Source organism: Bos javanicus, chromosome 7 (assembly GCF_032452875.1).
Source record: "Bos javanicus breed banteng chromosome 7, ARS-OSU_banteng_1.0, whole genome shotgun sequence".
Classification (NCBI taxonomy): Eukaryota; Metazoa; Chordata; class Mammalia; order Artiodactyla; family Bovidae; genus Bos; species Bos javanicus.
In genome coordinates, this window is record NC_083874.1 from 57174975 (window position 1) to 58328407 (window position 1153433).

The window sequence follows — 1153433 nt, forward strand, 5'->3', positions numbered from 1 at the left end:
TTATGACAGAGAAGTTGCAGTGGTCCTTATCCATGGAATTCTGCAGGCAAGAATACTGGAGTGGGTTGCCATTACCTCCTCCAGGGGATCTTGCCAACCCAGGGGTTGAACTTGAATCTCCTGAATTGCAAGTAGATTTTTTTGTTGTTGTTTTTTTTACCATCTGAGCTTCCAGGGACAGTGGATTTCAAGCAAGGGTTACTCACAAAAAAGTTTGCAGAAAAGTGAACAAATAGTTAAAAGTTTCTAAAGTCTTTTTTTTGCTATCATATCTGTGGCCTCCTTGTGGTGATTCCATTCTGTTTAAAAAATATTTTTCTGAAAAGTTCTATATATTTTTAGACCTACGTGTAATAAGGATGAATCTATAAAAGATTTGGGGAAGGCAATGGCACCCCACTCCAGTACTCTTGCCTGAAAAATCCCATGGACAGAGGAGCCTGGAAGGCTGCAGTCCATGGGGTCGCTGAGGGTCAGACACGACTGAGCGACTTCACTTTCACTTTTCACTTTCATGCATTGGAGAAGGAAATGGCAACCCACTCCAGTGTTCTTGCCTGGAGAATCCCAGGGACAGGGGAGCCTGGTGGGCTGCCGTCTATGGGGTCGCACAGAGTCGGACAAGACTGAAGCAACTTAGTAGTAGTATTTGTTTAGAGCTTATCTTTGATGATATATTTGCAACATTTCATATCTCTGATCTTTGACCAACTTGAATTAAATAAACTTCTAATTGGAAAAAAAAAATAGCTCCTGAACCTGTCCCCTCTTGTCCAGTCTTGCTGTCATTGTCTTAGCTAAAAGTCTCATAATGGTCAGTCACAACAATTTTTACTGTCTTAGATTTGGTTTATCTGCTTTCCCTTCTAGACTATGTACTCCACAGACAGTGTCTTTAGCAACTATGATAATCCCTGGCACATATAAGTGTTCATTAAATGTTTGTCAGATGGGCAAATGAATGGGTTTGCCAAATGGACAAATGAATTATCTTCTGAATTCAAAATCAGAACACTTGGTCTGATACATTTGTGTAATGGAGAGTTCAGGTAACTTCTAAGATGGTGAGTTGTTGCAACAGCAATAGTATATTATTACTTTAGTTATCAGTTTAAATACTTTTAGAAAGTTTCTTAGGTTTTAATATTTCAAGGGCTTAGAATATTTTCTCTGTTAATGGCCAACTTCAATGTTAAAAAGCAGAGAAGATAGTATCATAAACCTTCATCTCCCCATCACCTAGCTTCAACAGTTATCAAGATACAGTCAACCTTGTTGCATCTGTAATCTGCTCCCCTCCCCTCACATTCTCTCCCTGACCTTGATGCTCCCCATCTTTGTTTATTTTGAAGTTAATCCCAAATATTACTTTATCCAGAAGTCTTCAGTAGGTATTAGAATGTTTTTAGGTGTCAATTAGAAATGATAATCATTAACTAATTTGCACATTGACATTTATTGACTGGTACTGAGCTACACATCTCACACGCTAGTAAAGTAATGCTCAAAATTCTCCAAGCCAGGCTTCAGCAATACGTGAACCATGAACTTCCAGATGTTCAAGCTGGTTTTAGAAAAGGCAGAGGAACCAGAGATCAAATTGCCAACATCTGCTGGATCATGGAAAAAGCAACAGAGTTCCAGAAAAACATCTATTTCTGCTTTATTGACTATGCCAAAGCCTTTGACTGTGTGGATCCCAATAAACTGTGGAAAATTCTTCAAGAGATGGGAATACCAGACCACCTGACCTGCCTCTTGAGAAATTTGTATGCAGGTCAGGAAGCAACAGTTAGAACTGGACATGGAACAACAGACTGGTTCCAAATAGGGAAAGGAGTACGTCAAGGCTGTATATTGTCACCTTGCTTATTTAACTTACATGCAGAGTACATCATGAGAAATGCAAGGCTGGAAGAAGCACAAGCTGGACTCAAGATTGCCGGGAGAAATATCAGTCAGCTCAGATATGCAGATGACATCACGCTTATGGCAGAAAGTGAAGAGGAACTAAAAAGCCTCTTGATGAAAGTGAAAGAGGAGAGTGAAAAAGTTGGCTTAAAACTCAACATTCAGAAGATAAAGATCATGGCATCTGGTCCCATCACTTCATGGGAAATAGATGGGGAAACAGTGGAAACAGTGTCAGCCTTTATTTTTGGGGGCTCCAAAATCACTGTAGATGGTGACTGCAGCCATGAAATTAAAAGATGCTTACTCATTGGAAGGAAAGCTATGACCAACCTAGATAGCATATTGAAAAGCAGAGACATTACTTTGCCAACCAAGGTCCATCTAGTCAAGGCTATGGTTTTTCCTGTGGTCATGTATGGATGTGAGAGTTAAACTATGAAGAAAGCTGAGTGCCAAAGAATTGATGGTTTTGAACTGTGGTGTTGGAGAAGACTCTTGAGAGTCCCTTGGACTGCAAGGAGATCCAACCAGTTCATCCTAAAGGAGATCAGTCCTGGGTGTTCATTGGAAGGAATGATGCTAAAGCTGAAACTCCAATACTTTGGCCATCTCATGCAAAGAGTTGACTCATTGGAAAAGACTCTGATGCTGGGAGGGATTGGGGGCAGGAGGAGAAGAGGACGACAGAGGATGAGATGGCTGGATGGCATCACTGACTCAATGGACATGAGTCTGAGTGAACTCTGGGAGTTGGTGATGGACAGGGAGGCCTGGCGTGCTGCAATTCATGGGGTCACAAAGAGTCAGACACGACTGAGCGACTGAACTGAACTGAGCTACACTCAGGAGAAACTGATTAAAAAACATGAATGCATTCCTATTCTCTTGGATTCTGTATCCAACTGGACATTGAGGTTACTATATTAGTTATTTCTTTGTCCTAGTTTCTTGATATGTGAAAGAGATAGTGATGTTACCTTACTTGGATGATTGTTGTGAAAAGAAAATGGATAACGTATGAAAATTCTAGCCTCAAAAATTATTCATTTAGTTATTTGAAATGGGCTGAATAATTAAAAACCCATGAGTCCATAGTAATACTTAAAGATGTCAGAAAAACTAATTTGTCCTCAGTTGAGATGGCTATCAAACCATCATTTTATTTTGAAAGTTGATAAGTAAAGGGAAAGAACTAAGCGTTTATCCACTTATAGCATAGACACGGAGAAGGCAATGGCACCCCACTCCAGTACTCTTGCCTGGAAAATCCCATGGATGGAGGAGCCTGGTAGGCTGCAGTCCATGGGGTCGCTAAGAGTCGGACATGACTGAGCAACTTCACTTTCACTTTTCACTTTCATGAATTGGAGAAGGAAATGGCAACCCACTCTAGTGTTCTTGCCTGGAGAATCCCAGGGTAGGTGGAGCCTGGTGGGCTGCCGTCTATGGGGTCACACAGAGTCAGACACGACTGAAGCGACTTAGCAGCAGCAGCGGCGGCAGCAGCATAGAAACTGTAATTTGGGGCAATAGCCCCGTTGTTGAAAGAAATCTTTAACTTTCAGAATAATTTTTAGTTAGTAAATGTAGAAGATAACGTATAGTTAGAAAATCACTGTTTTGCTACCCCAAAGGAAAGTACTGATTCAGAAAAAGATACAATCATTAAACCATTAGGTTAATGGTTATTAGGTAGGGTGGTATTTGTTCAATTTTGTTGGAGATGGGCCTGGTCTATGACTGTTGTCCAAAAATAATTATTAATAGTGCAGATAACATTACAATGTAAGGATTGAACTGTCATCCCCTTTAGCCCAATGTCAGTCATTAAGGGTAGGAAATTCAGGTATGTGTCTCCTAGTGTGAGATACGCACTACTATTTCAAAAGAGTTCTTGATAAAAATGTTCACTTTATACTTGATCCAGTCTTCAGATCTAACTTCCAGCTTATAAAAATTACAGTGTTAGAGGAAGCAATCAGATTCAAAAGGTGAAACTGGCCAGGGGTCTTCAGCAAGTCAGTGTCATGAGAAAGAGGGACTGTTCTAGGCCAACAGTCTTAAGTGACATAGCAACGAGACACATCACATGATTCTGAACTGGATCCTGACTTGACCAAACCAGTTCAAAAGGACATCTTAGGGACCGTTGGGGAAACTTGAATATGGATTTGATATTACTATGACTTTGGTAGATGTGAAAATGTTATTTTTGATATGTGGGATTTTTGTTTAAGAGATATATAAATACTGATTTAATATTTTTTAGGGATGGAATGTTATGATGTTTATAGTTTAAAGTACTTCAGAATTAACAACAATAAAGTGAGTTGATAGGAAAAGAAATAAGATAAAATATGTAAGACATATTATAGACATAATGCTAAATGTTATCAGTTCAGTTCAGTTCAGTCGCTCAGTTGTGTGCAAAGAATATAATCTTTGGGTGCAAAGAATATAATCAATCTGATTTTGGTGTTGACCATCTGGTGATGTCCATGTGTAGAGTTTTCTCTTGTGTTGTTGGAAGATGGTGTTTGTTATGACCAGTGCATTTTCTTGGCAAAACTCTATTAGTCTTTGCCCTGCTTCATTCTGTATTCCAAGGCCAAATTTGCCTGTTACTCCAGGTGTTTCTTGACTTCCTACTTTTGCATTCCAGTTCCGTATAATGAAAAGGACATCTTTTTTGGGTGTTAGTTCTTAAAGTTCTTGTAGATCTTCATAGAACCATTCAACTTCAGCTTCTTCATGTTACTGGTTGGGGCATAGACTTGGATTACTGTGATATTGAATGGTTTGCCTTGGAAACGAACAGAGATCATTCTGTCATTTTTGAGATTGCATCCAGGTACTGCATTTCAGACTCTTTTGTTGACCATGATGGCTACTCCATTTCTTCTGAGGGATTCCTGCCCGCAGTAGTAGATATAATGGTCATCGGAGTTAAATTCACCCATTCCAGTCCATTTTAGTTCGCTGATTCCTAGAATGTCGATGTTCACTCTTGCCATCTCCTGTTTCACCACTTCCAATTTGCTTTGATTCATGGACCTGACATTCCAGGTTCCTATGCAATATTGCTCTTGACAGCATCGGACCTTGCTTCTGACACCAGTCACATCCACAACTGGGTATTGTTTTTGCTTTGGCTCCATCCCTTCATTCTTTCTGGAGTTATTTCCCCACTGATCTCCAGTAGCATATTGGGCACCTACTGACCTGGGGAGTTCCTCTTTCAGTATCCTATCATTTTGCCTTTTCATACTGTTCATGGGGTTCTCAAGGCAAGAATACTGAAGTGGTTTGCCATCCCCTTCTCCAGTGGACCACATTCTGTCACATAACATTATGCTAAATGTTATAGTAGGTAGTAAAAAATGATTGGGATGTTACAAAGATACTTTGGGTGCTATAGGAGAATTATGATAGAAGAAATTACCTAGATGAGGGTGGTTAGCAGTCAGATTTTCTATTTGAAGAATGCTTCCTGGAGGAAGTAATTGTGTAAGTTGAGACCTAAAAGAAAGTGTGGTAGGTAAGATGGTCCCCAGTGGTACCACCTCTGGTATTTAGCTCTTGTGCAAGCTACTCCTCTTGAGTGTGGACTGGACTTACTGGCTTGCTTCTAATGAACAGAATATAGGCAGAAGTGATGGAATTTTACTGCCAATACTAGGTTACAGAAAGCCTGTGGCTTCCATCTTGGGCATTCTATCTCTGTCTCTGTTTCCCTTTCTCTCTCTCTCTTTATTGAATTGGTCATGCTAGGAGAAGCAAACTGACATGTTGTCATCAGCCCCATGAAGAGACTCATGTTGTATGTCCTCAGTTGAACAACCCATGAGAAAGTGACACATGCCAGCATCCAGATGAGAGAAGTAGGAAACAGATTCTACAGTCTTGGGTGAGTCTTCACTCCTGAGCCTCAGGGCCCCCTATGTAAAATGGGACAATACATTTGCCTTAAAGGGTTGTTGAAGAGATTAAAAACAGTTTATGAAAAGTATATATCTACCATGGGTATAAAATAGGCGTTCAAAATGGTGATTATTAAAAAGAAAAACCTGATTTAGCATTGGAACCACTTCTCAAGAGTCAATTCTGAAGAGTGATGTCATAGCCAGGACTTAGAGCCCTGATGATATTAATTAGTCTTAAGCCAACACTGTCTCTTACTTCACTTTGATATACTAAGTTTTAGGATCTATAATTCAATTGCTGTCAATCTGCTCCCTCCCCAAGGAGTTTCTTCCATTCATTCAAATTAACAGTTTGTTTTCATCTTTTATTAATGCCAGTGACTATCTTTCTATGAGGTATCTATTTTGAGGATTGTCCCTCTGCCCCTCCCCACCAGTGGGGATTAGTCTGTCATGGGTCATCTGTACAAGTATTATTTTCAGAATAGTTTGCCAGGATTTGGAGTTTGCTGATCTTGAAAAGGGGGATCTAACCATTCACTCTCATTCAAGCTCCATTTTGTTTAAGTGTTACATATTTAGTGAAACTTTAACCATAATTTCCTTCTCTAAATTTTATGATCAGAATTGTGTTTGGGTATTATCACATTTTATCATACTTAGTTAATTTTGAATATTTAACTGAGATTCAGTATAGCATGGTATTTATTGAAATACTATAATTCACATACAATAAAATTCATCCTTTTAAGTACACAATTCAATAGGTTTTAGTATGTTCACCAAATTGTACAATTATCACCACTATGTAATTTCAGAACATTTTCATCATCCAAAAAGAAATCCTGTACCCATTAGCAGTCACTCCTTCCTCCTGAAAACCTACTTTCTGTCTCTATGGATTTGCCTATTCTGGATATTTCATCAAATGGAATCATATACCATGCAGCCTTTGGTGTCTGGCTTCTTTCACCTAGCATAATGTTTTCAGGGTTCATCCATGTTGTAGCATGTTTTGGTACTTAATTCTTTTCATGACTTAATAATATTCCTTTGTATAGATATGAAAGAAAGTGAAGTCAGTCAGTCGTGTCCAACTCTTTGCAACCCCATGGACTGTAGCCTACCAGGCTCCTCAGTCCATGGAATTTTCCAGGCAAGAGTACTGGAGTGGGTTACCATTTCCTTCTCCAAATATAGATATACCATGTCTGTCTATTGTATAGATATACCATGTCTTTAAATCAATTCATCAGTTGTTCAGACATATTGGCTATTATGAATTATGCTGCTATGAATATTTGTGTACAGGTTTTTGTGTACATATATGTTTTCAGTTTTTCTTGGATCACGGTGTTTAGCAGTGAGGCTTTGCTGCCGTACTATCTCAGGTTTATGGCCAGGTTCTGCCATTTATTAGCTGTGTAAACTCTGACAAGTTACTTAACTTCTCTGTGTCTCAGTCTCATCTATAAACTGTGGCTGTTCATAGTACTCAAATCCTAAAGGCCTTTTTAGGAGGCCTAAAACAGATAGTACCTGGAAAGTAATTAGGACAGTGATTGGTATAGGTGGTTTGTTGTTTAGTCGCTAAGTCCTGTCTCACTCTTTTGCCACCCCATGGACTGTAGCCCTCGAGGCTCCTCTGTCCATGGAACTTTCCAGGCAAGAATACTGGAGTGGGTTCCATTTCCTACTCCAGGGTATCTTCCTGACTCAGGGATTGAACCCATGTCTCTTGATCTCCTGCATTGCCAGGAAGATTCTTTACCACTGTGCCACCTGGAAAGCCCCTGCTGCTGCTGCTGCTAAGTCGCTTCAGTCATGTTCAACTCTGCGACCCCATAGACGGCAGCCCACCAGGCTCCCCCATCCCTGGGATTCTCCAGGCAAGACTACTGGAGTGGGTTGCCATTTCCTTCTCCAATGCATGAAAGTGAAAAGTGAAAGTGAAGTCGCTCAGTTGTGTCCAACTCCTTGCTACCCCATGAATCGCAGCACGCCAGGCCTCCCTGTCCATCACCAACTCCAGGAGTTCACGCAGACTCATGTCCACTGAGTCAGTGATGCCTCCAGCCATCTCATCCTCTGTCGTCCCCTTCTCCTTCTGCCCCCAATCCCTCCCAGCATCAGAGTCTTTTCCATGAGTCAACTCTTCGCATGAGGGGGCCAAAGCACTGGAGTTTCAGCTTTACCATCATTCCTTCCAAAGAAATCCCAGGGCTGATCTCCTTTAGGATGAACTGGTTGGATCTCCTTGCAGTCCAAGGGACTCTCAAGAGTCTTCTCCAACACCACAGTTCAAAAGCATCAATTCTTCGGCACTCAGCTTTCTTCACAATCCAACTCTCACATCCATACATGACCACAGGAAAAACCATAGCCTTGACTAGATGGACCTTTGTTAGCAAAGTAATGTCTCTGCTTTTGAATATGCTATCTAGGTTGGACATAACTTTCCTTCCAAGGAGTAAGTGTCTTTTGATTTTATGGCTGCAGTCACCATCTGCAGTGATTTTGGAGCCCCTCAAAATAAAGGCTGACACTGTTTCCACAGTTTCCCCATCTATTTCCCATGAAGTGTTGGGACCAGATGCCATGATCTTCGTTTTCTGAATGTTGAGTTTTAAGCCAACTTTTTCACTCTCCTCTTTCACTTTCATCAAGAGGCTTTTTAGTTCCTCTTCACTTTCTGCCATAAGGGTGGTGTCATCTGCATTTCTGAGGTGATTGATATTTCTCCCGGCAACCTTGATTCCAGCTTGTGCTTCTTCCAGTCCAGCGTTTCTCATGATGTACTCTGCATATAAGTTAAATAAGCAGGGTGACAATATACAGCCTTGACATACTCCTTTTCCTATTTGGAACCAGTCCCTAGGTCTGAGTAAAAAAATCTCTATCATTAGCTTAATATTTTGAGGTCCTTAATGGTGGAATTTGGAACCAGTCTGTTGTTCCATGTCCAGTTCTAACTGTTGCTTCCTGACCTGCATACAAATTTCTCAAGAGGCAGGTCAGGTGGTCTGGTATTCCCATCTCTTTCAGAATTTTCCACAGTTTATTGTGATCTACACAGTCAAAGGCTTTGGCATAGTCAATAAAGCAGAAATAGATGTTTTTCTGGAACTCTCTTACTTTTTCCATGATCCAGTGGATGTTGGTGATTTGATCTCTGGTTCCTCTGCCTTTTCTAAAATCAGCTTGAACATCAGGAAGTTCACAGTTCACATATTGCTGAAGTCTGGCTTGGAGAATTTTCAGCATTACTTTACTAGCATGTGAGATGAGTGCTATTGTGCAGTAGTTTGAGCATTCTTTGGCATTGCCTTTCTTTGGGATTGGAATGAAAACTGACCTTTTCCAGTCCTGTGGCCACTGCTGAGTTTTCCAAATTTGCTGGCATATTGAGTGCAGCACTTTCACAGCATCATCTTTCAGGATTTGGAATAGCTCAACTGGAATTCCATCACCTCCACTAGCTTTGCTCATAGTGATGCTTTCTAAGGCCCACTTGACTTCACATTCCAGGATGTCTGGCTCTAGGTCAGTGATCACTCCATCATGATTATCTTGGTCATGAAGACCTTTTTTGTACAGTTCTTCTGTGTATTCTTGCCATCTCTTCTTAATATCTTCTGCTTCTGTTAGGTCCATACCATTTCTGTCCTTTATTGAGCCCATCTTTGCATGAAATGTTCCTTTGGTAGCTCTGATTTTCTTGAAGAGATCTCTAGTCTTTCCCATTCTGTTGTTTTCCTCTATTTCTTTGCATTGATCGCTGAAGAAGGCTTTCTTATCTCTTCTTGCTATTCTTTGGAACTTTGCATTCAGATGTTTATATCTTTCCTTTTCTCCTTTGCTTTTCGCTTGTCTTCTTTTCACAGCTATTTGTAAGGCCTCCCCAGACAGCCATTTTGCTTTTTTGCATTTCTTTTCCATGGGGATGGTCTTGATCCCTGTCTCCTGTACAATGTCACGAACCTCATTCCATAGTTCATCAGGCACTCTATCTATCAGATCTAGGCCCTTAAATCTATTTCTCACTTCCACTGTATAATCATAAGGGATTTGATTTAGGTCATACCTGAATGGTCTAGTGGTTTTCCCTACTTTCTTCAATTTAAGTCTGAATTTGCCAATAAGGAGTTCATGGTCTGAGCCACAGTCAGCTCCTGGTCTTGTTTTTGCTGACTGTATAGAGCTTCTCCATCTTTGGGCGCAAAGAATATAATCAATCTGATTTTGGTGTTGACCATATGGTGATGTCCATGTGTAGAGTCTTCTCTTGTGTTGTTGGAAGAGGGTGTTTGTTATGACCAGTACATATTCTTGGCAAAACTCTATTTGTCTTTGCCCTGCTTCATTCCATATTCCAAGGCCAAATTTGCCTGTTACTTCAGATGTTTCTTGACTTCCATGGAACAACAGACTGGTTCCAAATAGGAAAAGGAGTACGTCAAGGCTGTATATTGTCACCCTGTTTATTTAACTTATATGCAGAGTACATCATGAGAAACACTGGACTGGAAGAAACACAAGCTGGAATCAAGATTGCCAGGAGAAATATCAATAATCTCAGATATGCAGATGACACCACCCTTATGGCAGAAAGTGAAGAGGAACTAAAAAGCCTCTTGATGAAAGTGAAAGAGGAGAGTGAAAAAGTTGGCTTAAAGCTCAACATTCAGAAAACAAAGATCATGGCATCCGGTCCCATCACTTCATGGGAAATAGATGGGGAAACAGTGGAAACAGTGTCAGCCTTTATTTTTCTGGGCTCCAAAATCACTGTAGATGGTGACTGCAGCCATGAAATTAAAATTAAAAGAAATTAATTACTCCTTGGAAGGAAGGTTATCACCAACCTAGATAGCATATTCAAAAGCAGAGACATTACTTTGCCAACAAAGGTTCGTCTAGTCAAGGCTATGGTTTTTCCTGTGGTCATGTATGGATGTGAGAGTTGGACTGTGAAGAAGGCTGAGCGCCGAAGAATTGATGCTTTTGAACTGTAGTGTTGGAGAAGACTCTTGAGAGTCCCTTGGACTGCAAGGAGATCCAACCGGTTCATCCTGAAGGAGATCAGCCCTGGGATTTCTTTGGAAGGAATGATGGTAAAGCTGAAACTCCAGTGCTTTGGCCACCTCATGCGAAGAGTTGACTCATGGAAAAGACTCTGATGCTGGGAGGGATTGGGGGCAAGAGGAGAAGGGGACAACAGAGGATGAGATGGCTGGATGGCATCACTGACTGGATGGACATGAGTCTGAGTTAATTCCGGGAGTTGGTGATGGACAGGGAGGCCTGGTGTGCTGCGATTCATGGGGTCGCAAAGAGTTGGACACGACTGAGTGACTGATCTGATCTGATTTTATCTGAATGGTGGAATTCCTCTTCATCGTGCCTTTGAAACCCCAGTATCCGAAGGTTTTTGTTTTTAATAAAAAGTTTAATAAATATTCAGAATTCCTCGGGTATTTAAAGTGAAAGTGAAGTCTCTCAGTTGTGTCTGACTCTTTGAGACCCCATTGACAGTAGCCTACCAGGCTCTGCCGTCCATGGGATTTTCCAGGCAAGAATACTGGAGTGGGCTGCCATTTCCTTCTCCAGGGGATCTTCCCAACCCAGGGATCGAACCTGGGTCTCCTGCATTGCAGACAGACGCTTTACCTTCTGAGCCACCAGGGAAGTATTAGGGTATGCTAATTTTACACAAGTATACTTTAAAATTGAAGGACGTATGGTTTAAATTATAAATTGCCAAGACGTTTCCTTCCCCCAACTTAATAGAGCAATTTGTAACACTCATCCGCCTGCAACTAATTATTGAATACAGTTTAACAGGTATTCTTGTGGTTAGTAATGTATCATTTAATAACACGGGTATAAACTGGTGGCCCCTTAGGACTCTAGATTCTAAAAATCTGGGAAATAGCTCGTTTCTACAACAACTCTGTGATTGGTTTACCGGCGACCCAGGTCGATTTTTCATTGGCTCACTCAATAGAAATGGTCAAGGCCCGAGCCAATATGACCGGTACGAGGACAATATGGCCCCACAATTGGCTTTCCTGGAAGCCGACAGACACGTGGCTACCGCAGGCCTAGCCGTACGTGGGAGGACCTAGTTTCGCTAACCTCGAGAGGGCGCCGGCGGCTCCTCGTTGCTAGTGTCTCGTTTTCCCATAAAGCCTCTGAGCGACCAATCAACTGACTGTCTCCATACCGCTTTTAAAGTCGGCGGGCCCTTTCACCAATAATAAGGCAGACACCACCCTCAGCTCGGCGATTGATGGAGAGTTTTACAAATCACCTCACAAGTCTCCGCTATCTCCGCCTTTCTCTCACGGGATTGACGATCCACCCGACCAATAGGGGACGCCCAGTCGGCGGGTGGATGAAAGCGGCCCTCTGTAATGGCGGAGCGTGGTGGGGACGGGGGAGACGGTGAGCGATTCAACCCCGGGGAGCTCAGGTAAGGGCACTGCTCCGCCTTACATCTCGGCGCTCCGACGTCCCAGAGGCTAAGCCTGCTGCACGGAGAACCGAGGTGGAGGGTGGACTGAGGAGGCGCGGCGGCCAAGAGCCCGGACCGCATGGGGTTGGAGAAGGGGGAAGGGAAGGCGGCTTGAATGAGACCGGGCCGGGTTTCGGCCGCGGCCTCCTGTGGGTTCTCGGGGCGCTCATTTCCGTTTTCGTGGGGCCCAGGCGCCCCTCGCAGCTTGCGGCCCACAGGCTGGGTCCGGGGTTCCCGCTTTGGGGCCCCGCCTCAGACGCAGTCCGCCTCCGCTTGGGCGGCCCTCAGCCTGACTCCCGGCTTGGCGCCGCCGCGGGCCCAGTTTTCCTCCCTGAAGCCCTCCATGCCGCGGGGCAACTCCTCGGCGCCCTGGCTCGGCCTTCTTCACGTCCTCCGCCGCCTTTTGGTGTTCCCGCGTCCGCCTGGTTCCTTTTTGCCCACGTCGCTTGCTTTCCTTTAACTTCACGCGGCCTCCCTTTCTCATCGTTTGATCCCTTATCCCGAGTTTATGAGGAGTAACAATAGCGGCAGTCATTTGTTTCGTGCTTCCGAGAGCCAGAGAGCCTTTTCCTTAGTGTTTTCTCTTGTGATCCTCACACCCACCTTTTGGAGTAGTTGCTCTTCTGGTTTTGCAGGCCCCGGAGCAAGAGCCACCTTCAGTTAAGTGACTTGCCCATCCTTCAGGTGAGGAAACTGACGTAGAGCCAGGTGTCTTTGGTAGAATCTTGGCTTCAGGAAGTGGCTTGAACGCAGGCAGCCAGGCTTCGGAGCCTGCACTTTTCTATCCTCACTTCTAGTCGTCTGCCCACACTGTCTCCCTAAGGACGGCAGCAATGACCTTTCTCGCCCTGGTTTCTGGGCTGCCTCTGGAATTTTTAATTGTCTTGGAGAGAGAAGTCTTTAATCAGTGGTTTTTGGGGAAAACGAGGTACAGAGCTTTACGTCTGTTTGATACTTTATCTTTTTCTTGGGTGGAAAAAAATGGCATTTCAGATGTTTAGCCCCCATTCTGATTTGTGCCCGTTGTCATTCTTTGAGAATGAGGAAGAGTAGAATAAGTTATGATGACTCTAGCATTGTCTAGAGCTCCAGATAAAATTGTATAAGGAAACTGGGTATTGTTACTAAAGTTTTCAGGGGGGAAAAATCATGTCTTTGAGATGATGAGTTGTCAAAAATTTTTTAGTTTGACAGGAATAAAGTCTTATTTCAGGGATGGATCTCAAATCTTTAAACCCCACGTATATACTTCAATACTAAGTGGTCAGAGTGCATTGCCAGGGTCGTTTAGTATTTAGTGATGAAAGGGTTATACCTGATTCTTATCTCAAGAGGTACTTAAGCTAGCCTTATGGATTGATTTGGAAACATTACTTTGCATTTAAGAGAGTATCTTTCTTCAGTTTTACAGTGAGTAGCCTTTTAGATTTTATTAATAGTAAGTGTAGACGCTGCTGCAAAACTGATTTGAATAGTGCTTTAAATTAGGTGTTCTCTTGCAAATGTTTCATGCCTTAACTTCTGGGGTTGGAAATTCCTTCCACAGCATGTGGTACAGACTTTTATTTTAGCGTTTCTCATGGTTTAAGAGGAATTAGTTTTTTGTGGCCTCTGAGTACAGAAACTGGGGCTTAATTTTTTGCATTTGTATTCTGAATATACGTTATGGTGTTGTCACCGTCATAGTGCCCCACGAATCAGGTTTTCAGGTATATATATCGTAAATAAATTGTTATAGGAGATTTAGAGATGGTCCATTTATTGGACTCACATTTATTGTGTGCTATATAAGAGTCACTGACCTAGGTGCTGGCAGTAGTCTTGAACCGGACTAAAATCCTTTGTCCTCTGGGAGCTTCCATGCTAATTAAGATTGATCTAAATTTCAAACTAACCACATCAGATGAGGAAATCAGCCTACAAGTGTGAAGAGACTACACAAAGTCACTGGGTCCGGATTAAAACCTAGGTCTCCTCACTTAGTCTACTTTATAATTTGCTTCCCATATATCAGCATTTAAAAATTTTGCTCCATTGTGCTAAAGTATTTGCAGTGCTTACCATTGGGAAGATTGCATATCTAGATATAGTACTTCTAGGGAAATAATTTGTTCTTGTAAAAAATCTTTTCTGCATTTCTGTTCATGCATGTACGCTTCTATTTTCGTAAAGATCCAAAGTGGTAGGAATGCGAATAATCCACAATAGGATTTATTTGGAGATCCAAATACCTTTCTATTCCTTTGTGAGTAAGGATCATTAAGATAACTTTTAGAGTCATGTTGGTACAGATACTTTACCCAGGGCCTTTATTTACTTATTAATGCTTTATGACTTATGACAAGGTGCTTGTCTGAATTTCCTCAACTGTACACTGGGAATAAGAATACGCTGGTGTTACCACTAACTAACATGAAACAAGTTCTTTTTCTGTGCTATATTTTCCTTTGTAAAACCGGTGCCAAACTTATCTCATTGAGTTTTTATGATGATTGAAAGACTTAGTACATGTACTAAGTACATGGACTTAGTACATAATGTCCCTATAACTGCTTGGTATAGAAAAAATACCTAGGGTTCACTCTCATTATTAAAACAGTAATTGAACACCTGCCTTCTGGGCTCTGGGAGACATCAATATACTAAAGAGAAAATACTAGTGAGTATAGGTAATATAAAACTAAATAAATGTGAGGATTTTTTTCATAGCATTTACCTCATAGTTGTAAACTCAGATTGGATAATGAGATAGAAAGGAGGTGGGAGAGACTAAGGTGGGAAAGAACTTTGAGCTTTAACTGAAGAATGAGAGAGTCTGTTACATAAAGCTCTGGGGAAAAGCACACCAGGCAGAGGAAGCAAGTGCAGAGGCTTCAGGGTAATGAAGTAGTTGATCAAAAGGATTAGAGTCTGTAGAGAGATCAGCAAGGGCCAGGTTATATACAGCCTGCTAATAATGATTATAATAATATTAATACTGCTACTACTATTAATACTGTTTAACAAGGTAATTTTAGTAGTCACTAAATTATGGTTTTTGATTGCTACTATTACTATACTGATGTTGTAGTAACAGCAATAATAATTAATAAAAATGTGCTGAGCACTGTTCCAAGTACTTCATTAGCTTCTTTAACCCTCACTGCAGGTAAGGTTGTTGTGATAAAGTGCATATAAAGAGCTCAGCACGTGTGATATACATATCTGACATAAGAAAATGGCAGCTTGAGGCTGTCGATAGAGGAAATGATGTGAATTTTGCTAGCATTTTCACTGCAGACATTTGAAAGCATCTAGCTTTTCAGGTAGAGTACTATGCTAGGTTTTGTGGGAGAATGAAAGTAATGATGGTTAAAATAGTTCACTGTGTCCCAGGTACCATCCTAAATGTTTCACGGGGATTATCTTATTAAACAGAGAGAGAGGTTTCATTTCTGTCCCCACTGCCCCTCACTTACATCTGAGTATATTCAGGTTCAGAAAATAGGTAAGAAGCCTGAAACAGAAGGCAGAGCCCTGGTTTGACTTGCCATGGTTTTAGAGCCTAAAATACTTAACTTCAAGTTAGAGCTAGAAAGTGTGACATTCAAAAGAAAGAAATAATGTATAGCTGAAGACTGAGATGGAATATCTTTCCTTGGTGAAGATTTTTCCTGTCCCAAAGGTTAAGACATTGCTTCGGTAACAGTGACCCATCAGCGTTTTGGGAGTGCGTGTAATTTGAAAAAGGCTGATTATTGTTTCTGCAGTCACTGCTTTTAACTCATACTTCTACCATTGGAGTGTAGGATGATTTGCAGATTTGGTGAAATATGTTTGGTATAGTAGTTCTGGATGTGTTTACAATCCTTGTGTTCTCCTAGAAGGCAAGTTGGTTCTTTTATTAGGATTTTTTTTAATGTCCGAATTGAACTACGATGTGGAAAATTTAGAGAAAGTTGAAAGGGTAGTCTTAAGCACAGGGTTGAAAAATGTAGGAAAGTTGGAAGAATCTGGTGAGGCGAGAGTGTCAGAATGATTATTATCAGATGCACATGAGGATATAATTGTTAATCTTCTCCTGAGCACTGGAATGTAAATTTCATGTTTATAATGGAGAGAATTATTGTAGCTAGTAGGTAGACTGTGATAGGTGCTCAGTAAATTCACTATGGCATATTATAGTAAAGATTTTTATAAGATTCTACATACCCTATTTATAAGGTACAGTATCACCTACATATTCATTGGTTCATTCAGCAAATACTACTGAGCCCTGCTATGGGCAGGCATAAATAACTATGTGCTGGGGATATAAAGGTGAACAGGACAGACAATTCTTGCTCTAAAGGGGCTAACATAGACAGCATGGTGTAGTATATAAGAGCCTTTCGCCTGTGTTTGAATTTTGGAGAAGTAAATGGCAACCCACTCCAGTATTCATGCCTGGAAAATCCCATAGACCGAGGAGCCTGGTAGGCTACAGTCCATGGAGTCGCAAAGAGTCAGACACGACTGAGCGACTTCACTTTCACTTCACTTTACCACTGAACCAGCTGTGTGGCCTTGGATAAGTTGTTTTACTTTTGTGTGCCTTAATCTGTAAAGTGAGGTTGATAAAATCTTATTTCAGAGTTAGGTTGATTGTGTGAATGCTAGGTTGCTTCAGTTGTGTCCAACTTTTTGTGACCCTGTGGACTGTAGCAGGTCAGGCTCCTCTGTCCATGGGATTCTCCAGGCAAGGATACTGGAGTGGGTTCCCACATCCTCCATCAGGAGATCTTCCTGACCCAGATCTTTTATGTCTCCTGCATTGGCAAGCTGGTTCTTTACCACTAGCACCACCTGGGAAGCCCAGTAAGCATTTGTAAGAGTGAAAACATTATTAAAAAAAAAAAAAAGGCACTTAGGAGATAGAGAACACCATCTAATGTGATATTGCTTATCTGCTTGAATGCCATGGAGAAAGTAAAGAAGGTGTTTAGCTAGAGATTGAAGACTGGGGTGGGGTGAAGACAGTACAGAAGTACAGTACAGTACAGTACAGAAGGGCATTCCCTTTTATATGAGAATGCTAATTATGTCTTAAGCTGTTAGCCTCCCCTGCTATAAAAACCTTGTATTTAGAAGTAGCTTCAAGGTTCCAAAAAGTTGCAAAAACAAAAATAGTATGCTTAATGTTAATATTTTACCTGTTCTGCTTTGTTGCTTGGTCACGTATGTGCTCTCTGTTACCCTGAACCATTTGTGGTAAAGGGTCACACACACCATGGCCCTTTACCTATAAATACTCCAGTGCTTGTTTTCTGAGAATAGTGATCTTCTCTGGGACAGCACTGTTACCTACTTTGTAAATTTGCACTGATAAAAAGTAATCTTTTGCCTTTATTCCAGTGTTGTCTGTTAATGCATTATGTTCTTTATCATATTTCTTCTCTCTAGTTTAGTATCCTGTCTAGAGTTGGAATTGTATTGTCATGTCTCTTTGGCTTCCTTTAATCTAGAACATTTCCACAACTTTCCTTTTTTCTTCTTTTTATAACAGCATTTCTGAAGAATATACTCCCTGCTCCCCACTTTGTAATAGAACATTATTTTGTGTTTGTCTAATAACTCATTATGTTGAGGTTAAACATTCTTGCTTGGAATAGGTGGTATTGTGTCCCTCTCAGTTGTGTTAGGTCAGTTTCTCTATTGCATAGTGTTTTGTTTATCCTTATTTCTATTGTAAGAAACATGTGGAAAGATATATTAAGACCATGCAAATAACCCCCTCATTTCCTCCTAGATTTGGTGTCCATTGATACAGTGATACAAAATGATGACTTTCCAACTCTGCTTGCTCTTAAGGGCTTTAAAAATTGATGTAATCAGAGTTTAGTAGCTATATTTTTCTTACTTTGAGAAAGAAAATTTTATTCATTGGTTTCCATACAGGATGGCTCAACAGCAGGCCTTGAGGTTCCGAGGCCCAGCTCCCCCACCAAACGCAGTGATGCGAGGCCCACCACCTCTGATGCGACCTCCTCCACCTTTTGGTATGATGCGAGGCCCTCCTCCACCCCCTCGGCCCCCATTTGGACGTCCCCCTTTTGATCCTAATATGCCACCAATGCCTCCTCCAGGAGGGATTCCTCCACCTATGGGCCCTCCACACCTTCAGGTAAAGAATGTAGAGATAGCTATTTCTTTGTTGGTGTTAGTATCAATAGTATGTATGAGTTTTGTATGTATGAATAAAACTTGTATTCTTGGGTTTATAGGAGAATGAGAACTAAAGAGAACATCTTTATACTAATGTGTTGCTTCAAAAGCACTGATAATGATAATTAGTATGGAAATTCAGAATGGAAATTTATATGGTGATGAAAAAATATGTATATTAGGATTGAATAAGGTAGTTCTAACTTGCTTTCATCTCTGACAGTTGTCTTTAATAATCTTCTTGATGGGAAATGATATTTGAAAGCTTATGTGTAAAGAGAGGGAAGTTTGTTTTCAGTGATATACATTACTAATGAGTTTATATATATTTATATATTCCTGAAGAATTCTTTCCATGAATGATCCCTAGTATAGAATCTAGAATGTGACAATCAGCACATTTTGTAAGCACAGTATTTTAATTTTTTTCCTTTCCTAGGAAAAAATATGAATGTCTCACAGTTTTAGAAATAGAATTTTTGTGAAATTTCCTTAAATGAAAATTTTCCTAGTGTTTTAGCCTGAAGCATATATCCTTTACTGAAGTTATGAAGGTATCAACTCTCAAATACCTACTTTTGAGATTATATTCTTTTTGACTGTTTCTGAGTTTTCCGTTTATTTAACCTATACAGTTCTGAAACCAAATACAGTAGTATCATATGCCTTCTGTTAGCTTAGATAATCAAGAATGAATTTACTAAAAATAGAGATAATGAGGTACTATTTAAGTGATGTTAGCTCTGATAGAATTGTGTGTATGGCAGAAACACCAGATTTTAGTACTTTGCTTAGTTATTTTGTTGCCCTCCTAGAATAAGCCTGTCCCTCCTTTCCCCCTAGCCCTCTTAAACAGTTAAATGGTTTTATATTTTCTTTAGAATTAGAATATGAAGTAACTTTTTGACTTGTTGACTGTGGTATAACTTGTTACGTGTGAATTTACTCTATTTTGTGCCTTTAAGAGTTAAACCTCTTTGTGGAATATTATAAAATGTAATGGGTTAATGGAAATATATCAGATGTTGTAATGGGATGCTTCCTAATGTGATGCTTTTTTTGGTCTTGATGGACCATTGTGTGATTTTACTTTAAATCCAAATGATTTTCAGATACTGTGTAGCATATATTTGGAATGAATATTTTATAGAACATGGGCCTGTGTGCTGATTGATGCTTGAAAGACAGTCATTTGAATCTAGAAACACGAGTATGGAAAAGAAAACTTTTTTAGGAAAAAAAGTAACTTTCACATTATTGGCATAGTGTCAATTCCATTATCCAGATTAAGATGCTTTGGATAATTAAGTTCTAATGTTACTTGTAGATTATAGAGGAAATCTTTTAATCCCTGTTCAAAATCTGTTTTCAGAATTGCAGACCTTTTTTCTACTTTAGTGAGTAAGATATAGCAGTTACAGTTAAATTCTTTGGTTCAGGATCTTGGGTTGAGTCAGCAATCATTGAAGGAATTATGAGGGATAGTGTTGAATCAGTAATGGTTTCGGGAGATTTATTTTTTTAATTGTAATATATACCATTTAGATTCTTTTCACAAAAGTAAAGTGAATAATTATTTTACTGTATCTTTTAAACTTACTAATGTTAGCATCTTTGGTGAGCTACATTATTATTATTTGAAAACTAGGAAATAAATGTTTTCCTAGCTAATAATTTTTTCCATATAGGAAAAGAGAATAAAAGGTTAGGTATATCTGATTTTTCTTTTTAAGTTATTACTTGTTATTTGTAAAATAACATTTCTCTTATAGTTTGTTGGTTCCTGTTGTAGGTGAGCTGTCAAGGCATTGGGTGGCTGGTGTTAAGAGAATCAGTTTTTTTCTTCTGAAAGTAATGTAGTGCCCAATATATGAAATAGCAGTTAAGGTATAAATAATAAAGCAAAACTCACCTATAATTCTACAACCCAGAGATGACTGTTATTAGTATCTTGACATACTTTCTTCTAGTCTGTTTAGTAATCATTTTTATTACAGAAAAACTTTGCTTACACAACAACCTAGGTAAATGTATTTGAATTGACTATAAAGCTAATTTCTCTTACAGTGCCTTACCTTTTGGGTAGAATTTAGTAATAATTTGAAGGAAAAAAGACAAACACAAGTGACATTACTTCTTGTGAATTAACAGAGACCACCTTTCATGCCTCCACCCATGGGAACCATGCCTCCTCCTCCTGGTATGATGTTTCCACCAGGAATGCCTCCCGTGACTGCTCCTGGTACTCCAGCACTGCCTCCTACTGAGGAGATATGGGTTGAAAATAAAACTCCAGATGGGAAGGTAAATTATGAAATGTATTTAGGTTGTTATCTTCTTGGTGACAGAAGAGTAAAACCTGGGAATTTGGCAGATTGAAATCAGTGACTATATCCTTGCCAATTAAGAATGAAACTCAAGTAAGCCAGGGTAGGGCAGGACTCTAGGAAAGGTTCACTTGGTTGGACTTCTGCACAGACGTAAGGTGGCCTGGAGCACTATCATAGGTTTGCCTGTGATTCTGAAACCTGTGTTTTTAAATACACACCTTAGGTCCCCTGACAGCTCTCAGGTTTAGTGTTTACTGGGAGAACTCACAGGACTCAGCAGGTAGTTGTATTTGCAGCTATGACTAATTATAGAAAAAGGATACAAAGCAAAACCAGCAAAGAAAAAAAAGGTGCATGGGGCGGAGTCTGGAGGAAACCAAGCACAAGCTTTCAGGAGTCCTTTCAGTTGGAGTCTCATAAGAGTGTGTTTAATTCCTGTGCCATGGAATTGTGAAAACACTGGTAAAGTGTTGTCTGCCAGGGACGCTATCCTGAGCTGAGGAATCAAGGTTTTCATTGGGGACTGGTCCCATATCTGGTACCATCTGCCTTACACTTACCAAATTCCAGACTTTAGAAGGAAGGCAGGTATAGAGCATAAACTGCATTGTTTGCGTAAGTAGTTGAGCCATTCCTATCAGTTAGGTAATGGTGGACAATGGCTTTCTAAGGATAGCGGTCTTAGATCTGCTGTGTTAACTATGCACAAAACATAGCCTTGGTTCTCCTTTTTTGATGTGTTAAAAATACAGTATGCTCTTTATAGAAAATTGAGGGAAAAGGAAAAAGTGAAAAATTACCAATAATCTCATATGAACAGCTGATTCTGATGTACTTTCTCTTTTCTAGGTTTTTAAAAAAATACTATTTAAGACAAAATATCATTGTATTATTTATAAATGATAGTTGACAGGTTCTTTGAAACTGATGATTTTGCTTCTTCTGCAGGTTTATTATTATAATGCTCGGACACGTGAATCTGCATGGACCAAGCCAGATGGAGTTAAGGTTATTCAGCAGTCAGAACTGACACCTATGCTTGCAGCCCAGGCGCAGGTTCAGGCCCAGGCCCAGGCCCAAGCACAAGCTCAAGCACAGGCGCAGGCCCAGGCCCAGGCCCAGGCGCAGGCGCAAGTGCAGGCGCAAGTGCAAGTGCAAGCACAGGCAGTCGGTGCTTCCACCCCTACGACCAGTAGCCCAGCGCCTGCAGTATCTACTTCAGCATCATCGTCAACCCCATCCTCTACCACTTCCACCACCACAACTGCCTCTTCAGTTTCGCAGACAGTATCAAGTGAGTATTGGTCAGCATGTGTTTTCATTTAGGGACTAGAGAAATGGACAAGTAGGAATGCATTCCCATATGGTCCTAGTTTAAGTATTATCCTTGATATTATTTAAAATACATTTTTGACATTAAGACTTTTGGCTAAAAAGAACAGAAGTTTATATTAGTAGAAAAAATTATTTGTTCAATTGAAATTCATGAAGCTAAACTGGAAAAGTGCAGAGTTAGCTGTTCAACTTGGCCAACAGTAATGTTGGGTGCTGTGGATTTGCAAAATAAGTGTGAGTCTTGGCCCCTATCTTGCAGAGTTTCCAGTTTTTCTAATTGAGGAGGCAAGAAAAATGCATGTGAAACAATTAGAAAATAGTGTGCAGAGTTATACAGCGAAGCTAGAAGATATAAGAATTCAAGAAAACGGAGAGACAAGTGAGTGGACTACATGGGTATTGAGATGGATCATAAAGGGTGTGTAATAGGATTTGAATAGGTTCAAAATTTCAGAGAGGTGTTTCAGATGGGGGAAACATAGGTCAGGAAATGACGGTAAATATAGTTTGTAAGATTGTTAGGTGGGAGGCTTTTTATTAGGTAATATATTGAATAAGAGACCAGGTTATGGAGAGTTTTAAGAACCAGGCAGATAAGTGAGGCAGGCAGGCGCTAGGTGGTTTGTATAAATTTAGTATTCTGTAAGATTTTTTTCTTGTGCTCATTTTCTGGTTAATGTTGAAATTGGGGAAACTTAGGAAAACTTGCAGTAATCTTGTTTAAAGGTAGCTAGGTCTCGGAATGATGTGCAGGCAGATGTAATGAGGACTTGAGTTAGAAGCAGTCCAAAAGGTAAGAGAACTTTCAGGTATGAAATCACAGAAGCCCAAAGGTACGTCTTTTCTCTAAAGATTAGCAGTGATGAATAGACTTCAGGGGTGAGGAGAGAAGAATGTTAATTTGCTTAAAAGACTGTCATTAATATTTATGATACTATTTCTGGGTTTATTTTTTTTAAATATATAAATACAGTACTTATTCTGCAGGTTCAGATTGAGCACCCAAATATTTAAATAATTTTATTGATTTGATTATTTAATATGATATGAAGATACATAGTTATCCTTATAAGGGAATTACAATCCTAAGAGTCTTTTCCTACCTGGATAATAGGTGAGAATAAGGGGGAAAAAAGAAACTCTTCTCCCTCCCCCAGTAGCTTTGGGGACTAGGGAATTATTAGTGTATATTACCTTATAAGAAATAAGAGAAATCTAGTCATTTTAAAAATTCAAATTTGATTTTATTTACACAAGTAGTAACTGAAGTAGTAAGGTACCTGTGTAAGGGAGACAGTTTTTTTAAAGGCCCTATCTGATATTTTTCAGATAGCTTGGGAGAAAATATACTTAATAGAAAGATGTAAATAATGCTTTATTAGTCTGATTTCTTCTGTAGCTATGTTGACTTCTGAAAATTTAGAAGTTTAGCAGTGATACCAGCTAGTTGGTTGAGGATCTTTGCCTTTTTATAGGCAAATGTTTCTTAAACCTGTGCGGCAAGGCAAAAAGCTGCCAGTTTTTATGGGGTACTTTTGGTCGAAATGGGAGACGGAGATCGTTAAAAGCATTGTGGTTCTGTGGGGGAGGCTCTGTGTTGATTCTGTTGTTTTCCCTGTCTTCTTCGGAAAGAGAATCCGTAGTATTTGTTAAGGAAAGTGGATAGCCAAAAACTTTGAACTGTTCTCTATATATTCCATTTCTGTATTGGAATGGTCTATCAGTAGGCCCATAGGTGTCTTGTGGTTATTAACCATTCTATTCAGAATTCCTGTTTTTTTTTTTTTTTGCATACTCTTCAGTGATAGAAAGGAAGGTCTTTATTCTAAGAACAAAACAGTGAAATCTTGTTCTTTTTACTGCCTTTAAACATCAGTTTTGATGTTGTCTTTCAGTATTCCTGACATCTATTTTTATTTCGCTTGATTCAGTCATGAAGTGTTACCATACTATAATTCTTAGTATAATTCTTACTATAATTCTTAGAATTCTTTTTCCATCTCTTAGAGGCAGTCACTTGTCTTTAGTTAAGGTCCGAGGCTGGATTAGTAGTATATTTTGAGTTCTAGTGTTACACTAGTCATTTTAGCAAATGAAGCTAATAGAAATTTACTTATTATAAAGTCCTAGCTACCATTCTCCCAGCTCCTCATTTAATTTTAATTCTTTTATTTCCTTTGTCCCTTTTCTGTCATGACTCCCGGCCCCTAATCAAATTCAGAAAATCCTGTTTCAGCAAGAGGATGAGTGAATACTTTCTGCCATCTCCATTGGTGTACCTTTCCCCTTGAAATTTGATCCCTTTCTAACTCATTTTCCTGATTCCAGTACTTTATATCATAATTTTAACAAATATTACTAAGTACTATTACCATAATACTTTGAAAAAATGTAATTCTATTAACTGCAGTGTAAATCTGGGTAAATGGAACTGAAAATTAAGGAGTTTGTATTTTAACCCCAGTTGAGCCTAAACTCGTTTTATCTTGTGCAAATTTGTGAAAAATGCTGATGAAATCCTACTTCTCAGGGAAGTTGGGAAATAACTAGATATATTTTCAGCCATTGCAGTAGATTACAAATGATAAATGGTATATGTATGGGACTGGGCAAATGTTGCATGTAATTTGTATTTTTCACACTGTTATAAAATTATATTAATATGATACTGTACCCTAAGGCTAGGTCTATGCTAGACCACCAATTCATTCCTGGGCCCCTGAAGATACTTGTTTGGCCCTGCTGTCTATTTAGCCAAGGTGAGTCCCTCATTAACAAGTATGAAATTGCACACATCTTCCCAGCCTAAGTGAGTTTTTCATTGTTAGGAGCTGAAGGAAAGATAGTGACACATTTTTCAGTTGAATTATTGGGTGGTTTGCATTAGACAGTGTGCTTTCCCTTAGAATAAAATTGGCATAAAGGTTGGGAAAGCACTGTTTTATTTATAAATTTGATGAATTCATTCTTCGTCCAATATAGGTAAAGTCTGACATTTTTCCTTCTGTCAAGATAAAGATGACGTATTTGTTACCAATGAATTATAAAAACAAATTTTGTTTTGGAACTAGATGGTTTAGTTCTGTGCAATATTATATTTGAGAACTGAAACTTTAAAGGAGAGAAATATGAATTTTGTATATTTCGAGAGTCACAATTTGATTTTATGTGCGATTACCAGGGGTGAAATGTTTTTATTTTTCATATCTAAAAAAGAATGTATTAGCAGAACCAGATTATCCTGAATTTCACATTCTCCTGGTCTCACATTGGAAACCTGAGTGGTTTTTTTTTTCCTCTTTTTTTAACCTTTTTATTTTGAAATAATTACAAAGAAACCCGTTTTTTTTTACTCCATTTGTTCATATCCAGTCAGTCATTAGTTATTGCATATCTTTTTCCCTCTGTTCTTCCTTTCTTGGACAACTTCAGATGTATGAAATTGATTTTCACATCTCTGTTTTTCCTTTTCTTCCTATGCATCTGCCAGGTTAATTCATCAAATGAACAGTGATTATTACTCTTTCATTCAGAAACCTTCATTCTGCCTCCACTCATCCCTTTTACATTCATGAAGTCACATAAATAACACGTGAATGCATTCTTATTAAAAAAGAAAAATCAAACTCTGAAGCATGTGTAGTAAAAATAAAAGGGTATATACAGATACAGTTTGGTGTTCATTCTTTTAGATTATGTCTCTGCATTTACATGAGTTCTTCCCTTTCCCTACCCAGTCGAGTGCAAACTCATAAGTTGTGTGTTCAAGGCCTCCCAATTTATGCTTCTTGCCTACCTTTCCAGCTGTAATTTACTGGTTCTGTTGATATGCCTAGTGTTTGACTAGTTAACTGCTTGCCTTCTGTTTTCTAAACAAGTCCTTTTTGTCCCCTACTCTTTGCTTTTACTCAGTTTTCTCACCACTTGCTTATTTTCTCTTTTCACTTTGTCATTTTCCTTGTTAAAATCATAATCTTTCAAGGCCTATCATCACAGTATGAAATTTTCTGTACCGTCTCACAGTAGAAGTGGTCTTTGGGTCTTGATTCACACTCCTGTACATTTATCCCATCTCACTTTGTATTTTAGTTATTATTTGTGTTTCATTTAACTATTTTCAAGCTTCTTGAAGACAGAGACCTTGTTATAAATACCTTTCAGTGCATGGAATGGGCCCTTAAATACTGAATGAGTGAATGATGAATGAGTATAGTAAAATCGTTTATGAACGAGTGATACATATTTTTGTTTTATTTCTTATCAGCACCCACAACACAAGATCAGACCCCAAGTTCTGCTGTTTCAGTTGCCACGCCTACAGTTAGTGTTTCAACTCCTGCTCCTACAGCCACACCTGTGCAAACCGTTCCTCAGCCGCACCCCCAGACGTTACCTCCTGCTGTTCCGCATTCAGTGCCTCAGCCAGCAGCAGCAATCCCTGCTTTTCCACCAGTCATGGTACCTCCGTTTCGTGTTCCCCTTCCTGGCATGCCAATTCCACTTCCAGGTAACCAACAGATGATAACAGTTTCTCCAGTTATGTTTTCATATTGTCAGTTAGTTTGTTCTCATGTGTCTGTTACATTTGAAATTTGCCTTGAATCTCACTTGTTTGAAACATTTTTGAAAGATTCATGGCTAACTGCAATATTTTCTCTTCAGTTTTGGTAAATGTCCTTTTTTGTTATTGTTGTTTACATGTCTTAAAATTAGAGCCACATTTAAAGCTACACTCGTTTTGGATAATGGCCTCAATGAATTAAAAGTGATCATCTTTTTGTGTAAATGTGTTCTAAATGCCATATTTTAAGGGATTGACTGTATGAAGTTAAGAAATCACGTGATAAGAGTTACCACAAGTGATTTATATATCATCCATTGGTCCAAGCACTTTACGTGTAATAAGTCATGTAATTTTCACCACCATCTTAGGAGGTAGATACACAGACAGGTTAAGGTTACTTGCCCATGGTCACATAGCTGCTGATAAGGTGTTGGGGTTTGAGTCTGGGCACTTCAGATCCAAATACTATGCTCATAATAATGATGTTATACTGAGAAAAAACTGTGAGTCATGTAATTTAAAAAATTCATGTGAAACAAAACGCGTGCTTCCCCTGTAACAATTGTGAAGTATAACATATACCACTTAAATGTTTACATAATTGCAGTGAATTCATGTGTTTTATTTTCTTAGGGGAAATCATTTCAACTAGAAAAGGAATTAAAAGATTTGGAGTAAAGTTTTTCCCCATAGGAATCAAACAATGATAGTGTTCAGCATCCTAAATATGAGAGTGTTTGCTGTTGTCAGACACATTTACTCCTTAATCCATCGTCTGTTCTCCTAGATTTATAGTTGAAAATATTGATCCCTTAAAGAGGTCAGGGCTTCCCTGGTGGCTCAGACAGTAAAGAATCTGCCTGCAGTTCAGGAAACCCAGTTTGGATCTCTGGGTTGGGAAGGTCCCCTGGAGGAGGAAATGGCAACCCATTTCAAGATTCTTGCCTGGGAAATCCCATGGACAAAGGAGCCTGGTGGGCTATAGTCCATAGTTGGACATGACTGAGCGACTGACACTTTAACTAAAGAGGTCAAGTTTACAAGGCTAGTTTGTAGCAAAGATGAATAGAACCTAGGCCTCCTGTCTCCTAATTTCAGGTTCTTTCCACCTGACTGCTACTTTATTGCATTATTTTTTATGTAAAATAGGGTTGTGATACAGCTGTTAAGAGTTGTACACATGAATCATCACTGTTGCTCTAATTGTCTATTTCCTTGTATTTGAAAAGAACACTTTCAGCTATTATACCTGAGCAAGAAGCCAAAAATTTAAGAATTAGTGGGTTTTTTAGAAAATCTTTTTCATGTTCTTGTAGTGTTAGATAATGCATAGTATATGATATTTAAGAAACTGAAATCATTTGAAAGTAAGAAGAAAATAAAAAAATTTTCTCAAATACTAGGTATTACCCTTTTTCAAAATTAAAGATAAACAGCTAGATACTTTCCTCTTTGGAGTACTCTTTGTAGAAAATGAAGTGATAAATGGATAAAAGCATGACATAACCTCTTGCAATCTTGGTCTGCTTTAGGGCCAGGACAGTGTTAAGACCAGATCCTGAATTCTGAGTCATCTTAAGGATCTGGGGTTGTTAATTCTGTAGAGAGAAGATTGAGAGGTAGCATAATAACATATGAAACATTGGAAAGGCTGTTAGCTAAAAGAGTTTTGTTTTGCTGTGGAGGTTCTTAATAGTACCAGTGAGTAGCAAAGAGTAGCCAAAATTATTTTTATAGGAAGTGGAATTTTGTCACAATAAAATCCCTTCAGTTACAGCTGTCTTTGAATATCTTGGTCTTCTCTGGCCCTCACCCACCATTGAATTTTAGAACAGTTGGTAAACATTTGAGTTACCAGATGAGGTAGCACCTATGAAGTTTGGCAGCAAAAAACATTTAATAAATGGCAGCCATTAATGACATTTTGTAGGTCAGTTGGAAGACAACCTGAATTAGATAATCTATAAAACTTTGTGCATGATACCAAAGATTCTTTGGAGAGGGAACTAATTTTTTATAGAAAGTAATATTAATATTTTTGAAGTAATATTTGTTGAATATTTGTAGTAAGGTAAATGGGGGATTTGGATGTAATTTATCTTGGAGCCTTAAATGCTGTTTGAAACAGCAATGTATGGCTCTGAGGATGATTAAAGAGGGGATGCTCAAACAAAATGAAGGAAAGGAGTGGAAGAGTTAGGTGTAAAATAAAACCTTCAGAGGTGGGCTTTGGGATAATGAATTGGATTAGGATTATAGGATTTCTACTGTAAAATCTTATTTGCAATTTTAAGAATCTTATAGTCAGTGACATCAGGATTATCCAGAATACTAAATGGAATTTTCTAATTTCCTGGTAGAACATAATTTGAGGATGGATGGAGTTGTAGGAAAATTGAACCAATGCTCCTTTTAAAAAGAAGACTAAAAATTTAGCCCTTTGGTTATTTTGTGAATCTTCATGGTGTGCATATAGTCACCCTCAGAAAACCTCAATTTGGTCTTTTTAACATGAGAAGAAACAGACATGTTCTTTTATCGTGACCTATAATATTGATAGTCAAATACAAGAGTTCTCTGTTGGCTCAGTTGATATTAGACAATGGCAGTTAGGCCTAAATATCAGTAGGTAGGATTTTCTTCTGTTTTAGTTGTATAGTTGAAATTATGTATTGGGGAATGTCTTTAGGAACAATCTTTGAGAATAAAGTTCATATATTCTAAGAATTGAATTTCTAGTGCTGGCTTACTAGGCTCAGTGGTCCTGCAGATGGCAGTATTTATACTAATTTAAACCTAATACATGTTGTAACTTCCTTAACCAAATGAATTTTTCCATTGCTTTCTTTAAACATGGAAAATAAAACTGTACATATAGCTACTCAGCATGCTTTTATGGTCCAGTGCATTTGTTTTAGTTTCAGTGTTAATAGAAGGTTTAGCTTTGTTTTTATTTAAAATGTAATTAAGAAGTTAAGGCAGTTTGCAAAAATTGGCAGTATTTTTGTGTGTGTGTGAGTGAACATAGGCACATTATTTATAAACCCAGGAGTTTAGCTTAAATTTTTTTCTCTGAATCATGAAGAATTTCTTTTCATGTACTTTGTGGGGAAAATAGTTTATTCTTTTTAATTTTTGTCAGTACTAAAATAGGTTTAGTATTTTTTTAGCCAAAACAAATAGAAAATAAAATTTAATTTCCAAACCCTTTGCCTTTTCCTTAAAAAATTTTTAAAAATTCACTCTCTAATTTCAAATTTCCTCAATTAAAAAATCTTACGTTTCCAGCTTTTCCTTTCATTCCCTTTTTATCATTATTGTAATGCATCGTGATGAGGCTTCATTCTTCTTCTAATGTACGTAATTTCCATTCCTTTAGCCAGCTTAAACAAATTGAGGTTTCTAAATTAATCAACCCATGTAGTCATCAGTGGGGCTGTATTTTTCTTAATTCGTTAGCCTGCCTCCACAGTGTCCCAAGCCCATGGCATTCCACAGAGCAGGCACTACACGTGGATATTCTGTCTTTAGTTGAATGCTACCCTCCTCTTCATCCTTGCCCTTTTATTATTTGCAGTAGAATATTTGGGTCTGTCTCCTACTTAGTTTTCTTCCTTGCTCTCACCCTCTTTGTCCTACCTTACTGTTCTCCTTTTGCATGGTTGTGCTCCATGCCTCTGCTTCTGCATGTAGTTCCCACTTAGCAGCAGCACAGAGAAGGTATCTTGTCAGTGCCATGCTGTGTCTGCCTTTCACTGGTTTCTTAAGCAGCATGGACTTGATATCCTGTGGGAAAATGTCCCACATGGAAACCTGTTATGCATATGTAATGAAGGGACTCTTCCTTTGTTGACTTTAAACTCTTGAGACTCCTTCAAAAATTACCAGCTGGTTTGATAAAAAGGTAATTGATGCTATAACTTAGAACTAGTTATCATTGAATTTGGCACCACTTCCCATAAAATGTCAAACAGAAAGAAAGTTTACTCCATCCTTGGTCTTTTTCATTTGGAAATAACATTCTAAATTGTAGTGGTAAATTATTTCCCTGAATCCCAGTGGTAGCCGACATACAATGGCAGCTTTCCAACGTATGCTTGCTTATCCATTTTACAGGTGTAGCAATGATGCAAATAGTCAGCTGCCCGTATGTAAAGACAGTCGCTACCACCAAGACCGGTAATTTTTAAAACCATCTTAGTTTGTTTTGTCTGTAAGTTGGCATGGTAGTGAATGTTGTTGTTTATCCTTTTATTTATTTATTTTGCCCAAGTGAGTGGATTTTTTTTATATTTTTCTTTTTAATGAGCAGTATAAATGCAGTTGTCATATTTGGCCAACACTTAATTTTCCCAGTTGCCTGTAGTATTAGCTTTGTTGGTTCACAAAAGCAAATAAGGTCAGATCACTTTATATCTTGATTTCTGTAATAAGTGTAAACAACTTCATTCTCATATTCATAACATTTAATTTTATTTTTGATGTGTGTTTTTAAGTTAAATATAAAAAAATCATTTCCATGTGTAAAGTGATGTGATTATGCTTGCATGCTAGTGAGTTTATGTGTGTGAATATTTGTGTGTTTATAGTATAAATTTGCATTTTAAAGTTACTGAAGTTAACTACCTGAAACTTAAATTCTAGTATAGGATATGAAGTTCTTTTTTTTTTTTTTCCAATTTTAATTCACATTTTTGATTATGTAGCACCAGCTTATTTAGCTGTCTGGTGAAAAATATAAATCTTGGCTTATCTTTTAAACATAAAAGAAATTTTGCTCTCTTTTTGGAAAATAATAAACTGTCAGAGTTTACAGGACTATGTGACTTAATCACTTAGTATGCTAAAATTGATTTGATAACAAAGTCAGGGACTTACTTTTACTTATTTATTTTTTCAGTCATTTACTTTGAAATAGAGTTTTATTCATATCCTTTTTAGGTATCTTAGAATAAGAAAATAATTTTTCCTCAGGAAATATTCCTAGTAAATGTGCTTATTGCTTTGATTTCATTAGAACTTAAATTCTTTATAAAAATATATTTCTATTAATTAGAGAATTTATCATTTTTATAGTTTTATGTTATTATGATTTATCAAGATTTCGTTATAGGTGTGACGCAAATTTCTGACTTTAAGGTACTTCTTGGGTTGAATTTCTGAATCTAATTGAATTTAGGCATTAGAAGTAAGCCAGATTTAAGTAATTAATATTTTATATGATTTTTTTGTTTCAGTTGGCTCATTCATTTATTGATGTTTAATAGATTCAGCTCATATTTTAAAGTTTTACTTTGTATCACAATTTGGTACTTGGATCTAATATTTTCTATTATTCTTCTTTTAGGTGTATTGCCAGGAATGGCCCCTCCTATCGTACCTATGATACATCCCCAGGTTGCTATTGCAGCTTCACCTGCTACCTTAGCTGGAGCAACAGCAGTTTCTGAGTGGACTGAATATAAAACAGCAGATGGGAAGACATATTATTATAATAATAGAACATTAGAATCAACCTGGGAAAAACCCCAAGAGCTAAAAGAAAAAGGTATAGTTGTAATGACTTAGTGGGACATAGTATACATAGAATGGTATTTGAAATTCTGAATTAATTCCTTTTTAAAACATTTGAGGGATTTTCTATTTATATAGTGTTGGATTATTTATTTCCACTGAATTGATAATGTATTTATTTAAAAAGCCACAGTTGTTCTGCTTACAGGTTTGTCTGTCATTTTACCATTTAGAGAAATTAACTTATATGTCCACACTAATAGATATATTTTTTACTGTTGTCAGGAATTGCATAATTGCCTAATTAGCTGTTGAATTACTATCACCCTTACTGAAATTGATAGTAGTGACCAGGAAGGAATGTGTGTATTGTGTGTGTTCTGAAGAAAAACTTTAGGCTGTTGGAACCTTGGAGGAAGAGGACTCTTATTTTCTATAATCACAAGTCCCTGTTTCTGTTTTTTAGTATGTTATCCCTTTCATTTGTAGCAAAAATGATATATGAATGTAAGACTTTATGTCCTTCTGAAATCAGTAGTTCTTTTCTGCTGACAGTTTCCTAATTAGTATAGCAAGGTATTTGAAGTTGAGCATGACATTAGATTCAAGTCAATGATATTACAGGAAGAATATTTTATTTTTGTGGTTAACAGCTAGAAATGGAATATCCTAACTGCTTAGTGTCAGTGTTCATCAGAAGTTAGATCAGAACCACTATGTGATGTTATCTCCATTTTTTAATAGAGAAACTAGAGGAGAAGATTAAAGAGCCAATTAAAGAACCTTCTGAAGAACCTCTGCCAATGGAGACGGAGGAAGAGGATCCTAAAGAAGAGCCAATAAAGGAGATAAAGGAGGTAAAGGGCCATTTCCTACTGACATGAGAGCCAGTGTTGATTGTTGGGTACAGTGTACTGGTAACTGAAAATCTGTTTACTGTTGTTTTAGATAATTGCTGTAAATCTGATCCCTGAAATTTTAGGGTTGTTTGAAATTTGTAATTCAATTTTCCCTTTGAAAATTTCATTAAATTATTTCTTACACGAAACCAAAGCCCCTCTAGAAAGAAAGGCCCCTGGACCAGAGCTGATGTCTCCTCCTGACTTACAAATTGCTACATGTTATAATTTTAAGTACAACTTCATATTTGGGGATTGTTCATTGTATTTTACCTGTCCTCTCTTGCATAGAATAATCTCTGAACAACACTAAAAGAGCTCTGCTTTTGGACATTCTGCTGAGTAAGGAATTTAGCAGAAAAAGAAACAACCTTAAATGAAGAAATCTCCTCTAATATTCTACACCCCTTTCTTTATTTCTACTCCTAAACAGATAGTTAGTGACTCTCTAAGTTAGAAACATCTTCTGATGGGGTCTATATTTCTATGTGAGTGCCTTCTCAGTCATGTCTAACTCTTTGCAACCCCATGGACAGTAGCCCACCAGGCTCCTCTGTCCATGGAATTTTCCAGGCAAGAATATTGGAGTGGGTTGCCGTTTTCCTACTCCTGGGGATCTTCCAGACCCAGGGATTAAACTTGTATCTCCTGCATTGGCAGGAAATTCTTTATCACTGTGCCATCTGGGACGCCAGTGGGTTCTACTGTCATGGAATTCAGCTCTGCCTAAGGGGCAAAGATTTAGAAATTCTGATTCAGAGTCTCCCCTCTGTATAGTAGCAACAGACATTATGTTAGTTTTACTTTAAGGTATTTGCAGTCTTGTGCTTGTGGGATATTCAAGTATAATTTTGTGATATGAATTTAATGGGAGTAATACAATTTCCCATAGGAGCCCAAAGAAGAAGAGATGACTGAGGAAGAAAAAGCTGCCCAGAAGGCAAAGCCAGTAGCTACTACCCCTATTCCTGGTACTCCGTGGTATGTAGGTTACTTAATTAGTAAGTTGTTTTATTTATTTATTTATTGCCATGTTTGATTATTACATTATTACACAATAGGTAGAGAAAGTACTTTAAAAAAAGTATGTGTCAAATACTGAATGTTTTTTGGTTGTTTTATTTTGGATTCTCAAACCTAAAACTCAACTGCGGCAGTATCTTGCTCTTCTCACAGAACTCCCTATTAATATTTACTGATTATAATTATAGATTTGAACCACTGTAAGATCCTGAATCTCCTTTTTTATTTATGAAGTGTTTATTTATTTATGAAGTGTTTTAAAATCGCTTTTATATATATCCTCATAAATGATTATGTTTAGAGAACTTTGTAAAATTACATCTTTTTATCTTAACTTTGAGTAGTCTGTTTTTTCTTTCCTTTTTTTGTTTGGTTCTCTCTCTTCTTCCTCTCCCCACATCAGGACTTTCTTTCCCTATTCTATTTAATCTGTACTCGGTCTACTCATGGCAATGAGTTGGCTTGTTTCTTGAGTCTTGTAATGTGTAAATTCCCCTTCAACTTGGTTTCCTTTTTTCTCCTTGGTTTTATTATTTGTTCTATAGAATCCCACAGTCTGGGTTTTATTACTGTATCCTAGTGGTACTTTTAAATAGAATCCTCCATTCTGAATTTCCTGTAAATTTAGCGGGCAGTTATAGAGATATGATGAAATTTATGCTTGATCTTTTTGGCCAACTAACTGATGATGACCTTTCCCTCAGGATGCATCTAGTTGTCCCTTTTTTGTGTGTGATTTTAGTGGTCATTGCTGATTTGCCTAGATCAGTGGTTTTCAACCAGAAGTAATTTTGGCCTCCTCCCCTCAGCCCCCTCCTCCCTGAAGTGGATATTGGGCAAAGTGTGCAGGCATTTTTGGTTGTCGTAACTGGAAGGCATGTGGTAGGTATAGGCCTGGGTTGCTCCTAAACACCCTACCATATACAGGGCAGCTCCCTGTAAGAATTAATTATTTGGCCCAAATGCCAGTAATGTGGAGTATGAAAAACCTGGCCTTTTGGCATATTTGCTCATTTGCTTTTCCCACAGACAAGACCAGTAGTGTCAGCAACGGTATGATTACTGAAGACGGTTTAAGATTTTTTCTGGTTATTTTCCTACCGAGGTGTGCTAATACAGCTCCAGTGGTATGAGTCGTAAGTGTGGAGTGAGAAGCTGTCAGGACATTTCAGAATTAATAGACTATGGATAAAGAATTCTTGAGTCACCAGGGCTTCCCTGGTGGCTCAGATGGTAAAGAATCCACCTTCAGTGCAGGAGACCTGGGTTCCATCCCTTGGAGGAGGGCATGGCACCCCACTCCAGTATTATTTGCCTGGAGAATCCCCATGGACAGAGGAGCCTGGAGGGCTACAATTCATGGGGTCACAGAGAGTCAGAAACAACTAAGCAGTCAACACATGGACAAAGAATTCTTGTGTCACAAAACTGCCTTGTGCTAATAATATGCATGATAAAGTGAGTAGGGTGAAGTGTACTGATAATCTGCATCATTTAATAGATGAAAAAATAAGACTGGCAGATAGAGGAAGGATAGATGCATGATAAAGAATATATGATAAAATATTAAGTCTAAATCTAGATGGTCAGTATATTATGTTCACTGTTCTAGAGACATTCTTTAAATATTCTGTATATTTAAATTTTTTCATAATATTGAGTAAAAACCTATGGAAATAAACTAAAGAAATGCATCAGCAATTAATCATTAATTGATTAATCAATTATATCAATTAATCAATCATTAATTGATATAAATGTGTAAATAAAAATAAAGTCACCATGCCAGTCTAGGTGAATATGAAATTTCAAATACTGTAAATTCAAAGATAAATTTTTCATAAGTTAAAATCCAACACAGGTTACAAACAAATTGTGAATGGCAAATAAAGGCAGCCTCACTTAGACTTCGTTGTTCAGTTGCTCAGTCATGTCCGACTCTTTGCGACCCCATGGCCTGCAGCAAGCCAGGCTTTCCTGTCCTTCACCACTTATGGGTCTTGCTCAAATGTGTGTGCATTGAGTCGGTGATGCCATCCAACCATCTCGTCCTCTGTCGTCCCTTCTCCTCCTGCCTTCAGTCTTTCCCAGCATCAGGGTCTTTTCCAGTGAGTTGGCTCTTATTAGGTGGCCAAAGTATTGGAGCTTCAGCTTCAGCATCAGTTCTTCCAGTGAAATTCAGGGTTGATTTCCTTTAGATTGGGTTTAGATTGGTTGGATCTCCTTGCAGTCCAGGGTACTCTCAAGAATCTTCTCCAACACCATAGTTCAAAAGCAGCAGTTCTTCAGCGCTCAGCTTTCTTTATGGTCCTGCTCTCACGTTCATACATGACTACTGGAAAAACCGTAGCTTTGACTAGATGGACCTTTGTTGGCAAAGTAATGTCTCTGCTTTTTAATAGGCTGTCAATGTTTGTCATAGCTTTTCTTCCAAGGAACAAGCGTCTTAATTTCATGGCTGCTGTCACCATCTACAGGGATTTTGGGGCCCCCAAAAATAAAGTCTCTCACTGATTCCATTGTTTCCCCATCTATTTGCCATGAAGTAATGGGACCGGATGCCATGATCTTCATTTTTTGAATGTTGAGTTTTAAGCCAACTTTTTCACTCTCCTCTTGCACTTTGATCAAGAGGCTCTTTAGTTCCTCATCGCTTTCTGCCATAAGGGTGGTGTCATCTGCATATCTGAGGTTATTACTGTTTCTCCCAGCAGTCTTTAATTCCAGCTTGTGCTTCATCTAGTCCAATATTTCTCGTGATGTTCTCTGCATATAAATTAAAAAAGCAGGGTGACTGTGTTCAGCCTGGACGTTCTCCTTTCCCAGTTTGGAACCCGTCCGTTATTCCATGTCCGGTTCTAACTGTTGCTTCTTGACCTGCACACAGGTTTCTCAGGAGGCAGGTAAGGTGGTCTGGTATTCCTATCCCACAGTTTGTTGTGATTCACAGTCAGAGGCTTTAGCGTAGCCAATGAAGCAGAAGTAGATGTTTTTCTGCAGTTCTCTTGCTTTTTCTCTGATCCAGCAGATGTTGGCAATTTGATCTCTGGTTCCTCTGCCTTTACGGCATGCTAAATCTTTGTGATGTAGTCTTAGTAACCAATTGGAAAAGTTACAAGTCTCCATGACCTTAAAAGATTTTTGTTTTGTCAAAACATTAAAAACTTTCTTAGAATCAGAAACTAAAGTTTACTGAACCTAGAAAATTTCTAATTTTTGATCCCTCTTTATTCTTAAAAAAAAAAAAAAGTAAAATAAAGTCAAACCTATGCTCTGAAATACCAAGAAAAAAATTCCAGTGTAATTATTCTTGTTGCTAGGACTGTTGTATCAGTGCAATGTTAAGTAGAAAAAATGAATGTCCCTGCCTTATTCTCCATGTAGGGGGAGAAATTCAGTCTTTTACATCAGATATAATAGTAGCTTATATGGTTTTTAAAAAATTTGATAATGTTTTTATCATAAATCTGCATCTTTTGAAATGTTTTTCTCTTACATTCTTTTAATATGGAGAATTACTCTGAATTTTGATTGTTTAACTTTGCATTTCTGTAATAAACCTTAATCATGGTAGATTAATCTCTTTAATGTATTGTTGGATTTGATTTGCTAATATTTTACTGAGTATTTTTGCATCTCTGCTTGTGGCCTCTGAATCCATAAGTTTCTTTTGTAATGTTTTTGTTGGATTTTGGTATTAGGGTTTTGCTGGTTTCAGGAAATGAGTTGGATGGTGACTGGTGATTTCTATTCCTCTATTTACTGAAAAAGTTTGTAAGATAATATTTTTTCATTAAGGTTTTATAGAATTAACAAATCATCCGTGGTCAGAGTTTTTTTGGGGGGAAGAGTTTTCGTAACAATTTAAACTTCTTTAATAGCTATAGGACCATTTTTTTTGCTGTTGTTTCTTCTGTTGTCTTTGGTTAAGTTGTATTTTTCAGGAAATTTGCTTATTTTGTGTAAGTTGAATTTGTTCTAATTATTTTCTTAGTATCCTTTGAATGTTTCTGTTATTATTATTCTCTTAATATTCTTTAAATGTCTATGCTCTGTGGTGATACCCCTTTTTCTTTCCACATAGTGGTGATTTGTTCTCTATTCAGGACCAGTCAAGCCAAAAGTTTGCCTGTTTTCTGGTCTTTCATTAAGACCACAAGTTTTAGGGTGGTTGGGCCCCTCCACTCTTGCCCACTCTTATTTCCTTTTTTCTGATTACTTTGGGTTTACTTTATACTTTTTCTAGCTTCTTTTTCTAGTAATTATGAAATTACTCTTAAGTTATTAGTGTTCTTTTCTTATCATTTAAAGCTTAACATAGTTTCCTTTTAAGCCCTGCTTTAGCACCAGCCTACAAATTTTGATGTGTTGTATTTTCATTGCCATTCAATTTTTATTATAAAATTTACTTTTGATTTTTGTCTTTGACTCACTCATTATTTAGAAGTCTTTTGTTTCAGTTCCTTAATTTGAGTTTTTTCTGTGTATTTCACTTGTACTGATTTAATTGTCCTGTGGTCAGAGAATGCGCTTCCTTTGGTTTTGATACTTTCAAGTTCATTAAGACTTTTTTTAAATTGTTCACCAGGTGGTCTTTCTTGGTACTGTTAGTTTTAGGGTTTGGTTGGTCTGGCAGTTGTTGAGAGAGTTCTGTTAATCTATTGTAATAGTGGAATTGCCTATTTCATCTACTTTTAAGCTCTGTAAACTGGCTTATTATATATGTTTTATAGTTGTTACATGTTCTTGATTGTCTTTTTTTTTTTAATCATTATGAAAAGACCCTATTTCTCTCTCATAATACCCTTTGTCTTGTGCTTTTTCCACCATTTACTTTCAAACTTTCTATAATTTTATGTTTAGTTTGTCTCTTAAAACAGCTTATAGTAGTGTCTTGTGTTTTTACTCACTTTGTCAATTCTTGCTTTTTAAATGGGAGTGTTTAGGCTGTTAACATGAGTGTAACTTTTGGTTGGATTTAAATCTATTATTTGTTTTCTGTCTTCTCTATTTTTGTTCCTCCATTTGCCCTTTACTCCCTTTGTTTGAATTATTTGAACATTTTCTAGCATTCCATTTAATAATTTATCTCTTGGCTTTCGGGTGATATCTCTTTGCATTAATTTTTAGTTTTTCTTGTATTATAATATACCCACTTAACCATCATAGCCTACTTAGAGTTATTATTGTAGCACTTCACATAAAATGTGGGAGCCTTATTTTCATATAGGTTCTTTTTTAACCTTGTACCTACTGACCTTTATGTTACAGTTGTCATATGTATTACTATTACATACATTGAAAACCCCAACATGCATTGTTCATGATTTTTCATACATATTTTGAAGAACTTAAGAGGAAAAAAACCTTTGATATTTTCCATTTCTGTTTTTTTCCCTTCGTTACTAAAGGTCCCGGTGCTTTTTTGTTTGGTAGTTTTTTAGGTATCATTTCCTTTCAGCCCGAAAAACTTTCTTACAGGGTAATTCTGATAGAAATGAAATCTCTTAGTTTCCCTTCATTGAGACTATCTTCTTTTCCTTTGTTCCTGAAGGATGTTTTTGCTCTGTATGGGATTCTAGGTTGGATTTCTTTTTTTTCCCGGACTTTAATGATGTTGTTTTAATGTATTTTTGCCTCTGTGGTTTCTGGTAGGAAATCCACAGTCCCTGGACTTATTTCCCTGTTTGTTTTCTGCCATACTTTTTGTTAGCTGCTCTCGAGGATTTTTCTTTATATTCGATTTCCATCTGTTTATGTTGTGTCTAAAAATGATTTTCTTGAAGTCTGTTCTGTTTGGGGTTCACTGAACTTCCTTAGTATTTATGTCTTCTACGAAAATTGGAGATATCTTTGGGCCATTTTGTCTTTAAATTTTTTCTGCCCCAATATTCTCTTCTGGGATCCCAGTGACATGTCTGTTGGGCATTTTGATATAGTCCCATAGGTTCCTGAAACACCATTCTTTTTTTTTTTTTTTAAACAGTTTCTCTGCTGAGAACCTCTGTCTTCTTTCATTTCAAGTTTTGGCTTATCTTTGTTTTGTTTTTCTTTATCTCATTAAGTGTAATTATAATTGCTGCTGTAAAGTGTTTGATTATTTCAATAATAGAGGCTTTGTCTGATTAATTTTAACATCTAGGTCACCTTGAGCTTGGCAGCTGTTGATTAACTTTGATTATCTGGTCATAAAGACCTGATTTCTCTTAGTTTTAGCTGCCTGTGCTACTATTACTGTGCAACCAGAGGCCTCAGCAGAGGTTTGAGGGTGGGGAAATTTATACCCTTGCTTCTCTAAATTTTGACTCCATATCTGTGTGTTTTTTTTTTTTTTTAAACCTTAGAGAGTTCTTATGTACTTGTTTTTTTCTATATTGTTGCTGAGTTTCTAGTTGTAATTAATAGGAACAGTGGGTTGTGCTGGGCTACAGTGCCATAGCACAATAGGTGCTTTTATTTTTAAATACTTGATACAGTCAGTTATTAAAAGCTTCATAAATAATTGCATTTGAGTTTGTAGTCTGTCTGGTTTGGTAAGAAATAGTAAGTATTATGTAATAGGTCAGATGCTGTGGTGTGTTCTTGAGCTTTAGAGCTGCTTAATAGTATTATTATCTGCTGTTAGGCTCATCTTTTGTGATAGGTCAACATTGAGTGTGCCAGACATGTATGTTCCTGAGCACTCTGAATTCTGATCATCAATGTTTTGCTTTTCCTAGTTTTCTGTTAATATGTTGAGTTGCTGTTTTACTTAACCCATAGCCAGTCACCTCTTCTGTTCTGAAAATCATATTTGGTTCTCTGTAAGAAATGATAATATGAACGTGTCCTTGCCCACCACCACCACCTCCCCTTTTGATTGGATGGCATTAAAAGACCTAACTATAAAATATGTTGCATAACATAAGAAAATGTTTGAATCTATTCCTAGGTGTGTTGTTTGGACTGGTGATGAGAGGGTCTTCTTTTATAATCCTACCACCCGTCTTTCTATGTGGGACCGACCCGATGATCTGATTGGAAGGGCAGATGTTGACAAAATTATTCAAGAGCCCCCTCATAAAAAAGGAATGGAAGAAGTGAAGAAACTAAGTAAGTCTTAAATTAGGATTTATCCTCTAATTTTAATATTCTTTTAACATTTTTATGGAAAATAGGCAGTTTAGAAGTCTTATTTTCAAGAAATATAAGGAAAGGAGTATTTGAGAAATGGAATGTAGACTGCTCTTCTAGATTGAGTTCATATAATTAAAAAATAGAGAATTTGGATAAAATTATGGTTTGTAAAATATTTATTGTATGTATTTTAAAAACACCTTGTTATTTTCAAGGTTGTCAGTTAATCCAAGATACGTTGGTGCTGCTGATGCTTGCTTCATTCTTATTAATAGTACTAAAATGCTCCTCAGTGAGCCTTTCAGCACCTTTTGTGATTAGTGTTACATATTTTGAAATAATTAAGCTGTGCAGAGTATTTTTAAAATACTGTTTATTAAAATTTGGCTAACTAAAACTGCAGTACTTTAAACTTGATGAAATTTAGGGAGGTAAACCTTTTTCCTGGGACTAGAGAGACGCCTGCACCTTATTAAGAGATAATCTTTTAATTCACCTTACCCTCAGACAGCCTTTCAATATATAAGATATATAATAAATATAAATATTTGTATATAATTTTTTTGAAAATTTGACATGGTATTGATTGTGTTTTTTTAAAAACCCTTTATATAGTATAGAAGCATGATAAATGACTCATTTAATACTTTAGTTGAAACAAATCCTAATATATCATTTATAATAATTGAGAAATCTTCATAGATTATATGTATACACATGGTACATTTTCTGCTTGCTAGTGATTTCCAAATTATTGGAACTTGGTCTACCTGGTGCAAAAGGTATAAGGGTTTTATTCATTTATTTGATAAATATTCACTTATTTGATAAATGAATACAATATTCATTTATTTGATAAATTTTATGTTAATAAAAATTTCAGAATGAGTCAAGTTTAATGTAAAGGGAAGATTAATAGAGGAGTTGTAGAATTATCATGATTTGTTTAATGTTTTATAAAGAAGTGTTATAGATATATAGTTAAGGAGTAATTTTATTAAAGAAAAGATTGTGTAATATGTGCATATAAACTATTCATAATTTTTGAAATTTTTTTTGCCAGGGCACCCAACCCCGACAATGCTGTCCATCCAAAAGTGGCAGTTCTCTATGAGTGCAAGTGAGTGAGCTATAAGTTGCAGCTTTAAAAAAATACTGCTGACACAAGTGTTCCAGTAGTGGTTAGCAGAAGGATTCATACCTAAATATTTAAATTGTTGCTTGCTTATTTTTATTCTGACAGTTAAATTAAATTTTCTTATAGTTAAAGAAGAACAAGAATTAATGGAAGAAATGAATGAAGATGAACCTGTTAAAGCCAAAAAACGGAAGTAAGTAATACTTATAGTTTATGTAATTTAGGTAGATTTTTACCCTTAAAAGATGATTAGGCTACAGTCAGTTCATGATTAGGACAGGTAATGTGTGTGTGTTAGGAAGCAGAAGTTACGATTGCTCTCTTTAGGCCTATGACTAAGCCTTGCTTTAGGTTGTAGAAATGGTGTCCCTTCTGTTTCTAGATGTGGGAGAGTTTTGGTTATTTAAATATGTATTATGAAGCCAAATGACATTATTATGATAAATTGTTTTTAGAAATTCATTACACCTGAATTTTATAAAAAAAAGTTTCCTTCCTAATGTAGACCCCAACAGATACCGTTCCCAAAACCTGATAAATGTAGACCCAGACTTCCCTCTCTTTTTATATACTTGTCACTGCACTTAGTCCTTGTATCCGTGGTCATTACTTGTTGAAGAGGGAACCCTTGAGGCTATTATTATTAGAAAGTGCTCTGAGAGAGAGAGAGTGGTATAAACGGAAGCCTTAGTTTGACCAGTGTGCAGTAAAATATGAATGTTACTAATTATGGGGGGTGAATGGGTGGGGTAGAAGGTGTTTGTATATGAGTGGGGGAGGCATGGGACCATTATTTAGCAGCAAGAAGGAAAGTTTGAGGACATTATTATGGATTGGTTTATCATAGTCCTTATCTGAGGACAGATTGAATGCAGCCAAATTATGGCAAAGAAATCAGTAAGACAACCCCTGTTAAGGGTGTTTCTTTTTTAAAAAAAGTTTCTTTATTGGCAACAGTGTTAAAGAAATTAAGATATTAAAGTGTGACTCATAATTGACCACAGTAACAACAGCTGTTTGAAATTTTACAGTTGACTTTTTAGTTCTTGACCAAATGTATTTTTTATTAGTTGTAATCAACTGAATTTGTGTTCTAATAAGAATTTGTGTTAATTATTATAAATGACTGTATTCATTCTGTTTATGTACCATGATTTTGGATGTTCCTACAATGTTAAACTTTTAGGTTGTTTTTAATTGTTTGTTCTTATAGACAACTCTGTAAGGTTTTTAACTGCTTTTATCAGGAGAATGTCAAAGAAGTCCTTTATGTGGATTGCCCGAGCTTCTCTATTTAGGTACAAAGCTAAAAGCCTGTTTTTCCTGGCTTAGTTTTTCTTTTATTTCTTTTATTGAGATAGATAGTGATAGTTTGTATTGTGACATTTTCATTTAGTATAATTCTGTAAAGGTTATTTGTTTTCATTAGTTGTATTTCTTGTCTTTTAACTCTTTATATAAATAGTTCTTAAATAAATTATTATAAGAGGGTATATTGTTTGGCAAATTGCTTTTACCTGTTTGTTTTGTGCATATCTTAGGTCACAGACTATCTCGCTAAGTTCCTGCAGGTCACGGATTATATCTTCTATTTTTGATTCATTCCCTAAATTGCTAAATACCTCTCACCATATTTGTGGGGTAGCCTTAGTTCCATTTAAATCTCCTGGGCTACCTTCATTTCCCTATATAGCATGATTTTGAATTTCCTAATGTTCTGTTTTTCTAATTCCCTTAAGTTTATGCAGGAAATATGAACCAATTTTATTTGTATACAAAGCAGATCGAATTTAAGATGGAAGATCTGCTTTAACATACCTGAATATTACTGAATTACTTTTTTTGATTATTCACATGAATGGGCCTTCTTCATAGGGCAGATGTTTGAGAGGTGACTTAATTTCATGTTCACAATCTCACCTGAGTACTGTACAACAGCAGGGTTGCCCTTAGCCCTGAGGTGCATTTTTGGAGAAACAAGAAGTAGTTTAGTCATTGATGAACAGTTCTAATTCCACCTAACTACTCCGGGGCCTATGTTGCTCTCTGGGACCTGTCCTTCAACTTAAATCTCAACTTATCACCCAGAAAGTGAGTAAAAAAAATGTCAGGTAGGTAAGGTATATATCTCACATAATCCACTTGGCCAAATCTGCAGATATTTTATTTTCAAAATAAATATTTGAGATTAGTAAGACTTTTACCAATTTTTGTTAGATTAAAAATCGTATGCATTTATAATGTAAAAGCATTTTGGAAAATACTGTTTTTCCTATATCATTTCAAAAACTAAAAATTATATTCTATGCTGTTTGATTCTAACACTTAGAGTTTATTGCATTATTGGATAAGTTTTGTTTTTAAGTAAGGTCGTTTATTTTGTGTATCAAGTAGTATCAGGGAGAGACAGCATATTAAAGGTATTTTTCTTTCCTAACAATGTAGCCACTGTAACATCGTTAGAAGCTCATTGTAACTTTATTATTATAATGAAAGTTGCTTATCCCTTAGAGTTGATTTGAAAAGCTCAGTATAATTTGTTTTTGCCAAAAATATTCTGCTCAGTAGTGAGTCTTGAATATTCCAGTGATTTTAAGATTTTAGTAAGATTATATATTAATATTTTGTCAGTTGATGCCTGCATTTTCTTTTTTATAGGAGAGACGATAATAAAGACATTGATTCAGAGAAAGAAGCTGCCATGGAAGCTGAAATTAAAGCTGCCCGAGAAAGGGCCATTGTCCCTCTGGAGGCCCGAATGAAGCAGTTCAAGGACATGCTGCTAGAGAGAGGGGTCAGAAAACAATCTTTGGGGGAGATATTTCTGTTTTGTATAAGTAATATAAATATGTCTTGCTAAAAGGTCAAATCTAAGGTTAGTGCTCATGTCGTGGGGGCGGGATAAGGGAAGCCTGTCAAATCACTGTGCTCTTTTTCAGATAGCCATTTTCTTGGCTAATTATATTATGTTTTAACTAAATGCCATTTTATTATCCTTTTAAGTACAAATAACATTTAACATTTATTGGGTCATTAAATTTTGGTGAGTAATATGACGAGTATTAACATTACAGAATGACGGACTACTCGGGATAGGTAAGGTAAATGTGATTCTTTTAATATCTACAGAATGGCTTTTGGTTAAAGGAGTACTGGTACTTTATGATATTACTATTAATGAAGCTTAATTGAGAAGGGATTTCAACCTTTTGATTATATTCACAGATTCATTTGAGTAAGTAAAATTGTTCAACTTTACATCACAACATTGTTCACAAGATTAGAGCAAGCTTGGGAAATCAAAATGCAAATCTTCAAGGCTTTTTCTGATGTACTGATTTTTAAAATGTCACACAGTAGTAGTTATTTTAATGAGTAATTAAGTGTGTTACTTCTATATAATATAGAAATGTTCAGAGCCAATTAGTGTGGAAATTTGCTTTTGCCTAGCCTCCCACTGCTTGTCATTTATTAGTGATGGAAACTGCAGTATGGTTTTTATTATGTGTCCTTTTTAAGTAGACGTCCCATAGATTTCAAGCAAAAATTGTATGACCTTTCAGTTTTTAGAGCCAACTTAATTTATGAGGCAATACATTTTTTTATTTTAAAGGTGTCTGCTTTTTCAACATGGGAGAAGGAGTTGCACAAGATAGTTTTTGATCCTCGGTACTTATTGCTCAATCCTAAAGAGAGAAAACAGGTAAAATGAAAATAACAGTAAGAAATGTATATCCCTTGCCAGCATAACTTTTAAATTGAACCGTTTCATACCTTAGTGACCCTCTGTGTAGACATTTCTGCCTCAGAAATACTTGGATATTTTTGCCATTATGGACATGGCTTTTGCCTCATGAACATTTTGTCCTTACGTTTCATATATACTGATGTTACACAAAGGTTTCAAAATCAGCTCATGTACATTTATTAATTTTTACTGGGCAATTCTTACAAACTGATAGTTCCAGTGTTTGACCCTTCCCAATTATTATGTGTCAGTGTATACATATATATGTCTGTATTGTAGATAGACAAGATTCAGCATGTTTTATCTCACACGCTCTACATATACATCTGTTAAGTGGCAGCTGTTAGGATGTCTTTTCATAATTAACTTAATGGGTACTTCAGGTCTCTACTGAACTAGAATTATAAGAACTAGAGTTGCCTTATTACTGAGCTGCTGTTTATTCCCATTGTGATTCAGTGATATATATTTCATGGTGAATGCTTCCTCTAAAGTATTGCACACTGCGAACTTTTCTGAATTACCTGGACCACCCTGACACTGATCTGTGTAAAACATTGAGTATGTTGAACCATTTGCTATAGTGCTGTTGAGGTACACAATTGCATTTGGTAGAAGTAGTGTTCATCTTCCATATTTATAATTTAATGGTTGAAATAATTTAGGTCTAATCATAGACTTTTTATGAAAAGAGGAAGTTTACACTATGTCAGAAATGTATTTGAGACTTGAAACAGGAAGACATGACTTTCCATATGTATTTACACCTGTATTTCATGCACAGTAGTCTTTTTTATTTTAAACGCTTTGTGTGTGATGGTCTCATTTTCACTCATTTGATGGCCCTATCAGAACCTGTAAATTAGCCTTGATTTTTTAGTTTTCCCCACTGTGCATTTCAAGTCTTATCAGCACGATCTACCTCCAAAACCTTTTCTAAATCCAACCTCTTATTTACCATTTCCCTCACTAAACCCTAATTCAAAATACTCTGATTGTGGTGCCTAACTGAACTCCTTGCCTCCTCCATTCTTTCTGTCCTCTGTAGTCAAGTTCTTATTCCACACAGCAGCCAGACTAATCTTAAAATTTAAATGACAAATTAAGGCAGTATTCTGTTGCTTGAAAAATGTGCACTGCTTACTGTTTTAGTTAGAATAAAATTTTCATGGCTGTAAGATTCTCTATATACTCATATCTGCATACTTCTCAAGACTCTTATGTTCATTTATTCACTGACACTGATATGCCTTGGCCAGTACTGGAATATTCTGATGCTTACTAGTCCCTCTTCCTGGAGTGTTCTTCCCCCAGGTGTTGGCATAGCTTACTAAATCATTTATGTTCAGATACTTGCCCAGATGCCTTCTGATTAACCTCTTTGCCTTCATTACTCTCAGTAGCACTCAGAACTCTCATCTAAAATTATTTTACCATCTGTCTTTTCCTACCACAACCTGGGGACTTTCATGTTTGAGAGTTTGCTTAGATGTCTTTGTAGACCCTGACTGCTAATGTTTAAGAACAAGGCACTAAAATGCTCTTTGGGCTCTCTTAGCATCTGGGTGGGCTCTTATGAGTTTTGGCTTTACTGTAGAACAGTGGTTCTCAACCAGGGTTTTTTTTAACACTGGAGGACATCTTAGTTTGCCCCAGTGAGGGAGGGCTGCTGGCATCTGTTGGCCAGAGATGCTTCTGAACATGGTCTGGTCAGTGCTGAGGTTGAAAACTGCCTTTCTGTGGGATGATTTCAGCTGGTTTATTGAGATCCTCTAGAGCAGGTCATTTTTAAGCTGGTGAGATCCTGGATAAGGACTGTGTCTTGATAACGTATGTTTTCTCAATCTAGTACGCCTCAATCCTAATTTATGTTCTCGCAGTCCAGAGACGATTTTGCCTTTTAGAGGAAGGGTCAGCAAAATTTTAACATAAAGGATTAGATAATAAATACTTTAGGTTTTGTGGGCTATGTGGTCTCTGTCATAATTGGTAACTCTGCTGTTGTAATGTGAGAACACCTGTAGATTTATGTAAAGGAATGAGTAGACACTGAAATTTGAATTTCATTTAATTTTATGTGTAATTAAGTTTTCAATTTTTCCCCCACCTTTAAAAATATCAGAACTCTTCTGTATAGAAACAGGCAGCAGGCCAGATTTGGCCAACAGATTGTGATTTGCTAACCCTTGCTTTCTAAAATCACTCCTTGCCTTTTACTGAGTTTCAAAAGTGCCCCAGATACATAAAGTTGGCAAGGGGGATCTAGTGATTAAACTGCTTTTTCAAAATCTTTGTTATAGCTGTACTGTGTCCTTACTTCATGGGTGTCTGGTGCTGTCAATTCTCGAGCTAGTGAAGGAGTCTCTGATTTTAAAAACTGGTTTCTTGGTTTCCTGACTGCTGGTTTAGAGTCAGCTTTCTCTTGTCTGCCAAATCCTTTATTGCCTCTCTATGTGCTTTTCTTTTTTTCTTCCATATGCTTTCCAAGTTCCCAGAGTTGCTGTTTCTTTTCCCCCATTTCTCTGTTCTTATTGATTTGTAACTTTAAAAAGGAGATCCTCTATCGTCATTTTATTGTTTCAAGAAAGCAGGAAATAGATATGTATGTTCAGTTCATAATCTTGACTGTACATTATTAAATGGAGAAAAATACATAGAATATATGTATTCTATGTATATACATACATATATATATGTATGCATGATTATATTTTGGTGAAAATAATTATATCTTAAAGAGAAGCACAGAAATAAAATTCCAGTGTAGATTCCATCCATATTGTTAATGTTTTTTCTAAAAGGGATTTGTGAAGACTGTGATTTCTCTTTAACTGTTTATATTGCTTAAAATTTTAAAAATAAACCTGTACTCAGTTTGTAGACAGGGAAAAGGGCTTTTAACTTTTTAATTCTGGAAGCCTAAACACAAGACTTGTATGGTTGTATAATTCTGTCAATTGAAGCTTTAAAGTTGAGATTTGCTATAGATCATTGGCATATAATTGAGTTACCTGTAATTAATATATTTTTCCTATTTGGGGACAGATATTGACATAGCATTTTTTTTCCATAGATTCTATAGTTTGGTATTTAGAGTACCAGTATGAAAGACTGACATCAATTTGTGTTTTTTTTGTAATAGGTATTTGATCAGTATGTAAAGACCAGGGCAGAGGAAGAACGCAGGGAAAAGAAAAACAAAATAATGCAAGCCAAGGAGGATTTCAAAAAAATGATGGAGGAAGCAAAATTTAATCCGAGGTATATGGTTTATTACTGTCAAATATCAAAGCATGTATGTATTTTCTCCTAGATCAGTTAAAATATATGTATATATCTTTTGTATTTGGGGACATGAAAAGCTTCTTGTTTGATTATTGATTTCTGGCTTTCCAAGAATCTTCTTTCTTAATACAGTTTCTTTGGAGGATTCCTGGTACTGGTTCCTGAGGCACTGGTTTTGAAGAAAGTACCTTGTTTTAAAAGATTCTCTTTGAGAATAAGTTTCTTTCTCTGAAACTAGTAAATGATTAAAAATCTACTGTCTTCTTAAAGATTTACACATAATAAATTGCAGAGCAGGGACATTATTTTGATTGAATTGAAATAATGTAGGATCATTTTAAAAATTTCTAAATGTGTTGATGATTGTTCAACACTTTTAATTGATTGTTAATATATATTGAATATATATGATGGCTGAAGAAAAGGAGACATTTTAAACTTATGTGCTTAGGATTATAATACCATCATCAATTATTGGATATTTTAGATATATGAACTTATACATATATGCTGTTAAAGTAACTTGCATATGTATGTGTGTATTACCACGTTAAATCTTCAAAACAGCCAATATGATTTAGGTCCTCATATCCTATCTATTTTAGAAATAACGAAAGTAAGCTTTATACACATTAGGTCACTTGACTGAGTGGATGTGGAATTTCAACTAGATTCCAGTATTTTAAATTGCTATGAATATCCCAGAATATGGAGAATTTCTGAACTATGGGGTAGAATCATGGAATCTCTGGGTTAAATGGTACTGTTTAAGGGTAATAGAGTTTCAGACTCTCCAGGAGATCTTGGGCTTTTTTCTTAATCAAAAGAGTAGAAATTCATGGGTCCGTGTAGTTGTGACTGTTATAAAATATTTTTTGGAAGGTAGTTGAAGTGGTATTATATATTAGAGATTAGTAATTTTCTTGGATATTGTAATTATGGTAGAAAAAGGATTTACTCTCAGGAGATGCATGCTGAAATATTTATTGATGGAATTTCATGATGTCTACAGGTTACTTCCAAATGATTCAGCAAAATATATCCATAAAAACCCTTTATGGATCTGGGAATAATTGAGACTCCAATGAGATTTCTCTGTTGTAGATTTGAAAAGTTAAATCTTGCTGTATCACAGTACCCTACTAATATTGTTTTGGGGCAGATAAAATTGTTTGAGTGATTTTTACTATGCAGGTTATATCAGAAAGTAAAGCCATCAGGCACAGAACTTGAAGTCTTAGCACTTGGGGCATTGGGCTGTATTGCTAAATTGATGCATTTGACACTGGCATAGAGATTAGGACCCATTTTAGTAAGTAGGAAACAAAGAGGAAAAACTTACTAAAGTTGAGAAAATACCATCCATAGACTTCCTTTGAATTGGGAAAAGACCACAAGCACAGAACTCTAAAGCACTGGAGTTTATTCCAAGGGAAGGAATGACTGGGAAGAATTACCTAACTTTAGTGCCTTTTTTTTCTATGTCTTTTGTCTTTTTTGTTGGAAATTTCAGGTGTACTTCCTATGGTTAACTTTGAGTCATTATTACTCTTTCTCATCCATTATCACCAAAAACTATCCACCTAACTCTTTTCTGTAAAGAACTTTTATGCCATGTTTGTTATAAAGTATGTAGCAAAATGCTATTATAAATCCTTTGCAATAGCATTTTTGGAGTTAAAAGATGAGTCATATGAAAACATCTTTATGGAATCTAATGCTAAAACTTCATTTTAGTCTGTTCTGATAAAAAAAAAATTTACTACCTTTTTTTTTAAACCTATTTTAAGTAGTAGAAATATGTATTAAATAATTGAATTCTCACTTCATTGATTTTACATTTTTAAGAAGTTTGTTCTTTAATCATAGTAATACTTTGTCTTAAAATTATAAAGTAGGGTACCTAAGAAAATAGATTTATTGGACTTAATCTTTGTTTTAATACATGAGATAAAGTGTTTTATTTTTGTATTGATATAGATTGTTTTTAAAGGGAAAAGTAAGTTTTATTTTTCACCTCCAAAAATAAGCTAAACATGGGGAGCATTTGAATTCTTACTATATATAATAAGGTGAAAAGCTTCAGATATTGAAACATATCCAAATACATGAAAGCTTTAGAAATGCTTCTTTTATTCATGGAAAAACTTCTTTAATACTTAGTTTCATTGTCCCTCATAGACTTGATTTTCCATATCTCTGCTGAAGCTACATAATTGTTCATCCATTAAGATCATGTTTTAAATTCTTCGAACATATTTTTATTTAATTCTTCCAATATAATTATAGTAGTTTAAAAGATTTGTCTATACCTCAAACAACATCTATGTATCTTGGGTTTCTTTCTGTTGCTTAAAGTTTCCCCCCCTCCTGTGAATCACGTTTCTTTGTATGTGTTGTGAGTTTTAATTGAATATTGAAAATTTTGGAATAATAGGTAGAGACTGTTACCTTCCTCTCAAGAGTGTGGATTCTTGTTTTAGCAGGCAGTTCAGTTACAGGCTGATCACTTTACTTTTAGGTTTGATTTTATGCTGTTACTGTCAATCTCAGAAAGTGGGAATTGTTTTTGTCAAACTTCCAGCTTTGTCTCCCTGTGGATCTTTTGTGGGTTTTGTTGTCTTCATATTGTTCTTTTTCCAGCACTTCTTAGTGTCTAGTGTCTCTTTTTTGCTCTTAAGTATGTAGCAGTTTGGTACACAGAGTAGTTTTTCTGCTGTTTTATAGCTTGGTCTTGGCTGTCTACTTACTCATGGGGAATTTCTAAATGGTATTTTTCTGGGGTACCTTCTTTCTACAGCTTCTTCCTCTGCCATTTTTTTTAGCACCCCCAACTCTGATCTTTGCTACTTCTAGCTCGTGCGGATCACTGTACTCTTTTTGGACTCTAGCTGTTTGCATTTTGGGAAATTGTCCTGAGGCAGAGGGCCGTGGGGCTTCTTACAGTTTTACTCTACCTGTTGTCCAGTACTTGAAATCAATTGCCTCATATATTTTGTCTGGTTTTATAGTTGCTTTTGGAGGGAGAGCTAATTCAGGAAGAGTTACTCAGTCTCATCTTAGAGTGGAACTAAATGAACTCTGATGTTTCTTGAAATACACAGATTTTTTGCTCTCCGATGTCTGTCCCCCTAACATCATGCTGATAGTAATACAAATCTCTAACCACGTTTTCACTCTTTAGCCCTTTTACTCCTTTCTGTTGGTAGGTGTTGGGACTCATTGTCTTGTTGGCACATACTCTTAATGGGAAGATGATATCATCTGTTCCTTTCTTTAAGTAGAAATAGCTCTACCAAAGTTAGCACACTTGCCATTTTGTTGCAGAGTTACATTTAGTGAATTTGCAGCCAAGCATGCTAAAGATTCAAGATTTAAAGCAATTGAAAAGATGAAAGATCGAGAAGCCTTGTTTAATGAATTTGTGGCAGCTGCAAGGAAGAAAGAGAAAGAAGATTCGAAGACGAGAGGTGAGAAGGTAAGAAGGTTTTTAGTTCCAGTGGTGTGGTTAATGGGAGTATGAATGGGAAGGGACTAACCTGGTGCTGTTTCTAATCTCATTCATGGGCATAAATATTAAGTTGGCTAAAAGGTTCATCTGGTTTTTCTGTAGCATTGTATGTATGGAAAAACCCAAACAAACTTTTTGGCCAACCCAATAACAAGATCCATATTTACTGTCTAGCTTTTAAAGTTAACTTTTACAGTTGTTTATATGTGTGTGTTTCACTGCTTCCATAATGCACAGTTAGTAATGTCACTAAACTGCATAGATTTCCTTTGTATTTTATTAATTCTAAGATGCCCATTAAATCCAGAACTGGTTATTAGGCCGTTCACTGGTGCTTGCCTGCTAACATTTCAAGGTTCTTCATAGGCAGTAACATTTAAATTTTTCAAAAAGCATCTTTATATTTTTTTTGCCCTCTAAAAGATAGCATTTTAGTGACTTTCTAATCTTTTAGTAAACATACCTTACATATGAATTATTGCTTATCAGAATTAAAGGTCAGCTATTAAAGATTAATGAATTCCAAATGTCATTTGATAGCAGTGTCACAAATGAAGAGGAGCACACCACTGGGGAGGCACACTAGTAGGGAGGTGGCACCAGTGGTGCGTGAACCATCAAAACATGCAGCCTCTCCTCAGTGACGCTGTGTGCTTTTGAATGGAGAAAAAGAGCCTCTAAAGCTTTATTATTCTTGACATTTAAAATTGCCTCTTATTCCAGAGAGTTAAAATATTTCAAATTCTATTAAGAAATGTTGTTGTGGAAATACCACTCTTGTTGAAAAGAAGCCTCTTTAATTGAACAATAACAACAGTATTAAGTGAAATAACTTTTGTCAGAAATAATTGAAATTTCCTGATTGTGTGATTTATTATGCTTCATGGTAGATTTTTCCAGAATCATTTCACTATTAACTTTTTTGGGAGTAAATGATGGTGCTTCTCAGAGGAAGATTGAGTTTTACTTAAGCATTTTGTCTGTTGAATTAGAATCATGTCAATGAATTGTTTGCTACAATTGACTTTTAGTAAGAACTTCCTGATATCATATGATTGCTTTTAAACAAATTGAATGTTTTTGCATTTATAACTGATACTCTTTCTCTAAGCATGTTTTTTGATAGCTATTTAATGTATTGTTTTATAACAAGTGAATAGACTTTACAGTTTTGTGCTGTGTGGCCTGTCAGTCGGTTTGGTCTGACAGCTGTTCAGTTACTGATAATGTAATTCTCTGATGAGGAAAGAATTGGCATCTCCCTGGTGGCTCAGATGGTAAAGAATCTGCCTGTAGTGCAGGAGACTTGGGTTCAGTCCCTGGGTTGGGAAGATTTCCTGGAGAAGGGAATGACTATCCACTCCAGTATTCTTGCCTGGAGAATTCCATGAACAGAGGAACCTGGCGGGCTGCAGTCCATGGGATCGCACAGAGTTGGACACACAATAAGCAACACTTCGTTACACTTGTGTGGTGCTTTTAGCCTTATGTGGTTCTGGTACATTACTTTTGGAGAGGGGGGGATCTTTTTTCTTATAAAGTAGTGAGAGTTGTGTCCAGAATGTGTTAATTAAAATAAGACATTAAATAAACATTACATCTGGAGAAGGTGATGGCACCCCACTCCAGTACTCTTGCTTGGAAAATCCCATGGATGGAGGAGCCTGGTAGGCTGCAGTCCAAGGGGTCGCTAAGAGTCGGACACGACTGAGCAATTTCACTTTCACTTTTCACTTTCATGCATTGGGGAAGGAAATGGCAACCCACTCCAGTGTTCTTGCCTGGAGAATCCCAGGGTCGGTGGGGCCTGGTGGGCTGCCGTCTATGGGGTTGCACAGAGTCGGACACGACTGACGCGACTTAGCAAAAACATCTAAATAAACTTAATTATTCAGCTTTGTTTTCTTTTGATTGTAAAATTTGAATTCTCTAAAGGTTTAGCCTTGTACTATTACATTTTGGGGGAAAAATAGGAAATTACTAAAGTGAAACTTTTCTTAGCCAATTTAAAGAATGCAAAGTCAATTACTAACTAGGTATTGAAAGTAGAGGTTTAAATGTATTATATTCTAATTTGAGAAGTATCTGGCTAATGAAGTTTTATCTCTTCATGACTGCTGCTGTATATTCTTATGAAGTATATTGGCAGTACATTAAAAATCTTTTTTAGTATTTATTTACTTTTGTCTGTGCTGGATCTTTGTTGCTGCACACGGGCTTTCTCTAGACTCAGCAAGTGAGGGCTACTCTAGTTGTGGCACGTGGGCTTTTTGTTGCAGTGGTTTCTCTTGCAGAGCAAAGGCTCTAGGGTACATGGGATTGACAGTTGCTCCTCGCAGGCTTCCTTGTCCCACATCATGTGGAATCTTCCCAGGCCTGGGATCAAACCCATATTCCTTGCATTAGCAGGAGGATTCCTTACCACTGGACCACCAGCGAAGTCCTGAAGTACATTTTTTAATTGCATTTTAACTGTGTATGAGTGAATAGTAAACTGATACATTGGAATTTCTTTGTTCTTATGATTTCTAACTGGCTTTGTAACAGATAATTGAGTCAATAGCTGAATAGTAGTAATTGAAAGGTAATTTACTTGCTGAGTCAAAACTCATGAATGATACTGACTTTTGGTGAAATACTTTTTTTCTCTTTAATTGGGATTTTCAGACTAGAGTGCAGTCATCATTTTCATGTAGCTTTCATGGGTAGTTTTATTTAAGAAATGCCCCTAAAACTTGTACTGGGTGGTTTTGTTTACCAGAGTAGCTACCCTTGAGTTTTTGTTTGTTTGATAATAATTTTATTATTATTATTTTAATCAATTTTTATTAGTATTTCAAATAATTTATTTTTTGGAACAACAGATTTGAAGTTGCATATAATGGGGTTAATCCTTTTGTAAAGTTGGCATTTTTCTCTCTTCCCTCTCTTTCAAATTATCTGCTAAACAATTTTTGTTACAGTGCACTTGACTGAGGAGACTATTTCTCCCTTAACTTAACAGCTTAGTTGGTAAGATGCTTGTCATTTTATAGTTTAGAAGGATTCTTATTTGATGCAGCTTAGCTATTTTATTAACATAAATTTTGCCTTCTGGGAATTTAGTGTTCATTGTGTCATATACAAAGTAGATAAATGAACATAAAAATTGTTACATTGCTATTACATCAAGTTGCTATCTAGAAATCCTGGGTTTATGAGTTGTTTCTTATTAAAACAAAGTCAAGATCAGAGTTCCATGAGTGGAGAAATTCACTGAATAGTTCTTATCTTTTAGAAAATTCTCTAATACAGAAGCTCTGTTTCTTATAACCTTACAAGTGTTTGCCAAAGAGGACATCCACCTCCCTTTTAATCCTCTTTTAGGAGAAACGAAGTTACAGGGAGAAGTGAGGGTTGAAATAGACCTAAGGAATGATTCATTTTATTTTGTGCCCCCACAGAAATTCTGTTTCCATTCCTAATTTCTCATTCCTTTGTTCAGATGGGGAGACAGCATATTTAATCCCTATGGGGAAGAGAGGATCTTGACGTGGTCAGAATCCTCTGCTGAAATGAGTTTAGCTACCTCAGATGTCTTTGCTGGTAACGATACACAATAACCTAAATGAGACTGAATTTTAAAATGGATCCTCAAAGTGCATAGAAACAAATGCTTGTTTATTTTCTTCTCGTATTAAAAAATAAAAAATACAAGTTGGAAGAGGCTTTCTAAGTATTGCACATGTTGACACTAAAGGATTGATATATAATATCTTTAGTATAATGTTACTAATTTGGTACTTAATTTGTTAAGAACATAATTTCATTGACACATATTCTGGTGAAGGCATACATGTTTAATGGCTAAAAACTGCAAGAAATCTGAATATAGGTTTTTTGTTTTAGAAATGACTAATTATAGAAATTATATAGTTTTCTTATACATATAAAGGTAAAAACATTGCTCTTTTTTAAAAGCAAAATATAAAAGTTTATTTTTTGTTTTTACACTTTTGACAGTAAGTTTCAGATTTGTAATAAGGCTTGCTGTTTGGGTGCAGCTGTTTGCAAATTCCTCTATTAATTTTAACAGTTGTATTAATGTACTTTTAAAAATATTCTTACCATAGTGATGTTGAAGTATTTTTGCCATTTGTTCATAAGCCTGAATTTTAATTTCATAGAAGAGCAGTTCTGATACTTTTTTTTTTTAACTAAAATTTCACTTTAAATGTATTAAACAAATTATTCTCATCTTTAAGGTCAGTGAGCTTTGTTCTAGTTGTAAATCTTTATGAAGAATTTCTCATGGCATATTGTTTTCCTCCCACCTTACACCTGTTTTGAAATATAGATTAAGTCGGATTTCTTTGAACTACTATCTAATCATCACTTGGACAGTCAGTCTCGATGGAGCAAAGTAAAAGACAAAGTAGAAAGTGATCCACGTTACAAAGCAGTGGATAGTTCATCCATGAGAGAAGACCTCTTCAAACAGTACATTGAAAAAATAGCCAAGGTAACCACTGTGTTTACTTTTATGGTAACCATGGAATAGTAAAATTGTTAATTGCATTATAAAGGTATTTGCTACTTCTTCAGGGTTTAGAATTTTTCTTGTTGGTGTTCCTAATAGAACCTTTAGTAATTAATTTTGGAACAAGTGTTTAGGTATATTCTTGGTGAAAACTAGGTTTGAAACCTTATATTTGGCAAACTAGTTATTCTGTGGGGTCATATGTTAATGGAGTTGGTAATTTCATTTTTCCAGAATTTAGACTCAGAAAAAGAAAAGGAGCTTGAAAGGCAAGCCCGCATTGAGGCAAGCCTTCGAGAACGAGAGAGAGAGGTTCAGAAGGCTCGTTCAGAACAAACAAAAGAAATAGATCGAGAGAGAGAACAGCACAAACGAGAAGAAGCTATCCAGAATTTCAAGGCTCTTCTGTCTGATATGGTATATATTACTGTTTTGCTTTTTTCTGTAAAATATTGGGTATTAGAAATCTTTTATATTACCTCATTAGTGGACATTTGAATATTCTTTAAATTGACTCAGAGTTGTAATTTAGTAAGTTACCTATAAAGTATTTTAAAATTGAGTACTTGATATTAACACCAATAGAATAGGAAATCCTAGTTATTTAATATTTTCAGAAGTTTGATGTTTTGTATTTGTAAAATTTCATAATCTTTCAGTCTCAGAGCATTTAAAAAATTGTCCTTGATGAAGTCATCTTAAATCATCATACACTTGCATGGGACTTAAAAAAAAATCCTCCTGTATTACCCAGGTTGTTCAGATATGTAGGGTTTTTTGTCCCAACAGTGAATGCCCTTAGGCCACCCTGCTGTTCTGCTTGCTTTTTCCTCCTTGTCACTGTCTCTCCTACTATTTGTTTTAACAAGGCTCCTCTCATCACTCCTGTTGCTTTCTCTGATTTCTTCCCTTGCTTCTGCTGGTCGGTTTTCAGTGACCTTTCTGTTTCCTGCGCAGTTACAGTTGTTTACTGTTTTCTCTCCCTGCCTCTGCTTCCCCCAGATTCATCCTCTTTATTGCAATCACAGAAATCTTTGTAAAAGGCACATCTGATTCTTGTCACTCTCCCTGTTGCTTGAAGAGAGTGAAGGTCCTTGCTACTCCTGGCAGTTCTTTTTCATTTTGTATTCCCAGTGCCAAGCTCAGTGTTCACTTGACATGTTTTTAGGTACTTGTTTTTTTTTGGTAAATAAATGTTTTTATGTCTTTCTTCTTTATTACTTTTTTTTGTCTTTTCAGCATCCAGTATTTCTTAGCGTTGGCAGCAGTGTGACTTAACTTGTAATGCTGTTGCTATCCATGAAGCATGCCTTTCTGCTGGTTGCTGACCCAGCCAGAGCTATCACGTTGTCTGTTCTCTTATCTTCTTAATGATGTTCATTTCTGCTTTATGTGCAAGTGTCACTTCCAGGATATAGTTAAGTCCCAATTTGACCTTAAGAAATCTTTTTTTCCTTTGGTCTGGTGAGCTGCTTATGCTGTAAGACAGTCTATTTCCTCTCTTATTTATATCCATTTCTACTACTAGAAGTTGGTAAGATCTTCAGTAAAGTACCTAGGAACTTAAAGTTCTTAGGGACCATGGTTTATGGGAGATAACTTCTCTTTATCCTTCTTACCTCTCAGCCCATACTATATAGATTAGATGTGCTCTAGGAGATGAGATTTCTGGTTTTAAAGAAGTAGATTTTCAGTTACTGTTTGGCTAAGATGGAGTCATCAGAAGCTTTTTTTATTAAGTGTATTGTTCCTAAACAAAATAAATGAGTCTTTTATTGATGAAGTATTAAAAAATAAGTTTGTCTTGGGTGATAGATAGCATTCTCTGTTTTTAGGTACGTTCTTCAGATGTGTCCTGGTCTGATACTCGGAGAACTCTACGGAAAGATCACCGCTGGGAATCTGGATCCTTGTTGGAAAGAGAGGAGAAAGAGAAGCTTTTTAATGAACACATTGAAGCACTTACCAAAAAGAAGAGGGAGCACTTTAGGCAACTTTTGGATGAAACTTCTGCAGTAAGAGTCTTATACTTTTCTGCTCTAATCTGGATGAATCTTTGTTAATAATTCCTATAAGTAAAACACTGATGTGATTTTTAATGTCATTGTTTTTAGAACTATTACTGAAGTTCATGGGTTTTATGGCTCTTCTCTGAGTTTTTTAAGTAAAATGGTACTCTTACTATTTAGAACTTACTTCATTTTTATTTTGTATTCCCAGTGCCAAGTTCATATGTCCTCCCTTAGTAATTCCAGATGTTCTTATCTGTGTGTGAACATTGATGCTTCCTGATGATAGATTTAATAGATCCCTTCCTTTGCTCTATTTTCAGTTTGGTACCTTAGTCCCCTTGTTTGGCAGTTTGTGCTCTCTGCAGGTTTTGCTCCTATTTGATCTCTTTTTTGGTGGTGGTTTCTTTAGAAGTTATGATATTGCCCATGGAGATACAGGGTTTGCAGTTAATTGTCATAGGTCACCTTGACAGTATGGCCATGAAAATAACTTGTGGCAAGCCAACAGAAATTGCATTAAAGCTGCCTCCCTCTCCCTCACTGGTCCCATTACACTTGGGCCTAACGAGAGATTGCAGATCATTGTGTGATATGATGTATGCATGTGCTGCAGTACCACCCCTCAAGAAAAGTCAGTTCTGTTTTTTTATTCACTTGTCTTTCAAAGATTACCTTAACATCCACGTGGAAAGAAGTTAAAAAAATCATTAAGGAAGATCCTCGGTGCATTAAATTCTCCTCCAGTGACAGGGTAAGAAAATTTTGTCTTGAGATTTACTTTCAGTTTATAAATATTAATTGGGTGCTTAATCAGCAGCACTAGTATCTTGACTAAAATAAAGTTGATGGTTTTAAGTGAATAATGTTTATATGTATGAGAAATAAATCTTGAGTTTTAAGTTTATATTTTCTTTCTTGTATGATATCATTAGCAAGACAACACAAGAGGAACTTTAAAATTTTAATCCTTGAGTTTAAACCTGATCCTTGGGTTTAAACCTGTGTTTGGGGATCTTCTAAAAGATTTAATGAAGCTGTAGTTTTTATTTATTGTATAGTCAGGTCCCACTAGATATATTCAGGCTGGCAATTGGTGCTAGGCTACCAAAAGTGCTTAACTCTTACAACCACGCTAGCAGAAAAACATAACATGATCTCTAGTTCTTAATGTCCCAGAAACTTAGGGGAACCTCAGCTGTGTGAACCTTGTAGAAGCCCTCTTCTGGTACACTCTGACTCCGCTGTAGGAAAATAACTCACCAGGAGTCTGAATTAGTGAATGATGTCAAGGAAAGTGTAGCTTATTCCCGTCCATTTTGTCCCTCGGTGTTCATATTTTCCTTCTTCCCATTAGTATCCGTCCTGGTTGGTTTCTTTAGGTCTAGAGTTCAAAAAGCCCATGATCTAATATTCTTCCCCCTCCTACTCCATTAAATTTTAGATGTATGGACCACAAAATATACATGATTGGAAAAGTATGGTAGACAGATAGCTGAGAGATCCATGCAGTCAGTTTCTTTAACTTTTCTGATTGTTTAGAATTAATCATACCTTTTTAAAGCTCGGAGTTTCTGCGTGTCTTTGCTGGTCCCTTACTAAGCTCTCTTACTGAGCTAAATGCTCAGTTGAGCTTACTAAAGTTCTGAGTATTACTTTATAAATTATGCCACATTATTTTTGTGCTTGAAGATATACAGTCTTTAGGAATGTACATTTAACTCTTAATTTCTGTATTTTTAAGAGTGTCTACCACCTGAAGTTGTGATGAAGGGTAAAGGAGATATTTTATAAAAGCCTCAGCACAGTGTAGCATGTAGCAAGCCCCCAATATATGATTATAACATAAACCATACGTTAGCTGCTACTAATATATGGTTTCTTATTCTTGCTTTTTACCTTTAAAGTGTACACTGCAGATTTTACTTTTAATGAATGTTGCATAAACAGAAATGTGTCTTACTGCTTTTGAATTATTTTATGTTGTGACTTATCGGTCATTAGTTTAATAAATAATTGATAATAATTTTGGAATTAGTGGAATTTTCCCCCTAATCTTACTGTCTTTTTGCAGAAAAAACAAAGAGAGTTTGAAGAATACATCAGAGACAAATACATCACAGCCAAAGCTGACTTCAGGACACTTTTGAAAGAGACCAAATTTATAACATATAGGTATGTGCAATGAAATGTTTCATATCGCCAGTCATTGTCTTTACTAGTCCTACTCTGATGGCCAAGCATACTTTGCATTCACACACATGTTGACATTGTTAATTTTTAGGAATAAGAAGAAGCCAACTTTTCTCAAAGGCTGAATACAGCCCATATTTACCTTTTTTTTTTTTTTTTTAAGAAAGGGCCCAGATGTTAATTCTTATTTTGCGTTACCCACCCATCTATTTTTTAAACACTCTTTTGTTTTTACTTCACTGCTTTTTCAGAAGTATTTTCAAATACATAAAAATTGTATTTCATGAAGAGACTTAAAAAAAAAATCTTTCACTGTCAATTATCTTTCCTCCTCTGAAGACTAAATATTTAGTGTGTTCATTCTAAAGCTTGAAATCATCCTATTTAAACTCAGCAAATGCATTTTTTCTCAGATGAAAGCAGTTTGCTGGATACTTTTAAATTAAAACTTCAAAATTATAAAATCAGCACTTTAAAACAAGATTTTGCTGTAACATCCCCAATAGTTCCCCACTCCCTAACAAGTTGTCATCGGGAAAACAGTTTTATATCGCTTAGCAGTCAGTGTGCAGGAAACTTTTGTTTCATGCTCCAACTTTTCTTATAAGAGAAAAATTTGAAACATCTTAATGAAGGGTATGCACGGGAGGATAGATAGTGCTGAGGGTGTGGTTTTTAGGATTTTGTCATTGGATTTTTTGGTCAGGATCCTTAATGTTTTGCATCAGCTTGGGCTTTTAAATTAGATGTGAAGTAAGACTTCTTTCTACATTTTTGTAGTTAATTTAGTGAAAGATGTGAAAGTGAAAAAGCTTGTGAAAGATGCTGGGATTGGCAGCCCCGCAGACTGAAGTCCTCTGTTCATCCACAGAACAGGTACAGCACGGGCAAGGTTACCCACCCACCCTCAGCCCTGATCTGGGGACCACCAGCAGGGGTGGGAGGGTAATTCAGCTTCTGAGGCCCTTTCACTCCTTGGAGTCTTTGCTGAGGCGACTTACAAAGGTGACCACTGCAGTGAAATTTTTCTTTAAAAAAAAAAATGGAAACACAATTAGGAACTAGATGGACATTTCCAGTTCATTTCTGAAAGACCTATGAACAGCAGTAAGTAATTCTTGAACTTCTTTTCTTATTTCAGATCCAAAAAGCTAATCCAGGAATCTGACCAGCACCTGAAAGACGTAGAAAAAATTTTGCAGAACGACAAGCGGTATCTAGTACTAGACTGTGTGCCAGAGGAGAGGCGTAAACTGATTGTGGCGTATGTGGATGACCTGGATCGCCGGGGTCCACCCCCACCTCCCACAGCGTCAGAGCCCACAAGACGATCAACAAAATAATTTGGAATACTCTTCCACAGGGTGTCTGTTCATTCAAAACGCTTGCATGAGCCAGTTTTCAGGTTTTTACGTGTATGTGCATTAGTCAGACTATTGCAGAACCATCTGATGAGCAGAAGGAGAAGCATCCGTGAACAGTTTCTGAACAGAGAACACTTTGGAAATATTTATGCTTTTCTTTGTATGGCATGACTGACTTACATACTCAAATATAGGCTGTCTCTAGTAAATCTAAAATCTTGAAGCTAAAAAATCATCCTTTTATGAGATGTGGAAGTCAGTGACTTTTGGTGATGTTCTTTCTAGCAGTGTTACAATACATGCAAGACGTAAGAGCATTTGTGGTTTGAACTTGCAAGATGCAAATACCACAGATTCCCAAAAAAAAAAAAAAACCTAAGTTAGGGTTTGTTTTGTTTTGATTTTGTTTTTTAAAGCGGGTAAAAGAAAAAAACACTGAAAATTGAATTCTTATCTTCCAGAGGCTAAGATTATTATAATGGACATACTTTGACCTTTGTCTCTAAAGAATACTTTAGTTTCATTTGTTCACTTATGTGCTTTGATTATCCCCTTTGAATTATAGGCCAAGTCTTGTTGTTTAGCCTAAGAGAAGATTTATTTAGTAATTTCTTCTCAGGTATGGAGCCACAGTCGTAACTAACATGTTGGCCAGACTAGGACTGCTGGTTAAACACATTTTATTCACCATTAAGTGATCTGTATCAATATTCTGGATTAGACAACAAATTACCTTTCTTGGATGTTCCTTGTAAACTATACTCCTATTTGAATGTTAATTTTTTGTTTCTAAAGTTTAATTTTAAGATGTTTGAATGTTCAGTTTATGTATTTGAACTACAATAAACCAACCCTTTTTATATATGTGGATTGTATATGATTATTGTTATATAATGTATAAATACTTCTTTTAAACCTGTTCTTAAAAGCAGCAGCAAATGCAATTTGGCGCAAAGAAGGTTTGAATCTTGAGTATCACGTCATTTTAAAAGGCTTGAATATAATAAATTACTTGTACCATAAAAGGGAAGAAATTTGTAAAGAACCATTTTGGTGCTCAGTCTCTTAGCAATATCATATTGCTTCATAGCAAGAAGATGCTGATTTTTGTCTGTTTTCTTGTTCTCATCTTCTATATTAACATATTGATGAATGCCTTTTTGGATTCCTTTCAGTGTGTTGAGTGCATCATACCATGAAACTTAACTTTGATTCCTGGTTACTCTGTCTGGCTTTACCTCTCCAGTTTAGAAAGATCTCTATTTCATTCCTTCATAGATTTCTAGTTTGAATCACCACCATAAATAAAATGTTTAAGAAAAAATATATGTTAATAGGATAATTTATTTTCCCTGTTATCTCACACCTTCTACAGTGGTGACAAAACCTTAAAAAGGGACGGCAATAGATCTGTTTTATATGCATACAGACCCAGACACGCATCACACACATACAAAAACACAGTCACATCCCTGTGATATAGTGCTTAGCTTAAATATATTAAGCGCCACAGAAATTATGCGGACTCTATATGTAGAGTTGGCTTCCCTGGTGGCTCAGATGGTAAAGCTTCTGTCTGCAATGCAGGAGACCTGGGTTCAATCCCTGGGTCAGGAAGATCCCCTGGAGAAGGAAATGGCAACCCACTCCAGTACTCTTGCCTGGAAAATCCCATGGATGTAGAAGCACGGTAGGCTACAGTCCATGGGGTCACAAAGAGTTGGACACGACTGAGTGACTTCTCTTTCTGTGTGTATAAACCCAGAATGGATTATCTACTATTTTAACCTATAAAATTGGTAGTTGATGGGATTTTTACATAAATCTATTTGAGTGACTCTGAAGTCTGAAGTGAAACTGAAACTGTGTGACAAAAGAAACAACTATTATAGAACTAAGAGTGACTTACAAAGGTAAAGTTTTCTAGAATATTTATTTTGTTACTCTGAAATCCACATAGTATTGTGTGCTTGCTCAATACGCTCTGTTTCTCACTGTAGAAAACTGAAGAAAATGATTTGGTGATACCTATTTTAGTTTCCTACTTTTGCTGTAAAATACTTGGAATTAACTTATCACATAGGGTATAAATCAAACTTTTCTAGGCAGATTTCTTTAAGGGGGCAGGTCAAGACTTTGTATATTAGGTGTTTTTTTTTTTTTTTTTTTAATTGATTTGGAGTATCAGGTTAGTGTCAGGTTACAACAGTGATTCAGTTTTATATATATATATGTATATATATACACACACACACACACATACCTATTCTTTTTCAGGTTCTTTTCCCTGTAGGTTATTACAAGATAACAAAGATAATTCCCTATGCTATACAGTAAGTCCTTGTTTATCTCTTTATTAGTAATGTGTGTATGTTATACCTAAACTCATAATTTACCACATACACACGCCCCCATTAGGTTCTTGTTAAATTGTGTTTATTGTAGTTACATTGTGTTTCAGTATCTTCATTTTGATTTGGTGCTTACCAGCAAACTTTTTAAGAATACATGATTCCTTGCTCTCTGATACCTGTGCCAGTGTTAAGTTCTCACCTTCCTGTAAAGCCCCCATGTGCTAAATGATAATTTTGAAAGCAGCATTCAAGACAAAGCTTAAGTCCAAAACTATCTGAAGCAAAACATAATGTGTTTATTTGTTTACAAGTTGAAATAGTGAAAGCGTACATCCTCCATTTACTATAGATAATGATCACAAGTCTTTAATTGAGATAGTTCATCACAGTTTTGAAGGTAATTCTATTATATAACTATTGCCTCACAAGACAGTATTTTAGATACCTGTGTTTGTTGTAGTTTAATCTGCTTTTGTGAGCCTTAAAATGAAATGTATGAACCAAGGCAAAAAGCCCTGTCTATAAAAGTAAATTATGACCATTTATAAAGAATAAACAAAGCCACAGACTATACATTAAGAAATTCCATCCACAGCATGTTTTTATAGTTTCTCCATTGCTTAGCCTAAATGTAGTTTTGTTTTCTCCAGAGAGAACTCAGTGAAAATATCCCAGAATTCCATTACAGAGTAGCCAAAAATCATGGATAAATATCATTTTTATATTTAATAGGGGAAGACATGTATCATAATTGTTTTATTGGGTTTGTGTCATCATGCAATACATTTAACGGTTAATGCTTGTTACTCAAATTATACTGATAATATATTTGGAAACACAAAATTTAGTTTTACTGCTTAAGTTCAGTGTTAACTGCTAAAATCCCCAGACTTAGAAACTGGAAACTCACTGAGGTGCTTTAAAAAGATCAGTGAAGCAGATTTTTGCATGAGGCAAAGTCTGAATTTACTTAGACTTTGCCTGTAAAATAAGCCATGGTTTGAAATTAGCTCAGGATCAGAATAAGGATGTTCCTTATTCTGCAACACACAGTCATGGAAATTATGGATTTTCATCAAGTAAATTAACATTTCTAAAGCAAATGAAGATAACATTAAAATTTACATGTTAAATTTAGAAGTAAATTTTGAGCTCTGGTTATGTGAAATAAGGTTTGATAGGTAAAGTTAGAATTAGCAGGTTCAGGAAGAAACTAAAAGGAAGGAGACTGAGCCTCTGACAGATAAGCTTTACTCCAGCCAGTACACAGCTGGCCCTACAGACTACCCAGGGAAACAGCCCCTGTGGACAAGTGAAAAAAGAGCTGGCCTTTCTAATCAATCACTTCTGACAGAAGCATCTTAAATACAGCAGTTAAATCTTTGACAGCCAGATGATAACATAGTTACTCTAATATGATGTCCTGCTTAACCAAATTGTACATTTTGCAAATGCAGACTGCAAAGCATTTTTGTAATTCCTAATGGTATTCTACTATGTTTCATATGGCAATGTCAGTGGTACTCATAAGCATTATAAATAAATACAGTAAACACTATTTTGCTTTGGAACTATTTATCACAGTCTCCTGTCTCTTGATCTTCGTGTTCCCAGGGGATAGGGTCATTGTCCTCTACACAAGGGACTGTGTCTCTGTCATGCCAAAACTGCTCGACATCAGGGAGGATGGGAATCTCTGCCTTCTCGGCTTTCTCTTTGCTGACGGAAGGAGAGCCAGTTTTCTCTTTCTCTGACATAGATGGTGGGGATTCCAGAGATGGAATACTGTCACGAAGGACCTGGGAGTTACCAGCTGGTGTCTCCTGAGACTCTGAAGCAGGTGGATGTTTTTTGGTTATCATCCATTTCCATATGCCTTTCAAGCCTTCCTTGAACTCCTCTGACATGACTAGAAAAATGAGAGGATTTGCTGAAGAGATGGAAAACATGAGGACTTGAGACAGGGCTATAAAACCCTGTGGTGGGGCTGGGCCTCCAGCCTTCAGATGCCAAGTCCACAGCCAGGCTATCCACTCAGGGAGCCACAGGATAGCAGAGGTGATGGCAATGCTCAGCAGCATCACTGTGAGTTGCTTTGAACGCATCTGGTTTCTAAGATTTTGAGTTTTAGTTCCTCGTTTCTGACATTGGCCATAAGCTCTCCAGAAATAAAAGCTGGCAGAGAGTAACGGGAGGCAAAATGCCAGCAGCGGGTAGAGCTTACCAAACGTTGACGTGAACACTCTCGCCACAGCGGGCACATCCACGAGGCACATTTCCACACCTGCATGATGCCTGGTGGTGGTGAAGAACCATTCTGGCAGGGGTAGCAGGCTTGCCACAGCCCAAATGGCCACCAGCACTGACCAGATGGTGCAGTTGTGGATACTTACTGGTTTGGCTGGGTCACATGCATACATGAAGCATACCTTGGCTACTGCAACGATCGTCAGGCTCTTGGCTGCCATGCACGTGTGGATGAACCAGTCAGAGGACTTGCAGACAAACCAGCCCAGATCCCAAACACCTCTGGAGTATGCTGTAGCTCGGACAGGTGCAGAAAACAGCAGGAGAGAGAGATCAGCCAGGCTGAGGTTGAGAATCAGGGAGTGGATCATGGATGGCTTTCCTTTCCAAGCACTGTGGAGGAGGATGCCAATGACACACAGATTCCCCATGAAACCCACCAGGCAGACAGCCACCAGGAGAGCTGGGACTACTGTCCTCCAGTCCTTGGAGTCTGAGGGCAGGTACCCGCCGGCAAAGTGGAGGTGAGCAAAGGACACGTTCATGGTGTTGGAGTTGGAGTCTGCCAGGCAGCTGTCAGTGCACCCCCTTCCATCTAGCGCCTACGTGCAAAAGTTAGCTTCTTTTTGTCCGTCTGCCTTGGCTCTTTGGTGTAGGAAATACATACGTCATCATCAGTGTCCAATGACACCTCTGGGCCCTCCCCTTGCTTTATTCCCTGAGAGCAGACTGTGAAAAAGGTTGACTGCTAAGCTCTTTGCTGTGTGTGCTAGTCCTTGACTGCATTGAGTGACAAGCAGCAGGAGCTCATGGTTGCTGCTCATTAGCAAGTCTAATAACATTGTCAGCCCAGCGGAGTGAAAAACTCCCCGATAGACCCATCAATGATAAATGAGAACATACATGTAAGTGGGTTATGTTCCTGGGGGGTCGCTAGAGACAGTCGAGGTAATTACTTTCAACTAGCTGATTTTAAATCTAGACCCCCATCTGTAATACAGTCAACACCACAAATGAGTAACCCACTTCTTTAATCACCTGCACGGCTTGATCCAGCAGGTCTGGGGTAGGGCCCCCAAACTTGCATTTCTATCAGGTTTCCCAGGGATGTTATGATGTGAGTCTGGGACCACACTGTTCAAGGAAGAACTGGTGCTTCCCCTTTCGGCTGCAGGAATGAGCTTCCTCTTCTTTTACCCAAACCTCACCACCACTTCGGGTAAAGAATCCATCTGCCAATGCAGGAGACATGGGTTCAGTCCCTGAGTCAGAAGATCCTCTGGAGAAAGAAACAGCAACCTGCTCCAGTATTCTTGCCTGGAAAATTTCAATGAACAGAGGAGCCTGGAGGCTATTGTCCATGGCCGGACACGACTTAGCGACTAAACAGCACCACCACTTCAGCCTTATCAACACCTGGCTGAGATCAAATGCGCAGAACTGGATAATGGGGAAAAAAAAAAAAAGCTGCTGGTAAGAAGTCCTATTAAAAAGTCTAATTATGGATTACTCTAAGTTTAGTCTATTGTGAATTTTTTAGAGGTGATTTTAGAACAGTGCATTAAAATGAGTTTACTTACTAAGAAGACTTTTAAACCAGTGATGGTGATTAAACCAACCAAATGTTGAATTAGATTTTCTTTTAGAATTCCTAAAGGATTTATGGAGACAAATGAAATAAAAGAAAAATAATTTATTTGCAGAAGGCATGTAAGAGATTTTAAAGAAAATGACATTTTAAAGTTGGGAAAATAAAAAAATGATTCTAGAACCAGTCTTGAAATTTTATAATAGGCAGTGGAAAGATACTCTGGAGGAGGTCAGAGGAGCTGGAATTGTTCATGGAGAAGAGTTTGTGGAATTGAAAGGATTTTGAGGTCTACTCTGTGCTGAGTCAGAAATGCTTAGTGTCATATGGTGGAAAGTGTGCTGAGCTCAGAATCTGACCTCTAGGTTCTGGTTTTAACTCTGCTTTCACTAGTTTTTCTCTGGAAATTAAGGATGACATTTAAAATCTCCCTAAAAAAAACAAAAACAAAAACAAAAACAAACTCCCTGAAATCCCAGAACTCAACAAGTATTGACTCAATAAAAACATATGGATATCAGGAAAGCAGTCAGTGGTTCTTGATTATCTTTTCTGTTTTCCTTTCCCTCTAGGAAGTAGTTGTGTCTATGAAACAGTGGAGGTAAACGTCTTGTCCCAGCAACTCACAGTAATCTCTAGTTAGTGCTGTGGACAGTGATATATCAAGTCTCAGTAGCACCATTTTTGGGAGTGAAGAGGCCCACACCATCATATGGGAAGGCAAATGGTTGGGGGCAGGGTGTGCAGAGAAACACCCTGAGTACTACTTAGAGCAAATGAATGTCTTGTGAATTACAGGCTACAACAGAGCTAGTTCTACTTGATGTACGTGGAAGAGATGAGCTCAGGACCAGAAAGCATATACTACTTTGCATTATGGCTTATAAACTTGAGATGGTCAGGCTCCTGAAGATACAGAAAACAAAAAGCTAAATGAGTTTGAGAAGGCTTTAACAGCATGGAAATTTGATTCTAACTTTTTATTTTGAAATAATTGCAAACTTATAGGGAAAAATGCAAAAATAGTACAAAGAATTATCATTCTGATTTTCCAGCTGTCAACAGTTTTTCACGTTTGTGCTCGTGCCCTCTCTGCACACACACACACACGCTTATATGCATATATATAGACACATAAACATATATATTGTTTTCCGAACCAATTGAGAATTGGTTTTCAGAAAATTTTGAGTTTTCTTCCTGGATTATCATTAGATATAAAAATCAAAATGAGACTATGTGCTTATAGCAAAAAGGAATTCTTTCCTTTGGCAATACTCATCACCCAACCCAAGCTTCTGTTTATCTTCTGATATACCAGCACTTGTGCATCTAGACACTACACAAATATAATATGTAGCAGTATGTGCCTTATATCCACTTTTTGTTTTAACATCATTTCCATTGAGAGGATAAGTGTAACTTAGCCAACCTAAAAGAAGAATTACATCCTATGCATTTTTCTTATTTATATCATGAATTCAAGTTATTTTGATCTTTCTTCATAGCATATAGTTAAAAAAAATTTTTTTTAATACAGTATTCAATTGTATGCCTGGTGGACATTTGCCAAGTTTCCTTATTTTTATTTATTTTTGGAAGTTGCCTAGTATGTGAAAGTATAAGTGTTAGTCACTCAGTTGTGTCTGACTCTTTGTGACTCCTTGGACTGTAGCCTGCAGGCTACTCTGTGGCATTCTCCAGGCAAGAATACTGGAGTGGGTAGATATTCCCTTCTCCAGGGGATCTTCCTGATCCAGGGATCAAACCCAGGTCTCCTGCATTGCAGGCAGATTCTTTACCATCTGAGCCACCAGGGAAGCCCCCCTTTCTTATTTGATAGAAGGGATCTTGGAGAGAAATGATTTGGATGAGATGGATGGAGAAGTACAGTAAAAATACTTAGAGTATTTGGGACGAAAAGTGAAAACAACCCACCACCCCCACCCCAAAATACTGGAAACAGCTCTCCACCGGTTGGTGAATGGATAAAGAAATGGCTGTATTCACACAATAGACTAGTATTTAGCAATATAAAGGAATACATGCTGCCACGTGTAAGAACCTCACAAATACTATGCCAACTGAAAGAAGCCAGAGACAATGACGTATTGTGAGATTCCATTTATATGAAATGTCCAGAAAAGGCAAATCTATAGAGATGGAAAGTAGAACAGTGGTTGCCTGGAGCTACGGGTGGGAAATGGGAATGACTGCAAATGGGCACAAAGCATCTTTTGGGGGTAAGAAAAATGTACTCAGTTGGGATTGTGGGGGGTGGTTATACAACTCTGTAACAATGTACTGAAAACCTTGAATTGTACACAAAATGAGTGAATTTTATGGTATGTAAATCATACCTCAATGAAACCTTTTTTTAACATGAGTTATTTGGTATGGAGGAAAGGTAAAGAGCAGATGTCATAGCTCTTAGAATGCTGAGTGACCTCCAGTAAGAGGGAATATCCCATTCTGAGACTGTGATTAAAGTATATTATGTGGAGCCAGGGAGAGACTGTGATCTGGCAGGACCAAACCAAAGGGCAGTACTAGGTGGGAAAGGGCTGTGGGGAGAAGGGAACCCCAGAATGCTGGGATTCAGAACCTTGAGGCTTGGCTTCCCCAGCTTGGAAATGGGCTTTCATTGGAGCCTTCTCCCTCTGTTTCCACACTCCTGCTGAGAAACCAGCAACAGGGCAGCCACCCCCAACAAGGACCTCAGTTGGGTTCCAGTCTACACTTCCTTCTCCTAACAGGGACAACACCCGCAGTGATGATGCCAAGAGATAACCCTTGGAAATTGAGAAACGGTAATAAAAAAGATAAATTTGAGCCATAGACACGCCCCATTTCTTTTAAAATTTTTAATTTACAAGGGACCTCAGCCAGCTCAAAAGAACCAAGGCAAAGCAAACTGGTGGCTAAGATTTTAAGTGGCTCCTGATAAAAACAGAACTAGGTGTGAGCTCTTGCTGATGCTGTGCTGCTAAGTCACCTCAGTCGTGTCCGACTCTGTGCGACCCCATAGACAGCAGCCCACCAGGCTCCCCCGTCCCTGGGATTCTCCAGGCAAGAACACTGGAGTGGCTTGCCATTTCCTTCTCCAATGCATGAAAGTGAAAAGTGAAAGGGAAGTCACTCAGTCGTCTCTGACTCTTAGCGACCCCATGGACTGCAGCCTTCCAGGCTCCTCCGTCCATGGGATTTTCCAGGCAAGAGTACTGGAGTGGGGTGCCATTGCCTTCTCCGTGAGCTCTTACTAGGAGCAGGTAAAGTTTATCCTATAGCTCAGTTCCATCCAGGGAAGGGGGAATAATAAAAACATCCATTTTTTTGAGTGAGTCCTCAGTGCCCATCATTGTGCTAAGCATTCTATGCCCCAAATCTTCACAACAGTTCCTAAAATACTATCATTTTCTCCTTCTTACAGGTGATGACCTTGGGGCATAAAGAGGTGAATAACTGGCCTATGAGGCTTTCCTGGTGATTCAGGGGTAAAGAATCCGCCTGCCAATGCAAGAGATGTGGGTTTGATCTCTGGGTCAGAAGGTTCCCTGGAGAAGGAAATAGCAACCCAATCCAGTATTCTTGCCTGGAGAATACCATAGACAGAGGAGCCTGGCGAGCTATAGTTCATGAGTTCTCAGAGTCAGATGTGACTTAGCAACTGAACAACCACAAACACCCCCATGTGAATGTAGGTTGCACAGCTACTAGATGAGGGAGTTGGGACAGAGACCCCCATGGGTCTGACCCCAGAGTCGGGCTTCCAGAGTGAGTATTGGTAAGCTGTATGCTGCTATTCTGCCCCACTAAGAACGTTCTGGGTACTAACTGTTCTCTAAACACTACAGTTGTGAAACTGATCCAACCAAGGCCGATATTCTAAGGCCCAAATAATGGACTATAGGTCACTTCAACAAGCATGTTTTGAGCCCTTGTGCACTGGGAATATAAAGCTCGTGTATTCTTTTCTTCTTTTCTGGGGACCTGGAATCATGAGTTTAGGATGGAGCTGGGACTGATGTACCTGGGTCTCTAGTGGCAAGTTGGGGACCTGGAATACCCTGGGTCTAAGAGGAAGTGGGGTGCTTCCGGTTCCTGAGTCCAAGAGAGGTGCTGGGTATAGGGGATCCCTGAGTAGAGAGGGAGCTGGCCCTCGGATCCCTCAGTCCTGGCGAGGGGACAGGTACGTTGGGCCCCATCGTCTTGAGTGGGAGTTGGAAACCTGCATGATGCTTGGGCTCAGGAGAGAAGCTGAGGGCCTAGGATCAGAGCTTGGACCTTATATGAAGCAGGTGTGAGGTGTGGAATTAGAGTGTGGTTCCCTTCGTCCTAGGAGGGAACTGAAGGCCCTAGCCTCTTGCGTTCTGGAGGGGCGCTGTTCCATGAGTCCTGGAAGAGAAGTCGGGGTTCTAGATCCCTAGGTGGAGAGAGAAGGGGCAGAGGGTATCGCTGGGTTCCCTCTTGCTCTCTGGGTCCCCCCACCCCCACCTTCACTCCCACCCCTGGAAGCGCTTGTCTGCAAGGCCTCAAGCAGGCAGGTGCCTGGCCCACCTGGCGCTAACCCAGTCTCCACCTATTTTTCTTTCAGTGAATATTTGCTGAGCCACTTTCCCTGGGCCAAACCGAACGCCAGCCTCCGGGAACCCACTGTGGTAGAAGAGTCCCATTTTCTCCAGGAGCTACCAGGTAGTCGGAGAGATGGACAAAGGAGAAGTTGCGGAGAGAGTGCTACGAGATACTGGCTGAGGAGCAAATGCCAGAGAACAGCTGCTTCTCATCAGGGAGGTGAACGTGGCTGGCTTGCGGGGTCTGAGAATAACTTCCCTCCACCTGTAGGCTGTCAGGCCCTGGATGTTGCACGGAAGCTCTGGGAGGAGCAGAGTGGGGCACACGGGGCGGTTTGACCAGCTGCTTTTGGTTGGCTTGTTAGACAGCGTTCAGTTCCGTCTCTGCCAGCAGTAGGGAGCTCAGCCCTCGGGTCTACAGTGTCTTTGCCACCCGCGCTCCCACTCTCAAGGTCAGTAAACCGGTTGGTGGTTCCTTCTTTGAGGACAGCCTTGCTTGCTGAAGCGTCCTCTTTCCGGTCCGCTCACAGTGCTCCTTTCTGGATCACAGTTCCTGGTTTTTGTGAAGCATCCTTTGCCGTGGAGTTTCCTGAGTGGCGTGTCCCATTACTTCTCGTCTGGCATCTTGGAGTGTTGTTCCAGACTGCGGGTGCAAAGCTGCGTGACTTTCCATCTAACGTGAGTGCTGGGTAGGTCTGGCTAGGTCTGAGCTACCGCTCCGACAAGCCGGCACCTCCCCCGTCCCTCTTGTTTCTGCTGTTGGTTAAGTGGCTCTTAAGTCCACCGTGGGGAAGATGGCGGAAGCAGATGGATTGTGCTGTTAGTTACAAAATGGGCACCAAGTCTGGAAACGTAGGTCTTCAACTTCTCTTATTTAACATCAATAACCGTTTATTTTATTGGAGTATAATTGCTTTACAATGTCGTGTTGATTTCTGCTGTACAGCAATATGAATCACCTCCCTCCCAGCACCCCCATCCCATTCCATCCCACCCTTTTAGATCATCACAGAGCTCTGAGCTGGGCTCCCTGGCTACACAGCAGATTTCCCTTGGCTGTGTGTTTTACACATAATGGTGTACATATGTCAGTCCCAATCTCCCAGTTCATCTCACCCTCCCCACGACCACTTGTCTGTTCTCTGCATCTGTCTCTATTCCTGCCCTGCAAATAGGGTCCTCAGTACCATTTTTCTAGATTCCACATATATGCATTAATATATTTGGTTTTCTCTTTCTGACTTCACTCTGTATGACAGACTCTAGGTACATCTGCCTCACTACAACTGACTCAATTTCATTCCTTTTTATGGCTGATTAATATTCCGTTGTAGTAACTGTTTGTTATGTGTTGGCATATGTTTCCAGACTTGATGGCCATCCTGTGTATCTTACCTTCCACAGACTGGGAGTCAGGCGATCTGAACCCTTCCCCACAAAGGGAGACTGTTGGATCTGCCAGGGACCCTTTTGGATTGTCTGTGTCACAGTTTTCCAGACGGGGAGGCAGATGCTCAGTAAAGTGTAAGTGACCTGTTCTAGGTCACTTGGTTTCTCGGTAGCTGGGCAGCAACCGGGATTCAGGAGTCTCTTATTTTTTGTTCTTCATACTGTTTCAGACTTCTTCCTGCTGTGTTTTTTTCCCTTTGTTAATAACTTGTGCTTTGACTTTATGGAGGGTAAAATTTGAAGATGTAGATGGGAAGCCTCTTTGGAAAGCACGAGGATTGTGAGAACATAGGAGGTAGCTGTAATGTATCAGCTGATGGAGAACTTAAACTTTCTTTTCTAGAAACCAAATTTCCAGTCTTGTAAAACACAGCGGTGGTTTATATGATGATGTATTTCCTTTTATCTGTTTTTTTTTTTCTTTGCAAGACTTTGTTTGCTTTTTACATTGTTAGAATGGAAATTATAATTGCAGCTCTGATTTAAAAAAAAAACATTTGTTTGGCTGTGCTGGGTCTTAGTTGCAGTATGTGGGATCTAGGTCCTGATCAGGAATCAAACCTGGGCCCCCTGCACTGGGCATGTGGAGTCTTAGCCGCTGGACCACCAGGGAAGTCCTGAAGCTCTGATTTTTCTTGTAATGAGAGGCTCTGATTGTCCAAAGTGACCCTAGGGAGAACTGTCTCAGGGATTGATTTCACAAGCAGTGAAGATGACAATCTTCACTTGCTTTTTGTAGAGGCCATAGTCCTAGGAGAACAGCAAGTAAAGGACTAACACATACATATGGGTACAGAATGGTTAAAATCATGCTTTGAATGCAATGAACGCATTCCTGGCTACAGCTATTTTGTTTTTGTAGGGTACAGTTTGCTGTGGGTTCTTACTAAATGACACATCCCATTATTTAGAGGAAAGTCTAGTTGTTAAAAAAAAAATCAAAATTTTATTGCCACATCCACCTTGTACAGTGAATTTTTTCATATTCCTTTTAAAAAAAAGCTTTATAGAGATAGAGCTCACATGCCCTTAGCACACATGCACGCACACGTCACCCAGTGAACGCTCAATTCAGTGGTTTTGTTATTTTACTCTTTCACGTTCTTGTCCATGCTGAGTGGCTACTGTGGGTGTGATGCTCTCTTCAGCACCAGCTAGAGCTGTTTCCATGACTACCGAATCCAGCAGGTAGAGTTGCATCATCGTGCACATTTCAGACATCCCAGGACTAGATGGGCTGGGCATGGAACATGCAGTGTTCAGAGATCCCATGCTATCTCAGGTTCCTGGGGCCCATTGGAAAAGAGAGTACACTGCCATCCCAGAGTCCCAGACTCTGCCCTCCTTTTTAAAATGGAAGAGGCAGTCTGTAGGTTTTGGCCTTCATGTTTACTTTGAGGAGGAAAACATTTTTCTTAATTTAAAAAAATCCTCAGTAATGAAATATCATACTCCATATCTTGGAAAGAAAAGGTGTTTGGATGAAGGGGAAGGAGGATTAGAGTTTGATTTCAAATGTTTCAACCTGGGTACAAAATGTTTGTCAATCAGCTATTCTGCTGAGTGCATTAAAAAAAAGTTGTTTTTTTTTTTTTAAATACTTTTCAGTCCCTCATTGCAAATCCTTGTTGAAAGTTTAGGAAATTCTTCTAAAAGTTTAAAACTTTTCCACCTTGCTTTTTATTTATTTATTTAGTTGTGCATTATTTCCCTGCCTTGTTCAGTAGTTGAAAAATTGAACTTTGCAAGTTTGAGTGCTTCCTGTGATGTCTATAAATTTTACCTTCATAAACATTTTAAAAATTAGGTAGAACAGGTGATATTGTCATTATTTTGTATAGAAGACACTAAAGCATCCCAGAGGCTTTTGACTTGCTAGTAGTTTCAGAACTTGTTAGTTGCTGGATTAAGAGAGACCCTGGATTCCTGATTCTGCTTCCAACTCTTCCACCAGATCAACCTCGCAGTGGAACATAAATCAGTATGCTGAGAGATGTTTTCAGGTGTTCTGTATTAGTTTCTTGTTGCTTCTGTAATAAATTATCATGAATTTATAGCAGCTGAAAGCAACCCAAATCATCTTACAGACCCAAAGTCCTAAAATCAAGGTGTCAGCAGGCTGCATTTCTTCTGGAGGATTTAGGGGAGAATCCATTTCTTTGTCTTTTCCGGAGTCTAGAGGCTGCTCACATTTCTTGACTCCTGGCCCCTTCATCTGCTAAGCCAGCAGCATAGCATCTTTTCAACCAAAATTGGGGTCCAGCTGCTCCCCACTCAAAAGCCAATAAAGAGGCAAGGTTGGTCATTATGTAGTTAACATCTTCCACCTGATGGGGGGTTTCAGCATCTGCAAGACAGCTCACAAGATATGGCCCAGAATATTATTTATTGCCCTTGAGCAGGAAATAAATGTCCTTAACTGTAGTTAATGACTCAGCTGATATTATTTAGTCTTGTTGGACTGTTTACCTTTGTTTAGGCAGTTTCTCACTTCTCTAATTAAACTTGCTCTTTGGCTAAAGTTTCTCCACAGACAAAAGGTAGATGGAGGACATGGGGGACAAGGACCATAGGGTCCTGCTCCTTTTCGTCTTTACCTCTCTCTCTGTAACTTCTGCTTCATCACATCTCCTTCTCTGGCTTCTATCCCTTCTGCCTCCTCCTTATATGAAAGACCTTTTGTGATTACATCGTACCCAGTGAATAATCCATGATAGTCTCTCCATCTCCAAATCCTTACCTTAATCATATCTGCAAAGTTCCTTTGGTCATGTAAGGTGAATAGTCATAGGTTTCTGGGGTTAGGGCATAGGCATCTTTTGGAAAGCTATTATTGTCAGTTCCATGTATTCTAAAAAAGTTTGGTGGTAGTACATTTGGGACTTGCTGGACTAAACAGAATTAAACAGAATTTCTCTGCACTTTAAAAATGGTAACCAAAGCTTCCATTTGTTGAGACTTTAGTATCTCTGAAGCACTTTGCTAAATTTTATGTTGATTATCTCATTTCATTCTCATGACAATACAAAAAGGAGTTCTGTTTCCATTTATCAAATAAACTGAAGTTCAAAGTTAAGTGACTTATTCAAACTTACACTGCTAATAAGTGGCAGCACTGGGATTCAAACTCAGATCTATGTGATGCTAGAGCATGAGTCTTGGAGAGTCATTATATTAATGCTTTAAAATGGAAAGCAGGGGGTTTAGGATACAGACATTTTCATATTAATCTAGCCCAAATCATAGCATCTTGGCTTTACAGGTGGCTCTAGAGGTGAAGGATCTGCCTGCCAATGCGGGAGATGTAAGAGACACAGATTCAATCCCTGGGTAGGGAAGATTCCCTGGAGAAGGGCATGGCAACCCACTCCAGAACTTTTGCCTGGAGAATCCTATGGACAGAGGCGCCTGGTGGGCTACACAGTCAATAGGGTCACAAGGAATTGGACACGACTGAAGTGACTTAGCATGCATAGCATCTTACCAAGCTAGTGTTCTTCAGAGCACTTTATGAAACAATAAACTTGGTGGCCTTCATATCAGTATTACCCGATAGAACTTTGTGTGACGATGGGCATGTTCTGTATCTGTGCTATCCAGTGTGGGAGCTGCCAGCCACATCTGGCTGTTGAGCACTTGAAATGTTAGAGCAACTGAGGGACGGAATTTTAAATTTCATGTGATTTAAATTATAGAAATAATCATGTGCGACTAATGGTTTCTATATTGGAGAGCCCAGTCTTTATTCTTCCAATACCTGATGTTTCAGTTTAGCCCAGGCCCATGCAGTTACTTTACTTTTGAGCATAATACTATATTTGACAATTTCTTGGTATCAAATGTCATTTGAAGAATGGTTGTTGAAAGCTTCTTCAGAAAATGCTCCTGTAAAGAATGTGTCTTTGTGGTGGAAGATAATAGTAAAACAGGATTTCAGGTGTCTTGGGCAGAGTCAGTAGAAATTTGTAGACCACTGGGTCCTGTCTTTTTTTAAAATTTTATTTGTTTTTTAATTGAAGGATAATTGCCTTACAGAATTTTGTTGTTTTCTGTCAAACTTGAATCAGCCATAGGTATATATATATATCACCTCCTTTCTGAACCTCCCTCCCATCTTCCTCCTCATCCCACCCCTCTTGGTTGACACAGAGCCCCTGTGAGTTTCCTGAGTCATACAGCAAATTCCCATTGGCTATCTATTTTATACATGGTAATGTAAGTTTCCATGTTACTCTTTCCATATACCTCGCCCTCTCCTCTCCTCTCCCCCATCTGCAAGTCTATTCTCTATGTCAGTTTCTCCATTGCTGACATGTAAATAAATTCTGGAAGACAGTATGGAGATTTCTTAAAAAACTAGGAAGAAAACCACCATATGACCCAGCAATCCCACTCCTAGGCATATACCCTGAGGAAACCAAAATTGAAAAAAACACATGCATCCCATTGTTCATTGCAGTGCTATTTACAATAGCTAGACATGGAAGCAACCCAGATGTCCACTGACAGATGAATGGATAAAGAAGTTGTGGTCCATATACACAATGGAATATTACTCAGCCAAATATACACAATGGAATATTACTCAGCCATAAAACAGAACGCATTTGAGTCAGTTCTAATGAGGTGGATGAACCTAGAACCTATTATACAGAGTGAAATAAGTCAGAAAGAGTAAGATAAATATTGTATTCTAAGCATATATATGGAGTCTAGAAAAATGGTTACTGTCTTTGATAAAACTGCCTGGGGAGCTGGTTAGCTGACAGTTTCCCCTAAAGATGGATGTCCTAGTAGAAGAACTCTTCAGTCATTCAACAAGAAGCTGTGAAAAGATGGTCTAGAAATTGTGGGAGAATCAAGGAAATAGGAAGGTCCTGTCCAGGCTTTGAAACAGCTCTGGGGGAACAGCATGCACTTTGGTGAAAAGACCATATGTAATGTTAGTGTGCTTAGTCGCTCAGTTGTGTCTGACTCCTCAAGACACCATGCACTATAGCCCACCAGGCTCCTCTGTCCATGGAATTTTCCAGGCAAGAATACTGGAGTGGGTTGCCATTTCCTGTAATGCTACATAAGACTGTATCATTGGAAATGTAAAGAAAGTACCAAGTTAATGTTATGGCCAGTGATGTTCGTGTTTACTTTAGCTGTGGAAAACAACTTTTCAAGTGAAATCATAGGCAGAAGCTCAATAACGGTGACGAAGGGAGAGCTGCCCTGGGACTTGCTTGGTGGTCCAGTGTTAGAACTCTGTACTCTCACTGCTGAGGTCCTGGGTTCAATTCCTGGTCAGGGAACTAAGATCCCACAAGCCAAGCCACATGACAGAAAAAAAACAAAAAACGCTGTCCTGTGTGATGCAAGTGTTGGGTGGAATCATGGTCCTGTTTTCTGAGGCCCTCCCCTCATTTACTGCTGTGGCCCTTGGGGTGCCTCCCTGAAACTCCAGGGCAGTGGTCCCCAGCCTTTTTGGCACCAGGGACTGATTTTGTGAAAGACAGTTTTTCCATGGACCGAGAGTGGGCGGGGGATGGTTTGGGGATGACTCAAGCCCATCACATTTATTGTTCACTTTATTTTTTCTTTAATGTTACTGCTGATCTGATAGGAGGTCCTCTGCCTGGAGGTTGGGGATCCTGCGCTGGGAGATGTAAGTCACTGACAGAGTCTAGAAAAGAGTTTAAAAGCTCAGAGGCAGGAGTGTTCCTGAGGTTCTGAGGGAATGCTGCATAGAAAGGTGAACTATGATACTTCCCAGGTATCTCTATATACATATTTTCAAATACATTTTCTACACACACACACACATATATTTTGGTGGGAAAGAAAGGCCTTTATCACTCTTAAACAGAAATGTGATATAACTATACGCTTATGTCCTCTGGTACACACATATACAATTTTGAAAGGATCCTGTTGGATGCTATTGCTAATTTGCCTTTTCTTTTCATATCATCTCATCTGCCACTGTCTGTCATTACCTGATCTGCATCTTTTAAATGGTAGTTGAACATTCTTTTTTGTGTTTGTGCAGAAGAGAGTACAACTGGGGGAAAAGGGGCATCCTTAGATCTCATGTCACTGATACAAGTCAAGTTCTTCCAACATCCTTGGGTAGATTCTTCACCCAGAACCAGCCTTTTTTTCTTTTTTTTTTTTCAGAAAGAGCTATCCTTGTGCATAAATCCCAAACGACACTGGAGATCAGTGTGCTAGGCTGTGTGTGCTCAGTTGCTTCAGTCGAGTCTGACTCTCTGCAACTCTGTGGACTGTAGAGATCAGTGAATTGGCTTTCAATCTTGCTACCGAAGTGTGTATTTCCTGTGTTGTATGGGTACAGGGACCTCCTGGATAACTGAATCAGCTTGGGTCTTTGAGTTCTTTATAGCATCTGTTTCAAGGTCTCATCTCACCCAATCTTTTTTTTTTCCCTGCAGTATTTTATTATTTTTAATTTGTTTTTTCTTTTTAAAAATTATTTTTAATTGGAGGATAATTGCTTTACAGAATCATGTTGGTTTCTGCCATATATCGACATGAATTAGCCATAAGTATACTTCTATCCCCTCCCTCTTGAACCTCCCTCTCACCCCACCCGACCCCTCTAGGTTGTCACAGAGCACTGGTTTGAACTCCCTCAGTCATACAGCCAATGCCCACGGGCTGTCTGTTTTACATATGGTAATAGGCATGTTTCAGTGCTGCTTTCTCAATTCATCCCACTCTGTCCTTCCCCCACTGTGTCCACAAGTCTGTACTCTATGTCTGCGTCTCCAATGCTGCCCTGCAAACAGGCTCATCAATACCTGGTCATCAGTACCAGCTTTCTAGATTCTATCAGTTCAGTTCAGTCGCTCAGTCGTGTCCGACTCTCTGCGACCCCATGAATCACAGCACGCCAGGCCTCCCTGTCCATCACCAACTCCCGGGGTTCACTCAGACTCACGTCCATTGAGTCAGCGATGCCATCCAGCCATCTCATCCTCTTTCGTCCCCTTCTCCTCCTGCCCCCATCCCTCCCAGCATCAGAGTCTTTTCCAATGAGTCAGCTCTTCGCATGAGGTGGCCAAAGTACTGGAGTTTCAGCTTTAACATCATTCCTTCCAAAGAAATCCCAGGGCTGATCTCTTTGCAGTCCAAGGGACTCTCAAGAGTCTTCTCCAACACCACAGTTCAAAAGCATCAATTCTTCGGCGTTCAGCCTTCTTCACAGTCCAACTCTCACATCCATACATGACCACTGGAAATACCATAGCCTTGACTAGACGGACCTTTGTTGGCAAAGTAATGTCTCTGCTTTTGAATATGCTATCTAGGTTGGTCATAACTTTTCTTCCAAGGAGTAAGAGTCTTTCAATTTCATGGCTGCAGTCACCATCTGCAGTGATTTTGGAGCCCCAAAAAATAAATTCTGACACCGTTTCCACTGTTTCCCCCTCTATTTCCCATGGTGTATGTGTTAATACATATTTGTCTTTCTGACTTACTTTACTCTGTATAAAAGGCTCTAGATGTATCTACCTTATTAGAACTGAGTCAAATGCACTCTTTTTATGGCAGAGTAATATTCCATTGTGTATATGTACCACAGTTTCTTTATCCATTCATCTGTCAGTGGACAGCTAGGTTGCTCCATGTCCTTGCTATTGTAAATAGCGCTGTGATGAACTTTGGGGTCCATGTGTATTTTTCACTTATGGTTTCCTCGGGGTATATGCCCAGTAGTAGGATTGTTGGGTCATATGGTAATTTTGTTCCTAGTTTTTTAAGGAATCTCCATACTGTTCTCTATGTCAATTTGCATTCCCACCCACAGTACAAGAGGCTTCCCTTTTCTCCACACCCTCTCCAGCATTTATTGTTTGTATATTTTTTGATGGTGGCCATTCTGACTAGGGTAAGCATTCCATTTCAAGGAGTAATGGATTCAAAAATTACGTGGCTAGTGAGTGAGAGGCCTGAAACTGAAGCCAGGTAGTCTGATGTTAGCATTTGTGCGCCAGGGCACCAACTTGTCTCCAAAATAGGCTTTCTTTCTGATAACTTTAATAGTAGATAATGAGTTGTCAAAGGAGTTCCTGGTGAATGGAGCAAATGTTAATAAGCACCATCTCTCTTTCTCATATGAGGTGGTTATTTCTACCTTCATATGGACCAGAACCTAGATATTTCCTCATTGGAGTCCCCTCTCAACAGTAGCCTGCTTCATGTGAAAGTAACTCGATGGTTTGGTGAACACCTTTCCATAGATGTCTTTACAGATTTACAAATAAATGACATATGTGTTTTTGATTTCAAGTGAGATCTGCTGCTGCTGCTGCTAAGTCAGTTTAGTCATGTCTGACTCTGTGCGACTCCACAGAGAGCAGCCCACCAGGCTCCCCCATCCCTGGGATTCTCCAGGCAAGAACACTGGAGTGGGTTGCCATTGCCTTCTCCAATGCATGAAAGTGAAAAGTGAAAATGAAGTCACTCAGTCGTGTCTGACTCTTAGTGACCCCATGGACTGCAGCCCACCAGGCTCCCCTGTTCCTGGGATTCTCCAGGCAAGAACACTGGAGTGGGTTGCCATTGCTTTCTCCAGGGGATCCTCCTAGATTCCATCATACATGAATCCAGTCTTTTTTTCTGTGTGCTATGTGCAATACCATTGCTTAAAAGACTTTTTTTCCAGAAGTGTGTGTGAGGAGGTGACCATGGGGAAGATGAGGCTGAACTCTGTTCAAGGTACAATTAATAAATATTATAAAATACCTAATAATAACTTGGCTTTAGCAATAATACTTGATCTATTTCTTGGCATCAGACAAGTTCTTAGTTCTCTTGTCTTTCATAAACAAACACAGTTGATTGTCATAAAGCTTCTACTAAGGCCAAATTGTTTTCCTCTTTATTTCATTTTGGCATACTTAATTATGGCTATTGCTGTATCAATGGTGTTATATTTGGGACTTATGCTTTTTTATGCTTCTGCAATTTAATTTTTCATTTTCCCATTTGTTTTCAATACATTCATGTAATCACTCAATTCCACAGCTCTACCAAGCTTGCTGCCTAACCTGAACCACTGATGGGCAGACACTGCCCTCTGTGGACAGCTCAAAACACTGTCAGTTGATGAAGAAAGGAGTGCATTTATTTGTTCTAAAGGTAGTTGTTTTTTTGTCCCCATTTGTAGCAACAGGGATGGACCTAGAGATTATCATACTCAGTGACGATATCATTTATATGTGGAATTTTAAAAAAATGATATAAATGAACTTATTTACAAAATAGAAATAGACTCAAGGCATAGAAAACAAACTTATGGCTACCAAAGGGGAACGGGAGGGGGGATAAACTAGGAGTTTAGGATTAGCAGATACACCAACAAGGACCTGCTGTATAGCGCAGGGAACTATACTCAATATTTTATAATAACCTATAGGAGAAAGAATCTGAAAAAGATTTATATATATTATATATATAATATGTGTACATAAAACAATCACTTTATACACCTGAAACTAACACACCATTGTGAATCAACTATACTTCAATAAAAAAATAAAAGTAATTTGCAGGCATCAGTGACTAACATACAAAATAAAAGTTGAATGAAGTTTAGGGACTATTGTTGAATGGGACATGGATGAAAATTACTTTAGCATAAGCATATTTGAGTGTACACGAGGAAAATGAACACAGAAATAAAAAATGGTACCAGATGCCCATGAGAGGAGGTATACAGTCTTCTAAATTGTGGCTTGAGGTCCAGCTGCTTGGGTACTGCTTTTGAACCCATTAGAAATGCAGAATCCCAGGTCCCACCCCAAACTCTCGTATCGGAGTCTGCATTTAACAGGGACTTGAGATGACTCATCCTCATGGTGAAGCATGAGAACCTCTGGTGTACAGCGAGGCAGGTGTTTGGCCCATGGACTTGAGATGTAGGTAGAATTGGGTTGGATTCCCAGCTCTGCCACTTATTACCTGTGTGAACTTGAGCAGGTGACATTTCTGTGCCTCAGTTTCCTTATCTGTAAATGGGGAATATAACCAGTACGTCCCTCATAGGATTATTGTCAGGCAACCGTCACCAGCAACATGACCACCATCACCACTAAGGATTAACGAGGGCCCACCCTACCCCAGGTGCTGTTACTGACACTTGTTACTAATTTGTGAATGGGATGGGGGAAGGCTGCATGCCTGGCAAAGGGTAAGTCTCATCAAATCTTAAAACCTGACGGGTTGTGATTGTTATGATCACTCTAAAGCATGGTCTTTAGCAAGTGGGATAGAATGGTATTCCTCAGCTGAAAAACTGAAGGTTGTAGATTTGGGGAGTGGAGGTGGGTGCTGGGCCTGCTAGGGCGTTCAGGACCAAAGTCTGAACATCTGACCCCAGCTTTTCATTAGTGATGTAAAAAGGATTATTTAGGGTAAAACCAGTTTTCTGTTTTTGTTCAGTCACTAAGTCATGTCCAACTCTTTGCAACCCTTGGACTGCAGCATGCCAGGCTCCCCTTCATACACTATCTCTTAGAGTTTGCTCAAACTTGTGTCCATTGAGTCGGTGATGCCATCCAACCACCTCATCCTCTGTCGTCCCCATCCCCTTCTCCTGCCTTCAATCTTTCCCAGCATTAAGGTCTTTACCAGTGAGTTGGCTCTTTGCATCAGGTGGCCAAAGCATTGGAGTTTCAGCTTCAGCATCAGTCCTTCCAGTGAATATTCTGGACTGATTTCCTTTAGGATTGACTGGTTTGATCACCTTGCTGTCCAAGGGACTCTCGAGTCTTCTCTAACTCCACAATTCAAAAGCATCAATTCATTGGTGCTCTGCCTTCTTTATGGTTCAACTCTCACATTCTTAATGACTCAGTTTTCTGAGCATTTGCTTCATCTAGGAAGCAGCAGGAGAACTGGTGTTTAAAACAGTGGTTCTCAGACTTTTTGGTCTCAGAGGACCTCTTTATCTTTTAAAAATTATTGAGAACGCCATAGAGCTTTTTGTTTATGTGATTATATCTATTGATATTGACCTTATTAGAAACTAAAGCTGAGAAAATTTTAAAATATTTTTTTGAGGGTACTTCCTTGATGGTCCAGTGGTTAAGACTCTGTGCTTCCACAGGGGAACAGGTTTGATACCTGGGCAGAGCAAAAAACAATTTTATCTTTTTTTATGATTTATTTTTCTGTTTTATTATTATTGCACATTTCAGTGCTCTCTCATTCATCCATTTCTGTTTCTTGTAAACTGCATAGTTAGGGAAATTCCTACCTAAACTTCTTGATTTTGATAGCATTCCATGTAAGAAAATTTTACAATATTAATTCATTTAAAAGAAATGGTAATCAACCCAGTACATGTTAACGTTAAGCAATAGTTTTATAAGAAATAAATATATTTTATAAAACAAAAAAATACAGTTCCTTGATGGCCTACCTGTTAGGATTCTGGGCTTTCATTGCTGGGGCCTGGCTTCAGTCCCTGGTTGGGGAACTGAGATCCTGTAAGCACTGTGGCATGGTCACAATAAAAAATGAAAAATTAGTGATAAGAGTGGTGTTTTTCCGTATTTTTGCAAATTTCCTTAAAGCCTGGCTTAATAGAATGAAACTGGATTCTCCTGTCTGCTTTTGCATTTGGTCTGTGAAAGTGTCACTCAACTTGTGGCCTCTAGAAAACTCCTGTATACTCAGGAGCCAATGAGAGTGAAAAAGGCACATAATATTTTAGTATTACTAAAAATTAGTTTTGATCTTGTAGATCCCCTGTTAGGGTCTCAGGGAATCCCGGGAAACTGGAAATTTAAGAGATGAAAGTACACTCATTACAAGCAAATACATGTAGTTGAAGTATTTATTCTTCTACATTAATTAAGTGCTTTATAGAGCAGAGCTCTGCTCGGACCCCATGATAAACTTGGAATGCATTAAACAGAATTTATGCAAGATTTATAATTCTCCATTTTTGCTAATTTGGATGGGTCTTACACACCTGTGGGTTTTGTCATATTTCCACAGGAGTTTTTGATTAGAGACACTTGGCAATTACCCCTAGACTTCCAGTTCAGTGCAGAAAACTATTTGTTTTAACATTCTGTATTCTTTGGCTGTTGCTGCTGCAAGTTGGAAATCGGTGATTAACTTACAGGGTGTGATCAAAGCATTGCTCTCTTGTCACATTTTATCTTTAGAGAGAAGAGAATAGTGGTAAAAATAGAGCAGAAATCTCTTTAGTTGAATATATGACTTTTAAAATAGAGCTGTTAAGTACATCAGGTTGGCATGCTGTATGTGCTTAGTTGCTCAATCGTGTCCGGCTCTTTGTGACCCCATGGACTGTAGCCCGCCAGGCTTCTCTGTCCATGGGGATTCTCTAGGCAAGAATACTGAAGTGGGTTGCCAAGCCCTCCTCCAGGGGATCTTTCCAACCCAGGTCTCCTGCATCGCAGGCGAATTCTTCACCACCTGGGCCACCAGGGAAGCCCACATCAGGTTGGAGTTGGTTATAGAATCTGCATGCAGATCGGGGCTACCCTGTCAGGCAGCAGCTTTCCCTGCTTGGAGTGTTGCACGTGGCAGTAGCTCAGTGACTAAGAGCCCCTTGTTTTGTCTTGACCCCTGTGACGGCTGCTGTGAGCACCATGTCGTGACAAGAATTCACAGTCTTTGGGATGGCTAAATTCAGTGTAGCTCACAGAAACTTCAGGATGAAGTTAATTGTGCCTTAATCATATTGAGGAACGTGGTGGAAAATGATTTAATATGCTGTTTTTGGGAAAAAAATTAAAGCTTTGTTATGTAAGTGAAGTAATTCTGAATTCCATTCACAAATTATACTATAATGAGATTTGTGTTTGACATTCTTGTGCACTTTTCAAATGATGGTCTATGAAAACAAAACCCAGTTTGCATTTCTTAAATACATATCATCTGATGCTGGGAGGAGATGAGGAATTTTTGTTTTGGTATTGATAAAGAATTTTGGTTTTTGAGTGGCTGACCTATTTGCAGACGATCAACAGGCTGGAATAACTTGGCAGTTCCACGCAGTTGCATGGAATGGTCAGGAGAGGGCGAGAGACAGTTGCTGATGCTAACGCCAAGGAGGTGTATAGCCTGTGAGAACTCAGATACCTAGATGATGAGGGTGGTGATGTTAATGAGCTGGAGAAGGGTTCTGGGTCTGAAAGCACGAGCTTGCAGTTAGTTCTAACTGATGGTTGTTTTGTGAAAGAAAGCCCGCATGTTGCCAGTTCTGATTTTTTCAGGAGAAAAAAGCATTCCATGTTTCTCCCTAAAATTTTCTGACTTAAAAAGATAGTTTAATTTCTTTTAAAGCGTCATTCAGGCCAAAAAAAAAAAAAATCATATTAGCGGGCTGAACTTGGCCTGTGGTCTGCCAAGAATCTCAGGATTATATCAATACATGGCCCAGACTTATTCTCTTTTTCTAAAGGTCATTTCCATATTATTTCTTTAAAAGAGGGAAGAGTAGAGTATAGACAATAAAAGTAGACTGGGTTTAATATTTTGGGGGAAAGTCGTGCTGTTTCCACTGGGATTAAAATTTCAAGGTGAATAATACATTTTTGTTATGGAATTCTGATTAGGAGTTGGCTTGCTTGTTAAGCAAGCATTCTCCTTCAAATAATAAATTAAGTATTACAATCCAGATTTTGTGGGATTGTTGAACTTCTAAACACTCTGCCTTGTTTCCTTATAACTACTTCTGTATTTGTCAGGATGGTGTCTTATTTTTAACATGGGAGATGGAGTGACCCTCTGGCTGGTGCCTCACAGCCTGCCTTCCACTGTGTTAGTCTCCTGAGAGCTCTGTCTGCATTTTCTCCCGCATCCTCCCACACTGTTCTTCATAATTTTCCTCAGCAGGCAACCAGAGTCATCTTTTGAAAACTCAAATTTGATTAACTTTTTCCTGCTTCCACATTCTTCCTTGTACTCTTATAATCCTCCAGGGCCCTCCAACTGCTCCTTAGATTAAAGATAGACCTCTCCAGGACTATTTCTCCCGTTTTATCTCAACCATCTCCTCCTCTTTGCATTCCTGCCACCCTGGCCTTGTAATTGCCATGTTTCCTTCCCCTCACGGCTTTGAAACAAAGCTATTTTAAACCCCCCAAGAGAGTTTTGCTTAAAGTTGCAGTTAAAACTATATGCAACAAGTTCCTTGGAACAGGATGAGAAGCACGAAGTCGAGGTAGTGTAGACACAGGAGTTTCAAGTTAGGGTTATTCTCTATCTTTCTATTTAGTGACCTAAAGGAAAAGGATAGAGAATATCGGCAAACTGAGAAACATCAAATTTGAGTTAAATCTCTCTGATTATCTTCTTAATATAAAGCTGCACTTCTGATTGTTCACTTAGGGGACTTCCGTGGTGGCCCAGTAGTTAAGACTGTGTTTCCAATGCAGGGGGCATGGGTCCAATCCCTGGTCAGGGAACTAGATCCCACATGTCACGAGGTGCAAGCAAAAAGAAAAGTGGAGTGCCAAGAACTTTCTGGTAATATTCAGTGTTTGGGTTGAATAGTTACCTTCCCAGAATTGTAGACCGGTAACTTTGAAACTGCTTTTACATGTAAGTAAAATGGCATTTGTTAACATGTTTGTTGAAGAATATCATTCACCAAATTTGTACACAGACCATAAGTTGACTGATCTTTTCTAATTAAATCCAAATGATCTATTTACAAAGAAAATCAAACAGAACTGCAACCTCATATCCCTCTCCCTGCTTCCAGTACTTTGGATCAGCAAGGTCCAATAGCCCTTTGTAAGATGACAGAAATGGTCTCTCTGGACTGTCCAGTACGAAATGTGGTTGGTGCAACTGAGGAACTGGATAGTTAATTTAATTTTTTATATTTAAAACTTTATTTATTTTCGGCTGTACTGCATCTGTCTGACTGCACACGGGCTCTCTCTAGCTGTGGTTCCTGGGCTTCTTATTGTAGTGACTTCTCTTGTTGCAGAGCTTGGGCTTTAGGGAGCGTGGGCTCCAGTAGTTAGGGCTCATGGGCTTAGTTGCCCTATGGCATATGGAATCTTCCTAGACCAGGGATTGAACCTGTCTCCCCAGCGTTGTCAGGCAGATTCTTAACCTCTGGACCACCAGGGAAGTCCAGTTCATTTTATTTAATTTTAGTTAAAATTGCCACATATGAATATTGGCTAGTGCTATGGCTTATATGTTTATGTCCCTCCAAAATTCATATGTTGAAATCCTAACCTCCAAGGTGATGGTGTTAGGAAGTGGAGCCTTTAGGAGGTGATTAGGTCATGAGGGCTGAGGCTTCAAGCATGGAATTAGTGGCCTTCTTAAGGAAAACCCACAGAGCTCCCTAGCCCCTTCTGCCATGTCAAGATAGAATGAGTTTATGATCCTCACTTGGTCATGCTGGCACCTGATCTTAGACTTGCAGCCTCCAGAATTGGGAGAAAAATATTTCTGTAAGCCGCCCAGTATGTGGGATTTTGTTATAGCAGCCTGAAAGGACCAAGACAGCTAACAGATACAGACTACTTGGTCGTTACATGTCTGAAAGACTATCTGCCTTCAGAATTTATTTTTGCAAGTAAAAATACATGGGTGATGGGGCTTCCCTGGTAGTCCATTGGTAAAGAATCTGCCTGCCAATGCAGGGGACACAGGTTCGGTCCCTGGTCCAGGAAGATCCCACACGCCGCAGAGTAACCAAGCCCACATGCAGCAACTACTGAACCCCGTGGGCCTAGATAATGTGCTCTGCAGCTCGAGTGGACCCTGCTCTCGGCAGCTAGAGAAAGCCCATGAACAGCAATGAAGATCCAACAGAGCCAAAAATAAATAAATTAAAAAAAAATAGGTGATTCTAACAGTTGAATTTCAAACTCTGTTTTTTCATGGGATCTGTGAACAAGCAAAGGAGAAAAGGAAAGGTATAAGCATCTGAATGCAGAGTTCCAAAGAATAGCAAGGAGAGATAAGAAAGCCTTCCTCAGCGATCAATGCAAAGAAATAGAGGAAAACAACAGAATGGGAAAGACTAGAGATCTCTTCGAGAAAATTGGAGATACTAAGGGAACATTTCATGCAAAGATGGGCTTGATAAAGGACAGAAATTGTAGGGACCTAACAGAAGCAGAAGATATTAAGAAGAGGTGGCAAGAATACACAGAAGAACTATACAAAAAAGATCTTCACGACTGAGATAATCACAATGGTGTGATCACTCTCCTAGAACCAGACATCCTGGAATGTGAAGTCAAGTGGGCCTTAGAAAGCATCACTACGAACAAAGCTAGTGGAGGTGATAGAATTCCAGTTGAGCTATTCCAAATCCTGAAAGATGATGCTGTGAAAGTGCTGCACTCAGTATGCCAGCAAATTTGGAAAACTCAGCAGTGGCCACAGGACTGGAAAAGGTCAGTTTTCATTCCAATCCCAAAGAAAGGCAATGCCAAAGAATGCTCAAACTACCGCACAATTGCACTCATCTCACATGCTAGTGAAGTAATGCTTAAAATTCTCCAAGCCAGGTTTCAGCAATACGGGAACTGTGAACTTCCAGATGTTCAAGCTGGATTTAGAAAAGGCAGAGGAACCAGAGATCAAATTGCCAACATCTGCTGGATCATCGAAAAAGCAAGAGAATTCCAGAAAAACATCTATTTCTGTTTTATTGACTATGCCAAAGCTTTTGACTGTGTGGATCACAATAAACTGGAAAATTCTGAAAGAGATGGGAATACACCACCTGACCTGCCTCTTGAGAAACCTATATGCAGGTCAGGAAGCAACAGTTAGAACTGGACATGGAACAACAGATTGGTTCCAAATCGGGAAAGGAGTACATCAAGGCTGTATATTGTCACCCTGCTTATTTAACTTACATGCAGAGTACATCATGAGAAATGCTAGGCTGGATGAAGCACAAGCTGGAGTCAAGATTGCTGGGAGAAATATTAGTAACCTCAGATATGCAGATGACGTCACCCTTACGGCAAAGAGGAACTAAAGAGCCCCTTGATGAAAGTGAAAGAGGAGAGTGAAAAAGTTGGCTTAAAGCTCAACATTCAGAATACTTAAGATCATGGCATCCAGTCCCATCACTTCATGGCAAATGGATGGGGAAACAGTGGAAACAGTGTCAGCCTTTATTTTGGGGGGCTCCAAAATCACTGCAGATGGTGATTGCAGCTATGAAATTAAAAGACGCTTATTCCTTGGAAAGTTATGACCAACCTAGATAGCATATTAAAAACCAGAGACATTACTTTGCCAACAAAAGTCCATCTAGTCAAGGCTATGGTTTTTCCAGTGGTCATGTATGGATGTGAGAGTTGGACTGTGAAGAAACCTGAGCACCGAAGAATTGATGCTTTTGAACTGTGGTGTTGGAGAAGACTCTTGAGAGTCCCTTGGACTGCAAGGAGATCCAACCAGTCCATCCTAAAGGGGATCAGACCTGAATATTCATTGGAAGGACTGATGCTGAAGCTGAAACTCCAGTGCTTTGGCCATCTGATACGAAGAACCGACTTGATGATGCAAAGACAGACCCTGATGCTGGGAAAGATTGAAGATGGGAGGAGAAGGGAATGACGGAGAATGAAATGGTTGGATGGCATCACTGGCTCAATGGACATTAGTTTGATCAAACTCTGGGAGATAGTGAAGGATAGGGAAGCCTGGCGTGCTGCAGTCCTCATGATTGCAAAGAGTCGGACACAATTGAGTAACTGAACTGAAGACCTGTTACTCTAAACAGCAGAATTGCTGGGGCTGGCCGAAGGCTTATTTGAAGTGAAGGATGCTGATGTGGGGTTTCTCTTGTAGCTCAGTTGGTAAAGAATCTGCCTGCAATGCAGGAGACCCAGGTTCGAGCCCTGGGTCAGGAATATCCCCTGGAGAAGGAAACGGCAACCCACTCCAGTATTCTTGCCTAGAGAATCTCATGCACAGAGGAGCCTAGCAGGCTACAGACAATGGGGTTGCAAGAGTCGGACACTTAGTGACTAAACCACCACCACCATGCTGATGTAGAGTGATACCCACCTGCCCAGGGCAGGCTTCACTTTACTTCACTAAGCTAGATGGTTGAGCTATTCAGAGTTGGGGTTTGGCCAAGTCTGGGAGTACATGAGGACATATCTATTGTTGCTCTCCAGTTTTGCTCTGTTTTGATCTATCTGGGAGTTCTTGCTCATCTTGGTAAAAATGTGATGCTGGTGAATGTGAATTGAATATGGACTTGAAATCTGAGTGATGTGCCCCATGTCCTCCTGCTGCTACTGCTGCTGCTAAGTCACTTCAGTTGTGTACGACTCTGTGCGACCTCATAGACGGCAGCCCACCAGGCTCCCCCGTCCCTGGGATTCTCAAGGCTAGAACACTGGAATGGGTTGCCATTTCCTTCTCCAATGCATGAAAGTGAAAGTGAAGTCGCTCAGTCATGTCCGACTCTTAGCGACCCCATGGACTGTAGCCCACCAGCCTCCTCCATCCATGGGATTTTCCAGGCAAGAGTACTGGAGTGGGGTGTCTTTGCCTTCTCTGATGTCCTCCTACCCCTGGCTAATTAGTTTCCCGTTTCTCTGTTGGGGGACCAGCAGAACTTTAAGTCATGCTTTTATCCTGGGCTCTTTGCTGACATGGATGGAACTGTATGATGTCATTCATCACATGGGAGAATGCGAAACAGCATCATCTCTGTTACATCCCCATGTCTCCTCCTGACTTAGAAAAACTGATCTTGAAAGATAAAACAGTTTTCTGACAATACAAGTCTTCTAACCTAACTCTTGTTGGAGTCTGATGACTCAACAATTACAGAAGCCCCTGAATATCTTGGCTGGGATTCATTTTTATTGGGAGGGAACCAGGCATATTGCCTGCTGGATAGTTTCTGATGGTCAGTCCACAGGTGAAATGTCTCTGGTGGGGGTGCCCAGCTGAAGTCCAGGTAAGAGTACTATGGGAGTGTGGTTGCTATGATGGCCCAACCCTTCTGTGACTGCAGTGGGCCCGCATGGTAAAGCAGCTCTGGGGCATCTGAGCCCTGAGCCCTGCTAGCTGCTGCTTCATCAGACTCTCTTCTTAACATGAATGTTTCCTATTTATTTATTGTTTTGGCTGTGGTGGTTCAGTAATTATGGCACAGGCTTAGTTGCTCCTGGGCATGTGGGATCTTAGTTCCCTGACCAGGGATTGAAACCCACATTCCCTGCATTTGAAGGCAGATTCTTAACCACTGGACTACCAGGGAAGTCCCTCCCTTTTATTTTAGAATCAGTTTTTAGATGCACAAATACATGAATGACTTCTAAAGAACCAAATATGAGAGAGCTCTATTTTCCCTGGACTTTCTCTCTGTGACTGCACTCCTCACTTCCTTTCCCCAGAGATGATCATTGAAATTATTTATCTTTGCAGACTAATTGGATTTGCCTACTGTGTCATGTAGGATTAGATTTGCCTGCTTAAGATAGGGTAACCACAAATAAAAATAGCTTAAATGAATTAGAAATTTCTTTCTTCCATATGGCAAGTCTGGAGGCAGGCATTCAGGGCTGGCATACTGGCTCCAGGATTTGGCCATGGATCTGGGCACCAGATTGCAATCTTCCATCCATCCTCTCCACCCTCAAGGTCACCTCCTGGTCCAAGATGGTGGCACAGTGCCAACCATTCTATCCACATCCTGGACCAGACATGGAAGGAAGGATGTCTTATGTGCGTTCACTTCTGAGTACATCTTGTTGACTAGAATTCAGTAATAATACTGTGGTTAGCTGCAAGAGATTCTGGGAATTGTAGTCTTTTGGCTGAATTCATTGCTTTGTGTGTACAGTCAATCACTGAGTCATGATGGACTCTTTGCAACACTTTGGACTATAGTCCGCTAGGCTCCTCTGTCCATGGGATTTTTCAGGCAAGAAACTGGAGTGGGTTGCCATATGCTTTTCCAGGGGATAGTCCCAATTCAGGGATTAAACCTGCATCTGCTGCATTAGAGGCAGATTCTTTACTGCTGAACCACTGGGGAAGCCAAGATCATAGTTCTATTATTAAATAGCAAGTGGGTTAGGCAGCTAGCAATCTCTGCCATGCAAATATGTGTATATAAAAGTTGTTACTGTTTAGTCACTAAGTCATGTCCGACTCTTTGCGACCCCCTTGGCTGCAGCATGCCAGGCTTCCCTGTCTTTCACTATCTCCCCAAATCTGCTCAAACTCATGTCCCTTGAGTTGGTGATGGCATGCAACCATCTCATCCTCGGTCTCCCCCTTCTCCTCCTGCCCCTAGTCTTCTCCAGCATCAGGGTCTTTTCCAATGAATCGGCTCTTCACATCAGGTAGCCAAAGTATTAGAGCTTCAGCATTAGTTCTTCCAAAGAATGTTCAGGGTTGATTTCCTTTAAGATTGACTGGTTTGATCTCCTTGCTGTCCAAGGGATTCTCAAGAGAATTTTCCAGCACCACAGTTTGAAAGCATCAATTCTTGGGTGCTTGGCTTTTTTTATGGTCCAACTCTTACATCTGTACATGACTACTGAAAAAAATCATAGCTTTGACTAGACGGACATTTGTTGGCAAAGTGATGTTTCTGCTTTTTAATACATTGTCTAGGTTTGTCATAGCTTATCTTCTAGGACCAAGCATCATTTAATTTCATGGCTGTAGTCATTGTCCACAGGGATTTTGGAGCCCAAGAAAATAAAATCTGCCACTGTTTCCACTTTTCCTCCTTTTGTTTGTCATGAAGTGATGGGACCAGATACCATGATCTTAGTTTTTTGAGGGTTAAGCTATCTCTTTCACTCTCCTCTTTCACCTTTATCAGGAGGCTCTTTAGTTCCTCTTTGCTTTCTGTGATTAGGGTAGTATCATCTGCATATCTGAGGTTGTTTATTTCTCCCAGCAATTTTGATTCCAGCTTGTGATTCATCCAGCCCGGCATTTTGCATAAGGTACTCTGCATATAAGTTAAATAAGCAGGGTGACAAAAGCAGGGTGACAATCCCATACAGCCTTGATATAATCTTTTCCCAGATTTGAAACAGTTCTTAGCGAAGGCAGAGGAACCAGAGGTCAAATTGCCAACATCTGCTGGATCATCAAAAAAGCAAGAGAGTTCCAGAAAAACATCTATTTCTGCTTTATTGACTATGCCAAAGCCTTTGAATTTGTGGATCACAAATTCAAACTGTGGAAAATTCTTCAAGAGATGGGAATACTAGACCACCTGACCTGCCTCTTGAGAAACCTATATGCAGGTCAGGAAGCAATAGTTAGAACTGGATATGGAACAACGGACTGGTTCCAAATAGGAAAAGGAGTACATCAAGGCTGTATATTGTCACCCTGCTTATTTAACTTATATGCGAAGTGGATCCTGAGAAGCGCTGGGCTGGAAGAAGCACAAGCTGGAATCAAGATGGCCGGGAAAAATATCAATAACCTCAGATATGCAGATGACACCAACCTTATGGCAGAAAGTGAAGAAGAACTAAAGAGCCTCTTGATGAAAGTGAAAGAGGAGAGTGAAAAAGTTGGCTTAAAGCTCAACATTCAGAAAACTAAGATCATGGCATCCGGTCCTATCACATCATGGCAAATAGATGGGCAAACAGCGGAAACAGTGGCTGGCTTTATTTTTTAGGCTCCAAAATCACTGCAGATGGTGACTGCAGTCATGAAATTAAAAGACACTTACTCCTTGGGACGGAGAAGGCAATGGCAACCCACTCCAGTACTCTTGCCTGGAAAATCCCATGGACGGAGGAGCCTGGTAGGCTGCAGTCCATGGGGTCGCTAAGAGTCGGACACGACTGAGCAACTTCACTTTCTTTTCACTTTCATGCATTGGAGAAGGAAATGGCAACCCACTCCAGTGTTCTTGCCTGGAGAATCCCAGGGACGGGGGAGCCTGGTGGGCTGCCGTCTACGGGGTTGCACAGAGTCGGACACAACTTAGTGACTTAGCAGCAGCACTCCTTGTAAGGAAAGTTGTGATCAACCTAGACAGCATATTAAAAAGCAGAGACATTACTTTGTCAACAAACGTCTGTCTAGGCAAGGCTATTGTTTTTCTAGTAGTCATGTATGGATGTGAGAGTTGGACTATAAAGAAAGCAGAGCACTGAAGAATTGATGCTTTTGAATTGTGGTGTTGGAGAAGACTCTTGAGAGTCCCTTGGACTGCAAGGAGATTCGATCAGTCCTGGGTGTTCATTGGAAGGACTGAGGTTGAAGCTGAAACTCTAGTACTTTGGCCATCTAATGCAAAGAGCTGACTCATTTGAAAAGACCCTGATGCTGGGAAAGATTGAGGGCAGGAGGAGAAGGGGATGACAGAGGATGAGATGGTTGGATGGCATCACTGACTCAATGGACGTGAGTTGGGTAAACTCTGGGAGTTGGTGACAGACAGGGAGCCTAGAGTGCTGCGGTTCATGGGGCCGCAAAGAGTTGGACATGCCTGAGCAACTGGACTGAACTTTGTTGGTTCAGTCTAACTGTTGGTTCTTGACCTGCTTAAACTTTTCTCAGGAGGAGGGTAAAGTGGTCTGGTATTCCCATCTCTTAAAAATTTTCCACATTTTGTTGTGATCCACACAGTCAAAGGCTTTAGTGTAGTCAGTGAAGCAGAAGTAGATATTTTTCTGGAATTATCTTGCTTTTTCTATGATCCAGCAGATGTTGGTAATTTGATCTCTGGTTCCTCTGCCCTTTCTAAATAGACCTTGTACGTCTGGAAGTTCTTGGCTCATGTACTGTTGAAGTCTAGGTTGAAGAATTTTAAGCATTACCTTGCTAGCCTGTGAAATAAGCACAATTGTGTGGTAGTTTGAACATTCTTTGGCATTCCCCTTCTTTGATATTGGGCTGAAAATTGACCTTTTCCAGTCCCGTGGCCATTGCTGAGTTTTCCAAATTTGCTGACAAGTGCATAGCATTATTTTTACATATTGTACCCCACGTGCAATATTTCAACTTCAACTACCCCCCCCCCCATACAGTATGTTTTAGAGATCTTAGCATGTTAGTACATACTGGGTTGGCCAAAAAGTTAGTTTGGGTTTTTCTGTAAGCTCTTATGGGGAAAACCCAAATTTTTTGGCCAACCCACTATAATTCTGCATTTCACTCACTCATGCATAGTATTCTGTATTGTAAAAATACTGTGATTTTTAAGCTATTTCTCCATGATAATCATTCCAGCTGTTCACTATTACAAACAGTAGTGTCATGAATACCTTTATACAGTATTTTTAAGGCACACTTGGGTGTTACCTTAGTCTGTTCAGGTTGCTATAACAAAATACCACAGGCTGGGTGGTGTTACCACAAAAATGTATCTCTTGCAGTTCTGGGGACTAGAAGTCCAAGATATGGGTGCCAGCATGGCCAGGTGAGGGCCTTCTTCCAGGTTTTTCTGACTGATGACTTCTTGCTATGTCCTCACCAGCTAGAAAGGGCTAGGGAGCTCTGTGGGTCTCTGATATAAGGGCACTAATTCCATTCAGGCGGACTCCACCATCATGACCTAATCACCCCCAAAGGCCCACCACCTAACACCATCACATTGAATGTTGGGATTCCAAAGTGAATTTTCAGTTCAGTTCAGTCGCTCAGTTGTGTCTGACTCTTTGCAATCCCATGAACTGGATCATGCTGGGCTTCCCTGTCCATCACCAACTCCCAGAGCATGCTCAAACTCATATTCTTTGAGTCAGTGATGCCATCCAACCATCTCATCCTCTGTTGTCTCTTTCTCCTGCCTTTAATCTTTCCCAGCATCAAAGTGAATTTTAGGGGGACTTAAACCTTCAGAGCATAGCAAGTGTCATGTTCTAGAAGAGATATTTGAGAATTAAACTGGTCAGTTGAAGCTTGTACACATTCAAAAATGGATAAGATTTGGCCAAATTCACCTCTGAACTGGCTCTCTGGCTTTATACCCTTTCCATCTGTGGATGAGGGTTCTGTCTTACATAACTTTGCCTGTATTCATGTTCTTCTGCTGTAAAATTTTGAGCAGTTTATACTGGATCCATAGAGTTGTCTGCTGAGACTAATGAGTTTTCCACTGATTTGATCCCTGAATTTGTTTTTATTTAAAACTTAAAACATCCAGTCTATTCTGTAATTTTACCACCAACTTTGTTTCTCATTTTGAATGGAACTGTCTCATTTTACAGCACATGTTAGCCATCAGTGGCACAGGATTTATGTCAATCAGAGAGAAGACCTTTGTGTATTGGGGGCCTATTACTGAGAGCTGACATTGACTGAGCACTGAGTATAAGCTTGACGTGCTATGTCCAAAGGTCTTCCCATTATTGACTTTCTCCTGACACATAAAGAAGGTTCAGTAAATTGACCACATAGAAAGTGGTAGAGTTGAGATTCAGATCAGGCTAAACATTCTGAAATATTACATATGTCTATGGTAGATTAACATTTTGAACGTGTAATGGTTATTGAGTCCTTCCACTCTGATAATAAGTGATGTGGACGTTGGGCGTAGGGAAACAGACAAGGGAGTGAATAGAGAAGTCTTAGCAAGGTCTTGGAGAAGGCAATGGCAACCCACTCCAGTACTCTTGCCTGGAAAATCCCATGGGCGGAGGAGCCTGGAAGGCTGCAGTCCGTGGGGTCACTGAGGGTCGGACATGACTGAGCGACTTCCCTTTCACTTTTCACTTTCATGCATTGGAGAAGGATATGGCAAGCCACTCCAGTGTTCTAGCCTGGAGAATCCCAGGGTCGGGGGAGCCTGGTGGGCTGCCATCTATGGGGTTGCACAGAGTCGGACACGACTGAAGCGACTTAGCAGCAGCAGCAGCAAGGTCTTATGTGCAGCCTTGGTATTACCTCCAAGGCCCAGCTCCAAGCTGGAGAGAGATTGTATAGGACTCTGCTGGTTTTTGCTGTAACCCTTCTGTCAGTCACAAACTTGTGTTTCATCATGAACATGATGTGCTGTGGGGGTTTCTGGGGTGGGGAGGATGACTTTACATGGGAAGAGGTAGGCTGGGCAATTTATGGCAAACCCTAGTTGAAGTCACTGCCTTCCAGATCCTTCTTCTCATCTCCCTTCTTCTGCCTTTGTCCCATGTGGCACGCAGTGTGATCTTTTTTAAAATATTAAAAAAATAATTGCATTATTTTTGGCTGTGCCAAGTCTTTGGTGCTGTGCAGGCTTTCTCTAGTTGTGGCAAGAGGGGACTGCTCTCTAGTGTGGTGCAGGCTCCTCATGGCTGTGGCTTCTCTTGTTGCAGAGTGTGGGCTCTAGCACGCACAGCCTTCAGTGGCTGCTGCTCCAGGGCTCTGGAGCGCAGGCTCAGTGGTTGTGGGAGCACAGGCATGTTGTGCTCTATGGCATATGGAATCTTCCCAGATCATGGATTGAACCTGTGGCTCCTGCATTGGCAGGTGGATTTCTTACCGCTGAGCCCCCAGGGAAGCCTCGGAGTGATCTTTTAGAAGTGAAAGCGTCACTATAACCAGTGCTCTAACCAATCTGATCTTCTTGCTGGAATATACCAGAACACTTTCTCACTTCAACATCTTGACACTTTCTCTTTCCTCTGGAATACTCTTCTTGGAGCCCTTCTCCTGGCAGCCTTCGGTTCTCCAGAAGTTGGTTTTAGTGTCCTGTCAGGGAGGAGCTCCCTCACTTGTTCCTGTGGTCCCAGTGGGAGCCACCCAACCCTCTCCTCTGACCTCTGGTCCCGCAGGTCACTCCCTGGAAGTTCTCAAGCATCATGAGCCAGGGTGGGAGCTCCACCAGGCAGAACCCTTGTCATGCTGCATCCCTGCCTAGAATAGCACCCTGGACAATACATGGCCTTTTGTGAACTATGAAAGCTAGGGCTCTGGTGGATCAGTGTTTGTATTTTAGACATTCATTATATATTTATTTGGCTGTGCTGGGTCTCAGTTACAGCATGCAAGATCTTTGTTGCGGCACGTGGGATCTAGTTCTCTTCCCAGGTATCAAACCTGGACCCCCTGCATTGGGAGCACAGTCTTAGCCATTGGACCACCGGAGAAGTCCTCCAGATCTATGCTTAGTGTACTTGTGAGTTGGTCCTTTTTGAAATCTGCTTTTTCCCTTATGAAATAGAGGGAAATGAATATGTATATAAATTAACATAAGCAACTGCTATGCGGCACACATTGTGCTAATTGCTTGACTTACATATGATTTCATGAGAAGCTCACCACCATCCCATGAGAAAACTGGTGTTTCCATTATGCAGGTAGGAAAACTGAGGCAACTGAGCCAAATCTGTCCCTCGAAAGCTCACGCCCTTCTCACTGCCCAAGAACTCCATGTTTCTAGCATTTTTCTTTTTAACCCCTACCTCAGGACATAACACAGCTGGGTTCTTTTAAAGATCCACAAGCAATTAAATCTATCTTGTATTTTTACCTTTCAAAGTAAAAACAAGCAAAGCAGTCATATATTTACTTGGTATTGTCAGACCGGGTGGCACGGTGTCTGCCTGGCTCAGCTCCCAGTTTGCCCTGTTTCACCACTAAATGCATTTTCTTAGACTGGCTGGGCTTGGCGGGAGATCACACGTGTGATGTCGGTGTACTTAAAATGTGGGTAATTCATTTGTTAAATGAATACAACAATTATTAATTTCAATTTATCCTGTTTATTGGGAACAGCTGTTCATTAACATTTATTTAACTGCTAATTTTAGAGCCAAGCTAATTACCTCAAACACACAGCGCAGTGTTATCCAGTATGGAGAAGTGCTCTGACTGCCCTGCATGTGCCAGAATGAGAAAATAGAGCTCTCTAGGGTGCTGTTTTGCAGGTGGCCAGGTGGGGGCCCCCTTCAATTGGAGTTCAGACCTTATGCCTCAGTCCTGTCCTCAGGACCTGAATGCTACCAGATGCTCTAAGGACAGAGGAGCAAATTGTCATGGATGAAGGGTTGTTGGGGTGGGGAGGGGACAGTGGTGAGGCTGGCAACAAAAATGAATGAAATGGGAAGGTCTAAGAACTCACACAGCCTCATTGGTCTATATTTGTTTCTGTGGTTTTAATCAACATATAGTTTTGAGAAATCTTTTCCTCTTTTTTATGGATATGTATTCTTTTTCATATTCTTTTCCACTGTGGTTTGTTACAGAATATTGAATATATATTGTATACCCTGTGGTATACAATAGAACCGTGCTGTCCATCCATTCTATATATAATAGTTTGTCTGTTGGTCCCAACTTCCCAATCCTGTCCATCCCCTACCCCTTGTTCCCTTGGCAGCCACAAATCTGTTGTCGATGTCTGGCAGTCTGTTTCTGCTTCAGAAATCTTTCTTTGCAGTGAGAAAGGAAATCTATTTCAAGCATGGTAATAATGGCCATTGACCCTCAGCATGAAATTCCTGGAGACAGTAAGGAGGGGTGGAAATGGTAACAAAGATAGAGGGGATTGGCACCTGCTTCCCAGAGGACCTAATTGTCAGCGACCAGATACATAGATTTTTACATGAAATTTCCTGAATTGTAGATGTTAGCTCAAGTGTTAAAAGAATACACAGTGGACAGTAAAAGAGTACAGTTGTGGCTTGAGTGCTGCCCATTTATAACTTCTACGTTAAGGGTTACTGAGATCTGTGGGTAATGCTCAGGTGGCTGCTAAATAGACTTGTCTTCTGAGGTCAAATCTGATTTATTTGGTTTTCAGTCATGTCTTTGGTCCACAGAGTTCTCTGACTAAAAATATTTCACCTTAAGGAAAATTCTTAACCTGTCTGTGCTTCATTTTCTTCGTTTCTAAAATAAAGGAGTTGGGTTTTATTTTCTATGAAGTCTAAATATAACCTTTATGATTTGCAAATGTAATATGATTTAAAACTATGCAAGAAACATGAGCCTTATAGGGGACCATTAAAATAGCAAAACAATTTTTTTGTGTAGGAGTCATTTTGTTTTGACTCTTTCTCTCCGCCCTCCACCCCCGCCTCCACCCGCCCAGCCTCACCATCACTTTTATAGGTAAGTTCCTTTTCCTATAGTCCAGAGGATCTCAACCTTTAGTGTGTATCAAAGGATTCCTGGGGCTCTGTCGAAATGCAGATGCCCAGATTTCCTGAGATTCTGACCATATATGTTTGACATTTGCTGGTATGCACCCCCACGGTTCTGAGGCAGAGGGTCCCTGGAGCACACTGAGAATTTGTGCGAGATACTGAGTTCTGGCACTCAGCGTCTGTTTGCGTAACCTTCTGTGTCCCCATACCCCTCTGTCGTAGAGGCTGGAAGGTAAGAACCACCTTCTCCTGACTCTTTGGCCACTAGCATACCGGATGAGGTTTAAGCTTTGATAAGGAGATGCGCTGGAGGTTTTGAAGGCAGAAGGGAGGCAAAGACCACTCTTTGTTTTTTCCCCTGAGACTTCTGTGCTGCTGATATATGTGCATGCTGGCAGTAGCTGGACTTCACAGTCACAGTTTATTTAGCTTCACCATCTGGAGAAGCTATGGCTTCAGCAGTGGCGGTAGCTATGGAAACAGCAATAGCCTGACATCTCCCTGGCAGTAATAGTCCCTGCCCTCTGGATTGTGGCTGTGGAGGTTATAATCTTGAAATCAGAACCCATTCCAGTCAGCATAGGCGAGGTTCTGCTGGGGTAACAAACACCTGTGAAATCTGGAGTGTTTTCTTTTTACAATCAATTTCTTTTGTTTCTGTAATGTGCCAGGTGTGGATTGCTGAAGGGCTGTGCCTCATGTTGCCTCACACTAGGATTCACACTGATGCAGCAGACATCAACCCCTCCTTTGCTGGGTACGTGTGGAGGGGTGGCAAGGTGTAGGGAAATCGTGCTGGCAGTTAGATGCTCTGACCTAGAAGCAATACATGTCACACAAAAAACCAATGGTCATAACTAGTCAAGTCCCACCTAATCACAAAGGGGTTAGGAAGTGTGCCTAGAATGTGGAGAGCTGAAAAGACTTCGTGAACAGTCCTCACGACTCCCACAGGAACCTAGAGGCAGCCTTTTAATATTAATACCATTCAGTTAATTCTTCCACTGATGTTGCATCTTATCTCTGATTTAAATCTCATTGTTCTTAACATATTAGAATGGTTTTTGCCTCCTGCACTGAACTCCAGTCAGTAAATAAACATTACCTTAGACCTCTCTTTCTCTCTCATATATATATACACACACACACATATATATAATTGTGTAATTGATTTTGTATATATCACATATAAATCAATCTTGAATTTGTGTTTAGTTCCCAGCTGGTTCAGTGGTAAAGAATCCACCTGCCAATGCAGGAGATGCAAGAGATGTGGGTTTGATCTCTAGGTGGGGAAGATCTCCTGGAGAATGGAGTGGCAACCCACTCCAGTATTCTTGCCTGGAAAATCCCATGGACAGAGGAGCCTGGTGGGCTACAACCCATGGGGTCACACAATTGGACAGGACTTAGCAACTGAGCACACACATGCTATATTCAATTAATGTTCTTTGAAAATGTGTAATCGTGTCGTGTTCTCACCCATGGAGGCCCCAGCTTATCTTTCTCCACTAGTTAAACGCTATTCTATATGTTCTTAAAACAATGGGTATATACCATCCATCAAAACTCCGCATTTCCAGAGACTGTCTTCTCATCCCTTGACAGCTTCAGCAACCAGTCAGGTCAGTTTTCCCACACTGTCACTCTACAGAGATGCTTCAGTCTCTGGCCAGCCAGAACAGTGTTCTAGTTAGGGGATGGCCTCTGGAGCTAGGTTGACTGGGTTTGAATACCAGCTCTATGATTTCCTGGTAGTATGACTCAGGGAAATTTCTTAATCTCATGTCCCATTTTTTCTCATATATTAGGTGGAGTTGTTTGGAGCATAATGCTTTAAAAATGATGACTGGTACAGGCTCGATAAATTTTAGCCAATTTATGCATTGTCCAATATATCAAAACTGTGAAACTTACATGGTCCAATAGATGGGGTTTTGGTAGCACTGAAGCCTAATATAGGTAGCATTTAACTCACACAGGTGTACTTTCTTTCAATTCTCTTTTCCTCTTTCAAGGACAAAGTCTTCGTTAGTTTCTAGTATGTCCCTTACCACCTCTTATACACTCACTAACAGAAATGGTATGAATAGTTTGAAAAACCCCAATCCAGTCCATTAGCACGCTTCTGCAGTCACACAATTTGCTACATGGTCTCCATGATCAATTCTGTAACCTCTTAAATGAAGAGCTTATTCATACCTATCCAAAATAGCCTGGATTTGTGGTTTTCTCTAGCAGAGAGGTGGAGAAGGCAATGGCACCCCACTCCAGTACTCTTGCCTGGAAAATTCCATGGATGGAGGAGCCTGGTAGGCTGCAGTCCATGGAGTCACTAAGAGTCGGACACGATTGAGTGACTTCACTTTCAATTTTCACTTTCATGCATTGGAGAAGGAAATGGCAACCCACTCCAGTGTTCTTGCCTGGAGAATCCCAGAGACGAGGGAGCCTGATGGGCTGCTGTCTATGGGGTTGCACAGAGTTGGACACGACTGAAGCGACTTGCAGCAGCAGCAGCAGCTAGCAGAGAGGGCTCAAGAGAGTGAGTATTGATCTTGAAACAACTTTCTGAGGCTGATTCCCAGATTAATAGGTCTTGCTGAATATTAGTAGTTTGCACCTAGACACATCTTTACCAACATATTAAATTAGCCTTTTTAATTTCCCTCCAAGCTCAGCTCCCTCTCTTCTCTCCCCTGGTTTTGTAAATGGTGCCACAATTTTGGTGGATAAGTTTCATATTTTAGCTTATCAGGAGTGGTTTCCTGGAAGGTAAGATCTTACAATCTAAGAAGAGTAGAATGGAGGTCAGTTACTATTTTCTGCCCTGGGTACACAGTGAGCAGAGTTGATCAACTCTTCAGTTACAATGAAACTGGACATTTAGTCCCTTTTCTTTGACTTTATTCATTCCTCCATTACATCTCCTTGGGCTTACATGTCTTCATTTTCCCACCAGTTCAATTTCTACTCCTCCTGAAGATGCAACAAAAGCCCTATCTTTCTTTTTCTAAAGACTTTGTTTTAGAGCTGTTTTAAGTTTATAGCAACCCTTAGAGAAAGGTGCAGAGATTTCCTGTATACCTTCTGTCCCCACATGTGCATAACCTCCCCCCTTATTAATGTCACTTACCAGAATGGTAGAATTTTCACCGAGATGAACCTCTGTTGACATAATAATCACTTGAAGCCTACAGTTTACTTTAGGGTTCACTCTTGGTACTGTATGTTCTATGGGGTTGGACAAATGTGTAATGCCATGTATCCATCTTTATATCCTACAGAGTAGCTTTACCGCCCTAAAAGCCCACTGTGCTCTCACACACCCTGTCTCCCCTGCAACCACTATTGTGTTTTATTGTCTCAATAATTTTGCTTTTTTTTCCCAGAGCTCTGCCTTTTTTAAGTAGTTAGAGTTATATAGTATGATTTTCTTTCATTTTTAATTTATTTGGCTATGCTGGGTCTTGGTTGTGGAATGTTGGATATTTAGTTGTGATGTGACAAGTGGGATCTAGTTCCCTGACCAGGAATCAAACCCAGGTTCCCTGCATTGGAAGTCTTAACCACTGGACCACTAGAGAAGGTCCCTATAGTTTGATTTTCAAAGAGGTAGCCTTTCCAGGTTGACTTCTTTCACTTCCTAATATGCATGTAAGATTTCTCCACATCTTTTTATGGCCTGGTAACTCATTCTTTTTAGTGCCAAATAATATTTCATTGTCTGAATAAACAGCAGTTTATCCATTCACCTACTGAAGGATATCTTGGTTGCTTTCAAGTGTTGGCAGTCGAGTGAAGCAGCTATAAACATCCATGTGGATTTTGTATGGATACAAGTTTTCAGCTCCTCTGGGTGAATACCAAGGTGCATGATTACTGGATCATAGTTTTGTAAAGAACTGTCTTCCTGGGAAGCTCTTCCAAGTGGCTGTAGCATTCTGCATCCCCTCTAACAGTGCTCCTGTCTCTCCACATCCTCTTCAGCATCTGGTGGTGTCAGTGTTCTGGATTTTGGCCAAACTGATAGGTGTGTGGTGAATCCTATTTTCCTGACCCAGATAATGAGTCTTCGTCATTTTAGTTTCCCACACAATGTTGAGTCCATAATAATTGCTAAATAAATATTTGCTGAATGAATGGAAGACTTTGCCTTCTTTTATGTAGGTTGTTGCATTGAACAGCCTATATGTTTTTCTTAACTACTTACAAAATTGTCTTCAAAACTAAACCGGGCACTATGGAGGGCAGGAATCAACCAGACCTTACTCTCACTGGTTTAATATTCATTGCTTTGTTCACAAACGTTCAATTTGAGAATTTTGTCCTTCAGGTTGTTAGCACGCCAGGTCTAGGGAATATACTTCCCAGCCTATTAATGATGATGATCAGGGACCTTTGAATTTCCATGGGAGGGCTGAGGATAAAGGCAAGTTGGATGACTGCCTGACAAAATACCCTCCTCTCCACCTACCCCCATCCACTCTTCACCTTGGTACCAACTCACATCTTTTGGGTCTCAGCTTGGCCACATTTCCTCAGAGAAGCCTTCAGTGGTTTTTTTTTTTTTTCTTTTCTTCAATATTTATTTGTTTGTTCGATTTGGCTGTGCTGGGTTTTAGTTGCTGCGTACAGGATCTTTAGTTGCAATATATGGGAGGATGTTCATTAGTTGCAGCATATGGACTCTTAGTTGAGGAATCTAGTTCCCTGACCAGGGATTGAACTTGGGCCCCCTGCACTGGGATCTGGGAGTCTTAGCCACTGGACCACCAGGGAAGTCCTGAGAAGCTTGCAATTTTTACCTGGAGAGAGTATCTCTCTGATAGTCCTGGCAACTTTTATTACTTTGTGTTTCTTTGTACAATCACTAGCTTAGCCTGGGAATTCCCAAGGTCCCTGACTGCCACTATTTCTGCCCTGCAGCCCCAGACACAGCATGGTTCCTGGCTGACAGTAGGCCTTGTGTTGAGATTGTTCAGATGCAGGAATGGCTGCTGCCGCTGCTAAGTCATTTTAGTCGTGTCCAACTCTGTGCGACCCCAGAGATGGCAGCCCACCAGGCTCCCCCAACCCTGGGATTCTCCAGGCAAGAACACTGGAGTGGGTTGCCATTTCCTTCTCCAATGCATGAAAGTGAAATGTGAAAGTGAAGTCACTCAGTTGTGTCCGACTCCTAGGGACCCTATAGACTGCAGCCTACCAGGCTCCTCCGTCCACGGGATTTTCCAGGCAAGAGTACTGGAGTGGGGTGCCGTTGCCTTCTCCTACCTAGTATATTAACTTCTAACTGAATTTTCATTGATTACCATCATTTAGCCTTATCACTCTCACAACTTGGATTACAACTTTCTATTAGGATGAGTGAAAGATTTGGCATGGTCTGGAGGGTGAACTTACACTCAATGCTAGATTTTCTTTTAACTTCACTAAAATTTACCCAATGCTAAATAGGTTTCTTTCTTTTCTGTTAAAAAAAATTTTTTTTTAATATGATTGACTTACAATGTTACAATGTTGTGTTAATTTCAGGTGTACAGCTAAGTGATTCAGTTATACAAATTCTTTTCTTTTTAATTTTAAAAAACTCTGCTAGCCTTTCAAGGCCTCAGCTTTATCATGTACATACCATCATATACCCTGGCTGTGAGAAAAGACAAAGCAATACAGGGTCAGTTTAGGACTGTCAGAGGCAATTCAGACCATACATATTTAAGAGAACAGTTCTCTTCCTCTGCAATATCAGAATGACTTCAGGACCACAGCTTCCAAGGTGGTATTTCACTTTTAATTTTAGCTCTAAGCCACTGACTAATAGGACTTGAATCTGTGCTGAGAACTTGGACCATAAAAAAAAAAAAAAAAATCCCTGTCGTAGACAGCAGAGGAATGCAAAGAATTAATTGCCATGTCAAGCTTCATTTTCTGCATAGTTACACTGGGCTAATCTTTAGACTTTACCCATGTTTTTGAGGCAAACAGTGCATAAACATGCCCCTGCCCTTTTTTAAATGACAAGGTTGTCGGAGCCTGCTTGTGAACCCCAGGAGGACCTCAGATCCCTCTTCTCCTACACATGCGAGTTGAGGCAAGTCATTAAAATGGAAAAACCCTCCTGTGCGGAGCTAAGAAGCCTGCGTGTGGTGTGGTAAAATCTGGAAAATGTAAGGGAGGCCCTGGCATCCCAGGGTCAGTTCAGCTGCAGAGCAGACGATGGTCCCTAGTTGAGGAGGTGACCAGGCTGACAGTGATATCAAGGGTAGTTCACGAGTAGACTTGATGTTCTCAGGTGTCAGAGGCACTGGCCTCTATGTTGAATTGCCTATAGTTCCACCCTGGCCCCATGACTCTCATCATGAATTCATCTAAAATGAGTCTATTTCTATCATCTGCATGGATCCCCCCAGCAGCCAGAGTGGTAGTCGCTGAAAATAATGCTAATTACAGCAATAATAATAGCTGCCATTTATTGGCCATCTGCTAGGTTCTAGTAAGTTGCTAAGGGCTCTCTGTGTGTTTTCTCATTTATTCTCCACAACCATCCTGTTGTAGGCATTTCTCCCTGGGGGTGGGGAGGGGGAGTCATGCTTGTGCACGTCTTCATGTGACTCTCCCTTGTGGGAGGCGGGTCCAGACAGGGCCCCAACTCCACGGATGCCTCATGTTCCCTCTCCCTGCCTCCCGCAGACAGGCCAGCCCTCAGACACTCCTGCTGGATTCTTTGAATGTGAGTCTGAGCCGAGAGTTATGAGGGCAGAGACGGGATGGGAGCCTGTCCTGCCATGGCAGCGTTCTAGACAAGGTACTGCCCAGTGGTCAGAGAGCTTGGAGGTCCTACAGCTCCTGCATGGTGCCCATCTTGATGTCTGTGAATTCCAACACGCACACTTAAAAAAAAAAAAATTGGCTGCTCTGGGTTTTCATTGTGAACTCCAGAGCATGTGGGCTTCATAGGTGCCGCACGTGGGTCTAGTCGCCCTGCGGCATGTGGGATCTTAGTACCCCGATCAGGGATCGACTTCACATCTCTTACATTGGAAGGTGGATTCTTTACCACTGGACCACCAGGAAAGTCCCCCGGTACACTGTTCTTGCTTTCAACCAAGTGCCCTGTCACATCTCTGAATCCAGTGCTGCTGTTCTCCCTATGTTACAGGAGGGGAGACTGAAACTCATATAAGGTAAATAACTTGACCAAGGTCATGGGTGTGTGGCAGGGCTGGAACTCTATCCCACAGACATTGGATACCAGAATCGTTCTGTCCATTGGCTGGTTAAAAGGACCCTTACCTCTGCTTGCCTGGTCTGTTAGATGGGGTCACAGCTTCTGAGAAAAAGAATGGAAGGGCCTTTTCCTCAGAAAAGACACATGACTAGGTGTTTTCTCCCCTTAACACAAGAAGGGCAGTTTTTTACTCCCTTCAACTTTACTCAGTTGATCTATTTGATTCCCTCTCCCCTTTTTGTTCATCACTCTTTCCCCTCTTTTAATGCACCAAAGGATTGCAAACCCGTGGGTGATTTTAAATTAAACACTATTTTTTTAATCTCTTGAAATCGAAAGCTCCAATTAAAAGGGGGGAAAAACCCCCATAACTGCATAAAACTTTATCACTTGAGCCCCAAGACAGGAAGCAGCGATAAAACAGTGACACACTAGAAACAAATTACATGCATTTATCAGTAAATGGGGCTGTGTATGCTAATGGGCTTCAGCTTGGGAATAGGAGGCCTGGCTGCATCAGGCTAGTTAAAAGCAGGATTCATTATCGGGAGCCAGTGAAGGATAGACTTGCAGTGGTGAGTGCCTGCCTTGGGTCCCACTAGAGCAGTGGGGCATGTGCATTTATTTCCCTTTGGAATGAGTTCTGCAGAGCTCTGGGTGTGAAGGGCTGGGACTGAGTGGAGACTTCCGGGAAAATAGCACCATGCTGATCTAGCCAAGGCAGGGGAACTTCAGACCGGCACTTGTCAAACTCCTGGGATGTGTCAATTACTGTACTCCAAACTTTATTTACATATTTATTTATGTCATTTAATCCTCAAGGTAACTTTTGGATATAGGCAGTAATAACCCTATTTAATAGGGGAAAAAATTGGGGATTCAGAGGGACAGTTGCTGAAGGTACCTGGGGAGGAATAGTAGGATTTGAACCCAGGGTTTACGCCAGAGCTCTATCTATGACCTTGGCAGTCGCTTTATCTCACAGGACCTGTTTCTGAGTTCGAGGATGGACTTTGATATTGGGCAGACCTGGTTTCAAGTCTCTCTCTCTAACTACCTGGATGACATCTGATAAATAACCTCTTTGAGTGTCTTTTTCTCTACATAAACTCTACTTATGCAGAGTTTTAGTTAGTTGTCAAAAGACATAGTAAGATCACACCAATATGAGATAGCGTAGGACATGTTGACAGTAGATGGTTGTTGATATTGCTCTTTTTAAAAAAAAAAACTTATTTTGCCTCTGAAGGCTATGTATTCTTTGTATTTATTTCCCTCTAGGCTTCCTTTTCCTGGCTCTAGCCCTCAGGTTAATGCTGAGAGGCTGGGTGCCGCCAGAAATGCAAGTGAGAATGGAACTGTATCTCTTCCTCCTCCTCTTCTTCTTCTACAAGGGCATCGATGTTGTACGTTTAAAAAAAAAAATGTCTGAACTCTTTTTCTTCTCATATGCAAGCTTGTTGGAGGCAAATTAAAACAGAATTGAGATTTCAGGGAAACAAGCATTTAAGACTATGCACTAGAACTGCTTTGCAGCGTTTTTCCTTTTCCAGTGAAGTTTGAAAAAAATCAAGATAATGTATTGAGTTATTTAAAAAGCTGAATTTATTCTGTCTTAAAGGATTAAAAAATTCCTGAGACTATGTCCTTCCTACCATTTATTGTCTTTCTTTTATAAGTTATGGTAAAGTTGGGAAATCATTCTTCCTTTTTTTAATGCAAAAAGGTAAAAAATCCAACCCCCCAAAACATGTGGGTCTCCATTTTGGGGGTAGGTGGGCAAATTTTATGAAATTTGAAGGTCTAAAAGAGAAGAGAGGGCTCTGTACTTTTTAGGTCACATATCTCTTTTTACAGACTTTTGAGTGGGCTTCTCTGGTGGCTCAGCAGTAAAGAATTGGCCTGTGATGCAGGAGATGCAGGTTCAATCCCTAGATTGGGAAGATGCTCTGGAGGAGGGCATGGCAACCCACTCTAGTATTCTTGCCTAGACAGTCCCATGGACAGAGGAGCCTGGAGGGCTACAGTCCATGGGATCACATAGAGTCGGACACAACTGAAGCAACTTAGCATGCTTGCATACAAAAATTTGAGTAGGAAATCTTATATATATTTATAAAGTATATGTCTATTACTGATTAAGCATAGGTTAAATATTAGTACAGTATAAGTACTTATTTTTTTGATTAAAACAATAAATATTTCCATACGTCAATGTACCAATTTGCATTTTAGAGGCCATTGGTTTGGTTTAGAAAATAAAGAACCTCCAATGTTAGAACAAAGAGTCTGAGAAAACATCTCTTCAGGGGTACCTACCCTGGCTTCTATGGATGGTCTTCAGATCATTTTCATCCCCCTGGGATCCTATGCAAAAATAATATATTTGTAGTCATTTCCCCAGAGTTTTAGTTCATTGCTTGAGTCAGATTCTCAAAGATTAAGTTCTAAAGACAAATGCAGTAATGTGTTCCAGCTGCTCCACAAGATGGAAAAGAGAGCAAATTGCCAGGGTGAAGGCAGTCAATTTAGTCCTGAGATGGGATTTGCCTTTACTGAGTTCCTACTTATTGCTTTTAGGATTGCACAGGTTTCTGTTTCAATCTCATTTTTGGGTATTACGTATTCACAAACAAAACTGTGCAACACATTTTCTCAACTGTAGATTTATTACCGTTTTAATGCTAACAATACTTAATGAATAGTTTATCTGGAGTCATGCACAGTTCTTAAATGTGTAACTTGATGAGTTTTGACAATACATGCACATGTGTAGCCATCACCCAGATTAAGATACGGTAGTTTTCTACCACTTTGAATCTTCTCTTGTTCCCTGTTTCAGGCAACCCTTCCTTCTCACCAGAGGCAATCACTATTAGACTTTCTGTCACTGAAGATTATTTGGGCTGGTTTTGAATTTCTTATAGATGAGATCATTTGGTGTTCATTTCTCTTTTTGGTGACTGATTTCTTTCATTCAGCATAATGTTTTTGACGTTTGTCTAAGTTGTTTGTAGTAGTCCACCCTGACTGCTGAGAAGTATTTGATGGTATGGATACACCACAGTTCATCATTCTCCTGATAAGGAATACTTAGATCATTTTCATTTTGTTGTTTAGTCACTAAGTTGCATCTGACTCTTTTTGCAACACCATGGACTATAGCCCGCCATGTTCCTCTGTCCGTGGGATTTCCCAAGCAAGTATACTGAAGTGTGTTGCAATTTCCTTTTCTAGGAGCTCTTCTGACTGAGCCCACATCTTTTGCATTGCAGGTATATTCTTTACAACTGAGCTACTAGGATGCTCTGGACATGTAGATGTATTACTGTGGACAAATGCACTTACTTCTCTTAGGAATATAGGAGTGAAACGTATGGGTCATACTGTAGGAAACTAACAAACTGTTTTCAAAAGTGATTGTACCATTTTACATTTGTATCAGAAGTATGTGATTTTGTTTTGTTTTTGTTTCTGTTTTTTTTTAAACTAAAGCTATATAAAACTTGTGGATTAAACAGAATAAATTTCTAAATTAAAAAAAAAAGTATGCGATGGTTCCAACTGCTCTGCATTCTTGCCCACACCTAGTATTGTCTTTTAAAATTTAGCCATGCTTGTGGGTGTTTGTGTTCTTTTCCTCCCTGCCCTTCATTTTAACACATTTGAAGTTAAGATGCTTTCTGAGTTCATATCAAAGAAATTTACCAGGCAGAGGAATAAGTAGTGACAGGTCAGAGATTGTCTTTGATTGTTCAAATTCAAAATTAGAATTCATAGACTTAGAATTGGTGGACTCTGTCCACCAATTATCACCTTAGAGAGTTTTTTGGTAGCACCAAAGTAAATCTAAAATTAAATGTGGATAGCTTATTGCAATTTAAACTGTCTTCAAAAGGATCATACTGTCATGCAGCATAGAAACAAAGTTATTGTAAATATACATTGCCACAGTTGCAACTAAAGGCAGTAATATTTTCTAAATGTCTTGGAATAATTAATAGAGTTCTCTAAGCTGTAAGAAGTTGGTATGACAATTCATATGCTTGAACTTTCTATGATTGGCTTTAGGAAGAAGCTATTTATACATATATTTCAGTTAAGGACAATAAAAATGCTGAATTCATAGAAAATGAAGGTGAAGGCTTATTATACTTTAAGTTGTCTTGAAAGTATTTTAAAAAATTATACCTTTATGTGATTTCAAATTCAAGAGTTACAAAGCTGAACAGTTGAGTGCCTCTCTCTTGCCCTTTCCTCCTCCCGGGAAACAGCAAGTGTTAGTTTCTTATGTGAAATTAGTATGAAAACAAGCAAGTATGTTTATTTTCTCTTGTTAACACCTTGTTCTCTTCTTCTTTAAAACCAAACTTACTACAATGAGTTATCACTTCATACCAGTCAGATCAGCAAAAAAAATCTACAAACAATAAATGCTGGAGAGGATATGGAGAAAAGGGAGCCCTCACAACTGGTGCACAACTGGTGGGAATGTAAATCGATACAATCACTGTGGAGAACAGTATGGAGTTTTCTTGAAAAACTAGGAATAAAAATACCATATTACCTAGCAATCCCACTACTAGGCATAGTGAGTGAAGTCGCCCAGTCATGTCCGACTCTTTTCGACCCCATGGACTGTAGCCTGTGAAGTTCTTCCATCCATGGAATTTTCCGGGCAAGAGTACTGGAGTGGGTTGCCATTTCCTTCTCCAACTACTAGGCATATACCCTGAGAAAACCATAATTGAAAAAGATTCATGTACCCTAGTATTCATTGCAGCATTATTTGTAATAGCTAGGACATAGAAGTAACCTAGATGTCCATCTACAGATGAATGAATAAAGAAGTTGTGGTACACACACACACACACACACAGTGGAATATTACTCTGTCATAAAAAGGAATGGATTTGAGTTAGTTCTAGTAAGGTAGATGAACCTTGAGCCTGTTACGCAGAGTGAAGTAAGTCAAAGTGAAAAGCAAATATTATCTAATAATGCAAATATGTGGAGTCTAGGAAAATGGTGCTGCTGAAGCTATTTGCAGGGCAGGAATAGAGAAGTAGATGCAGAGAACAGATTTGTGGACATAGCCAGGGAGGAGACGGTGGGGTGAATTGCGAGAGTAGCATCAAAACATATCCATTGCCTTATGTAAAATAGATAGCCAGTGGGAAGTTGCTGTATAACACAGGAAGCTCAGCCTGGTGCTCTTTAACAACTGAGAGGGGTGGAATCGGATTGGGGTGGGAGGTAGATTCAAAAGAGAAGGGACATATGTACACTTATGGCTGATTCACAGTGTTGTATGGCAGAAACCAGCACAACATTATAAAGCAGTTATCCTCCAATTAGAAATTTTTTTTTAAATGAAAGAAAACCAAGCTAAATATAAAACCCCCAAAGCAAAACAAACAAAAGTAAGAGAAACATACAAAGCATACTGTTCAATACTCAGCTTTTTTCATTTAACATTCTTTGGCATTGACCTTCTTTGGGATTGAATGAAAACTGACCTTTTCCAGTTCTGTGGCTGGTGCTGAGTTTTCCAAATTTGCTAACTTGTTGTATACAGCACTTTAACAGCATTACCGTTTAGGATTTTAAAAAGCCCAGCTGTAATTCCATCACCTCCACTAGCTTTGTTCTCAGTAATGCTTCCTAAAAGGCCCACTTGACTTCACACGCCAGAATGTCTGGCTCTAGGTGAATGACCACAGCATTGTGGCTATCTGGGTCATTAAGAACTTTTTTGCATAGTTCTTCTGTGTAATCTTGCCTCTTCTTTTTAATCTGTTCTGCTTCTGTTAGGTCCTTACCATTTCTGTCCTTTATCATGCCCATCCTTGTATGAAATGTTCCCTTGATAGCTGTTTTCTTGAAGCGATCTCTAGTCTTTCCCATTCTACTGTTTACTTCTTTGCATTGTACACTTAAGGTCTTCTTATCTCTCCTTGCTATTCTCTGGAACTCTACATTCAAATGGGTATCTTTCCCTTTCTCTCTTGCTTTTTTTGCTTCTCCTCTTTCCTCAGCTATTTGTAAAGCCTCCCCAGACAACCACTTTGCCTTCTTACATTTCTTTTTCTTTGGGATGGCTTTGATCACTGCCTCCTGTACAGTGTTACAAGCCTCCATCCATAGTTCTTCAGGCACTCTGTATACTGTATCTAACCCTTTGAACTATTTGTCACCTCCACTGTATAATCATAAGGGATTTGATTTGTGGTTTTCCCTAGTTTCTTCAAGTTAAGCCTGAATTTTGTAATAAGGAGTTCATGATCTGAGCCACCGTCAGCTCCAGGTCTTATTTTTGCTAACTGTATAGAGCTTCTTCATCTTCAGCTGCAAAGAATGTAATTAATCTGGTTTTGGTATTGACCATTTGGTTATGTCCAAGTGTAGATTCATCTCTTACACTGCTGGAAAAGGGTGTTTGCTATGACCAGTGTGTTCTCTTGACAAAACTCTGTTAGCCTTTGCCTTGATTCATTTTGTACTCCAAGACCAAATTTGCCTGTTAGAACAGGTGTCTCCTGACTTCCTACTTTTGCATTCCAATCCCCTATGGTGAAAAGGATGTAGTTTTTCAATGTTAGTTCTAGAAGGTCTTATAGGTGTTCATAGAACCATTTAACTTCATCTTCTTCAGCATTAGTAGTTGGGGCATAGACTTGGGTTACTGTGATGTTGAATGGTTTGCCTTGGAAATGAATTGAGGTCATTCTGTTGTCTTTGAGATTGCACCCAAGTACTGCATTTCAAGATTCTTTTGTTAACTGTGTGGGCTACTCCATTTCTTCTAAGGGATTCTTGCCCACAGTGGTAGATATAAAGGTCATCTGAATTAAATTAGGGAAAGCTAAGTGTTGGTACAATGCCAACAAGACTGCCTAAGGCCAAAAGTGACTCAGAAGAATCTCTTCCTTCCTAAGGCTGTCTCAAATACTGCTTGATAGGAGTCAAGAAGAGTTATGCTTTATATGAATAAGGGTATTCAGTTATTAGCAAAGTTCCAAATCCTATGTCTTTAATAGAATTTCCTTTTTAATTCCTTGAAATGTTGGTATTTTATTGGTGGGCACCTTTGAGGAAGATGAAATTTCTAGGTGTTATTTTTTTGGTACGGTGGTTGTTGTTCAGTCCCCAAGTCGTGTCTGTCTCTTTGCAACCCTACAGAATGCAGCACGCCAAGCTTTCCTGTTCCTCACCATCTCCCGGAGTTTGCCCAGGTTCGTGTCCATTGAATCGGTGGTGCCATCCAACCATCTCATCCTCTGTCACCCTGTTCTTCTGCCTTCAGTCTTTTCCAGTATTAGGGTCTTTTTCAATGAGTTGGCTGTTCCCATCAGGTGGCCAAAGTATTGTAGCTTCAGCCTCTATCCTTCCAATGAGTATTCATGGTTGATTTCCTTTAAGATTGACTAGTTTGATCTCCTTGCTGTCCAAAGGGCTCTGAAAAGTCTTCTCCAGCACCACAATTTGAAAGCATCACTTCTTTGGCACTCTGCCTTTTTTATGGTCCATCTCACAAACAGGTGTGATTATTGGAAAGACAATAGCCTTGACTATACAGACCTTTGAAGGTAAAGTGATGTCTTTGCTTTTTAACACACTGTCTAGGTTTGTCATAGCTTTCCTGCCAAGGAAAGCATGCAGTATCTAAATACTGTTTCTCAAGTAGTGGTCCTGTAGCTCTTTGCAAAATGAGTCAAAACTGTGGGCTTTTATCCCAGAAAAATGCACGTGGATACAGATAAATTTGACTTTCACTTTAGGAGGGGCTTCATAGATTACCTGAAGCTCATTGGTGGCAAATGCCCTGAATTGTTCTAATCTTCCTGAGGAGTAAGGGTAGTTTATATTCTGTTGGTTGATGATCACTTGGAATTATTAGGATGGAAGGTGTCATTTTTATGACTTCAGAAACCATAGTAAATATGAAAAATGATTGCAACTTTTTGAGGGGCATATGTTAGAATGCATAAGCTTCCAAATGATTTCCTTCCACCATTTCCCCCAAAACAATGTGTTTGAGTTTTGGCCACTGAGAAATAACACAATAATGTTGTGAGCCTGGGCTTAATAGTTGTTAAGAGCATGGGCTTTATGTCAGAATTTGAGGATGGGGAGCAAGATCCAAACTTTATTCTGCCACTCACCTAGTACGGGACAGTTGAATCTTTCTTTACCTTACTTTTTTCATCTGTATATAGGGTTAACAGTGCGTTTTATGGCATGGTGTGAGGATTACATGAGCTAATGAATGAAAAGTTATATGTAGAATGTCTGGCATGAATAAGAATTCAGTTTGTCGCTTTTTTTTTTTTCCCGTTTTTATTTATTTATTTATTTATTTATTTTTATTTGACAAGATATATTTAATATTCTTACTTGCAATACTGCTGCTCTCAATTGTATTTCTTTTTTTTTTCAATTTTAATTAAAAAAAAAATTATACATGTGTTCCCCATCCTGAACCCTCCTCCCTCCTCCCTCCCCATACCATCCCTCTGGGTTGTCCCAGTGCACCAGCCCCAAGCATCCAGCATCGTGCATTGAACCTGGACTGGCATCTCGTAAGAATTCAGTTAATATCTGTCATTTTTCTCTGAGGTTCTTAATATTTTGTAATTGTATCAGATGACTCTAGATCATATTCACTGTTATTTTAAATTATCAGATCACCTTGAGACTAATTGAGAAGTTCAGACCATGGATTGCCAAGTGGCAAAATTGTAGTTAAAACATATGGTTAGAGTGCTTTGGGCCACTTGGGGAAATGGATTTTATAGAGATGCTGCTTCTGCTGCTAAGTCGTTTCAGTCCTGTCTGACTCTGTGAGACTGCATAGACAGAAGCCCACCAGGCTCCCCCATTCCTGGGATTCTCCAGGCAAGAACACTGGAGTGGGTTGCCATTTCCTTCTCCAACGCAGGAAAGTGAAAAGTGAAAGTGAAATCGCTCATTCGTGTCCAACTCTATGTGACCCCATGGACCGCAGCCCACCAGGCTCCTCCATCCATGGGATTTCCCAGGCAAGAGTACTGGAGTGGGGTGCCATAGCCTTCTCCATATAGAGATGCTAGAAATGTTAAATAAAGTTTATAGAACAGAATAATTATTGTTACCAGTAACTTCAACATCTTGTGTTCATACATATTGGTCTCACTGCTAGGAAGACTTTTATTACTATCACTGTTAAACAGATAGGTTAAACAAGATCCCATTCACAAAAGCAAGCTGAGAAACTTAAAATTACAGCATATTTGTTTGTCCTTGAATTGATCCCATCATTCTTGAGAATTCAAAGGAGCCTCTGAATATTTCTCAAAATCTAGTTTGAAAGAATTTATCCATATTCAAACAAGATTTATTGAAAATACTAGGTTTCCTAAATTTGGAAGATTCTATCTTTTTGATTTTTAAGACAAACTTCACCCTGCAGTCATTTATTTTCTGATTTTTTTAAACCTGAACAGGGAGCACCCTAGCAGGCTGTCTGAAGACTAAGCAGATTTTGTGTGTGTGTGTCTCTGGTATATGTATCTGGTGTGTGTGCATGTATCTATGTGTCTACCTATGTAGCTCTTTCTGGGTGTATTTATCTGTGTGTGCATGTTCCTGCATCTATATTCTTTCCCAGTCATCTTATGACTGAGAACAGAAAAGACACCAAGAAATAAAGGCCCGAGAAGACTATTCATCACTGGGGTCTGCCTCTCAGCCTGACTAGTGGCTCCCCAGGGAGTCCTAACAAAGCACTGCAGAGTCCAGATTCTTCTCCCCACCCCCACACAATCTGGGGGACTCTGTACTTTGAGGCTGTTCTACCACCTTCACCCTCAGACTTTGCAGAACCTCCCCTCCCCCATTCATCTCTGGGCCCATCAGGGATGTGAGCAAAGGAAGCATTAAAATGGGTAGATTGATAGCCTTGGGATCACATCAATCTTCATACGTGTTGAATATTATGTCAATTATTCATCACTCAGAGATATCATTGCAGGGAAAAATCACATTAAGAGGAGCCAGGAAAACCAGAGGTTATAAATTCCAACCCTAGCCAGTGACTGTGCTGGAATTCAGTGCCAGCTCCCCAGTGGTGGTCTCGTTGGAAGGCTGGAGTCTCAGACTTTCTTTCAGAAATATTTTTTCTCCTGTCTTATGTTCTACCAGGCAGAGACTCAGCCTTCCAGAGGTGAAAAAGAGCTGATACATCTGTGGACACAATGCTCCTAAGTTTCCTTTAAATTCTGCCATCACCTCGAGTTGGCTGTCTAAAAAATGCCATTTTCTCTCAGTTGACTCAAGGAAGCTTTTTTTTCCCCAGCATTAGATGATACCAAAAATGGGTGTCTGAGAAGATGGCAAATGCCACAGAATAAATATAACTCAACCCAGCATACAGAATTGTTGACAGAGAGAGTGTAGGAGTATAAGGACTTGACCACCAGGCAGTGACTCAGCCTTTCCAAACTTGCATTTCCTCATCTTGTGAGTTTAGGGATCCTGCCAGTTCCAGTGGGTGGTTGTGAAGATTAAATTAGGTAACCTAGATCACATAATTCCGAGTCCGTCAACCTTATGGAGCTACTGGTACTTTATGACACACTTTGTGGGAGGGCCACCGAGTTGTTGTTCAGAGTCTCTGAAGGTTCTGGGGAGAAGCTTAGATGTCTTCTGTGCAGTAGTGTCTTCTGCTGGAGAGCTGGTCCCCAGCTTCCTTCCCACCAGTAGACGTGACTCCCCTAATTCATTCCCTCAGAGAAACACCAACACAGGCACTATTTATCTATCCATTCACAGAGTGACTGCTTCCTGAGCTACTACTATGGGCCATGGAGCAAGAGTTTTGAACAAGAGGAAAGGTCCTCCTTTCTTCAAGCTTATATTCAAGCCTGATTGACCAAAAATGAGTCCACAGCAGATATACCAGCAAATTCAGGTGTAACAGGCACTTGGAAGGTAATAACGCAGGGGGACATGATGCAGAGTGGAGTGTGGTGTGAGGTCAGAGAAAGAGCTTTTGAGGAGGTGATAATGAAGCCATCACCTGAAAGGCAGGAGGGAGCCATTTATGTGAAGATCTCCAGGAAGAGTGTTCTAGGCAAAGGGAGCTGCAAGTTTGAGTCTGAGGTGGGAAGGAGATGAGGTTGTTTTAGAAAGGACAGTGTGACAGGAAAGTGTGGTCTGAGATGATCCGAGGGATAAGCAGAACTTGGGAGGCCAGAATAAGCAGTTTGGCTTGTATTCTTGTGCAACGGGACAATTTCCAGCAGGTGCATGACATATTTTGGTTCGTGGTTCAGGCAGGGAGGTCGCTTTAGCTTGTGTAGAATGGGTTGTGGTGGAGGAACAGGAGTGGGAAGAACAGGTAGAGGCTCTGTGGTTGAGAAGCTGAGACATGGTGGTGGCTTGGACTGGGACTTTACCAGTGGAAAGGTGTCAATAGATGACTGGCTCAGGAGCAGTTCTGAGCGCTTTGGGATTCAGGGCTAGCTCCTGTGCCCTGAGAGAGTCTACCAAGGGATTGAATGTGGGCCAGCGTGGAGGGAGGAAAGAGAGGATGATCCTAGGTATTTTGTAAGCTTTGGCTACCCTGCAATCTAGGGAAAAAATGGCAGATTTGGGTCATGAAATGTGTCAGCTTTTCCCTGCCTTGGGGATGTTCTTACTGGTGCTGTGATTCTATGGGCCTCGGTCTCCTGTCCCTGCTGTCTCTCTCCCTTGGCTTTCTCCTTTTCTGTGTGTGCTCTGTTCTGAGGACTGAATATCCTTAGGCAGAGGGTGACATTATTCGGAGCTTTATATTGCTAGCCTTCCGAGCACCCAGACCTGTGCTAGTCCCAGTATGCCATATGGGCAGACTTTGGGAAGCCAAGCTCACGCTAATATTTCTTGTGCCACTTCTAGGAAGAGCATCCTCTCCTCTTTGTCCTCAGAACTTTCCTGAGGGACTTGTCTCCCGCTGATCACGAGATGGTTCTGCATCACACACACTGTTCAGGAGCTTTCATCTCTGCCACCTTTGGTTGTGTGAGCTAGAGCAAGCTACGTAACACATGCCAGGCCTACTTTCTGTGTCTGTGAAATGGGAAACCTGCTTTCTGGAGCACATAGGAAGATTTTAGGAAACCCTACAGGGGACCTGGCAGATACTGCTCAGAGCAAAAGTAACCTAGCTGGTTGTTACTGCCCCCCCTTTTTTTTTTCTCTTGTTTGTATTGAATTGAACAAAGAAGTCCTGAACCAGTTAAAATGAAACAGGAAGTAGTGGGTTCTGATATTTTGTCATCTTCAGCTGGTCATGGAATCAGAGGGGTGGTGAGGACTTTAGAGAGTATTTCTGCTAATCCCTTGGTATAACCAGACAGGAATACTTGTGAAGAGGACCCTTGCAGAGATTTCATGTGGCGGCACATTTCTGAGGGTGTTCTGCAGAATAGTAACTGTGCAATGCTTTGCTCAAAGAAAGACTTCCTGGTCCAATAGCCAAGAAATGTTGCATATCAGATCTCCTCCTTGTAGGTGCACAGACTGTTTGCCCAATAAAGGCTCTGATGAGCCCTGTAATGAAGAAATCTGCCAGTCCCTTTTTATTATAGCATTCTACACTGGCCTTAACTGGAGAAGCTTTTGTCTATCAGCTTTACTAACATCCTGTAGAATGTGTGTTCTTTAGAATGTCCTTGGGAAATCCTATTTTAGCCAAAGGAGCCCACATTTCAAACTGAGGGTTGGTTTCTTGACACAGTTCTGTTACTGGACCAAACTTGAGTTGGCTTACCCACCATGTAGCAAAGTCCATCTTTGCTGGGTTGTGGTGAAGAAGGGGATATACAGCATCTATTTGCAGGGACATGGAAGAACTATACAAAAAGATCTTCATGACCCATATAATCATGATGGTGTGATCACTCACCTAGAGCCAAACATCCTGGAATGTGAAGTCAAGTGGGCCTTAGGAAGCATCACTATGAACAAAGCTAGTGGAGGTGATGGAATTCCAATTGAGCTATTTCAAATCCTAAAAGAAGATGCTGTGAAAGTGCTGCACTCAATATGCCAGCAAATTTGGAAAACTCAGCAGTGGTCACAGGACTGGAAAAGGTCAGTTTTCGTTCCAATCCCAAATAAAGGCAATGCCAAAGAATGCTCAAACTACTGCACAATTGCACTCATCTCACACACTTTACTAGTAGTGAATTTACTACTCAAAATTCTCCAAGTCAGGCTTCAGCAATACCAGAACCGTGAACTTTCAGATCAAGCTGGTTTTATAAAAGGCAGAGGAACCAGAGATCAAATTGCCAAAAAGCAAGAGAGTTCCAGAAAAAAATCTATTTCTGCTTTATTGACTATGCCAAAGCCTTTGACTGTGTGGATCACAACAAACTGTGGAAAATTCTGAAAGAGATGGGAATACCAGACCACCTTACCTGCCTCCCGAGAAATCTGTATGCAGGTCAGGAAGCAACAGTTAGAACTGGACATGGAGCAACAGACTGGTTCCAAATCGGGAAAGGAGTATGTCAAGGCTGTATATTGTCACCCTGCTTATTTAACTTATATGCAGAGTACATCATGAGAAATGCTGGGCTAGATGAAGGGCAAGCTGGAATCAAGACTGCTGGGAGAAATATCAATAACCTTAGATACGCAAATGACACCACCCTTAAGGCAGAAAGCGAAGAAGAATTAAAGAGCCTCTTGATGAAAGTGAAAAAGGAGAGTGAAAATGTTGGCTTAAAGCTCAACATTCAGAAAACGAAGATCATGACATCTGGTCCCATCACTTCATGGGAAATAGATGGGGAAACAGTGGAAACAGTGTCAGCCTTTATTTTTTTGGGCTCCAAAATCACTGCAGATGGTGACTGCAGTCATGAAATTAAAAGACGCTTACTCCTTGCACAAAAAGTTATGACCAACCTAGACAGCATATTAAAAAGCTTTGCCCACAAAGGTCCATCTAGTCAAGGCTATGGTTTTTCCAGTAGTCATGTATGGATGTGAGAGTTGGACTGTAAAGAAAGCTGAGTGCTGAAGAATTGATGCTTTTGAACTGTGATGTTGGAGAAGACTCTTGAGAGTCCCTTGGACTGCAAGGAGATCCAATCAGTCCATCCTAAAGGAAATCAATCCTGAATATTCCTTGGAAGGACTGATGGTGAAGCTGAAACTCCAATACTTTGGCCACCTGATGTGAAGAACTGACTGATTTGAAAAGACCCTGATGGTGGCAAAGATTGAAGGCAGGAGGAGAAGGGGATGACAGAAGATGAGATGGTTGGATGGCATCAACGACTCAATGGACATGAGTTTGAGTAAACTCCAGGAGTTGGTGATGGACAGGGAGGCCTGGCATGCTGCAGTCCATGGGGTCACAAAGAGTCAGACACGACTGAGCAACTGAACTAAACCGAACTGAAGCAAGGATAAGATTTCCCTTGGAGCTCAGATGGTAGACAATCTGCCTGCAATGCAGGAGACCTTGGTTCAGTCCCTGGGGTGGGAAAATACCCTGGAGAGATGCATGGCAACCCATTCCAGTATTGTTGCCTGGAGAATTCCATGGACAGAAAAACCTGTTGGGCTACAGTCTATGGGGTCACAAACAGTTGGACATGACTGAGCGACTAACGTTTCACTTCAGGCAAGGATAATGAACAGGAGGCTTGTGCTCAAAAGACCTCAACTACCCAGTGGCTTTCAGAGAAGGATTTTTAAAGGCAGCATTTGGGGTGAGGGTTGCAGCTCCTGGACTTTGTTCTGATTGGTTGGTGGTGAGGTAACAGGGTGCTGTTTTGGGAATCGTCATCATCCATCTTCTAGTTCAGCTAGTCTGGGGTCTATGTGCTTAGGGTCAGCAGATAGTCACCATCTTCCACCTGGGTGGGGGTCTTAGTTTCTGCAATAAAACTCAGAAATATATGTCAGGTTGTTACATATATATCCCTTGAGAAGGAACTGAGGCTCTCTTTTATCGCTGTACTATTGTGCAAGCTATCCTGCTTAACTGCTTCTTTGTTTCTGTGTTCCATCACTTCTCTAATTAGTAACCGCTTGAATCTGCTCTTTGGAACTCAGGAAACACCTAGGAGACTAAAGCCTTTTTTCCGGACAAACAAGAGAGGTCTTGCCGCTGGGGATACTTCACAAGATCCTGCTTGATTTCAGTCCCTCTTCCTTTCCTTAGATACTCCTCAGTCCTGAGGGAATCAGGTGGGACAAGGAAGGGAAGAAAGTTTTGGACAGAGAGTTTAATCATAAACTCAGCAGAGAACTCAGTTGTAAGGGACTCAGTTTCAATTCCCAGTAGCAGAGATTACAGCAACCATGAGAGACAATTAAGAGGCTCTTTCCTCCCCAGCCCACTGCCCACTGCCCCCCTGCCCCAATCTCTACATCCGCTCTGCCCCAGCAACACCTGGAGTTTTTCGGTTTTCCTAAGACATGAAGATTCTCAGCAACTCTGAACAGCAGGGGCTTTTGGGGAAACAGAATGCCGTGGGACTCCAGGGGTTTTTGCAGACAAGACGGCATCATCTGCCCATGTAGGTTAACTGTTGGATGTCAGCCGAGGAGACCTAAGTGAAGTGGACTTCATCTTGCACCTTTCCTGTACATCCCGCATGTGGGCCTGGAGAAGTTGGTCAGCTCAATCAGCCAGAGAGAGTGTGATTGGGTGGTGGGAGAGAGTTTAGATGGAGTTGAAAACTAAGATATAAAGCTATGAAAATGGGAAAAAGACATTTTCACCTTTAAAAATAAAGGAAGAAATTCCTTGACTGCCCAGTGATTAGAACTCAGTTCTTTCACTGTGTGGCGCCGGGTTCAATCCATGGTTGAGAAACTAAGATCCCATAAGTCATGTGGTGCAGCAGAAGAAAAAAAAAAAAAAAGAAAAACTCACAGCATAGTTTGAGAGAGAAACAGACAAGCTTTTTAGGTAGAAAAAAATCTGGCAGGTTGGATGTCACTTTCTGATGGTCTAGGAAGACTTCCCGTGGAGGTTGACTGTCATGTGGTAGCAGAAGGAGAAGTATGAAAAAGAACTTGGTTAGCAACCACTGCTTGATTGTATCCAGTGGGTGGGTGGGCGGGCCCAGTTGTGTCCGACTCTTTGCGACTCCATGGAGCCCACCAAGCTCCTCTGTCCATGGGATTCTCCATGCAGGAATACTGGAGTGGGTTGCCATTTCCTCCTCCAGGAGATCTTCCCAACCCAGGAATTGAACCTTTGTCTCTTGCGACTCCTGTATTGCAGGTGGATTCTTTACCACTAGCACTCGCCCCTAGGTTGCAGCAAGACAGAGGATGATAATCCAGGAAAAGGATTTGTGTTCATTCTGGTTACTCTACCACCAAAAGATGCCGTGTCAATGGGGAATGTTTCCCCACCCCCACCTCCAGATTTCAAGCTTGAATTCTTGTGCATCTTACTGTTACTAAGCTAGTAGCTCTCTTGTCACTTCAGGGATGTATTCTGAGCTAATAGTTAGAGTGGGGAGAGGGTTGCCCCAGTGCCCTTGTGGTTAGTGGCCCGTAAGGAAGGTAAAGGAACCAGATATCTCGAAAAACACCATTTATTTTCTGCTTTGTAAAGCCTTAGAGCATCTGTCAAATTTTGAGCTTGAGGGGTCAACAGTTTAAATCCAAATCTACTCAGCTTGCCAGGAACCACATTTTAAAATTTGTGGACCTCTGTCATAGTATTTTCCATATGGCATCCTAATTTGGGGCTATGCTTTTATGAGTTGTAATCCTGAGGAGGTAACTGTGAGATCCATAGGAGGTCGGTCGGTCAAGGCAGCAGGAGAGGAGAACAGGGAGCGTCCAAGGCTCTGCAAGCTTGGAAGTGAGACCACCAGGGCCTGGTCTCTCTGCTTCATCCAGGCAGAGAGACTCGAGCCGGACCATTAATTTTAATAACCTTCAACAGTTAAAAAAAATTAGTACATCTGCATGGTAAAAATTTAAATACTACAAATAAATACTCAGTAAAAAATAAATTCCTTTCCTTTCTTGGACCCCAGTACCCCAGTTTATTGACTTATCATGTTCTAAGTTTTTATGTATATGATCTCACTTAATCCTTATAACAGCTACTCGAACCCGGGTCTCCCGCATTCCAGGCAGACGCTTTAACCTCTGAGCCACCAGGGAAGCCCATGTCAGATGAGGCCTTGTGTCTCAGAGAGGTGAAATAATTCACATGTAAGGTGGCATGGGCGAGGGAACAAGAGATAAAGTAGGGGATGGCTGTTGAGAACGTCAAGGCTTTATAAGTGACTTGTGCGAGATGGATTAGAACCCTCCATGGTTGGTAGAGCCTTTTAGCCACAGGGAAAACTCACTTCTTTTCCCGTCTTGGAGAATACAAGGCTGCTGTGGATTTTAGAGTGATTTTGAAAAATATTTTATTTCTGCCAAGTAGCTGTTGATGACAGTTTCATGAAATAGATGTCTGGACAATCTAGTGGAATTGTGGAGTTTGAAGGGTCTGGATATGTACTTAAAAGAGCCAGATGCCATTTAGCAACTGAACAATTTTAAAATGTTTAGTTTAACCAGTATATTTAGATTATTTTCATTTCAGCATTTCAGTATGAAAATTGAGATTTTATTGTCTTTTTCTTACTATTTAGTGTGAATTTTACATGTAATAGCACATCTCAAGTGCTTAATAGCCAAGCATGACCAGAGCAGTTCTAAAAGAGTTACTGTTTTTACCTTTTCACATTTATATCCATGTTCTCTCTGAAATTTTTGTGTGTAGTGCAAGGTAGTAACCTAGCTTAATTTTTTTTTATATGAATATCCAACTGACTCAGAACCAATTTATTGAAAAGATAGCCTTAACCCCATGAAACTTCTGTCTTAAATATCCACACATGTGTGAATCTGTTTCTGGATTCTGTTCTACACCATCTGTCTATTTGTCTATGCTTACACCAGTAGACACTGGCTTAACTAGTATAATTTTAGATTTAGGAATGACTTGCTATGTTGGGAGACTGCAAAGAACCAGCCATGTTAATAACTTAACACTCTCTTAACTACTATAATTTTCACAGTGAGTCCTGATATCTGGTAGGGAAGTTGTTCCTACTAGTTCTTAGGAGAATCTTGGCTATTATCGGTTTATTGCCTTTCCATATAAATTACTTGCCAAGTTCCCCCAAAATATCTGTAAAGATTTTGATTGAGATTATATTGAATCATATATCAGTTTGAAGAGAGCACTTAAAAAATAATACATGTTCATCTGATGCTATCTTCTAGGTAGGATGTGGACCTGTCCTTGCCTTCCAGTCTCTGCTACCTTCCACATTCTGGGGTATGATCAGCTGACTGAGAAAGAGGCTCAAGCTTTACCTCTTTGATGAGAACACAGTGGAGGGTCCCTTCCTCTCCTCAGGGGTGGAAAGTCCCTGGCAAGGTTCTAGAACTCTAGGATACAGAAAATAAATGGGAGTCTTGGAAGAACCAGACCAAAATCCCTTGAGTTTTCATCTCTCTGGAGTAGGGACCTTGTGCCCCATATGTGAGTTTTCAGGGGTCACCCATGCTTGGGCTCACTTTAACCCAAGGTAGATCAATAGAACTTACCCACCTAGAGATAAGGTAAGATGCTTTCTACTCCTCCCTCTTCTCTACCTTCTCTGTCACTGGTCTCACTATTTGCTTTGTGGCCACAGACCAAGTTTCATGGAGAAGCCAATTGGAGATGTACAGATTGTGCAGACTTGGTGATCAGGCAGGAGAGGAAAGAAACAGAAGAAAGGAGTTTGTTGAAGATGTCTCCGGCATCCGAAGAGAAGTGACAAGATGAAGATGAAGACAAACTAGGGATAGGAGTAAGATAATGAGGATGGAGGAGGTCCTGTAAGGAACTGAGCTTACCTTTATGCTGAATGTTGTTTGGCCATCATCTTGAATTCCCTATGTCCACCAGGGAATCCACAATCTAATTCCTGATTGAACTTCACCAGATTAGTCCCCTTGTAGGGAACCCATCTCTTCAGGATGATACTTGTGAATTACCAGCTTGGGGGTAGCTGGAGTATTAGTGAGAATCAGAGTCCAAAGGACTAGAAGGGGTCGGAGGAGGAGTAGGGGCAAGAACAAAGGAGTAAAGAGACAATGGGCCAAGACGAACAGGGTGGCAAGTGGATGGTATGCAGGGAACAAGGGAAGAGCCGGGCATGGAAGTCCTTAAGGTAGGGTGACAGGAAGGGATGACACTAGTCAGAGGAGGGAAACAGGTGGGGCTCAAAACTGAGAGAGGAGGATAGTGCCGGGGAGGAGGCCAAGGGCTAAAAGATGGAGGATACAAGGGAGGAAGGTGAGTTGGACAGTGAGAGCAAGAATGAGCAGGAAGAGGAGATGGAGGCTGGAATTGAGAGGAGGAAATTGCAGGTAGTTTTCTCGTGTTTCTTTCAATTGGCACTCTGTGCATACTCATCCTGTGAAAATCAGTAACTGGTGGAAACTCAGACCTGATCCAGCAGTTATGTCACACTGCTGAGTGCATCACCCCATTCATAATGGAAATGCTCTCTATGAAGTGTACATGCCACTCCCTTTGTGACCAGTCAGTAATCTCCACCAGTCATGAAAGTGGTCCCAGTTTCTAGGTTGAAGAATGGTCAGAGGAATTGGTAAAGAGAGGAAATGGAGTCTAGTAGTCGTCCCTGTTCCTTGGGATAACATGTAGTTTTGCCCCTTGGTAGGCAAAGATTGATCAAAAGGTTGGGATAGAGTTGGAAGCTGGGACCTGGGAGAATGGCTCTGAAGCAGGAATGGCCAAATTGGGAAGAAGTCATTGCCTCTGCCCCACTCTATTTAACTTACTACATTTTCCAAAATCCTTTCATATCCGTATCACTCCATGAATACAAGATAATCAGAGATTACCATTCTACCAATAAATATACTGAAGGCCAGAGAGGAAACTATTAATATATAGGCAGGCAGCAGATGACAGATTGTCCAGATTAGAACTTGGGCCAAAAGTCAAGGAGTAGGGGGTATCCAGAATGGCGCACAAATGGCCCATGACAGCATGATCCTACCCCGTGTTTCTAGACAGAATCATACAGGGCTGCTTCAGAGCAAAGCTTTGTGTTAGTAGTATAGCCTTCCTCTGGGTCCCTATGATCCCTTGGTATTTTATCTGACCCTTAACTAGAACCAGAAGCACAGGGTCAAGCTGATAGGTCAAGCTCATGGAGCTACTCACTCCTGAGTGCCTAAGGACTAGATTTGAACTTTCTTGCTCAGTACCCTAGATGCCCATCTCCATGTCAGGTGATTTAGGAAGCTACTGCACCTGCTGCTTTTCTTTTATCTGATGTAGTAATTCTATTTGCTTATCATTCCTTTTTTTTTTTAAATTGAAGTATAGTTCAATTACTATATTAGTTTCAGATGTACAAGATAGCATTTCAAAATTTTTATAGTCTATATCCCATATAAGGTTATTATAAAATATTGGTTATGTTCCTTGTGCTTTACATTATATCCTTGTAACTTCTTATTATACCTAATAGGATTCACAGGTGGCTCAGAGGTAAAGAATTAGCCTGCCAAGCAGAAGATTCTGGTTCAATTCCTAGATTGGGAAGCTCCCCTGGAGAAGGAAATGGCAACCTACTCCAGTATTCTTGCCTAGGAAATCCCCTGGACAGAGGACCACAGTCCATGGGTTGCAAAGGGTCGGACACAACTTAATGACTAAACAATAACAACAGTGGTCTGTACCTCTTCGTTCCCTTCCTGTACCTTGCCCCTCCCATCACCCTTTTCCCAGCCAGTAACCACTAGTTTGTTCTCTCTGAGTCTGTTTCTGTTTTGTTAGATTTGTTTGTTATTTTTTAGGTGCCACACGTAAGTGAGAACATACGGTATTTGTCTTTCTCTGTCAAAATTGTTTCATTAAGTATAACACACTCTAGGTCTGTCCATATTGTTGGAGGTGGCAAAATTTTATGACTGAGTGATATTCCATTGTGTGTGTGTATCACATCATCCATTCATCTGTCAGCACTTAAGTTGCTTCCATATCTTGGCAATCATAAATGATGCTGCTGTGAACATTGAGGTGCCTGCATCTTTTTGAATTAGTGTTTTTGTTTTCTTTGGATAAGTACCCAAGAGTATAATTACTGGGTCTTATGATAGTTCCATTTTTAATGTTTTAAGGAAACTCCATGCTGTTCTCCTTAGTGACTGCACTCATTTACATTCACATCAACAGTGCACAAGGGTTCTCTTTTCTCCACATCCTCACTAACACTTGTTATTTGTAGACTTTTCTGATAATGGCCATTCTGACATATCTGAGGTGATATCTCACTGTGGATTTTGTGGTTCCCTGGTTAGTGATGTTGAGCATCTTTTCATGTGCCTGTTAGCCATCTGTATATCTTCTTTGGAAAAATGCCTATTCAGGTTCTCTGCCCATTTTAAAGTCAGATTATTTGTGTTTTTGATGTTGAATTATATAATTTCTTTACATATTTTGGATAAGAACCCCTTATAAGACATATCTTCTCCCATTCAGTAGGTTGTCTTTTCATTTCATTGACAGTTCCTTTCACTTTGCAAAAGCCTTTAAGTTGTTAAGTTGGGTCCCCTTCGTTTATTTTTGTTTTTTTCCCTTTCCCAAGGAGATCCAAAGAAATATGGCTAAGACCAGTGTCAAAGAACACACACCTATTTTTTCTTATAGGAGTTTTATGGTTTCTTGTCTTACATTTAGATTTAATTCATTTTGAATTTATTTTTGTATATGATGTGAAAAAATGTTGTAATTTCATTCTTTTATTTGCAAGTTGTCCAGATATGCCAGCACCACTTATTAAAGAGACTGTCCTTTCTCATTGTATGGTCTTGCCTCCTTTGTCATAGATTAATTGGCCATATGTGCATGGGTTTACTTCTGGGCTTTCTATTCTGTTTTGTTGTGTTTGTCTGTTTTGGGTGCTAGTACATACTGTTTTGATTACTGTAGCTTTGTAGTATAGTCTGAAGTCAGGGCGTGTGATACCTTCAACTTCGTTCTTTTTCTTTCCTTAACTTTATTTTATTGAAGCATCATTGATTTACAATGTCATGTTAATTTCTGCTGTATGGCAAAGTGATTCATCTATACACGTATCATACTCTTTTCATTATGGTTTATCACAGGATATTGAACATAGTTCAGTGTGCTATACAGTAGGACTGTGTTGTTTATCCATTCTTTAATAGTTTGCCTCTGCTAGTCACAAACTCCCAGTTCCTCCCTCCCTTACCCCCTCCTCCTCGGCAACCACAACTCTGTGTCTGTGAGTCTGTTTCTATTTCGTAGGTAAGTTCATTTATGTCACATTTTAGATTTCACGTGTAAGTGATATCATTCGGTATTTTCCTTCTCTTTTCTTCTCTTACTTCACTTAGTGGGATAATCTCTAGATCCATCCTTGTTGCTGCAAATGGCATTATTGTATTCTTTTTTATGGCTGAGTAGTATTCCATTATGTGTGTGTGTGTGTGTGTGTGTGTGTGTATATACTACATCTTTATTCATTCATCTGTCAGTGGGCCTTTAGGTTTTTTTCATGTCTTGACTATTGTGAATAGTGCCACAGACTATTGTGAATAGTTTAACAAAAAGATGCATGTATATTTTTGAATTATAGTTTGATCTGAATATATGCCCAGGAATGGGATTGCTGGTCATATGGCAACTCCATTTTTAGTGTTTTGAGGAAACTCCATGCTCTTTTCCATAGTGGCTGTACCAATTTACATTCCTACCAGCAATATAGGAGGGTTCCTTTTTCTCCACACTCTCTCTAGCATTTGTTATTTGTAAATTTTTAGAATGATGGCTGTTCTGAGTGGTGTAAGGTGGTACCCCATTGTAGTTTTGATTTGCAACTCTTTTCTGTCACGGTTGCTTTGGCTGTTTGTTTTTTTGTGGTTCCATACACATTTTAATGTTATTCTAGGTCTGTGAGAAATGTCATGGGTATTTGGATATGGATTGCATTAAATCTAGATTGCTTTGGGTAGTATGGACATTTTAACAATTTTAATTCTTCTAATCCATGAGCATGCAATATATTTCCATTTATTTATATCATCTTCAATTTCTTTACTCAGTGTCTCATAGTTTTCAGAGTTTAGATCTTTTACGTCCTTGATTAAAATTATTCCTAGGTGTTTTACTCTTTTTGATACAATTGTACATTATTTTCTTGATTTCTCTTTCCAATGGTTCATTATTAGTGTATAGAAATACAACAAATTTATTTACATTACTTTTGTATCCTGCAGCTTTACAATCTGCAATTCATGGATAAGCAGACTCTAATAGTTTTTGGTGACTTCTGGGTAGGATTTTCTCTGTATAGTATCATGTGACATGCAGACAGTGACAGTTGTTTTTCTTCCTTTCCAATTTGGATTCTTTTTATTTCTTTTTCTTGTCCAATTGCTGTGCCCAGAACTTCCAATACCATGTTGAATAAAAGTGGTGAGAATGGGTGTTTTTATTTTGTTTCTGATCTTAGTATGTTTCTTGTGGGTATATCATATATAGCCTTTACTCTGTTGAGGTATGTTCCCTTTATATCCCCCTTTCTATGAGTTCTTATCATGATTAAATGTTAACTTAAAAGGTTTTTATTTATTTATTTAGCTGCATGAGGTCTTAGTTGCAGCATATGGAATCTTTAGTTGTGGCTTGTGGGCTCCAAAATCACTGCAGATGGTGACTGCAGCCATGAAATTAAAAGACGCTTACTCCTTGGAAGGAAAGTTATAACCAACCTAGACAGCATATTAAAAAGCAGACACAGTACTTTGCCAACAAAGGTCCATCTAGTCAAGGCTATGCTTTTTCCAGTAGTCATGTATGGATGTGAGAGTTGGACTGTGAAGAAAGCTGAGTGCCGAAGAATTGATGATTTTGAACTGTGGTGTTGGAGAAGGCTCTTGAGGGTCCCTTGGACTGTAAGGAGATCCACTCAGTCTATCCTAAAGGATATCAGTCCTGAGTGTTCATTGGAAGGACTGATGCTGAGGCTGAAACTCCAGTACTTTGGACACCTCATGTGAAGAGTTGACTCATTTGAAAAGACCCTGATGCTGGGAGGGATTGGGGGCAGGAGGAGAAGGGGACGACAGAGGATGAGATGGCTGGATGGCATCACCAACTCGATGGACATGAGTTTGAGTGAACTCTGGGAGTTGGTGATGGACAGGGAGGCCCGGCGTGCTGCAATTCATGGGTGTCCACAAAGAGTGGGAAATGACTGAGCGACTGAACTGAACTGTGGGATTTAGTTGAGGCATGCAAATTTTAGTTGTGGCATATGGGATCTAGTTCCCTGACCAGAGATTGAAGCTGGGCTGCCTGCATTGGGAGTACAGAGTTTAGTCACTGTACCACCAGGAAAATCTCTGATTTTATTAAATGCGTTTTCTGCATTGATAAGATTGTGTGATTTTAATGTTTTGTTAAAGTGGTACATCACATTGTTTGATTTATGAATATTGACCCACCTTTGCATCCCTGAAATAAATCACACTTATTTCAGGAACAAATCCTACTTGTTCCTGGTATATGATCCTTTTTATGTTTTGTTGAATGTGATTTGCTAATCTTTTGTTGAGTATTTCTGTATCTATGTTTATCAGGGGTATTGGCCTATAATTTTCTTTTTTAAAAATGTCTGTCTGGTTTTGGAATCAAGATAATACTGGGCTCGTAGAATGAGTTTGGAAGTTTGATTTTCTTGAAGTAGTTTGTAAAGGTATTAACTCTTCTTTAAATGTTTAGTAAAATTCTCCTATGAAGTTGTCCAGTCCAGGACTTTCTCTGTTGTTGATGGCAGTTCTTCGATTACTAGTAATTGGTCTCTTCAGATTTTCCATTTCTTCCTAATTCAGTCTTGAAAGAGTGTATATTTTTAGGATTTATCCATTTGTTCTAGGTTGTCCAATTTGTTATGTGTAACTGTTTATTGTTGTTCAGTCTCTAAGTTTTGTCCAACTCTTTGCATGGAGTCCAACCCCATGGACTGCAGCATGCCAGGCTTCCCTGTCCTTCACTATCTCCCAGAGTTTGATCAAACTAATGTCCATTGAGTCAGTGATGCCATCCAACCATTTCATCCTCTGTCGCTCCCTTCTCCTCTTGCCCTCAGTCTTTCCCAGAATCAGGGTCTTTTCTAAGGAGTCAGCTCTTGACGTCAGGTGGCCAAAGTATTGGAGCTTCAGCACCAGTCCTTCCAATGAATATTCAGGGTTGATTTCCTTTAGGATCGACTGGTTTGATGTCCTTGCTGTCCAAGGGACTCTCAAGAGTCTTCTCCAGAACCACAGTTGGAAAGCATCAATTCTTCAGTGCTCAGCCTTCTTTATGGTCCAACTCTCAAATCCATACATGACTACTGGAAAAACTCTAGCTTTGACTATACAGACCTTTGTCAGCAAAGTGATATCTCTGTTTTTTAATATACCATTCTAGGTTTGTCCAAGCTATTCTTCCAAGAAGCAAGCGTCTTAACTTCATGGCTGCAGACACTGTCTGCATTGATTTTGGAGCCCAAGAAAATGAAATCTGACACTGTTTCCACATTTTCCCCATCTATTTAACATGAAGTGGTAGGACTGGATGCCGTGATCTTAGTTTTTTAAATATTGAGTTTTAAGCCAGCTTTTTCATTCTCCTCTTTCACCTTCATCAAGAGGCTCTTTAGTTCCTCTTCACTTTCTGCCATTAAAGAGGTGTTATCTGCATATCTGAGGTGGATGATATTTCTCCCAGTAATCTTGATTCCAGCTTGTGCTTCATCTAGCCCAGCATTTCACATGATGTACTCTGCATATAAGTTAAATAAGCAGAGTGACAATATACAGCCTTGCATACTCCTTTCCCCGGAGAAGGCAATGGCACCCAACTCCAGTACTCTTGCCTGGAAAATCCCATGGACGGAGGAGCCTGGTAGGCTGCAGTCCATGGGGTCGCGAAGAGTCGGACATGACTGAGCGACTTCACTTTCACTTTTGATTTTCATGCATTGGAGAAGGAAATGGCAACCCATTCCAGTGTTCTTGCCTGGAAAATCCCAGGGACGGTGGAGCCTGGTGGGCTGCCGTCGATGGGGTCACACAGAGTTGGACACGACTGAAGTGACTTAGCAGCAGCATACTCCTTTCCCAATTTTGAACCAGTCTATTGTTCCATGTCCAGTTCTAATTGCTGCTTCTTGTCCTGCATACAGGCTTCTCAGGAGGCAGGTAATGTGGTCTGGTATTCCTACCTCATTAAGAATATCCACAGTTTGTTGTGATCCACAGTCAAAGCGTTTAGCATAGTCAATGAAGCAGAATTAGATTAAAAAAAAAAAAAATTCCCTTGTTTTTCCTATGATCCAGAGAATGTTGGCAATTTGATCTCTGATTTCTCTGCCTTTTCTAAATTCAGTTTGTATATCTGGAAGTTCTCAGTTCATGTACAGCCAAAGCCAGCTTGAAGGATTTTGAGCATAATCTTGCTGGCATGTGAAATGAGTGCAATTCTACAGTAATTTGAACATTCTTTGGCATTGCCTTTCTTTGGGATTGGAATGAAAACTGACCTTTTCCAGTCTTGTGGCCACTGCTGAGTTTTCCAAATTTGCTGGCATAGTGAGTGCAGCACTTTCACAGCATCATCTTTTAGGATTTGAAATAGCTCAACTGGAATTCCATCACCTCCACTAGCTTTGTTCGTAGTAATACTTCCTAAATTCCACTTGACTTCACATTCCAGAATGTCTGGCTCTAGGAGATTGAACACAGAATCATGGTTATCTGGGTCATTAAAAGTTTTTTTGTACAGTTCTTCTGTGTATTCTTGCCACATTTTCTTAATCTCTTCTGCTTCTGTTAGGTCCTTGCTGGGTTTTGTCCTTTATTGTGCTTATTTTTGCATGAAATGTTTCCTTGGTATTTCCAATTTTCTTAAAGAGGTATGTAATCTTTCCATTCTATTGTTTTCCTCTGTTTATATTGTTCTCTCATAATTGTTTGTATTTCTGTGATATTAGTTGTAATTTCTCCTCCTTCACTTCTAGTTTCTTTTATTTAATTCTCTTTTTTCAATGAGTTTGGCTAAAGTTTTTTCAATTTTGTTTATCTTTTTGAAAAAACATCTCTTAGTTTCATTGATCTTTTCTCTTTTTAAAAAAGTCTCTATTTGCCCTCTGATCTTTATTACTTCCTTCCTTCTGCTGACTTTGGGCTTTGTTTGTTCTTCCTTTTCTAATTCCTTTAGAGGATAGGTTAGGTTGTTTATCTGAAATTTTTCTAATTTTTTTGAGGTAGGCCTTTGTCACTATAAATTTCCCTCTTAGAACTGCTTCTGCTGCATCACACAGATTTTGAGAAGTTGTGCTTTCATTTGTTTTGAAATATTTTCCGATTTCTCCTCTGATTTCTTCATTTACCCATTGTTTTTTGAGTAGCCTGTTGTTTAGTCTTCACATATTTGAGTTTTTCCTATTTTTCTTCCTGTAATTAGTTTCTAGTTTCAAACCACTGTGGTTAGAAAAAAAATGCTTGATATAGTTTCTGTCCTCTTAAATTTGTTGAAGCATATTTTGCTGTGTTTTGTGAGGCTATGTTTTGCCGCCTAGCAGGTGGTCTAGCATGGAGAATATTTCATGTGAACTTAAAAAGAATTTGTGTTCTGCTGTTCTTAGATGGAATGTCCTGTAGCTGTCTGTTAAGGTGCATCTGATCTATTGTTGCACTACTGCTTCCGTGTTGATTTTTTGTCTGAATGATCTGTCCATTGATGTAAGTGGGGTATTATAATCCCCTACTATTATTACATCATTTTCAATTTCTCCCTAGTCTCTCAGTATTTGCTTTATGTATTTAGGTGCCCCAATTTTGGGAGCATATTAAACCTCTTCTTGTATTGATCCCCTTACGTACAGAGTGCCCTTCTTTGTGTATTTTGTCTAATATGAGTGCTATTAATATTACCCCTGCTTTCTTGTAGTGTCTGTTTTCATGAAGTATCTTTTTCTATCCTCTCACTTTTAGTCTGTATATCTTTGCTTTGAAATGAGTTTCCTGTAAGCAGTATATAAATGAGTCTGCTTGTTTTTTTTTTTTTTTTTTTTTTTACCCAATCAGCTATACCCTTTATGTTTTACTTGGAACATTTAGTCCAGTGACAAAAAAGTGGTTATTTATAGTTATGTACTTACTGGCATTTTGTTACTTGTTTTTCAGTTGTTTTTGTATCTCGTCTCTGTTCTTTTACTCTTCTTTTGGTTTCTCCCTTTGTGATTTGGTGATTTTCTTTAACAGTATGCTTGTATTCCTTTCCTACTGGTTTTTGTGTATTTCTTATGTTTTTAATTTGAGATTACCATGGGGTTCATATATGCTGTTTGTTTAGTCACTAAGTCATGTCTGACTCTTTTGCACCCCCATGAACTGTAGCCCACCAAGCTCCTATGTTCATGGGATTTCCCAGGCAAGAATACTGGAGTGGGTTGCCATTTCTTTCTCCAGGACATCTTCCTGACCTGTAACTATATCCACTTGTTTTAAACTGGCAATCATTTAAGTCCAAACACATTCTAAAAAAATATACATTATTTCTTACTCCCTTCTCCCACATTTTGGGTTTTTGATGTCATATTTTACATCTTCATGTTTATCCCATCACTTGTTTGTTGTGGTTATAATTAATTTTTACAATTTTTTTGTCCTTTAATCTTTATACTAGCTTATTTAAGTGGTTGATCCACTACTTTTATTATATATTTGCCTTTGCTAGTGTGATTTTTTCTTTCTTATGTATTCTTACTTCTTGTTGTAGCCTTTTCTTTTCCCCTTAAGAGAAGTCTTTAACATTTTAGGATAGGTATATTATTAGTGAACTTTTAGTTTTTGCTTGCATGAGAAATTCTTTATTTTTTTCTTTCATTCTAAATGATAATCTTCCTGGTAGAGTATCCTCGATTATAGGTATTTTCCTTTCAACACTTTCAATATATCATGGAGCCCCTCTCTGAAGCAAGAGCCTAGTGGGGATTGGAGAGAGGGCAGTGCTCTGGGGCAGTCTTGGTAAGCTGATGAGAGCAGCGGGCAGTTTTTAATCTGCTACCTCTGTGCTAAGATTGGTAGCAAGCAAGTCTGTGCATGATCTTCAAGAGCAAAGTCTTGGTTTCTTATAGCCTTAAAGTAAGCCTCACTGATTTTCAGTTCAGCCCAGGGGGCTCATCCTTCCAGTGCCGGACCCCAGGGCTGGGGTGCCTAGTCTGGGGGTCAAACCCTTGCTCCTTACGGAAGATCCCTGAGCCTCTGATACTCTTCTCCTTTTCTGGGTCACCCACTAGGGGCTTGATTGCTTCTCCTCCACTCCTACCAGACTCCATGTGGTTCTTTCTTTATAGCCGTGGTGGTCAAGAGCTATTCTGCTCGTCTTCAGGTCATTCTCTGTAAGAACTGCTCTATATGTAGTTGTGGTTTTGATGTGTTCAATGGGGGACGAGGAACTCAGGTCTTCCCACCGTGTTCCTACTCTTGATCCTGTCTCCTGAGTTTAGATTTGAATCATACCTGAAGTGGGCTTCCCTGGTGGCTCAGCTGGTAAAGAATCTGCCTACAGTGTGGGAGACCTGGGTTTAATCCCTGGGCTGGGAAGATCCCTGCAGCAGGGAATGACTACCACTCCAATATGCTGGCCTGGATAACTATACAGTCCATGGAGTCGCAAAGAGTCAGATGTGACTGAGCTCCTTTCACTTTCACCTGAGGTATCCTTGGTAAACACTTTCTAAGCTTGAATTTAATTTTTCCTTAAAGTGGGGATAATACTCTCTACGCCATAGGGCTGTAGTAACACTTAGTCTGGTGGGATCTGACAAAAATAATGTTTGTTGAGCACTTAATATTATTATTAGTGATATCTGGTCAACTATAACTCTTAGATGAATAGCACATGGTGTTTGCAGAGAGCTAATTTTACTAAGGGCTTCCCTTTGGGCTCAGCTGGTAAAGGATCTGCCTGCAATGTGGGAGACCTGGGTTGGATCCCTGGGTTGGGAAGATCCCCTGGAGAAGAGAAAGGCTACCCGCTCCAATATTCTGGCCTGAAGAGTTCCATGGACTGTATATAGTCCATGGGGTCTCAAAGAGTTGGACACAACTGAGCGACCAAGTTAATTACCAAGTTAATTTTAAAATAATAAAATATATTTTAAAAATTGCCTTAGTATACATTTAATAAGCATCATGCAGGTAAATCCAATAAAAATTATCTTAGATTGCAGCAAATTCTAGACTTCTAAAGTTGGAATGGATTTTTTTTATTGCAGTAGAGCCACCATCCCATAAATCTTTTCCATACCTGAAGGCACCCAGCTTTCTTGCGTTCATCTTCGCTCATTGCCTGGATGTCAGGGGATCTGCCTGGAGCTGATTATGGGGCCTATATTCAAAATCTGCCTACCAATAAGATCCAGAAGATGGACGACTTCAGTCACCTGAAACTGTTATTAGAAAACACATGCATTAACCTATCAAGAGAAAAAGAGTGAGAGGGAGAGAGGTACGCCCTGGAGAGAGGAAGGACATGGCTTAAATGGTGGAGGGGGTTTGTGATCTATAAGCAAAGACCTGAGCCCCAGGCTCTTCTGGCTGTTGGAAATCCAGTCCAGATGTTCAATGATTCACTGAATCGCTGTTCAACTTAAGTTCATGCCATTTGTACATTTGATGGATTTGAAGAGACATCTTACAGCCATTTCTTGCCACTGCTTGGAGAAATAGTGTCATAAGATCCAACTTTATTTCCTGTTCTGCTTTGTGAGATGCTTTCTGCAAAAATAGCTTTTATGTTACCAACAATAACCAAGTACTTTGGGCCACATAAAAGCTTTTTTCAGGTGTATAGTTTATATAAATTTTTATATAAATATATATGTATAAATGAATATATGTGTGTATAAATATATATATACATATATACGTATATATAAATGAATCACTCTGCTGTACACCTGAAGCAAACATGACGTTATAAACAAACTATATTTCATTTAATTAAAAAAAGCTTTTTTTGTGGCCCAAAGTACTTGGCTACTGTTGGTTTCTACTGATAACCACCAGCCTCACAGAACAGGAGGCCTTTGCATTTGGCTTTCAGAAGGGAATATGTATGTGAAGGGATTTCATGGTCCTTTTTTTCCTAAGAAGCAAGAGTGTTTGAGCCTGACTGTTCTGAGTGATCAAAAAATAAAAATAAATAAAATAGTCATGTTGCTGAGGCTCACCTTTTTGTTCTGTTGCTCTCCATGGGTGGTTAATCGTATAGGCTTTGGGATAAAATATTTAATTTCATACCCTGCCTTCATGTCTTCCCAATTGTTATCTTGGGCATGTTAGGGGATCTCTCTGAACATTCCCCCCATCTGTAAAATGGGGATGACAACAGCATTTCCTAGGGTTGTTGTGAGGGTACTTAAAGTATTTAGCAGGCCTGGCATAGAGTTTTTAATAAATGATATTTTTTATAATTATTGGCCTTTCTTCTCTACTTCATCTTTCTCTTTGTCTTAGCTGGTGGTTTTGAGGGGCTGGTCTGTTTTTCCTGTCATATGTAATTTCCTTCTTTGTATGTATCATTCTCTGAAATAATCTTGTTTATTGATGTGTCAGCACTCTCCTCCCATTATGACCTGAGTTACATATGGCAACCTGCATATACCTGCTCACACCTGTTCACTAAATGAGAGCACCTAGTAGACTCTCTGTACATGTTTATTGACTAATGCTCTTCTGTCTCAGCCATTTTCCTTCTCTTTTCCATGATTCCTACATAAACAACCATTTTATTTTAGAATTAATGGTCTAGTCAAGGATGAGAATGAAAGAGTGATTGTTCTGAATTGCTTTGATGGAGTCTCAGGTTAGGAGACGTTCTCAGGAAACCAGGATAAAGACCAGTAGGGCTTTTTTCCTCCCCCGGGATTGATGAGAATGTATTTACTAGGACTTCAGTTTCAAGGCCCATAAAATTGCATGAACAAGTTTCAGCAGAAAAGGAATGTTCATCACAAGGATTTAGGAATGTTTTTTGAATCTAATGACATGTGCATGCATGCTCAGTCGCTCAGTCGTGTCCAACTCTTTGCAACCCCATGGACTGCAGCCCGCCAGGCTCCTCTGTCCATGGAATTTTCCAGGCAAGAATAATGGGGTGGGTAGTCATTTCCTTCTCCAGGGGATCCTCCCAACCCAGGGATTGAACCTGTGTCTTGTGTAGGTGATTCTTTACCACTGGAGCCACTTAAGAAGCCCCTAATGACATGGGGGTAATCAAGTCTCAGGAATGAACTGATATCAAGGACCCCTTCACAAACATCTGCCTTTGCCTCTTCTTTAAATGTCTGCAGATCGATCGTTGATTCTCTGAAATCCAGTGTTCCCCAAACTCTGCCAAAATACAATAAAGCTTATTTATGCCAAAATAAAATATACTCAGATTTTGATTGTTAGATTCCATAGTCCTAAAATTACTCTGTCAAAGTTCTGTAAGAATTTAATATTTATTTGGCTGTGTTGGGTCTTGATTGCAGCACACAGGATCTTCTTGTGTCGTGTGGGCTTCTCTAGTTGCTGGTGCAAGGCTTAGTTGTCTTGCGGCATGTAGGATCTTAGTTCCCCCACTATAAGAGTTTCTAAATGCTTACTTTCAATTTCTGTACATAATTTCTCATGGACTGTTAACAAAGAGCTAGTGGGCAGGCATGGCTGTATTTCACACTGAAACTGTAGAGCACCTCCCTCAGCTGTCAAGTTTGCACCCCTCTGCAGGAAACTAGAACAAAATCACTGCACAGAATCAGGGTGCCATCCCCCCGGGGTCTGTGTGTCAGACTTTGGTTTAAGGGTCTTGCACAACACTTTGGTCTGTGCAGCTATGGCCACTAGGTGGCAGCACAGGGTGAAACCGTGGCAGCCTGGAGTGTGGCCATGTGGGTGGGAACACAGTCAAGGTGTGAGCCGAAGGATTCCCTAGAATGTGTCCACAAGGGAGGTCTCTAGCACTATTGATTTCTATTTCTCTTCTATACATGTCATCAGAAGTTTTTGGTTGCTTGGTTGCCAGGGACTCTGGGAGGTGACTCTAAACCTGTGACTGAGCTCAGAGAAGAAAAGTCATAAGCCTGTTTCATGATAGTCCTCACAAGAGCCTTTAGGGAAGTTACCTGCCTGATAATTTAGGAGACATAAGAGATGCAGGTTCGATCCCTGAGTCAAGAAGATTGTCTGGAGGAGGGCATGGCAACCCCCTCCAGTTGTCTGCAGAATCCTATGGACAGAGGAACCCGGTGGGCTACAGTCCATAGGGTTGCACAGAGTCGGACATGACTGAAGTGACTTAGCACGTGTGCGCGCTCGCACACACACACACACACACACACACACACACACACACACACACCATTGTGTTTACACTTCCTGCCAGCCTACTTCTGTTTCTATATCCCAATATTTTTTGAGCATCCAACTTCCCAGATGGCACTAACTCTTAAAGCCCTTGTGTCTTTCCCACACAATGTTTTGTGGGTTAATTTTCTATTTCATGGGAGGGATTTGAAATGTCCACTTGGGGTTTAGTCAAGCAAAGGTCAAGGTCTTTCAAGGATGATGAGGACTTCAAAAACCATTAGCATCTAGGGAAGACATGCAGATTAAATCCTAAATGTTTGTCAGTGCTCTTCCTTACGTTACCTAAGAAAGTGTGTGATATAAACTTACAGGAGTGTAGACCTTGGTTATAACAGGTGGTTCTCTTTCTCATCTTCCTCTCTTAAAACAGGTTTGCTTGACAGGCAGATCCCTGTAAGAACCAGGACTGGTACACACAAAAAAAGACTTTGGTTTAAGTGAAAAGGGAAAGTGTTAGTTGCTCAGTTGTGTCCGACTCTTTGCAACCCTGTGGACTGTAGCGCACCAGTCTCCTTTGTCCATGGGACTCTCCAGGCAAGAATATTGAAGTGGGTTACCATACCCTTCTCTAGGGGCTCTTCCCAACCCAGGGATCAAACCTGGATCCCCTGCACTGCAGGCAGATTCTTTACTGTCTGAGCCACCAGGGAAGCTGGTTTAAGAGACTTAGGCCAATTTAAGTCCCATTTTTAAACTGCCAAAATTTACTGTGATGTGGGAATTCCACAGATGAGAAGTGAAGTATTACAGACAAGTATTGATGGGTGTGGACTTTGGAGTGAAGCAGTTGGGTTTGAATCCTGTCTCTGTGTGTCTTTAGGCAAGATACCTCATTTCTCAGCATGTTTCCTCATCTTTGAAATGGGCATAATAACTTCTTCCAAGGGTTTTTGGTCACTCATTTGACAGCCGTTTTACTGAGAGCCTTCAAGTGGCCAGACACTGGGTTGACACTGGTAAAGTAGTGAAAAAGAGAGATAATCTGTACTCTTCATGGGACATTATAGGAGAATGTTTGCTTTCAAACCATCTAGCATGACGCCTGGTGTATAGTCAGGGCTCAAATGATCAATATAAATAGTAATGACAGTTATATTTTATTTTTTTAAATGGAAGTATGGTTGATTTACAGTGTTGTATTAATTATTGCTGTACAGCAAAGTGACTTGGTTATACACACACACACACACACATAAATTCCTTTCCATACTTTCCATTGTGGTTTATCACAGTATACTGAATCTAGTTCCCATGCTATACAGTACAACCTTGTTGTTTATCCATTCTATAAATGCTAGTTTCCATCTGGTAATCCCTAAATCCCAAGCCATCCCTTTACCACCTCCCCTTCCCCTTGGCAACTGGCAGTCTCTCACCTACATCTGTGATTCTCTGTTTTAGGCTGCTGCTGCTGCTAAGTCGCTTCAATCGTGTCCGACTCTGTGTGACCCCATAGACGCCAGCCCACCAGGCTCCCCCGTCCCTGGGACTCTCCAGGCAAGAACACTGGAGTGGGGTGCCATTTCCTTCTCCAGTGCATGAAACTGAAAAGTGAAAGTGAAGTCGCCCAGTTGTGTCTGACTCTAGATAGGTTCGTTTGTGTCAGATTTTAGATTCCACATATATGTGATATCACGTGGTATTTTTCTTTCTCTTTCTGAATTACTTCACTTAGTATGATAACCTATAATTGCATCCATGTCATTGCAAATGCATTCTTTTTTTATGGCTGAATACATATATTCATAATACATATATTAACTGTATACATGTACCACATCCTCTTTGTCCATTCATCTGTTGAGGGACATTTAGGCTGTTTGCATGACAACAGTTATAAACTGAAGTACTATGGTCAAGCACAAGATGAAGCTTCAAAGCATATATGTCAAATCTTTCAGCGATCTCAGTTGAAACCTCCTGCTGCTGCTGCTAAGTCGCTTCAGTCGTGTCCGACTCTGTGCGACCCCATAAATGGCGACCCACCAGGCTCCCCCGTCCCTGGGATTCTCCAGGCAAGAACACTGGAGTGGGTTGCCATTTCCTTCTCCAGTGCATGAAAGTGAAAAGTGAAAGTGAAGTCGCTCAGTCGTGTCTGACTTCTAGTGACCCCATGGACTGCAGCCCACCAGGCCCTTCCATCCATGGGATTTTCCAGGCAGGAGTACTGGAGTGGGTTGCCATTGCCTTCTCTGCAGTTGAAACCTAGTTAATGTTTAAATATCTGTTATGTGAAGTGTGTTACCCTCTGAAGCCAGAATTGTGCACACGTCAATAGAGTTTTGCTTAGGATTATGATTGCTTCCTTCCTCAGTTCTTTTGTCCAATATATTACACATAATCACATGTGTCACTTTTTCCAGAAGCTTTCAAGTTAAAGTAAGTAGGGAAGAAAAGGTCTTCACTAGGAGGTAGTAGTATAGCATTCATCAGTTAGTTCGGCTATCTGGTGTTTATGGAATGTCTTTTGGCACTCAGTGTTTGGTGTTGAGGGCATTGATATAAAATGGTACTTTTCAATAAGGGGACAGATAGGCAAATTTATAATTCAATATTGTGAGGTTAGGTACTGTGATAGAGGTTGGGGTAGGCAGAATTCTGGGGTGGCCTCCATGATTCTGGAGTTCTTGGTGTATACTCCTTACCTTCCCCCTGGTATAATCCTCTCATTTCAAGTGTGGGTGGAACCTGTGAATAGATGGGATAGCACTCCTGAGATGGGGTTACTCATCAGTTGACTTTGAGTTCATCCAAAGAGAAATCAACCTGGGTGAGCCTGACCTAATCAGGTGAGTCCTTAAATGGGACCCTGTCTTCCTGAGGGCAGAAGAGTTTGAGAGTGTGAGAGAAACCCTCCTGCTGGCCTTGATGAGACAGCTTCCATGACTTCCACAGGTACAAGGAAATGAGTTCTGTCAACACCCTTGTAGTAATGGACAGATACCCCAGCTCTGGCACCTTGGAGGCTCTGGGCAGAAAGCCCAGCTAACTCATGGCCAGACTCCTGACCTAGAGAAACAGTGAGAGAATATGCTTGTGTTTTGCAAAGGTCCTAAGTTTGTGATAATTTATTGCCTGGTGTAGAAAACTAACACAAATATTTCACTTGTAGCTAAGCATCACATTACTTGGGAACTAGTTAAAAATCCAGATTCCCAGGCACTACCTGAGACCTACTGAATTGGAACGTCTGCAGTGTGGGTTTTAATGAGCTCTCAGGGTGATTTTGACGCAGATTCATGTTTGAGAACCTCTGCTCTGCACAGTTCATAAATTGCTGTAGCATTACCAGGAATCCTTTTCTTAATGAACATATGGTATTTCTATTGATTTGAGAAGATGAAATGTGTCTGAATAGGTTTTCAGGGAGGTGGCAGTGGTATTCCCACCTTGTGAGCTAAGGATTTGGGAAGTATGGAATATTGCTGCTGCTGCAAAGTGCTTCAGTCGTGTCCGACTCTGTGCGACCCCATAGACGGCAGCCCACCAGGCTCCCCATCTCTGGGATTCCCCATCTCCAGGCAAGAACACTGGAGTGGGTTGCCATTTCCTTCTCCAATGCATGAAAGGGAAAAGTGAAAGTGAAGCCGCTCAGTCGTGTCTGACTCTTAGTGACCCCATGAACTGCAGCCTACCAGGCTCCTCTGTCCATGGGATTTTCCAGGCAAGAGTACTGGAGTGGGGTGCCATTGCCTTCTCCCATGGAATGTTGTTAGCAATAGCTAATTAAAAGAAAAATATCCAGGTTCTTGGCTCATTTGCATTTTAAATTCAAGATCCCCTCTTTCTATGACTATAAAACAAATCAATTATGTGATTGTTTTTTTCTACTATAGATTAAGGACATTACATTCATCAGTGACACACTACATTTTCAAGTATATTAATTTTATCACTTCCTAGGTAAGAGGAGAAACTTGTTCTTCACAAGCCTTTGCTGACCTCATTCATGCAAACAGCATTTATTGAATGTTCTAAGAGAAAAGGTGCCTGGTGAAAAGTTGTTGTTGTTGTTGTTGTTTTTTGCAGGTAGTTTAAAGTATATGGGTTTGAAATGGAATAAAGACTCATAAATGAGAAGTTAGAGATGGAGATTACACATCTCAAAATGTATATAGCACTTTGTGCAAATTTCTTGCTCTCACAAGCATATGCTAAAGAGACAATTTACAAAGCTCATTAATATTACTCGGGATCAGCCCCTAGAATTCATGACTTAAAGCAGGGATAAAGAGGTTTCATTTCACGTACTGACTTTGATTGATTGAGAGAGACTGCTTAGGTCTTGTTTTGAGGGGAAAACATGTCTGTCTTAATCAACTAGGGCTGCTGCGACAAAACACCATAGACCCGGTGGCTTAAACAATAGGCGTTTGCTTCTCCTCCTGGGGACTGGCAGTCTGAGGTGCCAGTGGGGTCAGTGACGGGTACAAACCCTCTCTTAGGTTTGTAGATGGCTGTCATCCCACTGTGCTGTCGTATGTCCTTTCTTTAGTGTGAGCAGGTGGAGAGAAAGAGAGGAAGAAAGCCCCGTAATATTTCTTCTCATAAAGATGCTAATTCCATCCTAAGGACCCCACACTCCTGACCTCAACTAATCCTAATGGCCTCCCAAAGGCCCCATCTCCAAATACCATTACACTGGGCTTCACCGTATGAAGGGGGTGGGATATAATTCAGTTCACAGCCCTGTCTTAGGCCCTGTCTGAGCTTAGTGAGAGAAAATGCTGTGTTCGATTGGTGATGTCTGTGATGCAAGGTTGCATCACAGTTGTCAGGTTGTTGTCATTTCTATCTGGGGTTCATTCATTTATTCCGTTGGAGTAATTTCAGTTATAAGATGAAAAACCAGTTCAAACTGTTTTAAGCAAAAACGGAATTTATTACCTCATGCAACTAAATAGCCTGGGCTAAGAACATGGGTCCATTTGGATCTTGGGCTCCAATGATACAAGCCCGGTTTCTTTTTCTTGGCACCTTTGATAGAGACTATGATGATTAAAGTGATAGCAGGGAGTACACACAGCACTTCAGTGTGCCAGGCACTGTTTTAAGCACTTGACACTAATTCATTTAATCCTCTTGAGTCAACGAGGTTGTTGTTATTGTTCCATTGCTTAGTCACGTCCAGTTCTTTGCAACCCCATGGACTTCAGCATGCCAGGCTTCCTTGTCCTTCACCATCTCCCAGAGTTTGCTCAAACTCCTGTCCATTGAGTGGATGATGCCATCCAACCATGTCACCCTCCGTTGCCCCCTTCTCCTCCTGCCTTTGATCTTTCCCAGCATCAGGGTCTTTTCCAGTGAGTTGGCTGATTGCATCCAGTGGCCAAGGTATTGGAGCTTCAGCTTCCACGTTAGTCCTTCCTATGAATATTCAGGGTTGATTTCCTTTAGGATTGACTGGTTTGATATCCTTGCTGTCCAAGGAACTCTCAGGAGTCTTCTCCATCACCGCAATTCAAAAGCATCAATTCTTCAGTGCTCAGCCTTCTTTATAGTCCAACTCTCACATCTGTACATGGCCACTGGAAAAACCAGAGCTTTGACTATATGGACTTTTGTTAGCCAAGTGATATCGCTTTTTAATACACTGTGTAGGTTTGTCGTAGCTTTTCTTCCAAGAAGCAAACCTCTTTTAATTTCATGGCTGCAGTCACTGCTTAGGAGGTAGGTACTTCCATTTACAGATGAGGCAAGTGAGGTATGGTGAGATGAAGTCACTTGTTCAGATCAGATCAGTTGCTCAGTCGTGTCCGACTCTTTGCGACCCCATGAATCGCTGCACACCAGGCCATCACTTGTTCAGGACTATGCAAATAAGAGAGTCAGGATTCACGTCTATGTGATATTTCTAGTTTTTAGAACCTGTGCATTAAAACATGGGTTGGAGAACTCTGGCCTACAGGCCAAATTCCACCTCCACTCATTCTTGTAAATAAAGCTTTATTGGGACACAGCCACCCTCGTTTATTTATGTTTTCATGCTGCAAAGGCACAGTTGAGCAGTTACAACACAGACAGTACAGCTTGCAAAGCCTAAAATATTTCTATCTGGCCCTTTATAGGGAGAGTTGACTGACTTCTACTCTACTGGATTTTACCATTCTCGGGCTTACATGGTGGCGAGATGGCTGTAGCTATTCCTGTTTCTAACCCCTTTCTGTTCATATTCATCAAGAAAGAACATGTTCAGTTCTCTCATTGTTCAAACTAAGTCCAAGAATTCACCCTTGCTGGCCCTGATTGGCCTGACTTAGGTCATCTGTTATGAATAGTGGCCAAGGCTCATTGGCTTGGCCCGGATATCATGCTCCATCCTTGGAGCTAAGAGTGAGGTCAGCTTCATTCAAGGTATGTGGCCAGGTGCTGGGAGAAAGTGGTCTACTCTAAGACTGTGCTCAGCTATATCCGACTCCAACCCCATGGACTGTAGCCCTCTAGGCTCCTCTGTCCATGGGATTCTCCAGACAAGAATACTGGAGTGGGTTGCCATTTCCTCCTCCTGGGAATCTTCTCGACCCAGGGATTTAATCCACGTCTCCTGTGCTTCCTGCCTTGGCAGGCAGATTCTTTACCCCTGAGCCACCTGAGAGGCCCTATCCTAAGAGATATCTAGAGATTTTTTTGTAAGAGGGCAGAAGTCTGGGTAGTGAAAACAAACGTTGGCTGCATTAATAATGCTCTGTTTAGATCATTTTGCTGTTTAATAAGGCAAATGCAAATATTGGACGGAAACAGTCCAGCAATGCAGCCAGATATCTTGAGAAGGTGATATTTCCACCCAGTTTCTTGATGATATGCTTATTCCTCACTAGAAGCTGGACAGTAACAGTGGCTGTTCTTTCTCAGGAGAGTTAAGAAAAAGATCATTGAAGACAGAAGGATGAGGAACAGTCCTGGAAGGAAGGGAGAGAATTTGAATTCACACTCAACTCCTAGGTTGAACACTCGTGTTCTTTCAGCTATAGCTGCTGCAACCTCTGTAACTCGCCTTTGTTTTTTATGTATTTCATGCTTCCTTGCCTTGTCCAGCAGCACATACAGAATGAACTTAGTATTTTCTTGATAACTTATGGTTATCATTGTAAACATGCTGTCCTGTGTTGTGATTCAGTGATGCCCTGTGGGGCTCTTGGCATGCAGTCAGGACTATTTTCCCCAACATGTAACACTGTCATGTAGTCAAAGGGTTTGAGTACTTCTCTTAGCTTTAAAAAAATCTTTGTGAAACATAGTACACAGAAAACTGAAAAGCACAAGTGGAAAACTTAGTGAATTATTATAAAGGGAATCCTTTAGAATGGTAAATTAGTTTTGTGTCAGTTTTTCAGAAGAGCCTCCTAGGTGACTCAGTGGTAAAGAATCCACTTGAAATGCAGAAACTGTAGGAGACACAGGTTCACTCCCTGGGTTGGGAAGATCCCCTAGAGGAGGAAATGGCAATCCACTCTGGTATATTTTTTGCCTGGAAAATTCCATGGACAGAGGAGCCTGGTGGGTTGCAGTCCATGGCATTGCAGAGTCGGACACAACTGAATGACTGAGCACACACATACAGCTTTTCAAAAGTTCTCTGAATGCTTCTTCCTAGTCACACCTTTTGTACAAAGATAACCATTGTCCTTAATTCTATAATAACCACTTCCTTGTTTTTCTTTATGGTTTTACTACCTAAGTATGCATCATAAACATTATAGTTCAGTCTTGCCTGTTTGTGAATCTATAAAATTGCTTTTGAATTGTATATAATTGTATTCATGAAGAAATTATTTTTTGTTTGATTTCTTTTACTTAACCTGCTATTTGTAAAATTCATCCATGTTGGCTAAAGTTGTAGTTCACTTATTTTTGATAGAATTCCATACTTCGAGAGGAACATACAGTTTTGTTCTATTGGTTGTCATTTGGGTTCTACATTTACAAATAGTGTTGCTATGATCTTGCCTCTTGCTGTATATGTGCATAAATTAGCTGGGTGTGTACTTAGAATGTGTTGCTGGGTCACTGGGTGTGAATATCTCCGATGTTAGTAGATAGTGCCACAGTTGTTTTTCAAAGTGGTGGATCGATAATCTCACCCGCAGTGTGTGAGCGTGTCAGTTGTGCCAAAGCTTTGCCAATGCTTGTTAGTGTCAGCCCTTCTACTTGCAGCCATTTGGTGGCCGTTCACACTACCGACATTTTCCTGATTACTAAGTGGGGCACGTTTCTTATGTTCATTAATTTTTCTGGATATTATACGTGAATTGCCTTCAAGTCCATTACCCACTCTTTTGCTGAATTTCTATTTTTTTTTTTTTTAGTTAGAGTATAGTTGCTTTAAAATGTTATGTTCATTTTCTGCTGTGCAACAGAGTGAGTGAGCTTTATGTGAACACATCCCCTCCCTGGTGAGCCTCCCCCGCACCCCCGTGCCACCCCTCTAGGTCATCTCGGAGCATGGAGCTGCGGTCCCTGTGCTATAGTGCAGGTTCCCGCTAGCTACATATTTCGCACACGGTGGTGGTATACGTCAGTGCTGCTCTCTCAACCTGTCCCACCCTCTCCTTTCCCCACTGTGCTCCTGTTCCCTATGTCTGCATCTCTTTTCCTGCCCTGAAATAGGGTCATCTATACCATTTTTCTAGATTCCATATATATGTATTAATATATGATATTTGTTTTCCTCTTTCTGACTTACTTCACTCTGTATGACAGACTCTAAGTCCATCTACATCTCTACAAATGACCCAGTTTCGTTCCCTTTTACGACTGATTAATATTCCATTTGATATTTCCATGTGACCACATCTTTTTTATACATTCATCCATCAATGGACATTAGGTTGTTTGTGTTTTTTTAACATAGATTTCTAGGAAGTACATTTTTCAATGGGGGAGCTCTACTCCCTTATCTCCATGATATCCTTTGTCCCCAGTTTTCTCATGACTTCATTGCTTCCTTTATTGCTTGGGTGGCTGCCCTCCTCTGTCTGTTCCTCAACATGCTGCTCCCCAGGACCCTCTCCTCAGCCAACGTAGTCTCTCTCTACTTTCTCCCTATGTCATCCTCTCCATAAAGGCCAGGACATGCTAGTGACTACCTCTCCGTCTTATCAATGACATTTTGGCCACAGATCTTTTTATCTTGATGTCTGCTGGGATTCTCCCTTCACTTGGCTGTCCCAGTAGCTCCTTGAGCTCACTGTGTCCCAAATTACACTCTTCATCTTTCTCTTTTCCTCCCCCTAAACCCTTCTCTCCTGTTCCTTTAGTCTCCAACTCTGGTCATGCCATTTCTGATCACCTTAGCTATCCACCTGGGCATCTTTAACTTCTGTCTTTGCTCTCATCAAGTCAATCTCTACGTTATGTTGATCCCAGCTTTTCAATGTTTTCTCCATCCCTAATTTAGGCCCTCATCATTGCTTTCCTGGATCACTGCAACAGCTTCCTATTGTCAATCTTGTCTACTTCAGATATGTCATTTACTCAGCTGCCAGAGGGATCTTTGGAAATGTAAATTCCAACCATGTTCATTTTCTTCTTAAAATCAATCTTCTAGGAGTACTCCATTGGCTGCTATGGACATCTAAGTTCTCTAAATGGCCTTCTGCAGTCTGGGCCTTGCTCTCTCATAAGCACTCCAGGCAGTTCTGGGCAAGAGTCTGTAGCAAAATCAACCTAACAGTAGTTCTCAGAGACAGGTGGGGCTTCTCAGCCTTGTGCCTTTGCTCATGTCTCTGGTCACCTGGTTTCCCTGACCTCCTCTAGGGTTGAACTTCATTTCATCTCCAGGAGATCATATTCTTTAACTCTGTACACCCCTAATCACTTACACACATCTCTGGCATTACTTTAGCCGTGTTATATTGAAGTCACCTGTTGGAATTTCATTTTCTGTTAGACTGTATTCCTTGAGGACAGAAATCATGCCTTGATTACCTACATTGCTTATTCTGCAGCACATGGTCAGGTGTGAATAATTTATAGCATTTAATCTTCAAAACATTTTTGGAAATAATTGATTTAAAATGTGTTTCTGCTATGCAGCATGATACATTTACTCTTATAGATAAGCAACGCGTAACATGGTGAATAAATGCAGTGCATCTATCTGTACGAATCTGTGCCAACCTGGACACCAGGGAACTTGGGTATGAGGCAGTCTTCGGAGCACCACTGGGGAAACGGTCTTTGGTACTGCAGGCAGAAATGCTGAAATGCTCCTTGAGTAGAAATTAAATATCTTACCAAGACCTTCAATCTAGGTTTGAGTTGACCCACTGGTTTTAGACACATGGAAAAAATGAAAAATAACCATGAAATAAGGCCAATCTTAGAGATTCCAAAGACCTGGTTTCAGTGTTGGTTTTGGAGTGGCTGTGTAACCTTGGGCAGCTGGCATAACTCCTCTAGTTGTGAAAGTGCCTCAGTCAATTGTAATGTCTCCACAACCAATAATGTTCAATTATTGTTCATCACCAGGACACTTAATCCACCCAAAGTAAGCAATATCATGAGCAGGTGAAAAAAGGAGTTGTTACAGTCTTATGTGAAGTCATATAAGTTTATTATCAACCAGGCCAGTGGGGTTTTCATCTGTAAATGGATCTCCGGTCCTGATATAAAATACAATAAAGCAAATTTACAGCCTTTGTTTCCAGTCTGTGTCCTTAATCAGCCGAGAAGCATCCACCATTCCTAAAGGAAGGATCACAAATTCAGAGATGATGCTACAAGAGCGGGGAGTCTGTTAGTGGGATGTTGAGGCTGTGTGCATGTTTGTGTGTGTGTGATGTTAAGAAAAATCCATCATGTGTTTAATGCTGGAGAAGAGGAAAAAGCTGTAATCACTGCTCCCGCAGGAGCGTCCACAATGCCCCTCTCGGAGCATCATCTGACACCGATGGAGTTCCTTAACTGTTCCTGTGCTGGTCAAAGGGAAGAGCTGCTTTGAACCACGTTCCCTTCCTGAAGTGGTATTCTTTCTGTACTTTGGAAAGTTTTAGCTTTTGAATTGAGCTTTCTTGTTCCACGATGACACTTCATAATCTTTTATGATGTTTGTCGCATCTTCAATGAATATAGCCATCTTTGAGTTTCAGCTGATTCTTTTTAAGAACCATTTCAAATATAACTAATTGACCTTTCTGCCTTTTCAAAAAGAATATGAAAACTAAGAGCCATATCCTTCAACTTGTCAGAGAGGAAATGAGGGGCTGGAAAATGGAGGCTGCCGTTAAATAAATGCACCTCGGAACTAAGAAAACAACCCTGGTTGTCCTAGCCCCAGCCTTCTTTCTGTTCGAGTCCCCCCATAGGCTAAGGAAGCAGGCCGCACTGGACCTGAGGGCGGAACTGTGTGGGGGCTGGGATGTGGCATGACCCGCCTCCCCTTCCCCTGCTGTTTAACATGCAATTGTTTGCTGTGCTCTTTGATGAATTTGGGCTGACTGTTCATAAGCCACCTGCACTTGGCATTGGAAATCACTGGCCTAGATGAAATATGACTTTCAATTATGCCACAGTCAAAAAAGGTGAAATAAGAAAGCCATCTGGGCCGGGGGTGGTGGGTGGCAGTCAAGTTGTTTTTTTATTAGAGTGACTTGGGCATGTGAACGAATCTAGCATTCACACCTCACACATCCTGCCAACCCTTCTAATTTATTGTTGTGCCTCTCAGTTGCCCACAGAACCTCCCCTTCTATATTGTGGACACCCAGGCAAATGAAAATGCCAATCTTCCCCATCCCTGTCTTGCTGTATTAAGCGTGGGCTCAGCTCTGAGCAGTTTCTCTGGGGGAACTGGCTTGCCTTCCTTTAAGCACATCCAGGGAAAGGTTCGCCTCACCTCTTGCTTCCGTGTGGAAGGGTTAAAAGTAATAGCTCCTGTCACTTCCCGTAGCCTTGTTATGGGGAATATTTAGTGCTTGAGCCGGGATGTGGGGGTGATATCCTGGATGTGATAATGTCGCTTCCTGCGTCGGTGAACACGGTATTGATTGTAAGCTGTCAACCTTTTTGTATGCTTTGCGAGGCCCCTGAAGGCTCACTGCGGCTGGAAGGGTAATGCATCAGGCAGGCACACATGTGCTTTATTAACTAAGGCTGCTATCTGAGCTCGGTCACTTGCTCTGAACACATCTTGGCTCACTGGCTTTCCATTTTTTCTTTTTCATTCCTTGACTCATCTGAGCAGTCTTATGATGACCTATACCAAACTTCCCTTCACTTAAACTCCCATGGGACTGTGCTCAGCTTGTAAGCTTCCTGAGGGCAGAGGCTGTGCCTGTCTTTCTCACTTGTTTGTTCATTCAGTCATTCAACTACTATTTAATGAGCACTTACCCTGTGCCAGACCCTTCTCAATGCTATAGAGATACCAGAGGGGGAGAATACCAGAGGGCTTCGGTGGTGCTAGTGGTAAAGAACCCACCTGCCAATGCAGGAGACGTGGATTTGATCCCTGGGTCGGGAGGATCCCCTGGAGGAGGGCCTGGCAACCCACTGTAGTATTCTTTTCTGGAGAATCCCATGGACAGAGGAGCTTGGCGGGCTACAGTCCGTGGGGTCACAAAAAGTTGGACACAATTGACTGAGCACGCACAAACGCATTATTGAGCCTGGCCCTTCTCAATGCTTTGGGGACACCAGAAGGGGAGAATAAAGAATACCTTGGTTCTCATGGAAGTTAGGGTGTCAAGAAAGTCCTCTCCAAGGAGCTGACACTTGAGCTGAGTTCTTCTGTATACTCCCTGTGCCCGGACCATTCATATTTGCTGTGTTGTGGAACTATGATTCCTCAGTTAAGCAGATCATAGTCTAGCTATTGGAGTACCCTCCAGTGATATGTAAACCTCCCTAAGGCCTTGCATTGCTGTTTCTCATATCATGCATTGCTGTCCCTTGACCTCATGTCTTCTTACTTCTGTTGGTCTACATTCTTGTTTTTTATTGGTCAGTCATACCAGAATATTGTAAGTTCCTTCAGTACACCATGCTCCTCTGCCTTTACCTAGACCATCTTGATACCTGGAGCACTCTTTTCTTCTCTCATCCCCTGGATAACTCATTCCCCACTTATCTTTCAGGCTTACTGTAGCCATCACCTCCTCTGGGGAACTTGTGGTTTGGGTGAGGTGGTGTTCCTTTGTATTCTCCTAGGAGGGCATGCTGCTACTGCTGCTGCTAAGTTGCTTCAGTCGTGTCCAACTCTGTGCGACCCCATAGATGGCAGCCCACCAGGCTCCCCCATCCCTGGGATTCTCCAGGCAAGAACACTGGAGTGGGTTGCCATTTCCATCTCCAATGCATGAAAGTGAAAAGTGAAAGTGAAGTCGCTCAGTCCTGTCTGACTCCTAGCGACCCCATGGACTTCAGCCCACCAGGCCCCTCCGTCCATGGGATTTTCCAGGCAAGAGTATTGGAGTGGGGTGCCATTGCCTTCTCCAAGGAGGGCATACACGTGCCATTGTATAGTACTAGGAGAACACGAGCAAGAAACGTGTGTTGACTCTTTGTTGGCTAGGAATCTTCACATCTATTTGATGAGACGGGGCCATTTTTACCTTTATTTTATCAGTAAGGTCATTCAGCTTTTAAGTGTTGAAGTTTAGATTTCAACCCAGGCAAGCATCCTGGGCCCTTTAAATTTTTTTTTTTACAAAATTTTATTTATTTGTTTTTGGTTGTACTGGGTCTTCATTGCTGTGCACGGCTTTCTCTAGTTGCAGCAAGCGGAGGCTGTTCTTCATTGTGGTATGCGGGCTTCTTATTACAGCGGCTTCTCTTGTGTAGAGCATGGCCTCTAGGCTCGGTGGCTTCAGTAAAGTTGTGATGTGTAGGCTCAGTAGTTGTGGCACCAGGCTTAGTTGCCCTGTATCATGTGGGATCCTCCTGGACCGGGGATATTGAACCCACATCCCCTTCACTGGCAGGTGGATTTTTAACCACTGGATCACCAGGGAAGTTCCAGACCCTGGGCTCTTAACCTTCTTGATCTTCTACTGCTATCATTGCCTGGGAGCTTGCTTGCTTCTTCCATGACCCCGTAAGCCCTATGAAGACAGGGACTCTCATGACTCCTTCCCTAAGACCACTCTAGCACAGGGCTTGGCATGACCAGTCTTTTAACTGTTTATTGAGGACTGAATGCATGAAAATCACCCAGCTGAGAGACTGCTTACAGACTGCCCCAGTACTGCTTATTATCTTTGCCATTGAGGTAGTCTTCTCCCCTCACTTCTGCTCCAGCCTTCCTGGGATTCCCTTTGACCTCCACGAGAATTTAATGTCTTGATTGGGAGATATGTCTCCCTAGCTAACCACAGCAGGAATCCCAGGACTTGTGGATGGTCCCACTTTATTGTGGTCTCAGGGTTCCCACACAAGGATGACTTCAGGAGAAATGCTCTCCTCAACTCAAACCGAGTACAGCAAGCCAAGTGATTAGGATTGCAACTGGGAGTTCTGAGATGGCAGGAGGGGCTCTGGTGGAGAACAGTCTGTCTATCCAAGAGATCAAGCTTGACAGGGTAGGGAGTGGACTAGGAATCTGGAAAGAATCACCAAACTCCTGTTTCTGATCCCCCAGTGATCACTGCTTTTGACAGCATCTGAGGCAGGAATTGGCGGAGACACAGATCACCTTAGTTCTGCCACCAGAAGTTTAACCAGTGGGGCGTGGAAGGTCTAAATTGGGAGGATGGTTAAACAGTAATAATAAGGTCAGGGTCAGGGGTTGGAGACCCCTGGGAGCCACTTGACCTCACTCTCTGCTTTGATGACAGAGGAAATTTGTTTTCCTGGTTAGCTGTCAGGCAATGTTTAGTTGCAGAGAGATGGTTTGTGAATATCCTCACTAGTGGAAAAAAACAAGACAAGATAGCTATGCATTCCCTTGAAAGAAGTACAGGATCAGGGTCAGGGCAGGTCTAGATAAAACTTGATTGTGTCAATTTTGAGTCTGTTCATCAACTAGAAAAATGGAATAATGTATTTACCCATCAAGTGATTGTAAGGACTTAAAAAAGTGCCTTGCCCAGCACCTGCTACTTAAGTGCTCATAATCATTGGTTTCCTTTTATTCCTTCCTTCCATCTATTTTTACATTTAAACAGTCCTTAGACATGGGAATTTAATAAATATTTATTATTGGATGAATGAAAGAAATAAGGGGTAGGTCAGTTTTGGAAAATTGAAAATGTATTTTAATAGTAGTAGAGAAATATTGTGGAGAAGGCGATGGCACCCCACTCCAGTACTCTTGCCTGGAAAATCCCATGGATGGAGGAGCCTGGTAGGCTGCAGTCCATGGGGTTGCACAGAGTTGGACATGACTGAGCAACTTCACTTTCACTTTTCACTTTCATGTGTTGGAGAAGGAAATGGCAACCCACTCCAGTGTTTTTGTCTGGAGAGTCCCAGGGATGGGGGAGCCTGGTGGACTGCCGTCTATGGGGTTGCATAGAGTTGGACACGACTGAAGCGACTTAGCAGTAGCAGCAGCAGAGAAATATTGATTTCATGCTCCCATGCCAAATCTATTCTTGCTTCAATAACTCATATATGTTGTTCTCTCAGAAATTTGTTTTTTTTTGGCTGCACCATGTGGCATCTGAAACTTGCCCAACCAGGTACTGAACCCATGCCCCCTGCAGTGGAAATGCAGAGTCTTAACCCCAGGACCACCAGGGATGTCCATGTGTTTTGTTCGTTGTTGAGAAAACTGTGTTAGAGCTCTGCTTAGGTGTCACTTATTCCAAGGAACTTTTTCTTAACTACCAGTCCTCATGAGTTAACCATTTCCTTCTCTGTATCATTTCTGCACTGTATACATTGTAAGTATGTCCCCGATACACATGGCTGTCATCTCTGGGACGGCGGTGACCCATGGCTTACACACGTCAGGAACCCCAGCCCCGTGCCTAGGGCTGATACATACCAGGAGCTCAATAAATATTTAACCCTGATGAACTTACAGGATGTTACTGGAACTTGTTTTCTAATTTGTAACTTCCATCTCTCTCTCTATATATGTATATATTCTCTCTCTTTTTACACACACACACACACACACACACATACATGAGATGGGGAGAGAGGATAAGAGCGCTGACCAAATGTCTGGCTTTGGCACTTGTGAACTGTACAGACCTAGTTGAGTTATATCACCTCTTTGTTCCCTTATCTGTAAAATGGGAACAATAATGTGTCTGTGTCTAGAGTTTTGGAGGTAAATGAATTAATACTTGGGAAGTTTGTAGAACCAAGCTGGCCCATAGCAAACATTCGGTAAGTGTTAGCTACCCTCATATATAAGAAACATATTTTAAAAACTCTGGCTTCAGAGTATGAAACCTTGAGTTGGAGACCTGGTTCTACCACTTACTGGCTATATGTTACATTGAAAACCTGAGTCTATTTCCTCAGTGGCAAAAATGGAAATAACGCTGGCACGGATCTCATGGGGTTCAGAGAAGGAGATGAGGAGAAATCAGTCATATGTCCTCAGGGAATATTGTTGCTGTTACTATTCTGTGGGGATTTAAGCTTATCAAAGCAGTTATAAACAAATGAGTTTCTTGTGTCCCTCATCATCATTCCATGAGCGAGGGCTGATGGCTTTCTGACCGTTTTACAGGTGATGTGACTGATGCAGGCACTGAATGACTTGCCCAGGGTACTCAGTTACTCCACAGAGCCAGGAGCAGGATCTGCATTTCCTGTCCCCTCGATCCACGTTCTTTCCATTGACCAGGCGAGTCATTCCCATGGAAAGTGGCTCCCGAGACTTGACTTAGAAATGCAGGGGCAAGAGCACAGTTAAGGTGTGACAAGAGGCACAGTGTGTGACTCTTTCCCAGGGGTGAACCAGGGGCTGCTGTGTCTTTGAGGGTAGTGTTAAAACACACCATCCTCATCTGCACACGGCCATCATGGAAGAAGACAAATTAGGAAGGTCTCCTTCATTCAGGCTGTGGACGCCAGTCTAGGAGTCTTCAGTCTAGGGCCTTCCTGACTCTTGGATGAGCCAGCAGAGGGGCTGATGAAAGAATGGGGCGCAGGGTTGGGGGTTCAGAGGGAAGCTTTGGGTAGTTGCTCTGTAGGTTTGAAGGAAGGGAAATGGTCTCCCACATTGTTGGTGATGAAGAATTGAGGGTCTAACTTTTATTATAATGGGCCCTGCAGGTTCAAAAGAAATATATGTGAGACAGCTGACTTGCTTCATCGGGTCACTGAGCTAAAAGAATCGTAGTTCCACCTTTGTTCCTTTCACTGACAACTGTTTCACCTTCCATGTGCTGGTTGCCTAATGCGTGTTGAGTTAATTACGAGGCCCATGAGAGGGTGAGAGATACTCCCCTGCCCCCCTAGTACCCAATAGAAGACTGAAGGCCGAAGCCAGACATTAAGGAGTTAGGAAGCACGGGGGTTCCTATTGCCCGTTCACCTGTGGACACCCCATTGCTGCAGGCTGCCTTGTGTCTTCCTTCTTTGTTTTGTTCAAACTCATCTTCTTCCTCTGGAAGTGAAAGTGTGGATGTCTGCCAAAGTTCAGCTTTTGAACTGCTTGTTAAAATATCAGGAATGGACTGTTGCCTCAGGAACAGACTATTGCTTCAGGGCAGGGATCTGAGAGCCCAAGAAGCTGTTGAAAAAGTGGTAAGTCAGCTTCCAGGTAACTCTGAGTGTCAGCTGGAAAGGGGACTGACTTCTAGGCACCATCGGCCAAGAAGATCACCAGCACTGGGGTGGAAGAAAATGGCAAGTGTAAATACCTGGCTCCATAACCGGCACAGAGCAGGTCACTGCTAAAGCATGGTGGTGGGCGCTGCTGCTGAGGCCTGGTCTCTAGGACCTTCCCCTCCTGCTTCCACATGCGAGTTGAGGATGTTGGCTCTGGTGGCTCCTTTATTTGGGGCAACGGGGAAGATGGTGGCCCTCTGTTTTTAGCATTGATGTCTTCTGCAAATTCCTCCCACTCTGCAGATCTCAAAGTGTACATCTGTGTGCTGAAGGCATTGTGTTAGTGTAAGAGCTTTGAGGTAAAGGCCACAGATAGGTTGTAGGTGGGCCTGTGAACCCCTTAAAGCCGTGACCAGAATTGTTCATGCATGTGTTCTGAGAAGCAAGCTCGACTCCCAATTTGTGGACTACTGACCATTGCAAGTCTCTAATGCCTCCAAAAGCTTCAGTGTTCTGCAGCATCAGAACTCAGTGTTCCCCAAGTTTGGTAAACATGCATCCTGGGGTTCACAAATTGCCTGTAGGTGGTGAATGGGTACATGTTTGTTTCATTAATGGTTATGTGATTCTTTTAGTGTTAGAACAAAACATTAAAGCTGACATTTCATGAACATTCTTTGTTGGGAGGAGGCTATGTCTTGTTTTTAGAAAAGGTGACTTAAGTGTGAAATGAGTAACAGTATATAGGTAGGTCGATGCTAAATTTTGAGGAACAATGATTCATCCTGTCAGCTGGTGCAGATAGAGGGGCTGAGTCTCAAGGAAGCAGAGAAAAGGCTGTGAAGAAGTTGATGGTCAGCTCAGGACAGGAGCCTGCTGGTCCACTTCTGTCTGTCCTGATACCATGATTCTCTGTGAGTTGGAGAAGTTTCTGTGGCTTTCTTGGATCTCCTCCAAGAACCTGGCCCCCATCAGGCCAGGAATCCTGCCCAGAGAGTTTCCACCAGGACTTTTATTGCAGGAAAGATAAACATGGAGGAAAAAAGGCATGTCTTCATCCACATGCTCCCTCAGTTTTGAGACGTACTTTTTCATATTTTAATGTTTCTGAAATTGAGCTGCATCTTGCAAAAGTGTTCACTTAAGTAGATAGTTATTTCCTTGCCAAAAAGCTGTTATTAAGTGGGTAATAGGTTAGCATTGAAAGATGGTTCTTTTCACTATTTTTCTCTCTTCCAAAACAAATTACACTTGAAAGTTGGGACTTCTAATAAATATACAAAGCGAAAGAAAATTTCTCTTTAAAAGGAAAATCCTCATCTCAAGCCATTTCCTAGTCACTAAATGCAAGTCAGGGGAGATGAGTCATGGTGACAGGAATGGAGACATGGAGCCCAGGCCCGGCTTGGAGTACCTCCCACTTCCTCCCTGAGCCTCAAATTTCTCTGTCTTTTGAATTAATTTAGTCTCTTTCCCAGAGGTGCACCGCAGAGAAACTTCTGGAAGTTACATGTCTGAATCCTCAATGGCAGGGGGCAGGAGGGGCGTGGTATGAACCAGCCTCTACAGTTTCAAGCAGACCTCAGTTTGATGTCAAAGCTTCTTGATTCCTCCATATTCCATTTCTGTAGAAGAGCCCTCTGGTCTGTTTTTTTGGATGGTAAACTTATGGTGGGTCAGAAGCACTTGAATAGCCTTTACAGAGCAGCGTTTTCCATTGGCTGTTTTTGTTCTCGCTGTAGTGGAGATAGATGGAGTGTTACTTTGGGTTAGAAAACCCAGGAAAGGGGGCGGGGGCTGCTTTGGGAGACACATTTTCTCAGGGAGGTGCCCCAGCCCCTCAGCTTACTGCTGCATTTAGAAGCCAGATCATAAACAACAAGGACTCGGCCTTTAGAAGTCAAGGGAATAACTAAGCTGGAAAAGGGTGAAGTGAAAAAGCCAAGGAACGTGTAAGTAGAGGATTATATGGAGCCATTTAAAATGACAAAAAGCAAGAGTAACAAAGCGACAGATGGAATGTGGCCCCACAGGGCCCTGCCAAGCTAACTCTGAGAAGTGTTCTCTTGATGTCCCCTGAAGCATTCACGGGGTTTCCTGGCCAAATTCTCAGGCTGTTTCTATGGCGCTTACAAAAAAGAATGTAGCACTGTTGATGTGGTCCTTTCCCCTTCCCATTCTGCATTCTCTTCGCAGCCTCGTGAAATAAATCTCTGGCTCAAGTGAAATCATGAAAAAGAAAATGAAGAAAAAAAAAAGAAGTGCTGTGGGGGCAGGGGAGTGCTGACTGGTTCTGATTTGTCACAAAACAAGGAGAATTTCTCTAAGAGTAAACAGTGTTTATTTTTCGTTGAATTTTTTTTTTCAATCAAATGGAATTGCTTAATTAAAAAAAACTTATCTCTTTTCTCTTTAAATACTACAGACAACCTCATTTTATCTCAGCAGACACCTAGAAACAAAACACTGGACCCACCAGAGAAAACGGGGCAATAAAAGCATCAGAAATTCAAGTCAACTATGGAAGAATTACTGTTAGCTGGCAGCTCTCGATTCTAAACAGAAGTGTCCCAGAACCTACTGGGTTTGACAAAAGTTTCTTAGAACTGGGGATGTGGGAAGGTTGGACTCCATGGACTTCTATTCCAATTGTCTCCTGCAGAGGGAAAATAAAGTCGAGGCATCAAATGAACACCCAAAGAAACATTTAAAAACGTGTTTGACTAGTATTCAGTATGTGAGATTATTAGGTAATAACTTGTCCTCCTAGTTAACCTTGTCCTGGAATATATATAGGTTATTTGTAGCCGCCACTGCTATAATATTTTCTGAAGGATGCCAAGCTGTATGCAAGATCTTTTTGCTAAAGTCCAGACTGTCGACACTGATCTCATCTTTTCTCCGCTTGCCCCCCACGCACACTTTGCGTGGTTTTAGGATAGCTCGGGGTTTGCTGTTTTCCCTCGAGGCCTCAAGGGTAACATCGCGTTTGGTGTTTCGGTCAAACATCCTGAAGAAGTTGTTGTAGGAGCCTGTCATGATGACACTGCAAGGCAGAGAGGAAACAGGGAGTGACTGAGTGTCACAGACATAGGCTTTCTACAGCTAAGAGACCAAAAACCGCAACAGGCTTTGTAGTGTGACCATTGACTTTAGAACACTAAGACAAACAAGCTCTTGGGCTGGGTGAAGGGTGATGATAGCCCTCCTTGTTATTTATCAATAGATTCCTTTAGGTTATTTTGTTCCATAAGTCAGTCTAGTGGTTTTAATGATCCCAGCCCACCTCCTTCACATCAGGATTCTGAGGCTGCAGTCAAGTCACGCGAGTAGGAACGCTGTAAATAGCCGTCCTTGTATCATGTTCATTTAGAGCATGGCAGTCTTAGGAGTGACTGTGCTGCCCGACTGATAAGGCTTTCTCGCATCAGCACTGAGGGATGCTGACATCGTGTCTTCCTCCTGCTATGAACTAGATAGAAATTCTGCCTTTTCTGAAAACTTATCTAAAAAGTGGATCTCATCATGGTCTTGGGAGGGAGTAAACAAAAATTAGAATTTTTAAAAGGGTGTAGGATGAGGAAATAAGCCTTTGTAGTGAACTTACAGATGATTTCCTACCTTCCTACAAGAGCTATCCATTCTCAGGAGTATCTCTCATTGATGAAGAGAGCAGGGGGTGCCAAGAGCCTCTCAGAAGCCATGGACCAACTCTACTTAATGGTGACAGTTTGGACAGGTGACAGGCCAAGGGAAACAATGTCCCTCAAGCAGCACCCTCTTATGGCTGACCCCAGAGAGGTGGGCTTGGCCTTATTTGTGGGTGAGGCTCTGACTGGCTGGTTAGGATGGGAGAACACTGTATCTCCATTGTCTTGGGTTAGAGGAAGGTGAAGGAAAACTGATGAGACTGAGCCATGGCCAGGGGGCTGAGTTTTTGAGTATTTGTTAGTTGTCCCGGAAATTAATCAAGGGCTAGATTTTGTTACCCTGGCCTGGGAAACTGATGCCATGAAATGTGTGTATCTATCGTAGGGTGTGGAGAAGGCAATGGCACCCCACTCCAGTACTCTTGCCTGGAAAATCCCATGGGTGGAAGAGCCTGGTAGGCTGCAGTCCATGGGGTCGCTAAGAGTCGGACACGACTGAGCGACTTCACTTTCACTTTCCACTTTCATGCATTGGAGAAGGAAATGGCAACCCACTCCAGTGTTCTTGCCTGGAGAATCCCAGGGATGGGGGAGCCTGGTGGGCTGCTGTCTATGGGGTCGCACAGAGTCGGACACGACTGAAGTGACTTAGCCGTATCATAGGGTGAGCAATTATTATCTCATCACGTGGGGGTGCTGAATGCTTTACCCCTAGCCTCATTTCCTTTTCCATCATTCCATGTTAAGGGATTTACACAGGAAGAAAAGTGAATGCGTGTATGGTGTCACACAGCCAGTAAGTAGCCAAGCTGGTCCTCTAGCCCACATCTGCCAGACTCCAGGGCATAAGCATTAAGCCATTTGGCCTTATTGCTTCCCACGCACTGACCTCTGCTTCCATTACCACCACCCGACTTGTTTTTAAACCGTAGGAGAAAGTCTTTTTTGGAAAAAAGTAAAAAAGTAATTTCAACCTTATCTGGACCAAAAATAACATTTTCTCGGTTATGGAAAGAAACTGTAATGTGGTGGAAAGAATGTTCATTTTAGGATTTAAATTCTTCCTCTTGTCTCTACTACTTACAGTGATCTGCCCAAGCTCCTGAATTAGTATCTGGCTGAGCCTCAGTTTCCTCAGCTGTAAAATGGGGACAGTGAAAGCAATCTTGATGGATTGTGGTCAGGATTAAAAAATCATGATGTGTGAAAGTACCTAGTAAGTATAGGTTTTGAATCTTGGTTAAGATAGAAGGGGAACTTGAACAAAAATAACCACAAATATTTTTAAAAATCTATTCATAATGAACATTGAATAAATGAATAAATTACCAATGGAAACGAAAATAAAATAACAGGGCAGGGATAGCTACTTTTCCCCTGAGGGCCTTTGTTCAACTAAGTAACAGTTGCTTTGCTCTGGGCCCTCTGCCCTCCACTAACTGGGTGGTGTGATCTGGGTCGTCTACCATGTGGTGACTCCTGCTAGGCCTGCTGAGTGGAAGGCTGGTTTTGGATCACTGGCTCAAAAAACCCAACAGGGGTCAGAGAGGTAGAGCCTGTGCTCACTAGAAGCTCGCCTCTGAATGTTTTGCAGTGATAGAATTTCCCTGCTTTTCAGTATGACTGCTGGTGCTGCCTTCACTAAGGAACAGCCCCTGGTAGCCTGTGCTGGCTTCTCCTGGAAATCACAGCAGCATCTATTCGTCAAGCCAAAAAGAAACTGCGGGGAGGTAATAGGAAGTACTGTTGAAACCAAAGGCCTCTAATAGTCATAAATCTCTTTGAGGGCACAGAATAAACGAGGCTGATGAGAATTCAGTTCATGACCACCAGGCCTTAGGCCAGTCTCTGCGGGCAGCCTCGAGGGATAATTTCCCATCCAGACAGCACACTTTAAAGTCATTGGAATAGTTCATCCTTACAATTTGCCAGGGGAGCTTCATTTTAGGTATATGGACCCAGCTCTGGGAGGGTCTTGCCTGTATAAGGTAGGATTTTTGTGAGGTTAAAGGGTCACCTGAGCCAGTTCTGAAAGAGGAGTCCAGGGTCTCACCCATCGCCTGTTCCTTTCCAGACTTGACCTCGAGGTCACCCGCTGGGCCACCTGTGCAGCCCTGCCAGGCCTCAGGGCCGATTCTGATGGCTCTTTGGTTGCACCCGCTTAGGATCCACGGCCCAGGGCCGGTGCAAGGAGAGGGCCCCCCGTGGAAGGCTCCCAGCCATCAGACCTTTCTTACCTGTCTGACCCATTCCATACACACTCAAATTTATCAAAAATGCAGTCATTTTCGTAGAGGGAGCACAGCTTGCTGCGGAGGTAGTCGTGAACCTGGAGGGGCAGGGAAAACACATTAAGAGGGTGTTAATTATTAATATTTTAAAAAATGATTCCTCTGTGAGCTCTTCTTTGGATGGGAGCTGTTCATTCTTCCAGTGTAAATGTGGCTTGACTCAGATAGTTCTGGGTCTTAGCACAGGCACGGCCCTTCTCAGCCTTGGGACTTTAAGATGGTTTGGTGAGCTGTTTACATGGCACATGTGGATTAAACAAACTCGCTTACATAGATAGTAGCATAGAACAGGGCCCAGTAAGCAGGGGATTCCCATTTTCTAAGCCTATTTATTATTTACTTTTGGTCAGTATCTTTTAAAAAACTTTTTATTTTTTGCCGTGCAGTGTGGCATGTGAGATCTTAGTTCCCCAACTAGGGATCGAACCCATACTCCCTGCAGTGGAAGTGCAGAGTCTTCACCACTGGACCACCAGGGAAGTCTCTTAGCCCATTTAGACAACACCATTCATTCAGCCTTTTATTCAATAAATATTTGTTGAATGCCAGCTCTATGCTTGGGATAGAGCCATGGACAGAATACCCTTGGGGTGCTTTCCTCCCAGTATTGGGGAAGAGACTGTGTAGCCAAGTAAATACATAAGATATTTTTCTTTTTTTGATTTTTAAATTTTATTTGTTAACTGGAATATAATTGCTTTACAGCAATTATGTTGTGTTTCTGCTGTGCAACAAGTGTAAGATATTTTAGATGGTGATAAAATGAGAACAAAAAAAAAAGTGGAAAAAGGGTAGTGGGAGCTCTGGGGGATTATTTATATAGGGCGAGTAGTCAGGTTCACCTGAGAAGGCGACATTGGAGCAGGAACCTGGAGAAAATGAGTGCATCTCAGTGGTATCTGGGGAAAGGCTTTCCAAGCATAAATGAAAGTGTTAGTCCAAAAGACTGTTCTATACATCTGTGTCTCTTTTGCTGTCTCGCATACAGGATTATCGTTACCATCTTTCTAAATTCCATATATATGCGTTAGTATACTGTATTGGTGTTTTTCTTTCTGGCTTCACTCTGTATAATCGGCTCCAGTTTAAATTAAAAAAAAAAAAAAGAAAGTGTTAGTCACCGTCGTGTCCAATTCTTTGTGATCCCATGGACTGTAGCCAGGCTCCTCTGTCCCTGGAATTCTCCAGGCAAAAATACTGGAGTGGGTTGCCATGTCCTTTTCCAGGGGATCTTCCTAACCCAAGGCTTGAACCCAGGTCTCCCGCATTGCAGGCAGTTTCTTTACCACTGAGCTACTAAGCATTGAGAACAGCTAATGTAAAGGCCTGGAGGCAGTGGGGTAGAGGGTAGCAAGGAGTAGAGTGGGGGGCCTCGGCGTGTGCCAACCAGTTCCCGTAGGCCCCTTACTCTGAGTGATGTGAGCAGACGCCATGGGCAGGGTGCTGCGCCTGCTGCACTGTGACAGAGTGTAAGCCCTGCAGGGCCAGAGACAGGGAGGTCGGGTGTAACCTGCTTGACAGATGATGGTTTGGACCAAGGTGAGCAGTGGTGGGAGGTGGCCAGAGCCTTGACGAGTTTGGAAGGACAGTTGATAGGACTTGCGGATGGAGCCACTGTCAAGTGTGGAGAGGAAAACTGGAGTCAGAGATGGCTCCTGAACCGTGCTTTCGAGCAAGCGGGAGGATGGAGTGGCCATGCTCCCTTCGGGGTTGGATAATTTGGAGATGTCTGTGCAAGGGGAGAACACCCAGCAGACGCTGGTGTGCACAGTGCAGCCCTGGATTGTGTGGCAATCCTCTCCTGGTTCTATTTTTCAGTGAAATAAGAAGCAAGGTTATCAGCTGAGCGTGAAAAAGGCCAGGGGCGGGGAGGTGGTTGGCAACAGTGCTCGGCTCCTGGAAGGCACTGAGGGCTGCTTGAAGTTGTTGAATGTGAATTTTTAAAAACATTTTATTTATGTATGCCGACCTTTGTTGTGGCACTCGGGATCTTTAGTTGGGGTGTGCAAATTCTTAGTTGTGGCATGATCTAGCTCCCTGACTAGGGATTGAACCCCAGCCTCCTGCATTGGGAGTGCAAAATCATAGCTGCTGGGCCACTAAGGAAGTCCCCAGATGTGAATTTTATTTATTTATTTTTTTATTTTAATTGGAGGCTAATTACTTTACAATATTGTGGTGGGTTTTGCCATACATTCGCATGAATCAGCCATGGGTGTACATGTGTTCTCCATCCTGAACCTCCCTCCCACCTCCCTCCCCATCCCATCCTTCAGGGTCATCTCTGTGCACCAGCCCTGAGCACCCTGTCTCATGCATCGAACCCGGACTGGTGATCTATTTCACATAAGTTAATATACATGTTTCAGTGCTATTCTCTTAAATCATCCCACCCTCACCTTCTCCCACAGAGTCCAAAAGTCTGTTCTTTACATCTGTGTCTCTTTTGCTGTCTCACATACAGGGTCATCATTACCATCTTTCTAAATTCCACATATATGCGTTAATATACTGTACTGGTGTTTTTCTTTCTGACTTACTTCGCTCTGTATAATAGGCTCCAGTTTCATCCACCTTATTAGAACTGATTCAAATGTATTCTTTTTAATAGCTGAGTAATATTCCATTGTGTGTATGTACCATAGCTTTCTTATCCATTCGTCTGCTGATGGACATCTAGGTTGCTTCCATGTCCTGGCTATTATAAACAGTGCTGTGATGAACATTGGGGTACACGTGTCTCTTTCCCTTCTGGTTTCCTCAGTGTGTATGCCCAGCAGTGGGATTGCTGGGTCGTATGGCAGTTCTATTTCCAGTTTTTTAAGGAATCTCCACACTGTTCTTCATAGTGGCTGTACTAGTTTGCATTCCCACCAACAGTGTAAGAGGGTTTTTCTCTTTGCACCCTCTCCAGCATTGTTTGTAGACATTTTGATAGCAGCCATTCTGACCGGTGTGAGATGGTACCTCATTGTGGGTTTGATTTGCATTTCTCTGATAATGAGTGGTGTTGAGCATCTTTTCACATGCTTGTTAGCCACCCAGATGTGAATTTCAAATGAGTCTGGTCAGCATGGTTGGGTGTTTCTCTCCAGCTGCATTCAGCAACTCAGGTGAAGATGGCAAGTAGGCAGATGACTGAGGCTTGGAGCATAGTAATCTGGGTGCCATTTTCAGTTCTTCCTGAGATCCGTTGTGGGGAGTGGTAATGACATTAGGCATACGTAACATGCCAGCTTGTTATTATTAGCCAGGCTGTTTAGCCATAAGATCTCATCTCATCTCTAATATTATCTTAGGTTGTAGGTACTGTCATTCTCTTCACTTTAATGGAGCATGAACTGCAGGGTATGACATCATGTGTCCAAGATCACATAGCAAAGGAAATGACAGAATGGGAAGTGAACCAGGGGTCTGGGTTCTGGAGCACCTGCTCCTGCCTGCTCTAGCAATCTGCCTCCCACTCGCTCTGCCTCATTGGCCTCGCCTCACATAGAGTCTCAGTCCTGGACAGCTGTGATGATGAACTGAAGTCAGGCCAAGAGGCAGACAGAATTGGGTGAAGGCAGAAAGGTGTTATGGAAAGCACAGTTTGACTTGGTTTAGATGAAGAGTGATGGTTCATGATCTCTTTTTCTTCAGCCTGGGCCCCTCTCCTCCCTTGTGCCAGGGTTCTGGCAGATGCTGAGCTCAGAGGCTCAGCTTGTGCTTAGCCCTGGGCAGAGGAATGAGGTCAGATTCACTCCATGTTCCATTAGATGTCTGGGGTATTTGAAAAGCTCTCTGAGTTATTTGGACAGGGTAAGGATTTCTAACTCTGCAAATTAACTTCCTTCACCCTTACGCTCGTGTTCCCAAATAACTCTGGTCCTTTTCAGGGTATCTGCTTCAGGGTTATGGTGACAAGTGAATCCATTGGCAGCTGGGCTTATGGCTTTGTTAGATGGGGAGAATAAGGGAGGCTTGTGTCCTAAGCTTCGGGATTCTGCTATAAATTAACTCACTGTCTTCCCTTCCTCTCCACTCACTGTCCTCCCTTCCTCTCCTACCACCTCTTGTGCATATTAGGAGTGTCTCAGATCTGATAGGGAAGGCCATTTTGTTTGTAGGGCCATTTCTGCTTGTTGAAGTTCTCTATTTATTGTGAAGAATCTTGAGGTAAAGCAGAAGAGTCCCAGGACAAAGGGCTGATGCTAGATCCTCACAAACTTTTTCTGAAAAGGGCCAAATTATAAATATTTATACTTTGTGGGTCATGTAGCCTCAGTTACAACTATCCAACTGTACCTTTGTAATGCAAAAGTAGCCATGATACACAAATGAATGAGTTAAGAGTTGTGTTCCAATAAGACTTTATTTACAAATACAGGTGGCAACTTCTGGGTCATAGTTTGCCTAACCCTTGACTATAAGTCTTGACTATAATTCCCTTTCTCCCCAGTTAGCAGACTATTTCCTTGGAAGAGAGGGATGGAGGAGGTAAGGACATCCACTGGGGTTCGTACTTTTCTTCTGATGGTTGGAAGATACTGACCTCAAGAATTGATCTCTTTTCTAGACAGCAAGCCTAATTCTTGCCTTTTCTTGACTTTATCATTGACTTGCTTCCAAGATCTGTGTAACAGAGGGAGACAAGGAAGAGGAGTGGGCTTCTGAAGGGGAATAATGGCAAGCTGGAATTAATCCAGTAGGCAAAGGAAGCCACATTTGTTATCCTCATACTCCAGATTGCCTACCTTTTGGAGGAAAGAGATGAGCAAAATAGATCCTCTTTTAAATCTTATCTCCCCCTACTCCTTCCTTTTATCTGTTATGGGGCACTTTTTTTTCCCCAATATTTCCTCAAACTTTATTTTTTTGAGTACCTTTTAATTGAAGGTACCATTTTAATTGAGTATCTTTTAATTGAAGTTTTAGTTGAGTTACAGTGTTGTGTTAATTTCAGGTGTATTTTTATTCAGATTGTTTTCCCTTCTAGGTCATTACATAAAATATTGAGTATAGTTCCCTGTGCTGTATAGTGGGACTTTTTTGGTTGTATCTTTTCTCTTCTATATAGAGTAGTGTAAATATGTCAATCCCAAACTCCTAATTTATCCCCCCTGCCTTTTCCCCTTTGGTAACTATAAATTTGTTTTCTATGTCTGTGTGTCTATTTCTGATTCATATATAAGTTCATTTGTACTATTTTTTTGTAGAGTCAACATATAAGTGATACACGATATTTACCTTTCTCTGACTTATTTCGCTTGGTATGATAATCTCTAGGTCCATTCATGTCATTGCAAATGGCATTATTTCATTCTTTTTTTTGGCTGAATATGTATATGAATCTGCCTGCCAGTGCAGGGGAGGCAGGTCTGTGGGTTCGATCCCTGAACAGGGAAGATACTCTGGAGAAGGAAAGGGCAGCTCATTCTAGTATTCTCTCCTGGGAAATCCCATGGACAGAGGAGCCTAGTGGGCTACAGTCTATGGTGGTGTTAGAGTCGGACACGACTTAAGTGACTAAACCACCACCACATGTATATATACACACCAATTTTTATTTATATGGTGTGTATATATACACACCAATCTTTTTCTTTATATCAATATTTCTTTCAAAATTCCATTCATCTGGAATTTTGTCTTATAGAAACACCACAGGTGAGTGAGAAATATCAAAACGTGCGTGCTTTGGAAGTGTGGGCCCCTTAGTGGAGAAACCACATTACCAAGAACTCTATAACTAAAAGTCAGGAAGGATTCAAGGAGAGAACCTAGTTTGAGCCCTTATTTTCTCCTCTCAGCATCTATGTTCCGGGGAACTTCTGGCAACTCCAGGTGAGGACATCTACAGGAGAAGATCAATAACTATGAAGGTATGCTGCGTATATACATACATACATATATATATATATATATATGAAAGTGAAAGTCACTCAGGTCCGACTCTTTGTGACCCTATGGACTGTATAATCCAAGGAATTCTCCAGGAGAGGACATTGGAGTGGGTAGCCTTTCCCTTCTCCAGGGGATCTTCCCAACCCAGGGATCGAACCCAGGTCTCCTGCATTGCAGGCGGATTCTTTACCAACTGAGCCACAAGGGATATATATATATATATATCTTCTGTTGTAAAGAGAAATCTTAAGCAGAGAACATCGACGGTTCACCATCAGAGGAGAGAAAAAGGTAAGACAGACACAAGAAGCATCTAGACAGCAAAGTAAGAGGGAACTTAAGACTCATCCTATTAGATGCTTTTCTCTTCATGTTCCAAATATTGTTTCTTTGCTCTGTTCCTATGAGCTTGGGTATGGCCCTCTTAACACTAGGCTGAGTCTCCCAATACACAGATTCTTACATCATGTACTTGCAGAGCCTGCTGTGTATAGCTGATAGACCACTCTAGCCTGGCAAGATTAAACTCTGTTGTTTCGTTCTTCTATTTCAGGGGTTGATGAACTTTTTCTGTGAAGGGTCAGACAATAAATATTTTAGGCTTTGTGAACCATAGGTCTCTGTCACAATGACCCAACTCTGCCCTTGTAGCATGTAGGCAACTGTAGGCAATAGGTAAATAACCAGGTGTGACTGATTCAATGAAACTGTTTTTCCAAAAACAGATGCAGGGCTAGATTTGGCCCACAGGTTTGTCAACTCCTGTTCTATAGGAGAATGTGAAAAGAGCTCATTATACTTAAGTCTGCAGCTGCTTCTTCTTGGAAACATGCTTGAGATCAGCTGATAGATATATTAAGAGACCTAGAAGTATCACCTGTATGTCTGCCTGCTCAGGGAAGGCACAAATAGTTGACAGAATTCCTAAACACTGGACCAGTCCTTAAAATTTGTTTAAATTTTATTTTTATTTACATTAGAGTATAGTTGATTAACAATGTTGTGTTAGTTTAAGGTATAAAGCAAAGTGATTCAGTTACACATATATCTATTCTCTTTCAGACTCTTTTCCCATACAGGTTTGTACATAATACTGAATATAATCCCCTGTGCTATTCAGTAGGACCTTCTTCATTGTCTGTTTTATATATAGCAGTGTGTATATGTTAATCCCAAACTCCAATTTATATATTTATTTAATATTCCCCCCTTTCCCATTTTGTATACATACATATCTACTTTTTATCAGATTCTTTTCCCTTAGAGATTATTACATAATATTGAGTATAGTTCCCTGTGCTATACAGTAGATTCATGTTGGTTATCTCTTTCATAGAAAGTGAAAGTGAAGTCACTCAGTCGTGTCCGACTCTTCGAGACCCCATGGACTGTAGCCTAGCAGGCTCCTCCGTCCATGGGATTTCCTAGGCAAGAGTACTGGAGTGCGTTGCCATTGCCTTCTCCCACATATAAAGTAGTATGTATGTATCAGTCCCAAACTCTTAATTTATCCTTCCCACCCTTTCTCCAGTAACCAAAATTGTTTTCTATGTCTGTAGGATTATTTGTTTTGTATGTGAAAGTTCACTTGTATAATTTTCTTTTAGAACCTCCATATAAATATCATATGATATTTGTCTAACTCTGGCTTATTTAGTATGATAATCTCTGCATGCATCCATGTTGCAGCAAATGGCAATATTTCATTCTTTTTTTACAGCTGAGTATTAATTCCATTGTGTGTGTATGCACACACACACACACACACACACACACCAAGTCTTCCTTATCCATTTATCAGTGACAGGTGATGGACATATAGGTTGCTTCCATGTTTTGGCTGCTGTAAATAGTGCTGCTATGACTACTGCAGTGCATATATCTTTTCAAATTATGGTTTTCTCTGGATATATGCATGGGAATGGGATAGCTGGATCATGTGGTAACAGTCTTTTTAGTTTTTTAAGGAACTTCCACAGTGGCTGTACCAGTTTACATTCCTACCGACGGAAAGGAGCACTTTTAAGGGAAGGCATACATGTGAGTGTGCTGAGCAGGGAGAAACACTTGGTTAAGCAGGTTTCTGTAATGCAGGCTTCTTAAAGTTCTGCAATAATCAAGGAATTATAAAATTATAAGAGGGGAATAGAATATTAATTCAGTATATTCACCCCAAATTTATATTTTTGGTAGTGGGAGTACCAAATAGTGCAATGAAGATAAGTAGGATTGAAGAGGGCAGAGCAATGAGGGTTATCATTTGGGCAGTGGTGTTTCTTTTAAGATCTATCTCAGCCTGTCCCCTTCTTTATGATCCATTGCTGACCATTCCCCTTTGGCATTTGTCTTAGAAACACCACAGGTGAGTGGTAAGTATCAATCCATGTGTGCTTTGAAAATGTGGGCCCCTTATCGCAGGGACCACATTACCAAAAACTCTATAACTAAGTCTCAAAAGACAAAAGTCAGGAAGGACTCAAAGGAAAACCCTGGTCTGAGCCCTTATTTTCTCCTCCCAGCACCTACATTCTGGGAGCTCTTGACTGCCTTCAAGTGAGGACAAGATCTACAGGACAAGATCATTGGCTATGAAGGTATGCTGCATATATATTCTGTTGTAGAAAAAAAAAAAAAAACTTAGGCAAAGAAGATCAACTGTTCACCATCAGAGGAGAGAAAAAGGTAAGACACAGACATAAGCAGCAGCATCTAGAGAGCAGAGTAAGAAAGAACTTAAGGCTTGTCCTATTTGATGCTTCTCTCTTCATGTTCCAAATATTGTTTCTGCGCTGTTTTTAGTTTTTTAAGGAAACTCCATACTGTTCTTCATAGTGGCTGTACCAATTTACATTCCCACCGACTGAAAGGAGCACTTTTAAGGGAAGGCATACTTGTGAGTGTTGTGAGCAGGGAGAGAACAGGTTTTGGAAACACCTGGTTAAGCAGATTTCTATGAGGTAGGCTTCTCAGAGTTCTGCAATGATCAAGGAATTATAAAATTATAAGAGGGGAATAGAATGTTATTTTATTTCAGTATAGTCACTCCAAATTTCTGTTTTCAGTAGGGGGAGTACCAAATAGTGCCTTGAAGATAATTAGGATTGAAGGGGAAGAGCATTCAGGGTTAAGAATGGGGCAGTGGTATGCCATTTAAGGTCTGGCTCAGCCTGTCCCCTTCTTTATGAACCATTACTGACCATTCACCTATGAAATTTGTCTTACAGGAACATCACAGGTAAGTGATAAGTATCAAACAAAGCATGTGCACTTTGAAAATGTGGGCCTCTTATTGCAGGAACATTGCCAAGAACTCTATAAAAGACAACAGTTAGGAAGGACTCAAAGGGAAAACCTAGTCTGAGCCCTTATTTTCTCCTCCCAGCACCTACATTCTGGAAGCTCCTGACTGCCTTCAAGTGAGGACATCTATAGGAAAAGATCGACTATGAAGGTATGATGCATATTCTATTCTATTCTATTGTAGAAAAAAGCTTAAGTAAAGAAGATTGGGTTTTTGCCATCAGAGGAAAGAAAAGGGTAAGACACAGACTCAAGAAACATCTAGAGAGCAGAGCAAGAAAGAACTTAAGACGCATCCTATTACCTACTTCTCTCTTCATATTTCAAATATTACTTCTGTGCTCTGTTCTATGAGCTTGGGTGTGGCCCCCTTGACACTAGGCTGAGTCTCCCAACTCAGATGTGCTCACATCATGGACTTGTGGAGCCTGCCGTTGTATGACTGACAGACCACTGTAGGCCTGGCAAGATTAGACTCGGTTGGTTCGTTCTACTTCAGGGGTTGACAAACTTTTCCTGTGAAAGGTCAGACAGTAAATATTTTAGGATCTGTGAGCCATAATGTCACAGTGACCCAACTCTGCCATTGTAGGATGAAGGCAGCTACAGACAGTGGTTAAATGATCAGGTGTGGCTGATTCAATGAAACTGCTTTTATAAAATATAGGAGGCTGGATTTGGCCCACAGGTCATAGTTGGTCAACCCCTGTTCATAGAAAAAGATGAAACTAGGTCATCATGCTTAACGCTACAGCTTCGTATTCCTGGAAACATGCTTGAGATGAGCTGATGGGGATGTATGAAGAGACCTAGGAGTATCACCTGTATGTCTCCCTGCTCAGGGAAGGTGCTAGTAGTTAATGACAGAATTCCTACACACTGGAGCAGTCCTTATAATCTTTTTCATTTTCATTTTTATTTTGGAGTATAAAATTTATAAAATGTTTTATAGTTGATTTACAATGTTGTGTTAGTTTCAGGTGTACAGCAGAGTGATTCAGTTACATACATACATGTATCTATCTTTTTCAGATTCTTTTCCCATATAGGTTATTATATAATATTGAATATAGTCCCCTGTGCTATTCAGTAGGAACTTCTTGGTTATTTTATATATATATAGCAGTGTGTATATGTTAAACCCAAACTCCAAATTTATCCCCTCCCTTTCTCATTTGGTAACCATAAATTTGTTTTCTATGTCTGTGGGTCTATTTCTCTTTTGTATATGAGTTCATTTATACCATTTTTTTGAATCCTTGTTAAAAATATCATCATGTTAACCTTTCTCTGGCTTATTTCATTTCTCTATGTCTAAACATACTGCAAGTGGCTGGAGTAGTATTCCATTGTGTGTGTATACACACACACACCACATGTTCTTTATCCTTCATCAGTGACTCAAGATGGACGTTTAGTTTGCCTTCATGTCTTGTCTATTGTAAACAGTGCTAGGAACCGTGGGGTGCATGTGTTTTTTCAAATCATGATTTTCTCCAGATGTATGCCCAGGAGTGGGACTGCAGGGTTATATGGTAACTATCTTTTCATATTTTTAAGGAACTTCCATACTGATCACCACAGTGGCTGTACTCGTTTGCATTCCCACCAACTGTTCAGAGCACTTCTATAGCAAAGGCATACGTAACTAGTGTTCTGAGCAGGGAGAAATGCTTGGTTAAGCAGACTTCTCAAGAGTTCTGCAATGATCAAGGAATTATAAATTATAAGAGGGGAATAGAATATTATTTTATTTTAATATAAGCACCCCAAATATCTGTTTTTAGTAGGGGGAGAGCCAAATACTGCCCCAAAGATAATTAGGATTGAAGGATGTAGAGCAGTAAGGTTATAAATTGGGCAGTAGTGTGCCTTTTAAGATCTGGCTTAGCCTGTGCCTTTTTTTTGTGAACCATTCTTGACCCCTAACCATTCCCCTTTGGCTCTTTTTTTTTTTTTTTAACAGAAACACTACAGGTGAGTGGACGTGTGGGCCTGTTATCATTATTATTATTATTGCAGGAACCACATCACCAAGAACTCTATGACTAAGTGTTAAAAGACAAAAGATGGGAAGGAACAGCACAGTCTGAGCCTTTATTTTCTCCTTCAAGCATCTACATTCTGGGAGCTCCTGACTAATTCCAAGTGAGGACGTCTACAGGAGAAGATCATTAAGTATGAAGGTATGCTGCATATATATATTCTGTCATAAAAAGAAATCTTCAGCAAAGAACCATCATTCACCATCAGAGGAGAGAAAAAGGTAAGACTCTGACACAAGAAGCATGTGGAGAGCAGAGTAAGAGGGAACTTAAAGCCTGTCGTATTAGATGCTTCTCTCCATGTTCCAAATACTGCGTCTTTGCTCTGCTCCTGTGAGCTTGGGTATGGCCCTCTTAACACTAGGCTGTCTCCCAACACAGAGGTTCTCCCTTCACGTACTTGTGGAGCCTGCTGTGTATAGCTGATAGACCACTCTAGGCCTGGCAAGGTTAGACTCTATTGGTTTGTTCTTCTATTTCAGGGGTTGGCAAACTTTTCCTGTAAAGGGTCAGGCAATAAATATTTTAGGCTTTGTGAGCCATATAGTCTCTGTCACAATGACCTGACTCTGCCCTTGTAGGCAACCGTAGACAATCGGTAAATGACCAGGTGTGCTGTTTCAATAAAACTGCTTTTCAAAAAACAGATGCGGGGCTGGATTTGGCCCACAGGTCTCAGTTTGTCAACCCCTATTCTATAGGAAAATGTGAAAATGGTTCATTAGATTAATACCTAAGGCTACAGCTTCTTCTTCCTGGAAACATGCTTGAGATCAACCGATAGATGTATGAAGACACCTAGAACTATCCCCTGTGTATCTCCCTGCTCAGGCGAGGTGCTAGTAATTGATGACAGGGTTCCTTCCCACAAGACCAGTCCTTAAAATTTAAAAAAAATTTTTGATTTTATATTAGAGTTGATTTACAATGTTGTGCTAATTTCAGGTGTACAGCACAGTGATTCAGTTATACATACACATTATGTATTATTTTTTAGATTCTTTTCCTATACAGGTTATTGTATAATATTGAATATAGTTTCCTGTGCTATTCAGTAGGACCTTCTTGATTATCTATTTTATTTATATATTAGTGTGTTTATCGGAGAAGGCAATGGCAACCCACTCCAGTACTCTTGCCTGAAAAATCCCATGGATGGAGGAGCCTGGTAGGCTGCAGTCCATGGGGTCGCTAAGAGTCGGACATGACTGAGCGACTTCCCTTTCACTTTCCACTTTCCTGCATTGGAGAAGGAAATGGCAACCCACTCCAGTGTTCTTGCCTGGCGAATCCCAGGGATGGGGGAGCCTGGTGGGCTGCAGTCCATGGGGTCGCACAGAGTCGGACACGACTGAAGCGACTTAGCAGCAGCAGTGTATTTATGTTAATCCCAGACTCCAAATTTATCTCCCCTTTCCCCATTTTGTAACCATAAATTTGTTTTCTACATCTGTGGGACTATTGCTGTTTTGTGTATAAATTATTTCTATCATTTTTAAAAAAAAATCCCCATATAAGTGATAACATACAATATTTGTCTTTCTCTGGCTTGCTTTACTTAGTATGATAATATTAGGAACATCCATGTTGCTGCAAATGGCTGAGTAATATCCCTGTGCGTATATATGATGGTATGTATGTGTGTATATATATACACACACCCCACACCTTCCTTATCCATTCATCAGCAACAGGTGATGGATAGTTAGGCTGCCTCTATGTCTTAGCTATTGTAAGTAGTTCTATGTGGGGGTGCATGTATCTTTTCAAGTTATGATTTTCTCTAGATGTATGCCCAGGAATGGGATTGTTCAGTCATATGGTAACTCTCTTTTTAGTTTTTCAATGAACTTCTATACTATTCTCTACAGTGGCTGTAAGAGTTTACATTCCTACCAGCTGTACAGAGCACTTTTAAGGTAAGGCATACCCATGAGTGTTCTCAGCAGGGAGAAACACTTGGTTAAGCAGGTTTATATAATGCAGGCTTCTCAGAGTTCTGCAGTGATCAAGGAATTATAAAATTATAAGAGAGGACTAGAATATTATTTTATTGTATCGTAAGCACCCCAAATTTGTTTTTGGTAGGGGAAGTACCAAATAGCGCCTTAAATAATTAGGATTAAAGGGGGCAGAGCATTAAGGGTTATAAATTGGGCAGCGGTGTGCCATTTGAGGTCCTGCTCAGCCTGTCCCCTGACCATTCGCCTTTGGCCTTATCTTACAGAAACCCTACAGGTGAGTGATAATTATCAAACAAAGCATGTGCACTTTGAAATTGTGGGCCTCTTATTGCAGGAATCACCTCACCAAGAACTCTAGGACTTAAAAGACAACCTTTTAGAGGAACAGTTTGTCAATCCCTGAAACAGAAGAACAACCCAATAGAGTCTCCCAGCACAAAGGTTCTCCAGACCTTAAAAGTCAGGAAAGATTCAAAGGGAAAACCTGGTCTGAACACTTATTTTCACTTTCCAGCCTCTACCCTCTGAGAGCTCCTGACTACCTCCAGGTGAGGACATCTACAGGAGAAGATTATGGACTATGAAGGTATGCTCCATATATATTCTGTTGTTCTCTGCCTAACGTTTCTTTTTTACATCAACTGTTCACCATCAAAGGAGAGAAAAAGGTAAGACACAGACACAAGAAACATCTCTGAGAAGCCTGTACCGTGGAAACCTGCTTAGCCAACTGTTTCTCCCTCTCAGTGCACTCGCACTCACGTGGATGCCTTACCTTAAGACTCATCCTATCTGATGCTTTTCTCTTCATGTTCCAAATACTGTTTCTTCGCTCTGTTCCAGTGAGCTTGGGTATGGCCTTCTTGACACTAGGCCAAGTCTCCCAACACAGAGATTCTCACATCATGTACTTGTGGAGCCTGCTGACCTTAAAATCTCTTTTAACCGTGTTCCAGACACTCACTTAAGGAGTCTGTTTACCATTTCTGATATAGTGTATTACCACCTTTGCTTTCAAATACACCATCTAAAATAAATTTTTGCATTAATTTCCATACATGGGTTCTATTTCTTAGTATTCTACAAAGATTTCTAAGCTTACCACTTGCTAAATGTAGTTTGAGAACCATGAGTTTAAAATGCTAATCACTTTACGGCACAGCTAGCTAGCTTTGTTGTTAAGTCTTTGTCTAAAATAAAAGTACCATAGATTAGCTGAGAAATCTGCTGTTGAAAAAGCAGCCACAAAAATGAAGCTTTCATTTTGGAAGAAAAGTCAGTTTCAGATCCATTGAGAAAGTCAAGCTCATCTCCAGGGTAATGCTTACTCAGAAGTGAAAGTCGCTCAGTCGTGTCAGATTCTTTGCGACCCCATGGACTATACAGTCCCTGGAATTCTCCAGGCCAGAATACTGGAGTGGGTAGCCTTTCCCCTCTCCAGCGGATCTTCCTGACCCAGGAATCGAACCCGGGTCTCCTGCATTGCAGGCAGATTCTCTACCAACTGAGCTAATAGGGAAGCCCCAATGCTTACTTAGGAATAATTAAAACATAGTTTTAACGGTTCAGTTTTTAATTCTTACTTTACTAGTTATGCTTAAAACCTATCTCTATATAAGTATTCTTTTCTTTACTTACTATGATCCTGGTAATGAATGTGGTGTAATAAAAAATTAATTGCTCCCCCACGGTGCCTAATCCACTCTTCTCTAGCTGGGGCTCTCCAGCAGCTCACACCTCTGTCAGCAACACTCTCCTAGCTTCTAGTTCCCACACTTAATACCAAATGGTTGGGCTGTTAGCAGGAGCCTGAGGGCAAGGGTTAGGGGAGAGTAAGACTGCCAGCTCACAGGGGATGCTATCTGAACCACAAGGTAAACCACAGGGGTTAGCCAGACTGGCCCCCAAACCTTTTGCAGCATCACAGTCAGCCATCAGAGTCCTCAGTGTCCTCAACCTCCTCTCTGAACATTTCCTGCTTCTCTCGGGGCCTCTCATGTGGCAGCTGGACTTCTGCTTTCCTGTGCCAAGGTGAGTGGGCTCTGTGTTCCTCTGGACCATCATTTGTGCCTCAGCTCCTTCAAAATCATGCCATCAGACACTACTTCCTGCTCCCCATCCCTCTTACAGTCATCAACAGTCTCTCTGCCTCGTGCTTGGAAGCCACTCTAGTGCCTCAATCTCTCTTCCATCACTATTCCTGCCATCATTCTTAGAAATTCACTCTGGACTCTTAGCCTCATTCTTTTCAATGAGTTTTGTCCTTTGCTTTTGTGGTCATTTTATGAGCCTTGTCATCACTAACTGTATTTGTCTAATAAATATCACTCTATTGTGATGTAATGACTCCTATCATTTTAATTCAAGCCCTTAGTGTCTTGGTTCTATCAGTTCTTCATTTTCCTTCTAACCTACCTTAGATTCAGTGGCCCCTCATTCCAATCACTCCTTTAATCAATACCTTCAACAAACTTGCCTTTTCCCCTCCTTCCCTTGTAGTTACTTGGTAAAAGCCCACCACTGGTTAAATCTAACTTTCTGCCCTTCCTTACCTGAACCAAGCAGGCTCATGTGGCTGGAAAGAAACATACAATCACACAGATTTGTCTTACTTAAAATATATAAATAAGTGGATCCCATTGCAACCCTACCATAGTGCCCTAGTCAATTTGCTCTTTTAGAGGAATATTTTACACTTTCCCTTCTCACTCAGCTAATGATCTTGCTTCTTATTTGACTGGAAAATAGAAGCAGAAACCATCTGTATGTTCCCATCACAAATCTGCATCTGTAGCTGTTTTTACTCTTCTCTCTTTCCTTTGATGGATGAATGGTCCATCTCATCTATATCTAATTCTGCAATGGAGTATGTTCCCTTGAGAAGCTGACTGCTTCAGTTAGTCCACTCTTTACTGGCTTCTTTCTATCACCCTAAAACAAACTATGATGCCTTCCTCAATCCTGCATCCTCTTCCAGCTACTACCCGATTTCTCTGTTCCTCTTCAAAACAAAATCTCTTTCCAAATTTCACTACATTCACATCCTCCATTTATGATCTCTCTTGAACCCACTCCAATCAGACATTTATTCCTACGGCTTCACTCTGTCACCTGACAATTTCCATGTCACTAAATCCAGTGGCCCTTTTTCAGTCCTCTCTTGATTCAACAACACCGTTCAGCAGTTGGTGACTTCCTCCTTGAGATGGTTTCTCCAGTTGGCTTCCAGGACACCTCTCAGTTTCTCACCCATTTTACCAGCACTTTTCTCCAACTTCTCTTGCCAGATCCATTCCCTCTTCCCAGCCTGTAATCCCTAGGGCCTCAGGGTAGTTCTGACCTTTCCTTTAGGTTGCTGCTGCTGCTAAGTCGCTTCAGTCGTGTCTGACTCTGTGCAACCCCATGGACTGCAGCCCACCAGGCTCCCCCATCCCTGGGATTCGCCAGGCAAGAACACTGGAGTGGGTTGCCATTTCCTTCTCCAATGCAGGAAAGTGGAAAGTGAAAGTGAAGTCGCTCAGTCGTGTCCGACTCTTAGCGACCCCATGGACTGCAGCCTACCAGGCTCCTCCATCCATGGGATTTTCCAGGCAACAGTACTGGAGTGGGGTGCCATGCCTTTTCCCTCATTTAGGTTAGATCTATCCAAACTTACACTGACCTGCCTACCAGCTATTTCTGGATATTGAAGTGGCTCACTGTGTCTTTTGCTCTACATTGTAAGCCCCTGCAGGCAGAGGCTGACTCGGAACCCTCAAGTGCCCAGTGTACGTGTGGGTGGGTGGGGGTCTGTACCTGGTAAGTCTCGATGGGGCGGTTTTCCATGTTGAGATCCCAGACTTTGACGGTCAGATAGTCTCTGGTCATGATATACCTCCCACTGTGGCTGAACTTCACATCCGAAATTGAAGAGATAATTTCAGAGAAAAATGACCTGTTGCTTGGATCTTCTGGCTCTTCAAAAACTGCAGAACAAAAAGCAAAAGAGAACAAATTTAGTACCTCCTTATTAACTGATGTGAACGTGTTTGGGCCAGCTAGAAAGCCAACCATCTAACTTAGGGTTGGAATCGGGCGCGCAGACCTGTCAGCTCCCTGGCAGTAGAACAAACTGTCACTGGTTTCTATATCATGTTTCTCATGGAAGGACTCTCACGGGACTTGTTCCCTTCACAGAGCTGACTGCTTGCACAAGCTCTGTTTCACATTGGGTATCATTGTGATACCAGCAATAGTATACATTGCTACATACCAAAATATAGTCTTCTTAGATGCTTAAATTTTTTTTCTACTTTTTTGAGATGATGTAATTCATATACCATAGAATTTACTCATCTAAATTTTACAGTTTATGTGATTATATTAAAGATAATACTACCAACCATGCAATCATCAACAAAGCCTAAATTTAGGACATTTGCATCATCTCCTCCCCCCACAAAAAACCCTGAACTACTTCATACCCATTAGCACTTACTCCCTTTCCCTAATTTCTGCAGCCCTAGGCAAACACTATTTTCTTATTTTATGAAATTGCCTATTCTAAAAATTTTACATGAATGGAACCATACTATACATATATTTTATACTATTATTATATACCATATAATGCTGCTATGAATATTCATGTACAAGTTTTCATGTGAACATATGTATTCATCTCTCTTGGATCATGATGTTTAATAGTGGGACTTTGCTGCCAGACTGCCTTAAGCTTAAGGTCAGACTACCATTGTCTAGCTGTGTGACCTTGGGCAAGTTATTTAACTTTCCTGAGCCTCAGTCTCAGGTAAACTGGCTACAACGTCTTTTGTCTGTGTTTTCTATTTGCTCTGGTATCCAGCTGCTGCTTTTCTTTTCCCATAGATTCAGCTGACTTTCACTTACAGGACTAAAGAAAGCACTTACAGGAATAAAAGACACTGCAGCTTATTAAGCTGCCTTAATTCATCTTTCTAACCTTTTTTTGAACTTCTCTAGTTCAAACTGGATGTACACCATACCTCTGGATATTTCCCATTTTTATGTCCTGATGGTTCCTCCTTCAATTGTGTCATATTCTGCTTGATTCATATGCCTCATCTTTTACTTACATATTATTTTAGACCAAATGATCTTTTCTCTGAAGTCCTATCACACTTGGTCTGGCCCGTTCACTTACCATTTGCTTGGGTTCTCTCCCAAAGAAAGCATCATTTTTCACATTAGTATTTAACAATCCACAGCTTATCTTACCTAGGATGTGAGCTGCTTGAAGGCAGAATTTTGTTTTTTATCGTTGTACTGAGGGTTTTGCACGTAAATGTTCAATAAACATTTGTTGCTTAAGTTGCAGGATACAAAATCAATACACAGAAATCACTTACATTTCTATTTACTAACAATGAAAAATCAGAAAGAGAAATTAAGGAATCAATCCCATTCACCACTGCAACAAAAAGTATTAAGTATCTAGGAATAAACTTGGCTAAGGAGACAAAAGAACTGTACACAGAAAATTATGAGACACTAATGAAAGAAAGACAACATAAACAGATGGAGAGAGATTCCATGTTCCTGGGTAGGAAGAATCAATATTGTGAAAATGACTATACTACCAAATGCAATCTACAGATTTAGTGTGATCCCTATTGAATCACCAATGGCATTTTTCACAGAACTAGAACAAAAAATTTCACAATTCATATGAAACACAAAAGACCCTGAATAGCAAAGCAGTCTTGAGAAAGAAGAATGGAGCTGGAGGAATCAACCTTCCTGACTTCAGGTTATACTACAAAGCTACAGTCATCAAGACACTATGGTACTGGCACAAAAACAGAAATATAGACCAGTGGAACAAGATAGAACGCTGAGAAATAAACCCATGCACTGCATGGGTACCTTGTTTTTGACAAAGGGGGCAAGAATAGACAATGGGGCAAAGACAGCTTCTTCAATAAATGGTTCTGGGAAAACTGGACAGATACATGTAAAGAATGAATTTATAATACTTCCTAACACCATACACAAAGATAAATTCAAAATGGATTAAAGACCTAAATGTAACACCAGAAACTATAAAACTCTTAGAGGAAAACATAGGCAGAACACTTGATGATGTAAATCAAAGCAAGATCCTCTATGACCCACCTCCTAGAGAAATGGAAATAGAAACAAAAGTAAACAAGTGGGACCTGATTAAACATAAAAGCTTTTGCACAGAAAAGGAAACTATAAGCAAGGTGAAAAGACAACCTTCAGAATAGGAGAAAATAATAGCAAATGAAACAACTGACAAAGGATTAATTTCCAAAATATAAAAGCAGCTCAACCAAGTCAATATCAGAAAGACAAACAACCCAATCAAAAAGTCGGTGAAAAGACCTAAATAGACATTTCTCCAAAGAAGACATACAGATGGCTAACAAACACATGAAAAGATGCTCAATTCGCTCATTATTAAGAGAAATGCAAATCAAAACTACAGTGAGATATCACCTCACACCTGTTAGAATGGCCATCATCAAAAACTCTACAAACAATAAATGCTGGAGAGGGTGTGGAGAAAAGGGAACCCTCTTGCACTGTTGGTGGGAATGTAAATTGATATAGCCATTATGGAAGATGGTATGGAGATTCCTTAAAAAACTAGGAATAAAACCACCATATGACCCAGCAATCCCACTCCTAGACATATACCCTGAGGAAACCAAAATTGAAAAAGACACATGTATCCCATTGTTCATTGCAGCACTATTTACAAAAGCTAGACATGGAAGCAGCCTATATGTTCATCGACAGAGGAATGAAGAAGTTGTATATATACACAATGCAATATTACTCAGCAATAAAAAGGAACACATTTGAGTCCGTTCTAATGAGGTGGATGAACCTAGAACCTTCACAGAGTGAAGTGAGTCAGAGAAAGATAAATATTGTACTCTAATGCATATATATGGAATTAATAAAAATGGTACTAAAGAATATTTACAGGGCAGCAATGGAGAAACAGACATAGAGAATAGACTTATGGACATGGGGAGAGGGGAGGAGAGGGTGAGATGTATGGAAAGAGTAACATGGAAACTTACATTACCATATGTAAAATAGATAGCCAACGGGAATTTGCTGTATGGCTCAGGAAACTCAAACAGGGGCTCTGTATCAACCAGGAGGGGTGGGATGGGGAGGGAGATGGGAGGGAGGTTCAGAAGGGAGGGGATATATGTATACCTATGGCTGATTCATGTTGCGTTTTGACGGAAAACAGCAAAATTCTGTGAAGCAATTTATCCTTCAATAAAAAATTAAAAAAATTGTTTTGCTTGATTGGAACCAAAGCTAGATAATTTAACAAAATCTTTGCCTTATAAGTGGTTAGCTTGAATGATATTGAGCTATACATATTTACCTACATTTAATTATTTTTGACCTACCATAATGGTAGTTGAGTATGGTTCCGCTTGATAAGTGCTTCTATCACAGTTTTAGGCTAAACAAAACATCAACCTGCAGGTTACTGAGTAACTCGTCCCCCAGGAGTTTCTCTTCCTGCCCATTCAATGCTCTTACAGAGTGGCTATCAAATCGTATGTAGAAAATCTAGAGATGGAGACAGGATAGTGGAGTGGAGGGACATAATCTCACCTCTTCTTATGAAAACACCAAAATCACAACCATCAACAAAAAAGATGCTGGAACCTACCAAAAAGATATTCTAAATCCACAGCAGCAGCCATTATGAGATGGTAGGAGGAGTGAAATCATGATAAGATCAAACCCCATGCCCGCTGGGTGGACGACCCACAAACTGGAGAATCATTATACTACAGAAGTTCTGCCACAGGATGGAAAGCTCTGGGCCCCATGTCAGGCTCCCCAGCCTTGGGGTCTGGCAACCAGAGGGGGAACCTTGGTAAATTTAAGAAAATTGAGATCATATCAAGCATTGTTCCAACCACAATGCTAAATGCCTAGAAATCAACTATAAGAAAAAAAACTGCAGTAAAACAGCCGCAAACACATGGAGGCTAAGCAATATGCTACTAAACAACCAGTGGGTCACCGAAGAAGGCAAAGAAGAAGGAAACAGATACCTAGAGACAGATGAAAATGAAAGCACGAGGATCCTGAACACAGCAGCAGTGCTAACAGGTGAGCTGGGGCTGCTGGGGGCAGGGGGCGGGTTAAGGCTGGAGGGAAAGGATAGTTAGGGGATTGGGGATGGACATGTACACAGTGCTATGTTTAAAATTGATAACCAACAGGGACCTGCTTACAGCACAGGGAACTCTGCTCAATGTTATGTGCAACCTGGATGGGAGGGGGTCTGGGGGAGAATGGATACATGTATATGTATGGGGAAGTCTCTTCACTGTTCACTGAAGCCATCACAACATTGTTTGTTGTTAACTGGTTATACTCCAATACAAAATAAAAAATGTCTGAGAGAAGTTTATAGCAATATTGTCTTACTTCAGGAAACAAAAAAAATCTCAAACAACATAACCTTACACCTAAGGCAACTAGAGAAAGGGGAACAAAACCCAGTTAGTAGAAGGAAAGAAACCATAAAGATTAGAGCAGAAATAAATGAAATAGATGAAAAAAATAGAAAAGATCAATGAAACTAAAAGCTAATTCTTTGAAAAGATAAATAAACTCGATAAACCTTTAGCCAGACTCATTAAGAAAAACAGAGAGGGCTCAAATCAGTAAAATTAGAAATAAAAAGTTACAATGGGGGTGAGATGGGACAGGACATAGGTATGCCTGAGGCTGATTCATGTTGATGTATGGCAGAAACCAACACAGTATTGTAAAGCAATTGTCCTTAAAAAAGAAAAGTTACAATGGACACTACAGAAATACAAAGGATCATAAGAAACTACTACGAGCAACCAAATCCAATAAAATGGACAAATTCTTAGAAAGGTACAATCTCCTAAGACTGAACCAGGAAGAAATAGAAAATATGGACAGACCAATCACAAGTACTGAAATTGAACTTGTGATTAAAAAATTCCCAATAAAAGTCCAGGACCAGATGGCTTCACAGGTGAATTTTATTATACACTTAGAGAAGAGTTAACACCATATCCTTCTGAAACTCTTCCCAAAAACTGTACAGGGAGGAACACTCCCAAGCTCGTTCTACGAGGCCACCATCACCGTGACACCAAAAGCAAAGATACCACAAAAAAGCACTGTTTACAACAGCCAAGACACAGAAGTAACCTACATGTCCACCAACAGACGAATGCATAATGATGTACATATATATAACCGCATATTACTCAGCCATTAAAAAGAATGAAATGCCATATGCAGCAACATGGATGGGCCTGAAGATTATCATACTAAGTGAGGTAAGTCAGAGAAAGACAAATATCATGTGATATCATTTACATTCAGAATCCAAAAAAATGACACAAGTGCATTTATTTACAAAACTGGAACAGACTCACAGACTTTGAAAACAAACTTATGGGTTACCAAAGGGGAAGGGAGGGACGAATACATTGAGAGTTTGGGACTGACGTATATATAGACTACTGTATTTAAAAGAGATGACCAACAAAGACCTGCTGTATGACACAGGAGACTCTGCTCAATATCTGTAATAATCTAAATGTGAAAAGAAGACTAGCTATACATATATGTGTAACTGAATCACTTTGTTGTACACCTGAAACTAACACCACTTTGTTCATCAATTATACCCCAATATAAAATAAAAAATTAACCCAAATTCTTTGTAGAAAATCTAATATAATCTAATGAGTTGTCTTCCAAACCTTGCTGAATTATACCATGAGCCAAACCAAAATATTAATTTTCACAGCAACAACAGAAAAAACCTGATCAATCAGAATTGAACTTGAGAGTTAAAAAACTCATTGAAACAGAAAAACATGAACTCAATACCATTTCTGACCCAATGTCTCAGTCTGTGCCCTTACCTCTTGGTAAGCACTAACAAGGCCCCTGGACTCTGACTGGTGTCCTCATAGTTGGATACTAGATTTTCACCTTAGTTTCTCTGCAAGGTAATCTCAGTAGGACCAGGGACTTAGAAACTCCAGGCATGCTCCATACAAACATCCCCACAGAGAGAGGAATGATGGCCCTGAGGCTTGGTCATGCCCTACCCAGTGCATCTGGACAGCTAGAGTGGGTAAATGGGAAGGACTTGGCAAAACTGCACACTCATGGTAGTCAATTCCTGCCTCTGTCACTTATCAGCTGCTCACATTTTCTTTTCTACTCTGAGATTCCATTTTCCCAGCTGTAGAATAGGCATGCATGTTGCTTGACACATAGCAGGTCCTCAGTAAATATCAGCTGCTGATATTTTTATCATGAAAAGCATGCACTGATTCTGTATTAGCCGATCATATTTCACTTACTAAGCCTCTTGGGGGGCTTCCCTGGAGGTTCAGGCAGTAAATAATCTGCCTGCAATGCAGGAGACCTGGGTTCAGTCCCTGGGTCAGGAAGATCCCCTGGAAGAGGGAATGGCTACCTATTTCAGTATTCTTGCCTGGAGAATTCCATGGACAGAGAAGACTGTAGCCGTGGCAGGCTACAGTCCATGGGGTCACAAAGAATCGGACACGACTGAGCGATTACCAGAGAGAGAGAGAAGCCTGGAGGGAGGATTAAATTAGGAGTCTGGGATTAGCAGATACAAACTACTAAATAGAAAATAGATAAGCAACAAACACAGGGAACTATATTCATTATCCTGTAATAAACTACAATGGAAAAGAATAGAAAAATAATATATATGTATAACTGATTCACGTTGTTGTACACCTAAAACTAACACCACATTGTAAGTTAACTACACTTCGATAAAAAAAAGACTCTTTTGAGAATTTTGGACTGAAGACTACAGAACCTGGGGGCTATTTAAATGATGTAAATATGTAAAAGAGTATTACAAGGTTATACCTAGGAATATGTTCTCCAAATGTTAGGCATATTGGAAGGCCAGTGTGGCAGCATTGTAAAGCCTTAAAGTGACAGCCCCAGAAGGTGGAGGTGAAATGAAAAAAGATAATGTTTAATCAACGCATCACATATTCATGTAGAATGCAGAGACCAGGATATACATAACATGCCTACCTGCACAGCACTGCAGTTCATTACATGTCTATGCTTATCCAAGTCTTAATATTAGCTCCATGAATTTCTTCCATTCATTCAGCAATGATATTCAATGCTATTAATAATTACTGTTTACGGGAAGCTTATTATGTTTCAGGCCCTTCAGTTCAGTTCAATCACTCAGTCATGTCCGACTCTTTGCGACCCCATGAATCACAGCACGCCAGGCCTCCCTGTCCATCACCAACTCCCGGAGTTCACTCAAACTCATGTCCATCAAGTCGGTGATGCCATCCAGCCATCTCATCCTCTTTTGTCCCCTTCTCCTCCTGCCCCCAATCCCTCCCAGCATCAGTCTTTTCCAATGAGTCAACTCTTCGCATGAGGTGGCCAAAGTACTGAAGTTTCACCTTTAGCATCATTCCCTCCAAAGAACACCCAGGACCGATCTCCTTTAGAATGGACTGGTTGGATCTTCCTGCAGTCCAAGGGACTCTCAAGATTAGAGAAATGCAAATCAAAACTACAATGAGATATCACCTCACATGGGTCAGGATGGCCATCATAAAAAAATCTACAATAAATGCTGGAGAGGGTGTGGAGAAAAGGGAACCCTCTTGCACTGTTGGTGGGAATGTATGTTGATATATTGATATAGCCACTATGGAAGACAGTATGGCGATTCCTCGAAAAACTAGGAATAAAACCACCATCAGTTCAGTTCAGTCACTCAGTCGTGCCCGACTCTTTGCGACCCCATGAACCGCAGCACGCCAGCCCTCCCTGTCCATCACCAATTCCCAGGGTTCACTCAAACTCACATCCATCGAGTCGGTGATGCCATCCAGCCATCTCATCCTCTGTTGTCCCCTTCTCCTCCTGCCCCCAATCCCTCCCAGCATCCATATGGCCCAGCAGTCCCACTCCTAGGCATATACCCTGAGGAAAGCAAAATTGAAAAAGACACATGTACCCCAGCATTCACTGCAGCACTATTTACAATAGCTAGGATATGGAAGCAACCTAGCTGTCCATTGACAGATGAACGGATAAAGAAGCTGTGGTACATCATATACAATGGAATATTACTCAGCCATAAAAAAGGAACACATTGGAGTCAGTTCTAATGAGGCAGATGAACCTAGAGCCTATTATACAGAGTGAAGTCAGTAAGAAAGAGAAAAATGAATATTACATTCTCACACATTTATATGGAATTAGAAAGATGGTACTGATGAATCTATTTCCAGGGCAGCAATGGAGACACAGACATAGAGAACAGACTTATGGACACAGGGAGAGGGGAGGAAGGAGAGGAAGGGATGTATGGAGAGAGTAACACGGCTCCAAAGATTGCCAAATCCCAAGGCCATGATTGCCCCTGGTTGAAAACCGCTGCTTTAATCCTGCTTTCAAATCTTATTGAATCAAACCACCTCCCTGCCCCCATTTTTCTTGAAAAATGACTTGCAACCCAATATCTCTCCAGAACAGGCCTCCTCAGAATCTACTTTGGGTTATCATGCTACAGTCAACAGAGAAATGAATAAAGAAGAGGAGGTACATATACACAGTGGAATATTACTCAGCCGTAAAAAGGAATGAAATTGGGTCATTTGTAGAGATGTGGATGGATCTGGAGACTGTCATACAGAATGAAGAAAGTCAGAAAGAGAAGCACAAATATCATACATTAATGTGCATTGGTGGAATCTAGAAAAATGGTATATAGATGATCTTATTTACAAAATAGAAATAGAGACTCAGATGTAGAGAACAAACAGATGGATGGCAAGGGGGAAAAGGGAGGGGTGGGATGAATTGGGAGATTGGGATTGATACACACACACACACACACACACACTATTGATACTAGGTATAAAATAGGTAGCTAATGAGAACCTACTGTATAGCTCAGGGAACCCTACTCAGTGCTATGTGGTGACCTAAATGGGAAATAAATCCAAAAATGAGGGGATGTATGTATTAAACCCTAAAGGAAATCAGCCTTGAATATTCGTTGGAAGAACTGATGCTGAAGCTAAAGTTCCAATACTATGGCCCCCTGATATGAGGAGCTGACTCATTGAAAAGACCCCGATGCTGGGAAAGATTGAGGGCAGGAGGAGAAGGGGACGACAGAGGATGAGATGGTTGGATGGCATCATCAACTCAATGACATGTGTTTGAGCAAACTCCAGGAGAGAGTAAGACAGGGAAGCCTGGTGTGCTGCAGTCCATGGGGTCCCAAAGAGTTGGATATGACTTAGAGACTGAACAACACAGATGATTCACTTTGCTGTACAGCAGAAACTAATGCAACATTGTAGAGCAACTTTGCTCCAATAAAATTTTTCTTAAAAAGCACTGACACTTCCTTTCAAATCCTATAGGCTATATTAGGTGTCTGGTACAGTGTTTTGTGTTCTAACGTGTATACCTCTCCATGGAGCCAGAAAGCACCATGATGTTATCCTTCATGGTGCCTGGCCCAGGGCTGTTCAGATGACTGGCCACCTGAAGAAGATACTGGAATCATGGGAAAGGGTCAAAACCTCAGATCAGAGAGGGGAAGAGTTAAGAAGGAAACTGCTGACTTTGGAGAAACCTAAAACTACATTTATGATAAGTGGGGCAAAAGGAGAAAGGAGGCATGCTGTGTGCTGGGAGCAGTCTGGGGACAGCAGAAGAAAGAATGGAGGGAGACCACAGGTAAAGGCTGATCCTGGGCCGGCTCCTCCTTCTGGACCTCACACTGGACACTGCATAGGAACTCACGCCCACGATGGAGGGTCAGGAGGGGGCCCCACGCCTCTATCCCGTAGTGTGGGGGCTGAGCACACAGGTAGCTCCAAGCTTAGCGGGTCTGGGTGGAAATTCAGCTCTGTTGCTTATGTTATGAAGCTTTGGACAAGTGGCTTGATCTTTCCAAGCTTCATTTTCCTTATCTGTCAAATAGACATAAGAGGCATATATACCCTCTAGTGTGGTTGAGGGTCAGATGAGATCTTTCACGTCAAGCGCCTAGCACAGGGCTTGTACCCACAATAACACAGGAGGCAGCAGCAGTGCAGAAGTGGTGCTGCTTAATGCAAGCCTGCTGTGCAATGAGTCCGGAAGCCTGATGTGCTTTTCCACTGGAACCAGATCTTAAGAGCTACTGGTTGTTAAGTCGATTTCTAGGTCTTCTATCTGGGCCTTTGATACACAACAGCTTGTCTCTGGACCATCAGTTGATACATACCTTCCTCAGTATACGCACCTCTCATTTGGTGCTGAACACTGTCAGCCCCTCCCCACCCCACCCCCATTCTGATGACTCAGGCACAGGAGAGAGAGAGTAAAGGAAACTGGGGAGGAGGGTGAAAAAGGAACAGACTCAGAATCACACACAGGGTTTTAAATCGCCGACTTCTGCTGACATTTCTTCTGTGCAGAAGCACAGCTGGCAGGCTTTTCCGTTTGGAGACACGGCCGACAGTTTCCCCACAATGGGGATACAACTGGCAATCTTCCTACAGAGTAAGGCAGATGGCAATTTTCCTTCAGAGGTATGTGCAGGCCACAGTTTTGCCCCTGGAGAGGAAAGGCTCACTGATTGAGATGCAGCCAGTAATCTTTACTATACAGAAGACACATTGAATAATTTTGTCCAGCGAGAAAAATGGCCAACAGTTTTCCCACGGTGGGTAAGAATGCCCATGGACCAATAATGCTCGCCTTTATCCAGCTAAGGACAGCGAGAGAAGTTTAAGATTTAATTAGTGGCTATTGTACTACCGTGGGCATAATGACATAGTCTCCAGACATGAGCTGGAGACTGGAGCTTGGATCCGATGAAGACTCAGCGGATTCTGAACTGGGAAACGACCAAGCCCAGTGGGCTCTACTTTTACAGTTTGTTTTTCATACAGACCTTCACTAATCCTACAGATGATTGTTTAACAGTGAAGACTGTAGCAACACAATGCATAGCATGATGGAGCAGGAACAGTTCATCTAGGAGAGAACTGTGGTCTCTGACTTTGTGTAACTGTTTCCATGATATTTCTGCATGTATTATAATTCATAAATGTCATCTCTTTTAATAAATAATCATTTGGAGACTTCCCTGGTGGTCCAGTGGTTAAAGATCTGCTTTGCAATGCAGGGTACACAGGTTCGATCCCTGGTCGGGGAGTTAAAGTCCCACACGCTGTGGACCAACTCAGTCCATGTGCTGCAACTACAGAGCCCATGCACCAGAGCTAGAGAGTCCCTGCACTGCAATGAAAGATCCCACGTGCTGCCACTAAGACCTGAGGCAGCCAAATAAATAAATAAATATTGAAAAATAAATCATTATTCAAAGTGAAGATATAATGAGTCAAAACATTTTTTTCTAGATAGAAAAAAATGGACCTAAAATTCTCAGGTGGGCAGAAATGATGAGACAATCTGGGGTGGTGCGATCTTGGCTGCTCTGACTGGGTAAGACTTAACAGGGAGCTGAACCTTGAATGACTAGTCAGCTCTAGATAGATCAGAGGTTGGCAGACTTTTCCTGTCAAGGGCCAGGTAGCACATATTTTAGGCTTGGAGGGCCCTCTGGTCCCTGTTGCAACTGCTCAGTCCTGCCTCTGTGGCATGAAAGCACCAGAGAGAATATGTAAACAGATGAGCGTCTATTCCAATGAAGCTCTACTTATGGACACTGGAATCTCAATGTCATCTAATTTTCATGTGTCATGAAACAGTCTTCTTTTTTGATTTTTTGCTCAATCATTAAAGAAAAATGTAAAAACCTTATTCTTTGCTGGCGTTGTGCCAAGGCAGGAGGTAGGTCAGACATGACCTGCAGACCAGAGCTTGCCTACTCTCGATGAATACGTTTTGGGGTTGTAGGGGTGCTTCCTGTGCTAGACAGGGGAACCAGCATGAGTTCGTGCCTGAGTGATACATATATCTGAGGGGACAATGGGAGCCTGGGACTAGCAGCACAGATTGCTTGTGTGGGAAGGCTGGAAGATGAGATCATTGCTTAGGAAGATTTGCTAAGACTTACTAAGGAATGTCTCTCTGCTGGTACAGGAGATGTCAGTAGTCTTTGGAGTCGACATCTGGTTGGAACCCATGCTCCACCATTTACAGGCTGGATTGTCTTTGTCAAGTTTTTGTACCAAGATTCAGTTTCAATACTTTCAGTATGCAGACATCTGTTCCTGTTTTTGCATGGTTGTCAGAATCCACCTAGCTCAGTGCCTGACACATGATCAGAAGGCGGCAAATACTAGTGTCACGTACTCTTCAACTGACATATTTTGACTGACTGGTAGGTGTGAGGTACTCTGTTAGGTGTTGGGGTCACAAGAGTAAGCTGGATGGAAAAGATCTTGTGCTCTTTGGCACTTCCTTCAACAAGGAGTGGGCCCATTTACTTGTGCCAGGGACGGGGGGTGCTTTTTGTTTTTCCCTAAAGGAAAAAAAGCTGCTAATTTTCACCCACCCTTCAAAGATGTCTATATCCTAATCCCCAGAACCTGTGACTGTGTTACATGCCAGAGGGGAATTAGGTTGTTGAGTACTTGACTTTAAAATGGGGGCAATTATGTTGGAGCTGCATCATCTGGCTGTACCCAGTGTAATGACAAGCATCCCTTTGTATGGAGGAGGAGGAGGCAGGAGAGGCTGTGTCAGAGGATGCAGTGTGAGAGGGACTCAGCCATTGCTGGCTTGGAAGATGGAGGGAAGGGGCCAGGAGCCCAGGAAAGTGGGCTGCCTCCAGAATCTCGAAAAGGCAAGAAGCAGACACCTCCCGCCACTCCCCCCACCAACCCCTGCACAGAAGTTCCAAGCAGGAGCCCACCCTGCAGACCCAGCAAGATAAACACTGTGGACTTCTGACCTCTGGAACTGTAAGATGATAACTTTCTACTGTTTCAAGTCACTGTGTTTACTAAGTGTGTGGTCATTTAATGTAGTAATAACAGGAAATTAATACTCCTCTTTCCCCAGACAGTCCATACTGGAGTGGGTTGCCATTTCCTTCTCTAGGGGATCTTCCCAACCCAAGGATCAAACCCAGGTCTCCTGCATTGCAGGCAGATTCTTTACTGTCTGAGCCACCAGGGAAGCCCCCATAAAGGGGGAGATACAGTTTATGAGCTCTCCCCACTGACTCTGGGCAGCTGCTCTTACTTTTCTGGGCCCCAGCGGCTGCTGGCTCTGCCTGCAGGTCCCTGAAGAGACTGCTCCCTTTCAGCAGCTGCTCCTCTCCAGCTGGCCCAGAAGGCAGACCAGAGCAGGCTGGGCTGGGTTCGTCACAGACTCCTCCCAGCATCCTGGTTGCTGCCTGCATGGGCTGACACCATCCAGAAAGACTTGAACACGGTGACTGCAAAGCAGAGCAAGTCAAGCAGCTCACGGACCATCAGGATTTAGCAGCAGAACATGAGGTTGCGTGTGACCCTGCTGTGCCCACGAGAACTCTTCCCAAAGCAATGTCACTTACAGTGACGCCCCACGAGTAGCCAGCAGTCCCACCCACTGGGCCTGGCATGCAAGGCCCTTCGTATCAGGCCCTAGATCAGCACTCCAGTGTTACTGCCCAGTTCTCACTGGCTCAAACTCTCCATGGCAGCCTCACTGGCCTATTTGTCATTTCTGCTGGGGTCAGAGAACTCCTTTCTCCAGGTGCCAATCGGGTGGTGAAGGAGACGAAGCATGCCTAGGTGCACACCAGGGAGTGCTAGGGGGTGCTAGGGACTGTGCAAACTGGAGTGTCCACTCAGCTCCAGCTGACTGTGACCACCCAGAAGTGTTGGTCTGGCGTAGCCTGTTCATCTCATTTCAAAGTCTTAATTTTTCCCTGGAACTCTGATGCTTCATTTTTAACGACTAATTGAGAATTTTTAGGATGCAGTTAAACAGAAGTCACCTGTAAGCCCTGTGGGCTGCAGTTTGTGACCTCTGGTTTGCATGCTTTATTAATGATGGCTGATGTTTACGGAGCACTTAGCATGTGCTAGAGCTTGATCCATGCTCATTCCCTTCCTGTCTTAGTTCTGTCTGCTATTACAGAATACCATGGACTGGGTAGCTTACAGACAACAGAAATACATAGTTCTACAGGTTGGAAATCTGAGAGCAGAGTGCCAGTATGGTCACATTTCGGTGAGGGCCCTGCTCTGAGGTGCAGAGGGTCATTTTCTTGTTGTGTCCCCATGGACACACATGTTTTATTCATGAGGGCTCTGCCTGCATGACCACATTATCTCCTAAAGGTCCTATTGCCTCATAACTGTGACATTGGGGGTTAATCTATCAACATAAATATTGGGGGGCTAAAACCAGTCCAGAATACCATTCTATTTCTGCTCCTCTGTTTCTCTGACTCCTCTTCAACCATCAGGGCTCACTGTCTCTTCCAGGAAGCCTTCCTTGACCACCACCACACCCTTTCCTTCCTCTCACTGGATAATGTGGCCACTTTCCATACTTTTCCCTATTATTACTGTTCTGTGCTTAGTTGGTCAGTCATGTCATTACTTGTAAATTCTGAATATATATATATATATATATATATTTAAAATAAATCTTTATATAATATATAGATATTCAGAATTCACAAGTAAGTCATCCTAGTTCAGGGAATGGGATCCACAGAAAGGCAGCCCTAGTGGTAACTACAGCACATGCTCCCCACCTGAATGAGCTTCATTGCACAGCTCAGGAAACAGAGGCGTGGAGAGACTGGGACACAGGACCACGTGCTCCCTGCTTGTTTGCTCTGGGATTAGATCTTTCTCCTGAAGAAGCCTCAGCTGGAATCTGTGATCTAAAGACAGGGGAAGTGAGGACCTGTCTGGGAGAGGGCTCACCTGCCAATCTAAAAGCTGAACTGGGCCTCCCATCCACAGGCAAGTTTATTCGTGTGGAGCCTGACTGTCCTCCCTTTGTGAGGATTAATCATTTATTAGCCCAGTGGGGCGGGTGTCTTTGGGAGAAACATCATTCTGGAGAGATACTTATTGAAGGAGGGCTCTGAGCATCTTGTCGCCAGCTGGCAGCAGGAAAGGGCGGCTCCAGTCCAGACAAGATGATGAGCTGGCAGTGGGTGTCTTGACAGGAGCCTAATGAAGAAATGTGGTAGCAGCGAGGCCCAGCTTTACAAGCCCACGTATTTGGTCTTTCACTCTGTGATAGCCCTCTCTTTATCGGGGGGCGGGGGGAGGCGACAAAAGGGTTCATGGGGCTGTACGTCTCCTACTGTGGATTTATGTGTTCCTATAGCCAGTGGGCTTCAGCAACATGACGCAGGCCCCTAGGTGCACTCAATACATCACAGGTTAAACTTCTCACCTCCCTGCTTTCTCTTTCTCTCTCTCATAATTTGTTTCCAACAAGAAACTGCGTGCCGCTGCTCCGAGAGAAGCCCAGACTCCCCGGGGAACCTCTGCCCAGGTGGCAGGCACCGAGAGTGTGTGGCCCTTATTAGGGGTGATCGCTGGAAAGCTGGTTGTCATGGCACCGCGAGCCCAGGGCTGCACTCCCAAGATGCCCCCATTTTCCAGGCTGTCTACATAATCACTGCAATGAGAGGCGTAAACACGGAAAGGGAGAGAGGAGCAGCTCCCTGCTGACAGTCATATCCTTGCAGAGTGGGACGGCCCAAGCACACAGCATGGAGGGATGCTGGTGGGGGCTGCTCGCTGCCTCATTGTCTCCCCCATGCTCTGCCTCTGTGTTCTCAGCGCTGGCTTTTGACAGGAAAACACTGCTCTTGACTTACTAACAGTCAGTGTTGTGCCTGAATGCACCTGGAACTTGCATACATGGAGAGGTCAGAGCTACTGTCTTCAAGTAGATGGAGTCATTGCCTCCCATCCAGACACTGTGCTAACTATGTGTGATAGTCCATTCCATTCTCACAACCTGCCTGCTTTACATTTTAGCAGATGTGAGATCTTTTATAAACACGTCTCATTCATTCATTCATTTAGTATGCTTTAGTAGTCATGATACATCAGAGAGCCATCTATCTTTGTCCCAGGCCAGGAAGAGGCAGAGCTAGGATGTAAACCCAGTACTGGTCCTATAGCTGGACCCCAGAGATGGCAGCCCACCAGGCTCCCCCGTCCCTGGGATTCTCCAGGCAAGAATACTGCAGTGGGTTGCCATTTCCTTCTCCAATGCATGAAAGTGAAAAGTGAAAGTGAAGTCGCTCAGTCATGTCTGACTCTTAGCAACCCCGTGGACTGCAGCCTACAGGCTCCTCCATACATGGGATTTTCCAGGCAAGAGTACTGGAGTGGGGTGCCATTGCCTTCTCCAATAACTGGACCCTACTGTTCCCCTATTCTGCATCATTTTCTCCTCCAGTTCAATGTGTAGAGAGGGTACCCCTGTCTGGTGCTCACAGACATAGGGAGCCCCCCTGTCCCACCTCAGAGGGCATGGTCCTAGTAAAATGAACTGAATTGGTCTAAGGCTTAAACCTCTGATTTGGACTTCATTGGCTGTGTGTTCTCACTGACCACAGAGAATTAATCAGAGCAGAGATGTCTCTTAATGGACCTAACATCATGCACCATTGGTGATGTACAGAAGAGTCATCAACTTTGTTGAGCACCTTATCACCTGCTAGGCCCTCCCCCTGGCTCCAGACGTACCATCACCACTTTGAGACCTCTGGGACCTGGAAGCCTCTGCTTTTGGATGCAGAGAGAAGACACATTTTGCAATCACTGCAGCGAATAAAGGCTTTATCCCTTAGCAAGCACTTTAATGCTTAATGACTAGGACAAGGGGAGGAGGGACTGTCTGGGCCCAGTTTTCATTTTTAATTTGGCTGAAGAGTAAGAGATCTCTTCATCCCCACTGTGACTCATGCCATGCCTACTGGGTCACCCTAAGTAGGTGGCTCAGAAAACAAGGGCACCATAGTGTGCTGATTTCCTGGAAGCCAGACTCCACTAGTGAGATGCCTGTGCTGTTTTCTGCTCTCCAGCTACCTGGCCTACCCCGCTTCCTCCCACTCTGGCCCAGGGGGGCAATAATGGGAAGGCTTTCTACTGCTGCTGCTGCTGCTAAGTCACTTCAGTTGTGTCCGACTCTGTGCGACCCCATAGACGGCAGCCCACCAGGCTCCCCCATTCCTGGGATTCTCCAGGCAAGAACACTGGAGTGGGTTGCCATTTCCTTCTCCAATGCATGAAAGTGAAAAGTGAAAGGGAAGTTGCTCAGTCGTGTCCAACCCTCAGCGACCCCATGGACTGCAGCCTTCCAGGCTCCTCCATCCATTGGATTTTCCAGGCAAGAGTACTGGAGTGGGGTGCCATTGCCTTCTCCGGGAAGGCTTTCTAGACATTATCCACAGCTTCAACCCCGGGCTGTACACTGGGCTTCAACCCCGGGCTTAAATCTAGGCTCCACCCTTGACTCAGTCATTGACGTAAATTACACATTACACATTACACATAAATTACTTGCTTTTTTGAGTCTGCACTTTCTCATCTGTATCTCTGCACTCCTGGATTATTGTGATAAGAATAAAAAATTTATAAACAAACACTGACTGCTTACTGTGGGCCAGGCATTATCTCATTGAGTCCTCACAACTCAATTATGCAGGCTCTGTTATTGTCCTCATTTTATAGAGGGAGACTCTGAAGCTTAGAGAGAAAGGTTAAATTCAAGTCCAAGAAGTTCAAGATACCTGCACTGGGTTTATCTGACCCTAGAACCAACACTACTGGCCATGACAGCATGCAGGGGATCTCCTGCATTTCAAATGTTCATCTTATGCCCCTTTGCTTTTATGAAAGACCTATGCTAGTATCTGTTTTCACTAACCTAACTAAAAGAAATATAAAGAGGATTTTCACTTTTATGAAAAAAGCTAACATTCAATACCTTTATTTACATATGGTTTAAGAAAAGAACACATATCACATCTTATCTAATATTAGACCCTTTATAAAGATGTCTAATTCATTCATTTGTTCATCCATCCATTCATTTACTATGCTTTAGTAGCCATGATACATTGGGCCCTATCCTCAAAATGCTTCTACTTCTTAATAACCTTTCTTGGGGCTAGTGACCATGTTTTGTAGTAACACAGATTTGTAGTTTTTTGCCCTGAATAGAGAAGGTTCTGAATTTTGAATAGAGAAGGTTCTCAGTAAACAGTGACTGAAAAATGCTACATGTCAGGACTTTGGGGGAACATCTAGGATACCTTGAGGATGATGTTTGACATTACAGTTCATTTTAACATCTGACACCGTGTTCAGAGTAAACATTATTTGGTCAGCATTAGTAAACATTATTTTCTGTCTTTAATGTCGGGAACCTAAATTTCAAATTCAATTTTTAAATGAACTTTCTATTAGAAACCTCCCATAATTTCACATCCTCTCTTATCCCACCATGATAAGCACACTGGAGCAGTACCTGCATCGTACGAGGCTGTCTATCCCACTGTGCTTAGCACAAAACCTTGCTCACACTTACTGACCCATTCCTTGCTTTGTTTGATCTCTCCATCTTTTTCCTAAGCTTGATGATCCCAGTTATCTTAGATGTAACTCTTCAATTTCCCTACATTATAGGGGTTTTTGAATGACACCAAAATTTCAAGATGAGCTAGTTGACCCCAGGATTAAGGATGACCATCCAAGAGATAAATCCTATTTAAATCCTAATGTTCAGGTTAAAGATAGAAGATAAAAGCAAGTATCATTATAAGCCCCCTAGGGAGGAGCATTCCCCTGCCCTCTGCTGCCTCCGGGCTGTGCTTGATGATGATGGCAGGCCAGCAGGTGCCTTGAGTAATTTAGCAGATAAAGGGACCTGCACGGATGGGGCGGAAAGCTGCTTGACTGGACAGCTGATCTCACAACTCAGTTATCGATGCCACCTACAGAGCTGTCAAAATAGAATTATGTGAACTGCACGGGGGGCTTAAATTAGCTGATATACTTAAACATGTGTCAATTACACACGAGAGAGTCCCCCCTTCCCTTCTGTATCCTCCAGTGCTGGCCAAGCACTGAAGGTGGCTGAATTCATTACATGAAGCAAGAAATAAACCCTAAACCATGATCTTTGTCAGTGTATTAGATTCATCTTTTCTGGGGCTTGATTTTCTCAAGCTGTAGAAAGGAAGAAAGACTCTGAACTCAAAGGGTTTTATGAAGATCAATTAAGATAACAGATGAGGGGCTCCCCTGGAGGTCCAGTGGTTAAGACTGTACCCTTCAATTGCAGGGGGTGTGGGTTTGATCCCTGGTTGGGAAACTAAGATTGTACATGCTGCATGGTGCAGCCAATAAATAAACAAAAAGATAACAGATGAGAAGGGTTTTGTAAATGGTAAAGTGCTAAACAGTTAAAAAAAAATAGAGTGAAAAATAGTGAAAATGTTCGTCAGTCGTGTCTGACTCTTTGCGACTCCATGGACTGTAGCCAGTCAGGCTCCTCTGTCCATGGGATTCTCCAGGCAGGAATACTGGAGTGGGTTGCCATGCCTTCCTCCAGGGGATCTTCCCAACCCAGGAATCAAACCTGGGTCTCCTGCATTGCAGGCAGATTCTTTATCATCTCAGCCACAGGGAAGCCCAAACAGTAAAAGGTAAACATTTTATGCTTTGCTTTTTCATGTGAGTCTCCAGTCCATGAAATTTGTGTTTCCACCCCATACTATCCCTCCCCTAGTCTTTGCCACCTCATTCACTGCCCTTCATTGAGGCATGTGCTGGCATCATCCAAGATTTTTCCCTCAACCTCACATTCCATGTCTAGTTTTTTTTTTTTTTTTTTGAGTCTTGAACCTGGAGATTATCATACTAAGTGAGGAAAGTCAGAGGAAGGCAAATATCAGATGATAGCACTTATATGCAGAATCAAAAAGAATGATACGAAAAAACTTATTTACAAAATAGAAACAGACTCATAGACTTAGAGATGAATTTATGGTTATCAGGAGGGAAGGGAATGGGGGAGGGATTCACTGGAGTTTGGGACTGACATATACACACTACTGCATTTAAAATGGATAACCAACAGGGACCTGGGCTTCCCTGGTAGCCCAGCTGGTAAAGATTCTGCCTGAATGCAGGAGACCCCATCAATTCCTGGGTTGGAAAGATCCCCTGGAGAAGGGAATGGTACCCGTCCTAGTATTTTGTCTGGAGAATTCCGTGGACTATTCCATGGGGTTGCAAAGAGTTGGACATGACTGAGTGACTTTCACTTTCAACAAGGACCTACTGTACAGCACAGGGAACTCTGCTCATATTATCCAACAACCTAAATGGTAAAAGAATTTGAAAAAGAATAGATATGTCTATATGTATAATTGAGTCACTCTCCTGTATACCTGAAACTAACGCAACACTGTAAATCAATATGAAAAGTCAAAGTGTTACTCACTCAGTCATGGCCAACTCTGCGACCTTGTGGACTGTAGCCCACCAGGCTCCTTACTCCATGGGATTCTCCAGGCAAGAATACTGGAGTGGGTTGCCATGCCCTCCTCCAGGGGATCTTCCCAACCCAGGGATCAAACCCAGGTCTCCCATATTGCAGGCAGATTCTTTACCGTCTGGAATCAAGTATAATCCAAAAAAACAAAAACAAAAAAACAAACTCCTGATAACTTCACATTCAAAATGTAGCCCAAATCAGCCTAACCTAGTCTAAGCCACTGTCACCTCTTGCCTAGACCATTTTGATGGCTTTCTAACTCTTCTCCCAACACCCACTCTTCCTTCTGATGCTTCCTTCTTTTCATAGCCACAGAGTGATATATTTACAAATATAACTGTGTGGATCACCACAAACTGTGGAAAATTCTTAAAGAGATGGGAATACCAGACCACCTGACCTGCCTCTTGAGAAACCTATATGCAGGTCAGGAAGCAGCAGTTAGAACTGGACATGGAACAACAGACTGGTTCCAAATAGGGAAAGGAGTATGTCAAGGCTGTATACTGTCACCCTGCTTATTTAACTTATATGCAGACTACATCATGAGAAACACTGGGCTGGAAGAAGCACAAGCTGGAATCAAGATTGCTGGGAGAAATATCAATAACCTCAGATATGCAGATGACACCACCCTTATGGCAGAAAGTGAAGAGGAACTAAAAAGCCTCTTGATGAAAGTGAAAAGGAGAGTGAAAAAGTTGGCTTAAAGCTCAACATTCAGAAAACTAAGATCATGGCATCCAGTCCCATCACTTCATGGCAAATAGATGGGGAAACAGTGACAGACTTTATTTTTGGGGCTCCAAAATCGCTGCAGATGGTGACTGAAGCCATGAAATTAAACGACACTTACTCCTTGGAAGAAAAGTTATGACCAACCTAGACAGCATATTAAAAAGCCAAGACATTACTTTGCCAACAAAGTTCCGTCGAGTCGAGGCTATGGTTTTTCCAGTAGTCACATATGGATGTGAGAGTTGGACTATAGAGAAAGCTGAGCACTGAAGAACTGATGCTTTTGAACTGTGGTGTTGCAGAAGACTCTTTAGAGTCCCTTGGACTGCAAGGAGATCTAACCAGTCCATCCTAAAGGAAATCAGTCCTGACTATTCATTGGAAGGACTGATGTTGAAGTTGAAATTCCAGTACTTTGGCCACCTGATGTGAAGAACTGACTCATTTGAAAAGACCCCGATGCTGGAAAAGATTGAAGGCAGGAGGAGAAGGGGACGACAGAGGATGAGATGGCTGGATGGCATCACTGACTTGATGGACGTGAGTCTGAGTGAACTCCGGGAGTTGGTGATGGACAGGGAGGCCTTTCGTGCTGCAGTCCATGGGGTTGCAAAGAGTCAGACATGACTGAGCGACTGAACTGAACCGAATAATGTTACATGTTATTCCTTAAAACAAAACCCTACCAAATTTTCCTTCTTAAATAAAATAAAAGCCAAATTCTTTACCTTTGCCTACAGGGCTATGTTGCCTAACTACCAAGCCTTTTGCATAGAATCCAACAGGGATGAGGACCCAGGGGTGTTGGAAGTGATTGCCCTGAGTGGAGAGTGCTCCCGTGATCTGAGCCACCAGCCTCCTCCTTCCATTTCCCCTCATCCTGATCCTTCTCATGATACTATTGGCAGCCAGATTGGTTTTCCTTCCGCCCGTTGACCTGCCAAGCACAGCACAGATTCACAGCCTCTGCATCTGCTGCTGCGGTTTCTCCAGAAACACTTTCACCAAATCTTGTGTTATTTTACTTACCTCTGTGTTTGTTGTCTCTCTTACTGTACCTGGATAGAGTGCCATGCGGGCAGGAGGGACCATATTTACTTAGTGCCCCTGGCACACAGTAGCAACAATAGATATTAAATAAATGATAATAGATTTAATAGATATTAAATAAATGGCAATCATTTACTGATTACCGTCATTTTGTAGACCCCTCTTCCCTTTAATTGTCTACAAATTCCAAAGCATTCCCAAAACTAGAAATGCGTGAACCCGGATGGGGTCAGCCACTCTTTGGTGTGAACCTCTTCATTTGTGTAAAGAGAAGCTCTGGGTGCTACTCTAGTTGTCCTGCAAGCATTTACTTAGTAGCTCCACTAAGTAAAGTGTTCAAGGAAAAATAAAAAGCCTTAGCCATTATGGAGGAACTATAATATGGAGGGACAGACAGAAATGGAAACAGGTAATTTCAACCTGTCATATCACATGCTCTGATGGAGGGCACTTAGGCTACTTGGTGACCTTGAAGAGTATGGTAGCAGAATAATGACTCTTCAAATGTGTCCATGTCCTAATCTCCAGAACCCATGAATATGTTCCCTTTCTTGGTAAAGGGGAATTAAGACTGTAGATGGAATCAAAGTTGCTCATCAGCTGACCTTAAAATAAAGAGATTGGCCTGGATTACCTGTGTGGGCCCAGTGTAATGGCAATGGTCCTTGTAAGTGGAAGAGGGAGGTGGGAGAGGAGAGTCAGAGTGACAAGACATAAGAAGGATGTGTTCCCCTGTTGCTGGCTTTCAGATGGAGAAAGGGACCATAAGCCAAGGAGTGCAGATGGCCTCAAAAAGGTGGAAAAGGCAAAGAAACATTGTCCCCTAGAGCCTTCAGAAGGGAACACAGCCCTCGCAGCACCTGGATTTCAGCCAATGAGATCCGTGTCAGACTTCTGACACACAGAACTATAGTACAGCAGCTACAGGAAACTAAATACGAGGAGGAAAGGTGAACTTTGATATCATCTCTGGTGGGATAGTCTCAAGAAGACTCTTGAGAGTCTCTTGGGACTTCAAGGAGATCACACCAGTCCATCCTAAAGGAAATCAACCCTGAATATTCATTGGAAGGACTGATACTGAAGCTGAAGCTCCAATACGTTGGCCAACTGATGTGAAGGGCCGACTCATTGGAAAGGTCCCTTATGCTGGGCAAGACTGAAGGCAGGAGGAGAAGGGGGTGACAGAGGATGAGATGGTTGGCGTGCTGCAGTCCATGGGGTCGAAAAGAGTCAGATACGACTTAGTGACTGAACAACGACGACTGGCAGGAAGAGACGGGCTATTCAAGACCCATCCGGCTCTGCTCAGATCCCTCCCCAGGCTCTGTCTGGCCAGTGGCCCTCCCTGGGGAAAATTTCTCCAGGTAGTCCCTTGACAGGGGTTCTCTCAAACCTCACGTTGAGAATGCTCACCCAGTGTCTGTGACTGCTTTGTCACCGATGGCTTGTCACGAACAAGGATGATAGGCAAGTGCCCTTGAGACACGCCAAGCACAGAGCAGCCACAGTCACATCTAACCTCGAGGCCAAGCTTTCCTGTCCTGTGTGTCTCTGGGGCTGCAGCCGCGTGCTGGAGCCAGTGTCAGCCTCCTCTGCCTATCTAGCCAAGACCCCTCGAGGGGGAGAGGGCAGGGCCTGGGACGGTGTTAACTGCTAATGAATGACACTTGCCTCCAAAATTAATAAGCTTTCCCTTTCTTAGGAAAATCCACTCAACTGGAGTCTCCAGGATGACTAATTGACAGAACTGGTTAAATTAATCAAAAATGGAAATGAGGAAGAGGGGAGGGATTCTATTTTTACTGCGAGGCCTGGGCCTTGCCTGCTCTGCTGCTAATTGCTGCTAAGCTTGAATGGGGTAGATGGTGGATTGGGGGGCGGGGTTCAGTGAATTCTGCAGCTTGGAGCAAGGCTCTGGCTTTTCTCCAGGAGGGGGGTGGGTGTGTGTCTATGTGTGTTTGTAATCCTATCATCAGGCAAAATCATTTTAATAAAGGGTTTTGTTGTTTTAACCTAACCAAACTCCCCTGAAATAGACACTGTTAATTATGCCCCCAATCAATACTGAACCCCTTTCAGAAGCTGTGTCAAACCTCAGAGGTTTGATGATGCATTGCAGCTGTAGCCAGGGCTGATGCCTTTGGACACATTCCATCAGAGATCAGGGGAATGAGCCATAGGTTTATTAAGGGATCCAGTGGCCTATAGAGCCAGGACTTGGCAATTAAGTTCGTAGATGAAGGTGATAAATGAGACAGTGGATTTCATGTTCTGCGTAAAGGCAGAGTTATGCTGCCATCGGAAATTGCTGTGTTGAGGAATCCAACCCATGGGAACTGTATAAAATGGAATTCTGTGAAATTATCCTTCTGGATGTTAGAAAAAGATCACACTCTTCTGCTGTCAAATATACCCAGGAAAAGAATTTGGGAAGCAGACAGACGTGGGCTCAAATCTTGGGTCTTTCACTGTGATCTGGAGCAAATTTCTTTCTTTCTTTTTTGAACACTTTTTGATAGTTTCAGGTGAATAGCGAAGGGATTCAACCATACATACACATGTATCCATTCTCTCCCAAACCCCCCTCCCATCCAGGCTGTGGGGTAAGTTTCTTTACCTCTCTGTGCTTCATCTGTAATCTGGAGTTACTAAAAATCGATCTGCTTTGGTTGCTCTGAGACTTAATTGAACTACAGAAGGGCTCAAAGCTAATATTCAGCCCCTACCACTAGACGCATCTTTGGTGGGGAAAATGGAATTTCTGATTTAGATTGTTAGGCATCCAACTTTGCCCCTTTCACACTGAAAACCAAGTTGTTTTTCCAATGATGACATGAAGTACTTAAAGTGCTTCTACCTTTTGCCCACAGCATGGAAAAGTCAGACTGTGTGCACACCAGGCCTGTGATGGGCAGATTTAAGTGCATGGCAGGGTTGCTGCAGACTACCCCCAGACACCCAGCCCATCTTGATTTTATCTGATGGAGGGAATTTCTGCGGCCATGTCTCGAGCTGCCTATTTGCCAGTGTGGAAGGGCCCTGGGCAAGGATAGAATGACGTTGGGAAGCAGAGTGACCAGTAGAACCAATACAGGAGGACAGATGCTGTAGGATTGCCCATCACCACTGCTTAGAGGAGCCCTGGCTCCTCACTCTGGCCTTCAAGACCCTGTGAGGCCAGCCTCCCCTCCTGCAAGTCCCCAGCACAAGCCACTCCCTGACAACAGGATGGGACCTCTAGGGCAGGTAATGAGTGGGGCAGGTCTGGCCAAATGAAGACAGAATTAAGATGCAACCAAGGAACCTGTCCTGTGTCATCAGACACTGAGCCTGGTGCTCACACAGCCGTTGATTTCGTCCAGCAGATGTGCACTGAGAACCTTCTATGTGCCAGGCAGTCTGCTAGCTGCTTTGACTTTAATTAACTAGTTAATGTCCAGAGATTTCCACGAGACCAAATTGTATACTCACTTCTCTGCTCTCACCTTTCTTGACCTCTCAGAAGCATCTGATGCAATTGATCCCAGCATCTTTCTAAATCATTCTCTTCTCTTGGCTTCTATGCCTACCACTCCCTCCGTCCAACTCTGCTCTTTGGTTTTTCTCTTACCTCCCTAGCAGCTCATCCTCAGTCTCTTATAAGAGGCTGCCTGCTTCTCCCCCGACCCCACTGGTAAGTGCTTGGCCTCCATCCTGGACTCTCTGCTCCTCTACATCTACACCTCTTTCCTACATGGCTTTAAAGACCACGAGATACTCATGACTCCTACATTTCTATCCTCCAGCCCAGACCTCTTCCCTAACTTCCAGATACTCAGGTATCCAACTATTATCAGACTTCTCTAACTGGGTGTATCACAGGCATCTCAATCTGGACATATCCAAAACAGAACCCTTGGTCTTTGCACGTCAAACCTGTTCCTTCCTGTCTCATCAGGGTATGTTACCAGTATACCTTTGGCAGCTCCAACCAAAACCCAAGTTTTCTCAGGATCCTCCCTTTCTATCACCTCTCCACTTTCAGCCTCTCAGCAAGTCCTCTCAGCCTGACCGCCTCAGTAGATTCTGTGTGTATCCACGCATCACCCCATCCCTACCCCTATCACCTGTCACAGCAACTATCGTTTCTTTCTGGATCATGGTGTGAGCCTCCTAACTGGGCTCAGTGCTTCTAGGCTTGCCAATCTTTTTTCAGAATTCTTTTAAGACCATAAACTGAGTATTCACTTCCCTGCTTAGAGCTGTCTATTAGCTTCAGTCACACCTAGAATGAAATCCAGCACTCTGGTCTCCCCGTGAGGCTCCCCCTGCTCTGGTCCAGCGTACATTTTCAGCCTCACCCTCCACACTGGTCCCCAGCACATCAGTCTTCAAGTACAGGTCTTTCCCCTTCTGGGTATTCACACATGGTTGTTCCTGTGCCAAGGTCTTCCTATTCTGGTGTTCTCTGTTTGGCTCCTTTTGATAATTCAGGTCTCAATTCCAAGACTTTCCCTCACCACCCCAGGGAAATAGCATTGCACCAGCAACTCTTTAGTCCTTTAATTTTCTTAAAGCTTTTTTCAATGTCAGAAATTATTAATACCTCACTCATTTGTGTACTTGTATATCTTCTGCTAGAATGAAAGCTTCCTGAAGGCAGGCATGAGAAGGTGTTGAACAAATATTAGCTGAATACGTGATTTCTAGAGTCCTGGTTAAGAGGTGTGCGTCTGGATCAAACCCCAGTTGTCACTTGTTCTCTGGTGGCCATAAGAGTATCATTTCCTCTCTTAGCTAGTTTCCTCATCTATAAAATGTGGCTAATAATCATCTGGCCCCCATAGGGTTGTCAGGACCTTGGCTTACTCTCTTAATATTGTAAATACCACAGAAGTTAGCTGTGATTAAGGCTGCTGACATGATTACATAATGACCATGGCTACTTCCCACCCCATTCCTGCTCTTAGTCGACACACGTGGAAGGGAAATAAGACAGCATCACCTTTGCAACCATAACTAACATGGAGCTCTTTCATGGGCCAGGCATTGTTCTAAGGCTTCACAGTGTCTTCTCATTCAATCCTCATAAGCCCCATAATAAGGTAAGTGCTGCTACTAGTCATATGTTATAGGTGAGCAAATATAGACACAGGTTAAGTAACCTGTTTTAGGTCATGGATGTAGACCGACAGTGAATACCACTTTGATTTTCCTCCCCTGATTTGGCCCTATCTGTGAGTTTACTCTCAGTTTAGTTTGACAGAAGGGAAGAAACAAAGCTGACATGATCTGGGCTGTGCTTCTAGGCAATGCTATAGGATGAGTGACGGTGTCTCTTTAAATTCGTGTGCTGAGGGACTTCCCTGGTGGTCCACTGGCTAAGACCCTGCACTCCTGATACAGGGGGCCCAGGTGCAACCCCTGGTCAGGGAACTAAATCCCACATTCCAAAACTAAGAGCCCACATGCTGCAGTGAAGATCTCTCATGCCACAGCTAAGATCAGGCGCAGCACCGCCCCCGCCCAAAAAGAAATTCTTACACTGAAATGTAATGCCCAGTGTGATGGTATCTGAAGAGGGGTTGGGGAGGTGATTACATCATGAGGGTGGAGTTCTCATGAATGTGATTTGTGCCCTTATGAGAAAGAGACTCCAAGGTACCCGCACATCCTTCTGCTGTGCAAGGACCCAGCAAGAAGATGGCCATCTGTGGACCAAGAAGCAGGTCTGCACCCCACACTGAATCTGTTGGTGCCTTATCCTGGACTTCTTAGCATCCAGAACCAAATGACAGATGTCTTTGTTTAAGCCACCCAATCTGTGGTATTCAATTACAGCTGCTTGAATGGACTAAGACAGGAGACTTCATCCTAGGTTCCACACTGCCTTGCCCATCCTAAGGACCTAAAACAGGTGCTGTCCAGGGTGTGTGTGGAGGGAATCCCTTTTGTCCATCTTGGAGCTGAGGCACCCAGCAGGCTCTCTGGTTAGCCACCAAACTTCTTCCAATTAAAGAAGTAAAACTGCAACCTTGGGGAGAATCTGGAAAATAGGAAAACTGCCTGCATTTCAGTGCCCTGACATCATCCCTTTCATGAACACCCCCTTGTCCTTATCTTCACACTGCTGAATTCAGGATGGGTTTGTAACCCTGCATCCTGCTTTAACATTTATCATAAGCATTTCCCCGCATGCTCCATCCTTAACTGTGTCCAAAGGTCATTGGCAAGTCACATCTCTATGGCCCTTCATGGAACCCCTTTCTCAATTCCCACTCCCACTTGAGGATTCCAGTTGCTAGTTTTCTTAAAATGACTTATTTAAATTGAAGTAGAGTTGATTTACAATATTGTGTTAGTTTCAGGTGTAGAGCAAAGTGATTTAGTTATATATATATATATATTTCATATTCTTTTCTGTTATAGATTATTACAGGATATGAAATACAGTTCCCTGTGCTATACCTTAGGTTCTTGCTTTATTTTTTTTAAATCCACTTTATATTCAATGGTGTGTATCTGGCAATCCCATACACCTAAGCTTCTGCTTTTCTTATATGCTGTTAAAACAAACTCTGCTTACTCAGGATGCTTATGCATGATTTTTGAGTAGGAAACAGACTTCTTAACACCTCATCACCTTTAAAATCAGTTCCTGCCTGCATGCATGCTAAGTCGCTTCAGTCATGTCCAACTCTTTGAGACCCGTGGACTGTAGCCTGCACCAGGCCGCTCTGTCCATGGGATTCTCCAGGCCAGAATACTGGAATGGGTTGCCATGCCCTCCTCCAGGAAAATCAATTCAAGTCCCCTTTATTCAGAGAGAAATTATGCTTCCACACCACATGAAAGTACCCAGACATCATCACCATAAAACACGTGGGGAGGTGTGGTGGCTTCACGTACAGGTTTTATTGCCCTGTCCTCTGGGCCCTACCTCATTCAATAAGAGCCACAGGCACTGTGTGCTCATGACGGTTGGGGCTGCACCAAGTGCCCCAGCTCCCTGCCCACTTTCCACCCTCACCACCTTTAGGGTCAGCGTTGGCAACCTGCTCAGGCTGCCTGTGGCCAACAAGCCCGGGACCCACCCCTGGATCTGTCAGCCCCAGGGACTGTGCTCTGGATTATTTTCAGGTCTTCTACTAGGGGCCAAATTGTGTACCCCCTCCCCCAAATTCTTACATTGAAGTCCTAATCCTCAGTGCTTCAGAATATAACCATATTTGGAGGTAGGATCTTTAAAGCTGTAATTAAATTTAAAAAATGAGGTCATGAGGGTTGACCCTAATCCAGTATGACTAGTGTCCTTATAAGAAGGACAGTTTGGGACCCAGACACATGCAGAGAGAAGATGACATGAAGACACAGGGAGAGGATGGTCAGTAACAAGCCAAGGGGAGAGCCCTGGAAGAGATCCTTTCTCCACAGTCTTCAGAGGAAGCCAATCCTGGTGATGTCTTGGTCCAGGACTTCTAGCCTCCAGAACAGGGAGACAATTACATTTTGTTTTTTAAGTCGCCCAGCCCATGGTACTTTGTTATAACAATTCTTATAACTGAAAACCCCTTCTTTCAACTGCCTTTTCCCACCAGTCTGCCCTTCCACCACAGTTGCTCAGTGAAGCCTCACTTATAGCTGGGCACTATGCTAAGTATTAGTAATGCAGTGGTTGGTCAAAGAAATAAAGTTCCTGCCTTTATGGGGGCTTCCCAGGTGGTGCTAGCGGTAAAGAACCTGCCTGCCAATGCAAGAGATGTAATGAGACGCGAGTTTGCTCCCTTGGTCGGGAAGATCCCTTGGAGGAGGGTGTGGCAACCCACTCCAGTATTCTTGCTTGGAGGATCCTGTGGACAGAGGAGCCTGTGGGCTACAGTCCATGGGGTTGCACGGAGTCGGACAGGACTGAAGTGACATAGCATGCACACATCCCTTTATCAAGTCTACATTCTAGTCAGGGAGACAGAGGAAGAAAAATGTCTATAGCTGAGAACAAAGAAATATGTAAGGAAATAAAGTAGGGTGATGTAGTAGAAATAGAGTGAAGATGGGGAAACAGAGAAGTCATCTTTGAGAGGTATTTCCCCAGAGACCTAAAAAATGAAAGTAGTCCAGACAAGGGCGGGCATGGTGGGAGGGCATTTCAGGCAGGGGAGAGGCTGTGCAGAGGGCCTGAGGCAGGAAAGGGCTGGCTGTGCTGAAGGTGCAGAAAGCAGGCCACTGTGGTCAGACTACAAGGGATTGAGGATGGAAAGGTGGGCAGGGACCAGATTCCCGTGGGGCTTGGAAGGGAGATTAAATTTAATGTCTCTCTCCTTTCCATGGTTGTCATTCACCACATCCCGCCAGTTTTTTCACTCAACTCCTAATTGTTGTTGTTTAGTTGCTAAGTGTCTGACTCTTTGCAACCCCATGGACTGTAGCCTGCCAGGCTTCTCTGTCCATGGGATTCTCTAAGCAATACTGGAGTGGGTTGACATTTCCTCCTTCAGGAGATCCTCCTGACTCAGGAATCTAACCTATGTCTCCTACATTAGAAGGTGAACTCTTTACCACTGAGCCACCAGGGAAGCCCCAACTCCCAATACTCACACATTAAAAGGGAAAAGCAAAATTCAGCTCAGCCACTGCTGCTGCCATCAGCACCCTATTGTTTCAGGCATTAGAATCTCAAACTGCAAACACAACCCTTGTCACTACTGCCAGGAGCGATGGAAAAAAAAATTGAGAGATGAGGAAGAGAATCATCCTTTCCAACCCCTGCTGAGTATGCAGAGTGAGGGACATATGGAAATTAATATATGCAGCTCTGATAGCACGAATCTCCTCGGCATTTTGATTAAACACCGACGGTTATTAAATACCCTCCTTCTCAGAGCTCATCTCCGAAAGCCAATGTTGCTTTTCATTTTGAACTCTGATGAACTGTCTCAATTCCGTTTGCACACCCGGGCTGAACCATGGTCTGCGGAAGGCTGGCGTTGGAGGAGGATGGAGAAAATCAATATGAAATGTCAGGCGCGAGGTCAGATTGAACTTGTTTTCCCAGCTGGCGGGAGCTGGGGCCGCCACTGCAGCAGCCAAACAAAGGGAGATGCTCACCGAGGAAGGTCGGCACTTTGGACTGAGTCAAGAAAATGAATTTCGTTCGCTCCTTAATTAGATTAGGAGGCTGGCGGCTGGCAATTCCAAGTGTTGTTGGTGTCGGGATGGGGCGCGGGGAGGCAAGGACGCGGCAGGGGTCTGCAAATGGCCAGCTGGCTCCTGGCCTCCCTAGGGACTGTCCACTGGGTTCTGCTTCTCCAGGGCTGCGTGCAACCCAGACTGTAGGGAGGAGCAGCCTCCAGGGACACCTGGATGTGTGGGCTCAAGGATTCTCCCCAATATCTTCCTCAGGGAGCTTCTCTGTCTTTAGGCAGAAGCTCAGAGGTCACTGCCTTGGGTTATAAGGTCCTTATATAATCCCCACCCAGCACCACAAGCCTCTGTTTTCATACCACTTATTGCAGTCATGCTGTCATATCTATCTGGGATTCTCTGATGAATGCATCTTCCCTCCTCAGACAGTGTGATGGTTCATTTTATGCAATGGGGTGGCCAGATATTTGGTGAGACATAATCCTGCAGTTTTTGGAGGGTTGTTTTTGAGTGAATTTAACATTTAAATTAATAGTCTGGGTAAAGCAGATTGTCCTTCCTAATAGGTGTGGGCCTTATTCCATCAGCTGAAGATCTGAATAGAAAAAAAAGCTGACCCTCCCTCCAGTAAGAGAAAATTCTCCTGCCTGACTCTTTCCAGCATGGACATCAATTTTTCCCTGCCTTTGCTGTTGAACTGGAACATTGGCTCTTCTTGGACCACAAGCCTGCCGGCCTTTGCGTTAAAAGTACTTCATCAGCTCTTCTGGGTCTCCTGCAGGCACACTGCAGGTCTTGGGACCTGTTGGTCTCCCTAACTGCATGACCCAAATACTTCTAACAATTATTTCATATTTATATACACACATGTAATACATGCATATACACATATATGCATGTGTATGTATGTGTATATATATTATACATATATATGTATAAAAGATATATGTTTCCTACTGGCTCCGTTTCTCTGCAGACCCTCACCAATACTGACCTTGAGCTCCAAGAAGGAAGAAAGCAGACCCGGCTTTGCTCATCACTGTGTCCCAGAGTCAGGTACAGTACCTCACATATAGTTTGTGGTCAACAAATACTAGTTAAATAAATGAATAACGGGGCTTACATATCTGGAAGGAGGGTTGGAGTTTTGACCTCCCTATAGCCGCCAGCCTCAAATCAGGGACACTCAGGAGTACCTGGAGAAGGACATGGCAACCCACTCCAGTATTCTTGCCTGGAGAATCCCATGGACAGAAGAGCCTGGTGGGCTGCAGTCCGTGGGGTCACAAAGAGTCGGACACAGCTGAAGTGACTTAGCATGCACGCACAGGAGGAGTAACTGTCGTTACTCCTGACATTTGCTGCTGCTGACATTTGCTGACTTCCATGTGCCTGACTCAGGGCTTGGCTCTTCGACACACAATGACAGTTACTCCTCATGAACAACCAGCCCTGTGAGACAGTCTTTATTATCTCTATGTTCAAAGGAGGAGCTTGAGATTCAGAGGGATTCAATAACTTGATTTGGGGGGTCACGCAGGTGCTGAGTGTCAGACAGAGCTGAGTTCTGATTCTGACGCTTCTGCTCTAAGCCATTCTAATTCTGGAAATTTCTAAGGCCTTATCCTTTTTCCATCTTGAGTTCACAGTTCATTGAGCCTTCTAGGCAGCTTCCTCCTCACTATCCAGCCCTTGTGTGCATCTGTCTGACTCCAGAGCCCAGGCTGGTGTCTGCCACACTGGGCTGTGAGCACACCTGGTTTCTCATGCCGTCTCTGCCACCCACTTTGGGTCGGTGGCCCTTCAAGCCCAGTTAGACGACTCATGTCACCTCCCACACAGTTGGGACCATGTCCCAGACTGGTCCTCACCCCCTCACTCTCTTTCCATATGGCTTCTTATGAGTCCACAAGCCACATGTCATTTATTTCAACCCTCAGGCATAAATTTATTTATGGCCTCAATATTTACTGAGCACCTGTTTGTATGTCAGTCCTTTGTGATACAATGTGAGCAAAATATTGGGATAGCTAAAAAGTTCACTTGGGGTTTTCTGTAACATCTTATGAAAAAGTCTGAATGAATTATTTGGTCAACCCAATAGATTCAGTTCATGTCTTCCTCTAGAGGGGAAGGATATTGAATAAGTAATATCCATGTATGATGAATGCTAATCTCTAATATTGCTTTACATCCCCACAGTTGTTTTAAAAGAAAATGTTTATTTTTCCCTTTTCTTTCTCTTCTAGTTCCATAGCTACCATCCTTATCTGTGTTATGAATTTCCACTGTATTGAGACAAAAGCACAACCTTCTAATTCTCCTGTTTCTTCCCACCACCACTGTGTTAATCTTCCATAAAATATAAATTCTATGACTCTGTTCTCCAACCAACTGATCTCCAATTGCTCTTCACATACTAGGAACTGTGCTTCTCAAACTGGGGCACACATATGTATCCTTGGAGGTCAGGGAGGAGGAGGAAGAGGATATGGGGGTGCACGAAGTAGTATAGGAAGCCATAGATAAATGTTGCATCTTTTGGAAATGATAATTTTGTTTGAAATTTGGGGATGGGTAGAAATGTAAATATTAAATTAAGTGGAAAGTAGTCATTTTATGGGAATAAAATGTAAAACCCATGTGAAATTTTAAGATGGAAAAATAAGACTTCAAAGAAAACCGTCTGTGGTCAGCATGTCCCCTCCGGCCACCCGGAGCACATCAGAGAAGCTGAATTGCTTTTCACTGCCCTTCCTTCACAGCAGCAAGGTTCATGGCATGGCTCTGAGAGTACCTGGTGCAGAAGTTTAAGAAGGACTAGCTATCAGAGGAGCCAGACTCTGGGGATAGAGCAGGTACTCAGTGAATGAATGAATGAATGAATGAAGGCATAAACTTTTGACTCTGATATTCAACCACTGACTTGATATAAACCTTCATACCTATTTGACCTCATTTTCTCCATATTCCTCTTTAACCCAAGCCCAACACTTCTTGCTAAGACTCTTTAAAGGTGCTACATCACTTCCTAACTTCAGGTTTTTGCCCTGAAAGCCATGCCCTTGTGTGCATGGCCAAAAACACCCTTCTCTCTATTTCTTACCTAACCAAATCCTACTTGTGCTTCAACATGACTCCTCAGCCTCTGCCTCCCCACTTTGAGGTCTCCTTCCAGTGTCCCACGCCCCTACGAATGTCCACACCCCTAATTGTCTCCACCACTCATTTGGGTGTCCCGGGTACATCTTTCCCCATCAGCCAAACTTGACGTTGCTTGAGTGTTGGGAGATGTCTTACCTTTCCATTGTACCCTTCAGAATGCTTTTAAGTAATGGACAGATCACAGATACAAGAAGATCATGCTGAAGACCTGCCAATAAATTTTAGTCTAGATCTGCGGTTCTCAGCTAGAAGCAATTTTCACCCCAGGATATTTCACAATGTCTGGAGTCATTTTTAGTTGTCACAACTGGCCTTTGCTGCTTGTATCTAGTGTGAAAAGACCAGGTATGCTAAAAAGCATTCTACAATGCACAGGACAGCCGCCTCCACCAAAGAAAGAATCCTGTGCCCTTAATTTAACAATGCATTGTTAAGAAATCCTTGTGTTCCTTACAGGATATTCCTAACCTCTTTCCTTGTGTCCCTTTGTTCTCCCAGACAGAACCCAACATCCATCCTTCTTCTTCAGTTTAAGCAACTTCTCCAAAAAAATAATTGTAGTCAGATTAGTCCTCTGGTGACTTTAGTGGCGGTTCACTGAGTTTGAAACAAAATTTAAGTCCATTATCATGGCCATTATGATCAGGCTCTTGCATTCCTCCTGAACTTCACCTGTTCCTTGTCCAAGTCATTCTTTATGTACCAGCCATATCAGTCTCCCTTACTGGCTCAAAGATCAATATCAGCACAGACACTAACAAACATTGATAAAGCTTCTATCACGAGCCAGGTACTATTTTAGGTGCTGGGGAAACAACAGTGACCAAAACAGAACAAGTCCATGTCCTCAGGGAGCCAGTACTACAGATCAGTAGTCTTCAAGAGAACCTTCTGCAATGAAGGGAGTGTCTTAGGTCAGTCTTAAGTCAGCACCGTCCAATAGAGTAGCTACACACAACTACTGAGTACTGGACGTGTGGAGCATCTGAATCAAAATCTTCCAGAAGCATAAAATACACTTAGTATGACACATCTCATTAACAATTCTTAATGATTATCTCTTCTAAGCCCTGCAACAAACCCATGAAGTGGATGATATTATCTTACCTATTTTTCATATGAGAAAACAGGCTCGGAAAGGTAAGGGAAAGTTGGACAAAGTCAGATGGCTAATAAGAGATTAGCCTGGCTCTGACCTGGGTCTGTATGACTCCAGGATCCACACAATCTACATCCCACCACACTAGTCAGACCAGCTGCCCTGGGCAATATTCCTCACAGCAAAGGAGTACATGGATATGATCAAAATGATCTAGATAGTCACCCCACTCCCAGCCACATCTCATACAGATGATCATCACTTCGCTCACGTCACTAGGAATTAAAATGAAAAACTGGGGCTGCGGGGGAGAGAGGGCTTCCTTCCCTGTTCTTCACGGCAAGCTGCAGTGGCAGAGTGGCCCCGGAAGACGGTGCTGGCCAGACACACAGATCCTGTGGCTCCTGAGGATCTTGGAAGCTGCACGTTGTTTAGCCTGACCCTGGGTACAGATGACGGCTGCCCTCCAGGCACCTTTACTCCAGGAAGCGTTTTGTTTTCTAGAAAACCTCTCCACTAGCCCCAGGTCCGTCCTGTCCACTACACCTGGCTCTTGCTTCACTTGCTTACATCGGTCTTAGCCTTTGGCCGCCAACCACTCAGCCTCCATGAGTTTGGAGCCACTCTGCACCATCAACGCCATGAAAACTCCATCGTGACCCCTAGGCCTGTGGGGGCTCAACCCCACCCCCCTCTCTGAAGCCCTCCTGAGTGCCCACTAGAACCACTGCGCCTTCTAGGGTGCTGCTTCTCAAAGCCTCACCCTCTCCATGAAGCTAATAATCCCTGCCCCTCAGCTGCTACTTTTTTTTTTTTAATTGAGATATAATTGACATATAACAGTATATTAGTTTCATGCAACTTAATGACTTGATATATGTATGCTGTTGCTGCTAAGTCACTTCAGTCGTGTCTGACTCTGTGTGACCCCATAGATGGCAGCCCACCACGATTCCCCGTCCCTGGGATTCTCCAGGCAAGAACACTGGAGTGGGTTGCCATTTCCTTCTCCAATGGATGAAAGAGAAAAGTGAAAGGGAAGTCGCTCAGTTGTGTCCGACTCTTTGCGACCCCATGGACTGCAGCCTACCAGACTCCTCCGTCCATGGGATTTGCCAGGCAAGAGCAGTGCAAGTATTTACATTCAGTTAGCATCCATCACCATGCAGAGTTGCAATTTCTTTACAATGAGAACTCTTAAGCTCTACTCTCAACAACTTCCAAATACACACTAAAGCATGAACTTAGTCACCGTCCCCAGGTGCGATTCTCAATTCCTGTGTATTCTCAGGCTCCCCTACTGTCCAGCAAGTCCAGCTCATTCTACTGCCAAGATCCGTCCAGAACCCACCCATTCCTCTCCACTTCTACACCCTGCCCTTGTCCAGGCCACCCAAGTCTCCTACCTGATATCACAACCCTCTCCTAACTGGTCTTCTCAACCCTGCTTCTCATCCTCAGGTTCATTTTCCCCAGAGCCGCAAGAGGGATCTTAAAACATAATTCAGACCATATCACCATGTGACGATGACAGGACTCATGTCTGATTCACCTCTGTATTCCATGGCCCAAAGCCAGTGTTGGTGGGACTCGACATGAGGTTTTCTCTTTACTCAAACACCAGACTTGGAGCTGACTCCCGAGTCAGGACAACACATGTGTAGTTTTCTTACTCCTGGTGTGTCTGAGGTGGGGAAGGACAGCAACCCCCCCAGGCCCTCCTGCTTCTCCTTCTGCATGTCAGGGGCCAGTGGCACACCCACTCCATCAGCCCCGGGACGGCTGGCTACTCACACTTGGTGTGCCGGTCACACAGCGCCGACGCCCGCATGTCACACAGCCGGATTGTCCCTTTGCTGCTGCTGTACACGAAGGTGTTGCAGTGGTGGGGGTGGAACTCAGCCGCCGTGATCACCTCCGTGAGCTCCTCCATGTTGGCTGGCTTGATGTCCACGATATCTGGCACAGACGAGTCAAGGAGGGGACGACGGGGAGGGGTGCCTCAGCGGGGACTAAGAATCGTCGCTTTATCTAGAGGAACAGGTCAGCACTGAGCACACACGGAGGATCCTCATCAGGACTCTGGCAGACAGGCAGCTATCACTGGACGCACGCAGATGAGGCCAGAGATGTTCAGCGGCCAAAGGCAGAACTAGACCTCAGGTCTCCCAAGGCCCTAATCAGGGTTCCATCCCCCGTAACATGTAGATGCTCCATCCACATTAAAGTTACCTGCTCATGCAGTCAGGCTAAATTGTGCCAGGCTGCAAGGGCTTTCATTTCTCATTTTACAACAGTGGTTAAGAAACCAGTCCCATCACAACTAAATAATTCGATATATTTGAAATTTTAACCAAACTCCTGGGCTGATGCATTGTATCTAGGACAGACTGTGAATCTTTTCCCACAAAACCCCTCGGATCTTTAGAGAGGGTGTGGAGAGAAGGGAACCTTCCTGCACTGTTGGGTGGGAATGTAAATTGAGATAGGCACTATGGAGGTTCCTTAAAAAACTCAATCAGAACTACCGTATGACCCAGCAATCCCACTACTGGGCGTATACCCTGAGAAAATCATAATTTAAAAGGACATGTATACCCCAACATTCACTGCAGCACCATTTACAATAGCCAGGACATGGAAGCAACCTAAATGTTTGATGACAGATGAGTGGATAAAGAAGATTTGGTATACATGTACAGTGGAATAGTATTCAGTCATAAAAGGGAAAGAAATTAGATCATTTGTAGAGATGTGGATGAACTTAGAGCTGTCATACAGAGTTAAGTAAGTCACAAAAAGAAAAAGAAACACCATATACTAATGTATATATGTGGAATCTAGAAAAATAGTACTGATGAGCCTAGTAGCAGGTCAGGAATAGAGACACAAATGTACAGAATGGACTTGTGGACGCAGGGAGGGCATGGGAGGGTGGGACAAACTGGGAGAGAAGCACTGACATATATACACCCCATGTGTAAAACAGACAGCTAGTGGGAAGCTGCCTTATAACACAGGGAGCTCAGCTTGGAGCTCTGTGATGACCTGGCTGGGTGGGATGGGGGTGGGTGGGAAGGAGGCTCAAGAGGGAGGGGATATATGTATACTTATAGCCGATTTACTTCATTGGACAGCAGAGACTAACACAAAATTGTAAAATAATTTTACTGCGATAAAATAAAAAAAATAATATGTCAATGAAATTATAATAACAACAGCTGCTACCATTTATTGAGCACTGACTAAAGGTCAATTGCTGTGCAAAGCACATCGTGTGCTTTCTTTCATTTAATCCTTATAACAGCTCTCTAATCAACACTTTACTTATCCCTGTTTTTTAAAGGGCAGAAACAGAGTCTCAGAGTATGTAAGTAACGTGCCCCAAGTCACATGGCTAAAGAGTGGCAGTGGTAGGATTTTATCCCAGGTGCAAGATTTGCACTTTTTAGTAATTATGCAAAATTTCTCTTACTGAAGATATACAGGATCTCAAATTTCCATAAACTGTGATTTGCTTTAGAGCTTGTGTGGGAGTTCAAATATTAAAAAGAAGCCATCCAATTGTACAGCAGGATAGTTTTGGCCTCCCTTGTAATATACCCTTAGTTTTATCATAGTTTCCCTTTTTTTGTCCTGAGTATTTTCCTTTTTGATGAAGAATCATCATACCTCTATTTTTAAGGAACATATCCTTGTGTATTGAAATGAAACATTTGGCCTTTCATCTATCAATGTGATGGTGACCTAATAGAAACAAACACCTTTAGTGGGAGTGAGTTTGTGCTGATCCATTCACATCCCTACTGAGAGTGTGGAGGACCTGGGTACAGGTTGGGAGGTGCCTGAGGGCTTGCTGTCTGAGAACCTGCATAGGAAGAGGTCTCTTGATGTGGATGCTATGAACCAAAATGATTCTCACTGTTGAACCACATTTGTGATTTCACCCCACCTGTTTACCGGGTAGCATTTTTCAACTTAACATTTGTTTCTATGGGTGAACTTAAATCGACTTACTTTTTTCTTTACTCAGCCTCGTAATCAGGAATCCAATATTCATGAAATCATCAGTTTAATAAGCTAGTTACATTTTAAATAACACACCTGAAATAAACGCATTTAATAATTAAAATGAACACATTTATGGGTGTGCCAGGAACTGACGAATCACATTTTGGAAAACACTGCATTCAATCAACAAGCAATAACTTCAGACAGACAATTCTGTTCGACTGGGATGGATAAAAGTCCATGTTTTTTTGTAAGGTTGGTGGCCTAATCTCCTCCTTAGAGTTTAAAAGAGTAATGAGTAAATGCACTGATATTTTTAGTCATATTAGCACTAACAAAGTAGTCATCTATTAGCAAACATCACACATGCTCTGGCATGTAGTTTGATGCAATAATGGCTGTGTATCTGGTTGTGCCTCTTTCTCCTTCAATTATCTCTTATAAATCCTGTTGGGTTCTTTCTAAAATTAGCTTGAGATTGAACTAACATTACATTTTGCTACAATTTCCCTCAGCAACCCAGATGCAGATATTACTTATGTCTCTGGAGAATGTAGGTCCCCTGGACTCATAAAATACTACCTTCTCAACTGCTCCCAGTGTTATAAATATTATCACAGTTAGCATCACATGCTGGGGAACAGGAGCTGTTTCCCCCCAGAAGAAGGCCCCAAGCTGCAGCTCTGGGGTTCTCCCCAGCCCCCTGACCCATGCATGCCCTCGGCTTTGTGGCCACAATACAGGGTGGGGTGAGCAGAGGTTAGTGTTCAGCTGTTGTCAGATTTCATTTCCCTCCAGAAAGAGCCTCCATACTCCACTGTGCCAGTGAGCATGTTTTTCTTTTCCCAAAATAGGGCAAGAAAATCTGGTGTTAGCTTTCTCAACCTCTACCAGTACAGCTCTAAAAACAAGCTAACTGGAAAGGATCTTGGCTGTGTGGGAGGGGGAGGTGCTACATCTATGGTTACTTTTTTTCTCACCTAAAAATAAAGCTCACAAGTTAGAACGTGTGAAAACGAAGTGCTTAAACATATATATGAAACCAGGAGCATCCTCCACCTTGAAGAACACCATGAGAACTGAATTTGCTTAGGGCTGCCACCTCTGGACCCTTCCTCTCTCCTTCCCCGCCATCCATCCTGGACCTCCAAGCCTGCCCACCGTCCCTCACACCCAGGCATCTTCCTTGTGACTAAATAGAGTGCTTCTTTGGGTCTGAATTTCTGGGGTTCAGGAGAAAAGCCATGACTCCAATCCTCTTTTTAGTAATTGTGATGATAAGGACAACAAGAAAGATAATACGAAAATAAAAAGCAGTTGCCAATGTTCATCAAGTGCCACGCACTGTCTCATTTGATCTTCACCTCATCCTTATGATGCTAATATTATTAATAGACCCGTTTTCAAGCAGAGGAAACAGTGGCTGAGGTACATTACTTAATGTTATATGATGGTAGCGGGTGGAGCTGGGATCTGAACCCAGGTTTGTTTGACTCTAGAGCCTGGTTCCTGACCACATGCCATCCTCCTGCACTGATGAATGGCCCCCACAGAGCCGGCCTTTCCCAGCAATGTAATTCTGGCTCTTTTGAAACTCCCCTGGCTTATCTGAGAGGGATTCTGCTTGCAACTGGTGCTCGTTCAATTCACCCACCACTCTGGGTGCTATATTTTTCAGAACCAGAATTTGGACCCAGCATCTGACCTAGGATTTTTGTGTTCTCTGATGTGATTTTTTTTTTTTTTTAAGGAAATGTAAGTTGAGACAGAAACACGGTAAAGGATTTCTTGAATTATTAACTGATGGAGGATTTTCTGAGTTCTAAAAACATTTAGGAGGAGTCTAGTTTCCAAAAATTCAATGGTGTGTGGGGATGACAAGACAGCATATTTTACATGCATTCTCTGTAAACTCAGTCTTTTTCCTTACACAGCTCTCAAGGGAGACACACACCTCCAGCATGTGCGGTTGTGCCCTTCATGCTGGGAGGGAAGGAGAACGGAAGGGAGTAACGCCTGGCTCCCTGTATTATCTTGGAAATGGAATGATGCATGTTGACAGTCAATTTTCTCTTCCTCATCTTTTAGAGCTCTGTATCCAAATTATTTCCCTGTTGTCCCAAAGAACTAAACAGCAAAGGCAAAACAGAGCAATGGATTCAAGGCTAATATACAAGGCAGACAGCCAACAGATTGCTATTAAATTAACCCTGGGGCTTGACAGATCTGTTCATCCTGACCCCAACTGCTTATGGCATTCCTTATTAATGCTGAGCCCAGGCAAATTACCTCTGCTAACAAAAGGGGTTAATATGCCTCTCTGCTGGGACTGGAGGCAGTGCTGGGGACGGGAGGGGGCACAGCCAGTTTGGCAGCTGAGCTCTATGCTTGCAAGGCAGGAGGTGGGAAGGTGAGGGCACTGCTGTGCCAGGCAATGGCCTAAGGCATCATTTAAAATAATAATTGAAGACGCTAGGAGGTCACCTCTTAAGGGATCAGCTTCAAACAAATAAAAAGCCAAGGCCATAAATTACATCCGCGGTGGGGTAAGGAGATGAAGAGGGTTATGGCAGGATGCTCAAGGGGAGATGGGGACCATTCAAGAGTCATTTCCTTGATCCCAAATTTGGAAAAGTTTTCCATAAAAATGTCTATAGAAACATTATAAAGGAGAAAGACTGACAACAACCTTAATATACAGAAACAGGGAAATGATTGAGTAAATTCTAGTTGATATCATTAAATTGTTTATGCAGTGAAATGCCAGGTCTGTTAAACAACTTGCAGGAAAAATTCTATCTATAGTGTGACCATAATGCCATTTAAAATTTATACTCTGAAACTGATGGCCTAAAAGGCAAAACTACCAAATGTCATTGATAGTTCTACTGGGGTGGGTCTATGAATTTCTTTTCAATTATCAGTTTTTTCATTTCTACATTTTCTTTTAGTGAAGTTGCACTATTTTAAGATTGAAAAAGATAAGATTTTTTTAATGCTTATTATGCATATGTATAATTTTAGGTGAGGTAAGTTAGATATAAAATATATACAGTCTGATCATAGCCATATAAAAAGAATGAGAGAAGAGAGAGAACAGAATGGAAGAAAATATAGTTATATATCACAGGGGTTATATATTTAAGGTTAGTATTATGTTATCCTTTAATAATGCTAGCTTGGGTTCATCCATTTGTTCCTTCATGTATTTCATAAATATTCACAAAGAATCTGCCAGGGATAGATTCCAGGCACAGGAGCTATAGCTGTGACCACAGCAGATCAAAAAATCCCCTGAACCATGGATCCTATTTTCTAGAAGGGAACATGGTTACTAAACAAGCTAGATAAATAAATAGAATATATAGTTTATTAGGTAGTAATAACTGTTAAATAGACAAAACAGGGAAGAGAGAAAGTATATATGTGTGAATGGGCAGTGTGTATGTGTGCACATGTGTGTGTGTGTGTGTGTGTGTGTGTTTGTGTATGACCCTAGATTGAACAGAATACGACTTTCTAGATAAATTAAGAATTTAAAAAATTTTCTTTATTTTTCTGAGCCCTACTGTGGAATTAATCAGCATTAAAATTGTGATGTAAATTCCTTGTATATACACAAAATTAGGTGGTGAGATTATAGGTCATTTTATAATATCTACAATGAATCCATATTATTAAATCAAGAAAACAAACAGTGAGTAAAGTAGTTTCCTTGGCTTAGAACCATCTATGAGACAGTTGAGAAATCAGGAACCGCATCTCTGGGTAAAGCTGAAGACAATATTGTGATAAATACTGCAATTGTAACAAGTGGGGTCAAAAGATTAGAATTCATTTTGTTTCCACCTCTATTTTGCTCCAAGATATGGGAAAGTCATTTTCTCTCTCTCAGGATTTCAATTTCTTTGCCTTTGAATGGGTATCATTCTGTTAACTCTGTTAGTCTGAGAAATTTTGATGATCAAATAAAACAGTGGAGAAAAAGTTATTTATTAAATGTTTTTGCAGTGGATTGAATAATCCAAACTTTCAAAGAAAACATGTCTTTTTTTCCAAAGATAACTTTTATATGCATTAGGTTTGTGAGTTTTTGAAGATTTTCTCATATGCTTCTGTCTTTATCTCTGCTAATTTTGCTGATACTAAGAAGATTTTTTCCCTCTCCTTTCTTTCTAAGCCAACTACTGGTAGCAGAGCCCAGCAGGAGGCTGGACTCTAGATTTACCTGGGTAAGACACCCATGTTCAAAAGCAGTCGAGGCTTTTCAGATAGCACAAGTCTGCCAGTACTGAAAGTGGAGAATAGCCTTGAAAACTGGGCATATTAGAGCTGGATTCTGTTTTAGGGAGCAAGAGTTTATCTGAAATCTTTATTCCAAAGTCTGAATTTAATCTTTGGATAGAAAGCAGTGATTACAAGCCATCCAGATCTTGTCAGCAGAAAGGACTTGCTGCTTGATGGCAACACACTGAAAATCTCCAGAGAGGACTCCGAGGGATCTTCCTCTCTTAAGAGCTTAAAAAAAGCCAATGTGCAAATATTCATGGAGGGCTTTGCCAGTTGCTAGGCTCACTGTGAGAGGACTGACAAAGAGACACATGGTGCCCTAGGCGGTGCTTTTGGACACGTGTTGAGCTGCGAAAGACATGGGATAAGATGTCCTTTACAACTGTGGGTGGGGGGTACTTGAAAGTCCCATAACCACAGCCCCTTGCCTATTCATGTGACACAGAGCTTGAAATTTCTCCATTAGAAAATACTCAATACTTCCTTCAAAGGCCAATCCACGTGTTACTTTCTGTATGAAATGTTCTAGCCCTTCTTTCATGATCCTTCCTACCCATGTATCCATAGCACCTTGACCATACCTCTAGGAATACACTTAAGATACTGTGATAGAGGGCATTTTCCTCGAATATAAGGGTGAGATAGGCCTAGATTTGGAGCTTCACTGGTGACTCAGTGGTAAAGAATCCACCTGCCAATGCAGGAGAGGCATGTTCAATCCCTGGGTTGGGAAGATGCCCTGGAGAAGAAAATGGCAACCCACTCCAGTGTTCTTGCCTGGGAAATCCCATGGACAGAGGAGCCTGGCAGGTTATACCCATAGGGTTGCAAAGAGTTGGACATGACTTAGCAACTAAACAACAAACAGGCCTAGATTTTAATCTCAAATCCTGTGGCCAGTTACTACCTAACCCTCATTTTAAATGCCTTTGAACTTGTGAATTTATCAACAAAAAAAGGAAGAAAACTATAGGAGATGATGTAATCCACCTGCTACTTCATAGAGGCAACCCCCTCCCCCACCCCAAAAAGACTGTCAGTCTCATCCTCCCTAGTATGGTTGCACGTCTGTCTCCCTCGGTCCACATGTTCACTTTGGAAGCTTTGTGAAATGCTAACTTGGTGAAGCTCAACATTTCTAAAATGTTTCTGGTTGTGGTGGGGTAACAAGGTTCATTCTCTTGGGTGAATTGAGGGACAAAAGAGAGAAAGCAGCCTCTCTGTACACACGCAGGTTTTCCCAGTGTTCAGTCCAACAGTGATCTACATGCTGTTATAATGGACTCTGCAGACCTGGTTAAAGGCCCCAGTCAGTTGACTTTAATTGAATCATAAGGGAGGTTATCCTGGGTGGGCCTCAACTAGTCTGTTGGAAGGCATTTAAACCAAGGTTTAGGTCTTCCTTGAGGAAGAGATCCCAACAGATGCTGAGACCACAACTTCTCTCACTTCCCTCTCACTCCTCCATCTTGATGGCCATATGTGAACGTGGCCTGTGGTGTTCCTGCCTCTGTGTTCCAGCTTCTTGTGGTCTTTCTGTGCCTGACTGCTGGCCTTACAGACTTTGGGTTGGTCAGGCTAATTCACTGTAATATGCCAATCTGTCTGTCTCTCACTACACACCCACATATACCCTCTCCTACTGGTTTTGCTTCTGGTTGAATTCATCCTCCCTCTAGATGACAAGGACCATGATATCAGGGATGGACTTTTTATTCATCTTGGCATCTCCAGTGCACACCAAAAGTGCCCAGTAAATGTTGATGAGTCCTCATTAGCTATCTACAGAGAACTCTACTCAACACTCTGTAATTACCTATATGTGAATGGAATCTAAAAAGACTAGATACATGTATATGTATAACTGCTTCACTTTGCTGTACAGCAGAAGCTAACACAACATTGTAAATCAACTATATTCCAATAAAATAAAAATCTTTAAATGTTTCTGGGTTTTACTTTAATTTATTCTTGTGACTTAGCAGCCTTCTTTAGGCAAGGTTTTTTTTTTTTTTTTTTTTTTTATGATGCAGAAAACTCACAGTAGGTCAACAGGCCAAGATACCAGGCCTGGATGTATGCGTGCTCAGTCGCTCAGTTGTGTCCAACTCTTTGCAACTCCATGGACTGTAGCCCACCAGGCTCCTCTGTCTATGGGGTTCTCAGGCAAGAATACTGGAGTGGGTTTCCATTTCCTCCTCCAGAGGATTTTCCCAGCCCAGGGATTGAACCCAATTTCTTATGTCTCCTGCACTGACAGGCAGATTCTTTACCACTGCACCACCTGGGTTGTGGATCATTTAACTTGTGCTTTTCTTAGGAGAGAATGGGATCCAAGCAACAAGAATGGGATCCAGGGTAAGAAGAATAGGGGACTTGAAATATGCCCCCAACAATAAAAGCTACTGTTTATAGTCTTCACTTTGTGCCAGGCACTCAGCTAAGTACTTTAATGACTACCTCATTTAAACCTCACAATAACCTTCTATTATCCCCATTAACTGATGAGGAAATTGAAGGCCAGAGAAATGTTAAAACACTTGCAAGGTCACAGCTTTTAGGAGAGGAAGCTGGATTCAATCCAGTGAATCTGACTCTAGAGTCTGCCTTCCCAAACACTAAGTGACACAACTCCAAGGAAGTTCAAGGAGCCCCAGAAGAAGTCTGCAGAGTTGCTTTCTCAACCTTTCTCCTGATAACATGAGGCTCAAAGGGCAGAGGAATCCTCAGTCCCCCAAAGCCCTAGATCTGGTTTCAGACGCAGAGAGTTAGCAACCACACAAGCAAGGCACCAGGCCTGGGAAAATCCACCAAGGTGGCACTTAATATGGCAAGGAAGGGGTTGCTCTGGCACACACATGCCAATGTGCTGGATGCGTCATGGGAAGGGATGCTCTGCTTTGACACTAAATGTCAGACTAAGATTGATATGTGCAGTTGTGGACAGGACTAAGAAGGAGCTGACCCTGGGCTCCTACCTAGTCCATTATGCAACTTGTTAAGTAAATCCATATCAAGTAAAAGTAAAGATACAGTCCTTAGCAACAATACACTGAGCACCTAGTTGGTGCTAGGCACTGCATTAAGCCATGGGATAAAGCCGCAACAGCAGCAAGGGAGAGAAATTTGGGAAGCCCCATGCTGCTGCTAAGTCACTTCAGTTGTGTCCGACTCTGTGCAACCCCACAGACGGCAGCCCACCAGGCTCCCCTGTCCCTGGGATTCTCCAGGCAAGAACACTGGAGTGGGTTGCCATTTCTTTCTCCAGTGCATGAAAGTGAAAAGTGAAAGTGAAGTCGCTCAGTCGTGTCTGACTCAGCGACCTCATGGACTGCAGCCCACCAGGCTCCTCCGTCCATGGGATTTTCCAGGCAAGAGTACTGGAGTGGGGTGCCATTAGCTTCCCTCAAAGCCTGCCCAGAAAAATTCTATTGGGGTAAAAGAAAGGCTGCTGTCCATGGTACTAGGGAGTTACAGAAACTAGAAGCCAGAAGTTGTGGTTATGATCAGGGAATCAAAATCCAAAAGGACCTCTGCTCAGTTGACAAGTGAGGCTGATGCAGAGGGGTGATAAAGACCAATTCAGAGATGAAGCACCCTGGAATCCAGTTGGTTTCTCCCAGAGAAATCCTCTGTCTCATGTCTAGAGACTGGGGTTACACAAGGTATGTCCTTTGCTCAGGTTTCCAGCCTTGCTTACAAATTTACTTCACTCTCTGGACCTCCTTGAGTTCCACCAACACATCATGCTCCCTCTTACACAGGACCTTTGTACACGATGGACTGATCTTTACCAAGTTAGCTCACGCTCATCTTCTTACAAATCTCAACTCAACAATAAGTTCCTCAGCAGAGCCTTCTTTTATTCCCTAGTCTACATCAGGTTTTTAAAAATGCATTCACCAAACCATATTTTCTTTCTTTGCAGGATTTACTTCAGTTTGTAATTATATATTCATTAGTGTGATTATTTGATTAATGTCATTCTAAAGGCAGAAAATTTGTTTCTTTTTATTCTTGTATCCCCATGGCTTAATGCAGTGCCTAGCACAAACTAGGTCTCAGTATATAGTTGTGGAGGGCTGTATCACTTTTACTTGATATGGATTTATTTAATAGGTTCAAAAATGGACTAGGTAGGAGCCCAGAGTCAACTCCTTCTTAGAACTGAGAACAGAGTTCAAAGGATCCTAGGTAGATCATACTTTTCATAATTAAGAAACATCCCTCCTTTATTGAAAAGTCAGGGCTGCCTTTTGCCCTAGAAAACCACTAATCTAGAAATGAGTTGTTATTGTCCTGATGTAGTTAACCCCTTAAGGCCAAAGTCTGACCATGTTATGCTAGAACCTGTTACACAAAACAGGGACAGGCTGACTATGGATGGAAGGAAGAGGATACAAGGCCAGGTGCCATAAGGCTAGGAATGTCTCCCTCTGGTATGGTGCTAAACATGAGGCCTGGACCTCAGAGACCTTGCAGATATCTGGTAACTGGGGTATAATAAGCAACATCTTGCAAAGAACAGCAAACAGCAGAACTGAAGGGGGTGTCTAGAACTGAGAAGACCCAGATAATAAATTCAACAGAATATAGTCTACCTTTCTACCACTCAACTTTTCTAGTTTCCTTTTACTTTCAACAATAATTTTGACTGTAGACTTCCCTGGTGGTCCTGTGGTTAAGAACGTGACCTGCCAAAACAGGGGACACAGGTTCGATCCTTGGTCCGGGAAGATTCCACACGCCATAAGGCAACTAAGCCCATGCTCCATGACTACTGAGTCAGTGCTCAGAAGTCCATGAGCCACAACTACTGCGGCCCATGTGCCTAGAGCCCACGCTCTGCAAGAGGAGAAGCCCATGTGGCACAACGGAAGAATCCCCACTTGCCACAACTAGAGAAAGCCTGAGTGCAGCAACAAAGACCCAATACAGTAAAAAATAAATATAACTAAATAATTATTAAGATAATTATGATTGTGGCGGTCCCTGTTCACTGATCATTTACTTAGCAAGGTACTGCCCTAAGCGTATATGTACACATATATACGCATATGTATGAGTATATGTGCATGTTTATAAACACCTTTTACAAAATTCAAACAATCCTCTTTGACAGAGCTCTTCTCTACAGATCGTGATGTAGGGATTTGGCTAAGTTAGGAGCCATGTTAAAGCTTACACAGCCAGCAAGTAGTAGAGCTGGGTGAGAACTTGAGGCTTGTTGGACTCCAAAGACTGTGTTCTCAAGCACAATGCCAATGTCACACCAAATGCTAGTCATTGGAAGCTATGACTTTAAAAAACCATATTGCAACACTATTTGCCTTAATGGCTACTAGTACTTTTCGTTACATATACGCACCACATAATTTAAATGGATTTTTCAGTATCTGTGATATCATAGGATATGACAGTTGCGTTTTATAATATTCATTGTCATAAATACATAATTATGAAAACAAAGAACATCCATATAGTATTTAGAAGCAGCTTGCCTCCCATGTCAGGGTTACTCATACCATACTTGGGGAATCCCACACTTTTCTATCCAGAACCATGTTTCTTCTGCCTCTTTCAGTGGATAAGAAGCACCATGGAAATGACACTAAACAACATCTGATTTAAGAAGACCTGTCTGGGGGTTGGTGCTTTTCCAAGGCTGCTTTGAAAGATGGCTGCTTCCTACCCCAGAGGCGGCTGCACTTCAGAGACAACAAGCTAAAGGGTCCCAGTTTGTATAGTCTGCTCAGTGCTCAGGGCGGTTTGGATGAAAATAACTATATAGATATCAGTTATCATCATTCTCATGATGACAATGATTATTTTACATATGGCTGTTTTAAGGGTGAATGGCATGGGCTCATTTGTATGCCAGCATCTGGCAGGCTGTCACACATCTGCGGAATATAACCTCAACTGTGCTATTAATACTTCCCCTTTGCGTTCTCCCCAAGGCATCTGTCTCCTAAAGTGCCTAAAGAAACTTCGCTCCCTCTTGAAGCCCTAGAGGCAAACTTCGGAAAACATGTCACCTAGACTGGGGCAGCAGAAGCTCAGAGTGACAGCAGCTGAGCCTGAACAGATTTCTGGCTCTTGGAATAGATGTCAAGGCAGACAGGGAACCACCACCCACACTCGTCTGTTAGCAGCTGCACTTCCAGGCAAAATCTGTGGGCAGATTCTCCTAGGCTCAGACAATATGTCCCATCTGCTCTGTGATCAACAAAAGATGTCAATCGTGGTCTTAATGGTCAGTTCTCAGTCTCCATAACCCCCACCACTGGCTTATAGCTGCCTTCCCTGAAAAGCCTTGGGAGACCCTTCTGTGGTGGTGACCTGGTGACTGAGCATTTAAACCAGGTCTTTTTATTTATGTGCAACAGCTATACCACATTTCCCAGCCTGCCTCACAGTTAGAGGTGCTCATGTGATTGAGTTCTAGCTAATGGGATGCATGCTAACTTAGAACCTGGCTCATAGGAGTCTCCTTTGTGTGGTCCTACACCATCTTCCTCTTTTGCTGTACAGATGCAGATAAGGCATGGTGACACTGGGGAACCACAAGATGGAAAGAACCTGAATCTCTGAATCACTGATTGAGGGAGGCTGCTTGCTGATGGAGATCAGCAATATCAGACTGTACAAGAGAAATAATCTTTCATATGCTTGAGCCATTATGGACTCTATTTCATATCAGAACATTCAGAGCTTTACTATAATTAATACACTCTTAAGGTGAAATTGCCAGATTCTATTTCATTATCAATTATCTAATGGATCATCTCCACTTTAGTGACCTACTAGTATTTCAAACTTGACATGCCCAATCAAATAGTACTTTCTGTATGTCAGAATATTCTAGGTACTGGGATACAGGAATGGATCATACAAAGTTCCTTCTCTTATAAAATTCACATTCAAAGACAGGGAAACCCAAAATACACAAATTAAAAAACAAACAATTACAAATAGTGACCCTTGTTATGAAGTTAATGGGGATGGAAGGTTATTGGGGGTTACTTGGGAGTTGGTGGAAGTGCCTGTGAGGAGGTGACAGGAGATTGAAGTCTATATGATGAAATGTAAAAAGTCAGCCCTGTGGACTCTAGGGGCAAAGTATTCCAGGAAGAGGGAACAACAAATGCAGAGAATGGAAGGAAGAACAAGCATTACCGAGGAACAGATAGGAGGTTAGGTGGCTGAGGAAGTGACCTAGAGGACAGTGGTATGACAGGATAGCAAGAGGGAGGCAGGGACATGATCATGTGAAATCTTACAGTCCAAGATTAAGAACTTGGACCTTTTGCTAAGTTCAAAAGGAAACGACCAGTGTGGTTTAGTCCTGGGAGGAATGATATATGAATTACATGTTGAAAGGCCCACTCTATTATGTGGGGCATGTATCATGTAGGACAGCGAGAAGGAACAGAAACCAGAGAGCAGATTATTGCAGTCACAAAGGTGAAAGAACCATGGCTGGTACTAGTGTGGGCTGGCAGGAGTGGAGTTGGAGAGAGATGAGTTGATTTGAGATACATTTTAGAGGAAGCAAAGGCAGGGCTCATGGACAAATTGGGGTGGGGGGTGGACAGGCTGGTAACTGGGAGAAAGGATCAATATTGACTCTTACGTCAGTTACTCAGCTGCCTGGGTGGTGAAATCATTAAGATTGGGAATTCAAGTGAAGAGTCAGGTCTGTGGTGGGATGGACCACATGATAGGTGCTGAATAAATGACTGATTTTAATATTAAATATAGGGTCAACATAGTAGGATGAGAATGCTGGGTCATCTACTCATTCAGCAGTTGTCTTGATTTCTCTAAATTTGACCTAAACAGAAGATAATAATAATTTCAACATGGGGTTGTTATATGAAATATACTTTTGGCAGGAAGAGACTGAAGAAGTATGATGGGGACATGAGCATTGCTAATAAAGTCTGATTTTCTGATTTAGCTGTTACTTATACAGGAGTCCTCTGCCTGTGAAAATTCATCAAGCTGGACAATTATGATATGTGCACTTTTCAAAATGAGATTCAATATGTTAGGTTCTCAGCGCAGTGCCTGGAATGCAACAAATCCACTATTACTTTCATTATTATAATACAATGAAAACCATCTCCTGTGTAACTGTGGTCCATAATGTAGATACAGGCCATTTGTGAATCCATCAACAAGAGGAAGGAGCCTTACACTGAACTCTAGGGTCTGGCCTTATAGCTGATAAAGTTCTAATTCATGACACACAAATGCTTCGGCATAAAGGAAGTGATTCAGTGTTCTAACCCAAAGGTAGTCCTGGTTCACTACTTGCAATTCAATACCTCCCTAACTTTGGATGAGAGTGTCACAGATGCCAATATAATTTAAAAGGGAAGAGTTCTCCACAAGTGCTAAGTCTTCGATAGGGATTGCCCCTTTCTATTCCATTTCCTCCCAAGCTTGCTCATACCTGAATAGTCTTGATTCAAGCCAACTGGTTATTGGCCCCAAAGAAAGGATACTAAAACTCTGATTGGTTATTTCAAAGTTCCATAGGTTAATTCTCAGGTCATCAGCTGACATGTAGGTTTCATAGTCGCTGTTGACTGATATAGAGTTGATATGATATGTGTGTGCGTTGGCAAATACTCTTCGCGGGGTGGCCTCCACCATCAGGTCCATGGGTCTCAGGACAGGTACCTGGGATGCAAGAGAAACAAATTGCTTCAGAACCACAGCTCTTCATTAGGAAAGAGTGTGTGTGTTTATATTCTTCATTATCACACACAAAATCACAACCACATCACATCAAAGGAGATCTAAGCTAGAGAAAGAGACTGATCAATTACATGCTGTTTCTATTCCCTTTGGTGCCTTTTAGTTTCATTCTTTTTTAAAAATGTCACCATCCCTTAGCCCTGATGGGCAATTTCATCCTTTATAGACTCTAAGATTTTTTTCAAGTGGCCTCCTCTCAGGGGAACAGCTGCCAGAGATGTTGTTTCAGATTGTTTGTTTTTTAAAACATGAAATCTATTTTTAAAAGGAAGTTGTAGAAATTTTTAGAAATGTCTAGTTTAACTGAGATTAAAATTTAGTCTTCATGGCTTTGGGAGCCTAGGCCCCGTCCTAGTTCTATCTTTAATCTTTTTAAAAGAATTTTGGGAAAGCATATAATCACCCAATTCTAGTAGCCCAAAATCAGTCATTAAAATATAGGGAACCCATTGTTTTATCTGGGAAGATCTTGGTTTAACCTGTATATCAACAAGGCAGTGTACACTGTCATGTCAAAACTGTCCTCATTTGGACAATAAATTATATGGTCATCTTACTGATATATAAAGGATACTTAGTATTTGTTGAATGAATGAGAATAGTGAACAATTGTTATCTCCTTATGGGTCAAAGAATCAGACAGTTAAATAGTTTTGCATACAAGGGCCTTTCCTGGTGGTCCAGTGTTTAAGACTTCGCCTTCTAATGCAGGGGGTACAGGTTCGATCCCTGGTTGGGGGGCTAAGATTTCACATGCCTCGTGACCCCAAAAAACCAAAACATAAAACAGAGGCAATATTGTAACAAATTCAAAAAAGACTTTAAAAATGGTCCACATCACAAAAATCTTAAAAAAAAAAAGTTGAATGAAGAACTGAGAAGAAACATAGAATCCTATACAAATGTGGCACTGGATATCCTGGAAATCAGAGAAGCTTGAGATGTGGATGTAGGAAGAACCAGGGATCCTCTAAAAACCAGGAGTGGGATGGAAGGCAAAGTCTTCACAAGCCCTTTACCTTGTTGTGGATGATGGTTCTTTAGCAGAGGCCCAGGGAAGGCAAAAACTAAGAGAGCTGGTTCTGACCACAGATTCGCCCCTCACTGACAGGCTGTGTGATCTTGCGCAATTATCTTGCCCCTTCTGGGCTCTGGTTATACGATCTGAAATATCCACTATGCCCTACTTATCATGAAGGGTGGTTGGGATCTGTTGAGATGATTTGCCCTTCAGTTCAACCTCCTATTCACCCTTTCAACAACATTTTCTTGAGCTCTGTACAAGGTCCTGGTGTAGAGGGGCGGGGGGGACATTCAACTGGGGAGCCAAACCAGACACCTGCCTTCATCTGGCTGGCCCAGGTGGTGAAGGCAGGTACGAAATCATCTCATAATAAAATGTAGTAAGCACCCAGAAGGAGAGGAAATAGCACAAAGAAGGATTTAACGTGGTCATGGAGGTCTGGAGAGGTTTTGCTGAGGAAGTATGAATTGGATGACTTAAAGGATGAGAAGAGATTTACTAGGCCAGGAGGGGAAGGAAGAATGCTCCAGTCAGCGGAAAGAGCACGTGCAGAAGTCCTATGGTGAGGGTAATGCAAGAATTAAATATCAATTAGTCAGTGTAGTTGAGACAGAGCGTGATGAGAACCATGGTGGGAGATGAAGTGACAGGGTCGGTAAGAGGCAGGCCCCAAAAGAGATTTTTGCCACCACCCTAAGAGAAATGAAAGTGAAAAGTGAAAGTGTTAGTCAGTCGTGTCCAACTCTTTGTGATCCCATGGACTGTAGCCCACCAGCCCAAGAGATATGGGAAGAAATCAAAAGATTTTTCAATGATTTTGATATGATAAGGATCAAAGTTTCAGTGAGATCATTCCTGATGTAGTGGGGAGAACAAATTATAGAGGATGAATGAAGTAGAACTTTGAAAAGGAAGGTGATATATTGATACTACTGAACACCAGTTAAAGGTATGTCTGAGTTAAGGCTTTGTAATGGGTAAGAAAAGTGCCTTAGAAACTCTCCCAATAAATAAACAAAATTTCTCAGTAAGTAAACAAACAAAATAAACTTTCCCAGTAAATAGACAATATTTATTGGGCACTGATTGTGTCAATCATCCTTCACACCTACCTAGGAGATTCTTTTGACAACTCTGTGAGACAGAGAGCAGTAGTACAAAGTACTATGATAAAGAGAAAACTCAGGCTCAGAGAAGCTAAGTCAGTGGCCCAGAATCGCCCAGCTGTAGGAGGCATAGTCTGAATATGATTACAGAGTCTATCTGACTGCAAAGCTAGTGCTTTTCCCACTGTATCACACCACACTCAGATACTATACATGATAGGAAGTGATAACTGCTCTGTAAGGGACATGAGTACAGGGCCCATAGAATTTATGGAATTGATAGAATTATGGGTAGTAATAATGGTAGTGGTAGAATTCTGCAGTTAAGCTGCCTCTAGAAATCTCAGTTTGGGGTTGGAGGTGTTCATGGCATTTGAATAGGGTGTCTACTCCACATGCTTTCATAGATACATGCTCTGCTTTGAGGTTTGTCACAGAGGAATTCCCTACCCAGAGCTTTTGAGCTCTGTACTCCCCTACTCCCACTCACCTCCCCGAGGTAGTGGCACTGAAAGCAAGTTCCCCAGGGCCAGGGAAGCAATGGAATCTGTGAGGACTTCCAGGGGCTCTGCCTAAACTCTTCCCTGGGCCTCCTTCATTACCCTCACTGTCTGCACAGGCTTCCTGTGGCTGTGGCGACGCGGGGAGGGAACATGACAGCTAGGATCAAGAGGCATTACCAAGTGGGAGCTGCCAGCTCAGAGCTTCAGCTTCATGTGACAGGCCTGCCTGCTAATTCAGGCTGACATACTCCATGATGTAGCACTAATGGGGAAGCTCTGGGTAGGTATCTGGGGGAGGGAGCGCTAACGCTCTGCCCAGATAAGCCAGGCGACAAACATCACTCGTGATATTCCAGCACCCTCCCCACACCCAGGTCAAGGCTGTCCACTGCCTAGGGACACCGTGTCAAAGGAGGAAGGAGGAGGTAAGGTGGTTCAAGCTTACCAACTGGACAGGATGACCAGTTAGGAAACCCCGTTGGGACTGTGTTTCCTATCTGCTCTGGACACATGCTCTTTCTGGGGCCAGGAGGGGAGAAGAGTGGGATACGGTTCCCTGAGTTCAGCCCATGGGCAATCATTTGGGTCTTCCCTGTAAGATCAGGGAGGGCTTCCTGTACTGGCAGTCACTGAGTTAGAGCACCCCTGCCCTTCAGCCCTCTCAGTAGCCGACCTCACGAGGAAGATTCCTTGTTTGCCATTTTATGGGGTAGGTGAAAATCCTGTCTGACGTCACACAGAGAGAGGAAGGAGTGGAGCTGAACTGGAACAATGTAGTTCCTGAGTGAGCCCAGAGAACCACTGCTGCAAAAGAAATGCTTGGGAAGAAATACAAAGATGCCACTTCTGCAAGTCAAAAATCGTCACATCTCAGTAATTTCATGTGGTTCAGGCTAACAGTATGGAAGGACTCTGTGCCATATGGATGTGACACTGACTCATGAAACACTGAATCTTGGAAGGACCCCTGGAGTCTCTTTCAAGGCTGTCACATGTATATGTGTGTGTTGGGGGGCACAGTGGGAGGCTGTGGTGTCTAGGCCTTACGACCTTCATCATTCTTGGTAAAATGTTAGGATCCTCACATCTTGCTTAAGTAATTATGGATAAGGAAAGTTTGAGACCAACCACCACAGACAGTTCCTGAATTCTGCAGATGAGGAAGTCAGGAACCCCCGAGGTGACGTGCCATGTCCATGGTGGCCCGGTGGGGGTTGCCAGTACAACCCGGCTTTCTGCCACTCATCCGATTGCTTCCTCTGTCCCGATACCAGGTGCCTGAGCTATTCTCCACAGGACCCGACAAACTCCAGGATCAAGCCAGGACCTTCAACTGGTGGTTCACACCCTCTTTTCTGCACTATCTCGGCAGTGGCCATGGGGAGAGACCCCCCGAGACAAGGCTGGTGCTTCAGTAGGCTTGCGAATGAGAACGGGGCCAGCCTTGGCCCTTGGAGGCCGCAGGCGGCCAAGGACTGTGCTGCTGGAATCCTTGTCCCTCCCTAGGCACCCCATACTCCTCCCTGACTCTGATTCAGTTTCAGCTCATTGCCCTGAGCATGATTGCAAAGCATAAACAACCCAGCCTGGTTGTCAAGACAACCGGTACTGTGTTAGAGTATCCACCAAATAAAGTTTCACAGACCAAGAGAGCAGCCTCAGAGTCTAGCCTGCCACAAGGCTTATAGACATCTATGTCAGCTGGGATGTTAGTGGGATGTGGAGAACCCCAGAGTGCCCTGGGGCTCCTTTCCCCACATCACTCAGGGCTCTGTTCAATGATCACCCCTTGAGAGAGGTCTTCTGTGTCCCTACCCCTACCCCAACTCACATGGCACACCCTCCACTCACCATCCTCTGACCTAGCTTACTGCTCTTAAGCAGTTCATCAGCGAACCCTCATCAGTAGCCTATGATTTAGCTCAGTGAATATGATCTCTGCTGCACAGATGAGGCAATGACCAGAGAGTTTAAGTAATTTGTATTGTCACACAGCTCATACTCAGGCCTGGAACTCCTTGACTCTGGAGTCTAAGTCCTTGGCCGCTCTGTCCTCTGGGCCTGGAGGGGCACGATGGGGTGTGTGGGAGAGACAAGTGAGTACACGGACATTTCAGTGTAGGGCGTCTGGACTGGAATGGAGGTCAGCAGGCACTGCCCAGGGCAGTGTCAGCTAAATGGGCTTGTATCTGCTTGGGGAGCTCAAGGGAGACCTCAGAAAGGAGATGACTGCTGAGTGAGTGGGAGGTGATGGGTTTGTGGGAATCCACCAGGTGAAAGTGGGGGACGGGGAGGAGAGGGAGCAGTGCTTCAGTTGGAGAGACCAGCATGTGCAGGGTGCAGACGGGAGGGAGGAGAGTACGAGGTGAAGAGTGTGATCCCGTGGGTTTCTGGGCATAGGAGGGGGAAGTGATTTTGTCTTCATTCAAAATGCAAAATAAAGTCTTCCTCCACATCAGACATGAAGAGAAACCTGAGCTTGGTGAGGGGATGGAGAACTGATGAGAGTGGAGTGGGGATGGAAGGCCTCCCTTGGGGGCGGCTATTTGAGCTGAGAGCCGAATGTAGGGAGGTCAGCAGCCACACGGCGCCCTAGAGAAGAGCACTCCAGGCAGAGCAAACAGCAAGTGTAAAGGCCCTGAGGTTGGAAAGCGCTCAGAGGATAGAAGGAACAGGGAAGGGCCTCTGTGGCTGGAGAGGAGTGAGCAGGGAAGGACAGTGGCAGGAGATGGAAGATCAGAAGTCAGGGCTGGGTCACAGGTGTGATTGTGGGGATAGGAAGATCACTAGCTGCCCAATACTGACCCCTTCCTGTTAAGAAATCCCTTCCTCGTTGCTCTCTCTCCCTTCTTTCTCCCCACATTCTGTTTCTCTCTACCCATCTTCAGTCTTCCTCCCTTCACCTCTTTGTCATTATCTTTCCTGCCTCTGCTCTTGGGAAACACAAGACCATCTTTCACCTCTCAAAATCCATTTACTAACAAAATGAATGTCACTGTCATTTGGTTTATTCGGTGACCATGGTGGTGATGCATCACAGTCTTCTGTGGCACCTAAGTGGGTGTCAGCAGGTCACAAAGGCCCCTTCGGAGACACATGGCAAAAGGGGAACAGAGTCCTGGAAGCCCCCGAGGCCCCGCACTTTACATGACATCTGTGAAAATGCACAGTCGGGGAGGGGCTAGAGGTGAGGGCTCTTGACAGAGAAAAAAACCACAGCTGTGCTCACCATGGCAACCTCCAGAGCCTCCATAAGTTGAAAGATTCAAGGCAAGAGCCTGAGAGAGAAGAGATGGCTGGGGAGGAGCTTAAGAACAGAAGAAAAGTTGGAGCCATGGAGAAGGGAGAGAGAGAGGAGTCCATTGGTTCAAGGATGTGCACGGATTCCAGCTGTTCGGTAACTCTGGGTTGAATCTGACTGAGTTCAGCAGACAAATGTGAATACCCTTGGATACTAAGTACAATCAACATAATTGACATGACTGGGCCTTTTGAAAAAATTGCTACCAACTTACATCCATGTTTGCTTGTATTTCCTTGTCAATATTCAACAGATGCTTCCCACCCTCCCCAATAACTGAGATTATATTGAGAAAGATAGGATATATTCAGGCCAGGGGGTAGGGGGGCTCTGTGTCATCAGTTAGGAAGTTCACATAGCAATGTCATGACCACATGCTGGCCCCAGATAAAACCTTCCCAAAACATTTATTAACCATTTACTATATGCTGGACAGTCATCACAGAGTATTCTTATGAAGCTTAGTGGGGGCAGAGAATACACAACCCCCTACCCACTCCTTCTTTTCATAACCAGCTCTTTTGGGAAGCTAAAACCATGTTTGTTTGATCTAGACAAGCAAGAGATGGGAGCTGGCTACCTTTTCCTTGGTACAGGGAGCCCTGACCCCGGTGCTCTGGGACCACAGGTTTAAGGACTCGTGGCATCTGGGCTGACTACACCATTCCATCTAGAAGCAATAAATGGTAAAGCTGGAGGAAAGGGTAGAAAGTTCCAGATTTCAGCCTCACTTCACGTTTGCCATCATGCCTTTCCTGGACTTCCTTCAAGAAGTATCTTCTGTGATTCTCCAAAGACAATTACTGTAAGTTTGGGATAAAGCCAACAGTTAAAAAGCACTCAGACTTCATAGTCAAGGAAGAGGGAGTGAGTCATCTTGAAGATGGGAGAGCCATTGGGTCCTGCTATAAATATCCCTGGTTCAAAGCTACCCAGCTAAGCAGTGCAGAGGAGCTGTCTTCAAACAGGAGAATGTGATGACTTCCTGAGAACTTTATGAAATAGTTCTAAAGGAAACCATGACTCAGTGGTGAAGAATCCGACTACCAATGCAGGAGACCTGGGTTCAGTCCCTGGGCCAGGAAGATCCCCTGGAAAAGGAAATGGCGACCCACTCCAGTATTCTTGCCTGGAAGTCCCCATGGACAGGAACCTGGTGGGCTACGGGCCATGGGGTCAAAAAGAGTCAGATACAACTTAGCAACTGAACGACAACAAACAATATAATTTCCTTCCTAAAATCAAATTATGTCAGGATATAACCACAGTCGAGGTTCTCATTCTCATCTTTGGAAAAGAAAGATAAACCTTCCCCATCCTGAATCTTACCGGGATGTGTTATCCATGGTATAAAACACTTCAGGGAGGGACAGATGACATCTTTAATCAAAGCCCCACAAATGATCCCATCAGCCAGCTCATTATCATATGAATTTCTAACAAGATTTATAAAAAAATGATTATAATAAAATTAAAATCTCAAAAATTATAATATAAATTCTAATAAAATCAGAATTGTGTTTTGTGCTGTTTTGGTCAATTGTGTCTCATTAATAATTTTAGAGATAATTAAATCCAGAAGAGAACTTTAAAGCCTTATAGTTATACATTCAGGGGGAGGGAAAAACCTATTTTTGTTACAGAAATGATCAAAAAGAGTTTTCAACATTTATTTGGAGGAAGTTGCAGTGAAAACACAAAATTAAAGAAGAAAAAGGAACAATGTAAAGTTATGACTTTTAAAGAACTTTATTCCTTATTCTTTTAATGGATATTGATGGGTATCTAGTTACAATGGTGTTTAAATTTCACACATTAAAAAGGTGATATAACAGTTTTATTTTCAGCTGCCTATGTTCAAAATACTTCTGAAGCCACATCCTCTGTTACGTATTTAACATAATGATGGAAGTGCTTAGCTGCCTACTGAAAGATGCTCAAGAAGGTATGTGGTTATTCAAAATTCTTCGAGGTGGTACAGAAGCACAAAATTTGAAGTTATATGGTGTTGGAGAGTTTTCAGAGTCAGGTCGACCAGGCCTTGAATCCTGGTTGGGCTATTTACCAGCCCCGTGGCCCTGGGCTTCTTACTTCACCTTTCCCCATGTCAAGGCTCTCTTCCATAATGTTACAGGTAGCATTCATCTATAGCTTTGCCAAGAAAACTTAGCCCAGGGCCTGATACATACCATCTACCAAAGAGACATTTCTGGAGAGCTTACTTTTCGCCAAACTGTGCTAAGCACTTTATGCACACTATGTTATTGAATCCTTACTGGGATCTTAAGAGGTAAGTACTAATATTCATCCCACTTTACAGGTATGGATCTTGAAGCAAAGGAAGTGGTGAAACTTGCTCAAGGTCATACAAATACTAGGGGGTGGCATTACCCTTGTTGGCAGTCTGGCTACAGCCACTATGATCGTTATTACTAGAATCCTTCCCATGAACTTCCAGTTGTATAAAAAAAATGGTCCAACCTGAGAGATTGCCTAGGGAAGATTTTCTGACTTCTTCTATTGGCTTCAGAGTGTAGACATCCCTTTTATCCACCCAGGGAATTCAGTCATGATTAGAGAACTCAGCGTGGCTCAGGAGAAGTGGCTAGTGGGATAACTGGTCACTGGGTAGCAATTAACTTTGTTGGTGGAAAAAAAAAGCGGAAGGCTTTTCTGGTTAGGAGTTTTCCTAATAGCTTCTGTCCACATTGTCATGAAAACCTTGAACAATATGGTTGTTCATCCAATTATCAAACCAACCTGGGGGGCAGAGTCTGGCATTCTGTGTACCCATTATCAAAGGGTAATTTGGTGTAACAAACCAAATCGAGTACGTACAAAGACTGTCAAATAAAATAAACCACTCACAAATTAAATTACTTCCCATTTTCAGTGGGAAGAATGCCAGTCATTTTTCATCTTAAAAAATATGCATCTTAATTCCATTTTTTAAAGAACATGAAAAGAAGCACTTAAAGGCCTGTTGTGCAGTCTGTATGTAGCAAGGTCCACCCTCCCTAGGAACATCTCTCTGGGTCCTGGGACATTTTCTCTCAGAGAATTAATGGAGCATTAAGCCTCACCCTGGTTAAAAAAAAAATAGAAAAACCTGTTTCCTCCATGGATCAATGGTGGATGGAGTTCATAAAGCAGAAGTGAGAGGTTGGCTCTGGTTTATAACGACATATCAGAGCTGTTGTTTCCAGAATGAAGCTGCCACTCAACACCACCCCGCCAAACCCCCAGGGAATCCTATCCAAATAATATAATTTTTAGATTTCCCAGATCACACCCTTCAACAGCCTCAATATGTCCCTGAGTTCTTCTTTTACTGGCTTTGTCATATGGATTGAAATAAGCCTGAGAGGAAAAACCCCTTTGGAGCAAATCAGGCTTTATGCTTCAGGGTCTTAAACACCTGAGAATTATATTCTTTCATTTGACAAACATTTATTAAGTGCCAATCACTGCTTTGTGTGGTACGGGTATCAGGTGAACAAAAGCAGGTTGGTTGTGGCACTTAAAGTCTAATAGGGAAGAAAGGAGTTAGTGTCTCAGGTAGACACATTGTCACAAACTGCCCAGGATGCTATAGAAAGATGTGCATTGCTTCAAGAGAGGCAAAAATGTTCTTTCATTAAAAGGAACAGGGGCTCTAATTTAGATTGGGGAATTAGGTGAACTGTGTTTTGAAGAAGAGACAGGTCACCCCCCCAATAATGGAGCCATAAGCATTCTCTATATAAATGGTTCTTCACTGGAGGCCAAATTGCCATCTGACACTGTCTGGAGATAGTTTTGATTGTCAGAATGGGGCGTATGCTATTGAGTAGAGGCCAAGGATGATGTTAAAAGTCCTACAATGTACAGGTCAGCTTCTAGCAGCAAAGAATTATCTGGACCAAAATGTTAACAGTTCTGAGACTGAGAAATCCAGTTTTTAAGAAAATATTTCTGGAAAGAGTCTAAATCAAGGGTGGATAAAAGAAACTCAATATTAACTTCCACAATCAGCAGGAAAAAGTTTCAGTTCATAAATATGTTCTGGTTTAAAAAGTCCATATATATACACACACACACACACACACACACACACACACACACACACACATATATATGAAGGATCTATCTCTCAAAGGCTTATGCCTTATTGCCAACTACAAGAATAACACACAACTCATAAAACGTGCCTGGGGAATTAATACATATTTTTTAAACTCAATGCATCAAAGATGATTTTTATAGCAGACTAACAATTTCATGCTCGCAGTGTCTTTGACTTCTTTTGGCCTCTCTACAAAAAAAGAGAGGGAAAATATCTTTTGCTCAGAAGATAAACTCAGTATCTAATTACCAGCCCATGCAGCAGCCTGTAATTCTGCCAGTTTTATCTTATTTTTTTTTCTCCCAGACACTTCCATTTTCTGCCAACATTGCTGTTTCTCAAAGTGTGCTTCCCTGTGCATTGCCTTTCCTGTTATTTCCCTTGATGTTTCACATTGTGCAATTCCACAGGAAAAAAGGAGACATCTTAAAATATCACAGGAGAGGAAAATTTCAGTTAACATTTATAGGTGGGGAAGGGGATGGGATGAGAAGAGGCAGTGGTTTAATTTTTGGTTAGTTTGGTTAGGATTAATCACAGCAATTGTTTTTTTTTTTTTTAACTGCTGTTGATGGAAGTATTTCTGAACTCTTCCCATATACTTTCTCCTATTAACAACTGGGATACGTATCACTGAGTCTTTGATAATCAAGGATCAAGAAGACCTCAGGAGGGTCACACTATATTCTGTCATTTATTACTGTGGCTTACTCAGATCGAAGAAGGTAAGTATAAATTTGATATAAACTTTAAGAATCTTAGAGCTGGAAGTTACCCGAGAAGTCATTACACGAAAAAGGTGTGTGTGTATACAAAGATGAATCTCTAAGAGCTCTGAAATGCAGCCTTTCATAAGTATAAACAAAGCTATCAGATGCATGCAACTAAACTGTCAGTTCTGCCTCCCACCAACAGATGGCAGTAGTGGTTACCAGTGATATTCTGATTCAGAAACAAAGTGACTTTTCAGGATTGCATTGTCTGGTTCCCATCCCCGGGTGTACATTAGAATCAAATGAGACTTCTTATTAAAAACTGATGCCTGGGGCCCTCCACTGGGTGGTGGTGGTGGGAAGACTGTTGTTAAGTCAGAATGCCTGGAGGGTGGAATCCAAGTACTAGCTTTTTGAAAGCCCCTGTGACCACTCACCTCGAACCAGACATCTTGGAGTGTGAAGTCAAGTGGGCCTTAGGAAGCATCACTACAAACAAAGTGGAGGTGATGGAATTCCAGCTGAGCTATTTCAAATCCTAAAAGATGATGCTGTGAAAGTGCTGCATTCAATATGCCAGCAAATTTAGAAAACTCAGCAGTGGCCACAGGATTGGAAAAGGTCAGTTTTCATTCTAATCCTAAAGAAGGGCAACGCCAAAGAATGTTCAAATTACCACACAATGGCACTCATTTAACATACTAGCAAAGTAATGCTCAAAATTCTTCAAGCTAGGCTTCAACAGTACATGAACCGCGAACTTCCAGATGTTCAAGCTGGATTTAGGAAAGGCAGAGGAACCAGAGATCAAATTGCCAACATCCGTTGAATCATAGGAAAAGCAAGAGAATTCCAGAAAAACATCTACGTCTGCTTCATTGACTATTCTAAAGCCTTTGTGTGGATCACAACAAAATGTTGAAAATTCATTAAAGAGTTGGGAATACCAGACCACCTCACATGCCTCCTGAGAAACCTGTATGCAGGCCAAGAAGCAATAGTTAGAACTGGACACGCAACAATGGACTGGTTCAAAATTGGGAAAGGAGTATGATAAGGTTGTATATTGTCACTCTGCTTATTTAACTTATATGTGGAGTACATCATGTGAAATTACAGGCTGGAATCAAGATTGCTGGGAGAAATATCAATAACCTCAGATATGCCGATGATACTACCCTTATGGCAGAAAGCAAAGATGAACTAAAGAGCCTCTTGAAGGTGAAAGAGGAGAGTGAAAAACTTGGCTTAAAACTCAACATTCAAAAAACAATGATCATGGCCTCTGGTCCCATCAGTTCAGTTCAGATGCTCAGTTGTGTCCAGCTCTCTACTACCCCATGGACAGCAGCATGCCAGGCTTCCCTGTCCATCACCAACTCCCGGAGCTTGCTCAAACTCATGTCCATCAAGTCAGTGATGCCATCTGGCCATCTCATCCTCTGTCATGCCCTTCTCCTCCCGCCTTCCATTTTTCCCAGGATCAGGGTCTTTTCCAATGAGTCAGTTCTTCACATCAGGTGGCCAAAGTATTGGAGCTTCCATCTCAGCATCAGTCCCTCCCATGAATATTCAGGATTTATTTCCTTTAGGATTGACTGGTTTGATCTCCTCGCAGTCCCCTCGCAGGGACTCTCAAGAGTCTTCTGTAATACCACAGTTCAAAAGCATCAATTCTGGTCCCATCACGTCAAGGCAAATAGATGGAGAAACAAAGGAAACAGTGACAGACTATTTTCTTGGGCTCCAAAATCAGATGGTGACTGCAGACATGAAACGAAAAGACATTTGCTCCTTAGAAGAAAAGCTATGACAAACCTAGACAGCATATTAAAAAGCAGAGACATTACTTTGCTGACAAAGGTCCATACAGTCAAAGCTATGGTTTTTTCCAGTAGTGTTTGGATGTGAGTGTTGGACCATTAAAGAAAGCTGAGTGCTGAACAATTGATGCTTCTGAACTGTGGTGTTAGAGAAGACTCTTGAGAGTCCCTTGGACGGCAAGGAGATCAAACCAGTCAATCCTAAAGGAAATCAATCCTGAATATTCATTGGAGGGACTGATGCTGAGGCTGTAGCTCCAATACTTTGGCCACCTGATGGCAAAGAACTGACCCATTGGAAAAGACTCTGATGCTGGGAAAGATTGAAGGCAGGAGGTGAAGGGGACGACAGAGGATGAGATGGCTGGATGACATCACTGACTCAATGGACGTAAGTTTGAGCAAGCTCCAGGAGATGGTGAAGGACAGGGATCCCTGGCGTGCTGCAGTCCATGGGGTTGCAAAGAGTTGGACATGACTGAGCTACTAAACAACAAGTGATCAATATGTAGAGCCAAGGCTAAGAGCCAATGAATTGGAGGGGTAAATGGAAGAGTCCATACAAAGAACTCTTAACAGTGGTTGGAGTATGAGATTATATGAGCCAGAATTATTTTTATAGTTCCATATGAGGTTTTTAATATTAACTTAAAACATCCTGATTTTAATAAATGGATAAAAATAGTTTATAGAAGGGAAAAAGGATAGAAAAGAGCCACTATTCATAATATATAGAAAATGTTCCCTCAATTGATAAAAAGACAACTCAGGAAAAAATTATGGGCAAAGGATATGGACAGAAAATTTAGAAAAAGCTAGAAGCAAATGACCAAGAAATATATAAAAATATGCCCAACCTTATTAGTAGTCAAGAAGATGCAAGTTAAGATTTTTAAATCTTTAATCTTACACAAAGAAGATCAATCTTATTAATCATTCAATCTTATAAAATTTTATTCTATGCCAGCTACTGTTCTAAATTTTTTTTCTAACCATTAATTCATTTAATATTCAAGATAATTTTCTGAGGTAGGAATTCATATTATATCTCTTTCTGCAAGTAAGGGTAACTAAGACACAAAGCAATAATGTGTCTTACCTTAAAGTCACACACTAGTGCTTGTTGGAGCTCAGATGGGTACTTGGGTATTCTGACCAAGAGCATCCTTATCCTGAGCCACTATCCTACACTCCCTTCTCAGTAGAGTCCCTACTGAGATATGCAAAATGACTGATAACATCTATCCTGGAGATAGTAAGAGGAAATGGGCATTTGCTGGTGGGAATATGAATGCAATAGGAAAAAGTAGCTATTAAAATACAATAATGCATTGGAGAAGGAAATGGCAACCCACTCCAGTGTTATTGCCTGGAGAATCCCAGGGATGGGGAAGCCTGGTGGGCTGCTGTCTATGGGGTCACACAGAGTCGGACATGACTGAAGAGACTTAGCAGCAGCAGCAGCAGCAATGCACATATCTTTCAACTTAGCAAAACCTGCGTTCATGGAAACTATCCTATAAAAACTAGACATTGGTTTATGAAGATAAATGCTTGAGACCATTCACTGCAGCTCTGTTAGTTATAATTACATTGTAACAAAATCTGGAAACAGGTGACTGTCAGTGAATAGGGGACTGGTTTAATTAGTTATAGTATACCCACGCTTTAGAATATTGACAGCTACTTCACAGAAGATGAATGACTAGGAGGGATGTTTATATTACTGAGCAGAGTGTATAAGTATCATCTTGAATTTGTAAAAACAAACAAAATCATATCCATTTATTAAGGTTGATAATATATGTTTGTGTGGACATACAGAAAATGGTGTGGCTGGATACACGCCAAACTAGTAATGTGAGTTAACTTAACACGTGGGCCCACGGTATAGGATTGTTTGAGTTGACGCTATAATCCTGCACTAGTTTTGTAATAGAAAAGAAAAAGAAGAGAGATCTTTGCCTCCAATGTCCAGCCAGGGAGGATTCTCAGGATTCTTCAGCCTGCACTGGATTCCTCCTAAAACAGTGTAAGCAGCTCCCAATGAGCATGGCTTTGAATTTAGATCCACTTTCCTTAACTGTCCACTTGTTAGTTCCCTGGGTTGACAGACAGCCAGTCTACCTCCTCCTCTACGCAAAAGCTCTCCAGATATTTGAGCACAGACCTCAGTGCACCCCACTGTCTATTTAATGACACCAAGACTTAGCCTCCAATCTTTATTACCCACCAGTGGTCATGCCTGCGTCACCCCTACTGATGCTTTGCCATGCTGAACACAGTCTACCAGAGTTCAGAACACAGAGGGACCTGCGTTCTTTTAGATCAGACATATGCTTTCTACCTCAACAACTTAATTGATTTATCTCGGTAACAGTCCATATTGCAGTGTCAACTAAAATTCATAGATCTTTCAAATAAGTTAAGGTCAAGTCAAATGTTCTCTACTACTTTGAATGTGATTACCTCAATTCTATCCCTAGGATTTATCTCTTTTTCTTAAAAGTGAATTACAGGGATATGAAAGAGTACCTATGTAAATGTGGGAGGTGGTGGGAGGAGTCTAATGAATGGTGAATTCTGGAAAATGGGATTTTTCTGCATCATGCAGATGATGGGCTAGAAGATGGGTGAGCACACTGGGTATATGGAGAGGACAATGGCAGTGTCCTGATGTCTGGCTGGAGGGTGGGAGGACCTTAAATCCTCCGTTTCAGAGAGGTGGGGCTGAATTTGAAAGGTAATGATCCTGGCAAATAAAATGGTTACAGGAAGTGGGTGGGGGAAGATAGAACTCAGAAGGAGGTTTGCTAGTTCCAAGGAGACAGAGCAGGAATGGGCCAAGAACAGAGGAGACGGGACAAGGAAGAGAAAAGAGTATCTGAGAAAAGCAGCTGCACACAGGACTAAAGAAAAAAGGATGGCGAGCCTCCAGAGATGGGAGCGAGGGAAGAGAGAAGAAAGCTGGGAGGCGGTTGCGAGGCGTTCTGTTCTAGTCTGGACTGTTTAGATGCCAAGAAACAGAAACCTTCTCAAATTTACTTAAAAAAAAAAAAAAAACTAAAAAACAAAACAAAAAAGGAGTATTGTGGGACAGAAAAATCTTGCAGTTGATCAGGACTGAAAACGGAGTGTGTGAAATGCAACAGGGGCTTAGCCTGCTGTTAGGGGTCTGGGGAACTTGACCTGTCTTTTTGTCTCTGTGTCTGTCTCTCGTAGGGGTGTCCTGGTTTCTTAAACTGCTTCTCTCTTTGTGTCAGCCCTGCCTCTCTCTCTTTGCCAATAAAAGTTAACTCTGTCTGTTTACCAGTCTGAACATGGCCTTCAGTGAGTCACTCTAGCCCTGACTCCACCACACTTTCACTCTAGCCCTGACTTACGCCACACTGTAGTAGACAGTGCTACTATAGTGCACTACCATGCATAAAATAGATAGCTAGTGGGTAGCTGCTATAAGCACTGGAAGCTCAGTTCCCCGCTCTGTGATGACCTAGAGGGGTCTGAAGATGGAGGGAATGTAAGTATGCATATGGCTGATTCACCTCATTGCACAGCAGAAGCTAACATAACATTGTAAAGAAATTATATTCCAATTAAAAAAAAGGAAATAAGTGTTGCCAGTGACTTCTGAAAAAAAGAGAGCAGGGAACCGACAGGGCAGAAAATATAGTAGGAAGAATGAAACATATAGTCAGAACCTTCCAAGTGGTCTCACCCCTGCCCTTGAACATCCTGCATTCAGAATCACCTGCATACCTTTTTCCTACAATGCTCTGCTCCCCTTATTCACCCCACTTTCACCTACTCCCCCTTACAAAGTCTTCCTCAATCCAGATGGCTCCAGAACTCTCATTCCCCCTGCCATGTATGCACACAATCCAGTGGAGAATAATTCTGATATATATATATATATATTTTTTTTTTTTTAGGTGCTGAAACTTTTTTTTTTTTAAGACTTCAAAATTCTAGCTTCCTTCTTCCAATTGGCACAATTTTGACAGGCTTCTTGGAATCATTTCCCAACTTGAGTTCCTAGTGCTAATAATCCAGACTGACTTCTAGCAATCTCTTGTTCAAAGAGAATAAAGCGCAACTGGTCACTATTCCCTGGATAGAAATCGTATTTTGTTTGGAATGCTGCTACGATTGTCTTTCAATCTGCTTCAAGCAATAAATACATTGCTTCAACTCCCTCTTATAATTTCCCCCATGTGTCTGTCAATCTTACACAGCAATCACATGATTAGCTTTTTAGATTAGATCATTAAACTGTATTAGAATAAGAGTATATCCTGAACCAAATAAGATTTGGTAATTACTTCTTCTGGAACAATGTACTATTTTGGATGACGTATGCCCGGTCTAGTTTTAACTGACGCTTTTATGTTATTATTCACTAAGACCCGGGGATCTTTTTCACGCATTCACTTTGTCTTTCCACATCCTGCACATGAATGCTTGAATTTTCTCTCCACGTGCGCTAGCACCGTGCTTTGTCCTTTTAGAACTCTACATCCTTTCTGCTCCCCTCAAGTTTTCAAGGGTGTCCTCCATTTCCATACTCATTGTTGACCTCTTCTTTGCCCCCTGGTTTTGTGAAATGTAAGCCAATATAATGATGGGGTGACGGGGTGGAGTTTACAGCATGTGAGGCTGACTCATAGGATTATAAGCTCCATTAATTTTTTTTCCCTTCCTGAAGGGAGAAATATGAATTATTTTCTCAAATAGGCAAAGCAGAGGACCTCTTTAAAAGCCATAAAGCTCTGAGGCTCGCAGTGAAAAGGAAGGGGAAACTAATCATACAGAGGGAAACGAGGACAAATATGCATTTCATTGAAAAGTCACTGTGGTTGAACATCAAATTACTCTCCCTGACTTCCACCTATCTCACATTCTGCTAAGAACTTATTTTGCCCTTCATCTAGAAATAACTGTATCCTGAATGGCACCGCATATGCATTAATAGGTAGATTCAAACATATATGCTTAGCATAAGTCAGAAAAAAGAAAGAAACACATTTAAATAATGTTGACTACTGCAGCTGCACTCCATTCAATGGCACCCGAGTAAGTATGAGATGTGGGCAGTAGGTCTGCTCAGATTGTCTTTGTGGATCTCATCTTCCAGCGCCTTGATGTGTTGAATGAGTTACTAAGGTCTAAAGAAGTCTATTTTTCATAAATGGCCTTCCACATTTTAGTTATAGCTTTAGCCTGAACTTCCCTGGTGGCTCAGACAGTAAAGAATCTGTCTGCAATGCGGGAGATCCGGGTTTGATCCCTGGGACAGGAAGATTCCCCTGGAGAAGGGAATGGCTCCCCACTCTAGTGTTCTGCCTGGGAAATTCCACGGCCAGAGGAGCCTGGTAGGCTATATCCATGGGATCACTAAGAGCTGGACATGACCAAGTGACTAACATGTTCACTTTTCACTTTAGATTGTGCATTATTCTTTATATATTATGCATATATATGCATACATTAGTTTTTACAGAGTTTATAAAAAACTATGTACACTATACCATGTGGGTAATTTAAGGGATTTTTAAAAGATATTTTTATGGGATGACTTTAGAATCTAGCCTGTGCAAAACTGTCCCCTTTACTGACTGATCCTTTTTCAAATCTCTACTATTTCCTGTGTACCATTATTTCTGGTAAACTTCACAAAAAATTCCTCATCATCTGCTCAATATTTTACAAAGAGTTAAAGAACTGAGGCTCAGTGAAGTTAAATGACATAGCAAGTCACGAGGTCACTCAGTTAGGATCAGCAGAGGCAGGATTAAACACAATCTGGATTCATAGTTCATACTTTTTCTACCTTAGATCTACTTTAGATTCTTTAGATCTACTTTAGATCCTTAGATCTACTTTAGAATCTACTTTAGATTCAGGGAATCTAAAAATCTTGATACTTTTCAAGTACCTGGGGATCTTCCATTTTCCTTTGTCAAGGTCTAACTTTATAGTAAGATATTTTGACACTTGAAAGAATTAACGTGACTATTTTGAAGCAATGTTTGTTGAGCACTTACTAGATGCAAGGCACTATTGGTAGCCTACGCCTCTGGAATCATCTTTTTCCAAAAGCACCTCACAAATTGAGAAGACAAACAAAGGGTCAAATAACGCAAGAAACTCAAATAATTTGTAGGCAGGGATCAATTACAGGGACTTGTGAGTACCGAGAAGGACTTTGGTGTGCATTCTAGGCAATAAGGGAAAATATCTTAGGCTCTTAACAGTAACGAATGATCTAACCTACAATTGAAAAGTATCATACTAAGTGCAATGTGGTTTTCAGACTGTGAAATGTGAGGGGGAAGAGAGTGAGTGAAGGTAGGAGAAAAAACTGAAATGCTTTTTTACATAGTATGCTGAATATAGGCAAGAAACAATCTAACCAAACTTAGGAGGGAAATGACAGAATAAAACAGTTACAGAGATGGCAGCTGCTTTGAAGGACAATGAAACAGAAAAATCTGATAAACATAGTTATCAACATGGTTTATCAGATCAGAGATCAGTCGCTCAGTCGTGTCCGACTCTGCAACCCCATGAATTGCAGCACGCCAGGCCTCCCTGTCCATCACCAACTCCCGGAGTTCACTGAGACTCACGTCCATCGAGTCAGTGATGCCATCCAGCCATCTCATCCTCTGTCGTCCCTTCTCCTCCTGCCCCCAATCCCTCCCAGCATCAGAGTCTTTTCCAATGAGTCAACTCTTCGCATGAGGTGGCTAAAGTACTGGAGCTTCAGCCTTAGCATCATTCCTTCCAAAGAAATCCCAGGGCCGATCTCCTTAAGAATGGACTAGTTGGATCCCCTTGCAGTCCAAGGGACTCTCAAGAGTCTTCTCCAACATCACAGTTCAAAAGCATCAATTCTTCGGCACTCAGCCTTCTTCACAGTCCGACTCTCACATCCATACATGACCACAGGAAAAACCATAGCCTTGACTAGACGAACCTTTGTTGGCAAAGTAATGTCTCTGCTTTTGAATATGCTATCTAGGTTGGTCATAACTTTCCTTCCAAGGAGTAAGCGTCTTTTAATTTCATGGCTGCAGTCACCATCTGTAGTGATTTTGGAGCCCAGAAAAATAAAGTATGACACTGTTTCCACTGTTTCCCCATCTATTTCCCATGAAGTGGTGGGACCGGATGCCGTGATCTTTGTTTTCTGAATGTTGAGCTTTAAGCCAACTTTTTCACTCTCCACTTTCACTTTCACATGGTTTATAAGCATGAGCAAATGACACCAAACAAAGTGAAAAGGTGCTGAGGTGAAAATCAGTCATCAAAGCAGATGATATATACAGAAAAGAGAGAGAATCCAGGGTATGTATTATTGCTGGTCATGAAGAGATCAAAAGTAGCGAGTAGGAAAAAATACATAAAACATGTTTTAGAAAAATGAGTGAGACAAAAACTTAAATCCAAGAGAGAAAAGATTGAAAGGGTATAGTATACCGACAGAAAATGATAGAAAGCTATTATCAAGGCATATTCTGATGAAGTTATCTCACTTCATGTATAAAGAAGATGTACAGGTTATGCAGAGCTTTAAAAATGAGTCATATTTATAAGAGGTAAAAATAAGGCTGGTTTCAGACTTCTCGCTGCAGTAAACTCCACATCACAAACAGAACCAAACAGTGTCCACAAAGTTACAACGAGTTTATATCCCTTCAGGTTGTGGTTTAGCACAGAAGCAACATTCTTAAGCAGGCAGAAATTCAGGGAGCACTATTTATGAGTTTCCACTAGAACGTAAGCTTCACAGTGGTGAGGCCAACCTCCTCCATGTCGTTTCCCATTTTATTGACAGCACCCAATGCAAAGGTCATGATACACAGTAGACACTCAACAAACATTTGTTGACTGAATTAAAAAGCTTTTTTACATAAAGAAAATTGGATACTTTCTCAGAGTCCTAAACTGCTTTTTCATCAGAACCACCTGAGAGCTATTAAAGAGAAAAAGAAAATACAGATTTCCCAGATCTACATTTTGAGATCTGAGCTCAGTTGGGTTTGAATATCTTGATTTTTAAAAAGTTCCCAAATGCTTGCAGACCAGGGCTTGTCAAACTTCAGTTCTTCTTTAGCATCCTTTTCAAAAAAAATTTTTTACGTTACCTATTTACCCAGACTATAAATAATAAAAGTAAATAACTTAATATTTTCTTTAAACGAATCTGCTTTTTAGCAAACTCTATTAATTTTGATAGGGAACTTCACATCACAGCAATACACAAAAAGCTAGTTTTCCAAGAACTGCCAAAAAAGCCCAAAACAATGTTATAAAAATAAATACAAGAAAAAAAAAGGTTCTTAAATTCTAGCCAGATACGGTCACCTCGAAAGACTTAGAGCTCAAGGCCAATTATTGGTTTTAAAAAACTTAGATTTATAAGTGTTACTAGGGACTTCCCTGGCATGGTTGAGACTTTTTGTCTTCCAGTGCAGGGGTACAGGTTTGATTCCTGCTTGGGGAGCTAAGATCCCACATGCCTCATGGCCAAAAAACCAAAACATGAAACAGAAGCCATATTGTAACAAATTTAATAAAGACTATGAAAATGTTCCATATCAAAAAAATCTTAAAAAAAAAAAAGTGTTACTAGACGGGTTAAAACAATATTAACTGAAAGTAAGACTTTGGGCTTCATGTAATGAGCAATTTTAAAAAGAACAGAAAAGAGAAAAACTTCAGCTATGTGATTTAATATTACTTAAAGCTGGGTCTTGTACCAAGAGCAAATAGCCCAGACTTTAGGGAACACAGTAATCTTTGAAAGTGACCATCACAGTACCTGGGACATGTTCAGTCGCTTAGTTGTGTCTGACTCTTTGAGACACCGTGAACCGTAGCACGCCAGGCCTCCCTGTCCATCACCAACTCCCGGAGTTCACTCAAACTCACGTCCATCGAGTCAGTGATGCCATCCAGCTATCTCATCCTCTGTCGTCCCCTTCTCCTCTTGCCCCCAATCCCTCCCAGCATCAGGGTCTTTTCTAATGAGTCAACTCTTCACATGAGGTGGCCAAAGTATTGGAGTATCAGCTTTAGCATCATTCCTTCCAAGGGAATCCCAGGGCTGATCTCCTTCAGAATGGACTGGTTGGATCTCCTTGCAGTCCAAGGGACTCTCAAGAGTCTTCTCCAACACCACAGTTCAAAAGCATCAATTCTTCGGCGCTCAGCCTTCTTCACAGTCCAACTCTCACATCCATACATGACTACTGGAAAAACCATAGCCTTGACTAGACGGACTTTTGTTGGCAAAGTAATGTCTCTGCTTTTGAATATGCTATCTAGGTTGGTTATAACTTTCCTTCCAAGGAATAAGCATCTTTTAATTTCATGGCTGCAGTCACCATCTGCAGTGATTTTGGAGCCCCCAAAAATAAAGGCTGACACTGTTTCCACTGTTTCCCCATCTATTTGCCATGAAGTGATGGGACCAGATGCTATGATCTTAGTTTTCTGAATTGTTAGGTGATTAATACATGCTGATTTCAAGTATTTATAGGTAACCTACTTTGTGTAAAGCACAATTCTGAGTCTTGGGAATAGGATAACAAATATCTGGGCTTCCCTGATGGCTCAAACAGTAAAGAATCCACCTGCAATGCTGGAGACCCAGGTTCGATTCCTAGGTTGGGAAGATCCCCTGGAGAAGGGAAAGGCTATCCACTCCAGTATTCTTGCCTGGAGAATTCCATGGACAGAGGAGCATGCAGTCCATGGGGTCACAAAGAGTAGGCCATGAATAACACTTTCACTACTTTGTGTAAAACACAGTTCTGGGTCTTGGGAATAGGATAACAGATAAGATAGTCTCTGTTCTTGGGTCGTTCAATGCTATTTCACGTGCCTTTTCACACAGTTATTTGCATAAACAAATAGAGTAGTGCCCCCCCCCCTTATCCATGGTTTTGCTTTCTGTGGTTCCCATGATTTACAGTCAACTACACCCAAAAATATTAAATGGAAAATCCCAGAAATAAGCAATTTATAAGTTTTAAATTGCCCATTGTTCTGAGTAGCACGATGAAATCTAGTGGACGTGGATCACCCCCTTGTCCGCATCCTGCTCGTGAGTCACTTAGCAGTCCTCTTGGTTATCACATTGACTGTCAAGGTATAGCAGGGCTTATATTCAAGGAAGCCTTACTTTTCTTAGTAATAGCCCCAATGCACAAGGGTAGTAGTGCTGGCAGTTCAGATATCCTCTTTCTGTGCCTGATTTATAAGTTAAACTTTATTGTAGGTATGTATGCGCAGTAAAAAACATAGTAGAGGAAAACCCAAGGTATATTCAGGGCTCTGTACTATCTGTGGTTTCAGCCGTCCACCAGGAGTTCTTGGAATGTATCCCCTGCAAATAAGGGGGACCCACTCTAGACAGCTGGGACCCTTGATTGGTCACTGACTCCATCTCTCTTACCTATGTATGGCTGCAGCTTCCAAACCTAAAAAAGTGTGGGACTGTGTCTTTTACGCTGGCTTCCTATAATCATAATAGTATGTTATGCTTCTAGAGAGCTTGCTGTATGCTACCGCATTGAGCACATGGCGGGATGCATCTTCTCTAATCCTCACAGCCACCATACAAGGCAGGGATGGTAAGTGATGGTTAACTTCATTTCTCAGATGAGAAAATGGAGGCACAGCTCTGACCAGAAGCCCCATCCATCCCAGAGAGCAGAAAACTACCTCTCTGACGGCTGAGATCCTTACTGTGGCCTTTCCTTTATAGCATGACCTGCTACTGCTATTTAAATCCCATTTCCCTATCCTGGGGTGATCAGAAAAGGAGCACGTGACTCTAATGGTAGTCTCATTAACTTCTGGTTATTAAAGGGGAAAATGAAGAGAACTGAGGCAGGTGCAGATGAGCACTGCTGGACTGAGAATTAAGTTAAATGATAAGCAAAACAAAGGGAGAGAATAAAGACACGATTTCACTGGAGGTCAAGAGAAAAATAATGAGCTCTTTTCTAAACACAAAAGAAGAATGTAAGTGGTAAAGAAGGAAGCCAGGCTGCTGGAGCTTGGCAGGGGGTAATTTATTGATTGACAAGTAAGAATGTGCCAGAAAGAAAGACATAAAGGAGGAGAATTATTTGCTGCAGTTTTCACAATGGGAGACGTCCAAAGAGGCAAGAGATGTAAATTTCCCAGGGGAAGATTATGGAGTATGATTCTTGTCTTCAAGTCCTCAAAAGGCAAAGCATTGATTTTTGTTTGTTTGTTTTGAAGCACTGGATTTGATGCTGAACAAGGATCAAATGATACCAGTGGCCCTTGATAATGACAGATATCTGAAGCTGTTTGGAGTACAGGAAACTTAGGACTGAATATTTCTAAATCTAATAATGATAGAGTCCGAGAAGACCTGGATTTGTTCAGGGAGTGGGCGCAACGGATTTCTGTAGACTCTCCCAGAAAGAGGAGGAGAGTCTAAAATCAAACCCAAGGGAATAGCTTCTCAACCAGGACACTGCTGGAGTGGGGGATGCTTTGAAAGACACAGAAAGTAAGCAGATTCCATCCAAACATTACAGATGAAAGTTACATCATCTCTCTTGACAGCGGAAATCACTGGTAGAAACTGAGAGGATAAAGGGCAGCTAGGGAAAACAGAATATACTATGGTTCAGCATGTAAACAAATAAAGGTGGAGGACAAAGCTCCCTTCCTGTGTAAGCAGTGTATGCAGCTCTTCAGTTTGTGGAGTTCATTTAACTTCTTGTTAATTTCCATGTCTTTGTAGGAGTCTGACTCATGATTTTCCCCAACTATTTATTTTCCTCTATGAGAATTCTTTCATTTAAAATGACATTATACTCCATATATATTTCTAGGCATGCAATTTCTTTTGTCTTGAATTATAGAAAGTGAGACAAACCCAGCTCTTGAGCAACAACACCAAAATAGGGAGGCATTTTCATTTTTTAAGGTTGCAGATTTAGGCAAGCTAAGTTTACAGACTATTTGGAATTTCAATCTCTCAACATACACGACACTTGCAAATGCTTCTCCTCATACATTTTTTTTTTTCTTCCCCAGAAGGGACTGATGCCAATAAAGCTCATCTGCCTGAGTTACGGCTCTTTCCCTTTTGATAATCAGAAAAAATTATGCAAAGGCACAGAGCTGTTATCAAACAGAAATAGAGAGCAATCTAATTCTACCTGATAATTTGGCCTGGCACATTGTTTTTTCCAGAATTTATCTCACCACAGATGCTGGCAGAATGCTTTCTATAAAAGAACAGACCAATTAAGGGAGAAATTTCTGGAAAGTCAATTTTGGTGTTCAATGTTGTATTTGAATGTGCAAATGTTAAACAGGTTGGTAATGAGCTTGTGCTGAAAGAGGAAAATAGAAATTTTCTTTTTTATTTTTCAAGTGATCAAGACAAAGGAGAAAATATCAAGAGAACTTTTTTGGGTTGTTTTTATTTAAGGAAAAGTGATCTACTTGGAATGTTTCTCTTTATTGCTTAACAGAAAATAAAGACAGAAGGTCTAACATCTGATAATGGACCCTTTGACCTTAGGCAGAAAATTCTTCATTTTTGATTGACTGATGGTTGGAGGGTGAGGCAGAGAATCTAAAGGAAGATTCACAACCAGAGTCCTGGGTCAACTCTTAACAACTTTTCCATCAGCTCATGATGCCACTATCCCTGAGGCCACACACCCGAGACATGGCTGCAGCTTCTTCACTACAAAGAGTTACTACTAAGGCATGTAACACTCCTTAGCCCACTGACAACCTGAAAGCTCACTGGTCCTTAGAAAATAGGTATGGCAAGGTGGGAACACACTTAACTTCAATTTATCCAGAGAGATTCAAATTGATGATTTATTTTCCATTATCTCCTAATCTTTGCTTACAGAGTTTCATTAAGAGTCTTTAATGGGAATTTCCTTTTGGCCAGGGATGTGTCATTCACTAAAGAGTCTTAAACATTAGGGTTGCTATGTCTTAGTCAAATCGACTCTGGCTGTAGGATCAAGTTAGAAGTCTCTTCCCTCTCACCTATCTCAGAACTTCTATCCAGAAGCAGCAGCTGGGGTCTACCAGTTGTCTCTCTGTTCTGAGAATTCCTGATCCCAACCCTGGAGCTAGTTACCTATTATGGAATGGTCAGTATGAAAAGCTGGATACTATGGTACTATTTTTTTTTTCTGATAACATGTCTTATGATGCAAGTACTTGACTGATGATAAAATTGATATTTTGAGAGCTTAACTACAAAGCCCAAAGTCACAAAAACACAGAGGTGGGATTTGAATCCAGAGCTGTTCTTCTGAAGTCTGTTAATCCCTACACAAGACTCTCCCAGAATGGTTCCCACTGTGGGTTTCCCTCCCCTACCAGAGGATAAACAGAAATAAGTTGGACTTACATTTCTCCCAGCAATGAGGACATTTTGCTCACACCTTCTGAGCAAACAGGTGATTTTATTTTAAAGTACCCATGTGACTTGTTTCTTCAGCCCCCATGTCTTGACTCATATTTTGGGTTTGTTAACATAAAATATACTGCCTTTCTCTCCCAGGTCCTAGGGAATTTTAACTGGTTACAAACCCATTTCAGGCTATGTTGTAATTCTGAAGATATGCTTCTCTTTAAACTATAGGAAGGGTGGAAAAGAAGGCAGGCTCCTCCATCACTGGCAGCAGGAATATCTAGGCTGGACAAACATCTGGTTCCCTTTGCATGCAAGTGCCTGACCGAAGTCCGTTTTCAAAGCTCTGGGAATCAGACTTTGTCTATCCTGAAGAATGAATGAAGTGGCTCCCCAGAGTTCTCTTCACTCTGACTAGAGTAGCCCAGATGAAACACAAGAATGTTTCGTGAGGTCTATGGCTAAGTCAGTAGTCTGAACTTACTCCCTGCTGGGGCTTCTCCAACTGGAATCTTGCAGGCTCTCATGCTTTGCTAGCTACTTGGTATTTTATGGACGTGAAATGCAGTGAAGATTTGGTCACTGACCCGCCAGTTTCAACATAAAAATCTTTACTGAACATCTTCTGATTTCCTCTCCTTCATTCAATCTTTTCTCAGTTTTATGGTTTTTTTGTCCCTAGAAATACCCCAATATCCTGGATAATGGGAAAGCAGGTTAGCCACTGTTGGCCATTGGCTCTCAGAGATTTCTGTGTAGTGAATGAGAGAAAGAAAAATGGCAACAATAGCAATGATGACTACAGCGATCACACAATAGGAAAATCTAGGATCATGCAGAGAGCAAGTGCAGTACCGAACACACTCCCCTTTGGAGCCCGTGGGAGCTTTGGTGGCTGCATTGCTAGATTAGTGATAGAAAAGCTAGATTAGTGCCATTCAGAAAAGGCAGAGAAACAACCTGTCCCTTCTTGGAGCCAGTGGGCATTTATCTCTGTGGTCTTTCTGGGCCTGGTGCCCCGTTCTCTCCACATGGACAGCAGAGCGAATCCTGCTTTGGAGCCAAGCGAGAGCTCTTTGATGTGGTTCTGCACTGCTTCCCAACCTCAGTCCCTGCCTTCTTTCTCTCTGGCCCCATTCTTGCATGGAAAATTGAGGTAATGATTTATATGTTGTAAGTAGTTCTGACAGGTGCACTCGATCTTGGCTTCCTCCAGCCCCAGGACTAATCGGAAGCTTATCTCTTCCTTTGTGTAATAGGGAGCTGTCAGGTTCTGTGACCCGCCAAACAATTCAGTCATTCAGGGGAGGGTTCATCCTAGAGAGAGGACGCTCTGACACTGGAGGAGCTCCATGGAGGTCATGCACTGACACAGATCAAAACAGTGACAGCCAAGGGCTAGGGGGCAATAGGATGACACAGACAGAACGCCACTGACTTCCGGAATTTAAACTCATCATATCCGCCAGGAACCTTCTAGGCTGTACTGGCAACTTTTGTACTTTGGTGTACATCCTGACTTGGGTGCTGAATATTTAGGCATTTGAGCACAGAAGAGGTATTTCAAAAAATGACTGGAGCCAAGAATAAAGGGTTTGCACTGCTTTGGGGAGAAAGAGCATATAGCAAAGCCTATGATGGTCCGGCCACAATCTGGCTGCCTGGTCACCTGCATCTGGCAGGGACCACATATCTCCTGTGTTCAGCCTTCCAGCCACTCTGGCCTTCATCCCATCCCCCATTCTCTGGTGCAACTTCCCACCTCAAAGCCTTTGCCCATGGCATTTCAGCCTCTGCCAGGAAGGTTCTTCCCACTTCTCTCCTTACCTACCTCCTGCTTTGGCTCTGTTGTTAGTTGCTCAGGAAATTATTCTCTGTGCTCATGAATGGGCAATTCTGCCATCCTCTGCTCTCCCATGCACCTGCCACCTCTCCACTGCAGCCCCCCACCCAGGGTCAGTTTTATATTAAGGGCATCTGGTTCATGCCCTTTCCACCAACAGAGACTGAGGGGGCATGAGGTCATGAGGTCATGGTAGGAACTTGCCATTCATGTTCATTGCCGTAATGCCAGGGTCTATGACATTCAATAAATACCTGTGGAATTAGTGAAAAAATGAATAAGTAAGAGACTGAGGTAGCACCCATGTTCTTAACTGATTTCACGATCAAGTAGGGAAAGGCCCATCTCATCAGCCATCTGCAAGTTCACATGCAGAGATGACTTTACTACGGAAACGAATCATGGTAGCTGAGTGTGGCTTCATTCTGTCATTTCTGCCTCAGCATCTAAGCTGACAGCTTGTGCTCTCTTGTCTGCACTGATAGATATTTATGTTATCCCCCCTCAGGATGCTTTTCTCAGATGCTCTTTGCATTTGGAAAACAAAGAATTTCTTTTTTTTTTTTAATTGAGCTTTCAGATGTTTCTAAACATCTGCATGCTTGGAATGGAAAGAGCAGGATAACTGGACGAAGTTTTCACCTCATGTCTGGATGTTTTGGCATTGAACAATGCCCTGATTTTAGTTGAAGTTGCATAATTCTCAACTGATGAAAATAATCAGAGGAAGAGGGATCACAGGGCAGAAGAGAAAATGGTGAGAAGGGGTTCAGGCAGTGTTTAAATACACCACAGGACAGACTGTGACGTCAGGCACGAGGACACAAGATTGATGCTGTTACTATTTTCAAACAGAAGCTTATAGCCAGATAATTCCTCACTGGATTATAAGACCCGTGGGAGGGCAGGGACAACACAGGACTATGTATATGGAGCCTTTTTAAAACAAATGCACATTAGATAGATGATAGATTATACAGAAGGAGACATTTGTGAACAGTGATGGTTTTTAGATTGGCTGAAGAGTCATTTCTCTTTCAAGAAGTCCTGATGATAGGATAAGGTCCACATTGACTGCGACCATTAAGAACCATTGCTACTGGGAGGCCAGATAACATGGTGGTTCGGAGTGGAGGGTCTGCAGTCAGATAGTCAGGGGTGAACTCTGGTTCTGCCACTTGCTAGTGAACAATCCTGTACAAGTCACTTCCTCTATATACAGTTTCTTCACCTGTGAAATGGCCATAATAGCTTTCAGCTGATAGGATTAAGGGAAAGATTAAATGAGGAAGTATGCAGAGTGCCTGGAACTGTGTTAGGCACTAGAAAGTGCTCAGTTAATGAACTTGTTACAGAACAGAAAAAGACTCACAGACTTAGAAAAGGAACTTACGCTTGCCAGGGGGAAGGGATAGTTAGGCATTATGGAAAGGTCATATACACTCAGTGTTACGTGCCAGCCTGGAAGGGAGTGGGGTTTGGGGGGAGAATGGATACATGTAAACATATGGCTGAGTCACTTTGCTGTTCACCTGAAACCACCACAATATAGGTAATCAGCTATGTTGTTGTCCAGTAGCCCAGTCGTGTTCCACTGTGACTCCATGGACTGCAGCATGCCAGTCCTCCCTGTCCCTCAGCATCTCCCGGAGTTTGCCCAAGTTCATGTTCATTGCATCGGTGATGCCATCCAGCTGTCTCATCCTCTGATGCCCTTGACTATACCCCAGTACCAAATAAAAAGTTTCAAGTTTGAAAAAAAATAATGTTAATGAACTTGTATGTCAAGAGGGAGATTCTGTTAAGGCTCTTTCTCCATCATGGGATTCTGAGACTGGATGGTAGGAAAATGAGAGTGGAAATGCTGCCAAGCTGATCACTGTTCCCTGACCCAATTCTTTTGGCCAGCATCTCCCAAAGTGAGGTCTGTCCCTGTACTACTCAAAACAACAGATCCCTGAACTGGTTGCTAATAGTCTATGACAAGATAAGGAGCTCAAGCCAGAGTCAGGGCCCTGCTTCATCCATTGTGAAAGTCTTGCTATGGGAAATACAAGTGTCAGCTGAACTACACACTGGATTAATGACATGAATGAGTCATATGCGGGTACAAGCTCTTTATCCTGTTGTGGACCGGCACTGGGCCAACGACCACATTTTGAGTAGACTGTTAAAAAGAACGGTAATCCCATGAATTGAGAAAAGGGTTTTTCATGGTCAAATAGGTTTGGTGGTAAATAATGCACATATGATCTCTTTCTTCGACTTTGATATATTCATATATTAAAGGTCTTGAGAAACTGCAAAGTAAATAAATTTGTTTAAATGTATTTAAACTAGGATTTCCCAGATATTCTTCAGCAATAAACATTTGTGAGCATGTATGCTTGTATGTTTGCTTTTTCCACTGCTTTTAACATTATTTCTGGTAAAGGACATGAACTCAACTGATAATCTGATAAACAAAAAATTACAAAAGTGTGATCTACTCTCCTCCACTCAAATACACACAATTCTAACATCTTTTTGGTTGAAATTCCTTCCCTTCTGGCTCAATCATTCTAAGGAAACCAGAGAATTTAATCTTTTTTCCATTGATAACAATCTCCTTTAACATAAAGCCACACTTATAAAATATTTTCTCCAACCAGTTTCTTACTTTTATGCACCAAAGAAAAGAAAGTATCTTCCTCTATACTCTCATCTCTAGAAAAATACTTAAAAGCTTTTTCTCTGATAAGGACAGGCATTTAAAATCAGTGCATCAGTTGAAGTCTGGTTTGCAATGTCCTAAGATCAAAGTGTTTGCATTTTCTACTGAATTTGATTCCAAATCCATTTGTGTTAATCATTTTCTAGAACACTTTTACATGTAATGACCAGAGGCCCTAAAATTCTTCTTGTGATTGCAAATGAGTTCTTTGCATAACTTGGGAGCAAAAGGAACCTAGGCTCATATTTTGATCTCTATTTAAATGTCTAATTGAAAAATACTACACATTAGCTCTAGGCTATGTTAACATTCTAAGGTTTCCTGAACAACGAGCTCCTTCATACTAGTGCTGAATGCACGCCTACACTCACACACATGCACACACGTGTTGTTTCAGGGGCTGGACCTCACACCTGTCACTCCAGCCAACAGTGAGCTCATATTGGAGAGCCAGGACCTGGTCTGGGGACAAGGTCTTTCCCATGACACTCATAATTCAGATAATTCCATCAGAAAGATGCATAAAATGTAGATACTTGCCATCCTCAAATCATCCAACTATGTCTTGGATTTTCCATTGACTTTAAAAGTATACAGAGAACTCTTTAAAGGAAAAGATGAAGAAAATTATTCTAATGATTTCTTTTTTGAGAAAAATCCATCTGGGTCAGTGTGAATTAGCTTTGACATAATGATAAGATCCTGGCTCACAAAGCCTGGAAAAGATTGGCAGCCTGCCCTGTTCTGGCCGTGTCTCCAAAATTCAGACCTTCCCTGGTGGCTCAGTGCCACCAGGGACCACAGAAACTGTGGTCAGAGACCACAGAAACATTGAGATTTCCTTCTCTAATATGATCCTTTTCTTCTTCCGATACTAGTGGACTTTTAAGCTTCCCGCTGTCATGGAGTGTATCTGTGGGGACTGTCATTTGCTGTTAATAGTTTCTATCACATTCGAGAAGCCACAGATGCCTTCCAAAGGGGTTGGGAGCAAGAGACAAAGAAAAGTTGATCTTAAGCCAGGTATAGGATTGTGCTTATATTTACATTTATCTTGAATCTAATTACTACGTGGTAAATGCAGCATAACAAAGGTCACTTTGAGATGAAAGAAAATATTTTATTGCCAGTGAAAATACTCTGAATCTAAGGCAGTTTCGGAGGCTCAGTGCAAACACACGTTCAAAATAAAGCAGAAGGGATGGCTGGATTTGCTCTTATCAAAACATAATGCTGCTTTGAATTTTTCCAAAATATTCATCAGACTTTCTGGAAACTCCTGGTGTCCAAATGAATGACAAGATGGGAAAGGAAAGGAGAAAGGTAATGACATATACTGAGCATCGGTGATAGTAAGGCATCCTGTCAGTACCATCAGCACGTTACTCTAGTTTAGAGCATGACCTCTGTGAGGAGAATGCAAGATGCGTTCTATTTCACAGATGTTGGCTGAGATGTGGTCAGAGCTTGAGCCCTTTCTTGGAGGTTCTGTAACGTGCTGTTAAAGATCACAGACTCTGGAGTCATACTGCACCTGGTTGCAGTATGTGACTCTGCCTCTTAGTAGCTGTAGCCCATGGGCAAGTAGCTTCAGCTTTCTGAATCAAATCTACATGTCTGTAAAATGGGGATGAAAACAGTATTGAAGCCCATAGGACTGCTATCGGGCTGCAATGAGATGGGGCTTGCCTGTGCCTAGCAGGAGGCTAAAATGAGCCTGGCTTGTAGAAGAAACTCATACTAAATCATTCACTGCTTGTAAAGGCAACCAATCACACTGGATAACAATGCTGCCCTCAGATTATTCTGTATAGAACCTTGAGGTAGGAAGAGGGAAGCAGGCAAAGAAAGAACTTACAAAATCAAATCAGAGACCTTTGGACTTCTCCTCATCAGTCATTATGCCAATGGTCCTCAAGCCTAGCAGATATTCAGAACTGCCTGGAATATAGCTGAGAACTATGGGTAAATCTCTTGGCCCTGTGCTTGGAGATTCTGAATTGGCCAGCTGGGGATGATTTAAGACATTCTTAGAATCTGATGATCACCCAGATTGGATGAACCACGGTCTAAACCCATGCATCCTTTCTGCTCCAAATCCCTCCTCCCCACAACAAAACAGAAACCTCACCTGTGCCCAAGGTTCTAGCAACTTCTACCATCTACTTCACTGTTTTTTTTTTCTAGCCTCTGTTTACTCATATTTTGGTTTATATCAACTATTCAGATGAATATATCAGGCATTCTATTTTGCACAAGAGGCAGAATAGTAGAATGGATTTTTAGAATCATACAGACATGAATTCAAGTCCAAGTACTATTAACTAGTGTCTGACCTCAGGCAGGATATTTAACCAATCTGGCTTTGGGTCCCACATCTCTGAAATGAGGTTTATTTTAGTACCTACATGCATGTATGCATGCTCAGTTGTGTCCAACTCTTTTGCGACCCCATGGACTGTAGCCCTCCAGGCTCCTCTGTCCATGGGATTTTCCTGGCAAGAATATCGGAGTAGGTTGCCATTTCTTTCTCCAGGGTACCTTCCTGACCCAGGGATTGAACCTGTGTCTCCGCATTGCAGGCAGATGTGAGCCACCCAGGAAGCCTATTTTAGTACTTACATTACAGGTTTACCTTGAAGATTAAAGTAGCCAAAGGAGCATCTCTGGAAGAGAGCAAATGTTAACAAGTGCCTGCTGCTCTTATTGTTATTTCAGTGGAAGTAGTTCCTTTGTCTCACTGAATATTAGCCAAAGAACAGGACAGGGACATCTACAACCACCACCCCCAAAAGGCAAATGTGTCAAAATACCAACGCTTGGTGGGGAGGGTAGTGCCTGAGATTCCTGTGGAGTGCTTTCTGATCCCATAAATGAAACCCCATGATACAGACTGACAGAATCAGATAATGATGGCAATCAATAACGATAACAGAAATGATTATTTATTTTCATAAACACAGAGTATGTGCATCCCGCTGAGTTACACACATCACATGCCAGCATCCACTTGCAGGGCAGTCAATCAATGGGGGATTGCAATATCCCCCCACGGAGACAGGAGGGAGGATGAGCGGAGGTTGAGAAATTACCCACCCCAGAGTGACACATTCACAAAGTTAATCTAATCCAGGGGCCGTCCGGGTGCCATTGTGAGCCTGTGAATATGGAACAGCCTTGATTGATTGTGCACTGCAGTAGCTAAATACTTCATTGTTACTTGCAACAAATATAAGGAAAGGAAGGCTGAAACTGTAAAAGAGTTGGCTCTAAAGCCCCCAGAGCAGCAACAAACCACAAAGTGAAGTCTAGAAAAATTAAAAATGGGTAGGGGAAGACTGTATCTGTGTCCTAAGAGGCCTCTGTTGTCAAAGTGTAAGCCCAAAATGAAAACCTAAGGTGCTGATGGTGATCCTGCCTCAACCAATAATTTGCCCCGCCATGGGCCTGGGATTACCCATTCTCCCAGAGTGAGCATCACCACAGTTATCACAGGGGCAGCAAGAGAGCACAGAGGTTGTGTCTAGACAGAATGCATCTGATCCTCAGTTCTGCCTCCCAGAGCCTCCCAGTTCTTCCTCTTTTCTTGTGGAGATAATCACATCCAGGTTATCAGAAACAGGGAACTAACAGTGCATGTCCTGCTTGACTCCCAAGATCCTTGGAGCATTAAATGATTACCGTTTCCCGCCACTGCCTGCCCACTGCCCAGCATGAAAGACGCATCCTGCAAACTCTTTCCTAGTCTTACCCCTCTGTTCTTCCTCTGAACGACCATGGTGATCTCCTGTGCTTTTCTCTGGATGCTTACCTGATTTGATGTTTCTCAAAGTCTGACCCAGGGATCACCTGTATCAGAATCCCCTGGGGGTGGTTTCTAGGAGGGAGCTGGTCAGTAACAACACTGGGTACGACTCAGACCTTTGTCCTTTGAGCGGCTCCATCTTGACAACTGAACTCGCACAGTGTGATGACCTAGTGATTGCACTGTTTTCATCAGTCACATTTTTACAAATAGGTAGACTCATTTATCGGAGAAGGTGATGGCACCCCACTCCAGTACTCTTGCCTGGAAAATCCCAAGGATGGAGGAGCCTGGTAGGCTGCAGTCCATGGGGTCGCGAAGAGTTGGACATGACTGAGCAACTTCCCTTTCTCCCTTTCCCTTTCAGACCTTTGTAACCAGAATTCCTAGTGCTGAGGCCAGTGACCGTGTTCTAAAATATATATACAAGTGACTGAGGGGCACTGTGCTTCGAAATCCACTGCTTGAAGTGATTTCAGGTTGTAGCCATCTGTAATGCTCCCCTCCTTGCCTGTGGATGGCAGCGTGCTTCACTCATCTTTGTAAGACCCACTTTGTAGTACGTACTTCATACAGTGCCTGGTGCATAGTAGGCACTCAATAAGTAGGATAACAAGATGAAAAGTCCTACGTGTCGATGTTATTATTCTCACTGTCATCTAGATCAAGAACCACGCAATAAATAGTTCTGTATGATGGTGATTGGGCAGGAGCCATGGGATCAGACAGACCTGGGCTCTTTTCTGGGCTTTGCCACTTATCATCTATGAGGCCGATGCTTATCTCCCTGATCTCCTCTTTACACATCTATAAAATGGGCATGATGCATAAGCCACAGGACTGTGATGATGAACAAACTGTAAAATGTACATAAAACTGCTCAATGCAGAGTCTATCACTAGTAAGGGCTGAATCAACGCAGCTGCTTTTATTAGTAAGCTTAAACCAGTGGTTTGTTTAATCATTTCCCTAAAAAGCAGACCAGGCAGTTTAACTAGTTGCTTCACCAAAATGATCACTTTTGGGAAAAAAGTGTGTTTAGCCAACCTGTCGAATCCCATGACCTATTAGCAATAATCCTGAAGATTCAGAATTCAGAGCTGGTGAATCCCCACGTCTATTTGCCATGGTGCCTTAGACTATGGCTAGGAGGGTGTCTAAATTGCTACCAATGGGATGTGCAAACATCAAGGTCATTTCAGGTGGAAAATGTTAGTCCAGTAAAGTCACACAAATGTGTGTGTCCTTTCTTTAGCAAGTGGTATAGGGAAAGCTGGACTGCTGCTACTGCTGCTAAGTCACTTCAGTCGTGTCCGACTCTGTGCGACCCCAAAGACGACAGCCCATCAGGCTCCACCTTCCCTGGGATTCTCCAGGCAAGAACACTGGAGTGGGTTGCCATTTCCTTCTCCAATGTGTGAAAGTGAAGTCGCTCAGTCTTCGACTTAGCGACCCCATGGACTGCAGCCTACCAGGCTCCTCTGTCCATGGGATTTTCCAGGCAAGAGCTGGACAGCTGCATGTAAATCAATAAAGTTAGAATACATAAAGTTAGAATACACCCTCTTGCCATACACAAAAATAAACTCAAAATGGCTTAAAGACATGACACCATAAAACTCCTAGAAGAGATCACAGGCAAAACATTCTTTGGCATCTTTGGCATAAATCATACCAATGTTTTCTGAGGTCAGTCTCTCAAGGCAACAAAAACAAAAATAAATGGGACCAAATTAAGCATATATATACAAGCTTTTACATAGCAAAGGAAACCATAAACAAAACAAAAAGACAAACTTACAGAAAGGGACAAAATATTTGCAAATGATGGAACTGACCAGGGCTTAATTTCCAAAATATACAAACAGCTCATACAGCTCAACAACAAAAAATCAAACAACCCAATCCAAAAATGGGCAGAAGACCGAAATAGACATTTCTCTCAAGAAGAAATATGGATGGCCAATAGGCACATAAAAAGATGCTCAATGTCTTTAATTATTAGAGAAATGAAAATGACAACTATAATGAGGTACTATCCCACATAGGTCAGAAAGGCCATCATCAAAAAATCTACAAATAATAAATGCTGAAGAGGAGGTGGAGAAAAGAGAACCCTCTTACACTGTTGGTGGGAACGTAAATTGATATAACACTTATGGAAAACAGTATGGAGGTCCAGTAAAAAACTAAAAATAGGACTACCATATGACCCAGCAAGCCCATGCCTGGGCATATATCTGGAGAAAACCATAATTCAAAAGACACATGCATCCCAGTGTTTACTGAAGCACTATTTATAATAGCCAGGGCATGGAAGCAACCTAAGTATCCATCAACAGAGGAATGAATAAAGAAGATATATATGTATATGTATATACACAATGTGGAGAAGGAAATGGCAACCCACTCCAGTATTCTTGCCTAGAGAATCCTGTGGACAGAGGAGCCTGGTGGGCTGCTGGTCATAGGGTCGCATAGAGTCGGACACAACTGAAGCGACTTAGCATGCATGCATGCATTGGAGAAGGAAATGGCAACCCACTCCAGTATTCTCATCTGGAGAATCCCAGGGACAGAGGAGCCTGGTGGGCCGCCATCTACAGGGTTGCATAGAGTCGGACACGACTGAAGTGACTTCGCAGCAGTGCCAGCATATACACAATGGAATATAACATATACACACAATGGTACACACACACACGCACACACGCACACACACAATGGAATATTACTCAGCCATGAAAAGGAATAAACTGTGTCATTTGCAGAGCCATAGAGGGACCTAGAGAGTGTTATATAGAGTGAAGTAAGTCAGAAAAATAAATATCGTGTGTTAACACATATATTGGAATCTAGAAAAAAAAGTACAGATAAACCTATTGGCAAAAGAAATAGAGACATAGACACAGAGAACAAACACATGGACATTTGATAGGGAAAGGAGATTGATAAATTAGAAGATTGGGATCGACATACATACACTACTATATATAAAATAGATAACTAATGAGAACCTATTGTTTAGCACAGGGGGAAAAAAGGTACTATCTGTAGGACAAATATTAAATTAACCTTAAAAATGTATTTCAATATACAGTTCAGTTCAGTTCATTTCAGTCGCTCAGTTGTGTCCGACTCTTTGTGACGCCATGAATTGCAGCATGCCAGGCTTCCCTGTCCATCACCAACTCCCGGAGTTCACCCAGACTCACGTCCATCGAATCAGTGATGCCATCCAGCCATCTCATCCTCTGTCGTCCCCTTCTCCTCCTGCCCCCAATCCCTCCCAGCATCAGTGTCTTTTCCAAGGAATCAACTCTTCACATGAGGTGGCCAAAGTACTGGAGTTTCAGCTTTAGCATCAGTCCTTCCAAAGAACAACTAGGACTGATCTCCTTTAGAATGGACTGGTTGGGTCTCCTTGCAGTCCAAGGGACTCTCAAGAGTCTTCTCCAACACCACAGTTCAAAAGAATAAATATACAGTAAGTGCAGACAAATATTGTTTGACTCCACTTATATGAGGTATGGATGGAATAGAATATTAGTCATGAAAAAGAACAAAATAATGCCATTTGCAGCAACATGGATGTATCTAGAGACTATGTGAAGTAAATCAGAAAGAGAAAGATGAATACCACATGATATCACTTACATACAGAATCTAAAATATGACACATATGAACCTATCTATGAAAAAGAAATGACGTAGAGAACAGATTGGTGGTTGCTAAGGGTAGAGGTTTGGGGGACAGCTGCAGTGGGAGGTGGGTTAGCAGATGTAAGCTTTTATATATGGAATGGATAAACAGCAAGGTCCTATTGTATAGCACAGAGAACTATATTCAATATCCTATGATAGACCATAATGGGAAAGAATATAGAAAAAAGAACGTATATATAACTGAATCACTTTGTTGTTCAGCAGTAACTAATACAACGTTGTAAATCAGATATATTCAATAAAAAATTAAAGAATGTGTGCATCCTGAACTGACAGAACTAATCACGAGCAGAAGGCACATGTGTAAAAACATGATATAATTAACTTTTATTCTAAAAAATAGCGCATCTATTGTATGCTCACCTTTCGGCAGAAAAGCCTTTGCAGCATCACCCTTGCCCTCCACTTCCCCCAAAATGTAGCTCATACATTAAGAAAGCTTTGCCAAAGAATTTCAAGAGTCCCAAATAATGAAATCCCCCTGCTCTGAAACCATGAATTAGTATTTTCTTAGGATGCAGCTGTAGGGAATCATAATGAAAAGCATCAGATTTGGGGTCAGATGGACTGGGTTCAAATCCCAGCGCCACCACTTTCTATCCTTGAGATTTTGAGCAAACATTTACTGAGTACCCAGCATGTGCCTGAGCTACAGGAGAGAAGACGTGTCGTTCCTGCTTTCATGGAGCGTACGTTTTAGGGAAGTGGGAGGGGAGGCCCACAGTGGACAAATGATACACCTGGCCAGGAAAAACGCTAAGACTAAAGGGGCAGTGGTTTTGGTGGGAATGTAAATTGGTACAGCCACCTATAGAAGACAGAATGGAGGTTCCTTACAGAACTAAAAATAGAAATGCTATATGATTCTGCAATCCCAGTCCTGGGCACATATCCATACAAAACTGTAATTCAAAAAGATATATGCACTGCAGACTCCTTTTTTAAAAACACTTATTCTATTAAGGCACTTGTTTATCTTTATTGATGCACAGCTAATTTACTATGTGTTGGTTTCTGCTGTGCAGCAAGGTGATTCAGTCATACATACTATACATTTTTTTGTATTCTTTTCCATCATGGTTTTTCAGAGGATACTGAGTACAGCTCCCTGTGCTATTATATAGTAGGACCTTGCTGTTTTACCCCTTACTTTTTGAAGTAGTATTTCCACACCCATGGATCTTCTGTCTGCTTTCTAGGGCTCAACACTGAAACCTTCTCATAGGCTACAAGAACTTCAGTGCTACTGTGCTTATCTAAACTCTACCCAGCCTCCAGAAGTTAACATAATATTATAATATTCACCATAAGAGAGAATTATAAGAAGAAACAAAGAAAAAAGGGGCAGGGTAAGAATACTGAGAGTGAATGGGAAGATGTGAGTGTGCTGTTTTTCTTACAGAATTCTAGGACAGTTTCTCTGAGAAGGTGGCACTTGAGCAGAGAAATGAAGGAGTGAGGCTCTGGATGATCCAGAAAGGATAACAGAACCTACTGAGAGAGTCGCTGTTAGGACAAGATGATACAAGGATATATGATCCACCGTCTGGCCTGTAGTAAGCACACAATGAATGTGGCTATTATTATTATTATTACTAGCTATAAGGAATATCCATTAGAAAGCATGAGTTCCTTACATCCCCTTCATTTTGCAGGGGGCTGGTTATGGCAAGTCACAGATTGGGAGCCCACACCTTCCAGACTTAATATTTATATCATAACTGGTTCAAAAGCACATTTCCACCTGGCCTGAGTTTCCTCAGCAGCTGAGCCTAATGAGGGAAATAATAACTCCAGGTTCATTCTGCACGGACACATGCGCTAAGTGCGATTTCTCACCGCCCAGCTCCCCTCCTGGGCTAATTAAATTACTTCAACTGTGAGTTTCTGTTGCCAAGAAAGGGCCTCCTAGCTGTGGGCTTTGGGAAGTTGAAAAGAAGGGCATGGAGACTCCTGCTAACGAGAACTATGTAAGACCTCAAGGTGAGGTCAGAGGTCTGGAAATGTGTGTGCATGTGCGGATGAGAGAGGAGAAAGGGAGAGAGAGACACACACACACAATAACAGCACTGATTATTAAGCAAACCACTTAAAGGCCCAGTGTCCGTGTCCAAGTTGAAGAGTCATAGCTCCTGATCTTTAGTCCCAGCTTGGAAGTACCTGGGTGACAGACACTGGGTAAGTCATTTCCCTCTCTGAGGCAACATCAGGTTGAAGGGTTAAGAGCCCTGTAGATCAGGGTTTGATGCTTAGCCTTGCCTGGTCTTGGACGTCTTACTGAAACTCTGTGAAGTTCACAGGTCCAATGGAATTTAACAGTGAACTGTACCTCATGAAGTAGCCAATGCAGATACAGTGTGCAACATGGCATACAGTCAGTGCACAAGAAATACTAGCTCCCAGCATCTCCACCTGCCAAATACCAGTCCTGCCTTCCCCACTGACTGGTCTGAAGATGAATCAGGGAATTAGGTAAGTAAACAATTTGTGATAAAAATGGTATTTTACAGCTTATAAGGTGTTATTATTAAACTCTCATCATGATTATTACTTTGAATGTTATAATACTTAGTAGGAGATACAGGGTTCATAGAAGTGCTTCTCATAGTCTCTGTGGGTAATGAGTGAGTGGATTTGAAAGGTTATCTTGCGTGAAAAAAGGAAAAAAAAATAACCACACTCGTACTTTGAAAAGCTGAGCCTCCCAGCACTGAAACATAGCAGGTTCATTACTCAGTGAGGATTAATTAGCTGTCGGGTATTATTAAATATTCTCACTCTCAAAATCCACGTAGAACTGGAAACTATGAAAGTGAACGAGAGGTAATCACAGGACAGGGAAGGGGAAAAAAAGCCACAATTGCTGGCAATGCAAATTTCAAGAGCAGAGCATGTTAGTAAATTATGGTCTGATTAATATCACATCAGCTTATTCTCTGTTTGGAGTCACTGTTCTGAAACAATGGTTTTCAGGGTTGCCTGGTGTTTCTTCTTCTACCACTGGAATCAGAGAGAAAGAAGGCTGGCCTTTTCAGTGTTTGCACTGAAAGAATGCCGGAGTGTGGATATTTACACTGAAATGAGGATACTGGAAAGCCTAGGAAGGTAGACGAGAGTTTTACAATATGATAATGAATGCATTTCGTGAATTGGTATATTAACTGTTGAGATGATTGAAAAGTAACAGAGGCTCATAAAAAACTAAAGCCTGGAAGAGCCTTAGAGATGCTAAAAGTCCAGGGATAACAGATCCCTTTGTCTCAATCACCAGGGGCTCATGATAAAAATACTAATCCCTCTGGACCCCTCAATTTGCTGCAGAGGATCACTGGGACTGAGTCCTGGGAATCTCCATTTATAACTGGCTCCATTTATAATGGTTGCAAGACCACTGCCATTGTGCAGTCCTCTGTTCAGTAGCTTAGAAACTAAGTGTGGAGAGAAGAAATGTGATTCATTGGCCCAGGGTAGTTCACCGGCCCACAGAGAGTTAATAAGACACAAGAACCAGAACTGGGGTTTTCTAAGTCCCAGCCACCTGTCAGGGTCTCGTTCCATGTTTGATATGTATAAATCCACTTTATAACATTGCTGTGTCATTCTGGGGACAATCTCTGTGCAAGTGAAATTTACAGAGTCATTCTCTCCTCTTTATCATGGGAATGGAATTCTCCTAGAGGCTAAACTGATGTATGAAATCTCACTGGATGCATGGATAGCTGGAATCCATAGTGGAGCGTGGAGGTGGCACCTGAGAAACTCCATCCACAAAGTGAACAAGGGCAAGGTAACATCTGGGCAGAAGTTCACATTATAAACTCCCCAGTGGCCCCCTGATCCATTTCCCGCATAGGACTGCGAAGTCCTGAGGGGTGAAATGCTGTCTTACTCTTTCTGTATCACCAGCACTGTGCTTGCCACTTAGTAACCATCAGTCAATACCTTAAGCAGTGATGACAACAGTATAAAAATTATACGAAAAGGAAAATAGGAATTTTCTCAAACATGTAGACGACCTACTATCACTAGGGGGTAATCAGTTCAGTTCAGTCGCCCAGTCATGTTCGACTCTTTGCGACCCCATGAATCGCAGTACACCAGGCCTCCCTGTCCATCACCAACTCCCAGAGTCCACCCAAACCCATGTCCATTGAGTCAGTGATGCCATCCAACCATCTCATCCTCTATTGTCCCCTTCTCCTCCTGCCCTCAATCTTTCCCAGCATCAGGGTCTTTTCAAATGAGTCAGCTCTCCGCATCAGGTGGCCAAAGTATTGGAGTTTCAGCTTCAACATCAGTCCCTCTAAAGAACACCCAGGATTGATCTCCTTTAGGATGGACTGGTTAGATCTCCTTGCAGTCCAAGGGACTCTCATGAGTCTTTTACAACACCACAGTTCAAAAGCATCAATTCTTCAGCTCTCAGCTTTCTTTACAGTCCAACTCTCACATCCATACATGACCACTGGAAAAACCATAGCCTTGACTAGATGGACCTTTGTTGGCAAAGTAATGTCTCTGCTTTTTAATATGCTGTCTAGGTTGGTCATAACCTTCCTTCCAAGGAGCAAGCGTCTTTTAATTTCATGGCTGCAGTCACCATCTGCAGTGATTTTGGAGCCCATGAAAATGCTGCTGATGAGAGCAATACTAAACCATCAATACTGAATCCTCACAACAATCCCAGGAAGTAGTGATCATCCCTCATCCCTGTTGTGCAGATATGATATGGCAGGCACGAGGTGCTTAAGTCATGTGTCCAAGGCCCCAGCCAGAGAGGAATGGAGCCAGAATTCTATCTCAGGACAGACCAACTCAATGTTCATACTCTTCACTACTCTGCCTTTGGGTCTCCAAAACCTCTGAGCAGTTAGAGCATTGACCCAGTCTGATAAAGTGGATGTCCATGGCCATTCTCCATGTTGAAGGCACAGGCAGACAGGAGGAAACAGTTTGTTGGCCCAGAATGTTTCTGGCCCACCAATGTTTGTTGGTCCAGAAGAAGCTCAATGGAAGAGCAGGTATCAACCACTACTGCATACACATGTAACAGCCCAGGTCTACAGGCAGCAAAGAGTCTGTGCTCAAAAAGCATCTGCTGAATAACAGATGAGCAAGTGAATGAATGAATGAACAAACCAACAAGCCAGATAATCATGGAACTCAGTGATCATTCAGTTCCCACATCTGTCTCTAAACACAGGGAAACAACCTCTTTTTCCCACAAGTACTTCTGTGTCTGGGCTTCCTATGTGGATCATTGGTAAAGAATCTGTGTGCCAATGCAGGAGACATGGCTTTGACCCTTGGGTCGCGAAGATCCCCTGGAGAAGGGAATGGCAACCCACTCCAGTATTCTTCCCTGGAAAATTCCATGGGCAGAGGAGCCTGGCAGTCTACAGTCCATGGAGTTGCAAAAAGAGTTGGACATGAATTAGCTACTAAACAACAACTTCTACATCTCTTTTCCTAGGTTTTGGTCTTTAGTACAGCTGCTGGCATCTGAAAGCACATATTTTACCCAATTCAGGAAGTTGCCTGGAGCCAGGGCTGGTCTCAAAACCTGCCTGCTATAACATTCACATTGAGCACTCCAAAACTAAAGTCATCACCCAGTCCTAAATCATTTTACTCTTTATCTAAAGGGCCATCCTTTAAAAGTCAGCTTTTAGAAATCCGTTTCTAACACCATTTCCCTGCCAGACCTATCCTGGTATCCAGAACCAAACATAACTTCTTTCTCCTTTGATCAAACTGCAGCTCTGACTCTCACTGCATTTATCTCACTCTGTGTAGTGTTATAAATATTTACATATTAGTCCTACACATCCTCTCTTCTTACCAGACTGTGCACATCTGAATGGCAGGGAGGCAGCTACCTAGACTAAGAATAGAGATCATTTCTGGAGTACCAGCCATGGAGTAAGGGCTTTCCATCCATACTGCATTTTAGCCTTAGAAGTCCACACACGGTGAAGCACTAGGCTCACTGTTTTACAGACAGAGAGACGAAAAATAACTTGCATGACTGAAGTCCAGAAAGAGAATGTGACAGGAAATGCTACTTAATACTCTGCAATGGGCTATATGAGCAAAGAATCTAAAAAAAGGATGGATATATGTATAACAGATTCACTTTGCTGTACACTTGAAGCTAACACAACATTGTAAGTCAATTATACTCCAATAAAAATTAAACAAAAATTGAAGAAGGAACGTGACTATGTATGTGGCAGAATTCAAATCCAGGCCTGTGCCTGTTTGATTTAAAAGTTCATGTCCTGTATCACAAGATTCCAACTTCCCATATGAGTAGTCCCATCCCTGTACCTTGAAGATGCTCAAGACGCTTTTGATGAAGGGAGCAGGCTGAGGTCCTGTGGGCAAGGCCTTGGTGACAAAAGGAAATGCGTGGCCTTATAGTCATCACAGTATGGTGCCTTCTTGCTCCTTCATCTGCCACCAGAGACTCATGTAGCCTGGGCTCCTGCCTGATCTCCCTCCCTCACCCCTGAGACTCGTAACCTTCAATAGCAGCCAGTGTGTGGCCAGACTTCCCCTGACCCTTCCCCTGACCCTGGTTGCCAAGGAAACTGAAATACAGCTGTGCTCACCCGCAAGGTGGTGATGGTGGCAGGATCTCGCAGCCGGCCCTCCTCATCTTTCAGATTGTAGCCTTCTGGCCTCTTATCACGCTCGCTGACTTTCCACAGCTTCACAGTTTTATCTGTGGAGCAAACCACAATGACAGTGAGAGTAAGCTCATAAAGAAGTCTATTGTTTTTTTTTTTTTTTTGCAGGATGGGGGTGGGGGTGGTGGGGCAGGGAAAAGTGGAGGTCAGTGGACGGGACTGCTATGGAAGCTGGCTCATGTCAAGGACTACAGTGTGCACATCTCAAGGTCTTTGAGGGCAGAGTTCATGCTTCCAAAGAAATCCATTTATTGTGCTAAGCGAAATGGCTTCCCTGACAATGGACTGTTAAAGCTATAGCTTACACATTAATTGGGTTCATTCAATAAAAATATGCCCTGAACCTTGAATAAGAGTAGCCACAACATGTATAGAATTAAAGATACAACCATGTTCGCACTTGCCATGGAGAATTTATTCAGTGTTCACAATAACCCTGAGACGTAAGTCCAATGATTGCATCCCCCCTCACTAACACTGTCCCTAGCATGACCCAAAAGGCCCTCCATGACCTGCACCCTAGGGCCTCACGCTGTATGGCCTCACTGTCCACCCTACTCCCTGCCACCTCTTGTATTTCTGCCACCTGGCTTCCTTACAGCTCCCTGTATGGGCTAAGCCTACTCCTGCCTTTTGCACTAGCTTTTGCACTAGCTGTGCCTTCTGCCAGGAAAGCCCTTTACCCTCTTTTCACAAGATTTGTTCCTTCACTTTGCTCTGTTTATGTCCCAACTTCAGAGGAGCCTTTCCTAATTAACCTACAGAAAGATGTTTCCCTCACCATTCTCCATCCCCTCTTCCTAGTTTATTTTTCTTCAGAGTACACTTTACTACCTAGCAACTTCGTTATCCTGCCTTCCTCACTAGAACATAAAATCATCGAAGATAGGGATTCAGTCTGTCGTGTTCCTAAGTACACCTTCAAGCACCTATGACGGTTGTCATTCAGTTGCTCAGTTATGTCTGACTCTGCAACCCTATAGACTGCAGCACGCCAGGCTTCCCTGTCCTTCACTATCTCCCGGAGTTTGCTCAAACTCGTGTCCATTAAGCTGGTGATGCCATCCAACCATCTTGGATGTTCAACAAATATGGGGTGGATGAATGAATGCATCTCATGTATACAGTGCATCTTGCTAGCAGTACTCAGGGAAGTAACATGAGAAGGAGATTCATCTGAATGCTTTCCTCTTGCAGTCTCTCTTCTGAGTCCCCTGCTGGAAGTGACTTTTCTCACCTTATACTGTCCCAGGACTTTACACCACTTCCTGACCCCTGTCATTCTCTATAGCAAATGAAACAGAGGCGAGGACTTGAATGCTCATGGGAGGTAGTCAGTGCCAGGGGAATGAGTGAAAGTGCTGGGGTCTCAGGGGAGCTGGAGGTGGCACGCCCCATTTGCAGGCCTTCCATTCTATGTTTTTTTTTTTTTTTTTTAAGTAGAGTTGACTTACAATGTTGTGTTAGTTTCAGGTGTACAGCACAGTGATTTAGTCATATATATATATATATATTCTTTTACAGATTCTCTTCCCTCATAGGTTATTACAAAATGTTGAGTATAGTTTCCTGTGCTGTACAGTAGGTCCTTGTTTGCTACCCATTTAATATATAGTAGTGGGCATGTGTTAATCCATTTTTTAAGGAAACAGATTTGGGTCAAATAGATCATGCCTGTGACTGCACGCCTTTGTAGGCCTTCCTTATCAGATGCTGCGTTCGCTATCTATTCTCATTTTTCTCCATGATGGCAGATGGCAGGGACTCCATCGCCTCCTCTGTGTCTTGCTCTGTGCTTGCACACGGTGGCTTTGAAAGCAGACAACCTTGGGCCACATTCCCACTCCAACTCCAGCCACCCTGTGGCCGGGGACTGGGGTCCCCACGCAGTAGGTGCCTAACTGGTCTTGGAGTGACACGCAAATGAGAGTAGCAGACAGGGCAGGGAAAGGGGCCGAACAGCCAGTTCAGTTTGAATTGCAGAAACAGGAGTAATTTTTTTTAGTATAAGTATGTCCCTAATAGTCCAATCTTACAGACAGAGATACTTAACTTCTCTATGCCTCAGTTTCTTTATTTGTAAACTGGGGAAAGCAAATGTCTTTCTCATGGGACTCTTTGAGGATTAAATGGAAGACTGCATGTATAGAGTTTAACCCAGTGTTGGGTTTCTAATGGAGAAGGCAATGGCACCCCACTCCAGTACTCTTGCCTGGAAAATCCCATGGATGGAGGAGCCTGGTGGGCTGCAGTCCATGGGGTCGCTAAGAGTCGGACATGACTGAGCGACTAATAATGGCTCACAGATGGCGGCTATTGTTGGCATGAGGAAACTGGGCAACCATTCTGCAATAATAAGATGTTGCTGATAGCCTGAGCTGCATCCCATGATGACATCAGCACATCCTATTTCCTCTCCGCAAGGCTCTGCAGAGGGGAGGAAAGCCGCCCCTTTCCCCTGCCTGTGTTAGGATTCCCTAGTTTCTCTGCTCCTCACCTCCCTCCTCCATCTTCCCTCTGCAAGTGCCCTGTCCTCAGCAGTCTGAAGAGCACCAACCACATGGTGAAGTGGGCTTCCTGCCATAATCTGGCTATTCTAACAGAGAAGGGCCCCCGCTTCCTAACATGTGAGCATCACACAGGCTGGTTGTGTCTGCTGGTACTCCTGTCAAGTCTGCTAAGGGTACGATCTGTGCTTTCAGCCCAGCTTGTACTAGGACAGAAGGCAAAGAAGCCTCTCCTAGATGCTGGGTTGAATTTAGAACTTTCTATTCAATGCTCTTCTGGTCCTCCCCTTCCCGAATACAGACTGCATAATGACCTGCTTTTTAAGGTGGGAAAATGAAACTTGGGACATATTTATATAGTCACTTGATTAACTACTAATCAGAGATCAGAGTAGATTAGCTACTAGAGCTTGCTGCTACTGCTGCTAAGTCACGTCAGTCGTGTCTGACTCTGTGCGACCCCGTAGACAGCAGCCCACCAGGCTCCCCCGTCCCTGGGATTCTCCACGCAAGAACACTGGAGTGGGTTTCCATTTCCTTCTCCAATGCATGAAAGTGAAAAGTGAAAGTGAAGTCGCTCAGTCATGTCCAACTCTTAGCGACCCCATGGACTGCAGCCTACCAGGCTCCTCCATCCATGGGATTTTCCAGTCAAGAGTACTGGAGTGGGTTGCCATTGCCTTCTCCTAGAGCTTAGAGGAACCTGAATCAGTGAATCTTAGTACCAATTATTTTCTATTGCTTGGCTTTGGAATGTATTCTATTCTAATGGCAAGACAATTCTCATATTTTTCTTATTATGAATGATAAATTACTATACTGAGAAAGACAGAAATTAGAGCTAAAACATAAAGAATAAAAATTCTTAAAATCCCTCGAGTCCAGGACCACCATCATTAACCACCATTATCAACAGTTTACAGTACAGTTAATAATACAGTCACAGTATTTTTTATGCATTTTTTGAAGAGAGGTACAGACCTATAATAATACCACATACATAGATTTATATTTCTCATTTTATTGTAAAACTGGTACATAGAATTGTAGAAAATGAATATAAAAGTAAAACAATAAAATAAAACTTTCTCGATTCCACTAGACAAAAACAACTATTATGAAAATTTTGTGTATATCCTTATTTTGTGTATATCCTTATATTATATATATTATTGGATGTGGAATTACATAACTGTTTTTAATAAATGTAACATACTATACATAGCTTATACTATGCCTTTCCCCCAGTCATTTATCTATTTATACCAACATCTATCTCCACATAATGTATAACTGAGAATTAGTTAAAGGTCTAGGAATGGGAGACATTAATAAACTATAGGAAAGTCATACAATGGAATACTATTCAGTCATTGAAAATGTTACAGTATTTTAGGAGAAATATTTCACAATTACAAAGGTATTCCTGTTACTAAGTGTTATATTATTAAATCAAAAATCTGGTTGCAAAGTTATACAATATGTCTCACTTTTGGTAAGAAACAGATTTATCCATGTCACTTTGCTATTCCTTTTAAAAAGCCATTAATAGTGGTTCTCTCTGTATAGGAATACTTTCCTTATCTTCACTCTGCTTCTCTGAATTTTCTAAATTTTTTACAGTGAACAATTATTACTTTCATAGCATGAAAAGCAAGTTTAGTATACATTTTCATCTGATCATAGGTATTATGATAGAAGGAGACATCTCAGTAAAGTAAATGTGTCTTCAGCTGGTAAATAATTTTAAGGTCTAGCTTCACAACTGAATGTTGGTTTTATTTTTCATTAAAAACTGTAAAGCTGGGACTGTATTCTAGCAGAAGATTAAAAACTGTACCCAGCTATAATGAGATAAGCACAATTTTTTTTCAAGATAATTGATGGTGAATTCAATTCAATTCCCCATGGTTAGGATGCCTGGAGTCATTCTTGACTTTATTATCACAATTTTTCTTGACTCAGTATCTTGAAGCTTTGTGGATAAAAAAGTCTGAGAAACATGTGGCTGATACCATGAGTAATGGCTTTTTCTTCCTTTCGGCTGGCTCTCTGAGTAGTTTATCATTACTTGTGGCACCTTTAAGCACAATCTTATCATCTATCTTCATTTTCTCTTTTGTACAGTAATTCCAATTGTCTTCCATTAATTTCTGCATGTTAACCTATTTGGCTTAAGGGGAATTCTCAACCTCAATATTAGTATAAAAAAGAAAATCACATATGAGCATGGGGATTTGTCTTCTAAGAATCATTTTGAGATGCTGGTGGCATATGAAATAGCATCCCAAATGGGAAGATAATATCCTTGTTAATCAAAAAACTATTTAAAAACTCAATTAACAGAACATGATGCTATATAATTAATCTTCATTGCATTTCACTGGTTTCTTCCCCATCCCCCCACAAAGTAGTTAATATGCCTTTTACGTCTTTAACTTTTATTATAATAATCAATAGGCTAAATTTCATAATACAAAGCTAGCCTAGAGAAGATAATCAGATACTTTTTCTCTGCCTGAAGTAATTAAGTCAAAATCATCAGAAGTTTCTTCCATTCTAAGTTGTGTTGAGTCTGTTGAGCCTTTGAGTAAAACTTACACAAAACTAAAAGATAAGAACTTGAAACACATTCACTTTTGGGATATCAAGATCAGAAGATCTCCTGGAGAAGGGAATGACAACCCAGTCCAGTACTTCTGCGTGGAGAATCCCACAGACAGAGGAGCCTGGTGGACTACAGTCCATGGGGTCCCAAAGAGTTGGACACAACTGAACAACTAGCACAAAAATGTAAACAAAACAATAAATACAGTTATGAGGAAGAATTAAATTACTTGGAATCTGGAGGAACAGATGAGTGGAGATCTGGTCATGTTGAGATAAGCTATGCTTGAATAACCCTACGCTGGCTATTTCAGAACCATTACTTTATAGATTTATACACTGGCTTCTTACATTTGAGGGATTTGGGGGATTCATATACATTAAAAACTTTCCCTCTTTTACCATAATATTAAAATAAAAATTGTAAGAACTTAGAAAATGAAAACAATAAAAGTAACAAATTGACAAGTCACTCATAATGCATAAGATTACATGAAAAATCTTTCAGTGTGTTTCATTCCAGTCTTTAAAAATGTTAATATAGGCTTGATCATTGTATATACACAGTCTGCATTATGTTTTATCTTGACATATGAGCACTACCCTTTCTCAATAAGTGCTGGAGATAGGCAAAAAGCAAACCCAATGTTTCTTGATTTATGCTTAAATGTATACTCCTCAAAGACTCACACAGAGGATGATGAAATAAGCCTCTCTCCAGCTTATTTGTTTGGCAGAGGGTGTTTAATTTATGTGTACTAATCCTCTTGTTATGCTATTCAATTAGCACCCTTTTGTATTTGATTTTATTCTGAATTGTTTTGAGCATAGATGGCTTCTTCCAAGTAGGATATTAAAAACCTTTAGAGTTGGTAATTCCACTGTATAAAGGCTTAAAGATTAGTATAGAATTGAGTTCTCTATGCAACCCCTAAAATCCTCTCTCTCTGATCCATTTATATCAATTCCTCCCCAAACCAATAAATGATGTAAGAAAAGTGTGGAGGGAAGAAGAGAAGAAACCATTATTACTTGATCCATTTTTTTGATGGCATCCCTGGGTTGGGAAGATTCCCTGGAGAAGGGAATGGCTACCAACCCCAGTATTCTTGCCTGGAGAATTCTATGGAGAGAGGAGTCTTGCGGACTATAGTCCATGGAGTCTCAAAGAGTTGGACACGACTGAGTGACTTTCACTTTCTCTACTTTCCTTCCTCTCTTCTTGACCTACGTTCCTAGTAGAGAGCTTGCTTGTGTCAAAGATATCTGCTTTCCAAACTCCCATATATATTCAGGGATTAATAACTTCTATCGAGTGTGCCAAACATATAGGGACAGCATGTTTTGTTTCCTGAAACGTGTTCCCACAATAACATTCGGTGAATCTTAAGACAGGAAGTCACATTCCAAAAACACCTGGAAATAATCTGCATTTGTCAAAAACTACAGATAACAAGTCTCACAGAATTCGGTCATAAATTTGTTATTTTTTTAAAAAGAGTAAGTACAATTTACTGAGTTTCTATTCTCAGTCAGGCATTCTGCTAAGCATCTTGCAAGTATGATTTCTACATTTTTCAACAGCCTGCAAGGTGAAAAGGAAAATGGAGGCTAAGAGAGATTGAAATATATAGTTTGCTGACTATATCTCTGAAAACACCAAACAAGGTAAGTCACCTTCACATACCATTAGTAGACAGAAGGAAGTAGGCTGCATTCTGCTGAGGGAGCCATCTTATTTTATTGATTTTTTCTTCTATTTCTAAACTTTTCAGGTAATCGAACTCGGGTTCATGGCTCTGGAATGTGCTGTAAACATTGTATTCACCCCTACGATGAACCTGGTTTTTACTCTGTAAGAAGGGAAAAAACACACACACCAAAGATTAAATCACGTAAGCCAACTGAAAATTCACCAGTCCCTTCTTTTTTTGAGCAGGATCATGAGAGGTGGGACAGGCAGACCATGTCCGAGTGGGCTGAGGGCAGGACTATGCTGACCACAGGTTCCTCTTTAGCTCAGTGGCCTCATGCCATTTGATTGTGCACCCCTGGTGGTAAATACTGGCACCTCCAATATTTACATACTTTTATTTATAAATTATATACATAAACTGCTGCATGGACATAGGGTGTACATCATAAAATATATGTAGAAATGCAAGTTGAAGTAGGACACGAGTTTTTTTTTAGGTGACTGTGTTACATGGCATGCAGAACTTCCTAGGCCAGGAATCGAACTCACACCCCCTGCAGTGGAAGCATGGAGTCTTAACCAGTGGACCACCAGGCAAGTCCCAACAACATGATTTTAAAATCAATAGATATTATAATATTTTCTGTCTAATGGATGTCTTAGACGCCCTTAGGAGTGAGTCATCCGATGCTGATGTCCATATAGATGCATATCAATCCTTTACAAAGAACACAGAACTATAGCATCTGCACTCCTCACTGGCCTTTTATAACTCATCAGATCTTCCCAGAATCTCTGAGAGGTGCCCAGGGCAGGGAAATGGGCCAAACAGGCTCAGAGATATTAAAGTGACACACAGCTTATTAGGATCAGATCTCTCCCTCTCCTTTTCCCATCATGAGTAAAAAAACAGACATTAAGATAGAGAAGACATGCAGATCATTGGGAGAACTATGAGACTTTAACTGGCTTTCCCTTAGCATCGATTATGCAAAGTGCACACAGCAGGAACTAAATAAATGGTGAGAGAACAGAACATGAAGGGGAGGGGGTGTGGAGAAAGGGACGAGAGAAAGAAGAAAGGTGGACAGGAGGAAAAGAGGGTGTGAGAGAGAGAAAGGAAAGAAGGGAAAATGGAGGGCAGGTTTGCATTTTAGGATCTTGTGACCAAGAGCCTAAAGATTCAGGCTTGAGAAAATAGTGTGCACAAATTCAAATCCAGGTCTTATTAGGCATTTGTCATAAATGCATGACTCTTAATTAAAGGCTTAAATTTAAAAAAAAAGAAAAAAAACTATTTCTGGGTGGATACTGGACATTCAAACCCAAGCCTCAATTTACTGATAGGTGATGGTACTGATGCTCCCGTGTTAAATGTACTCATGAGGGCATTGAGGTTCTTTGAGCAAATTCTCCAGGACAGTGTCACTTGAGCATTCATATACAGGAGTCACCCACAGGAGCTGAGAGGAGATCTGACTTAGATGTTGCCACATGTCTGTGTTTCTCAAGCTCAGTGTTCATTCAACCCCAAGCCTTGCCACATAACTCAACGGTGAACTGCATGTTATTATCCTCAACATTTTTCCCTTATTGAACAAAACCACTCGCCTTTGGAAAATGTGTCCCCCTCCATTCTACTAATGAATCAGGCTTCCCAAATATTTCAGTAAATTAAAATAGGTGAAACTTATAAATAGCTAATGGGAAACACGGAATGGAATATTACTGGCAACATGCTGCCTTGGGTAATTTATGCTAAACAGCTCCTCTGGTTTCTCTTTATCATTACTATGAACCTAATTGGATTAAAAAAAATGGAAGAAGAAGGTTTAAAAATCAATTTTAAAAGGACTTTAGAGGTTGACATACTTGCTCCTGTCCTGTTTACTGCAGAAAGAGCTAGTCCACCTGAACAATAAATTTTTAAGAGCCTTGATTTGCTACCATCCAAATCAGACTGTCAAGTGTGTGGAATATGTGCCAGACCAATTAGCAGTAGGCAGCTCCAGAAAAGCAGGAAAAATTCCAGGTCACGAAGAGCTATTAGTTTCTACTTGCCAACCACATTTTCGTGTTTCCAGGGCCAATGGAATAGGCTGGGTGCCTGAATTAATGCTGAACACTTGAATTCATATAGAACCCCAAGGGATTACCATGCCCTTATAGAAATTAATTGCAAATAATGTGCAATTACCAAATATATCACCTCTAAATGAGACTTCCCTTTTTGGAGGGGAGATGGAACACAAATGGCTTTGAGGCACAAAGCAGGCTTTAAATTGCTAGGGAAGTCTCTTGTGAAGCCTCCCTCCCACACGGGCGGCCTCCCACTACGCAGCACCGGGTGAATCTCCGAGGCAGGCAGTAGCAGATGGGAGAGTCACTTGAACACAGACTGACCTGCTGTAAGCTTCAGGACCATGCCAGGGGAGGCCAAGGAAATCAAATTGGGCCATAATTCTGTTCTGATGGAGCAGAAGCAGACACCCCAAAAAAACTCAATTTATATGAAAAAGAGAAGCGATTCCTAGTGGAACCCAAGTCTCAGGAAGAAATGGGCTTTTAGAGATTCACTGGGAGTTAACGGCTCCTGCTTGGAAGGCATAGAGGATTCAGCTGCAGGGAACTTCATGTCATCCATAGTAAAGTGTCGCCTTCCCAGGCGGTGCTAGTGGTAAAGAACCCATCTGCCAATGCGGGAGATATAAAAGATGTGGGTTTGATCCCTGGGTCAGGAAGATCCCCTTGAGGAGGGCATGGCAACCCATTCCAGTATTCTTGCCTGGAGAATCCCATGGACAGACAAGCATGGTGGGCTACAGTCTATGGGGTCACAAAGAGTTGGACATGACTGAAGTGACTTAGCATGCATGCACATATTAAAGTGTGAGCCATGTTCTTTGCTCAGATGTCATTTTCTGGGATTTCACTCGCTTTGGTAGAGGGAGCTACATTTTCTTTTCTGACCCAAGTTATCCTTTTCACATCTGTTGGGGAACGGCTATATCTTTTATCCCAGGTATTGTGTTAGGAGTCCCTGAATTTCTATATCCAAGAGAGTTAACCCTACTGAGAAAGGAGGTGTTACACTCTACAAGCACCTGTGGAATTTTGCAGATCCAGAGAAGTGAGGTCGTTTTGAATGTGCAGTACCCAGGATTGGAAAGGAAGACCTTGTCCAGAAAAGGCTCTAATTCCAGGTGCTTTTGTAAGCCTGTGCAACTGTTGATGTTAATGACTTTTTGGCAGTTTTTAGTTTGCAAGCCAAGCAGCAAGGTTAAGGGCGACACATGAGGATTAAGAAACAGTGGGAGGCCTCCTTTAAAAAGAAGAGAAAATGGGCATTTTGCATTCACTGCCACTTACCTCCTGCTCTCGTTGAAATATTACAACCCGACCCCCCTTGTCCCCTGTCGCTAGTAATTCTCCCGTGTGGTTGAATTCTACCGTAGAGATAATGTCAGCTGAAAAGAAGAAGACAAAGGCAATTTAAGTAACTGCACACTTACTTGCAAACGATAGATAATAGACGTACTTTTCTGTGCATTTAAGGGCTTAGGGCTTTGTCTCTGCAGTGGAATTTACAAGGATTTTATGTCCTGTATTTGAAGTGCCACTAGAAGTGGCACTTAGGGAAGTAAATTTCCTAGATGCCCACACTGCACTGTGGTCTCTAGGAACAACTGGAGAGAACAAAAGGAAAAAGCACATTCAGATTCTTTTGTTTTGGGCAATAGAAAATGAATTTCCTTATGGCTCAGGGAAATGGCAATTTTCTTTGATAATTTCTACCAACCACAGACTCTTTTCCCACCCATGGCCTTCTGCATCCCCCTTTCTTCTACACCAAGAAACTTCCCCAAATGGGGTTCAGCTGTGGAATCTAAACGAGGACTGAAGGCTGATGAGCAGGGTTGAGATGCTTGAAGCTCAGACATCAAAAATGAAGGGACACAACTCAAAGAAACTATCAGGGAAACTCCAGGAGTTGGAAATTCAAGAAGGAACCCTGGAAATGCTCCCCCTTTTCTGGTAAGCCCACCACACCCTTCTGGAAGAGCAGGGCTTTACTGCAAGGAGAAAGGTGCTGAGAAAACAGGGTCACGAGGTCAGAGCGGAGAGGGAAATTTGTACTGTATATCTCTAAACAGAGAAAATACACAGGCGCCAGGAACTCAGATCACAGATAATTGCTGAAGGAATGCCAGCCTGCCAAGCCTTTCTTCAATACTGGTTATCCCTGGAGGAACATGGACAGGTAAATTACCTATGATTGGATTTATTAGGGTTATTTTTAGAAAAATGTCAGAGGTTAATTCCTCTGCAATTATTCCCCCACAGGGCTCCAACAATCACTACCCAGAGTGCAAATGAGTTAAAAAAAATAAAAAAGGAGGCGGGGGAATTATGACTGTGGCCTTTGACAGAGGTACATTCTGAAGATTGTGTCCATGTAAGGAAAGTGAAGGGGAAACAGTGAGCTGGAAAACTAAGGCAATTACCCCTGAATAACTCAAATCTCAAATTTTACTTTAATATCATCATTTCAGAATTTTCTTTATATGCCCGATTGATTCAGGTAAGTAGTGTGAAATTTTCCACTTTGCTTCTAACTGTCCTTTTCCATACATGAAAATGTTTTGAATGGTCATTCTTTGTGCAGAAGAAAAAAGAATAAGGGATAACCTATAATCACTTTCAAGCCAGGCGCATTTAAAAGAATAATTCATGATTTCTGTTCTGGCGTCTTAGATGACTGACCCCCGTGGTAGCAGGTTCAAATCCTACAGGGCCACGAGGGAATGGGGAGTGAAGGAAATCAGGTGAAGTAGGAAGCTTGCATCTGCTCTTAAAAGACAAGTGGCTACTTGGCTCAAGCCAACTGTGACTATGAAATATTACCTGTGTTGCCAGATATTCTGATTTTTTAAAAAAAACCTTTTATTTTATATTGGAGTATAGTTGTTTAACAACGTTGTGAGAGTTTCAGGTGCACAGAAAAGGAAATCAGTCATACGTATACATGTATCCATTCTCCCCCACACTCCCTTGCCATCCAGGCTGCCGCATAACACTGAGCAGAGTCCCTTGTCCTATACAGTAGGTCTTTGTTGGTTATCCATTGAAAATATAGCAGTGTGTACATGTCCATCCCAAACTCCCTAACACCCCTTCCCCTCATTTCCACCCCTTGGTAACCATAAGTTTGTTCTCTAAGTCAGTGAATCTGTTTCTGTTTTGTAAATAAGTTCATTTGTATAATTTCTTTTTAGATTCCACAAATACGGGATGTCATATTTTTTTTTAAAGAAGCTGGAAACCCTGAGCTTTACATGAAAATCTCTTCAGTTTTATATATTGGCAACAAATGATTTTTTTTTGAGTGCCATGACATTAAAAAATATATATATAATCCTGTCTATCAGATTATTATTATTTTTTGATTATGAATTTTATTTATTTTTTTTAATTTTATTTTATTTTTAAACTTTACAATATTGTATTAGTTTTGCCAAATATCGAAATGAATCCGCCACAGGTATACCCGCGTTCCCCATCCTGAACCCTCCTCCCTCCTCCCTCCACTACCCTCCCTCTGGGTCGTCCCAGTGCACCAGCCCCAAGCATCCAGTACCGTGCATCGAACCTGGACTGGCGACTCGTTTCATACATGATATTATACATGTTTCAATGCTATTCTCCCAAATCTCCCCACCCTCTCCCTCTCCCACAGAGTCCATAAGACTGATCTATACATCGGTGTCTCTTTTGCAGTCTCGTACACAGGGTTATTGTTACCATCTTTCTAAATTCCATATATATGCATTAGTATACTGTATTGGTGTTTTTCTTTCTGGCTTACTTCACTCTGTATAATAGGCTCCAGTTTCATCCACCTCTTTAGAACTGATTCAAATGTATTCTTTTTAATGGCCGAGTAATACTCCATTGTGTATATGTACCACAGCTTTCTTATCCATTCATCTGCCGATGGGCATCTAGGTTGCTTCCATGTCTTGGCTATTATAAACAGTGCTGCGATGAACATTGGGGTACACGTGTCTCTTTCCCTTCTGGTTTCCTCAGTGTGTATGCCCAGCAGTGGGATTGCTGGATCATAAGGCAGTTCTATTTCCAGTTTTTTAAGGAATCTCCACACTGTTCTCCATAGTGGCTGTACTAGTTTGTATTCCCACCAACAGTGTAAGAGAGTTCCCTTTTCTCCACACCCTCTCCAGCATTTATTGCTTGTCTATCAGATTAAAATGGTTTGTGGGTCACCCGCTTCTGACTTCTAATCTCTAGAGTGCTCCTTCCAGAAAAGGCCACTCCATTCCTTATTGACAATCTCAACTGGACATCCCATCCATTCACTCAAGAAGAGCCCTCCAAATGAACACTACCTTAAGGAAACACAAAATAAACTGCACGGCTATTCAGTCCCTGATGTAAGTTTAGAAGACCCGTTTTTAGAACAAGAGCCCGAGGAGGAGCAGGTGAGCCCAGCAAGGCTGGGAAGCCAGTCACCTTGAGTGAATGATCGATCACTTTCCTTTGTTAAGAGTTTGCATGTCTTAGCAAAGCACTCTCATGTACAGAGGGGATATGAAGCTTGTTTAATGTTTCCAGTTGCCTCAGAATGCCCTGGTTGAGAAACACTCTAGTGTTAGGAGACTTCTCACGTTAGTGGCTGCTCTGGCTTTTCAGTGAGTGGCTAGCAAAGAGGTTATTCACCAAGCTTCCTGGCTTTGGGGAGAAGCTAAAACAGACACTGCTGTTTCTTTTCACTTCCAGGCTTCTGTCAGGCACTAAAAAATGAGCCAGATACCTCCCGGAGGGAAAGAGAAGCAGGGAGTAATGGGAGGGTGATGGGGAGCCCCGGCTTGGGACTTAGTGCTGTGCTTATGTCTTCAGGGCTAAGATTCTGCTTGCGTGTATGGGTGTGTGTGCTAAATCACTTCAACTGTGTCTGACTCTTTTCAACCCCATGGACTGTAGCCCACCAGGCTCCTCTGTCCATGGGATTCTCTAGGCAATACTGGAGTGGGTTGCCATATTCTTTCTTCAGGAGAGTTTCCCAAGCCAGGAATCGAATCCACATCTCCTGCATTGCAGGTGGATTCTTTACCCACTGAACCACCAGGAAAGCCCCAATATTCTGCCTAAGGGCATCTGAAGCCCTTCCTCTCACCAGCAACATGAACACAGACGTTGGAGTTCTACATGGGTTCTAGGGCCAGTGTACTGAACTAAGAGATGAGTCTTCCCTTTTGGTGACACTGAGTATTGGAAGGGAGAGGTAAGTAACTTTTTCTAAGGTTGGTCTCTGGCTCAGTTTCTAAGAAAATGTCACTCCAAGGGAAACAAAACTCAGTCTCCCAAGGATGACATGCAGGTTGTCTTTTTGCCTGGATTCTGTGAAAACGTCTTCACTCTCTAAGATGCATATGGGTCAAATCAAGGTGGGATTCAAACTCAAGTCTAAGCCATGTGATCCAAGGCAGTATTATTAGAACTCCGCACTACGGGCAATCAGGTTTGTCCCCTGATATATATAAGGAGGTATATAAATGCCTCCTCTGTTTTCCAAGTGTTATCATTGTGCTATGTCTCCCTTGAGAAACTTATCAGAGGAAGACTGATTGGCATGGCAGGATGCTGAAATCCCTTAGTCTTTTGCCAAGTCCTTACCTTGCTTTTAACTCTGCCAGGGAGCTGGTCTGTATACTAGGCTGTTTATATCTGGGTATTGTCTTCTTCCCTTCAAAACATATGCCACGGCAACTCAAGTTAATACCTGTTTTGAACTTTCGTCTTTCCTGACTCATTTATCATGGCTAAGCTAATAGGTGTAACCAGAGTATTTTACTGCCCTATCCATCTTTTGCGTATCTTCATCTATGACTGTTTAATAATTGATGCAAAACTCATGAATCACCCCACATTCCAATTTCAAGAGAGGGAAACTTTGGATACAATGCTCTTGTGCTTGCAACATGCTCTAGGTAGAGCAGTGTAAATTAGAAAACACACACTGCTCAAGACAACATAACTTCTGTTGAGTACAGAAAGAGGATATGGCAATAACAATAAACCAGCAAACTCAGAGACAATAAGGTCTTGTGAAATCTTGGTCAACAGAAGTCAGTTCATCAAGTTCAACTAAAGTTCAATTCATCAAGTTTGATTACAGGACGTTTTGCCTTTAAATCATAAGTAGTCACCGCAACTCACTTTCTTAAGGGTGCAGCTGAGTCACGTTATTATGCAAAAAGTTATACACTTGAGCATTTTTCTCTCTGTTCTATAAAGACGTGAGTGAAGTGCATGTTTTTGACTAAAAACAAAAAGCAGAAGCCAAAAGCAGTTATAGAGGTCAAGTGTAGTTAACATGATTTTTTTTTAAGGAAGCCCTGGGAAGTATGACGTTTGCCCTGCTCCACATCTGTTCGTGCTGATTTAACTTCCACAAGATGGTGGCCTGGTAACCCCATTTCTAGCTCAATAGGCACTGTTCAAATCGAGTTTTTCATTTTTAAAATCAATCTCACCATCCTTCAAAGGTTCCAGACTAACAAGTTCACACATAAAATTTCCATTTACCTGAATAATAGAAGCTGACTTGGCATTTATATGCACGTGATTATGAAGTTGAAGAGAAGGAAGGATTGATCCTCTTGCTCATGCCGTAGACTCCCCTGGTACCACGCTAGGCTGGAGTCTATGCAATGCCAGGGCTGACTACAATTATTAGGCGCTGCATAGTTCAATAGCAGGGTGAATATTTTGATGAAATGATGCTCAGTGTAGACTTAGGACCTAAACCCAAGTCCTCTGATAGGACAAGATCTTACTGACCACATCACTAGCACTGACCTCTCAGCATCCATCACAGGGGTTAAAATAAGAATGTAATACAATTTAGCCTTCAGAGCCCATGACATGTTTTATCTTTCGTCTTGGAAACATCTGGAGATAATACGGTAAGGTCATATACGGTACTTGTATCAGTGGACTAGTGCTGGGCGAGCAATATTTGGCTTTCTTCCTGACAAGGAGGTCATTCTAGCAGAGTCTGCTGTTTCTTCTGCCAGGGCAAAGATACCAGCAAGAATGGGAAACGGGTTTCCCAGCTGATGACAATGGGGCAATATGGCAGTAGCTGCCAGCAAATCTGCGTGGAAAAGGATTGGGGGCGCTCTTCAAGGCTGAAATGCTGGGGTTAATTGCAGTGGCTCCTGCAGTGAGGGTACTTGTAGAGCCTTTGTCATGCGCACAGGGGTTTCCAGTTAGATTGGCCCTGACTTTGTGGATCATTAAATTAAACAGGATTCTTAGACTCCCCAGTGGGCATTCAAACAACTCCTTCCATCTTCACAACACTGTGGACTCCTCCTTGGGTTCTGGTTCACAGTCCAAAGTCAGCATCCATTTTCTTGGAATAGGTTTTCTATGGATAACTGAAATAGTACACTGGAATATATTTCGCATCAAAATGGCAGGGGGAAAGGAAGTCTGGTTTTGGTCAAAGAAGACTAAGAACTGCTCTACTACTGGGATTGTGTTCAAAATGGTTACACTGAAAAGATGTTAATGTAAAATTTTAAAAAGTCAGGTAATAAAATACTATGCCTAAAATGATCTCAATTTTGTAAAGTATTTACATTTTAAAATGTATTTTTTTCAAAACTGGTAAAGTAATATATGGGCTTCCCTCGTGGCTTGGTGGTAAAGAATCCCACTGCCAATGAAGAGGCCACAAGAGACTCATGTTTGATCCCTGGGTGGGGAAGATCCCCTGGAGAAGGAAATGGCAACCCACTCCAGTATTCTTGCCTGGGAAATCCCATGGACAGAGGAACCTGGTGGGCTACAGTCCATGGGGTCACAGAGTCAGACACAACTGAGCAACTGTGCACATACACAAAGTAGTATATACTTCCATTAATATCAAATGATGATTAGCATATAACATGACATATCTCCCAAAGAGAGCAATCAACTCTTATATACACACAAATAATCATAGGAAAAAGTCTATCAGAAAGTACAAAATGATATTGTTTGGGGGTAGAACACAGATGTTTAAATTTACTCTTTTATAGCCTTCTAATTTTTCAGTATTTTCTTATTTTTTTTTACCTTAATCATAAATACTTGAACAATTTTTAACTTTTAAGCAATTTTAATTGACTTTCAAGTTGAATACAAGATTTTAACATTCACCTCAGTGACTTTTTAAAAATTTGCTTTTTAATTCCCATATAATAAAATTTACTTTTTGCAGCATATAGTTTTATGGGTTTGGATAAATTCATGTAGATGTGTATCCACTATCACTGTCATGAGACAAAACAGTTTAATCACCCTCCTCCTAAGAAGTTCCTTCATATTGCCTCTCTATAGGAACAATTTTTCAAAAAGGAATAAGATTATGGGAGTGAAATGAGGGCTTCCAAAGGAGTGTGTATAAATACAGAGGCTTAATGCTACTGGTCTCTACACACATGGCTCCATTCAATTTCTAGTCAATGATCATTTTCTAGCTAGGTGGAGTCAGATTTTATTTTTTCATCTTATTGCTTAGATATTATCACTATTTATAATTTTGTTTTTAGAGTACTGGGAAGCTCAATTCAACAATGTATCTTTATTAACCTATGTCACAAACTAGGTTTATGCATGAGGTTTTCTGCCCTCTGACTCAAATGCCCCTTTGCCTTTAATTGGGACGCCATCTGAGTCCTTGGTTCAGTAGCATTAACTTCTTAACTTGACATTACTTGTCATTTTCCTTTAGCACGGTCCTAGTGACAATAGTAGTAAATAGCAAGTGCTGAGAAGTGATAACAAATGCATCTAATCTTGCTCACCAATTTTGATCTACTGGCAGAAGCTGCGCATTGAGAAAGACTGAGGTCATAGCTGGGCTTGGTGGGAGAGTGTTGTGATCCATTGGTCAAGTCTGTCATGGGCATTGGCAAGTAAAAAGGCTGTACATGTCACATGCTTGCTATACTGACCTAGTATATAGAATATACACATTCTGTTGGATCCAGAGTTGATTCCTTTGTCACCTAACTGGTGTCTGGATTTCAGCTACTGGATCTATTCCCTTTCATTTGGATATAATTAATTCTGTGTATACTGGTTTAAACTTCAGTCTGGCACTGGTAATCCTCTTCTAGGAAAGAATACAAGTAGAAGGGTCTAACAGCCCCAGTTCCCCAGACTTTATCACAACTGGTGCTTCCTATTTAACCACAAGCACAGTGCTGGAAAAGGCACACAGTTTAAATGTCAGACCTGTGAAGACCAAGCTCATGAAGGGCAGAGAGAGCGCTATGGCTAATACTCTTGTTTGGCTGCTCCTCTTCACTGCCTTTCTTCCTTGCTTGTCCCACTGTAGAGGCTGAAAATGCAATTGCTTCTCAGCCTCTCCTCTGGCTAGGGATGGCCATGTGACCCAAATTTGGCCAATAGGGCACATAGAAAATCTCTTGGGGGGCAGGGAGGCAAAAAATCTGGGAAAAATTTTTCTTCCCAGAATAAAAGGAAGCAAGCAAGTGATGGGAAGCCTTCTGGCTGCATTGACATACGCCTTGTATAATACTACATTGGATGTGGTTCTATGTAGCCATATGTGGAGCTGTGGCAGCCATCACGTGACCACGAGGTACTAAGTCTAAGGCCAAGCCAAGAGTCTGAGTATGACAGATGGAAGAAAGGGACAATGTCCCCAGTGACATCACTTAACTGCAAAAGCCTACCATAGGGAGAGCCTAAGTCTGGACTTGTTAAACAAAAGATACCTAGCAGTTTAAGCCACTGCAAGATAGACTTTTTGCTATGTGCATCTGAATGCTTACTAATAGACATGGCTTTCCATCTTTGTTTTTCCCATAGCATTGTGTACAGGGCCAGATTATTAATGTGCATTGAATTGGAAAAAATGATCTCTTGTCCTGCCACCTCCAGGCAAAAACTCTCACATTCACATTTTCATTTCCCTCTATCATACAACCAATTTTCCTTCCTACATACTTAGTTTCCAATATTGAAATGTTTGTTTTTTCCCTCTTTCCCTGTGTGGCAAATGGTGCATTAATTTTTGACCATTCAAATATGAAATCAGTTTACTGGGATAGAATGCCTCCCCCTGCAATTTATCATGGTGTCCATCATAAAATTATGACTTCAAATGGACTTAGCCATATCCTCTGTTGGAGCCAAGTTTCTCCCAGCTAATGTGTAGTAAGCCCACTATGCTTGCTGAGCTGTGAAAATCCAGATGGTAGGAAGCAGGTGAGTAATGAATGTCATGCTGTTCCCATTAAAATGCACACAGCTTCCCCACACTGACCAAATCCCTAGCACTAACCAGGTCTGAGACAACCCAGGACATGTGGGTTCATGGAGATTGCCTTTCATTCAAAACAAGTTCCAGTAACACAGAAACTGAGAAGAGAGACTTTTCTGGTGGTGGAACAAAACTTGGCTAAAGGGCAAAGGAATTTGAAAAATTGTAAGTCCTCTAAGTACAGAGAAAGCCAGTGGGAGATCGGTAGCAGTCCAGACTTGCCTTCAAGCCTGTGTGGTTTACAGTGGAATCTGCTGGAAAGGTGTCTACCATCTGTCACCTACTCTTTCAGAAAGCAGAGGAGTAATTAAGTGCTCAGGTGATACAAATTCTGTCAATCATTCAGATCTATTATGTATACAATATGGGATCATCTAGCACTGACCTCAAAGTCAGTGGGACCCCAGGCCCAAGATGAGAAAGCCCATCACATCTGTGGGGGAACAGGAGCTCCTGGGCAGGCATTGGAGTCTCTTGGCATGTTTGGCACCAAAAATTTTGTTGTGCCAGATGCTCTGAACTCAGAAAGACATGGTACCTGCCTTGTGGGAGCTAAAGGAATTTGTGAGTTGGCTCTAATGTCACTTTTTAAGGGACGCCTTGCATGACTTCTCCCCAAACCTAGACAAGTCCCTGTGGGATGCAGCCTCCTAGCTCCCTGTACTTCTGCTCTATCAGTTATCACTGCGTACCATTACCATTTATCACAATGGTAACAGAACCATTTTAAATGCCTTTCCCGGGCTCTAAAATATAAACTCCATAAGGAATTTGTTCATCACCAGAAAGCCCAGTGCCTAGCTTAGTGTCTTAGTATATAATAGATGCTTCTTAATTTTTTCCTTTAATTGATCATTGGATGAGAGCCAGAAGAGCCAATGTCGAAGTGGACCAACACAAAGAAGATGGATAACCCCAAACAAAGTATCAGTGAGAAAAATATTTATGCTGGATGAATGTAAGAAACATTTTTAAGGAGTGTGAGGCAAGGGGAAGCTCTTACTTGGAACAGTGAGTATTGTACAACTTTAGAACAAGATGGATTGATCAGTAAAGAAGAGGTTTTGTCCTACAAAGTGTCTGTAGCATTGGCAGGTTTCTATAAATCGTAAGAAGAGAAGAGAGTGGATGGGTTGGTGAACAGAGGGTTCTGGGATAGGGTGTTAGTTGGGAGAGGGCATGGAGTAGCAAGTGAATTTTGAGCAACTAGGTCTGAGATGCAAGGACTCTAATGAACACCTATTATGTGCACATCAGTGGGTTGGGTGCCAGGGATATGCTAACAATACATACCTGGTTTTTGCCTTCAAAGAGCTTTCTACTTAGCAGACTAGGAGGTAGTGCTAAATTGGGATACAGCAAAATAATGTTGGAGAATAGGTTGTTCAAAGACCCTATAATGAAGTTTTTGAGCAACAGAATAAGAATCCTATTGATGGCTTTGGTCTAGAGGGCAATATAAAGTCACTACCGGAACTTAAGATAACTCACATCCCATCCATAGCTCTGCATTCAGAAAAATCTCTTGTATTTCTCCAAAGGGCAAAACTAACACTAAATGCACTATGTCCCTTTGTTAAATTCTAGGTAAGTTTAAAGAAAAGAATAAAAAATGTTTTCAGATTTTTCCTTCTAAAGTATGACATTTCTATGTCAAGCAAAATAAAGATGCTACTAACAGTTCCTAAGGTAATATGCTATGATGGTTTTTCAATAGTCTCAGCAAAGATAATGGAAAGTCTCAGAACCAAATGTGCTATTTACAATTTTGTGAATCAGTATTTCTCTTTCCATCTCCATCTCTTTCCTCTCTATTCCTCTTCCCCACCCTTCCTCTCTTTCTGGCTAGGAGTTGCAGTATTTTGAAAATTAGAATAAAATGTTACTCTCTTTTGGATAATGTCCCTGTTTTAAAGACTGAATAGAGTACTTTACACCTAGTAGGCAAATAGTAAAAGACAGAATAAATACACGTGCTGATTTTTCTCATCAGCATGACCCAATCTTGAATAAATATTCATCAGGCAAAGGCATTATAGTACATCCTTACTGCTTTTTTCTATCCACTGAAAACTGGATATGTAGAAAATCCATTATATTCAATTTCATGTTCATGTAGCAGTTTAGATACCAATGAATACTACAAAACATAGAAAGCTCAGAAAAGACTAAACACTGATAGACTCATTCATCATTCTATTCATTCACTCAGCAAATCTTCACCGAGCACGCCTACTATGTGTCAAGTACTATTCCAGGTTGGATATACATCAATTAATCAAATAGATAAAAATATCTGTCCTTATAGAACTTCATTCCACTTGTGGAGAAAAGATAATAATCAAGAAACATAACAAATTGCATCGTATGTTATGTATTATGGGAAGCAAATATAGCTGAGTAAGGGGAATTAAGATTACTTGAGATAAGACGGAGGCTTAGATTTTAAATAGGGTGGTTTCGACAGGCCTCCCTAAGCAGATTTGGAGGAGGAGAGGGAGATGACCATGTAGGTATCTTAGGAAATACCTAAGGCAAGAGATGGTGAGAAGAAAGGAACACACATGTGTCAGAGGACTAGTGTGGCTAGGACAGTGCCAACGGGGAAAAACAAGCAAATAGACACAAGAGGTTCAGATAATGTAGAGTCTTGCAGACCACAGCAAGCACTTTGGCTTTTGCTGAAAGTGAGATGAGTATAACAATGTCCATGTACCTAATATCACTAACCTACACTTAAAAATACAGTTGAACCTTGAACCACATGGGTTTAAACTGCACAGATTCACTTATACATGAATTTTTTTCAGGAGTAAATACTACAGTGCTGCATGGTCCACAGTTGTTTGAATCCACAGATACAGAGGGACCATGGATACGGAGGACTGACCATAAATTATACCCAGATTTTCGACTGCACAGAGGGTTGGTGCCTCTAATCCCTGCAGCTGTTCAAGGCTCAACTGTAGTTAAAATGGTAAATTTTGTGTTATGTACATTTCACTCTGATTTAAAAAAAAGTGATAAAAAATGAAATGGAAGGCAGTTGGGAGGTACAGAATAGAGAAGCAACATCGTCTGATATTTCACAAGTACCAATCTGGCTGTAGTGCTGAGAACAGACTGTAGAGGGCAGAGGTGGAGTCAGGGAGTGTAATCCAGGTGATAATCCAGGTGAGATGACAGCAGCTCAGACCAAGGTGTTGGTAGTGAAGGTGGGGAGAAGTGGTCACGCTGCGGATGTATATTGAGAGCCGACCTAGTAGGAATTGCTGCTGGATCGGATAGGCATATGAAGGAGCAGAATCAAGGTTGGTTCCAAGGTTTCCACTTTCACCAACTGGCAGGGTGGATTGCCATCACTGAGATTAGAAGTTTGTGGGTGAAGCAGCCATCTTAGGGGAAGAGTAGACATTTAGTTTCAGGCATGTGCAGTATATAACTGAAGATACTGAGTAGATAATTGGAAATAAGGGTTTAGAGTTCAGGAAAGGGGTCTGAGTTGGTGATAGAAAGTTGGGAGTTATCAGCCTTTCAGATGGTATTTTTCAGGCCATGAGACTGGATGAGATCTCCAGGAGTGAGGGGAGTAAAAGCAGAGAAGAGGACCAACAACTAAACCTAAGGGCACTCCAACAGCTAAAAAAAATTGGGAGAAGAGGACGAATCAGGTAAAAAGACAAGGAGCAGCTGGTGAGGTAGGAGGAAAACCAAGAAAGCTTAGTATTCTGGATGCCAAGTGAAGTGTGGAGGGACGAGCTGTCAATAATGTCAAACCCAGCTGATGGGCAAGGTAATCGGCTTCAGCTGACCTTTGGATCTGAATCACAGAAGTCACTTTTGACCTTGGCAAGTATAGTTTCTAGGGTATAGTGGGGGTGAAGCAACTGCAGTGGGTTTCAGAGGAACGGGAGGAGAGGAATGAGACAGTGATTGTGGACAACTCTTTCAAGGAGTTTTGCAGGACAACAGAAAATGTTGTGGAAGATGATGGGCAGTTGGGTCAAGAAAGTGTTCTTGTCTGATCATCAAAACAACAGCATGTGTATATGCCAGTGAGAACATTATTTCAACAGCCAGGGGAAATGAATGGTGAAGAGATGAAGAGGGTAGAACTGCTGAATGAGTTAGCAAATGAATGTATGAAGAACAAACCAGAAACTAGGACTAGTCTACCGCTAACAGCTGAAATAAAACCTGTATGAGTTCAATTCATACCCAGAGCCAAAACATGGAGAGGAAGACAAATGGATTGAAACTCTACGTTCATACAGGGTTTCAGAGGATTCTCAAAACATTTAGAATTGTATGAGCTTCTCCCATAAATCATCTCAGATCACGTGATCACCATGAAAGGAAAACAATTTCTTGATTTTCTTTTTGGTTCTTCAGTCCTTCCCTCTTCTCCTTCCAATTTTTCCTCTTTTCTTTCCCTACGCCCTTTCCATCCTTCCCTCTTTCCTCTCCTTTTTTCTTTTGAAAAAGGAAAAAAAGAAAGAAAGCAGAGAGCAGAAAGTATTTTATTCCTTTTGCTACACAACTCAAGGTCCATTAGCTCCTATTTGCCTACCAGGCAGAAGACTGCTCACCTGTATTCACTTTAAAATGATGCGACAACTACAAGATCACTTCCGCGTGGGTGGGTAGCCTGACCTCCTTATGGCCTTTCTTGGGTAACTTTATCCATTACTCCTAATATCTTATAGAAAGAAACAAGTCTGTCAGGGGGGAATAAAAAACACCCCACACTCTCATCCTGCCCCATGGAAGATTTATAGACACTTTGTAAATGGCCAGACCCAGGTGATGGTGCCAGAAACTTTCCAAGTGATTTGTAGATCTCCCTTCCAGGAAGTCAGTCTTTAATGGAAAACTCTTTGACTGCACATTCCTTTATCACAGTGACTACAGGGAGTGGAATGCAAATGTCATGCAGGAGACTCACTGAAATGAACTGGCTACTGACCTGGCCTCAAGATATTTCAGTCTCAGAAAAATACCAGTATTGCAGAGTTTAGAAAATTACAGTTTTTCTTTAAGAAAAGAAAGAAAGAGAAGTCGCTCAGTCATGAGCAACTCTTTGCTACAAATCACATGTCCAACGCTTTGCGACCTCACTGACTGTAGCCTACCAGGCTTCTCCGTCCATGGGATTTTCCAGGCAAGAGTACTGGAGTGGGTTGCCATTAGTTGGCTGATTGCATGCCAGGTATGGCACAAGCCCCTTAATGTATGTCTCTTCCTAAATTGATATTATCATCCTCACTTATTAAACATTTCCTTTGCTAGGATCTGTGTTTTATGTTTTATATCATGTCATTTAGTTGTCACTCCAACTCCGTGATTTCAGTATCTTCATCTAAGGGGCAATGGCAGCACAGAGAAGTTAAACAGCGTTCTCAAGTTTGGAAGGCTGATGGTTAGAGAGGCAGGGATTGGAACCCTACTCTAGTTCCAAGTTCTTAACCTGCCTCTTGGATCTCCCTTCCTTTTCTTCCCCATACCCACCCTTTTTTTTTTTTTTTTAAGTTTTAATTTTGTATTGCAATACAGGTGATTAACAATGTTGTGATAATTTCAGGTGGACAGCAAAGGGACTCAGCCATACATATACATGTATCCATTCTCCCCCAAACCCCTTGCCTATCCAGGCTGCCACATAAAATTGAGCAGAGTTCCCCTATACATCTGGGCTTCCCAGGTGACTCGTCGGGAAAGAATCGGCCTGCCAAGCAGACAACCTGAATTTGATCCCTGGGTTGGAAAGATCCCCTGGAGAAGGGACCAGCTACCCACTCCAGTATTCTGGCCTGGAGAATTCCATGAACTGTATAGTCTATGGGGTTGCAAAGAGTCAGATATGACTGAGCGACTTTCACTTTCACCCCTGTACCATAGGTATTTTTTGTCCCCATTCCCTTTTGTCTATCTTATCTTTTTTTTCCCTAATCTTCTCCAAATCTTCCATATATAATTACAGGCTGCATTTCTTATTATGGATAGCGGCTCTTCTGGCATCAACCTACCTTTCCATCATATCTTTTGTATTCCTTGTCACAAGATGACACTTGAGCAAAGTTTAACTCTCCAGGCTCCCCAAGCAAAACGGTCTTTGTTGACCAACTGTCATGCTATTTCATTTCCCTGAGATGTCCTTTCCATCATGTGCACCTGCTGACTTCTTAGTCTCCTAGACAGTACACCCCTTGAGGGCAGGATCTTACTCACTACTTTAGTCTGCAGCCCTTACCTAGGGACTGGCATTTATAAGTTTTGCACAGAATTCTAATTGAGAGCCTGAAGGAAAATTGAATACATGAAACCTTCAAGGCCAGTTCAAATGCCACCTACCCCCTAAAACTTTTCATGATATCCTTGGATTGGGAAAATACCCCTTCCTCCTCACACTCCCTGCAACTCTTTATATTTTTCACATGCTATCTGTGATATTCTCATATCTCCTTGCTCAATTCTCCTTACTGAAATGAGTTAATTAAAGGCAGGCTTCCTATTACACTCATCTTTGACTCTACCAATAAATTTCACCTAGAAAAATCACCCTCTTTCCCCATCCTTTCAGGATCCAGTTGAAATTAGTCTCTTTAGAAGCTAAAGAAGGATAGTTTCCATTTAAAACTTGACTAACCTAGATTGCACCTTCTTATGCTGTGTGACTCATTTTCTATCCTGTGTGTGTATATATGGTCTCCTTAACTAGATTATAAGTTCCCTGAAGACAGGATTATGTTTCTTAACAGAGAGCATTTTTATCAATACTATCAATATCTAAGATCTCATTCCGTGCATAGCAAACATGACATAAATGGTCCACGCTTGGAGATTTAGGATTCTTGTAGGAACAATTGGTTATTGGCCCACATAATGCATATAAATTTAAAAGTTACACGTGTTCCATTTTCATCTACAGCTTATTATTTTTTTTAATGTTTCATTACCATAGACACACAGCCTGAGACATCCCTAAAATAAAATCAGTACTCGAGAAGTCGAGTACCATGGCCATTGTCAGGAGCAATCCCTCCAAGCATAGCAGATGGGAGAGGAATGGGAATAGGATCATATTGCCACATCTCTAACGATTCTGCTTTTGGGAATATGTCAAGTACTGATTCCAACAACCAAAGTTATTGCCTTTGGAGGTATGGAAAAGCCTAGGGCATGAAAAAGTCAATGACTATTAATTGCACTAGCAAAATTCCTTTCTAGCACACACCTTAGCAAGTTTGTTGGCCTTGATTTTGAAGCATTGATTATTTCCGCTAAAGTCCATAGGAAGACATAAAATGTCAATACTTTATCAGGCAATAGAAGGAATAAGACCATTAAACACTAAAGGGGCAGACTCAGCACTGGCCACAATCTCAAATATACCTACTGCCTGAGTCTTCAGTGGAAATTAAATCAAAGTAAAATGTACCAGCAGCCACTTTGAGGAAGCCTTGGGATAAATGCCTTTTGCTAATTTATTACTAAAGAAATGCTTTCCCCACCTCTCACACCGCACCTTTAATCATGTCCCTGACCTTCCAGCCTCAATACACTCTGGCCCCACCAGTTTGCTTTCAGAATCTCATAATTGCCATGTTCTTCTCCACTTCAGGGGTCTATAAACATGCTGCTCTCTTTTTTCCCTAAACTACTGTCCCTCCCCCTTTTCCTTGAATAACAGCTAATCATTTAAAAAATTTCAGCTTAGACACCACTTCCTGAGGGAGGCCTTTTCAGACAGCCTACATTCACTCTACAGCCTGAAGTCACTCGACACTGCCCTTTGTAGGACTCTATTCCTTCCCTTTAAAGTATCTTTCAGAATTCATCAATATATATCTGGGTGTTTATTGTTAATGGCCTTCTCCTCTAAAAGACTATAAAACTCACCAGGGCAGGGATCATAGCCAATTCTTTTCACTTTGGTACTCCTTGACCACAGTCCAACGTTTGACACGTGGTGGACACACAGTAACTGTTCATTCAAAGTATAAATGTCTAGAGTATTTGTTAATAGTTATTGCCTGATCACGTGGGTTCATATCCTTTTTCTGATACTGTTCTCTCTCTCTCTCTCACACACACACTTTTGGTTTTAGATGAACTGGGTGTAGCAGGCCTGTATGATTATGAAAATGTAAAAACCAGTTCAATCTGCCTCATTCTTCTTAAAACCAATGTCTGCCTCATCCTTCTCATTCCCCTTAGCAGACCACATACATGAAAACACATGCACTGTAAAATGTATACACACCCTTCTGAGTCTCAAATTCTGGCCCTTGTCTAAACCAGTCTCCACCCTTTCCAGTTTCAGGAAGAAAGGCAACGGAGCACCAGAGACTGGGCGGGAATACGCTTATAGGCCAAGGAATCTGGCCCAGTGAGCTACTTCAGTCAGACATGCAGTATGAATTGGACTGCTCAGCTGCTGAGAAGGAATTTCTGGATTAGACAGTTCATTAGCAGCTGAGCCAGCTTCTAGCCTTTGCTCTGCACACCTGCAGTTAGTGTGAGTGACAGGTGCCAGCAAGTAACCCAGAACAGCAGCTGAAGTTGTGGCTCTCTAGGGGTGCCAACAACCACACCATTAGGCTCAGCATCCCCAGAGTTTACATGACTGAAAATGAGATTTGGTATCAACGGAAAACTCTTTGCTGGGTACCTGCTATATGCCTTATCTAGGGCGTTGTTTGGAGAAATAATTCTAGAATGTGGTCAATTGCAGTCTTGCAATGCCAGTTTACATTCCAGCTTCACTACTCACTAGCTGGTTAATTTTGAGTATATTTCTTAACCTTTCTCCTCATCACCTCATCTGTAAAATGGAAATTATATTATACTAAGGATTCAGTTCAGTTCAGTCGCCCAGTCATGTCCGACTCTTTGCGACCCCATGAATCGCAGCATGCCAGGCCTCCCTGTCCATCACCAACTCCTGGAGTTCACTCAGACTCACGTCCATCGAGTCAGTGATGCCATCCAGCCATCTCATCCTCTGTCGTCCCCTTCTCCTCCTGTCCCCAATCCCTCCCAGCATCTGAGTCTTTTCCAATGAGTCAACTCTTCACATGAGGTGGCCAAAGTATTGGAGTTTCAGCTTTAGCATCATTCCTTCCAAAGAAATCCCAGGGGTGATCTCCTTCAGAATGGACTGGTTGGATCTCCTTGCAGTCCAAGGGATTCTCAAGAGCCTTCTCCAACACCACAGTTCAAAAGCATCAATTCTTCGGCACTCAGCTTTCTTCACAGTCCAACTCTCACATCCATACATGACTACTGGAAAAACCAGAACCTTGACTCAATGGACCTTTGTTGGCAAAGTAATGTCTCTGCTCTAGGTTGGTCATAATTTTCTTCCAAAGAGTAAGTGTCTTTTAACTTCATGGCTGCAGTCACCATCTGCAGTGATTTTGGAGCCCCCCAAAATAAAGGCTGACACTGTTTCCACTGTTTCCCCATCTATTTCCCATGAAGTGATGGGACCAGATGCCATGATCTTAGTTTTCTGAATGTTGAGTTTTAAGCCAACTTTTTCACTCTCCACTTTCACTTTCATCAAGAGGCTTTTGAGTTCCTCTTCACTTTCTGCCATAAGGGTGGTGTCATCTGCATATCTGAGGTTACTGATATTTCTCCCGGCAATCTTGATTCCAGCTTGTGCTTCTTCCAGCCGAGCGTTTCTCATGATGTACTCTGCATATAAGTTAAATAAGCAGGGTGACAATACACAGCCTTGACGTACTCCTTTTCCTATTTGGAACCAGTGTATTGTTCCATGTCCAGTTCTAACTGTTGCTTCGTGACCTGCATACAGGTTTCTCAAGAGGCAGGTCAGGTGGTCTGGCATTCCCATCTCTTTCAGAATTTTCCACAGTTTATTGTGATCCACACAGTCAAAGGCTTTGGCATAGTCAATAAATAATAGAGGATTAAATGAGTATATTTATGCAAATTTAGAGTGGGTGACTGACATACATAAACACTAAATAAGGGTTAGAATAAGACTTTACCTGAAAGTATTTAACAGAATGAATGGCTGACAGCCTCACTTTAAATGTCCGGGGGATACCATTCAGGGTTGCCACTTATAGCTTTGTGTGTTCATTTGCTCAGTTGTGTCTGACTCTTTGTGACCCCATGGGCAGACAGTAGTCTGCCAGCCTCCACTGTCCATGGGACTTTCTAGGCAAGACTTTGGACAAGTTATTTGAATCCTCTGAACCTCATTTTCCTTATCTTGAAACCAAGTATAATATTGGCACTACTCTTGAGGTGAGTTATGAGGATTCAATGAGATAAGAAAGGTAAGGACCTTAGTAGATGATGCCTAGCACAATGTATTAATAGATGCTCAGTAAATAGGAGCCTTTGTTGTGATTTATCCAAATGGTCCCTCCCTTGAATCCCAGGGAAGGCAGAGCAAGGCCCCACAGTTCCACATCAAAGGACAGATGACACCAGTTACACTGGCTGCCCAAGTAGAGTTGCTTTATTCAGCACTGCAAGGTTAACCCACACAGTTTTCCAATTTTTTGAGTGAGTTATCCATATTTCAAAATTGTGAGTTTCATATCTAAAACTGAAGACTTTCAGTTTCCATAGGAAAATAAAAAGATTGGCACCATTAGGCTGGTATCTCTACACTCTTGGCTTGACCTGGGAAGTGCCTGTCCCCTTTAGAAGGGCACAAAGCTTTGAATTTGCCTTATCTCCCACCCCTCCCTAGTGTACCCCTAACCTCGAGGCCAAATGTCAGCTCCCACCTATGTTCCTGAGGTTTTCCCCTGTCGTCGTTTTTGTTTAGTCCCTAAGTCATGTCTCTTTTTGTGACCCCCATGGATGGACTGTAGTCCACCAGGCTCCTCTGTCCATGGGACTTTCCAGGCAGGAACACTGGAGTGGGTTGCTATTTCCTTCTCCAGGAATCTTCCCAACCTAGGGATCGAACCCACATCTGCACTGGCAGGTGGATTCTTGACCACTGCGCCACTTGAGAAGCCCCTGCTTTCACTTTTGATGTGACTTGGCCTCTGTAGGCAACTGTTCAGCAGCTGTTGGCCTTGACTGTTCACTGTCATCCTCTACAATTGAATACCCCCACAAGACTGCACCTAGGGCAGAAACCTCTCTATCCACACAGCCTCAGGCCATTTGTCTGCACTGGCAAATACAAGTGTGTTAATTCCACAACTAAAGACTGACCTCTTCACTGAGCCAATAAGCACATCCTTGGATGAAGCCACCCAGAAGCTGACCTCATAAATTCACAACATACTCATGCTGAATCTTTTCTAGTTCCATTTCAACTGAAGGTGGAGGACATAGGACAAAAGACAGGGGTATCATATAACAATGCTTAAGAACGTAATTTTCTAAGTTATATCCTATGGGCTAGCAGTGCTGTAAGATTCTGCTCCTTGGGTGAAAAAAAATCAAACCCTTTTGGGAAACAGCTCAGACATTAACTGCTATCTCATGGACTCATCTGGGGAAATTAGACTCAGAAATCCTGTAAGAAAGAAGTTCATCCAAGATGTGAGAGTTGGACTATAAAGAAGGCTGAGCGCTGAAGAACTGATGCTTTTGAACTGTGGTGCTGGAGAAGACTCTTGAGAGTCTCCTGGACTTCAAAGATCAAACCAGTCAATCCTAAAGGAAATCAGTCGTGAATATTCATTGGAAGGATTGATGCTGAAGCTCCAATACTTTGGCCACCTGATGCAAAGAGCTGACTCATTGGAAAAGACCCTGATGCTGGGAAAGATTGAAGGCAGGAGGAGAAGGGGATGATAGAGAATGAGATAGGTGAATGGTATCACCAACTCGATGGATATGAGTTTGAGCAAGCTCCGGGAGATGGTGAAGGACAGGGAAGCCTGGCATGCTGCAGTCCATGGGGTCGCAAAGAGCTGAACACAACTGAGTGACTGAACAACAACAGGTATTTCCTACATACCAGGCATCATTCATGGAGAAGGCAATGGCACCCCACTGCAGTACTCTTGCCTGGAAAATCCCATGGACGGAGGAGACTGGTAGGCTGCAGTCCATAGGGTCGCTAAGACTCGGACACGACTGAGCAACTTCACTTTCACTTTTCACTTTCCTGCATTGGAGAAGGAAATGGCAACCCACTCCAGTGTTCTTGCCTGGAGAATCCCAGGGACGGGGGAGCCTGGTGGCTGCCGTCTATGGGGTCACGCAGAGTCGGACAGGACTGAAGTGACAGCAGCAGGCACCATTCTAGATGTTCGGGACTCAGCATTGATAAACAAGAATCTTGAACTCAGGTAATTTATTCTTGTGTAGAATAAAGGAAGATGCTTTACTCTGTTTCCCAATTTATCTGATTACATGATGCTTTTGCGAACTACTGCTTTATGCATTATACAAAGTCTTTTGTAGGACCTATCTTCAGAAGCCTGTCATGATTAGGGAATGGTGGAGATTTTTATTCATATTACAGCGTTATTAATAAATACAACCACTCCAGACACCTACTAAGTCATAGAAAAAGACAATTTATCTCTTGAAGAATCAATGACCTCACTATGGCAGTCTTATTTGGGAAGAACCACTGCCTCACCTGGGACCTCAGATTTGGCCAAGGTTTTTTTATTTTTTAGAATATCATCAAAGGGTTAACCTGACTTTCACCACCGAAGTGGAGTGTTTTCTCTGCATCCAATATGACCCAGTTGGAAATCTATTTGTTTTTCACTGTTTAATCTTCTGCATCACCCAGCATTGATTAGATTTAATTAATTTACATTTCTAATGAATTTAGAGCCTCACAATGTTGTAGTAGGAAAATTCTCAGACAGCATCTGGCCACCAAATGGATTGATTACCTTGTCGGCAAAAGTCTTTCCAACATCTGGGACCTGATTTTGTGAAACATTCGGAAGCTCTTTCAGAGGTAAGAATGGCCCACCGTGGTGGGGAGAGAGAGGGTGCTGGAAATCGGCAGGGTTCACTCTGCTTTGTAAGCCTGCGCCTGGCACTCCACCAACATGAAATCACATTTTGCTGTTCATTGGCACAGATTCAATGGCACCAAACAGACTGATCCGAATCTGTTTTTTGTTCAACGTAATCAGAATCCACCAGGCTTGAACCCAGGCTGCCACCCCACGAACCTCTTTGGCACTTTCTTCTGTGTGGAAGCTCCCACTGATCATTACGATGAAACATTTATAGACAACATTTATAGAGAAGCACTTTGCTCTCATTCATTCAACAAACATTATCAGGGGCCCACTGTGTACCTGGCACAGGGCCATGTGTGCCCTTTCATTAGCTGCTCTTGGCAGCCGCCCTTATGAGGTAGGCAAGCACTGCTCTTCTCACATATATAGCCAAATACTACACAAAAATTATAATTATTAACATCAATATGATCACTGTTAATAAAGGATATAAACACACACACGCACACACACACACATACACACACACCAGACTCCACGTGAAGCCTCACTTAACCCTCACTTTGAGGTGGGTGTCACTGTGATCATCCCCATTTTACAGATGGGAGTATTGAGGCACTGAGATCTTTAGTGACTTACCCAGGATTCAGCTAGCCTTTGGCAGAGCCTCCTATCACAGGCAGTCTCCTTGGAGAGTCTTTACTCTTAACCACTTTGATTTGCTACCTCTGGATAATATCATAAAAGACCTTTTCTGTGTCAGGCACTCTCCCAGAGATCTGATGCATTAGATTCTATATTCACCACTCACAGCTCATACAAGGAAGCTGAAGCCCAGAGGCATTTGCTTATCAAGGTCACAAGGAAAATTTGTAACAGGGCTAGGACTTCACTCAGGTCTGCATGGCTAACAAAGGCCTCTTCTGTTTACTGAGTTACCTGCTGATGAACGAGAGAGAACAGCTCATGTGAACTCAGTCGCTCCTCTCAAAGCTGCACTGGGAAGCATGTTGGACAAGTTAGGAAAGAGGGGTGGCCTGGAGGCTTTGCACAGCCCAAACCAACCCAGAAAAGAGGAGGTAAAGAATGTACAGACAACAAGAAAAGAGCTTCATCTAAAAGAGGGAGGTGAAAGATGGAAATCTCATTGCCTAACTGGTTTGTCTGGTTCAAGATCAAACAGAAATGACTGAAACTAGGTGGGCTGTTTACAGTAAAAATGACAGTGAAAACGCCAGCCACACTGAACACCTGATATTTCCTGAACCATGGATGCAGACTGTTGCACAACCAGGTTGCCACACTCATATCCCGATGTTTAAAAAAAAAAAAAAACTAGCTTGACATGGCTCCTCTGTTATAATGTTTGCTAAGGCTGGTTATTTCTTGAATTTGAAAACTTTCTCATTTCTTTCCATGCTTCTCTTGCTCAGGCCTCTACATCAACAAGGCCACACCATCTGTCTTCTTTGGGCCTTTGTACATGCTCCCTTTCTGCTTGGAATATTTCCATCTCAATCTTTTCCTTGGTCTGGCCAACCCCTCTTCAGTCCTCAGATCTCAGGTTGGACATCTCTCCTTCCAGGAAGCCTTCCTTGACTTTCCTGTTCTGGCTTAGGTGCCCATTTTAAGAGCAGCTCTGTTTCCTATTTCAGCACTTAACCATAATGTAAAGTAACTGCCTATTTGTCAGTCTCCTCTTCGAGGGAGTGTATGTTGGTTACTACTGTATCTTCAGTGTAGGGGCTGTCACACATCAGGTGCTCAATACAAATATAACTCTATGGATGGACAGAGGGAATCTGAATCTTGTGACATTTTCTTAGCTGGTCTCCTGCTTTGAAATCTCTCACCTCCATACTTCACGCTCCATCCTAGAAGTCATTAAATGTCCATGTAAACTTTCATCATGGCATTTGCCTTTTTATCACTTCCCTTTGAACACTCACGTACAAGTCAGAATAGTGATAATCTTGGGTGATGCAGAGGATTTAAGTAGGAGGGGACATGTAGTCCTAAAAATATCCTATACTTTGATCTGGGGAATGATGACTTGCATATACAGATATGTAAGAAGTCATCAAGATGAGCATGAGAAGATAATACACTTACTCAAACTGATACATCAGTATAAACAAAAAGGTGCTTTGAAAGCTCACATGTATGGACAGGATAAAATCTGGACCTACTGACCCCAGAGTTCAGGGTTCTTCACTAACTGGCCCACCTGTCAACTTACTTGTTCAAACTCACTGTTCTAAATCACATGCCCTGGTCTTCTCACAGGTCCTCGGACTCTTCTCACGCATTCCCACCTCCATGCTTATCACACCATCTTACCCTCATGTTCATTTCTCTTTCTTTCTCTTTTACCTTCTGGAAGATTCTCCCATCCTAGAAAGACCAGGAAGAATCCATCCTCTACAATGTCACTAACCTCTCTTTTCCCTGAACCTTTAATTATTTTGTCTGGTTCATTCATTCATGCCAACACTTCCTGAAAACTATAAGCTCACTGAAAGCAGAAACTTATTTTCAAGTTGTATATTTAATATGATGCCTGGCACAATGATAGATTCTAAATATATGTTTGTTATAAACACAATGAGGGCTTACCTGTGTAAGTCCCTTGGCAGCTATGGGTTTGTACAGAGATGAAAAAGACAGGCTGTTTATGTCCTTCAGGATGAAAACCTAGTACTGCTCTCAAAACCATGGATTTAGTGTTCATATGGGGTTCCAGATCCACGTTTTGTAACTCACTGGTTCTGTGAGGCAGTGTGAACAACTGTCATCACCAAAACTCAGTTTTTTTCATCTGTAAAATGGGGACTTTCTCACAGGGCTGTCCTGAGAATTATATAGGAACATAATTACTTATTTTATTAGTGACTATCTATTGAATTAGCCATTTTGCTAAATGAAACACAATTATCCAAATAAATGTCAATGCTCTTAATATTATTACAAAAAGGATTCAGCACAGTGACTGACTCACAGGAATCATTTAACACCTGGTAGATATTATTATCAGAGCTATTAAAAACAGATGAGAAGGTTCAGTGAAAAAAACCTATGAGCTGGTAAAAAGAACGCAAGAAGAGTTGGCTCACTGTGAGATATATACATGTACCCATAAACACAGAAAAAATTTAATCCATGAGAAATTCCTTAGGGAAATTCCATCACATCCCATTAACACAGTCCCCAAAGCAAGAGCTGGCCTCTGATCTTTACATATTTAATGTCTTTGAAAAAAATTCTGAAACTATAACGATCTTGAAGTGGTATACAAAAGCAAGTGATTCTGGGAGTTCTATACAAAAGCACTCTGCTTTAGTGCTAGTTCACATGATTCTTTAATCACCATAATTCCTGATGCTTCTCTGCAAACTTTTGACCTTATGATGGCTCTTTGATTGTTCAACAGGATTTTGACAGCACAGAAAGGAGAACAGTGAGGAACAAGTTCTCAGTGTGTTCCTACATACTCATTTAAAAGACAACATTTTAATAATTCTAATTCATATACACTTCTATTCATGCAATCAATAATTCATGCCAATTCCTCTGCAGCATTTTAGTGACAACAGAAAGGGCAGGATGTTTCCTTCCTTCTCTTTGCCTTCCTTTCTTCACTTAGTCATGCCCGGAGCCTGGAGAGTACAGAATCTCAAGAAAACAGTTTCCATGGTGATTCTTCCTTTGAGTACCCAACTGCATTTTGCTCTTTCTGGAGTGAATTAATGCTTTTTATTGCTTTCATGCTAAATATATTGAAGATTAGATTTGATTTCCTCTGCAGTGATACAGTTTTATCAGGAAAATGGAAAGTAAAAACACAGCATGAAGAAACTCTATCTTTCTGCCACGAGACTGTCAGAAAGAAAATAAAAAAACATTTCAGAGGAAGAAAGAGCCAGCCACAGAGAAATGGATGCAGGTGTCTGGAAGCGAGGATATGCATTCGTGTATCTAAATGTTAGGAAACCTGCCTTGGGAAGAAATAATCTTAATTCCTCCATATGTTGAAGGTGGCATAAGCTTACCATAAAACACGGAGTTATAAGAAATAACCTGATTGTTCATGTACCATGCTCTTCTCAGCACAGAAAATATCATATAGAACAAAGCTATCTTGAAACTCATAACACTATCCCTACTCCATGTTTTATTATGGAGGGTCTTGCTTTCTACTAAACCTAAATAGTCTTCCTTACTTTTAAATAGTCAAGGTACTCTCCTAACACTCCCATGGCACTCTGAATTTCCTGACACAGAACTGAACACACAAATACCACCCACTTGTCCATCTTCTTCACCGGACCCTACAAGCGCAGGGCCTGTGTCTTTCCCATTCACAGTTGCCTTTGAGCCCAGCATAGCACATAGAGGACCGAAGATTATAACAAGAAAATTATGATAGAGTAACCTGGACGCTCTGAGGTGTCCCTTGGGAAACGTCATGAGCTGATAAATGGATGGAGAGGGAAGCGTATGGAAGTAAAAAATTAAAAACAGCTTCTGGTTTTCACGGTCTCTAATGTCTGGAGTCTTGCTCTGTTCCTGTCTTGAAGCAGTTGAGGATTAAAGGGAAGAATTTGTTTGTGAGAAGAGGGGCAAAGAGTGGGACCATCTGGTGGAGTTTCCTTCTCCATTATGACATACCCACCTGCAGAGCCTAGAGTCAATCCTCATTAGGCACCACATAACCAGAAGAAAACTGGCTTTTAGTCAACTTCAGCCAAGGATTCAGTATGAAGCCTCTATGCTAAATCAGGAACTGTCCTGGGGCTGCTGGGGACAAAGAGTTGAGCACAAGAATTTTTGCCTCCAGGAAGCTGAGAGGTCAAAAGGGTTTCTCGGATCCTGCAGAAGGGGGTGTGGCTGAATATGGTTAGGGTTAGGATTAGGGTACTGTCCTGACACCTCCCATTGCTGACAAAACCACCAGCAACTAACAGGTACTGAACAACGTGTTAGGCACTCTTTTAAGCAATATACATGCATGAACTCACTCGGTCCTCACATGAGTCTGTGCGTTGGTGCTATTACTTTCATTTACCATAGAAATTGAGGCTTTGACGGGTGAAGTAACTTGCCTAACATTCTAAAGCCAGGTAGTAGTGGGGCCAAGATTCAAACCTGTGCTGCCTGGTCCTTGGGTCAATATTTTAACAATGATGGAGGTTCAAACTTCAGGTTCACAATGTCTTACTGGCAAGAATTGCCCTCCATAGGATGTCCTGGAGTCTCCTCTGCTGTGTAAATTGCCCCGAGTCCATGGTGTTTGTAAGTGCCCATAGGCCACCCTTAGGATACACAGAGAGCTGTATAAAAATCCAGACGGAGGCACTTACAAGTCCCTCTGACTGAGACACATAAAATGGCAGGACTGCCTCAGGTTGTATCAAGAGGTTTCTATAAGGGACTGACTGTCCAATGACTGAGTGCCTGTGAGTTTCGATACATAGAACAGAACAAGGAAGACAGACAACATCAACTCAGTGTTACCTAGTAGAGCTCAGAATTAGGAAAGGAGACAAAAAAGGATTAATTGCCAGCACTACTCATCCCATAGTATGATTCCTACAAATGAAATGTCTTAAAATTTTATTAATAACTTAAAACTTATTAAGCAGTGAAAACTAAATTGTGTGTGTGTGTGTGTTTTCTCCTGGAGGAGAGAATGGTGCTCAGAAACTGTGTTCCTTGCACCCCCAAGATCACAGAGCCAACCTCTCTCTGTGGGTCTGCTCAACTCCAGATCCTGTCGGTTGACTTGGCTCTCCTGCCCTTGTCATCTGGACACAGTAATGCTCCAACATTTGGGTAAGACTATCCTTTAATCATAAGAAACAGCAGTCTGAATAGCCATGGGAAGTCTGGCCAGGAAATGTAGACAGAGATATTCTCTGCATTTTCAGAAGCTATTGATGAGGCCTTCCAGGGGCTCAGTGGGAAGGGCCGGGGTGGGAGTGGGTGCGGGGGTGGGGAGTTCCAGGGGCCTCCAAGGTGTGAGTTTGGAGAGCAAAACACAGATTAGATGTGTCTCCCTGCCGAAGCTACATGTGTGGCATGCCAGCTGGCTCCTTTTCCAATATCCTCTTTATTAGCGAACCCAACAATCATATTTTGCTAATCTTCTCATAAATAAAGTATTATCCATATCACAAAGTCATCCCTGATGGCAGACTGCACTTCAAGTAAGCTAGGATGGATGAAGACAAAAATGGGGCATTTCAAATATGTACATTGACCACAATTCTTGGCATTTCAAATGTCTGCCAAATCTGCAGTACCGCTGGGTCCCTGGTGTTCGGTGCATCCCCAGGAATACAGTCTATGGCTTGGACTTTTTAGGGTCTTAGGGTATCTGTTTAAGGGCTCTCTGTTTATAGTACTGAACTGAAAATTAAAATTATTTTTCCAAGACTTTAACTACACCATCCTATATCTGTTGTTAGGTAATTAGTATTTTGTGTAGCAGAGAGGACTGTCTTGCATTTCTGTATATTTTTCGATCCATCTTCATTTTTCCTGGCCTTGTATACAATGTAACTGAGTAATTAAGAGGGAGGGTTCTGCAGTCCAAAGGCTCTGGGGTCCAAGGTCACTCTCATTCCCAATTTCCTCTTCTATAAAACAGTGAAGAAAATCTCTCTTTCATAGACTGATTGTGAGAAAGCAGTGAGATAATGCAAATAAAGGAACCAGCACCAGGCCTGGCATCTGATAAGTCTTTAATAAAGTCGAGAAAGATAGGGAAAGAACGTGACATGACTGACAGGAATTTGGGGGCAGAGAGGGTATGTTCATTGAATTTTTTTTCATCTCTCCTCTATGAGAAGTTTATCATCTCACAATGGGTTCAAACTCATTTCTCTTATCTCTGTGATTGGCTCTTGCTTTTTGCTTTGACCCCAAAGTTAGAATCATAAATATCTCCCACTGACTTGATGATTTAAGACAAAGGCCAAGGATTCTTTCCTCATTTACTGTTTAAAAACAGCCTTTTGTGGAGCTTTTTGATGGACTGCAGGGATATTTATGACTCAGGCCTCCTGGCAAAGTCCCTGATGCTGACTCATTCGTTACCCTGGGAGGGAAGAAGGCAGCTGGAATCATCATTCATTATTCTGTTGCTCAGTTATGGGGGAAGGTCAGAGGTAAGCCACTCAACACTGGTCTGAGTATGAGAATCAGAAATGCAATCACACCTTCTTGACCGTAAGAGAAAAAAGAATTTCTAACAAACACACACTCAGAAAAATGTTTGCAGAGCCCTGCTTCATACAACTTCTACAGCACTGCTAAATGGTAATATTCTGTCTCATGCCTCAGGCTTTCAGCTCCAAGCTCACAGCAACTCCCATTCCTCTGCAGAGCAAGTGAAAACTAAGTGACAGGTGATGGAAACGGCAGGACCGACAGAAATAGAAAGGAGGAATCATTTGGAATTTCCACAGTGACAGTGGCCTCGAAATTAGGAAGAAAGGGCAAACTTGCAGAAATATAAGGAGAAATGGAAAAGGCTTCATAAATCAGCAAAGGTAAAATTTATGATTGCTACCATGAACAGTAACAGCATGAATAAGACTATCACTTTCACAGCAAAATCATCAACAAAGACGATATCAATAAAATTTATGGAAGGTACAAAGTTAGGAATATGCAAACCAATGAAAGAGAAAATATTGATAGCTAACACTTTTTGGAGCGCTTTAGTGTCAGGAAGGGGGCTACACAGTCTAAATATTATTTTTTTTAAATTTAATCCTCAAATGGTTCTATGAGGTTCTACACACATTTACAGCTGGGGAACTCGAGATTTAGGGCTCAAGACCACACAGTTAGCTGAGAAGACAGATTCTAAAGCCAATTTTCTGCTATCACTGCTTTCAGCATAAGAAGAGTTGTGTTGAAAATAGTGCTATTCACTGCCTATAAATTCTTGCTGTACACACACTGCAAAAATATTTTGGAGCACTCAGCATTCCTCTTGGCTCTAGGTATAGGCTGGTATAGGCTGGTAGAAGAGAAATTCTGGACCAAGTCTGGACCTTCAGGCCACTGTGAACTCTTGGCATCACTTCCTTACAAATGTACATCCATGGGGGTGCAGTTTTGCAACTGAGACTCAAATCAACTAGAAAACATTCAAGTAGCACATTTGAAGCAAGTTGTAAGGGGCAGCATAAAACTTATTGGATTTCCAAAGCACAGGGCTGGTTTATTAAAAAAAAAAAAGCATTTATGGTATTGCTAAGGGTTACCCTAAGATCAATGTCAACAGAAATTTTTTTCACAAGATATGAAATTGGAGGAGGGGGGAACTGTGTCTTGTTTCAATGCAGCAGATGCTCCCAAAAGAGGTACCCTTGCCCCATATTTTAAATAAGTGAGTAAGATTTCTATAGCCTATCCATCAATACTTGGTTTTTGGCAAAAAGCATATGACCTAATACGTATGCTTACTAAAGCTTGAGACTAGAGAAGAAAGAGGACAGGATACTGAGTTTCTGAGTGAAGGCTGTTCTTTCCAGCTTGGGCTGGAGCTTTAGACCAAACCTCCCCAGGCAAGCCTGAGAAAGGCATGGAGTGGGCACTGAGCTTGAGAAGGGCATGGGTAGATACAGGGCAGGGAAAGTAAAACACACACGCACGTCGCTTTTCTTACAGTAGTACAGGCCACAGTCACTATCGTGGACGGTTAAATTCTGCCAACCAGCAACCTACCTCAAGGTCTTGGCAACACAGTGGTTGGATAGTATCCACCTTCTCTGTTGAATTTTGCTCTGAATCATGACAACAATAACGGTAATAATAGTGGTGGTGATGGTAGTTGTAGCATAGTCATCACAGTAGCAGGAATAACAACAACTAACCTTTATAACGTGTATTTCCAGGTGTTGCTTGAAGTGTTTTATACGTATTACCTCATAGCCTTGTTGTGAAGGCAAAATGAGTTAGGTACTATTACACACTTTTCACAGATGGACAAATGAATTCAGAGTCCTCTCTGTGACATCTCATTCAGTCCTCACGATCCCCTACGTGGGTACTTTATTATCACTTTACAGAAGAGGCGACTGAGGCACAGAATGGTTACTTGCTCACCGCTCCACAGTTAGTAGGCAAAAGAGCCGGTTTGGTTTGTTGGATGTCAGAGCTCACATTCTTAACTACCACACTACACCACTGGTAGCAGTATTCCCTCTGGAGATACTAGAGGCATATCCCCGGCCCTGATCCCTGCCCCCACACCTTCTTCCTCTCACTCCACCTATCCTAGGGAGATCAAGAGGCAAAAGCTGGGATAAAACCAATGCCTAGCTCAAAGGGCTGCTATGACAACCGAAATCCTGCCATGTATGGGAAGGGTTTGCACGGTGCCACCTACAGAAAGACCTGATACTCCTTACACTGGAATTGGACCACAGCTCTCATCACTTCCCCATCCCTGTCAAAAGCCTTTCCTTCTCAGGCCCAGAAGGAGGCTGAGGATGAATTTCCTAGGAGAAGAAGAGGGCTAAGGGTTAATGTGTGAAAGATGAACCGAACCAGATGAGGGGAAAGGGAGAAAAAAATTGCTTTGGATCTCATTGCTAGGAACCCCCATTTTTTTTTATTATTTGTATAAATCATTTGACTGTGAAGGCATCACAGGGCAAGCCTCTGAGTATGCCGATGATAATGAATTGGGTCCCACAATAAATAATGGGGGAAACCAGGCTGCCAAATGAAGAAAGATTTAGATCATTTAAATCCTAGGCTATGAGTTGTCAAATCCAGTTTAATACTGATAAGTGCGGGATAATAACTCATAGCAAACATTGCCCCTACCTCAAAGCCCCTAACCACAGCCCTTATAACCCCTTCTCTCACCCCTTGCAAACAGAAAGAAAGCCCTGAGGGGATTTACAGAATAAAAAGGGATGGTATATACTGACCAGAAATGAGCCCAAGTTATTACATAATAATCCCAGATGCGTCAGTTTGGGCTTAGTGCAAATACAGAGAGCTAATAGAATGCTTCAAGGTTCGATTAGCTGCCAAAGAGATTCTAAATCAGGGCAGGTTTTATATTATTAAATTGGATGGGAGAAAAGGAGTCTCATGGTTGGGTATACTGGGTTAAAAAAAAAAAAAAAAGACAGGATTAGGGAAATAAAACCAAGGGCATTGCTGGGCGGCTAAGGAGTGGCCTGAGGGTGGAGCCAACTTTGACAGACACAAATGTCAAAGCAAGAGAATTTGATTGTCAGCATGGCCTATTCTCAGCAGCTGAGGCTGTCCTCATATCCACATTCAGGGATGTGATCTAGAGGGCACGAGAAGCTGGATCCTACCTGATAACCCAGGTGTTTCAGGAATTGAAATAGTCATTCCTTGATTGGTTGATGAATTATATAACTCATCTGACATATATTTATTGAACATCAAATATGATATACATGCCAGGCAAAAAAAATAGAGGCTATGGTGACAATCTAACAGTTGACCAAAATTTATACCATACCAGATTCTTAGTATGCACAAGCTTCTGAATTCACTCAAAAATCTAATGATGCAGTTACTGTTATGGACTGAATGCCCAATTTCATATGCTAAAGTCCCAGGCCACAAGGAGATGGCATGTGGAGATGAGGCCTTTGGGAGTAATGAGGCTTGATGAGGTCATGAGGGTGAAGCCTGCATCATGGGGTTAGTGACCTAGAAAAACCAAAGAGCTTGCTTTCTCTTTTTCTCTCTGCTGTTGGGGACACCATGAGAAGGTGGCTTTCTACTATACAAGCCAGGGAGGGAGTCCTTGCAGGGGAAGTGGATCAGTAGGCACCTTGATCTTGGCCTTCTGGTCTGCTGAGCTGTGAGAAACACATCCCTGTTGTTAGAGCCACTCAGTCTACGGTATTCATTAAGGCAGCCTGAGCAGACTAATGCACTTACCTTTGACATCATCATTTTCTAAACGAGTAAACTGAAGCTCAGCAAAGTTAAGTAACTTGCCCAAGATCATGTAGGGAAGAAAGATGCTAACATCCTAACTCCGTCTAAAGCCCAACCTGCTTTCACACTTCTTCCAAAGGAGCTCAACACCAACAGCCACTGTGAGAAGAAAGGACCTCCTGTGTGCTTTCCCCTACCCCCTGGCATCGTCCCCTTTCCCAGGTAGACACACAGATACATTTCATAAGTGGCAGAAGAATTAAAGTGAATGACAATGTTCTGGTGCCATGTGGTAACTACTGCCAATACCATCATGAGAGTATGAAATCAGGATCGCAGCTCTACGATCTCTCGCAGTTTTTGTCCCTGCTCCACCCCTACTCTGTGGGACATGTCTCTGGGTCAATAGCATCTCTAATTAGTTCTTTCCAAAACCAGTAACTTTTATTCTTTAGTGCTGCTGCTGTTGCTAAGTCGCTTCAGTCATGTCCGACTCTGTGCGACCCCATAGATGGCAGCCCACCAGGCTCCACCGTCCCTGGGATTCTCCAGGCAAGAGCACTGGAGTGGGTTGCCATTTCCTTCTCTAATGCATGAAAGTGAAAAGGTGTAAGTGAAGTCGCTCAGACATGTCTGACTCTTTGCGACCCCATGGACTGCAGCCCACCAGGATCCTCCGTCCATGGAATTTTCTAGGCAAGAGTACTGGAGTGGGGTGCCATTGCCTTCTCCGAATTCTTTAGTGCAGTACTTCCCAAAAGAAGTAATGTGAGCCATATGTAATTTCAAATTTTTTAGAGCAACAAGAAATTTAAAACAGAAACAGGGAAAATTAATGCATTTTACTTAACCCAATTCATTAAGAATATTATACTTTCAACACATAATAAGCAAAAAAAATTATTAGTGAGTTATTTTCCTTTTTACATCCTACGTCTTCAAACCCTGGTTCATATTTTACACTTACAGCACCTCTCAATTTAGACTAGCCACATTTCATGTGCTCCACAGCTGGTAGGGCCACCATACTGACAGTGAGCTCTAGCTGGATCTTGAATTTTCATTGACTTATCCTGACTAGATTACAGGAACTGTGCTTTCTAGTGGCATTTTTTATGAATCATCTACGACGTGTCAAGAGGGTACTGAGCATTTTCCTGTATATCACACGAAGTTCTCCCAGTGGCTTGCCAAGAAAATATTGCTGGACTCACACTACAGGTAATGAAACTGAGGAAGGGGTTGAAGAGCCCACATTTGTGGGGAATATTTAATTTTACCTCTTTAACATCTAGCATATTGCCTTGCCTACAACATGATTTAACAATTACCTGTGAAATGAATGGCAGGTTACTCAGCAAGCCTACAGAAGAGCTGGAATTTGAATCAGGAATGCCAGGTCCTGAAGCCTGTATTCTTTCATTAACACCATTTTAATTCTAGTGTGTCTGTCATAGCCCCCAGTGCAATGTTCAGGATTCCCCAGTGTTGTTAAATATACAAATCTTTCATCCTAATCAAATAACTAATAGCAACTCTTTAGCCAGATGTCATATTTATTGATGTCTTCCTCTCTTTTGACTGCATTTGGTTCAACAAATAGTTGTCAGGTACCAACTCAGACCATGGGACTATGCTCAACCTGAGATCATCAACACATGATCCCCACTCTCAAGCTACAAGAGAGTTTAGTTGAGTGAAGTGCTGTTGAAATGGAGTAGAACTCTATGGTCCTTGTCCTCCCATGTCCTCTGCCTGCCTTCTGCCTGTGGAAAAACTTTAGCCAAAGAGCAAGTTTAATCAGAGAAGTGAGAACATGCAGAAACAAAGGAAAACTATCAAAGGAGACCCAATAATAATAGTTTAGTCAGTAAGCATAGCCAAGGACCTTTAGTTCCTTCTCACGGGCTATAGATAATATTCTGAGCCATATCCTGTGAGCTGTCTTATACAGATTGAAACGCCCACCAGGTGGAAGAAGTTAATGACATGATGACTAGACTGTAGCCATGACATAAGCTACCACAATTCCAAGAACTAGCTTCAAGTAATAGAAACCAAGTGACTCTAGAACTGAAGATTTATTCTACTTAAAACAATCAAGATGATGCTGGCCAGACTTCAGATAACCAATTTCAGGATGACTGTCAGAGCTGACTGTACTCTTTCTGCATGTAGCCCCCTCCCTCTGTCTAAAAAAGCTCTTGCCCACTGATTGTCATTGGGGTAGCGGGGGAGTCGACCTCTGGACAGGCATCTCCCACCACCTCTAGTTGCCAGCATCCAAAATCAACCTTGTCTCTCTACTGGCTTTGAGCAGCAAGAAGCTGGATCTGGGGTCAGTAACACTATTAAAAACCTTTGATTCACAGATGAGCTAGAAGTGGCTATCAGTTCAGTTCAGTTCAGTCGATCAGTTGTGTCCAACTCTTTGTGACTCCATGGACTGCAGCACGCCAGGCTTCCTTGTCTATCACCAACTCCCAGAGTTTACTCAAACTCACGTCCATTGAGTCAGTGATACCATCCAACCATCTCATTCTCTGTCGGCCCCTTCTCCTCCTGCCTTCAATGTTTCCCAGCATCAGAGTCTTTTCAAATGACTCGGCTCTTCACACCAGGTGGCCAAGTATTGGAGCTTCAGCTTCAACATCAGTCCTTCCAATGAACACCCAGGACTGATCTCCTTTAGAATGGACTGATTGGATCTCCTTGCAGTCCAAGGGACTCTCAAGAGTCTTCTCCAACACCACAGTTCAAAAGCATCAAATCTTCGGTGCTCAGCTTTCTTTATAGTCCAACTCTCACATCCATACATGACTACTGGAAAAACCAAAGCTTTGACTAGACTTTGTTGGCAAAGTAATGTCTCTGCTTTTGAATATGCTGTCTAGGTTGGTCATAACTTTTCTTCCAAGGAGCAAGCATCTTTTAATTTCATGGCTGCAGTCACCATCTGCAGTGATTTTGGAAACCAAAAAAATAAAGTCTGTCACTGTTTCCATTGTTTACCCATCTATTTGCCATGAAGTGATGGGACCAGATGCCATGATCTTAGTTTTCTGAATGTTGAGTTTTAAGCCAACTTTTTCACTCTCCTCTTTCACTTTCATCAAGAGGGTCTTTAGTTCTTCACTTTCTGCTGTAAGTGTGGCTATAAATGTCATCATATAATCTCTACTATATAATTTAGCAGTAAATTATATACTACCTAGATTCCATATGGGGAACTCCTGTGTTTCCAACAACAAGTTCTTGAAGGAGGCAACGCATACATCTGTGACTCCCCGAAGTATTTTGCAGAGTGCTAGGCAAGTGACAGGTGAACATCTCTTAATTAACTGGCCTCAGCTCTGTCCCCGCTTCTGTGTGTGCCAAGTAACTGAGAGCCAGATTCCTTACAGGCAAAGAGCAGCTTGATCAGATGTTGCTAAGTTCTAATTATGGATCACATTTCTCAGAGAATACAGAGGTAGGAGGGCTCTCCATTCTGACTTTACACTAGAAAGCTTAAAACTAATTCTGTTGAGGTTTAAGAATTAAATTAATTGGTAAATTAATTCAAATATTTATTAACTATTATACATTAGCTGTAACACTAGAACTATGAGCAAGATAGTCCCTGTCCTTGTGTCAGTGTCTGGTCAATGACACAGATATATGAGGAGGTAATTGTAATACAGTGTGATAAGAATGAAGGTAAGTACAGAGTGCCCTAGTAGCACTTAGGGGGAGCATCTAACTTGAACTTGGTGGAACAGGGGAAGCTCCCTGGGGAAAGCATCCTAGGTCTAGTGGTAGAGGACAAATGAAGGTCAGTCTGACCAAAGGGCCAAGGATGGGGAAGGAAGTGTCCCTTCCTGCCAGGCAGAAGGAACATCTTGTAAGAAGATCCATAGAGCATGGCATGTTTGAGGGTCAGACGAGACTTTAATATGATAGGAGCATGACATGCCAGGGCTGGGCAAAAGAAAGAGCCATGTCCAGATGATCCTGGTGAAGTAAGCTTGAGATTTATGATGAAGGTCTTCATGGAAAATAGGAAGAGGCAACACTAAAGGTTTTAAGGGGAGAAGTGAGAACTGTTTTAAGAGCATTTTATTGTAGCCCTTGCTGTGTTTTATCACAGTGCTTCTCATATTCTATGGTCACTGTTTTTATATCTGCCTCTACCAGTATCCAGAGAGCCTTAAGACAGAGTTCCTACTTCTTTCTCTCTGTCTCTCCAGGATAGCTGAGGCTGAATACATATTTTCATGAGTAACATCTCTGGTACTCCTTGGTAGGTCTGAGGGACTCAGCCTGTTGAGGATGTATTATCAGAGGGGTTCTTAAATTAGATTCCTTGGACCTCTTGAAATTATATATAAAACTATGGGTGTAAATACATAAAATTTTTCAGGAATGAGGGATTATAATTTTCATCAGATACTCAAAGCTCTCTCTAGCTAGGGAAGACCTCTCAGAGGTGAAACATCAAAGGACAGTTAGCACAAAAGGTAGAAAAATGAACTGGTACATATACATTTCCAAGTGAAGATGGAGAGGTGGTAAAAGAGGACAGTTCTATAGTAGGAAGACAATGTTTGCAAGAAAAGGGAAAAGAACCTTGAAGAGGGACTTCTCCAGTGGTCCAGTGGTTAAGAATTCACCTTCCAACTCAGGAGACCTGGATTCCATCCCTGGCTGCAGAATTAAGATCCCACCTGTGGCAGGGCAACTGAGACCATGAGCTGCAATGAACGATGCCAATTGTTGCAACTAAGACCTGATGCAGCCAATAAATAAATGAATATGTTAAAAAGGAACCTTGAAGAAAGTGTATCAATTTCCCTCATGTCTTCTAAGCTGGCAATTCATAGCTACCTAGGCCCCAAAGAAAAATGGTTTGAGTAGAGCTATAAGGAATTGTGAAAGCATTGCTGAAAGAAGTCATGGTAAACATAGGGTCCTTAGAGTCACAGAACCCAAGGGGAAAAATGGTAATCACTTTATTATTATTATTATTATTATTACTGAAAGAAAAATATTGTGCAGGAGCCACTTCCTTCCCCTTTTCTTTCACAAATCTGCGTCAGCAAACTTAATATTTTTAAATGATAGAAATTACGTACACACACAAACACATATAAACAGAAAAAAGTTCTGATATTCGTGAAACTAGTCATGATAATTCTGTCTTGATAGTGGAAAATTGATGATTTTTACTCATATTATCTGATTTAAAAAATAATGAACATGTTTAGCTTTACAAGCATTACACATTAGGAATGCAAAAATTACTGCTTTAAAAGACAGAAAACCACAGGAAAGCATGTAAGTGAAAGTTGGTCAGTCATGCCGTCCATGGAATTCTCCAGACCAGAATACTGGAGTGCGTAGCCTTTCTCTTCTCCAGGGGATCTTCCCAACCCAAGGATCAAACCCAGGTCTCCCACATTGCAGGCAGATTCTTTACCAGCTGAGCCACCAGGGAAGCCCAAGATTACTGGAGTGGGTAGCCTATCCCTTCTCCAGGGGATCTTCCTGACCCAGGAATCGAACCCAGGTCTGCCTCATCATAGGCAGATTCTTCACCAGCTGAGCTACCAGGGAAGGCCATAGGGCAGCGTAGCACATCTCACATTATGTTTCATTGGCCATGAAGCTCATAATCACTAGAAGAATACATTAAAATGCAGATTCCCGGGCCTGGCTCCAGTTCTACTGAATCAGACTCTTTAGGAATAGGACTTGGGAATCTGCAATTTACAAAACTCCTCAGGTAAGTCCTATGCTCACCACAGGGGTTTTGAAAAGACCTGGTTGATGAAGAGGCACTCAGGAAGGAAGGTTCCAAACTAGCAGGTGGCCTTTCTTCTACATGTATTAATATGTACGTCCCAGACACGAAGAGGGCATAGACAGAGAAGAGCATAATACTCCCTCTTAACGTTCCTTTAGTGATTTAATGTTTTTTTTTTTTTTTTCACCTTTCAAAATACCTTCCATATACATTTTTAAAAAATGTACTTATTAATATAATCTGAAGTTGGAGATGGTGGTGGCAGGGGAAGGGACCCCATGTAAATTATAAGCTGAGAGTCTCATATTATATCCACAGAAATCCCCTCATCTGGGGAGCGTGGGGTGAAACCAGGCATGATATCCCAGAAGATGGCCTGCTTTCTTTCAGATACCCATGCATGTTTCACTCTCGCCTGTCTCGAGGCTGGCTTGGAGTCAGCAGCTGGGGGTCATATCAAGGCCAGGGACTGCCTCTCTCAGGTGGAGGTGAGGCACCCTCAGGGCTCTCAGGGTCCTGTTAGGTCAGGAAGGGCTGGGTAACCATCCATCAACCATTTCTAGAGCTGGCAAGGCTGCCTTCCCTGGAGAGTTGGCTTCCAATACTGAGAGACCACAATTTTAGGTCACCTAATTTTTGATTTATTCAGTCATGTCATATTTGATCCACCCTTGTATGTCATCCTAAATTCTTCTGAAACAGAATGGAGTAAAAATATTCTCCTTCCACAATCCTGCTTGTCAGATCGATAGCAACCTAGTTTCCAAATATAAACATGTGGACTGAATGCTCTTTCTGTTTCTAGGTAAGAAAGTAACTATATTTTTTGTGATGGGGAAGACTTCCTCTGGGTTTGCACCTCACTGGTGATTCTTCACCAAGGTAATGGGATTGCCTTAATCGAGCCCATTAGACTATCTTCTTGTAATTATCTCAGGGGCCAATCTGTCTATGTAATGGGCTCTGGAGGCATCAAGCCTTCACGTTCTTACAAAGGAAAATGCTGTGCATGTGTCAGAAGAGAATTGTTTTCAGGAATTACTGGTTAACCATCTCAACAACAGCCAGAGGGGCAGGGCTGGGGGGAAGGTACTTTGCTGTGATACAGCAGGAAATTGCTAGATTTGGGACTTTATGGCCCCAAAGGGTATTCCTTTTTTTTTTTTTTCTTTCTTTTCTTTTTTTTTTGAGAGCATTTGAATAAATCTAAAGGACGCATGATGCCAATGGCACAAGGGACTCCACACCATCTGTTGAGGTTGGGCAGGCTGCTGCCTGTCTGCTTACTATGAGAGGATACCAGGATCTTAAGGCTGGAGAGAATGCCAACATTGGATGGCTTTGGGAGTAATGAATGGCTTGCTTTGCTGGACTGGGCTTACAGACTCTCCTGATCCCTCTACTAGGACCATGAATGCTCTGATGTCCTGGATATCTTCTCTAACTTTTCAGCCAGTGCTGCTTGAAGATACTCACACACTAAGCAACAATATTCTAATTTCTTAATTTTGTTCTTTGAAATTTGAATATGTAGTATAAATAGGGTAGATCATAACGAAGAAAAAAATCAAGAAAAGCTATCCCAGGTGGTGCTAGTGGTTAAGAATCAACCTGCCAATGCAAGAGATGCAAGACACAGGTCCAATCCCTGGGTCGGGAAAATCCCCTGGAGGAGGAAATGGCAACCCTACTCTGGGTTGCCTGAAAAATCCCATGGACAAAATACTCCAGTACTGTTGCCTGAAAAATCCCATGGACAAAGAAGCCTGGCAGGCTATAATCCATTGGGCCACAAAGAGTTGGACACAAGTGAGTGACTGAGCACACACATAATTAAAACATAAAACTAAATAACAGTAACTGTTATGGGTTGAACTTATTGTTTAGTTTCAGTTGTGTCCAACTCTTCTGCAACCTCATGGGCTGTAGCCCTCCAGGCTCCTCTGTCTATGGGATTTCCCATGCAAGGATATTGGAGTGGGTTGCCACTTCCTTCTCCAGGAGATCTCCCCAACCCAGGGATCAAAACCACATCTCCTGCATTGGCAGGCAAGTTCTTTACCACTGAGCCACCAGGGAAGCTCATGGGTTGAATCATGTCACCTTAAAATTCCCAGTGGTCACATATAGATGTGAGAGCTAGACCATAAAGAAGGCAAAATGACAAAGCATTGATGCCTTCAAACTGTGGTGCTGGAAAAGACTCCCGAAAGTCCCTTGGACAGCAAGAAGATCAAACCAGTCAATATTAAGGGAGATCAACCCTGAATATTAACCTGAAGGAATGATGCTGAAGCTCCAGTATTTTGGTCATCTGATGTGAACAGATGACTCACTGGCAAAGTCTCTGATGCTGGGAAAGACTGAGGAAAGATGAAGAGGGTGTCAGATGATGAGATGGCTGGACAGCGTCACCAATGCAATGCAATGAAGATGAACTTGGGCAAACTCAGGGACATGGTGAAGGACAGGAAGGCCTGGCATGCTGCAGTCTGTGGGGTCACAAAGAGGTGGAGACGACTGGGTGACTCAACAACAACAACAACATTTACACTGAAGCCCTGCTCCTGCCCACCCCACCCACCCCCAATATCTCAGAATGTGACTTTATTTGGAAATAGGGTCACTGAAGATGCAGTTAGTTATGATGAAGTCATGGGGGACCTTAATCCAAGATGACTGGTGTCCTTATAAAAAGGAGAAATTGGGATACAGAGACATACACACACACAGAGTCATATGAACATGACGGCAGAGATCAGGGTGATCCATCTGTAGGTCAAAGGACACCAAAGATTGCCAGTAACCACCAGAATCTAGGAAAAAGGCATGGAACAATTTCTCCATCACAGACTTTGAGGGAACCAACCTTACTGATCCTGATTTCAGACTTCTAGCCTCCAGAACTGGGAGACAATACATTTCTGTTGTTTAAGGCACAATTCAAGGTACTTTGTTAGAGCAGCTCTAGGAAACTAAAACAGTAATACACAAACCAGGTTCTATGCTTAGCATTCTGTTTATCTCTTAACACACTTCCGCAACAGTCTTAGGCTTGCAAGATGGGTGTGAATTATTAATTGGTAGGAAATGAATGGCTGGATGGGTGGGGAAAGAATTGTTTTTCTTCTCCCCCCGCCCTTTTTTTTTTAAACCACCAACTGTCCATCCTAATAGGCTTTTCAATGAATGCTGGGCTGAAAGGACTTGGGAAATGATATAGGATCTACACATTCGGTACATATGTGACTTTGTTGAAAATCTGTCAACTATCATATAAGGTTACTAGCAGGCATCACATTTAGAGCTCTCCCTGAATGTGACACATGTGAGATGCCCTTTTCAAGAGAAAGAAAATATAAGGTAGCTCCTTTATGCCTAATGAGAGGGAATTAGTATTAAGCCCAGTGACTCTGATGGCATTTTTATTGGACACAGTGTCCCCTTCCTCAAATCTATTCCAATTTAAATCCTTTAAGCATTAAGATCAGAGAAGGCAATGGCACCCCACTCCAGTACTCTTGCCTGGAAAATCCCATGGATGGAGGAGCCTGGTAGGCTGCAGTCCATGGGGTCGCTAAGAGTTGGACATGACTGAGTGACTTCACTTTCACTTTTTACTTTCATGCATTGGAGAAGGAAATGGCAACCCACTCCAGTGTTCTTGCCTGGAGAATCCCAGGGACAGGGGAGCCTGGTTAGCTGCCATCCATGGGGTCGCACAGAGTCAGACACAACTGAAGCGACTTAGCAGCAGCAGCAAGCATTAAGATACTATATTTACAGTTATTTTTTTCTTTTCTGATTCTGTTTAAAAATTATCTCAATTCTTCTCTCTGTGAAATCAATTTTCCCCAAGCTTTCCTCCAATAGATCTTTTGCAGTATAAGGGAGAAAACACGTATCAGACTATAAAGCCCAGAGGAATAGGAACCATACACCGAGTCAGAAACTAAAACACGCCCCAAATATGATCACAAAATCACCGAGAAAATATCACTGCCAATCAGTATGCCTCCAGACTGAGTGGTCTGTAACCAGGACTGCCAAGATTAAAGCCAAGACTGATGACATGCAGAAGTGTGCCTCCCTGGTCTTATTGATCCTCCCCCACTGAGAGAGAATCATGGTTTAGCAGGCAGAAATCAATGCCACTGCATTAAGCTAAGTCAAGTGTAGATTTATTCGTACCATGCTCTGAAACATCTTTATAAAAGGGGCAAAAAAATTTAAATCTATATATGGTTATACATACTCATCTATAAATAAATGTGTATTTATCTAAATAGATACCTGTTCTTTTTAAATTCATATTTAAAAATATGAAAAAAATGTAGGCTGTTACTACATTTTCTCCCACCTCCAGTTCCAATTCTTTCTTTCAAATATAAAAGAAGCCATTTGTGTTGAGATGTTGTCAGCTTGGCTCCTTGAGCTGCACCCCAGATTTTGATGGAATGGCAGAGCAGATGCAGATATACTGCAGCCAAAGAGGCAAGGGCAGCCATTTACTCTTGAGGAAATCATCATTTTTGGCTCTGCAGGAGAAAGGAACCTGGCCCTTAGACTTTGAAGTCCCTGCACCACAGGGAATGCAGAATTTGTTCCCTGCCTTCCTCCAGGGAGAACTCACAGGCTGGGACTGAAGAGAGCTTTCAGAGTGAACAACGGGTGGAAAGCATTGCCCTTCCAGCAGTGAGAAATGTGAAATTCCATTCCTGTCCTCACACGTGTCACCAGGGAACCACCCTGTGGTTCATCAGCCCTAGGACGCTAGCCAGGCAATCATTTGTCCTCAGGGGCTCAGCCTTAACCTAAAAAATCATCAGGAGTGCCCAGAAGGGGCTCCTCCTCATTTTTCATCTCTAAGAAACAAAGAACAAAACATTTTACTGCAAGGGATTTTGGGGGGTTCTGATGGAGAACAGCTTAGAGCTCATTTTTCCCTTAGGCAGGCTGTCTTTCAACTTCTGAGCCTGCTGTGCCTGTGAAGACATTTATCCTGCCTCCATGCACATTCACAGCCCCGTGGGCCCTTGAAATGCACCACCGGCCTCGGGCGGGTGGCCAGTAAACCAACACAAGTCCCTTCACCAAACATGCTCAGCACCACAGAGATCAGGTGGTTAAGAGACCAGGGGTCAAGTTTATGTTCAGTTTAAAATATAAACTATCCATTCCTAAGTCACTAGGAAAATAAATCACGGCCCCAAAGCCCTTCCGTCTTTCAACAGGAGACACCTGTGTTTTCATAGCAGTGTCAGTTCACTTTCTTAGTGGATCCCAAGACTAAAATGCACCTCTCAGGAGAGAGAAAAAGAGAGGGGGGCATGCAGGGAAGGCAGCAGAGAATGCTGGATCAGAATCAGCAGGCCTGGGTTCTTATCCTAGTCCCACCACTTGGTAGCTGTCTACGCTTAGGTGATATAACTTCACTGAAACCCCAGCTTCCTTGACTCTAAAATGAGACATACCACTGACATATATACACTACCATGCATAAAACAGATATCTAGTGGGAAGCTGCTACATAGCACAGAGAGCTCAGCTTGGTACTCTGTGATGACCTGGGTGGGATGGGGTGGTGGAAAGGAGGTTCAAGAGGGAGGGGATATATGTATACTTATAGCTGATGCACATTGTTGTACACCAGGAACCAACACAATATTGTGAAGCAATTATACTTTAGTAAAATAAATTTTTTTAAAAAAAATGAGAGGCAGAATTTCAACAAATATTCTAAGGTTTTGAGTTTTGTACATAAAAATGGGATAATGAAGACTGATTTGTAACACTATATCATGGTGCATGCTCAGTCATGTCCATCTCTTTGCAACCCTAAGGACTGTAGCCCGCCAGGCTCCTCTGTCCATGGGATTCTCCCGGCAAGAATACTGAGTGGGTTGCCAGTATATTATGGAAGACCTAACAAAAACATAAATACAATAGCATTTTGTAAGCTGTTAAGTAATATATAGATGTTAGTTACTGCCATATGGACTAGAGGGAATTCTTGAAGGACTTAATATCAAGAGCAATTTGGCACAGTAACTGGGGTCCTAAAATAATATTAATATAATCACTATATCACTAAATCTATAATAGTAATAAATAATAAACCTATAATCACTAAATCTCTCTCAACTTTGGTTTCCCCACCTAAACTGCTTGCCCTCCGCAAGAGGAGCACATGAGATTAAGGAAGTGTAAATGTGCTGAAAACCATAAACTGTCCCCAAAACGCAAGCAATTATTATTTAGAGAACTCATTTTGACTTTTGGCATTAAGGCGCACACACTGTTAGTTCCTGGCGCCATGACAGATTTTAATTGGCCTGGCTATGAAAACCTTCTAGAGCTATTATGTGCTACACCTGTGATGGCCGTGCAGCGTGCTAATCGAGACAATTAGGCTGGGGACCCAGAGAACAGCTTTCCACCACTGAGCATAATCCTCCTCACTTTGAGGGAAATTAACAGCTGCTTTATGGTCTCCCACATCATCTCACTTTCTTGGAGAGAGATCCCCACCATATCCACCTCAACTCTGCAACATTGATCACTGGTGCCTAGGATGACATAACATCTGTGAAGAAATATTAAGTCTGACTTTGAAATGATTTTTGGGCTAGGAGGGGGAAAAAATGTCATATGTGGCACATGCTGGGTAAAACAGTCCCTGAGTGACAGCCAGAATCAGGGGGAAGAAAGTTCATCACTTTTAAGGGATGTATTTAAGAGAAAAAAAAAAAAAGGAACAGGGGATGAACAGATCAATTTAGCTCTCAAGCACTTATTCTCTGCCTAAAGAAGGGAGAGGAGATTGAAGCTTCCAGGCCAGTGTAACTCTGCTCTTCAGCTTCTCACTGACATTACAAAACCTTCAGGGATTTCCTTCCTCTCCCCCATCTCCTGATACGCCCATCTCTTCTGAGAAGCATGAGAAATACATCTTGTTCTTTGGATTCCCTTTCACCCTTGGACAAAGTCACCTTGGTTGGCAATTAGTGATTATTAATAAAAAGATGAGAAACATATTAATAGATGTTTGCTGTATGCTGGCCATCAGGTTCTGAGTTTCCAAATATTTATCTCATTAGATCCTGTGAGATAAAAAGTGCTATGCAGACACTTTAACTCCTGTTTTACAGACATGGAAACTAAGGCTCAGAAAGGCCAAACTAATAAGTTGGTAGAGTCTGGGCTTAAATTAGGGTCTGTAGACTTCAGAGCTTTTCCATAACATCATTGCTGTCTGTCATCTGTGGAAGAACCATTACTCAAGGGCTTGGGGACAAGGCCTAACTCACTTTTGTGACCCTAGTAACTAGGACTGTGCTTGTCACCTTCTAGGTGCTTATTGTGGAACTTAATTTTGGGAGAAGACGAGTTTCCCAAATTGCATACTATCTTTGGAATGAGCCTCAGCATCCATTCCTAAACATCTTCTCTGCCTTGGCTGAGTCACAGAAAATGACTCTTGCTCCCTAAAGGTGGGTGGTTTGACTGTGAGATCATCTTGGGGACACAGGTATGTCTGGGAGCAGGTGGCTCATTGCAAATGGGAAGGTCCCAGGAAGGAAGCAGTTGGTTTGGGTCTACTGCATTCTGCTTTGGAAGAGGCCAAAGTAAACCATTATACCAGCAGCTCCCAGTTTGGGTCAAGTGCCCCATGGTATTTCAGCAAACTCACACATGTGCTGGAGGGTGTTTTAAGTTTTGAGAGAAAAACAGCAACAATCACCATCTATTGGATCTGTGAGAACTAGCACAAGGGAACTCACATTTTAGCATTCGTGTGCGGTTTATTTCCTTTAATAACACAGTATCTTTGCAAAGCTGGATTTTGGCTGTTAATGTAATCAAAACAAGTACTGTGTCGAAAACAAGGTAAAACAGAAAGTGAAGCTGGAAGTGTCCAGGGTGATTTCAGAGTTTGAGAAGCTGTGTTGAGTCCAACAGGGGCACATTTGTCATTACAAGCAACTGTAGTTAAGATGAAATAAAATATGATTTCTTTCAACTTATGTGTGGTTGCAAAGGGTCACACACGACTTGGCGACTGAACAACAGCAACACAGTTTCTATAACCACTCATCCACTAGAGGACATCCAGGGTGTTTTCAGCTTTGGGGCAACTATGAGGAATGCTGCTATAAACACTGTGTACAGGTTGTGTGCAGCTTCTTGTGTGAACGTAAATTTTTATTTTTCTAAGATAAATGTAAGGAGTGCAGTTTCTGGATTATGTTTAGTTTTTAAAAAAACTGCAAAATGGTTTAGCAGAAGGGGTATACTATTTTACTTCCCCACCAAAAAATATATGACAGATCAAGTTTTTCTGCATCTTCACCAGCATTTGGTGTTGTCACAACTTTTTATTTTAGCCACTGTGATAGATACCTTATTGTACAGTATTAATTAGCATTTCCTCAATGATATTGAACACTTTTTGAAGTGTCTATTTGCCATCTAAATATCCTCTTTGGTGAAACGTCTCTTCACTTTTTTTGCCTGCTTTCTAGGATTATTATCTTTTTTATACTGAATTTTAGGCTCTTTATATACTTTAAAAACTGTTTTTTGTCTGCTATGTATTGATAGTTTGTAAATATTTTGTCCCAGTCTTTAGCCTGACATTTCATCTTCTTAACTGGGTCCCCCCCCCCCTGCAGAGCAAGCGGTTTTTACTGTGATCAAGTTCAACTTATCTAATTTTCCTTTTATGGATCATGTTTTGTGTCAAGTATAAGACATTTTTACCTAACCTAGATCCTAAAGATTTTTTTTTTTCTCTCTAAAAAGTTTATAAGTTTAAGTTCATAAACTTAAGACTTTGATCCATTTGGAGTTACTTTTTGTGTACACTGTGAGACTTAGATTGAGGTTCATGTTTTGTCTATAGATGCAGTTGCTCCAGAACCATGTGAAGAAAAGACTTTCTTTCCTTCATTAAACTACAAGTAAAAAACCAGTTGGGCATATTTGCATGGGTCTGTTTCTGGAGTCTTTATTATGTTCCACAGATCTGTAAATCTATCCCTCTGTTACTACTATATGGTCATCATTGTTATTAAATATATTGATTTCTATTTTATTATTCTTTTAAAAGTCATTTTAGCTATTATGGTTCCTCTGACTTTTCATATAAATTTTGGAATAATCTTGTCTACATCTACAAAAAATCTTGGTAAGATTTTATTAGGAATTATATTGAATCTGTATACCAATTTGGAGAAAATTAATACCTTTTCTATGTCAAGTGGGCAGGGAAAGCCTATGCTTTTAAACACCAAATAACAACACTTGTTTATTTTGGGACTAGTATCATAAACTTAACTTTCCAAAAGGGGTTTTAAGTACCATGTTTAACAACATGTAGCCTTCTTTGATGGCAAAGTGAATACAGAATTATATTTCTTGACTACAACAAAACAAAAACTCAATCATCTGCTAAATGACAAGATGCTCTCACCAGTAACAGAGAGTGGTGGGGACTGTGGCTTGCAGGAGAAAGCATGCTGCCTAGGAACAGGCAGCTACTTAATTTCTCTAGTTGTTGAGACCATGGACACAGCATTTTCACATCTTATAAAATTTCAACGGAAGCCAGAAATCAATTTTTTAAAAATCTAAAATGTTGGCAGCTATCATAACATAAAATGAAACAGGTAAAACACACACCTTGATGGACTGGATCCAGATACCAGCCAACTCTCTGTCGTTTCTGGGCTGAAGGAGCCAACAAGAAGGCCTCTCCAGTCTCAAGAAGTTTACAATCCAATGGAAGTAACAGAGAAACAAACACTGCAAAGCAGTACCGCATTCTCTGGTGCCAGTTGGAGCTGCAGTGGCAAGTGGCAGGACCCTTAACTCTGTTTTGGGAGGTCAGAGATGACTTCCCAGGGAAGTACATTTATACAGTAACTCAAAGTAGCTAATTCAATATGTGCTGTTTAATCCATAGTATCTCTAGAAAACATTGATAGGATCAAAGCACAGGGCAAAGATTTGTTTCTGGGTATCAGAGAAAGTAATACATAAGAGGTCATATAATCCAAGGATTCTCCAAATATCATGTCACTTCTTAGAGGAATTACAAAGCAAAAGCTTTCTAGAGGTGACAGTTTCTCCAGCCTCTTAGAGTAATTCTGAATTTCTTAAAATCACTTACAGGGGTATAATCTGACCTCAGCCTGCCTCTACAGCCTCTTCTTCTGTCTCCCCATTCCTGCCTTTTTTCTGCTTTTCCAATATATAAAGATTCATGTTCTTGTGTTTTGTCATCCATCCACCCAATCACCTACCCATTCGTCCATTCACTCATCCATCTATCTATATCCATCCATCCAAGAAATATTGATTTAGGACCACAATTCCAGGTACTGGTAACACAGCAGTGAATAAAGCTGACTCAGTTCCCACCCTCATTGGCTTTACATTCCAATAGGAGAGACAGACATATAACATGTGGTTGATGTGAGGAGTTCTATGAAGAAAAATTAGACAACGTTAAGGTATAGGAAATAATGTTACCATTTTCAATAGGGAGTTGGGAAGGCTTCTGGTTAATATTTGAACAGAACTTGAATGAATCAATGGAGCAGACAATAGAAGTATAGGGGGAAGAGTTTCCCAGCAATAAGAAACCACAAGTATAAAGAGCCCGAGTGGGAACACATCTGGCCCACTCGGGGAGCAGCGTGGAGGGTAGAGTGTGTGGAGCATGAGGGCAGCAGGAACTGAGGTTGGAGAGGAGGCCCCATCTGTGAAATTCTGAGGGCTTGGTTCACACAGGCCCTCAATGTAAGGAGAAGGCATTGAAGGATTTGAGAGGGGCAGTGACGTGATCTGACTTACAGAGAGCAGACAGTGGGTAGAGACATGGAGACAGATAATCCTGTTGGTAGGTCATCACAACAGTCCAGGTGCGAGAGGGAGGCGGCTTGGACCAGTGCAGTAGCGATGAGGGCAAGGAGAAGCTGGCCAATCTGAAATGCTCTGGAGATTGAAGAGACAGGTATGCAAGGGGAAGGAGTCAAGGATGACACTCAGGGTTTTGTCCTGATCAAGTACATTTACTGACACAGGGACCATTCTGTGCCTACAACTTCACAAGGCTGGCTCCTCATCATGATTACCACCTCATGCCAATGTCCCCTTTTTGGAGCATCTTTCCTGACCACCCCTGATTCAATTGAGAGTTCTGAGTTTAATTTTTTTCTCAGGACTAACCAAATATATGAAATTCTCTTTATCTTTTTATTTCAACAATTGATCATCTGGATTTCCTGACTGCAATGCAAACCCCAAGAGAATAAGGACCATGTCTACCTGGCTACATCCTCAGTACCTAATTCAGAGCCTAGATGATGGGACATGGTTGATAAATGTTCGTTGAATGAGGCTTGGATGGTGTGAGACAAGTTAAAAAAGGCTGCAGTTTCCTTAGTGTGGTTCTTTTCAGAACCTTGACTAAAGCCATCAGTTAATCAATGAAATAATATTGATTATTTGGTCCAAACTCTGTGCCAGAGTCTGAGAAAGCAGAATTGAGCACAAAAAGTACAAAGCTCCCCATGGAGTTTACAGCACTCTGGTGGAGTGCAGTAAATACTCTTACACACATGCGCTTCCCCTGTGCTAAGAATTCAGAAGGGAAGGTTCCCAGAGCTCTGACAGCATGGGATCTGGGGATCCATTCTTGTCAGGTAAGCACAGGGCAAGCAGCTCTGAGCTGAGATCCACAGGAGAAATCCCCGTGGGCCTCAGGGATGTCTGAGCAGGGTATATGCTCAAATTGTAGATCCTGGTTTCCATGGTGCTTCTTGTGAGAGTAAACATTTTGGCAAAAGCTGAACTTCTCCAGTCTTCTCAGGTACTGGGGCTCAGCTGGGTTAGGAACATAGATAAAGACGAGCAGCTGCTTCATGACAAAACTAGGGTTCTGCATTTATCATGACACATGTGCAAAATGGCAACAACACCTACTTAAACCTACAGTCACTCCTAAAGGAAATCAACCCTGAATACTCATTGGAAGGACTGATGCTGAAGCTGTAGCTCCAGTATTCTGGCCACGTTGATGCCAAGAACTGACTCCCTGGAAATGACACTGATGCTAGGAAAGACTGAAGGCAGGAGGAAAAGGAGACGACAGAGGATGAGATAGATAGCATCACCAACTCAATGGACATGAGTTTGAGTAAGCTCTGGGAGTTGGTGATGGACAGGGAAGCCTGGTGCGCTGCAATCCATGGGGTGGCAAAGAGTTGGACGCGACTGAGCAACTGAACAACCACCACCTACTTCAACAGGACTGCGAAGGGTGAAAGGTATTGATGTTTATAAAGTGCTTAGTACAGTGCCTGATATACAAGAAACACTAAACAACTAATAATAATTATCATCAGATTTCAAACTCTTGAGGGGATCAATATGTGATTGATTACCCTTACTCTTCCCACACATAAACATCAAACAACACAGTACCTTACACACAGAAGGGGTGTAATAAATATATGTTGAATGAGTGAATGATGGTTGTCTCAATGGCACACTATTTTGGATCAGGCCAACCAACCATTCTAATGAGGGACGGCACAGTAAATAAACAGAAATCAATCAGGCCAAGCCCTTTTGTGAAGTTAAGCTGTCAAATGGTTGGTAGCTGCTGTTAATGATTCTTGCCAGCCAAGGACACTGGACAATTTAAATGGTAGGAAGTCAGTATGGTTGTTGACTTTAAAGTAAGCATAAGTTATATGGTGGGAGGGCCCAGAAGATTCAGTGATTTTATGCATCAGTAACTTGCAATAGGAAAGCTCAGCCAGAGTCCAGGAATAGTTGCTACTGAAATGGCATTTCTTTTGCATTCAAATCTACAAGCTAGATTGGTGCATGTGATTTCTCAGCTGCTACCAGAATATAGGAAGCGGTTTTGAATGAACACTAATCAACCAGGCTCTCCAGGGGCACCTTGTACCTGAAAACCTCTGAGCACTTTGTAAACAACAGTTAAGTCTCCCTGTCCCCTGAGGTATGGGCTCTGGGATTTTTGCTTATATCAAGCAGAGTTGAAGCAGAAAAGCTGTAATCATGAGCAAAGTGGGTGTCAAAAGGGATAATTCTCATGCCCCTCACAAGTCTAAACTTGAAAAGGGTCAAAATTATCTCCAAGGCCCCTAAGGTATTTTACCTGATATTTTACCTGATAACGTTAGTTCTACCACAAGTCCTCCCAAGCGTCTGGGGGGGGGGGGGGATGAACAAACGGTTGAAAATAAGAATAGCCACTTTAGAGGGCAATTTGATACTAATTGTTATGGTAAAATCCTTCAACTCAGCAATTCCACTTCAGTGCATTTTAACTAGAGAAATCCTGGCACATGTGCTAAACAGGCATCAGCAAGCACCCCCTCCGCTGTGTTTTCTATGAAAATCTGAGATTAAGTTCAAGGTGCATCTAGCAAGAGGAGAATGATTAAATAAAGAAGGGAACAGTATGCAGTAGTTAAAAGAATAAACCAATACATATAACAAAATAGCACATAAAATAATATGTCCATCATAAAACAGATTACTGAATGACAAGAGCAAACTATAGAATCCTATGTGCTGTACGACATATGTGGTGGTTTAAAAATATGTCCAGAAACTATTAAAATTTGATTCTCTTCTTGTAGCAAGTGGAACCTGATTGACCTCCCCTTGTATGTGGGCCAGACGTAGTGACTCATTTCTCATGAATAGAACATGGCAGAAATGACAATGTGTCACTTTCAAGACTAGTTCAGAAAAAGGCATTGTGGCTTCCTCCTTGATATCTTCTGCGCTCTCTCTCTCTCTCTCATCACTTGCTCTAGAGGAAGCCAGCTACCCTCTTATAAGAACACTAAAGGAGCCCTGCAGTATGCCCAGGTAGCAGTCTTCGGCCAGCAGCCGATGATGGACTGAGGCCTCCAGCCAACAGCCATGAGTGAGCCATCAGGGAAGCAGATCCTCCAGCTCCAGTCCCGCCTTCAGATGACTGCAGTCCTGGCTTATGTCCTGACTACAACTTCATGAGAGATCATAAGTGAACTCCTCCCACCCCCAGTACAGACATCCATGCATTCCTCACTCTTAGAATACTAAAGGTTTTAGCTATGAAAAGTACATTATTTCAAACCGCTGAGTGTTGTGACGGCAATCAATAACTAGTATACCATCTATATAAACATTAATTAAAAAAAATTTAATACATAGAGACAAATGTATAGAGGAAGGTCTGGAAGGATATGCTCCAAAGCGGCACTAATCCCCTGAAGAGTGGGATTGGGACAGTTAAGGTGAAATTAGCTTCACCTTCTGTATTTTTGCTGCACAAGACCCTGTACATGTATTACTGGCATACTTTTCAGTTAAAGGAAGGAAATGTAATTTAAAATTCCACTACTTGAGAATTTCATGGTAAGTCATATAAGGCTGAAGCTTACCTTTGATCATCTCCAAGAAAGAAGGTTGCTTAGCAAACTTGTTTAATAATAAACAAATGATTAGCAGAGCTCTCCAACCATACTTAAGAAAGCCAACTCCTGTCAGTTACTCTTACAAATCACCTCAGTCTAAGTCACACACAATAAGTGATTTATTTTATCCATGTTTCTTATCTATTGGTATTCACAATATTCTTACTCCCAAAGAATAGCCAAATTCTTTTGAAACTGACAAAGGTGCCTCCATTGAAAAAACTAGGTTATATATTAATGCACATTGTTCTTATCAAGCAGCTTGAAATCAAAGAGTTTACGTCGTCAGGCTAAGGTTATGGAAAAGGTATTTTTAAAGTAACTTTGTACTGGATTTCTTTTAGGCTTGTGCTAATTTGTTTTTCAACTTTGAGCCTGGGGGTCTGCATCGTTTAATGGAAGTTCTGTGGCAAGGACCCTGATCTCCGTCTGGGGCTAGACTGGCTGCAGGCACCAAAGTTTCATGCATTTTCAGTGGAATTGGGTCCAGAGCTTAGTGCAAAATGCCTTCTGGGTGACTGACCAGAAATTCAATCACAGCACATTCATTTCAAAAATCCCTTTCATGTATCATTTAAAAGCAGCCTGCATATTTAAATTTGCATATCTCTGACCCTGGATTTTGGAAACACAGGAGAAGAATGAATTTCTATTTAGTTTTCGGGATGATGGAAGGAAATAAACCAGAGGCATTTCCTTTCCTTGACTACTGGGTAAATTTACTACTTCTGAAGGATTCTGAACCCGCAGTTCTGCAACATAAGCCGCTGTCCCATGGAGCTCGGGAATAACAATAACTAACATTTATAGAGCATTTTATACTCTTACAAAATGTGTTAGTATTCACTGCCTCATTTAACGGGCAGAGAGGCTCTTAATTATGCTTTCTGATGAGGGACAATGATTCTTTCAAACCCAGCATCTGCAGAGATTACTCGGGTTTTCCTTTCAAAGGAACACACTAAAGAAATGATGATGCCATGCTCTAGACTCACCAGGCTGGGAAGAGTACACTGTAGCAGGTGTGAGACTGGTTAACTTCCCCACACCACAGCATGTGTCTAGTTTCTTTCAATGAACTCAAATGTATATGTGACTCTCTGCTACAGGAAGACAGGAAGGTGAGAAAGTAAATGCAGGAACTTCAGAACCTTGGCTTGAATCCTGGCTCGGCCATTTTCTAGATGCACAGTCTTGAGCAAATTGCTTCTTTGTTAAATATTTCAAATCACCAAACTTCTCAGTTTTCTCATCTGAAAAGTGGGGCTGGTGTTAATGCCACAAACATCATAGATTTTCATGAGAAATACATGGATGAATTCACACAGGATGCTAGAAGAGCGTCTGGTGCATCACCAACACTTGGTAACCATTGCTGCTGTTACTGTTACATACAACGAGCTGCACTTTAGGGTGGGTGGGTCACAAGACACATCCTTCATTCATTTCAGTTGTGACTAAGAGGCTGTCTGCTGGGCACAGTGCCCAGCTCTGAGGATGTATCAGAAGGGTCCCTTAGGAGACGTGCATTTCTGGTGGATCAGTCAGATCCAAACAAAATTAAAAGTGAATGAAGTGGTAGAAGGGTTATGAATGGGGAATTGAGTTAGAGGATGAGTGAGCACAGGTACTATTTGATTTTTGAATGTGAGACCCAGAGTTTCAAAACATGGGAGGAAAAACAGTCTCAGTGGAGGGAATAGATAAATGAGAACCATGAAGGAGGAAGGAGCTGGGCAGGTTCAAGGGCTGATGGACCACGGCAGAGAGATGGGCTGGGTGTGTTCTGGCCATGGCCAAGTGTTATGGTTTTGTTCTGCATGGAAAGGGAAGCCACAGAGGGTGTGAGGCAGAGAGGTAACATGGTTTCATAGAGATTATTTAAATATATGGCATTCAGTAAAAATTTAACATATGTAATTGTACCATGGATAAATATCTATTATACGCCCATACACATATATTTGAATAGAGTATTGGCTTTCATGTGGGCTGAGGATTGGGGAATGGGGTGACGAGAGCAGGAACATAATAACTGAAGAGACACCTGCCAGCAGAAAAGTACAAAGTGTCAGTGGTGTCAGAGGTAAGATGTGGATAAGCAGAGAAGGGGGCACCATCTGAGGTGACCTTGAAGAGGGCGTTGCTTTTAGACATGCAGAGGTGTCTGGAAAACCCAGAGAGCATCGCTAATTGATGTATATCTTGCAAAGAGGCCATATATTAATATATCTTCCCTTGCAGTGTCCCAAATTTATATACGGATCTTGGAAATCTGCAAACAGGTGAAATCTGGGAGAGGGAGGATTTGTGTATCTCTTTTATTCCAAGTTACAGGGCACTTAAAAACTACTCTGTGGAACCCAACGGCAAGGAGGGTCCAGAAGTAACCATGACTTGTCTGCACCCAAGTGGAACTCACTGCCTTGACCTCGCCTTGGCTTCTGAAGGCCAAGGAAACCCATAGAGCCTGACTTCCATTTTCCACAAGGCACTGAGGTCAAAGGGAACCTCTCCACACCTTGAACTGAAGCTGAGTAAACACAGGCAGGCTGATATCCAAATGAAAATGACCCAGGAAGGACATGGAGCTCCCAGTGCCTGCTGCATCAGCAAGTTCAGACAAAGACCTCACATAGTGATACTATTCCTAGATTCATTTTGCCCACATCAGTGTTCTGTTTACGCCCTATTTCTGCCTGGTGGGCCACCCGCACCTCTCAATACACACATCTGAGATGTTAGCATTGCTGAGAGTTGCTCATACAAGCATTCTCTTTGGATCAGAGCTTTACAATGGTCACACAATTGAAATTCCAAATGACTGTCCCAAAGGTTAACCCACAGCAGCAAAAGAACATGCCAACTAGTCTCAGAAGAGCTGGGTTCAAGTCTCAGCTCTGTCATTAACTGGCTTCATGATTCTGGGCAAGAATTCACATCCTGTGAATTTCAGTTTCCTCTGGGTTGCAAGTTGCCAACATCTACCTCAGATATCTGTCAGAAGGATTAATTATAATGCCATTCCCTTCTCCAGGGGATCTTCCCAACCCAGGGATCCAACCGAGGTTTCCTGCATTGCAGGCAGATTTTTTTTTTATCATCTGAGCCACCAGGGAAGTACAACTATAATGCACATGAGGGTATTTTTATAAAATTCATAAGATACAAGTATGGTACTATCATCAATACTGTCAAATAACATCAAATGTTTGCACAGTACTGAACAATGTTTAACTATTTTCATTTGCTGTATTTTGTTAGCCAACAAATGAGGTCTTCACTAAGTTGGTTCTTTGAGAGGCACAAAATCTTGTCTGATTTTTGTTCCCCAGCAAAGTACCAGCACTTCATGGGTGCTCGATAAACCAGTGGTGAATGAAAGAAGGAAGAATGAACAAAACCACTCCAGGGAATGGACAAACATCCCTTTGTGGGAGACAGAGAATATCATTCCTGTTTCACCTGTCTGGATTCTGGCAACAGCCAGGTTTAGCAGTGCCATGAACTAAAATTTCACAGTTATATTTATGACGGAACAGGGCCTAATCCTGCCTTTCCAGCATCCTAAATTGGTCCACTTTGGTTCCTGTTTTCTCCTACTTGGAATGTCTTTTCCAGTGGAGTGAAAGCCCACTGCTTTCCTATTACAGTCTTTCAGTTCTCTCTCTTAAGCCATCTGCTCCTTTATGTCAAAACTTATTGATTTTATTTGAAAACTTTTAATTAGAAGCTTCCAGGCAGTGGCGGAGTTAAGTTTAGATACTTCCAGCTTGTCTCATCCTCAGCAGCTGCAGTAAGGCAATAAGGCTTATGATTTAAATTCATTATTATCTTCATGTTGATGTCATTTTGTTTTCCCTCGCTATTTCATTGTTCCAGTAAGTTACATTAGGCTTAATAGCCACCAGATTAATACTGCTTCTTAGAAATGACCTTCCAGGGATTTTTTCCTTATGTGATCAGATGCTGGCGAAGCTATGATAATAAGTAATAGATGTCTCCATTCTACTTCACCTTTAACCCAAAGACTACAGAAAACTTTACAAACATTAATTAAGCCAATCTCATTACACTCCAGGAGAAAAGAATTATCCACTGCAGAAAACTAAAACTGAGTTTAAAGTCACCTCTGCAACATATTTAGAGTCAGGCAGTAAGCAAGAGAATTACATCTGTTCTATGCTATCAAAGAACTGTCTCCACCTTTATCTCTGTGGGCTTGGAAAGTTTTTATTCATCCTACAAGACTCTGCTTGGCTATCACCTACCTCAGGAAGCCTCCCTTACTTTACCTTCCAGGTCCAATTAGATGCATCCCATCTCCCTTCTATTCTACTGTAAGCATCTTCACAGAACCCTCATTGAACATTTTAGAGATTGTATTCTCACTTATCTCTCTTCCCAGACTTCAGTTTACTAAGGATATGCACTCATTTTTCTCACCAAAGATGTGCAATTTATGCAAAATTAATTATTTTAGTGCCCCCCCCCCAAATTTATCCCATAGTCTGGCACATAACAGATGCTCATGTTTGTTTAACAAGACTGGATTCCTGTTTTTGTTTTTAATAGACTTTATCTTTTCGAGCAGTTTTGTAACAGTTTTAGGGTCACAGAAAAATTGAACAGAAGGAACAGAGAGTTCTCTCCTCTCTCCTGCCCGTCCATGTCCCCCTCACATTGGCTTCTCAATTATCAACATCCGTCACTAGAGTGGTGGTACAGTGTTACAGTGGATGAACCTGCATCGATACATCACCACCGACCAGCATTCATGGTTTACATTAGGGTCCACTTGGTGGGTGTGGAAAAGTGGAGAATGATGTATCTCCCCACAGTAGTATCCAGAGTAGTTTCACTGCCCTGAAAACTCTGTGCTGTGCAGAATTCCTTTATCAATCACCAAAGCATACTTTCTGTAGTGTGGTCAGAAATCTCCTAGCTTGTTATTTAGCACCAAATTGATAGGGCAAAACAAAACAGGGCAACACAACCTGTTGTAACTTCTCTGTAAAGTACACAGACTCGTGCATTGAAGAACTTAATGTTCCTCCTGGTCTGGAACACAGTGAATGAAACGGCTTCTCTCTGTTCGCCCTACAAGTGTCCCTAGGTCCTAAAAGATTTGATACCACACAGAGCCTGGACCAGCGGCCCTCATTCTGTTTTGTACAGCAACATACAAGGATGAAGTGTCCATGTGAGATGCTCTGATTAATGACTCATTTTTCCTTTCTTCTTTAACTTGAGAGAGAGGGCATAGGGACAGAATTGAGAGGGAGGGAGAGTATCACAGTGATCTGAATCCACTGTAATTTATATAAAAAAGCAAAACATTTGCTTTAGCTGTTGTTAGCAGTTAATGATTATGAGAAGGCTAAGGATTACCAACAGTGTGTTGCGATAGCATACTTGTGCCTGGCAGCCTGCAACTTGCCTTTGTAGACAGTGAGAGCAGCCAATATTCTTAAATAACTTTGGGGTAACAGGAAAGGTATGTCTCACTGAAGCAGACAAACCTTTTCTATATACAACAAAAAAATTAAATGAGATAACTGCAAACAAAGCATTTAGCCCAGCATGGAACAAATAGCAAACACCCAAGGAATTCAGCTATTCTGTAGGAACGGAATACTTAGTAATTATAATTAGTAATAGGAATTACTAATTCCTATTTATTGAGTGCTTATTAAGTGCCAGGAACTACATCAAGTGCTGTGTACGAACCCTCTTAATATTCCCAATAAACCTATGAGGTATTGTTCTAATCGTATTTCACAAATAAAGTATATGGACTTCACATATTTTTTTCACTGGGTCTCAGCTACTCATAGGAAGTGGAAAATTGCCTCCAGAGCCCAATAAGCTATCCTGTCCCTTTTGAAGCAAATGAGTGGCACCTATTAAGTGCTTGTGTGCCCCACCATGCATTATGCAGCTGCTCTACAGATGACATGAACACTGCCCTCAAGTAAATTCTGGTTTAGCTGGAAAGGACAGACAACATACCCAAGTGAAAGCTAACAGGCTACTGTAAAACAGTACATGAAAGATGGTTATTTTGAGACATGAGTCTGCCATCTTCCTGTCTGCCAGCTTTCCAAATAAAGTCATTATTCTTTGTCTCAAAAAAAGAGACTACTTGGTGAATTGCCATTAAAAATTTTAATCTAAATATGATCTGGGTTTAAGGAAAGAAGAGACCAAGGGCCTGGAGAGGTCAGCAGACCCTTCAGGACTTGAGATACATCTGGTCTATATGCTTGGTTGTGATTTTGTGGGTGGGAAATATATTAGAACTACTTGGAGGGGGCTTTCTAAACTCTACTCCCCTCACCCTTAAGACACATACTTGAAAAATTACTATTGAAGTCTGCAATGGGTATTGATAGAAATAACTAGAGGGTAGTGTTGTGAGTCTGGAGGGCTTCCCAGGTGGCTCAGTGGTAAAGAATCCATCTGCCAATGCAGGAGACACAGGAGATGTGGGTTGGATCCCTAGGTCAGGAAGATATCTTGGACAAGGAAATGGCAATCCAATCTAGTATTCTTGCCTGGGAAATCCCATGGACTGGAGAGCCTGGTGGGCTACAGTCCATTGAGCCTCAAAGAGTCAGACACAACTAAACAAGAGAGCACACACACACACACACACACATTGTGGGTCTGGGCTCTGCAGACTATGCAGATTTGGACTATGTCCAGTCTCTTTTTGAATCTCAGTTTTCGTATCTAGAAAATGAGGAAAATAATTACAGTAATGAGAAAATGTATGGAAAGCCCCTAGAACAATGCCTGGTGGGTAGTGAATGGTCAATGTATGATGGCTAATAGTAGTAGTTCTCTGGCTTGATGGTGGATAAAATGGTGAGGATCACTGATCTAAGATATCCGTGAGATAGCAAACTTCTCTGAGTTCTCTGTAGGACCTGTACGGCAGAAAAGAAGCTGAGGAGGAAGTGACAAGCACTACATTTTCCATTTATCTTAGGGCTTAAACCTTCTAGTCTAAAGCCACCTTAGACTGATGGCTCTTCTTAAACAGCTCCAACTCCAAATGGCCACTTAAACATAATAGGACGCTATGATTTCATATGACATGCTCTTGGGACTGGTAGAATTTCTTGAATGAATAAAATGCTAAAGAGAAAAAAGTTAATGATGTTGGCTAAAATACAAGAATGGTTTACTGAAGGATATTGGATAATCTTCCAGATGAGAGATTTTTAAGAAGAGACAATACAAATCAACAACACGGGCTCAAGTGTATAACTATTTCTGAATTTGCTCAAACATTTCCTGGATGCTTCACACTTCCCACCTATTACATGAGGACAATAATAGTAGTGACAGCTCTATATGAAGAGCTGTGGGAATTAAATAAGATCATGAATATAATGTACTTAGCCTTGTGCCAGGCACATAAATAGGACTCAAGAAATAATCAGCACTCTTGCTATTTCAGGTGCTAAGTTAAGATTCTGGGCTACAAAAATGAATAAAATACCTAAGAGTTCTCATAACAGTTTCTAGTAGTTGTTTCTTAGACGTTTAACCTCAGATATGCAGATAACACCACCCTTATGGCAGAAAGTGTAGAGGAACTCAAAAGCCTCTTGATGAAAGTGAAAGTGGAGAGTGAAAAAGTTGGCTTAAGGCTCAACATTCAGAAAACAAAGATCATGGTATCTGGTCCCACCACTTCATGGGAAATAGATGGGGAAACAGTGGAAACAGTGTCAGACTTTATTTTTCTGGGCTCCAAAATCACTACAGATGGTGACTGCAGCCATGAAATTAGAAGACGCTTACTCCTTGGAAGGAAAGTTATGACCAACCTAGATAGCATATTCAAAAGCACAGACATTACTTTGCCAACAAAGTTTCGTCTAGTCAAGGCTATGGTTTTTCCTGTGGTCATGTATGGATGTGAGAGTTGGACTGTGATGAAGGCTGAGCGCCGAAGAATTGATGCTTTTGAACTGTGGTGTTGGAGAAGACTCTTGAGAATCCCTTGGACTGCAAGGAGATCCAACCAGTCTATTCTGAAGGAGATCAACCCTAGGATTTCTTTGGAAGGAATGATGCTGAAGCTGAAACTCCAGTACTTTGGCCACCTCATGCGAAAAGAGTTGACTCATTGGAAAAGACTCAGATGCTGGGAGGGATTGGGGGCAGGAGGAGAAGGGGACGACAGAGGATGAGATGGCTGGATGGCATCACTGACTCGATGGACTTGAGTCTCAGTGAACTCCGGGAGTTGGTGATGGACAGGGAGGCCTGGCGTGCTGCAATTCATGGGGTCGCAAAGAGTCGGACACGACTGAGTGACTCATCTGATCTGAAACTCTTTTTGGACAGAGTTCTGTTCTAATCTATTCTATCCATCCCTATCTATCCAGAGTCAAGCACAGTATGTTCTTAATAGTTGTGACTTGAATGAATGAACAGGTGCATGAGATCTAATCCTTGTGCTTAAGAAACTCAGAGGTGGGATGAGAAACACGTGGACAAGAGGTTACAATGCAGTAAAGGTGTTGTGGTCAAGATGAACTCATCTGCAAAATAGAAATAGAGTCACAGATGTAGAGAACAAACATATGGATACCAAGGCGCGGGCGGTGGTAGGACAAACTGGGAGATTGGGATTGACATATTCACTACTGTGGATAAAACTGATAACTAATGAGAATCTATTGTATAGTGCATGGAACTCCACTCAGTGCTTTATGGTGATCTAAATGGGAAGGAAATTTTGAAAAGAGTGAATATATGCATACATATAACAGATTCACTTTGCTGTACAGCAGAAACTAACACAACACTGTAAACAAACAATTTTAAAAAAATTAACAGAAAATGTTTTTAAACAAAGGCTCTGTGTTCACAGAAAGCCTGACTGACTAGTATTACTGTCCTGGAGCAAACGAGACGAAGCTGAGGTCTGCCCTGTCTCAGGCTAGCAGGTACTAAGTCATCTGAGTAGAATATACCAACACAGCCAAAAATAAGTAAATTTCTAAGCATCCAACTGTAGTCACTTAAAGTCTTCTGGCTGAGCCTCTGTCATTTGGCTAATGTTCCCACACATCAGTGCAGAGAAACCTGTGACCCTCCTGACCCCAGGAACAGTTTTCTGAGCCTGTTGTGTTAGATTTCTGCCCAGAGCACTTGGCCATAACAAAGTGGAGAGGGAAAAATCAATACAACCTGAACCGAATGCACACTTAAAACATCAGCCTTCAACTGTGCAATCATGTCCTTGTCACTAACATCCAAGTGCTTTTGCTCCATGATCTGCTCAGAGTCTTATAAGTAAACACGAAGGAGGAAATGGAAACGGCTCCAGGGCATGGGAGAGAAAAGTGCTGTTACAAACAGGGACACACACAGTGACAGCTTCCCAGGGTGGAGGGGTGGCAAGAACACAGCTTGTTTGACTGTCCACCGTGGATCCTTCAGAATTTCCTCACCCTCTTTGAGCCTTAGTTATCTCATCTGGAAAGCATAAGCACTAACACAGTTAAGGTTGTTTGGCAAGTCAGTGGACATCAATGCCTGTAAAGTGACCAGACACAGCCTGGCTCTCGAACAGTGTTCAATAAATGGTAGCTTATTAACCAGCTTTTCTGTTGCTCGTAAGGAAGTGAGCAAGGCCAAAGAGGCCAAAGGCAGTGAACATGATTTATTAGCCACCCAAGTAAATGCTGTAACATAGGTTTCCATAGTTTTGTGCAAAGAATACTAACTAAACACCTACCACCATGCGCGACAGACTCTGTTAAGAGCTAGGAACCCAAAGGTGAATAAGACTAGGGTCCTTCTCTACAAGAACATGAATCATTTTAATATAACTCTTAGGAGAGACTTCATAGAAGAGAGAATGTACAAGGTGACAGGAGGAACTGAGACAAGCAACTAGCTCAATATGCAGAAGACAGAAGTTACACAAGTAACAAGGAAGTCAGCCTTGGGGATTCCCTGGTGGCTCAGTGGTAAAGAATCTACCTGCCAGTGCAAGAGACATAGGTTTGATCCCTGGTCTGGGAAGATCCCACAGGCCATGGAGCAATTAAGCCCATGAGCCAGAACTATTGAGCCTGTGCTCTAGAGCCTGGGAGCTGCAACTACGGAAGCCCACCTGTGCGCAGCAAGAAGAGAAGCCACTATAATGAGAAGCCTGTCCACAACTGGAGAGCAGCTCCTGCCCATCAAAATAAAGAGACTATAGAAAAGTCCACGTGGCAACAAGACTTTTGACCATCACAGTCAAAAATAAATAAATAAATTTCAAAGCTTACAAAAATAAAATAAAGGAGGTCAGCCTCATGAAGAAAGGTGGACCAGGCCTCCCAGATTAATGAAGCAGCCCTGAAGACAGACAGGCCTGGAATACCATGGAGTGTATGGGATGCAGGGACCTAAGGCTGGGGCCATGAGCAGGAGAAGGACATGGAAGCCTTGTGGGCCCCCTTTCGACGGAATGTTCCCTGAGAATATATGAGTCTTTAAGAAGGGATGAAATTTATTTCTATAAAAAAAGCTGAGCGCAAAAGAATTGATGCTTGTGAACTGTGGTGTTGGAGAAGACTCTTGAGAGTCCTTTGGACTGCAAGGAGATCCAACCAGTCCATCCTAAAGAAGATCAGTGCTGGGTGTTCACTGGAAGGACTGATGCTGAAGCTGAAACTCCAGTACTTTGGTCACCTGATATGAACAGCTGACTCATTTGAAAAGACCCCGATGCTGGTAAGATTGAGGGCAGGAGGAGAAGGGGATGACAGAGGATGAGATGGCTGGATGGCATCACTGACTCAATGGACATGAGTGTGGATAAACTCCGGGAGTTGGTGATGGACAGGGAGGCCTGGCATGCTGCAGTCCATGGGGTCACAAAGAGTCAGACACAACTGAGTGATTGAACTGAACTGACTGCAGAAGGGATGGATTGGCATTGAGACACATTACTGGCTTCAGGGTGGACAGGATGAGCTACTATGTCACGAGTGTTTAAGGTGTATTTCTTCATTCTTTTCCAACCCAAACAAGTCCATAGCCTCTTGTGGATGTCTGAGGTCAGTCATACAACCAAGGATGACTTCTGCACACTTAATCATTCCCTAATGGATAAACTGTTTCACACAGGCCTCTTTCGTCTCTCACATTTCCTGTTCCCCCCGAGTCCCTGTTCCTTGACCATGTATTTGTCCACTTCAGCTGCTTCTGCAAGATTGAGTTCATCACCCTCTATTAGGCATCTTCACTTTGTTGTAGTCATAGGTTCCAGCTCTTTGGTTTAAGACAACTAAAGTCCCTCTAATTTCAAGAGCTGATCACTTGTGCCAGCAGAAAGATGTCTATATTGTTAAACAGACCACAGGCCCAAAATGGAGTCACTTATGCTAAATACAGCTCAACAAACTGGAAACTTAGTACCTAACCGATTGTAGTTTTTACCCTCCTCCAGGAATGTGATCCCAACCAGTCAGCCTGGAATCTCCTGCTCACAGCACTAGAGAGGTGCTCTGTTTGATACATCCCTTCCATCCCCCAAAGAAAGATGAGGTCATCTGCCTTCCTTGTCTCTGCCCCTCTTCTGCTCATCACAGCCTTCTATTTTGTACAGATGCTCCTCTCTGTCTACTAGAGCGGATGCCGCCCAATTCATGAATCACTAAGTAAAGCCAATAACCTCTTTAAAATTCACTTAGATGAATTTTGCCTTTTAATAGATTTGGTGGCAGCAATGAGATCTTTTTAAGCATACTTTTGCTGACTTTGGGACAAGGAAAAACATGGTGCCCTTTGAACCCTTTGAGTTCTCTTTCTCCCTGTTTCCAAAGGTCATCGGTTCTGAGCTCTGTTCTCTGCACTGAGCTCCCAGTCTAATTGGCTTTTCAGTCCAGGGCAGGTTAGCTTGAGTCAGCAGGTGGCTTCAACTGGAAGCCAAGCCTCTAGCCCTTGGTTCAGTTCACAGTTCCCTATTTGACTGTAAATCCAGTCTTTGGTTCTGTCCCCAGATTCCACAGTGAAAACTGCTGCAGTTTCCCATTTGTTTGGAATCAGTCTAAAGCCCCCATTCTTTGGGGTTTACTGGTTTGATTCTCCCCCTAAAATTGTTCCATGTTGGGAACTGTTGGTGGTGCACACAAGGCCCTCTACCAACCAGTCCACAGTAACATCTCTTTGTTACGGTGCTCAAACTACTGCACAATTGCGCTCATCTTACACGCTAGTAAAGTAATGCTCAAAATTCTCCAAGCCAGGCTTCAGCAATACATGAACCATGAAATTCCAGATGTTCAAGCTGGTTTTAGAAAAGGCAGAGGAACCAGAGATCAAATTGCCAACATCCACTGGATCATCAAAAAAGCAAGAGAGTTCCAGAAAAAGATCTATTTCTGCTTTATTGACGATGCCAAAGCCTTTGTGTGGATCACAATAAACTGTGGAAAATTCTGAAAGAGATGGGAATACCAGACCACCTGACCTGCCTCTTGAGAAACCTGTATGCTGGTCAAGAAGCAACAGTTAGAGCTGGACATGGAACAACAGACTGGTTCCAAATAGGAAAAGGAGTACGTCAAGGCTGTATATTGTTACCCTGCTTATTTAACTTCTATGCAGAGTACATCATGAGAAACGCTGGACTGGAAGAAGCACAAGCTGGAATCAAGATTGCCGGGAGAAATATCAATAACCTCAGATATGCAGATGACATCACTCTTATGGCAGAAAGTGAAGAGGAACTAAAGAGCCTCTTGATGAAAGTGAAAGAGGAGAGTGAAAAAGTTGGCTTAAAGCTCAGCATTCAGAAAACGAATTTCATGGCATCTGGTCCCATCACTTCATGGGAAATAGATGGGGAAACAGTGGAAACAGTGTCAGACTTTATTTTTGGGGCTCCAAAATCACTGCAGATGGTGACTGCAGCCGTGAAATTAAAAGACGCTTACTCCTTGGAAGGAAAGTTATGACCAACCTAGACAGCATATTCAAAAGCAGAGACATTACTTTGCCAACAAAGGTCCATCTAGTCAGATCAGATCAGTTGCTCAGTCGTGTCCGACTCTTTGTGGCTCCATGAATTGCAGCACGCCAGGCCTCCCTGTCCATCACCAACTCCCGGAGTTCACTGAGACTCATGTCCATTGGTTTTTCCAGTAGTCATGTATGGATGTGAGAGTTGGACAGTGAAGAAAGCTGAGCACTGAAGAACTGATGCTTTTGAACTATGGTGTTGGATAAGACTGTTGAGAGTCCCTTGGACTGCAAGGAGATCCAACCAGTCCATTCTAAAGGAGATCAGTCCTGGGTGTTCTTTGGAAAGTGAAAGTGAAGTCGATCAGTCACGTCTGACTCTTTGTGACTCCATGGACTGTAGCCTATCAGGCTCCTCTGTCCATGGGATTTTCCAGGCAAGTGTGCTGGAGTGGATTGCCATTTCCTTCTCCAGGTGATCTTCCCGATTCAGGAATCGAACCCGGGTCTCCCGCATTGTAGGCAGACACTTTACCGAAGGACTGATGCTAAAGCTGAAACTTCAATACTTTGGCCACCTCGTGCGAAGAGTTGACTTACTGGGGAAGACTCTGATGCTGGGAGGGATTGGGGGCAGGAGGAGAAGTGGATGACAGAGGATGAGATGGCTGGACAGCATCACTGACTCAGTGGATGTGAGTTTGAGTGAACTCTGGGAGTTGGTGATGGACAGGGAGGCCTGGCCTGCTGCAATTCATGGGGTCGCAAAGAGTTGGACATGACTGAGCGACTGAACTGAACTGATGTTAAGGTGCGTGTTCGTTATCTTGTTTTATGTAGATAAAGAGTATTGCTGATAGGGATCTCAGAAGATAAACAGCAGCAAAATTGGGAGGTATGGATGGAGCATTTAAAGCTGCCAGAGCACTCACCACCTAATTGTAAGACTCCTGTGTCAGGATAAGTTGCTCAAGGAACGAGTTAGAGTGATACCAGGTCACTTGTCAACATCAAAGAAACATCTGTGCAATGAGATACACTATAAAATACCCCACAGTCCCCAGCCCAGTAGCACATCCCTTTTAGGCATTCACTTGCCTATGAGAGACCCAAAGTCTTATCTAAAATAATAATAATAGGATTCTTACATTCTAAAGAAGAGCAAAAGATACCAGCACATGTGTTTATTTCATGTCTAAGAACTGTAGTCCCAGGAACTGTAGTTATCTACAAAAATGGCAAAATCTTAATAAAAACAACCTCATTACCATGCCCATTATGTGGAACATTCCAATTAGACAAGATCATTCATTTCTAAGTGACTGGAAAGCAAAGGTTCCCAAACTAACCGAACAGAATGGGATACCTGTTTCAATTGGTATGCAGAAGCTTCCAAAAGGCTTTAAGATTCCAAAATAACTTCACTGAAAGATGCACTGCAAAAGGCTCATGAAAAACTGAAGACACGAGAGGTACCTGAACAGAAGTCAGCAAAGCTGACAAGGCTCCTACCGCTCCTCTCCATCCTCCTTTAGCTGAGTGCTCATCTACTCCTTCTCTATCTCAACTGCCTCTCCATTTTGAAGAGACTATTAAACAGCTACCTTTTAAAGTCAAACCACCCCAGGTTATAGGCAGTCCTCCTTAGTACCCTTCAGTCCTTGGTCAAAGACTGAACTAACAGTCATAATTAAAGAATCTCCTAAACCCAGGGAGGATTCCCAAAAGATGCTGAATCATTTAGAGCTGTTATAGTGGGCCAGAGGATGAGGCTGCCGGATCTTTGTCAGCCCTGGCACATGCTGGTGGGCCTAGTGAAGCTCCAAACTGGATGAAGGAAAATGAATGGCAAAACCTCAAGGGTGTACTTGAAGAAGTTAGTCTTCCACATGGTCCCCTCATGGACCAAAAAAAGCTAAAAAAAAATAACAACTGATCTTTTAAGAGTCATTCCTAGTCTTCCCTGCCCATGCAAATCGGTCTGTTATTCAAGAGAGAGATGAATCTGATTTTCAAGTTCATCTGGAAGCTCTCTTTCTAAGGCATTCTGGGTTTCATATAACAGATAAGGTCCCTCAACCTGTCTTGGATGCCCTATTTGTAAAGGGACTCTCTCCTGAGATTACGGGACTGATGGAAAAAACTGGACATCACCAGTTCAACTGAACTTATGACCATAGTGAGCACTGTGAAAGGACTTTGGAGTAAAATTATAAACAAAACCCACCAAGCTATTGCTCTCACAGTACAACAGCTCCAAGGCTTATCACCTAAAACAGTACCTAGAACTCACCCATTACATACTCCTAGGGGTCCAGCGCCAAAAAGCTGGCCTAGGGGTCAATGTCGCATTTAAAGTCAACTGAAGCGCTGGAAAACAGGTTGTCCCCAAAAATTTTATGTGAATTTTTCATCATTAACTCAGATCCCCTCATACGTGCCCCTAAAGGAGGGCTCAGGGCACCTCTCAGAACTGATGAGACTCCAAGAAATTTTCTGGTCAACTGCTATATTATTTCATTAAACAACTAAGGGAAACTAAAATTAATTGTTGTTGTTCAGTCACTCAGTCATGTTCGACCCTTCGAGACCCCATGGACTGCAGCATGCCAGGCTTCCCTGTCCTTCACTATCTCCCAGAGTTTACTCAAACTCATGTCCATTGAGTCAATGATGCCATCCAACCATCTCATCCTCTATCGCCTGCTTCTCCTCCTGCCCTCAATCTTTCCCAGCATCAGGGTCTTTTCCAATTTTATTATTGTAAAATTAATAATAATAATCATAAACATTGCCAAATTCTGGTTTATAGAGTTACACCCTCTACTTTAAATCCCACTTGGAGCCTGCACATGGGATCCTGGAAAACCCGGCCAAAGCCAGCTTGTGGTGAAAATTCGTATCAGAGTCAGTTCTCCTGTATCTCTGTGCATAGTATCCAATAAAGAGAGAGATAAAAAAATCCTTTGCACTCTTTGAGGATGCCTCTCAAGTCCACGAGGTTGTTCAAACTGCCAGAAATATTTACTGTTTTGTACCCATTGAAGGCGGAGAAGATATTTAAAAGAATTTTTAGGTAGCTCTGTAGTCAGACACTGGCCAGATTGGAAGCTGATATTCAGAGCCTGATAGAAATTTATTTTTAGTCACCCTCCCCTAAGCTAAAATAAAACTATGTTCCCAGAGGGAAAGAGAAAATAAAAACCTTCTAAAACCCTTGTAAAACAATTTATGGGTAGATCAACCTATGATGTCATTTAAGTTGCAACCCAATTCCTCAGGGAATTAAAAGCAACTGTCCTTATCTTACAAATCTTTCACCAAACCAGAAATGCTCCAGGACTTCTTATATAGGTCATTTCTTTAAAATGCCAACTTTGGAGAGGTAATTCACATCAGAAACAAAAAAACAAAAAGGGGAGAAAGGTCTTTTAAAACTTTGGTGAATAAAAATTTTTATAAATGTCTTTTTACTAATATTAGTAAAAAAAAAATACTTTACTCATTGGAGCAGGTAATCTTATTTCATATATAGAAAATAATTAAGATTAGGACTTCTTTATAACTAGTGAATTTTGTATTATTGTACCTGATTCATGGCAGTCACTTTAAAACATGAGGTATAAGGTCTTTTTTTGCATCTGTCTATATATTTATGTGTATTTATATATATGGACTCCCCAGTGGCTCAGTGGTAAAGAATCTGCCTGGCAATGTAGGAGATACAGGTTTGATCCCTGGGGAAGAAAATGGCAACCTGCTCCACTATTCTTGCCTGGGAAATCCTGTGGACAGAGGAGCCTGGTGGGCTACAGTCCATGGGGTTGCAAAGGAGTCAGACATGACTTAGCAACTAAACAACAAACAAGAAGTATATATGCTCTAGATGTATGGTATTTTCTACCTCTGGATAACATTACCAAAATAATTTGTAAAAAGAGTTCCATTTAATTGGTTTGAATAAAATTAAGCACTTATGTGAATTAAGGATTCCTGAAATTAAAAGATGCTTACTCCTTGGAAGGAAAGTTATGACCAACCTAGATAGCATATTCAAAAGCAGAGACATTACTTTGCCAACAAAGGTCCGTCTAGTCAAGGCTATGGTTTTTCCAGTGGTCATGTATGGATGTGAGAGTTGGACTGTGAAGAAAGCTGAGCACCAAAGAATTGATGCTTTTGAACTGTGGTGTTGGAGAAGACTCTTGAGAGTCCCTTGGACTGCAAGGAGATCCAACCAGTCTATCCTAAAGGAGATCAGTCCTGGGTGTTCATTGGAAGGACTGATGCTGAAGCTGAAACGCCAATACTTTGGCCACCTCGTGTGAAGAGTTGACTCATTGGAAAAGACTCAGATGCTGGGAGGGATTGGGGGCAGGAGGAGAAGGGGACGACAGAGGATGAGATGGCTGGATGGCATCACCGACTCGATGGACATGAGTTTGGGTGAACTCCTGGAGTTGGTGATGGACAGGGAGGCCTGGCGTGCTGCAATTCATGGGGTCGCAAAGAGTGGGACATGACTGAGTGACTGAACTGAACTGAAAATTCAGAAATATAATAGAAACTAAATCCAATGATTTTCAGATGTATGTGACATGAGATAATTTGTGGTAAATGAAAGCTCGTTTAGGTTTATTGATTAAAGTAGGTATGTCTTCAGAATTAAGAGCATTAAAAATAATTCAGATGTACAACCTTATTCTACTTGGGTTATTGGTCAAATAACTACGTATCTGTTGCAATCTGTGAGCAGATGGGGATGACAGCTGACTTTGTCTAATATCACAAGAAGCGTTTGTAGGTAGTCTAAAAAATTTCCCTGAGAATATGTGAATTAATAGATGTAAACAGGATAGAAGTTTTCAGGTGAACTTGCAAAATGGCTTCCTCAAATATTTTTGGTAACTCGAGACATTAAGGTTTTGTTAGTTAAATTAAATTACTGTTGTTCAGTCACTCAAAGTCATGTCTGACTCTTTGTGACCCCATGGACTGCAGCACTCTAGGCTTCCCTGTCCTTCACTATCTCCCAGAGTCTGCTCACACTCATGTCCACTGAGTCAATGAGGCTATCCAATCATCTCATTCTCTGTCACCCACTTCTCCTCCTGTCCTCAATCTTCCCCAACATCTAATGAGTTGGCTCTTCGCATCAGGTGGCCAATTTGAATGCTTCATCATTAAAATTAAATAATGGATAGGCATTAAAGATCTAGATCATTTCTAAATAAGACAATATGTTGAAACACTAATTACTGAACACAAGCTTATTTTTTGCCTCCTTTTACAGAGAAACTAAAGATACCTGATTCTCTTAGTAAATATGATCTGTGCCACATTGAAAAAATTTACTGTGAGAAAGCATGTTTCTAGAAATTATAAAAATGTTTACAAATGTATCAAGCCATAGAATGCTAATGTAAAAGACAGTTAGCAACTGATTACTTCTTTATTTTCACTAAAAATTAAGGTTTTTTATGATCAAAAATTCTAATATATTTAATTAAAGCTTATAAAATTATTTTATATATAATGTATAAAATATTTTATTTAAATAGTGGATACATACAAATATGTATACAAAGTACATAATTAAAGTTAATACAAATAATATGGGGAACATCTCCATATGCAAAGAAAGTAGTGTGTGTGTTTTTGGTAAATGAGAGTACAAAGAATAGAAATATAATTTTATTGAGGAAAAAAAAGCAATTCTGTCCTAAAATGAGACTGTTTATTTCAGTATGGGAAATAGAAAATAAAAGGACAAAAAGTTTGTGGCAAAGGAACCTTGGGAAAAGAATTTTATGTGAGGTCAAGCTGGATGAGATTGAATGAATTCGTTATATGAGTTTCAAAAATAAGCTTTAATGTCAATAATGTACTTAGGTAGATTTTCTGTCATCTGCTGAAAGGACAAGTTTTATTATATTACTGGCCTCCTCTTAATAAGAAATTGTACAACTTTTTAACTTTCTGTAATTGCCTGTGACGTCTTTAGTTGTCATCACAGTCAAAACTATTTCACAGTGACTTATGATCCTATTTGACCAAATGTTTTAAAATCTTTTGCTATTTTTGACAAACTTTCCCAAATCAAATTCTAAATAGTCTTTTTGACTTAGAACTCATTTTGGGATATTCCAAAGGGCCTCCTGAAAATGACAAAAGATTTGTTTCCTCTCCTTATAAAAAGAGAGATGTTAAACCAATTAGGTTTACTGGATACATTAAGAGTCTGGGAAGTGCTGTCAAATAAGAATATTAAACCTTCATTGTGATGTATTTGTATAGGTAGATGATATAACTGTTGCAGAAATTGTGTGAAATTCCTGGAAATCTAGTGTTATCAATCACAATTCTAGTTACTTTCTGAAAATATGTCACAGAAATACCCCAAGTCCCTCGTCAATTGCATTGTAATGAATGCTCATCAGCTCTTCAACCATTTTTGACGTCTTTTGTCACTTACAGTTATTGTTTTACTCTGTTGCCTTTGCAAAAGTTCCTAAAAAAGTATTTCAGTCTTCAAGGAGAGTCATGGAAAAGACTTTGACAAATACAAGTTTCTGATAACTTTAAGATCATAAAACTGAAATGCGTAAGAACTTCCATAGCTAATGGAAAAACTGGATTCAAATAAAACAAGTATTAATTACATGGGACCAAATGCGCTGAGGAGGAGGACTACAATTTTTTAATGTCTTTTTGTTTGAAACATTGAAACATTCCTTAATGTTTTGTTTTTCCAGATTTAAGGAAATCTTTTTTCTTCAACCATGTTGTGAAGCAATTTGGTAAAGCATATTTTTGTAAACAAAGATAAAACATCTGTGTTTTTCTCCTTATCTGATTCCTCCATAATTCAAAAATGCTTGAGTAGTCTAACACAACAATGTAGTTATTTAGTTAAGTTCAAATAGAATCAGTTCTCCTTGTTACAGAATATAACTAGCAACACTTTTTTACCAACAATTTGACTGTTATGTCATATTTGAGAGAGACATGCACAGACTCAGATGTGGCCAAAGCTTAGGTGGTCAATCACTATTCTTGTTGAACTTACATAAATAACCAGGGCAGGTTTAATGCACACAAATTTGTTTTATTGTGATTATCTTTGAAAGAAAATGGAGGCAATTGTACACAGAAAAATTATGTCTATACTTTTGTAGGTATTAGATTCTAGTCTTGTTAACTGTCTTTAAGGTTTTGCTACATATGCTTCTAAATTGAACCAGATCCCAAACTCTTCTAGTTTTCTTAAATATCTCTTTGACTCTCCAAACTAACGTTCCCAATTTTCTCCCATCTTTCTTATTCAGAATCACTGAGAACAAAGACTGCCCTTGAATCTCCTTGGGAGAAACTATAACCCATCTTCCTCACTGCCTAAATGGCAGACTTCAGGGACTTGAACTGAAGTTTCATCTCACAGGGGGCACATCTCGCAGTTGAAGAAGGCTCCACCTGGCCCTGGGACCTATGGAAATGTTGGAGATCTCCAAATGTAACTGACTAGGGAGATAAGTAGCTAACATCAAGGTAGACTGCTTCCCCCAAGAAGATGGGTCAGAAACTTCATACTTTGGGGCTAAATTTTTTTTCTTCCCTTTCTCTTCGGTACTCTGGTATTGACCTAGAAAGATAACGTCATCAAGCACATCTCCTAGGCCATTGACAAGGGGGGGTCTGAAATCTACCTTTCAGACTGGTACATTTGTCATCAAAAAGTCTGAACTGTGCATTAACAGTGCCACGTTAATGGGAGAGGTTTGTGCCCTGATGGGAATTACCCTTGTCTGTACTGTTTATCATTCATTCTCCTTGGGCTTATGAATGCCTAGATGGCTAGTACGTAACCAGGCAATGCCTCTTCGGTTACCTGTGTCCATAAATCTTCACAAGCAAACTGAGACACCCCACTGGTCAACTTTCCTGAATTTGCATCACTGAGTTAGAAAGAACCTACCAGGAAGCTTTCATGATTCAGGATTTACTTTTTTTTTTTTTTTGGCAGGTTCCTACTTGCTAAGCCAGGAGTAAATGTCCTTGAAACTATGATCAGGAACCTCTCTTTAACTCTTAAAGATACTGCAAAATGTGCTGCTAAAGCAATAGCCGTCCAGTGAAAATCCCTAGGCACTCCAGCCAAACTTGATCTCAATAATAGGACAGCCCTTGATTATCTTTTAGCTGAGCTAGGAGGTGTCTGTGCTGCAACCAACACCCCCTGACGCTCTTGGATTAACACTTGTGAGGAAGCTGAAACTCAGTTCAACTTGGCTTGAGAAGGTGACTCCTGCAGTGAGTTCTTTAACTTATTTTAGATTGGGTTAGGTCTTGGGAACCACATCTGTGAAGTACACTCCAAACACTGGGAATTAGCCTACTTAATAATAAAGTGAAGTCGCTCAGTCATGTCTGACTCTTTGCAACCCCATGGACTGCAAACTACCAGGCTCCTTGGTCCATGAAATTTTCCCAGGCAAGAATACTGGAATGGGCTGCCATTTCCTTCTCCAGAGGATCTTCCCAACCCAGGGATTGAACCTGGGTTTCCCGCATTGCAGGCAGACGCTTTACCGTCTGAGCCACCAGGGAAGTCTACTTAATAATAGGCATAGTCATTTCCCTGACTGCTGGGAAAGACTGAGGCAGGAGGAGAAGAGGACAACAGAGGATGTAATGGTTGGATGGCATCACGAACTAAATGGACATGAGTTTGAGCAGGCTCTGGGAGATGGTGAAGGACAGGGAAGCCTGGTGGGCTGCAGTCCATGGTGTTGCAAGAGTTCTGACTGAGCGACTGAACAACAAATAGTCATCTCCCTGGCAAGCTGTATTCTCTCAAAAGCTTTAAATGCATCTTCATAGCTGCTAACCACCAAGAAAATGATCTCTTTATGACTTCAATGCCGGAAAAGGGATGAAGAAAATTATCTACTAAAGAAGTGTGACCCTAAAAGTCATGACCTATGAATTCCAGAGAGATTGTCAGCCAAATAAAAGAAAACCCAAATACCATTGTTAGGGGAGGCACACTGATTGAAACTGCTCACCCTGGCCAGGCACCAAAGTAACAATTTGCATGAGTTGTTTTATGACAGGAGATCATGATAAGGAATAGGGAACTAATAAGCCACCACCACCAACCGGAAGAGTTCGGGAAAGGTCAAAAGGAGACACTGCGTGTCTGTCCACTTCCCAGAATCCCTCTCACTAGCATCCATCTTGGCTGGATGATGTGTGCACCACCAGGAAAGACTCTGAATTAGAATGATTGGCCAAAGACAACCCAAAAACTAATCCCATCACCATAAAACCCGAGACTGCAAGCCACGCGGCAGAGCAGTTCTCCTGGGTTCCCTTATCCTACTGCTCTCCACCTGGGTGCCCTTTCCCAATAAAATCTCTTTCTTTGTCACACATGTGTCTCCTTGGACAATTCATTTCCGAGTGTTAGACAAGAGCCCAGTTTCGGGCCCTGGAAGGGGTCCCCCTTTCTGCAAAACCATGACCTGTGAATATCACACAGAGGATCAGTAAAGTTGTGAGAACTACAGAGAAGTAGCTGAGAAGGGCGCTAATGCCTTAATTTTTTATGACATCTCTCAGTTAAGCTGACAGTCTGATCAAAAGGAGCAAATTGTTTAAAAATAGCCAACAGGCCCCCTATGGAGTCACTTAATGCTAAGCTCATGTCACCAAACCAAGACAATACCTAAACTAACTGCAGTTTCCACCTCTCCCAGGAATATAATCTTAACTGGTCAGTCTGGAATTTCCTGGTCAACACCAGTGAGGTAATCTGCCTGATAGACCCTTTCTGTCCTCCAAAGAAGAAATAATCTACTATTTTCTTGTCCTGTCCTCTTCTGCCTATAATAGCCTTCCATTTTGTATACCTCTTTGGAGTTTCTTCTATCTGCTAGATAGGATGTTGCCCGATTTTTGAGTCATTAAATAAAGTCATTAAATGTCTTTAAAATTTTCCCAGTTGGATTTTACTTTTTAACGGATTAGATTTCCATCTCTAAAGAAAGAGAGAAAACCCCACAAAGAATGATTTATATGTGTGTGTGTAAACCATCAATAGTTACAAGTATGAATAAAAAATTAGCTACATATTTCATTGAAACACAATTAAGAATTTTATTCTTCTCAGAAGTACGAAGAGCTAATAAGGCCAACAATTTAACTCTTGGTAGAAAATGCATAGCTGGAAACAGAGGTTTCAGAAGGAATAAGCAGATTTTATCAAAAGTGTCAGATATACTACTTTAGCAAATTTATAGTCTTTTAAAGTTCCAACTAGGTAAGGATTTTTTATATGTTGTAGAAAATTGAATATTAATTTCAAAAAGGTCACTCAGACTCACAGTTGTAAATAATAACCACAGTAGGCCCGTTAATGTCTCCATTTATAAGTTAAAATACAGTTTTGATATGATTTCTGAAAGCCTTTAAATACATTTTTAGTGAGACTGAGCACAGGAAACCCATGTCTAGCCATTGTGTGTGTCCCACGTAGTACTGGATAATTTTCAGAATTGCTACCATTCTGGTTAAAAAAAAAAAAAAGCTTCATCAAGGAGGTGTAACAGCATAAGAGAAATAAGGTTTACTCTCTATTCTTTATTCCTCTGAATTTCAAGGTGACTCCTGTATTCAAAGAGCAGTACCCAGAACATGGAGGGAACAACATACACTTTCCATAATGTGAAGTGAATCCAACCCTTCATGTTGGCATCTGACTTATTATTGAGGACACCTGTACTACTCTAAGTTGCAGAAGTGTTTCGATTGAGCCAAGCTTGAAAACATCAAGATCAGACATTCTTTCTTGACATCCACTCAGCTGGCTTCTATGCTTTCATCCAGATCCTTCCAGCACTGCACATGTTATTTTTAGAACTTGGTTTCCTCATCAGATTTATAGAGAAGTTAGTTAATTCAGATTTTGCATCTCAGGAAGTGCTTGGAATAAATTTGATAAAAGAAACTCATTAGTTCTCCCAAATAGACATCAGAAGGACTTTAATTAAGTCACCTAATTAAGTCACCCTGACACACACCATTTCTTATGTTGTAACGTACAAGTCCAGCAGAGAGTCACCTTGAGAAAGTTGTCTAGACCACCTGTTTGGGGCACATCTTTTCAGAGTCTCCACTTGTCACAGTCTGGTGATTAAAAAATTATTTTAAGATGTTCTTTTAAAAGAAAATGGTTGTTAAGTTACTCATACTGAGGAAGAAAAGAGTGAACCAATGGAGTCTCCTGTAAAGCATCCATTTTACATCCTGAAATTTGTGCCTCGCTTAAATGCAGAGGATGTCTTTGCTAATTCTACCAGCTCATGAAAAGTTGCTCTATCAAATATTCAGTTGTCTTTGAGATATTTTGCTGATGATAAAGAAATAAGTTCCAGTCCCAAAGAAGAAAATTCATTCCACTTTTAAATAAGATGCCTTGGAAAAAACACAAGAGGAAATTTCTCTAAATTAATATGTGTCTAGAGGAATGACCATTTTTCAGAGATATCACTTGGTGTAAAAGACCATCCCATGAAGGAAGAACTGTGAACAAAGGTGGGGAAGAGGTGTGACAGTGGTCTGAGGTTTTAGGCAGCTGGAGACAGACAAGCTAACATCTGATCAAAACTGAGATGGAAAACACATAATTTCCTCTAATAATAGTAGCAACTATTATTATAGCCAATATTGTGTTAAAATCTTTATCTGAATGACTTTGTGGATTTCCAGAAGCACTTAATGAGGTGAATACTATTATTTCCAGTTTTGAATGACAAAGTTGAAGCTCAGAGGGGTTCAGTGCTCAAAGTCACACACACACACACACACACACACACACACACACACACGGTAAGTTGTGAAGCAATTCTCATCTGGTGAAAGCTCCCATCCCTCTCCCCTGCCCTGTGGCGCCCACGAAGAGCTTAGCAGAAACAGTAATAGCACAAAATGTCTCAGGTAGCATTCCTGAGTTCCTCCTTGCATATGTCGAGATTCCACTAAAAGATTAAATTGAGGAGGCAGTCACAAAATAGCCATATGCATGAAAGGGTCTCATATCCTCAAAACTGGATTCACATGCACCCCTATTCTTACCTGTTCAAGGAATCCAAAGAATGCACAGACTCTATAGTCATCTAATCTATAGGCACAGTCCATGGCACTGTGCTCCCAAGACCATCTCCACCCTTAGCTAGGAGACTGATGACTGCCCACTGCCCTACTCTGTAGCTTAGGTGGAATGTGAATGAAGAGTGAGTCTTCCTACTGGACAGGATGACTCTGCTACTGAGGCCAACAGAGGGCCAGAGCCTCTGAAATGGCAGAAGCTTCAGCAATCAACTCCCAATGACATTTAAAAAATTTTAATTGGAGGATAATAGCTTTACAACATTGTGTTGGTTTCTGCCATACATTAACATGAGTCAGCCCTAGGTTTACATATGTCTCCTTCCTCTTGAAACTCCCTCTCACCTCTCACCCCATCCCACCCCTCTAGGTTGCCCAATGAGCAGCTCTGGGGAAAAATATCTCCCTAGGAGTCACAATGAACACTTCCATTTCAGAGGCTCTGAAAGATCTAGCAGTTAAAAATTGGTTCCAAATTTGTGGTAGCCACAAACATTTTGGGGGGCTGAAACAGAGCTTCATTCCTTCCTTCTTACCATCTCCAACGTCACTCCCTAGGTCAGGTCAACCTCATCTCTCACCCAAGTCCATGATCATGGTCTCCAAATCTGACCTCTTCATGCTATTCCTGCTAACTTTCCATCCTTTCTTCTCTCAACAGATAGTGATCTCCTTAAAGTATGAATGACAGCTCCTTCCTTCTCTGCTTAGAATCCTTGCTGGTGTTTCACTGTGTTAAGGTGAAATTCAACCTTCCCCCATGGTCTCTAAGCTCAACATCATCTGGTGCTAAAACCAGCCCCTCTGACATCAGCTTTCATCATTCTCTTCCTCAGTACCTTCCAGCCCAGTGGCCTCCTCCCAGCTCCTAAATGAGGGAAGCCTTTCCTGTTTCTGGACATATGCTCTTGCTTCAGCCTGAAATACTCTTTCTGAGACTTTATATGCCTCTCCCTCCCCATCCTTCAGATCTCATTTTAGCTATCTTCTCTTTAGACAAAGCTTTTGTAGCCACCTGCTGCTGCTAAGTCGCTTCAGTCATGTCCAACTCTGTGTGACCCCAGAGACGACAGCCCACCAGGCTCCCCTGTCCCTGGGATTCTCCAGGCAAGAACACTGGAGTGGGTTGCCATTTCCTTCTCCAATGCATGAAAGTGAAAAGTGAAAGTGAAGTCGCTCAGTTATGTTTGACTCCTAGCGACCCCATGGACTGCAGCCTACCAGGCTCCTCCATCCATGGGATTTTCCAGGCAAGAGTACTGGAGTAGGGTACCCGTCAAAAACACAAGCTCCTGTGCCCTGCCCCAGACCTGCTGAATCAGGAATTCGGATGGAAAAGAGAGGCAGCTATCTGTGTATTAACAAGCCTCCAGGGGATGCTGATACAGGCTAAAGTTTGCACTATTCTATGACAGTATCCTGTTTATTTCCTGTGTGTTTATCACAAACTTTAATTATTTCTTCTTTGTTTATTTAACCTGTATTGTCTAACTCCCTTACTAGACTCACTGTGTGGATAGGAGAATTGTAGTCCAGGACCATAACGGAAGTTAATTACTATTTCCTGACATGGAACACACCTTGCGTAATATTGCTTTAAATAGGATATGGATTAGTTTATGGATAAACTTCAAGTGCCATGAGCCACATGCCACCAATTTTTCTCTTTTCTCTCCATTCAATTATTTAATATTCCTTTACATCTCTTATAGGTCAGGCACTATTTCAGACAATATAAACACAAACACGAGCAAGTTCTTGTTCTGAAAGAAATTACAGGTAAGTGAGATTGAAAAATAGGTACATACATGACTTTCATTCTGGCAGGTGTTACAATAAAACCTAGTAAAACTCATCAAAATCATTAGAAATACATATGCACTTGTCTTCTGACTTTGTTATACCGGTTGTAAAAGTTAACTCTGTGAAAATAATCAAGTATGTATACACGGATTTATCAAAAGGACATTTACCATAGCATTATGAATTATAGTAAAAAAAACTCAGGAGCAACTTAGATGTATAAGTATGGAGAATAATTTTTTAATTATCCTAAGCATCAGATAAAATACTGAAAACATTTATGACATATGAAATTGTTCATAATATATTGTTAAGTAGTTGCATTACACTGTTAATGATATATAAACATAGTTTTATACAGTATGTTGGTGTTGTTTTTTAGTCACTAAGTCATGTCTGACTCTTTGCGACCCCATGGACTGTAGCCTGCCAGGCTTCTCTGTCCATGGAATTCTCCAGGCAAGAATACTGGAGTGGGTTGCCCTTTTCTTCCCCAGGGAATCTTCTCAACCCAGGGATCGAACCCGTGTCTCCTGTATTGACAAGTGGATTTCTTTACCCCTGAGCCAAAGAAAGCCCTAATATAGTATGTACACTATATATTTATATCTGTATACAAATACATTGAAATATATATCTTTGTATAGAAATATATTTAATATATTGAACATAGAAACAAGTATATTGGAAAGGTGCATACCAAAAAATTAATAGAAGTTCCTAGGTGGTGTGGTAACAGGCAATTTAATTTTCCTCCTTCTGTGTTTCTTTATATTTCCAAATTTCCTACAGTGTACCATTACAGAGAAAAATGCCAAGGGCCACGGGCCAGAGTAGAAGAAGCAAGTAAACCTGCTGTGTGGACCGGAGGGTATAAACACAGAGGAGGTGTCATTTGAGCGGTGACCTGAGAATGCATGGGGCCTGGTGTCAGGAAGCGGTGACAGCACAAGCTGGACTCAGAGAGCAGAATGTATTTGGGGGGCAGGAACTAGCTCAGTGAGGCAGGAGCAGTCGTACAGGGGACTTGCAGCTCTCCAGAAAGGTCAGCCTACAGGGAGTGACTTGTTTGTTTACCTCCACACAAGAAGGCAAAGCCCCATATGGACGGAGACATTCTTTATTAATCAAAATCAGAGTCTACTTACGCATGGTGGGCCAGCTAAGCTCCACAAGACTCTCTGCATTGTGAAAGCCACAGACAGCTTTCCCTTTGTGGAAACGATAATACAAATAAATAGAAATTGTACTGAGATTTCACTCCAGCTGAATTATTCTGAGATAGCATCAGATGGAGGAGAACATTCAAAAATATTCTCCTATCTTAGACCTCAAGCTCCCAGTGCCAGAATTCTAGAGACAGGCCTAATCCCGTGGTCTGGCCATCGTCAATAGCCAAGATGACTGAAAAAGCAGGAAAACACCTTTTTGACGTTCATTCATCACTCAGCACCAATACAGAAATTTCAAAGGCCATGATAAGTGGCTTGACAACCTGGAGACAGATGATAAGGTCTCAGCTTCTGATCACTAAACACAATAAATTCATTGTGAACAGGTGCTACTAATTTTTTTTTAAAGACTTATCTTGTGCTGTCAATAACTGTCAGGTCAATTACATGAGAACCTGTTGACCTGAAGCATACTTGGATTTAGCTAAAATTAAGTCAAATATAAATCTGGGGAAAGATCCATGTGGTTTAAATAGAAGGGATTGCCCTGTAGATGATTTATAGCAGAGGTTACAAACTTAAATATCAACAGAGTAGTGGCAAATGATCAATTTTCTACCAAATCAGTTCTTCTCTGTTGTCATTTGGTAGAAGAGAAAGAAATCTAGGGATCAACCTAAAGGAAATCAGAATGTGTACATCCTTTAAACCAGAACCCCTTCTTCAAAGACGCTATGCGCTTGTACCTGTACATGACAGATGACAAAGAGTCATTCACTGGAGCTGTGCTTATAGTAGAAAGTTAGAAACAACTAGAAATATACCTGTAGGAAAGGTGTTGAATTCTGGAACATCCATACTATAAAATACAATGCAATCTTTAAAAAGGATAAGATGGCTCTAAATGTACTAAGAAAGAACTCTAAGACCTATTGCTGAACACAAAATGCAAGTTGTGGAATAATTCAGTCCCTAACCCAGCAAACATTTATTAATGGTTTATATGTTTGGGCTTCCCTGGTGGCTCAGAAGATAAAGAATCTGCCTGCAATGTGGGAGACCCGGGTTTGATCCCTGGAGAAGGAAGATCCCCTGGAGAAGGAAATGGCAACCCACTCCAGAGTTCTTCCTGGAGAATCCCATGGACCTGGGAGACTGGTAGGCTATAGTCCATGGGGTCACAAAGAGTCAGACACGACTAAGGGACTAACACTTTGACTATGTGTCAAGCTCTGTTCTAGACACTAGATAAACTAATGAACAACACAGACAAAGACTCTTATGGAACTTAAATGCACACAGAATGTATATTTTAAAATCCTAAAACTATACATTAATTAGCAATACATATATTTATCATTTCTCAATACAGAAAAAAAGACATAATGATACCCACAAAATTGCTCACAGCAGTGACCTCTGGTCAGGGGAGTGGAGGCTGAAGGTAGGAATAGTGACTGTTTGGTCTCTATCCTTCTGTGTTGTTTTCATTATTATTATAGGAATGCATTTACGCATTTGAATTCCTTTCAATGGAATGCTTTTCAATAATGGAGCCAGAAAACTACCTTGCAAAGTCCTCCTTGGAACCCCTCAAGGCCTATATAGAGAAGACGAGTGCGACAGTCTTCTTCCTTCTTCAACTGGCACCTTCACTTACTTTATTTATTCATACCCACATGTGAGATTTCTTTTGATGCAAGATGTCTGTGGCAACAAAGCTTAAGGACAGCCAACCGTGCTCATTATCAGAAAATTAGAATACACAAAGGAGTAAGGATGAAACCTCATTTTGGCCCAATACTAGACTGATCCCATATCATTTAAAGGTTTGACTGTCTACTTCTTTTATTGTGAAGGCTCCTCTGCCTGTAAAGGACATGATACGAGCTTTTCAGATGTCAAATAGTACTCAATAAACATCACAAATGAGTTCAGATGTGAAAAGCACATTTTCAAATAGAAGAGTTTTTGTTTTATTTTAAAATTGTATTAGCACCTAAAAGACCCCTGTAATAGTGAAGATAAAGTTAATCTAGTAATGCATTTACCATAGCAAACCTCCAGAACAGAAACACATTACTTCCCTCTGATGGAATTTTAAATCAGCATAAGGGATTATACAGTATTATCCAGCTGATGGCCAGTGACTTGGAAAATGCAATGGGTTATGGGAACTGACCCTCATGAGTCCGATCATTTGTGTTGCAGGAACTCTTTTTGGACGTTCCATGATTAATATATCTGGTATACTTCTGGGAAGGTGGTATCTTTTCTCCCTGAACTTCTCATTTCATCTTTTCAAAAAAATCTGCACAAAGCAGAACCAGTCTTCATGCTCTTCTTTCAAACTGTGGTTTACACGATCCAGCATTGAATTAAATCAGTGGAAAGGGTCTCCACTTCTGCATTTCCTTGTTCAGTGTCTGGCTGACCAGGGAAACAGAGTACATTCTCCTTTATATTAGTACACCCACCAAAATCACAAATTATGGCCTACCTACTAAAATAAATGCTGTCTGAAGAATACAGAGTAAGTGGACTGAATGACACGCAGAGCCCAAAGGCAATCAAAGTCTATCCCTTCTTTCTTTTATATCCTTTCAGTTTGCTCTACATTTGGGTGGTCTCTAAGTTTTGTTCTGTATATAAAAAATAAAGCAACTAAACAGCTATATTAGTGAAAATTGTCTCTCCAGTGATCCGGCTTTGCCTGAAATATCTTAACCACAGAGGCCATTTTTATTTGCCGTTGAGCTTTTGTTTTAATATGAGTTATCCAGATTATCTGTTTCCCTAGCACTTAGTGACAGGCCATCCTCAAAGATCATCTCTTCTTACAAATACTTCATTCTTCCACATTCCCCTTTTCCCCCACCCAGGACATCTGTGCTAATGGGTAATGTCAGCCACAAAAACAAAAAATATCTTAGTACTTATAGGCAAAACGTGAGAGAAAATGTACATGTTGTAGGTTTGGTGAATTTTATGGACTCCTAAGTATTGGACTAATCCAAGCAAGATGAAATTTCTCTGTTTTTCATTCTCTGAGATCTTTGATATTCTAATCTGGTGAATGACTGAACTACACTGTGTTTTAGTTTTCCTAAAAACAGAGAGAATAGGATGGTAATAGCTATCCCATGGATTTTTATCAGAGTTAAGTAAGCTGATGTCTGTGAACTGTTTCACACGCGGTACCTGGCACATGGAAAGCATGGGGCTTCCCAGGTGACTCAGTGGTAAAGAGTCCACCTGCCAAGCAGGAGACAAAGGTTCGATTCCTGGGTCGGGAAGATCCCCTGGAGAAGGAAATGGCAACCCATTCTAGTATTCTTGCCTGGGAAATCCCGTGGACGGAAGAGCCTGGTGGGCTACAGTTCATGGGGTGGCAAAGAGTCGGACATGACTTAGTGACTAAATAACAAACAACAACAGCTATTATTGATGCTATTATTATCACTACCACTAGTACCTTTTAAATTTATCTTAAACTGAGTAAAAGAAATGCAGGGTCAGATCCAGGACAAAGCAGCAAAAGCTTCTTGGATCCAGTTTTTAGTAAAAATCAGGAGAAAACACCCTAATGATGGCAAATATATATATTTTAAAAAATGAGTACATTAACATTACTACCAATCTTACAGGAATACAAAAGATTATAAGAGACTGCTATGAACAACTGTACATCAAAAGCTGGATAACCCAGATGAACTGGACAAATTCCTAGATAACACACAAATTACCAAAACTGACTCAAGAAGAAAGAAAATATGAATAGACACATACAAAGAGACTGAACTAGTAATGAAATGAAGAAAAGCCCAGGGCTAGATGTAATCATCGTGAATTCTACCAAACATTTAAAGAAGAATTAATACCAATCCTTCTCAAAGCCTTTCAAAAACACTGAAGAGGAGGGTACGCTTCCTTACTAATTTTATGAGGCCAGCGTTACTATGGTAACCAAAGCCAGACAAAGATATTACAAGAAAACTATAGACCAATATTTCTTATGAATATTGACACAAAAATCCTCAACAATATACTAGGGAAAGAATTCAGCAGTCTATTACAAGATTAAACACCCTGACCAAGTGGGATTTATTCTAGGATTTCAAGAGTGGTTCAGGGCCTGAAAATCAATCAATACACTACACATCAAATTAATAGAATGAAGGAAAAAACACATGACCATCTCAGCATTTGACAAAATCCAACACCTTTTCATGATAAAAAAAAAAAAAAAGACTCAATAAATTAGGAATGCTGCTGCTGCTAGGTCGCTTCAGTCATGTCCAACTCTGTGCAATCCCATAGACAGCAGCCCACCAGGCTCCTCTGTCCCTGGGATTCTCCAGGCAAGAATACTGGATGGGTTGCCATTTCCTCCTCCAATGCAGGCATGCATGCTAAGTCACTTCAGTTGTGGCCGACTCTGTGCGACCCATGGACAGCAGCCCAGCAGCCTCCTCTGTCCATGGGATTTTCTAGGCAAGAATACTGGAGTGGGTTGCCATTTCCTTCTTCAAAATTATAAAGTTATAAAACTTTCTGAACTCAAAAAAGGTCATTTATGAAAAATCCTTAACTAATATCATACTCCTGCAGGACTGAAGGCAGGAGGAGAAGGGGATGACAGAGGATGAGATGGTTGGATGGCATCACCAACTCAATGGACATGAGTTTGAGCAAGCTCTGGAAGATGGTGAAGGACAGGGAAGCCTGGCATGCTGCAGCCGATGGGGTCACAAAGAGTCGGAGATGACTGAGCGTCTGAACAACGACAACAAATATCATACTCACTAGTGAAAGACTAAAAGCTTCTCCCCTAAGATCAGAAATAAGACAAAGATATCTGCTTTGTCATTTTATTTGACATGGCATTAAAAGTTATAGCTAGAACAATTAGGTAAGAAAAAAAAAAACTATTCAATTTGGAATGTAAATTGGAAGTAAAACTATCTCCATCTGTGGGTGACTTGATCTTAAAAAACCCTAAGGAATTCAGGGGAAAAAAATCTGTTATAGCTAATAAATAAATTCAGCAAAGTTGCACTATACAAAATCAATGCACAAAAATCAGGTTTTTTCCCCTCTATATTAGCAATAAGCAATCCAAAAACGAAATTCAGAAAATAATTCTATTGATAGCATAAAAAGGATAAAACATTTAGAAATAGATTTAACCAAGGAGATATAAGACTGCACACTTAAAACTAAATTTTGCTGAAAGAAATTAAAGACCAAAAATCAATGGGAAGACAGTCAATGTTCTATAGTCAACACAATACTGTTAAGATGCTAACACTACCAAATGTGGTTGGTATACATAACCCAAATTCATATACAAGTTCAGTGCAATTGCTATGAACACTCTACTGGTGGCATTTTTGGGTAGAAATTTAAAAATTGATTCAAAGATTCATATGGACTGTTCAAGTTTTATGAAAATCCCACAGCTTATATCACACTCAATGGGGAAAGTTTGAAAGCTTTTCCTCTATGACTAGAACAAGACAAGAATGCCCATTCACTACTTCTATTCAACATAGTTCTAGCTAGAACAATTGGGAAAGAAAAAGAAAATACATCCAGATCAGAAAACAAGGAGGCAAAGTATCCACAGATGATATGATCTTCTACCTAAAGAAATCTAAAAAAAATCTATTATAGCTAATAAACAAATTTAGCAATGTTGCAAGATGTAAAATCAAAACACAAAAATCAACTATATTTCTATATACCAGCAGTGAACAATCCAAAAGAGAAATTAAGAAAACAATCCTTTTTATTATAGTATTAAAAAAACATACTTAGGAAAAGACCTAATCAAGGAGGTGAAAGACTAGTACTCAAAAATTATACAACACTGATGAAAGAAATTAAAGAAGACACAAACGAGTAGAAAGACATTTTACATTCATGGACTGGCAGGCAGTATTATTAAAACCTCCACAGAACCCAAAGAGATCTACAGAGTCAATGCTGTCCTCATCAAAATTCCAGTGGGATTTTTAAATAAACAGAAAAAACAATCCCCATATTTATATGGAATCACAAAAGACCCAGCATAGCCAAAGCTCTCTTAAGAAAGAATAACAAAGTTGGAAGCATCACAATTCCAAAATATTATACAAAGCTATAGTACACAGTGTGATACTGGCACAGGGACAGACATGTAGACAAATGGAACAGAATAGACAGCCCAGAGCCAAACCCACACACATATAAAGACGCCAAGCACACACAATGGAGCAGACAGTCTCTTCAACAGTGGCGTTGGGGAAACTATATACCCACATAAATATATGTCTTGGCAATTCCCCCACTAGGTGTGTATATCCAAAGGAATTGAAAGCAGGAACTCAGCTACTTGTACACCAATGTTCACATAGGGTTAATCACAATAGCCAAGAGGGAGAAATAGCCTGAGCTTCCCTGGAGGCTCAGTAGTAGCGAACCTGCCTGCCAGTGCCCAGCAGTGTCGATCCCTGGGTCAGGAAGATTCCCTGGAGAAGGAATATGAGGGCTCCAACTTTTGAGGGCTGAGGCTATTCATAGAACATTGGAGGATCACTCAGCAGGGCGATCCTAGAAGGAATCACACAAATGGCAGAATGCTGGACAAGATAAGGGTCCAAACTGCCTGCCACTTTTAAGTCTAAGCTACATACATGAAGTGGAATATCACTCAGCCATGAAAAGGAGTGAAGCTGGGTCATTTGTAGAGATGTGGATGGACCTAGATACTGTCAGACAGAGTGAAGTAAGTCAGAAAGAGAAAAACAAACATTGTGTATTAATGCATGCCTGTGGAATCTAGAAAAATGATATAGATGATTTTATTTGCAAAGCAGAAATAGAGACATAGAGAACAAATACATGGATACCAAGGGGGAAAGTGAGGGGTGGGGTGGGAGGAATTGGGAGCTTGGGATTGCCACAGAGACACTATTGGTACTATATAAAATAGATAACTAGTGAGGACATACTGTATAGCACAGGGAACTCTGCTTAAAGCACTGTGGTGACCTGAATGGGAAGGAAGTCCAAAAGAGGGGATACATGTATGGCTGATTGGTTTTGCTGGTGCTAAAACTAACACAATATTGTAAAGCAATGAAACTCCAATAAAAATTAAGTTAAAAAGAGTACGTTCCTATAAGAATTGTATACAATTGGTACATTTCTTTCTTCCTTAAGCTGTAGCAACTCGTTGCGTTCCATCCAGCATTACTAATAACAATTTCTATCCTGGTTTAGTGATAAATTCACTGAAAATACTATTTTTTATCCATCTCCTTCCCAAAGTGTCCAAAGAGCTTATCAAGGTTTCATAAAGTACATCATCTTAAAATAGTTTTAAAATTCCAGAATAGATTTTAGGGGGCCAGATTTCTCAACGAAATTGCAATGCAGAAAATAAAAGTTCTCCTACCCCCAACTGTCTGCATCAGAGTCTTCCCAGTGAGGGGACATGACATGATTAGGAAGGTCATGATAAAGACACAAATGTGATATCCACATATGATGCTAACCTCAAATATCGCAGCCTACTTGGAGGCCATTTGAGTGAAAATTGTCAAGGCTGTTGTCAGCCCTGTCACTTCGTTTTCTTCCTTTTAGAGACTGTTTTATTCATTCTTCATCTTACTGATGGCATTCAGTCAAGATCTCTCAAGTTAAATTTTCACTCCTCCTAGGTCTTTTCTCTCCTGAATTTTCTATAACAAAGAGAAGTGAAGGGAGGAGGTGGGGTGAGTGTCTCAAGTGTCTAAACCAGGGGCAAATGGCCCAGTCATCAAAATAGAGAGCTGGGCCACAGAAGGTGTTTAAGCAACAATTTGGAAAACTCTAAATCTAATCATACACATCTGTGCCTTATATTCTCGACCTGCTGTCTTGCCTGAAAGGAAGGTGCTTAAATCCCCATTAGTGGGGCAGGACTGCCCATCTATGGAAAACCAGAGCTGGACTCCAGTCTGCTGTGTGGGTCCCTGGAATAGCCGCCAGCTGATCAGAACACATTTAACGCAGGGCATCCAGTGTGGGGCAGGAGGAACACAGCTGGTTGACACAGTAAGCGCTTACCAACAGCAAGGAAAATGCCATTTGATTCGTGGGCTGAGCCAAGCCGTCTGGGAAATCACTCAAAGAAAAGTAGTTGGAAATGACATTTCGGCTCTGATTTTTCTTGTCAAGTCAGCACCATAAGCCAAAGACTGAAAAATAGCACTCCATCTAGATGGTGTCCACACAGTGACACTTGAATTTCTCCTGCTTTGGTCTTTTGAGAGTGATGTTAGCTCTGCTGGAGATAACACTGGAGACTGAATGGGCTGGCTGCTGGAAACAGGACTGCGCCTACAACTCATTTCCAGAGAAATGGATTACTCTGCCCGCTGTGGATTCTTTATTTCCTATCGTGAGATCTGAACCCTGGGCCCAAGGTACAATGAGGCATGAGATTGGCATTTGCAAAAACCTTGACATCCCACACTGCAGTTCACGACTGGTGTCAGACAAAGCAGCATATTAAATGACTGCCAGCCTGATGATAAGGCCAGTTATTACCGAGGTGTAGTTTCCCCAGGTCTAAAGACCCATAGTGGTGGTACTGAAGCATGCCGGGGAGAAGATAAAATTTAATTATTAATTTCCTTAGAGGCCAACAGTCTATTACAACTATGTTCCTTGCTGTTTTCTGCGATGACCTTACAGCTCATAAACATCACAGGCACACGCTTGGTCATAGCCTCATCCCCAGTTTCAATTTAAGGTGCAGGTTGTCCTACATAATTAGCTAGGCTGAAATGAAGAGTTTTGGTTGCTGCTGCTGGAAAGTCATAGGCTCTGCATAAGGCAGGTGTGTGCCTCCCTCCTTCTGCTCAGTCCAACATCTTGAATAGACAGCATCATCTCCTACATTAATAGTACACATTCTGGACAAAGCTGAGAATGAAGGTGTGCTGCTGAGTTTCAGGGAACACATTTTAGTTTCTGTTTTAATTGGAAAGACTGGACACGAAATTAAGTGGCTTTCTTGTATTCTATAGACTGGCTCAATCCAATCGTTTTGGAAACATAATTGCCAAGAATGATATAATAGGGAGGTAGATTTTTTTTTCTCCTACAGTAAAACACTTGTTCTTTTAATACAGAACTACCATTTATTTTGAACCTATTATGTGTGGAACACTTGGTAGAGCTGTGGGGGAAACAAACAAGTCTTAATTATCTCTGGGATCAGTGCCTAGCATAAAATCTGGGAAAGAGAACATGTTTAAAAAAGTATCTAAAGCATGAATAAATCAATGACTTGATTGTGGGATATTGAAAATTATTGAAAACATGCACACAATTTATACAGTCAGAAAAATAAAAATTAAAAATGAGACTCTTGTGTTTCTAAAATTGAGAACCAATGTATGCTGACTGCCTACTGCCAGACCCTAGGGTGCTCGGGATGCAATGCTGCAGTGGTTCAGACTGTCCTATAGCAAAAGTGACTCCCTCAACTTGCCAGAAAAAGACCCAAATGCTAAGTATAACATTTTCTAATTTTATCTTTCTGAATATTCATTGGAATCAGTCCTGAAGGACTGATGCTGAAGTTGAAGTTCCAATACTTTAGCCATGTGATGCGAAGAACTGACTCATTGGAAAAGACCCTGATGCTGGGAAAGGTTGAAGGTGGGAGAAGGGGATGACAAAGAATGAGATGGTTGGATGGCATCACCAACTTGGACATGAGTTTGAGGAAGCTCCAGGAGTTGATGATGGACAGGGAAGCCTGGCATGCTGTAGTCCACAGGGTTGCAAAGAGTCAGACACGACTGAGTGACTGAACTGAACTTTATCTTTAGCATATTCCTCTTCCCACTCTAGGCTACAGCCTAATGAGATTATTCCTTTCCCCTCCAAACACCCCATGCTTTGCTCTAGTGCCTGGTCAGAACAGAATCTCAGATGCCTGTTGAAGGCATGAAATAAAAAGATAATTAATCACTGTGCCTTTTGCTGCTAGCATTCTCTCTGGTGAGACATTCTTACCCAGGTGCTGATCCATTAAAACTCTGTTCCCTGAGTCTACATCAAATACTATCCAGAACACAGTAGTGCATTGTTGTTGTCCATTTCATTCATTCATTCATTTACTCAATCATGTATATCTTATCTCATTTAAAATGGCTAAGACAATACATATGTTGATTGAATCGCATGGAAGAATAGGAATATCTATGGCTTCATAAGGCTAGAGTCTTTGGTGCCAAGTCACCTTCCTCTCAATTCTCATCCACATCCCAGCTGCTGCTGATGAAAACTGTTAATACTACTGACAGAACACTTACTATTGGCTCTGAACTATGCTCAGCTCTTTAAATAGAATTACTTCCTCAAACATGCAGCATCATCATCATGTTTATATATTATTATCCCCATGTTACAAGTGAGGAAATGAAAACAGACACATTAAGTAAACTCGTCCTCAAGCTGCACAGCTAATAATGGTAGTGTCAGTACGCCAACCCAGGTCTAAGTCTAAAACTTTGCTCATGGCCACTATAGTATTCTCTCTCTGTTTTCATTCTTAACTTACCATGAACAGACGTGAAAATATGTCTCTGAGTTACGTGCTTAAAGAAGAAAACTTGGGCATTACAGTTGCCTAATGCCAGCTATTTGAATGTGTGCAGTCACTGGACCACCTGGATATTTAGTCTGCATGAACACAAACATCTGGATATTTGGAAAATGGATGCGCAAGCATTTCATATTTTATCTGCGTACCTGGCTCCACATAACCCCAAGGCAAGGCATTTTCCCTGAAAACAGAATATAAGAGATCTGAAATGGAAAACAAGGCAAAAGTTTTAAACAAGAAGTATCAAGTGCTTAATTATTACCAGTGGAAAAATAAGTTTCCCTTTCAAACGATCATAACTGTTCCTAGAGGCAGTGCTGCCCTAATGTGATACTTTATGAAAAGAGTTCATTTGCACCAGATCTAATCCAATTGAGATTCAAACAAAGTGAGAAGGAAGATGCTGTGAATAAAGGGGATTTTGGACCAATCCAGATTTTTCCCCATCCACTGCCACAGAACTAGAGATAAGGATATTGAAAGTCTTGACACTGATGCTTCAAATCAAAATAAAGATGCCATTCTGAACCCCTTTCCATTTAGACTGTCCCAGTTTCAGTATTAATCTAGGATGCTCAGGTTGCAGAAGTTTCCCCACCTCTGTGTTACACCCATGATCTCTCCCCGACTTACAAAGTTAGAGTCAAGAGAGATGCTCACAGTAATCAATACTTCAGTCTACTTATCAATGACTGCCCGACTCCTGATTCGTAACAGATTTTCTGCTTTCTCTTGATTTTCACCCACTGTACAGAACACACTGTATCAATAACAAAAGGCATGAGATCCTCTAACACGAGAATAGTTGTTTTCTTTCTTGCCCATTTTTTTTTTAATAGAGTTGGCTCATAGTTTTCCAATCTGTGCTTCAGATATGGTGACCACCTTGGTTTCTGAACACCCCTTGGTTATTTCACTACATCAAGTGCTTGATTTAACCAAAGAGAGATGGGTGTGTGTGTGTGTGTGTGTGTGTGTGTGTGTGTGTGTGTGATGGTGAGGGAAAGAGTTGGGGGGAGAGGGAAAAGGCAGGGGGAGGAGAAAGAAAGAGATCAAGAGAGACAAAGGAGGGTTAAGTGTGGATAGATACATGGATACAGGATGATTTATCAATACAGAAAATATTCTTCCAAACTGCTGTCATATATTCTGACTTAAAGTGACTTTTTAGGAAGTTTCCCCCAAATACACATTTATGAAGGTATAGTAAATATTATTAAGATATCGAGAAATGAAACAGCCAAGTGTCTATGAATAGAAGCTAGATTAAATAAAACAAGGTACACTTATAAAGCAGATTATTATGCATAAAAAGCCATATGATAGAAGATGACAATGACATATTTGTGATCGTTTTTTATGACAGATGCAGTCACGGCCACAGTCTCATCTCCAGGTTTAATTTATGACTCAGGTTGCACTGAATAACCAACAAGGATGAAGATTTTCAGATGCTACTACTGGAAGTATCCTGGGCTCTGTATAAGGAGTGTACTACAGTATAAGCCCTCATTTTGTTAAAAAGGTATGTGTAGACAGACTTAAAGAAGGAACTTATAGTTGTTGGGTAGGGGAGAGTGGGGGAGGGAATAGTTGGGGGGTTGGGATGGACACGCACACACTGCTATACTGAATATGGATAACCAACAAGGACACACTGTCCAGTGCTGGGAACTCTGCTCAATGTTATGTGGCAGCCTGGAAGGGAAGGGATTCGGGGGAGATGGATACATGTATATGTATGGCTGAATCCCTCTGTTGTCTGCCTGAAACTATCACAACATTGTTAATTGGCTAATATAAGATAAAAAGTTCAAAAAGATTTCAGTTCAGTTGGTCAGTCGTTTCCGACTCTTTGCGACCCCGTGGACTGCAGCATGCCCGGCCTCCCTGCTCAACATTCAAAAAACTAAGATCATGGCGCCTGGTCCCATCACTTCATGACAAATAGATGGGGAAACAAAAAGACATATGTGTGGAATAAAGGGAAAAACATCTCCACCAAAATGTTCACAGAATGTACTTCTCATTGCTTTAGGAATCCTGTGTTCCTAACCTATCATTTTCTCTTCAACTGTTGATTAAATAGCATAAATAATTAAAATTTTTTTCCATTTATGCTTTCCTGCATTTCTTCCTATTTTCTACAGTCCACATAATTCTTCTAGTTAGTGAAAACCACAGTAGTCTTAATTAATGTCAATGGCTATAAATAGTTTTAGAAACACTCATCTAACACAAAAGAAATTTCTTGAATGTAGGTGCCTTTCTTTGCAACTGTCACTGGACACACAAGTGCAGAAAAACAGACGCGCAAGTCCCTGTAATGATTTCTGCAAATAGGAGACAAAGCCTCTCAGGACCAAGGATGTTAACCACTAAGTGGCAACGCCATCCAAGGGCTCTGCAGGAATTCTGTCATTATCTGGCTGGTGGGCAGAAGCAGCAAGAAGCTGAGTTTCTGCCTTAGTGAACCAGATGGGTAACTTCCTACATCAGGAGGATATCAGGGAGAAATAAGATAGGGGTGTGTATGTGCCTCTTTTTCTGTGTGTCTTTGTGTGTTTGATTCAGCAGATAATCCTAGACCTACAGAACTTGGCCTACAAATGAGGATGATGTTCAGTAATGGTGAAAGTTGATGAAGATACCTCAAAACCTCCCAAGAGAAGAACAACAGGCTGGTTAAAAATTTAGCCTTTCTTTTTTTTAAATGAAAATAAGAAAATGGAATGTTCCCATCTAATTTCTCCCTAAAGTTTCATCCAACTTCCAGTTTTGTCTGTATTATGGAGCTATGTGTAAAGAAGGTTTTCTCAATAAAGGCTGATCTATTTATCAAACTACCTGCCTACCTCTCTGGAATTCAATACGGAATCTCAGTAACTAAAACTAAGAGTGGGACAAGTATAATCTTGATCTCCTAACAGAATGAGTTTTGATGTATCTGTATAAGAAATATAGTCAATACTGTTATGTCAAGGATATTTCCATGTCACCCTGAAAAACAGGTATGAGTGAAAATTCTTCCAGATCTATTTCAATCAAGTAAGAAACATATTAGCACTAGTAACCCTGGTGTACAGTTGATTCAAGATGCCATTCTGAGGCTGGGGGGTTCAAGAGGGAGGGGACATATGTATACCTAATGCCGATACATGTTGATGTCCGGCAAAAACCATCACAATACTGTAACTATTCTCTAATAAAAAATATATAAAAAAGACACCACCTTGGGAGAATGGAACATTTCCTCCACCACAGTCTTATCTGTCCTGTTCACATCTTAATAAGTATCATAACTTCTGGCAAAGGCAGATCAGAAAGAACATCAATTCAGAACTGGAATTCTAAATACATACAATGTGACTATATGTTGGTCTTAAATTTACTACTAAAAGTACTAGATCAGACTGACAAATATATCAATGCAATTTATTTTCCCCCAAATTTTAGTTCCTAAGAAGAATGGCGGCCAAACAGATACTAAAACATCATTTATTTTTCTATTGCGGTAATTATCACCACCTCACAAAAGAAGGTTCCCATACCTTAACTTTACAGAGCGTCAGTGACTTGATGAGTTCAGTCTTAGACATACTAACAAGTCAGAATTATGAAGTTTCAGCACTGGACAAAAGTTTGGATTACAAACAGAGAAGCAAAGAGAACCCAGAGTGTACACAATACTCTTGAGAAGAAGTTCCTCAGCAGGGCCATTTCTGAGTTGCAGGATGGCTCCAGAACAGCCCCCACTCTCTGTCCCTTTCTTTCCGCTCCTCTGAGGCACACGCTTCAGGGAACACTGCTTCAAACGCATTACTGTGGTTCACCCAGACTGTCAAGTTAAGTGCTCCCGGAGATAGTCAGCCAGGTACCCATCAGGAAGTCGGCCCCTTCCTGTGCATCCCGTATCCTGATAAGATAGACACCCCCCTTTCCTGAAACCCCTGGCTGCTATATCACTCAGGGCACCCAGGGAGCTACTGACAACCACGTAACCATCCATGAGCTGCTCTGGGGGCCAGGTTACTTACAGGCAATTGAAGATATTTATATTGCCCTCTGTGTTCTCTGAGTTAGTTTACAACTCTTTACCGTTTTTTTTGTTTTGTTTTGTTTTGTTTTGTTTTAAATAATCTGTTTTATTCCTTGACTCATTCTCAGTGTTATTCAAAGAGGGATGATTTGATTTGATGCCCTATCTCTTCATATAGCCCCTCAAACCGGCAGAGAAAAAAAAATGAAGACACATTTGCATATAATGTAACCTATCAGGTTCCTTCTCCTTACAGATCAGTCTTCAGAGAAAGTGAAAAGACTCCTGAAAGCAGTAAAAGGTGGGACCTCTACAGTTCCCTTTAATTCAACCATCTCAGCAAACTTTTCTTTATGACCAAGCTAATGAAGACACATTATTTACTTTATAGCTTCTTCTAATCCCAGTCCAATGCCTAATGCTTTGTAGGGTTTATCTTGTTCACGCCTTGCAACATTATGAAGTACTTCTTCTAACAAACCCCCTTTTGCAGATGAAGACACTGAAGCATATTTGTCCAAGGTCAGTGGGCTCTTTAGTAGCAGATCTAGGTTTGAATTTCAGGTCTGTCAAAAATCAAACAAATAAAAACAGTGCTTATGACTACTCAGTTATTTTCCTTCCCACGGCCTGTGCTGGGGGTTATAGACTCAGATGCCTGACAACTAATTTCTGTGAATAGAGCAGGCTGGGGAGGCACTGTGGCAGCCTGGGGTCTCAGCAGGAGTGTCACCCGCCCCACTCTGCTAGTTGTGGCCATGAAGGGTCTATGTGCTCACTGTGGCCAGGGGATCTGAGTTTTCGAGGAAAGATGGAAATATGGATATTATGAAATCATCTGATTTGGGGACTTCCCTGGTGGTCCAGTGGCTAACACTCTGAGCTCCCACTGCAGGGGCCCAGGTTCAATCCCTGGTCAGGGAGCTAGGTCCCACATGCTACAACTAAGACCTGGAGCAGCCAAATGAATAAATAAGTAAATATCCCTGCCTGAAGAATCCCAAGGACAGAGGAGCCTGGTGGGCTACAGTCCACAGGGTCACAAAGAGTTGGATACTACTAAGGCAACTTAGCATGTACACACACGCCTTTAAAAATCACCTGATTTTTAAATGTTGGCAACTTATTTAAAATATTTAAACAGTGGGCCAAACCTATACTCGCCAATGAATGCCATCTTTAGGCAGAGTTCAGCTTATGGGCCACTAGTTTCCAATCCCCATATTTTTCCTTCTTAAAGTTCAAACCTTGACTGGTAATAACATTCTGCTTCAAAAACACAAATTATCTCTGATCCAAGCATCACATCTCTTTCTTCCTCGAGCCACTGTGGTCAGGCGCAGAGGGGCTAACTCTCTTTGCCATCTCTGCTCTAGGAGGCAGCGTTAAAACCGAGCAGACTTGGTGGAAAGCTGCTTTTCCAGCTGCTGATGGGAATTGGTCTCTCTTCCCTCCAGGCTCTTGTGTCAACATCTCTGGAGTTGCCTCCAGCTTTCTCCTGCAGTTCAGCTACATGCTGGCTTCCTCTGAGTCTAGCTAGATTTTGTGTCTTGGAGGAAAAAAGAAAAAAAACGCCTCTGAAACTTTAAAAAATACAGTTCAGCTTCAACTTTCACAGGTGATGGTAAACTCCATACATTAACCATTTTTTCTCTTTAGTTCATCCCGGTTAAAACAAATCATTGTTCTCCAAAGTAGGGAGGTGGAATTTGGGCAGATAATTAGCATTAGGTAACTTGGAAAAGTGAAGTGTTAGTCACTCAGTCGTGTCTGACACTTGGTGGCCCTGTGGACTATAACCCACCAGGATCCTCTGTCCATGGGATTCTCCAGGCAAGAGTACTAGAGTCGGTTGCCATTTCCTTCTCCAGGGAGCTTCCTGACTCAGGGATCAAACCTGGGTCTCCTGTACTGCAAGCAGATTCTTTACCATCTGAGCCACCAGGGTAGCTAAGCCCTTTAATCAATTAACTTATTTGTTTATTGGAGTATAGTTGCTTTACAATGTTGTGCTAATTTCAGGTGACAGCAAAGTGAATTGGCTATACATACACATATATCCACTCTTTTTTAGATTATCTTTCCATTTAGGTTACCGCAGAGCACTGAGTAGAGTTCCCTGTGCTATACGGTAAGTTCTCATTAATTGTCCATTTGATGCATAGTATCAAGCCCTTTAAAATCTGTGGTGAAGGATTTTCTTGAAAGACAGTCCTTTGCTTTACAACGAGATGCCCTGCAATAACAGAAGCAAGTCTCTCTGCTCTGGGGGTTAAGCTCCCACAAACCATGGCATTCGTTCATCCTCCTGAGTTTCTCCCTGAGAAACTTAGCATCAGGAGACCTTAGCATCAGGAAATCCATCTCGCTTACTGTTGTACCCCCAGCACTTGGCTAAAACATTAATGTTTGCTGAATAAATGAATAAAATGAAAAAAGGACTCAGGACCAAGATAACATCTCTGCCGTGATTTATTCACTCAAATATGTTGCCGTGAGCTCAGGTCCCCAAGGAGCGGGCTTGAGGAACAAAAGGTGGCCACTGTTCAGATCACTAGGAGACTTCTGTTTTGCTGTGTAGGGTGGAAGCTGAGGGCAACAGCTGATTTTCTCAGGACAAAGGAAGGGAAAAGAGAATTTCAGAGGGGATGTAAGGGTGAAGAGGAAGGAAAAAATACCCGAAACTTGGGGGCAAGTGGGTAAGTCACGGGACAGAGCAAAGAGGCAGCGGGCTGTGTGATGCAGCCCTCCCCCAAGTCTCTCCATAAAACTTCCAGTAAAACAGTCACTGTCATCAGTGGTTTTGGAGTCAAGTAACCGTCTGTATTATAAGCATACCTAGCACATGCGGTCGATGTGGAAAACAAATATAAATTCAACAAAGCCCCTTCCTTGGAGGAGCAAATAGTCTAGGGTAAAACAGCCATGAGAAACTGTCCAAAGATAAAAAACACTAATGATTTATGCAAAGACACTGACTGTGTGTGCCAGGCATGTGCTGGGGCCTGGTGATGTGGCAGCAAAGGAGACAGTCAACTTCTCCTGCCCACAGGAGAAAGAGGCAAAAAACCTAAGGGATGGGGCAAAATCAGTAAGGAGGGCTTTAAACGTATCATATGAAATGATATAATGATAGATGGGATTCAACATTAACTATGTGGTCAGGATTGGCCTTGATGAATGAGCGGTGACAACTGAGCTGAGACCAGAAGGATGGGAAGTCACTATAAGGAGATCTGTGGATAAAGCTTTCTAAGAAGAGGGGAGAGCTGCATACAAATGGACCAAAGCAAGTGAGGTCCTAGGCAAGTGACCGGGAGGAGAGTATAGAAGATGATCAGAGAGGCAGGCAAGGCCCAGATTACCAGACAAAGTTACTAGGTCTGCAAGGGTGGTGGATGGACTTGACATGGCTCAGAGACGTGACTGAAAGATGCAAAAGTAAAATGTAATCACAACACAAGGGCCTTGGCATGCACCATCTCTGGGGGGATGTTCTCAAAACACTGGCCCTCCAGGGGGCAGGAAATAATGTAGTCTAGTTAATTGCCCTTGGGGACTGCTCTGTGTATGAATGTAAAACTAGGGATTATCCAGCCCTAGATGCAAATGAAAAGGGCACAGTGGGTCACTGATTTTCCAGAAGACTCTCCTCACTCGAGGTAGAAGTGAGATTGCCAATTACCCTCATTTCTGTGGAAAGAAACCAGGAGAGGAGAAACACCCAGAGAATTGTGCTTTGGATTGGCTTGCAAATCATAACAACCACCCCAAAATAAAGAGAACAGGGGAAAAAAAAGCCCCTTTACTCTTGGGACCTTAAGTGATTAGAAAGAGTTGTTATTTGGCTGATTTTCACACTTCATTAGCATATGCATAATTTAACAAGGGAACATGCTGGGGGCTGGCACGGGTGAGGGTGGCTCTCCATATCCATGGACTAGAATCTGGGGCAGCAGCACTGGGAGGGCTTAATTACGCCAGCAAGGCAACGGAGATCAGCGTGCAAAGGGGGATGAGCACGCAATGTGCAACAAGCACGGAGAGTCTGTTTTAACCCACATGCACCTCTGCACTGAGCCCTGTCCGAATATTCCCCTCAATAACACCTTGGATCAGACAGCCATGCTTTCTTCTCCAAAGATGTGGCCAATGCCCGAAAGAATAAAGGACTAGGTTATGACTGTTCACTTGGCACTGAAGAGAAGCAGGATGTAGAATATTGCTTTAGGGCTGAATAAAATGGACACTAGGAGAAGGGTCAGGACTTCAAATTTTAATCCTCAATTTCCTGATTAGATCCACAAGCAGAACAGCAAAGGGAAAAGTACTGTTGGAGTGAAATCTCACAGGCCTTGAAGAAAAGTGGCAGGAATTCTACAATTTTCACACTGTATCTCACATTATCACCACCGCACATGATGTCATATAACTTTAAAATTATGTCCATACAATATATCTTGGTTCATTGGCCTATTCTGAGATGATTTACAGGTCTTTTTCTGCTTCTGGTGCCTTTTCAGCATCAATTCTCCTCTCCTCTCTTAAGAAAATATTAATTTTCCTTTATCTCAGTCTAAGCTGCTGTGTGTGGTGTTTGTGTATCTTTAAGGCCTGAACTGTTAATTGGCATAGTCTATCCCCTTCTCGATAATGAGTGGGTTGGGCCTAAATATATATATATAACCCAAACTTGAACCAATGAAGGTTAGGTCCAGACTTTTGTTGCTACACTGAGAAGATTCCAACATATTACTTTCCCTTCCTGACGCCAACCCCTCACAGCTCTCCAAACATGTCAAACATTTTAATACCTCTGTGCTTTTGCAGATGCTATTCCACTTCTTGAATGAATGATGAAATCCATCAGTTCTTCCATATGTTATTTTGGCTTGAATCCCCCAAACCTTATGCTATCATATTTTACTTAATAAGCATGAACTCACTATACCATACCATTGGCTGTTTCTGTCAGGGGAAGCACACTGACTTAAACTGCCCACCCTGGCCAGGCACCACAGTAACCATTTGCATCAGTTGTTTTACAACAGGAGGTCCTGCTAAGGAACACGGAACTAGTAAGCCACCACCAACCAAAAGAGTTTGGGAAAGGTCAAAAGGAGACACCACATATCCGACCACCTCCCAGAATCCTTCTCTCTGGCATCCATATTGGCTGCACAAGGCCTGCACCACCAGAAAGGACTCTGAGTCAGAATGATTGGCTAAAGACAACCTGGAAACTAATCCCATCACCATAAAACCCAAGACTGCAAGCCACGTGGCAGAGCAGTTCTCCTGGGTTCCCTTACCCTACTGCTCTCCACCCAGGTGTCCTTTCCCAATAAATCTCCTGCTTTGTCAGCACATGCGTCTCCTCGGACAATTCATTTCCGAGTGTTAGACAAGAGCCCAGTTTTGGGCCCTGGAAAGGGTCCCCCTTCCTGCAACATTTCCACAACAACCATTCTCTCCTTCTTCTGTCAACAATCAGTTCTTTTTCCTTTCTTGTGCTCGTGTAGCATGAGAGTTAGACCCAGTTTGGCTTATGTCCAATAGGTATTCCATCTCACTGAGTACAGGGAATAGACATAGGGATGGTGGTACAGAATCCAAACAGAGCTAATGATATGTAAGGAGATATTTCCTAAGGATTTAAGGTGATGTGAAGCCTTGCACTCTGACAGCCAATTTTCTACCACAAATGGAGAGCCTGGAACCACTGCTGGGTCTACACAAAAAGCAGAGCAGACAAATTAGCATTAGAAATTAGCTGAGCTCTGGATCAAGCCTTACCTGAAGCTATTTTTTTTTAAACTTCTAAATTTGTGTGTGCCAATCTTGATTAAGCAAAATTTCAGAAGGATTTTTTCAGCCCTTCAACCAAAAGATTTCTGACCAATAGAGTGACAAAAAATGTCAAACAGCTCAAGAGCCAATATAGAAATACGTGAGAAGCTAAATTATATTCTAAGTCAACTCCAAATTGCTCATGTATTCATCCACTCAAGAAATATCTGAACACTTATTATATGCCAGGTACTGTTCAAGGACATTGGAGGTTACAGCATAAACAACAATTTTTTTTTTAAAGCACAGATTTTAGTGTGGGGGGATATATAATAAACAATAACAATGGTAACATGATAAAGTATATTGTATATTAGAAGATTGTTATGAGAAAAAAAAAATAGGATCAGTTAAGGCAGATCAGGAAAGCCAAAGGTGGAAGGGGATTTCAACTTCAAATAATTAGTCAATATAGAAAGAAAAATGTATATATAAGAAAGAAGGCTGAGAACCAAAGAATAGATGCTTTTGAACTGCAGTGCTGGAGAATACTCTTAACAGTCTCCTGGACTGCAAGGAGATCCAGTCAATCCTAAAGGAAATCAGTCTTGAATATTCATTGGAAGGACTGATGTTGAAGCTGAAGCTCCAATAATCTGGCCACCTGATGCAAAGAGCTGACTCACCAGAAAAGACTCTGATGCTGGGAAAGATTGAGGGCAGGAGGAGATGGGGGCAACAGAGGATGAGATGGTAGGATGGCATTGTTGACTCAATGGATATGAGCAAACTCCAGGAGATAGTAAAGGACAGGGAAGCCTGATGTGCTGCAGTCCATGGGGTCCCAAAGAGTAGGACATGACTGAGTAACTGAACAACAAGTCAATATAGGCTTCACTGAAAGGACAATACTTGAATCAAGACTTGAGGAAGTGAAGACATTGGCTGTACAGATATCAGGGAGAAGAGCAGTTCAGGCAGAGAAAACAGCAAGATTTAGGGCCCTGGGGACGGGTGAATTCAAGTAGCAGCAAGAAGACTGTGGAGCAGGGAGAAAGCAACAAAAGTGAACTCAGAGGGGAAACTGAAGTCCCACCATAAGGACCCATTCTCACTGAGCGAGATAGAGACTCACTGAAGATTTTGAACAGAGGAGTGACATGATCAAACCTAAATTCTTACAAGAATCAGTCTGGCTACTGTATAGAGAAGAGATTTGGGGCTCAGAGGAAAAGGTGGAAGCAAGGTATTGTTGCAATGATGCCTGTGAAATAGTAGCTTGGATCAGCAGGGTACCAGTAGAAATGGTGAAAAAGAGATTGGGTTTCGAATAGATTTGAAAGAGCTAATAGGATTTCCTGATGCATTACATGTGGGATGTGAGTCAATGATGACCCCAAGGTTTCTGGTTTGAGAAACTTAGAAGAATACAGTGGCTATCAACAGAGAAAGCTGCAGGTAGAAAAAGATTGTTCAGGAAATGATCAGCATCTCACAGTTTGAAGTCTGCGATGTTTTACTGAACATGAAAGCAGGTCTTCTTTGGAGACCTGGAGAAGCTGGATGCATGTCTGGAGTTCAGGAGAGAGGAATGAACTAAAGATCTGAACTTGGGAGTAGTTAGCATTTAAACAGTGTTTCAAGTCACAAAGTGAAATGAAATAATGAAGAGAGTAATTGTAGATGAGAAGAGAGGATTTAAGGTCTTAATTCATTAAATTAATCCACTCATTTAATACCCATGATAACCTTATAAATTCAGTAATTATTACTCTCCTCATATTATAGGAAATGAAGAAATCAAAGCTTAAAGGAATTAAGATCACACAGCCACTTGGCCAAGAATACACTGTGTATAAACGTGTATGCTGTCAAGCTGGGACTGAAACCCAGGAAGTCCAGGTCCAGAGTCTGTGCTCCTAACCATTACTCAATATTGCCGCCTGTTCCCAAATGGAATTGTTTAGTTGACTGATAGATGTTTAGGATTAGTGATAAAAACAGTGTACAGGACCTAAGAATGGCCAATAAGCTAAAATAATTAGGTTTTCTGCCCCTGGAGCTAGACTGGGCTACAACACAGTGCCAAGACCAAAGGCAAGAGCTGAAGTTGTTGTATCCAAACACAGGAAAATCTGTTTGCTCAGTGGTCCCCAGACTAAGTGTATATCAGCTTCACTTGGATCCTGCTAAAAGATGCAGGTTTCTAGACGACCATCCTAGATGCTGATTTAATAGACACTGAACAGAGCTTGGGAATAGCATTTTGATATGTGTCTCAGGAAATTCTCAACACCTACTTAAGAAGCACTGCCATAGGAAATCTACTTTGGTTTACCTCTGTCCTTTAGCTTTCCCCCCAAAAGGACCATTAGAATTGGACTTTAATTCAACTTAGCTCCACAAATGGGACTGGGGCAAAAGGAAGATATCTGTATATAGCTAAGGACTACAGCTTAGCTTAGAGAAACAATTTGATATTCTTCATAAAAATTGTTAGTCTTCTTTTGCTAACTAGCAAGCAACTCCCAGTTGTTGTTTAGTCATTCAGTCGTATATGACTCTTTGCAAACCCAATGACTATAGCCTGCCGGGCTCCTCCATCCATGCCATTTCCCAGGCAAGAATACTGGAGTGGCTTGCCATTTTCCTTCTCCAGGGGATCTTCCCAACCCAGGGATCAAACCTGAATCTCCTGCACTGGCAGGCAGTTTCTTTACCGCTGAGCCCTGGCCAGCCCAAAGCAACTCCTTGCTTGAACTAAAATTAATCTTCAGTTCAGTTCAGTCACTCAGTCGTGTCCGAGTCTTTGCGACCCCATGAATTGCAGCACATCAGGCCTCCCTGTCCATCACCAACTCCTGGAGTTCACTCAAACTCACGTCCATCAAATTGGTGATGCCATCCAGCCATCTCATCCTCTGTCATCCCCTTCTCCTCCTGCTCCCAATCCCTCCCAGCATCAGAGTCTTTTCCAATGAGTCAACTCTTCGCATGAGGTGGCCAAAGTATTGGAGTTTCAACTTTAGCATCATTCCCTCCGAAGAAATCCCAGGGCTGATCTCCTTCAGAATGGACTGGTTGGATCTCCTTGCAGTCCAAGGGACTCTCAAGAGTCTTCTCCAACACCACAGTTCAAAAGCATCAATTCTTCAGCACTCAGCTTTCTTCACAGTCCAACTCTCACATCCATACATGACCACTGGAAAAACCATAGCCTTGACTAGACGGACCTTTTTTGGCAAAGTAATGTCTCTGCTTTTGAATATGCTATCTAGGTTGGTCATAACTTTCCTTCCGAGGAGTAAGCGTCTTTTAATTTCATGGCTGCAGTCACCATCTGCAGTGATTTTGGAGGCCAGAAAAATAAAGTGTGACACTGTTTCCACTGTTTCCCTATCTATTTCCCATGAAGTGGTGGGACCAGATGCCATGATCTTCGTTTTCTGAATCTTACTCTTTATTTATTTGTATTAGTAAATAAAATTGGTGCTTGAACTTTGCACAGCAAATGGTGGATTTTTACTAAATGCTCGTTGAGAAGACGAGATAAGTGAGAAATTTATGTCCTACGCTTGTTAGCAGCGACCCAAGTTTAGTTGGATACCTTCACCCAGTGCCAGTTGCAATCAAAGTGTAATAGCATTTAAGTTAAGCTAATAAGTGACTACCCTTTATTTTAAAAATGCTAAAGCAGAGCTGTAAGCAGAGTGGGTTAGTGTGAATGTCCACCTCCTTTTTAGTTTTCATTAAATAGACAAGTACAGAGCTTCTCAGAAATGTACGTAATTCCAATAACTCAGCAGTTGAGTAAGCCCAGAAAAACATGAGGAAAATAGCTAATATTTGTTCCCAATTTGGTCAGACTCTAAAGGTAATTGCACAAATGATTTCCTCCAATACCAAATGCCATTGCCAAATGTTTGCACATCATATTGCTTTCTGTTTCTACTTAGGGTTTGGAAAACAGTCCTTACAAATTGTCTCTATTTTAGGGATGTGAATAATCACCATATTAATATAGTGGAGTTTAATTTTAATTTCAGATTTTTTTCAGAGCCACTGACTCATCCAATTTATTAATTTCATTGGGAGGCTATGAAATGGATTTGAACTAATTTCTAAAGCAGGAAAATCAAGACAACTGACAGTAATTTCTGCCTCTATCTCCCCTCCATATTTTTGTATAAATGAAAACATGGAGGCAAGAAGGAATAATTTCCCATTCCTATCCAACTGTCCATCAACAATTCAATCTTTTAATCCTGTTGTATTAAATATTTGTATAGCAATATAGTATAGTGATGAAGATCATGGACTCTTAGTTTCATGGCCTTGAGTATTGATAAGAAACTGATATATTCTTCATCCATAAATGTGGCTAGGGAAAATACCTATAAGGATTCTTAGGAAGATTAGATGGGACAGCATACATAAAATTCCTAGTGTAGTAGTGTCTGGAACACCATAAATGCTCTGCCATCATTGGTGATTATCATTTTTTATCAACACACATGCTCTGGGTATACACATGCACACAGGCGAGCCCTACTTTCAGCCACTTTGCATTTCAGTACTGCACGCAGCTGCCCAGTTCCTGCCTAGTAAGCATTTCTGCTTCACCTCTCCCACTGCAGCCATTCCCTCGGTGGTTGTTGCTGCTGACTCAAATGGTGCTACACCATGGGATGAGAACACCTACATGAGAGTGGCCCTGCAGGGATCTGACATCTGAAGAGGGTTTCAAAATGCAGTGGCATCATCTTAGGGAGAAATGAAAAAAAAAAAAAAAGCATCTCCATGATAGGTCCACATGCACTAGTTAAAGGAGGGCATTCAGGTGATCTGCTCCCATGCTTCCAAGTCTATATACATAACTGCCTGGTAGTCAAATGATTATAAAAGCATGGCATGAGCAGAACTTGAAATTACCCATCTGCCTTCACCACGGGCAATGCAATTTTTATTAAGGAACAGGTATGGGTGATGAGCAGACAAGAAAGCCACTTCCCTGGCATCTGACTGCCTTGGTAGCTACAAATGGCAGATACTTCTCTTTCTTTCCATTTACACTCCTGGAAGGCTCCCTATGTGCCAAACACAAGCAGGGGGAAACAAGAAAATAAGATCCCTGAAGTCAAAGTGACAATAACCCACAGGAGACACTATTTCTCTAACAAAAGAGCAGCAAAGGACCTGGCCCATAGCCGATGCTTAATTAAGATTTGCTGAAGAATGAGTAAATATACAATTTGGGCAGTCCCGTATACAAACAAGGGTAGAAAATAAAACGGACCAAGTTTAGCAAGTGCCTGTTGGTGGCTACCATTGCCAGAAGGCATTCTTTGTCTAAATCTGGCCAGAAAGCCCAAGCTTTGACTTGGACCATCGAATCTTGGTAAGTCCATATACCTGTGCTTACTGCCATTATTCAAGGTCTTTTCCTGGTCTCCTGAGAAGACAGTGACTTGAAATGGAACCACTGGCAAGGGGAAGAATCAGTCTGATGTCACCGGTCCACGTGTCCATACTGGAGGAAATCCCCCTTTCAAGGTGTAAATAGTAAATCAGCTCAACTCTTCTGAAAATTTTGGGAGTTGATGTATTGTTAGCTCCTGACATCCTTGCTGTGTCCCAACAGCACGGGGATGATCCACCATGATCATGCAATAACAAGCACGGTCTATTACAGTCAACAGAATAAAGGGCTCTGATGTACATCCCCATGGGCTTTCATTCGTAATGTGAACACAATGATGCTTTAAAGGCTTTCAGGATGCTTATAACTTGATGCACCATCTGTGGATTCTTGTCATCACATAAAGCAAATAATTGCTATTTAAAATATCCATGCCACTATTGCTAATTTTTTCATTTCCACAAGCTACCCCACTAACCACCTCTGGGTATTTACACAGTTGATTTAATTATGCTGTAGCTTTGTGTGTACTGAACATTATATAGGGGGGATCCATGCATACTGAACTCGCTGTCCTGATGTTTAAAACCAGCCCTCTTTGCTTTGTTTCTTGTCTCTATTTTTAGCAGGAGGACAATAACCCCTGTCTTTCTGGCCCCTGGAGGGATTAATGGCCATAAGAGCTGTAAAGCTGAAAGATGCTGCCTCTGTGCTGAGTATGATATAACAAGATATATTTGTAACCATGTGCTGAAAGAGAACTGTCTGCTGGGCATCTCCCACTACCAGCCTGTTCCTGTCATCAAATGGTATTTATCAAACACGCAGCAAATGTCTCGTGAGCTCTAAATTAATGAGGGGACTCCTGAGAACCTAATTTTAACACATTATCCCCTTCTTTGTTATCTGTATTTGTTTGCTTCAAAGCCTGACACTTTAATTGGCACTGCAGACTCCAACGCACAACTGCAATTTTCCTTTTGAAAGTTTAGAGCATTGCTGCCTAAAGATGCCTGGGTTGAGCCACTGGAGCTCACAGATTGGTAGGGAATCGCACAGCCACAGGTGCCCGGAAATGCCATGGGTATGGGAGAAAACCGGAGCCTGTCTCAGGGCGGCTGCGAAAGGAACGCGCATGCCATTAATCTTCTCTCAGAGTCACCCTTCGTAACCACTCCCTTCCTGACAGGCATTTGTCTTATTTTTAATTTCCGTCTCAAGAGCTTTCTGTTTTAACCCCCTGTGTCTTCAGGGGCTTGCCAAGTCCAGTTTTGATTCTCTAATTGGCTTTTACCCTTCAATCCTTTTTGATTCCCCCAGAACGATAACTGGCCCATGCCTTTCCTGTGTTATCCCAACTTCTTCCACTCTGTCACCTCATTTCACCTGTTTTTCATCTTCCAGTGAGACTTAACCTCCCTTTTCCCCAACATGTCATGGGGGAGATTTGTCAAGTCTCTCAAACCCTGGCTTCCCTGACCTTGCCCGGTGAAGTGCTTGCCAGGGGTAATTTATTCCTCTGATCCTCAAGTTCCACAATCCTTGGTTTGGATCTTCCCTATAACACGTTCTATGCCGATTCATATCCATGAGTTTCTGACTGATAAAGATATGCCAGAGAACGGACTTCCCTGGTACAGAGGATAAGAATCCACTTGCCAATGCAGGGGACATGGGTTTGACCCCTGATCTGGGAAGATGCCACATGCCAAGGGGCAACTGAGCCCATTCCCGGCAACTACTGAGCCCGCACCCTAGAGCCCACATGCTACAACTACTGGAGCCATGCACCTAGAAGCCAGCGCAGCAAGAAGCCCACAGACCACAACTAGAGAATAGCCCCAGCTCGCCGCAGCTAGAGGAAGCCTGTGTGCAGCAAAGATGACCCAGTGCAACCAAAAATAAATAAATAAACAAAAATTATACATAAAACATACGCCAGAGGATCCACGTTCCCATGCCATACAACACTCCGCAGAGTACTGCCGGAGCAGGTGCTCAGGAGATATGCTGGGACAAATGGATGCCTTGTGGCTCAGCCGGAAAACAATCTGCCTGCAGTGTGGGAGACCTGGGTTTGATCCCTGGGTTGGGAAGATCCTCTGGAGAAGGGACAGGCTACTCACTCCAGTATTTTTGCCTGGGAAATCCCATGGACTATATAGTCTATGCATGGGGTCACAAAGAGTCTGACAGGACTGAACAACTTTCCCTTTTTAAATTGTATCAGTATTGAAAAACAAAGTCCTACTAATGTTAAAATCAACACCTGCTGCTGCTGCTGCTGCCAAGTCTCTTCAGTCGTGTCCGACTCTGTGCGACCCCATAGATGGCAGCCCACCAAGGCTCCCCCGTCCCTGAGATTCTCCAGGCAAGTACACTGGAGTGGGTTGCCATTTCCTTCTCCAATGCATGAAAGTGAAAAGTGAAAGTGAAGTCGTTCAGTCGTGTCCAACTCTTTAGCGATCCCATGGACTGCAGCCCACCAAGCTCCTCTGTCCATGGGATTTTCCAGGCGAGAGTACTGGAGTGGGGTGCCATTGGCACAGCTAATCATGTATAAGTACTAAGAAAAAATACAAAAAGTAACAACAATTAGGATCTAAGATTCACTGAGCACTTACCAATGTGTCAGACACGTGGCTAGGTGCTTTGCTCAGGGTTTCCTCTTAGAACCCTCCCCATAACTTTATGAGGAAGGCATTAATATTCTAGATGGGGAAATGCAGCAGGACACAGAGTTCACTTTCTCTGGGGCAGACAGTGAGCTAACAACTGGCCAATCTGGGATTCAGGTTCAGGTCTGTTTGACTCCAGAGTCTGCTCTCTTTTCCACTTCATTGTATTGTCTTTTTTTTCCTTGTGGGCCCATTTAGAAAGATCTATTAGGGTGAAAACTAGAGTGACTCTGCCTGAGACTTTATAAAACCTCGTATAGAAAAGGATAGGTGATGGACACACTGAACGCTCAGAGGTGACTTTTCAATTTCTGTAGGGAATGTCTGCTGATTTCTATTCATGGCAGATGGAAAAAAAGCCAAGGCTATAGACAGTTTATCTAACTCTCCAGTTCTTAGGTAGAATAAAAATTTCTTCACTTAACAAGGAGGGGGCCAAGCTAGATTCTCACATCAAATCTTGTTACTTGGCAATGACCATCCTTTTCCTGGTCTTCGTCTTAGAGGTGACTTGCACCAGGCTAATTTAAATGTGAACACAGTGAAAATTTCAACCCAGAGAGAGTTTGAGAGAATGAGATTGGGGTGGTGGTGGTGGGGAGCTCTATTTACTTTTGGTTAAATGCCAGTACTGCAAGAGTCCAAGGTCAATAAAAGAAGTGTGAAACCAATTAGGGTTTCTCACCTTCTGGCTGCTTAAGACTAGGCATATTGCATACCCGAAATACATGATTTTGCAAGGGAGCATTTCTGGGCTACAGTCATGCTGCAGAATGGCACGGTGCCAACCTAGCCTGGGACAACACATGTCTACTTTTCAGTCCTGGGTTAAAAGTGCTGTAACCCAAAAGAACAGAGGGGAACAAAAGAGATACAGCAAGAATGTGAATGAAGCATGAATCACAGAGATTACCATCAAAAGCTTAAAAAAAAAACTCTGCCAAAGCTCTATAGCTCTCTGCTAATGACTATCACTGTAATTTCTGCATATTTTAACAGATGTTCTGTTTATAAAACTGCAAACGGATTTAGGGGTTATGAATAAAGCCAGGAGGCCCTGGAGATGTTTCTTTGTATGATTAACTGACCACAGGCCATTTGTTTTACAACAAAGATGCTCAATGATCCATGGTCCATGATTTATACCAGCCCATGTATACTAATGGCTGATGTCTCCATGGTACTTCTCATTAGCAGTTGAAGAGGGATTGGAGGAAAACAGATTATGGGAATAGCTCCCCATTGCTCAACATGCTAGTTCATTAGTGGGTGTGGAATCGATCTGAAAGAAAACTAAGATAATCATAAGCTGAAATTTGAATTATAAATTATAACAATTAAAGATTTCAGTTCAAAGATGAAAGAAAGAATATAGCTTTTCATAACCATACCTGTACACACCTTGGTAAACTGGGAATAAGAGGAAGTTTTGAATACTCTGAATAAGAGATAAATTATGTGAAAATTTCACTAACAATAAATATAATAATAGTGCTGACCTGATTATTTAACTATGCATCAGCATTCTACTGGATGATTTACATAAACCATCTCGCTTTACAACTATATACTACAAGCAGCCCCACAAACCAAAACCAGGAAAACATCAAGGTTGAGGGCATCCCTAGCCACTGGCTACCTTTTACCTTTCTCAAGGCTCCTCTCTGGTATTCTCGCCACCAAATGAATTTCTTTACTTACTCCTATTCACTGCTGTCATATTACTTCAAAACCCCAACTTGACTTCTTGGTTTCATTTCCTCTTAAACTTTCAAAGTTAAATACACCGGTGGTATGTTTTGGTCTAAATTCCCAAGAGAAGGGATCTGATAACCTCAACATTTATTTATTTATTTATTTTTGCTATTAGGTTACATCAGAAGTCATAGCCAGCCTACTGATTGGTTGCTGTGTTGTCAGGCTTTCTCTTCTAGTCCAATCAGCTGTGGTTGGACAAGATGTAGATGACACAGGGCACCTAGTAGAGCCCCTCTATTAACTCTTGGAGTAGAGATTGGCACAGGGCCATCAGATGGTGGGGAAAGGCATATGGGCCTTGGAGTTAAGCTGTCTGCCTCTGCCTCTTACTAGCTTCAGGATCTCAGGCAGTCATGTTCCAAACCTGAGATTCAGTCACCCATCCATAAAATGGGAAATTTATAATTACCTATTTCATAAGGTTGTTATGAAAATGAAAGGGATGTACAGGTGCTTAGCACAGTGCTTCCACATCTTATCAATGCTAGCTATTCTCATAATACTATTAATATATTTTACAAATAGCAAAGTATAATTGCAATAATAACTTCCTCCATGGTAAGCCCAAATTTGAAGATTAGTAAGTGCTTCAAGGGGCACCCACTTAACCACACTGGAGTGTGAGAGAGGAGCAGCTCAGTGTGTCTATCATTCAAATTAACTGGGTACTTTTGATTTTATTGTACACAGACAAAAGCTAGTCCTCAACTCATTCTAAATGATGAGATTCTTTGTCTAACAGAGGCCAGGGGCTGGGGGTGGGGTGCTCCCAGACCTTCCCAAATGACACTCACAAGTGCCTAGTGGTTCTTGGGGCTTATAGAGTAACATCTGGCTCCAGGAACTCACCCCAAATTTCTCATCCCCAGTCTCATTCTCCTTTTTCAGTCCTATTGAGAGTCCCACCTCCTTAAACTGCTCTCTCTGGAATGTACCAGATCCTTCTGTTTGAAGTGTCGAGGTCAGCACCTAACATCTGGCATAGCTACTCCCAAAGTTGTTGGATAATTAAATTCTACCCAAGAACTCAACAGGGGGTGGTGGCAAATGAATACCTGAGGGCACTGCCTGGCTCTCCAAGTTTCATTTGAGTGCAAATTATCACTATCTGTATGTATTTGTGAGCACAAAAGAATTAGTAAGTGCTCCTGGATATGATCTCTCTCTCGGTCCATCTGCTACCAAAGTTCACATTAAGTACCAAATTCAAGGGAGGATAATGAGTTATGTGAAAATGAACTTGCGTTTGGAATTTCAATATCCCCAGGTGATGCAAATAGGCACAAAAGAACTTGCCCAGAAAATTCCCAAGCTTTGGGACCTGAACATATGGTCCGAGTTATTTTGCCAGATGAGACGTGGGATTTCCCACAAGCAGGGTTTTGTTGGCAGCTTGGTAAGCAATTGTCCCTCAGCTTGGATGCTCCAAATAATGGCAGGGGTGGGACAAGGATGGATCAAGGTGTTTCTGCAAAGGACATTCTCATAAAAAAAGACACCAAATCTTCAAGCTATGCCCCAAGGCTCAGCACCATAACTTGAGTTATGCAAGAGATTGGAACCCAAAGGACTTCTAGGGAACTGGAAGGAGTCCAATACTACTATTAGAATTAAGCCTCAGATAAATTTACTCCTGTTCTCACAACCAACATTAATAAGATGCTCCAGGAGTAAAACCAGAACCATAAGGAATGTTTATGCCATGAAAGGGAGGATACACGAACCTAGCTTATTGCTCCCTTTGTATGGTCCAAATGTTTACCCCATAGAGCACATGCCTAACTCTGTCAATTCCTCTAAATGCTTTACAGCTATTATTACTTAGCCTGAGTTAGAGCATTTTTAAAGTATTTATTAGCAGACCAAATCCCCAGGTAATTTGTGATGCCAAATTTTCCTACACTGTGTATTTGTCAGTGCTGTGTACAACCCACCATTAGAACAATGCAAGCCCAAGCAAAAGCCTTGTGCAGAAGAATGTTCCAAGACAGGGCTGGCTTTTTATCAGCCCCATTTGTTAACTTTAGCACAACTGAGACACTTTAAAAGATAAAGGTCATTAATATTTCAACACATCATTAAATTTAAATTCAGAACTGAGAACACTTATAAGTGAGAATCCAACCAGTTTTAATTAGGCATTTAATAAAAATTCTCTATGTGAAGAGAAATATTCACTGAATAGTAAGGGAAGAAAACCACAATAGAATAAATGTTTGAAAAATGTTATATTCTAGGTAAGTCATACAACTTGAGTCATCATGAACAGAGCTAGCAAATTAAGTTTCTCAAAACCCTGGGATATACATAGCTCCTGAAAATAAAAGGAAGGCTTAGCCTTGTCAGCCTGGGGTCATGGTAAGGAATATGAATGCCTACGTCTGGCACCCCTGTGTTGAAGCCTGCTACTTATAAACTATGCGATTTTCGTTTCAATACATATTTTTGTCAAGTGAACAACTGAATGAATGTTGCTTGGAAAGATAAGATCAGGTTCTGTTTAGAAGCAGCAAGAAGTCCCTTAGAAAGATTGCGATACAGGTAGGGCAGAGATTGGAGACTTTCTGAAACTGATTACATACTGAATAGTAAACTCTTCAAACTGGAAGAAAAGGGGGCCAACAGAGTGATGGCAAAGTGTGGGCTTATGGCCTTGACAACAAACAAAAGCTGCTTGCTTGAGGAAAAGCATACTGTTCAGTGGTGTACACTCCGTGCTGGGCTCTGGAGGAGGAACGAGGGAGGCAGCCTAGTGAGGGCTTTGTAACTAGAAGTGAAAGGAGTTCTAACATTGATTTGAAGAGGGGGCAACTTCTCCAGCTCCAAGAGTTGCTTTGGCCTTCAGGATAAAGCTAGTGGGGTCCCAAGATGGTAACATAAACAACAGCAATTCTCTTCCCTTAAGCTGTGGGGGTCGGATGTTATGGGCTGAGAAGAGATTAACTTTATTGCAAGGAGAGGGATTTAATTGCAGAGAGTGATTAGCCAAATGATTAGATCAATAGAATGCAGGTCAAACTGTGCTCAGAAAGATCTGCAGCTCTTATTAGATGGAAGGTTAAAGACTGGGAAACCATTTGGGGACTCTTGAATTATTTGAGCACGAGGTCACCTGGAGACTTTCCTATAAGACTGCAGATGTGTGCTTTACACAGCAAAGATGGCATGCTGACTCAAGAACATTTGCCCCCACCCCTGGAACTGGAGAAAGCCAACAGAACAGCTGGGATCCTTGAGTGCTGATTTTTAAAGAGGGAAAAGAATCTCGCCTCGTCTAGTTCTTCATTCTCTAATTGCAGTAAAAAATCAATTGTTCTGAAAATGGAAAGCAGATCTTTCCCATTTATCCATGAAGATACTGGGGTAGAAGATGGAGTGGTGACATTATCTAATATACTTGTTTTTGATGAGCTAAAGCCCTCCTATCCAATCAGATCTGTATTAGTATTAACCTTTAGAAAGAATTCATTGATAGCAATGGAACATGGTAAATCAGATATGTCTAAACGATGCCTCAGCCAAAAAAAATGGATTGGTTTGAAAGTGGTATTTTATTTAAGGATACCTTACTATTTCACAAAGCATCCCAACAAATTGAGATTATGCATGAGGGGATGTGTCTCAGGGATATTTGCCATCTCACCCAAGTTGGGAGTCCAAAATACATGGCTCCATCTGTGACCCAGACCTGATAGGCAGAGGCCACAAATCCATTCAATTATCAATAGCTCAACACATCTGAATTGACCTTTATCTCTTAGAATCCAAATCATATGATGGCAAAGACCTAGAAAACTGACCCTACCATGGGCGCCAAATCAGATAAAGAGATAATAGGGAGATAAAGGCCAAATCTTGCAGAATTCTCTAGGAGAACTTCAGGTGCCACTTAACTCTTCCTAACAACACAAGTGTGAAATGAGGTGGATGATAATGTGAACTAGGTATGCCATTGGACATACGGGAAAGCAGGGAGGTAAGTGGGCATGTGTACACCTGGGCTGCGGGTACACACACACCCACACACCTTTATCTAAGGTCACTCAGAGTCAGTAACAATGATAATAACTGTTCTAAGTTGCAATCCCTGTCATCCAGGTGTGTTAAGAAACTGCAGTTCCTGCCTACCAAGGAAATGTTTACTCTTTGGTGCTGACACTTTGGTGCTTTGTTTCCACCTTTCCCACTCAGAGCTGCCTTTCATTTTAGGCTCCCTTGGGATAAAATCTATGACTCCTGGAAATGGCTTGTGTACAGGCTTTAGATACACCACTCCTGCTCACGTGGTGGTAACTGCTCTAGAATCCTGTTGTTTAGTGATGAAGAAAGAGAAAGAAGAGACTTGACCCTTTCTACGCCTTCATTTTTGCTGTGTGCTATCCTAAATGCCTTTTCATACTATCCATGGGGTTCTCCAGGCAAGACTACTAGAGTGGGTTGCCATTTCCTTCTCCAGGATCCTGATGCTGGGAAAGATGGAAGGAAAAAGCAGGAGGGTGACAGAGGATGAGATGGTTACATGGTATCACGGACTCAGTAGACATGAATCTGAGCAAACTCTGGGAGATAGTGGAGGACAGGGAAGTCTGGCGTGCTGCAGTCCAAGGGGTTGCAAAGAGTCAGGTACAACTCAGCGACTAAACAACAACAAAAACATCCTAAATGCAGATGAGCCACTGAAGTGAAGTGAAGTGAAGTGTTAGTCGCTCAGTTGTACCCAACTCTTTGCGACCCTATGGACTTCAGCCCACCAGGCTCCTCTGTCCCTGGGATTTTCCAGGCAAGGGTACTGGAGTGGGTTGTCATTTCCTTCTCCAGGGGATCTTCTGGACCCAGAGATTGAACCTAGGTCTCTTGTACCACAGGCAGATTCTTTACCAGCTGAGCTATGAGGGAAGCCCAAGAGGGCTTAGAGATGAGCCACTAAGTCCCCGAAAAGACTTAGGGTGTCAGCCCTCATCACATCCAGCCTGGAGCCCCCTTACAACGGAGAATGGGGTGACAGAGGGGCACTGGTACAATGGAAGGAGCCCTGGGGTAAGAGCGGGGACATCTGAATGTTAGCTCCAGCTCAACTAGTAGTCACTAGCTGGAAGAGTGGGGGTAAGGGGTGGGAGTAATCTTCATCCTTTATTATCCTTGGCTGACAAGTGGAAAAGGAAGTATAAGACTGAAGGACATTTGCAAACTGCTGAGTATCATGTAATACAAGAGACTTCAGCCGACCGGGGAAGGGCAGAAGAGCACTTGACACTGGAGCCGCCCACATGTTAGGAGAGTTTAGTCTTGGTTCTGCTGCTCACTGTCCTATGACCTTAAAACCTTCCCTTCTGGGTCTCCATTTCCTCATCAGAAATATAGGGTATTGGTCTTAAGTCCTGGACTCTAAGTGCTCCAATAATCTTAATACTTTATGTGCGGACCCAGGGCCAACAGCTTCTGCAACACCTGGGGGCCTGGGAGAAAGGCTGAACCTCTGTCCCCTCCCAGATCCATGGAATTAGACCTGCACCTAACAAGCCTCCCAGGTAATCTGCGCATGAAAGCCTGACAATCACTGGTCCTCAGGATGCCATAGAGCTTGGTTATTCTATAATCTTACTATATATGGTCCAGTGCCTTGGCCTTTTACAGAACAGTCACCTCATGAGATGCTGCAGAACCTGCTATCGATGGCCAAGGAGACATGGCATATTTTGTTGTTTCTATATATACTTCTACACAGTTAAACAAGTCCAGTCATTTCTCCCAATTCCTCCCCTATCCCTTTGGTCACAAAGTTTGCCAACGCTGCTATCTAGATCTGTGTTTAGGTACACAAAGATCGTATTTCACATGAAAAGATACTAGACCAAGTTTGCTAAGATACAACTTGTACCAGTATTAGTGAAAAAGTTGGCTTAAAGCTCAACATTCAGAAAACTAAGATCATGGCATCTGGTCCCACTTCATGGGAGATAGATGGGGAAACAGTGGAAACAGTGTCAGACTTTATTTTTTTGGGCTCCAAAATCACTGCAGATGGTGATTGCAGCCATGAAATTAAAAGATGCTTACTCCTTGGAAGGAAAGTTATGACCAACCTAGACAGCATATTAAAAAGCAGAGACATTACTTTGCCAACAAAGGTCCGTCTAGTCAAGGCTATGGTTTTTCCAGTGGTCATGTATGGATGTGAGAGTTGGACTGTGAAGAAAGCTGAGCGCTGAATAATTTATGCTTTTGAACTGTGGTGTTGGAGAAGACTCTTGAGAGTCCCTTGGACTGCAAGGAGATCCAACCAGTCCATCCTAAAGGAGATCAGTCCTGGGTGTTCATTGGAAGGACTGATGCTGAAGCTGAAACGCCAATACTTTGGCCACCTCATGAGAAGAGTTGACTCATTGGAAAAGACCCTGATGCTGGGAGGGATTGAGGGCAGAAGGAGAAGGGGATGACAGAGGATGAGATGGCTGGATGGCATCACCGACTGGATGGGCATGAGTTTGGGTAAACTCCGGGAGTTGGTGAAGGACAGGGAGGCCTAGTGTACTGCAGTCCATGGGGTCACAAAGAGCCGGAAACAACTGAGCAACTGAACTGAACTGACAGCACCTCTGGGGAGTAGCTTCTATTTTTATCCTTATTTTCCAGATGAGAAACATCAATCTTGGAGAAGTTGACTAGCATAGGATTATACAGCTGGAATTTAGTTGAACTTGGGATTTGAACCCAGATCTGTCTCATACCAGGGTGCACGTGTTTGATCACCATAGGACACGCCCTCCCCAGCCACATGGTCATAACTCCTGTGGCACCTTTCCCTAGGTATCCCCACTCAACCTTTGTGTCCTGCATATTATTCTTGCTGCCTTTCTTTTAATTATACAGTATTTTAGAGCTGTGTTGTCTGATGTGGTCATCAGTAGCCACGCATGACTATTCAAGTTTAAATTAAAATCTCAGCTCCTCACTGCATTAGCAACATTTCAAATGGGCAGTACGCACACGTGCCTAGTGGCTGCCATACTGGACAGCACAGAATTAGAGTATTCCCATCATCAGAGCAAGTTTTATTAGATAATGTTGTTTGGAGAATCAAATTGCTGAATGTTACTACTCTATCACTGACCTTGCCCCTTACTCATTACTTCTGAGTCCTGAATGCTCTACTCTCAAATGTACACTCTTAGAAAACTCATCTCTGCATCCTTCCACTATGGGGTAAAAGGCTGCATGGGGAAGAACTAAGAGACCTTGTTTATCCAACAAGACGCAAGCCCTAAGACTTGACCCTGATTTCATGTTCAAAGACCACATCCACAAGAGGGGGAGTCAGGCTTCAGTGTGCACTGCCAGCCTTGTAGCCTTGGCCTTTATGATTCATTGTGACAACGAATCGTTTCTATCAGGGGAACAAAAAGTCCAATCAGGCAGAGTTTTATTTCCTCCCTGAAATAAAATAGAACTGACTGGCCAAGGCATCTCCAGGGACATCCGCTACTGGGCCTTAAATTACCCCATAACACTTCTAGTCAATCCCACTTCCGTGTTGGAGTTTGCAATCAACATTTATCTCTATGGGACAGACCATCCGTAGGTTCTAATGCCACTTTTATTATTACCTTGTAAATGTAAAATCCTCCAGGCAGAAATGCCAGCTGCTAACACAGGAGTGTGTATAAGTACCCACTTCTCCAGTGATAAATGTCCTGGAGCTGCAGCAAAAAAAATGTCAAGAATTTGCCTGCAAATTGTGTATGGATCCAAAGTTGAGGGGCTCTGGGACAGAGCTTTCCAGTGATCCCAATGATCTTCTCCTTCTCTGTGAGGTGTAAAACCATCCCCTGGGTTGCCAGTCTTTCTACTTTGGAAAATGAGGCAAATAATGGGAACAGAAGACAATCGTTTCCAAATGCTCCTAACCAGACACAGTACAACAGTCTCCCTGAAAGGTATGTATGAATACAAATAGCTATTATTTATTGAGAGCTCCACTTTCATTTTTCTAATTTAGCAAATATTGATCAAATGCCTATCTTGTGTTGGACATGTGCTATGAATTGCTGAGTCCCTAACAGAACAGTCTAGTCTCACAAAGTTCTCAAGCTAGCAAGTGAACCAGACAAGTACTCTAGTAAGCACCCAAATAAATGTTTAATGATGAATTTTAACAACGGCTGGGAATGAAAGAAATATGGTAGTCGGGTAGAAATTTATATGAGAGGTGTGTTTAGATAGTGGTCAATGAAGACCCTCTCTGAGGAGGTGCCCTATCCCTGTTGGCTGAAAGGTGAGAGATGAAGCAGACAGCCAGTGTGGGCTGAGCTCAGTGAGACAGGCTGGGAGATGAGGCCATCCTGCAGAGGTGGCCCGACTGTGGGGCTAGAGTTAAGAAATTTAGATTTTCTACTAAGAGCAAGGGGAAGTGATTGGTTGGCTTGAAGCAGCCCAATGACACAGACTTTTTGTTTTTCAACCATCATTCTGCTGAGCTGTGAAGAACAGTAACCATTCACATGAGTTATTTTATGACAGGAAGTCCTGGTAAGGAACACCGAACTATCAAGCCACTACCAACCAGAAGAATTTGGGGAAGGTCAAAAGGAGCCACGTGTCCTATCACCTTCCAGAATCGTCCTCATTGGCATCCATCTTGGCTGAGCAATGCATGCGCCACCAGGAAGGACCCTGAGTCTGAATGACCGGGAAGAGACAACCCAGAAACTAATCCCATCACCATAAAAACCCAAGACTGCAACTCACATGGCAGAGCAGTTCTCCTGGGTTCCCTTACCCTCCTGCTCTCTACCCAGGTGCCTCTTCCCAACAAAATCTCTTGCTTTATCAGCATGTGTGTCTCCTTGGACAATTCATTTCTGAGTGTTAGACAAGGGGTTTCCCATTCTGAAACAAAAGTACTTGCTAGCTGACCTGTTTTGTGTTGGGAGGTAAGATGAAGAAAAAAATGAGGAATCAGAGATGACTCCCCAGGTGCAGGTTTGGGCAGCTGCTGAGTGGTGGTGCCTTTTGCCATCACTGGGTGGGGTGCTTTGCATTCATTATTTGCAAGCCTGATGATTCACCTTGCAAAACTTGTATTAACATTTCCCTTTACAAATTAGGAAATTCAGAGAGATTAAGAAACTCATCCAAAGTCACACAGTTTGTGAATGCTGAAGCCAGGATTTGCACCTTCAGCAAACTTCTGGGTGCTCTGGGTTTCCACTAGATTGTCATACTGACACAATTTCTCAGTTGCCAACTTCAAATCTCTATGACTCTCCTCTCTCTATTGGTCCATATTACATGCTCTCTTGGGCTCATCTCTCTGCTCTAAACACTTCCTCTGCCTTGAAAACCTTGTCCCCTACCACTATCTCCATGTGGCTCCCCTTTAGCATTCTCCCGAATCTTAAACACAGCTTTCATTCTCCTGCAATTTGCTCCCTCAATGTACATTCAACTTTATAGCAATGACTTGTCTAATGATTTCCCAGTTAGACTTTAAGCCCTATGAATGCAGATACCTTCAATGACCATCACTGCCTTGCTAAGGCCTGGCACAATTCCTGAAACAATGCAATAATAATTCTGTGAATATTTGCTAAATGAATTCCCAGTCACTTGGAGAAGGCAATGGCACCCCACTCCAGTACTCTTGCCTGGAAAATCCCACGGATGGAGGAGCCTGGTAGGCTGCAGTCCATGGGGTCTCTGGGAGTCAGACACGACTGAGAAACTTCACTTTCCCAGTCACTGGTGAAGGTGAGAGACATCTTGTCTATTTAACCCAAGAGATCAGGAGCCCAGATTCATGTTCTCTTCACATGCTGCAATAAACTGGGATTTAGGAGATCTGGGTGAACTTGAGATTTCTATTACTATCTAGTTAGCTCTGTGATGCTTGCCAAGTCTCATTACCTATCATTTAGCATTCATTATTTCCAAACCTGATGATTAACTTTGCAGAAGGCTTTGCCTTTTAGCTCAAAATAAAGGAAATTAAAACCTGGCTCTCTGACCTCACTGAGTGAGCATAAAATCCAAACAGTTGTGAAAGGGCTTGAAAAGGTATAAAACTACCCAGGTGGCTCAGTGGCAAAGAATCTGCCTGCCAATGCAGGAGATGCAGGAGACTCGGGTTCGATCCCTGGGTCAGGATGATTCCCTGGAGGAGGGCATGGCAACCTACTCCACTATTCTTGCTTGGAGAATCTCACAAAGGACTGATGGGATGACCCAGAGGTGAAAATCCTGGAGTCCAGCAGAATTGAGGAGCCCTGGTTCTAACACTTAGCTGTTTATGGTTGGGTAAGTTATCTTCTCTGAACTGAACTAATGAGAACAGCATTAATTTCACAGGGCTCTTCTGAGGTTAAATAAACTCTAGTATATTGCAGTTACTGCATGCACATGTGTATGTGTGTGTAGTATATAGTAGCATGCACATGGAATACATATACCAATTCATATTCCGTATTGAGAATTGGGGAGTAGGGTTATATTATTCACAAATGGGAAATACGTCACTGCCAACCTCAGAAGCAGCTTCTTTAAGCACAGCTTCCTAGAACTTTGTACAAAGTAGGTTGTCACTCCAAGAATAAGATGCTTTTTTTGTTGAAGTCAGTGGCAGCCATACTTAAGGCAAGAATACACAGGTAGCTCTGTTCCACAGGAACAAATCCAACCAAGCACTGGGAGATGCTAGAGTCCTCAGTGAGTTGAAATGGGTCACAGAGGAAGATAATTTTTTAGCAGCAATATAGCATTGCCTTCCTGAAACTCCACCTTCTGATACACAATCAAAACCTTCCATTTTCCACTGCTCTGCTCTGCTGCTACTCTGGTTATTAGAAAATCTGCTGCCTGAATGTGTTTGGCTCTCCAACAGTAAACTAATCAAAAGATAAGGGGGCTTGTTTAACCAGCAGGAAGGACCAGTGGTGGGACAAAGGGCACCTAGACAAATGGCAAGAAGAGCACAACCCAGGAATAAGCGGGACAGAGCGGAGAGAGTGAGATGGAAGAGTCCTGGCAAGATGGCAAGAGTTCAGACAGGACAGGAGTGGAAATGACAGAGAAAGGAGCCAATCATGACTAGAGGCAGGAGGAGAAGGCAATTCCAGAGCAGTGACCGAGGCAGGACACCAGCACCTGCTGAATATGGACTCTCTGACTCTTGGATTCCTCCATCTACAAAAGGGACTGCTCATTATCATGAGGATGAATGGACTACTGTACACAGAGTACTTACCACAGAGTCTAGTACAAAGTATGCACTCAGTGTGGTGGTGGTGATGGTTTTAGTCCCTAAATCATATCCAACTCTTATGAACCCATGGACTATAGCTCTGTCCAAGGGATTTCCCAGGCAAGAATACTGGAGTGGGTTGCCCATTCCTTCTCCAGAGGATTTTCCTGACCCAGGGATTGAACCCAGGTCTCCTGTACTGCAGGCAGTCCCTACATTGCAGGTGGATTCTTTACAGACTTAGCTGCCTGAGAAATCCATATGCATTCAACAGATGCTTTCAAATAGATTAAGGGCAACAAAATGGGGGTAAAAAGAAAACAAAAACCCTCATGAAATAAATACCAAAGGAAAAGGAGACAGCTAAGAACAACTCCACATTCTTCTGTCCCTTTTTAAACAATGTTAGTTTTCTGACTTAACAGTTTTTTAAAAAATCTCACCTGCTTCCTCTCAAAGCTCCTCTACATGGAATCCAAGAATGATTCATCACCAAGGGAGAAAGGGGATACAAAGCCAATGGTACTACTCCTCTCCCAGGACCAGGATCTCCTTCATCGCAGCCCTGAGGGATGTGCCAGCTGCCTCTGCTTCCACCAACCTGCTGGGAGCAGGGGATGGGTGGTGCCTCCAAGAAGCTCCCTTACCTTCCTTGAGAACTCGGTTATAAATGCTCCTTTTTGGCAAGTCAAATACACCTTACTGTTAGTAGCAAACACAGGTCCAGATTAGACCTTCCAGAGTTGAATTTCCATATCTATTTTTTCCAATCTCCATTCATTTGACACCACCCTATTCCTACAGAACTCTTGAAGGCACAGAAGTTGTCAAGTTTATTTCTTCATCTAGCGTCTCACACACTAGCACACAGTAGGTGCTCCATCTACTTCCACCAGGGCTTCCCAGGTGGCTTAGCAGTAAAGAACCCGCCTGCCAGGGCAGGAGATGCAAGAGACATGGGTTCAATCCCTCAGTGGGGAAGATCCCCCAGAGAAGGAAATGGCAACCCACTCCAATATTCTTGCCTGGAAAATTACATGGATAGAGGAGCCTGGCAAGCTACAGTTCATGGGCTCGGACACATCAAGCAACTGAGCAGACAATAGAGATGTTCAGTAAGCATCTGAATGAATGAATGACATGCACAGCATCAAAGGATTTGAACAACATCTACTAAGAGCTCATCAATTTAAAAGCTTTCAGGAGCCCAGGCAGGTAAAATAAAACAGGATTCCATGCATGTAAAATAAACTGGGGAGTGAATGTTTTGCCCAAAGACATTTGAATTCAAATTGTTTTAGAAGAGTCCATCAGCTCAAACCCATTTACTGCTGGATTGTAGCTCCTGCTACAGGACTGTGGGACTGCAATTCCCTTCCTCCAGCCATCAGAAATTCGAGTTTCCTCAGTTACTTCCTTTACAAATGCTAACTCACCCTGCCTCCAGCATCCCTAAGGATGGGGCAAGCAGGACCTTCAAAACTTAATCACTTGAAAATTCATTACCTTCCCCTGAAAGCTGTTTCCTGACAATTTTTGTTAACTGTCCCTTTGAGGCTGGCAAAACATACCGACTTCTTTTTCGGTTTGATTTCCCTGCAAATATTTGAATATGTTTACCACCTCCTCCAAGTCCACAAAATCTTCTCCAGATTAAAGTTCTTTCGGCTGTTCCTTGTGTCAAGATTATGAAACTCCTGCCATCCTGTTCACTGCCCTGTGTCAATATTCCTCTTCAAAGTGTTGGTTCACGCAAGCATGCACAGTGTTATAATAATAGTGAAAAAGTTCGGAAAAGATCCGAATGTCCAACAAGAGGAAATTGGTAAAGCTTGGTACCTCTATAACGGATGGTTTATGTACCTATTAAAAGTCATGCTGATGAACAGGTAAAAGTGTTCATATTCGAATATTAAATAAGGAAGTCACATGAAAAAACATTGCATACCCTACTGATCCTAATTTTACTCCCCTATTTCATTTAAAACCCATTTGAGTAAGATTGCAAACTGGTATGAAAACTATTGTCCTGAAATTACAGTCATAAAAACAGGTTACTATTTTTTTAAGTATTTTTTCAGAAATTAATTAAACATTTCAGATTGCAAATCCTTTGACATTGAGAAGTCCAAGGGGGCCAATGCCTTGATATAGGCCAATGTTTCAAAATCAGAGGCCTATATGGGAGCAGCATTTCTGAAATTTACATGGTTTAGTCCCTCCTTCTCCTTCCCCTAACTGGAATATAATCAGATTGAAGGGTGAGGACTGCTCAGATTTGGAAAAAGAATTGGAAAAAGACTCTCAGGTGATTTTGATGCATACCACTGGCTAAGAATTAAACTAGACACTAGATTTCTGTTCATGCTGCCAAACACCATATCCCTTTTCTTGGCAGCCACAGTATTCTTTCGGCTCACTCTTAGAGCTAACTAAGACCCTGGAGGCTTGTTCTGATGAGCTGCTCTTAAAGAACTACTCCCCTCCCTGCGTGCATGCAGGTGGCTTTATAGACTTCAGGGAAGATATTGGCATTGATCCCCATACGATTTGTGTTATTACTAGATTTGGCCCATCAATCTAGACTGTCAAGATCTTGCTGTTCTGGCTTCTCCTCCCAGCTGGGAGTCATCCTAAAATCTCAATCAGAATGACATTTGAGGTACTTGTCCTGCACAAGTCCTCTTTCCCAAGATAATCATTCCCAGTGTCATCAACCAGGAAGCCTAACACACATTTTTCTTCGCCATCTGACCTGGACATCCTCTGACATAAGTACTGCTGTGTATCCTGGTCACCACTGAAGATAGAGGGCTATCTTCCTTCCCCCTTTTTATTTGGATAATGAAATATGATTTGAAAAGGTCCTTTTTTGTTGCTTGAAAGTCTCCAACTAGAGTTTTTAATTACTCAAGTAATATTGGCTTATGGTAAAACATCTTGTAAACACTATAGGCATGCGTTCTCAGGAATGTCAAAAGATGTGCTGTATGTTTTCCCAATCACTTGGAAATTCTACCAGCTAATTAAAAGCATGTTGTTTAGTCACTCAGTTGTGTCTCTTTGTGACCCCATGGACTGTAGCCCACCAGACTCCTCTGTCCACGGAATCTTCCAGGCAAGAATACTGGAGTGGGTTGCCATTTCCTACTCCAGGGGATCTTCCCAAACCAGGGATTGAACCTGAGTTTCCTGGGTCTCTTGCATTGGTAGTAGGCAGGTTCTTTACCACTGCACCACCTGGGAAGCCCTTTAAACACTTTATGAAAACATGTAAATAAGAATCTCCCTCTATCCCCAAGTTCATTCCTACCAGGCAATCACTAACAATTTGGTGTATACTGAAAGCTCTGTGTGCACCTCTCTACGAAGTTTGATTTTATCTCTTTGACCAACAGTCAAATGTCTCTGTCACCCATTTCCTAATAATTACTTATTTTGGTATCAGTTTTAAAGGATTAATTCAGTTCATGGCTTTGGCCTCCAAAAACACCATCTAAAGTAATGCCATTCATAAACACGACAGGCAGAGTCAGTTAGGAATTTCAATATGCATATGATATTCTATAGATTGTTTTGAATGAATGAATGAATTGAATTCCAAGGATATCCATTTCTGCTAAAAAAATCATGGAGATATTCATACTATTTCTAATTTAGTCTCTGTTCCTTCCACTTGGTTGATGGATTATTTTCTCCTCACCCTTATCTCATATTGAGAGATATCCAAAATTTATAAACCATTACATTTTTACTGACAATATCTTAGAGAAGCATCAATATCAGCCCCATTGTTTCAAGGGAACTCACATATTTTGAACATCAACGATGTGCGGATATGACTCTCATGCACCTTATATTTCATTTTTTCAATGCCCCAATGAAGTAGTTTCATTATTTCTACTTTATAAATGAGAGAAAGATCACAGAATAAGAAATGTCAAGAGTTTTCCATTGTTTAACTGGTAGTCAATGGAAAGGATGCTGGCCTGGAAATTGGGAGATGTGAGTTTTAGTCTATTTCATGTGAAACAGACTTGGGTGACCTTGAGCCAACATGTAATCTTCAAGTTCTGACTTCCTTGTAAATAAGGATAATATCTGAAGATGAATTAAGACCAGGCCTTCACAAGTTTCTGAATAGGAATAAAGCACAGCATGCTGTAAAGAGTGATTATTCCTCCTCTTCCCCCTAGCCCCAAGAACCAACAGATGGCCTTCTCTTCATTTGAAAATCAAACACTCCTACCAAGGTCAGTTATGCGTACAAATCAATGTAGGCTTTCTTCTCCTGCACAAAATCTCCAGCTGGAAATCAGCTCTAATTCTTTCTTTTGCTCAGGCCTTGCTCTGAATAATATATTTTAAAAATGAACTATTTTGAGGCCAAGAAATCTGTAAATCTGAGCTGATTCATCACTTTCACCATCAGGCTTTTGCTTTCCTGTTTCTTCTGCTTTGTCAGATAAAGACATTTTATCTCCACCAACAGTTTCTCAGTGGGCTATGTAGAGAGTTCTCCTTTTGTCACAATAAGATTCTCTGCAAAAGATTAAAAACATAAGGAAGGCCAGAGTCTTAAGAAATAAATCTAAAGTAAAGAAAACACTGGGTTGGGATGTGCATATACTGACAGAGACACAATCGCAGGAAAGCAGAAACTAAATGGATTGTAACACAACACCTGTCTTTGAACTTGGAGATTCCAGTAGTGTCAACTGGCCATTGTCTCAACTAATAGAACAGGGAGACAAAGGATAATTCCAGAAAATGTACTAGTTAAAAACCAGCTCTTTGGAATGCTTGTAACTCTCTCCCATAAGATTTACCTTTCTATGCTTTTCTCAGATAAATGTATATTAACTACTCATTGACTAGAGATATATTAACATGTCTTGTGTTACTTGAATGTTATTGACCAGAGTGTTTCAATATTCATTTACATAACAAATAGCCGGCCAAAGGCATTAGTTTCTGCAAAAATCCCCTCTTCAAAAAGTGTTAAAATGAGTTTACTTTGAGGAAATAAGGGACATATCAATGGTTCAATGGTAAAGAATCTGGCTGCAATGTAGAAGACACATTCCCTCAGGCAGGAAGATCCACTGGAGGAGGAAATGGCAACCCACTCCAGTATTCTTGTATGAAAAATCCATGGACAGAGGAGCCTGGTGGGCTACAGTCCAAAGGGTTGTGAAGAGTTGGACATGACTGAGCAACGGAGCACACAACAACACATCCTTAAAAATATGCTCAGTAGAATGCAACAGCCAGCCTAAGAATAAAAACAATTGCCATGGATGCTCATTTGTAGACGACTGTTTTCTAAGGGGGACAAAAACATCAGAGAATCTCTGATGTTCAGTGGGAGTTTTAAATGCTATCTAAGAGAGAAATGCAATCACAAGAGTACACCAATATTATATGAGAAAGGCCATCCTGTGTGGGGACCTTTCCTCCCATAGCTCTTCTCTAGGCCATACCTCTCTAAGCTTTGGACCTGATTTCCAAATCCACCCCTATACTGGTGTCTCTGTGTGGATGGCAGACTGCTCCAAACCAGACAGTCCCAAATTTGTTCCCATCTCATCTTCCCTCCAAAACTCCTTCTACCTACTCTTTCCTCATTTAATTTCCTAGGACTCCATCTACATACACCACTAACAAACTAGAGTCTTGGGTCACTTTTTCAGCAATATCTTGACATAGAGAGAAGCCCTACTGATTCTGTCTTTAAAATACTGCCCTAATAAGCCTACTCCTCCATACTGTCTTAATTCTGGCCCACGCCATCTCTCACCTGGATTTGTGCACTAGCCTCCAAATAGGCCACCCAACTTGTCATTCCCCTGTCTTGACAGTGGCATTTCCAGGCACATCCTGCCCTCCCATCAGCTCTAAGCACACACACACACACAAACACTCCACAGACAAAAACCACACACAAATACACACTCTCAACACCAAAAAAAAAAAAAAAAATCCACAGACAACACACACACATCCACAGATCCAACAGAATACATTATCAAGTCACACCAACCTGCCTCCCATTCCCTACTCCATATCTCTCTCCCGTTTCAAGACCTCTGTTTGGGCTATTTTCCTCCTAAGATGTCCTTGCTTCACCATCATACCACTCATTAATGTCCCTGGAAGTTCTTACTTATCCTTCCACATCAAATTCAAAGCACCCCTCGTCCATGAAATCAGCTGAACTTGTTCCCTCCCCATTCCAGGCTGTCAGATCCCAATGTACCAACAAGTTTTGTTAGCCTTGATTCCCTACCAGGCACTGGAGTCCTGAAATGAGCAGAATTTAACAGCACAACATGAGAGAAAGGAAAGGTGGGATAAAATCTCGGCCATCTCTTACTAGCTTGGGAAAGTGAACTCTCCAAATCCCAGTTTCTCACTTCAGAAACAGAGGTCATGGTTGGAATCAAAAGTAAATGAAAAAGTACATATTACCTAGCACATAGGCAAGATGTAATGCAAAGACAACCATTATTATTAAAACTATTCAGATTCTCTGTACCCAACAAATGTTCAATTGCATGAATGGATGTAGTTTTCAGTTCCTTCAATTTTATAATAAGCATATTGGGGGTGGGAGGAGCAGGGGACGACAGAGGATGAGATGGTTGGATGGCATCACTGACTCAATGGATATGGGTTTGGGTGAATTCTGGGAGTAGGTGATGGACAGGGAGGCCCGGCGTGCTGTGGTTCATGGGGTCGCAATGAGTTGGCCACGACTGAGTGACTGAACTAACTAACTAAGCATACTTTCAGACCAGAGCTCCCCAGGAGTTATGCAAGGCAAGCAAAAAGGTATTAATCTTCTCCTTTAATACCAAGGGGAAATATAGATTGAGAACATAAGGAACTTGGCTCAGGACACAGTAAATTAGTGGCCCTGCTGAGACAAGAACTCAGCTTTCAAATGTCCTATTACATGTAAAACAATGACTCACATTTAAGAAAACGAATCCATCTAAAAATAGCATAGCTATCTAGTCATTTGCACTGTGCTGGTTCCTTGTTAAAATATGCTTATTTTACCAGAAAAGAAATTAGTAAAATAACAAGTCAGTAAGATGCCAGAAAAAGGACTGGCTCCCCAATTTAGAGCAGAGCCTTGCAAATAAGAATGCAGATTTGAAAGAGCTCTTTTGGAAAGCATAAATCCAATCACGTCATCCCCTGCTTACTTTTAAGCCCTCCTCAAACTTTACAGTGCCCTCAGAATATAACCACCCTTTGTGTCATGGCCTCTAACCTGCTATGTGGTCTGTAACCTCCTACCATCCCTGTCACTCTATCCTTCCACTTATTCTTTATGTCCAAGTCCACTGTCTCTGTTCTTTACACTCTCCAGCATCATTACTGCCTCCAAGCATTTGCTGTTTTCTCTGAGAGTCCTCATTCCCAAGATTTCCCCCCTTTTGGTACCTTTTTGTTATTTAGGTCTTCAGTGTCTAGAACTCCCCTCTCTATTCCATTTAATGGTGGCTCCCAACTGCCCATACTCTCTATTATAACATGTACTTGCTCTAGTCTCTTCCTATCATTTATCATCCTGTAAATTCTTATTTGCTCTTTGGATCTTTTCCTTCATGAGACTATAATGTCCATGGAAACAGAGATATACCTTGTTGATCTTGCTCACTGCTCTACCTCTAGCACCTAGAATAGTTCCTGGGACATAGTAGGTATTCAGAACATATTTGTGAAATGGATGAATGAATAAGCATCAGTAAACACCAAGGTAAATTGTTCTATGCATTAGCAGTCTAGACTGATAGAATATCCTTGAACCTAAAAGCAATACAGTCCTCAAAATTAGAACTCATGGGAAGAAGTGAGGTAATACGGAACATCATTTTCACATCTTTGAGAACAAAGGACTCTTGTTTTTATTTATAACCAAGGAAAGCTGAGTTTTTTGGCAAAGAGAACTATTTAGAGACACTCCTTCCATTTGAACCAAAAGGTCACACATGTTTCTTCTCCAGCTTGGAGCTCAGCCCCCTGGAGCTCTGGTTTCAATCTGGAGATTTTATCTGACAGTCTGCATGTCACTGCTTTGGGTGAACTTGCTCTGTTGCCAGAGAGTTAACTTAGAAGATATACCACACAAAGAGAAAAATGTGCATCAAGAGGGGAAGAAGGGATCTTTAAAGTATAATAATTTAATTTCTATGATTAACTTTAAGATGATCTAGAAATTTCATTTGCAATGTCATAATGATCAATTTACTTTAAAATGAAAAATTCTGGAAACTGATTCAACTATCCATGACAAATACACATTCTTCTCAAAAGCAGAAGGATGAAGTAGTTCTTCTCTTTATCCTTCTGAATTTTTCTCCCAATAACATGAAACAGTAACAAGACCTGTAATTTAGCAGAGTGACTCTGTAAAACCTAGCAAAGCAGAAGTCCCTATTGTTTTGTTTCCGGTTAACTTTAGAGAGCAAAGTTGGAAAATGACTCAAATTTATACTGTAATGATCCTTGCTAACAAGTAAGCTGGGGTGTCCTAGGTGGTAAAGAACTTGCCTACCAATGCAGGAGATGTGGCTTTGATCCCTGGGTTGGGAAGATCCTCTGGAGAAGGAAAAGGCAACCCACTCCAGTACTCTTGCCTGGGAAATCCCATGGACAGAGGAGCCTTGTGGGCTACATACATTTCATGGGGTCACAAAAGAGTCAGACACAAGTTAGTGACTAAACAACAAGTAAGTAAGTACCATCTGAAAGGTTAGGGTTGGGAATCCATTTCTTTCTAGGTCTTCAGTGATTGATGTACATGCAAAGTGAGTCCAGGCACAAACTGCAAGCTCTCTCTCAATGAATTTGATTTTCCTCTTCTTCATTTTTAAATAGCTGAGTCACAAATTCCTCTTTATCAGATACCACAGAAAATTACAGAAAGCAGGATTTTGATTGGATATATGTAATCATGTCAAATATGATAACTGAAAATTGAGAAGCTTACTGAATGTGAGGTTATTTCTATTACAAAAGGAACACAGAGTCAGTCTCCGCCTCCCTGCCCTCCTCCCAGCCTTAAAACTCAGATAGAGATTCATGACATGGAAAAAATCACAGGAAGGTGTCCAAATTGGTGCCCCCAGCTCAGGCTGCCTCAGTTTATGTTCTCACAACTATCTCTCTGGTCTTATGGTCAATGAAGGCAGATATTGCTTGCATAGCAGCCCTGTTCTACTCTTCTTAATGTATGAGTCAGCCCTTTGACCCCCCAGGGCTAATTCTTCAATAGCTACAGGATTAGCATCTATAGATTTCCATTTGGCTTTTATCATCACAGAGGAGGGCTAGCCATACATTGAATAGTTGAGTTAGGGAGAAAGCACTGGGTAAAAGAGGGAGGAAGTGCATATACTAAAAAAGTAGATTTATGAAACTCAACTGTGATAGACTGGCAATTATTTAAATAGGCTTGAACAGACATAGAAAGAAGGTTGTATAAAGGCACTTCACAGTAATTAATTGAGCCTTTCCTAGTTCTAAATTGAGAAAAATACAAAAATCAATAATTTCAAATGTGTCATACTTATTGACACTAATGAAACCTCCTGAATAAGCATTTAATGCAACTCCACTGCTATTTTAAATTTATGTTCCCCACTGAGTGAACATTACAAGGTCAGGTCAGCTCCCCTGGGCTTCAGAGAGCTGATGCTATCAAACAGACAGGACTTTGTTCATGCTGTATATGGAACAACCCTTCAGAGAGTTGCTGTGCTGTCCATGGTGCTGAAAAAGCAGCTCTTTCCTCTTAGGTTCCTCGAGAGACACATATTCAGAAATGACACGGTATCTTAATAGTACTGCGACCCACATCTCCGTGTTTACTTGGGGGGGGGGGAAGACTTTCATCATACTCGAATTTCCTGGAAAGCTTTGATTATGCTATCTCACTAAAATCTCTCATTTTTACTCTTTGTACTTTTAGATATTAACTGTAATGTAATATTAATTTGCATTTGCTTGCATTATTCTTTATAACTGTTCTATATCTCTAAATGGACTGTAAGCTCAAGAGTCATGATAATACTCATGGACTTGTTGAATATTTGGATTCCAATTTAGGCTCTACCACTTACTAGTTGGGTAATTTGGTTGACTGAGTTAAGTTATTCTCTGTGCCTTAGTTTCCTTATGTGTAAAAAGAAGCAAATGCCACCCAATTACTAATGTTTTAGGAGGGTCAAGTACAATATTATATTTTAAAGTGCTTTGAAAACTAATGAGCTATAAAATTGTAAGCATTTATTATACCGACTTTTTTAGCATCACATATTAAAATATTCTTGACAGTGAAATATTCATTCACAGTGAAAGTTTTTGTTGGCTTTCTAATTCCCAACAGGCATGTGGAATTCACAACAATTAAAATAATTATTTTTAGATTTCATGCCTGAGGAGTCTACAGAGGCAAGGAGAGACCAACCAGAAGAAGGTAAACAACGCTGGAAATGGAACTGAACATTACTCAATGTTTTGAGTAAAGCATTTAAAATTAGGATCCAAATGCTTAGTCATCTCCAGATTCATTATCTCTACCTTTCAGTACTTGTCAATTCATTTTAACAATGCTCCAGTCAGCATGCTATGTATATATACATTATCTAATTAAACAGTGTCAGACTTTATTTTGGGGGCTCCGAAATCACTGCAGATGGTGATTGCAGCCATGAAATTAAAAGATGCTTACTCCTTGGAAGGAAAGTTATGACCAACCTGAATAGCATATTTAAAAACAGAGATATTACTTTGCCAACAAAGGTCCATCTAGTCAAGGCTATAGTTTTTCCAGTAGTCATGTATGGATGTGAGAGTTGGACTGTGAAGAAAGCTGAGCGCCGAAGAATTGATGCTTTTGAACTGTGGTGTTGGAGAAGACTCTTGAGAGTCCCTTGGACAGCAAGAAGATCCAACCAGTCCATCCTAAAGGAAATCAGTCCTGTGTGTTCATTAGAAGGACTGATGCTGAAGCTGAAACTCCAATACTTTGGCCACATCATGCGAAGAGTTGACTCATTGGAAAAGACCCTAATGCTGGGAAGGATTGGGGGCAGGAGGAGAAGGGGACAACAGAGGATGAAATGGCTGGATGGCATCACTGACTCGATGGATATGGGTTTGAGTGAACTCTGGGAGCTGGTGATGGACAGGGAGGATTGGCGTGCTGTGATTCATGGGGTTGCAAAGAGTCGGACATGACCTAGCGACTGAACTGAAGTGAATTTAATCTGAACACTCATTTTGTAATAAAATAACTGATCTAAGAGTGATTAAATAACCTGTCCAAAGCAATAGAGTGGTATAGCCAAAGTTTGAAACCATATTATCTTGAATCAAAAGCTTCCTTCTCTTCACCATCATGTCCATAGCCCTCTATATCTGAATGGGTTCTTGGACCTTGGTTAACCTAGAAGCTGGCCAAAATTCTTTTGGTTCCTTATGCCGGAGAAGAACTTCTGAGATCACATTATCTAGCACATTAGAGGTGATAATGAAAACAAGTCTTATTGGGAGTAGAGAGATAAAAGGAAATTTGCTGTAATCTTTGCCTTATGAGTTCTAATCCAAGGTAGATTCCCAAATCACATGATGCAACAAGTGAGAAGGGGAAGAGACTCCTGGAATTACATGTGCACTGACTTACAAAGGACCAGTTCAGTACCTCTAAACCACTTAGAAGTTATTTCGCTGCAATACAAAGGGATTCAAATAAAGCACATTTGGTGTAATTTTTGTTTTTTTCTATTACAGCTCAAAACTTAGCAATGTTAACAATTACACTATTTTAAAATTGCATTTCTTGTGCAATTCCACCTCCATCTAAATCCTTTCCATTCTTAAAGACCCAGATTATATTCTTTCTCTATGAATATTCACAGACGGCTTCTAGTCAAGGTAATTTAAACTTTCTCTTCATTCCTGTCACTTCTAACCATACATTTCTCAGCTAATCCTGTATTATCCTAGTATATACCTCCATTTTCCTACATAGATATTTAACATATATTAGCAAATGATATATGATTATTAATACGTTTATACCTTATTTCTTTAACATTACTAGAGACTGATTCATAGGAGGTGCTCAATAACTAGTTGAACTAAAATTTGAGAGTTTCTACCATTGAAATTGATTGTTGATATCCTGCTTTCTCCCCATCCTCTCATGGATCCTCATTAGATCCTTGAAGTCATGGCTATTTTTTTTTTTTGTCATACTCACTACTGTACCCCTTATGCTACACCCATCATAGGGGATTATGTAATAGTTGGAATAAATGAAGGAAAGAATAAATGAGCCAACTGAATTGACAGAGAGTATTACTCTACACTGAAAGCCCACACCCTCATCCCTACCCCAACAGCTATTGGTAGAAAATTTCAAATTTGGATTTGAATTAACTGTGGATTAACTGTGTTCCTAAATGAATTTATGTAATTTGACAGGAGAATCCCTTTCAAAGGACCATAGGAAATTTGTATTTGGAAATTCTATCCTTACATATCCAAAAAGGTAGCATGGGTTATAAAAACTTAAATGGAAATAAAAGGGAAAGGGCACTTAGAATATATTATTTTCTAAATATTTCATATCAAGAAAATATTGAGAAATTATATTTCACCACAGAACTGAATAGGAATTTATTCCTATTTATTTTTATTTATTTATTTTATTTTATTCCTAATTTATTTTTCAAGAGCATGCAAGCTGCCCTAACTTGATATATTTATGTATTTACTCAATAATATTTACTGTAGTAAATACTGGAGACAGAGAAATGAACAAAACCAGTATGGTTCCACCTTCATAAAACCTGCATTCTAACCTAATGAGAAAATTTCTCCCTTTCATTTATGTATGTATTTATGTATGTAAGTATTGATAAAGATTGATAAAGAAGCACTGGGTTTTCTTTTTCCTAGTCTCACTGCATCACTGATATTACTGTGTATAGAACAGATGACAAAAGCAGTTAATCTGATTTAATAAATCCTTTAATTCTCTTGGTAAATACTGGAGAAGCAAGGGGATCACAGAGAAAGAGGGTCCAGAAATGGATTTTAATCCCCTTTTCCATCTTCTTCCTATACTCTTAACCAGAAACACTAAGACAGTTCCTTTAGAGGGAGCAAACTCTGTCTTTCTTAGGGGGAAAACAGTTGGGAGTATCTATAGATACACTGAGGGGAGGGGGAACATGATTAGGGAGAGAGAGAAACAGTCAAAGACACTTTTTTTCATGGTTATCCTGGCCCCTGCAATGGACAGAGTACAAGATGGTTAAGAAGCAACCTCTCCTACGTGGACATGCGTATACTTCCGTGGAGTCTATGATTCTTTAGTTCAAAGGTTTTTACTCACACCCTTTTATTTGCTATGATGGAATTTTCTATTATATTAATGCAATATTTATTATAGTAATCCTGTATTTCCCTCAAGTTAAATATTCAGTTCAGTCACTCAGTCATGTCCAATTCTGTGGCCCCATGGACTGCAGCACACCAGGCTTCCCTGTCCATTACCAACTCTGGGAGCTTGCTCAAACTCATCCATTGAGTTGGTGATGCCATGCAACTATCTCATCCTCTGTCGTCCCCTTCTCCTCCTGCCCTCAATCTTTTCCAGCATCAGGGTCTTTTCCAATGGAAGTTGGTCTTGTAAAGATGCCTTTGTGGTAAGTCACTTCAGTTGTGTCTGACTCTTTGTGACCCTATGGACTGTAGCCCACCAGGCTCTGCTGTTCATGGGATTCTCCAGGCAAGAATACTGGAGTAGGTTGCTATGCCCTCCTCCAGGGGATCTTCCCAACCTAGGAATCAAACTCAGGTCTCACACACTGCAGGCGGATTCTTTACCATCTAAGCCACCAGGGAAGCCCAAGTTAAATATTACTTTTCTCTAAAACAAGGGATTCTCTTGCAATTTTACATACAGAATTTCAGTTATTACTATCATCATAAAGGAGAAACTTATGTATCAAGGACCAAATCAATGATCAAATCCTCAAACCAGAATCAGGGCTTGGTATATGCCTTTAAAAATGCTCATTATTTATAGATAGCTTAATTGCATTAACTGCCAAAGAATGTACCGCTTTCTTTGTAATGAGTTTTTATGGTCTTAGTCTTTAGAAGCTCAGATTCCATCTGTGACAGCAGACTGTTGTAGAATTCAGCTATTAATAGCTGCTGGTACACACTTACTCAGAGCTAAGAGGCCCAGGGCTGTAGAGACAGCCAGATGGAGATAATACCACAGGGTGACTGTATGGACAAAAAGATGATCTATTTTTTTCCAACACAAAACAGACAACACTAAAAACATGACACTTCTGTTTCATTGCAAGCCAAACTCTCTATGGAAAAAAAATTTTCCTTTGGAATTCTCAACTCTGGTTCTAAATTACATTTGATTTATCACTGTTTCTGTTGTTCACGTAACTCCTTACGTAGGTTACAAAGTTAAAAACATCCAGAGGACTTAGTAAAATGAAATCCTGATACAGAAAATCAGGAATGAAACACTTTGGCAATTAATTAAGGAAAAAAATAAACTCTGATACTGGACAGTCTTAATCAGAAATATGTTCTCTGACACAGAGAAAAAGGGAAAACAAATGGATTGAATAACACATTAGACATTTCCTTATAGAAAGAAAACACTAAAGGAAAATAAGCCTGTTTAATGTGATTTAACATGATTATGGTCTCAGTTCATTTTTATTCTAATGAGAGAAAGAAAAACATACTGCAAAACAAGAAAGACACAGCTACCAAGTTTAACATCGGGTTATGCTTCTTTGGGGACTAAGTTTTATAATGCTAATTTTTTGTCTGTTTTAGAAATATATAATAACTTCTGATATTATAGGTGATAAATAGAAAACTATTCTTCAATATGTGATACAAGGAAAACTACTTTTTAATATGTGATTCAGAACAAAACTGAATGCCTAAAATATCTTGGTGGGGGTACCTTTGTAAGGTCCACAAAATGAGTTCTATTTTTTTTAAGCATAGAAATATGAATGGGGATGAATGGGAATGCATGTATGCAATGCAAAACATCATCATTAATAAATAGGCCAGGTATTATTTAGCATATCTTCTCATTTGGTTACAACATGGGTAGAATCACATTGTGCGAAGCCAAGCACAGCTAAATGCAAGAGGTACAGCCTCAGCTAAGATGCTGGGGCTAAGATGGACACTCTCTGCTCTCACACATTAAGGAAATTCCAGGGAAGTTAGTGGATTGTGTAAGTACCTGTAACCTATTTCATAGAGATATCATATAAAGAGTTCTGAAAGTAAAGCAAATAAAACTGACCTAGACAAAAGAGGGAAAGGTGACAGTTTCAAACAGGTGGGTAAGGAATCCAGGATGTCTCAGACTGTCCAAAGAATCCAGGTTCTGACCGATGAACTCACATTTACTCCTGTAACTGTCCTTACATTAGAGGGAAGTAGTAGTCCTAAATTATGACTATCTATTTTTATTACAGCAATTTGGTTAATAGTTTAGGCACTAAATTATTTACTATTTAGGCACACTAAACTACTAACTATTAATGACCAGAGTCATTTTCAATGAGTTCACAGTCTTTGTCTACATCTTACTAGTTGTATAAAACTGGGCAGGTTCTTAACTTAAGCCTCTATTTTCTCAGCCACAATTTAGGTACAGTACGATCATGAGGATATACAAGATCTTCTGTGCAAAACATATAGTCTAGTGCCTGCTACACAGTCAATACTCAATAGATACTTCCTCTTCTTTTTCTTTCTTAAGATGACGCTGTTAAAGTGCTGCATTCAATATGCCAGCAAATTTGGAAAACTCAGCAGGGGCCACGGGACTGGAAAAGCTCAGCTTTCATTCCAGTCCCTAGGAAGGGCAATGCCAAAGAATGTTCAAACTACTACACAATTGCACTCATTTCACATGCTAGCAAATTAATGCTTGAAATCCTTCACACTAGGCTTCAACAGTAGGTGAACCGAGAACTTCCAGATGTACAAGCTGGATTTAGAAAAGGCAGAGGAACCAGAGATCAAACTGACAACATCCATTGGATCATAGAAAAAGCTAGAGAATACCAGAAAAATATCTACTTCTGCTTCACTGACTATGCTAAAGCCTTTGACTGTGTAGATCATAACAAACTGTGGAAAATTCTTAAAGAGATGGGAATACCAGACCACCTGACCTGCCTCCTGAGAAACCTGTATGCAGGTCAAGAAGCAACAGTTAGAACCAGACATGGCACAATGGACTAGTTTAAAATTGGGAAAGGAGTATATCAAGGCTGTATGTTGTCACCCTGCTTATTTAACTTAAATGCAGAGTACATCATGTGAAATGCCAGGCTGGATGAAGTACAAGTTGGAATCAAGATTTCTGGGAGAAATATCAATAACCTCAGACACACAGATGACACCACCCTTATGGCAGAAATTGAAGAGGAATTAAGGGGCCTCTTAATGAAGGTAAAAGAAGAGAGTGAAAAAGCTGGCTTAAAACTCAATGTTCAAAAAGCTAATAAGATCATGGTATATGGTCTCATCACTTCACAGCAAATAGATGGGGAAACAATGGAAACAGTGACAGACTTTATTTTCTTGGGCTCCAAAATCAGTCTGGATGGTGACTGCAGCCATGAAATTAAGACCCTTGCTCCTTGGAAGAAAAGCTATGATAAAACTAGACAGTGTATTAAAAAGGAGAGATACCACTTTGCCTACAAAGGTCTATATGGTCAAAGCTGTGGTTTTTCCAGTAGTCATGTATGGATGTGAGAGGGGGACAATAAAAAAGGCTGAGCACCAAAAAATTGATGCCTTCTAACTGTGGGGTAGGAGAAGACTCTTGAGAGTCCCTTGGACAGCAAGGAGATCAAGCCAGTCAATCCTAAAGGAAATCAACACAGAATATTCATTGGAAGGACTGATGCTTAAGCTGAAGCTCCAATTCTTCAGCCACCTGAAGCGAAAAGCCACCTCATTGGAAAAGACCCTGACGCTGGGAAAGACTGAAGGCGGGAGGAGAGGGGAATGATAGAGGATGAGATGTTTGGATGCCATCACTGACTCAGTGGATATGAGTTTGAGCAAACTCTGGGAGATAGTGAAGGACAGGGAAGCCTGCTGTGCTGCAGATCATGGGGTCGCAACAAGTTGGACACGAGTTAGTGACTGAAGAGCAACAACATGCACAGAGCTTCTTTCTTAAAGTTAGAAAGATCTGAGTTTGAATGCTGACTGGGAGTATTTGATCAATATTCCTCAGTTTACTCAACTGTAAACATATAGCTAAATATAGAGTAAACGTAAATATAGAGCTAAATATAGCTCTAAGTGTAAATATAGAGCTAATTGTGAGTAGCCTCCCATACTTTATAGGAACGTCACAACTAAATTAGATAATTTATGTCACACACTTAACACACTATCTGACACAGGCTATCTCCTGCCTGAAAATTAGCTATTATGAGTCCTTCATTATAAGCATATCTACTCAATAAGGCTGATGCAACACTTAAAAGCAATAATGTACATAAAGGACAAGTGTGATGTCTGAATCTTAACAAATATTAGTTCACTCTTCTTCCAGCTTGGTTAGCCAGGCTGCATGTATCACATATTATAATTAACCAGTGGTCTCATCTGTTTACCAGCTTTAATATTTATTACCTCTAAGGTCATTAGGTGACATGTTATCATACTATCATTTCATAAAGCAATTGAGGTGAATGCATCATATACTCTCTGCCAACTTGACAGGGGACATAGATTCGTCCATGTTGTCATACTCCTGTTAATACCAGAGGTAAAACATTTCTACTTTCAGCAGATAACCCACAGGCTGCTTTTGCTTACTTTGTTTCTAGCATTCTCATTTCTGAATCTGCCACATTAGCTTCTTGCTTTCAAATGCTTTCAATGCCAATGTATCAAGCTCATCATCAAAAAGGACCCCTTATGCATGAGTTCGGCATGCAGAGCTTCAACTGGCACATTCCACAAAAGGATTTTTTTTACCTGCATTCCTAGGTGGCAAGGAGATTTTTGCTGTGCTTCTTTCCTTCTCATGGAAAATACTAACTAGCTCTTAATTTCATTGTCATCTTTAAGCGTTTCATCAGTCATAGCAAGAGCATATGTAAGGGTCTGAATAAGCCAAGATCTTAGGCTGCCTTGAAACAAAACCTGTCTGTATCATCACACCAAACTCCCTCTGGCTGTTTGGATGCTGGCAATGGAAATACAGCGTTTTCTACCCAGGCTCTGCCTTCAACGTGACAAGGCAGGGCATTCAACGGTTATGAAACCTTGATATCTTACTTACTGTGGGGATGATGTGTTGAAACAGCTCTCCCATCCTCCAAGGCATTTTCACATTAAGCCCTGGTGACTGGGAAGTAATGAGATGGACCACTGAGTGGTCTGTCAGGCAAGCTGTGTGTCTGTCTCCATCTCTCTGTCTCTCCCTCACCCTCTCTCTCTTCCCATCCTCCCCACAGCGGCACAGCTGACAACTTCAAACATTTATTATTATCGATCCCCTCATCTCTTAACAATCAATAGTCGACATCCAAAGAACCAAATAACATTCAAGATGCAGAACTGTATTTATTTTTCACATAATACTGTAGGGAAATTAGAGATGACTCATTATGTGAGTCAGTTTCTCTCTTTAAGGAATGACTGCCCTTTCTAGCCACATCCTAGAGTTTTAGCTAATGTGGCTCTAAAACAGACCTGGTGAAATGCTCTTACTACTTTTTGGTGACATTAATCTATTGTCTAATGATCTCCTTGGTAAAATATAATCTTATGATATTTAGAATTTTAAAAAAGGATACTTGTTAAACATGGTAAATTACTTGTCTTCTAATAAGAGGAGTAGCTAACATTTACTGAGGCTGTGCAATGCACGGGGCAAGGTTTTAAGTGTTTTACACAGATAATCCATTTTATTTGCATAATAACTCTATGGAGGTGAGTCCCATTGTTGTTATTCATGCTTTATACAGATGATGGCATTGACATTTTGACAGAATGGTGATTTGATTAAGGTTACAGCTAATTAGTGGCAGAACTAGAATTAGGATTATTCTATCTGAATCAAGAGCTGAAAGTCTTCACCTTGCTTTACATACCTTTCTTGATGACTGGAATGATTTCAAACAGTTTCTGTTTCGGTTTAGCTATAAATATTTCACTTGTGTCAACTCACCTAACATCCTTGTTATCAGGTTTCATTTTCAACGCTCAGAGCTGTAAGTAATGCTGATTGCTTTCTCCAAATGAAAAATAATAAAGGTTTATGATTGTTCAGAAAGGTCAAGCTTTGTTTTATGTTCCAAAACTGGATTTCAAAAACCAGAATAAAAGATGATCTCAAAATATTTTAAGGACCTATTAACCCATTTATAGTTACAGTCTAGGGGGAAAATGTTCATGGCTAACAATAATACAATTTAGCGTTATATGATTTTTTCATATATTATGTTTGAGAAGAAAATAATACTAAAATATCCCTTCAAGAAATAAACTGTAGACTGCAAGAGGTGGCCAAGTCACAGAGAAATTGCAGAGACTGTTCAGAAGAGCTTCTTGCCCACCACTTCAACACCAAGCCCACTTCAGCAACCTCACGACGGAGGTTCAGTGCTAGAAAAGATGTTCCTCTTTGGTTTGTCGGCTCTCCATTGTGAATGTGGAGTGGAATGACCACTGTTTCACATCCCTCCTTTTCCTCAAGTTTCCAAGACGTAGAGAACTAGAACGCTGTACAAAACCTTACAACTCAGTGTATTCCAGCCTTCACAGTCTACAGTCTTTAAACAGGCCCAGAAGTAGCTTCCTGGTATCCTCCACCATACCATGCTTCCTGCTTCCTCTCTACCTGAGGCTGCATGGTACAGATAACCAGTAGCAGATTCATCATTTGTGTTAAAGGGTGACAAGAATATCCCCTCCTCTTAAGGTTAACCAGAAACTGTTTTATTGTAAGGAAAACAGATGCTGCTAATTCTTCAAAGATACCCTGTATGTTATGATCATTACAGCCTAATGATCTGGGTTAGGGTCCCAGTTCCAGTGGTAAGTTGTGTGACTTTTGGTTAAGATACAAAACCTTCCTGAGCCTGGTAATAAGGTGATGATCACACCACCAATCTAATTGATATATAAATGCAATCATTCATATTTATTTTTCTGGGCTCCAAAATCATTGCAGATGGTGATTGCAGCTGTGAAATTAAGACGCTTACTCCTTGGAAGGAAAGTATGACCAACCTAGACAGCATATTAAAAAGCAGAGACATTACTTTGTCAACATAGGTCCATCTAGTCAAGGCTATCTATGGTTTTTCCAGTGGTCATGTATGGATGTGACAGTTGGACTATAAAGAAAGCTGAGTGCTGAAGAATTGATGCTTTTGAACTGTGGTGTTGGAAAAGACTCTTGAGAGTCCCTTGGACTGCAAGGAGATCCAACCAGTCCATCCTAAAGGAGATCAGTCCTGGGTGTTCATTGGAAGGACTGATGCTGAAGCTGAAACTCCAATACTTTGGCCACCTGATGGGAAGAGCTGACTCATTGGAAAAGACCCTGATGCTGGGAAAGATTGAGGGCAGGAGGAAAAGGGGATGACAGAGGATAAGATGGTTGGATGGCATCACTGACTCAATGGATATGGGTTTGGGTGGACTCCAGAAGTTGGTGATGGACAGGGAGGCCTGGCATGCTGCAGTTTGTGGGGTTGCAAAGAGTTGGACAAGACAGAGAGAATGAACTGAACGGATTCATATTTAATACTCAACAATATGTCTAATACATAATAAACAATATCTATTATTTTCATTATCCTTATTAGTTTTCAAATTCTGGCAGAAAATTCACTATTAGGTCTACAAGGAATTCTGCCCAAAACTCTCTGCCCATTCAACTGCCAACAAACATACTGTAGTCAATATACCAGTTGATGAATTCTCAAATGCATGAAAAAAATTCTAACTCATTCCCCACCCTCATCACACACACATCCCCCCACTACCTGGAGTACAAACCCCTGTGAAATCTCTTACAATGTGTATTTTGGCTGTGGTTCACCACAAACTTCGTAAGGTTCTTCACTGGGGAATGTCTCTGATAATGTGATAAAAAAAAAGTTCCAAACAGTATGGAAGTTCCTCAAAAAAATAAAAATAGAGTTGCCATATGATCCAGTAATCCCACTCCTGGGCATATAACAGAGAACACTAATTCAAAAAGATACATGCACCCCTATTCATAGCAGCAGTATTCACAACAGCAATACATGGAAACAACTTAAATGCCCATCATCAGATGAATGGATAAAGAAGACTAGGTACATATATGCAATGGAATATTACTTAGTCATAAAAAAGAATAAAATAATGTCATATGCAGCAATATGAATGGACCTAGAGATTATCATACTAAGTGAAGTCAGAAAGAAAGACAAACACCATATGATATCACTTTTACATGAAAGCTAAAATATGACACAAAGGAACTTATTTACAAAAGACTCACAGACATAGAGACAGATTTTTGTGGTTGTCAAGGAGAAAGGGATAGGGTAGGAACAGACTGGGAGTCTGGGATTAACAGATGTGAGCTATTATATAGAGAATAGATTTTTAAAAATAAGGTCCTACTGTATAGCACAGGGAACTATATTCAATATCCTGTGATAAACAATGGAAAAGAACATGAAAAAGATGCATAACTGAATCATTTTGCTGTGCAGCAGAAATTAACACAGCATTGAAAATCCACTATATTTCAAAAAAATAAATTTTAAAAAACATAAAAAAGAAAGTCCCCTCTATGGCCATATGACAGCAATGCATGGGCAGGTCTCCTACACAAGGGTATTTTGTCAAGATTATTGTATTGGAAACCATGCAAGAATTGTGTTTATTTTCTGATTTCCTTGGCTTAAGGTACTGAGTCAGAATGAAGCGACCCTGTTCCAAATTCAAGCTAACTGGACTCAAGTCATATTTTGTATAGTTGAGCTGATTCTGTTTAGCTCCTGGAGGAATGCTATTTGCTTACTTTCCTGAGATGAATCCTTAGTAACTGCTGTTCTTTCGACTTCTGGACCTCTCAGGGTAGAAGGTGTCTTACAGGTTCTGCGGTTTGCTAAATGAGTGGCAGCCGCGTATCTATCATATGCAAAGCACAAACATTTATGCAGTTCTGAGAACTGTTCCTTCTAGCGACAAGTCATTGCTCAAGGTCACAGAGCTAGCTGCAAACCCAGAGGTAGTCTGAGGACATATTGATCAGCCTTGTGCTCAGATCTTTACTGAATAATTGGTACAATACTCTTTTCATGAGATCAGATGACTTTTTGACAATTTGCAGCAATTGAACTTGTCTTCTACATAAAACACATTAAGAGTCTATGTTCCTCTGAAGCTCACAGGCTTCAGAATATAGCTCCTGCCCATGTATCCATCCATGCATCCATTCATCCATCAACAAATATGTATTGAAGTCTGGATGTTAGGTGCTATGACAACAAATGGCAGTATCAATAATAATGGTAGTGTCCTAGAGGAGTTTATAATTTAGAAGCAAAAATAATCCATATGACCAATATGTTAGACAGTCAGATGGCAGATGGGAGAAGAAAACTGTGTGACCATGAAGTGCCACAGTGAAGCACGAGGACAGCATGTTCAAAAGAAAGAAAATATGAGCCACATATGTGGTTTCAAATTTTCTAGTAAGTACACTAAAACTTAAAAAAAAAACAGAATATTATCTTTAATTTTATAATTTATATTTTATTTAACTAATGTATTAAAAATATAATTTTTACATGCAACCAAGTGGTCATGTATGGATGTGAGAGTTGGACTGTGAAGAAAGCTGAGCGCCGAAGAATTGATGCTTTTGAACTGTGGTGTTGGAGAAGACTCTTGAGAGTCCCTTGGACTGCAAGGAGATCCAACCAGTCCATTCTAAAGGAGATCAGTCCTGGGTGTTCTTTGGAAGGAATGATGCTAAAGCTGAAACTCCAGTACTTTGGCCACCTCATGCGAAGAGCTGACTTATTGGAAAAGACTCTGATGCTGGGAGGGATTGGGGGCAGGAGGAGAAGGGGAAGACAGAGGATGAGATGGCTGGATGGCATCACTGACTTGATGGACATGAGTTTGGGTGAACTCCGGGAATTGGTGATGGACAGGGAGGCCTGGCGTGCTGTGATTCATGGGGTTACAAAGAGTTGGACACAAATGAGCGACTGAACTGAACTAAACTGAATGTTAAAATGTTATTAATGTTATATACTGAACTAAGTCTTTGAAGTCTTATGTGTACTTGACACTTAGAAAGTGAAAGTGAACGTCGCTCAGTCGTGTCTGATTCTTTGCGAGTCCATGGAATTCTCCAGGCCAGGATATTGGAGTGGGTAGCCTTTCCCTTCTCCAGGGGATCTTCCCAACCCAGGGATCAAACCCAGGTCGCCCACCTTTGCAGGGGGATTCTTTACCAGCTGAGCCACAAGGGAAGCCCTTGACACTTAAGAGCACACCTCAAATGAAATAACTACATTTCAAGTACACAGTAGCCACATGGGTGGTGACCTTTTTGGATAGCATACCTCTAGGAAATTCAAAAACAGGGAACAACTGCCTCCAGAATAGAGGAATCACAGATGTTGACTAATGAGGAATCTGGGTATTTGAACTGAGTTCTGGGCTAAGTTCGCTCCCTAGTTCCAACCTGCAGTAAAAGAATGTCTTTCTCAGTATTTTATGAGCCCTTGGTGGTTCTATGTTTGTATCCCTAAAAGTGAGCCTAGCATATATCCATTCTGGTGTTAAAGTCTTTACCTGCTGAATAAAATGCATGAAAGAAAAATAAAAACAGCTGTCTCCCACTTGCCAGAACCGTGTTGGTATTTTGCATCAATTCTAACACAATGAATTTGCAAGGAGCCACATATATCTTCCATTTTATAGGACAGGAAGCTAAAGCACAGAGTAATTAAATGATTTTACAAGATCACAGAGCTAGGAAGAAGGGAGGGAGAGAGAGGAATGGGCCGATGGAATAGGAGGGAGACGATACGGGCAGGAAGATGGGGGTAGATTACAGCTTAAAGTGAGGGTGGGAACAGGACCTAAGATATGCAAAGCATCTGCCCTTTACCCCTTCCCTATAGTTCGCGCGTGTGTGTTTGTGCATGTGTTACATTAACACGTTTATGGCTAACATATACTAGCTTATTTAACAAATCTTAAACAAATCCTTATATACTATACTTTGGGCCACCACTGTCTCTCCTGATAAGATTTCCTTGAAATAATCAACAAAAACAAATTCCTAGCTTCCAAGGGCAAAGGGCATTTTGGGGAGTGAGAATTAACGAAATCCTGGTCAGAAGAGGCATGAGAGGTTAACTCAATCTTCCTCACTCTACCCTCTTATCACCTCTTCAAAGGGGATCTCTATTCTCCCAAGAGGAGAAGGGGGTGACAGAGGATGAGATGGTTGGATGGCATCACTGACTCAATGGACATGAGTTTGAGCAAACTCAGGGAAATGCTGAAGGACAGGGAAGCCTGGCATGCTGCAGTCCATGGCGTTGCAAACAGTCAGACATGACTTAGCAACTGAACAACATCCTCCCTGTAAAAGGACCATGTCCCCAGCCTGTCTCTTCCACTCCTTGATGGCTGAGTACCAGAAGACTGTTCCACACAGAGACCACCAGTCTCCCTTTGTATAGCTTCTAATTAGGAGCGAGCTCTCATTGTGCTCTACACAAAACTCTTCTTCAGTCAGATTATCACTTGCCTCTTATTTTTGATGCTGGTAGGGGTGGCAAGCATTATTTATGTAGCACTTGAATTAAAAGAAGCACAGATTCAGATTGAGTCCTAAAATGCAGATGCACTTTCTAAAAAGTTAAAAATCATGTATTTGTATCAGCTGGGAGGTAAGTGTAAGAATTAGAATTTGCCCCTATAAAACTTATTATCGGGGCTTCCCGGGTGGCCCAGTGTCTAGGACTCTATGCTCCCAATGCACAGGGCCTGGTCAGGGAACTAGACCCCATGTGCTGCAACTGAAGGTGCGGCTGTGTGCCACAAGTGAGACCTAGTGCAACCAAATAAATAAACCAATGAGACTAAATTGAAAAATAACTTAATATCAAGCAAATCAAAACTACAGTGATACAGTGAGGTATCACACCCTCTACAGTTAGAATAGCCATCTTCAAAAAAATGTACAAACAATAAATGCTAGAGAGAGTGTGGAGAAAAGGGAACCTTCCTATACTGTTAGGAATTGTAAACTGGTACAACCATTATGAAGAACAGTATGGAGATTTCTTACAAAACTAAATATATAACTACCAATTGATCCAACAATCTCAGTCCTGGGCATATATCTACAGAAAACCATAATGAAGAGATACATGCATCCCAATGTTCACTGTAGCACTATTTACAGTAGCCAAGACATGGGAGCCACCTAAATGTCCATCCACAGAGGCGTAGATAGAGAATATGTGGTACATATACACAATGGAATATTAGTTGGGCATAAAAAAGAAAGAAAGAATGCCATTTACAGCAACATGGATGGACACAGAGACTGGCATACTGGGTGAAGTTGGTCAGACAGAAAAAGACAAATGCCATATGATATTGCTTATATATGGAATCTAAACAAATGGTGCAAATGAACTGATTTACAAAACAGAAATAGACTTGCAGATGTAGGAAACAAACATGGCTATCATGGGAAGCAGGGGAGGGATAGATTGGAATAGATAACTAATACTGGCTTCCCAGGTGGCACTGTCAATAAAGAATCCGCCTGCCAATGCAGGAGACATAAGACATGTGGGTTCGATTCCTGGGTTGGGAAGATCCCCTGGAGGAAGAAATGGCACCCCACTCCAGTACTCTTGCCTGGGAAATCCCATGGACAGAGGAGCCTGGTGGGCATACAGTCTATGGGGTCACAAAGAGTTGGAAACAACTGAGCAACTGACAGTTTCACACACATAAAACATTCACTTTGCTGTACACCTGAAACGAACACAGCCCTGTAAATCAATTATACCCCAATACGATTTAAAAAACTTAATCTCTCTCTTTTTTTAAACTATAGTTTAGGAAAAGACTTTTAAATCTGCTGACCACATGGAGTAGTCATCAGTGACTTGGGAGAGCCAGAATTCTGTTAAAAATAAAATTGCAAAGCAGAACAATAAAACAAGATAAAGTTCTAACTTGCTGCTTTTTGGCTGTGTCTGGATGGCGACTAGCCCACCCTACCCTGGGGGTAGGGAGGAGGAGACAGAGTCTAAAATGCAAAGAGTGTTACCATTATGGCAACTTTATTTTTTCCAAATGTTTATTTTTGTTCCCTTAGGGTATCAGGAAGAGTTTGTTCTAACAGTTCTCAGTTCCTGGCTGAGTTGTTGCCAGGAAGTCAAGTTTATCTTTAGCATCATCTCTGGGCAAACAGCACAGAGGAAAATGATATTTGGGGCCAAATGTTGAAAACTCAAGTTTTATGTAGCTTGAGCAGAAAAAGCTAAGAGCAAAAACGAAATGCTAATATTGTTGGTTCTGTGTTTTCTCTACAAGGAATTTTCCTTAGAGGAGAACCAGTAGTGGAAAGAAGATGGGCTTTAAGGACCAACAGCTTTGGGTTCAAATTCAGGCTTGGCCCACTGCTGCCCATCAAGGACTTTGGATAAATTTAATTCAACAAACATTTAGCTGAATGATACCTCTGTACCAGATACTTGGCTCTCACAGAACTTAAAGTCCAAGTAAATTAGTTACCTCTCTGAAACTCTTTTTACAGCTAATAGAAGAAAATACATGCCTCTTTGCAGGGTTCTTTTGACAATTACATGAGATAACATATGTAACATTACACAGACCAGTGCTTAGGTAATGTGACAAATCTTAGTTTGTTTTCTCTGTCTTTAGAATAACCAAAGTAATCTCTCATTCAGTCAACTGGAGGTTTAAAAGTACTGTTCTAAGGATTTAACTAAAAATAAAACCAACAGAGAGTTTCATAAAACCTAGACAGTCCGCAAATACCCCCATGTTTTTTGGCAGGTCCACAACAACCAGAGTTCAAAGATCAGTCTCAGATTCTATCACTTCCAATGGTCCTACTTTGACTCCAACTTGGTTTTACGCAATAGCACTGACACATATATATTACCATACGTAAAATAGATAGCCAGTGGGGGTCTTCCGTGTGGCACAGGAAACCCAAAGCCAGTGCTCTGTGGCAACCTAGAGGGGTGGGATGGGGTAAAGGACAAACGTATACCTATGGCTGACTCATGTCGATGTATGGGAGAAAGCATCACAATACTGTAATTATCCTCTAATTAAAAATGAAAAGTAAATTGCCTTTTCAATCACCAGTATGGTATATGTAGCATAAAAATCAGAGCTATAAATGATGCTGAAATATTAGAACTGCTCATTCAAAATTATTCATTGATTGTCTATAACATGTGAGACACTGTGATGAAACTAAAGTCCTAAAAGAACCAGATGTGTCCCTGACCTGATGCATCTATCCCTCTAGAGGGAAAGATATAAAGTCTACCCTCAAGGAGGCTACAACCAGAAATAGAAACAAGGCAGATATGCATTAAATAATAGTGGCCAATATGCTATTTTATAAGCATTACGAATTAGAATCCCTGATGCTGGGGTTCAGAAGAGATGACATAGTCAAGGAGACTTTGGGGGAAATACGGAATTTGAGCTGAGATTTTTTAAAGATGAGAGAGGATTTTTCAAGGTCTTTTTTTTCTCCCTATAACATAAAAATCAAAACTCAAAGCAGAAGTTAGAGGCAGTAACACCTTCTCTATCAGAATGTGTGTAGTCCTCTCTCTGCTCTTTAATTATTCACTAGTACCAATTCTACTTGGGGTCCATCTCATCCAAAAGGCAGCATTAATTACGCCTGGGTAAAAGATACATGTAAAGTATCATTGCAGCATTTTTAAAAGAACTATTCTTTCCAACTGACTCTGCTTCCTTTTCCCTCCCAAAAGGAAAAGAAAAGCCCAGGTTAAATGCACTGTTTGCATTTCCCAATTGTCCTACAACCAAGTACTGACTCTTAGAAAGTCAGGCTCCTGGACTCTCAATTGGCAAATTCAGTTAAAATAATTTTTAAATGCAGACTTTTTTGTCCTAATGCTTAAAAATTATCCAGGTGTCAGCTATGAATAATGACCAAGTTGGGTCTTGATTCCATTATTTTTATTAGCTATTTGATGACACTTGGTAGTGTACTGAACATTATTCTCGGCAAAGTACATAAACCTAGTTATTTATGTACATAAACCTAGTTATTTATAAACCTAGGGGCTTGCAATCAAACTACTTTATCATAAGAGAGATTGTGAAACTGTCCCCCTGCCCTCAGAAGTACTGGAGTATAGGAGATTAGGTTTTAAATAGTCCCAAGGGAAATGTGGTCCCAAGGAGCTCAGATTCTACTCTATCCATTCCTAAAAGGGTGGGGGTGGGGGGTTGGGGGGCGCTTCGTAATGGACTATAAGACCAGAAAAGTCAGAGGTGTTCTCTCACAAGAGAGAAAAAAGGTACAAGTTAAAAGATATAATCTCATTGTCCTTTGGGCCACAACTAACCACGTGATTCTTACTTTCTCAAAGCCTCTGTATTCTTCTCTGATTTGGAAGTGGTTCTGCTCAGTTCATCTATTTTACAGAATTATCATGACCATGAGATAACAATTTCAAAAGTATATTAAAATATTCCGAAATGTCCAGCAAATACAACTCTGTCTTCTTCTCTGGTCTCCTTGGCTCTTGGTTGCTCCTTCCGACACACTAACAACCTGTTGGCAGGATCGTCTCTTGTTGGACTTCAAATTCTTTAAACTCTACTTCCAGAGTCCCTATCATGACATATCACTTGTAGAACTGAAATAGCTTCCTAAATGATCTACCTCCAACCTATTTTTTCCCAACAATAGCCAGAGCGAGCCTAAGAGTACATACTTTATGTTCACCCAAGGATAGTTCAGTTCAGTTCAGTCGCTCAGTCGTGTCCCACTCTTTGCGACCCCATGAATCGCAGCACGCAAATGGATCCAAAATCCTTAACCCAGCCTTCAGTTCCTGACATAATGCTAGCTCCACTTTAACCCTCCTCTTTCTGCCTCCTTAAGAGTCCACACTCCAGCCATTTTCAACCCTGTAAAGTTCTCTAAAGGTGCCCTGCTTCCTTTGGCTTTTGGACTTTTGTTCTTGCTGTTGTAGCCCATATCCTTCACCTTCCTTGTGTCAGTTCAACTCCTATCCTGTTCTCAGTTTAGAGTCAAGGAAAACCACTGTGTCTGGTGTGTAGGATTCAAGGCAAGGGCGTTCTCCTGGCCACCAGCACCTTTTCCTTCCCATCCTCACCCTCACCACCCTCACCACCACCACCACCACTAGAGGGTTTATGACATGGCAGGCATGTGCGAGGCACTCTCCACGATTACTCTAGAGTCTTCACCATAAATCCTTGAGTTGACAGCAGCCGTAGAAGCCTATATTTATCTAGTACAGTATGCCAAAACTGGTTCTAAGTATTTCACAGGTATTATCCCAGACCTCAGGACAATTCTCTGAGGCAGGTACTATTATTATCCTACCGACTGATAAGGAACTAAAGCCCAGATAGATTGAGTAAATCATCTAGCTTTACAGCTGGGAGTTGGAGCTCCTGTAGTTTGCCTTTGAAGTCTGTTATTGATTCACGGAAGGTTTTATCATTTATTTATTTAAAATGTGTTACATGCTACAAATGTTGTAGTGGAGTTCTTTCTTTCTTTCGTTGGCTAAGCAGCACAGAATGTGGGATCTTAGTTCCCTGACCAGGGATTGAACCTGCACTCCCTGCTGTGGAAGTGTGGAGTCTTAACCACTGGTCCACCAGGGAGGTCCCCACATCACCATTTTAGAGATGAGGAAATGAGATCAGACGGTCGAGTAAACTGCCTAAAATGGTCAAGGCAGGATTTGAAGGACCAGTAAGATGCCCCACTGTTTCTCCCCATCACTCTATACGTCCTCCTTCATCATACCGCATTACAACTGCCCATCAGCTTAGTGGATTCCCTCACTAAACTACAAGCTTCTTTCTCTTTAATTTTTAAAAAGTTTTATATTTACAGAAAAATTAAACAAATAGCACAGAGAATTCCCATATACCTCTTGCAGAGTTTTCCCTATTATGAACATCTTATGTTAGTATAGGACATTTGTTATAATTAATACACCAGTATGGATATATTACTATTAACTCAAGTCCATAGCTTAATTCCTATTTTCTCAGTTTTTACCTAATGTCCTTTTTCTGCTCCAGGATCCCTTCTAGGATACTGTTACATTTAGCTGCCATGATTTCTTCGGCTCTTTTTGTGACAGTTTCTCAGACTTTCCTTGCCTTTGGTGACCTTTACGGTTTTGAGGAATATGATCGAGGATACTGTATATTGCCCCTCTACTGGAATTTGTCTTGTGTTTTTCTCCTGACAGAAGATCACAGAGGTTAAGTGCCATTTTCATCACATCCTATTAACATAGTTTATGACTGTTTCAGCAGACTTTGATCATTAGCTGAAGTAAAATTTGTCAGATTTCTCCTCTGTAAAGTTAGCTTCCTGTCCTCATTCCCCACCTTCCTAAACTTCACTCTGTAGAGAGAAGACTATGTGTGGTCCACACTTAAGAAATGGGGAATTATGCCCTTGAGTCTGAGTCATCTATATAATTTATTTGGCATTCTGCAGGGGAGATTTTTCTCTTCTCTTCCATTTGCTCATGTATTTAATTCTTTCTTTATATCAGTATGGATTCATGGACATTTATTTTATACTTTGCAATATAGTCCAATACTAGTCTATTTTTTCTATAATTTTTCCACCTGAGCCATTGGGAACTCCTCCAGTCGGCTCCTCTGACATCTCGTCTATTTCCTTTTCCAGTCCCCAAGTCAGATATTTCTTGAAGGATTCCTGTTCCTTTTATCGGAGAATGGTTTCAAAAATCAAGATCTGGGTGCCAGCTGTGCCTCTTGCTACAGGGGTGTCATTTCTTCTATGCTCTCCCCATTGATACAGAAAGAAATATAGGTAGGTATGCAAATCCATATATGTTCACATAATTATAACTATTTTCTTATGCAATCATGTGTATCTGTGCTCTCTCTTTGCGACCCATTGGGCTGTAGCCCACTAGGCTCCTCTGTCCATGGGATTCTCCAGGCAAGAATACTGGAGTGGGTTGCCATGCCCTCCTCCAGGGGATCTTGTCAACCCAGGGATCAAATCCACATCTCCCACATTGCAGGCAGATTGTTTACCATCTGAGCCACCAGGGAAGCCCAAGAATACTAGAGTGGGTAGCCTATCCCTTCTCCAGGGGAATTTCCCAACCCAGGAATCGAACCAGGGTCTCCTGCATTGCAGGCAGATTCTTTACCAGCTAAGTTCCCGGGAAGCCCCTACTTGTATCTATATAAAGTTAAATAGGAGTTCTTTCTGATATCTCCAACTCTAATTCATTACCACATGCATCACTCTAACCTTCTGCCCTTGCTTCTCTATAAATTCCAGGACAACAGTAGGCAATGACTACAAGCTTCTTAAAGGTAGTAGTATTCTTTATTCATGGCTGTATCCCCAAAACAGTTGGCACCTATAACACTCATGTTGACTGACTGCTGAGTTGACCCAATAATTTCAATTCTGGAAGTGACTACAGAGGAATTTGCAAATGTCACCAAATATGGATTTCAAAGACTAAACTCACAACAATTTATTAGGGCAACAGTACAAGAGGGTACACTAACAAAGGTCTGATTTAAGTGTGTTTATTCAACTCCGTGAAGGGAAAATGATAGTAATACATCTAAGCTACACAAAAAGGATTCAGACTTCCCTGAAAAGGATTCAAGTGGCATAAAATGGTTTGTTTCTCCGTAGCAATTTACATATATTAAAAGAGATAATAGGCATAATCATTGTCAAAATAGAGCTTCCTCCCTGTATAATGTCTTAATATATGCTCGAAGTTCCTGACAAACAGGCACAAAGCCCCAGCGGATTAGACCCTAAGTGGGGGATGACTCTAACAGCAACAGCATAAAGCCAATCTCACATTTCTGGGAAGGAAAATAAGACCTGAGAACAGCCTTTGAAGGCGAAGGGGAAAGTACAAAGGAAGGATGCTCAAGTGATACATCAGCTGAATGGGAAACCGGGTGCTAATGTGACACTCTACATCCACGATGCTAATTTATATCTGGGTGAGCGTGTGCACTGACACAGAGGAGACTTGAAGAGGTCTATATGATACCTTGGGGGAGCTCATCTCCAATCTCTTGGAAGGGTACTTGCTTTATATTGGGGACTGCCTAACATGGGATACATTATGTAGATTCTGCATCAGTTTCATACGACAAAATCACCTGTCTCTGTAAATCTATTCCAGATCGTTTCCATTCTGTCCCTTATAAAGCAGCCAGAATGATCTTTTTGAAAAACAAATTTGGTCACAGCTCCCCATCTTCCCTACATTTTAACATTCTGCTTGACTCCTGGGATAAAAAGCAATAAAGGCCTCACATGCCCTCTAGGTCCTGCAAGATCAGGCTTCCGTCCAATGCCCACCTTGCCACAGGGGTCCCCTTTTACTTCTCTGAACGCACATTCCTTTTGCTGCTACTACCGCACATGTTAATACATCTTTGTCTCTGCTCTTCAACACAGCTAACTCCTACTAAGGCTTTGGGATCTAGCCCATTCACCTCTTCAGCTGAGATGCCTACCCTGTCCAGGTCACTCTCCTAGCACCACAAACTCTTCCTCTGCAGTGCTTGTCACAGCTGTACATTTATCTTTGTTAGTCTGTTGTTAATGGATTTCATCAGATGGCCTTGTTACTCCACATTCCTGGCACCTAACCCCATGCCAGGCATACAAGTGCCTCCCAAAACATCTACTGGATAAATCAAGGGAGAAATGACCACACAATCCACGTATCTATTGCCAAGACTTTCCTGAACATTAAAGCTCTTCTTTGGATTCTGAAGGATATGTCATTTCATATCAGAAATGTGGTTGGTCACCCTTGTGATGAGTGTAAGAAATGTCACTGCTAGGCCAAAGATATAGGAAATTCCTTTTATCAAATATGTCATTAGTACACTGAAATAGGTATTATGTGGAAGTGAACATAAAGGGGATGTGAAAAATAATCTTATGCCAAAGAGGTCAGCTATGGCATGCTAATGCTTTACTAGTACTAATTATTAAGATCATTGTTATCAAGTAATTTTGCTTTATTTCACAAAATCACAAATGCTACTACTAACTTTTAAGCTCTCATCATTGTGTCTGGATTTTATTCAACAAATATTTACTGAGCATACTCATTGTACGTCAGGCACTGTTTTAGATTCTTAAATGCTGAGTGAGAGACACAAGTTCGCACCTTTGAGGGGAGGAGATTGATAGTCCTTTGGGATGAGTAAATTGCAAGTGAATGTGATTAGTTTTGATGAGCAAAGAAGTCATGTGCTATGGCCCAATGCTCACATGAGCACTATTCACAAAAGCCAGGACATGGAAACAACCTAAATGTCCATCAACAGAGGAATGGATAAAGAAGATGTGGTCCATATATACAATGGACTATTACTCAGCCACATAAAGGAGTGAAACTGGATCATTTGTAGAGACGTGGATGGACCTGGACAGTGTCATACTCAGTGAAGTAAGTCACGAACAGAAAAACAAATAACATATATTAATGGATATATGTGGAATCTAGAAAATGGTATAGATAATCCTTTTTGCAAAGCAGAAATAGAGACATAGAGAACAAATGCATGGATACAAAGGGGAAAAGGGAGGTGGGATGAATTGGGACATTGGAATTCACACATATACACTATTGATACTATGTATAAAATCGAAAACGAATGAGAACATATCGTGCAGCACAGGGAACTCTACTGCAAGCACTGTGGTGACCTGAGTAGGAGGAAAATACAAAAGGAGGGGCTATACGTATATGTATGACTGACTGATTTGCTGTATGGTAGAAACTAACACAGCATTGTAAAGCAACTATACTGCAATAAAAATTAAAAAGAAGTCATGTGCTATGGGAGCGTGATCATTCCCACTGCCTCAGCATGCTCTCAAGTGAGCCAGTGCCTCGCCAGGATAACCTGCATCATTGTTGCTCTGTGGTTGCACGTCAAGTGGAACACAGTGTTTTCACCTGATTAAGGATGAAAGGATTTTACATTTTAATGTCATGGTCTCCCATAAGGATTTATATGTATTTACTTCCTTGGGTTAAATGAAAGACTAGGGAAGATACCAGGTCTATCTTTTCTAAGGAGTCATTCTAATCCCTTAAAATCTCTAGTGCCAATTTTGATGTACCCCCAAAAGATCAAAGTGCCTTGTTCTCAAAGATGCCTATCTCAACAGAGCATCTGTTTCATACCAAGAGAGTTTTCACTGAGGGGTTTTGGTGATAAGCACTGCAGGGAGTAGTTACTGCCACAGAAAATTTTAAAGATACCTACAGAGAGATTGTAAATTTTGCAAAGGTTGAGACAAGACTCTCTTGAAAATCATTACAAACCTTAAGGCTTAGGGCAGTGTTTGGAACATAACTGGCTCTCAATATTTATGCGTTACATGTTTGAACAAATAGTACTACTTCGAGAAAAACAGCTAGTAGAAGCTTAGGACCAGAGCAGAGCCAAAAAGAGAAAAATTACTACTGCAGGGGCTTGCTTAGCAAGAGGAAAAGTCACAGAGAGAGGGTGCCAGAAGAGTACTCTCTTCATCCCATTTGACAAAGATGGTAGATCTAAGAGGGGCTGGAGCTGGGAGAATCTCAGCAACAGAGAGTGGCACCCCGAGGTCCCACAGCTCCAGACTATGCTCCTGTCCACCGTTTCCAATGGAGAAGAACAATCAGCAGATTGATAAATTCTTCCATTTACACCCCTGAACAAATAAACTAATTGCATCTTTAACCTAACAAATCATAGCTTGATTACAGGTCATTAGTGACCATTAATACATGAAACTGTTTGCATTTCACTAGTATATCTGAATTATAGCCTCACCTTTCACCTTAGCTCAATCAAGCTTCCAAAAGGAACCCTACCCTCCCACTACTGGGGCCTCAAGCAGGACTTAAACTAACAATTAGCCTCTGGAATTCAACTATGATGCAGAATTCATGATTTTAGTTCACTGCAGATCTCCCTAGTGTAGATTACAACCAGCCATTCCCTTTAGAGTGGAGGCATGCTCTCTGTGCCCAAAGAGCTTACAACTGCCTCTCTCTGAACTTTCTCAATTATTCCCAATGGTGGCTAATGCATTGGCCAGCAACATGGGCCTGCTTCTGTGTCACTAGTGCAGACAGTCCTAAGTTCACAACAACACAATGGCTGTCAGACATTGAAGTGACAGGAAGAGAGTCTATCTGGCAAAAAAGTAGAGGCAAGGTTGAGAATATATATATATTCTCATAGGTGTATGAGAATATGTGTGTATATGTATCTGTTTATACACACATATTCTCATATATATATATATATACAGGTTTCCCTGGTGACTCAGCTGGTAAAGAATCTGTCTACAATGTGGGACACCAGGCTTCACAACCTGGGTTGTGAAGATCCCCTGGAGAAGGCAAAGGCTACCCACCCCAGTATTCTAGTATTCTGGCTTGGAGAATTCCATGGATTGTGTTGTCCATGGGGTCGCAAAGAGTCAGACATGACCAAGTGACTTTAAATATATATATATATATATATATACACACACACACACACACATACACACATATACACATATGTGTGTGTGTGTGTGTGTTTATGTCAACCAGGTAGTCCAGAGGTTTTTTTTTTTTTTTTTAGAATACATTTGGGGCTCTGAATTATCCCTATGAGAAGCCGAGACCTTGAAAAGAACTGGAGAACTGCCAAGCCTCCATTTCACTTCGTGCCAAGCAGTCATAGAGGCACATGGAGTGAGTAACAGAAATTAACGATCTCAGAAATGTTTGAGGACTTTCTAACATAACAGTTATCATCTGGGAGCAAATCCATGGTCCAGCTCATCTAATGTTCAGTTGCTTCAAAAAATATCCCCTAGGGAATGCCACTTTTGACTACTAATGTGCCGAATCCATGGAATTAAAAGGGGCTGCTAACAAGACAAGTAACTGAAGCCCACATATGGCTAAAACTATTTTTACTTTTTATTCTAGGTTAGCTACCAAGCTCAGGACTCATGCTTAGCTCAACATGTACAATGCAGCACAGAGTTCCATGCTGTTTAAAAATCTCTCTGAAATAAACTGCTGCACTCATTTCTATATCATCCCTGTGAAAAAGTTAGATTATGAACAACATACTAATAGTAGAAAATGCAGACTCTAGAGTCAACTTCTGTTTTCAAATCCTGGCTTTTCCACTTACTAGCAGGATGACCTTAAGCAAGTCACATAGCCTTTCTAAACTTCATTTTTCTCACCTGTAAAACAGAGATAATAAGGATGCCTACCTTATCTAGGGAAGATCCCCTGGAGAAGGAAATGGCAACCCACTCCAGTATTCCTGCCTGGAAAATCCCATGACTGAGGAGCCTGGAAGGCTAGTCTGTGGGGTCACAAAAAGTCAGACACCACTGAGCAACTTCACTTTCACCTTATCTAGAGATTATAAAACTCAAGTTGGTAATTAATGTATAGAAATTCTTTAGTATGCTTAAACATGGCGCCAAATAAGTGCTCAGGAAATGTGAATGGCTATTGTTCATCTCCTTTTTCTTCCCCCTACCAATCAGGGCCACCATCTTTGCTAGAACCATTATCACTACCACCTGCCCCCCCCCCCGCCCCAACCCCAGTATCCACAGGAAGATAAGGAAACTAAATCTCCAAGATCAACTTTTTTCTGAAGTCAACAAACTACTAAGTCAGGTAGGACTAACCCCTTTATCGTCTGACCCATACCATGATCTCTACATGGAGCACTTCATCCCTCTTCCCTTCACCTTCCTCCTCCTCATCCATCAGGTCCCAGGTTAGCCATCTGCTTCTTCATGAGCTCTCCTCCATCATGTCACAGTGCCTTGTCTTCCCCCCATCACAGAACTTCTCAGACTACATAATAACCGCCTGTTGTCCTGTCTGTGTCCCCCATGAGGACATGAGTTCCTTTAACAGAAGAGTCTAGGTGCTATACTTCTGCATCCCCAGTACAAAGCACAACACACAGTAAATGCTCAGTACATGCTGAGTAAAGGAAGGGATGAATGGCAGACTCCCTTCATGCCAATCTGCTGCTACATCTTAAAGTCTTATTTCTCTTTGGAGCACAAAGAGAAATAAGACAATCAAAGATTGTAACACATGACTTCAGGCCCTATACTGCTATTACAAAATTTTAACCTGTCATTGAAAACTCAAGGCAGTCTTAACCAAATTCTAACAGAGTCCATTTCTGAAGAAAGTAGCTTAACTTGTGAAAATAATGCCTTGCATGGCACTTACGTTATGTTAATACACACATACACATTCATTTCATACCTTATGCTTATTTATGAACCTTAACCCCTTCGCATTTTGAAAGGGCACAGTCTTCTTACTTTGAAGGTGCTTTTCAGCAATATGTGGACTTGACGAGATATGGTAAAAAGCCAGTATTCATCCTTGCAATTTTCCCTCCAAACAAACACTTAATCTTCACTCTGAACCATGGCTTTCTCACTTGCAGCTTTAGTGCTCTTGGAAATTTTGAGTCTAACATGATACAGACCCAAAAACATGACCAAACAACCAAATACTTCAGTCCTTCCCTCCCCTCCTTCTCAGAGGAGGTAAAGAAGGCATAAAAGCTGGAAGCTTCGGGGAAATCTATTCAAAGTTCATCTAATCTTATCTCATTAAAGGACTATCACTGAGGAGAAACCAAATAAAACTCAGCCCTCACTCCAATCAATACTGTATTAGAATGCACTGAAAATGCGATTTGGTTGGTAGGAATGATAAAAACATACACTGAAATTACAATGGAATATGCGAATACTGGAGTGGGTTGCCATTTCTTTCTCCAGGGGATCTTCCCAACCCAGGGATCAAACCGGGGTCTCCTGCATTGCAGGCAGACGCTTTGTCCTCTGATCCACCAGGGAAGCCCCATACTGAAATATACCTGTTATTAAAATAAGTCAGACAGAAAAGTGTAAATTTTTCTAGAACAATGAAAGAGCTGAACTCTACCTCACATCACAAATACCCTCAAGGTATTATTTAAAAACAAACCCTGCTCTCTTATTATCTTAAGAAAACACATTAAGGAATTTAACTTTTATGGAGTTTATATCAATGTATAAAGCTAAGGTTGTTTAATTTCCTTGGGACACCAATGCCTGACACATCCTTATTTATAGACTGATGGAGAATATGCATAAACATATATACATACACATAAATATACAATTTGCTTTCTTCTCCTACTAAGTCACTGACCACCTTTTCTGCTTCATTTGCCTATAATAAATATTTATTTGGAAACTCTTCTTTCCCCATTCTTTTTCTCAAAAGGGACTCTTCTGTCTTCCTCTTCACTCTGTCTCAGAGTTCTTACCTACATCTGTTACAAACTCCACTTCAAGGGAAAATCTCTGATGATTCTTTTTTCTTAAATAAAAATAGTTCTTTTGTACTAAACTTTATTTTCCAGGGCCCCCAAAATGCAGCCACATGTCAAGGCTATAAAGCTAAAGGGTCTCCCTGAACAGTTTCAAGAAACAAAAACAAGCCAGCAAAAGTCCTCACGCTATGTCCTCCAAATCAGGTGGGACTATTTAGGGGTTATAATAAAAGGGATTCCAAATATTTAATACAGGTTGGAAGATACTGTCTTTCCCACATAGTGATTTCTAGATCTGCTTTCTAATTCAAAATTACCCATTGAGTAAGATGCTTCATTCTTCATCATACACAAATTAAGAAGCCCACATTGTCTTTGTCTGCTGACCCCAACTCTTTTCTTCATCTGGTTCACTAGCCTACTTGACATACATCTCTAGCATCTCTAAAGCAGGGTCTATTCTTATCTTATCTAATCCCTTTCTGGTCATTTCTTGGCTAATTATTATTTGTCTTTGCCAGATACCAACACATCTCATCAAAACACATTCTTAGTTCTACTATAAAATAGTAAATTCAACGATGCTTCCTATCTACACTTTGCTTTCTGAATGTGAATTAATGGATTTGAGTCCCACAGCACAACTTTTAAGCAATGGGAACTGTCTGACACTTCCATATGGCTATTTTATTAAGAAGAGTAGGTATAAATAATAATACTAATACCTTTGTTTCCATAGGTGATTTCATCTGGATAATTCATGCTTCATTATTGTGCCACTATTCTCTGTCTTGGGTTCTCCCTTGGGTCCTGTGACAAATACGGGGTTCAGATCCAGACTCCAGGAGGCAGTGAAGTGACAATGTTTGTTAACATACACAGGTGCACTACAGACTCCCCAGGTCCCCCCTTCTAGTCTCATTTTGTGAGGCTGCTCTTGGCCTGTCAAAATCCAGGCTATTGAAGGGACACCACCAGCACTACAAAACCTCTCTGGGCTTCAGCCTCCTTAACATGAAGCGCGCTGCCTTTGGGTTTTGGGGAGGAGTGGTTATCAAAACGTTGCCGTGAACCACCAGCAACAGCACCTCCTGGGAAATCCTTAGAAAGCAAATGTTTAGGCCCCATCCCAGATCTATTACATTAGAAACTCTGGGGGGAGCCCAGAAATTTGTGTTTAAGGAACACGTCAAGTGATTCTACTAACATAAGAGTAGAAAACAACAGTCATATGGCATCTAGGGAGTTTTGAGGAAGTTTGTGGTTAGGAGAGCTAGCCTCATATAGTTAAAGAGGGATCATGTGCCCAGGACTAAGCTTTTGAGGTAAGGTTTCATATTGTGGGGCTAGGAGCAATGGTGAAAAAGAGAGGCCACTCTGATACACAGAACAACTTAAAAGCAGTTAGATGCGCTCAGAAACAGAAGTCATCTCACTGATGAGAGGAGGCGCTCTTTCTCTTGAAGTGTTCAGAGTTATAAGATTATACTCTAGCAAAATCTATGAATCAGGCAAAATAAGAAGTACTAAAAATAAAGAAGGTTTTTTCAAAACTAACAAAATTAAGTCTTAATAGAAAGCTTCAAGATGCCACTAATATAGAAAGAGGCTTATAACTAATCTATTATTAATTTTTTAGTATCTCAAAGCTATTTCCTTTAAAAACTATCCTATTGATGGTATCTAAAGTAGATAATGAATTTTCATTTCTTAATGTTTTATCTCATATTTAGAAGAGACAAGCAGTTGGCTAAGTCTTTCATAAGATTCCATTTATTATTTTATGAGCTTATATTTATTATTTAAAAGAGACCAATCACCACTAGCCAGAACTGATACTAGATCAAAGGTTAAGGTTGGGTTATTAACCTGTTTCTGTTTTGTAATCAAAACAACCGTCATTTGACAGCAATGATTTTGCTTTAGGACAGTTAGGTAACTGAAGTAATATTAGTGAAAAGACAACCTAACATGATTTAGTCTTTATTACATGCTACATATTTGGCACTGTCCTGAGCACATTATATACACTGTAACACATATTTAATACTCACAGCGACCTTAAGAAGTTAAGCATTGTTAGCCTTATTCTTACTCCTTGGAAGGAAAGTTATGATCAACCTAGATAGTATGTTAAAAAGCAGAGACATTACTTTGCCAACAAAAGTCTGTCTAGTCAAGGCTATGGTTTTTCCAGTGGTCATGTATGGATGTGAGAGTTGGACTGTGAAGAAAGCTGAGCGCCGAAGAATTGATGCTTTTGAACTGTGGTGTTGGAGAAGACTCTTGAGAGTCCCTTGGACTGCAAGGAGATCCAACCAGTCCATTCTGAAGGAGATCAATCCTGGGTGTTCGTTGAAAGGATTGATGCTGAAGCTGAAACTCCAATACTTTGACCACCTCATGAGAAGGGTTGACTCATCCTGATGATGGGAGGGATTGGGGGCAGGAGGATAAGGGGACGACAGAGGTTGAGATGGCTGGATGGCATCACCAACTCGATAGACATGAGTTTGGGTAAACTCTGGGAGTTGGTGATGAACAGGGAGGCCTGGCGTGCTGCGATTCATGGGGTCACAAAGAGCTGGACACAACTGAGCAACTGAACTGAACTGAACTGAGAACTGAAGGAGGAGACATCTGGGCTGAGAGGGGTTCAATAACTTGCCCAAGGTCATAGAATTAGTGAGGGATGGAGTCCAGAGACAAATTCAGTGTTTTTCAGAGTCAGGGCTCTTAATCTTTTGAGTATACTTTTTAGTATAATTCTGAATTCTAGGGACTTGGAGGGCAGAAGGAATGTTTGGCCCAGAGCAAATAACACTTAGGATCATTTAAGGCTTCCAGAAATACTAAAGACAACCAAGCAACCATTTAATGAATGTTCAATCTATGTCAGGTACTGAACTAACCGTTGTACAAACACTATCTCACTTGATCCTTAAACAGCCTTAGAAGGTGGTTACTCTTATTGTTGTGATTGCATTGTTGTTGTTCAGTCTCCAAGTCATGTTTGACTCTTGGCAATCCCATGGATGGCAGCACCCCAGGCTCCCTTGTCCCTCACCATCTCGTGGAGTTTGCCCACGTTCATGTCGTTATTTTATGGGTACTTAGAGGATTTAACTATTGAGCCCAGCTTCTTAATAAAGAATACACTGCTCACAGAATTAAATGTAAAGGAAGCAAAATAGGTACTTAGCATGTAAAGACCACTCAGTAAATCTAACTTCCCTGTCCTTGGATTATGTTTCCAGGGGATAAGGATGGTTTCAGTAGTGATGAATTCATTGTCTTTCTTACCTATTTTCTTATTTGTCCCATATGGCAGCTATTTGTGAGTTAGATGTTTGAGTGCTATATTCAGACTTGAAATAGAACGAAGTCCACGGACTGTGCCACATCTTTATAATCACCAAACCCTAACCTCTTTGAGGCTTGCACCACTGGCCAGGAGTATGGCCCAAACCTGCCCATGTGGCAATAGTAACAATAAATAACCTTAGGAATGAGAAACCCCACAGCCAAGACCAACAATCAAAGGGTAATATGCCATGTTGCTCTACCCAAACAACCCCATGCTAAGGATGAAGGTGGCCAATGTCTTGCAAAGTGAACACCCTTTCCCCAGATTGCAAGATTTCATCTACTTAAGAGTTCAATGAAGCTTGATTTATTTAAGTATTCTAATCTCATGGGAAAGAGCTCTGTTTTCAGAATCAGAATCTCTGGACCTCAGTCATGTCTCCACTACAAACCAGCCACACGATCATGGACAAGTTGATGAAATCCACTGGGTCTGTTTTCTCACTGAGAAGATGAGACAAAATAAAACCTGCTCTCCAAATTTGTGCCACATAGGTAAGAGTTGAGAAAATACTTTGCAGAAATATAAAATCCCATCAGAAATATAAGAGGGGGTTATTATTTCAGTAACTCCTTCCTTGCCTAAAATTTGGCCACTGACATAACAACCTGGTTAGCCAAGTTGGTTTACTGGAAGACTAGTTTGAAAGGTAGGAGGAAAGGCGACTGTTTAAAACTGATAATTAGTCTTGGTACACCAAGGACATCCATGGAACTATCTGCCCAGTTGTTTTGATGGTTAAAAGGGATTCATTTCCAATGGCCTCACTTCTCTATAAGCTTGGCAATTCCCTTGGCATTCAGTGAATGTTCCTATGAAATAGACTGAGAAACCTTTCTGTGCAAGCAAAAAGGATTATCAGCGAGCCATTATGTCACTAAATAGGACAGAAACACTCTTGGTAGCTCCACAAGTGGGGGCTCAATATGTTGTGCCAAAGACACCTTTAGATTCCTATTCAGGTTTCAAGGTGCCAAGTTATTCACCTTTGCCATCTACATCAAAAAGTAAAACTTAGCCCATATGCGGATTGATTAGGACAGCTGTGACAAGAGACAGGGAAAAGGGCATTTCTATGTAGGGAGAAAAAGAGAAATCTCATCTGGAGTTAAACCTGGAGAGATGAATAAAAGACAGTATTTAGTACTATTGATTGCTTTTACATCTTGTTGAGAGGATTCAACTAAGGGATTCAAGAACAAAGAGATAAAAATCAAGGAAACAATGTCTTTGGTGCCTTCACATTCACCTTGGGCTATGGCTTCCCCTCAAGTTATTTGATGGATTAAGATGGCTTTATGATGTGACACCATCATCCTGCTTTTCCTATTATAGCACTTTTCTTAAAATATTTTGTGATTAACACAAAAAAGTCTACATTTTCCCTGGGCCTGTATTTGGAAGGTAAATTCATTTTTTTTTTTTTTCTCAAGTCACTAGTTGTTAAGCAATAAAGCTGATGGCTTGATTAGTCGCTCAAACTCTGGCTTATATCATCTTACCAAAGCTTACCCTCAATATACAAAAAATAGAGGTTATGGAGGTTGCTTAGATCATGGTCAATAACTGGGAAGGAAACCCAGGCTTCTCAGACACAAGACATGCCAAACTTTTCAAAGTCAAGGCCATCTCATTTTCCTGCTTCTGTCTCTCTGATAAAGCATACTTTTGCTCTGTCACTAATAGCCACTCTGCAATACACTACCCTTGACCAGCTGCCCCCAGGTGCCCCCATTGCCAGTGGGCCTGGTTGTCATGAAACTACTGATTAAAGATTTTAAGACTGGCTTAGGCAAAACATGCCAGAAATTCCTTCAGGGTAATTAAAAGTACGTTCTGTGTCAATAAACACAGACGGTGAGACCCTTTATGTACAGAGGCGCTGGCTCCAACCCACAGGATTTAAGACATTTTTTCTTCGATGACTTTTCCATCATTGCAATTGATTTTCACTGATTCCTCCAAGACCCTTCTCCAGGCCCCTTATGAAATGATAGGTTGAGCTCACAAGTATCGTCTTACCCTTACTGTTTAAGCCAAGACCCAAGACCAAAGGAGCTCTAAACCTAAGAGCCAAGTTCATTCCCAAAGCCCTTTCACTTGAACCTACAGGTAAGAGAACTTTAATGGAATTCTTGTTACAGAATTGGAGAGTGTCCACTTTTCACTACTCTTCAAATCAATTTTCATTTGAAGAGTTACAAATGGGACTTCCAAGAAAATAGTTAGAACTTGGGTGAATATTTAGTACATTGATAGCCAGAGACTTAGTCCTCGCACATAATAGACACTCTATGAATTATTTTTCACAATGACAGCTTTATAATTTTTAGTGTGTAAACAATGCATATAAGTATTGAAAACTGTCATACATTAGACAAGATAAATAGTAAAAATAAAAGTTCCATTAGCCATACATAACCATCATTGGTATTTTGATAACTATTCTGTTCACTGAACTCTCACAGTTCACAAAGAAATTTATATGGGAGGAATTACACTTATATACTTGTCCTATCATCAATGTGGTGAACTTTTTTAAATTGTCTTTTTTTTGCTCACTTCTCCCCTCCCCTTCATAATCGATATTAATAACGCTTTATATACATTTTCATTTGGATGCTATCATATGCCAACTCATATGGTATGAATGACATTTCAGTTGCTCAATCAATACTTGCTGAATGGTTAAAGAGTAAAATGAACAAACACATTAACAAATGGATGGATGAACGAATAAATAATGAGCCGTGCTCTTAATGAGCTGGTACAATTTCCAAGTGACTGCAGAAATATACAGCACAACTTTTGACGTCGGCCCTATTATCTAAACCCTAGAAGAAGTAGGAGAAACCGGCTTCAACATGCTAACAGGGAGCCCCAAGTTCAAACTCCCACATAAAGAATATGTTATTGACTGCTGTCCTAACCATGGAGACATAATCAATTTATTCTCCAACTCAGATTCAGGTTAAAAGCCAGGCACTAAACACCTGTACACCAAGCACTACACTGTCCTCTGTAACATAAACTAAAGGAGTAACGATGTGACAACTGTGTTCTCAGAATTTCTTTTCAGTTGGGAAGACAAAATTCAGGACTGCCTCTTCCTGACAGGCTGTCTGTACTTGGACCTCAGTTTTCTCATTTATGAAATGGGGATAAGGCTATACATCTAAGACTGTTGTTATGATTAAGCCATTCAAATAATTCAGGGGAAATGTCATTGGAAAATGTGGGCTGGAGGCAGGTCACGTAGGTCCTGGGAAAGTGACTTAGAGGGACAGGGAAGCAGGAAGGGCTGGGGTGGCTGAGGACCCCACACAAGCCAGCCTGTGTGGCTTGAAGAGCCGTTAGGAGAGACTCAGGTAGACAAAGGGACAGGCAGGAAACAGGAAGCCTTAAAAGCACAGGAGAAAATGGTGAGCAGACCAATCTTCTTAAAGTTCAAACAAAAGGAGAAAGATGTGTTTTGCCTTTTCAGCATGTGCCAATGTCTAGATCAAGGCATCCATATGAGCTACTCAAAGGCAACCTGCTTGTCAAGTAACTGGAAAAAGGGGGAAAAAAAAAAACCCTGGCCTGTGCAATGGGCTCAAATCCAAGTTTCTTAGACTTATAGGAAAAATTCTGACCGGAAAATTTCCATCTCAAATTGTGCTGAGGAAGCGTAGGGACTGAGTAAGCATGTTGGCAGCAGCAGCCCAGTATGATAATCAGACTCCTCTTGATTTTTCACTACAGTGCACAGAGTTCTTCAGGTCCTGGGGAGACCTTAGTAGGGTTTTGATCTCTGACCCTGCAACGGGTCAGGGAACCTATAAGGAAATACACTTTGTACCCAAAATGGAACTGTGCCCAAAACTTTCCTCTTACATCCTATGAAGTGACTAGAGGGTTCTAACTTCCAAAGCATAGTATGTTAGTTTCACCCAGGCTAATCTGACAGATCTGGAATGGGATCAGATATTAATCACTGCAAGAGACATCAGTTGGAGGCACTAAACTGTCCCAGTATCTCCTGTTAAGCTCAGGTTCCCAGGGCAGTTCTTCTCCCCTGTGTCATATCTTTTTCTTTTAAACTAGCACCACTGATGAATTCCTGGAAGCTTGTTCCCATGCATTTGCACTGCCCCAATCAACACTCTCACTCCATCCCACCTGTGCTGGCTTCACAGCCAGCAGAGAAAAGAAATGAAAGGTAGATTTTAATATTACCATCTCAAATCATCACTGAAACTTGATGCTTCTAGATACTGTTTTAATACTTTTAGTCTTCTGAGGAAGCAGCTGGATTGCCTCCTAACCACACAAATCTTTACCCATTCAACTCACCTACTAACCACACAAATCTTTATCCATTCAACTGTCCATCTGTTCGTTCATCCAGCCACCCAGCCAGCCAGTCAGCCAGCCATGTATCTTTTAAAGTCTATTTATTAGACACTTAGGTCACAAACTGTGTCTCATTTTTTAATACTTCATAAAATTGTAAATAAAAAGTGAAAGAACTTCGTATTCTTACAACAATACCTCCAGATAGTTCAAAGGGAGAAAAATGCCACAAATGTTCAAGTCAAAAAGAACTGAGACTTCAGACTGACTCCAACTGTAATCCCCAAAGGCTGGTGAAATCCAGAAAGCCAATACAGGGCTGACTCTGGAACAACATGTAGTTTGAAGTACCCAGGTCCACTTAAACATGGATATTTTTAAAATAGTAAAATACTTGAGTACCACACAGTCTGTGGCTGGCTAAATCTGGATGCAGACGAACCGGGAGTATGGAGGGATGACTATAAATTATACCTAATTAACCTCTGCATTGTTCAAAGGTTGTTAGAGGGGCCAAAATCACTCACCAAAAATGCAATCCCAGTGGTAATTTATATTTTTACTTTTCATTGCCATACAATCATTTTCCCAATTTGGGGATGTCTGGAAATCTTGAACCAATAATAGAGTCTAGTTTTCTCAGATTTATTGGGGTTCAAATTACATTTGACCACATATAGTATTAACAAGAAAAAGTTAACATAGCTTTCAGAAATATCAGATTTGAACCTCACAAGAGGCTAGTTCATTAAACAGCCATACTGGTTGTCATGGTGGGTCAATCACTCTTGGAAACTACCTTCTCACCAATTTGAGGAAAATTAACATTTCTGGGTCACCAGGTTCCACATACTTATCTACAACCGATGCCCTGGAACCAGGAAAGTAATTTGATTTAATATAGGTGGGCAACTAAATCCCAGAGGACAAGCTACTCACCCATGTGTTTAATACCAGAGGCTGAGCACTGAGCTTGCTTTCCCACTAGTAAGGAAGAAAGCACCAGGCTTTTGGGGAGGATAAGGGCAACAGGTTCAAGATAAAGCTCCACGATTCTGTCTTTATGACTTCTTTTTCTCCTGATTTTCATCCCATGTATGTTCTCTAGGATGAGCTTGAACACTTTGAAAATGTGTGACAAGGTGAAGCAGAGGAAAAACAGACTAGAAAAAGTGGGAAAGAGCCAAAGCAATTACAAAGGTGCTCCTTGGTACAGTATTTTAAGAAAGCAATTGATTAATATGATCTAGATACTTGTTTGTACCATTTAACCCAGCAATCTTGATGTAGACATTTGTCCTAAGACACTAACCAGAGAGATGATTTAGATACATCCAATCATTTATCACACAAATATTACATCAAAATACTGGAAATCATCTGAATGTTCAGCATTGGGTGATTGGCAAAATTATAGTTTAACTATGGGATGTTACAGAAGAATGCTCACAGTATTGTGTGTGGGACCAAAACAAAACAAAAACAGATATGATACATTTTTCATAATTCCTTTATTCATCCATCCATCTCTCTCTCCTCTCTCTCTCACACACACATGCACAGCCTGGAAGAAAATACATCAAAAAATGTTTATATGATTATGTTTGAGGCTAGAGGTAAATTCGACTTTCTTTTCTTACGCTTTTCTTTATAGTCCCAGTTTCCATCAGTGAGCACATATTTTGTTCTCTCACAGCCTCTATTCTTTTCCTACATAGCATTTAACAAGATTTATATTCATGTTCTTACATTTGTGTATAATGTGTATCTTTCCAATAGAACACAAGTTCTATGAGAACACAGTCTGCATCAGGTTTTTGTTTTCTAATTACATACCTGGATTTTTTCTTTTTTTTTTAGCATGGTGCCTTGTATATAATAAGCATGTTTAAAGTGACCACTGAGTGAGCAGTTACAGGGATCCTACCCGGAAGACATGTGGGATATAGGCGGGTTCTAACGGACAGTCTGCTGTATCTATAGTCTCCAGCTCTTTTGCTCAGGAATATAGTATTTTCCTTGCTTGCTTTTGCCTCCTAAGAACACACTCTACCCTCCATTAGGAATGCCTCCGCCACTGTTCTCCACCTGTCGGCATCCCACCAAGACCCCACCTTCCCCACTGAACCATTCCTGTTCAGGTGAGCATCTTGTAGCACTTACCACAGTCACTCACTTGAAAGATCAACATTTTTTAAAACTTTATTGGGTTCCAAACAGTTTTTTGAACAGGAGTCAGCAAACTGCAGTCCATGGGCCACTACCTGATTTTATAAATAGAATGCTAGAATGCAGCCATGCCCACATGCTGAAGTGACAGAGTTGAGTAGACTATATGGTCAGGAAAGACTAAGATACTATCTGGCCCTTTACAGGACAAGCTACTGACCCTATTCTCAAGCATCTACATACTTGTGTAAAGTGGAGATAATCCCAGATTTGTATCCTATTAGGTTATTCTTAAGGAAATATGGGATCCAAAGTAGATGTCCAAGAGCTTTGTGAAAAAGAAATCATTATAACAGAACTAAATTTGTTCTTAAGAACATACATTTTTGGGTCAGAGACATGTGCATTCAAAGTCCTGAGGCTGCTGATTGATGCTAGGCAGCTTACACAACTTCTCTAAGTTTCATCGTATATTCCCTCATTTGCTTAATAAACATGTAATGAGTGCCATTTGCCAGATGTTGGACTAGGAGATGGATAAGAGACAGTGGTGAATAAGACCTAAAAGTCTCACCTAATTCAGCCTTAACTGAATTAACCTTAATACAGCTGAGGATTGTTGTTAGGATTAAATGGTACACTCCCCCACCCCGACCCACACACCCATTATCCTATGTATACACACCAATGTAGTACACAATATATACATATACACATAATATATAGTTCATCATATATAGTATAAACAGAGCTCTTAATTCCTGGTACACTGTGAGCACTCAGTATATGATGGCTCTACAACAGAAGCTCTTTTAATAGACCTCTAAGAAGATGACTCATCAGATGAAAAAATGCTTTCAATTCCCTCTGTAAAATGTGTCTCCAGCATGTTCTACGTTCACAGCTAATTTATTAGGCTCATCTCTGGTCCACTGGCTCACTTCCACTTCTTTTGTTTGAGCTGCATGTCTACTGAAAGTCAGTTGTATTGGTTCCCAAATCCCTTGATGTCAGTTGTACTGGTTATTTAACTGAATATCATGGACAGTGATGACTGTCTGACATGAAAACTAAGTTGAATGCTTTCAAAAGATGATCAAGGATTGTCAATTAAATGTGGGAAAGATAAAATATGGGGGACATTTGTGAAAACCTAGAAGGATCTGTACTTCAGATTGCTTCTCAGGGGTCTATACTCTCACTCAATCTCAAGGAAACCAAACTCAGACGTGGTCTTTGTCATTGTGGGTGTGGTTTGTGCCAGAAGAATATGTGCCCCAGTCAGCAGTCCCACCCATACTCAAAGATTAAGCCTTGATTCTTCAAGAAGCTTTTCATCAAAATTAGGCAATGCTGCTTAAAATAGGTGTATCAGGAACTATACATGATATTTAGTAATATCTATAAGAGAAAGAATCTGAAAAAGAAAATATATCAGAATCACTTTACAACTGAAACTAACGCAACATTGTAAATCAGCTAAACTTCAAATAAATAAGTAAATATAATAGGTATATCATTTTTATGATTCTCTGCCTTAACTTTTCCAATTTACCATCAACTACTGGTTCCAAATGCATGGAGAGGGATTCTTTTGTATGTATTCTGTGCTCACGTATAAACAATAACATGTTAGGGACTTCCCTGGTGGCTCCAGCGATAAAGAATCTACCTGCCAATGCAGGAGACACAGGTTCAATCCCTGATCTGGGAGGAAGCCACATACCACAGAGCAACTAAGCCCACATGTGCCACAACTACTGAGCCTGTGCCCTAGAGCCCGGGAACTGTAACTACTGAGCCCTCGGGTTACAACTACCGAAGCCTGTGTGCCCTAAAGCCTGTGCTCCGCAACAAGAGAAGCCCACACACCATTAACTAGAGAGTATCCTCCACTCACCCAACAAGAGAAATCCTGAGCAGCAATTAAGACCCAGCACAACCAAAAATAGATAAATAAATAAAATGTTTAAAAAGATATCATGCTAATAGGGGGCATGTTGCCTCAGCCTGTGCCATATTTTACAGGTAAGAAAAAGTTCAGAGATGGAGGGTCTGTTCCAAGGCCTCAGAACTGGTGTTGCAGGAGGGGGTTCTAGAGCCAGGCGGGCTCTGATTCCACTGTCTCAAGAGAGGCAAATGTAGTGCAGACTTGCCCAGTCTGGGTCCTTATATGATTAAGTACCTTTTGAGAAGGACAGAGCATCATCTGCTTAAATGGATGGAGAGGTGCTCAAGAGCAAGAATTTCTATATCACCACACCCCCATCACCACCACCATAGCAGCTGGCAAGAAATGCGATAAATAATTTTGAGGAATTTTCTTTCTTTATAACAGTAGAAGAAACTGGGGCTTCTTGGTTTCTGAGAGAACCAAGTTTGCTTGGGATTTACAACCTCCTCCATGGAGCACACAATAGAGAGGGAGACAGCCTATTGTGCCTGTCAGATCATGTCACTGAGAGCTCAGCCTCACCAACTGGCACTTGCTCTTGCCTGTCGGTGCGGCAAGATGAGCAGTGCCCTGCTCACCAGATGGTTATTTGTTCCACCAGCCACCTTTGCTGCATCCCTGATTCACTCCAACCCAGGACGGTCTCCAGCATTTGTGCTGCAAGGCAGCTCATGCCAACAACTTTGCCAAATGGCTCCTCTCAAAGTCATGGGCCGCCCAGACAGGCTGGCTCCTCCATCTGCAGCAGCTTTTGGCAAAGAGATGCTTCTCATTCTGTCTCCACTCTTGGCTGCACCACAGCCTTCTTGCCAGGAGGATGGTCTGACCCATCAGTGCATACATTTTAAGCTTACATCTGTGTCTCCCAGGCTCACCCCCAAGCGCAATGTCATAACACACAAAACAGAGCCAGGTGATCACAAATACAGGCATAGGGCACCACGGAAACTTAGAGCCACAAAAATCCACGGATAGCTCGCCTTCCCTCCCCCATCTTCAACCTCATTTTAGTAGATTAGGAAATGGAAGCCAAGAGAATAAAAGTACCTAATTATGGTGGCAGGACTGAGAATAACATGCAGGTCTTCTCATGGGCATTCCAAACTACTGCCTAACAATAAAGACTGCATTGCCTTATTTTTCCTCCGTTCATTTTCAAATTCTTGATAAAAATTAGACCATTTGTATAGGTAGTGATTCAGAGGAGAATTTCTTTAGAATAATGAACAATTTTTTCCTGTATCAATATCATGCCTTTTTTCCAAAACATGTGTGTCCATGTACTACATTGACAGACCTGGAAGTGACTTCTGTTCTGCCACCCACTCCTGGGTGACCTTGGACAAGTAATCTCACTTTGTTTCAACTTTTCACTTAAAGGGGTATAAGGACAATATCAACAAGAAAGATATTTTACATCTCAAGTTTATTTGTGGCACAAAGCAGGTCCTCCACGACTGCCAGTCATCAACATTATCTTATCTGAACACTCAAATCCACAGTGGTTTCAGAATACACATACTATGCACATATACATGCTGCTGCTGCTAAGTCGCTTCAGTCGTGTCCAACTCTGTGCGACCCCATAGACAGCAGCCCACCAGGCTCCTCTGTCTCTGGGATTCTCCAGGCAAGAACACTGGAGTGGGGTGCCATGTCCTTCCCCAACGCATGAAAGTGAAAAGTGAAAGTGAAGTTGCTCAGTCGTGTCCAACTCTTAGTGACCCCATGGATTGTAGCCTACCAGGCTCCTCCGTCGATGGGATTTTCCAGGCAAGAGTACTGGAGTGGGATGCCATTGCCTTCTCCAGGAATGCCAGATATTTCTTATATTAAGAAGTTCAAGTTCATGAGGTTAAATGATTTATCCAAGGTCACTGAGAGAATAAATGAAGGACCAGAGATTCCTTCTTGCTATTTTGCTAAGAAATGAGAACCAATATCTTGGCTTTGAAAGATGATAAAATCAGGAAGGAGAACATCAACAAGAACATATATATACACACACACATATATATGAATAATCACTCCAGTATCTTCTATAATATAAAAAACTGGAAGCAATTTTCCATCTGGCCACAAGGGAACTACTAAATAAACTATGGTATAGTCATACCATGGAGCACTAGGCAGCCATTAAAAAGAGCAAGGCAGATGTAGGTGTCCTGACACAGAAAGGTCTTTCAGATATATCACTGAATGGGAAAAAAAACAAAGCGTAAACAAAACAAACAGTATGCATTCAGTTACATGAAAAAACAGTCTTTCCCTCAATGTGTATTTGCACCTGGATATTTAAATGTATGAAAATGTATATGAAGTTGGCTATGAGGAAGCTCAGCAACTATTGACAATGGTAACTCTGGACAAGGAAGTGGGTGGGTGCAGGGATGGATGGCGATTCACGCTTTGTTTTTATCTACTTCCATAATGCTTGAATCTTTTCAAGTAAGAAGGCATTTCTGCATTATTTGCTTTATAAATACAGACATCAAGGCAGAGAGGAACATGAACGACAGCAGTACAGCTGTCGTGAACCAATGGTCCTCCTAACTTGGGTGTCCTTGGCCCCAACTTGACTTCTGCAAAGTTACATGAGCAAATGCTGTTCTCCTCAAGTTTCTTGTTCAGCTCTTCTCCTCTTTGGTAAAATACTTCCTGGTGATATTTTGTACTTAGGGGTCCAGGTTTTTCCTTTCAGACCACCTGGGAGCACTCAGCATTTTGCGGCAATATCCCCCATTAGAACCGTTTACAGCTTTTCCATACTCAGCACCCTTGTGCATCTGTTGAGGGTCACAGAGCTGAGTCCCCAGCATTAAGCAGAGGAGGTGACCTGCCATTCTGTGACTACTTCAGGTTCATGACTTAATAGATTCTCAGCACTGAAATCAGCTATGCATGATGGAGGAGGCTGTCAGTAACCCAGTGTTAAGTACACCCAGAATACATGGCCTCATAGGTATGGTACTCTTCGGCACACTCCTTCTGGCAGACCTCATCTTTCTCATGTTAAAATCCTGCCTGCAGAGGCCCCTCCAGACCCTGGGACTCCATGCATCTTCTCACCCCTTCATTTCTTCACATTTGCTGGAATCAATCAGGCCTCTCTTCTCTACAGCATAGAAATGACAGTCTGACTTAACCCTCTACATGCCCATCCTTTTCCATTACCCACAACGATCCTTTCTCCAAAGAAACCATTAGTACTAATTAGTTGTCCATGGATTTCACACATTCACATCCTATCATCATCAGTCCCCTCTCTTTCCATAGTGAACTTGGAACATAAGAATTCAAGGGTTCCTGGATTATTTACGACAAAACTCCTAGTGGTCTTGTAAAAAGAATCTGTGCTTCCAGTGGGATGATTATGTCAGGATTGGTTTGTCAGGTCAGAGCTGATTTTTAGCTTTATTCCAGAGTTCTACTGGAAAGGCAACAGAAGGAAATTGGATGGTAGAAATGAAGTCTGGTGAAAGCAAATTCATCTTTTTAATGGGAGATGGGTAGAGAACCACTGGAGTGTTACTCTGGCCAACATGAGTCCTTTGACACCCCACACTTCACTTCAATGCAAAAGGACATTAGCCATCATACAGCTGGCTCTGGTCCACTCCTTTCACTCCAGGCAACTACATGAGTTGCTATCAGCTCTGGAGAAGAGATGCCTGGATGGTTCAGTGGAAACTTCACTGTGAGTGTGCCAGGTGGAGGAACATGGAGAGGGCTATAAAAGCTAGGTAAATTTCATAATTTGATTGCTCAATTTCATATTTTCTTTCTTTTCTTATTATACACATGTGTGAGTGTGCTCAGTTGTGTCCAACTCTTTGCGATGCCAAAGACTATAGCCCGCCAGGCTCCTCAGTCCATGCGATCTTCCAGGCAAGAATACTGGCTGCTGCTGCTGCTGCTAAGTCACTTCAGTCGTGTCCAACTCTGTGCAACCCCAGAAATGGCAGCCTACCAGGCTCCTCTGTCCCTGGGATTCTCCAGGCAAGAACACTGTAGTGGGTTGCCATTTCCTTCTCCAATGCATGAGAATGAAAAGTGAAAGTGAAGTCGCTCAGTCGTATCTGACTCTTTGAGACCCCACGGACTACAGTCCACCAGGCTCCTCCGTCCATGGGATTTTATAGGCAAGAGTACTGGAGTGGGGTGCCATTTCCTTCTCCAGGGGATCTTCTTGACCCAGGGTTGAACCCACATCTCCTGCCTGCATTGGCCGGGTTTCTATCACTGTGTCACCTGGGAAGCCCTTATTATAAATAGAGGAAAATAAACTTACAGGAGTAAGTTAGCTAAGGATTCTGGCATCAGCGAGGGGAATTCAGCTCCCTCCCTGTGGGAAAAAGAGGAAGGCCCAGACACATGCACTGCCTTACTGGGAAGAGATTGACCAGGTGAACTGAGCAGCACTGAATGGCCACCATGGGGATGTATGCAGAGTGTTGAACACAGCCAGCATTTTCCCCCTAAATTCCAAACAAGGGACAGCAGGGATGGGCAAAGAACTCTTGCCTAGATCCAGGCAGTCACTGATTCCAATCTGGTTCTGCCACTTACAAGTATGCGACCTTATACCTAAGTTTCTTTGCTTCTCCAAACCTTGCAATTTCTTATCCTGAAAAATGCATCTAATGCAAGCATTCTCTCAGAGTTGCTGAAGGTGATGAAGTGAGTAAATACATGAGAAACATCTACGAAAATGACTGGAATACAGACAGAATTGAAGAAACCTTCGTTCTCTTCCCTCGCCTAAGCATCTAAACTGGACCCTTAGTTTCTTCATAAATGCAAATGCTAGAATTTAGGAGTGTCAGTCTACAGCTGTGCTCTTTTCATCGAGCATTACCAGTATTTTGACAGGACTGGCCTAATATTATTCACCCCAGGTTTATTGGTACGTTTCTGACCAGCCCTCATAAAGGGCTTGGGATAGCCCCTGGAGACCTGAATGCTAATAATGAATACTTGCTAGTGATTTTCAATGCACTCTGGTTATTTCGTTTAGTAGCGGAACATTTCCTATCCCCGGAAAGGTCATTTATAATACTGTAAGGCAGCTTCTTCCCACCTTCCATTTCAGATTTTTCTGAGAATAGCAGAGAACTCAAACATTCATCCATATGCATTGGAAATACTATTCTGATCTTGCATTTGCATAAAAATACCAAAGCAACTTAAGGAACTATTAATACAAGGCAGCTCTCTATCATGACAACACCTCTTTTTACTTTTCTGATGCCTTTTCATTAGCTTCTTATGAAAAGTCATTTTCATGTTTCTTCCTAGTTTTATTCATTATAGCTTCCCTCTTTTCTTGAAGGTGCGTGGGATGGATGAGGAGAGAGGAGGAAGCAGGGGCCTTTACTTTCTTATTTTGATTCTTGTGCCCCTGAAAAGCTGTAACATTTCACAGATCACACAGAGCTCGCGTTTGGAGACCCTCTGAACTCAACTCACCCAAGATTGGTCTCTTCTTATTCTATCACATTTCTGAGAAATGGTCATACAGGGTTATTTGAATAATTTAAGTGTGTGGTTAATTACGCTTATGCCAAGGTACTCTTTTCTGTTATAATTTCTTTATATGGAGACAAGATCAGTTTCCTTGAAATTTTTCACCCATAGGGCTCAATATGCCCTGGAAGGCTCTTCTCCTAGGCATCTCAACTGTTCACATACTTTTAAGTGCCTTTAATATACCCACAACACCCCAAATTATGTATCTAGTCCAGATCTTTCTTCTGAGCTTCAGAACCAGATATACAAAGCTTACTTGATAGTCTCAATATGAGGCTAGATGACTCACACACCTCATCAATTTCCAAAGTCTTTTTTCCAGTCTCAGTGAACAGCCCCATCATGCATCTATCCTCATGGCAAGTCTTCCTTGACACCATCTCCATCATTTCTCCATCTCCACTTAGTCTATCACGCCAAGTCAGCCTGATCCATTCTTCTACAATGTATCTCAAATCTACAGAATTCTCTCCATCGCTACTCGTGCTACCATCCTACAGAATAGCTATGGCTTCCTATTTATCTTCCCGCTTTCACTCCTGTTCACTTCCTAGCAAGCCCTCTGGCCCCACCCTGCACAGCAGCAAGCCTGAGCTTTGAAAAAACTAACCTGATCATATTTCCCCCCTGATCAAAATCCTTTAATGGTTTTCGATCCATCTTTGGATAAGGTCCAAACTCCTTATGGTCAACAAGGTTCAACGTGACCTAATCCCTAAATACCTCTCCAGTTTCTTTTCTGTAACATTATGAACATTTTTGAACAGATAGCAAAGTTGAAAAAAAAAATTACAGTGGATATCCACTGACTGACCACCTGGATTCTACCATTAACATTTTATATTTGTTCTATCATCTGCTTGTCTATTTATCCATTCCTCTCCCCTAATATTATTCTTTGTTGGTTTGGTCCATTTCAAAGTAAACTACAGGCTTCAGTCTCATTTTCAGCCCTCTTCCTCTTGTTCCCTACACTCAGTCCTCGGCATCTTCTCATTCTTTGAGTCTGTCAGACTGTTTTATAACTCTGCACTTGGGACCTACTGTCCCTTTTACCTGAAATGTCTTCAGCTCCTGTTCATTCCTGACTTATCCCTTGGTTTTCAGCTTAAACTTTGTCTGAGCCAGTCCCTGAGCCTCAATCTAAATTATATTTACCTTTCTCCTTTACAAATCATCTCAAGGCTTTTCCTGTGCTTTTCTTGTGCATTTCCTGAATATCACTTATCACAATTGGAAGCTACATAATTCTTTGGAAAATTGTTTGTTTAATGTCTACCTCTTCCACCAGATTTCAAGTTCATGAGAACAGACACAACATACTGGAGTATGCAGGATCACTTCTGCAGAAAGTCAATTAATAGTTGTTGAAGGAATTAAAGTCAGAAAGCATCAACAGTTACATAATAACAATGATATCATATTAATATAATAACTATACATAGACTAAGTGCATTTGCTCTTCTTTTAAAAATATGTACAAGAAGTATGGGTTTTTAAAGGCCTCTAAGGGCTGCTGTCTATGGGGTCGCACAGAGTCGCACACAACTGAAGTGACTTAGCAGCAGCAGGGGAAGACAGAACTTGCTGCCAGAATATAACCAGCAAGTTATTTCTGTAACATAGTATGGAAAAACCCGAATGAACTTTTCAGCCAACCCAATACATTAAGGCAAATTGCTAAGAGGCTATCTACGGCTAGTGGATAAGCCAAGAAGAGACTGTGGGGGGTTTTAGGGACGTCTCACCTATTTCTACTTCCCTCAAGATCACTCCAAATCAACAACAATGCAAGGAAAAACATTGTGCTTGCAATACAAATGCAATTTAAGTTAAAATAACAACAGCTATAATTACTGAGGGCATCTATCAGGGTCTGGCTTTGTATTAGGCACTGTCTTGAGTGCTTTTCCTGCATTGAAAGTGAAAGTGAAAGTCTCTAAGTCGCGCACGACTCTTTGCGACCCCATGGACTATAAATTTTTTTCCCCTGTGGCGTAGGTTCTGCTGTTATTCCCATTCTATGGCTAAGGAAATTGAGAAAAGAATAGTTAAACAGCAAATTATCTGACTTTCTCTTCTAACCAGATTGCCATTCTTGTGAACTCCTTCTATGTAGAATATTTATTCTGCCCCATGAGAATAGAAGTATTAATCTAGAAAACTCTGATTGCGCTATTGGAGAGGGAGTTTTAGTTGGTTCTAACAAGTCAAAAAGATAAAAGCCAACCCTACTGATGCTTTTCCTCATGTATAACCCTATATGGACATTTTCAAATAATCCCTGCAAAGAATTTTCCCTCAGAAGGGAACACTATTTACATACAGAGATAAACCACTGTGATCTTCCTCATAACAGGAGCTAATAGTTAAAGAAAAATGAAGCTGTGCAGAATTTTCTAATAGATGAGCACGTCAGACTGTCTAGAGTCGGAAGACAAATTTTATCCTGACTGTGTGACCTTGACTAATTAGTGTCATCTCTGGGCCTCAGTTGCTCAGTTTTCTTATTAAAAATGGAAATCACAAGATCCACCTAACCGGGTGTGGACATATTGAAATGATACTTACAAAAAGCTCAGTACTTACAGTGCTTGGAAAAGAGAGATGCTCAAAGATAGCAACTTTTAAAAAGGGAGAAAAAGGAAAAGGGAGGTGAAGGTGGTAACTTCATACTCAGAACAAAAGAAAAGTTATAAGAAATGTTTTAAATAAATGCACATCATGTATTCTTTTCCCACAGAGAGAAAGAGAGAAAGAAAGACAGAAAAGCTTGGGAAAAGTGTCCTTTAGTATTTGCATTGCTCTTAGCTGGATGAACTTGCCTGCAGCTACCACTTATAATGCAAATTGAGCTTGGAGTCCTTCACACTAACTACACAGCAAAAACCTTTCAGCTTTAAATAGAATACTGCAGTGTGGAATGATCCGAGCAAAGGGAAGAAAAATTCAGACATAAATGCAAAGGAAATTTTGCAGGAAAAAAGAAAGCTGACATAACTGGGCAAGACAGGAAAATGCAGAAATATCAAAGAAAACAAAAGGAAAAGCAAAGTCTGAAGAAGGACCTAGAAACTAATTCCCCAGAAGGTGGGTTTCAGTTAAAAAAGGGGAAGAGAACTTTGGGGCAAGTCCCAAATGCAGAGGATTTTAACAAGGATTTTGATCTGGCGGTGTTCCTTCAAGGTGTACTAGCACTTTTGAGGTATTCATCAGAAGAGGAAGGATTCTCTTCTGATGAATAAAATGCAATTGGGAATTGCATGTGAAAAGACAACTTACATTGTCTAAGAACTATTTTTTTTCTTTCCAGACTTTCACTGCTGCTGCTGCTGCTAAGTCGCGTCAGTCGTGTCCAACTCTGTACGACCCTATAGACAGAGCCCATCAGGCTCCCATCAGGCTCCCCTGTCCCTGGGATCCTCCAGGCAAGAACTTACACCAAGCTCAGGTAAAAAAAAAAAAAAAACAAAAAAAAAAAACCCTTGAAAATGTACTGTGGTTTATTTAGTTTTGAATGTAGTGGCACGGGGGTTGGTGTGGGGAGAGTGATCCAAGTAGGCTGATTTGCAAAGATTTTAGTAAATTCTTTGCTATAAACTCTACCTCATTTTAGAATATATGAACCCAGATATTTTATCTGCAGAGTCTACCAAAATGGCATCAAAGAGGAACAAAGATTAGGTCTATCTAAGGCCCTGAAAGCAATGAAGAATGCCATGTTTAACTCATTTCTTCATTTTACAGATGATACTCCTACACACATGACCTCAATTTTCCCATCTTCCTAGCTCAGTAAGTTTCCTTTGCCTGCACTTGGAGGCATAAGGCAATACAGAAGAAAACATGAAGGCAACCCTCTGTCTTTGTTGTCTCAAACAAACAAAAAAAAAAGTGTGCCCCCAAAGACAATGGACCCAAAACCAACTTCTCTTTGCATGCTATGCTCAGACCCAGAGCTGATCATATGCTACCTGGTGAATCCGTGACAAAGCACTAAGACTGGGGAAGAACATGTAACAATCATGTTGTCACCAGGCAAGTAAAAAGACTCAGTAAGCATGGTGCTTGATATGGGGCAGGGACAAGCTGAACATCTTAAAAGCTACCTCTAAGCTCCTGAAGGCCAGAGGTCATACAGCTCTGCTTGATTTGTCTAGAACCATGGACATATTAGGTGTGATGCTCTCCAATGATGATGACGAATAAAGCATATGTTTCCAAAAACGCTGAACATTCTATCTGAAACTTTCAGGGATGTTTATAGAAGATGCCACATTTACCCCTAAATTGTGTGTCTTTTTCTTTTCAGAACTTGAACTCTTTAGCACCCCCATCCACATTTCTTTAGTAGTCTTGATGTGATTAAATGTGAAAGAAATTTTAGCATCCAGGAATAATAGGAATCATCTGAAATGAACATATCTTGCTACATGTTCCTAAAACCCTTTCACACACATTTTTTCACGTGGGAATTACAATGTGACGATGCAACACTGTACAGGAGTACTTAAGGATAAAGGCCGACAGGTAGAAAATGAAAGCAAAAATGCAAAAGTTTTGGTATTTGGAAATGCCCCCACTCTCTATTCCCACACAAAAGGCAAATGAGATTCCACCTGCTGACTTTCCTTTTCTGCCTGTACCTCACTCAGGCTAATGTCAGAACAAGCTGGGGGAAACGGTGAGAGAGAGAAAGGGAGAGAGAGAGGGAGAGAGAGAGAGACGACAATTTCACCTCTTGGCAAAGCTCAGCTTACTGAACCCTCTTGCTTTCTGCTGGCTGTTGATTCAGCAGAAACTACTGCTGCAGAATTCATAATGGTGATTTTTAAAGGCCCCACTGATCGCATTGCTCGCCCCACGTGTCAGACTCATTCACTCGCCGCCCCAACACTGTTTCCCGAGCCACCTTTTTATATCTTGCTAATGCACTTCCAAGGGGAGAGAGGGTCGCCCTTTATGAACGGGTCTTTTGGGCTTTTGATTGTCTAAGCAGGTAACCCGGCCGGGGAGATTAACGGGCAGGAAATGAAACCATGCCCTCCCTTGCAGCCACTGAGAGACACATCATTCCGCTCAGGGAGAGGAGGACCCACGGTCCTCTTGGGCCCTCTTCTTTCTTACCTATCCCCCACTCCACCGACCCCTGCATATATATTCAGAGAAGGGTCATCTGCTTTTGGGAGCGGGAGTCATTTTTCCAGCCAGGAGCCCCACCCTGAAAAACCTCATCCCCGAGGGCCATTTTAACTCCCGTGGGCGCCGGGTCCACCTGCTGCTGAACACCCAGCTCGCCTCGCCGAGCCCGGATGGATGTGGGGCGCCGGGGCAGCTGCCCCTGCGGGCCGAGCCCCCGCCCCAGCCCCGGGGCCCGGAGGAGTCTGCGCCGCTACGCGCCCTGCCGCCCGCGGAGCTCAGCGATCCGCAACTTGCGCCCGGCCCCAGCGGCGGAATGCGGTGGGGCTGGCGTTACCTTCGGTCGCATAGCTGTGGTCGCGCAGGAAACTGTTGTTGATTTTGCGGGTATCAATGTCCTCCTCCATTGACAGCAGGCTTACTTGCGTGGGAACCAGAAGCCGGCAGACAAGTATCCATGTTCCCTCCCCGCAGCCAGTCTCACAGGAGAGGGGGGCAGGGGAGCCAGTGGGACTGCACCATGGTCCGAGCCTGAGGAGGAGACGGGGGAGGCGGAGAGAGAAAAAAAATAAAAACCCGGCAATGGAGCTGTCACCTCCTCCGCCCGGGATCTCCGAGGCTGCGGCGGCTCCTCCCGCGGTGCGCTCACTCCAGCTCCAATTCCCAGCGAGGATGCTGCGCCTGCCTCCGCCGCCTCCGCCTCTGGGGTGCCAAGATGCGCCGTGCCCCGAGGGGTCTGGTCCCGCCCGCCGCCCCGGGAGGCGCTCACAAGCGGGGCTGGGGAGATGCCCAACAGGTTCCCCTCATTGGCAGCCGCTCCGAAATGCAAAAAAGATCCCTCCTCCCCCCCTGGGAGAGCGGGCAGCCGCGACAAAATGGTGCCTTTCTGGACCCGAGCTGCAGTGGCGAGATGGCAGGGGCAGGGTTCAGGCTGGCCCGGCCCGGAGGAGGGTGCTGGTCCCACGGGAGGGCTGCTCCGGCTGGCGGGGGCTCGGCAGCCGGCGGGGAGCTGGGCAGGGCGCTAGGCGGCCGGCGCCAGCGCACTCACCCTCACACCCACACGCGCGCACTAGCAGCTGCTGCTGCTGCTGCTGCTGCTGCAGGAGGCTGGAGGCGGCTGGTGCATTAAAGGCGAGGCTCCTCCCAACCGCGTCAGCAGCCCCAGGACTCTTTCCCCAGCAGCGGTGGTAGCCGAGGCAGAGGCTGCGGCTGCTCTCTGCTGCAGTGGGGCACACGCAGCCGCCAACCCGCACCTGGGCAGCGAGCATCCAGCTCCGCAGGTTGACGTGAAAAGCCTAAACGCGCTCTTCCGAACTCCCTCCCCGCCCAGCGCCACGCAGCTCAGGGCGGCGTTTACTCCAGCACCCAGAGTCCCCTAGCTCACCGCCTTTCTTCAGACACCTGTGTTCCAGGATAGCAAAGAGAAGGTTCCCTTGAGCAAACAGGAAGTCTACATCTCGGCCTCTTTTGCTCACCCTTCTATCAAGCATATGGTCTCTGGATGAAGGTCAAGGGTGAGGCCTGGGGTTTGAAGCCTCACCCAGAAAGCAGAGAATGGCTCAGAGGCTAGCTTAAGCCCTTCTCTGCGTTAGGAATAAATGGGGAATCAGAGGCCAGAACTTTTCTGAGGATCACACCTGACTTTTCCCTTTCAAAAAGAGTAAAAAATAACTTTTAACTGGGGGTGTCTATACTAGCAGAGGGAGGAAGAGGGTCGAATTATGAATCTAGTCAACATGCTCTGAAAAAGTCCATATTCCCTAACCCTTTGCACTCAGTTTTGGTCAAACTGCTCCAGCCCCTCGGGTGGGTTTTGCTTGCTAAGACACAGCATTGCAGGAACCGCTGAATTTGCTCTCCCAGTGAAAGGTACATTGGAGCCCTGTGCCCCCAGAGCGCCACTGTTTCCCAGGAGGAATTTCAAAGATCCAATGAATACCAAAAAGTGGCCTGTCTTCCTACTTCACCTAGGAAGAAAATACAGAAGTCTGCCCCGCCCCCAATTTTTCCTGAATTGCCAAATCGCAGATTTCATATTTGAAAGAAAATGAGATCATTACTGTTATGAAACAACAATCATTTCTGAAGCAACCCAAATCACTAGAAAGTCAATTTGGACAAGAAATGTCCCTGATTTCCTCTTGTAGAAGGTATTCATTTCAGTGAGCGTCACTGCAGGGGAGAGACATCAGCGAATGTTTTGCTCAGTTAAGCTCCACAAGTTTAGCTGGATGATCCCAGAGGGATCTGAGTTAATTATATACATACAATGCTTCGGCTAACACAATTTAGAAAGTATTTGAAGTTCAAAAAAAAAAACGGGAAAACAAGTCCTTAACTGAGGTTGGGAATTGCCATTAGACTTCCATGAAGAAAACATTCTTCTGGCAGGTAGAAAATGGCAAGGTCCTCATCTCCCGAAACCAACTGCTTATCTCTGGGAAAAGATAGAAGAAATATTCTTTGATATATAATATTCAGCTTACAAAAGATTCCATTTAATTCTCATCTGGTGATTAAGTCTTCCCTACTTCTTTGACTGTGTGTGCCAAATTCACATATGAAATTCCAGGAAGAGATGAAGACTGATGTACAAATTGATGTAATCCACTTCAGTGCCAGTTGCCATGGCTGGTTCTTTCATGTTATGAGTCGTATCCATCACCAAGACTCCAGTGGTCAGCTCATCTGTAGTTATTCAGTCCAGCTTCTCTTGCAGATTGGCATAAGGGGGTAGGGGGAGGGGGAAGAGGGGAAAAGCTAAATTTATCTTAAATTGGTGAGAGGACATCTTGCTTTGAGTTGAAATGACCTTTAGTTGCCACTAGAGACCTTGGAGTAGTATTTGAGATGAAAAGTGAAAGTGTTAGTTGCTCAGTTGTGTCCGACTCTTTGTGACCACATGGACTGTAGTCTGCCAGGCTCCTCAGTTCATAGAATTCTTCAGGTAAGAATACTGGAGTGGGTAGCCATTCCCTTCTGCAGGGGATCTTCATGACCCAAAGGATTGAACCCAGGTCTCCCACATTGCAGGCAAATTATCTACTATCTGAGTCACCAGGGAAGCTATTCTTTCCCATATTTTCCCAGGAGGTGGGCTATATTGGAACAGAGTTACAAGATCAACCAGGAAGGCCCAGGTTTGTTAGCCAGGCTGTGCCTGAGAAATTTTCCACTGTAACCAATGGCAGAAGTGTCCCTGCCAGAGATCAAGCCTCTGGGTTTACTAAATTTTTCCTTTCCTGTTTTCTGCAAAATTCCTTCTTGCATTTATTTTATTCAACAGTATAGACAAGTTTTTTCCTAAGACATAAGTTGTGGAGAGGCAAATTAGATGGCTATCCATTAAGTAGATTAAGAAGACTCCAAGATTTCTATTTTGTGAACCATTCTTTTCTACTGTGGACAGTGGGGAACTAGCCCCTCCAACCAAAACCAAGAAAAATACACCTGTTGGCTTTGTTCTTTAACACAACAACGTGCAATAAAGGAGGTCAGGGAGTGAAGGAAGCCCTGTGCAAGCCAGTGGTTGTAAGAGCACTACACAGACCATTTCTCAGAAGACTCACTGACCTCCTTCTGTTCCTCCAACTTGTCAAGTTCTTTCTAAAACCTTCTGGCATTTGCCCATGCCATTCATTTCCTATTCCCCTTCCTTGTGTTCCTGGCATTCTTCAGCACTGAAGCTGACCTGTCCCTACTTTACTGAGGCATTCCCTGTCCTCCCCATAGTCCCTTCCTTTGGAATTCTTTGTCTGTACATCTATTTTTTTTCCTTCTTGTTCATGGAACATTTGCATTTTGTAATAGTTGTTTACTTATAATTGTCAACCATTCCACTATATTTCTGCTATTAAGTGTCTAGCACTTCAGTTCAGTTCAGTCACTCAGTAGTGTCCGACTCTTTGCAACCCCGTGAACCGCAGCATGTCAGGCCTCCCTGTCCATCACCAACTCCCAGAGTCTATCCAAACCCATGTCCATCGAGTCAGTGATGCCATCCAACCATCTCATCCTCTGTCGTCCCCTTCTCCTCCTGCCCTCAATCTTTCCCAGCATCGAGGTCTTTTCAAATGAGTCCGTTCTTCGCATCAGGTGGCCAAAGTATTGGAGTTTCAGCTTCAGCATCAGTCCTTCCAATGAACACCCAGAACTGGTCTCCTTTAGGATGGACTGGTTGGATCTCCTTGCAGTCCAAGGGACTCTCAAGAGTCTTCTCCAACACCACAGTTCAAAAGCATCAATTCTTCGGCGCTCAGTTTTCTTTAGCACTTAGTAGATGCTCAATTATATTTACTGAATGGAGATAGTGAAAGTGAAGTCACTCAGTCGTGTCCGACTCTTTGCAACCCCATGAACTGTAGTCTACCAGGCTCCTCCGTCCATGGGATTTTCCAGGCAAAAATACTGGAGTGGGTGGCCATTACTAATGAATGAGTAAACTACTGAATTTGTTCAGTGATATTTAGATTTGAAAGCTCTACTTTTTAAAATCCTTGGCCAACAAGAAAATGTGTTGTGAGTAAATTTATAGATTGTAATGCCTATTCCTATTGGAAACAATTGTCCTACCCATTCCTGTATGCATATGCACTGAAAATACTTACTGAGCACTTAATATATGACAAGAATTTTTGTAGGTACTGCGATACAGTTAGAACAGAGTTCCTTTCTTTCACAGAACTGACATTCTATCATCTGATTTTAGAAATATGAGCTTTCTTAGAAATACAACAGTGCATTATAAATTAACAGACTAGAGTATAATATTAAGTGCCAAGCCTCTGCTATCAAGCAAAACTGATTTTCTGCCATTTATTATTATGTCCTTGAGCAAAGTTGCAAGATTTCTCAACCTATGTTTTTTTAATCTATAAATTAGAAAGAAAAATAATACTACTTAATGGAGTTTCTGTGATGATTAAATGAGATAATACTTGGAAAGAATATACTGCTATAACTTGTTGAGTATTTACTATCATCATCACTGTCAATATTGAACAAATATTTAAGCACCTACCATGTCGGCCACTGGGATAGGTCTAGAGTTCCAGCAACATCAGTGCTGAAAATGTATTGTCCTCTCTGCTGTCATGGAACTTAGTATCTAATTTACGGTTTATGGAAAGGGGGGCCACAGGCTGCAGAAGTGGCAGCAGAGAACAGTCTGAAAGGCTGACCAAATTCAGGCTTGTGCTGTACACAGAAAAGGCCAGTTACAGATACACAGCCCTCTTAAGTTACACAATGCATCATGACAGCACAGGAAAACATTCTTTTTTTCATCATCTTTCATATGTTCCCCCCTCCCTCAACACTCTCACATACCCCCAGCCCAGTTAGGTTAGCATTGCCTGTGTTGGAAACCCTTTGTAGGTCATGCTATCCAATTAGCATATTAAATATCTACAATTTCATTAAAATCTTTGTCATAAACCAGTCTAGAGATTCTTAATACAGGCTTCAGGTGTCAGATAGTCCTGGTTTTCTGTCTCAGCTCAGGCATTTATGAATTTCATGACCTTTGGCAAGTAATTCAACATCTCTGAGCCTTTGTATTTGCAACATTGAAAGAAAATAATAGGAACCACTTCATAGGGTTGTTGAGTGGCTTCAGAGACTGTGTAAGGAAAGTGCTTAATACAAGCTTGGCCCATAGCCAGGCCTCACTAAAATGTCCCTTTGGCCTTCTGGTAGTGGCTCATTGGGGTCTCTGTCTGCAGAGAATTGGAGAGATGCACTACTAGTCAGTCAGATGTATGGACACAAGTGACCTAGAAACCTGAGTTTAACCGCCTAGCAATCTGTCTTAATGAGCCCTAGTCACCAGAAATAGGAGATCCTTCAGTTCAGTTCAGTTCAGTCGCTCAGTCGTGTCCGGCTCTTTGTGACCCTTGCTGTCTTATAAAAAGCCCTTTATAAGCCAGGAAGTCCTGTGCAAAGGGAAGGAATTAGAATTATGCTTTCTTGATTTTCACATATGTAAGTGCAGGCCTAATCAAGTTTGTCTATCAGGGAATCCTGTGGAATCCCTCTCTAGATCATTGAGCCCCAAATGCACAACTGTTTCTCTGAGATGGTTTGCCACGACCGCCCAGAGGATGATCTCTTGAGTTTCTAGCAAGGTTTGCCATTCCTTTTTGTGCGTGTTACAGCATGTAATAAATACCACATGAGTGAGCCTTTAGCACTGGCATTTAACCTAGGAGAAGAAAACAAAACATCTTGTTCTCAAAATGTATTAATTCTAGATTCTGGATATACTTAATGGATTTCACTGAGTACCATGTTCCCTCAGTTATCAAAGGACAGAAACTTATGAAAATAAACAGTTGTATGCAGAAGCTGGGAGGTGCTGGCTGTTGAGAGCTGATTGTGTTGATTACACACATCTTTTTATCCAGCTCTGCTTCGAGTGACATCATGTTGGTAGCTTAAAATCTGAAATCTGCCATGGTGGGATATTTATATCATAGAAATTAAAAAAAAAAAAACCTATATAAATCAGTGCTTTGGCTTTGGGGCAGGGGTGGCAGAGAACAGATTTGTAAACATTTACTACTATAGCCAGTTGAAACACATGAATTGTTGATACATCTTTCTACTTACATGTGTTAATCTATACAAAGTTCCTTTCAGTTCCTCAACACTCAATCTCCCAAACTGTCAAATTTCAGAACATTTCACCATCTGATCAAATAACTCTTAAAAATCCTACCTTTACCATAAAGCATTTCCATATCCATCAGAGGAAACCCGATGCCTCTGTTTGAGCCCCTCTAGGCTGGTTATGAAATTGCCCTGACGGATTTGTGAGTGAGGACCCCTGCAAAGTTCCTAGATCTGACGGTGTAAGCAAAGTGAGGTACGTGCTCACTCTCAATGAATAGCTATTTTCTGCTGTTTATGCTCCATTGTCACTTTATTTTTGCCCGTGTCTCACCTCAGTGCAAAACAAAAACATCCAGTGTGCCTAATTTCACTGATTGCACTTGTCTAGTTAGGATATTGAAGCAATGACCGAAAAGGTACAAAAATTCAAGAGTCCAGATCTGAGAGCCTTTTCTCATTCAGTCGTTTAAAAGTTAGACTTGGACTGTCTTGTAGGTTTGTATTTGCGTTATATTTGTTAGGTGCAAAGTAAGGATTTCTGAAACCAGTTTAGCAAACCTAAAGTGGTATATTGTCTAGTACCTGATGACATGTCTCAAAGAAATAGTTCAGGATAATTTAAACAAACAAACAAAAAATACATTGGGAAATATCTTCAAATTTCTTTAAAATGCACCAAGCAATAACACATTATGGAATTTATCCTAAGAAAATAATCATGGCTATAGGGCAAAAATTTAGCCATAAGGATATTTCTCAGAGCACTGTTTATAATCATGAAAAACTGAAAACAAGCCTAAGTGCCAACAATAAAATTGTCTAGGCAAATTATGGTGTGTATGTATAGTGGGAAATTATTGAGCCGTTGATATAATATTAACACCTAATGTTTATTGAGCATGTATTATATACTGGGCACTGTGCAAAGGGTTTCACTAGCATTATCTTATTTAATTCTAACAACTGCCCCTATAAGGTAAGTTATCTCCATTTAACTGTGGCTAGTATGGCACCCCACTCCAGTACTCTTGCCTGGAAAATTCCATGGATGGAGGAGCCTGGTGGGCTGCAGTCCATGGGGTTGCTAGAGTCGGACACGACTGAGCGACTTCCCTTTCACTTTTCATTTTCACACATTGGAGAAGGAAATGGCAAGCCACTCCAGTGTTCTTGCCTGGAGAATCCCAGGGACGGGGGAGCCTGGTGGGCTGCCATCTATGGGGTCACACAGAGTTGGACACGACTGAAGCAACTTAGCAGCAGCAGTCAAGATAAATAACATACCCAAAGTCAAACAAATAGGAGCCTGGCTGTGCGTGTGTGTTGGGTGGGTTGAGGTCACCACAGAAACTTGGAGGTCTTTTCCCAACCCACCCACCCCTGGAGGCTGATCTGTACCTCTTAAGAATGAATAGCCTCTCAGTTGAAAATCACTACTATTGTGTTGGTGAGGAGGTGGCAAAATTGGAACCCTCACACACTGTTTGTGGGATTGTATAATGGTGCAATCGCAAATAGTTTGGCAGTTCCTCAAAATGTTAAACAGAGTTACCATATGACCCAGCAATTTCACTTCTAGTTATACACCCAAGAGAATTGAAAACACATATTCATACCAAAACTTGTGGATGAGTATTCATAACATCATTATTCATAATATCCCCAAAGTGGAAACAACCCACATATTCACCAACTGATAAATGGATGAATAAAATGTGATATATTTATATAAATAATTACTATTTAGCTATAAAAAGTGATGAAGTACTAATACATCTTACAACATGGATGGGCCTTGAAGACATTATGCTAAATAAAAGAAGCCAGTCACAAAACACCACACACTGTGTGATTCCATTTATGGGAGATGGGCAATGGGCAAATCCATAGGGACAGAGTAGATTAGTTGCCAGGGGCTGGGATGGGGGAATAAGAGTGACTACTTGTGTGTTTGGGATTTCTTTTTAGAATAATGAAAATATTCTAAAATTACTTAAGGACAATAGCTGCACAACTTTGAATAGACTAAAAATTACTGAATTGAATACTTTAAAAAGACGCTTCAAAAGGTACAAAGTTCCAGATATAAGGTAAACTAGAGATGTAGAGTCAGAGAAGGCAATGGCACCCCACTCCAGTACTCTTGCCTGGAAAATCCCATGGATGGAGGAGCCTGGTGGGCTGCAGTCCACAAGGTCACTAAGGGCCGGACATGACTGAGCGACTTCACTTTCACTTTTCATTTTCCTACATTGGAGAAGGAAATGGCAACCCACTCCAGTGCTCTTGCCTGGAGAATCCCAGGGACGGGGGAGCCTGGTGGGCTGCTGTCTATGGGGTCGCACAGAGTCGGACACGACTGAAGTGACTTAGCAGCAGCAGCAGAGATGTAGAGTAAAATACAATAAATATAATTAACACTGCTTTATTAAACAATCTGCCTGCCAATGCAGGAGACGTAGGAGACGCAAGAGACATGGGCTTGATCCCTGGGTTGGGAAGAGGAGGAGGAGGAAATGGCAACCTGCTCCAGTATTCTTACCTGGAAAATTCCACGGACAGAGGAGCCTGGCAGGTAGGCTATGGTCTGTGGGGTCGTAAAAAGTCAGACACAGCTGAGCACACAAACAATGCACATGTTACATATGAAAGTTAAAAGAGTAAATCCTCATTACAAGAGAAAATGTTTTTCTATTTCTTTTTGTATCTATATGAGATGAATGTTCACTAAACTTACTGTGATCATCATTTCATGATGTCAGTCAAATCATGCGGTACACCTGAAACTTATACAAGGCTGTATGTCAATAAAACTAGAAGAGAAAAAAAAGTATTTCAACAAAACTGTTATTAAAGATTTAAAAAACTACTGCTGTCATAAACCATTATTACCTCTAGGAGTATGGTATATCCCTCAGGTTATTATTAGTGCAGAAAAATTTAAAAGTATATAATGACAAGGATAGATGTTCATGTCATGTTGTTTGAAAAAGTCAAAAAACAATGTATACTGACTGATCCCCTTTTTTGGAAAAAATGTGTGTATCACAAAAGGAATACATGAAAATGCTTGAGAGTGGTCAAGTGTGGCTTTCTTTGTGGTTCATATTCTTGTCAAAGAAAATTTAGAACACAATCGTTTTTAGAGTAAGAAAATTTTAAAAATTTATAAGGCTATGAAATACTTTTTAGGATGAAACTTTGTATTGAAAAAAATAAAAAATCATTTTGTACACACCAGAAAAATGAGAGACACTGATGTAAATATATATGCTACCAAATACATAGAACAGTTCTACCCAAAAGAAATACAATACAAGCTACATTAATAATTGTAAATTTTCAAGTTGCCACACTAACAAGCGAAAAGAAACAGATGAAATTAATTTTAATAATGTTTAAAATTTGGGGAATATAATTTAATCCAATATACCAAAAACATTAATTTCAGCATATATAGGATACAGAAAAATTAACAATATATTTACCCCCTTTTTATAAGTCTTTGAAACCTGGTGTGCATTTTACAACTGACAGCACCTCTCCAAAATACGCACATTTCTAGGGCTCAATAACCACACATTCCTTGTGGTTATAGCACAAGTATAAAGGAACTACTCCAAAAGTATTATTCCATTCACAAAATGAGTGTTTTTAAATTTATTTATTTTAATTGGAGAATAATTACCTTACAATATTGTGATGGCTTTTGCCATACATCAACATTAGCCGGCCATAGGTATACATGTGTCCCTCCATCCTGAACCCCTTCTCCCACCTATCTCCCCACCCATCCCTCTGGGTTGTCACAGGGCACTGGCCCTGGGTCCCCTGCTTTGTGCACTGAACTAGCACTGGTCATCCATTCAACATATGGTAATGTATATGTTTCAATGCTATTCTCTCAAGTCATTCCACGCTCTTCTCCCACTGAGTCCAGAAGTCTGTTCTTTATGTCTATGTCTCCTTTGCTGCCCTGTATGTAGGATCATTGGTACCATCCTTCTATATTTCACATATATGTGTTAATATATAGTATATTTTATACTGTATATATCTTTATCTTTCTGACTTAATTCACTTTGTATAACAGGCTCTAGGTTCATCCACCTCATTACAACTGATTAAAATGCATTCCTTCTTATAGCTGAGTAGTAGTCCATTCTGTATATGTGCCACAACTTCCTTTTCCATTCATCTGCCGATGGGCATCTAAGTTGCTTCCGTGTCCTAGCTATTGTAAATAGTGCTGCAGTGAACATTGGGGAACATGTGTTTCTTTAAATTCTGGTTTCCTTGGTGTGTATGCCCAGTAGTGGGATTGCTGGGTCATATGGCAGTTCTAGTCCCAGTTTTTTAAGGAATCTCCACACTGTTCTCCATAGCAGCTGTACCAGTTTGCATTCCCACCAACAGTGTAACAGGGTTCCCGTTTCTCCACACCCTCTCCAGCATTTATTGTTTGTAGACTCACAAAATGAGTTTTATCACATTATTTCAAAGGAAAAATTTTAATCTACCAAGGACTTGAACTAGACTGTGGGGAACTAAAACCAAACTAAGTAACTTTAAACTGATGAACCTCACAACTATTTAAAGTAATACAAACTAAGTATGAAACTATATATAGGGAATTTCCTAGTAATCCTGCGGTTAGGACTCTGAGCTCTCACTGCCAAGGGCCCAGGTTTGATCCCTGGTCAGGGAACTGAAATCCCATAAGTTGAGTGGCTCAGGCAAAACTTTTTTAAAAAATAAAAGAAAAAATATATAGACACACCCACATATATACACGCTGTGCTGTGCTTAGTCGCTCAATTGTCTCTGACTCTTTGCAACCCCATATATACCCCTCTCTCTCTCTCTCTCTCTCTCTCTCTCTCTCTCTCTCTCTCTATATATATATATATATATATATATGCTGTTACTGCTAAGTCACTTCAGTCGTGTCCGACTCTGTGCGACCCCATGGACTGCAGCCTACCAGGCTTCTCCATCCATGGGATTCTCCAGGCAAGAACACTGGAGTGGGTTGCCATTTCCTTTTTCAATGCATGAAAGTGGAAAGTGAAAGTGAAGTCGCTCAGTCGTGTCTGACTCTTAGCGACCCCACGGATTGCAGCCTACCAGGCTCCTCTGTCCATGGGATTTTCCGGGCAACAGTACTGGAGTGGGGTGCCATTGCCTTCTCCTCTCTCTCTCTTTCTCTCTCTCTCTCTATATATATGTAATAGTAAGTTGGAACCCAATCTGCATTTCCCCCTAAACCTAGTAAGCTGAATTAACAGAATGATAAAAGATCAAGATTTTAAAAGCACTAAAATGACATTATAAAACAATACATAACAAATAGCAAGAAAGATGTAATTCAGTCAGCATATAATTACCATCCAAATAGGCCAAATGTTTAGCTCAACACCTATGGCTTCAACGGCAGCCAGTAGAAGCAGCCGCATAACCAGATGTTACTACTAAAAAAGGAATTTTCACAGCTAGGTATCTGGCCTCTATTATGGTCATTAAAGGTGGAGAAATGTAAAGGTGCAGTTATGGGAATCCAGCTGAGAATTTAAATTAGAGTCTTTTGGATTGGATCAGAGAGTGGAACTGTGTGGTCATGTGATGAGTGGCGTGATTTCTGAAGACTAACCTAACCCCATGGCCTTTAACATTTGCATGCAAACAGTTTTGTGTGTATGTCTGAACACTTCTTCCTTCCTAAACACACTTTCTTCACTGATTCCCAGGTATCAGCCTGTCCTGATTCATCCTCAATGCACACTCCTCCGGGTCACCTGCTGCTCCTCCTCACTGCTTGCCTTGACCTTTCCAGGCACCCTCGAGTTCAAAGTTCTCAGATTTCTCTATCCACAATCCCATCCAAGATGACCTCATCCAGTCTCTTAGCTTGCCACTCCCTCGATGGTAAAATCTCATAAATATCGAGCATGGACCTCTCCACTGACTCCCAGGCTAATGACACCAACAGCTGACCTGATATTTCCCTGATATCTACCAGGCAGCCCAATCCCTAAATCTGTCCCCACCAGACCAGGTCCACGGCCTGTTCCTTGATTCCTCTTTCATTCTCCACATCCTTCCAGTCCATCAGCAAATCCTGCCAACTCTTAACTTCAAAATGCACCAGCCTCCAGCCACTCCTCACCACCTCCATGGCTACTACCACGCTCCAACTACCATCGCATCTCATCATGATGGTCTCAATAGACTCTAATGAGTGTGTGATCCCTACTTCCCCCTCCTACAGAATAGTTTTAGTGCAGCAGGCAGAATGGGCCTTTTAAATGCAAATCACTTTGTCACTTTTCTGCTCCAAGCTCTTTATTGGCTTCCTACACATTCAGGGTAAAACTTTCTTAAAATGCTGGAAAGGTTTGGCTCTCGCTGGAGCTTTATCCTTTTTCTTTTTTCACTTCTCACCTGCAGCTACCAGCTCTTGTCTCAGCCCCATTTCTTCCCTCTACCCCACACATAGATATAATTGTTTGCCACACACACCAGGAAGAGCAGCGCCACCCCAGGTCCTCTGCAAATGCTTGTTCTCACTGGATTGAGTGCCTTCCTTCCATCAGCAGCCTAGCTCAGAGCTTCACCTCACTTGGGTGTCACGCCAGAATGGATTTTTCTAAGATGCCTTTCTTGATTGTTCTGTATTAAATAAAATAGAAGCCATCCTTCCCAGCACTCCTTATTCCCGTATTGCTACCTGACAGTGTATTTATTTGGCTTTGGTTATTACATGAGAACATAACTTCTGGGGAGACGGAGATGTGTTTATTCCCTGCACTCTGTCTGGCCCTAGAGCAGTGCCTGGCATATGCTGGTTACTCTTAGGTACCTTGAGAAATAATGAAGCAGTCAATGTATATTTGCTTAAAAATGTACCAAACTGTGTGTGGGGTATCAATAAACAATAAATCTAGGATTCTTGAATACTAAAGAATTTTTCCTTGCCCAAAGGGAGGCCTGGCTTTTGCCCTAGGCTTCTGGGAGATAATCTGTGTTGGACGTGATAATAGTGTCTTTGTCTCGAGTGGGAGATGCTCCCTCCAACAGCTCTATGGTGAGAACTAACCAAGGCAGAAAGACCATGTGATTTAGTGTGGGGGAATTTGGGTCAAGCTGCAGACAAAGTTCAAACAACGTGGGCAATCAATGAATCACGTCTATTATATAATGGAGCTTCAATAAACACTCTGAACACCAGGCTTATGTAAGCTTTCTTGAGTATCAATACTTTATTCATATTGCTATACATCTATGCCAGGAGGGTAATGTGTCCTGAGAACAATGGAAACTGGAAGTTTGGGACCCTCCCCAACTGCCCTAATGTATCTCTTTCTTTGGCTGATTTTAATCTGTGTCCTTTCCATGTAATCAGCTACAACCACAAATACAATAGCTTTCTGTGAGTTCTCTGAGACCTAGTGAATTATTGAAACTGAGGGTAGTTTTGGGAAACCCCTCAAATTTGCAGTTGATGTCAGAAGTGAGGACAGTCTTGGGAACTCTGCCCTTAAACTTTGCAAATTAGCTAACTCCTTATTTGCAGAACTCAGAGTATAATACAGTATATGCATTAGGACCCCAACTTTATAAAAATAAATTTGTGCATGTGCCAAAAAAATTAGGTAACTCCAGGTCATACCAAACACATACTCAACAAGGTTCATGGTAAACAGTAGCTTAGGGAATTCCCAAGTGGTCCAGTAGTAAGAACTCCGTGCTGTCACTGTGGAGAGTCCGAGTTCAACTCCTAGTCTGGGAACTACACAGTCCCAAGTCAGGGAACTAAACCCCCACAAGCCACATGGTCAAGAAGCAAACAAACAAAAGGTGAATGGGAGATCATTAGTTCCAGCCCGTAAGTTTGGTAATGTAGAAACTAAAGCCTACAGAAAAGAACAAACTTGCCCGGTTCACCTGGTTGGCAGACAAGGCGCACGGAACCGGGTTCCTGAATCCCACACATACCCTCAACAATGACTCCCCAGCTTCTGTTTCAGGAGACACTACTGTTTCTTAAGAGGCTAAATCGAAAGTTATTGGACAATTAAGTCGACCTTAATTCCTCAATACTTTAAGGTCAATATTAAGGGGAGAAATTATGACTCTCTTTTAAAAGTCACAGGAATATAGAGAAAAGGGAACCCTCTTATGTTGGTGAAAACATAAACTGAAGCAGCCATTGTGGAAAACTGTGGGAATTCCTTAACAAAATTAAGAGGAGAACTATCATATGATTCAGCAATTCCACGCCTTGGTATTTATCCAAAGAAAATTAAAACACTAGTTAGAAAACAGGTACATACCTCTATTTCCATTGCAGTGTTGTTTACAACAGCCAAGATATAGAAACAACCCAAGTGCCCATCAACAGATGAATGGATAAAGACATGGTATACACACACACACAGTAGAATATTATCCAACCTTAAAAAGAATGACATCTTGCCATTTGTAACAATATAGATAGACCCAGAGAATATCATCTTTAGTGAAATAAGTCTGACAGAGAAAGACAAATACCATATGATTTCACGCATACATGGAATCTAAAAAAAAAAACCCCAAAGCAAATGAACAAATGTAACAAAACAGAAAGAGGCTTATAGATTCAGAGAATAAGTAGTTAACAGAGGAGGGAGACGGGGGGAGGGAGGAAATAAATGAAAGAGATTAAAGAGGTACAAGCTTTAGTTGCAAGATAAATGAGTTGTAAGTATGGAATATACAGAGTGGAGAATATACTCAAAAAGTAATTTGTCACATTGTGTGGTGACAGATCATAACTAGACTTGTGATCATTTTGAAATGTATAGAAAAAATTACTATGTCGCATAACCTCAGGAAGTAACAATGTTATAGGAACGATTATATTTCAAATACAAAAAAAATCACACAAATAAACTTATATAAAAAGATCAGATTGTGGTTACCAGAGGTGAGGAGTAAGGGAGTTGGATGAAGGTAGTCAAAAAGAAATTCTCATTTATAATATAAATAAGTACTGGAGATATAATGGCTTCAGTGGCTCAGAGGTAAAGAATTCATCTGCAATGCAGGAGATGCAGGAGACGTGGGTTGGATCCCTGGGTTGGGATGATCCCCTGGAGGAGGGCATGGTAACCCACTCCAGTATTCTTGTTGGGAAAACCCCATGGACAGAGGAGCCTGGTGGGCTATGGTCCACTGGGTTGCAAAAAGTCAGACACGACTGAAGCCACTGAGCACGCATGCATGCAGAGATACAATGAACAACGTGATCAATATAATTAACCCTGCGGTACATCACATATGAAAGTAGTTAACAGAGTAAATCCCAAGAGTTCTCATTATGCAATTTTTTTTCTATTTCTTTAATTTGGCATCTATATGAGATGGTGGCTAATCACTAAACTCATTGAGAAAATCATTCCACAGTATGTTAAATCATTGTACTATACACCTTAAACTTACATAGTGCTGTATGTCAATTATATCACAATAAAACTGGAAGGGAAAAAAGTCCCAGGGTCCAACCCTGGATATAATTGAAATAAGCAAGCTCCTTGCTTCTCTTTATCTTCTTCAGCTCCCATTTTCTCTCCCCTGAGATGGGTCAGGGAAGAGCTACAGATGGACTTTATCACTGCCCACCCCCAACCCCAATCCAAGGCTGCAGATGTCAGGGAAGAAAGCCTTTCAACTCACTGAGTATCATCACTAATTTTCTTCTTCCTACACCACCACATTCTGCCTTATTCTCCTTCTTTGGAATGAAGTTTCTAAGTATAGGCACCTTTGGAAGCTATAGGACATATCACAGTAATCTTAGCTTATTACATGGGAAAACATTTTGATAAGTTCAAAGTGCTATGCAAATAAGGATAACACCCTGGCCATCACTATACTAGAAAGACAAATTATAAGAGCTGAATTCAAGCACTACTTGGACCTTGAACTTGGAAGCAAGTTTGAATATATTTTAAAACTCAATAAATATTTATGTGTATCATACAGAATGAAAATATCAACAATTGTATTAAACATCCTTCAAACAGAGACCTCTGTAATTTCCATTTGGCTTCTACAGCACTACAAGGATAAACAAAGTATGATAATCAAAGTTTATGAATTAACATCTGAAAAGTAGCATAAGGCCCTGGGCAGTGACTTTAACATGTTGGGGGTCACAGGTCATTTCTGAGAATTTAATGAAGATTTTGAATTCTCTCCTCAGAAGAAATCATAGTTTAGAGCATTTCCTGCTTCCAACTGCTGATTCATTACATCTATTTCATGGACAGAAAAAGGAGGAAAAAAGACCTAGGAACAAAGAAGGCCCTAAGTTGAATGCAAGTTCAGAATTACACAGATACTACTCCCCACATATATGAATCACATATATGTGATTCACGGATCGGTGGTGGTGGTTTAGTTGCTAAGTCATGTCCAACTCTTGCGGCCCCGTGGACTGTAGCCTCCCAGGCTTCTCTGTCCATGGGATTCTCCAGGTAAGAATACTGGAGTGGGTTACCATTTCCTTCTCCAGGGTATCTTCCTGATCCACAAATCACATATATTTTTATAGGGAGACTAATAATAACTATCACACACATAGTACTTAATAGCAATGATGCAAGGCCAGATGGGAGACTCCTTTCTCAGATGGGTCAGTCAAGTATAAGAGGAGAAGGGTTGAAGGTGGGGCTTTTGAGTTCCAGACAGCTTGAGTTCAAATCTTGGTTCTGTTATTTCCTAGCACTGTAATCTTGGGCAACTTACTTAATTTCTCTGTTCTTCAATTTCATTTGCAAAATACCAATAATAGTATCTACTTCATAGGGTTGTTGTAAATATTAAATGAGTTCTTATATACAAAATATTTTAAAACAGTCCCTGGCACATAATGATGTTAAACAAAGCTAAACAATGTTAGCTGTTAGGAGGCACTGCAGACTGTCATTATTAGATGCTCTGATGTCTACATTCACACCAGATTTATTCACTTTTCTGGTTCTCATTCTTGAATTGCTTTGCCAAATGTGCTTCTTGTCCCCCGAACCTCCTTTTTTAAAAGTTAACTCAAAGACATGGTTTCATTACAAGCAAATGTGAAACTGTTCATGTCAGTGGCTCATGATGGAGGCATAGATCCATTCAACATCAATCATGTACTACTTGTCTGCTGTGTGATTAGCACCAGTCTTTTTAGTTGTTGGAAAGAGACTCACATCCAAGTTTCAGAGGTCAATGCTAAAATTTATGTGCCCATAAGAGACTAATCAAGTGTGGATTAACCACAATGTAAGAATTTAGAGGTACTCACCTGGGCGAGAACATGTACGATGGACAAAAGACACACTTGATCGAGCTCTGAAGCAGGCCTAGCTATATAATTTGTGAATCCTGAGCCAACATAAAAGCACAGGGCCCTCTATTCAAGGAGTATAAGGAATTTCAAGACTAACAGCAGAGTTTTAATACATAGAAATGACATACACTGGACATGTCACTGCACCATGGGGCTGGCCCTGCCTTGAAGGTTGGGAGGACTCATGGAGAGATGCCAGCCTTTAGCAGATGGACACTTCCTAGTCTATTGGACATGTCATGCATATATCTACCTCTGTGTCCTCTCTTCCACTTTTTCCTCCTAACTAAAAATATTTTGCTTTTTTTTTTCCAACTTAGGAACATTCTAAATATTCATTAAATTTAGCTCAAGTCTTAGTTTAGAGGGCTTCCACAGTAGCTCAGTGGGTAAAGAATCCACCTACAATGCAAGACACACAGGAGACTCAATCCCTGTGGATTCAATCCCTGGGTTGGGAAGATCCCCTGGAGGAGGAAAAGGCAACTTACTCCAGTGTTCTTGCCTGAAAAATCCCATGGACAGAGAAACCTGGTAGGCTACAGTGCAAAGAGTTGCAAAGAGTCAAAATGGCTGAATGACTAAGCATGTAAGATATAATGAAAAGAGTCCTGGACTTGAAATTAGAAGAGCTAGGATTAAGTCTCAAAATTGATGAAAGTGAAAGTGGAGAGTGAAAAAGTTGGCTTAAAGCTCAACATTCAGAAAACGAAGATCATGGCATCCAGTCCCATCACTTCATGGGAAATAGATGGGGAAACAGTGGAAACAGTGTCAGACTTTATTTTTGGGGGCTCCAAAATCACTGCAGATGGTGACTGCAGCCATGAAATTAAAAGATGCTTACTCCTTGGAAGGAAAGTTATGACCAATCTAGATAGCATATTCAAAAGCAGCGACATTACTTTGCCAACAAAGGTCCATCTAGTCAAGGCTATGGTTTTTCCAGTGGTCATGTATGGATGTGAGAGTTGGACTGTGAAGAAGGCTGAGCACCGAAGAATTGATGCTTTTGAACTGTGGTGTTGGAGAAGACTCTTGAGAGTCCCTTGGACTGCAAGGGGATCCAACCAGTCCTTTCTGAAAGAGATCAGCCCTGGGATTTCTTTGGAAGGAATGATTCTAAAGCTGAAACTCCAGTACCTTGGCCACCTCATGCGAAGAGTTGACTCATTGAAAAGACTCTGATGCTGGGAGGGATTGGGGGCAGGAGGAAAAGGGGACGACAGAGGATGAGATGGCTGGATGGCATCACTGACTCGATGGACATGAGTCTGAGTGAACTCCGGGAGTTGGTGATGGACAGGGAGGCCTGGTGTGCTGCGATTCATGGGGTTGCAAAGAGTCGGACATGACCGAGTGACTGAACTGAACTGAGGATTAAGTCTGCTTGTCTCTGGCTCTATATATGTCACTTATATGCATTAAAGCTCTACTGTTAGTCTTGAAATTCCTTATACTCTTTGAATAGAAGGCCCCATGATTTTATGTTGGATCAAGCCTCACAAATTATGTAGGTAGTTCTGCTTAGAGCTTGATCAAGTATGTCATTTGTCCATCTTACATGCTGAATCCATTCTCGCCCAGGTGAATAACTCTAAATTCTTACATCGTGGTTAATCAATACTTCATTAGTCTCTTATGGGCACATAAATTTTTAGCATTGACCTCTGCAACTGAAATGTGAATCCTATCCAGAACCTAAAAAGGCTAGTGCTAATCTCACAGCAGACAGGTAGTGTGTGATTTGAATCAGAGATCAAATTGCCAACATCTGTTGGATCATTGAAAAAGAAAGAGAATTCCAGAAAAACATCTATTTCTGCTTTCTTGAGTATGCCAAAGCCTTTGACTGTGTGGATCACAACACACTGTGAGAAATTCTTAAAGAAATGGGAATACCAGACCACCTGACCTGCCTCCTGAGAAATCTATGTGCAGGTCAAGAAGCAACAGTTAGAACTGAACACAGAACAATGGACTGGTTCCAAATCGGGAAAGGGGTATATCAAGGCTGTATATTGTCACCCTGCTTATTTAACTTACATGCAGAGTACATCATGCAAAACCCCAGGCTGGTTGAAACTGGAAGCTGGAATCAAGATTGCCGGGAGAAATATCAATAACCTCAGATATGCAGATGATATCACCCTTATGGCAGAAAGTAAAGAGGAACTTAAAAGTCAGCATTCAAAAAATGAAGATCATGGCACCTGGTCCCATCACTTCATGGCAAATAGATGGGGAAACAGTGGAAACAGCCTTTATTTTCTTGGGCTCCAAAATCACTGCGGATGATGACAGCCATGAAACTAAAAGATGCTTGCTCCTCAGAAGAAAAGCTATGACTAACCTAGACAGCATATTAAAAAGCAGAGACATCATGTTGCCAACAAAGGTCTATCTAGTCAAATCTATGGTTTTTCCAGTAGTCATGTATGGATGTGAGAGCTGGCCCATAAAGAAAGCTGAGTGCTGAAGAATTGGTGCTTTTGAACTATGGTGTTGGAGAAGACTCTTAAGAGTCCCTTGGACTGCAAGGAGATCCAACCAGTCCATCCTAAAGGAAATCAATCCTGAATATTCACTGGAAGGACTGATGCTGAAGCTGTAATACTTTGGCCACCTGATGAGAAGGGCTGACTCATTAGAAAAGACCCTGATGTTGGGAAAGATTGAAGGTAAGAGAAGAAGGGAACAACAGAGGATGAGATGGTTGGATGGCATCACTGACTCAATGGACATGGGTTTGGGTGAACTCCGGGAGTCGGTGATGGACAGGGAAGCCTGGCATGCTGCAGTCCATGGGGTCGCAAAGAGTCAGACATGACTGAGTGACTGAACTGAACTGGAGGTCTGGGCAAGTCTCTTGACTTCTCTGATATTTAGTTGGGGACACTGGTTTTGAAAGTGATGGGTTGAAGAAGGATCAAAAGCTATCAGCAATAGATAAGATCCTTGAAATGGTGATTTCTCATATCGATAAAGTGCTTCATACTTTTTGATGAAGACTTTCCTTAGTGTCTACAAACTATGAGCAACATTTACATTGAGTGTTCCAATATATTATTAAACACACATGGGCATGTGCGTGCTACTGCATGTACAAGCCCCTTCCACTGCTGCCCCATCTTTGACATGTATGAATTTGAGGTCTTAGTCTTTCTTTCGAACTCTCAAGACCATCAAGCTTTCAGTACCCTCCCAATCCATCCTCCTCACTAAGTAAGCACAATCTTTATAACTGAGAGATCTGGTCCTCTCTTGCCTGCTTTAAATCCTTGAGTGGTTTCCCATTGCCTGGAGGAAAGTTTTCTAAACTCAATGGTGTTAGTGTTTTCTGAGGTACCAGTCAATGTTCCAGGAAAAGACATATGGAATTTGAGAAAAAATAAAATGATAGATCCTTTTGTTGGATTTGCAATGCCCATCAAAAAACTAAGAGATGCGAGGTGGGAGGGAGGTTCAACATGGAGCAGATATATGTAAACTTATGGCTGACTCACATTATATAGCAGAAAACCAACACAACATTGTAAAGAAATTATCCTCCAGTTAAAAAATTTTTTAAAAACCCACCACAGCAGCATATTAAACATAAAACTGTCAATAAGAGGTGAATTTATATAAAATACATAGATGAGAAAACAAAAATGATTTTACAAATACCTAATGTGGTACAAAATTAATATGAAAATTAATTAAAAAATGAAGCCTATACCTGAATTATGAAATGAATTTAATCGTCTTTTGAAAATATGGGGAAAAGAAGCTCTGAGAAATCTTGCAATAAAGTTTTGTTGTTGTTCAGTCACTAAGTCATGTCTGACTCTTTGCGACCCCATGGACTGTAGCATGCCGGGCCTCCCTGTCCCTCACTATCTCCCCTAGTTTGCCCAAGTTCATGTCCATTAAATCAGTGGTGCTATATATGAACAGTATTAAAAAGGCAATAAAGTTAATTTTGTTTAAACCAGAATTTTCCATATTAATTTGACCCTATTAACATTCTACAGGAAATTTATATTCTGCAGAAAAACTTCAGCAAACACTGGGGTAGATGACAGACTATTCATCTTGGTTTATAGAGCTTTCAGAAGCCCTAGATTTCTAGCTCATTGTCTGCTGTCTCCTCCACAACTCCTATGCTCCAGGAACAGTGGGCCATTTCTAAGTTTCTTGAAGAACTTTGAGCTCTGTGCCTGTTGTGATCTCTCCCAAGAATGTTTCCTGTCACCCATCCCTCCATTTATGCCGTGGGAATTCGTTACTCATCATTTCAAGCTTGGCCCAATAGCCCTGCCATGTCTTCATTGACATACTTGGTAACCACTTTGTCTCCTATTACCAGTGGCTAACTGCTTCTATGCAACTTTGTCCATAGAAATAATTGCTGCTATTAATTGAACATCTCTGTGCCAGGGATTTAGTTCTTAGTGTAGTACAGGCAACCCTACAAGATGATTAAAATAATGTCTACTTTACAGATCAAGAAACACAGAGATTAAGAAACTCTTTTTTTCTGTGTTTTCTATCTTTTGAGTGGTGCCCACTGTCCACATAGCTGCCCAAAACAGAAACCATCCTTAACCAAAGACATTTTTAACACTTTTCCTTCTATTGTACATCTAGTCAGATGCCAGGTCCTATAAACTTCCCCTTCCTAATGGCCACAAAGCCTGTCCCCATTTACTGATTCACTCTGCTACTAGTTTAACTTGGGCCATTATTTTCCCTCAGCAATGTCTCTGCAGTAGCTTCTTAGCCAATCATCCATGCTCCATGTTGACATGAATATGATCATTTTAAAGTACAGATGTGGTCATACCAATTCCCTGCTTAAATTTCTTGAGTGGCTCCCTGTGACTATCAGGAGGAAAAAATCTAAGATCCTCAATACAGCCTAAAGAACCCTTTAAGGACTGGTTACTGCCTGCTTCTTTTCCCTTCATTTCATCCAATCAGACCTTCACAATCTACCCTGGAAGCCTCCATGAGTTCTCAAGGTTTCTTGCCTTGCCAAGCTTTCCTTTGCCTCTGAACCTGTGTACATATGTTTTCTTTGGCTTGAAATTCTCTTTCTTCTCACCCTCATCCTGGTAATTCATGGCCAAGATGAAAGCTTTCCCTCTGTGACCCCATAGCACCCGGGCATCCTTTTCTCTTTTCCTGTGACATCTTTGGGACCAGAGTCTGTGGATGTATTCACTGTTGTATCCATACCTAACACTGTGCCTGCCACAGGATAATGACATTCATTTGTTGAATTCCTGAATGAATAAAGGGGTGAATGAAAGCCAAACTAGAAAGGCAGCTTGGGATATTACAAGAGAAGGAACTGAGAGCTTTATCACACACATCCACTTCTCTTTGTCCTCTAGGTCAAAATACATTGTCCTTTCAACTCCCCGAAAGCACACACTCAACTGTAGGGCCTTGGCATCTGCCTGGAATGCCCCTTCCTCTTCCACCCAGAGGCTGCTTCCTTATCCTTCACGTTTCAGATTAACTATCTTTTCAGCAGGGAAAGATGCTTGTCAGTGCAAAGTCAGCCCCTCTTGATGTTACTCTTCCAGCTCTGGGCATCTTTCCTGTATCATTCTTATCAAAATGTAGCTCTATGTTTATGTCTGTGACTGTTCATTTACCAGTGGTTTCCTTCAGTAGACAGTAAACTCCAAAGGACAAAGTCATGTCTGTTTTTCATTCACTATTTGTAACCCTAGTGCCTAAAGTACAGTGCCTAAAGTAAATACATTTTGTTAAATACATGAATTAAAAACTCTGTCTCATCAGCAGTTAGTTGGCTCATTTCAGCACTGTGTATACAGTAGGGCTCAATAAATAAGAGTTGTTTATCAAATGAAAGATTAGAACTGATTTTCATTCCCAAGCTTGTAAATAGCTGTTAGCTAGTATGCTTGAATTAAATAAATTCATTCCTACAAATTTAGCAATATTTGCATATATCCATGCCACCTTGTAATATGTTGATAGCTTTCCTTGAAATGAATATAAATATTATTACAAGAACCCCCATCTTCTTGGCTCTTGGACTTAACTGTATTAAGCAAATAAGGATCTGCAAAGTCTATCTCTACAACAGGATAGGACAATAGCTCTAATTCACAGATTACATAATGCGCCTATAATTGGGAGACATCAAAACCTGTCATGTCAGAGATTAGCCAGTGATTCTTCAATAAGTAATTATTAAAATGGCAAAACAAACAGTCTGGAGGAGTCATTACTGCTTGTCCATTCACTGGGGCTAAATGGTATTGACTAGATGGTGGCCTGACTCAGTTTTGTAATCCTCTGAAGGCTGAGTAAATAGAATAAATGTAGACCAAAAAAAAAAAAAAACCACCAGAGGGACAGAAAGAAACATTAAAGAGAGTTAATCTGAAGGTGAGTAGGGTTACACAACCTTCATAGAGTCTATGAATAAGTACCCTTTTCCCCCTTACTTTAAAGAAGTTGGTAAGCAATGAGACTGTAAAAGCTGTTTACCTCAAAATCAAATCTGAAGCCATTTGATGAGTTTTTACCAAAACCAGGCATTGTCCTCAGTTCTTTATGTACACATTATCTCTCTCACTCATGACCACCCCATGAAGGAGATAATATTAGTATCACTTATCGGTGAGGCAACTAGGCTCAGAGATGTTAATTATTTTAGAGCAAGCAGAATGGGGCAGGCCTGGGGTTCAAATCCAGCTGACTTGACTGTTAATCAACAGCTCCATCATAGTTCCACTTATATTTTCCTTTGGAAATTTCCATTCATGTAAATATTGATATATACAAACTGTAAAAAATATGAAGAGCTATTAATATAATCCCCATCATTCTTTGAAAAGAACACCTCAACAGTCACTGGAATAATTCTCTCAAAAAATCTGTTCAGTTTAAAGTGTCTTGTGAAACTTATGAAACTATAAAGAAATCTTTGGGCTTTTTGTTTAAAATTTTAAAAAATCCATTTCTGTGGGGTTTTTTTTTTTTTTTGGTGATTCATTTTTCTATTACTCAGAACATTATACACCTACACATTAAATAAGACTGAATATTCCAAGATTTAAAGGCATTAGAGTGAGTTTTTCAGAAAGTTCTAAAAAAGCAAAACTGGACTTTCCTGATGGTGCAGTGGATAAGAATCTGCCTGTAAACACAGGCAACATGGATCAATCCCTGGTCCTAAAACAGTCTATATGCCATGGCGCAACTAAGCCTGCAAGCTTCAACTACTAAAGGCTATGTGCCTAGGGCCTGTGCTCTGCAACAAGCCACTGCAATGAAAAGCCTGCACATAGCAACAGAGAGTAGCCACTACTCGTCATAACTAGAGAAAGCCCATGCAAAAGCAACGTAGACCCAGCACAACCAAAAATAATACATAAATAAAAAGCAAAACTTGAGTTTGCATTGTGCCAGCAACTATTTACTTAACACTTATATTGTACTTATATGGTTTTCACATTTTATTAAGTATTGTAAGCAAGCTAGAGATAGTTTAAAGTATACAGGAATTTGAGTGTAGGTTATATGCAAATACTATGCCATTTTATATAAGGGATTTTAGGTATCCACGGGGTGAGGGTGATGGGGGATGGTCCTGGAACCAATTTCCCTTGGATACTGAGTGACAACTTTATATACTGTTCCTTAAAAAATAAGATATATAATGGAATATTATTCAGCCTTAGAATGGAAATCATGCCATTTGCAACAACATGGATGAAACTAGGGGATACTTTTCTATAAGAAATAAGTCAGACACCAAAAAATATATACTGCATGATCTCACTTGTATGAGGAATCTAAAAAAAAATAAAACTGAACTCATAATAACAGAGTGTAGAATAGTAGTCACCAGAAGCTGGAGAATCAGAGCAATGGCGAGAAATTGATCAAAGGGTAAGAACTTTCAGTTATAAGATGAATTCATCCTGGAGACCCAATGTAGAACATAGTGGCTATAGTTAATAACAACATATTGTACATTTGAAATTTACTAAGAGAATACATATTAAGTGTTCTCACCATGCACAGTAGCTATGTGAGGTGATACATATGCTAAGTAGTTTGTGGCAATCATTTCACAATATACACATATATAAAAATATCAAACTGAGAGAGTAGCATTGACATATATACACCACCATATGTAAAACAGATAGCTAGGAGGAAGCTGCTATGTAACAGAGGGAGCTCAGCTCAGCTGTCTGCGATGACCTAGAGGGGCCAGATGGGAGGAGTGAGAGGGAATCTCAAGAAGGAAGGGATATATGCATACTTGTAGCTGATTCACATTGTTGTACAGCAGAAACTAGCACAATATTGTAAAGCAAATATGCGATGTGTAAAAAATCACATCACATATTAAATACATAGTTTTTGTCAATTATATCTCAATAAAGCTGAAGCAAAAAGGGACAAAAATATAAAGACAGAAATTATTAAAAGATAATAGAATTGGGAAATTATTTTATGAAGCCCAACACCTAACTAATAGAAGTACCACAAGGAGATAATTAGGATATCAAAAAGAAAGAAATTATTAAGGAAATATTTGAAGAATATATATCATCACTAAAGAATCAAAGAACCCATGTCTTCAGGATCGAAAGGAACTGGGTGTCCACATTGTCTTAGGAAGACCCACAGCTATGCAATCATTGTGAATTTTCAGAATATCAAGGATAAAGAGAAGTTCCTAAAAGTTCCCTGGAAGAAAACACAGACCATCTATTTGGCAGTAACCTTAAGACTGTCACTGGAATTTACTCTTCAGCAACACTGGTCCCTAAAAAACAGTGAAACAATAACTTTGAAATTCCAAGACAGAAAGATTTTCAAACAAAAATTCTATATTTTCAATGAAGTGGCTAAATAGCAAGAGAACCTAATGTTTATTTTGCTATGCTATTCTTTTGCTAGATGCTTTACTGGAAATATCAACATTTAGAAGACTTATTTTCACCATTCAAAGATGAGAATTACTGATAGATCAACCCAATGAGTAAGTGGCAGAGTCAGAAAATGTACTTGAGCAATCTGCCATTCTTTTGGAGCAAATCACTGGGCCTCTGAACACACAAAGGCAGCTTACAAGCGGAATGAGTTACAGTGTGGGGTCATCCACCACTGGGACCTGGGGTAAGGGGGAAGGCTTTTGCCATTTGTAAAGGAGCACTATGTTCTTGTTCTACCTTGGCAACTTTTAAAGCTCAGTGTTCCACTTGACAACATGGGTAAATATGATTAAAGAGATTTCCTAAATTGAGGCACATCTAATTTTGAAGTCAAACATGATCAAGCAGCTCCCATTAAATGTCACCAGCTTATTGGTGCTAACTTAATATATCAGTACAAATAAATTCAAACTAAAGCACAGACTCCTCTACATTTTAATGCTCTCTTTTGATTTCAGCCTGTCTCCTGGATCCCATTTACTTATTCATGAAACAGATAGACCTTATATCTGAGGACTTTCCCTAGGAGCTGAGTCAACAAGGAGGAATGAAATAGAAAGTCTCTGTCCTCATGAAACATTCAGTCTATGAAAATAATGAACAGGATTCAGGGAAAGAAAAGAAAGAAGGGGTGGGAGACTTTGGGAGAATCCTCAGACAAGGGCTCTCAAGGAGGTTAACATTTAGTGAATTCAAAGGATGCAGCTATGTGAAAGGTGGGTGTGATGGCTGGAGCACTACAAGAAAGGGGACACAGTTCAAATATCCCAAAATGAGGAACCAGCTTGGAGGGTTCAAGAAATTTGCAATATTTACAAATTTGCAATATTGGGCCAAAATAATGGAAAACAAGGATGGCCCAAGATGACACTGGAAAGGCAAATAGAATCATTACATATTAGGCTATCATAAGAAATTAGAATAAAACCTAAGGTGTAATGGAAAACCTCTGAAGAAATTAAAGCACAGAACGAACATGAATTGATATATATGAATTGATATATGGTCCTGGGTTTTATCTACTTTAAGGACCTCATGCATTTAAGGACCACAGGCATCTCAAAATCACAAGGCTCAGAAATCACCTTCCTTGCCCTCAAAAGCTCCACTTCTTCTACTTCTTCACCACATCCTCACATCCTTTCAAATATTTACTGAGAATCAGTTCTTTGTCAAAATACTTCCTTCGTCCCTATACTAGTCAAATGGCAACATATCATTCTTTTCACATTTTCAATTTTCTCACCCCCAAAGCCAATCAGCAGCTAAATTTCTGAACTTTACTGCAAACTGTTTCTCCAATTTTGCCTTGTTCAAGTTTTTATTACTGCTGATTTAATATTAATAGTTACAGCAACAGCACAACAATAACAAAAACTATGACAAAAACTTATAATACAGACAGTGCTTACCATGGAATAGGCTTTGTTCTATGCTTTTTCTGTAAATCAACACATTTATTTTTCACAAAATTCTGAGAAGTCTGGCTCTGGATATACGATGGTACATGGTTTCTTTGGAGTGTTCTTAACTGATTGCCATTTCTCTATCCTCTTTCCAATCCATCATACCCCTTTTATTGACAGATTGATTTCACCCACAAGAAACTCTCAACTAAAAGCCGTCTATGGTTTCTAAATACTTTCAGGGCAATCACATCCCTTAACACTATCCACATGATTCAACTCCATACTGGTTCAACTCTATACTTGCCAGTTGACAGTCCACTTCTTCTCTACACATGATAAATATTTGCTACAATGAATCAATATATTTGTAATGATCCTAACGTAGTAATTCTCAAGTTGTGTTCTGAGCACCTCTAGGCATCTCTGAAGACCCTTGAGGGGATACACAGAACAAAACTACTTTCATATTAGTTAGGTGTTTTTTGCCTTTTGACTCTTGTTTTCTCATGAGTATACAGTGGGGTTTTCCAGAGGCTATGGGATGTGTGAATTCACAACAGAAAACACAGAAGCAAATATGAGAATCTAGCTGTCTTCTACTGAGTCAGATAGACATTAAAGAGTTACAAAAAATATAAAGCAATGCTACTCTTACTAATTTGCATGAAAATATTCATTTTTCACAAAACATATTATTGATGTTAACATGTAATAGATTATTTTTAAAGAAATTAATGACTGTTTATAAAGTCTATGTTTTAATTTCTAATCCCAAGTAGCTCAAATGGTAAAGACCCTACTTGCAGTGCAGAAGACCTGGGTTGGGACAATCCCCTAGAGAAAGGCATGGCAACCCACTCCAGTGTTCTTGCCTGTAGAATTACGTGGATAGAGGAGCCTTCAGTTCAGTTCAGTAGCTCAGTTGTGTCTGACTCTTTGCAACCCCATGGACTGCAGCACACCAGTCTTCTCTGTCCATCATCAACTCCTGGAGCTTACCCAAACTCATGTCCATCAAATCGGTGATGCCATCCAACCATTTCATCCTCTGTTGTCCCCTTCTCCTCCTGCCGTCAGTCTTTCCCAGAATCGGGGTCTTTTCAAATGAGTCAGGTCTCCACATCAGGTGGCCAAAGTATTGGAGTTTCAGCTTCAGCATCAGTCCTTCCAATGAATATTCAGTACTGATTTCCTCTAGGATGGACTACTTGGATCTCCTTGCAGTCCCAGGGACTCTCAAGAGTCTTCTCCAATACCACAGTTCAAAAGCATTAATTCTTCATCACTCAGCTTTCTTTATGGACCAGCTCTCACATCCATACATGACTACTGGAAAAACCATATCTTTGACAAGATGGACCTTTGTTGGCAAAGTAATGTCTCTGCTTTTTAATATGCTGTCTAGGTTGGTCATAGCTTTTCTTTCAAGGAGCAAGCATCTTTCAATTTCATGGCTGCAGTCACCATCTGTAGTGATTTTGGAGCCCTCCAAAATAAAGTCTGTCACTGTTTCCATTGTTTCCCCATCTATTTCCCATGAAGTGATGGGACCGGATGCCATGATCTTAGTTTTCTGAATGTTGAGTTTTAAGCCAACTTTTTCCTCTCTCCTCTTTCACTCTCATCAAGAGGCTCTTTAATTCCTCTTCACTTTCTGCCATAAGGGTGGTTTCATCTGCATATCTGAGGTTATTGATATTTCTCCCAGCAATCTTGATTCCAGCTTGTGCTTTATTCAGCCCAGGGTTTCTCATGATGTACTCTGCATATAAGTTAAATAAGCAGGGTGACAATAACAGCCTAGACATACTCCTTTCCCGATTTGGAACCAGTCTGTTGTTCCATGTCAAGTACTAACTGTTGCTTATTGACCTGCATATAGATTTCTCAGGTAGCAGGTCAGGTGGTCTGGCATTCTCATCTCTTGAAGAATTTTCCACAATTTGCTGTGATCCACACAGTCAAAGGCTTTGGCGTAGTCAATAAAGCAGAAAGAGATGTTTTTTTGGAACTCTCTTGCTTTTTCCACGATCCAGCGGTTGTTGGCAATTTGACCTCTGGTTCCTCTGCCTTTTCTAAATCCAGCTTGAACATCTGGAAGTTCATGGTTCACATACTGTTGAAGCCTAGCTTGGAGAATTTTGAGCATTATTTTGCTAACATGTGAGATGAATGCAATTGTGTGGTAGTTTGAACATTCTTTGGCATTCCCTTTCTTTGAGATTGGAATGAAAACTGACCTTTTCCAGTCCTGTGGCCACTGCTGAGTTTTCCAAAGTTGCTGGCATATTGAGTGCATCACTTTCACAGCATCATCTTCCAGGATTTGAAATAGATCAACTGGAATTCCATTACCTCCACTAGCTTTGTTCGTAGTGATGCTTCCTAAGGCCCACTTGACTTCCCATTCCAGGATGTCTGGCTCTAGGTGAGTGATCACACCATCATGGTTATCTGGGTCATGAAGCTCTTCTTTTTGTGTAGTTCTGTGTATTCTTGCCACTTCTTAATATCTTCTGCTTCTGTTAGGTCCATACCATTTCTGTTCTTGATTGAGCCCATCTTTGCATGAAATGTTCCCTTGGTATCTCTAATTTTCTTGACGAGATCTCTAGTCTTTCCCATTCTAGTGTTTTCTTCTATTTCTTTTACTGATCACTGAGGAAGGCTTTCCTATCTCTCCATGCTATTCTTTTGAACTCTACATTCAGATGAATATATCTTTCCATTTCTCCTTTGCCTTTCATTTCTCTTCTTTTCTCAGCTATTTGTAAGGCCTCCTCAGACAACCATTTTGCCTTTTTGCATTTCTTCCCCTTGGGGATGGTCTTGATCCCTGTCTCCTGTACAATGTCACGAACCTCCATCCATAGTTCTTCAGGCACTCTGTCTATCAGATCTAATCCCTTGAAGATATGTGTCACTTTCACTGTATAATCATAAGGGATTTGATTTAGGTCATACCTGAATAGTCTAGTGGTTTTCCCTACTTTCTTCAATTTAAGTCTGAATTTGGCAATAAATGTTCATGATCTGAGCCACAGTCAGCTCCTGGTCTTGTTTTTGCTGACTGAATAGAGCTTCCATCTTTGGCTGCTAAGAGTATAATCCATCTGATTTCAGTATTGACCATCTGGTGATTCCATGTGTAGTCTGGAGCCTGGCAGGCTACAGTTCATGGAGTCATAAACATTCGGACATGACTGAGCAACGAACACACTAAAGTAAATATAAACAGATATTCCATACATAAATCAAAGTTCTTTGGGTCCTCAATAATTTTTAAGGTGGTATAGAAGTCATCAAATAGTCTGGGAACCCCTGTTCTAATTGTTAAGAGTATATGCTGTAAAGTCAGATTGACCTGGAGTTTAAAATCCTGGAGATATATTTTCTGACCTCAGGAAAGGTTAAGTTGCATCAGAATTCTCAGTCTTCTCAATAGGAAAATCGGGATAATAATTACAAACTTTATAAGAAAGCGCTTGAGCCAGAATTGGCAAACTGTACACCCACAATAAATGGTAGATTCTGCCAATATCATGATTAATGTAACAATTACTTTTATTGTTATTTTTCAAATATGCTCTGGCTTCCTGTCTCTGAGTTATTAGTGATATTCTTGTCTATACATAGACTGTTCTCCCAGAGACTTCTACCCCCGACCCCACCGAAAGCCAACTGCAGTAGGGTAATATTTTGTAGAATTAAGAGGTAACTCTCAGTCTTTCTCAAACTTACCATTTGATCAGAAGAAGTAGCCTTCTTTGTACATACAACTTAGAAAGAAGATAAAACCAGAAAGACTAAAATGTTAATATTCTTTGTTAGTTTCTAATCGGATTTTTATAAAACTTATAGCAGGGACATTAACCTTAGAATCTGGTGCCTGAGATGAGAACAAAAAAGATTTTTGAAAATCAAAAGCTTGGCTTTAAATACTTAGCACCAATGCCTGGAAGACTGAAAACTTGGCATTAATTCTATGAGGAAGAAAAAAAGGGAAGGATTCAAATTGATTGCATAAGGGCATTATTACTAAAGGCGACCAAAGTCTGACCAAGAGGCAGAAAGCAGAAAGATGAGAAGGGCAAGTCCAGTACTTGGATGTCCCGTGTCTTCTTGGATAAGGCTCATTAAGCCCAGTCCTAGGACAGACGATGAGTGATAGGAAATGCAGACGTGTTGTGGGAAATCTCAGACAGTGGGAACTTGTGCCTCAAGGTCTAAACTATGGCCCAGAGGGGCTGTGAGCTGCTGTGAGATGGAGAAAGCTCGCGTCTAATCAAAGTGGTGCCCAGTGACAGATGTAACAACTGTTCACGTCAACCAGCTGACTGCATCTGCTCAGAATCTTGCAACCTCAGCGTAGGATAAAAGAGACGGCTAGTTCCTACAGGTCCCTGAGAGATAAGCAGAAATATTATGAACACACTGGTGGACCCAAGGTGCCAGGAGTGAAAATGCACACGTGCACAATGAACCAGGGCTCACTGCAAGGCCGTGTCCAGCAGCAGCAAATATTAACATTAACACCAGGGACCACATCAAAAAAATCATTCCCATGGCCAGACTGTGAGAAAATATAAACTAAACATAACTGATAAAGAACATGTATCTACCATATTGAAAACAAATCTTACGACTCAATAATATAAAGACAACCTGACAAAAATAGGGACAAAATATATGAAGTTGCTTCACCAAAGAAAATATACAAAAAGCAAGTAAGTGCGAGAAAATACATTCAACACTACTAGTCATTGGAGAAATGCAAATTAAAACCACAATGAAAGCACTGCCCATCTACTAGAGTTGTTAAGACTAACCATATCATTGGTGAGTGTGTAGAGCAATTGGAACTCTCATACATAACTAGCTGGTGGGAATGCAAAGTGCTATTACTTTAGAAACTACTTAGTAGGTTCCTATAAAGTTAAACACACACCATTCCATATATTCCTAGATATTTATTTGGTAGAAGTAGAAACATCTATCCATCCACACAGATATATGTATTTTAATGTTCATAACACCTTAAAATTGTTATGAACATTAAAATACAAAGTCCCAAACTGGAACAACCCAAGTGTCCACCAAATGGTGAATACTGCTGCCATCTACATCAATTAAAAGGACCTCACTACTGATAAATGCAACATAGATGATGTCTCAAAATCAGTGCAGTAAGAGAAGTAAGTCGGAAACAAAATGTTAATGTTGTATTGATTCCACCATTGTGACACTGTAGAAAAGGCAAAATTATGGTGACAAGATGTATTAGCCCTGATGGGGGAGAAGTAAGTTACCCTGGACCTAGAGCAAGATGAGTTCTACCTGGAAGTGGATGTTACAGGGATAAAGTCCAGAACAGAAGATCAGAAATGTGAGATACTTCTCAGCTGAGTCCCTGAGGACAGAGGATAGATAAGGGATGCTTTTCTGATAGAGAAGGGGGAAGGTGAAGGAGGGAGGGGTGTGTGTGAAACTGAATGTTCACATACTAGATCATCAGCACAAATCTGAAAGTCATTGGATTATACGTTGGCAAAACAACAGCTGCCATTCGCTGAAGTAGAAGGTAAAATCAAGAAATAAATCTGCATTTTGGGGTAGCAGTGAGTTGGTGGACTGCTGTGGCACATACAGCAAGCCATCTTCGTGCCCTTTCCTGAAGACCCAGCTCAAACAGGGCTTTCTCCTGGACCTAAGTCAACATGAATATTCCCTGTACTAGTGTTGCCAAAGGTTAGCTTACGTTCTCATCATAGAAATTTTCACATAGCAGATAAAGAATGCTTGTGGAGTTCGTGTCATTACAGAGGAGCCAAACTGACAAGAGCATCCATGTGTTGTCTGGTCCTCATGAAGCTGGAGAAGGTGCTGAGGGCAAGGTGGGTGAGAGCATTCTCTCACCGGCTGCAGAGTGGTAAACACCGGCTCCATGACTGCCCAGTTCCCTTCTTTGGGAGGGCCCCTCCTCCCTGGCCCAAACTGAATGCTGGTCTGTCAAGACCCCTCTCAGCTCCTTCTGTCTCCCAAGTCACTTTCATCATTTATGCTTTTGAAATCCTGTACTACTTCATTACTTAGAACTGGTGAATTGTTTCCTTTAGTTTCATACGTGTTTGCCCTACCTCTCCAACCTAATTGTGAGGTTCCTGGGAACATATTTCACTCCCACAGTAGGTAGCACTTGGTTAGGCATTCAAACTGGCTGATCAGTGTTTGGCAGCACTGAATTCCCTAGGAGGAAAACTACGTTTCCCCTTCCTTATAAACAATGACCTTAGAAATATGTAAAGCAGCACAGCAGGTACTATTTTATAAACAAGTTCAAAGTCAAGTTCTTGATATACCACTCCCACATTTCTCATCCAAAAATCAATCAATACGGTTCCTAAAACCACAGTATCAGGTGACACAAGGTACCCCGGGGCATCACAGCAAATCCACAGGGGTGCTGTGGCAGATTTGAGAGAGAAACACGTATGTCAGGCACCAGGAAAATTATTAGCTTGAGGTAGATCACAGTTTCAACATTAAATTGTGCTACCTGTCACATCTTTCCAAAGCTTGGTTTTTAGCAGCTGCTGTGATTAAATGCAAGTATGGTGGGGAAATGAATGTGTAAGGGCAAATGTGATTCCAAAGGCTCAAGAAACTGTGCTGCAATTAACAGATGCACACATCCCATTAGCAAGAAGCTGTGATTACTGAAAAGTTAAATAAAAAATTGTTATTCATATATACATCTATTTTTTAAAATGCTACTAAATTCTTTGTACATAAATATGTATTAAGTTATTCTAACCTAATTACTTAATAAAAGAATTGTTGGTATTTCTTTTGGCATCAATGAGACACAATCAGAGCTCTGTGAACTGAGAGAGTTTAGAAGACTCTTGCTCTGTAAGGTTCATATGATTGTTCCTACATTCTAGGGAAGAGGCTGATAACCTAGGGGATGGAGGAATTTGTCCAGGGACACACACAAGTAAATGCTAGACCTGGGATTCAATGTCAGGTTCCCTTTGATGTAAAATGCATGCTCCTAACCTCCAAGGTTTACTTCAGGACCTTGAGATCAGTCCCTGGAGACAGTCACCAAAGAAAAAGCAGATGGAGAAGTATTGATAAAAGTGGGAGAAGAGTTCCCTTGGGGCTAAGAGAGGGCAGCAGGACATCACAGAAAGAAGCAGGGTCAGTGACCCCAGCTGTTTCTAACCACCAACTATTCCCACAGTAGAAATTTACACTGAGAGATTAAGTGACTTACTCAAGGTCCCATGGGGACCCCCTCCATCCATTCTCCTAGACTATGATTCCCTTCCCCCATTAAAGCCACAGGAAAGAGGGAGTAACAGTATTAGCTTGAGCACTTCTTGAATTTAGTTCATTAGTTTCTGGGTGTCCCTCGATTTCCATTCTAACCTCAATCTACTTCAAGGAAGGACAACATGACCCTTTTCTTATCCTGATGATCTGTGAGCGAGCATTTTCTTCACAATTATGCATGTATTATTATCCTCTTAGGAGGTCAGCAAAACCTTTCATTTTAAAATTTATTTGCATCCATAATCTTCCTGTTAGTTAGACAATCTGCATAATACCTTGGCATGAAATAGTTTAACCAGGCTTTCCAAAATATAGAAGGAAGCCTCCTTAATAATAGAAGGCATTAACTCTCTTAACCAGGGACCCATTTGCAGATTAAATTTGCCAAAAGGTCAGCCTGCAGCTGCCACTGTGTGGCAAGCCCCACGTGTCCTCCGTGTCACATACTGTGACATATCTTGAGAAGAGTCAGGGTCTTTTCCAGTCTGCTGATTCTCTGTTTCAATTAGAATAGATTTAAGAGTCCCCAAGCTCTGGTTTCTAGGTGGCCTTGCACAATATTATTAATAATTCAATCATACCTGTGCTGATAACAGATTACATTTCTACCACCGCCCGTCCCCACCCCCCGCCAACACACACACACACAGAAAACAGATTAAGGACTACCTCATGGCTAATTTCTTTAGCAGTTTCCTATCTGATTGACATCCATTTATCTAATTGCAGAAAGAAGATTTAATTTTCAGTCTGTTGGCTTAAAATTAATGGGAAAAACCTGTTTACTTTTTAAATATTTGACTCATTCTTTCTCATCTCTCATATAATGTTGAGATAGTCCATTTCACGGCCTGAATCCTCTATTTTATCAGTTTTCTTCCTCTGAATTCATTGCCGCTCAGTCTGGCTATTTACAATTTGAAGTCTAATATGAAATTTAATTTTTCATTGAAAATAATTTCATTTTTATGGGAACCCAGCAATGAGGAGGGCAGCTGAGTGTTCATTTGAAATTCTTTTTTTTTAAATTAACTTTTTTTCTTTTCATCTTTTAATTGTATTTGTATGAGAAGATGATTATTAACAGAACCTATTGTGGTAATACTATCCCAACACATGTAAATCAAACCATCATGCTGTACACCTTAAACTTATATAGTGATGTATGTCAATTACATCTGAATAAAACTGGGGGGGAAACCCACAAAATTTTACAGATAGAAAAGAATTTTAGGAATTCTCTAGCACTGGGTTCAAAACCTAGTTTGATCATTTACAAACAGGGAAATAATCCAGAACAAGTTGATTCAACCTAGTTTCTAGATAGAGTGGGACAAATGAGGCTCCCAGGGTGCAAAACTGAAGGAGGTATTTACTGTCAGAGTTGTGACACGACGACCCTGTCAGTAAGTACATCCTTCTGAACTTTTACATTGTAAGCTTGTAGCTCGCTTCACTCCAATGTTAGCCCTGAGCTTGAAACATCAAGTGCCTTATTTTCTAGCAGCAGTCCCCAGTCTTTTTGGCACCAGGGACCAGTTTCATGGAAGATAATTTTTCTGTGAACCAGGTTGGGGGGAAGAGTTTCAGGATGATTCAGGTACATTGCATTTATTATGTACTTTATTTCTATTATTATTATTATATCAGCTTCACCTCAGATCATCCAGCATTAGATCCTGGAGGCAGGACCCCTGTGCTAAGAGGATGAAATGAAATAATTCACATAAAGCCCTTAGCACACTGCCTGGCATACAGCAAGCACTCAGTAAATGTTCAATGATGTTACTATTCATAATATGTTGTTATTAATCAAATGTCGTATGTGCCCCTTCCCAATTCATACACATTGAAACCCCAACTCCCAGTGTGGTGGTATTAGGTGAGTTCATGAGAGTAGGCCTCCCATGATGGGATTAGTGCCATAGAGGAGGAAGAGATTGGTGCTTGCTCTGTCCCGTCGTGTGAGGATACAGTGAGACGGTGGCTGTCTGCAAGCCAGAAAGAGGGCTTTCACCAGAATCCATCATGCCAGCTCCTGGTCTTAGACTTTTAGCCTCCAGAACTGTGGGAAATAAGTTTATCCCATCTAGCCTATTGTATTTTATTATGGCAACACAAGCTGATTAAAACAATTATGTTGTATCATGCAATCTGATTGTGTTACCTCCTGCTTTTCAATGGTTTCTTATGGTCTTTTAAAAATAAAGTATAAAATCATTAACATGTCCCCACAGAGAAGTATGTTCTGGTCCCTATATTTCTTTCTAAAAGTATTTTCTAATACTCTTTCTGAAAATCTCTGCTGTTTAAACACATGGGTCTTCCTTTGGGCTCTTGAACGTATCATGCTTAATATCCCTCTGCCTACCATAGGACCTTGGCATAGGCTGTTCCCTGTCAAAAATGCTTTTCCACCCCCCCGTTCACACAGTTAACTCTGCTTGATCCTTCATATCACACTTCAGTCATTGTTTCCTTAGGGTCTAGATCAGCTCTGTCAGATACTTCTTTCACCATTAAAATAAATCATAGCTGGTATTTATTTGTTTGATTATTGATTTGATTACTAAAAAAATGTAAAGACATTTTAACACCAAAATTATCTTAGGATAGGGGATAATCTCTAACATTTTAATTAATTTTTAATTGCTTTATATTTGCTTTATATAATAAATATAAATAAATAAATAAAATATATAAATATATATTTATATATATATAAATATACATAATATACAAATATTATATAAATAAATATATTAAAAATAAATATATAAAAATATAGTTATATATATGTTTTTATATATTTATTGCTTTACAATATCATATTTATTTCTGCCATATATCTGCATGAATCAGCCATAGGTATACAGAGGTCCCCTCCCTCTTGAACCTCCTTCCCACCTCTTACCCCATCCTACCCCTCCACGTTTCTTCTCTCTCTCTTCCACTAGATGCTAAACTGCAAGAAGGCAGTGATCTTTATGCCTTGCTCAACAATTTATCCTCATCACAGTAACATAATCACTGGGTATACCATAAGTAACTGCTTAATGAATGATACAAAAATAATCTCTATTCCTGCCTTGGACATAGGTTCATCTGTACCATTTTTCTAGATTCCACATATATGTGTTAATATTTGATTTTATCTTTCTGACTTACTTTACTTTGTATGAAAAAGACTCTAGGTCCATCCACATCTCTTCGAATGACTCAATTTCATTCCTTTTTATGACTACATAATATAAACTGTGGAAAATTCTGAAAGATAGGAATACCAGATCACCTGACCTGCCTCTTGAGAAACCTATATGCAGGTCAGGAAGCAACAGTTAGAACTGGACATGGAACAACAGACTGGTTCCAAATAGGAAAAGGAGTACATCAAGGCTGTTATTGTCACCCTGTTTATTTAACTTCTATGCAGAGTACATCATGAGAAACGCTGGGCTGGAAGAAGCACAAGCTGGAATCAAGATTGCCGGGAGAAATATCAATAACTTCAGATATGCAGATGACACCACCCTTATGGCAGAAAATGAAGAGAAACTAAAAAGCCTCTTGATGAAGGTGAAAGAGGAACGTGAAAAAGTTGGCTTAAAGCTCAACATTCAGAAAACTAAAATCATGGTATCTGGTCCCATCACTTCATGGCAAATAGATGGGGAAACAGTGGAAACAGTAGCTGACTTTGTTTTTCTGGGCTCCAAAATCACTGCAGATGATGATTGAAGCCATGAAATTAAAAGACACTTATTCTTTGGAAGGAAAGTTATGACCAACCTAGATAGCATATTCAAAAGCAGAGACATTACTTTGCCAACAAAGGTCCATCTAGTCAAGGCTATGGTTTTTCCAGTGGTCATGTATGGATGTGAGAGTTGGACTATAGAGAAAGCTGAGCGCCAAAGAATTGATGCTTTTGAACTGTGTTGTTGGAGAAGACTCTTGAGAGTCCCTTGGGCTGCAAGGAGATCCAACCAGTCCATCCTAAAGGAGATCAGTCCCGGGTGTTCATTGGAAGGACTGATGTTGAAACTGAAGCTCCAATACTTTGGCCACCTGATGCGAAGAGCTGACTCATTTGAAAAGACCCTGATGCTGGGAAAGATAGGGGGTGGGAGGAGAAGGGGACGACAGAGGATAAGATGGTTGGATGGCATCACCGACTCGATGGACATGGTTTTGGGTGAACTCCGGGAGTTGGTGATGGACAGGGAGGCATGGCGTGCTGTGGTTCATGGGGTCGCAGAGTCGGACATGACTGAGTGACTGAACTGAACTGAATATTCCACTACATATACATACCACATCTGTTTTATCAATTTATCTGTTGTTGGATATTTCGGTTGTTTCCATGTCCTGGCTATTGAAAATGAGCTGTAATGAATATTGAGGCACAGATGAACCTATTTTCAGGGCAGGAATAGAGATGCAGACATAGAGAATGAACATGTGGACACAGGGAGGAAATGGAGGGTGAGACGAATTAGGAGGTTAGGACTGACATTTATACACTGCTGCTGCTGCTGCTGCTGCTGCTAAATCGCTTCAGTAGTGTCCAGCTCTGTGTGACCCCATAGATGGCAGCCCACCAGGCTCCCCCGTCCCTGGGATTCTCCAGGCAAGAATACTGGAGTGGGTTGCCATTTCCGTCTCCAATGCATGAAAGTGAAAAGTGAAAGTGAAGTCGCTCAGTCGTGTCCAACTCTTAGCGACCCCATGGACTGTAGCCTACCAGGCTCCTTCATCCATGGGATTTTCCAGGCGAGAGTACTGGAGTGGAGTGTCATCGTCTTCTCCATATATACACTACCATATATAAAATAGATAGCTAGTGGGAAGCTGCTGTACAGCACAGGGAGCTCAACTTGACGCTCTGTGATGATCTAGAGGGGTGAGAATAGGAGGGGGGTGGGAAGGAGATCCAAGAGGGAGGTGATATGTGTGTACATATAACTGACTCACTTCATAGTACAGCAGAAACTAACACAACACTGTAAAGCAATTATAATCCAAGAAAAAAAAATAAACAGATTAACCCTAAAAACCAAAACCAAACCATCATATTGCAACTGCTCCATCTTTGACAGGGGTATCCTAAGCCAGGCACAGGGCAGGCACTACCTCATGTGGGAGACCACTGTCTTTTGTATCAACAGTTCTTCCTACTTATTTTTCCTCATAGAAGGGCAAATGACTCTTTTCTCTACATGGCCACACCTCCATCCTATTTTCTTCTACATGCAGCCACCTTCTTTGTATATTTCTTAGTTCATAAGTACTTGTTGAGAATGGGTAGCACATCAAGCTTGGCTGGGTTAACACAGTGAATAAAGGTACCCTCTCTGCACTTAGGTTCTCTCTGCAGAGAGGGAGATGAATCAGGCATAGCATTCAGATTTAAGACATGTGTGCATGCTCACTTGTGCCTGACTTTGGGACCCATGGACTGTAGCCCACCAGGACCCTTTGTCCATGGCATTCTCCAGGCAAGAATACTGGAGTAGGTTCCCTGGGTTGGATTTTTCCCAACCCAGGGATCAAACCTGTGTATCCTACTGGTATGTTTAAATCCTATCTATATCCAAGAAGCAGAAGATATTAAGAAGAGATGGCAAGAATACACAGAAGAAGTGCACAAAAAAGATCTTCACAACCCAGATAATCACGATGGTGATCACTCACCTAGGGCCAGACATCCTGGAATGTGAAGTCAAGTGGGCCTTAGAAAGCATCACTATGAACAAAGCTAGTGGAGGTAATGGAATTCCAGTTGAACTATTTCAAATCCTGAAAGATGACACTGTGAAAGTGCTGCACTCAATATGCCAGCAAATTTGGAAAACTCAGCAGTGGCCACAGGACTGGAAAAGATCAGTTTTCATTCCAATCCCAAAGAAAGGCAATGCCAAAGAATGCTCAAACTACCACACAATTGCACTCATCTCACACGCTACTAATGCTCAAAATTCTCCAAGCCAGGCTTCAGCAATATGTGAACTGTGAACTTCCAGATGTTCAAGCTGGTTTTAGAAAAGGCAGACGAAACAGAGGTCAAATTGCCAACATCCACTGGATCATTGAAAAAGCAAGAGAGTTCCAGAAAAACATCTATTTCTGCTTTATTGACTATGCCAAAACCTTTGACTGTGTGGATCACAATAAACTGGAAAATTCTGAAAGAGTTGGGAATACCAGACCACCTGACCTGCCTCTTGAGAAATTTGTATGCAGGTCAGGAAGCAACAGTTAGAACTGGACATGGAACAACAGACTGGTTCCAAATAGGAAAAGGAGTACGTCAAGGCTGTTTATTGTCACCCTGCTTATTTAACTTATATGCAGAGTACATCATGAGAAACGCTGGACTGGAAGAAGCACAAGCGGGAATCAAGATTGCCGGGAGAAATATCAATAATCTCAGATATGCAGATGACACCACCCTTATGGCAGAAAGTGAAGAGCAACGAAAAAGCCTCTTGATGAAGGTGAAAGAGGAGAGTGAAAAAGTTGGCTTAAAGCTCAGCATTCAGAAAACGAAGATCATGGTATCTGGTCCCATCACTTCATGGGAAATAGATGGGGAAACAGTGGAAACAGTGTCAGACTTTATTTTTGGGGGCTCCAAAGTCACCGCAGATGGTGACTGCAGCCATGAAATTAAAAGACGCTTACTCCTTGGAAGGAAAGTTATGACCAACCTAGATAGCATATTCAAAAGCAGAGACGTTACTTTGCCAACAAAGGTCTGTCTAGTCAAGGCTATGGTTTTTCCAGTGGTCATGTATGGATGTGAGAGTTGGACTGTGAAGAAGGCTGAGTGCCGAAGAATTGATACTTTTGAACTGTGGTATTGGAGAAGACTCTTTCGAGTCCCTTGGACTTCGAGGAGATCCAACCAGTCCATTCTGAAGGAGATCAGTCCTAGGTGTTCTTTGGAAGGAATGATGCTAAAGCTGAAACTCCCATACTTTGGCCACCTCATGTGAAGAGCTGACTCATTGGAAAAGACTCTGATGCTAGGAGGGATTGGGGGCAGGAGGAGAAGGGGATGACAGAGGATGAGATGGCTGGATGGCATCACTGACTCAATGGACGTGGGTCTGGGTAGGCTCCGGGAGTTGGTGATGGATAGGATGGCGTGCTGCGATTCATGGGGTCACAAAGAGTCAGACATGACTGAGCAATTGAACTGAACTTATATCCAAGAAACTTTCAAGCACTATACAGGGAAGGTTGCTAAAACTGCCCTGTGCCCAGAATTGTAGCAGATATCTGCCTAGTGTTTCATTTCAGGCCATTATGGAAATGCAGTGGTCCTGAGGCAACTGTCTGCTCTGAGGGTAAGACGTTTAGAATTAGAAGCCAGACTAAGTTTATATTTGACTGGAAGTGTCTATTTACTGTGATTTCAGAGCATAGCGAGAGCCAAGTACTTAAAAACAATGCTACCTAAATGTTTGTTCTTGTTATTACTCAGGAGGATAGAGAAGGCAGAAGGGAAGAAGGACTGATGCTTTGGAAAAGACATTCTTCACAAAGAATACGTCGCATTTGGACTTCCCTGGTGGTACAGTGAATGAGAGCCTGCCCGATGCAGGGCACACGGGTTCAATTCCTGGTCTGGGAAGATCCCACATGCAGTGGGGCAGCTGAGCCCATGGGCCACCGAACACTGAGGACCAAGTGCCCTAGATCCTGTACTCAGCAACGAGAGAAGCCACTGCAATGAGAGGTCCATGCAGCACACAACTAGAGAAAGGCGCACAGCAGTGAAGACCCAGCACAGTCAGCAAGTGAAAGAAAAGAACATATTGTGTTTGAGAAAGAGAGGGGAAATCCCTAGGGCTTATTGTCTGATTTGAGTGATTGGTCATTTTAGCCCCAGATTTCAAGCCAGCCCTACATCCACAGCAGAAACACTGAAGGGAGATCTTAGCTTAGTTAGAATGGAAAGAAATAGAGGCCAGTATGTTTCCAAGGAGACTGAAACTCTTTCTCATCCAAGGCCTCTCTATTTTCTGAATTTCAAGGATTTCAAGGATTTTTCTAAATTTGTCACCTTAAAACAATCCCTTCAACCTTTCAAATCTCTAATTTACCTTTATCCAAAGACCCCACAGGGCATGGTCCATGAATTATATGATTATCTCTATTTGAAAAGATGGAACTATATTGAGACATGGAGAATTGAGGAACCTGTTCATACTCTCCAGTAAATACAATAGATATAATTTCAAATACCACTCAGTACTTCACGGCAAATAGAAGGGGGAAAAGTGGAAACAGTGACAGATTTTATTTTCTTGGGCCCCAAAAGTACTGCCTACAGGGACTACAGCCATGAAATTCAAAGACGCTTCCTCCTTGGAAGGAAAGCTATGACAAACCTAGACAGCAAATGTACAACTCTATACCAGAAAAACAACCCAATCAAAAAGTGGAGAAAAGGCCTAAACAGACAGTTCTCCAAAGAAGACATGCAGATAGCTAACAATCACTTGAAAAAATGCTCAATGCCGTTCATTATTAGAGAAATGTAAATCCAAACTACAATGAGATATCACCTCACACCAGTCAGAATGGCCATCATCAAAAAGTCTACAAGCAATAAATGCTGAAGAGGGTGTGGGGGGAAAAGGGAACCCTCTTGCACTGTTGGTGAGAATGTAAACTGATAAAGCCACTGTGGAAGATATGGAGATTCCTTTAAAAACTGGGGGAAAAACACCATATGACCCAGCAATCCCACTATGAGGCATATACCCTGAGGAAACCAAAGCTGAAAAAAACACATGTACCCAAGTGTTCATTGCAACACTATTTACAATAGCTAGAACATGGAAGCAAAATAGCTGTGCATCAACAGATGAATGGATAAAGAAGCTGTGGTCCATATACACAATGGAATATTACTCAGCCATAAAAAGGAACATATTTGAGTCAGTTCTGATGAGGCAGGTGAACCTAGAACCTATTATACAGAGTGAAGTAAGTCAGCAAGTCAGAAAGAGAAAGATAAATATTGTATACTAATGCATATATATGGAATCTAGAAAGATGGTACCAAAGAATTTATTTGCAGGGCAGCAATGGAGAAACAGACATGGAGAACAGAATTACGGACATGGGGAAAGGGGAGGAGAGGGTGAAATGTATGGAGAAAGTAACATGGAAATTTACATTATCATATGTAAAATAGATAGCTAACAGGAATTTGCTGTATGTCTCAGGAAACTCAAACAGGGGCTCTGTATCAACCTAGATGGGTGGGATGGGGAGGGAGATGGGAGGGAGGTTCTAGAGGGAACGGATATATTTATACAGATGGCTGATTGATGGTGAGGTTTGACAGAAAACAACAAAATTCTGTGAAGGAATTATCCTTCAATAAATAAATAAATAAATAAAAAAGCAGAAACATCACTTTGCCAACAAAGGTCCATATGGTCAAAGATATGATTTTCCTAGCAGTCTAGGGGTACAGTTGTGAGATTGTACCATAGAGAAGGCTGAGCACCCAAGAACTGAAGCTTTTGAATTATGGTAGCTGGAGAAGACTCTTGAGAGTCCCTTGGACAGCAAGGAGATTAAACCAGTCAATCCTGAAGGAAATCAACCCTGAATATTCATTGGAAGAACTGATGCTGAAGCTGAAGCTTCAATACTTCAGCCACTTGATGTGAAGAAACAACTCACTGGAAGGACCCTGATGCTGGGAAAGATTGAAGGCAGGAGAAGGGGATGACAAGAGGATGAAATGGTTGGATGGCATCACTGACTCAATGGACAGAAATTGAGCAAACTCTGGGGGACAGTGAAGGACAGGGAAGCCTGGTGTGTTGCAGTCCAAGGGATCACAAAGAGTCGGATATGACTTAGTGACTGAACAACCACCACCACCACTCAGTAATTCAAACTCAAGGACTAAAAGGTAAACTCTTAAATCCTTTAATGAATTAGACTGTAAGAAGATATCCTTTAAAGCAATGAGACTATCGATAACCCATTTATTTCCTATGTTTTACTGAAATGGATCTAACTAGAGCTTTCCACTGTGTGTGTGTGTGTGTGTGTGTGTGTGTATGTATAATCTCTGGTAAGATTTTCAGTTGGCCTCACCCAACTCCAAATATATGGGTTATGAAGAATCAACAAAGAAAATGACATATGATGCAGAGCAGGTGGCTTTGAGAGGCAATATTAACTATGTATATATGAAATCACAACAAGTATAAATATTTAATTTCCAATGTTTGAGAGAGAAAAGTGGGTTTCTTTGCAAGTGGACTTCAATGCATATGTACATTAATTATAATTCGTGACATGCCTCATACAAATCATTATTTCAGAAAATGATGCAATCATTTCAAACCAATATTGACACTTGGAATGTTACAATACTTTAAAAGATCGATTGCAGTATATTTTCTCTTTCCTCTAAAGAGGGCCTTCAGTCATGAGCAAGATGAAATGCTAAAGGAGCCACGTGGTTTGCATTCATCAAGCTTGTTGTAACCTGGACTCAGGGGAGACTATCCACAGGGTCCTTTGGGAAGCAGTGGTTAGGGTGGTGGCAGTGTACACAGCTGTCCCACTGGACTGCATCCTGGTACCTCATCATTACCTGTATAAAGGTCATATCCCAAAGTTAATGATTTGTATCTTTTCCTGGCACAATTTCCCATATCTGGCAATCTCCATCTTTAGGATGTGTTCATAATAATCTCTAAATTTGAGCTCAGGATGCTATTGTTCTTCAGTCACTCAGTGATGTTCAACTCTTTGCGACCCCATGGACTGCAGTATGCCAGGCTTCCCTGTCCTTCACCATCCTAGAGTGTGCTCAAACTCATGTCCCTTGAGTCGATGATGCCATCCAATCTCATTCTCTGTCGTTTTCTTCTTGCCCTCAAACTCTCCCAGCATCCATGTCTTTTCTAATGAATCAGCACTTTGCATCAGGTGGCCTAATGATTGGAGTTTAGTCAGGGTTGATTTCCTTTAGGATTGACTAGTTTGATCTCCTTGCTGTCCAAGGGACTCTCAAGAGTCTTCTCTAGCACCACAGTTCAAAAGCACCAATTCTTCAGTGCTCACTCTCCTTTATGATCCAACTCTCACATCTATACGTGACTACTGGAAAAACCATAGCTTTGACTATACGGACCTTTGTCAGCAAAGTGACAATCTACTAAATGAAGCACTTCAGATGTGGGAACAAACTGGGGTAAGACATCCAAATGGGGTCAGATGCTGTTGCAAACAAAAACTGTTGTTGGCCAGCTTGGCCCTGCTGCTGCTGCTGCTAAGTCACTTCAGTCATGTCCGACTCTGTGTGAACCCATAGATGGCAGCCCTCTAGGCTCCTCTGTCCCTGGGATTCTCCAGGCAAGAACACTGGAGTGGGTTGCCATTTCCTTCTCCAATGCATGAACGTGAAAAGTGAAAGTGAAGTCACTCAGTCGTGCCCGACTCTTAGCGACTCCGTGGACTGCAGCCTACCAGGCTCCTCCATCCATGGGATTTTCCAGGCAAGAGTACTGGAGTGGGGTGCCATTGCCTTCTCCGAGGTTGGCCCTAAGTTAAGGATGAAACACCAGTGGATAAAGACACTGGCAAAGAATAAAGATCATGTCCTTCCTGTTGAGTAAATAGTATAGGATATTTTCAAATTATTAACTAAAACAAAAACAAAGGAAACCCCCAGTAACCGTAACACTGTTACTGCTCTCTCTCTCTTCATCCATTTTTGCAATGAAACTCTTCTAAGAAAACAGATACCTCCCTTCCTCGAACACCTCTCGCCCTTTGAGGGGTGGTGGGGAAGTGAAAGGAAAGTGAGTCACTCAGTCATGTTCAATTCTTTGCAACCCCACAGACTATACAGTCCATGAAATTCTCCAGACCAGAATACTGGAGTGGGTAGCCATTTCCTTCTCCGGGGATCTTCCCAACCCAGGGATCTAACCCAGGTCTCCCTCGTTGCAGGCACATTCTTTTCCAGCTGAATCAACAGGGAAGCCCAAGAATACTGAAGTGGGTAGCCTATCCCTTCTCCAGTGGATCCTCCAAACCCAGGAATTGAACTGGGGTCTCCTGCATTGCAGGTGGATCCTTTACCAACTGAGCTATCAGGGAATCTGCTTTTAAAGCTGGACTCGAAAACACAGGACTTTCACTTTAGGGTCAGTTATATTTTCCACTGGAACAAGTTTATTCACTTTGAACTGTTTCATACAACACCTGGCCCATAGTTGGCACTCAAATATCTGTTATAAACACCACAATATCCACAACCAAAAGATGCAAAGGGTTAATATTTTTAAAAGGTGTTTGAGTCATTTAAATTCTTTCCAACCCAGAAGAATTAAAAAGGAAACTCTAACCAGATGTTCCCTATTTTTTTTTTTTTTGGACCACTCAGAGAACATTCTTTCTCTCTGGTCTCATCATATATGTGGCTAATCAGATGGTTACACTAGGCAGAGAATGACAGGGAAATAAAGCAAGTTGCTTCCCTGTGTTCTTTCTGTGTTCTGGTTGCTGTTATACCCACACAGCCCAAACCAATATCAGGCATGTGAATGGCACCTAAAACATGAATGAATGAATGAATGCACATAGTTAGTACGTGACAGAGCCAGTATTCTAAGCCAGATTCGCCTGATTATAAGCCCATGTTCCACAGCTAAGCTGACTCCTTCATTTGCCTCAGTAACGGTGTTGCTGTTTTCTGTTGCCACTCTTTGATCCTTGTTGTGTGTTCTCCCGGAGGATATATGTAGTTTTTCTCACCAAGTGCCTGTAGGTGCCTCAGAGCAGGGTCATCCCTTGTACAACATTCCTCAGAGTCAAAACAAAACAAACTGTCCTGCACACTGATATCTATCAGATATTCTGCATGCAATTAAAAATGCATTTTACAGGTAAGGATTCTTATTTATAAAGAGGCTCAAAATTATTCCCAAGGACACACAATTCATGGCAGAGTTGCTTTCAGAACCAACTCCACGGGGTCCCTTCACATTCTTTTATAAGCAGGAGGATTAGAAATAGATGACTAATTTATCTCCTGGTTCCCCATCCATATTCTAACACCACAGCGACTGCCAACTTCAACCATCTCAATCCTTTAGCCCAATCTTCCTTCATATCTTCGATGTGGCAAGACCAGAGGGCAAGGAAAATAAACAGTCTAATGAACTTAGAGCTGTTAAGTTCTTCTTCCCTCACCTTTCACCAAGTCCTGTCATTATACTTGCTATCTGAAGACACAAAGCCTTCATTTAACAGCAAAGTCCCAAGCAGTGTGACATCTCTCTTCAGTTAAAACAACACTTATTCATCTCAAGCATGTATGGATCCGTGTTGTTTTGCAACTGACCTGAGGTTTCTACAGGTGCTCTCTCATACTTCATGCGTGAGAATGTACCCCCTGCCTGCCCACCCACAGCCCCTTGCCTTTTCTTGGAAAAATATAATCTGGTCCACCTGCATTTTTCTATCTGGACGGCAGCAAAGAAACCATATGAAAATGACAGAACTGCCAAAAAGAATGATGACTTCATTGCTTAAGAAGCATATGAATTCACCGAGAAGGGAGCAAGGCAGAGGAGCAGAGATACAGGACGAAGAGCAGACAAGAAGAGAATTTTGCCTTTGGGCTTCCCACCTCTTCTGGGTGTTGCTGAGAATGATTTTACCTGCCCTTCAGAATTCACATGTTTGTCCATAACAGACAACTTTAAGCCTCCTCCTGTAGTACATGGCAGGACTTTCCCCTTTTAACTGGAGTTGGTAATAGTACGAAGAAGGGAGAAGGCAAAGAAGGTGATAACGAGGACAGCACCCACCATTTATTAAGAGGTGGCTTCAGAGTAGCACTAGTCTGAGCCTTTGGGTAGATTACTTTTTACATTTATTTTATTGAAGTATTATTGATTTACAATGTTGTGTTAACTTCTGCTGTACAGCAAAGTGATTCAGTTATATATGTATGTGTGTGTGTGTATATATATTTTTCATAATCTTTTCCATTCTGGTTTATCACAGGATATTGAATATAGTTCCCTGTGCTATGTTGAGTATATTGTTTGATTCAGTCCTTAAAACTCCTTCACATGTCACTTCCATTTAAACCCCTGGAGGACTTCCCATCACCTTTAAATTAAGTCCATATGTCTTAACATAGTTTATGAGACCCTAAGACTCCATCAACTTTTGCCTCTCTCTCAGCCTCAGCTTGTACCACTCCGCACCTCACTTGAGTGGTCTGGTCTCATTGGCACTTAAACACTTGGTTTTTCCCATGTTTAGTGCTCTCTTTTGCCTATGAGCCTTTAAATATAGGGCCTCCCTGGTAGCTCAACTGGTAACGAATCCACCAGCAATGCAGAAGACCCCTGTGCAATTCCTGAGTCGGGGAGATCCACTGGAGAAGGGATAGGCTACCCACTCCAGTACTTTAAATCCACTGGAGAAAGGATAAGGCTACCCACTCCAGTGTTCTTGGGCTTCCCTGGTGGCTCAGCTGGAAAAGAATCCGCCTGCAATGTGGGAGACCTGGGTTCAATCCCTGGGTTGGGAAGATCCCCTGGAGAAGGGAAAGGCTACCCACTCCAGTATTCTGGCCTGGAGAATCCCATGGACTGTATAGTCCATAGGGTCACAAAGAGTCAGACGTGACTGAGCTACTTTCACTTTCTTTAAATATGTTCCTTGCAAACACATTTCTTTCACTCTTCACTTGGCTAACTCCAACTTTCTCTCACATTTTAAAAATCTTTTCTTGGAGGAGACTGTCTCTCATTCCAACTAAACGAGGTTGGGTTGTTTGTTCCATGATTCATTCTATTTCTTATTTCATAATTCTATACCTGTAGTCCTAGTTATGGAGTCACTAGGACTACAGGTTTGGAGTTATAAAACAAGAAGTGACTAGTTACATACGTACCTTTCCTGCCAGATTTAAGGTTTGTGAAGGCTGGCAGGCACCATTTCTTTTTTTTTCTTTTTAAGCTGCACTATGTGCCTTGCAGGATCTTAGTTCCCCAACCGTGAATTGAACCCATGCCCCTGCAGTGGAAGCACAGAATCCTAACCACTAGACCACCAGGGAATCCCCACCCACAACTTCTTACTCACAGTATTTACCATTCAGCTGAATGCCTACCACATGAGTAGACCTTGAATATACGAAGGGAAATCAACTAGTATCTACATAATCTATATATGAGCATTTCCATTTCATAGGTGAGGAAACAGGTTAAGAGGGGTTAAATAACTTGCCAAAAGATACACAGTTGCCAACTGGAAAAGCTAAGGCTTGAGTCCAAGACTGATTCTCAAAAGCCCATGTCATGATCATTCTATAGCATTGTCTTTTCAAAATTTCCTCAGAAATTTAACAGAAAAAAATAAAGACAATTATTATAAAATACTTCTCTTAGAGAAGAAATGGAGTAGAAAAAGCTGCTGGGATTCAGAGAGATGATCTTTCTTCCATCTGATTCCAGAGCTCCATGAGAAAGGCTAGATGAATTTTTCATCTTTTTGCACCCTGGGTATGAGGTGTGCTTTCTTCAAATGCTGCTTTTGTCTTTCAACTAGGTAGTGGCAGATAACAGGCAACCTATAACTTTTAGTCCTTCTCACAGATCAACATGAAAGAAGAGAAAGCGAGTGTCTCACATTCTGAGAAAGGTTGCCCAGGCAACACAGACAGAGCCCGAGCACCAGACCACCCAGCTGAGACACGCGGCAGCATCTACACCTTCTCCCACAATGATGCTCACTTCTGGGGGGCGGCAGTCAATCACGTTCATACACACTTTTAAGGGGGTGTTGCTTAAAGATTTACCTGCCCCAACTGGACACAATTTATAAAGACATCTCCATGGACAGCCAACCAATATCTCCAGATTCTTACTATGTAGTCAGGTTAAAAGTCCAATGTTTAATCTGTAGATTCTATCAGAAGAGCAACTCAAAAGATGAAAAAAGCTGAGATTTCAATTTTGTGGCTAGTAGTAAGAAAAAAAACAGCCATTGAATTGAACATTGAGTTTCAAAGTTGGTAGACCAGTTTGTAAATGGCAGAAGTCCTGACACAGCTCTACCACTTCATGCCTATGTGACCTCTGAGAAGCTCCTTGATATCTTCATCATGGATTTGTTCATCTATAAAATGGGTTTATAAACATAATTACTAGGTTTTTTTGTGAGGAGTAAATAAGAAAATGTGTGTAAAATTCTTAGCATAATGTGTGGCACTTAATCAAGGAAAGTTATAGTAATTATTAGGATTGATTTGATTTCCTAAAAAGGTAGTTGGACAAAAAAAAAAAAAAAAGGTAGTTGGACAAAAAGACGAGCTCCTTTGAGTCTCTTCGCTAACTTAAGTCTTCTGCAAAAGCTAGTGGGCTTCTCGTGCTCTTGCAATAATCAGCAGCATGGGCTGGCTGTAAGCCTCTCATTGCACAGGCAGCCTACTCCTAGAAAGCCTCTGCCAGGCTCACTGCAGTGTGAGGCACATGGTGGGTGTTCATGAAGAGTTTGGGGAAGCTGTCAGCAACAGCACGTGGAGGTGGCTCAAAGCGCCACAGGCGTCTGCATCTTGACAGGAAATGGTACCCTTCTATGAGTCATTAAAAGACTTCTGCAGGAAGGGCAGGGACAACCCGCCACCTGACTGCTTTGTTCAGAAATACTTTCTGACTGGGTTACCCCAGAAGAGATGCTGTTCTTTGCTACATCACTGCATGACTGCCAGCCCGCACTAGGAAATGGCTTTTCACGATCACTTGCTGGTGTGTGTATGTGTATATATATATGCAGGGAAGAGGCTGGCCACAGGGCTGAGAGCAAAGCGCTGCAGAGCAGGACGAAACTTCTACCCATCTATTCCCACTCTCTGGCACACCATTGTGTCTGATAATGCTGTGCACGTGAGCATGTGAGCGTGTGTGTGTGTGTGAGTGAGTGTATGTGTGTGTGTGTGTTGAGGGGGGAGTGAATACATCAGCAATACTCATCTACTTTTGAAAAACAAATCCAAATCTCATTTAATTCTATTAGAAAATTATTCTTCAGGCATAACTTAGATTCTCTGAAAATGGTTCATACTCTGAACACCAAAAACCCCTTTGGAGAGAATTAAAAGGGAAAATGTGTAAATGAGCACTTTTCTAAATTAAACAGTTTCTGGCTGAGCAGACCAAATTAGCCTTTTCTCAGATGCAGAGTACAGTGCAATGGCTCTGGTCTTTGTTCTTGAATAAAAAATTCAAGAGAGGAAAACCATTCTATAATGAACAACCTCTAAATGCTAATCTTGCCAAATGAATACTTGTGACTCATTAATATTTGTAAGTCATATAGTTTTTGCTATTTTGAAAAACAAACCCCATGCAGTACTAATTAATAAAAGATATCATGTCTTATTAACGTTCATATGGTAATTACCAAAATCACAAATCCATCTGCTAAGTAGTCAGCAAACAAGACAAACGACTGTGCTCAGTTAAACAGATTATCAAATGCCTTTGGGAGTATAATCGAATAGCCCCAACTAAGCCATGAATCAAGCAGCTACTCCTTTAGCCATGAGGACGGACCATAGCTATCCTGTTTCCATGTGAGGCAAAGCAGAGCAGGGGAGAGACATCTGGCAATTCACCCTCTCTCGAGAGAATGAACTCTTAGGCAAGTGTCAACGTTACTCACGTAGCTTTCTCTTACAGCCTTTGTACTGACACTTTAGATTTGGTTCCTTTAAACGACATAAGAGAAAAGATCCCAAAGATGTTACCTAATGTTAAATGTGATCCCATTAGCTTCTGCATGGAAAATGCCTATCAGGCTTCTTGGCTCCAAGTACAGAGGAGAAATTTCATCTTCCTGCAAACTTCTATGTCATTTGATCACTCTGTCTTTTCTGACATTCATTCACTTCACATTTCATATCTCCTCTCCTAGACAGGCATCTAAAGAATAGAAACCATATCTTACTAGTCTTTTAAGTACAACAATATTTACTGGAAGACTGAGGCTGAAGCAGAAGCTCCAATACCTTGGCCAACTGATTCGGAGAGCTGACTCACTGGAAAAGACCCTGATGCTGGGGAAGACTGAGGACAAGAGGAGAAGGGGGCAGCAGAGGGTGAGATGGTTAGATAGCATCACTGACTCAATGGACATGAATCTGAGCAAACTCTGGGAGATAGTGAGGGACAGAGGAGCTTGGTGTGGTGCAGTCCATTGGGTAGCAAAGGGTTGGACATGATTCAGCCACCACCAACAACCACAAAGTACAACAAGAGCGACAACTACTTCTACTACTGATAACAGTTGTGAGTAATATGTCACTTGAGTGAGTGCTTTAACTTCTACTTAATTTTTGTCCTCCAATATTCACAATAACAGCCTGCAGTAAGTACTTCTTCACCTTACATGCATGAGGCAACTGAGGCTCAGAGAGGCTGAGTGACAGAGCTGGGATTCATTTCTAGGTCTGAAAGACTCCAAATCCTGTGTTCTGAAACACTATGCTAAACTGTCTTTGTGCTAATATACAGCACCTAGGTCAGGGTCAAGTACACAGTAGACATGGATCTATGGCAGTGGAGTACATGAATATCTTACTATCAACTCATTCCTGCCTCCCCTTGGCAGTTAAGGTTAAATCTTTACAGTTCTCGCTTGTGTATTTTTCCCAGGTGTGCATGGCATTAAGCATTATTATTAGTACTGGATATCCAAAAATCAACAAAAGCTCCCCTTACCTCTTTTACATCAGAAAATAAACACCTCTCCAGGACTCTACCTCTGAGTTCAGTGTCTGTCAGGATGATATTCACAATGGGGTACCTTCAATGGCTTTTCATTTGTATTGGTGTTACTCACATGTTGGACTGCAAGCTAGATGGTAGGAGGCAGCCCAGTGTTCTCGGCACCTCCACCCAGCTCTCTTCATCATCCTGGGCTCTGTAGTCACGTGGCATCACGTCACCAGCTCAAGACCTGGGGGCCACTGACTTCACAATAGTCAGTGTTTCCCACTGGTGGGGCAGTGGGCTTTCGGTGGTTTAACCCTCTCAGCGCACAAAGCTGTCCCTCAAACCGGTAACAGCATTTCTAACATGTGGCCCATGTGTTTGGAGGAAGCACTCCCCAGTCAACCCCAGTGTGGAACTCTGATGGGTTTAAGCTAATTGGCACCCCTCACTGGTCTTGCCATGGTGATTAGGTCAAGATAGAAGACAGTTTAAGCCAGTGAGAAACAAGGAGATGTTTGCTGGAGCTACTGGAAACTGCTTCATGGCTCAGAGGGCTCCCAGGAAAGAAATACTCTCTCTCCCTCTGCTCAACATTTATGTAAAAAGAGATTCAGGAGGTAGGCAAATCATCCTGGAGCTAGAAATTCAACCTCAGGACTAAGGAAGATACCACAGAGGATCAAGAAGAAAAATGGAAAGAAATTGCTTTTAATGACATAGCGGAACTACTTAATCAAGCCTTGCTCCAAAGCTTGGACTCTCTCCACATTTTTCAGCTACATGGAAGTTTGAACTCTCTCTTCCTCTCTCGTGACTAAATCTGTTTTGAGCTAGTTTTTTTCTGAATTGAAACAAAAAGATTCACATTGTATATGGGTAACCACTTTGTTTGCTTTATGCTTATCATAAAATTCACTTACTTTTTTTTCAGGACAGCAAGTATGACGATGGTCTGAAGGACCATAGAAGACTGCAGCTTAACACAAACTGTAAACAGGCTGATTTTACCTGTCAAAGCCGGAGCAGGATCGGCTTGCATGATTGAGATCTATAATCTCATAGAGTGCCCTCAAATGTGTCTGCACTAGTGAACTGCATTCCAGTCAAGGCTTTCAATGGTAGTCATAAAGCCTAATTATGAAGACACGATGAGATCACTGTGCAACTGGACCAAGAAGTAATGTCTACCCTAACAAGCAGATCTGTTCATTCCAGCATGATTCCACAAAGACGCTGCTTGCGTTTCATATACATTAAACATTTCCAAATGGCTTAGTAAATATCAGTTACTTAGAGAATGATGTTCCTTTCTGAGACCCCCATGCTGCCTTTGCACACAATTGCACTTGAAAATATAAAATCAGTGCAAATAAAGGAATTACAGGTTTTAATGCAAAGCCATCTGTAGCAAAGTGGAATCACAGCTGCCTCAGATTAATGTGACAGCTTGCATCTCATCTCTTAGATATCTAGTTGTAAAGGAGTCTCTCCCAAATGCAGGGGAATTTGGATATAAGGATGGAAAAGCGGAAGACAACAGAGAAGACCACAACAGGAGGAAGTGAATCTCCAAAGGAGGTTTATCAGAAGAGTGAGAAAATAGGATATGGTAACCTCTTACTATTAGAGTCAGCTTCATGGGTGAGTAACTTGCAAACTCATGCAGGGCCCTTTACTCACAAAGGCCCTTTGGTAATCTATATAATAATCTGCTGTCTCTATCTTGGTATTTTTAATACTTTTTGAACAAGGGACCCCTGAATTTTCATTTCAACCTTAATTCACAAATTGGGTAGGCCATCCTGCTTGCTGTATTGATCTGATACTGTATTGATTTACTGGTCGATGTATCTTAAGTTTCCTTTACTAAAAAGCTGCCTGCCGATGCAGGAGACACAAGAGATGCAGGTTCGATCCTTGGGTTGGGAAGATCTCCTTGAGAAGGAAACGGCAACCTACTACAGTATTTTTGCCTGGAAAATTCCATGGACAGAATTTCTGGTGGGCTACAGTCCATGGGGTCACAAAGAGTTGGACACAACTGAGCAAACACACATTAAAATCACACAAGGGCAAAAAAAATAGAAATTTTGTCCAGGATCTGCCTGTGACTATCTATGTGTCTATGGTTTTTGATTATCTGCTCCTCTTTGACTGCCTTGGTGTTGAACAAATATTTCAGTGTGGCATTGCAATTCTTACATTGGATTTACTACATTTGGGGGGGTTATTTTTTTAGTGGGATTGCAATATGCATTCTAATTTACCACAGCCTTCCTTATATTAATATTAATTTGATTCTGAAACATACAGTAACTTTTCTCCAATATCATTCCATTTCCTCTTATGTTATTTGTGTTGTATCTATTAAATCAATGTGTTATAAAGGCAACAATACCGTGTGGATATTGTTGTTTCATTCAATCTTATGTCTTTTAAAGAAGTTGGGGAAAGATGAGTAAAAGTATATCATGGAATCTTTTATACTAAACCACATACTTATTATGCTCTTTATTTTTCCTGTGGATTTAAGTTACTTTCTGACGTCTTTTCCTGAAGGACTTCCTTTCTTCAGTATATCTTACAAGACAGATCTGCTTAGCAACAAATTTATTCAGTCACTGTGTATCTGGGAATGTCTTTATTTTGCCTTCATTTTTGAAGAGGAATTTTTGTCAACTATATTTGTTTGCTGGCATCTTTTTGGATGCCCTCTGCATATGTCATTCTACTGCCTTCTGGCCTCCAATTGTATTGGTGCTCGCCTATATGTGATGAGTGGCTGTTCTCTTGCTGCTTTCATGACTTTTTGTTGGTTTAGGCTACAACAACTTGACTATGATATGGCAAGATGTGGATCTGTCTGTATTTATCAACTGGGGCTTTTGTTGAACTCAGATGTGTAGAGTAACACTTTTAAAAAATCAAATTTGGAAGTTTATGGCCATTATTTGTTCAAATAATCTTTCTGTCTCCTCTTTTCTCCCTGTTAGATTTCCTGTTGGCAGATGTTGCTGCGCTTGATCTTTCAAGGTACAGGTTTCTGAAGCTCTGTATATTTAACTTCAGTCTTTTTTCTCTATTCTTCAGGTTGGGTAATTTCTATTGATTTGCAGTTCACTGATCTCCTCTCTCAAACCTGCTGTTGAGCCCCTTTAGTGAATTTTTACAGTTATTGTACTCTTCAGCTACAGAATTTCCACTTGGTACTTTAAAAATATTTTCTGTATCCTTATTAAGAATCTCTACTTGTTCATCTATTGTTGCCATACTTTCCTTTAATTCTTTAAACATGGTTTCCTTTGGTTCTTGAAACATATTTGCAGTAATTGCTTTGAAGATTTTGTCTGCCAATATCTGCTAACGTTGAGAGAAAATTTCTACGAACTGACATTTTTTTCCTGAGTACAGACCACACTTTATTTATTGGCATGTCTCATATTTTCTCTTAAAAGTAGAACATTCTGGATAATATATTACAGCTATTCTGAATTCTGGTACTTTTTCCCTCGGAGGTTGTTGTTGCTGCTTTTATTTGTCTAGTAACTTGCCTGAACTAAATCTGTGAAATATGTTTCCTCTGTGGTCACTAATGCCTCTGCTAGGTTGAGGCTGTTTTTGTTGTTGGTTTAAATATAGATGCCTCATTTTATTTTTTAAACCTGGTTTGCAGAAGTTGCTTCTGTGTCTATAGAGCTTAGTCCTCAACTAATGGTTGCACATCAACTGTGCTCAAACCCTAAAGGTGTCCATCCTTTGCTGTTGTATCTGTGGGTAGGGAAGCACACTTAAAGTCCAGGCAGTTTTCAAGCCTCTGTGGGTTTTAATTTCTGCTGGACTCTTTCAAGTCTTCTATGCTTGCACATTCAGGCCTAGGATTAACCAGAAGTGTGTGAAGGGCTTGTGCCATCTTCAGTATCCACAGCCTCAGCCAGGAATATGCTGTTCCTGCCCACAAGTACAACCTCAGGCTGGGGGAGCTTGTGGTCTTCTCCACTGACCCACCCCTGAGATTATAATTTCTATGGACAGCTTTGTTGAGTGTGCATATTGCCCACCTTTCCAAATTGGGTGAGTCTCCTCAACTTTGGCAGAGAAGCTCCTGTTCATCATGGATTCTTTACTTTGGCAGAACCAACAAGCTGGGGTGAGGCTGATGAAAGAAGCCATAGGGTCAGAACCTCATAGATTTCTACTCTTTCCATGTGAAGTTCAGTGGTTTTTAAAGCATGGACACTTCTCAGATTGTTGTATGTCTTTGGTTGATTTCCAAAGCATTAAATGGTTGTATTTGTTAAATTTTCCAGCATTTTGATTGCTTTTTAGAGAGAGGATTTGCCCAGCTTCCTCACAGAACCACAGCCAAATGTCCAACTCTCCCTTGGGTTTTGACTTTGTACACTTGTGTCTTGAGTCTACAAATCATATAGATCATCCTGCTTATTACAGATTTTCTTTTTCTCTCTTCTTCTTTTATGGATCCTGTTTCACACACTTAGGCCCAATAAATGCTAATGGCTCAAGAGCAATAAAATCTTTCTTAAATATTTAAGATAATTTCAGCAATAAGTTATATACTGCTATTGCTATAAACCCCACAAACTGACTTGCAACATTCAGTAAACTCTCCAAACACCACTTGATCTATTCTTAGTCCCATGGTCTTTCCTTTAGGCAAAGACTGACAGTTATCTGATACTGCCTTATTTGCTGTCACTCAATGCTCCACAACTTCAGCAGACATCACTAATCAATTGCAATTTTCTTTCTCCCTAAGCCCAGACATGGCCTCAGAATCCTCCTCAAGCAGAACTCTAGGCAGAACTCTTCAAGCACTCAGATGGTTCAGGAGATGAGGTTGCTTAGTTGTAACTTTAAGTTCCCAAAGCTAAAGTTTGTAAGTCTTCAGCTACCTATTCTGCTTTCACTCACAAGGCAAGACTGGATTTGGTATCCTTTTCTATTTGGATCTCAGGCTTAGCTCGTTTGGTTCAGTTTTTCCTCTAGCTTCTGCACTTACTTCCTTGATGATTTCTTATATTCTCAAGATTTTTTAAAACTTTTTATTTTATATTGGAGTATAGTTGATTAACAGTGTGTTAAGATATCATGATTTTAAATCCAATCCACTTGTTGGCCCTTCTCAAACTTATATTTTTAGACTAGATCTCTCCCAAACTCCAACTACCTATACATCATCTCCACTTAGAAGACTTACGGACATCTCCAAGTGACCATGCCGAAAACTCAACTTCAGATTTCCCACCTAAAATCACCTTCATCCTGCTAGGATTTGTCCATCTTGATTGACATTCAATTTATTCCCACAGATGCTCACAACAAAAAACTTAAGAGCCATCCTTGGTTCTTCTTATTCTTTCTCACACCATCAGGAAATCCTATTGGCTCTGCCTTCAAAAATAAATCAGAACACTCTGCCGCCTTACCTCTGGCACTGCTACCATCCTGGTCTGAGATACATCTCTCACAGGATTGTTGCAACTGACTTGACTACTTATAAATTTGACTTTTTTATGTTCTATACCCAACATAGTGATTCAGAGTGACCGATGACCCTAGGTATTCTATATCCAACATAGTAGCCAGAAGGATGCTCTTCAAAATTAAGGCTGATTGTGCCACTCTTCTGTCCAAAATATCCCAGTGGCTCCCATTTCACTTAGGACAAAAGGCTTTTTAATGACTTACAAAGGTCTTCCCAACACAGGGATCAAACCTGGGTCTCCTGTACTATAGGCAGATTCTTTAACACCTGAGCCACCAGTAAAGCCCACACAGTATGAGCTTATATTCACTGATCTCATCTTTTATTATACAGCCTCTTCCTCCTTTTGAGGCCTGCTGGCCTCCTTGATGCTTCTTGAAAACACTATACTGGCTTTTTGAATACTTTGCATTTGCAGTTTCCTCTTTCCAAAATGCTTATACCTTGGACGTCCCTTGTGACATTCTCTCACCTCCAAAGTTCAGCTCAAATGCTACCTCCTCAATGAAGCCCACCTGATCACCCTATTTCACACTGCAAACCTTTCCTTCCCATCTGCTGCTCCCTCACTCTTCCTTCTTGTCCTTCTTCCACACCCGTCTCACCTCTCTCTACATTCTTGTTTCTTTCCCTAGAGTTCTTTCCATCCACTGTGTGATAGAATTTACTTATTATCCTTATTGTTTATAATCTGTCTTTCCCCCTCTCTAGAATGTAATGCAAAAAGGGCAGGGCTTTTTGTTTTGTTCATTGATACATTATTTCACACTTTATAGATAAGTGCCTGGTACATAATAGGTATCTAAAAAATGTGTTGAATGAATGAATCAGTGGTGGATCCACGGTTCTGATATAGGTAGGTGTTCTTGAAGATAAGGACAGAAAGTGAGAACAGTTCCCCCAAAAAACTCTAGGAGTAAAACAGTTAAAAGAAATGTCTAGAGAACTTGCATGAAAAGAAGAGTCAGTGATTAAAAAAATTAAACAGGATATTATAATCCTCATATCTTGGCAAGTCCTGGGATACATCAGCATATTAAAGGTTCTGAGAAATCTTGCAGGCAAAAAATGGGCTTAACTTTATTTATCTCTGGCTTCTTTCAGGATTACTTTATCTTGAATTTTCCATAGTATGAAAAATTATGTGCCTAGGTGTAGGGTTTTTGGCATTTATCTTCCTTGTCATTCTCTAGGCTTCCTGGATTTGTGGTTTGGTGTCTGACACTAATTTGGGGAAGTTCTTAATCATTATTGTTTCCAATAGTTCTTCTGTTCCTTTCTCTCTTGCCTCTTCTTCTTATTTCCATCACACATGTGTATGTTATACCTTTCATAGTTGTTCCAAAATCCTTGAATATTCGGTTTTTTTTTTTTCAGTCTTTGTTGTCTTTGCTTGTAACTGTCAAGGGTTCTATCAACTTGTCCTTTAGCACAGAGATCTTTCCATAGCTGTATCCAGTTTCCTAAGACCACCAAAAACATTCTTAATTTCTATTATAGTGTTTATTTTTATCATTTCTTTTTGATTCTTTCTTAGAATTTCCGTCTCTCTGCTTACATTGCCCATCTGTTCTTGCATGCTGTCTACTTTATCCATGATCACTCTTAGCATATTAATCATAGTTGTTCTAAATTCCCAGTCTGATCATTTCAACATCTCTGCCATATCTGGTTCTGGTGCTTGCTCCGCTTCTTCAATTTTTTTTTTTTTTTTTTTTTGGCCTTTTACTACATCCTGCAATTTTTTCTTGGTAGCTGGGCATAATGTACCGGGTGAAAGGAACTGCTATAAAGGGACCTTTACTATGTAATGGAAAGATGGGAGGAATGGGGACATACTTTAGTGTCCTATGATTAGGTCTCTGTCTTTTAATCAGGCTATGCCTCTGGAGAAGGCAATGGCAACCCACTCCAGTGTTCTTGCCTGGAGAATCCCAGGGACGGGGGAGCCTGGTGGGCTGCTATCTATGGGGTCACACAGAGTCGGACATGACTAAAGTGACTTAGCAGCAGCCCCTGGACTGTGAACTTCATATGTTTTCCTCACTTTTTAATCTCCCCTTCACTGGGACAGAATAGCTAGAGTGGACTGGGGTTGGGTGGAAACTTCTCCTCCCATGTGAAAAGTCAGAGTTGGGGGAATTGGGTATTTCCCTTCCTCCATGCCTGTCAGGCTCTGATAAAACCCTAGTATGTTAGGGTATGTTTAATAGTTCCTCCTGAGGGTAAGCCTTGTTAAAAAGAATAGAAGGTTCCTTTTCCCATTTTCCTGTTAGAAGTGCAGGGAACTTTTCTCTGAAATTTACTGTGAGAACTTAGTTGACCTCTTGGAGGTAAATGTCACAAAATTGTGGGCTCTTCTGTGACAGGGTTCCCTTGGTGTTTTTAACTCTCAGAGCTATCCACACTGAACTTCCAGCAATTTATCATTAAAGTTCAGATTTTTGTACCCTGGCATGCGTGCTTAGCCTCTCAGTTGTATCCAACTCTTTTTGACCCCTTAGACTGTAGCCCGGTAAGTTTCTCTGCCCATGGGATTTCCCAGGCAAGAATACCAGAGTGGATTGCCATTTCCTTCCCCAAGGAATCCTCCTGACCCAGGGATTGAACCCATGTCTCCCATGACTCCTGTACTGGCAGGTAGATTCTTTACCACTGAGCCACCTGGGAGCCCCTTCTACCCTGGCACTGGTTCTCAAAGCAGTTCTCGTGAGCCAAGATTCCTGGTATTCATCTGTCTCTCCAATCTTAGGGACAGCAGTTTCCCCTGTACCCTCTCTTCTCTTACAGATCTAAGAAGAGTTGTTGATTTTTCAGTCTGTTCAGCTCTGTTTTTATTGCTATGGTGGAGTGGCAACTTCCAAGTGCCTTAATGTGAAATTAGAATTTTCAATAAAAACTTAGTTTTTTTAGAATTAAGTTCAATAAAAACTTTATTAGAATTAAGTTCAATAAAAAATTAATTTTATTTAGAATTGTCCAATAAAAACTTATTTTTTTTTACATAATCTCAAACTTCCAAAAAAGGTTTCTATATTACCATGCATAAGTAAAATGAATAGCAGTTATGAGTGTGGGCTCTGAAGACAGACACCTGAGTTTGTAGTTTGGCTTCATCATTTATAAGAATTCTTTGTGTTTCTAAGCCATAGTTCTTTTACCTTTAAATGGGGATGGTAGCTATATCACATTTTTGGGTGAAGATGAAATAAGATAATATGGTAGTGTCTAGAATAATAAGCCTTCCCACAAGTAAGATTGAGGGTAAAAGGAGAAGGGGGTGACAGAAGATGAGCTGGTTGGATGGCCTCACTGATTCAATAGACATGAGTTTGAGGAAATTCACAGAGATAGTGAAGGACAGGGAAGCCTGGCATGCTGCAATTCACCGGGTCACAAAGAGTTGGACACTACTTAGCAACTGAACAACAACAAGTTTTTAAACTACACAACCATTTGAATGCCTGCATTCTGCCAGATATTATCTTAGATGCTGGAGATACAAAAGTAGAAATTGGCTCTTGTTGCTATGGTACTGATGTTCTAGAGGAAAGAGACAGGAAAACTAGTGAATGAACGTTTTCTAATAATGACAGGAGTATGAAGAAAGTAAACCAGGGTAATGTGATGCAGAAGAATGGAGGGCTGCTTTAGGTTGGGTAGTCCAAAAGCCTTTTCAGAAGAGGGGCAGCTTGCACTGAGAGTTAAACAGTTCAGGACCCAGTGCCAAGCCACCATTTTTCTGGAAGTAGCATCACAGCAGAGGGAATAACAAGGGCAGAGGTGTAAAGGCAGACATGAGCTTGGCTTGGTCAGGATTAGATGAAACATCCATGTGGCTGATCATGGGGAATATAGGAGAGAGATAGTGTCTCCACTGTTTTAAATAGCACCAACACTTCTGGGCCTTTATTTGGGGGATGACCTCTCAACTTATAGTCCTTTCTGAGGGGAGGAGGGGAAGGAGAGTGGTTCTAGAGGGATTCTAACAATGACCCAGTGGTCTGGAGAGGAAGGGAGATGCAACTCTCATTCCTGGGATTCAGGAGGAATTGACCAGACTGTTTTGAATAGGTTTCTAGGTAAGGGTGGTGACCCGTGCTCTTCTCAACTACTCATTAAAAAGGGCAGTGGTGTTAAGATGGATATGAATATAATCAACTCAGAGGATAAAAGAAAAGGAAATAGAAATTCAGGAGAAAAGGTCCATACCTGGGTCTTAATGACACTGTGTTCTCCCCTGACCCTAACGCTCTCATCCTTGTCAAAGCCTACACTCACTTTTCTCAGTTGACACGAGTCCAAAAATTCTCTTGTGTATTCTTTTTCCATCTCTCTCTTCTTGGAGGATGGAGACACATCTCCTGGGTCCAACTAAACATCGAGGAAAATGCTCAGCAAACGCCACACACTTACCTTGGAGAAGCTCAATTACTCACAATACCATAATTAAGTTCTTTTCCAGATGTAAAACCCTATGCACATGGCCAGTGAATATAAATTTTCACTGGCGTTCATTTGACCTTGTCAAACTAGCCTGAAAATTTTGTTCCTTTTGTGCCAAGGATAATTATTTTTAGTGCTCTTCTCAGTAACAACAGTTGAAAGGAGGAGAAAGTGATCTCTCTGTAACTCAAACCAGAGCCTTGTGCAATAACACACGGGTAAGTGACAATGTGATGACATTGTTTTGTGTGGGCATGCCTTTGTTCCCCATCTTAATGCTTCTGAATGTAGAACGGACCTGGTTTTTATTCTTCTGCTCCACAATGGGAAAGCAAAGTGAGAGGATGGCTGACCTTGTAGCTTCAGATAAAATTTCTTAACAAGAATGCTTGCTCACAGCAGGCCTCCTTGGAAATATTCAAAAATACTCTCATACAGAGTGAAGTAAGTCAGAAGGAGAAAAACAAATATCGTATATCAATGCATATATGTGGAATCTGAAAAAGTTGGTATAGATGATCTTATCTACAAAGAAGAAATAGAGCCACAGATGTAGAGAACAAACATATGGAAACCAAGGAGGAAAGGGGGGGGGGTGGGATGAACTGGGAGATTAGGATTGACATGTATACATTATTGACACATATACATTATTGCCCGAAAGACAGCATCTGAAGAACTTCCCACTAGGGCCCTCGGGCCTGCCCTTTGTAGGCAGCTCGTTCCATCTGGACCCTGAGAAGGCACACCTGATGCTTCAGCAGACTTTTGTACGATATCACAGATGCTGGAGTAGAAGGACATGCACTTATCTTCTCCTGCAAGAACTCCAAAGTTGCAGCTTGCTACTGAGCAACCATTGACAGGAGAATGCTGGATCCCTTCAAAAAAAGATACGCCACGTCCAAGGGCAAACGAGAAGCCCCAAAAGATGGTAGGAGGGGCAAAATTGCATTTTGAATCAAACCCCATACCCGCCAGAGAAGCTCAGAGGGCTCAAACAAAACATGATTGATACTATGTATAAAATAGATAACTAGTGAGAACCTACTATATATCACAGGGAATTCTACTCAGTGCTCTGTGGTGACTTAAATGGGAAGGAAATACAAAAAGGAGGGCATATACGGATATGCACAGCTGACTCACTTTGCTGTGCAGCAGAAACCAACACAACATTGTAAAGCAACTATACTCCAATGAAAGTTTAAAAAAAAATACTCTCTATCATTTATTCTTTCTAAAGCAGCATTTTCTTGACTGATCTCAGCCCAGTCAGGGGTACCATATGGCACCAATTCAAAGATTCAGGGGTTGTTGGCCTTACGGGGATTTACCCAGATGTCATCTTCCACCTTTTTAAGGTTCTTGGCTTTTGAGGCATCTCATTATTCTTAGTAGCTCTAGTAGGGGGTAGGCTTAGAGGAGAAAGTTGAGGCCAGTTTTAGCTCCTCATTAGCAGGTTTGGGAAAAGCCTGGGTGGATGGTAGAAAGAAACTGTCCAAGGTGTGAGGTTTAAGAATTCTCTGTAGGTTTTCATTCTTCCCACCTTAGCTTGTTTTGTCATGAATAACTGAAATTTGACTATAAACGAGAAGCAGGTCTTAATTATCTTAATGACTAGTAAAGAAGTTACTTCTTTAAATCATTAATGTAATCTATCATCTAGAAGAGAACTTGTGTGTTTGTGTTTACGCCTGTGTGTATGCATTTATTCATAGGTGTGCATACGTGTGTGCATTCTGTGTTTTCCACAAGGTGTCAACGGATTCATCTCAGTTCTTTTCTACAACCTGAGCAGGTTATTAACGGCAATCCAGTGTATTTCCTGCCATTCTTCACAAGGCATCAGCAGAGTTCCAAGCTCTTTGGACCTTCCTTTTTGTGTCTGTACTCAGTTGTTTGGACTAGCTCCACCCATTCATTCAGGAACTAGTCACACCATGTCCTTCCATTTCTGTTTTTCTTATATTATTTCTCAATCATCTCCAGGAAATCAGGATTCTTGAATTCAAATCCTTTTGTGTTTTAGAGCTTATCAGTTGATCAGTCTGCCTCTCAATGTTCCATCCTGGTTTTACGGGATCAGTTCAATTATCTAAGATGTCAAATCTTTGGACAATAGATGCTAGGAAGAGATGAAAAGTCTAGAAGTCCAGGGATTTTGCTGGCGGTCCAGTGACTCAGAATCTGTGCTCCCAGTGCAGGGGGCTCTTACTCAATCCCTGGTCAAGGAACTAGATCCCACATGCTGCAACTAAGAGTTGCATGCCGTAACTAAAGATCCTGCATGTCACAGCTAAAAGGATCCTGTGTGCTGCAACCAAGACCCAGCATGGCCAAATAAACAAATAAATATTTTTCAAAAAGTCTAGAGGTCTAGCTGGTTACATCCTTTCCTCCCATCTGAGATCTTCTTTCGGAGCATCACATTCATGCTTATGATAAAGAAGATCACAGAGCGGTGAGAAAAGGAAAACTAACCACCCAGTACAAGCCAAGAGATACTTCCTGCTGAAGTGCATGAGAGTCACTTGAGGAGGGGGCCAGGCAGAGAAAGCTAAATCCACCAGAGATATTACCACTGTGAAGGTTTGAAAATGACCTTGAGAATCTGGAAGGACAGCTTAGGAAATGGTGCTTCCTTACCTGTAACAGCATTAAGCATGTTAAAATGCCCATGTGCGAATTATATCGTGTGCTGTTTTAATTAAAGCTAATTGTATTCTACCTTGGAATTATAACACATTCAGTTTGTTCTTTGAAAAATTCTGATTAAAAAAAAAATACCCTTCCACAGCTCAGATTTCAAGTAAAAGGGATTGGAAGGTAATCTCATGTGTTTCCAATTGGATGAATTGTTTGCTTGTAAAGTTACTTCCTAAGATTTTTTTTTCAATTAACATATTAGATCCTTGAGGAGTACCCTGGATGAATGCCCGAGTCGCTCTTTGGTTAAGTAGACGAGCACAAAGACTCTGTTCTGGGAACCCAATCCTCTGATTAGTGAGCAGGTCAAACCTCACCTTAATTATTTCTCTTAAATCAAAAGGCTTTTTATGATTATTTGAGAGGATTTTTTTTTTCATTTTCTATCAGATAAGCACTTTGGCTACGGTGCTTTTTTCTTGGGGGAAAATGAAAGGAAAAAACCCTTATTATCAACTGTACTAGTGATGGTATTAGTGGTTGCTTTGTTTTGTTCTGAAATTTCTACTTCAGGCAGATTTCCAAGCATCCAAATACAAGCAAAATGAAACACATGTAAACTAGGAGCGTGTGGCTTATTGTGAAAAACAGAACCCATGAGGAATTAGAAGAAGTAACCTTTCACAAGTGAGGTGGGAAAAGAGTGTGTACGTGGGGAGGGGGGTGACCAGGGGTGATTTGGGGCCTCAAACAAGGTTGTACACCTACAACTTGTTTGGGTTTCACTGTAGCTCAACTTCTAAAACGAAATATTTGAAACTTGGATCTTATTTCATCAAAGCTGAAAGAGAAATTGGAGAAGAGAACATTTTTTTTTTTTAGGAGTCAGAGGTGTTGTTCAGGTGAACCACCTCACTAACTGGTAATGTTCGTAAACAGGCAGGGCTGGCCTGGATATGGAATGATGGAAAGGCAGGACTTGGCTTTCGTGTAGAAAAACAGATGGGAAGTCATCACTTCCCTACCACAATGCGTTCCCATTCTACCAGCTACCATCGATTCGTTCATGCTTTTATTCTTTTGTTCTACTAGTATGTGTTGAACTCCACCTAGATGCAGAGATGCTGTAACATAAATCAGACAGACTTACACCCGTTCCTGTGCCCCATCTCTCTCTCAAAGTTGCTCAGTCATGTCCAACTCTGTGACCCCATGAACTCTGTCCATGGAGTTCTCCTGGCAAGAACACTGGAGTGGGTAGCCTCTCCCTTCTCCAGGGTATCTTCCTGACCCAGGGATCAAACCTTGGTCTGCCACACTGAGGCACAGTCTTTACCATCTGAGCCACCAGGGAAGCCCGGTTCTTGTGCTTCTTGCAGTCTAATGAAGGATGCAAACAATTTCACCAGACATAACTGCACGGTATGAGTCGTGCTAACATGGGTGAAGGGCAGGTAGCTTTGGCAGCACTTAGGGGCTGACCCAACAATATCTGAGGATGATGCTTAACTGTCAGGAAATTAATTCTCTGAGGAAGTGGCATTTCAGCTGAGGCCCCAAAGTGTGAGCCAGGTAAAGAAGGATTGAAAAAAAGAGGGGAAGGAGAGGAGAGGAAAAAATGGTATGTTGGAGGAACTAAGAGAAGTCTGGTATGCATTAGATGTAAAATCAGGAAGAGGAGGGTAGAAAACCTGGTTAGAAGACTAAGCAAATCTTAGAGTCATGAGGATTGAGTCCTGACTTCTGAGGTCTGCACAGGCTTAGGATCAGATAGAGCTGGGCTGGATCCACAGTGCTGACCTTTCCCAGTACCTTCAATGAGTTACGTCCCTTCTAAGCCTCCTCATCCATTTAATAGGGATATAATACCTACTTCATAGGACTCCTTGGAAAATTAAGTGATGGAACATGTCTCTATCTGGCAGGTTACAGTAGTCAATAAATGAGAGCTCCAGCTGTTTGCTTTATGATGGTCAAGTACAATGGCACTTCTTCAAGGAATAATCTCTCAGAGAAAGTAAGCACTATTATCATCATCTTAGGCATCAGCGAGGCTAAGATGTGCTGACATTTTGGCGTGGGGTAACTTCTTGATATGACCCAGTTACCTATTCTTTATAAAAAGTTAGTCTTTAGTTCCAAGAGAGCAACGCTTTCCCAAAATAAGCATGAAGTCCGTTGATTGAACATCACTGTAGGTATTGTGTCCACCCACGATAACACTCATTGTCCTGATCATTCCTGCTATTTAATAAGATCCTCAGACTACCATCACACCCCCTGCTGAGTGGACACAGGAAGTAAATGAAATAAACCTAATGACCGCATTCAAGTATTCCTAATACATGAAATGGCTTCTTTTGGTTATCACTTTAAGATTCCTGGTAAGTAGGGAAAAAAATAAGACAAGCCAGACAGTTATTATTATGAATGGCTTCTAAAAGAAAGATGGGTCTATTGAGATTCTTACAGCCCTATCCTAGGCTTTTCACATCACTAGGCTCAAACAAACAAAACCTCTCTCAATAGACTGATAGATAGTAGGAAGGCACTCGCTGACCAAGCCAAAAAAAAAGCTCTTTTGAGCCGAAAAGAAAAGGCTATTATCTCATTTCTTTTAGCCCCTACGGCTGTGGGCTTGGTGTTTCTGTAGAAGCACTGTAAACCACTACTATTGAGAATTTACTCCATGCCAGGTAACTGGGACCATGGTCAGCCAAGGGAAATAGATAGCCAGTAAGTTAATGCTTTTTTCAATGTCTTCCAATGGCCAGTACCTGTGCTAAAGGCTTCATAGGTTTTGTTAGAGTTGACCCTCTGAACAACCCTTTGAAACAGGCAATATCGACTTCAATTTGCAGGGAAGATAGAGATTTAAGAGTGGTTCCTAGTAACTTGCCCCCAAATGGCTAGGTTACACGGTCAGAGCCGGCATTGAGCTGAAGTCATCTTACCTCAAGACTCTTGCTTTTGAATGCCAGGTTACACCAGTCCCCCATTCCTTATAGTGTCTAAGTAGGTTACTATGATGTGTGGTGCTGAGTGTATAAGTACTGTGAAAGCAACACTGACAGAAGGCAGGGAGAGAGGAAGAAAGAGATGCAGCCAGAGTAATGTCCCCAGGGAGGTGGTCTCTGCAAGGAGTTCTGAGGGCTGAGCAGGTGTGGCCAGGTCAGACTGTGAGCAAAGGAGAAACCCCGTGAGTGAGACTGACCAGCATTTCCATCTTCAGGAAGAGGATGGTTCCAAGGAAATGCTCAGAAGAGCTCTTTTGTTATCTGCGTCCATAAAGTCAGCACATGGAAGAGATGCCCTAAAATTCATGTCTCTTTGGCTTCTGTGTAGCTCGTGTTTTTATTTATTTATATCCTGTCTCATTCCACAAAGGTTTGGAGGTAAAATCCATTATACGGTTTTTATGCAGTGACCTTCCTAATTAAGTTTTTCTCAGCACTGTCATGCTCGTCTTTGTATTCCCTGAGCCATATGCACAGCGACTGGAATGAAAGTTGAATGGAATTTACATACTTTGAGCACACTCGAAGTAGTTAGCAAGGGCAACTGGTCCCAGAAGCTTGGTGGGTGGCAAGAAAGCCGGCCCCAAACTTAAAACTGCTTAGACTGAACGCCGTATTTCACTGAATCTAAGATGCCCCTGACGCATGGCTATGCTGTCACTTCTGTGCCACTAAGAAAGAAAAAAACCCACTGCAACATAAACTATAACACCATGTTGAGTCACTAGTGCAAGATGCAATCTGATTTCAGATATGCTTAAATATGAAAAAAAAAAGTGTGCCTTTAAAGAGAAGATAATATGGTGATCATACTGTGCCCATCCACTTCAAAAAGTCAGAAATTCTAAAAATGAATGAAACTTTTCTACCTTTCTGGGTGACACTTTGTCTAACAATTCAAACCCTAAAGATTCTGGAAACGCTTTTAACTTAGCAATTGTATCTCTAGGAATTGAATCAAAGGAAATAAACATAGCAGTTTATAAGGATGTTATCAAAGAATTACTTACAGTCACAAGAAATGAAGAAATAATCTAAAATCTTCATTTATACATGATGTGATATGTGATATTACATGTATATGTGATATTAGTGCTACATAACATTAAAATATAAGAAATATTTTATATTTTATTATAAATATTTATTATTTTATTTTAAATATTTATTTATTATAAATAGTTTATATAAATAATGGAAAACATGAACTCTTCACTATATATATCTACATAAAACATATATTTGATGTTAGAATTCTATAAAGTGACAGAATATATTTAAATGATGAAACATCTTTCTAATACATTAAGTTTAAAAAAATCAGGTAATTTGTATTACTTGCTTAAAACAAAATTATTGCTGTGAAAGTACATTTACATTTAATATTTACATAGGAATAAAGTCTTGGATGACACATGTCAAAATGTTTACAGGGGTTGTTTGGCTGATCTTTACTTTTCTCTATCTTCTAACTGCTCAAAAACTGGAAAACCAAACATTACTCGGGCAGACTTTTAAGTAGATACATAGATGTGGATAATGGAACATTAACCACCTTGACATAGAAACTTCATTTTCTACTGAGTAGGCTCCTGAATCTTTCTCATTTCCTAAATGAGCCTGGCTGGGCTAGTTCCAGTTGAAGCCCTGGTTAAGAGACTCTTTGATTCCTAGTCAGAAATACAATGTCCTCACCTGGGGTTTTCCCCTCAAAAGCTGACACCTAAGATGAGAAAATTAATACTGTAGACCGCAACTCTGCAAGAGGTCTGGGAACTCCAACTTTGCCTTGTCATCGGCAAAGTATGAGACCCTGAGCTAGAGCAAGGCAAGTTTGTGGTCCTACAAATGGGAAGGGAGGGTAAAGATCAGAAGTCAAGATGAGGCCTCAATTTTTACCATGGGCAAAATGGAAAATCCTTTGGTTCTGTCTCTTAAGTACTACACCTGCTACAAATTCACAATTTTTTTTGTTTTTTTGCAAGTCACTTGTAATTTTTTACAGATGAGGTCATTGTTTGATGGATAAAGCCTTGGTGGCTTATACCCCCCTTTATGGATGAAGTGCTATATTGGACTCCATCTATTTCTGTAGTGACCTAGTCTTCTCCAAGTAAACAAGAGACACTTTTTAATGACCAATCATAGAATTTCTGCTTGAAAGGCAAGTCTGTAGCTATGAATTCTACTTGTATATTTTTTTCCCAAACCTCAGGAGTTGCCTTTTGATATATTGTTTCAATATAGCTTTATATTTATTTATAGCTTGCTTTAAAAATAAGCTGTTCTTTATGCTTTCAAACATTATATATCTAACTCTTCCTTAATTTAAAGCTCAGTTCATATAAAAGTTTTATTTTGTGATCAATTTTTATTTGTTTATAGGCTTGGGTTTGTCATTTCACTTGTCAGCTCTGCAAGTTTTGCTTCATATGTAATACATCTCTCTATCAATCATCTATATTTCTTTTGTATACTGTTGGACAAAAGAATACAACAAAGATTTCAAATAACATGGAAGCCTATGTCAAGGGAAGAGGGGACAGTGTTGGGGTAATGTTGGGGTATTCTAGAAGGCATTTGCTATTTATCTTCCTTGCATCACTTTATTCTTCTTCTGGATAACAGTACCCTCACTTCTCTGGAGAAACTTACTGTTTCTACACTAACTTGTCTTAATATTCTGGCCAATCACAGAACCCTTTCCTCCTGGCTGCTGATCTAGACCTGGCTGACCAGAATACCTCTTCTACCTGGCCAGGATAACAGACTCGGGTATGGGCACTCTACCCAAGCCCAACAGCCAGAGAACTTCTCTGGAATTATGTATGGATACTGAAGAAGGAGAATTTCTCTCTTCGTTTTCATCTTGGATTTTAAGTCATGGGAACCCAAGTCCCAGAGCTAAATCTTACCTGTTCTGGCCACGTGTAGCCCACTAGGAGGAGGGAAAACAATGCCACCTCCCAAGGAGAACTGGAGCTAAAGGGAGCAGAGTGATGGACAGATGCATTTAATGAGTCCTTACACACAGAATGGCACCTCTACGCCTTAATTTTCCAACAGAACTCCTTTCCTGTTTTAAGATATGCTTGTTGGAGCTGGGTTTCTCTCATTTAAAACGGCACAAGTTCTTGACTGATACTTAGTCTTTCCCCTACTTTCCAAACCTTTTGAAGTACATATACATGGTCTTTATGTACATAGAATTGGCTGTACTCAGCTGATTAATATAAGAGCACACTGATAGGTATAGTTTTATTTAAATAGCATCAGAACACAGTTAACTCTAAAAATATTGAGTGACTTCAGTGTTGTATTTTCCATAAGCTATAATCTTACCATAGAGCTATGCCTTGTCTCTTGGTTCGTTTGCCCTTGTGTTCGGACTTTAGTCCCAAATTGGAGCATTTATTCACTCCTGATGCAATTAAACCCTCCACTTTACTTTGCCAGAGATCCAGCATGGACAGGAGGAACATGTTTCCTAGAGTTGTGTCTTCTTGGTTCTTAAGATTATCCAAGGGCACTTAGACAATGATTAGGAGGCTACATAAGATGCAGTAAGATTTTACAGACATCCAGGCTGACTTTAGAAGGCAGCTGGAAAACAGGACACTCATCCTCCCACCCTCTCCTCTCCCAAACAAATGCCATATGTCTGTTCACAGTGCATTCTGGCTCACTGCTATGTGGTTGACCTTCGATACTGAAAAGATGCCAGAACACTTGGGACCCATTTTCCCTTTAGCTCATTGTTACTGTCATGTTTAATATGGCTGAGGAAAGAAATGAAAATTATGATACACAAGCCTGTAATCCTTCGAAGATCTCTCTCCATCAGTGAGAGAGCTCTCTACATGCTTCATGATGTTTATCCTGGCTCACAGAAGAAGGAGCCTTTGAGAAGCTTTGGAAAACCATGCTTCTGTTACCTGGGATGTGTTCAGAACCACCTCAGCATTTGTGTCATCTGTGTAACGTCTAAGAAGTAGCCATTTTCACTTCTTTTTTCTAAGTACTGTGAATTCAATTCCAGATTAGTATACTGGATGCAGAACTGTTAATAGTGGGGTTTGCTCTTCCATGTGTGACATGATGAACCAGTGTATCTTCTTACTACATCTGTAGAGGAAATGGAATTTCCCCTAAAGTAGAGGAAAGGACTATAAGCATGCTACTATAGAAGCTCATCAAACCACAAGGGATGAAACTCGAAGAAGAAAGGAACAGAGAAGAACTATTAAAAAAAAAAACAGAAAACAAGTAACCTTGGTGGGAGATGGGGCTGGATGGAGATGAAGGGGCTGGAGCTGGATCCCCAGGCTAGACTAGGGCAGGCATGAGGCAGGGTTTCCCCCTCTGCTCCAGTGCCTTCTGTTGCGGGGCGGGGGGGTGTTGTGTGTGGGCAGTCCCAAGTTGATGGAGCAGAAGCTCCAAGGGTGGGGTCTGAGCTGACTGTTCCCTTTAAGTGTGTGCTCTCCCAACATCAGCACCCTTGCCCCAGAGGGGAACAGTGCTGGAGCACGAAGGACCTGTGCAGGCTCTCAGCTCATGATGGGGAATGGGCTGCGGTGGGCCAGCCATGGACAGAGGTCTTGGCTGCCTCTGAGGCACTGCCTATTCTAGGACCAGCTGTGGCAGCCCCCGCTACGTCGGTGTCTCCTTTGTCGCTCACGGCCAATCACTTCCCACAGCCTCTGCCGACCCTGTCCTGCTGTGGAGCCACGCAACGTGGGCTCTCTGTGTGTTTCGTGCTGCAGGCTGTAGTCGTCCTGCTGCTGTGAGCTATCAGGACCACATCCGATACACTGCCTGCTTAATGGTAGGCAGTAATGGTCACCCTACTGCACTCAGGTACTACTCCAGCTGAGTCATTTCTGCAGCCCATGGCTGAGCTCTCTCCTGGGTTGTGGTGTTTGAGCTCTGGTGCAGAAATGCAAGGTAATGTTAAGAGTGGGCTGGAAAATTTGCTCAGTTTAGGCTGGGGCATACACTGGGGTATTCGTGGGAAACTGGGTGGCCACTGGAGTGGTCCTCAGTTTGCCTTGGCTGTCGTGTCTCTGGAGTAAGCCAGTACTTGCAGACTCCTCATGAGTCCAGGCTTTCCATAACTTTCTTGTTAGTCACAGTGGCCCTCCAACCAGCCAAGGGGGCTCACCCAACCTGTGTTGAACTCCAGGACCAGGGTGCCCTATATGTGGCCCCCCTGTGGCTGAGACGGAAATGAATCTGCCTGCAATGCGGGAGACCTGGGTTCGATCCCTGAGTTGGGAAGATGCCTGGAGGAGGGCATAGCAACCCACTCCAGTATTCTTGCCTGGAGATTCCCCATGGTCAGAGGAGCCTGGCAGGGCTATAGTCCATGGGGTCGCAGAGAGTCAGACGTGATTGAGAACAGCATATGTGGCTTGAACTGCCTACCCCCCAGGATGGATGTCTACTCATGTAATCTCCCTTCTCCTCTGAGTCCACTCCCAAGGGCACAGGTTTTGACATGATCGCTTACTTCTCTTCTGTTCCTATTTGATTCCTTTAAGATGTGGACCTTTCTTACAGCCTTGGTTGCACAGGAGAAATTTGCCGGTTTCCAGTTAGCTATCAATGAGAATTCCACATGTGAATGTATTTTTGATGTGTTCATGGGGGGATGTGAGTTCCATGTCCTCCTAACCCTACTATCTCGATCAATTCCACCCTAAATGTTTTCTTTCTTTAGCATCAGAAATGAGTTAAGCTGAAGGACAGCAGCAGTTAAAGATGTCAGCCATTCCATGCAAAATACAATAAATGATGCTATGATATACCTTTCCTCTCTCCTCACCCACTGCCCCCATCCCACGCATCTCTCTCATTCCACTTGTACAACTATCTCTTTAGGATCAATCCTTATAAATACAAATGTATTTATTCATATTACTAAATTATCCTCCTGAAAGGATATACCAACATTTACTTTCACCAATAGTACATAAGAGTTCTAATTTTTCCCATTTCCTTTGCCCTATTGATAAGTATAAATGAGATACATGAGTTTAAACTTTAAATTTTTCTTATTATATTTGCATATGATGTAATCAAGTGTACAAGCTTTTTTCTTTAGCAGTTATTTGATGATTCCACTTTAAATTTATGAATATTTATAAATATGTTCTCCTTTCCAGAATTCTAAACCACAATTCTTCTTTATTCTCGGGTATCAAATATGAATCTATATTTTCTCTATTGTTTTCACAATTTGATATTTTAATATTTAAACTTTGAACATTCAGGTTGTGTGTGTGTGTATAAGTGTTTATGGTAACATTGCCATGCAGAGATTCCAACAGAGTAGAGTTTCATTTCTTTGCTTTGATATTTAATTTACTCTAAAAATTTGTATTTTCAGTGCAGTTGCTCAGTCATGTCCGACTCTTTGCAACTCCATGGACTGCAGCACACTAGGCCTCTCTGTCTATCACCAGCTCCCGGGGCTTGCTCAAACTCATGTCCATTGAGTCAGTGATACCATCCAACCATCTCATCCTCTGTCATCCCCTTCTCCTCCCGCCTTCAATTGTTCCCAGCATCAGGGTCTTTACAAATGAGTCAGTTCTTCATATCAGGTGGCCAAAGTATTGGAGTTTCAGCTTCAGCATCAGTCCTTTTAATGAATATTCTGGACTCATTTCCTTGAGGATTGACTGGTTGGATCTCCTTGCAGTCCAAGGGACTCTTAAGAGTTTTCTCCCACACCACAGTTCAAAAGCATCAGTTCTTTACCACTCAGCTTTCCTTATGATCCAACTCTCACATCCATACATGACTACTGGAAAAACCATAGCCTTGACTAGACAGACCTTTGTTGGGAAAGTAATGTCTCTGCTTTTTAATATGCTGTCTAGGTTTGTCATAGCTTTTCTTCCAAGGAGACGGCGTCTTTTAATTTCATGGCTGCAATCACCATCTGCAGTGATTTTGGAGCCCCCAAAATAAAGTCTGTCACTCTTTCCATTGTTTCCCCATCTATTTGTCATGAAGTGATGGGACCGGATGCCATGATTTTAGTTTTCTGAATGTTGAGCTTTAAGCCAGCTATTTTCACTCTCCTCTTTCACTTTCATCAAGAGGCTTTTTAGTTCTTCTTCTCTTTCTGTCATAAGGGTGGTGTCATCTGCATATCTGAGGCTATTGATGTTTCTCCCAGTAATCTTGATTCCAGCTTGTGCTTCATCCAGCCCAGCATTTCTCATGATGTACTCTGCATATAAGTTAAATAAGCAGGGTGACAATATACAGCCTTGATGTTCTCCTTTCCCGATTTGGAACCAGTCTGTTGTTCCATGTCCAGTTCTAACTGTTGCTTCTTAACCTGCATACAGATTTCTCAGGAGGCAGGTAAGGTGGTCTGGTATTCCCATCTCTTTCAGAATTTTTCAGTTTGTTGTGATCCACACAGTCAAAGGCTTTGGCACAGACAATAAAACAGAAGTAGATATTTTTCTGGAAGTCTCTTGCTTTTTCGATGATCCAGCAGATGTTGGCAATTTGATGTCTGGTTCCTCTGCCTTTTCTAAATCCAGCTTGAACATCTGGAAGTTCACGGTTCACATATTGTTGAAGCCTGGCTTGGAGAATTTTGAGCATTACTAATTTGCTAGCATGTGAGATGAGTGAAATTGTGCAGTAGTTTGAACATTCTTTGGCATTGCCTTTCTTTGGGATTGGAATGAAAACTGACCTTTTCCAGTCCTGTGACCACTGCTGAGTTTTCCAAATTTGCTGGCATATTGAGTGTAGCACTTCACAGCATCATCTTTTAGGATTTGAAATAGCTCAATTGGAATTCCATCACCTCCACTAGCTTTGTTCATAGTGATGCTTCCTAAGGCCCACTTGACTTTGCAGTCCAGGATGTCTGGCTCTAAGTGAGTGATCACACCATCATGGTTATCTGGGTCATGAAGATCTTTTTTTAATAGTTCTTCCGTGTATTTTAGGGAATGTGAATGGGGAAATACAGTATGCTTCCTGTTCCCCTTCCCGAAGGAATCAGATTTATTTAGTTAGAACCTATACTAATTCATAGAAAGAAAAGGCATTTTCAAGAAGCAATTATGAACATGATATTGAACACAGAGTAATAAGCAGTATTTTTAGCTTTAATATCATGGATAATTAAATTTCTCAGTACTCTTGCTATAACAAACTCCCTTTCTCTTCTACTCAAAATAGCCCATGAAACTGTAAGAATATAAAATTATAGAGTTAATCTTTAATTCATTCTAATTTGTTCTCTCTAAATTATAATATTGGCAAAATCAAGTCTTTTTAATTATCACAACTAGTGACGGTTACTTGCAAATCATCTCCCAAACTCTTTGTAACAAGCTAGAGTTTCAGACTCATGGTTCAGAGAGGCACTGTAAATTTTTGGTGGCAAAACAGCTGAAACTAGGGGGATGTTTGTTTTTTCCCAAAGAAAATCTGTAGGGACCCATATGAGAGCTCCCAAATCAAGCTTATCAAAACAATGTTTTTAAATAAAATGAAGACAACCTTCCTGGACCTCTCTTCCTCTGGACACACGTGGATTCACTATTAAAGAATATTTGCTCTCAAAATACAGGTCTTGGGGATTCCCTGGTGGCTCAATGGCAAAGAATTTGCCTGCCAATGCAAGAGACACAGGTTTGATCCCTGGTCGTGGAAAATTCCACATGCCTCAGAGCAACTAAGCCGGTGTGCACAGCTACTGAGCCTGAATGCCACAACGCCTGAGCCCAAGTGCTGCATCTCCTGAAGCCTGTCCACCTAGAGCCTGTGCTCTGCAATGAGAGAGTAGCCACATACTCGCCACAACTAGAGAAAGGCCCACGCAGCAGTGAAGGCCCAGCACGGCCAAAATGAATGAATAAGAATTTTAAAAAATACGTGATTCTTCACACTGGTCTTTTACTGTTAACTTTCCATTGGGTTAGCTGGTGATTCTGTCTGTTCTCTTGGCATCTACATGTGTTCAAGAAGAGGCAGTCCCAGTGCCTCATCTCAGGTGGATGGCATTTCATGTCAGTGACTTGCTCCTTAGCTGTTGAGATCAGCCTCATGTCTTTAAGTGAGTAAATGAATACAAATTGAAGTTTTAATCTCAGACTGTAACATCAGTGGTACTCTCATCACAAGCAGTTTCATAATGGTCTTATTACTGTTCCTTAGTGCAACACACTGAGATGTTTAAATTGCCGAATTGCTACTACATATATTCTTTGAGAAGAGGTATCCAGGTAACCATGGCAATGGTGTCTCCAGGCAGGATGGGAGTGGGAGTGGGGTGGGAAACTATTTCATTAATTGAAGGGAAGGAATTGAAAAGAGATTTTCAAGCTGTAGATCAGAGCAGAGAGAGAGAGAGAGAAGGTAGATGTTACAATCTTATTTTCTTTTCATTATTAAATTACACAACCCAGAGAAACTCAAATTATTTGAAAGGTTTAAAGAAACCATAACATTAAATAAAGCTGGATTCTTAGTCTTCCCACATTATTACAGCAATTGACCTGCACTAGATTTCATTTGGTTGAGTTTTTATATAGCTGATTGAAACTCAATGCATCTCCTGAAAAAGCAGAATTGTGTCCTGTGATTTAAGGCAAAAAAAAAAAAAAAAAGGAAGAACATTCACATAAGCGAAAAGCCTGAGTAGGCGGTAGAAGAGCTCTATTTATTCCAAGCTGATAGCCTGAATAAGCTGATTTTATCAGTAAAAGTTATTTCAAACCTTACTTCCCTTCCCTTCTCCCCACCACCCCCCCCCCCAACCTTTGGTAGTCAACACTAAAAAAAAATTATTTAGAGGGTAAAGAAATACTTTGAAGAAAATGGGGCATTTGAATGAGGAGGAGAAAAACCAAATGTCTGCTATGGGTTCTCAGAGGAGCCTACTATTTTGCTTTCATTTAAAAGGTTCTGCAAATTGGCGATTAGATGAGTTTCTGTCATTTAACCACATGTGCCTTTGTGTAACTTGCTGCTTCAACTCTCTGACAGAAATGTTCTAACGGGCAACTTAGGATTTATAAAAACCCAATTACCCAGATAGACAGCCTGACTTCTAACGTACGTCGGCTACAGTTTGTAGAGTTTCTTTTCAAATTAGGTCAACATATGGCACCTTAGTGACCCATGCTGAATCTCTCCATCTCCTGATGAATGCCCACTCTCGTGTTGACTGCATGCTGTATTGTCTGATTAATTCAGTAGGAAAAACAGCCAGAAAACCTCAGATGCAACTACCACCAACAGGGAAAGGGGGACATGCTATATTCTTAGGATCCTTTTCTCAGATGGTCAATCTACTTTTTATCACTGGGAAAGGCCATGCAGGAAATCTTATTTACAGAATTAGGGAAAGCAATCGAAAACAGGGTGGTTAATTATTAACCGAATGGATTTCATTTCAAAACAAACATTTCTTTTCTGCCAAACAGATTTCTATCTTGGAAAGCAGCTAATTCCCCAGAATTAGGCCAGAATTCATGGCCTGAATTATAATAGTGGTTTAGGTACATCTAAGCCCAATGTATCGATTACCTTGCTCTCCACTGCAACCCAGAGGCCTTCAGTTCTAAGCAGCTGAAGTGTGCTGCTGGAGCAGCAGCTGCTGCTGCTGCTTTTAAGGACTGTGTTTCCAGGATGCACCCACTAGAAGAGTGATGGGAAACAAAAGTAGCAACCTATTTTTCCTGAAAGTTTACAGGACAGTAGGGCAGGCATTTTCAGCCTTGTCATCATGGATAACATGGTATCATATGATGCCCACATGAGTCTAATTTTTGAAGGCAGAAAATTATCATGTGAGGCAATCTAATTTGAAAAACAATAGTGCTGATAGTAAGGAGGAAGAAATGTTTCTAATAATGAGTTGAGGGCTAGACAGGGCAATAACATATACGTATGTCAGATCTTTTGAATGATAAGGTGTTACTATGGGACCCTGTCTCATGGCCAGTAAATCATCAGCTGTTAGCAACGCTTACCATCCAAAAGACAAACATTGGGATAATGCAGTAAATGAAGGGTGACCAGAAGGCTGAGTGGGATTTCTTACATTTGGGCTGTTGATTCTAATCCATCATGTATTTTTTGAACCAATTCAGTCATTATTCATGAGGATTCTATAAAGTAATTCATCTAAACCCTCTTTAACCTCATGTTCCATTTCCTGTAGCCGCTTAAGCAACAGCTTTACACAAAAGAGTAGAGAATTAGCTAGTAGTATACCACAACTCCCCCAGTGCAAACTTAAGCATTCAAGTTGTAGGTGGTACCAGATGTAGAGACAAGTCTTTCCACTCCTTCAAAAGTGGCTCTACTATATATAAGATAGATAATCAGCAAGGACTTACTGTATAGCACAGGGCACTTTACTCACTATTCTGAAATAACCTTTATAGAAAAAAAATCTGAAATATAATAGATTTATGTATATGTATAATAATCACTTTGTGGTAAACCTCAAACTAACACACTATTATACATCAACTATACTCCAATATAAAATTAAAAAAATAATAAAATGGCTCTGAATTATTTTGCTTGGAGTCTATTAGAACACCAGCAAGAACTCACAAGCTAAGTGATGCTTGAATTTATAGTAATCAGTTCATCCCTTCTGAGTACTGGGTGTATTCCTTCCTTCTAGGTGTAAATCAGTATATCCCACTGAAAGATGTCCCTTCAAAAGACAGTGTAATGAATGGTATTATATTTCTGATCCCCAAGTCTGATGCTCAGTCCCAGCATCTTAGATGACTGTGAGTCTATTAGTGTGAGCTAGAACTGTACGTGTTGAGTATTTTTATTATCTGAAATCACACTTGAACTGCTAGGCTAAGAGATTACAATTTGTCACTGAATGTGGATGTATGGAGAACTGTATGTAGAATTTGTAAAACCTTTTCTGTGTCTGATTTGCATTGCAAATAGGGAAGTTAACCAGAGGTCTTGAGGAAATAGCATAAATAAAACATGGCTTCACTACTGTAAGCGCTCAATTCATGCCAGAGGAGGCCTGGCCATTACAGAAGGGTTGTTTGTATCTAAACAATTGCTGTCACAAGCACCTCCCCTTGGAAGCAGCTGCCAATAGGATGCGGACTGGGTGGGTGGCTGGGGGTGGGGTGGTCTATTTAGGCAACTTTGGCAAACACTCAGCAAAGGGAGCCTGAGAAGCTTTCTCTTGAGATCCAAAGCATGGTTAGTGAGCCTGCCTCTTGTTCTGTGTTGAACATGCTCACAACTGAAGGAGAGTCAGAAACTTGCTTTTCAACTCAGTTTGAGCTGCAAAGAACAACACAGAGCTCTGTGCATGGCTGGTGACCAGACAAACCTCAGCACTTGAGAGTGAGAAAAATACTCCATAATATGATGCAAAGTAGCCTCGTTAAGTTTACAGACAACATTTAAGGCCTCTAGGAAACTGAGCTTTGACTCTAGTGGACATTTGGTATATTTTCACCCGGCATTCATTCCCTTTTCTTGTGGCCACAATACCCAGTTCTGCTTTGGGGTATGGCTCTTCTCTACCCTCTTCCTGTGTGCTCTGTGACTTCTTCGCGACTTCCACAGGCAGAGCATGTGACTAAGGCTAAGCCAGTCTGTGCTTTCCACCCTCTGGTGACTGGGTCAAGGACGGCAGGGGCCAGCATGTGACTCAAATCTGGTCCATCAGGGTCAATGACATTGATTTCTGTGGGTTTTCTGCAACTGTTGGAGATGTGGACAACAACAAAAGAGAGTGGAAACACTCTCTCAGTTGCTGAGCTTGGTGTTTGGAGCATGAGATGACTGAGTCTTTGAGCTGTAGTCAGAGAATGGAGCCAACAGCCAGAAGCCCAGGAGAGACACTGGATGCCTCGCATAGGGTATCAAGTCTTAGTCCCGAATGCTCAAGGTCAGCCCTATCCTGACTCTGTTCAATGAGGCAATGCAGTCTCTTGGCAGTTAACTCAGTTTGGGTCAGACTTTCTATAGGAGGTCAAAGGCTACACACACCTCTCCAGTCTTATCTCCCACCGCTGAACCTTTGCACGTCACCACCTATCATTTCCTTCTTTAGAAACACTGTGGGTACACTAAACCTCTCCACATGCACCACATGTTCTCATGAGGCCACAACCTTTGGCCAGATTCTAATCATCTTTTATGATTCAACCCAAATTTATTCTCTCAATGAGATCTTTAAGCACAGTTTTCCCCCACTACCTTTAAAGGCAACATTGAAAACTTCCTGAATGATGTTCTCATAACCATTTTCTCTAACTCTGTAAAATTTTAACACTTTATTAGAATATTTTGGAGACTGTTTGTCTCTCCCATAAAGCTTTCAGTTCCTTAAGGTCAGGGACAGAACTCTATTGATCATTCAGAGCAGGCATTGTCAGGCTCAGAGGCTGTCTTTGGATCCATACTGCCTGAATTCAAACATTGGCTCAGTTACTTCCTAGGGTATGTGACTTAAGTGCATTACCTACTGTCTCTTTGCCAGTTTCCCCATCTGTAAAATTAGGGGTACTATTAATACCTATATCATAGGCTACAGTGAGGATTAAATGAGTTAATCAGGGTGAAGTACTTAATAAAACTATCTGGAACATGATAAATTTTCAATAAACAGTGTATTATGTTGTATTTCTAGTATTTAATAATTATTTATTGTTATATTTCTGGTGTCTAATAATATCTGGCATAAAATAGGTACTCAAAAATACAAATATAACTATGAGAAGAAGGCTTATATTTGGTAGAAAAGGGCAAGAAGTAACTTAATCCTTAAACCTTTATCTTCTTAAATTCATATCTCACTATGAGAAATCATGAGACTTTAAAGAAAATTTGGCAGTTTTGAAATTTGCTCATATTCATTCATTTGGCACAAAAACATCTATTGAGAGAAAATTATGCTAGGTTCTAGGAATCAAAACTGATTAAGATAACATCCTTGCCTTCAAGGAGCTCATGACTTAGTAGATGAACTCTGAAAGGTAAATAACTAATTATAATTGAGTTAATGTGTGATAAGAGAAGTATATATACAAACTACGGAAATAGGAGTGATGCTTCTTGACATGACTGCACATAAGGATGATCTAAAGAGTCTACTAAAAACACAGTATCTCGAGCTTTATTCCTAGAACTTTTGAGACACCAGGTCTGGCGTCATGTATCTGCATTTTTGACAGATCTCCATGAGTGATTTCTGGAACATAAGAAAGGAAGGTAACATTTGCCTGGATAGGTCAAGGAAGGCTGCATGGCAGAGGTGATGCATGTGCTGGGTTCTTACAGATGACTAGGAGTCTGCTAGCCTTTAACACAAGCAGGACAACTGTGCGTCAGGAATAGCTTTCCTGGTGTCACTGTCAAAGACAGACCTCAGAGCCTGACTCTTGTCCCACTGGTCCCAAATATGTTATAATTATTATTATTATTATTTTTTACTTTGAGCCCAGTGGTCTCAAGTTGCTTACACAGTAAATCATACAACCTCATGTAGAGATAACATTGATCGTCTACATTTGAGATTTTTCCTGACAGTGAGGTCCAGGTGAATGGCCGTTCTATCCGAGGTCTCCATTCACCAGAATGACAGTCCTTCAAAATTACTTATTTACTTCTGGAGATAAACCTCAGATTTAAATACCACACTATTTTTGAGACTTTGGGACTCAACTGTCTAATTTTAAAAGCCCCCTGGTGACTTAATACAGCTGGTTCACCCCAGTGTTGGAGCATCACTGCAATTTACTATATTTAGTGATTTTCTAATTCAAAAGTTCTATAGATAAAATCCTGTCTACCTGAATAAGCTGAAAATATTATCATGATTTTTATTATCTTTCCATGGAGGGAGGAGAACAACTCTCCCTTCTTTTACTGTCTTTTTATTTTTTATTTTTCTTTTGCATGGCTATATTTTCTATAATCATCATTTATAATCAACCAGATAAATGACAGCATAAAGTGATTGTGGTGACTTTTTGCCTCCAGCCATTTACCCATTCATTCGACTGGTAACATCATCTCTTCTCTACCACTGCCAATGATCTCAGTGAAACTGTCAGTCAAGGTGCCTTGCTTGTGATCCAAGCTAATTAGGTTTTCTCGCTTAAGACTTCAGACCTTGAGCTGAGCAATGCAAGGACAGGAAACAATAAGGTTGTGACTGATCCATTCTGAATAGCTTCCAGATGAGACAGTCAATTAGATACCTAGACAGCCTGAGCTGCCCCAGTTCCTGCCCTTTCTCAGCTAGACTTTCAATTGGCTGAGCTACTCAACTCATGTTTTGCCAACAATTTCCCATTTTGCAAAAGCTAGCCAGAGTTGGTTTCTGTTGCTTGCAGCTAAAGAGCTCTATAAGGTACAATGTTACAAGCAGTCTGTGATGTCTAGACTGGTGGTAGATTATGACCAAGGTGAGGGGAGAGTGTGAAAGAGTGAGAGTAAGTGACAAGTTTTAGCTGTTATGTGTGTGAGTCACAATCTTTTGAAAATGGCCAGCCTGGCTGGTTATCCACTTGCCATGAAGTTAACAAATGAATAGGAACTAGAAGATAATAAGTGAGAGGGTAGAGGCCTAGTATCACGGTCAGTCTGGGGTGACAGTCACAAAGATTAAAAAACTCATATTAGAGCTTAAATGAAATCTACAAAAAATAATAAACACTATTTGGAAGCCCTGGCTTTATAAGAAAAAGCCAAATAACTGGTATCAAGTTGCATACTTTCCCACTAATCAAAACAGATCACTGAGTTATAATTTATAAAATATAATAAATGCTCATAGATCCACATCTGAATAAAACTGCTGATAAGGAATAAATCTGCCATGTGGCTTCTGATAAAGTATTTACAGCCTTCATTTGCATGACCTATAGCTGTTGCATTAAAAATATATATATGGACATTTACATCAATGTGAAAATATACTTGCAATTTATGATAGGTATGAAATATGGTATTTCAAATCACTTGCAAAACTGTTACTAAGGCATTCTGGGTATGGTTCTATCCAGGGAACAGTGGAAGTAGCTGGCTGCAAGCATGGAGCTCAATCGAGTTTCCACTTGTTCCCATGGAATAAGCATTTTCCTTTGAACTGAAGGGGAACTTGACATCATTTACATGAGGGAAAGGCAAAAATGAATTCAGAAGTGTTAACAGAGAACTCTCGGGTAGCTCAGCTGGTAAAGAACCCTCCTGCAATGTGGGAGACCTGGGTTCGATCCCTGGAGGTAAACTTCCCTGGAGGGAAGATCCCCTAGAGAAGGGAAAGACTACCCACTCTAGTATTCTGGCCTGGAGAATTCCATGGACTGTATATAGTCCACGGAGTGAAATGAGTCAGACATGACTGAGCGACTTTCCCTTTAGAAGTATTTGCCATTTAAATCACGAAGTGTTATAAAATGATACAAAACTGAATTTGATGAATTGCCAGAAGGAAATGAAGTCCACCTAGCACAAGAGTAATTCTGGCACAACGGTCACCCTTTATGGAGCGCTGAATCTGTATTAAACATTGCACTGAGCCCTTCAGTAAACACTATCTTTATTAACTTTACAGTATTCCTATGCAGGAGTTTTAATTTCCATTTAACTCTTAAAAACAGGGTTAAATGGCAACAGTTTCTGAAGGTGTGCCCAGTGAAAGACTCTTCGGGACGAATGCGTCCATCTAAAGATAAACGTGGGTATTCTAACAAGACTTTGAAAGATAGACAAAAGATAGAGATGTATTAAAAGAGACCTGCAGAATATCTTCTAAACAGTGTCTAGTTTGGTCAGCTACTAAGGAAGAACTGAGGTCTCCGGTATTTCACGTTGGGGTGTGAATACTCTGCTAATTGGAATTGCTGAGATTGACTGAAAATATGTACATGCAGCTTTCTTTTCCCTATAAGTACATGTTACATCAGCATGTCCTGAAGATGAAAAGATTACATAGCAACCTAAATGTCCATCAACAGAGGAAATGATAAAGAAGATGTAGTACATATATACAATGAGATATTACTTGGCCATAAAAGAGAATGAAATGCCATTTACAGCAACATGAATGTACCTAAAGATTGTCATACTGAGTGAAGTAAGTCCAATGTCATATGATATCACTTATATGTAGAATCTAAAAAGAAAATCCTACAAACAAACTTACCTACAAAACAGAGTTACAGATGTAAAAAACAAACGTGGTTACTAGGGGTTAAGAGTGGGGAGGAATACGTTGGGAGATTGGGACTGACACACAATAGTGTGTATATAAAATAGTTATAAAAATAGGTAACTGATAAGGATGTACAGTATAGCATAGGGAACTTAATACTCTATAAGCACCTATATGGGAAAAGAACCTAGAAAAGAGTGGAGATATATATATATATACACACACACATGTATATACACGTATAACAGACTCGGATCTTCACCTGAAACTAACACAACATTGTAAATAAACCAGACTCCAATAAAAATTCTTTAAAAAAATATAACATAGTTTGGTTTTACTTAGAGAAATTTTAGTTTTTCAACTTGAGGAACTAAATAGGGACAATTTCTCTCCCCCTTCTGAATACCTCACTCCTTCTGGAAGGTTATTTTTCTGGGTCTCAATTCTCCAGCAGCCCCAAGTGTTTAAGGACACTTCAGTAAAAATATTGCCCTGCTAATGTGAAATAATCAAGGTTAATAAGATGCCTGAACCAGATTTTAAGACAGTACATCTGTTGGACCTCTGGAAAACTTATGAAATGAAAAACAGACCAGATTCGCAGAGAAGCACCCTTGCCCAGTGCCTACATGTGTCTACATGTTGAGGGTGTGGTGGTGATAGAATTACTGAGCATTTCCTTCACTCAGCTCTGGCCCAACAAGCCCTATGATCTGATCAGTGAAAGAAACCAAGTACGCTGCCGCAGCGCAGTGGTTGCCAAAAGTTACTGACCCTCAGAATAAGAAATAGCAAGCATTTCTTCAATTGCTTTCTATATTCCAACAACCAGGACAGATACCTTATACTTCCAACAGTCCTGCCAAATAGGTATCACGTCCCTGTTTTGTTGATGAGATAACAGACCCAGTCAGGTTGGATCCTTTGCCTGTTAACACGTCTTATTGTTGTTAAGTAGCTAAGTCGTATCCAACCCTTTGCAACCCCATGGGGTGTAGCCCACCAGGCCTGTCCATGGGATTTCCCAGGCAAGAATACTGGAGCAGGTTGCCATTTCCTTCTCCAGGGTATCTTCCCGACCTGGGGATTGAACCCATGACTCTTGCATTGGGAGGTGGATTCTTTACTACTTAGCCACCAGGAAAGCTTTTAATGCATCTAGTAAGGAAAAAGCATAATTTAAATCTCAGCAGTCTTCCCCAAGACCCCACTCCAGTATTCTTGCCTGGAAAATCCCATGGATGGAGGAGCCTGGTAGGCTGCAGTCCATGGGGTCACTAAGAGTCAGACACGACTGAGCGACTTCACTTTCACTTTTCACTTTCATGCCTTGGAGAAGGAAATGGCAACCCACTCCCGTGTTCTTGCCTGGAGAATCCCAGGGACAGGGGAGCCTGGTGGGCTGCCATCTGTGGGGTCGCACAGAGTCGGACGCAACTGAAGCGACTTAGCATCAGTCTTCCCCAAGAGTTCACATTCTCACTCGTCACATTAAAATATATTAGGGTTGGAGACTAGGAATGGGAATAATGAAAAGTCCCCCCAGGTAATTCTTATGCATCCAGCTTAATGCTAGTTTAAGAATCCACTGGTAAAGTGTCTTTAATGTGCATAAAAATTGTTTAGGAATCTTGTTACATGGCAGAGGCTGATTCAGTAGGTCTGGATTTGGGCCTGAGGGTCTGCATTCCTAACAAGAGCAGGTGATACCTGTGGCGCTGGTCCTTGGATCACTTTTTGAGTAGCAAGTCACTAGAGCACAGAACTCAGGGGCAGGAAGTTTTAAATTGTTCTCTAATAATGTCATGAGTTCTTCTGTCCTCAGATAAATTGTAAACGCCTTAAGTATCTTATAGAGTATCTCCATCCCCTTTCAGTGCTAGACCTGCAGAAATAAAGCCATTTGACAAATGCTTAAGTAATTCTTGAGAAAAATATTCTTTTAAAAATCTCAGGACAAGATGAATTGGAACAAAGGAGTTTGCTTTCACAGTGCAGGGGCCCTGATTTACTTCCACACATAAGTAGTTATGGAATCAGTCCCTGAATCTGATTTCTTGTTAGGTGATAATCGACAATAGTCACTTTTCTAGGGAGTTGTGGAAAAATGGGTTCTCCATTAAGAAAGTTGTTAGACTACAGAACAAAGGCAAATGACATGCGCTCTTTGGGATTTGCAAAAAGATTTAATTAACTTAAAAACCCACAATTATATGGTACTGAAGTTCCATATATTTACTGTTCAAAATTTTTTTGTATTAAAATTTCATCTCCTATACACTCTATTCACATGGAAAAACTTCTGCCTGAATTCTTGCAGTCTTCATTTTCCTATCTGATCTGCAGCTATGTGGAGCTGTCATCACAGAAAACTAATTGCCCTGGTCACTCCCCAAAGAACTTGCTCATGATTTTATCAACCTTTATTTGACCAAAGATTAGTCTTTTGATCTTAGAAAGAAAAATATGTCCAACTCAGTCAGCAAGTTTTTAAAATAACCCAGTATATGGTCATCATGATTATTTTTTTAAATAACTACTTCAAACTCAGCTCTACATTCCTCTCATTAACTCCATCCATGCCAAACACACACACACACCCCAGTTCACAGATGCAAGAGTTAATCTATTTCCAGAAGATAATATAGACATGTATGCATATATCATAGGGTTTCTAACACATTTTGGGACTCAAAAGCATTCCTTAATGGGAAAACATGAATAGTCAATATTTTCTTCAAGTGAAACACAATACCAGATATCTCATTGTCCAAATACGTGCCATGCTCTCTAGAGAAGTGAGTTTCAAAATTGATAGGACTTCATTAAGTCATAGAATACTGTAGAGCAATGAAAATGAATATAAAAAAGAAGTAATACTAAATGTATCAACCTGAGGAGATTCCCCAAAATAAAAATACTGGGTAAAAAAAAAATCAAGCTTGCAAAAAAAAAAAAAAATTGATAGGACTTAAGCTGCCCTGTGGATGGTGACTGTAACTCTGAAATTAAAAGTTGCTTGCTCCATGGAAGAAACGCTATGACAAACCTAGACAGCATATTAAAAAGCAGAGACATTACTTTGCTGACAAAGGTCCATATAGTCAAAGCTACAATTTTTCCAGTAGTCATGTATGGATATGAGAGTTGGACCATAAAGAAGGCTGAGCACCAAAGAATTGATGCTTTTGAATTGTGGTGCTGGAGAAGACTCTTGAGAGTCCTTTGACAGCAAGGAGATCAAACCAGTCAATCCTAAAGAAAATCAGTCCTGAATATTCATTGGAAGGACTGATGCTGAAGCTCCAATACTTTGGCCACTTGATGTGAAGAGGTGACTCATTGGAAAAGACCCTAATGCTGGGGAAAATTGAGGGCTGGAGGAGAAGAGGGCGACAGAGGATGAGATGGTTGGATGGCATCATCAACTCAATGAACATGAGTCTGAGAAAACTCTGGGAGATAGTGAAGGTCAGGGAATCCTGGCACACTGCAATCCATGGGGTCACGCAGAGTTGGACACAACTGAGTGAATGAACAACAACAAACCTGCCCAGATAAGTCTTATTTGGAAATGCAGTTTTCTAGATTCTATGCCCAGCAATTGTGATTCAGGAGATGAGGAGTCAGGCTCAGGAATCTGCCTTTCCACATGTATCTCAGGGGTCCTTTCTCTAGAAGCCCAGAGTTTAGAATGGGAGTCAGTCATATAAACAAATCACTGCAACGCAGCTGATAAATTCAAGGAGTGAGGAGAGGGAGAGAAAGGACTGTACTTACTGCAGAGTAGGGAAGGGTGTTAGGGATGGCTTCCTCACAGTGTGTGTTTAAGTTGAGTCTTGAGAGAGAAGTAAAAGTTCAGCAGAGGCTGGTTAATGGGAAGCAGACAGACACATCTTCTGAAGCATGATTGTTGAAGATAAAGTTGGGGGCAATGAGAGAAGGCAGAGGCAGTTGGCACATGGCATCGTGTAGGTTACATGCTGATCACCCTTGGGGGCATCAATCACATTATAGCCATCACAATTTTGTGTACTTATTGCAATGATTTTCTGACATGTGTCAACAAAGTATCTTGAAGAAAGAGTGCTTGTTTCTAATTTGGACAAAGACTAGTGGGCTGGTGGTTGGGCTAGAGGAAGAGAAATGCAAGGACTGTACTCCATGTTCACTAGTCGTCAGTCTCATAGACGTACACATCTCTTGATAAGGAACACAAAGGATGCTAAAGACAGACTGCAGTCACACCCCGCTGTGTTGACTGCTCGGAGGAAGGGTCAAATAATTGGAGAAGTTAAAGTTGACCTGGGGGATGATCAAACATCTTATTCATTGTCTGTCTTTCTCCAAATGGTGCCAAGATATTAATCAAATAACCAATATCAAAGAGTGCTTCAGACATAAGACCAAGCTGCCACCATTAGCCACAGATCTCCTGATGACCTCGGTCTTTCAAACTCCAGACACCATCTACCCAGAGCACAGCTTTCATTTCCCAAGAGAACCCTCACTTTTCACTGTCTCTCACCCTTAGCTGGGTCTTTGCCAGTCCTTCACTCTGTTCAATTGAACCTTTATGTTCATTTCAAAGACTTTAGCCTCAGAGAGATGTTTTTATTTCCATTTTGAAAGTAACATCACCTAGTTGATCTTCCTACATGGGTACTTTCCGGGGGTGTCATATTTTCCATCTAAGGAGCGATAAGGAATCTACAGGTGCAATGTTAGCCAGCTTACTTCTGTAACCATCCTTACAATTTCATTATCATGACTAGTTAAAATAACATTTATTCATCACTTGCCACGTGCCCCCCATTGTCCTAAATCTTTATACTCGTGATTTTCTTTTAAGAAGAATTCTGTGATATAGCTATTATTAAACCCCATTTAGAAGAGAACACTATGGTTCAGAGAGGTTAAGTAACTTCTCCTGAATCACAGGTAATTAAAGGCAGAACCAGGATACAAACACAGCATTGTCTGCCTCCAGAGGCCACAGTATTAATCAGTATGGGATACTGCCTTGTCCCTTTGTTTCAAACAAGGCGCTACATCACCACTATGAGCTTTATACCTCACCTTTTGTGAGCTAGTTCAACACACTAGCTTACTTCAACCTCACAACAACCTTCTGTGGTGGGTTCTGTTGTCCTCATTTTAGAGATCAGAAAACCACGACATGGAGAAATTTAACCATACACCCAAGATCATCCGGTTCATAAGTGGTTGGAGGTGGGATCAAATTATTCAAAACAGCAGGTGATATCTATTTACAATGGCCCCAATTTTGTATTTTGTTCTTACCTAGTAGTCTCTATCTAATTATATCGAACATTAGTAAGATGTTTTATCAGTTAGAAAAATATACTGAGTTATCTAGGTTTGTGTTTTAGTTCAGAGGGAAAGTACCGTAAGAATCTAGAAATTTTAAGTGTCAGATCTTTGCTTCCAAATATAATCACTGGAAACTAAATTTTGCAATACATGGTCAAAACTTGCCTACCTAACATGTCTTATTGGCATTACTTTATTCATTCCATTGCTCAGTGATTTACATATGGTCACTGGATTCCTGTAGCTTCTGGGACTGGAGAATCAAAGTGGACTGAGCCATGATTCCTGACTTTGAGAAGCTTCCAGTTTGGTGGAAGAGACACAAAAGGAAACCAGTGATTATAGTAATGATCTATTCAAGTACTGCTGCTGCTAAGTCACCTCAGTCGTGTCTGACTCTGTGTGACCTCAGAGACGGCAGCCCACCAGGCTCCCGCATCCCTGGGATTCTCCAGGCAAGAACACTGGAGTGGGTTGCCATTTCCTTCTCCAGTGCATGAAAGTGAAAAGTGAAAAGTGAAATTGAAGTTGCTCAGTCATGTCTGACTCTTAGCGGCCCCATGGACTGCAGCCCACCAGGCTCCTCCACCCATGGGACTTTCCAGGCAAGAGTACTGGAGTGGGGTGCCATTGCCTTCTCCAAGTACTAAGGTGTATCAAATGCTTTGACAGATTTGGGAACTCCACGAGGACAAGATCTCTGCCTCATTCTGCTTTGTCTCCACCCAGTCCCTAACCCAGTGCCCAAAGGAAGGTGAGAACACAAAAACTTATGAATGCATGTGTGAATGAATAGACAGTATGGAGGAGGCGAGGCAGGGAGTGGGGGACAGGGCCTGAATCAGCCAAGGATTGGGGCACAGAAGACAATGGAAAGATCCTTGAAGGTGGTTATTAAAAACTGAAGAATTTGCAGACATGAGCCACGTAAGGAGGGGCATGGGGAGAATGGAAATGGAGGAACAGAAACATGCACGAGAGCAGCTTGAGTTGCGATGCCGATGACAGGCCTCTGAAAGCCTTTTTAGATTTGTCTGGGACACATAGAAATGTGAACCAGCTGACATACAGAAGACAAGGAAGACTAGATGCAGAGGGGTGGCCACAGTGAGAGACAGAACTCAGGGCGTCCTCAGGAGCCAGATCACAGCTCTTAAGCTAAGGACTGTCAACCCGACTCCAAAAGCTGCAGAGAGGTCATCGATAGGTTTTAAGCAGGGAAACATCATGAGCCATTTTAGTTGATTGGAAAAGTTGTGACCCCTCTTCCCGAACCCTTTATAGGTATGGATTTGTTAGATAATGTTGCAAACAGTTGTGTTAAGATTTATCAATAGTGGTCATCCTATTTCTAGCTCAGTTCTAGACCGACTGTCTATAAGTCCCTCTCCTAAGCTCCTCCTTTGCCTCCCTTGGCCCCAGTGAGACTAGCCAGGATGATCCAAGGCCCCTGCTCCCAAGGGTGTTCCATCCATCTGATCTATTATCTCACCCTACACCTGTAGCAGCACTGGGAAAAAAGACAAACACATGCTCTGGTGAATGAAAATCCCTCAGAATCTCAACAGGGCAGGAGAGAGAGGAATAGCAATTAGAATGAAAAGCCACCAGACCTCAATGTAAAAGGACCAGGCTGTACAGATGAACCTAAACAAATTAGATTAAGAGCTCAGCTCAACATTCCAGCAGAGCATCAGCCCTAAATCCCAGGTGATAAGTTTTCACACATTTGAGGAAGACAAACTTTCAATTTGTCAAGCTAGAAACAACAGGTTTTACTTCTAGCCTGTTGAAGCTGCAAGTCTTCGCTTGCTATATGTGATTCTGCCTACACTATACCCCAGCCTCCATGCTTTCTTCTGTTTTCTGGCATTTTGATATTTTCTGACTGTAAAAGCAAGTTATGCTCATTATAAAAATTTACACAATACAGAAAAAATAATTTAAGCAAAAATTATTCTTCATTCCACCAACCAGGTCAACCAGGCACAACATTTTTAACTCTTGTCCCAACTTTTGTCCTAAAATGTACATAAAGCTATTGGTATTACTGTTTTGCTATTATTGTTGTCTTTTAAAGAAATATTAGTCGGGTAATTTGCTTTCTTCTACATAGTATTCTGTAGCTATGCTTTACATTGTGATTTCTAAAGCCTGAAGAATATTCCATTCTGTGGATATACCATAATTTTATCAATCTCCTCTTCATAGACATTAGAATTATTCACAACAACCAGGAAGTTTATGAAAAAGGCAGGCTGTGATGAACACACATGTAGCTAAATGTTCTTACATTTCTGCGATTATTTACTTAAAATTCAAGAAGTGTAACTGTGAAACCAAATAGTATGCACATTTAAATCTTGCTACATGTGCTGCATACCACCTAACTGCCCTCTCAAAGGATGGTATCAATGTGGCATCTTCCTTGGCTGTCCAGGGGTTAAGACTTGGTGCTTCCATGACAGGGACAGGTCTGATCTCTGGTTGGGGAGATAACATCCTGCATGCCACATGGCACAGTCAAAAAATAAAAACAACAAAGCATGGTATTGTCTTCAAAACATTCCTATTTTTAAACAACTGACCAAAAGTGTCCATTGTACACCATCTTTACCTGCTTTAGGTATTATCATTTGTTCTAACTTTTGCCTGACAGGTGGAAATCAGCATCACCTGATTTCAATTTTTTGATTAGTGGTGAGCTTGAACACCTTTTCCCGTGATTACTAGGCATTTATTCTTTTATGAATTGCATTTTCATGTCTTCTGCTGATACTCCTGTTTGATGATGCTTTTTCTATTATATTTAGAATATTAGGGATGCTCAAGAGGGAGGAGATACACACACATATGTCTAATTCATGTTGTATGGCAGAAAGAAACACAACACTGTAAAGCAACTATCTTCAAATTAGAAATAAAAAAGAATATTAACCCACTGAAAGTTTATTTTATAGACAGGAAATTATAATTGGGTCCAGTTACCTACAGAGACTTTCCACCTTACCCTCTGATAGGCGGATAATACCTCTAGGTGTGTCCCTAGAGCACTGACTGTATTATGAAGTCATCATCTAAGGTATTTCAGAAAAAAAAGAAGCCTGGCAAAGCTTATTCAGCTAGTCTGGGATTCATGTGCTTAAACAGCCATCTCTGTGCTTGAAGGAGAAAGGAAAGAGTCAATCACCTCACCCCCAAGCCCCACCCCCATTCCAGGTCTTTTTGAACTTGTTCTATAAACCTGTGCATTTGGGGGCCTTTCTTTACATTGCTGTGTTCTGAATTTCAGGAGCACTAGAGGTGTGAAGAGCATTATGCTTATATTTTGGGTCAGTCCAGGGTCCAACACTTCTCCAAAATCCTCACGCTGCTTCCAATGCTTCCCTGTGTTTTTTAGGTGAGGAAGAGGAGGATCTAGCACAGAGACACAGAGAGGGATGGGCAGAGGGAGGGAGGGGGAGGGAGGGAGAAGGGCCCAATCAGAAATACCATTTCAGAATTACAAGTATAACCTGTCCTGACTCTGATCACGCTCATTACACAGATAGTAAGGAATCTGCCAGAAGCCACTCAGCTAAATAGTGGCAGAGCTGGGACTGGAACTCAGGCTTCTCTGAGTGCAAACTCTGTGTGTGTGTGTACAATGCCTCACAAATCACCACGTCTGTTCACTCTGGTTTACAAGTAAGTGATTCAAGGCCCAGGGGACTATGCCACTGGCCTGTGGCCCTCAGACTTCCTTGGCAAAGCTGATGGAGCACACAGGCCTCTGACCAGCAGGCCACAGCTGGTTCCCTTCACCGTGCTGACTCATCTTTGAGAAGATGATGCAATTTAATGAGAAAACATTAAATGTGTACAGATTGGACTGGGGCTGTCCTGTTATTTCAGAACATGTTGGATAAAGTGAGCTAAACCCCAGGCTCTTTGCAGAGCTCCCTACCAAGGGGTATTTCCTGGGAGTCTTTCTAAAACCCTCTGTGGTAGTTATAACCTGGTATCAGTTACCTTCAAATAAAAGTCAGCATAAACAATTGATGTGTGTGAGTTTTTATGGAGGTTTTTATGGAGGTTCAGTGGGGTTAAACTTGGGCTGATATCACATGTGAAAATGTCTCCCAGATGCTGTGCTCGAGTCTCTCCTCAGTGCCACAGGAAGTGGGGATCTGTGCAGTGGGGAGTGGGGTGTTCCTTCTCTCCCCGGCTCCTACCTGCTCCCTGCTCACCTCTCACAGGCTCACTGCCTCCTCTGCCAGGTTAGTTCTCCACTCACACTTGGATTTTCTTATTCTTTAACTATGCAGTCAGCTGAGCAAATCTGGTTAGTTGGGGCTCCATTTTTTTTTTTCCCTCCAAGTGGCTTAAACCAATTGTTTTGCACAAATTCGGTACCCTCTATTTTTCCCCATCTTTCCCCATAGGTAATACCACTATCCCAATTTTTCCATAATGCCATTATCCCCCTTGTAAAGAGTCTGAAGGTCAATGAAGGAATTTGCCTGAAGTCACACCGCTGACACATCACACTGCCTGAGTTCAAATCCATTTATGTGGATTTGAATCTAGGCCTGATTCTGTTATCAGCTAGTTGAGTGATAATAGTCCCCAAATTACAGCTCTAATGACCCTAGCTCCCTAACTGTTTATACTCAAAGTTTACTATCTTTGCTAACTTCCAAAATAGTGAATAAAGACTTATACTCCAAAGAAAGAAGACTGAAAAACTGCTTGAACTTTTGGATCTCATTTGGAAGGTTTCACAAAGATGGAGGTTTCACTACGATGGATAATTGCCCTTTTTTGAGACAAAGAATGAGATGGTTGGATGGCATCACTGACTCAATGGACATGAATCTGAGTAAACTCTGGGAGTTGGTGATGGATAGGGAGGCCTGGCATGCCGCAAAGAGTTGGACATGACTGAACGACTGAACTGAACTGAGGCTGCGTCTCCTCTGATGAGACCTGATCTCCTCTAGGCAGGTGAGCCTTCCAAAGGCTGATTCTAAGCTAGTTGTACATGGGACTCCAAGACAATGTTGTTTTATCCATAGCTCTGTGAAGCAGTTCCTAAGTGTGCTTCCAAAACATGCATTCTAGGAGACACTCCTAAACATGGGGTTCCATGACTAAATACTTCAGGGAACAGAGATAAATTCATTATTTCCCATTTATGTTCTATTGAACAGTGTTGTGTGAGCTTGTATTAGATGTGGTAGTGAAAAAACAAGTTGAGATCAAATATTTTTGGCTCAGCAAACTGAATATTCTGATTCCCTCTTGGAGATTCCTGGTAAATGTTAATACATGAAAGATTCTGACAAGTCCTGTTAAAATTTATTTTTTTAAATTTGATGCTTCTCAGATATATTTGATCTTAGGGCCTTTTTTCATCATGCGGCTCACAAAGACCCACTCTGGACAGGCTTCTGGTATGAATTTCAGTTTGAAATTGTGCTTTAAAGGGAGTTAGTGGAAGGATCCCTTTGGAGAATCTAGGCCTGATTCTGTTATCAGCTAGTTGAGTGACTGTGACTCACTCCTTTCTGGGCCTTAGTTTCTCTATCTGTAAAATAAAAGTTTTGTACCAGATTGTCTTTAACTTCCTTCCAGTTCCAACATATTATCACCTAAACACATGGAATTTGTGACCACAAACCAAAATATCATGATAAACTATGTATTTATATCTCCTTAATCTCATTCAGTCACCCAGAGACAAAATGATAATGATCCTTTTCAAGCTATAGAAATCTTAAATATATAAATATTAATTTGCCTCCATCTGCTAGTAGATTGCAGAAAGTAATGGAATTACATGATCATTTACTTTTCTAGAGCTTTGAGGCTTTTGCTGATCAGTCAGTTTCCAGGACAATGAGAAAGTCCCTAGAATGTCCAGAGAGGTCCTAGTGAAGCTCTGTATGACCTTGAGCAGCAGCTTTACCTCTCCGTGATTTACATTCTTCATCTTAGAAGTAAAATTGCCTTTCACTCTAAGATATTTTGTGAGAACTATCAGTCATAGTAAAACCAAACCAAACCAAACCTGTGTCCTCTGGATATTTGTCTGCCACTGCCCCAAGTTCAAAAGTGTTTCTAATCCCACTCCCTTCACTCCAGCTCCCAGCCATTCCTAGGTGGGCACTACATAAATCCTCCATTTGATAGTATTAATGCTAGTATGTATGGCTGGGGCTTCCTAAGTAGCTCAGCGGTAAAGAATCTGCCTGCCAGTGCAGGAGACATGGGCTTGATTCCTGGATTGGGAAGATCCCCTGGAGAAGGAAATGGCAACCCATTCCAGTACTCTTGCCTGGAAAATTCCATGGACAGGGGAGCCTGGCAGGCTACAGTCCATGGAGTTGTAAAGAGTCAGACAAGACTGAACAACTAAACAACGTGATATGGATGAGAATATGACACCTTAACATGGGAGACAATTTGTTTTGTTTTAATGATACTTATCTTAGTAATAATCATTATTCTTAAAATACAGAGCAAGATAGTGCGATGGGTAATAGTGAGACTTTGACATCAGACAAACCTGGGTTTGAACCCACCACTGTCATGTATTAGCTGAGTATCTCAAGGCAGGCTGCTAGTCTCTGGTCCTCAGATTATTCATGTATAAAGTAGGAATAATTTGACTCACTACAAAGCTGGTGCAACAATGCAACATCGTAATTTTTATAAAGCTCTTGGAACAGCACCTGGGCATGTGCAAACTCGGTTATATCGTTTAAAAACATTATCTGCTTATTTCACCCATAAAAGAAAAAAAGGAGAGCCAGAAGAAAACTGTCACAGTACCAAGACCAGGAATCCTGCACAGCCATAGAAAGGATAACTGTAATTAGTGCTCATAGCAAATGTTCATTAGGCAGCCTGCAATATTCATGCAGGCCAGAGGCCCTCTTTAAATAATGCTGTGGTCGTTCATTATTGAACACTGCCACCTGGTGGATGGACAGGCCACATGCAGGCAAGGAAATCAGCAGAGGTTACGTCAGGTCACCTGGTCACCTAAGGAAGACACTCTTCTGTCCACTTCATCCACACTGGTCCCAGCTTTGTAATTTAGAGCTCTGGATATGGAGCGATACGGGGACCCCTGCTTTTGTAGTCTCCCCTTTATCTTCAGGCAGTTGTCAAACTGACACAAAGACATGAAACTGTTTTATTTTGCTAAGGCTAGCGTTGGTCATGTGACCTGAGCCAAAGCGCAGTCTCCTCTGACACCATGGACTAAAGTAACCCCACCCCCATCACTCATCTTACTCTTTTGTTTCCTATTTATTTCTGTTTCCCACCCCCACTTTTCTCCCCCACAACTTTGTAGTGGAAGTCTCCTGGATACAAGGCTGTATTCCTTCATTTATCCCTCATACCAAACACAGAGACTGGCACAAAAGCAGTGCTCAGAAATTTTGTTGTCTATAGAATAGCAGAATAAAAAAAATAGCAATAATAAAGCTAATAGTCACAGCATTCCTGCTTATGGATATACATCTTTATTTGCCAGGCACAGGTCAAAGCTCTGCACATAGATGGTCTCATTAAATCTATACAATCACCTTGCCGGGGGGCGAGTTCATGTCACCACTCACGTGGAATCAGAAATTTCTAGGGCCTACAAGTGATTTTCTCAGTTAATAATCATAGCATCAGTAATCATAACATCTCTTTGACCAGCATTATAATATTGTATCTTATTTAATCCTCTCTCCTTTGTAAACTGTACTATCATTTTACCCATGTTACAGATTTGAAAGCTGAGTCTTATAGAAACAAAGTCATTTTCCCAAAGTTACTCAGGTCCCATTTAAAACCCAGGTCTTGTCTAATTCTCAACGTTCTGCTCTTTTCACTGCAACACACTGCCTTCTGTTAAATATATGGATAAACAGGGCTTTTAATTTTGTCCTGGAAAGCCAGATCTGAGTTTTGGTTAAATGATGGAAAAAAGCCTTGCTGCCAAACGAAATCTCAAGCTTGCTTTTCCTGTAGCCAGGTCTTTATTCATCCAAAGATACTCCTTGCATCTCCATTTCAAATATAATGACTAGATGAGATTTATTGAGATTTTATTATGGGTCAGGCAGGATTCAAATGATCTAATCCTTAAACAATCCTGCAAAATAGGGTTACAGTGATATTATTCCCATTTTACAAATGAGGAAATTGAGTTGCAGAGAGGTTAAATAACCTCCCTATTGTTATCCAGGTTCTAAGCCAGAGCCCTGTCTTGAACCTAGGATCCACTCCTCTGCACCGGCGGTCTTTCTAGGGGACCCATCCTGCTGCATTCACTCTGCTGCAGAGAACCTCAGGGCATCTCCCTCAGGAGAGCACTACCTGGAATGCTTCAGCTCAGAAATTATGCTCAAGTCCTAATAGACCTGGGGGTGGGACCCTGGCGTAGTAGGGGCGGGGGGCAGGGGGAGGGGGACAGGCCAGGGCACCCTGCAGCTCTCTTCCTCTTCCTGTTTCCAAACCTGGCCTACAGTTACTCTTCAATTAGTTTCCATCTGTAGGAGCAGCAATTCCCTAAGGGTACACAGGCCAAAAAGAGAGACCGACTCAGCCAAAATCCAAAAATATCTTCACTGCAGCAAGCAAACAAACGATGGAGAGAAGGAAAATTTCCCCTGCGAGCCCTGGATATGTCTCAAAGACAGCCCACTCAGCTTATGTAAGTGGCCTTCACCACTAAGGAATGCAACCAAGGCCCGAATATAGGACAACTCTACCAATTACACGCTAATGAAAAGGTATTTAGGGGGCACCCACGGGCACTTTGAGAAACTTGAGCCTCAGCTTATTGAATTGTCGATCCTGGTTCACCAGACCAGGGCAAAGAGATTCAGGCAACACCCCAAGGATAGTGCCAAGACGGTCCATGGCTGTCAAGTCAGGCACCTTGAACCTTTCCTCCAAAGCAACAGATGGTCAGAAGGCTCAGGGAAACTGTAGGCTTCCTGATGTTCGTTCATTCATCTTTTGTATATATTCATACATTTTCAGTAAATGTTTACTAAGCATCAAGTCAGTGTCTGTGTAACCAAGCAGGACCCTACAGGGCCTTCCTATAACAGAAACAGCCCCCGCCCACCCCCCAACCCACTGACGTCTTTCACCTGTCTTTCGTTTATATACAAACTGTAGGCAAACAATACATTTAATTAGAGAAGTGAGACAATGCAGAAGCAAAGGAAAGCATCCAAATAGGACAAAATAATAACAGTTTAGTCATTAAGTCAAGGATCTTTAATTTCTCTTCAAGGGCTATAGATAACATGACTGTGAGCTGAAACCCCCAGCAGGTGGAAGAAGCTAACTATATGCTATTCACAGACATGTAGACCCCAGAAGATTGATGATGTTGACTCCTGATTACCTCATCACCAACTGATCAGAAAAATGTCCGTGAGCTGATCACACATCCCACAACCCCCCTTCCTCACCTTGTCCTTGAAAACCTTTCCCTGAAAGCCTTTGGGGAGTCTGGGCCTTTTAAGCACTAGCTGTCCAGACTCCTTGCTTGGCACCCAGCAATAAATACTGCACTTTCCTTCACCACAACCAAGTGTCAGGAGACTGGCATTACTGCACATGGGGGAGAGCAGAACCAAGTGTGGCTTGGTAACAGTGCTGGGAGCATCAGAGGGAGGTGGACATAGTGGTGAGTCTAGACAACCAACAAAACTAATAATTCAAGTTCTGGTTTGTAGCCCTTGCCACTTTCATGTGAAAATAAGTCCAAATTAGAATATTCTCTAACACCCTATATAAAAATAAACTCAAAATGGATTAAAGACCTAAATGTAAGACCAGATACTATAGAACTCTTAGGGGAAAATACGAGCAGAATACTCTGACATAATTCAGGGTGATATCTTTTTTAATCTACCTTCTAGAGTAATAAAAATAAAAATGAAAACAAACAAATGGGACCTAATTAAACTTAAAAGCTTTTGCACAGCAAAGGAAACCATAAACAGAATGGAAAAAAACAACCTGTAGAATGGGAGAAATATTTGCAAACCAAGGGACTGACAGCAAATTAATCTCCAAAATAAACAAATGGCTCATGCAGTTCTATACCCAAACTAAAAAACCTCAATCAAGAAATGGGTAGATTTTAAATAGACATTTCTCCAAAGAAGACATACAGATAGCCAAAGAGCACATGGAAGAATGCTTGACATCCCTAATTGTTAGAGAAATGTGAATCAAAACTGCAATGAGGTAACGTTGTTGTTTAGTCTCTAAGTTGTATCTGACTCTTTTGTGACCCCATGGATAGTAGCCCACCAGACTCCTCTGTCCATGGGATTTCCCAGGCAAGAATACTAGTGGGTTACCACCTCACACCAGTCACAACAGCCATCATCAAAACGACTAGGAACAAATGCTGAAGAGGGTGTGGAGAAAAGGGAATCTTCTTTCACTCTTGGTGGGAATACATGCCCATTAGTACAGCCACTATGGAGAACAGCTTGGAGGTTTCTTAAAAAACAAAGTACAGCTTCCCATTGATCATTGTGTATGATCCCACAATCCTACTCCTGGGCATATATCCAGAGAAAACCATGATTTGAAAAGAATCATACACCCTAATGTTCACTGCAGCATTATTTACTATAATCAACACACAGAAGCAACCTAGATGTTCACTGACAGAAGAATGGATAAAGAAGATGTGGTACATATACACAACAGAATATTACTCAACCGTTAAAACGAATGAAATAATGCCATTTGCAGCAACATGGATGACCTGTAGATTGTCATACTAAGTGAAGTAAATCAGACACAGAAGGATAAATATCATATGATAGCACTTATATGCAGAATCTAAAAAAATGATACAAATGAACTTATCTGCAAAATAGAAACAGATTCACCAAACTCATTCATTAGAGAATGAACCTTATGGTTATCAGGGGGAAAGGATGGGGCTGGCCAAGGATACACTGGGAATTTGGGATTGACATAATACACAGTGCTATATTTAAAACAGATAACCAACAAGGACCTACTGTGTAACACAAAGAACTCTACTCAATATTCTGTAATAACCTAAATGGGAAAAGAATTTGAAAAAGAATAGATATGTATGTATAACTGAATTACTTTGCTGTACACCTGTACACTTTGAATTACTTGTGCTGTATAGCACAGGGAACTCTGCTAAATAGTCTGTAATAACCTAGAAAGGGAAAAACCTGAAAAAGAATAGATGTGTGTACATGACTAAATCAGTTTGCTGTATACCTGAAACTAACATGATATTGTAAATCAACTATACTCCAATGTAAAATACTGCTCTAACAGACTCACGGAGAACAAAGTAGTGATTACCAGTTGGGGGGAATGGAATTTAGGAGTGAGGGAGTGGAAGTTACAAATTTTTAGATGTATGAAAGACTCAAGAATGTATCATACAATATGGAAATATAGCCAATATTTTGCAATAGCTTTAAATGGAAAGTAACCTTTTAAAAACTGTATTAAAATAAAATTAGGAGAAAAAGAAGTGTCAAGGTGAGTTGAGGAAAAACAAGCAAAGATAGCAAAATACTTTATGAGAAGTACAGGTACGCTGGGAGCATCTGGAAGGCAAAACCAGTCGAGAATTGGGTTTGGGAGATGCTTTCTGAGACAAAGTCATCTAATCTGAGGCCTAATGGAAAGCAGACAACAGATCCCTTTAGAAATATACAGTAGTTCATTATGGCTGGCATCAAGTATCAGTGACATGAAATAAGATTGGGGGAAAGAATGAATACAGAGACAGATGTATAACCATATAAAAAGAGCTTGTTCTAAGATTAGTGGGAACTCACTGACAGCTTACATAGACTCTTGAGAGTCCCTTGGACAACAAGGAGGTCAAACCAGTCAATCCTAAAGGAAATCAACCCTGAATATAAATTGGAAGGACTGATGCTGAAGCTGAAGCTCCAATACCCTGGCCATCTGATGCGAAGAACCGACTCACTGGAAAAGACCCTGATGCTAGAGGGCAGGAGGAGGAGGGGACAGAGGGCGAGATAGTTGGATAACATCACCAACTCAATGGACATGAGCTTGAGCAAACTCCAAGAGACAGTGAAGGACAGGGGAGCCCGGCATGTTGTAGTTCGTGTCGCAAAGAGTTGGACACAACTTAGTGACTGAATGACAACAGCATAGACAAGGATACCTGGATTAGATTTCTCATTGGGAAGATCATTCTGCCTGAAGCGTGGGAAAGAGATAGGATGGAGGGAAGCCCAGAAGATGCTGCCACAATCTAAGAGGGAGGTGAAGGTTGCCTACATGGCAATGGGGATGGAGAAGAAGTTTGTACCTGTTGGACAAAGTGATTAATTGATTCTGTGTGTGTGTGTGTGTGTGTGTGTGTGTGTGTGTGTGTGTGTGTGTGTGACGTGGTGGTTGGGGTGTTGTCAAGCAAAATGAAGTCAAGAATGAGGTGTCTCACCAGAGCAAACCAGGAGATGACTGGAAGTAGAAGAAAATGAAGGAAAAGCAGATCGTTGGCTTGAGTGCTAATGAGTTCAGTTTTAGATAGGTTGTACATGTGTGATGTCCAAGAGGAGATATCCAGAAAGCCTGAGGCCTGAAGCTCAGGACACAGGTCTGGGCTGAAAAATAAATCTGGGAGTCATCAGCAAACAGATTATAACCAACACCCTGTGTGTGGAGATGATCCAGGGACAAGTCAGCATAACTAGAGTTGATAGGTCATTTACTCTGCCAGCGCCCACTGTATACACACCCACTCTTAATTATTACAACCACTCTCTTAGGTATCATCCCCACTTTGTGGATGAAAAAACCAAGGCTGGGAGTGGTTGTCCAGTAAGAAGCAGAGTCCAGATTCACAACAGGTCCATCTGGCATCACAGCCTACACCCTGAACTGTAACACAGCTGGTTTTGTGTCAAAACAGACTAAGGAGAGAAGAGGAGGATGACAAGCTGGGGAAATCACCATTAAGTGACAGGAGGAGGAAATTTCAAAGGAGACTGTTAGGTAGGGCGTGGAGATGGGGGGCTTATCACTAACAACGTCAACTTGTTAAAAACGTTCTCACCACAAACAAGGTGACTGAAGTTGCCCCTTTAAAACTTAGGCTCGCACTGCATTTACTAACATACTTTTCTGATCATAAAAGTAATGCTTTATCCTTGTAGAAGGTTTAGAAAATACAGAGGATACAGAGAAGAAAATAAAAATTGCCCCTATTCTACTACCTAGCAATAATTGCTGGAACTGTTTGGCACACATTCCTTCAGACAGTTTCTACACATATAAAAACAAATGGATATTTCTTGAAAATATTTTTAACATTTTATTTTGAAGGCATGTTTTATTGTTTCTAACATGCACATTGAAAATTGTATATTTATTGCTTCTAAAGCAATAAATGTACATCTTGAAATCAGGATTTCTCTTATAATCAGTGGGGTTTTAGGTTTTACAGGTAAATGGCAGCTTTTTGTTCTTAGCTGTACATGCGAGAATGCTGAATTTTCCAATTGATGGCATCTTAGGGGAAATATGGTAGGTAATATACCTACATCTTTCAAAATTCAAAATATACTAAAAAGTGTCCAGGTGTCCAGGAAGACATCTCTTTCAGTTCTGGCTACTCCAGTGTTCTTTTCTGGAAGCAGGTGTTTTCTAGTTCTCTGTCTACGCTTTGAGATTTTTTTTAATGTACATAGGGAACATTTCATGCAAAGATGCACTCAATAAAAGACAGAAATGGTATGGACCTAACAGAAGCAGAAGATATTAAGAAGAGGTGACAAGAATACACAGAACTATACAAAAAAGATCCTCATGACCCAGATAATCATGGTGGTGTGATCACTCACCTAGAGCCAGACATCCTGGAATGGGAAGTCAAGTGGGCCTTAGAAAGCATCACTATGAACAAAGCTAGTGGAGGTGATGGAATTCCAGTTGAGCTATTTCAAATCCTGAAAGATGATACTGTGAAAGTGCTGCACTCAATATGCCAGCAAATTTGGAAAACGCAGCAATGGCCACAGGACTGGAAAAGGTCGATTTTCATTCCAATCCCAAAGAAAGGCAATGCCAAAGAATGCTCAAACTACAGCACAATTAGACTCATCTCACGTGCTAGTAAAGTAATGCTTAAAATTCTCCAAGCCAGGCTTCAACAATACGTGAACTGTGAACTTCCAGATGTTCAAGCTGGTTTTAGAAAAGGCAGAGGAACCAGAGAGCAAATTGCCAACATCCATAGTATCATTGAAAAAGGAAGAGAGTTCCAGAAAAACATCTACTTTTGCTTTATCGACTATGCCAAAGCCTTTGACTGTGTGGATCACAGTGAACTGTGGAAAATTCTGAAAGAGATGGGAATACCAGACCACCTGACCTGCCTCTTGAGAAATCTGTATGCAGGTCAAGAAACAAGTTAGAACCAGACATGGAATGACAGACTGGTTCCAAATAGGAAAAGGAGTACGTCAAGGCTGTATATTGTCACCCTGCTTATCTAACTTATATGCAGAGTACATCATGAGAAACACTGGGCTGGAGGAAGCACAAGCTGGAATCAAGATTGCCGGGAGAAATATCAATCACCTCAGATATGCAGATGACACCACCCTTATGGCAGAAAGTGAAGAGGAACTGAAGATCCTCTTGATGAAAGTGAAAGAGGAGAGTGAAAAAGTTGGCTTAAAGCTCAACATTCAGAAAACTGGGCTCGAAGGAATTGGACATGTCTTAAGTGACAGTGCACACACATACTGCTGTTAGTAAAACCCAAGGTTTTATTTGGATTTCACCACTTTTTCTACTGAAGTCCCCTTTCCCCATAATTCCATCCAGGAGGACACACTGCATTAGTCATCATGCCTCTCTCTTCTGATCGCTGACAGTTACTCAATCTTCCCTTGTTTTCCTTCATGACTTTGACAATTTTGAGGAACTAGTTGGTATTTTGTAGACTATCCCTTAATTCAGGTTTGTCTGATATTTTTTTCTTAAAGGATTATTTTCTTATAGGTTAATAATCCTTTTTTACTAATAGGATAATAATCTTACATCTAGTTTTGGTATTGTCAAATCTCTGCACTATAATGTTACTTTATTTTTTCTATTTTCCATACTCTAGTCTTTGGATTTGAGTCACTAAGTCAAGTCCAAACATAAGAGAGAAACCTTAGTGAAATTGTAGTTATCATTTGCCTTATGAGAGTGAGCATCTGTTCATGTGTAAGAACCTACCTGTGTTTTCTGAAACTATGTTATTATTTTGCCCAGTTTTCTGTGGAGTTCTTTTTGACATCAATGTATATGAGAAATGAGCACTTTTTCTGTAATGCAAAGTAAACATTTTCTCCCAGTTCACCATTTCTTATAGTTTTTGTTGTGTTTACTGCAATAGGGACTTTGATAATTTCTATCTTCTGTTTGTTTGGACTATTTAATACAATTTAGATAGATTAAGCCTAAAGTTCTGTCGGAAGGGGAAGTGAGAGGCGTGTAGCTTCGCAACTGTCATCTGGGGGTAAACGCCCGGCTTTGTCACTTGCCTACATCGACAGCTGAGAGGGAAGACTAGGAGTAGGGGTGGGAAGGGGAGGTTCTGACTCCTTAGCAGGCCTCGCTAATACCTCCCTGGATGAGAGGGGTAGGAGTTCTTTGTTACTGCTTTCCTTCAGTGATGTCAGTTTGGGGTGGAGGGAGGGTCTGGCCTTGTTTCTGATGGGTGGTGGTGGAAGTCCCGACTCTTTGCTGGGCATCCTACGAGACACTTCTAGTCAGGGAGGAGGGGGAATGTTTCATCACTGCCAGGGAGAGGTGGGCTCCCAGGTGCCTCATGGGGTCTCGCTGGTCCTATAGTGCCCAGGGGCTCATTACCACCTGGTGGGATGAAAGTTCTGGATTCCCATTTGGACTTCTCTGACCTCACCTGCATGGAGATGTTGCACTTCTTCCTTACAGACTCTTAGAGGTGGGAGTCTAGGCTCTCATTCAACCTTTGCTGGCATGTGTTCTATGATAGATGATGTTACTTTGTGGTAAGGCCACAAAAACCTATGGTAGCTCTGCCTATACTGAACTCTTCAATTTTCTCTTCTTATGATGGAATATCTAATAAGGATTACATGGAGAGTGGGATTTAGTACCTGAGCTGAATTCTCTAAGTTGCCACTGTCTCATCCTGAGCAGCAGTTCAGCTTCTCTGAGCCTCAGTGTCCTGATTTGCAAAATGGTGATAACAATTACATTATAGCACTACTTGGAGTCTTTAGGTTGGTAATAAATGTGCAACTTCTAGCTCCTAGCAGGGTTAAAAAATGACCCCTACTCTCGTCACTGTTCCCATCAATGTCTTTGTCAACTCTGTCACTTTAACTGAAAATATCCACAGTTTAAGGTGAATGTGAGACACATAGAAACCAAATTCTGGCTCCCTCTGTGAGAACGCTAGAATGGTTTGTAGCCAGTTTCTATGGATTCGAGAGAGTTGCGATTTAAGCCAGGAGGCAGGAACAGGCCCCAGAGCTATGTGTGACCTGCAGGAAATTACCTCTCATTAAAAGCACTGTGTTTTCCCTCTGGGTATGGACCCACTTCAGGAATAACTAGTGCCGATTTGGGGTTCTTGAGGTCAAGATAGGCAATCAGAAAATCTTTTTCCAGACATTTAACTCTTCCTCTGCTGTGCCCCAGCTCCTTAGATGGGCATGGAACGAGGCACAACACAGTTCAAGCAGGCTCTTCATGCACCTTGTATCCCTGGAGCCATGCAACAACCTGGTGAAGGAGGGAGGGCATTTTGCAGAGGAGGCGGGGGAGACGGGGACAAGGGTGAAGACTCGGAAATAATAACTTGCTTAATAAAGCAAATAAGCAGCTGAGACAAGAGCCACCTAGTTATTAAGGACCATCTTAGTTTGGGTTCCTCTGGAAGCTGACCCCGAGCCAAGGATCTGACTGTGAGTGGTTTAATTGGGAGGGGAGCCCAGGAAACATCAGGAAGGGAGTGAGAAGAGAAGGGAAGGCAGCCAATAAAGAATGCTTTATCAAGCAGTTTAGTGCTGAGGTCACTGGAGTGCAATCCTGCTGTAGGGCGTACCCCTCAGCGCTCTCCCACGTAAGAAGCAAGAGAACTGCTGTAGTATTTATCCCTTGACCCTCACAGTCCTTGGCGGCGGCTGCTCCTGGGGGCGTTCATTGCCTGACATCTGTAGCTCTCTTTTAGCAGGGCCTCCTCTGCCCATACATCAGGCGTGGATGCTTGGCAGGCAGGCAAGCACACACAGCAATGTTGAATGGTAAGGCTATGTGTAGGGCATTTCCTTCAAGACGTCACATACCCAGCACTGTACCAACTGCAAGAGATGCAGTAATGATCAAGACAGACATAATGCTTATTCTTGTGGATTTCATTACTTAGTGGGAAAGATCAACAAGTAAATATATAATTTAATAAATAGTTAATAGATAATTTAGTAACTAGACACCCACACAATACAAAGTCATAAGGGCTGTGTTGATGGATGTGGTGATGCTTGGGAACATATAGGAGGGTCCTCCATTTCAAGATTAGGGGGACCAGGGGAGAATTCCCAGAGGCAATGATGCCTCAGTGATTTAAGTTACCATACTCTCTTATGTCTGAGGTTTCCACAATCCTGTTCCCTCTGAACAGAACCTATTATCTGTCTCCTGCTGGCTTCTCCTACACACTCTTCCCATCCCCACTTATGTGTCACTTCTTCAGACAGGCCTTTCTGAATCTTCACACTAGGTTCTACTTCTCATCAGTATGCTTCCATGGTGATCAGTATTTGTATTATCTCTAAATAGGAGGAATACATGCCTTTTATGTTATTGAATCCCCAGTACTTGGCCCTGTTTTTAACACATAGTAATGTCATCATTATCCATGGAATGAAGGAATAGATGATCCTCCATAGAAAAAGCCACATACTCTGCTGAGGCTGGGACTGCAAGGAAGCAGGCATTGTAAGTGTGGATATAATGACTGATGGGTTCAGTACTCTGAAAAAGGATTTTTTAAGGCAGAATGTGTTGAATTCGGAGATAATGCAGACACTTCTCAGTTTGCTGAGGCAAATGGTGGCACTCTGCCAAGAAGTGGAAAGGAAATAAAGGATGTCTCTGGTGTCCACCCACCTGCCTTTCCACAAGTTCAATTGCCCATTTCCTGAGTAGCTACTACATGTCAGGGATCATCTTCTGGGGACTCAGAGAAAAATACTAATGCAGTGTCTATTCTAGTGAGCAAGACTGTGAGCTCCACAAGACTGGAAGAGAAAGCACACTCAAGATGATAGATATAAGGTCAGACTAGGGAGATGTTGGGATCATGAGCATAACCCAGGATGGGCAGGGGCACCAGAGGGCAAGATTCCCTCCTCTGGACTTTTGAGACACAGCACGAATAATTTGTTATTGTTGGATGGAGAGACCAATCCTATGCTTATAAAGTCACCAGTATTGTTTGTGAAATATGTGGTGTTTCAGTCTGCTCTGGAGACCCGATTCAAATTTCAGCCCTGTCATCATGATAAAAATGAAAACCCATAAGGACAATTTTGGTTAAGTGTTGAGTCATCAAAATCCTGGGAACAGGGTAAACAAACTCTCCTACTTTCAACTATTTTCAGGACCTAGGATAGTAGGATTTCTTAAGGAAATCCTCATACTGGATAGAGTTCAGCTAGGCCCATGAGAGATTTGCAAACAAAAATGCTACCAGATCATCGTAGAGGGAGAAAGCAAAGTCACTCAGTCGTGTCTGACTCTTTGCGACCCCATGGACTGTAGCCTACCAGGCTCCTCCCTCCATGGGATTCTCCAGGCAAAAATACTAGAGTGGGTTGCCATTTCCTTCTTCAGGGGACCTTCCCGACCCAGGGATCGAACCCAGGTCTCCCGCATTCCAGACGGATGCTTTAACTGCTGAGCCATCAGGGAAGCCAGGTCTAATTGGTAGACTGGGGAAACCTTCTCAGAGGAGAGTTTGAGCATGACCTTAAATGAGGAGGAGCATTTGGGCTGTAGGAAGACACAGTTGCAGGAATTAACTTAAGCACAAACAGAGTGTGGAAGTATAGAGTATGTTCAGGGAGCTCTAGGTCATATAGTGTGACTGGGACAGAGTTTACATGAAGAGTATGTAAGGACACCAGAGTGAAAATGAGATTGAGTTTGGAGAATGCAACAACTTGAGTGCTACACTAAGAAAATGGATTGATACCTGTTGGCTTCAGGAAGCTACTGAAGACCCCCCAAGTGGTAGCAAGGTTTGCTCAAAGAGAGCTCTGGTGACTGTATAGAAGGGTGATTTCAGGACTAGAATAAAGATGAATTAGGAGGCTCAGTGTTGGCTTAAAACTTGACATTCAAAAAGCTAATGGCATCTGGTCCCATCACTTCATGGCAAATAGATGGGGGGAAAGTAGAAGCACTGACTGATTTTCTTTTCTAGGGCTCCAAAATCACTGCAGATGGTGGCTGCAGCCATTAAATTAAAAGACAATTGCTTCTTGGAAGGAAAGCTGTGACAAAACTAGACAGTGGAAAAGCAGAGCCATCACTTTGTGAAAAAGGTCTGTCTAGTCAAAGCTATGGTTTTTCCAGTAGTAATGTACAGATGTGAGAGTTGGACCATAAAGAAAGCTGAGCACTGAAGAACTGATGCTTTCAAATTGTGGTACTGGAGAAGACTCTGGAGAGTCCCTTGGACACCAAAGAGGTCAAACAAGTCAATCCTAAAGGAAATCAACTGTGGATAGTTATTGGAAGGACTGATGCTGAAGATGACGCTCCAATACTATGGACACCTGATGCCAAGAATCGACTTATTGGAAAAGACCCTGATGCTGGGAATGATTGAAGGCAAAAGGAGAAGACGACAACAGAGGATGAGATGGTTGGATGGCATCACTGATGCAATGGATATGAGGAGTTTGAGCAAACTCTAGGAGAGAGTGAAGGACAGGGAAGCCTGGCATGCTGCAGTCCATGGGGTCGCAAAGAGTCAGAAATGACTTAGCAACTGAACAGCAATGACAAAGGAGGCTCTAGGGACACAGAGGGCCTGGACTCCAGCAGTAGGAGAGGTAATGAAAAGGAGGAGACTTCTGGTAAGACATTGTAACTCATGAGGATGTTGAAAACCAAGTCCACGTTGACCCACGTTTCCAGTTTGGGGCCAGTTTGATGGTATCATTAAGAGAGATGAAACTCAGGTAAGCTGCACTTTCCACCCCACCCCACTCCCTGCTCCCCTCACTCTACTTTCCCAGAAGCCTTCATGTTCCTAGACCCTCCTAGGTCCCCCAACTTGCTCCCCATCCAAGCCTGCCCTCTTTTGGCAGAAACAACTCCCACCCCGCCCCCCATCCCCAGCCTGGCTTTCCACAGCCTGGCTTTGGGACTTAAGGAAAATAACCTCTTTGAACTTCCACTTCACCTTTTAAAATTGGAAGTCTGAAACCCAGGATTGAATCCACCTCCAAAGCTCTATATTTTTCCAATTTACATCCTCCACCAGGACCAAACATACTCAGGGGTTAAGCTTTCAGGGCATCTTCATGGTCTTGCTAGATACTGGTAGTTACACAAGGCACAGGGCCTCACTAAGAAACTTAATACTAATAGCAGGATTTCAAGCAGCAGCCAGAGAGGCAGATCTGGAAAGGAAGGGGTGAACTTGTTTCCAGAGGCGCTTTTCTGATTCTCAGATCCTTTCCTGGAGCTACTCCCTATTCTGGTTCCTGGTGAAAGCACTTGTGTTGACCAGCAGCACCACAGATGACTCAGCAAAGTGAGGGCATCAACCACTGTCTGCTCAAGGCATCCAGCTCTGCAGATGTGCCATGGGGCATAAGACTGAGCAAGCTGGACACCAGCACACAGGTGGCCTTGCACCTGGGCTTCACACACCCTGATCCTTCCAGGACCCTTTTGAATTAAAACGAGGCTCTCCTTGGGTAGATCCTGGAGTTGGAGTACCAGCATGCATGCATGTTAAGTCACTTCAGTGATGCCCAACTCTCTGCGACCTCGTGGACTGTAGCCTGCCAGGCGCCTCTGTTCATGGGATTCTCCAGGCAAGAATATTGGAGTGGGTTGCCATGCCCTCTTCCAGGGGATCTTTCTGACCAAGGATCGAACTCAGGTCTCTTAAGTCTCCTGCATCGTCAGGCAGGTCCTTTGCCACTAGCGCCACCTGGGAAGCCCAGGAGCACCAGCTGCACCTAGAAGCTCATTAGAAATGCCAATTCTTGGGCTCTTCCCAACCTACAGAATCAGAAACTGTGGGGTGGGCCCAGCTAGCCTTGATGTGACAAGCCTGCAGGAGATTCTGGCACCTGCCAATGTTGGAGAACAGATGAATTGAAAGATGGAGAGAAAGAAGAAAAAGGCATCACTATGCCTTGCTGCATTATTGTGAGCTAAAGACAGACCCACGGTGGTAAAAATTTAGAATGGCTGGAATTTAATTTTTGTGAATTAAGTAGACGCTTTAGCGAAACCTAGCAACATCTCTATGGACAAAGAAAGAAATTACCCATGAGGCTTGAGTCTAAAAAATTCAAGTAATTAAGGCAAGTAAGTGCTGAGTTTTTATTTCCATCATCTAAATGTGTGGGTTTCAAGACCTATTCTTTTTCTTTTTTAAAAGCTCTATAACCTTTGATTTAAATGCAATCTAAATACAAACCCCAAATGTAAGAAGATAATTGGGTTGTACTCTAGGGAAGAGGGGAGGGATACAGATCTCTGTCTCCTGCCACAGCCTCCCAGCCACGCCCCTGTTCCTCCCCTCCTCCCTTGGCCCTCAGGGCTCCAGGCAAGGCCCATTACTGCAGAAAATAGGTTTAATTCCCCCTTCATATTGCATACCCGATTCAAAGGCCTCAGGGAAATTCTATCATATTCCTAGGACAGGCATTTTAATTAATACAAAAAGAAAATTTGTTTTTGTTGTGATTCTATTTTTCCCTAAAGACCCAGAACAGAGAAAGGGGAGGGGATCTTCATGGCAGAGAGGCCCTTACAGGATCGAGGTGAATGACACAAAAATGCAAGTGTTCGCGTTGCCTTTGCACTTTGCATCTCTGACGCTGAGCCACCTGTCTAGGGATGTGTTCTCGGTGAACACCATGCATTGAACCCAGCAATCTGGGCAGCCTGTTAAACTGCCAACTGAGGAAGTGGGAGTGACTCAGCCTTTATGCCTATCTCTGTGCTTTGCTTAGGCAGCTGCACTGGACTATGCCAGGTTTGTTTGTTTTTTTCCCCTGAAAATAAAAGCCCACCTGGATTTGCCTGCCCATTTGCAGCCTTCTAGAAAACCAGAAACCTGAATGCAGCAGCTGTTCAGTCTTCTCATAACTATGTGTGAGTCAAGACTTCTTGTCACAGAAATGTCAGCCAGATGGGCTTGTGGGCACCTTCTAGCACAGTGGTTTGGGAACTATTTTTTCTTTTAGAAAGAAACTTTGTCTTCAAAATAAATGTTACCCAGAAATAGATAAAAAGAGAGTTCATTCCAGTTGCTCCTTCTGTCTTTCCCATTCTCTATCCCCCATCACCCTCTGACCCTGAAAGATACAACAAAGCCTAGTTAGAAGCCCTCTGACACTTTGCAGAAAAAGACTGATGTCAAGAAGTCAAAGGCCTTTTCACAGGTAACAGGGCTTGAAAAGATCAGAACCTAGATTAAAAATTAGTCTCTGGTTCTGAGACCTTGCCTATGCAATTCATTGAGTCCATGAAATGACTCATTGCGGGCTGCCATAGTTGCTAGGTGCTCACCTATTCATTCTATAAGCAAATATTTATTGAGCACCTGATGTGTTCCCAGGACTACCTAGCTGCTGTGGACTCAGCGGTACACCGAAGAAGACAAGGTCCCTGTCCTCACAAATTCTATTGCAGGGTAAATATGTGATTCGAATGGCCACATGAATAAACATAAAATTGCAACTGTTATTTATGTTATGAATAAGAAGCAGCGGGTGCTCTAAGAACTGATGACAAGGCTTGTCCCAGGTGAATTTCAGCCCCCCTCTCCTGTTCTTTAGGGAAAACCATAATTACAAAAATTATGACAGGAGGATTTTCCCTCCTCAGAGAAATCAAGATGGTTTCCCTGAGATGTAAAACCACAGTTGAAATCTAAATGTTCAGTGGTTCACAAGGCAAATAAGATGGGAAAGAGCATTCCTGGCAGAGGGAACAGCATGTAGCAAGAGTATGGCAAACTTCTAGGCAAGAATGGATGAGGTAAGAGGGGCTGGCTGAGCGCCCCCAGGACTGTGGCAGATGAGTTCAGAAGGCTCTCTTATCCTGAGAGCAAGGAAAGGCCATGAGAAATTTTAAAGTTGGGGAGCGAGCAACTTATGCAGTCAGACTATTGTTTTAAAATGGTTTTTGTGCTTCCAGGGTGAAGCACAGATTGAAGAAGTGCCTGAGGGCAGGCAGAAAGTACTCTTCGGAGGGCAGAGACGATGATGGCTTGTTCCAGAATGATGGCGACTGGGATGGAGAAGTGGATGAACTGAGGAGCAGGAAGTGCATTAATGTGGACGGTATTCTGGAGTGGAGGTGTGTAGCGGATGACAACAAGGAAGACAGTGAGGATGATGTCCAGTGTATGACTAGTGAACAGACAGTAAACATCGCCTTAAACCAGACTTGGCTCCTCTCACATCTGCCAACCCAGTGGTTCTCAAGCCTAGATGTACATTACAGTCACGTAGAAAAAAATAGTAGTATTCAAGCCCTATCCCCAGAGATTCTGGCTGACTTGGTTGAGTGAGGTCTGAGGTATTTTCCCAAGCTCCTAGGCTGCTTCTAATTTGCCACCATGGTTAACAACCACTGTTCTAAACCATCTCCCAGAGGGCCTTATGTGGCTCCTTTTCTATCTGATTGTGTGTCATCATCAACAGAGAATGCTATGATCTTCAGTTGCAAATTGATTTGCCTACTAAAAAGAAACATATAGAAATCCTGGCAAATAAGATAGAATAGATTAAGAAGTGACCAACCATACCCAATCAAGGGAAGGGGAAGCAACACAGTAGGCTAGAAAGGGCCCTAAACTTGAGAAGTCACAAGCTCTGCCTCTAACAGGCAACTTTCTCCAACCTGTCCAATGAAAGCATTGGAATAGACCAGTGGTTCTCAAACTGGAACTCACATCAGCGTCATCTGGGGGCCTGGTTCAAACACGGATTGCTGTTCCTGCACTCGAGAGTGTGTGACTGAAAGGCCTAGGGTGGCACCTGGGGATGTGAATTACTAACACCCTCCCAGGTGATATGATACTGCTTCAGGAGCCAGGCTGAGGTGCCATTAACAGAGAAAGAGCTCCAGAAGGATCCATCGTTTATTGTGGACAGAGATCCTATCTTTATTTAAATTTTGATATTTTACTCATGTGTTTTTGCAGTATTTTGATTTTTAAAAAATATTTTATTAAAATATAATTCATTTGATTCCTGAGTGTTTTTGAAGCCCTATGACATTTTGGACCTAAAGGTGAATTCACTTGACTCTAATCCCACCAGGCCAAGGGCCACTGGCAGATAATCACTGAGCTCTATGACTTCAAAGACCCTTCTAGCTCTAACATTTCCTTAAACAGAGAGGCAAGAGGGGTGGTGCTAAAGAGAAGGCATTCTGGAGCCAAGCTGCTATGTTCAAGTGCTCTGCCATTTATAAGCTGTGTAACGTTAGGGAAATTGCTAAACCTCTCTGGGCCTTTGTTTTTCCTTAGCCATGAAATCACGATAATAATACTGATCATATAGGTTTATAGTAACTGATTGAGATAACACACATAAAGCACAGAGTGTGGGCTGAATACTGTAAGCCATCAGTGTCATCAGCAAATACCTCTTGTTTCTGTCATCTCTGAAGGTTCCCTTCTGATTAGGTTTACCCTGACTTCTTTGAGACCTGAGAATAAACCTTCCCCCCCACCTCCCCCAAGGCTTCATATAGTTTATCAAGTCATATAACTTGTTCATGATTTTCCACTTTGTCCCTTGCGGATTTGCATTACCTTTATTCCAAAGATGCAGTGTGTAAGGTTAGAAACATGAAATGCAGCATCTTAAATGAAAGTCTTTAGAAAGAGCAAGACAAATCTTTTGTACTGATAATCATTATTTTAGTTCAATTCAGTCGCTCAGTTGTGTCCAACTCTTTGCGACTCCATGAATCGCAGCACGCCAGGCCTCCCTGTCCATCACCAACTCCAGGAGTTCACTCAGACTCATGTCCATCAAGTCGGTGATGCCATCCAGCCATCTCATCCTCTGTCTTCCCCTTCTCCTCCGGCCCCCAATCCTCCCAGCATCAGGGTCTTTTCCAATGAGTCAACTCTTGGCATGACGTGGCCAAAGTATTGGAGCTTCAGCTTCAGCATCAGTCCTTCCAATGAACACCCAGGACTGATCTCCTTTAGGAGGGACTGATTGGATCTCCTTGCAGTCCAAGGGACTCTCAAGAGTCTTCTCCAAAACCACAGTTCAAAAGCATCAATTCTTCGGTGCTCAGCTTTCTTCACAGTCCAACTCTCACATCCATACATGACCACTGGAAAAAACATAGCCTTGACTAGATGGACCTTTGTTGGCAAAGTAATGTCTCTGCTTTTAAATATGCTATCTAGGTTGGTCATAACTTTCCTTCCAGGGAGTAAGTGTCTCTTAATTTCATGGCTGCAATCATCATCTGCAGTGATTTTGGAGCCCCCCAAAATAAAGTGTGACACTGTTTCCACTGTTTCCCCATCTATTTCCCATGAAGTGATGGGACCAGATGCCATGATCTCAGTTTTCTGAATGTTGAGTTTTAAACCAATTTTTTCACTCTCCTCTTTCACTTTCATCAAGAGACTTATTAGTTCCTCTTCACTTTCTGCCATAAGGGTGGTGTCATCTGCATATCTGAGGTTATTGACATTTCTCCTGGCAATCTTGATTCCAGCTTGTGCTTCTTCCAGCCCAGTGTTTCTCATGATGCACTCTGCATATAAGTTAAATAAACAGGGTGACAATATACAGCCTTGACGTACTCCTTTTCTTATTTGGAACCAGTCTGTTGTTCCATGTCCAGTTCTAACTGTTGCTTCCTGACCTGCATATAGGTTTCTCAAGAGGCAGGTCAGGTGGTCTGGTATTCCCATCTCTTTCAGAATTTCCCACAGTTTACTGTGATCCACACAGTCAAAGGCTTTGGCATAGTCAATAAAGCAGAAATAGATGTTTTTCTGGAACTCTCTTGCTTTTTCGATGATCCAGTGGATGTTGGCAATTTGATCTCTGGTTCCTCTGCCTTTTCTAAAACCAGCTTGAACATCTGGAAGTTCACGGTTCATGTACTGCTGAAGCCTGGCTTGGAGAATTTTGAGCATTACTTTAGTACCAGTGAACATCAATACACAGACATTACTATGCCAACAAAGGTCTGTATAGTCAAAGTTTTGGTTTTTTCAGTAGTCATGCATGGATATGAGAGTTGGACCATAAAGAAGGCTGAGCTCTGAAGAATTGATGCTTTTGAACTGTAGTATTGGAGAAGACTCTTCAGAATCCCTTGAACTGCAAAGAGATCAAACCAGTCAATCCTAAAGGAAATATTCATTGGAAGGACTGATGCTGAAGCTCCAATACTTTGGTCACTTGACGTGAAGAGTTGACTCATTGGAAAAGACCCTGATGCTGGGAATGACTGAAGGCAGAAGAAGGGGATGACAGAGGATGAGATGGATATCCTCTCATCATTGACTCAATGGACATGAGTTTGAGCAAGCTCTGGGAGATGGTGATGGACAGGGAAGCCTGGTGTGTTGCAGTCCATGGGGTCTCAAAGAGTTGGACACAACTGAGTGATGAGAAGGCAATGGCACCCCACTCCAGTACTTTTGCCTGGAAAATCCCATGGATGGAGGAGCCTGGTGGGCTGCAGTCCATGGGGTCGCTAGAGTCGGACACGACTGAGTGACTTCCCTTTCACTTTTCACTTTCATGCATTGGAGAGGGAAATGGCAACCCACTCCAGTGTTCTTGCCTGGAGAATCCCAGGGACAGGGGAGCCTGGTGGGCTGCCGCCTATGGGGTCGCACAGAGTCGGACACGACTGAAGCGACTTAGCAGCAGCAGCAGCAGCAGAGTGACTGAACAATAATAAAAAAATAAAAATAAATGGCTGGTACTTCCCAGAGAGTCCAAGACCACCCATTCATGTTTTACGACACAAATATTTGTAGAGAAAGGAGACTATCATTGGCTCCCAAGATGGAAATCACAGTTTTTGTAAATGCAGTAAATACCTGTTGAATTCTGTAATATATCAAGGTTCCCAATGTACAGATTTGGGGGCAGGACTCTTGTTTCTTTAGAGAGCCTAGGGAAGTCAAAGGAGAGGTTTTCCGAGGAGGAAACTCAGGCTCCTCCGCGTCTATTCAGGTACCTTTACGCTGGAGTCTCTACTGTCTTTTCAGCCTCATGCTTGCTGTGACTGACGATTTGTCCTCATCAAATAGGAGTTTCTACTGTTTGTAAACATCCTATGTAAACTAACTCCCTTCCTAAACTCATCTGCCTGGAATGGCCTCTCCTCGCATATCAAAATCATACCCATCCTTAAAGAAAGTGTGGCATACAAGCACACACTCACACACAATGGAATACTACTCAGCCATAAAAGGACTAAATGTTGCCATTTGCAGCCATATGGATGAACTTGGAGGGCATTATGCTGGTGAAATCAGTCAGGCAGAGAAAGACAAATACTGTATGATTTCATTTATCTGTGAAATCTGAAAAATATAACAAACTAGTGAATGTAACACAGCAGCAGCAAACTCACAGCTATGGAGAACAAGCTAGTGGTTACCACTGGGGACAGGAAGCAAAGAGGGGCAATGCAGAGGTAAGGGATTAAAGGTACAGACTATTGAGTGTAAGATGTGCTCAAGGTCGTACTATACAACATGCACAATATAGCCAATATTCTGTAATAACCATAAATGGAAAGTAATCTTTAAAAATTGTAGAAAAATAAAAACTAAACAAAGAAAATAATATCCAGCCCTTGAGATCAGACTCAATGTCACCCACGCCATGCCCCTGTGATTTGTTACTGTCATCCCATCCAAGCACACCTCGGAAATCTCAGGGGTTTCCATTCTGTCCCACTATCCTCCATAAGCTGTTTATCCTCTATGGGGGACAATCAATTCTAGTCTCTGTTCAGCTGGTTGTCAGAGTTGCTTTGGTTAACTGTCAAATGTTAACCAACAATCAAAATAACAGAACTCTAAGTTCTATTCAGGGAATTGAACTTGACTTTTTTTTTTTTTGCCACTCAATTCTCAAGGTAAACAGTATTCATGCCTCAGAACATAAGGGGATGTGTTCTTTTCTCACACTGTTTGGGCCTCATTATTGTTCTATGCTTCCACATACAATCTCCCTGAATTAAGAAATATTTTAAGAACCCATTGCTATGTTACTGTCAGAAAATTTTTATAAAAAACCTGCAGTGTGCCTTATTACCCACTGGGGAAATTGTCTGCCTGGTTGAGGACCAGGAAAAAATGTACTTCTTTTAAGCAACTGCTGCTGCTGCTGCTGCAAAGTTGCTTCAGTCGTGTCCGACTCTGTGTGACCCCCATAGACAGCAGCCCACCAGGCTCCCCCATCCCTGGGATTCTCCAGGCAAGAACCCTGGAGTGGGTTGCCATTTCCTTCTCCAATGCATGAAAGTGAAAAGTGAAAGTGAAGTCGCTTAGTTGTGTCCGACTCTTAGCGATCCCATGGACTGCAGCCTACCAGACTCCTCTGTCCATGGGATTCTCCAGGTGAGCTTTAATCTTGTTGATAGCAATGAATCCTGTCCTGTTTTCTCTTTTTCCCTGGTTAGGAGAAAACTCCCAGTGAACATTTTATAGAATGTTTTGATTTGCATTCTTGTTATATTGATACTATTTCTGGCTTCATGTTATTTTTCTAACTTTGCTCTTTAGTCTTACCTTTTTAACTTTTTGCTTATCAGTCATTTCAGTCATTTATGTATTTTTTTTGCTTGTGTACTCCTTTAAAACACTTTGAATTCTTTTATAAAAGAGGTTAAGAAAGATTCCTAAGTAATATTTCCTCCAAGGTAGATATATCTTATTTGCTTTGAATTTCCAACACTTAACTTGGACCTTAGAAAGTTTATATATGTTTTGAAAGGGAAAGAAGGGGACTTCTCTGGTGATCTACTAAGACTTCATGCTCCCAATGTAGGGGGTCTGGGTTTGATCCGTGATCAGGCAGTTAGAGCCTACATGCTGCGGCTAAGGATGATGCAGTCAAATTTCTTTTCTATTTATTTTTAATCCTTAGTTGCATATAATTGGTTTATAATGGCGTGTTACTTTCCACTGTACAGCACAGCGAATCATTTATACATACACATAAATTTCTTTTTTAAAAGAAAACGGAAAGAGGAAGAATAATAAGGGGGGAAAAAATTAAAGTTGGTAGAAGTTTCTATATCCTACTCAGACATATAGTTGAATAGTGGAAAAAACTCAAATTTTTAGGACATGCAAGCTGCACCAAATATTTTAGAATATCTGAACTTCTAAAGGTACTGCTCTACATGGTTCCAACCAATTTTAATATCATACAGATCATTTTTATAGGTTATATCCAGATATTTGGCATATATAGACATAGCTACCAATTTACCAACTATCCCAAGTACGAAATTATTATTAAAGCAATTATTCCTTAACTTTCTGAAGCTTGTTTATGTACTTTTTTGGTTCAAGATATTTTACCTGGAGGTAATTTAATGGATTTTTAGTGCAACTATGGGCATCCTCATACAGAAATGTTGTCAGTAGAAAATGAGATGAGAAAACACTTTATAAAGTCTCAATCAAAAGCAGTATGCTATGTATTTCTTCATAAGCACACACTTTGTAGGGATATCCTTTATTTGTCAAAAGGAAATTCCAATTTTGTGGCCTAAAATGAAAGGGCTAAAAACATAGCGTATAAAAAGTGTACCTATACCAACACAAATCCCGCAAGACAAACACATTCAGGAGTCATTGCTGGGAACAGGGACTACTGGAGTCATTCTCGGTGCCTTTCTAACTCACGCCACGTGTAACTGGTCAGCACATCTGTGACCACCCTCCAGCTCCACAGCTGGCACCATCCTTCACGCTGGAATAACCTCCTGCCTCAGTCCCCACGTATGGCTCTCGTCCATACAGAGATTCTCCACCAAGGACCAGAATTCTCCTTTACAAACCAAGTCTGACCAGGCCACACCTTGACTCAGCACCCTTCAGTGGCTTCCATTTCACTCACAGAAAAAGCTGAAGTCCTCGCAGCGCTCCTTACCCATGTAACCTCTCAGCACACTCTTCCTACCACTGTCCCCTCCCCAGTCCACCCCAGCCCCTTGGCCTCTTCACTGTCTTTAGTAAAAGGCAGAAGATCTATATAATCTGAGGAGAAACCAGAGCATCCTTTGCTGTACTTTAAATATGAATGATCACCATGCTCACAGCCTCGAATACTCTTACTCAAATTTCCACATGGCTCATTTTCTCACCTGCTTTATGCTTTTGTCCATATGTCACCTTCTCAGTAAGCCCTTTAACCACCATCCTATATGAAATTGTAAATGCCCTCTTATTCCTATCCAGGAACTTTCTCTCTTCTTCCCTTGCTTAGTTTTCATCCATAACATTTATCACCTTCTAACAGACACGTGCCTTGTAAATATATATGTATATACTATTATACATATAATATATATTACATATATAAAATAAAATGTATCATCTCATAACAGAGATACACAGTGTGTGTGTATATAATATAGAATACTATATATATATGTGTGTGTGTGTGTGTATGTGCTCAGTTGTGTCCAACTCTTTGCAACCCCATGGACTATAGTCCACCAGTCTCCTCCATCCATGGAATATTCCAGGCAAAAATACTAGAGTGGGTTGCCATTCCCTTCTCCAGGGGATCTTCCTGACCCAGGGATTGAATCCATGTCTCTTGCATCTCCTGCATTGGAAGGCAGATTCTTTACCACTACCACCAGGGAAGCCCACATATAATATAAATAATTAACAAAGCATTCATGTATATATATGAGTTCATATGAATGTGTGTGTGTGTGTGTTGTTTACTTGTTAATCATCTGTCTCCTACAATGAGAAGACTTCCGTGAGAGCAGGGATTTTTGTTTGGTTCACTAATGTTGGCCCCTGCACAGAACACAGTTTGTTTTCTCTCATCAATTTCATAGGCTTTGGTGGGATTAATCTTCATATATCATTGCCCTGTTCTAAAATTCTCGGTTTTCTGCGACTCTAGAAGGAAATTCATATGACTCAGTAAGATAGAATGACCTACAAATATTTCAATTTGTGTTCTAGTTCCCCCCCACCCTCGCACCTGCTTCATCCAAACCAATCTCCCTTGCTTTACATTATGTATCCCTGGTGGCTCAGCAGTAGAGAATCTGCCTGCAATGCAGGAGACCCGGGTTCGATCCCTGGGTCGGGAAGATTCCCCTGGAAGGGGGCACAGCAATCCACTCCAGTATCTTTGCCTGGAAAATTCCATGGACAGAAGAGCCTGGCGGGCTACAGTCCACACGGCTGCAAAGAGCTGGCCACGACTGAAGCGACTGAGCACACGTGCTACACATATCTACCTCCATGCCTGTACTGAAGCTATATGCCCTGGCTGGAGTGTCCTTTCCTTGCCTCTCTGAAGGTCTAAGTTTTAACCACATTTCAACATGAGTGGCCTAGATCAAATGCCATCTCCTTCATGGAGCCTTCTCTGATCCCTCCAGCAGGAAGCCATCTGGTTCGCTTTTCTCTGAGTCTTACTGTTAGCTGACTCACCTTCATAACATACCATAGTATTGCAGAGAATACAGCACAGGGTTAAGGGTTTTGATTTCCCAGGTGGCTCTAGTGGTAAAGAACCCACGAATCTAAGAGTGTGACCTTGAGTGTATTACTAATTCTCTAAGTCTGGGTTCTCCGATAATGAGGATGGTAGGTTACTTACAATATGACTATGAAGTTAAACAAGATAATAGACATAAGTCTGATCTCAATAAACGTTAGCTATTACACTATTATCACCAATATCATTTCTTCCTTGATATATGTTATTTTCCTGCTAAGCTGTAAGCTTTTTGAAATTAGATAAATATCTAATTTACTTCTATATATATCTAGATACACAGTAAATTTTTACTGAGTAAATTGGAGAATTAAGACCAAGAGTTTTTCCTCTAAGTTAAAGATACTTGCTAAAAAGATAAGAGCTTTTTTTTTTTTTTTTTTTTGGCAATCATCTTCTAGCAAGTAAATCCATTCCTATCTGACTTTTAGTTCTCAGATATTGTTAGCATAGAATATGAAAACTGCTAACATTAGGTTTTTTAAATTCTGTTTCCAAGTGTACAAGAGGAATTCATTACATACGAAAATATCAACCTAAATCATTATAAAATAGTCCCAAGGAAATGTAAGGTCAGGGAAGAAAGTCAAGGAACAAAACTAAAATTCAACAAGACACGGTCCCTGTCACTGAGGAGAGAGATTATACAGATTATACAGATTCCCTGGAGAGTCAATACACACAGTAAGTGATTGAATGAAAGCAAGCCCAGGGTGTTATGGGAACATCGGAGCATATTCAGCCCTTATGTGTTGCTTGGGAAATATTTCCTAGAGGAGGTGATATCTGAGCTAAAGTATTTGAGATGAGTGAAAATCAGTCAAAAGAACAAGAGCAGAACAGGCATTTTATCCAGGCAAAAGACATGGAATAAGCGAAGGCAAGAAGATTTGAAACAGCATGATACACGCTGGGTATTATAAGCGTTGTGGTGTGACTGCAGCTTCTGTTCCAGAGCGAAGAACTTGAAAATATGAATTTGGAGAGAGAGTTGTAGGCAAGTCATAGAATATCCTAAGCGCAATTCTGCAGGGAAAGGGGAGACCTGAAGAATTTTACATGGAGTAGGGATATGATCATATTTTTGTTTTATAGATTCCTCTGGCTACGTGTAGCAGCTAGACCGGAGGAACACCAGAATCAAAGCAACAAACAAACAAATAGCAACAATACAAAAGCAGGTCTGGAGACTACTAAACAGCTCCAAGCTATAAAAATGAAATGCTAACCAGGGAAATACGGTAAGAGGTGGAGAGATGAAATCAAGAACTGTAGGCATGATCTGTGGTGACCTAAATGGGAAGGAAATCCAGAAATGAGGGAGTATAAGTATATATGTATGGCTGATTCACTTTGCTGGAATAGAAACTAACACAACATTGTAAAGCTACTATATTCCAATAAAAATTAATTTAAAAAAAGAACTAACGGCAACAAAATCAATAGGATTTGGTAATGAACTAGATGGGAGAAAAGAGGAGCTTGGGGTTCTGTTTGGATGACTGTGCAGAAGGGAATGCCAATCACCAAGAAAGGATTTTGATGAGAAGAAGTGAAGGAGGGGCTGGGCACATGGGAAGATGATGACAAGTTAGTTTCCATTCAAACTGGAACACCAGTACTCAGAGTCCTCAACAGGGAAGGAATCTGAGCTGAAGATAAGGTTTCACTGTCATCAGGATCAGTTCAGTTCAGTTCAGTAGTGTCCGATTCTTTGTGACCCCACGGACTGCAGCACACCAGGCTTCCCTGTCCATCACCAATTCCTGGAGCTTGCTCAAACTCATGTCCATTGAGTCAATGATGCTATCCAACCATCTCATCCATATCAGGATACAGGGTAGTTAAACATGAGAGTGTAGAAACTCACTCAAGTGTAGAGTTTATGTAGAGACCAGAATCCTGGTAAACACAGCAGATAAAGCAGAGGAGGAGGAGGCCACAGGGGAAGTAAATTAGGAAAACATCAAGAAAGAGAAGAGGAGAATCAAATGAAAATAAATTGCTAATGTCAAAGGAGTAAAGGTTTTAAGGAAGGGGGGATGGATCAACAGTGTCCAACACAGCTTCCATGCAAAATAAGATAAGGACTGAAAGGTTTCTTAGATTTGGCAGAGGCATTTTAAATTAGATTTGGAGCAAGGAGAAAAACAAGAAAAGGTTAAGCCTGCTGCTTGGAAAAGATGATGTAATGTTAATGGATGACAGTGAGAGGAGAAGCATCTAGCATTTCCATTGCTTATCTATCCTATCAAGGGGAACGATCTTCAAACTGGAAAGGTAGCACCAATGTCTTTAAGAGGGAATTAAAGCCCAGGATGAATTAGAACATAGTCAAAACAGAACCGTGTTGCTTTTCATGTGAGGAAGTCTTCCAGGCCTGAAAGAATTATAATCTAGGACACACACACACACATGCACACACACAGACACCTTGCAGTTATTTCAGAACTTCTGTTGGAAAACTTTCAGCATCATAAATACAAATGTCAAAGATGCTGAAAACTGGAGACTGACAGAAAAAGGAGCTCAGAAAAATTGTGTCAAATATATAAAGTACTACCACATAGAATAAAAGAGTATACTGATTTTTGTGTGACTCTAAAAAAGCAGAACTCAAAGTGCGTAAGCTGTAGACATGAAGATTTCAGCTAATTAACTAGGACTTCTATCATTTAGTAACAACATGAGCCACTTTGAAAAGCACTGTATTGCTGCCTTAGAAGCGTCTGAGCCAAGGTTGATGGCCACCTGTCAGGATGTATAGTTGGACTCAGTTTCAAAGTCCCAAGATCTGGTGCTCCTGCCTTAAGTCCCCTTTAAGACATCATTTATCACTTCCTATTAAGATGAGAAACTAAATTATGTTTTTTATCCCTGGATTATATTATCCCTAAAGACCCTTCTAAATAGAAAATCTCATGTATCTAGATTCTAGAAACTACAGTAAATATAGTTCCTAGAGTAAATGTTGAAAAGATAATAAAAAAAGAAAGAGCTTAGTTAACTAAATCATTTGGGACCAGCAGTACAGGAATCGATGTCGTATTAGGCTGGGCTTCTCATGGGACCTTTTGCAGGGGAACCAAGGTCCAGGATGAATTAAGCAGCATTCAGTGCTGACACAGAGAAGGCAATGGCACCCCACTCCAGTACTCTTGCCTGGAAAATCCCATGGACGGGGGAGCCTCATAGGCTGCAGTCCATGGGGTTGCTGGGAGTCGGACACGACTGAGCAACTTCACTTTCACTTTTCACTTTCATGCATTGGAGAAGGAAATGGCAACCCACTCCAGTATTCTTGCCTGGAGAATCCCAGGGACGGGGGAGCCTGGTGGGCTACTATCTATGGGGTTGTACAGAGTCGGACACGACTGAGGCGACTTAGCAGCAGCAGCAATGCTGACTTTAGACTATCAAATTTATAAACAATATTTAACAATGTCCTCTCCATGCCAAAGACAAAGTTAGGGACAGCTACTGTGCAGAAAATGTGTCAAGACAGACACTAGGCACAATTAGAACAGAAGGTGATAATGTTATCAAAGACTTCTTGCCATCTCCCTCTTGGCCAGTTAAAATGAACAAGAATGATCAAAGGCATTAGCATTGAGTTCTTGCTTTGTATAGTTCAGCCTACAAATCAAACCCTACTCTCTGTTTATTACTGCAAGACCATAATTCACTGAGAAAGGTTCAGAGAGGTTAGTATTTATGACTACCCGAAGTGTTTCATTTGCAAGAATTATAAATGGAAAATCTGGCACATAGTTAGAAATGTAGATCTTCTGATACATAAATTTGCCCCATTGATTTTTATGTATTTCTTAAACTGTGCACTGCTGCTTTCAATATTGTTTTGGAACAGATTGACCATAAATATTTAAATAACTGCTGTTCAACAATCAAAGCTATTCACAACAGTAGCTGTTTAAAAATACAAATGTGATCTGCTGAGGTCAAGGAAAGCAAGTTAAGTAAAAAAGATTCAATGTAAATTATTTGTTGATACTGTTAGTAGTCAAAATAAGAGAAAGTTCATAAGGCAATGCTTGTAGTATATTAGGTGCTCAATAAATATTTTTAGAATGAGATATATGCATAAAGGTATCTATGACTAGCATGGGGGTGGGAGAGAAGGAAGATTTTTAGCTTTCACAGTGAATAAAATGATGTAACTATGAAAACATAGAGAAATGAGAGCTAATACAAGCTAAGTATTTTTACTTTGCTTTTTAATATCCATTAGTCTGAAAGGTTATAGTTTGAAATCACAGTGTTTTAAATATAGGGTATATCACCAAAATACAGCAAAGTGGCCCATGCCTTAACAAATAGTCAAAGAAATGTTCTCATATGTGACCTGAATACCTAGCCTTTCCACTGTCCAATGTAAATAATCACTTAGTCATTGTTTTACATATGTCCCTAGATAATCCTTCCTCCAATTCCCAGGCTAGGAATTCCCAAGTTCAATTATTCTGTATGACAGCCATAGGAGTGCTCTGTTCGGATCTTCCTTCAGGGACTATGTGCTATGAGGAGTGTTGTTAACCGAATCTTCCAGCTGCCACCCTTTCAGGATTCACCAAAGCATCAACATCAAGGCTATATTCTCCCTAGGATGCTCCAAAGCAATGAAACGAATGATGCATGGGTATTAGAGCTGTCCATTCCTGACCATCTTTGCTCTGCTGCTGCTGCTGCTAAGTCGCTTCAGTTGCGTCCAACTCTGTGTGACCCCATAGATGGCAGCCCAACAGGCTCCCCCGTCCCTGGGATTCTCCAGGCAGGAACACTGGAGTGGGTTGCCATTTCCTTCTCCAATGCATGAAAGTGAAAAGTGAAAGTGAAGTCGCTCAGTCGTGTCAGACTCTTAGCGACCCCATGGACTGCAGCCTACCAGGCTCCTCCATCCATGGGATTTTCCAGGCAAGAGTACTGGAGTGGGGTGCCATTGTCTTCTCTAGGGCTTCCATTAATTTGGCCAAGGGTTTTTCAGAGCTGCATAACTATAAAAGACTTTTCTCATTTTATAATTTTTTTTAAAAAAATGACTTACTTGACCAAATATCTAACTTATTAAACAAAATAGAGTAACAATGAATTGTGTTTCATCGTATGTACATATATTGTATATATGTACACATATTTTCTATGTGGAAATAGTAGCATAAAGATCACAAGTGCAAAGGAATAATGCTGTATATATTATACATTTATTATAGTTTAGTATAATACTCAGACTGTTATAAATTAGATTTATACTACAAATTCTAGAGCAACCACAAAAAAAAAAAAACAAAAGAGGTATAGATAATAAATCAACAGAGGAGATAATATGCTAAAAGTAATTAAAACAAATGAAGAGAGAAAAAAGGAAACCCATAGGCTATGAGAAAATATTTGCAAATCATGTATCTGATAAATGACTTGTAACTAGGATAAAGAACTAAAAACTCAATTGTAGGAAAACAAACGACCTAATGAAAAATAGGCAAAAGATGTTAACAGGTACTTCAAAGAAGAAATACAGATAAAAAATAAGAACATGAACATGCAAAATTGTCCAGCTTCATTAGTTACTGCACAAATGCTCAGTTGTGTCCGACTCTTTGTGACCCCACGGACTGTAGCCTGTCAGGCTCCTCTGTCCATGGGTTTCTCCAAGCGAGATTACTGGAGTGGGTTGCCATTTCCTCCTCCAGGGGATCTTCCCCACCCAGGGATCAAACTTGCATCTCCTGTGTCAGCAGGTGGATTCTTTACCACTGAGCCAACTGGGAAGCCCCTCATTAGGTATTCAGTTCAGTTCAGTCGCTCAGTTGTGTCCGACTCTTTGCAACCCCATGAATTGCAGGACGTCAGGCCTCCCTGTCCATCAACTCCCAGAGTTCACTCAGACTCACGTCCATTGAGTCAGTGATGCCATCCAGCCATCTCATCCTCTGTTGTCCCCTTCTCCTCTTGCCCCCAGTCCCTCCCAGCATCAGAGTCTTTTCCAATGAGTCAACTCTTTGCATGAGGTAGCCAAAGTACTGGAGTTTCAGCTTTAGCATCAGTCCTTCCAAAGAACACCCAGGACCATCTCCTTTAGAATGGACTAGGTATTAGAGAAATGCAAATTAAATTCACGATAGATACCACTATACATCTATTAGAATGGCTAAAATTAAAAAGATTGGCCATTAAAAAATGGCCAGTAAGCACACTTTCACCATTTCCCCATTAAGTATGGACTTTGGTATAAGATTTTTGTAGTACCCTTCATCATGTTAAAATGCTCTCTTCCACATATAGTTGCTAAGAGATTTTATTATATATACAGTATAGATTTTTAAAATTCAGTCTGAGAACCTTTGCTTTTTAGGAGATTTTAGCCCATTTATAATTACTGTAATTAATTGAACACATGTTTATTTTTATTTTACTTGTCCCACTTGTTTTATATTTTTCTCCCCTCCTTTTTTGCCTTCTTTTGGATATCTGTTTTTTTAACTTTAAAATTTTCTCTTCTCTCAGTTGGTTACTTTTGGATTATTTTATTCTTTTAAAATAGTGGTTACACTAGAAATTATATTTACCTAATAATTATTAGAATATATGTAATTTGTGCTAACAATTTTACTATTCTTTCCCCAAACCTAAAGCCCTAAACATTTTGAATACCTTACTCTATTCATCTCTCCCTTCTTCCTTTATATTATTTTCACCTGTATTTTAAACTACACATAAAGCTATCATTTAACATTTTTCATCAATAGTCAATACTTCTCACTGATTTTCATTCATTTCTGAATTTTAAAATGCATGTCTGCCTGGCTCTCACTTGTCTATGTCCCATGCTGCCCATCATGTCCCTGAGGAGCAACCACTTACATCCCCTCCAGACACAAGTGCACTCCATCCTAAGGAAAAATGTCTACTCTGCAGCTATCATTGGAGCCCCACTCTCATGAGGACAGAAATGAAAAGGAGTGGAATATGATCCCACTGCCATAAGAGAAGCTGGTTTGATGAAAAGGGTCTCCCATTTGGGCTGCCACTTTAAAGACTTTGAGGATGTGACTTTTACACCAGTTCCCAAAGATGATCTCTATAACAGCCTGACAGTGACTCCTGGTTGGGCCTTGCCAACCTGGAACTAGCAGAGGTGGTTAACAGAGCAGTGTCAGGTAGCTACACCTGTACCACAGTGGGAGGGACCACAGCTTGACAATTGGTATCACTAGCAGTCATGCCTAGCTCTGCCCAGATTTCTGTGTGATCTGGGTTGATGCCCATATATTTTTCATTAAAACACACATACACACACACACACATGTCTGCTTGTAATAAATACATCCCAGATTTTATTTACTTGAAAGCGTCTTTATTCTGCCTTTATATTTGAAGGATATTTTCAGAGGATATAGAATTCTAGCTGTTGTATAATCACTAAGTCTTGTCTGACTCTTTTGCAACCCTATGGACTATAGTGTGCCAGACTTCTCCGTCTATGGGATTTTCCAGGCAAGAATACTGGAGTGGGTTGCCATTTCCTTCTCCAACAGGATCTTCCTGACCCAGGGATCGAACTCGCATCTCCTGCATTGGCAGGAGGATTCTTTATTGCAGAGCCACCAAGGAAGCCCTAGAATTCTAGAGTAGTGACATTTTCTTTCAGTATTTTTAAAACTGTCATGCCATTGTCTTGTGGATGTCATAATTTTTATTGAAAACTCAGCTGTGCAATTGCTTAATGGTAACATGATTTTGTCCCTGTTTTTAAGATTTCCTTTGTTTTTAATTTTTAGCAGTAATACTATGATAGATCTAATGATGATTTTATTTATCTCAAGTGGTATTCACAACAATTGTTTAATTGTAGCCCAGTGATTTTCATCACTTTTAGAAAAATTTCAGCAAGTCTTCTCAAGTATTGATTTTGCGTGTTACCTCTCTTCATCTTTTTCTTGGACTTTTGATATAAAGTTAGACCTATTTACTATGTTCTGTGTAACTTTTAGGCTCTTTTCTTATTTCTATTTTTTACTCTATTGTTTCAGTCTGGATATATTTTATCGACCTGCTTTCCTGGTCAGTAATCTTCTCTACTGTAGCTCTTAAATACACTGATTGAGTTCTTAATTTGAGTTGTTGAACTTTTTAATTTTCTTAGCTTAAGACTTTCATATATTGCTATGACATGGCCCCAGAATTTACCTTTCTTCTCCCTGATACCTCCCAACCTCCACCAAGCTATCTTCCTGGTTATCCTGTGGCATCTGCCTGCTATTTCAAGAAGTGCGACATTGACTAGATTCTGTAGAGCCGTAGTGTTCTGAGAAGCTTTCTCTTGTTGTTTGTGTTCCCCTAGAAAAGAACCCATTATGTTGCCTGGCTGAAGTAATTAACTATTGTTTGTATATCAGATACCTCTCTGCCAGCCTTGGAGAGCGTCACTGATTCAAAAGCCTATGAGCTTAAAAGAAGGAAGATCAGATTGATGTCAGAGTTTCCACAATGCAAGGCCTTGTCTTTCCTCCAACAGCAAAACAATTACTCATCTACACTTGGGCCAGATGAATTCTGATTGAGTGTGTACCACCCTACATTAATGAGAAGCAGGGTCTCAATGCTGGGCCCTACCCAAATCCCATTTATATGTGTTAAATAAGTCATCATTATCTGAAATTCCCTGAGGATAAAAGGCTAGTGGAGGAAGATGGGGGAGAAGGTTCAGCATATATGGTTCTAATGCCACTGTCCCTTGATTTTACTGCTGTAAGTCTGGATGCTCCAATCTGTGTTGGTTCATATGTACCCTATAAATACTGGAGAATTCCAAGAGCTTGGTCTTGGGCCTCCTCCTATTCTCTTTTTTATTTTAATGATAACCCAGGCCCATGGCTTTAAATACCACCTCTACTTCTAACTGTTCTTGTCCTGATATTCTAGACACAGACATCTAATAATGACCTATTTGATGTCCCTGAGAGATGTTTAATACATAAAGTGAAAAGTGAAAGTTAGTCACATAGTCATATCTGACTCTTTGTGATCCCATGGACTGTAGCCCACCAGGCTCCTCTGTTCATGGAATTCTCCAGGCAAGAGTGCTGGAGTGGGTTGCCATTTCCTTCTCCAGGGGATCTTCCTGACCCAGGGATCAAACCCAGATCTCCTTCATTGCAGGTGGATTCTTTACCAACTGAGCTATTAGGGAAGCTGTTTAATACATAACTCAAAGTCAGTTTGCTTGAAAAAACTGTTTACACAGGCCCTCCTTAACAAATATTCTAATATAGCAACCCACCAACTACTAATATGCCATTCTGCTCTTATTTTTATCAGTAGGGACCAAAGGTGTCTGATTTTTCATTACTTATAATTTATACTCTATTTCATACCATTAGAATGTAACTTCCATTAGAACAGAAGTATGTCTTTTTTGCTTCCTACTGTTTGACCAGTACCCATAACTTATTCCAGAACACAGTAAAGGAAACTGAGTGATTATTTGTGGAACAAATGTGAGAAGACTCAACTTTCTTTTCTGAGATGACTTTTGGCTGGAGTAGAGTTGGGAGGGATATGGATGGTTTGAGGTCTCATCCTCATTCTTTGTAAAATGTAATCCTACATACAAAGTCAGCCTTCATTATGGGGATGTCACTCACATCCCTCTATTGACCCTACACTTCCTTGTCCAATCCATTAACAATCCTATTGATTCTGCCTCCAAAATAATTTACCCAAAACCATTCTCTATCACCTCTGCTGCCTCCTTGTCCAAGCCTCTCCTCTTTTTCCCATCAACACTGATAGACTCCCTCTATTCTCTGCATGCTAGCAAAGTAATGCTCAAAATTCTCCAAGCCAGGCTGCAACAGTATGTGAATCATGAACTTTCAGATATTCCAGCTGGATTTAGAAAAGGCAGAGGAACCAGAGATCAAATTGCCAACATCTGGTGGATCATCAAAAAAGCAAGAGAGTTCTAGAAAATCATCTACTTCTGCTTTATTGACCATGCCAAAGTCTTTCACTGTGTGGATCACCACAAAGTGTGGAAAATTCTGAAAGAGATGGGAATACCAGACCGCCTGACCTGATTCCTGAGAAATCAGTATGCAGGTAAAGAAACAACGTTAGAACTAGATATGGAACAACAGACTGGTTCCAAATTGGGAAAGGAGTACATCAAGGCTGTGTATTGTCACCCTGTTTATTTAACTTTAAGCAGAGTACATCATGAGAAACACTGGGCTGGAAGAAGCACAAGCTGGAATCAAGATTGCCGGGAGAAATATCAATAATCTCAGATATGCAGATGACACCACCCTTATGGCAGAAAGTGAAGAAGAGTCTCTTGATGAAAGAGAAAGAGGAGAGTGAAAAAGTTGGCTTAAAGCTCAACATTCAGAAAACTAACATCATGGCATCCAGTCCCATCACTTCATGGCAAATAGATGGGGAAACAATGGAAACAGTGAGAGACTATTTTGGGGGCTCCAAAATCACTGCAGATAGTGACTGCAGCCATTAAATTAAAAGACACTTGCTCCTTGAAAGAAAAGATATGACCAACCTAGACAGCCTACTAAAAAGCAGAGACATTACGTTGCCAACATAGGTCCATCTAGTCAAAGCTATGGTTTTTCTAGTAGTTATGTATGTATGTGAGAGTTGGACTATAAAGATAGTTGAGCACCAAAGAATTGATGCTTTTGAACTGTGGTGTTGGAGAAGACTCTTGAGAGTCCCTTGGACTGCAAGGAGATCCAACGAGTCAATCCTAACGGAAATCAACCCTGAATATTCATTGGAAGGACTGATGCTGAAGCTGAAACTATAATACTTTGGCCACCTGATACAAAAAACTGACCCCTTGGAAAAGACTGATGCTGGCAAAGATTGAAGGCGATCACTGACTCAAAGGACATGAGTGTGAGTAAGCTCCTGGAGTTGGTGATGGACAGGGAAACCTAACGTGCTGTAGTCCATGGGGTCACAAAGAATCAGACACGACTGAGCGACTGAACTGAACTGATTCTCTACACAGAAGCCAAAGTGGCATTTAGAAAAACATAAAATACTATGTCCCTGTCCTGATTTAAACCACCCAAGCTTCCTACTACAATTAAAAATAAAACCAACTTGCTAACTGAGCTCTGGCCATATTGCCCTGCTTCCTTTTATGTTAACAAAGCAAGCTCACTGATGCCTGAGGTCCCTTTTACCCTTTGTCTGGAGGATCCTGTTACCTAGTCTTTGTGTTACTGATGACCTCACACCCTTCAAGTCTGGAGCTTCCCTGATCATCCCATCTATGGACACATAATTTTTCATTATGACATTGTCATGTATTATTTTCTTCACAGTTCTTTTAACCAACTGAAGTTATCTTATTTGTTGATGTGTTTTCTTTTGATTATCTTACTCCCTACCATCTCCCCAGCATCTAAAAATAATATGACATACAATAGATACTCACCACTTTTTGTGGAATACACAGATGGATGAATGAAATGGAGAAGCTGTCTCTCACACCATTGTTGCTCTATAGTTGTTTTTTTGTTTGCTTGTTGTTTTTTTGCACCCCCCACCCCCATACAGTGTGGCTTGTGGGATGTTAGTTCCCCAACCAGGAACTGAATCTGGGCTCCGGCAGTGAAAGCACCAAACCCTAACCACTGACCTGCCAGGTAATTCCCACCATTGTTGCTCGTTTATTCTTTCTTTACTTAAAAAGAAAAAAACAGAATAAGCTTCAGTTCAGTTCAGTTGCTCAGTCGTGTCCAACTCTTTGCGACCCCATGAATTGCAGCATGCCAGGCCTCCCTGTCCATCACCAACTCCTGAATAAGCTTAAAATCCATAATTTTTCCCTACCTATATTCTTTCCTTATGGAACTAAAATGATTTAACATTTATTAGTCTCAATCCCCTGGAGAAGGAAATGGTGACCCACTCCAGTTTTCTTGCCTGGAGAATCCGCATGGATGGAGGAACCTGGCGGGCTACAGTTCATGGGGTTGCAAAGAGTCAGACACACCTAAGCGACTTTACTTTCACTTTTCAGTCTCTTATTCATGCCAGACAATATGGTCAATTATCTCATTTATTTATTACACCAGTCCTCCACATTAGATCCTGTTATACAGTCCATACTTTATAACTCTGAAGTTTGTGATATTTCAATTATTTTCTCAAGGCCACAAAGCTAACCAATATTCCAGTTGACTTTCTCAAGTGAACCTCAGAACTGAGGAATCACGTAGGATGAGGAGGAATTTGCATCACTTTGACTCGCCCCGCCCAAGAATCCTTTCGGTTATCAGTGATAGTAGGATAGACAGAGAAATTTGTATCATGGCGACCAAATAAAACTTTGACAGCAAACTCTGAACTCAGCTAATTTAGCATTTTCCCCAGAAGGAAAGACAAACCAAAGTCAGATCACTGACTGTGAATTTTTTCCTGTTCTATTAGAACAACTGTCTAATTAGTGGACTCTCAAGGTTTTGAGTTCAAGAAAATCAGAAAGGCTGACGTGGCTCAGTCAATTAATCTTGGGGCTTAGCTTGGCCAATTCATTCTGTTACCCAGAAGCAAAATTACATGCAACATAGAAATGCATTTAAATACCACCAAGAAGTGTATGGTTTGAAGTAGAAGAGACTATGAAGAGAGAAAAATTGTTGAGGAAAATCTTAGGACGATAGGAGACCACATGGACCCATAGCCTGTCTCTATGCAACTGTAAATGTCTTGGTGAAAACTAATGGAAAAGGAGAGTTTAGATGTCTAGATAATTGACTAAAATTTTAATTAATTTTCTATCTGGTTATTTGGCATCACAAAGGTAGAATTGTGTTAAAGCACTTGCAATGTGATTTTTTTAAATTGTTTTTAAAAATTGTTTTAAAAAAGTATTTTTTAAAATGGTTGCTTCTATTCAACAAACTTTCTTAGAATTTTAATTTTCTATATTAACATCTTGAGGTATAAAATGTGATTATCTTTTTGTATATGGATAATCAGCCTTGATGTGAAATCCATTAAATATAGTTACACAATCATACTGTTAGGAAGGTTGTTTTTTAAATCAATGACGTTTCAGTGGTGGCTTCCTTTGTGTCTAGATCAGCCAGTGGTGGGGGTGCAAAATATTAAAGAAATACTTAGCAAATATTAAGCAAATTAAACGTGTCGGGAATTTTGCTCAGCACTTTCTGTGAATTAGCCTATTTAACTTTATATTAAGCCTTTGAGAAAGATACTGTTATAAACATAGCTTTACAGATGAGCAAACTACATGTTAGTGAGGTTAGCATGCAGAAGGGTCATGTGAACCCAGACTATCTAACCTGAGAGTCCAAACATACTTACATGCAACTCTTCAAGGAATCTACAGCTTTTTTGGGGGGAAAATATAATCATATGAATGAAACAGTTAAATCACAACAAAGGAAGCTGTGGGATAAATGGTCTATGGATGAGGCAAAACCACAGGCTCACCACAGTGTTAATAGCAGATGAGAGGGAGGTTGGGATAACAGAGACACACTACTGTATATATGGTAGATAACCAACAAGGACTTACTGTAGAGCACAAGGACCTCTACTCAATACTTTGTGATAACCTAAGAGGGAAAAGAACCTGAAAAAGAATATATATATTCATGTATATGTATGTACACACACACACATATATGTACATATGGTGACTCAGACGGTAAAGAATATGCCTGCATTGCAGGAGGATTCAATCCCTGGGTTGGGAAGATCCCCTGGAGGAGGGCATAGCAACCCGCTCCAGTATTCTTGCTTGGAGAATCCCATGGACAGAGGGGCCTGGCAGGCTACAGTCTGTGAAGTCACAAAGAGTTGGACACAACTGAGCAACTAAGTACACACACACACACATATACAATATATACATACATTTATATATACATACATATAGAGAGAGATATATAACTGAAACACTGTGCTCTACACCTGAAACTAACATGACATGCTAAGTCAAACTATACTTCAATAAAAAGAAAAAAGAGCAGACAAGACTCAAGACAGAGTGACTCCTGACATCATGATCTAAGGAAAACTGAGCTCCAAGTCAGTAACTTGGGGATAGAAAGTAAGTAGGATGGTGTCTCACCCTTGACTTGGAGATTATATATATGGACTTGGATTCTCTGCCAACAAACAGCAAATTCTCAGAGATTTCCTTGTGCAATATTTGCCTTTGCCTCCTTGCTAAAAGAAAGTTTTCCTCTGCACAATCCAGTTTGTCTTACCAACAGGCAGCTGGCAAATCGAGGGTGTGATATTACATGCTGTAAAGAGGTATTCAGACTGGCAAATGCTTATGCTCTTGTGCCACTTTGAATTTTATTTCAGGTTCCTCAGGATGGGTTTTTGGTGCTGATGAGCATTTCATACTGGGTGGCGTGTGTTTGCACGTGTGTGTAGGGTGAGAGAGGAACTGTGGTGTGCCATGGGGAAATGTACACGTGTGCCATCTGGAGACAGCCCTGAAAACAACCAGTCCCCCAGGAGCGATGTGAAGAGGAATGAGTCAGGCCAAGAATAGCATTTCCTGACTGCCCACTCACTGGCACATTGCCAGAAGGTTTTATTTTCTTCTGTAGGTTCTAATCTTCAGTTTCATATGAAAAGATGATATTGCCAAATCCGGTGATAAGATGCTTTTTATAATAACTAGTTTGATTAATTACAAGACTCTAATCTCCTGAGGGCAGGGACCATGTTTTTTCTATTCACCATTGTGTACCAACATCCTGGCATGAAGTCAGGACCTAATAAGTATTTGTTGCATGAATAAATGAATAATAAATGAATGTAATATTTTGTATTTATTGGATCAGATTCTCCCTGTGAATCATTGCTCTCCTGGGTCACTGAGAAGCTGGCAGCTCTGACTGCATGAAATACATTGGATGTTTTTAGAAGCAAGGGTCCTCAACCCATTAGCAACCCTAGTACTTTTTCTAGGGGTATGTAGATATCAGTTCAGTCAACAAGCTGTTACTGAGTTCTACTGTTGTAACATTATTAGAGGACTGGGGATGTTTGCCTTGAACAAGGCAAACAAGGCTTAGTTCTCTTAGAGGTTCTCTTCTTGTAGGTTAAGCATAATAATAAAACCATGGATAATTGACTGGTGGTAATAAATGCTATGAAAATGCAGGGAAATGAGAAAAAGAATTATGGACAAATACTATTGATATATAGTATTCCCAACTATCTCCCCCGAGGAAAACATGGTCCAGGACCTAGAATGAACTTAATGAGGTTGTCATGAGGTCCACCTCTAGGAAATTACACTGAAAACTATTTAAGAATATCAATGATGCCCAAGTCTTTTTTCTCTAATTTTTAAGATTAAGTTTTAACTTTGAGATAGTTGTAGATTTATACACAGTTGGAAGAAGCAGACTCACAAATATAAAAAACAAACTAATGATTACCAAAGGTGGGGAGAGAGATGGGAGGAGGGGTAATTAAATTGTGCTGTGCTTAGTTGCTCAGTCATGTCCGACTTTTTGCAATCCCATAGGTTGTAGGTATCCTAACAGGCTCCTCCTTCCATGGGGATTCTCCGGGCAAGAATACTGGAGTGGGTTGCCATGCTCTCCTCCAGGGGATCTACCCAACCCAGGGATTGAACCCAGGTCTCCTGCATTGCAGGGAGATTCTTTACCATCTGAGTAAAATTAGGGGTATGGAATTAGGAAACACAAACTACTATGTATAAAATGCTTCCCAGGTGGCTCAGTGGCAAAGAATCTGCCTGCCAATGCAGGAGATGCATGTTCAATCCCTGGATCAGGAAGATACCCTGGAGGAGGAACCCATGGCAACCCACCCCAGTACTCCTGCCTGAACAATCCCATGGACAGAGGACCCTGGCAGCCTATAGTCTGTGGGGTTGCAAAGAGTCGGACACGACTTAGCAACTTAACAACAACAACATGTATAAAATAGATAAGCAACAAGGATGTGTTGAATAAATATAGCTGTTATCTTATAACAACTTTTTTTCATCATTTAATAGCTAATTATTTTCATAAACATGAAGTATTTCAAAGAACCATAACATGAAGCACTAAATATATACATTTTGAAGAAATTAAACATAGAGCTTTGCATTTATCCAGTTCCATAATGGTGTCCAAGTCTTGAAGATTTGGGGAAATTGTTTTCCACTTGATTGTTCAGAAATCTATTCAATGAGTGATCGGTAGGATAAAAAGAACAGCAAAAGTGATCAAGAAAATGCACTCCTGGAGAAAAGAATGGAGGGTTTACCATAGCTAACATACTTTGAGCACTTGCCCTGTGTTGGTAAGTCCTGTATGTTTACCTTAATTTATTACCAAAAGATTCCCATGCAACAGGCACTCATCATCAACAGGCACACAACATCACCTTTTGATGGCAAACAAGGCACGGAAAGATTAAGTAAGCTTCCAGAAGTCTCTCAGCTAGTGGATGGATAAATCTAGCGGTGGAACCAGGCAGTCTGACTCTAAGGGTAAATTATTAAGTTACTCCATTGTAGAATTTAAACACAGTGTCTCTAGAATCCAAGGTTTTTAAACTACTAGTATACTCTGCTTCTTTGAAGTGTATAATGAATATATGAGAAGATTATGTTTAAACAAAGCTATCAAGTCTACTACAAAAGAATACAATATTCCAGCAAGACTGCCAATTTATTTCAGCCTTCCAGTCTTTGTATTTGTAGGTACCTCTACCTCCAAAGCTCTTCCCTGGGCTCCTTGCATGGCTGGCTCCTTCTTATCAGACAGGCCTCAGCTCAAACATATTTCTTCCTGTCCACCCTATGCCTAGCAGGCCACCATTCCTGAGTCACTCGCTATTCTATTTATCCTGCTTTTAATTTCTTCCCAGCCCTGATGACTATTTGTAAGTTCCTGGATATTGATGTCTACTTGTGGTCATCTTTTTCCCCAACCAGAATGTAAGCACCACAAGGTTAGGGGTATAGCAGCTGCTTTGCTTCCTTCCTTAAATTTCCTTAGAGACGGAACCCTGCCTGGTCCCTCACAGAGGCTTTAAAAACATATGATGAATTTACGCTTTCCCTGGGACCTGCAGCCTCAGCTCCCAGAGGGCATTACTTTTATGGAAGAGCATGCTACCGACAACCTGCCCACCATTCTGTGTACCAGGTAGGAAAGGAGAGGTGTTTTCAGAGACCTGAGAAATACTGTCCAATAAGCACCCAAAAGGAGCTGTGAATGCTCTGAAGGCTGCCAAGGCCACCAGGTATGAAACTTATTTGCCAGAAGACCAATTTGGAGGGTATTTCTACAGTTAGATAATATGCAAGGTCATCACTTTAAATGTTACCTGAATCTCCTTATTTTGGTCTTGTTTTGGCTCCTTTCTTACTTGAGATCGAATGGTTGTGATGGTTTATCACCTGTCTCCTCTAGAGAACTTAAGGCCATGAGAGCAGGGATCTAACTATCTTTATACTCCTAGATGTTCAGTGTCTAGGGCTTCTCCCGTGGCTCGGTGGTGAAAGATCTGCCTGCCAATGCAGGAGTCACAGGAGATTTGGGTTCAGTCCCTGGGTTGGGAAGATTCCCTGGAGGAGGAAAAGACAACCCACTCCATTACTCTTGCCTGGGAAATCCCATTGTCAGAGGAACCTGATGTCCATGGAGTCACAAAGAATCAGACATGACTGAGTGACTGAAAACACACACATTCCGTGTCTAGAACCATGCCAAACAAATTATAGGTGCACAAGAAACATTTAATACAAGGACCAATAAATGAGCCAACACTTGGTTGTGTCTGTAGAGAAAGGCAGGTGGAATACCACAATGAAGCCAACGTTTACTGAGTCCCTGCTAAGTCCCAGGCACGTTTCCTGGAATGTATCTTACTTCAGTTATTTACCTGTTAAGTTAGAAGCTTTGGGAGGCCACCTTTTCACTTCAGTTCAGTCACTCAGTCATGTCCAACTTGTTGCAACCCCATGCAGCACACCAGGCTTTCCTGTCCATCACCAACTCCTGGAGTTTACTCAAACTCATGTCCATTGAGTCAGTGATGCTATCCAACCATCTCATCTTCTGTTGTCGCCTTCTCCTCCCACCTTCAATCTTTCCCAGCATCAGGGTCTTTTCAAATGAGTCAGCTCTTTGCATCAGGTGGCCAAAGTATTGGAGTTTCAGCTTTAGCATCAGTCCTTCCAATGAACACTCAGGACTGATCTCCTTTAGGATGGACTGGTTGGATCTCCTTGCAGTCCAAGGAACTCTCAAGAGTCTTCTCCAACACCACAGTTCAAAAGCATCAATTCTTCAGTGCTCAGCTTTCTTTATAGTCCAACTCTCACATCCAAACATGACTATTGGAAAAACCATAGTCTTGACTAGATGGGCCTTTGTTGGCAAAATAACGTCTCTGCTTTTGAATATGTTATCTAGGTTGGTCATAACTTTCCTTCCAAGGAGTAAGCATCTGTTTATTTCATGGCTGCGGTCACCATCTGGAGTGATTTTGGAAGACCCAAAAAATAAAGTCTGACACTGTTTCCACTGTTTCCCCATCTATTTGCCATGAAGTGATGGGACCGGATGCCATGATCTTAGTTTTCTGAATGTTGCACTTTAAGCCAACTTTTTCACTTTCATCCAGAGGCTCTTTAGTTCTTCTTCACTTTCTGCCATAAGGGTGGTGTCATCTGCATATCTGAGGTTATTGATATTTCTCCTAGCAATCTTGATTCCAGCCTGTGCTTCCTCCAGCCCAGCGTTTCTCATGATGTACTCTGCATATAAGTTAAATAAGCAGGGTGACAATATACAGCCTTGACATACTCCTTTTCCTATTTGGAACCAGTCTGTTCCGTGTTGCTAACTGTTGCTTCCTGACCTGCATACAGATTTCTCAAGAGGCAGATCAGGTGGTCTGGTATTCCCATCTCTTGAAGAATTTTCCACAGTTTGTTGTGATCCACATAGTCAACCTTTTAAGGAGTTAAATATATAGAGTGGAAGATGCCTTTCTTCTTTCAGATATCAAAACCACATCTGGCTAGGGAAGTGGTTCTTTAAATGAAGGTTGGGTATCCCTGGATCTTCAGACTTTAATCAGTTCACTGAGGTCTGCACCAGTATCTGATGTGTGCGTGTGCTCCATCATGTCCGACTCTCCCTGATCCCAAGGACTGAGTCTACCAGGCTCCTCTGTCCATGGAATTTTCCAGGCAAGAATACTTGAGCGGGTTGCCATTTCTTGCTCCCGGGAATATTCCTGACTCAGGGATGGAAACTGAGCTCTTGCATCTTCTGCATTGACCTGTGGATTCTTTACAACTGTGCCACTGGGAAGCCTATATCTGATAGTGCTGTATCAAAAAAAATAATAATTTTGTGTGATGCCCAGAGCATGTCTGAGGATCAATAGAAAATTATAACTAAAGCCTTGGCCAGTGCTTCACCCAGAGGATCGTTTCCATTTATCATCTCACTTTGACTTGACCTGAAATGGAGCCAAAAATACAATTTCCAAACAGAAGACTGGAAATGAGTGCAAATGAAGTGAATTTGAAGGAGGCTATTCCCAGCATGCACAGCAAGCTTCACATCAGGCAGTTAGACAGGGAAGAGAAAAATGCAGGCTGGTGCAGTGGCATGTCTGAGATTGGAGCAGGAGATGTTGGAGCAGAATTTGTTTGGGCAATATCTGACTGCCCCAAAACCCCAGCCCTCAGCTCTACACCATCAAGTTCAGCCCATCGCTTAGCGGCACTGGAGAGGTGTGATTATGGAGAAACTGGTGTTCCATACTCTGGTCCAAGACACGTTATTAGGTACACAAAGCAGGGAAGATAGCACTTAAAAGAAAATTCCCGAAAGTTTAATATCAGATAATAGTCTTTTCAGCTGATTCTGTGTGTATATAGGGCCAATTTCAAAGAAAAATAAGCTTCCTTTTATTTTAAAAAACCTGTAAAATAGTAATATCATTACACATACCTCACTCAGTTATTTAAAATTACCTCAAAACTGGTTCTCTCTTGAGGGCTTATCAGGACCCAAGCCTGCTGTGGGAAAGGAAGGAAAGTCTTTACAGGGTACCCTGGAGGGCTTTCCCTGCCTCTCTTCCACACAGATTCTCTACTCAGGCCAGCCTATCATCCTAAAGTATCCACAGGATTGTCAGGAATTTGTTATTGTCAAACCAGTAACAAAGGAGTACTGAGGCCGAAACACTGCAGTGAAACCATGGGCTGGCTTTCAGCCCCAGCTGTGGGAATCTGCCTGCAATGCAGGAAACCTGGGTTCAATCCCTGGGTTTGGAAGATCTCCTGGAGAAGGGAAAGGCTACTCACTCCAGTATTCTGGCCTGGAGAATTCCGTGGATCGTATAGTCCAAGAGGTCGCAAAGAGTTGGACACGACTGAGCGACTTTCTCTCTTCTCTCTGTGATACTAATTGTTGTTGCTGTTTAGTTGCTAAATCATGTCCAACTCTTTGCAACCCCATGGACTATAGCCTGCCAGGCTCCTCTGTCCATGGGATCTCCCAGGCCAGGATACTAGAATGGGTTGCTGTTTCTTACTCCAAGGGATCTTCCCAACCCAGGGACCAAACCCACATCTCCTGCATTGGCAGGCGGATTCTTTACTGCTGAGCCACCTGAGAAGCCCCAGACACTAATTAGCTGTGTGCTCTTGGACGGTTCACTTCATCTCTCTGCATGGTGGAGGGCGGGGCTCTGAACATGGTTGCCTTGTCTCTTCCAGCTCTGGCTATGCATCCGGTTTGATGCAAATTGTCAGGACCAAGGTGATGCCCTGCCCCACTCACAGGCTGCAGCAGCCATTCAGAAAAATACTCTGTGTTCAGGTAGGGGAGGAAATGATTGTTAACCCTTTGCTTCTAAGTTCACCCAAGTGCACCCATCTTTGGCAGGTCTGCAATCATGCCATCTCCCAACTGAGATTTAGAATCAGGGTGTTTACAAATGGGTTCACCTAACCCCCTTCTCTTGAGCAACACTGCTCTCTGACGCTGTCTCTACAGTTTCCACATCTTGGGCTAGATATGGAGGGAGGGAGGAAGGAAACCATGCAACATTTAGCCGTGTTGCTTTTATTTTCTTTACTCTCTGTTAACCTAGGACAGTGCCTCTTGAATTACTGCACTTGGGGTTCCTTCCTCAACAGATGCTAGAGTGGAGCTTAAAAATGGAAGTTCTTGGGCTCCACTCTGGCTTCACTGATTCAGAATTTCAGCAGAGAGTGTGGGAGCCCCCAAATCTGCATTTTAAACTAAGCACTCTAATCTTATGTGGGCTAGACTTTGGGGACCACTGTCCTAGAAGAAGAAAGGCAAACATAACACAGGTCACTCCACTTGCCTACTCTTGCTGCCAACCATGAAGAATCATCATGTTTTTACACCAACATTTATCTCACCTGCTATGTGCTAAGTATGGGCTTCTCAGGTGACTTATTGGTAGAGAATCCACCTGCCAGTGCAGGAGACTGGGTTGGGAAGATCCCCTGGAGAAGGAAACAGCAACCCACTTCAGTCTTCTTGGCTGGAGAATTCCATGGACAGAGGAGCCTGGTGGGCTACAGTCCATGAGGTCGCAAAGAGCTGGACCTGACTTAGTGACTGAGCACGAAAGCACGTTCTATGTACCAGGTACAGTGGGCAGCAAAGGCTCAAAGTACCTGCTCTCTCATAGAGTTTATGGTCTAGCGAGGGGAAACAATGATAAACAAATACAAACATCTAACATGGGAAGCAGTGAGAAAATATATGATGTAAAACCAAGGTTAAGTGCTAGGGAGGTGTGTCTTTTCAGAGAAGGTAGGTAGGAAGGCCTATTTGAAGGATGACATCTGTACAAAGCCTTAAAAGAAGTGAGAAAAAGGATTGTAGGATTGGGAGAACAGTCCAGTAAGAGAGAATGACGATCTTTAACTTGTAGAGGGGAATACAAAGCATTTTTGTGCACATGTAGAATTGTTTTGATGGTTCTAAGAAATAGATTTCAGCGCAACTTGAAGATGGAGGCATGGTCAGCACTGTCCTGAAGTTGAATGGCCTACTTGGGTGGAAAGCTAGCTCTTCACCGCTATCTTACCAGGAATTTTGTGAGGTGGTTCATGGACCCTGCAAAGGTCCCTGAATCAGAGGTCATCTCCCAAATGAAAATTCTATAACGTTTTTCTGTGGGATGGAAACAGGTGGCCTAAAGGCCTGGGAGCATGGGTTGGATTTGCTTTCCTTTCTCAGTAGTTTTTTGTTGTTGTTGGGTGGGGGGTGTCTATCTAGCTTGTGTTGCCTTTAGTCAGGGCTGGAACATACTGTACACACAACATGGTGCCAATGTCATGTATTTCTGGTAATTGCTACCTGCTTGGCTCCTGCAGGATGTTTTGGGCTCCCACTGCATGCTTAGACATGCTATCTGGGTTACAGGTCTATGAGAGGATGAGTTTATAATTAAGGTAGGATGTGGCTTCCAAACCTTTGCTCCTAAAAGAGTGACCTTTGGCTAGCAGTCCCCTGAGAGGGCCACCTTGCTGTTTATAAATAAAGATACACAGCTGAGCATATGTACCATTCTCTCCAGAGGCTTGGATGTAGCAGCTATTTCTTGTCGAACAAACAAGATATGATGACATTTTTAATGGTTTTATCCTAAGATGGCCTTTCTCTTCTTTCTAAATATTGTGCTTTGCAATGCTGTATCTGGAAGAGTGAACACACTCTATTTTTCAGTGCTCATAGTGTTTACTGCCTCTTTGAAACACAGCCTGGTGTGTTCCTGCCATTGCTCATCTAGAATAACAATTGCCTTGTCTGAATGCAAGACAATGGCCAGGTTTCTGTGTTTGTAAGACTGTTTTAATAATACACAAATGCACCTTGAGGAATTTGGGGAGTACAAAGAACTATCTATTAATAGAAGTCTACTGCACTGCAACCATAAGGACTGCTTCTAGGAAAGCAACCACACATCTGAGCGGCCAACTTTTTAAAATATGTCCAGGCCCTCTTAGCCTCTCTATTGTCACAGCAGTCAGAAGAGTCGTTCATGCTACAGATATGGTCAGGCTTCTTTCCCCAAGTTCATATACTTTCATAATTTCCAGTTGGTCTTTGGATCAAGACCAGTTCCATCAGCCACACCACAGAGACACACAGGGTCATAGCATTCACAGCCTCAATCTCCTCCAAACTCCTTCTTGGCCTCTGTGCTCCAGCCTCACTGGCCTTCCTTCAGGACCTCACGTTCACCATGACCCATGACAAGATCTTTCATGGAAGATTCTCTGTCTTATCCTGCCTCATTAAGTTTTACTCATTCACCAGATCTCAGCTCTGACACTTCTCCAAGGAAAGTACCCTGACCGCCCTATGCATTACAAACCCCTCTGAAGCCCTGTCCTGACTCCATGTCCTCTGCATTGCAGCATTTGCCACAATTTATGTTCATTTGATTTGTTTTTCTTCCAACAGGGTTTGAGCCATATCTATTTTTACCACCAGAGAACCCACTGCCTAGCCAATATTTGACATTAAGGATGGAGGTGTTCTTTGTATTTTTAAAACAAGTGAATAAATACATTAATAACTTCTCTTGCAAGGAGGTTCCCTGACTAATGAATTTGCTCCAAACATATTCAAGTTAAGTGACATTCCCATGTATATGATTCAGATAGGGCTTTCATGCACATCTTTGAATTATTTTGCCTCCTCTTTGCTTTTCTTACTGACTGGGCTGTTACAGACACTTGCAAAGGCAAAGCCCTTGGCCATCTCAGCCTATCTCTCCTCCCAGCTCAGTCTGCCAGTGAAGAAACAATGACTCAGAAAACTAATGGGCCAGACTCTCTAATAACGATGATTTCACCACTGTTGATTTCTCTATTAGATTTCTAAAATTGAGTCAAAATGTAGGCACTGCCTTGAGGCACAACTACCAGAGACAAATAATGAATTGAGAAACACAATTCAGAACAACACTGACCAATGTATATTACAGGCAAGCACTGGGAAAGGTGATGGAGGTTGAAAGAATCAAAGAAAGAAAACAAATGGAAGCTTTTTTGATGGGAGTGGGATGAAATGCAAGGAATTCAGGATCTGCAACCAGACTCACTGGTGAGACCTGGACAAACATTCCATCACAGCAAGTGCAGAGACAGTATATTAAGCGGTGACCAGGCACATGCTGTTCAATGTCTTTAGCCTTTTAATAAATATGAAAAGGAGGCATCATTTACTTTCATTTCACAGTAGAAAAAATAGACACTCAGAGGATACATAACTTGAAGTCATGTTTGGAACTCTGGTTTATCAGATTCCAAAGCCAAACTCTTTCCAACTAAATATTGGGTTGGCCAGAAAGTCCGTTTGAATTTTTCTGTAAGCTGTCATGGAAAAACCTGAACACAAACTTTTTGGTCAACCCAGTATTTCATCTCATCGGTCCTCCATCAGTATCTTCACCTACAAAGTGTGGATACGATCAGGCAGGATTATCTCCAGGTGATAGTAATACATGCAGAGTACCTGGAGCCTTATTGGCTTCTACTTAAACATTATTTTCTGTCCTTCCTGTTTCTTACCTGCTGTTGAATTCCTTATGGATTTTTATTAGAAATTCCTGAAATAGGGTTACCACTCCCAGAAAGATGATTTAATAGTCAAAGATTAAAGACAAGTACTTCACAAAGCACCCCTCAATTTCACACCAATGCCACCAAGTTTTACTGGTGCTATATCATTGTTTGACGAGGCACAGGAGGATTAGCCTTTTTCCCGAGACACCAATGTCAGAAGAGAACTTGAACCCAGTCCAGACTACTGGGCCGGAATATTTTCCACCACCACGTTATGTCAAAATGCACAGGGCAGGAGCTGATTTCCAGGCGCTTCCCTAATATGAATCCCATTAATAAAAACAACAGCTAACCCTCCATTTGCACCTGGAAACACATTACTCGCTTTGTATGAATGACCACATTTGCTGAACAAATGCACATTTGGTATGTGAATCATTTTTATCCCCCTTTTGATAGATAACAAAACTTGAGTGATTTTCTCTATATTAGGTAGATAGTTTAGCCAGTACTTGAATAAAACATCAGGAAGCAAATTCATAGCTACTGTGAAGCAGACAAATGCACAATAGAGGTTCACTGAATGTTTAAGAGGACAGCACTGACCTTGAATCTTTTCAGGACAGGCACTTCTCTGCCAGACATCTTGACCAAAAGCAACCTCTTGTCAGCAGCAGGATTTTAGTCTGTCATTTCAAAGGGATCCACAACTGATCAATCGCTTTCTCTCAGAGCTCTTCCCTGGAGCTCTGAAGATATTCGTCAGTCATGGCTGCTGCTTATCACAGACTCAGCTTCTAGCCTCTGATTACTCCTAAGATTCACCTGAGGGATCTTAAAACCCAGGATTCCTGGGGCCAATTTCCATGGAGAATGGGGCGGAGACAGCCCTGTGCCCTTCCACAGCTGATTCTCATACACGGCCAGGGTTAAAACATACTGTTAGAGCTGAGTGCCCGAGCCTTTCTCCTGGTGGAACATAGTTTCTTAAAAGAGGAATGAATCTTTTCTCTTTTTTCAGTTTCCATGTGCTGAGAACAATGCCTGAATATTGTAGGCAGTAGTAGGGAGCAGCTAAGAGCCTGGATGCTAGAGTCAGGCAGTTTGGATGTGAACCCTCATCTACCACATATTAGCTGTGTGGTTTTTGAGTGAGTACTACTATACAATTCAATGCCTCATTCCCTTATCTGTAAAGTGATAACATTCATCAATACTTGTGATGTTTTTGTGAGATTTATGGGAGGAAGTAACTATAAAGTATTTAATGCAAGGTCTGGCACATAACAAACCCACAATCAATGCTAGCTATGCAGATAGGCAAAAAATTCAATCAACATGGAACCGTAATGGCTCTACGTAACAGCTGTGGTAAACGCAGTGGGGATACAAAAAAATAATAAGTCCAAGTCCCTGAATGTTCACAGGCCTTATGCTAGGGGTGTTATCAATAATTTTTTTCACCTTCATGATAATACTTTGACATATTATTAGAAAAGGAAATATATCAGGTAAGTAACTGAAGGTCACAGCAAGTAATTATCAATCTGAGATTGGAACTCAGGTTCATCTGGCTTCAGATCTCACTAAAATTTCATATAAATGGTGATTCATATTCATTCAATCAATAAGCATCTTTGCCATGCTTGCTACATGCTAGAAACTGTTCTAAGTACTGGAGACATAGAAACGAACAAAACAGAGAATGTCTCTGCTTTCGTGTAGTTTATATTCTAGAGCGCAGAAAGACCGGCGACAAATAAATAAATGGATATATAACATGTCAGGTCAAGGTAAGTGCCATGGAGGAAAAGTAAAGCAGGGTACAAGTAACTGAGGGAGTATGTATTTGTGTATATGTGTGTATGTGAGAATTTTTTTTCCCATTTGGCAATATTGTAATCTTATTTTTCTTTTTTTAATTGAAGTACAGTTGATGCACAAAAGTTACAGGTAGACAATATAGTGATTCACAACTTTTAAAGATTATACTCCATTTATAGCTATTATAAAATATTGGGCTTCCCTAGTGGTTCAGACAGTAAAGACTCTGCTTGCAATGTGGGAGACCTGGGTTTGATCCCTGGGTTGGGAAGATCCCCTGGAGGACAGTATGGCAACCCACTCACATATTCTTGCCTGGAAAATTCCCATGGACAGAGGAGCATGGTGGGCTACATCCATGGTGTTGCAAAGATTTGGACACAACTGAGTGACTAAGCACAGCACGGTGTATTGTACAATATATCCTGTGGCTTATTTTATACATAACAGCTTGTACCTCTTAATTTTATACCCCTATCTTGCCCCTGCCCTCTTTCCTTTCCCCACTGATAATCACTAGTTTGTTCTCTATACCTGTGAGTCTGTTTCTTTTATATTTTCACTACTTAGTTGTATTTTTTTCTTTTTTGGATTCTACATATGTCCTGATATCATACAATATTTATCTTTCTCTGTCTGACTTATTTCACTTAGCATAATACCCTCCAAGTTCATTCATGTTGTTGCAAGTAACAAGATTTCACTCCTTTTTATGGCTGAGTAGTATCCAATTGTGTATATACGTACCACATCTTTATCCACTGATCTGTTGATGGATGCTTAGATTTCTTCCATATCTTGGCAACTGTTAATAACGCTGCTATTAACATTGGAGTGAGACTCAGTCGTGTCCGACTCTTTGTGACTCCGTGGACGGGAGCCAATCAGGCTCCTCTGTCCATGGAATTCTCCAGGCAAGAAGAGTGGAATGGGTTGCCATGTCCTTCTCCCAGGGATCTTCCCAACCCAGGGATTGAACCCAGATCTCTCACATTGCAGGCAGATTCTTTACCGTTTGAGCTACCCAGGAAGTCCCTATTTTAGACAGGAAGGCCAATAAATGCTTCTGATAAAGAAACATTTGAGTGATGGACATAATAAGATGTGTTCAGATTCTGGGTAAGTTTTAGGAGTTTAAGTCCGAGGATTTATTGTAGAATTAGAAGGATATGAGACAGAAGGAAATAAAAGACAATTTCAAAGTGCTTGACTTGAGTAACTAGAAGAACGAAATTCTCATTTAGTGAGCTGAAGAAAAATGCTGAACAAAGAGGTTTTTCTTGAGAGGAAATCAGGAGTTCTGTTTTGAGATCTCTGTTGTGCATATGAGTGGAAATATTAGGTAGGCAGATAGACATACAAATCTGTATTTTAGGGAGAAGTTGGAGCTAGAAATATAAACTGAATATAAGAGATTTCAGACCATGAGATCACCTAGGAGCAAGTATAGATTAAGAAGAAGACTGAGCCCCGGGCCCCAATGTTTATAGATTGGGAAGATGATGAGGAACTAGCTGGGGAGTCAGAGAAAGACTAGCCAGTGAGGGAGAGGGAAACAGAGAGAAAGTGTGGCCTTGAGGCCAAGACAAGAAACTCTCTCAAGAAGGAAGCAGCGACTGCGTGGGTCAAAACTAGTGCGAGCTGCAGCAGAGGATGACAGGATTCATGAATGAGAGGGTCACTGGTGACCCTCACAAGAGCTGTTTCGGTGGCGGGATGGAAAGAGCAAACTGGAGGGAAAGACATGGTGACCATGTGGAGGACCCTTTCAAGGCTTTTTTTTTTTTTTTTTCTGGAAAGGGGAGTGGGGAATGAGGCAGCAGCTGAGGGGGATACAGGATCAGGAGATGATTACTTTAAGTGAGATGATTTACAGCATGTCTGTGGACTGCCCCACGGGATCCTGTAGAGAGGAAGGACTTAGAGCAGAGGGAGAGGGGCTGAGTGCAGGGGTGAGGGGCTTGCGTGGGGGTCAGGGGTGGGATTCACACAGGGGAGGACCGGCTGGAGATGAAAGCAGGGACCGTTCATCTGCTGCACGTGAAAATGGAAAACAAACTTGAAATGCAAAGCAGAGTCAAACAATGTAAGGTTCTGTCTCACTTAATCCTTCTAATAACCCCTTCATGTGGTGGAATATTATTTCTGTCTTACAGAGAATCACAATGTGCACTTGGGAAAGATTTTCAATGTAGTTGCGTATTTGTAACAATGAGAAAATGAGTAGTCAGGGAACGCTGTAGGTGGAAGCGGGTTTGATGTGGACCCAAAGAGTGGGCTGGTTTTAAATATGTGAAAGGGGCTGAGACAAGAATTCCAAATACATGTAAGAATTCTATAAACATGTAAAAAGGCACAAAATAGAGCAAAATCCTTTCTTGGCAGGTACTTTGGAACTGAACTGCGTGGATTCTAATCCTAGCTCTTGCACTTAATAGCTGTGTGATCTTGGACAAGATACCTAACTTCTCTGTGCTCTGGTTTCCCCATGTTTAACACACAGGGATCGTAACTGTACCTACTTCATAGGATTGTTGTGAGGAATACATACAGGTAACTGTACCTACATCCATATACACACACAGTGGAACTGTGCCTAGAAAGTAGAGAACACTGCTTGGTTTACTTCTAAAAGTAAAGAGTTTGGGGAAAAAATGTGTATTTTTCCTCTGTGTGTGTGTGTACTTCCAGCAGTCCTGCTTTTGGGTATCATTGGAAGATATTCTGCTGCAAGAACTTTGCAGAACAGGGAGCTCAGCTCGGTGCTCTGTGATGGCCTAGAGTGGTGGGATGCGGGGATGGGTGGGAGGTCCAAGAGTGAGGGGATATATGCACACACACAGCTGATTCACCTCGTTGTACAGCGGAAACTAACATAACGTTGGAAAGCAAGTATACTCCAATTTTTAAAAAGTCAAAAAGAGAAAAGAACCTTCTTCGTCTTGAAGGAGCATTATTGAAAGAAGACAGGTAAGTTCGTTCACTCACTCTGTCATTCAGTCCTTCATTCTAGTAGGATTTCTTGAGCATCTACTCAGTCCAGCTCTGTACTGACCGGGTTGCAGAGACCGAGGACAACTAGGGCAGGGTTCCTGTGCCCAAGCTGCTCCTGGCTAGCAGAAGATAGATGCAGACTTAGACTGCTTCAATATAGCCTGAAGGCTATTCTCATACAGATCTTCAGGAGGAAATATGCAGTGTAAGGGGCAAGAGCACTGAGTTTTTGTTTTGTCTCGTTCAACAGTAATTTATTAACTACCAGCCTTCAAGGATCAAACTGCCTAGAGAAAGAGACCAAAGAGTCACCAGACCCACACAATCCCATGTGATATATGGCTGCTGCTGCTGCTAAGTCGCTTCGGTCGTGTCTGACTCTGTGCAACCCCACAGACAGCAGCCCACCAGGCTCCCCCGTCCCTGGGATTCTCCAGGCAAGAACACTGGAGTGGGTTGCCATTTCCTTCTCCTACTAGGGTTTTATTACTATTACTTAAACTTTTTATTTTGTATTGAAGTATAGCCAAATAGCTTGCCTGGTGGCTCAGACTGTAAAGAATTTGCCTGCCAGTGCAGGAGAACTGGGTTCGATCCTTGGGTCAGGAAGATCCCCTGGAGAAGGGAATGGTAACCCACTCCAATATTCTTGCCTGGAGAATTCCATGGAATAAGGAGCCTGCTAGGCTACAGTTTGTGGAGTCACAAAGAATCGGACACAACTGAGCAACTAATACTTTCATAATCGATTAACACTGTTGTGACAGTTTCAGGTACTCAGCAGAGTGACTCAACCATACATATACCTGTATCCATTGCCCTGCTCCCCACAAACTCCCTTCCCATTCAGGCTGCCACATAACATTGAGCAGAGTTCCCTGAAGAGCACCGAGTTTTGATTCAGATTGTTTGGACCTGAGTCTTGGCTCTGCCACTTTCCTAACTAAGGCTCTGGGCAAGGTGGTGAGCATCAGTGTCCTTATCTGTAAAATGGAGATGATGGCGTCTAACACAAGAGGTTGTGTGAGGGGCCAGTGTGATTATACAGCCATGGCCCCCAGCACACAGCCAAAGATCCACAGGCTTTGTGGTGCTATGGCTGCTTCTCTCTAATTTCCTCTTCTCATTGTTATTGTGGTTTATATGACTCATAAAAACACTTCTGTCTTCGGACTTGTTGAGGAAGTCTTCCTAGAAAGATGTGACTCAAACTGAGTTTTAAAGGATGGATGGGGTTTGCAGCATGAAATGATGACCAGGCAACTCAGGGAAAGGATACCATCTCTGGCTCAGCACATCACCCTTTGGATAAAGAAAGCATCTGCACCAATTTGTAAGATAATCCAAATAAAAGCTCTTCATGTCAGGTACCAAATCAGGTCCACTGGAGAATATTAGGCAAGTTTCCTCATACCTTCCTGGCTCTCTCATTCTGTGGGTCTCCTATGCCCCTCTGTCCTGTCTGGAATGATTTCCTTTTGATTGGAATTGGAATTTTGTTCCTCTGCTCCTGAAACCATTCTGCTGTATGAATCCTTCCCTATCAGGAGGAGGGAGTTATGTGCTCACTTGATGGATTCACAGAGAAGGGAATACAATCCAAGTGCCTTCTCAAAACCCTACCTGTACTCTTATATCAGCTCTATTTAGTTGTCCTTTTTTTCTGGATCTGTCTTCTTATTTCAAGTTACAGTATTACTAGAATATGGTAATAAAAGCTGATCCCTCAAATATGGCCACCAAAAATGCCCCAATCCACAGTGTTTTAAACAACTCCCCAATCCAGCAATGCTGGATGTTCCCCAATCCAGCATTCACATAAAAGGTAATGTTTTGCAGAATATTGTCCCCATGTTTTTAAGATTTATCTATACAACAGTATTGGTATTTGTAATCTTCTTCAATAAAAATTGAGCACCTATTATGTACTTGGTATTGTTCTAGTGATGAGGTTAAAACAGAGAGCAGAATTACATAAGAGTCTTGCTCTTGACGCTTTCAATCCAGTAAGGAAACAGATTCTAACAAATCAGTTGTATCAGTCTATTCATAATGGTAAGCTAGGATAGGTGCTCTGAAGGAAAGAAACCCAGTTCTTTAAGAGCTATGATCGGAGACTTCTCTGGTGGTCTAGTGGCTAAGACTCCACACTCCCAATGCAGCGGGCCTGGGTACAGTCCCTGGTCAGGGAACTAGATCCCACATGCTTCAGTGATGATCGAGGATCCCACATGCTGCCACTAACACCCAGCAGAGCCAAATAAGTAAATACGTTTTTTTAAAAAGAGCTAAGATCAGCTGAGGGTCAAGAATGGCTTCTCAGCTTCAGTTGAGAATCGACGCCTTGAATTAAAGAATGGGGCAGAGGGGAGAGAGAACCATCCCCCAAATCTGTGGTCAGAGGGAGAATATGGAGACAGACAGCTTATGGCTGGAGAGCCGACAAGAAGGCGTGTTTGGGATCACTCAGGAAAGTCAGGCAGGAGTCAGAATATGCAGGACCTAAAGGCCTGGGGAGGTCATCGACAGGTTAAGTGCAAGTGTGTTTGTGTTTGAGGTGGTGGGGTGGAATCATGTTTCAAAAAAGAATTTTGACTTCAATATATGGACCAACTCTCTATATGATGGATGAAAAACAGGCTTGAGGGATGAGAATGAGAAAGTGAAGGAAAAAGGAACTAACATTTATCGACTACATATTATAGATTTACCCTATCTACAATGTGTTGCTGTATATAATGTGTTTAGGTAACGCCTTGGATGCAGTAAACAGAAGTACAGGCTGGCTACCGTTATCATCACACTGTGTGTGGCATTCTGAATGTATTTCCTTGCATGTTTTACAAACGAGGGAACTTAGGATAAGAGAAAGCACTTCCCCGGGGACTCACTGGTAAAGAACCTGCCTGCCAATGCAGGAGATGCAGGCTTGATCCCTGGGTCAGGAAGATCCCCTGGAGAAGGAAATGGCAACCCACTCCAGTATTGTTGCCTGGGAAATCCCATGGACAGAGAAGCTTGGCAGGCTGTAGTCCATGGGGTTGCAAAAGAGCCAGACATGTCTTAGCAACTAAACAACAGGCTAAGAGAGGTAAAGGAACTACCCAACATCACCCACTTGGCAAGTGGTAGAGCTAGGACTCTGCCCAGGATCTTCCTATGTTGAGAGAACAAAGTCAAGGCAAAGCTGGGAGGATAATACTAATCGTCTCAGTAGGATGGTTCCATCCCTGAAGCAGCCCAGGTATTGTTAATGCTCTTAAAGTTGTTCTAGAATTACTCTTAAGGGGATTGTCTAGATTTATTTGACTTTCACAGGGATAGACACAAGTTAATCATTACTGTCTTTTTCAATTAAATAAATGTTCCCAGTCAGAATAGACTATAGAGTAACAGGATTGCTAACAATGTAGAAACATAAACTCAGATTCATTCTGACATCTTTTTCTCCTCAAACTCTAAATAAGTGTAACAAGTTTCTAGTGACACTGTGATGCTTTGGGGGAAACCACTTTATTGCTTGAGAGAGTATGATAACAGAGACTTGAATATCTAAGAAGGCACATAGGGTGAAGGACTAAAAAATGGAGGGCATTTATCATGTAGTAAGTTTTATGAATAACTTTAATTATCACACTTAATTTTTAACATCCTGGTAGCTGTTGTTGTTTAGTCGCTAAGTTGTGTCCAACTCTTTTGCAACCCTGGGGACTACAGCCTGCCAGGCTCCTCTGTCCATGGGATTGCTAAGATAAGAATATTGGAGCGGGTTGCCATTTCTTTCTCCAGGGGATCTTCCCAATCCAGGGATTGAACCCATGTCTTCTGAATTGGCAGGTGGATTCTTTACCACTGATCTACCTGGCAAGTCCAATATCCTGGAAGTAGGTCTCTTTAGTTCCATTCTAGAGATGAAACTGGGCATAAAGCAATTAAGGGACTTGTCTTTGGCCTCTTGATATTTAACTCCTGCCTTTTCTACTCTGCCCCAGAGCCTTATTCATGATTTTAATGTTTGGCAGAGGCTATTCCCTTTGACCATCATCTTTAATACGTTTACAAGAAATTTATAGTCTTTCTCCCCACCCCCATACACACACTTAAATCTGATGATAGCTGGTGATTCAGAGATTGTTTGCTTTGACATGAATAAAATGAGGTTTCCATTTTGATGGAATTAATCAGTTAAATTTGACATAAAAAACAGTTCAAGAAAGTTCTCATGGTGGTGGTGTTCTGTCTGCCCAAGGTACGGTCTTTAGTCTGATTCATAAACAAAACACCAACTGAATAGACAAAGTGTTGGAGTTCTCAAAGTTTAAGCTGGGAGGAGAGGCAGGGCACCAATCAGAAATCACTGAGGCAGCTTCCTATATGAGTTTAAGTCTTCTGTGTTTGGAAAGTTCCCCTCATGGAGATTTCTATCCACGCTACTCTTTGTCTATCCCCAGTATATATAGGGACTTGCTACGTTTCTATGAGGGAAGAGAGACTTCTTAGTGGGCCATCTCCTTTAGCCACCAATAACATTTTAAAGTAAATATGCAAATTAAAACCAAAAATCTATGAATTATCAATGCCTATGGAAAATACTACCCTCAGTTTCAGTTCCAAACTTCTACTCCTATTTCCTGAGAATACTGATTAAAAAGCATCTTTATGGTATAATACACACTTCTCTTATTTTACATACACAGCCCCTAGTCCAAGGCTCTTCCTGTGAGGATGAGAAACGAGGATGGGTTTTCAGAACAGGCTGCTTACCGGCTCACTTCCAGAAGAGTGTGTCTAGACCTGAGGCAGAGTTGTTGTTCCTCACCAACCTTAACCCTCTATCAAGGACTGCTTGTAGGACAACACCTACAGCTGAAAACAGCCAGTCTGTTGACTGGCTGAAAACAGCTGAAAACACTGACTTTTCTTGAAATTGCTCTTTTCCTAGGATGTATCAGATCAAAAGAAACAGGCAAATCACACAGAGAAGATGCAAGACCAGCTACTGACTCTAGAAATGTTGAAAGCTGCAGTGCTTAGTTGACGGGGAATTGCCAGTATGTTTACAAGGCATTGCACACGTGCACGTAGAAAGTCCCCCTGACGTAGGCATAGCACGCTAGGTTAGAGGGTGCAGAGAAGGTCCCCCAAAGGACCAGGAACTGTTTGTACAAGACTCAGCTCACCCTTGCCTTAAGGCATCAACTTAGGACCCCACAGACCACATTGCCAGCAAGCACTGAAACTCGGCTGCGATCTTCCTGCCCTGCACCCCAAGTACAGACTCTGAGCAAATCAACCCAACAACCAACCGATGCTCCATCGTCATACAGTAATAAGCCCATTCTATTTTGCTAATTGCTTTCTTGGGCATACACCAAGTTATTAAAAGGACAGTGACAAAACAAGAGAGCTTGGATAAATGTATGTGGCGGCACCTACAGCAATTTGTTTTCCCCTTAACGTTAGTTCCAGTTACTTGTTTGCATGTGAAAGAGAACAAGGAGAATTGGCAAAACATTTCTAAATTATTTTCTACTCAGCTGCATCAGTGCTGAGACCACCTTTGCAATTGTTATCCTGCTCTTCAGAAAAGACTTTCCTCGTAGAAAACAGACTGATTTTAGAAGCAGATCTGAGTCTGTGAGATAGATGCTTTTGCCAGGCACGAGAGTCTTCTAGGAGCTGCAGAAGGCAGTCTCGGTAGAGCCTGTGGGAAGTCAGACACCAGCCCACTTTTTCCCACCCACCCAGACACTCTCCCTCTCTGGTCTGTACCTTCCGTGTGGCAGCTGGAAGAGAGGATGGTGTTCGGAGGTCTGAAGATGTAAGGCAGGTAACGAGAGAAGCATTTCATCTTCCAAAAAAGAAGGCAAAAGAAAAAAAAATCTAAATAAAAAAACAGTCTCCTGAATCCATCAGGATTCTCTCGGCCTTTAAAGCTGGCTACATCACCCACATGTTTATGGAGGCTCTCTCCCCGTGTTGCAGAGCTGGGGAGCCTGAGGAATAACTGAAGCTGGGTCCCATGTTGCCATCAGCGCCAGGGAGCACTGCCTTACATTTCTGCATGCAGCTCAAACTCAGAAGCCCCTAAGCAAGCCGCGATATAGCCTCTTCATTGGCTGCAGCTCCTCCAAGCAGGATTTGCTGAGTAAGTCAGTCTTGCCTGTAAACACACGCTGAAATGCCCTGCCTGAAACCTCTCTCTTTTCCCGTGTGGTCAGTTTCTCTTAGCAAGAGAAATCCAGCAGGATATGGGAGGCGTGAGGATAAGTGACCATCTCTTATTTAGCTGAAAGATCAGATGAAACAAAGACAGCATAGTGTTCCGCCCTGGAGAGAGATGACTGTTAAAAGGAGCCACCCGTAAAGCCATGGGTCTCAGGAATATTAAAGTACAGTGCAATGAAATGGGTCTCTGTCCTTGCTTAATCTAGATTGAGTTCTAGTTTTTTAATACGAAACCCAGACAATAGGACCATTTATCATTTAGGTGAAGCCAAAAGCTGGGTTGAGTAGCCGGTGACAGAGGGCTAACACAGACAGATTCTGTGCTCCATTACGGCTGTTTTTTCCTGCCAGCACTCACGCCGAGGCAGTAACTTGGTTCTGAGTTATTTGCTGTACAAATTTAAAGCCACAACACAAGAATAGAGGCTAAACCCAAGGGAAATGGCCTTTCACCAGCCCGTGTGCTCTGACGGCATACGAAAATCTGGAACGAGGAAGTTGATGCAAGGATTACACAACTTTACCAAAACTTTCACTGAGATTGCAGAGACAGAGAGATAGAGAATATTAAAGGAAAGGACCAATTGCCAAAACAAATGATTTAGATTTGGGAGTTGGTTTGGTTACAACCCAGGAAATAGTAATAATTTTGGAAATCTTACTGCTGGAAGGTAAGCACAAGACATCATCATTGGGATTTATAAGTTCGGTCAAATACACTATTGAGTATGATTAAGAGAAACAGGGGAATATTTTCTGTGCTGTATTCAGAGGCACAGGAAATGATTTAAATGGCCCATAAAGGAAAACCAGTATTCCCCTGAGTGAAAATTTTAAAAATAAGATTTAATATAAAAGTTTGCCTTGAAATCTGATAGGATAATTTTTGAGCCTTTATGGGCTCTCCTCTGTATGAAAATATTTAATTTAGCATTGGAGAAATGTGCTGGTCTGCCCACAAGAGCAAAGACTTAGAGCTGTAAGTAAGTATAGAGCCAGTGCAGGCCAGGATGTAAGTTCGCTCTTCCACCAACATGCTCTCGCCCTGGTTTCTGGACCACTGCAGCATGATGACAAACTACTGCTGAGGATGGAACATTAACCCTTTGATAATCATGTTATCGATCACTTCCTTAGACCTAGAGACCTGGCAAGGTTGGGCCATCCCAAATAAGGTGCTGTTTAGACAATGCCTAAATGGTATGGATTAGTTGTGTAGATAATCTCAAACCCACAACAGATGAGCAAATCCGGAGGCATCTTCCTGATAGATACAGAACATCTAATCCCTGATCAGTAATGAGTCAAATGGAAGGAGGCTTTGGGACCAACCTGACCTGAGTTTGAATCCCAGTGCATGCACTTATTGGCTGGGAAGATATAAACACAGCTTTAACACTTGTTAGCCTCAGTTTCTGCATCCATAAAATGGGAACAACAAGGTTTTCCTCCCACTTTCTTGAATGAAAGGAGATGATAAGCATGTGATGCACCCTGTTTATTATAGACACTTGCCAAACTGTCACTGCCAAGGCTGTTCTTACTGCTCTCGTCAGCTTTCTCTGAGCTCCTACGGCCACAAACACTGTCAGAGTAATGAAAGAGTGGGTGTGGTTAAGAGAGTGGTGCTGCCATTACACCACTTGGGCTTAAGCCAGTCTTTTATATTGACTTACTGTGTGATCCTGGGCAACATACTTAACGTCTCTAAGACTCTTGAGAGTCTCTTAGATGGCAAGGAGATCCAACCAGTCAATCCTGATGGAAATTAACCCTGAATATTCATTGGAAGGACTGATGCTGAAGCTGAAGCTCCAGTACTTTGGCCACCTGATGTGAAGAGCTGACTCACTGGAATGGACCCTGATGCTGGGAAAGATTAAGGGCAGGAGGAGAAGGGGGTGACACAGGATGAGATGGTTGGATGGCATCATTGCCTCAATGGACATGAGTTTGAGCAAACTGTGGGAGATAGTGAGGGACAGGGAAGCCTGGTGTACCGTAGTCCATGGAGTCACAAGGAGTCAGACACGACTGAGCAACTAAACAACAACAATAGCAAGTCTCATTACAAAGGTAATAAGGATAGTAATAGAATAATAATAGAATGTTACAGGATAGCATGAGGGCTAAGTAGGAAGGCTTATAGAAGGGTTAAACACAGTGCCTAGAATTTTGTAAGTGCTTCATAAGTTTAATTGCTATTGTCTATAACAGTAATATCAGCCCTTAATCACAGTATCTTATGGCATTTACTTACCTGTCTTATCTAAACAATGAAACTGTAAATTTCTCAGGGGAGATATCAATGTCTAATTCATCTTTGTACTCTTAGTGCCTCACCCATTGTCTGAATGAAGTAGGTACTCAATCAGTATTAGTTGAATGAATAAGCTAATGAATGAGTGAATGAATCCACATATATGGGAGAAAGCTTCTGAAGGATATTTTATAATTTTTGTGGAGTTCCCTCCACAAATGAAGTGAATTTGAGTCCATCATAAAACTGGAATATATTATTTAAGCAAAGAGATTATGGAATGCATGAAGAGACATGCTTCAACTTTGCATATTTCAGTCTTAGATATACACAGTAGGCATTTAGTAAATACCTTGGGAGTCACTGGTAGACCTTCAATAAGTACTTCCTGGGTGAAAAAATACTCACTGACGGTGCTGCCCATAATTATCCTTAAAGAACTAAATAAAGAATGAACATTAACTGGACACAAGGCGCTCGCATCCAGTCAGTACCTCATAACCTCGGCTATAAATGTCTTCTCCAGTCCCAGTTTAAAATGACTGATTTAGTGCCAGGCCTAGGGACCTTACATACCCATCTGCAGAATGGGCAAGGAACAGGAAAACCAGATTTGAAGTTTCCTCGGAAAGGTGATTCCCAGGTGGGTGGTTTGTACTGCACTATTCGAACTATTCAATGTGCTTTTGTGTCTTTCTCCCTTTGATTCTCTGAACAACTCCATTTTATGGAAGAAAAAAAAGGCTGAGAGGATATAATAATTTATCCAAAGACAAACAGACCCTGATCCCCATGCCCCGCCAAACCAGGAGACCCAGTGTTTCTGCATCACAATCACTTGATGATCTTGTGAAGATCACAGTAGCTCTCAAGCCTATTGATTCAGACTCTCTGAGGATAGGCAAGGAGTATTTAGCAGTCCATGTGATTCTTATTTAAAATTTGAGAACCTCTGGAGTAAGGTATTTCATTTCATGCTTTGACTTGAAGGGTCAGGGTAACAGCTCAAGTTTTTCAAACATCATTCTCATAAATTATTTGTCATATCACTTTTGCCCAACAATTAGTTCTACTCGACTTTATATCAGTCATCAGACTGAGTGATGGGGATACAGGATATAAGACATCATCCTTGCTCTAATGAAGTATGTTTTCCCTAAAAAAGAACTAATAAACTATCATATACAGCATTATAGAGGTGACAGCAGGTAGAGGTTCTGAAAAGTTTATTTGGGATTATGGAGCCCCAAAGGTCAACGTTAAAGATCCATGCTTTTTTTCAAGGTCATTCAGGATCACCCAGGCCACTCAAGTTCATCCAGAATCTCCCAGGGTCACCTCACATCACTCAAGGTCACCCAGTGCCACCCAGAGTCACTTAGAGCCACACAGGTTTATCCAGGGTCATCCAAGGCCACCCAGTGCCAGGCAGTTTTGGTCAACCTACCATGTTGATCTTTACATTCTGAGTGTCTAGTCCACTGGCAAAGGACAGACTGGCTTCCATCTCTGATATTTGTCCAAGTGTGGTCAGCAACCTAGTATGAGGAATGATGATACTATGGTATTTGCCCATAAAGAGATCCATAATTTGCATTAGGTATTACTTATGAAAGGTTCCCATTAAAAGGAAATGATCTTACTGGAAACCCAGAAAATAAAGAGTTAGCAGTCATTTATTCCATAAGTTCAACTAGACTCTGATGTGCCTCATGTCATCACAGATCAGAGCACAGCTGCCAGGAGAGGATGGAATCTTTCTATGGTGAAGGGAGGCTCCAAGGCAGTGGGAGAGGTGCCTGAAGGGAGGGCCCATGAGCAGAGAGAAAGGGAAATGAGAAGCCTAGAAGGAGGGAAAGATAAAGGTGACCCATTTTAGGTGCCATGCGAGAAGGGCCTGGAGTCTGGCCCAGGGACAACAAATGCCCCAGATGACTTCCAAATGCCAGGTTCCGACATCAAATGGCCGAAAAAAAAAAAAAGTAATTGGGAGACTGTTGAGTGCTGTACTATGGATCAGGCTGTTCCAAGCTTTCTTTAAACTGAACTCATGGGAGCTCAACAAGCAACTTTGTCCTGCAAAGTCCCAACTGGAAATTTTGCCTTGGGGTCAGTGGAGCTGGGGGTCTCTAAGCAATCTATTCCCATTAGTGCCAGTTCTGTCGCCTTCTCTCACTGAAGCCCAACTCCTATGGGAAAGCTACCCTGATCAGTCTCTTTTAGCATGTTTTTACAACCTCCTTTGGGAACGTTGCATTATCATGGTCTTTCATTTTGCTAAGAAAATTAAATTCTGGGCGGGGCTATGTAAGAGAGAAAATTAGCTTATTTAAGATCAGTCAGGCTAAGTTTGCCCAGGTTTTTACTCTCAAGTTAAAGCAGAGCAAATTCCTGTTCATTCATCAAATCCTTAAATATCACATCAGAGAGACGTTTCTTAATGCCTCAGACAGGGTCAAATCCATCTGCTACTGGCTCTCAAATACCATCCTCCCCTTTAAAAACATGCATGTATTACTGATCCTATTTGTCCAGCATCTATATATGCCAGGCATTGTACATGGTGCTAAGAAGTCAGTAGACAGATAAAAATACCTGCTTTCTTCTTTGAGTATCATCATTGCTCCTAACATAAAGAGCTATGGTGAGGATAAAATGAGGTAACTCATGAAAGTGCTTAGAATTCTACCTGGTCCAAAGTAAAAGCTATTCAACTACTTCTATAATTGCTATGAAGTGTCTATCTCCCTTGCCAGTCTCTAAGTGAGAGGAGGGTAGGACCTTCACTTTTCTTTGCTGAATCCTGACTATGAAGTTCACTGCCTGGCCCATAATAGGAATTCAGGAAATATATGCAGGACTGAATTGAGTTGAACCAAACACGGGGAATTTTAACGTAACTGCCATCATCCTCTCCACTCTCTCCAGTCAGTGCCTGAATTTTATAACCTGGTACATTCTGATCTGCAAGGAAGAGGAACCTCTTTTTGGTTAGTTCATTCATCCACTGATACAAGTTAATATTTTTAGCAGCTATTAAATTCTAGGCACACCTCTAAATGTTGGAGATGCAGCAGTGAATAATGTATTAAGGTTTAGCTCATTGAGTTTATATTTTAGAAGAACGAGAGAGACAATAAACAAGTAAACATTAGATCAACAAGGTTATTTCAGACGGTGAAAAGAAGAATAGTGATCCAGCAATTCCACTTCTAGGTATTTATCCAAAGAAAATGAAACTGCTAACTCAAAAAGACATACACACCCCCATGTTCAGTGCAGCGCTATTTACAATACTCGAGATGTCGAGACAACCTAAGTGTCCACTGGCAGATGAATGGATAAAGAAGATGTGTTTTGTAAACGCGCACACACACACACACACACACACACACACTCAATGGAGTATTATTCATCCCTAAAAAGAAGGATATTGTACCATTTGTGACTACTTGCATGGAACTTGATAGCATTACACTAAGTGAACTAAGTCAGACAGAAAAAGATAAGGACCATGGTCTCACTTCTTATACATGGAATCTAAAAAACACCAGTAAAAAATCCCCACCCCCAGAGGCAGGGCGAGGCAAAATGGGTTGAAAGAGATCAAAAGCACAGAATTCTAGTTAAAAAATAAGTAAGTCATAAAGAACCAAAGTATGGTGACTATAGTTAATAAAACTATTGCATATTTGAAAGTAACTAAGAGAGCAGAGTTCTGAAGAATAGCAAGGAGAGATAAGAAAGCCTTCCTCAGTGAGCACAAAGCAAGAGAGGAAAACAATGGAACAGGAAAGACTAGAGATCTCTTCAAGAAAATTAGAAATACCAAGGGAACATTTCATGCAAAGATGGGCTCAATAAAGGACAGAAATGGTATGGATCTAACAGAAGCAGAAGATATTAAGAAGAGGTGGCAAGAATACACAGAAGAAATATACCCCCAAAATTCTCACGACTCAGATAATCACGATGGTGTGATCACTCACCTAGAGCCAGACATCCTGGAATGGGAAGTCAAGTGGGCCTTAGGAAGCATCACTATGAACAAAGCTAGTGGAGGTGATGGAATTCCAGTTGAGCCATTTCAAATCCTGAAAGATGATGCTGTGAAAGTGCTGCATTCAATATGCCAGCAAATTCGGAAAATTCAGCAGTGGCCACAGGACTGGAAAAGGTCAGTTTTCATTCCAATCCCAAAGAAAGGCAATGCCAAAGAATGCTCAAACTACCGCACAATTGCACTCATCTCACACGCTAGTAAAGTAATGCTCAAAATTCTCCAAGCCAGGCTTCAACAATAGGTGAACCATGAACTTCAGATGTTCAAGCTGGTTTTAGAAAAGGCAGAGGAATCAGAGATCAAATTGCCAACATCCGTTGGATCATGAAAAAAGCAAAAGAGTTCCAGAAAAACATCTATTTCTGCTTTATTTACTATGCCAAAGCCTTTGACTGTGTGAATCACAATAAACTGTGGAAAATTCTGAAAGAGATGGGAATACTAGACCACCTGACCTGCCTCTTGAGAAATCTGTATGCAGGTCAGGAAGCAACAGTTAGAACTGGACATGGGACAACAGACTGGTTCCAAATAGGACAAGGAGTCCGTCAAGGCTGTATATTGTCACCCTGCTTATTTAACTTATATGCAGAAAACATCAGGAGAAACACTGGGCTGGAGGAAGCACAAGCTGGAATCAAGATTGCTAGGAGAAATATCAATAACCTCAGATATGCAGATGACACCACCTTTATGGCAGAAAGTGAAGAGGAACTCAAAAGCCTCTTGATGAAAGTGAAAGAGGAGAGTGAAAAAGTTGGCTTAAAGCTCAACATTCAGAAAACTAAGATTATGGCATCTGGTTCTATCACTTCATGGCAAATAGATGGGGAAACAGTGGAAACAGTGGCTGACTTTATTTTGGGGGCTCCAAAATCACTGCAGATGGTGATTGCAGCCATGAAATTAAAAGACGCTTACTCCTTGGAAGGAAAGTTATGCCAACCTAGACAGCATATTAAAAAGCAGAGACATTACTTTGCTAACAAAGGTCCATCTGGTCAAAGCTATGGTTTTTCCAGAAGTCATGTACAGATGTGAGAGTTGGACTATAAAGAAAGCTGAGCACTGAAGAATTGATGCTTTTGAACTGTGGTGTTGGAGAAGACTCGTGAGAGTCTCTTGGACTGCAAGGAGATCTAACCAGTCCATCCTAAAGGAAATCAGTCCTGAATATTCATTGGAAGGACTGATGTTGAAACTGAGACTCCAATACTTTGGCCACCTGTTGCGAAGAGCTGACTCATTTGAAAAGTCCCTGATGTTGGAAAAGATTGAGGGCGGGAGGAGAAGGGGACAACAGAGGATGAGATGGTTGAATGGCATCACCAATTCAATGAACATGAGTTTGAGCAGACTCTGGGAGTTGGTGACGGACAGGGAGGCCTGGTGTGCTGCAGTTCATGGGGTTGCAAAGGGCTGGACACAACTGAGCGACTAAACTGAACTGAACAGAACTATTAATACATACACCTACAACTAATGTTATTTGTCAATTATACTTCATTTTTTAAAACATAGACTATGTAAAATAAATTGGGGGATGCAGTAAAGTGGCTGATTGCTTGAATGGTCATGGAAGGCTTCTCTGAGGAGGTGACATTTTCAGCTGAGACTGAAAGATAAGGTGCTGGCCAAGAAGGGTTTCGGTCCTCTCTTCCCCTCTGAAGCCTCCAATTTACCTTCAGAGCAATTTGTTCTTTAATTTAATGGTTGAAGTTTTTGATTAAAGAAACAAAATCAACTATATGACAATTAAAAAAATAAATAAAAATACAATATATGCTCCAAAAAATAAAGTAATAAATTATATAGTGTTTGACTCACTGCATTACTATAAGTTTGGTGGGGACACAGGGTGCACTCTCTCCATCATTGTGGCATCCCCCCCCAAGATCTAGCTGAGAAGTCAGTGGAGACCTGATCCACTTTTCTGATTGGCAGTCTGGATCGTTTGCTGAGCCAGCTGTCTTGGCAAATGACTAAAGCAAGTGAGAGGTGGGCAACCACAGATAAGACTAAAGAGGATTCCGGAGATGGAGGACAGGCTCAATTTAGAGCAGCTGCTAGCATGCAGCAAAGAAAGAGACAAAATGTAGTCACTTAGAACAGAAGATTTTGGCTCTCATTGAAAAGACTGTCAAATGAAAAGCATAATAAAACCAAGCGCATTTCCCACTAAATTTTTTATTTTAATTCTTACAGTACCTACAAAAATAGATAAGTAACTTCTCCCAATTTATCAAGAGACATTGGAACAAGTAGCCAGCTTGTTTATTTCTTACCTCCCTACTCAGCTTTACACTCTGTGCCTTATCCATCGCTCCCACCCCCCGACCACCATAGTCCTTGGCATTGTTTGGGGGTCATTGATGGATAGGTGCATGAAATAAAGATATATAAAGATTTGCGCGCTCTCACATGCTCTCTCTCTCTAGATATATATAAATATATATATGCACATATGCATGTGTGTTCAGCCACTCAGTTGTGTCCGATTCTTTTGTGAATTCTTCTGTAGCCCTCCAGGCTCCTCTGTCTATGGAATTTCCCAGGCGAGAATGCTGGAGAGGATTGCCATGACTGTCATCTCCTCCTCTAGGGGATCTTCCTAACCCAGGGATCCAACCCACATCTCCTGCATTGCAGGAGGATTCTCTACCACTAAGCCACCAGGGAAGCCCATATATAAATTATAAACCATAGAAACATGACGATTTTAATAGATGAGGATAAGAATCGTAATTACAAAACAACCAAATCTGAGTTCTTACTAGGTTCAGCCACTCTGCTAACCGCTATACCTAGAAGATCTCATTTAATCTTAAAAATTACAATAAAGTAAATGTTTCTGTTTACACATGAGGAAATTTGCACAGAGATGCTAAGTAATTTGCCAAGTACAAGCAGGTAGAAGAGTTAAGATTCCAGTGCGGACTTTTCACTCCTACCCCCATGCTGTGTTGGTGCCATGCTGCTACCTGGACTCTATGATCTTGACATTTCTCTCCTGTGTGGTCTGATGTAGGACAGAACACCTAGAATCAGACTAAACTTCTGTGTCTACTTATTTGGAACTTGTGAACATTTGATCAGGGCTAGTCAAGTTTACTCGGAGAAGGCAATGGCACTCCACTCCAGTACTCTTGCCTGGAAAATCCCATGGACAGAGGAGCCTGGTGGGCTGCAGTCCACGGGATCATGAAGAGTCAGACATGACTGAGCGACTTCACTTTCACTTTTCACTTTCATGCACTGGAGAAGGAAATGGCAACCCATTCCAGTGTTCTTGCCTGGAGAATCCCAGGGATGGTGGAGGCTGGTGGGCTGCTGTCTATGGGATCCCATGGAGTTGGACATGACTAAAGTGACTTAGCAGCAGCAGCAACATTCAAGTTTACTTCTGACCTATTTAAAAGAAAGGGTTCGCTAATGACTAGCATGATCATGTCGGGGCATCTAACCAAATCTGTGCATCTACCTATCACTGACCCCAGAGAGCCAATATGCACCGAAGGTTTACTATTTCTAAGACATAGTGCCAAAGACTGTAGAAGTGTGTGCGTGATAAGCTGCATGAGTCGTGTTAGACTCTGCAACCCCATGGACTGTGCCTGCCAGGCTGTCTGTGGGATTCTCCAGGCAAGAATACTAGAGTGGGTAGCCATTTCCTTCTCCAGGGAGTCTTCCTGATCCAGGGATTGAACCCAAGTCTCTATGTCTCCTGTACTGGCAGGCAAAGTAGGGGGGGGGAGGTGAATAAGAAACAGAGCATAAAGATATGAAAAATACAAATATATTAAAAATTACAGAAAGGCCACAATACAGTAACAGGTAAAGTGCAAAAGAGTCGGACACGACTGAAGAGACTTAGCAGCAGCAGCAACAGGAAACTCTCATACCTAATTGGGACATGGAGTCAGATTCCAAGAAGACTTCCTGGAGGTAGTGGCATTTGAGATAGCCTTTAAAGGAAGGGGAGAAGCTGAATCTGTGGAGATGTGAGTGGTAAGAACATTCTGATAGGCAGCAATAATTAGAGCAATAGTTTGAAGCAAGGAACCTCAGGAATTACAGAGGAATAATGAGTGCTTCTGTCTATTAGTCATTCTATTGTAAGACATTTCTTTTTTTTTTTTTTTGGACTGGCAACTCGTTTCTTACATGATATTTTACATGTTTCAATGCCATTCTCCCAAATCTTCCCACCCTCTCCCTCATTTCTTAATGCTACTTTATGAACATGAAAATAATAATATCACAGTAAAAATTTTAATATATATTCATAACTCAAATTTACTCTTTCCTCTATTTACTGTAAATCAATGGAATTATAAAATGTGCTTTAAATTTATAAAGATTCCAGCTTCTAAGCTGGGTCTATGAACTCACTGGCTTGCATTCGGAAACAGTGGACTTCAACCTCCTTTATCCAAGCTGGATAAAGAACAACCCAGTTATTCAGTCTGTGTAATGTCTTAAAGCCTTTGTAAAAAGAAAGCATTCCAATGTAAATCCAGGATGCGTTTCCAGTTCCTCAAAAGGAATTGCCTTGTCTGCTTTTCTCCTGTGCAGTTCTGGGCTTTAATTAAACCATGAACAGTAGGAAAAGCAATAATATGCTAAGATAACAACAACATATTTCATAAGGATTTCTCTGACAACAGTGTCCATTCTGGCCGCACGCCCCAGTACTCAGCAGCCCTATTTCCCTTTGGTCAGATGAGAACATTAGAGGATTTTAAGGCAACATGAACCTGGTGGTGAGACAGTTTTCTGACCTTTAGGCCACCCTTTGCAAGAAAAGGCATTTGAGTGATCAGGCTTAATGCTTTCTCTGGGAAACACTTTTAATTCAAGTTTTCCCTTGACTCTGAGAGGCCATAATAGTAAATCTTTCAGGAGGTAACTGGGGAAAAAATGTTCCACTTGTTGCTCTTGAGGCACGGACCAAGACTTGTTCATTCAGCCAAGACTTCCCCAGAGAGTCCTCACTGCACATGCAGCCTGCGAGGAGCTCTGTTTGGCCTGCAGAGTATTTTATATTTTAATGCAAACTTCATGCCTTTAAATGGGCTGTTCACCCACAAGTCTGTCTGCATCTGTGGAGATTTACACTTTTCTGTTCCTCTCTGTTTCTGCTTAGAAGCTTTGCTTTCCAGCAGGGCTCCTCAGCTTCAGCACTATTGTCATTTGGGGCTGGATAATTCTTTGTTGGTGGAGGCAGAGAAGTTGGGGGTGCAGGGCCTGAAGGATGGGGGAGGAGGTCTATGCTGTGCATTGTAGGTTTAGTAGCACCCGTTATCTACTAGATGCCAGTATCGAGCCTTCCCCACCTTTTTGATTGTTGTGACAATTAAAAAAAAATTATTTTCAGATACTGCTGAATATCCCCATGAAGGGCAACCCCCTCTCCCAAACCCACCCCCACAATGAGAATCACTGCTTTACAGCAATATGGTTTCAGAGACCAGGTCTGGGGTAATGGTCTCCTTAATTGTACATCGGGCAGCATAATGTGGATAAGTAATGCATTGATTAGAAATAAGGAGAACTGAGCTCTAACTGTACTTCTTCATGTCTCAGTCTTCACCTCATTTTCACACAGATCTGGTGTATAAATCCTATTAAACAAATACTCATGAATTTTTTTCACTGTTTCAAAATATATGGTTGATGCCATTTGGTCTAATATGGGTCTTTAGGTAGCCACTGATACTGGCACATTGAAAAATGGAATCTCTATTCTGCGATGAATTATTCAAGTTTGAAGGAATCCCATCCACCAATTTGACTGACAGGGCATTGAACTAATAATAAGAAACCTCACTCTTGCTACTAGGATGAATTTTCTTTTCTTTTTTTTTTTTTAGGATAAATTTTCTTAGCCTCCTCTGTCTTATTGGACTTTGCCAATTTCATGCATGCATTTATTCAATAATATTTGTTCAGTACCACTGTGTGCCAGGCCCTGTGCTGGGCATTGGGGCTGTTTATATAACTTGTACTGGTAGTGGATATAGTATGCTGCTGCTGCTGCTGCTAAGTCACTTCAGTCGTGTCCGACTCTGTGCGACCCCATAGACGGCAGCCCACCAGGCTCCCCCATCCCTGGGATTCTCCAGGCAAAAATACTGGAGTGGGTCACCATTTCCTTCTCCAGTGCATGAAAGTGAAAAGTGAAAGTGAAGTCAGACATAGTATACGTGGCTGTGTCTCCACAGAGGTTATGATCTAGTAGAGGAGACATGCAAGGAGTAAGAAAATTATAAAGCATTTGGGAAGTGCTATGACATAAAACAGGCTTCCCCGCTGGCTCAGTGGGAAAGAATCTGCCTGCCAATGCAGGAGACACAGGAGATTCGAGTTCCATCCCTGAGCCGGGAAGAATCCCTGGAGGAGGAAATGGTAACCCATTCCAATATTCTGGCCTGGAGAATCCTATGGACAGAGGAGCCTGGTGGGCTACAGTCCATGGGGTCTCAAAGAGTCTGACACGACTGAGTGACTGAGCACACACACACATTCAGGACCTCCTAGAAGGGCCATCAAGCTGAGAGTTCAGGGTTAGGAAAGGCTTACTGGGAAAAGTAAAATCAGGGGGAGATCTGAATGATACTTAGGGGAGCACCAGGGAAAAAGAAGGTGAACAACATTTTTGGCAAAGAGGATAGCATGCGTGGCATGCTGGAGGTGAGGGGATATGGAGCATGCAGGACATGAGGAAAAACAATGAGTGAGGCTGGAAGTATTCTGAGAACAGTGGAGCCCACTGAAGGACTTAGGGAGTCAAGTGACATGCGTGAACACAAGAAATGTTCAACACTACTGCAGGTACAGGGTGAAGAACAGGTTGGAGGTGGTCAAGACAAGGAGGATGGAGAAAACCGAGGAGGGTGCTTCAGTATCCAGAGAAGGAAAGATGGTACCCAAACTGGGATTGCGGCAATGGGGTGGGAGAGATCAAGAAATTTCAGACTGTAGCTGAGATATTTTGAAGGAAGGATGACACAGGACCGAGACTACAAAAGCAAGTATGTTTTCAGGGAAGTCAGGAAGACAGTCTTAGAGGACTCTAAAGTGTGGGTGGGCTTTTGGAGGAAGTGGAGTTAACTAGGGCCACTGCTGATCATAACAAAAAAAATGGAAGAACATTTATGGGGCTCCTGCTGAGTGCAGGTCCCTGAGCTAACAAATAATAAGCATTATCTCATTTAAGTCTGGCAACGCCTCTGGGATACAGGATGTATTATTCTTAGTAAGTGCTCAAGGACACATAACTGAAAATGATGAAGCCAAGATTCAGACTCAGCCTCCTGACTCCAGTGCCTACTGTCTGAACCACCACACATGAGCATTATTAATTCACTTGAGTTGTTCTCTTCTAGGTTTAAATCATAGGTCTTCTGGTCACTAACAAGTTCTAGAGGAATCACTGCCTCACTTAAACTCTTTGAATCTCAGTTTCTTCAGCCCAAATCTGGGTATTAGAAATACCTCCTTCACAGAGTTGGTATAATGATTGTGTGCATGCATGCGTGCTAAGTTGCTTCAGTCATTCTGACTCTTTGTGACCCTATGGACCCATCAGGCCCCTTTGTCCATGGGATTCTCCAGGCAAGAATACTGGAGTGGGTTGCCATGCCTTTCTCCAGGTATAATGATTAAATTAGCCTTAATAATGAGAGAGCAAGCATTTATTGATGCTGACTATATTCCATGCTGTATTATGAATACTTTATATGTATTATCTGGTTTCATCTTCACAAGGTCCCTTGAAGTAGCTTCTTTGTCTCTATATCGTAGATGAGGAAACAGAGGCACAGATAGATTAAATGCGTACTCCGAGCTAAGTAACTGGGATGCAAACATTCTCATGCATTTCTGAAGCCTGTGTTTTTTACTGCTGTGGCAAGCTGCGTCTACTAAAAAGTCAAATCTTAGAAAGTACTTGACAGGCCAAGAGCCTAGTATCTGGGAAACTGTTGTTGCTTGGTGCCGGATACAATTTCTAATCAACTTAAAATTTATCACATTTCTGATAAGTACGGTTTCAGGTAGACAAAATAGACATGGCCCCTGTCTTAATGCCTTTGTTAGGTTTCTGGAAAGTCACTTCTAGTCAGCTGTTTTCCCACTGGAAGGCCACTCTGTCCAGATGAAGTTGGGACATGTCAGTGTTTTATGTGGAAGGTTCAGAGGAGGCTGAGGGACCTGGGCTTCATCAGAAGCTAAATCCAGAGTGCTGAGCCAAACTTCTGATGTGATTAATCTGACTGTCACCCCAAAGACCCCACAGAGACCCTTGGAGGGGCTGCTGCCCTCCCTCTTCCCATCTTTATGCACCTTTGTGAGGCAAGGAGCCAGTATTCCAGTGTCTAGGTGAAAGAAAACAACTGGCTCACAGAGGAGTCAGAAACATTTATCTCACAGACGTTTGGTGGCCAGATGTCAGGGACCACAGATTCATGGCATTTTTTAGCTGGAAAGGAGATTAGAGGGCTAATCTAACCCACAGTGTGACAGGGGAACCTGAGTGGTGGACACATTCAGGGGTAATGTGGAGAAGGAAACTTGTAGCTTTGTTTATGTTTTGTTTTCTTTCTGCACCCTGGCTCCCCCATCTATACAGTGTGGAGATAAGACGTGACGGTCAACTTCCCTTCATACTACAGTATGGTATGAATCAAAGTGTTCAAATCACAGTTACCTATTTGCTCACAGACATGCTACTGCTAAGTCACGTCAGTCGTGTCCGACTCTGTGCGACCCCGTAGACGGCAGCCCACCAGGCTCCCCCGTCCCTGGGATTCTCCAGGCAAGAACACTGGAGTGGGTTGCCATTTCCTTCTCCAATGCATGAAAGTGGTATGTGAAAGGGAAGTCGCTCAGTTGTGTCTGACTCCTAGTGACCCCATGGACTGCAGCCCACCAGGCTCCTCCGTCCATGGCATTTGCGGGGCAAGAGTACTGGAGTGGGGTGCCATTGCCTTTTCCAGCTTACAGACATAATATGGACAAGTAATACTTTGATTAGGAGTAATAAGTATTACAGCTTCCCTGGTGGCTCAGATGGTAAAGAATCCACCTGCAGTGCGGGAGACCTGGGTTTGATCCCTGGGCTGGAAAGATCTGCTGGAGGAAGGCATGGCAACCCACTCCAGTATTCTTGTCTGGAGAATCCCCATGGACAGAGGAGCCTGGCAGGCTACAATCCATGGGGTGGTGAAGAGTCGGCCACCACTGAGTGACTAAACACAGCACAGCACAATGAGCATTAACGAATTGCTCATGTTTGTTGATAATATGGAGGCAATTGGCTATCTACAATTGCCTTCCCACTGTGATGGCATCATGTAGGTAGAAACTGAGTCCAGAATCTTCTATAGACCTTTATTGCTCTTCCCAAAGATAAGGCTTGTGTTTGCATCCATGCATAAGTAATCCTTTTAGTAAACACATGAGACTGATGAACATTTTAAATTCATGTTGAGAAAAATGTATCAAATTTACCAAATATTAAATATTAAAGAAATAATTATCTGGATGGTGGGATGACAGGTTATTTTTATTTTTGTATAATCTGTGCTCTCTCATTAGCATAATGGCTAACATTTACTTAGTAATTACTTGGTGTCAGGTTCTGTGCTGTACATGGTTGATTTACTGCTCATGACAAGTCTATAAAGGAGAAAACTACTTACCTGCCCCACCCCACCCCCCTCATTTTACTGAGGAGAAAAGTAAAGTTCAGTCAAAAAAGCTTATATAACTTAATATAGATTGTGGTGCCACTGGGATTCAAATCCAGGCTATCTGTTTAGAGTTCCTGATTTTAACTCTGGTAAATCCATTCTTCCTGATTCCTCAAGTCTGTATTAGGGATACTGAGTATCATTTTATTTGAAAATAAATGCAACTATTGAGTTGGCTGAAAAGGTTACATCTGAGTTTGTGCTAGTGACATCATTGTGTTTCCTTGAGTTTTTCTGTGAGATCTAATAGAAAAACCCAAATGAAATTTTTGGCCAACCCAATATTTAAAATCCCAACAGTACGTGAACTATGAACTTCCAGATGTTCAAGGTGGATTTAGAAAAGGCAGAGGAACCAGAGATCAAATTGCCAACATCCATTGGATCATCAAAAAAGCAAGAAAATTCCCAAAAAACATCTACTTCTGCTTTATTGACTATGCCAGAGCCTTTGACTGTGTGGATCACAATAAACTGTGGAAAATTCTGAAAGAGATGGACATACCAGACTACGTGACCTGCCTCTTGAGAAATCTGTATGCAGGTCACGAAGCAACAGTTAGAACCAGACATGGAACAACAGACTGGTTCCAAATCGGGAAAGCAGTACATCAAGGCTGTATACTGTCACCCTGCTTATTTAACTTATATGCAGAGTACATCATATGAAATGCCAGGCTAGATGAAGCACAAGCTGGAATCAAGACTGCCGGGACAAATATAAATAACTTCAGATATGCAGATGACATCACCCTATGGCAGAAAGTGAAGAACTACAGAGCCTCTTGATGAAAGTGAAAGAGAAGAGTGAAAAAGTTGACTTAAAACTCAACATTCAGAAAACTAAGATTATGGCATCCCATTGCTTTATGGCAAATAGATGGGGAAACAATGGAAATGGTGAGAGACTTTATTTTTTTGGGCTCCAAAATCACTGCAGATGGTGACTGCAGCCATGAAAGTAAAAGGTGCTTGCTCCTTGGAAGAAAAGTTATGACCAACCTAGGCAGCATATTAAAAAGCAGAGACATTACTTCGTCAACAAAGGTCCATCTAGTCAAAGCTGTGGTTTTTCCAGTAGCCATGTATGGATATAAGAGTTGGATTATAAAGAAAGCTGAGTGCTGAAGAATTGATGCTTTTGAACTGTGGTGTTGGAGAAGACTCTTAAGAGTCCCTTGGACTGCAAGATTAAATCAGTCAATCCTAAAGGAAATCAGTCCTGGATATTCATCAGAAAGACTGATGCTAAAGCTGAAACTCCAATACTTTGGCCACCTGATGTAAAGAGCTGACTCATTTGAAAAGACCCTGATGCTGGGAAAGATTGAAGGCCCTAGGAAAAGGGATGACAGAGGATGAGATGGTTGGATGGCATCACCGACTCGATGGACATGAGTCTGAGCTGGTGAGTTGCAGTCAGTCCATGGAGTCACAAAGAGTCGGACACGACTGAGCAACTGAACTGAACTGAATGTTTAAAAAGTTAAAACTGATTGGTATTTTGCTGTTGCTATTTGTTTTTTCTTTATTTGCATGGGGAAGATAGAGTTTGTGAATTACTTTTTCAGTTTTAGCTTCATGAATTGGTTTAAGGTGCTATTAAATAAAAATATTTTGTAAAGACAGCTTATCTTTAGCAAGTTGTAAATTACTTATTGAAATACATTCTCTCTCAGGTACATACCATGAGAAGCTGCACTTTACATCAATCATAGACTAATAAAAAGGAAGAATGTAAATTCTCACGCATGTGTGAATGATAAATTGTAGAAAATTATCATCCATTTTCCTTAGAAAATGGGCACTTGGTATCAATATTTGGAAATCATTACTGCTTGAATACTGTTTGCATAGAACTGTCATCACTGAAATTGCCTGATATATTTGATGAATGGTGTAGAGTAGGCTCACATCAAGAACTGACTTCTGCCATAATGTGGGGAAAGGCTGTTTTAAATCGTGATCAGAAGAATCACTCCTGAAAAACAAGTAATCATGATTCTTAAAGAAAGAGCTGACAAAAGTTCGGAAATGCCCAGCATGGTAAAGAGTAAAATTGAAAAAAAAATAGATCCCTCCATTCCCTGAGCTATATATAAACAAAGGACGCCTTAGTTCTGTGGACTCCCCAATTAAAGTGATCTCAACAATGCCTTGAAAGTCAAATTCTAGGCACTGACTAAAATTAAATTTTACTAGTTCCTACTGTGGTCCTCGGCAAGGAGACCACAGTGAGCTCCAGATCACAGGCAACATTGAAGTCTGAGAGGTGAGTATGGAGACCTCTGGGTTGAATGCAAAACAGAACAAGCATGTGACAAAGAAGTCTGCGTTTAGAGATGAGATTTAACTTTCTCAATACAACTTTAGGGAAAGTTACATTACTGAAGTTCTCCATTGGGGTGAAATGGCCTAGGCTTTGTTGGAAGGTCAAATGACCAAATCTCCATGTTATTACTAGTTCTGAAAACATCAGGGTACTCCCATACTTAAAAGCCTCCAATGGCTGTAATATCCAGAAAAGGACACAAAGTAGTCGCCATGGATTTCAAGGCCTCGCCTGAACCTGCTGCTGCTTCCTTCATGACCTCGTCCTTCCCCTACCCACCACTCCCATCATTCTGGTCTTCCTTCTGGTCATGCTAAATTTGCTTCTGCCTTGGGACCTTTGCAGTTACTGTTCCCTGGGTCAAAATAGTAGTCCAACACATCTTTTGAACCTGGCTTCTGCTCATTATTTGGGTCTCATCTCTTTAAAAAAAGCCTCACAGAACAACCACGTGAGGTAGTGTTCCCCATCACCTCATGCAACCACAACCCCAGTATCACGGTTTATATTCTTTATAGCTTGTCACCATCTGAAATTACCTTGGGCTTCCAAAAGCTTGCTTTATTTGTTGTCTTTCTCACTCACTACAATGAAAGCTCCATAACACAAAAGACCTTGGTTATTTCAAGTACTGCTCTATTTTCAACAGCTAGTACCCAATATGTACCAAACAAGTAGCTGAGTGAAATTCAATATTCTTACCCCCTAATCATACTATTATAAAGGTACCTTCACTATTCTTCTTTTTTTTTTTTTTAAAAGAAACTCTACCTAATAAGTCAAAAATAAACACTGAAGAAAAAGCCATAATGCTTCCTTGAAACCTTGAGCACAAAACCAGGTACCACACCACAGTGTCCATGTGCTTAATTATTTATTATCAGCTTTTAAATTCCATTGACAAATAACACAGGGAATAAGCTGGCATGATGCTGAGCCTGCTTAATTAGTAACACAAGAAGAAAACAAAAGGCAAGTTATCGTCTCGTACATCCAGATACCAGCTTTAAGGAAGTCAGCCCATGGAAGCTTGGCCTTTGGATTTACTGAAGCCCAAAGTGTCTAAACTCCAGGAGTTGGTGATGGACAGGGAGGCCTGGTGTGCTGCAATCCATGGGGTCGCAAAGAGTGGGACATGACTGAGCGACTGAACTGAACTGAATATTCTACAAAGAACTAGCCGATGAACTTCTACCCTTTGCCCAGTGGTGACACTGGTAGTAAAGAACCCGCCTGTCAATGCAGGAGCCATAAGAGACACAGGTTTGATCCCTGGGTCAGGAAGATCCCCTGGAGGAGGGCATGGCAACCCAATCCAGTATTCTTGCCTGGAGAATCCCATAGACAGAGGATTCTTACCGGCTATAGTCCATGGCATTGCAGAGTCAGACACGACTGAAGTGACTTAGCATGCATTCAGCAATAGAATTGGTCTGCTTCTGCTTCCTGTAGTTGACATGGTTCCTGCTGGAAAGCCCAGATTTTATCATAGTATATTCTACTTGGAGATAATCATGCTGTTTCAAGTTCCTGTGCAAGCCTGATCTGCATAGGGCAGCTAGGCTAATCCCATTTTCCTTGTTATTGTTGGTTTAGAAGTGGGTATATGACTCAGACTAAGGCCAGAGGGTCATCATAAGAAATTGTTAGGAACACTGCAAAAGAATTAAAAAAAAAAAAAAAAAAAAACCACAACAATGTCTTTACACCAGAATTTGTTGTGTCTGAACGACTACAGTTGTCTTGGGACAAAGCTGACATTCCAAGGGCAGCAAAGCAGGGAGATGGAGAGCATCTGAGTCCTGCATGCTGTACTCCAGCCAAGGAATTAATCAACTCTGGGGGACACCTGACTCAGGGCTTATTTTGTGAAAAACTGACTTATGACACTGACCTAAGCTCAAATGTGTTCTTGCTTCTGACCTTGGCACCTTGCCATTTATTATTGACCTGCTATTTAAATGATGATTTTGTGACTAGTAGTTCTCTGTCTCATTCAAGCAGAAGTTCAGGTCTTTAAAGTGGTCTCTAAGGCCCCTACTTGCACCTGCTTTTCCTTAGCTCTGTCTCCACCTCCCACAACTTCTCCCTTTGGTCACTCAACTCCAGCCCCACTACTCTAAACACTTTGACTATGTGGATCACAACACATTGTGGAAAATTCTTCAAGATATGGGAATACCAGACCAGCTGACCTGCCTTTTGAGAAATCTGTATGCAAGTCAAGAAGCAACAGCTAGAACTGGACATGGAACAACAAACTGGTTCCAAATTGGGAAAGCAGTACATCAAGGCTGTATATTGTCACTCTGCTTATTTAACTTATATGCAGAGTACATCATGTGAAATTCTTGGGCTGGAGGAAGCACAAGCTGGAATCAAGATTGCTAGGAGAAATATAAATAACCTCAGATATGCAGATGACACCACCCTTATAGAAGAAAGTGAAGAGGAACTAAAAAGCCTCTTAATGAAAGTGAAAGAGGAGACTGAAAAAGCTGGCTTAACACTCAACATTCAGAAACCTAAGATCATGGCATCTGGTCCCATCACTTAATGCAAACAGATGGGGAAAAAAATGGAAACAGTGTCAGGGTTTATTTTCTTGGACTCCAAAATCACTGCCAATGGTGACTGCAGCCATGAAATTAAAAGATGCTTGTTCCTTGGAAGAAAAGTTATGACCAACATATACAGAATATTAAAGAAGCAGAGATATCACTTTGCTGACAAAGATCCATGGAGTCAAAGCTATGGTTTTTCCAGTAGTCATGTACAAATGTGAGAGTTGGACCATAAAGTCTAAACTCTGAAGAATTGATGCTTTCGACTTTTGGTGGCTGGAGAAGACTCTTGAGAGTTCCTGGGACTGCAAGGCGATCCAACCAGTCCATCTTAAGGGAAATCAACCCTGAATATTCATTGGAAGGACTGATGCTGAAGCTGAAACTCCAATACTTTGGCTACCTGATGCAAAGAACTGATTCATTGGAAAAGACCCTGATGCTGGGAAAGAGAGAAAGCAGGATGAGAAGAGGGCGAAAGAGGATGAGATGGTTGGATAGCATCAATGGATACTCAATGGATATTAGTTTGAGCAAACTCCGGGAGATGGTGAAGGACAGGGAAGCCTGGCGTGCTACTGTCCATGGGGTCACAAAGAGTTGGACACGACTGAATGACTGAACAACAACAAAGCCTCATGTCTAGTTCTTGAACATACCAGACAAGTTTTTCCCCCAGGGCATTTATACTGACCATTACCTCTGTCTGGATCTTGCTTCTGCAGACATCCTCATGACTTGTTCTCTCACCTTCTTCATCTCATTGCCAAAATGTTACCTTTTGCATGACTTCTTGATCATCCTATTTAAAAGTGAACACCCACATCCCTAGACCCTCCGTTGTTTTACTTTCCACAATTGCCCTTATAACTTTACAGCTTATATTCCACTTACTTTACCCATTGTCTATCCCTTCTGCTACTGAATCTCCAAGGCCTAGAATGCCTACAACTCAGAAGGTACTGAGTAGGTATATTGAAACTAAAGAGGAGGTAATAACTCTTTCACTGTTCCGTAAGTTCTGAGATGAAGTTTCCTGTTGCAGGGAAAAGCATCTTGAGGGAAGAATTTCCTTTGAGCTGCCATGTGACCAGTGCCCTGAATTCTCAAGACTGTCAACCATGTTTTAAATTCACAGTTAGCACTTAGAACACAGTGCTCCCAACCCCAAAGCTGCTATCAATCTATATTGAGTATACTGGGCAATCTATATTGCTCAATCTATATTGAGCAGAGGAAAAATCACTCATATGGGATTCAAAAGTTTGCTTTCTGGTCTCTATGAGACCATGGGCAGTTTAAAATTTATTTCTATCTGTCTTAATCTTTTCATCTCTATGAGGAATAATCTATCGACTATCAATAATATCTATACTATCTCTTTTATCTCTGTAATGTGAGATTATAAAACCTACTCTAGTTATCTCCCACAGGGGTTTTAAGAAATAAATAACTCATACATGTTAAAAGCAGAAAAGTGCTATGCATATAAATGATGAGTGTTTCAAATGAGCTATTTCATTCTCCTCTAAACATTCATTAGTGTTGTATTAATGGTAACCATGAATATATATATATTTTTTGCTTTGTTGAGATTTATTATTTGCTGAAGGCCCTGTTCATTAGGTAGTCACTGAGCCCCTTCTTGGTACCAGGCTATTTTCCAGGGAGGCACTATCACCATGGTTAAGAGCACAAACTCTGAGGTCAGAAAGGTGTGCTACTGGAGTAGGTTATTAAACTTTTTGTTGTCGTTGTTTAGTTGCTAAGTTGTGCCCAACTCGAACTCTTTGCAACCCTATGGACTGTAGCCCACCAGCCTCCTCTGTCCATGTGATTTTCAGGCAAGAATACTGGAGTGGGTTGCCATTTCCTTCTCCAAGGAATCTTCCTGACCCAGGGATCGAATCTGCGTCTCCAGCCTTGGCACATGGATTCTTTACCACTTAGCCACCAGGGAAGCTCCAGATCATTAAATTTTCAGAGTCTCAATTTCCTTCACTCTAAAACAAGATTAAGTTGCCTTGTATCTTACTGTTATGGCAAAAATTAAATGAGGTAGTGTATTAAAAGTTATTATAGAACCTGGCCCAGTGAAGTCTGATTAAATAGAACTATCATTGTTATTACTCTACTGTGGCCAAGTATTGTGCAATACTTTTCAAGATCTTGTTAACAAAGCTTCAGGGATTGGGGGTAAGGAATGGGCTGAGACTCCATGCACTGTAGCTATCCAGGATCCTCTGACAATGGAATTCTCCAGGAAAGAACACTGGAATGGGTAGCCATTCACTTCTCCAGGTGATCTTCCTGACCCAGGGATTGAACCTGGGTCTCCTGCATTGCAGGCAGATCCTTTACTGTCTGAGCCACTAGGAAAGCCCCTTAGTTAAAACTTAAATAAAACTTGGGTCTATGTGTTTAAAAAGGCTGGCTAATTCCTATTCCTTTCTTTGATCTAAGATTGGCTGGCAGTTACCATAGCAACCCTCCCTTGCCACCCTCTGCCACTCCACCGTAGGTTGAGCTAGGCGGCTTACTATTTCTCTAGTTCATTACACACTCACCCGGGTTGCAATTGACAACTACTTTTGCTATCCCTCAGTAGGTGTAAATGGCTCACAGGAAGGGAGCAATGGTGTCTTGTTCCCCCAGTTGGTACCCAGCACATGGTGTTCAGTTCATTTCAGTCACTCAGTCATGCCCGACTCTTTGCAACTCCATGGACTGCAGCACGCCAGACCTCCCTGTCCATCATCAACTCCTGGAAGTTACTCAAACTCATGTCCATTGAGTCTGTGATGCCATCCAACCATCTCATCCTCTGTCATCCCCTTCTCCTCCCACCTTCAATCTTTCCCAGCATCAGGGTCTTTTCAAATGGGTCGGTTCTTCACATCAGGTGGCCAAAGTGTTGGAGTTTCAGCTTCAACATCAGTCCTTCCAATGAATATTCAGGACTGATTTCCTTTAGGATGGACTGACTGGATTTCCCTGCAGTCCAAGGGACTCTCAAGAGTCTTCTCCAACATCACCCTTATGGCAGAAAGAGAAGAACTAAAGAGCCTCTTGATGAAAGTGAAAGAAGAAAGTGAGAAAGTTGGCTTAAAACTCAACATTCAGAAAACTGAGATCATGGCATCTGGTCACATCACTTCATGGCAAATAGATGGGGAAACAGTGACAGACTTTATTTTGGGGGGCTCCAAAATCACTGCAGATGGTGACTGCAGCCATGAAATTAAAAAATGCTTGTTCCTTGGAAGAAAAATTATGACCAACCTAGGCAGCATGTTAAAAACCAGAGACATTACTTTGCCAACGAAGGTCCATCTAGTCAAAGCTGTGGTTTTTCCAGTGGTCATGTATGGATGTGAGAGTTGGACTGCAAAGAAAGCTGAGTGTTGAAGAATTGATGTTTTTGAACTGTGGTGTTGGAGAAGACATTAGTGGGTTCTCCATAAATATTTGCTGAGGAAACACGTTCAAAGTGACTGACATCTGGGCAGGGGTGAAATGGACAGCCATGGAGATTTTTCTCTTTCTTGGCTCAGAAAGGTTTCATTACCTAATGCTTACAGAGACAACACGATGTCTGACCTCAGTGCTGTGCACAGGATCTGCTTCCCTTCCCCCACAGAGCCTTGCAAGCTTCCTGCGAGTCCATTTCTCACCAAGGCACCCTCAGAGCATGGCAAACCCACAGCTCTCTTGCAACAAGACATCCTCCATCAGAGTGGAGAAAAATGCTTTCATCTCATGTCAACTTGTTCACTATCAGACCAATTTTGCTTCCAGCAGATTGGAGCCCAGTACAAAGTACAGTTGTGTAGGAAATGTCTTTGTAGATGACTGGATGCAGAGAGGAGATTCCGGGCTTCCTTTTGACTCACAGAGAAGAGGTTCTTACTTCCTTCAGTGCCTGAGGCAGAGAACTGGGCTGCACAGTAACCTTGTATTTATTGGCACTCTGACTTCCTTTAAAAAGCATTCAAAATACACTCACATATGCTATCTGCTCTGCTCTCACAATAGCCCCCTGATGTCAGGAAAGAACAAATAGAATTTCTCAGTGTGTCTCTTGTATAATTTAGTGTTAGTCACTCAGTTGTGTCTGACTCTGCAACCCCATGAACTGTAGCCCACCAGGCTCCTCTGTCCATGGGATTTCTCAGTCAAGAATACTGGAGTGGGCAGCCATTCCCTTCTCCAGAGGATCTTCCTTGATGCAGGGATTGAACCTGTGTCTCCTGCATTGCAAGCAGATTCTTTACCATCTGAGCCACCAGAAAGGACCTATGGTAAAGTTATTTGGGATGCCTGTGAAATTTGCAAGGTTTTTAATGTCATCTCAGACATTCTGAACCAGAATCGGTAAGGGTAAGGCCTTAAAATATGCATTTTAACACCGTTCTCAGGTGATTTACATGGGCTTCCCATGTGGCTCAGTGGTAAAGAATCTGCCTGGCGATGCAGGAGATGCGAGTTCGAACCCTGGGTCAAGATCCTTGGGAGGAGGAAATGGCAATCCACTCCAGAATTCTTGCCTGAAGAATCCCATGCACAGAGGAGCCTGGTGGGCTACAGTCCGTGGGCTCGCAGAGTCAGACGTGACTGAGCATGCAAGCACACATGCACGTCAAGTGATTCATATGCACAATAATGTTTGAAAATCATTCAGTGACCTAAGGTCACTAACTGGGTAGTTTCACCCAGCCTAAAGTTAAAGATAACTGACTTCAAATTACAGCTTGATTCATAACCCTATATTGGTGGCTTGAGGTTGTTGAACCAGAAAGCGCCTGTCCAAAAACAAGAGTTCTCCTTCCCCAAAGCAGGGGTTTTTTATCACAGGTGCCACTGCACCCTACATCCAGAAGTGGGAGGAACGAGGCCAGAAAGGCTCTATTTTATATCATTTAGGCTAAGATCTGTGGGATAACGTAACGATCACCCTGTGCTGTTTATGTGGCATAAACATTTAGAAAGGTTATCTGTCAATCACAGACTTCTTTCCATAAAACAAGAGGGTCACAGTCTTTACACTGCTTTGAGATAACCCAATCAGTCTTTTTCTTTCTGGGTGACAGCAGAGAGTCATGATGACTGAAGGGAACCTGAAAAATCATTCCTATGATCCCCACATTTCTCAAACATCAAAGAAAAGATTCTTTTCTTGACATTCTTGCTGATGTTCTAGGTAGAGGAGTCCTGTTTGCTAGAAAAGTCCTCATTATCATCAATTTTTAGTTTAGAGTATATTGCATACATCGGTAGCCAAATTGATATTTTTCTCTCAATAGGCAACTAACACGCTAGTAAAATAATGCTCAAAATTCTCCAAGCCAGGCTTCAGCAATATGTGTACCATGAACTTTCAGATGTTCAAACTGGTTTTAGGAAAGGCAAAGGAACCAGAGATCAAATTGCCAACATCTGCTGGATCATCAAAAAAGCAAGAGAGTTCAGAAAAAAAAAACTATTTCTGCTTTATTGACTATGCCAAAGCCTTTGACTGTGTGGATCACAATAAACTGTGGAAAATTCTGAAAGAGATGGGAATACCAGACCACCTGACCTGCCTCTTGAGAAACCTATAGGCAGGTCAGGAAGCAACAGTTAGAACTGGACATGGAACAACAGACTGGTTCCAAACAGGCAAAGGAGTATGTCAAGGCTGTATATTGTCACCCTGCTTATTTAACTTATATGCAGAGTACATCATGAGAAACGCTGGGCTGGAGGAAGCACAAGCTGGAATCAAGATTGCCGGGAGAAATATCAATAACCTCAGATATGCAGATGACACCACCCTTATGGCAGAAAGTGAAGAGGAACTAAAAAGCCTCTTGATGAAAGTGAAAGAGGAGAGTGAAAAAGTTGGCTTAAAGCTCAACATTCAGAAAACTAAGATCATGGCATCCGGTCCTGTCACTTCATGGCAAATAGATGGGGAAACAGTGGAAACAGTGGCTGACTTTATTTTTCTGGGCTCCAAAATCACTATAGATGGTGACTGAAGCCATAAAATTAAAAGATGCTTACTCCTTGGAAGGAAAGTTATGGCCAGCCTAGACAGCATATTAAAAAGCAGAGACATTACTTTGCCAACATAGGTCCATCTAGTCAAGGCTGTGGTTTTTCCAGTAGTCATGTATGGATGTGAGAGTTGGACTATAAAGAAAGCTGAGCACCGAAAAATTGATGCTTTTGAACTGTGGTGTTGGAGAAGACTCTTGAGAGTCCCTTGGACTGCAAGGAGATCCAACCAGTCCATCCTAAAGGAAATCAGTCCTGGGTTTTTCACTGGAAGGACTAATGTTGAACGTGAATCTCCAATACTTTGGCCACCTGATGCAAAGAGCTGACTCATTTGAAAAGACCCTGATGCTGGGAAAGATTGAGGGCAGGAGGCGAAGGGAACAACAGAAGATGAGATGGTTGGATAGTATCACCGACTCAATGGACATGAATTTGGGTAAATTCCAGGAGTTGGTGATGGACAGGGAGGCCTGGCATGCTGTGGTTCATGGGGTCTCAAAGAGTCAGACACGATTGAGCAACTGAACTGAACTGAACTGAAGGCAACTGAATCAATAGACTGCCTCATCCTTTCTGCTACGACTGTCTTTTTTGGAAGGGGCAGGAAAGGAGGTTATTGCCATGCACAAAATCAGAACACCACGTTTATTTCTTGTGAATAAGATGAAATGACCTATGCTGACAGGTGTTAAAGAACTGTAGAATGAGGAACAAATAAAAAGAATTCTAGAATTGTAGTGGCAGAAAGAAAATGGTTATATATGACAGCTAAGAAAAAAAACAAGAAATCCCACCAGATATTCCTGACTTCTCACGCACAGACTCATACACAAAATCTCAAGAAATTGTCTCATGTCCAGTGTAGCCAACTTCCAGCATGTAAAGTGTTCCTAGGATAATGTAGTATAAAACTGCATGAGATGAAATCAGGTATTATTAACATATGAAATGTGCATCCTAGGCAAGTCACACACAAGACTTGCACGTGGGGAATCAGAAACTCTGAATCTTCCAAGAACTAAAGTAAGTGAGCAACACTCAGACAACAACCACCAGCAAGAGGGAAAGCTTCAGGCCACAGACAAGTTGTTGGGTGACAGCATGTCAAATGATCTGTATGACATACGTGGTATCCTCCAGCTCAGTGGTTCCAAATACCATCTAGTTGCTGATGCCACCCTGCCTCCCAGCTCCATCTCCCATTCTCTCTCCAAAGAGCCACATTCACATACAATTTCCTTCTTAGTATCTACCCCTGAGTGTCTTACAACCATTTCACACTTATGCTCAAAAGGAAGCTCTTGATATCTCTCCAGAAAGGAGTTTAGGACATGCAACCTCAAAGCATGCTACTCTGATATATTGATTACTGATTATTTTGAGCTGAAGTCATTTGAAAAATAGCACATGTAGGAAGAGACTTTCTCTGAATTCTCTTTATCTACCTTAAGACAGATTCTCCAAAAGGAACTCATGGTCATGTTATAAGTCCCCTTCCTGGGAATCTTGTCAACCAGGGAAGATTGACTTATCACAGATGGACTTATTACAGGAGAAAAGATTAGGGGACACCACTGCACAGAAACTTTGTCATAAACTCTCATCTCTTCCATCTTTTCTTCTAAGAAATCATTCATCTTTCCTAAAGATTATTCATTCTCCTCTAAGAGGCCTACATCCTTTCCCCTTCCCCTGTTAATAAAGACGGTATTTGTTGTTCAATCGCTAAGTTGTGTCTGACTCTTTGCGACCCCATGGAGTGCAGTATGCCAGGCTCCTCTGCCCTTCACTATTAAGATGGTATATAAACCATGATCCTTCATGGATCTGATGTGGCGAAGGGGCTTGCAAACTCAATGAAGCTATAAGCCACGCCGTACAGGGCTACCCATGATGGGTCATAGGAGTCACATTTTGACAAAACGTGGTCCACTGGAGGAGGGAATGGCAAACCACTCCAGTATTCTTGCCACGAGAACCCCATGAACAGTATGATAAGGCAATAAGATGGTAGGTAAACTCTCACTGCTTTTTTAGTATTCACTTTTTTACCTGGGTTGCCTCCATGCACATAGTCAAAGTTCATGCATCTGTTTGTGTTTTCTTCTGTTGATCTGCCTGTTGCTAGTTTATTTCACAGATGCATGAACATTAGAGAGGGGTGGGAACCCCCAAACATGCTTCATTTCCACATTTCTCACAGTCTCAATAACTTGTGCCCACAAACCCATCCAATTGCTCAAGGCCAAAACCTGGGAGCTCTCTCTCTTTTTTTTTTTTAATTTTATTTTATTTTTAAACTTTACATAATTGTATTAGTTTTGCCAAATATCGAAATGAATCCACCACAGGTATACATGTGTTCCCCATCCTGAACCCTCCTCCCTCCTCCCTCCCCATACCATCCCTCTGGGTCGTCCCAGTGCACTAGCCCCAAGCATCCAGTATCGTGCATCGAACCTGGACTGGCAACTCGTTTCTTACATGATATTTTACATGTTTCAATGTCATTCTCCCAAATCTTCCCACCCTCTCCCTCTCCCACAGAGTCCATAAGACTGTTCTATACATCAGTGTCTCTTTTGCTGTCTCGTACACTGGGTTATTGTTACCATCTTTCGAAATTCCATATATATGCGTTAGTATACTGTATTTATGTTTTTCCTTCTGGCTTACTTCACTCTGTATAATAGGCTCCAGTTTCATCCACCTCATTAGAACTGATTCAAATGTATTCTTTTTAATGGCTGAGTAATACTCCATTGTGTATATGTACCACAGCTTTCTTATCCATTCATCTGCTGATGGACATCTAGGTTGCTTCCATGTCCTGGCTATTATAAACAGTGCTGCGATGAACATTGGGGTACACGTGTCTCTTTCCCTTCTGGTTTCCTCAGTGTGTATGCCCAGCAGTGGGATTGCTGGATCATAAGGCAGTTCTATTTCCAGTTTTTAAAGGAATCTCCACACTGTTCTCCATAGTGGGAGCTCTCTTAATTCCCTACATTACCTCTCCCTTAAAGTCCACTTTCTTACCCCAGAATATATACTGAGTCTCTTCCTTTCTCATCATCTACAACTTTTCCCTGCTAATAAAGCCACATTACCTCTCATCAGAATTCTGATAAGAACTATTTCAATAGTAACCTCAAATATAAGAGATTTCAGTCTCTTGTATTCAAAGCACTTTAGTCTTTAGTCGAAGAACTTTGTCTTTAGCTCACCTTGCCCTTATCATATTTGTTGATGTAACACCTTATTCTCCTGTACCAATGCCTGTTTCCCCTTAAATGGTGCATTCATTGAAAGCTTGGACTATATTTATCTTTATAACACTTTCACTTTCTGGGGTAGTGCCTTAGGTCTAATGCTGCTGCTGCTGAGTTGCTTCAGTCGTGTCCGACTCTGTTCTACTCCATAGACGGCAGCCCACCAGGCTCCCCCATCCCTGGGATTCTCCAGGCAAGAACACTGGAATGGGTTGCCATTTCCTTCTCCAATGCATGAAAGTGAAAAGTGAAAGTGAAGCTGCTCAGTCGTGTCTGACTTGTAGCGACCCCATGGACTGCAGCCTACCAGGCTCCTCCGTCCATGGGATTTTCCAGGCAAGAGTACTGGAGTGGGTTGCCATCACCTTCTCCAATAGGTCTAATGAGTGCTCACTAAATTTATTGTTGGATTTATAGTTCAGTTCAGTCACTCAGTCATGTCCATTTCTTTGTGACCCCATGGACTGCAGCACGCCAGGCTTCCTTGTCCATCACCAACTCCCAGAGCCTACTCAAACTTCTGTCCCTCTAGTTGGTGATGCCATCCAACCATCTCATCCTCTGTCATCCCCTTCTCCTTCCACCTTCAATCTTTCCCAGCATCAGGGTCTTTTCCAATGAGTTGGTTCTTTGCATCAGGTGGCCAAAGTATCAATAATCTAATATCCTACTAAATAATTTGGAATGTGAAAAAAATCTAGCCTACTAGTTGATACTCATGATATACATTTAATTAAATCAGCAGTAACAGTGCCAAGCTGAGCCATATTGATCTTGGAAAAATGAATTAGTAATACTGATCCTTTCTTTATTAAACATTTTGATATTTTGTTCATCATGGATTCTTCTCAGTAATTTTGGTTTCTAAAAAATATTGAATTAAAATATTTATCTGTATTTTTGTCAGTTCACCTAGTCTCAGCCCTGCCTTTATAATACAGTAATAGCAGGTAATGTGATTGAGCACCTTATAACAACCTAGATTTCATAGTCACCTAGCCCTCACACCATCCTAATTGATACCTATATTATTATCTTCATTTTGCAGACAAGGGAACTTAAGCACAGGAACATAAAGTGACTCGGCCAAGATTACCAGCTAGAAAGCAGTAAAAATGGAACAGAAAAGTCATTCATAGAAATAAGTAAAGTGGGAGGGAAATATATGATATTATTTATATGTGGAATCTAAAAATTATACAAATGAATCTATGTACAAAATAGATACAAACTAGCATTCATAAAATAGATAAACAACACAGATTTACTGTATAGTACATTATATTCAATATCTCGTAACAACCTATTATATTCAATATCTTGTAACAACCTATAATGGAAACATAATCTGAAGAAAAGTATATAACACTGAATCACTTTCTGTGATTAGTTTAAGTACACCTTAAACTAATACAATATTCTAAGTCAATGATACCTCAGTTTTTTAAAAAAGGAAATTCATTAAGCAAAAATAAAAAAGCTGAATAATTTTTATTGACTTTGAACGGTGCAGAAAACCAACTTGGATAGAGCAGTCCAATTGTAAAAAACCTAATTTTTAAGAACCTTAATTTTTATTACTTGAAGGTCACTCATTAATTCACTCAACAACTATTCAACTGCCATTGAGGTAGTATTAGTTGGACATGTTAGGGTCCAATCTGATTCTCCTCTTAAAGAGCAATTCTCCATTTTTCCACCACTTTAGAGTGATTTTTTTTTTAAGCAAAAGTTAAGAGTGATTGTCATTCTGACTCTGACTCTATGACTCAATTAACAGTTAGTTCAAGTGAGCTACAATACTTACTTAAGAGCAGCAGATATTTAAACCCATCTTCTGTTCACCTGCCATGATGATTATAAGGGCATATGTGAAAAATGCCAATTCCTGTGCCTTATTCCAACCTATTATGTGACATTCTCTGTGTTCACAACAATGTTTAAAGAGCTGGGTTTAGGCTTCTCTAGACTGCGTTGATGGAGAAGGCAATGGCATCCCAACTCCAGTACTCTTGCCTGGAAGATCCCATGGATGGAGAAGGCTGGTAGGCTGCAGTCCATGGGGTCGCTAAGAGTCAGACATGACTGAGTGACTTAACTTTCACTTTTCACTTTCATGCATTGGAGAAGGAAATGTCAACCCACTCTAGTGTTCTTGCCATGGACGGGGAGCCTGATGGGCTGCCATCCATGGGGTCGCACAGAGTCGGACACGACTGAAGTGACTTAGCAGCAGCAGACTGCATTGAAACCCAGCTCACCTGTTGATTAGCTAGGGAGCCTTTGGCAAAAACATTATTCATTATTTATTTGTTTAGCTTTAATATCCCAAAGAAAGGCAATGCCAAAGAATGCTCAAACTACTGCACAATTGCACTCATCTTACACGCTAGTAAAGTAATGCTCAAAATTCTCCAAGCCAGGCTTCAGCAGTACATGAACTGTGAACTTCCAGATGTTCAAGCTGGTTTTAGAAAAGGTAAAGGAACCAGAGATCAAATTGCCAACATCTACTGGATCATGGAAAAAGCAAGAGAGTTCCAGAAAAACATCTATTTCTGCTTTATTGACTATGCCAAAGCCTTTGACTGTGTGAATCACAATAAACTGTGGAAAATTCTGAAAGAGATGGGAATACCAGACCACCTGACCTGCCTCTTGAGAAACCTATAGGCAGGTCAGGAAGCAACAGTTAGAACTGGACATGGAACAACAGACTGGTTCCAAACAGGCAAAGAAGTATGTCAAGGCTGTATATTGTCACCCTGCTTATTTAACTTATATGCAGAGTACATCATGAGAAACACTGGGCTGGAGGAAGCACAAGCTGGAATCAAGATTGCTGGGAGATATATCAATAACCTCAGATATGCAGATGACACCACCCTTATGGAAGAAAGTGAAGAGGAACTAAAAAGCCTTTTGATGAAAGTGAAAGAGGAGAGTGAAAAAGTTGGCTTAAAGCTCAATATTCAGAAAACGAAGATCATGGCATCTGGTCCCATCACTTCATGGCAAATAGATGGGGAAACAGGGGAAACAGTGTCAGACTTTATTTTTCTGGGCTCCAAAATCACAACAGATGGTGATTGCAGCCATGAAATTAAAAGACGCTTACTCCTTGGAAGGAAAGTTATGACTAACCTAGATAGCATATTCAAAAGCAGAGACATTACTATGCCAGCAAAGGTCCGTCTAGTCAAGGCTATGGTTTTACCAGTGGTTATGTATGGATGTGAGAGTGGGACTGTGAAGAAAGCTAAGTGCCAAAGAATTGATGCTTTTGAACTGTGGTGTTGGAAAAGACTCTTGAGAGTCCCTTGGATTGCAAGGAGATCCAACCAGTCCAACCTAAAGGAGATCAGTCCTGGGTATTCATTGGAAGGACTGATGCTGAAGCTGAAACTTCAATACTTTGGCCACATCATGCGAAGAGTTGACTCATTGGAAAAGACCCTGGTGCTGGGAGGGACTGGGGGCAGAAGAAGGGGACAACAGAGGATGAGATGGCTGGATGGCATCATGGACATGAGTTTGAGTGAACTCTGGGAATTGGTGATGGACAGGGAGGTCTGGCATGCTGCAATTCATGGGGTCGCAAAGAGTCAGACATGACTTAGTGACTGAACTGAACTGAATATCTTTATAAGTTAAGTGGGAATAAAAACATCTACCACTTATAAGGTTTTGGTGAGGGTTAAAATTAGAATGGCACCCCACTCCAGTACTCTTGCCTGGAAAATCCCATGGATGGAGGAGCCTGGTAGGCTGCAGTCCATGGGGTCGCTAAGAGTCGGACATGACTGAGCGACTTCCCTTTCACTTTTCACTTTCATGCATTGGAGAAGGAAATGACAACCCACTCCAATGTTCTTGCCTGGAGAGTCCCAGGGACAGGGTAGCCTGGTGGGCTGCCGTTTATGGGGTCACTCAGAGTCGGACATGACTGAAGCGACTTAGCAAAAAAAAAAAAAAAAAGGAAAAATTAGAATGATGATCTAATTATAATATTTGTAATAATTGCTTACAAATATTGAGTACTCACAAAGTGCAAAGTACTGTGCAAATACTATACCTACATTCTTATTCATTTGTTTTAAGCACTTATTAGAGTAATACTACATATAAGCTCATTAAAATACATTGCATCACCCTGGTCATCTAACCCCTAAGTCGTATCTCCAAGACCTGGAAGTTTCTCTTATTTAAAAAGCACATGTGATTTGGAATCAAAACTAAGATTTAAAACAACTGATTAACTTGAACTTCAGTTTTCTTAAGATTCATAAGGTTAGGGAATAAGGCATTTTTTCCCTTCCCTTTTCACCTAGCGCTTAGGTCAGTGCTGCTATATAGAAGACACAAATATTTTTGATTAGTGAACATAAACTGGCCTACTAAAACCTGCTCTGTCTACTTCATAAGGGCTTTGTAAGAATTGTTTGTAAAGCTTCATTTGATTGTGCATTGGAAAAATAGCAAATGCTATAGAAAAGTATAATTCTATAGATTTAGTCATAAATTTATCTTAGAGTGCTTTTTCTTACTCTTTACTCATAAATTGCTTGGTTTTAAGATATCTGCCATTAATTATGTTGTGCTTCTAGAAATGAATTACAGAAAGATTGCAGATAAAATACATCCTCCAAATTACTCAAAATAATTTTTATTTAACCAATTTTTTACTCAGAATTAAAATGCTATAGAATGACCCGAAAGTTTCCATGCTTTTATGCATGTTAGTTTCCATATTCAGGTTCAACTCTGTCAACTATTCACATCCTCACTCATTGATACTAGTTTTAGACCTGTCTTATACCACACCTGGTATCTGTACCTACCATCCATGCAGTATTGTCTGCTTCAGGCAACCCTTACTGCCTTCTGCCATGACAGGTAAACCTTGATTTAAAACACCCAGAAGTGCCATTCTAGTTCCTTCCAATTGTCTATTACTAAACTGTTTTGAAACACAGACATCTTATGGAAAAGTCTTAAAGGTCTCCAAGCTAGCTCAGGCTTATAAGGGAGGAAAGTGAAGAGAATTAAATGGAAGTTCTTCAGGAGGAGGAAAAGGAATGCATTATCCCAGGTAAAGAACCTGGAATAGGATAATCTCCTGAGAGCCAGAAAGGAAATTATACGCTGAAATTGGGAATCAATGTACCCACAGTTTGTATTCAAGTCAGATTTGAATTCCTCTTTCTTCCCATGTGTTTCAGGTACAGTGGCAAGTCATCTTCAACGTGGAAAGGAAGGATGAGATGAACCTCTGACCACTCTGGAATGTTTGCTTTGATTATCCTATAGAACTAACAGCCCATCCTGAAACAAGACTTGCCTGGTTTAGCCTGTCTCTCTGCCAACCAATTTCACTGAAAGTTTGTTTCAGCACTGTCTCATTAGTGGGAATAAAATAAGCTTCAACAGAAAAAAAAAGGAGGTGGGGTAGAAAGAGATGATTAAATCCATTTCTAGCTCAGAATGCTATTCTGGGATGTGTGGGGACTTACATTCATGGACACAGAGATGAACATTTCAGATCTGGAACCAACTCAAACCCCAAGGAGGCAAGGAAAAGGGGGAGCCGGAGCGTTCTCTTACCTTCTGTGGCTCCAATCTCCACAGTGCCTTTCAGCTGGCTGAAGCACCATAGTGTGTCCTGGGTGAGTGCCCCAAGTCCTGAAAGCAACACAAGGAAACACTTGGGGTTAGGTGAGGGCCCCCAGTTGTCCTGAAGAGAACAACAAGGAAAGAAACACAGAGTGTAATCTATGCACTTCTAAAAGAAGACTTGCACACCAGGTATCATCTTGGGGAGAGGAGAACCTCGTGGTTCCTAGAAGGATGCCCGGTCTGCAAGTATGGCGTCCTGCAGCAAATCACAGCTCAGGCTCCTCCATCTGACTGTGCCAGGACCAGTCTGAGCTGGAGCAACCCGAGCTGTCCCTTCTCGGCCCCTGGCAGTGTCCTGGAGCAGTTACAGCCGGCCTGCGGCCACACCCTGGGTGACTGCCCCTTTTCATGGGAACGCTAAGGCTGGCCATTGTTTCCCCCCTGATGGTGGAGGGAGAAAGAGGCAGTTTGTCAGAGGGGAGAGAGGAAAAGAAAGGCAACTTTTTTTTTTTTTTTTTTAACTGGTCTCACAGCTTGCATGGCTGAATGGCCAGTAAGGGGTCAGATACTCAGAGAACTCCCATCTCTCTTGTTCCCTTCTTGACTGCTTGCCAAAGTCGGAGCTGACTGGAGAGTAGAAGAAAGTGAAACAGGGTTGGTGATGGGGGTGAGGGGTGGCTAACACAGGGCTAAGGATTCAGTTCTGACGAATGTGGTGCCTGTTTTGGTCGGTGGGGATTTCTGTTTCAAATTCAAATTGGACCTTTGATAGGGTTAGATTTTCTGACTTACTATGACTTCCAATTCCCCAAAATATGTATCCAATACTAATGCATATACTTATATATATATATTTGTACATACACACACACACACATTTATTCAAGTCAAAATGGCCCTTTTCAGAACATTGTTGGATGGCAGCAGTGGCAGAATACTTAGCAACAGCACGGATGTTCCTTTCAATTCCACTAGGTTTTACAATTAAGGGGAATATTGCATCATCAAATTTTGGGAGAGTCTATCAATTTAAGAATGATTACTTTAGCAGAAAAAAAAATCAAATATTGAAACCAAATTGACCTTTTGAAAACACACAGAGAGCTAAGCAGCCAACCTCATCACCCACGACAGACTTTTCCTGGACTCCTACATGGAAACTCTCGCTCACGTGATCACTTGCGAGCGGCGCTGTTGCCCATCTGCTTCTCTCACTGTTACTGATGGCACACTGGCTGGAAGCCGCACAGGGTCATCACACAGAGGATACACTCTGCAGTCAGCTGGGGTTTGTAGTTTGGCTCTGACCTGACACAAGTCCCCAGACATGATGAGTCTGTGTTTTTCATTTTTTAAATGACAATAATAATACAGCATCCATCTCTTAGAGTTGTCCATTTTGAAGGCACTTAGCACAGTCAAGCAACTTAATAAAGAATAGTATAATTGGTGAAGGACCTAAAATGTTCACTAGTTAATAAAAAGAAGAAGAACTTAAGCTGAGCAAATTTCAGTTAGTAGCTATGAAGTACACTCTGCGCTAAACACTTTAAATGCATTAGCCCATTCTCACATCTCCTCTCACTGCAAGGAGGGTACTACGAGAACCCCACTTTACAGGTGAAGAACCTGAGACCCAGGAAGTTTTCAGAACTCATCTGAGACCATGCCTAGGATGTGGCTGAGCTGGGATTTCCACTCTGGCTGTCTGAATTCCAGTATTCCCTCTTTGCCAAAGTCATCCTACCCATGAAATCCCAATATTCCCAGTGTGTCCTGGTCAACCTGCCCATCTAATAGAGTCCTTAGGCCCAGACAGGCTACACAGCTTGAACTAAAGTCTCATTTGGAAAGCTGAGCTAGAATACAGTTCCAGATGTCAGTAATGAAAATACCTGTCTCTCCTCTAAGACTACACAGGGCTGTAATTTCTCTATAAAATTAGCTTCTGGGAGAGAATACAAAAGGCATTTCACAGCATTTATTAGTGTATAGAGAGGCCACAACCCACAGGCCTATTGCTGATCCTTTTTTATATTTCTGGGGCTTCCCTGGTAGCTCAGCTGGTTAAGAATCCACCTGCAACATGGATTTCTAGCTTGTGTTTCTAGCTCTGGCCTTGGATTTCAATGTTAGGCTTTCTTTGATAAGTTTCTACTCTTCCTTTGCGACTCGTGCTAGTCCTCTCCAAACTGCCGATTCTACTGTTGGGTCTGGACTGCTTCTGTCTCTTAGGGAATACCAGTTACAGATAAAGCTCTTCCTGATGTTTGTTCTGGTGCAAGTCCTATACCAGTGAGTCTAACTCCATACTTAGACTCTAAGTATAGACTCTGCATCTATTATCACACAAAAAAAGTGCTTTAAAATAAGCAGACATATATAACTCTGAAACACACACATACAGAGGCAGATTTAAATATGGGCCTTTCCATTTGCAGCAACATGGATGAACCTAGAGATTACCATCCTAAGTGAAGTAAGTCAGATGAGAAAGATTATTAAATGATATCACTTATATGTATAATCTAAAATATGATACAAATGAAACTATCTATTCAGAGAACAGATTGGTAGTTGCCAAGGGGGCGGCGGTAGGGGGAGGGATGGATAGGGAGCTTGGGAATAACAGAAACAGACCACTATATATAGGATGGATAAACAACAAGCTTCTACTGTGTAGCACTGAGAACTGTATTTAATAATCTGTTAAACCATAATGGAAAAAATAAGAAAAAGAATGTACATATATATACGTATATATGTAACTGAATCACTTTGCTATGCAGCAGAAATCAACATATTATAAATCTATACTTCAACAATTAAAAAAAAAATGGGCCTTTGTATGAGTATTCATTTTCCTTCATGAAATTTTAGCTTTAGATAGAAGCTTGCTTTATTGTCAATCAACTTAATTCACATGTGAAAAGACCAAGTCATAGAGAATTCCTAATTTGCTGAGACTTACAGAGCAAGAGATCATGTGACCAATGTCAGTGACATTTCCAACCATCACCCACAAATATGGTTGCCCAGGCCCATGAGCTCTGTTGATTAGCATGAGAGATCAAAGCAGCCAATGTTACTGCCAGTTTTCTCATCCAAGGAAGTCTTCAGACCCAGTTTCTGTCTTCCACTAAGATCATTGCCCAGTGACGGCATTAGTGATGTAAAGAGAGTTTGGATCATGCCCTCTCTATCCTAAAAGAGCTAGACAGCAGCTAAAAACACAAATGCCTTGATCAATTCGGATGGGAAAGGCTGGCTAGCTGTCAGATGCTCAGCAGAGTTGATACATGACCTGAGTCAGTGATCACCTCAGAAATGGCAGGGATGGTGGGACCTGTACAAAGTGGGCAGCAGCTACTCAGTACCAGCTAATCGCTGCCATGGAGGATTTCAGCCCAGTGTTACTGGACTGCCTAGATTTTAATTTTCAGAAGAAGCAGGAAATCTGGATTATTATGCATAAACTCAAAATTTTTAAATGTAGTCAATCAATTCAAATTTGAACACTGTGTGTCTGACCTAACACAGGGCAAACACATCACATCTGTGCATTGAGTATGATCTCTATGTCACCAATTTGCAAACCTCGGGCTAGAATATCTGAACCGAATGACACCTTTGATAGTACCTAGTCCGATTCTTTCCATTTGACAGATTAGGAAGCAAGACCCCAAGAGGGGAGAGGACTCACAATACAGTAAAGGTACTGTTGCAGACCTAGTACTCTAAGACAACAGTTTTATTTCTGATACCAGATTTTTCTTTTACCACCAGGCTCCCTCTCATGGTGATGATTTAGTAAGATACCCGTCTGGTTTAGTGAATGTTCTTAGGGAAGTATATTAATTTCTAAAGTGCATGGGCTGGGAGAAAGAAGTTGACATAGGTGAGAAAGGAAAATGTGTTTCTCTTAAACTATCCACCTTGAGCCTTTCCCTGAACCTTGGTACCAAATGGCACTCCAGTTGCTATGGTAATGTTGTCAATAAGCCATTCTCTACCAGATCACATAGCTACACATCCCAGAAGATGCTTATTCCTCTCTTCTCACAACTATGGCTCAGGAAGTTCTGAGTATCACTTACTGGAAGACCAGGAGGAGAGCCCACAGATGGTATGCACCTGTCTTCTTTCTAGGTTCATGTAAGAGCTGATTTCTGAATTTGGTCAGCCCTTGGAGAGCATGTGGTCCAATTGCCTCTAAAATCAGAAGATCCTGGGGCCCAGAGGGGACACACAGTGAGTTCACAGCAGAGTTGGAGCTAGAAGCCAGTGCTCCTCTGCCCGGCACTGGCTCTCTTCTTGCACTGCCCCAGCGGGGCCCTTTCGGAGTTGGGGGTCAGCCTTTGTGCTGCCTCTTCTGTGCCAACTTGGCTGCAGGAATACAATGAACAGAGGGTGTGACATGCAGCCAATAAAGCTCCTTGTTGATTGGGAGACTGCTGTAAAGAGTTATTTTCAGGGGCTTGGCATCAGCAGCATGCTTCCTTCTGTAGAAAGAGACAGAGACAAGAGAAGGACTTGATTCTTGCCCAGAAAAATTTTCTTTGAGAAGCATCTATTTTGCAGTTGGCTATGAGACAGCTGTAGATGTATATTCAATGACATAGAAAGAGCCTACAATTGTGTGATTCTGAGTGTGTTGTCATGAGGATACCATGATGACTTAAAAAAGGCTCTCAGTGTGAATGTATGTCTTGCTAACACAACAGCCATAACTTAGCATAAAAACTTTTCTATCTAGGATGCTGGATCTCCAAGAGGAGAGACTGCCACATCAGAGAGAGTTAAAAATAAAAAAGAATGTATATTTGTGTATTACTGAGTCATTTGCTGTACAGCAGAAATTAACATAACATTGTAAATCATCTATATTTTAAATTTTAAAAAGTATATTATACTATAGTTTTATTTTTTATATCATTTTATTTTATTTTATTTTTAATTTAATATATTCCTTACAAATTTAAGAACCCATCCTGAACCCTCCTCCCTCCTCATACCATCCCTCTGGGTCGTCCCAGTGCACCAGCCCCAAGCATCCAGCATCGTGCATTGAACCTGGACTGGCATCTCGTTTCATACATGACATTTCACATGTTTCAATGCCATTCTATTTATACTATACTATTATATTTATACCATAATTTTAAAAAGAAGACCCTAGGCTTAGACTAATAGAAGACAGGCTTTTATTTTTATTTAAAACTTGCTACCTTAACATCTTACATATTGCTCCATTTTAGCAATTGCACCATGTTTAGTAAAAATAGGTCATTTCTACGTACCCAACTTGCCAGTGAGCTCATGAAGAACAGGAATATATGAACAAGAACAGTGAAGGTATTAACAAATATTATCATATTTTTATTTTTTAATTTAAAATTTTTTACTTATTTATATTTATTTGGCTGTACTGAGTCCTAATTGCAGCATGTGGGATCTAATTCCCTGCATGCATGTGTGCAGGCTCAGTCATGTCTGACTCTTTGCAACCCCATGGACTGTAGCCCTCCAGGCTCCTCCGTCTATAGGATTTTTTCAGGTAAGAATACTGGAACGGATTGTTGTTTCCTCCTCCAGGGGATCTTCCTGACTCAGGGATCAAATCCAAGTCTCCTGCATTAGCAGGAGGATTCTTTACCACTACACCACCTGGGAAGCCCTTAATTCCAAGAACAGGGATCAAACAAGGCCCCCTGCATTGGGAGTGCAGAGTCTTAGCCACAGGACCACCAGGGAAGTCTCAGTATGTTAGATTTTTTAAGTCAAACTTTTCCTTTGCATTGAATTGAAGCAACCATTGGTGATATCACACTGAAATCATTATTGGATTGATTTTGTTGGGTTTAATTCACTGCAAAGGCAAAAAGATATGGCACTGAAAGATGAACTCCCCAGGTCAGTAGGTGCCCAATATGCTACTGGAGAAGAGCAGAGAAATAGCTCCAGAAGGAATGAAGAGGCTGAGCCAAAGTGGAAACACCCAGTTGTGAATGTGTCTGGTGGTGAAAGTAAAGTCCGATGCTGCAAAGAACAATATCACATAGGAACCTGAAATGTTAGATCCGTGAATCAAGGTAAATTGGAAGTGGTCAAACAGGAGATGGCAAGAGTGAACATCAACATTTTAGAAATCAATGAACTAAAATGGACCAGAATGGGTGAAAGTGAAAGTGAAGTCGCTCAGTCGTGTCCGACTCTTTGTGACCCCATAGACTGTAGCCTACCAGGCTCCTCTGTCCATGGGATTTTCCAGGCAATAGTACTGGAGTGGATTGCCATTTCCTTCTCCAGGGGATCTTCCCAACCCAGGGCTCGAACCCGGGTCTCCCGCATTGTCGACAGACACTTTACCATCTGACCCACAACATCACCAATGGTGAATTTAATTCAAATAAGCATTATATCTACTGTCATGGGCAAGAATCTATTAGAAGAAATGGAGTAACCCTCATAGTCAACAAGAGTCTGAAATACAGTACTTGGGTGCAATCTCAAAATGACAGAATGATCTCTGCTTATTTCCAAGGCAAACCATTCAATATCACAGTGATCCAAGTCTATGCCCCAATCACTAATGCCAAAGAAGCTGAAGTTGAACAGTTCTATGAAGACTTACAAGACCTTCTAGAACTAACACCAAAAGAAGATGTCCTTTTTATCATAGGGGACTGGAATGCAAAAGAAGGAAGTCAAGAGATAGCTGGAGTAACAGGAAAATTTGACCTTGAAGTACAGAATGAAGCAGGGCAAAGTCTAATAGAGTTTTGCCAAGAGAACGCACTGGTCATAGCAAACACCCTCTTCCAACAACACAAGAGAAGACTCTACACATGGATACCACCAGATGGCCAATACTGAAGTCAGATTGATTACATTCTCTGAAGCTGAAGATGGAGAAGCTCTATACAGTCAGCAAAAACAAGACTGGGAGCTGATTGTGGCTCAGATCATGAACTCTGTAGCCCAAATTCAGACTTAAATTGAAGAAAGTAGGGAAAATCACTAGGCCATTGAGGTAAGGCCATTGAGGCCTTACGATTATACAGTGGAAGTGACAAATAGATTCTGGGGATTAGATCTGACACAGTGCCTGAAGAATTATGGATGGAGGTTTGTAATACTGTACAGAAAGCAGTGATCAAAATCATCCCCAAGAAAAAGAAATTCAAAAATGCAAAATGGTTGTCTGAGGAGGCCTCACAAATAGCTGAGAAAAGAAGAGAAGTAAAAGCAAGAGAGAAAAAGAAAGATATACCCATCTGAATGCAGAGTACCAAAGAATAGCAAGGAGAGATGAGTAATCATATTACTTTGCTGATAAAGGTCTGTATAGTCAAAGCTATAGTTTTTCAAGTTGTCATGTATGGATGTGAGAGTTGGACCATAAAGAAAGCTGAGTGCCACAAAATTGATGCTTTTGAACTGTGGTGTTAGAAAAGACTCTTGAGAGTCCCTTGGACTTCAAGGAGATCAAACCAGTCAATCCTAAAGGAAATCAATCCTGAATATTCATTGGTGGGACTGATGCTGAGGCTGAGGCTCCAATACTTTGGCCACCTGATACAAGGAGCTGACTCATTGGAAAAGACCCTGATGCTGGGAAAGATGAAGGCAGGAGGAGAAGGGGAAAGCCAAGAACAATATGGTTGGATAGCGTCACCGACTCAATGGACAATAGTTTGAACAAGCTCTGGGAGATGGTGAAGACAGGGAAGTCTGGTTTGCTGCAGTCCATGGGGTCTCAGAGAGTTGGACATGACTGAGAGACTGAACATCAACTATTCACTGCAGGAGTTTAATCAACAAGCAAATTGTTAATTGGCTAAACTGACTTTCAAACCATCTGATGGGAAGAAGAACAAGAGGATGAGAGATAGTGGCTATATTGACCATTAAGAAAGAAGAATCCAGAAGAACTCAAGATGACTGGATGTATGAGTGAGGAAGGGATGGGGGGACAAAATCTGGGGCTGTGGGTGAGACAGTGCAGCTGCTCATTTTTATTTTTCTTTTGATTCTACATCCTAAGAATTTATTTGCTGAACAAAAGAAAAAAATTTTATACTCTCAAAGAAGTAATAACACAGCAATATGCCTGACTGGAAATCTCACTCCAGTTTACTAATCAAAGGAAATGGAGGTGCCTAAGAACTTTAAAAAGATGAATGTAAATTTTTGTGTGTTAGATATTGAGAAAATGATAAGACAGCTATTCTTTCCCCAACGCATCCTAGCATGTCATTTGGGAATAGGATTAAAAAGTACCATATATCAAAGCATTATTTTTCTCAAAGTTTTCCCTATACACAATGATTATTTTGTAATGATTTTCTATTATTTATCATAAGACCTTAATAGATGGTTATTGTAGTCCTTTATATTCTTTAAAAAAGCTTTTGGAGGTAAACTTGACATTTATTCAACTGGACATATGTATAATATACAATTTGATAGGTTTTGACATGTATTGAAATATACTATCATTTTCAACCTAGATAGCATATTAAAAAGCAGAGACATTACTTTGCCAACAAAGGTCTGTCTAGTCAAAGCTGTGGTTTTTCCAGTGGTCATGTATGGATGTGAGAGTTGGACTATAAAGAAAGCTGAGCATGGAAGAATTGATGCTTTTGAACTGTGGTGTTGGAGAAGACTCTTGAGAGTCCCTTGGACTGCAAGGAATTCCAACCAGTCCATCCTAAAGGAGATCAGTCCTGGGTGTTCATTGGAAGGACTGATGCTGAAGCTGAAACTCCAATACTTTGGCCACCTCATGCGAAGAGCTGACTCATTGGAAAAGACCCTGATGCTGGGAGGGATTGGGGGCAGGAGGAGAAGGGGAAGACTGAGGATGAGATGGCTGGATGGCATCACTGACTTGATGAACATGAGTTTGAGTGACCTCTGGGAGTTGGTGATAGACAGGGAGGCCTGGTGTGCTGAGATTCATGTAGTCGCAAAGAGTTGGACTTGACTGAGCAACTGAACTGAACTGAACCACTTTCAAACATCACTCAAATCAATATAATATATACAGCCAACACCCTCAGAATATTTCTCCTGCTCCTTTATAATCATTCTTTCCAGCTCTTGCTCACCACCCACCACCTTCCTCAACCTCCCATCTCAGGCACCTCTGATCAGTTCACTGTTACTATTCATTCATGTGTATCCTCTGTAATTTTATATAAATGAAAGTCTATTATATGTACTTTTCTTCTTTTGATTTCCTTCACTCAGAAAATTAAGATTAATCCACATCTTTGTGTTAAGAGTTCATACCTTTGTATTGCTGACTAGCATTGCTTAATATGGATAGAGAACAGTTTGCTGACCCATTACCTGAATTTGAGCTGTTTCCAATTTTTTGTTATTACAAGTAAAGCTGTTAGAAACATTCATGTATAGGTATTTGCATATGCTTTTATTTCTCTTGGGTAAATACCTAGGAATGGAATAGTTGAGTATTATGGGTATGTGTAACTGTTTTTAATAATAAGAAATGCCAATCTAAATTGATTTTTTTTTTCTGAAGTGATTGTTATCACCAACAGATCTGAGAATTTCAGTTAACCCACATCCACACCAGCCCACTGTATAGACAGATATTTTAGCCATTCTACTGGAAATCTAGTAGCTTATTGTGTATTAAATGTTCACTTTCCTAAATAAGTATCTTTTCTGGTGCTTATTTGCTATGTATATGTCTTATTTTTCTTGCCTTGCTCAATTGGCTAAAACCTCCTATAAAAATTTTAACAGAAGCAGTGAAATTAGGAATGCTTGTCTTATTTCTAAACTGAAAGGGGAAGCCTTTAAGTTTTTCACCATTAACTATAATATTAATTGTAGATTTTTCACAAATTGATTTACCTGTTTACCAGGTTTGCTGAGAGTTTTTATCAGGGATATTAGATTTTGTGAAATATTTTTTCTTCATGTATTGTGGTGATATTTTTTTCCTTTTAATGTTTTATTATGTGGTGAATTACACAGATTTTTAATGTTAAAGTAAGCTTGCATTTGGTCATGGTGCACTATATCTCTGTATATTGTTAGATTTTAATCACTAAAATTTTGTTTATAGTTTTTGCAATTATACACATGAGAGAAATTGGTATCAAAGACTGCTAACCTCATAGAATAAGTTGGGAATTACCCCTCTTCAATTTTCTGGAAGAGTTTGTGTGTAATTGGTACTATTTCTCCTTAAATGTGTGGAGGAGCCTGGTGGGCTGCCATCTATGGGGTAGCACAGAGTTGGACACGACTGAAGCAACTTAGCAGCAACAGCAGCAGCAGCATTCACCAGCTAGGTCATCTGGCCTGGAAGAAAGGAAGGTAGAAATCTATTAAGCTATGTTTATGTTCCATAACTCTTTGCCTTCGAGTATCTTCAGAATTTTTCGCCTGTTTATGTTTCCATCCAGTGAAAACATTCATTTGCCTTAAGAAATTCCTAGCTTCCCACCATGGTATCCCATCATCCCTGTGGCCTCAAGTGCATTTATCCATACCACTCCCTCAGACCATGTTTCCTGCAAAAGGTAGTGTTAACCAGAGAAACCAATTATTCTAAGCCTTGAGTTACTATCTTTTTTTTTTTTTCTCACTATTCATGAATGTTGGCCTTCATTAGCTAAAACAGAAAAAGCACAAATGCAGAAGCTACATAATTTACAGAAAGGTTACCTGAATGATGCCAAATATTCTCCAAATACAAATAAAAGCTTAATTAACGGTTTAACAGCCAAAGAAGCTCATTTAAATTCACTTAGGGGAAAATGTAATTTTTTTTTTTTTAGTTATTTATTTGCTTCTTTCCTTCTTCTTGGATTATTTTCTATTACTTTATCATCTCTCTCCATTAGCTTGGAAGTTATATGTGTTTTTTTTTTTCCCCCAAATCTTCCCACCCTCTCCCTCTCCCACAGAGTCCATAACACTGTTCTATACATCAGTGTCTCTTCCGCCGTCCCGTATACAGGGTTATCGTTACCATCTTTCTAAATTCCATATATATGCGTTAGTATACTGTATTGGTGTTTTTCCTTCTGGCTTACTTCACTCTGTATAATAGGCTCCAGTTTCATCCACCTCATTAGAACTGATTCAAATGTATTCTTTTTAATGGCTGAGTAATACTCCATTGTGTATATGTACCACAGTTTTCTTATCCATTCATCTGCTGATGGATACTATCTTATCATCTATAACTAATAGCACTATAAGAGATTCTTTGAAAAGTTCTTACAAGATTCCTGAGAGTAGAAATATAAGTCACCATAGAAGACCATTTCTAGACACAATGAATATTTTTTTTGTCATATCACATAGATGATCAGAATCTTTGCTCATGTGAAATTAACTTTGAGATTGTATACATAATCAAAACAATTTTATGATATAGTTCTGGCTTCTAATAAGGTTATTGTTTCCATATCAAACCCAAGCTCCTGCAGCAGACTCTATGTCCTCAGATGGTTATTCTGTCTTCCATATTGTCCCTTCACTTTGTACTTTTGGGCAAATGATGTGTCAGAAACTCCTGGCTGCCTAATGCATTATCCATCCTTTCTTTATATCTTACTAACAGATCCTTGATTTTGTTCATTACTATCCACTGTCTTGTTTAAACAAATAAAAATGCTTGGAATCATAGACTCTTTTGCAGCTAGGAATGGTCATGTGACTCACATCTGCTCCTCCTAGGAGTATCTGGAAGCATCTTTTGTCTTGTGATACAGATGCCACTTTTTCTCCATATCCCACTGTTCCCCTTTGTGCTTTCTGAAATAATATGTGGTGACAGGAGCTATCACAGTCTCCTGGTATTCCAAAGAAAAAGAACCACAGAGACCTTGACCCTGATATATTTAAGCCACTGAACCAACACAGCAATGGCCTACCTCTGGCTTTTCAGGGCAGAAAAAATGTCCAACTTAATATGTTGAAGCCACTCTTTATTCAGTTACAGCTGAATCCAGTCCCCAGTACACAAATGGAGAAAGAGGATGTTATCTTTGCATAATTATACAATCATTTTTAATTCTTCCACAAGAAAAACCAGCCATTTTTAGATTTTAAGAGGCACATCATTTCAGAACAATACATTTTACCCATCTTCTGGCTCACTGCATTCAACCTTTAGCCAAAATGTCAAGTATCAAAGTACAGATAGTATTACATTATAATTCTTTATTTACATCTGTTTATAGACTCTAAATTATTTAAGGGCAGGACCTATGTCTTATTTATCCTTTCACCTTTAGAACCTAAAACATCTCTTGGCACTTATTAAAAGGTCAGGAAATAAGTGTTTAATTTATTTAGACTAGCAGGAGAATAAGCTCTTTAAACCTAGGGTGGAAGCTGTTGCCACAGGATAAAAATCAGTGCTCAGATACATGATAAGACAGGCAAGCAGAAAGGAGTCAGGATATAGGGCCAGCTCTCTGTCACTAAACCAGTGTCTCAGTCTTTTCATACAGAGAACACTGTGCATCTCTACAAGGATGAAAATGCCTTCAGCATCCGGGGGCGGTGGGGGTGCTTGGAGGGGAAACGTGCAAAAAATGAAGCCCTGATAGATGCTTTAGCAAATACTCCTCTATGTTCAGCATTTTCTGCCTGTAATTACTTTTCACCAAAGACAGCAATCATATTAAAAAAAAAAAAATAGCTCTCCTAGTTGCTTCACTTAAAATGGATGGTGACTTTATAAAGCACAAGTGGCAAAAAGCCAAACAACAACCTGCTTTATTGAATCTTATTTTCTCCTGTGCAGATTACTCACTCATTAGTTTGCCTGGAACTGAGAAGTGTGGTTTTCTCTGACCCATGGGGTCTGAGACCAACAGGAACCAGCACCAGCTCAAAATCAGTTTCTTCTCAGGCCTGCCCATGAAGGTTAGATAAGTTATTAATGCATGAAACATCCAACTCCTGAGTCATTCACAACCGAAGTTGCCTAAGTGTGAGGAGGTTGTACTTCTGCCTAAAGCCTTGCAAGATCATTTTTGGAATGGGTATTGTTGTGATAGATAGAACTCAGTGGGAATGGGCAATTTTGACATTGTAAATTACCTTGTAATTTTATATACTGGAGGCCATTCTTTCAAATCCACAGGCCTATAATCCCGAGAAAGGTCATTCTTAGTGTGGAGTCTGGAGTATTTTGAAAAAAAATAGGAAAGGCAGGGTTAAAAAGCCCATTTGTCCTGCAAGTTGGGGGAATAAATTTATAACAAGGATTTTTTAAATGAAGGTTGAATTTGCAACCATTCATTTGAACAGGCATGCCTAGACCACCTGATAAATAATACATTTGCATTGTGCTTATGAAATATGCAAATGTAGTCCAATTTGCAAATAAATGCCTTGAAGAATTCTTTTAAAACTTCAGAGGTTACCTAATCCTAGTAGTTGCCCTATTCGTATTTGTGAGGTTTTTGTTTTATTTTGTGACAGCTGCCATAAATTCAATTAAACTGTATGGCAAATGAAGTTTTGGTGGTAGCTGTTTTTTTTTTCTCCTGAAGGAAGAAAATGATCAAGAGGTTGGAAAGATGGGAAGCAATGAGCACATTTGCAAACAGGAAAATCAAACAATGCCGCATCAAAATAGGAAGGAAGGAAATCCAGCCAGCTAAGCAGGTACAGCCGGATTTGGTACCCTTGTCCTTCACTCCCTTTATCCACAGGCTTTTTTCGCTTGGGAAAAAAAAAAAAAAGTATAAGCAATTAGGATCTGCAAAGTTAGAAGCTAAAATAATTCAGTGACAGCAAACAGAAACAGAAAGCAAATCTCAGAATGTGCAGGCATGAAAAATACTGCAAGGGATGGTCATTCAAAATGTGTTTCAGGCCATTTGGAGAGGCGTGACTGAGAACACTGCCCTAAGTCAAGTTCATTAACGCCTCCTCCACGAGGTTTTAACTTTCTATCATATAAAAAAAATATCTAAATGTTTAATTTTCTGAGTTTCCACAGGACTCAAATTCTGAATTCTCTTATTCTAAGACTCATAGCTCAGTCAGTAAAGAATCTGCCTGCAATGCAGGAGACCCAGGTTCAATTCCTGAGTCAGGAAGATCCCCTGGAGAAGGAAATGGCAACCCACTCCAGTATTCTCACCTGGAGAATCCCATGGACAGAGGAGCCTGAACAGGCTGCAGTCCATGGGGTCACAAGAGCCAGACACAACTTAGTGACTAAACCACCACCACCACCATGAAATATTTTAAAAAATATAATAAAATGTGTTCCAGGATCACGGAGGAGCCCCTGACAGCCACTGATAGTAGGTAATCACGTCAACATGGGCTCCTTGCAAATGAAGCTACAAACCGTCACTGATGTTTGTAACAGCCGTAAACCTAGCATAATAGAACATGCATGTGGAAATACATGAGTAAGATACTGAAAACCTCTTACAAATTAGATGCTCTCTCTATTATATGTTGAGGTTTTGTTCTATGCTGGGTACCAAGAGAACCAGGACTCAAAGGGTCCTCACAACAGCCCCATAAATTAAATGATTACAAGCAAAGACACGAAGACACAGAGAGGTGAAGGTTTGCCAAGAGCGTGTGGCTAAGAAAGACAAACCTGGATTCAGAAGTCAGGCCTCCCTGCTTATCACACCTCCATCAGGTGTCTCTGTTGTAAAAGGCAGATGGAATTTCTGTGACCTAAATTCTTGCCTACAGGTATGAGGGAAGCTTGCTGGTTAAAAGGAACCTCAAAGAGGAACCTCAAGGTACTTTTGGTAAATGGAGCATCCATTAGTAATGGTCAATTAGTAAATTCAGACTTTTCTTAAAACTCTACATGCATGCTAAGTACAAAAGGTGATAGTCAAGAAGGGCATAAAAGAGGAAATGCTGTGGTTTGCTTTTGGATGATCTAAATTTTCTCCCGCTCATGCTTCTTTTAGGTCACACAGTTCTCTCACATGGGAAGAACTCATTGGCTGGAGCCCAGGATGTGAGACAGAAGGTCTCCTGAAATAATCAGGTGCTTAGAGTCCCCAGATGACTAGACACACGTGGCTCACCTGCTGAACTAACCCCACTGGACTATACTCAGGACTATCATCATTAGGGAGAGGAATTATTGAGGGAAATGAAGCTCTGAGGGGCATGAGCTAGTCAACCTCTTGCAGTTGTGTGCAAAAAAATGATGTCTGATTAATAAACAGTAGGAAGGACACAGAATGGCAGGAGAGACTAAGTGAGCTGAATGTTACTGGAATTGGGCCACTTTCCCAAGCTTATGGCAAGGGGGTTAGTTTCTCATTACATCATTTATTCATCTAATAAACTGTTCAACAAATATTTATTGAAGGTCATCTATGTCCAGGGTTCTGGGGATATGGAAAATAAGGCTGCTGTTCTCATGAAACTTATAGAGATGGGAAGAGATAGGAAGACAGACAATAAAACTTAAGAGATGGGAAAGTGAAGTGAAGTGAAATCGCTCAGTCGTGTCTGACTCTTAGCAACCCCATGGACTGCAGCCCACCAGGCTCCTCCATCCATGGGATTTTCCGGGCAAGAGTACTGGAGTGGGGTGCCATTGCCTTCTCTGAATGGGAGAGATGGGAAGACAGACAAAAAAAAAAAAAAAAAGCAGTCAATCCTAAAGGGACTCAACCCTGAATACTCATTGGAAGGACTGATGCTGAAGCTGAAGCTTCAGTACTTTGGCCACCTGATGCGAATAGCCAACTCATTGGAAAAGACCTTGATGCTGAGAAAGATTGAAGGCAAAAGGAGAAGAGGGCAGCAGAGGATGAGATGTGTGGATGGTACCACCAATTCAATGGACAAGAATTTGGGCAAGCTCCAGGAGACAGTGAAGGACAGGGAGGCCTGGCATGCTGCAGTCCATGGGGTCACAGAGAGTCAAATGTGACTTAGCAACTGAACAACAACAACAAGTTCTATGAAGCACAAAGAAGCTGGTTAAAGGGCATACAAATCTACACGGGGCATTAGTTTACATAAGAAGGTCAGATAAGTCCCTTGAACAAAGTGACATTTGAACAGACCAAAATGAGTAAGTGAACCAGATAGCAAGGAGAAGTCATTCCAGGGAGAGAGAACAACCTTTGCAAAATCCCTAGGGTTAGTAAGTGCTTTGTGTTCTGGGAACACTATGGAAACTAGTGTGGCTGCCGAAGGAGAAGGAGGGGAGCAGAAGGTAACAGGGACAAAGAGGGTGTGGCAGCAGGCAGACCATTAGGGCTGAACACTTAGGACTTTACCTCAGACCCTAAACAAAAAAAGTTACGGGAGCACCTGGCTGTGGTACAGAAAGAAACAAGAGTAAAAACAAATTTAAAAAAAGAAGAATTCTGTTAGGAGGCTAATGGAATAACCAAGCAAGAAATAGACTAGAATGGTAGCAGTGGAGGTATTGAGCAGTGTCAAATGTTGGATATGCAAGAAAGACAGATGTGAAGGGTGATGCCAGGATGAACTTGGCCCAAATGACTGGGAAAATGGAGTCATCGTGAGCGGATACGGGGGGAGCAGGCTAGGAGGTGCTGTGTCTATGTTATCCTCAGATGCCCATTACATATTAAGTAGGCATTACATACCATCACCTTCCTTCACTATGTCTCCTTACTCTGTGCCAAAGCTACCTTATTTAATATGATGTGGGAACTGGACTGGACTTCCTAGGTGATGCTAGTGGTAAACAACCCGCCTGCCAATATAAGAGACATAAGTGAAGTAGGTTCGATCCCTGGGTCAGGAAGATCCCCTGGAGAAGGGAATGGCTACCCACTCCAGGCTTCCCTGGTAGCTCAGGCAGTAAAGAATCTGCCGACAATGCAGGAGACCTGGGTTCAGTTGCTGGGTAGGGAAGATTCCCTGGAGAAGGGAATGGCAACCCACTCCAGTATTCTTGCCTGGAGAATCCCATGGAAAGAGGAGCCTAATGGGGTACAGTCCATGGGGTCACAAAGAGTCAGATACAACTGAAGCAACTTAACACGCACACACACGTGAAGTGGACTGACATCCATCATCTTCCGTGGAGTGCAGTCCCCTGAAAGCAGTGACCAGGTCTAACTCTCTCCACTGTACACCTAGCACAGTTCCTGGCTTGTAGTCGGCACTCAGTTACTAGTGAATGAGTGAATGAAAAAAATGCAAAGGAGTGATTATTCCTAATGGCTCCTATGGAAGGAACTGGGCCAACTGAAATCTGCTTCCATAGCCTGCCTGGACCAGGTCAGAGAGCAGAGCCACATCAGTGGAATGACCCACACAGAGGCCACTGGAGTTGGCATCTTCTCTTTTCCTTTAATTCAGGTCATGCCTCCAATTTAATTCAAGGGTATTAAATGCTGATGTTATTTTAGAATTACAAAATTTGCCTGCCTCCTGAGAAATCTATATGCAGGTCAAGAAGCAACAGTTAGAACCTGACATGGAAAAATGGACTGGTTTCAAATTGGGAAAGGAGTACATCAGAGCTGTATACTGTCACCCTGCTTATTTGACTAATATGCAGAGTACATCATGAGAAATGCCAGGCTGGATGAAACATAAGCCGGAATCAAGATTGCTGGGAGAAATATCAATAACCTCAGATATGCAGATGATACCACACTTATGGCAGAAAGAGAAGAGGAACTAAAAAGCCTCTTGATGAAAGTGAAAGAGGAGAGTGAAAAAGTTGGCTTAAAACTCAACATTCAGAAAACTAAGATCATGGCATCTGGTCCCGTTACTTCATGGCAAATAGACAGGGAAACAGTGAGAGACTTTATATTTTGGGGCTTCGAAATCACTGCAGATGGTGACTGCAGCCATGAAATTAAAAGATGCTTGCTCCTTGGAAGAAAAGCCATGACCAACCCAGACAGCATATTAAAAAGAAGAGACATTACCTTGCCAAAAAAGGTCTGTCTAGTCAAAGCTTGGTTTTTCCAGTAGTCAAGTATGGATGTAAGAGTTGGAATATAAAGAAAGCTGAGCTCCAAAGAATTGATGCTTTTGAACTGTGGTGTAGGAGAAGACTCTTGAGAGTCCTTTGGACTGCAAGGAGATCCAACCAGTCAATCCTAAAAGAAATCAGCCCTGAATATTCATTGGAAGGACTGATGCTGAAGCTGAAACTCCAATACTTTGTCCATCTGATATGAAGAACCGACTCATTTGAAAAGACCCTGATGCTGGGAAAGATTGAAGGTGGGAGGAGAAGGGGACAACAGAGGATAAGATGGTTGGATTGCATCCCCGACTCCATGGACGTGAGTTTGAGCAAGCTTCAGGAGTTGGTGATGGACGGGGAAGCCTGGTGTGCTGCAGTCCATGGGGTCGCAAAGAGTCAGACATGTCTGAGAGACTGAACTGACAAAGAAAATGTATTTATTGCTTATATGTGGAATCTAAGAATACAAATGAACATTTATAAAACAGAAATAGATTCATAGACATACAAAAGCAAACATATAGTGACCAAAGAGAAAAGAGGGGCAAGAGATAAATTATGAGTTAAGGATTAACAGATACCAACTAGTATATATGAAACAGATAAAGAACAAGGTCCTACTGTATAGCACAGGGGACTATTCTGTTGCTAAGTCATGTCAGCCTCTTTGCAACTCCCATGGAGTGTATATAGTCCACCAGGCTCCTCTGTCCATGGAATTTCCATGCAAGAATTCTCCAGGCAAGAATACTAGAGTGGGTTGCCATTTCTTTCTCCAGAGTATCTCCCCAACCCAGGGATTGAACCTGCCTCTCCTGTATTGGACTTCCCTGGTGGCTCAGATGGTAAAGTGTCTGTCTACAATGTGGGAGACCCGGGTTCAAGCCCTGGGTCGGGAAGATCCCCTGGAGAAGGAAATGGCAACCCACTCCAGTACTATTGCCTGGAAAATCCCATGGACAGAGGAGCCTGGTAGGCTACAGTCTATGAGGTTGCAAAGAGTTGGACACGACTGAGCAACTTCACTTTCACTTTCTCCTGTATTGGCAGGGGGATGCTTTACCATTGAGCCACCAGGGAAGCCCATATATTTATACACACACATACATATACATATACGGGGCTTCCCTTGTAGCTCAGTCAGTAAAGAATCTGCCTGCAATGCAGGAGACCTGTGTTTGATCCCTGGGTTGGGAAGATCCCCTGGAGAAGGAAATGGCAACCCACTCCAGTATTCTTGATTGGAGAATCCCATGGAAAGAGGAGCCTGGCAGGTTACAGTCCATGGAGTCACAAGAGTTGGACATGACTTAGTGACTAAACCACCACCACCACATATACATACATAAAACTGAATCACATTGCTATATGCCTAAAACAGCTATCTTTCAATAAAAAAAATGGCTATCATGAAAAAAACTACAAAGAATAAATGCTTGAAGGGATGTGGAGAAAAGGGAACCCTATTGCACTGCTGGTAGGAATGTAATTTGTTTTAGCCACTATAGAGAACAGTATGGAGATTCCTTAACAAACTAGAAATAAAACTACCATATGACCCAGCAAAGAGTAGGACATGATTTAGCAACTGAACACCACCACTATCACCAGCAATCCCACCACTGGGCATATACCCTGAGAAAACCACAATTCAAAAAGACACATGTACCCCAATGTTCACTACAGCACTGTTTACAATAGCCAGGACATGGAAGCAGCCTAGATGTCCACCAGCAGAAGAACAGATAAAGAAGTTCTGGTACATATATACAATGGAATATTGTTGTTGTTGTTTAGTTGCTAAGTTGTATATGACTCTTTGCAACCCCATGGACTGTAGCCCGTCAGGCTCCTCTGTCCATGGGATTTCCCAGGCAAGAATACTAGAGTGGGTTGTCATTTCCTCCTTCAGACAATCTTCCTGAGCCAGGGATTGAACCCACATCTCCTGCATTGGAAGGCAGATTCTTTACCACTGAGTCAACAGGGAAGCCCACAATAGAATATTCCTTAGCCATAAAAAGGAACAAATTTGAAACAGTTGTAGTGAAATGGATGAACCTAGAGCCTGTTATACAAAGTGAAAGAGGTCAGAAAGAGAAAAACAAACACTGTGTATTAATGCATATATATGGAATCTAGAAAAAGAGTACTGATGAACCTATTTATAGAAAAGAAATGAGATGCAGATGTAGAGAACAGACTGGTCGTCACAGTAGGGGAAGGAAGGGTAGGACAAATTGAGAAAGTAGCACTGACGTATACACACTATCTTGTGTAAGATAGATAACCAGTGGGAAGCTGATATACAACACAGGGGGCCCAGCCTGGTGCTGTGTGACAACCTCAATGGGTAGAATGAGGTGGGAATGGGAGGCTCAAGAAGGAAAGGATATATATATATTATATATATAATATATATATATAATTATTACTTGCGTTGATGTATGGCAGAGACCACCACAATATTGTAAAACAATTATCCTCCAAGAATAAAAATTGCTTAAAAAGATATAATATATATATATGTATTCACAAAATAAATATTGTTGATCTATTTTCTTGATTATAAATGGCAATATGGCTGCCTAATTTTAAGTTTTCCATCCATGGTAACTGGAAATTTTATTCTAGGATTCCTCTATGGTCTTACTCAACCCACCAGAACATCCTACTCATACAATCTGTACCTTCAACATCACTCTGAAACTCTTATCCTCATATTACCTTTATCTTCAGAGAGAATGCCTTAGCCTACACTTTAGTATCAGAAAGACCCTACAATCCACTCCTCAAGGCATAAGCATATCTTTGTGTTAAAATTCCACTACTAAGAGGCATTTCTTTGCACTGACATTTCCTTTCAGGGATCTTCAATAAGATACATCAAGAAATGAAGTCATTATTTTTTACTCATATTTTATCAGTGTAGAATGATGTCTTTGTGATTCACTGCACCCCACAGGGGATGGGTCACATAAGAGCATTTAAGATAGAAATTTGGAGAGCCCTTACCATATTTGCAATTGGCAGCTCAGCCAATATAAGATTCAGGTATTAGGCACCAAAGAGTGTGAGTGCTGGTGTTTTAAAAGCCTCCATCCTGCTAGACAGAGGCAAAAGCACAGGAGCAAAGCCATACCTGTGGTGGATACATTGGTCAACCATTGTCCAAGCTTTATCTTGAACAATGAAAAAAATGGTTCCTCAGTCAAACAGATTAGAGATATTCTGCTTATCATTTCCCAGTCTTGGATATTTACAGTGGACATTAGCAAGTCAGATGTTGGGAGAAGTGTTAAATTTTATAAATCTTTTTAACCTTCTTTAACATAGCATTTTTGCAAACATACGTTAATTTGTTGTTCAATGTCTTGAGAAATAGCATATTCTGTTTATAAGAGAAAGAGCTCATTTGCTTTACCTGGAAGTTGATTGTAAGAAAGAAGGGAGGCTGTCTAATATACTGAAAAGCACAGTCTTTTACTGGGTTCAGAGACTCTGATTTAAATCCTCCACTAACCTATTTATTGACTTCGTGCCCTCAGTTGAGTTACTTAACCTCTCTGTGCCTTTGTAAATTGAAAATCTAATCTGTTTTTACTTCTAAGCATTTTCTTTCTTTTTTTTTAATTTATCTTAAAATTTTTTCTTAGAGACTAGTTGATTTACCATGTTAGTTTCAGGTGTATGACATAGTGATGCAGTTGTACATGTACATATATGCATTTTTTTTCAGGATTCCTTTCCTATATTGGTTATTACAGAATATCTAGGCATTTTATTTCTAATGCATGTAAAATATCTTGATGCAAAATAAAGAATACCTAGGTTTTTATAATGGAGAAGGCAATGGCACCCCACTCCAGCACTCTTGCCTGGAAAATCCCATGGACGGAGGAGCCTGGTAGGCTGCAGTCCATGGGGTCACGAAAGAGTCAGACATGACTGAGCGACTTCCCTTTCACTTTTCACTTTCCTGTATTGGAGAAGGAAATGGCAACCCATTCCAGTGTTCTTGCCTGGAGAATCCCAGGGACGGTAGAGCCTGGTGGGCTGCCGTCTATGGGATCGCAGAGTCGGACACGACTGAAGCGACTTAGCAGCAGCAGCAGCAGGCTTTTATAATCTTATTTTTGTCCTCTACAGAACTCTACTTCCATCTCTGGTTAGCACCTCTAGGTTACAGCAGCCAGGAGCAGTGGGTAAGAGCAAGGGTTCTCGATTAAAACTCAGTTCAGATCCTGACTCTGCTATTGACTAGCTGTGTGTTCTTGTGCAAGTTACTTGACCTCTCTGGGCCTCAGCTTATTTGTGAAACAGAGCTGTTGGAAGGATCAAAATAATACAGTTTAGTTTATACTCTACATAGAGTGTCCAGCCAAGGGCCCAGCTCAGAGTAAAGGGTACAGTAAATAGCTGTTACAAGGGTTCTGGTTGTTATTTCCTGTCTCTGCACTTTTCATCTCTGGCTTAGCTATGATCTCTCTCCTTAACCCCACTGCTAAGAGCTCTCCTTCCTGGTAGTTGACACTCCTGACAATGGGGTCCTCCAAACAGTACCCCCACCCCCCTTCCCAAAATCTAGCTTCCTCCCTGGGGCAACTGGTGCTTATAATTTACTTCCAGATCCCTGGCCCAGCTGCAGGGAAGGAGAACAGACAATGATTTCTCTTCCCACAGCCTCCCACGCATTAGCTTTCCCTGCATGTCTGATGTTTGACTTCTAACTCCCCTCGGGCTGCGACTACTCAGACAAAGTGAAGTGGACAGATGGAACAATTATTTGGAAAGCTCAGCCAATGGAAAACAAAACAAAAAGACAAGCGAAGAAAACCCTACACTGAGCCTTGCGGTTGAGGGAAAAGAGTTTATTGGTTTAAATTATTCTTATTGCCTGCTGGCAGCGATTGCATTTTCCAGATAATTGCTCAGTGCTCCCATTAGTTTTCCCATGCAGAGAAATGATACCTTCTTAGATACTGGCACTACAGGTAGCCTTCCTCAGCAGGAAGAGATGTGTTCGGGCAAAGAGCTTCTATACAGCAAATTTTAGTTAGCTGACTCCAATCAGTTCATTGGTTTCCATGATAACCAAGAGGTGTTGCAGGAGTGGGGGGAAAAGGGTCTCTGGATGTGATAAGAAATAACACTTCAAAATGAAGCATACTTTTAAAATCACGTATTTGAAAAATTTCTGAAAAAACACTGATTCATGTTTTACAGATATTGAGCCAAACTACCTGTGTTGAATTCCAGGCTCTGCCATGCATGTGTGATTTAGTATAAATTACTTTGTCTCTGAGTCTCAGTTTCCTGGTCTCCCTGCTGAAAATGACAGCTCACTCATAGAGTGATGAGGATCAAAGAGTCATGTACAAAGAGATCATCATACTAAGGGAAGTAAGTCAGACAGAGAAAAACAAATATGATATGTGATCACTTATACATGGAGTCTGAAAAAATGATACAAATGAATTTATACACAAACAGAAATAGACTCAAAGGCATAGAAAAAAAATTTATGGTTACCAAAAGGAAAAGGGTAGGGGTGAGGGTGGATACATTGGGAATTGGGGATATCCCCAATTCCCAATGTATCCACCCTCACATTCAGAAAATGAAGATCATGGCATCCGGTCCCACCACTTCATGGGAAATAGATGGGGAAACAGTGGAAACTGTGTCAGACTTTATTTTTCTGGGCTCCAAAATCACTACAGATGGTGACTGCAGCCATGAAATTAAAAGACGCTTACTCCTTGGAAGGAAAGCTATGACCAACCTAGATAGCATTTTCAAAAGCAGAGACATTACTTTGCCAACAAAGGTTTGTCTAGTCAAGGCTATAGTTTTTCCTGTGGTCATGTATGGATGTGAGAGTTGGACTGTGAAGAAGGCTGAGCGCCAAAGAATTGATGCTTTTGAACTGTGGTGTTGGAGAAGACTCTTGAGAGTCCCTTGGACTGCAAGGAGATCCAACCAGTCCATTCTAAAGGAGATCAGCCCTGGGATTTCTTTGGAAGGAATGATGCTAAAGCTGAAACTCCAGTACTTTGGCCACCTCATGCGAAGAGTTGACTCATTGGAAAAGACTCTGATGCTGGGAGGAATTGGGGGCAGGAGGAGAAGGGGATGACAGAGGATGAGATGGCTAGATGGCATCACTGACTCGATGGACGTGAGTCTGAGTGAACTCCGGGAGTTGGTGATGGACAGGGAGGCCTGGTGTGCTGTGATTCATGGGGTCGCAAAGAGTCAGACACGACTGAGCGACTGATCTGATCTGATCTGATATATAAAATAAAAAACAAGGACCTACTACCTAGCAAAAGGAACTATACTCAATATTGCATAATGACTTATAAAAGAATCTAAAAAAGAATATATATATGCATATATATATATATCAGTTCAGTTCTCAATAAATTATGATTTATTATGTTATCATAAAGGTATATAATAAATGACTGTTATTAATGAACTATTAACAAATTGACCTGTTTCTGGTTATAAAAGCTAAAGATGGAAAAGCCCAAACTCCAGATGATGGCAGCTCAGGGCCTCTCGTTCTGTGGGTTTTGAGCTTTTATTTTTCTGGCTCAATCCACAGATTTCTTTAATTTCAAAATCTCTGGTGCACATTTGTGCTCACTGAGAAGTATACCTCTATATCTTTAAATACAGCTACATACAAGAGACTGTCAGATGGTGTTCGGGACCCATTACACAAAATACAGTAAGAATCTAGTTCCATTCCTGCCCAACAGGATGTGTAGGTAGCTGGGGAGGCCACACACGCCCATCAGACCTCGACAGTGGAAACAGACAGCTGTCTGGGTGGGAGAGGAGGGAGCCCACTCTGCCCTTTCTTTCCTGGATGTGATCCTGCCTGAGTTCAGGGGGACATAATGTACAACTCAAGGTCATGCCAATTGCGCTTCAGATTTTCTGAGCTCTTCTAGAACAGAAGTCAAAGCAAATTTGGAAAGCGCATAGTCTAAGATTTTCTCATCTGTGTGATGGGGTCAGCCAAAGAGGTCAAAGACCTTTCCTGAATGATAATAAAAAATATTAATAACTTCCACATATTGAGTGCTTAATATATCAGGCACCATGCTGGATGTTTTACAGGAATTATCTTATTTAATTCCTACACTCATCCTCTCAGAGGAGACTCATTACTAAGCTGTCAGGATTCTCCAGAGAAATTGAACTGAAAGGATGTATAGAGATGTAGATAAGAGGAGATTTATTGTAGGAATTAGTTCACGTGGTTATGGAGGCCGAGAAGTCCCACAATCTGCTGTTTGCAAGGGTGAAACTCAGGAAAGGTGGTGGTGTAATTCAATCAGAAGGTTTAAGAATCAAGGGGCCCATTGGGTAAGTGACAGTATGCATCTGAAGGCCCAAGGACCGGGGGCATTGATGTCTGAGGGTAGATGAAGTTGGATGTCTCAGTTCAAGCAGAAAAGCAAACTGGCCCCTCCTCTGCCTTTTCATTCTTCCCCAGGAAGAGAAATTTCCAGTACAAGCCATGGCAGCTTTAAAAATTTCCAAGAAATGCCACACTCGATGTCATCGACCTTATGATCTCCCTACTTGGAGACAGATAAAAACCCTTACTAATCAAGCTGAAAATCTGGTTTCTCAACAGGGAATGCCTCGGGATCCTGAAAATATTATTGTCACTATGCTTGCTTTGCTTGCTTCTGCTTCCCCCGCTCAGGCTGACTTGATTGATCACACTTATTGGGCTTATATACCTAACCCCCCTTTTATTGTAGGTTGTAGAATGGACAGATATAAGACCAATCATATCCACCAATGATTCAATACATATGCCCCCTCCTTGGAGCTTGGAGGAGCCCTCTCATCCTGAGGAAGAAAGAAAACTAATTAACATTTCTCTAGGCTATGAAATCCTTCCTTTATGCATGGACCCAACAAAATTATGTATTAATGTTAGTCAACAAATGTGGGCTTTCATCCTGCCTCCAAAAAAGAACTTCCACACATTGCTTAAACTGTTTACTGCCTTGTCCATTTATGAAAACCATATCAATACTACCAAAACTCTAGGAAAAGAACAAAAGTTAAAATGTAAGGGGTTTACTTATAAAGACTTTAAATATACTCCTATTTATTGAGACAGATGTCAAGCTAAATCAGAAAATTTAATGTTTATGGCTAATCACACCTTTGTTGATTGGGGACCCCATGGTATCTGGTTATCTAACTGCTCAGATGATATTAACAGTACTATATGTGATTATGTTACTCAAGAAGATTACCAACAGTTCAGTGAGACACTTCCATGAAAAGGACTTCTTGGCTGGCTTGACAGTGAAATGACACCTTCTTGCCCTCAAATCGTCCTCAATAAACGATTTGGGCCTGAACAGTGGGACATCTGAAAACTAGCTACTAGCACCAAAGAACTTGGAACTTGGACTGGACATTTCACAGGGACCAATTGTAGTCATAATAACCTTTTTTTTTTCATTATAATCAATCATATTTCATACAAGCTTATGTTCCCCTTCCTTTTATTATAGCTATAGGGAGTTTACAATTCAATAAGACTTTATGTTCTGTAACTTGTATAAATTGCAAATTATATACTTGTCTTAATGCTTCTCTTTCCTTAAGAAAGGAATCCCTTTTGATTCTTCAATCTTGACGTAGTCTGTGGTTACCAATAAATCTCCAGCGGCCCTGGGAAGAAGGTCCCATGCCTGGACTTGCTTCCTGGTTACTTACTAAACTGCTCGGGTGATCTAAACGATTCACTGGATGGCTGATTCTTGACATTTTGGGATTAATAGCTATTTGCACCACTGCTGCCGTCACTGGTGTTGCTTTACAAACCTCAATTCAAACACATAATTTTATCCAAAATTGGACTAAAGATGCTCATACTATGTGAGCCACTCAGGCTCAGATAGATGAGGATATTCAAGATGAAATACAGGAACTAAAAACAGCCATCAAATGGGTTGGAGATCAATTAATAGATGTACAAAACCAAGTGATACTAAAATGAGATTGGAATTCTACTCAATTTTGTGTTACTCCTGTTCAATTCAATCATAGTGCCTACAACTGGGAACAAATCAAATTTCATTTACAAAACATACATGATAATGCCTCTCTGAATGTACAATTATTACAAAAAGAAATCTTTGAAACCTTTTCTAAAAGTTTGCCCTCTTCCACTAATTTGGAAACGTTAGCTAAACAACTAGCTGATCAATTATCTGGGCTAGACCCAAGCAGATGGTTTCAGAACATAACTCATAACATCGGGTCTGGAACTATGACTTTGGTGATTGTCTTAACAATTATATTTGTTGTTTACCATTGCCTTCATACAAAAATTGTTAAAACTGAATAAACTCAAATGATCAGGACCCTTTTTACAAATATAATAAATAAGGGGGAATTGTCAGGGAATGTTTAACAGGAGGATTTCTGTGTGCTGTTTTTTGTCTCTCGTAAATCCTCTGTTCCTTATCAGTTCCTGGTAACGAGTGGAGTGGCATGCTGCTCCCAGGACTGAGGTCATGAGATAAAACACATACGTGGATTTCATTCAGTAAACATTCTTCTTATGACAAAACTGCTTAGTCACGACCCTCTTTCTTGAGATATGGATTGTCTTCTGACCTTATGACCATTGCTAATTCTTGTTTCCTTGATAATGGTTGCTGTACATCTGGTTTTCTGATCTTTATCATTGTCAAAAGAAATTCCTTGTATAACAGCCTATATATACTCACAGAAAGGTCATTAAATCACCCTTGCTCCACCAGAGACTTGGGTTCCCATGTGTTTCTCTCTCTCTCTCTCTCTCTCTCTCTCTCCCTCCGGCTAATTCTCTGGAGCATGGAAACCCACAGAACTCACTCTCCTGCCCTGGTTTTCAAGACCTCCTCGAGAGGATGTGCTGGGCCTTTGTGAGCAGTGCAAGCCCTCTTCTAGGGTTTTATTGGTTCTCTGCGTAAACCAGGGAATACTAGCTTCTTTCTCTCTTTCACTTTCTTATCGTCGACTCTGGATCACCAGGTTCCGGTCCATTAAAGGACCACAACAGCCCACCACATTGGGAAGGGTGATCTTCCTCACACAGTCCACTGGTTCAAATGGACTCTCTTTCAGAGCCACCCTCATAGACACTCGGAAATAATGTTTACCAGCAATCCAGGCAACCCCTTAGCCCAGCCAAGTTGACTCATAAAATTGTCATGTAAGCCCACTCTGCAGATGAGGAAGCAGGCACAGAGAGGTTAAGTGACCTGACCAGATTACACAACTACTAGCTGATAGTCTTCTGATCCCAAAACCAGAAGCCTTAATGGACTGCTCTGTTATCTTCTGCAAGAGTTCATTTCAATCTGGGGAAAAAGCAGATGTACCTGTTTTCCTGCAAAATACTTTGGTCTTGATGACATCTCTACATGACAGCTTGTACTGAAACCCAGACTTGAATCCCAGGTCTGTCCTAAATAAGAGTGACAAAGATAATTGATACTGATTCAACAGAGATAATAACAGCCACTATAATTTAGTGGACAAATACTATATGTCAGCTATGAGTCTCTTGAAGTCCTTGAAAATTAACATAACAATCTCTCATAGAAACCACAGCTCTGGTGTCTAACTTTGCATTTACCAGCTGTGGGATTTTCAATAAGGCATTTAGTCTCACTTTAAAAATAAAATTTTCTATGAAAAATAATGTACAGTGAACACTTACACAGTACTCAGAAGGTGGCAGGCCCTAACATGTATTAGCAGTACTTTTGTTCCATTTCTACAAGATGAAGAAACTAAGTCTTACAGAGAAATGGATGAACAGCCTGAGGCCATAAGTCTGGCAGAGTCTGTACTCTGGGTCAGCTTCCCTCCAAAGCCTGACAATGCTTTCTACTTGATCAGTGACTGTCATAACTGGTCACATATCAGAAGCAACTGGGTAACTTGTTTACACTCTAGGGTCTTTGTCCCCATCCCCAAACTGGGCTGTTGCAGGGCCAGATTGGCAGCCACTGCTCCAGCCCATGCATCACCTCATTCCCCAGGTCCCCTTCCCACCCTCCTGTGGGAGGGAACACATCTGTTCTCAGTGACTGCAGAGAACCCTCCTATCTTAGTTAAGCTGGGCTGCCATAACAAAATACCATAGACTGAGCAGCTTAAGGTACAGGAATGTACACTTCATAATTCTGGAGGCTAGAAGTCCAAGATCAAGAGGCCACCATGGTTGAATTCTGGTGAGAGCCCTTTTCATGGCTTGTATATAGCCACTTTCTGGTTGTGTCTTCATGTGATGGGGAGAATGTGAAAGCTCTCTGGTATCTCTTCTTACAAGGGCACTAATCCAATCACAAAGGCCTCACGTTTATGACCTTCTCAAAACCTAACTACCTTTCAAAGGCCCCATCTCCAAATACATCTCAGTGGGGGTTAGGCTTCAACAGATGAAATTGGATGGGAGGGCAGGGAACCATCATTCAGTCTACAGCACCTTCCTGATTGGTTTAAGATATTGGCCCTTTCTATTCTACTTCATCAGCAATAGTCTTTTAAAAGAATTAAATGATACTGGCTGAGCACTTGTTTGCTGGGCATGGTACCCAAAGGACTATTTATTTATTTATTCATTATTTATACTTGGTCTGCTTTCAAAAAAAAATATGATGCCTTCTGGAAATTTAAGACTGTCACAGGAAACACTGACAAGGACACATCACTCCACAGGCTACAAAAAACAGGGCCATCTTCCCAGTGGTTGTTCACGCTGCCCCAGTTGTTCTAATTGTTCACACAACTGTGGTACCTGCCCCCGTGGTTCTAGCTTTCATTCCTCAGTCTCTCTCTCTTCCCCGCCCTCCCAGATTTTGTTGCTGGGGACACAACTGAGTCATCAGTTGGCTTTGGCCTTCAGGTACTTAAGCAGAAGCAAAAAGGCAGCATCTTTGTCTTAAGTGATGAGCTGAAAGATTCACATCTCCATGCTCTTGCAATTAAAAACATAATGATGATGATAGCAACTAATTTTCATTAATGACTTACTATGTGCTAAGCATGATTTCATTTAGTCCTCACAGCAACTCTAAGCGATAGGTACTGGTATCCCCCATTCTGAAGAAATGGAAACTGAGGCTTAGGGAAGCTGAGTATGTTGCTTAAGGTCAGCCCAGGCCCATAAATTGGGGAGCCAAACAGATTTCCTACCTCAGCTTCTGCTGAGAGTATTTGGATCTCCTGAAATGTTCTCTTCTGTTGAATTCTCTTCTGTTGAACACCTTGTATTTGAAACAGGGTGTCTCATTGGCTAAGTTTTCCCCATCCTGGAGGTGGTGCAAATATACAAGAGATAAACAGGGTATGTCAGTCAATATGAAAACCCCACCATCCTCAGTCTACAGTGAAACAGATCCCAGACCAAGGGCTCAGTGCTGTGCTGTGCTGTGCTAAGTCACCAGTTGTGTCCAACTCTTTGCAACCCCAGGGAGTGTAGACTACCAGGCTCCTCCGTCCATGGGATTCTCCAGGCAAGAATACTGCCATTTTTTCCTCCAGGCAAGGTCTCATTACTGATAGGATTAAGACTGGTTTCAAGAGACAGCCACTGAGAAGGCTGGGCAATCACAAATTCAATTGATTAATAATAAACTCTCTCTGATTTTCCTTGTCACATGCTAGAACTGACTGAACTCAGAACTTAAAAAAACACATTGAAATCAGAAAAGCTCAATAAGCAGGAGATCTAAAATAAAGTCCAAAAGATGGAAGTCAATTATATTATATAAACATGGTTTAGCAAGAGATTTTTCTAAACACCGCTTCCCTGCTCAGTGTTTACTTACCAGGTAAAAAGCATAAACTGCACTCAAGCAAGCCTTCAGATTTAGAGGGGGGAAAAAAATGAACTGTTTCTCTGGCATTTGTACCCGAACTTCATTTACATAAAAAATTCTCATGTAGTATTAAATGCATATAGTAAGATGAAGGAATTAAGGCTGAAAATATAAACCCATTCCTCAAAGAGGATGGCCCAGCTTGTCACTAGCATATTTCCATCTGCAGGACTTACTGCCAGTGGCCCCAGGACTGTGACTGGTGGCTGGTCTAGTAGCTGCTTCAGATGTGCATTTAGAAGGCATTTCAGCTAGTTTGAAGTTGAGGCCTGAAATATTCTATGCATCTTTATCAGTATCAATACAAATCCTGGACATTCACTCTTTAGGATTAGAAATGGGAATGAATAACTAGCAGTTAAATACACAAGTTCTGTGATTAGATAGATGTGGACTTAAATTTGGGCTCTGTAACCTTGACTATAAGTCTTGGTTCCATATATAGAATAAAGATGATGATAGCCTCATCCTAGGTCTTTTGTGGGGCTTCCTTGGTGGCTCAGATGATAAAGAATCCACCTGCAATGCAGGAGACTTAGGTTCGATCCCTGGATTGGGAAGATCCCCTGGAGAAGGGAATGGCAACCCACTCGAGTATTCTGGCCTGGAGAATTCCATGGACAGAAAAGCCTGGCAGGCCACAATCCATGGGGTTGCAGAGTCGGACACAACTGAGCAACTTTCACTCACTCACTCAGGTTTGTTGTGAGGATTATGTAAGGAAACACACACACACACACATATCATGTAGCAAAGCAACAATATAGTGAAAAACTGAATAAGAACTAGTACTATTATTCCTACCACCACTGTCACCATATTACTACTACCATTATTAGTACTACTATTACCATTACTTTGCCAACAAAAATCCATATAGTTAAAGCTATGGTTTTTCCAGTAGTCATGTACGGATGTGAGAGTTGGACCATAAAGAAGGTTGAGCACCAAAGAAATGATGCTTTTGAACTGTGGTGCTAGAGAAGACTCTTGAGAGTCTCTTGGACTGCAAGGAGATCCAACCAATCCATCCTAAAGGAAATCAGTCCTGAATATTCATTGGAAGGACTAATGCTGAAGCTGAAACTCCAATACTTTGGCCACCTGAAATGAACTGACTTATTTGCAAAGACCCTGATGCTGGGAAAGATAGAAGGTGGGAGGAGAAGGGGATAACAGAGGATGAGACGGTTGGATGGCATCATCAACTTGATGGACATGAGTTTGAGTGAGCTCAAGGAGACGGTGATGGACAGGGAAGCCTGATGTGCTACAGTCCATGGGGTCACAAAGAGTTGGACACAACTGAGCGACTGAACAATAATTACCATTACTCTTCCTCCTCCTCTTCCAACTACCATACTTCTACTACTGCTATCAAAACTATTCTATTACTACAACTACAGTATTTCAATAAATTTTTTAAATGTTTTTACTATTCACCCTTCCTCTTTCTTGTGTTAACTCCTTCTATTTATAATGGAAATGAAACTATTTTTCCTGCCAAATGAGTAGCTTGAGAATCGGAATATTAATTTATTTGAACATATGTGTGTCAATGTTGCTCTGAAGAAAAGGTCCCAGTATGTTCTGTTAACATACTCATGACAAAATGAAGTATGGGTTATACATAAATTCACATTTCAGCTCATGTCTCACCTCCTTCCAAAAGCCTTTCACTCACATTGATGTCTCCTTTCTCTGAAATGGGGCCTCCCTGGTGGCTCAGATGGTAAAGCGTCTGCCTGCAATGTGGGAGACCTAGGTTCGATCCCTGGGTCGGAAAGATCCCCTGGAGAAGGAAATGGCAACCCACTCCAGTATTCATGCCTGGAAAATCCCATGGACCGAGAAGCCTGGTGGGCTACAGCCCATGGGGTCAGAAAGAGTCGGACATGACTTAGCGACTTCTCTTCTCTTCACTTCTCTGAAACAGTCGTCATTGTGTTCTCAAATTCTTTCATCATTGTAAGACTTATCTCCTCACCTAATAAGCTCTCTGAAGTCAGTGTTTAGTACCATAAGCATGGTAGGCATTCCAAAAATACTAATATATGAAAATGATATTGAATAAACCAAGATTCTGTATTAAAGGTATTTAATTGTTCATGTTGCCCAGAGTCCAGAGTCAGGTCAAGTACAGTTGGATCCAGGGGCTCAAAAGACACCACCAGTCCAGTCTCTCTGGACCTCTCAGATCTACTTCCATCTGTACTGTTTCCTTGGAGGCTTATCGTCAGCGCTGGGAGTGCCATGCTCACACCCTCACAGTAGCAAGCCCAAAGGAATATAGCCTGCCTTTCTCCAGCCACTCCTATGTACATCCCAGGAGATGGGACTCTGCATTGGACCAGTTTCAGTTACATGTATACCTTGGAGCTTCAGATATATAGTTTGCCCCATCCAAGCACCTAAGCCAATGGAATAGAGGAAAAAGTTTCCCCAAAAGAAATTTTAGAATAAGAGGAATGAGCTTTGGATGGGGAGAAGCCTTTATAAAGATCTCACTTGTCTTTTGTAACTACCTTAGCTCTAAACACAGTAAAAAGCCATAGTAGATACTCAAAATAAGTTTTAAGATGGATGGATTTTTATGCATTAGGCTTCCAACCTAAATCCTAATCTGTTTTTCCTTCTGCTTGTGGATACTTTGTGGCCAGATTCTAAAAATGTGGAAACGTTTCACTCAAAATCAACATCCTTACAATGTTTAGATTAATTCAGAGGTGGCAGGTGTCTCCTTAGAACATTACCCCTTTCTCTCATGCCCTGGGCAGAAGTAATCCTTCTGTCCCCCGAACTTCAGTTTGACTTAGCTCACACATCTGCTATGGCACTTGCCATATGTTTTCTCTGTTCTTATGCATATTAGTCAAAAATCTGTTTAAATGCTAGCAATCCTCTCCACAAAAAGCTTCAGAAAGGGAAAAAAAATTTGACTCTTGGCTCACAAACCTGAACAATTTAGGGATAGTTCTTTTATAGAAATCATTTGATTCAAGATTCATATAATGTCACTAGGATGGGATTTTACTTTGTTTCTTGACCTCATCTTTAATATTTACTGCATTCTCAGTCCCACTGCTTGCAATATGGCTGCCACAGCTCCAGCCTTTGTCTCTTGTTTACTTCTAATGGAAAGAGAAAGAAGTTCTTTATTAAAACTCCCATGATAATGCCATTGCTTCTCATGGGCATTAAATGGGGCTTATGCCTATTACTGAATCAATCACTGCCTGAAACAAACTGGTTTAGATCTAGGTCATATGTTCCATGCCTTGGCTTGGTGCTAAGTAGAAACCAAGTCTAACAATGGGAGAGGAATCATTCTCAAAGCAATATTCAATTTGGAATCAGAAGGAAACTGTTTACAGGAGCCATGTGACACCTGGATTTTCCTTTAGATTATGTATTTATTCATTCTCTTGGCCATAATGCCCAGTACAGTGAATGACAGTGATTAACAATTATTTACTAGAGGGAGGGAGGAAGAAAGATGGGATAAACCACTGATTAGACGTTTCTAACATATTCACAGTGTTTTGGACAATACTGTCTTTCTTGGGAACGCATGTTTGACATGGGACTTGAAATGTGGGAATACAGTTATTCATCAGTTTGATTAGGTCCAGCTTGTGCCAACTAAAAGCTTTTCATAAGCATTAGCTGTTTACTCCCTTATTTGAAATATTTCCTGGTAATGAAGTGAAAGTTGCTCAGTCGTGTCCAACTCTTTGGAACCCTATGGACAGTATAGTCCATGGAATTCTCCAGGCCAGAATACTGGAGTGGGTAGCCTTTCCCTTCTCCAGGGGAGCTTCCCAACCCAGGGATTGAACCAAGATCTCTCACATTGCAGGCGGATTCTTTACCAGCTAAGCCACAAGGGAAGCCTATTTCTTGGTAATAACACTAGTGGAAAAAAAAAAAAAAAGATTCATGTCTTAATGAGGCTGAATTCTTAGCTTTCATTCCCTGAAACTTCCTACTGTGCTCTGGAGTCATGTGACGGAACTACTGCCACTTACAAAACTGGTTGGAAAACTGATGTAGCAGAATCTGCCTTGATGAAGTAGTTTACCTCAATTTTTGAGCAACTCTTCACTTTTGGCCCCTGGAGAAGGAAATGGCAACCCACTTCAGTACTCTTGCATGGAAAATGCCATGGATGGAGGAACCTGGTAGGCTACAGTCCATGGGGTCACAAAGAGTCGGACACAACTGAGCAACTTCACCTTTCACTTTTGGCCCAATGAGGGTTCAATAATAATGCTTTCTTTGCAAAGGGGTCAATTACAGGATGAAAATAGAAACTAAAGCAGTTTCAGTGTTGCTTCCTCAAAGTAGATTTCATTGGTACAAGATGGGGCCATGTCCTTTTTTCACCTTCTGTCAATGACCAGCCAATCTGAGTGTGAACATGGAAACTGGATATTTCCAATTCAGATTCACAAACTCAGAATCATTGATTTTCTTGTGCCCCTGTTGAAGCCACTTAATTCTCTTGGGCCTTCCCCACACTGCTCATCTCTTTCATGAGCTAGAAAGGAGAGATGAGTTTCATTCAGTTCAGTCACTCAGTTGTATCTGACCCCATGGACTGCAACATGCTAGGCTTCCCTGTCCGTCACCAACTCCCAGAGCTTACTCAAATTCATATCCATTGAGTCGGTGATGCCATCCAACCATCTCATCCTCTGTCATCCCCTTCTCCTTCCACCTTCAATCTTCTCCAGCATTAGGGTCTTTTCAAATGAGTCAGTTCTTCATAACAGGTGGCTAAAGTATTAGAGTTTCACCTTCAGCATCAGTATATCCAATGAATATTCAGGACTGATTTCCTTTAGGATGGACTGGTTGGATCTCCTTGCAGTCCAAGGGACTCTCAAGAGTCTTCTCCAACACCACAGTTCAAAAGCATCAATTCTTCAGTGCTCAGCTTCCTTTATACTCCAATTCTCACATCCATACATGACTACTGGAAAAACCATAGCTTTGACTAGATGAACCTTTGTCAGCAAAGTAATGTCTCTGTTTTTTAATATGCTGTCTAGGTTGGTCATGACTTTTCTTCCAAGGAGCAAGTGTCTTTTAATTTCATAGCTGCAGTCACCATCTTCAGTGGTTTTGGAGCCCCCCAAAATAAACTCTCTCACTGTTTCCACTATTTCCCCATCTACTTGCCATGAAGTGATGGGACCAGATGCTATGATCTTAGTTTTCTGAATGTTGAGCTTTAAGCCAACTTTTCACTCTCTTTCACTTTTATCCAGAGGCTCTTTAGTTCTTCTTCACTTTCTGCCATAAGGGTGGTATCATCTGCATATCTGAGGTGATTGATATTTCTCCCGGCAATCTTGATTCCAGCTTGTACTTCATCCAGCCTGGCATTTTCCATGATGTACTCTGCATATAAGTTAAATAAGCAGGGTGATAATATACAGGCTTGATGTACTCCTTTTCCTATTTGGAACCAGTCTGTTGTTCCATGTCCAGTTCTAACTGTTGCTTCCTGACCTGCATACAGATTTCTCAGGAGTCAGGTAAGATGGTCTGGTATTCCCATCTCTTTAAGAATTTTCCAGTTTGTTGTGATCCACACAGTCAAAGGCTTGCCTAGTCAATAAACAGAAGTAGATGTTTTTCTGGAATTCTCTTGCTTTTTTGATTATCCAACAGATGTTGGCAATTTGATCCCTGGTTCCTCAGCCTTTTCTAAATCCAGTTTAAACATCTGGAAGTTCACAGCTCACGTACTGTTGAAGCCTGGCTTGGAGAATTTTGAGCATTACTTTGCTAGCATGTGCTGCTGCTGCTGTTAAGTTGCATCAGTCATGTCCGACTCTGTGTGACCCCACAGACGGCAGCCCACCAGGCTCCCATGTCCTTGGGATTCTCCAGGCAAGAACACTGGAGTGGGTTGCTATTTCCTTCTCCAGTGCATGAAAGTGAAAAGTGAAAGTGAAGTGGCTCAATCGTGTCTGACTCTTAGTGACCCCATGGACTAGCATGTGAGATGAATGCAATTGTGCGGTAGTTTGAGCATTTTTGGCATTGCCTTTCTCTGAGACTGGAATGAAAACTGACCTTTTCCAGTCCTGTGGCCACTGCTGAGTTTTTCAAATATGCTTGCATATCGAGTGCAGCACTTTCACAGCATCCTCTTTTAAGATTTGAAACAGTTCAACTGGAATTCCATCACCTCCACTAGCTTTGTTTATAGTGATGCTTCCTAAGGCCCACTTACCTTCACATTCCAGAGTATCTGGCTCTAGGTGAGTGAGCACACCATCGTGGTTATCTGCATGATAAAGATCTTTTTTGTATAGTTCTTCTGTGTATTCTTGCTCCCTCTTCTTAATATCTTCTGCTTCTGTAGGTCCATACTGTGTCTGTCCTTCCTTGTGCACATCTTTGCGTGAAATGTCCCCTTGGTGTCTCTAATTTTCTTGAAGAGATCTCTAGTCTTTCCCATTCTATTGTTTTCCTCTATTTCTTTGCATTATCACCGAGGAAGCCTTTCTTATCTCTCCTTGCTATTCTTTGGAACTCTGCACTCAAATGGGTATATCTTTCCTTTTCTCCTTTGCCTTTAGCTTCTCTTCTTTTCTCAGTTATTTGTAAGGCCTCCTCTGACAACCATTTTGCCTTTTTGCATTTCTTTTTCTTGGGGATGGTCTTGATCACTGCCTCCTGTACAATGTTGGGAACCTCTGTCCATAGTTCTTCAGGTGCTCTATCAGATCTAATCCCTTGAATCTATTTGCCACTCCCACTGTATAATCATAAGGGATTTTATTTAGGTCATACCTGAATGGCCTAGTGGTTTTCCCTATTTTCTTCAATTTAAGTCTGAATTTGGCAATAAGGAGTTCATGATCTGAGCCACAGTCAGCTCCTGGTCTTGTTTTTGCTGATTGTATAGAGCTTCTCCATCTTTGGCTGCAAAGAATATAATCAATCTGATTCAGTATTGACCATCTGGTGATGTCCATGTATAGAGTCTTCTGTTGTGTTGTTGGAAGAGGGTGTTTGCTATGACCCGTGCATTCTCTTGGCAAAACTCTATTAGCCTTTGCCCTGCTTCATTCTGTACTCCAAGGCCAAATTGCCTATTACTCCAGGTATTTCTTGACTTCCTACTTTTGCATTCCAGTCCCCTATAATGAAAAGAACATCTTTTTTGGGTATTGGTTCTAGAAGGTCTTGTAGGTCTTCAGCTTCTTCAGCATTACTGGTTGGGGCATAGACTTGGATTACTGTGATATTGAATGTTTTGACTTGGAAATGAACACAGGTCATTCTCTTGTTTTTGAGATTGCATCCAAGTACTGTATTTCAGAGTCTTTTGTTGACTATGATGGCTACTCCATTTCTTCTAAGGGATTCTTGCCCACAGTAGTAGATATAATGGTCACCTGAGTTAAATTCACCTATTCTAGTCCATTTTAGTTCATTGATTCCTAAAAAGTTGATGTTCACTCTTGCCATTTCCTGTTTGACCACTTCCTATTTACCTTGATTCATGGACCTAACATTCCAGGTTCCTATGCAATATTGTTATTTACAGCATTAGATTACCTCCATCACCAGTCACATCTACAACTGGGTGATGTTTTTGCTTTGGCTCCATCTCTTCATTTTTTCTGGAGTTATTTCTCTACTGTTCTCCAGTAGCATATTGGGCACCTACCGACCCAGGGAGTTCATCTTCAGTGTCTTACCTTTTTGCCTTTTCATACTGTTCATGGGGTTCTCAAAGCAAGAATACTGAAGTGGTTTGTCATTCCTTTCCCCAGTGGACCATGTTTTGTCAGAACTCTCCACCATGACTGTCTTGGGTGGCCCTACATGGCATGGCTGATGGTTTCATTGAATTAGACAAGGCTGTGGTCCCTGTGATCAGTTTGATTAGTTTTCTGTGACTCTGGTTTTTATTCTGTCTGCCCTCTGATGGATAAAGATAAGAGGCTTATGGAAGCTTCCTGATGGGAGAGACTGACTGAAGGGGAGTCTGGGTCTTGTTCTGATGGGCAGGGCCATGTTCAGTAAATCTTTAATCCAATTTTCTACTGATGGGTGGGGCTGTGTTCCCTCCCTGTTGTTTGACCTGAGGCCAAACTCTGGTGGTGGTAATGAAGATAATGGCAACCTCCTTCAAAAGGGCCCATGCTCATCGCAGCACTGTTTATAATAGCCAGGAGATGGAAGCAACCTAGATGTCCATCAGCAGATGAATGGATAAGAAAGCTATGGTACATATACACAATGGAGTATTACTCAGCCATTAAAAAGAATACATTTGAATCAGTTCTAATGAGGTGGATGAAACTGGAGCCTATTATACAGAGTGAAGTAAGCCAGAAGGAAAAACATCAATACAGTATACTAACGCATATATATGGAATTTAGAAAGATGGTAACAATAACCCAGTGTACGAGACAGCAAAAGAGACACTGATGTATAGAACAGTCTTATGGACTCTGTGGGAGAGGGAGAGGGTGGGAAGATTTGGGAGAATGACATTGAAACATGTAAAATATCATGTAAGAAACGAGTTGCCAGTCCAGGTTCGATGCACGATACTGGATGCTTGGGGCTGGAGCACTGGGACGACCCAGAGGGATGGTATGGGGAGAGAGGAGGGTTCAGGATGAGGAACACATGTATACCTGTGGTGGATTCATTTTGATATTTGGCAAAACTAATACAATTATGTAAAGTTTAAAAATAAAATAAAATTAAAAAAAAAAAAAGGGCCCATGCTCCACTTAATGCCCCCAACCCTGCAGCAGCCACCACCAACCCACACCTCTGCTGGAGACTCCTGGACACTCACAGGCAAGATGGCTTTAGGAGTCTTTAATGAGGATTAATAAATAAATACCTGTAAATTCCTTCAAAGGCAGAATTCTCATGAGCTCAACTTTTTTTCCCCCCTAAAGAGAAACTAATGGCCTGTGTTCAGTGTACAGTATACTTTTCAGTACATATATAAATTAGAATTATCTTGAATGAATTCTATCTAATTCATGAAGTTGGAAGTGAGGAGAAGGCATATTACAGAAGATTCAACAAAGATGTGGTTCAGAATGAAATAATACTGGTAGGTAAAATATTCTGTAAGTATGATAAAAACTCAACTACAGAAACTCAGCCATGGGAACATCAAAATTTTGGGCATTTTTATTTCAAGGTAACTATCAAATTATTATCAGTTACTAAATGGATTGGTGATAGGGTCCCAGGTAAAGAGAATGACCTATCTATTTTATTTGGTTACAAAAGAGAAACAGGTGGCAACCTGGGAGAATGAAATATGGCAGAAAAAGACCCAGAAAAAGTTACTGGCTGTTGATTCATTTTTTAGCTTAATTCCATTAGATGTAGGTCATCACTCTGTGCTAAAATATTGTATGCCAATACAGTTTTTGGCAAGATTCAAACTTTGTAATCAATATTAAGGGGCAGAAACTTGGCCCAAACAACTGAAGCTAATTTTCAAGAGATCTGGTTTATTTCTGGCTTGAGGTAGAGAATTTAGGAAAGGTAAATGTGTACCATGAGATGTCCATCAAAAGAGAAGTTTCAAGGTGCAGTAGGAAACAAGATAAGTATTTTAAAAAGTGTCAGGTTGTGAAAATTGCTTTAAAAATACAGATCTATAGAAAAATAGAGACTAAGATCTAAAGACAGTAACAAGAATAATTACATCATTTAAAATGTACCATATTATCACAATTTTAAAAGTAATAAATGCTCAAATTTCAGAAAATCCTTAACATTTTAAAGAAGATTAAAATTATCTAATTTCATTATTTAGAAATAATTATTTAAGTATTCTAGCCCTTTCCCTCCCATGCTTACATTTCTTATTTTTCAAAAAACATTTTTTTCCCTAAATTTAAAAATAATTTATATGTGTTAGGAAAAATTAGAAATTACAGAAATATAAAATGGTTTTTAAAATTTATAAATCTGTCAGCAAGCAGTAACCACCATTAATATTTTAGAGATATTCATTTCTAGTTTTTTACTATAATTTTTACATAGTTTTCAATACAATTCTGCTGGGGATTTTTGCACTTAAACTTATAACCATACAACTTCACTCCTGGGCATTTATACTAGAGAAATGAAAACTTATATTCATATAAAAACCACAATGAGGGATCAAACCAGAATGCACATCATCAAAAAGTCTACAAACAATAAATGCTGGAGAGGGTGTGGAGAAAAGGGAACCCTCCTACACTGTTGGTGGAAATGTAAACTGGTACAGCCACTACAGAAAACAGTATGGAAGTTTCTTAAAAAACTAAAAATAGGGCTACCACGTGATCCTGCAATGTCACTCCTGGGTATATATATGGAGAAAAACCTAATTTGAAAAGATACCTGTACTCCAATGTTCATTGCAGCATTATTTACAGTAGTGATGACACAGAAGCAACCTAAATGTCCACTGACAAATGAATGTATGAAGATGTGGCACATATATACAATGGAGTACAACTCAGCCATGAAATCAAAAGAAAATGCCCTTTGCAGCAACACTGGATGGACCTAGAGATTAAGAGTTGGACCGTGAAGAAAGCTGAGCACAGAAGAATTGATGCTTTTGAACTGTGGTGTCGGAGAAGACTCTTGAGAGTCCCCTGGACTTCAAGGAGATCCAACCAGTCCATTCTGAAGGAGATCAGCCCTGGGATTTCTTTGGAGGGAATGATGCTGAAGCTGAAACTCCAGTACTTTGGCCACCTCATGCGAAGAGTCGACTCACTGGAAAAGACTCTGATGCTGGGAGGGATTGGGGGCAGGAGGAGAAGGGGACGACAGAGGATGAGATGGCTGGATGGCATCACTGACTCTATGGACGTGAGTCTGAGTGAACTCCGGGAGTTGGTGATGGACAGGGAGGCCTGGCGTGCTGCGATTCATGGGGTCACAAAGAGTCGGACACGACTGAGTGAATGAACTGAACTGAACTGAACTGAACTGAAACAATCCAGACAAAGATAACTATCATGTGATATCACTTATACATGTAATCTTTAAAAAATGATACAAATGAATTTGTATACAAAACAGAAATAGACTCACAAACACAGAAAACAAACTTCTAGTTACCAAAGGGGAAAGGTGGGGAGGGATAAATGAGGAGTTTGGGATTAATATATACCCTATTATAATATACACCCTACTATATATAAAAGGTACCCAACAAAGACCTAGTGTATAACACAGGGAACTATAGTCAATATTTTGTAATAACCTATAAGAGAAAATAATTGCAAAAAGAATATATATACACACATATATGTATGTGTGTGTGTTTGTGTGAATTACTTTGTTGCACACTTGAAACAAAACATTGTAAATCAATTAAACTTCAATTTTTAAAAAACCTGTATAAAAATGATCATAGCAGTTTTATTTGTAAAAGCCCAAAGCTGGATACAATGCCAATGTTTTCCAATGACTCAATAGGCAAACAAACAGTGGGACATTCACATCATGGAATACTTCAGTTCAGTCGCTCAGTCGTGTCAGCCTCTGCGACCCCATGGACTGTGGCACATCAGGCTTCACTGCCCATCACCAACTCCCAGAGTTACCCAAATTCATGTCCATTGAGTCGGTGATGCCATCCAACCATCTCATCCTCTGTCATCCCCTTCTCCTCCTGCCCTCAGTCTTTCCCAGCATCAGGGTCTTTTCCAATGAGTCAGCTCTGCATCAGGTGGCCAAAGTATTGGAGTTTCAGCTTTAGTATCAGTCCTTCCAATGAACACCCAGGACTGATCTCCTTTAGGATGGACTGGTTGGATCTCCTTGCAGTCCAAGGGACTCTCAAGAGTCTTCTCCAAAACCACAGTTCAAAAGCATCAATTCTTCGGCTCTCAGCTTTCATTATAGTCCAACTCTCACATCCATACATGACTACTGGAAAAACCATAGCCTTGACTAGACGGACCTTTGTTGAAAAAGTAATGTGTCTGCTTTTTAATATGCTATCTAAGTTGGTCATACTTTTCTTCCAAGGAGTAAGCATCTTTTAATTTCATGGCTGTGGTCACTATCTCCAGTGATTTTGAAGCCCCAAAAAATAAAGTCTGACACTGTTTCCACTGTTTCTCCATCTCTTTGCCATGAAGTGATGGGACCAGATGCCATGAACTTTGTTTTCTGAATGTTGAGCTTTAAGCCAACTTTTTTACTCTCCTCTTTCACTTTCATCAAGAGGCTCTTTAGTTCTTCTTCACTTTCTTCCATAGGGTGGTGTTATCTCCATGTCTGAGGTTATTGATATTTCTCCTGAAAATCTTGATTTCAGCTTGTGCTTCTTCCAGCTCAGCATTTCTCATGATGTACTCTGCATATAAGTTAAATAAGCAGGGTGACAATATACAGGTTTGACATACTTCTTTTCCTATTTGGAACCAGTCTGTTGTTCCATGTCCAGTTCTAACTGTTGCTTCCTGACCTGCATATAGATTTCTCAAGAGACACATCAGGTGGTCTTGTATTCCTATCTTTCTAAGAATTTTCCAGTTTATTGTGATCCACACAGTCAAAGGCTTTGGCATAGTCAATAAAGCAGAAATAGATGTTTTTCTGGAACTCTCTTGCTCTTTCAATGATCCAGCGAATGTTGGCAATTTGATCTATGGTTCCTCTGCCTTTTCTAAAATCAGCTTGAATATCTGGAAGTTCACGGTTCACGTATTGCTGAAACCTGGCTTGGAGAATTTTGAGCATCACTTTACTAGTGTGAGAGATGAGTCCAATTGTGTGGCAGTTTGAGCATTCTTTGGCATTGCCTTTCTTTGGGATTGGGATGAAAACTGACCTTTTCCAGTCCTGTGGCCACTGCTGAGTTTTCCAAATTTGCTGACATACTGAGTGCAACACTTTCACAGCATCATCTTTCAGGATTTGGAATAGCTCAACTGGAATTCCATCACCTCCACTAGCTTTGTTTGTAGTGATGCTTTCTAAGCCCCACTTGACTTCACATTCCAGGATGTCTGGCTCTAGGTCAGTGGTCACACCATCGTGATTATCTGGGTCATGAAGATCTTTTTTGTATAGTTCTTCTGTGTATTCTTGCCACCTCTTCTTAATATATTCTGCTTCTGTTAGGTCTGTACCATTTCTGCCCTTTATTGAGCCCATCTTTGCATGAAATATTCCCTTGGCATCTCTAATTTTCTTCAACTGATCTCTAGTCTTTCCCATTCTATTGTTTTCCTCTATTTCCTCACACTGGTCTCTGAGGAAGGATTTCATGGAATACTACTTAGCACCAAAAAAGGAAGAACTATTTATATGTGCAAAACTTGGATGAACCACAAGAAAATTACGCTGAGTAATAAAAACCAATCTTAAAAGACTACATATTGTATATATTTACAGAACATTCTTCAAATGATAAGATTACATAGAGATGGAAAACACAGCAGAGATTGCCAGGAGAAGTGGGGCAAAGAGGTATCTGTGCCTGCAAAAGGGTGGCATGAGGGGCTTTTGTGATGGAACTGCTCAGAACCTTGACCGGGGTGGTGGTTACATGAAAGTAAACATGTTATAAATTGCACAGAACTAAATACACACACACATGCATATAAACCCTGAATAAGATCAGGGGATTGCATCAATATCAATTTCTCAGTTGTGATATTGGACTGCAGGTGTGCAAGATATGGCCCTTGGGGGAACTGAGTGAAGGATGTACAGGATCTTGCTGTATTATTTCTTATAACTGCACATGAGTTTATAGTTATCTTAAAATGAACAATTAAAACAAAGAAAATCTGGCATAAGCACTTTACCATGTAAATATAGATAGGAAAACTCTCTGTAAACATAATTTTAATGCCTTTATAACATCCTATTATAGAAACATTATTTGTCTTGCCAGTTCTTGAATACTATCAGATATTTAACATAGAGCTGTATAAACATGAACTTATTACAAATAAGACTGCAAAGAAGATCATTGTACAAGAAACTATCCCATTTCAGGGTATTTCCTTAGAAAAATATTTCATAAAGTGAGTGCTGTAGGATATTAACAGTTGTAATACAAATGTTCTTTGGTTAAATATATTTGGGAAGCAGCTTTGTTCATTCTGGGTATTCTCATAGTCTTTTAATAGACAAAAGTACATTGAGAATCACCCAAAGGCATCAATATGATCAATGTTTCCTCAAAAAAGGCATTTTCTCTCGAAAAATGTATAATAGATTAAATATATGACTGTCAATTCTTTGACTTTAAACCTCTCACTGGGTGGGCTCTATGACTGCCTTGATTAGTAGAATTCAGTGGAAATGCTATACCAGTTTCTGAGCACAAACTTTTAAGAAATCAGCACATTCCACTTTCTTTCTCTCAGAAGACTCCATTTAGGAGAACCCAGCAGCCATGTAAGAGGCCTGAATACCCTGTAACTGCCCTGGAGCCCGAGCTAGCCAAAGGAGAGACTGTGTGAAAAGAGGGAGATGCTTAGCCAGCCCCAGCTCTTCCTGTAAGCCCAACTCAGGCATTAGATATGAGAACAATGCCATCTTGGAAATTTTAACCCCAACAGAAGCAAGGGGAGTAAAACCAAGGAACCAAGCCAACAGTCAGAATCAAGAGTCTGGATATATGCTACCACTGAAGCCTTCTGAAACAATTCAAGAAATCTGAGAAACCTAGCTAAAGCCACTGTAAAGCAAAAATAAGCCATTCCCTCTGTACTCTGCCCAAATTCCCAAATCGTAACATCATTAGCACAATAAAATGGTTGTTTATATCACTAAATACAGGCTTGTTGGTTACACAGCAATAGCTAACCATTATATCTCTCTGTTTCATTTTTTTTAAGGACAGTGATGAATGGTATTTAAAATCAATTGGCTTTAGAATCGGGGTACCATAACTCTGTGTAAGTTACTAATGATGTGACCTTGGGAAATTAAACTCTTGAAAACTGAGTTTTCTTATTGGTATACTTACTTTATTGAGTTGGAAGACTGAAATGAGATTATGCTTGTAAAGTGCTTAGTCCCATGCCTAGCAGGCAGTACGTGCTAAGCAATAATTACTTCACCCTTTTACTTCAACCCAGGCTCTGTGGCACAGAAGAGGAATTACTACATTAAAGAGCATGTACATTTTTACTTTCCTAATAAAGATGATTAAACTGCTTTCCAGAAAGTATGCACCAGTTTACATTCATCTGTAGGGTGTGAAAGTTGAAAACACTTGTTATTCAAGAGCAAGGCTTGACAAACTTTTCCTTTACTGAGCCAGACAGTAACTATTCAGGCTTTGTGGGCTATGTGATTCTGTTATAACTACTGAACTCTGCTGTTTAAATGTGAAAGCAGCCAGATGATTTATAAATAAATGGACATAGTTGTTTGCAATAAAGCTTTATTTATAAAAAACTGAGGTGGGCTGGATTCGGTCTGAAGGATGGTGCTTGCCAAGCTCTTTCCTAGAGAAAGAAACCAGAAGGTTTCTACCCTGGGAATGTACACATAAAAGTGTTGACAAACTCACAAATGTGTCAAGAAACTCGGTGGGCCCTTCTCTATCAAAACACACTGACTACTTTTCTAGGCATGTGTGTGAACACCCAGGGCAGGGGACCCTCAATTTTGCCATATTACTTCCTACAAAATTAGCTACATCAGCTGCTTCTTTCTACAAATTTTAATCGGTAATGATCTATGCACCATGCATACATACCCTAGTACTTGGTTAAGCTTGCAATTAGGGAAGTCAGCTTTTTTTTCTTGAAGAAAAAGTAATTTGGTTTCTTTTTTAAGCACCAAATAGATATGCAAAGTTAACTAAAGCAACAAGCATAATCACTAAATATAGAAAGTAGGCTTTGATAGAAAAAGGCCTGGGTTAGCAAAGAAAAGGCCTGAGTTCTGCATCCAGTTTTAGCTTAACTAGCTGTGTGACTATGGGGAAGTGGGACTAGAAATTGTTTCCTTGGTTGCCTTATAACATTTTAAAAAATGGCCACATTTAATTTATAAATCTCATATGTTACTGTTGTTAACTATTTGTGAGTCATCTATCCGATGGAACTCCTTGGGGATAGAAGCAATGTCTTAAGCATTTTTAAAAACCCATTTCATGGCACAGAGCTTAGTATACCAAGCAAGCAACAAACGTTTGCAAAATGAATAACTAAATGGATGGATGAGTGCAAGAATTTGTAAACATCCCAATGAATAAGAACAGATATTAAAATGAGGTTTATTAGCAAGAAGCCAATCAATAACTTTTGAAAAGATATTTGTGAGTGAAGTATTATTTACTCCAGGAATTTCAGAATCCCTAGGATATGAAAAGACTTGGTGTCTCAGGTGAGTCCACCCTATATCTAGCCACCAATCAACTTCTGTTCTGAGAGTATACATTAGGTACCAATCTTGGCCCTATTTTTAAACTAAAAATGACTGCTTTTTTCCAAAAGCCATGTATACTAAAAAATTATAATTTGTAGACTTTGAAGTAGAAATAAGGGAAAATTTTAACTGTTTTTTTAACGTTACAATCAAAAGTAATATTATTTCTTTATGAAGCCTAAAGTGAAATTAAAATGGATGGATGGATTATAAGCACTTGCAAAGTTAATTCAGTACAATTGATACCTTAAGGCAATATCATTTAAAGGAGAAGAATCATTTAGCTTCTTTATACAGTAATGAATTCTTCTTCACTGGTCAAGTTGGCCATCCTCAAATGAAACCTCATTTTAATATATGCTCTTACTCATTGGGATGCTTACAAATTCTTACATTCATCCATCCATTTATTCATTTTGAAAACATTTAATGACTGCTTAGTGTACTAAGCACTGTGCTAAGAAATGGGAATTTTAAAATTCATAACCTTAGAAAGCTTTGGAATTCTCCACTTGAAAAATCCATGGGACTGAGGTACCGGCTGCCATGATATCTTACATCCAGTCTGATGAACTGATTAACAGCTTGCAAAGAAGTGTTCCTCCTAAATGATCTTTTACCAGGAAAAATCTCCATAGGTATGATTGTTGAATAATGGATGTACCTGAAGGACTGGATGCTAATTTGCATAAGCAAATGCTTTCCTTGGAGATCATAAGTGAGGAGATTGCATTCGCTCCCCTCCATCAGGGCTGCCTATGGCCATACTGAATTTACCTCAGGAGCAGATAGCCAAGAGCTCAAATAAAGGATGGCTAGAGTATTCTTGCCTGGAGAATCCCAGGGACGGGGGAGCCTGGTGGGCTGCCGTCTATAGGGTCACACAGAGTCGCACATGACTGAAGTGACTTAGCCAAGGCAAGAGATGGCTGCAGAGAAGGCAATGGCACCCCACTCCAGTACTCTTGCCTGGAAAATCCCATGGGCAGAGGAGCCTGGTAGGCTGCAGTCCATGGGGTGGCTAAGAGTTGGGCATGACTGAGTGACTTCACTTTCACTTCTCACTTTCATGCATTGGAGAAGGAAATGGCAACCCACTCCAGTGTTCTTGCCTGAAAATAGGCTGTATTTTACTTTTTTTACCCAGACATATTTGACTTTCACCAAGCCTAAGATACAGTTAGTGTGTATGTTATTATCCCTAACTGAAAGAAGGGCCGACAGAGGAGGTGAGGTGACTTGAAGGAGCTATTCAGTATGAAATATTCTACTACAGCCTATAATTCCTGAAGTAAAAATGTACTGAGTGGCTTTAGGAGATAAAACAGAAGACATTTATTGTCAGTTTATAGCAGAGCTTGCAGGGTCACATGCAGTCAGTACTCTATACTCCTTGCTCAGAGTTAACATCTCAAGTTTTATACTGTAAAAACTAAGCCATGGACAAACACACGTAGTGCTATCACTAGTTTTCAAACACAGCTTTGTTTCCCAATAATTTAACAATTTTCAAACAGAAGAGTTGAAAGAATTTTACAGTAGACACCCACATCCACCCATACAACATGAACACTGCACTACATTTGCTTTAACTTATCTAACCTCCAACTATTCATCCCTCCATCTCATTTTAAACACATTTTAAAGTACATGGCCGACATCAGAACACTTCTTCCTAAATACTTTAGTATGCATATCTTCAGCTACAATTCAGTATGTGTTCACTGATTTTACTTTTGAAGCAAATTTGACATGCAATAAAATGCAAAGATCTTAACTGTGAATTTGCTTGAATTTTGACAAAATCATACACCTTTATAACCTGGATTCCTATCAAGATAACATGACCTTCACCCCAAAATACTTCCCCTTGCCCTTCTCCATCAGCAGCCACTCTCACCTCCCAACCACAAGTGACCATTATTCTGATTTTTTCCACCTTAGACTAGCATTGTCTAGTCCAGAATTTTCTATAAACAGAATTATATAGTATGTACTCTTATATAAGCCTTATTCTATGCAACATAGTGTATCTGAGAGTCATCTGTGCTGTTGCAGGTATCATTGGTTTTTAATTGCTATATGGTATTCCACTGTATGAGTTATATAAGTTTATTTTTTCTCCAACTGACTAACCACAGGGTGTTTCCAGTTTAGGTAATTAAGTTTAAGGCTGTGAGAACTTCTAGCACAAGACTTTTACGCATTTCTGTTTTCATTCCCTAGAGGAACATGTTTAACTACATAAGAGGCCATGCAACATTTCTAAAGTCATAGTGCCATTTGACTTATTTGTTTTTAATTGAAACATAGTTGATTTACAATATTGTGTTAGGTTCAGGTGTACAGCAAAGTGATTCAGTTATATATAACTTTTTTCAGATTCTTTTCCAAGGTTATAAGCTATTGAATATAGTTTCTGTGCTGTATGCTATGCTATGCTATGCTAAGTCACTTGAGTCGTGTCCGACTCTGTGCGACCCCATAGACGGCAGCCCACCAGGCTCCCCCGTCCCTGGGATTCTCCAGGCAAGAACACTGGAGTGGGATGCCATTTCCTTCTCCAGTGCATGAAAAGTGAAAGTGAAGTCGCTCAGTCGTGTCCGACTCTTAGCAACCCCATGGATTGCAGCCTAACAGGCTCCTCCGTCCATGGGATTTTCCAGGCAAGAGTACTGGAGTGGGGTGCCATTGCCTTCTCCCCCTGTGCTATATAGTAAATCCTTATTGCTTATCTATTTCATATATAGTACTTTGTATATGTTAATCCCATGCTGCTAACTTATCCCTCCCCCATTCCCTCTCCCCTTTACCAAAAGTTCTTCTGCTGAGTCTGTTTCTGCTTTGTGTATAGATTTATTTGCATTATTTTTTATAGTCCACATATAAGTGATACCATATAATATTTGTCTTTCTCTATCTTACTTTACCAAGTATAATATTCTCTAGGTCCGTCTATGGTGCTGCAAATGGCAATATTTCATTGCTTGATGGGAGAGTAATAGTCCATCCTGTGTATATATATATTTACACACACATACATACCACATCTTAAATTAGCTGTTTGTTGATGAATATTTGGGTTGTTTCCATGTCCTGGCTATCATAAACAGTGCTACTATGAAAACTGGGGTATGTAAATCATTTCAAATTAGAGCTTTTATTTTTTCTGGGTATGTACCCAAGAGTGGAGTTGTAGGATTGCAGGATCATATGGAAGCTCTATTTCTAGTTTTTTAAGGGATCTCCATACTGTTTTCCACAGTGGCTGCAGCAATTTACATTCCCATCAACAGTGTAGGAGGGCTGCCTTCTTTTAACAACCTCTCCAGCATTTATTGTTTGTAGACTTTTTGATGATGGCCATTCTCATGGGTGTAAGATAAAACCTCATAGTTTTGATTTGCATTTCTTTAATGATTAGCAGTTTTGATTTGCATTTCTTTAATGATTAGCAGTGTTAAGTATCTTTCCATGTGCCCATGGGCCATCTGTATGTCTTCTTTGGAGAAACATCTATTTAGGTTTTCTGCCCATTTATTGATTGGATTGTTTGGTTTTTAAATATTGAGTTGTATGACTTATTTGTTTGTTTTAGGTATTAATCCCCTGTCACTTGAATCATTTGCAAATATTTCCTCTCATTCTGAAGGTTGTCTTTTCTGTTTTGGTGATGGTTCTCTTTGCTGTGCAAAAGCTTTTACGTTTGATTAGGCCTCATTTGTTTATTTTTGCATTTATTTCTTTTGCTTTGGGAGATGATCTAAGAAAATGTTGCTGTGGTTTATGTTCGAGAAAAACTTACCCATGTTCTTTTCTAGGAGTTTTGTGGTGCCATGTCTTGTATTTAGGTCTTTGAACCATTTTGCATTTATAGTTTTAATATGGTCTGAGGGAGGGCTCTACTTTCTTTGATTTACACGCAGTTGTCCAGTTTTCCCAAAACCACTTCCTGAAGGGACTGTCTCTTCTCCATGCATATTTCTGCCTCCTTTGTCATAGATTGACTGTGGGTGTGTGGGTTTATTTCTGGGCCCTCTATTCTGTTCTATTAACCTATATGTCTGTTTGGGGGCCAATACTATGCTGTTTTGATTACTGTAGCTCTGTAGTATTAGCTCATGCAATCTTTAAAAGAATATTTAATGTAGATGGTATCATTCTCATTTTGCGGAAGAGGACATTAAGTTTACAGAAGTAGAGTCACTTGTCCAGCTAAGTGACAGAGTTATGATCCAAACATTTATCCATTGTCATCATGCCACAGTGCCTCCCCTCAGATCTCCAATCCCACTCAAACTGTTTTTGTTCCCTTGAGCAGCCCATGCCCTCTCAGACTTTTGCACAAAAACATACCCTCTTTTCTGAAACACTTTCTCTAACTTTACTTAGTTTACTCTTACTCATCATTTGAAAGTCAGCTCAAATGACACGTCCTCCAAAAGACTTTTCTATTTTTCCCCTTTTACAGGTTGGGTTATGGCTCCCCTTACGTCCTGTCAATGGGCCTGTGTTATGATTTTACTTTCACATTGCACTGTAATCACTGCCCTGTGTTCCTGGCCTCTGGTCCTGTTGCGTCCTTGAGGATGGACACCTGATTTATTCCCTGCCCAGCCCCCCACCACCACCCTGCAACTTTCCAGAGCTGTGCTGTCTACTGTGACAGCCACTGGCCACATTTATCTACTGATCATTTGAAATGCAACTAGTCAGAATTGAGATGTGCTGTAAAATACATTGAATTTTAAAGACTTAGATGATTAATAAGAATATAAAATGCCTCATTAACAGTTTTTAATACGAAATGCATATCAAAATGATAAGATGATAAGATTCGGGGGAATTCCTTGGTGGTCCAATTGTTAAGACTCCATTTTCCAGTGCAGGGGACACAGGTTGGATCCCTGGTCAGGAAACTAAAATCCCATATGCCACAGGGCAAATAAGTCCATGTGCCATGCAACCACTGCATCCGTGTGCTCTGGAACTCATACACCACAACATGAGAGAAGACTGCTCAGCAACACATCCATGATCTCACATGCTGTACCCCACACAGCCAAATAAAAAAAATATTCTTTTAAATGGTAAGACTTTGGATCTACTGGTTTAAAATATATGATTAAAACTATTCATGTCTGCTTCTTCCTCTTTTTTAAATGTGATTCCTAGATAATTTAAAGTGAAATATATTTCTTTTGGATAGTAGTGCTCCAGGATTCTGTCACAAAGTTCTAAGTAAGCCTCTGAAACCAGTTAAAAGATTTGAAGGAGTACTACAGAAGCCTCTTTACTGGGATGCTTTTGCTGATTTTCTCTGTTAACTTTGGACAGGCCTCTAACGGAGATGAGAGAGATGAACTGGCTTGCATTTCCATGTGTGCTTGTACTGCAGCTTGGGATACTGATGGGCAGTTGGCTGAGTTAACAGAAAGATGTTCCACTAGCTGTGTTACCATGGGCAAGGTACTAACCTCTCTGTGCTTCATTTTCTCAAGGACACAATGAGGATGATTGTGAAGTCTACTTTATAGAAATGTTGAAGGGGTGTAATGAGTTAATTTCCTGAGTCATTTCACAGAACAAACACTGCCTGATGCAGGATGAACACTCAGCACACGTCAGCTTTATTACTCATGCCATAGCTGCATGGTTCCTGGAGGGAAATGTGGCGGGAACACCTCCTTCAGTGATCTGTCTCATTCTCCGGAAGGCCAGAGTAGAGATTTACTGTCTCTGTGTCCTTGGCAGTTAGAAGCTTCTCAGTGGCAAGCTGCGGGGACAACGGCAAGGTCTTAGGAGGCCAGGCCATCCTCCGGCTGCATAACAATCTGGCGACACTTCCTGTCAGCTCTGGGCCTTCACACACACAGTCTCCCTTCCTCAGGGCACTGGGAGCCGAGCATCTGGAGAGCAGCAAACTTAATTAACTTGAAGCAAGGGGAGCTCAGAGGAAGAAATAATGGTCTTAACTTCCAAACTTCCTAATTAAAATGCAGAAGGCACTGGAGGTCACACATATAATTCAGAAATCTCATTTAGGGACTATGCCTTCAGTAGAGTTTCCACAATGTGACTCTGCAACACTGATCCTTGACCCATAAACCAAGACAAAGGGAAGGGAGCTAAATTTGGCTCCATGTGTGTTTAATGCATCTTCAAACCCACCAGGGAACCCCCTCTCTCTTTGATCTCATGTAACATGGCCTGGGCTTGCAAATTAAATGCCTTTCCATTCAGATCTATAAGGAGCTTTTCCAAGATCAAATCTGTCTTCATACTTGAGTGTTCCAGGGGACTGATGGGGTTGTAATGATATTTTCTGGCATTCATTGCTAGCTGAGATTCCTGAAGGCAGTCCCCAGGCAGGTCACAGAGTAGAACAGTTGGGTATTTTTAGCCTTTCTACATGCCTAGAGATTTTCAGTTCTGAATGCAACTTCGGCACAGATAAGGTCCAGCCAACACAGGCAAAAAGCTGTGCTATTCTTGGAAAGAACATGTTTTCAAAATCAGGGGGACCTGGTATAAAATACCAGCCCTATCCCTGACCAGCTGTATAACCACAGAAGACACTTTTTAAGCCTTAGTTTTCTCAGCTGTCAAATGGATGCACTAATAACAACTTCATAGAGTGTGTATGAGGAATAAACGAGATAATGTATATAACTCTTCTAGCATGCCCCAGGCACAGTAGTAGAGGCTCAAACATGGTAGCTCTTGCCCTCTCTTTGTTGCTAACAATAACTATAATAAACCAGCATGATCCTACAAAGAATCACAGCTTCTACAAATAATCATAGTAAGCTTGGAATTTTTAGAGCTCTGCCCAACTAGTACTAAGACCTCATTATTGAGTGCTGAGATGAGTTCTTTTATTTATTCAGTTTTTCAGCTACAAACTCTGTATTTATACATTTATCAAGCCTCCTTTGAATACATAAAACTGTACCAGCCTCTAGACAAAGGGAAGAGAGGCTTTTCCAGGGCTGACTTGATGGAACTTAAAATCCTGTTGCTGCTGACATGCTTTCAATATTTCACAAATATTCTGAGCCATTAAAATTTTATAGTTGAGGCACAAATACTCATTCTGTTTAATTTTGAAATGCACAAAATGAAATGTAAAAAAATTCCAGTCCTCACTCTTTAAAAATTTCCTATTATATAACTAATAAGGAAAATAGAGTTGAGAGAATTTTCACATCATTTAATTCTATTCACAGTGGAAACAAATTTAGTCTGAGTAAAGCTGAACATTAATACAGAAGTGCTTCAGCCAAGAAGGATTTAACTGCTGAAAAGGGGGAGTTACATGATGTATATTTGGGGCATTTAAAACTACCTAAACAATGACATTTGCCTAGATTTAATGGTTTTCATTTTACTTTTTTCTTAGGTTATATCTATAAAGACAAAGAAGGTGTGAAAACATTCAATAATCTGAATTTCTGCTCCATATACATTTTTTCAAGATTATGATAAAAATTATGATGATTACAATAACAGTTAAAACATGAGTAGTTCTATGATGCAAGCTCTTTGAGTCTCCACAACAAGCTTACCAGCTAAATAAGTGTCAAAACCAAATGAGTAGAGAGTGATGGGGGCAAGGTATGCTTGGATTTTATCCTGTTGCATAGAATACGTGTGCTTTGCTTCTTCAAAGTGTCTACAAAAGAGAGAGAAAAATAAAAAATAGACCTATCATTTTCAGCTTCCAAAATATGTAGAGGCTTAGTAAATGTTAGTTGTTATGATGATTATCTTACATGTTGGAGTCAGCAATTCCTTGCCGGAATTATATATTTAGTACAGAGACTGGATTTTAGCAAATGTTCAACCAGACATTGATTATTTTTACTGTTGTTATTTGAAGACACTTAACTACTGATTTTGTATTATTATTGTTACTATTACCACTATCATAATTTTATTATTTGGTAGGGTGATACCAAATACAGTGGATTACTTAGGCTATATAGGCAAAAGGGGCTATTATGCCCATCTTACAGATAAAGAAACTGAGGCTCAGGTAAGTTAAATAACTCACTCAGGATTCATACATGTAGGAAAACTGGATTCATTTTTACCTGCCTGCAAAACATAACCCTAAGCTAATGGTTCAGAGTGAAGCGACCTTAGACTCCACCCTTACAACCTCTGTGGATTCTTAGGAAGATTACACACATATAGGTCGTGACCCTCCGATAAACTGAAAGAAATAAAGAATTTTGCGGGAGGAGCCAAGATGGTGGAGGAGTAGGATGGGGAGAACACTTTCTACCCCACAAATTCATCAAAAGAGCATTTAAAAGCCAAGTAAATTCCACAAAACAACTTCTGAATGCCGGCAGAGGACATCAGGCACCCAGAAAAGCAACCCAAGTCTTTGAAAGGAGGTAGGAAAAAATATAAAAGACAAAAAAAGAGACAAAAGAGGGAGGGATGGAGTTCCGTCCCGGGAAGGGAGTCTTAAAAAGAGAGAAGTTTCCAAACATCAGGAAACCTTCTTACTGCTGAATCTGTGCTGAGCTTTGGAAGCACAGAGGGCAACATAACAGGGAGAAAAAATAAATAAACAATTAAAACTCACAGATTGCAAGCCCCACGGTAACTCCCCCAGCGGAGAAGCAGCGCAGACGCCTGCACACGCCATTAGCAAGCGGAGGCTGGGCAGGGAGGCACAGTGCGGGCTGCATTGCTTACAGTAAGGACCTGGCCTGAATACCCTGAGCGCTATCTGAGCGAAATAATCTGGGCTAGCAAACCAGACTGTGGGATATCTATCACACGAAAAGCCAGCCCTAACCTAAGACACCGCCAGGCCCACGCACGGAACAAAGAACTGAACAGAGATATCCGGCTGCAGACCTTCCCCCTCCGGTGACAGCAGCCAGAGCAGGAAGGGGGCAACTGCAGCCCCAGAGAGACATTATCTATAAAACTGTAAGCAGGCTTCTTTGCTAACTAAAACTTCTTGGGGGTCTGGACGGTCAACATCTCCCTGAGAAGGTGCGCCAGTTGTACACCTAGATAACTGAGCGGCAGGGAGGCGATAAGTCACAGCAATCGCGCTCACTAAACACCTCATCACCTGAGCTGCTCGGACCTGGGAAGGGCACAAAATGCAGGCCCAACGGAGTCTGCGCCTCTGAGGACTACCCGAGTGCCTGAACCTGAGCGGCTTGGACCTGGGAGGTGCAGGCAGCTCAGGGCCGGCCACAGATGGTTCCCGGCGGAACAACCTAGAGCCTGAGCAGTGTGGGCAGGGAGGCTACGCGCCGTGAGTGGGGGCAGACCCAGTGTAGCTGAGGCACTTCGAGCACACGCCAGTGTTACTTGTTTGCAGCATCCCTTCCTCCCTCCCCACAGCGCGACTGAACAAGTGAGCCTAAAAAGAAAAAAAAAAGAAAAAGTGTCCTCCACCGTCCCCTTTGTGTCAGGGCAGAAACCAGACACTGAAGAGTCCAGCAAATAGAAGAAGCTATAACAGAGGGAACCGCCTTGGAAGCTACAGGCAATAGATTAAAACCCTGTGGTTACTACCGACTACATAGGAAGGGGCCTATAGATCTTGAGAAATAAAAGTCGGACCAAGGAACTAGCCAAAAATGAGCTGAACCCACAATACTCACAACAAAACCAGTGAAAGTCCTCGATATATTTTTACTATTTTTATGATCATTCTTTCTTTCTTTCTTTTTTTATAATTTTTTTAAAAAAAATTTAAGTCCTCTATTATCCCTTTAATTTTCACTTTTATAACCTCTTACTTTGCAAAAAAAAAAAAAGACCCTATTTTTTTTCTTCAGCAAACTTCATATATATATTTTTTATAATTTTTTGACCTTGTTTTTTTTTTTTTCTTTAACATTGAATTTTTGAAATTCCAAACTCTACTCTAGATTTTTAATTTTAGCTTTTTGGTATTTGTTATCAATTTTGTACCTATAGTTTTTTTTATAATTTCTGTGACTTTTTTTTTCCTCTGTTTTTTTCTCTTCTTCTTTTATATAACATTGTATATCTGAAATTCCAAACTCTACTCTAGATTTTTAATTTATGCTTTTTGGTATTTGATATTAATTTTGTACCTGTATTTTCTTTATAATTTTTGCGACATTGTTTGTTTTTGTTTGTTTGTTTGTTTGTTTTTTCTCTCTTTCTTTTTCTTCTTCTTTTTTTTAACATTGTATTTTTGAAATTCCAAATTCTACTCTAGATTTTTAACTTTTGCTTTTTGGTATTAGTTATCAATTTTGTACCTATATTTTCTTTATAATTTTCGCAACCTTGTTTGTTTTTGTTTGTTCGTTTTTTCTTTCTTTTCCTTCTTTTTTCTTTAACATCGTATTTTTAAAATTCCAAACTCTACTCTAGATTTTTAATTTTTGCTTTTATGTATTTGTTACCAATTTTGTACCTTTAAGAACCCAATCTTCAGTACCCATTTTTCACTAGGGAACAAGATTACTGGCTTAACTGCTCTCTCTCCCTTTGGACTCTCCTTATTCTCCACCAGGTCGCCTGTGTCTCCTCCCTAACCCCTCTCTACTCTACTCAACTCTGTGAATTTCTGTGTGTTCCAGACCATGGAGAACACATAGGGAACTGATTACTGGCTGGATCTGTCTCCCTCCTTTTCATTCTCCCCTTTTATCCTTCTGGCCACCTCTGTCTCCTTCCTCTGTCTTCTCTTCTCTGTATAACTCCGTTAATGTCTCTGAGCGGTCCAGTTGTGGAGTGCACATAAGGAAGTGATTATTGGCTAGTCCACTCACTCCACTATTGATTCCACCTCATCTCATTCGGGTCACCTCTAACTCCCTCCTCCCTCTTCTCTTCTCCATGTAACGCTGTGAACCTCTCTGGGTGACCCTCACAGTAGAGAAACTGTTCATCTTTAACGTAGATGTTTTATCAATGGTGCTGTATAGAAGGAGAAGTTTTGAAACTACTGTAAAAATAAGACCAATAACTGGAAGCAGGAGGCTTAAATCCAAACCCTGACTCCAGGGAACTCCTGACTCCAAAGAACATTAATTGACAGGAGCTCATCAAACGCCTCCATACCGATACTGAAACCAAGCACCACACAAGGGCCAACAAGTTCCAGGGCAAGACATACCAAGCAAATTCTCCAGCAACAAAGGAACACAGCCCTGAGCTTCAAGATACAGGCTGCCCAAAGTCACCCCAAAACCATAGACATCCCATAACTCATTACTGGACACTTCATTGCACCCCAGAGAAAAGAAATACAGCTCCACCCACCAGAACACCAACACAAGCCTCCCTAACCAGGAAACCTTGACAAGCCACCTGTACAAACCCACACACAGCGAGGAAATGCCACAATAAAGAGAACTCCACAAACTGCCATAATACAGAAAGGACACCCCAAACTCAGCAATTTAAACAAGATGAAGAGACAGAGGAATACCCAGCAGATAAAGGAACAGGATAAATGCCCACCAAACCAAACAAAAGAGGAAGAGATAGGGAATCTACCTGATAAAGAATTCCGAATAATGATAGTGAAATTGATCCAAAATCTTGAAATCAAAATGGAATCACAGATAAATAGCTTGGAGACAAGGATTGAGAAGATGCAAGAAAGGTTTAACAAGGGCCTAGAAGAAATAAAAAAGAGTCAATATATAATGAATAATGCAATAAATGAAATTAAAAACACTCTGGAGGCAACAAATAGTAGAATAACAGAGGCAGAAGATAGGATTAGTGAATTAGAAGATAGAATGAATCAGAGAGGATAAAACAAAAATGAATTAAAATAAATGAGGACAATCTCAGAGACCTCCAGGACAATATTAAATGCTACAACATTCGAATCATAGGGGTCCCAGAAGAAGAAGACAAAAAGAAAGACCATGAGAAAATACTTGAGGAGATAATAGTTGAAAACTTCCCTAAAACGGGGAAGGAAATAATCACCCAAGTCCAAGAAACCCAGAGAGTCCCAAACAGGATAAACCCAAGGCGAAACACCCCAAGACACATATTAATCAAATTAACAAAGATCAAACACAAAGAACAAATATTAAAAGCAGCAAGGGAAAAACAACAAATAACACACAAGGGAATTCCCATAAGGATAACAGCTGATCTTTCAATAGAAACTCTTCAAGCCAGGAGGGAATGGCAAGACGTACTTAAAGTGATGAAAGAAAACCTACAGCCCAGATTATTGTACCCAGCAAGGATCTCATTCAAGTATGAAGGAGAAATCAAAAGCTTTTCAGACAAGCAAAAGCTGAGGAATTCTGCACCACCAAACCAGTTCTCCAACAAATACTAAAGGATATTCTCTAGACGGGAAACACAAAAACGGTGTATAAATTCAAACCCAAAACAATAAAGTAAATGGCAACGGGATCATACTTATCAGTAATTACCTTAAACGTAAATGGGTTGAATGCCCCAACCAAAAGACAAAGACTGGCTGAATGGATACAAAAACAAGACCCCTACATATGTTGTCTACAAGAGACCCACCTCAAAACAGGGGACACATACAGACTGAAAGTGAAGGGCTGGAAAAAGATTTTCCATGCAAATAGGGACCAAAAGAAAGCAGGAGTAGCAATACTCATATCAGATAAAATAGACTTTAAACAAAGGCTGTGAAAAGAGACAAAGATGGTCACTACATAATGATCAAAGGATCAATCCAAGAAGAAGATATAACAATTATAAATATATATGCACCCAACACGGGAGCACCACAGTATTAAGACAAATACTAACAAGTATGAAAGGAGAAATTAACAATAACACAATAATGGTGGGAGACTTTAATACCCCACTCACACCTATGGATAGATCAACTAAACAGAAAATTAACAAGGAAACACAAACTTTAAACGATACAATAGATCAGTTAGACCTAATTGATATCTATAGGACATTTCATCCCAAAACAATGAATTTCACCTTTTTCTCAGGTGCACATGGAACCTTCTCCAGGATAGATCACATCCTGGGCCATAAATCTAGCCTTGGTAAATTCAAAAAAATAGAAATCATTCCAAGCATCTTTTCTGACCACAATGCAGTAAGATTAGATCTCAATTACAGGAGAAAAACTATTAAAAATTCCAACATATGGAGGCTGAACAACACACTGCTGAATAATCAACAAATCACAGAAGAAATCAAAAAAGAAATAAAAATTTGCATAGAAATGAATGAAAATGAAAACACAACAACCCAAAACCTGTGGGACACTGTAAAAGCAGTCCTAAGGGGAAAGTTCATAGCAATACAGGCATACCTCAAGAAACAAGAAAAAAGTCAAATAAATAACCTAACTCTACACCTAAAGCAACTAAAAGGAAGAAATGAAGAACCCCAGGGTTAGTAGAAGGAAAGAAATCTTAAAAATTAGGGCAGAAATAAATGCAAAAGAAACAAAAGAGACCATAGCAAAAATCAACAAGGCCAAAAGCTGGTTCTTTGAAAGGATAAATAAAATTGACAAACCATTAGCCAGACTCATCAAGAAACAAAGGGAGAAAATCCAATCAATAAAATTAGAAATGAAAATGGAGAGATCACAACAGACAACACAGAAATACAAAGGATCATAAGAGACTACTATCAACAATTATATGCCAATAAAATGGACAACGTGGAAGAAATGGACAAATTCTTAGAAAAGTACAACTTTCCAAAACTGAACCAGGAAGAAATAGAAAATCTTAACAGACCCATCACAAGCACAGAAATTGAAACTGTAATCAGAAATCTTCCAGCAAACAAAAGCCCAGGTCCAGACGGCTTCACAGCTGAATTCTACCAAAAATTTAGAGAAGAGCTAACACCTGTCCTACTCAAACTCTTCCAGAAAATTGCAGAGGAAGGCAAACTTCCAAACTCATTCTATGAGGCCACCATCACCCTAATACCAAAACCTGACAAAGATGCCACAAAAAAAGAAAACCACAGGCCAATATCACTGATGAACATAGATGCAAAAATCTTTAACAAAATTCTAGCAATCAAAATCCAACAATGCATTAAAAAGATCATACACCATGACCAAGTGGGCTTTATCCCAGGGATGCAAGGATTCTTCAATATCCACAAATCAATCAATGTAATACACCACATTAACAAATTGAAAAATAAAAGCCATATGATCATCTCAACAGATGCAGAGAAAGCCTTTGACAAAATTCAACATCCATTTATGATAAAAACTCTCCAGAAAGCAGGAATAGAAGGAACATAGCTCAACATAATAAAAGCTATATATGACAAACCCACAGCAAACATTATCCTCAATGGTGAAAAATTGAAAGCATTCCCTCTAAAGTCAGGAACAAGACAAGGGTGCCCACTTTCACCACTACTATTCAACATAGTTTTGGAAGTTTTGGCCACAGCAATCAGAGCAGAAAAAGAAATAAAAGGAATCCAAATTGGAAAAGAAGAAGTAAAACTCTCACTATTTGCAGATGACATGATCCTCTACATAGAAAACCCTAAAGACTCCACTAGAAAATTACTAGAACTAATCAATGATTATAGTAAAGTTGCAGGATATAAAATCAACACACAGAAATCCCTTGCATTCCTATACACTAATAATGAGAAAACAGAAAGAGAAATTAAGGAAACGATTCCATTCACCATCGCAAAGGAAAGAATAAAATACTTAGGAATATATCTACCTAGAGAAACTAAAGACCTATACATAGAAAACTATAAAACACTAGTGAAAGAAATCAAAGAGGACACTAGTAGATGGAGAAATATACCATGTTCATGGATTGAAAGAATCAATATAGTGAAAATGAGTATACTACCCAAAGCAATTTATAGATTCAATGCAATCCCTATCAAGCTACCAACGGTATTCTTCACAGAGCTAGAACAAATAATTTCACAATTTGTATGGAAATACAAAAAACCTTGAATAGCCAAAGCTATCTTGAGAAAGAAGAATGGAACTGGAGGAATCAACCTACCTGACTTCAGGCTCTACTACAAAGCCACAGTTACCAAGACAGTATGGTACTGGCACAAAGACAGAAATATAGATCAATGGAACAAAATAGAAAGCCCAGAGATAAATCCACACACATGTGGACACCATATCTTTGACAAAGGAGACAAGAATATACAATGGATTAAAGACAATCTCTTTAACAAATGGTGCTGGGAAATCTGGTCAACCACTTGTAAAAGAATGAAACTAGAACACTTTCTAACACCATACACAAAAATAAACTCAAAATGGATTAAAGATCTAAACATAAGACCAGAAACTATAAAACTCCTAGAGGAGAACATACGCAAAACACTCTCTGACATACATCACAGCAGGATCCTCTATGACCCACCTCCCAGAATATTGGAAATAAAAGCAAAAATAAACAAATGGGACCTAATTAAACTTAAAAGCTTCTGCACATCAAAGGAAACTATTAGCAAGGTGAAAAGACAGCCTTCAGAATGGGAGAAAATAATAGCAAATGAAGAAACTGACAAACAACTAATCTCAAAAATATACAAGCAACTCCTACAGCTCAACTCCAGAAAAATAAATGACCCAATCAAAAAATGGGCCAAAGAACAAAATAGACATTTCTCCAAAGAAGACATAGAGATGGCTAACAAACACATGAAAAGATGCTCAACATCACTCATTATCAGAGAAATGCAAATCAAAACCACTATGAGGTACCATTTCACACCAGTCAGAATGGCTGCGATCCAAAAGTCTACAAGCAATAAATGCTGGAGAGGGTGTGGAGAAAAGGGAACCCTCTTACACTGTTGGTGGGAATGCAAACTAGTACAGCCGCTATGGAGAACAGTGTGGAGATTCCTTAAAAAACTGGAAATAGAACTGCCTTATGATCCAGCAATCCCACTGCTGGGCATACACACTGAGGAAACCAGAAGGGAAAGAGACACGTGTACCCAAATGTTCATCGTAGCACTATTTATAATAGCCAGGACATGGAAGCAACCTAGATGTCCATCAGCAGATGAATGGATAAGAAAGCTGTGGTACATATACACAATGGAGCATTACTCAGCCATTAAAAAGAATACATTTGAATCAGTTCTAATGAGGTGGATGAAACTGGAGCCTATTATACAGAGTGAAGTAAGCCAGAAAGAAAAACACCAATACAGTATACTAATGCATATATATGGAATTTAGAAAGATGGTAACAATAACCCTGTGTATGAGACAGCAAAAGAGACACTGATGTATAGAACAGTCTTATGGACTCTGTTGCAGAGGGAGAGGGTGGGAAGATTTGGGAGAATGGCATTGAAACATGTATAATATCATGTATGAAACGAGTTGCCAGTCCAGGTTCAATTCACAATACTGGATGCCTGGGGCTAGTGCGCTGGGACGACCCAGAGGGATGGTATGGGGAGGGAGGAGGGAGGAGGGTTCAGGATGGGGAACACATGTATACCTGTGGTGGATTCATTTTGATATTTAGCAAAACTAATACAATTTGTAAAGTTTAAAAATAAAATTAAATTTAAAAAAAGTTTTTAATCATAAAAAAATAAAATTAAATAAATAAATAAAAAAGAAATAAAGATTTTGAGATATCATTATTTTTCTTATAGTAGTCTCATTTTTAGCCTATATTTCACTAATATAACTTGGGCTTCTCATGAAATAACTTAAGAATTAATGCAATTTCCTTGTACTAGATATTCATTCTATTAGAAAAACTAAACTCCAGAAACTGAGTGGAATAGAAACTCAGTGAATAAGCTGACTCACAAGGCACAAACAGCATGAAGAGGCCTTGCCTTAAGGTGTCAGGCTGCCTTGTTGTTCTTGTTGCCTGCCTCCAAGGAGAAATCTGTGGGGTGGCAATCCCATTTAATGACCAAGAAAGAAGACGATGTACATATATACAGTGGAATACTACTCAGCCATAAAGAAGAACAAAATACTGCCATTTGTGGCAACGTGGATGGACCTAGAGAGCATCTTACTACGTGAAGTAAATCAGACAGAGAAAGACAAATATCATATGATATCACTTATATGTGGAATCTAAAAAAAAACTGATTAAAATGAATTTATATGAGCTTAAATACAAAAAAGAAATAAACTCAGAAGCACAGAAAACAAACTTATGGTTACCAAAGAGGAAGAGAGGGGGAGGGATAAATTAGGAATTTGGGATTAACAGATAACACACTACAACATACAAAATAGATAAATGACAAGGACCTATTGCATCACACAGGGAACTAAACTCAATATCTTGTAATAACCTATTATGGAAAAGAACCTGCAAAAAAATATCTGAGTAACTTTGTTGTACACCTGAAACACAACATTGTAAATCAATGATGCATTTCAATAAAAATTTAAGAAAAAAGAACATGGGCTCTGGAGTTTGGTAGATCTGTGTTCCAGTCCCAGGCTTGACACATACTGAGCATACAGTCTTGGACTGTATGGGTTTAAGCTCTTGGGCCTCCATTTCCTTATCTGTAAAATGGGGCTAATGGTGTTTATCTCACAGGAGTCTAAGAGGATTAAATGAGTCAATGCAAGTAAGCCGCTGGCTATTGTGCCTGGGTCACAGAAAGCACCCAGTGGTGTTAACTGTTACCGAGAGAAATGTCCTTCATGTAGGAATGGTTTCAACTGGGATATCTAAACACATACACCTACTAAATAAACATTAAGAGCTAAGAATTAAAATTGAAGGAGTAAAATGGCCCATGCGGATTTATTTTTTCTGTTTGCTCTATGTTTTGCTGAAGGACTTTGAAGATGCCCCAGGAGGGGTGACACAGAGGGCTTGATACCTGCACTGGGAACCTCATTAATTTCAATGGCAGGAGCATTTCCCAGGCCCAGAATCGCCCCTTGCCATGAAAATCGGCACCAGCAACCTCACAGAGCCCCTGGCTGTCTAGCAATTTTCTAATATATGGCATCAAGCCAGAGCAAGGGATGCAACTGAAAATAGCAAAGGGGAAGGAGGCCCAAGAGGCTGTGGAGTCACCCCTAAGGCTGAGCAAGTTTTCAGGAATTTTATTTGCTGTGCCCCTGGCATCTTTTCTCTTGTTAATAAGCTGCATGGCGAAAACAATGCCATCAGCAAAATGCAGAGGGAAGTAAGCCCAGTGTAAAATAGTGATTCCATTCTCCTCCTACAGATGCCTGATCCTCTACAGACATGGCATCCCATATTCTTTTGAGTTTGGGAGTTGACACGTAACTTCAGAGGGAAGGAAAAAAAAGAACTTGCTCAGTCTATAAGATTATACTTAGGGAATAAGGCTGGAGTAGAAGTGAGACCTTGGGCTGAGGATACAGTTCAGCTATAATATCAAAACAGGATGCTCCCAAGTCCCTTTGAGGCACAAGATAGATGGGTTCAGGCCATCTATCTTCCATGCAGACAGAAACTCCATAAAAGCAGGATGATGGACAAGGCTCGGCCTTGCCCAGATAAGAGATAAAATATCAAATATTCCTCATTCTCAAAGTTAAGGAGACCTCCCTGACTACACATGTGCAGAAAGGCTCCTTGGAGGTCAGAAAGGGAGCGGGCATCACCCCATAGTAAGTAATGTCAACTACCCATAGGCCTCTTCACTAGAATCCATCTTGGCTAAGAGATGCATGTGCACACATGGGAGGTCGCTAAGATATACCTAATACAGACAAGAACCATGCAGAGCAAGATGATTTGCCCAAGGAAACCCAGAAGAAATGCCCCATAAAAGTGATTCAAGTTACCACAAGGGCATGACTCTCTCTGAGCCCGCCCATAGGTTTATCCATACTTACTGTACTCATTTTTTCTTCCTAATAAACACTTTACTTATTCACAAATCTCCACCTCTCTAGGAATTCCTTTTCTGCAAAGCTGAAGAACCAAGGCCTTGTCACTGACCGTTGGTCTACTGGCTAGGATTCACTCCATTTACTACCATGACCAGACCTAAACCTCTGGCCAGGAACTGAAATCCTGCTTCTAGCTGCTGCAGGCAGAGGCCACCCGAGATCACTTTTGCCTCTGAGCTGCCAGCCCCGGTTTCTTCCCCTTTGAGATGAAGGAGTTTCAAAGAGAAGCTGAGCCCTATGAAATCAGGAACCACTGAATCTTTAGTACCTAAAGTGGTGCCTGACACACAGAATGTGTTGATAAATCAGATTCTGTTGCTGTTAAAGCACAAGATTTAATGTGATCCTTGCCTTTAATGGATCCTTTAATGTGATCCATTCTATGAGCCTATTGAAGAGGATATGATTCTGAGACCAGCCAAGTGATTCTTTAAAGAAAATAATGACCCCTCCCCAAAGTCAGGCTGGTATTGCTTGCAAAGATTCTGGTAAAGACATTCAGCCCAGAACAGAGTAAATTCTCAGAATTAGAGGGTTGTGAGGGAGACCCCTAGCTGTGAAAAGAAGAGAAGCGAAAGGCAAAGGAGAAAAGGAAAGATACACCCATTTGAGTGCAGAGCTCCAAAGAATAACAAGGAGAAATAGGAAAGGGTTCCTCAGTGATCAGTGCAAAGAAATAGAGGAAAACAACAGAATGGGAAAGACTAGAGATCTCTTCAAGAAAATTAGAGATACCAAGGGAACATTTCATGCAAAGATGGGCTCAATAAAGGACAGAAATGGTAAGGACCTAACAGAAGCAGAAGATATCAAGAAGAGGTGTCAAGAATACACAGAAGAACTGTACAAAAAAAACTTCATGACCCAGATAATCACGATGGTGTAATCACTGACCTACAGCCAGACATCCTGGAATGTGAAGTCAAGTGGGCCTTAGGAAGCAGCACTAAGCTAGTGGACGTGATCGAATTCCAGTTGAGCTATTTCAAATCCTAAAAGATGATGCTGTGAAACTGCTGCACTCAATATGCCAGCAAATTTGGAAAATTCAGCAGTGGCCACAGGACTAGAAAAGGTCAATTTTCATTCCAATCCCTAAGAAAGGCAATGGCAAAGAATGCTCAAACTATCGCACAAGGGTACTCATCTCACACACTATTAAAGCAATGCTCAAAATTCTCCAAGCCAGGCTTCAACAATACGTGAACCGTGAACTTCCAGATGTTCAAGCTGGTTTTAGAAAAGGTAAAGGAACCAGAGATCAAATTGCCAACATCTGCTGGATCATGGAAAAGGGAAGAGAGTTCCAGAAAAACATCTATTTCTGCTTTATTGACTATGCCAAAGCCTTTGACTGTGTGAATCACAATAAACTGTGGAAAATTCTTCAAGAGATGGGAATACCAGACCACCTGACCTGCCTCTTGAGAAACCTGTATGCAGGTCAGGAAGCAACAGTTAGAACTGGACATGGGACAACAGACTGGATCCAAATAGGAAAAGGAGTACATCAAGCCTGTGTATTGTCACCCTGCTTATTTAACTTCTATGCAGAGTATGTCATGAGAAACGCTGGGCTGGATGAGGCACAAGCTGGGATCAAGATTGCTGGGCGAAATATCAATAATCTCAGATATGCAGATGACACCACCCTTATGGCAGAATGTGAAGAAAAACTGAAGAGCCTCTTGATAAAAATGAAAGAGAAGAGTGAAAAAGTTGGCTTAAAGCTCAACATTCACAAAACTAAGATCATGGCATCTGGTCCCATCACTTTGTGGCAAATAGATGGTGAAACAGTGGAAACAGTGAGAGACTTTATTTTTTTAGACTCCAAAATCACTATAGATGGTGACTGCAGCCATGAAATTAAAAGATGGTTGCTCCTTGGAAGGAAAGTTATGACCAACCCAGACACCATATTAAAATGTAGAGACATTACTTTGCCAACAAAGGTCCATCTAGTCAAGGCTATGGTTTTTCCAGTAGTCATGTATGGATGTGAGAGTTGAGCTATAAAGAAAGCTGAGTGCCAAAAAGTTGATGCTTTTGAACTGTGGTGTTGGAGAAGACTCTTGAGAGTCCCTTGGACTGCAAGGAAATCTAACCAGTCCATCCTATAGGAAATCAGTCCTGAATATCCATTGGAAGGACTGATGCTGAAGCTGAAACTCCAATACTTTGGCCACCTAATGCGAAGAACTGACTCATTTGAAAAGACCTTGATGCTGGGAAAGATTGAAGGCGGGAGAAGGGGATGACAGAGGATGAGATGGTTGGATGGCATCACCAACTCAGTGGACATGAGTTTGAGTAAACTCTGGAACTGATGATGGACGGGGAGGCCTCGTGTGCTGCAGTCCATGGGGTTGCAAAGAGTTGGACACGACTGAGTAACTGAACTGAACTGAACTGAGGGACCACTGCTGTAGGTCTTCCTTAGTTGAACCACTAGCCAGCATTTTCCCTGAATGAAGAGGCAGAGGCATCTGGAGAAGGCCCAACTCTTGGGGCACAGCAGGACCACTGGTCTAGCCCTCCACAGTGTGGAAAGTGCCTGTCAGCCACTGTCTGATGTAGCTCTCACGGGGCCAAGTTGGGAAGGGAGGTGGTGACTTAGCCAATGGAGAATGGGACACTGAAATTCATACAAGGTATCCACTTGCCCAAAGTTATTTCACTGGTAAGTAGAATGAACAACCTGGGACTTGTCACTCCAAGGTGTGAGCTATGAGAACCATTCAGCAGTGAGAGGCTGTACAATTGCCATCTGTTCCCAAACTATGCCTAAAGATCCTATGTCCTGAGCAGGATGGTATTAGTGACAACCAGCACTTATCGCCACTCGTATTACCAGCTCACTGTATCCAAAAAAAGTCGGACACAACTGAGCATGCACGTGCTATCTAGCCCTCTTCTGCTATCAGCAAACCTGAACAAGCCCACGTCTGCCAGCATGTGTCATTCCAGGTCTGTGGCTGCTGACACCTCAGGGATAGTTTCCCTTTTCCCCTTTGGGACCACGCATCAGGTTCCTCTTCTCTGTTTCCTGCAGCTGTGCTCTTTCATCCTGCCAAAAGCTTTCTCACTGATGAAGGCAGGGCTGACAGCAGAGTCACCCTGGTAGTTTTCAAGACTCTTATATCCCCCCTCCCTTTGCAAGATGATTAGATGCCAAAGGGTGGGTGGGGAGGAGCCAGGGCCATCAGAACCTCCAGGATATTCAAAGCCACCTAAGGCTGGTAGCTCACACAGTAAAGAATCTACCTGCAATGCGGGAGACCCCAGTTTGATCCTTGGGTTGGGAAGATACCCTGGAGAAAGGAATGACAACCCACTTCAGTATTTCTGCCTACAAAATTTCATGGACAGACCATCAGGTTGCAAAGAGTAGGACACAACTGAGCCACTAACACTTTCACTTCACTTCAAAGCTTTCAAGAGTCTGCCCTGTACAAAACAGGGGATTCATTCAATCAGAACTGAGCACTTGTTCTGTGCTGGGTACCAACCTGGTTGTTCAATATAAATTAATTTTTAAAATACCACTGATTATCTGTAAATCTCAAAACCTCTAATAAGCCCGATGAGCATGAATCATAATAGTCATGCCAATGAAAATATGGGCACTTGCCATCTGCCTCTACAAGGATTAAATTACTAGCCACTGAAGCCACTGATTTCCACACACCCAGATTTTAGGGAGGAGATCAGGAATGAGGCAGTCTGTGCTCAGGGAAAAACCAGAAGAACAAGTCTTTAGATATGAGATATTTTCAGGAGACGATTTTATGAGCTCAATTCCTACATCTCCTCATATCTAGAAAAGCACTAACATCATTATTAGTGACATCTGCTTCTCGTGACTAACAGCAAGCTTCTGCCAAAATGTATGTTTGACTGCATGTGCCCTCCTTCACTAAAATCGTGTATAACACTGACCTTTCCCTTACCTCTTCAAAGCAGTTCCTCAGAGTTATCTGAGGTGCTGTCTCTCAGACTGTGTCCTCAGTTTGCCCCAAATAAAGTTTAACTCACAACTCTCAGGATGTGCTTTTTATTTTTTTCTCAGTAGACAGTCACAAAAAAATAGTACCAACTGAGAACTTCAGTTCAGTTGCTCAGTCCTGTCTGACTCTTTTGAGACCCCATGAACTGCAGCACGCCAGACTTCCCTGTCCTTCACCAACTCCCGCAGTTTGCTCAACTCATGTCCATTGGGTTGGTGATGCCATCCAACCATCTCATCCTCTGTCATCCCCTTCTCCTCGTGCCTTCAATCTTTCCCAGCATCAGGGTCTTTTCAAATGAGTCATTTCTTTTCAACAGGTGGCCAAAGTACTGGAGTTTCAGCTTCAACATAGAGAACTTTCTATCGTTCTAAACACATCACATTTAGTAACTCATTTGATCCTCACAAGTACCCATGAGATGGGTACTATTACTATTCCTACATTACAGATCATGAAGGGGATGCCCAGAGAGGTTCAAAAACTGAGTCAAACACACACAAGTGGTAACTGATGGAGCTTGGCTAACATAGGTAACTAAAACTTCGCCTCAACTTTAGTCATTATAACTTGTTCACCCCGCTTACAACAAGCCTACATGAGATGAGCAGCAGCTTTCCTTCTACAGTGGATCATCCATATTTAGTTTCTACAATTTCACTTATAATGGTTTAGGAAGCAAACCACACATTTTTTATAGTGTATGATCTTTTGCAGCAAAGCAATTTTTCACCAAATATTCAATAAGGGCCTTTTCCAATGCCTACGTTTGCACAAAACCATACCTAATCCATTTTAAAGGTGATTCCATTTTGCTTAACAATAAGAAACTGAAAGTTTAAGTGATTTGCTCAGGTCCCATTGCTGGCAAGTGGCAGACCCAGTCTGTGTTCTTTCTACCAAACCACACTTACAAACAGACCTGCAGGAAAGCTGATTATCTTTTAAGATATTTCTAATGCTAATGGAAAACCTACTGATTATGACTCTTTGGGAAAGATAATCCTCAACTCTCAACAGCCTCAGTATGTGTTTCACAGTCATTTGACTAACTGTGAAAAATTGTCAAAGCCTGGTTTTGGCTCCCCATGCAAACACCAACAAAAGAAGTGTGTATTTGTGAGTGAAAAGGGAGACTTAGGATCTCTGTGGGGCAGGTTTGGATGTCTGGAGTAGAACCTTCCAAGTGCGGTGGAGAAAATCTACATCTGTACAGCAATATCCTTGCAAAGAAGAAATTTTAAATATTTAGTATGAGTAGGTTTCAGAACAAGTTACTGAGGAAGCTTAAGAAACTTCAGAGATGTTCTCATCTGCTGAGAGAGAGATAATGATTGGAAATACTCATAACCCACTCTTTGGGTACCTTGACTAAAGATGGAATTTTTGAATGGATAAGCTTTTCTCCTGGGCTATGATTGACACTCAGAATAAAGACGTACCTGTGAAATTGTGACAGTGGGAAAACATAGAAAAAAATCTTTCTATATTCTTTGTTGAGATCACAAATCCTTTTGAGAATATAATGATGTTTGTGGATCCCTTCTTCAGAAAAATGCAAATTTTATGATCCATAAGTTCAAAGACCCCCTGAAACCAGTAAAAGCTATGGTTTTTCCAGGAGTCATATACGGATGTGAGAGTTGGACCGTAAAGAAGGTTGAGCACTGAAGAACTGATGTTTTTGAACTGTGGTGCTGGAGAAGACTCTTGAGAGTCCCTTGGACTACAAGGAGATCCAACCAGTCAATCCTAAAGGAAATCAACCCTGAATATAAATTGGAAGGACTGATGCTGAAGCTGAGGCTCCAATACTTTGGCCACCTGATGCGAAGAGCTGACTCATTAGAAAAGACCCTGATGCTGGGAAAGGTTGAAGGCGGGAGGAGAAGGGGACAACAGAGGATAAGATGACTGGATGGCATCGCCGACTCAATGGATGTGAATCCGAGCAAACTCCAGGAGATAGTGAAGGACAGATAAGCCTGGCGTGCTGCAGTCCATGGGTGGCAAAGAGTTAGACACAACTGAGCAACTGAACCACCACCACCCAGTAATGGGCCCCCAAATGTCTATGAATTCCAAGTCTAAAGACTTTAGTCTAATTTATCTCTAAATTCAATTTCAGGTAAAAATGTTGTGTTATTTTCAACAATCACAAAGTTTTAGATTTCATGTATGCCAAACCAGCCCCCCATTCCTGTTCTACTCTCAAGTGACTTAGCAGCTTATTTCAGAATTCTAAATATCTGTAGAATAAAAGATGTGTATCCAGGACCAACAAAGAGCCTAGACACTTCATAAGTTCCCTTAAATATTTAAGTTTGTGAAAGGTTAACCCTTTGAGTGAGACAAGATGCTCTACCAGGCTCAGAGAAGGTATAGGATTACTAACCTAGGAACTTCTAGGGGTAAGTGACTCCTTGATGCCAACTGATTGTTGCTGGGAGAACATAACTGACGACTGTCTTCTAACACTGTTCAAACCCTGGATTTTGATGATCTCTATTACAGAAGCAGTTATCTGTATTTTTCATTCAGTCAACTAATATTGTTTGAAAAATTACTATTTGCAAATAATGGGGAAATACAATGATGATTCATGTAATCACTTTTTCTTTAAACATACTACAAAGAGTTATTTTTTTATTTGCCTCATTTTTTTTAAATGTCTTCCAATTTTTTTTAAGTGTTTATTTATTTTGGCTGTGCTGCACCTTCATTGCTACGTGACGGCTTTGTCTAGCTGCAGCAAGCAGGGGCCACTCTCCAGTTCATTATGGAGGCTTCTCACTGCACTGGCTTCTCTTGCTGTGGACCATGGGCTCTAGATATGCGGGCTTCCGTAGGTGCAGCACAAGGGCTCAGGAGCTGTCGCGCATAGGCTTAGTCATCCTGAGACATGTAGAATCTTAGTTTTCAGACCAGGGATTGAACCTATGTCCCCTGCACTGGCAGGTGGATTCTTAAACACTGGACCACCAGGGATGTCCCTTTATTTACCTTATTGGTAATTCCAAAATCATACAGGTCTTTGTACTATTTTGCTGACTATTGTTTCTCATTCTTTTCCATGCTGTCTATTTCCATGTGTATTGCATGTGGGTACATTTATGTGCGTGTGCCTGCTTCTGAATTCAGATTCCTTGCAAATTCACTTCAAGCAATTTTGGAGAGCTTGACTCAAGGCTTCATTCCTTAGAGAAAAACTGCAGTTCTTCTTGTAACCACCTGAGGATACTAACAATTTGGGACTTCCATAATCAAATTTTCCTCTGGAAGAATTTCATATCCTATAGGCAATGTGATTCGGTTGCAAAACCACACAAGGATGAACTTACAGTTATGAAGTCTCAAGGAAATGTTCGTGTATTCTAGTTTTCCTATCATTCAGTGTTGTTCCATCCTGAGCACTGGGTTTATTTCTTGTTTCCTCTTAGTTTGAAGCTGTGGCCCTTTAGGGATCCTGGGAGTGGAGATATCATATCAAGGTCCCACTTTGGAAGAGTTGTACGCTCCAGCATCTGCCCCTCATGCAGCCTTCGTAATGGAAGCTCAGAGTCACCGTTTATCTGGAGAGACCTTCTAGGCAGACTCAATTTTAACTTCATGTTTCCTCCTGATGTATGGTCTGTAGTTCACTTGCAATTACTCCAGAGGAGGAAGTGATATATTGCACATTTGCATGTGTGCATACATGTTCATCTGCACCTTGAGAATGGTTCATCTCATTTTTTAAATCCTCATCTTAAAATCATAATACAGAATTGACTTCCACAAGCACTTTAATTATTCTTATCATAATGGATACAAGAACAAGGCTACTCAAATGTATGATTTTGGACCAGGATCCTCAGCATCACCAAGCAGCTTGTTAGAAATGCAAATTCTTCAGTTCCATTCTAGACCTACCGTATCAGGTTCAAGAATTTGGGTTTTAACAAGGTCTCCAGTGAAATGAGAAAAGTCATGACAGGCAGAGAACAAGTTTGAGCAGAGACCAAGATGAAAGAGATGATGGTACAGAGGAATAATAAGTCATTCAGTTTGGCAGGAGCTTCTCTTTGGCAGGGCTACACCACCAAGCCAAAATCATTGATGAGTTTAACATTTAATTACCTTCTTTTTCAGTCTCATCCTGTTCTTTAAGAAAGTGGAAAGTAATGGAGACAGCACAGCCTTGGGGGTGAAACAATAAATTATTTTCTGAGACCCCTGGAAACAACACAGAACACTGCCACGTAACTTGCAAGAAGAGTGAAGAGGATCCACAGAGGCTGATGTTAGCCAAGACTGGAATCCTACAGACATGTTTTACAGATCTGCACTGGCAAGGGAAATGCATTTTCACATTTCCAATCAGAATGCAATGGGCAAGGATTGCCAAGTATAGATGCAGATTTTAAGTTATTCTCACGGACAAAGCATCTGAGAACTTCAGTGATTTATTAAAACAATATGCATTTGAACTGTGCACTGTTGCATTTAAACATCAATTAACTGGAATTCATTGTTAATAGAGATTTACTTCAGGACTAAACAATAAAATTTCTAGTTATCCCTTGCCTTGCAGAGTTGCTATCATTGTCTTTATTGAATTACATGGTATGGAAATTGGAATGGTAATATGACAGTACAAATATTGCCACTGCGGGTTTTTAGAAATAGGTGGAGGACAAAGAGGCATTAGAGTTTGTGTCAGTGACTTTATTCCTTGAAGACAAAATGTCATCAATTTCCCCCAAGAAATGCTATCCCGACACTCTAAACATATGACATTAAAGAAAAACATTTCAACAGTTAAAAGAGGACTTTCCTGGAAGAAGAATGGGGCGTGGGAAGCCTCTTCAGAGCTGCCAAGAAATGACTTGCTGATTAATGCCTCCTAGATATGTGCATGTAAATTAACCTCATTTGCTTCTCTGAAGAATGTGGACAACAGACACCTAATTTGTGAAGATTAAAGAAAAATGGGCTTAGAGTATCCCACAAAATTTCCAGCATATCATAGGTGCACAATAAATGGAAATTTTGTTCTTATTGATGAACCAAAGTTGCTCAACTAGGAGCCAGACTCGGATCACGACTGTCTATTGCTTTTGTTTGCCCAATGCCTAATCCTCCTCCTGCTGCTAATTTCACAGTATAAATGAACAGATTCGCAATTGACCCTTACCCACTATCCAAATCCACCACCATTTCCAAGTCATGGATTACAGCTGTACTAAAAAGGTGGGCCTTAGAAAGCATCACTACGAACAAAGCTAGTGGAGGTTATGGAATTCCAGTTGAGCTATTTCAAATCCTGAAAGATGATGCTGTGAAAGTGCTGTACTCAATATGCCAGCAAATTTGGAAAACTCAGCAGTGGCCACAGGACTGGAAAAGGTCAGTTTTCATTCCAATCCCAAAGAAAGGCAATGCCAAAGAATGCTCAAACTACCGCACAATTGCACTCATCTCATACGCTAATAAAGTAATGCTCAAAATTCTCCAAGCCAGGCTTCAGCAGTACGTGAACTGTGAACTTGCAGATGTTCAAGCTCGTTTTAGAAAAGGCAGAGGAATCAGAGATCAAATTGCCAACATCCGCTGGATCATCAAAAAAGCAAGAGAGTTCCAAAAAAACATCTCTTTCTGCTTCAATGGCTATGCCAAAGCCTTTGACTGCATGGATCACAATAATCTGTGGAAAATTCTTAGAGAGATAGGAATACCAGACCACCTGACCTGCCTCTTGAGAAATCTGTATGCAGGTCAGGAAGCAACAGTTAGAACTGGACATGGAACAACAGACTGGTTCCAAATAGGAAAAGGAGTATGTCAAGACTGCATATTGTCACCCTGCTTATTTAACTTTTATGCAGAGTACATCATGAGAAACGCTGGGCTGGAAGAAGCACAAGCTGGAATCAAGATTGCCAGGAGAAATATCAATAACCTCAGATATGCAGATGACACCACCCTTATGGCAGAAAGTGAACAGGAACTCAAAAGCCTCTTGATGAAAGTGAAAGAGGAGAGTGAAAAAGTTGGCTTAAAGCTCAACATTCAGAAAACGAAGATCATGGCATCCAGTCCCATCACTTCATGGGAATTAGATGGTGAAACAGTGGAAACAGTGTCAGACTTGATTTTGGGGGGCTCCAAAATCACTGCAGATGGTGACTGCAGCTATGAAATTAAAAGATGCTTACTCCTTGGAAGGAAAGTTATGACCAACCTAGATAGCATACTCAAAAGCAGAGACATTATTTTCCCAAGAAAGGTCTGTCTAGTCAAGGCTATAGTTTTTCCCGTGGTCATGTATGGATGTGAGAGTTGGACTGTGAAGAAAGCTGAGGGCTGAAGAATTGATGCTTTTGAACTGTGGTGTTGGAGAAGACTCTTGAGAGTCCCTTGGACTGCAAGGAGATCCAATCAGTCCATTCTAAAGGAGATCAGTCCTGGGTGTTCTTTGGAAGGAATGATGCTAAAGTTGAAACTCCAATACTTTGGCCACCTCATGCGAAGAGTTGACTCATTGGAAAAGACTCTGATGCTGGGAGGGATTGAGGACAGGAGGAGAAGGGGACGACAGAGGATGAGATGGCTAGATGGCATCACTGACTCGATGGACATGAGTTTGGCTGAACTCTGGGAGTTGGTGATGGACAGGGAGGCCTGTAGTGCTGCTATTCACAGGGTCACAAAGAGTCGGACACGACTGAGCAACTGAACTGAACTGAAAGAACAATTGATATTCAATGCATGCATGCTCATATATACACACATCATATGAAAGTATGTACAGATGCCAACACAAACTTTTGGAATAATGATTCCTTCCTATTGATACTATTTTGGGAGAATATCAGGCAGGTCCTTGTCCTTCCGCTGCAGTGAAAGTGAAAGTTGCTTAGTCGTGTCCGACTCTTTGCACTCCTATGGATCAAACAGTCCATGGAATTCTCCAGGCCAGAATACTGGAGTGGATAGCTTTTCCTTCTCCAGGGGACCTTCCCAACCCAGGGATCAAACCTAGGTCTCCTGCATTGCAGGTGGATTCTTTACCAGAGGCCTTAAAGACCTAGCCTGGGCCAATCTGATGCTTACTGGCTAGACAGTAAGCATAATCCTGAAAATAGCCTGGGAATAGAAAGCATATCAGTATGTCACAAAACATCTGTCACTTTCATCCCTTCCAAGACAGGTTCTTGAGCTTTCTCTTCAATTGTTTGAGTTTTCCATTGGTTTCTCTTGCCTGAAAACAAACAACCCTAACTGATGGAAGGCATCTTCAGTATCATTTTTCCTAATTCCCCTATTTTAGAGATGAAGAAACTCATGCCCAGAGATTGAAAGAGTCCTCTTCTATGTTCTTCTTTTTATTTTAGGTCACAGTGACAGAGCTGGCACCCAAGCCTTAATGGCCCTTGCTTCAGTGTTTTTTTCATTATTTATTATTCCTGTTGTCCCTAACCCTGGCTAGAGTCCTATCTTTCAGATAATATATGGGTAGTGAAAGATGTTCTATCTAAACAGCCCCTAAGTTAGCATCCAATGACAGCAGCTTGGTCCTATTCTAGCCACAGATATAACTGGGCTAGGGGTAGAGATGCCCTGACAAATTAGCTGATGCCTCAGGCCAGGCTCTGGGTGAAAAAGAGCATGAGACAAAAGAAATATGACTAACTACTTTTTTTTTTAACAAAATGGAGGACTTGGAGTTCTTGGCTTTTTGGCTTGCAAATTAACCTGGATGAGCAGAAATTTTCATTCAGTGAGGACACAGAAAACAAATTTACAGATACCAAGGGGGAAAGGTGGGAGGTAGGGAGGTAGGAGGAATTAGGAGATTGGGATTGACATGTATATGCTATTGATATGATATACAAAATAGATAACTAATGAAAACCTACTGTAGAGCACAAGGAACTCTGCTCAATGTTCTGTGGTGACCTAAATGGGAAGGAAATTCAAAAAAGGAAGGATATATATACACACACACATATATACACATATATATGTATATATATATATAGCGGATTCTCCTTGCTGTACAGTAAAAACTAACACACTGTAATGCAACTATACTCCTATAAAAATTAATTTAAAAAAACGAGTCATCACCTTTAGGCCTCACCTGTCTCTCTTTCCCTTCTTCCCTCTTTCCTTCTTCCCACCCTCTCTCCTCCTTCCCTCCATCAATAATCATGGATTATGATTTGTTTCTCTCATCATCTATACTCTTTTGAATATTTCACAGCTTTTAAGCAAATTATTGAAGGATGGACAGGAGAGGGAAAAACTGAGCAAATCAGTATGTAATGCTTTTCTTAAGGATCTACCTTTAAGATGGAAATGACTGCACAGTGAAGTTATATCAAGGTTTGATGACTTCTCCAAAATCACTGCAGATGGTGACTGTAGCCATGAAATTAAAAGATGCTTACTCCTTGGAAGGAAAGTTATGACCAACCTAGACAGCATATTAAAAAGCAGAGACATTACTTTGTCAACAAAGGTCTATCTAGTCAAGGCTGTGGTTTTTCCAGTAGTCATATATGGATGTGAGAGTTGGACTATAAAGAAAGCTGAGCACCGAAGAATTGATGCTTTTGAACTGTGGTGTTGCAGAAGACTCTTGAGGGTCCCGTGGACTGCAAGGAGATCCAACCAGTCCCTCCTAAAGGAAATCAGTCCTGACCGTTCATTGGAAGGGCTGATACTGAAGCTGAAACTCCAATACTTGGCCACCTGATATCAGCAAAGACCTGACTCACTGGAAAGAGACCATGATGCTGGGAAAGATTGAAGGTGGGAGGAGAAGGGGACAACAGAGGATGAGATGGTTGGATGGCATCACTGACTCAATGGACATGAGTTTGAGTAAACTCCAGGAGTTGGTGATAGACAGGGAGGCCTGGCATGCTGCAGTCCATGGGATCGCAAAGAGTTGGACATGACTGAGCAACTGAACTGAACTGACTGAGGAACCAGAGATCAAATTGCCAACATCTGTTGGATGACTGAAAAAGCGAGAGAGTTCCAGGAAAAATCTACTTCTGCTTTATTGACTATGCCAAAGCCTTTGATTGTGTGGATCACAACAAACTGTGGAAAATTCTGAAAGAGATGGGAATACCAGACCACCTGACCGTCCTCCTGAGACACCTGTATGCAGGTCAAGAAGCAACAGTTAGAACTGGACATGGAACAACAGACTGGTTCCAAATCAGGAAAGGAGTATGTCAAGGTTCTATACTGTCACCCTGCTTATTTAACTTATATATAGAGTACATCATGAGAAATATTGGACTGGATGAAGCACAAGCTGGAATCAAGATGGCCGGGAGAAATACCAATAACCTCAGATATGCAGATGACACCTCACTTATGGCAGAAAGCAAAGAAGAAGTAAAGAGCCTTTTGGTGAAAGTAAAAGAGAAGAGTGAAAAAGTTGGCTTAAAACTCAACATTCAGAAAACTTAGATCATGGCAGCTGGTCCCATCACTTCATGGCAAATAGATGGGGAAACAATGGAAACAGGGAGAGACTTTATTTTTGTGGGCTCCAAAATCACTGAAGATGGTTACTTCAGCCATGGAATTAAAAGACACTTGCTCCTTGGAAGAAAAGTTATGACCAACCTAGACAGCACATTAAAAAGCAGAGCCATTACTTTGACAATGAAGGTCCAGCTAGTCAAAGCGATGGTTTTTCCAGTAGTCTTGTATGGATGTGAGAACTGGACTATAAATGAAGCTGAGCACTGAAGACCTGATACTTTTAACTGTGGTGTTGGAGAAGACTCTTGAGAGTCCTGGAGATCCAACCAGTCCATCCTAAAGGAAATAAGTCCTGAATATTTGCTGGAAGGACTGATGTTGAAGTTGAAACTCCAATACTTTGGCCACCTGATGCAAAGACCTGATTCATGAAAAAGACCCTGATGCTGGGAAAGATTGAAGGTGGGAGGAGAAGGGGACAGGCATCACTGGCTCAACAGACATGAGTTTGAGTAAGCTCTGGGAGTTGGTGATGGACTAGCATGCTGCAGTCTATGGGACTTCAAAGAGTTGGACACGACTGAGCAACTGAACTGAACTCAACTGAACAAACTTGTATAATGGTCATCATAGGTGAAATGACATAGGGCACTACAGGAGTTAACACCTCAGACTCTAGGTTCAGAGAGCAGAACACATTAGCAAATGGCTCTGCCACCACTGTATGTGGGCCTGTGGAAAAGCAACACACCCTAAGGCTTCCATTTCTTCATCTGCAAAATGTAGTCTAAAAAATAGTATTGACCATGATGGACAAGTTGGTCATCTAATACAGCTTTTATTTCAAACCTCTTTGTCCCTTGCTCATGTCAACTACAAATTGGCACTTGCCACGGGCACTTGCCATCTAGCTCTACAAGGATTCGATTATGTGCTGCTGCAGCTGCTAATTTTCAGTAACCCCCTGAAAGGAGATCAGGGTAGAGATCAGGAATGAGGCACTCTGTGCTCAAGCAGCGGGGAAATCTGGCAGGACAGATCTTCAGATAGTATATTTTCAGGAGCTGGTTTATGAGCCTAATTCTTATATCTCCTTATATCTAAAATAAACATTAAAATCTTTCATAGTGATGACTGTTCCTTGTGACTAGCAGAAAGTGTCATGAGACTAGCAGAAACCTTCTGGAAAAATTTATGCCTAATTGCATATACTCCCCCTTCACCAAAATCTTTATATACTGACCTCCCCCTCTCTTTCTTAGAGCAGTTTCTTGGAGCTATCCAAGGTGCTGTCTCTCAGGCTGCAGTCTTCATTTTGCCCCAGATAAAACTTAACTCTCATGTTGTATATTTTTTAAATCAACACCCATACCTATGTGAGGTGTGTGTGCACTAAGTCCCTTTAGTCATGTCTGACTCTTTGAAACCCTATGAACTGAAGCCCACTAGGCTCCTCTATCCATGGGATTCTCCAGGCAAGAATATTGGAGTTGCATTGCCATGCCCTCCTCCAGGGAATCTTCCCAACCCAGGGATCGAACCCACATCTCTTATGTCTCCCGCATTGGCAAGTGGGTTTTTACCATGAGCACCACCTGGGAAGCCCTATGAGAGGTGGGAAGCTTAAACAGTTACTTTTGTAGCTACTCATGCTGCTAGGATCTACCAGGGGATATAAAGTTAGATTTCTCACCATTTAAGTAAATGTGGAAATCTGTTGGAGAATTCTGGATAAACTCTGCCCTCCAAACAATTTTATAACTGCCCCCCTCCCTCCTCTTTCCTTGCTTTAGATGATAATGTGATGCCAAGAGCTGTGAAGAAAACTTGCAGGGTAAGGTGTCGAGTGATGGAGCAGAGGGTTGCTGATGTAGTTAGTGGTCAAGGAAGGAGTCTCTGATAAGATGGCACACGAGTAGATTCTTGAAAGAACTGAGAGAGTAAGCCCTTCGGATAGAGAGGGAAATATGTTCTAAGCAAGGAGCAGCAGGTGCAAAGGTCCTGAGGCAGAGGTAATACAGTAAATCCCCTACATATGAACCTTCAAGTTGTGAATGTTTACAGACGCAAACGTACGTTCCATCAGCACCAGGTGTGAGTGACATTGAAGTTTGCCCTCCATCGCCTATTGCCGACTATTCTTCAGCTCTCCCACCTCCCCACCCTTCTCCAGTCAGTCACTCTTCTTGCCTGCTCACTGGATGCCAGCCCCAGTATGCCAGGACTGTACTACTGTACTTTTCAAGGGACCATACTGTAAAACTAAAAATGTTTTCTTTTTGTGCTTGTTTTTTATGTATTATTTGTGTGAGAGTATTATAAACCTATTACAGTGTTATATAACCCATTGTGTTAACTAGGCACCTAGGCTAACTGTTGGACTTACGAACACACTGGACTTAACAAATGTGCTCCTGAAACAGAACCCATTCATATGTAGGGAACTTACTGTAGGGGACTTCCTCTGTTTCTGTTCATGAAAAAAGAACAATGAAGAGATCAGGGTGGCTGAGGAAGTGAAGAGGGCTTGGAGATGAAATCATAAAGGTCACCAAGGGCTAGGTCACATAGGCCTTGTATTCTGTGGAAAGGAATTTACTGTGTGAGATGAGGCACCTTCAGAAGGTTGCCCAACTGAACCGAAAATAATAGCCACTAGAAATTCTTGTCTGTCTGAGACACTTGGGATCTCAACATCCTCGTGTGATTTTCATTGCCTCCCCTCTATAGCATAAGCCTCTCTACATAAGGGAATTTAGGTTTGTGTGTAAGAGTGTGGCTACAGAGATAGACCAGTATAGAAACAGATAGTATAGTCCATATAGTCAAAGCTATGGTTTTTCCAGTAGTCATGTACAGATGTGAGAGCTGGACTATAAAGAAGGCTCAGTGCTGAAAAATGGATGCTTTCGAATTGTGGTGTTGCAGAAGACTCTTGAGAGTTCCTTGGACTGCAAGGAGATCAAACCAGTCAATCCTAAAGGAAATCAACCTTGAATATTCATTGGAAGGACTAATCCTGAAGCTGAAGCTCCAATCCTTTGGCCACCTGATGCAAAGAGCCGAATCATTGGAAAAGACCCTGATGCTGGGAAAGATTGAGGGCAGGAGGAAAAAGGAATGACAGAGGATGAGATGGTTGGATGGCATCACTGACTCAATGAACATGCATTTGAGCAAACTCCAGAAGATAGTCGAGGAGAGAGGAGCCTGACATGCTGCAGTCCATGAGTTTGCAGAGTCAAACATGACTTAGTGACTAAAGAACAACAACAGCAAGCATATACTGAGTCACATCCACTGTTGGGCCTAACACAGTACCAGGCACCTGGTAAATGTGATAAATATTTGATTTATTGTTTATCTGAGTCTATTAAATGATAATCAGAGAATCTCTACAGTTACAGAATAGTTCTTGATCCAGGACCATGCATGTGACATGATGATGTGTCAGGGTCACTGCATATGTTATACATGCTGCAGCATACTTCCTGCGTTCTGACACCGGCCTCTTGCCCGCCTAGAGCCCTGGCCTATCTCAGAACATCACTGCTTTCCTTACTAATACATACACACACACACATCTGATTTTAAAAGCTTAGTAATGAATTTTTTTTTAACTGAAGGTATCACACAGAACAGAGGACAGCATGACACCCTATTCCACACAACAAAATTTAAACTAAGTCTACCACTAAGCATATCAGTCTTCTCTTCAAATTTCCTCCACACACCCTCCCTGCTGCTCCATCTCTCCTCATGTCCAACTCCCTGCAGCCTCTAAAGTGGCCCTTTTGTTTTGCCCCAGCAATCCATATCTTCCTCTCATTAACAGATTTCATACTCCACCCGCCAAAGGAAAAAGCCCCAGAGTTAATCTATATAATTGTCTTTATAAGTCACACTTGACTCTGGCCCACTCACAGTGCCTGTGCAAGGCTAGCCTCATTATCCACCAGAAGTTCAGAGAATTTGATAGCATCTCAGGTTGCTATCAAAGTGGCAAAGCTGGGATCTGAACATCCATCCTTCTTGCACTCAGGCCCATCCTCTGTGTGTTGGAAGTGCCTCACCAGGTGGCCTCCCACACAGATGGGCAAGGACATGGTTTCATTTAGTGAGGTAGCCCTGGAGCTCCAGAGCAGAGATGCTCCCATGGCACCAGCCACCAGGGAAACCATGGCTTTCTAGTCTGGAGTCTGATGACTTGTCAGACCTTGGGTCAGTCATTTCTCCTCCACATTTGCCATTTATAACAAGTGAACTTGGCAGAAGCATTTGAGATTAACTACTAAATAGTTAAGAAGTCAACTTTTTTGAACAACAAAATCAAAGTCTGGGTCTTAAAACCCTTTGGGGGTTGACTCAAAATCTGATCCCTATATTGAAAAGGAGCTTTTTCTCTTTCTTCCCATTTCCTTCCTAACTTCCAATGCTCGGCTCTCTTGAATATATACATTTTCTCTTAAGGCTTTCAGAGCACTATGCAATAACGTGCTTCAAGGCACGTGAAGCACACAAGTGGTCTAAGTGTGAAGTCATTAGTGTGTTACACAGCTGTCGTTACAAATGAGTCACTTATAGGAGCACATTCACACACATGAATGACATCATCTCACCAAGACTGAAATCATAGTAGAATAACCAACAGAGGGGATCAAAGTTAGACTCTCAACCACTAATTGCAAAGTTTGTGAATGAAAGAAAGCTCTAGAAAAAATAAACAGTTCATCCGGCTTTAGTGGATATCAATGAAATGGAAGCAAAAATTGGGGGGTAGGGGGATAAACTTGCCTCCCTGGAGTATTTATTGCATCTTGAACTCTTTCAAGAACTTGGCTTATCATTAAACATTAATTTCCCTTGAAACTGCAGCTTTCACTTCTTGGAGCTGTAGCAATTAAGGGCAGTTTTGGCTGGGCAGCTCTGACTTCCCAGCATGAATCTGTGAGCTCTGTGGCCTTTGCTCCACAGTTTTTATAAGACTTCTTAGTTTTCTGGGAAATACAGGATAAATCCTGCCCTAATGTAATAACCTGGGTCAGACATGAAAACAGAATCATAGTAATAAACAGACTGCAATTTTTGGAGAGGAAGCTACAGCTATTGATTCACCCTCCCTTTTATCCCTACCTTCAAAGCATGCTTTTTGTTTCTGAACCATCTGAACCGTCACTGAAAGTGTGGCAACAATTGATACTTTCACCTCTGAGGACTTAACTCACAAAAGGGCCACACAATGTCTTGGAAATCTGGTTTCATTCATCCTGGTCCCCTCTCCCAGGAAGGGATGAGGTGTCACACCTGAAGGTGCAGGAACAGAGAAGCAGCTTCACTGAAATCACAGAGTGCTTCACTGCTCTGAGAACAGAGGTATGATCCCAGGACCCAGGCTATTTTGTTTACTCACTCCGTGCCTGGCAACCTCTATGCTCATCGGCCATTCTGATTTTCTGATAAAAACACATTGTGGGTCTTTTGAGATGATGTGTTCTTTGAGGCTCTGAAAGATTCTGAACCCAGGACAGATGGAATCATTGTTCTTCAGTGAGCAACTGTCTTTGCAATAGTTAAGGCTGGGTTGATTCTTGATTACCCACATTAAATGGAGGGGAGCAGAGAAGAAAAGCACAAGTTAATCACAAAATCATTAATTGTACACAATGATTTGTCTCCAAGGATGTTCACTGTCACATTTTCACAAGGAAAATGGCTCTTTTCTCTCAAGAGATTTCCCAACTAAATAGAATAAAACATTCATGATGAAAGACAGGCAGTTTTTGTTTTTTTGTTTTTTTACAAAATGTAAAGCTGCCAAGTATTCCTTACTGCAAAAGAATACCAGAGAAAGAAGAAAGATGAAAGCTGATGAAAGATGATGCTGTTGTAATTTGGAAGCTTATGGAAGGATGAGCCTTTGTGAACAGCGTGACTGAAGGGTAAGGTCACACAACATGCTGAGTCCAGGGAGAGGCAGGGCTCAGGCTCACCCTGGAATATCTGAGAGGCTACATCATGGGCACCACAGGCCTGGAGAGTGGACAAGGATGTATACCAAACTTACAGTGGGACCTGAAAAGAATAACGCCTAGGTATTGAGAATATACAGAGAAGGCAATGGCACCCTACTCCAGTACTCTTGCCTGGAAAATCCCATGGACAGAGGAGCCTAGTAGGCTGCAGTCCATGGGGTCGCTAAGAGTCAGACACGACTGAGCGACTTCACTTTCACTTTTCACTTTCATGCATTGGGGAAGGAAATGGCAACCCACTCCAGTGTTCTTGCCTGGAGAATCCCAAGGACAGGGGAGCCTGGTGGGCTGCCATCTATGGGGTCGCACAGAGTCGGAAACGACTGAATCGACTTAGCAGCAGCATTGAGAATATAAGAGACTCTTTCACTCATCAGATAGGATATATCAGACTGCACAGACCACAGCAAAGCATTTAGAAATCCTACTGGTGGGCAGGAGGGAGCTGATCAAAGAGGCTGGCTTTTAAGATGAAGCCTTTGCAATGAGTAGCCGGGTCATATCAGACATATCATATTCAGAGCCTTGGTTTCTAATAACTGCTATGAGGATGAAATGAGTTAATACAGAAGAAGGCTTTAACAAAGCTACTGGCCTGTGATAAGCCCTTAAAATCTGTTCACAAATATTATTGTTGTTGTTACTGACACTATTGCCATCTTATTTCAAAAAGTAATTTTCCCATTCCTTAAGCATGAGCTACACATAATGACTTCTAGAGAGTTTGGTATGCAAAAGGGAGAAATGAATCATCTTTCAGTGTAGAACTTGATAAACATTATCTCAGCCCAGCGATCAAGGTCAACATCCACAGTGATAAGTCATGTTCATCATATGGACCCTTGATGTGATGTCATAAAATGGCTCTGTAGTATTCTGTGACCTCTGTGGTATTCTTCCAAAATATCCATAACTCCAGTCTAACCAGCCAGACAAGCCCTCAGAGAGAGGGCCATCCTGTAAAATACCAGACCAGTACTCCTCAAAATTGTCTCCAAAAAGTAGGAAAGTCTAAGAAATAATCCAGAGGAGCCTAAGGAGATGTGACAATTGAGTATAATATGTATCCTGAATGGGATCCTGGGGCAGACAGTTAGGGACATGAGGGGAAAATGATGAAATCCAAATAAAGTATGATGTTCAGTCAGTAACAGTGTATCAATATGGGTTCATAAGTTTTGGCCCAGGTACTATGCTAAAGCAAAATGCTCAATGCTAAAGCAAGATGTTACCAGTAGGGAAAACTGAGTGAAAGGTGTACAGAAACTCTCTGTACTGTCTTGGCATCTATTCTGTAAACTCTTCTTTAAAAAAAAAAAAAAAAGTTTATTTACCAACAGGCACATGAAAAAATGCTCAGCATTGCTAATGGTCAGGGAAATGCAAATCAAAACCACAGTGAGATATCACCTCACTTCTGTCAGAATGGCCATCATCAGAAAGACCAATTACAGATGTTGGTGAGGATGTGGAGAAAAGGGCACCCTCGTACACTGTTGGTGCGAATGTAAATTTAAGCAGTCACTATGGAAATGAGTATAGAGGTTTCTCAAAAGCCTGAAAACAGAACTACCATGTGACCCAGCAATTTCACTTCTGGCTATACATATCTGAAAGAAAATGAAAACCAGTAACTTGAAAAGATACACGCACCTCAGTGTTCATAGCAGCATTATTTACCACTGCCAAGGTACACAAGCAACCTAAGCGTCCATCCCGGGTGAATGCATAAAGAAGGTGTGGTTCATACACACGACAGAATACTATTCAGTCATAAAAAGGATATATTTTACCTGTTTGCAGCAACATGGATGGACTTGGAGGCCACTGTGCTAAGTGAAATAAACCAGACAGAGAAAGACAAATACTATATGATACCACTTATATGTGGAATCTAAAAAATACAATCAACTAGTGAATAAAAAAAGCAGCAGCTCACAGATACAGAGAACAAACTAATGGTTACCAGAAGGAGGAGGGAGGGGGATGGGCAACATAGGGGTAAGGAAAAAAAGGGTTCTTATGGGATTATATGGAATCATATGTGTGAAACTTTTGAAAATTGTAAAGCACTATAGAATTCAAAAATAAAGTTACCCAAATGTTGCAAAAAAAAAAAAAAACTGGGTTAAAAATAAAGTTTATGTAATAAATAAACAAAAGAGGCAGGTATGAAGCATACGAAGGATGTTTCAAATGGCTCTTCACACATTAGAAGGGAGAAGGGGCAGAAAGCAGACTTCACAACCTCTGTGATCCAACACGGATCTAATGTGGGATCATTTTCCCACTGAGCAGCCCACAGGCCCACTTCACTGAGCTAACTCTATTTTTTCAGTGGATTCCATCCTCCTTGTCCTGCTGTGAAGTCCTGCCCCCTGAAAGTCTTTCCCTGCCAATAGGTTTTCCTCTCCTAGCTACAGTGAACACAATTCACCTCTACAACTCACATCTTTTCATTTTAAATGTTTGGCAGGGAAGCAGAAAGCGGATAATCAACACAATCAGTGGGGGATTTTTACACAGGCTTACTCTAAAGCTTGATTCTCTTTCTGAGACAGTAACTTATAAAAGTGACCCAATATTCACTAAGCACATATTCAAAGCCAAACATCAGTCTAAACACTTTATAAAGCGATTCCACGTAATCTTCACACATAGGCTACAAACAAGGTACTATTAGTATCCTCATTTCACAGGTGAGAAAAAGGGAGCACAGACAATTTCAGTGACTTCTGCAAGGTCACACATTGACCTGTAACCAGCTAGTTGTATCCAGGGCCTAGTAAAAATGAAATTTAGCAAATGGCCCTCACCCACTACACAGAAAGTTGGACATAAAATTTAGTGAGCATAGAATTATGGGTCTCCAGTCAGTTGCCCATTTACCTCCAATGATGAATCTTAACTTAGAACCTTCCAGACAAATCAGGAGGCAGTTGCTTCAAGAAGTAAAACACGTCCACACTGATTGGTCTTTTTAATCCATTAATTTACAACGAATATTTCTGACCTCTGTCCTATCTCTGAATCTTAGGGACCAAATAGCCTATTTCTATCTCTCACTTCAAGCCTTGGGCTTGACTCCAAACTGAAATAGGACTGGGGATGGGCTGCAATTAATTTCTGCTTTCAAAACACCAGATAACACAATACTGCAAATCAACTATACTTCAGTTAAAAAACTTGAAAATTTAATGAATTGATTTTCAGACTTTGTCAAACTCTCCTTAGTTTTATTACATTGCCTAATTTTTGGCCATGTAATAAACCCATCTGAATCTGGTAACACTCAGTCAGTCTTATTCCACAGGTGATATATTTACTTGAGGCTTACTCCAAAATAAAAAGTCATTACCAATATCTAACAAGTCACTAACCATAATTAACCATAACTAATAACCTCAGATATGCAGATGACACCACCCTTATGGCAGAAAGTGAAGAGGAACTAAAAAGCCTCTTGATGAAAGTGAAAGAGGAGAGTGAAAAAGTTGGCTTAAAGCTCAACATTCAGAAAACTAGATCATGGCATTCGGTCCCATCACTTCATGGCAAATAGATGGGGAAACAGTGTCAGACTTTATTTTGGGGGGCTCCCAAATCACTGCAGATGGTGACTGCAGCCATGAAATTAAAAGACGCTTACTCCTTGGAAGGAAAGTTATGACCAACCTAGATAGCATATTCAAAAGCAAAGACATTACTTTGCCAACAAAGGTCCGTCTAGTCAAGGCTATGGTTTTTCCAGCAGTCATGTATGGATGTGAGAGTTGGACTGTGAAGAAAGCTCAGCGCCGAAGAGTTGATGCTTTTGAACTGTGGTGTTGGAGAAGACTCTTGAGAGCCCCATGGACTGCAAGGAGACCCAACCAGTCCATTCTAAAGGAGATCAGTCCTGGGTGTCCCTTGGAAGTAATGATGCTAAAGCTGAAACTCCAGTACTTTGGCCACCTCATGTGAAAAGTTGACTCATTGGAAAAGACTCTGATGCTGGGAGGGATTGGGGGCAGGAGGAAAAGGGGATGACAGAGGATGAGCTGGCTGGATGGCATCACGGACCTGATGGATGTGAGTTTGCATAAACTCCAGGAGTTGGTGATGGACAGGGAGGCCTGGCATGCTGCAATTCATGGGGTCGCAAAGAGTCGGACATGACTGAGTGACTGAACTGAACTGAACTGAACCATAACTTGGAGAAGGCAATGGCACCCCACTCCAGTACTCTTGCCTGGACAATCCCATGGACAGAGGAGCCTGGTAGGCTGCAGTCCATGGGGTTGCTAAGAGTCGGACAGGACTGAGCGACTTCACTTTCACTTTTCACTTTCGTGCATTGGAGAAGGAAATGGCAACCCACTCCAGTGTTCTTGCCTAGAGAATCCCAGGGACAGGGGAGCCTGGCGGGCTGCTGTCAATGGGGTCGCACAGAGTCGGACACGACTGAAGCGACTTAGCAGTAGCAGCAGCAACAACCATAACTAGCCTTAACCATCACTAGATTTTTTGAACATCTCCTAAGTAGACTGAGTGAGTGCTTTACAAAACATATCATATTTGATACTAATAATGATGGTTAACTATGGCCTTATTCTTCCATTTTAGAGTTGGAGAAAACAGGCTTAGAGAAGTTAAGACACTTGCATGAAGTCAAACAGGATGTAGGTAAAGGAGTGAATATTTGAGCACAAATTCACTGGATCCAAAACTCGAAGACCTTGTGCTAATCTACAAGCACCCTCCCCACTGTGACCTTTCCCTGACTTATGACCTCACCATCATATTTGAAACTTTCCAGCTTCATTCAGAACTTCTTCCTTCCCTCCTTGAGATGCCCTGTCCTTTGCAGCATTCTCTCCAGTCCAGGGTGTCAACTTTCTCCCCTGATAAAAGCCACCATGTAAAGTGAAGGCCAGAAGGAGGCTGTTGTGGCTGCTGCTGCCACTGCCCCCAGGTCACAACTGTGCATCTTACCTGGCACCTCTGAGAAAAACCCACCTGAGGTCCTTTGACAGCTGAACAAGCTGTCAAACCTCTGTAAGCCTTGAGTATTTTTTCTACAAATGAATGTTGGCTGTTCTGTCTACTCAACATCCATGAAATACGTCATTAACATTTCAGCCACTCTACATTGCAAACATAAGATCCAAAGTAGAGGATCCATGTGACTGACCTCTGAGGAGGAGGATGCTAATATCACTGATGTTATTATTAATATCAGAATCCATACAATAAAAACAAAATTCTTGGAAGCCATGAGTTATTAAGATGATTCATAGGAATGAAGAAACAGATCACAACACTAATGGCTAAAATTAGCCAAAGAATCATGAAAAGTATTTTTTGTGCACCATTTTTCTTTTTCTCCCTACTCTAGGTCCTAAGGAGATAATATTTTCTGGTTAAGGGCACTATACTGGGCAGATCCCTTGAGGTTTATGCTATTATTATCTACATATTAGTGAAGTCGCTCAGTCGTGTCTGACTCTTTGCGACCCCATGGACTGTAGCCTACCAGTCTCCTCAGTCCATGGAATTTTCCAGGCAAGAGTACTGGAGTGGGTTGCTATTTTCATATTATAAATGAATAAAACGAGTCTTTGAGATGTGCAACAACTTGCCTAAGTTCATACACCTAATGAATTACAGATCTGGAATGTGAATTCATGTCAAGTTCAAGTGTAGAGCCTGAACTTTAACCATCATGCTACCCAGCCTCCCCTTCAGGTGTGAAGCCCAGCTCAAGGGAGATGGACTGAGCCAAGGGCACCCCCATCCCTCTCACCCAGCAGCAAAGAAAAGTATAAGAACCAGTACCCACCACTCAGCTTGCTTCCTCTCTTCCTCTGATGCTCTTTCCAGAAAGTTCAAAACCTCTTTATACCTGCCTTAAAACCAAATTGATCTAGTTTTCTTCCACATTTTTCTTCTTAACAAGGCCTTTGCTCCCACTCAATCACTCCCTTACTATTTGCCTTTCTCCTCCTCCTGAGTACCTATTGAAAAGTCACACCCTTTTGGTCTTTAGTACAAATCAATAGTCCATCTTGGAGAATAGATTTCCTCTCCCTTGAGGCTTCTGTGTCTATAATCTGCTTCGGAAATTGGAATGCAGAGAGGCTGGGACGAGAGTTGCTTTACCTCCTGTGAACACTGTTAAGTCAGCCATGGAAGCCTGAATGCTACAAATGCACTGCAGGGTTTGTTTGGTGGTGAGACAGACCCGGCAAGGGGCCCCAAATAAATCGTTAATAAGATCACCTTCCTTGTGATGGGCTGAAAAACAAGCAACCCCACTTCGCTGTTTGTTTCCTAGGAATGCAACGCCCGTAGCAGCCTCAACACAGGAAGTGGCCTGTTGAACTCAAGGAGCAGCGATCTTAAAGCCTAAAGATCTGGCTGGCTCCATTTCTTATGAGGTACACAACCTTGGGCAGGTCACTTAACTTCCCTGAGTCTCAACGTCCTCAGACATAAAACGGAGCTAACATTCTTTCTTTAATGGTACACAATCCATGTGAATATAAGTCAGAAATCTACAAGCCATCCTTGTTTCTTCTTTTTTCCCCCCAAGACCCCATCTATTTCTGAATTCTGTTGATTTCATATCTTAAGTACCTCCCAAATCTCCCTGTCTCCATTTCCACCAGCTACATTAGTTCAGACATTAGGATATCCTCACTAGACTAATACCAGGTCCTTCCAACCAATCCCTCTGTTCCTAATTCAGCACCATCATCAATCCTTTCTTGTATAGCAGCTGGTTATTGTGCTAAACTGCGCATCTCGTCATGCTGATCCTGATTAAAAGTATTAAATGACTCTGCATCACTTAGGAATAAAATGCAAACTTGCCAGCCTATGATACAAAGCCCTCCATGACCTTGATCTTACATACCTTAAGAGTTAGGTATCTTCAGATGCAAGTGACAGAATCACCTCTCCAATAGGCCTACCCACAGAGAAGAACTTACTCACTTAGGAAACTAAAAAAGCATGGGGCAGATCAGGTACAACAGGGTCTAAAGGCTCGAACAGTCTCATTAAAAAGCTGTTTCTCGTCATCCTTTGCTTTGCTGTTCTCATAGTGACTTTTTTCTTGTTTAGGCTCTTCCCACTCAATGACAAGGTTACCCCCAGAAGTTTTCAGGGTTGCCTAGTCCTTATTTAGTAATTCCCTGGAAAGAGAACATCTTCTTCTTACTAATTTTAACAAGTCACATGGCAAAGCCACAATAGTCTGCCATGGATGGATCCCAAACCCTCAGCTAGACACTGTGACTAGGAGGGAAATGGTGACAAGAGAAGGGAAATGGTGACAAGGGAAATGGTGACTGGCTGGCACAATCCTGCCTGAAATACATGACTGAACAGTAGAGTTATCCACAGAAATCAGACTGCTATCACCAAAAGAGCAGTCTGCTAGTTCTGCTAGCCTGGCAGAAAAAATACCTATTTTATTGTCCTCACCCATAAGAATGTCTCTCCCACTCTAGGCTCTAAAATGCAGTGGCTTAAAATTATTTTATTTTATTCATGATTTTCTGGAGGTCAGGAATTCAGAAAGGGCTTAGTTCCTGCTTGGGGTCTTCCTTGTGGATGCAGTGAGATGTAGGCTGGGGCTGTAGACATCTGAGGACTCGCCTGGGTTGGATGTTCAAGAGAGCTCCCTCACAAGATGACTGTAGTGCTGCCTGATGGGAGCTCAGCTGGACTATCAACTGAGTGCCTACACATGGCTTCCTCAGCATGGAAGTCCTCCTCCAAGGGGATGGGCATCTTACATGGTAACCCAGGGTTTCGTACCTTGGCAGTACAGCAAAAAGGGGGAAGCCACATCACCTTTTCTGACCTAGCCTCAGAAGCCAGGCCATGTCACTTTTCTGGGTTCTATTGATTACAAGGCTTCCCAGATCCAAGAGGAAGGGACATGGACCACACCTCGGTATAAAAGGACTATCAGGGACTTCACTGGTGGTCCAGTGGTTAAGACCCCCTGCTTCCAATGCAGAGGGTGTGGGTTTGATCCCTAGTTGGGGAACTAAGATCCCACATGCTGTGCAGTAGGCCAAAAATAAATTAATAAATAAAACATAAATTTTAAAAAAGAAAAAAAAATGAGGATATTCTGAATAGAAAAAAAAATGTTTAAAAAGAGGAATATGAAATAACTTGTAGCCACAATCATTTTCTATTGTTTTATGAACACATTCCTATCATTTCAACAATTTTTGCCTTTCTGGATGCATTTCTCTCTGTCTAGAATATCCTTTACATCTTCTTTGTCTTTCTACCAAACTCCCCTCTCTCAAAGCATACTGTCACTGCAAAGCTTCTACTTTCCCCTCTCCTTTGAGAGAGGGCCATATGCTGAGGACACAACCCCTATAATAAAGCTTTTTTTTCCTGATGTGTTGTAACTCTTTACCTCTGTCTCTATCAATAGCCTTTGCTCCTTGAAGCCAGGGACAAAATTCTTATTTGCCTCTATGCTTCACATACTATCTCTCATAGGGCTTCAGGACATGTTTGCCAAATGACAGAATTAGATTATAGAGCCAGAGAGCTTTTCAAATCTTAAAGTGCTATTCAAACAAAGGTTGTCATTATTTACAAGATAAGTGAACCTTTTATTGAGGAAAATGTAATAGCTTCTAGTGATAGTTTTCTGCCTGACAAATTCTAAATGGGTAACCCATTTGACTGTTAAAAAAAATTATTAAAAAAAAATTTTTTTTTCTTTCTTTCTCCAGCTTAAATACTAGTGACATCTAGTTGCTTGTCCTTTATTATTTGGATCACTGTTCTCAAGATTTTACCAACAAGTCAACTTTCCAGGGACCTGTTTAACCAGGCCAACCCTTCTCTATGTCACATTCATATCATCTAATTTTCCTGACCCAGTACTTATTTTCTTTAAGTAGTCTTCTATTTATTCAGTATATATTTTCTAAGTACCTAAGGGCCTATATGCAGGTCAGGAAGCAACAGTTAGAACTGGACATGGAACAACAGACTGGTTCCAAATAGGAAAAGGAATATGTCAAGTCTGTATATTGTTACCCTGCTTATTTAACTTATATGCAGAGTACATCATGAGAAACGCTGGGCTGGAAGAAGCACAAGCTGGAATCAAGACTGCTGGGAGAAATATCAATCACCTCAGATATGCAGATGACACCACCCTTATGGCAGAAAGTGAAGAGTAACTAATAAGCCTCTTGATGAGAGTGAAAGAGGAGAGTGAAAAAGTTGGCTTAAAGCTCAACATTCAGAAAACGAAGATCATGGCATCTGATCCATCACTTCATGGGAAATAGATGGGGAAATAGTGGAAACAGTGTCAGACTTTATTTTTGGGGCTCCAAAATCACTGCAGATGGTGATTGCAGCCATGAAATTAAAAGAAGCTTACTCCTTGGAAGGAAAGTTATGACCAACCTAGATAGCATATTCAAAAGCAGAGGCATTACTTTGCCAACAAATGTCCATCTAGTCAAGGCTATGGTTTTTCCAATGGTCATGTATGGATGTGAGAGTTGGACTGTGAAAAGCTGAGTGCTGAAGAATTGATGCTTTTGAACTGTGGTGTTGGTGAAGACTCTTGAGAGTCCCTTGGACTGCAAGGAGATACAACGAGTCCATCCTAAAGGAGATCAGTCCTCAGTGTTCATTGGAAGGACTGATGCTAAAGCTGAAACTCCAGTACTTTGGCCACCTCATGCGAAGAGTTGACTCATTGGAAAAGACTCTGATGCTGGGAGGGATTGGGGGCATGAGGAGAAGGGGACGACAGAGGATGAGATGGCTGGATGGCATCACCAACTCGATGGACATGAGGTTGGGTGAACTCTGGGAGTTGGTGATGGACAGGGAGGCCTGGTGTGGTGCGATTCATGGGGTCGCAAAGAGTCGGACACAACTGAGCGACTGAACTGAAGGGCCTACTATGTATGAGGCATTATGATGGACTCCAGGGGTTCAGTGAAAAACAAGTTAGAATTCCTCCAACAAGAACCTACCTCAGGGCCTGGTGGAGAAAGAAAATGTCAACAGAAAGTGGTGGATGTTAAGCCAGAGGCCTCCAGAGAGGAGTATGGGGGTAGGTATTTAATTCTGTCTGGGGTAGATAAGAAAGACTCTAGGAGGAAACAGCAATGCATCTACAAAAAGGGGTAATAGACTCATAAAAAAAAGCAACATCCCAGTGAGAGAGAACTCCCAGGGCCGAAGTACAAAGATAGGAAAGATGTGTAGAAGACTAACTAGTAGTTTCACATTCTGGCTATAAATTATGAGATAAAAAATGGCAGATATCTGAAGTTTCTAGCTAACACAGTTGTGAAAACTGTATTGAATTTCAAGCACTAGAGTCTCTGGAAATCTTGGACTAACTGAGAATCTAGTAATTATCCAAAGAGTTCAGAAAACAACTGTAGAAGATCAAACTAAGGAATTTAAAAATTTTTATGGAGCCTTTTATCCAAGCCAAGTGGAATTTACTGCTAAAAAAAAAAAAAAAAAAAATCTAGTCCAAGCTTCACATTTTACCACTTGGGAGACTGAGAACAATTTATTCACTGATCCTCAAGACCATGGAATCACTCAAGACTACATGATATTTCTGCCTATCTCAGAAAGCTGCTGGGAAAAACATAATGATGGTATGAGCAGAGATCCTTTTGTGGACAGTGGTTACTTTTAATTAGCTAACTCTCTTTGCCATTGTTAATCCCAAAGAAAGGCAATGCCAAAAAATGTTCAAACTACAGCACAATTGCATTTATCTCACATACTAGCAAAGTAATGCTCAAAATTCTCCAAGCCAGGCTTCAATAATACATGAACCGTGAACTTTCAGATGTTCAAGCTGGATTTAGAAAAGGCAGAGGAACCAGAAATCAAATTGCCAACATCCACTGGATCATCAAAAAAGCAAGAGAGTTTCAGAAAAACTTCTACTTCTGCTTTATTGACTATGCCAAACCCTTTGACTGTGTGGATCACAATAAACTGTGGAAAATTCTGAAAGAGATGGGAATACTAGGCCACCTGACCTGCCTCCTGAGACACCTGTATGCAAGTCAAGAAGCAACAGATAGAACCGGACATGGAACAACAGACTAGTTCCAAATCGGGAAAGGAGTATGTCAAGGCTGTTTATTGTCACCCTGCTTATTTAACTTATATGCAGAGTACATATGAGAAATGCTGTACTGGATGAAGCACAAGCTGGAATCAAGATTGCCGGGAGAAATACCAATAACTTCAGATATGCAGATGACACCACCCTTATTGAAGAAAGCGAAGAACTAAAAGAGCCTCTTGATGAAAGTGAAAGAAGAGAGTAAAAAAGCTGGCTTAAAACTCAATATTCAGAAAACTAAGATCATGGCATCTAGTCCCATCACTTCATGGCGAATAGATGGGGAAACAGTGGAAACAGGGAGAAACTTTATTTTGGGGGGTTCCAAAATCACTTCAGATGGTGACTGCAGCCATGAAATTAAAAGACGCTTGCTCCTTGGAAGAAATGAATTGGAAGAAAAGTTATGACCAACCTAGACAGCATATTAAAAAGCAGAGACATTGCTTTGCGAACAAAGGTCCATCTAGTCAAAGCTATGGTTTTTCCAGTAGTCACGTATGGATGTGAGAGTTGGACTATAAAAAAGCTGAGCGCTGAAAAATTGAGACTTTTAAATTGTGGTATTGGAGAAGACTCTTGAGAGTCCCTTGGACTTCAAAGAGATCAAACCAGTCCATCCTAAAGGAAATCAGTCCGGAATATTCACTGGAAATACTGATGCTGAAGCTGAAACTCCAATACTTTGGCCACCTGATGCAAAAGAACTGACTCCTATGAAAAGACCCTGATTCTGGGAAAGATTGAAGGCAGGAAAAGGGGACAACAGAAGATGAGATGGTCGGATGGCATCATCAACTCAATGGACATGAGTTTGAGTAAGCTCCAGGAGTTGGTGATGGACAGGGAGGCCTGGTGTGCTGTCCATGGGGTCACAAAGAGTCGGACATGACTGAACTGACTGACCGATTGCTAAAAGGACACTTCTTTTTTCTTCCTTACTTCATCTTCCTTACTTTTCATATTACCTTGGTCTGACCAATCAGAATATTATTCAGCCATGTCCATATTAAAAAATGCAGGACTAAGCACATGTCCCATTTAGGTTCATGGATGACCAAGTAGTTCCACCTGGTTCAAGCAAATAAATCCTATGATTCACAGGAAACATGAAAAAGAGAAGCTTTCTTTCCAGTGGAGCTGTTAAGTCAGTATAGGACAAATAAAAAAAAACACTACAGGGCAACAACATGTAAAGAAATGCCTAAGAAAGATGAGCATAGTGGAAAACAGAGTAGAGACAAGAGACAGGTAAAATTGATGACAAGAATACCTGGTTACAAATGCCTTTAAAATAAAAATATATCTTGCAGTTGATAATTTCAACGTTTTACTTTTGTTTCTTTACCTTGCAACAATAACAAGTCCACTTTTCATGGTTTCAGTTCATTAACCAAGATCTAAAACTATTAAATGGAAAATTCTAGGAACAAAAAATTCATAAATTTAAAATTGTGCACCATTCTAAGAAGTATGATAAAATCTCACACCATCCTGCTATATTTCACCTGGGATGTGAATTATGTCTTTGTCCAGGATATCCCACTCGTTAGTCATTTAGTAGCCATTTGGTTATCAGATGGCTATGGTGTCCCAGTGCTTATGTTCAAGTAATTCTTATTTTACTTAATAATGATTTCAAAGCTGAAAAGTAATGATGCTGGTGATTCAGATATGCTAAAGAGAATCTCTAAAGTGCTTCCTTTAAGTGAAAAGATGAAAGTTCTTGACTTAAGAAAAAAAAATTATATGATACAGTTACTAATCAGTGGAAAAATAACTCCAGAAAGAATGAAGGGATGGAGCCAAAGCAAAAACAATACCCAGCTGTGGACGTTACTGGTGATAGAAGCAAGGTCCGATGCTGTAAAGAGCAATATTGCATAAGAACCTGGAATGTCAGGTCCATGAATCAAGGCAAATTGGAAGTGGTCAAACAAGAGATGGCAAGAGTGAATGTTGACATTCTAGGAATCAGCGAACTAAAATGGACTAGAATGGGTGAATTTAACTCAGATGACCATTATATCTACTACTGCAGGCAGGAATCCCTTGGAAGAAATGGAGTAGCCATCATGGTCAACAAAAGAGTTCGAAATGCACTACTTGGATGCAATCTCAAAAATGACAGAACGATCTCTGTTCGTTTCCAAGGCAAACCATTCAATATCACAATAATCCAAGTCTATGCCCCAACCAGTAATGCTGAAGAAGCTGAAGTTGAATGGTTCTATGAAGACCTATAAGACCTTTTAGAACTAACATCCAAAAAAGATGTCCTTTTCATTATAGGGGACTGGAATGCAAAAGTAGGAAGTCAAGAAACACCTGGAGTAACAGGCAAATTTGGCCTTGGAATATGGAATGAAGCAGGGCAAAGACTAATAGAGTTTTGCCAAGAAAATGCACTGGTCATAGCAAACACCCTCTTCCAACAACACAACAGAAGACTCTATACATGGACATCACCAGATGGTCAACACCGAAATCAGATTGATTATATTCTTTGCAGCCAAAGATGGAGAAGCTCTATACAGTCAACCAAAACAAGACCAGGAGCTGACTGTGGCTCAGATCATGAATTCCTTATTGCCAAATTCAGACTGAAATTGAAGAAAGTAGGGAAAACCATTAGATCATGCAGGTATGACCTAAATCAAATCCCTTATGATTATACAGTGGAAGTGAGGAATAGATTTAAGGGCCTAGATCTGATAGATAGAGTGCCTGACGAGCTATGGAATGAGGTCCGTGACATTGTACAGGAGACAGGGATCAAGACCATCCCATGGAAAAGAAATGCGAAAAAGCAAAATGGCTGTCTGGGGAGGCCTTACAAATAGCTGTGAAAAGAAGAGAAGTGAAAAGCAAAGGAGAAAAGGAAAGATATAAGCATCTGAATGCAGAGTTCCAAAGAATAGCAAGAAGAGATAAGAAAGCCTTCCTCAGTGATCAATGCAAAGAAATAGAGGAAAACAACAGAATGGGAAAGATTAGAGATCTCTTCAAGAAAATTAGAGATACCAAGGGAACATTTCATGCAAATATGGGCTCGATAAAGGACAGAAATGGTATGGACCTAACAGAAGCAGAAGATATTAAGAGGTGGCAAGAATACACAGAACTCTACAAAAAAGATCTACACAACCCAGATAATCACGATGGTGTGATCACTCACCTACAGCCAGACATCCTGGAATGTGAAGTCAAGTGGGCCTTAGAAAGCATCACTACGAACAAAGCTAGTGGAGGTGATGGAATTCCAGTTGAGCTATTTCAAATCCTGAAAGATGATGCTGTGAAAGTGCTGCACTAGATATGCCAGCAAATTTGAAAAACTCAGCAGTGGCCACAGGACTGGAAAAGGTCAGTTTTCATTCCAATCCCAAAGAAAAGCAATGTCAAAGAATGCTCAAACTACCGCACAATTGCACTCATCTCTGCTACTGCTGCTGCTGCTAAGTCGTTTCAGTCGTGTCCAACTCTGTGCGATCCCATAGACGGCAGCCACCAGACTCCCCCATCCCTGGGATTCTCCAGGAAAAAACACTGAAGTAGGTTTCCATTTCCTTCTCCAGTACTCATCTCACGTGCTAGTAAAGTAATGCTCAAAATTCTCCAAGCCAGGCTTCAGCAATACATGAACCGTGAACTTCCAGGTGTTCAAGCTGGTTTTAGAAGAGGCAGAGGAACCAGAGATCAAATTGCCACAACTGCTGGATCATCAAAAAAGCAAGAGAGTTCCAGAAAAACATCTATTTCTGCTTTATTGACTATGCCAAAGCCTTTGACTGTGTGGATCACAATAAACTGTGGAAAATTCTGAAAGAGATGGGAATACCAGACCACTTGACCTGCCTCTTGAGAAATCTGTATGCAGGTCAGGAAGCAACAGTTAGAACTGGACATGGAACAACAGACTGGTTCCAAATAGGAAAAGGAGTACATCAAGGCTGTATATTATCACCCTGCCTATTTAACTTATATGCAGAGTACATTATGAGAAACGCTGGACTGAAAGAAACACAAGCTGGAATCAAGATTGCTGGGAGAAATATCAATCACCTCAGATATGCAGATGACACCACCCTTATGGCAGAAAGTGAAGAGGAACTAAAAAGCCTCTTGATGAGAGTGAAAGAGGAGAGTGAAAAAGTTGGCTTAAAGCTCAACATTCAGAAAACGAAGATCATGGCATCTGGTCCCATCACTTCATGGGAAATAGCTGGGGAAACAGTGGAAACAGTGTCAGACTTCATTTTGGGGAGCTCCAAAATCACTGCAGATGGTGACTGCAGCCATGAAATTAAAAGACGCTTACTCCTTGGAAGGAAAGTTATGACCAACCTAGATAGCATATTCAAAAGCAGAGACATTACTTTGCCAACAAACGTCCATCTAGTCAAGGCTATGGTTTCTCCTGTGGTCATGTATGGATGTGAGAGTTGAACTGTGAAGAAGCTGAGCGTCAAAGAATTGATGCTATTGAACTGTGGTGTTGGAGAAGACTCTTGAGAGTCCCTTGGACCACAAGGAGATCCAACCAGTCCATTCTGAAGATCAGCCCTGGGATTTCTTTGGAGGGAATGATGCTAAAGTTGAAACTCCAATACTTTGCCCACCTCATGTGAAGTGTTGACTCATTGGAAAAGACTCTGATGCTGGGAGGGATTGGGGGCAGGAGGAGAAGGGGACGACAGAGGATGAGATGGCTGGATGGCATCACTGACTCGATGGATGTGAGTCTGAGTGAACTCCGGGAGTTGGTGATGGACAGGGAGGCCTGGCGTGCTGCCATTCATGGGGTCACAAAGAGTCGGACATGACTGAGCGACTAAACTGAACTGAACTAACATCTATAGTAAGAAAACTTATTCTATCCACAAAATTGTGAAGAAATAAAAAGAAGTCTATGCTGGTTTTGCTTTTACAACTCAACCAGTCCCTGTGCATGGTAAGTATTTAGTTAAGATGGAAAATACATTAAATTTATACAATAAGATATTTTGAGAGAGCAAGAGAGAGACCACATTCCCATAGCTCTTTTTTTTTTTTTACAGTGTATTGTTGTAATTGTTCTATTTTATGATTTGTTATTATTTATCTCTTAATGTGCCTAATTTATAAATTAAACTTTATCATCAGTCAATTCAGTTCAGTTCAGTCACTCAGTCGTGTCCGACTCTTTGCAACCCCATAAATCACAGCACACCAGGCCTCCCTGTCCATCACCGACTCCCGGAGTTCACTCAGACTCATGTCCATCGAGTTGGTGACGCCATCCAGCCATCATAGGTGTCTCTATATAGGAAAAACACAGTGTCTATAGGGTTTGGTACTATTCACAGTTTCACATGTCCACCGTGCATCTGAGAATGTATCCCCTGTGAGTAAGGGGGGACTACTGTATACAAGGTTGTTCATCTGAGATAGAAATAGCTTTATTTCTCCCTTTCCAATCTCAATGTCTCTATTTATTTTTCTTGCCTTTGTGTTTTGGGTAGAATCCCCAGTACCATGTTGGGTAGAAAGTATGAGAACTGTCATTCTTTTATTGTTCCTGATCTTAGGAGGAGAGAAATAAGTCTTTCACCATTAAGCATGATGTTAGCTGTGAGTTTTTTGTAGATGCCTTTTATCAGAATGAGGAAGTTCTATTTTATTCCTTGTTTGTTGAGCTTCTTTTATTTATTAGAGGAAGATATTGGATTTTTGCAAATGTTTTTCTCTGTTTATTGGACAAGATATATTTTTGCCATAATTATTGACTTCAAAGAAAAAGAAAAAAATATTGGGGTATATAAGCAAAAAGACAAAGTGACTGTAAGAAAAAAAATCAAATCATCATCAGAAGTATCAATATCAATGCTTGATACCAGAAGACAATGGAGTAACATATGTAAGACACTAAAGTAAATGTGAGCTGAAGATTTTATATTCAGTCAACTTTCAAACATAAAGGCAAAAAACAACCAAAATATAAGAATTCAGACAATAATGTTACCATGAGCCCACATAGCCTATGCCTAAATTTAAAGCATAAACTTTAAAAATCATAACAAGTCAATTTTACATAAATTTTAGAAGCACATATTTTTAGGAAAAAATAGCTTACCAAACTAACACTAAACGCAACAGAAAATGAGAAGAGACTTTACTCATTAAAGAAATTACACCAATCACACAGAGAAACATCAGGCTTCCAGAAAACAGGAAAAAAACCAAACATTTCCAAACTCATTTCATGAAACTAGGATAAACTTGAGAACCATGAGAATAAGGAAAATTAACAATTAGGTGAACTTATGAATATAAATGCAAATATCCTAAGAATATATTAGCACTACATAACCACAGCACTATGTAAAATTATTGTCTTATTGTGACCAAGTTATGTTTTTTTCAGTAATATAGAAACAGTTTAATAGTAGAAAATTAATATATTTCATAATATTAAGAGATTGAAAGAGAACAACACAGTTCATCTCAATAGATGGAGCAAAACCAGGCATTAAATAAAATTTTGTCAACACTCACTAACAGTAAAGCAATTAGCACAGAAAAAATAGAAGGGAACTGTCTTAATTTGTTTAAGGACATGCCTCTAAATCTACTTTCATAGTACTTCATATTAAAGGAAAGAAATAAAAACCCTCATTATTTAGATACAATATGATTATCTACATTAAAAATAAAAGATAGTACATGAACTCATTTTGTTAACTGAGTGTTCAATTGCATTTTATTCTTTATTATTATTTTATTCTCATTTAGCTACAAATAAAAATTAGCAAATGAATTTTTAGCAGTACATTGTACTATATTAGAAATAGATTTAACAAAATATATGCAATGTTTCTACAGAAAAATCAGAAAACTTCATTTTTAAATTAAATAAATTTAAATAAATGAAGAAATAATTGAGAATTAACATAGTAAAGATGTCAATTCTTCCAAAATAAATTTATAAATTCATGCCACTCAAAATACTAATATGTTTTTCATGGAATGTAACAAGTCAATTTTAAAATTAATGTGTAATGCAAAGGTCCAGTAATAGCTCCAAGAACTTTAGAGAAAATTAAAGTTGAAGATTTTTACCACCCGATATCAAAAGACATTATAAAGCTATTGTAATATGGTAACATCACATTGGTAGATTCAGATAAATTAACCAATGGAACAAAACAGAGAGCTCAGAACCAGATCCATGCATATGCAGGAGCCATCTAAGTCAGAGAAGATGTTGAAGATTAGAGCACAGATGACAAGCTGTCTACAAATGGTGCTGGGACATATATGGGGGATAAAAACTTACTACATACTGAACCAAAAAGTAACTTTTGGTGTGGTAGGGATCTAAAAGTAAAAAGCAAAATCCTTAAAACCTGGAGAATACTCAAATCAGCTTTCTGACACAGAAAGTGTTCTTCAAGTAAAACACAAAAAGCATAAATAAAAATTAACAAATTCAACTATATTAAAAGCTTCTGTTCATCAAAAGACACCAGAAACATATGCAACACATATCAGAAACTAACGATTTTGTTAATATGATAAAAGATTAGCATATGTGTATATATGTGTGTGTGTGTGTGCGTGTGTATTCACTCCCACAGACATATATTTTCCACATACCTATAAAATAGTAAATTTAAAAAATTGATAAGGCATATGAAGCCAATGTTATAAAAGAAACTCAAACAGATTAAAAAAGCAGATGAAATCTGTTCACTCTCATGCACAATCATAAAAGCAATCATTAAAAGCACAATGGAAAACTATTTCACACCTGTGTGATAGGCAAAAATATTTAAAAACTTGAGGAAGATTTGAAGAAATGGGATGCTTAACATGTTAATGGGTATGTACTGATACAACCCCTTTGGGAATATTTGACAACATCTAACTAATTTGAGGATATTCATACCCTTCAATTCCCTTTCTAGGCATATAGAGCTGCATTCATACCTATGAACATGCATAACTATGCCCATCATTTGATGAGTGGACAAATAACTTGTGTCATATTTATAAAATGGAATATGATACAAATAAAAATGACTAGAGCTACAAGTATCAACATAGATGAATCTGAAAAATAAAAAAAATCACAGAGGATATATAAAAGGCAGTTTACAGAAAAATTACTATCTGACACCACTTAGATGAAAATCTGAACTACATGAAACAGTACTAAAAATATTAAAGCTACCTAAATGTACCATATAAGAACATACAGTTTATGAAAATGATAAACACCAAAGTTCAATGCACAGTTACCTTTGCCAGTGTGGTAAGAGATTTAACTGAATTGTTGGTGATTTTTTTTGTGTGTTTAGAGGTACTTAGTATTTGTTCTGCTATTCTCTACACCTTTTTGTGTGTCCAAAATATTTCATAAGAATTAAAAATGTTTAAAGACAGAAAAATACGATCATGAGATGTTTTGAATATATTACAGGGAAACAGAGTGAAATATATATAAACACCCACAATATGCACCATAGATTTTTTTAAAAATGCATGAAACCATAAATGCAAACTAATGTCAAGAATCCAAAGCACTTGCTGGATTATGGTTGTTTTTATTTGTGTTTTCTACTTCATTTTTTCTAGTGAGCATAACTGGCTCATAACAACTCTATTAAAGTTAATTAATAAACATGTTTAATGTCACAGTTATAATAAATGATAATCAATACACTTGTGCTGAAATGTCAAACAATCAAAAAAATGCTTCACAACAACACTTCTCCATAAAATATTTTGACTTAGTTGAGAAAATAACTCTTCAACAGGACAATATCCTATTTCTCCGTAAGCTTCTGGATTAAAAACAGATGTCAGAAAGTGAAACAGGCCTATATATGAAGCACTAAAATACTTCAACTGACTTGCAGTGCTCTCTGACATTTTACACACATGGTCGGTCTCCACTCTGCCTTTTCGGTTCTAGGCGAAGAAATAATGCCTTTCACTGGAGTGTGAAATCGCTGTCAAAGCATGCCTTTTTCACATCTAATGTTCTGCTTCTTTTTCACACAAAGACAAGACAGCACTGCAGTCTTCCCTCGAATCTGGGAAATGGATATAATTGAAGCACGATTTGCTTGGGGCTTTGTTTTTAACTCACCTCCTCAGTGAAGATGCCTCGTCTCCTCAGAGCAGAAGCTGGGTGTGGGTGTGCAGGGCTCCCATATCTTTCTACCCAGCCCAGCCTGTGATAAAGCAGAAATAATAAAAATGCCATATGGCAATTTTATGCCAATAAAATGGACAACTTGGAAGAAATGGACAAATTCTTAGAAAAGTACAACTTTCCAAAACTGAACCAGGAAGAAATAGAAAATCTTAACAGACCCATCACAAGCACGGAAATTGAAACTGTAATCAGAAATCTTCCAGCAAACAAAAGCCCAGGTCCAGACGGCTTCACAGCTGAATTCTACCAAAAATTTAGAGAAGAGCTAACACCTATCCTACTCAAACTCTTCTAGAAAATTGCAGAGGAAGGCAAACTTCCAAACTCATTCTATGAGGCCACCATCACCCTAATACCAAAACCTGACAAAGATGCCACAAAAAAAGAAAACTACAGGCCAATATCACTGATGAACATAGATGCAAAAATCCTTAACAAAATTCTAGCAATCAGAATCCAACAACACATTAAAAAGATCATACTTCATGACCAAGTGGGCTTTATCCCAGGGATGCAAGGATTCTTCAATATCCACAAATCAATCAATGTAATACACCACATTAACAAATTGAAAAATAAAAGCCATATGATTATCTCAATAGATGCAGAGAAAGCCTTTGACAAAATTCAACATCCATTTATGATAAAAACTCTCCAGAAAGCAGGAATAGAAGGAACATACCTCAATGTAATAAATGCTATATATGACAAACCCACAGCAAACATTATCCTCAATGGTGAAAAATTGAAAGCATTTCCCTTAAAGTCAGGAACAAGACAAGGGTGCCCACTTTCACCACTACTATTCAACATAGTTTTGGAAGTTTTGGCCACAGCAATCAGAGCAGAAAAAGAAATAAAAGGAATCCAAATTGGAAAAGAAGAAGTAAAACTCTCACTCTTTGCAGATGACATGATCCTCTACATAGAAAACCCTAAAGACTCCACCAGAAAATTACTAGAGCTAATCAATGAATATAGTAAAGTTGCAGGATATAAAATCAACACAAAGAAATCCCTTGCATTCCTATACACTAATAATGAGAAAATAGAGAAATTAAGGAAACAATTCCATTCACCATTGCAACGGAAAGAATAAAATACTTAGGAATATATCTACCTAGAGAAACTAAAGACCTATATATAGAAAACTATAAAACACTAGTGAAAGAAATCAAAGAGGACACTAATAGATGGAGAAATATACCGTGTTCGTGGATCAGAAGAATCAATATAGTGAAAATGAGTATACTACCCAAAGTAATCTATAGATTCACTGCAAACCCTATCAAGCTACCAATGGTGTTTTTCACAGAGCTAGAACAAATAATTTCACAATTTGTATGGAAATACAAAAAACTTCGAATAGCCAAAGCAATCTTGAGAAAGAAGAATGGAACTGGAGGAATCAACCTGCCTGACTTCAGGCTCTACTACAAAACCACAGTCGTCAAGACAGTATGGTACTGGCACAAAGACAAAAATATAGATGAATGGAACAAAATAGAAAGCCCAGAGATAAATCCATGCACCTAAGGACACCTTATCTTTGACAAAGGAGGCAAGAATATACAATGGAGAAAAGACAATCTCTTTAGCAAGTGGTGCTGGGAAAACTGGTCAACCCCTTGTAAAAGAATGAAACTAGAACTCTAACACCATACACAAAAATAAACTCAAAATGGATTAAAGATCTAAACGTAAGACCAGAAACTATAAAACTCCTAGAGGAGAACATAGGCAAAACACTCTCTGACATAAATCACAGCAGGATCCTCTATGACCCACCTCCCAGAATATTGGAAATAAAAGCAAAAATAAACAAATGGGACCTAATTAAAACTAAAAGCTTCTGCACAACAAAGGAAACTATAAACAAGGTGAAAAGACAGCCTTCAGAATGGGAGAAAACAATAGCAAATGAAGCAACGGACAAAGAATTAATCTCAAAAATATACAAGCAACTCCTGAAGCTCAATTCCAGAAAAATAAACAACTCAATCAAAAAATGTGCCAAAGAACTAAACAGACATTTCTCCAAAGAAGACATACAAATGGCTAACACACGAAAAGATGTTCAACGTCACTCATTATCAGAGAAATGCAAATCAAAACCACAATGAGGTACCATTTCATGCCAGTCAGAATGGCTGCTATCCAAAAGTCTACACGCCATAAATGCTGGAGAGGGTGTGGAGAAAAGGGAACCCTCTTACACTGTTGGTGGGAATGCAAACTAGTACAGCCACTATGGAGAACAGTGTGGAGATTCCTTAAAAAACTGGAAATAGAATTGCCATATGACCCAGCAATCCCACTACTGGGCATACACACCGAGGAAACCAGAATTGAAAGAGACACATGTACCCCAGTGTTCATTGCAGCACTGTTTATAATAGCCAGGACATGGAAGCAACGAAGATATCCATCAGCAGACAAATGGATAAGAAAGCTGTGGTACATATACACAATGGAGTATTATTCAGCCATTAAAAAGAATACATTTGAATCAGTTTTAATGAGGTGGATGAAACTAGAGCCTATTATACAGAGTGAAGTGAGCCAGAAAGAAACACACCAATACAGTATACTAATGCATATATATGGAATTTAGAAAGATGATAACGATAACCCTGTATGCGAGACAGCAAAAGAGACACAGATGTATAGAACAGTCTTTTGGACTCTGTGGGAGAGGGCGAGGGTGGGATGATTTGGGAGAATGGCATTGAAACATGTATATTATCATATGTGAAACGAATCACCAGTCCAGGTTCGATGCATGATACAGGATGCTCGGGGTTGGTGCACTGGGATGACCCAGAGGGATGGTACAGGGAGGGAGGAGGGAGTGGGGTTCAGGATGGGGAACACGTGTACACCCGTTGTGGATTCATGATGACGTATGGCAAAACCAATACAATATTGTAAAGTAATTAGCCTCCAATTAAAATAAATAAATTTATTAAAAAAATAATAAAAGTTCCTACTAGTCAAAAAATAAATAAATAAAAATGCTGTATGCATCCATGCACCAACTGACTCCTACCAAAGAAACAAAGGTATATCCCAGGTCATGTAAAGGAAAGGGTTCTGGAGCTATAGGATCAGTTGTTGGTCGTATTACAGATGAAGGCTAGGAACCTCAGATAATCCACACCACCTGTATTGAGGGTCCTAGCTAACATATGATCAAAATATCACACCCAAATCTGAGTTGATGCTCACCTGGTGCTCGATACTGTGTTAAATGCTTTACAGTCATCATCTCAATTCATTTTCCTAGAAACTCTATTAGTAAGATTCTATCTTATCAGCCTGTGTTGTAGATCAAGAAACTGAAGGTCAGAGAGAAGTAAGTGACTTGCCAAGGCCCTGAAACTAGTAGATGATGGAGTTGGGATTGGAACCAGATATTCTATCTCATGGGGGAAGGCAATGGCACCCCACTCCAGTACTCTTGCCTGGAAAATCCCATGGACGGAGGAGCCTGGTGGGCTTCGGTCCATGGGGTCGCTAAGAGTCGGACATGGCTGAGCGACTTCACTTTCACTTTTCACTTTCATACATTGGAGAAAGGAATGGCAACCCACTCCAGTGTTCTTGCCTGGAGAATCCCAGGGATGGCGGAGCCTGGTGGGCTGCCGTCTATGGGGTCGCACAGAGTCAGACACGACTGAAGCAACTTAGCAGCAGCAGCAGCAGCCTATCTCATACCAAAACCCTTAACCTCTCAACACCTGTCCTCAGAACCATCCAGAGAGCGCATGCTTCACCTACATCATCCCTTTTAATTCTCCTCTTATAGTCATTAGTGGTAGATATTTTAATCCCTGTTTACTGCTGAAATAACTGAGTCTCTGAGAGATCTAAGAACATGTCCAAACAACCAGAGGTCTCCTACTTCAAAACCTAAGCATTAAGCACTAGGTCACACTCTCTCTCACAGATTCACAACCAAGATTCAGTCTCTCCTCCAAGTCCTTCCTTCCTCGGTTTCTCCTTCTGCAGAAGAAAGGGAATCTATTGCCTACCTTGAAAATCTTAATGGCTTTTACAGAGATCAAAAGAGATTCAGTGTAAAAGAACTTTGGAAAGTATAAGGACTCAAATTTGCACCCATATTTCAGCTAAGTTTCTTTATCAAGTATAAACTATTAGAAAACACCATATCTCTCCCATTGGTGTTTGAATGCTATGAGTAATAACACATTCCCTCTTCTCTGTTCATAGCAGAACTCATAAACTCATAAGCTTATTCCATTATCTAGCCTTTTCCTCAGAGAAGGCAATGGCAACCCACTCCAGTACTCTTGCCTGGAAAATCCCATGGACAGAGCCTGGTAGGCTGCAGTCCATGGGGTCGCACAGAGTTGGACATGACTGAAGCGACTTAGCAGCAGCAGCAGCAGCCTTTTCCTAGATAGTCCTGTACTTTGAAGCTAAGCTGACTTTATCTCCAGGTTCCAGGGTGGACTCTGATAGCTCAATCAAAATCATCACAGTCCCCTGGACATAGTGATTCCTTCTGTTAACTTTGGCTTAAGGCAAGCAGCACATTCATTCCTCTGAGTAGGGGACTTAAATAAATACGGGCTGATGAATGTGTCCTGATGACATGGTAGCCAGATGTGAAGTGGGAAACCAGGGTAGCCATTGTCCACCACAGTACTAACGTCATCACAAGTGGAAATGAGACAGACCTGAGACCTGGGACTCTTACCTGCAACTCTGCAAAGCTTGCACCTGGACACACCTCTCCTCAAACAACAAAATACAAAGAAACTGTATCACAGCCACTATGGAAGATGGTATGAAGATTCCTTTAAAAACTAGGAATAAAACCATAATATGACCAGCAATCCCACTCCTTGGCATATACCCTGGGGAAACCAAAATTGAAAAAGACACACGTATCTCATTATTCACTGCAGCACTATTTACAATAGCTAGAACATGGAAGCAACCTAGCTGTCCATCCACAGATGAATGGATAAAGAAACTGTGGTACATATGCACAATGGAATATTACTCAGCTATAAAAAGGAATATATTAGAGTCAGTTCTGATGAGGTGGATGAACCCAGAACCTATTATACAGAGTGAAGTGAGTCAGAGAAAGATAAATAACATATTCTAATGCACATATATGGAATCTAGAAAAATGGTACTGAGGAATTTATTGCTGAAGGGCAGCAGTGGAGAAAGACAGAGAATAGACTTATGAACATGGGGAGAGGGGAGGAGAGGGTGAGATATATGGAATGAGTAACATGGAAACTTATATTACCATATGTAAAATAGATAGCCAATAGAAATTTGCTGTATGGCTCAGGAAACTCAAACCAGGGCTCTGTATCAACCTAGAGGGGTGGGATGGGGAGGGAGATGGGAGGGAGGTTCAAGAGGGAGGGGATATATGCATACTGATGGCTGATTCATGTTGAGGTTTGGAAGAAAACAAAATTGTGTGAGGCAATTACCCTTCAATTAAAAAATGAAAAAAAAAGCAAAGAAATTGCATTAAACAAAAAAAAAAACAACTGTGTGCATGAACAGTTGGGGCCAATTTCTGGATACAAAGACAAAAAAAAACCCAACTGCCATTGGGAGCAAAAAAACTTTCTATACCCTTCTCATAGGTAAGTATTTTTAGGACAACTTCATTCAAATTAGCATATATAGTCTCCAATTCATCCTTGCTATAGAAGTCACAAGTATTATTTCATCCAACTAATTTGTTTTAAAAAGCAATCTCCTCCCTCCCTTCTTTCAACCCCCATTACTATCTCATTTTTCTAAAGCACTAACATTTTATGGCTTTTGTGGGCAGTGGTGGGGGAGGGAGGCATTTTCTAGCATAAGTAATGAGCTCCTAGTTGTGTTTCCACTCAGAAAAGGCAAGGACTGCAGGTGAATAACTAACATGTATTTCACAATTGAACATTTATTAAGCATAATTTCCTCCCATCAATTTGTTCTAAATTTCATCTTGCTTTGTGAATTTCAAGAATCCTTTCTTTCACCAGAAAGCACCACTGTGGAAGCCTCTATACTTTTCCTTGTAAAATAAAAAATGTGATCAAAATCAAATAATGTGCTTTTTAGTAAGAAAATGTTATTGTCAAAGAACTTTGAACTCACCAAGGAAAGACATTTTTTCCATCTCCTTAAAAGAGGAGTTTTGAGATGAAGAAAATAAAACAGGTGTGTTTCCTCCACTCCAGAACTGGCCCTCACACAGTACTCAGATTTCTCTTCTGTGCCTTTTTCCAGTTTTGTATTTCCTAAGTGGCCTATTAACCTTACTTGGAACCAGGAAAAAACTAATTTCCATTAACTAGCTCCTAGTAAATTGTCTCCTTAAATGCTCTCAAATCCACCCCTTCTTTTATCCATCACAACACCTGCTACCACATTTCAAAGCCCCTCCACTCTCACCTAGATTACTCAACAGCCTTCTCACCATTTTCTACGCCATCCTATTTCTCCCTCTCACAGTGTCTATGCCTTATTCCTGCTGGAAATATCTTTCTAAAAGGCAAATCTGATGTAAAATTCCTATGTGAAACCTCTCAACAGCTGTCTTATCGTCCAGATAAAATTCCAACTTTATGGTCTGGTGTCAAGACCCTTGAGGATCTGGTGCTAATGCGTGAACAGCCATGCGCCTGGCCGCTCCAGTGATGTATCTCTGCTGCATTACAACTTGTTCATTGCAGTCACTGTAATGGGTCTCTGACAAAATAGAGTAGGGCTGAATTTTGAAAGAAAAGCTTTTTAATAAAATAAGTTCTTTTTCCTATATATTTTTCTAAAAGTTTTTCTTTTTGTAGGTTTTTAAGTCCTTAGCCTTGATTTTCACGTAAAGTAGGAATCTGTCATTATTGTCTTTCACACGAGCAAACTAGTTGAATCAACGGCATTTAACCAACTAATACCCTTAAAGTGGACATTTTCAATTTGGGGATTTTTAAAAGAGATCTTAGAAAGGTTTTTTGAGGTTAAGCAAGCAATAGTCCATTAAAATTTGACCCCAGCCAGTTTTTCAGTGTAGAATGGATTTCTTAAACAAAATACAAAAAGCACAATTGATAGATTTAGCACATTAAACTTCATCAGGAGGCACTATGAACAAAATGAAAAGATCGCCTATAGACTTAAAATATACACTCATCACACATATATTTAACAAAGGTCTAATATAAATGGTATGTAAAGAACTCAAATTAATTTTTAAAAAGAGCAAAACAACAACAACAACAACAGAGACATGGGCTAAAGTTTTTCAAGAGTTTTAAGAGACCACTCGCAAAAGTGTCAACCTAGCAACCTGTTTAAAAATGCTCAATTTTCTTAGTCATTAGGATATACAGGATAAAAACACAAGAAAATATCCTATATGCTTAGAAGTTGAAGAGGGTATGTTTCATGTCATATATTTTTACTAAAATTAACAACAAACAATGGAAAGCAGCAGAAAAGAAAGGCAAATAATGGAAGTCTATGGAGACGGAATGCTGGTGAGGATGGGACAGTGGTTAACCCTTGTGCTCTGCTGATGAGAAGGTATGCAGTAGAGCTATTTTGGTACAACAGACCTTACCTTTGTTGCACTTAATGGATCACTGCTAGGGGGCCTGGGGTTGTGGGGCTGTGGGGCTGCGGATCTGGCTTAGGGTCTTGAACCTGGAGCAAGATATGTTTACAGAATGAGCAACACAGGAGATGAAAAAGGATGCAATAAAGAGTGTGCGCTCAGTCGTTTCAGTCGTGTCGAATCCTGTGGACCCTATGGCTGTAGCCCTCTGTCCATGGAATTCTCCAGGCAAGATACTGGAGTGGGTTGCCATTTCCTCCCCCAGGGGGTCTTCCTGACCCAGGGTTCAAACCGGCATCTCTAAAGTCTCCTGCTTTGGCAGGCAGGCTCTTTACCACTAGCGCCACCTGTGCACTGGAAGGGTGCAGTGCAAAGAGTGTCTAGAAGAGCATGAATCCACAGAGCTCTACAGAGGGCCAGGACCGGACGTAGGCCAAGAGCTCTAAACAGGTAGACGGACAGAGCTGAAGTTTCCCAAGCCATTGTTTGACCTCAGGAAACACAAGAGCAGGCTCCACCCTGACCCTTGGACATTCTGTAACACTCACGAGGCAAGTGGGGTTGATGAGAATTGTAGGGCTCCCCAATAATTACAAATTGCATTTTTCATCAACCTGGTAGTGTGGAAACTCAGTTCTACTGAATTCTATTTATTAATAACAATGACAACAAATGGGACGCTTTTTACATATCTTGTTTGCACAGTGCTAAAAAAAGATTCATAAAACCTTCTACATTAGAAATTGTCGAATGTAAGAACTGGTGTGGTGAAAAATCCACCTGCCAATGCAGGAGACGCAGGTTCCCTCCCAGTGTCAGGAAGATCCCCTGGAGGAGGAAATGGCAACCTGCTTCAGTATTCTTGCCTGAAAAATCTCATGGACAGATGAGCCTGGCGGACTACAGTCCATGGGGTCACAGAAGAGTCAGACAGGACAGAGTACTGACTGACTGACGGACACAAATGAATCTGATCCAGGAAGCTATGTGATTCCCAAAATCACAAACGCAGGACCACAAGTAAAGAAGCACCCAGCTATTTCATCCAGCACTGTTTCCACAGCCACAGGGTGCTTAGCTGGAAAAGAACAATGTTCTAAAAATTAAGGGCATCTCCAAATATTTTAAAATGAAAACAGCCCACAACACAAAATTGTTCTGTTGCAGTAGAAATGAAGGTGGAGCCCGCTTGTCTTCCAAAGCAAATGCTGCCTCATACTGCCCTCTGGTGGACTGGAATAAAAATGCCTCCAGTCAATCCTGTTATTTTATTAAATTAAAAGTGAGCTTGAAACTGGCAGATTAAATATAAGAAATGAGAAACAAAAATACTTCTGTTAAAATTCCAGTCCTCTCTGGGCAGCTGTATAGCTATAAACCCTTTGATTTCATGGCTATTATCATAAGGAAAATGGTTATTAATGTAGACAATTTTATATATATACACACACACACACATATATATATATAAAACCAAAGCACTCAGCTTGCTATTGCCCTGAAACTAACACAATATTTTAAGTCAGTTATACTTTCAATAATAGTAACAATAGGACCTCCCATATAGGGTGTTGTATTTAAAGGAGAAAATCTACATGAGTCCTTAGAAAAGTGTTGGATACCTAAGAGCTCAATATAGAATTTATTCTTCTTATTGTTGATTTTGTTATCATTTTGATATATTTTCAAAGAATAAATTTGTATGCACATTAATAGAATCTTTATAATTAGAAAAATTATCAAGGAATTGTCTTAGAATGGTTTGATTATGTGCATTGCTTTGCATGTTCTTTGACATCTATAAGCTGATTAAATTACCTTAACCTTGGTTTTCTGTGTGTATACCTTAACATTCATTTTCCAATGATAAAAACACCTTAAATATCCTCTCACCAGTGATTTTAATGCTATCCTTTTTCACTAAAAACTAAAGCAGAGGAGTCACTTGCTTTAAAACGTATGTGTAGAGAGAGAATGCCTCATTCTCTTTCCTGAGAAGACCCTCAGGAACATCAGAGTCTATGCTGCAGTATGTGTCACGTGGGAGATGTTCTAAGTCTTCACCTTCTCGTGAGTCAGCCGTCTAAAAGTCAACCCACCTTAACACAGTAGTGATTTCTTACTTCTGATCTGGGGGTCAGTTCTGACCCACTCCTCAGATAACCTTGTTCCCAGGGCCAGGCCCATCTCTCCACGTGGTCGCACATCCTCCAGTGGGTGCGCTGGGCTTGTCACATGGTGGCAAGGGTTTCCTAACAGCCAGCAAGGGCAAACCCCAAGACATAAACACACCCTGCCAATGCCCATTTGCCAAAGCAAGTCACAGAGCCAAGCCCAGGCCCGGGTTTCCAGGGCAGAGAGGGAAAGTGGCAAAGTTATTCAGTAAGTCCCCTACATACGAATGAGTTCTGTTCTGAGAGCAAGTTTGTAAGTCCAATTCGTTCATAAGTCCAACACAGTTAGCCTAGGTACCCAACTAACACAATCAGCTGTATAGCACTGTACTGCAATAAGTTTATAATACTTTTCACACAAATAATACATTAAAAACAAACACAAACACTAAACCAAACAATCTTACAGTACAGTACCATGGAAAGTACAGTAGCACAACAGCTGGCAGACAGGGACTGGCGTGGAGTGAACAGGCAAGAAGAGCTACTGACTGACGGAGGGAGAGAGGTGGGAGATGGCAGAGCTGACAGATAGTCAGAAAGAGCAGATGGAGGGCCAGCTGCAATGTCACTCACATCTGGTGTTGATGGCACAGGTTCTGGTTCCTTGCTGGAACCAGATGCTAGTTGGCATCTTTGAAAGTTCCCAACTTGAAGATTTGTACATAGGGGCTTACTGCACTACAAACAGGTGTGTGCAGGCTAGGAGAAATTTGTGGACACTTTTTGCCAATTACCACACTGCCCAAGTCTCAGGCTCTGAGAGTACTGGGCATCTAAGCCCGCCCACAAAAATCACAGCCTCAGTGGTAGTAGCAGACATACTCAGTGCTTTCCAGGCATCTCCCACATCAGTGTCCTGGGACCAGGCTACCACTGATAGTAAGAGAAGATTATTTTAGGGAGGAGACTAAGACAAAAAAAGAAAAAGACTCAAGTCCCTATTTTGCAGCTAAACACCATTCAGTTGCCTTCATTGGGAACATGGGCTCAATATTTCTAGACATTCTTACTATTCCACAGATGGAAGAAACCTGGATTTTTATATAAAATCTGATATTTAAGTGCTGACAAGTAACTGAATTTCTTAAACTTTGTGCAGAAGCAAGTACATTCTCTGGGGGTTGGGGAAGATCAGATGCTGTCCTTGACTCTTTCCTGCTAGAACTAAGTGACTTATGTCAGTGTGGACTTGGGACCACTCTCTTCTTTTTAAAATGTATGATGCAACATATATAAGCTGTTCACACAACTCAACATCAAAAAAAAAAAGCCTGATTAAAAAATGGGCAGAACTAAACAGACATTTTTCAAAAGAATAAATGCAGATGGCCAACAGGCACATGAGAAGATGCTCAACATTGCTAATTATCAGGGAAATGCAAATCAAAACCACCAGATATCACATAATACTTAAATACTAGTCAGAAAGGATGGCTATTATCCAAAAAAAATCCCACAAATAACATATTTGGACAAGGTTGTGGAGAAAAGGAAACTCTTGTACATCACGGATGGGAATGTAAACAGGTGCAATGTAAACGATATAAACAATGTAAACCATGGAAAACAGTACGCAAGTTTCTCAAAAAACAAAAAATAGAACTACCATGTGGCCCAGCAGTTCCACTCTTGAATATATATCTGAAAAACATTCATTCAAAAAGATACCTGTACTCCAATGTTCATAGCAGAATTATTTATAATTGCCAAGATAAGGAAGCAACCTAAATGTCCATCAACAGAAGAATGGATAAAGAAGATGTGGTGTGTATGTACACATGCATGCACACACAATGGAATAATAGTCATAAAAAAGGAATGAAATCTTATAATTTGCAAGAATGGATGGATTGACTTCAAACACTTTATGCTAAGTGAAGTAAGTCAGAGAAGGACAAATACTGTATGATATCACTTCTCTGTGGAATCTAAAAAAATACAACAAAATAGTGAATAAAATGAAAAATAAGCAGACTCACAGATACAGAGAACAAATTAGTGGTTACCAATGGGAAAGGGTTGGGGAGGGAGCAGTATATGGGAAAAGAAAAGAATTATTATGGGATACTATGAAATCATGTGAGAAACTTTTTAAAATTGTAAACTATAAAATTTAAAGAATCTTTCATTCAATTAAAAAACAACTTACACAAAATTAAAATGTATGATGTACAATGCAGGAGGAACCCCAGAGCAACAGCTCTACTTGCCAGGAAGGGTGAGGGGAAGTGCGTCAAGACTGAATGGGGCTCTTCAAATTCAGTCTTTTGTGGCATTTGCTACAGGAGGCCTGGATCACAGTAATTTGTGCATGGATCTGAACATCAGATGGACTGACTTTGCTGCTTACCAATGTTCTTCTGTTTTACTTGTTAATTTTAAATTTCTTTCAAGAACTCAAAAGCACAACTCAGAACCAGTCTGTTCAGGTTGAAATCCCAGCCTTATCACTTACCAGCTATGCAGATTTGCATAGCTTACCTTACCTATACTAACAGTGCACTCTACATATAAAGATACAAAGCAGTTTTTCTCTGGGTCTTATTCATTGTATGCATATCTACTTTCCTCATTATACCCTGATTATCTATAATATTAACAATACTAGAAAATATTTACAAAGCTTTTATCCTTTATTATATAAGTTGAGCAGTTTTTGTGCATTGTATCCATTAACACTCATGACAACTATATAAAACAGCCTTCTTTCTATTTCCATTCTATAGATGGAGAAACTGAGCTCAACAATTGAGTAACTTGTACCCAGTTTCCACAGTTGGAGAATTGGTAATGTCATCATTTGAACTCAAATAGATCAACTGCAAACATGGCTACTCAAACTGGGATCTGCAGACCCTTGCGGGTATTCAGGAACATACTTTTCAGGTTTTCACATTCATCTCTAAATTTTTTAAATTTCATGTTCAGTTTGGTTATCTTAAAACACTGACTTTCAGCGTTTCTTGACTACCTGGATGACCCCTTTCTATGCAAGTATTATTGTATAATACTTCTGTAATGGTTCTATATAAGTAATATTTATTGTATAATACTTCTGCATTACTTTATAATACTGTATAATACTTCTACACAAGTATTACAGTATAATACTTTCTACACAAGTATTACTATATATAAGATCATGGCATCTCGTCCCATTGCTTCATGGCAAATAGATGGGGAAACAATGGAAACAGTGACAGACTTTATATTTTAGGGGTTCCAAAATCACTGCAGATGGTGACTGCAGTCATGAAATTAAAAGATGCTTGCTCTTTGGAAGAAAAGTTATGCCCAACCTAGACAACATATTAAAAAGCAAAGATATTACTTTGTCAACAAAGGTCCATCTAGTCAAAGCTATGGTTTTTCCAGTAGTCATGTATGAAGTGAGAGTTGGACTATAAAGAAAGCTGAGTGCCAAAGAATTGATGCTTTTGAACTGTGGTGTTGGAAAGACTCTTGAGAGTCCCTTGGACTGCAAGGAGATACAACCAGTCCATCCTAAAGGAATTCAGTCCTGAATATTCATTGGAAGGACTGATGCTGAATCTGAAACTCTAATACTTTGGCCACCTGATGGGAAGTCCTGACTCATTGGAAAAGACCCTGATGCTGGGAAAGATTGAAGGCAGGAGGAGAAGGGAATGACAAAGGATGAGATGGTTGGATGACATCACCAACGCAATGGACATGAGTTTGAGTAAACTCCAGGAGTTGGACATGGAAGCCTGGTGTGCTGCAGTCCATGGGGTCACAAAGAGGCAGACATGACTGGGCAACTGGACTGAACTGATTACTGTACAAGTATAGCTCAGGTCTTCCTTGATAGCTCAGTTGGTAAAGAATCCACCTGCAATGCAGGAGACCCCTGGAGAAGGGAAAGGCTACCCACTCCAGTATTCTGGCCTGGAGAATTCCATGGACTGTATAGTCCATGGGGTTGCAAAGAGCTGGACACGACCGAGCGACTTTCACTTTCATTACTGCATGGTTTTTGTGCCTGCGTTCACACCTGTGCTTATGCTTACCCCGGCACCTGGTTGTACCATTTCAATTGTCACAGGCTACTGAGAAAACAAAAGAGGAGTCAATATGCTAATGTCAAACTCAAGCCATGGGAAGGACAAACAATATCACAAAACCAAGGTGCCTTGGTATTATTAATGGAAAAGAAAAGTGGTGGTAGACATCATGGCCCACAGTATGGGAGGCATGCCAGGTCAAAAAGAATTCCCACCTCAGAATCACTACCATATATCCCACCTTTGTTTCAGTAAAGCAAGTTTCATTTCCCCCATAAAACTGTTAATTTGAATACTGTTCTTTTTTTATAATTAATTTCCAATTGCATTTTGGTTTTATGGTTTTATCTAAGTTCTAAGCATAAAAATAGGGGACTTCCCTGGTGGCTAAGTGGTAAAGAATCTGCCTGCCAATGCAGGAGATGTGGGTTCCATTTCTGGGTTTGGAAGATCCCTCGGAGGAGGAAATGGCAACCCTTTCTAGTATTCTTGCCTGGATAATCCCATGGACAGAGGAGCCTGTCAGGCTACAGTCCATGCGGTCACAAAGAGTTGGACAGGACTGAATAACTAAGCATGCATGCAATCAAGCATTAAAAAAATGTAGATTTATGCTTTCACTTATAGTAAGCAAAATTGTAATAAAAAATAAAGTAAACCAGATAAGATTTTTTTTTTTCACTTAAAAAGAGTCAGCTTCATTCTTAATTGTAAGAACATGGAACATAATGGAATGGTTTAGGGTTTGGGTTCTAATGTTACCCTATGGGACTGAGTTTCAGCTCTAATACTTATGAGCTGTGTGACCTTGGACAAGTCACTTCTAAGATTCAGTTACATAATTGATTAAATAGGAGAAATCAGATTGCTGTGAGAACAAAATGATACAGTAAGTAGTTGTACTTAGTACAACAGAACTGACTATAACTGATAATGTGGACAGTAGAACACGCAGATATAATTGCCCAGAGAGTAAATGGATTCATTTGTAGACTTGGCTGCATGGCTCACCTGACTGTGATTCTGAGTTGAGAATTTACTCGTTAGGAGGAGAGAATTCACTTCTTGTACAGCAGAGCCTGTCGCTCATGAGATGAGAGGTGCAATCACTGTGGTTTATAGGCAGCCATTTAATTTCTTAGAACATTTTTATTTTTAAGAGTAACTTTCAAAACTCTGGGATTGCTTCCAGTCAGGTAATTAAGATTCGTTTCCCAGAATTCGTTTATTTCCAACTAAATGCACTTTTTAAAAACTCATCTTCTCTTTGCATGTCTTTGTGGTCCAGAAAAGAGGAAATTTACTGCAAATATTACTTTATTTCATTAGAGAATCAGCATCCTGCAATAATTTCAGAGGAATAAAAATAATATTTATAAGAAATAATGTGATTCTAAAACATCATAAATATTTGATTGAGACAATGACAGTTTCAAAAATTGTGTAATAATATTAACCACTATGCCAGCGGACAATGTCTTAAGTGAAAGAAACCTAGCCACTTATTGCCAATGCTGTGTAGTAAAAAGGCCATGCATTTTAGGCTTAGACAGTTTTAGTTTTGAATCCTAGCTTGACTGTTAGGAGAGAAAACGTGAAAAAAAAATTCTTTACCTCCTTTCTCTTGATAGCTTTATTTCCAACTGACAAGGAAATACCATTTTGATGGCATAAATTTTAGCAATTTCTACTCCTTTTCCTTCTACCTTCTCAGAAGGAACTTCTGATCCAGTAACCTGTTGAAGCTATTTCAGAGTATTTGACATGGTACATTTCACTCATTCATATATTCTTTTTTTGGCAAATAATAATTGATCAACTGCTATTTGCCATGTATTCTAATAGAGACTGGAAGTTTTACTGGTGAGAAAAGGAGACAAGTTGCCTGCTCTCAAGGAGTTTGTCTTTCATTGGAGAAGTGGAAAATAAATACAGAAACAAATAGTTAAGCAAGATAAATTCAGACCTGAGTGTGTGCTAAGCATGATGCTAACAGACCTAGTCCATAAACAGAGAATGAAGTCTCCACTGAAAGGCTACTTTAATCAAGATGGCCATAGAAGTTCTCACTAGTTAGGGAAGTCAAGAGTTGAAGAATAAGAAGTTGCTGGCTGTGTGAAGGATCTGAGCAAAGAGATCCTACACAGCAAATGTAGGAGCTGTGATGAAGGAGCTTGGGAAAAATCAAGGATCAGTCTACACAGTGGCTGAGGCACATTAAGTTGGTGACTCAGGAGAAGACAATGTGAATGAGTCAGATCACATCAGATCAAATAAGCTACAGTTCAGTTCAGTCCAGTCACTCAGTCATGTCCAACTCTTTGCCACCCATGGACTGCAGCACACCAGGCCTCCCTGTCCATCACCAACTCCTGGAGTTTACTCAAACTCATGTCCATCGAGTTGGTGATATCATCCAACCATCTCATCCTCTGTCGTCCCCTTCTCCTCCTGTCCTCAATCCCTCCCAGCATCAGGGTCTTTTCCAATAAGTCAACTCTTTGCATGAGGTGGCCAAAGTATTGGAGTTTCAGCCTCAGCATCAGTCCTTCCAATGAACACTCAGGACTGATCTCCTTTAGGATGGACTGGTTGGATCTCCTTGCAGTCCAAGGGACTCTCAAGTCTTCTCCAACACCACAGTTCAAAAGCATCAATTCTTTGGTGCTCAGCTTTCTTTATAGTCCAACTCTCACATCCATACATGACCACTGGAAAAACCATAGCTTTGACTAGATGGACCTTTGTTGGCAAACTAATGTCTCTGCTTTTTAATATGCTGTCTGGGTTGGTCATAGCTTCTTCCAAGGAGCCAGCGTCTTTTAATTTCATGGTTGCACAGAATTGAAAGAGACACGTGTACCCCAATGTTCATCGCAGCACTGTTTATAATAGCCAGGACATGGAAGCAACCTAGATGTCCATCAGCAGATGAATGGATAAGAAAGCTGTGGTACATATACACAATGGAGTATTACTCAGCCATTAAAGAGTACATTTGAATCAGTTCTAATGAGGTGGATGAAACTGAAGCCTGTTATACAGAGTGAAGTAAGCCAGAAAGAAAAACACCAATACAGTGTACTAATGCATATATATGGAATTTAGAAAGATGGTAATGATAACCCTTTATGGGAGACGGCAAAAGAGACACAGATGTATAGAACAGTCTTTTGGACTCTGTGGGAGAGGGCGAGGGTGGGATAATTTGGGAGAATGGCATTGAAACATGTATAATATCATATGTGAAACAAAACACCAGTCCAGGCTCGACGCATGATACAGGAAGCTTGGGGCTGGTGCACTGGGATGACCCAGAGGGATGGTATGGGGAGGGAGGGGGAAGGGGGTTCAGGATGGGGAACACTTGTATACCTGTGGTAGATTCATGTCGATGTATGGCAAAACCAATATAATATTGTAAAGTAATTAGCCTTCAATTAAAATAAATACATTTATATTAAAAAATAAAAGTGGCTTTCTACAAAAAAAATAATAAATGCATATAATGCTAAAACTGGTATTTATCTGAAGATGGTAAAACTTCTTATAATAAATATATACAATATGTGAAAAAAAAATAATAATTTCATGGTTGCAGTCACCATCTGCAGTGATTTTGAAGCCCAAAAAAATAAAGTCTGTCACAGTTTCCATTGCTCCCCCATCTATTTGCAATGAAGCAATGGGACTGGATGCCATGATCTCAGCTTTCTGAATGTTGAGTTTTAAGCCAACTTTTTCACTTTCCTCTTTCACTTTCATCAAGAGGCTCTTTAGTTCCTCTTCACTTTCTACCATAAGGGTAGTGTCATCTGCATATCTGAGATTATTGATATTTTTCCTGGCAATCTTGATTCTAGGTTGTGCATCATCCAGGCCGGCATTTTGCTCGATGTACTCTGCATGTAAGTTAAATAAGCACGGTGACAATATATAGCCTTGACATACTCCTTTCCTGATTTGGAACCAGTCTGTTGTTCCATGTCCAGTTCTAACTGTTGCCTCTTGACCTGCATACAGATTTCTCAGGAGGCAGGTCAGGTGGTCTGGTATTCCCATCCCTTGAAGAATTTGTAAAGCTTTGTTGTGATCCACACAGTCAAAGGCTTTGGCATAGTCAATAAAGCAGATTTTTTTTCTGGAACTCTCTTGCTTTTTCAATGATCCAGCGGATATTGGCAATTTGATCTCTGTTTGCTCTGCCTTTCTAAATCCACCTTGAACATCTGGAAGTTCACAGTTCATGTACTAATGAAGCCTGGCTTAGAGAACTTTGAGCGTTACTTTGCTAGCATGCGAAATAAGTGCAATTGTGCTGTAGTTTGCACGTTCTTTGGCATTGCCTTTCTTTGGGATTGGAATGAAAACTGACCTTTTCCAGTCTTGTGGCCACTGCTGAGTTTTCCAAATCTGTTAGCATATTAAGTTCAGCACTTTAATAACATCATCTTTTAGGATTTGAAATAGTTCAGCTGGAATTCCATCACCACCACTAGCTTATTCATAGTGCTGCTTCCTAAGGCCTACCTGACTTCGCATTCCAGGATATCTGGCTCTAGGTGAGTAATCATACCATCATGGTTATCTGGGTCGTGAAGATCTTTTCTGTACAGTTCTTCTGTGTATTCTTGCTACCTCTCTTAATATCTTTTGCTTCTGTTAGATCCATACCATTTCTGTCCTATATTGTGCCCATCTTTGCATGAAATATTCCCTTGGTATATTCTAAGGAATTCTAATTTTCTTGAATTGATCTCTAGTCTTTCCCATTCTATTGTTTTCCTCTATTTCTTTGCACTGATCACTGAGGAAGGCTTTCTTATCTCTCCTTGCTATTCTTTGGAACTCTGCATTCAAATGGGTATATCTTTCCTTTTCTCCTTTGCCTTTCACTTTTCTTCTTTTCTCAGCTATTTGTAAGGCCTCCTCAGACAACCATTTTGCCTTTTTGCATTTCTTTTTCTTGGGGATGGTCTTGATCACTGCCTCCTGTGCAAAAATGTCATGAACCTCCATCCATAGTTCTTCAGGCACTCTATCATATCTAATCCCTTGAATCTATTTGTCACTTCCACTGTATAATTGTAAGGGGTTTGATTTAGGTCATACCTGAATGGAATTTGAATTCTATTCCAAGTGCGATTGGAAATCACTGAAGGATTCCATTCTGGGGAGAGTGATAGGATTGGACTGCTGTGTGGGGAATACATTGTAAGGAATCAAGAGAGGGAAACCAGTTAGAAGTCTATTATCATGGTCCAGGTAACAGATGATGGTAGCTTAGACTGAGGTTACACAAGAGAAGGTGGAGAGAATGAAATTAGAGGGAAGTGAATGGAGTCAGTACATGATCTAGAACTAGGATGAACAGAACCATTGTGAAGTATTATTCCTTCAGTGTCTTTAATACTTTCAATTTAAAAATGGAGTAAGGATTACATTGCCCTGTTGTTCTTATCTATTTCACTAAGACCCAGAAGAGCGAGAGTACATTATTTGGCTCTGATGGCACAGAGTGCTAAACTTTTTATATCATCCAAAGAATACACACATCTGTCTAGAGTTCTGAAACATGCTTCTGCTCTCTAGGGCCTTAAGAGCTAAAACAAAGCACATTTACAGAAAGAAAAAATTCAATGAACATGTTGGCCACAAAAAGTTTTAGAAGGATTATAAACTAAAGGAGCAGTTGTATTTGTTCAGACTTTGATATGTGAAAATTGGAGACCATGTCTTTTAGAGTAGTAGGTAGAAGTTGCTTTCTGTTTATTCAATTCTGAAATATTCCAGTTTCCCTGGTATTTTGAATAAGAAGTCTGTGTATGTAAGCATATTCTTATAAATTTTCTCTAAGGAGCTCCAAGCTCACCCCATAAGTCAGAACACAGAAAATCAAGACACTGATACAGAACGCAGGAGTTAACTGAGAGATATTAGTGTGTCTGTGCTTGGAAACTTTTATATCACTATAAAAATAAAGTGCAAAACATTATAGTTTATTCTAAACATTCAATTTGTATAACTTTCAAATAATAGTTTGATCTAGACTTTTGAATGATAAGCCCTTCAAATTCAACTTAGACATTATCCACAAAATAACTATTTGCTCAAGAATGTGGTGAAACAATGAAACATAATTTTCAGCATTCACACATTCAAAAAAATTATTTTGTATAAAAGCACTAATAGTTCCTCTATCTTTTGTTGACAAACATCTTGATAATAAAAATAAACTTTTTAATCTCATCTTTTTCTTATTGCTTCAAAACAGTGATGGAACTTTAATTTATAGAATTCACATACTTGTTCAAAGAAACTAAAGCAAGTTTGTGTGTGTGTGCACATGCTAAATTGCTTCAGTTGTGTCCAACTCTTTGCAACACTATGGACTGTATCCCACCAGGTTCCTCTGTCCATGAGAATTCTCCAGGCAAGAATACTGGAGTGGGTTGCCATGCCCTTCTCCAGGGGATCTTCCTGACACAGGTATTGAACCTGCGTCTCTTATGTCTCTTCCTTTGGCAGGCAAGTTCTTTACCACTAGTGCCACCTGGGAAGCCTGTCTGGATAGCGCTAAAAGGGCATGTATACTGCAGAATAGACATGCTGCTTGCATGGGAAGACAGATTTGGGTATCTAACTGCAACTGCATCTCCCAGGTCCCCTGCCCAGATTTGAAGTCACCCTCCTTTACTGACCACATTTTGGGCATTGTGACGTGCTCTTCGGACAACTGGAATACAGATTCCTCTAGCAGCCCCATTTGTTCTTTGTCACAAGGAGAGGTTGTGCCCAAAGACAGCTGGCAGCCAGAGGTAATCAGTCTTGAGGTTTTGTCCATCCAGGACTTGACTCAGAGGACGTGAGGAGTGGGAGTGGGGATGGGAACACATTGCGATGTATTAAACCCCTTCATGACTATGTTCAAGAGTGTCACAGTGGTGAGGCTATACAGTCCACGAGGAAGATCTTGATACAGATGAAGAACCAGATGCTCTCAGAATGGGAACAATAACTTTCTGATTTTCCCACAGTTAGAATATAGCAGGTCAGAGACCAAACCTGCCCTTATAATTGCCTATTCTTTTCACTACTGTTCAGTCCTTCTCTTGATGCAATAAGCTTAAAAAATAATCCAGCAATACAGATCCCAGGAGTCTTTGGGGATTCACGCTTGTCAGTTCATGTTTCTAGCTTTTACGTGTTGAATGACAATCTGTAAGGTTACGTGATGCAAAAAGGTCATGTAAATCAGTTTGCCTCTTTCCTTTTTCAAAAGCATCCATGTATCGCACAGTGACAGAGTGGGAATTAATTACAGTTTAGCTGTTGGGTTTGATAAACTGAGGCAGTGGATAAACCTTTATCCCTCTTCCGAAACCAGGTGGCTGTAAGCTTTCTGTTCTAGTCACTATTTTGATTAATAAAAGTGAACATTTCCTCTTTAGTGCACAACCATGCAGAGGCAGACACGGCAGCAGTCTGAGAGCTGCCTGCACCCTTGGCTCTTACACCACTGGTAGATGGAAGTTTGGGCTTGCTGGTGCCCTTAGATGCTGAGAGAGGGCAGTGGGCAAGGAGACCCCGGGTGGCTCTGGTGCTGTGCTTGGACAAAGACACGTAGGTCCTCCCCCACAGCAGAGCACACCTGATTTTCTAATACTGCAGCAAGAATGTCTAAGAGTTGAATGGGAGGGCTCTTCCTCACCACAATCAATATCCTTGCCCAGAGGCAACAGCTCCTCACCTTTCAGCAGCCTATCTCCCATCTGACTCTGCCTGCACAGACTCAAGCACAGTCCTGGACCACCCCAGGATGCAGGAAACCTGCAAATTGGGAGTGAGGGGAGTCAGGAAGTATCAGAGGAGCCCTCTGCATTGGAAAAGTTCTAAGAGCAGTGCACACTTGTATTTGGCATGTACATACTAGTTCCTCGGACTGCAAGATCCAACGGGTCAATTCTGAAGGAAATTGACCCTGAATATTCATTGGAAGGACTGATGCTGAAGCTGAGGCTCCAATATTCTGGCCACACGATGCAAAGAGCAGATTCATTGGAAGAGACCCTGAGGCTGGGAAAGATTGAAAGCAAAAGAAGAGGGCAGCAGATAATAAGATGGTTAGATAGCATCACAGATTCAATGGATGTGAGTTTGAGCAAACTCCAGGAGATAGTGAATGATAGATGCATCTGGCAGGCTGCAGCCCACGGGGTCATAGAGGATTGGACATGACTTAGCAACTGAACAAGAACAACAACATACCAGTAGGGCCATAATGATCGTTAGTGACTAGTGACCACTCTGATTGGTCAATGCCCATGCCAGACAACTGTTAAAAACTTTCAACATTGCCCCTGATACTGTGTATTCTGATGATGCCAGAGATACACAGAATATATTTCCCTGGCCCAAACTGATTTTATTACTATACACTATCAGTAAAATGCCTCATGTGGGGGGACTTGTACCTATTTATAAAGTAGGGTACATGGTTTATCACCTATAATTCTCCCATGATGCAGGTATTAGAATCAGTGTCATTTTCTCAGTGTAGACTCAAAGTAACAAAGAGGTTAAGCAACTTGCCCAAAGCTGTCTGATGTATCTAGACAACAGTTAGATATATCAGGGCTCAAACCCAGGCAGTCTAACTCTGGAGCAAGTTTTACGTGTGTTTGTCCATGTGTCTGCCTACATCTGTAGGTGTGTACAAGGAACTACAGAATAATGATAAATATTCATAAATTTAAAAAATACGAAGGATATTAAAACTTCCACCCCACCAGTAGCAGCCTTGGTCAAGGGGCAGAGAATAAGTTGAACACTTACTCAGAGACATAGGTTAATGCCGTGGTCTGAATATTTGTGTCCCACACAAAATTGATACGTTGAAAATCTCATGTTTGGTGTGATGTTATTAGTAGGTATAACCCTCATGAATGGAATTAGCACCTGACAAAGAGGCTCCAGAAGGATCTCTAACACATGACAAAGTGGTTCCAGAAAGATCTCCAGCCCCTCCTGCCATGAGGACACAGTGAGGAGGTATAGGCTAAGAACCACCAAGAGGACCCTCACCAGAAGGTTCACTGGACACCCTGATCGTGGACTTCCCAGCATTCAGAACTGTGACCTATACATGTGTGTTGTTTGTAAGCCACCTGGTCTGTGGTATTGGGTTAGCCAAACCGTTCATTCAAGTTTTTCTGTAACATCTTATAGAAAAATCCAAAAGAACTCTGTGGCCAGCCTGATATTAATATTTTAGCAGTTCAAATGGACTCCAGGTTAATATTAATCATCTTTGCTTAAGGGAAAGTTTAAAAGTACACTGTGCATTTCAGTAGCTCCTTTCTTGGCTCAGAATAACTACTGAGGCAAGTGCATTCATTGATTAATTCAGTGAGTATTATGAATAAAGTACCTTCTATGTACAAAGTATTGTAGTAGACACTGGGGATACAGAATGTGGACTGTATTCTTAAGGAACAGTCAAGAGTGGCATAAAGTTACTAGGAATTACAATATCCTAAAGAAACATGCAGCAGTGACTACCCTTCTCATCCGTCCTCGGGTAGGCTATTCCAAGGAACATGCTATAGGCTCCTCAGAGGGTTCCTACAAGGTTAGCCTCAGTTGGCTACAGTAAGGCCAGCTTAATAATCCCTTCTGTTACCCTTCCTTTTTTCCCTTCTCCAGGCTTCAAAGTCTTCCTCTCCCCTTTCCTTGTTACCTGAGATCACTAAACTGGCTGTAAGCAAGCCTTTGTATTAATTTTTTTTAATATAAACAAAATGGACAAATCTTTAGCTAGACTAAGATAGAAAGAGAGAAGAGTCAAACAATGTCAGAAATAAAAGTGGAGACATGATAACTGATGCCATAGAAATGAAAAGAATTATAAAAGACTGTGGTGAACAATCACATATCAAGAAGCTAGATAGTCTGGAAGATTTGGATAAATTTCTAGACACACACAATCTGTCAAGACTGAATCACAAAGAAATAAAAAATGTAAACACACCTATAACTAAAAAAGGTATTGAGTCAGTAATCAAAATCTCCCAACAAAGAGAAGTCCAGGACCAATACCACTGAACATCAGAAAAATGCAAATCCAAACCACAATAGAGAAGGGAATGGCAACCCACTCCCCTATTCTTGCGTGGATAATCCCATGGAGAGAGCAGCCTGGCAGGTCACAAAGAGTCAGACACCACTGAGCACACCCACAAAACACAATGATTTAGCACCTCATACCTGTTAGGATCAGGTCAGTTCAGTCGCTCAGTCCAGTCTGACTCTTTGTGACCCAATGGACTGAAGCACACCAGGCTTCCCTGTCCATCACCAACTCCCGGAACTTGCTCAGACTCATGTCCATCAAGTCGGCGATGCCATCCATCTCATTCTCTGTCTTCCCCTTCTCCTCCTGCCTTCAATCTTTTCCAGCATCAGGGTCTTTTCCAATGAGTCAGTTCTTCACATCAAGTGGTCAAAGTAATGGAGTTTCAGCTTCAGCCTCAGTCCTTCCAATGAATATTCAGGACTTAATTGCTTTAGGATGGACTGGTTGGATCTCCTTGCAGTCCAAGGGACTCTCAAGTCTTCTCCAACACCACAGATCAAAAGTATCAATTCTTCAGCACTCAGCTTTGTTTATAGTCCAACTCTCACATCCATACATGACTACTGGAAAAACCATAGCTTTGACTAGATGGACCTTTGTTGGCAAAGTAACATCTCTGCTTTTTAATATGCTGTCTAGGTTGGTCAAAGCTTTTCTTCCAAGGAGCAAGCATCTTTTAATTTCATGGTTGCAGTCACCATCTGCAGTGATTTTGGAGCCCAAGAAAATACAAAGTCTCTCACTGTTTCCATTGTTTAACAGCCTCATCTTTCCGGATTTGAAATAGCTCAACTGGAATTCCATCACCTCCACTTTGTTCATAGTGATGCTTCCTAAGGCCTACTTGACTAAAAGAACCCAGAAAATACTGTGTTGATAAAGATGTGGAAAAACTGGAATTCCTTACTAATGATAGCAATATAAAATAGAGTAGCCACTATGGAAAACAGTACAGTGTTTCCTCAAAAAAGCTAAAAATAGAATTCTTATATGATTCAACAATTCCAATTTATGGGTATTTATACAGAGGAACAGAGAAGGCAATGGCACCCCCCTCCAGTACTCTTGCCAGGAAAATCCCAAGGACGGAGGAGCCTGGCGGGCTACAGTCCATGGGGTTGCTGAGAGTCGGACACGACTGAGTGACTTCACTTTCACTTTTCACTTTCCTGCATTGGAGAAGGAAATGGCAACCCACTCCAGTGTTCTTGCCTGGAGAATCCCAGGGACGGGGGAGCCTGATGGGCTGCCATCTATGGGGTCGCACAGAGTCGGACACGACTGAAGCAACTTAGCAGCAGCAGCAGCATACAGAGGAACTGAAATCAGGATCTTGAAGAGATATTTGCCCTCTCATGTACATTGCAGCATTATACAAAATAGGCAGGACATGAATGCAACTTAATGTCCACTGACAGATGAATGGATTTTTAGAAAGTGCACACCCTGGAATATTATTCAGTCATAAAAAAATTGTCATATACTACAAAACGAGTGAACTTTAAAGACATTATGTTAAGTGAAATAAGGACAGAGAGAACAAATATTGCATGATTTCACTAATATAAAGTATCTAAAGTAGCTAAACTCATAGAAGCAGAAAATAAAACACTGGTTGCCATGTACTGAGTGGGAAAAGTGGAGAGAAGCTATGCAATGTGCATCAAGTTTCAGTCATGGGGGATGTAAATGTTCTAGAGAGCCACTGTACACTGTGCTCCTACTGATCAATACTGTATTTTCACTTAAAATTTTGTTAAGAGGGTGGTTTCATATAGTGTGTGTTTTTTTACCACAATAAAAAAGCATTAACACTAAGATTTTAGAAAGACATTTGACCTGTACAGCATTAACTTTCTCCCCCAAATTAGGAAGTACTGAATTTTCAAGTTTGTAAAAGAGAGCTGTCATGTCACTTTATCAACACAAAATATGATCTTTCACATATTTGGAAAATTATCAGGGCTACACAATCGGGCTGTGTCAGTGGAAATCATGAAAGGGGAAAAAAGTGAACACTGGCAGCACTGTGTTCCCTCCAGAAAATGGAAAGAATCCTTCTCTTCATCTATCACATTATTCTCTTTGACTTTCTAGTTGCATCTGGGATGAAAGAGAACTATTTATAATACAAGGATTATTTGTGCCAATTATCTAGTTAATATACAGCAAAGGCCATGGTTTTTTGTTCTTGCCTAACCAATCATTTGGAAGAATGTACTTAGCAGATAGTTATAGTCTGTAAGAAAAAAAGGGTTTCTGCTGGTAAATTAGAACTAATTGGGGGAAAATAAGCCTATCTGTCATAAACCACAAATAATGGTTGGAGCAATAATGTTTATTATCATAATTTTTACATGGTAATATAATTAACTGATGAATTATACTGAAGCAGAATATATCATTTATCCTCAATAGCTCCCTTGTGCCAAAAGAGCTACATATAGAACTTCCTTTATTCCATAGTTAAGAGATGTTGAATAGAACCAGCAAACAAGGCAGAGGATGCATAGAAATCGAGTATCTTTAATCTCTGATTAACACTTCAGTCTGTATTTGGAACATGCCACTTCTATACTTTCCAAAGGATTTACAGAAGTATAAATAAATTGAGAACAAAGAAAGGAATAATTTTTTTTTGCCACTCTGTGCAGTATGTGGGATCCTAGTTCCCTGACCAAGATCAAACCCACACCCCTTGCACTGGAAGCAGGAATGATATTTAGAATTCTTGCTTGTGTTTGCCCTTTCTATGTTTCCTTTCTGTCTGTAACCAACTTCCCTATAATAGAAGCAGTGTTGAGCATGGGAAAATGGCAGCCGTGACTCATGATTATGTAAATTGGTATCAATGTGGTCCTGGGCTGCCCATCAGGCAGAGACCAAGGTTGACCCTGAGCAAGGGCCTGAGCTTATATTGCTGGAGTTCAGCATCACTACTTGAACTCCTGTTTGTCCGATCCCATTTGTTCTGTAGGAAGGCTGCAAGGGTGAACAGTTAGTATAGATACTTGAATGATTAAGGTAAACTTATGATCACCCAATAAAGTTATTTGAAAGGTAAAGAATAGTCTCTGGCCCTGCTATGTATTTACTCCAGATATAAAAGCCTGAGAAGAATGAGTAAAGACATGAGTAAAGACACCATTCTAGAAAGTCATTCTTAACTTAAAAAGAGTAGGATGAATTGATTCAGTTTCTCCTAAGTGTGACAAGGCAGCATCCTTCCTTAAGCATTGGACTGTTCTTCAAACACTTCTACCCATGGGGGTTAGGATACCAAGAAAGTTAAAAACTGAGTTTTTAATGTTCAGTGCTATCTTGGGCTTAAGATAGAATGTCAAATTTGTGATCTACAGCAGAGACATATCTTTCAAGAAGGTTGGGTTGTAAGTACATCACATAAGGTAAAAATGCAGCAGGTCAAAATTGCATTTGGGAAAGTTCTATATTGGATCTAAACATGTTTCAAAACATCCAACACAACCAAATTTTTCTCTCTTGAAACATAGTTCTTTTATTTTTCTGATTGAACACTAGATTATGTAAGTGGCTTGCATTTGGGACATTGCAATTTTTAAATAAAGTATTTTAAACACTAGCGTGTCTCTGTATGGTGAATATTCCTGACTGAGAGAACAAGACTTTGCTACCCATCTTCTCAAACAAAGAGGAACATACTCACTGAGTGGAAGTCAGTCAGAAGAGCTTGTGGTATTTCAGTTGATCATTTATTTGTTCTCATCTTCATCCTCAAGCTACCATTCATTCACACAATCTTGACTTCTATCTTTTTGGCTCACCTTTTCTCCTCCCTCTTCTTTAGCAGAGCACAAACAGGAGAATTTTGCATACATTAAATATCCCTCTGATGTGATTCTACTGTAATACTCAAGACAGACATAATCAATCATTCACAACATGATCTTTCTCTCATTTGACCAAGACTGGACCTCAAAGTTCTTCCCAACACAGCACTTCAGACAGCCACTACAGGTAACCAGTACAAATTCTCTGACATTCCATATAATGTTTTTAAACAACTTAGATTTCTTTACTGTTTTTAGTTTCATTTTATATATGATTTTAAGAAAGAAAGCACTAGATGAGAGGCTTACTAGACCTCACAGTGAATTCTGATATTATGACCCATTAGATTGTGTGTTGGAGAAGACTCTTGAGAGTTTCTTGGACTGCAAGGAGATCAAACCAGTCCATCCTAAAGGAAATCAACCCTGAATATTCATTGGAAGGACTGATGCTGAAACTCCACTTCTGACTTGAAGAGCCAACTCGTTGGAAAAGACCCTGATACTGGAAAAGATTGAAGGCAAAAGAAGAGGGTAGTAAAGGATGAGATGGTTAGATAGCATCACCAACTCGATGGACATGAATTTTAGTAAACTCCAGGAGATAGCAGAGGACAGAGGAGCCTAGTCCACAGGGTCACTAAGAGTCCGATATGACGTAGTGACTGAACAACAGCAACAGATTACAGCAGGGGTCGGACAACTAAGGCCTATTGATCAAATCCACCTCATCACCTGTTTTTGTATAGCCTGAGATATAAATATGGATTTTACACATTTAAATCATCAAAAAATCAAATAATAATAATATTTTGTGAAAGGTAAAATTGTATGTAACTAATATTTGTACTCATAAATAAAGTTTCATTGGAAAATAGTCACTGTTATTTGTTTACATTTTTGTCTATGACTGTTTTACACTACAGAGTTGCAGTTGTATCAGAGAGTATACGTCCCACAAAATCTAAAATAATTACTAATTGATCCTTTGTAAAAAAAAAAATATGTAAACTAAAGTATGATGAGAACATTGTGGGTTGAATGTCAAGTCAAAGAATTGGTATTAACAGCAAAGGTGATAAAATAAGAGCAAGCAACATAACATGACTGCATGTATTTGTCAAAAAGTCATCTTATGACATACTTTAAAAGGGTGAATTTTATTATAAATTTTTTGTTACATTTATTATTTTGCAATAAAAATTTGCCATGAGAAAAGAATACCAAACATAAAAATAAAAAATACCTGGAATTTATTGGGGTATTTGACATGAATACAGAGAATTTGACATGAAATTAGGTGCTCTAAAAGAGGCCACTGAAATGTAGATTTAACATGAGATTTATATTTTATAATCCAGCTAAGAAATAAGTTCAGTGAACACTATGGGGGTCTTGGCAGAATTCATTCTATTTTTCAAATTGTTGACTATTTACTAGTCACATTTTTAAGTTGTATAAAACAAATAACCTATTTAATCTGCTATTCAGAAGCTAAAATAAGTTCCTTCTTCTCTCATAGGAATGCAGAGGAATTGGGAAAAATACTCTAAATGAAAGCATGCCCAGTGATATTTATATTTCTCATTAATATGATAATCCTTTTTAATTGATTAATGATATGCTTACAAGTGTTTGAGTCTGCAATAAATCATGCAAGCTTAAGTAGAATTTTGCTTCTGATTAAACTTTGGTTTATGCAAACTGAAAACTATTTAATACTAACTATCAATATAAGTATGTGGGACAAGAAGCAATAGTCAGAACTGGACATGGAACAACTGACTGGTTCAAAATTGAGAAAGGAGTAAGACAAGGCTGTATGTTGTCATGCTGCTTATTTAACTTCAATGCAGAGTACATCATGTGAAATGCCAGGCTGGATGAATCACAAGACTGCCAGGAGAAACATAAACAACCTCAGATATGCAGATTATACAACTCTAGTGGCAAAAAGCAAAGAAGAACTAAAGAGCCTCTTGATGAGGGTGAAGGAGGACACTGAAAAAGCTGGCTTAAACTCAACATTCAAAAAACTAAGATCATGGAATCCGGTCCCATCACTTCATGGCAAATAGAAGGGAAAAAAGTGGAAGCAGTGACAGATTTTACTTTCAGGGGCTCCAAAATCACTGTGGATGATGACTGCAGCCATGAAATTAAGAGACTCTTGCTCCTCAGAATAAAAGCTATGACACACTTAGACAGCATATTCAAAAGCAGAGATACCACTTTGCCAACAAAGGTCCATACAGTCAAAGTGATGGTTTTTCAGTAGTCATGAACAGATGTGAGAGTTGGACCATAAAGAAGATCTGAGCACTGAAGAATAGAATCGTGGTGCTGGAAAAGACTGAGAGTCTTTTGGACAGCAAGAAGATCAAACCAGTCAATCCTAAAAGAAATCAATCTTGAACATTCATTGGAAGGACTGATGCTGAAGCTCTAATACTTTGGCCACCTGATGTGAAAAGCCGACTCACTGGAAAAGAACTTGATGCTGAGAAGGATTAAAGACAAAGGATAAGGGGATGGTAGAGGATAAGATGGTTAGATAGCATCACCAACTCAATGAACATGAATTTGAGCAAACTCTGAGAGATAGTGGAGGACAGAGGAGCCTGGCACACTGCAGTCCATGGGGTTGCAAAGAGTCAGAGATGACTTAGCAACTGAATGACAACAAATAAATAGAAGTCAACATTTTATTAGTTCAGAACCTAATTGCTTTGTATAATCTTTACTAATGAAAATTTTTCTTCTTTTAAAGGATTTTGGAGCTGATCATTTCTCCATATATGAGAAAAGAAACATCTCATTTGCTGAAATACAATTTGCAGTTTAACTCTTATTAGCATTTGGATAACATTCAGTTCCTGTTCCTGAAAAGATGACCCAGCAATCCCACTGCTGGGCATACATACCGAGGAAACCAGAATTGAAAGAGACACATGTACCCCAATGTTCATCGCAGCACTGTTTATAATAACCAGGACATGGAAGCAACCTAGGTGTCCATCAGCAGATGAATGCATAAGAAAGCTGTGGTACATATACACAATGGAGTATTACTCAGCCATTAAAAAGAATACATTTGAATCAGTTCTAATGAGGTGGATGAAACTGGAGCCTATTATACAGAGTATAATATATATACAGAGTGTATATATATATATATGTGTGTGTGTGTGTGTATATAAATATATGAGTATATGTATATAATATATATAAGTAAGCCAGAAAGAAAAACACCAATACAGTATACTAACACATATATATGGAATTTAGAAAGACGGCAATGATAACCCTGTATGCGAGAGAACAAAAGAGACACAGATGTATAGAACAGTCTTTTGGACTCTGTGGGAAAGATAGAGGGTGGGATGATTTGGGAGAATGGCATTGAAACATGTATAATATCATATAAGAAACGAATCGCCAGTCCAGGTTCAATAAAGGATACAGAATGCTTGGGGCTAGTGCACTGGGATGAACCAGAGGGATGGTACAGGGAGGGAGGTGGGAGGGCGGATCAGGATGGGGAACACATGTACACCCGTGGTGGATTCACGTTGATGTATGGCAAAACCAATACAATATTGTAAAGTAATTAGCCTCCAATTAAAATAAATTTAAATTTAAAATAAATAAATAAAAAAAAGAACAAATCTTCAAAAAAAAAAAGAACAAATAACACATAAGGAGGAAATAACTGGACAGCAGAGGAAATATACTGAGTGTCTCGTGAGAGTGAGATGTTAAAATTACAATGAAGAAAAATACCACACTGAAAAGTTTATCTAACTCTTCGTGGTTGGGAGAAAGACAGGTTTTCAGTAGAGGTAGAATGTGGTAAAACAGACCATATTTAAAAGAGGCTATAGTCAAAAAAAAGTTAGAAAAATGGAATTAATATTTCAACATTTTTTCCAAATTCTAAGCTGCATAAGAATAGCCAGAGTGTTTGCAATCAGATACACACATACATTATGGGATCAGATTAACAATGGATGCACTAAAATGTACTGAATAATTTATAGTCATAAGAAGTAACCTTGTCTGAGTTATCTAGGCTTACAATACAATATATATACAATAGAACATCCCAGAGAAAGAATTAAAAAATAAAGAAATTTCTGAAATAATTCTGAGATAATACAACCTAGTGATATTAGGTTGACTAAGTTTCCAATATGGTTTCTAATATTTTCTCTCATATTTCTTAGTCACATAAATTAATCTGGCTGAACTTTAGATTCTGTGTTAGTACAAGAGGAAAATTTATTTATCCATAGGCTTTTGTGAGGATTAAATTCACACAGTAAGCATACAATAAATGTTTGCAACACTGCCATAATTTTGTGATTTTGTTTGTTTAGATACTGCAAAAAGAGTGCTAATGCTGATTAATGATTAGATTTCAAAATTATATTTTCATCCATTTTTTTATACTTAAGAGTTAGGATTTTCTAGTATTATATACTGGATTTAAACAGACACATTTTGGAATTTATATTATTCAAAACTGAAGTTTAATAAGTAAATTCTTTGAAACGCTGAGATTCATTGAAATGTTATTTCTTGTTGCCTGAATTACCTAAGTCCATGGAAACAGTACTTTTTAAACTTTCTATTGATACTGTCTGTTTATTCTAATGATAAAAATACATCTTTACTTACTCTTACAAGAACTGGAAATGCAACTCTGTTCTAATGAAACAGAATTTACAAAGTAGGGGAAAAATACAGCAGTATCTAAGACACTTGCTTCTTTACTGTTGAAGAAATGATCCCGTTTTTCTGTACAGGAAAGTCAGGGTTTAAAAGCAAGAAGCCAGATGTCTAAATGTAGTTCACTTGGAATCTTCAAGAACATAAGCAGCATCCATATTCAAATAAACTAGAAACTGTAGCTGTTTTGCACAGCAGAAGTCACCACTTGCATGGGTAAAACAGAGACTCTGAATTTGGAAAAACAGGGACTCTGAGAAACAGGGACTCTGACCAGTGTTCAAATTCTAGTTTAGATTTAGTTGTTTATTTCAGTAAGTTACTCATCTTCTCTGAGTCTCAGGTTCTTTGCCCTTAAAGTGTGGATAATAATAGCTATCTGGAACCACTGTTGTCAAAATTCATTTAGTGCACACAAAGCGCCTTTTGAAGTGCAGGTGCTTAATAAAATGGAGTTAGTGTTGGTACATAACCATTTCCTTTCATCCGTGGAGGTCATTTCAAATGGAATTGTTTGTTGTTGTTTAGTCAGTCGTGCCCAACTCTTTGTGACCCCATAGATGGTAGCCCGCCAGGTTCCTCCATCCATGGGATTCTCCAGGCAAAAATACTGGAGTGGGTTGCCATTTCCTTCTTCAAATGGAATAGCAGTGCTGTAATCAAGAAAATTAGAGATACCAAGAGAACATTTCAGGCAAAGATGGGCTCGATAAAGGACAGAAATGATAGGGACCTAATAGAAGCAGAAGATATTAAGAAAAGGTGGAAAGAATACACAGAAGAATTGTACAAAAAAGATCTTCACAACCCAGATAATCACAATGGTGTGATCACTCACCTAGAGCCATACATCTTGGAATGGGAAGTCAAGTGGGCCTTAGGAAGCATCACTACGAACAAAGCTAGTGGATCAGATCAGATCAGATCAGATCAGTCGCTCAGTCGTGTCCAACTCTTTGTGACCCCATGAATCGCAGCACGCCAGGCCTCCCTGTCCATCACCAACTCCCGGAGTTCACTCAGACTCACGTCCATCGAGTCAGTGATGCCATCCAGCCATCTCATCCTCTGGCGTCCCCTATTCCTCTTGCCCCCAATCCCTCCCAGCATCAGAGTCTTTTCCAATGAGTCAACTCTTCGCATGAGGTGGCCAAAGTACTGGAGTTTCAGCTTTAGCATCATTCCTTCCAAAGAAATCCCAAGGCTGATCTCCTTCAGAATGGACTGGTTGGATCTCCTTGCAGTCCAAGGGACTCTCAAGAGTCTTCTCCAACACCACAGTTCAAAAGCATCAATTCTTCGGCGCTCCGCCTTCTTCACAGTCCAACTCTCACATCCATACATGACCACTGGAAAAACCATAGCCTTGACTAGATGAACCTTTGTTGGCAAAGTAATGTCTCTGCTTTTCAATATGCTATCTAGGTTGGTCATAACTTTCCTTCCAAGGAGTAAGCATCTTTTAATTTCATGGCTGCAGTCAACATCTGCAGTGATTTTGGAGCCCAGAAAAATAAAGTTTGACACTGTTTCCACTGTTTCCCCATCTATTTCCCATGAAGTGATGGGACCAGATGCCATGATCTTCGTTTTCTGAATGTTGAGCTTTAGGCCAACTTTTTCACTCTCTACTTTCACTTTCATCAAGAGGCTAAAGCTAGTGGAGGTGATGGAATTCCAGTTGAGCTATTTCAAATGCTGAAAGATGATGCTGTGAAAGTGCTGCATTCAATATGCTAGCAAATTTGGAAAACTCAGCAGTGGCCACAGGACTGGAAAAGGTGTTTTCACTGCAATTCCAAAGAAAGACAATGCCAAAGAATGCTCAAACTACTGCACAATTGCACTCATCTCACACGCTAGTAAAGTGATACTTAAAATTCTCCAAGCCAGGCTTCAGCAATACATGAACCGTGAACTTCCAGATGTTCAAGCTGGTTTTAGAAAAGGCATAGGAACCAGAGATCAAATTGCCAACATTCACTGGATCATTGAAAAAGCAAGAGAGTTCCAGAAAAATATCTCTTTCTGCTTTATTGACTATGTCAAAGCCTTTGTCTGGATCACAATAAACTGTGGAAAATTCTCCAAGAGACGGGAATACCAGAACACCTGACCTGCCTCTTGAGAAACCTGTATGCAGGTCAAGAAGCAACAGTTAGAAGTGGACATGGAACAACAGACTGGTTCCAAATAGGAAAAGGAGTACGTCAAGGCTGTATATTGTCACCTTGCTTATTTAAGTTATATGCAGATTACATCATGAGAAATGCTGGGCTGGAGGAAGCACAAGCTGGAATCAAGATTGCTGGGAGAAATATCAATAACCTCAGATATGCAGATGACACCACCCTTATGGCAGAAAGTGAAGAGGAACTCAAAAGCCTCTTGATGAAAGAGAAAGAGGAGAGTGAAAAAGTTGGCTTAAAGCTCAACATTCAGAAAACAAAGATCACGGCATCTGGTCTCATCACTTCATGGGAAATAGATGGGGAAACAGTGGAAACAGTGTCAAACTTTATTTTTATGGGCTCCAAAATCACTGCAGATGTTGACTGCAGCCATGAAATTAAAAGACGCTTACTCCTTGGAAGGAAAGTTATGACCAACCTAGATAGCATATTGAAAAGCAGAGACATTACTTTGCCAACAAAGGTTCATCTAGTCAAGGCTATGGTTTTTCCAGTGGTCATGTATGGATGTGAGAGTTGGACTGTGAAAAAAGTTGAGTGCTTAAGAATTGATGCTTTTGAACTGTGGTGTTGGAGAAGACTCTTGAGAGTCCCTTGGACTGCAAGGAGATCCAACCAGTCCATTCTGAAGGAGATCAGCCCTGGGATTTCTTTGGAAGGAATGATGCTAAAGCTGAAACTCCAGTACTTTGGCCACCTCATGCGAAGAGGTGACTCATTAGAAAAGACTCTGATGCTGGGAGGGATTGGGGGCAAGAGGAATAAGGGGACGCCAGAGGATGAGATGGCTGGATGGCATCCCTGACTCGATGGACGTGAGTCTGAGTGAACTCCGGGAGTTGGTGATGGACAGGGAGGCCTGGTGTGGTGCGATTCATGGGGTCGCAAAGAGTTGGACACGACTGAGCGACTGAACTGAACTGACTCCTTGGAAGTAAAGTTATGACCAACCTAGACAGCATATTAAAAAGCAGAGACATTACTTTGCCAACAAAGGTTCATCTAGTCAAGGCTATGGTTTTTCCAGTGGTCATGTATGGATGTGAGAGTTGAAGTATAAAGAAAGCTGAGCACCAAAGAATTGATGCTTTTGAACTGTGGTGTTGGAGAAGACTCGAGAGTCCCTTGGACTGCAAGGAGATCCAACCAGTCCATCCTAAAGGAGATCAGTTCTGGGTGTTCATTGGAAGGACTGATGTTGAAGCTGAAACTCCAATACTTTGGCCACCTGATGTGGAGAGCTGACTCATTTGAAAAGATCCCGATGCTGGGAAAGATTGAGGGCAGGAGGAGAAGGGGACAACAGAGGATGAGATGGTTGGATGGCATCACCAACTAAATGGACATGGGTTTGGGTGGACTCTGGAAGTTGGTGATGGACAGGGAGCCCTGGTGTGGTGTGGTTCATGGGGTCGCAAAGAGTCGGACATGAGTGAGCAACTGAACTGAACTGAATCTTGTCAATGTGCACTCCTAATGTGTCAGTGCAAAGGCAAATTTGCAAAACAAACTAACGGACAATTTTGAAGTAAAAGGAAAAGAAGGTGAAACTATCCTAACAACTCAAGCGTAGGATGCCTGGGAGAAAGCAGGCCCTGTCCTTCTGAATAATCTACTCTCCTCTCCAGTTCTTCAAGAGCTTATCTAAGAAACAGGTAGTCTCAGTTCAAAGGAGTTCAGAGAACTCTCCAAAAACTGTTTGTGCCCAGAATAGCGAGGTCAAAGTAGCAGGCACTGTAATAGGTGATCAACAGTCCGGGTTTTCCCTAGACTGAAATTTCCACATCTCAGTAACACTTGAAGTCCTGGGCAGTGTTCATTGGTCACTCTAGCTAGGTCATGGAACATGTTCCACAATCACAGAATAACAAACAGGACTAGAAGGGACCACAGAAACAACTCAGTCCAACTTCTTCATTTCACAGATGGGAAGTCTGATCTGAGGCAGGGGCTGATGATGTCTCCACAGATTCAGAGCTAAACCCAATCAGTGTTTCAGGAGACAAGGGAGCTCCAGTATGCTAAATCCAGATGTAAGATTGTCATACAGAAGAAGAAAGGATTCCCAGGTAGTGCAGCATCAAAGAACCCCCCTGCCAATGCAGGAGATGCAAAAGACCTTGGTTCGATCCCTGAGTCAGGAAGATCCCCTGGAGAAGGAAATGGCAACCCACTCCAGTATTCTTGCCTAGCAAATTCCATGGACAGAGGAGCCTGGTGGGCTATCGTCCATAGGGTCACAGAGCTAGACATGACTTAGCTTAGTGGCTGCACACACACACACACACACACACACACAGAAGAAAACATCTGCAGTGGTGAAAGGCGCAGACCTTGAGGTCAGACTACTTGGGCTTCTGTCCTGTGACTCTGGGCCAACTATCTGACCTTTTAAAGCCCTAGTATTCACGACTGAAAATTGGCCTTGGTAGCATTGAGAGGATGCAAATAAAGTACTGAGTTCAGTGCTTGGCACATAAAAATGATAAATAAATATTTATTATTAGTTTTAGTTTATTTTTCTAAGATTTTTTTTACTGTGAACCACATTTCTAAGTCTTTATTGAATTTGTTACAATATTGTTTCTCTTTTATGCTTTGGTTTTTTGGGGGGTGGGGCATGTGGGATCTTGGTTCCCCTACCAAGAATTGAATCCACACCCCCTGTACTGGAAGGTGAAATCTTAACCACTGGACCACCAGGGAATTCCCATTAGTAGTTTTAATCTATTTCTCTTCTTTTCTTTCATTATCATCATCATTATCTTTATTTCTTGCTCCTTACAACAAGGGATATGTAATGAAGGATAATAAGTCCCTTTCTTGGATTTTCACTGAAACCATATGAACTTTAAGTATTCGTGTATTTCACACTTGGAATTCACCTGAAATACATCATTGTGAATTTGTGTCATGCTGAAGGGGTTGGATGGTGTGGGAGGTGGGAGGGAGGTTCAAAACGAAGGAACATATGTATACCTGTGGCTGATTCATGTTGATGTGTGGCAGAAACCAATACAATATTGTAAAGCAATTGTCCTCCAATTAAAAATAAACAAACTTATTTTTAAAGAAAGAAAAGCCAGGTTGAAATCTTCTGGCTTAAAAACAACTTTATGAGCATGCACTCTCTTTAAGGCTATATTTCTGATTACTGTATTTATGATATAGAAGAAGGGATTAAAATTGTGTCACACACAGGTATCTACACAGGCACACATACACACACGCCATACAGAGAAGAAGCCTATAGTGCCTATGGTGTAGTGGGAAGGATGCTGACTTTGTAGTAAACCGAAGCTGGGAGTTTGGGAAACTTGCTGAAACAGTTTGAGTTTCCATTTTCTGAAGACAGAACACAGCAGCATAGATGTATGGGTTTGTCATGCAGACTAGGTGAGGTGACACAGTGCACGCCACCTCTGTCACACGCAGGATACTGCACTTGCTGTTTTCTCTGTGTTTCTTCCTTCGCAACCTGGCCACACCGAAGCTCCTTGGTTTCCTTGAACACAACCCACCCTCTTGCCCACACAGCTTTGCACATGCTGTTCTCTTGGGCTGAAGCACTCTCTTCCCCTTCCCTTTGCACAACCACTGTGTACTCCACCTTCAGGACTGAACCTGACGACCACACTCCTGTGACACCTTTGTTGCCACCCCTAGATTAGACCACGTACTTCATTTATTATATGTACTCACAAAGCACCCTAACTTCTGTTACCATGTCCCAGTGACCCTAGACTTGAAACTGCCCACTCATTTGCCTGAAGTTTGAGTAGATGATGAGCTCCTAAGAATACGTATCTATTACGTTCAGTTTTGTAACCAGGTCTCCCCATAATGATCCTTCCAAACCAACAGTGCTGAGGAGAGTGGAGTGAGATGGGCATTCTTTCACACTTTTTGTACAAAAGAGAGAGATCTGGTGTAGTAATAATAATAATAATAATGTAATTATTAGGTATCTCTCTGCACTAAACATGGCAAAAAGTGCTTTTGTACATTATCTCACTTATTCGTTCCCAGAGCATCCATATTGCACAGATCAAGAAACAAAGACTCTGAGTCTAAACAACTGCACAAGGGCATGAAGCTCTGGATGGTGAACTCAAGACACAAACCCAGATCTGCCAGACACTAACAAAATTTGTTTCTCAACAACACTCTCCTGTGCACGTTCCCTGGGGGACAGTTAAATTATTCATGCCTCAGTGAATGCTGTGGAATAAATGAGCCCACAAATGGGGATGCACAGTAGGCACCACGACTGTTTATTTCTTACGTGTTTTAACTCACCCATCTTCCCTCTCTTTCTCTTTTTTCAGTTATTTATTTTCAAGTAAGCACATATGAGGGAACTATTTGATACTATGTCTATCTTTTTATTTATGACAATAAATATAAAATGTTCCCATTACATCCTATCGTTTCCCTCTACCTCAGTTAAACCATGCCACACTCACAGGCAGAGTGGTGAAGACAGTGAGATACGTACTGTGCACTCACTCACTCGAGGGCTTGCTCCTCAAGAACAGGGGTGCCCTACTTAGCTCTGTGTCTCCAGCTGCTAGCATGATGCTGGTCCCACTGCACACAAATGATAAAACGTGCAGGAATGGGTTGTTAAAAGAAACTGTGAACTTGAGGTAACAGAATTTGTAAAGGCCATTTAGAAACTACAAATGTCACTCATTTCATGAAACTCAGAAATAAAATGGAGGGTCTTTGCAAAGATAGTAGCTAAAAGAAAACTTCAGGCTACTACACAGAGTTTCTACAAGTGATTAAATTGGTAGAAGTGGACAAACCAGGAAAAACTGAACATAAAATTGCATTCAACAAATATTTGAGAACTCCTGAAATTTGAAGCACTATGCTAGGATCTGATGATTTATTTGAAAACTAAGGAGAATTTTCTTATTGTTACAAGAGAGAACTTATCCTTTTAGTAACAGAATAATTTGCATATCAGACCAAAAGAAAATCAAGTTTTGTCTTATGTGGAGAGGGTAGAGCAATCATACTAAAATTCAACTCTAAAGAGGTCCATTTTCCTCCCTAACACATCTGAGGGCTTCCCACAGCCATTATGTTTAAACTTCAAGCTCCTTTCCATAGTGTATTTGGTTCTTCAGAACTTTCTTCCATCCCCTCTTACTCCCACTATACTTACTTACTCCTTATTCACCAGTCACACTAAATCTTTTCTATGTCTCCCATAAAACTATGCTTTTTATGCCTCCAGTCTACAGATCTGGAATGCCTTGCTCTCCCTCTAACAATACTCCATTCATCCTTCAAGACACTGATCAAATGTTACAGAAACTTCTGGCACCTTCAGCCAGAGGTAACCAGTGTTCTCCAGGGGCTCCCCCACTGGACACCTATCAATCTCAGGTTGTGGTTACACTTCCATCCAAACCACAAAATCCTAATGTCCAGCTGTCATGTCTTAACTGTCTTTGTCGGTTTTAAATATGGCCAAAAGGTCCATCTAGTCAATGCTATGGTTTTTCCAGTAGTCATGTATGGATGTGAGAGTTGGACTATAAAGAAAGCTGAGCACCAAAGAATTGATGCTTTTGAAGTATGGTGTTGGAGAAGACTCTTGAGAGTCCCTTGGACTGCAAGGAGGTCCAACCAGTCCATCCTAAAGGAGATCAGTCCTGGGTGTTCATTGGAGGGACTGATGTTGAAGCTGAAACTCCAATACTTTGGCCACCTGATGCGAAGAGCTGACTCACTGGAAAAGACCCAGATGCTGGGAAGGATTAGGGGCAGGAGGAGAAGGGGACGACAGAGGATGAGATGGTTGGATGGCATCCCTGACTCAATGGACATGGGTTTGGGTGAACTCCTGGCATTGGTGACGGACAGGGAGGCCTGGTGTGCTGCGGTTCATGGGGTCACAAAGAGTTGGACACGACTGAGTGACTGAACTGAACTGAAAGGTCCATTTACATCCTGAATGGTTACTGCTTTGACAGGTAATCTATCTTTTTTATATTTTCCTCCTGGACTAAGAAATAAAAAGAATGATGAATTGAACCATGTATATTACCATATCTAAAATAGATAGCTATTAAGAAGTTGCTCTATAACACAGGGAGCTCAACCTGATGCTCTCTGATAACCTAGAGGGGTGGAAAGGGGTGGGGGTGGGAGGAAGGCTGTAGAGGAAGGGGACATGTGTATACTTAGGGCTGATTTACACTGTTGTATGGCAGAAACCAACACAACACTGTACAGCATAAACATTTTTAAATGAGCATTTATTAAGAAAAATTAATAAAAAGAACAATGAAAAAGTATATAATTAAATACTATCTATTTATCAAACACTGGTTCAGCATTTGATGTATAATGGCAGATAAGTAGATAAGACAGATACTATTCTTTCCCTTGCAGGGCCTGGGTTCAATGGGGGAAAGCATAGCAAAGAATTTACATGAGCAAATTAATTATAGGTTATGATAAGTGATAAGATGGAAGAAATTAGTGTGGTGGGGAATGGAGAAAGTGGCAGGGAAACAACTTCAGGTAAGAAGTTGAGGGAAGGTTTCTCTCAATTAGAGAAAGGTGAACTGAGAGCTAACTGATAAAGAGTTCAGAACCATGTCCATGTATGAACAAGAGCCGTTCAAGTGTCCTGGTGGGGACAAGCTCAGCATGTGCTACAGAAAGCCATGATCACTGGAGTGACTAGCCCTAGATGAAGTTGGAACAACTGGCAGAGAATGGACAGTATAAGGTTTTCAGTTTAGTTCAGTCATTCAGTCGTGTCCGACTCTTTGTGACCCCGTGGACCACAACACACCAGGTTTCCCTGTCCATCACTAATTCCCGGAGTTTACCCAAATTCATGTCCATCGAGTCAGTGATGCCATCCAAACATGTCATTCTTTGTTGTCCCCTTCTCCTCCTGCCTTCAATCTTTCCCAGCATCAGGGTCTTTTCCAATGAGTTAGCTCTTCTCATCAGGTAGCCAAAGTATTGGAGTTTCAGCTTCAATATCAGTCCTTCCAATGAACACTCAGGACTGATCTCCTTTAGGATGGACTGGTTGGATCTCCTTGCAGTCCAAGGGACTCTCAAAAGTCTTCTCCAATACCACAGTTCAAAAGCATCCATTCTTTGGTGCTCAGCTTTCTTTATAGTCCAACTCTCACATCTATACATGACCATTGGAAAAACCATAGCCTTGACTAGATGGACCTTTGTTGGCAAAGTAATGTCTCTGCTTTTCCATATGCTGTCTAGGTTGGTCATTACTTTACTTTCAAGGAGTAAGCATTGTTCAATTTCATGGTTGTAATCACCATCTGCAGTGATTTTGGAGCCCCAAAAATAAGGTCTGACACTGTTTCCACAGTTTCCCCATCTATTTCCCATGAAGTGATGGGACCGGATGCCATGTTCTTAGATTTCTATTGAGCTTTAAGCTAACTTTTTCACTCTCCTCTTTCACTTTCATCAAGAGGCTTTTTAGTTTTTCTTCACTTTCTGCCATAAGGGTGGTGTCATCTGCATATCTGATGTGATTGATATTTCTCCCAGCAATCTTGATTCCAGCTTGTACTTCATCCAGTCCAGCGTTTCTCATGATGTACTCTGCATGTAAGTTAAATAAGCAGGGTGACAATATACAGCCTTGACATACTCCTTTTCCTATTTGGAACCAGTCTTGTTGTTCCATGTCCAGTTCTAACTGTTGCTTCCTGACCTGCATACAGGTTTCTCAAGAGGCAGGTCACGTAGTTTGGTATTCCCCTCTCTTGAAGAATTTTCCACAGTTTGTGGTGATCCATGCAGTCAAAGGCTTTGGCATAGCCAATAAAGCAGAAAGAGATGCTTTTCTGGAACTCTCTTGCTTTTTTGACGATCCAGAGGATGTTGGCAATTTGATCTCTGGTTCCTCTGCCTTTTCTAAAACCAGCTTGAACATCTGGAAGTTCACGGTTCACATAATGCTGAAGCCTGGCTTGGAGAATTTTGAGCGTTACTTAACTAGCGTGTGAGATGAGTGCAATAAGGTTTTACCTACTGGTGAAAAAAAGTGTCACTTTATTATCAATGTGGTGGAACCCAGTGGACAGCTTCAAGCCAAAAATGTCATGGCTGGGTTGGTACAGTATTAGTGTTTGTGTTATAAGCCATGACTCAAAAAAAGCATTTTTTTTAAAAATTCTGGATATCTAACTTATACAATGTACCTAGAATAGAATAGTCAAATTCAGAAAGTCAGAAATATACTGGAGGATGCCAGGGGTCTGGGGTGGTAGGGTGGTGGGAAGGGAATGGGGACTTAATGTTTAATGGGGAGAGAGCTTCAGTTTAGGAAAAATTAAGGAGAAGGAGGATGTGAGAGTTGTACAATAATGTCAATGTACTTAGTGCCGATGAAATGAATACTTAAATATGGTTAAAACAGTGTGTTTTATAGTATGTGACTTTTACCACAATAAAAAAAAAAAACATTAAACAAAAAAATTCTGGGAATCTGTCTGGACAAGACTTCCTCACTGGTTTACTGGTCACTTCATTCTCTTACCCACGAGGGGGCTCCAAAGTATCTGGCTGGGTTAGTCTCTCTGCTGCTGCTGCTGCTGCTAAGTCACTTCAGTCGTGTTCGACTCTGTGCGACCCCATAGACGGCAGCCCATCAGGCTTCCCTGTCCCTGGGATTCTCCAGGCAAGAATACTGGAGTGGGTTGCCATTTCCTTCTCCAATGCATGAAAGGGAAAAGTGAAAGTGAAGTCGCTCAGTCGTGTCCTACTCTAGCGACTAACTGCTTGATGGCAGTCTCCTTAAACAGCTTTAAGATAGGAATAAGGACAAGAGAATATGAGTGAATGAGTAAAGAAAAGGTTAAAACACAATCAGCTCTTTGAAACAGGTCTGCATTTGATAGACTATATATGATACAAGAATAAGGATCAATATTTTTTCTATAAAACCCAGGGTATGCCAAGCCTTTACATGACTGAATACATTAGGACTGATGAGTAGTTTTAAGAAAAAGTTACTGTACTGACAAAAAAATATTTACAAACCATGTGTACTCAGTCATGTCCAACTCTTTGGGACCCCATGGATTGTAGCACCCTAGGCTCCTCTCTCCATGAAATTTTCCAGGCACGAATACTGGAGTGGGCTGCTATTTCCTACTCCAAGGGATTGTCCCAACCACTGCATCACACTGGAAGCCAAAAGATATCTGAAAAGTACTGGGGCAGAATCTGGCAGCCTGCTAATTAAAATGACAGCCTTAAGGTGGCCAGTTTCTGAGTACTTACTCTGCGTTCCTTGTGCTTGGTCGCTCAGTCATGTCCAACTGTTTCCAACCCACGGACTGTAGCCTACCAGGTTGCTCTGTCCATGAGATTCCCCAGGCAAGAATACTATGCTGCTTTATATATATTATTTCATTTAATCCTCCATCAATCATAGCTGATAGGAGTGAGCTTTACACCCTTTACTAAAACTGGAAACTCCAAAGCTCATTATACTGTCACCAAAATCGGCTTTCAGAGACTTCCGTTCTAGTTGCAGCCCACTTTGTTGCAACCTCAGTTTTCTCAGTGATAAAATGGATATTGTTATCTCCTAGTGGAGAGAGGCTGATAAAAATATAGGTCCAATAAGTCTGTACTGCCCCTCTAATGCCATGAAGACAATCAAAAGTATTTTGGAAACTACCAGATGTTATGTAAAAACAATGTATTTTCAGTCAGGTGTCTGATTTGTGCCTTAAAAATAACATGCCTTCCTCCAAAATAAATTCTTAAAAAAAAATTTTTTTTTCTAAATTGGATTGTCCTGTTTTGGAAATTGACCAAAATCCCACTTTAAATGTTCAGCTACATCATATGATCCTCTCTCAAACAGGTTTTCATAAGGAGCTGGCAATATAAAGTAAATTTCTACAGAGTTCTGCCTCCAACTCACTGTTTGGGTTTTAGGAAATTCCTTCCTCAGGACCTCCACTGTCAAAGGAGAGAGTAGGCCAGTTGAAGTTCAAGGTTAGGTCAAGTTTTACATTCCTAGGATAGACTGTACCCATGAGTGGTGTTGGAGAAGACTCTTGAGAGTCCCTTGGACTGCAAGGAGATCAGTCCTGAATACTCACTGGAAGGACTGATGCCGAAGCTGAAACTCCAATTCTCTGGCCACCTGATGTAAAGAACTGACTCATTGGGAAAGACCTGATGCTGGGAAAGATTACAGGCAGGAGGAGAAGGGGACAACAGAGGATGAGATAGTTGGATGGCATCACTGACTCAATGGACATGAGTTTGAGTAAGCTCTGGGAGCTGGTGATGGACAGGGAAGCCTGGCATGCTGCAGTCCATGGGGTCGCAAAGATTTGGACATGACTGAGTGACTGAACTGAACTAAACTGAACCTCAAGGTGGTTCCAGGACTCTGTGCAATTTTATATCTAGACAAATCTTAAAAAGTGGAGTCTGAAAAAATACATTTCAGCCACAGACACATTTTGTTGGACCCACATAGTTTTTAAACATTTTTAAAATTTGCCAATGTTTATAAATGACGGGAGATTTCACACAGAAGTTCTCATTTCTAGCTTCTCTTTTAAAATCTGAATTTTTGGCAACACAGAGCTGGCATTTTCACATTGCAGGGGAACGCTTGACTTGAATATAAACTGTTTCCAACCCACTCTTAGACTAGACCTACACCCTCTGGTCTCCCTGCCTCACCACTGACCACCTTCTCACACCCTGGTCATTTCCGTAAGAAACCTATGTGCCAGGAGTTATCTATTTTATATACAGTAAAGCAACTATGAAAAGTGAAAGTGTAAGTTACTCAGTCCTGCCTGACTCTTCAGGACCCCATGGACTGTAGCCCACCAGTCTCCTCTGTCCATGGGATTCTCCAGGCAAGAATACTGGAGTGGGTTGCCATACCCTTCTCCAGGGGATCTTCAAAATCCAAAAAAAGAAAAGAAAAGAAAGAAAAGAAACCTATGTGTCAATTCTCCAATGGCTTAACTGTGTGTGACTCCTGAGTCAGAGGGAAAACGTTAAGAAGTTATTTCAAGCGTGTTGATTATTACAGAGGGGAGATAGAGGGAGCTGCCATGGAAGAGAACAAAGAAACTTCGAGTGGGACTGAGGTTAAACACGGGGCCTCGGGGAGCCAAGAGATCCGGGTCTAGAAAAGGTTCTCTCCATTAATTCTGTTACACTGGACAAGCATTTTCCTTCTCTGTGTCTCAATTTCCCCAGCTGTGAAACGGGGAAATCTGTGAAACCGGAATCGTTAAACGATCCTGCAGGTCAGGATCTATAAAATTCTCAACCTTCTCTTGGATCTTCGTAACATCCCTTAGGAAGTCTAAGAATCTGCCATTCCCACATCCACTTTCCTCCCCGGCGCCGCCTGGGCTTCCTGCGCGGGGAAGGGGGTCACTTCAGGGAAACCGGGTCTCGGTCCGGGAAGTCGAGGCGTGCTCTGCCTGCCGGCGGCTCCCGATCGTGCCAAGTCGCCGCGGAACCCCGCCGCCAGCTCCCCACCGCGCCGTCCTCCTCCTCGCCTTCCTCCGGCGCAGCTTGGAACCCAGGAGACGGCCTGACCGCTTCCGCGGAGCAGGGCGCCTGGGGCCGCCCGGCCGCCGTCTGGCCTCCGCCCTGGAGCCACCCCTCCCAGAGGAGCTGCGCGCTCGGCTGGCGCTTGGACCCCTCGGCAGCCCAGCCGCAGGTGCCCGCCCGCCTCCGCCCAGCCCGGCGCTCACACCGGCCGCCGGGGCACCCAGGCTGGTAGGTTCCATTCCCCGCTCACTCCTCTTGCTCAGAGTTGCTCTTTTAGCTCCTGTTCCCCGGGTGGAAGCACCAGTCTGAGCTTCTCCGAAGGCGTGAAGGGATAACGGAGCTAGGTGAGTGATGCTCTAGATCTTTTTCCTTTTAAATCAACCTGCATACTAAGAGCACTGGTGGGAAGCCAGGAAGTTGAAAGGAAAGAGAAAAAAGACAAAAGCAGGCAGTCGGGATGACCCACCACAAGCTGATAGGGACCATTCCTAGCTTCTTAGAAATGTGTACTCCACTTTGTCCACCAGCCTCTGGCTCAGGTAGAGACACAGAGAGACTTCAATAAATATTTGCTGGGGTAAGTGTGGGAGGTATCAATATTTCTGCTTGTTACTCTTATCCAGCCTCAAAACAAGCCAACATTGCCTTTGATGGCTGGCTTCATCTCCACCAGAATTCCCCCCGCCCCCGCCGCCCCCCCACACACACCTGCCCCAAAGCTGAAGAATTGGAATGGTTTTATACCAAGTGCCATGGAGTCATACAGTGGACTGCTATGCAGCACTTAAAAAGCAGAAATCAGAGCTGTATAATGTATAATCTACATTATACTTGTAGATAGCACAAGTAATGATCAGTAAGATGCAAAATATACCTATTGTCTGATGTCACTTAGGTGACATTTTAAAAGACACGTTATGTGTGTAAAATCACAGAAAGTAGTCTGTAAAATGTATACAATCACATTCATAATCGCAGCTGTTTGGGGGAAGTATGAAGCGGAATGAATTTGGCATGAAGATTGAGGTGGAAAAACTATTTTCCTATAGGTTTTAATATATAAAAATGATAAAGCAAAAGTTGATGAATTATAAGTAATAGTTAACTGCAAGTGATGTTAACTTGGATTTTTTTCAGGATATTTTCTTTCTTTCTTGTGTTTCTAAATTTGCCTCTGTTTAAGCAGTTTTGTTGTTCAGATGCAAACAAAATAAGTTATGTCTGTGCATATCTTGTGGGAATAAAACTAGACGGTTCTGTCGGAAGTTACACCTTTTTTGCATCACAGCATAGGTTCTTCCTGCAGAAGACACCTCTTTACCTAGGGAGCCTGAGCTGCTTGGAGCAGCTCACCTGTTGACCTCCTCCCAAAGTATAGGCCAAAGGTCAAACACTGTCTACAGTTAATAATCTGATAAGTGGCCAGGTCAAGGGGGAATCTAGAAACTCCTTCATTTCCTTAATAAGACACATTGCTGTTTCTCTTATATTTTCTGTGTAGGATGTTCGTTTCCATGGGTGGTGATTGCCCCCTTGATATCTCAAAATGATGCTTACGTAACACTGCAGAGTTAATATCAGGTTAGGAAAGGGTGTGGGGGTTGGTAGGAAAGGCCTGTAGCTCTTCTGGGCCCTGTTCAGTGGAATGGAAAAGATGTGTCTCCATTTGCCTGCTAGGAAAAAGTTGATTTCTTTCTGGATATGAGGGAAAGTTACCAGTTTGGTTATCTACAAAGGGAGAAAAAAGAGAAAGACGATTCTAGACAGGATTGGGTGTATTAAACACAATGGATAAGCTACAACCTAATAGGCCAAGTCTTCTGCCCATCCCCCAAACAAGAGTGGTTCCCTGCTTACATATTTTCTTCCTACACTAAAGAACATCACTGGATCTTTGGTAAACAAAATTGTCTGCACATCAGAACAGAACTCGGAAATATGGCAAATTGTGATCATATCCCTCTTTCTGTTTCTGACCTGACAAGTTACAAGGTCAGTGCTTAGTACACTTTGTGTTGTGGGAAGATGGGCTACTTGAGAAAAGCCTGAGATGTGAAGAAAAATCTAAGAGTGGCAGGCTTGGAGTGTGGTGTGAAAGCTATGTGTACTGAGGTTTTACTCACAAAATTGAAGAGAATGTAGCCCCTGTCTGCAATATTAATAATCACAACTCCTTAAAATTGATGTTCTCTTCAGGACTAAGCCTCTCTGATGTCATCTGTGGCTCAACATTTACTATTCCCCACTTATTCTGGGCTCTGAATGCAATAATGAAACACACAGGGCACTCCATTGCTTCTCCCTAGCCTGCAAGGAAATACTAAGAGTATCCCACCCACTTCTTCCTCACTCTCTTCCTCAGGGATTACAAACCCTTTGTTTGTAGCCCAGAGATACAGTTGAGTTCTTTCTCTCTCTCTCTCTCATCTCCATCATCCCCTCTGAGCTTCCTCCAACCACCTGTTACCTCCTGCCCCTCCCTCCCCTCCCCCATATTATTTAATCTCTTGCTTCCTAATTGCTGACTCTGTCTTTGCTCTCCATTTAATGCTGCTTTTTCAAGTCCAGAAGGCACTTTGCCAGCAGTTGGCTTTCATTATGAAAAGTAGCATTTCCTTAATGAGTCTGCCTTCCAAATGAAGGCTTTACTTACATTTCCTCTAATAGGAAAAGGAGCTTTTCTTCTAGATTTGCATAGGGGCTACTCAAATTCCTTTTCAATTACTCATCCTTAGTCCAGGTTCACTTGGGACACTTTTTTCTATTCTGACTCTAACTTGTATTCCTGTCATGTGCAAAAAGTTCAAGAGGAAATCAACAGGTGGCATATTAAAAAATAATACATGATAAGGAAATATTGCACTAATAAAAGTAGCAATAACTAATATTAATACTTTGCAAATTATGTGCCAGGCATGGTGCTAGTTGCCTCACACAGATTGTCTCATGTTGGAGAAGACTCTTGAAAGTACCTGGGACTGCAAGGAGATCAAACCAGTCCATCCTAAATGAAATCAGTCCTGAATATTCATTGAAAGGACTGATGCTGAAGCTGAAGCTCCAATACTTTGGCCACCTAATGCTGAGAGCCAACTCGTTGGAAAAGACCCTGATGCTGGGAAAGATTGAAGGCAGAAGGAGAAGGGAATGACAGAAGATGAGATGGTAGGATGGCATCACCGACTCAATGGATATGAGCTTGAGCAGGTTCAGGAGTTGGTGATGGACAGGGACAGGCATGCTGAAGTCCATGGGTCGCAAAGAGTCAGACACAACCGAGTCACTGAACTGAACTGATGAGCCATATTTGTCCCATGCATGAGATATGCTCAAGTCATATGGCTGATATGAACTTTTAAATATTGTTTTATATAAAATCTAGGTTTTTATCCTTTTGCAGGGTAGACCTAAAGATCTGGCCCCAGGGCCTGTGTTTGCACTTTAGCAACAATCTTTTTGATGGAGGCTGGATTTCGCAGGTCGCCAGTGTCCCAGCAGGCAGTAATATCTTCCCCCTGGTCCAGCTCATTCATTTGCATTTCCCTCTGGCTCTTGTAGGCATCTAAGCTTGTGATTTCTGCAGAAGGCATTGTTTCTCCCACTTGAGAGATGGGCAATTTAAAAGCCATTATCAGTGTCAGCTTTCCATACCAGTTTCCAGGAAAGTAAAGTTGTTTTTATAATTATGTTAAAAATGATCAAAGCTGTAAATATACACTTTTCAGGGCTTTTTAGCTCTTGCGTATTATCCGAGCTTCCTAGCTGCCAACAATTATTGAGCACCTGTACTGTGAAAATACATTAAGTATTATCACAAATTAAATGTGATTTCATTTGTCTTTGAGGTGAGGACTGTTATGATCTTCAAGTTCAGGGGAGAAAAGAAATATGTTCCATGAAACTCTGCGATTTGCTGGCATGGTCAAGCCCAAACTCAGAACTTGTGCCTTTGATATTATAGTAACTTCCAGGGTCAGAGGAAAGAGGGGATGTCTTTTTATGACTGAAAATTAACTTGATCACCCATCGAAAAATGTTTATAATTAACCTATTTTCTCAAAGATATAGAAAATCATAATACAATGTTTCTTTTATATGTGTTACATAGAGCACTGCTGGGAATTCCCTGGTGGTCCAGTGGTTAGGACTCAGCACTTTCACTACAGGGGCCCAGGTTCAATCCCTGGCGGAGGAATTAAGACACTGCAGGCCACACAGCATGGCCTAAAGTAATTTTTTTAAAAAAGCACTGCTGACCTCATTTTAAACTTGTCTTCACACTTAGAAAAATATTTTGCTTTCCTCCCTCTTTATAAGTCCAGGTCCACTTCTGATGAGGCCATGTAGTGGGTGCTCCCAGATGTTAGATATTCTCTGTTATTTCGGAAATTGTCATTTTCAAGAATGAAACATTTTACTGCAGAGGTTCAGATTAACTTAATTTCAGCTACTGTCTGTAATCAGGTACACCTTAGTACACCATATCATAAGAATTCCTTTTCTTTTTATCTCCCAGATACCTAGCTGAGGTTTCCAGACCCCTTTTGAGTGAAGATGAATGTTTCTGTTGGAATAATGTAAGTGGAAGGTCCACGTCTGGGTAGACTCGACTATGGGAGCCAACACTTCAAGCAAACCACCAGTGTTTGATGAAAATGATGATGGTGAGAAATGTTCACTAATTGTATATAAATATAGAACTTACAGAATTCAGATATAAGCTCCTCACTTCATAAATAAATTGCCATGTACTGGATTGGCCACAAAGTTCCTTCAGGGTTTTCCATAGCATCTTAGGAAAAAACCAGAGTGAACTTCTTTGCCAACCCAATAAGACCTTTAAAAAAGGTAGAAATGCAAGGATAAGCCTGAGCATAACCTTGCATACTAAGAGCTGGATTTTACCTTCCACTTTCCATGGGACCTTGGACAGCTTTCTTAATCATGACTCTACCAATGCCCTTTGTCCAAAGGGAGCTGTGAGTGGGCACCTGGTTTCAATAGAAGACCTTGAAACTAAATGATTTATAATTCTCTGTGCTGCTCCCTTGACAGATGAACCTACCCCTGGTACAGAAAATTTCTTATATTATCAAATTTCATGTGAATAATAATACTTATAATATTATAGAGTGGAGTGAGGCAAGTTTGTGCCTTCTGAGCTTCCAACTTACATATTCCTACGGGTCCTTGCCAATTTCCACAATGCTAGGTCGTAGGAAAAAGAATCAGTTTCATTGGAGAAAAGTGAAACTTTACAGCAGCCTTATAGGCATATGCTGTTAGGTTGTCTGGGGAAAAGGTGGCCCTGGACCCCAGCTAGTAACTTGCCCAGGTGCCCCAGAGGAAGCCCCCAGAATCATTTCCAGATAGTTCTGTTAATTGGACCACAAAGGAAATGAACAATGAATGGGAATTCAGGAGATTTGAGCCCTAGTCCTCCTCTCAGCTACCTGTGTGGCTCAGGAAGTTTACCTTCAACTTCCTCATCAATCAACTGAGAGGAGAGGGCAGTAAACTTGAAGTTCTTTTTCAACTCCAGAAGTTCATCATTTTGAGATCCTAAAGGCACTTTGCAAAAATGATGAAACAGCATCTGAACCATCAAGGAAACTTTGCTAAACAGAAACTTACAAGTTAACAGTGACTTAAAGAAGATGGTTGTTTTTCTTTCTCATGTTAGCAATCTAGGCATAAGTGATCCAGGTGAGATGTGACTCTGAAGGGTTAGGGACTCTGGCTCTGACAAGCTGGCTTCTTTCTAGCCCTTCATAGCCTGAGTGTTACTGCCACCCTCATTCCTCAGGCTGGCTCAGCACCACATCACATCCTGGCCATGGGAAGGGGGAGAGCGGGGAGACCAAGCCCACTCCTTTTAAGGATGTGATTTGCCTGTTGCTTGTCACTTACACTCACACTTACATACCTAGTTACAAGGGAGACTGAGAAGTTTAGTTAGTTATCTTGCATGGCCATGAACCTTCTAAAAATAAGGCATTCTGTTTTGTTATACAAGAAGGGGGACAATTAGCTATCTGCCATGGCTGGGGAACAAATAAAAGTCTGCTCTGGTCTTAGTTTTTGAGTTTTTGTTTGAACCCTTTAAAAAAAACAAATACCTGGCCGATCAAGATGCTTTGTTGCCAGCTGTTCATTATCAATTCAGAGATGTGTCATGACTACCTATACAAAATACTGCAGAGGAACCCTGGAATTATATGGTTTGAAAATGGTCTTAAGAAAATTTTACTCATATCTGTAGCCTTGCTTTGCTCTTTCAAGCTGTAAAGTCAAGGATCTAGAGGGTGTTACTTGATTTTTTCCATGTCTAAAATAGGAAGACAAAAAGACTTGGGTTTCATGTGTTTGGTTCACTGTGGTCCCTACAGATTCATAGCTAAGGTTGTACATGATGCTGGTCCTCAGAGAAGAGAGGAGGAAAGACAGACCAGCTTCATGCTTGTTACTTGTTAGGGGTATGTGTCATTTTAAGGTACTAGGATAGCATGATAATGAGAAAATAGAGAGGTCTAAATCTTCTTTAATCCAGCCAGCCCTTGATTTCATGGAGTGCCCAAGAAAGTTACTTCCCCCAAGGAATTGTGGCAAATGAGAAAGCAGGTATCACTTTAAAAGTAACTTTAAGGGGCTCTGGGAAAACTAGGTTGGAGTGAAATTAGGCAGAAGGAGCAAGCAGCTCTTTCTTAACACCCTCTGTGGTGGTGGTTGTTCAGCCGTGTCTAAATCTTTGCAACCCCATGGACTGAAACACACCAGGCTTCCCTGTCCTTCACTATCTCCTGGAGTTTGCTCACTCATGTCCATTGAGTCAGTGATGCCGTTCAACCATCTCATCCTCTGCCATCCCCTTCTCCTCCTGCCTTCAATCATTCCCAGCATCAAGGTCCTTTCCAACAAGTTGGCTCTTAGCATCAGGTGGCCAAAGTATTGGAGCTTCAACTTCAGCATCAGTCCTTTCAATGAATATTCAGGGTTGATTTCCTTTAGGATTGACTGGTTTGACCTCCTTGCAGTCCAAGGGACTATCAAGAGTTTTCTCTAGCAACACATTATTGATCTTCAGAGTTCAGCCTTCTTCATGACCCAACTCTCACATCCACACATGACTACTGTAAAAACCATAGCTTTGACTATATGGACCTTTGTCAGCAAAGTGATGTCTTTGTTTTTTAATACGCTGTCTAGGTTTATCGTAGCTTTCCTTTCAATACACTCTAGGTCACCACTTTTGTTGTCCTGGCCCCCAGCAGATGAGCCTACAGTAGCATCCTTAGAGAAAAGAGCTGTGCATAACAGTATGTCTGCGCTTCCCAGGGCAAGACTCTGAGTCCGTTTACATGCTGAGTTGTAAACACAAGTAGAAAAACAAATGCATCTGCTACGAGCCCATGCCTCCGCCGGCTGTGAGGAGCAGAGTAGGGTACAAGATGCCCCTTCCCTGCCTTTGCGGAGCTCTTGTTCTAATGGTGGGAGGCAAACAAGAAACTAGTTAATGAATACACAAACCAGATAACTTCAGACAGTGTTCAAGTGCCACCAAGGGAAGGATCTGAGGACCTTATGGAGAGTGACAGGGTGATGGTGAGGAGACTTCAGATAGGGTGTGGCCAGAGCTGGCCCGAGTAAGTAACACCTGAGGTAAAGCCTGGAAAATGTGAGGAAGCCACTCATGTAATAACAGAATAGTTCAAGCACAAGAAAAAGTCCAAATAATGACAAAGTAGGAAATGACCAGTTGCCTGTATCTCCACATTCTGATGAGAATGAGTTTGTATATTATGAAAAGGGTTATTTAATTGCCATATTATTTTTTTATAAGATCATTGAGTTTTGGGAAGAAAAATTATGACATTCTGGTTATTTCTTAAATGAGTAAATCCTGTAACGTAGATTTGGCTCCTTTCATAGCTCTGGACTGAGCACAAGGAAAATTTTTATTTGATTGCTATGAGGCTTCTAACCAAGAAACAATGACAAAAAGCACTGACTGATCCAAGAACATTAATGCCTATATCATATTTGATCTCTGTATTTTTATATAAATAATCAAATGGAGCCAGAATCTAGGGCACTTAAACGAACCAATTTAATTATTTTAAAATATTGCTGAAAGAATCCCAAGATGTGATGGAAAAGTGTTTACTATTCCCATTATACATCTGAGGAAAATTTGCACCCATTTTCCCAAGTAATATTTCAAGATTTCTTTCTCATGGAAAAAATGTTTTGATTTACTTCAAAGGTAATTAAGGAATAAGATGTTAGTGGATGTCCTTTGAGATAAGCTATTCTTGATGGAATTCATCCTGACACTTTCTGTTTCATGCTGGTCCATCTGATACTGATCTTGAGAGAATCATTCTGTTAGTTACTTATGTTGATCTTTATTTAGCGAAAACGAAGTATAAGCTTTATAGCTGCTGAGGAAGAGCAGAAGGCTTGCTTAGTTAATTATTGTTAAGTCATTTCTTACCAAGTAGATCATACATGATACTACTGTTTTGTGGTTTAGGGTAAACCTAAGTTCTGATTATTTTGTGTGTGTGTGTGTGTGTGGTATAATATATATGGGCTTCCCTGGTGGCTCAGATGGTAAAGAATCTGCCTGCAGTGCAGGAGACCCGGATTTGATCCCTGGGTCAGGAAGATATCCTGGAGAAGGAATGGCTATCCACTCCAGTGCCCACCCATTCTCTTGCCTGGAGAATCCCATGGACAGCAGAGCCTGGCAGGCTACAGTCCATGGGGTCACAAAGAGTTGGAGATGACTGAGTGACTAACACCCTAACATATATAATAAAATGTACCATTTCCCCCACTTCTAAGTGTACAGTTCAATGGCATTGAGGGGGTACATCTAGGGGCAGCCATCACCACCATCTATCTCTGGACCCCACGGACTGTAGCCCACCAAGCTCCTCTGTCCACGGGATTTCCCAGGCAAGAATACTGGAGTGGGTTGCCATTCCCTCCTCCAAGGGATCTTCCCAACCCAGGGATCTAACCTGCGTCTCCCTAGGCTCCTATACTGCAGGCAGATTCTTTACCCCTGAGCCACCTGGAAAGCCCCTGAACTTTTTAATCTTCCTGAAGTTTTGTAGCCATTAAACATTAGTTCTCCATTCCCTCATCCCCTTAGCCCCTGACAACCACTATTCTACTTTATGTTTCTATGATTTTAACTGTTCTGTGTGCATATATTAGTCACTCAGTCGTGTCTGACTCTGTGAGACCCCATGGACTATAGCCTGCCAATCTCCTCTTGTCCACGGGATTCTCCAGGCAAAAATCCTGGAGTGGATTGGCATTTCCTTCTCCAGGGGATCTTCCTGATTCAGGGATGGAATCCGGGTCTCCTACATTCACAGGTGGATTCTTTACCATGTGAGCCACCAGGGAAGCCCTTTAACTGTTCTAGATACCTTATAAAGTAGACTCATGTATTATTTGTCCTTTTGTGTTTGGTTTATTTCAGTTGTCAAGGTTCATCCATACTGCAGCATGTATCAGAATTTCATTCCTTTTTAAAGCTGAAAAATAGTCTACACTGTATGCAGATAACACATTTTGCATTTAGTCTTTCATTCATCAATGAACATTGGGTTATTTCTACCTTTTGAATACTATAAATAATGCTGCTGTGAACACGGGTGTACAAGTATCTGTTCAAGCCTGTTTTCAATTGGTACATGCTTTAGAAGTAGAATTCCTGAATCACATGATGATTCTTTAATTTTTTGAGGAACCACTCACCACACTATCTTCTACCTAATTATGTTCTACATTTTAGTAGTGGGAGATCACTTGACATAGTAGACCAGGGCCCTGGTAGTGAAAACCCATACACAGATTCAAATCTCAGCTGTGCCACAAACTAGCAATCTGTGTGTTTTTATGTGGAAAATCAAAGGAGGTATAGCCTGATCAACCATCAAACACCAGAGTCAATCTGACTAATTATAAACGTTCTAAAAGGATTTGAAATACCATAAAAAATGGTCCGCAAAATTAAATAATTGCTAATGAATTTGGAAAAAAATTCTTCTGTTGTGCAAGTTATTAAATCTCTGTAAGCTCAGTTTCTTCATATATAAAATGCAAGTAAATTGGACATATACTTCATTGGGTCACTGTGAGGGTAGGCTAAACTAATGCAGGTAAAATACTCAGCAAGGTGTCTTATATAAAGTAACTACCCACTTAATGCTAGTTAAAACACTGTTTACCAGTATCAGAGTCTCTAAGCATGAACTCTTTTAAGTATTTCTACTTCGGAAAGACACAGCATTGATGACATGCAACTGTGTAGATACCATAGTTAATATGACCTATTCACAATTCTGTCAACAGAGTTGGATTGCCAGATGGCAGAGCTTATAAATTCTGTGAAAACCTATGTAAGTCCTCTGAAAAGAAGCCAAATTATTAACTTCACAAAAACATAATCTCATCTGGTTTTTCTTTGATCTCCTCTGGGGTGATTATATTTTCATTTAAGGCAAAATCATGAACTCATTGGGTTGAAAAATCAATAAATTAACTTTTCCTGATTTAAGTCCAAAGCAGATTGTTTAAGTAATCCCATTTGACCAGACATTGTGATAGTTTTCCCCCAAAACCAACTACCATGTGGATACTATGAGAAATAAGGAATAATACAGAAAAACTTTCTAAGTTTCCTAAAAGAAAAGAAATACGGGTAGTAGTTGTTATTAATGTTTATAAATTGTTATATCTGCTTTATTTCCTCTCTCTCTTTTTTTTTTCACTTGTTTTATTAAAAGATTAGCATTTTAAAAGCCCAGTTGTTGAGGTTTTCAGGCTGACATAGGGAAAGAAATTCTTTAACAGAGGAGAAAGTGGCCTTGGTTATAATTCAGGGTCTGGGCAACAGAAGAGGATCTTGTAATCACTGCAAGTTGTATGTGTTTCCAAGCACATACAAATCATGTAGAGGTGATGGTTGGTTTAGTTAAACCAAGAGACAACTTTCTTCTGGAAGACTGTAGCTGAGAAAAGTTGGCCTTACATTTAAAAGGCTCTACAAAGAGTACATCGATGCTGAGTTTGCAGAGAGCTCAGTTATTGCATTGTTCTTTGGACTTGCTGCAAACTCAGTGTTCCGCTTTCATTTGGCATCACTTGTCTCCTAGGATGTGTGCGACTGCTTCCAGTTTTCCTACATCTTCTTTGGGGACAGAGGCAATGGGTCCTTCAAAATGTTGGGCCAAAAAAATTGGCCACAGATTTGCAATCCAAAAGAAATGGGAGGTTACTGAATTCATTCCAGCCCTGAAGGACTTTCAGACTCTTCCTTGTTATTTTAATGTCCCAGTGGGGTACGCAAATGAATTTCAGACTTCCCCCTCTCAAACTTGAGTAATGTTGTCTGATATTATTTAGTATTTTGTGTTAAAATGGTTGGGAAAGTAAAATGAACATTTCCCTAGTGAGAACTGGCTCCTTAAAACCATTTCTTGGACAGTCTAACATTTAGTTAAAGGATTTGTCATAAATAATCTCAGATCCATTGGTTTATGGCAACAAACACTTTTAATTTGGGAGAGCTTTATTTCCCCCATGCTAAGGTATCAGAAGAGTCAGGGAGAAACAGGCTAGACAGAGCCAAGAAAAGAGACATCAAAGACAGAGTCGGTGATTCCAATTTGCATGTTTCCTGAGCAGTGGGTTAGAAAAACATGTTTGGGAGAATCTACACAAATAAATTTGGGCAACTTACATCCTGCCTGTGGAGATTCACAGTGCTTATTAGCATAATAATGGCTCTGAAATGTGCAACAGTATTGAAATCTCAGTACTTTGATAATTTTCAAACTTATTTCAAAATTAAGTTAGGTTGTGGAAAACCTTTTAATACCTTGTGGCAAATAATTCTCTGTGGATCTCAATTTGGGAAGCAAAAGGTCATAATCATGAATACTTTCTATTGGAAACATAATTTCTTCCCATTTATTCCTTTCTTCCTCCCTTCCCTGATTTAATAGCTTGCAGAATCTCCACAGCTGAAAAGCGATGATGTTCTTCTGTAAAGTTTCCTGCCTACAAGTTTTTCAGGCAACACAATGCATGTTTATGGAGGTTAATAAGTGAAACACAGGGTAGCTCTGTTTAATGGTGGGATGCTTCCAGTCCCTATGGGAATTAGATTGGGAGATAACTTCTTTTGTGTTTTTAAAGAACATTTTAGTTCAGACTGTCTTATGCACAAAGTATGTTGAAGCAGTTACTCATTGTTAAACAATCATGCTGTACTAACTTTTTATCCAATCCAAAGCTACAGACATGTTTTTTTCATCTTGAAACTAACCTAGGTTGAAAAATTAAATTGGTTAGCTAGCTTCAATATTCAGCAACTACTTCAATGAGAATGGGAGTGAAGGCCTTCAGAGAATCTGACTTCTGCTATACGGGCTTCCCAAGTGGCGCTAGTGGTAAAGACCCTGCCTGCCAGTGCAGGAGATATAAGAGACACAGGTTTGATCCCTGGGCTGTGAAGATCCCCTGGAGGAGGAAATGGCAACCCACTCCAGTTTTCTGGCCTGGAGAATGCCATGGACAGAGGTGGGCTACAGTCCATATGGTCACAAAGAGTCAGACATGACTGAAGTGACTTAGCACATATGGCCTTACAAGTGTAAATTCACTTACAGAGACCCAGGACTTTACCAATTCAGGTTCTATCAATTATACAGGGATTTCAACTATACATTGCTCTGGGACCATTTGTGGAAATTTCGTTTTTAAACACACGTACACAATGATGGAATTATATTCCTCTTAAAATAGGACGCAGCACAATTTATATGGTTGAAAGGACTGAAAAAGCTATGGTTATAGATTTTGAATTCACTAGACTGGCAGAGGCTTTTTTTTTTTCCTCCTGAACTATTTCCTTCCTGGAGGCATATTTACAGTACAATAAGTTATATTAACCTTGTTCTACACTTGAGTTACCTATGTTTTTTCATTATTTCGAAGAAGAGTTGACAGTAGGGGTTGGTATGCTTTTTCTGTGGTGGGCCAGATAGTAAATATTTTATGCTGTGCTGTTCAGCCTCTGTCACAATGACTCACTCTGCTGTAGCCCCATGAAGGCAGCCATAGACAGTGGGGAAACTAACAAATATGGCTCTATTTCAGTAACACTTTTACTTGTAGACACTGAAATTTGAATTTCACATCATATTCACTTGTCACAAAATATTTTGATTTGCCAAACATTTAAAAACATGAAAGCCATTTTTAGCTTATGAGCCATATAAAAATAGAGGGTGGAATTTGACCTCCATGCCATGGCATGACAGCATGCCATGTTGTACTAACCCTTGCCCTAAGGCATCCTGAAGGCATTTATTTATGTGTGCCAGGGGCTCATCTGATATCCACTCATAACCATCGAGCTGTCACTAAAAGATTGGGCAAGAAGACTGACATCTGTTCTCTACAGATGCTTAACAAAGGCAGTCTTCACAGATTCTGTTTTTCTTCATCAGTTTGAGTCAGTAGAAGTACTTGGACCAATAAATCTACTATTTTAGAGAATAAATTATATTATTTTTGTAAATATATGTATTATTTGGTAGCCTAGATTCAATTCAATGTAACTCATTTGAAATATCATTAGTAGAGTTTATTTCCTACAAGGGGCATTTAGTCAACTGAGAGACATCCAACAATCGGGGGTATTGATCCCCCATCCTGCCCCAACTGCTACTTCCCGATTTGTTCTAAAGAAATAGCCAGTGTATTTCTGACTTTTGAACCAATTCATGAGTTGGGGTCTAGGCAGCAGAAAAAGAAGCTGTTGGTGCCCATTGCTTGGTCTTGGCATGAGTAGTTGGTGCCAGGAAAGCCCCGACTCCCTGGGGTACCGTGTTTCATAAAAGGGAAGTACTGACTATGCAGGCAAATGCCATCAACTGGCCTTGAAAGCTGCGTTCTTGGAGAAGTTTCAAATATTTCCTTAAAGGACCTGCCAAGCTCCACATGTATTAGTGGCAATCATTTGCTGCCAACCAGTTGGGATGATAAAGGACTAGGGAAGGAGCTAAGTGATTTTTTTTTATCAGTGGATCTTCAGTGAAATGTTCTAGAGTGGACCTTCAACCTTAAACATTGTGGTGTCAGTTAAGCCACAGGTTAATTCAGTGGCTTCTAGATACCCTCTGTGAACAAATATAATGTTTTTCTTAGTCTGTGGTGAAAGGAGAAAAACAAGAGCAATGTAGTAAGTTTCTCACATGGTAATACTAGTAAAAATTTTAAGTTTACATTTACCTTCTTTCTTGTGTGTGTCTAGTATTTAAGAATTGTGGAAATACAATTTTTTTTCACAGTGAGAACTTAGAGAAGTGACTTGTCTCTCTGATCTCCAGTTTTCTCACATGTAAATGGCTGCTAATAATAGCATCTGCCTTGAATATATTTTGTGGGAATAAAAAGATTATCCATAAAAAGTGTTTAGCACACTGCCTAGCACATACTAATTGCTCATAAAGAGTTATTACTGCTGTTATCATGATCACCATAATTTTTAACGTTCTTACTTGGCAAATAAAAACTAAAAGCTACCCAATATTAGTTTTCCTTTTCTTCTCTAGTTTTTGTTTGCTGTTTTTAAGGTGGATGGGATTTTCTGATCTGTAAAATCCAAAAATACAATTGTAATTTTAAATCAGTACTATGTAGATACCACTGAAGAGGCTGAAATAGAAAAAAAAAAAAAAAAAAGGTGGCCTCTTTTAATTGGGACAATCATATTCATTTGAAGTGAAAGTTGGTGGTCCCTGGGCTAACCTAGTGGGAGATGGAAAACTGAGAGTTCATTCAACATGTATTTTCAATATAAAATAATTGAGAGTTACTGATAGATTGAATGTGGACTAAGAGGAAAGAACAATATCAAGAATGAATTCTAGGATTTGCTTCAATAGGCAAGTAGACGGCTGTGATATTTTGCTGAGATGCAAGAGAAGGGGTGCTGAGGGATGGGGACATGTTTAGGCATAGTCAAGACTTCTCAGTTGGGTGCATAAAATGACAGTGTATAAAATGCTGATATCAAATAGGAAGCTGAGATGAGTGGAAAAGTCTGGGCTAGAGATATAAAAGACATGGTTTTAAATTTTACTGAGACAGATGAGTCTGCCTTGGGAGAGTGGAGAGTAAGGAAAAAGAGAGGAGGAGGAGAACCCTAGTATTTAGAAGTCAGGCAGAGGAAAGCAATCAGCAAAGGAAATTGAGAAGGAACAGCCTGTGAGATATGAAAAACATATGTTCTGGAATGTAAGAGAAGACTCTTTCAAGGAGAAGGAAGTAGTTGCTTGTGTTGAATGTTCCTGGGTGGTTGAGTAAAGTGAGATTTGGGTTGAGTAAAGTGAGATTGGAGAAGGCAATGGCACCCCACTCCAGTACTCTTGCCTGGAGAATCCCAGGGACAGGGGAGCCTGGTGGGCTTCCGTCTATGGGGTTGCACAGAGTCGGACACGACTGAAGCGACTTAGCAGTAGCAGCAGCAAAGTGGGATTAGGCAATCAGCAGAATATAAGTGACACTGACAAAAGCAGTTCAAGTGGGGATGTGGAGGCAAGAGCCAGAGGCTGGGGAGTCAGGAATGTATGGGAGGGGAGGACACAGACACAAGCAAGTACAGTAAACCCTTTCAACAAGTTTGCTCTAAAGAGAAGCAGAGAAATGAGTCAAGCACTGAAGCTGAGTATGATGTTAAGGGAGGATCTTTTTTTAAAGAGGAAATGGTAGAAGAAGTTTAAGTTGATAGTTTCTTCCCCTTTTATTGGTTAATTCCTGTGAAATGATGAGACCAGAGTTGGTTTTATCCATGTGGGAGCAGTGTAGGCGCACAGGGTTTTGCATTCAGAAGGGCCCACACTTGGGCTGCACTGCCTGCAGTTGCTGTCCCTAATTTCCTACAAATTTCAGCTTAGAATTTATGTTTGCTGAGGTCTGATGGGATATAGGCCCCCAGAGGCTTGAAGACTTGGCTCACATGCTGCCTCCTCCCTAGGAAGGCTTCTAGGTGAGTTGCCAGGGTCCTCCTACCTCTGTCTACAACAGATTTGGGTGCTGATGTGGGGGATGCTGGGGGTGAGGCACCCCCACGACATACTCAGGTAGGACATGTGGTAGTAGTCACTGCTCCAGGCTGGCAGTTTAGCAGGTGGTCAGCTGGACACTGTTACTTTGAATCATCCACCTCCACCTTCCCCCTCTGGAAACTGAGTATGTCATGGAGTTTGATTTGGAAGCAAGTGATATGGCAATCAATCGAATTCAGATTGATTATATTCTTTGCAGCCAAAGATGGAGAAGCTCTATACTGTCAGCAAAAACAAGACTGGGAGCTGACTGTGGCTCAGATCATGAACTCCTTATTGCCAAATTCAGACTTAAGTTGAAGAAAGTAGGGAAAACCACTAGACATTTCAGGTATGACCTAACTCAAATCCCTTACAATTATACAGTGGAAGTGACAAATAGATTTCAAGGGATTAGATCTGATGGACAGAGTGCCTGAAGAACTATGGGTGGAGGTTCACGACATTGTACAGGAGGCAGTGATCAAGATCATCCCCAAGAAAAAGAAATGCAAAAAGGCAAAATAGTTGTCTGAGGAGGCCTTACAAATAACTGTGAAAAGAGAAGCTAAAGGCAAAGGAGAAAAGGAATGATATACCAATACAGAGTTCCAAAGAATAGTGAGGAGAGATAAGAAAGCCTTTCTCAGTGATCAGTGCAAAGAAATAGAGGAAAACAATAGAATGGGAAAGACTAGAGATTTCTTCAAGAAAATTAGAGATACCAAGGGAACATTTCATGCAAAGATGGGCTTAATAAAGGATGAAAATGGTATGGACCTGACAGAAGCAGAAGATTTTAGAAGAGGTGGCAAGAATACACAGAAAAACTGTACAGAAAAGATCTTCATAACCCAGATAATCAAGATGGTGTGATCATTCACCTAGAGCCAGACATCCTGGAATGTGAAGTCAAGTTAGAAAGCATCACTATGAACAAAGCTAGTGGAGGTTATGGAATTCCAGTTGAGCTATTTCAAATCCTAAAATGATGCTGTGAAAGTGTTGCACTCAATATGCTAGCAAATTTGGAAAACTCAGCAGTGGCCACAGAACTGGAAAAGGTCTGTTTTCATTCCAATCCCAAAGAAAGGCAATGCCAAAGATTGCTCAAACTACCACACAATTGTACTCTTCTCACAGGCTAGAAAAGTAATGCTCAAAATTCTCCAAGTCAGGCTTCAACAGTATGTGAACCATGAACTTCCAGATGTTCAAGCTGGATTTAGAAAAGGCAGAGGAACCAGAGATCAAATTGCCAACATCCTCTGGATCATCAAAAAAGCAAGAGAGTTCCAGAAAAGCATCTACTTCTGCTTTATTGACTACGCCAAAGCCTTTGACTGTGTGGATTACAATAAACTGTGGAACATTCTTCAAGAGATGGGAATATCAGACCACCTTACCTGCCTCCTGAGAAATCTGTATGCAGGTCAGGAAGCAACGGTTAGAACTGGGCATAGAACAATAGACTGGTACCAAATCAGGAAAGGAGTATGTTAAGGCTGTTTATTGTCACCCTGCTTATTTAACTTATATGTAGAGTACATCATGAGAAACGCTGGGCTGAATGAAGCACAAGCTGGAATCAAGATTGCCAGGAGAAATATCAATAACCTCAGATATGCATATGACACCACACTTATGGCAGAAAGCAAAGAAGAAGTAAAGAGCCTCTTGATAAAAGTGAAAGAGAGTGAAAAAGTTGGCTTACAACTCAACATTCAGAAAACTGAGATCATGGCATCTTGTCCCATCACTTCGTGGCAAATATATGGGGAAACAAGTGAGAGACTTTATTTTGGGGATCTCCAAAATCACTGCAGATGATGACTGCAGCCATGAAATTAAAAGAGCTTGCTCCTTGGAAGAAAAGTTATAAGCAACCTAGATAGCATTATTAAAAAGCAGAGACATTACTTGGCCAACAAAGGTCCGTCTAGTCAAAGCTATGGTTTTTGCAGTAGTCATGTATGGATATGAGAGCTGGACTATAAGGAAGCTGAATGCTCAAGAATTGATGCTTTTGAATTATTAGAGTATTAGAGAAGACTCTTGAGAGTCCTGTGGACAGTAAGGAGATCACACCAGTCATCCTAAAGGAAATCAGTCCTGAATACTCATTGGAAGGACTGATGCTGAAACTGAAACTCCAATACTTTGGCTACCTGATGCAAAATACTGACTCATTTGAAATACCCTGATGCTGGGAAGGATTGTAGGCAGGAGGAGAAGGGGATGACAGAGGATAAGATGGTTGGATGGTATCACTGAGTCAATGGACGTGAGTTCGAGTAAGCTCCAGGAGTTGGTGATGGACAGGGAAGCCTGGTGTGCTGCAGTCCATGGGGTTGCAAAGAGTCGGACACGACTGAGTGACTGAAGTGAACTGATATGGAGATGTACTTACCACCCAGTAACTTTCTCATTAGGAGTAATGACAGGGGCCAACTACCATAATACCCTTTATCATCTTATCAGCCTGTAGTTTAAACGTGACAGGCCTGAGGCACTGAAGGTTAAAGCACTGACCGGTATCAGACAGCCACACAGCTAGATCCTGAATCTTGATATAAAATAACTTTCATTTATTTCAGTTACAGATATCCTCCCATGATGGCCAACCAGAATGAATTTATAAATTGAAACAAACCTAGGGGATTGCTTTTCAGTAATAATATGTCAGACACTAATTAAAGGCCCAGCAGTGCATCCTGCTCTCTAAGAGCTGAGTCGTTTCATTTCACAGGGGCATTCGCCTTCACATCTGCTGCAGCCCACGCTATCCCTCAGACTACGTTATTGCTAACATGTAACAGGTTCAGTACATAACACCTCTTCTTCCCTTGAGTAAATTACACAGTTCCTTGCTACTCTTGAGTTTACTTGTCTTCCTCTATTCATTTCGATTCCAAGGACAATTTCAATGACCTACATCGACGTCTTTCACAATTTATTTCACGGCTATAATCATCCTAACTGACTCACTCTTCAGCCTTTTTTTAGATCAACCTCATTGTATGATAGCTCGTAGGATAATTTTGGTTTACCTTTATAAAATAATAAAGTCATTGCCACTTTGATAACTTCACTTTCTGTCCAGGGTATAACATAACAGGAAAAATGTTCTAAACTAAGGCTTGATTGAACATGGAAAAGAATTTCTGCTGAAGTTGTAGGTGCCTGATTGGTAACTGGAATTGGCTTGCTTGCTTGTTTGCCCCAGCGCATCGCCACTGAAGACTGTAGCCCCAGCTTTCCCTATGGTTAACATCCTAGTACAAAGGTAGATGAGATGAACTACATTGCAGCTATTTTTAGGAAACGTGTATTTAAAAGCAAGTTTTATAATTATAAAAGTAGTACATCTGAGTTGTAGAAAGCCTGGAAAATAAAATCAGGAAGAAAAAAAGTCACCCTCAATATCTCAGCCTCTGGATAACTCTTGCTAATATTTTGGGGAGTTTCCATAACTCTCCTCATTCTTCATTCTGGCACCTCTCTTCTTTCTCACTTACTATATTTTTCTTTAAATTTCTTACTTTAATTTACTTTTTTACTTTGTTAATTGTGTTTTTCTCATCATAAAGTAAATTTCTTGAGGACAGGGATTTTTGTCCATTCTATTCACTTTTATATCTTCAGTACCCAACTTATTAAATAAATGAATCCATTAAGTAGTTTTTATCTGTGCATGTGTGTAAAAGGCATTTGATGTATTTGAGATGATGCTTTAAATGCTTCTGCATCTGCAGTTTCATTTATATCATGATAGTGTGTTATAATTTCTTAAAATTTGTTGATTTCTTGAAAGTTTAATTTAGTGGTTCTGCAGTTCTATAACTTGAACAGCCTATAATTTATTTAACTTCACAGTTTTAAACATACCTAAATGACAAAAGGTACTGATGTTGTCTTAGATTACAACTGCTTTTTTTTAGTGTTTGATAATTTTTTAATCCTAAAAAAATATTTGTATGGCAGAAGACAAGAGACATTATTCCTTATTTTGGAATAGTAAATCATCACTATAGTGAAATAATATTCAAAGCAGTTGGGTTTATTTATATGGGATTAATCTTAGGTATGAATATTACTTAAAAATAAATGTTGACTTGAATGAGTTGTGGAGACTTTTGTACCATTTGCTCAAAACTTTTTCTTTTATCACTTTTTGTGAAAAATGTTACATAAAAGTTGGAATTTTAAACAGTGTACAGTTAAGTGGCACAGTATATCCTTGTGCAGCTATCACCACTATCCATTCCCAGAACTTTTTAATCATCCCAAGGAGAAACTCTGTACTTAAACATTGACACCTCAATTCCCCCTCCCTCTAGCCCTTGGTTATCTGTATTCTACTTTCTTTCTTGGTGAATGTGACTCTTCAAAGCTCCTCATTTAAGTATGATCATACAGTATTTCCTATTTTGAGTCTGGATTATTCCACTTAGCGTAATGTCTTCAAGTTTCATCCATGTTGTGTCAGAACTTCATTCCTTTTTATAGCTGTATAATATTCCAGTGTACATATATACCACTGTTTATCCATCTGTTGATGGACATGTGAGTTGTTTCCATCTTTGGGCTATGGTGGATAATACTGGATGAATATTGGTACCCAAACACCCATTTGAGTTCTTGTCAATTCTTTGGTGGGCATACCTAGGTGTGGACTTGCTCAGAGGTGACTTGTAGAGTTCAGCCATTATAGGCATTTATCACATGGGGCTGCGTTTACCTTTACATGATGGTGAAGAGTAAGATTTCTATTCCTTTCAGAATATTTTTCCAGAAGGAACCCTGTAGTCAGCTAATGGCTAGAGTTAGGACTGGGCCTGAAGCCTCGGTCCATACATCACTGACGGACATGCCAGAGTTTTGCTTATCCTTACTGGAGCTAGTGCTTAGAAGACCAGGATCTATCATTTTATCCTTGTTCAGGATTTGCTGACATCAAGCATACTCAATCATCAGCAGATTCAGTTAAGGAGAAAGAAAACACGCTGCAGAAGTGCTTCCTGTTCATCTCCCTCCTCCAACTGCTGAGCCAGGCATAGTGGAGACATCAAGGAATTCGAGAACCTTCTCTTCAGGGATTTGAAAAACTCCTCTTCTGCTCTGCTTGACAATTTTCTCAAACCACTTTATGAACAGTAGCACTACACATTCATGTGCTCTTCAAGTTCTAGGAATATTCAGTTAGAGTTAGAAATCAGCCAATCTTTCTTGTGTCTTTTAACATTTCATCACATTTTTTAAAAAAATGCCTCTCACACATGCCATTTTTCGTATGCTTTGATATGTGGAAAGCATGCACTACTGTGTTAAGTAGTAGCCTGCTTAGTGTTGGAGTTAGACACTGAAAATTAGTTTTCTTGTATTAGTTTCTTAGGGCTCTGGTAGGAAGTATCACAAACTGGATAGCTTTAAACAATGGAGATATTCAGTTGTGGAGGCGAGGAGTCTGAAGTCAGGGTGTTGGTGGGGCCCTGCTCTGGATAGATCCCCTAGGGGAGCCTCCTCCCTTGCCTCTTCTAGCTTCTGGTAGCTCTAGGAGTTCTTTGGCTGGTGGCAGCATCACTACGATCTCTGACTCTGTCTTTGCGTGGTCTTCTGTGTCTGTGTGCAGACTTCTGTCTTCTTACAAGGGCACCAGTCATTGGTTTAGGGGCCTAGCCTACCTTACTCTGGTACAACTTCATCCCTAACTTCGATGAAAATATGAGTCTAAAAATGGTTTTAAAAAACACTAGCCAAGGTCACAAAGCAAATATATGATAAACTGATGGCTATCTCTGATTCCTACCGTTAAATTTCCAAAAGGAAAAAAAAAAAAAACACTCTTGTTTATTGAGCATCTATTATACTCTTGATGTGGAAAATTCTGAAAGAGATGGGAATACCAGATGACCTGACTTGCCTCTTGAGAAATCTGTATGCAGGTCAGGAAGCAACAGTTAGAAATGGACATGGAACAACAGACTGGTTCCAAATAGGAAAAGGAGTTCGTTAAGGCTGTATATTGTCACCCTGCTTATTTAACTTATATGCAGAGTACATCATGAGAAACGCTGGACTTGAAGAAACACAAGCTGGAATCAAGATTGCCGGGAGAAATATCAATAACCTCAGATATGCAGATGACACCATCCTTATGGCAGAAAGTGAAGAGGAACTCAAAAGCCTCTTGATGAAGGTGAAAGTGGAGAGTGAAAAAGTTGGCTTAAAGCTCAACATTCAGAAAACGAAGATCATGGCATCCAGTCCCATCACTTCATGGGAAATAGATGGAGAAACAGTGGAAACAGTGTCAGACTTTATTTTTTTGGGCTCCAAAATCACTGCAGATGGTGATTGCAGCCATGAAATTAAAAGACACTTACTCCTTGGAAGGAAAGTTATGACCAACCTAGATAGCATATTCAAAAGCAGAGACATTATTTTGCCAACAAAGATCCGTCTAGTCAAGGCTATGGTTTTTCCAGTGGTCATGTATGGATGTGAGAGTTGGACTATGAAGAAGGCTGAGCACCGAAGAATTGATGCTTTTGAACTGTGATGTTGGAGAAGACTCTTGAGAGTCCCTTGGACTGCAAGGAGATCCAACCAGTCCATTCTGAAGGAGATCAGCCCTGGGATTTCTTTGGAAGGAATGATGCTAAAGCTGAAGCTCCAGTACTTTAGCCACCTCATGCGAAGAGTTGACTCATTGGAAAAGACCCTGATGCTGGGAGGGATTGGGGGCAGGAGGAGAGGGGGACGACAGAGGATGGGATGGCTGGATGGCATCACTGACTCAATGGATGTGAGTCTGAGTGAACTCCAGGAGTTGGTGATGGACAGGGAGGCCTGGCATGCTGCGGTTCATGGGGTCGCAAAGAGTTGGACACCACTGAGTGACTGAACTGAACTGAATATACTTTATCTAATTTAGTTCCCACCAAAGCCCTAGGAGAAAGGTATCTATTTTAAGGATGAGAAAAAATGGAAGCAAGACTTCCAGGGAGAGATGGTGAGTGAAACACATTCATCTCTCTCCAGTCCTTGGGAATCTGTAGGGCCACCTGTCTCTAGAAGTAGACAAGAAAGGGGGTGCTAATTAAGGAGGATTGCCTAGATATCTATTCAAACACTGGTCAGGTCCTTCTACCACTTTGTCAAAAGAGAGAAACTAGTTATCTGTTCCCCAAACTGTTGTTTACCCTCTGGAGAGGAGGGAAAGACCCGGCCCACTGAGGGCCAGCGGTGCTTTGTGGAGAAAGGAAGAATCAGATAAATGAATGCATGCTGTGTTCACAGACCCTCAGCCCTCTTTCCCATTAGGCTCTGATAACACTGACACCAGGGGCCTCACTCCTCAGACAAACACCAGGTAGAGTGTCTTTCCTGGAACTTTTGATCAACCCAAGATGGAAGATATAAGTTAATCAACATCAGAGTTTTCTAACTCAGCATCCTAGCCTTTGCTAAGAGTCAAACTTACTGTGAACAAGTTCCACCCTCATGCTCAGAACTTTCAGAGAGATGTTTAGGTTGTCCCACTTAAAAATGAACAGAAAACCAAGGATTTTCTTTTTTTTTTTTTAATTTTTTTAAAATTTTATTTTATTTTTAAACTTTACATAATTGTATTAGTTTTGCCAAATATCAAAATGAATCCATCACAGATATACATGTGCTCCCCATCCTGAACCCTCCTCCCTCCTCCCTCCCCGTACCATCCCTCTGGGTCGTCCCCGTGCACTAGCCCCAAGCATCCAGTATCGTGCATTGAACCTGGACTGGTTTCTCGTTTCATACATGATATTTTACATGTTTCAATGCCATTCTCCCAAATCTTCCCACCCTCTCCCTCTCCCACAGAGTCCATAAGATTGTTCCATACATCAGTGTCTCTTTTGCTGTTTCGTACACAGGGTTATTGTTATCATCTTTCTAAATTCCATATATATGCATTAGTAGCGGGAAAGGCTTCTAATAGGACTGACAGATACTAAAACACCTGAACAGAAAAAAAAGCAACTTAAGGAAAACTAGCAGAGACATACGAGACTGTGACAAATTTTTTCATGAAAAAATAGGATAACAAGAGAGCAACATTCATAGACCAAAAATTAGTGTAAGAGGAAAAGTTACAACAAGAATGGAAAATCCCAAAGAAGGCTTAGATGACAAATTTAAGGAAATTTCCCATAGTAATGAGCAAACAGAGATAGAAAACAGAAGGGTAAATATAAGAAAATTTAAGAGCCAGTCTAAGAATTCTAGTTTCAAATAACAGTAGGTACAAAAGGAGAGAAAGATAAAGGGAGGAAACCGTCTTATACTAATTTAAGGGAAAAAGAAAAGCCCAGAACCTCTCCAGATTGAATGAATTTATCAAGTGCCCAGCACAACAAATAAAATAAGCCCACATAATCATGAAGTTTCAAACATTCATCACAAATACACGATCCTGCAAGGTCCAGAGAAGACAACTGTTCATCAGAGGTCTGGCATCAAAATAGCTTTAGAGCTAACAGTAACACAAAAAGAAATTAAGGAGGGCCAGGCCAGGCCTCAAAATTTTGAAGGAAAATAATTTCTAGCCTAATATTCAATACTCAGACACACTCTCAATCGAGTGGGAGGAGAATAAACTATTTTGCCTATATGCAAGACTTCAAAAACTTACCTCCCATGCAATTCCCCTTCTTACAAAACTGTTACAGGATACACTCCACGGAAATAAGAGAATCCAACAAGATGGAGACAGTGCAGGCACTAAGCAGGGATTCTGTCATTAAAGAAAACCAATGAATGAAAACCCCAGGGAAGAGGGTGATGAGGAGCCCTAGAATGACAGCTGTGAAGCAAAAAAGAATAAACAGTCTAGATTGGAGGGGTCTGGTAGAGATATTTTCAGGAAGATGATCATGTGGTTGATGCACTTGAACATGTTAGAGGGTACTTAGACCACTAGAGAAGAGTTTGAGATTGAATTAGTAAAGAGGATACAGAAAAGCAAGCAAATGTAAACAAGACAATTATTAACTCCGGGGGTGGAGGTAAATGTGCAAGAAGGGAAAACCAATCGTGGTTTACTACATTACTCAGGTGTGCATCCTGTTTCCATACTCATAATAATGGAAATATTGAATACTGATCTAATTGAAATCATTATATCAGATACAGCTTATCTTAGAAAGATGGGAGCCTGTTGGGGTAAGGTCAAAAGACCAAGGAATTGAGCTAAATGCCTACCTGCCATCTTGAAAATTCATTAAGCAATTCCTAAAACTGACCCAAAAAATATATCCTATTTAGATTATATGGCAGAAACTACTAAATTTATTAACTCAAGAAGTAAGAGTGTTAGCTTCTTGGCCAGGAGAGATTAGAGAGTGAGACAAGTGGATCTCAGGATTAACATCAGTGTTTTATAACAAACCATTTAGAACTCTTTGACTTTTAAACCTGTTTATCCACGTAGAACGGAGAAGGCAATGGCACCCCACTCCAGTACTCTTGCCTGGAAAATCCCATGGACGGAGGAGCCTGGTAGGCTGCAGTCCATGGGGTCGCAAAGAGTCGGACTCGACTGAGCGACTCCACTTTCACTTTTCACTTTCATGCACTGGAGAAGGAAATGGCAACCTACTCCAGTATTCTTGCCTGGAGAGTCCCAGGGACAGGGGAGCCTGGTGGGCTGCTGTCTCTGGGGTCGCACAGGGTCGGACACGACTGAAGCGACTTAGCAGCAGCAGCAGCATCCATGTAGAAAGACATAGATACATAACTTTGATAAAAATAACAGTGTCTAAAAGAAAACCTAATCAAGATATCAATCATTGTTGTCTTTAGATGATTTTATTTTTCTTCTACTTTTTGTATTTTTATGATAAAAGTTTATTAGTTTTATATAAAGATATTCTTCATTATGAACAAGAAATTGAAGCTCAGAAAAGTCCAGTAAATTTCCTAATTCCATTTATCTTGTAAATGGTAGAGCAAGGATGCCAGTGCAAGTCTTTCTGACTCAAATCATTTTTTATCTTTCATTAAAGCATTCCGTCTTCACTGAAAACCAAGACACAAAATTGTCATGCCACAATCTTTACTCCCCACTCTGAGGCTTCACTGAACCTCTTTCTATACCAAACACTTAACAGTTAATTGCTTTCATTTGTATACTTATTTTCTTATATATATTTATACTCATTTAATTCCAAAAAGATTACTAAAGAATGGGTTCCAAATATATACACACTACAGAAAAATAAAAATGAGGCAGGGGCATTTGGTTATCCAGGTCTCGTGTTCTCACAAATACAACTGAACAAGTCATGCTCAGTTTCCTGAGGATGTCCCTTAGGACAAGGGACATTCCTGAGTCCCTGAGTCCCAAGCTCATTTTGTCTTCCCATCAGTGTCTCCCTCAGTCCTGGGCACAGGGATGCTCAGAGTCTTGGTTGATTTGACTTGCAAGCAAGGCTGTGGCTCCTAGAGGAGTGAGTTGAACTTCTTTACTGCTTGCCGTGACTGTCTTAAAAGGGTATAAGTAGCTTTTTTTGGTAACTAAACATTCACCTAATTAATGGAAAACTGGTAAATTCCACCAAAAGAATTATTTTTAGCCAGTGCTTCATATTTTCAGTCCTTTTATTCCCTTTTTGACAAAATGTTCAATGTGCATTCTTAAAAATCAACGGGCAAAGTGACAGCGGGAGGTATACGGAAGGCATGATGGGGCATCCGGAAGACTGTAACTTAGCGTGAGTACCTTCCTGTTGCCATAGTGAGGTACATTTACCTTTGTTTGATGATCATGCAGCACTGACAAAGCAAACATCCTTTGGCTCCTGCTGTTAATTATCCTTTAGTTCCTGGTGCATGTTCATCCAAGTCCTTGTTCAGGGCGGTTATTGGTTATGAGGTTGGTGGGGTGGAAAATGGTGGTTCTTGACACTTCTGAGCTCAGAGAATGAGTAAATCAGTTCCTGAGGTGTTTGAGATCTAAATTCAGTGTATACAGAGAAATCTAAAGTTGTTACATTCAAATGGAGACTTTACTGTCTACTCATGAAGAAGCTTTTTAGTAATAGGTTGTTGGTAAGACATTTCTTAGGAGGTACCCATTTTATTTTTTTAATTAATTTTTTAAATTGAAGCATAGTGGATTTACAATAATGTAAGGAGGGACCTATTTTAAATAACAACACACTAGGAAGTCAAATAAAGAAACATATCTTTTAAAAATTTCCTCCTAAGCCATATATATTTTGTTAAACTTTGGTGATGGTACTTCCTTCACTTAGTAAGTATTAATTATATTGATTATGCATGTGCTACCCAACATGGCTCTAGGTGATACAGATACCATAGTCAACAGGATGAGCCCAGTGTCTGCCTTCAGAGAGGGTATATTCTTGGTACTATCTGTCCTGTGATGTGCCGGTATCATTTTGCCTAATGTTTTGGGGGAAAACATTGGCTTGATACCTCAGTGACTCATCCAGTAACAGCAAAAACAGTAATGATGATACCTCTATTGAGTTCAAACAAAGTCTTGACAAGCACCTTTGATATGCCTTATTTCATCTAGTCTTCCTAATATCCTTAGAAGGGATACTAAACGCAATCAGTTGTACAGAGAAGAAAATTTAAACTCAGAGAGGTTAACTAACTTAAAGTTAATAGCTAGTAAACAGTGCAGTCAAAACCCAAACCCAGAGTTTCATGTTCATAACCATGCTAATGTATTACAAAACTTTCAGGACTCATCTATACTATTAAAACCTCAGAACCCACTGGAGCCACACATAGTCCGTTTCAAGTCCAAACCCTACCCCTGGGAGATTTAACATTTTGGGGTCTCTATAACTCATCCATAAAGGGGCAATAATATGATCGCCTTATAGTGTAAGGACCAATTAGGGTAATATACATAAATACTGGATCAGTACCTAGACACGTGCGTGTGCTCAGTTGTGTCTGACTCTTTGTGAGCCCATGGACTGTAGCCCGCCAGGCTCCTCTGTCCATGGGATTTTCCAGGCAACAAGACTGGAGTGGGTTGCTATTTTCTTCTCCAGGGGATCTTCCCCACCCAGGGACTGAACCCGCATCTCCTGCATTGGCAGGCAGACTCTTTACCACTGTGCCGCCAGGGAAGCCCTATACATGGATGTACATAATGATTATAATTATCAACTTTGACCTAAGATGTGTCACAGTGCAGGCAACAGAGGCCTACTGATTATTTCTAAAACGCCATTAATAATTAGCTTCAAATTCATTGAGGACGGGGGCAGAGGTGGAGAGGCTTAAGGCCATGGAAATCAGATAAATAACATTGGCTGAGAGCCTCTTCACACTAGGTTTGGGTCACTCAGTACGTACATCCCTGCCTGCCCTCTACTGCTTGGTTACCTGTTCAGCTCTTACCTTTCTGCGAGGCCCAAATGAAATGCTGCCTTTCCTTGCAGCTCTTTTATCTTATACAGTAGGAAAAAATTTCTCCCACCTTAGAGCTCCATAGCTTTTAGTGGATGAAACAGTGGTTCATAAATCAAGCCCTGCAGACTGGTTCCAGGCAGGGTCTATCAGAATCCCTCAGGGAGTAGATTAAAATACAGATTCTTAAGTCTAGCCTCCAGAGTTTGATTCAGGTGAGGCCCATGAAACTCATTTTTAAACAGTGTTTAAAACATTTTAAGAGTGTTTTCTGTTATTTTGATGGGTGGACACATTTGGGAATCCTGTGGCACCACCAAGGCTGTCAGTATCTTTGCATTCCTTTACGCTGCAGTCATTCATGTGTATGTTTCATACATTTTCCTGGGAGATTATCTTTCTGGTACTCCAATTCAATATAAGGATAAAAAGAAGAAGAAACAGGAAGTCCCTTGTAACATTTTCCTCACGTCTTAATCCTCTCCCCAATGATGTTTTGGTGCATTCTCAGGACAAAACTGATTTCTTCCCTACAGCAGTGCTGCTGTGTTACTTGGAACTTGAGTGAGTTTTGCTATAAAACTAAAAATTTGAAAATTACTGGAAGAATATCATGATGCCTGCAGAAAAATCGAGATAGGACCCATCTGGGTATGAAGCTGCATACTTTAATGCTATCAGGGCTCCCTTTTTATTGTATGAGTCTACTTTATTCCGTGTGTTGGTTTCATTTCCTGGGACCTCCTGATCTGTTTTTTTTTCCCCATTTGGCCAGTTCTGTTTTCCTGTGCAGAAAGCTTTGTGATAGCAGAGGAAGTGTGCATTTCCAGATCAGAAAACCCTGCATGTCAAGGATGTAGATGGAATGGCTCAGGTCACAGTCCCACTCCCAGACCAGGGCTTCTGGCAAGGAGAGGGGGACAGGATGAGTGACAGACACCAGGGACGCACATGGTTGGTGGGACCACTGTTGTTAAGATAGGATCCATGAAAGAGAGATACTGCTTAAGAGGAGAAGCCAGAAAGATGGGCACTGTGGTGAGATAAGGTTTTCCCCGACTCTGGGCCGCAGATCCTTCTTTCTCAGGCACCGTTACCTACATGTAATGGGCTGCAGTGAGAACAGCATTTGAGGACAGCTCTGGACTCCACCATTCTCCCCATGCTTACTCTGTGGCCTTGGAAAAAGTCATTACTTCAGGCTGCAGTTTGTTCAGCTTTAAGAAAAGGGCAATAATAGTAGTACTATTTCACTGGATTGATGGGAAATTGAAATAATATATCTATATAACAGGCTTAGACTAATGCCTGATATTCCTTACAAAAATGTTAGATATTAGCTAGATAGTAACAGACGTTATTTTCTTGTTAGATAATATTAGATATTAACAGATATTAATTATTCTGTTGTCCCACGAGGCTGTTGGCCCCAGGAAAGTAGGCAGCCTTGGCTTGCGTTCTCCTCAGCACAGAGCACAGTGCCTGGTTGTTGCTGTGCAAGCTATCAGCACACGTTGGTTGTCAGTGAACACAGACCAAGTACAGGGAGTGATGTCTGCACCTGAACTCCACCTAAGTGTCTATTCTGCTGTACTGGGTGGAAGGGGCAGAGATTACACACACACACACACACTTCCCCCTGCCCCCCGCCCTCTCTCAACTGGAGTGAAGGAACATATGTAACTAGCTAAGCCATTACTGTTTCCATCTTGAATTGACTTTGCCTTCAGAGAATTATAGCCTGCCCAGTGTCATTTTTAAGCAACCAGTGTGTGTGCTGAATCAATTGGGACCAAATAACATTGGTACTTAACATCGTGCAATATAAGTGGAGTGTTTACTAAATAAACTGTCAGCATAAGCAAGATATGGAGGGCTGGCTTCAAGAGGATATTCTCCCAAAGCACTTAAAAGTATCCAGTTATTAGCAATCACTTTGGCATGACAGCATGCAAGGAGATGATCAATTGTTTTAACTTTTTATTTAAGTAGTAGCAGGAGTTTTTAGAATTGTTGGAATTTGGAAACTTTTTTGTTCTGTATATCTTGAATATATACAACATAATTTATTCTAAGGTTATATTTTAGAAGATATCAAAAGCTATTAAAATACCAGTACATGCTTCTAACCAAAAAAAAACGCCTTTTAAAAAAAGATCTAAGTCCAGAAGAACAAAAAGGGAGAGATTAATACATTTGACTATATAAAATTGGACTCTATAAAATATAAATTTAACACTTAAGTTTTCTACATTGTTAAAAATGTTTTAAAGTCAAAAGCCAAATGGACAGCCTAGAAAAATATGCCTGAGATGTACTAGAGAGAAAGTTAATATACTTAGCATTTTAAATTCACTTGCAAATCAATAAAAATAATAACTCATTAAAAAGAAGAAAAATATGTGAATAGGCAGTCCTTTGAAAAAATAAATGTAAATGAAGATATAAGACTTCACTCATTAGAGAAATACAGCTGACCTTTGAACAACAATTTGTGGTCCACTAATACTTGGATTTTTTTCAATAAATATATATCACAATAGTACACAATCTACCTTTGACTGAATCCATAGATATGGAACTCAAATATGGAGGAAACTTAGATATGGAGGGCAGAATGATAAATTACATGTAGAGTTTTGCTTAGAGCAGGGTTGGCACCCCAGGTCCCCACCACGTTCTTCAAGAGTCAACTGTATAAAAGTAAATCAATAATTCAATTTTTTTTATTTGCTAGATCAAGGACAGTTGATATCACAGTGTTGGCAGGGCAATGGACAAGCTAACACAAGCTAAGTAATGGCCACATTACTGAATGAAGGAGATTTGGTATAACATCTTCGAGGAGCTATTTACATTGGAAAATCCATTCTATATTTGTCCCAGAAGTTCTACTATTATAAAGACAGCCTACAACATATGCACATAAGCTGATCAAGGATGTTTGTGAGATTATTGTAGGTAATAACAGGTAATCAAATCATCTTTGGAAGTCCATCAATTGGCTAAATCTTTTATGGTATATTTATGCAAGAAAATTCAAAGAAGCTATTTAAAATAATTACATATAGAGCTATATGTAATGGTATGAAAGGACAGAAACAATTATGTAGAAAGTGCTTATAATCTACAATCATATAGGAATGCTATTATCTTGCTATTGCTGTCAGAATACATGTAGTATGCAGGAAAAAAAATCTCTTGACAGATACAGAAGAATTGGTTAACAGTAATTGCCTTCTAGGAATAGAACTAAAATTTTGGAAGGGAAGAATACTTCATTTTCTCTAAATAATTGTACTTTTTATCATTTGTAATTTTTAGTTTTCAGTGGGCCAGACATTATACTTCTGACATTATACCTCATCTTCAAAACCACCTGTGAGTCAAGTTTAATGAGCTCTGTTTTACAGATGGGGATCTTGTGATTTAGAAAAAAAATCCAGTAACTTATCTAAGGTTCCACCGCTGGTGTCCTTTTTCTCTCGTCAATAGAAAGGTTCACAGAAATATCTAGAAGGGTGGTTCTCAGAAATCTCACACATGTTCATGATTTGGTACTTATGAAGGGTGGCATCTTTTAAAGGAAAAAAATAAAATTTTCCAAATATTTCTACCTCAAAAGGAGAAAAAAGAATGGGTTTCCTGCTTTACTTTCTAGAATGTTTTTCTCCCAAATTCCAAATGTCAGGGTGGTATAACAAAATCTAAAAAGTGTTTCCTGTTTTCTTTCCTTCAACACTGTTTATAGACCAGAATGTTGAGATGGAAAGAGGTAGAAGGAAGGAAATAAAGAGTATCAGCCCTGGAGCCATCATCAGTAGACTTCTGTTTAGGAAAAGACTTGGGAAAGCCCAACTTGTGATTCTAGAAGGAGACACAAAGCAGTCTCACCTTGCTTCCCCCCATTCTACCTCTGGGATGGGTGGATACACAGTAATAATAACTGTAAGACAACTATAAAAACATAGATAAGAGTGCGGGTCCAGGATCAGAAAGGTGTATATGAATTTACATGATGGTGAGTTGCTTCTGTCCACTCCTCCACTCAAGTACTGAGTGTGACTTTGTGGCAACAGTCAACCGCTGTCCCCTCAGTTAGTCCTACTGGACATGTGACTGATAAATTTGACCTGCCATTGAGCTGAGTATGATTTTAGTGCTTAAACTTTTGTTTCTCACTCAATGGTCCTTAAATGCAATTCATGAGCTTCCTTGGGTGCTCACACAAGGTAAAAAAAAATACTGGGTTGGACTTCTTAACAGACTGTCTTGATTTTCAAATGGGGTACCTTCATAGAGAATTTACATATGTAGTTTTGACTAAACAAGGTTTTGCTTACTTTCTGACTTGTGAAACTAATCCCAAGATAAGTGATTCACTGTACTAGTAATGCTGTGCTGTGCTTAGTTACACAGTCATGTCCAACTCTTTGAGGCCCATGGACTGTAGCCGGCCAGGCTCCTCTGTCCACTGGGATTCTCCAGGCAAGAATACTGGAATGGGTTGCCATGCCCTCCTCCAGGGGATCTCCCCAACCCAGGGATCAAACCCAGGTCTCCTGCATTGCAGGGAGATTCTTTACCATCTGAGCTGCCAGGGAAGCCTATACTAGTTATAATTATTATTTAATCTCTAGGCTAAGCATGCCTATCTATAAAAACCATAAGGTTATTTCAAGGATACAATGAGACATACAAAGGAAATGTATGTAACATGTTCCTGATGCATACAGACTTTGTGTCTGGTTGATAAGTGGAGAATGTACACCTATTCAAAAGAAAAACTCTAATGGAAATCCTTTTAAAATACTTAGTTTTTAAAATACTACATGTGGTATCATAACATTAGGATCCATTCAACTTTGTCTGTTAACCTGATATACCTCCAGGATACTCTAGTGACATGAGGGTCACTAAGACTGGGGTAGAAGGCCAATGTGAAAGCAAGACTCTGGAGCAGAGGAAGAAGGTGTAGGAAGTTGAGCTGCTATTGCCTGTTGGTTTCCCATTAGGCCACATTCCCTGGCCTAGCCTCAGCGTAAATGAGAACCAGGTTTTGTCTCTCCCTATACTCAACCACTCGGAGAAGGCAATGGCACCCCACTCCAGTACTCTTGCCTGGAAAATCCCATGGATGGAGGAGCCTGGTAGGCTGCAGTCCATGGAGTCTCGAAGAGTCAGACACGACTGAGCGACTTCACTTTCACTTTTCACTTTTCATGCACTGGAGAAGGCAATGGCAACCCACTCCAGTGTTCTTGCCTGGAGAATCCCAGGGACGGGGGAGCCTGGTGGGCTGCTGTCTATGGGGTCACACAGAGTCAGACACGACTGAAGTGACTTAGCAGCAGCAGCAGCAGCAGCAGTAGTACTAGTAAAAGTAATTAGTTCCAGTTCATATTCTAAGTACTTTACATACGTACTCATTTCATCTTGCTACAAACCCTATGAGGTATATATTATTTTCATCCCTATTTTACTGATGAAGAAACAGAGCATAAAAGTAAATTGCCAGGATTGCACAACTATTAAGTGTCGGAGCTGAAATTTGAACATGGATATTCTGTCTCCAGAGACTGTTTTTAATCTCAGGGGTTGGAAAACTTTTTGTAAAGTAAATATTATTTTTAAAATCCTTTAAAAATGTAGAACCAATCGTAGCTCACAGAAGGTACAAAAACAAGTTGCAGGCCCACTGTGGCTTGTGGGCCATTTGTAATCTGTTAGGGAATACTGTACAGGTTGACCAAACTTTTAAGCACACAGTGGATACGCTGTCCCATACTCCTTTAAAGCAAACCCTACATGCCTATAATAGGATTTCTGTTGACAATATAATCCACAGTTCTGACGTCACCTCTCTCATTTTGTCTGAATTTTGAGGCTTGGTTGCCTTTTCCATCAGCCTTCCTTCAAATTAGTAATGCTGTTGGACAACTACATGGATAGTATAAGAGCTTATTTTCCATTCGCTTTCAACCTGTTATTGGCTTCTCTCAGTTATTGGGTGTATTATTATTCAGGGAAGTGACTTTAGGCACTATGGCATCAGACTGGAGTCAGTTCTTTCTTTGATTAACTAGAAATAAAGGCATAAATAAGATGCAGTTTCTCTAAAATTTTAAAATTGTCACTTTTCTGGGACTTAACCTGACATTAATTGACAGTTCTGCTAGTAGAAATTTATCAGTAACCTAGCATCTAATCCTTTATTATTTTCATTAAAGTTTAAAATGGCTTATAAAGAGACAAGGTTCATGAAATGGATTAATATCACAATGGAAGCTCATACTTCTAGGTATCTGCTATATATTAATACTTGGAGATGCAAAACATCATCACAACATTTTAAGCTAGGCTGTACATGAAGGAACCACTGTGAGTTACTAGATTTGCTAGAGGTGAAATCTTGGGCTTGCAAATAAATCTTGATTTGTTTTTTTAAGACTTATGTAGTTCATGAAGTCTAACTCAGCTTCATGTAATGAGTGTAAGGAAATCATTGCATTGGTTATTTCAATTTGAAACTTAAGAGGAAACTTATAAAAGAGTTTTTCAATTTATGTTGACAAGTCATATTAAAATATAGACAAAAAATTACATCTTGATACAGTACATATCCATCTACACACGTTATGCAAAACCAAAACAAAAGTTTCAGAGTCAATACTACTGTAACTACATTTAAGACATTTTTGTTATTTTCTTATCTACTCTATCCCATTTGATTTTTTAATGCTTTTTACTACCATGAGTTGCCAGGAAAACAAAGGTGAAACAAAGATTACTAAGCAACATATAATCTCTGCCCTCATAGAGTTTCTCATGTAGCAAATAAACTCAGAACCAAGGAGTTTGGGAAATAACATAGTCAAGTGAATGACTTAAGTAAATAGTTTTATTAGCATTTTTCCATATAAAAGGGTATTTTCTTGTCTAGAAGGGTCAGTCCTTTTTTTTTTTTTTTTAACAGATGAGAAAATAAACACTCAGAATTTGTCATTCAGGCTTAAAGACTTAAGTGTAAGACAAGACATCGTAAAACTCCTAGAAGAGAACATAGGGAAAACATCCTCTGACATAAACTGTACCAGTGTTTTAAGACAGTCTCCCAAGACAGCAGAAATAAAAGCAAAAATAAGCAAATGGGACTTAATCAAACTTACAAAGTTTTGCACAGCAAAGGAAACCATAAACAAAACAAAAAGACAGCCTACAGACTAGAAGAAAATATTTGTAAACAATGCAACCGACAAGGGCTTAATTTCCAAAATACACAAACAGCTTGTACAACTCAACAACAAAAAAACCAAACAACCCAATCAAAAAATGGACAGAAGACATTAATAGACATTTCTCCAACAAAGACATACAAATGTCCTATAGGAACATATCAAGGTGCTCATCATCACTAATTATTCAGTTCAGTCACTCAGTCGTGTTCGACTCTTTGCGACCCCATGAATCGCAGCATGCCAGGCCTCCTTGTCTATCACCAACTCCTGGAGTTCACTCAAACTCATGTCCATCAAGTCGGTGATGCCATCCAGCCATCCCATCCTCTGTCGTCCCCTTCTCCTCCTGCCCCCAATCCCTCCCAGCATCAGAGTCTTTTCCAATGAGTCAACTCTTCGCATGAGGTGGCCAAAGTATTGGAGTTTCAGCTTTAGCATCAGTCCTTCCAAAGAACACCCAGGACTGATCTCCTTTAGAATGGACTGGTTATTAGACAAATGCAAATCAGAACTACAAGGAGAGACTAAAAACCAGCCAGAATGGCCATTATTAAAAAGTTTATTTATGTGAAGAGCTAATTCACTGGAAAAGACTCTAATGCTGGGAAAGACTGAGGGCAAGAGGAGAAGAGGGCGATGGACTATAAGATGTTTGGATGGCATCACTGACTCAATGGACATGAATTTGAGCAAATTCAGGGAAATAGTGAAAAACAGGGAAGCCTGGCATGCTGTGGTTCACAGAGTAGCAGAGAACTGGACACAAGTTGGTGACTGAACAGCTATAAACAACAAATGCTAGAGAGGGTGTGGCGAAAAAAGGAACTCTCTTACACTACTGGTGGCAATATAAATTGGTGCAGCCTCTATGGAAAACAGTACAACGGTTCCTCAAAATACAGATTTGCCATATGATCCAGCAATCCCATGCCTGGGCATATATCCGGACAAAACTATAGTTCTAAAAGATATAGGCAACCTTATGTTCATAGCAGCACTATTTACAATAGTCAAGACATGGAAACAATCTAAATGTCCACTGACAGAGGACTGGATAAAGAAGATGTGGTATACTTATACGATGGAGTATTACTCAGGTTTAAAAAAGAATGAAATGATGCCATCTGCAGAAACATGGATGGACTATATATCAGACTAAGTGAAGTCAGACAAAGACGATCATATGATATCACTTTTATGTAGAATCTTTAAAAAGTGATATAAATGAACATATTTATGAAAGAGAAACAGATTCAGACAGAGAGAACAGACTTGTGGTTGCCAAGAGGGAAGAGTAGGAGTGGGAGGGATGAATTGGGAGTTTGGGATTAGCAGATACAAGCTATTTTATATAAAATGGATAAACAACAAGGTCCTACTGCAGTACAGGATACTACATTCAGTATTATGTGATAAACCATAATAGAAAAAATATGAAAAATATAGAGAGATGCACAACTGAATCATACTGCTGTATAGGAGAAATTAACATGACACTTTGCTGCTGCTGCTGCTAAGTCGCTTCAGTCATGTCTGACTCTGTGCGACCCCACAGACGGCAGCCCGCCAGACTCCACCGTCCCTGGGATTCTCCAGGCAAGAATACTGGAGTAGGTTGCCATTTCCTTCTCCAATGCATGAAAGTGAAAAGTGAAAGTAAAGTCGATCAGTCGTGCCTAACTCTATTGACTATAATTCAATAAAATATTAAAAAATAGTTTGTCATTTATCAGTTATACCATTTTTTTCAGGTTAAATCCAGAATTATTTGTGATAGACATGCTGTCTCACATGATTAAATGGCTCTTTTTTTGGCTGAAATAAAGTGAGTTTTGTGTTAAGTAATGATTATGAAGTCACATTATAAAAATATTTCAACCTTGAGAAAGCTTGGAAGATGAGTGGTTCCGTTACTCATCTGTCTTTCCTTCAAAAGGAGCTAATCTGATTAATTTTGAAATCAATAAATCATGTCTTTTAAAGAGAAGAATAGAACCTTTTAGTATTTTGCAATTTTTTCTGATTTAATTCTTAAAAGCCCTCATTTGAAATTTAACTTATCTAAATCCTTATTTCAAAAACCAGGAAAGATAGTGGACATTTTCTCAAGGTCATCAAGGCACATAACCAAAGCTTGTCACCTTTCTGGAAGAATCTATGCTTTGTTCTCTTCACCAAGCATTTCTTGAGCACTGAACCAAGAGACCATGCTATCATAAACTAAATATTTATTGCTTCTGAGTCCTGGAAGGAAATCTTTTTTTTAATTGACATATAGTTGCTTTAAAATGTTTTAGTTTCAAGTATACAACATAGTGATTTAATATTTTTATAGATTATACTCCATTTAAAGCTAAGGGGTGGAAATGGGATTTTTTTTTGCGGGGGGTCCACGTCATGTGGCATGTGGGATCTTAATTCTGTAATCAGGGATCAAACCCGAGTCCCCTGCAGTGGAAGCAATGAATCCTAAGCACTGGACTGCCAGGAATTCCCTCAGGGTGGAATATTTAAATGGCGGATGCAAAAGATCTTCTCAACTTCAAATGAATTTTATAAAATAGACTTTAATGCTCATATTTATCCTCCTCTGTTAGATATTTATGCCTTGGGGATCAACTCATTCTATAAACTTACATGGGTAATAGCTTCCTACTTGGGAAAATTGAAATCATTTTGACACATGAAAGAGTGGTTGTAATGAGAAACAGACAAGGAGAAGATTTTTAAAGTGCAGACCCTTAGTGGCAATGTATGCACAGAGGACCAGGTCTTTGGCCACCTACGTGAAACCCCTGTTATACACACTTAGATCCCCACGGCATCTGTCCTTCTTAACATTCAGTGAGAGTTTTAATTGTCCATTCATTTAGTGACTATTTAATCCATCAGAGTCTCTCTATGGAGCCCTCACTGGACCACAGTCTCCGAAAAGTAGAGACTCAATTTCTACTCTATTATTTCTATAGCCCCTAGTACGAAGCCCTGTGATTAAGTGTTCAAGAAATGTCTACAGATGAATGAATGGTCATGTTAAAGTAGTCTAGAATGTTGTTTACATAAGGTACTTAAGTTTAGTTCAATCTTTATATATTACTCATTAGTTACTAAAGAGCAACTGAATTACTCACGATGTTCTTTTTGTTTTACAGTCAACTTTGACCACTTTGAAATTTTGCGAGCCATTGGAAAAGGCAGTTTCGGGAAGGTAAGAACCAAAATGACTAACCACTAGCAGAGTATGTAGCTCAGAGAGCCCAAGAATGTTCAGATGAGTTACTGGGACTACAATAAATATGAGGTGTTTTTATAATGAGTTTTTATAAAAGTATTACCACACTTTGAACAAAGTATGTGACAGGCAGCTACATAACAAACATGTATGCTTTCAGAATTATCTCAAAGACAAATCAGTTTACTCACTGGATTTTCACACTTTCTCTATGGTAACAGGAAGAGTAAGGTTTCATAATCATTTTCAAATTGTACCAGTATCTTCAGTAACAGTTATCTTGTCAGTGTAAGAATTAAATCTTTCCATGAAGGATAGAAGCTGATTTCTGTTTTCCTCAGTTGTACCATATTTTTTTCTTTTTTAAAGACCTACTGTAAAAAAAAAAAAAAAAAAAAACCTACCATAAAACATATACATTCAGTCTAATTTTTTATAAGAAACTTCCAGATTCAAATCCCGATTAGTTTCTTTGTGGAGACAAACATAACAGAATATCTCATATTTCATATTGAACTTGCATTTTAGAACACCTGCTGTCGACTTTATCTGGCATTATATGAACCTCTTAAAGAATTTTATAAATGTGGACATCATTGTGTTTTCCCAGTGCTTTAAGCCCTTTTTGGTTATATCACTTGTGGTTGCTAAAAGAAGTTCTTTGCACAATATTGTTCATCTTAACTTTGAGCCATGTCCATTTCACTCATTAAAATCTGAATAAAAATGTCATTTATTTGAAGACTCCTGACATGGAGGAAGTTATTTTCCCCCAATATGTTGTCTTAAAAATCCCCAAAAGCAAAAACAAGCAAACTTGTCTGAGAAAGGAGAGATTTCGAAATTGACTTGGTATAGGGGAAGGAAAAAGAAATCAGAGCTAGGTGGCAACTTTAACATCAGAGAATTTGCACATGACAGGGCCTCCAAGCGGTGCTCACCAGTCTTGCGCTGTCTCATGCCCACAATCCATCACCTCCCTAACCACGTTCTCACTCCGGCTGGCACCATTAGGTCTGCATCGTACAGAAGAACGATACCAAGAAGATGTATGCGATGAAGTACATGAACAAACAGAAGTGCGTGGAGCGCAATGAAGTGAGGAATGTCTTCAAGGAGCTCCAAATCATGCAGGGACTGGAGCACCCTTTCCTGGTTAATTTGTGGTGAGTGGTTTTCCTGGACATTTAATGGGACAGTCCTGCCTTCACCCCAACCCTGTTACATAAACACACCCTGATTTCTACATGTGCATTTGCAAAACCCTCATTAGGATCTTCGTGGGATTTTCATTCACCTTGGTTTGTCTTTTCTAAAGAAACAAAATTGTTATAAATACTGTTCAGTTGCTGTATATCCCCTTGTCCTTGAGGTCAGTATTCTTTTAAAGCAGGGGTCCCCAACCCCTGGTTAGGAACAGGGCCACACAGCAGGAAGTGAGTGAGCTTCACCTGTGTTTATAGCCACTCCGCATTGCGCACATTGCTGGGAGCTCCTCCTCCTGACAGATCAGCAGCGGCATTAGATTCTCATAGGAGCACGAACCAAACTATGCTTGAATCTTCCCCAAACCATTTCCCCCCACCCCCATCTGTGGAAAAATTGTCTTCTACTAAACCAGTTCCTGGGCTTCCTTGCTGGCTCAATGGTAAAGAATCTGCCTGCAGTGCAGGTAACCTGGGTTCGATCCCTGGGTCAGGAAGATTCCCCTGGAAGAGGGCATGGCAATCCACTCCAGTATTCTTGCCTGGAGAATCCCATGAACAGAGGAGCCTGGCGGGCTACGGTCCATAGAGCCGCAAAGAGTCAGAGGTGACTAAGCAACCCCAAACTGGTCCCTGGTGCCAAACAGACTGGGGACTGCTGTTGAAAGCACTGTCATTTAATAGGCTGACAAGGAATGAGTTCAGATGTTTTCTCACTCATTACATCTTTTTCCCCATAATTGTGGGGCAGGGACTCTGAGTGTGAAGTATGGCATCGCTGGTGGACATGAAGTTGATTGTTAGGACTTGTACAAAGCGCCTTCTCCTTAAAGTGATGGGCAAGCAACCTGATTTCCTTGCAGCATACTTCTTAAGAAGCCATATACACACCAATGAATTGGAAAAAGATGGGTGCTGTCTTTCTCCTCAAACCAGCTTTAACACAACTGGAGCTAATTTATGTCAGTAGCTAGACATTACATGACTGATCTGCTCTCAAAGCCATTATCATAATCCAAGGCTTAGAAAATGGCAGAGAGGCTTGCATTATCTATTACTTCGAGGTCTTTATGTGGCTGGCTCATTTTCCTCTATATTTTAATGCATCCATTATATTAAGAGCCAGTTCTTCAGTATGACTGTTATTTAAATATGCATACCAAGCAGTTCTTACTTACTAGTGAAGGAAAAAAAAACTCCCCCCCCCTTTTTAGTTAGAGAATACTAATGGAAAAATCATTAAAATGTCACTGTGTGTTTAGGGAGATTCTCCGGAGGAATCAGTGCATAAAAGCCTGTCTCCATCTTTGATTAATACAGCTCACTTCATACACAATTTGCTGAAAGCCTCTGTGCTGCAGTTGAAAAGAAGATGGTTGTATGTGACTTGGAAATAGGTCTTTAGGGTTTATGCACTTCTCAGACATAGGGAAGTTAATTTTAAATACAGCTTCAGTGTATTTAATCAGTAATTTAGACTGGCCTATTCACAATGCTGCCATGTAAAGAGTTCAATGGATGCAGCTCTTTCTTTCCCATCCTTAACAATCATCAAATTGCCTTTTTCCTCTCTCTTCACAATGATGAGCCTCCCTTTGTTCAGAGTCACACTGTCCTTTTTCAAAAGTTCAAGCAGCTAATTTTCTTCTTTTAAGAGCAGGAACCCTTCATAAGGACACACTTAGCATTTTACTCTCTCATGCTTGTCTCTCATCGCCGAGTAGGCCAAGTTGATTTCACTCAGTTCCCCTCTTTTTAAATAACATGAGTGTTATAAGACTTGAAGCTGGCCAAAGGTTATAGATTTTGCTTTGCTTACTTGGTGTCATTCTAGACGACATTCTCTTCTCCGTGAATGTGATAACAGGACATATATTCTACTCTGCCCTTCTTCTCACCCTGACACTGAATCCTGCGTTAGAACCTGGGGCACCACTAACACTGATAGAAGAGAGGAGAGACTCCTTATCCCATGATTCTAGTGCCACATTCAGTACTGGAAACTGGGAGGGGCATTCCTAAACAGAGAGCGGCCCTTTTGTCCTTCAAACCTTGAGATAAGTCTTCAGAAAGCATCTTTATTCCTTCTAATAAATGCCTTAATCAGTATAGCATAGTGAATATAAGTGCCTCTTTGCACAACTCTTAAGTACCTTGTAATATTTCAGGAGGTGTGGTTATGAGTAACTTACTTCAAAATTCTTAAGTCCCATTGTTAGAATGGGTTAATGTGTGCAATTTGGTTGTTTCTGTGAATGAAGTGTGGTCAAGAGCTATGCCCACTGCCCAGAACATAGTATGTTACAAATGGTAGTTCTTACTTTCCTTGCTCCATTAAGTTATAGCATTCTGAACGTGCCCATCACCAACAGCCAGCGTGGACCCCAAAAGACAACTTTGAAGGGTACTTGGCCCCACAGCATCAGGGCAGGTTGTCTGTATGGTGGCACTCACATGCCAACTCATTCCCTATAAAAGCTTATGCTTTTTTTTCCCCACATTTATTTTGTGAATCAAAGAAAAAAATATCTCCAGTGTGTTATATACAATTTAATCAAGATTTTTATGTCCTGGTTTAACTAGACTGAGCTTTACATCCCCAAAACTTCAGGAGCTGGTTTTCTTAAGAAGCATCATATGATAAAATTGCAGCAATATTTTCTTTAAAAAACTCCTCTATACCCATTTATGTAGTCTGTTTTGCTGATATGCTCTGTAGGCCTGTCAATACTACTTATAATAATCTTCTCATGGATGCTCAAAATGTCCTTGTCCTCTGGGGATGTTCAGAAAATTCTGGTTTTCGGGATGAAAGAAAACACAAGGAGGCTTTACACTAATGTTAAGAAGTTGGCTTATGAATATACTTATATAAACATATACACATATTACCTTTGAAAATGTTTCCGCTCATGGCAACTTGAAAAACAGAAGAATACATTGACAAATGAAAACTCTCCAATAATCCTATCACCTTGAAATGACCACTCCTAACAGTGTGCACTTCCAGTAAAATGTCTGTATTTGATGATGCATGGGTCCCATTCATTCCTTCTTTCATGTATAGATTTCCTGAGCACCACAATTCATAATTAGGGTTGCCAGACACAATCCAGGATGCACAATTAGATTTGAATTTCTGATAAAAAACCAGTACCTTTTGGTATATGTCCCAAGTATCATACAGGACATTTTTAACTAAAATAGAAATTCAGATAATGAGTAAGTTTTTAAATGGGCATCTTATATTTGCTCACTCCGGGGACCCTCATTGTAACACAGATCCATACTGTGGAGATGCAGTGGTGAGCACAAGCAGAGAGACTTGCTCACCCACACATTACCAATAACTATGAGAGGCTGCTATTAATCAGGAGGCAATGAATATATCAACTGTGAGAAGTGCATGGGCGGTCTGCGTGCACATATGGGTTTCAGAGGAGGAAGGTCACTAACCCGGGAGCAGCAGTGTTAAGAGTGGAAGAACCTGATGAATTAAAATCCAACCTCCCCAGCCTCCAAAGAGTTGGCCCCACCCAGAACACGGTCATCAGATAAAGGTTATGTTAGAAAGTGAAGGCTGCCATTCAGGGCTGGTATCCAAGAAAAGCAAATACATTCTTCCCTTGAGCCCCTCCCCAGGGGCCTCTAACAAAGCCCTGGCAACCCATACCCGAGAACCAATCGCCCCAGACCTGCCCAGCACAGCAGATCCCCAGGTGGCTTTTGTTAATTGGAATTAAGCCTGCAGCTGCACACAGCTGCTCCCTCTGCTCTCCTAGCCTGGCTCTCCTGTTCCTGTGAACTCCCAAGGGTCCGCATGTGGTTTCAGGAAATGAGGAGAGGAGATTGTCTGTATTAAGTGAAAAGGACCATTTGTCCTGGGAGTGCGAAAAGGGAGCCCTGGGAGATGGCTTAACACAGCCGCATGAATGGGTTCCCTGGAACCAGACTCCATCCTGTGTGACTCAGAGCCCTGGCACCCGTCACAGATCAGAGACCCTGAGAACGCAGAGTGGCCTTCAGAGTCCTGGCATCAACATAATAGCTCCTATTACTTTGGGTTTTACAGATACGATGTTATGTATTCATCCCAGCAACCTATGTGGATAAATATTATTTTTCCCATTTTACACCCAGAGAAACGGAGGCTGAGAGAGGTTAAGCCATTCCCCAGAGTCTCACAGCCAGGACTCAAACCCAGGAATCCGGACTTCAAAGCCCCTGCTCTTCCTGCTGAACTCTCCCCTCCCTTACAGACATCTTGGGAGACTCTCTTACAAAATATGTAAGGAAATTCGATTGATTTTGTCGCTCATTCTCCACACCCCACAAGAATACAAACTCCATAAGGCAGGTCTGTCCACTGTTCACTCTCCTGCTCCTTACAGTAATGGTGGCCACCTCACAGGAAGGGCTAATAAATCTCTGTTGCATCAGCAAATGAATGAACGGCCAAAGTGAATTAGCGGCGAGACTAGGCTTCTGCCTCCTGTGTTTCCTCGCTCTCTTCCCATCACGCCTCTGCCACCTCTCCCGCCCTCACTAACAGCCCCATATTGTCGTGCCTGTTCCAGGTTCTTTGTTGGCCCTGAGGTCAGAGGGACCGGAGTTTGAATCCGTCTCACCACTTGCTAACTATGTAAATGAAGCAATTTACATTTTGTGTTTTGCTTGGTTTCTTCATCTATAATCGGGAATGACAGGAATCTCCATAGCAGAAGGTACTGCTTATGAATAAGAACATGTATATAAAGCATCTCAGACACAGTAAATGTTTAACAACAGCTTTAAACAAACAACTCTGAGGCCCCTCCCAGAAATGAAATGACTCCCTTCCCCCATGGCCAGAAATGATTCTAAAATTTCTCAGGTGGACAAATGTGCCTGAACATGAGCTGGCTTGGGCATTACAAAGTCTTTTGTTCTAAAAACTTAACTCAGTTTCTTTGACTATAAAATAAATGTTTTGGTATAAAATACAGAAAGTTCTAATGAAAATAATAAATACCCATATGTCATCTCTCAGAAGTAATTGTAATAGTTATCTTTATAACTATAATTATATTTCAGTTTAGTTGCTCAGTCGTGTCCGACTCTTTGCGACCCCATGAATTGCAGCACGCCAGGCCTCCCTGTTTATCACCAACTCCCGGAGTTCACTCAGACTCACGTCCATCGAGTCAGTGAGTTATGCTTTAACAAATTACCACACAAAAACAACAACAAATTACCACAAACTTAGTGGTTTAAAACAACATGAATCGAAGAATTTGAGGTTAAAGCTATTTTCATAGTATAATGAAACATTATTTTTCTTTTGCCCTGCACAGTTATTTGCACTGAAAGTTCACAAACAGACAAAACTAATCAGAACAACAATTACCTATGGAATGTAGAGATTAACTAGAAGGTAGTATTAACTAGATTACTAGATTAACTAGAAGTAGTAGAAAAGTGAGTGAGTGAGAGGTTCTATTATCTTTACTGTGGTGTTGCTCATATGAGAATATATATTTGTCAAAGTTCATTATATTTTACACTTAATATTTGTGCATTCACTATAAATGAATTTTCCCTCATTAAAAGAATATAAATTTTTATATTTCATAAATACAAAAATATAAATTTAAAAGAATATAAATTAAAAAACACACAAATGTATTATCTTACAATTTTGGAGGTTAGAAGTGCAAACTCAGTCTTAACTGAGCTAAAATCCAAGCTGTCGGCCTCCTTCTGGAGGCCCTATCAGAAAATTTGTTTTCCTTACTTTTCCAGCGTCCTGAAGCTTCCTGTGAGCCTTGGTTCATGGCTGCTGTTTCCATCTTCAACCCTCTGACTTTCCGCCTTCCTCTTCCATCTTCTAAGGATGCTTGTGATTACACTGGGCCCACCTGGTGGTGATGGTTCTCTCCTGATCTAGCTCTCTAGCCAGGCTCCTCTAAGCCCTTTTCTCAGCTAGGCCTCAACCTTGCCCTCTAAAAACTTCAACTAAACACTGGCATTGTTTCTAACAGCTCAAAGCCTCATCCTAGAATGACCCCAGCCCCCTAAAATGCTTTGCTGAGAAAACTCAAGTATGCCGTGAAAACTTACTCTTTGTTCCCCCACCAACCCCTCAAGCTAGCGCTCCTTCTCTGAGCCTCTGCGGGAAGGGAGGAGCCCAACTTCCCTACGTAGCATCATTTAACAAACCAGATGCGTTTCACATGGACCAACTCCACCTTCCCAGTTTTTGTAGGTTTTCACCTTTCTGACTCTTTTGAGCCCCAGCTCACGATCCTCCCTGTTCCCTCTTAAACAAATCAAAGTTGAGTTCAGTTCACACTGGACTCTTTTCCTATTGCAATACGATATAACTGACTAAAATGTCTCCTAATTACTTTAACCACTGTCAGCTTTGTTAACTTAGGAAGAGAGATGATTAAATTAAGGGCCCTGTAAAGGGGAGATAATCCTGAATTATCCAGTGTTGTCATAGGAAGAAATTTTCCTTAGATTTGGCCCTGATGAACTCAGGTAGGTGTGGAAGAATGGAGTAGTTCCTGAAGATGAACTTAGCAAAAAACAGTGTTATTGTGTGGCCAACACATAATAATTGTTCCATATAGTTGTTGGCTGACTAATGGCCGAGAAACTAGGTCTTTATAATGCAAACATTCACTCATTCATTTACTCCTCAGTATTAAAAAGGAGTCCTTAGTTACAATCAACACACGGAGATATTAGAAAATCTAAGTTCAAGAGAGATTCATTGGAAGGATATGGGGTAGCTTACATAGTTATCAGAAGTAAAGCTTGAAGAAGTAGGTCTCAGGAGGGTGAGGGACAGAGGCAGCTCTGGGACTCTAGATGGCAGGAACTAACGGACAGGCTGTCTCAGCTGGGATGAGTCAGCTGTAGCCAATTTTCTAACCTTGCGTCACCTACTCAAGGTTCAGAATCCTGGGAGGGAATCCAACTGGCCTTGCTCAGAAAACGTGCCTACCCCTTGGCAAGAAGAAAGAGTGAAATAAATAATGACTCCTAGACTGTCCGCCTGAGCACTTGATAAATAATAATGTCATTCACTGAAGAGGGAGATCTGAGGAGGAACAGGTTCATTGTCAAAATAAAGAACTCTCTCTTCCCTGTGTTAGTTTTGAGCTGCGTCTTAGGTACCCAGATAGAGCTGTTGAATAGATGATGAGTCTGAAGCTCAGAAAAGAAATCCAGACTCCAAGGAAAAGTCCCACAAAATACTAACATGGGAATCATTGGCTTATAGGTGCTACTTACACCAGGGATTTGAAGAAAGCACCACTGGAGAGTAATTAGATAGAAGAAAAGGGCTGAGGATTCAAGACCTAGATCATTTAATAGTTCTGATAGAGGAGAAAGACTCAGGGAACTAGAAAAGAAGCAATTGCCAAAAACCTAGCCAACAAGTGAGGAATAAATCAGCAGACTGTGGCAATCCAGAGTCAAGGACACTAAGTACTTCAGAAAAGAAGGTGTATAAACCATTTCAAGTGCTGCAGAGAAGTCAGGAATGAGGAAACAATTGCCCACTGACTTGGGAAGATATGCATAGTGTGACCTTGATAAGAGCCAACGTCAAAAGTTTAGACAAAAGACTGAAGGGAGTAACTTGATGAGAACATGGGACTGTGTAATTTTCTTTTTGGAGGGTGGAGTACAAATTGGTTTTGTTGTGTTTTGAGATTAGCCCATGTTGTCACAAGTAGCAAGTATGTTGTCATTTCTCTATTATAGTCCATTGTGTGAATATACCATGATTTATCTGTACATCTTAAAAATTTTTTATTATGCAAAACAATGTTTAAAAATTGAAGTGTAGTTGATTCAGTGTGTTAATTTCAGGTGTACATCACAGTGATTCCTGTGTATATGTGTTATTACAAATTATTGAGTATAGTTCCCTATGTTATACAGTAGGTCCTTGCTGTTTATCTATTTTATATATAGTATATAGTAGTGTTTATCTATTTTATTGTTGATGGATGTTTGGGTTGTTTCCAGTTTGAAACTTTTACAAATAGTTCTGCTATTAGCATGCTTGTTTGTATCTTTTGGTAAACAAAAGTACTCATATTGGGGGGCATAAACCTAGAAATCAAATCACTGGATCCTAAGATTTATGTATGTTTACCTGGCAGATTTCCAAAGAAGTACCAATTTATATTCACATCAGCAAGATGTAAGAATTCAAGTTGGTTTTAGATTGAATTTTCCTAGTGACCTAGAGTTTGGGCACATTTTTATATGCTTACTGGCCATTGGGAACCCCATTTTTTTAAGTGCTTGAGTTTTTTCTCCATCTTTCTATGGTTTTTTGCCTCTTTTTCTCATTGATCTATAGAAGTTATTTATATATTCTGTGGTTGGCAGTTTAGGTGCTAAGTCGTGTCCAGCTCTTTGAGACCCCAGAACTGTAGCCCACCAAACTCCTCTGTACATGGAATTTCCCAGACAAGAATACTGGAGTGGGTTGCCATTTCCTGCTCCAGGGCATCTTCCCAACTCTGGGATCCACCCATGTCTCCTGTGATGCAGGCAATTCTTTTATCGCTGAGCCACCAGGGTTGGACATATTCTGTAAGTAAGTCTTATTGAGGATGTAAATTATTTGCCCAATCTGTGACTTATCTTTTCATTCCATAATGATGTTTTTGTAAATAAACATTAAAACTTGAATTTAAATATGGTATGATTTATCAGTCTTTTCCTTTATAGGCAGTGCTTTCTGTATCATATTTAGGAAATCTTTGCCCATACCAATGTGAAAATATCTCGTTTCCTAGAAGCTTTGTTGTTTTAGCTTTTATACTTAGATCTGTAACCCAGGATCAAGATTCATTTTTTCCCATGTGGTTATCTAATTAACCCTACATCATTTATTGAAGCTTTTTCACTTTCCTTCCTGCATCATAGTGACACATTTGTTATTAGTCAAGTCATCACATATGTGTGGGTTTCTAGGCTTTGTTTTATTGATCTGTTTGTGTACCTTGACATATTATTCACACCACTCTAAGTACTATAGCTTCAGACTGGTGAAAGAATTCAGTAACATAATTCTTATTCTTGATTAACTTGATTATGGTTGGCCCTTTCCAATTCTATGTTGGCTTTTCAATTTGTATTTTAAAGCTGCTGGTATTTATATTGGGTTACATTGAATTTGTGGATTAGTTCAGGGAGAATGAACATATATTTAAACTATTAAACCTTCCAGTTTATCAAATACACACAGACATATATCTATAATTAAGATAACCCTTAATTTCTATTTTTAGTTTCAGTTTTTAGTGTAGAGTTCTAGCATATTTGTCTTTAAATTTATTTCTAGGTATTTGATGTGTTTTGTGTGCGTGCTCAGTCACTCGGTCATGTCTGACTCGGTGACTCCAGGGATTGCAGCCAGCCAGGCTCTGTTATCCATGGAATCTTCCAGGCAAAAATACTAGAGCAGGTTGCTATTTCCTACTCCAAGGATTTAATGTTTTTTACATGACTACAAACAGTAATTATCAAAATTAAATTTTCTAGTAGTTTGTTGCTTGTTTACCAAAATACAATTGACTTTCAATATTGACTTTGTGTCCAGTGACCTTGTTAAATTCTCTTATTCATTCTACCAGTAGGCCTGTTGATTCTTTTGGATCTTCAAAGTTTATAATCATGTCATTAACTAACAATGACAGTTTTAGTTTTTCCTTTCCAACCTTCTTACCTTTTACTTTCATGCCCATTGCATTTGTATTGAGAAAAATGCAGAGTATAGTGCACATCCTTATGTGTTTGTCCTGACTTCACAGGGAAGGTTTTCAGGATTTCAAGATTTCATATGATAACCGTGGATTTGTAGATATCCATTATCACAATGGGCTTCCCTTGTGGCTCAGTGGTGAAGAATCCACCTGCAATGTGGGAGACCTGGGTTCGATCCCTGGGTTGGGAAGATCTCCTGGAGAAGGGAAAGGCTACTCATTCCAGTATTCTGGTCTAGGGAATTCCATGGACTGTATAGTCCATGAGGTCACACTTCACTTTCTTTCTTTCATTATCACAATAAAGTTTGCTTCCAGTCCTAATTTGCTATGTTTTTTTTTTTTATCATGAATGAGTATTAAATTTTGTCAAATGTGTTTTTGTTTTATCAAGATCATTTCTATCATGTGGCAAAGTAAATTAATTAATCTTCAAATCTTAAAATAACCTTGATCCTAAAATAAACCCTAGAAGGTCATGTCCTATTAAAATAAACTTTAGTTGTTCATGTCCTATTACAGTAAACCCTGGTTGGTCATGTTCTATTGTCCCTTTGTATATATCACTAGACACCAGTACACATTTTAAAATATCTATTTATGTTTATTTTTATATAGCAACATTTCTTTTATTATGTATATTATGTTTTTTTTAATGTGCATAAACAAGTTTAAATGCAGAATATGAGCCAATCTAGAGAAAGGACCTGGTAACGTAGGATAGAAAGGGGAAGATAGCCAAAGCGAGCTGTGGAAGGTAAAGAGATAGATGTGGTTCAGGGAACAGGTAAGTGCACTGGCCTTAGGGAGAAACCAGGGCTCTTCTTTCCTCGCACAAGAACAGTGAAAAGCAGTATGTAACTAGGTATTTCTAATGTGGTGGGTTTGTTGTTGGGCAGATGAATTATTTCTGATGCCACTGCCTCTGTGACATATGAGTTATCAACTGAGAATGAAGAATGGGCCCAAGATAGGACTTGAGGAGAAAAGCTGCTAAGTGACTGAAAGTGTGAAATTAATAGAGAATTGCTGCTGCTGCTGCTAAGTCGCTTCAGTCGTGTCCGACTCTGTGCGACCCCATGGACTGCAGCGTACCAGGCTTCTTCGTCCATGGGATTCTCCAGGCAAGAACACTGGAGTGGGTTGCCATTTCCTTCTCCTAATAGAGAATTAGGACTTTCTAAATATCTATTTCAGACTTGTGGTTATAAATGTACAGTGAATCCAATCAGCACTGTTTGTTTTTCTCCTTAGAGTTCGCTTAATGGATATTTGTTGTTTTTTTGCTGCTGTTTTAAAACATATAGGTGTGTTTAAGTTTAGTTGGGAAAGGTATCCTCACTATGACAGAATTTAATGAATTGAAAAATGTATTTTGAGGAGGTAGACTCAATAAATAGACTCTTGGAGGAAACTTGAGGAAATCATACATACATGAAACCTAAGACAGTTCATATCTTTTTGCTTTTTATACTTTTCATACAACCTAGACAGCACATTAAAAAGCAGAGACATAACTTTGTCAACAAAGGTCTGTCTAGTCAAAGCTATGATTTTTCCAGTAGTCATGTATGAATGTGAGAGTTGGACTATAAAGAAAGCTGAGCACTGAAGAATTGATGCTTTTGAACTGTAGTGTTGGAGAAGACTCTTGAGAGTCCCTTGGACTGCAAGGAGATTAAACCAGTCAATCCTAAAGGAAATCAACTGAATATTCATTGGAAGAACTGATGCTGAAGCTGAAACTCCAATACTTTGGCCACCTGATGAGAAGAACTGACTTGTTGGAAAAGACCCTGATGCTAGGAAAGATTGAAGGCAGGAGGAGAAGGGGACAATAGAGAATGAGATAAATGGATGGCATCACTGACTCCATGGACATGAGTTTGAGAAAGCTCCAGGAGTTGGTGATAGACAGGGAAGCCTGGCGTGCTGCAGTCCATGGGGTCACAAAGAGTCAGACACAACTGAGCAACTGAACTGAAGACAGTTCATATTTTTGAGAGTTTATTTTTGAGGTGTTATGCTGAAATATTACATGTATGATCTCATGTATTTTCAAATACTAGTTCCTATACATTAAAAATAGTATTTGTCCTCTTATAAAGATGAGTAAATTGAAGATGAGAGGTTTGATTCCTTGCCAAACTACAAAACCTGAAAGTCATGCCAAGTCTAGATTCTAAATCCCACTCCCAAATTCTTTAAGACAGTGTTAACCTATATTTTATTTTAATGTTACTTATACATATATCATTACTTTCAAAACTCTAGAATTGAAGTTTAACAAATTGCACGAACTACAAAATCAATTAAAAAAATTTTCAAGAGTCTTTTAACATGATGAGTTATAATGTGTTAGTGAAACCAAATCACCATTTGTAACTTGATATATTCCAGTTTGACATTAAAAAAAGAAGAAGGAAAAAAAAAAACAATATGCCTGCTCCTGCTTCCCTGATAGAGTTCCAAATGCTGGATATCAGAACTGGAGATGGATGGAAAGCCTCATGAGATCAAAACATTTCTGAATGTTGGTCTAGTTTGACTGTAAACACTAGTCAGGTGAAGGGAAATGGGACGCATTAAAAATGGGAAGGGCATGGAGGACAAAGTAAGGATTCTGTATTTAGTAGCAGGGCTGGGTTGTCCTCTCCTGGCCCTGGAATTTTGAGACAGGGACAGCTAGGTCAGTAAGGACATAAATTGCTATTCTGGCCAAAGAGGCAAAGGAATAGACAATAGCAGGTGCCGGATGAACCTTTTCTCTCTCCACTTCATCCACTGGAGAAATCAATCAAAATACATGACTCAGCATATCCTGGAACCCTCTCAGCCCTGTCAGGGCCTGTCCAGCCACTTTTTGAATCACAGGTGGTAATTGGTGACCCATCAGTGACCTGAATTCATCCCACTTACAGTGTCTATCTGCAGGCAGTCTACAATTCTCCCGAAGCACAAAAAGTGGTAATTTCTGATATATTTTCTCCAGACCCCTGAAAAATTCTATGGGTAAGAATATAATTTAATGGTTCCTCATTATCATCTGAGCATGGGTCTTGGCTTTTCCTTTTACATGGCAGGGGCAGTGAGATGTTGTTTTTCCCCTTTGCTTGTTTACTGGCTAGAGTAATCTCTGAGGTACTATCTCAGGAGATTATGTAGAAGATAATAATATTCATATTTTCCCCAGAGAAACTTCATAAATAACATCTCCAAAGCCTGTCCAGATAAGCTGATGGATCACAGAATAGCATTTAAAGCTCTGTCCAGAGAGAGGGCAGAGCTGGAGGAAAATCAGCTACTATATCACAATGTCAGGAAAATATCTGCAGTGTCTTAGGTGTGGTGTTTAAAATTCATCCACAATCTCTGTCATTGTGTAAATTATGGATTTTGGTTCATTTTCTCAGAGGCTATAGTTTATGGTTTGAATCAGGCAAGTAAGTATGTGTATTACTATCTCTGAGGTTTTTATGAGGCCCTGCAATGAAAGTCAGGTCCTTCTGTTAGTTTCTAGCACAATATCCTACACTTTTCCTTCACAGCCCTTATCATGTTTTATAACTAGATATTTGTGCAAATATTTGTTGTGTAGATGATTAGATTTAAGAAGAAGGAAACCAGGATCCTTGATTTACTCTTTTAGCCTCAGCACCTTGTATAATAAACATATAATAATTAGGTGTAAAATGGTCATTAAATAAACAGGTGTTCATCATGTACCAAGCTATTTGGAGGCTGAGGTTGCTGATGGATAGAATGAGGAAGCATATATTCCTCAAAGTGTTCAAATGAGAAACTCAGGTCAAAAAAAAAAAAAAAAAACAATGGTTACAATACAATACAAAGCATCTTTAGCTAGGTTTCTGGAGTGTTCTATAACAGAGAAATGACTGGGTGCTCTGAAAGTACAAAGAGATTAACATCTTATTTATATTTGGTGAGAAGAGGTTAGAAAAGACTAAAGTAGAGGATAAATGAAATCTGAGTCTTTATGTCTCCTGTGCTATGCTGTGCTTAGTCACTCAGTCATGTCTGACTCTTTGCAACCCTATGGACTGTAGCCCACCAGGCTCCTCTATCCATGGGGATTCTCTAGGCAATAATATTGGAGTTGGTTGCTATGCCCTCCTCCAGGGGATCTTCCCAACCCAGGGATCGAACCCAGGTCTCCCACATTGCAGGTGGATTCTTTACCATCTGAGCCACTGGGGAGTGAAGCTATGTCTCCTGAGATGTACATAAAAGTTTCCTCTGGTGAAAAAAGAAGTTTTAATGAACATTTATCATAACTATTACATGGTAGTCTTCACATTTATTCTATGCACTTCCAAAAAGATCTATGTAAATTCTAAGTTTTCCATGTTTATGAATTTTAGATATATGTTATTTTTTTCTAATTTTTGGCCATACCCTGCAGCATATGGAACCATAGTTCCCCAGTAGGGATTGAATACATGCACCCTGCATTGGGAGGCAGAGTCTTAACCACTGGACCACCAGGAAGTCCCTGCTGCTGCTGCTGCTAAGTCGCTTCAGTCGTGTCCGACTCTATGAGACCCCATAAGTGGCAGCCCACCAGGCTCCTCTGTCCCTGGAATTCTCCAGGCAAGAATACTGGAGTGGGTTCCATTTCCTTCTCCAATGCATGAAGGTGAAAATTGAAAGTGAAAGTGAAGTCTGTCCTACTCCTAGCGACCCCATGGACTGCAGCCTACCAGGCTCCTCTGTCCATGGGATTTGCCAGGCAAGAGTACTGGAGTGGGTTGCCATTGCCTTCTCCAAGGAAGTCCCTAGATATGTGCATTTTGAACCTGGATATACTGTACATAGTCAATAAAGCAGAAATAGATGTTTTCCTGGAACTCTGTTGCTTTTTCAATGATCCAGCAGCTGTTGGCAATTTGATCTCTGGTTCCTCTGCCATTTCTAAAATAAGCTTGAACATCTGGAAGTTCACGGTTCATGTATTGCTGAAGCGTGGTTTGGAGAATTTTGAGCATTACTTTACTAGCATGTGAGATGAGTGCAATTGTGCAGTAGTTTGAGCATTCTTTGGCATTGCCTTTCTTTGGGATTGGAATGAAAACTGACCTTTTCCAGTCCTGTGGCCACTGCTGAGTTTCCCAAACTTGCTGGCATATTGAGTGCAGTACTTTCACAGCATCATCTTTCAGAATTTGAAATAGCTCAACTGGAATTCCATCACCTCCACTAGCTTTGTTCATAGTGATGCTTTCTAAGGCCCACTTGACTTCACATTCCAGGATGTCTGGCTCTAGGTGAGTGATCACACCATCATGATTATCTGGGTCATGAAGATCTTTTTTGTACAGTTCTGTGTATTCTTGCCACCTCTTCTTAATATCTTCTGCTTCTGTTAGGTCTGTACCATTTCTGTCCTTTCTCGAGCCCATTTTTGCATGAAATGTTTCCTTGGTATCTCTAATTTTCTTGAAGAGATCCCTAGTCTTTCCCATTCTGTTGTTTTCCTCTATTTCTTTGCATTGATCACTGAGAAAGGCTTTCTTATCTTTCCTTGCTATTTTTTGGAACTCTGCATTCAGATGCTTATATCTCCTTTTCTCCTTTGCTTTTCGCTTCTCTTCTTTTCACAGCTATTTGTAAGGCCTCCTCAGAGAGCCATTTTGCTTTTTTGCATTTCTGTTCCATGGGGATGGTCCTGGTCTCTGTTTCCTGTACAATGTCACAAACCTCCTCTTGATAAACCTATATGCAGGTCAGGAAGCAACAGTTAGAACTGGACATGAAACAACAGACTGGTTCCAAATAGGAGAAGGAGTCCTTTAAGGCTGTATATTGTCACCCTGCTTATTTAACTTATATGCAGAGTACATCATGAGAAACACTGGGCTGGAAGAAGCACAAGCTGGAATCAAGATTGCCAGGAGAAATCTCAATAACCTCAGATATGCAGATGACACCACCCTTATGGCAGAAAGTGAAGAGGAACTAAAAAACCTCTTGATGAAAGTGAAAGAGGAGAGTGAGAAAGTTGGCTTAAAGCTCAACATTCGGAAGACTAAGATCATGGCATCTGGTTCCATCACTTCATAGGAAATAGATGGGGAAACAGTGAAAACAGTGTCAGACTTTATGTTTTGGGGCTCCAAAATCACTGCAGATGGTGATTGCAGCCATGAAATTAAAAGACGCTTACTCCTTGGAAGGAAAGTTATGACCAACCTAGATAGCATATTCAAAAGCAGAGATATTACTTTGCCAACAAAGGTCCATCTAGTCAAGTCTATGGTTTTTCCAGTGGTCATGTATGGATGTGAGAGTTGGACTGTGAAGAAAGCTGAGCACCGAAGAATTGATGCTTTTGAACTGTGATGTTGGAGAAGACTCTTGAGAGTCCCTTGGACTGCAAGGAGATCCAACCAGTCCATCCTAAAGGATCAGTCCTGGGTGTTCATTGGAAGGAATGATGCTGAGGCTGAAACTCCAATACTTTGGCCACCTCATGCGAAGAGTGGACTCATTGGAAAAGACCCTGTTGCTGGGAGGGATTTGGGACAGGAGGAGAAGGGGACAACAGAGGATGAGATGGCTGGATGGCATCACTGACTTGATGCACATGGGTTTGGGTAGACTCTGGTAGTTGGTCATGGACAGGGAGGCCTGGCATGCTGTGATTCATGGGGTCGCAAAGAGTCAAACACAACTGAGCGACTGAACTGAACCGATACTGTACATATAAGATACACAAGAGTGGATGAGGTCATCTATGTGTTTTTGATGAAGGCATTTAAGGTGTTTTTTCCTTGGAGAATATTGTAAGGCTACTTATGAGACAGAGAAAAAGCATTTTATAAATTTCAAATCTTATTAACTCTACTGCTGGGTTTTCCTGAAGAGGAAAACTGGACAACATATTCTAGAAGGGGAATGTGGGGAATAGGTACTCTCAGAAATTCTTTGTGGGAATTAAAAATTATACACCCTTTATAGATATAAATTTGGCAATTCAGAGTCTAAAATTACATATTCCTTTACCCTTTGTTTTAATAAGCTTTATCTTAGTAAACCCACTTCTAGAAATCTACCCCAAAGTGGTTCTGGCCAAAATACAAAAAGCAAGATGCAAAAAGTTTTTCACTATTGTATCAGTAATAGCAAAAGGCTGGAAACAACCCGAATGTCCTTCAGTAGGAAACAGGTTGAATAAACAAGTAACATCCATAAAATTCGGCACTACACAGCTGAGAAAGGGAATGAGAAGTATCTCTATATACTATTAAGGTCTTTGGCTAGAATATACCTTTAAGTGGAAAAAGCAGTGTGACCTCAAAGTGATCTACAGATTCTATCTATATCCCTATCAAAATCTCAGCTACATTCTTTTGTAGGGGGGAGGGGAAACAGCAAGCTGATCTTAAAACTCATATACAACTTCAAGGGGTCTGAAACTCAAGAAACTCAAAGGAATAGCTAAAACAGTCTCAAAAGAACAAAGTTGGAGGGCTCCCACATGATTTCAAAACTTAATCCAAAGCTGCAGTAATCAAGACAGTGTAGAAGGCGCATAATGATAAACATAAAACTGAGTTGAGAGTCTAAAAACAAGCCCTTCATTTATCAATGAAATTGATAAATTTTTACCCAAGAAAATTCAATGGGTAAACAGTCTTTTCAACAAATGGTGCTGGGACAATGAGATATTCAAATGCAAAGAACCCCTACTTCACACTAACAAAAATGAACTCAAAATAGGTAATAGACCTAAAGAACTAAAACCATAAAAACTATTATTCTAAAAAATTGGAGTAGATCTTTGTTATCTTGGATTAGGCAATAGTTTTTTACATATGACACCAAAAGCACAACTAATAAAAGAAAAATACAGATAAATTGGACACCATCAAAATTTAAAACTTCTGTTGTTCAAAGACGTCATCAAGAAAGTTAAAAGTGGGAAAAATATTTGCAAATCATATATCTGATAAGGGACTTGCATCTAAAATATGTAAAGGATTCTTACAACTCAGTAATAAAAAGAGAGAAAACAGTTGGAAAATGGACAGAAGGTTAGAATAGAATAGATATTTTGACAAAGAAGATATGCACATGAAAAGATGTTCAACATCACTAGGCATTAGGGAGATGCAAATCAAAACCACAATGATATACCACTTCACACCAATTAGAATGGCTACTACTTAAAAATTGGAATGTACAAAGTGTTGGCAAGATAAGAAGTAATTAGAACCAGTGTGCGTTGCTGATGGGAATGTAATGTTGAAGTCACTGTGAAAAGGGGTTTGGCAGGTCCTTAAAAAGGGCTTCCTTGCTAGCTCAGATGGTAAAGAATCTGACTGTAATGCAGGAGACAGGAGTTCAATTCCTGGGTCAGGAAGATGCCCTGGAGAAGCGACTGGGTACCCGTTCCAGTATTCTTGCCTTGAGAATCCCATGGACAGAGGAGCCTGGCAGGCTACGGTCCATAGAGTCACAAGGAGTCAGGCACACTGAGCAACTATCACTTTCACTTCTTAAAAAGTCCAGGTTCGATGCACGATACTGGATGCTTGGGGCTAGAGCACTGGGACGACCCAGAGGGATGGTATGGGGAGGGAGGAGGGAGGAGGGTTCAGGATGGGGAACACATGCATACCTGTGGTGGATTCATTTTGATATTTGGCAAAACTAATACAATTATGTAAAGTTTAAAAAAAAAAAAAAAAGCTAAACATAGAAGTACCATGCAATCTAGTGGTTCCCATCCTAAGAATATGCTAAAATATTTGAAAGGGACAAGGACTTGTACACCAGTATTCATAGTGGCACTTTCCACAGTCCTCAAAAGGTGGAAACAACCCAAATGTTTGTCAACAGATGAATGGAAAATCAAATTATGGTATATGCATACAGCAGGATATTATTCAGCCTAAAAAGGGATGAAATTCTGATAGATTCTGCATGAATAAACCTTGAAAACGTTATGCTAAGTGAAATAAGCCTGATACAAAATTTCACTTACGTGAGGTACCTAAAATAGACAAATACATACACGTAGAAACAGAGGTTACCAGGGATCAGGAGAGGGAGAATTGCAATGTATTATTTTAATGGGTAGAATTCTTGTTCAGGGTGAAGAGAAAGTTCTGGAAATAGGTCATGGTGATGATTACACAACATTGTGAATGTATTTAATGTCACTGAATTATACACTTGAAGTGGTTAATATGGTAAATCTTATGCTATATGTATTTTACCACAATCAAAAAATATTTTTAGAAGTTATTAATAGATGAATGGAGGTATTAAAATGGAGAGGTATATTGACTTTTTCTCAATATACCTGGCTTTGCAGACTTGACTTTGACTTCATAAAATACATAAATATTTTATATAACTATAAAACAAAATGAAATTTTGAAAACAATCCCCTCAAATGGAATGTATATTGAAACAAATGAACCTAAGCCTCTATCTGGTTTTGCCGAATAATCACACAGAAATGTACTATTTCAAGTGACTTTCAGTGATTTTTAGTGTAATTATGCTGTAATGACAAAAAAGAATAGCAATTGCTTAAAGTGTTTTCAGTAATGGTATTGTTGAAGGTAATGTTGATATTGCTATTCTGAAAATGTTTTACATATATTATGGGATACAGCGAACAGCGTGGTGGGTAATATGTTAAAACCTTGAGAGATGTCAAAATCTTTGAGAATCAGGATTTTCAGTAAGGAAGAAGGGAGTTACTGCTATGATACTGATGAGATTAAGAGTTGCTATAGTCTTGAATATAAATGGAAAATGTCACTATAAATTTATGGCACATTTACCTTCAATTATTTTTGTGTAAACATATATATATTATGTGTGCATGCATGCTAAGTCTCTTCAGTCATGTCCAGCTCTTTGTGAGCCTATGGACGTAGCCCACCAGGCTCCTCTGTCCCTGGGATTCTCCAGGGAAGCATATTGGAGTGGGTTGCCATGCCCTCCTCTAGGGGGACCTTCCCAACCCAGGGATCGAACCCAGGTCTCAGGTTTCCTGCATTGGCAGGTAGGTTTTTTTTTTTATTACTTGTGCTACCTGAGAAGTGTGTGTGTGTGTGTGTGTGTGTGTGTGTGTGTGTGTATATATATATATAAATATAAATAAACAAACATATGGACGGAGGAGCCTGGTAGGCTGCAGTCCATGGGGTCGCTAAGAGTCGGACACGACTGAACGACTTCACTTTCTCTTTTCACTTTCATGCATTGGAGAAGGAAATGGCAACCCACTCCAGTGTTCTTGCCTGGAGAATCCCAGGGACGGGGAGCCTGGTGGGCTGCCGTCTATGGGGTCACACAGAGTCGGACATGACTGAAGCGACTTAGCATAGCATAGCATACTTATATCAAGTATTTATATCTATTCCTAGCTCTGCCCATTGAAAAGACCTAGTAGCAATGACAACCCAATTGCAGCAAACACTTCTGTCATTCAGTCTGGAGGAGGAAATATACAAGATCACCATGAATATCTTTTCATATCAGAAAGTCTTCTGATAGATTTATAGCTATCAAAACCTATGAGGGTTATTTCAAAATAACACATGATGCAACTTGGCTATGTTCCAAAGGCCAAAAAACAGATATCAGTAAGAGTGATAACATCACACCCATGATTTCATTATGATTTAAAAAAACTTACTGATTGCTTTGGGAGGATGCTAGGAAACTAAAAAATCATTTTGAAAAGTGATAAAGACCTCAGCATTTGTTTTACCTTTCCTATATGAACCATACCTTAAGTAACCAAATAACTGATGAAAGCCTACCTCTCTTTATAAAAGTACTCTAGCTAAAATAAAAAGGAGAAATGATAGGACTCGAATATTACAAACTCTAAGGAATCTTTGGATCTAGGCATTCAGGTGATTCGTGATTGATAACACCTTGAGAAGATAGACTTATTAAGTATATACCTCCTAATCAAAGTACACACCTCCACCTGTGAAGTAGTCTTGCCTCACCCCACCCAGCAACCCTGCCCAGTCAAACCTGAATCTGGCAAACCTTAAGATCTAATAACCAATTTTTGCAAAATACAGAGCTGTGAAACAGAGAAAGACATGCCAGAAATGCGAACAGCAAAAATCAGACTTTGCTACTGTTTCAGGAAAAATGATTTAATTTCTTCAATAAAAAATTACTAGGAATAAAAGAATAGAAGAGTTTGGATAAGAAAGCTTTAGAATAAAAACAGGTTTCAAAGGCACATAAACCAAAGACAAAGTATGGACCTTGTCTGAATCCATTTTAAGGACCCAAATATTCTATAAAAGATCCTTTCTAAAAGCAGACATTTATACAATAATCAGTGATTTGTGAACACTGAGTATTTGACGAAAACTTCTAGATCATTAGTATAGATTAGAAGCTGACAGGTCTGTGTTAGTTCCTTTCCTGATGAGCCAAGATAACATAAATGATTTTTTCTTTTTTTAATTGAAAAATATTTGACATCTAACATTGTGCAATATTAAGTGTACAGCATGTTAGCTTGACACATTTATGTATTGTAATATGGTTGCTGTTGTGATAATCAGCACTTCTGTCATGTCACGTAATGATCTCCTTTTTCAGTGATTGAAATCACTAAGTTCTAATCTCTTAGCAAGTTTATTGATTATAATACAATACTATTTTCTATATTCACTATACTGTGTACTAGATTTCTGGGGCTTATTTACTTCTGGTTGCAAGAAGACAGAATATATCAGGCATATCAAGGTAGAAATATTTTTGTTGAGTTTATTAGGCCTTCTAAATATAAAAATAAAATGGCGTAATCTTACTACTTAGATAACTGGTTACCTTATTTTCAAAAAGATTTTATGCATATACCAGCATATGTATGTAAAGTGTTGCTTTTCCTTTTGTGGTTGTGTTTGTATAGCCTTTTTTTTCACTATATACTTTTATATACACTAAGCATCCATGTAATGTATCTTCCCATCACCGTATCTTTTGAAAATCATTTCCTATCAGAATATGGATTTGCCTCATTTTTGAAAAGTTGCTGTATAATCAGTAACATGAATATACTATAATTTATTCATATGCTTCCCTATTAATGGGCATGCAAATTGTTTTTTATTTTATATAATGTCCTGTGTATCCTTACATCTTGGTGTAATTTTTCAAATGTGTCTATGGTGAAATTTTCCAGCAGTGAAATTATAGGGTCAAATACCATGTGTTTTTCAAGAGGTGTTTCCAAATTGTCCTCAAAAGCACTCTTACCAAACTGCCTTCCCCCCGAGCACGTGAAAGTGCCCATTTCTCCACATTCTCACTGTCAGTGGCTCGCATCAAGCCTTGATCAAAGTCTTCTCACTGTGACACAGGAGGTGTGTAAATTCTCTCCCTCTTAAATGATACCAAAGCGAATTTAGATTCTTTTCTCAATTTAGTTCCCATGGTACCCTAGCGATTAACCTTTCTTTCAGCTTGTTGTGCATGCTGTGGCATTTCAGTTCAAACACAAACACACACACACCCTAAACAACTGGGCATAATTATTTATAAACTGTTGAAATCTGATTTTTATGAATATTAGGTTTTCAGTGTTGTCATGGCAAATTCATGAATAATATTGAGATGACCAAAAAGTTCATTTGAGTTTGTCTATAATATCTTACGGAAAAACCTAAACAAAATTTTGGCCAACCCAATACTCGGTTTGGTTCAGTTCAGTTGTTCAGTTGTGTCCGACTCTTTGTGACCCCATGAATCGCAGTACGCCAGGCCTCCCTGTCCATCACCAACTCTTGGAGTTCACTCAGACTCATGTCCATCGAGTCAGTGATGCCATCCAGCCATCTCATCCTCTGTCGTCCCCTTCTCCTCCTGCCTCCAATCTCTCCCAGCATCAGAGTCTTTTCCAATGAGTCAACTCTTCGCATGAGGTGGCCAAAGTATTGGAGTTTATAGTAACAATTAAATACAATAATACATAAAGTAACTAGCATGGTATCAGAACATAATAAGAGCTCAATTAATGGGAATCATGTTGATTATACCATTGATGACACATATATTCATAAAAGGGCACCCTCCTACACTGTTGGTGGGAATGTAAATTGGTGCAGCCACCATGGGAAATAGTACGGAGGTTCCTTCAAAAACTAAAAATGGAGTTGCCATATGATCCAGCAATCCCAATTCTGGGCATATACCCAGAGAAGACAAAAGTGCTAATTCAAACAGATACACATACCCCCAATGTTCCTAGTGGCACTATTTATAATAACCAAGACACAGAAGCAACCTAAGTGTTCACCAAGAGATGAATGGATAAAGAAGTTGTGGTATATATATATATATATACACACACACATGCAATGCATATTACTCAGCCATGAAAAAGAACGCAATAATGCCATTTGCAGCAATGTGGATGGACCTACAGTTTATCATACGAAATGAAATCAGACAGAGAAAGACAAATATTATATCACTTACATGTGGAATCTAAAAAGTAGTACAAATGAACTTATTTACAAAACAGAAACAGACTCACAGGCATAGAAAATAAACTTGTGGTTACCAAAGGAAGGCAGGGGAGGGATGAATTGTGAGTATAGCATTAACAGATGCATACTACAATATGTGAAATAGATAAACAATAAGGATTTGTAGCAGAGGGACCTATATTCAATATCTTAAAGGATCAAAAAAGAATATAGATATATATCTATATATATGGGCTTCCCTGGTGACTCAGGCAGTAAAAAATCTGCCTGCAATGTGGGAGACCTGGGTTCAACCCCTGGGTTGGGAAGATCCCTGGAGAAGGGAACGCCTACCCATTCCAGTATTCTGACCTGGAAAATTCCATGCACAGAGGAGCCTGACCAGCTATAGTCCATGGGGTCGCAAAGAGTCAGACACAACTGAGTGATTTTGACTACATATATATATATATATATAACTGAAAATCTTTGCTGTAGACCTGAAACTAACACAATATTGTAAATCAGCTATAAACCAGTCAATAAATATCTTCATATAATCATTTTATGTAAAATAATAGGAAACAATGCATAAAATAAGTTAATCTGCTTAATACCAGAGCTATCTTACATTCATAGGTGGAAAAACGAAGGTAATTATAATATCTACCTTCAAGGTACTTCCAGGTACTGTTTTAAGCAATTTGTGTGTATTTCCTGCACTTACTCTTACCAACAGCCCTGTGAAGTATGTACCGGTATAGATGGACATGCTGACGACTTATATAACTTGCTGCATCCAGTTTTAAAAACCTTAAAAGGCAGAACTCCCCTTAAAAGGGGATTTGAGCACAAGCAGTCTAACCCCAGAGCCAAGTTCCTTACCAGCATGCTATGTGCCACACTTTGTGCTAATTACTTTACAAATGTTATATCTAATTTGCTTTTTATGTACAAATATCCTCTCTGAGTTTCAGTTTCCTTTAAGGAACTTGCTCTAAAGTCACATTTGATATTTAAACCTAGGCCTGCCTAAAGCCTATGCATTTTCCATTTGTATTTTCTATCTGTGTGTTTCTAAATGGATTCCATCTTTGATGAATCAGTATCTTTTTCTACAAAGCTGAGAACTTTTAAAAGTAATAACTGATATTTGTCCTGCATTTCCCATGCTTTGCTAGGTGGAGACATCAGAACTGTCCCTTGCTCAGCTAAACTCTCAATGCAGATTTGACACCATAGCTCTGGAACAAACAGCAGGTTCCCCTAATATCATAGTTTTTAGGGTTTTTTCTCTGTCACCCACAGGAAGAAATATTTTTCATCACAACCCAGGAGATATACTCAGAGAGACACACATTATATGCACAATCTTTATAGTCTTACATGTTAATAGCATTTATGTTATTCAGTCTATTTTATTTTTTTTAAGTGCTTGTTAAAACCAACCAAACTGACTTCACAACCATTAATGGATTATGACTCACAATTTAAAAAACATTCCATTGGAAAATATTTTATTGAGTTGGCCAAAAAGGGTATTCAGGTTTGTCATGACAGCTTATGGAAAAACCTGAATGAACTTTTTGGCCAACTCCATAGTTCTTTCCAAAGCTCCAGTTCCAAGCAAGTGAGTGACTGATTTGGTTGATGGCATAGTGGAAATGAAAGCAGTTAATCCAAAAGAATGAAGGGAAATACTTTCAAATTATGAAAAGTTGTGTGCACAAGAATATGGCATTGTGTATAATAGGAGACCTGATTTCATATGGAGTATTAGAAATGTCTCTGTGAGAAGTGTCCCTTGGGCTGAGACCACACCTCAAGGCCAGGCAAGGCCACACCACAGCACAGTCTCCTAAGGCTAGAGGGGCATGAACTACTAGTTGAGGAATGGAAGGAAAAGATCTTCAAGATAAGTCTGGGGAAGTAAACAGGGCCAGATCACATAGGGTCCTGCAGACCATGGAAAGAGATGAAGGGGATTCCTGAGGCTGGAGAACATAAAACTCACCTTGTAAAAAGATAACCATGGTGTGTAGAATGGACTGGAGAATTTCAACATGATACAGAGAGCTGTGAGTAGTCTACCGCAATATGGTGGGGTTGGGTGGGGTAGGGTGGTAGTCCTTTGTCACTTATCTCCTCTCTTAGCGAGCAGACTTTACAATGCATTTCACATGCATGGGGACCAGACTTGCTAATTTTGGAGCTGTCAACTGAGAAATAAATAAGCCATGATACAGCATTATTTTAAAAGTAATGAAAAATGCATCTCTGAGACTATGGAATAAATGGCCAAGGTACAGGGAACTCTTACTCTTTTATGCTGCAAAAAAAAATCAGATTATGATATGAACCTTCATATCCTAGTTATTACCAAACTGCATTATGCTCACATATTTTACTGAATATAGTTCTGGAAATAAAATACTTATCTTCTCTCCCTCTGAGAGTATAGGATCTATGATAGAAGGCCTCAGATCTGATGTGTGAAAGGGGAAAGAGGATTTTTAACAGCCACACCTGGCTCCATGATTAAATAAATTTAAAATCTTGCTGAGCAAGGGAAGCATGGTGCTTCTCACCTGGGCTGCTTCTTTCTTTGATTAATCGTCCCCTGCTTGATCCAACACTGTTGTGAACTTGCCACAGTCGGCACCTTTATCAGTCCTTATTTTTGGATAAAAATAGCTTCGCCCAAGTTACAGTAAAAAATGTTTGTTCCCTCAGGGTGAATTTAATAAGACCTTTGTCCCCCACTTAAAGTTAAATGAAGTAATGGGAGAGGAGTTTTCTGGTCTGTGACCAGTTTGGGGACCTCCACCCTGCCTCCAGCAGGGAGCTGAACACAACCAGTATGTGACCCCACTCTGCCTAGGTTGTTTTCAGGGGCATCCAGTGATGCTCGTGGTTAGCGCTCTCTTCTCTCTCCTTTTGGTATCCAGTCCTCACCTACCTCTTTTGCCAGCTATCCCAGTAAGACCCTGCTCACATGCCATGAGCCATCATTGTTTCTATTAGCCGAGGATAGCCTAAGGTGCAAATAGGTCTCAGGCAGGATTGCATATAATTAGCACATCCTTACTTCCTGAAAACCTGTAAAACACAATAGATATAACGTGTAGTGGTGCAGCTGGGAGGATTGTGAACCAAATCTCCCAGGTCCAGGCACCTATCCTGGTGCCCATTAAACTTGTGGCAGAGATACCCAGCCAGTCCTTGCATGAAGCTGAAGAATAACACTTCCTACACTTCTCACATTGTTACCAAGCACTTCCTGTGCTTTTATCTTAATCCCTCCCCACCCCAGTCTTCAGTGGTATACAGATTTTATTTGTTTAACAAGTGAACTCTGAGAACCTAGTTTTCATTAGAATGTTACTCCCTTAGATTAATGCTTCATTGAATTGCTCATTTTTCTTTTGTTTGAAAGTCTCCTCTTCCTGTAGCACAATGATCATTCTAAAGAAGAAAATGTACTCAGTACACTTCTTCCATCATTGATAGTCTACATTTGTTTCCTAAGCAAAGAATTTGTCCCTCGGCATTGGTTTGCATCCCTGGGCACTGCTTTGCAGTCTCTTAATTCTGTGATTCAAATAAAACTTTAAAATGTGATCTCTGTGACATGATGTCAAAAGAAACATGTCACAATAGTGTTGATACAGAGGGCTTTTTGTGACTAGAAATCATGTCTGTGCTTTGAGGAAAACAAAACAAATCAGAGCAGTTGGAATGCATTGGTACAGGAGGTTCTTTGCAAACAAGCAGAGGCCAATCCTGCTCACCTGTGTCTCATTTCCTCTTCCCATCCCTCCAGCTCTTGCTCCTTCAAGTCTGATCATGTGTCTTGCTTAACCCTCTCCAGTGTCTCTCCAGCATGCACAGACTCGTGAACAAGCTCCTGTCGGGATCTGCTCTCTGCCTTCTTCTCCAGCTTCCCCATCACACATCGTTCCAACAAACCCACACTCTTCTCCTTTCCCTCCTCGCGTTGTGTTCTGTCCCATGTCCCTGCTTAATCCAGGCTGTTCTCCTCTTTCAAATCTTATTTTTGGACCTGGAGACCCCTTCACTGCTACCACCTATTGGGTGTTTTATCTCATGTAAATTACTTAAACTTCTCTGGGCCTTGATTTCCTCCTCTGTAAAATGGGAGCATAAGAGCAGCATTGTGGAGTCAATGACACATCATGTGTAGAGTGCTTTTAGAGCCTGCCCCCGCTGCTGCTGCTGCTAAGTCGCTTCAGTCGTGTCCAACTTTGTGCGACCCCATAGACGGCAGCCCACCAGGCTCCCCCGTCCCTGGGATTCTCCAGGCAAGAACACTGGAGTGGGTTGCCATTTCCTTCTCCAATTCATAAAAGTGAAAAGTGAAAGTGAAGTCACTCAGTCATGTCCGACTGTTAGCGACCCCATGGACTTCAGCCTCCCAGGCTCCTCCATCCATGGGATTTTCCAGGCAAGAGTACTTGAGTAGGGTGCCATTGCCTTCTCTGCCTGCCCCAGAGAAGCCATCTAATGGAAACAACAGCCATGTTGGCTTTATTTTGTACTTATTATTGTCACCATCCTTCAAAATTTAACTCCGGTGTCTCCTGTGTTGAGAAGCTTTCCTGTCACTGCTCATCCTCAGGACTGAGTGACTTACTTCCCTTTCCTGTACACTTACTTCTTAATGGCTCTCTTTATATCTTTTTTCTTATCATGAGTGTGGTTTATGATTTGTTATAATGTTAAGTAATGAAGTTGTTAATGTGGAAAAATAAGCATGAGATAGTTCAAGGAGGCCTCATGACTCGTGTTTTATGGACCTTCTGTAGCAATGTGTTCAAGATATGATTGTTAATAACAGGTGAATAAATGGGGTTTTCTTCATTTTCTGAGCTTTATAGCTCTGTAGACTTACGGTTAATGGGTGTTTATTGTATGCCAGGAATAACATTAAATATTATACTCATTGTAGCATTGAAACATATATATTACCAAAAGTATTAATAAAACAGCTAGTAGGAAGGTGCTGTATAACACAGGGAGCTCAGCTCAATGCTCTGTGACAACCTAGAAGGGCAGAGTGGGAAGAAGGTTTAAGAGGGAGGGGATATATTTATATTTATGGCTGATTTGTGTTGTTGTACTGCAGAAACTAACACAACATTGTAAAGCAATTATCCTGCAATTAAACATAATTTTTTTTAATGTTACACTCATCATATTTAGTCTTTAGTTAAAAGTAAAGTGTTAGTTGTTCATTCGTGTCTGACTCTTTGTGATCATAGATTGTAGCCCACCAGGCTCCTCTGTCCACAGAATTCTCCAGGCAAGAATACTGGAGTGGGTAGCCGTTCCCTTCTCCAGGGGATCTTCCCAACCCAGGGATTGAACCCAGGTCTCCAGCATTGCAGGCAGATTCTTTACCGTCTGAGCCACCAGGGAAGCCATACCACCACCAAAAAAAAAAAAAAAAAACTGTTACACACATCATAGTTAGTCTTTACTATAATCAAATGTGGAAGATCTTCTTCTTATTTGCATTTGACGCATGCAGAAACTGAGGACCTAGAACAAGTAATAGACCAGTACTCCCATAGCCTGGATTCTTAGCTCAGGAAAGCTTGGCTCAGGTCTATAAGATGTCCTTTGCCTCTAGGCCTCTTCAGTGTGTAAATGTATTTAACCCACTTGCATTTCTAATTCCTTTCCAGGTATTCCTTCCAAGATGAGGAAGACATGTTCATGGTGGTGGACCTTCTGCTGGGCGGGGACCTGCGTTACCACCTGCAGCAGAATGTCCGCTTCCAGGAAGACACTGTGAAGCTCTTCATCTGTGAGCTGGCCATGGCCTTGGACTACCTGCAGAGCCAGCGCATCATTCACAGGTCAGTCAAGTCCAAGGGGCAGCCTTGGGCTGAATGCATAGGAGCGGATGTGCAACCTGCTGCATTCAACAGGTCCTTATGGAACGTGACATCTAACTCTTACTTAATTCGTATAGCAATACTGGAGGTAGATGTCCCCAGTTTTCGAATAAAAGTAATACTGAGTACATCGAACTTAATTTTCCCAAGGTCACCATTAGTAAACAACAAGACCAGAATTAATGAGTATTGGTGCTGTTTATAACTAAGCCTAGACAAAGAGAAGGAAAAATGACATATTGGGGCTTAATAAATATTAAATGAAGAAAGTGCATAAAGAGAAAGACATAGAATGGGTAGGAAGAAAATTCTTTGGAGAGAAAATTTGAGTCATAACTTCTATCATCCACCCTATAGTGAGTCCCTGGTGTGGGTGTGCTGCAGACAAGTCAGCAAAAGCAATGTATCTCTTTCACCTGGGGCATTTGTGTCAAAGACAAACAAATAACACAAGTAGCTATAAACCCAAACAGACAATAGAGAGAAAAGGATAATACTTGATATTTATAAAGGAGTTGGTAGTTTTGATGGCAATTTCCTGTATAGTATCTCACTTGATCTCTATAATAAATGATAAATGAGCAGAGCAGTTGTAGTTAGACCAGTATTAAATCTGAGATTTTGTGATTTGGAGACATTAAATTATCATCTAGGTTCTTTTTAAGAATTTTGAACCTAATCACCATCAAAGCAGCTACTGTTTACCTGGGTTTCCATATGCCAGGCACTGCAAGGTACTTTCATATATTATCCTATTCTATTCTCAAAACTTAGAGGACTCCACTTTTCATTACAGTACTCCCATTCTTCAGATGAGAAAAATGTGGCTCATAGATTCACCAAGGAGAAATCCTGACAAACAACGTTGCCAGATTCAAACCTAGATCTCTCTGATCCTAACATCAGAGCTCTGTCTGCTATACTAATCTGTATTTATTACATATATGAAATATATACCATAATACATTAAACATCATTAAGTGAACAATCAACACATGTGACTCTGCCACTGTCATCTTGAATCCTTGAAGAATCTGCTGAGTTTTTATGTCTCATTTATTAAACATTTGGCCAGATAGACTATTTTCCCACCACGAGTTAACATCTAGAGTTTGTTAGAACTAGTACAGATCCTTGATTAAAGATGTAGCCTCATAATTTATAGACTCTCTGTGAAAGTACCGTAGACCAATCCTTTTTTTTCTTTTTGGTCTTGGCACTTAACATAATTATTATTTAATTTTCTATCTTTGGAAGGGCCCATTTGTATTGAAAATGTGCTCTTCAGGCAGTGGATAAATGGAAAGCAGACCGATTAATCATGTACGATCTCTGAAGTAAAATTTACACACCTGGTGTTTTTCTCAATAACTGGGAATCCTGTTGACAAGAGATCTTTCTCCCACACTGGCTTTTTGGTAGCCATCACCCAGTTCCTTCCTAGGAGAAACTTTTCATATTTGTAGGCATAGAATCCCTCTCAGAGTCTTCATGCTCACTCATCCTCCCCTATATTGCCAACCCACAGTCTGTTTTGGGTGCTGACATGGCAGATCTCTGGCAGGAGTCAGGGACCACGGGAAGCCCCCACAGGGGCACCTTTTCACTGTCTCCCTCCTGTTTGAATCTGAGTTCTTTGCCTTCTTTGAGTTTCATTTTCTCAGTCATCACAAGATACTCTGAGCCTTTTTGCCCTGTGCTTAGAACCATGTTCTGAGAAGAATTCCGGAGAAAAACAAAACCGAATATGTGACACAATTTTCACCCTCAAGAAACTTAACCATACCAAGCAGCTTTGTTCTGTCTTTCTCTCCCTTATTTGCTTTTGCTGTCATGGTTTTGTCACTTAAATAAGAAATCAAGGATTAAGTTTCTGCTTCTTGCCTTTTACAGACTCACCATTATTATTACTTAGAACCTGTCTTCAGAGGGCCTCTTTGTACTGAACTATCTCCTCACCATGGCATATTAATGAAAGGTGGACACAAAGACATTATGAATGCAGGGTTAAAGTAAGATGGCATCCTCTTGGATCAAAAACAATCCAGATGTATTTCAACTGCTGATGTGTCCTACCTTGTGTCCCCAAGTGTTATGTTTTAAAGGCAATCGCATCTTGTACCTCTCCTGAGGCATTGTGATGTTTTCACTATATAGTCACCCAATATCTGTTTGTTCTACTAAATTGTAAACTCAGTGACAAGGCCATGTGTAGTATGCTTCTCACCATATAACCAGTGTTCAGCAAAATCTGAAGGAATGACCACTGCCTGAGCCACACGGATGATTGATTGCATAAAAGCCCAGGTTTACAGATAACAAAGACAAAATTAAAATAGAAGAAATTAAAGCCATAAATTTCAGACATTTGTTGGCCTTCATGTTGGGTAATCATATAATTTATCATCCAATCAGGGTACTCCTGAGAATGAAAGGAGTTGGTGTTAATAATTATGCTGGGACAACAGGCAAAACTCATACATGTTTTGGAAAAACCAGGACATATACCAACCTCTTTAGGGCTTTTCAAGACAGTAGTGACCAAATAGGTTTAACTGTGAGAGAGCTCTAATTACCAGAGCTTTCTGCCTTCCGAGTACTAGATATCAATGTGAATTGATTTCCATTTGAAGTGGTTTCAAATGGGTTAAAAAAAAAATCATGTACATGGTGAAATAAGCAGTGTCCCTTTGTCTGCGGCATTTAGAGGATAATAGTGCACTCTGAAGCTGGGACTCCCAGGGCAGAGTTAAAAGCATGACGAGCAACATAGAAAAAGAAATGGAGGCTTCTGAGTACTCTAATTCTATTTCTAAATCTCTGCCTTCAAAGAATCTGTAAAATGCATGATGTATTTGATAGAATCAAAGATAACAAAACATCTTTCAGCTACTTAGAGGATTGGATTGGAAGACACATCTTGAGTTCCAAGGAATAAATAAAAATTAAGAAAATACAGTAGATTCCCCAGGCAAGAAAAGATCATCTGCTTAAAGGGGCAGATATAAAATACGTGACTTCCACATACAGATGGCCGAAAGGCCCATGAAAAGATACTCTATTAGAGAAATGCAAATCAAAACTACAATGAGATATCACCTCACACCAGTCTAAATGGCCATCATCAAAAAATCCACAAACAATAAATGCTGAAGAGGGTGTGGAGAGAAGGGAACCCTCCTACACTGTTGGTAGGAGTGTAAATTGGTATAGTCACTATGGCGAACAGTATGGAGGTTCCTTAGAAAAGTAAAAATAAAGCTATATGACCCTGCAATCCCACTCCTGGGCATATATACCCAGAGAAAAACATGATCCCAAAGAATCATGCACCCTAATGTTCACTGTGGCACTGTTTTCAATGGCCAAGACATGGAAGCAACCTAAATGTCCATTGACAAAGGAATGGATAAATAAGATATGGTACATATACACAATAGAATATTACTCAGCCATTAAAAAATGAAATAATGCCACTCTCAGCAATATGTATGGACCTAGAGATTGTCATTCTGAGTGAAATAAGTCAGACAGAGGAAAAATATTGTATGCCATCCCTTATACATGGAATCTAAAAAGAAATGATTTAAATGAACTTGTCTATAAAACAGAAACAGACTCAGAGAGTGAACTTATAGGTTGCCAGGAGAATAGAAATGCGGGGAGGGATAGTTAGGGAGTTTGGGATCGACATGTACACACTGCTATATTTAAAACGGATAACCAACAAGGTTCTACTGTACAGCACAGGGAACTCTGCTCAATGTTATGTGGCAGCCTGGATGGAGGGGAGTTTGAGGGAAAATGGACACATATACACGTATAGCTAAGTCCCTTTGCTGTCCACCTGAAATGATCATAACTTCGTTACCTGGCTATATTACAATATAAAATAAAGAATTTAAAAATATATGTGACTTACTAATTTCACAACAACATTTTGTCTCTGGACTGGGTCAAAGATTCCAAATTATCTGTGGTGGCCAGCAACTGTGGATGGAGCAGCTGTGGTGATAGGCTGTCGTGACTGTGGGCTTCTGGGTACCAAGCGCTCTGCTAAGTACTTGTGAATTATTTCCTTCCATCTGCCACAAATCCAAGAGGTTGATGGTGTGATTGTCCCCATTTTACAGCTGATGGAACTCCAGTTCAGAAAATAACTTGGCTAATATGTAGGTGAGGCATCACTTGAAGGATATGCAAGGCTCTTAGCCTCTCTCCACGCGCCTGATTTTCAGCACAGTTGTTGCCCTGAGGAGGGCGTGGTACAGGGTGAGGCATGGCCACCTGCCTTCAGCGATCTGCGCTGTCTGGCTGCACAAGTGAGATGGACACATACGGAACCAACGGATGACAGAGGAGCCCAAAACTCGACGCTAAGTGTATGAGAATGACGAGTATTTCAGTAGAGAAGATGATTTGGGGTAACGATAAAGGCTTCTTGAGAGCTCAAGGCGGTTAAAACTAGGAAGGAGAGTTTAATCCATGGAAAGGGAACTGTATTCTGAATGAAAGTATTCATTTCTCTCTCTGCTAACATAGAATGAGTTCTGTCTTTAATTTTTCCTGCCAGCAATGTCTAGCTTATTTTTTTAAACACCGTAAATCTTATTTCTGCCTAAATTCTAAGTGAAACATAAATGGGGTTTTGTTTTATCTTGCTTGTAGACTTTTTAAAATTCACAGACTTGACTTTTTGTTGTTTCCTAAATATGTAGAATACTTAGCTCATTTTTCTCATTTTTAGAGTCTTTTTTCTCTCTAGTTGTAAAGGACACAGGACTGCATAGTCACCATTCATTTTGAATTGTGCAGTTAGACTAGTTAGACTTATTTTTTAGTCAAGAAGTCAAACATTTTTCCATTTTCAAACTAGAGTTTGAAAAATCAGCTCTAGTTTCCAAATGACAGCCATTTCTTCCTTCAATATTCCCCTTTACTTACATTAAATCAGTGAATGAAGATTTTAACAACATGGACACAGTCATTATTTGCTTTTATTTTTAAAAATAAGCAACATTAAACTCATTACAATCCTTCCTATGGGATAGTACTCTTTAGTTTTTGATTGCCACAGTCTCTCCAGTGAATAAAGTAATAGAAAATAATTTTTACAGTGCAAAGACAAATTTGTATTCCCTCCCTTGTCAGCTGTTTAAAACGCAATCACGAATTTAAGCTAATAAGATGAATCGTTTGGGACAGTTAAATAGTAAGAGTCATGTTGGGTCAAAATACCATTTGAGCAGATGTTCGTTTTTTCCTCTTTCTAAGAATTATCTCACTCTAATAAAGTTATAACTCACTGATTTCTAAATTCCTATCGGAATGCAATAAAAATCTAGTTAGGCCCTTGATGTCAATGACTGCAGTACAACAGGACGTGTTGCGAAAGTTCATCTCCAACTGATTATAGATATGTTGAAGTAGGAATGAAAGAAAATTCATGATTATAAAAAAAAAGAATAGGATGTTATTTTTATTCATCACCTTTATCTTCTTTGATGTAATCATAGAAACCTTGGAACTTCCATAGATACACAAAGGAATTAGTTTTTGCATGCCCTGTCCTGGACTGAAGTAGCTACTTACCAGAAGTTTATATTATTCTTCTAGAAATCAGCATCTTGACTGGGGGGAGAGGGGAAACTTAGGGATAAAGTTTCTATCATAAATATTCATTCAAGAATTGTTTCTTGAGTATCTGTTTTCCAGACAACAATTCTCTGGACTGACCTTCAATGTAGAAACGACAGAGACTTTGCTGTCATCAGAGCTGATAATACAGAATGAAAGGGAGTCAAGTAAACATTTCAACAGTCATACCAGAACGGTGGCATTCTGGTATGCATACCAAATTCTTTAGCATTCACTGCAGAGAAAACAAGCAGTTATATGTGTATGCTGAGTCACACACACATCACTCACACTCAGCACATCTTCAACGTGGTCTTGATCATACTTCTACTGGTAGCCCCTGGCTCACAATATTCTTCACAAAAAGTGGTCTCTCCCTCCTAAACTGAAGCTCTACTCCTCACTCCTGTTCTAATCTCCAGCATGTAGTCTAATCCAGAGCAGTTACTGAATAAGTCAGTGACTAAACAAATCAATGAGGACAGAATATACATGTGATCTTTGGGTGGACATGGAAAGTAAAAGTTTCTGTAGATGAAGTTGTCTTCAGTATCATTGTTTGTTTGGCTTTTTTGGACATAGGCTTGCAGGGTCTTAGTTTCCTGATCAGGGAACGAACCTGCACCCTCGACAGTGAAAACTTGAAGTCCTAACCACTGAACCACCATAGAATTCCTGGAGCATCGTTTTAATTTATTCCACACATTCCTATTGTGTGTCCACAGTGTGTGGCTCTGTGCTGCCTTTCTTCCATGCTGTGTTAGTTTTTATTCTGTGCAACAAAACACCACAGACATAGGAACTTAAAATAATGCACATTGATTATCTCACAGTTTCTTTGAGTCAGGAGTTGGGGAACATCTGAGTTGGGTTCTTGAAAAGGCTGTAATCAAGGGGCTGATTGGAACTGGGTTCTCTTCTTGAGGTGGACTGGGCAAGGGTCCACTTCCACGTTCAGTCAGGATGTTGGCAGAACTCATTGCCTTGTGTAACCTGTAGGACTCAGGCTGTTTCTTCAAATTCAGTGAGGAGACCAAGACTCTAGAGTGAGTCTGCTAGCAAGACAGAGTCCATTTTATTGAATTAAACTATGTAACATAACACAATCAGAAGAGCAAGACCCCATCACTTTTTGCTGTACAATGTCTGTTAGAAGCAAGCCATACAGTTAGCCCACACTCAGGGGTGAGGATGATATAAGACATGAACACCAGGAGGTGGGGACTGTGGGAAACACCAGAAAGTCTGTCCACCACACTTCCTCTAATGAAGTTGTCTTACACCAGACTCTAACATCAATACCCTCTATGAACTTAAAGTGAAATGGAAAGTCGTTCAGTTGTGTCCGACTCTTTGCAACCCCATGGACTGTAGCCCACCTGGCTCCTCTGTCCATGGATTCTCCAGGCAAGAATACAGGAGTGGGTTGCCATGCCCTCTTCCAGGCTATAACCTTAAACACAGCCTTGAACATCTCTGTCAAGGAGGTGATAAGGAGGTCTGACCAAATGAACAGGAATGGTTCTTTCATATCTAAGAGTCTAGGATGATTTCCTCTCAGCCCTGATAGGATGATGCTCTTCAAAGTATAACTTCCTTGATTTGCAGCTCTCTACTGCACACCCACTTCTCCCCAAGAAGGCCCCATGACCAAAATGAACTGTCCAAACAGCATATGACAGTGAAGTGAAATAATCACCTTTTAGCACATTTAATAATCAAGACCTACTGATGAAATTATTTGCAGGGCAACAATGGAGACACAGACATAGGGAACAGATTTATGGACACAGGGAGAGGGGGAGGAAGGAGAGAGTGTGATGTATGGAAAGAGTAATATGGAAACTTACATTACCATATGTAAAACAGATAGCCAATGGGAATTTGATGTATGATGCAGGGAACTGAAACTGAGGCTCTGTAACAACCTAGAGGGGTGGCATGGGGAGGGAGGTGGGAGGGATGTTCAAGAGGGAGCGGAAATATGTATACCTATGGCTGATTCATGTTGATGTTTGGCAGAAACCAACACAATTCTGTAAAGCAATTATCCTTCAATTTAAAAATTAATTAATTAAAAAAAGAATAATCAAGACCTTTTTGCAATTCAGTTGTGAACCAGAATTCTTTGTTTTCATTGGCAGAGACCTTCAAGGCTGAGGTTTCACCTTTTTGTCTGACTTATACACACTGCAGCATCTTGGAAGTCACATTTTATTCCTAGGGATGATCATTCATAGGAAAAATAACATCTTTCTGCAGCTAATCATTTTAGTCAATGATCACTGAGTTACAGATGAGCTTCTGATGAGTGAACTTACCAGCACAGTGACACCCCAGCTTTCTGAAGCCTGTGGGAATGAGTCATCTGGAGAGAGGCTTTTCTAATTCCTAAGGGTGTTTACTACTCTCTGCTGCTGCTGCTGCTAAGTTGCTTCAGTCATGTCCGACTCTGTGAGACCCCATCGACGGCACCCCACCAGGCCCCGCCGTCCCTGGGATTCTCCAGGCAAGAACACTGGAGTGGGTTGCCATTTCCTCCTCCAATGCATGAAAGTGAAAAGTGAAAGTGAAGTCACTCAGTCGTGTCCGACTCTTAGCGACCCCATGGACTGCAGCCTACCAGGCTTCTCCGTCCATGGGATTTTCCAGGCAAGAGTACTGGAGTGGGGTGCCATTGCCTTCTCTGTTACTACTCTCTGCTCACCATTTAATTTATACTGCAATGACATGTCTCATTTTCTTAATGGCTTAAGAAGAGCTATCATTCACTGTGTATGTATCAAGAACTAGGCACTGTGCTAACTAGCATTTTGCACACCCTGATAGTCAGCAGTACCATGACAGGGTTAAGTGCCTTGCCCAGTACCATGCAGTTGGTATACTAAAGCCAGATTCAAACATAGGATTATCTGATTCAAAGGCCTTGATCTTAATATAGGCTCTTTTAGTTTCATTCTTATAAACATGATAGACCTCTTCAAAATCAGATGAGCTATTTAGTGCTATTTAGCCAATAGCAGGGCTTCCCTGATAGCTCAGTGGGTAAAGAATCTACCTGCAATGCAGGAGACCCCAGTTCGATTCCTGGGCTAGGAAGATCTGCTGGAGAAGAGATAGTCTACCCACTCAAGAATTCCTAGGCTTCTCTTGTGGCTCAGCTGGTAAATAATCTGCGTGCAGTGTGGGAGACCTAGGTTCGATCCCTGGGTTAGGCAGATCCCCTGAGAAGGGAAAAGCTACCCACTGCAGTATTCTGGCCTGGAGAATTCCATGGACTGTATAGTCCATGGGGTCGCAGAGTCAGACAGGACTGAGCGACTTTCATTTCCCATCCAATAGCAACTAACATTTGTTTAGACACGTATTTTTAGTTGGTACGTGTTATGGGTTGAGTTGTGTGTCCCTCCCCCTGCCCACCAACACACACACAAAAGGTATGTTGAAATCCTAATCCCCAGTATCTCAGCAGGTGACCTTATTAGGAAATAGGGTCTTTATCTTCCCAGGTGGCTCAGTGGTAAAGAATCTGCCTGCCAATGCAGAAGATGCAAGAGATGTGGGTTAGAACCCCTTGGTCAGGAAGATCTCCTGGAAGAGGAAATGGCAACCTACTCCAGTATTCTTGCCTGGGAAATCCCATGGACAGAGGAGCCTGGTGGCCTACAGTCCAGGGAGTCACAAAGAGTCAGACATGACTGAGCGACTGAGTACATAAGCACAGAGGTAATCAAGTAAAAATGAGTTCATGAGGGTGGACCCTAATGTAACTTGTGTTATCAAAAGGGGAAATGTGGACATAGAGATAGACACACACAGAAAAGGAAGATGATGTGAAGAGGCACAGGGAGAACTCCATGTGAAGATGAAGGACGGGAATGATATGTCTATAAGCCCAGGAAGGTTAAAGATTGCCCACAAGCCAAGAAGAAGTGAGGAAGTTCCCTCATGTACAGGTTTCAGAAGGAGGAGGACCTGATGACACCTTGATTTCAGACTTCCAGCCTCCAGAACCATGAGACAATATATTTGTTTTTTCTTAAGCCACCTATTTTGCAGTGCTTTGTTACAGCAGCCCTAGCAAACGAATACAGTGTGTTTTTACAGTTTCCTTAGAGGCTAAAATGTCAACCTTTGCTTCTCTAGCACATGCTACTCAGAGAAGCTTCTGCTTCCCTCCTGCTGCTCCAAATATATTATGGGATGGGAGACCAGATAACAAAACTTGTTAGAACTGTTTATAAAAGTGCAGTAACCTAAGAGGGAAATTCGATAAGTCAAATTCATTAGCTTTCGTATATGGTAACCTATTTTACGTTGCCCAGAGACTATCTCTGCTTACTCCCATATTTCTGATTTCGTGAGAGATATTTCGGATATCTCTGGCTTTTTAATAACGTGTCTCTAGCCCATGGGGTTTTGTTTTGCACTTAAATATCTCTAGATGAAGTTCAACCTTTTCTGATTTACCAAAGCAGCACGTCCAGTATATGAGAAAATTAAAAGTCTAAAAATAATTACAGATTGTCTGATTCCTGTATTACTCCTGCTCTGTGTGATGTTGCCTTTCTTCCTCTCGGTATGTTGATAATATTTTGTTCACGGCAGTGGGATGATAGTTTGGCTTCCGGCTGCCATTTTCTGTGGCCTGGTTAAGAAAATGCCCTTCCTTTTTGTTTTGGTGAATCTTCTTTTCAGGAGTTTACAAGCCTTCTGCAAGTCTTTGCTTCCTAACTCCCACAGCAGAAGGGCTACTTGAGCCTCAAAAACAAAACGGTAGTGTGGTAATGAGGGTATTAGGTTGATGTGTTCTGTTCAGCACCTGCTCCCGAGCTACCGAATAATGAATGAGCATCAGTTACACATTGTGAAAACAGGAGACTCTGCCTGTTTTGTGCTGCCTGTCAGGCAGTTCTGAAAGGTGCTTTGAAACTGTGTTTCTCATACGAGGGCACTCATTTGTGAAAAGCCATGTGAAAAAGTCCAAGAACTGCTTGTTTACAGGTCAACATTTAACTTGCCTGTGCCGAGCTTTTAAGTTTCTCTAAGGTTGAGTTTTGTTAATATGCAACCCATGCCTTGGTCCAAATTAAATTTTACTTTGCCTAGCATACATTTTAGCCCAAAGCTAAAAGCATCATTCTTTCAGGGTTAGTCATTTAACACATAGTATTGATGACTTATTCATGTGCCAGGCAAACAGCTCTTGAATGGAGTTTTTTTAATTCATTAACTATGTTATTTGTTTATTCACATGTGTATTGTTGTTGACATTTTACTGAAGTATAGTTGATTTACAGTGATGTTGCATTAGTTTTGGGTGTACAGTAAAGTGATTCAGGTATTTATACATATATATTCTTTCTCAGATTCTTTTCCATTATTGATTATTAGAAGATATTGTATATAGTTCCCTATGCTATACAGTAGGTCCTTGTTGGTTATCTATTCTATATATAGTTGTGTGTATATATTAAACCCAAGCTCCCAATTTATCCCTTCCTCTTTTCCCTATTGTAACCATAAGTTTGGTAAGACTGACCTGGCCTCTGCTCAGCTCTCTTGCTGCTGCTTCAACCACTCTCTCCCCTTTCTCATATGTTCTAATCACAAAGGCCTCTGTTCTGCTCCAGGATGTAACAGACTTCCACTTTAGAGTCTAAGTATAGACAGACTCTTTATCTGTGAATCTGTTTCTGTTTTGTCAGTAAGTTCACCTGTATTTGTTTTAGAGTCCACCTATAAGTGATATCATGTGATACTTGTCTTGTCTGTCTGACTTTACTCAGTGTGAAGAGTTTTTGAAGCATAGAATCATGGTTTCTGTCCCCTCAGAGCTTATAGTTTGGTTGAGGAGATGGACAAAAAATGTAATACAGAAACATAAACAAAGAACAGAGATACAAATGACCATGTTAGGTTCAGTGTTTGTTGAATGCGGTATGGGAAATAAAGATCTAAGGAAAAGCATACAGGTTTGGGGATACTGGGTGACTTTAGCATCATGCTGGAAGAAGCCTCGCCAGTAGGTGGCATTTGAGCTCTAAGGTGGAAGTTTGTTACATCCTGTAGTAGAACAGAGTCCTCTGTGGTCAGAATACGTGAGAAAGGGGACAGAGAGGTAGAAAAAGCCACAGGAGAGCTGAGCCGAGGGCAGGTCCTCTTACCGTGTTCAAGTAAGTGCTCTAGTTCAAGGTTATTTCTTATTTGTGCCTTAGTGAATATACAGAGCCGGTTTTTAAAGGAGACTTACTTGAATTTGTTATCAGTTTGGAGATAAGGATAGGGCATTGATAGTGGGTAATAAGACAATAAAAATGCAAATGATAGAGAATGGGCCTCACTAGCTACGCTAGATATCAAGGCAGAAAAGAGCCTGGAGATTATTAGTTCAACTTGCTCCCTCTGTAGGGAAGGGATCAGCGTACTTTTTCTATAAAAGGCTAGATAGAGAATGTTTTACACTTTATAGGCTGCGCAGTCGGTCCCAACCCATCAACTCTGCCACTGAAGAGTGGAGGCAGCCACAGATAACATGGAAGCATAGAACCTGATTGTGGTGCAATAAAACCTTCAGATACTGAAATCTGAATTTCACATGATTCTTTGTGTCATAAAATGGCATTCATCTTTGATTTTCCAATCATTTAGAAATGTAAAGTCCCTTTATAGCTTATAACCATACAAAAAACTCATGATGTGCTACATTTCGGCCACAGGCCATAGTTTGTCAACCCCGGAACAGATGTTAAAACCGTGGCCCAGAGAAGCAAGTGATATGAAGGTCACAAAGCAAATCAGAGACAAGGCTAAGACAAGAAATCACGTGTTCTAGCTATTAGGCTGGTGGTGGTTGTTGTTCAGTGGCTCAGTCGTGTCCGACTCTTTGCCATCCCATGGACTGCAGCATGCCAGGCTTCCCTGTCCTTCACCATCTCCCAGAGCTTGCTCAAACTCATGTCCATTGAGTCGGTGATGCCATCCAACCATCTTAACCTCTGTCGTCTCCTTCTCCTCCTGCCTTCGATCTTTCCCAGCATCAGGGTCTTTTCTAATGAGTCAGCTCTTCGTATCAGTGGCCAAAGTATTAGAGCTTCAGCTTCAGCATCAGTCCTTCCAGTGAAGTCAGGATTGATTTCCTTTAGGACTGACTAGTTTGATCTCCTCAGTTAGCACTTTTTTAAAAATAGCGTTTTTATTGATGATAAAAGTAAGAAGATATTTGTTGTTGTTCAGTCATGAAGTTACATCTGACTCTTCGTGACCTCTTGGACTGCAGCACTCCAGGCTCCCCTGTCCTTGACCATCTCCCAGAGTTTGCTCAATTCATGTGCATCGCATCAGTGATGCCATCCAACCATCTCATCCTCCGCTGCCCCCTCTCCTTTTGCTTTCAGTCTTTCAGCTTGAAAGCATCAGGGTCTTTTCCAATGAGTTGGCTTTTTGCATCAGTTAAACATTAGTTTCTTACTATCTGGCCCTTGCTACATTAATACTTCCCAATTATTTGTTCAATGTTTTCTGAAAGTTAGTTGAACAATTACTATTTGTCAGATACTAAACTAAAAGTTTTGCATGTGCCATCTCACTAAAGCTTCACAATGGCTCTATAAAGCAGACACTATTACTGTCCTCAATTTACAGATTCAGGAGAGCTGAGTCTCAGAAGCTTACTGCAAACATGTTTCTAGTCTCAATAGAAAGCTAATTCACATGAGACTAAACAATGAAGGGGATTTACTATCTTATGACACTTCAAAGTCCAGGTGAAGGCCAGACTCGTAGGCTGTCTTGATCCAACACCTCAGCCTTGGACTCCATGCTAACTCCTTTAAATTCGATGAATCACACACCTTCTGGAAGCTTTCTCCAGAACAGCAAAGATGTTTCTTCCTCAGAGGCCTATAGCATAACTCTTCTGCCTGCTCAGTGGCTTAAATAGGGTTACAGCCCACTCCTGAACCAATAACCAGGACTGTGAAGTGGCATAACTGTCAGTAGCTTAGCCCTGAGTCATAGAACTGTCTCCTGAAGTCAAGCATGGGATAGATTTCCCCAAAACAAAGGGACTACAGTATATGTGTGTGTGTGGCAGAGAGGTTAAATACACAAATGAACTGAAATGATTAAGAGAATGAAGAATGCATGTTACGAAGGCAATCATAATGTACATTGTAAAAAGTTATAACTTGCCCAAGGTCCCAGAACTAGCAAATTTTCAGCTGAGATTTGAAACTGGGTCATCTGACTCCAGAGCACACATTCTCAACATCTAGGTTCTACTGCTTCCCAAATAAACCTAGTAATGCCTGATGATGGATAGATGGATAGAACAATTTGTGATTGGGACTGTTACCAACTTTATTCTATACACACACACACCCATACATACACGATTACATAGTACAATACCATATACCATATACATGACTCATATTTAGTCTGTATACTGGTACAGCCATACCCATTATAAAACTACTAAAATTCTTGTATTTCAGTGTAGGTGTTGATAGGGAGCTGCTGCCTGAGCTTGTCCTGTCTTCTATCCTCTCACCCACAAACTCCCTTGATCCAGCAGCTAAAGTGCTAACTCCTGACCCTACAGGGGTCTCTTAGGTTCTGCTTATGTGCCTCCCCCAGCATTCAGATGACAGACTTTATTTGTTATCAACAATGGACCACAACTGATCTTGTTCCTTTCTGGTTCCTCTTATTTGTAGACTCTTTTCCTTCCTCTAACTAGTACATTTCCTTACTTAAGATTTCCTGGGTTTGAGTGGAAGACCCAGGAGACCTGAGTTCAGGCTAGTCTCTGTGGCTGAGTGACAGTTACTCTGTGTTCTTGCCTCCTTGGGTGCAGAATGCATACATGTTACTTAAGATTCTAGCTATGTGAGTCCAAATTAAAGAAAACATTGGTAATAAAGAGCACTGCTGACTAATGCAAACTGTAAGGCAGGAAGCCTTGTCATCTAAACATTCTGCCTTCAAAGACTACAAAGTGGTTAAAAATCCCAAGTTTCTGGGATGGTGGTACATGGCCATACTTCTCGAACTGGAGTGTCTGTACTGTTGTACTGTTGGGGATTCATCTTCCTTAAACAATAGATTTATCCAGAACAAGAAAGATAGAATTTTATTTTTATATTAAAAGAGATATGGATATATTAATATTATAGAGTAGGGTGCAAATCTATCATATACATATAATAGAAATTATGAAAAAAATTAAACTTGATGCAGACCAATTTTAACAACACCTCAGACCCCTGGGTATGTTAGGACATTCTCTGCTGAAAGGGAGTAAGATATGAATATTTGTAATATAAACTAAGATTGCACCTCTCAATCTTTGATTATAATTCAAGTTCTGTCTTACTTTTAATCTTGAGCCATCTCTGAACTCCCCCTTCTTCATTTGCAAAAATGGGTATAATATCTAAGTTATGGATATTATTGTTGTAAGATCAGTGTTGTCTCTCAAGTGCCTGCCATGTGCCTGCTGCAGCATGAACAATAAATATTAACTCTAACCACTCTCATAACTCATGGGAAGTACATCAGTTTGAAACATTATTATGGACTAGCCTCAAACACCTCTTCCTGTGGCCAAGCAGGCATTACTAATCAATCTTTCCCCTTGGGTGTGGAAGCCCTTTACCAGCACAGTCTGAAAGCCTTCAGTCCCTTTACTTCATTTCCTTGTAATGGCTTCTGTAACTAATATTCCCTTGAACAAACTGTGGGAAAGGCTAGAATTGAACAACAAAAAGAATTAGTCATCTGAAATAAGTATATGTCAATTATTTCTCAGTTGAAGCAACCAGTTGGTCAGAAAGTTGGAAGATGATAATTGGTTTTTAATAATCCAATCCTGGGAGCTTTTCACTTCTGCCTTCTGCTCTAAATTATGTAATTTTGCTCACAATTTCCCATAACACTCTCATACCCCCACCCCTCTCTTTTCTTCAGATCAGATCAGATCAGATCAGTCGCTCAGTCATGTCTGACTCTTTGCGACCCCATGAATCGCAGCATGCCAGGCCTCCCTGTCCATCAGCAACTCCCGGAGTTCACTCAGACTCATGTCCATCGAGTCAGGGATGCCATCCAGCCATCTCATCCTCTGCCATCCCCTTCTCCTCTTGCCCCCAATCCCTCCCAGCATCAGAGTCTTTTCCAATGAGTCAACTCTTCGCATGAGGTGGCCAAAGTACTGGAGTTTCAGCTTTAGCATCATTCCTTTCAAAGAAATCCCAGGGCTGGTCTCCTTCAGAATGGACTGGTTGGATCTCCTTGCAGTCCAAGGGACTCTCAAGACTCTTCTCCAACATCACAATTCAAAAGCATCAATTCTTTGGCGCTCAGCCTTCTTCACAGTCCAACTCTCACATCCATACATGACCACAGGAAAAACCATAGCCTTGACTAGACGAACCTTTGTTGGCAAAGTAATGTCTCTGCTTTTGAATATGCTATCTAGGTTGGTCATAACTTTCCTTCCAAGGAGCAAGCATCTTTTAATTTCATGGCTGCAATCACCATCTGCAGTGATTTTGGAGCCAAGAAAAACAAAGCCTGACACTGTTTCCACTGTTTCCCCATCTATTTCCCATGAAGTGATGGGACTGGATGCCATGATCTTCGTTTTCTGAATGTTGAGCTTTAAGCCAACTTTTTCAGTCTCCACTTTCACTTTCATCAAGAGGCTTTTGAGTTCCTCTTCACTTTCTGCCATAAGGGTGGTGTCATCTGCATATCTGAGGTTATTGATATTTCTCCCGGCAATCTTGATTCCAGCTTGTGTTTCTTCCAGTCCAGCATTTCTCATGATGTACTCTGCATATAAGTTAAATAAACAGAGTGACAATATACAGCCTTGACATACTCCTTTTCCTATTTGGAATCAGTCTGTTGTTCCATGTCCAGTTCTAACTGTTGCTTCCTGATCTGCATATAAATTTCTCAAGAGGCAGATCAGGTGGTCTGGTATTCCTATCTCTTTTCTTAATATGGGTCTATTTATGTGACCAATAGCCTTCATGAAACACCATAATTAATATATTACAGGCACAACAAATACAATATTGTATGATATTATATAAATATATATAAATAAAATATTATACATATAATACTTTCCTCTCTCAAGAACTTGGAGAGTACCCAGTCTAAGAGAACATTATGTAACGAAGATTTAAATCCAAACCATGAACCTTTCAGAAAGCTGTGGGACACTGAAGGAGTTGAGTTTGGTTTGGATACACAGATTTTCCTCTTCTGTCTTCTCACAATACCCCATGTCATATTGCAGGGTGAGCAACTTGATTCCAGGGTAGGCTCAGTGAAGGGATGTAATTAGCCTATTAAGTCCTGCTAATGTGTTGTTAAAGTCATTCAAGTGAGAACAGCAGACATATCAGTTCCGCTTTGAACCCTGCCATAGGGAGCACTGCATTTCCACTCTTCTGTTTATAGTCCCCACAGTAGGAATCAGCTGATTCAGCTGGACCTGGCCTGTTCTGTTTCATCAAGTCAAGATGCAATGAGAACTTTCTACAGAATGTGTGTGTTCCTTCAGCACTTCAGCGCACTTCAGCACTCCCCAAATGACTGGTTTTTCAGTTGCCAACAGCAAATACAGTGCATCTGGCATAGATGGAAGAGGAAACCAATATTCTTGCCTGGAGAATTTCATAGACAGAGGAGGCTGGCGGGCTACAGTCCAAGGAGTCGCATAGAGTCAGACATGACTGAGCAACTAAGACGGGCATAGATGGAGGGTCTTTTGTTGCTGTTGTAGTTATTGTTCTTTTGTTTTTGTTTGCTTTTGTTTTTATCTTCTTAGAAGAAAAAGAAAGACGTGGCTTATTATTCCAGAAGTTGGAGATGCCAAGGGATCAGATGCACTCATTTTTCTGACAAATATTTATTCAAGCACTAACTTTATTCTGGGCACTTTGATGAGCTTGGAAGCTACAGCACTGAACAGTACAGTACAGAAAAGATGTCCTTTCTCTGAGAAATTACATTCAGAGGGGTGGGGGGGGAACAAATAATGAACAAATAAGAAAAAATACATAATGATAGTGTTGTACTGAAAAGAAGATGGAGGGGAAGAGATGAAGATGGAGATGAGTGGTCAGGAAACTTCTTGGAGGATGTGATATTTTAGCTGAGATCTGAATGGCAAGAAGAAACAAGCCATGCAGGGGGACAGGATTGTAGGTAGAGGGGGCAATGTTTGAAGGAGACCAGAAGACCAGTGTGGCTGGAACATGGTGTGTGGCAGGGAGAGGATGCTATGAGATGTAGCTCAGGGTTCTGTAGGACTAGAGCATCTGCAGGTCATATAAGGCCAGGGGTAAATGGTTCAGATTTTATCCCACGTGGGTTAGGAGCCAGTGGAGGACTTTAGGCAGGGAAGGTGTGTGTAATGAAAACCCCCACCCTGGGTGCTGTGTGGATAATGGATTGTCAGGGAACAAGAGGAGAAGCAGGAACAAGGCACTATTACAAATTTCCACTAAAAGATGATGGTGCTGGTTCTGAAGATGGTGATTCTTTTGGGGGTGTGTGTGTGTGTGTGTGTGTATTTCACTGTAGTAAAATATACATCACATAAAATTTATCACTGTAACCGTATGTAAGTGAAAAAGTACATTAGGTACATTTACACTGTTATGCCACCATCACCACTGTCCATCTCCAGAACTTTTTCTTCATCTCAAACTGAAACTCTATAAACATTAAACAATAAATCATCCATCCTTCTTTCGCTCAGTCCTTGGGAACCATTATTAAGTTCTCTGTCTCTGTGAATTTGACTATTCAATCTAAGGATTTCCTATAAGAGGAATCATACAATAATTGCTCTTTTGTGCCTCGCATATTTCACTTAGCATAATGTCTTCAAGGTTCATCCATGTTCGAAAACATCAGCATTTTATTTTATTTTTTACAAATATCTGTTCAAATACCTGCTTTCACTTCTTTGGGGTATATACCCAGAAACAGAATTACTGGATCGAGTATTAATTTCATGTTTATTTTTTTTTGAAGAACCATCATAGTGTCTTAGATAACTGTATTTTATAGGTCAAGTTATCAAGGCTGCTGAGGGGCTGGTATTATGAGTTAAGAGAAAAAGAAGAAATAATAATGATCTCCCAAGGTTTTTGTTTTTATAATGGGAGAATATTGGTATGGTATACTGGGCTAAGGGCCTTGGGGATAAGAGGGTTTTGGTGTTTGTGTTGGATGTGATGGATATCAAAGGGTCTCTTTAGGACATATATTTATATTTATCATGGCTGCTAAACATACAGATGGGAACATCAGGCAGAAAATTTCATTTATTATTAGTCTAGAATGTCAGGGTTGGCAATAAAAGGTATATGAGACAGGTCATGCTGCACAGGGGGTAGGCTGTAGTGACGGCAGAAGAATGATCAAGGAGATGGGAGTGAAGAAATAATCAGGGTGCATATTTTCAGCTTGCCTGGGTAACTTTAGGAATAGCCAGTTTTGGTAATTACCCAGTTAAACCATCTTATAGATTGCCTTAAATGAAGGAAACCATTCAGGATTATTGGAAAAGATGAAAAAGATAAAAGGTGGTGCTGCATTTCTGAACTAGAAAGTCTCACCTTGTTCTAGAAGAAATTTTAATACAGCACCTGGGTTTATTTTCATTTCCTTTCTCCTGCTACATGAATAAACAGTCTTATCACACTGCTCTTCACCCTTAGTGATTTAGAGGTTATTTCATCACTTTTGAGAAAACCTGTGTACTCAGAATCTCTGCTTATATACTTTATTTTTCTGTTAAAAGTCTACTTTCCCATTTCTACAGAGAAAGGATATGAGAAAATATCCTTTCTCTAAAGTTAGTAGTAAACATACCTCTTTACCACTTCGAATCCCTTTGACAAGGTTCCTCATGAACCTTTCTTACCCTCTCCGTTCCTGGGGCAACTAGATCTCATGTATCTATTTCCCATATTCTAACACAGTGACTTATCAAAGTAGACAAATATTTGATGAGTAAATGAACATCAGATTGAAGTAGGACATACCACCTTTAAAATATGACCTCTCTGATCTTTGTGCTGTTCTTTAAGCTAGTTTCTGAGGAAAGTAGTGTATATAACAAAGTGTGGCTATAACAGTTTTTTTTTTAATGATGCCTATAAATTTAATAGAAGGCCCATAAAGTGACAAACCCATAGCAGTTCATTCCTCCCAGCAAACCCTCATAAATGCAGACCACGAAATCATTATGTTCATCCTGCCTCTCCCTTCCTGGCAGGGTTCATCAGAGCCTCCTCCTCATCTGGTAAACACTACCTGATGCTCGCTGATGCCAGTCTGAAAGAGGTGGCAAGAGCCTAATGCCTGGTTCACCTTGAGCTTTAAGCTGCAGAGTGTTTGATGGTGCCCTATAGTGCTCTTGTATATCCTGGTTCATATATTAATCAAGAAGCTGCCCCTGCCATCAAGGAGTTCATGATCCAATTGGAGAAAAAAATTAATAGAAGTGTGATAAATGTTATGATGGAAGAAGTATACCATGCAGAGCATGTCGGAGGGGCCACTGACTCAGAAATGGAAAATCAGGAAAGGCTCCCTGCAGGAAGTGGCATCTGAGCTATGTGGTGAGAGATGAATCTGCATTTTCTGGGTGTAGCAGGTCAAGGCTCTGATTCGCACAAAGGAACAACAGAAGGTGAAGGGATGGGGGGAGCATTTAGGAGACTCCGTGTACTGCACGTGGCTGTCGCCCAGGAGTCAGACTAAGAGGGCCTTTATTTTATGTGAATGCATTTAGACTTGATAATTTTTGAAATGAAATCCATCAGAGGGGACGGGATGGGGTCTGAAATATTGAGACTTTAGCCAGAGAAACTTCCAATTTGAAACCCCCTCCTGCTCTGTGTTTCTAATAAATTGTACCCTGAAGAGAGAAATTTGCCACAGCCACAAATGATCACTTATGAATCCAGAACTAATTTTAAGAAACTAATGAACTAAATGAGAAGATATTTAAACCTTATGAAAGTACCCATGTACCTGCCTGTTGGCTGGGGCACATACTTGGTTCTCTCTGTAGGTAAAAGGCTTGTTATCCATTAATAGTGTCAAGAAAAGGGGACTCTGACAATCTTGGTCTGTCAAAGGCTCAGGTCACCTTATTCTAAAAACATAAAAGCCTCTTGACTAGGCTGAAGAATGTAATCCCAAACCTGTTGCAGAATTTCTTCCCTAATGACTTCTGTGAATTTGGGTTGAAGGGCTTTAATGGTTTGTTAGGGAAGGGCAGTGAAAGCAGGAGTGTGGAAGACGGAGGGCTGTTATGAACTGCAGAGCAGTGCTCTCATTGAGGACCCTGCTTACAGTAATATTTGTTTCTTGAGGACTTTTAAAATTCTACAGATCAATCCTCTAAGTATTTACCATCAAACTTCTGAGTATCTACCATAAAACTATTTCATTGGATGAGGGTGGGTTGTATTCCTTTCTGTGGATTTAAGGAACTTATCAGTGCATGGAAGACTGGTCCAAATCCTTTAATTACCAACCCTGGGAATAAGACTCTTTGAGTCACTAGAGGCATTATCATCCTAAGAAAGATTCTAATCTCTGCAAGTTGAAAGTATAATCGCAGTTTTGAAAATGTAATGGAAAAGGTTCTGCCTGGGGTATTTTTTGAGTTACATAGGATCCCTCTTTCTTGGTTTGTGAAAAACTAGAAGAGATCAGAGGCATTATATCATTAGCATCTTCATCAATTTATATTCAGGAATCTGAAGTTTCATAATGTGTCTCTCTGCTTCATCTCAGTCAAGACTTACTACCCATTAATTTATGTTTTGTTAAGACCTAAGGGGTAGAGAGTATGAACAAACCATTATTTCTCTAAAAAAAAAAAAAGTATAATCACATCATAGACCATTTTGTTTCTCATGGTCTTTAAACTCACTTCATCTGTGTAGCTCTAGAGTTACACGGACAGCAGTGACGATTAGTACCGCTGCCTTATGACAGTGTAAATGCAGTATGATCTGTGGAGCAATACTTACATGCTCGGCTATAACCCATTATAGAACTTAAGGGTCTGAGAGCTTTGGAATGAAAAAGACCCAGGTTCAGAGCCCAATCCTTCTGTTTACTAGCTCTGTGACCTTGGATTAAGTGACTTAATTTCTTTAAGCCTCAGTTTTCTGATCTAGAAATTGGGGGTATTACTGGTTATCATCTCAGTTCACTGTGAGGATTCAGTGAGACTGTGATGAAGGGCTAGTACCTTGTTTCAACCCTAGCCACCATTCTTGAGAATTTCGACCTTTATCCTGTGTTGTTGCTCAGTTGCTCAGTTAGGTCCGACTCTATAGTTCTGCTTTATTATGAGCTACTTTCTCTTTTCTTTTTCCTCCCCTAGGGATATGAAACCTGACAATATTTTGCTTGACGAACATGGTAAGTAAATGATTTGTTTGCAATCAACCACTTGATACACATGTGCAACAAATTGATTATCCCCAGCAGAGGAGTACTATACGTGGAAAAAGTGTCTTGCTTGGTTCAGTTGCATTGTTGGTACAAACTCTATTTAATGGTGGGACGGACCATATGGGGGAACTTTATCACTTATTGCAGTGGCATAGAACACTAGTACAGGGGTGCCCAATAGCCATCCGCAGCCTTTTAGGAACCAGGCTGCAAAGCAGGAGGTGAGAGGTTGGCCAGCTAGTTAAGGTTCATCTGCTGCTCCCCATCAATTTCCATCACTTGCATTACTACCTAAACATTACTGCCCCGCTACTCCCCATCACCTCCCACTCTGATCCATGGAAAAACTGTCTTCCACAAAGCTGGTCCCTGGTGCCAAAAAGGTTGGGGACTACTGCACTAGTACACCCATAAATAGCCTGAATTTACATAAGGAAAAAGTTGTTCTCTTTTCAGTTTTCTTCCATTTCTACCTATTTCTTCAAGAAAACCACCCCAGTTTGGGGGTGCTGCTGCTGCTGCTGCTGCTAAGTCATTTCAGTCGTGTCCGACTCTGTGCGACCCCATAGATGGCAGCCCACCAGGTTCCCCCATCCCTGGGATTCTCCAGGCAAGAACACTGGAGTGGGTGTGCTAGTTTGCCTTAATATCTCTATAGAAATTATCTTCCTTTTTTTTTTCCCATAAAGACAGAAGAGACCTCAAGTATAGAGCATTCGGTAGGCAATAGTATCTACTTAGAGATTCATGCGGAGAAGGCAGTGGCACGCCACTCCAGTACTCTTGCCTGGAAAATCCCATGGACCGAGGAGCCTGGTAGGCTGCAGTCCATGGGGTCGCTGAGGGTTGGACACGACTGAGCGACTTCACTTTCACGCGTTGGAGAAGGAAATGGCAACCCACTCCAGTGTTCTTGCCTGGAGAATCCCAGGGACAGGGGAGCCTGGTGGGCTGCCGTCTATGGGGTCGCACAGAGTCAGACACGACTGAAGTGACTTAGCAGCAGCAGAGATTCATGACATTATTTTGTTCTCATTTTGTCTGCTTTTAGGCTTTTCTTCTCATCAGGGCAAATTTTTACATTTATATAAGAGATACTTAGTTTTCTGTTTAACCATTTTCAGTTAACAAAAAATCAGTCCATTTAAAGAAACCTATAGAGTAAGTAAGGGTCTATGTGGTACCCAGAGGGATAAGGCAGTGACCATGAAGGTGAAAAATGAACACCTGAAGTTCAAGAAGCACTGATTGAAGATGTCCTGTAGAAAAAGCTTTGACCAACAGTGATTAAATGTGTATAATCTCCTCCTAATATTATTTTAATGGACATTTGGATTTATTGGTACATCAGTACAGAGTTGTAGAACACACAGCCTGCATGTTATAAATGTTACAGAGGCAATAAGATCCTTGTTAAATTTTCAGAGAGCTGCTGGGTGAGGGAGTCCTAAATCTGCTAAGCTCTGTATTCATCTGACTTTTACAAAAGGGATTTACAAGTGGGGCTGAAACTCCACAGACTATCCATGGTTCATTATTTATTTACCTAATTCCATTTAAAACCTGGTTTGCCACGTGTGCTCTGAGTGCCAAGAAATGCTTTTCTGTTGACCTCTAATTTCAAAGCTCAGCATCATTATTTATTTATGGACTGTCTAAAAAGATTTTTTCCACTTTCTTCCAACGCCTTATTTCTTCCTTCCCTTTACTGCTTCTGACATTTGGGAACAGATTCTCTGAAACTCAGAAATGTGGGCACTGGTGAGACAGCATGAAGGTGACTTTCATGAAAACACCAGCTATCTCTGCCTTCAGTAGGAAGCAGGATCCCCCTCATGCTGGTGTGAATAAACTCTGTGGAGCTTCACAGCTGTCCTCTTCACAACCCCAGCCGCTAGAGGCCACCTCTACACAACATGATAGAAAAAGGTGCCCTGTGTGCCCAACACAGTCTTGGGAAGGTGAGCACTGGTCACACAGAGCCTGGTTTGGGGTTCTGTCCCCACTTCTTTCTCAGCTGCTTGCCTCTGTGCCCAGTGTATTGCTTGAATATTTGTCAGGATCCTGAAAGGAGACATTGATCCTATCAACCAAAACCTTTCCAAAAATCACCTTCCATTTGGAGAACATTCCAGACTTGGATCTCCAGTGTGACCTCATCTTATTTCTACCATGAGGTCATCCAGCTCTCATTCAAAGTCTTTCTCTTTCTCATTTTCTTATCAACTTGGTGCTTGTAGATTAGGAGAAAGATCCAGGAATAAATTAATCTTCAAGTGTAAACACCCTTAGAGACTACCCTTGGGAAAAATTAATTGAGTATTGTAGATAAGGTTTCCCAGGTGGTACAGATTCACTGAAAGCTGGATCCTTACTTGACTTTACTAAAGAATTATTGATATTTTGATTCCAAAAGGGATATACCAAATATTGTACACGTCTACTTCTTAGGTCTTGTGTTTAAACAATTTTGTCTGACCCTTAATTCTCAGGTAACTGTACTTTCAATGGCCTATTCTGCCTTTCCCTCATGCATGTAGGAAGCTAACGCCCCCTTTTTCAGGGCATTTTATTATTGGCTGGACTGTGGCTCCGCTGCTTAGGGACTGCAAGCCAGCAGCCCATGCTGCCTGGTTCCCTGTCTACCCCTGTTACCTGGTGTACTATTTACAAAGATACTTTTCACTCTTAAACTTTGGGGTTTGAACAGTGACCTAAGAGGAGCTTTTCTGTATTTTACCCCCATCCTAAACTCAACTGGAGAATCATTGCAGTCAATTAGAGAAACACTGTCTTGGGAAGGACTGGGTATGTGAATGAGAGAGAGATGCAAACACACAAGATTGAGGGTCATTCTCTAAGCATTGTCCTAGGGATCTCTTCTGGAAAAAAATTTTTGAGGTTATTTACTGTCTTTTTTTTCCAGGTTTTGAAAAACCTAGCTTTCAGGCATTGTTGGCCAACCCAACTGACTATTGGGTTGGCCAAAAAGTTCTTTTGGCTTTTTCCCTGAGATGTAATGGAAAAACCCAAATAAACTTTTTGGCCAACCCAATACTCTGACATGAAATTCCTGGTGGCTCATGTATGCCTCTTGCATGGGGATTTAGCAATTGCAAGGATAACTGCTCCTCTCTGATATACCTGCTATTCCCATTTCTCCAAGTGAGCTGTGTATTACACCATGTGGCTTATATTTAAATTCAGTACCATCAGTAACAGGGAGAAACTTTGTATTACTCTTACTGAGTCATACTGGTTCATGTTCATCAGAAAAGACCGATATTTAAAGGAACCAAATCCTTTTGTAAATGGAGAGTCCTTCTCCAGTGTGAATGAACATTCCTTATACATCAGAATTTGACTTAATTTTTTTTTTTTTTTAATTTAGAGCACACTGTCCTACTTAAATGGCTCACTCACTAGTTCAGAGCCTGAGATGGCATTAACTCTTGGATGGCTCATAACCAACTGTTCTGATATATGGTTTCCATATCCTACCAACTTAAGTACTCCATCCAATTCTATCAGTTCAATAGTGTCTAAATTCTTGTATTTTTTTTTCTAAATTATTCAGGAAATAAGTGCTGCCTACAAAGGAAGAATAATGTCTCCCTGGTATATCTGAGAGAATGACAATTACCACATTATCTATAATTTAGGTTTCTTGATACCCTCCCTTTGTCACAGGGAACAGAGAAAGGCAAAAACTCAGTTTAGGGGTGTGAGGAAGAACCGAGCCTGCTACTTTAATAGGTTCTTCTTTGCAGAGTCCCAAAATGTACCTAAAAATCAAGTGTGTAGCATTTTTATATATAAACAGACACACACACATATACCACACACACACACACACACACACCCCACACACACAGTAGGACACTGTACCTTAGCCCCAGATAATCAGGTTTATAAATCTCAGCTAGTGTCTAAGGATATAAATTTTTAATAAGAATCCTAGAAAACTGTGGCACCATTTTTGAGTTACGGAAATTTTTGAAAGCTAGGAGCCATGCCAACCAATTGGTTATGGTGTCCTTGAGGGCTGTGTTGAGAAACATCCTCAGGCTGGACACATGCACAGTAAGAAAGAGTATAAATAATGACTGCAGTGATGACTCAATCCAGTGACTCAATACTGTGAGCTCCAACTTTTAATGTGATTCTGTGCCTCCAGGTACAGAGCTGAAAAGAACAGGCAGATGGCTCCCTAGGGTGCTCAATCAGGAAGTTCTGGGCCTTGTACTTGAAAACTTCACAGTAAAGCAGTGTTTCTAACTGGATGCTTTTGTTCTGCTGTCTCTCCCTGCAGAGGTGAGACAATGTCTGCAGACATTTTTGATGGTCAGTATATCAGCCAGGAGTGGGAAGTGCTTTTGGCATCTGGTGGATAGAGGCCAAGGATGCAAGTAAGCATTCCACCATGCACAGGACAGCCCTTCACCACACAGATAATCAGGTCCAAGTTCTCAGTCAGTTCCAAGGTGAGAAACTCTGATCTAAGGCTCCCTCGGGACCAGGACTTATGGGGAAAGCCAGAGGGGTCCCTCACTCTAAAGCAATTTCTATGTCCCTCCGTTAGTAGGGCAACCAGAGCTTCCTCTGTGAGCCAGAACTCAGATTCATTTCCACAGCACAGAGGGGAACTTGGCAGAAAGGTCCCCAAGGTGAGCCGAGGGAAGTACAGCAGCATCCTGGGCCTGGAGCTGAGATGTCGGGCTGGTGCAAAGGCTCCATGAGGCTCTGCTTTCCTCGTTCAGCTTGAGGGCACTAGGGTGCAGTTTCTAGTAGATGTTGGCCCTCAGATGATTCCTCCCAATCGTTTACTATGCATCCTGGTGAGAGAACCCTGAGCCAATCAGAAGTCAGTGTTTTGAGTTTCTTCAGATCTTGGTCTTACAATACGGTGCAAAAAGTCTTTGGACAATTCATAACTCAGCAAAAGAGTCCTAGACCATGATAGATCCTAAGTTCTGCTACTGATCCTAAGTAGCTCTGCTACTTCTGAACACTGAGAACTTAGCCACAAACAGCTCTTCTCTGAAATAGGGATGACTTCACTAGCCCAAAGGGTATGAAAACCTTTTGAAAATTGCAATTAATCATACAAATTCAAATACTACTTATATGATAAAATTAACACTCTTTTAACCACATTCAAAAGAAATATAATGAGTACTAACTGTGGTTAAGATTTTCTACTAAGCCAGGTCTTCTTTTAAAAGCATGATCTCAAAATGAACTGGGTGTCAGAATCATCTGGGGAGCTTGTTTAAACACAGGGCTTCCACCCTCAGAGTTCCTGATTCAGTAGGTGGGGGCAGGGCCCAGGAGGCTGCATCCCTATCACGTTCCTGACGCTACTGGTCTGGGGACCACACACTTTTAGAACCATTTGGTTCTCAAGCATCCTCTAGCTTCTGCTGGGTTAGCCAAAAAGTTCGTTCGGGTTTTTCCGTACCCGCATATGGAAAAGCTTGAACAAACTCTTTGGCCAATCCAATACTTCTACATGAGCATAGTCAGTCTCAGGACTGAGTCGGCTTAGAACACCTACTCAGGCTAAAGTCAAGGATCCCATGCCTGGCTGCCCATCTGAATCACCTGTGGAGTTTCTTGGTACTATTTTTAACCTGGATACCTGGCTCTCCCACCCATCCCACTGCAATGGGGTCTTAGGAGAGAGAAGTCCAGGCATGTGTGTTTTGCAGAATGATGCCAGAGCATATGATCATGACAAATAGCAACAATTGGATGATACATACTTCCTGTGAAATGCTGAGTTAAGTCTTCCACAGCATTATTTCATTTGATCTTCCCAACAACCTCATGAGAAGACCACTATTATCATCCCAACTTTACAGTCAGAATCAGTCACCTTTTTGAGGTAGTACAGCTAATCAGTGGTAGAGCTGAGACTTAAAGTCAGGCAATCGGACTCCAGAGAACAAGCTCTTAACCACTAAGTCTCCAGACTCCCCTATTTTGTATCAAACCTTGTGAACCAAGGAGCCAGTGCTTTGAACATGAGGGAGAAACAGAGAAAGAAAATACTGAAATAACCTATATTACGATAGTGCAAGCTCTTGAAATCGTCTCTTGAAACCATTTATGTAAGAATGCCTTCACTTTCAGCTACTGTTACTTTATTAAGATGTCACCAGATAAAAGCAAAACACTTTTTTTGCATCAAGCAAAACCCTGGTGATAAAGACCGAGATTTATCATTAAGAGTGGGCTGGATGCTATTGGGGAGCAGACAGTGAAGTCGGCAGGGGGAGTGGGGTCTGTGGGATGTGGAAGAACAATCCATGGCACCCCCTCCAGTTACCACCACATCTCATCACAATCACAGAAGCATGCAAATGGAAATGCCAACACTTCCAAGATCCTCTCAAAGCATATGACATTCGTGCCAACCAACACAATGAGCTTGTCTGCCTGAATGGCTGGTAATGCCCTTTCCTACTCCTGGCTGTGAGCACAAGGACACTAATACACTCTGTAGGGATTGCTCTCTGCTGAACTTGAGTGTTAGACCCACACAGTATTGCCATGAGTATTAAGGCTGCAGAGAGACCCTGCTGCTGCTGATAAGTTGCTTCAGTCGTGTCCGACTCTGTGCGACCCCATAGACGGCAGCCCACCAGGCTCCCCTGTCCCTGGGATTCTCCAGGCAAGAATACTGGAGTGGGGAGAGACCCTAGACAGCATCAAGTCTAACCGTTCCTTTTTTTTTTTTTTTTTTTAAAAAAAGGGAAACTTACATTCAGCACAGGAAAGCAACCTCAAGTTTACAAAGTCTTAGGGGCAGAATTCAAGGCAGGACCCAACTCACCTAGCTCCCAGTTTAGGGCTCTTTAAACAGCCTCTTTAAAAGTAGAACTTGACTTTTCTCCCTTACTTTCCCTAGATATATTATTTTATTTGTGATCACTGGGGGACAATCTGAACTATCAGACAAAAAACTACTAATGATAATTCAGAAAAACAAGGAGAGAAAAGAACTCTTTCTTGGCAAAGAAATATCGATTAATATGTTTATCCACAGTCATGTTCTCTTTGTATTAATGTTTGTCTCTTTAAAAGATTCCATAAGAGATGCTTGGAAATTTGATATTTTGAATAGTTCTTATCTGTCCATCTCTTGATACTCACATTCTGCACCAACTTAAAATGATGCCAATAGACAAAAATTGCCCAAGTAGAACTTACCAGAGTGTGAGCTCTTAAAGACCAAGGTTAAAACTTTTTGAGGTTGAACTACAAATTTACAACTGGCACTAACCTTTTCATAGCATGACCTGGCTCCTGAAGAGTTGATGGTTTAAGGTCTTATTGGCCTTGAGGATAGAATAAGTGAGCCTTTACTGTCTGTTCAGTTCAGTTCAGTTACTCAGTCTTGTCCGACTCTTTGCGACCCCATGAATCGCAGCACGCCAGGCCTCCCTGTCCATCACCAACTCCCGGAGTTTACTCAGACTAACGTCCATCAAGTCAGTGATGCCATCCAGCCATCTCATCCTCTGTCATCCCCTTCTCCTCCTGCCCCCAATCCCTCCCAGCATCAGAGTCTTTTCCAATGAGTCAACTCTTTGCCAAAGTACTGGAGTTTCAGCTTTAGCATCATTCTTTCCAAAGAACACCCAGGACTGATATCTTTTAGAATGGACTGGTTGGATCTCCTTGCAGTCCAAGGGACTCTCAAGACTCTTCTCCAACACCACAGTTCAAAAGCATCAATTCTTCAGCATTCAGCTTTCTTCACAGTCCAACTCTCACATCCATACATGACTACTGGAAAAACCATAGCCTTGACTAGACGGACCTTTGTTGGCAAAGTAATGTCTCTGCTTTTGAATGTGCTTTCTAGGTTGGTCATAACTTTCCTTCCAAGGAGTAAGCGTCTTTTAATTTCATGGCTGCAGTCACCATCTGCAGTGATTTTGGAGCCAAGAAAAACAAAGCCTGACACTGTTTCCACTGTTTCCCCATCTATCTGCCACGAAGTGATGGGACCACATGCCATGATCTTAGTTTTCTGAATGTTGAGCCTTTTTGTTTTTAATTTAAATTTATTTATTTTAATTGGAGGCTAATTACTTTACAATATTGTATTGGTTTTGCCATACATCAACATGACATACACGTGTACACGTGTTCCCAATCCTGAATCCCCGTCCCACCTCCCTCCCCATACCATCCCTCTGGGTCATCCCAGTGCACCAACCCCAAGCATCTTGTATCCTGCATCGAACCCAGACTGCCAATTTGTTTCTTATATGATATTACACATGTTTCAATGCCATTCTCCCAAATCATCCCACCCTCTATCTTTCCCACAGAGTCCAAAAGACTGTTCTATACATCTGTATCTCTTTTGCTGTCTCGCATACAGGGTTATTGTTACCATCTTTCTAAATTCCATATATATGCATTAGTATACTGTATTGGTGTTTTTCTTGTTGAGCTTTAAGCCAACTTTTTCACTCTCCTCTTTCACTTTCATCAAGAGGCTTTTGAGTTCCTCTTCACTTTCTGCCATAAGGGTGGTGTCATCTGCATATCTGAGGTGATTGATATTTCTCCCGGCAATCTTGATTCCAGCTTGTGCTTCTTCCAGCCCAGCATTTCTCATGATGTACTCTGCATATAAGTTAAATAAGCAGGGTGACAATATACAGCCTTGACGTACTCCTTTTCCTATTTGGAACCAGTCTGTTGGTCCATGTCCAGTTCTAACTGTTGCTTCCTGACCTGCATACAGGTTTCTGAAGAGGCAGGTCAGGTGGTCTGGTATTCCCATCTCTTTCAGAATTTTCCACAGTGTATTGTGATCCACACAGTCAAAGGTTTTGGCATAGTCAATAAAGCAGAAATAGATGTTTTTCTGGAACTCTCTTGCTTTTTCGATGATCCAGTGGATGTTGGCAATTTGATCTCTGGTTCCTCTGCCTTTTCTAAAACCAGCTTGAACATCTGAAAGTTCATGGTTCACATATTGCTGAAGCCTGGCTTGGAGAATTTTGAGCATTACTTTACTAGCATGTGAGATGAGTGCAGTTGCGTGGTAGTTTGAGCATTCTTTGGTACCCAATTGCAAATGGCATATATTGTTCATTAGTTTATAAAATTCTTATATGCCATTTTTAATTGCCTACAGGCAGTAAAAGCACAATTTTTCTGTCCGCAAGGCCAGTAAGTATGGTCTTAAACCACCCCCACCTCCAGGAGATAGATCATGATATGAAAAGGTTAGTATCAGTTTGTTGTACAGCAGAAACTAGTGTAACTTTGTAAAGCAATTATACTCCAATATAAAAAAAAAAAAACATTTTTTTTAAAGAGAGAGAAAAAAAAGAATGTACAAAGTAAGCTCCTAACATTCTCTGTGGCTGTCTTCTCTCGCAGGGCACGTGCACATCACAGACTTCAACATTGCCACAATGCTGCCCGGGGAGATGCAGATCACCACTATGGCCGGCACCAAGCCTTACATGGGTACGGGTCCCCTGAGCTGCCATGGCCACTAAGAGCAAAGCCTTGTTTTCCATTCCTGTGGACACCGTGTACTGGAGGTCCAGTCATCTGTAGGGCCTTGCAGCTAGGAATGACAGGTCCCTCTCGGACTTTACCTGGAGAGCTTCTGACTTCACAGGTCTGAGGTGAACCTCAGGAATCTCCTTTTAGCAAGCATCTAGTCTGATCTTGATTCAGGAGGGCGCCACAGACTACCTGTAAAGAACGTTAGCTTATGAGTTATTAAGGACAGTTTCTACCTACTTCCTGATAAAGAATATTAATAGTTCATTCAATAAATACCTACTCATTACCTCTGTTTTTAGGTGCTGGTGATCTTGTAGGGAGCAAAACAGACAAGGTCTCCAACCCTTGGGGCTTACCTTTTAGTGAGAAGAGTTTAAAAAAAAAAAAAAAGAATCACATAGAGAAGGTACAGCAATAAGTGGGATGGTAATAAATGATTTAAGTATTACTATAACCACGATTTACATACTCCTGCATAAGGATGTAAGTTCACAAAGTACCTTCCCATTATAATTTTGGTTTTAGGTGTATCATCGCTATAATCCCATGAGCAGTTTGCAGGCAAAATATTTGAACTTGAAATTAAAGGCAAGAGCATTGCCACCTTCTTTCAATATTTCATTGTCTTACTTGCAGAACTAAAGAGAGGAAAAACAAGTCATCTGTAGGGGAAAATGAGCCTGATTTTATGTGATGTTTGAACACCTGCAAATTTCCTGGCTTCCAATTATCTTCAGGGGTATTAAGTCCCCTTTGTCACTTTTAAAATAATGGACACATACAATACAGTCTATTTTGTGCCCCAAATCCACAGTACTCAAATGATAAAGAGGAATCTCCAAGCCTGCTGGTCTGAGTTTATTCCCCAGGTTTCCTGGGTTTCCATATTAAGGGCTATTTTCTTGAAGCCAAATCAGAAAATGTGCATCTGGGTTTTCCAGGCCTGGTTTCCATGGTGAGAGGAGTAAAGGAAGATGATCTTTCTTTTCTCTCCCCAGTGATTTTAAATACAATGCCCATATAATTTGATTCTCCTCAAAATTGGCATTTCCAGTCTTTTTCACCACATAGAGCTAAGAAATTGGAATCCAGTCAAGTTTCTCTGCCCTCTCTACCCTCATCCTTATAATTAACAATTACCAATATTTATTGAAAGCCTTGTAGGGATCAGACAATGTGTTAAGTGCTTTGCATTCATTGACTCATTTATTTTTCTCAACAACCCTGTGAGGCAAACTGTAATTATCACCATTTTACAATGAGGAGAACAAGAAATAATTTGCTCAAGATCACATGGCTAATAATTGAAAAAGCCTACATTTAAAGCCAGCTCTTTTTGACTTTAGAAATTCAAGCTTCTCCCTAAAAGAAAGATAGAGAGACTTTAAAACATATGTATGTATGATTCTTAAATGGTTGTAAGCCAAATGAGGTAGGCCAAGCTTAAGCTCTCAGAAATATTTCTAGTTTTATTTTTAAAAATGAATATCTGTCAGCACTTATATCTTCATCCAGAAGTTGTTCTTGCCTTTGATTTTTGGATGGGAATCTTTCTAAGAGATATCAGAGGTGGATGTCTGCTTTCTTTTTTTGAAAGTTATGTTCCCAATAATTTGGTAAAATCTACCTAACAGATATTCACCAGCACTCTTTTTAAAGTGTTTTTGATAATTAGCAATGAACCAGAAAGAAACAAATTCTAAAAAGAAAGAAAACTAGGATGAAATACTGAATGAAGTTCATAGGAATATACAATATGTTCTAACGTAAAATGCTAAACATATTATGCATCAGGTCCTCAGCTCTGGCAAAAAGAATATGGACCATCTGCCAGTTCTTAAGTACCTTCACCCAACAAGGAAGTTTTGCTTTTTTGAATTCATCATCTTCTACCTGCATGCTCTTTCCAATCACTCCAATCCTTCCTTCTCCCCTCCCTAGGTCTGTGTGAATATAATCAGGATCACGTAGAGCTTAACCAATTAAAATATTCATGTGCATCATAAACTAAGTATTTTTATGTACTAGCATCTACATTCTGTGACTTTTATCAATAAATCTTAATTATTATAGCTTTATAATACAGTTTAACAGATGCAAGTCCCTTTATCCTTTTTTCAGAAAACCTTTATTGTTCACATATTTTACAGAGGAAATTTAGAATCATTTTCATAAATCCCATGAATTATTTCTGTTGCACTAAATTTATTTATTTTTATTTATTTATTTTTGCACTAAATTTATATATTAGTTTTGGACCCTTTCTTCATTTCCTGACCAGAATCTACTGTCCAGTTGCTTTAAAATCTGAAAAGCAAACCAAATAATGGAAATCCAGATAGCTAATAAATGTATTAAAATGTGGACAAGCTTATTAGTAATCAGGAGAATGCCAATTTAAACCACAAGGGAAGACCATTATGTACTCAATTGATTGGAGAATGTCACAAGGTTAGTTAATGCCAAGTGTGGATAAGGAGGTTGAGCAAAGTGAAGTCTCATGTGTGGCTGGTAAGAATGTTAATTGGTACAACCACCGTGGAAAACAGTTTGATGCTATCTAGTATGTGTGAAGATGAGCAGCCCATCCCCAGCATTTCCCCTCCCAGAAATGTAACCTAAAGATAGATGGACTTAGAAGAATCTTACATATGCAGGAATATTCATGAGAGCCTTGTTCAAAATAGCCCCAATTGAAAACAACCTAGATGGCTATTAACAGTAGGAAACAGGTAAATTACACTGTATTTGTATAGCTTTGAATGTGAACAAACTATGTGCAGCAAGTTGGAGAAGTTTTATACACATAATGTTGAACAAGAAGAGCAAGACACCAAAGAAAACAAGGAGTAAGATTTAACACACACACAAAACACACATACTCATGTTATTTATACATACATGTTATACACACATCTCTTATATAGACATACAAACATAACATCTATATAACATATATGTTTCTAAAATAGGGAAAACTAAGATGTTGCTTAGAAATGCATAAACAGAGTCAATCTATGTAGAAAGGCAAGAATAAAATTACCAACAGAAATTTGGGATAGTGGTTACTTCTGTTTGTAACAGGACAGGACCCAGTGATGGGGTCAAGATTCTATGTTGTAAGGTTACATGGCCATTTGGTTATAACTGCTCATTAAATTCTTCTTTTAAGTTTTATTTACTTTTATGAATGGAGATATGGAAATATTTAAAAAAAAACAAACAAAATACTAGATGTTCTTTTTGAAGGAAACAGTCCTTCGCCACCTCTATTTGTGTCACCTCAGAGATGGAACATTAGATGGAAGCCCTCAGCATCTCCCTGCTCTGGCTTTTCAGCACTGTGGGGGTTCAAAGAATTACCTATCCATTATGCTTTTGTGGCGGAGAAGGCAATGGCACCCCACTCCGGTACTTTTGCCTAGAAAATCCCATGGATGGAGGAGCCTGGTAGGCTGCAGTCCATGGGGTTGCTAGAGTCAGACACGACTGAGCGACTTCACTTTCACTTTTCACTTTCATGCATTGGAGAAGGAAATGGCAACCCACTCTAGTGTTCTTGCCTGGAGAATCCCAGGGCCAGGGGAGCCTGATGGGCTGCCGTCTATGGGGTCGCACAGAGTTGGACACGACTGAAGCGACTTAGCCGCAGCAGCAGCATGCTTTTGTGGAGAAGGCAATGGCAACCCACTCCAGTATTCTTACCTGGAAAATCCTATGGACAGAGGGGCCTGGCGGGCTATGGTCCATGGGGTCGCAAAGAGTTGGACACGACTGAGCAACAACATGCTTTTGTACGTTGCCCTTTTTTCTTAATGTTCTTCCCAAATTCCTCAATTCCTAGCCTACTGTGAATATTTATTGAATGAATAAATGCATATTCAAATGTCTTCATGCTGGAATACAGCGTATGTAGGAGAGGATTCTACTCATAAAAACTTCAAGGGTGGTCCAAGACAAGAGAATACACAGCTTTTATAGATGTTTATTCTGTTAGATGTTTTCTTAGCACAACGGTCTGTTTATGTCTCAAAGTTCTCTGCAGCTTCTCTGAGATGTCTATCACCTGTCACCTGGTGGGACCACATCTGATGACTTGCTATGAGATAATGATAAGGGAGGGCAGAGTTATAGTCCACCGCATCCAGTCTATGGGGGCACTGTGGGGTCAGGACCATTATCTGCCAACCTTTGTGGGGAGCTGTGACTCGCAGAAAGAATGCAGTGATGCATGAAAGGTGAATTCACCAGGGGATGAAGCCTACTTAGTCCTGCTAGGGGCTTTTATAGTCAAGATCAGTCCTGGCATTGGGATGTCAACATCGTTCGTCTCTAATTGGATATTGCCCACAGAATTTTACTTGAAATTGAGTGCACCAGGCAGGGCAAACCCATGAGCATTTCCTACATCACACCAATTTCCTTTGTCCAGAACTTGCAACCTACTACCGGAAGCTCGGGTCAAGTGTGCAGCTTTTGGCTAGCTAAAATTTCCAGTGTTACAGATGTTTGTCCCTCTTGAAGAGTATCTAATTTTTTGAGAACTTCCCAGGTACCAGACACTGTGCTGAGATTTTGGCAGCCATTATCTCATTTAGTTTCTCACCTCTGTAAGAACTGCCTTCTCATGATCCTTGCTGATGATTCTGACGCTCAGCCCACTAACTCAGTTAAGGTCACGGTAAGTGGTGAAGGCAGATTTTGAGCCCAGACAGTCTGCTTTCACAGCTAATGTTTGTAAACAGTGCTTGATTGACTGATTGATTCAGTATTGTTCATTCATTTAGCAAGTTTCTATTAAGTGACTCTAAATGGCAGATTGAGTACTGGACAAGCAAGCAGAGAAGAGACCTATCCTTGCTTTCTACATCATTCTCCCCACTCCATCCTTCAGAAGTTAGGTCTATTCTTGGAAAAATGGGTAGAAGGTTCTCAGTGTGTTAGAGAACATGTACCTGGAGATATCCACTGGAATAAGATTGATTGAGGTTCTGCCTTCCACTGGAGTCACTTGAAAGAATTGTTAGAGAAATGGAGATCAAAACTACAATGAGGTACCACTTCACACCCATCTGGATGGCCATCATTAACAAGTCTACCAATAGCAAATGCTGAGAGGGTGTGGAGAGAGGGGAACCCTCCTACACCGTTGGTGGGAATGTAAATTAGTGTGGCCATTATGGAAAACAGTATGGAGATCTCTTTAAAAACTAACAGTAGAATTCCCATGTGATCCAGCAATCCCACTCCTGGGCATATATCCAGAGAAAACTAATTCAAAAAGATAAGTGCACCCCTGTGTTCATGGCAGCACTATTCACAATAGCCAAGACATGGAAACAGATGAAGATGAGGTCCACATATACACTGGAATATTACTCAGCCATTAAAAAGAATGAAATAATGCCATTTGCAGCAACATGAATGGACCCAGAGATTATCACACTAGATGAACTCAGAAAGACAAATACCATATGATATCACTTATATGTGGAATCTACTATATGACACTCTTTCACACCTATCTATGAAAGAGGAACAAAATCAGGGACATAGAGAATAGACTGATAGTTGCCAAGGGGGAGATGTGGTAAGGGGAATGGATTGGGAGTTTGAGATCATCAGATGCAAACTAGTAAATATAGACTGGATAAACAACTGGTAGCTCTGCTGGTAAAGAATCTAACTACAATGCAGGAGACCCCAGTTCAATTCCCGAGTCAGGAAGTACCCCTGGAGAAGGAATAGGTTACCCAGTCCAGTTTCTTGGGCTTACCCGGTGGCTCAGACAGTAAAGAATCCGCCTGCACTACAGGACACCTGGGTTCGATCCCTGGGCTGGGAAGATCCCCTGGAGGAGGACATGGCCGCCCACTCCAGTATCCTTGCCTGGAGAATGTCCATGGACAGAGGAGCTTGGCGGCTACAGTCCCGGAGGTTGAAAGAGTAGGACACGACTGAAGCAACTAAGCCCAGCACAGACAACAAGGTCCTGCTGTGCAGCACAGGGAATTATATTCAGTATCATGTGATAAATCATAATGGAAAAGAATATAAAAATGTATATATATGTATATGACTGAGTTGCTTTGCTGTACAGAAGTAATTAACACAACATTGTAATTCAACTATACTTCAATTTGAAAAAAAAAAAGGAAGAATTATGGAACAAAGAGTCAGTGCCCCACGACTGATGTAAAACTATATCACCCGCCTTTCTCCTCTCTTTTATCCCCAGTATCAGGCTGCAAATGCTACTCTTGCCTCTTCCAGATGACTCCAAACTGGAAAACCAATCTCCTGCAGTTGGAGCCAAATTCTGAACATTGTTTGGCACAGTAATACAAATTTATGTCCTGATTACAACCCTTCCAAACCAAGACAACGAAGTAACATCTTCTCAGCCTTCTGCTTACAGAGTCAGCCAGACATTTGAGGCCTGATGGGATCCAGTTTTTAATAGGCACATGTTCTAAGTCAGGAAGAATTTGTCTGTTAAGGTCTGGGGAGGCTTGTGTGTGTTGGTGATGAATGAGAAAGACTATAAAATTAGAAAATTTGTCTACAGTGAGCAATCTAGCAATGGATGATAAACACCCTAAAAGTGTTTATACCCTGTTCCCTGGTAATTTGCCTTTGAAGGAACATGTTTGAAGATAGATTTGTTAATGTCTCAGGGAGCAGAGCAGGCTTCCCAGGTGGCTCAGTGGTAAAGAATCCGCCTGCCCATGCAGGAGATGCGGGTTCGATCCCTGGATTGGGAAGATGCCCTGGAGGAGAAAATGGCAACCCATTCCAATATTTTTGCCTGGAGAATCCTATGGACAGAGTAGCCAGGCAGGCTACAGTCCATAGGGTTTCAAAGAGTCAGACACGACTGAACACGCACAATTCAATCGGAGTAAAACTAACTTAACTCTTCTGTGTTTTTCAGCACCTGAGATGTTCAACTCCAGAAGAGAAGCAGGCTATTCCTTTGCTGTTGACTGGTGGTCACTGGGAGTGACAGCATATGAGCTGCTGAGAGGCCGGGTACAGTAGAATTACATTTATCTTTGATTACTCTTCCAGTAAGTTTCATTTTTATAGTGAAAGGATTGAATTTTTTTTTTTTTTTGGCTAAAAATCAAGTCGTTTGTTTCAGAGATGAAATCAACTGTGCCATGTGATGCTGGTTGCACCCCTTGGGGTTTCTGCCCATAATTAATTCACTCTTCTACATATGGGACCAAGAATGTGAGTTGACATTAAATTACGCAGATAAAATTAAATGAATTATAGGGAAATTATTAACTCCCAGAGAGGGAAAATCAATACACCTCATGCCCTATCTTGTATAAATATATTTGTTTGTTTAAAGAAAATCATTTTGCAGTTACAGTCTAGGGCTTTGATTCAGACACACTTCCCCAAAGGGAATGTGAATTATTAATCCAACACAATTCATGCCCTGTCTTGTTGGATTTCTGTCTTTCATTTGGCTCTCTGTTCTGGGCTTAGTGGCAAATTAGAGTAGTTTCCTTTTAAAAGTAACATTTCTTAAACTCAGAAAATGCCTAATTTTGCTAAGAAGAGATTTTTTTCTCCCTCCCATGTTATTGTACCTCCTGGTAGTTCCCTGTGATTGGATGTAACTGAGAATGTAATGGAGAAGGCAATGGCACCCCACTCCAGTACTCTTGCCTGGAAAATCCCATGGACGGCGGAGCCTGGTAGGCTGCAGTCCATGGGGTCGCTAAGAGTCGGACACGACTGAGTGGCTTCACTTTCACCTTTTCCCTTTCATGCATTGAAGAAGGAAATGGCAACCCACTCCAGTATTCTTGCCTGGAGAATCCCAGGGACGGGGGAGCCTGGTGGGCTGCCGTCTATGGGGTCGCACAGAATCGGACACGACTGAAGCAACTTAGCAGCAGCAGCAGCAGAGAATGTATTAACAGCATTAGTTTCATTTTTCTTTTCTTCTTTTGCTTAAGAAAGGTGAAAGAAAGTGACTGTTAGGTTGCTGAATTTGTATCTACATATATGTTATCAGCTATAGTGAACATTACACTTATATTTGTTGTGCTTGTTGTTCAGTCCCTAAGTCGTGTCTGACTCTGCGACCCTATGGACTGCAGCACACCAGGCTCCTCTGCCCTCCGCTGTCTCCTAGAGTTTGCTCAAATCCATGTCCACTGAGTTGGTGATGCTAGCCATCTCATCTTCTGTGCCCCCTTTTCTTTTTCCTTATTCAGCTCGTAACTAAAAGTGTGTATGCGTTTACCAGCCTCTCCCTATTTTCCCCACCCTCAACCCTTGGCAACTATACTGTTCTACTGTTTCTATAAGCCTGACTTTTCCCCCCAAAGATCCCATATAAATGATATCATGCAGTATTTGTCTTCTCTGTCTGACTTATTTCACTTTGCATATTGGACACAAGGTCTATCTATGTTGTTACAAACATCAGGATTTCCTTTTTTCTTATGGCTGAATAATATTCCATTACTCATATATATTGTATGTGAATATGTATTTCATATGTAATGCTCCATTATTCTTTTATAATATATCCATATCTTCTGCAATGCAGGAGACATGGGTTCAATCCCTGGGTTGGGAAGATCCCCTAGAGAAGGAAGGGCAACCCACTGCAGTATTCTTGCCTGGAGAGACCCATGGACAGAGGAGCCTGGTGGGCTACAGTCTAAATGGTTGCAAAGAGTCAGACATGATTGAGTGACTGAACATACATATAATGAATATTATGTGTAAATATGTGTACTTAGTCGTGTCCAACTCTTTGTGGCCTCATGGACCGTAGCCTGCCAGGCTCCTCTGTCCATGGAGTTTTTCAGGCAAGAATGAAACCTGAAACAGGTTGCCATTTCCTACTCCAGGGGATCTTCCTGACACAAGGATTGAACCTGTGTCTGCTGTGTCTCCTGCATTAGCAGGCGAGTTCTTTACCACTTGCCGCACTTGGGAAGCCCCATATAAATATATATATGTGTGTGTGTGTATAAATATATATATATATATACTACATATACACATATCTTTATTAATCTGTTAGTGGACATTTAGGTTGTTTTGGTGTCTTGGCTGCTGTGAATAATGCTGCAACGAACATGGCAATGCAGAGTCTCTTTTGTAAAGCACAAATCTCACGTTTCGTAGTGAAGAAAAAATGTTGCTCCCTAATTCCTCACACGCATATACCCTTCATCTGCCTTAGCAACCCTCCCCTCCTCCCCACACTCTCGAGACACTTTAGCTGGTCACACTTTGCTCTTTAGTACCAGGTTAACTTTTCAGATTTTGCTTCAGTATGAACAATGCTGACTCTTTGCAAACTTACTTCAGCCTCTTTGGATTTCCTCATCTCTCAAGGCATCCCTCAAAGGTCTTCCTCTCATTCCTTTGCCTATAAAGAGATTTCCTAAGATAAACCCTGGTTTTTTTAAAATAACTCTTTGAATAAGTTTGGAAATCGCTAAATTAAGTTTGAAGAGGTGTCTAAACTGTAGAGCTTTTCAGAATCCTTATATTTCATGTAGGTTGTTCATTTCTAACAAAGGACAGACTTGGACTGTCTCAAATTTCTTTTGCAGGAAAAGCCTTTCTCCAGGTCTTTTCATATCAGATCCTACCCATTCTTTAGGGACCTTGACAACACAGCTCCTTCTCTGAAGCAATTTTCTCTGCTCTCTCTAGCTAAAGTGATCTGTGTATCTTCCAAATATTTATGTACTCTCTCTCTTTTTTATATGGATATTCCCTGGTGGCTCAAACGGTAAAGAGTCTGCCTGCAGTATGGGAGACCCTGCAGTGTTTGATACCTGGGTTGGGAAGATCTCCTGGAGAAGGAAATGGCAACCCACTCCAGTATTCTTGCCTGGAGAATTCCATGGAGAGAGGAGCCTGGCAGGCTATGCAAAGAGTTGGACATGACTGAGCAATTTCACTACTCTCTTATAACCCTTCTGAATTTAAAATTATTGAAAAAATATACAAAAGCAGAAAAATAAAGGTAGAAGTCAACCACATCCTCTAAAGCAAAGTCTCAGTTAAGAAATTAAAGCCTCCTTTGACCTTCCAAATCTCATCTTTCAGAGTGTATTCACTTCCAAACCTTTTCTGCTTTTCTAAGGATAGTCTATTTTTACATACATGCACATACACATTGTTATTGTTGTTTCAGTAAAAATAAAATTATGCTTTAACCTTTCTGTTGAGACTCTTTTCACTTAAGATGAAATGTAGAACTCTCTATATCAGAACACCTAAATCTATTTTCTGTTTTAGGATTAAAGCCATTTCACAAATGTATTGCCCTTGTAAATTTTTCTAGCTATATCAATTTTTATGTTTTCAATCTCTTCTATATTATTAGAGTATAGATTTATTAAAGGTGAAGCCAATGTTTTATATAGTTTAGTATTATCCACAGTATTTAGCTGTAAATAGGTACCTGACAAATGTTTGTTGAATGTATGGGGGAATACGTCAATACAAATCAATTCTGACATATTCTTGGAGAGAATCACCAAGGAGGCTATATGTAATTATGTTTCAAAATATAGCCAACTCAAAGAAATGAAATAGCAACATTTAATTACAACTAGCAACACAAATAAACCACAGATGAAAGGTGCTAAACAGTCATTCCCTCCACATGGACAAATTGTGATTTACAGAAAAATACATGCTTCAAGGGCTTCCCTGGTGGCTTGGACAGTAAAGAATCCGCCTGCAATGTGAGAAACCTGGGTTCAATCCCTGTGTTGGGACAATCCCCTGGAGAAGTATGTAAAAGTCTACCCACTCCAGTATTCTGGCCTAGAGAATTCCATGGACTGTATAGTCCACGGGGTTGCAAAGAGCTGGACATGACGGAGCGATTTCACTTTCATATGCTTCAAAGGGGAATGTGCCTGAAACATCCCTGTAGTGTAAGAGCCTGACCATGGTCTTGATGAACGGGTCCCTTAGCCCTTAAGGTGCTTTGTCATCTCTCTGCATCCCAGCTCACATTGTGAAGGCAAGGTCCACATCTTCTCGAGTCTTGTAATACCCGTAGTATTAGCTTATGATAGGGACATACGTTGTTTTGCACTAATTGTACATCCTTGGCTGAAGCTCTTTTGCTTTTGTACTCCTGAAATAAGACTAGAATCACAACACTTTTTCCCATGTAACATTTTACCTTTTCCATCTTGTTTGTTCTTTATATTCTCATTCTTAATTTATATGCTACCCTAGAATTGTCTGCTAGATCCTGTAATTGTACACTGTAATTTTTCTTTATATCACTGTATCCCATTGATTTCTCTGTGAATATGTATGTATATCTGTATAGTCTCTGTAATTATTCATGGCTTCACTGAGTAGACTGTAGGCTCTACCAGTGTAGAAATACCATCTGTCCTGTCTTCATTGTATCCCCAGTGCCCAACAGAGGTGCTGGAACATTACAGGCATTCATTCAACATTTGATAAGTGAATAAATATACAGTTCTGGTTGTTGATGGTTTAATGTGGATTTTAAAATTTAGAACTAGAAAAATAGGTTATTGTATAAGACAAAGGCAATTGGACTATTTGGAACAAGTGGACAGACCATGAGGATTTAAAAATATATATATTGAATTCAGCCCTATGGCTTTCTAAAATAAAAGAAAAAATGCAGCATAATCTTAAACCATTTGCTTATAGCATTCTCAGTTAATTTATTAGTTTATCAAAGCATTTTGTGTATTTAGATGTCTCAGAATTAGGTTTAGAAATATAAGTGGACTGAAGAAGAAAATTAAAAAAAAAGAAAAATATATACACACACACATATAACCCTGGAAGCTTGAGTGTGTCAACCTGCCCTAGCTCTAATGGTAAACTTGCAGTGGATCACAGGTACTGACCCACAGTGCCCCTGGCTTGCAAACAGTCAATGAACATTGATGATGTTGATAAGGCACACTTTTTCTGGTATTGAGTTCCAAGGGTTATTTCCACTCTGTCATTACTGAAGCAGATGAATTAATTATGGTCATTTATTCAGTCCTGAGGGAAGAAAGTATGTGGCAGGTGTTTTTAAACCTCACATAAAAAAGTAAAGTTTGGCCAAGCTCCCTTTTAGGGAGTCAGACCTAGCACTTCCTGGTTCCCTGGGTAACAGGTGTTGACATGGCATGTTTAGAATTAAGACTTCCTTCACATCACCTTTCTTGATGACTCATCTTCCTATTCATTATCTACATTTATTGGGTTGGCCAAAAAGTTCACTCAGGTTTTTCTGTGAGATTGTTTGGAAAAACCTGAATGAACCTTTTGTCCAACTCAATATATCCACCATTCTTTTTACCTTTGTTTCAATAATAATAATATCTCTCCTGTATTGTGTCTAATATATATCAGTCACTCTGTTGAGAACTTTACATGTATCATGTCATTTAATTTTCCCAACAATCCTCTAAGGTGGCTCATTTTACAGAAGAAGGAATCGAAACTAAAATTGACTGATTCAGTTTAGCGCTCAAATCCTTTTGCCTTCAAAGCTCAAACATTTAATTACATTATATGGCCTTCATATACTTCATATACCTCAAATACAGGTATCAACAAGGAAAAAAATTAAACTCTTTCATTTCTCCCAATTTATCAGTCCATGGTCATTGTGCCTTGAAAGAACCAGGCACATGATAAATGTACATAGCCATAGTCACCGTCCTATTGTTGGTTAATCTAATGTGAAAATTTTATTCATTCAACAAGCATATAATGAGCACTTACTAGGTGCTGTGTCCCAAGGGCAAAAAATGCGAATATGGTATGGAAATGGCAACCCACTCCAGTATTCTTGCCTAGAGAATCCTGTGGATGGAGGAGCCTGGTGGGCTGCTTTCCATAGGGTCGCACAGAGTCAGACACGACTGCAGCAACTTAGCATGCATGCATGCATTGGAGAAGGAAATGGCAACCCACTCCAGTATTCTTGCCTGGAGAATCCCAGGGACAGAGGAGCCTGGTGGGCTGCCTTCTATGGGGTCGCACTGAGTCGGACGCGACTGAAGCGACTTAGCACCAGCAGCAGCTAGCTTTAAGTAGCTCCCTTCACATAGAGAATCCCAGGGCGAATCCTTTATGAAACAGAAATCAGCATTGGTAAAGGCTGCCCTCTAGTGGACATCTGTGAAAATTACTAACAAATTACTTTGATTTCTTTCCTCCAAGTTAAAATTATAGCAGAGTCTGGCTCTCTTGAAACTAAAAATACTTTTGCCTCATCATAAAATTCTCCACCCAACTACACAGAACTAGCGGCTCATTGCATTTGGAGCGGGTGTTGAAGTCTTCTGTGTAACCTTCCAACTTGAACTTTGTCCTTATGATTCAAACAAGTAAAAAGAGGTGTAAAACTCTGAATCTCTTTATAATCAGCACTTAAGTAATAATTTTGAAAACTTCTATTTACTGAGCACTGGGCTTCTCTGGTGGCTCAGACGGTAAAGAACCCTCCTGCAACGCAGAAGACCCAGGTTTGATCCCTGGGTTGGGACAATCCCCAGGAAAAGGGCATGGCAACCCACTCCAGTATTCTTGCCTGGCGAATTCCACGGACAGAGGAGCCGGGCAGGCTACAGTCCACAGGGTCACAGAGTCTGACATGACTGGGCAACTAACACTACACACTGTTCAGTATTTTAGGGAAATACTTCTCTAAGTTAACCGTATAAGACAGTTCCAAATTGACATCTCAGAGGTGGATTTAGCTCACAAAAAAGTTTCTTTTACCCAGAGGGATTACCAGCTTTTAAGAACTTGGGGGTTTCCTGAGAAACTGTAGTCTTTCTGTATCTTTTTAAAAAGCAGGAAATGTGGCAATCATGTACTTTATCTGCATATGGCAACAAAACAATCAGCTGGAGGGGATTAGAAAATCCTATTGATACTTTATTGGTTGAAAATTTAGCTTGGGAACATTTACAAAGCAATGTTTTTCCTTTTACCCTATAAAAATGAAGACTCTCACTTCTCTCTTTTAAGAGACCATATCATATTCGCTCCAGTACTTCCAGCAAGGAAATTGCACACATGTTTGAGACAGCGCTAGTGACTTACCCTTCTGCCTGGTCACAGGAGATGGTATCCCTTCTTAAAAAGGTAAGAAGGATGAATGCACGACAAAAGGAAGTAATAAAAAGAAGCAGATGATCTGGTTTGAAATGTAAGTTACAGGGGCTTCCCTGGACGCCCAGTGTTTTTTTTTTTTTTTTATATACATTTATTTATTTAAATTGGAGGCTAATTACTTTACAGTATTGTATTGGTTTTGCTATACATTGACATGAATCCACCATAGGTGTACACGTGTTCCCCATCCTGAAACCCCCTCCCACGTCCCTCCCCATACCATCCCTCTGGGTCATCCCAGTGCACCAGCCCCGAGCATCCTGTATCACGCATCAAACCTGGACTGGCGACTGGCTTCATATATGATAATATACATGTTTCAATGCCATTCTCCCAAATCATCCCACCCTGGCCCTCTCCCACAGAGTCCAAAAGACTGTTCTATACATCTGTGTCTCTTTTGCTGTCTCTCATACATGCTGTCTCTCTTTGTTACCATCTTTCTAAATTCCATATATATGCATTAGTAGACTATATTGGTGTTTTTCTTTCTGGCTTACTTCACTCTGTATAATAGGCTCCAGTTTCATCCACCTCATTAGAACTGATTCAAATGTATTCTTTTTAATGACTGAGTAATACTCCATTGTGTATATGTTCCACAGCTTTCTTATCCATTTGTCTGCTGATGGACATCTAGGTTGCTTCCATGTCCTAGCTATTATAAACAGTGCTGCGATGAACATTGGGGTACATGGGTCTTTCAATTCTAGTTTCCTCGGTGTATATGCCCAGCAGTGGGATTGCTGGGTGGTATGGCAGTTCTATTTCCAGTTTTTTAAGGAATCTCCACACTGTTCTCCATAGTGGCTGTACTAGTGGAGAAAAGGGAACCCTCTTACACTGTTGGTGGGAATGCAAACGTCCAGTGTTGTTAAGACTTTGCCTTCCAATGCAGGGGTTGGGAGTTCAAGCTTTGGCCAGGGAACTAAGATCCCATATGCCTTACCACCAAAAAACCAAAACATAAAGAACAAAAGCAATATTGTAACAAATTCAATGAAGAATTAAAAAAAACAGTCTACATCAAAACAAAAAAATGGTTATGATACTGGAGGCCGTCATAATAATATACATTTCTGGAGTGGGTTTTGCAGCTAACAGATTTCAAATACCTGGCTTCATTAATAAGGCAATGCACATGTCCTCTTGAATGTCTCAAAAGACATTTCAAATTCCATGTGCCTCGAATGGAATTCTTGAACTCGGTATTTCCTGGACTTTGTCCAGTGTTCCCTCGCTCAGTCACTGGCCTCTCCATCCACCCACTTATACAAGGCAGAACCAGACATCACTCATCATGCTCATATCCAGTCCATCACCACGTTCTGTTATCTGACCTTTTAAATACCTTTTGAACCTGACGCTTCTCTCCCTCTCCCCTATCTTCTTCACAGTCCTACTGCCATCAAGTTTTGTTTGCCCTGCACACTTTTAAACACACTCCATTCTGTTCTCCGCTCTGCCCCACAGGGACCTATTCAAAGCACAGGTCATTGTTTTCCTACTGTTCTTAGGATAAAGATCAAAATAATTTGTATAGTGTAAAGGTTCTAACTACCCCTTGAGTCTTATTTTGGACTTTTGTCCCCCTTTTGATGACACACAAACCGCTTTGTGCTTCCTTTTCCCTTCTCTTTCCCCTCCCCGACCTCACCCTCGTATACCAGTCTCCCATCGGCCTTTGCATGGGCTAGTCTCCCTGCCTAGAACACTGCTCCCATCTCAGTTCTCCTAGCTCCCTCCTTTAGATTATTACTACTCAATGTGATTCAATAAGTGGTCCAAGTACATTAATTACTCCCCACCAGGTCTATAACAAAACATAGAAATTGAGAGAAGTATTAAAAAAAACTTGTATAGCAGTCTTGATATAGCAGTATAGCAGTTTTGTATAGCAGTTTGATACTGCTGATGCCTCAAAGCACATGTGTGCCAGCCTATGTGGTGATGTCAAGCTCAAATCACCAGTTGTACCCGGTGTAGAGTTCCGTACTAGCCACACACAATAACACCACATATTGGTTTCAGTAGGTTGGAAATTAAACCAAAGAGAAATATCTAGCCCTTCTGCATAGTTTGAGAAACACAGCTTTAGATCTCAGCTCAAATCTCCCTTCTTCAGGGAGCCTCCCTCTATTGTCAGCTCACACAAGCATGAACTTTCCTTCATCATATTTTTCACAATTTGAAATTACACATTGCGCATGTGTGACTCTTCGGTTAATACCATTGCTGTCAAGCTGCATGAGGGAAGGACCACATCTGACTTGTTCACCATGGTGTCTTCAGCACCTAACACACAGCCTGACAAGTGGTAAAATTTGGAATTTGAACTAATGAGGTCCAATGATTTTCATCAGATTTTTTAACGTACCCATGTTCACCAGGAAGATTAAGGATAATTGAGGCAGAATCTCAATCATGTGTATTATGTAAAAGAAAAATGAAGAGCCCAAGAGGATGAACTTGCCTTTTTTCTGAAGAGAGAAAACTGCACAGGTTGTAGCTGGTCAAGGAAAAGAGCTTTGTGGACTAAGACTTCAAAACCTATGTCTCTTGTCTCTGGGTCAAGTGTTCTGTTTTCCAATAGGGATACTGCTGTTGGCGATGTCAAAAATAAAGAATAGGGGCAGAGGTCATTTTCCATAAGCAAATTTTCCCTAGCTCCAAGACAGCCTTCTCACCCCAGAATTGCACCCTGATGACCCACAGTGATCACCTTCAGGTCTCTCCTCAAATGGAACTGCTCCTTCCCATCCGAACAACAGGACTATAATGATATTGGTTCTAGGGTGCTTCGGATGAGGAAACAAAATCTTTAATTTCAGTTCACAAAACCCAGAACTGTTGCAGTAATCTTAATGACATCTTATCTGTGTCAGTCCCAGTATATATTGATTAGTTATAAACATTGCTAAAATTTTTAGTGTGAAATGAATTTCATGTGTTAAATCCAATGTACATTTTTCCACTCAAGAAGAACAGATTTCTTAGTCACTTTAAACATGGCCTTATTTGAACATGGCCATGTTTAGCCATAGCTAAACCTAACGAAATAGGTTATTATCCCTTTTTTACAGATGGGTAAACTGAGGTTTAGAGAACAAACTTGCCCATGATTAATCAGTCATGGAATCAGGAATCAAACATGTTTGACTCCGGAGGACAAGCTGTTTTCACTCACCACATGACCAGCTTACAATTCATTCTGACCACTCATTATTATCTATATTATTTGTTTATGGGACTAAGGAAGGAAAACACTGCTTGTTTCCATCAATCCTATTCCTAAAAATGTTTATAGGGAATCTTTATGATTTTTTGCTCCCCAAGTGACCTTGTTCCTGATCTTGGTGTTTGTATTCCCTTGGCAGCTACTTGAACTGAATCCGGACCACAGATTTTCCCATTTGTCTGATATTCAAAACTTTCCATATATGAATGATATGAACTGGGATGCAGTTCTGCAGAAGAGGCTCATTCCAGGATTTGTTCCTAATGTAAGTCAATCCTAATAAACCCTTAATAACTCTCATTCATTGCATATTCTTCTGTGTGCCAGATATATACCTGGTCTCATCAGATAGCCACACCAGTGTTGTAAGACAGTCAACGTTCCTGTTTTACAGATGAGAAAACCAAGGCACACACAGGTTAAGTTGGCTGACAAAGGCCACACGGCTAGCAGGTGGCTAAGCTGGGATTCTGGTCTAGGTCAGTGCTGGGAGTTCTAGCTCCTAACTACTTTTTTGTGGCTTACTTTTTAGTGGAAACAAGTCCTAATCCTACAGATAGTCTTTTCCAGGAATCTGCCAATTTAAAACATTTTCTCTGATTCCAAAGATGTAGGAATGTGTATCCAAGGAGTTCTGTGAGTCAGAGGATTGAAAGCTGTTTAGGTTGGATATTTGTTTTTACCATTCATTCCTCTTCCTCTGGTAGTTTGGACTTCCCTGGTGACTCAGATAGTAACACATCTGCCTGCAATGCAGGAGACCCGGGTTTGATCCCTGGGCTGGGAAGTCCCCTGGAGAAGAAAATGGCAGCCCACTCCAGTACCCTTGCCTGGAAAAATCCCATGGACAGAGGAGCCTGGTAGGCTACAGTCCATGGGGTCACAAAGAGTCTTACATGACTGAGCGACTTCACTTTCACTGGTAGTTCTACACTGGGAACCATATTCTCAATGACTAATAAGCAAAGGGAAATAAGTCCCACCAGATGTACCTAGCCAAAAAACATCTGTGGCTTCCTGCAGTCTACTGAGCTCCAGCCAAGGAGCCAAGTGAGACCTCTAATCCCTCTCTCCCCACAGCCTGATTCTACACACTCAGTTGTAGGCAGATTGGCAGAATAATCGTCTCTTAAGGGAGCCTGCAGAAACAATTCGGAGTTTTCTGCTCTTAAGCCCAGGCCAGACACCTGCGATGGGCATGTGGGGGTGTGATCCTTCATGTACAAACAGCAGATGGGTGGGTGGGGTACAAAGCAAGAGGCACCAGAAGGCAATGGGAAGGAATTCTGGGATGGGGGAATGCTACCTTCTGGAGCAACAGGAGGTGGGGTCCTACCTGGCTGCTCCTCGGGGTCCAGTGGGGACAGCTTGCACTCTTGGCTGACACATGCGGCCTTGGAGATCTAGGCACCTTTCTGTTCTTTCATGCGCCACCCCATCAGCGCTGCCTCCAGAGACCTTGTGTGTGTGCTTCTCTGATTTAATTGTGAATCTGAATCATCTGGGGAGCTTGTTACACATGCAATTTCCTGGCCCGGTGTTCAGAAACACTGATTCTGGAAGTCTGGTTGGGGAACTAGGAATCAACTTAGGGTCATTCTGATCCACCACTGAACCTACTTTGAGAAACATAGCCCCAGAAGGCAAACTTTAGAAAAATAATTATAATAGGATTTTCTTTCTAACTCCTGGAAGGCTCCTTGGGAGTTTAGAAAAATCAACAAAATACAAACAGAACATGAAAAACAAGGCTGGCGATAAAGTACCTAAAACTTTGGGTGGAAATCCCAGCTGGTTATTCTTGGACTGTTCCTGCAGGACTGAGTTGTAATCTCCTTATTCAGTCTGGCCTATTTTCAGAAGGATACAGAAATGTAAGCAATCAGTCAACCTGTCTTCCTTGCAGAAAGGCAGGCTGAACTGTGACCCCACCTTTGAACTCGAAGAAATGATCCTGGAGTCCAAGCCTCTGCACAAGAAAAAGAAGCGTCTGGCCAAGAAGGAGAAGGAGACGAGGAAATGCGACTCCTCTCAGGTAAGCAGTCCCCTCACCCTCAGGGTCGTGGGATTCTTCACGACTGCTGCCATTGGTTGGAAAGCTTCCGGTGGGTGAGCTTCCCGCAGGAACTGGCAGCTTTGTGACTGTGAGAAGGAGCTGAACACCCCAGCGTCTGAAAGGGAAGCCCTGGGCATCCCAGCACCAATCTTTTACGTCTGAATGTCCTACCCAGGCCTCTGCAATTAACTTGATTCCCTTAGTGTCTTCTCCTAACTCTCAATTCAAATTTTGTGACCTCCTGGAAGGGAATCTAATTGGCGAAGCCTAGGTCAGGTTACCATCCTTAAAATGATGGAAAAAGTTGTTTAGTCACTAAGCTGTGTCCCAGCTGTTTTGGGCCCCATTCTTTTGAGGAATCACTGGGAGCAGCCAATTCTAGAGGGCCGTATCTGGTCTTTGCTAGAAGCAGAATCTCCTAATGTCAGGGCTAGCACAAGTAGGGAGTATTCGGTCACAGAAAAGATGGAATTATATGGTTGAGCATTATTGCTGGATTTCAGGCTGAATCAAATTAATTTTGTAACTAACTACATTATCCTACGGAGAAGGCAATGGCACCCACTCCAGTACTCTTGCCTGGAAAATCCCATGGGCGGAGGAGCCTGGTAGGCTGCAATCCATGGGGTCTCGAAGAGTCAGACACGACTGAGCTACTTCACTTTCACTTTTCACTTTTCATGCACTGGAGAAGGCAATGGCAACCCACTCCAGTGTTCTTGCCTGGAGAATCCCAGGGACGGGGAGGCTGGTGGGCTGCCGTCTCTAGGGTCGCACAGAGTCGGACACGACTGAAGCGACTGAGCATGCATGCATGCACATTATCCTATGTCAGAGTTTAGAGGTCAGATTTCAGAAAAGTAACTTACAGGGGCTCAGTAGGATTTTACACAGTAAGGTTTTGTGTATAATAATGACGGTGAAGCATTAAATATTCACCTTGCCTCTAATGATCATCCATGGGCTTCCCTGATGGCTCAGTTGTAAAGAATCCACCTGCCAATGGGAAGATCCTTTGTAGAAGGAAATGACAACCCACTCCAATATTTTTGCCTGGAAATCTCGTGGACAGAGGAGCCTGGTGGGCTATACTCTGCAGGGTCACCAAAGAGTCAGACAGAATTTACCAACTAAACAACAATAATGATCATCCATTCATCCACTAAATCATCCACCCATCTCCCTACACACTCAACTAATGGTCATCCATTCTTCCATCCCTCTGTATCCATTTGCTTAGGCTATTTTTATTGAATCCTTATTATCCGCTGCATTCTGTGCTAAACACTGGAAAGGGATATGAATAAGATATAATTCCTGCATTCACTGACAGCCCCCTTCTCAGAGATTGCATAATCCTGTGGTTAAAATGGCTCTGCAAACAAGCAACTATTCTCAATGTTCCTAATTTCTCTAGTCCTCAGGGCATACTGTACCCCTTAATGGTCAGTTAACCCAAGTCCACATCCTGTTTGTCCGCAGAACTGCCCTCTGAGCGGATTCCCATCTTTAAGTGTTTTCTAGGGCTCTCCAAGGAATGCTTCACTGTACCACAAACCCATCTTGCTTGTTGCTTTTCACTTTACCCATCTTCCTCCTAATTATCTGTTGCTCTTCATATCATAACCAACTGGCTTCTCCTGGCTGGCTCCTTCCTTTTCCCCCAGAGAGCTGCCTGTGTAGGCTCCTCTGTTAACAGACCTCCAAATGTAGCCAAGAACGAGACATCACCTTAATTATGTTTTTTCAAGTTTTAGAGATAACAGCAATTTGTGAGTAACTTCTTGCCATACCTTCCCTGCTCTGTATGATCTGTCTACCTTCCTCCCCATTCTTGTACTATGCCATTCTTGACCTCACTTAAAACCCTCAAGATGCATAGGCCCTGCTAGTGTCTGGCCCTTGCTCTTCCATTTTCTGGAATGTTCTCCTCTTGGACCTTCACTTAGAGGGCTTCCTCCCCTGTTTATACCCCAAATGCCTCCTAATCAAAGGTGAGGTGCCCTCTTTCTCAGCCCCTGTTTTTAACTCCTTTATGACCTTGTGCTTGTGTGCTTAGTCACTCAGTCGTGTCCGACTCTTGCAACCGCATGGACTCCTCTGGGGAGGAGGAGGCCAGACTCCTCTGTCCATGGGATTCTCCAGGCAAGAATATTGGAGTGGGTTGCCATGCCCTCCTCCACGGGATCTTCCCAACCCATGGATTGAACCCATAGTTTATAAACATTTTATTTATGCTTATTTGTGTGTCTTTTTCTGTCCCACTAAAATAAGCCTTCTCCTGTGCAAAGACCAGATGTCGGTCTTACCCACATTGTCTTCATGGTACCCCAAGAGTGCATGTAATATAGTAGAGGCTCAACCAGTGTTTGATCAACACATTAAAAGAATAAAAACCTAAAACTGAACCGTGAAGACTGGTCATTGCTGTTCTTAGAATTACAAGGTCAAGCTCCATCCACAGGACATCTTCCTGTGATCCCCTCTTATCCTAGACCTAACCTGTGCCCAGCCACCAGATCACAGAGGCAAACTCCCACATCTCCCATGGGAAAGGGTATGGCCACTCACCCACAGTACAGAACCTCTGACATTTCCTAATGCTAAGAAGAAAAAGCACTTTCTTCTTTTTCCAAAGTATCATGTCAATCTCAGAATCATTTGCTAAGAGGTGGCTTTGCTCATGATAAAGAGAGGCCTTTACATTCTCTTTACAGTCTTTTTGCTTGTCTTGTTTCTAACCTTTTTATTATGGTAAAACATGTATAGCATAATTTTCCATTTTAACTATTAAGTGTACAATTTATTAAGTTCATTTGCAATATTGTGTACCCACTACCACTGTCTATCCAAAATTTTTCAATACTCCCCAAACCACTGGTCTTTCTTTAATTTGTTTCAGCAATGTTTGTACTTATCAGAGTATAAATCTTTCACCTCCTTGGTTAAACTTATTCCTAGGTCTTTTATGCTTTTGGAGACATAGAATTTTTTCTTAATTTCTTCCTAGATGATTACTGGTGTGTAGAAACAGAAGTGATTTTTTCTGTATTAATTTGTATACTGCAACTGAACTCATTTATGAGCTCTAGTAGCTTCTTGATGGATTCTCTGTAGTTTTCTATGTTAATATATAGGATTATGTCATCTGTATATTGAGATACTTTTATTTTTTTTTTTTATTTTTATTTTTAAAAAAATTTAAAAATATACACATGCTCCCCATCCTGAACCCTCCTCCCTCCCCCTCCCCATACCATCCCCCTGGGCCTTCCCAGCGCACCAGCCCCAAGCATCCAGCATCGTGCACTGAACCTGGACTGGCATCTCGTTTCATACATGACATTTCACATGTTTCAATGCCATTCTCCCAAATCTTCCCACCCTCTCCCACAGAGTCCATAAGACTGTTCTATACATCAGTGTCTCTTTTGCTGTCTCGTATACAGGGTTATCGTTACCATCTTTCTAAATTCCATATATATGCGTTAGTATACTGTATTTATGTTTTTCCTTCTGGCTTACTTCACTCTGTATAATAGGCTCCAGTTTCATCCACCTCATTAGAACTGATTCAAATGTATTCTTTTTAATGGCTGAGTAATACTCCATTGTGTATATGTACCACAGCTTTCTTATCCATTCATCTGCTGATGGACATCTAGGTTGCTTCCATGTCCTGGCTATTATAAACAGTGCTGCGATGAACATTGGGGTACACGTGTCTCTTTCCCTTCTGGTTTCCTCAGTGTGTATGCCCAGCAGTGGGATTGCTGGATCATAAGGCAGTTCTATTTCCAGTTTTTTAAGGAATCTCCACACTGTTCTCCATAGTGGCTGTACTAGTTTGCATTCCCACCAACAGTGTAAGAGGGTTCCCTTTTCTCCACACCCTCTCCAGCATTTATTATTTGTAGACTTTTGGATCGCAGCCATTCTGACTGGTGTGAAATGGTACCTCATAGTGGTTTTGATTTGCATTTCTCTGATAAAGAGTGATGTTGAGCATCTTTTCAAGTGTTTGTTAGCCATCTGTATGTCTTCTTTGGAGAAATGTCTATTTAGATCTTTGGCCCATTTTTTGATTGGGTCGTTTATTTTTCTGGAGTTGAGCTGTAGGAGTTGCTTGTATATTTTTGAGATTAGTTGTTTGTCAGTTGCTTCATTTGCTATTATTTTCTCCCATTCTGAAGGCTGTCTTTTCATCTTGCTAATAGTTTCCTTTGATGTGCAGAAGCTTTTAAGTTTAATTAGGTCCCATTTGTTTATTTTTGCTTTTATTTCCAATATTCTGGGAGGTGGGTCATAGAGGATCCTGCTGTGATGTATGTCAGAGACTGTTTTGCCTATGTTCTCCTCTAGGAGTTTTATAGTTTCTGGTCTTATGTTGAGATCTTTAATCCATTTTGAGTTTATTTTTGTATATGGTGTTAGAAAGTGTTCTAGTTTCATTCTTTTACAAGTGGTTGACCAGATTTCCCAGCACCACTTGTTAAAGAGATTGTCTTTAATCCACTGTATATTCTTGCCTCCTTTGTCAAAGATAAGGTGTCCATATGTGCGTGGATTTATCTCTGGGCTTTCTATTTTGTTCCATTGATCTATATTTCTGTCTTTGTGCCAGTACCATACTGTCTTGATAACTGTGGCTTTGTAGTAGAGCCTGAAGTCAGGTAGGTTGATTCCTCCAGTTCCATTTTTCTTTCTCAAGATCGCTTTGGCTATTCGAGGTTTTTTGTATTTCCATACAAATTGTGAAATTATTTGTTCTAGCTCTGTGAAGAATACTGTTGGTAGCTTGATAGGGATTGCATTGAATGTATAAATTGCTTTGGGTAGTATACTCATTTTCACTATATTGATTCTTCCAATCCATGAACATGGTATATTTCTCCATCTATTAGTGTCCTCTTTGATTTCTTTCACCAGTGTTTTATAGTTTTCTATATATAGGTCTTTAGTTTCTTTAGGTAGATATATTCCTAAGTATTTTATTCTTTTCGTTGCAATGGTGAATGGAATTGTTTCCTTAATTTCTCTTTCTGTTTTCTCATTATTAGTGTATAGGAATGCAAGGGATTTCTGTGTGTTGATTTTATATCCTGCAACTTTACTATAATCATTGATTAGTTCTAGTAATTTTCTGGTGGAGTCTTTAGGATTTTCTATGTAGAGGATCATGTCATCTGCAAATAGTGAGAGTTTTACTTCTTCTTTTCCAATTTGGATTCCTTTTATTTCTTTTTCTGCTCTGATTGCTGTAGCCAAAACTTCCAAAACTATGTTGAAGAGTAATGGTGAAAGTGGGCACCCTTGTCTTGTTCCTGACTTTAGAGGAAATGCTTTCAATTTTTCACCATTGAGGATAATGTTTGCTGTGGGTTTGTCATATATAGCTTTTATTATGTTGAGGTATGTTCCTTCTATTCCTGCTTTCTGGAGAGTTTTTATCATAAATGGGTGTTGAATTTTGTCAAAGGCTTTCTCTGCATCTATTGAGATAATCATATGGTTTTTGTTTTTCAATTTGTTAATGTGGTGTATTACATTGATTGATTTACGGATATTGAAGAATCCTTGCATCCCTGGGATAAAGCCCACTTGGTCATGGTGTATGATCTTTTTAATGTGTTGTTGGATTCTGATTGCTAGAATTTTGTTTAGGATTTTTGCATCTATGTTCATCAGTGATATTGGCCTATAGTTTTCTTTTTTTGTGGCATCTTTGTCAGGTTTTGGTATTAGGGTGATGGTGGCCTCATAGAATGAGTTTGGAAGTTTACCTTCCTCTGCAATTTTCTGGAAGAGTTTGAGCAGGATAGGTGTTAGCTCTTCTCTAAATTTTTGGTAGAATTCAGCTGTGAAGCCGTCTGGACCTGGGCTTTTGTTTGCTGGAAGATTTTTGATTACAGTTTCAATTTCCGTGCTTGTGATGGGTCTGTTAAGGTTTTCTATTTCTTCCTGGTCGAGTTTTGGAAAGTTGTACTTTTCTAAGAATTTGTCCATTTCTTCCTCGTTGTCCATTTTATTGGCATATAATTGTTGATAATAGTCTCTTATGATCCTTTGTATTTCTATGTTGTCTGTTGTGATCTCTCCACTGTCATTTCTAATTTTATTGATTTGATTTTTCTCCCTTTGTTTCTTGATGAGTCTAGCTAATGGTTTGTCAATTTTATTTATCCTTTCAAAGAACCAGCTTTTGGCTTTGTTGATTTTTGCTATGGTCTCTTTTGTTTCTTTTGCATTTATTTCTGCTCTAATTTTTAAGATTTCTTTCCTTCTACTAACCCTGGGGAGGCTGTGAAAAGAGACAAAGAAGGTCACTACATAATGATCAAAGGATCAATCCAAGAAGAAGATATAACAATTATAAATATATATGCACCCAACACGGGAGCACCGCAGTATGTAAGACAAATGCTAACAAGTATGAAAGGAGAAATTAACAATAACACAATAATAGTGGGAGACTTTAATACCCCACTCACACCTATGGATAGATCAACTAAACAGAAAATTAACAAGGAAACACAAACTTTAAACGATACAATAGACCAGTTAGACCTAATTGATATCTATAGGACATTTCATCCCAAAACAATGAATTTCACCTTTTTCTCAAGCGCACATGGAACCTTCTCCAGGATAGATCACATCCTGGGCCATAAAGCTAGCCTTGGTAAATTCAAAAAAATAGAAATCATTCCAAGCATCTTTTCTGACCACAATGCAGTAAGATTAGATCTCAATTACAGGAGAAAAACTATTAAAAATTCCAACATATGGAGGCTGAACAACACGCTGCTGAATAACCAACAAATCACAGAAGAAATCAAAAAAGAAATCAAAATTTGCATAGAAACGAATGAAAATGAAAACACAACAACCTCAAACCTGTGGGACACAGTAAAAGCAGTCCTAAGGGGAAAGTTCATAGCAATACAGGCACACCTCAAGAAACAAGAAAAAAGTCAAATAAATAACCTAACCCTACACCTAAAGCAACTAGCAAAGGAAGAAATGAGATACTTTTAGTTCTTCCTTTCCAGTTTGGATTCCTTTATTGTTTTTTCCTGTCTGGTTGCTCTGGTTAGAAGTTCCAATACAATGTTGAATAGCAACAGTGAAAGCAGGTATCTTTGTTCTTTTTCTGATCTTAAGAGGAAAGACTTTAGCCTTTTACCATTGAGTATTATGCTATCTGTGGGTTTTTTGTCAACGCCTTTACTTATGGTGAGGAAGTTCAGTTCTATTCCTAGTTTTCTGAGTGTTTTTATCATGAAGGGTTTTGATTTTTTCAAATGCCTTTTCTGGGTCAGTTGAGACATCATGTGTGTGGGTGTGGGTGTGTGTGTGTGTGTGTGTGTGTGTTTTCAATTACTGTGAGGTATTACATTGACTGCATTTTTTATGTTAAACCATTTTTGCACTCCAGCATTAAATCATACTTGGTCACAATGTGTAATTTTTTAATATGCTATTGGACTATTTCCTGTATGTTGTTTAAGATTTTGCATCTATGTTCATAGGGGATATTAGTTTGTCATTTTTTTCCTAATAATGTCTTTATTTTTGTATCAGAGTGATGCTGGCCTCATAGAATAAGTTATAAAACCTTTCCTTGTCTTGTATTTTTGGAAGAATTTGAGAAAGGCTGGTGTTAATTCTTCTTTAAATATTTAGAATTTACCTTTGAAACCATCTGGCCTTGGACTTTTCTTTGTTGTAAAATTTTTGATTATTCTCACTTGTAGATTACTCTTGTGAAATATCTGCTGAGATTTTATTTCTTCTTGAGTCAGATTAGGTAATTTGTGTTTCTAAGAGTTTGTCCATTTCATCTAGATGTTCTAATTTGTAGGTGTACAGTTATTCACAGTATTCTTATTTCTGTAAGGTTGGAAGTAATGTCTCCACTTTCATTTATGATTTTAGTTATGTGCATTTTTTTCTCTTTTTTTCCTTTATCATTGTGACTAAACATTTCTCAGTTTTGATATCTTTTCAAAGAACCAACTTTCGATGTCACTGATTCTATTGTCTTTCTATTCTATTTCATTTATCTCTGCTCTAATCTTTATGGTTTCCTTCTTTCTGCTTTGTGTTTAGTTTGCCCTTCTTTTTCTAGTTCCTCAAAGTATAAAGTTGTTGTTTATTTCTTCTGCATCCCATACTTTTTGGCATGTTGTATTTTTGTTTTCATTCATCTCAAAATATTTCCTAATTCTTGTGGTTTATTTTTTGACACACAGGTTGCTTAAGAATGTGTTGTTTAATTTCCACATATTTGTGGATTTTTCAGTTTTCCTTCTATTACTGATTTCTAGCTTCACTTCATTGTGGCTAGGGAAAATTTTGTATGATGTTTATCTTTTTAAATTTATTGAGATCTGTCTTGTAGCCTATTATGTGGTTTCCTTAGACTCTTTGAACATATTTATGGGCTCAGTCATTCAGTCGTGTCTAGCTCTTTGCAGCCCCATGGACTGTAGCCTGCCAGGATCCTCTGTCCATGGGATTTTCTGGAAAAGAATACTGAAGTGGATTGCCATTTCCTACTCCAGTGGGTCTTCCTGACCCCGGGATCAAACCCACGTGTCTTCCATCTCTTGCATTGGCAGGCAGATTCTTTACCACCAGCGCCACCTGGGAAGCCCAGGCATATTTAACGGAGTTGTTTTAAAGTCTATCAAGTAAGTCCAGTATTTGGGCTTCCTCGGGGATGACTTATGTCAATTTATTTGGTTTCTTCAAGTGGGTCATACTTACCTGTTTATTTTTATTTTTATTTTTTATTTTTTTAAATTTTATTTTATTTTTAAACTTTACATAATTGTATTAGTTTTGCCAAATATCAAAATGAATCCATCACAGGTATACATGTGCTCCCCATCCTGAACCCTCCTCCCTCCTCCCTCCCCATACCATCCCTCTGGGTCGTCCCAGTGCCCTAGCCCCAAGCATCCAGTATCGTGCATTGAACCTGGACTGGCATCTCGTTTCATACATGATATTATACATGTTTCAATGCCATTCTCCCAAATCTTCCCACCCTCTCCCTCTCCCACAGAGTCCATAAGACTGTTCCATACATCAGTGTCTCTTTTGCTGTCTTGTACACAGGGTTATTGTTATCATCTTTCTAAATTCCATATATATGCGTTAGTATACTGTATTGGTGTTTTTCCTTCTGGCTTACTTCACTCTGTATAATAGGCTCCAGTTTCATCCACCTCATTAGAACTGATTCAAATGAATTCTTTTTAATGGCTGAGTAATACTCCATTGTGTATATGTACCACAGCTTTCTTATCCATTCATCTGCTGATGGACATCTAGGTTGCTTCCATGTCCTGGCTATTATAAACAGTGCTGCGATGAACATTGGGGTACACGTGTCTCCTTCCCTTCTGGTTTCCTCAGTGTGTATGCCCAGCAGTGGGATTGCTGGATCATAAGGCAGTTCTATTTCCAGTTTTTTAAGGAATCTCCACACTGTTCTCCATAGTGGCTGTACTAGTTTGCATTCCCACCAACAGTGTAAGAGGGTTCCCTTTTCTCCACACCCTCTCCAACATTTATACATTGTGATTTATTGTCGAAAACTGACATTTGAAAATTATAATGTGGTAACTCCAGAAATCAGACTCTCTCCTCCCTCCTCTAGGATCTGCTGGTTTTTGATTGTTGAAGGCTACCCTTGTACTTCTGAGTGACTTTTACAAACAGTTTTTGCAAAGACTATCCCTTGTCATGCATCATCACTGCAGTCTTTCTTATTTTGGCTTGTGTTCAGCTAACATTTTGATAGAGATTTCCCTAAACACCAGGACCATTTTTAAGTTGCTTTTTTCTTGATTTGGCATTTGGTTGCTATAAACCTCTGATTGCTTTCCAGAGTTTTGACAGTGTGGGCCCTGACAGTTTCTGCCTTTTTTTTTTCTTGTGAGGGGTGGCAGTTTGGAGCTGCCTGTGCCACCATTTGGCTCTAGTTTCTCCTAATGTTACAGCATCAGTTTGAAAACAAAAAGGATTGTGATTCAAAACAATGAGCAGTCTTCCCCCAAAGAAAGATCAGAAAGATGATAAATCTCAAAGTAGCACTTTATTCTACTCAAGTATTTTAAAATGTGAGGACCAATCTTAGCAGCTCACTACATTATCATCATGCTAGTTTATTCATTCATCTGAATCTCGAGGTGTGGCAGGGCATTGGAATTTCTTAAAGTTACTTGGGTGATTCGGGTACGCAGTCAAGGTTACAACCTACAGTTGTAGAATTAGGCTGATTAGTGTAAAAGCACTATTTTCCTTTTCTCCCTATGTCTCAGTTTCATCATTTGTAAAATGGACTTTTAGTATTGGTATCTACTTCATAGACTGTTCTGAGTCAATTAGCACATGTCTGCCAAAATGGTAGCCACTGTTAAAGATGTGGTACATATATACAATGGAATATTACTCAGCCATTAAAAACAGTGAAGTAATGCCATTTACAGCAACATGGATGGACCTGGAGATTATCATACTAAGTGAAGTAAGTTAGAGAAGAATAAATATCAAATAACACCACTTACATGTGGAATCTAAAAAAAAATGATACAAATGAACTTATTTACAAAACAGAGATAGACTCACAGACCTAGAAAACAAACTTATGGTTGCCAAAGGGGAAAGGTAAGGGGATGGGAGAGGGATAAACTGGGAGTTTAGGACTGACGTGTACACACTACTATGTTTAAACTAGATAACTAACAAGGACCTACTGTACAGCACAGGGAACTCTGCTCAATATTCTGTAATACCCTAAATGGGAAAAGAGTTTGAAAAAAGAATAGCTGTATGTATACATAATTGAATCACTTTGTTGTATACCTGAAACTAACACATTGTAAATCAACTATAGTCCAATATAAAATAAAAAATTTAAAAACAGAAACAAAAAAATTAAAAGTGCTAACCCTAAGGAAAAAAAAAAGTTAGCTGTTGTTATGTTTCATTTTTCCACTCTGCTTCCTGACTTCTCACTTCATTCTCTTCCATGGCTCATGGTATATGCCTCTGCTCATGCTCATGGTAGACGCTCTATTGTTTCTTTGCTTCATGGATGTTCTCCACTGACCCTCTCTGCTCACCAACCTCTTTAAAGTAAAGATGCAAAAAGACTGATGCACGCCAGTCTGTCTGCCATGGAAGCTCATGACCTAAATCCTCTTTTTCTGCCTCCGGAGATTTCCACCTGCTCTAAACCCTTCAGATATTTCTGATGCCATTTGTACTTACATTAGTCTAATCACTGTTTGCTCTCTCATCCTGAAGAAGCGCATCCCAGGATTTTTAACCAGCAGTTTTCTTCCCAGTCACCTAAGACCCATTCATTCCTCCATTCTGGTTGCTCCCCACTCCTTTCCCTCATACTCTTTCTGGTTTATCATTTTGACTTGTCCATGTAGCTGCCCTTCTTAAGTTTTTCCAGTTAAAGCGGAGGAAAGAGAACATGTTGCACATGAGCCCTTAGGGCCAGGGTTGGGACTCAAGACATGTACAATGCTGTATCACAAATTCATCTCTGAGTGTGCATTTCACATCTTTTTTAGAAGAAAACAGAGATATATGACAGAGAAAAAAAACGAGTAAATTTCTACATTTTGATTATAATCTTGATTTTTAATGTTAAAATATTTTAAAATGTTAACATTTTAAATATTCTTCATGTTAAATTTTGTATAACTTTTGCTTATATATTTACTTATGTTTATATTGTACATATATTGTCTGTAAAATGTAAATACATAAATGTAGAAACATGTATGTGTATAAATATATATATAAAGTATTATATAAATATGTTAAACATTTATTTATATACTTTGATATAATATTTTAATGTTAAAATATTTTTTCCCAAATCTTACTCCAAGGAGCTCTATCAGATCACAGGGATTCCCCATGACTGATACTGGAAACCCTCAGGGTCACAAATCCCCCAGTTTGAGGATAAGAGGGAGGTGTAAGAGAGTCTTCTTTCTCTCCTTTCTTTTGCTTCCTTTGGCACTTCTCTGAAATTTCCTCTCCTTTTTTTTTTTTTTGAAAGCATATAATTTATTTATTTTTTATTAGGATATAATTGCTTTACAATGTTGTTAGTTTCTGCTGTATGTATGGATAGATTGAAGATGTTGTACATATACACAATGGACTATTACTCAGCCATAACAAGGAATGAAACTGGGTCATTTGTAGAGACGTGGATGGACCTAGAGACTGTCAGAGTGAAGCAAGTCAGAAAGGGAAAAACAAATATCATATATTAATGCATATATGTGAGCTACTCTCCTTTTTATAGTTTATTCTTCTAACAATTAAATATTTGTTCAGGAAAGGAAAAAAAAAAAAAACTCCAGTACTTGAGGACTTAGTATTTTCTAATTCTTAGATTTAAAAACAAAAATATTTTTTCCTTTGAGAAGAACATTTTTCATCAGAAGTTTTTTGGAAGGATTTTATTACAGACTTGAACCCACCTGTCTTGAAGCCATGGTTTCTTGTGCAAAAAGGCTGAAAGACACCAAGCTCATAAACCGTAACCCAGGTCTTCTCGTCCTTGCTGCCTCATTGTGGGGAGCAGAGAGTTGCTGTACTTTATTCTCTTTCTTTCCTATTTGCTCCTCTGTTAATCTGATTGTGGTCTCACTCTGGCTACAAATTTTCAGATAGCATCTATTTTGAGGACACATTGGTCTTCATTGATTTGGGCCACTCAGTTAAACACACACTCAATAAGTTATTGGCTATTTGAGACTCTCCATTTGTGTACTAACTATGTCTCTATTTTTTTCCCCAATGTTCACTGGGAAGACATGCCTTCTTCAAGAGCACCTTGAATCTGTCCAAAAGGAGTTCATAATTTTCAACAGAGAAAAGTAAGTAACTCCTGGAAGAACAGCAGCTCAGCAAATGATGGACTGTTTCAGTCATATTTGACTTGCAATGCCTCGATATATTTTTAAACATTTTTTTATTCTAATTAAAAAATGATGCATACCCATAATAGAAAATCTAGAAATTTCATAAATCTTTTTTTTCTTGTAAGACATTTCAAAAATTATAATAGGTAAATTAGCTTAGCATGAGCTAATTCTGCCTGTCCCATCAACACCCATCTGTTGATGGGACAAGCAGAAGAATGGGAACTTCAACATTTAAAATCAATGATATTTTTAAGAAGATTACCCGATTCATGCTTCTTTATAAATTGTTCAGCTTCATGCTATCATTTCAAAAGTTTAAATCTTTTATTTGTCACTTCAATGAATAAACCTACTTTATATTTTCCTTTTAAGAGTCAAAAGGGACTTTAATAAAAGACAAGCAAATCAAGCCTTGGAACAAACCAAAGACCCAGAAGGAGAGGATGGTCAGAATAGCAACCTGTGAAGTCCTCATCATCTTCTTGGGACATTTCCACATCAGGAAGAGCTGACAATAATTCTCACCTCTCCACACCTCACACACCTTAGAAAATGTGAATGAATGCCTTGGGAAGGAGGCAGCACAGCACAGGGAGGAGTCCCTGGGTTCCTGGGAACTAGTTTCACAGATAACTGTGTGGCCTTGAGTAAGTCACTGAATCCCTTTCTCTGCTTCAGTTTGTTCATCTAAAACGAGAAGTTAATACTAGATGAGCTCGACGCTGCCTTTTTACTGCCACCATCCTGTTACTCTTAATAGCCTCTATTTTTACTTTAAAAGGAATATTTGGATGTAGATTTATTTTTCCACTCCTAATTACACTGTGACAAATGGACATCGGTGGCTGATGGAGTGAAGCCATTGAGAGCTAGAAAACTTCGTAAGGAAGCCAGAATCCTCAAACCCAACTGAATAGGAGTAAGGAAAGCATTCAGGAAGAAATGAGTGGGACCAGGTAAAAAGTAACACATACTGATGAGGGCCCTCTAGTGGTGTGCTGGACTTGAACAGTATGCCAGCTTGTATCAGCTAGTAAGAGCTGCTAGGCATAAATGCCCCAATGCCCTGTTCGGTGATGTGACATTGAGAAGTTGAAATTGGTGATGGTGGAAATATTTACACCATGGAAACTGGCAGATGCTACAAATAGGGCTTTTTTCCCCCTCCCAGCAAGCCAGTTCTGAAATATTTAGCACACCACTGGCCTTCTTCTAGAAGCATGTTCCTTGAGAACTGCTACCTCTTAAGAATATCAGAGACCTGGGTCCGGACAGGATTAGAAAGGAACATTGTCACATTGAAAACACGTCCAACTTATAGTACACTGACGTTGTATCTTACACGGGAGTTATAGTCTAAGTTAGAATGTGAGGTGAATTTGGAAGATAGTAAAATTTACCCTTGGACAAATCCCTTTAATATACATTAACATACGGTACGGATAAGGCAATGGCAAGCCACTCCAGTACTCTTGCCCGGCAAATCCCATGGACGGAGGAGCCTGGTGGGCTGCAGTCCATGGGGTCGTGAAGAGTCAGACACGACTGAGCGACTTCACTTTCACTTTTCACTTTCATGCACTGGAGAAGGAAATGGCAACCCACTCTAGTGTTCTTGCCTGGAGAATCCCAGGGACGGGGGAGGCTGGTGGGCTGCCATCTCTAGGGTCGCACAGAGTCGGACACGACTGAAGCGACTTAGCAGCAGCAGCAGTAGCAACATTCGGTGAGTATGTTTTCTTAGAGAAGCCCAATATCATTTAGGCTTTTCACTAATGAAACGAGTCATCTTTGATTCACTTTTTTGGGTCTCATTTTAAGCTAATACCAGATGCACTAAAATATTGAACAGATTATTCATGGCTTGGTAGACTAGACTCACACTTCAAACTGTGGAATGCCCACATATCTGAGAGGTCTAAGATCATGGAAACTGACTAAGGGAACAGCAATACCTGCTTGTGCTTACTGCAAAGAATGGCAGGCCAAATCGCCTATCTGCAATATTTTCTTTATCTGCCAAATACAAAGTTTAACTCGCCTAAGTTAAGATGTAACTCTACTCTCCAGATACACAGAAGATCTTTGCAGAAGAACTGTTTTTTGGCAACTCCCAGATGCTGCTGGGTGAATAGTAAACAGGGTTGGTGGGGGACTGTTGTAACTCTTAAGCCATTCAGATCATCAGAACCTTGTCCTTCCTTATGGAGCGAATGGGGCACATCAAGGTGGCAGTAAGTGGTCAACAAGGGAGACCAGACAGGTGGAAACAAGCAGAAGTAGCAGACACTGCTACATAGGACTTCCAGAAGGGAGGTCACTCTGGGCAACTCAGCGTGAGAAGAAAAGCAGTGCTGAACTGTAAACTCAACAATGATGGTTTTCTCCGCACTGAGCTAATAGGCCCAGAACTTCTGGCCTTGAAAACCTCTGCTCTAAGAGTAACCACATTTCTGTTAAGAATTAAAAGCCAGATCCTATGTTCTGTTCAATTCCTTTTCTCTACATTTCCCCCACATCATCTGTCTGTGCTAGTTTTTCTCCCGTATAGAAATTACGGCTCAGTTTCCCAAGGAGGGGGTTGACCAAATCTGTAAGGAGGTGACCAGATTCTGCGTCTCATTGGTCACCAGGAGTGTCAGGGGCCACGTGCATGTTTATCAACTTCCATCTTTCATTTGTCTGGACTCAAGCCCTGATGTGCGTGGACTCATCTCTCCAGTCACCTGGTTCCCCCTCTTTCTCTGACCTTGTCTATTATCATCCCAATGGAGAGACTTTGGGAAAGATTCACCCAAGGGCAATGGGATTAGCAGGGTCTCCACTGGGATGAGAGTTAATAATTTGTGCCATTTCATGTCTACTCAGTTAATATTGGGATAGGAACTCAATACAACTAGGTATTCTGTCAGGTGAATATCTAGTTTTTACTTCCAGTGACCTTCTTCTGTGCCTGCAGCACCTTTGTGGGCTTTCAGGAACCTTGGATCCAATGACTAGAGGGCACAGCCTGAGAGAGGTTAAGGTAAGACCTCCAGTCCTCACCAGGCTAAGGAGCCACAAGGCAGTTAAAGTTAGAAAATAAAATGCACTGCATCTATCAGTGTAGAAAACTGATCCCAAGAGACTCCACTGGATATTCTGAGTGCTAGGACAAAAGTTTCCCCAAATACAAAAGGATTCCTAAGTCCTTACCATGACTGACAGTTGTTGAAATCAGATCCTTGGGTTTCATCCATAACCTGGGCTAAAACTGACTACCCTACTGGGTGAAACATATCTAGGTTTATGACACCCAAGGCTCAGGGCTAAGAATTTTTTTTAAAAAATTACAAAACATAGGGTGACTCTTAAATCCTTTTGTCTGGCATTTCTGGCATCGTATTTTCCCTCACAGCTCCCTTACCTGTGTGGAACGTCTGAAAAGTCTGAGCAGGTTTGCAAGTCCTGTTCTAACACACTGGCACTGCAGAGGGGCCCACCCACCCCAGCGCAAGCACAGGGACCACAAGTGGGTGGGTGGGGCGGCTCTGTGACCCTGTCCTTGACCTGAACCCCACGGAGGGAAATGCTTTGCTAATGGCTCATTCCCCAAGGGCAGCACTGGTCTTACCTGAGGGCACTGCTAGGGCAGAAATCAATGTCAAAGAACACAGAACACTGCTCTGTTAATGAGGGTAATTTAATTAACTGGCAATTAGTCTGCTTCTGATAGTTGAGTTTTAACCAGAAACAACTAGACTTTATATCATCATAGCTTTTCTAGCCCGGATGGATGAATAAATAACTAGGGAGAAAGAGCGAGTGACACAGCTAGCAGGGGCCAGGGGTGCTGCTTTTTGCTAACGCAGTAATGCTAAGGCTTATAATTCTTCAAGGGCTCCATGAAAAGGCATGAAAGAGTGAATTGTTTTAGTATCCAGTTGTCCCTGCATTCTGTCGACACAAATCCCTGTTTCCTAGAGACTCTGCCTGTGATCACCATTTCTTACAATCTCAGTGTGTCTGATATTTAACATTGTTAAAAATCCAAACCCAGTGTACAAACTGTGTTGTTGTGAATGGGTAACCTTGGCTGGGAAAGCTGTGCTTCTGCTGAGCTGTAGCATACGTACCGTTAGTGCGCCTCTATGTATTAAAATGTCTTCTGTACACTGGAAGCCACTGCCCTTTCTTTGTCAGCCGTGTGTGTGTGTAATTGTTTCCCTGAGGGGTAGGGTTGTGGGTTCCCAAAGTCACCTGTTTCATTTCCATTCCTGCTGTGAGGAATGTCCTTCACCAGAGACAAGGAGGTATTAGAGATGGTGTTTCAGAACCATGGAATGTTAGAGATGATGTCCTACAACTATGAGATGCAGCACAATCCAGCTGATCCACGTGTGTAGAAACTGAGAACCTGACCCCTCCTGCAGTTACCTAAGGAAGCACAGCCCAGGACTCTGGATTTTGCCTTTCACTATGATCTTAAGGCTGTGGACAGTTCATGCACCTATTTTTTCAGCACTATGTCTTCCTACCCATCAATATCTTTGTCCTGTCCTATTCTCATTTCCAAGCAGCAGGTGGATGTTCCAAGCCCAGAACCCAGGATGGGAAGGTAACCAACAGCTCTGAACTCTTGCAGCTAGAAGCAACTTCTGCCTCGGGGAGGATCAAGGGGTCTTCCAGTCATCTCTCTGACTTACAACAGCCTAGCAGCCACAGGCTAGCTGGTTCCTGGGACAGGATCTTGTTAAGTCTTGTGGGCTTTGTTGTCCAGGTCTTGGGAAGCATCCTGTCACCTTCTCGGTGTCTGCTGAGCACAGGGCAGGATCTAGAGCTCTTTCCATTCTGAGGAATTCCTGTCCTAAGGACGCGACCTCATTTCTGCAGGCTGCTGTGGCCCCTTCATTCCATTTCCTGCTCATTTCCTTCCTCCTCCAACCAGTCCATTCTAAAGGAGATCAGTCCTGGGTGTTCATTGGAAGGACTAATGCTAAAGCTGAAACTCGAATACTTTGGCCACCTCATGCGAAGAGCTGACTCACTGGAAAAGACCCTGATGCTGGGAGGGATTGGGGGCAGGAGGAGAAGGGGACGACAGAGGATGAGATGGCTGGATGGCATCACTGACTCGATGCACATGAGTTTGAAGTGAACTCTGGGAGTTGGTGATGGACAGGGAGGCCTGACGTGCTGTGATTCATGGGGTTGCAAAGAGTTGGACACGACTGAGTGACTGAACTGACTGTGAGAACCTGATGGTAGTAAAGTTGATACCAGAAAGTTCTTTCAAGCCAGAGGGACCTTGTTTTTCCTAGTCAGGGTTCTCATTCCCCACCTGGCTGATGTGACTCAGCCCTAATAGCTCCAGCATGCAGAGGTGTGAAAGTCAATGTGTGAACTGCACTAACTTTAAAAAAAAAAAAACAAAACCTACTTCATCCCCTTTAGAACCCTGCAGGCTGAGCTCATTTTAAGCACTAACTCTGCTCTTGACACCTAGGCTAATCCTAAGGAGAGCTCCATTCTGCCATGATCATGAGCAGGGAGAGGTGTTTCACCCGTCTTGAGTTCAACCCACAAAACAGGATTGTGGGCAAAAGCTTGTTAACCATGAAGCCTTGCACATCACACTTAATAACCCCTTATATGCACAGAGGAACTTCTGATGTGGTTTCTGAGCTTCTGTGCTAAAAGTTATCATCACTCTGAGCTCGTCCTGAAGACACTGCTCTGCCAAACCAAGGTGGGGTGTTCATCACACACAAAATTCACCAGGAACTACCATTCCCTGATCCCCTGCCCCACCTACCCCAGTCTACACACAGGTACTGTGCCCCGCAGCTTGAGAATGGTACCGCGGCTACCTCCTTTCTTTCCTAGACTCCATGCCCCCCTCTTCTGAAATCACAAACTGATTTTCTTCGAGTTACTGAGAGTCCATGTGGTTCGGGTGGCTCCGGAGACCGTGTGTTACCAGATGTGGCCAATCCCAGGATCTCGCACACCATGCCAACTACAATGGAGTATGTGACCAAGCCGGACCAATCAAAATCAGCCTCCTTGGCCAGGAACTATCCAAGGAGCCTCTCCACCCCACTCCTGCACCCCAGAAATCGCTAATCAAGTAAAGTGCAAACTTGGAGGTGCTGATGGCCAGTTTTGCTCCCAAGTGGAATGAGCTTTCCTAAGAATGAAGCACTTCCTAAAGGCAAACAGAGCTAAGAGATGGAGAGAAAGAATGTTCTAGATGCAGCTATGCTTCAGTCTACCCAAATCTATCCCTGAAGTTTTCAGTTATACTAGACTTTAAAAAATCTTTTCCAAAAAGTTTTCTTAATAGGCATCTAAGATTTGCAATTAAAAATGTCTTACACAAGTTCTAATTGGATCCAGGACTGTTCCCCCAAAAAAGGGTTTAGTGTAACAGGTCTGGTGGAATACAATGTGATACAGAAGGGTTCAGAACCATGAGTTCAGTAACTTTTGAAATATATAAAATTTCTGAGCCTTTAACTTGACAACATATGCTTTAAATGTCTCCAATTATTATAGTATACACATAAGATTCCTTAGGAACAGTCTGCTAAAGAATATACTTTGGCACATGCTTAGTTTTTCTCAAAGTCCAGGCTTTTAGAAGTAGAGGAAATGCTTTAAGGGAATGGCAAAAAAACAAAACAGAATAAAACAAACCTTTCAGGATCTGTTTTGAACTCAACTAGGTTTATCCCAGTTGACAATGCCTTTATATTATTGCTGAATTTGATGACCCATTAAAAATTTTAGTTATTCCCCAACATTTCAATAATAGTCATTTACCTCTGTGGCCAGAACAAAAATTCATGTGCAACTGAAAAGAGAAACTTTGGATTTTCTCAGGGTAACGGATTACATGTCCCTCTTACTAACCGCGTCCGTTCTCTTAAGCAGTTGTCACACTTCAGGTGGACAGGAACAACACAGAAGGAAGAAGGCTGGACAACGACGGCTGTGGTTTCAGAGTTATTTTAATAACCAGGTTTACATTAACAGTCACTTGATGAACTTTTTTTTTTTTCCCTTAATCTCAGCTAAACTCAAAACACAGTTTTCTTCACGGTTCAAAGCAAACAGCTCTCGGCGTTCCAGAGCTGCTTCACAGCTACCACAGGTCACAGGGAGAGTCACTGTCTGTTCATAGTCACCAGACACAGAACTGAACACCCACACACCATTTCCAAAGAGGGAATTTACAAGGGATGCTGGCTGCCGGGACAGCCCACGTGTACACGGGTACTCGAGCCGGAGGTTCCAGGGGAGGAGGTCTGGGAAGCTTGGGCCAAGAAGCTGTTGGGAAGATTTCTCACGGGGGAGCCCAAGTCCAGGCTTGGAATGGACGCCTTTGGGGCAGAACATGACTCTTTGTATGGAGTCACAAAGGAAAAGGCCAGAGGATGACTGGACTTTGAAGAAATGCACGTTTGGGATAACTACAGCCCTGCTCTCTTTAGAAAACTTAGAGGAAATATCTCTAGGGGGGGTAGCTGATTTATCTAATACCTTCTCAATTACTAAAGATGGCGGCCATCCCAGAGAGAAGCCCAGATAACTGCCATCCCCTCTTAGAGAGGGGCCAGGCCAAGAGATTGAGACAGCCAAAGAAAGCTTGGAGGAGACGGAAGACCCAGTATGCCCTCCCACCCTCAGATGAGATGCCAGCGAATCCTGAGAGGGCTGTGGCTCACCATCATGTTCTCTTCCTAAACCCTTTGGACAGAGCTCTTTGATGGGTCTCATGGATCAGGGCACATTCGAATACAAATTTTACCTTAAGTAACAAAGAACCAGAACTCAATGTCAACAATATACTGGGAGTTTTCTTGGAATTCTCAGAAATTTCTGTGCTTGGAAAGTTACTAATAGTAAGTGAAGACAGGGAGACTTCCTCAGTTAAGTTGCCCATCATGAATGCATATAGGGGTTGTTCCTTCAGCAAAAAAAAAAAAAAATTGTGCAGAATATAAAGTTTTGGCTCAGTGTTTCATTCAGAAGTGCTAAACGCAGCCAATTTGGCCATGAAAGATTTATTTTTCAAAGCACATAGAGGTCGTGGGGAGGCTGAACAGGACTCAGGGATTAGATAAGAGCAGCAGACTGCACACAAGAGGATGCCTGGACTAGTCATTTATGTGTCTTTTCCTCCATCTGGTGGTTGTGGCTGGTACTGCAATGTACCTTAAAGCACAGCCCAGCCAATGAGGTATATATGAAAGCTTCTGATCTGACTAGCTCCCTCTGCCTGCAAAACTGTCATTCTGAGTTCTACCAAAGGCCCCCAAATCTCTGAGTATATAAATCTAGAGCTGCAACCTCCCCTTCGCTTAAATTTCTCTTAAGATAAAGGCACCATGAAAAAAGCCTTAAAAACAGCAAGACTCCTTTTATGAAAGGAAATAATCTTTTTCATGATTAGAACAGAAAAGTACATTGCTAGGGAAATCCTCTTCCTTGGCTATTTCCAAACTCCTTTTTAGCCATGTACCCCCTCTTCTCTGGTCTTCAACTTACTAAAACCTGCAGAGATAATGGCTTCTCCTAAGCACTTGAAAGGTGTTTGCTCTTTCCTTGAAAGTACTTAGTTCACAGGGTTTCAGGACCTACCAGCTGGAGCCCCTAAGCACCGAAGTCTGATACCGGGTTGAATATGTTTTCCCTGCAATATGGACCTCAGCGGGATCATGGAACTTGCTCCAAAACTGAATTTTCATAAGTGGAACGATAGGGAATTGGACATTCAGGTCTGACCGACAAGGCAAATGCTAACACTAGGCTAATTTCTTTTACGTGTCATGTCACGTGGAAACTCACTGGGAGACTCTGGTACTGAAACAAAAAGTTCCCCCACAGGGTATGCTAAGGGAAATGGCAAGAGATGGTTCAGAATTGACAAACAACCGCGGCAACAGAACGTGATCCTTTTGCTTCAGACTGCCTTTCTCACAACTCTGCTGCCTCCCTTATGAGCCGAGATTCTCTGTTAGTAATAAAAGCTAGGGAACACCTAAGAAAACAAACTTCCAACAATAACCAAAAAAAATCATATTCAATAAAAGATGTGCCTGGATCTTAGGAGAGCAAGAGAATCACTCACCCCTGGCAAGAGAAGTCCACCTCAGCTCCAGGCCTAACTTGAGAAGCCTCTTGCTTGTCTCCATTTAATGAGCTTGAGAGGTGATCGCCAGGTGTTTAGAGGGAGGTGTTATTTAAGTGCGGCAGCCCTCCCCGCCCCGGCCGGCGCTGTCCTCCCAGCTGCTGCCTTTTAAGAGCACCAAAGAGGCAGGGAGGGCAAGAGGAAGAGAAAGGTCATTGCTTCTCTCTCCTCCTAGTTCCCAACCCAGGAAAGAGAAGAATTTGAAAGCAACACTGAGAAAGAGGCCCGACCAAACACTGGCACGACCAAAAAGGTGGAAGCAATGGTTGGGTTTTGGTGTTTTAATAAAATGTTCCAAGGGCTAAAATCTACTAGGAGAGGACATGACAGAGTCCCGAACCCGAAGATCGCCTTCCTGGTCTGTGGACCCCAGGGGCCCGTGGTGGAGTACCAGCTGCCCCGAGCGGCCATCTTTCGTGGAAATTAACATACTTCATCAACACAATACACAAGACCCCCTATGCTCACCCACCCGCCTCCCCCGTCCACACCCTACCCCAGCCCCTCTGAGCCCTCCGCCTTGCTCTGGGTTCCCACCACCCACTCACCCCAAATAACCGGCGTCCCTTTTGTTCATTTTCCTGCCGTCCCCACTTGTCTGTCCCCTTGTCGTAAGATGCAGCACTACACACGCTCTCAACACTATATAGCAGACGCTTTGCCTTAGCGGCCCAATTGCATGCATGTAAATGGGGGGAGGGGCGTCAAACAAATCCAGGCTATGCATCAACAGAAATCAAAGCAATATTCGTAAAGCTAGGCAAGCGAGCGTTAACATTGGAGAAACATAAGGCTTGAGGCTTATTGATTCTTTAGATCGAAACTGTTTGGATTCGCTTTCCTTCTTAAATATTGGTGTACCATTTTGGCTTCAAAAGAATCTCTTCTTGCTTCTGCCCCTCTCTTTGGGGGAGGGGTCGCTTAACTCAGGGATGTGATGTTAGAACGCCCTCCAGGGGGCGCTACGATGCGCTTGCTGGCCGAGCGGACCCCCTCATCCACTTGGGTGCCTGTAGGTGACAAGAAATTCCCAGGGAATAAAGGGAGGTGGGGGTGTGGACAAGAGAGAAAATGGATTAATTTGAAGAGCATAAGATAGTAAATGCCCTCCTCATCTCCCAAGAAACTTCCATTTCAGTCTGTCAGGTAGTCCAGACTTTCCGTACCCATTCTCCTGAAAACAACCCTTTGCAGGAGAAGCCAGATTCTTATTGGATTTCATCAGACCCTCTGCATCATAACAATGACAATAAAAAGAACAACGGAAGTGATATGAGAAACAGCTGCTCGTGTGGCACTGTGATAAGCAACTCTGAAGTGCTTCTCAGATCATCTCATTCAGTCCTCATCACGATCCTGGAAGGGGGTACTATTATTACCCCATTTTACAGAAGAGGTGACTGAGGCTGTGCGAGATCAGGCAACTTGCCTGTCATGGTCTCACAACTTGGAGTGGTGATGGTCTGACCTGGGGATACGGCTAAAATGAAATATGCACTCCTTTTCAGAAAGTAGCCACAAAAAAAAAAAAAAAAAAAAAAAAGCTTAGGCATGACAGTAGTCAGGGAGCAATGAAACATGGCAAAAACACAGAAAAATTTCAGGCAACTAGCATATGTGATCTCTGATACTGTCGCCTCAAGTTTTAGCATTTTTCCTCCCTCTTCCTCCCCTCTGCCCCCTTTTATCTTTTCCTCCCTGTTTTCCCATTTCTCGCACTTCTTCCCCACACAATTATTGTCCCTTTACATGTGTCTTTCTCTTCTTATTATCTCACTTACCTCACTTCAAAGTCTTCATCAGAGAGATGCAAATCTACACTTACTGGTTATCTACATTATGGTTATGGAGCAGTTGAACATTTTCTAAGAACATCAGAGAGTTCTTAAAGATTCATGATATAGCTAAGCCATGGTAAATGTTCGTAGCTGTGGCTAGCATTATTATTATGACAAGGAAAGGGAGAAGATAAATAAAATCCTAGGCTGGAAGAAGCTATTGCAATTTGAGCATAAAAATTATCTATTAACCTGGGCAATGGAAAGAAAATATTCTGCGGAGCTCACCCAATCTAAGGCAGAAAGTCATACCCAGTTCATTAGGAAACCATGCCGTCCGGCCCCGCCCTCGCCCCGCCCCCAGCAGGTGTGATCTCTAAGCAGAACTGGTCATCTTTCAATCCTGATGTTCCATCTAGCTGAACCTTGGCTTCCTTTCCCGCCAGGACTTCTCTTTGGCTCAGCAAACCATCAGCTTGTCCCGACTCACCTGACAGACTAAATCCAGACTGATGCAGGTTCCTCACCGGCGGGTTGGGCCGCGTGGGAGAGCCCCGGGTGGAGCCGGCGGGGGTGCTCGCCTTGGGCGTAGTGGTCAGGTCGAACACCGGCCCATCGTACATGCCCCTTGGCACAGCGTGCAGGTCCGCCATCTGCAGCAGAGAGAGAAGGCACCCTTTAGTCTCTCAACAGCCAAGGGTCTGTACCAGGCAGCACAGATGAGGCAGTGAATCAAGTGTGTGTAGTGAGAGCTAGAAAATAATCATATTATTTTTCAATACTAGGGATGCAGTGTACAACATGATAAAGGTATTTAACACTGCTGTCCATTAAAAATGAAAGTTGTTAAGAATGTAAATCCTAAGAGAGGAAAATGTTTTTTCTATTCCTTTGTATCTATGAGATGATGGTGTTCACTAAACTTATTGTGTGAATCATTCCACGTAAGTCAAATCATTATGCTGTACACCTCAAACTTATGTTTGTGCTGCATGTCAATGATATCTCAGTGAAACGGGAAAAATTAAAAGGTTATTTTAAGGAAAAGAGAAGCAGTATAAAACAAAGTGGGTGTTGTGATAGAGACCATGGAGGTGGCGGGTGAAGGCCGCTTCTAGCTAAAGGTTCTAGCTAAAGGTTCAAAGGTACTTGTGTGGGACCTTAAAGGGAGGAGGCTGGGGAGGCAGAGTGGCGGCCGGATGGCAGAGTTCTCAGCAGAGGAAACCGACAGTGCGAACATTAATGAATAGAAGAACCACCTGGGTGGCAGAGCAGACTGGGTGGGAAGGGTAGCAGTTTGAGACGAGGTCCTTGCTGGCAGGGATGTGTCCCCGTGGGGGCTTCATCCTCATGCTCCTCAGCACAGATCAGAAGCAGCAGCTTACGGGGTCTGACCCACTGGCCTCTGGCTGTGGCTGTGCGCTTGCCCTGGGACCGTGGAGCCCACCAGCAACACCACCCAACTGCAGGTTCTGTGCCAGGCATGGTGTGACGAGGGCTCATGGTTTCGCAGGAAACAGAGTGCCTCCCTCAAAGGCACTCACAGTCTATTATGCAAATACTGCAAGACCACCCAAGGCAGCATAACAGCCAGCATGCAACCTTCACCTATTTCTTATCATTGGCCAGAGGCGAGGCAACGAGGACAGGCCACCAGAGAGCCTGACAGCACAGGACGGCCCATTGTAAGACTCCCAGGAAGTCACACAGAGCCGCCCCTCTCCTCTAGCAGTGACTCAGGCACAGGTGCAGAGGCAAAGCTCATCAAATCTGCAGACGCTCAGGATTCAGGTAAGAGGATGACTACATCTGGACTTCAAAACCTCGACCAATAACTGTATTTCATCAACATTTCTTGGGGTCCAGAGGCAAAGTCACATTCATGGAGATACAAAGCTGACATATAGGATTTCTGAGTGTCTTTCTCTTTTCTGTTAGGCCAGAAATGGACTGTAGAATTCTACTCCATGTTACCTACCTTCAAAACGACCACTCATAGAGAAGGATGGGAAGGCGACTTAGAGCACTATCATTAATGAATAGTGGAAGGCTGCAGGGATATTTAGAATGAAGGGCAGATGACTTTGGGAACACAGAGATGCTCAGAGGTGGGTTCAGCTCATTTTCTGCAGGTGCCTGGAGCAGAAGTGAGCTTCAGGGAGGCAGACTTGAGCCCAGCAGGCTCCTATGGAGGCTATGGATAAGGCTGCTGCCATCCGTGGGGCTCTGGACAAAATGGATTCTCTGGCTTCTACTCAGTGACTGCCTCAGTAACTCTGGGTCTGAAACTAGAAGGAACTCCCCAAATCTGAGCTCAATAACTGGACAACTAAGATCATGCTGGGCTATCTGCACAAAAGTAGCTGGATTCTCAGAATTCTGATTAATTTATTTCAATATTTGCTTATATCTCCATCATAATTCTAGAATCTTCTGCTTTTGCTTTTATAACTAGTTGGATTATCAGTTCACCTTCCAATAAACATTACATGTAAAAACAAAAACAGGAAAAAAAGAAATCGGTTCTCACAGACAAGGCTGGCCAGCTGCCTCCTGAGATGGGGAGGCCCCTGGTGCTGCAAATGTCCACACAAGGCTAGATGACCACTTACTGTACTCACTGGCGTCCAGGAGTCGGGCGGGACACTGACATACCGAGTTTCTGGGAGCTTCTCTCTAATGATATCACGAACGGCACTCACTTCCTGTCCCCAGGCCCCACCCCACGTTCTGCCAGCTGCTGGGGGTGCTGGCAACAGGAAGGTCTCACTGGACTCGCACCCAAGAACTGCCCTCAAATGAAGAGAGCCACTTGGCCCAAAGCCTCACCCTCTGCCTGGGGCTGGGGTGGGAGGGTGAGGAAGCAGAGGGAGTGATTATAAGGCCCAGATCCCTTTCAAGACCGGTCCAGCTGAGGCCTTGGTTATAACTGCATTCTGGCATCCCTGTCCTGTCCTGCTTTGTTCACACTGTCACAAGCTGTGAACCAAAAGCAACACCCAACCTCCCTCTCAGAGCCAGTTTCCCAGGCCATGTGCTCTGCAGGTAGTTGAAGACCCCTGCGTGGGTCCAGGCATGGAAGTGAGTTTGGGTCCAGCCTGGCCCACACTGATTGACAAAGTGCACCCCCTGCCTCCTCCCCCCACACCATCTTCCCCCCGCCCCCGAACCAAACTGTGTGCACAGATGACTTTATCCCTTTTATAAGGCAAGGTCGTCAGGACTAGGGCTCAAATTTCACAATCCCAGAGCCCTAAGGCTTCCCTACAGGGAGGAGACCTAGAGGATGGTGCAGGGATAGGAGAGGGAGCCGAACAGAGTTCTGAGCCTCATCCCTCCATCAGCCAGAGCTACCCTGTCTGTAATGTGTAGGGAGGTAGGGGGGCAGGTAGACATAAACATAAACATGTACACGTGAATGTATCTGCCTACTTATTGTGTGTGTGTCCACCTACTATTTATCTGTGAAATCAGGGGCATAAATAAGATTTTATTTGAACTACAGAACTTGCTAAAAGAGTTATAAACATTTGCCCCGATGGATGGTTCGAACCAGGTAGATACAAGATGGGATACAAGACACGGAGCGGTGGGCGTGGTCTGCTGGTTCTTGTTGTAAGCCTTAAAGAGTAAATTATTTCTTAAAAATATATACAGAATTATTTTGAGTTATTAAAATATTTCAACACTACTTTGAGAAAAAGCACTCTAAAGATGAGAAATTGTTGGAAAAAAGCTTTCTTTAGCTAAGAAAGTTTTTGAAACCCCCTTTTATAAAATGGATTTCAGGCCATTAAATCTGTGCAATTGTCCTTTGGGAAGAGACCTTTGCTGTGAATCTCTTTGGGAGGATCTAGAGCACACAGCGGAGAAGGTGATGGCACCCCACTCCAGTACTCTTGCCAGGAAAATCCCATGGATGGCAGGGCCTGGTGGGCTGCAGTCCATGGGGTTGCTAAGAGTCGGACATGACTGAGCGACTTCACTTTCACTTTTCACTTTCATACATTGGAGAAGGAAATGGCAACCCATTCCAGTGTTCTTGCCTGGAGAATCCCACGGACGGGAAGCCTGGTGGGCTGCCGTCTTTGGGGTCCCACAGAGTCGGACACGACTGAAGCGACTTACCAGCAGCAGAGCACACAGACCCCTCCCCATCTAGTGGTTCCTACACGTGTGCTGAATGGGTCACAGAGCCCTTTTCCCCCACCTCTGGGCTCCACCTGCTTCTCACCTTCCTCCGGGCTTTAATGCGCTTGTAGACATAGTCCGAGAAGGGGCTGCAGGGGATGAAGCGGCCAGCCCCCTGGGTCACGTGCAGGTTGCCATCTTCCAGCATGATCTTGCCCTGGCAGATGACCACCAGAGGAGCCCCGCGCAGCTCCATGCCTTCAAAGATGTTGTACTCTGCAGCCTAGAGACAGGGGTGAGGGGCGAAGCCTTGGTTATGGGTACAGTGGGGAGAGAAAGAGAAACACAGTTCTCCTGGGCTTGGGATCCCGCCTTTAGCATCCCTAGGAACTGATTCAACAGGTAAGCTGGGAACAGCTTACAAACTGTCTGCAACCTTTCAGTGGGCAGAGACCTCGGGAGACAGATGCTTGCTAAGAGTGGGCTTCCTGGTGAAGAGAAGCATCCAATCTTTTGTAGGGTCCTCACATGGAAGAAAATTTTTGTCACTGGCAGTGTTCAAAGACAAGGTGAGTAACTGGCAGCAATGGTGTATATGCTGTCTTGTACTGGGTGGATGGGTTATACAACCCTTATGTCTCTGCTAGCTCAAAATTCAATAATGTGATTTGACACAATGTTTAAGCAATGGCCACTACCACCCAAAATGGGCTTTTCCCCTACCTTCCTCATTTATTCAGTAAGAGCAAGGCAGTGTTGCAAAGTGGTTAAGGATATCGGTTTGGAGTCAAATTATCTGGGTTTGAATCCTAGCTTCACATTTACTTGCTGCATTATTTAATCTCTCTGCATCTCTCCTTCCTTATCTAAAAAGTGGGGATAATAAGAGCGCCACCTGGACAAGAGTGTTACAAAAATTCAACAAATTAAAAACACAGTGCCAAAAACATAAGTGCTTGAAAACACATTTTCCTAACAAACATTTTTATGCCCCGATCTGTCAGGTGGTCGTGGTATGTCACATCTGTCTCTTGTGACTCCATGGACTGTAGCCCACCAGGCTCCTCTGTCCATGGGATTCTCCAGGCAAGAATACTGGAGTGGGTTGCCATTTCCTTCTCCAGGGGAGTCTTCCCGACCCAGGGATCAAACCCACATCTTCTGCATTGCAAGAGGAGTCTTATCCACTGAGCCACAAGGGTACTAGGCTTTAACTACTATCTTTCACATGAAATTCCTCATGAGGAAGTTATCAGAGCTGTTGACTGATTTTTTCTTGTGCTTTCTCCTTCTGGGCACCAGGTATCGTTGCACTGCTGGCCCTCCTGGAGTGAGGTATGCCCATAGGCCTGGCTTTGGCCAGTGCTGGGGGAGAGGAAGTGACGTCCTGGGAAAGCTTTCAGGGCCACATCCCAGCCCCCGGGCTCAGAGGTCATATAGCGCAGGTAGAGAGGGTGCCTTTACAGGCCCCTGGCCTGAGTGACTGTAATGGGCAGAGCCCTCTTCTCTGCCCACTCATTTTGCAAAGCAGAAGTGAGAAATAAACTGCTGAGGTTTTATATCCCTGGGAATTCAGGATGATTGGTTATTGCAACACATCCTCGCCCGATTACCCTGGCTCACCACAAACTCACATCTCTCCTGTCCCTGTTCCCCACCCATGTTCCCCACTCTGCTCCATGCCCACCCACTCAGGCCGTACCGACTGGTGGTTCTTGGCAGAGACGATCTTGACAGCATCTGGATCCCAGATCACCAGGTCACTGTCAGAGCCCACGGATATTCTTCCCTTGCGAGGATACAGATTGAAAATCTTGGCAGCATTTGTGCTTGTCACGGCCACAAACTGGTTTTCATCCATTTTCCCCATGGCCTGTAAAAATACACACACACAAAATGGTCCCTCCAGGGCTTCTGAGTTCAGGGCAGGGTGACCACAGTTCAGTTCAGTTTAGTCACTCAGTTGTGTCTGACTCTTTGCGACCCCAAGGACTGCAGCAAGCCAGGGCTCCCTGTCCATCACCAATTCCCAGAGTTTACTCAAACTCGTGTCCCTTGAGTCAGTGATGCCATCTAACCATCTCATGTTCTGTCATTCCCTTCTCCTCCTGCCCTCAATCTTTCCCAGCATCAGGGTCTTTTCAAATGAGTCAGCTCTTCATATCAGGTGGCCAAAGTATTAAGAGTTTCAGCTTCAACATCAGTCCTTCCAGTGATTCTGTAGCTCAATGGGTGGGCTTAGACCCAGAAATACAAAGAGGGGCTTCAGAAGTGGTGAGCACAGAAGTCCACCCAGTGAGCTACAGAATCAGCTCTAGCTCTGGGCTGTCAGGATCACCCAGACAAAATGGACAAACGCATGGCTGCATGGCTTAGGATGGAATTTACTGCTCTGGAAGTATGCATGTTTTTTCCAGATATGTACATACATTTACTTACTTATTTATCCCTTCTAACTCCAAAAGGGATTATAGAGATTTCAAAGTAAAAGCAAATGTAACTGTGAGCCCATATTTTAGATATTTCTATTTGCATAGGCACCCAATAAATATGGAGGAACCTTGCCCAAATGAAAACAATGATTATCCCTGGGTTGTGGAATTCTGAGTGATTTTTGTTTTATGTGTGAACTTTGCTGTGGTTTCCAAGTGTTCTTTATTCAGCAGGTATCATGTGAGTAATTTTAAGATATGTATTACCTTTTAGCAGTTCCAGATTGTGCCAAAATAAATATATATACACAGACACTCATAAATACATAACAATGTAAGAGAAGATGAAAAAACCTAAGTTTATATGAGAAGAGACAAAAATATTTATACTTTGCCCCTTTTCAAAACAAAAATCTTGGGTAAGGAAATAAGAATTTAGTTTAAAATCTAGTTTTGACCTTCCTGAGAACCAAGAGGGGGAAAAAAAAGGAAACTTGGATTACATGGTGCAGATGTGTATTTTATTTGGCTCTGAAATGAGTGTCTAGGATGTTTTAAATAAAACAGAGGGAAGTGATCAACTTAATAATGAGTTTTATAAAGGTTAGTCACATCTTAGGAAGTGACTTCATTTGCATGGCTATGTTTTTTGTCAGCTTCTGTGATGTGAACAAGGAAAGTAAAAGCACACCACTTTGCCAGAAGACTCTGACAATTACCTGTACAGTCTGGATGACCACACAGCCCAGTGCAGGGAGTCCTTGGTGAGCAACTGACTTGAGTCTTGGTCATAGACCCCTCGCCTATCATGTCAAAGGATTATAGCCAATCCTTTATTCACACCATCAGATGAAGGGTGTGTTTCTGGTTCATGTGCATGGATGCTAAGTTGCTTCAGTCCTCTCTGACTCTTTGCGACCCTATGGACTGTAGCTCGCCAGGCTCCTCTGTCCATGGGATTCTCCAGGTGAGAGTACTGGAGTGGGTTGCCAGGCTGTTCTCCAGGGGATTTTCCCAACCCAGGGATCGAACCCACATCTCTTACGTCTCCTGCGTTGACAGGTGTATTCTTTACCACTAGCACCACCTGATTCGTAGTCCTTCACAATCTAGGAGGCCTCCTCAGAACCCAGCCCTTGGGACTCATCACTCTAGAACGGACATTCACGAACCACCTGGTTCCAGAGATACCTGGGCAGGTATGAGGCCTCATCTGCACACCCAGCGCCCCCAGGGGTGAAGAGGAGCAAGGAGCAGGACATTCTGATCTGGCCTCAGCTGCCCTCCTGGGACCTCCATCCTCACCACAGCCTTGTCCCAGATGACAGACATGCGCTCCTCCACACCGTTGGTGCCCTCGGGAATGGCGGTGAAGTTGTCCTTCCCGATGGCTTTCTGGGCAGTGCTGAAGGTGCAGTGGGCACTCCCGGAGAGCTGCAGGTCTCCACTGGCCGAGGAAAGAGATCCACGTGAACAAGGAGACTAGAGGCTCCCCAGGGGCCCAGAAACAAGGGTCTAGGGTAAGGATGTGGAGTGCTGTGCATTGAGTTTGGAATCCTTCCCCTCCCTCTTGCCAACTGTGAACTTAGGTGATTTTTTCTACTCCCTGAGACTCAGTTACCCCATCTGGAAAATGGGGAGTGGATTAGATCATTTCTTATGTAACAGTAAAAAAGGGACCCAGACGAGTGATGGGACTTATCCATAGCGGGCAGCAGCAAACGAGTCTCCCTATAATTTTGGTTCTGTGGTCCTCATGACCAGCTGTTAAAACTAGGGAAGTGAGTTTTTGTCTCCTGGACCTTCAGTTCCTCAATCTGTAAAACAGTGCTGATAGTTCCTCACTCAGGGTGATGTTTGTTGTAAGGAACAATGAGATCACATATGTAATCTCACCCTAGTGCTTGGCATACAATGTTACCATTACTAAAGTACCTTTTACTGGAGTATCTTTTAAAATACAATGGTGGAGAGCCCATTGTCTGTGCTCAGCACTGCAGGGGAATTCCTGATTTGCTTTTCTCAAGGCAGACTCTAGTCTAGCTGATGGATGGGTGGCCCTGGTCCTCATTCCATTGGCCCCAAGACGTCTCCACGCAACACCCACTCCTTGTCATTTTGCACCAACCTGGCCAGCAAGGAGTTGATGTAGTCTGGAGTGGTCGGGTCAGGACTCAGAGGTGGGGATGTCACAAACGCAGCCGCCTTGGCCCAGTTCTTGCTCCAGTAATGGGTCCCATCCGTGCCCAGGCTGGCAGTGATGGGCTCACCAAAGACCACGTTTCCTGGAAGGGGAGGGTGAGAGGCAATAGGTTTGCATAATGTATGTGCTGCCCTGGGACAGGCTTAGATAATCATGGCCCCTACTCAGCATTCTCAAAGATGTTGCTCTGAAGTCAGGCAGGCGGGGTTCAAGTGCACATTCCCAGCTTTTCTAAGCCTTTGCTTTTCTATCTTCTAAATGGGAACAATTTTGTATTTGGTAGAAGCCACTAGTTGCAAGATGCAGCATGCATTCATGCTCAATGGCTCAGTCGTGTCCGACTCTTTGTGACCCCATGGACTGTAGCCCACCAGGCCCCTCTGTCAATGGGATTTTCCAGGCAAGAAAACTGGAATGGACTGCCATTTCCTTCTCCAGGGAAATCTTTCTGACCCAGGAATTGAACCCATGTCTCCTGCATTGGCAGGCAGATTCTTTACCATTGAGCCACCTGGGAAGCCCCACAAGATGCAGCATTTCTTTTCAAATTTTCAGGTAAATTAAAATTTGAAGCAAAAGAAAAAATATATACATTAACTATAAGATTCATCCCCATTTCAGAAATGTGAAAATGTGGAATAAATCGGTCCTGGAATTGATGACATAAGACAATGTCTACTCCCCAGCTTTGTGAAAATGAAGGGTTTGGCATACACAGAGTGTCTGGCACTTGGGAGATACTATGGAAAAGTGATTTCTTTACGCCTCATACTCCTTTCCACTGTAGAGTCCAAAGCCCCATATGTGCCCACATCACTGGGAACTGCTAGATTCTGCTGCTGCATGGACACGCTTTGGCTCCACCAAGTAAAACCCATTCCCATGGATGACAGGCCTCATGATCTTTTTCCATCATGTTTGTTACTCCTTAACCTATGGCAACAAGGGAATTTGCTCAAAGACACCCAACAAGCTGGGACACAGCAAAGATGAGGCTGGCTTCTAGGACCCTGTTTTTGGAAATGTGGGGCTGAAATGCCCAAACTGGAAGACAGGAGGAAGGATATTGGAACACACACTGACCTAAGCTGAGCTTCTTAAAGAAGGGATGGTAATACAGAAGGCAAATGCCATCTCATAGAGGGTGGGTTGGTACCAAGTGTCTTTGTGCCAGATTCTTGGGCTAAAGATGCTGGTGCAGCCCTCAGCTTCTTTAAGTTTGGTCCTCCGTCTTCCACAGTCAGGTTCCCCACAAGATGGACATCTAAGAAGGCTCTATGGCCAAGACTACAGGTTTTGCCTTGCTTCAGCTCCAATCAAACGGTTTTGGTTGCCTGTATTGGGAAGAATTCTAAATATGCTCTGGTCTCACTAGAGAACACTCATGATTGACTTGCATTGTCTGCCACGTGCAAAATAAGGAAGCAACAGCAATGATTCCTACAAGATAGTCCTGCTCCTTGGGATGGTAGTGAGAAGGATCCACACAGGACCAATGAGAATTTCAAGGGCTCTCCAAAAATATTTACTGAACTAAAGCAACAAAGAAATGAAGAAATGAAAAGCAAGCACTCAAATACAATTATGAGAAATAAAAACTTAAATGTGGACGCCTCTCCCTTTGGACTGTCTTTAGACGGAAGACTAGAATAAGCACAGATTGTAATTTACTACAACTGGCTTTGGAGTCTACCTCTCCCAGCTGGGAGATTCTGGACGAGATGGGCTTCAATTTCCTCACTGGAAAAATGGCGACAACAAATGCCAAATTCTCAGGGTCCTTCGTGAGTTCTACATGACAATAGTAGTTCTCTCAGTGCAAGGCATAGCGTTGGCCCTCACTAAACTGAAATTCCTAATGTTGATTCTGAGCAGCCAGGCAGACATGCCACAGAGCACTTGGGGATTAAACACCCTAGGACTTAAACTCCTCTGGTCCAGAGGGAAGAATGAATCCCACCATACTCTGTCTTCTCGCTCTGAATGCTCCTGACTTTCCCTGAGGATGACAGTTCACGACATGTTTATTGGCTTCAATCTCAGCAGCCAGTCTTTCATCACTAAAGTGATGCCTTCCTTCCACCTTAGAGACCAAGCTGTACTAATTCTCCTTGCTAGAGTCATGATTCAAAAGGCTAAGGGTGGAAAATTTTTCTACATGAAATTTAAAACAAGACTCAGCATACAATTGAAACACCCTGTCGTTGAAGCCCCCAAGTCATCCAAGAATGGGTCCCAGGCTGGATGTAGCCACCAGCAGAAGGCACAAGAGGGTGAGGATGGTAGATGGCCACGGGGAGAGGTGTAGGGGTGTCCTCCGTGAACTTTTCTTTTCCTTTCTTTTTTTGGCTCCATGGCAGGTGGGATCTTAGTTCCCCAACCAGGGATAGAACTTATTCCCCCTGCATTGGAAGCACAGTAGTCCCCACTACCAGGGATCCCTTCTCCTTTTTCCTTTTTTTCCCTTTTTGAAGGCTGGGTAAGGAGCACTGGACTGCTCTCCTGCTCTCCTGGTTCTGTCCCGATGACTCATACCCAGCGGAGCAGCCACGCCGTATCATATGGAGACACTTAGAAGCCAAGAGAGAACCAGCAGGCTTCCTGTGAGCAGGGTAAGGCAGGCGGTGACCCAGAATCAGGCAGCTAGAAAGGCTGTCAGGGCAATTAGGAAGCTTCCCCTCCCAGAAGAAAAGGGTCTCCTCTGCCGGAAGGCCGGGCAGCCACACACTCAGCCGCCAGTCAGCTGGGACTATTTTTATCCCCCTCAGACACTCACGTGTGGAGTTTCACAGGCCAGTTCTGAGTTTGGGAAATTAGTCACTCATCGTGGGTCTCCCGACCGGCACACGGCGGGCATGATCGTATAGCCGGGCCTAGGAAATCCTCCCTTGCAACTAAACACAAACCCCTATGGCCCCTAGGTCTCAACTCACTCTGTTCACTAGTGGGCCCATTATGGTGCCACCGAGGACAACAGGGAGCAAGAAACCAGGTTTTGAAATGAAGATAAACTTGAGCTTGGCACAAGGTGAGCACAGGAAGCGAAGTTAGCAGCCATGGAGGAAGGAAGCAGACATCAGAAGGTCTTGATTACAGAGCTTGGGGTCACGACAGCCATACCGTAGCTGGATATCCTATGCAGACCCATTCAACGCCTGCTCTGAAATAACCTGTGCTGACCTGCATGGCTCAGGGGGTGGGAACCCCTGCACTTCCTCCCCTCAACCCTGGCCAATTACACCATCTCAGGAGCAGATACCGGTTCAGAGATGAACCCATGCCCCAAGCCAAAGCAATGGCAGTCTTTCTGGGGACTTTGGCTTGAGCTGTTGGAAAAGACATTCTCCACTCCTTCATCATGCCCCCACCAACTGTGGAGGACAACAGCAGCTTTTAGCATTAATTCTTATCACTGTTCATACTGAAGATAAAGCCAAAAGAGAAGAAAGCAGAGTCCAGAAAGGTGTAAGAATGAAAGAGCCATAATAGTATTGTTTAAATCCCTTGATCCAGCCACGGCTAAAACACCTTCAGCCAAAAATTGTTTAAGTCCGTTTGGCTGGGATTCTGACTGCTGCACTCGATATAATCCTGACCAATATGTCCATTTATAAAGTTCAGATAATATGAACTGACAGTGAAAGATCACGGGGAGAAAAAAGATGTACCAACTCTCCAAAGAACAGATTCAAGCTGTATCATCTTGGGCAAACCACTTACCCTTCCTGAGCCTCAGTTTACTCATCTGCCAAGTAGAAGAAACCCAGAGATCCTGCCATCCACACAGGATGCAGAAAGGATCCAACAGACTAACAAGGATGAGGGGCTTCCCAGAGAGCAGGGCGATGAGCCAAACAGGCACTGCTGATACAGGACAGCTGGGAAGAAGGAGTCACACAGCTCTTTAGAGGTTCTGAGATCTCTGGAGCCCAAATCACCTTTTTTCCTGGCTTGCGAGATGAGGTCGGCTGCACTCTTGCTCATGACCTTCGTGATGTAGAGAGGACAGTTGGTTTGGCTAGCAATGGTGATGGCGCGGAACACAGCCTCAGCTTCCAGCTGCAAGAAACAATCCCTGGGAGTCAAAGGGAACAGGACTGTCTCCAAGCACCACCCCCGGCCTCCACAGACTGAGAATGCAGTGCCAAACAGAGTTTACAAGCCTTGAGGACCTGGAGCTCCACACCCTGGATCCAAACCTCAGATCTGTGGCTTCCAACTCTCCCTTCACCGGGCATCTCAGACCCCACCCCTCTCCTGGGAAGTGGAGATCAGGAGGGTGTGTAAGCAAGGGATTGTTAGGTGAGAGCAGTGCCTGGCCAGAGTAGCCTCTTCTCTCCTCTCCCTGTGATTATCACAAGGGCCACACATAATGGAAGCCTTTGCTCCCCAATCTGCCCAGGACAGAATCCCTGGGCAAAACATAACCCCAACAGCAGTATGTATAAATAACCGGTGAAGGCTGCCTGTGTGCATGCTAAGCTGCTTCAGTCATGTCCAATTCTTTGCAACCCTATGGATTGTAGCCTGCCGGGCTCCTCTGTCCAAGGAATTCTCTCCAGGCAAGAATCTTGGAGTGGGTTGCCATGCCCTCCTCCAGGGGATCTTCTCGACCCAGGGATCAAACCCACATCTCTTACATCTCCTGCATTGGCAGGTGGGTTCTTTACCACCAGCACCACCTGGGAAGCCCCCAGTGAAGGTGGCTGCTGCTGCTGCTGCTAAGTCACTTCAGTCATGTCCAACTCTGTGCGACCCCAAAGACGGCAGCCCACCAGGCTCCGCCGTCCCTGGGATTCTGCAGGCAAGAACACTGGAGTGGTTGCCATTTCCTTCTCCAATGCATGAAAGTGAAAAGTGAAAGTGAAGTCGCTCAGTCCTGTCCGACTCGTAGCGACCCCATGGACTGCAGCCTACCAGGCTCCTCCATCCATGGGATTTTCCAGGCAAGAGTACTGGAGTGGGGTGCCATCGCCTTCTCTGCCAGTGAAGGCTACTAGGTATTAAACCCTTTCCTGGATGGTCAGCAATGGGTCAGTTCTTGCAGGTGTTTCTTATACTAATCATCCCCAGGCTTCTCAACTCCAAGATTTCTTTTATTACTGATCTCCTCCAGCCCACCCTAATGTATAAGTCATGTTTTGAACATGCCAACCAACACAATTGACTGTAATAAGTATGAAATAATGAATCTTCCCCTGTTCTATTAACAAAGCAGGATCTTAGAGCTTGGCCTCTTCTCATGAGTTGGGTCCAAGTCCTGAGTCTGCCATTTAGAAGCTGGGTAACTTCAGGAATGTTACACAACCTCCCAAAGGCTCAGTTTCCTCCTCTGTGAAGTGGGGATAATAATAGGACCTGACATACAGAGCTACTGAGAGGACTAAAATAGTTCATCCTTGTAAGGCAATGAGCCCAATCCTGGAACAAGGCAAGTGTTCCCTGAAGACTGGCTATTTGGCTGTATGGCTGATGACAGCTTCTGACCAGAGGGAGAGAGCCTGCGTTACTGCGAAAACCTGAATTAGTCCAATTCAGCCCAAGGCAGACATGCTGGCATTCTCCCTTTCAATCGGCAACAGTTTCTTTTTGGATAAATATGAAACTCTGGTTAGCCATGCAGCCCAACACTTTTTAAAATATCAAAATAGCTTGCAGATAGATGCCTAATGTTTTTATAATGCAAACCAGTCACTGCCCTTGGTGGGTGCGGCCTAGCAAACCGACTCTAAGCACTTGGCTGGTCCAGCTAGCCTCCTCCAGGCTGCTTTCTGTTCCATGTGGCAAGATCAAGATCCCAGAGCCCAGAGCACAAGTGACTGTGGCCACCTTCCTGAAGCATCCAGACATCACAGGAGCTATCTCTGAGCTTTGGCTTCAGCTCTCTGAACAGCATCACTCAAGATGCTCTCCAGGTGTGCTCCGAACTCAAGAGCGGATGCTCCTCACATGCCTAGGCCTCCTTCTTCATGCCTATGCTGACCACTCCAGGTCCCCCATGACCACGGTCCCAGCCTTTTTGATCTCATTCGCCCCCCACCCACCCCCGCCACCCCGAGCACTGCAGGGTTTTCAGCACCTTGACAACACGACTATCTTTGGAAGGTTACATCACCCTCCAGCTTCACCCACAAGGGCTTCCAGGGTTGTGGAGATCTGTGGCTGAGAGGCTTTTTACTAAAAAGGAGACAGGAACAGGGAGGAACGGTGGGATGGGGAGGGGGGGGTTGGAAAAACAAACCAAGGAACAAAAATAGACTTTGCTCAGAAATCCCCTGGCTGCTGCTGTAGGACTCTGTCTTGCCAGCACCTCTCCACAGTGACCAGCATTTAAGAAAAGCTGCACAAACTGCTGATCACCCTGGCCTGCTCACACTGGGTGTTTTCCAGTCCTTTGAGCATGATGACCAATGGTTTTATCTCTCTTGAGCTTCTTTACATAAGAGTAATAGCCAGTACTCAGACTGGGGAAAGGACAACATTTATCTCTGTTACATGCAATGAGCGTAACACTAGCTACAAGCAAGTACCCCAGAGAAGGGACTTGGTATGCAGAAGACAGACTTTTCAGGAACACTTTGACCAAAGCCTTGATCACAAAATTACACATTATTTCAACCGACAACAAAAACAGCATTAAAAACATGGAGTTTCTAGGGTGCTGATAATGTTCTGTTTCTCCAGCTGGGTGGTAGTTGTGTGACTGTGTGTGTTCAGTTTGGGAAAATCCATTGCACCTTTAGGTCAGGAATACTTTTCTCTATGTGTGCTACATTTTCTTTCTCTAAAAAGATCCTAACAGAGATGAACAATAGGAATATTGTGATTTTTGGTTGTGGTACCTTCTCCTATCTGTCTTAAAAAATTTTTTTTAATTGAAATAAAATTGCTTTATAATGTTGTGTGCCTTTCTGCTGTACAACGTGAATCAGCCATAACTATATATATATCCCCTCCTTCTCCTCCCCCATCCCACCCCTCAAGGCCATCGCAGAATGCCAGGCTGGGCTCCCAGTGTTATACAGCAACTTCTCCCCAGCTATCTACTTTACACACGATGGTGTGCATACGTCAATGCTACGTTTTCCATTTGCCCCACCCTCTCCTTCCCGCCGTGTCCACAAGTTCGTTCTCTACCTCTGCATCTCCATTCCTTCCCTGAAAATAGGTTCATCAATACCATTTTTCTAGAACCTGCATAGTAATATGTGATTAATATATGATATTTGTCTTTCTCTTTCTGACTTACTTCACTCTGTAGAACAGGCTCTCGATTCATCCACCTCACTAGAACTCACTCAAATTCCTTCTTTTTTAATGACTGAGTAATATTCCATTGTATATAGGTACCACTATTTCTTTATCCATCTCCTACCTGTTGCAGGATGCCGGGCTTGGAATGATAGAACAGGAAAGGGTTCACTTCACTGACACAGAGGGCCTGGAATTCCCTCCAGGTGTCAGGCTAGTCTCTGAAAGCCAATGTGCTCTCAGGCATACGGGCAGCCAGTTCCCAGCTCTGGGCCTGTGCCAGCCACTGAAGTTGCTGACAGCCCAGACATGTCCATCAGCCACTAGTAACCATTCATTCACTCTTCCGCTTTTAAGCAGTGATGCTAATCAGCATGCATCTTACATGTGGGAAACGTGTACCTGGATGTCCTTATCACCATATACAAATCAACAGGTATCATGCCTATGAAAAACCCACTCAGCCCACTATCAATATGGCTGATATTGTGCAGGTGCTGGGACTTCACAGAGTCCCAGTACCTTTCAAAAAAGTTTGTTCACACACCTTATGTGTGTGTGCTGAGGGAGGGGGAGCTAGATGCAAACATTACAATATAAAATGGGCAGCAGGACATTTAAAATGGCTAACACGGTCCTACCATACAGCACAGGGAACTCCACTCAATGTTGCATGGCAGCATGGACTGGGGGGAGTTTGGGGCAGAATGGATACATGTACATGTATGGCTGAGTCCCTTTCCTGCCATCTGATACTATCACAATGTTGTTAATCAGCTATACTCCAATATAAAATAAAGTTTAAAAAAAAATTAAAATAAAACGGGCAGTAGGCCTTAAACCAGGCTGCTGTGATAACAGGAGTCTCCTGGAAGAAGCTGCTAAAAAATAAAATAGAGCCTCCATTGCTCCTACTTCTCTCCCTCCCCCCACCAACCCCCCATGCTCCTGAAAATTACCTCCTCTGGTCTGCTCAGTACATGGCCTTCTGGGCCAGTTATCCCCATTTCCAACATCCGGGTTTGCTCCTAGAATGAGAAAAGAATAGAGAACAATTTTTATATGAGCTCAACTGAGGCCTGAAACAGTAATGAAAAGGCAAAAAGATAGGACACTGAAGGATGAACTCCCCAGGTCAGTAGGTGCCCAATATGCTACTGGAGATCAGTGGAAAACTAACTCCAGAAAGAATAAAGAGACGGAGCCAAAGCAAAAACAATACCCAGTTGTGAATGTGACTGGTGATGGAAGTAAAGTCCGATGCTGTAAAGAGCAATATTGCATAGGAACCTAGAATGTTAGGTCCATGGATCAAGGCAATTTGGAAGTAGTCAAACAGGAGATGGCAAGAGTGAACATTGACATTTTAGGAATCAGCTAACTAAAATGGACTGGAATGGGCAAATTTAACTCAGATGACCATCATATCTACTTCTGTGGGCAAGAGTCCCTGAGAGGAAATGGAGTAGCCATCATAGTCAACAAGAGTCCAAAAGGCAGTACTTGGATGTGATCTCAAAAACAACAGAATGATCTCTGTTCGTTCCCAAGGCAAACCATTCAATATCACAGTAGTTCAAGTCTATGCCCCGACCAGTAATGCTGAAGAAGCTGAAGTTGAACTGTTCTATGAAGACCAACAACACCTTCTAGAACTAACACCCAAAAAAGATTCCTTTTCATTATAGGGGATTGGAATGCAAAAGTAGGAAGTCAAGAATAACAGGCAAATTTGGCCTTGGGATTACAGAATGAAACAGGGCAAAGGCTAACAGAGTTCTGCCAAAAGAACACACTGGTCATAGCACACACCCTCTTCCAACAGCACAAGAGGAGACTTTACACATGGACATCACCAGATGGTCAACACTGAAATCAGATTGATTATATTCTTTGCAGCCAAAGATGGAGAAGCTCTATACAGCCAGCTAAAACAAGACTGGGAGCTGACTGTGGCTCAGATCATGAACTCCTTATTGCCACATTCAGACTTAAATTGAAGAAAGTAGGGAAAACCACTAGACCATTCCAGTATGACTTAATCAAATCCCTTATGATTACACAGTGGAAGTCAGAAATAGATTCAACGGATTAGCTCTAATAGAGTGCCTGATGAACTATGGACGGAGGTTCGTGACATTGTACAGGAGGCAGTGATCAAGACCATCTCCAAGAAAAAAGAAATGCAAAAAGGCAAAATGGTTGTCTGAAGAGTCCTTACAAGCATTTGTGAAAAGAAAAGAAGCAAAAGGCAAAGGAGAAAAAGAAAGATAAACCCATTTGAATGCAGAGTTCCAAAGAATAGCAAGGAGAGATAAGAAAGCCTTCCTCAGGGATCAATGCAAAGAAACAGAGGAAAACAATAGAATGGGAAAGACTAGAGATCTCTTCAAGAAAATTAGAGATACCAAGGGAATATTTCATGTGAAGATGAGCACAATAAAGGGCAGAAATGGTATGGACCTAAAAGAAGCAGAAGATATTAAGAAGAGGTGGCAGGAATACATGGAAGAACTATACAAAAAAGATCTTCATGACCCAGATAACCACGATGATGTGATTACTCACCTAGAACCAGACATCCTTGAGTGAGAAGTCAAGTGGGCCTTAGGAAGGAATCCCAGTAGAGCTATTTCAAATCTTAAAAGAGGATGCTGTGAAAGTGCTGCACTCAATATGCCAGCATATTTGGAAAACTCAGCAATGGCCACAGGACTGCAGAAGGTCAGTTTTCATTCCAATCCCAAAGAAAGGCAATGCCAAAGAATGCTCGAACTACTGCAGAATTGCATTTATCTCACATGCTAGCAAAGGAATGCTCAAAATTCTCCAAGTCAGGCTTCAACAGTACGTGAACCGTGAACTTCCAGATGTTCAAGCTGGATTTAGAAAAGGCAGAGGAACCAGAGATCAAACTGCCGACATCTGTTGGATCATTGAAAAAGCAAGACAGTTCCAGAAAAACATCTATTTCTGCTTTATTGACTCTGCCAAAGCCTTTGACTATGTGGACCACAACAAACTGTGGAAAAATTCTGAAAGAGATGGGGATACCAGACCACCTGACCTGCCTCTTGAGAAATCTGTATGCAGGTCAGGAAGCAATAGTTAGAACTGGACATGGAACAACAGACTGGTTCAAAATAGGAAAAGGAGTATGTCAAGGCTGTATATTGTCACCCTGCTTATTTAACTTATATGCAGAGTACATCAGGAGAAATGATGGACTGGATGAAGCACAAGCTGGAATCAAGATTGCTGGGAGAAATATCAATAACCTCAGATACGTAGATGACACCACACTTACGGCAGGAAGCGAAGAACTAAAGAGCCTCTTCATGAGAGTGAAAGGAGAGAAAAAGTAGAGTTAAAACTCAACAGTCAGAAAACTAAGATCATGGCATCTGGTCCCATCACTTCATGGCAAATAGATGGGGGAAACAATGGAAACAGCGACAGACTTTATTTTGGGAAGCTCCAAAATCACTGCAGATGGTGACTGCAGCCATGAAATTAAAAGACGCTTACTCCTTGGAAGAAAAGCTATGACCAACCTAGAAAGCATATTAAAAAGCAGAGACATTACTTTGCCAACAAAGGTCCATCTAGTCAAAGCTGTGGTTTTTCCAGTAGTCATGTATGGATGTGAGAGTTGAACTATAAAGAAAGCTGAGTGCTTAAGAATTGATGCCTTTGAACTGTAGTGTTGGAGAAGACTCTTGAGAGTCCTTTGGATTATAAGGAAATCAAACCGGTCTATCCTAAAGGAAATCAGTCCTGAATATTCACTGGAAGGACTGATGCTGAAGCTGAAACTGTAATACTCTGGCCACATGATGGGAAGAATTGCCTCACTGGAAAAGACCCTGATGCTGGGAAAGATTGAAGATGGGAGGCAAAGGGAACAACGAAGGATGAGATGGTTGGATGGCATCACCAACTCAATGGACATGAGTTTAAGCAAGCTCTGGGAGCTGGTGATGGACAGGGAATGCTGGTGCGCTGCAGTCCATGGGGTCACAAAGAGTCGGACACAACTGAGCGACTGAACTGAACTGAGGCTTGAAAAAGTGATGCTGGAATAGTCTAACCTAAAGATGGTCCACCCACCGCTTGAGCTGCTTTTGTAAAAGTGCAGACGTCTGCTCTACCCAGGCCTCCCCAATCAGAATATACAAGGTAGAATCTAAGATTCTGCATTTGAATAAGCCCCTCAGACTCTCATGCTTCAAATGGATGGTTACAATAAGCAGATTCAGCATTTAACCAGACAAAATAATGCCTCTAAGTACAGCATTACCTGACTTAGCCTTTTGGTCAAATTCTATTTAACTAGGGTGTGGATCTCTCTACCCCTTGTCACTGATGGCTAAATTCCTCAGACTTGGCTGGCTTTCTGGAAGAAGCAGATGGCTAGGTTAATTGGAGCTGGCACCAGTCCTCCACAGCAGAGCTGCATTTTTGCAGACATTCATGGTCAAGCACGGAGGCCAGTTCCTAGGAACCTCGTGCTGGTGACACAGGAGATAAAGGAAGGAGTGAGCTGAACAAGGCTGTATCTCATCCAGAAACTATGAGATGCTTAGAAAGGAAGGGATTCCTTCTCCCTGGAAAAGAACACTTTTTGTTTTTTTATGTTTTTATTCACTTAAATATTTTAGGGAGTTGGAGGAAGTAAGATGCATTTACTATAAGCAACCAAGAGAAGTAAAATGGTCACTGCTTCCAGCTCTACAGAATTTGACAAAAGGTCAGAGGCTGACACTGCCAGCAGAGCACCTCCACTTTTCATTCTTCCTTCCCATCAAAGCTTGGACTGAATACAATTTCTTCTTCCCAACTCTGGTGGGTTTTGACTCTGAACTGTTTCGTGAAGCCACGCAAGGGATGAGATGCTCAACTAAGGATCTTCTGTCTCACACAACACCCTCACTCCTACCTTGTCCAAAAGTGTTAGGACAATGCACGGGATGAAACGTACTTGAGCAATGGTCTCTGAGCACTCCCATCACCAAGCCAATTTTTCCAGGATACACTTGACCGACTTCTACCTGGACCTCCCCACTCAGGATCTCCGGAGCTCAGAGAATCCCAGAGATCATTCTTTGAGCTCCACAGTTGATTCTAGAGCACTCTTCTCATTGGGATGACCTATTCCCAAAACCATGGGGTCCCTACAGCCTGATGGTTAAGAATAGCCTGTAAATGCTCATGGATGCCACCTGATGTGAGTGGGGGAAGTGTGGGCTCTTTGAGGTACTGATCACTGCTATAATTACATCACAGTTTCAGTTGCTCCATGAAGAAAGGGACCCTGTCTTTTTCACCTTCCCTCTCCAAGGCTTGGCACATAGTAGGCATTCAGTAGGTATTTGTTGGATGATTGGCTAAAGATGCTATTGAAACTTTTGAAAATGTCTCTTATTGGTACCCATAGGAAATATTTCTTCTCGCTCATTAGTCACTTTGCATAAAGTGCAGCAAGAAGCTCTGAGCACAGCAGCTGCCTCCATTTAAACAAGGTGATAAAATCTTTCATCTCGAGCTGAATTTAATAAACACACATGAGAAACTCATTCCAATGGGGGAAAAAAAATGCCCTTATTCTTTTCCTGAGGAAAACAGATCTGCCCAAGGTGGGGGAAGGGTGTGGGTGGAGAACACCAGAGCCACTTCTGTGCTCAGAAGCCACAAAGAAAGCTGGAAAGGGGCTGAGAGTTGGAGCCCGTCTGCCTCCACAGAGTCAAGCATGAAGAAGCAGGGAGTCTGGCTGCGAGGGAATCTTGAGGGAAGGCTGGGGCATCTGGCCACTCCCCTGAAACCTTGGAGGATGGGGAGGAGAGAAGTGACAGGCCCAACACCTCTGGGATGCCTCCCACGGGAGCAAGGCATTTGGAGCCTCCTTGGAAAGTGACTTCATTATCTGGGTGTGTGGGGGGCATGGGAGAAGGCTGTCAGGGGCCCAACTAATTAGCCTCATTGGTCATAAAGGAGTGGAAACTGCATGCTGAGCTCACCTCCTCCCCTGGAGAGACAACACTGAGTCTGAAAGCCTGACAGCTGCAGCCTGCACAGCTCGGGTGCTGGTCTCTTCAGGAGCCTGCAGCTGGATGGGTGGAGGGGTGCCTTCTCTCCATCTCTGGGTAGAGATGCCCACAGAGGCATACCCTCCGAGAGGCTAAGACTAAGTTCTCTCAGTTACTAGCTGTGGTCCCTGGGCCGGTGACCTCACCCTTCAGAGCCTCAGTGTTCTCATCTATAGAAGCGGGGGGAGGCTGGTGCCATCTTGAAAAGGTTGGGTGAAGACCTGGATGGGAACACACAAGAGCCCTGACCAGGGCCCGACACACAGCAGTAAGTGCTGTCCATTGGGACCTGTGGCAGAAGCTGAGATGAGGGTGGGTCTCAGTGTGCCCCCACACCCCTCCTGACCAGGTTCGCCACGTCCTGGACAACCTCTACAGCACAGCCTGAGCACTCAAGAATGCTGGCCTGCCTCTGTGCGGACTCCCTCTAGAGCCTAGTGCCTGGCACAGAGTACTCGGGAACACTCTCAGGAAGAATGAATAAAGCACTCTTGCTGTTAATGTTATCAAATGGACTGAGAGAGCTGGCACTCCTTGCTGGCCGCCTCCTCCCAGCGGAAGCCAACCCTGAACACTTCTGAGATAAACAGAACCCTGGCGAAGATACATCTGTGCATTGAGCCCAGTAAGCACCCCAGGAGATGGAGACAGAAGTGCTTTCTACTTCCTTACAAACAATCAGTTTGGGCCTTGGGGTCTTGCTTTCATCACTCTTTCCTCGGGTTGCTCAATATGATTTCTAGGAAACCAGTGGGACATCTGATCCCCACAAGACACGAATTCTGCATTATCTAAGGCCAAGAGTTACGCAGTCCTGGATCAGATTTCCGGCTTCTGAGAAACGCTGTCTTAAGAGTTTTTCTTTAGGACAGAGCATGTCATGTAGCTTGGACTCACTTTCAAAACAGAATAAGCGATGCTCTCTCACCAAACGGCCCAATGTGAGAACCTCCTCTGCCAGAAGTCTGCCCTGGTTCCAGAACACTTTATTAACATCTTCGATTGATACTTCCTCCCTTGCTTGTCTATTTGCTGTCATACTTCCTCCTCCTAGACTGTGAGGTCCTTGAGGGCAGGTTCTGTTTTTAGCACAGTGCTTAGGAGGGTTTAGAGCTTGAGAGCTCCGGCAACACTGAAGAAATGAGAAAATAAATGGGAGGTAGATGCTCTCCTGAGGAGCCGCGCCTTGTTACCTGGGCAATGATGTCCCCGTTCTCAGCGTGCACCTGGGCGATGGCCCCCAGCTCTCCCAGACACGTGAAGATCTCATACAGCTGAAACAGAAATGAGGCTTTGTCACCTTCACAGGACACCACGCTTTTAGTTAACCGTGTGCACAGGCCCGTGACTAGAGCGGGAGCTAAAATAAATGGGGTTGGGACCTCCCTGGTGGTCCAGTGGGTAAGCCTCCACACTCCCGATGAAGAGGACCTGACTTCCATCCCCGGTCAGGGAACTAGATCCCACATGCCACAGCTAAGAGCCAGTGCAGCCAAAATAAGTAAATAATTCAAATAATAAAATAAATGGGATCAACTAAAGGAAATAAGTGACCGGGGCAGACATACAGACTAACGGCAGACACACAGACTAAAACATGCATCACCAAAGAGACCAAAGAGGAGAGCTAGTCCAAAGGAACTTTAGGAAACTGTCTATGGAAGGAAAACCTGTCATGTCTCCTAACAAAGTGATACTAACCCCACTGTCTCATGCACACACTTTAAATGGAATTATTTCCCACTAAGTTCAGATAGTGCTTCAGAATCCTTCTTAACACTCTCTACAGGCACTGCAGCCAGCCAGAAGCGAACTCAAAAGCTGAAATCTCTATCTCTTAGCCTCTCAGGGCAGACCACTCTTCATCTCCCTGCTGGGAAGTATAGGAATTCATGTTTTGTATTTCTTCTGAGAAGTTAAGGTTTGTCTAAAACAAGCACACCCCATGCATTTCATAGGAAGAACGTCAAAGGCAAGCTGGTATGATGAGCCCAAAGAGCAGATGGCCCTCCTTTATCCTGCAAGACTGAGCACTTATACTTCCCCTGAACTCCTGAGAGGCGTAGAATTTGTTGGGTAGATGGAGATTTAGACATACCCTTCCTCTTGTCCTTTTAAGAAAGTTGCTCCCAGTGGAAATTCTAGCTCCCTTGCCCCTGGCACCCTGCCTGCTACCTTACTGCAAACGTAGCATGGATGGTGAGGACTTCAAGAAGATGTCTTGCCCAGCGTTCTCCTACACGAACCACAGTGACTCACGTGCCAATAGCCAAGGTCACCGGCCACAACAGGAAACCCATCCAGAGACCCCAAACCACACATAGTGGGTTGTTACCTCCGTGTTGGACACTTGATACCAGTCCTTGTAGGCCATGTAAACCATGAAGGAGTTCACCCCTGCAAGAGAGGAGGGGAGGGGTAGACAGGAGGACAACGTGGTCATCATCTTGTTGCATCCTATGGTTCCTGCCCTGAGAGCACCACAGGCCCCCACCCTGTGCAGAGTGGACACATCCCATCCTCCAAGAGCACTTCTCCATGTCCTCTACTCTGACAATTCCTATGATGTCATAGCAGTCTGGTCTCTTCTTCTGCACCTATTTTCTGCCTCCCCCTACACTGTTCCCAGACCAGAGGGTCAACAAGCCTGAACACTGCTCAGGGCAGCATAGTGTTGAGAATCACTGCAGCACACCAGTTGTGTACACTCTCTAGGAGTGACACCACATTCTAACCTCTTGAGCCTCGGTTTCCTTGTCTGTAAAATGGAAAAATAATTTCCATTATTATGAAGCACCATCCTGCTTCATAAGGTGGTTGGAAACTTTAAATGAGATAACACATGCAGAACTCTTAGCACTGGCATATGTGACCTCCTGGGATCAGTTGATTTTGCTCTTTGTGAATGTCAGCTCTCTACCAGGGCTGGGCAGGGTGTTGGGTCTGAGACAGAACTGAGATCTAGAGCCAGTCCCCAGGGAACTAACAGAACTAATGTGCAAAAATCAAGGTTCAACCTGGGCTTACATACCTAAGTCATCAGGGTAAAAAGGAAAGAGCCATTTAATTTCTCCCTCCAAATACACTATTCATAGATTATTTTACAGAAATAGGTAGGACTGGGGAATAGAGTCATTCTGAGGAAAGGAGAGTAACTTTGGTCCTCAACCATGAGGGTCACTTCAGCCCACAGTGCTCCAGGCCAAAAGCAGACTATAATCTGAGAACTTCCCCACCCAGAGGAGTGCAACTCAGGGCAGTTTTCCCAACACGACCCTTCTCACAAGCCTTGGTAGTATCAAATCCATTCACTTTTCTACACTAGTTGAGATGCATGGTGTGGAAGGAGACACAAGAGTGGCAAGAGGTTAACCTCACCCTCTGAATCAGCTAGGACTGGGCAGAGTTTGAGGGTGGGAGAGGGAAGTGGATGGAGAGCTCCTTCCTTGAGAGGTCATTCCTTCCCCTCACCCCAGCACACTGCCTTCCACTGCACTCCTGGCCTTTGCATCCAGACTGCTCGCTGAGAACTGTATTATAAAATTAGCATTTTTTATAATATTAGTATTAGTACCAGTATCATAGTACAAGGACTTAGCACTAAGATGTATTATAATTAGTCTTATACCATTACTGTTACAACAATCTTCTGCATCTTGTGGCATTTATCCTATCTTTCTGCACGGATCTGCCTCCTTCTGCCCTGGCTATTCAGCAGAGGCCATTCCTCCTGCTCCTGCAGGTCCTCCAGGCCCGCTTAGGATGCCCAGTACAATGCACGTCTGTGTGCACGTACGGGGGCTGGTGCATGTGTGAAACAGCTGACCAGCAGAACACAGAAGAGTGTAAAAAGACAGTGGGAGCCTACATCATGTACTCACGGGGAGGACATGAACACACACACACACACACATGATTTAAGCTTCTATGAACACATCTTTCTTCCCAGAAATGTCTTAGCCTTTTCTGAGGATGCTCTTGTTGTATAAAAGTAACGTTTGGATATTCGGACTAAAAATGATAGACATTAAAAATTTCTCAGTTTCTAAGCGCATATGTACAAGCTGTGACCTCTCCTGATCTCAGTTTCTCCATCTGTACAATGGGCAGTATTACATGGGGATTCAGAGAATGGACTTTGGGGAGATCTACTGCTTAGTAGCTCTATGATCCTGGGTTACTTATTCTGAACCCCAGGTTCTCCATCTGGATAAGGATTCCTATCTCACGGGGATCCTGTAAGGAATAAGTAGGATGGCATAAAGTGCCTGGTTCACAGAGGTACCACTCCATCCAGTATTCACGCTCAAGGTTCCCTGCAACCTAGTGAGTGGAAAGCATGAGAAAGACAGACAAGGGGGAAGGGAGGAGAGTGTGTCCACACTCACCTTTGTCCTTGATGAGGCCCTGCACCTCCTGCTTGACGCTGTCGTTCCAGTGGGTGATGTCCACATGTAAGGAGTAGTCGCAGCAGCTCTTGCCATCAGCCCACTCCCGCCACTTCTCATAAGCCTCCGTCAGGCTGGACTCCGGCTCAGGCACCACATGGTCAACTGGACAAGAGAAGCCCAACATGGGCGGCTCACCAACACAGCCTTTGGTCCCCTCTGTACAGGTCTGTCCTGTTTGCTTAGCTACAACGGCACAGTCTCTATCTCTTGAGCATAGGGTTAACCTCAGAAAGGGGTCCTGGGTGGTTTCAATGGTGGTTGCTGATGATTCAACCATTACTTAGCTATGTGATCCTGGGCAAATGACTAGCTTCTCTAAACTTTGGTTTTCTCACCCTTCAATGTGGAGTGGGGGATGGGGATACCACTCCCTTCCCTCTAAGTCTGTGAAGAGATTAAATGGGAAAAAGCATGGAAAGGGCTTCACATGATGCCTGGCACAGAGTAAGTGCTCGATAAATGTTAGCTATCAACTGATGAGCTCCTACTATGTGCCATTATTGCCAGTAACTGGGAGTTACTGCTGGTGATCAAAGTTGGACTCCTTCCCTCTAAGGCCAGAAGGGGGGTCTTTAGAGTTATGTCAGGCCACTGGACAGTGACATTTTCACGCCTACTGCTATAGGAAAGAGCTGGTGTCAGGTAAGTGGACCTGATGCTTCGCCTGCAGATCTTATTTTCATGCAAACTTCTCATCAAAGATATGGTTTCTGGGACTTCCCTGGTGGTCCAGTGGGCTAAGAATCCATCTCTCAATGCAGGGGACACGGGTTTGATTCTTGGTTGGGGACCTAAGATCCCATACGCCATAGAGCAACTAAGCCCGCACACTGCAACAGTGAGCCCACGAGCCACCAGTAGAGTCCGTGTGCCGCAAGGAAGGTACCAAATGCCTAACTAAGCTAAATAAACAAATAAATAAAAAGAATGCAGTTTCTCTGAGGCCCAAACCTACTCTTGCAGTACCTGCCATAGTGGACGATGTTTTTAAAAAGAATAACATTTACACCAGTAACACTGGTAAGGGTCAGACAAACGTTACACTTTAATTGCTCCCCATGTCAGTTGAGAGAAAGTGTGAACTGGAACAACTTTCCTAAGAACAATTTCGAAATGTGTTTCAAAATCCTTGACGTTTTTCATACCTTAAACTCAACACTTATTCCTGTGCCTAAAAATTATCCTTCAGGAGATAAATATCCCTGAACACAAAATCTGGGTCCTCAGGATATTTGCCACTACTCACATATTTATGCAAGTGAAAAGCTGGAAACAAAGTTTTATAATAGGGAAGCTTAGTTAAATACATAAATCATGATACCTTCATAAAATGGATGTCGTAAGTCCCTTTAAAATTCAGTAGAATAAAAATAAATGAATGGAAAGACATCCATGACATATTAACTAGTGAACCTATTTTTCTTAAACAGAAAAACTAATACAGCCAAACTGACACTGAGGTGAGATTTATGTGGGTTTTTGTGTGTGTGTGTGTTTTTTTTTTTTTTTGCATACTTAGGGTGTTTAATTATCTAGAAAGGACACAGACACTTGTGTGATTCTCACATGCTTTCCTCTCTTTTCATGTGGAGCTCTGACTCTCCTGCTCCCTGCCTAATGCAGAAGCCCAAGCCTAATGCATATGTCTAGGACTCTGAACAGGTCCAGCTCCTCAGCCAGATGGCAGAAAGCCAGGCCAAGATCACTCATTTCCTCAGCCTTCTAGCACAGGCAGCCCAAGTGCACTTATCTGAAAGCAGAGGCCTGGAGCTGTGTTATTGTGTCTGGACCTGCACCAGAGCCTTTGTAGGCAGGCAGCTGCTGAGAACTCGGCTGGCTTCTTTCCCCTGGCTGGACAAAGGCTTCAGGCTCCCAGAAATGCACCTTTTATGGCCCTGATGCCATTTTCCTGGGTTTCCACACCCCTAGCTGAAGCTGAACCCTACTACTGCTCCCGTAGAAAGGAAGCAAAAGACAGTGATTAAGTCTATGACTCAGGCTATTCTGATTTCTTGGGTGGATGTATATTTCTTGGGTGGTAACAGTGCTCTTGCTGACCAAGCTGGGGGCCAGGGCTGGGCTGGGGCCAGTTCACTGGAACTTCTTTGGGACAGGAACGAGTGCCCTGGAATGCTATCTCTTCAGTAATCCAATGGCATGCAACTTCCTAGGTTTCTTTGGAATTGCAAAAGTCACCAGAAAAACAAAGTAAGGGAAACAACTCCCTGGCTTGCCCAATCTTAGAGCTATGAATTGGTCACAATACAGCACAGACCAAATGACACGAACCACCACTGAAGCCTCCTAAGTTCTCAAGAACCGCCTGTCTCACTGTCATTCTCTCTGGGATACTTCTCAGCCGTGTTTGCACTGCTTTGCTCATACCCTCTGCCCCTCCTGCCTCACACCCAAGCGGGAAGTTCTGAGATCACCTTTTGCCCAAGGTCCACAGCTTTTCAAGTCCACTTTCCCCAGGGTCTGGCCCAGAGATGCTAAGTGCTAATTCCCCACCCATGGCATACTCAGCCCCTGCTCTAAGGCAGACAGAGAGTATGCTGCTTTCAAGGTGATGAGCCTCCTGCGTCTCTTTATGCTGTTACATAAAGAGCTGCCAGTGTCCTCTCTATTACCAGCTTTTCTCAGGTCTTGTCAGGCAGAAAGTCTATTCACTGAATTGAGGGTAAATATATGAGTTACCACCAGAGAGCACTGCGGTTAACACATTAGTTAAACTCACTTCTTAGGACCCCTAGCACGCTTTCCAAGAGTGTGTAAATTTGTGGGACTTACTGATCATGGTGGTGCCCCCCGCTAAGGCAGCCTTGGTCCCTTGGAAGAAGTCATCCACTGTGGTCATGCCTTTGTATGGCATCTGGAAGTGAGTGTGGACATCAATGCCTCCAGGGATCACCATCTTCCCATTGGCCTCGATGGTCTTCACTCCTCCAGGGACGATCAGATTGTCTCCAATTTGCCTGGTGAGATAGGGAAACAACCAGCAATTTAAAAGAAGGACTTCCAAGACAAACATGGTATTATAAGGATTTTAAAAGTTGTAACCTATGTTTATCAAAGTAGTCTTTCCAAGCGATTCACCAGCTTAGCAATCTAGAATCAAATAATAAAACATTTTTTATTATAAGACAATGAATATGTGTTAACCAGCAGGACCTTGTTGTTTTTCTGTTTTATACATAGTAGTGCGTATCTGTTAACCCCAATTCCTAATTTATCCCTTCCCCTCTTTCCCCTTTGGTAACCATAAGTTTGTTTTCTGTCCATGAGTCAGATTCTGTTCTGTAAATAAGTTTGTTTGAATCATTTTTTAGATTCCACACACAAGTGATATCATATGGTACTTGTCTTTCTCTGTCTGACTTACTTTGCTTAGTATGATAATCTCTAGCTCCATCCAGAAAGCAATTTTTATAGACACAAAACAATCCAGTATGGTGTTTGGTGAGACCATGTGTCCTGGGTTTGACTGTGGCTGGACTACAGGCTGTGTAATGAATATTTTAATAAATGTTTTTATTGTGTGTGCTTAGTCACTCAGTCGTGTCTAACTCTTTGCGACACCAAGTCCTGCAGCACACCAGGCTCCTCTGTCCATGGGGATTCTCCAGGCAAGAATACTGGAGTGGATTGCCATGCCCTCCTCCAGGGGATCTTCTCAACCCAGGGATCACACCCAGGTCTCCCACATTGCAGGCAGATTCTTTACCATCTGAGCCACAAGAAAGCCCAAGAATACTGGAGTGGGTAGACTATCCCTTCTCTAGGAGATCTTCCCAACCCAGGAATCAAACCAGGGCCTCCTGCATTACAGGTAGATTCTTTACTAGCTGAGCTACCAGGGAAACCCAGTGTTTTTATTTTCATTTAGCTCTTTATTCAAGGGTCAGGAAGAACATTTGCAGAAGGATTGAACAGCTGTAAAATAATGAACTGTTAGAAGAGATTGAAGGAGGTGGTAAAGAATCATTTTAAAGAATAGGTGCATGAACTCTGCTATCTAAATGGGTTCGTCTGTGCTCCTAACGACAAATGGAATATGTCTAGGGCATTCCCAAGTCCATTCCCACTCCCAAGTCCATCCTTCCCTGATAGCTCATCTATCAATCACAACCAATGGCAGAGGAAGCCAAAAATGCAAATGCTTATACCAGCTGCTTCTGTGTAGTTAGCAGCTCAGGAGAAGCTTCAAGCCAAGGAAGTGGACTGTGATCACCTCCACCAGACACAGCTTTACCCAAGAAGCCTGAGAGCATCTCAGGGAGGCAGAGAGGGGCAAACTGGGGTGGGGAGGAAGCCAATGAACAGGCCAAGTGCACACTATACAAGACACGTGACAAATACAACTACCCTTAGCACAACGTAACCTCATAGACCAAAAATGTGCAGTTCACATCCTTGATATAAACATCCAGTTAATTCCAGGCAGACTTAAGACTCATGAGGATCTACATTATTATGAACCATCTCCTACCTTGCAGACACATGGACCCGCTGCCAGTGGCATGAACACTTTCTGCTTTTGTTTATACCCAGCCAAGAAAGACATTCTCCTGGGGTAGTAAGAAGTCTTCCACTGGTTTGACAAAATGTAAGTTCTACAACTAAAATTAAGCTTTCCGACATCCCTAAGATTTCACCCTTACCACATCACCACTGGGCCATTCCAGAGTTACCACAATTCAAAACACACTGTGGAAAAAATGCAGCCTTGATGGTAATTCCATTCTAGTCCAGATACTGGCAAGTGTTCCCATTTCCCTCCCTTACTGATTCACCTCTGAGGGAATTGAGAACCAAGAGCGGGAAGAGTTGCCTCTTTTGGGTGTGTCTATGTAGGCACGTTTCCACCCATTTTTGACAACTGGTATAATACCTAGTCCCAAAGAGAAATGCTTTCCCCCACTTTTCTCCACTGAGTCAATCAAGGTCATAATAATCCTTGAAGGCTTAGCTTCCATCTCCCCTCCTTGGTCAAGTTTCTACTGACAGCCAGGTATAGTACTGAAGAGTGTGGCTCTGCCCTGCATGTGGGTTCCCCTGGCTTCACAATTGTGGCTCTGCTAATGCTCACTTTATGATTTAGGCCAAGTAACTTAACCTCACCATGTCTCAATTCCTACATTTGTAAGATGTAATTTTAAAAAAGCCTTCTTCATAGGTCTATTGTATAGATTAAATGTTAATTTGTGTTAAGTCCATAGAACCCTGTAAAGCACTTAAAAATTCAATAAATATCAGCTGTTATAAAGTTATAACATTATAACTATAATGTTATAATCTCACACAGTCCTCTTGTTCCTCTGGATCTCATCTACTCTACTAATTTAATGCATGATATTGATATTATTGGGCCTCTCTGGTAGCTCAGTGGTAAGAATCCGCCTGCCAATGCAGGAGATGTGGGTTCCATCCCTGAATTGGGAAGATTCCCTGGAGGAGGAAATGGCAAACCACTCCAGTATTCTTGCCTGGGAAATCCCATGGACAGAGGAGCCTGGCGGGCTACGGTCCATGGGGTCATAAAGAGTTGGATATGACTGGGTGACTGGGGACACACACACACATTGATATTATTGGGTAAAGTCATGTGCTTTGTATGGACAGACATATCATTTCCCCTAAAAGATTGTCAGGTCCCTGGGGGAAGAGAGTTGATTTGGTTTCCAATGACTCTACCATGGCATGTGGCACAGTACAGGTCCATGGCCTGAGACAGCTGCTTTGCACACAGCAGGCACTCCATCAACCCTCACAGGCATACAACTCTGTAAAAACTGAAAGGAATTATTTCTGTTTCAAAGTTCTCTGGGTTAAGAAAGTTGCTGAAGATATATCAAATTATAGGATTAGATGAAAATCATGTTTATACACCGTTCTCTCCACCACCAACACACACGTTGGATGGTTAAATTCTTTCTATAACGTCCTTGGCAAGTGGCCTTCCGGTCTATTTTAATAGTGAAAGCAAAGAAGATTCAGTTTATATATTCACCTGTGGTAGTAGATGCCTGAATCACTGCACAAAGAAGGATTCAGGGCCTGTGTTTAAGGGTCAACCACAAAAAGTCCCATGATCAATTAATGAGCTCTGGAATGAAGAAGAAGCATGAGGCACTGAATTTTTTTTTCTAACTCTGAAAATGTCTAAATGAGGGAACACATTTGCTCCAAAGAGAGCAGACTACACTAATAATTTTTTAGTAAGAGAAAAATATAAAGTTAATTGTGGCTTATATCTTGAAAAAAGTATTTTTTACATCAGTTGACTTGCCTAATAACACCATTTTTCCTACTTCTATTATGAAAATGTATGCAAATCGGAAAAGCCACAAAGTGTGAACATCTTCATTCTTGCATTTGTTCATTCATTCAATGAATTAATATGTTGATCTTTAGCAAGTTACTCTCTCTGTTCCTCTTTCTTCTCTATCCTCCTCTGAAAAAGAGGGTAATAAGAGTACCTACTTCATAGAACTGCTGGCAGATTAAATGAGATGAGACCTGTAAAGCATTTACTCTAATGCCTGGCACACACTATGATATATACTCAATAAAAGGCAGCTCTTACAAAAGTCTCTATGTATCAAGTACTGGGTTAAGTGCGGTAGATACACTGAAGAACCTAATATGGTGCTTGCCCTCAAGGGGGCCTAATAGTGTCAGAATTGCTATGATTGATAAAAGCATGGGGTATTTTAAAAACTTATCAAGGGACTTCCCTGGTTTTTTGCCTTCCAATGCAGGTGGTGTGGGTTTAATCCGTCATTGGGGAGCTGAGATCCACATGCCTCAGAGCCAAAAAACCAAAACGTAAAATAGACGTAATACCATAACAAATTCAATACAGACTTTTAAAAATGGTCCACATTAAAAAAAAAAAAATCTTAAAAAAAACTCATCAGAGCTCCTAGATTTAGGGGCTGGTAAGGAATGTCCACCCACAGAAAGTTTTATCTAAGCCAAGTTCTCAAAGATAAGTAAGCGATCTATAACCAGAATCTTAAAGCTAGCCAATGAAGCTGAATAATATAAAAATAAAACTGTATGAGGCCAGGGATGGCTCATTTGGTGGGCTGGATACACTAGTTCTAAACTACGTCTTATCAGTGTGGGGAAGCAGCCTGCTTTATGTGATGAAAGGCTATGTATAGGTCAAATCCTTTTTAAAAGATCACTATGTAAGGAAGTTGCACATAAAGGTTATCTGGCTATGCTGCTTTCAGGCATCCAACGGCAAACCATTCTGTAAAGTAATTACATATCCCTGAAGTGTCTACCGGGAAACCTGGCCTGAAACGTTTGTCCTATCTGTGCACTGCCCAACCAAGTCCTTCCTAAGTCAAGGTTCCGTTTAAATGCCCTCTCCACCTCACAACCTTCCTCTGAAGGGATTTCTCCATTCGTGCACTTCTAAATTACTTTATTTTTACCTGAATTCCTTTGGTACTTATTGTGGGGCTTCCCTGGTAGCTCAGATAAAGAATCTGCCTGCATGCAGGAGACCTGGGTTCAATCCCTAGGTCAGGAAGAGCCCCTAAAGAAGGGAAGAGACCTATTATACTGGGCCTTCTATTTTCAGGGTACTGTAATTTGTGGAGTTTTTCAACGATCTTAAGGACAATGGTCACATCACCCACTTCTTCACAACACATAGAGCACCCACCAATGCAGCTTGCCCAAAGGGGCCTGTAGCATCATTTGGGTGACTGAATTCAGATTTGTCACCCATTCATGCAATCCAAGTGAACTACGGCTAGTTTAAAATCCAATTTTAAAGGGATTATCCAGACTGAAGGGCTAAATGAAAGATTCATTTTTAAAGAGGAGAAATGAAATACACAGAAGCACTGGTCTACTAAGCAAAAGAAGCAAGTTTCTTTCTGAGTCTCTAGCGAAGAAAGTTCAACAGATAAAGCGAAGGGTCCTATATACATACTTTATTAAGCCATCTTCCATGTAAATATCAGCATAAAAGGATTGATCATCGTTGACGATTCTGCCTCCCTTGATCAGAAGACGGTCGCTCTAGAAAAGAAGGAAAACAGGAGTTATTCTTACAGCTAGATTTCAGAGAAGAGTGGTCTCCCAAGGTTCTCCCAAGTCCTTGTTTCAGAGATTTAGCAGGAACCACTGTCTTAAGACGCCTGTGAGTTCAGGGCACTCAGTATTTGAGTGGCTGTGTCTCTTGGGGATCCAATCTTTCTTGTTTAACCATAACTCAAATTATTCTTTCACTTCTTTCTTCTGCAACCTATCACAGCCACTTAGAAATGCAGCTACTCTTTATATTATCTTTCTCCAGAAAGCACTAAATAACATTAAGTAGGATAACACTTACCTCGGTGTCTAGCGTCCCGTCTGGTGTTCTGTTGGCACTTAATAGTAAGTCTCGAAAATGGAACTTAGGGTCAGGCACACAATGAAATAGCTTTGAAAAGTCTTTATGACAGGGGGATCATGTTATGTTTAAAATTTGGGAGGCTTATACGTGCACACATATGCACACAAATTGTGGAATGTATAACTCAAGGAGGAGAAATTATGCGGGATTCATATATGAACTCAGTACACACAGTATACTGAGTACACTACACTCAGTATTTCTCACATTCTCTGAAATATATTTCTTTATTGCTTTTCTTATGAGAAAAGTCTTTTTTAAAAGTCATAACTAAATGAAAGCTGGGTAAGTGATCCAACTGGAAACAAAGCACAGACATTCCAAGGTAATTAAAACACAAACATATATTTTATGTCTAAGTCAGGAGAGAAACAGATCACTGTGAGCTTTAGAGATCACAGATTCCATTAAATGAATGGAGCTTAGAGCACAGTGTGAAGGATGGACATAGCTTTGCTGGGTTCATGCGGGAGAAGAGAATTCTTAGGAGCCTGGCTGAGTGGAAGAGCAGCCTGAAAAACAATGGTGGGCTGTAGTTTGTTACGAATTCAACATACAGAGTTCAACTACACCCACCCATCCATCCACTCATCGTTCACACATCCACTCACTCAGCAAACAGGTATCTAACCTTTTTTTATTAAATAGGTGGTAAGGATATGGCAGGGAATGAGCCACACCAGGTCCCTGGCTTGATGGAACTTAAAGCAGAAGTCCGGCAATAAAGTCACCAGAATAAGTAAAACAATATCAAATTATGTCAAGCGTCACAAATAAAGGGGAATAGGGCTTTTTTTTGACCACCTTTGCCGTTACCCCGTCCCCATTTTGGGGGCTTCCCAAGTGGTGCCAGTGGTAAAGAACCCACCTGCCACTGCAGGTTAGACCTAAGAGACACCAGTTGGATCCCTGGGTGGGGAAGATTCCCTGGAGAAGCGAATGGTCACCCACTCCAGTATTCTTGGGGAATCCCATGGATAGAGGAGCCTGGCTGGTCACAGTCCATAGGGTCACACAGAGTTGGACACAACTGAAGTGACTTAGCACAGCAAGGAACAGGGCTTTTTAAAACAGAGGCTAGGAATGGAGGAGAACTACAGACAGAAAGAACCGTGTGTGCAAAGGCCCTGTGGTGGGAGAAAAGTTGTGTTTCTTTGAAAACCTGAAATAGATCAGTGTGGAGGAAACTCAGGGATCAAGGAGGGACCTGATGAGGACATGAGATGACACTGGTGAGACAGGGCTTTCAAAAGGGACCTAGGCTTTATGGAGAAGGACGCCCCACAAACAGGCTGACTTCTGGCTTCCGAAATCAAAGACTGTGAACAGGGCCAGAAGATGAGAATTGAAGCTAGGGCTCCACTGGGGACGTAGCCAATTATTGCTGTCTCTCCTGCTTCCAAGGTATTGCGTGAGAAGAAGCAATTTCATCATGCTGTACTGTCGGGGGAAGGATTTTTTTAAAAAAGATACACATCAATGAGATGTTGAGAAAAAACTTACATACATGGCAAAGAAAATGCACTAATGAGGTCAAATACAAACTCCCACCACACACCATCTCCAAGCCCCTCGTGAGCTGCCCTCTGTCAGCACGTCCACCCTCGTTTCTATCACGTGTTTTACCAATGTGTGTGTGTGTGTGTGTGTGTGTGTGTTAGTCACTCAGTCGTGTCCAGCTCTTTGTGACCCCATGGATTATATCCTGCCAGGCTCCAGGGTTCTCTAGGCAAGAATACTGGAGTGGGTTGCCATGCCCTCCTCCCGGGGATCTTCCTGCCCCAGGGATCAAACCCTCATCTCTGGTGCCCCCCAAATTGGCAGGCAGATTCTTTACCACCAGCTCTACATATATGGTGGCAAATCAAAGAATGTGCAGTTCTTGACACCTATGGCTCTCTGGCCACTAAGCCTTTGCAGAGCCATTCTCTCTGCCATCTCCTATGGTCACCTGCCATTGATAACCATCCTCTCTTTTGTTAAGCCTCAAAGGGTTTTTACCCCAGGATGTATTACCTGACTTTCCAGCAAATTTTAGGTGTTCCCACTGTAGCTGAAACAATGATATTATTCCACAAGAATTGGTTTACTGTTTAATGGTCTCCTGGCTACACCACAGGCTCCTGTGGGCTTAGAACTATGTGTCTTTTGATCTTTTTAGCTCATTTCCTGAGGCCCATCTCTTGTTGTTCAGTCACTAAGTCGTGTCTGACTCTTTATGACCCTATCTTAGACAGCTGGGACCCGTCTTAGACAGCTGTTAAACGCTGGTCAAATAAATGGATGAAGGGTGGGACATAGGAGGGTGTATTATATCAGAAGAATAGAAAGGCCATCTGAGTCAGAAAATTATGTGAAATGGTCAGAAAATTGGGCTTTTAAGGAAAAACATTTTAATTGAAGGCTATTGTTATCTAAAATAACAGTAATTGCAAAATTATACGAGACACTCCTACGACTGTGCTTTCCAAACGAGGGTGCACATTATAAAAATATAGATTTCCAGGTCCTGCTCTGGGCCAACAAATCTGTATTTGATAAGCTCTATAAAAGGCTCTTAGGCAGCCATCAGCCAGCCCAGTACCAAGTCACACCCCAGACACAGTTTGTGTGTCTGTGAAGGTGACAGAAGCTTCTCCAGCAGGAGCTTCACACCAACAATAATCTTGGTAACTTTAAGAGTTCCCTCTAACAGCTCAGTGCTTTTCTGATATTCTTTATCTTTCTAGCAAAGAGCTGAAATAAGCTGGTTGGGGGAAAGGAGCCAGCTACTCTGCCTGAACTAAGCCCTGTCATGAAATATGACCATCTCCTGCCTGGGGACATCCAGTCCTGAGCCACTGGGGATCATCACTTCTTTCAGTAAGCATCAAATCTCAACAAGGGGGTAAAAGCTATCCCAGGCACCTTGTACATCAGAGGGATAAGAAGAGGTGACTCAAGTGGAATTAATATCACTGAGATGGCATCATTCAAAACTGTTCAAATGCTATTGAAATAATTTTGACCCAATCATCAAAAATCTAAATGAGCACAAAGATGAAGTGGGGGCCTTGCACAGGTTTCAGATATGGGGATAATAAAACCCCTGCTCTATTTAGTACAGTATTATTATTTGTTTTTTATCATGGAGAGCAGAAGTATCAAAACCACAACTCACAGAGCTCAAGCAAATGCTGTTCCTGGGGGCCTCAGCTTGTCCCCCAAACTTTTATTAAAGTGGTTAATGCATGCGTGAGTGTGTGCTAAGTCACTTCAGTTGTGTCTGACCCTATGTGACCCTATGGACTGTAGCCCACCAGGCTCCTCTGTCCATGGGGTTCTCCAGGCAAGAATACTGGAGTGGGTTGCCAAACCCTCCTCCAGGGGATCTTCCTGATCTAGGGATCGAACCTGCATCTTTTATGTCTCCTGCATTGGTAGGCGTGAGCCAACCAATGTTTCTCATGCATTAACACCTATAAGGAATGATGGCACTTCCTGAGCACATGGGAATAACCTGGAGGGGGTTTGGAACCCAATATGAAGCTAATTAGAGACTGAACCGCCAAGGACTGTGGCTGCCTCAGGCGCTGCACGGCCACCAGGACTCAATGCAGCCCACTCTTATAGCCCAGCCAGGTTCCAGGTGTGCCAGCCACTAAGCTTGGGCTCTGCAGGGTTCTCCCAGTACTGGGAGAATCAGGCTGACTACCTAACCAGGACTGTGATCTTGAGTTAGGACGTAACCTCTCAGCACCCCAGTTTTATTAGCTCACAGTGGTAGTATTAATAACACCAGGCTCACCTCACAGGGTGGCGGCCAGAATGCAATAAGGGGGATGAAGGGGAAAAAGTGTGTGTGTGTACATGTATATATAAAATATCTAACATGCTAACACGTAGTAAATACCTATAAATACTAGTTCCGTTTATTCTACTCATTATTTACAGTACTTTAAATTTTAGTAAAATGCTTTGAATTAAGAAACTTACGGGGGAGGGACTATTGTTCCCATTTTCTAAATGGAAGATCTACACAGAGAGAGAGATGACTTTCTCCAAGTGACAGAGTTGATTAGTTGCAGCTGGAAGCAAATCCAGGTCTTCCATCTCTTGGCTCCTGACTGCTTTCCACCTGAGGCTACTGCACCAATAATCCGTAAACCTTATGCCAGGTGGCTCTTTCTGATACTGAATATGACAAGTCCAGTGCAGGAATGCTTTCTTTGTGGTAGGAAACTTCAGGAATCCAATCACTTGTAAACCACTCCTTGTAAAGTCAGTGCATCAGACCTGCTCCTTATGGCCTAATGGTGTTTGTGTGTTTTTCAAAAAAATTTTTGGTGTATAGTTGCTTTACAATGTTGTATTAATTTCCACTATACAGCAAAGTAAATCAACCATACATATACATATATCCTCTCTTTTTTGGATTTTATTCCATTCAGGTTACCACAGGGCATTGAGTAGAGTTCCCTGGGCTATATAGTAGGTTCTCATTAGTCACCTATATTATGTACTGTGCTTAGTCGCTCAGTAGTATCCAGCTCTTTGCGACCCCATGGACTGTAGCCTGCCAGGCTCCTCTGTCCATGGGATTCTCCAGGCAAGAATACTGGAGTGGGTTGCCATGCCCTTCTCCGGGGGATCTTCCAACCCAGGGATCGAACCCAGGTCTCCCACACTGCAGGCAGATTCTTTACTGTCTAAGCCACCAGGGAAGCCCAAGAATACTGGAATGGGTAGCCTATCCCTTCTCCAGGGGAACTTCTCAACCCAGGAATCAAACTGTGGGCTCCTGCATTGCAGGCAGATTCTTTACCAGCTGAGCTACCAGGGAAGCCATTATCTATATGATTATACACAGTATCAATAGTGTGTATATGTCAATCCCAATCTCCCAATTAATGCATTTTACAGAGAGACCTGATTTACTATCCAGGATAGCAGAGGCCCTTGACATTTGATAAAGTCCAACTTTTTTTTTCCTTCACTAGAGTATGATAATGATCAGAGAAATCAACTATAAAAAATTAAGAGTTTGTGAGAAAATGGGAGAGAAGAGAGACAGAGAGAAAAAAGAAGAAGGAAAGGAGTGAGAAAAGACAGAGGTGCAGAGGGAGGAAGGGGGAGAAAGAAAACCCACAAGCAAATGCTGTTAACAATGGCTATGATTCCAACTAGACTAGCGAATACAAGGACAGAATCTTGAACTCAGGCTGGCTGGGGATGCCGGCTCCCATTTCAGTATTCCTCACCTAGTATTCAACTTGAAGGACTTAAATTACCACCTCCATCTGAGCTAATATGAATATGTTTCCCAGAGAAACCAGAGCCCTCCATGGATTTCTTCCCAGGCAATAAAGTCAGCCCCGGGACAGTACTCAGGACACATCTGTTCTCTGCTCTGCAGACATTCCAGCAGCTCAGAACAAAAACTCTAATCCGAGGAAGGACAAAAAAAAAAAAAGAGGATATAAACTGGAGATGGAATCTTCTACAGTCAAATCTTTTATTACCTGTGTTCAAATCACAAAGCACAGACTCCGACCCTCAGTGGGGACTCAAGATCCTTTTAAGTCCAGATGAAGGCACAGGTGGTTATTTAAAATAAAATCCCATCTGTATAATTAGATTTGACTCCCTAAAAACACTCCCATTCTTAAGAATAAACAAGATGGATAGACTACACAGATGAAATCTTGTTACTTTTCTTTCCTAAAGCAGCATCATTTAAAGAAGACGGAGTAAAGGCTTTCTAAGACAGTCCTGGTTGACTCACTATGGGATTCAGAAAAAGGTACTGACAAGGCTCCCAGGAGAGCAGCCTTCTCAACCCATCTCTGCTGTTGAATATGCAACCTTGGGTGAGGAGTTTGACTTCTCAAAGAAACACTACCTGTGTTTGGATGAGTGACTTCATCTCTCTAGGCTTCAGTTACCTCATCTGTGAAATGGGGGACAATGGTCACTTTCTCTGAGGGTAGTGGTTAGGATGATGGTGAGTCTCTGCTTGGGAATGTATGGGAGTTACTATTGTGGTTATTCTTTCTTCCAATCATAATGGCTGCCGTACAGTGCCCCTCTCACAAACACTCTAGAAGAACTGAACCAACACTCTGTTCATCAAAATCTAACAGGCCTTTCCATAAAGGGAATTCCAGAGACGCCAGTCCCCAGCCAACCCCCAGCAACTGTTCTCAGCTCCTGCCACCAGCAGCCAAGGTCAGCCAAAACTTCTCTGTTTACACCCACCCGCAAAGGGCAGGTTCCCACGGCCCGTCCAGGTCATTCTTCCTTTGGAAATAAGGCTCCGTGAGCAGATAACAATCTACATGCCCTCCTCCTTCAAGAATGCGGAGTGGGTGGCGAGGTCTGAAACCAGCCCCCAAACTCACTCTCCCTGCCCAAAGCATGGATCAGTTTCCAGGCCCCTCAGTGACAAACATGCCATGGAGACAGAGAGAGAGAGTGAGGTCAGGGAGAAAAGAAGACTTCCTGGAGGGCAATGCAGCCTCTTGGCTCTGAGTCTTTATTGAAGCTGGGGGCAGATGTACAGGGCTGGCTATTTCAGAACTCTGAACTGCTACAGGTGAATCTCAAGAACATTCCTCCAGGACATCACTGGTGGTCCAGGGGTTAAGACTCTGCGATTCCAATGCAGGGGACATGGGTTCAACCCCAGGTCAGGGGACCAAGATCCCACATGCCACATGGCATTGCCAAAAAAAAGAAAAAGGAATACCTCCTTTCTCTCATCACCCAACCCAAATATACTTATGACTAAGTGTGCACAATGGAAGCTAACAGGGGACATCACCCTCAGAACATAGCCCACTATATATAATGCGTAACGAACAGCAAGCACTGTTTCCACTTTCTTTAAAGGGCTCGATTTGGCCCTGGAGGGCCAACCATAAGGTGGAGGAAGCAGTGGCCAAGGGCAGGATTAACCAGGGCAAGGTGGCGGCCCCATCTTCTGAACCAGAACACCAAAGCCAGCTGTGTGCATTACTCCCCCTACAACTCCATGTTCACCATTTGAAGACATGGTTATCAAAGGGCCAGACAAGTGACGTGGCTGCCTGGGTCAGACTGGAGTGGCGGAATGAACTGTGGATGGCATCTTAATCCCAGCCCCCGATAACGCTCTCCCAATCTTGAACAGGGTCCCAAACACGGATAAGCACAAGTGGAAAACCTGGCCAGGAACCAGAGGATGACAAGGGGAGAGATGACCCAGCGATGAACAGAAGGAGCCACAAAGTCATCCTATCCTCAAGCAGGAAGGTCAGCTGGGCTTGTGAAGCCCAAACCTCAGTCCTCACTGTGTATTTCCAAGACACTGGACAGATCCTGGTACAAACTGTACTGTTATTTACTTAATATTATCCTGAAATAAATGTATTTTTAAAGTAAACACTGTCTCACTCCCATAAATCCTAAGCTAGTATCACTTACCAAAAATAGACAGTAAACCCAGGAATGAACACAATAAAAACCTCATGAAATTTTGGCTGCATTCTGCCGTCCTCAAAAGGATTCTGAAGGATGGGCCTCAGATCTGCTACCTCTGTTAAAAGGTAGATTACCCAGTGTTGGGGGGGCAGGGAGGGTGTTCAAGACAAATCACCACTACCTGAAGACTTTTTCCTTCACCTGAAAGGAGACAAAATTTCTTTCTATGTGGTTCAACGTTATCGAATGCCCTCTTTCAGAATCATCTAAAATGACGTAATGTAACTGCAGGACCACCCTCCCTGCTCTTGAAACAAGGACCTGTATGGGTCGACATGGGTTGCTTTGTCAGAAGTAAGAGCAGCGCCCGAAGCAGAGTCACAGGGATGTCCCAGATCCTGGGCAGCAGAGCAGAGGGAGGAGGGTACTGGGGATTAGGCAGGCTCACCGGGTCAAAAGGTTAGGGAGGAGGAGGGAGAGGGCAGGGTGGAGTAAATCTAGAGTGAGGACAAGCATGCCTCATCAGAAAATAGGATGTACCAAATCTGGGCACAAGAAAAAAACGTGGTACATCCTCAGCTGGGCTTAGGGGAGAGGAAAATGGAAAGGCTGCCGTCTGGATGGAAACCAGCCCTAATCGCAGTTCTCAGAGCCATCCAGAAGTGCAGCAGTGACCAAGGGAGTCTGGAAGCCAAAGCTGTGTTGGCATCTCTGCTACTGACTCACTGTGTGATTTTAGGCAAGTGACTCAATGGATCCATCTCTGGGCCTCAGCGTCTCTGGTTGAGTGAAAGGTCCATTTGTTTATTTGTAAAATACAGGTAACTGCCTACCTCCCAGGGCTACTGTGAGAATTAAATATGATGATGTAGTGTTGGGCACTTATAGAAAAGGCTCCATGAGTGGCAGGCATCACAAATATTTCTACTAATTTCTCTATTGTGCTACCACCTCTATTTTATTGCTCTGATTATGGACATGTCCAATTAAAGGCAAATCTAAATGGCAGTACAAATGTTGGTTGCTACTACTATTAGATATAAAGCACCTGAGAAACACATTGTATTGCTCAGGACAAGTGTAAAGTAGAACAGAGATTGACAAAAAGTCCATAGTTTAAGAGACTTAATTCCTGGCCAACTTTGGTCTGGATTTATATGAGAGTTTTGTGTTTTGTTTGCTATTTGGATTTTTTCTGTTTGTTTCATTTGTGCGGCATTGTTTTTTGAGGCCTCAAATCCACGAGCTATGGAGGAAAGCTCCATACTCATAATCAGACTAGGAAACTGGAGTCTAGCTACGTTCAAACAGCAGACTATGTCCCCTTAGCCCAACAGCCTGTGTGAGAGCCAAATGCTTCGTTCATCAGGGAAGAGGGCCTGAAATTTCAACCAGGCCTTGATTCTAGGGATAAGCAGTTTTAATAATTCATTCCTGAAATGTACACTTGTGTGACTACTGGCTGTGAAGATGTTGCATTAGACGTGCAGAAGGGCAGGAATTCTGATCAGAGTGAGTGAAGAGTAATTCATAACCAGCATTTACTGAAAAGTTCCAACATGCCAGAAACTCTTACAAGCTTTATGTACATTTTGTTCAATTACTCCTCCATGAAATGAATTATCTGTTCTTTTCCCCACTGAGTTGATGAACACACGGCATCTTGGGGCGGGGGGAGGAAGGCACAGGGTCTGGTGTCACAGAACCAGTCACCGTGAGACCAAATCTATCAATGCAAGACATGCATTTCAGGGAGGAAGCTGTAGAAATGGGTGGCGTCCCTCATACTTCGTATCCTGGAAGCGGGAGATGCAAACGACGACTGGCTTTGGGTTTCACCTTTATCCCATGGGTCCTGGAGAGTTCAGGAAGGAGTTTGAGAAAATGAGTGAAATACAACCCCAGAGTTTGAAAGAAAACCTGACAGAATGAACATGCTCGAGATAAAGGAAGGAACTAGTTAGAAAGTAATAGCAAATGTCAGTGGGGAAAAAAAGGAAGATCTTTATTGCTCAGGATGCCAGGACACAGAAGGAAGACTCAGAGTAGATTATTAAAGAGCATTTAACAAAGGGATTATTTAACAAGGCATGGGCAGGCTTTAGGGAGATTAAATGGATGGGCAGCCCCCAGGGCCCACCAACAACAGAGAGTCACACCATCCCCAGGCCCAACGAGGCCAGAGGAGTGATCACCAGAGTCAAAGTGGGGGCAGGTATACGGAGAGGGCGCTGCCAGGAGATGTGCCCTGCAGCAGGGGCACACCACCACTCCACAGTCACCCAGCAGCATGGAGTCAGGGCGAAATACCCTGACTTCACCATCCACCCTCCCTCAACACTGAGTGGCACCACGTGAACTAAATCCAAACCCGAGCCCAAGGGCAAAAGACCTACTGATGCAGCCCAGACAGGTCCAGGGCACGGAGCAATACAGAAAATCCTGGAGACGGCAGCTGGAGAGGCAGAAAGAAAACATCGAGTCCAGTCCCTGAACGGCCAGCCATGGGACACGATTTAATAAACTGAACACGGCCACACTGCGGATTATGACGCAGAGACTTTTAAACAGGTTAAATTTAATCCTGAACTGAAGCAATATCGAACATGAGTACATTTCAATGTGTCAAATACGATACTGTTCTTGCAAAAGCAAACAAATATACTACATGTAAATATGTTTATTATGTTTCCATGTGAGCAGCAGAAAGGTCTGGAGGGATGCATATCAAATCATCGACATTAGGAATGGCAAGAGACAGGGAGTCAAAGGGCGGAGGTAGAGAAACTTTTTTTTCTCTTTTTCCTCTATACATTATTTCACTAGTTGCACAAAACATATGTCATTTTATAACTTTCAAAAGTGATTTAATGCAGAAAATTATACAAAAGAGAACAAGGAGTTTGCTGTGCTCCAGGTGACAGGAAGAGCATGGATTAGAACACATACAATACACTTCGGAGAAAAGCTGGAACCTGCTTAGCAAGGAAGGGTAATAGAAAGTGATGTGACACTATTTACAGTATCTAGGAAGCAACCTAAATGCCCAGTGACAGATGAATGGATAAAGAAGATGTGGTGTATATATATACACACACAATGGAACAATATTCAGTTATCAAAAAGAATGAGATAATGCCATTTACAACAACATGGATGGACCCAGAGACTGTCGTACTAAGTGAAGTAAAGGCAGAGAAAGACAAATACCATATGGTATCACTCACATGTGGAATCTAAAAAAATGACATAAGCGAACTTATTTACAAAACAGATACAGACTCACAGACATAGAGAACAAGTTTATTGTTACCAAAGGAGAAAGGGGTGGGCGAGAGATAAACAGGAGTTTGGGATTAGCAGATACAAATTACTATATATACAATAGATAAACAACAAGGTCTTAATGGAGAACACAGGGAACTATACTCAAATCTTGTAATAAACTATAATGGAAAATAATCTGAAAAATGATATCTATGTATGTGTGTGTATATATATATGCGGGTGTGTCTGAATCACTTTGCTGACACCTGCAACTAACACAACATTGTAAATTAACTACATTTTGATAGACAGACAGACAGACAAATAGGAAGTGATGTGCCAAAGGCGAATGACATGTCAAGGCAAGCTGGTCAGAAAGAAGCCATTAATAAACATGGAGAATTGAAAGGAGAGTCATGAAGTTGGGGTGCAAGAACATGAAGAATAATTCTGAGGGGCTGTCAGTCACACAGCACATAGGTAGGGAAAAGGACCTGAGATTTAAGAGACTGGTCAGAAGCTGATGGCTGGAATTGCGTTAACTCCACACTAAGATGGCTATACCAACTGAATGGGAATGAAGGATAGTCCAGGCTCCTGAAATGGGAGTCAGGACCTGGATTCTGGCCCCAGCTCTGCGACTCTGAGCAAAGCACTTCGCCTCTTGGGGCTGCTGTCCGCTGAATGGGACCTACTTCCCTCTTTTAGAAGCAGTTCTCTCTCCACTTTGATCATGGGCATCTGGCAGCCGGCTTTGACTGGGTCTTTGGACTGACAGGGAAGCCTAGTGAATCCCCACCCTATTGCTGCTCAGAAACAAAAAACTCTTTCAGTAAAGCTGAAAGCCAGCCAAAATGCAATTCCAAGAGGAGCAATCATGCTTGGGCCTTGGAATGTGTGAGCAGCACCTGCAAACGACAGGCAATTGTTCCCCATCTATTTGTGGAGGCTACGGGGGTTCTCCTCCAAGTCTCACCCTGTACTTCTAAAATTGGCGGGGGCTGCTTGGTGACTGCGGTTGCAAGCACACAACCAATGGCTTCTGCAGCCTCCTAAAACTGGCCAGTGGCGGATGTGTCAAGAAGGTACAGCTACCGTGTTGTAGCTCGCACCACGCTGCCGTGGAAAGGGTCCTTGGAGAGAGAGTGTGGGAGGGAGGAGCTGTTTCAAAGACCCGAGATGCTCCCAGTTTGCTCCGTCGTGAAGTCCAGGTGGTGAGTCAGTGCCAGGGCAGCTCAATGAATGATGAAATGAGAAGAGCTTTGGACTCACAGCCCTGGCTGTAAAATGAGGGGAATGATATCTGTCCCAAAGGACTAAGGTCTAGCCCAAATCCCAGTGCATGGTAGGTGCTCAAGAAATGCATGTTTCTTTAAAAGATGAACTCAGATCTCAGGTCAATGTCTCTCAGCTGGATGACTACCCACTTTTGTCTCTATCTTTGAAAAGTAGCCTGACTTTCCACCTCTTTTTAGTTAACATATATGTCTTAACTACCTTCCTATCAGAACCCAAATACACTTCCTAAGAAGTATGGGAAACAAGGGGGATGAGGCATTTTCTCTTTTTTTCTGGCTCTTTTCTTGACAAAAGAAGATGACAATGGTGATGACTGACTCTCTGGGTCACGCCTTCTGACTGCCTAGGAACCTGCAAACTCACAGCTCTGCTTTCATTTGATCAATAGGTGGTTGAGCACTATTTTTGACTCTGACTATTTTTTAAGCCCCAAACTTCTCTGAGTTCTATTGACAGAGAAAACTGCAGACAGTCCCGAAAACAAAGACTTCAAGAGATCAGGAAGACCTTGAATGAAATGAAACTTTGAAATAAATACAATTGAGGCACCACTTGAAAACGACCAGAACTCGAAAATAAAATGAGTAGGCAGTTAATAAGAAAAGGATTCTTCACCTTCAAGGTAGATCCAAGGCTTACCCAAAAGGTACCTCCTGGAATATACTCAAGACTGCTTTCTATTTGGAAATGCCATGCTGACATTATAGGAACTGATTCTCTGTGCCTGGGGGCCCACCGACTTCATCCCTACCTGCAAAGCCATGAGTTACAAGCTTCTTTTCCCAGTGGTCACTAGCTCACATTCTGTGATTCTAACACCAGAGAACAGCCTTCTTTGGAATAGTTCCACACTAATCCATTCTTTTATGACATGTCTCTGCTCAGGAATGTTTCCAAAAATGCTTGGGCTGCTGAGGTTTACAGTTGCAGATATCTTCTGCATAATAGAATAAGATGTACATTGTGACATGTATTAAATTGTGTCTAAAAAATAGCATAAGTTATAACTTCTGCGAATCTTTACAAGTCATCTCAGAAGCAGCAGGTTTTCATCTATGTGTTAGGACTTGTGTCCATTATCCCAAGTCTTTTCATCTTTCATTGATCACTTCATTCACTTGAGATTAGACCACGAGACAGATAGTTTAGCTGTCTTTTTTTTTTAATTTTTGATTTTTTAATTGAAGTATAATTGATTCAAAATATTGAGTTAGTTTTGGGCATGCAGCATAAGTGATTCACTTGCTACACAGCAGAAAACAATATAACACGCAACTATACACAATAGAAGTTTTTTTTAAAGATGCGCTACATTTATGCAATGGAATATTATTCAACCTTAAAGGAATAAAATATTGTCATTTGCAGCAACATGGATGGACCTAGAAAATATTATGCTTAGTGAAATAAGTCAGAGAAAGATAAATATTAGATGATATCACTTATAGAACCTAAAAAATAATACAAATGCATCTATATAAAAATAGAAATAGATTCACAGACATAGTTGTCTTCTGATAACCCTATTTTCTGGACACCTGTCCTCCCCAGACTGCTTACTGAGGAAAAGCACATGTGTTTAAAGTAAAGGAACAGTGTGCCTTTCCATTCATTCATTTATTTATCTATTCATTCCTTCGTGTAATATTTGTAAATGCCTCCCATTCACAGTACTAGGGACACATGAGTGACCAAAATTAAATCCCTGACCTTACAACTGTAGCAGTTGAAACAGCAAAGATTAAGTCAGCTACTAAGTAGTGTAATTTCAACAGTGATAAGTGACATTTAGAAAGAAGGTGAGGGGGTGGTGGAGGGTTGGAATGGTCTGGGACTGCTTCTGACTAGGTTTTCAAGAAAAGGCACATCTAAGAAGCTGTCTGCAGAACTGAGCTTCACAAATAAAGACTCCTAGAAAAGACTGTTCCCATCTCCAAGGGTGCAGAGAGTGAAGGAGCTCTGAGCTGCACATGTTAGGTGAGAGAGAGAGAGAGAAGGGAAGATGTCTGATGCCAATACTCCAGAGGCAGTGGAGATAGTAGGGGCCAGGCCACGTGGAACCTTGAGCACTGTCGTCTGGGTGTTATTCCAAGTGCAACAGAGTTTGTTTTGGCTACGTTGGGTCTTCCCTGTGTTACGTGGGCTTAGTTGCCCTGAGGCACAGGGGATCTTAATTCCCTGACCAGGAATTGAACCCATGTCCCCTGCACTGGAAGTCAAATTCTTAACCACCGGACCACCAGGGAAGTCTCCAAAACAAATTTTTGACCTGGGGAGTGACTTGATCTGATTTACAAGTTAAAGGATCACTTCACTCATGCATGAAGAAATGACCTGATGGCTAGCAACATGGGGGCACTGAGACCAGTGGAAGGCTCCTGCAGTAAGGTGATGGAAGCTCTAGCAAGGTGGTGGTGGCAGGGATGAAAAAATGAGGAAATGTGGCTGGATCAAGAGTCTCTTCGAAAGATAGAGCCCAATAAGTTACACAGCAGGTATATAGCTGGGCTGGGCCTTGTCCCCAGGATCTGTTGTAAGCAAAGCCCAGGCACCTCTCAACTTGCTTGTATATTCTTACTGATAAAGTCCAAGTAAGTTTGAAAGTGTTAGTCACTCAATCATGTCCAACTTTTTGCGACCCCATGGACTATAGCCCGCCAGGCTCCTCTGTCCATAGGATTCTCCAAGGCAAGAATACGGGAGTGCATTGCCATTCCCTTCTCCAGGGGATCTTCTCGATCAGGGATCGAACCCAGGTCCCCCACATTGCAGACAGATTCTTAACCCATCGGAGTTGCCAGGGGGACATGAAAATAAGTTTAACCCATATGTTTAAGAATGATAGACCACACTACCTTAAAACAGGGACGACACTGCTGTAAGAGAGTTGTCAATGTTCAGTAGTTAAAGCATCTTCTATTTCCCATATCCTAACAAAAGATTTTACCAGCAGCTCAAGTTCATTTGATTTTTTTGGTTGATTACACATTTATCAGGTCTTTTTTCAGCAATAAGACCTGGCGGACCAGTGGTTAAGACTCCACACTTCCACTGCAGGGGATGCAGGTTTGATTCCTGGCTGGAGAGCTAGGACCCTAAGTGCCACACCAAAATAAGTAAGTAAATAATAAAAATAAAATAAAAGTAAAATATGCAGTGGCAAAACTCTGGCATAGACTGTTTCCATGCCCCCTTGTGTTACAGATGTATGTATGGGTCTGCTTTCCTGCCTTAGCAAATATGACCCAGCATGGGTAACTGATTCTCTTCTGATGGGTCAGATTTCTTTAGGGCCTAGGGTCCATCACTGTGAACATGAATTTTTCATTATGTGGTTTCATTTTGACATGTGAACCCACTGGGAAGAGATACTCAAATATGTTATCTTAAAATTTCCCTGATCTCCATTTTTATCCTAAAATCAACAGCCAAATATTTCCTGATCAATCGATCAAGTGGATTCCAGGTGACTGAAAATTTTCCCTTCCTATCTTTAAGCAACTTCCTAACAATGGTTACTAAATAGCTCAGGTCAACTTCAGTGTAATGGATGAAGGTTTTAAAGTCAGGCAAGGAGATGAATTTGGACGAACCTTCACCACTTAGTCAATAAATACATACATTTAGATAAGTTAAATGTCTGAGCCTCAGTTTCCTCATCTATAAGGTGGAGCTATATATAGCTTTAGGCATGTTATAGCATGAAATGAGATGCCATATATAAAATTATGATTGAAAATCAAGTTAGTACAGGCTTTGGCATGGCATTATTTCCTTAAAAAACTAATTACCTGGGTTTCCCCTTCCTGTTCACTAAGAGCTTTACAAATCTGAAATTTTGAATTTTAAATGTCATTGTTCTTAACTTCCCTCCATACTAGTTTGCTGCTGCCACAGCAAAGTTGCACAGACTGGTTGTCTTAAACAACACACGTTTATTTTCTCACAGTTCTGCAGGCTCCAAGTCCAAGGTCAAGGTGTCAGCAGGGTTAGTTCCTTCTGAGGCCACCCTCCTCAGCTTGCCCAGTTTCTCCTCCCTGTGTCCTTCTCTGGGTGTCCATGTCCTAATCTGTTCTGGTAAGACACCCATCACACCAGATCAGAGCCCACTCTGATGAATTCATTTCACTTAATTATTCTTTTAAAGACCCTATCTCCAAGCACAGTCACATTTTGAGGTACTAGGGGGTCAGAATTTTAACACATGAATTTCAAGTGGATACAAATCTGCTCATAACACACCCTTCACATTTTACCCCTAAAAAAAAATGTGAGAAAAGAACTGAACCAGCGCAAAGGAAATGAGTCCTTTGCCTCATGCATGTTTTCAAAAACTATTTCTCTGCCTGACCTCTGGCAAGTTATCTTCCCTCTTTGGTCCACATTTTCTTAATCCTTAAAATAAGAGGGTTGGAATAATGCATTTCTTATTTCTCTTCCTGGCCTTAACCAACCAATGCTAAGTTGATTTCTCACAGCAAAGAATCTGAGATAGAGCATGCAATGAAATAACTGGAATGACAACACAACAAAACAAAAACATACCTTCTTTGTGGAATAAATCTAGGATGGATTTTTCTAGAAGCAGAAGAGGATTACATTCAACTGTTCTAAAATGTTTTAGGTTGTTGCAAGCCCTTTCTAAGGCCATAATTTAAACCAACTTGGTTGGATAAACCAGAAACTCCACTCTGAATTTATCAATCTCCCCAAACAAAGTAATCGCATCAAGATATGGGACACAGATTGGCTTGGGGGGGAAAGAGAGTATAATTTCAAATAAAGTTCTCCTTGAAAGAATTAAGTGGGGAAATTTTTTAAAAACAAACACACGTATACACAGAAAATGTAAAATTAAAACCAGCTTCCAAGCTTATAGGTTAAGCCATTAAGGAGAAGGAGGGGAGAGGAGAACAGGCATACTTCCTCTCCAGCTGCGTAGCTTTTGGTCCTGAGACACGGTGTATCTCTACAGATGTCAGCAGCCTCAGCAAGACAGGGAGGTAAGCACGATGGTGGTGAAGGGACAAACACGTGCTCATGGGGAGAGCAGGAGAAAATAGAGAGGGGCAGTAGTTTTCCCCCTGAAAATGGCAAAACTGCTGGATCAAGTAGAGAGATGAGAAGAATATAAGACTAACCTCAAAGATACTGGGACTCAAATCAGAATCTAACACAAGCTGAGCAAATGTGGGCAAGGTACTCAACTTAGCATGGGGCAACTTCTGACTTCCGCTAAAAAGCAGCAACTGAAAACACGGCCACCGTTTCATTTCTTGCTGTTGAATACAAGGTCTCGGAAACAATCGAAAATTCAAACAAAACAGAACTGACTGAAGCACTGGGAACAATATGAAGATATTTGAAATTATGTTATGTAAAAACAGAGTTACCATATGACGCAGCAATCCCATTCTCAGGCATATATTTGGACAAAACTGTAATTCAAGAAGATACACGCAGCCCCAGTGTTCATAGCGGCACTGATCACAGTAACCAAGACACGTGAACAGCCTAAATGTCCACGGACAGATGAATGGGTATAGAAGATGTGGTACATACATACGATGAAATATTATGCAACCATAGGAAGAAAGAAATTATGCCATCTGCAGCAGCATGGATAGATTTAGTGAAGTAAGTCAGGAAGAGAAAGACAAATACCATATGCTTATACGTGGAATCTAAAATATGACACAAATGAACCTATTTACAAACAGTAACAGACTCACAGACACAGAGAACAAACTTGTGGTTGACAAGGCGGAGGGGGAGGAGAAGTGGGGGGAGGGAGAGATTAGGAGTTTGGGATTCGCAGATGCAAACTACTATATATAGGACGGATTAAGAACAAGGTCCTATGGTACAGCGCAGGAAACTGTATTCAGTAGCCAGTGATCAACTATGAAGGAAAAGAATATTAAAAAGAGATATATATACATGCATACTCCTATGTATAACTGAATCACTTTGCCGTACAGCAGAAATTAACACATTATAACACAATTATACTTCAATTTTAAAAAAAGAATAAAATTATGGCATAAAACAATATTTAAAACATGGAAAGATGTCATGTCATAATACACTACAGAATGAAAAGCAGGGCATAAAATAGGATGAATAAGGTGCTGTACTATTTTAATAAACAGTATATACAGTATGAAGAAAACACTTTAAATGGGTATATTCAAACTTTATAATTTCACTTATTTTTATTGTCCTTATTTTTTTTTTTGGTAAATTTTTCTAAAAACATCATGGTTTTTTTGGACACAACTCGGGGGGGGGGAACCTACTCATTTTGTAAATTTTAGTGCCCTACAGTAAACCAGAGAGTAGAAAAAGCTCTAATTCAGTCTCAAATTGAGACTTGGGTTTTAGTTTCCTCATCTGTAAGGGGAGACTAGACTGAAACATTCTCGTAGGATCTCCTGATTCTCTGAGTTTTACAGAGCCCCATTAAGTCAACACTTCGGTGGAATCTTGCTTAGGATTTATTAAAGAAGCTGGGGTGGGGGGCCGCAGCATACACAGCATGAGAAGGAGGCATTCAAGTCCACCTGATGAAGAGCGCCCTCATGGGTATCCTTTGCTAATTCAATGCACAACAGCCTTGAGTGCTGAGTGTGGCGGGCACCTTCCTGGAAAGCTGGCTGTGTTTAAGCACAACCGTTGGGAGCTCCTCCTAACAAGCCTGGAAGCGAGGCTGCTCCGAGGGGAAGGCGGGGGAGCTTAGGGAACCAGACAGGGCTCTGGCACCCAAACCTATGCAGAGAAGGGGACCAACTGACTGTGCTTCCGATCTTTCATAATCTGCCCCTCAGGAAAGAGGTGTGGAGAAGGACTTAAGCATGCCTTCGGTAACTAACTCCAATTTGGACAGATGTGTCATGACCCCATAGGTACAAGAAGATAAAAGAAGGCAGAATTTAAGGCAGCGCTGTAGAATGGGGTTAAGACTGTGGTTCTGAGTCAGTATGAATTTTGGTTCCACCACTGAAAGGCTTCTGTGATCGTAGGCCAATTGCCTGATCTCTCAAAGTTTCCTCCCAATAAAATGGGAAGATCTAGTTGGAAAGCCATCTACCTAACTGAGTGGTTTTGACAACTGCATGAGATAAGAAATAAAAAGGACTTAATACAGAATAAGGTGATGTTAGTTTACTCGCTAAGTTATGTCCAACTCTTGCTGCCCCATGGACATTCCCCAGGCAAGAATACTGGAGTGGGTTGCGGGTTGCCTTTTCATTCTCCAGATCTTCCCAACCCAGGGATCCAACCCGAGGCACCTGCATAAGAGACAGAGTCTTTACCGCTGAGCCACCAGGGAAGCCGTAATACAGGATAAATAAATGCTAATTCTTATTATTTTCAGATGCTCCTGTGACAAGCATCACATTGCTAAGCAAAAAGATGATCATGGGCAAAATATTCATTCAAAAAAGGAAAAGGTATTATCATACCTGATTAACTATATATGACACATCTTTATACACATGGTACTTCAAATGCAGTATTTTAGATTATATGAATATACTTTAATTCTCCTCTTCTACCTTCCCTTATAGATGCTCCCCTTTAAAGGATCTAATGATTATAATTACACTTAGATCATTGAGACTATCGATTGTATGACTTACAGCCAGAGATAAGCTCAGAAAAATGTGTTTTAACTGTCCCCACCCCTCAAACCAAAAATGAATTTTAGGAATAAAAGCTAATAACAGAAATATAAGGAAGTGAAAAGGGACTTCCCTGGTGGTCCAGTGGTTAAGAATCCACCTTCCAATGCAAGGGTTGCAGATTCAATCCCTGGTTACGGAATTAAGAGCCTACATGCCTCAGGACAACTAAGCTCACAAACCACAACTGGAGAGAAGCCCGTGCAATGCAACAGAAAGATCTCTAATGCTGCAACAAAGACCCCACGTGTCAATGCAGCCAACAGATAAATAAAAGTTAATATTCTACAAAGTTGTCAGTGAAAGAGAAGATGATGTAGAAGCACAAATGCACACATGTTCTGATCATCTGCTCACTTGACATTATTCCTGCAAAGTAAATGTTAAATAAATGTACCCACTCATTCAATAAATGTTTACAGAGGGCTTAAAATGTGCCAGCCAAAGGAAAAGTGATAGAAATTCAGTGACAATGAAACTAAAACCCACCCCTACCCAAAGGAGCATCCACGACATTATTTGGCCTTTGGGCACGAGGCTATTTCCACTGGACGGGAGCCACCTCATTTCAGATATTGGCAGCAGCAAGTGAAAAGAGCTTGCAGAGCATCTATAGACTGGGAGCTGTTCCCTGTTGGTTTGCTTGTTTATCTGACCAGTCTAGTTTTGGGGCAACTGGCGCCTTTGTGCCCTTATCAATGGCAGCCTTATTCAGAAGAGACACCATACATGCCAGCAAATGAATCATGGTATCATCTTAATAATACTCATTGGAATGAATACTAAAGCTCTTCTAAGGAAAGGACCTATCAGTCATCATCATTCCATTGCTCTCTTGCACGCAGTCTATTAACCAAGTTCACTCTCTGAATGAGAATAGGCTAAGGTTTTAAGGAGAAAAAGCAACCAGAGACCCTTCTACCCAACACAGATGTTGGCTGCTCCCACTAAATTTAAGCCAACGACTACCGCCCTCATTCACTTTCTCACTGTTTTCTCTTCCCTTCTGGGGAGGGATCAGGACTCCCCTCTTCCAATTTAGAACACAGCATAGATGGATGGCCATAATCTCAGGAGAAAACAGAAGACAAAATAAAGGCTCACAGGGTCATCTGCACTGGCAGGGACTCAAGGACCATCTAGTTCGATACCCTCATCTGACTGACGCAGAGTCTGAGGGGGATAATAAGGTTTTCCCAGAGTCACAGAGAAATCAGAGGTAAGGGCAGCCCGGACCACAATGTGCCAACACTTCATCAGGGGCTTCCTGCCTTTTCCTGCGCCACCAAACAAAAGGGTTCCTCTGCTCCACCCATCAGAGGAACCCCTCTCTTAAAAAATCAAATCTTATTTTATCTTTGAAAGCTCACTCCCCAGCCCTTCCACAGAAAAAAAGACTAACTTAGCCAAGGGAACTGTGCCCTTGAATTCCAGATGTCCCCTACGTTCCCGGACCATTCCTAAGCAGAGCTCCCCATCTGGCTTAGAGTGCAGGGCGTGTGCTATGTTCCTGGCCCTGCTGAAGGAGAACAGAGAGCCTGGCTCCTTCTATGTCTGGGAAGAGGACAGGGACAGACAGTGAGAAGGAACCTTGGGCCCAGATCTGTACTTACGCAAGATAGATTCCACCCTACACTCACACATGCTCCTGGGGGAAAGCCAGAAGCTAACTCAGACAGCGGGCAGAGCAATGCACGAATCACTTCTAGGGGGACGTGGACTCAGTTGTTCCAACGGTGATATGAGAGGTCTTGGCCTGACCATCCCCACCCCTTCCACTCTGTGAACTTTGGCCCCCGTTAGTGAGCTAACAGGTGTGGCTAGCTGGTGGCAAGGGGGTGGGGACAGTCATCCGTGAATACGGAATTACGGCTTTCCCGCCTGTGAACTAACCCATCCCTGGAGGGATCAATCCCAGAATCTTGCTTTTGTGGCTGTGTCACTTTGGTCAAGTTACTTAATCTCTCAGAGGCTCTATCCAGAACACAGAATGATGGTTAACCATTAGAGCTATAGGAGCTGTTGTGAGTCAAATGAGATAATCCATGTCACTTGTGCTAAGGCTCTCAATAAATGGTAATGATAAATATATAATAGCTCCACTAGGCTTAGTCCAAGCACTAAGTCCCCTATAATCTAGTTAACAGGAGAAATGTTCCCCCAGAGAAGTAGTTTTTGTACTAGACTCCACGTACAGACTAGAGCCAAAGAAGAGGCCATCTTTGGCCTTTGAAGGGCTCATCCTATTCTACCAAACTATCTTTTGGTGTATTACATATGTATCATCATCTATTTCACAATGAATATATATGAAATAGACACATATTGAATTTGATGAAAAGGGGATTTCACAGTAGAAGAGTCTGAAAACAGAGGAACCTCTTCCTCTGGGTTGTCCAGGGCCATTCTCATTGGTTTCCCTCTGGCTACAGAAAATGGGAGAACAGTTAAACAGCACTGACTTGAGGAGGGAGTGACCAGGGAAAGGCCAGTCCTTCGATTATCATCTGTCCCTAGAGGAGATGGCATATTTACATTTCCACTTCGTTTATGATTACAAGCAATGACTTAATCAAAGAGAGGCGCATTTACCTCCCAGGGAGACATTCCTACTGTTGTAAGAATTTTGTAATTTTTTTCAAATATAGTAAGCAGACAAACAGTTCTAGGAGATATGTCAATGGGTAAAGAAGAGAGAGCCCTTTAGGACATGAAGACTTTTTCAGTTCTATCTCAATTTTACTACTTTTTCCCTAATTAAGGAGAAAGGACAGAGAAAAAGCCATTCAACTGGGAGTTGTGAAGAAATTGCTAGAAAGGGTATCCATAACCTGTGTCTGTGTAGGCTAGAAGCTGATTAGGACTGAAAGCAATATAGTTCATCCTAAATAAGGAAAATGCCCTTTCTTTAGGTTAACAGAGAATCTCCGTATCAAAGTCCAAAGGCAGTCTAATAGCCTCGAGTAGCTTGTCAGAAATGAAAGGTAAGCATAATTCTGAGAAACACCATAACATAACTAAACCAGAAAACACACTTTGCTTAAAACATTGTGCTGATTTTCATTTGTTTTTGAAAACTTTTATTGAAACATTGATTCCTAAAGTAGTCTCTTAATAAGCTAGACCTTTGTCAATCTTCCTTTATTAATTTCCCCATTTCAAAGTAGTTAAGACTTTAAAATAAATGTTTCCCAGCTTGAATACATCTGGGGTTTAGAGACCATTGTCCACAGTCATTCCTTCATCTGAGCCTTTCAAGAGCCCAGTGAGATAAGAAGGGAGGATTTTTATTTGTAAATTGACAGTTTGACTACATAGACTTGAATCCTCTCAGAAAATCTATTTCTCCAGAATTCCCCCAAGTGCCCAGCTGGCTCAGTCATAGCTACTCATAGTCAGAGCTCTCTTTATCCACCTGAGGCATTTCACTAGTGTTTGAGGAAGAAGAATATCCTGGCTCCAAGTCACCACAAACCTGTACAAAAAATAAAGTAACACATGAACAACCCAGGCAGGGCTTGATTTTCATGATCAGATATTTAAGATGCTTCCCATTTCTAAGTCTTTGATACTTTTCCTGTCTTTTCTCTGGAACTTCCCTTCCAATACACCTTACATGGATCAAGCTGGTTTTGGGGGACATCTCTTCTTTTGGTCTCCCAAACTCTTATCCTGCATCTCCTAATATTTGCTCCCAATCCAAAGTGACACTTCCTGAAGCAAAAGGCAGAAACAGATCCAGGGATGGGGTTTCACTGGCCCGTTCCCTGGGTTGTAGTCTAGCCTAAGGCCCCCAGCTCAAGCGCTACAGAGACCTGGGTATTCCTTCAGTTCACACAGCTCCTTCACTTCCCCTCCCAAATGAAAAATTCCCATGACACTCACAATGACACCCTTCAAATGAGATCACAGGGCCCTGATTATACACCCTAGAGGCCAAACCTTCCAAGTCATGCTCCAGAGTGTGTGCCTTCCAGCAGTTCTCAAACGCCACACACATATACCCCAATCTCCAATGCAGCAGAAATGCATTAGCTGCAAGGTTGTATTAACAGAAATCCAGTTAGTATTTGCAAAAAGGCACTTCTCGGCGATTTGTCTCCTAGAGGGAATTCTGGAGCTCTTAATCCACACCTTTCAAAATCCCCACTGCAGGTGCCTCTACGAGGCAGGCAGTTGAGGCTGTGAGGTCAGACAAGACCTGTGTTTGATTTCCAGCATTGCCTCCTATCCGGTGTGTGACTCTGGATAACTGACTTCCTCTCTCTAGGTCTCAATCTCCTTAACTGTAAAGTGGGTTTTTGCAGAGACTCCGATAAGAGAATACCTGGAAAGCACTGGAACTTAAGTGTTAGATCTCCACTCACTCTTGTTGCCAGCTTCAAGCTGCAGCCTCTCTCAGAAGAAAACAGAGTGTAACTAGCAAACTTTCTACCTGCAGAGTCAAGACGGTCAGATACCATCTCTCAAGTTTACATTTATTCAATGTAAAGAATAAGAGAGACCACGTTATAGGATCTAAACCATTGCCCCACTGTCACCTTCTCAGAATGATGGTCGGGGTGGAGCCACCAAGACCAGTGTGGCGGTGAGGCACTTTGATTTCAGTCAGGTGTGGAGGTTTGAGTCCTGCCCAGAATACTTGGTATATCTCTGACCCTGGGCAGAGAAAAAAAATCTATAAAACAGAGATAACGATAGTACCTCTCAGACAGTGTTGATTTGAGGGATTAAATGAAACAATGCATGTAAGGTACAATATCTGAAACCAAAGAAACACTCAGTAGGTATGAGCTGTTCTTGGTAGGAGCAATTTTTAATTCATGTATTGATTTAACCAGTTCTCATTAGGCATCTGTATGCCAGGAACTGTGTGAGACAGAGACAGAGGTGGATGACAATACCAGGTCCCTGCTCTGACTGGCGGGACCACCCAAACTGCTGTCTCTGACATTTAGAAGCAAGGGCTAGTGTTGGGATAAGCACATGCAGGTCACGCAGGAGGATGACCTGAGAAGAACAATGAGATCTGGGGCTGGAGCTACTCCCAGGGAAAGCCCCAGCCAATTATACCCGCGACAGAGAAATAACCCCTTCCAGGAAACCGATAAACACAGGGTAGTAGCAATGCTTTCCTCTCAGGAGGGCAGCAAGAAGGAAAGGAAAAACAGAAAACAAGCAAACAAACAAAACCTTCCTGTGTCCCCCAAATTGTGGCAGAGGGTGGTGCCTGTCGAAGCAGAGGTGCTTGGCAAGAAAGACTGCCCCCATCGGTCTCAGATTACAGGGACATTTTAGCTACTGGGTGGGGCAGTCTGCACAGAAAGGAATATAGAGGATAGGAAATTAAGTCAAATTCCACAATCTTACCGTTTAAAATTTGGACTAGACTTGACAGCAGGGGATATATGTTATATTTAGATCTTTAATCATATTTTCTGTGAATATATAGACCTATGTCCATATTTTTATGTTTTTACCTATATCTAGTTAGCCTCTGGTAGTATGTACATAACCATACTCTTCTTTGGACATGCAAGAGTACAAGAATTATGTTTTCTTCTAAAATAGAATCCATGTTCTAAGAAATACAAACACAAAGCATGAGAAAAATCGACAAATGCATTATTTCCCCCAAAGATCAAAAGCCCCTTCCAGTCTTGCCCTTTTGCCTCTCCCCACCCCACAACCCTCTCAACAATGAATGCAAGGCAGGCTGGCTCGAAGAAATTCACAACCGCCGTCTATTGCCGTTCAGTTGCCGTAGGCACAGCCCGGGTTTGGTGGTGGAGGCTGCTATGCAGCGCCACGCCCCACGAGCAGAGAAAGGATGGAAGCCACACTGAAAATGAAGGATGCGCCCCAGGGAAGAGCATCCAAGCGGGAACAAAAGGGAGCCCCTGCAAACCGGGCCCTGGGATTGGGGCACCAACACAATTACAGGGGCTTGTAAGGCTATTACCCTATGGGCTAAACGTCGGTATCTTTCCTTAAAGGTGGCTTAAGTGATACCTAGAAGAATGGGTGTGGCCCTCAATACCAGGGCACAGGCTGAATCTAAGAAGAACCACTGCCGTCAGACTGGGAAGAAAAAAATAATCTGTTCTCTGCTTATCCCAAACAGAAATGGCAAGTGCATACTGGATATACAGCAAGTGGCAGATTTACAGCATAGCTGTCACATGTCATAGCATGAGAGCGGTGGTTCATCTCTCCAGAGTTAGAGAAATAAGTAGAAAAATTGTGCTTTTGTCCCAATCAGTTTAAAAAAAGTATCACCACAGTTTTTTGCAAAGCCAATTGGCACCGAGAAAATACTGTGAATTGTAAAAGACTCATTATGTTTTTATAATAATGTGAAGTCAATGCTATCAGGTAGTGGTCAAGGAGGATGGGCTTAAGCCCAGTGCCTCTACCTGGCGAGAGAATCCCTACCCATCCCAACTCTGTCCCCCTGGAGAGTGTTCCTCCCCTGGGACCAGATGGGCAGCAGGTAGGGGTGTGGCGCATGTGTGTCCAGTGAAGCTCAGATGCATGAAAAGCTAGGATAGTGCAAGAGAAATAAACCACCTGACAATAAAGTGCACTAAAAGCAAGAAGGGCTTCCTCCTGCCTGCAGAGGGGAAGGTCCTGGACGGCAATCAGGTTGTTCCAAGCCTAACGGGAACAAGTGCAAACAGACTCGTGCCCACAGCAAAACCGAGTGGATGGGGCAAATGAACTACAGAAGCCGGTACATCACTGCCCTAGGGCAGCTGCAGAGCCTCCCAGGGGCCAGCTCATCACTTCCTTTGTTCGTCTTGCAAAGATGGAGTAGCCACACGTTCCCTTACTACACACTACACACACACACACACACACACACACACACACACACACACACACCTCACTCGCTACAGACAAAGCACAACCGCACTGCTTCGTGCTCAACTAACAAATGTCAGTGGGTTTTCTGTTGCTTTTGTCTTGCCCTTTTTTAAAACTGTCCATTCCAGCCTGTCGTGTGTCCTTTCCGGGGGGGGGCGTCATTTCAGCGCATTCTGGAGAAATCCCAGACCCGGGCGCGGTGTTTTTGCTCCGAGAGCTGCTTGCTGGACGCCAACGAAAATGAGGCTTCTCTACCTGGTTATGGCACATCCCCGCTCCACCCCGCCCTAGGGGCTTGCCCAGCGCGTCTGACACCCGCTGGCCGCAAGGGCTCGGCTCTGCACACAATGGCAGTTGGACGCGGCATGCACACAGCACGCGCCTGCCACCGCAAACTAAAATGTGCTCTAAAAACTCAGCCTTTTCTTGGGGAAAAGGGGAGTAATTACAGGAAAAAATGCAAATGCACCAAGAGCCAAAAAAAAAAAAAAAAAGTTGGTTATTCTCACTACAGCCACGTTAGCTGTCCAGTCCCCAAGTATGACGCACCGAGATACGCACTGGGGTTAATACAAGCAAGCAGTGGCCAAGGTGAGGACGGATGGTCAGGCACCCCATCAGAGCCACGGGGCTGGAGCTCAGAGATGGGAGCGGTCGGGCTAACCAAGACCTCTGGGTAAAGGTGTCATTTCTCCATGCTCCACCCCGCCAAGAAGGAACCTTCTACAAAAAAAATCACGTCTCGCCTGGGGCAGCTCACACGGACGACCCAGGTGGCACGGGGGTCGACGGAGGGCCTGTTATTTGGGAACTACCGAGCGGTGGGAAAGGAAGATAAATAACCCAAAGTTCTCCACGCCACTGTCACTGTTTGGGTTTCCTCTTTGTTTGGTTTTCCCCAAACCCCAGGGTCGCTCCGTCTGGGTGGCGCCCTGCCGCGCCGGCTGGACTGACCGCCGCTCTCCACCCCCTCGGACCCCGGGTCGCGGTCCCTCCCTGGGGACTGGCCCGGGGAAGCCGGCAGGATCCAAGCCCCTGCAGAGCAGCCGAGAACGAGCGAGCGAGCGAGCGAGCCGGAGTGGTGTCCGACTCACCGTGATGCGCGGGATGTTCTTCTTGCCTTGGTAGGACATGGTGGCGGCGGCGGTGGCTGCAGCAGCTGCCTGCCTCCCTCCTCCTTCTGCTCCTGCTCGCCCGCGTCTTCCTCAGCGCACAGCGCCCCGAGATCAGGTGGAGCGAATGGTGCGCTGGCCGCGGCCGCCGCCTCCTCTCGCCTCCGCCCCCCTCCCCGGCTCCCGTGGCGGCTGCCAGAGACAATAGTAAATCTCTCTGGTCCCCCTTTCACCCCCGACCTCCCCCCCGCTCCACACACACACACACACACACACACACACACACCCTCCTCACTCGCGTTCACGCCCTGGCTTTTTTTTTTTTTTTTTTCTTTTGCGGTACCAGCTGGAACCCCGTAAGACAAGAATGGCTGATCTGCGACTCCTCCCTCTACTCTCTTATCCCTATTGATTTTCCTCTTTGCATCTGCCTCACCCACTTTTTCTTTTTCTTTTTCTTCCTTTTTGGTGACTTGCGAGTGCAGCAGAGTCAGCCTGCTCCACCGCCACCAGGGGGCGCGAGGGACTGTTCGGGGCGGGGATACTGCAGTCCCCAGTGTCGGCAGAGAAGCACCAGCGTCGCCCTCTCGTCCCCGCGGACCAAGCCCACGCCTCCGACCTGACTCTGTTCCGATTTCCCACCTTCCAGACCCTCGTTTCAGAAAGAAGACGGCTCCGGGCTTCTCTTCGGGCACCCGCCCTCCTCCGCCACCCTGCGGGCTGAATGCCGCAGCCGCCGCCTTTGTTAACGCGGAGGCCGGGCGCCGCCTCTGCTGGTCACCGAGTGTATAAACAGCCGGCGCGATCCCCTTAGAAAGCCGAGAACCGCGCCGACTTTGTGCAGCCTGGCCAGCCGCTGCTATCCCGAGACCATGAAAATGGGAATCAAAAAATGCGAAGTAACCCTCACTCTCGGAAGGTTGCGAGGGGGCCCCGTGTCGGCTACCAAAAGCTGTTCTCTGTATTGTAAACATAATTCTCGAAATACTGTGCTTTAAAGGAATTCCACTGTCTGGCTCTCAGAATCGATGAAACAGCAGTAACGCTGCTCCGTGAGCAAGGAGCAGAAAACACCTGTAGTGAGAAGGCAAAAGCCCTGGCGCGTTACTGCGCAGCCGTGGTTTTTGTGAGCGGTCCGATGTGTGCTGGTCACAATCCCGAGTTTACTTTAGGCAGGGCTGAGAGACAAAGGTAAGTGTGCTATTAGGAGCAAAAGACACGATCTTTCGGTGCTGGAATATATTCTTATTTTGCTATGTGCTTCAATTAAAAGGCCAAGGAAGGCATGTTTGGAGGAAATAGGCAGGGGGGCTGAGGGATGGCCTGATGGGGGAGCTTTCTAAACTCTCCTGGAAAAAAAAAAGACACACCCAAATACACTATTTGAATAACAACAACAACAATGGCTTGCTGTGCAAAAATCATAAAGCCCCCCTTTTCAAGTCTCTTATGATCACTTCACCCCCTTATGAATCCTAACCCTCCCCCCCTCCACAGAAATTCCGCAGATTATCATTGAGCATGACTAGGTCTGTGTTAGGGAACTTGAATTCACATTTCTATAAGGCAGGCCACCAACCACACTTTGTGACATCTTTTCATTAAGTTAAAGGCTTCCTTTGCAATAAAGAAGCTACATAAAGCATCGGCAGAATGAGGGTACAGAATGCTCCGACTTAGGCTTTCCCTAAACCTAAAATGAACCAGCCTGGTCACATAATTAAAGGGCAGGCCAAACCCCCCTGAAACTCACTCGAGTGAGTTAATCCAAGTGACTGGTTATTCATGGGTAACTAGACTGAATGCAGTCTTCACAGGAAAAGTCCACAGCATTCTCCACTTTATTTCTGTGATCCTTTGGCTTGCAGCATGAATGCCAAGAAAAGGTCACCTCTCTGTACTCTTTGCAAAGCACAGGGGAAAAAAAAAGAAAAAAAGACTAAAGCCAAAGACACGCCCTAAACATTTTGCTTTGTTCTGAAAGCATAAGTGCTGAGACCACTAGCCAAGAGTTGTGAAATTACAAAGCATTCTGGGGATTGGCATGCAAATGAGCAGGATTATATTTAGAACAGAGTAAAAAGAGAATTAACTGCATACTATGCAAACCCTGCAGAGGTCTGAATCTTTCCCATTGATTTTACTACCCTAAACTTGTTTAAAGGGATCTTGCAAGTTCTTCTTAGGAAACGCAAAAAAAAAAAAAAATATATATATATATATATATATATATATATATATATATATATGTAGGGGACATTTACAATCCTAAAGAAATGCCACTGCCTTCTTCTTTTTTTTAAATTTAGTGGGTTTGTCAGGTTTTTTTTTTCCTTTCTTGCATGCTAATTATCTCCTGTTACCATCATTAGAATCCAGAACACACTCTGATAAATATATTTATTCATACCATATTTTTGATCACTTGATGATTTTGGGTGTGTCTGTTCTTTCAAATTACAAGGCTTGGTTAATCTCTTTGAGGTCAGGTTTGCCTGCAAGAAGCCATGCAGAAAAGGACTTGAGATGTTTCTCTGGATCAGACTGCTGTGAAAAGCCATGCACAAGAATGCATAATAACCAGCTAATCAGTTCAAGCTGTTGCCATGAGCAGAAATGTACAACAAACCCTATTTTTTCCCCTCTTTCATCCCCTTCAATCATCTTTCTCTTTTTTAAATCAAAATCAAGTGTCTGAGATGAGTTTGAAAGGAAAAGCCGTTGTTGGCTGTGCCCTTCTTATTCAAGGAGTAAGAAGAAAGGCAGCGATCAACACAAGATGCCTCTGTGTCTGGCCAAGAGAGTGAGGGGTGGAACCAGCATGGATTTTTGCTCTTTTCCACAGTAGAATGACTCTGAATGGTTTTCCTTGGATACACAGCAGTATTTGGCTTTAGATATCTCAGGAAACTATGAGAGAATGAGAGGGAGATGCAGAGCGACTTAATTTATGGTCCCAAAGAAACTTAATTTTGGCCACCAAACTTACCACATCCATAGATTTCCACACCTCAGTTAAGGCTACTTTATTCTTATTGCTCGGGCCAAAGCCTGATTGGCATTGTCCAAACCTTGACTTCTCTTCCTCAGTACAATTCAATTTGCAGTTCACGTCCAACTTTAAGGTTGGAAATAGTCTTGGGTTTATTACATATGTACACACTATGATTTCTTCTTTAAATCTACAAAGCTTCCCTCTGTGTTTAGGCTCCACCAGCTACCACCTGAGCTACCGCAGGATCCTTCTAACTGGGCTCTCTTCTTCATGGTTATGCATTCGTTCATTCTCACAATATTCAGCATTTATCCTGTGTATACTACTTATTTTCCTAGGATCTAGTGCTACAGATATGAATAATAATACTGATGATGATAAGTATTCCCTGGTGGCCCAATGGTTAAGAGTCTGCCTTGCAATGCAGGAGCCACCAGTTCAATCCCTGGTCCAGAAACTAAGGTCCCACGTGCTTGGAGCACTAAGCCCATGCACAACTGCTGAGCCTGTGTTCTCTGGAGCCCACACCACAACCTGAGAGTCCGTGTACCACAATTAAGACCTGATGTAGCCAAATAAACATTTTTTTAAAAAAGATAATAATAATATCCTGGATCTCAGGGAGTTTATTTTATACCCTTATTCAAGAGAATACCCTGTGCCACCTGTTAGTCCCTTTCTATGCTTTATTTATCTTCACAGCACTTTTGATCACATGATATGTTAATTATTATCTTCCCTCTTGTCACTAGAATGTAAACTCCCTGAGGGCAAGGAATGTGTGTGTTTCATTTACTGCTGGGTCCTGAGTGTATGAAATAGGGCCATGCCCACAGAAATTGCTCAATAATTCTTAGGTAAGTGAATGTAAAAATGTTTCAAATTGTGTCTGAAGAAAGAGTAAATAGATAGAAGAAGAACGTTCTTGTTCTTAAAGTTGTTAGAGTGTCCTGTTATTAAAATGTCCTTAAAGGGCATTTAAGAAGATCTATTTTTGTTCCTCTAAGCCTTCTTAGGATTTCCTGATTCTAGATTTCAGAGCAACTGAATTCAAGACGGTGAGGAATCATTTTGCTAAATCCAAGGCAATACATGGGCCAAGGAATGACTATAAAATAGATTTGGTACCTGAACAGTGATTAGAGAGCTGTGACTTTGAAATGAGTTGCCATTCAAAGCATAAGAGAAGATCAAAAGCCTTATGTTAATTTAAAGAATTTCTTTTTAAAAAATTGGTACTGAATTCATAAGAAAACTATGGACTAGAACCCAGGAAGTTATACTGCTTAAAGATCTGGACTTGGAAATAGAGGAACCTCAGTCCATATTCCAAGTCATCCAGTTCCTATTTCTGTGATCTTCAGCAGATTATTTCAACCTTCTGAGTCTTGGTTACCTCATCTCTAAATGAGCATCTTATGACCTACCACATAGTATTTTTGTGATGATTTATTAATTCATTCAACTAATATTTATTGAGTACCTATTATGGGTCTCCAGGCACTAGGGATACAAACATTTGAATAAAATAGACAAAATGCCCCAGTGAAGCTTCCATCCTAGGGAAGGGATAAATCAAGAATATAAAATTATATAGTGTTTTTCAAAAAAGCATAGTGTTTAAAATGGTAGCAAGTACACTGGGAAAATAAGATAGGGATGGGGAAGTGAAAGTCATTCCATTGTCTTGAGGATAGGCTGGAATTTTCCACATCAGAAGGTCAGGTGAGATGGTGGTCTGGTCTCTTAGAACAAATGGTAACAGTGGAAGCAGTGACAAATGGTCAGGTATTAGATATAGTTCAAGGTAAAGCCAATGACATTTGCTGCTGGATTTGACTGGGGTATGAGGAAAAGAGGAATCAAAGATTATACTAAATGTATTGGCTGGGCTACTGGAAAGATGAGGGGGATTGTAGGAGAAATGGGGTTGGGAAGGAGAGTCAGGAATATGCGTGTGACATTCCTATTCAACACCTAAGTGAGATGGGGAGCAGGCAGGCTGATATTCGAAATCAGAAATCGAAGGGAAGAGATGCAAATTTGGGAGCGGTTAACCTCTGAGTATTATTTAAAGTAACGACTCTGGATGAGCTGGCCAAGGACATGAGCAGAAATGGAGCTCTGAGGTAAGTCAGCATCCTGGGGCTAACAGAAGAACCAGCAGGGGCAGAGGTCAATGAGACAGCCTGGACACCATGAGAGTACAGTGCTGTGAAGGTCAAGAAATAAAAATTATTTCAAATAAGAAGAAGTGTTCACGTGCTGTTGAAAGGTCAAGCACCGAGGGGAGCTGAGAATTCATCACTGCGTGAAATCACCAAGGGCCTTGTCCAGAACACCTACAGAGTATCTTCATGTCCATCTTACAGTGTTTTACGTATGTGTGTGTGTGTGTGTGAGCAAGTAGTAAATTACTCAGGTAATACTTACTGTGCATCCACTATAGCAGTCTTAATGAAGCTGTGGGCATGAAATCTGATTGGAAGAATTTCCCTAGTGGTCCAGTAACTAAGAATCTGCCTTCCAATGCAGAGGATGCTATTCGATCCCTGGTCTGGGAACTAATATCCCACATGCTGCAGGGCAATTAAGTCTGCAAATACTGAGCGAGCACCACGACTGGAGAGCCCGCTAGCCACAGGGAAGATCCTGTGAGCCACAATGAAGACCTAATGTAGCACCCCCCAAAAAAATAAAAATAAATAAAAAAAGAACAAATGAAGACTAGTCTTAAAAAAAAAATCTGATTAGAGCATTTCCAAGAGAAAAATCAAACTGTAAATGGGAAATCCCAAATATAAGCAACACTTGCAAGGGATATTTTGTAAACAGGGACAAGGATACAGAGCAGTAACTAGAGAAAGTAGAATCCATTATGAAGGAAATAGCCCAGAAGGGTTTAATGTCAGTGGGGCTGATTCAGAAAGAAGGGGTCACTTCACGATGCGGGAGAGAAATGGGACAGCACAGGTGACATCTAGTGTTCAGATGGAGGGCGTGCCCTTACTCAAGAGCAAAGACTGTTCCCCCCACCAGTAACCAGAGGGTTAGAGTACACTGGCGCAGAAATGGGCAGCTAGGTAAATTTCATGGAGGGGGTTTACAGCAGTTCTCTTCTGACTGTGTCTGTTTTCTCTGCCATCAGCCAAGACAGTCTGGGAGAAAAGGTACTGAAAATTAAGAGGGGTGAGGAGCTGGGATAAAATCAGTTTGTAGGAGAATAAAGGGACTACAGAAATACGGTATGATTCCCTGACAGGACTAAGGATCTCTCCCGTCCCAGGTAGCAACCATAAATTTCAAGAGAGACCAAGAAGTATGCCTTTAGTCATATACAGCTGTATACATGCAGTCTTGCAGCAGGCAGCCTGTGGAATTTCACCAGGGTTTTGCTAGATGAGTGCTGAGAAGGGAGAAGGAAACTCAGGGAATTGAGGGTAAAGCATGGGATCTAAGCTGGTTGTGAGAGAAAGCAGGGCACAAGTATGGGGGGTGGGGTGGGCAAAGGACAGTAGATATATTGAAGATTAAATAAGATTATTCATGCAAAGCTCTTAGCACAAACTAAATTAATTAGATGGCAGCTGGCTTCCCTGATGGCTCAGATGGTAAAGAATCCAGCTGCAGTGTGGGAGACCTGGGTTCAATCCCTGGGTTGGGATGATTCCCTGGAGGAGGGCATGGCAACCCACTCCAGTATTCTTGCCTGGAGAATTCCATGGATGGAGGAGCCTGGTGGGCTACAGTCCATGGGGTTGCAAAGAGTCGGACACAACTGAGCAACTTAAGCACAACAATAACATTCCTACCATTATTTTTTAATGTTCTGGTTACTATTTGCTGAACTCATTTGTGTCAGGGACTATGTCTTATTTATCTTTGTAGTCTCCAATTCTGCTATAAGGCTTGGAAGAGTAGAATCAATGAGGGGAAATTAATTGAATGGGGGGGGGGGGGGAGTCAAGAATATTCTGTCTTCCCTTTAATCCCCCAAATATGTAAAATAAGTGCTTGGTAATTTATACAGTTTTGACTATTGAAAAATTCTACTTTTTAAAAAGACATTTATATTTTGCTATATAATTATGGGTAAATATTCTCCCTGGTCCTGATTTGAAGGATGAAGAAAAACATAGTCACAAAACAGAGAAGAGTTGTCAAGGGGCAAAAGCCACACACAAGGCTTTTGTGAAATATACAGGCTATTCTAATGCGAATAAACATTTAATCTCAGAACTGCCCATTAAGTCATCTGGGTCCATTAATTTTACCTACATTTCAAACAAAGGAAAGCTTAGTCATGTACTTCCAGTGTCACAGAATGAAAATCAAAGCGATGATTCACCTGCTATTATTAGATGTTTACATATTAAATACACAGAAATAACCTGACAAACAATCCTATCCTTGAAACACATAAGCCAAAAAAAGAAAAAAAAAAAAAGTGATAGCCAAAGAAAAGTATTCTCAGGGGCTTATTCCAACTCAAACTTCTATTAACATGAGCAAGGTGTGCAAACCTGTGATGGTGTGCAAACCTGTAGTTGCTCGGTCATGTCCACCTCTGTGCAACCCCATGAACTGTACCTGCCAGGCTCCCCTGTCCACGGGATTCTCCAGGCAAGAATACTGGAGTGGGTTGTCATTTCCTCCTCCAGGGGATCTTCCCGACCCAGGGACCAAACCTGCTTCTCCTGCATTCAGGTGTATTCTTTACCAATGAGCCACCAAACCTACTTCTTCCCGGATGGACATTCTTGTTGATTTCCTCAGTGGAGGATGATTCTGCAGGCCTCTGGCTTTCTCCAAAGCCTGGGTGGCCTCTTCAGGTTTTAAACACAACTTAATCCATACCTGGAGACACTTTGACAGCACATATACATCAAAGGCTGTCAGCTCTGAGCGGCACCTAGGATAGGAAAGGGCTACACAGAAGGTCCAGGATGCAATACAAATGGCCCTGCCCCTTTAGCCATATGCCCCAATACATTCTACTGCACTGGAGGTGTTCGTGCTGGGAGAAGTCACCCCGTGAAGGTTATGCACTTCCAACAGGAGTTCACAGGTAAGAACTCTTAGGGCTCTGGGGTAAGAGAATTATGCAGTATTTGAAAAATAGGTCCTTGAATGTTACTGGACCTTGGTAGAGACAGAAGACTTGACCTGGGTCAAGAAGTGGTCATGCGGTCAGAAATATCCACCATGAGCTGGGTTCTATCAGAACCGCCAAGTCATAAGATTAAGGTGGCTAAGCAGCAATTGGCCAAGCAGCAAATGACTGTGAGAAGGGCTAAAGGGCCCAAGTAAACTATCTGAGCAAGTGGCCCTGTCTCCCACGTTATTCACTACTGCTGCTCCAGTACTTTTGTTACACACCTATGGTCCTTAGGTGGAGAAGGCAGTGGCACCCCACTCCAGTCCTCTTGCCTGGAAAATTCCATGGATGGAGGAGCCTGGTAGGCTGCAGTCCATGGAGTCACTAAGAGTTGGACACGACTGAGCGACTTCACTTTCACTTTTCACTTTTATTGGAGAAGGAAATGGCAACCCACTCCAGGGTTCTTGCCTGGAGAATCCCAGGGACGGGGAGCCTGGTGGGCTGCCGTCTATGGGGTCGCACAGAGTTGGACACGACTGAAGTGACTTAGCAGCAGCAGCATGGTCCTTAGGATCAGCTGATGGAGGAGGAGAACACCTGAGCCTGATTTCTAGAAGGGTTGGCTCAGTGTGTAGACCACACTGATGTCTGACCATGGCCACCTGACAGTCCCACTCAGGGGTGGTGCTGAAAGACAGCAGTGAAGAGATCCTTTCCCAAATGGCCAGAGCTTCAGACAGTACACCTAGGCATCCACTTTGGAAAGAAAACTGATTCAAGATTATGTAGAGTGAGTGTTGAAGCATTCTTAGGTGGTAAGGGGAAGGATTCAAGACCAAGGAAAAGGTAGCCTTAGTTAGAAGCACATGGGAGACTTATGGGAGTGGGCTTTAAGAGTGAAGATATATATGCGTGTGTGTGTGTGTGTATATATATATATATATATATATAGTATCTTAATGTCCTCCAGAGAGCATCCATCACAGAAGAGGCATGAAACAATGAGGCAGACAAAATGTCTCAGTTAGCTGACATCAGCTATCCTCAACCCAATGTTGGCACACAGTGGGCACAAGAATGGAGCAGACAAGACACGGTGGCAGGGATGGAGGCCATGCAGAGAATGTCCACACACCAGTGTTGATCCCACTACTGGTGCTCTCAAACATCATGCCTGCCAGGAACAGATGCCTCCCCAAGATGGCACCATCCCTCAAAGATACACACAGATGTAGATAACCTTAGACCCCTTTCACACTGGAAAGAACAGTGATTCATTTTTATAGAAACGAACACATATTCTAGACATGGATGTGCCCCTTCTGCTGCTGTGGCCTCAGTCAACCCTATCTGAGGACGTAAGGAGATTTTGATACACTGGCAAGGATTCACATAGCAATCACATCAGATCAAGGGACTTGTTTGACAACAAATAAGATGCAAGAAAAGCCACATGACTGCAGGATCCACCAGTTACGTCAAATACCCCATCACCCTGAAGCTGCCAACCTGAGCGAGGGGGAATGGCCTACTGAAGGCACAACTGAGGCACCAATTCAGAGACGACCGCTCGCAAGGACAAGGCACCATCCTCGGGACGTCCTGCGCATTGTAAATCAATCCCCTTTATACACTGCTGTGTCTTGAAAGGAAGAGCATGTGGATCCAAGAACCTAGGGGAAGAAGCAGGAGTGACCCCTTTTACTTTCACTCCCAGGGGCTTCCCTGGTAACTCAGATGGTAAAGAATGTGCCTACAATGCAGGAGACCAGGGTTTGACTCCTGGGTTGGTAAGATCCCCTGGAGTAGGAAATGGCAACCCACTGCAGTATTTTTGCCTGGAGAATCCCATGGACAGAGGAGCCTGATGGGCTACAGACCATAGGGTCACAAAGATTCAGACACGACTGAAGAGACTTAGCATGTACATGCTCAAGGAGAATCTAGAATGGTTAGGAGAGGACATTAATGAGTATTAGTGTGGCCCTAAGACCAGCTGTGGGAAAAGAGGTCTTGAGACCCCACAAGAAAAGAGGCACACTCACATCCTAGAGTTTTTGCTTCCAGAAATTACACAAAGAGCAAGTATCTGAGCAAGGCAAGGAGGAGTCTGCATAGACATGAATCTCAACCCAGCCCCCAGTTCAGGGCTGAAGGACTCAGCCCTTGCCCCCTGCTCAGGTGCTCCAACCCTTTCCTGGAAACTGTCCTTGTCTAGGGTACCCACCCCACAAGGGCAGCCTGATCCAGTGATTGCTAATGTAAGCATATAAAGGCCTGGCCTCCCAGATACAAAAGGGCAACTACTCTAAGGGGTTATCCTGGTTTCATGCCTATCAAGTCAACTGAAGTCTTTGTCAAGACCACATCAGAGCTTCCCCTTCTGCCCATCCCTTCCTTTCCCTTCCCTTCCACAGATCTTGAGCCTAAGTACACTCCCTAATACACTTCCCACATTTTATTCTTCTCAGAATCTGGTTCCCAGGAAATCCAACCTGCAGCAGTGAGACTGGTATTAAGTGAATATGTGCAGTGACTTTTTTCATTTTAGCCAATATTTTTAAATGTATAGATTTCATATTCAAACTTAGAGTAAAAAAAAATTGGAACATTTGGCAATTCTGAGCTCATAGACACATTGGTGCCTATCAACTAGAGCTGAAGACAGGCTGCTCTTTGAAACAAACATGTACAATAAGTCCCCTACCTAAGAACTTTCAATGTTAGAACGTGTGTTTGCATGCCCAGTCACGTGCTGCTTCACGTCTCTGGCGTACATTGTCACGTACGTGCATCCTCTGTAAGTGGTTCTACTTTTGTATACTTTACTGTACAGTACTGTATAGAGTGGGCTTCCCTGCTGGCTCAGTGGTAAGGAATCCACCTGCCCATGCGGGAACCATGGGTTTGGTCCCTGGGTTGGGAAGATCCCCTGGAGAAGGAAATGGCAACCCTCTCCAATATTCTTGCCTGGGAAAATCCCCATTGACAGAGGAGCCTGGTGGGCTACAACCTGCGGGGTTGCAAAAGAGTCAGACACGACTCAGCAACTAAGCAATAACAACTGTAGAGAGTAGAGTAGTATCTTTATTTCAAGACCAGGATATCTGGAAGCAAGCATGAAAGCTGCAGTGATGTAGCCGGTACTGCTAGGAAGCATCAGCTGTTGTACTGTACTACTATGCTTGTCAAGGTACTATTGTTGTTGTTGAGTTGTTAAGTCCCATCTGACTCTTACTGACTCCATGGACTGCAGCACACCAAGTTCCCCTGTCTTTCATTATCAAGGTACTAATAGTATAAGATTTAAAATGTTTTATTTTTTGTGTTTATGTTTTATGCAATATTTGTGTGAAAAGTATTATAAACCTATTACACTACAGTACTATATAGACAATTGTGTTAGTTGGGTACCTAAGCTAACTTTGTTGGACTTACGAACAAACTGAACTTACGAACGTGCTCTTGGAATGGAACCCGTTCACATGTAGGGAAAGAATATTCCCCCAATCAGCTATAATGTCTGCTGCTTCCTCATCCTTCACATAGAGTTGGCTTCCATATTTTTATACCACCTTCCTGGCTCAGAGTCACTTGAATTTCTGATATCAGGACACTTGGAGACTGAGTTATTTAGGCATTAAGGAATGGGGACTCTGGTCTCAAAGGTGAAGGCTGTTCTTTCCCAAAGCAGAGTTAGATGCTTGTTCAGGACTGAGAGCAATGAATTATCTCCAGGGAAACACCTCCTCCCCACACACCCTCACTCTACCCCCATGGGGGCCCTAAGCCACAAGACTTGAGTCCTGGAACTCCCTGACCCTCTGCTAAAAGTCAGTTTGAGAGCCTGGGCTGATGCTGCAGGATCTCTGGTTACGAGCAATCAGTTTCACCTCTGGGCTGAATGGAAACATATGTGATTGAATTTAGATCTCTCCGGGCGCAGCACAACAGCTCACCCCAAGATGAGGGATGTGAGACTCACTCTTGGACGGAAGCTCAAAAGAGCAAGCCAACCCCCAAGTGCAAGGCTGGAACCCCAGCTTTCATTTTCCAGGTTTCCCACCCGTCTCCAGGAAGGGACTTTGGCTGCATGTCTTTTGTGGGGTTTTTTTCCCCTCCGGTTTCCTGTACTTGGCTGTAGCAAATGCTCTAGGGCCTCAACAACCTCTGGCTTCCTATCTTTTCAGAGAAATAGGAATGGTAGAGACATATGCCCAACCGTGCAGTCACAGGTTTCTCTGAGCAAATCCCCAAAGGAACAGTGGAGTGGAAAACAGGCTCCTCTCGCATATCACTGGTATGTCAACGAATGAGCACTTCTTTCTTGGACTGGTCACCTGTGTGCACTGATCCCAAGTGAAATCCTGGATTTCTGACTCCGGACAAATGCTGACCTGGCCCCAGGCAGAGTGCCTCGACACTTTTTAAGGTCCAGGCACTCATTTTTTTATTGGAGATCGTAAACATAAGAGGTGAGAGCCAGAGAGTGAAATAGAGGAAAAACTTAGATTTTCCAAATTCATTTCCAATTAGTTGACTTTGGAATGAGTCTGAACATCTTCTAAGTTTGCCTCATCTGTGAAATGGGTCAGTAGAAGAGCTGAGCGGATAGGCTGACACAACCATGAAAGAACAGGTCCAAAAAGATGAGTTGATTCATTAAAAAGCAGTTGCTGGTGTATGTCATCATGGTGGCACAGAATGATTAAAAGAACAGGATTTGGAGTCCCTATATTGGTGAGTGGATAAAAATGGAGAACTGATTACCCTGGGCCCCAGCCAAATTCGATTCTTGCTTCTTTGCTGTAATCATAACCAAAACAGATAAGGACTGTCTGGACTTACAGTACTATATACTGAGCATCTTCCAAGGTATGCATAATTAATTAATATATATTTTTAAATGTAACCAAGCCCTGTTTTCATGATTTCAAAGCCACAAGTAATTTCCAGTGACCTCCAAAAACCCTAAAGTATTGCTGACAAGATGGATAAAGACATTTTGTTATTGACACTCACCTACTTATAGATTTGATGGGGATTCTCTATAGCAAGAGGGAAAGTAATGTATAGTGAGATGCTGGACAGTGGGACAATGGATCTGTGGTAATGAGGGTTTTAAGCTAATGCCACTGTGGAAAACAAGTACATAAACACCCACATAGCCTTGACTCAGCTTTGATTAAAATTAAAGTTAAAAGTAGGGCCATTTTCTTTTTCTAAGCAGGAGTTCTGCAAATCACTCATGGGGTAGCTTTAAGAGAAAAGATTACTGAATATTTTATACATTTAGAATAAAGTTTAAGGTGAATGTATAGTGTCTATTTTATCAGCATCAAGTTGAGTTTCTCTCTAAATCCTCAAGCTTTTCTAATGTTTTAATGCAAGGTCTCCTCACTTAAAACCTTGGGACTATGAAAGGTTCTTATAGGAAACTACTTTATCACAAAGTTTGCTGTAAAAGATCCTACTCAGATAAAGGTTCGTTCAGGTTTTCCCACTCAATGTAACACAAAAACCTAAATGAACTTTTTGGCCAACCCAATATGTTTGCCACAGAAGGCCAGTTTGACTCATTCACTTTGTGATGACTGATTTGCTATGGTCTTGCTAAATGACTTCTCATTGATTAGTATAAAAAGATGGTAAAGGCTCTTAGAAGTAAGGGCAGAACTAATGACACCTCTATGGCATTTTTTTTTTTTCATGTAACATAGAAAGTAACTAGCCAGTGAACTTGAGACCATAATGTGGGCTATTTTCCATCACAACGTCAATACAAGAGAAAAACATCTGAGGCAGCCAATTGCCCACCACTAGGGACAGAGTGAGGGAATGGCTGGTCCCCCTCCCTTGCCAAACTCCTGACCTTGGACCACCTTCAAGCTAACATCACCCTGGGAGTCTTAGCCAGTGCCAACCACCCCTGCACTCTGGAGCCATCTGCCTGATGCCAGTGGTAGATTCTCCTTCTCAGTAATGCAGGTTTCTGGACCCTGACAGCTGCTGGAGTGTAGTGTCTGTCCATAAACCTAATGACTGGTCCCCAGGCATGTACAGAAAGCCAACTCTGGAGCTCAGAAATGGAATCCAACAATGCTAGTGACATAGACTGCAATTCTAAGCTCTGCGGTGCCTGCTAACAATGGTGCCTCCAGATAAGTTTATTTAAACTCAGTTTCTGCCTCTGTAAAATGGGGCAATATGGTTAACCTATATGGTATGAGGATTATGTAAAATGGGCTTTCCTGGTGGCTCAGATGGTTAAGAGCTTGCCTGCAATGCAGGAGACCTGGGTTCAATCCCTGGGTTGGGAAGATTCCTTGGAGAAGGTAATGGCTATCCACTCCAATATTCCATGGACAGAGGAGCCTGGCAACCTATAGTCCATGGGGTTGCTAAGAGTTGAACATGACTGAGCAATTAACACTTTCATTTTATGTGAAATAAAGGGACAGTATCTGATATTCTCTGAATGCTCCAAGAAACTGGATTGATTGATCTGATTAATTAAAATACTGCATAATGTTGCTCAGGGTAGAGAGTGTTATTGAGTGAACCCAGTCCAAGGAAAGCCAAAAACCTAGAGTGTGTCATACTGAGTGAAGTAAGTCAGACAGAGAAGGAGAAATATCACATGACATCCCTTACATGCAGAATATAAAAAGAAATGACACAAATGAAACTTATATACAAGACAGAAACAGACTCAAAGAAAGCCAAAAAATTCTGTGGGTATATATTTTGGCACATTTTTTTCCAGGAGAGGGTGAGTCTCTGGTTTTCTTCAGATTCTCAAAAGGGTGCACATGACCCCCAAAAGGTCAAGCATTCTCATCACTGATATTACAGTGCCTCCCAGTCTTCTCTCCAGCCAGACCTCCTCTCTTGGCTTCAAGCTCTAACATCCAAAAGCAAAAGGGGTGTCTCTACCTGAGAAGCCACCAGAACCTCCACACCCCTGCAGTGGGCCCTGCGGTCCACCACCCAGATCCCTCTTCAGCAGGAAAGGGCTTATGATCCCAGCCACATAGGTGCCACCAGCAGAGGTTCTCACTCGTCAGCCACTTTTGTATGTTGCTTCACCTAAGGCGGTCCACCTTGCCCAAGATGACACAGCCTTGGGCGTGGCCAACATCCAAGGACACAGATGAGAAGTTGAGGCCTGGTCCTCTGAGCCCAACTTGACTGAGAGCTGAAGGTTCATCCTCTTTCTAGACCTCCTGGCAGGGTCAGCTCTGGTTTCTGTTGATGCTGCATTTTCCCTCTACTCAATTATGCTTCCTTCCCTTCTTGTCTTTCCCATCCACTATTGTTGATCTCAAGGGCATCCCATAGAAACCTTTCTGCAGGCTAATCTTGTCTTATGATCTGATTCCCAGGGAAACTGAAACACTCATGTCTCAAGTAGGTTCCAGAACCTTCTGCACTTTCTCCAGTGCTTTGTAACCTAGCTAGTGATACCTCACTTCACCTAGTCTTTAACCAGAAACCTGAGTCTTAGCCCTGGGTGCTTCTGCACTGTCTGCTCCCTCTGCTTGATCAGCCTCAGTCAGAGGCTGAGGTGACCATTCTGGTCTCACCTAAATGTCCTCTCTTCACTTACTTGTATGGAAGCCTCCAATCATTCGCCAGTCCTCTCAGGTTAAAGTCTAAGATTCCAAACATGATGGACAAAACTTCCCATCCTTGGCCTTTGTGCTCATCTCTGGGCTTCATCATTCTTCAGTCCTGATTGTACTTTATGTTCCCATCACTCTAAGAACCAGGGGTTCCTCTCACATCATGCGGCTGTCTACAAGTGCTGGCCCATGTCATACTTTCTGCCTGAAACAATCATCCCCTTCTTAAACTGGGAATCTTCAAATAACCCTTTAAGATCAACTCAGGCCCTATCTTCTCCAGAAAGGTTCCCCTGACCCCTATCCAGTGACCCCTGGTGCTCCCCTGAGTCTCTGCCAGCTTGCAGCTCCGTGCTTATAGGGTGTGTGATGATTATCTGCTTTGTTCTCCATCTTCCTCATGATCCTTGAGGGTCAGGCTCTGTTTATTCATTACTGTGTTCTGGTGCCAGCACAGTGCCTAGCACATAAAGGCACTCATGAGACACTTGTTAAATGATCACCTTGGATGGATATATACCAACATACATATATACATACATGGACCCATGCACACACATACACAAACCACAAGTGTCAATTTGGTTGACTCTTAGTGAAAACATCTTGTTGAAAAGTTACAGCAAATCTCAATAAAACAATTTTTTAAAGTGGTGGTGGTGGCCGGGCAGGAGGAGAGACTGTATTAAAAAGATTCAGTGTAAGCAGCCAGACTAGAATCAGGATCTGTCAGCAAGCACCTCCTTTCCCTTCTGAGGCCTCACAGACATTCACCGTTAACATCAGCCACACTTCTCTAAACATTCAGTCACTCCATATTTCTTTGTTCTAATCACACTGAGAGAATCAAAGGCGTTTCTCTTGGTTCTGATTCCCAACCTGAAGGAGCTGGCTCAGTTTGAACCACGTATTACCCTACAGGCTAATCAAGTAAGGAGATGGGATGAAGGAATCAGCTCCTTGGCTGTAAGGAGCCCACCCATGTGTGTAGAGGCCATCATGACCTTGGCAGAACCCAGAAAGGTAAGTGATTGCTACCTGCCATCCACAAAAAGGGGCAGATGAGGGTGCCCCAAAACTCACACTGCATTACCAAAGAAAAGAAAATGACAGTCAGCTTTAAGAGAAGAACTAACAAGAGCACGAGAGAGGAGCCTGAGGAAGGTTTTGCAATGACAATCCTTGAAAATGTAAATTTGCCTGCTTGCCATATGCTAACAACTGTCCACAGTCCACACATCACAGGCATCTATGTCGAGATCGCTCCCCCTCTCCCCGCCACCTCTCAGGCTTCTCTGTCTTTGTCCACTTGCACCAGTTTCATTCTTTTTTCAGTTTTTTCAGATCTTCAAAGAGATCAATTCCATGAGACTACAGACGCAATCAACCCACTCAGTCCTACCGGTAAAATACACACAGGTAAAGAAGGCACATGGTTTGCCCACCTGGAAACCTACACTGTTAGTGTAGGATTCTGACTCCTAAGCCAGAGATCCATCGTCCATCCCACACTGCAGCACTTCATCCTGGAAAGACAGGTAGGGGTGTGGGGGAGGGTGGGGTTCATGCCCTGTCTAAAGCTTTAGTAACATTAAGCTCAGTCTCAGATGAAATTAAATCATGTACAATATCAGAAAGAGATGGGTAAATGCTAAGACAGAGACAATGACTATTCTGAGCTCTAAGATATAATAACAAGGTGTTGTCATGAAAAGAGAAAAAATACAACAACAACAAGTCAAGATATCCATCTTTTAGCCAAGTCTATTTTATGAACAAATTGCTTGACTTTAAGCAACTCACTTAACCTCTCTTTATCTCTTTAATGGAGAATGAATTATTTCTTCCAACTTCTTTGGGCTGATGATCAAATGAGATAATGGAAATGCCCTTTTTTTTTTTTTTTTTAAAGAAAGCACTCCAAAAGGCTATCTGAACACCAGGCCTTCGTATTATTTTTCCATTATGTTACAAACATATCCCAAATTGATATCCGCTCCAAAGCTCATTTACCATTGTTGCTTTCCAAGTATGACCCTTCCTTTAAGTACCTCTCTGTTTTTCAAATTATGTATTTCTCCAGATGCATGTTTCTACTTTTCCAGGCTGATCTCATTTGTTCATTTCCTGTCCATATTTCTAATCTCTCTAGGTTGCTCTGTACTATGTCTCTTCCTCACTAGTGTCTCTAACACCATCCTATTTACCCTCATCTGCAGCTATAATTGCCATAATAGGTTTACATCCTCTTTCCAAGCCATTAATAACAATGCAAAATAAAATGCGTCTGAAGCCGATCTCTCCAGTATCCTCCTGGAAATTACAGCATGCCATTTTTCATTCTTGTTGGGTTTTTTGGCCACTTTTGAGGTCATTTCTCATGGTTCGGAGAACTTCCTAACCCAATCCAAGACTGTTTGGTTTGGTTTTTTGAATCATATGAGAACCAGACCTCATTTCTCCTGCTCACAGTAAATACAATAATGGAAAATAAGATAAGTTATAACATGCCACCACACAAAACCAGGCACTTAGAGCCCTGAAAATCAATTAGCAGGTTCCTAACCAAAGATCTTCTGTCTCACATTGATGCAAGTGCTCACTGGGATTTTTGCCCCGTGTTGATCCAGAAATCAGGAAGATCTAAGTTTTCCAAGTGGAATTGCAAGCACTTGTTGTTTCTTTTCAGCAGAAAACTGCAGCCAAGTTCCTCCATAAACCTGAGGAATGGGTGGTATAAATTGAGGCTCACTACAAAGAAACAGCTTCTCTTTGTTGTCTTTCCTCAATAAATTGGCTGACATTAGAGTCCTGTCTTTGCTTCCATTACAACACTTGGCAGCTTCTGAAGACAAAGGAATTTACAGAAGAAAGAGAAGGAACTCAAGACTAATCCATGGGTGAATAAACTTGAGAAACGGCTTCGCTGTCATACTATTGCAAACAATTTTCTTTTCTTCCTGGTGTGGGATTCTGTTTTTGTTTTTGTTTCATTTTTTAATTCAGTTTGGCAGGGGGCGCTTTGCCTTTTTCCAGTCTCCAGGATCTCTCTCTTCACTTCTTCCCGAGCACTTCTGGCCATGGGCTTTCCCACCAGCACTTCTGTTTTTTGCAGTTTAACTCTGGATTCAAGCTCCAAACAATTGGAAATCCAAAAATGAACAAAACCTTGGTACTTTTTCTGAACTCCCATAAGGATATACAAATTTTGTCCAAATTAAAAATGTTAAAAATATCTGAGACCCCAACAACCAACAATTTATGCTGAGTTTTAGTTTCTGAATAAAGAGGAAAGAAATGCTCAAGGACTACATACCCTAAGTTAATAGCAGTGTTTGGAGAAAAGTCTAATTTACAGTAATTCCTTTCATCCATGAAAAGTAGGAAAACATGAGCTTGGGGCACAGACCTGGTTCGCTACCTCAGTTACACCAGAAACTTGCTTTACGAAACTGGAAAGTTTTCTTAAGCTTTTAAAATTTGTTTCCTCTTCCATTACATGGAGATACTACTCCTCCCATAGTGGAGCAATGTTTGTATTAAAGGCGCAGAAGAGTGGCTCATAAACACAGTCCCTGGTGAATAGTAGGTGATCAGTAAACACCAGCTGCTTCCTTTGTCCTCCTGTATATACAATGGAAAAAAATGTAATCTTTTATTAATACACATGGCTCTTTTTTCTCATAATACTGTTACCAGACTGTCATGAACTGCTAAGATGAAAATGTCTTTTCATGAATTTAATATGAGAATGATGATACTATGCAGACAGCATTCTAAATGGCTTTATATGCATTATTTCATTTAATCCTCACAAAGGAAGGTAATTTTACTACAGAAAAGGATGCAGATGTTGAGAATGGTTAAATGACATGCTAGCTGTCAGTAGACAAGTCAGGAGTTGATGTGTATACTTGTTAAGCATTCCATGTAATGCCTGCCACATGGTCAATTCTTAATACTAGAGATTTAATGAAGGAATGAGTTTTTTTTGGTAATATAATTAGATCCCTTCTTGTAATATCCTTTTACTTTTTTACCATCTTTATTGAGCTTTAACTCACAAGCCATAAAGTTCACCATTTAAGTACCCAATTCGGTGGGATTTTTAGTATATTCAGAGCTATACAAACATCACCACAATCTAAGTGGAGAATGTTTTCATTGCCAGACAGGTCCTTTATTTTTTAAAATCTGGATTTTCAGAGATTTCTTAAAGGAGAAAATATCATTGTATCAAAAATAGCAGTTCTCTTTTACATTGTTGGTTAAGGAATGTACAGTTACTTCAGAAAATAACTGGGCTGTTTCCTATAAGACTAAATATATATCAACATAAATGTATGTCAGCTACATTTCAATTTTTTAAAAAACACTAAATATGTATCAACCATTCTACTCAGCAATTGCACTTTGGGGCATTTATCCAAAAATGAAAACTTACTTTCACATGAAAAGTTGTATAGGAATGTTCATAGTAGTCCTATTTCTAATTGCCAGGAAGTGGAAACAACCCAAATCTCCTTCACTAGGGGAGTGGAAAAATAAAGTCTGATGTATTTGCATGATGCAATACCACTCCATCAATAGAAAGGGTCAAATTATAGATAAAAGGTGAAAAACTAGGATGGATCTTAAGGGAATAGCACTTAATAAACAAAAAATAATTCACAAGGTAACATACTATAACAATCCCACTTATATAACACCTTCAACAAAACAAAACTATAGAGATGGAAAACAGATCAGTAGTTGCCAGGGAACAGGGACGAGGTAGGCAGACAATAAAGTTGGTAGCATGTGGGAGTCCTTTGTAGTGATGAAACAATTCTATATTTTGCATCATGATGCTTATATGAAGATGCATGGAATAAAACTGCATAGAATTATACACATCATAATCAACTGTGTAGCATGTATAACCTAAATTCCACAACTGTGTAGCGGGTGGAATCTAAATTCCCTGACCAGGGATCAAATCAGCACCCCCTGCACTGGAAGTGAGGAATCCTAACAACTGGACCGCCAGGGAAATCCCTAGATATCTTCTTTAAAACTCATTTTGACTTTCCTTTTGAAACACAGTTTTTTTCACTTTTTATTTTGAAATGATTATAGGTTCACAGGAAGTTGCGAAAATGGCACAGAGAGCTCTTTGAACACTCGACTCAGCTTTTGTCAATGGTCATATCTTATTAACAGAAGTACAGCCAAGACCAGAAAATTAACATGGGTATATCGCTCATCACTGTCACTGATACATAGACCTGACACAAAGATCTAAATCACAGACCAAATTGCTCATAATGGAAAATCATTCAGGGGAACGGAAAGAACACCTGGAACAAACAGATGAAAGCGGAGCCTCAGAGCTAGTTTATAAATATAAGCTCAATTTAAAAATAAGTAAAAGCTTCCTTTGGAAGGGTGGAAATATCTAAGTAATTAGAAACTACAGAAGAAATCCCACATCAAGGACTGTCTTAACATGTTATAATGAGAAGGATGACTCAAACTCTTGAAAACACTCCTAAAGGTTTTAGACAGGAAAATTATAGTGAAAAAAAATCTAAAGTTAATTTACTTGGATTAAAAGCATGTATACAAAGTAGTATGGACAGAAAGTAGCACCAATGTACACATCCTCAGAAACGAATGTATGATGACTATACTGCATCTACAGACAGTAATGATAATGATAAGAAGTACAACTGTTAAATGCGATGCACCCAAGACCTTTCCTAAATGCTTTATATCTATTGCATAATTCCCATAACAGCCTGGTGGGATTGATACTATTAGCACGGCCCTCTTTACAATGACAAAACAGGTACAATGAACATATGTAACTTGACCAAACTCACGTAAAGTAAGTGGTGGACCTAGACTGAAATTGATATAGCTATGGTCATAAATATACAAATGGTCATAAATCCCATTTTAAGATGCAAAATTAAATAAAGTATATGAACTAGTCTATAATTTCTAGCACAGAAAATTACTCCATAATGCTAATTAGTCCTTCGATCACCTAACAAAGAAAGAAACAAATTGATTTTATTAGAATTAACCTAAACTTTGTGTTATCAAGGGTCCAATCAGAGAACAATTTCTATGACTACAAAACAATTGATGTTTATAACGATGAGGACAGCAGTATGGCAAATTAGATGGTCTAACCTTTCCAACACAAAATATCAATGCATAGTTAGGAGCAGAAACAGGGGAACTGAAAACAGAAGTAAGGAGAAGGAGAGCTGGCACTTGGCTGCCTTATGGGAAGTTGCGCATCTTGGTAACCAAGGATCTGGGTTTTAAAGCTCTGGGAGGACAAAAAATGAGGCCATTTGGTCCTCACCAAAGACAGAGTGATTAGAACGGACACCCCCCACACACATACGTTTTGGTCCTTCCATGAAAAAAACAAAAAAGGAAAATCTTATTAATGAAGGATGATGATATGGAGCTCTTTCACCTTGGCCCATGCTCTTGATGGGGTATTATGGGTGAGTCTCCTCAGAATTTGTCAGTGAGAAGATATTCACACCAGTTTAGATTTTACTTTAAACCAGAAGGAATTCTTAAAATGGAATATTAACTTTAAAAATGATCATGGCAAAGAAAGCACTGGGGTACCTGGCAAAAGCAAAACCACTCAAAAAGAGATACCCTGGATCCAGGTTCATTAGACTCTTTCAGAAAAATATTACCTAACATGAATTCACAATTAGAAATTGCAAAACATGTAAGAAAATAACATATCGTGAGCAAGATTTAGCCGATACAGCAAGTACAGTAGAAAATTGAAAACTTCATATAATAAAATAGTCAGATACAATAAAATCAGTGTATTCAAATTGATGAAATCCCCAGTAAAAACAACATTTAAGTACAGGAACAGAATTAGACACTATCAAAACAGAAAATGCAAATTTTAAAAAGGGGGAAGGGAAAATATCTTTTGGAAATAAATAGCCAGTGAAATGAAATACTTAACAGACAGTTATCAAGCAGATTAAGAAAGTTTCTGTAGAGAAAGTTTGTGAGCTGGAATGTAAATACGATCAAATAACTAATTGTGGTGAAGAATGAAAAGAAATGGAAAATACAACAGAGAGGTTAAGAAACTGAGACATCAGCGAGATGGTTCATCGTAATTAATAGGCATTTCAGATAGAAATAGAGAGAGGTTATTCTCCATAGGTAATGACTAAGACATTTCCAGAACTGTTCATGTTTCATAAAAGATATGAATCCTCAAATTCAAAAATATGTGGAATTCAGAGATGAAAAATCTTTATTAAAATCACAGAACTCAAAGTCAAAGATGCTAAAGGCAAGCAGAGAGAAAGAAAGATGACTACAAAAGAACTCGAGATCTGAAACTATATCAGATTCTGAAAGACTGAACCCTGGCATCGTTAACAAGGTGAATGTTTTAGCATATTTTATTTGCTCCGATTCTCAGTGGCCCATGCAAGTCACACGTGAAAATGACAACAATCTTTCCCTTTGGATGTAGTATGCTGCTGCTACTAAGTCGCTTCAGTCGTGTCCAACTCTGTGCGACCCCATGAACTGTAGCCTACCAGGCTCCCCCATCCCTGGGATTCTCCAGGCAAGAACACTGGAGTGGGTTGCCGTTTCCTTCTGCAATTTGGATGTAGTATACAGCTTTGCAAAATCTCTACTACATGATTCGATTAGTCTTAAGAATGTAATCTTGGGCTCTGGAGTCAGATGGCAGAGATTGACTTTGTCAGAGTGATTTAGTCTCTCTGTTTCATTTCGTGTGTCTATAAAATGGTAGCACTCATAGATTATTATAATGTTTTGTGTTTTAAGTGAAATGATACATGTCAAATGCTTAAAATACTGCCTGGAATACATGAAAAACTCAATGACTATTACCTAGTGTCATTACTATTACAATATTTCATTTGATCTTAATAGTACTACGGTAGAGACTCTGATGCTGGGAGGGATTGGGGGCAGGAGGAGAAGGGGACAACAGAGGATGAAATGGCTGGATGGCATCACCAACTCGATGGATGAGTTTGAGTGAACTCCGGGAGTTGGTGATGGACAGGGAGGCCTGGCGTGCTGCGATTCACGAGGTCGCAAAGAGTTGAACACAACTGAGCAACTGAACTGAACTGAACTGAACTGACTGAGAGACTTGGTTTCCACTTTCCCAGAGAACTGTATGATTTGATAGCTAATTGCTGATTCAGAATTACAATTAGACTTTTTAGAGCTGGGACCAGAATTCATGTCTCTTGTGTCCTACCATTTCACACTCTCTCTTTAATTATTGCTCTTACAAAAAAGTTTTTCAGTAAAGGGTTTATCCTGAGTTAGCCACTGCATAAGATAACACATCTCTCAAAGCTTCAAGTGTTTGTTATTACTGATCTTTTAGAAGTGGGTTACAGATCTTATCAATACACACTCTGACTTTTTACGGTCATTGTACCTCCAGGCTGTACGCATCAGTGTCAGTGAAGACCGGCATTTAGCTATGCTTATTTCCCTCTATAAGGGAAGCTTGAAAATGGAGTTTTTCAAGCTGGGCACACCGCCTTCCTCAACAAAGTCAGGGCTGTCTTAGGAGACAGTTGAGTATTGGTTAGACAAAGGCCATAAGATTACAAAGTGTGGTCTGAGACACATGGCACCTTTGGAAAGAAGGAGGTAGCCGAGAGGATGCAAGACGGGTCCAGAAGCTTGTGGCCTGCACATGCTCTGTAAAGCTCTGCATAACTTGGCTCTGGCCGACCTCTCTGATATTGACTTCTGCCCAGTGTATGCCCTCACCATCTACAGGATTTCCACATAGATAGATAGATTTCCATGTATATTTCCATATTCTTCAGCATGCCATGCTTTCTCTTTTACAGATCCCCAGCTTGGAAACACCCTTGTTCTTCCCACCTCCCATCCCGTCTCAACACACAGACACACACCAGCATAAATGTCCATGACCATAACATACATGCACACTTTGCCAGGCTAACTCAAATGCATGCTTGGGCCATGGAAAGGCTTCCCTATCCCTCAGGTCCTGTTTCAGTCTCCTCTCTGTCTGGTAGCCCCTGTGGCCCCTTGTGCCAACCCCTACTGTAACACTGATCACACCCACCATATCACCAGTGTGTTTGTGCATGTGACCAATCCCCTTCCCACCACTTCCCAAACCATTAGCACCTTAAATGCCGGAACTCTGTTCTGTTTTCACCAAGTCGGGTTTGCTTCTTGCTCATTTTGGGCTCACCAATTACTTGCACAGATGACCAATAAACATCTGTGGATTAAATAAATTAATACCTTCAACTCTATTTCAGGAATTCAAAAAAGGAAAACATAGTGCAGATAGGCAGTCATAATAGTTACTGTATATCGAGGGTTTACAAAATGTGAGGCACGCCGGGTTTAGGGTTTTACATGAATTAGGGTCCTTGATTTTCCGAGAAACCCTATGATACATATACAATTCCCATGCTCATTTTACAGATGAGGAAACCAAGGCTCAGAGAGGTGATTTGCCTAAGGTCACAGAGTTAATAAAACATGGTGTAGGGATATGAACTTCTGTTGTTTCTACTTGACCATCTACATCCTGAATTATCAGGCTAACTGAAGCTGGCTGTATACTTGGAGAGGGTGCTCTAGAAGGAAGCATTGAGGAGCTGGGTGTTAATGCAAATCTGGCTGACTTTGCCAAGGACATTTTATCTTCTGTGAAAAGAGAATTGCAAGAGAGGGAAGTGAAAGGCTAGGGGGCCTTTATGTTGGGAAAGAGAGGAAGCAGGATGACAAATGAAGTAAACTGAGAATCCCACATCAGAGCAACCACAGAGTCCATCTCAGACAGGCATTTCATCTATCAACACCATCCCGACAACCAGATAATTAAAGATCTCTGGGGAGAGGGTTCCCATTTTGACTCTTGAGGGTGAGTGCTGTGTCCTGAAGCCTGTTCTCCACATGGGGCTTAGCAAAACCAGCTTCCCAGCTGGCCTGATAATTCCTGAAGCAAGCACAACACCCAAGCTCCCCCCTCCTCCCCCAACTCAGACAAAGGTGGCAGATTATTCAGAAAGCAAGCTTAACATAAGAGTAATAATTGCTTACATTTACTGGGCACTTGCAATCAGTCTCAAGCAATGGGATTATTTCATTTAATCCTCCAAAAGAATATAATGAGATAGATATTATCCCCATTTTACAGGGAGGGCACGAGGGGAAGCAATTGTGTCTGTTACATGTCTACCGCTTCTCAGCCCCACGTCCATCCTTCCACCTTGCATGCTTGCTAATCCCTATGCAGCCGGAAGCCTGCAAGCTACATCACCTGGGACCCTTAACCAGCTGCTTTCCTATTCAGCAAGTAGAAGGCAGACAATGGAGAAGAGAAAGCCAAAGAAAGGGAAACAGAGCTTCTTCCGTGCTCCCCTGCTCCTGCAGCTGCAGTCATCTCCAGCCTCCAGCCTGTCTCCACTCTCCCACTCCCAGTGTTTGTTCATTTAGGTGTTTTACTGAAGTACAGTTGACTCACAGTTCAGGCGTACAGCAAAGTGATTCCATTATACATACTTTTTTTCAGATTCTTTTCCATTATAAGTTATTACTAGATACTGAATAGAGTTCCCTGTGCTAGGCAGTAGGTCCTTGTCTATTTTATATACAGTAGTCTGTTTTGCCACACCCTCTCAAGGGCAGCGGGAGCAGCCAGGTGGAGCTCTCTCCTCAGAACTCTGAGAGCCAATCTTGCAGGGCAGCCCACTCCAGTATTCTGGCCTGGAAAATCCCATGGACTGAGGAGCCTGGTAGGCTACAGTTCATGGGGTCGCAAAGAGTCGGACACGACTGAGCGACTTCACTCACTTCACTCAAGGGCAGCGGGAGCAGCCAGGTGGCGCTCTCTCCTCAGAACTCTGAGAGCCAATCTTGCAGGGCAGCCCCTCTAAGTACACCACCCCAACCCCACGCCAATTCTGGCAGCCCCATCTCTTTGTTCCCTCCACCTTGGATGGCTGGTATTTCCTCTAGTTATCTCTGAAGTAACTGCCATGTTCCTTTTTGTTCTGGCAGTTTCCAACATGTATATCCTTAGTTCTCTGGATTAAATTCCTTCTCTCCAAAGTACCAATTGTGGTATCTATTTCTGTAACTGAGTCTGGACTGATACAAAGATGTCAACTATCTGTCCAACGTCACATAGCCAGTAGCATGAAGATTACGCAGCCCAGGTTCTCCAAAGAAGTTTAAATAGGCAGCTCTGTCTGCCGTGGGGAGCTAGGGCCATAGCAGACAATCAATACAAATGTGTTGACATGAGTCAATTTCCTAGAGCTCACATCATAATTATATTTTCATTAATAACAATAACATGTGTGCATAATGCTTTAGAGTTTGGAAGGGATTTCCTAGCCATTACTTCACGTGCTTTAGGAAGAAAATATAATCAAAGGTATAACTTTGGAGTAGGATAGATATTAGTTTAATATCTTGGTTCTGCCATATAATAGCTGCATGATCTCTGGAAAGTTTCTGAACTTTGTTCTGAAACTAACTTTTGTTATCTGTGAAATATGGTTACTCGAACTACCTACTGCCTGTGGCTATTATGATATTTAATTAATGTCATATATATATATATATGACATTAATGTGTGCCAAGCAATGTGTAGAGTCTGAGATTTTATCCTGCTTACAGCCTAATAAGCTAACTTGTTACTATTTACCGCATGTTGGTAGAAGACAGGAGATTCCTGGGTCAAAGACAAAGGGTGTTATTACTCATGACAATAGCATTAGACAGTTTTACATCAGTTTTCATGGAGAGCTTACACCTCAAGTCTCACAGGGGTGATACCAAGAGCCCATTGTGGATGCCTATACTCACAGCGGGTTGTGTTATGCGGGAATTCTGTGTTTGGGGGATTCGCTACTTTTATAGGAAGCTGAAGTAAGACAACTCTTTGTCTGGGGGAAACGTTGCCTCATCTCTCAAGCTTGCTCCTTGAAAACATAGCCATGAGAAATGATCCGAGAGTGTTCAGAGCCTTGCCTTTGGGGCAGAGCCAGCACGAACATGCAGTGATATAGCTGCTCCCAACAAAATATACTAAGTATTTATTTAGTTATTACACAGTGAGTGGTAGTTATCACTCTGTGTCTCATAAAACCCAATCATGATGGAATATTTGTTCCAATCTATAGTTAAGGAAAATGGCTCAGAGACATGAAATAACTTGCTCAATGATAATACCCTTTGGGGAAGTGGTGGTTATGGGTGCAAAAATCAGAATCAAGACCCCCCAAATCCCACATCCAGTCCTCACCAGCACAAAACCTATTGGTAAAGACAGGTGGCACATACCATCAGCCTAGGACTGGCTACATACAGTTTCTGTGGGGCTCAGAGCCCATATTTCTAGAATTCTTGAACTTTAGAAGCAGAGGGGCTCTAAATACAAGCTATTCTTGTGGGTCCCCAGCTGTGTTTACCAGAGACCTAGTGTCCACTGAGCTTTCTCAGAGGATATCAAGAGTGGAGGTGAGACGCATGAAAGGAAAGTTGGAGGAGCCTCTATCTAAGCAGCTCCACTTTTACTGGGGTGATGATAAGATTGCTTGTGACTTTTTTTTTTAAGAAGAAGTACACTCTGAGAAAAACTCATATTTAACTCAACTAAAATTTTATTTAAAAACAGAAAAACTAAGGCCCACAAAGGCCAAGTGATTTGGCCAAATCTGCCTCCAGTGTAGGAGACCTGGGTTCGGTTCCTGGATTGAGAAGATCCCCTGGATCCATTACCAAGAAGTCATGCACTCCGAGTTGCCTGGCCAAACATGAAAATGACCTCTCCTACCAGCTCATGAAACAGTGCAAAAGTTGGAATAGCCTGGCATGACTCCCTGAGACACTGTGTGATGAATTAGCTGATGTTCATTTATTCACTATTTCACATAAGTATTTAATGAGGGTTTATTATATACCAGGCTTCCCTTGTGGCTCAGCTGGTAAAGAATCTGCCTGCAATGTGGGAGACCTGGGTTCAATTCCTGGGTTGGGAAGATCCCCCGGAGAAGGGAAAGGCTACCCATTCCAGTATTCTGGGCTAGAGAATTCCATGGACAGAGTCAGGCACAACTGAGCGACTTTCACTTATTATATACCAGGGATTGTGTTAACTGCCAAGAATACAACTGTGAAAAAGATAAATTTTTGATTAAGTTACCAGTTCTTATTCATTCATTCAAAAATATGTAACTATGCGTTAACTGCTGTGCAAAGGTATTGCCCTCAGTGGGTTCCAGGCTAGTGGAAAGAGGTAAATAAGAATTTCTAAAACAAGAATGATAAGTATTCAATAGAGGTACACTGGTGAGTACACAGGTACACCTCATCTGGCTTTGAGGGCCCAGAAAAAGGTCCTGGAAACACTCAAGATGAAGCTGAGATCTGAAGGAGAGGGAGTGAGAGTAACCCAGTTACCTCACCTGAAAAATGGAAACAATAATAATATCCTCCCCTCAGAGATGCTGTGAAGGTCCAAAGAGATATTCATGTGAACAGTCCAGCTTGGCACATAGGGATGACATGTTACTTCTGTCCCTATCTTCATATACACAGGAGCTGACCAGGAACTGATGTCTGTCTGTCTGTCTGTGGCTGAAGACCAAGGAATTCAGCAGCCCACACAGGAAGAAATCTGTCTCCAGCTTCCTTAGCATCTGGGTCCAAACAAATAACCAAGCCCAGACACTGGCCTTGGACAGGAGCCTGCACGGCTGGCCACTTCATTTGGGAATTTCACCCTGTGGCAAAGATTGCACCAATAGAGGTTTTCTCCTGAAGTGGCTTCCTCCCCTCCCCACCCAATCCCCTCCCAACTCCCACCTCCTCCCCACCCCGCCCCCATCCCCTCGCCACTCCCACCCCCGCACCTAGTGATTTATGTCCCACTGAGGGCCTTTTCCCCTTCAGAGCCCATCTGGCCTTCCTGCCTCAGCCTGCAGCGAGGGTGTAATCCTGTGTTTGCAGCTTTACCGACGGTTTCTATGGAAATTATGACAATATTACAGCTATTGTGGAGCCACATCACTGCCGATTGAATGAGGAGACAGGACTTGAAAGGGGAAATCTGGAATTAAATATCAACAACCTAAGTCCTTAGCGACAATGACTTGTTTTTCGTAATGTGGTTCCTACCCACAGTAAGAAACAATAACAAACTAGTATTGTTCTTATACTAATAATGTGAAGAAGGGTTATTTCTCAGACCCCTGGTGGGGATGACACAGAGAAGATAAAAATCAGGCCCCAAGCCAGTGCTCACTGGCAATAACCAGAAATGAGAGTCTCACTTATATGTGGACTCAAAAAAAACCCAAAACAAACAAAAACAAAAAACCTCATAGATACATGTGGTTGTTGCCACAGGCAGGGGAGGGCAAGCTGGGTGAAGGGAGTCAAAAGGTACAAACTTCTAGTTATAAAATAAGTAAGTCACGGGAGGTAGTATATAGCATGGTAACTATAGCTAATAATGCTATACTGTATGCTTGAAAATTACTAAGAGTAGATCTTCAAAGTTTTCATCATTAAGAAAAAAATTCTAAAAAAAAAAAAAAAAAAGAGGTGAGAGCAAGGTAAAATTTTAGATAGGTTAGAGAACTGAAGCATGTAACTTAAGTAACTGAACATGTCCAATTTCTGCCAGGCTACAACTGCATCTGATTTGGTGTGGTTTGTTAACTACTCTCTCAAATCATCAGAAGAGCTTTGCAAGGAACTGGGAAATAAAAATGCTTATTTAAGGAAAGGGGTGGTCAGCACCCATTAATAGTTCCCAAATGTTGAGACAATAAAGCAACCCTACAACCAGACCTCCATGGAGGGTTTCTTGCCAGCACTGTTCCTTACTTTCCTTGTGGCCCATATTTTCCCCCATGAGAGATTTCCTCTTTTTTTTTCAACTACATTTTGAAGTTCATTTAAGCAGGATTCTTCTCTTTGTGAGAGAAAATGCAATGCTTTTACTCAATTTCAAAAGCAATGCAAGTTCACTGTAAAAAAAAAAAAAATGTGAAAAATGTTCTTGGGACTTCTCTGGCTGTCTAGTGGGTTAAGACTCTGTTTCTACCACAGGGAGCATGGGCTTGATCCCTGGTTAGGGAGCTGAGATCCGTGCGGTGTAGCCAAAAGATAAAAAAAAAATGTGAAAAATGTTCTGAAGAAATAGAAGAAAACACAAGTTATCTCAATGCTAAGATTTTGTTAAATTTCTGTTTAATTTTTTTTATTGTGGCTGACAGTGTGGGTTTGGGGATATAGACAGAATTCTGGCCTTGCAAGCTGTCTTCGTTCATGCAGATTATTGAACCTCTGTAAACCTGTTTTCCTACTTGAGTTGTTGATGGTGGCTTCCTTTAGAGGGTGGTGGGTCTAACTAACCCAGGAACACTTTCTCACCCACTGTGCTTCCATAGCATTGTTCTTAATGGCTCCATAGTATTTTGTCCTATGAATAGGCCATAAATAATTTACAGTATCCTGCTATTGAATCAGATGTTCTACACATTTAATGTTAAAATAAAAAGTAACTTCCTATAAATAATCTCTAGTCATTCCTTTGTTGTTGTTGTTTAGTTGCTAAGTTGTATCCGACTCTTTTGTGACCCCATGGGCTGTAGCCCACCAGGCTTCTCAGTCCATGGGAATCTTCTGGCAAGAATACTGGAGTGAAAAAAAAAAAAAAAAGAATACTGGAGTGGGTTGCCATTTCCTCCTCCAGGGGACACTGCCAACCCAGGAATCGAACTTGCATCTCTTGCACTGGCAGGCGGATTCTTTACCACTGAGCCACCATGGAAGCCCCATCTCTTCCTTTGCTTCCTATATGTTACTCATTAGAGAGGTTCAGTTCACCTGGTTTACAGCAAATACACTGAGCACATGTGACTGTGGAGGAATTAAGGAAGAGCAGTCAGGAGCAAGTGGCAGGTCGTGCCCTCACAGAGCTGAGCTAGTGGGCAGAGTGGAAAGAGCACTACCTAGGGAAATAGGAAATTTGGGTCTCGGCTCCACCCTATCAGCCCCCTTCTTCTAAGTGTGTGACTTGAACATGTGACCTAATCTCTTTTTTCTCATTTATAAAATCTGAGTAATACTCTCCAGGGTTTTTGTAAACAGAATTAAATGTAAAATTCTTTTAAAAGTGCCTGGCACAGCACCATTCACAACAGCCAAAAAAGAAGTAACATCCCAAATGTTCATCAACAGGTAGATGGAAAAAAACACATGATAAATGGATTTGCCAACAAAGGTCCATCTAATCAAAGCTATGGTTTTTCCAGTAGTCGTGTATGGATGTGAGTATTGGACTATAAAGAAAGCTGAGTGTCAGAGAATTGATGCTTTTGAACTGTGGTGTTGGAGAAAACTCTTGAGAGTCCCTTGGACTGCAAGGAGATCCAACCAGTTCATCCTAAACAAAATCGTCCTGAATATTCATTGGAAGGAATGATGCTGAAGCCGAAACTCCAATACTTTGGCCACCTGATGCGATGAACCGACTCATTTGAAAAGACCCTGATGCTGGGAAAGATTGAAGGTGGGAGGAGAAGGGGACGACACAGGATGAGATGGTTGGATAGCATCACTGACTAAATGGACATGAGTCTGAGTAAACTTCAGGAGTTGGTGATGGACAGGGAGGCCTGGCATGCTGTAGTCCATGGGTTCGCAAAGAGTCGGACATGACTGAGAGACTGAGCTGAACTGAAAATGGAACGTTATCCTGCCACAGAAAGGAATAAAGTGGGGTGGTTCGTTTGTAAAGTTCACACATTGAGTGCTACTTTTAGAAATATGCAGTTGCTAGATTTTTAAGTATTACAGAGTAAAGGCAAGAGGGAGAAGGTAGAAAAAGACCACTCTGGACATCAGAGTTGGAAAAAGGTAAAATAAAAAAGGTATGAACTACTGATGGGTGCTACAACATGGATGAACCCTGAAAACATTATGCTAATTGAAAGAAGCCAGGCACAAAAGGGCCTCATATTGTACGATTCCATTTATATGCAATGTCCATTACAGATAAATCTATAGAGACAGAAAGCTGATTAGTGATTGCCAAGGGCAATCAATTAAAAGATGCTTACTCCTTGGAAGAAAAGTTATGACCAACCTAGACAGCATATTGAAAAGCGGAGACATTACTTTGCCAACAAAGGTCCGTCTAGTCAAGGCTATGGTTTTTCCTGTGGTCATGTATGGATGTGAGAGTTGGACTGTGAAGAAAGCTGAGCGCCAAAGAATTGATGCTTTTGAACTGTGGTGCTGGAGAAGACTCTTGAGAGTCACTTGGACTGCAAGGAGATCCAACCAGTCCATTCTAAAGGAGATCAGCCCTGGGTGTTCTTTGGAAGGAATGATACTAAAGCTGAAACTGCAGTACTTTGGCCACCTCATGCGAAGAGTTGACTCATTGGAAAAGACTCTGATGCTGGGAGGGATTGGGGGCAGGAGGAGAAGGGGACGACAGAGGATGAGATGGTTGGATGGCATCACCGACTTGATGGATGTGAGTTTGAGTGAATTCTGGGAGTTGGTGATGGACAGGGAGGCCTGGCGTGCTGCGATTCATGGGGTTGCAAAGAGTCGGACACGACTGAGGGACTGAACTGAACTGAACTGAACTGAAGGGCTGGAGGGAGAGGGGAATGGGGAGTGACTAATTAATGGGTGGAGAGTTTCCTTTTGGGGTGATGGAAAAGCTATGGAAGTAGAGAGTGGCAATAACTGTACAACCTTGTAAATGTACTTACTATGACTGAAATATACTGAAAATGTTTAAAAATGATACATTTTATGTCATATTTTACCACTGTTTAAAAAAAATGGTGCCTGGCATATAAGCACTCATTAAATCTTATTTTTTATCCTTATTCCCCTCTTGAGGTCTCAATTTTCCTGTTTCTAAAGTGAAAGAGACAAAATGATCTTTGAAACTTCTAGTTCTGAGATTCCACAGTCTAGTTGGATGAATTTGTCTAGCGATGGAAAACTCTTTTTGCTAATATCCATTTCCTGCCCTCCCTTCCTCTGACCTGCTCCCTGCTTCAGAACACTCATTTTTAAAGTTGCCATCACCTCTTCCACACAGTCCCTTCAAGTGCCTGACAGATCCCTGACTGCTGGTGATCCGGAAGAGGCTCATGGTGGACTCTCAATAAATATCTGTTGGACGCACAGATGGATGAGAGAATCAATGAAGGAAGGAGTGAGTGGAAAACCACTGACTCTGCCAGCAGGCCTCCTGCGTAATCGGCTGCGGCTGACCCCAAAGTCAGGTTTCCTGAACGGTGAGCACACATCTTCCAAGAGGTAATAAACACTCACCCAAGGACACTTTCCCTGAAAATTCCTAAAGACACTATTGGATGAGCCACTATGTCCACTCCCAAAGCTCCTTATTTTCAATCTGTTGACATGTCTTAAGAGTAGGAGGGTGGTTCTTTTTGAACTGGTTCAAGTAGGCAGAAGAAAATTTTACAAAAGAGTGAGTGAGTCTAGCCTCCTCCCTGTTCACTTAGTACTGCTGAATTCTGTTCACAATTGCCAAGAAGTCTTTTCCACCAGCCCCGCTCAGCTCTGCAGCTCCAGGATGTTTGCTGCCTCGCACCTCTCCTATTTCGAGCACCCCAGCAAAGCTTGACCTCCTCCTCCTCCTAATCGCTCAGACTTCCTTTCTTTCTTCCTCACTCTCATTTCCAGGTCATCCTCTTTACCGCCACCCCCAACCTCCTTTTCTTGTCTGTTCTTTACAAAGCCTTGCCTCCACTTCATATTTCATTCTCTAACATAGCTTGCATTGGGACTTCCCTGGTGGCCCAGCAGTTAAGAATCCACCTGCCAATGCAGGTTCAATCCCTGACCCAGGAACTAAGTCCACACATGCCATGGGGCAGCTAAGCCCACACACAAACTGCTAAAGCCAGCATGGCTACAGTCTGTGCTCTACAACAAGAAAAACCACCACAAAGAGAAGCTGGAGCACCACAGCTAGAGAAAGTCTGCAGACAACCATGAAGACCCAGTGCAGCCAGAAATAAGTAGCTAAGTAAATAAAATGTTTTTTAAAATTGCTTGCACTGTTTTCCTCTTTATGGTCTGATACACATTTATTTTTAATATCCTCCCTCAATCTCAGACATCTTGAAAGGTGGACAGGTGTTTCTGAGCCTTTTAGATTATCTTGCATAGTTCCTATACTTCTTTCAAATTTCTAAATCTTTTCATATTGACAAATTGCCATTACTCATTCTGCCATTCCAGCACACACACACACACACACACACACACACACACCCCTATGTCCCTTTTATTGTACTCAAGATCAGGGATTGACAAACTATTGCTCTTGGGTCTAATCCAGCATACCACCTGATTTTGCAACTAAGGATTTATTGATACACAGCCACATCCATTCATTTACACACTGTCTATGGACGGCTTTGCTGTATAGAGTTTAGTAGCCAGGACAGATACCTTACAGCCTGAAAGGCCTAAAATATTTCCTATTAATACCTGGACCTTTACAGATAAAGTTTACAAACTCTTATTATAGACAATTCAGTGACACCTCATCCTTTTATTCTCAGACACTTAGCTGAAAACAAGAATTGCCAGATATTGTCTTCATTTCAAATCACTTCCACCTATTTCCCACTCCCTGCTCCCCACTTGTAATCTCACTGGCTTCCTGACTCTCCCTTGGTGGTGTGTAGGAGAAAACTACACCTCTGGAGAGGTTTTCCCTGCCTACCAATTGTGTGAGATACCACCATTCACCAACAGTATTTTTTTCATTCTCAGTATCCATTTATCACACAACTTTCCACCTCACTTTATTTATTTCTATCTAAGTGACAGGATATAGTCAGAGGAAAACAGCTCCTCCATCGCCCACATCCAATTCCATGTAAGGACTGCAGCTTTTCTGTATGGATATAGTCCAGCTTCTTAGAAATAAACCAAGTGATTCAGCTCTCAAAAGAGACGGTCATTAATAGTGCTGCATGGGCTCTGGAGTCTGCAGACCTGGATCTGAACTCCGTCTCTGCCACCATCCTTTAAATACTATCTGCCCTTAGCAAGCAACTTTAAACCAGGTCAAGCAACCAGCAAGCCACAGCACCCAATGAAAATAATTATAAGACAAAAGCAAAAGCAAACAAATGTGACCAATTCAAACTTATTCAAACTTATAAACTTCTGTACAGCAAGGAAATCATAAACAAAATGAAAAGACAACTTATGGACTGGGAGAAAATATTCGCAAAAGATGTGACTGACAAGCACTTAATTTCCAAAACATACAACCCGCTCACACAACTCAACCAAAAAACCCAGACAATCCAATAAAAAAATGGGCATTATACCTAAATGGATATTTCTCCAAGAAGACTTCCAGATGGCCAACAGACACATGAAAAGATGCTCAACATTGTTAACTATCAGAGAAATGCAAATCAAAACTACAATGAGGTACCATCTCACACCAGTCAGAATGGCCATCGTTAAAAATGTCTATAAATAACAAATGCTGGAGAAGGTATGGAGAAAAAGGAACCCTCCTATGTTTTTGGTAGGAATGTAAATTGGTGCAGCCACTGCGGAAAACCGTATAGAGGTTCTTCAAAAAACAAAAAATAATGTTGCCGTATGACCCAATACTCCGAGTCCTGGAAGTATACCCAGACAAAAATGTATTTCAAAAAGATGCATGCACTCTTATGTTCAGAGCAGCACTATTCACTGCAGCCAAGACATGGAAACAACTTAAAATGTCCATCAACAGATGAAAGGATAAATAAAATGTGGTACATATACACAATGAAATACTACTCACTACTGCCAGTATATGCCATCAAAAAGAATGACATAATGCCATTTGGAGCAACATGGACGGACTTAAGAGATTTTCATACTAAGTGAAGTAAGTCAGAAAGACAAATACCATATGATATCACTTACAGTGGAATCTAAAATACGACCCAAATGAACTTACCTAGGAAACAGAGGCAGACACAGGGACATAAAGAGCAGACTTGTGGTTGCCAAGGGGGAGATGGGGTGGGGGAGGCATGGATTGTGAGTTTGGGATTTGCAAATGCAAACTACAATATTACATATAAAATGGATAAACAAGGTCCTATTATATAGCTCAGGGAACTGCATTAAATATCCAATGGAAAATAATATTAAAAAGAGTATATATGTATTGGAGAAGGAAATGGCAACCCACTCCAGTATTCTTGCATGGAAAATTCCATGGACAGAGGAGCCTGGTAGGCTACAGTTCATGGGGTCACAAAGAGTCGGACGTGACTGAGCGACTTCACTTCACTTCATTTATATGTATAACTGAATCATTTTGCTATATAGCAAAGTTAATGGAAATTATAAATAAACTATAGTTCAAAAAAATAAATTAAAAAAAAAATAACTATTAGGCATTTGTAGCATTTCATGATAACTATCTGAGTCCCTGTTTACTCATTCCTTCCCTGGCTCTATCTCCTGGTCTCTTTCTAGGGCCACCTCACTTCCAATATTTTCAGCTTTAGCCACTGAGTTCACCTTTTGGACTCTACCAAACTCTTTTGGTTCTAGGAGTACAGTCCTCTTACTCTCCCACAGGTCTCACCAGTAGACAGTCTATTTTGGATAACCCTCTTAACCAAGCCAGTTCTAGGTGCTGGGCCCTATTCAGTACTAACTCTTAACTGCCAACATATAATAAGGGAACAGCAAAGTGGTATATAAAAAGCAATTGGGTCACCTAAGAGCTTAAATTCTAACTTGTTCATTTCTAGTTTTTTTGACTACAGGAAGTCAAATCATCTCTCTCAGATTCAGTTTCTCTTCCAGACTATGAAGCTGTTGGTATCTATTTTGTAGAGTTATTGTGAGGCTTAGAAACAGCAGCATCTTGCATCAATTAGTATTCCATAAATGATCTTTTCATTAGAATATACCTTGAAGCTCATATTTGTACTCTAAACTCAAGGAAAAGTAAAGTTACTATAGATTAGGGTAGGAACTACTTTGGTAGAGAAAAATTCTCTACCAAGGAGAATTTTGGTAGATCGCCCTTTAAAAATTTCTTTCTTCATTGGTTTTTATCTCCAGCTAAGACTTAAAATCTTCTTCTCATGTCTTTTACTTTGTCCGCATTTACTTGGCTTTGTGTTCCCTTAATCTCATCTGCTATTGAGCAGTTTGGCCTAGACTGTATCTGTCTTTCTTACACAATTTACACAAAACACTTTCCTGGCTTTATACACTGTAGAATCTTGCCCATGAAGTTCCACACTGGAAGCAACCACCCCATGCTCAGTAATCCTGCAGCATGAAAATGACCATACCACAAGTGTCCATTTATAGGAAATTCCCACAGACAAATGGTAATGAAATGGGTATACAACAAGATTTAGCTAGAAGAAGGTCTACCACTTCCTTATTTACAACAGCAAAAAAAGGGAAAGTAAAAATGAAGTCAAAATTGAAAACAAAAACATCAATTTAAATGGTCCAGTTAGAAGGAATAAGTGATTAAATACATGATGTCTCACAGTAGAGTACTATATTGCTATTGTAAGTTATATTTTGGAAAAATCTTTGATGCTCTGTAAAGGTACCATAATAACTTAGATTAAAAAAAAATAGTTTAGAATTTCAGATCCAGCATGTAAGGAGCTAAGAAGTTGCCACTTCATCCTAACAAGTAAAAAGCTGAAAAAATTTACCAGTTCTTAGATCCAGCAGAAAGGTAAGGACACAGAGAAAACCACTGCCTCCCAGATTGGAGGAAACAGAGGGGTGAATGCAGAATCACACCTCACCTGAGCAGAAAGTCAGGAGCAAACACCCCCAGAGGAAACACTGCTGAGGTAAGAAGAGCTGAACTGGGATTGATGAATTGCTGGAGGCACAGCATTGTCAACTTGGAGAGTTAAAAATGCCAGGGGACCCAGTTATCCAGTTACCAGAGAACCCTAAACGTTCTGTGACTGTTGCCTCCAACAGTTCTATCTCATCCTCAGAGCGAATATTAGAGAAAAAGCCCTGTGGCTTCTTGCTGGGAGAAGAGTATTTTTATATATACCAGAGCATTCTGTTCCAAATAAGGCCTGCCTTCAGAAGAAACTACTTCACCAGAGCCTAACTTGCTGGAGTTTGATCAGAGCTTAATCTACCTGATGCGGGGGAGGGAATATCCAATACTAAGAACCTCTAGCCTTCCATGTGGGAGAAGGAAAGTACACAACTCCAGTCCCCTCCAGCCATCCTGTCCCACCTAATGCGTGACAGGGAAGGGCTGTGAAGTTGCTAACGTTCAGATTTCAGAGGTACAGGCTCATCAAAAGACTGAGACCTAATCATAGCACTGCAGAATGCTTCCCCTCCACCCACATCTTACCACCACATTAGTGAAGGCCTATTTACTAGAGTTTCTTTTACCTAGTACATGTGTCTAGCTTTCAACAAAAAATAACAAACTATACTAAAAGCAAAAAAAACAAAACACACTCCACAGTTTGAAGAGATTGAATGAATATCAGAAACAGAGTCATCAGGTATAAAGAAGGGTATTATTTAATGATAAAGGGATTAATTCTCCAGGAAGGTATAACAATTCTAAATGTATATGTACTTAAAAACAGAGCATTAAAGTATGTGAGGCAAAATCTGATAGAACTTCAAATAGAAAAAGATAAATCCACTATTACACTTAGAGATTTTAATACCCCTCCATTGAAAATGGACAAATCCTGTAGGCAGAAAAGCAATAAAGACATAGTTGAATGTAACAGAACTATCAGTTAACTAGCTATAACTGATATCTACACACTATTTCATCCAAATACAACAGGCTTTACATTCTCCTCAAGCTCACACAAAACATTCACCAAGATATACCACATTCTGGGCTATAAAACATACTTTTAACTAAATTTAAGATAATAGAAATCACATAATATTTATTCTCAGACCACAGTAGAATTAAACTACAAATCAATAAGAGAAAGATAGCCAGAATATCCCCCAAATACTTGGAGATTAAACAGCACCCTTCTAAGTAACACACGCGGCAAAGAAGAAATCTTAAAAGAAATTTTAAAATATTTTGAGAAAATAAAAGTGAAACCACAACATACCAAAATCCACGGAATGAAATTACAGCAGTGCTTAGAGGAAAACGTATAACATTGAATGCATATATTGGAAAGGCATAAAGGTCTAAAATCAAGTCTAAGTTTTCATCTTAGGAAACTAGAAAAGAAAGACAAATTAGATCCAAATTAAGCAGAAGAAAAGAAAGTAAAAATCAGAACAAATCCATTCAATTGAAAACAAAAAAAAACAACAGAGAACATTAAAACCAAAAGCTTGATTTTTCAAAAAAATCAATACAATTGATAAGTATCTAGGCAGGATAGTTAAAGAAAAAAGAGAAGACATAAATTATATGTATAAATTACATATATCTGAAAAAACAATGGGATATCATCATAAATTCCATATACATTAAAAAGATAATAAAGGAGTATTATGAAAAACTCTATGCCCATAAACTTGATAACCCAGATGAAATGGACTCATTCCTTGAAAGACACAATCCACTAAAACTCACACAAGAAGAAATGGACAATCTGAATATTTGATGATAAGAAACTAAGGAACCAATATTATTCAACTTCTATACTTACTATAAAACTACAGTAATCAAGACAGTGCGGTATTGCCAAGAAATAGATCCATATAAATACAGTCAACTGATCTTGGAAGGAAAGTTATGACCAACCTAGACAGCATATTGAAAAGCAGAGATATTACTTTCCCAACAAAGGTCCATCTAGTCAAGGCTATGGTTTTTCCAGTAGTCATGTATGGATGTGAAAGTTGGACTGTGAAGAAAGCTGAGCACTGAAGAATTGATGCTTTTGAACTGTGGTGTTTGGGAAGACTCTTGAGAGTCACTTGGACTGCAAGGAGATCCAACCAGTCCATTCTGAAGGAGATCAGCCCTGGGTGTTCATTGGAAGGACTGATGCTGAAGCTGAAACTCCAGTACTTTGGCCACCTCATGCGAAGAGTTGACTCATTGGAAAAGACTCTGATGCTGGGAGGGACTGGGGGCAGGAGGAGAAGGGGATGACAGAGGATGAGATGGCTGGATGGCGTCACCAACTGGATGGACATGAGTTTGGGTGAACTCCAGGAGTTGGTGATGGACAGGGAGGCCTGGCGTGCTGATTCATGGGTTGCAAAGAGTCAGATGTGACTGAGCGACTGAACTGAACTGAACTGATCTTGGACAAAGGAGTGAAGAGAATACAATGGAACAAAGACAGTCTTTCTACAAATGGTGCTGGAACAACTGGACATCCACAAGAGAAAAATGAATCTAGAGACAGATCTTACACCCTTTACAAAATTTAGTTCAAAATGGATCACAAACTTAAATGTAAAATGCAAAACTCTAAATCCCTAGAAGACAGAAGAAAATCTAAATGCCTTTGGGTATGGCAATGACTTTTTAGATACAACAGAGGTACAATTCACAAAAGAAATAATGAATAAGGTGAACTTGGTTAAAAATTTAAAACTTCTGTTCCACACAACAAAATGACAAGAGAATCAGAAGACAAGCCACAGACTGGGAGAAAATACTTGTAAGATACACAAATGATAAACGACCCTTGTACAAAATATAAAAGAATGTTTAAAACAATAATAAAATGAACAACCCAATTTAAAAATGGACAAAAGACCTGAACAGACACCTACAAGAAGAGAATATACAGATGACAAGTAAGCATATACAAACATGTTCAGCATGTTCTGTCATTAGGGAGCTGCAACACAGTTGTAGCTAAGGCAACAATGAGATATTACTACATGCCATTTCCTTCTCCAGGGGATCTTCCTGACCCAGGGATCGAACCCAGGTCTCCTGCATTGCAGGCAGACACTTTACCGTCTGAGCTACTAGGGAAGCCCCACATACCTATTAGAATGGCTAAAACCCAAAATAGTGATAATACCAAATGCTGACAAAGGTGTGGAGCACAAGGAATTCTCATTCATTGCTGGTGGGAATACAAAACTTTATGAGACAATTTAGAGATTTTTTTTTTAACAAAACAGAACATATTCTTATCATACAATCCAACAATCACACTCAACTTACTCAAGCAAATTAAAAATTTATGTCCACACAAAAAGCTGGGAAGTTTACAACAGCTTTAATCCTAACTGCCAAAACCTGGACACAACCAAGATGTCCTTCAGTAAGTGAATGGATAAGTAAACTGTAGTAAATCTAGACACTGGAATATTCAGTGCTAAAATGAAAAGACGTGGAGGAAATTTAAATCCGTATTACGGATAAAATAAAACAACCTGAAAATGTTGGATATTATATGATTCCAACTGTATGACGTTCTGGAAAAGGCAAAACTATAGAAACAGTTTTTTAAAATGTAGTTGTCAGGGGTTAAAGGAAAGAGAGGGATGAATATACACAGCACGAAGGATTTTTAGGGTAGTGAAAATACTCTGTATGATACAATAATAATGGATACATGTCATTATACATTTATCAAAATCCAGAGGATGTACAGCACCAAGAGTGAACCCTAATGTAAACCATGGACTTCAAGTAATGAGAATGTGTCAATAGATTCTCAATTGCAACAAACTCTGATGCTGGTAATGGAGGTGGTTATGCAAGAATGGAGGAGGTTATGCATGAAAAATATGGGAAATCTCTGTACTTTCCACCCAATTATGCTATGAACCTAAACTTACTCTCAGAAATAAAGTTTAATACATGCTTCAAAAAGTGGTTTAAAAAAATTGCTTAGAAACAGATAATGCTGCATGTTCCCACTTGTATTTTGAAATAGAGAAAGTATACTCCTGTTAACGGCAATTTTTTCTGGGAGATTATGATGAAATGCAGTTTATGTTTTCCTAATGTTTATCTATTTCATTCATCTTTGACCCTCCAATACTAGTTTTTGATTGTGCACCTACATAACTAGTGCTTAGTAAATGTTTTTGAATCAATGAGAAAACAGAAAATTAGTGCATAAAGGGAGATCTGGGGACTTCTCATTATATTTATGGTGACCCTTGTTATCCATATCCCACTGGCCCAACCCCACACATAATAAAGTACACTGAGCACTAACCAGCACCTGGCTTGCAGCCTCATCACAAACCTTCAAGGGCTGTGAACTTTTCTCCAGTTACTAGTCCATAAAAGAGGATATGTCCCTGAAGAACTCAGGCTGACAATGAATTCACTAATGACTAGAGTATTAGAACCACTGACTGCTACAGCATTGTTCCAAAGATCACAGACTTACAGGCACTCACCCAACTAGGTGGGCAAGACAAGCCACCAGAGTATAAGAAAAAAATATCAGGATGCACTTGTATCTCTGAAAACATTTCCTTTTCAGTTTGTACTTTTTCTTTGTATTTAATAATGTCATAAGATATTAATAAATTATTTGTATATGTAACTTACATATATGCATGGCCTGCCAAGCAGAAGACACAAGTTCAGTCCCTGGGTCGGGAAGATCCTCTCAAGAAGGGAATGGCAACCCACTCCAGTATTCTTGCCTGGCAAATCCCATGGACAGAGAAGCCTGGTGGGCTACAATCCATGGGGTCACAAAAGAGTTGGACACGATTTAGTGACTAAACAACAACAATAACATATATATGTAGTTTTACATTTAATAATGCCTTAAGATATTAATATATTTATATACATTATATATATGTAATTTATATATATGCACATCTGTGTACACATATATGTATATATAATATATGCATACAGAAAGAGAGCATGCTCTAAAATTTTGTGCATAAAGGTACACAATCAGAGAAGGTTATAGACCATCTGGTCCGGCCCCTTTATTTTAGAAAGGACGAAACTAAAACTCAGAAAAGTGAGGTAACTTGCCTAACTGTTAGTCGCTCAGTCATGTCCGACTCTTTGTGACCACATGGATGGTAGCCCACCAGGCTCCTCTGTCCATGGGATTCTCCAGGCAAGAATACTGGAGTGGGTTACCATGCCCTTCTCCAGGGGATCTTCCTGACCCAGGACTCAAACCCAGGTCTCCTGCATTGCAAGCAGATACTTTACCGTCTGAGCCACCTGGGAAGCAAGTTTAACAACTTACCCAAACTGTATAGCTGAAGAAAACTAATAGTTAAAGGAAGTGTAATGGTTTACCCAGTTGTCTTTTTTTTTCTGCCTCATTTCACAATTTTGATGGAATTAAACTGTTTTTTGAATATCATGTGAGATAAATTTTAACATTTTCCTAAAAGTTTAATTTTTAAAATGTCCTTACACACCCAAATGGACCTTCTTCCTCGTCCTGCAAAAGGAGGGCTGAACTTGCACTCAAGGATGGCACTCTTCTCAGTCAGATTTCCTCTTCCTAGGGAGCTTTACCCGCTGTCTCACAGGAACATTATTTGCAGGAATAATGCTCAGTGGAAACTAATCATAGACAGAATCAGATATAGAAATCACTAACAGAAAAGCATCAGACAGTCCTCTGGTCTTCTAAAACATTACTAACAAGCATTGTCAGCAAAACCCTGTCTCCAGGGACCATTACTTTGAGGGAACTCTGCCAATCATAGCATTACTTAGAAGGCGCAGTTTTTATGATCCTCAAACGCCTACTGTCAAACTAAACTAAAGTTTTGAATGGTTTCAAACACTTCCAGGTTTGGCTAAGTAAATATACTTTCAAATTCAAGTGCGGCCTGAGGGCCAGGTAAGAGCTTTTTCCCCCAGCCTGAGTGCATACTTTAGTTTGTCAGAGCAGCAAATGCCTTTGCATTACAGAGTATGGATGCGGATGAGTAGAGACCTAGAATTCTGTTGCCAGCTGTCTTCCTTTGTGGAGGGTAAGGACAAAGACTTCAATTTCTCTGAATCATTTTGAAAACCATCTCCCAGGATTAAAAAAAAAAAAAAAAAAGCAAATGGTAAAAGGTAAGAAGCACATCTCATTAGTTTCAAAATTCTCTCCTCCTAGAACCAAAAGCCCTGCTGAATTCATAAGGAAATGTTTTGCACAAAAGTGGCCCATGTGAGAAGCTGGGAACTAGAAAGGATCCCCAGTTCCCAAAAGGGAGTTATCAATAGACCTATGTAATCATAATGTCATTGCTTTGTTTTTACAGATGACAGTCTTTGCAGAATCATTTGGTCTTGGCAGACCATATATCATAATTCTCCTCCCTTTAGTAATTTCTTCACTGCTAGAGAAAATTCTGCATATGTGGAAACCATCTTGACAAATGGTGAAAAAATATTTTCTTTTCACTTAGAATTGCCTTTTTTATACTGTCAGAATTTATAAACAAAAAGTTGTGTGGAGAATTTTGGCAATATGAATGCCTAGCATGAGAAAAATGTAAACATGCAATTTAACAAAATGTTTACAAATAGGTCCAGAACCGCAAGAGAAACACCCAGGGATATCTCAAACCTGGAACTTGGCATTTGGCGGATAATTCAGTGACTTTTTTTTTACATTTTTATTCTGGAAAAACACTTTTGTTATTTAATCCTTTCATAAGGTATTCATTTATTAACCAAAATGATTTCCTTCAGGTGGGAATTAATAACTACATATGCTAGAGATAAAGCATATTTTAATTTTATCATGATATTTTTTAAAAAACTCTTTTGATAGCTGCAGAATTAACTTGCAAGAATAAGGATTTTGTAGCAAAGACTGTTCTCAAAGATTGAGCAACTGAGCTCCAAGCATACTGAATAATGGGCTGGCAGGGAGATGTAGGTGGTTTTTAAGGTGCATGTAGTGGGAAGATTTGTGTGGGGGGTGTGTGTGTGTGTGTCTGTTCTTGACATGTAACCACAATTTAGGGCAAGGGCAGATCTTCCCACTATTTATGTCAGGCACATAGAAAATGTTCAAAAAGAGATATTATCAAATCTATAGACAGTCCAAATCTGGAACAAGGGATATTTTATTATAGAACTAAGCTTTAAAATTATCCTGATAGTAGAAAAATAAGCTAAAATGGTTATGAATATTATAGAAGGGGAAAAAGTTAAAATCCTACAGTTAAAGGGTTTTTCTTTCCTTTTGGTTTTAAGTTCAACTGTAGCAACATAGTATGCAGATATCCTGGCTTTAAGAAGCAACAGTTAGAACTGTACATAGAACAATGGACTGATTCACAATTGGGAAAATAGTACAACAAAGCTGTACACTGACACCCTGCTTATTTAACTTCTATGCAGAGTACATCACGACAGATGCCTGGCTGGATGAATCACAAGCTGGAATCAAGATTGCCGGGAGAAATATCTACAACTTCAGATATACAAATAATACTACTCTATTGGCAGAAAATATAGAGGAACTAAAGAGCCTCTTGATGAGGGTGAAAGAGGACAGTGAAAAAAATGGCTTGAAACTCAACATTCAAAAAACTAAGATCATGGCATCCAGTCCCATCACTTCATGGCAAATAGAAGGGGGAAAAGTGGAAGCAATGACAAATTTTCTTTTCTTGGGCTCCAAAATCACTGTGAACAGTGACTGCAGCCATGAAATTAAAGGACACTTACCCCTTGGAAGGAAAGCTATGACAAACCTAGATTGCATTGTTCAAAAGAAGAGATATCACTTTGCTGACAAAGCTTCATATAGTCAAAGCTATGGGTTTTCCAGTAATCATGTACGGATGTGAGAGTTGGACAATAAAGAAGCCTGAGCTCCAAAGAGATGATGCTTTCAAACTGTGGGCCGGAGAAGACTCTTGAGAGTACCCTGGACTTCAAGGAGATCAAACCAATCAATCCTAAAGGAAATGAACCCTGAGTATTCGTTGGAAGGACTGATGCTGAAGCTGAAGCTCCAATAGGTTGGTCACCTGGTGCGAAGAGTTGACTCATAGGAAAAGACCCTCATGCTGGGAAAGATTGAAGGCAAAAGGAGCAGGGGCTGACAGAGGATGAGATGGATAGATAGCATCACTGACTCAATGACATGTATCTGAGCAAACTCCAGGAGACAGTAGGACAGAGGAGCCTGGAATGCTGTAGTCCATGGGGTCACAAAGAGTTGGCTATGACTTAGCAACTGAAAAACAACATCCTAGCTCATGTGGAAAAGTTTCTGAAGGCTTGAATGACATAGAATTTACTATGGCGCCAACAGCAGGACATGGATTACTGGATTATTATGGGTAATCTTTACTATAGAATCATAAGTTGTATATAAATCAGGGAAAGTAACTAGCCTAATGCACTTGGGCATGGCCATATCCCATGTAGAACACTGTGTTCAGTTCTGGGCATTATATTTTTGAAAGAATATTTATAAAGTATATTAATAATATAATCTGAAAAGGAAATTCAAGTGGTGAAAGGCTCATAGAAGGGAGAGCTGAAGAAACTAGGAATAATAAGGCTAAAAAGGAGAATTTTAGGGAGAATGTGATTAATTGCCCTAAAACATATAAAAGGCAGTAAAAGCAAAGGGTAATAATAATTAACATGTATTGAGTACCATATGCAAAGTAGTCACTGTTATCTGCATTTTGCAAAAGAGGAAAACTGAGGCCCGCAGAATACGTTACACATCTGTGGCCACATAATTTATAATGGTTGAGCCAGTTTTCATCCCACTAATCCACCCCCAGATCTGGGAGAGAGATTAAAGCTATTTCCCAAATATTTCTAATCTCCGTTTACAGAATCCTAGTAAGACTGTTAACTTTCTCAATTTTTTTGAAGCTGAACATGAACTGATGATTTGCTCTGGTCCAGGAAATATGGCCATAAGTCATATACATAACTTCAGTGCGGGAGTTTAAGAGCCTATGAGCAATTTACCACATGCTTTTCCTACCTTGGATGTGAGGACATGGAACTTCCATCAGTCTAGGTCTCTGAAGGGCAATGATTAACAGCTGTCCTGAAGATCCATGATAGACAAGTAGCAGGAGCAAAAACCAAACCATTATTGTTCGATTAAGCCACTGGGATTTGAGGACTGTTTGTTACTGCAACATTATCTCAGCTTTTCTGACAGATACACAAGCCTACATGCTTAAACTCATTAAAATATCTCACCATAAGGAAACATTGTTATTCATATATTCCCAGAACCAAGAATAGTTTGTAGAAACTAAGGTAGGTAGACTTGGACTTTTTTTTTTAATGTAAAATCCTCCAAAATTGCTTCATGTGAAGAAGTGAGCTCCCTGAAAATGGCAATATTTAAACAGAGACCAGATAATGATTTTGTACCTACATAGCGAAAGAGATGGCTTCATTATGGGGGTTTTATCAAACTTTTATCCAGCACCTCCAATGTACCAGGCATTTCAGCCACAAAGATAAATCCAAACACCCTATCTTCATCCTGGAGGAAATAAGTTCAGAAGTAGATAACCTCTGATGTCTCTTCGATCAGTGTGATTCAACTAAATTAGAGATAATAACATGGTCTGGATAAAGCTGACAGCAAGCCCGAACTTAGAAATAAGCACGTAGCACTACAAATCCTGGTTGTATTATTATTTTTCAATTAAGAGCCAAAAGTACAGGGTTTGCAAAAAGAAAGAAAAAGAAAGACATGTTGGGTTTAAAAGAGGAACATTTTCCCTTTCTCTAGTTACCATTCTTAAATCCTGCAAACCAGGCATATGATCTGGCTTACATCAGGGGTGTTCCAGCAAAGGGAACAGCACTGACTCATAGCAATTGTTACCGACCTTTTCCATCACCTCTCCCATCCCTTCGAATCAGGAAGGGGACATTTCAATACTTATCAAAGTCAGATCTGAAAAGAGGCAATAATCTTTCCCTAGGGCCATTCTTCAGTTTCAAAATCAGCCAAACCCTTCCCAAAAGATCAGAAGCTTTTCCTAAAAGGGTATTTAAGTGGGACCTAGAGGAATCCCACATTCTAAGGATGATGTGAAAATCACAAACTAAATGAGTGATTCCAAGACACAGTGATGTTCCCCAAAGGCACCTTAAAACCATACTCATTTTGGTACTTTCTTTCCTGTTATCAATTCTTAAAACTTAGTTTATTTTTTTTTAAACTTCCAAAAATCAAGCAGCACAGAGTTCTCTCCTTTCACTGGCTCGCTGCATTTTAATGGAAAAACATCTAAAACTTGGGTTAGCATTAACTTTAATTGCTCTGAGGCAAACATTTCCATTTCAGGTTATGATTCATAACCGTATTAGTCCAATATAATATATGCAGGCTGGATTTTGCAGCCATTATCTAGACAAGGGTGAGGTATCTGATTACTATTGTTCCCCAACTCAAAAGGGTCAGTTTGAACTCCTGAATACTCCAATCTCTCCCGCCCAGGCCCTGAGTTTTCTGAACTATGGTCCTGATTTTTTATGAAATAAATGAGGGCAAGCTGAGTTTCAGTGCCACATCTTAAGTGCCATATCTTAAGTTCAGTGTGACATGAGTTTCTGAAAAAATACACACAGAAAAAACTGGCTTTGGCACATGGCAGAGCAGTAGGGAACTTGCAGCTGTACTAGTTTAATATGCGCCCTTAATACTCTTGCCTATTTTCAAAAATACAATACCACTCTTCCCCAGACAGCTGGCTCCCCAGCCTCCTGGCTCCCCAGCCTCGCGCCAAGCTACCTACACAAATATACACTTAACAAACACAGATGTGAAATGTCGACCTAGGGCAGAAGAGAAGCAAGGGGTTTCGGGTGTTTAGTCTGGTGGCTCCACACTGAAAAGTTTCAGGAACAGAGCTGATGTTGGAAGAGTGAGAGGGGAAACCGCCCAGCCTGTACTTTCATCCGGGTACTATGGAGATGACCCCGTTTTCCCGGGACCAGTTTGCCCTTTGCCCTGGTGACCTGGCTTGAGATTTAATCTAGAGACAGAAGGGAGATCAAGAAGACAATTGTGCGGGTGGGTACTCAGACCGAGAGAAGGGCTAGAAGTCACTCAGCCTTCCTGCACTGGCCGGGCTGACACACCCACTCAGAACCGATGGCCCGGGGATGCGGCAGGGAGGGGAGGGGACCCACGCACCCCGTGTCCCGCGCACACAAAGATGCTACAGTGGGGACGCGCGTGAATAATTCAGATTTGGGCTGGAAGGTCTCGATGCACTCGGCGGAGGGTGCCCTTTTCCTCCCCCTAGTCCTCCATCCCCCCCACAAAGTGAACGAGAGAAAGTTGTGTCCGGGCCAAGGCGCCCCGGGGCTGCAAAGGGAGCGAGGACAGGCGGAGAGGAAACCCGGGCCCCCTTACCTTGTCCTTGGGGCCGAGGTTTTGCAAAACCTCCTTGCCGGTGGCGCTCCGGATCTCCACCCCAGCGGGCGCGGGCGACGCGGGCGCGGGCTCCCGGCTCTCCTCCCGGCCTTGGCCCCGGTGCGGGGTATCCCCCTCGGCGCCAGGTCGGCTCCCCGAGCCTCGGACGCTGCCCTGGCTGCTCCGGGGAGTCTTCGCGCCGCGCTGCCCCACGCTCAGGGCATCGAAATCCAGCGTCTTGCTCTCGAAGGCGCCCTCCACGTTGCAGAACATGCCTCCGTACTTCTGCCGCGGGACCTGGTCGGTGGTGCCCGGCCTGGCCAGGTACACGGGCAGATCGTCTTCATGGGAGCTGTCCCAGCCTCTGCGGCCCGAGGCCATGGTTGGATCGCGACAGCGGCCCGTGGGTTCTCTTCCCCAAAGGCGGAAAGGGCAGCAGCCGGCAGCGTGCGCCGAACCACAGTGACTGGGGCGGGAGGAGGCGCCTGAGCCTTCGCGCCAGAGGCGGCAGTGCTGCTCCGGTTCCTGCCAGTCCCCTGCGAGCCCCGAGTCAGCGAGCGCAGCGCTTGGGCCGGAGCGGCGGCGTGTTCCGCTCGCCCGCCTCGCCCGCCCAGCCGGCCGCACCTCCTGCGCGCCGGGACCCTAACGTGGCCTCCTGCGATCACGCGTCCCCGCCGCCCATCCAAAGGAGAAATCCAACTTGGCGCGCGCGCACACACACAGGCACGGTTCCAGCTCGCCCAACAACCCCCAGGTTGACACTCAAGAGCTCGCCTCACTCTCATGTGAGCACAAACCCTGTTTTACCCACACTCACTCCCAAGTTGGCCTCCCAAACACAAGCCTCTGCCCCACTCAGGTACGGAAACTTTGTTGGCTCAGGTGGGTTGATATAAACTCTAAGCTCTTCCTGATTTACAGCAACACACACACACAAACTCAAATTTACCAGACTCACAATCTCAGACTTTGTTTACCCATAATCCCAGACTCTGTCTCATCCTAATCTTAGAATTGTCTCCCGGTTCTAGAATCTGCCTCACAAACCTGCACCCTCACATAATGAACTCCTGAATTATTGGCTTACAGAGCTCTACAGACACATCATCTTATTGACAATCACAAGAAACCTGTAACAGACTCACACACTTCAATTTATTCTTTTAATTTTTCTTTGATGTGGACTGCTCCCCAACCAGGGATCCAACTGCACCGCCTACATTGGAAGGGCAAGTCTTAACCCCTGGACCATCAGGGAAGTCCCCCTTCAACCTATTCTTACTTCATATATTTCACCCTGGATTTTGCTTTTTATCCACCCTTAATTTGTTTATTTACTTTTGGCCATGACTTGCTGGCATGTGGGATCTTAGTTCCCAGGCCACAGATCAAACCTGCACCCACTGCATTGGAAGGTGGAGGCTCAATCACTGGAACACCAAGGAAGTCACTTAAAAGATTTTTTTTGAAGTATAGTTTTGGTTTGAATTGTTTGGTTTTCTACTATGTGCTTACCTAAATAGGTAAAAGATGAAAACCACATCTTTTTTTTTTTTTTCCCTAAGGTGTCAGGGTTTGTTTTGTTTGTTTTTTGGTCGAACCTCCAGCCATGAGGGATCTTAGTTCCCCTGATTAGGGATGGAGCCCATGCCCCTTGCAGTGGAAGCCCAGAGTCTTAACCACTGGCCCACCAGGGAAGTCCCTATCCACCCTTGATTTGCATCACACACAATTACACTACTGATCAGACAAGCCTTGCAAAGTACTCTTAATACTTTGTCCTCATCGGACAACTTCCTGGCTGATACCTCACTTATTGAGGTCAGAACCCTACACTTGGCCCCACACACAAGTCTAGATTTACCTCAAAATTGAGAACCAAAGACTCTGCCATTTCTATTAGCGGACACACACGCAGGTATTACTCATGCATATGCACAGTCTCACATCCGCAGCCTCTTCCATGTCCACCCACATACACTCTATGCCAGACTGCCCCATGAACACAGAGTTCACAAACTCAGAGCTCACACCACATGTGCACACCCTGCCTAAGCTCCAAACCTGTAAGGCCCACTTTCAACTGACCCCTTCTTAGAAATTCACTCTTGCAGTTACTTAGTCATCGAACATGAACTGCACGCTCACTCTGCTCTTCAGAAGGTACTGGAGAGACAGTGTTAAACAAGGCAGATGAGGGCCTGTCCCTATTGAGAGTATAGACTGCAACCACCCATCTGGGTAGCTCAGTCATTCACTGGCCTGCCCAACTTCATCTTCTGAATTCTCCACTACATCATAAGCTCCATGAAGGCAGATATTCAATCTGTTTAGTCTACCTTTGAATATCTGGAGTCTAGAGCATCTGTTGGCACTTAAGGTACTCCGTAAATCTCTTTTGAATGAATGGATGATGATCATAATATTAAAAACAACAGTAGGGAACATTCATTGGTACAGTTGCTGTGTGCCACTCGTTAATGTAATGGTTTCCCATATATGTATTAATTCATTTAGTGCCCATAAGCATTTGGAAGGTTTCTTTGTGCGCATAGACATGATCTTTAAAGGCATCTACACTGAAGTTCATGAATTGAAACTCTGAACATCAATTTGGGGGGAAATTGGGATTGTGGGAAATGGGATCTCAGTGGCAGGCCTGTAACAGCCTTGGTGGTTTGAAGGATAGAAGTTGACATAAACTCAAATCAAAGACAAGTACATTGACACCAGTTATACTTAACCCACAATGAGGAGAAAGGACCTTAAAGACTGTCTATACTCCATCAAAATTACTGACTTCCTTTGGGCAGCTGCTCCTTTTTAACAAATGCTGGTGGTGTTGGACTTAGAAATTTATGTGAGGGACTTCCCTGGTGGCCCAGTGGCTAAGAATCTATCTGCCAGTGCAGGGGTCACGGGTTTGATCTCTGGTCCAGGAAGATTCCACATCCTGCGGGGCAACTAAGCCTGTCTACTATACTGCTGAAGGCTGCGTACCCTAGAGGCTGTGCTCTGCAAAAAGAGAAGCCACTGCAATGTGAAACCCGAGCACTGCAGCTAGAGAAAGCCTGCACACAGCAGTGAAGACCCAGCACAGCCAAATATAAATAAATATTTTTTAAAAGAAATGTATATAAAAAAAAATTCATGTGAAATATCCATAAAACAGGCCATTCCCTCCCTCTTTGCTCCTATAGGTTACCTTCTTCTCCTTTCCCATTGCTTTCATCCCTCCTTTCATCGATTCATCTTCTGACTGTTAGGAGGAAACTTGCTATGTGTCCAGCATTGTCCTGGGTTCCCTCCCTGGTGGAACACAAGTCTAGTCACAGGGAACTGACAGTAAGAAAGATTAGGTCAGATAGTCACAAGAATTATGAAGAAAGTAAGATAGCCAGTTTTTTAATTGGCTAGCCAGGAAAGACTTGAAGTCTTCCCTCTCTGACTTTCTATGTACACCAGGGACACCTTCACCATCAGCAGCAGCAACAATAAAGATACCAGCTAACATTTATTAGGAATTCTGTAACAAGTTCAGTCCTAAGGATTTCCATTGTGTCTTGATTAATCTTAATGGCACTGTGAGTCAAGTGCCATTATTTTACTAGTGAAGAAGCTGAGGCTCTTAAGTGCCCAAGCTATGACAGAATGGTAACTGGAAGCAAAATACGTGCCAGGAGTCCAAGGTTTCCTTTGAGAGGAGCACATTCTGAAGGTAGACCAGGCTTGTCTGTTTTCCCATGTGTGGGCGTAGATATGCTCAGTTACATTGCCTCACCACTATGACTGTTGCAATGTACATGCTCCATAATTACATTTGTTGATGAAACATCACCTTTAAGAGTCAACAGCTGCATATACACATATGTGTTTAATTAAGAAAGCCAAGCAGTCCTGAAATGAAGACTGAAATGGGAATGGCTGATCTGACTCCAGTTCTGCAACTATGTGGCCTCTGGCCAAGCATCTTATTTAACTTCTAGATGTCTTTCTTCTTTGTATTTGCCTCACCCACTTAACAGGATTATTAAGGACTTTATTCCTTGAGTAAGACATTGTGCTGAGAACTCCACATGCATGGCCTTAACCTTCATAACAACCCCATAAATTTCGTGTGATTATTCTCATTTGACCGGTGGAGAAAACAAGGCCTGGACAAGTTAAGTTTCTTGCCCGAAGTATCACAGCTAGCACTTCAAGGTAGAATTCAAATCCTTCACCAGCTAACTCAGGGCCTGTGCTCTTAAAAAACACCCACAACAGAGTTCTGATGTAAGGATCCAAAGGGAGAATAAAAGGAAAGACTAAAAGTGAGATGTTAACAAAGAAAATTATTCTAATAATATCTAAACAATATCCAACTGTTTCTGGGCAGAGGTTGACTTTAATCAGGACAAATATTCACATAAAGAAACATCCTACCAGTGTCAAGCTAACAAAGGACACAGCCCCACGAACACACGGTGATTTTGTCACATCTCTCCCTAGAGAGGTAGAGGAGACATTACTTAGGGCAGTCACAAACATAAGAGAACCATTCTGTCTGTGGCCACCTTAAGTCACTTCCTGCTGAAAAAGTTATCCCAAACCACATAAAAACAGCAAGCTATTTCTCTAACCAAGCAACAAAATGGAGCTTTCCACTTGTCACATACCTGAACAGATTTGCATTTTCTGTAACTGTAGTAAATGACTTGCCAGTTTGCATTGAGATGACCTGTGAAGTGAGCCACAGGGTATCTGATTATAACTTCAGGGAAATGTATTCCGGCGGCATCTTCTATTACCTATAGATCAGCGGAAGGCAGAGACTCCTGGATGGTAAGCAATGGCACGCGCGGAGCAATCCAGATATAGCATTGCCTAGGACATCTTTGTGGAGAAGGCAATGGCACCCCACTCCAGTACTCTTGCCTGGAAAATCCCATGGATGGAGAAGTCTAGTGGGCTGCAGTCCATGGGGTTGCTAAGAGTCGGACACGACTGAGAGACTTCCCTTTCACTTTTCACTTTCATGCATTGGAGAAGGAACTGGCAACCCACTCCAGTGTTCTTGCCTGGAGAATCCCAGGGACGGGGGAGCCTGGTGGGCTACCTTCTCTGGGGTCGCACAGAGTCGGACACGACTGAGTGACTTAGCAGCAGCAGCAGGACATCTTTGATGTAAAATAAACTGCACTGCAGTCTTTTTTGTTTGTTTTGTCTTGGGAAGGGAGCATTTTATAAAGATGGGGGTGGGATAAGATAGGGATGGGGGTTAAGAGATACAAACTGCTATGTATGAAACAAACTATGAGGATATGTTGGATCGGCTTCCCCGGTGGCTCAGCTGGTAAAGAATCTGCCTGCAATGCAGGGGACCCCGGCTTGATTACTGAGTGGGGAATTTCCCCTGGAAAAGGGATAGGCTACCCACTCCAGGATACTTGGGCTTCCCTGGTGGCTCAGATGGTAAAAAATCCACCTGCAAAGCAGGAAACCTGGGTTTGATCCCTGGGTCAGGAAGATCCCCTGGAGGTGGGCATGGCAACTCACTCCAATATTCTTGCCTGGAGAATTCCATGGACAGAGGAGCCTGGTGGGCTACAGTCCATGGGGTCACAGAGTCGAACATGACTGAGTGACTAAGCACAGCTCAGTATATATTGGACAGCATGGGGAATATAGGCAATATTTTATAATAACCACAATGAAGTATAATCTATAAAAATTTTGAATCACTATGTTGTACAACTGAAACTAATATACCATAAATATACTATACTGCAATTTTTAAAAGTCATAAACTCTCAACAAATATGGGAAAATGTGAACAATGGCAGGTTAAGTGAAGAAGCAGGATGTAAAAGTAGTCATATGTCATGTTTATGACTATTAAATATGTTGACTATTAACAAGGGATAAACAAAAACTGTAACAATTGTGTCTAGGTTATGCATATTTTTCTCTTTTTTGCTAAACTTGTAATGATGTTATCAGATTTTTTTAATGGAGTATAATTGCTCTACAACATTATGGTAGTTTCTGCCTAACAACAAAATGAACCAGGTATCAGTTCACTTCAGTTCAGTCGCTCAGTCCTGTTCAATTCTTTGTGACCCCATGGACTGCAGCACACCAGGTCTCCCTGTCCATCACCAACTCCTGGAGTTTACCCAAACCCATGTCCATTGAGTCAGTGGTGCCATCCAACCATCTCATTCTCTGTCGTCCCTTTCTCCTCCTGCCTTCAATCTTTCCCAGCATCAGGGTCTTTTCAAATGAGTCAGTTCTTCGCATCAGGGAGCCAAAGTTTTGGAGTTTCAGCTTCAATATCAGTCCTTCCAATGAACACTCAGGACTGATCTCCTTTAGGATGGACTTCTTGTATCTCCTTGCAGACTCAGGGAGTCTCAAGAGTCTTCTCCAACACCACAGTTCAAAAGCACCAATTCTTCAGTGCTCAGCGTTCTTTATAGACCATCTCTCACATCCATACATGACTACTGGAAAAACCATAGCCTTGACTAGAAGGACTTTTGTTGGCAAAGTAATGTCTCTGCTTTTTAATGTGCTGTCTAGGTTGGTCATAACTTTCCTTCCAAGGAGTAAACATCTTTTAATTTCATGGCTGTGGTCACCATTTGCAGTGATTTTGGAGCCCCCAAAAATAAAGTCTGCCACTGTTTCCCCATCTATTTGCCATGAAGTGATGGGACAGATGGCATGATCTTAGTTTTCTGAATGTTGAGCTTTAAGCCAACTTTTTCATTCTCCTTTTTCACTTTCATCAAGAGGCTTTTTAGTTCCTCTTCACTTTCTGCCATAAGGGTGGTGTCATCTGCATATCTGAGGTTATTGGTATTTCTCTTGGCAATCTTGATTCCAGCTTGTGCTTCATCCAACCCAGCGTTTCTCATGATGTACTCTGCATATAAGTTAAATAAGCAGGGTGACAATATATAGCCTTAATGGATCCCTTTTCCTATTTGGAACCAGTCTGTTGTTCCATGTCCAGTTCTAACTGTTGCTTTGACTTGCATACAGGTTTCTCAAGAGGCAGGTCAGGTGGCCTGGTATTCCCATCTCTTTCAGAATTTTCCACAGTTTGTTGTGATCCACACAGTCAAAGGCTTTGGCATAGTCAATAAAGCAGAAATAGATGTTTTTCTGGAACTCTCTTGCTTTTTTGATGACCCACTGGATGTTGGCAATTTGATCTCTGGTTCCTCTGCCTTTTCTAAAACCAGCTTGAACATCTGGAAGTTCATGGTTCACGTATTGCTGAAGCCTGGCTTGGAGAATTTTGAGTATTACTTTACTAGTGTGTGAGATGAGTGCAATTGTGCGGTAATTTGAGCATTCTTTGGCATTGCCTTTCTTTGGGATTGGAATGAAAACTGACCTTTCCCAGTCCTGTGGCCACTGCTGAGTTTTCCAAGTTTGCTGGTGTATTGAGTGCAGCACTTTCACAACGTCATCTTTCAGGATTTGAAATAGCTCAACTGGAATTCCATCACCTCCACTAGCTTTGTTCGTAGTGATGCTTCCTCAGGCCCACTTGATTTCACATTCCAGGATGTCTGGCTCTAGGTGAGTGACACACCATCGTGATCATCTGGGTCATGAAGATCTTTTTTGTACAGTTCTTCTGTGTATTCTTGCCACCTCTTCTTAATATCTTCTGCTTCTCTTAGGTCCATACCATTTCTGTCCTTTATTGAGCCCATCTTTGCATGAAATGTTCCCTTGGTATCTCTAATTTTCTTGAAGAGATCTCTAGTCTTTCCCATTCTATTGTTTTCCTCTATTTCTTTCCACTGATCACTGAGGAAGGCTTTCTTATCTCTCCTTGCTATTCTTTAGAACTCTGCATTCAAATGGGTATCTTTCCTTTTCTCCTTTGATTTTTGCTTCTCTTTTTTTCACAGCTATTTTTAAGGCCTCCTTAGACAGCCATCTTGCTTTTTTGCATTTCTTTTTTTTGGAGATGGTCTTGATCCCTGTCTCCTGTACAATGTCACAAACCTCCATCCGTAGTTCATCAAGCACTCTGTCTATCAGATCTAGTACCTTAAATGTATTTCCCACTTCCACTGTATAATCATAAGGGATTTGATTAAGTCATACCTGAATGGTCTAGTGGTTTTCCGTACTTTCTTTAATTTAAGTCTGAATTTGGCAATAAGGAGTTCATGATCTGAGCCACAGTCAGCTCCATGTCTTGATTTTGCTAACTACATAGAGCTTCTCCATCTTTGGCTGCAAAGAATATAATCAACCTGATTTCGGTGTTGACCATCTGGTAATGTTCATGTGTAGAGTCTTCTCTTGTGTTGTTGGAAGAGGGTGCTTGCCATGATCAATGTGTTCTCTTGGCAAAACTTTATTAGCCTTTGCCCTGCTTCATTCTGTACTCCAAGACCAAATTTGCCTGTTACTCCAGGTGTTTCTTGACTTCCTACTTTTGCATTCCAGTCTTCTATAATGAAAAGAACATCTTTCTTGGGTGTTAGTTCTAGAAGGTCCTGTAGGTCTTCATAGAACTGTTCAATTTCAGCTTCTTCAGCATTACTGGTCAGGGCATAGACTTGGATTACCATGATATTGAATGGTTTGCTTTGGAAATGAACAAGAGATCATTCTGTCATTTTTGAGATTGCATCCAAGTACTGCATTTCAGACTCTTTTGTTGACTATGATGGCTACTCCATTTCTTCTAAGGGATTCTTGCCCACAGTTGTAGATATAATGGTCATCTGAGTTAAATTCACCCATTCCAGTCTGTTTTAGTTCGCTGATTCCTAAAATGTTGATGTTCACTCTTGCCATCTCCTGTTTGACCACGTCCAATTTGCCTTGATTTATGGACCTAACATTCCAGGTTCCTATGCAATTTAGCTCTTTACAGCATCGGACCTTGCTTCCATCACCAGTCACATCCACAACTGGGTGTTGTTCCGCGGCACTGGAAGCAAGTGGCAGCTGCGCGGTGCAGGAGCAGCAAGAGGCCGAGAGGAGATACTCCAGGTCCAAGGTCAGGAGCAGGCCGTGAGGAGATAGCCCACGTCCAAGGTCGGAGAAACACCAGTAAGTCGGTAGGCAATGAGAGAGGGCATCAGACGGCAGACAGACAGAAACCACAATCACAGAAAACTAACCAGTTTAATCTCATGGACCACAGCCTTGTCTATCTCAATGAAACTATGAACCATGCCGTGTAGGGCCACCCAAGACAAATGGGTCATGGTAAAGAGTTCTGACAAAATGTGGTCCACTGGAGAAGGGAATGGCAAGCCACTTCAGTGTTCCTGCCTTGAGAACCCCATGAACAGTATGAAAAGGCAAAAAGATAGGACACTGAAAGATGAATTCCCCAGGTCGATAGGTGCCCAACATGCTACTGAACCAGCTATAAATATACCTATTTCCTGTCTCGAGCCTCCCTCCCCGACTTCATCCCACCCCTCTAGGTCATCACAGAGCGTGAAGCTGAGCTCCCTGTGCTATACAGCAGGTTCCCAATAGCTGTCTGGTTTACACATGGTAGTGCATATATGGCATGCACTCTAGTCTTATAAAGCAAAAATCTACCCAACAGAAGACAAAATTTTAATAGTCACTAAGGCTGTGCCTCCATACTCAGAACAAGGAGAAAATAGAGAACTTAATGCAGTTTACTTTGACTCAACAATGAGTTTAAATATCTCTGATCAAAACCCACCCTCTGTCTTTTCCTTCCTTGAGCTGCAGGAATTTGAACCTATATTATCTCTTTCCTACTTTATGGGTACAGACATTAAATACCTCATTTGCACCCTATAAATGTCATATATGAATGAGACAATCTTTGCAAAATACTCAGCACTCTACCCAACACACAGTATTTGCTCAATAAAAATTAGTTCCCCATTTTTTCAGAGTATATTTAGATATATCATTAATAGTGACTCAGACAGTAAGAAATCTGCTTGCAATGCAGGAAACCTGGGTTCAATCTCTGGGTCAAGGGATCCCGTGGAGAAGGGAATGGCAACCCACTCCAGTGTTCTCGCCTGGAGAATCCCATGGACAGAGGGGCCTGGAGGGCTACAGTCCATGGGGTCGCAAATAGTCGGACATAACTGAGCAACTAACACTTTCACTTTTCACTTATCACACAGAGTTTGTAATAATGAGCTTGACCACGTCCTGCAAGTTTAGTTTTGCAGGGATTTATGGAGAAAATCGACACAATAATAATGTTTCATATATATATTTTTAAATGACTAATATTTTCAACATACCTCCATCACACCCTAAGAATTTTCCTGGCAGGCCACTAGCAGTTTTGGCTCAATATTTGGTGACTAAAGTGTTCATTAGAAACCTACAAACAGGTTATTTTTCAAACATATGCACAATGCTAAAGCCATTTTAATAGTCCCAATTGTGTACACAGAAAAAAATTTCTGCTCTTTCATGAATATCTGCGTGTATAGGGGAAAACTATAAGAATATATACTAACATATTAAAATATTAATAGAGGATGAGTTGTAGGATTATGAGTAATTTTTAGTTTTTTCCTTCAAGCATTCCTGTATTTCCTAAAATCTCAAAATCTCTATAAGTGTATTAGCCTTTTGTAGTTATAAAGCTTATGATTTTTTAAATGCATGTCTAGGATGTTATCTTAGATCAAAATATATTTACTGAGCATGTTGAAAATTGCTGATGGAGAATTATTGAATGAAGCTGTTACCTCTATATTATGAAGATTTATTATCAAAAACGGAAAAAAATAAAACCACCAACAACAAAGGAAATTAGGCTCCTCATCAGAGTCAAATTGTCATTTCATGCAAAATATCTCAACAGTTGGACAGCTGAGTGAGAAAAAGAATCATTACAATCAGGGTGTGAAACGAGGACTTATAAAGTGTCCTCGAGGCAAATCCTTTCCACCAAAGGATTAGTTAATAAGACAAGACATAATCACCTTCCTAGTGTGGAGTTGTTGGGGTTCCCTTCCCCATTTCATACACAAAGCATCTCTCTTTGACACCACTGTTCTCAAATGTTTGAAAGTCATTCCCAATTACAGAAGTTTCTTTTGCCTTAAGTGGGAAGGAGACAAATGTTGAAGTAGTTGCTGACTAAGACGATAAAACAGATTGTTGAATGCTCCAATGCTCTAATTTCCTTGTTGTAAATTCACAGGTGTAACTTAATCTCCTCAATGAAAATCTCTAAGTAAGGGCCAGACATAAATGGAGTTAAAGAATGAAACAGAAAAAACAAAGCTTATAACCTGTCCAACTTCTTTAGAAGCCACAATGTTCATAATATTTTTCCAAGGTTTTAAAAAAGGTACTTATTTTGTTGTTTTTCCAGTTACTCTTCCTGGTTTTTTTTTTTTTTGCTCATTTACAAATTAATCTCATTGGTTTTACATTATTTAACAATCTTACTCTGATTATTTAGAATAAAAATAATTCTCTCTTGCTTTTTTCCAGAGAAAAATATAACAATAGTGAATTATTTGTTTCTCTCACCCTCCTTCCCTCCCTCCCTCCCTTCCTTCCTTCCTTTTCAATGAAAACTTCAAAACTACAGAAAAGCAGAGGGTAGTTTAACACATGCCTGTGAATGTACCACCTAGACTTTATAAATGTGAACTTTTAATCATATTTTAATGACATCTATTTTAAGCAATAAAACATAATAGAGTTGAAACGCCCTGTGTATCCCTTACCTGTTCTTACTCTGTTTCTTCAAATGAAAATGAACCACTAACCTATATTAATCTCTCATATTCTCCTAGGGCCTGCTATCTTTTGGAACCTGATCCTTTAATTAAAAATTTTATACCTTTTTCTTATTAAATGAACTACTGTTCCAGTTTAATTATTTGCTTTGAAAAATAACCACCACTTAGAGATAATATACAGAAGCCCCTCTCTCCTAGAAAGCCAAGACTTGCAAGAGTAACATTAGAGATTTCTTGCTAAAACAAAGGTGATCATAATTCATGCATCAAGGCAGAATATATACAAGTCAAACTCTAACAGAATGTGTGTGTCTTCAGAAGACTGGGTTTCTGAATCAATCAATACTATCTCTGTTAGAGACAGGCTCAAAAACCAACCATTTCACTCTAATTAGAAATATTGTTATCATAATTTGAGTGGTTCAAGGACCCCAGACATGAAATGTAGGCTGAATATGTAAAACAATGAATTTATTTCAGTTTTCCCTTGAGCCTAAATGAAGTAAAGCACAAAAAAAGTAGTCCGAGAAATGACAATCTAAAAAGAGAAGCTCCTTTCATCCAGACAGAAATTTGCTGGCTCCACAAGACGAGGAAACATCCTGGCTCCAAAATAAATAGCTGACAGGCAAGAGTATGAATGACAGATATTAAGAGATATGGGAGAACAAAATGGAAAAGTGATGAATAATTCTTTCATTGAGAACTTTATATCTATGTATAGATTCAGAAAACATTAGTGTATTGGCAATGCCTTCACATCTCAGGGCTTTTGTCTCATTTCATTTTTCCTGTTAATAAATAACTCCTTGTTTAGGCAGTTCCTTAGAATGCTTTATTCTTCCAGTTCTTTCAAAATTAAGATGAGTCAATAGGAAACAGGATCCCTTCAATGTTTTGAGTTTTTATAGTGATTTTTCTTTGAAACATGAAGAAAAATGTAGAAAGAGAATTAGATGAATTATATAGCCCCCATTTCCATCTCTGATTAAGAAATATCAGAGTATTCATGTGGAGTGTGGCATGTTTGAGAAAGGTGTGGGATCTGAAGTCAGAACCCGTCCACCACTAGCTTACTGAATTTGGGAGAACTGCATAAACTACTTATGTTCCCTTCTCAACAAAATGGGAATAAAAATCTGTGGTGTTGGGGGGAAAAAAAAAAAAACATGAAGTGTAGTATACTAAAACTGCTGCTGCTGCTAAGTTGCTTCAGTCACGTCCGACTCTGTGCAACCCCATAGATGGCAGCCCACCAGGCTCCTCTGTCCCTGGGATTCTCCAGGCAAGAACACTGGAGTGGGTTGCCATTTCCTTCTCCAATGCATGAAAGTGAAAAGTGAAAGTGAAGTCGCTCAGTCCTGTCTGACTCTTTGTGACCTCATGAACTGTAACCTACTAGGCTCCTTCATCCATGGGATTTTCCAGACAAGAGTACTGGAGTGGGTTGCCATTTCCTTCTCCGATATTAAAACTACTCTCTATAAATGTTGTCTCTTGATTTCCTTCAGTGCCTGGCACCAATTTCTGTGATTCAACAGATATACAATAAACACATGTTGAATTAATGGTATCTGAAAATTTTGTTTTTAATTGTAGATAGAACTGTATATAGCATATAACTAATAATTACTAATCAATCTTAGTCATAACCAAAGTGAAAATATATTACGGGAAACCAAGTCAGATTACCTTCTATTCTAATCCTAAAACTCTTAAGACATTTCTCTCCAAAGGTGTACTAAACCAAAGATACAATCAGATGTATATGTAAAACTTTTTATATAAAAATACACTGGGCTTCCCTGGTGGCTCAACAGTTAAGACTCCTTTTGCCAATCCAGGAGACACGGGTTTTATCCCTGGTCCAGGACGATCCCACATGCCACAGAGCAGCTCAGCCATGTGCCACAACTACTGAGCCTGTGTTCTGGAGCCTGAGAGCCATAAATACCGAGCCCATGTGCCACAGCTACTGAAGCTCAAGTGCCCTAGAGTCCGTGCTCTGCAACAAGAGAAGCCACTGCAGTGAGACCACACACCACAACCAGAGTAGTCCCCGCTCACCACAGCTGGAGAAAAGTCCACTCAGCAATAAAGACCCAGTGCAGTCAAAAAAATGAACAATTTTTAAAAATACACTAAAAACAATAAGATGCAGATAGAAGTTTTTCAGTTAGTCGGTTCAGTTGCTCAGTCATATCCAACTCTTTGCGACCCCATGAACTGCAGCACACCAGGCCTCCCTGTCCAAAACCAACTCCCAGAGTTTATCCAAACTCATGTCCATTGAGTCCGTGATGCCATCCAACCATCCCATCCTCTGTCGTCCCCTTCTCTTCCTGCCCTCAGTCTTTCCCAGCATCAGGGTCTTTTCCAATGAGTCGGTTCTTTGCATCAGGTGGCCATAGTATTGGAGTTTCAGCTTCAACATCAGTCCTTCCAGTGAATATTCAGGACTGATTTCCTTTAAGATTGACAGGTTGGATCTCTTTGCAGACCAAGGGACTCCTTAGAGATTGATAAAGTAGAGCTTATATAAAAATTTACTCTTATTGACTACATGATAACTAATAACTTATTTTAATAATTCTTAATGTGGGCTGGTAACTAGGAATTGTAACATTATTTATTTTAAAAAGTATTCAGGATGAGTATAATATTTTTATATAATACTTGAATAATATACTATAAAATCATTAGTATTATATATCAGAAAGAATGAATTTGGGGGCTATAAAATTATACCTACAAAAATACACATTGCAGTCTTTTGCAATAAAACTGACGACTTGTTCTAGGAATAACTAGAGTATATCAAGATGGACTAAACTACAACTCTTAAAACTATACATTTATTGACTACAAAATTTAGGCAGGTTTTCAAAAGAAACTCTGAGGTTAAATACCATGCAAAAATTATATTATTAGTAGATTAATTACCTAGTAAAGAATTTTATCTTTAATAAATTATTTATAGTCTAATTTTAAATAAAAATTGATTCTAGAATTAAAAAAATATGACTGACTCAAGATTTGGATAGGAATTCCAGTGGATGTAGAACTTGGCAATTACCCTTGTAACAAAATACAATAAGAATGTAATATTGTTAGCTGGATTATTCTTTGTTATGGATACAATTTTTGACATTGGCCATCAAGTCCTACTACTTATTTAAAAATTTAATAGTCAATAATTAGAATATAATCTTAAGTCATATAATGATGATTAATTTTCCCACTTGGATTTTTACCAGTGTTTTTTTACATCTGGATTCTGAGAAGTTTTTAACTTAGACCAAGGCATAAATGAAAACTCCTCATGGAGAAGGCAGACTCAATTTTATTAGAAATATAACTGTTTCTGTAGATCTTTAAGTACTCTTTCCCAAGTTCCAGAATACTTGATTATACAGAAATCAAGCTTGCTTGTTATTTTTTTTTTTTAACCTTTGAAGACATTGAATAATGTCTAAGAAATCACTTTGGAACTTGTCCTTGTAAAAGACTGTGAATTCTTGAATTAGCCTATTCATCTTTTTTTCTAATCCAGAGACCAGTTCTGTTTGTTGTCCTAAAATAATTCAAATGCAGAGGAGACAATATCTGAGCCAAGTCCACTCTCCCTCAGATAAGTGGGGAGAACTCTCTGGAGTGACAAAAGAGAAGCAGTCTGTTTAATCAATTCAACTCATTACATATTTATTGAGTACTCATTTTGTGCCAGGGAATATTCAAGGTGTTGCAGGAGTTTATAATGCAAGAGATAAGACAAGTCTTCAAATATAATGCTGCTTAGATTGTAAGAAGTGTCAACAAGAGGGAAAGAGAGCTACAGATCAGCAAAAGCCTTCTGAAAAGCAAACCGCAAGTCACAAAGGGTGAGGGGGGTTTTGACAGAGAAAGATGGGTGAGGTCACTTCTGGCAGAGGGAGAGATGGGGGAAACAGTGAGCAGTCCCACTTGGCTGGAGAGCACAGGGCTTGCAGGGTGGTAATGGGTAAGGCCAGGAGGACTGAACAGGGTTTGAATGTGGGGTCCCTGAATGAGACGCAAGAAATTTTTTGATTAGGAAAATAATTATGCGCTGGGTCTGACTTGCTTTGCAGTATTAATCTTACCTAGCCAGCCACTGGGCTTCCCAGGTGGCTCAGAGGCAAAAGAATCTGCCTGCCAATGCAGGAGGTACAGGAGATACCAGTTAAATCCCTGGGTCCGGAAGATCCTCTGGAAGAAGAAATGGCAACCCACTCCAGTATCGCCTGAAAAATCCCACAGAGGAGCCTGTCAGGCTACATCCAAAGAGTCGGACACGACTGAGCACACGTGCATGCAAGTCAGCCTGAAACTGACTTCGGATGTCACAATTACTTCTGCATAAACCCTCTGCCCAGACTTCTCCTGTCTTCACATTGCTATCTGAAAATAATTTTTAGGACCTCTGTTGCTATTACTGAAGATTTCAATGCTTTTGTAGAAAAGCACTGAAATGCTCATGACAAGGATAACTCCTCCAGTTCTCAGCATAGAGATTTCCCACCCCTCGTTGAGAGGGTCTGGGAAGCGAAGAGAATGTTACAGCATGAAATCTCAGTGTGAAGTGCAGGCGTATTTGGAGAAAGGCTTAGAACTGAAAGGCAAATTTTCAACATGGAAAGGGACAGTTTCTAAATGAGTCTGCAGTGTGTTTAAGAAGAGAGTTAAACATTTTTGTCAAGGGATGAGAATAGTTGTGGGGAATAAAGAGTGATTCAACAGCAAAGCAAAAAGCTTAGAACTGTAACTGATGAGATGAGCAGATTTCTGTCTCACTGGGAGGCAGGGTGGGGGATGAAATATAAGAGTAAATAACACACATGGGCACCTGAAAAAAGGTGCCCATATACCTTTAATTCTCCCTGTATGACATTGTATTATTATTCTGTTGCTATATGACAAATTACCACAAATTAAGCAGCATAAACAACACACATTTGTTATCTCAGAGTTTTCAAGGTTCAGAAATTTGGGGACAGGTTTAGCTGGGTCCTCTGCTCAGATCTCACCAAGCTGAACTCAAGGTGTCCATTAAGGCCAAACTCTCATCTCAGTCTTGGGCTCCTCTTCCAAACTCACTGGTTGGTGGCAGAATTCAGTTCTTTACAGTTGCAAGTCCACCAGCCCTATTCTGGCTTCCTGTCACACAGAGACCAGTCCCAGCTCCCAGAGGCCACCTTCATGTCCTTGCCATGTGATTCCCCTTCCTAGGCAGTTCACAGCATGGCTGTTAACTGCTTCATGATCAGCAGGAGAATCTCTGCTGCTTTCAGTCTCTGACTGCTTTTCAAGTCTCACCTGATTAAGTAAGGTCCACCCAGGATAGGCCAGGCTTCCCTGGTGGCTCAGTGGTAAAGAATCCACCTGCCAATTCAGGAGATGTGGGTTTGATCCCTGGGTTAGGAAGACCCCCTGGAGAAGGAAAAGACAACTCACCCCAGTATTCTTGCCTTGGATATCCCATGGACAGAGGAGCTTGGTGTGCTACAGTCCATGGGGTCTCAAAAGAGTCAAACACAACTTAGCAACTAAATAACAACAACCACCCAGGATAAGCTCCCTAACTTAAAATCAAATGATTAATGACCTTAATTACATCTGCAAAATCCTTTCAGAGCAGCACTTAGATTAATATTTGATTAAAGCACTCCAGTATTCTTGCCTGGAGAGTCCCCATGGACAGATGAGTCTGGGGGCTACAGTGCATGGGGTCACAAAGAGTCGGACATGATTGAGCGACTAAGCACAGCACAGCAAAGAACTGAGAGAAGTGTACATACAACAAGCGTAGTAGGACTACTGGAGGCCACTTTAGAATTCTGCTTGCCACAAAGAGACAAACACCAGAATCTTTAATAGGTGAGGATTTTATACTAATGCTCTTATTCCTTCTGGAAAGCTGTTTAAAAGTGGACCAGCCCAGCCATGGGACTTCCCAGATGGCTCAGTGGTAAAAGAATACGCCTGCCGATGCAGGAGGCGCAGAAGACACAGGTTAAATCCCTGGCTGGGGAAGATCCCCTGGAAGAGGAAACGGCAACCCACTCCAGTATTGACTGAAAAATCCCCACAGATAGAGGAGCCTGGCGGGCTACAGTCCATGAAGTCGGACAGGACTGAGCACACACGCACACACGCAGCCAGCCGTGAGTTCCTGGAACTGATTTCAGATGTCACAATTACTTCTGCATAAACCCTCTGCCCAGATTTCTCCTGTCTTCACATTGCTGTCTGAAAATAATTTTTAGGACCTCTATTCCTATTACTGAAGACTTCAATGCTTATAAATTTAGATATTTATAAGCCTCATGAGGAGGCTTAGAAGTCGTCTAAAGTTGGAGACTTAAGGACTTAATTTATGTGCACATGGCTAAGTCAGCCAGCTCCTCTGCAGGAGATGCCCTTGTGGGGCCTTTTCTATTGAGTTGAAATAAAAGTTCTTTCTCTTCCTCTGTTTCTAAAAGGGAATGATGGAAGTGCATAGGGAAAGCTTTAGGAGTTTTACCTTCTGTACATGTTGTGAAAGTTAACTGCAAATCCAAAAATAATTTCTCTAATTACTACCACAGCTAATTTAGTGGCATGTATCTGGCAGTCAGCAAATTACAGTCTACAGACCAAATCCAAGCTCAATGCCTACTTTTCTGTGGCACACACACACACACACAAAGTTTTCTGCATTTTAAAAATAGTATTAAAAAATACAAGAAAAAAAGGAAAAAAAATTGTAACCATATATGATGACGGATATTAGTAACTAGACCTATTATGATGGTCACTTTGCAATGCACACAAATATCACATCTTGTGCACCTGAAACAGATAGAATGTTGTATGTCAATTACACCTCAATTTTTTTTTTAAAAGGAATGTTTTCAAAGAATGGTAATGGTGGCACACCATTGTGAATATACTAAAAACACTGAATTATACACTTTAAAATGATTAAAATGGTGAATTTTATGTTATGTGATTTTTTAATCTCAATAAAAAAATAAGCAGCAAAAAAATCAGAAAACATTTTATGCTGTGAAAATTATATGACTCAATTTTCAATGTCTAAAGTTTTATTGGAAAACAGTCATACCCATTTATTTACCTATAGCCTGTGTTGTGTAGCTTTTGCACTGCAATTACAGAGCTGAAAAACTGCAACAGAGACTGCACAGTTCACAAAACTGAAGATATTTGCTCTCCGGCCCTTCACTGTAAGAGTTTGCCAACCCTTGATCTACGGTGGGTTCAGGCTGGTGAATGTAAAGCAAGATATGTTCTCATCACTTCTGGGATGCTTGTAGGTACAGCATTTTAGCTTGACAATAGCTAAGCAAGAGTCCCAATATATTCAAGAAATCTGCATTATCTTCCAGTTATTTCTGCTGCAAGTGGTTATGAGTCAGGGCACATTCTGAGAAATAGTGTCCTCTATTATGTCTAACTGAATACCATGTCCCTGAAACTCTTTCTGCTTCACATTACTGATGCTCCCTAACTTGGAGAGTGCCAGATCCCACTTTCCTATCTGTGCTGGTGTAGGTGAAGGAGCTTCCCTAGGAACTGTTCTTTCAGCACCACACCTCATAGGTCCTGTCAAAGGCCATTCACACACCTGAATGCCGCTTGAAACTGATTGATCTTTCAAAGAGCAAATCCTCAGAATTCTCAGGATTCCCCAGATTAAAAGGCAATAGCTCATACTGATCGGGCTTCCCTGGTGGCTCAGCGGTAAAGAATCTGTCTGCCATGCAGGAGACAGGGGTTTCAATCCCTGGATAGGGAAGATCCCCTGGATAAGGGAATTGCCACCCACTCCAGTATTCTGGCCTGGCAAATGCCTTGGACAGAGGAGCCTAGTGGCCTACAGTCTATGGGGTGACAAAAAGTCTGACATGACTGAATGGCCTAAGATTTTTTTTTTTAAAGGGTGCTTTGACCTATCAGGAGTCAAAGACTTACAGTGTCACAATCAGGAAAAAGATCTTGCACCTTATACCACACCATCCTGTTTGCACTTTATTTGTTTTTTTAAAGCCAAAACACTTTGCTTTAAATTTTAACATTAATTCCAAAGAGTTGAAATTATGTTTCAGGTATCAAGAAAAAAAAACAAAAAAATCTGGACTGAGACTATCAATTTAATTAATCTAATTGTTCCTTAGTCCTCTTTCTAAATCTGCAACAGGCTGATTTCAGCTACTATTTATCAAAATGCAAAATCTGAGAATGGCCCAGGAAAAACTAACTGAAAAAAGAAAAGAGAAAGTGATTGAGCGAGTAAAACAGTCCTACATATTCCTGCTATAAATAGCGTTAGGTTCCCTTCTTCAAAGCTAGCAAGGCAGTGATTTGAAATATGGCCTGTGGTGCCGCCTAGGTGGTTTAGTATGGATTACAGAAATTGGAATGAATTCCATTTATAAACAAAACTTTTTTCCCCAAAGGTCTACCATATGCGAGCCCTTTGCTATGAACAGCTGATGCAGTTCAGTCATTGTGGTACAGGAACTCCCAACAACACAGAGGAGACAAATATATTTTGTGCTACCAAGTAGATTAGCTGAGACATGGGCCAGGTAAAGCCATGTTCAGATGGTGTGGGAAACTGAGTTCTGAAGAATGAGTAAGGAGAAGGAAAATAAACTTAAAGGAGCACCCTGCAGAAGAAGATTATAAGCAAAAGACCAGAAGTAAGAGATAGTGCAGCTGGTACTTAGAGCTGCAAGCAGTTTCCTATGAGCAGAGGGGGAGGAGCAGAGTGCGAGTACTAAAGGGAGTAAACATGATCTACTTGTGTAAGTGCCTGTACCTCACTGTCGATGTGTAAAAAGGTCATTAGATTAAAATTTTTAAATACATGTAGATACTCTAGAAGAGGTAGCTAAAAGGAAAGAAGAAGGCATAAAAAGTATCTGGTGCCTGGAAGCCCTCAAAAATGTCAGTTATTAGAGAAATAAAACTACAAAGCAGCTGTTTTCTGAGATGGACACCTTATTTGTTCTCTGATTTGAGCTAGAACAAAGGACAGAATCTGGGTAGGCCAAACAGAAATTTAATGTAGTGGTCAATAGCCAGACAGACTTGAATTCCAATCCAGGTGTTAAATATTAGCTCTGTACCCATGGGCAGGTTTTTAACCTCTCTAAGCCTGTTTCCTCATCTGCAAAACAGAGATAATATACTTCATTCACAAAGCTGTTGTGAGGGTTAAATGCAATACTATATGTAAAATAATTAGCACAAATTGACACAGAGACAGCACTCAAAAGTGGCTGCTCGTATTATTACAAAAGGAGGCAAAGGACATGTGGCAGTGATTGGAGAACATTCCCAGAAGATGCATGGTGATAAGGACAACTGTGTCCACTGGGCATACATCCATCTTGCTGTGGCTAGGTCTGTTGTAAAGAATAATCCCATGGATGAATAGGCAGACAGCCAAGATGGCTTGATCTTCCACACTAGCTCTAGCCAGGAAATCTCTGGAGTGTGAGTAGAATGTGAATCACCTGCTTACTGTAAATTAATTATTATTATGCACCCAGCAAAGAGGGAAAAAGTGCTTGGTCAGAATTAATCACCTTAAAAAACCCAGTTATTTTAGATTCATTACATTTGAATATGGTAATGAGACATTTGTCACTTTTATAACTCTGTGGGGGAGAGTGCCTATTGTAGGATGGAAAAGGATTAACATAATTTTAAGAGTGTGCTCTCCTTTTTCCCCTTTTTCCGTATTCATTGAAGGCTACTATATAATATATGTTGCATATCCCCACTTTACAGATAAGGAAACAGGCTTTGAGTTTGAAGTGATTTATTGTAAAATGGTGTTTAAAAATCCAGAGTTTTATGACTCTAACCAATGATTCTCAGTTCTGGCTTCACATAAAATCACTTCGAGAACTTCTTTAAACTAATGATGGTCAGGGTCTACTTCTAGAGATGTTATGGAGCTGTTCAGAGGTAAACAATTCCTAAAAGTGAAATTTGTTGGTCAAAAGCAGCCTCTTTTGTTAAGTCTTGCTAAATACATGATTAAAAAAATTTAAATATGTTCTGCCTGCTGAGGAAGGAAGCTGAACAATCAGTGGATTTTCCCCTCCTCCTCCCATGCCCCTCTGCTTTATCCTGTTCAGGACATTTCAGAAGCAGGTTGAAAGCTGGGAGAATGAATTCAGCCATTTATGCTGTGCTGAGAGCATGGGGTAGATCTTCCCCCGTGACCTCTGAAATGAGTCACTGATAGCCTTAATGTGGTGATTTTTCAGTCTCATTAGAGAACAAACCCCTTCAAACATTCTAAATAATCAGAACATTATTTACTACTGGAGTGAACTTGGTCACATCACTTAACCAGTTGACCTTGAAGGCTTAGTTCTGCAAAGGAAAGATGAACCCACTTTGCTTTCTTGTTTTCATGGCATGGAAGAGACAAGAATTTTGAAAAGTCGTCCCTTGCTAGTCTGTGAAATTGCAATCATTACACACTCTGTAGCTTCTTGCAATCCCTCTCTCCCTCCCTGAATTACACTAACGCAAAGTGCTGGGCCTTGACAGAGATGGAACAAAGACCAAGTTAAAATCTCTTCTTCATGTGCATGTCCCCATTGCATACTGACTGGAAAGAATGATAGAATGATTCCATTCTTTTAAAATCCTCTAAAGCAGTAAGTCTTCGATTTGGGTTAATCTTCAGCCCTTTTAAGTAGCTAATAAAAGTCTTCCAGAAGAATGTATTAAAGCATATATGCTTCGAATGTTCACCTATCTTAACCGCTTAAGGGTCCATGAATTCATAATTAAGAAACTTGGCACTTTAAGAAAAAAGTAACTGTGGCTTTCATCTTTTACCTATGCAGATGAGCGAGCACATAGTAGAAAACCAGGTTTCAAGCCAAACTATGCTTCAAAAACAAAACAAACAAAAACATTTCCTCCTAAAAATAAAAAGAGCAACAACAACCTAAGTACTGTGTTTGCTTCCCTGAGATATAATTTCCTCCTCCTGAGTGAAGTTCACAAATTGCCATGTGTGTGCATATAAAGACTGCTTCTCTCAAGCTGGCTTTCCAGTTCAATCTGACACTTCCCCTCTCTACCCTACTGTTTCTGGGTTCTTCATCTTCTTTTTGCTTTTGTCTTCCTGACACTCCATCAGAGATACTCATGAAGGAGCTCTGTTATCCTCTGGCCAAAAAGAGAGATGGTAAAATGTAAGGTCATGGAGGACCCAAAAATGTCTCAGAAAATACATTAGCAGGAATTGGCTAGAAAAGGTTTCTAAATTGGTACCTTGAAAATGGGTCTCCTGAGACCAAAATAACCCTGATAATTGCAGCCTCTGCCCATTTTCTATTTTGAGTCTGAGAAGAGATTTGTTAAGGAATCCTGGGAGAGTGAAGGTGTGGGAGGTGGTCTAAAGGAGAGAAACAGGAAGGGCCTATTGTCTGTCAAGTAAGAGGTTTTGTTTTGAAATCCCAGGACTAACAGTTTGATGCTTTATTTGCAAAGTGAGACAAGATTGCAGAACAACAGCTCAAATGAGTTCCAGTCTACCTCTTGCTGTCTCCTCTGCTTATCTTCCTATACCTGGAGCTGTGACTGTGGATACTTAAGGCATGTGCTGGAAAAATTTTGCTGTCTTTAACCTGCTTAGATTTACTGGGACCCAGAATTTACTTATAAGTCTCCTTATTAATTAAATAATAATAACAATAGCTGGGATTTATTGAGCCCTATATATATGGGCTTCCCAGGTGGTATAAAGTGGTGAAGAACCTGCCTGCCAGTGCAGGAGATGTAAGAGACACGGGTTTGTTCCCTGGGTCGGGAAGATCCCCTGGAGGAGGCCATGGCCACCCACTCCAGTATTCGTGCCGGGAGAATCCCATGGACAGAGGAGCCTGGGAGGCTACAGTCCATAGGGTCGCAAAGAGTCGAACATGACTGAAGTGACTGAGCACGCACTATATGCCACACATTGTCTGAAAAGCTCATGTAGTCCTTACAACAGTCCTGTAAAATCAATTCTATTATCTCTGCTAAGGCACCGAGAGGTTAAATAGCATGCCTAATGTCAGAGGGCTTAGGGGAAAAAAGCGGTATATCTGGGTAGAGCTTGAACACAGGAAGTCTCACTGCAAATCCTGTACTCTTAACTACTGCACTCTCTTTCCCCTGAACCCATCAGCTCAGTGAACCTTGATGATCTGAGGAATTTAATGCAACTCAATCTTGGCAAAGTATAATTTTCAAAAAGAGGTTAAATTATGACTCTCCTATAGATATAAAGATAACACATGTCAGAGGTTTTATTAAGTCATTAATGAGAAAACTAAGTATGCATTAAAAGTACCACTAAAAAAAGAGACACATTTATAGATCAGGAATATTGAAATGAACCTGAAATGGGGGTGAAACAGGACTCTTCCACAATGGGAGCTGGAAGTCAGTTGGACTTCCTCCACTGGGTGGAATCTACATCTGTGGAGAGAATTATTCTACCTTGCTAAATGGCAACCCACTCCAGTACTCTTGCCTGGAAAATCCCATGGACGAAGAAGCCTGGTAGGCTGGAGTCCATGGGGTCGCAAAGAGTCAGACATGACTGAGTGACTTCACTTCACTTCATCAGTTATTTACAGCTTACAGAATTTTGACTCCCACAGAATCAGAGTAAAGTAACATTGGAAGGATGTGCTATAGCCAATGTGTGGTTTTCCACTGAAGTACAGGTTTTTTTTTCTTTTCCTCTAATACGTTCATTTCACACTTGGGCCTCAAACCCAGGAAGATTTACAACTGATAGGTGTAAAAGGCATTTTGGGAGACAGACATATGAATAAAAAATGACTTACAAACTACCAGAGCAGACCTTCATAAATGCTTTCAACAAGGCAGATTGTTAAATGTAAATAAGGGAAGGAGAGATTCGTCCAGCTCTGAGAACCTATTAGAATTTCTATGTGAGGCATTTAGGAAAGGCAGTCTAGTTGGAAGAGGGGACTGGAGGCTCTCCTAATGCTGCTTTTAGATACCATTTACATAAAAGTACAAGAAAGTACATCATTTCTGTTAAAGAGTTCCTCGGGGCTTGGTAGGAGCCATTAAAGCCATTTCATGGACTTCATTTGAAATCTAGAATAAAATTCCTTGGTGAAAAAGGTATTTAGTTTGACTTGGGGAGAAGTACAAAAATGGAGCCAACTAGAAAAAAAGTTGTTTTTTTTTTTTTTTTTTACATTTGAAAAGTCTTATAATTCATTCATTTTTTAATTGAAGGATAATTGCTTTACAGAATGTTGTTGTTTTCTCTCAAACCTCAACATTTTGTAAAAATTATTTTTAATTGAAGGATAATTCCTCTAGAATATTATGTTGGTTTCTGCAGACATCAACATGAATCAGCCATAGATAGATACCTATGTCCTCTCCTCTTGAACCTCCCTCCCACCCCCATCCCACACCTCTAGGTTGTTACAGAGCCCGGGTTTGATCCAAGACACAGAAACCGAGGCGGGGGTGGGTGGTGACACGGGGAGGGGAATGATAAGAGAGAGGCAGTAAGAGGAAGAGTGTGCCTCAGAGCCCAGTGCCTCCCCAGTCCATGCAGATCACGGCGCCTGCTCACCTGTTTTCTTTCTCAAGGACCTGCCAGCAGGATCCTCTACCTTCAGCCCAAAGCTCTAGTCCCAACATGAAAGTAGATAGTCGATACGTATGTATTTTCTGAGTGAACAAAAATATGGAAAGAAAAAGAAGGAGGGTAGGAAAGGAGGGAGGGAGAAAGTGGAGATTGAATGAAGGAGGGAAGGAAAGAGGGATGGAAGGAAAGGACTACATTGAACCTTATCTAATTGTCCTTCACACTTTGCTGTTTTGGGGCAGAGCTAACCATAAGGACCACCCTTCCCAGATGACTCATTTAAGACCCGCCTCCACTCTGTCTCCAGATTCCTTGTCTGCTTCCTTCTGTAAACCACAGGTCCCTGTCCTGTCCTCTGAGATGCTGCTCATGAATGAACATTCTCCTTATTGCAACAGCTTGAATAAAATCATCTCTTTAATTATCCTGTACATTTTGTCTTTCACAGAGGGAAAGAAGCATTCAGAATCTAATCTCTGGATCTGAAGAACCCTCTTGTGGGTCTGTGGTTTAATACAGGATGAAGGCATACAAACCTTTAATTTGTTTCAATTGCATCCTTCTTATATACAAGAAAAAGGGACCAGCCTGCTGTGAAACCCTCAGATTATAACATGACCAAGAAAGAAGACACCATTGCTGGCAGTGTTGGCATATGTATTTTTGTCTTTGGGACACAGGGTGAATTCAGGGACTTGTGTGAATTCCTCATTTGGGGGATTAGAGCAAATAGTGGAGAGTGTTTTTTCTTTCCCTCTTGGATGAGGGACTGGGGTTGGGGGAAGATTTGAGCTGACTAAAGTAGCATGAAGAGAAAGACTAGTTTGGGGCAAGAAATAGGAATGTATTTTTATTTATCCAAAGAAGGTATTCAAGATATGGCTACAGTTGGATGCAAACAACAAAGCTACCACCCACCTGCTTAAGGGAAAGAAAAATCAGGGGATTTATTGGAAAGATTCAGTATAACTCAATACTTGAAGAAAAAGTTGAAGTATGAGTACAGCTCTGTGATAGAAAGAGACAGTAGAAAGTAAAAAGACAGTGATGAATGAGTTCCTTCTCCCTTCAGCCTCACTGTTACTCTGCCAAAGAATCAAATTCCAGGGAGAGGGCATCTGATTGACAGAACTTGGATCACAAACTCACCTCTTGGCGGAGGCAGTTCAGTCCTGATGAGTTGATTGACAGTTCCACCAAAACTGTAGCCAAGGTGGGAGATATTATACAGCAAAATGGAAGGTGGAAAGGACTGTTACAAAAAGGAAGAGTCAAGGGTTTCGGGAAGGCAAACCATAGCTTTACATAGAATTACCACATGACTCAGTGATTCTATACCCAACAGCAATAAAAACATATATCCACATAAAACTTTTACCTAGATCTTTGTAGTACTTTGTAATAACCGTAAAGTGGGAAACCCAAAAGTCCACCAACCAATGAGTATATATTCATATAACAGAATATTATCCAGCTACAAAAAGAAAAGGACCACAGTGCGCATGGCAGTCCCATGGGTCTCTCTCTTTCTTCATCAGCCTTTGATGGAGCAGACCCAGGGTTGCCTCTGGTTCCAAGCCTCCAACCACCACCCAACCTCTTTTCTAGTCTCAACCTTCTGAATCAGCCACTCGGCTGTCCTCGCATCCAGGACCAGCTGACACTGGTTTTCGAGCTCAGCTCCTACAGCTTCCCTGGTAGTTCACATGGTAAAGAATCTGCCTACAATGTGGGAGACCTGGGTTTGATTCCTGGGTCAGGAAGATCCCCTGGAGAAGGGAATGGCAACCCACTCCAGTATTCTTGCCTGGAGAATTCCAAGGACAGAGGAGTCTTATAGCTCATGGGGTCGCAAAGAGTCAGACATGACTGAGTGACTAACACATTTACATTCCTTATTCCAGAGCAACCATGAACTCTCAAATTTGTCAGAATTATTCTGTCAGCCACCTGGTCAACCTGCATCTGCAGGCCTCCTACACCTACCTTTCTCGGGACTTCTATTTTGACCACGTCACTTTTTCCTCAAATTGGCTGAGGAGAAGCGTGAGGGCACCCAGCGTCTTTTGAAAAATGCAAACCCAGCTCGGTGGTGGTGCCCTCTTCTAGGATGTGCAGATGTCATCTCAAGATGGGTAGGGTAAAACCTAGGACACTAGTGAAGCCACCTTTCTTGTGGAGAAGAACTTGAAGCAGGCCCCTTTGGGTCTCCATGTCCCATGGGTTCTGCCCGCATGGTCCCCCAGCTCTGTGTCTTCCAGGAGAGCCACTTCCTAGAGGAGAGGTGAAACTCATCAAGGAGACGGCGACCACATAACCGATCTCCACAGGCTGGCTGGTCCCCAGGCAGGGCTGTGCAAGTATCTCTTCTAAAACCTCATCCTTAAGCACAAATATTGGTAGTAAATTGTGATCCTTCAAAGTCCACTAGCTTTTACATGTGTATATTTATTATTATTTATTTATTGGCTATGCTGGGTCTTCGTTGCTGCCCGGGGGCCACTCTCCAGTTCTGGTGTGTGGGCTTCTTATTGCGGTGGCTCCTCTTGTTGCAGAGCACAGGCTCTAGGCACATGGGTTCAGTAGTTGCAGCTTGTGGGCTCTAGAGCACAGGCTCAGAAGGTGTGGCTCACAGGGTTAGTTGCTCCACAGCCTGTGGGATCTTCCCGGACCAGGGGTTGAACTAGTGTCCCCTGCATTGCAAGGTGGGTTCTTAACTATTGGACTACCAGGGAAGCCCCCCAACTGGCTTTTGAGGAGCCCCTCTGATGTCATTGCTTCTGCCCGAAACCTCTCTCTCCAACCACTAGGCAGTTTTTTAACTCCCCTGGAGCCCTCTCCCAAGCCTTGGACAATATGGAAACAATAGAGCTTTTTGCAGCAAAAAAAAAAAAAAAAAAGAAGAATACTGAGAGAAGCAACAACATGATTAACTTTGAAAACATTCTGCTATGTGAAAGAAGCCAGTCACAAAAGACCACATATTGTATGATGTGGCACCAGGGAAAGTCCTGGAGACAGAAAGGTTAGGTAGATTAGTGATCGCTTAGTGCTGAGGGGACTAGGAGCGGGAAGGAAGGGTGATGGGGATTTTTTGGCAGTGGAAACTGGTTTCTTTTAGGAGGAAAATTGCTTTATAATTATATTGCAGTGATGGTTGCATAACCATGTGACTCTATGAAAAACATTGAATAGTATAATTATATGAAATGTGAATTAATCTCAATAAAACTTTTTATAAAGAAGCAGCAGCTTTTCCATTATAACACTGTCATTGCAATAATGAAATTTGTTCTAATTATATTGTTTTTATTTGTTGGTAAGGCAACCCAATCCAGTACTCTTGCCTGGAAAATCCCATGGATGGAGGAGCCTGGCAGGCTACAGTTCATGGGGTTGCAAAAGAGTTGGACATGACTGAGTGCCTTCACTTTCTTTCTTTCTTTTCTAAAGTAGGTAGAAGCTACTGAAGTGGATCTTAAGAGATAAGGAAGGAAATCACCAGTCATGGTTTCTGAAACATAAATTACTTCTTTGAGTTAGGGCATTATTTTATGTTAGCCAGTGTGTTCTTTAGTTAGCTTTGTAAATTATCAAAAATAAGCATAGATTATTCTCAGTCCCCTCTAAATGTGTCAACCAACACAGGACCTTCTGGAATGAAACTCATATGAGACAGTGTGGAATACTCTAGAACAGCAGTCCCCAACCTTTTTGGCACTGGGGACCGGTTTCGTGGAAGACAGTTTTCACAGACTGGGGGTGGGAGATGGTTTTAGGATGATCTAAGCACATTACATTTATGTGCATTTTATTTCAATTATTATTACATCAGCTCCACCTCAGATCATCAGACATTATATTCTGGAGGTTGGGATCTAACCTCTCCCAACCTACTCCCTACCTCTCCCACCTCTACTCTAGAGGATGGATGCAGGCTAAAAGTGTGAACTCTGAGCAATCTTCACTGATAAGCCATTGACACATACTTGGTAAAAGACTGCAGGAAAGTTCCTGCCCTTCCCCAGGCCTCAGTCTCCTGGAACAGGAATGAGATGAAAGACTCAGTTCAGTTCAGTCACTCAGTCGTGTCCGACTCTTTGCGACCCCATAAATTGTAGCACGCCAGGCTTCCCTGTCCATCACCAACTCCCGGAGTTCCCTCAAATTCATGTCCATCGGGTCAGTGATGCCATCCAGCCATCTCATCCTCTGTCATCCCCTTCTCCTCCTGCCCCCAATCCCTCCCAGCATCAGGGTCTTTTCCAATGAGCCAACTCTTCGCATCAGGTGGCCAAAGTATTGGAGTTTCAGCTTTAGCATCAGTCCTTCCAAAGAACACCCAGGATGGATCTCCTTCAGAATGGACTAGTTGGATCTCCTTACAGTCCAAGGGACTCTCAAGAGTCTTCTCCAACACCACAGTTTAAAAGCATCAATTCTTCGGTGCTCAGCTTTCTTCACAGTCCAACTCTCACATCCATACATGACCACTGGAAAAATCATAGCCTTGACTAGACGGACCTTTGTTGGCAAAGTAATGTCTCTGCTTCTGAATATGCTATCTAGTTTGGTCATAACTTTACTTCCAAGGAGTAAGCATCTTTTAATTTCATGGCTGCAGTCACCATCTGCAGCAGTTTTGAAGCCCAAAAAATAAAGTCTGACACTGTTTCCACTGTTTCCCCAGCTATTTCCCATGAAGTGATGGGACCAGATGCCATGATCTTCATTTTCTGAATGTTGAGCTTTAAGCCAACTTTTTCATTCTCCTCTTTCACTTTCATCAAGAGGCTTTTTAGTTTCTCTTTACTTTCTGCCATCAGAGTGGGGTCATCTGCTTATCTGAAGTTATTGGTATTTCTCCTGGCAATCTTGATTCCAGCTTGTGTTTCTTCCAGCCCAGCATTTCTCATGATGTACTCTGCATATAAGTTAAATAAGCAGGGTGACAATATACAGCCTTGATGTACTCCTTTTCCTATTTGGAACCAGTCTGTTGCTCCATGTCCAGTTCTAACTGTTGCTTCCTGACCTGCATACAAATTTTTCAAGAGGCAGATCAGGTGGTCTGGTATTTCCATCTCTTTCAGAATTTTCCACAGTTTATTGTGATCCACACAGTCAAAGGCTTTGGCATAGTCAATAAAGCAGAAATAGATGTTTTTCTGGAACTCTCTTGCTTTTTCCATGATCCAGCAGATGTTGGCAATTTGATCTTTGGTTCCTCTGCCTTTTCAAAAACCAGCTTAGAAGCTGGAAAGTTCTAAGTTCTAAGCTCCAAACATCTGGAAGTTCACAGTTCATGTATTGCTGAAGTCTGGCTTGGAGAATTTTGAGCATTACTTTACTAGTGTGTGAGATGAGTGCAATTGTGCGGTAGTTTGAGCATTCTTTGGCATTGCCTTTCTTTGGGATTGGAATGAAAACTGACCTTTTCCTGATGAAAGACTAGTTGTTTCCAAATTCTGGTTTCTCATTATGGGCTGTGATTTAATATTTCCTCACAACAAATAAATGTGAACAAAAAGTGAACCAATATAACCAAGAAAATTCTGGGTAAATAGTATAGATATTATAGAGATATGGCAAAAGCCATGCTGTTAGTGTAAGAATTACTGAAGTTTGGCAAATGCTATATGATACCTTTTGCTATAAACTGGTTATGTGCAACAAGAGGTGGGAGAGTCCATGATTTTGTAAAGCTGTCTTTATTCCATTTATTTGATTTATGACAAAAAGTTTCTAAATAAGAATGAGAGATTCCCTGGTGGTCCAGTGGTTAAGAATCTGCCTGCCAATGCAGGAGAAGATCCCACATGCCGTGGAACTGCTAAGCCCATGTGCTACAACTACTGAAACCTGCACACCCTAGAGCCTGAGCTTAGCAACAGGAGAAGAAAGGGCAGTGAGAAGCCCGCGCACCACAGCTAGAGAGTAGCTCCTACTCTTCACAACTAGAGAAAGCCTGCCTGTGGTTACTCTCAGAGCAGCCAAAAAAAGAGAATGATATTAGTAAATAATTATCATTTGTTTTGTGCCAGTCCTGACAAAAGAAAGGTTCAGGAAGATATTATGACCAGCCTAAGGTTTAGGTGAGTGGGTGAGTCTTCTCTAATAACTGAGGCTGGAAGGATGATGAGATTTGGTAAGGTGAAGGTCTAGAGCTTCCTGTAGCTTCAAGGGAATCTGTGAAGGTCTATGGTTGAAACTGAATGATGTAGTTCATTGTGGGAAGTAATCTATCCGATGCGGTTGGAACAGAAAGAATGAGGGAGAAAGAATTCCATCAGCCACCAGACCTTACAGAGTACATGCCTCACTTCCCATCAGCCACCAGCCCTTATAGAGCACATTCTTCACTTCCCATTAGCCACCAGTCCTTACAGAACACATGCCTCACTTCCTATCAGCCACCAGTCCTTACAGAGCACATGCCTCACTTCCCATCAGCCACCAGCCCTTATAGAGGACACGCCTCACTTCCCACCAGCCACCAGTCCTTACAGAGCACATGCCTCACTTCCCATCAGCCACCAGCCCTTATAGAGCACATGCCTCACTTCCCATCAGCCACCAGTCCTTACAGAGCACATGCCTCACTTCCCATCAGCCACCAGGCCTTATAGAGCACATGCCTCACTTCCCATCAGCCACCAGTCCTTACAGAGCACATGCCTCACTTCCCATCAGCCACCAGCCCTTATAGAGCACATGCCGCACTTCCCACTCCATGCTACACATGCTTTGCTTATCTCATTCAAGCCGCAAAATCTCCCAGGGTCAGTATTTTTTACTCCATTTTACAGATGAGGACTGAGTCTTAAAGTTAAAATATCTTGCCTGTTGGCTATAGAGCTAGTAAGAGGGAAAGCCTGGATTTGAACCTAACCACTTTGCTTCCAGAACAAGTAGGCTAAGCCCCTACACATTGCACACAGATCACCTCAGCTTCTCCCAAGCACGGCCATCTCTTGAATTTTGCTTGGCCCCAGCTAGATGACAGACTGATTTAGCAATAGATTCCTTGCTCTGTGATCCTGGTTAGGAAGCCTGTTGTTAAAGTAAATAAGACACTTAGAAAGTAGAGCCAAAGCTATTAAAGTTTTATAAGCCAGCTTTCTCGAAGACTCTGCATCGGGGATGAATGTCAAAAGGACTTGCTAGGAAACCATATCTTTTAGCACTTCCATTTAATTTCTTTCTCCTTAACACAGAGTTAAGAAAGGTAAAAATAACAGTGTTTTGTTTTTCCTGGGAAAAATACTATATCTTTATTTGGGACAATGATTGAAAACTAACTGGTCAGTTTTTGCTTTCACATTATGATTTGGTACAGAAAGAGCAAAAAGTCACTCTTCATTACATGTTTAAGAGGTTGCTTAAAGTTGTATAATTTCTCAGGGTTCCATGTGTGTTCCTCATAATAGAATAAATCTCTAATAATAATGCACAGCACTCTTCTCATGGTTGATGCTCAAGTTCTTATTCCACACCTCCTACTATATTGCTATTGAACAAAGGCTGAAGAGGGTAACCCAGTACAAGAATTTCTATGCTACCCGTTCCAACTTCAACAGAGAACAAGTGACCCAGACAATTTAATTCCAGTCCAAACTTTGAAAGGAAGCCATTTAGTTAACGTTTGAGTTCATTATCTTACCATTGGAAAGTCAATGTTTACCCATGATGGCTAAGGATTGGACCTACATTTTGGATAAAATTGTCATACTTTTGGCCTATTCCTAAGAGCTGCATTTTAAAATGGAGGCACAACAGCTAAGAATCTCTGTCATAGTCTCTTAAATAAAATACTCATTGGAAAGGAGAAATATTCAGGAAGTTAGAAGATTAAAAACTAGGTGGTTTTTCTTTTTTCTAATGTGATCACTTTTATGACTTCCATGGTCCAAGAAAGACAACTTGTTCATTTCAAAAATTTCATTCTTTCTGTTCATTTCTCTGTGCTTGTACCCTGATTAAAAGTGATTCCAGTGTATGTCATGATTAGGAATCTGCAAAGATTAGGATGACCTAATAGCCCTGTTTGCCCAGTACTGAGGTGTTTCCTGGGATGCAGGATGTTTAGTGCTAAAATCAGAACATGCCCCAGAGAATCAGAATGTGGTTGGTGACACAAAGATGGCGTGTGTTTTTTGGCCTAGTTACAAGTCTTGGCTTAAACAAACCAGAGAGAACCCCTACCACTTGTCTGCTGAGTCACAGACTCCTATGAGCCTAGTCACTTAACATTTTTAAAAGCTTCCAAGGTTGTTCTGATCACCAGCCAGGTTTGGGATTTTCTGAGATCCTACAACCTCGTAAATAGAATTGTTTCTATTAGTCTCAAGTGGAAAATGCAATCAATACAGTATTTCCTTTTCCTAGTTTTTGTAACATCTTTGAAGTTGAGTTGTACTTAAAAACAGTTTCCATGAGAAGGTGGACAGCTATAGTCTTAAAATTTCCTAAGTTGCATTCTCTTTTAAAGACTGACTTTTGTCCAAGACCCCAGGGACTAAACACCTGCTATACATCTAGTTTTGAGAAATCTGAAAGCTATATTCAGACTGAATGATCTTCCATTTCCCTCTGGTCTCTCATCCCTCATGGAAGGAGAGAGATGGGAAATGAAACTGGACAATTTCTGCTACTCTCAGAATCCTCAGTGAAGATGCTGACTTCTTCCACTTTTGACTTCCCCTTCTTAATTCATCTTAAAGCTGCAGTTTGCCAGCTCTACATTGTAATTTGTGATTATTATAAAATATTTGAAACAATACAGAAAAATAAGAGAAGAAAAATGATCCAACTGCTTTCTCTCCAATTCAAACAATCTTAATATTCTGATGTATTTCTTTTCCTGCATTTATTCCTTTGTATTATAACTGCCATACTATATACGCGTACTACATCACTTTTTACGAAACCTGAACATGTTCCTACATCATAACATATTCACCATAAATAATAAGTTTAATGGCTACATTATATTTAAGAGGAAGGACATAATTCAATGTATCAGTCTCTTGGCTTATTTTCCAGAACAGTCTTTAACATAACCTCTGAAATGCTAGAAGACCATTATGAGACAGATAGCCCCAAAACATAATCTGGAGAAGAATCACCATCCTTATTGTTCACCTACAACTAAGTCTTTACTTTAGTTTAAAAAACATGTCATTTCTCAGGAATATCTCTTTATTTTGGTATTTTGTTGGGGATGTTTTCATTTAGATAATAGAATAGCCTCAGATGAAATTTTGAAAAGAAAAAAATCACCCATAATCCCACTGCTCTAGCACAGCCACTCAAAGGTATACGGACCATAGCTTCTTACACAGCTTTATAGAATTTACATAGCTTTATACACAATGCACGTAGTTCATTCCTTTCTTCTACTTAATATTACACTAGAGTCATCTTGCCATGTTCGTACATAGCCCTTATAATGATCACTTTTTAAATGGTTTTATAATCACCTGCAAGCTACTGCTTGTGGCAACAAAATTCTTCTGGGTTAAGAACAGGTAACAACTATGTGAAATAACTGAGGAAGAAAAAAAATTATTTAAGCACATTCTAAAGTGGTGGTTTTTGGATTCTGATCCTTGATGTACCCCAAAGATTATCATGGAATGGGAGTTGGGGAAAAAGCTGGGATGTTCTAATCTTCCTTCTATCAAAACAGTTCTCATGGAGTTTTCTTTTGAAAATATGCTCTTAATACAAAAGAAATAAAGGAAGAGAACAAAGTACAAAATTAAATGATGCAACTTTTATGGTAGAGTCTGTCATTTTTTAGCTGTGTGACCTTGAGCAATTACACACATGCCTGAGTCTCCTTGCCTATAAAATGAGACTACTAATTACTAATTTTACTAAACTCACTGGGTTGTGATACAGATGAAATATATGTGAGGTATATATATTCATATCTATCTACATCTATCTATCAGTCTATACATTGTTTAGAATAATAACAGGCACTTAACTATTGTATACATTCTTGTGAAATAAATAAAATACTGGAAAAAATAGCATCAAGCCAACAAATCTAGAGCATATTCATGTGAACTTCAAAGCAAGCAATAGATCAGACAGTGAGAGATCTGTGGATGGTAGTGAGAGTTCCAAAACTGAAAAAAAAAACAAAAAACTTACCTACAGGTTTGAGGGTAAGATTATCAGTGTCTGACTAAACTCTGATAGTTCATTCCTGTTTGACTTTAGGCAATTGACTTAATACTTAAGCCTCACTATCCTCATCTGTCAAAGACTATTAATAATATTAACTATATTATAGGGTTCATATCATCCCTATCATAGGGTTCTTACCATCCCTTCATATCATCCCTATGAAGCATTTAACCCAGGACCTGGTCCATTTTGCATCTTTAGTAATAGACAGTTAGAACCTTCCCAGGTACAATGTATGAGATTTTTTTGGCACATCTACCGTCAAGTATGGATGTGAGAGTTGGACTATAAAGAGAGCTGAGCACCAAAGAATTGATGCGTTTGAACTGTGGTGTTGGAGAAGACCCTTGAGAAACCTTGGACAGCAAGGAGATCCAACCAGTCCATCCTAAACAAAATCAGTCCTGAATATTCATTGGAAGGATTTCAGCTGAAGCTGAAATGTTGGATAACATTACCGACTCAATGGACATGAGCTTGAAAAAACTCCGGGAGTTGGTTTTGGACAGGAAGGCCTGGCATGCTGCAGTCCATGGGGTCGCAAAGAGTCAGACACATCTGAGTGACTGAACTGAACAGCTTAAAGAGACAAAATACACAGCAGAAATTAACACAGTATTAAATCAACTTCAATAAAATTTTTTAAAAAACATAGAATGGGAAAGAATATATATATATAATTGAGTCAATTTATTGTACAGCATAAATTAACACTGTAAATCAATAAAATTATTTTTTAAAAAAAAGCAAAAAATGCTATATATGAAGTCCAGGTAGTCAGGATGGAAAGGAATTTTGTTTTCAACTTGCAAAAAAGACAATAGAAGAAGGAAATCTACACTGATATCTCTCTGGAAGTCAAGGTGCCAAGACCATCTTACACATAACTGTGGTCAGTGGATATCGGGGAAGCACAGGAAAGATGTGAAAAGAACTGCTCTAGGAGTTAAGTGACCTAATTCTAGTTCCAGACTTGTCCTAAACTTGCCACGTGGCCTTAAATAAGTCAGCTTTCTGCTTCACTCTTAAATTAGCCCCTGTCTAAACTGTGGTGATTTAACAAAAGACAACAAAGATCTCCTCATCTCTATTATTCTTATGGAATAAGGAGTCTTTTGCTAGTTTTAGAATCCTTGGGGCGTCAGGGTTTTGTGATAAGAAGGTGTTACATTTTACAGAGCAACATACAACTTTGGTGAAGACTGCCAGTTGTCAATCAGCTATATTACCTTCACCTTTTCTCTCCATAAGAGAGAAATTCTCACACTAAATAACCAAGATTTTGTGGTCACATTCCTGGAGAATAAAAATGGTGTTGTAAGAGTTTGCTCTTAAAAAAAATATTTAACCCAGATATTTGTAGTTTGAATCCATGTATTTAACTTAACCACTCCCTTGTCTGTAAAATGAAATGAATTACCACCATGCCTTAATATTGTCTCTGGCTTAAAGCAGAGGGGGGAAAACCTTTTTGGTCAGCAATACAGGAGAATTAGAGAATGTTTGCCTTATTTAGTCATGGTCTGGCCGAGTCATTCCCATTGACATTGTTTGGAATGAAAACTTTACCAGATGTTCACTTAAATGAGCTAGAGAGATTAATTATCAGTCCTACCACATTATCTTGAAGGGTGGGTATAATCATCTTCAAGGAATTTCCTGAAGCCGGACACAAAGGTTGCTGATTATAATTACAGCTAAGGCTTTATGAAGCACACACAATGTACCCAGAGCCACTCTAAGCACTTCGTGTGTATTAATTCATTGAGTCCCACGGTACTCCCTGGAGGAAGGTACTAACGTTATCCTTTTGCAGGAATGAAGTCACTCAGCTAGTAAGCGGTAAAGGCAGGACTTGAATTAGGAACATTGGCCCAAAGGCCTATGCTTTTAAAACTACACTATACCCATTGACCTATACTACACCCTGTTTCTGACCCAAGGTGATGTTAAGACTTGAATGGATTAGGCTTGTTAATAATCTATAATTGGTGAAGAGGAATCTGAACGACTGTAAGTAGGAAAAGATGTAATGCCTGACATGAGGGAAGGAAGAACACTAAATTTTAGAGAAAACATTTATATACCTGGTCAGAATCTCTTAAACAACATATCTACTGTTTATTCATCTTTTAGAATAATTTGAGGAATGCAAGGGGAATGTAAGGGGAATTGAAGGTTAGACCTCTAGCTTTTGCCTGCATAAGATATCTGGAATGTTTTGTTGGTATGATCAAAGCCGAGCAGATAATGTTGGTTGATGCTTCTTGGTTAACCTTAAGAAGAAGCAAAAAGCTGTCAGATTTTCCTCATTTCCAATGGAATCCCAACTATTTCTTTGTTCTTGGGGTTTGTTGGAAGTACTGTACTGGTTGACATTGACATTCTTCTGAGCTTAATGTCTGAGAGCTCCCTTATCTTTTGTTAGCATGTACTCTCCAACAATACAAGGAGAGCATAACACGTAATCTATCCATTTAGGTTTTGAAATAACAGAGTGGTTTGAAAAGGGTGTTCGTTCTGGATGGGGAGATTTGTAGAGATCTGAGACTGAGAACTTGTAATGTATTTGAACAGCATATACTCATTTCAGATTCAATCCCCTATTTTTCCTCCTAAAGACTGTGTTAAAGATATTTTTATTACAGCATATTTTTTTCTTACTCCTCTCTGTGAAGGTTTTCAATCCATTTGCATGCAACACAAGCTTTCATCTATATAATTAGGATCCCAGAAACTTGCAGCAGTTGGCTGTGACATTCGCATATAACCAATTTTGTCAGTTCAAGCATCATGACATGACATTAAAAACATCGGTAATAGAATAAGAAAGATTGCAAGGGAGGTAGCTTTGACATGAGTTAAATATTGTGCTAATTACAAACAACTAGAGAAATTGAAACTCAGATTAAGACTTTAATTAGCTAAAATATAGCCTATCTTCAGAGTAAAAAAAATCATCTCTATTGTGTCTCCTTCTAAATACAGAATTTCTCCAATAAGAAATAATTTGTCTATCACCTGAAATTTTTTTTCCTTTTAAAGAATGTATTTTTCTACTATTAAAAATTTATACATTATCAATGAAAACAGAGAAAAGTAGAAAGATTACCCAAGGTCTCACTACTTTCACACGTTGATAATACTTCTATTTAGTTATAATTATGCTCAGCATATAAATGCCACATCCTTCATTTTAAAAGCTGAACATTAAATTGTATTTTTCTGTATAAAACTGTAACTTTTAATGGTTTTCATAGTAATCTTCTGAGTGGATGCTCTATAATTTAACTACATATTCCCATATTCTTAAATTAACAATGTTTCCAACTTTTCAATTCTAATAAATATTAGCTCAGTATTCATCTTTATGCCTAAACATTTTCCTTTTTTAGGATTATTTCTTTGGATTAGCTTCCCTCAAATGGAATCACTACTCAAAAATGTTGTATTCTAAAGTTTATTGCAGATAAACACACTTTATCAGCTTACACTAACTTCCTGCAATAAATTCACTGACAATACACTGTTAATTGGTTTGTCCAGTTCCAAAGATAAGGTCTGGAAAGCAGAAAACCGCTGTTCCCTGAAGGAATTCTAAATTCTCCTAGTGCTTTAACCAGAGTTTCTGAAATTTCCACATGTGACTTTACCTTCTTGCTTTGGCATGTATTTCTGTCATGAACTTAAGTCTTGGAGTTTATTTACTGGAAAGTTCTGACTTTGATAGTGGGTTCTTTCCACAATGATGAGTTTCCTCTTGTGGCTTTAGCCTTCTGCCTCCTCTCAGTGAGGGTGAAAAGTAGATACTGTGATTATTTCCTCACAACTATTCTATGTCTTTTCTGTATAAATCCTTTGGGGGACTGGACCTACTACCAAAGCGGCAGAGGTGGTCCCTGATTGAACATAAGTGACCTTTTTCTTGTCCACCATGCTGTTGAAACCACTCTGGTCATGTCACCATTGACCTCCATTTTGTTAAATCTAATAAGCAATTCTTGACCCTCATCTTGCTGACCTCTCAGCAGCATTTAGCATAGTTAATTACTCCTTCCATTTTCACATACTTTCTTCACTTGGCTTGTAGGATCAAATCAAGTCAGGATCTAATCAAGAAAACAGAAACTATTCTTACTATTTGACAAGAGGGAATTTAATTCAGGGCCTTGATAACATAGGTGACCAAAGAGCTGAAAAGGAGAAAGTGACAAAACCAGAGATGGGCAACAGAAGAAATACAGAGCCAACCTTGGCTGGAGGAACAAAGAGTAGAGGAGGAGCTTGCGGGACCCTGGAGAAGGTAGCATCATGGAGGGTTTGTCTGGGAAAAAGCTGGAGCCAGGACACAGGTATGGCCATAACCAGAGACACCACCCCCGAGAAGGAGAGGAAGTCCCTGGTTTCTCCCTTCTCCTTCCCTCCAAGTTTCCATCAGTGCTCTTCATAAACTAATCTCTGCTAGAAACAAACTCCATGATTTGTTTTCCATGATTCCATCAGAATCATGGAAAAGAGGCTTGCAGCGGTCAATTCCACTGCCATACATATTGAAGAAGAAGGGGAGGAGAGATGAACGAGGGTCAGTGGGGCCAAGGCTGCCACCACAGATTGCTTTATCTCCTGCTTTCTGAGTAACTCCTTCTCTGTGTTTCTACTGGTTCCTCTTCTTCTTTCTGCCCTTTTAACAGTGAGGTTCTCCAAAGGTCAGTCCGTGTTCCACTTTCTCTTCTACCTATCCCTGAATGCTTAACAAACTCACTCCCAAATCCTAAATTGTTTGGAACAACAAATATGGTCACCTCTTGTGATTCTGTGGGTTGACTGGGCTCAGCTGGTTTGTGCTCTCTTGAGATCTTTCATGAAGTATGTGGTGAACCCTGCAATGTGTTGATCAGATCCTGCTTCAGAAATGAAGACCTTATTTTCAGGGAAAGCCTCAGTTTATGGGGGGGTCACCTTACCCAAGGTCTCACACCCTTTCTTGAGTAGCCTGTACCCAAGGATTGGTTAATATAGGGACTATAAAGCACAGCCCCTTCATCCCAACTTGGGACAGATACAAGGGATCATCTCATCCTCAGAGCTCCCTAAAAGCATCAGTTGAGGTCCTGAGGGAACTGCTTAACAGTTTGATTTCTCACTTTGTCAACCCTGCCTCCCACTCTTCCCTTCTAAATATTCCACAGCATATATCCCCAGGGCACTCCCTAATGGAAATTATCTGTCTCAGAATCTACTTTCTGGGGAACCCAACCTACAACATGGTTGCACTCAGATGGTGCTTGAGCCTGGAGTCATCTAACAGGTTAGCTGGGTCGGACATCTACAATGCCTTACTCACATAGGTGGCACTTGATCCTGACTATCAAATGGGACTATGAACTGGAATACCTAAACATAGCCTTTCCATATGACTTGGGTTTCTCTCACTGTGGCCACTGGGTCCCAAGTGAGAACATTCCAAATTAAGTGTTGAATGAGCCTGGGTATATTGTTACTTCCCAGAACATTACTTCTATTGGTCAAAACAAGTCACAAAAATTCAGAGAGGAGTATTAGACTTTCCTCTTGATGTGAGAAACAGTATTCGTGTACAAGGAAGAAAGAAAGAGTAGAGGCTTTCTTTTAAACTGGCCATTACATCTTTTCCTCTAGATCACTCATTTAAAACTCCTCTTGTCATGATCTTTTAGGATTTGAAATAGCTCAACTGGAATTCCATCACCTCCACTAGCTTTGTTCGTAGTGATGCTTCCTAAGGCCCACTTGACTTCACATTCCAGGATGTCTGGCTCTAGGAGAGTGATCATACTATCTTGATTACCTGGGTCATGAAGATCTGTTTTGTATTGTTCTGTGTATTCTTGCCATCTCTTCTTAATATCTTCTGCTTCTGTTAGGTCCATACCATTTCTGTCCTTTATTGTGCCCATCTTCACAGGAAATGTTCCTTTAGTATCTCTAATTTACTTGAAGAAATCTCTAGTCTTTCCCATTCTATTGTTTTCCTCTATTTCTTTGCACTGATCACTGAGGAGTGCTTTCTTATCTCTCCTTGCTATTTTTTGGAACTCTGCATTCAAATGGGTATTACTTTCCTTTTCTCCTCTGTTTTTTGCTTCTCTTCTTTTCACAGCTATTTGTAAGGCCTCCTCAGACAGCCATTTTGCTTTTTTGCATTTCTTTTTTTGTGGAAGGTCTTGATCCCTGTCTCCTGTACAATGTCATGAACCTCCATCCATAGTTCTTCAGGCACTTTGTCTATCAGATCTAATCCCTTGAATCTATTTCTCACTTCCACTGTATAATCGTAAGGGATTTGATTTAGGTCATACCTGAACGGTCTAGTGGTTTTCCCTACTTTCTACAATTTAAGTCTGAATTTTGCAATAAGGAATTCATGATCTGAACCACACTCAGCTCACAGTCTTGTTTTTGCTGACTGTATAGAGCTTCTCCATCTTTGGCTGCAAAGAATATAATCAATCTGATTTCAGTTTTGACCATCTAGTAATGTCCATGTGTAGAGTCTTCTCTTGTGTTGTTGGAAGAGGGTGTTTGCTATGACCAGTGTGTTCTCTTGGTAAAATTCTATTAGCCTTCGCCCTGCTTCATTCTGTATTCCAAGGCCAAATTTGCCTGTTAGTCCAGGTGTTTCTTGACTTTCTACTTTTGCATTCCAGTCTCCGATAATGAAAAGAACCTTTCTTGGGTGTTAGTTCTACAAGGTCTTGCAGGTCTTCATAGAACCATTCAACTTCAGCTTCTTCAGCATTACTGGTCAGGGCATAGACTTGAATTACTATGATATTGAATGGTTTGCCTTGTAAATGAACAGAGATCATTCTGTTGTTTTTGAGATTGCATCCAAGTACTGCATTTCAGACTCTTTTGTTGACTATGATGGGTACTCCATTTCTTCTAAGGGATGAAATGATCCATTTCTACTACTTGCCCACAGTAGTAGATACAATGGTCATCTGAGTTAAATTCACCCATTCCAGTCCATTTTAGTTTGCTGATTCCTAAAATGTCGATGTTCACTCTTGCCATCTCCTGTTTGAACACTTCCAATTTGCCTTGATTTGTGGACCTAACATTCCAGGTTCCTATGCAATATTGGTCTTTACAGCATTGGACTTTGCTCTATCACCAGTCACATCCATAACTGGGCATTGTTTTTGCTTTGGCTCTGCCTCTTCATTCTTTCTGGAGTTATTTCTCCACTGATCTCCAGTAGCATACTGGGCATCTACCAACCTGGGGAGTTCATCTTTCAGTGTCCTATCTTTTTGCCTTCTCATAGTGTTCATGGAGTGCTCAAGGCAAGAATACTGAAATGATTTGCCATTCCCTTCTCCAGTGGACCACATTTTGTCAGAACTCTCCATTATCACCCATCCATCTTGGGTGGCCCTATGGATGACATGAAACTATGAAACTATGCCATGGCTCATAGTTTCATTGAGTTATACAAGGCTGTGGTCCATGTGATCAGATTGGTTAGTTTTCTGTGATTATGGTTTTCAGGCTGTCTGCCCTCTGATGGAGAAGGATTTCAAATCCTAAAAGATGATGCTGTGAAAGTGCTCAATATGCCAGCAAATTTGGAAAACTCAGCAGTGGCCACAGAACTGGAAAAGGTCAGTTTTCATTTCAATTGCAAAGAAAGGAAAGACCAAAGAATGCTCAAACTACTGCACAATTGCACTCATGTCACACACTAGTAAAGTAATGCTCAAAATTCTCCAAGCCAGCTTCAACAGTACGTGAATCATGAACTTCCAGATGTTCAAGCTGGATTTAGAAAAGGCAGAAGAACCAGAGGTCAAATTGTCAACATCTGTTGGATCATCAAAAAAGCAAGAGAGTTCCAGAAAAACATCTACTTTTGCTTTATTGACTATGCCAAAGCCTTTGACTGTGGGGATCACAACAAACTCTGGAAAATTGTTAAAGACATGGAAATACCAGACCACTTGACCTGTCTCTTAAGAAATCTGTATGCAGGCCAGGAAGCAACAGTTAGAACTGGACGTGGAACAACAGACTGGTTACAAATCAGGAAAGGAGTACATCAAGGCTGTATACTGTCACCCTGCTTATTTAACTTATATGCAGAGTACATCATGGGAAACGCTGGACTGGAAGAAGCACAAGCACAAGCTGGAGTCAAGATTCCCAGGAGAAATATCAATAACCTCAGAGATGCTGATGACACAACCCTTATGGCAGAAAGTGAAGAAGAATTAAAGAGCCTCTTGATGAAAGTGAAAGAGGAGAGTGAAAATGTTGGCTTTAAACTCAACATTCAGAAAACTAAGATCATGGCATCTGGTCCCATCACTTCATGGCAAGCAGATGGGGAAACAGTGTCAGACTTAATTTTGGGGGGCTTTAAAGTCACTGTAGATGGTGATTGCAGCCATGAAATTAAAAGACCCTTACTCCTTGGAAGAAAAGTTATGACCAACCTAGACAGCTTATTAAAAAGCAGAGACATTACTTTGCCAACAAAGGTCCATCTAGTCAAAGCTATGTTTTTTCAGTAGTCATGTATGGATATGAGAGGTGGACTATGAAGAAAGCTGAGTGCCAAAGAATTGATGCTTTTGAACTGTGGTGTTGGAGAAGACTTTTGAGAGTCCCTTGGACTGCAAGGAGATTCAACTAGTCCATCCTAAATGAAATCAGTCCTGAGTATTCATTAGAAGGACTGATACTGAAGCTGAAACTCCAATACTTTGGCCACCTGATGTGAAGAGCTGACTCATTTGAAAAGACCCTCTGATGCTGTAAAAGATTGAAGGTGGAGGAGAAGGGGACGACAGAGGATGAGATGGTTGGATGACATCACTGACTCAATGGACATACATTTGAGTAGACTCCGGGAGTTAGTGATGGACAGGGAGGCCTGGCGTGCTGCAGTCTATGGAGTCGCAAAGAGTCGGACACGACTGAGTGATTGAACTGAACTGTCATGATCACCATTAATCTCCATAATGCTAAATCTAATGCTGTATTTTCAGTTGTAATCTTACTTGACCTCCCAGCCGGATCTCTCACTTTTTTGACAGGCTCATGACTCCTAAATTTTTAATCCTCTTCAGTCCACTCTTACAATCTATAGATTCCTACAAGCAACTATATGCCAATAAAATGGACAACCTAGAAGAAATAGTCAAATTCTTAAAAAAACTACAATCTCCCAATGCTGAACCAGGAAGAAATAGAAAATATGATCAGACCAATTGCTGCTGCTGCTAGGTCGCTTCAGTTGTTTCCAACTCTGTGCAACCCCATAGACAGCAGCCCACCAGGCTCTGCCGTCCCTGGGATTCTCCACGCAAGAACACTGGAGTGGGTTGCCATTTCTTGGCACTGCAGTGGGTTGCCATTTCTTGGGTTGCCCTTCTCCAATGCATGAAAGTGAAAAGTGAAAGTGAAGTCGCTCAGTAGTGTCCGACTCTTCATGACCCCATGAACTGTAGCCTACCAGGCTCCTCTGTCCATGGGATTTTCCAGGCAAGAGTACTGGAGTGGGTTGCCATTGCCTTCTCCAGATCAAACTAATTACAAGTACTGAAATGGAATCTGTAATTTAAAAATTCCCAGCAAACAAAAGTTCAGGACTAGATGGTTTCACTGGCCAATTCTATCAAACATTTAGAGAAGAGTTAATGCCTATCCTTCTGAAACTATTTCAAAAATTGCAGAGGAAAGAATATTCCCAAACTCATTCAATGAGGGCACCATCACCCTGGTACTAAAACCAGACAAATATACCACACACACACACACACATGCACAAAGAAAATTACAGGCCAATATTACTGATGAACATACATGCAACAATCCTCAACAAAATACTAACACTTCGAATTCAGCTATTCATTAAAAGGATTATACACCATGATTAAGTAGGATTTATCCCAGGGATGCAAAATTCTTCAACATATGTATACCAATCAGTGTGATATACCACATCAACAGACTGAAGAATGAAAACAGTATGATCATCTCAGTAGATGTAGAAAAAGATTTTGACAAAATTCAATACCCATTAATGATTTAAAAAAATAAGAAACTCTCCAGAAAGTGGACATAGAGGGAAATGATGTCACATAATCAAGCTCATATATGACAAACCTACAGTTAACATCAAAGTCAATGGCAAAAACTTGAAACTATTTCCTCTAAGATCAGGAACAAGAGAAGGATAGTCACTCCCACCACTCTTACTCAACTTAGCTTTGGAAGCCCTAGCCATGGCAATCAGAGAAGAAAAAGAAATAAAAGGAATCCACTCTTATCTACTCAGTCTATTTTCCTGTATGCCGGGTATGACCCAGACATACCTTCAACAGATTTTCCTTGATTGTCTCAAAATATCCTGATACAAGGAAATGTACTATATTAGCCAAAGAGAGTTATGTCATATAACAAAGCTAATGATATAAAATTGAATATAGAGACTTCCCTGATGGCCTAGTGTCTAAGACTCTGCACTCCCAGTCCAGGGGGCCTGGGTTCAATTCCTGGGTGGGGAACAAGAGCCCATATGCCACAAGTCTCCCATGCCACAGTGAAGACCTAAGATCCTGTGCGCCACAACTAGGACCGGTGCAGCCAAATAAATAAATAAGTAAATATTTAAAGATTAATGTAAGATTTTCATGTTCTTAAAATCCTATTGCCGGTCAGGCCACTAGCAATGATCACCAGCCAATTTCTCTGCAGGTCCTCACACTGCCACCATTTTGTTACTCCGTTTTATCCTCTCTTTAGTATATTCTTTTCATCTCTTCAATCTATATAGTCAAACCCCATATGTGCATTTCTGAGCTTTTTCTCCATTACTTTACTTTTTCAGATTGCTCTAGAAAACTTTTAAAAATTCTTCTTTTGGATGGAGAATTATTTAGTTCTTTTGATCTGATTTCTTGGCCTTTTAGTCTATCTCTTGGGGTCTCTATTTTCCCAGACCAAATGGATAATTATGGTGTTTTGTTAACATTGCAGTCTATTAACCTGATCAAACTCTTAGCCATTGCTTCTTCATACCAGTCTTTCTTTAAGTGGACAAAGGCATGTATTAAGTGACAAGAGCTGCTATAACAAAGAAATCACAAAATGCATAATGGCTCAAATAAAAAAGATGTTAATTTCTTGCCCATATAAAACTCTCAATAGGTGTCTCTTCTTCAGGGTGATACAAATTCTTTCCATTCCATAGCTCTGTTACCTCAACACATGGCTTCTCAGATTGCTGTCCTTTTTTAGCATCAAGTCAGGAGAAGGAGAAGAGCAAAGAAGATGAGAGCTGGGAGATTTTTATGAGCTAATCACACATAACCACAAGGCAGCCTGGAAAACATTTTCTAGCTGCAGACCCTAAAGAAGAGAATACGATTCTGGAGACTGACTTGCAGTCTCTGCCCCTGGGCAAGATGGAACTCTGTTCTCTTTTGCTATGAATTGGGTCATCTCTCTTATATCAAAATGAGGGAAACAAAAAGTAGCTTAAATGATGGAAGCAGACGCAGTTTCTGTGATTTTGAGATGTTAGGAAACCTGTCCTCTGATTAAACATACAAGAGGAAATGTGGCATGAAATAGGTTTTGAGTGACTTCAGATGCAATGGGACCAGGGAAGGGGCAGAAGCAGGAGATCAAGGTTCATATGGACCAGTAAGAGGAAAAGGGGGAAAGGAAGAGCTGTCTACCTGCATCAGTGGCCCCAGGGTATTACTTTGCCTTTATCTTGCCTTCTATTTATAAATCCTTTGAGTTCAAAGCACTCAACTTTGCAATTGTTCCCTGTAAGAGATAAAGTAGGAAGGATGTGATTTCACAAGCTGGGGAAATGGGAATTTCAAACAGGTTGATGTCATGCAATAAGGGACTCTGGATAAGAGTCTAAGCTTCCTTGTTCATTTTATGTATGACTAAATACTCTGTGTGTGTGTGTGTGTATACGCAGCAGGGGTTTATGCTTGAGCCCCAAGTCCCTCTTTCTTTTCTGTGGCTAACTCCATGTTCTTTGCTGAGAAAGTTGATGGGATTTGACCCAAAGGGAGTTGACATTTTCTTATCATCTTTTAAAATTCTTTCTTTTTGGAGCATGCTGGATAACTGACAAATTGTATTCCACTTAAGCTACTTTTTTTGTCTTCAAGCAGTTAAAAACGTTTTCTGTCTTCTGCATTCCCATTTTTACTCTTCAACACCAAGTTCACTGGCTCGTGGCTGTATTTACAGAGGACTTCCCTGGTGGCAGATGGTAAAGTGTCTGCCTACAATGTGGGAGACCTGGGTTCAATCCCTGGGTCGGGAAAATCTCCCGGAGAAGGAAATGGCAACCCACTCCAGTATTCCTGCCTGGAAAACCCTATGGACGGAGGAGCCTGGTAGGCCTACAGTCCATGGGGTCACAAAGAGTTGGACATGACTGAGTGACTTCACTTTCACTTTCTATCTACAGATATGGCTTTCGCTCAGATTATCAGAGGGCAGGAGAGATAAGAAGCAGGTGGCGAGCAACACTTTCCTGACTTTCAAATACGCGACCTCCCCCTCACTAAATTTGTTGACTCTTTATTCAGGTATGGAAAACAAAGGGATAGCTTGAAGATTTTAAACTACATGTTGGTAAGGACAAATATTAATGATGGGTATTAAAATAATATGAACAGGTGTTCATGCACCTACATACAGTCCTACATTGGCTGCTCCTTCCATCCCTGATGTGGGAGCTAGGATTTCACATGCCTTGTGGCCAAAAAACCAAAACATAAAACAGAAACAATATTGTAACAAATTCAGCAAAGATTCCAAAAATGATCCACATCCAAAAAAAAAAATCTTAAAAATAAGATGAACAAAATGCTAACATTGTTTCTACAAGCTCAAGGTCTCACCCTTAGGATGACCCTAGCCCCTTTAAAGTGACTGCCTGAGAAAACCTAAGCCTGTCAAAAGAATTTACTGTTTGTTTCATCAACACCTGAAGACCAGGCCCCTGTCCCCAGCCTCTGTGGGAGGGGAGGAGCCCCACTTCTACACACAGTGTCATTAACAAACCAGGTGGGTTTCATCTGGACCAACCCCGTCTTCCTGGTTTTTGTAATTTTCCATTTCCCTGGCTCTACTGGGCCCCCGCTCACTACCTGCCCTATTCCCTCAACCTCCCTTTAGAACCCTCAGTCTCCTCTGTACAAACCAAAGCTGAATTTTGTCCACACTTTGTGTGTGATAGTCGCTCTGTCATGTCGGACTCTTTGTGACCCCATGGACTGTAGCCCGCCAGATTTCTCTGTCCATGGGATTTTCCAGGCAAGAATACCAGAATGGATTGCCATGCCTTCCTTCTGACACTGGAGTCTTCCTACTGCAGTAGGCTATTACTGACTAAAATCTGTCCTTACCACTTTAACTAGTGTCGGGCTTATCTGTGACAAAGAACAGAGCTGCCCTAGAACCCACATTGCCCTTTCTAATCCTGAGCCCTTCAGTGAACCCCAGGATGTTATCTTTGGGGACCAGCGTTAACCCAGAGCACTATGGTCATGTTGAGTCCAGTGACTCAGGCTGCTGGCACTTTCTACTCTCTTTGTCCTTTCTGGAAAGTGAAAGCTTAGTGCTGTGACGATAGTTTCTACCCCTCTTGGCAGCAATAAGAGAAGGGCTCATGGGCAGCTTTCAAAGTGCTTGCTGGGACACCTCTCTAAATATATCCTCCGAGGCCTGCCAGGTTTCCCGGGCTTGCCACACGAATTCAGCCTTTTAAGTCTCAGTTCAGTTCAGCCGCTCAGTCGTGTCCGACTCTTTGCGACCCCATGAATCGCAGCACGCCAGGCCTCCCTGTCCATCACCAACTCCCAGAGTTCACTCAGACTCACATCCATTGAGTCAGTGATGCCATCCAGCCATCTCATCCTCTGTCGTCCCCTTCTCCTCCTGCCCCCAATCCCTCCCAGCATCAGAGTCTTTTCCAATGAGTCAACTCTTCACATGAGGTGGCCAAAGTACTGGAGTTTCAGCTTTAGCATCATTCCTTCCAAAGAAATCCCAGGGCTGATCTCATTTAGAATGGACTGGTTGGATCTCCTTGCAGTCCAAGGGACTCTCAAGAGTCTTCTCCAACACCACAGTTCAAAAGCATCAATTCTTCAGCGCTGAGCCTTCTTCATAGTCAAACTCTCACATCCATACAGAGGCTCTTTATCAAAGGTATTTATTCATAGGAACTCATTAGGCCTTTAAAAAAACATAGAAATATATCATATTAGTTGTTAGACAACAGGATGAAAAGGAAATGGGGTATAGTTAATTTTGATGGAGAAGAAGAAAGAAACATGATTTTTTGGATATAATGAGGAGGAAGGTGATGGACAGCCAAGATCATTATTAGATGCCTAAGTAAAGGGGGCTGTCAATCGGCAAAGGAGATTTCTTTTTTAAAAAATATAAACAACCTTATTTATATAATTCATATATATCACATAGTTCACCCATTTCAAGTATATAACCCTATAGCTTTTAGCATTTCACACAATTGTGCAACCGTCACCCCAATAAATTTTAGAACATTTTCATCACCCCCCCAAGAAGGCTTTTATTCATTAATATTTGCTTCCTATTTTCCCCAACCCCCTGCAGTGTTAGACAACCAATAATCTACTGTCTGTCTCTGTAATTTGCAGCAAAGGAGTTTGGGTTTCATTTGGTTTTTTAAATTTTATCTTATTATTTTAACCATGTTTATGTATACAGTTGAGTTGCACTAAGTACATTCACATTGTTGTTCAATCATGACCATTCAACTCCAGGATTTTTCATCTTCCCAAACTAACACTCTGTACCTCTTAAATAGTAACTCCCATCCCTTCTCTAGCCTTTGGCCTTGGCAACCACCATTCTATTTTCAGTCTCTATGGATTTGACTACTTTAGGTGCATCATAAAATTGGAATCAGACAGCACTTGTTCTTTTGTGATTGGCTTATTTCACTGAGCATAACATCTTCAGAATTCGTCTGTGTTGTAGCATGTGCCAGAATTTCTCTCCTTTTCAAGGTTTGATAATGTCCCATCGCATAGATACACCACATTTTGCTTATTCAGTCATCTGCCAATAGACACTTGGGTTGTTTTCATCTTTTGGCTATTATGAATAATGGTGCTATGAACACGGGCATACAAATACTTGTTTGAGATTCGGCTTTCAGTTCTTTCTGGTAGATACTCATAAATGAAATGGCTGGATTACATGTTAATTCTACATTTAGTTTTTTGAGGAACTTCTGTACTGATTTCCATAAGGCCACATCATTTTTCATTCTAGCAGCAATGAACAAAGGTTCCAATTTTCCAACATCCTTGATAACACTTGTCATATTCTGTTTGATTTTTTTTCTTTTTTTAGTAATAGCCATCCTCATGGGTCTTAGAGGGGTATGTCATTATGGCTTTAATTTTATTTACATTTCCCTAACATGCAGGTCAGGAAGCAACAGTTAGAACTGGACATGGAACAACAGACTGGTTCCAAATAGGAAAAGGAGTATGTCAAGGCTGTATATTGTCACCCTGCTTTTTTAACTTATATGCAGAGTACATCATGAGAAATGCTGGGCTGGAAGAAGCACAAGCTGGAATCAAGATTGCCGGGAGAAATATCAATAACCTCAGATATGCAGATGACACCACCCTGATGGCAGAAAGTGAAGAGGAACTAAAAAGCCTCTTGATGAAAGTGAAAGAGGAGAGTGAAAAAGTTGGCTTAAAGCTCAGCATTCAGAAAATGAAGATTATGGCATCTGGTCCCGGCACTTCATGGGAAATAGCTGGGGAAACAGTGTCAGACTTTATTTTTGGGGCTCCAAAATCACTGCAGATGATGATTGTAGCCATGAAATTAAAAGATGCTTATTCCTTGGAAGGAAAGTTATGATAGCATATTGAAAAGCAGAGACATTACTTTGCCAACAAAGTTTCGTCTAGTCAAGGCTATGGTTTTTCCAGTAGTCATGTATGCATGTGAGAGTTAGACTGTGAAGAAAGATGAGCACTGAAGAATTGATGCTTTTGAACTGTGGTGTTGGAGAAGACTCTTGAGAGTCCCTTGGACTGTAAGGAGATCCAACCAGTCCATTCTGAAGGAGATCAGCCCTGGGTGTTCTTTGGAAGGAGTGATGCTAAAGCTGAAACTCCAGTACTTTGGCCACCTGATGCAAAGAGTTGACTCATTGGAAAAGACTCTGATGCTGGGAGGGACTGGGGGCAGGAGGAGAAGGGGACGACATAGGATGAGATGGCTGGATGCCATCACCAACTTGATGGACGTGAGTTTGAGTGAACTCCTGGAGTTGGTGATGGACAGGGAGGCCTGGCATGCTGCAATTCATGGGGTTGCAAAGAGTCGGACACGACTGAGTGACTGAACTGAACTGAACGATTAGTGATGTTGATCATATTTTCATACACTTACTGGCTATTTGTATATCTTTTCTGGAGAAATGGTTATTCAAGTCCTTTGCCCATTTTTGAATCACATTGTTTAGTTTTTGTTGTTGCTGAGTTGTAGGAATTATTGACATATTCTGGATATTAATACCATATCAGATATATGATTTGCAAATATTTCCTCCTATTTCATAGGTTGCCTTTTTACTATGATGGACTCCTACAAGTCATGAAAGTTTAAAATTTTTCTGCAGTCCAATTTATCTGTTTTTTCTTCCATTGCTTCTGCTTTCGGTGTTATTTCTAAGAAATCCTTGGCCGCTGCAATGGTGCAGAGTGCAGCAGAGAGGAGCTACCCCGTGCCCGAGGGCAGGGGCAGCGGCCGAGAAGAGCTACAAATTCTGACTGAAATTGAAGAAAGTGGTGAAAACCACTAGACCATTCAGATATGACATAAGTCAAATCCCTTATGACTATAAAGTGGAAGTGAGAAATAGATTTAAGGGACTAGATCTGATAGAGTGCCTGATGAACTATGGATGGAGGTTGGTGACATTGTACAGGAAACAGGAATCAAGACCATCCCCAAGAAAAAGAAATGCAAACAAGCAAAATGGCTGTCTGAGGAGGACTTACAAATAGCTGTGAAAAGAAGAGTAGCAAAAAGCAAAGGGAGAAAAGGAAAGTAATGCCCATTTGAATGCAGAGTTCCAAAGAACAGCAAGGAGAGATAAGAAAGACTTCCTCAGTGATCAATGCAAAGCAATAGAGGAAAACAATAGAATGAGAAAAGCTAGAGATCTCTTGAAGAAAATTAGAGATACCAAGGGAACATTTAATCCAAAGATGGGCACAATAAAGGACAGAAATGGTAGGGACCTAACAGAAGCAGAAGATATTAAGAAGAGGTGGCAAGAATACACAGAAGAACCGTACAAAAAAGATCTACATGACCCAGATAATCATGATGGTGTGATCACTCACCTAGAGCCAGACATCCTGGAATGTGAAGTCAAGTGGGCCTTAGGAAGCATCACTATGAACAAAGCTAGTGGAGGTGATAGAACACCAGTTGAGCTATTTCAAATCCTGAAAGAGGATATTGTGAAAGTGCTGCACTCAATATGCCAGCAAATTGGGAAAACTCAGCAGTGGCCACAGGACTGGAAAAGGTCAGTTTTCATTCCAATCCCAAAGAAAGGCAATGCCAAAGAATGCTCAAACTACCGCACAATTGCACTCAGCTCACACACTAGTAAAGTAATGCTTAAAATTCTCCAAGCCAGGCTTCAAGAATACGTGAACTGTGAACTTCCAGATGTTCAAGCTGGTTTTAGAAAAGGCAGAGGAACCAGAGATCAAATTGCCAACATCCGCTGGATCATCGAAAAATTTCTGCTTTATTGACTATGCCAAAGCCTTTGACTGTGTGGATCACATTAAACTGTGGACAATTCTGAAAGAGATAGGAATACCAGACCACCTGATCTGCCTCTTGAGAAACCTGTATGCAGGTCAGGAAGCAACAGTTCGAACTGGACATGGAACAACAGACTGGTTCCAAATAGGAAAAGGAGTTCGTCAAGGCTGTATATTGTCACCCTGCTTATTTAACTTATATGCAAAATACATAGTGAGAACACTGGGCTGGAAGAAGCACAAGCTGGAATCAAGATTGCCGGGAGAAATATCAATAACCTCAGATATGCAGATGACACCACCCTTATGGCAGAAAGTGAAGACGAACTAAAAAGCCTCTTGATGAAAGTGAAAGAGGAGAGTGAAAAAGTTGGCTTAAAGCTCAACATTCAGAAAACGAAGATCATGGCATCTGGTCCCGTCACTTCATGGGAAATAGCTGGGGAAACAGTGGAAACAGTGTCAGACTTTAATTTTTGGGGCTCCAAAATCACTGCAGATGCTGACTGCAGCCATGAAATTAAAAGATGCTTACTCCTTGGAAGTAAAGTTATGACCAAACTAGATAGCATATTGAAAAGCAGAGACATTACTTTGCCAACAAAGGTCCGTCTAGTCAAGGCTACGATTTTTCCAGTGGTCATGTATGGATGTGAGAGTGGACTATAAGGAAAGATGAGCACTGAAGAATTGATGCTTTTGAGCTGCGGTGTTGGAGAAGACTCTTGAGAGTCCCTTGGACTGCAAGGAGATCCAACCAGTCCATTCTAAAGGAGTTCAGTCCTGGGTGTTCATTGGCAGGACTGATGTTGAAGCTGAAACTCCAGTACTTTGGCCACCTAATGCAAAGAGCTGACTCATTTGAAAAGACCCTGATGCTGGGAAAGATTGAGGGCAGGAGGAGAAGGGGATGACAGAGGATGAAATGATTGGATGGCATCACCGACTCGATAGATTTGGGTATGTGTGGACTCCTGGAGTTGATGATGGACAGGGAGGCCTGGCATGCTGCGGTTCGTGGGGTTGCAAAGAGTCAGACACGACTTAGTGACTAAACTGAACTGAACTGAACTAAGAAATTGTTACCAGAAGCAATGTCATAAAGTTTTCCTCTGTGTTTTCTTCTAAGGGCGTTATAGTTTTAGCTCTTATGTTCAGGATTTTGATCCATTTTGAGTTAATTTCTGTGTGATATAAGGTAAGGGTCCAACTTCACATTTTGCCTGTGTGTATCCAGTTTTTTCAACACTAATGTTGAAAGAAAAGGAAATTCTTAAGGGAAAAGTTAATTTTTTTTTTTTTAGGTCCTTTGAAGCAGAGCCTGTAGCAAGAACTTATTTATAGATAGCTTATTTGCAAATGATCTGAGGAAGCAGGAGTTAGGAAAAAGGAACACTGATGCAACGGAGGATAAAAATCCAGAATAAAGGTATGTTATGGAGGTTGCTGCCATAAATGACAGAGGCTTGGTTCATAGCAGCACTATTTACAGTAGGCAAGACATGGACACAGCCTAAGGGTCCATTAACAGATGAATGGACAAAGAACATATGGTGTATATATAAAATGGAACATTAAATATTACTCAGCCATAAAAAGAATGAACAAGTGCTCTTTGTAGCAGCATGGACAGACCCAGAGATTATCAAACTAAGTCAAGTAAGTCAGACAAAGACAGCTATCATGGTATCATTTATATGTGGGATCTAAATAATAGTACAAATGAACATATTTCCAAAACAGAAACAGACTCACAAATACAGAAAATAAACTCACTTTTACCAAAGGGGAAGAGGTGGTGGAGGGATAAATTGGGAGTATGGGATTAACCGATACTTACCCCTACATATAAAATAGAGAAACAAGCATTTACTATATGCACAGGAACTTTGTTCAATGTCTTATAATAAACTATAATGGAAAATAACTGAATAATATATATAAATATAAGTTTTAAAAAAGAAAGCAAGTGATCAATGTCATGTAGGAGATAGGTACAGAAGGAAGAGGTTTCTGGTAATGAGTAATAAGTGTTTCACAAGAAAGGTCATAGGCAGGCTGGGTCTTGAAAATGACATTTATTTGTTGATTCATTCAAAAAATACTTATTGATAGCCTTTTGTGCACCAGACACTTTTCTAGGAGCTCGGGATTCTGTGGTGAGCAAACAGAAATAGTCCCTGCCCTTCTTATACTCTAAAAGAAAGACACAATGATATATAAATTCATTTATCAAATTAATAAGCAAGATAACATGAGAGTGGTAAGCATTACCAAGGAAACGAAAGATAACAATAGAGTGTCTAGGTGGGACTGGGGATATGGCTGTGGACAGAGTGATCATTAAATTCCCTAAAGAGAACACATTTAAGTGAAAATCTGAATTGTAATAAGAATGTGTCTACCCCTTAACAATCAGAGACTAAGAGAAAATGCGAAGCCCACAAGTAGAGGAAGGGCTTGCAGCTTTAATGATGGAAATAAGCCAGTGATTCTGCAGAGTAAGAGCCAGAGATGGAAGAAGGCTATGCAATGAAGTCAGATGCATGGGCTCGGGCCAGGTCACACAAGACCCAGAGGACCGCCCACCCAGTAAGGCCTTTGGACCTAATCTTTGTACCAGGAAAGTCACTGGAAGGTTTTAAGCAGGAGAGTGAACTAATATAATTTATGTGTTAAAAGCTCATTCTGACTGCTGTAACAAAAATAGTTCAGGCAGGATGGGAGCAGGAGGTCTGAGCCAGTGCTGAAGTTCCTGCAGATGTCACTCAGGTTAGACCTGGGGATGACTTGGTCCAGGCTGGTGGCAGTAGAAATAGAGAGGAGGGAAAGTTTAGGATTTAATGTTGCAGGTGGGCTTGAAGACGGCCTTGGAGGCATGGACTGAAGTGCCAAGTCAGGCAAGAGGCTTTAAGGAAATGAGGCTTTGTTCTCCTTAAATGGTTTAAGAGGGCCATTGACAAGCACATGATGGAGCTGTGGCTTTGAAAGAGATCAAAATGGTGAACACTCGCTGCAAAGAAATAAGACTTAATTCTGTAGGCAATGGGGAGTGATTGAAGCTTTTTTTAAACAAAAGGGTGATAGAAACCAAGCTGCATTCTTGGTCTTGTCACCATTGGGTCAAAAAGCTCATAAATTTAACCAGAAAAACAACAATAGTGTATGTGTGTATGCATGTGCGTGTGCGTGTGCGTGTGCGTGTGTGTGTGTGTGTGTACTTAAGCAGGGAAAGTAAAAGCAACTTGGACAGTAAAGCCAGTGAACTTCTTCAGAGGTTAATTTACTTCTCTGTTTATTGATGTTGCTATGGTGATGCTAAAAGCCTAGCCAGGAGGACAGAGAACAGTTGACTGTCTCTGCACTTAATAATCTGATTTTATGTAAGACATCGAGAAAGAATGCAATAACTCAGGGCCTTTGCTGTGAGCATTAAAAGAAACCAGATGAGGCTGAGCTCATATCCTTCCCAGCCACAACAGTGCCCCTCCTTGGGTGCTGGGTTTCAGGCCCAGCTGTTTGGCACTACCCAGCCTGACATTTGGAGGAACTCACCCTGAATTTTGCCCCTCTCTCCCTTTTGCTCCCTCAAACTGGAATATTGCTAACAGCCCACAAAGTGAAATAAAACCACAAGGAAATAGAAAAGGAATTCTGCCTATAAAAGGGGATTTGCAAAGGGAAGCTGGTTTCATTGGTAGATGAAAAAGACTCCCTCCCAGAGTACTAGCTGATATGGCCCTGAGCGTGGGTCTTGGAGAAGCTGCAGATTTTTATTTAGATTTGGATTTTTCCACTTTCTTTCAGGAAGCTGATGTTTGGAAGCTGGTGGTCAAGGTATTTTTTCTCCTTAATTAGAAACACATTCTTTCTGTTGTTGTTTATGATAAAACCACTGAATTTTTCCCTTTTCCTCAGAATCATAGTAAGGTTGTGTTCTCTAACTAGATTTTTGGATGTGAGCAGTAAAAATCAAAAAGGGACCTTCTATCATTCTAAATTCTAAACTCTGAACATCACAGATTTTAAAATTATATCTCACTTAAACCTCTTAGCAATCACAGAAAATATTAGTATTATCCTAATTTCATAGATTAGCAAGCTAGGGCTTCACTGGTGTGGGGGCTTCATTGTTACGTGTGATGTGATTTGAGCAATAACAAGAAAGGATACTGCCATTCTAAAATAGCAGGGACTAGACAGTTTTATATGCAAAAGTTTTCTTTTGCTCAAACATTAGAGGATTTCAAGAATGTTTCAAAGTCCAGTGCAAAATTAAGTTCCAACCTTATAGCTTTGACTACCTGTATTTAACAGAGTGAGCACTCCCTTTCTCCCAGTCTGTGATGACTTCATAGAATCACAATATCCATAGCCTGTGCCAGAACCAGATTCTGAATCAAAATGATGTATACACACTTAAAATCTGATGAAACTATCCTGATTTTCAAAGGCTAACATATTCAACATAAGCCAGAACTATTTTTAAGATAAACATCTCCTCCAGGTTAATTTTCCATTAGTAAAGAAAAAATGCTGTAAAGCACAACAATAAGAACTTCTATATGATCATCTTCTTTTATAGTCTAGCAGGAGGGGATCTTAAAATGAGCATATTCAAAGTATATGCAAGGCAAGAAGTAGAATGCCCATCTATAATGAGTACAAAGTGATATATTGATCATTTTAAAGTGCTCACTTTATCAACAGAGGAATAGATAAATAAGACATGGCATACATATGAAATGGAATATTACTCAACCATAACAATGAAATTTTGCCGTCTCTAACAATATAAATGGACTTAGAGGGTATTATGTTAGGTGAAATAAGACAGAGAAATAGAAACAGAAATGAATCTATGACATCATTTCCATGGAGAATCTAAAATATAAAACAAATGAAATAATATAACAAAACACAAACAGACAGACCCACAGATACACAGAACAAACTAGAGATTACCAGTAGAGAGGAGGAAGGGGGAGGGGCATATAAGGATGGAGGATTAAGAGGTACAAACTACTATGAATAAAATAAATAAGCTAAAAGGATATAAATATGTACAACACAGGGAATATAGCCAATATTATATAATAACTATAAATGGAGTATAACCTTTAAAATTTGTGAATCAATATATTGTACACCTGAAACATAGAATACTGTACATCAACTATACCTCAATAATAATAATAATAAATACTCATTGAGGAGCTATTACACAGTTTGCATAGTCAGATACACTTGGTGAAGATATCCCACGGGGTGATCACTGGCTTGGTGAAGGGCAAAGTGGGGCAAAGTGGGTTTTTCCAAGAGTATGAAGAAGTGTCAACTTAAACATCTCTTCTTTAGGGAGGATACCCCTGATACTCTGGGCACTGTCCCTTGATATGTTAATATCACACTCTCACCCTCAAAGTTTCATTCACAGCATTTGTCACAAATGTAATTTAAATGATTATTTGGGTGAAAATTCATTAATGAATATCTCTGCACTGCAACATAAGGTCCATGAGATGATGCTTGTCCTTTCACTTTCTGAAGGAATCCAGATGTTTATTTCAATGTTGAACATATGTGAAGATGTCAGTTAGGTTTTATTGAATGATTTGACAGAAGGGAAAATAATTTACCTAAAATAATAAAAAAACAAAACAATAAAAAGAGTGAATTCACTGAAAGTGAGTCTAGATAAAATCATTTCCAAATTTTTGATATTAAAGAAAATGGTCCTTTATGATAGAAGCTAAAATTTTAATTACTCTGGGAAAGTGTGTGATGATTTCAAGCCCCTATGAATTCAGTCATACCTTTATAAGGTTTTGTATTTTGTTGTGGTTCTGAAACAGGAGGGAAAGTGTTAGGAACAACCTTTAAAAGAATGACATGACCATCATCAGTTCAGTTCAGTTCAGTAGCTCAGTCGTGTCCGACTCTTTGCGACTCCATGAATCGCAGCATGCCAGGCCTCCCTGTCCATCACCAACTCCCAGAGTTCACTCAGACTCACGTCCATTGAGTCAGTGATGCCATCTAGCCATCTCATCCTCTGCCGTCCCCTTCTCCTCCTGCCCCCAATCCCTCCCAGCATCAGAGTCTTTTCCAATGAGTCAACTCTTCACATGAGGTGGCCAAAGTATTGGAGTTTCAGCTTTAGCATCATTCCTTCCAAAGAACACCCAGGGCTGATCTCCTTTAGAATGGACTGGTTGGATCTCCTTGCAGTCCAAGGGACTCTCAAGAGTCTTCTCCAACACCACAGTTCAAAAGGACATGACAAAAACTGGTCAGGACCAACTATGTCCAAGATGGCTGAATATTCTGCTTTCAGTGTGTCTTGAGCCTCACGGTAATATGCTCATTATAATAAATTAGCATCTAAATGACATATACCAAGAGAGTTCTCAGGCTAACCATAAAAGGCCAAAAAGTGGGCAGTGGTCCAATTCCAGGGAATCTCCACCCCTTCACCCAAATAATTTGAATAATTCTCACATTCATTAGCCTATGAGGTTATATCCCCCATAAAAACTAATGACTCCATATTCTGGGGCCTCTCACTCCTGAGATGACTCATACTCTGTCTATGGAGTATGTTTTCTTCTAAATAAACCCATTTAGCTATCACTTTGCCTCTCACTGAATTCTTGCTATGATAAGACAGCAATAACCTGAGCTTCATTAGGTCCTGAAACCAGGTGTGTGATCTCAACTAAAAGACCATGGGTTCAAGCCCCAATCTGAGTTCCACGGTTTTAGTTTCAGTTCTATTTACACACATTTGGAAAATAACAAAGTTTCTGTACGTGACATGTGATTTATCCTATCTGCAGACAAGCATACACATTTGGTGTTCTTTTCCATAGCTGCTTGGATACCAAGCACTGTCACTCACAGTCTGGGAACTAGACTTATGCCAACTGCTCCCTAAAGTTCTGAGGTTTATATGTTCAGTGTTTGGCAGCAAGTGAATAAGAAGACTTACTACTCAATGATTAGTACAACCAAAATCTTGAGGATGCCTTCTAGCCTTCAGCACTGCACAGTAGATAATGGCCCTGTGCTCCTGGCCACATGATGTGAAGAGCCAACTCATTGGAAAAGACCCCAATGCTGGGAAAGATTGAAGGCAGAAGGAGAAAGGGATAACAGAGGACAAGATGGCTGGATGGCCTCACCGACTCAACAGATATGAGTTTAAGCAATCTCCAGGAGTTGGTGAAGGACAGGGAAGTCTGGCATGCTGGAGTCCATGAGGTCGCAAAGAGTCGGACATGACTAAGCGACTGAACAACATGCTCTTGAGGATTCTTAACAGTAACACAGGTATCTGATAAGAAGGGAGTGGGAGTGAAGGAGAAAATACCCTCACCTCTACCTTTATCACATCCTATTGCTGCTTCCCATGGGCCAAACCCAACAGAAGCCAGTTGGTGAGGGAGTCTGGACAATACAACCTAAAGACATCAGCATCTCAAGGCACAGACTAGCTCAGAGAAGGGCATAGAATGGATCTAGTGATGCTGTGAAAGTGCTGCACTCAATATGCCAGCAAATTTGGAAAACTCAGCAGTGGCCATAGGACTGGAAAAGGTCAGTTTTCATTCCAATCCCAAAGAAAGGCAATGCCAAAGAATGCTCAAACTACCACACAATTGCACTCATCTCACACACTAGTAAAGTAATGCTCAAAATTCTCCAAGCCAGCCTTCAGCAATATGTGAACCGTGAACTTCCTGATGTTCAAGCTGGTTTTAGAACAGGCAGAGGAACCAGAGATCAAATTGCCAACATCCGCTGGATCATGGAAAAAGCAAGAGAGTTCCAGAAAAACATCTATTTCTGCTTTATTGACTATGCCAAAGCCTTTGACTGTGTGGATCACAATCAACTGTGGAAAATTCTGAAAGAGATGGGAATACCAGACCACCTGATCTGACTCTTGAGAAACCTGTATGCAGGTCAGGAAGCAACAGTTAGAACTGGACATGGAACAACAGACTGGTTCCAAATAGGAAAAGGAGTACATCAAGGCTGTATATTGTCACCCTACTTATTTAACTTATATGCAGAGTACATCATGAGAAACGCTGGACTGGAAGAAACACAAGCTGGAATCAAGATTGCCGGGAGAAATATCAATAACCTCAGATATGCAGATGACACCACCCTGATGGCAGAAAGTGAAGAGGAACTAAAAAGCCTCTTGATGAAAGTGAAAAGGAGAGTGAAAAAGTTGGCTTAAAGCTCAACATTCAGAAAACGAAGATCATGGCATCCAGTCCCACCACTTCATGGGAAATAGCTGGGGAAACAGTGGAAACAGTGTCAGACTTTATTTTTCTGGCCTCCAAAATCACTGCAGATGGTTACTGCAGCCATGAAATTAAAAGACGCTTACTCCTTGGAAGGAAAGTTATGACCAACCTAGATAGCATATTCAAAAGCAGAGCCATTACTTTGCCAACAAAGGTCCATCTAGTCAAGGCTGTGGTTTTTCCTGTGGTCATGTATGGATGTGAGAGTTGGACTGTGAAGAAGGCTGAGCGCCGAAGAATTGATGCTTTTGAACTGTGGTGTTGGAGAAGACCCTTGAGAGTCCCTTGGACTGCAAGGAGATCCAACCAGTCCATTCTGAAGGAGATCAGCCCTGGGATTCCTTTGGAAGGACTGATGCTAAAGCTGAAACTCCAGTACTTTGGCCACCTCATGCAAAGAGTTGACTCATTGGAAAAGACTCTGATGCTGGGAGGGATTGGGGGCAGGAGGAGAAGGGAACGACAGAGGATGAGATGGCTGGATGTCATCACTGACTCAATGGACGTGAGTCTGAGTGAACTCCTGGAGTTGGTGATGGACAGGGAGGCCTGGCGTGCTGCGATTCATGGGGTCGCAAAGAGTCGGACATGACTGAGCGACTGATCTGACCTGAGCGGGGCAAATGTGTGGTATAATCAGAAATATATCTAATCTTTGTCCTGGGTTCTTGGCACAAAGCTCCCCAAATCCTTGTAATTTTCTAAGTGATAAGATTATTCTTTGTTATTCATGACAAGCCCTTTCAATCACACCTGAGTTTATGTTAATGAGGTGATACAGAGTGAGGTCCCAGCAAAACCTCAGGATCGGGCTGGTCACCAAAAAGATCAAGTAATTGGAACTTTTAGTCCTACCCATTGACTTCTGGGAAGGGGAGGCGTGCTGGAGAGTAAAAGATGTACAAAAATTCAAGAACAGCAAGATCTGATGAGTTTATGGGTTGATGAACACTTGGAGGTGGTGGGAGAGTGGTATGTCTAGAAAATGCATGAATACTCCATAGACCTGTCCATACAACTTTCCTTGTGCATTTATCCCTTCCATCTGGCTGCTCCTGAGCTATATCCTTTTATAGTAAACTGGCAGTCTAGTGAGCAAATGTTTTCCTGAGTTCCGAGAACTGCTCTAGCAAATATTAATAAATTGAAAGCAAGGTAGGCATCATAAGAACCTCAGATTCAAAGCCCCTAGGTTAGAAGGTGGAAACCTGGAACATGAGATTTCCATTGGCAGGAGAGGGAGAACTGTCTTGTATGACTGAGCCCTTAATCTGTGGGATCTGATGCTCTCTCCAGGTAGACAGTGTCAGAATAGAGTTAAATTGTAGGACACCCAGTGGCATTGCAGAATTGCTTGATGTGTGAAAAAGCCACAGGTCTGGTAAAAGAAAGGAAATGGTGTTGTAGAAGGCAACTGAGGGGAGAGGAGACTCCCTGGAATGTGGTTTTCCTTAGACCAAAACAGCAGGGAAACTTTCACATTCGTAAACTTGACAATTAGCAAAGCACTCCTTCAGTTCTCAAAGCTGGGGATTGGGAAACTGGCAAGGGCATGAAATAGAGGCACAGGAATGAAGGGACTTGCCCAAGGTTAAAAAGTAGGAAGCAGAACTCGGCCTTTCCTTAAGCAATGTGACCTGCATCTAGTGTCTTTGCTGTATTTACGCTTTCCATCTCTACTTTCCCATCCTTCCACAAAAAGGATACCATTAGAGCTAGAGATTCTTTGGTGCTAGGGCTGAGCAGTGTTGAGTGGTTCCTGTTCTGTTTCTTCTCTGTTTGTTTGGGGTTTTGGCCTCTATTTGTAAAATACTATCTTGCTGTCTCTATAGTATTTGTTGTTAATGTGCCCAGAATCTTTCATATCCTGCTTTTAGATGAGTTTTGGCTAACATGACACCTGATTATTCACACTGGAGAGGGATGGGGGGTGGGGGGTGAGGAGGGGGTTGGGTTTGGAGAAACCTACACAGGGCTGCCCCCTGGGGGCCAGAAGAATGAGCCCCTTCTGGCAGGGAGTGGAGGGGTTGCAGGAGGCTAAAAGGTGAGAATGCTTGAGAGGCTCTGTGCTTGGTGGCTTTATCCCAGAAAACTTCAGTAGTGACAGTCTATTGGGCTCTTTTTTGCCTGTTTATGGTTTTTCTATGTCTTACTTTAATCTTCCCTTAGCTGTCTAGATTCAGTGAAGATTACCATAAACTAACTTTTAAAACTTAACAGGTATTTCTTAAAGAGAACTTAAAAAAAAGAAAAACATTGCCCATAATCCATCACCAGAGAGAATATTTTCATCTAAATCTTTCCAGTCATTATTCTCTGCATAGATATACATGCTTATTTATATAAAGTTGATTTTAAAATGCAATTATTCTATACACGCTGCTTTGTAGCTTACTCTTTCATCCCATATGGTGTCTTAAACGGCATAGATTTTTTTCAAATTTCATACAGAACTTTTCTCAACTATTTCATATCCAGAGTAGTGCCATACCTAGAAATGAATGCCCTCTAGTTGAAGTAGGTGACATGGTGGAATGCCAGCTTCTCAAATGGAAGTGCGTTTGGAGGTCATCTGGGGGTCTTGTTAAAATACAGATTCTGATTTAGGAGACCTGGGGGTAGGACTTGAGAGTCTGCATTTCTAACACACGCCCTGGTGGTGATGCTGATGTCTGGTCTGAGGCCCACACTTCGAGGCCCACACAGTTGTGGTGGGAAGAACTTCAATCTAGGAGCCAAAAATACGCCTTCAAAGCTTGGTTATGGATTGTGGGTAAGTTTCTAAGCTTCTTTAATTCTTTTATATAAACAAAAGTTCATAAAAATCTGAATACACTTAGCATAAAATATGTGTTTACACTTATGTCGAATAGTCACATATGTCTGGTTATATGGCCTCCCCAATGGCTTAGCAGGTAAAGAATCTGCCTGCAATGCAGGAGACACAGGAGATGCAGGTTTGATCCCTGGGTTGGGAAGATCCCCTGGAGAAGGAAGGGGCAACCATAGTTATGTTTCCTTTGTGGAAACATATTCTGTCCACTGTAGTGTATGGGGCTTCCCTGGTGGCTCAAAAGGTAAAGAATCTGCCTGCAGTGTAGGAGACCTGGATTCCGTCCCTGGGTCAGGAAGATCTCCTGGAGAAGGGTATGGCTACCCGCTCCAGTATTCCTGCCTGGAGAATTCCAAGAACAGAGTAGCCTGGTGGGCTGTAGTCCATGGGGTTGCAAAGAGTCAGACATGACTGAGCAACTAACATGCATACCCATATGTACATGTATTGTGTATCCAAAGTTCCTTTGTGGGCACATAGTATGTCTGCAGTTGTATGTATGCATTGCTTACCAATCCCCACCCTCAACCTGGGTCCTGCCAGGGAAGGAGGCCATTTCCACTTCAAGGGATACACATTACAATATCTTTGAGCTCAATACAGAACTAAAGCCCCCAACAAATGGAAGATGTTAGCATTCTTCAATCTAGATAACCTCGAGAAGCTCATCAGGAGACCAGGTTAAAGGAGTATAGGCGCTGCAGAACCCCTGATCCTTACCAACAACCCCATCCTGGAACCATTTCTATAAAACTCCTTACCAAACTCTCCCAGTTGGGACACACAGTTTTGGGGTGGGGGGCATGAGCCCACTGTATCCCTGTCTGCCTGGCAAAGCAATAAAGCTATTCTTTCCTACTTCACCCAAAACTCTGTCTCTGAGATTCGATTTGGCACTGGTACACAGAGGATGAGTTTTCAGCATCACCTAATCTGCTGGCTTTATCTTCTTTTCCCCTCAAGACGTTCCTTCTGGACCCCTTCAGATACCTTTTCTTAGGAAGTTCTTGGCTTCTTTAGTTTGTATCTTCATATTCATTTCTAGGAGTCTGGTAGGACCTTGTGTTTTTCTTGCATAATCATTATAATTTGAATTTTTCTAAACTGGCATACAAACACAGAGTATAGAATTAGACTTCTCTGCTTCTCTTTTCAGCTGAGGAACTTGCCAGCTATATCATTGCCAGCTAATCCTTGATAATAACTTTTTAAACAAGGACAGACCCTTAATCACTCATTGTGGCTTCCCTTACCAGTTTAGGGGCAGAGGGAGTCATGACTGTCCTGGGGAAAATGACTTGCTCTGCCTTTACTGGGAGGGCTTGGTGGTCTAGTTTCTTGAGGGTGGGGGCGATAGTGGGTGAAGACAGCAGGCTGAGTCAGTCGGGTGCTTGCCTTTGCCCCAGGAAGTTCTTTGTATGAAAACTAAAAGAGCGGATTCTTACGTGCTGTTTCATTCTGGACCCCAGTGATTAAATTCTGAAGGGCCTCATGCTGAGATCAAAATTGGGGAATTATATTCTCTTGAAATACCACCCTGGGTGGGCCTAGCTTGGGGACAGATAGTTATAGTTAGGCAAACAAAAATGAGTGAACTGAAATAGCTTAATTGATCAAATCGGGCCAAGATAAAATTTCCAGTGCTTACATGTTCAAATACTCAATGAGCAAATGCTATCCTTTACTTGAATTATTTAGGTACTTAAGTCTAATTCCCTTGGTTGCTATTTTCTTGTTTATTCTCATGGAGCCTAGCATGCTCTCCAGCTTCTTAGTGTGAGGACTGCAAATCCTTCTCTGTAAACCCACAGCAGTGGGGGAGGGCAGAAAATGGCTGGTTTCCTTGTTGTGACCTGGTCATTGTTCACCTCTGACTCATGATTTTACACAATAATTTTTTTTGTATGTGTTTGTGTGTCTGTTGGTGGAGGCATCATGGTTCACTTAAATAATATGAGATGACTCAAATCTTTTTGAGGATAATTTGGGTATACTTTCGATATAGAATCCACATATATAGAAGGGAGGTAATGCAACAGTGGAAAGAAAATGGAGTGAAGGCAAGGAAGACATGCCACCTCAAAATGTTGCAGGGGAAGCCAAGTCTGACTCCATGTTGGAAACCATTTCTTTGACTTGCTTTTATTATTATAATGATACTCAAAGGCTTGCCTGGAGGACTCTGCCCCTCTGCTTGACTGTAAACTAAAGTGCCTTTGTTCAGCTCATGGAAAGGTAGTTTGTCTCTGCCCACCTGTGAATAGAAGCTTTCCTTGGAAGAAAAGCTATAACAAACCTAGACAGCATATTAAAAAGCAGAGACATTACTTTGCCAACAAAGGTCCATCTAGTCAAGGCTATGTTTTTTCCAGTAGTCATGTATGGATATGAGAGTTGGACTATAAAAGAGCTGAGTGCTGAAGAATTGATGCTTTTGAACTGTGGTGTTGGAGAAGACTCTTGAGAGTCCCTTGGACTGCAAGGAGATCCAACCTGTCCATCCTAAAGGAAATAAGTCCTGAATATTCATTGGAAGGACTGATGCTAAAGTTGGATCTCCAATACTTTGGCCACCTGATGTGAACAGTTAACTCATTTGAAGAGACCCTGATGCTGGAAAAGATTGAAGGCAGGAAGAGAAGTGGGTAACAGAGGATGAGATGGTTGGATGGCATCACCAACTCGATGGACATGAGTTCGAGCAAGCTCCAGGAGTTGGTATGGATAGGGAAGCCTGGCGTGCTGCGGTCCATGGGGTTGCAAACAGTCAGACATGACTGAGCAACTGAACTGAACACACACCCCTTCTGAAGACAGGACATTCCCTTGGAGATGTTTTGCAAGACTGAATGAAGACCCTTTCACTTTACTTCCTCACTGCATCTCCCTCTCGATTCTGCCTTTTGACTTTAGTTTCTCGTGGCTTCTTTCTCTTTAATCTGTAAAAGACCCTGGCATCCAGACCCCAATAAGATGGTTATTTTGAGGTGCTAGTCTGCCATCTTCTCAGTCTGCCAGCTCCCCAATTAAAGTTTCTTCCTTGCCTCAACACCTCATTGCTCGGATTCATCAGTCTATTGTGTGGTGAGCAGAGTGAGCTTGGACTTGGTAACAAAAATACTCCTCTTTGGCATATAGATTATTTGGGGTTGATTATATTTGAAAAGTTGAAGACACAGGAGAATCTCTGCAAATCAAGCAGAGGTTATCCTTTATATTAACAAGGGAAATCTCTATTTGTAAGATGTCTCTGTACCAGAAGAGGAGGATGGTCAAATCTGCAGAAATTCTTATTAGTGGAGAAGACATCAACTTATATCTGCATAACAACCATAGCCTTGTTTACTGTGCTTTGCCTGTAAACCTTCCATAAGCGCCCTCCTCCCACCCAACACAGCATCTTTCTTTCATGGATGTGTATATGTGTGCAATCAGTCATGTCTGACTCTGTGACCCCGAGGACTAGAGCCTGCCAGGCTCTTCTGTCCATGGGATTCTCTAGGCAAGGATACAGGAGCAGGTTACCATTTCCTTCTCCAGGGAATCTTCCCAACCCAGGGATCAAACCTGCGTCTCCTGTGTTTCCTGCATTGACAGGTAGATTCTTTACCACTGAGCCACCTGGGAAACCGTACATACTATCAAACTTTTTTTTGTTTTTCTGCTGCCAGTTTGCCTCAATTACAGGAATTCTCAGCCAAGAACCTAAAAGAGTAGAGGGAAAATTACTTTTCCTCCCCTAGGGGAACAATGAGGAAGTTGACAAAGAAGATATTTTGAAGAGTAACAAGTTAATTAGGAATCAGCTTAAGGAGATTGAGTTTAAAGAAAATTAAAGTCTGGACAAAGCTGACAGAGATTAGATGATATTTCTGAGCATTGTTAGGATAGTATCCTGGCCTGGCCTTGATGATAATCTATACATGGTTATAAGTTTTTCCTATTTTGGAAAGAAGTTTCTCACCCCACTGGTGTTGTCTTACCTTATAAAGGTGGTTCCATTTATTGAGTACATTTGTAAGCAAGTCTTTGCAGGAAATCACTCTCAGCAGGAAAACCCTTTTCTTGTCAATTTAAGCAAAGCTACATTGGAGCTAACTTTTAAATCAGGGGCCGCAATATTCTATGCATTCCTGACCCTAGCATACCTTTCAAATTTTTTGACCATACAATATCTTGCCCCACTTATTGGTTCTTTCAACAGATCAAAGAAGTAGAAATTAAGAATGAGTGATTAACAGATGGCCAGATCTCTTCTCTAGCTTCCCCTTCAGTGATATTGCAAACAAACTGTGTGAAAAAGATGGCATCTAAAGAAAGATCACAAGGGACTTACCTGGCAGTTCAGCAGCTAAGATACATGCTTCCACTGATAGGAGTGTGAGTTTGATCCCTGGTCAGGGAACGAAGGTCCTGCATGCTGCACGGTGCAGTCAAAAACAGGAAAAAAAATAAAAGTGGAAAAAAATAAAGATCACAAGAAGTCAACAAGCCTGTACCCAGTGGGGAAGAGTGAGAATTCTGACCCCCATCTCAATGATTAATTAGGATTACTTCTCTTTTTCCCTTAAAAACTTTCATGGCCAAGCAGAATCTTGGGAAACAGTTTTTGGGAGACATTGAGTCCATCTCCCCAGATTAGTGGCATTCTGATTAAAAGCAACATTCCTTTCTACCAACTGCTTCTTGGGTATTGATATTCCAGTAGCTGGAGGTTTGGTAACACTCACCATGTAGATAGTGAGTGTAGTTTTTGAGGTGTGTAGGATTCCAATCAATGGGAAAATTTAATACCACCATCTGGTACCTCCTGTTGGTTACACAGAGAATTGGCTGAAGGGAAATGAAACTGGCAACACTATGAGATAGAAGTTTTGCTAGCTGGGCTGCAGCATTCCTGCCCTGAGAAGTCTGGGTCGCAACAGTCTCCACCTGCAAGAACAGTATTCAGTGGCCATTCCTCAATGGGCAGTTCTGAGTTCCTGTGCTGGAGGCCAGGGAGGTGTGCTGATGCCTCTGTAAGTTAGGATGTCAGGCTTCAGGGTACAATGGGGATAGCTGTGAACTTCGGTGCATGATGAGTTGTAACAATATCCCCCTTTCTTCCCTGGATGACTAATTCTCATGGATAGCTCGAAACATAATGGCTTCACCAGCATCTCTATTTCTTTCATAATCTGCTGTTCTGGATTTTAAGCACTACATGCTCCTTTTTAAAATTTTATGTGGCATGTGGCTAAAATAGGGAGGAGAGTTTAGGGCTCTTGGGTGAAAGGAGAAGTGGGAAGAGATTAATGCATCATGCATAGTTTCAATGGTGGGCATTCTGCTTTCCATGAGGAGCAAACGTTTTCCATTTCCACTCTAGGTATACAATTACTGAATTTTCATAAAACTTGTTGGCTATTTTTTCTCTACTTCTTCCAGTGATGGAAATGAAGTCTTAAAGAAGTACTATTAACCTGATCAAGAGCACATAATCTGGACTTCCCTAGTGGTGCAGTGGATGGGAATCCACCCACCAGTGCAGGGGACTCAGGTTTGATCCCTAGTCTGGGAAGATCCCACATGCCGCAGAGCAACTAAGCCGGTGCACCACAGCTGCTGAGCCCACACTGTGTAGCCTGTGAGCCGCAACTATGGAGCCAGCGTGCTGCAACTGAAGCCTGCATGCCTAGAGCCTGTCCTCCACAGCAAGAGCAGCCATCACAATAAGCCCCCACTCCTGCTCACTGCAACTAGAGAAAGCCCACGTGCAGCAACAAAGACCCAGCACAACCATAAAGGGGGAAAAAAAAGAGAGAGCACATTATCTGAGCAAGAAAGAGCTAGGCCTCCAACCTCTATCCAGAGACACCATAGGTCAGTATCTTACCCTTGTTCTGCCATCCAAAACCCTTCACCTATTACCCACCCCACCCCCAAC

The 1153433-nt window shown here is 41.2% G+C and overlaps 5 protein-coding genes and 1 long non-coding RNA gene across 33 annotated transcripts; 2 read left to right on the plus strand and 4 right to left on the minus strand.

The window, feature by feature from the left end:
- Positions 1-12206: 12206 nt before the first annotated feature.
- TCERG1 (transcription elongation regulator 1) lies at positions 12207-63949 on the plus strand. Of its 14 annotated transcripts, XR_009737618.1 has the most exons (25): positions 12207-12312; positions 18271-18496; positions 20689-20841; positions 21816-22161; positions 22462-22581; positions 26467-26709; positions 30883-30945; positions 32114-32314; positions 33025-33137; positions 34072-34160; positions 41134-41294; positions 42382-42438; positions 42583-42649; positions 43704-43754; positions 45115-45250; positions 46070-46159; positions 49347-49465; positions 52817-52967; positions 57337-57501; positions 57754-57936; positions 59355-59534; positions 60199-60282; positions 61603-61703; positions 62502-62597; positions 62863-62949. XR_009737618.1 is itself a non-coding variant. In XM_061423872.1 (24 exons), exons 1-24 carry the CDS (start codon positions 12254-12256, stop codon positions 63062-63064), a joined length of 3360 nt encoding a protein of 1119 aa, XP_061279856.1. In that variant the 5' UTR covers positions 12207-12253; the 3' UTR covers positions 63065-63949. The 14 variants fall into 14 exon arrangements, 13 of the variants coding, with proteins under 13 accessions (XP_061279856.1, XP_061279859.1, XP_061279857.1 ...); XM_061423872.1 differs by lacking the exon at positions 62502-62597 and having other exon boundaries at positions 62863-63949; XM_061423875.1 differs by lacking the exon at positions 62502-62597 and having other exon boundaries at positions 26551-26709; positions 62863-63949.
- Positions 63950-64925: 976 nt separating this feature from the next.
- GPR151 (G protein-coupled receptor 151) lies at positions 64926-68275 on the minus strand. The gene has a single exon (XM_061423885.1). The coding sequence runs from the start codon at positions 68229-68231 to the stop codon at positions 67011-67013; it is 1221 nt and encodes a 406-aa protein (XP_061279869.1). The 5' UTR covers positions 68232-68275; the 3' UTR covers positions 64926-67010.
- Positions 68276-127165: 58890 nt separating this feature from the next.
- Positions 127166-129432, minus strand: LOC133251432 (uncharacterized). Its single transcript, XR_009737619.1, has 2 exons — positions 129212-129432; positions 127166-127528 (listed from the first exon to the last, which is right to left on the minus strand). It is a non-coding gene; the product is annotated as an uncharacterized LOC133251432 (long non-coding RNA).
- Positions 129433-164489: 35057 nt separating this feature from the next.
- On the minus strand, positions 164490-673531 carry PPP2R2B (protein phosphatase 2 regulatory subunit Bbeta). Of its 13 annotated transcripts, none has more exons than XM_061423888.1 (11): positions 673212-673275; positions 477236-477429; positions 342235-342375; positions 292707-292804; positions 289329-289494; positions 282450-282562; positions 237477-237654; positions 222457-222621; positions 184719-184888; positions 167675-167766; positions 164490-164833 (listed from the first exon to the last, which is right to left on the minus strand). In XM_061423888.1, exons 1-11 carry the CDS (start codon positions 673259-673261, stop codon positions 164554-164556), a joined length of 1647 nt encoding a protein of 548 aa, XP_061279872.1. In that variant the 5' UTR covers positions 673262-673275; the 3' UTR covers positions 164490-164553. The 13 variants fall into 13 exon arrangements, with proteins under 13 accessions (XP_061279872.1, XP_061279870.1, XP_061279876.1 ...); XM_061423886.1 differs by lacking the exon at positions 673212-673275 and adding an exon at positions 636864-637243; XM_061423892.1 differs by lacking the exons at positions 477236-477429; positions 673212-673275 and adding exons at positions 455131-455215; positions 531407-531583.
- Positions 673532-825403: 151872 nt separating this feature from the next.
- Positions 825404-963262, plus strand: STK32A (serine/threonine kinase 32A). The gene is made up of 13 exons (XM_061423904.1): positions 825404-825886; positions 830059-830206; positions 864507-864562; positions 865601-865752; positions 894760-894933; positions 917051-917088; positions 926533-926622; positions 933602-933699; positions 940696-940812; positions 944220-944345; positions 945987-946115; positions 958998-959062; positions 959483-963262. The coding sequence occupies exons 2-13, from the start codon at positions 830155-830157 to the stop codon at positions 959574-959576; spliced, it is 1191 nt and encodes a 396-aa protein (XP_061279888.1). The 5' UTR covers positions 825404-825886; positions 830059-830154; the 3' UTR covers positions 959577-963262.
- A 2822-nt stretch (positions 963263-966084) lies between these two features.
- On the minus strand, positions 966085-1083464 carry DPYSL3 (dihydropyrimidinase like 3). 3 transcript variants are annotated; one of them, XM_061423900.1, is made up of 14 exons: positions 1082850-1083464; positions 1004572-1004660; positions 999408-999592; positions 996555-996719; positions 994502-994563; positions 993360-993440; positions 987040-987108; positions 982768-982888; positions 978755-978911; positions 977932-978073; positions 975897-976067; positions 974298-974477; positions 970554-970716; positions 966085-969295 (listed from the first exon to the last, which is right to left on the minus strand). In XM_061423900.1, the coding sequence occupies exons 1-14, from the start codon at positions 1083228-1083230 to the stop codon at positions 969207-969209; spliced, it is 2055 nt and encodes a 684-aa protein (XP_061279884.1). In that variant the 5' UTR covers positions 1083231-1083464; the 3' UTR covers positions 966085-969206. The 3 variants fall into 3 exon arrangements, with proteins under 3 accessions (XP_061279884.1, XP_061279885.1, XP_061279887.1); XM_061423901.1 differs by lacking the exon at positions 1082850-1083464 and adding an exon at positions 1032689-1032987; XM_061423903.1 differs by lacking the exon at positions 1082850-1083464 and adding an exon at positions 1017794-1017880.
- Positions 1083465-1153433: the final 69969 nt, after the last annotated feature.

What these genes read in the sequence shown, in the direction of transcription:
- TCERG1 (XM_061423872.1), top strand. Translation starts at nt 12,254, where the DNA reads ATGGCGGAGCGTGGTGGGGACGGGGGAGACGGTGAGCGATTCAACCCC. An exon ending in TTCAACCCCGGGGAGCTCAG is followed by an intron (nt 12,313 to 18,270) that starts GTAAGGGCACTG and finishes GTTTCCATACAG; the next exon opens with GATGGCTCAACAGCAGGCCT. An exon ending in GAAGCAAAATTTAATCCGAG is followed by an intron (nt 49,466 to 52,816) that starts GTATATGGTTTA and finishes ATTTTGTTGCAG; the next exon opens with AGTTACATTTAGTGAATTTG.
- GPR151 (XM_061423885.1), bottom strand. Translation starts at nt 68,231, where the DNA reads ATGAACGTGTCCTTTGCTCACCTCCACTTTGCCGGCGGGTACCTGCCC.
- PPP2R2B (XM_061423886.1), bottom strand. Translation starts at nt 636,937, where the DNA reads ATGCTTCTCTCGTTACCTGCCTTACATCTTCAGACCTCCGAACACCAT. An exon ending in CCACAGCTATGCGACCGAAG is followed by an intron (nt 342,376 to 477,235) that starts GTAACGCCAGCC and finishes TTCAATCTCCAG; the next exon opens with AGCATTTCAGATTGGCCAGC. An exon ending in GTATGGAATGGGTCAGACAG is followed by an intron (nt 164,834 to 167,674) that starts GTAAGAAAGGTC and finishes TCTGCCTTGCAG; the next exon opens with TGTCATCATGACAGGCTCCT.
- STK32A (XM_061423904.1), top strand. Translation starts at nt 830,155, where the DNA reads ATGGGAGCCAACACTTCAAGCAAACCACCAGTGTTTGATGAAAATGAT. An exon ending in TGGTATCCCTTCTTAAAAAG is followed by an intron (nt 940,813 to 944,219) that starts GTAAGAAGGATG and finishes TTCCCTTGGCAG; the next exon opens with CTACTTGAACTGAATCCGGA. An exon ending in TTCCAGGATTTGTTCCTAAT is followed by an intron (nt 944,346 to 945,986) that starts GTAAGTCAATCC and finishes TCTTCCTTGCAG; the next exon opens with AAAGGCAGGCTGAACTGTGA.
- DPYSL3 (XM_061423900.1), bottom strand. Translation starts at nt 1,083,230, where the DNA reads ATGGCCTCGGGCCGCAGAGGCTGGGACAGCTCCCATGAAGACGATCTG. An exon ending in ATCAAGTGTCCAACACGGAG is followed by an intron (nt 993,441 to 994,501) that starts GTAACAACCCAC and finishes TTTCTGTTTCAG; the next exon opens with CTGTATGAGATCTTCACGTG. An exon ending in GTCTGGATTTAGTCTGTCAG is followed by an intron (nt 969,296 to 970,553) that starts GTGAGTCGGGAC and finishes TGTCACCTACAG; the next exon opens with GCACCCAAGTGGATGAGGGG.